The sequence below is a fragment of the Pan troglodytes genome, chromosome 1 (genome assembly GCF_028858775.2).
Source record: "Pan troglodytes isolate AG18354 chromosome 1, NHGRI_mPanTro3-v2.0_pri, whole genome shotgun sequence".
Taxonomy (NCBI): Eukaryota; Metazoa; Chordata; class Mammalia; order Primates; family Hominidae; genus Pan; species Pan troglodytes.
Window position 1 is genome coordinate 5,120,605 of NC_072398.2, and position 1,153,433 is coordinate 6,274,037.

General features: G+C 39.6%; 4 protein-coding genes, 3 long non-coding RNA genes, 2 other non-coding genes and 4 pseudogenes across 83 annotated transcripts; 9 read left to right on the plus strand and 4 right to left on the minus strand.

Annotated features, from left to right (window-relative positions):
• The first annotated feature begins 187,551 nt into the window (after window positions 1-187,551).
• On the plus strand, window positions 187,552-547,817 carry AKT3 (AKT serine/threonine kinase 3). 5 transcript variants are annotated; one of them, NM_001280064.1, is given in 15 exon segments: window positions 198,900-198,945; window positions 351,823-351,948; window positions 382,612-382,723; window positions 401,410-401,554; window positions 409,732-409,863; window positions 432,316-432,381; window positions 433,738-433,806; window positions 474,356-474,478; window positions 483,543-483,671; window positions 494,450-494,664; window positions 501,780-501,867; window positions 535,145-535,247; window positions 542,220-543,161; window positions 546,714-546,954; window positions 547,755-547,817. In NM_001280064.1, coding segments are annotated over 13 exon segments (1,440 nt in total). In that variant the 3' UTR covers window positions 542,306-543,161; window positions 546,714-546,954; window positions 547,755-547,817.
• On the plus strand, window positions 310,717-336,889 carry LOC134809889 (uncharacterized). Its single transcript, XR_010156613.1, has 3 exons — window positions 310,717-311,950; window positions 312,441-312,599; window positions 336,748-336,889. It is a non-coding gene; the product is annotated as an uncharacterized LOC134809889 (long non-coding RNA).
• On the plus strand, window positions 421,482-422,915 carry LOC107973515 (fatty acid-binding protein, brain-like; annotated as a pseudogene).
• On the minus strand, window positions 529,728-792,167 carry SDCCAG8 (SHH signaling and ciliogenesis regulator SDCCAG8). Of its 34 annotated transcripts, none has more exons than XM_063809628.1 (19): window positions 791,347-791,531; window positions 777,411-777,563; window positions 776,605-776,690; window positions 773,009-773,122; window positions 761,264-761,389; window positions 754,433-754,561; window positions 743,190-743,254; window positions 742,678-742,954; window positions 739,793-739,981; window positions 731,061-731,199; window positions 717,251-717,403; window positions 706,762-706,896; window positions 703,607-703,723; window positions 669,786-669,928; window positions 632,327-632,454; window positions 630,033-630,141; window positions 621,548-621,679; window positions 558,376-558,502; window positions 529,728-531,002 (listed from the first exon to the last, which is right to left on the minus strand). In XM_063809628.1, the coding sequence occupies exons 8-19, from the start codon at window positions 742,686-742,688 to the stop codon at window positions 530,943-530,945; spliced, it is 1,443 nt and encodes a 480-aa protein (XP_063665698.1). In that variant the 5' UTR covers window positions 742,689-742,954; window positions 743,190-743,254; window positions 754,433-754,561; window positions 761,264-761,389; window positions 773,009-773,122; window positions 776,605-776,690; window positions 777,411-777,563; window positions 791,347-791,531; the 3' UTR covers window positions 529,728-530,942. The 34 variants fall into 34 exon arrangements, 30 of the variants coding, with proteins under 30 accessions (XP_063665698.1, XP_063665703.1, XP_054530746.1 ...); XM_063809633.1 differs by having other exon boundaries at window positions 777,411-777,576; XM_063809634.1 differs by lacking the exon at window positions 529,728-531,002 and adding an exon at window positions 547,450-547,785 and having other exon boundaries at window positions 777,411-777,576.
• On the minus strand, window positions 701,692-701,750 carry MIR4677 (microRNA mir-4677). The gene has a single exon (NR_162088.1). It is a non-coding gene; the product is annotated as a microRNA mir-4677 (primary transcript).
• Window positions 791,642-923,617, plus strand: CEP170 (centrosomal protein 170). 38 transcript variants are annotated; one of them, XM_063809504.1, is made up of 20 exons: window positions 791,802-792,540; window positions 822,232-822,377; window positions 825,741-825,830; window positions 835,915-835,993; window positions 847,047-847,105; window positions 847,202-847,364; window positions 848,684-848,818; window positions 856,501-856,977; window positions 861,523-861,686; window positions 861,873-862,166; window positions 875,078-875,227; window positions 878,180-878,306; window positions 881,799-883,631; window positions 891,784-892,018; window positions 905,795-905,942; window positions 908,151-908,321; window positions 911,803-911,891; window positions 918,575-918,668; window positions 919,747-919,798; window positions 921,309-923,617. In XM_063809504.1, exons 2-20 carry the CDS (start codon window positions 822,273-822,275, stop codon window positions 921,596-921,598), a joined length of 4,755 nt encoding a protein of 1,584 aa, XP_063665574.1. In that variant the 5' UTR covers window positions 791,802-792,540; window positions 822,232-822,272; the 3' UTR covers window positions 921,599-923,617. The 38 variants fall into 38 exon arrangements, with proteins under 38 accessions (XP_063665619.1, XP_063665624.1, XP_063665629.1 ...); XM_063809513.1 differs by having other exon boundaries at window positions 905,795-905,891; XM_063809520.1 differs by having other exon boundaries at window positions 891,892-892,018.
• LOC134809890 (uncharacterized) lies at window positions 850,475-868,782 on the minus strand. The gene is made up of 4 exons (XR_010156614.1): window positions 868,001-868,782; window positions 862,574-862,655; window positions 860,740-860,925; window positions 850,475-850,558 (listed from the first exon to the last, which is right to left on the minus strand). It is a non-coding gene; the product is annotated as an uncharacterized LOC134809890 (long non-coding RNA).
• A 43,082-nt stretch (window positions 923,618-966,699) lies between the features above and the next one.
• Window positions 966,700-966,803, plus strand: LOC129138558 (U6 spliceosomal RNA). The gene has a single exon (XR_008541885.1). It is a non-coding gene; the product is annotated as a U6 spliceosomal RNA (small nuclear RNA).
• Window positions 966,804-990,583: 23,780 nt separating this feature from the next.
• On the plus strand, window positions 990,584-991,972 carry LOC134806928 (putative uncharacterized protein FLJ44672). The gene is given in 2 exon segments (XM_063790074.1): window positions 990,584-991,675; window positions 991,677-991,972. Coding segments are annotated over 2 exon segments (1,239 nt in total). The 5' UTR covers window positions 990,584-990,604; the 3' UTR covers window positions 991,845-991,972.
• Window positions 991,973-992,285: 313 nt separating this feature from the next.
• On the plus strand, window positions 992,286-992,781 carry LOC101059109 (putative uncharacterized protein FLJ44672; annotated as a pseudogene).
• A 220-nt stretch (window positions 992,782-993,001) lies between these two features.
• LOC112207811 (putative uncharacterized protein FLJ44672) lies at window positions 993,002-994,510 on the plus strand (annotated as a pseudogene).
• A 1,802-nt stretch (window positions 994,511-996,312) lies between these two features.
• LOC101058256 (protein capicua homolog) lies at window positions 996,313-1,034,673 on the minus strand (annotated as a pseudogene).
• Window positions 1,034,674-1,040,433: 5,760 nt separating this feature from the next.
• On the plus strand, window positions 1,040,434-1,042,067 carry LOC104004806 (uncharacterized). The gene is made up of 3 exons (XR_677855.1): window positions 1,040,434-1,040,524; window positions 1,041,220-1,041,486; window positions 1,041,624-1,042,067. It is a non-coding gene; the product is annotated as an uncharacterized LOC104004806 (long non-coding RNA).
• The last annotated feature ends 111,366 nt before the right edge of the window (window positions 1,042,068-1,153,433 follow it).

Below are 1,153,433 nucleotides of genomic sequence, written 5' to 3' on the forward strand. Positions count from 1 at the left end.
GTTTCAATTTTTTGCTTTGGAACAGCCCTAATTTACACATAAGTATTGTAGGAGTTTGCTATTGTAAAGGTTCTTATTGAAGGATAAAGCAATTACCACAGAAAATCACTGTCATATGGCACACACAGACATTCCGAGAAAAAGTAAAACTTTGAGAAGAAGGAAAAGGGGAATTCAGGACAGCATGTGGGAGGGAAGATGGGAGTTTCTTTTTATGCAGAAAGAGATCCATTAACAATATCTTTATCAGTTTCCTTCTTCCTTGTTAACTGAACCAACTTCCAGTGCCCAGAATATGCGAACGTGATTGCAAATAAATGACTGGGGTGGCAGGGGGATGAGTGAGTGCACATGAAGAGGGTTGGTGGTTAATTCATGGCAAGACACGATTTGCCTGAAAACAAAACCCAAAAAACCTTTGCCTCAAACTAGTGCAGCTTTTATAGTGAGGCAAGGTGGTCTGCAACAATATGTCAGCAGCCACGAATCCCCCACGATTCTTAATTCTTCTACAGTCACGAGGCCGCCTCGGCCTGGACATCAGTGGTTTCTTGTGGATAGGGTATTTGGTATTCCAGTCATTTTATATGATAACGTTATTTTCCGAATTAGACCGTAGGCCTTCCCAGGGAGGGATTGTGTCTCCGAGCAGAGCACGCTGTATAAAGCGGTGCTCCCCAAATGTGCGTTGTTTGGCAAAGCGGCTCTGTGGGGACCCTGGATACCGATCATCAGGGCCATGCTGATGATTCGTATCATGGCATCGTGATTCGAATCATGGGCTTTGGGGGCAGACCATCTGCAGTTGGCGTCAGGTTGCCCCTCGCTATGTAGCTGTACTTTAACTTAGGCAAGCCTTAGTTTGCACTTCTGTAAAAACAGGGGTGACGATGATAGCGTGCACTTTCATTATAGGGTTAGTGGGAAATTAAGAGATAGTCCTTTGTAAAGCGTTTAGACAGTGTAAAACGTAAACCATTTAGCCCTAGTTTTCTAGAGGTCACTTTTTGGATGCTTCCAACACCTGATCGCTGAATGTACTGAAAATCCTAAATCTTTGGTATGAAACGTTCCTTATTCTGTTATATTGGGGGGTAGTAGCATGGACAAATACGATGTTGGAGTGTACCCAGATAGGTGGGCGGGGAATGAGGGAGAAGGATAGATACGATTTTAAAACAAAATAATATAATATTACATGGGGGTGGGGCATGGTCCTTGATGTCATAGAAAATAGGGAGGAAATTTGGTGTATGTATTATGTGCCTGTGAAATAGAGTACACAGGAAACATGATAAAGAAAGGTATCTACCACACATCCAATGTAAAGAGAGTTATCTGTTTTATATTTATTCTAACAGAATGTCTCCACAATTCTATAAAGTAGGAGGCACTATAGAAATGGAAGGTATTAGCAAGTTCTTGCGATTCGCTCAAATACATGCACTGACATAAACAGACTCAGAATAGGGAATATCCATCCCTAAGTCCAATGCGATGAGCACAATACTTGCCGTGCTTACATTGAAACAATAGCAGAGCGTGTTATACTGACACATGCATGTAATTACTTACAGCCATGAATCACTTAATGACAGGTATACGTGCTGAGAAATGCATCGTTAGGCAATTTTGTCATCGTGTAAACAACATAGACTGCACTCACACAGACCTAGATGCGATAGCCTACTACACACCTAGGCTATAAGGTGTAGTAGCCTGTTGCTCCTAGACTACAAATCTGTGCAGCGTGTTACTACGCTGAATAGCGTAAGCAATTGTAACACAATGGTAAGTGTCTGTGTTTCTAAACATAAAAAAAAGTACAGTAAAAATAAGGAATAAAAGATATAAAATGGTGCACCAGTATAGGAGACGTACCATGAATGGAGCTTGCAGGACTGGAAGTTGCTCTGGGTGAGTCAGTGGGTGAGGGCAGGTCAATGCGAAGGCCTAGAACATCACTGTCCACTACTGTAGACTTTCTGTGAACATGGTACGTACACTTAGGCTACACTAAATTTATTTAAAAATATTTTTTTCACTGGTAAATTAACCTTAGCTTACAGTCACTTTTTTACTTTGTAAACTTTTCAATTTTTAAAAAACTTTTTGTCTCTTTTGGGATAACACTTAGCTTAAAACATAAACATATTTATTGTACAGCTGTACAAAAAATATTTCTATCCATATTCTATGAGCTTTTTTCTATTTTTAAAATTCGTTTTTTACTTTTTAAACTTTTTTGTGAAACGCTGAGATGCAAAGACACACATTAACCTAGGTCTACACAGGGTCAGGATCATCCATGTCACACCATCTTTCACTGGAAGGTCTTCGGGGCAGTAACACACGTGGAGCTGTCATCTCCTGTGATAACGGTGCCTTCTTCTAGAACACCTCCTGAAGGACTGACCTGAGGCTGTTTTGCAGTTAACTTTTTTTTTTTAAATAAGTAGAAGGAGTACACTCTAAAATATAATAATAAAAAGTATAGTGAAGTAAAAACATAAATCAATGACATCGTTGTTTAGTATCATTATCAAGTATTATTTATTGTACATAAATGCATGTGCTGTACTTTTATACAACTGATAGCACAGGTAGGTTTGTTTATACCGACATCACTGGAAAAATGTGTAATGCATTGTGCTATGATGGTACAATGGCTGTGTCACTAAGTGATAGGAAGTTTTTAGCTCATAATCCTATGGGACCATCATATTTGCAGTTCATTGGTGACCAAAACGTCATTACGTGGCCCATGACTGTTTTCTACGCATGCTGATACACAAAATGTAAAGTGTCCTTATTTTTCTTTTGCCATCAGGTAAAGTTACATTTATGCCCAAAACACTGGAGAATAGTTAATTCACTGACTACAGAGGAATTCTGATGGGCTAAGACTAGGGTGAAAATGGCAAGCTCTATGTGTTACATATGTTTAAGTATAAACAAAGAAGTGTATACATGAACACATGTGTGTGTCTAAAATTGCATTTTGTATAAGCTAATTTTTTCCTCACAGTAGGAAGCTTGCAGTTATTAACTGTGCAAAGTCTTCTGGTCCCCTACCCCAATAGCTGTTCTCCCCTTCTTCTTTAGTGACAAAACTCTCAAGTACATGACTGCCCCCAAGTAAAGCTTTCCCAGCTTTCTTTGCAGCTAGATATCTCCCTATGACAAATTCTGGACAATGAAATGCACGTGGAAGTGTTTTGTGCAGCTTACAGGAAGCTTCCTTAAAAGACCATGAATATGCCTTTTGACCCTTTCTTCTTGGTTGCTTTCCATTGTCTGGAATATGGACGTGATGGCTGGAGCTTGGGCTGACATAAGGGACCACAAGGATGAGAGCCACATTATAAGGAGGCTGGAGAGGAGAGCTGGAGGAAGTTTCTTAATTTAATGACTTCCTAAAATTACCATACCAGCCCAGGACTGCATCCTTCCCAACATCGTTTCCATAATAAATAAATCAACGTTGGTGGAGATATACATTGGTGCAGCCATTATGGAAAACTGTAGGGCAGGGTGGGGGGTTCCTAAAAAAATTAAAATAACACTAATATATGATCCAGCACTCCTATTCCTGGGTTACATCTAAAGGAAATGAAGTCAGTATGTTGAAGAGATATCTGCACTCTCATATTCATTGCAGCACTATTCACAATAGTCCGGGTACGGAATCAATCTAAGTGTCCATCGACAGGTGAATAGATAAGGAAAACATGGTATATGTACAATGGAATACTAGTCAGCGTTTAAAAAGGAGATCCTGTCATTTGTGACATGGATGAACCGAAAGGCTGTCATGCTAAGTGAAATAAGACAGACACAGAAAGACAGATACTGCGTGATCTCACTTATATGTGGACTCTAAAAAGTTGAACTCACAGAAGCAGAGAATGGAATGGCAGTTACCAGGGGTGAGGAGAATGAGGAGATGCTGATCAAAGGGCAGAAAGGTTTATTTCTGAGGATAGACTAGCCCAATGTGTTCTGGTTGCGGGGGAGAAGAATGTGGGACCCTCTTCCACGCAATTATTCAGAGACCAATCTTTTTCCATCTCGGCCACCGGAGACTCCAATCATCTTCCATATATGGCCTCCCAAGTCCCCACAGAATAGAAATAGATATCACATAGGATTATACAAGGAGATTTAACATGGTCCATGCCTAGGGTGGCATTTGACGCTTCTACCAACAAGCTATTGGCCAGAACTCTGTTGTATGGCCCAAAATTAACTGCAAGAGAGTCTGAGAAATTTAGTCTAGCTGTATTCCCAGAAAGAACAAACAAGAGCATAGCCTTCTCTTACCTAGTAAATAAACAGAAAATATAGTTTCCAATATCCCCGTTTTAAATTTATTTTCTAAAGGCCCACTTAACAAGGGCCACATGCTCAAGGATACAACTCACTATGTCACAAAATCGTCTTCTTATGTCATCTTAATATTGAAGCATCTAAGACTCAAACATTTCTAATAATGGAAGATGAGCCTCCAAAAATGGTGTGGCTTTAATCTCAAGCCCTGGCCAGCTACTGTTCTTCTTATTCCTACTGTTGCCTTTCTTCCTTGATTGTGTGCTTTCCCATGATGAGGCATAATTTTTGAACATCTATAGAGGACATTAAGAAAAGCTTCCATAGGGCTTTATATCCCAGCACTTTGGGAGGCTGAGCCGGCTGGATCATGAGGTCAGGAGATTGAGTCCATCCTGGCTAACGTGATGAAACCCCATCTCTACTAAAAATACAAAAAATTAGCCAGGCGTGGTGGCGGGCGCCTGTAGTCCCAGCTACTTGGGAGGCTGAGGCAGGAGAATGGCGTGAACCCAGGAGGCGGAGCTTGCAGTCAGCCGTGATTGCACCACTGCACTCCAGCCTGGGTGACAGAGTGAGACTCCGTCTCAAAAAAAAAAAAAAAAAAAAAGAGGCAGGGCATGGTGGCTCATGCTCATAATTTCTCTATTCAGAGTTTAGCATCATTGTCAAGTATTATTTGGGAGGCTGAGGCAGGAGGATCACTTGAGGCTAAGAGTTTGAGACCAGCCTGGGCAACATAGCAAGACCCCATCTCTACAAAAAAATTTTTTTAAAAATTAATTAGCTGTGCATAGTGGTGCACACTTGAGGTCCCAGCTACTTGGGAGGCTGATACAGGAGCATCACTTGAGCCTGGGAGATAGAGGCTGCAGTGAGTGCTGATTGCGCCACTGCACTACAGCCTGGGAGACAGAGCAAGACCCTGTCTCAAAAAAAAAAATTCACTTAACTGGTAGTCTGGGAGCATATTGCTAGAGATAACAATGGATCATTGAGGCAGATAGAGCTTTTTCATTTCCTTTTATACTACTGTTGTGTATTTTATAGGCTATTGTTATAATAAGCTACCTGATACTTGGGCAAAATAAGATCATTTAGGTGATTTTTTTTTAACAGGGTGAGACACTTCAAAAACAGACAGTCAGACAGACAGATATATAGATAGAATTCTATTTTCCTCCAAAAAATCAATCACGATGGTTTTATTGAACCAACGTTTCCCACAAATTCTGGACAATTACCAAAGACAATCCATTTCAGGAAACATGATTGAGATAAAAATAATAGATGCAAAAGGAATAATGTTTAAAATTCCATTTTGGCTTAATAATGAGTTTGTGGCCTGCATCATAAGGCAAGTTATTATCCATCACATTTTATCATGAGACTCTTTCTTGCATTTTTATAAAAATTTTACAGCCTCTATTTTCAGAACTGTCCAGAAGATGTTGTTACTGTTCACTGTTGTTTCCTTTGATGGTTTGATTTTTGAAGTTAAGCTCTTTTTCAGAGTTTTGAGGCATATGATAGGCAGAAGGTAAATTTTAGGGGATTTGTCTATTTCTTAGGGGGAAAATGAAGCAAGATTTAACTCTTTGGCTTGTTCACTGGAAATACAAAAATGATTTTAAAATTTTTCTATTAACTAAAATCTGAAGTATTGATGTTTATTTAGGGTACAAGAGGAAATTGTACAAAAATACTTTTCTGAAACCAGGAAACAATTTGAAGTTAAAAATGAGAAGACTTTTGATTTGTTTTTGGTATGTTTCAAGGAAGCCCCATTTGGGGGTTATTTGGGTTTAGAATAACTGGGGTCACATGTCTAACAGTCCTGGCACGTAGCAGGCACTGAAATAGTTTTTGAACCACGAATGTGAATGACCAGGACCCCGCAGGACTGGGAGAAGAAGATCACCAAGAGGGAGACTTGAGAGGCGGGGCGTGGTCTTCGTTTCTGGTAAAGAATGAGAGGTTGCCTGAGAATGCCTAGCCCTGCAGCCCACAGGGAGCCCTAGCATCTCTAAAGAGATGTAGAGGATAAAGTTCCTAACATGTAATTATTCCACTCTCATCTACCATAAGGAAATCACCAAGTATCTGCCAGAGGTTTGTGGCTTAGAGAAGGAGGAGGGATTGCTCAGCTGCCTGACCGTGGCTCTGAGCTGTAGGAAAACCATCAGGAATTCTTCAGCCCTCCTGTGCCTTCTGGTATGGAGCCAGAACTAGACTAATCCCTTCTTTCCCCCAAATCTTTCTCCATGTGCCCAGGCTTGTCGATCTGACCACGGGCCTCGGTCACTAATTCACAACCTTTAATGCTCATCAGAATCGCCTGGGGGCTTTTCCCACAATACTGGTACCAGGGTCCCACCTCAGACTTACTGAACCCAAATCTCCAAGGATAGGGTCTTGGCATGGGATCCGAGGATATGTGCCTTTTAAAGCCTCCCTGTTGAAGCCGTTGCTCGTCAAAGATCAAGAAACCCTGGCCTGGCTTACCTCTGCAGTTGAACGAAGCATATTGTTACTTGGGGCTTTGAATGCAGTTGTCACAGCCTTTGGTCACCAGCTTGATCTGAAAAGACTAAATTCATGTCCTCAGTCACCAGTGACGGTGTGATCATGAGTGAAATGCTTAACCTCACTGCAGTCTCTGTCCCCACCCCTAAGATGCAGGGACTAGTCTGGGTATCTTTATAACGTGCCACCGTCTTAAACAACTTATCCAATTCCTAACCATCTGGACTGAGTTTCTGTGAACATATGAACACTCAAAAAAAGAAAGACTGAATAAGTGCAGGTGGACTATTAACAACTACAGAAACCGTAACAGTCTGGATACTCATTTAACACCATTAAAAGAATTAATGCATTCCTTGGTAAATAAGTGGTTAGAGTATGATTAAATATGCCTAATATTTTTTTCTTTAGAAAACCCAGAAAGTACATCATTTCCAGTTCAGAACAACCTGGTCTATAACCAAAGATACTTTCAAACAAGAGGCCAGTCAATGTCAAAATATTGGATTACAGTTGTGAGACTATCAAATAACTAAAAAATGAGATTATCATTTTTCAGATTCCTTTATTATCACCAGTGCTCAAGCTACAGACAGAAAGGAAAAAAAAAAGACTACTTGGGATGAACATTGTGTGGAATTTTTTATTTAGCCTGCTGTCTTTTTGAAATACCGATTTTCATCTATTCTGAGTCTTTTGATATAGATCAGTTAAACTTGAATGAACAGTCTTTTTGTCTAGCTTGCCTCATCCTAATAACAAGAATGGAGTGTGCTTTTTTCCCCTTCAGTAGTTTATAAATAGTCCTTATAAAACTGCCCATTACCTTTTTATATATGCTAAGCTCATTACTGAAAAATTACACCTCCTCACACCTCCAGGCCTTTCTACGTCTAAATGAAACTCTTTGCACTTAAATGTATATGGCAGGAAAAATCAGCAAATACTAATGTTGAAACCCCAAGGGGGCAGCCTGCACACAGATGAAAATATGACCGTGCACATACACAGTTTTTGTTGCATGACACCAGGCCTCGAGGAGAAAACCAAGCCAACCCCTGCATAAGAGATTTCACAGGGGTAAGTAAAAGAACCCAGGGCTCTGGTATACCCAGATTCAGATGTCAACTCAAAAAAGTCCATAGAAACCCTGACGTTGTTTCAAAGCACAGCGTAAGATTAACAGCGCATAAACCACAGCACACTTTTGTTAAATTCACATTTACTTAATAATACATAGCACCAACTTTGCACTCAGATGTCGAGGCAGCAGGCAAAACAAGTTATTTTTAGGAGTCTGGCCAAGGACCATTTGCTCATTCATGAGAGTGTGCTCTAAGAAGTCCAAAGCCAAGATATCAAGATAGGCCATTATCCAGGCAAAGGCTGCAGGGCCAAACCGCCTCTCAAGGGGAGTGCCATCCGCCACCCAGGGAACCAAAGGAGAGACAATGTGTGGTTAACACAGGCCCATTGCTATTATGAGAAAAATAGCCAGGAGCATAACCACTGATGGTGATCAGGGCATTTGCTATTCAAAGGATGGCTTATTGGTTGGTTTGGGTAAAGACTTGGCCAAGGAATCTAACAGGCAAAATCTATCTGAAGACCAATTTACTTCTTAGGAAAGAGAGTCAGGTAAGGGACCAACTATAGCAGCAATTTCAGCTAACACTGAAATGCACCTTGCTTAGTTCCTACTGCTTTGCTGGCAGTTTCCTAACTGTTACCAGAGCTGCAGAACCACAGCTTCCCATTTCATCAAGATGAATTGCAGCAAATCAGAAGTGATTTGGACACACAGAATGCCTTTTCGATGTGATATACCTAGCATGGGCTGGGAAGGAAGAGCAATAAGAAATACCTTGGGGCCAGGTGTGGTGGCTCACGCCTGTCATCCCAGCACTTTGGGAAGCCAAGGCGGGCGGATTGCCTGAGGTCAGGAGTTCGAGACCAGTCTGGCCAACGTGGTGAAACCCCGTCTCTACTAAAAATACAAAAAAAATAACCAGGCGTGGTGGCATGCACCTGTAATCCCAGCTACTCAGGAGGCTGAGGCAGGAGAATCACTTGAACCAGGGAGGTGGAGATTGCAGTGAGCCAAGACCGCGCCACTGCACACCAGCCTGGGGGATGGAGCGAGACTCCGTCTCAGAAAAAAAAAGAAAAAAAGAAACGCCTTGGGAAGTGAAGGATATAGAATACCTTATTCATTAGCTTAGTTGTTAAGGCTTTGTTGAGCTTTTTTTCACATGCCATGTACTGTGGCAGGCAGGAGGGATGTCAAGACGCACAGAACACCCGCCCTGCCTTCTAGCACTTCCATGCATCCTGGCATCTATGAATAATAATATTGCAAACAAATACGCCACTCTCACTACAGTTCCTTGAGTTTACCCTAAGAGAAAGGGGTTGGAACCTATTCATTTTTGCATAAATGATTCTCTTTCTGACGAGTGTGACAGTGTTGCCCACCCCACTTTCCCTTAGGTGGAGCCTTGTGACTAATTCTGGCTGATGGACTGTGGACCTGTGAATCCTACAGGTCAGAATCGAAGAGGCAGCGCCCAACGCTCCAGCTGTCTCCTCCCTTGCCCAGGCAGTCAAGGAAACCTCCTGCCGAGACGGCAGAGCTGCACCGGTTACAGCATGAAGGGCGGGTGCCGGGGAGGGTCACCCAGCCTGCGGCGGACCTCAGGAGTGAGAAAAGGCACTGAGACGTGGAGGTCGTTTTTCGTTTTGTACTGCAATATAGTGCCTGTTTCATACCATTAATAAATGTCTGTTTTGCCAAGGACTTTTAGAGAAGACAGGAAATCACAGACTCTAGAGATGAAGAGGCTTTATGGATTCATAGACTTACCTAGTGCAGATCAATCTCCCAGTGGAAAGAGATCAACTTCTCCCGCTGTGCTTTTTCCTCTCAATCAGTGTGGCTGTCACAGGGACTGTTCCCAAGGCTCTAAGGTGTTGGAGCTGCTGCCTCCCTCAAGCCCAGCTTCTCTGGACACCCCGATGCCTTCGGGTAGTCCAGCCTCAGCGCATCCCTATCTCTTTTCTTCCTAATTTAGTGGAGGCAAGATTGGGATTTTCCAAGTGAAACTTCATTAGTAAGAAATGAAGATAAAATAAGTACAAATGTATAGAAACAGATGGATTTGCTGAGTATAGATTTCTAATCAAAATGGATTTGATCCTCCTTTTCCATAACATTGGGAAGATATGTTTTGATCGTTGCATCCTGAACGCGTTCAGTTCAAACATACCTAAAACAGAAAGGGGAGTCTGAGGTACCTCATGACTTGGCCAGACACTGGCTTTGCTTATCTACCCAAGATTACAACAACATAAGAGACACCATCTTTTCTATGGAACAATCATATTCCCTCTGAACAATACAACTCTTCAATAGCAATATTCTCATTAACAATTAATTTGTGATGTTAGAGCACTTTGTATGTTCCAAGTAACAGCTATAGCATTGTGAACAATAATAGTCATTGCTGTATTTTAAGCCTATTCATGCACAGAAGAGAGTAAGGAAGTTCTTTATAATGTAAATGATTCCCAAGTTCTAGAAATTCAGTTTATCCTTATAAATATGACTCAAGTTCAAATTATTCTATTACAATATATAATTGTTGGGGCAACAAGCTTTTATTTAGTTTTCAATTCTTTAAAAATAAAGAATCTATATTGAATCTTATTTTGAGGTAGAAGTGGCCACAGATGGAAAGTTAATGCTTTCAAGGTACAGTTTAACTCTCTGGAAGGAGTAAATCATATTTATTTCTGGTTCAAAAAAATTAAAGAAACTTTCTCTTATGTGTACCTTTTTTTTCCTTTTTTTTTTTTTTTTCTTTGAGAGAGAGTCTCACTCTGTTGCCCAGGCTGGAGTGCAGTGGCACGATCTGGGCTCACTGCAACCTCCACCTCCCGGGTTCAAGTGATTCTTGTGCCTCAGCCTCCCGAGTAGCTGGATTACAGGAGTGCACAACCATGCCTGGCTAATTTTTGTATTTTTAGTAGAGGTGGGGTTTCACCATGTTGGCCAGGCTGGTCTCGAACTCCTGGGTTCAAGTGGTCTGCCTGCCTTAGCCTCCCAAAGTGCTGGGATTACAGGTGTGAGCCACCGTGCCCGGCCATGTGTACCATTTTTTTAACCTTCTGTAAACCCAGTGTTTCATAGGGGAGTATGATATAATGATTAAGAGCACAGACTCTGGAGGTAGATTCGTGGATTTTAATTCCTCCTCCACCACTTAAATACCTATGTGACCTTGAGCAAGTTCCTCAACCCTCCTGGGCATCATCTAACCTGTAAAATGAAGATCATAACTGTCCCTGTCTTAAAGAAGTACCTGACATACTGCATGCAATTAAAGTGTTTGTTAAATAGAAATGAATTGCCAGATGCAGTGATGCACACCTGTAGTCCCTGCTGCTCTGAATCTCTTGAACCCAGGAGTTCAAGCCTGCGGTGTGCTATAATTGTGCCTATCAGTAACCACTGCTCTCCAGCCTGGGCAACATTTTACTCTTAAAAAAAAGTAAAAAAATTCATGAACTACCTGGGAAGCCAAACACCAAGAATACAAATACTTTATTCTCCATAATACTCCAAGGTAGAAGGCAGAAAAGAAAACATTCCTAGGCCGACCTCCATAAGAGCGATGGGTACAGGCTGTTTAGGGAACTCAAATTCAGAAGACTCTCAGAGCCTTTGGCTAACTACATGACAGCAAATGACTCAGATATGCCAAAGTTAGAATGAAGATTTTCTAGGGCCAGCAGGATCCACTAGAGCACTGCTAATGGGAGTAAAGCTCATATTGGCACGCCCAGCTCAGCTGAGCACCAACCGAGCCATGGCATTGGTAGCACACCCACATTTGCACCTCTGTATTAGGGAATCCAAGAGCTCTGACAATCAAAGAGATTTGTTTGTTTGTTTTCGTAAGTGAAGAACAAACTCATTTGGCATCAAAGCTTGTCCTGAACTGAGATGAGGCTATTTGGAGTCTTTATTTATTTCACTGAGTGAATCTTCGTATGTTTCACTGCAGAAACATCGATGAGTTTGCTTATGAGTGCTGCCCCAAGTCTTCCTAGGATGTCATGTTATATGATTTATGCACCATGTTACCTTTCTAAAATCTGCAAACTCCTGAATTCCGAATCCCATCTGGCCCCAAGCATTTCAGATGAGGGATTATGGACCCGTAATTTCTTACATGTGATGATTTCTGCTTGGAAATAGGGAGGTCATTGACAGCTCCATGCTGTCTCCAATGTTGGAATGTGAGCTTCATGGAATCTTCTTCTCTTGCCTCAAAGCCAGAAGGTAGAAAAAAGAATGGAGCCTCCAATGAGAGAGAGAGAGAGAGAGAGACTTTGACAAAATATTTGCTCCAGGAAGTCTTTTCTCCTGAAACTACTGCTGTGTGAGTGTGAGGTTTGCTGTAAAAATGTGTAACAGGTGTCTGGATGGGAACTGAGATACAGAAGGCATGGGTGATCAAACCCTAGGGTCTTAGCAACAGCAATATTTTCCCTCCCTCAATAATCCATGGGTCGAGCGTTAGCCCTAAACAGCAGGAGGGTGTCGGGGATGAGTGTGAAAACATCAGCTCTACACAGGAGGTGTATAGACCACAAACTGCTCTAACAGAAAGGCTCTGCTGCCTCCCACACCGCATTTATGTTTGCATTTGGTCACTAAGTCCTTCCCCAATCTCATCCACCTTGCTTACTCAGAGTATCCCAGAAGGCAGCCAATAATAGTTAAAGTGATGAGCAGACAATTCCTCCGTCTCATCATGGGGGCTTGGATCCTGTCGTCGCTGATCTTTCTTATGGATTAGACCAGGTGCCTTCTAAACTTCTCACCTATAAACTTAACAACTCCTACAAAACGATGCCACCCAGATGGCTGCAGGAGCACTGCTACCTCTTGACACTTAGATGATTTTGGCTCAGAGCTCCAAATCCTCATCCTGCAGAAGTTAAAACCCCTCCCCAAGGAACCTATGAATTCCTGGTATAGAAAATCTGTCTTTCTCATGATCACCTCGTCCTACAAGGGTTGTCACTGGACTGTACCAGAGACCCAGAGGTGAAACTTAATTTCTGCTCCCAGAAAATGCACTCACAAAGAGCAAATTAAGTATGGAATAGACTTATGCAAAGATCTGGAGGGAGGCAAAGAGGATGTTTACATGGCTATGGCTCAAAACAAGTTCAAATTGAATATTACACATCACAGAGCTTTAAAAATAAAATCACCCACTCTAGTATAGGGCACATTTGACTCTTCCTTTTATTAATAACTGTAACCCAGACCATCCAACAGAAAAACAATCTATGTATGCAATTTAATATTTCCTGGTAGTAGTATTAAAAATTAATTTATTGATTTTAACCTACCTTATTTTATCCAATATTGGGAATTTGAATTTCAACATGTAATCAAAATTTAAAAGTATGAATGATTGTTTTAACATTCTTTTTTCATAATGTCTTTCAACACTGTGTATATTTTACACTGACTGAGCTCATTTCAAGAGCTCAGTAGCCAAATGTGGCTCATGGCTGCCTCAGTGGCCAGCCTGGTCTTCTCTCCACCCCAGCCTCCCTTCTTGAGCCCTTCCTCACCACGCTCACAAATAGTCCCAGGAAAGTTCAAATTCCTCTTGATTTTACAAGCCCCTCCCCGGTATCTGCTCCTATATCCCGGGCCTATTTGTGCTTAGTCAATTTCTGTTTTTACAGAGCCATTTTCCTTAGAAGTGAGTTGGACTTTGAATAGCAATTTCTTTTCTTCTCTTACAGTAGAAACCATTATTATCATCTCAATCCCACAGAGGGGGAAACTTGAGCCCCAAAGTTAAAGACATCACAGCTAACACGGTAAGATCATGGCAAGTGCAAGGTCAGCCACAGCTCCTCCGGGGTTGCCTTTCCGCTCCAAAGGGTGAAAGCACAGGGCCCAGAGCTGTGGACTGGCTGTGTTGTTCCCCTGATTTACTCTCTGGGTCCATCATGAGCCTGTGTGGGGCTCCCAATGTCCTAGGCTCAGTTGGACCTTTGCTCTTTCCTCTCCCTATACTCTCTCTGACAATGAAATCTTTACCTCAACCTTCAGTCCCATATCTCCAGCTGCCTACTAGACACTTCTCGATATTTGCATGTAAAACAGAATTACCTGCCGCCTCTCTCTCTCCGCCCCCACCACCCTCCCGCTGTCCTATGTACACACTCCAGCTCTTTGTAAGACATAAGACATAGTCTCTGTCAACCCACAACCCAGGTCACCTTGGCCCCGCACCTCTTTCATGCTCCGCAACCTGCCGACTACAATTTTATAAGTGTGATTTTGAGACTTTTAAGTGGTAAACTGAATGTTATGAGATAAGTTTACTAACTTTTAAACACTATTAGAATACTTGATAGAACTTGAGAGTCACAATATTCATAACTCCCAATTTAACCAGATTTATAAAACTTTAAAATCGTTGGAAGGTTTTGTTTGTTAGGGTTATTAACTTAAGCCAGATCAGATATTTGAGTTGCTTAGAAAGCTAATTAAGTGTATTAAGTTTATCACTGCAGTTTAAAATGCTTAAAGGAAACTAATAATTAACATAAATGGCACTAATAGTTTAAGGGGAATTTAGCCCTTTCAACTCAAGCCAGTCAAAAACTACCCAAAGGGCTTGGTGAGGTGGCTCATGCCTGCAATCCCAGTGTTTTGGAAGAGGCTGATGGGGGAGGATCCCTTGAGGCCAGGAGTTTGAAGTTACAGTAAGCTATGATTGCGCCACTGCACTCCAGCCTGGGTAACAGAGAATTTGCCTGAGGCCAGGAGTTGGAGACCAGCCTGGCTAACATAGTGAAACTCTGTCCCTACAAAAAAACAGAACAAAACAAAAACAAAAAAAAGGCTCTAGGAAACTGGGCTTTTACATTTGTCATTCTAATAAATTAAATATTACACTAAAACGCCCAGGTCTATTGTGCCCCTTGAAGATGTGGGGAGGTGGCTTCTCAACTCTTTAAGAGACCATGAGGTCCACTGTTGGGCGGGCATCTTTGTTACTGAGTTTGTCAAAGAAGACCACAGTCAGGTCATTTTCCAGTGGTGGCTCAGTGGTGTCACAGCAGGCAAGGAGAGGGGCCGGCGGGGCAGGGAGGATGGGGCGGAGTGGAGAAGGCCCATCAACCTTGAGGGAGGCTGGAGCCCCAGAAAACAGAAGAGCCCTTTGCACACATGCTTCAGCTTGGTGCTATTCCCAGAGCTCTTTTGAGGGCACCTTCTCATCTGCCCTCAAGTGCATTCATTGTTCCCAGTTGTTCAGCCACGGCAGCTGACACTCCATGAGGGTTGGTGACAAGTTCAAGTCCCAGGCCTACAGGCAGCAGAACCTGAGGGCCCCTGTGCCTCCTGGGTCCTGATTCTCAGGTTGTCACCACCACACTCCACTGTCCTGAGAAATCAAACACAAACTCTCATGGAGAAGCAGAGAGGTCCCATGGAGCAGATCAATCAAATCTGTAAGCACATATTACATGACTGTCTTGAGATAAGGCTGAAAAATACTTGCCATGGCTTTCATGCTTCTGTACAGTGTGACTATTGTCTCTCTCAGTGGACTCCATTTTAATGACACAGCACTGTCCCCAGCAGGAGCCTGTCTGGTGAATGCAAGTGGGGCCCGCAGTATTTAAATCACATTCAACACTGTAGGCACTCCAAGATGGAAGGAGAATTCCCTAATTAAAGTTTTGTTAGATGGCTGTCTTCACTGTTATTAATTTTATCAAAACAGGGCTTCCTTATAGTGTTTCAGGGGCACCATCTTCATAGTTAAAAATCTGCTTTTGAGAAAAATCGGGGGAGGGGGACCCAGCCCAAAGTAAAGGATATTTCACAGATGCTTTAATAAAATAAGAGGCAGAAAAGAAAATAAGGCAGTTAGCCCATGTATATTTTTGTTTGTTTCAAAGCCATTATAACTAGGAGACGAAATAAAAGATCAATATATCAGACCCATTATCAGTTACCATTTTAGTCATCAAGCCATATGCCTATCATGTTTCTTTGATAATAGCCAAACACAAACATTGGGACAAGAATGAAGAATTGCTGTACTACTAAAAAAAAAAAACCTAGATATTCCTCTTCCTTAGAGCTAACTTTTGCCACTTATTTGAGCTATAAAAACAATAATGTTATATGTAGGGTTGTTAGATTTAGCAGACAAAATACAGGACACTCAGTGTCTTAGTCGCTTTTGTGTTGCTATAAAGGCATACCTGAGACTGAGTACGTTATACAGAAAAAAAGGTAGATTTGGCTCATGATTCCGATGGCTGGAAAGTTCAAGACTGGGCATCTGCATCTGGTGAGGGCATTAGGCTGCTTCATGATGGAAGGTGAAGAGGAGTCAGTGTGTGCAGGGATTGTATGGCGAGAGAGGAAGCAAGAGAGAGTGGGAGGTCCTAGGCTTTTTTTTTTTTTTTTTTTTTTGAGACCTCCATCACCCAGGCTGGAGTGAAGTGGTGCAATCTTGGCTCTCTGCAACCTCCGCCTCCTGGGTTCAAGCGATTCTCCTGCCTCAGCCTCCAAAGTAACTGGATTACAGGCATGTGCCACCACGCCCAGCTAATTTTGTCTCAAACTCTTGACCTCAGGTGATCTGCCTGCCTTGGCCTCCCAAAATGCTGGGATTACAGGCGTGAGCCACCACATCCAGCCGGTGCTAGGCTCTTTTTAACAACCCGCTCTCATGGGAACTAAGAGTGAGAAGTCACTCACTCACCACTCTCCACCCCCCAGGGCATTCATCTATTCATGAGGATCACCCCATGACCCAAACACCTCCCATTAGCCCCACCCCCAACATTGGGGATCAAATTTCAACATGAGGTTTGGCAGAGACAAATATCCAAAACGTAACACCCAGTTAAAATTTTCATATAAGTATATTCCACATACTGCATGGGACATGATGCAATATTTAGGACATGACTTAAACTAAAAAATTGTTATAAAAATGTTCATTGTTTATGTTAAATTCAAATTTAATGAGGTGTTCTGTGTTTTACCTGGCAACCATAGACGTACGGTCATTGTGGTTATGCATGCCTAGCATCTGTGAAATGTCCCCCTACCTTCATTTTCCTCAAAAGCAGATTTGTTTGTTTGTTTGTTTTGTTTTGAGATGGAGTTTCACTCTTGTTGCCCAGGCTGGAGTGCAATGGCACGATCTCGGCTCACTGCAAGCTCTGCCTCCTGGGTTCAAGCGATTCTCCTGCCTCAGCCTCCCAAGTAGCTGGGATTACAGGCATGCACCACCATGCCCGGCTGATTTTGTATTTTTAGTAGAGACGGGGTTTCTCCATGTTGGTAAGGCTGGTCTTGAACTCCCGACCCCAGGTGATCTGCCCGCCTTGGCCTCCCAAAATGCTGGGATTACAGGCGTGAGGCATGCGCCGGCCCAAAAGCAGATTTTTAATTGTAAAGATAGTGCCCCTGAAACACTATAAGGAAGCCCTGTTTTGATAAAAATTAGTAACAGTTAAGACAGCCACTTAACAAAACTTCAGAAAAAAAATTAAACAGGTAGCACAGGCATAGTCTTCTTTAGTTATCATTTCACTGTTGGATAAAGCAGTCTTTCCTAACCTGATAGAGTTTCCATCTTAGAAAAGTGGAGTCTGGAGGAAGTTGACCAGGGTTACTTAGCTAGGCTGCAGTGGAACAGAGTTCAGATCCAGGTCTGTGGAAGTCCAAAGCAGCTCTTCATCATGACCCTGTATCACCTCTCAGACACAGAGCTAATAATGCAGGCAACCATGGCTTTAAAAAAAATGTGGTAAAATACACATAACAAAATCTTAATGATTTTTCTTTTTTTGAGACGGAGTCTCGCTCTGTCTCCCAGGCTGGAGTGCAGTGGCATGATCTCAGATCACTGCAAACTCCGCCTCCCAGGTTCACACCATTCTCCTGCCTCAGCCTCCCGAGTAGCTGGGACTACAGGCGCCGCCACCATACCCAGCTAATTTTTTTGTATTTTTAGTAGAGACGGAGTTTCATCGTGTTGGCCAGGATGGTCTCGATCTCCTGACCTCGTGATCTGCCCGCCTCAGCCTCCTAAAGTGCTGGGATTACAGGTGTGAGCCACCATGCCCAGCCAAAATCTTAACGATTTTTAAGTGTACAGTTCATTAAGTGTTAAGTACATTCACATTACTGTGCAAACAATCTCTAGAACTCTTGCAAAACTGCAACTCTGTTCTACAAAACAACAACTCCTCGTTCTTCCTGTGGTCAGTCTCTGGCAACCACCATTCTCTTTTCTATCTCTGTAAATTTGACTGCTGTAGACACCTCATAGAAATGAAGTCATGCTGTATTTGTCCTCTTGTGACCTGCTTGTTTTTCACTTGGCATAATGTCCCCAAGGTTCATCTGTGTTGTAGCATGTGTCAGAACTCCCTTCCTTTTGAAGGCAGAATAGTATTCCATTGTATGGATATAGCACATTTTAGTTGACCCAAAGATCCACAGATGAACACTTGGGTTGCTTCCAACTCTTGACTATTGTGAAGAGTATTGCTATAAACATGGGTGTACAAATATCTGTTCAAGACTCTGCTTTCAGTTCTCTTAGGTATATATGCAGAAGTAGAATTGCTGAATCATATGATAATTCTGTTTTTAATTTTTTGAGACACCACCATACTGTTTTCTACCGTGGCTACACCACTTTATATTCCCACCGATGGTGCATTAGAGTTTCAATACCCCACATCCTCACCAACACTTTTATTTTCTGTTGTTTTAAAAATAGCAGTCCTCCTAATGGATGTGAGGAGGGCTCCAGGACGAAATCCATGTCTCCATGACAAAATCAAATAAACCATTAGAGTTGACTTTGTTTTTACTAATCTAATTATTTGTTTTGTTGGAATCTGAAGAGATTATTTTACAGAGTTATTTATTCCATTACTATTATAATGAACACTAACATGGTTATTACTAATAGTAATGAGCAGTGTATACTGAGCACCTACCGGAACCAGGCATTAACTGGGTGCTATGCAACCATTCTCATTCAGTCCTTGCAACAACCCTACAAAGTAGATGCTCACCAGTATTGTTTTCATGTGACAGATGAGGAAAAGGCTGCTTAGAGAGAAGTCAAGTAACTTGTCCAATGTTATGAAACTTGTAAAGCTGGGATTTCAATCCAAATATTCTGACTCCAGCAGGGAATGGAGGCTCACACGGGTAATCCCAGCACTTGGGAGGCCAAGGTGGGGGGATCACTTGAGGCCGGTTCAAGACCAGCCTACGTAGTGAGATGGGGCAATGTCGCTACAAAAAAAGTGAAAAAAAATTACACAGGCATGGTGGTGCACACCTGTAGTTTTAGCTATTCAGGAGGCTGAGGAAGGAGGATCATTTGAGCCTGAGAGCTCAAGCTGGCAGTGAACTATGATCACACTATTGCACTCCAGCCTGGGAGACAGAGTGAGACCCTGTCTCTAAAAAAATAAAAATTAAAAAAATAATGAATTATTGTAAACTGACTATTTAAAAACCCAAATATTCTGATTCCTACACATGACCCTTTCGATGGAGCTTCATAAGAAAACACCACCCTCCCACTCAAGATGATCAATTTGAGGGTCATTAAGAATGTGTTGTACCGTGGGACCTTTTGAATACAACTCCTTTCAGAGAACTTGAAAGCTTGTTTTTAAAACCTGCTTTATTAAGCTATAATTCACCTATCATAAAATTCACCCATTTAAAGTGTACAATTCAGTGGTTTTTAGTATGTTCACAGATACGTGCAAACGCCATTATAGCCAATTTTAGAACATTTTCATCACCTCAAAAAGAAACTTTGTACCCTTTGGCCATTGCCTCTCATTCGCCTGATTCCCCCTGCGCCTAAGCGACTACTAATGTACTCTCTGCCTCTGTTGATTTTCCTATTCTCGACTTGCATATGAATTGGATCACATAGTATATATATTTTTTGTGATTATTGCCCTTGGCATAATGTTTTTAAGGTTCATCCATGTTGTAGCATATATCAATAACAATACTTTATGCTCTTTTATGGCCAAATGAAATTCCACTGTATGGATATAGCACATTTTGTTTATCTATTCACCCATTAATGGATATTTGGGTTGCTTCCACCGTTTGGCTACATGAACAATGCTGCTCTGAACACTCATGTTCAAATGTTCGTGTGGACGTGGGTTTTTATTTCTCTTGGCTATATACTGTCTTAGTTTCTTTGGGCTTCTATAACAAAATACCATCAACTGGACAGCATATAAACAACAGAAATTTATTTCTCACAGTGCTAGGGGCTGGGAAGTCCAAGATCAAGGTACTGGCAATGTATTAGTCCATTTTCACACTGCTATAAAGATACTACCTGAGACTGGGTCATTTATAAACAAAAGAGGTTTAATTGACTCACAGCACAAAGCACAAGTGCTGCACTTTCAAACCATCAGATCTCATGAGAACTCACCCACTCTCATGAGCACGGCATGGGGGAGCCATCCCCATGATCCAGTCGCCTCCCACCATGTCCCTCTCTCCACACGTGGGGGTTACAAGTTGAGATGAGATGTGGCTGGGGACACAGAACCAAAGCATAGCAGGCAGATTCCAAGTCTGGTAAGGACTAACTTTCTGGTTCATAGACGGCCATATTCTTGATATCAACTCACATGGCAGAAAGAAAAGGGAGTTCCCTGGGGCCTCTTTTATAAGGACACTAATTCCCTTCATGAGGGATCTGCCCCCATGACCTAGTCACCTCCCAAAGCCTCACCTTCAAATATTGGGCATTAGGATTTAACATATGAGTTTTAACATATAAACATTCAGTCTATAGCATATACCTAGGAGCGGAATTACTGAATTCTATGGTAACTCCATGTTTAATCAGTTGAGGAACTGCTGGACTGTTTTCCAGAGCAACTGAAACATTGTACATTTGCACCAGAAATATATGAGGGTTCTGACTTTCCCATATCCTTCCAAAACTTGTTATCTGACTTTTTTATTCTAGCCATCCTGGTGGGTATAAACAGGTACCTTGTGGTTTTGATTTACATCCCCTGTGATGACTAACAATGTCAAAAACCATGGTATTATTATACTTCTCTGTGAAATCCTGCACACTCTCCTTGCCTCTTGCTGCAGTGACAGACCTGGGTTCAAGTCCAAGCTCTGCACTTAAAACTGTCACCTTGGGCAAATTACTTAATCTCTCGGTGTCAAGGTTTTCATCTGTAAAATGAGAAAAGGCCTGTAAAGCATTGAGATGTGCACCTAGCAAACAACATTCAACACATATGAGCAATTATTATTACAAGGCAGTGAGATAATATCATACATGAGAGTGATTGGTGCTTAAAACACTTCAAATGCTTTCTCATTGCCTACAGAGTAAAACCCAAGGTCCTCAGTACGGCCCACAGGGCACAAGTCTGATTTGTATCTGCTTCTCAAGTTTTATCTCCCAGTGATCCGCATCAACCTCTAGGTTTTAATAACACCACACTACTTGTAGTTTTTCCAAACACCATGTCTTTTCATATCTCCATGACTCTGTTTATGCCATTCCCTCCGTCTGAAAGCCCTCTCCAGTTTTCTTGGCACAGTTAACATACGCAAATCCTTTAGGACTCAAAGAGATTGGGTTGGGGACTCTTCTACGGACGTTCATTGCTTCCCTTACCTACTGTTTTATATTGAAATGATCTGCTAGGTGTCTATCTCCAATATGCAGAAAACACCTACCATGTACCAGATAATGTGCTATGCTTTGTGCTGTGCAGAATGGCATATATGATTCCTGCTCCCACTAAGCAGAGTTTGAAGGCAAGAAGGGATCAAACTTTTTGAGCCTTGTGATATCCTTAAAGCATAATACTAGCTTGCCGCATAGTAGGTGCTTTAAAATGTTGTCAAACCAACCAGAATCGGATGTGTACAGAAAGGACAGCCCAGCCCAGTTCTGAACTTCCTCCTAATACGTGTGTTTTGTTGACTGTTTTAAAGAAGCTAATGGGCAGGGCAAATTCCAGGTAAAATTAAGTGTAAGTGTCTCTTAGGCTCATGTCCACCCTTTAAGCTTTCTCTTGTAGGGCCACCAGGCATCAGATACCCAGCGTTGTCTTAGCTATGCTTGGGCTCCTGGCTCCCTCTGCCATCACTGTTATTTCCTCCTTTCTTTTGGCACTTTGGGAGGCCAAGGCAGGTGGATCACTTGAGGTCAGGAGTTCAAGACCAGCCTGGCCAGCATGGTGAAAGCCCATCTCTACTAAAAATACAAAAATTAGCAGGGCGTGGTGGTGCATGCCTGTAATCCCAGCTACTCTGGAGGCTGAGGCAGGAGAATTGCTTAAACCCAGCAGGAGGAGGTTGCAGTGAGCCGAGATGGTACCACTGCATTCCAGCCTGGGCAACAGAGCAAACTCCATCTCAAACATAAATAAATAAATACATAAAATAAAATCTCTCATATGCTCCTTTCTCTATAGTGTTAGCCTTTCTGACACAGAAGCCCAAATGTGAGATTCTCCTCTCTTATACAGCAAGGAGCTCTTGCTGTCTGGGACACACAGATGACACCACTACAAGGAGAGACATAGCCACTCGACCAGCGCAGAAGCAACATCTAGACTGGCAAATTTCTACCAGAAGTGCCTGAAAGTGCTGATGATTTAAAGTTAATCCGGTTAATATAAAGTTAAACTGGTTAAAAGGATAAGCTCCTTAAAGAAGATTCATTTAAGAGGGAATTTTAATGCTGGCAATTTCTACAAGGCCGTATGAAGAGACACTCTGAGGGCTGAGGAATGTCATCCTCCATTATCAGCATCCTCAATTACAACAATTTGTATTTGTCCTGATGGACATTAGTGGATCAGTTTATACATGTAATATTGTATCAGATATGCAATAATATGTAACATAATATTGGATAATATGTTCTGACTAATAAAATTCAGGAGTTCAATCCAGCAAATACAAAGTAGTCCAGGAAGTAAGATTATTTCCTAAGGACTATAGCCACCCAACCTCTGGGTTTTTCCCAGTACATGGCCTAGGATCTCTATCAGGGATGACAAGTGTGTGCCCTGTTGGATAAGGATGCGTGACTCTTCCCTACCAGAGTGTGAATCCACAAAGGCAGGTCCTCTGGCATACTTGTCTCTGGTTCTACAGTGCCTAATAGATTCCTTGGCCCAGAGAAAGAACCAGAAACTCTTGTGGAATGGGAGAAAGAAGAAGGCCAAGAAAGAAGGAGAGAGGTAAAATAGAACCCAGAGTTGCCTCTGGCCCCATAGGGCCATAGATGGTCACTATCCAGCAACTTAGAAAGTTAGGAGGAGCAAATGGTATCGTCTGTGCCATCAAACCACAAATGAGATTCCCTTTAGCCAAAAGGTACAACAGTTGCATTAAGTCAGTTTTGCCAAGAGCTCTGTTCTTTCATTTAGTTATCACTTCAGAAGTTACCTAAACTTTTTCTCAGCTACGGGAGTGATTAATGCTGTTATGACTGAAGAAGTTACCATAATAACTCCTTCACTGTTCGTAACTTTCTAAAATTTCAGTGTCTTTGGCCAGTGGCTCACACCAGTAACACTTTGGGAGGTCAAGGTGGGAGGATTGCTTGAGCCCAGGAGTTGGAGACCAGCCTTTGCAAAATAGCAAGACCCTGTCTCTAAAAAATTGTTACAAATTAGCTAGGTGTGGTGGCATGCATCTGTAGTGCTGGCTACTCAGAAGGCTGAAGAGGGAGGATTGCTTGAGCCTGGGAGTTGGAGGCTGCAGTGAGTAAGGATTGTACCACTGTACTCCAGCCTGGGCGACAGAGGGAGACCTTGTCTCAAATAAATGAATACGTAAGTAAACAAATAAGTAATACATAAATAAATAAATAAATAAATAAATAAATAAATTTCAGTGTTTTGGTTAGAGTTTTCTCCATTTTTCACCAGCCCAAAGGCAGCTTTTGGGAGTTTGGGAAATAACTCTCACATTACTTTTAATTTGGTAAAAATTAAATTCTCATTCTTTCCCCCTTATGGTAAAACACAAAATGGAAATAAAATATAGAACCAACCATCTTCCCAGGGTGAATCAAGAAGAATTTTGGGTTCAAGTTAGGAAATACTAATTATTCTCTTTTTTCTGAGTCTTTAAAAAATGACGTCTTTTATTACAAATATTGCTTTGCCTTTTCCACAGGCATAATACATTTTACCTTCAAACAACCCAAAGCCCCAGTGCTAAATTATGTTTTCCTTCAAAGAGGATATAATTTCATATTCCACCAGCACAGCATTTTCAGGCTTACCAATTAAGTCTGTAGAAGAAATTATCACTCTTCTAGTTCCAATCCCTCTTACCTAGCAAAAACCGCAGAATGAAATGGAAAGTCCCGCGTAAAGGTTAGGGAGGCACTCCAGTAAACTGAATGAATGAACATGGATGCTAAATTTTGAGAGCACCATGAATGCTGGCTGTGCTTTGCATTAATAATTAGCACAGTGTTCCCTCATAGAGAGGAGATATGTCCAAACTTGGACTTTCATGACAATTACCCTTGGAGTTTCATTTTGCCTTTTCATCTTTGTCAGTGCTGGCACCAAGCTTGCTGTTGTATGTCTGGCTCTATCAAACAATAAAAGTAACCCATTCAAAAAGTCAAACAACAGGAGTGGTTTTTAGGAAACCAGAAGCCAAACTGATTCACCAGGTTGGCCTCCTTCCCAGGGAGAGAGATAATGCTAGCTAGTCGTCGTAGCCGTTAGCCTGGGCAGGAGCAGAGTGATCGCACTTCAGGATTCCCGACTACATGGCTGGCCAGGCGAGTTAAAGAATGTCTAGGGTGAGAGTGATAATGGAGGTGACTCTGGGTTGGAGCAAACCCTGAATTAAGTTGGTACATTCAAAGTTGCCATAGAAACCCTGTCTGAATGTCCTCGCTTCAGCAGAATTGATTTTATGTTTAAACGTTAATATGCCTTCTTATACTTCATGATATACAAAGTAGACAGAAGATGAATATGGAAGAAAGAAAACATACTCTAACATCTGAAATACTTAAGCCATTAAATAATTTTCCAATACTAAGTCAGCCTTTGAAACTGATTGACCAAAGAAGAGGTAGCGTGGGTTGCCACGACTGGGAGCTGTTTAGGAAAGTCTTTATGCCTTTATGTCAAATGCCGCTGCACTCTCAAAGGCACTGCTGTAATTCAGCGAACCCAGCTCGTACTTGAAGCCAAATGAAATGCAAAGTTGCCTTTCAATAGCAAACCTCACTGAGGAAATGCCAGTTAGCAACTGTGAGAAGTTTCAGCTACTGTATTTTCACAGATTGCATTTTTCCACTCAATGTCCGTGAGAAAACATTTGGAGGCTCTTTAAAAATGGTTACATTATCAATTAATCTATAGTATGTTTTAAATAAATATTTCTATTAAATGTAACAAAAACCGGCATTTGTATTGCTTGCACCTAAATTATCATCATCATTGCAAAGCAGATGTGGAATGCAAGCCGAGGCGAACAATCGGCACTGTAATTTGCCCAGTAACATTGTTTTAGATCTAATTAGTGCTTATGCAGATCCTTTACAAAAATGTGAAAACTGCACCAGGATGTAATTGTTTAATGAATTTAGTGCAAAGCACATCTGCATAAATTCCATTTTAGCTGAAAAAACTAAGTTCAACTGCTATTTGCTCCAGAGCCAAAACATTGTGAATTGTGCCCACTGTGCTTTAGCCCTGCTCTGCTGGCTTGGATATTTCAAATAAATACTACAAAGTTAAAGCCTCCAGCTGCAGACCAACCCATCTGTAGATGTTTGTTATATTTGGCAGTATTGTAGAATGATTGTGCCTTCCTGCTGGGAAAAAAAAAAAAAAAAAGGGAAGGGGGAAAAAACAAGGTTTTGTCAGCAAAAAAAAAAAAAAAGTAAATGTTTGAAATATTCATTGCTCGACAAAAGTTTTGAATTTGAATCTAGTTTACCTAGCAGTGAATTTTAAACACCTGTTCACATGGGGTCTACCATGCAAACCAGAATACTACCCTTTTTTCCCAGTTCTCCCCAACATTCCATTTCTGTTAAAAATCACAGAAAATTGAATTGGACACAAGCTTACTAAAATTGGAATTTAAGCACTTCCTTTAACTTTTCAGAGATTTTACTAGTCACTTTTTGTGGTCAGTGTTTAAACACAAAAATCCATAACTTCTATAAAAAGAGATAAGTTAATTACGGATACTTACATGATTGTCTGGAAAGGGAACACTTCTCCATTTCTGGTTTTTTGTTTTTCCTTTTTCTTTCTGTTTTGGCTTCTCTGTTTTTTTTGGTGCAGCACAAATAAACTGCCAAACGAATACTGTTTGCTCTATTAAATGGCTCCTGTACAAATAGGGGTGGAGTGGACGGCAGGGCTTGAGGATGGGGACAGTGTGGAGATGTTTGGGCCTGAGTTAGAAGAATTCTGTAAAACGATAAACAACAAATATCATTCTTCAGCATTGAGCGCAATGTTCCAATTTAGCCTGAAACAACCCTGAAAAGTATGCCATCGATGTTCTGATGGAACCAGGAATTGTTGTTCTGTTTCTGTTGGTTATCCACTGTAGATCCATCTAGTCTCAGGCTGTCTTAGGTTAAAGTTCCCTGAAACCAGACTCTGTGGATTCAGAGATGAGCCCGCAGCACACTTAAGTGAGGCGTGTTGGTGAGTCACACCTGTGACGGAGTTAGGGCACAAGAGTGGGTGGAAAGAGACGTTGACTTCTGGTGCACCTGCAGCAGGGGCCTCAGCCAACCACACGGGGTGCTCCGGAGCTGGGATGTCCCTTCAGTGTTGGATGGAATTGAGGCATTGGGGCTGAGTCTTTTCACCCCTGCATCCATCAGGCATTGGACATGCCACTGGGGAGGGGTGCGGGCTTGGGTGGGGAGTTCCCTTTGGCTGGGGGACATCTATGAGCTGACTGCAAACCCTCCCAAAGGCTGGGGAAATGGTGCCTGGGTCCTGAGCAGGGATCTGGACTGTAAGTTGCCACATCCACTCTCATATGCTTGAATCTACTTACTCTGTATTAACTATTTCACCCCGTCTGGGAACCATGCCTTCAGGATTCTCTTTTTCTCTTGTCCTGGAGAAACTTCAAAAGGAAGGTTAGTGGGAGGAACTATAGTCCCTGTAGCTATAGCTGGTCTTGACTCTATAACTGCTACCCATCCCCTCACTCCACCTCTACCCATTCCATATTCCCCTCACCTCCAGCTAGCACCTCTGCTGATGCAGGTGGCTTACAGAGTGGGGTGGAGCTGAGCCTCATCCCTAGGACCCTGGTCACCTGTGCTTTCAGGCTGTACATACTGCACTTGTCTGTTTATCATCACAGTTTGCCAAGAGGCACCAATAGACACCAAAACAATATGCATAGCAGGCATATCGTTTCCTGCCCCATTGTATAAATAGCAGCCCTACCTCCTCCTGATGATCAGAGTCAATTATTCCCGCCAGGAGGGAAACTCTTTTCCTTGCCTGATAGTTTCTAGGCACAAGGGTCCTGGAAGACCCAGTGGCAGCTATAGCTTAAAGTTTTTTTTTTTTTTTTTTTTTTTTTTTTAGAAATTGGAGGTCTTGCTCTGTCTCCCAGGCTGGAGTGCAGCGGTGCAATCATGGTTCACTGCAGCCTCAAACTCCTGGGCTCAAGGGATCCTCCCTCCTCAGCCTCCAGAGTAGCTGGGACTATAGGTATGCATCACCATGCCTGGCAGCTTAAATTTGTGTGTGTGTGTGTGTGTGTGTGTGTGTGTGTGTGTGTGTGTGTGTTTTGAGGTGGCGTCTCACTCTGCTGCCCGCAGGCTGGAGTGCAGTGGCGTGATCACAGCTCACTGGAATCTCCACCTCCCAGGTTCAAGCAATCCTAAGCCTCCCGAGTAGCTGGGATTACAGGCGTGTGCCACCACACCTGGCTAATTTTTATATTTTTAGTAGAGACAGGGTTTCATCATGTTGGCCAAGCTGTTCTCAAACTCCTGACCTCAAGTGATCCACCTGCCTTGGCCTCCCAAAGTGCTGGGATTACAGGCATGAGTCACCATGCCTGGACCCTGGCAGCTTAAAGTTTAATGGGACTCTTGCTCTGCCCCCTGGTTGAAGCATTCCCTTCTCAGAGCAAACCCTCTGACCCCACAGAACCCAGAGTAGAAGAGATGCGAGGCACAGATTCCCTAAGCGGGTCGCTGGGAGGGATGGTGAGCAGGACTGTGCCTCCCTCTGTGTTTTGGTTCCCAGATGTGTGTATTCTACCTGCCAGGGACACAGTACCATATAATGGTCACTGACTTACAGTCCTGGAGGATATGCAGAGTGTCATCTTCAAGCCAGTGCCTGAACCGATCCTTTACAAGCCTGTTTCATCTCTTCACCAGGCCAGCAGCTTCTGGGAGATAGAATATGGGATAGGAGGAGCAGAGCCCATGGTCCAATGCTCCTGCTGCACCTCCTTTGCTGTAAAGTTGATTGCTTGGTCCCATGCATGTGATGCGGGCTCCCATGTCAGTGGAGCAAATACTCTGTGGGCCTTCACATAGTAGCTTAGGCCCTGTAGGCAGGAAAACTAAACTCATACCTGGTCTATGTATCAATTCTCATCAAGATAAATCATTTCCTCTTCTGGAGTGGAAAGGATGCAAGGAATCAACTCCCTGCTAAGTGGCCGTTTGGTCCCTCTGCGGGATGGTGCTCCATCTTGGGCTGCGCATTTGTCTCAGTGACTTGCAGTTTGGACATTCAGAAGCAGTAATGACTAAGTCAGCCTTAGTGAGAGACAGCCCATGCTGCTGAGCCCACACGGACCCTCCATCCCTGAGGTAGCAGCCACCATGTTTATGCACCAGCTGTACCAGCACGTAGGCGGCCATGAGAGAGGCTAGCTGACTTGGGCGGGTGAGTCGCTTTACAGCGAAGAAGTTGCAGCAGGGAGCATTTGACCGTGGGCTCTGCTCATCCTGTCACTTATTATATCTCCTAGAAGCTGCTGGCCTGATGGAGAGATGAGATGGGCTTTTAAAGGAGCAGGTTAGCTACCGGCTTGAAGATGAAACCCTGCATTCTTGGGACACCATCCTCTAGGACCCTAAGTCAGGGACCATTATGTGGTACTGTGTCCCCATAGGTACAATACATGGGCCACTAGTTTTGTGTTCTATTTGGTTGTTCGGTGCTTCTCCTGTAGTAGATGCCCTCTGGTAGGCATTAAAAGGGGATGCAAGGCCTCTGCCCAGTGTTCTATCCACATGCCTCTTCCCCAGAGTCCTTGTCCCTGATATTCCCATTCTTGCTCCTCCCAGGTCCCTGGCCTAGCCTTTTCCATCACCCATGGATCTCTCTATAGGTCACTTTTTTTCCTCAAAAGTGAATGATAACACAGTCCAAAGCTCCTCCTATTGGGAAGAGGATTTTCCCCTCCCTCTGTCTTTCAAGGACACTCAAAGGAGGGACGGCATGCAGTCACTGTTCACTTTTGGCTTGCACCCGCAAGCAAATCTGACTCTTCCATACACTAAGCTTGGCCTTTTTCTTCCTCCATCAGTTGATCAATAAGAGGCTCTGCAGCCCTCACAGTCATGCAGGTGGTCATCATAAATATGAATGGCATGAGAGGGGCTATGTGGCAGGGGTGGGTGACAGGAGGGTCTGGGCCACCTGCTTATCCAGCTCCCCTGTGTCCACCTGCCCTGCTGATGCTCGATTCTGGATGTGCTACTTCTATCTTATGACGGATTGCTCCTAGGCCCACCTGACCTTATGACTTGATGGGTTGAATAGAACCCACATCATCACGGGCAGTCTGGCCACATGGTCACCTGATGTCCCATGTTCATTTCAACCAAGGCCCATTAGCACGCCAGGAGCTATTCTTTCAAACGGTATATAATTCTCTGCTGCAGATGGCATGGCCTTGCTCCAGAACCCTAGGGGTCTACATTGTGAATCTCCTATTGGGCTTGCCATAAACTCCACATGGCATATTTTCCCACCCAGATACTTCTAATAACAGAAGGTCTGCTGATCATACGGTTCAAGCAGCAGGGCTGCCTGCATCACAACCTAACCTGACGCAGAGCCCTTTCTTGCTCTGGGCCCCACTCAAAGCTGACAGCCTTCTATGTCACTTGGAAAATGTATCAAAGTCGTATTTCCAAGGAGGAAAATGCTGCCTTCAGAACCCAAAGAGGCTTACCAGGTGATATGCTGTCCTCTTAGTGAGGGGAAAGATGAAACGCAGTCAACTGTTCTTTACTAAATGTTCATAGATATGACAGACACCTCAGTGTTTGTGGGGTTTTCTCACACCCTCTGAAGCACATATATTAGCAGGTCTCTAATTACTTGCCACATCTTGTTAATGTGAACCTATTAACTTGACGTCATCAAATTAGTGGACCAATGTAATGTTCTTCAAGTGTCCAGACAGTCCAAGTTCCCTTTGGACTAAATTATTGCAAGGAGAAGAGTTGATATATGTTTGGGGAGAGATGGTAAATGTATACTGTCATCCACTCCATGTGAATGTAACCTGCTTCTGGTACTCTATTCTGACAGGAATAGCAAAGAACACATTTGCCAAACCAAGGCCACACACCATGTACCTGAGGATGTGTTACTACGTTCTAGCAAAAACAACTACAACAACAAAACTGTGTCTGTAATAACATCAGAAATTGGAACTTGGAACTATTACTTGGTTGAGTTTGAGTCTGCATAGTTCACATCCTCCAGAATCTTTCTGGTCTTTGTGGGGCCCAGACTGGTGAATTAAATGGGTACTATGATTAGAACCACTACTCCTAGGCACTTTAAGTCTTTGTGGGTGGCACTAATCTCTACCATTCTCCCTAGGATGCAATATTGATTTCATTTTCATTTACTCTTTTGGCCAGGGTAGAGGGGCAGTTTCAGAGTTTTGTTTGTTTGTTTGTTTTTTGAGACAAGGTCTCACTCTGTCACCCAGACTGGAGTGCAGTGGCATGATCATGGCTTACTGCAGCCTTGACCTCCTGGGCTCAAGTGATCCTCCCACCTCAGCCTCCTGAGTAGCTGAGACTATGGATGCGTGCCACCATGCCCAGCTAATTTTGGGGGAGCTTTTTTTTGGTAAAGATGGGGTTTCACCACATTGCCCAGGCTGGTCTCTAACTCCTGAACTCAAGCAATCCACCCACTTGGCCTCCCAAAGTGTTGGGACAGCAGCCGTGGGCCACTGTGTCCGGCCAGAGTTTTCCTACTTAACCTTCACTACTACAGTAGTTATCACTCCACAAACTCACAAACCAAGAAATCAATGTGGGGTTCTGCCAAAGACCAAGTATATCCATTCCAATGATTCACTGAGACTAAGAAAATTACCATTTGGTAGGTTGGAAGACCCAGGGGACCCACTGTGAATCAGTCCAGGTCCAGGTCTTTATTAATCACGTGATGCTCATGTACCCTGTTCTAACAGGAGGAGCATGATGATGCTCCAGATCCTCAGGTATTAATGTGAACACAGACCTTGCATCCAACAATCCTGAACGTGTCCGAGTATCCCTCTTCCCCAACCAGATGATTACCTCAGTAAAAGGCTATAGGTTCCTTTGGAGAAATATTGGGCAAATCATCATCATATACAGTTGCTATGGTGATACAGGATCCTTCCTCCTAAGGACCCAGGTTATCCTTCAGTTAATGGATTCCAGGTCTGAAAACTGGTGCACATGTAGAAACTAATAAGGGATCATGATGTTTTAATGGGATGGCCGCCCTTGGCATCTTGATCACTCATTCTTAATTTCTTTTGAGGTACAGATTGAGCAATACCCTTGTCAGCTGCAATCTATCTTGCTCCTAGAAATACCAAGCTCTATTAACCATTACCATAGCTCTCTGCAGAGCACCCCCTTCCCAACTCTATCCTAGATGCCCATTATAATAATTGTACCCACCTTGATTCTGCGGGTTAAATCTACTGTTTTGGAATCTTTTCATCCTCATTGCTATCAGGAAGCCCAGTTCTGTAACAACATCTCCCACCATCAGTCCCTGCCTGCAGAGGACAACCAATAGTGAGCTTCTCCACCATATCAGAAGCCCCTTTTATCAATAGATTCCATATTGCTTTGGAGGGGATGTTTTAGGATCCCTTAGAGTACTGGATCCCTATATATTAATTGACAAATCAGAGAAGTACAGGTGCCCCCATAGTTTCTCTCTGTGTGTCTCTCTCTCCTCTCTTCAGCTACACACACAGATACACATGCACGAATGCACTCAGGCACACACACATGTGGATCAGGATCCTCATGGGATTTCTCTCTCACTTTCTGTAGCATGATCAGAGGCCTCTCATGTAACATAGTCAGCTGGTAGATTTTCTGGATTGAATAGTATTCCCAGTCTAGCATGCCCACTTATCTGAGCCTTTCGATCCCTTCCTCCATCATTTTCCACAGAAGTTCTAGTAGTCCTGGTAGCTCATCACTCTTGCTATACTTCTGAGTACCAACCTAACAGTGTATTCCCAGAGTATAATCTCCCAGGTCCTTGCCAGGATGTATAATTCCATAGCATGGGAGAGACTTCCCATATCAACAAACTCCCTTGTCCAACTTTATAATCCTTTCCTTCTTGATCTAGCACTTTCAGGACCCAGCCCCATACATACGTTCCCAACTTTTGCTGTTGTATGTTTGCTAGTTCCTACAGATTCTTCAACATATAGTTCCCTCCTTCCCTCACCAGGCCCAAGATTTCCCCAACCAGGTTATGCTCTGACTTGGTCCTAGTGGTTGATCTGACAGGGAGTGGATGTGGGGGCGGATACTGAGGTGGAGAGGGGCATGTGTTGCCTTGCAAGGTGAAGACCTCCTCATCATTCTCATGGAAGTGGGGGTGGGGGTGCTAGCCTCTAACAGGGAGGAGTGGGCCACTTCTGCAGGCCCGAGGACTGTGGGGAACCCAGCTTTTCAGGGCTCACTCAAGAGTGATCAACCCAGATATCCCCATCCCAAGGCTCAGATTCCCACTTCTTCCCAACCAGGGCCATGATTTGGGTGGAGAATTTGCTGGGATTGAGGATCCCATCTTCTCTGGAGCTCCACTAACCTTATAATTGAGTCCTAGGCATGATCGTCAATTTATTTATTCTTATTATTTGCCTCTGACTTCAGGAGATGGGGAACTCTTCATGTGCTGCCAAGGAGGTCCTCCAACTCTCACACTTTGCCTTAAATTAGTGATTATTCACTCGCAGCCTTTCATTGTCTTTCTCCAGTGTATTGGTGTCACTCAGAAAGAGCTATCTGATGTCACTGTACTTTTCATTACTATTCTCCTCCATACCCTAAACTCAAGCACCTGAGGACACCTCAATTCATCACTGGCGAAAATGTTAATAACTGCCCACTAACTATGCCAGGGGATTGTGGATGATCTAATTCCCAAAGTCCATTTCAGAGTAGGCACACTTAGACCTGCCCCCTGGCACTAACTGTCTTACACCAGGTGATAGATCTGAGACACATTTCCATACAAGAAGGGCCTTAGGGAGCATCTGAAGAACAATACTTGGGAGAGACTGAGGGGAGAGCAGGATTCTCAAGCCTCACCTTGGCAATCAGGCACCTGCCGATTCCTAGCACCTCCCGTCTCTTTAAGTTGTCCTAACACCTTCATCTTGCACCCTTTGTAGAGATGATCCAGGCTTCTGTGGTTCTAAAGCAGCTTCTAGATGAGGTAGAGATTAAATCACTTTGGCTCAAAACATTATCCTTTCAAATCAGACAAGTACAGGTGCCCCCATAGTTTCTCTCTGTGTGTCTCTCTCTCCTCTCTTCAGCCACACACACAGACACACATGCACACAGGCACACACACATATGCATGCATGAATGTGTGCACAAGCACAACACACACACACACACACACACTTGCACACATACACTCCTCCCAGAACAAGTTCATCAGCTATTATAAAACTCATGTCCACACCATCGCCTCTCTAGAGATTTGGGTGAGAAAAAGAGGCATAGAAGGCTCTGAAATGATCATTAGATAGCGGTTTCTTTGCTTGTTTTATTGTTGGCTTATTATCTACATTGGCAGATAAAGGGAAGAAGTAAGCAGTGTGGGGGCTGGGAGGAAGCACCAATTTTCCACCAGGGGTTGTCTTGAGTCCATATTCCTTCCCCCAATTCAGCTTACACTCTTCCCCAGGAAATAATGTGGTTTTAAGTCTCTTCCTCTGTTTTTGTTTGGTTTTGCTTCTTGAACAAAGTCTCCTTGATATACCCCTTCTCAGGAGTGTAGCCAGGCTTCCAAACCTGTTGGATTTATTTTACCATAGGACTCACCACTCTCTGACAAGTACATTTGTAGAATCTAGATCTTTAGTTCACTCTTATTCTCACTTGTTTTTCTTTCTTTCTTTTTTCGTTCTTTTTTTTTTCCTTTTCTTGGTTTTAGGAAAGAAAGCAACTGTGGTTACTGTCAATGTTTATTCTCACTTGAAGATATAAAAGGTTTACCTATTTTATTTTGAAGGATTTTCTCCTCTCTTGCCTCTGAAAACAAGACTGTGGGACCCAGATTACTGATCATAATTATTTACAAAAATTATTCCATAACCTATTAGAAACCACATTACTGCAAGTAGAAAATCTAGCGTCTTAATAACATATATTACCATTTAGAGAGAGTGAGAGTGACAGAATGCAGTAGCATAATAGGGCCGGGGCACTGGAAAAATGTTTAGGACTCTGATGAAGGGTCTGTTATATAGGCACTTGTCATCTACATTTTTCTGATGAAAAGCAGGGGGGAAATGACTTTCCTTAGCAGAGCTCCATATGAGCCCTGAAAATAGAGCACAGATATGAGAGCACTGCAAATAAGTGCCTCCAAACTAACCCAAAGCAGGGAACTGAGCCAAGCAGCTTTCTCTATTCATGTTGAGAGATGGGAAGAGTTACAGTGAAGCCATTAGGCAACCACTGGAAAGAAAAGAGAAAAAGAATATGCCCGCAGCTTAATATAGAATATCCAAGCATTAACCTTCAAAAAGACTCACACAAGTTGGAGAAATGGACACACAAAGAGGATGGGGTTTAACAGGGACTAGAGTGGTGTGTCCAACCTGGGGAAGCAGATACAACCACAACCCTTCCAAGTAGGAAGGTCATTTGCTTTGCTTCAGCTTGCACAGCAGCGTGGCCAGTTCCTCAGCCCCTTCTTAGGGGCTGGAAGAGCCCAGTTGGTTCAGATGTCCCCACTATGAGACCCAAGGGAAGTCCTGTTCCTGTCAGATGCTGGGGTCATCTTATTCCCTTGTCAGTGATGGTTCAGGAGCAGATACAGCACCGGTTCTATCCAGCGGTCTCGAGGGGAGACCTCCTGGGGCCTTCTAGGGGAAGGACCTTCACACTTACAAAGAAACATAATGAAAAATGGTTTCTGCCTCCTGTCGGATGTTGTTGTGCCTGCCTGTGTCCTGGTAAGTGCAGTGGTTCTGTTACAACCATGAGACCCACTAACTGAGATCAGCCCACATCAGGTGAGCAGAGCAGGCAGGCGGAAAGCACCTGAGCTTCCAGGATTGCTTCTCTGCTTAATCAACTGACTCTGGCCATGTCCTGTGAGTCCTCTCTTTTAGGTAAGATAAGACTTTTTTAAAACTACATTTGTCTGGGCATGGTGGTTCACACCTGTAACCCCAGCACTTTGGGAGGCTGAGGTAGAAGGATTGCTTGAGCCCAGGAGTTCGAGACCAGCCCGGGCAACATAGCAAGACCTCACCTCTACAAAACATTTTAAAAATTAAAAAATTAGCCAGACGTGGTGATGCACACCTGTAGTCCCAACTTCTCAAGAGGCTGAGGTGGGAGGATCGCTTGAGCCCAGGAGTTCAAGGCTACAGTGAGCCATGATCCTGCCACTGCACTCCAGCCTGGGTGACAGAGTGGGATCTTGTCTCAAAAAAAAAAAAAAATTCACTTTTTTTTAAGAACAGTTTTAGATATACAGAAAAATCGAGAAGATGTATAGCAAGTTCCCATGTATCCCTCACCCAGATTCCCTATTGTTAACATCTTGCATTAGTATGGTACATTTGTTACAATTAACAAATGTACCAATATACTGGATATATTATTACTAACTAAGGCCCAGAGTGTATTCAGATATCCTTAGCTTTGCCTAACGTTCCATTCCAGGATCCCACCCAGAACACCACATTACATTTAGTTGTCATGATACCTTAGGCTACTCTGGGTTGCGATAGCTTCTCAGATTTACCTTGACAGTTTGAGGAGTAATGGTGATGTATTTTGTAGGATACCTCTCTATTGGGATTTGTCTGATGTTTCTCTCACAATTATACCGGGGTTATGGGGTTTGGAGGAGGAAGACCCCAGAGGTAAAGTGCCATTTTCATCACATATCAAGGGTACACACTTTCAACATGATTTATCACTGCTGATACTGACCTTGACCTCCTGCCTGGGGTAGTGTTTGTGAGGTTTCTCCACTATCAATTTACTCTTCCTCCCACCCCTCTCTATACAGTATTCTTGAGATAGAAGTCACTATGGGCAGCCCACCCTGAAGGAGCAGGAAGCGTGGTCCGCCTCCTTGAGGGCAGTGTATTTACATAAATTATTTGGAATTCTTCTGCAAGGATTTGTCTTTTCTCCCCGATTTATTGACTTATTTATGCAATCATTTATTTATATCAGTATGGATTCATGGATATTTATTTTATACTTTATGTTGCAATCCAATACTACTTATTTTGTTGTTAAAATTCTTCCAAGTTTGGCTGTTGGGAGAGATACTATTTTTTTTTACAGTTATAGTCAGTTGGGTTTTCAGGTTTTTGTAGACAGAAAATTCCCAATTGATATAGCTTCCCCCAAAGAAGAGTTTGCTAGATCATAAGTTTGCAATAAGTTAGTAGGGTAATGCTTTAAAATTTTTTAGCAAGGTATACACAAACAAGAACATTGCATGAAAACTCTACATTCACCCTTCTTTCTGAACTGCTTGACCCAATCTAATTAGAAAAAACCAAACAGATCATCATAGTCAGAAAATGAAAACTGGTCTTTGATCTCCTACTAATTGGCTGAGTGGCATCATAAATACAGTGATCAAATTAACAAAACCAAAAACTGGGACACCATAGTCAACTACACTATAAATATTCAATCACCTGTGTAGTTACCATTGGTAACGAATCACTTTTGTTAAAAAATAAAATAAAATCATAGGAAAAATAAAACCACACACACGATTCAGTGAAAATCCATGTCAGCCCTTGTCATACTTTAATATTTGATGTGGCCAGGCGCAGTGGCTCATGCCTGTAATCCCAGCACTTTGGGAGGCCGAGGCAGGTGGATCACGAAGTCAGGAGTTCAAGACCAGCCTGGCCAAGATGGTGAAACCCCATCTCTACTAAAAATACAAAAATTAGCCGGGCATAGTGGCATGCACCTTTAGTCCCAGCTACTCGGGAGGCTGAGGCAGAGAATTGCTTGAACCTGGGAGGTGGAGGTTGCAGTGAGCCAAGATCGCACCACTGCACTCCAGCCTGGGTGACAGAGCAAGACTCCGTCTGAAAAAAAAAAATTGATGTCCAGATGTCTTTGGAGACGCTCATATGTCTGATCACCCAGTGTCATCAAGCAAACCTCTGAGCCTTACTGACAAGTCTTCAAATCTGTTAAAAAAGGGACAATATTTCACTACTGGAGCCACAGGGTTTATTTGTAAAATTTAAAATAAAATGATAACTGCAAAAATGTTTAAAAAACTTAAGTACTATCAAAAAGCAAGGTGTAATTCAGTACTATTAACTCCCGATTACACACACTTGTGGACCAATTGGAGGATGATCTAACTGAGCACATGACACTTCTTCAGTCCTGTTCACAGCATTGGAAATCCCAGACACACCACATTTTTTGTGGTTAAATCAAATAAAAATGAACATCAAGAGCAGCTGAGAAGAAAACAAATCAGGGCATGACAGTTCTGTGTGTGTATGTGTGTGTGTGTGTGTAGTCTGGATGTGGATGTGTATATTTTTGCGTGTGGATGTGTGCGTGTCTCCCTGTGTGTCTGTGTGTGGATGCGTGTATCTATGTGTCTGTGTGTGTGAATGTATGCAGATGTGTATGTGTCTATGTGTGTCTGTGTGTATATGTGTGTAAGTGAATGTATGTTTCTGTGTGTGGATGTGTGTGTCACCATATGTGTGAATGTGTCTCTGTTTGTATGTGAATGTGTCTCTATGTCTGGATATGTGTTTGTCTATGTGTGTATGTGAGTCTTTGTGTGGATGTGTATATGTCTGTGTGTGTCTATGTGTGTGTGCTGTGTGGGGGTAACATGGGGTACACGGGATGAGCCTGTATCTAGCCTCTCCTGGTGTTGACAATGGTGGCAGTGGTGCTGGATTAACAAGGGCGGAGGGAAAAGTACCAAGTGATTAGAAGGGGAAGTGGACAGATGGAGCATGGAATCCAGGTGGTTCTTTGAAGGGCAGAACCATCTCTTTCCTGACCACCAACTATCTCCTCAGTCTCTGTCCACAGGCCAGTGGCAAAGCTCCACCAAGAGAAATTGGTCCCAATTCAGTCTTTCCTAGGAAGAGCTCTGGTCCCAATGCCTGAAATAACCAGCAGGGGAGAAGCAGGACTCTCGTCATTAGATACTTACCAGGTTACTACTGCAACTTGTAAAACTCTGGCCCAACTACTAAGGAGGTGAGGGGAAGAGTAAGAATTAGTATGGCCTAGGCTGGGCGCGGTGGCTCACGCCTGTAATCCCAGCACTTTGGGAGGCCGAGGCGCGCGAATCACGAGGTGAAGAGATCGAGACCATCCTGGCCAACATGGTGAAACCCCGTCTCTACTAAAAATACAAAAATTAGCTGGGCCTGGTGGCGCACGCCTGTGGGCCCAGCTACTTGAGAGGCTGAGGCAGGAGAATCGCTTGAACCCCGGAGGCAGAGGTTGCAGTGAGCTGAGATGGCGCTATTGCACTCTAGCCTGGGCAACAGAGCAAGACTCTGTCTCAAAAATAAAAAAATAAAAAAAAGAGTATGGCCTAATCAGATTTTAATGGAAGTAACTTTAGTGAAAGCATGGAGCAATCATGAGTAAAAGAATTTCTAGTGGCTGTGGGACATGTACAGGCTTTGGGTCTTAAAATTTTTAAATAATTGACTATTTCTAAAACTGCAACATTTCACACTAAAACCTAGATCTCTGGTTTCTCTTGGAAGTGTACCTTCTGGCAATCTTGCCGCTGATCATCTCTTATGGGGACTCTTAGCTGGCGCTAAATGGTGGCAACCTTCTCCTTAGTCTAGTATCTCTGGTTTCCAGAGTTCCCATATACTCTTTGCTTCCTTTCTGTCATTCCCAACCTATTTACTCATTTAAAATACCCTATCTGACCTCAGCATTTTGAGTTTACAGTCTTTGTTCTATGGAGGAGAAGAAAGAAAATAAGGAGAGGTCAAAGGGACAGGCATTAAGATTTCAGATTTCACCAAGGAAACTGGGCTCATGGAAGAAGAAGGTGAAAGGCTAAAAAAAGGAAAAGAGTCTTTTAAAAGATAAAATCTATTAAATGAATAACACAAGTTAGATATTGGAAAACCATCCTGACTAAAGATTTCTGAGGCCGGGAATGGTGGCTCATGCCTGCAATCCCAGCACTTTGGGAGGCCGAGGCTGGTGGATCACCTGAGGTCTGGAGTTCAAGACCAGCCTCGGCGACATGGTGAAACCCCGTCTCTACTAAAAATACAAAAAATTAGCTGGGCATGGTGGCAGATGCCTATAATCCCAGCTACTAGGGAGGCTGAGGCAGGAGAATCACTTGAACCCGGGAGGCGGAGGTTGTGGTGAGCCCAGATCATGCCATTGCACTCCAGCCTGGGCAACAAGAGCGAAACTCCGTCTCAAAAAAAAAAAAAAAAAAAGATTTCTGAGAAAAAAATTTTGGGGAAATCCAAAAGCTATCTTTCTGTGGTGCGGAAACAAAACTACCATAAAAAATGAACTGGGTTTTCTTTATCATGAGGGACTTTGAAAAGCACATACTTACAAAGGGTTAATTATGCTCAGAAATCCAGGAAACTCTGGAATAATTCCCCCTACGTTAGGATATTATAAAAAAAAAAGCTTTTAAAATTACCCTGAGACCATTTTCCTATACACAGTTCAATAGCAGATTCAAATCAATCCATTTGGTGTGTATTTTCCCATCTTTAAAAAAGTGACTGAATGCAAGTTCTAGGTGTTAGAATTTAAAAGAAAAAAACATAAAGAGGGAAATGAGCTTATATGGAGGTGTCTAAGTAAAATAGCACCATTTGATTTAAAATATTCCACATATGCCCTCCCAAAGCTCTTAATATTTGAGAATAAAATTACTGCATATGAACCAGAGACTCATGTGGCCGGAGAGACTCACAGTGAAATCAGCGAGAAACTGCTTATTCAGCCTCTTCAAACAAAAATGAATTGTTTTGATGAATGAGAATTCTTTAATGAATTACCATATGACATGCCAGTAATTTTTTTAATGTCAAGCAGAGAAAGTTTTTATTTGTCTTTTGTTCAGCCACAGCTACTTAAAAATAATGGAAGGTCATGGCCAGAGACAACACTTTCATTATGGCCCTTGAGAGACAGGATGTGCCTACACTGAACCCAAAGGGAAGGGGATGGGGTGGGTAGAGTTCCTGAATCTCCAACTCTTGGCCTTGTCCTTGTTTTTCTATGTAGAGATGTGCGGTGGTGTTTTATGAATCCAGTGGATGACATTTGGATTCCAGCAGAATCATGTTCAGTTTCTTTCTTTTTAGTTTTCAAAAAATTTTGTGGACATATAGTAGGAATCACATCATGGAAAATGGGGCATTCATCTCTTCACGTACTTATCCTTTGTGTTACAAACAATCTAATTATACTCTTTCAGTTATTTTAGAATGTACAATTAAGTTATTATGGACGATAGTAACTGTGTTGTACAATCAAAGAGCAGCATGTCTTATTAATTCTATTTTTTAATGTACCCATTAGCCATCCATATCCAGATTTCATACATTCTACTCTGTCAGCAGAAGTGCTGGGTTGTCACATTTGAGACTCTAGGCATATGGTCGGGGATAGCGTGTGGACAACTTGTGGGATGTTGGCTGAGTGGGGGTGGCTATTAAAGTCAGAGTTGGAAATGAGAACAGGAGGGTACCCGAGGGTCACAGTGAAGTGGCACCCGAGGGCCACTCTGTTATCACTACACTCACACTTCTGACACCAAAGGGAGAAGGGTTATCCCACACCCACCAATTCTTCAATTCTTGGTGAACACTGCATGTGTTACAGTTTAACTCAATTCTGATGCTAACTTCCTGGAGTTAGCATCGACCCCTTAGGTTAAGGACTCAGTCCCACAATAAGACAAACTATCTGACTGCACAACAGGGTGATTATAGTTGATAACTTCATCATACATTTAAAAATATATGTACGCCACAAATATGTATCCCCACAGCAGAGGCCAGTCACTAACCCCATCTGGTCTTGGCCTCCCAAACTTCTGACTGACAGGCTGTAAATCAGCTGTTGCCCTGATTCCCCTCCTTGGGTTTGATAATTTGCTAGAATGGTTGACAAAACTCAGGGAAATATTTACTTATGTTTACTAGTTTATTATAAAGGATACAACTCAAGAATAGCCAAATGGGGGAGATGCATTGGGCAAGGGATAGGAAAAAGGGCACAGAACTTTCATGCCCTCTCTGGGCACACTTTCCTCTCAGCAATTCCATGGGTTCACCAACCCAGAAGCTCTCCAAACCCCATTGTTTAGGGTTTTTATAGAGGTTCCATTACCTTCATTATGTAAGCATGATTGATTGATAAAATCTTTGGCCCTTGTTGATTAAGTCAATCTCTAGCTCCTTTCCTTTTCCTGGGTGGCGGGGCTAAAAGCTTCAACCTCTAATCACACGGTTCCCCTGGAAACCAGCCTTCATCCTTAGGGGTTTCATAGAGGTCACCTCATTAACATAAACTAAGGTGTGGTTGAAAGGGACTTGTTATGAGTAACAAAAGATGCTCCTCTTACCCCTAACACAGTGGAAATTCCAAGGTTTTAGGAACTCTGCGCCAGGAACTGGGGACAAAAAACAAATATATCTTTTTCATTATATCACAGTATTATGCACGGCAAAGGTACAAATGGAAGAGCACCATCAAAACCGAAGTTCTGGAGCTAAGAGGGCAACATGCACCTGAGATGCCCAACAGGAACTTCCCAAGGGCTCCAATGAGCCAGGACTCAGCATGTGGAAAGACACAGCACTGGCAGATTTGCAAGGAGCACCCCTCTCAGGCCTCACCTTTGAAAGGCATCAACCGTGGCCCCCTTTTACTGCTCAAGTGGACATTTGCGGTTTTTCCTGCCCCGTATCTACCCATCTTCTCACACTCGATCCACCAGGGTTTTGTGGGGCTAGCCTCATTCCTGGCCCAAGAAGTGGATGTGAGACCTAGGCTGTTCCTGCAGAGCACCAGGTGCAGTGGCCACAGTGACATCTGGGTGGTCAAGCTATCCAGGCCAGGATAATTAGAACAAATGTGACTCAATTCAAAGCCTTTATTTATTTATTTATTTATTTATTTTTTGAGACAGAGTCTTGCTCCATTGCCTAGGCTGGAGTGCAGTGGCACAATCATAACTCACTGCAGCCTCAGACTCCTGGGTTAAGCAATCCTCCTGTCTTGGCCTCCCAAGTAGCTGAGACTACAAGCGTTCACCACCACACCTGGCTAATTTCTTTTTTATTTTGTAGTGATGGGGTCACAGTATGTTGCCAGGCTGGTCTCCAAGTCCTGGCCTCAAGAGATCCTCCTGCCTTGGCCTCCCAAAGCAGTGGGATTATAGGTGTGAGCCACCCTGCCTGGCCCAATTCCAAGGTTTTTATTGGAACTGTTGGGGAAGGGAAATTATTTCTGTGGGCATCCTGAGAAGGTGAGAGTCGGTAAGGCCATAGATACCAACATCCACTTGCCACCGTGAAAAGAGTACTTCCCCAGAACTAAGCTGACCCAGGGGAAATGTGAGCAGTATTCTTAGACCATGTGAGTGCCACGCCCCACCAGACCAGATATCAACCCTCCCCTCTCTCAACTCTGCATTCCCATCTTTCTCCAGTCATTTGAGTTGGGATTTCATTCACCTGCAACTAGGAGTCCTGATACTTATTTTAAAGCTGTGGAGTTCTAGGCATGAGTCAAGAAACAGTGCTAGAGAAAAAGAGGGAAAGGAATAGTGAGTTTGAGAGATAAATGAAAGCACAGGTCTTGGGTGCCTCACTGCCATCTCCAGTGAGTCTGCCTTCCTGCCAGAGGGAGTCTTGACTGTTGTGCCCCTTTACAAAACGCTTGCTCTACACTTCATTAGGCTGATCAAATCACCTGAAACCCATCCGTTTCAACAGCAGATCTGCATATTATGAAGGTTAATGAGAAGCAGCCACCGTGGAACAAGACACGGCCATCATTTAGCCATGAATTATTTTCCTATTTGTTAGAAACAAAGTAACTGTTTAACCAGATAGGTGTTCTGGCTAATAAAATACAGTGATTAATAGAAAGTTAGATGTTACTGTCCAGTAAAATACCCTTAAACTGGACTTGAGTACACAATTTGGTATCTCTTATTTATTTTTATTTTTTCATTTATTCAATAAATATGTCGTGGTGGCTCATGCCTGTAATCCCAGCACTTTGGGAGGCCGAGGCGGGCGGATCACAAGGTCAGGAGATCAAGACCATCCTGGCTAACATGGTGAAACCCCGTATATAAAAATATAAAAAATTAGCCGGGCGTGGTGGCATGTGCCTATAGTCCCAGCTACTCGGGAGGCTGAGGCTGGAGAATCACTTGAACCCGGGAGGTGGAGTTTGCAGTGAGCCGAGATCGCACCACTGCACTCCAGCCTGGGCAACAGAGCGAGACACTGCCTCAAAAAAATAATAATAAATGAATAAATAAAAATATAATAAAATAAATATGTATAGAGAACCTAATATGTGAAAGGCATTACTCAGGGAGCTGGAGATATAGTGAAGAAAAAAAGAAATGATAATTCCTCTGCCCTCATGAAGCTTATCTTCTAGTGGGAGGAGATCAGTGATAATTTAAAAGTACTTAAGTGCTATGCAGATAATTAAAATCAATCAATGAAATAGTGACTAGACAATAGTAAGATATTTTTGTAGGAATTGACAAGGTGATTTGAATGGAAATGCAAAGTTTCTATAATCGTCAGAAACATTTTGAAAAGGAATAAAATGTAAGGACTTAACATTACTAGATTTCAAGAGAGTTTTTCTTTCTGGTTGTCTAATTTCATCTAGAAATAATACTTGGAGAAATAAATATCACTTTTCAAAGTGTAGCCTACGGATTACTTAAAAGAGCTTTTCAGACAGCGTAGCTTCCTGAGCACCACCCTAAATCCACTGAATCAAAATCTCTAGAAATGGGATCAAAACATGCATTTATACAAACTCCCCAAATGTTTCTGTTGCACAGTAAAGTTTGTACATAGCAATGTGCACAGGGATGTAAACAAGAATGATTAACCTGCCTCTCAAATCTCAGATGTTCATAGTGAACCCTGACAGTTTCTGGATTTCTTTTCTTTTTCCAGGCTGGAGTGTAGTGGCGCGATCTCGGCTCACTGCAAGCTCCGCCTCCCGGGTTCATGCCATTCTCCTGCCTCAGCCTCCTGAGTAGCTGGGACTACAGGCACCTGCCACCATGCCCGGCTACTTTTTTGTATTTTTAGTAGAGACAAGGTTTCACCGTGTTAGCCAGGATGGTCTCGATCTCCTGATCTCGTGATCCGCCAGCCTCGGCCTCCCAAAGTGCTGGGATTACAGGCGTGAGCCACTGCGCCCAGCCAGTTTCTGGATTTCATTAATTCTTGAATAAATTTTTAACCACTGACTTGATGCAAAGATTTGGTGTTATAGATTAGAATGAGAACCATGTGCCCTAAAACCAGATGTGAGGGAGGCAATGTTGTCATCCTGATGTGAAACTTTAAGAATAAGATGTATATTTTCACCAAGACAGAAATCCACTCCCCTGCATGAGCTGGGGGCCTGTGGGAACAGCCAGTATCCCTGAGAGCAAAGCTATGACTCGTCGTTAAGTATTTGCACAAGTCCTTGGTCGGCATCTGTGGCACACCTTGTAAAAGAGATGTGTAATGGGTCTACCCAGTGGTTCTCAAAAGAAGACAATTTTGGCCCTCAGGGAACATCTGGTAATGTCTGCAGACATGTATGGTTGTGACAACTGGAAGAGGGGTGCTACTGGCATCTGGTGGGTCAAGGCCAGGGCTGCTGCTACACATCCTACAATGCACAAGACAGGCCTCTTCCCCTCAACCCCAGGAAAGAATCGACAGATCCAAAATGTCAACAGTGGTGTTGTTGAATGTGCTAATTCAAAAACACACCTGCAGGGAGGTGAGCAGACTGACCCAGTGATGGGGCGATGCTCCAACACTGAGACATGAAAGATGAACAGGGAGCCTGAAGTGTCCCTGAGTGGTATTATGAGGTCTTGCCTGCACGTGCATTTTTCCCACTGAATGACGAACTCTCATTCAGTTTGCTTCATCTCCACATCCTCACAGTCAATCGCTTGCTCATTCAAAGAATATTTCTTGTATGCCTATGTTGTGTCAGATGCTAGAAATCAAACCATAAACACTTCTTGGCTCATAGCCCACAATCTATAACATTTTGTTGAGTGATTTTCCCATTACATTTAAGAATTTTTGTTGGGTACGAATATATGATGGGTAAGATGCCATAGGCTAAATATTGCATTTTATTCTGTGGCAACACAGATGTTTATGATGTGAGAGCTGTAGGTGAATGTGTACTGATTCAATGAGAGTTAACGAACAAACAGAACTGGGAATCCCTAGTTTAAGAATCCAGAGAACTACCTTAAATTGATGTGTGAGCAGGTGCTAGGAGTGAGGCCAGGACCACTGAACCCACTGCCATTTATTGACCCCTTAACCTCACAGATATGGGTTGGCTGTGTCCCCACCCAAATCTCATCTTGAATTCCCAAGTGTTGTGGGAGGGACCCAGTGGGAGGTAATTGAATCATGGAGGCCAGTCTTTCCTGTGCTATTCTCATGATAGTGAATAAGTCTCATGAGATCTGATGGTTTTAAAAAGAGGAGTTCCCCTGCACAAGCTCTCTTTTTCTGATAGTGAGTTTGGCTGTGTCCCCACCAAAATCTCATCTTGAATTCCCACGGGTCGTGGGAGGGACACAGTGGGAGGTAATTGAATCATGGAGGCAAGTCTTTCCTGTGGTGTTCTCATGGTAGTGAATAAGTCTCATGAGACCTGATGGTTTTAAAAAGAGGAGTTCTGGCTGGGTGCGGTGGCTCACATCTGTAATCCCAACACTTTGGGAGGCCAAGGTGGGCAGATCACAAGGTCAGGAGATCAAGACCATCCTGGCCAACATGGTGAAACCCCATGTCTACTAAAAATACGAAAATTAGCTGGGCATGGTGGTGCACGCCTGTGGTCCCAGTTACTCAGGAAGCTGAGGCAGGAGAATTGCTTGAACCTGGGAGGCAGAGGTTGCAGTGAGCCCAGATATCGCCTCTGCACTCCAGCCTGGTGACAGAGCGAAACTCTGTCTAAAAAAAAACAAAAAACAAAAAACAAAAAAGGAGTTGCACAAGCTCTCTTTACCTGCCACCTTCCATGTAAGATGTGACTTGCTCCTCCTTGCCTTCCACCATGATTGTGAGGCTTCCCCAGCCACATGGAACTCTGAGTTCTCCATTAAACCTCTTTTCTTTGTAAACTGCCCAGTCTTAGGTATGTCTTTGTCAGCAGGATGAAAACAGACTAATACACCCACCCTCACCCTTCCACTCCACCCAGGAATTATAGCCCTGGGCAGCTTAAAATATGACCTCCGGTGTGGCAGCTACAGACCCTGTCACAACCTCCATGATGTCTAGGGCCATAAAATGTAAACAGAGGAGACTGGCATTCAAGGGATGGATAAGAATGGACCATAATGATAGAAAATGTTAGCTTGGTGTAGTGGGGTGTAGTGACTCCAAGCCACTTGGAAAGACATCGGATTAACCCTCAATATCTATTTTCCCTTTAATAATCAAACTTCCCAAATTTAGTGGGGCAACGGTGACCAAGCTAAGCGTTTTATTTCCCCAATCTTCCTGGCAACAGATGTGCCATATGAGGAGATTGCAACCAATGAGATGTGAGTGAAAGAGACACCTGCCACTTCTGGATTACTTCGGTCCAAGGAAGCTGCTCACTGCGCTTTCTTTTCCCCTCATCTGGGCTGGAACCCGGATGTGGTGTTTGTGAGCCAGTTTTATTGGATGGGGACAGCATCTCAAGGGATGGCAGGTGGCAACAGAGAAGGAGCCTGGGCCTCTGGGATAACCCTGTAGAGCAGGGCCAGTGTGCCACCCTGGATGCCCTACCACCTCAGACGTTCATATAAAAGAGAAATAAATCTACTATCTGGTCTAACCCACTGCTTTCCATCTCTGTTAAAACAGCCACACCAAATATACTAACTAATTGAAAAGTTGAATCTGAAACCAAAAGTGCACACAAATCCCAGGTGACCCACCCTATTTCTGGCCTTTATACCAAGTGGGCTCACGTAGTATTATAGAAGGCAGCAATGGTTTCTAAATCCCAGGATCATGGCTTGGCCAGCCACATCAGAATCAGCAAGCTGAGGAGCTTCTTAGAAAATGGATTCTGGGCCAGGCATTGTGGCTAACGCCTGTAATTCCAGCACTTTGGGAAGCTGAGGCAGACAGATCACGAGGTCAGGAGTTCGAGATCAGCCTGATCAACATGGTGAAACCCTGTCTCTACTAAAAATACAAAAATTAGCCAGGTGTGGTGGTGCGTGCCTGTAATCCCAGCTACTCAGGAGGCTGAGGCAGGACAATCTTTTGAACCCAGGAGGCAGAGGTTGCAGTGAGCCGAGATCATGCCACTGCACTCCAGCCTGGGCAACAAGAGAAAACTCCATCCAAAAAAAAAAGAAAAGAAAAAAAAGAAAAAAGAAAAAGAAAATGGATTCTGGCTGGATGCAGTGGGCCTGGAGTCCCAGCACAACCCTTTCTCTAGAAAAAAAATTTTTTTTAATTAGCCAGGCATGGTTGTGTGCTCCTGGAGTCTTAGCTATAGGGAGGCCTGCGGCAGGAGGGTCACTTGAGCCCAGGAGGTCAAGGCTGCAGGGAGCTATGATCACACCACTACACTCCACCCTGGGTGACAGAGATACACCCTGTCTCTAAAAAAATGTTTGTAATGGATTCTTTGGCCCCCAACTCTGGAGTTTGCTATTCAGTAACCCCAACTCTGGAGTTTCCTATTCAGTAACCCGTAGAAGGGCTCTAACACCTATCATTTTATCCAGATAATTCTGATGTGCAGCTCCTGGACCATAACACTCAGCCCAGGCATTTGCTACTTCCCTGCTCTCAGCCCTCTGGTGTTCAGATCACCCTTGGACAGCTGCACTTTCTCCTGTTTGGGGGTCCGTTCGGAGTCTTCTCTCCAGCTTACCATCTTTGGCTCCCTACCTGCTTCTCACCAAGTGTACATCTTCCCCAGGTATGGCAACACCAGCAGCTTCAAATAGGAGGCCTCCCACCACCAGCCAATGCTCCCAGAGCAGCTCGCTCTCCTCCACAGTGCCAGCCTCCCTGCCAGGAAGAGGACTCAGACAAGGTGGGAAACGTGACAAGAAAAGCTGAGCTTGGACTGCCCTGCAATGGTGAGGGTAAACTATGTTGGCCTATTTTATAATACCTGGAGAGAACCAGGGCTGCTAGAGTCCTTACGAAATGAAAACCGCAGGAGGTTTTCCTATGTGCAGGCAAAGATTGCAGGCACAGCCGGTCCCAGGTGGTCGCTCCCTCCAGCCCAGCTCCTCAACTCATGTAAACACAAAGAACCCCTAGCAGTCCCCCAGGAAGTGATCTGCCACTCATGGATAGTTGAGCCCTGAAGAGTTCTTGGTTACTTCCCTGAATTACTCCAGAGTATTTCTTGGACATGTCCTAGTAAAGATCCCCAAGGAATCCCTCTAAGTCTCCCATTTCCTACAAATCACCTGGAGGGCTTGTTACAACACAGATTGCTGGACTCAACCCCAGAGTTTCATCTTCAGTGGTTGCTGCAACCAAATGCTTGTTGAATTCCTGACCCTCAGTGTGATGCTATTAGAAGGTGGAGACTTTGGTGACTACCAAAGCTCTATCTTCATGAATGGGATCAGCGCCCTTATCAAAGAGATTCTGGAGAGCTCCCTTGCCGATCCCACCATGTGAGGACACAGCAAGAAGGTGCCATGTATGAACCAGGAAGTGGGCCCTCACCAGACACAGTGCCTGCTCTGGGACTTCCCAGGCTCCAGAACTGAGAGAAATAAATGTCTGTTGTTTAAAAGCCACCCAGCCTATGGTACTGTATTATGGCAGCCCAAACAGACTCAAACAGAAGTTCTGGGGCAGGACCTGAGAATTTAGATGGCCAACAAGTGTCAGGTGATGCTGAGGCTTCAGCAGGAACTTCTTGATGTGGCTCATACGGTTCAGGAAGATTAGTTCTCTCCAAGTGGAAAAGATCAAAAGGGTGGAAAGGGAACTGGGAAGAGGAGACAACACAATATCACGGACAATGGAATCTGGCAGAACTCTTGGATCTGGTTCTGTCCTGCACTGGCTGTGTGGCCAATGCCTTTGACTCTTTGAAATTTTTTTTTTCTGTAAAACTGGGGATACAGTACTTAGTTAATAGGGTTGTTGTGACAATTAAGTGAATAGTGTCTATGAAGCTCCTGCAGTGCCTGACTCAGGTATGCAGTACATGGCCAGGAAATGGTATTCAAGCCCCTACCTCAGTTTCCCACAATTGGGCCCTAGTGAGTTTGATGACATTGTTTAAAAAAAAATCTCAGGGGTCATTAGACCCCAAACGTGGATCAACTCTTTTATTATGAGTCCTAGAGTGAAGGAAAGCTCTTATCCTCATAATTTACACTGCAACATTCTATGAACATTTTCTGCTTTACCTAAATAGTTCTCTGTGATCAACTCACCCACTAGACAGAGGGAATGAATTTCATTTTCGTTGAAATTACACATAAAAAAGGGATGTTTTGCACGAAGATGTCGTTATAACTTTGGTAATTTACATCAGCAGCTGACTTGCCCTGTAGGGAGTTTTCATTGTCCTTTCCAGTGAAAATGTGAGAGGAAGCGATGTGGTCAAAGTCTGTAAAATCCTAGCATCAGCACCCCCAAGAGCTTCAAGTGTCTGCCAGCCCTCCCTTCTAAAACAGCAAAGCTGGGAGCTCCGTTGCCTCCCTATGCTGAGATCCCAGCTTCTGTACATGGAACCTCCTGAAAAATCAACCATGCCTTTTTCTGTTTTTCAGGAGTTTGTTGTACAGTTTGTGAACTACCCAGTTGTTTTGCTTCTACCTTCTCTTTTCTTGGGAGCCATTTCTTTTTTACCTCTTCAAATCCCTGGTAGAGGTTGGGCACAGTGGCTCATGCCTGTAGTCCCAGCACTTTGGGAGGCTGAGGCAGGTGGATGCTTGAGCCCAGGAGTTCGACACCAGCCTGGGCACCACAGTAAAACCCCGTCTCTACAAAAAATACAAAAATTAGCCCAGCATGGTGGTGCACACCTGTAGTCCCAGTTACTCAGGAGACTGAGGTGGGAGGATCACCTGAGCCAGGGAAGTTGAGCCGGTTTACCACTGCACTGCAGTCTGGGCAATAGAGTGAGACCCTGCTTAAAAACAAACAAACAGACAGACAAATAACAAATAACAAATAAAACACTAGTGGAGTGTTTTTTACACAGTTGGCTCAATAAATATCACTGTCTGGCTGAGTAATGTCTTTGGCCTGCCTTTTCGACATTTTTCTGTTCATAAGCTCCAAAGGAGTCAGAAAAAAACTAAAGGAAAGGACCACCAAAACAGGTGGCACTGATAGATGTGTGGAACAGACTCTGTGGGGCTGGGTGGTGGGAAAATCTTATGAAAGCCAGAAAGATTGACGCTAGCGGCTCAGTAGCCATATTGAAGAATTGCCAAGACTAACCCATCCAGGTTCTTCCCTACCCACTGTTGCTGCGGTAGGACTTTCAGATCCCCTTCCGGTTATTTTACCTAATGCCTTTCCCATTGTGTTCACCAACTTGTTTAGAAAACATTCTTCTCCTACAAAAGGCAGCAGAGTGGGAGGGTGGGAAGGGCTGAGAGCTGAAAAACTACTATTGGGTACAACGCTCACTCTTCGGGTGATGGGTGCACTAGGAGCCGAGATTTCACTACGACACTATATGAGCAGGTAAGAAACCTGCACTTGTACTTCCTAAATATATTTTAAAAATTTTTTTTACAAAGCAAACTTTCCTAGAGCAAGGTTCTGAGCAATGAGTCAATGCTCTGTGGAGGTAACAAAAGTGGCCCATTAGGAGCCCACGGAGGTAGTCAAAGTGGTCTATGATTGCAATAGGAGAGCAGGACTAACGAGAGGAAATGGCTTGACTCTGAGCATCCCAATTCATAACCTGTCTCCTTTCAGGGTTTCCTCTTGCAATGAATAGCACCATCATCCATCTAGTGGTTCAAACCAGTAATCCAGGAGTAATTTCTGGCATCTCCCTCTCTCTCAAACCCTCCCTTCTCCCATATTCAATCCAGCATTATGTCCTACCCGTTCAAGTTTAGCACATCAGTATCTCTCACGTCAATCTGTTTTCCGTACCTTCTGCACCACCCCTGTCCAAGCCATCACCTTCATGCCGAACCTGTGACAGCCTCCCAGCTTGCCTGCCTGTGGCCATGTCCATCCCTTCCACTGTGGCAGAGCAGCCTTTCCACGTGCCATCTGATTGTGTTACATCTCTCCGTAAAAGCATTCAGTGGCTTCCATTTGCTTTTAGGATAAAGATGAAACTTTACGTGACCTTGCACAGTCTTGACATTGACACAGTGCCTGGTGCGTAGGGGACCCCTTAATAGGTGTTGAGTAATGAATACGCCACATCTAGCTGTTGAATACATGAATAAATCAATGAGTGGGTAGATGGATGAGTATGCCTTAGGACTTCCCCTTAGGACTGTGCAAAATCTCTCCAGCCACCAGCTGAATCTAGAAGGAGTCTTCATGCCCTGACAACAGACACAAGGCTCTAATTAGAAGCTAAGTCCTACTGTGGCCCGGTGTTGTGGATCTCAGTTCACAAATCACCCTCCTCACACATCCCACACCTCATCCTTGGATTCCTTTTTCTATAACCCACCCTGGCAATGTCTGGATCACCTCATGCATTTCTCTTGATGCATAATCTTATTTCTCAGGATTTAGGATGCTGGCTGTCTTCTGAACATGCTCTCATGATCTATCATGGCTGCTGTGCTCCTCCAATGCTACCCATCCCTTGGGCCCCCTCCTTTCTTTTTTTCCTCACATGGGCAGGCCCTACCTAGCTCAACCTAGGTGCACGGGAAAGGCCCACACATAGCCAAGGCCCTGAACTTTTCAGATGTCTGGGTCCCTAACCCCAGAGACATTAGTTGGGTATCTCTTGGAAGGGTTCCAGAATCTGCATGTTAACTAGCACTCCAGATAATGTATTGTGCTGCAACTATAGGCCATAGAACCTACCCCAGGGATTTGCCCAGGAGCGCCTTCTGCTAATTCTCTTCTCTCAGCTCCCTGTACCTGCAGGCCGGATGGCACTTTCTTCTATACCAAAGTCTGAAGGGGATAGCCTAGCTATCCCTGTATGGGCACAGTGGCTCACACCTGTAATCTCAGCACTTTGGGAGGCCGAGGCGGGCAGATCACGAGGTCAGGAGTTCGAGACCAGCCTGACCAACATAATGAAACCCCGTCTCTACTAAAAATACAAAAATTAGCCGCGTGTGGTGGCGCACGCCTGTAATCCCAGCTACTCAGGAGGCTGAGGCAGGAGAATCATTTGAACCCGGGAGGTGGAGGTTGCAGTGAGCTGAAATGGCACCACCGCACTCCAGCCTGGGTGACAGAGGGAGACCCTGTCTCAAAAAAAAAAAAGAAATAGCTCTCCCTCCAATACAGTGTTTCTAGAACCATGAAGTACTATCAAACTACAGTTTCATGGATAACATAGTCTAAATTCTATTTGGGACTAGAGTTTTAATAGAACAAGAAACAATGAGACTCCACACTGTATCGTCATTATCATGAAACACGTGATCAGTTTATACTTTACAATTCTGAGTATCCCTCACATAAAAGAACATCTTATGAAGATATTAGCATAGGTTCTGGCACAGTACAGATGCTCAATAAATATTATTTGAATGAAGAAATGATTTAAATTTTTTCTCCTCCACCAAAAAACACCCTCTCCAATAGTTATATTAATGGGTTGCCTTTGAAATCAGGGTTGACGATTGTACGGATGTCCTCATAAGCACTTTTCCATTTTCTATATTTGGAAGTTGAAGGTCAAACACCAAGCAACTGAATCCTATCTGACTGAAAGCAGACTTACTAGTTGGGCTCAGTGTCTTGGCTTCTGATAAGATGAAATATTAATCAGACCATTGATTGTGTTTTGAAACTGACTCTTTTTATATCTAAAAGCTATTCAAGTACACTTAAGATACCATGGCTTTCACAGTTTACTCTGAAGGCCCTACCAATCAAATGTTGGAAGAGCTTTGGTTTAAGTCTGATGACTATTTCTTTCATGCTTGGAAAGATAAATGATGATATATCGGGACTGGAAAACAGCGAGGTAGCATGGGATGCTGACTCCCTCCAGTGACCCTAACCTGGAGACACTCCAGAAGAGGTGGGAGGCTGAGTCTGGAGGACCGCAGAGCCAAACTCAGCAACTAACATGGTACAGTGTGGTCTAGAGTGGAAGGCAGTCGGAGCCACTGGACTCCTTCTCTCCTGTTGTTCCCGTTTCCCTCTGTTGTATCTGCCTGGGGAGATCCCCTTGTACAGGAACACTAGCCCAGAGCCTAGGGCAAGTGGGGCTGGAGAGGTAACATGAGGGCAACATCAGCACCTGCTGGAATAGGAAACATGGCAGAGACACAGGCAGGCTGGCAGGAGTCTGAGCATCTTCTCCCTGCCACCACCTACAACCACCTTTCCTGAGACAGAAGTCCTGGGTAGTTCCCTGCAGGGGTGGATGATGCAGAAAGTAGGGAAAATAGAAAGTAGTGGAACAAGTATGCAATGAGGGTCTGTTCAACTGTAGAGGGAGCCCCACTCCCCAAACCGAAAGGAGCCGGAAAAGCACAAGCAAGGCTTTCTACCATCTCCCACTAAAGGCAAACACTGGAGCCAATGCCGTTGAGAGTCCCAACACAATAAAAGATGAGTTCACCGAGAAAAACAGCAAAACCCTGCTCCAGAGGAAGCAAAAGTAATGGGAAAGACAGAATAAGAATTTTAAACGAGCACAATTAATAGCCTCCAACATAAATGGGAGGACATTGGATACCTGCGAGAGGCACAAGTGACTATGAAGATAAAACTATTAGAAATAGTGTACACAGAAATGTATAATTTTCCAAGTAAAAGATTTGCTGGTAGATTAAATATCAGAATGGATACAGATGCAGAAAGATGTAGTGAGCTGGAATATCAAGTCAGAGAACTCCCAAAGAAAGCATCAGGAAAGGAAAGTGTGAGAAAAGCTAAGCAGTATGGAAAACAGAAGTAAAGCTGTCACTCTCTGCACAATCAGAGTCCTCAAAGGAAAGAAAAAAAGTGAACAGGGAGAAAAATACTTGAAGAAATAATTTTCAGAATTAGAGAAAGGTTGAATGCTTCAGAGGAAACGGTCTCATCCAGTGTTAAACAAGATCAAAAAGGGTGGGGAAAAACAAAATTAGATACTACACAGTGAAATGTAAGAATATCAGTCCTAAAGAGAAAATTGTAAAGGCTGACAGAGGGAAGAAACAGTCACCTTAAAAGGAGCAAGAATCGGATTGCTATGAGAATTCTTGACAGCAGTGGAGGAACATCTTCAAAATAGTGAAGATAAGGAACTTTGAACCTAAACATTTACATTCAGCCAATCTTCTACTTAAATGTGAGTGCAAAATGAAGATGTTTTTAATCATACTGAGTCTAAGGGAAATTTATGCCACAGTTTCATGCCCCTTTGAAAGAATTCTTGGGGGATACACTTCAAGAAGGGAAAGTAATCCAGAAAGAAGCAACAAGATATTAGGAACTAAAAAGAAGTGAAGTACTGTTGCATGATACAGCATGAGGCGATCTTGAAAATACTATGCTGAGTGTAAGGAACTAGTCACAAAAGGCCACATAGTATATGACCCCATTTATATGAAATGTCCAGAACAGGCAAATTCATAGAGACAAACAGTAGATTAGTGATTGTCAGGGACCAACGGGAGTAGGTGGGTAGTAACTACTAATAGGTATGGGGTTTCTTTTGCAGCATGGTGAAAATGTTCTGGAATTAGATAGTGGTGATGGTTTCACAACCTCGTGAATATATTAAAATATATATATTAAAAACCACTGAGCTGTATACTTTGAGAATAATTTTTAAATAAACAGATAAAATAAATATTAGGAAAGTCAATTTAAAAACAGAAATAAGCTGGGTGCAGTGATTCACACCTATAACCCCAGCAACTTGGGAGGCTGAGGCGGGAGGATCACTTGAGCCCAGGAGTTCAAGGCTACAATGAGCTACGATCACGCCACTGCACTCCAGTCTAGTTGACAGAGCAAGATCCTGTCTCTTAAAACAAAAACAAAAAACAGATGAAATTACTGCACATTTGATTTTGCCACAGTACCAAAAAACAAAAAAGCATGAGGAATGATTCTCCCTTCCACCTCCCCACCCACCAAAAATATCTATAGCAGACCAGTCTTAGAGCTCCAGAGAATAGTAACGTGCCAGGAAGGAGGGTGAAGGAAGATGAGACCAAAAATCATACCGTCTTAGTCTGTTTTCTGTTGTTTTTAAGAGAGTACCTGAAACTGGGTAATTTATAAAGAAAAGGAATTTATTTCCTACCGTTCTGGAGGCTGAGAAGTCCAAGGTTAGAGGGATCGCATCTGGCGAGACCCTTCTTGCTAGTGGGAACTCTTTATAAGAGTCTTGAGGCAGTGCAGAGCATTACGTGGCAAGGGGGCCGAGTGAGCTACCATGTTAGCTCAGGTCTCTCTTCCTCTTAAGAAGCCACCAGTTCCACACCAGTGATAACCCATTAATCCATTAACCATTAATCCATTCATGGAGCCAGAAACCTCATGATCCGATCACCTCTTAGCAGCCCCACCTCTCAATACTGCCACATTAAGGATTAAATTTCAATATGAGTTTTGGAGGAGATAGACTAACAATGGTACATATTAAGAGTTTCTTCTCATTCAGGGGAAAGATATAAATTTTTATACACTTTAAGCATTGATAGGGAAAAAGAAATGTAAGTGGAAATCTAAATAAAGCTGGGGATAACCACCAGAGAAACAGCAACATCTGATGTAGGTGTGCCCAAGCATTTTTCACATATTATAATACATATTTGTTTTTTGATAAATTATTTTCCTTTTATTTATGCTCTTTATAGTCTTAACAAATTCATATACTATATATAAATGAAATATATAGTATATAAATAAAATATATTTTATATCAGGACATAAATTTAAAATATTTTTATTTGCTATATATTTACATATAATATTATATTTATAAGTACACTTTATATTTAAAGTGCATTATATTTGGAGATATATTTTCTATAAATTTTATATCCAGGTAGTAAATGGAGCATTGCAAACTTTTTGGGGTTTTTTTTTTAGAGACGAGGTCTCTCTATGTTGCCCAGGCTGGCCTCGGTTCAAGCAATCTTCCTGTCTCAGCCTCATGAGTAGCTGGGATTACAGGAGCACACTACCATGCCTGGCTCAAACTATTATCTCTGTGTTTAATGGGGCTGATAAGCAACTAAGCCATCCTTGGATTTCTTCTTCTTGCTAACTGGTATCTTTCTCGCTTGTTTCTCTGTTTTTTGTTTGTTTGTTTGATTCTCACCACTAGAAAGCAAGCTCCGTGGAGAGCATGCTCATTGCCTGCCTGTCATCTGCCTTATCCGGAATGCCTAGCATCTGCCCCACCCGCCACCCTCGTGGGTACCTTCCGTCCCACCCCTCCACACACACACTCTTGGCCGATGGCCCCACCCGCCACCCTCGTGGGTACCTTCCGTCCCACCCCTCCACACTCCTGGCCGATGGCCCCACCCACCACCCTCGTGGGTACCTTCCGTCCCACCCCCCCAACACACTCCTGGCCGATGGCCCCACCCGCCACCCTCGTGGGTACCTTCCGTCCCACCCCCCCCCACACACACTCTTGGCCGATGGCCCCACCCGCCACCCTCGTGGGTACCTTCCGTCCCACCCCCCCACACACACACTCTTGGCCGATGGCCCCACCCGCCACCCTCGTGGGTACCTTCCGTCCCACCCCCCCTCCACACTCCTGGCCGATGGCCCCACCCGCCACCCTCGTGGGTACCTTCCGTCCCACCCCCCCCCCACTCCTGGCCGATGGCCCCACCCGCCACCCTCGTGGGTACCTTCCGTCCCACCCCCCCACACACACACTCTTGGCCGATGGCCCCACCCGCCACCCTCGTGGGTACCTTCCGTCCCACCCCCCCAACACACTCCTGGCCGATGGCCCCACCCACCACCCTCGTGGGTACCTTCCGTCCCACCCCCCACACTCCTGGCCGAAGCAGCTACGGGCTGGAAACTTCTCCCAAAAAACCAGGCCCGTTCAGCTGGGAATCCCCACAAAATGAGAATGAGGGGATTGAAAGTGTTTTTGTTCGAAGAGCTCTGGCATGGAGGCCACAGTCCTTCCATGAAATGTAACAAAGCGGGTCAGTTCACTCCTGAACACTTACCAGCACTGTACAGCAGAAGCTGCTTGGGATGAGCGACTGCTACAGGAGGTGCGGGCTTCACCTGCTTTGCACTTTAAATGATTCCCAGCACAGCCTCTTCACAACACGCATTGTCCCTTTGCAGCAGAAAGTACGTCCAGATTCTCCCAAGCACCACCCCATCCCAGACATTCCTGTCAACACCCTACCAAGAGGGTTAGAGCCTTGCAGACAAACAGATCGGCTTGATGTGGGGAAGGGACTCAGTTCAAGCACAGCCCCTGGGGACAGAGAAGCAGATTTTTTCCCCCTTTTTTTCAGATAGTGAGCATAGTACCCAATAAGTAGCAGACTATATCAGCAGCTCAAGCTGTGTAGAAGACCGCCTTGGAGGCTGGGCACGGTGGCCTGTAATGCCAGCACTTTGGGAGGCCAAAGCGGGAGGATCACTTGAGGCCAGGAGTTTGAGATCAGCTTGGGCAACATAGTGAGACCCCATCTCTACAAAAAAATTTAAAAATTAGCCAGGCGTGGTAGTGCATGCTTACTGGGGAGGCTAAGGCAGAAGGATTGCTTGAGCCCAGTAGGTGGAGGCTGCAGTGAGCCATGATGGCAGCATTGCCTGGGCAACTGAACAAGACCCTGTCTCAAAAAAAAAAGTGTTGATTACACAAGGATAATAATGATTCCTTCCTAGGGCTGGCTATAGGGATAAATGAGAAAACATATTTCAAGTGCCTGACTGTGTCTAGCATGTTGTCAGCAGTCAATAAACAACTGATAAATACAGTAAGAATGAATGTGCCTAGTCCAGTGTCTGCCTCATGGTTGTCACTTACCAGAAGGCAGCAGGCAGCTCTTAGGAGAAGAGAGAAACGGAAAATCCAAGTTTGAAGGAGGTGGGTCAAGAACAGCAAAGAACTGTAGAGCAGAGGGTTCTTGACAATATCTGTAAAAATAAATTTTTATAAAATAAATTCATCTGGGGAATCTCTTTATTTTGATAAAGTGATTTCTTACTTGATAAAAAAGTCATTATAGAATTGCTTTAAAAAGTAAATCTTTTTCAAGATATCATTCCACGTATGACAATTTTACTTACACGCCACTTCCCCGAGCAAATTTATTTCTTGGAGTGACTCACATCTATATTAATATTTTAAATATCTTAATAATATAAAAATGGTGAATGGACGCTCACTACTTCCCTGGGGAAGATTAGAAGAAATTAGCTTAATTCTAGTAAGAAGGGCTTAGCATAGGCATGAGGAAGAGCATATTGGTATTAAGAGCAGTCACAAACACAACGAAATTAAATTTGTTATGTGAATACCTTCATATAAATCATTAGACACCAAAGTAGCTTCTGACTTTAACGGGCTATTTCAGAATCGAGGGAGTCGATTAGTGGAGATCCCTTGATATTCACAATTTCTATATTTTGCAAATGCACTTCCCATCTCCTTATTGGACATCTTTAGATTAGAAAGGAATCCGAATGGTCATTTCATTGAATCCTAGCACTTTCACAGGTGGCACCTGAGACCCCAGGAGGTGGAGCTGATTTGGCAAAGGTTGCACAGCCAGTTGACTATGCACTTGGGGTGGGAGACCACACCTCGTATAAAAATTTATTTCAATGTTCTCTCTGCTGTACTGTGTTATTACCACCCTTTTATGCTCTTTCACTGCTGGACTTAGTCTATTCCTTCAGCTACACCCTCTATACCAAATCCCAGTTGAACCCCAAACACCTTTCTGAGCCTCGTTGCTCAGTGTCAGTGGTCCCCGGTGGTTCAACACTTTTCTCATTCTACTTTGTCGAGACCCTAATCTTAAAGCAAAGGCTCCATCTCCTTCAATGTTACCTTTGATGGAAAATAAGTTCAACATGTTTAACAACAATATTCATGATATTTGATTCTAGTCATGAGGTGTTGCAGGTGTAACTTACGACTTTCACCATTGAAACCATAATTTCTAGAAATGGAAAGAGTAATGTGAGAAAATATTCTCACCACTGGTGAAAAATCACGTTTTCACAGGGTTTGCAAACAGGGAAATATTTGTGGTTTTGTCTCATATGTTTTGCTTTTTTTGGCAAAAGCAAAAGGCAGTTTTCTTTGCAATGAAAACGGCCTTTCGTTTTCGCCAATGCCTCACATCCATTTTTGCCAAGCAAAAAGCTGTTTTCCCAGGAGAAAACAGCTCAAGCTGAAAGAAAAGTGAAGCACAGTTTGTAAAATTTCCCTCTTAGAAAACAAAAATCACTCCACTCAATGCAAATGCCACCTGAGGGCCCTTGCATGGAGAAAGATAATGAGGGAGTCATGGTTGAACATATATGTAAACAAGCTTATTTAGAAAATAAAAAGAAAAGCCCAAAGTCACATGGGTGGCAGTTTTTAAATTATGCCCAGAATTAGTAGGAGTCCCGTCTTTACCTCTGTGGTCCACATGTGCCTGCAGAAAACTCCTAACATGCTGTTTGTTGGTTTCCATATATCATTTATTCTGGGATGGCTTCTGTATTAATAATGACATTTTCCATCTTGTTATTACACCATGATCCATTTTGACACTCCCCATTTGACACTCCTAATTTGGACACTTTCCAAATTAGGAAAGGCAGGCATTATCTCCGTTTTATGTAAGTTCGCCCAACATGTAGTGGCAAGGAAGGTGTGTTGCCCACGTGGCTGGTTTAGACAAGGAGACTGAGGCCCGCTTGAGTTACTTTGCCAAGGTGATTTAGCGCCGGAATCTGGACCACAGTCCAGGTCTTCCGATTCCCTGTTCTTTGTGCTTCACCCTAGTGCTCTTCATAATAAACTCTGATCAGAATTTCCCAATGTGACCGTGGAATTCATTCTTATTTTCGTTCTGTTTTGTTTTGCTTTGCATTTCCCTGAGGATGAAATCCGTAAACCTTTTGATGTGTCATAGCATAGTCTCCAGCAGGCCATCATTGCTGCTAGAAAGATAACTTCATTGTGAAAAAAATCTAAAGTTTCCAGTAGCCATTCCCATTGCAAATAGATGATCCAGCAACTGTCACCTTTATAGAAGTGGACCATTTATTATATAGAAAAATAAAAAGATTGAAACCAGTTTTGTTGAACAGCAATATTTAATGAGCTATTCCTTGAGACAGCCACTGGGGATTTTTTTAAAATTCCATATATTAAAACAAAAGCTGTAACCAGATTGCAAAATGACCCTCAAGTTCTTAATTTGTTTAAAATAAGACATTTTATTCTAAATTTCCACATCTATCAGAATTCTTGTTTCATAGCTTATTATTTCCCATTCAAGCAGCCACAAAAGATATAAGCAAATATTTTACATATATTTCAATCCTAGATGTGGACATTCAGGTAAATCTTGGTGTGTTGTAAACATACCTCCATTTGCCCCACTATCCATTTATTCCTAACCGCCCTCTCTGAATAAAAGCTCAAGTCACAGCTCCTAGGAGAGCATTAGACTTCTCTGATCTTCCACCTTTCCCAATTTCTCCATCTGTGCTAATCTGCACAACAAAATTTACCACTTACATCACAGAAATGCACTCTTAAAAATGGTAAAGTTTATGGTAAATTTTATATGCATATTTACTCCAACCAAAAAAAATTAGAAAAAAAGTATGGTTTTATTTTAACCAAGGCCATGTTTAAGTCTAAAGAGTTTAAAAATAAAGCACTTATATAATTTTTTCCCTTAAAAAATGTACCACTTAACTGAATATTGCCTGGATTGTTTCACATGTATACATTAAATCTTTCTAACTCATTGAGAGAAACTTCCTGAAAGCTTAAACCATATCTCAACCTTTTAAGTCTCTCTCAAGACTTCTAACAGTACTGTAGCACAGCAGAGCATACATTCATAATTATTGATTAAAGAGAATTTTCATAAAACACACCTCAATTTGATGCTTCTCTTAAAGGTTTCAATAGATGGGGGAAGGCAGCTTCGTGGAAAATCATAAAATCTCATCTTACTGCATTTTATCTCAAAATTCTCAATTAATACCAATTAACCACTTTTTTTTTTTCTTTTTTGAGGTAGAGTTTTGCCCTGTCACCCAGGCCAGAGTACAGTGGCATGATCGTGGCTCACTGCAGCCTAAAGTTCCTGGGTTCAAGCTATCCTCCTGCCTCAGCCTCCTCTGTAGCTGAGATTACAGGCGCATCCTACCACACCCAGCTAATTTTTTAGTGTTTTTTTCTTTTGTAGTGATGGGGTCTTGCTATATTGCCCAGGCTGGTCTGGAACTCCTGGGCTCAAGCCATCCACCAGCCTCGGCTTCCAAAAGTGCTGGAAGTACAAGCATGAGCCACTGCACCTGGCCCCACTTTATTCTTTATTTTTCATTATGCTTCACATTTGTAAGGAGGAGATTTCACAGAAGCAAAAACAGAGCATACCCTCTGGTAGTAAACAGCAATTTGCAGTAATGAACTCTGATACCTTGGACAGCGCCTTGGCACGTTGTGTGGTTCAACATTCATTCAATTGACTGAGTGGGATATTTGATTAAGTGAGCCTTCAGACAGCAAACAACTAGGAGAAGAGGAGTGGGCAGGGATGGGAGCCGCAGGAAAGATGGCAAAACAGTGATACTCAATTAGTGCATTAGTGCACTTCAGAAACCCCTAGGGTACCACTTGGAAGCCTGAGGCTTCCTGTCTCTGTATATCACAGGAGGCTGGGGGCTCCCCAGAGTCTACATCAGCCAGATGATGGCAGGACATCTGGAGCATGTCTGCCAGTGCTGAGTTGTCCCTACACTGACAAGGGGAGAGGAGGCTGGGGCCAACTCTAGCCCACGTGGCTCTGATGCGTAGAAGCTGCTTGCCTTCCAGCATGCCCTCAGTTCCGCCAGGGCAGGGTCAGTGTCTGTCCTCCTTCCCTCTCCAAAGCGAGTGTTAAGAAGCTGACATTTATCAAAATGAACAAACACCTGCTGCCAGTGACTCGTGCCCTGAATAAGGACACTCAGAAGAGCATCCAGAGAGTTTGCGATGAGAATCAGAGGCTCTCGATATTAGGAATCTCCACACACAAGTTTTCACTTGCTGTGCATGGCATTTATGATAACCAGCCATACCCCTGCAAGGAGGAAATCCTTATTTCCATGCTTTTACTCTGGGGAGAGGATGGTAAGAAAAAGTCTGCAGGTTTCTTCTTGAGGTATATCCCAGAGTCTCAGCTTTTTGTTCCTTATTTCTCATATACAGCAGTTCATTTATATTCCACTGGGCTTCTGCACACAAAATTCATCTCTGTGTGGGTGGAAGTAGCCCCAACTTACTTCCGTGCTGTTCACAGAGTTATTTTCATTATTGGTACATTATGTGCTATCTCTGAAACTCACTGTACTTGGAGAAACAAGTGTTGGACTCTGGAGGGGTAAAATCTAGTTTAATTGCCTTAACTCTCTTGTTGCCATCAGGGTAAGCATTGTTCCCCATCACCCCTCATTGCATGTCTATATCACTAAACCTGGGTCTGTACCTTCAGTAATGAAACTGGTGTGCATGGCAGGGACTTAGAATTCAAATTGTGCTCCATGCCCTCCATTTCTATCATGCAACTGCACATTAGTAAACTAATTTGGCATGTTCCTTAGCCTCTGCTGAAAAACAGTCAGACACCATGCAAGATCCTAAACTTGATCTTAAACATAATCGCAAACACAAGTGAGGATTTGGCCTGGTAGAGGGGAGAGAGAGCTGGCATTTGTTGAATGCCTTCCATGGGCTACACATTTCCACCAGTCTTATTTCATTCATCATGCCCACGCTAGCTCTAGAAGGTGAATCTTGCTAACATTATCTGGTAGATTAGAAAATGGAGGTATGGAGAGGTGAAACAATTTGCCAATGTTCATGCAGCTAATCAGTGGCCGAGCCAGGATTTCAACCCAGGACTGCCTCCTTCCACATCTCCACCCTTTCTTCCCTGCTCTGCTGCCTCTCCTGGTGAATGCAGGACCTGTGAGACAGGGGCTGAGATGAAGCATCACTTTCAGTACAGCAACATAAAAAGCCCAGTGGACCTGTTCAGGATGTCACAAATGCATTCCACGCTGCCCTACACATAATGCTGCAGTGTTCACAGAAAGAAGCAAGCCTCCTTTCCACCAAACCCCCGGGGAGGCAGCTGAGGTATAGCTGGGTCCCTACATACTCTTTCTATCGTGTTCTCAGGCATTTTAAGGCATGATTAGCCTGAAATTATTCCCTAATATTAGACTCTGGTTTTCCTGCTTCCAGAGATAACAGGATATACCCAAGAGGGCTACAAAAAAATTAAAACAGCATTCCTTTTAAAACTAAGCTTTCAGAGTCAAGAACATGAAAGTTCTGTCTCGACAGGCTCTAGAAGCAGCCTGTCCAGGTCCAAATGTGAGCTCTGCCACTTACTACCTGATGGACCTTGGCCCAGTTGCTCCCCCTTTCTGTGTCTCAGTTTCCTCATCTGTGAGGGTGGGAATCATAACAGTACATATTTCACAAGGTCGTGGTGGGATTGCTCGAGTTAATGTACGTGCAGCGCTAAGATGCTAGCTGACTCTTGGAAAGGGCCTGTTAGCCATTGCTGCCCTATAGGCACATTTTCCCCTTGCCCTTGAGCCAGTGACCCTTGAGAGATTTCTCCGCTTCTTCTAGATCCATGACATGGTTGACAGGACTCCTTACAAGCACTTAGACTTACTGGGCTTGGGAGATTCAGTTTTTGCTTTCTGTTCAATATGCCATTGATACAGGCCTAGGGGCCGGGTGCCGTGGCTCACGCCTGTAATCCCAGCACTTTGGGAGACCAAGGCGGGTGGATCACCTGAGGTCAGGAGTTCAAGACCAACCTGACCAACATGGTGAAACCTCATCCCTACTAAAAATACAAAAAATTAGCCAGGTGTGGTAGCGGGTGCCTGTAATCCCAGCTACTCAGGCGGCTGAGGCAGGAGAATTGCTTGAACTCAGGAGGCAGAGGTTGCAGTGAGCCGAGATTGTGCCTCTGCACTCCAGCTTGGGCAATAAGAGTGAGATTCTGTCTAAAAGAAAGAAAGGAAGACAGACAGACAGAAAGAAAGAAAGAAAAGAAAGAAAGAAAGAAAGAAAAGAAAGAAAAAGAAAGAAAGAAAGAAAGAAAGAAAGAAAGAAAGAAAGAAAAGAAAGAAAGAAAGAAAGAGCGAGCCTGTAATCCCAGCACTTTGGGAGGCTGAGGTGGGTGGATCAACAGGTCAGGAGATCAAGACCATCCTGGCTAACGTGGTGAAACCCCATCTCTACTAAAAATACAAAAAATTAGCTGGGCATATGGTGGCAGGTGCCTGTAGTCCCAGCTACTCGGGAGGCTGAGGCAGGAGAATGGCGTGAACCTGGGAGGCAGAGCTTACAGTGAGCCGGGATCGCGCCACTGCACTCCAGCCTGGGCGACAGAGGGAGACTCCGTCTAAAAAAAAAAGGAAAAAGAAAGAAAGACACAAAGAAAGAAAAGAAAGAAAGAAAACAAAAAAAACCAGGCCCAGGTTCTCTCCTTTGTATCCATGGATTTATCCCTCCTTTCAGGCTTCTGTTATGTGGGAAAGGCAAGAAGGCAGTTTTCAAGGCCTTGTGCTGATAATGCCTCTGACTGAGAATAGAACCTACGTCACATCCTTCCCATTGGCCTTTCCCTGGCATCTCTCTTGACAATGCTCCATTCCATCTTACCCCCATATCCTAGGCCGTGGATGTGTTCTGTGTCCTACGATTGTCTTACAGCCTCCAAAAGAATCACTGAAAGTTCTTGGTCTCAAGGACCTTCCAGCCTGTATCCTTTTGTTAGTCTTTCAACTTCCTTTGCGTTGACAAGAACCCTACCTATTGACTGGCTGTCTTTCTGCTGGTAATAGTCTGGCATCCATGTATATATTCAGACAAGTTTGCTGAAGTGGGCAATGTTTATTCTATCCTTGTAGCTTAATGTGGCTGTAGTTAAGAAACATGCCTGAATGTATTCCAAGACAATGATTTGTCATGTCTCTTTTCTCCTCCATTTTTACAAGTTGACATGTTTGGAAATGTGCAATGAGATGTTTTCTTAAAATCATGTTCAACATTTAAGGATGACTGGCCCACATTTGGGGGGCCACGCGTTGTTTTCAGCACGGGAAAAAATGCAAAGAACAAAGCAGACAAGTCCTCTGCTCTGGTGGAACATGCATTCTAAGGGAAGAAATGGCCAATACACAGAAGAGGACCAAACAAGCAGGATCATTTGTGTTGAGTGCTGTGGGGGAACAAAGGACGAGCAGGAGGCAGAGCAGAAAGCTGGAGGAGGCTGAACAGGGGGATCCGACAGAGAAAAAGGTGGCAGCACCAGGGCTGAGAGTAAGCACGTGGGAAAGTCCTTTTTGAAGCAGTGACATTTAAGTTGAGGCCTAAAGGGAGGAGAGAGCCAGCACTTAAAAGTCGGGGGAGGGCCGGGCGCGGTGCCTCGTGCCTGCAATCCCAGCACTTTGGGAGGCCAAGGTGGGTGGATCACCTGAGGTCAGGAGTTCGAGACCAGCCTGACTAACATGGTGAAACTTGATCTCTACTAAAAATACAAAAATGAGCCAGGCGTCGTGGTGCATGCCTGTAATCCCAGCTACTCGGGAGGCTGAGGCAGGAGAATCATTTGAACTCAGGATGCGGAGGCTGCAGTGAGCTGAAATTGCACCACTGCACTCTAGCCTGGGCAACAGAGTGAGACTCTGTCTCAAAAAAAAAAAAAAAAAAAATTGGGGGGGCACATTCCAGGTAGAATCAACAGCAAGTACAAAGTTCCTAAGGCAGAGAAGACTATAATATTCAAGCCAGAGAAGGAGGGCAGGGGTACAGCACAGGATTGGAGATGTGGACAGCTGTCACATCACACAGGGCCTTGGGGACCATGGTAAGGAGGTTGCATTTGATGATGAAAACATGTCTAACATATTAGCAACTCACACCGCAGGCTGGGCTCCCCACGAAGATCCTTCCTTCCTTTCATATGGCAGACACTTCCTCCAACTTTAACAATAATTGCCTACACCAGAATTTTTCAACAATGCTAAATTAAAGAAGAAAAAGCAGAGGAAGGAAGCAAGTTTTAAAGAAACTTTGCCAATCTAGATGGAAAGGGGAAAAAATACATCTTTAGTCCCTGTGCTCCTATTTTTAAAGCTGTGGTGGCTCTCATCTGGTGTGTTAAAGATGACAAAGATTGGTCAGTGAACAGCAAATTCAGTTCCTTTGAGTAACAGTTTTAATTGCTTTAATGTGAATTCTGGGTATCGGAAAGAGAAAAGTTTATCTGTTACAGACCCATTCAAAATTCCAGACACAATTCATTAATTCTTTTAGATAAATAACGTAGTTTGTTCCTTGTTCCATGACCTGAACTTAAATTGAGATAAGACTGGGGTAGCTAATTTCTCTGTTATGCGCTAAAAAATCAGAGTCCAGTGTTAAGAAGCAAAACCTAGAGTAAAAGGGTGGCATAAATCCCTTAGATAAACTAGATATTAAATGCTTCACTCTGTATAATTTGTTATTGTAGGCATTAAATGTCATTGCCCCATTAAGAGAGTATCTATTTCTTCTAGATTGTGGTGCAAACTCTTATTTTAAATAGCTGATCAAATAGTACTTAGAAGATGAATGCCATTTAGTTTTCAAGATCTTTTATTATTTGCTTTAATTTATCTTAAGATCCTGCTCTGCTCTGTGTAACATTCAAAATGAAAAGGAAGACCACACAAGAACATTCACTGTCCCCACCACAGTGAAGAGAGGAAAAAGAGAAACCCCTTGACTTAGGAATACGAACTTTCTCCCCGGCAGATTTAATTAAATATCTAAATGTTAATAAAGCATTTGTCAATGGACTATTTAATTACTTTGAAAGCAATTCACTCCCCCACAATTCATTTTCCAGATGAGAAAGTGGAGAATCACAATGATTTAGGAAATAATCTCTAGCACAATGCATTTTGTAATCTCTAGCCAGGAAGAAAACATCTTACTTTGTTTTCTTTCTTATAAAATTAATGCTAATCATTGTCCTTCCACGTATTTGAAGCCTGGAAGTGAAGATCTCCTCAAATTTAGAGAAAAAAAAATCACTTTCCTAACAGCTCCTCTTAGAACAGGCTCCAAATTGCAAAATAAAAATTACAGCATATATCTCTTCTCTGTATTTATATCTTCTGTATTTACATCAGAAGTGAATTTTAATTTAAGAGGCACAGCAACTTGTATTTTAAGAACAAATTAGCCTCATTAGCTAGTGCAAAATGCTGCTCCTCCAGCTATCATTTTGAGATCCTTAAAAATTAGATTTATCTTCCCTTTGCCATCAGAAGCCAATCCTCAGATTAAATGACAGCCTTCAGCCACACATAGAGCTAATATTGGCAGATCAGTTGTTGCTTTTGGTCACTGCCTTCGCAGACATCCAAGTACTAAAAAGGAGGAAAAGCGAAGCCATCTGACACCAGCATTTGTCTGGGGAGCGTTACTAAAACCAAATTTTAAAATGGCTCCTTCTGAGAGGAACTTTGCAGAGGAACAAGCATCCAGGAAGCTTTCTGGGGTCCTGACAGATGAGCAGTTCCACTTAATTCTTCAGTGTTGAAGGGTCGTGGTCAGGGTAAATCTAACGGCTTTGGAATGAAAAGTATGATAACAATGTAAACTCATTTGTTTTTCAGCCATGGCCCTTCTTTCACTCCCCTAAAAAGACACTTTAATAATCTCATAGCCAGTTTCCCTCCTTGCAAATTTTAGTTCTCCCTTGTAAACTACAGTATATACTTTCACGCTAATTACACTTCAATAATTCTTGAGTCTCCTAGAAAAAAGATCAGGAAAACACTCTTCCATTTCAATGCTCCATTCCTGTTACTTTTAGGCCCAATCACACAGTCCATTTTTCTCATAAATCAGCCCATCGTGTTAATCACTTTTGTTGCTTTATGCTGATTTCCCTCTAGTTCTTCTATGTCTGTCTGCTCTCAGGATACGCAGATCTGAACACAATATTCCAGGTGTGTCTTTGCCAAATGCACTAAATTACTCCACCTTTCCCTCATGACGTGATGTCTCTACACATACAGCCCCAAATCACATTAGCTTCTGTGGCATATTGCAAACTCGTCTAATTTGTTGTCCAGTCACCCTGGTCCCTCTGGCATTACTGTGTTCTGGATTTTTCCCTCTCGCTGGTTACCTTTACAGCTTTTCCCCTCTCTAAATCATTGAGGTTACACCTGTCTGACTTAATTCTCATTTCGTTTGATCCTTTCTATATTTTTAACCTCAGAAACCCTGTGTAGCATTTCTCTTTATTCACTGGTGTGTTTCCAATACTTCCTGATTTAATTTCATCTGCAAATCTAATTAACATGCTGTTTACTACATTTTTTTTTTTTCACGTTAGAAATGGACATGCTCAGGAAAAAAACAGCACTAACAGGGATTCCCGGGGCCCTTCTCAGCTCCTCTCCTACTGGGATAGCCTCAGAAAGTGCAATTAACTTTCTCCGGCCCAGGGGATGACTGTTTCAGCCACTTTACACCATTTTGATGGACAGCTGTGTCTCTATCCTAATCAGCCAATTTGGAGATAGAACAATTACAAAAGACAGCAATTACGGAATGCAGTCTGTCATTGTGAAGATGGAGGTTGAGAGAAGGAAGAGGAAAGAAGAAATGACCCAAATTCAGAGTCAGATACTAAAAAGATTTCAACCCTACTGAGGGAGTGGACCCAAACAGGGGACTCTGAGAAGCAAAGAAACTCCTAGATTCAGGGAGGGGAAAATGCAGACCTGCTTTTCTAGTAAACCTCCAGCCCATCTCCCAGATTCCCAGTAATCAAAGACCAATGATTGTTTTTTGTTGTTCTTAAAGATTCCAAGAGTTTCTGAAAATCATGCTCTGCTATTTAAACAATTACTCTTAGGCCAGGGACAGTGGCTCACACCTTGTAATCCCAGCATTTTGGGAGGCCAAGGCAGGCGGATCACCTGAAGTCAGGAGTTCGAGACCAGCCTGGCCAACATGGTGAAACCCCGTCTCTACTAGAAATACAAAAATCAGCCAGGTGTGGTGGTGCGCGCCTGTAATCCCAGCTACTCAGGAGTCTGAGGCAGGAGAATCACTTGAACCCGGGAGGCAGAGGTTGCAATGAGCCAAGTTCATGCCATTGCACTCCAGCCTGGGTGACAAGAGTGAAACTCTGTCTCAAAACAACAACAAGAACAACAAAACAATAAACAATTATTCTTAAGGTGTCGTGTTATATCTCTCTGATTTTTTGTTATAATTTAAGTATAATCCACTTTGTTTTTTAAAGTAAATAAGATGACTGACAAGATCTGTTTCAGAATTATTACAAATCATAGGGCTTTGAAGAGATGTCCTTTTACTGTTTCTTCTTTGGGCTCAGTACTTTCAAGTTCTTGATCTTTTGCTATTCACTTTAGCAATTGTCTCAAAAGCAACACATACTTTCTCCATATCCAGTGAAAAGATCTAAAAGTGGGATACTAACCAATAAGAAAATATTATTTCCCAATTTTAATGGTTACAGTCTTATCAAAAGATTAGAAAAACATCATAAGAAACATAATATGTATCTCCATTTAAATATGTATTTAATTAGAATGCTTTCTAATTAAATGTATTTTTAATATGGAAGCAGAAGAACAAAAAAGGCAATATGTTTTTTAAAATCAGGTCTCTGGCAGAAGTCATGTTGGAAACTTATGGAGCTTAATAAAGAAATCCTTCCCAACATAGATTGTACAAACATCAGGAAGGAGAGAGAAACGAACTAAAAGGATTGGTTGCCAGGGAAAACTTTTTCATATTTTTGGGGGAGAAAATCACATTACAGGATCTATTGAATATTTTACAAAAGTCTTGTACCTTACCTCTCTCCAACTTTCTTCCCTTCTTATAAAATAAGGAAAATGAAGTAGGAAACTACATAAAAATCCAGCTTTCCTGTGAGTATAAAAAAGGAAGAAAAGGGTTATAGACAAGAGATGCCCAAGAGAGACGAGAATTATGAAGACAAACAAATGTTCTCTATCAGGTAAGCTGAAAACAGATTGTAGAAAACTTTTGACACCAAACTTTCCTGGAACCCTGAAGCAAGTGAGTGTGCTCAAACTGGAAGTTTCCACAACGCCTTGGACAGACCCAGGCTTCAGAACATCTGTAGGTGAAACGAAACTAAACATTTTCTCAAGAACAAAATGAGGTAAGTCCAAATTAGATTGAGCATTGACTGTGCTTACTGGCTTTATCCTTTCTTGGACATAAGATATCTGCTCTCTTCCTATCTCAGCTTTCTCATCTGTTAAATCTACTCAAATATCCTCTCCCACTGGATTATAATAATGATCAATTGAATTGATGGAAGTGAAACCTCAAACTTCATACAGAAATAAGACATTTTTCCTAATCAAGATTTCACAAAAAGGCCGAGCACGGTGGCTCAAGCCTGTAATCCCAGCACTTTAAGAGGTTCAGGAGGGCTGATCTCCTGAGCTCAGGAATTCGAGACCAGCCTGGCCAACATGGCAAAACCCTGTCTCTACAAAAAATACAGAAGTTAGCTGGGTGTGGTGGTGTGTGCTTGTAATACCAGCTACTCGGGAGGCTGAGGCAGGAGAATTGCTTGAGCCTAGGAGGCAGAGGTTGCACTGAGCCGAGATGACGCCATTGCACTCCAGCCTGGGCAACAGAGCAAGACTTTGTCTCAAAAAAAAAAAAAAAAAAAAAGATTTCTCAAAAAATGGCCAGGCTTGATGGTTCATGCCTATAATGCCAGCAATTTAGGAGGCCCAGGCAGGAGGATGACTTGAGCCCAGGAGTTCAAGACCAGCCTGGGCAACATAGTGAGATCCTGTCTCTCCAGAAAATTAAAAAAAAAAAAAAGAAGATTTCACAACAACTTGAAATGTTTTATTGTTACTGAGAGTGTTTATGGTTACTATTACTCACCACTGGAAAAACATTCAATTCTGTATTTATTAATCCTAAACCAATGATATTAACACTTCCATTTTCAGACAAGGGAACAAATAAGGATTAAAAATATTTAAAATATTCAAAATGTCTATTTAATACTTCATTGCATATAATTCTGATTCTATTTATTCAGTAACAATCTATTTGGAACAATCAAACTTAGTATGCATTTTTCATAGGATTTCAATTATGAATGTTTATATTTTGGAATTATCCTATCATTTAACTGCTTCTAAGTAGTTTGCTATATTCCCATGTATTCTACTTCTTTTCTTTTCTTTTTTCTTTTTCTTTCTTTCTTTCTTTTTTTTTTTTTTTTTTGAGATGGAGTCTCACTCTGTCGCCCAGGCTGGAGAGCAGTGGCACAATCTTGGCTCACTGCAACCTCCACCTCCCAGATTCAAGTGATTCTTGTGCCTCAGCCTCCTGAGTAGCTGGGATTACAGGTGCCCACCACCATGACTCACTAATTTTTGTATTTCTAGTAGAGATGAGGTTTCACCATGTTGGCCAGGCTGGTCTCAAACTCCTGACCTCAGGTAATTCACCCACCTCGGCCTCCCAAAGTGCTAGAATTACAGGCGTGAGCCACCGCGCCTGGCCCGTGTAGTCTATTTATGACCACATACTTATTACCAATGATGTGAAGTAAAAAGCAAGTCATGCAATACTGACTATATTGAAATTACCAAACATTTGATAGTCATAGTTGAACTGCCAAGCAATGAATGATACAGCAGTATAGTTAAGTTCATTTAGCCACTGGGATTCCTGCAACAACTGGATCAACCATTTTTAGACTGGTTACATATCAATGAACAGTTGATGAACTTTGGTTGCAAAAATGACTAAAATTACCCAGACTACAAATATTTACTCCGATTACTGCAATTGTTAACTGATCATGTATTGATCTAACCTAGTATTCATTGGTTAACCTGCAAATGGCCATGCATATAGATGCACAAAGTGTGTTATAATTTAGTTTTAACCTCCAATGACATATAGGCAAGAAAAATACATGTAAAATGTGCTATGAAAAAATTCCAGATATATGTGTGTGTGTGTATGGAAAGTTGGTATTGCCCATCGGAAGTTTGCTAATAAAATGAATATCAAAGAATATTTGTTAACAATTGAAGGACTCCCTGGTGATTATACAAAGAGATTGAGATAAAATTAGCAATATCCATATGTGAAAAGAAGCTTGAAAACAGATGAATACAGTCTTAAGCATCAAAAATATATACCAGCTGAACGCATTGAGCAATCTTAGCACCACTAAACATGGGATGACTAGGTATTATTTGCCCCATAATGTGTTGCAATAGGAAATACACAGCACCAGCTATGAAGTGTTCTTGCCTAAAAAATTGAACTTGAATCCCAACAAGCCTAGAGATCTAAATACCAATTCACAGGAAATACAGGAGATGAAAGACCAGGTTAAATGTCTTTACAAGCCAACAACGGGCCAAACTCAGAATGCAAGGCACTCTATGGACAAATGACCTGGTTTATCTAACTGATCAGTAACAATGAAAAAAAGGGAGAAAATAAACCATAGAGCCATTATCAGAACCTCGTTTGGGTCCTGATTTGAACAAACTGTACAAATGTACCACTGAGACAAACAGAGGACTCTGAGGCTAGACTAGGAATTAGATGATGTTGAAGAAATATTATTCTGGGTTGTTGTGTGTTTTTAATTGCCCTTGCCTATTAAAAATGAACATTGAAGTATTTCAGGGTAAAATGACATTTCAAATTTACTTTAAAACACTCCAGGAAAGTGGGGAGAAAATATGTGTGTGGATGGCAGGGAGAAAGATGAGACAAAGTTAGCAAAATGTTAGTAATGGTTAAACCTACGTGATGGGTACCTGAGTCTGTCTACTATCTACTTCTTTAGTATGTTTTACATTTTTTCACACTGAAACATTTTTAAATGAGTAAATGAATCTACACTCCATTTAATTGTTTATTTACATAACACAGTGATAGATATCAGCACAGTAGTTTAGGGGAATAGATGGCAGCTTAAATCTTGATTTGCCTGCAAGTTCTAAATCATGAATCTTCAGTAAGTTCAATTTTAAACTGTAGTGAAACAATAGCCCAATAATCTCCATACAGGACTACTCTGGTTTTCATTAAAAACAAAACAAAAAACACCGAATTCTTACCTATCTCTCTTTTCCTCTTTTCCCACTTCCAGCAGACTCACAAGAATGAGTTGCTTTACAGCTACATCATTGTGTCTTCATAACCATCCCACAGCCCTCCTGGTGGGGCAAGGGAGGGAAAACAGTGCCTTAGCACAAACAGGCTCATTGCTAACATGCCTAGGGGCTATGTCTCATCCATGAATTGATGCTTTTCATTCAAAAAAGAGCTGGGGCTGGGGTCTTGTTAGGGGTCTGTAGCTGGTGCATCAGGAGAATGCAGACAAAGCGGAAGAAGATGAGGTCTTAAAATTAATATATAAATTTCCCTTTAATTTTGTTTTGCTTTTGTAGATGGTTTTATTTTAGGTAAATAGGCTTTACTTTGTTCACCACCTCTCCAACACAGTTATTTTTTAAGCCTAGGAAAAAAAATGTATTCCAGTTTACCATTGGCAGAAAAGACAAGCTGCCCCATATGAAGGTGCCCCCGTTCACATCCCGTTGCCATAAATCCCAGCTCACATAGTACTCAAAAGCCCTCCAGGGATAGCAGAGAGGTGTAATGCAGAGCAACCATTTGAAGGGTGGAAGAAAAGCACATCCTGATGTCTTGGAGCTAAGAGAAGGAAAAGGATATTTACACAAGATGAGACACCAATACATTGGGAAGTTCAATGTGCTTAGAAATAGACAGTGGCTGGGACAAGTATAGGGGAATCAAATTGCTCCAACAGATTGCATGTTTCATGCTTAATTTTCATTTAATTCCTGAAGACAGCAGGAGCTCAAGGGAATGACTCACCCTCATCCTCAGTCTTCAGAAAAACTTTTGCTGACCCCTCAAACATCAAGGCCTAGAAATATCCTTATTTGCTCCCTTGGATTGGTCATTTTCCATAAAGTACTTATTGATGAGGAGAAACGTTCATTTGAGATTCAGCCACAGAGTAGTGTTTCAGACCAAGGAAGATGTACAGGGTGGACATGTCCAGCCTCTTCCTCTGAACTGATTTATCTCTCATCATCTTTGTGCCCTGAGGGAACAGGAAGCCCTCTCACCACCTCCTCCATCTCCTAGTTGATCTATGTCACAAAAGTACAATTAACAAATTAATGTATCTGTTTTAAGCAGAAACATTTTTGTCAGCTCAGTCAAGAAATGAAGTAAAGTTAAGTGATAGAACTGAAGTTCTGAATAATAAGAATAGTTTTGTTGGGTTCAACATGAGGTTATAACAAAGTAGAAGTAATGGAGAAACTACAATCAGATATGTTTAAATGCCTTTAACTTATTGGGTTTTTTAATTAAATAAGGTAATATATGCAGGGCCAACTGGAAATAAAGACAGCATGTTGCTAATGGTCAAGAACTGGGCACCAGGGAGAATTAGTTAACCCTTAATGTAGTGGTTCCCCAAAAGTCTCCAGATACATCTAAAACATTCACTGTGCTGCAATGATCATGAATAGAAGCTGATTTATGGTGCTGATTTAGTTCAATATTAACTGGAAAATCTAAATAATTATGAATTTCCTTGGGGACATAGAGTAGGTGACATCCAACCAGTTTTTCTCATTTATAATTTCCCTTGGGGGAAAGAAGCTAGCTAAAATATATGTATAAAATTTAAGACTTTAAGGAAGACCGAGGCCTGATTTGTTTTGTTTCTTCCTAAGAGAAGTTTAGTTACTATTAGTGAGGGTGATTTTTTTTAAATTCTGAATATTGATATTTCATAGACCATAGGTTCATTTTTTCAACAAGAATTTGTGGGGTACCTACCATGTTCAAGAGCGTGTGCTTCTAGATTTAAGAACCCAATATTTAATCCCTTGTTTAGTTTTTATTGTTTTTAACAAGGTAATCGCTTTTAGCCTTCCTGTGACATGACTAGACTTTAGTGACAATAAAAATATTAGAATAATAATTTCTAGCCACTAACAAAAAAGTTGCTTTGTTCTTTCAACTTTACATCTGATATTAAATGTCATTGCCCAAAAGATTATACTATATTGTATTTTTATTCAAGCCCAACTTACAGCATTTTAGAGGAAATTAGAGCCAAGTCCCATTGGTATTTGAAAGTGGCAATATCATGATTTCTCCATATTTTGTATTCCAGCATTTTTTCTCTTTTCCCAACCTGTTCTGTAGACAGGTTTCCAATTTTGTACCACATCTTCAAGTGTGATTCTACAGAAAATTTTATATAATTGGGGAATACTCATGATATTTCAGAAACAACCCTCTAAGTTGATAACAAATAAATTTTGGTTTAAATGCAAAGTGTACTTTCATTTCCAAAAATCTGACCTTTATTTTTCACAAAACTCCTATGAAGAAGTCCCATTCATGAATTTTATCTATATCATAACAAAAATATCTAATTGCCTCTTCTCTGAAATCTGTATTTATCAATTATGGCTTTCTCGGGGAAATTCTAATTTGCAAAAATGCTCCATATTCCAAGCTTTAACAGTTGGAGGTGGATGTCCTTAAGATGGAGGGGAAAAAAGTTCTTTTTTAAATGGCACATTTACTAATTATAAAATGCTCTTATCTCTCTGCAGCCAAAGCCAAAATGAACATGTGCCTTGTACTAAGAAATCCCAGGATTGTCACAACTTGTGCCAGCTGTTGAGGTTGTGACACCTGTGCCAGCATCGCCAGCTCTGCCCACTGTCATCTGTTCCAACTGTTCCATCTGCACTGTTTGTACCAATTCTCCCATTTCTGCATCTGCACCTTCTGCAGAAACGTTTCCAACAATGCCAGCTGTGTCATTGGTGCCAAATATGCCAGATGTTCTATTTGTCCACCCTGGGCCAAATCAATGCAGTTTTGTGCTCATTAGTTTTAGCTGGTAGATTCTATTTTACAATTTTTTGATTTGTATTTTGATTGAATCCAGGCAAAATCCCCCTTTCAAAGATTTTGTGTCTATCTATCCATCTCTTTGCAACCCCAACTTTATATCTGACAACATGAAGTTGGTCAATGTTATTCCAATCTTATTAAACCAGCCCAATATTAAGTGTGGTAGGGCATTTCCTACCGTGTAAGACTATATATCGCAAAAGCCATGCAACATAGGGATAAGTTGGCAAAGTAATTAAAAAAGAATACACTTGGTTCTGATAAACAAATTGAGAATGCTCAGAAATCAATATGTTGAGCCGATTAGAGTCATCTATGGCATAATGTCCTATTAAGCTGCCTGTTTATTGGTCTTTTAATTGACGCAGTTATACATGTGGATTAATGTTTATGTTACAGACTCCCATTTTCTGGGTTCTGCTCTAGAGAGTATTAACCAAGGGTGCACACGGGTGGTAGGGCCAGACCTCCTGCCCTTGCTGTTTCCTGGTAGAACTAAGCAAGCTCAAAATCTGGTCCTCCGGCTTGAAGCTAGCTTCTCTCTCCTCTCCCAAATGTCAACTCTGCTGCTGCCAGCACAAGCCATTCTTATTCATATGCTCTTCCAGCTTTACTGTTGAAAAAAAAATACTTTCATACTCACAACCCTAATATTCTCCATCACCACACACCAAAAAATAGCGTTTTTTTCTTTTCCTTTCTCATTCAGGGAAGTCTTTTTAAGGCATCCTAACATTCATCTCTGAATTTTAACCCAAATTCTTTCTTCTCAAATCATTTGCAGATGTGGAGGCTGAGCCCGGCGTTTGCCATTTGAAAAGCAATGGCTTACCAGGAATGTGGGGTCCAGAGGACACGAGGCTACCTCCTATTTGCCCACCCTGGATCATTTAACTTGGCTCTTTCCAATAGTGAAAGTTGCATCCATACACTAATGCTTGAAAGTGCTAATGATAACATTCTTGACAATGGATAATAAGTCAGCTTACAATCATGTCCAAAGATTTGCACGCGGTCTATGTATGTGATGACACACAGTGAAGAAATTATCTCAACAACTTCATTAGGTTTTCAAAATCCACACAGAAAACACTAAGTTTCAGACAGGCGCTGGCTCATGCCTGTAATCCCAACACTCTGGGAGACCGAGGCGGGTGGATCACCTGAGGTCAGGAGTTTGAGACCAGCCTGACCAAAATGGAGAAACCCTGTCTCTACTAAAAATACAAAAATTCGCCAGGCATGGTGGCACTGCCTGTAATCCCAGTTACTGGGGAGGCTGAGGCAGGAGAATAGCTTGAACCCAGGAGGCAGAGGTTGCAGTGAGCTGAGATCGGGCCATTGCACTCCAGCCTGGGTGACAGAGTAAGACTCTGAAAAAAAAAAAAAAAAAAAAAGAAAACACTGTTTCCACAGTGAATCCCCAAGTTCCTCTAAAACGAATGAACTTATCAAGGTCTTTGGCTAAAAAATCCCGGTGATATCTTATCTTCCCAAACAAAGGTCTGTATGCTGAGGTGCCAGGCCCACGTGGCAACTGTCTCAGCATGTGCCAGTATTCTTGTATGAGTCCAGCACCTTCCACTCAATCATACGCTTCCTTTATAGGGTCACTGATTCTTTCTTTTTCCTTTTTTTTTTTTTTAATTTTTCTTTTTATTTTTTTTGAGATGGAGTTTCACTCTTGTTGCCCAGGCTGGCGTGCAGTGGTGCGATCTCAGCTCACTGCAACCTCCGCCTCCCGGGTTCAAGTGATTCTCCTGCCTCAGCCTCCCGAATAGCTGGGATTACAGGCACCTGCCACCACGCCCGGCTAATTTTGTATTTTTAGTAGAGACGGGGTTTCTCCATGTTGGTCAGACTGCTCTCAAACTCCGGACCTCAGGCGATCTGCCCGCCTCAGCCTCCCAAAGTGCTGGGATTACAGGTATGAGCCACTGCGCCCAGTCTCCGATTATTTCTTAATATACCGAGTCCTTCACTCTTCTCTCCAAGTTTTACCTGTTTCTGATCCTTTCACTTTGAACCTTTTCCTAATCTTCTCTGAATACGTAGAGGAGATTGACTAAATATCACTTAATTGAATTGGTGGCTCTCTATCAAAATGTGCCCAGCTCCTAACTTGAGAGATCCCATCTGAGCCTGCTGACCCTACTTCTAGAAATGCCACAGACGTTTCTATTCTAATTCCCTGCAGTACAAGATGCCAGGAGGCAACATCCTTATTTAGGATTAAAATAATTTGTAACTCGTTGGGAGGGCACCCTGTGCCTTGTTAGTACATTTTAATTAATATAACTTCTGCTCCCTGCTGACAAAGATGTTTCCGATGGTGTTTGGGTCCAACATATTCACCGCCTTCATTGATGTGAGTCACTTGAATCCTTGCAGGAATCCACAAACTTCCTGGTTTCATGGAAAATAGAGAATTGCGTGTTAGAAGTGCCAGGTAGGCATACAGAGCTGAGAATGTTCTTCTTCATCTATCTGGCCCCTTTTATATAAGCTCTTAATATGGTGACCATGAGAACCTTCCGATTTGCAGATAAAATAGAAAATCACACATTTTCAGGTTCCAGTGCAAAGCAGAAAAAGGCCCTGAATGTTTATAGAAATGTGAGATCATTATGTTTAGCTTCCCCTTTTAGATAGTTGTTTTTCTGGAATGAGTAAGTCACCATGGAGAAAAGACTGTCTATTGATCCTCTGGACATCTGGAGTAAACAGAGAACCTTAGTCCTCTTAAATTTCTCAAGTACTGTTCTACCTGCTTCCCCAATCTCACTATCCACACTTTCAAATCTGGAAAAGAATGGAAAATCTTAGCTTCTTCATTGCATCATTATTGGGTGTATTAGTATACTATAAATATCATTCTTTGAATCACAAGTATAGTAGCAGCTCTATATTAACATTCGTGAAAATAATGTAAAATGTATTCATTAAAATAGTGTCAGCACAACAACTTACTCTGGGTACCATGATCCAGCTGCTACTTCAGTTACTATGTGCTTCAGTTCAGTACTTCAGCTCATTTTCATCATTTTCTCACTCATTTCTATACTGTTATTTTTTAAGGAAAATGACACTATTTGACTCACTAAAGTTCTAAGATTTGCATTTGGCTCCTAAATGGAAGTCCTCAAACTCCAATGCTGATGTACATAGATAAACTCTCTACCTCTAGAAATGAAACCTATCAAAATGTAGAAGATTCTCCAGATGTTTTTAATAAGGAAAAGAATGTAGAAGACTTTGAAGGAACAGAAACAGAGGTTAATAGAAAACAAAGTAGGGTAAGGACAGAAGAATAAATCACTGCACCAAATCAATAAGATACATGGGCAGAAGTGGAATGTCCTGGTTAAATGAAACAGAGATCAGAGATCATTAGGAATGAATGACTCATAAAGTTACTGAACCATCGAGTAGAAAGGAGTTGTAGAAAAGCACTAATCCAACCAGAAAACTGAGATCCTGAAAGGTTAAGTGGTGTATCCAAGCTCACAGAGCTCATTAATGGCAAATCAAGCCTCGAAAGCATCTCTTTGTGCCTTAGTTTCTTGACCTGTAGTGCAGGGATGATAATAATAGTACCTAACCCATACAGTTGTTGTGAAGATTAAATGAGTTAATGGGAGTAAAGCACTTAGACTAGGGTCTGACAGATTGTAAACACTGTGTGTTAGCTATCATCATCATCATCAGCATCATCATCATCATCAGGATATTTCAACCTGTGTGATTTAACGTCTCTAGGATCCTACTAACTGAATCTTGCAAATCTCAGCATCAATTTAAAGTCCTACTTTTGTCCTAGCTACTCAGAAGGCTGAGGCAGGAGGATGGCTTGAGCCCAGGAGTTCGAGGTTGCAGTGAGCTATGATGGCACCACTGCACTCCAGCCTGAGCGACAGAGTGAGACCTTGTTTCTAAAAAATATTAAAATTAAATAAAGTCCTACTTTTATCTTGGGCTATAGGATCATCTTATTTGCATAGCTTTATTCTGACCATCAAATTTTGCATTATGAACAAAGAAGTTGGAATCTGAGTCTGGAAGTAAGCAATGGCCCCACCACTCGATTTCCTGTGTACTCTCTGGCACAGGACGCAGATATCCAGCCGACGGAGGGGACTCAGACCTGTCCAGGTTAATGGAAGGAAGCAAAGTCACAATGAATCTAGACTGAGAAACAACACAACAACAGTATTATCTGGCTTTAGAAAGAAGGCACACTCTCCATCAGTAGCACCCTCGCAGGTGCCCAGGAAGATACTTCTCAATTACCTCTTCTGTGCCGGTCACAGGTATGTGGGTTCTTGCTGAGCAATAGAAAGAACGAGGCCACAGGGATTCCAGGAAAAATAAAACAAAAAACAAAAAAACTCCACTCAAAATGGAATGAGTTAACCATATTGAGAAATTAGGAGGAGAAGACAGAAAAGAAATTATAGTAGCATATCATAAAAATAATGTCTCATAATTGCAAAGCACTTTATACTTCCCAGTTGTTTACTATGAGCTTCTGATTCTAGGCTTCAGTATTTGCTAGCACACTAGAATCCCCTGGGTGGGCAGCCTCTGAAAAGTAGAATGCCAGACCAATTGACTCACAATCTCTTAGGGATGAAGACCACGTATCTGTGTTTGTCAGAAGCTCGCCAGGCTATTCTGATGCACCCAGAGGGTTAAGAAACCACTTTTCTAAGCTTGGTCTCTTCATGAGAGCAGCCTCCAAACAGATAAATTTCAATGCACTTAAATTAATTATTTAGAACTTCAGAAGTTTGAACTCCAAACATGAAATGTTGCTTCATTGAAAAGGTTGAATTAAATTGGACTAACTTTTCCTTTCTAGGCTCCTGTTCTCAGATTTTTCTTGCTTCATCTGAATCCATTCAAGTTGGACTGAATCTCAAAAGCTAGAGATAGAACATTAGCTCCTGAGTTAGCTCCATATGCTCCTGTAGGAGTCTGCATCTCTGTTAACCTTGTTACAACTCAAGATCCATTACAACAAGTCTTGTGATACGTGATGATACAGATGGAAACGTGTTAGAGAGGCGGGCCACTGCACTGGTATTCAGCGCTATCACAAACATACAGTGATACCTAAACCTCATTCATAGCATCAAAGTAGGAATCCATAGTGTGTTGGACATATACTAGATAACTTTCCAAGCAAATGTTTCAAATCATAATTAAAGCAGTTCATAGCACTTTTGTGCATGTAAGAAGAGTTTCCTAACCTGTGGACTGTGGCACACTTATGTGACCCAGATGGCTCATGGGGGTGCCAAGACAGTGACCCCTTCATCCTGGGGACAGCCGGAGCTTCTGGGCTACTTGCCTTCAGACATTAGCAGTCTCACTCCATTGGCCAAGTATTACTGTTTTCTGTATGTGCCATGACGTGAAGAATGTTGGACCCCTGAATAGCACAAGCCAACCACTGGAGCAGCACCCTCTAGACATCCAGATTCCTAGACCAGAAACATGTTTAGAAGAAGGAGGAGGAGAAAGAGGAAGAGGAGGAGGAAGCAGCAGCAGTAACAACATGGGGTTCACACGTTTTTATTTTGGATATTAATACAAAGAAACTATCACCTATGACTATAATTCCATAAAAGAAAGAGGATTGTTGTGCTATTTCGAAAATGCTTTCATTTTAAAGTACTTTACATCATGCAAGAGACTGCAGCCCAAAGATATGGTACCGATAAAATATTTCACCAAGAGGAATTGAATCTTTTCCTCTTGAATTTTATTTTGAAAACTTTTAATCCTATTGAGAAGCTAAAATAATCACGATGAATATCAATAGCCCCCTTAGCTATATTCACACATTGTTTACATTTTCGCTTTATCTCCATCTAACTTTTCTTCCTAAAGAACAATTTGAAAGTTACAGAAGTCATGTCACTTCACCCCTAAATATTTTCTCATGCATCTCTAAAGAAAAAAATATTCTCCAAAACAATCACAATACTGTTGTCTCACCTAAGACAATTAGCATAAATTACAATAATCTAATAGGCAGTTTATATGTGAATTTCCCCAGTTGTTTAGAAGTGTCCTTTATAGATCTTTTTCCTTCCAAGATTTAATCCAGTTCCATTTATTACACTTGGTTGTTATGTCGCCGTAAATCCTTCAATCTGGAATCCTCCCTGCACATTAAAAAAAAAAAAAAAAGGTTTTCATGACCTCGACTCTTTGAAGAAAGAGAAGTTGTCTTGTAGAATGTTCCACATTCTAAATTTGCCCATGTGCTCATTCAGGTCGAAGGAGCATTTTTAAAAACTCTACAATAAAGAGGTAGGATATAATCTCAGACTAAGTGAACCCGTCTATTTTAATGGAGAAGTTCTCTCCATAGTCTGTCTCCTACTCCCTGTGAAGCCTCAATAACTTAGTCGCAGAATGGCACTTTCCACAGGCCAGCATTAGGCAACCTTCATCCTACAGAATAAAAATGATTCCACCACAGTCCATCTACCAGTCAGTGATATCCCTAGAATAAGCCCCCAGGTCTTCAGAGGACCAGCCTGAGTTCTGCCAAGGTTTACTTAGACAGGCACTTGGGCAGTTGCTCCTTCCAATCAATCTAGTAGGCTAAGATGATTTTATCTTACCCCAGATGTTGTCTGTGAGCAAAGGAAAATGTTCTGGGGCTCAGGGTCTACTGAACAGTTAACTAAAGAGACTAGAATTCTGCATCTGCTGACTTGCCCACGAGCCCCATGCTTTAAAGAGGTGCAAGGCACCCGGGGTACTGCTGAGGACTGGAGCAAGGCTTGCAGATGCCACAGGGTGGAGAGGCTCACGGTGCCCTATCGCCCCCTCGCCTGCTTCCTGAACTTGCTCGGTGCCAGGAATGTCCGAATTATCATATGCCCCATTTATTGCAGACCTCTCCAGTCCTGGACGATAAAACAGAAACATTCAAGCATGAGTGGAGCTGTATCATGGCACCCTGACTTTCAGCAAGGGACTTCTTTAGTGATGCTGATGAGGAGGACAGCGCATGCACACAGAATTCAGGACACAGAACGACTCCAGGCTGGGCCATTGATTCCTCCTGGGACCCATCCACCAGTGTTTGTGGGGTGCCAGTTGTCTTCCTCTCAGAGGCAAGACTGCGGCCCCCCCAGGTGCTGTTCTCCACGCCATCTGGAGCTTTCCCTGCATCCTGTAAGGTGCATTCCATGGCCAGGGAAGAGAGAAGACTTGCAGCTGCTTCTGTTTCCATAGCTGGTCACTCCATTCCTGAAGTTGCACCTCCACCTTGCTGATGAGGACGGAATACGATGAATACGTCAAGGACAGAGCTCACCTAAGTATCATAATTCCGGTGCCAATTTCTTTCAAAGGGGCACTCATCTGCTTCTAAAAAAGACTTGCCGTGGATTACAACAGACATTGCCCACCTCAGGCCCTCCACTTCCAGCCAGCTGCTCCTGCGTCTGCTTTGTGCCATCCCTGAACTCAGCGCTTCTCCGAGGCCTTGTTGGCTGCGTCTCAGACTAGGTTCAGCCAGAGACGGCAGAGACTGCGCTTGGTGGCCCCATCGCCCTCCCCTCGGCCGGCACAGTGTCCTTTCATTGCTTTCGTCAGCGTGTCCTTGTCATCCACCGTGTCTCAACAGGCTGGAGACCGAGCACTGGGTATTTACAGGTGAATAAGACAGGGCTTCTGGTTGAGGGGTTTTAATCAGGCTGGGGAGACATATGATAATGACCATAGAAGCTCGTGAGAATTTTAACAGAGGGAGGAATTCAAGCTGCCTGGGGGAGGTGGGGAAGATTGCTGCTCCAGCCATGTGGTGGGGAAGCACCAGGCCTTCCCATTTCAGGCAAACTAGACAGTGTGTGCTTTTTATTTCAGGGAATTGTAAGCTTGATGAGCTTGATATGGTGATTGATGAGATATGCAGAGTATCAGAGGGAAGAATCATCAACTTAGAGGTTTCTAGCTGGCAAACATTAGTGCCATTCACTAATAAAGGAAATTCTTAGCAATTGGATTTGGGGCAGGACAGATGAGCCATTTACTCATTTATCTTTCAAAAATATTTCGTTTTTTGTTTGTTTGTTTGAGACAGAGTTTCACTCTTGTCGTCCAGGCTGGAGTGCAGTGGCGCCATCTCAGCTCAATGCAACTTCCACCTCCCAGGTTCAAGCGATTCTCCTGCCTCAACCTCCGGAGTAGCTGGGATTACAGGGGCCCGCCACCACGCCCAGCTAATTTTTTTGTATCAAAAATATTTCTTTAGCACCTGCTGAACTGTGCTAGTTTGGGACATATTGGTTTTGAGTACCATCAGAGTACCGAGGTGAAATGTTAGTTTAACTCATCTTAAACATGAATCAGGCTCAAAAGGGCAATAGGGATGGAGATATCCATTAAGAAGTCATCAAGGCCAGACACGGCGGCTCACGTATGGAATCCCAGCACTTTGGGAGGCCGAGGAGGGCGAGTCACTTGAGCTCAGGAGTTAGAGACCAGCCTGGGCAACATGGTGAAACTCCATCTCTGCTAAAAATACAAAAATTAGCCAGGCGTGGTGGTGCATGCCTGTGGTCCCAGCTACTCAGGTGGCTGAGGCGGGAGGATTGCTTGAGCCTGGGAGGTCAAGACTGAAGTAAGCTAAGATTTTGCCACCGCACTCCAGCCTGGGCGGGAAAACAAAACAAAACAAAAAAAGTCATCAGTGTTTTTCCCAGGAACAAATTCTGCTTCTTCAAACCCTATTTTCTGTTTTGACCATATCCTTTCTGTGGACACATGGTCTCTCTAGCTGGGCTACTGAATATTTATTTAGCATAGTTAGTCACAGAGTGGCCCCTGTTCTGTGGGTCTGGGAGAAAGCCTGCATCTTCCTATGATTCAACTTGATGTTCTGAGTTTTGGAGGTATCCCTTCCATCCCAGCCTATACTCTCCAAATTCATTCTGGAATTTTTTTTTAAAGAAGCATCTGAGTACAAGACTGAGACTTAAATAACTATATAATGCTTAGGAATCTCCTATATAAAAAGATCAAACTGTACAGAGGAGTTTATTTTCTTATCACCTGCTATAAGATTATTCATTGCTGTTTTATGGCCGGTATGTTTATCTGGTTTGATAATGGCTATTTTGGCAAAATAAAATAAAATAAATAAAATGTGGTTGTCGTCTAGATCTTAGGAAAAACATATGAATTATTTCAATGATGAGACAAGATACCACCAGGCATCATGAGACAGCCTATCCGGATTGCAGGGAAGGCTCTTGCAGGGAGAAGGGGAGGCAAAAGAAATCTCCTGACTACTGAAACTTGCAAACCACAAATTATAGAACAATAAAATCATATCAAATGCCACCACCTTCTTTATGGAACCCATTAAACCATGGTCAAAACAAGGGGCTACATTTCTTGAAGATAAACAAGGCAGCCTGTGTTGTCATCACTTAATTGAACTCAAATCCTTCATTGGTATCCCAAGATGATCAGATACCTTGTAATGGAAATTCCCCAGTTATTAACAGTACAGGAGCACTATTGTGAGCCTAAGTTCTCAACTTGGGTAACAAACAGCACTGCAATCCTCCCTGACTCATCCCTCGGGCTGTTTCACTAGGGCCCAGTAAACTGAGACTTTGGCTCTTGGCCGCTGACATTCCTCTGGGATTCTGTGTGTCCCACAAGACAAGAAGTCATTTGTAAGATCCAACATGCCTAGCTCAGAAATAAGCACGGGTGTTCACAAACCCTTCAAAAGGTAAACACTGTATTAGGTACCCAATATCTAATAGGTGAATTTAGGGGAAGGAAAGTGTGTTTGTTTCCTAGGTCTGCCACAATAAATGTGCCACTAACTGAGTGGTTTAAAACAACAGATATTTGGCTGGGCGCCATGGCTCACGCCTGTAATCCCAGCACTTTGGGAGGCCAAGGCGGGTGGATCGTGAGGTCAGGAGTTCAAGAGCAGCCTGGCCAACATAGTGAAACCCCGTCTCTACTAAAAATACAAAAATTAGCTGTGCATGGTGGCACGTGCCTGTAATCCCAGCTACTCGGGAGGCTGAGGCAGGAGAATCGCTTGAACCCGGGAGGTGGAGGTTGCAGTGAGCTGAGATCACGCCATTGCACTCCAGCCTGGGCGACAGAATGAGACTCCATCTCAAAAACAAAACAAAACAAAACAAAACAAAAAAAACCCTCACACACCAGATATTTCACCTCTCACAATTCTGGAAGATTGAAGTCCTAATTCATAAGCTGCAGGTGTCTGCCGGGCCATGCTTGTTCCAAAGGCTCCAGGGGAGGAGACTTCCTTGCCATCCTGGCTTCTGGTGATTGCCCGCAATCCTTGGCATTCCTTGGTTTGTGGCCTTGTGTGTCTGTCCCTATGTCCAAATTGCCTTCTCTTATAAGAACAGCAGTCATTGGATTAGTGCCCACCTTAATCCAGGACAACCTCATTTTAACTGTATTTAACTTTCAAAGATCCTGTTTTAAAATAAGGTCACATTCACAGGTATCAGGGGTTAGGACTTAAATCTTTTGGGGGGGACACATTTCAACCCACAATAGAAGGGAACTGCAGGTTTTTGGCCTTTGTTCTTTGTCACAAAAGACATAAAAAAATTTATTTTTTACAAATCCTGGAGGCTGCAAATTTTAAGAAAAAAACAGTTTCAAAGTTATGTGAAGCAGAGAGGTATTTTACCATAATTTTAAAATGCATTCTAAATAATTTTAAAAATCCACAAATTTGAAAATGTTATTAGCATTATTTAATTTTATTTTGAACTTTTAACATGTGAGTAAAACATGCTAATAGGACTGATGAAGACGTACAGAGACAGAACCCCGATAGGGTGGCAGTTGTGGGGATCACTGTGCAGACATGCAAGCGGAAGTAAAAAGAATTCTTTGAGCCCCCAAAGATTAGGAATTGGCAGTAATGCTTTTAGCATCTCCATATCCTATCAGTCATTTTAAACATCTAAGATTCCCATTGCAGAAACATGGCACATAGAGTTAGGAAACAAAGGTTATATAGATATTTGCAACCTGTAACTGTCCTAGGATCGATCACAAGAAATTCAGTAGGTGCCTCACATAACTAAGCACTGATCATTGATACTAAGACCAGATATGTGATCTAAATTAGCAAAGACACACTCCATGCTGCTTTGAAAATAATCACCATAGATGTTATGCTTTTACTTGATCATCTCTTTCAGCAACACCAAATTGCTCTATCACCCTTCAATTCAGATCTCCACAGTAACAAGTTTTTAAAGCAATTTGCAGCATTTCACTTTCTGTGGGCCACACCCTGCCTGGACAGTCCCTTTTATAATCATGACTTTCTCATGGAGCTAAACAGGTGAGGATCAGCCCCAGGATACTAGAATCTGGAACAAATGGATTTATAGCCACTCTAAAATTGCAGGTAGGCTCTGTCACTCCCACTAATATCTACAAGTCATTGCAAATGGAAAGGACAGCAGGACTGGCCAAATCTATCTTTGGCTTTCTAAAGTCAGTCTCACTGTGCACTGCTCTCTACCAGAGTAAGACTCAAAAATAAATGATTTTAGTGAATGAGTTTTTAAAAATAAATTAATGAATTAACAATTTAAAAAGAGTAAGTGAGCAGCCATTTTTTTCTGCCATTCATCTGAGCTCCTGTGAAATAGTTCCAAGCAAGATTCTGCCCAGTTAAGAGGAGGAAGAGACCTCAGAGGTTGTCTGGACAGGCCAGGTGTGGTGGTTGACACCGGTAATCCCAGCACTTTGGAAGGCCGAGGTGGGAGGATCACCTGAGGTCAGGAGTTCGAGACCAGCCTGGCCAACATAGTGAAACCCTGTCTCTACAAAAATATAAAAATTAGCTGGGCATGACGGCAGGTGCCTGCAATCCTGGCTCCTGGGGAGGCTGAGGTGGGAGAATTGTTCGAACCCGGGAGGTGGAGCTTGCAGTGATCTGAGATCCAGCCATTGCACGCCAGCCTGGGCGACAGAGCGAGACTCCGTCTCAAAAACAAAAACAAGAACAAAAACAAAACAAAACAAAACAAAAGAAACAGAAAAGACATTATCTGGACAGGGGCAGAAAATACTTAAGACTTGTGAACTAAGCCTCCCAAGTCAGTGCCCATCACATTGATTGGCCAAGCTGCACTAGGAGACTCTCCACAGGAGAGCATGTAGAGCACATGCTAAGGTTCTCTATCCTAGAGTAGACCCCTGCCAGCTGGAACTAGCATTTAAGTTTCTCAACAATTAACAGTCACCCTTGCTTTCTTTCCAGGACGCTCTTTCCAAATGCCCTGACGACTGTGCTCTGCACAGATCACTGAGTCTGCTTTTTCCTCTGGGTGACAGATTCCTCCAGGCAGGGACCTTCTCATAGTCATCCCTTAATTCAGTATCTGATGCATACTAAATGCTCAGTAAATTTTTGCTCAATGAAAAAAGAAAAACACTATTTCTAGAAAAGACAGTATATGAGGCCTGCCTTTTCAATTTGAGTATAAATTCATTGTATTAGAGTTTAATCAAAGTAGTTAGTTCACAGATTACTAAGACAATGAGATGTGATTTGTGTGCTTATGTTTTCATAGGGACAGCAGGAGGGGTGGAGTTAAAGTTTAGGGATCTATTTTGGAAAATTACAGGTTTGATGGCAAACTCTTAATTGCCAGCGGAATAGGACGAGGGGTTGGAGTTGGGGTGCATGAGCACTAGGGGGCACTGGGGCCCTGGAAGCAAGCATTTCTCCACTTTCATAAATGACTTAGGCTGTTTCTACTGTTGCTCTTCTCAGCAGGTCAGGCTCGTTTAAGAGTAGCCTAAGGTATACCTCTCATGTGCTAATTACCAACAACAATGGCAATCTCTTTTTAGAGGTGAACCTAATAGAAGTTCCTAAGTGGAGAAAGCATTCCTGCTACCATGCAGCAGAGGCGTGGAAGGCAGACTCGTCACCTGTCTGGCTTGCTTCCCTCTCGTCATCCTGTCCCTGCAGCAGGCAGCAGCTGTGTTCCAGTTTTGCCCTCATGGCCTCTGAGATACTTAACTCCAACCTACCTGGTTCTTTTTTCTCCCCACACTCTCCACCATCACAGCAGAGACTCAACGTGTGATCCAAGTTTAGTGCCTTTTTTCCATGCCAAGCAAAGTGAAGTCATTTGGCCTTGGATGAGGTGTCTGGTACACAGCTACAGGTAGCATGGAGCAAATGAGGTTTAAGATTCAGGGACCCTCACTTGAGGATTCTTCTGAGGCTCTGGGAGGGTGCTCAGCAATGTTGCATTTCTTATCGTGTAAAGTTCTTCATACATGTGTAGACACAGACATACATACATAGACACACGTTCTATAAACTTTGGCCCCCAGGCCAGGATCCATCCCTGGTCTCGCATAAAAGCTCTTCTTGGACTAACACACTGTGAGGCAGCCTGACCTGGCCTAGAAAATTCCATTCTCCAAATCCAATCCCTTAGGCTCTTCCCAGGCCCCACCATCAACAGCCCTCCGTGTCTCCCCATCTGTTTATCAGAGATTACAACTCCTCTCTGATCTCGCTGAGCTTTTCTTGACCAGAATCTGGGGTTGTGCCGATAAGAGCTTCGTGTCTGCCTTGGCTTGCTTCTTCATTTTTTCTAAGACTTCCTTTTTCTAGTTTTTTGTTTTTTTGCCATGGAGAATCTGCATTTCTCTCCTGTTTTTAAAGGCACATGTCATGATACAAAATACAATTCCATTTGGTAGTAAAAATCACAGAACTACTGAAAGGTTTGTTTTGTTTTGTTTTGTTTTGTTTGAAGCAAGGTTTCATTCTGTCACCCAGGCTGGAGTGCAGTGGTGCAATCCTAGCTCACTGCAGCCTTGACCTTTTGGACTCAAGCAATCCTCCTGCCTCAGCCTCCTGAGTAGCTAGGACTACAGAGGCACACCACCATGCCTGGCTAGATTTGTGCGTGTGTGTATTTTTTTGTAGAGGTAGGATCTCACTATGTTGCCCAGGTTGGTCTCGAGCTCCTGGCCTCAAGCAATCCTCCCACCTTGGCCTCCCGAAGTGCTGGGATTACAGGCGCCAGCCAGGGGGCCAGACCTGAAAGTTTTAATGTAAAACTAGGCAGCAGGATTCAAGGTCAGCCTGGTTGAGACAGATTCCTGAGCATTTGTACCTCCCTTTGAAATGATAATTTGGATTAAACTTCAGATTACTAGTTACCGTCAGTTACTTCATGAGTCCATCTTCATCTGGGCGTCTCTCCTTCCACTGGGTGGTATTAGGGAAGCAGCTCTTATGACATCATCTCAGAGAAGGCTTCTCTAAGTTCATCAAAGGAGCAAGCTCTTTCCTACCCCAAGGCATTTGAACTCACTTTTCCCTCAGCCCAAAGTACTCTTATTCCACACTCATGAGTGGGCTGGTTCCTTCTCATCCATCACAACACACTATTAAACATCACTCTGGCTGGGTGCGGTGGCTTACCTCTGTAATGTCAGCATTTTGGGAGGCCGAGGCAGGCAGATCACGAGGTCAGGAGTTCGAGACCAGCCTGGCCAACATGGTGAAACCCCATCTCTACTAAAAATACAAAAATTAGCAGGGCGTGGTGGTGCACACCTGTAATCCCAGTTACTCTGGAGGCTGAGGCAGGAGAATCGCTTGAACCCAGGAGGCGGAGGTTGCAGTGAGCCGAGATCGCACTGCTGCACTCCAGCCTGGGCGACAGAGTTTCACTCTGTCTAAAAATAAATAAATAAATAAATAAATAAATAAATAAACAAACGTCACTCTTTTGAGTGGTCTTCCCTGTCTACGGTAAATTTGCTGTCATTGTCTCAGGCACATTTGTTTCCTTCCCAGACTACATAATTATATAGGTATTTGTTTGTTTACTTCTCTTTTTTTCTGAGTCTTCCTTTATACCATAAGCTCCATGAAGGCAAGAATTGAGGCCATGTTTTCCTGCATTGTGTCCGCAGCACACACACCACAGTCTCTAGCACAGCATACGGGCTCTCCGTCAATGTCTGCGGAAGGGCTGCTATTGCCATGACAACAGGCCAGATCATTTCACTTGTCCTGGCTTTTTTCATAATCCAGACAACAGAGGCGTAGCACATTTGTCCCAGGCTCGTAACAGCGCTCTCCCTAAATAGTCAGAAACAAGGGAACTTAGTTATTATCAGAGTCTCTTTCCGAGTTCAGGAGTTTTTCTTTGCGAGGTTCCTGGTGTTAGTGTGGCATCTCCAAGGCCTCTATTTTCTCTCCTACACACACCTTCCCCAACAAGCTGGCCTGCGTACTGACTCAGCAAGGGCAGGCCAAGGGAGATGCACAGCGTTCCGACTGAATGGTCTCACCAAGTTCCACCGAGGGCTCCCTCCACTACCTGAGACAGTGGAGTTCCCAGAGACGCAGGCGTTATTTACATAACTCTCCCCTGCAGAGGAGACAAGCAGCCGAGGTTTGCTTCAACACCAAGGACAGCTCTTCTGAAACGGAGGCAGGGAAACCTTCCGCCCTGGTGCGGAGCAAGCTTCCCCGGACTCGGCCTGTGCCCCACTCCCTCCTCTGTTAGGGTTCTGGGCCCCTCTTCCTCTGTCATAGCCTCAGAGGTTCAGAGGGCCACTAGAAGGTTATACTGGGTTCAAGGCCAGGTTTCACTCAGCCCTGAGCTCAGGGGCTCTCCCTTGGAATGCTGTATCTCCGACTTATACCTGAGGACACGGAGAATGGAGTATAGGCGGGGCCTAGGGGGATGGGGTGGAGGAGGGGAATCCCAGCTTCTTCCATCAGGAATTTACAGTCTGGTCCAGTCTGGGTTAGTCTTGGCAAAATATTAACTTGGAAGTTATTTGTTCCGGCTGCCTTTTCCTTCTGTTCATTCCTACAGAATGGGGTGTTTACGTGAATGCTGGCTCAGATATCTCAGAAGCTAGAGCTTGCGTCTAAGATTAACGGGAAAAAAGTAGGGTCCTCATATGTCTTGGGAAGCTCGAGGACCCCACTCCTCTATTAGCCATTAAGGGTATGGACATCCTCAGAGACTTGAATCAAAACATGGCTTGGAACCACAGACTGTTCCCCTTGGAACTTTCCCCATGAGGCAGTCATGACATGGTTAGTGGCTCTGAGGCCAGTGTAACTCTGCTGTCCATTTGCCTTGAGAGAGCAATAGAGACAGTTTAGAGGAGGTGAACTCTCACACCCCTGCCTATTGTAGCTGGCAGGAAAAACTTCCAGCAAAGGGTCACATTGGGCAGAATGAACTGTTTCTTAGGAGTTTTGCCACTGCAGACAGAGTGCTGCAACCCAAGGGAGCCGGCAGATCCGTGAGTGCTGGGCAGTGCAGACAACGACCGCAAAAGAGGGCTTGCTCAGATGACAACATAGTGCTGTGTTGTACTTGGACTTTTGGCATCCATTGATTGATTGAGAAGATATACAGTGACAAAAAGATGCTATGAATTCAGTGATGCTTTTAAATGGATCTCTATCTCATTAGATACAGAAGCATCTGTACACATTTTCAAAACATAATGAAGATATTTCTATAAGACATTCCACATATAAATCTTGGTGGATATGTAGATGCCTAAATTCTTTGCAATGCCCCTGCACTGTCCAGGCATCTACAGCCCTCATATTCTAACCATTGGTCCAACATACTATGTCAAAGGGCCTAGCCCTTCAGGTATGATGCAGCCAGCCATCAATATGTTTTATTCAATATGGTGACAAACCCAGGCAGTCGCCATCCCCTCAGGAACCAGAGGCCAGGCAGAGGCTGAGACTGCTGACCCAGTGTTGGGGGCGGGGGCACAGGCCATGGATCAGCTCCAGGGAGGAAGGCTAGCGAGAGCCATGTACCATGCAAGAAATCCACCCGGGAGGCTGGGGCTCAGGTCAGGACTCTGCTTAATAGAGGCTATTAGAGGTAGGGGTGCTAGAACAAGGCAGGCAGCCATCGACGGATGCGGCATCACAGGGCACAGTGGGATGCAGAAATTCAAGGGGCATACAGGAGATCAGGGCTTACCCTTGGAGCTGGTTGGCAGCAAAGGACATTGGCAGGCATAGAAAGTTAGCAGACGTGGCACAGCGTGGCATTCTGAATCTGCAGGGGCATTTGATTGAATTCTCAGAGCTACTGGATGGGGAATCGGGCTGAGATTGCAGACATCTTTCTATCATCAGGATTGATTCTAGGACCTGGGGCCAGACGGAGCCAGCCAGCGAGGGTGTCAGAACAGTCAGCAAGGGGGACTGAAGACCGCGGCGTCGGAGGCCATCAGGCGCTGCTGGCAAGCCTGAGAAAATGGCAGAACACCTCAGCCTCATAAGACAGGATCACTCAGACTCAGAACGTATCAGCACATGCTCCCAAAGCTTCTGAGAACTCAAGTAAGTTATTCAGGGAAAAAAAAATAGAGCTATGGAATAATTTCTGAGTTTCCCCTCTTTTTGCACTCTACATACATCATTGCATTCCGTGGGGGAAAACATTAATACTTGGGGCCTCACTTCCAAAAAAAGAAAATGAGAGTGAAACAGCTTTATGGGCAGAATCTTTGTGGGCTCTCTTGATTCAAATCCTTATTGTAATTCAGGAGCCAGAAGCTTTGCCACGCCGCCCCCACAACTCAGACTGAAGCTGCCTCTCCAGACTGGAAGAAACAGCTCCTAGAAACAGCCCTCTCCCCAAGCCCTACAGAAACAGTTCCACATCCTTTGTCTATGCATCATAAACAGGATGATTAATGTAGATGATGGCGGTGCTTAAAAAAGGATCACTGAGACCCGGGGATGTTATCTAACAGCAAGTTTCTCAAAAACGCTTTTCACAAACCTCAAAGCACTCCCCGCATCAAACATACCCAATGGAGCAGCCATAGAAGGCCAGGAAAATACATTGAGATGAGTAGCGTTCAGAATAGTAAAAAGTTCTAGGGATGACCTAAAGTCAAGACAATGCACCGTCGTGGGGAGGGAATTCTGCCCTGAGACCGGCATTCATGGATGTCATAAATAAAAACTTTAATAAGAAGGAAAAAGCACAGCCCAGGAGAAGGGCAAGCACATAGCTGGTCGGGAGTCTCATGGTTGCTCTGATGGGTGGCACACACTGCCAGTCCCATCTGAAAAGGATGACTTTTTGGCAAGAGAGGATTATAATTAATTCAAGAGGGAATTTTCTTAGCCGGGCATGGTGGCATGCACCTGTAGTTCCAGCTACTCCAGAGGCTGAGGCAGGAAGATCGCTTGAGCTCAGGAGTTCAAGGCTGCAGTGAGCTAGGATTGCACCACTGCACTCCAGCCTGGGTGACAGAGTGAGACCCTGTCTCTAACAAAACAAAACAAAACGAAACAAAAACAAAACAGAGAAAGGATTTTCAGGTGAAGCTCATAAACTTCCTTCTCTTTCATGCTAGCTCAAAAATCCCGTTGAGGCAGTAAGGATTCCTACTCAGGCTAGAGTTCCCACACAGCTCATGCCCTAAGATACGCACCTGCTTCCACCCTGACCCTGGCACAGGTACCTCTTCTACAGATCAGATGGGGTGCCCTCCTTATTTTCTTTCCTGCTGGCCACTGTCATTATAGGATAAAGTTTCCATAGGCAAGAGGAGGCATGGCTGGTCCCCTTCCCACTTCATCCCCTCCCTCCCCAACACAGGTAAAGTTTAAAAGGTATAGTTAGTCCCACATGTCAGCAGGGCTTAACAAATAATAAGAATGGCCCCAAGGGCTGGTCATTTACCATCTGCTGCATACGGGCTCTGTGCCCTGTGCTTCACCTGGGAGATACTGCCTGCTGGTTTCTCATGTGGGGGATACATACGGGCTCCGTGCCGTGTGCTTCACCTGGGAGATACTGCCTGCTGGTTTCTCCTGTGGGGGATACATACGGGCTCTGTGCCCTGTGCTTCACCTGGGAGATACTGCCTGCTGGTTTCTCGTGTGGGGGATACATACGGGCTCCGTGCCGTGTGCTTCACCTGGGAGATACTGCCTGCTGGTTTCTCCTGTGGGGGATACATACGTGCTCCGTGCCGTGTGCTTCACCTGGGAGATACTGCCTGCTGGTTCCTCGTGTGGGGGGATACCTTTGCTGCCCGCCTAACCCTTCCACTCCTCTCTTCTTTTCTGCGAAGGGAATCCTGACCAACCTCTCCCCCGTGAAACTCAAGTGACACACGGGAAATGGACTCCAACCCATCTCCGGAGCGAGGTGCTGATGGGTCTAAATGAATCATAGAGAGCATGTTCTCCCTGCCAGAGATGAGCTGGGGAATGCAGACACAAGCTTATGGCCTTCCTTACCAATGGTGCTAGCCTAGGGACAGGCACACGAGTATGAACCGAGTTGACCAATCGGCCTGAAGGACAGGACCCCTGATCCATGCTTTCTCTCGCTCTCTCCATCTGGATGTAAACAGAGGAGCACATTCCCCCGTTGCTGTTGGTAGTCATCTGGGTACCATGGGGGAAGCCATTCTGAGAACACAGCTGACACATGGAGACAGGTTAGGTAAGGAATCATCGAGCAGCAGAGCCAGAGCCCTAATCATCTACACCTGGAGCCTGCCCTGCCTCCGAACTTCTTGATATGCGAGATGATAAATACACAGATTATTTAAGCCAGTTTGAGTCAAATGTTACTTGCAGCCAAAAGCATCCAACTGTTGTATCTGGAGTAAAATCCTTCTCCCTCCATCCCTCTCTCTGTCCCTCCCTCTATTCATTCCTTTCTTCTATCTGCCTCCCTCCCTCCCTCCCTCCCTTTCCAGTCTAGCTCTTCTGCTTTTCCAGCTGTGTGACCTTGGGCAAATCCTTTAACCTCCTGGTTTTCAGTGTCCTCATATTGAATGAAGGAGCTGGACTAGAATAACCTGTAAGATCCCTCCAAACTCTAACATTTATAATAAAAAGATTATATCATATAATAATACTTCTATGAAAAAGACAAGTATCATTATTAAGTAGGTAAACCACTGAGATTACTTCAAACTAGTTCAAGCTGAAAGCAGAGAGTTGCCAAGGCAGAAAAACGAAAAACAAACAAACAAAGAAAAAGATGGCTTGAGAAGATGTGAAGTAACCTCCCATAAACAGCAGGCTTCAAGTCAATGAACACAGAAAATCAATGAGGTGAAAACCATGTACCCCTGAGAATGAATGAGGTGAAAATAAATTGACCACAAAATCGTATATTCCCTTTTATACTCAGCCAAATACAGTCACTCTGTTGTGCCTCCTGGCTCTGTCTACCCAAAGAAGATAAGGAGAAAGGGCCCCGAAGCCTTATTCATGAGAAAAGGACAGCAGAAAACACTGGAATGATTGGAGAAAGGAGTGTTATATGGGTCAAGAGCCTCTGAGAGTCCATCTCCAAGCCATTTTTTTTCCCTTCTGCATTCACATGGATGTTCTGCTCATTCTGAGTCTCTGGTATTGCATGCCACAATGACGAAAGACTGTTTCAGCTCAGAATAGGTTTGCCCCAATAAATAACTGTTTGGGGAGGCTGCTGCCCTTACCTATCTACTGCTTTCAGTAGTAGGGATACGGTCAATAAATCATGAGTACAAGTAACTGGGGGATAAGAACAGGGAAACATTATCCTTAAGAACCCAGGGACAAGCAAGGCATTCTATGTCCCAGGTAGCAATGGTAGTGAGAGTCTGGGAACAGCGCCTTTGGGATCCAAATAAGGAAGGAAAGAGAATGCTTAGTCATGCAGGAAGGAAGGAGAATGCTTAGTCATGCTATCTGGGCTCCTCTAAAGAGGCCCTCCATCATGCAGCATGATTCTGGCATAAAAAGAAGTTCTACAAATAGTTATTGCATTGATGACTAAGTTGGGTAAAAATACATCTAAGTGAGTGGAGATACTTTATAGCAACCAGGTAGAGGGGAAATTGAACAAAGGCAGGAGCAGTTGGGGATTGTGTGTGAAAATAATAATGGAGGGGGTCCAGTGCAGCAGCAAAATAGTTATACTAGTGTTTCTCAACCCTGGTTGCCCTTAGAATCACCTGAGGAGATTGAAAAATAATAGCCATGATACTTGAACCCCAGCCCAAGAAATTTTTATTCAGCTGGTCTGCTGTGGGGCTCAAGTTCAGGACCTCTGGAGGAGGTAAAAACATGGTTCGAATCAGCTCTTAAAATTGACTTTTCAAGCACAGAGTTTTGACAAGCAGCTGCTAGGGTGTTCAGTGTGATATGAGCATGTTTCTGCTTTTGTCTCTGCCCACCACTGAAGACCTCTCCTCCACAACCTCATGGCATCCTCTTTATTTACAGGTTAAACATCCTGGAACAGGGTGGAAGTGGTGGCTCACCCTGTAATCCCAGCACTTTGGGAGGCTGAGGTGGGAGGATCGCTTGAGCCCAGGAGTTTAAAACCAGCTTGGGCAACATAGTGAGACTCTGTCTCTACAAAAAAGAAAAAAAAATTTAATTAGCTGGGTATGGTGGTGGGCATGTATAGTCCCAGCTACTCAGGAGGCTGAGACAGGAGCATCACTTAAGCCCAGGAGTTTGAAGTTACACTGAGTCGTGATTGCACCACTGTACTCCAGCACCTGCCGTACAGAGACCCTGTCTAAACTAATAATAATAATAATAATTCTGGAACAAATCAATGGCTTTCTTATGCCTTCCTTATCTGCGATTCATCAACAGCAATATCATCCTTCACACTCTGACATGTCCCAGGGAAATTTCTGAACTCCAAAAATGATGATTAAAAAGAAAAAACAAAACTTTTCAGGAAATTGAGTCATGAGCACTTGTCAAAATTTCCTTTCAAATTTGATTCAAAAGAAGAGTCCAGAAACAGACCAATTGAAAGGATTTCTCTCTTGGTAGACACACTTGTAGGGGCAAAGAGAGGTTTTTGGAAAAGAAGACCTGGTTCAAGATCATTAAATTCTTGGCTGACAGTCAATTGAGCGGGTAGAATGCTAATTTCTCAAAGGTAGGCTCTCTAAGCTCATTAAAGTCTATTTTAAAATTGCTTAAGCATTTTATCAGAAATTTTAGTATCTTCCCAGAAGGAAATGGAGACATGCATCATGAGAAAAGTTTTCCCCAGACCAGGTCTGGGACAATTTTTCCTCTAGAGTAAATATCTTGCAGCTCTCAGACAAGAGGGCATTCCCCTTTTAAAGCAAAGGAAATCATTTGGCACTATCCTCTACTCAACCCTAACACCCATAAGCCATGTCTTCAGACTTTGTAGGAAAAAAGGTTGTCTGATCCAAGATTTCTATACCTGACAACAAATTTTTCATATGTGAGGGCAAACTAAAAATATTTTTGTTCTGCAGGGATTCCAAATGTATTCCACTTTATTCTCTTTCTGTAAAACTCACTCAAGGAAGTACTCTAACAAAACGAAAATTAAATTGAAACAAAATTCCTAGAAAGAGGGAAGCAACCTGTAAAATAATTACAATGAATAATTAAGTAAAATTTAGAGTTAAATAGGTGATGAAATGTTTTTGTAAAATATAAAATAAGACTCCTTAAAATAGAAACTGTTGTAAACAAACAACAGTAAAAAACAGCACCATCACCTCCAGTCTCTTCTGTGACATCTGTTCCCTGTCATGTGGCACAAGAGAGTATATACTTGAGAGGCCCATGAGTCTCCTGCCTGGTAGACTGAATTCTTTTTCACTAACTGATCTTGGCTTTTAGCAAAATGCCTCTTCCCTCAAGCAGCACCAAAGGTTGAGATGTTCTAAGCTCACTCCTAAGCATGGCAGTCCTTAGGAATAACCCTGAAAAGCCTATGAATAAAGCCAGAGATTATAGGAAGGGTATAAATACAAAAATGCCCTCCTAATCTCAACGCAGAGAGCAATTTTCAACTCCTCCAAAATAGCTTCTACAAAGAGGCCAGAAAAGCAATTGCCTAGTGCATAGTAGGCAATCCATACATGTTTTTTTGAAAGGAATCAATAGAGTTTACCTGGCTGACTTACATTTCCACTGCAGTGACGTAAAAGAATATATTGGTAAGTAGCATACAACCACAGTAAGTAATTGTAACGATATCTTGTTATGTAATTTCTTAGAAGTCAAATCATAAGATTTGAGGGCAATAACTTTATTCCTGACTACATGTCTACATGTTTGTGGGCTCCAGAAAGCTGTCATGAAGCCTGCAGACACTCAATGAGCCAAAGGAAGAACGCTTCCCCAGATATTGTGCTGTGGAGGGTCAGCCGTGGCGTTTGATTCATGAGATTGTATTTTCAAATACATTCATTCAGCGGAACAAAGTACAGGTAGCCCCTTGTATCTGTGGGTTGCACATCCATGAATTCAACCAATTCCAGATCAAAAATATTTGGGAAAAAATGCGTACTGAACAGGTACAGACGTTTCTGTCATGTCATTACTCTCTAAACAACACAGTATAACACCTATTTATATAGCATTTACATTATATCAGATGTTATAAGTAACTAGAGATGATTTAAAGTATACAGGAGGATGTGAATAGGTTATATGCAAATACCACTCTATTTTACATAAAGGAATTGAACATGCATAAATTTTGGTATTTGCAGGAAGTCCTGGAACCAATCCCCCACAGATACTGAGGGATGACTGTAGTGTGTGTTGTTCAAACACAGTTTACTTAAACACTTATTGAGCCTTTAGGCAGTGCAAGCATAGTGTTGAGTACTTGGTCTCTACATTTTCTGAATTATTGTTATGCCTTCTCATGTGACCATCATGAAATCCTGGGAAGGAAGCATGGATTATTATCACCATTTTACAGAAGAGAGAACTGAGATCCTGCGGGGTCAACTCTCTGGTCCAGAGTTAAACTCTGTAGCACCAGGATTGAAAGGTGGATCTTTCGACATGTAGTCCAAGGACCAGAAGGAAAAAACAAAGAATGCAAGATGTAGCTACCCAATGACCTAGAAGAGATGTCCATGAGCACATAAGGTATGTGGACCCACTGCAAAGCCCCAGCCACTCACCATGCAGCCCTCCCAGCATCTGATTCTACTTAGTTCATGTATACTATGTGTGAGGTACAATGCCAAGGAGTTTCATGCACATTTTTTCATTTAAACTAATAATCTCTGTGGACCTGCATGGCTATCCTTTCTCTCCCTTGAATGTCTCAAGCTTTTTCCCATCTTTAGACGTTTGTTCTCACGTTTCCTTTTGTGCAATGCTCTTCCTCTGGGTCTCAACACTCCCCAGAAAGGCCTCCCTTGAATACCTCATTTCAAAGTTCTCAAATATTTTGACTATTTCTCAGGACTCTTTTTCTATCAAAAAGACAGAGGGATTTTGTTTCTATGAGTTATATCCCATCAATATTTCCTTAATAAGAATTAAAACTGAGAAATTTTAAAAATTTTGTTAATCCACTTAAAATAACAACTTTATTACATGACAACATAAATCACATATTTTTCTGAGAAATGAGTAGATTTGTCCAGAGCAGTTAGTGAGAAGAGTAGCATTGGTTTACAGTTTTGCAACTTTCTTTAATGTCTAGCCTAATAGAAAACAACTCAATTCTCATCAGTATCTCTCTCATCATTCAGTCTGCTGGGATGTATTCTTTTGGTTGAAGTAATATGAAGAAAATTTGATCTTGCGCAGTTATATAATTGGAAAAAGGAGGAGTATGTTAATAGCTTTTTCAGATAGTTGTGTATATTTTTCTTTGATATTATACCAACATTTGATATGTGGGAGTTTCTAAAAGCTTAGTGGCAATGTGGAATCTGAAATTGTATGAATGAACGTTTCTACTCTATTACACTAAAATCCACTGGCACACATGCACTTAGAATGGATCTTTTTCCCATTTATGATTTTGTAACATTGTGTACTGATCATTTGAAAAATAGTAGTTGACTGAGCTATGGGGATCTCTCAAATGTTGACACATTGTATTACACAAAGTTTAAAAAATCATGTTCATTAATATCAACATTGATCTCATCAGAAAAGTATTTAAGCACTGAGATTCTGTCAAGTTCAAGGTGGAAGATATAAGATTTCTAAAATTCCAATTTTCACTTGTAAGTTCAAACTTTATTACTGGCAACAAATACTTTCAGTTGTTTTTTTTTTTTTAGAAAATCTCTACCAGTTATCCAAGTCAGAATAACAATAATTTTTCTGTCAATCATCTTTTAAGTAAAAGTGGTATTCCATGATATAAGCAGCTAGTTTAGCTAGCAAGTCAAACAATTGCACAAATGCTTTTCCTCAAGATAACTATAGTATTTTGGTATGTAGCAGAAATACTACATGCATACTTCCCATTTTCCTCCAGAATATTTTTTAAATGTGTATTCAAGGGTTGAGATTTAATAAAATTTAAACACTTCAGTATTTCATCAAGAAAACTCATAAATGAAAGTGGCATACTATTTGTTTGTTTTTAAGAATGTATGGTGGTAAGAGGTACAATCACTACTAGTACAGTTTGGTGGTATTGCTTCACTCTTGCTGAGGTGCAAGCAGTTTTACCCATTATGACTTTTATTTCATCAGTGCAAATGTAAATACAATGAAAAAAGGAGGCTAGACATGGTGGCTCATGCCTGTAATCACAGCATTTTGGGAGGCTGAGGCAGGAGGATTGCTTGAGCCCAGCAATTTGAGACCAGCACTAGCAACATAGTAAGACTCTGTCTCTACAAAAAATTAATAAATAAATTCGCTGGGCATGGTGGCATGCACTTGTAGTCCCAGCTACTCAGGAGGCTGAGATGAGAGAACTGCTTGAGCCTAGGAGGTCGAGGCTGCGGTGAGCCATGATCGTGCCACTGCACTCCAGCCTGGGCAACAGAGCAAAACTCTGTCTCAAAAAAAAGGAAAGGAAAGGGAGGGGAGGGGATGAGAGGGGAAGGGAGGGGAAGGAAGGGGAAGGGAAGGCAGGGGAAGGGAATGGGAGGGGAATGGAGGGAAGGGGAGGGGAGGGGAAGGGAGGGGAAGGAAGGGGAAGGGAGAGGAAGGGAGGGGAAGGGAGGGGTAGGGAGAGGAAGGGAAGGGGAGGGAAGAGGAGGGGAGGGGAGATAATGGTAGGGGATGGGAGGGGAAGGGGAGGGGAGGGGAGGGGAGATGAAGGAAGGGGATGACAGGGGAAGGAAAGGGGAGAGCAGGGGAGGGGAGGAGAGATGAAGGAAGAGGATAAGAGGGGAAGGGAAGGGGAGGGGAAGGGAGGGGAGGGGAACGGATGGGAGGGGAAGGGAGGGAATGAAAGGGAAGGGGAGGGGAGGGGAGGGAGGGGAAGGGAGAGGAAGGGAGAGAGAGGGAAGGAGGGGAAGGGAGAGGAAGGGAGGGAGAGGGAAGGAGGGGAAGGGAGAGGAAGGGAGGGAGGGAGAGGGAAAGGAAGGAAGGGAGGGGGAGGGAGGGGAAGGGAACGGCAGGGGAGGGGAGGGGAAGGGGAAGGGGAGGAAAACATCTTAGCATTATTATGAAAATTATCTTGACTTTGTGGGCTCCCTGAAAGGGTTTCAACCTCTACCACTACTCCCTACCAAGAGTCTGCAGACCACATTTTGGAGAGTGCTGCTCTTTCTGAAGGGTCACCTGTGATTGCGGCTCACCGTGGTCACTTTCGTCATCGTACTCACCATAATATGTAATTCTCATTGTGTCTCTTACCTAATATCTGTTTTCCCCATTTGAATATAAGTTCCATGTGAGAACTATATCCCCAGGCTTAGTAATTGCCACGTTGTAAATTTTTAATTATTTTTGGTTGATCAATGCATTTTTCTCATTTTCCATATAAACAGGCCGACACTAGGGGGGTTAGTGCCTTGTCCCAAGCTCATAGTGAGAGGAAAAGATAGGACCAAGGTTTGAAACTCAGTCTCCTGCTTACTCTTCTGGACTAGTCATCAAAAACAGTAAGTTAATTATTTTAAAAAAGCTTCTACAAAATCACATTTTATTCTTAGCTATAATAAAAAGAAGATTCCCATGTCTGCAAGAACTGAAGGATGTCTTTCTGACATTTGTTTGGTCGGCTGGTTTTATTGTGGGAAATAATGCCATCATGCCCAGTTAGAACCCCGGGTTTTAGAGGGAGTGCGCTTCTGCCTATCTATGAGCTTGGAGCAGAGATGTTTGAGAGCGGAGGGCAGGTGGGAAGGGATCATTCATAGTGTACAGCGTGGGGGAGGAGTTACATGCCCAGACAGAGACAGTTCAGTCCCAGCTATCCCCTACTGCCCATAGCTCACAATCTCCTGCCCTACCTTCTCTCTAGCCAAAGGGAGTTTGAAATTCAGAGGACCCACTAGAATGCAGCAGCAGTGAGAGGTTACCAACTTCATACCACTCACAGACACGTAAAATGTTAAACTAAGAACCTCATTCAGACACACGCATACCTTCTCTCTCACCTAGCCACTCCCATCCGGGTTCAGTACCCCCTCCAACATTCTGAATTTTCCAAAGGCTACGTGGACGGAGGCACAAAAGGACCTGAGGTCCTGTGGCTCAGAGTGACCAGGCTTCAACTCACCTACTTTTGTTGTAGGTTGTTGTTTTGTTTTGTTTTGTTTTGTTTTTGTTTTTGAGATGGAGTTTTGTTCTTGTTGCCTAGGCTGGAGTGCAGTGGCACCATCTCAGCTCACCACAACCTCTGCCTCCCAGGTTCAAGTGATTCTGCTTCAGCCTCCCGAGTAGCTGGGATTACAGTTGCCCACGACCACACTCAGCTAACTTTTTTTGTATTTTTGGTAGAGATGGAGTTTTACCATGTTGGCCAGGCTGGTCTCGAACTCCTGACCTCAGGTGATCCGCCCGCCTCAGCCTCCCAAAGTGCTGAGATTACAGCCGTGAGCCAATGCGCCCAACCTGTTGTTGTTTTAAGAGACAGGCTGGAGTGAAATCCTAGCTCATTGCAGCCTTGAACTCCTGGGCTCAAGTGATCCTCCTCCTCAGCCTCTGGAGTAGCTGGGACTACAGGTGCATCACCATGCCCAGCTACTTTTTACATTTTTTGTAGAGATGGGGTCTTGCTGTGTTGCCCAGGTTGGTCTCAAATTCCTGGCTCAAGCGATCCTCCTGCCTTGGTCTCCCAAAGTGCTGCGTGACCTACTTTAAAAGGCATAACAGGAAGCCAGAGACCCGAGTTCTAATCCTAGTCATGTAGCTATTTTCTCCACCTCAGTCCTCTTACCTGTAAACTGATAGATTATGCACATAAAAGGCCAAGCATCAAATGTTTGTTCCGTTCTAAGATAAGTCACGGAAAGGTCTGCAGCAGAGTGAAATCCCTATGCCATCAGATCTGAATCTGCATTTTAAGAAAACTCCAGCGTATGCTTGGAGTTTTCTCTTTTGCACAACCCCTACCTTTTTCATAAGCTGTCCCTCCTTAACCACCCCGCAGTTCGGCCGCATGCTGTGCAGCTGGCCCGGGCGGTAAGCAATCAGAAAGAAACAAGGAATGGGCACCGCGCTCCCCTCTATTTGGAATCACGAGGAGGGCCTGGGGCGGCTAACATGGACCGAGCTGCGGGGAATCACAGGCCCCTGGGCCTCCTGGAGCCTCCTGGATGCAGAGCCCGGTGCCCGCGGGGAGGGCGCAGCGGCTACAGGTGGGGCCTGCCAGGGGCCGCGGTGGTGCCCTTCCGTGTCCACGGGGTTGTGTTCCTGCGCCACTGGCTGCAGGGAAATCTTCAAAGGCATGAGCGGAATGAGCCGAGGCTGCAGCAGTGCATTATCAGCCGGCTCGCCCCCTTTCACAGCCAGGGCCATAATCCCCTCTTTGTGCTCCCTGAGTCATTTATAATTCCTCTCCCTTTCCAGGTCCAAAGACGCGCAGGAGACCAGCCTCCTTCATTCGTTAAGTCCTTCTCTGTCATGCACGGGGTAGCTCTGGGCCCCGTGGCAGAGATTCCAGCAAGTTCCTCGACCCACAGCGTCCCAGGCAGCTCTTCCCACACTCTCCAGTCTGGGGGTGGTGGTGCATTCTGATGAGGGGAGGAAGTGGCCCGGCCATAGCCTGGGGCCCGAGAGGGGGCCTCCCAACCCAGCCCTTTCAAGAAAACACTTTGGGGGCCCCTTAAAAGTTAAAGTGGCTCTGCTCAAACAAACCAACAACAACAACAACAAAAAAGGAATCCACACTAAGAGGTCCCAGGGGAAAGGATTAGAATTAGCCCTCTCTTTCAGACTCACTGGCTGCTCAGGATGGCAGGATCCGGTCCAAAATTGCAGGGTTAGGAGGAAAACAGGGCAGCTGGGACTGAATTTTCTACTCCTGGGATGACTATTGTCTCTAACATTCCACAGGATGCCACCGGGTAAAACTTAGAATAAGAAAGGCCTTCAAGAGAGAAGCAGAAAGAAAGATTCCAGCAGGGTGCGTGGTGGCTCACGCCTGCAATCCCAACACATTGGGAGGCCTAGGTGGGTGCCTCACTTGAGGTCAGGAGTTCGAGACCAGCCTGGCCAACATGGCAAAACCCTGTCTCTACTAAAAGTATAAAAATCAGCCAGGCGTAGTGGCAGGTGCCTGTAATCCCAGCTACTCTGGAGGCCGAGGCAGGGGAATCGCTGGAACCCGGGAGGCGGAGGTTGCAGTGAGCTGAGATCCCACCACTGCACTTCAGCCTGGACAACAGAGCGAGGCTCTGTAAGCAAGCAAGCAAGCAAGCAAGATTCAAAGGTGGAGGCTGGCAACCAGTAAGGAAAGAAACGAAGACAAAATGATAGCAAACTTTCCTTGAACACCATCTAGATCTAGACGCCAGGCACAGGTAGGGCTCAAATTGCACCACATTCTCTGAGTGTGAGATACATCATGTTATTCCCATTTTGCAGATGAGGACACCAAAGCACAGAGGTATGTGTTAAACGAATTTGGGATTGAATGGAGGAACTCTGCTTAGTACCACGCCTTGTCTGTTTTGCAAAACCTGGCTAGTTGGCAGGCCCTCGGGAATTTAACGGTTTGAGGAAAATTCTAGCTCAGAAGCTTACACAGGCCACGTAATCTCTTTGAGTCCCAGTTTCTTCATCAGGAAAGAGAGTGATAATTGTTGACTTTTCAGGTACGTTGTGAAAATCAAATGAGATCATGTGTTTGCATGAACTTTGCAAAGTAGAAAGCATTTAGCAAATATAAAATAATTTCCCATTACCCTAGTCCATCCCTGGAGGGAAGGCCTTAACCATATCTGCTGAGAAGGGCACCCATGTGTACTCATCATCCATCAGAGAAATTTCTACCTCCACCATTTGTTATATAGACATTGGAAAAGCCCCTTTTCCAAGGGGGCCTCCTTCTTTACCAGAATTCCTTCTTCAGTACGTTGAATATACAACTGAATTTCAGTTGCCTCCCACAGGTATTTCCTTATAACTTAGAAGCAAATTAGCAGGCATCATGATGAGTCTATGGTTAATAACATGGTCTAGGGGAGAAAAACAAAAAAACAAAAAAACAAGCCTGGCTTTTTTAAGCCTGGGGACTGAGCTAGGGAAGTCACTGACTATGTCTTTATTTGCTGCTCTGGTCACAGCTCTACAATGATTGGGGTGAGATTTTCTCAGGCCCACCCCTGCCTTTTAAATCCTGTATGAGGGCATATCTGAGAAAATCAGTCAGGAAAGCTTCGTAGAGATGCTTCTGGAAAGAAAAAGGGAGCATGCAAGATTCTGCACATATCTGGCCTGGAAAGGGAGTGAGTCTTCTGCAACATAGTTGAAGGCAAATGCTTCCCTAGAACTCTAGAACTGGCATACGAAGATCTAAGTCCATACAACAGAGTGGAAGAAATGGCTTCCGCAAGGCACACCATGGCATGGGCTCAAGAGTACTTCAGACTTGTGGATATAGCTGTATGCACACAGCAGGAAACATTTTAATGGATTTATTGGTAAAGTTATTGCCTGTTGCCTATTACGTGAGTATCTGTGGCCTATGAAGGGCAAGCCAGGCTGGGTGTGGTTGCTCATGCCTATAATCCCAGCACTTTGGGAGGCGGGCAGATCACCTGAGGTCAGGAGTTTGAGACGAGCCTGGCCAACATGGTGAAACCCCATCTCTACTAAAAGTACAAAACTTAGCCAGCCATGGTGGTGCACCCCTGTAATCCCAGCTATTCAGGCGGCTGAGGCAGGAGAATCACTGGAACTCAGGAGATGGAAGTTGCAGTGAGCCAAGATCATGCCACTGCACTCCAACCTGGGTGACAGAGCAAGAATTCATCACAAAAAAGAAAAGATGCAAGCCAGAACTCTTTTTTTTTTTTTTTTTTTTTTTTTGAGGCAGAGTTTTACTCTTGTTGCCCAGGCTAGAGTGCAATGGCACGATCTCGGCTCACTGCAACCTCTGCCTACCAGGTTTAAGTGATTCTCCTGCCTCAACCTCCCGAGTAGCTGGGATTACAGGTGTGTGCCACCACGCCTGGCTAATTTTGTATTTTCAGTAGAGACAGGGTTTCACCATGTTGGTCAGGCTGGTCTCAAACTCCTGACCTCAGGTGATCTGCCCACCTTGGCCTCCCAAAGTGCTGGGATTACAAGTGTGAGCCACCGCACCTGGTCACAAGCCAGAACTCTTATGAAGACCTGAGAGTCAGGAAAAATTTGCATCTTTTTAAAAAGGGGCATGCCTTTTTCTGTATGAAAATTTGAATTCTGAAGTTGAGAATATGTTCCTTAATTTTACAATTTACCATATTTCCCATTTTCCTCTGGTAACCAAGAAACTGAGATCCAAATTTGTCAGTCCATTTTAGCAGAAGTGTAAGATTTTATGATTTTTGGATTGTGGTCCTCCAATCCTATCCATATTTTCCATAGCCTGATTCAATATTTTGTCCGGTACTATATAATATATATAGTAGATACTGTACCCAGACCATCACGGAATGTGGTAAAAATATATATATATAAAATAAAATAAATGTTTCTAGGACCATCTAAGTGGGCCCCTGGGGTTAACAAACATCTAAGAAGAGCTGGCTGGTGCTGGGAGCCTGGCTCTTCCACTTACCCATGAAGGCATTGACTTTACAGGAATTCAATGAGAATTAATGATGCAGCTGCTTCAGAGAACTGTAAGCTACTTTAGAAGCAGAGAACTTCTCAGTAAAGCCCCAAAACCAAAGAAGTTCATATTCTTCTGAATCCTAGTGATGGTCCAGCTCTTGATGAAAGCGGCCTTGCCTCAACCCCTGCCGTGCTCTGCTCCTTCCCACCCACCTCAGCCCCGTGGCTCCTGTTGCTTTGTTTTCACAAGGTGGTTTGTTTTTCATATAACTTACAAAATTGTCCCTTGGGCTTCTGAATTGAGAATGTCTAGGTGGCGAAGCAAAATCCAAATGATAAGACGCAATAGTACGTATTATTATCATTATTTGGTATATGAAAGAGTCTGCTTGTGTTTCATAATGGAAGACTGGCAAGTAAGGTACTGCTGTCTGAATATTTCCCATTAAGGTGGCAGGAGATGAGACAGCACCAGGGTCAGTGCCACCTGAAGCTAAATTATCACTTAATATACATAGTGAGCAGCTGATGTCCAGAAGTGAGCATCAAGCTCCTTGCTAACATGATGAGCAATGGCCATCTGTCCCCACAAAGCCAGGCAGCGTGACCTTCAGTCCCAGGCGTTACTAGCATCATTCTTTCCCATGATGAAGGACGACAGAAAGAGCTGCTCTGGTAATTCTCTGTTATTAGCAACAAGAAAAACCAAAGTTCTTGTCCCTGTTTTTATTACATATTTTCTCCTAAAAAAAGAAATAGAGGGAGAATCAAATGGGAACCTGGACAGCAAGTTAAAGCTTAGAGCTGTGTGATTCTATTTCCTTAGAAGGACGACATATGCATACACTTAATATGCAATCAAAGAGCAAAGCAGCGCACATGCATTATACTGGAAATTCCTTCATGTTTTATTAATTTAAACTACATGAAAATATCTAGCTGGAACAAAAGCCACAGCTCGAAACCTCAGGCCACTGAACCTCTATTGATGAACGGCGAGAGTCACTCTAATCTCTGACTACTGTTGTTGGCATAGAGAAAGTAAACAACAATAGAAGGAGGTGAGAACAAATCACAACAAAGATATAACCTTGCCAGTGAGGGGTTTGTAATCTGGATTGACTCATTAAATTCTTATGTGAGTTGAATGCATTCCCCCATTTGTGTCCTGCATTCTTTTCTGTGTCTGTCATACAAGGGATCGCTAGCATCATCAGAACAAAAAGCGAGGGAAAAGTAAGCGGCTGCTTCTCGGTGGGAATCCAGCATTTGACAGAGAGCAAGATAACCATGTCCAAGATCAACAACACCAGACATTAAAAAATGTTTCTCTAAGCCTGAGCGGTTCTCACAATATCAAGCAAATATGTATGCAGTGTGTTATTTTTGTAAAGAATTCTATTTTTCCATAACCTTTTACTTAGCTCTCAGGATTTTTTTAATTTTTTTTTTTTTAAAGAAAAATGTAAGTCATTTCCTAAGAACTTGGCTTAATAGACCATTTAAAGAAATAGGAAACATATAATATAGGAGTTGCTTGGTGCATCCGCTTAGCATGTGTTAGATCAGGAGAAAAAAACAATTAGCCATGGCTTAACGGTAAGGATTATTCACTGTTGCCCTCACGAGAGTCTGGAGGGGTGGGTGGGTGCAGGGTAGTTCAGCAGCTCAAGGGTCCCCTCACCGGCCGGACTGTTCCTGTTCCTCTGTTCCACCATGCTCTGTGGATTGGTTTTTCATTCTAATATTTGTCAGCTCAGAGTCCAAAGTTAGCTAACAAAGCTTCCGGTATCGTATTCTCTCACGGGCATCCCCAGCAAGCGAGAACTGGGCAGAGGCAAAAACATTTTGCCCTTGCTGGGCTCCCTTTGGATTCAGGAAGGGAAGCCCTCTGTAGACTTCTCTTTGCATCTTATTGGCTGCACTGGGTCTCATGGCCATACCCAGATCAATCACTTAACACAACGAAAATAAGTTCAGGCCCATCATGATTCACTCCTGAAATAAAATCTTTGTCCAATACCTGCTGGAGGTGGGGGGTGGCAGGGGAAATTATGGGCAAATGGCTATTGCATAGGCAGAGAACCCTATCCCGACGTCTATCTCAATAGGCCAGGTCGCCGCCTCCTCATTCTCCAAAACGCTTCCATCCCATGGCGCTTCCTTGAAACTCCTCAAGAATGGCTCATGTAAAGTAGCTGCACACCAGGTGGGATATTATATTTCAAATCTGTTTCCTTTATGTGTTTCCATATATTTTCCTATTATTTTTCATTCTTCTGTTGGTCTATGTATGTAATTTTGCTTCTGGCAGCATCTGTCTCTTACTCTTTTGTTTGTTTCTGAGCCTTCTCTCCTATCACCTCTCATGTTTGATAATCTTTTACTTGTACATCTACTCATCCTATACTTCTATTTCACTAAGAGTACAGAAATGTAGGTAAGTCTGCTTATGGCTCCTATATTCGGGATTATATTGTTAAAGCTGTGACTTTGGTCTCTGGGATCAGAGCTGCCAAGAGCAAGACAAGTTCCCTGGCCAAGCGCTCTCGAGGGCAACAGAGACTGGGGCCAGAGGCCAGAGCTGAGCACTCACTATGGGGGCTTGCGACTAGGCTGGGAAGCCCAAGAGGGTCCCTTACTCATTTATTGCCCATGAGCAACCGATACACTTAGTTGGGAAACACACACACACACACACACATACACACATACAATCTTCTTTGAAAGAAGGGTTCCTATCAGACTGTCCAGTCAATAACAGCTACTTTCCTCCCCTTCCCCAGCGCAGGGCCCAGCTCTGTACCAGGTACCAAAAACAAACCTGACCTGAAGCAGGACAGGCTCAAGCTCCCACACCCTGGCTCTTAGGGTTTGTCCAATCCCAATAGAACATAATAAGGAAACTGCTGATTTCCTTAAAAAAGGAAAAAAAAAGGAAAGAAATCCAAATCTGCCTAGGTTAACAAAGAAGGGAGGTTCTCCCTGTAGGAAGAGGCAGCAGGATTTGGAAGCCCAGGTTGCTGTTCTCTGCGAAGGCTCACTAATTATCAACCGCCCCACAGCCAAGGCTGGCCTTGCCGGGGCAGGTCGGCAGAGGGGCTGCATTCCCTCCCCGTGTGCCCACGTCACCTGCTTTTTGACCTCCTGGGTTACAGCTAAGGCGAGGTTGCAACACATAAACAAGAATTTTCTAAAGAGACAAGAAGATGGCAGTAAACAGAAATGACTTCAATTTAGCTTCCTGCAAGTCTCCTCAGGGTCTGCCTGCAGCCTGGCTGCAGCTCCCGTATATCAGAAGCCATCTACCACAGAATAACAAAAGGGGGCTCTGTGGAATGCCAAAGGCCAAAAGCAGCTCAAGACACCACAGCAGTGCTCCTCAACCGGGAGCAATTTTGCCCTCCAAGAGGTATTTCACAATGTCTGGAGACATTCTTGGTTGTCACAACCGGAGGTGATACTACTGGAAATTAGTGAGCAGAGGCCAGGGATGTTGCTAAACATCCTGAAATGCACGGGGCAGGCCTCACAGCATGGAATTTTCTGGCCCCAAATGTCAGTAGGGCTGTGGTTGAGAAACGCTGCCCTGGAGGAAGACACTAGTTCACCTTTGTAAGAAAAACAGGGGACTGTGAATCTGATTCTGCTAGCATGAGCCCACCACCGTCACCAACCTGGAGGCTTCTAGGGGAGGAGAAGAAGGGCAAGAAGGACTGTGTATTAGAAAGTCACCAGTAATCACTGCAGCTCACAGGAGAGGAAGGGTTTGGTTGCCCCACACTAAGCCTGAGTAAGAGCAGACTTCAAGAAATCCATACCAGCAGCTTGACACGGGTCCTCTGGAATTTAGGAGAAAGAGGAGCTGGTAACCGGCTCTTCCAGGGTACACATCTAAACACAGGAGTCTGACTAGCATTGGCAGAGCAACCAGAGGAAAGACTTCATAGGGAGGAAGCTACACTTCTACCCACAGCACAAAAGGGCTGGCCTAGGGGTGCCACTAAAAAAAAAAAAAAAAAAAAAAAGACTCTACCTACAAGGACCCTCTGGAGGAACAGACATCCCCCTGCACAGGGACAGACTGCTAGGATCCCAGGGGCTGAGCATGACCCACAAACAGATAGCCAGAGGAAAAGCATTGCCAGAAACAGATTCCAAGAAGGAATCTTTTAAAGACATGGGGTCTTGCTCTGTTGCCCAGTCTGGAGTGCAGTGGTGCAATCATAGCTCACTGCAGCTTTGACCTCCCAGGCTCAAGCAGTCTTGCCTCAGTCTCCCCAATAGCTGGAGAAAGGATTTCTGAGAAACTCGCAAAGGGACTCAAGGAGAGATAGTCATTTTGGACATCAGTCCCACCCAGAAGGGACCACTGCCAGACGTCAATGGTGTCCCTAACTCCCTGCACCCCACCCAGTGCCTGACCCTGGGGAGCCAAAGCAGCCAGCCAGTGAGCGTGAGATGAGGGAAAGCAAGGAGGGAAAATGAGCCGGCCGTGTCCCTCCCTGGCAGGTTTCTAAGTAGAAAGAAGGCCCAAGCTGCGGAGGAGAGAAGCTGTTGTATGATAAAAATATCACATTTTGAAATTGCACCAGGCTGAACCAGAGACATATGATTGTCAGACTGGACTGGGATTTTGGTTCTCTGAGAATAACGATCCAGGAATGTAAAATGGCACAGCTTCGGTGGAAAACAGTATAGCGGTTTCTCAAAAAGTTAAAAATAGCATTACTATATGACTCAGCAATTCCACTTCTGGGTATACACCCAAAAGAATGGAAAGCAGGGAACTTGAATAAGGACATTTGCACGCCCATGTTCACATCAGCAGGGTTCACAATAGCCGAAAGGTGGAAGCAACCCATGTATCCAACGACAGATCAAAGACAGACAAAATGTGATACACACCTACAGTGAAATATGATTTGGCCTTAAAAAAGAAGGAAATTCCAACACACACTACAACATGGATGAGTCTTGAGGACGTTATGCTAAGTAGTATAAGCCAGTGACAAAAGGACAAACATTGTATGGTTCCATTTATATGAAGTACATGGTCAAATTCATAGAAACAATGTAGAATGGTGGTTACCGAGGGTTGGGGGAGGGGAGAATGGACAGCTAATGGGTCGTGGGTGCAGAGTTTCAGTTTGGGAAGATGGAAAGCGTTCTGGAGACAGGTGGTGGGGATGGCTGTACAATGATGTGAATCTACTTAAAAATGGTTAAAATGGTAAACTTTATGTTACACATATTTTACCACAATTTTTTTAAAAAATTGGAAACAAAGAAACAAATAATAACCACCAAGGTTATGTGATCTGACCAAGACTTCTTCCAAAGAGCAAGTTAGAGTGAGGTAATAGAGTAAGTTCAGTGGGATCACTGGGGTGAAAATGAAGTCTGCTTCTACCTGCCTCTTGAGAAGTTCTGACCTGTTTAATAAACTAGTTACTCCTCTTTAATTCTCTGCCATTTGACAACGCCCCAGACTCCAAGCATCTTTTTGCTGCCGGCCCCTCAATCTGTCTTCTGAGCGCTAATTTGTGACCAGGACCTCCATGTCCTTGGATACTTATCACTGGTGGTGTCAAGGAAAGGAAACCACATTTCCAGAGAGGCACACCTTTGCAATGACCCAGCTGGGCTTTTTTCTTTACGTTACGTAAAATTGACTCTTTTTTTTTTGGTACATGGTTCTATGACTTTTAACACATGTAACAGCTTTGCTTTTAAAGTCACAATTATACCAGAACCCCTCATAGTTATGGAGTGAGGAATCAGGATTACCTTACAGTGACAAAGAAAAGCCCTGTATCCCAGTCCTACGGCTGAAGTTCCTAATACTTTCTCCCAGGACATTCAGGCGCAAAACCTTCACCTGCCTTGCCCCTTCTTCTACTCATTCCCACATTCAGGGCTGCAGCACAGATCAGTTGGGTTGTAGGGTGGGCACAATTTTCTGAGGGCTGGAGAGAGCTCCACTCTCTTCCCTCCCACAACAGAAGGCAAACACACTGGAATGCAAGCTCATGAAAGTGACTTTATGTAGGCATAGCCTTGAATCTGTCCTCACACATTTCAACGTTGGTGCTTTGTTATTTGTCATAAATTGTTTAATGGATACGCTACGCAAAAGATATCAACAACCTGATGACTGAGAAGCAATGCCAGCTATTAGAGAGAACTTTGATCTGGTTTCATATCCTAGCTCTACCACTTCCTAGCAGGGCTTTGTCCTTGAAATCTTGGTGCTTCACAGTTTTCATCTGTAAAGTAGGTCTACAGTTGTTACAGGGATTAATAAGATAAAGCACTTCACACAGAATAGGTATTCAATAAATGACAGCCTTCTGTGCATGTAGGTGTGACCTCAAATGGAACTGTGGAATTGCAACAAATAAAACTTCTCTCTACTTTTACTCGGGGTCTTATAGAAAAAAATTAAGAGACTCTTTCTGCTCCCATCACAAGACTAATGTACATGTCACAGTGCTTCCCTGGATTACATGTATCTGTTAGGGTGCTTTCAGTTACGAGAACAGAAAACACAGCTAGATGTACCCGAAACCATAGCGCAGGTACTATCTCACACAACAAGACTATAGGTGGAACAGTTTTCGGGTTAATCAGTGACTGGACCCATATCTATGCAATTAGGGGCCTGGAGTCTTCCCTGCTTTCTCAGTGCAGTGACTTTTTCTTCAGGATGGTTGCTGCATGGTCCCAGCATGTCTGCAATAGCTCCAAGGACTTTATCCTTATACAATAACACACAGGGGGAGGAAAAGGAGAAGTGTCTCTAATGTGTTCTTTTGAGAAAAAAAAAAAAATCTTTTCACAGAAGACCACCACTCAGCAATTTTCCTTTTATATCTGGTTGACCAGAATTGGGAAATGTATCACATGCCCCTGCTTAACCAATTACCAGCAAGGGGAATGAGACCAGCTGGAACGGCTTGGACCAATCAAAATTCACCCCAGGAGTGAGGTGGGGCTTCTTTCCTGAGTACTCGGGAGAATGAGTAGAAAAACAATTACCAAAAATAACATCTCTGAGGGCAGGGGCCAAATCTAATGTTGCATTTTTGCTTAACAGAGGGCTGTTTAATAGATGCTCAATAGACGATAATTGACATAGCCATTCAGAGCCTTACAAAAGCAACAGACTGGTATAATAAAAGACTTTAAAAGCGTAGGTATATCCCTGATTACTAATCACAGACAGCAAATGTCTGGTAAGTCCCCCCTACATCCCTTGGTAGTAAAGCATGTCTCCTGGCCTCTCGGAAGGAGTTACTGGTCTAAGGAAGGATGGTATTTCCAATTGATGAAAATCTGTAGTTATTCACTAATTTGGCAAATATTATTGAACAATTATATGTGCTAGATTTGGGGACACATTGTTGAACTTGATACATATGGTCTGCATCCTCAGGAGCTTAAGGGGGTGAAAAAGAGACATTAAAGAACAAACACTATATTTATGGGCAATTCAGAAGGCTTATGAGTGCTAATGAGGACCAGGATCCGAGAAAGGTCTAGCAATCAGAACAGGTTTCACTGAGGAGGGGCTATTTAATGTAACAGCTGAAGAGGAAGCTCCCTTCATTCAATTAGAAAAAGTTCCACTGGAAGGTTACATTTAAGGAAATCTTTGCATGCAGGTGTGGAGTTAAATGTTAATGCAGACAGAAGGAATGACTTATTTAAAACGTTCAGCAATGAATTAAGAATAAGGAAGAAAAAATAACCAGAGGTGACATGTATTGCCGTAGTGTTTGTCAGAAGACTTGAAGCTTTAATTATGAAACAGAAAATCAAGTTTGAATACCTCCTTAGTTGAGAAAATTTAAAAAATCTCTCCATTCTCATACTTCAACACTTCATATCACTGGCTAGTGACAAGGCTTAAAATAGAAAGGGTCAGTTGCTTTACAGTTCGGTTCTATACAACAACTTTTCCCCCACAAGCATCTCAAAGTCTTTTTTTTTTCTGTCACAGCTGATTACATGGAAAGCCTTTATGACTACATATCTTATGATGCAGTTGCAAAATAATTATTTACTTATAAAATAAATATTCAGCCATTAATCTAGTTTTTAAAAATAGGAATTTACCTTTTATGTAAGACTTTGTATGAGATATCTGGCAACTCTCAGAAAAACAGGTCTCTCTCATTATGGTAACTGGATACATTTCAGCAGTGTGTTTGTGTGTGCTTGTCTTGCTGGAGAGGGGCCCTAAATCAAGCTGGCAGGTCCTCAAATACCGTCATTTTATTCAACATCTTTTCAAAATCACATTGTTGAGAAAGGCTGGGTGCGGTGGCTCATGCCTGTAATCCCAGCACTTTGGGAGGCCTAGGTGGGGGGGATTGCTTGAGGCTGGGAGTTTGAGACCAGCCTGGCCAACATGGCAAAACCCCGTCTCTACTAAAAACACAAAAATTAGCTAGGTGTGGTGACACCACCTGTAATCCAGCTATTGGGGAGGCCGAGGCATGAGAATCACTTGAGCCCCTGAGGTGGAGGTTGCAGTGAGCCAAGATCGCACCACTGCACTCCAGCCTGGGCGACAGAGTAAGGCTCTGCCTCAAAAAAACACTGATGAGAAAAAAGAATCACTTCCCCACCAGGGCCGCCGTCTGTGTGAGTTTGCACATTCTTCCCATGTCTATATGAGTCTTCTCCAGGTACTCGGTTTTCTCCCACATCCCAAAGATTGCGTGCATGTTAGATAAATTGGTGTATCTACAATATCCCAGTGTGAGTGTGGCTGTGTGTGTGAGTGCACCCTGCAATGGGATGGCATCCCATCCAGGGTCCAGGGAGGGTTCCCAGCTGCTGCCCTGAACAACCAAGAGGAACTCTGGCCACCCTCAATCCTGAACTGGAATAATCAGGTAAATAATTCTTACTTGTTTTTATTAATCTTTCTTAAGTGTGTCTATAGCTCACATTTATTTCAATATTTAATATTAGAAGGGCGTTGAGTCTTTATTTAGAATTTCGGTAATGTTTTTGTGACCACAAATATGCCATAAGAACTTGCTTGTTTATATCATTTAGCCTATGGTAAATATTTTTGTTATACTTCGTTTCACTTAAAGTTGCAGTTTCCAAGAGCTATCGACCACGTTCAGACTTAACTACTGTAACGTGTGTTTTTTCTCCATTGATTCCTACTAGGGTAATAAAATTGTCAACCTAAGGGAACAAATAAATTCTAGAAGTAAAGGCTTTCTACACAGTTGTTGCAGGAATACCAACCATAGGCTCCGGAGACGAATGGTTTAACAACTCACCATTGGCCAAATAAGGTCTCACCCCTGCTGTATTTGCACATGCTGTTCCATTAGCCCTAAACCATTCCTCTCACACCACTGTTGCTCATGCTTTCAATGGGACCAAAGGCTCAGCTGACCACCATAGAGTCAGCGAAGTCGCTTGTTAAATACAGGTTCCCTGCCCTACCTTCGGAGATTCTATTATAACTTGGTGGGGGGGGGGGGGCAGAGAATATGAATTTTTGTCCCCTCCCTAAGTTCCTTCCAAAGCACCAGCAAACTGAGAACCAGCGCTAACACCCTCTCCAAATACCACTTTCTCTGGAAAGCTCACCCAATCCTCTCAGCCTCCTCTCTGTTCTCCTAAACATCATATACTTGTAACCTGACTTTGGCACTCAGCACACCCAACCATGTACTTCCCTGCCTTTCCTCATCCTCTCCCTCATGAACCCCTCAAAAGCAGATCCATCCGATTCCTCTTCCAATTCCTAGCACAAGGCTCAGAATCTTTGAACCCTTCACACATGGTTGTGGACTGAATCAGTAAATAAACAACTTAGGAAAAACACGTTCACTATTTCTTGAAGATAAACAGGTTTAGTTGGGGGCTGGTCCTTTGGAACTCAGGTGTGTCTGCTGGAACCCTCTAATGTTGCTCCTTTCGGGTGGGCTCTGTCTCCAGGAGCAGACCACCTCCCTGCGGCCCCACGGGGATAGCCCTTCTTCTGTGAGCTCTGACTTCAGGCTCCACTCCAGGATGCTTTCGCTTTCCTTTGACTAGGAGTGGAGTTAAAACAGTATTAAACTTTAACAACAGACGTTTAATTGCACAAATTGCAGCCTTGAGAGCCCAGGTTCTGAAAAGCATCGAATTTGAATGAAAGAGAAACATGTGTGATTTGGGGGAGAATTCTGAGTACATTTTAATAGGGTTCTACCAATTAATTGATCTCCTGGCTTCCACAAACACCATAATAAACTTGTCATTTTCTGAGAATTAACTCTTCGATTAGACGTGTCTGGACAACCGCATATTAACAATCTTCTGCACTCGTCGCCATAATGGAGGACAAAGTGGATGAATGCAGAAAGAAGAAACAGGGCCCGGCAGCGTCGGGGTGCTCTTCTGCGGCAGCGCTACAGCCGCGCTGCTGGGAGGGGACTGAATAAATGGGAGGCAACGCTGCCTCTTCCCAAAAACCGAGAAAGCAACCGGAGGACGTAGCCGCTCAGGAACGCCCGCGTCGTGATGCTTATTGACCAACGCAGAGCTGAAGTCTCGCTGCCTACGCGTTCACAGTATAGACAGGAAGGATTAGGGTGACCCCACGTCCCCAAAGACTGAAGCAGTCCGGGGAAAGCTCTGGTTACCTTGCATCCCGAGCAGCCTGCCCCTTGATGACAAATGTCCCAGATTCGGGCATTCTTTTGTGGTTCATGGGAAAGCACGGCTAATCCGTGCGAGCCCGCGCGCACGCCTCTCGGCTGCATTCAGCTCGCTCGCACAACGCGCTGGCGGAGCTCCCCGGCCTCGGGGGCCCGCGGGGCGCCGGCTCCCCCCACCCCCGGCCCCGACCTCGCCGCTGGGCTTGGCGTCACCTCCACGTGCGTGCGCGCCTCGAGGTTCTCGGTGCAGAAGCGGGTGGGTGTGGGCGTGCGGGGAGAGTGAGAAGGAAAAGTGCTGGCTGCATGGAGAAAAGGGAAAAGCAAGACGGATCAGGCTGGTGTTTTTCTTCCCACCTGTTCTTGCTCGCTTCTCTGTTCTACCCAGGCTCTCCCCCACTTTTTAAGCCCTCCCTTCCCCGCCCTTCTCTCCTTTTCCATTCTCTTCGCACTTTTCAATGCACCAGGCCATAACAGCCTTGCAGGGAGTGGCTGAATTGTAAAGACTCTGTGAAGTAGGTACATTTTGCAGATGAGGAAACTGAGGCACACACGAGCCCAGGGGGCACTGGATGTGGAACCAGGCCTCCAGAGCGCGCTTTCTCCACCACTAAGCTGCAAGTTGCTGATGTCCCTAGCAAGGACTTCCCTGTTACCTGCACTGCCACCCTGCCATAAACACATCTATGTTTCCATCTCAGCGGCCTCATTTAGCGAGAGCAACGAGTTCACACGCCAGTCAAATGGAGAAGACGTGGAAGAGACGGTTTCGTTTATCAGAGCATTTTCCACCAGCAAAACCTGGCCCGGGTGGAAGTTCTCTTGCTTCAGTAAGGATGCAGGTTCAGTGATCGCTCTCACCTCCACCAGCTCCACTTTCCCCTCAAGGAACTGAGGAAGAATCCCTACCTCTGAGAAGGGGGTTTAAAAGCCAAGGTGTGAAAAACAGGGATGAAAGAGGAGGTTATTAACAGATGACAAATGATCTCCTTGGTATTCTGGAAAATACCGGAAGTAATATGCTGCATACCTGGGAATAACGTAATAATTCTGAAAACAACAAGGCAGGAAACAAAATCCGGAAAGTTCAGGGAGATTTGTAAAGATTTTAGAGCATGAGTCAGAAAACTGTGTTGAATATGTTGGAGCAGGGAGAGGGGGACGTTTCAATTTCATTACAGATTAAAGAAATGAAACAGCACAGAGATATCAGATTTCACCTATGAAACAGGGAGTGGAGGTAAGATCTAATAATGTAGAATGTGCCATGTCATATATTGCTGGTGGGAGTGCACTTAAGAGATGATTTGGAAATACTTATCAAATGCCTCAAAATATGTGTATTTTTGACCCAATAGTTCTATTTATGGAGTTTTATCCTAAGATCATAATTTACAATATGCCAGATAACTTGGATAGAAGAAGGGTCAATGTGCTGTTCTTAATACCTAAAGAATGGAAACAGATCCACATGCCCATCAATAGGGAACTGTTTAGAAATGTTACAGTAATCCACACAAACGAAAACTGTTGGCGATATATTGGTAACAGAAAGAAAGCAAATTTGCATTATCACAGTACCTTTTTTGAAAAAAAAAGTATAAGGAAATATGTCTGGAAGAGCGTGTAAAATGTTAGCTGTGCTTAAAGGCTGTGAATGAGTTTTATGTTGTCCTGTGTTTCCATATTTTCCAATGTATCACCAATGAATACCTATTATATGAGTAATAAAGAAAATTGAAATATTGATTTTTGAGGAAAAAACAAATTTCTCTTTCTCCTTAATAATTGATGAGAGCAGCTTCTGACTCAAAGGCAGGACAGTCCTCCAAGGAGGCGAGAATACTCATCCTGCTATGTGACTTTCATCATGGAATGAGAATCTTGCCACATGGGTGTCAGGTACCCATGCATAAGCATGTCCTTCAGTCAACAACAGAGAGTCCACGGGTCTTAGGTTCACACTGGGGAATTTAACTGAAAAGTGTTGTTATCCCATGCTTGGCCAATGCCTATCCAAGAGAAGTGATATTCACAGAGGACAGTCCAGGCGGTTTGCTGACCACTTGATCCTGCAGATGTGCTTAGCACGCCTTTACTGCACAGTGGTAAGATCATTAGCTCTGCACAAACCTCATTCAACGAGCACTCCACAGAAATGCCTTTCCTGGGTTATGCTTTTATGTTTTACCCTTGACTTCCTTCTGGGTTTGAAATGAAGAGACCTTTTCTAATGGGTGCAGCACACCAACATGGCACATGTATGCATATGTAACTAACCTGCACATTGTGCACATGTACCCTAAAACTTAAAGTATAATAAAAAAAAGACTTCAAAAAAAAAAAAGAAAAAGAAAAACATCTTTTCTATAAATCCCTTGCTGCAGAGGTTTTGAATGTTGTACACTGTCTCTGTGTGTTGATCCTGCTGATAAAATCCCCCCAGAGCAGTGATGTTTAAACCGAGCTCCCAGAAGCTGCTGTGGGGGCTGCGGGACCAAGCTCCTTTTCCACCAGAGGACTCTCCCTTTACTTGTTCTATCGCAGATGCCAAATACATGGCAACCACAGAGCTGCTTAGGAAAGACACAATCTGATACCACCTTGATCAGAGCTAGTTTGGGATGCTTTAAAAGAGGGAAAAGAAATTCAACACAGATTTAAGTCACTGCTTCTGGAGGTATGACCTCACTATTGGAAGATTCTAAATGTCACTGAAACAAGACAAAGATCATTTTTTTAAAAGAAACAATAAAATGGCCAGACGCGGTGGCTCACACCTTTTAATCCCAGCACTTTGGGAGGCCGAGGCGGGTGGATCAGGAGGCCAAGAGATCGAGCCCATCCTGGCTAACACGGTGAAACCCCGTCTCCACTAAAAATACGAAAAATTAGCCGGGCGTGGTGGCAGGCGCCTGTAGTCCCAGCTACTCGGGAGGCTGAGGCAGGAGAATGGCATGAACCCGGGAGGTTGCAGTGAGCTGAGATCGTGCCACTGCACTCCATCCTGGGCGACAGAGCCAGACTCCGTCTCAAAAAACAAAAAAACAAAACAAACAAAAAAAGAAACAATCAAATAAACCAGGCATGGTGGTGCACACCTGTAATCCCAGCATTTTGGATGGCCAGTGCTGCAGGATTACTTGAGCCCAGGAGTTTGAGACCAGCCCAGGCAACATGTTGAGACATTAGTCTCTTTAAAAAATAAAAGGAATACAAATGATATTGTGAAAATCAGAAATATATACTATATTTGTCTCCCAGGACTATAGTAACAAAGTACCACAAACTGGGTGGGTTAAAACAACAGAAATATATTGCCTCAAGATTCTGGAGGCTAGAAATCTGATGAAGGGTGTTCACAGTGCCATGCTCCCCGACACAGATAGGGGAGAATCCTTCTCGCATCTTTTAACTCCTGGTGTTGGTTGGCAGTCCTTGGCATTCCTTGGTTGGTCGATACATCATTTCAGTCTCTGGCTTCATCACCACATCCCTATCTTTTCCTCATGTGTTTCTCTGCTTTTCTTGTAAGGACACCAGCCATATTGGATTAAGGGTCCATCCTACTCTAGTATGACCTCACCTTAAGTAATTACAACTACAACAACCCTATTCCAAGTAAGGTCACATTTTGATGGGCTAGGGATTAAGACTTCCACATATCTTTTAAGGGGACACAATTCAACCCATAATATTTTCCTACAGAGCTAACTTTTTAAAAACCAACTGTCTGATCTTGTGTAAATGATATTTGTATCTTGAAATAAAATTCCAACGACTACATCATACATAGATTAAAAAGCTATATCCCAATGGCCGGGCGTGGTGGCTCACACCTGTAATCCCAGCACTTTGGGAGGCCAAGGCAGGTAGATCACCTGAGGTCGGGAGTTGGAGACCAGCTTGACCAACATGGAGAAACTCCATCTCTACTAAAAATACAAAATTAGCTGGGTGTGGTGGCTCATGCCTGTAATCCAGCTACTCTGGAGGCTGAAGCAGGAGAATCGCTTGAACCCAGGAGGCAGAGGTTGTGGTGAGCCGAGATTGCACCACTGCACTCCAGCCTGGGCGACAACAGCGAAACCCCGTCTCAAAAAAAAAAAAAATCAATGTTTAGTTTCTTCATATCTAACCTGAACAGGGATGGACTAGAATAGGAAAAAAAAAAATAGAGTGTGCTTCCAATGAAGCCATTAAAACAAACTCCAAAGCCATGACTATGAACTTTGGGAGCCACTGTGGGACTGTGGACCTCAGTATTTGGGGTCCTGGAGTGCATTGTCTGTCTGTGCAGTGGCTCACTGGCCACATCATCCACTGTGAGCGCATCACCCACTACCATAAGCCTGCTCCTCCACTATTCTCCTTGACCAAGCATGGCACCATCCTCTAGGTTATTCAGACAAACCGTCTTGACTCCTTCCTATCCATCTCTTCTACCAAATTAATCTCCAAGACTTGCCAGTTCTCCCTCATAAGTATCTTTTGAATCAATGTGCTATTAAAAATAAAGATTGGCATTTAGTACACACTTAGCTCATCTCAGGCACAATTCAAGTGCTTGATTTGTATTAACTGTTTTAATTCTGAGTACAACTCTATGTAGTAGGTACAAAGACTACGTTGATTCTCAAGATGAGGACATGGAGGCACATAAGGTCATATTAAATAACATTGTCAAGGTCATACAGTAAAAAAAGACAGAGCCTGGATTCAAACCACAGATGACTGCCTTCTGAACCCATCCTATTCTTAATGACAGTCATGTACAGCCTGGAAAGCCTGTTACTCTCCCCTAAAAGTTGACATTCCCCGTCAGAGCTGAGCGTTTTATACCTCCCACCTCTTTACCCCTTTCCTCCCTCCCTACCCTCAGCTGATGACCTTGCCTTCCTAGAGAAACTAGAAGCCACCAAATCTATAAACTGGCATTCATCAGTTCCCAGCTTTTCTTTTCCTTTCCTTTTTTTCTTTTCCCTTTCTTTCTTTCTTTCTTTCTTTCTTTCTTTCTTTCTTTCTTTCTTTCTTTCTTTCTTTTCTCTTCTCTTTTCCTTTCTTTTTCTCTTTCTTTCTTTTCTCCTTCCCTTCCTTCCTTCCTTCTTTCCTTCATAGAGACAGGGTCTGGCTCTGTCCCTTAGGCTGGAGTACAATGGCACAAACTTGGCTCACTGTAGCTTCAAACTCCTGGCCTCTAGCGATCCTCCCACTTCAGCCTCCTGAGTAGCTAGGATTATAGGCATGTGCCACCATGCCTGGCTAACTTTTGTTTGGGGTTATTTTTGTGGGGGATAGAGATGGGGGTCTCTCTATGTTGCACAGGCTGGTCTTGAACTTCTGGGCTCAAGTGATCCTCCCACTTCGGCCTCCTAAAGTGCTAGGATTACAGGCCTGAGCCATTGTGCCCAGCCAGTTCCCATCTTTTCTATCACCCCAGTTATAATGGAAGAAGTATCTTTCCTTGCTCTTAAAAAAGCCAGATTTTGATGTATTTATTTATTTATTTGTGATGAGGTTGGAACTGTCACACATTGAAGACTACCTTTCTTTCTTTGTTTTTGTTTTTGTTTTTGTTTTTGTTTTGCCATGGCTAATCCTTTTATTACTGGTATAACATTGTTAAAGTTTTTTTTTTTTTTTAATTTTACTTTAAGTTCTGGGATACATGTGCAGAACGTGCAGGTTTGTTACATAGGTATACATGTGCCATGGTGGTTTGCTTCACCCATCAACCCTTCATCTAGGTTTTAAGCCCCACATGTATTAGGTATTTATCCTAATGCTCTCCCTCCCCTTACCCCCGACCTCCCTACAGGCCCCAGTGTGTGATGTTCCCCTCCCTGTGTCCGTGTGTTCTCATTGTTCAACTCCCACTTATGAGTGAGGACATGCGGTGTTTGGTTTTCTGTTCCTGTGTTAGTTTACTGAAAACAATGATAAAAGCCAGATTCTTAACCTGGGGTCCAGAGACTCACAAGAGGCTCACGGGGAGAATTCAGATGTTTTGTGAATTTAGGTGGGAAAAATATTACAGATGTTTTGTGAATTTAGATGGGAAAAATATTACAGATGTTTTGTGAATTTAGGTGAGAAAAATATTACATCTCTATTTCCACTAATCCAACAAACTACAGTCATATTAGCAAGACTTTTACCTCTGAGCAATAGAAATCACAGATGTTTTGATATTGCACTATAGTTTTATGGATATCTCCAAAGAGCAAGTACATCACAATGCTCATCACAATTTCAAAATTATAGTAGTTATTAGACCCATACACATTACTATATATGGTTGTCTTTTGGGGGGGCTATTTTGACTATTAACCCCCTCCCCAATCTCTAGATTCATAAAGCCAACTCTCTCCTATCATCTCTAGTTGACTGTCTAATAAATATCTCAAAGTTAATCCGTCTAAAACAGAGCCCTTGATTCTCCTCCCCAAACCTGCTGCCCATATCTCAGTATAGAGGTTCCATCATCCATTCAGTGGCTTACACCCAAACCTAGGAGTCATTCTTCATTCCTTCTTCCCTTTCTCTCATCCCCCATTAGCAAGTTCTATAAGTTATGGCTGCCAACTTCTTAGTCCACCCCCTTGGAACCACTTGCAGCCCTGATCACTCCACTCAGCCTTGCAGAGCTCCTTTCTGTCCCCGAACCCTCCAGGACTGCTGTCCCCTTGGGGTCATTGCACTCCCTGTTGCTTCCTTTTGCCTCTGCAGATTCTCATGTGTCTTTCACTTCCTTATCCTCTGGGCCTCAGGTCAAACGTCATCGACAGCATATTTTCCAACCTGTCACTGTATTTCCACACAAGTTGCTTGCTTGTTTCTTGTCTGTTTCTCCCTGCTAGAATGTGAGCTCCATGAAGGCAAGAATCTTGTCTGTCTCATTCGTTGATTACATTAGAGACCATTAACAATGTGTTAAATGAATAAATGCTTAACCAGCCACTTAATATGCAGTTCTTTTGAAGATTAATCAAAACAATGCAAGTTAATCCCTCAAACTGTCCCACCTCATGGGGAGTGCTCAGTCAGTTCTCCCCCGACAGAGTCCTCACTTTCTCATGATGCCACCACCACCATGGAGATGATCCATGCTTGGTCTGACAAATGCGTCCTCCTAGTGACACAAACACAAAACTGGAAATCAATTGAAGTCACAAAACAGAATACGGCATGCACAAATAGAAATGCCTTTAGGGAATGCAGGGTCAATTTGCTAAAATAAATGCAGATCAGAAAGAATACAAATTTTGGAGGGAGGAGATCCTGCCTGGGTTCAAGTCCCTGTTCCTTTCCTTCCCACCATAGTATGTTAGCAATTTATTCCATGCCTCTGAGCCTCAATGTCCTAAGCTGTACACAAGGGTAACAATACGTACCTTACAGGTTGTGAATGCTGGGTGAGATAACAGGGTACACATAGCAAACTCTCTGTACAGTATCATTTTCATTTACCACTATAGCAAATCCCCTAAAAAGAAGCAAGCACTTACAGTTGCAAGGAACCTTACAGAGCTCCTATTTTGTCTTATTTTATGGTATTTAATTTCAGAAATAATGAAGATTAAAAAAAAAAAAAATCCATACATAGCCGGGCGCAGTGGCTCACGCCTGTAATCCCAGCACTTTGGGAGGCCGAGGCGGGTGGATCAACAGGTCAGGAGATCGAGACCATCCTGGTTAACACAGTGAAACCCCGTCTCTACTAAAATTACAAAAATTAGCCAGGCATGGTGGTGGGCGCCTGTAGTCCCAGCTACTCGGGAGGCTGAGGCAGGAGAATGGCGTGAACCTGAGAGGCGGAGCTTGCAGTGAGCCGAGATCGGGCCACTGCACTGCAGCCTGGGTGACAGAGCGAGACTCCGTCTCAAAAAAAAAAAAAAAAAAAAAAACCAAAACAAAACAAAACAAACAAACAAACAAAAAACTCCACACACTTTACAGAATAGGCAGTTGCAAACAAGGAGAATTTACCAAGAATTTTTTTAAGGCCGTAACAAATTTCTTTCTTTCTTGCTAGCATTGCATTTGAACGAATCCTTTCCCCAGCAATCATGCTGACTTGGATTCATATCTGTATTCAGCTTAGACTCCCACTGTTCTTTACGGGTAATTTTCAAATCTTTCTACAAAAATCGACATGCAGTTCCCATTGATAAATAACAGCCTCAGAGCTTTTACCTCCTGCACACTATTTTGACACATCACCACCCTGAAGAAGATTTATGTTTAAAAAAAGTAATTTGTCTAAAGGAAGAGGGTATTTTCAAACCATACTTCTAAAAAATGTCAAATAACAGGAATAAAAGAAGAAATGAGCTTTCGAGTAAAAGAAAGCACCTGAATAAAATAAGTCTCAAAAAGAATAAAAAGATCAAGAGATAACATAAAAAGGAAAATTAGGATCTAAACATTTATTAGAAGTGGAAAATGAAAGTGTAGCTGCATTCTTCTCCAGTTGGTCAAGTGACATGAAAATGTTCATGAAACAGGAAAAGCGACGATTTCAAACTGGTGGCTTTACCCTTTGAAAGACTCTCTCTCTTTTTTTTTTTTTTTTTTTTTTTAGAATTTCAGGATTATGAGAACAAATTGCTGGAGTTAATATGCAGATACAAGTCCTTCATTATAGGTGATTTCCATTAGTAACTTTAATAAAAGTTATTACAACTTCAAATAAATACAGGTAAGAAGTCAAGTTATAGTCTAACCCTAACTACAAAATGTGAATCACTAAGGCATTCTATTCAGCGAAGAACCTAGTAATTTGAGGGTGCTCAAAGATAAAAACTGTAAGTGCCACCACAGTTATTCCTACACAATTTTGACCCATAGTCGCCTTTTTTTCCTGGATAACAGGATTTTGTTAAAGAACCCCAAACAGCTGCTGATGTTAGAAGGGAATCTCTTATTGATCGAAGCCCTTGAAACCAGTTTCTTAATTAAAGGGAAACCTTTTTCCCCAAGAACTTATTACTTAGCAACCCTTCATTGTTTATGTGAATCTATCCTGAAGTCTCTCATTTTAATTAAAAAGAAAAAATCATTTGCCATTCTATTCCTCAATGTTTGGTTCTGTTGCAAATGCTGTTCCACATTCCATCTCCCTGCCCTAAAAAATACATTCTTTTTCTGATTAGAAGCACCTTCACATGGGGCTAGGTATGGTGGCTCACGCCTGTAATCCCAGCACTTTGGGAGGCCAAGGCAGGCAGATCACTTGAGTCCAGGAGTTCAAGACGAGCCTGGCCAACATGGCAAAACCCCATCTGTACTTAAAATATATTTTAATAAACTAGCAGAGTGTGGTAGTGCATGCCTGTAATCGCAGCTACTTGGGAGGCTGAGGCATGAGAATTGTTTGCACGTGGGAGGTGGAGGTTGCAGTGAGCCAAGATCGTGACTACACTCCAGCCTGGGCAACAGGGCAACAGAGTGAGAGAAAGAAAGAAAAGAAAGAAAGAAAGAAAGAAAGAAAGAAAGAAAGAAAGAAAGAAAGAAAGAAAGAAAGAAAGAAAGAAAGAAAGAAAGAAAGGAAGGAAGGGAGAAAGGAAGGAAAGGAAGGAAGGAAGGAAGAGAGAGAAAGAAGGGAGGGAGGGAGGAAAGAAGGAAGGAAAGGAAGGAAGGAAGGAAGAGAGAGAAAGAAGGGAGGGAGGGAGGAAAGAAGGAAGGAAGGAAGGAAGGAAGGAAGGAAGGAAGGAAAGAAGGAAAGAAGGAAAGAAAGAAGGAAGGAAAGGAAGGAAGGAAGGAAGAGAGAGAAAGAAGGGAGGGAGGAAGGAAGGAAGGAAAGAAGGGAGGGAGGGAGGGAAAGAAGGAAGGAAAGAAGGGAGGGAGGGAGGGAAAGAAGGAAGGAAGGAGGGAAGGAGGGAAGGAAGGAAGGAAGGAAGGAAGGAAGGAAGGAAGGAAGGAAGGAAGGAAGGACCTTCACATGGGCAATAAGCTAGGACTTTCATTCCAATCAACCCGTTCCTGCAGCTGTTTAAATCTTCATGCTCTAGTTTTGTTTGTCCATATTAGGGCTTTTGCCCATCAAGCTCTTTTGGTTTGGTGGCTACTTATAGAAAAGAGGTTAATTTGAGGGAAGACTATTGGGTACCCAATAAAACTGGTATCCCTTTGGATGCTTCTAGGCTAACACTCTAGTTATTTTCCCTTAAGTCAAGGTACTTATACAACTTCCAGAAGGTTTGCACAACTTACTACTGGTATACAGATTATAGAATTAAGTAATATAGAAAAAAATAACAGCCATATCAAACCATAAAGCAATAATTTGGACTAAAGTTTGGATTTTTTTTTTAAGTATTAAAAGATGCTGGCCAGGAGCATTGGCTCACACCTGTAATCCCAGCACTTTGAGAGGCTGAGGTGGGCACATTGCTTGAGCCCAGGAGTTTGAGACCAGCCTGGGCAACATGGTGAAAGCCTGTCTCTACAAAAAATACAAAAATTAGCCATGTGTGGTGGTATGTGCCTGTAGTGCCAACCACTCAGGAGGCTGAAGTAGGAGAATCACTTGAGCCCAGGAGGTTGAGGCTGCAGTGAGCTGTGTTCACACCTCACACCACTGTACTCCAGTCTGGGTGACAGAGTGAGACCCTGCCAAGAAAGAAAGAAAAGAAAAGAAAAGAAGGAAAGAAAGAAAGAAAGAAAGAAAGAAAGAAAGAAAGAAAGAAAGAAAGAAAGAGAAAAGAGAAAATGATGTTAGCTTCACGTGAAAGATTATTATATTAATTCTATCTCTATGTCTGTCATAGTTCTCCATAACAAAATATCCCAAAAGACTAACATCTATTGGTTTAAGCTGATTTTGACAATAAACAGTACAAAGCACATTTGGTTTTGTTAACTATAAAAAGATTGAGCTTGCATATAAGACACAAGTTCCTGAACAGAAAGGCACAAGAATAACGAGAGGCTACCACAGCCACCCCTGGAACAATGGTGAGCACTCAATTCTTTTCAGGAAATGTGAGAATCATAAATGGAGACATTTGCAAACAGGAGAGGCAAATTTAAATTCTGAATGTTTAGGACCATACTAGCTAGTCACAGGAGGTTGTAATAGGTGAATTTTTGAGGGTCCTCATACCTCAGCCTTCTACATCTGTATATATGTATTCATAAATATCGAGTTGTAATTTAAAAATTCAATCAGTCATTATTATCTAGTCTGTATTTGAGATTTTAAAAAAACAGATATCTGGAAACCTCATTTAATGCCATGAAGAGAGAAAGAAATTATACAGCCTAAAGCACTATAAGCCTGCCACCTTATAGAGCACTCATATTCTCAATTACTGAAATAATTTAAAATAAAGTTGGTCATTTTCTTCCCTGTTTGAGTAGCATATGTTACAGTCAAGAGATTTGCTCACAAGTTTTGCCATCTTTCTGAATTTTCCTGTCCTCATTATTTTTTAAACATGTCAATAAGAGCAAATATAGATTGTGCACTTACTATGTCCCAGATATGATATGAAAACACTTCGTGTACACTCTTTCCCCTGCCATAGTGTCCATTTGACAGATAAGAAGCCTGAGGCATGTAAAGAATAAGTCACTTGCCCAAGGTTTTTCAAGGATGGATCTGGGATTTGAGTTTCTGGTGAAGCAGTCAAGATTCTTAGCGGCAAAAATAGAAACTGACTAGCTGGTTTTCCCGAAAAGAAAAAATTATTTAAAAGATGATATGGAATTTCCAGGAGGGCTACTAAAACAGCCATGAGAAAATGGACAGGAACGGCCGAGCAAGGTGGCTCACGCCTGTCATCCCAACACTTTGGGAGGCTGAGGTGGGCGGATCACAAGGTCAGGAGTTTGAGACCAGCCTGGCCAATATGGTGAAACCCCGTCTCTACTAAAAATACAAAAATTAGCCAGGCGTGGTGGTGGGCACCTGTAGTCCCAGCTACTTGGGAGGTTAAGGCAGGAGAACTGCTTGAACCCCAGAGGCGGAGTTGCAGTGAGCCGAGATCACGCCACTGCACTCCAGCCTGGGCAACAGAGAGAGGTTCCATCAAAAAAAAAAAAAAAAAAAAAAAAAAGGGACAGGAACAAAGGGAAGCTGTGCAGGAAGAACCACAGGCCCAATCGTGCAACTAAACCAGCCTGGCTGATTCCACTGTGCAGTCAGAACCACAGGCCCAATCGTGCAACTAAACCAGCCTGGCTGATTCCACTGTGCAGTCACATTAGACATGAGTGGCAGCGACCTGCAGCCCCAACAATGCTAGCACTGGGCACTGGACATTGATGCCAACACCACTGCTCTTCAATACCTTGGAAATCGGGTTTTACAGCTACCACTGCTGCCACCAGAAAGAATCTTTCACTCTACCTGCATTTTTGTAACACCAGATCTTAATGTGAAATCTGGAGCAGGTGAGTCCATTTGGCTGAGTCTAGGTCATGGGCCAGACACCAGCAGCAAGGAAGACTGAGAAATGAGTAGTCTTACACTTTCAGCTTCTCAATAGTGAGGGTGGGATCTAACTTGCACCAAGATTCCCATGGTGAGAAATCTCCTCCTAAGAACAAAAAGGCCAGATATTGTTCATCACCATATCTTAAGCCATTTATGCCTAGTATTCCATTATTGGAACTTTAAGCTTGTGGGAGTTATTTATATCCTACTGCTCAAGGTCATCGCCAAGGTCTGATTTTTCACAAAAAAATTTTGCAACCTCCGGCATAAGTGGGTTTTAAGCATTTAGCATAATACCTACCGCTAAGTAGTTGTTTAACTAATATATGTGAAACGAAAAAATGAATGTATGATCCAGTTGTCTCGGGGAGGGAACAGGGAAAAGCAGGAAAACACTATCAATAGCTAATAACACGATTGACATGGGCAGACCAGAAAGCGTATGCAAATGAAAGTTACAGGTAGTGGACGAGTTAGCCTGGAGCCCCTCCTCCAGCACACGTGGAAACTGCCAAGGCTAGCACTGGGCTGCTTCCTTACATCCTGGCTATGTCATCTCTACCAGCGGTCCAGATCCTCACCCACAGCAAGAAGGCAAATCTGAAGAGCCCCAAACCCGCAGTACTGGTGACTACAGCTGTTGCCAAGCAGACCAGAAACAACTCATTTGAAAGCATGGAGAAAGCAGTGAGTGCCACCTAGGTACAAAAGGTTTTCCAGGCATTATCTCATGTAATCAGAACTTCAACACTGTGAAGTAGCTACTCTTTTTTTTTTTTTTTTTTTTTTCTGAGAGAGTCTCGCTCAGTCGCCCAGGCTGGAGTGCAGTGGCGCGATCTCGGCTCACTGCAAGCTCCGCCTCCCGGGTTCACGCCATTCTCCTGCCTCAGCCTCCCAAGTAGCTGGGACTACAGGCGCCCGCCACCGCGCCCAGCTAATTTTTTGTATTTTTAGTAGAGACGGGGTTTCACCATGTTAGCCAGGATGGTCTCGATCTCCTGACCTCGTGATCCGCCTGCCTCGGCCTCCCAAAGTGCTGGGATTATAGCCATGAGCCACGGCGCCCGGCCGAAGTAGCTACTCTTTGCAGCTCCATTTTACAGACTAGAAGAGCTAAGGCTCGGGGAGATCAGCTTGCCCAACGTTATATAACTAGGAATTGGCAGAATCTGGCTTTGAGTCATATCTCATTGGCTCCACATCCATCCTCTTAAGCGCTACACAACACTATACAACGGAAACTTAAACTATAAAAATAGGTCATTGCGGAAGGCATTTCTGTTACAGAATTTACTAGCTTCACTGTCAACTTATCTCATTATTTCTTATTTCACATTTTTATAGGAGAAATCAGCCTACACTTGAGCTGGCTCCTGTGAGGGAAATGGAGGGCTGTGCTTGATGCTCTCCAAGGTTCTGAAAAACCAATGTTTGAAATTTAAAATTTAACTGCCAGAGTAAAGGTAGCATCATTTTATATTGGCTCTTCAATTTTTACACCCAGGGCAAAGCCATCTGTGAGCGGATGAAAATGAAATAATTATGAAATTTAGGCAGTTCTTAAGAAACTAAGTTTTCAACACACCCACATCCATTCACTAAAATTAAGGGATATGAACTCTGAAAACAGACTTCCTTTATACATTTTTGGCTTTTCTCCACAGTTATGAAAGTCAATCCATGCCAGTAATGTCTAAAATCACGATGGGAATTTTTTGAGTGCCGCAGTAAATATATTCTCTTGGATATGTATCATCAGTCCTGGAATGTTGCTGAGGCCAGAGTAAGCATCTGGAACCAGGGTACCTGGTGGCATAGGCAAGAAACAGCCAGTGAGGTGAGGATCGGAATCAGAATTGGCAGCCAGAGAGTCTGGAATAAGAAAAGAAATCAAAAGGAAAGGATGGGAGTAAAGATCTGAAATAAAGAAAAAAATACCCTAAAAGCTTGAAAGGGGCCAGGCAGAAAGGAGAGGAGGCTGTGGCCAGTGGCAAGTCATGGCTTTCAATTCATGGGGAGAAAGGTATCATCTGCTGTCTCTTTACTCCTAATACCAACTGCAGCGATGCTGTTTCTTTCCAAGTCTTTCTACATAGCTCCACGGGGGTTGACATTGGGCTGGACTGACATCTGCTGCTACTTCTTGCTGCATTCTGTGCTATTTGGAGATATTCTATTGATATCATCCTTCTTTGACCTTGCTTCACTCTTCCCCCTCCCAACTCTCCTTCCGCTGTCCTATTTGTAGCAACCGCTTTAGTCCACTAACAAGGGCTCTTTTATCTATTGGTCCTGCTCTTGCTTTTGTTTCTCTTGTCTATTTGGAGTTAGCTTCTTGATAGAAAGCCAGCACAAATTCTCTCTTGTCCTTGAGAAACTGTTGAACATAGCTGACTTGTTATAACCAGCAGGTAAAAGGATAAGCTAATTCTATATTTCACAGTAGTCTGTTTAGCAGCCTTAAACTTTAGCTAACCAAATAACCATTTTCCTTTGCAGAAATTGTCATCCTGCCCTTATAATAACAATCCCAAGCCACTGAGTTGCAGAGACCACATGTGTTTAGAATAAATAAATAAAAAGAACTGAGCTCCTGTCATATGGATTCTGGCTTAGGCTGTTTGGATCCTGCCACTGCAGCTGAAGATGGGTTGCTGCTTACAGAATACTAATTGCTATTACTATTCTGAACTGATCTCTCTTGTGAAAGAAAAAAATATGAGAGAAAGCTGATTCTAGGTTGGTCACTCGAAATCCTAATCTAAGTTGGGAGAAATTCTATGTGCCACTTATATACATGTATTCACATAGGTAGGTAGGTAGATAGATACATAGATAGATAGATAGATAGATAGATAGATAGATAGATAGATAGATAATTACACACAGATGCAAATATAAATGTATAAACATATATATATCTCCAGAATTTTTACTGAGATTCTTTTGTGGGTTTGTACCAAGTCAGAAGTATCATGTCTTTATAGTTACAAGTTTTGTGCGCTAACTTTGTCACAGCAGCCTGTCAACAATATTTACTGCGGGCTCAAGTGTACACAGAACAGTAGAGGGCTGATCTTATTATTTGCTTGGCTCTATTTAGATAGAACAAATTGACCTGAAAGTCTGTTTACCAGAGATTTATCATTGATCATGTGTTCTTTGATGTACCTTCTCTTTCGTGGATTTAACATCAGATATTAGCAAACCTGAAGATAAGAGGAAAAGTATTTATCCTTGTACCTGGAGAGAGGTTTTTCAGGTTTGGTGGGAAAGCTAGGAATTTGGAATCAGGGGACCTGGGACTGAACCCTGGCCCTGCTACGTTGCTGGAGTGCAGGCAAGTGACTGACTATTTTTGAGCTCTAGTTTACCACCTATAAAATAAAGGTAAAATCCCTCTCCTGACTACATCACAGGATTATTATCAGGATTAAGTGAGGCCATAATATGAACCAGCTTTGTAAACTAAAATACTCTACAAAGCAAGGGATTAGTAACTACGATAATAATTTAACACAGTGGCTATGAAATGGTACAAGCTGTCAGGATTAAGGATCACAGTTCAGAGGATGGCCACTTGAAGTTATTGTCAACCGATTTTCCCAAGCACCAGTTAATACTATTATAATAAATTCAAAATACACTTCAATTTTCTCCTGCTGGGATTTCATTCCACTGGATGAATTGTTCAAAACTGAAAAATCATTAGAAGGGGAAGGAAGTAATTTGATTCAACAAGGATCTTTTCATTTTAACAATATTCTTTCTAATGCATATACGGTAAAGAGGATCATTAAAATAATCTAGAATATATCTGAAAAAAGGTTACCAAAAAGTGAAACAGTTCTGCATATTTTCTGGTTAATTACCTCCTCTCAGGTACCAAATTTATAACAGGACCATTAGGGAGATTTCTAGAGAGATACTTCCTCAGTGAAGAGTATTTGAGTACTTGAATGTTCTAAGAGACATTAAAGAGCATTCTGAGAGTGTTCTCTTCAGAGGCATGCTCTTCAGGAGATGGCCCATTCCTTGTTTCTGGCAAAGACTACATGAACTTACCACAGAAGAATGGAGGAGGGGGTTCAAATACTAGATCAAGGTTTGGGCTAGATCAGTAGTTACCATTTTAGGCTTGTCAACCTTTTCCCGCAAGTTAAAAAAAAAAATCATCAACTATCACCATCGTTTCATTTTAAAAAATGCAGAGGGTATCTTAACACTGAAAAAGTGGAATAGGTATAATCACAGGATAAACAACAATCCTCCAAATACAGATAGTCCCTGACTTAACAATGGTTCCACTTCACAATGGTGTGACAGTGATACGCCGTTTGGTAGAAACCACACTTCGAGTACCCATACAACCATTCTTTTTTTCATAGTCAGTATAGTATTCAATAAATCACATGAGTTACTCAACACTGTCATTAAGTAGGCTTTGTGTTAGATGATTTTGCCCAACCATATGCTGATGTAAGTCTTCTGAGCATGTTTAAAGTAGGCTAAGCTAAGCCATGATCTTTGGTAGGCTAGGTGTATTAAATGCATTTCCAACTTACAATATTTTCAACTTATGATGGGTTTATCAGTGTATACCCCATCATACATCAAGGAGCATCTGTATAATAATTTAGCTTTTATTGAAGAACTGACTACATTGTTCTTAGAGTTCTTGTTTTATTGTGAACCTGAAAAACTTCCTCTGAGGCCAGCACCTGTTGTTGGGCTAATATTTGGTAGTAGTTGCGAAGTCCTTTCAACCTGAAAATACTATGATCACATAAACATATTTAAACAAAATTACCTACTATTTTTCTAACACAAAATAACACTTTTCAATTAGAGTATGTGAGCAGCTATTTGTAAAGCTATGGATGACTTCAAATTTTGAGAGTCTCTGCCATCAGTGAGAGTTTTGATGAAAAACGGTTTGATACTTTCGTCACTTAATTCTGGTTACTCACCATCACACAATGAATTCACTTAAACAGCTAACAGAAAGGAAACTAGAAAAAAATCGATTGCAGACGGTTCTCTATTGATAAAATTGCACAAGCTGTTCAGATATTGTAACAGAGGACATTTGACATTTTCCCCCAGGTGTAAGGAGGTGGCAAGTTCAATTTCTCAGGATGATGCACTGGTGATTTCAGTTGCTCGTTGCCAGCGGTGTGGAATTCATCTGCTGTTTTCTATTTCTATTAGCTGTGAGTTTCTCTGCATTCAAGTTCCATCTGAGAACCCGACTAAACTTAGCTCATTTTAGAGAGAACAGCTCCCACTTGGAAGGTGTCACTGGATAAAGTCTCATGACCTAGGTGTCTGAGAAATACAAGCTCTGCAGTTTTGTTCCTTAGGAAAGAGAAAAAAATGTATGAAAATATCATCTTTGTTTTTCCTAGCCATCATCAGATATTTACTAGGCTGGGCCATTTTATGCAGAAGCACAAGAATCATGATAAATTGTTTCTGAACAGAACAAAGAATTTTTTAAAACAACTGATGTGTTTCCTAAGTGGAATGAACAATATTGTGGCTGTGTGATAATATTCAGAACTTTATAAACGTGCTATACATAGCCATTTCATTTCGTGTTTTAGGCATTCTCTGCCCAGTAGAGTGGCTGAAATGCATAATAATTGTTTCTGTCTAAGTCAGGTTTCCTTTTTTAAAGCTCCTGGAGGGACTGAGTTGATTTCTTGTCCTTATTTTCTCCCCGTATTACAGCCTATCCTGAACATCAGCAAATGTAGGATAATGAGTTCAGGGAAAATTAACCCATACCATACTAAGGCTCATACATTCATTCGATCATTTACTTGACCATCATTTGCTGCATGTCTGCCCCATGGAAGGCACTGTGCTAAATTCTGGGGTTACCAAGGTGAAAAAAAGATTTCACAGTGTGATGGGATCTAGGTTGGCATGTATCAATCCAAAAGTGGTCAGGCCAGTGTTTCTCAAAGTCGAAACTTTTTTTTTAACCACAATCTACTGTAAGAAATAAATTTAATATCTCGACCCTGTACTCGTATACACGCATATACACATCTTCATGCACAGGTACTTGTACAAACACAGGCACACCATACTCAACTGAAACAAAATTTTTACAAAGCAAACTTCCTCTTTCTATACGTGATACACTGTATTATTTTCTCTTCTATTTCATTTAATTTGTTTTAAAGACTGATATGGCCAACTAAGTTGATTTTACAGCCCACTAATTAGTCACAATTTGCAATTTGAAAAACAGCAGTCTGGGAGTCTTTTGCTGTAGCTCCGTAAGCCGCTAAAAACATCAAGAAGTATATTGGACATGAAAACAAAAGACATTACTGAATTATGTTAGAGTACTTCACCTGATTTACCTTAAGAAAGATATTGCTCATCTGAAAATATGGGACATTCTTTGACATGGAAGTGGTAAGCGTAGATCTAATTAGGTACCACTTTATAAAGGGTAGTAAATTTAAGGCCTTGATTGTATAGCAAATGATGGTATATGTGGGAAAAAATGAACAGATAAAAATTCCTTAAATTTAATATTTTGTTCTGTTTCCATTTGCCACACTTGCACACTACATCTTTTACAGTCTAAAGGGAAGATCAAGGTGATGCAAATATCTGACACAGTTAGAAGTTTTCAGACATATGTCCAAACATTGCATGAAGCAGCAGAGGAAAATCCAAGACACAAATGTGCTAATTTTTAAATACATTCAGAGACTAATTGATAAATTGCCTCATCAATGTCTAAAATATTAGTGTTATAACTGTTTCATTTTTTTCTCAGATATAACTGCCTGGTTACTTCATCTCAGTCTCCATTGGATTGCCCACTGTGGCTTGCTCCCTGGATTGTTTTTTTTTTTTTTTTCCTGCATATTCTCTTTAGGGGATCCATCCATTCTCTTGCTTTGAACTTTCTCCTGAATGCTGAGGGCTGGACAGCCAACCCAGATCTCCTCCAGGCCCGTTAATCAACTGCCTATTAGGCTGATCAACCTGGGGGTTCTATAGATACCAGAAAACAAACATATCTGAAGTGAAACTGCCCTCTTCTCCCGTAATAAATTATTGCTTCTTTCCCAATGCTTCCTAACTCACTAAATATTACTAGATCCCATCAGCCTGTTCCTACCTAGGAGTCATCCTTTCTCAGGTCCCAAAGCCAATCAATCAAGTCCCTCAGTTCTGCCAATTCTACCTTTTCAATATATGCTTTAATTCACCCCTTCTTCTTCACACACATTGCTGCTGTCAGTTCTGGCCCTTGCCACCTCTCACTGGTGCAAAAGTCTTCCAATTAGTCTCCTGCCCCTGGCCTAAGCCCCTGAGCCACATAGGCCAGGTGGAGGGTCTTTCAGCTCCACTGTCTTTGGGAAGCTTCAAAGTGCCTGCCATACCCACCACCCTCCTCCTAGGGCATTCTTAGGCCAAATTGTTATATGTTACCACAAGCCCCACAGCTGGCCACAGCTGATGAAAGAATCTGCCCCAGTGGTAGCTGATGGATCGCAGACCTAGGAGGAGATCCAGCATCAGGGACCTGCCCAAAAGTGGGTAGGGGTGGGTGAAGTGATTTGGCTGTGTCCCCACCCAAATCTCACCTTGAATTGCAGCTCCCATAATTCCTATGTGTTGTGGGAGGGACCTAGCGGGAGGTAATTGAATCATGGGGGTGGGTCTTTCCTGTGCTGTTCTCATGATAGTGAATACGTCTCACGAGATCTGATGGTTTTATAAAGGGGAGTTCCCCTACACAAGCTCTGTTGCCTGCTGCCATGTAAGACGTGACCTTGCACCTCATTCTCCTTCAGCCATGATTGTGAGGCCTCCCAGCCATGTGGAACTGTGAGTCAATTAAACCTCTTTCCTTTATAAATTACCCAGTCTTGGGTATGTCTTTATTAGCAACATGAGAATAGACTAATACAGTGGGGGTGCTCTGCACTGGATTGAAAGTGGCTGCCAACCAAATCCTCCCTCTTGGAGAGCTAAGACACAAAAAGAAGCTGCAAAAAGCAGTTGCATCTCTGCATGAGGAGGCACCAGGGACTGCCCAAAGCTGAATGGGCAATAGGACAGCACAGGGGCCAGAGCTGTCTAAATAAGAAAAACGGGAACAACGTCATTCCTGTTTTTATGAGGTCTAGCTGTGCGTGATAGACATGGTTAGATGTCTTCCCTACTCTCCTCATGAATCCTTTCAATCATCCCCCATGAATTAAGCAAGTTTCTATTGCTTAAACCTCTAAGGAGCCCAACATTGCTCACCTCTTCCAATTCATCTCCTATGTGGCTGTAAATGAGTCTCCAAAATACAAACATGGGGTTCGTTCCTGCCTTACAATTCCTTAAAACTTCTCCTCCCTTACAGGACAAATATCTCGAGTCCTGAGCATGTCATACCATCTGGCCCTGGCTTTTCTCCCTGGCCCAAGGCTTCTGCCTACACTCCAGCCCAGGTGAACTCTAGCCTATGCTGTGCTCTCTCACATGCCTGACTCTACACACCCTTCCTTCGGCCTCAATCCACCCTCTTGTCCCCCTGATAAATTCATTTTTCAAGTTTCAGCTCACACACTCTTCCCTCGGTAACATCTTTCCCCCAGTAACACTGTTTCCCAGGCAGTGCCTTCTACAAACTCCCATGAAAGCAATCATCATGTACATCGTAAACTTTCAAAAACTTGTAGTTAGTCTGATATTGCCTCCAGCTCCAGCCTCTGATATGCTTCCAGCTGGAATGGGAAGGCAGGGCTTTGTTTAGTAATTCCTAGTAGCCTTAATTCCTTCCCTTATTGAGCAAATACTTACTGGACACTTACATGCACGAGGCTTTGAGGATGCAACTATGAACAAGACAGGCACAGTCCTTGCTTTCCCAGAGCTACAGTGTGGCAGGGACAATTGGCATTCAATAACACGATGTGGTGGGTGTTATGTTACGAGCAAAAGAGGGTATGTGGGAGGCGACAGCACAGTTGGAGAAGGCTGTTGTAACCTACAGATATTCACATGAGACCTAAGTGAGGAGCAGGGCTCCACAGAAAAGTTTTGACAAAAGAAGAAAAGGGGAAAAAACAAAGAAAGATGTCAGCAGGAAAGAAGCAGCACATGTAAAACCATTAAGGTAAGAGAAAGCTTGGTACGTTCATATAAAAAAAATAAGCTCTGTGGAGCTTAGAGTGTCCAAAGGTGAGTGGCAGGTGATGAGGTGGGAGAGAGGGCAGTAGTCAACCCACTGGGGGTGTTTGGGTCATGCTATTGACTTGGCATTTTATTCTAAGGGCCAGTGAGGGCTTTTAATCAGGGAATCTGATTTTACTTTTAATGATCAACTAGCTTTTGTATCAGTTAGAGGTGAGGCAGGGAGGTGAGTTAGACGGCCATTGGAATAACTTAGGTAATCTGTGGTGGCAGTAGAGGTAAGGGAAGTGAATGAAATGGGGAGATGAAGGGGCTGAATGATCAGGACTTGGTGACTGGTTCAATGTAGGTGTGGTGGCCTTGTAATGTGTCAACTTGGCTGAGCTGAACAACCCGTCCTGGAATTCCCTTCTGTGTATATTTCCCATGAAGGTGGCCCATGAGAGAGATTCTGGTGGGAGACTTGGAGGATGGAAGTGAAGCAACAGCCGTCTTGTAACTCACACACACTTCATTGGTGGAGGTAGTGGCCGGGCCTGCTACTGCTCCATCCTCTCCTGGACCCTCCTGTGGCTTCTCCCACTGCTGATCCAGCTGTGGGTGTCCACTCTCTAGCTCACACTACCACGGTCAGAGGCAACAAGACCTGACCCGGGTCTCACTCTGTCCGAGGGGGCTCCAGCTCACGTTTATGGGTCCCAGGCTATTTTTGTTGTCCTCTTTATATCTACCTTTCCCTTTTGACTGCCCATTTAGAGGACTTTAAGCTCCAACATCAAATGCAAAGAGAATAGCCTTTCAGAGAAGCATAACCATAACACTATGTAAGATCAAGTCCCTGTAACAAGTCCTTTAAAATGTGTGTATGTACGTGTGTGCTTTCTACTTAAATCTATCAATAAATTAATATATATGTAAAATACACACACACAAATCTTTTGGCGGTTCTGTTCTCTGATAGAACTCTGGCTGATGTAGTAGGGTTGAGAGATACTGGTATCAAGAATAATTTCTAGGTTTCCGATTTGGGCAACAGGGTGGATGGTGATGTTATTTTGAGAAAGAGAAATCTTGGGTAAAGAACATGTTTGAGGAGAAGATGAAGAATTCTCTTTTGGCCAGGTGAAGTATGAGGTACACGCAAGACATTCAATTCAGCAGGTGATCAAACAAGGCAGGTCTGAGCTTGAGACTTAAGCAAACAGCATCAAACATGCCCAGTCGCAGTAACAAAATTTCAAAATAAAAAGAACCCAATGAAAAGCCTCTTTAATAAGTTTTAATAATCCTGTACAATAAAACTCTAAAGCATCAGGGTTTTTTCTTATTCAGTATACAGTGAACATTAAAAAAAAGTGTTGAATAGTTGAGAGGCAAATTTAGTGTTTTAGAACATGATAATAGCATGTGGCTTGCTAGTTGCTTATGGATAACCCAACTTTCTAATAGTTTTCGTAAGTTACTAGAACACAAGCTTTATTAAAATTATAAACATTATATCCATTTTCTTTAATAAAGAGTAATAAAGATTCTCCTCCCTAGCTCCAATTAGGACTTTGATAGTCTCACGAGATTCCCACTCCCACTTACCCAGATTAAGAGAGCACAAGCAACTGCTTTTACAAATGTCCTCTAAAGATCCCTCCCAAAGGGAAATGCTCATGACAATGAAAAATGGAGTAGGAAGAGAAGGAGATGATGTATCTCAACTTCATTTATACCTACTAACCTATTTTCTCCCTATGATAATGTTTTTTTTAATTGACAAATAAAAATTGTGGCCAGGGGCAGTGGCTCACGCCTGTAATCCCAGCACTTTGGGAAGCCAAAGTGGGCAGATCACAAGGTCAAGAAATCGAGAACATCGTGGCCAACATGGTGAAACCCTGTCTCTACTAAAATACAAAAAATTAGCTGGGCATGGTGGCACATGCCTGTAGTCCCAGCTACTCCGGGGGCTGAGGCAGGAGAATCGCTTGAACTCAGGAGGTGGAGCTTGCAGTGAGCCGAGATTGCGCCACTGCACTCCAGCCTGGGTGACAGAGCGAGACACTGTCTCAAAAAAAACTGTATATATTTATGGTGTATACCCTGATATTCTGATATACTTACACATTGTGCAATGACTACGTCAAGATAATTAACACATCCATCACCTCACATACTTTTTTGCACGTGTGATGAGAGCATTTAAAATCTCCTCTCAGCGATTTTCAAGGATACAATCCATCATTATTAGCTAGAGTCACTATGCTGTACAATAGATCTCTGGAACTTATTCTCTAACGGAAACTTCCTACCCTTTGACCAACATCTCCCCATTCCCCGGGCACACTAACCTATTTTTATGATGTGCGTCTGATGCTATTTTTTAAAAATTGATTGTGTCCTGAATTCTTTCAGCTCTCAGGCCTTTAGATGATGGTGCTTCTTTTTCAAATGATAACAATGACCTAGCAACCTGTGCAAATTATTAAATCTTTCAAAATGCGCTCCTTTTTCTAAGGGAATAATATACGTGTGGAGAGCCTGTCTTATTACAAAAATGCTCTTAATATTCCTTCAACTGCTCTAAATAAATAGTTGCATGGCTCATATTTGCACACACTCAGTTTCAATATCAGGATGCCACTATAAAAAGAACCCACCCAAACATGCCTTTAATAAATTTTAAGAATTCTATATAATAAAAATCTGAAGGCCGGGCATGGTGGCTCACGTCTGTGATCCCAGCACTTTGAGAGGCTGAGGTGGGCGGATCACCTGAGGTCAGGAGTTCAAAGCCAGCCTGGCCAACATGGCGAAACCCCGTCTCTACTAAAAATACAAAAATTAGCCGGATGTGCTGGTGGGTGCCTGTAATCCCAGCTACTCGGGATGCTGAGGCAGGAGAATTGCTTGAACCCAGGAGGCAGAGGTTACAGTGAGTCGAGATCTCACCACTGCACTCCAGCCTGGGCAACAGAGTGAGATTCTGTCTCAAATAAATAAATAAATAAATAAATAAATCTGAAGCCTAAGGCTTTTATAGAGTAAAAATATCACATGATCTCAATATCCTTCATAATAGATCGTTAAGTTTCATTGCACTGTGTGAGACAGGTCAGTATTCAGTTCTCATTCTTTCCAGGGATGAAGGAATACACAGAAATCAGGCAATATGTGGTAACATAGAAAGCAGCTGTGTCAAAACTAGAATTTACAACTTTTAATTCTTAATACTCAGTCTATTCAAGCCACGGTCCTGCAAAGTCTGCTTTCCCGATAATAAATGTCAACTACATTATTTATCTGAATTGTAAAATGAAATCTACAATAGAATTCCATTTATTGTTTTAACTAGAAAATTGAAAAAATACAATCCAGGTGAATACAAATATTAAAACTGTAGATAATCTTTTTTTACAAATTGAAAACAGCTTAATTAAACCAACAGAGCAGGTAAGGCAATTCTGTTATTTAATGACAACTCTCATCTGTTTGAAATAACCACCTTAATAATCAATACCGTGTTGAGACTTTCACCTAGCATTTATTTTAAGGGATGTCTTGTTTTGAACAATCATTTTAAATCCTAGTAAACTGAAGAATTAATTAGCAAGCACGGAGGCTCAGCAAACTAATGCTTTAGTCTGTCAAACCATCTGCTCAGGAGCACCCTTCTCCAAATCTTGGCATTATTGAGGATGGGGGAGCACACTGCTTTCGATGCTTCTGCTGGTAGACAAGTTGCTCCTTGATATTTAACCATTCCATCTTCCAAATACACAGGAAGAAATTCAATCTCAGAAAGAAGTTCATCAAAGTTCTGGCTCCCTTGGCACTCACAGTTAGCACCACAGTAAAGCTAAGCTTTCTTTAAGGGCAGGGACCACATGTTAAGATAGCTTATCTATGCAAATGAGTATTGTCCCTCTCAAAGTAGGGTCTATTTTAATCCAACAATTCTTCTAGTCGTGTCATTTTAAAAATTCCATTCTTGGAATTTTCTTTCACATTATTTTGCATATTTATTCTCAGACAGTGGGAAAGAATCCTAATCTATTTAATATGGTTGGGTATTTCATGGTAAAATGTTATGTAATTGTACACACCAACAAGACAAAATTTTATTTTATTGTTTTTAAACGGACTCAGGAGGCAATTCAAAAAAGGACTTCCAAAAATATGTTGAGCCAAAGACAACATGATTTGAATAAATATATAGCTTCTTCTGGGGGCTGCTCATATTTGGGTGTAAAGTACTATCTCAAAAAAAAAAAGAGTTTCATGTCCCTAAATATACCCCAAATATTGACCAATTGAAGTGTAAACCTGTTGCTTCCCTCTTCTGATAACAGTACACTGATCTCCTTTGAAAAAAGCCCCTCTCACCCACTCTCAGTCCATTTAGCCTGGGGAGGGCTGGGGCAGGGGCAAGGGAAGTGCACAACTCAGACCAGATCAACCAGGCACATTCCATCACCCATGGCTGCAATAATTGGTTCAGGGATGGGCCCTAACCCCAAGCTAGGCTAATGAAATTTAGTTCCAGGACTGTGGCTGAAATTATTGAAAGAGCTAAACTTGCTTTCTTTTACATTCTTACCAAGTTAAGAATGTAAACCTGTAACTGCTAGAAACCATTATGGGGAGACCTTCCTGAGAATGTAGCCAGTACAGAGTAAGGCGGAGCTGAAAGATGGAGAAAGAGAATCCTGATAACATCAAGTTGCTAGATCCAGCTCAGCCTGAAGCTAGCTCCCTGAGCTTTTCAATTATATGAGCCAACACATTTATTTTCTGGATTTATATCCACTTGTGTGTTTCCATATGCATGGGTTCAGTCAAGGAAAAATCAAAATGTTATAGCTTCTACGCACATATACAAACATAGTGTGGCTTATGTTGTGCCCACTTAGCTTGTTATTGAGTTACTGCTATCTTTAAGCACTTGCGTAGTTCATTTCCAATTTCATAGCTGCACAAAGGGGTTTTAATTTCTGATCTATTTCACAGTGCTGTAGATTTACTGGTGGGGATGGGGAAGAAAAGGTGGTTAACCTTTAAGGTGATTTTCATCAATGACCCCTTATGTTTGAAATGAAATGATTTTGAGTAAGATGTATCCAAAGCCAGTGATTTTAACTTACCAGGCTAAGAGAATTTAAACCAGAAATCAACCCTGACATCTTTTACTTTCCCTGTGTGTTACAGCCTTCCTTTTGCCACGCAGGTCAGCAGCCCTTCAAGTCTTTCTGGCAGGATAGTTTCTGGGCTATCATAAAAGACACTCCTGGTCTATGATATCTCAGCACAGTAAACCCATTACAGGCTGTTTTTCTGCAAGAATCTGATCAATAGATCTGCTTCCCCAGGGGTAGAGAAAGAACTAACAGTGAGTCCTGATAAACCTTCTCTGGCATTGCTCATTTCCTCAAGTGCTATACATGGAACACACTTATTACTTCAGTCCTCTGCTATTAATAAGCCCTTCTTGAGGAAAAGCTAAAAGCTCTAATTCCATCCAGATGCAAGCAGTATGCAACACCAAGCACCTCTTTCCTGATGTTCTAGCAAAATTACTAAGAGTACATCATGACTCATGCGTTCTCCAGCATTCCTCTCTGCACTAAAATCTGAATCCAGGGAATTTGGAGCAAGGTGCCTCTTGGCAATGGACTTTTCAGAGACTGTAACTCACACTGTGGCTCTGCCATATACGGTCTCTCCTCACAGAGAAAGGCAGTCACCATTGAAAAATTCACTCAGGAGTTCAGCTGCACATCTTTAAAGCCCCTCAGAGAAAAAATGCGATGCGGCTCACTGCAAACCCACAGCATCTTCAAAAGATTTGTAAACAAGTCCTTTGCTGCAGACTCCGTAATACTACCACTCCACATGCAAGGAGTCCAAAAAGCTTTCTTCTGTTAGATTCAGTGGAGATAAATAAGCGTGCACCAAGCAGCCTTATACATTGAACCGAATGCTCAGACACAATACAATGATGTGTCTAAAATTTCTACCTGTTCCTTTTTCTACCAGAAACCCAACCTCCTGAGTACCTCACTTGCTCTGTGAAACTTGCCTCTCTGTCCTTTCTCTCTCTGTTCCTTTCCACAGTGATATTCTGGATAGTAAGTGCTTCTGAAAGGCAATAATAGTATTGGATAGCTTTAGTACGGTTTTCAAGAAGAATATTCTGGAATCTTTGTGATAGAACGTTTAGGAAAAAATATTTCAACCATCAAAACTTATAGGAAGAGCTTTAACTAGAACCTACCCTACCCCACCCCATCTCACTCCGAAGTAAGGCTATGTTAAGGGGAATACCTGTTCAAAGGAAAAACAAGTATATGGGAAGCTATCGCCTCTGTCTTGGAATGAGTACAACCTGTTTGCATAAAATTATAGCAGGAAGAGAAAGAAAGTACCCCCTAGGAAGTGTGAAAAGGGCAGGGTGTTTCTAGAATACTCTTTTTCCTATGAAGTCTATTTTGGGGAGGGCAAATGAGGGGAAGAGGTAAACGTTTTACTAAAAGTGTGGATGTTGATATAAAACGTTGTTAAGGAAAACACTACTTAGTCCAAAAGTTGCCTCTTATTCTTGGATTCATTTCAAATAAAACTTTCTGTTTAAGATCTTTGAAAGAATTGTATTTATTTATTTATTTTGAGACAAGGTTTCACTCTGTTGCCCTGGCTCACCGAAAACTCAGGCTTCTGGGCTCAAACCAGCCTCCTGCGACAGCCTCCCAAGTAGCTGGGACTACGGTTGCGCACCTCCACACCCAGCTGATTTTTCTTTTCTTTTTTTTGAGATAGTCTTGCTCTGTCACCCAGGCTGGAGTGCAGCGGCATGATCTCGGCTCACTGCAACCTCCACCTCCCAGGTTCAAGCAATTTATCCTGCCTCAGCCTCCCGAGTAGCTGGGATTACAGGTGTGCGCCACCACGCCTGGCTAATTTTTGTATTTTTAGTAGAGACAGGGTTTCACCATGTTGGCCAGGCTGGTCTCGAACTCTTGACCTCATGATTCACCCGCCTTGGCCTCCGAAAGTGCTGGGATTACAGGTGTGAGCCACCGTGCCCGGCCCACATCCAGCTAATTTTTAAATGTTTTATAGAGATGGGGTCTCGCTATGTTGCGCAGGCTGGTCTCAAACTCCAGGCCTCAAGCAATCCTCCTGCCTCAGCCTCTCAAAATGCTGGGATTACAGGCGTGAGCCACCATGGCCAGGCTTTAAAAGAAATTTCTACACGTTACCCTAATAGTTGGTTTGAGTTTTCTTTTGTTATTATGTAATTTCCAACTTTGAGGAAACTACTAGTATTTATAGGTAGAATTCACAAATTATGCAAATTGAAAATGTAAGAAATCTTTAGTTGCAACATTCACATCACCACCTAGAGTGACTAATTTTTCCAAATTAGTAAAGGAAGTTAGAACAATGAGTCAGTGAGTGGATCACCCTAATGAATAAAAATAAAATTTATGTTTTTCCCAGATGGACTGTATTTTTAAAATATTTATTAAGGTTTATTAATTTTCTGCCTAGATCTTGTTAATAGTTTTTCTCCATATGTGATTCAACTCTTCAGTATGCTATAATATTCATACATGCACAATCCAATATTAGGTCATAGACATGGAATGGACCTTGATAGATAATCCAGACATACAAATAGTGAAGTATATTTTGATTTACTCAGGACTACAAACAGGCTAGCACCTTCTCTTGCCACACTTGAGAACCGTTTCAATATTTAACACAACCTTTAAGAAAGAAAGTCTGTGCTGCTTATCTAAATACCATCTACTAAACTATACATACAGTGAAGCCATTTATATGTCTTTTTTAGATCTCGTCAAATTTTACACACAATTAGATTGGCGTAGCAGGTCTGACTCTATGTTAAGGAAATGCCCTTATTATAGACGGCAGCAAGTATATGAACACACTTAAGCATTGTTTCTTTCTTTATTCAGCAAAGCTTCTTGAGCACCTGCTATGTGTCCAGCACTGTTGTAAGTGCTGTGGTGACTGAAGAAGACATGGTCTCTATTTTCAGAGAGATGCCTCAGTATAGAGGTGGCTGTGTAAACAGCATCACGGTAAAGGCTTTCCAAAAGCATAAGGGAATGGCTGTTGAGTGACTTGTGCACACACTAGAAATTATAAGCCTTCAGTTTGTTTGTTTTTTTGAGATGGAGTCTCACTCTGTTGCCCAGGCTGGAGTGCAGTGGCGCAATCTCAGCTCACTGCAAGCTCCGCCTCATGGGTTCATGCCATTCTCCTGCCTCAGCCTCCCGAGTAGCTGGGACTACAGGTGCCCACCACCACGCCCTGCTAATTTTTGTATCTTTGGTAGAGACGGGGTTTGCACCATATTGGCCAGGCTGGTCTCAAACTCCTGACCTTGTGATCCACCCGCCTCAGCCTCCCAAAGTGCTGGGATTACAGGCGTGACCACCGCGCCCAGCCGCCTCTAGTTTTAAGGGGCGAAGAGTTAAGAACAAGAGAGGCAGCTGGGCTAACGACAAATAAACTTTTAGGTAACAAACAAACAAACAAACAAACAATCAACAAAAAAAACGCGAGGCGCGGTGGCTCACTCCTTTTAATCCCAGCACTTTGGGAGGCCGAGGCGGGCAGATCACGAGGTCAGAAGATCGAGACCATCCTGGATAACACGGTGAAACCCCGTCTCTACTAAAAATACAAAAAATTAGCCGGGCATGGTGGCGGGCGCCTGCAGTCCCAGCTACGTGAACCCGGGAGGCGGAGCTTGCAGTGAGCCGAGATCGCGCCCCTGCACTCCAGCCTGGGCGACAGGGAGAGACTCCGTCTCAAAAAAAAAAAAAAAAAAAAAAAAAAAAAAAAAAAAAAAGCACCAAAATTAGATTAATAGTGTGGCCATAATCTTTTCTTGAAGAGAAAAGTTGAAGTTTGAAGGGAAAGACGCTAAAAATCCTCAGGGAATCAGTTTAGTAGCGAAGCAACGTGGAGATTGAGAGCACATAACACGTGCTATGAAAGAGTCTACGGGGACTTAAACACCAAAGTTCAGGAGCTGCGTAGAAGCCCAAGTATATTTCACACAAGCCTAAGCAGATGAGTGCGGTGGAATCAAAGAGAATGATAAAGTCCCCTCTTAATTAGAGTAGCTGAGTCTTGTAACCCAGAAACCTTTTAATGCCAACCTGGCTTAAAGTCTCAGAACTCTCCTAGAAGTGGTCTGACTCCAAGAGTTAAGGATCCTTGAGTTCGATTTCCTTCCTTCTATTGCTTGTTGCAAATTCTACAGGAAAATTGGGGCTGGAGGAAACCGTGATTACAAATAGATTAATTGTAAAGGTGCTGTATTTGCCCAGGTATTTATATTTCTTTACATTTTACTCTGCTGTAGTCCAACTGACTATACTATTCTTCAACACATGTGCAAAGCCCTTGCAATTAAGAAATATATTTGTATAAAAATATATGTGATTAAAATTAATAATGTTTTTAACTCAGTTAATTATGCTTATGGGATTCTTGGCTCTTCGGAGGCCGAAGTACCATAAATCTGCACCCCGTCCACACACGCTCATACCTGTAAAGACAGCTTATCTTAAACGCAGGCAAGATGAAGTAACAGGAACAGCTAACATCCGTTGATTTTTGCTATATGGCAGACACTGTATTAATTATTTTGCATGTTGTATTTTAATTAATTCTCTCAACTACCTCAGAATCTAGGAACCATAATTATCATCATTTTATATCTCAGGAAACTAAAAGGAAATTTGCACGAGTTTGCACAGCTGGCAAGCAGCAGAGCCAGAATTCCAGGCCACAGGAGATCTGACCCCAGAGCCCACTCTGTCCAGGATCACACGGTACAAATTTACCTCCTTTTTTGAAATATAAGCAGCAGGTAGGTACTGTCTTCTGAGGAGCAAAAAGGAAAGGAAACTAACATGGGTTAGAAATGTGAAAGTGGAAAATGAATGAAAGTTGTGAAGAACAGAGAGACAAAGAGCAGAGCTCAAACAAGACACATAGAGGCAGGGCATGGTAGCTCATGCCTATAATCCCAGCACGCTGGGAGACTGGGGCTGGAGGACTGCTTGAGGCCAGGAGGTGAAGACCAGCCTGGGCAACATAGTGAGACCCTTGTTTCTTAAAAAAAAAAAAGAAAAGAAAGAAAATTTTTAAAGGCACATAACAAGAATGTCATTAAAAATAATTTTAGTGAGGTTAGCCAGGGTTCTCTAGAAAAGTAGAACCAACAGGAGATAGATAGACACATGATAGATAGATAGATAGATAGATAGATAGATAGATAGATAGGATAGATGATAGATGAGATAGATAAGAGAGAGAGATTAGATAGATAGATAGAGATTTATTATGAGGGATTGGCTCAGGTGATTATGGAGGCTGATAAGTTCCACAACTTGCCATCTGCAAGCTGGAAGCCCAGGAATGTCAGTGGTATAGTTTGAACCCAAACCCAAAGCCCCAAGAACCAGGGCAGCCAATGTTTGTCCCAGTCCAAGTCCAATGCTAGAGAACCAGGAGCACCAATGACCAAGGTTAGGAAACATGAATGTTCCAGCTCAAGAAGAGAGAGCAAATTCACTCTTTCTCCACCTTTTTACTCTGTTGGGTCCTCAGTGAATTGGATAATGCCCACCTGCACTGGTGAGGGCAAATCTTCTTTACTCAGTCTACCAACTCAAATGCTGATCTCCTCCAGAAGCATCCTCATAGACGCACCCAGAAATTACCAGTTTGACCAGCTACCTGGGCATCCTTTCGCCCAGTCAAGTTGACACATAAAATTAATTTTGTTACATTCCATGACTACCTTGCTCCCTTCCTATCTTGTTCCACATTGTTGAACTCTCTTTATTTTATTCGAGATACCTATCACAGCTTGTATTTTTGCTGCTTTTTAATCTTGATCACTTCCTACACTGGTAGTTCTGTTTCCCCTCAGTGTACACATAGCACAAAGCTATACCTCGCACATAATCAGCACACAAGAAGCACTTATTGAATTAGTGATTGAATCAATTGACTAATGTAACTTTCAAAACTAGAGGCTCTGTTCCCAATAATGTCTTTACCAGTCAACTATAATTTATGTTTGTTCTTCTCTAACAACAGGAGACACTACCTAGCACTTATTCTCATGGCTTTCATCTCTGCCTCTTGGGCTTGTAATTCATATTGCATAGCAGTCAAGACCCAGGGCATATGGAAAGGAGGAGGTTGCGCTTAAAGAGGGAAGTATGGATCTCATTGAGATCAAAGAGAGACTATTTTTGTTAGTAGCTTCTGTGCTACTTAAATTTGTCATTAAAATCATTTCAGAATCACCTCCTCAGAAGAGGTGAGCTTTTTTGAAGGAATACGTCGGAAAAAGGTGATGTCAGATGGATAAGAGAATTTTGTTTCCACCATCTAGGGCCATGCGGAAGCACACGAGGAGGTGGAAGTATAAGGCAAGAGTGGGAGTGTTAAGCAGTTGTGATTTAAGAGCGTGGAGGTAGCAAATGTGGGAAGACGAGGGAATGACAGCACTCAGTTGAGCAGTGGGCTTAGCAATCTGGCAATAAACTGGGAGCTAACAAGGCCCACCTGGAGTGGTTAGTGACAAAAGAAACATTTGTAGCTCACCGAGAAGATTTAATTGAGGAGAAAATAATATGATGTTTGGCTAGCATGAAACTCATGCTGTATCTTGGACCCAACTTCTTTTGGAATTTTGAAACGGGCAAGAAATGACTGACATGTTTGTGCTTCTGGACTGAAAACTTGTTTCTTTGGTGGTATTTTAGCACCTATGCCAGCATTATCGTTATTTGCTCCGTACTGATTGCATCCTGGTTTTCATGTTTCTTAACATAAGACATTTCATTATTACGATCTTTCTTATTAAAATTGTTTTATTATTATTCGATTAACTTCTTGGCACAGATGTACTTTTTATGCTAATCATAGATTTGTGCCTTTTTAACTTTTTATTTTCCATCTTTTTCATGATAGTTCAACTTTGCTTGGTTATTTTATTTTTTTTGCTGTATACTTATAAAACCTGTCTTCCATATTTAGTCATAAAAGATTCATTCACCTTAGAGATTCCAATATTCATTTTTTTAAAAGCCTACAGTCCATCTGTTACCATCTCCTCAGATATTAAATTTTATTACCCTTTGTTGTTTCCTGCAACTGTTGGCAGAAGAGACTATTCTCCAATAAGCTCACTTACTTCATATGGCAAGAAATGTATCAAGTTTTTGTCAGCATTCGCTATAGACAAACTATTAAGCATGTCCAAAAAATGTTTATATTTACCACTTTTTATGTCATGGGTGCAGTGTGTAGGGTGGGGGATAAGTAGATCACAGATACAAAGGAAAGTCATGGAAATTGGAGTGTTGTATTAGTTTTCTATCACACTGTAACAAATTACCACAACAATGGCTTAAAACAACATACATGTATTATCTCACAGTTTCTTTAGGTCAGGAGTCTGGCATAGCTTAGTTGAGTCATCTCCTCAGAGTCTAGGCTGCCATCAAGGCATCGGGTGGGGTGCATTCCTTTCTGAAACTCAGGACCTTCTTCCAAGCTCATGTGGTTGCTGGCACACTCTCATTCCTTAAAGCTGTAGGACTGGGGCTGGCTTTCAGCAAAGCCACTCATGACTCTTAGAGACCATACACAGTTCCTTGCCATGTGGCCCCCTCACCACCCTTTTCACGACATGATACCTTGCCTCTCAAGGGCAGCAGGGCACCTCATCCATTCTGATAAGGTAGAGTCCCATAAAACCTAATGCATACTCACAAGAGTAACCGTCCCCAACATCTTTGTGACACTAGGAGTCGATAAAGATCACCCTGACTCAGTGGAATAAGACACTCCTCCCTTTCTCCTCTGGAGTTATGTCAGGGGAGGCCTAGAGGCCAGTAGAGGAGATTCAGGGCTTCCATGATCATCCATCATGCCATGGACTAAACTGTGTCCCCACAAAATTCCCGTGTTGAAGCCCTAACACCCAAAGTGACTGTATTTGCAGATGAGACCCATAAAAAGGTAACTAGGGTTAAATGAAGTCATAATGGTGGGCCTCTGATATGACAGGATTAGTCTCCTTATAAAAGGGGACACCAAGCCGGGCGCGGTGGTTCACACCTGTAATCTCAGCAGTTGGGAAGGCTGAAGCAGGAGAATCGCTGGCGCCCAGGAGTTTGAGACCAGCCTGGGAAACCTAGGGAGATACTGTCTCTACAAAAAGAATCATTTTTTTTTAATTAGCTAGGTTTGGTGGCACACCAAACTTGTGGTACCAGCTACTTGGGAGACTGAGGTTGGAGAATCACTTTAAGCCCAGGAGGTCGAGGCTGCAGCCTGCACAACAGACCAAGACCCTGTCTCAAGAAAAAAGAGAAAGGACATCAGAGAACTAGCACATGTGCATGTGTCCTGCCAAGTGTCAGGTTCCAGCCTATGCTGAGGTCCGAGGGGAGTGGGTGGATGGGTAGTGGATAGCTGAAAGAACACTCAAGGGGACCATAGGCAGGTGAAATATGGCTTTTATTATGTTCTCTCTCTGCCAGCCTTTGTCTCGGCTGCCCGATCCAGCTGCAGCCCTTCTCAGCAGCTGGCTCTGCGGCTCCTGCCACCCCTACGGCTTTTCCTTATAGGGTTAGCAGCTTCACTCCCTCTCTCTGGGTGTGAGCCATATGTACAGTGTCAGCAGGGCAGTTATACCTTTTACAGACAACAGTGGCCCAGAGTAAGTATGAGCTTACATAAACAGGTTATATAATGAGTGGAGTTGGGTGCCTGTGCTCCAAACTTGCTGAGTCACACTGGCCCAGATGTCTGCCTTGACCTATTCTTGACTAAAGCACATCTATTTTCCTTACAGCATTCTCTTTCTCTCTCTCTCTCTCTCTGTATCTCCTTTACTCATGTATCTGACAAAGGACTAGTACCTAGAGTATATAAAGGACTATCAGTTCTTTAAAAACTCAACAGTTCAAAACCAAACAACAGCAAAAAATCCAATTAGAAAGTAGACAAAGGACAATACATTTCATTCAAGAGGATATGTGAATGGCAATATGTACATAAAAAGATGGTCAACATCACTAGCTGTTAGGGAAATGGAATCTAAGACCACAATGTGCTATCACTACATATCTATTAGACCAGCTAAAATGAAAAATAGTGACAACATCAAATGCTGACAAGGACACAGGGAAGATGGATCTTTCATACATTTACATTACTGATGGGAATGTAAAATAGGACAACCACTCTGGACAATACTTTAGCAGTTTCTTTAAAATATAAACATACATTTACTCTGTGACTCAGCAATTGCACTCCTGAGTATTTATCTCAGAGAAATGAAAACTTATATCCACACAAAGACCTATACATGATTATTCATAGCAACTGGATTTTTTAATAGCCCCAAATTGGAAACAATCAAAATGTTCTACAATAGGTAAAGAGTTAAATAAACTGTGATACATCCATACCATGGCATACGATTCCACAATAAAAAGGAACAAACTATTAGCACATGCAACAACTTGGATAAATCTCAAAAGCATTATGCTGAGTGGGAAAAAAATAATCTCAAATGGAATACTTCATGATTCTATTCATGAAATATTCTCAAAATGAAAAAATATTATAGCAATGAAGAACAAATTAATGGTTGACAGGGGTTATGGATAGTTGGGAGGCAGGGTGTGTGTGTGACTATAAACCAGTAGCACAAAGGAGATCTTTATGGTGATGAAATAGATCTGTATCTTGATTGTGATGGTGGTTATATGAATCTACATGTGTAATAAAATGACATAGAACAATACATGCACGTTATGAGAGTGTCAATTTCCTGGTTTTGCTATGGTACTATTGTTACATAAGATGTAACCAATGGGGAAAACTGGGTGATGAATACAGAAGACCCCTCTGAACCATCATTGCAATTTGCTGTCACTCTACAATTATTCCAAAAATAAAAAGTTTCAAAATTTGAAAATATATGTGTGTTTATGTATGTATGTATGTATGTATCTATTTACTGGTAAAATTACTACAACCTTTAGGTGTTTTGTTTTGTTTTAATGATTTTTGAAGCCACTAATTTAGGACAAGAATATTTCTGTACCTCTACTGTATTACCCAGTCTGTGTATTGGTGGGATGACCTTGAGTAAACTCCCTGAACTTCCGTTTCTGTAGTTGTAAAATTGGGATAGTTATACTTTACATGTCCTCTGAGTTTTTCTAAGGGTCAAACAAGGTAATGTGAAAACCCCAACTCTCTACCTGATAAATGACAGACACCGAGTGAAAATTAATTTCTTGCCTTCCTTCTTGTTTTTCTTTCACTTTGTATTGCATTACTTGATGAATCCTTATTTTCACCTGGGTTTCAAGTACAATTCTGGCTCCATTATATCATGGTTTTCCCCTTTCTCTTTGATATAACACTTTTCTTTGGTCAAGGTACAGTGGCTTTAACTGAGAGAGTTTCTACAATTATGAACCTTCTTGAAGAGGACTTGCTTAGGTTTTGGGGGTTTTGTAAAATTCTTTTTTTTTCCCCTTTTTTGAAAATTTCAGGTGGCTCTTTTCCAATGCTTTGCTTAGGTTTTTAAAGGAAATGATTTAGCTGGGTGCAGTGGCTCATGCTCCTGTAATCCCAATACTTTGGGGGGCTGAGGCAGGAGGATTGCTTATGGCCAGGAGTTCAAGACCAGCCTGGGCAGCACAGTGAGACTCCATCTGTACAAAAAGTAAAAAAAAAAAAAAAAAATAGCCAAGTATGATGGTGCATGCCCAGGAGCTTGAGGTTGTGGTGAGCTACGATTGCACTATTGCACTCAGGCCTGGGTGACACAGCCAGACCCTGTCCACCCCCAACCCCCCCCAAAAAAAATAAAAAATAAAGATAATGATTCACAGCTTAGATAGATAAACTAAAAGTCTGATGGATAAAAGGAATGGAAGCTCTTTGTAGAAATGTTCATTCAAAGACTGGAGCAGGCAATGACTAAGATAAGCCTTGAGTGTCTTTTTGTGCCATAAAGTAAGAAAATAATCCAGAACTAATGGGATCATGTCTAAAGGAAACAGAAGCCTAATCAAATGTATTTCCACAGGTTAAAAATGGCACAAATTGGGCATCAAAAAGGATTAGTAAGAAGGAGGCATCCAAGACAGTATAATCTCCTTAAATTCCCCGAAAAACATAAACAGCAACTAAGATAGCGAAACAGAAGACTCATGAGTGATCTCTCACAATAACTCTAGGTGACAAGTATTTTTGTGGTCCCCCAAGTACACAACACCCTCACCTACAGGATGTGAGCAGTATCAGTATTTGCATTGGAGGAAAAAAGTAATGACCAATGATCCTCTAATGGCCTTGAGATCATGACAGCAACAAAAGTCACCATGTGGTACTCACTACAACGTGCAAGTTCATCTGAGAACAATGGCTGAAACTGACAGGGGGCTCTGCAGGATAAAACTCATGGGCAAATTCACAGGGACCATGTTGTAATCAGGCCTAATGATAGAAAAGATCAAATGGAGCAGTCGGGGTCTCATAAACTCCCAAAATTAACAAATTAAATCTCCTCTACAAGACAAAATTCTGCACTGAGGGCAAACTACTGAAAAGAGAATCCAGGTTAGGCAGGATTTGAACTACAAGGGCAAATAAAGAGAAGATCTAGTTAAAAGTTGGAAAGCAAAGTAAGGAGAAAAAGGAAACAAATCTTAGAAATTACTTTTGGTCACTTTGGAGGAAAAAAACCCCACACAGATTTTTTAGATCTATAGAGCAAGAAAATCTCTTCTGCACTTCTCCTAAAAGTATAGGAAAAAAGATTACAGTGAAATTTCATACAAAGTTATTATAAGAAAAAAAGAAAACAAGAGTAGAATAACATGCCTGTAGATAATAAAATCATGCCAGAAAAACGAGCCCATAAAAAAACTCACGAAAATTATAATTTAATATTTTTAAAAACTAAAAAAATAAAAGCATGGTAAAAATTATTAGATGACAACACATATCAAAATCAGCAAAATTGAAAAAATCAGATAATTATTGAAAACAAATATTTAAGAAAACAGGTGACAGAACTCAAGAAAGAATTAGAAAAAATAAAAATAATTTTAGAAATAAAAACAAAACCAGAAGGAACACACATATGCTTTAAGAGAAATAGAAAATGGAAATGGAAAAGTTTTAAAAAATAATAATAAAAAAACACATTAAGGAAAAGATAAGAATTTGAAAGAAAGACAAAGAAGATAAACAAAAGGCTAACATTCATGTAACAGGAACCTGAAAGAGAAAATGAAAACAATAGAACAGAATAAATATTAAAAATTATAATTCAAGGCCCAGCACAGTGGCTCTTATCTGTAATCCCAGCACTTTGGGAGGCCGAGGCAGGAGGATCTCTTGAGGTCAGGAGTTCAAGACCAGCCTGGCCAACATGGTGAAGCCCCAACTCTACTAAAAATACAAAAATTAGCCAGGCATGGTGGTGGGCACCTGTAATCCCACCTACTCGGGAGGCTGAGGCAGGAGGTGGAGGTTGCAGTGAGCTGAGATTGCACCACTGCACTCTAGCCTGGGCAACAAGAGTGAGACCCTGTCTCAAAAAAAACAAAACAAAAAAAAAGTTTTCTTTAATTCAAAAAAACTTTTTGAAATAAAAAATGACTTGAAACTATATATTGAAAGGGTACACAACTAGTAAAAATGTTGGATTTTTTTTTGTAAAAACAATGCTTCAGACTTCAAACAAAAAACTAAGACTCTTGTAAGGAAGGATAAAAGGCAGATTGTCATCAGACTTTTCTACAGCAGAAAATGTAAATCATGGATTTAATATCCAGGCAAAATTAATTTCAAGTATGAAGGTCACAGGTAAGTTGCTACAAACAGGCAAGAACTCACATAATACTATTCCCATAGGGACGTCCAGAAAAATCTACCAGGGCTTCAAAAAATAAAAAAGACTAGAGAAACATCAAAACAAGAACTAGTGTTGAGCCCTATGTAAGTAAATAGTCACATGAAGAACTGAGACCAAATGACAGGGTCTACAATCATGATCTTACAAGGTCAAATCCAGGATGAAATAGCATAAAAACTGATGTTAAAAGCACTTTATAGTGTTAAAGGCTATAGTCACAATGAAGATATAATAGTTATTGATAGTTATATACCTAATAAAATAGCACAGATTTTCACAGAGCAGGAACACAGAAAAGAAAAGGAGAATTAACAAACATGCAAATAATAGAAAAATTTAGCAGATTCTTAAAAGAAAGAGATAGATATAGAAAACAGACAAAAGCCAATATACATATAATAGGAACCAAAAAGAGGAAACCGAAGCAATAGAATACAGCAGAAAAGGCGAATTAAGAAACATACACATTTTTGCAATCTACTCATCTGACAAAGGGCTAAGTTCCAGAATCTACAATGAACTCAAACAAATTTACAAGAAAAAAAAACAACCCCATCAAAAAAGTGGGCAAAGGATATGAACAGACACTTCGCAAAAGAAGACATTTATGCAGCCAACAGACACATGAAAAAATGCTCATCACCACTGGCCATCAGAGAAATGCAAATCAAAACCACAATGAGATACCATCTCACACCAGTTAGAATGGCAATCATTAAAAAGTTAGGAAACAACAGGTGCTGGAGAGGATGTGGAGAAATAGGAACACTTTTACACTGTTGGTGGGACTGTAAACTAGTTCAACCATTGTGGAAGTCAGTGTGGCCATTCCTGAGGGATCTAGAACTAGAAATACCATTTGACCCAGCAATCCCATTAGTGGGTATATACCCAAAGGATTATAAATCATGTTGGTATAAAGACACATGCACACGTATGTTTATTGTGGCACTATTGACAATAGCAAAGACTTGGAACCAATCCAAATGTCCAACAATGATAGACTGGATTAAGAAAATGTGGCACATATACACCATGGAATACTATGCAGCCATAAAAAAGGATGAGTTCATGTCCTTTGTAGGGACATGGACGAAGCTGGAAACCATCATTCTCAGCAAATTATTGCAAGGACAAAAAACCAAACACCGCATATTCTCACTTATAGGTGGGAATTGAACAATGAGAACACATGGACACAGGAAGGGGAACATCACACACCGGGGCCTGTGGTGGGGTAGGGGGAGAGGGGAGGGATAGCATTAGGAGATATACCTAATGTTAAATGATGAGTTAATGGGTGCAGCACACCAACATGGCACATGTATACATATGTAACTAACCTGCACGTTGTGCACATGTACCCTAAAACTTAAAGTATAATAAAAAAAAGAAACATACAAATAATGGAAAATTTTAACATAGTTCTCAAAACAAGACAGATCACAGGGATAACAATTTTAGTGAAGCCACAGAAAACCTGAATACAAAAATCAATGAGGTAGATGTACAGGTATATATTGTGCTCTCAAGCCCGATACTAGAAACTACCTACTTCTTAAATTCTCATCAATGCTCATGAAAAACGATCATATCAAGCCATAAAGAAAACCTCAATAAATTCCAAAGAATTGTCTGACAATAATGCAATCCAACTAAAAAATAATGAAATTTTAAAAAACCAGAAATCTCTTTCCTCCAGAAACATTCAGTTACAACATTTGATTCAAAGAAGACATACAGGCTGGACACAGTGGCTCACACCTGTAATCCCAGCACTTTGGGAGGATGAGGTAGGTGGAGCACTTGAGGTCAGGAGTTCGAGACCAGCCTGGCCAACATAGTGAAACCCTGTCTCTACAAAAAAATTAGCTGGGCGTGGTGGCAGGAGCCTGTAATCCCAGCTACTCGGGAGGCTGAGGCACAAGAATCACTTGAACCCGGGAAGCGGAGGTTGCAGTGAGCCAAGATTACGCCACTGCACTCCAGCCTGGGTGACAGAGCAAGACTCCATCTCAAAAGATAAAAATAAATTAATTAATTAAATAAAATAAAATAACACAACACAAACAACATACTTTTTGGACAAATAACTATATTTTTCAAAACAAAAATATTTAGGGAGAATAACAATGTCGTTTCACATTTTTGCAAACTTCTTTAATGTCTAGCTTCATATAAGACAACTGGATACTCCTGTCTGTTTCTGCATTCAATTTGTTGCAATATGTTGTTTTGGTTGAGGTATGTGAAGATAATCTGGCTTCACACAGTTATGTAGGTGGAAAAAAGAGGAATATGTTAATATCTTTTTTGTATACATGTGGATATTCATCTTTGATACTATACTAAAACTTGGCAAGTGGTAGTTGCTTAAATGTTAGTTAAAATGTGGGAAATGAAATCAGATCAACTGAACTTCTCACTGTTAAGTACATTAAAATCCAATTATCTATCTAGCAATTTGAATGGTTCTTTTACCTACATGGCATCATGCGTTCATCATTTGGAAAGTATTGGCTTGCTGAGTTTTGTAGATATATTACATTATACAATATTGAAAAAATATAGTTGTTCATATCACTACTGATCTCATCTATTGTAAGCTGTCAAGTTCATGGTGACAAGTACAATTTTTCCAAACTTCGAATTTTTACTTGAGAGCTCAAATGTTACCATTGGCAAAAAATACAGCAGTAACTTTCCTTGAAGTGTCAGGATCACCACATTGATTTTTGAGAAAATTGCTGCCATATATCCAAGTTTGAATTAACATATTTTGTTAGTTGTCCTTTTAAGTAAAAGTGGTGTTTCATTTAAACATTTAAAAAGTGGCTAGTTCAGCTTGCAACTAAAATAATCCCACAAATGCTTTTACTCAGGACGTTATACTTCAATATGCAGCAGAAGTGCCTTATATGTATTTCCAACTCAATAAATCAAATATTTAAGTGACATATATTCAATAAAATTAATATTTCACTCCTTGATCCAGAGATTTTTAAGTGAAATTTGAATTTTTTTTTTTTGCAAGTACATGTTGAATGGCACTGACTACACTACAGTTTGTTGTGAACGCCTTGATTTATGCTAAGGCAGTTTTTCTCCACCATCACTTTTACACAATTATTGCAAATGTCCCTACATGAACAAGGAAAATAAACTTCTAGTATTATTATGAAGATGGTTTTCATCTCACAAACACCCCTGAAAGGCCTTTGGATTTCCAGGGGTCCATAGACTACACATTAATGAGCACTGGTCTAAACTCTCCAATTAAAAGGCAGAGGTTATCATACAGAGTTAAAAAAAAAAAAAGCAATACCAAACTATATGCTGTCTACAAGAAAGACACTTTAAGTATAAAAACACAAATTGGTTAAGTAGATGAATAATAAAAATATACCATGCAAACACTGATCCTGAAGCAGCTGGAATGGCTATACTAATATTAGATGAAGTAGATATCATGAAAAAGTATATGCCCATTAGTAAAAAGGGACATTTCATAATGATAAAGGATCAATTTATTAAGAAGACATTATAATCCTGAATGTGTATGCACCCAATAACAATGATACTAAAGACATGAAGAAAATATGGCATAACTAAAAGGAGAAATGGTCAAATCCCCAATTATATTTGGAAATTTCAACAGCCCTCTCTCAGCAATTGATAAAAGAAGTAGATAAAAAATTTGTAAGGATATAGAAGCCTCAAATAACACTAACAATAAACCTGACCTAGCTGACATTTGCAAAACAATATATCCCACAACAGAAAATATTCTTGCTTTTGGCCAGGAGCTGTGGCTCATGCCTGTAATCCCAGCACTTTGGGAGGCTGAGGCAGGTGGATCACTTGAGGTCAGGACCCACTGGGTCTCTTCCACAACACGTGGGAATTATTGGAGTACAATTCAAGATGAGATTTGGGTAAGGACACAGAGCCAAACCATATCAGCTCCCATCTCAACAAACTGAAACAAATTAAACTCAAAGCAATTAGAAAGAAGAAAATAATGAAGACAAGACCAGAAATCAATAAAAATAGAAAATAGAAAAGCAATAGAGAAAATGAAGTCAAAAGATGGTTCTATGGTTCTATGAAAATATTTAAAATATTTTTCTTTTTGTCTTTTAAAAACAATATTTGTATTAAAATTAATAAACTTCTATCTTGACTGATTAAAAAATAAATGAGATTCAAATTACCAGTATCGGGAATGAAAGAAGGGCTATCACTATAAACATATTGATTTTAGGAGGAGTGTAAAAGAATGTTATGATTAACTTTATGCCAATAAATCCAACAATTTACCTGAAATAGAAAAATTTACTAAAAGACATGAAATGCCAAAACTGACACAAGATGAAACAGAAAATCTGAATACCTCCATATCCATTCAATAAACTGAATTTTTCAAAGTCTTCCCACAGAAAAAGAACTCCATGCCTACAGAGCTTTACTGGTGAATTCCATTAAATATTTGAGGTAGAAATAATATCATTTAAACACAAGCTCTTTCCGAAAATAGAGTAAAAGGAACACTTCGCAATTCATTTTATGAGGACAAAATAACCCTGAAAACAAGACATCACAAGAAAAGAATACTACAGACCAATATCTTTTATGAACAGAGATGCAAAATTCTTTTAAAGAATAGCAACTCAAGACCAGCGATATATAGAAAGGATAATACAATGTGACCAAATGGGATTTATCTAGGGAATGCAAGGTTGGTTTAACATTCAAAAATCAACTAACGTAATTTACCATCTTAACAGAACAAAAATAAAAACTAAATAAGTATCCCAATAGATGCAAAAAAATGCTTCGAACAAAATTCAACATAAATTTATAATAAAAATTTGTAGCAAACTAGGAATAGAAGGAATTTTTCTCAACCTTATAAAAGGCCCCAATGAAAAAACTACAACTAACATTTTACTTAATGGTGAAATACCCCACCTCCCCTCTCCATTTCTATTCAACGTTATACTGGAGATTCTAACCAGAATAACGAGGTAAAGACATAAAAAGCATACATATTTGAAAGAAAAAATCAAATTGCCTATATTTGCAGATGACAAGATCATATACATATGGAGCTTACATAAAAGCTATTAGAAATTAATAAGTCAATTTAGCAAAGTCCTATGATATAAGATCAATATACAAGTATCAATTCTATTTCTACATGCTGGCAACAAATTACCTGAAATTTTTTACTTTGTTAAAAAAGTACCATTTATAATAGCTTCAAAGACCATGGAATACTTAAGAATAAAATTAACAAGCATATATAAGACCTGTAAATTGAAAACTAAAAAAAAATTGTTAAGGAAAAATTTAAACTACCTAAATCAGTGAGATATGCCATCATTATGAATTAGAAATTCAATTTCTTTTTTTTCTAGAAATCTGATTTCTTTTTTGCTTTTTTTTGTTGTTGTTGTTGGTTGTTTGTTTTTTGAGACAGGGTCTCACTCTGTCACCTGGGCTAGAGTGCAGTAGTGCCATCTTGTCTCACTGCAATCTCCACCTTCTGAGCTCAAGTGATCTTCCCACCTCAGCCTCCTGAGTAGCTAGGACTACAGGTGTGCACCACTATGCCCAGTTAATTTTTTTGTTTGTAGAGATAAATCTGGGCAACATGGTGAAACCCTGGCTCTACAAAAAATACAAAAATTAACTGGGTGTGGTAAAGCAAGCCTGTAGTCCCAGCTACTCCAGAGGCTGAGGTGGGAGAATCACTTGAGCCTGGGAAGTCAAGGTTGCAGTGAGCCATGATTATGCCACTGCACTCCAGCCTGGGCGACAGAATGAAGTTAAGCAAATGGCCCATATAGTCCAGCTATTGCACTCCTAGGTATTTACCAAAGAGAAATGAAAACATACTTCTACCCAAAGACCTGTACGGGAATATGCATAGTCGTTTTATTCATCATAACCAAAATCTGGGAATAACTACAATGTCCATCAATAGATGAATAAACAAATTTTGGGATATCCACACCATGACTCCCAGTAGTATTATGGAATAAATAACTGACACACACAGCATGGTTGACTCTCAAGAACAGGATGCTCCGCAAAGAAAGCCAGGTACAAAAGAGTACATATTGGATTCCCTTTACATGAAATCCAGAAAGGGCAAAACAAAGCTATAGTTACTGAAAGCAGACAAATAGTTCCCTGGGACCAGTTTCCTGGTGAGAGGTTGACTGCAAAAAGGCACGAGGGAGCCGTGTTCGGTGGGTGGAAATGTTCTTTATTTTGACTACGGTCATTGTTACACAGGCCTATACATTTGCACAAATCTCTTGGGACTGTACATTTAAAATAGCGAGACATGGTGGCACTCACCTGTAGTCCCGACTACTTGGGAGGCTGAGGTGGGAGGATCACTGTAGTCCAGGAGTTCGAGGCTGCAGGAGCTATGACTGCACCACTGCACTCCAGCCTGGGCGACAGAGTGTGACCCTGTCTGAAATAAATAAATAAATAAATAAATAAGATGTTGTATCTTATATAAATAATCCTTGAATAAAGTTGATTTTTTATAAAGAAGCTAGAAATTCAAATTTTTAAACTATGACATTTGCTGGGTGTGGTAGCTCACACCTGTCATCCCAGCACTTTGGGAGGCTGAGGCAGGAGGATTGCTTGCGGCCAGGAGTTTGAGACCAGCTTGGGCAACATGACAAGATGTCATCTCTACAGAAAAAAAATTAAAAATAAAATTAAAAGTTAAAAAAAAGACACCTAATTCAAACTTAAAAAAAAACCTTTTAGACTAAGGTCATGGAACTGTGACCCAGAATTCTGCTCTACAGTTTACCAAGTGTAGTAGCCAAGGTTTTCCAGAGAAATAGAACCAATAGGAGATATACTATATATATATATATATATATATATATATATAATGTATAATATATACATATATATGTAAGATGTATAATGTATGTGTTTGTGTGTGTGTGTGTGTGTATACATATATATATATAGAGAGAGAGAGAGACAGAGAGAGAGAGATTTATTATGAGGAATTGGTCCACATGATTATGGAGGCCAAGAAGTCCCACAATCTGCTGTCTGCAAGCCAGAGACCCAGGGAAGCCAGTCATGTAATTTAGTCCAAATCCATGACTCTGAGAACCAGGGAAGTGGGTGGTGTACCTCCCAGTCAAGTCTGAAGGCGTGAGAAGGGGGTTTCAGGGCTGGGGAAGCGGAGTGTGGAGGATAGGAGCACTGGTGTAAGTTCTGGAGTCCGAAGGCCTGAGAACCAAGCACTCTGATGTCCCAGGGCGAGAGATGATGGATGACCCAGCTCAAGAAGAGTGAATCTGTCCTTCCTCCAGCTTTTTGTTCTATCGGGTTTTCAACAGATTAAATGATGCCCTCCCACATTGGTGAGGGCAATTTTCTTTACTCAGTCTTCCAGAAACATCCTCACAGACACACCCAGAAACAATGTGTTACCAGCTCTCTGGGCCTTCCTCAGCCCAGTTGTGACCCAGAAAATTAACAATCACACCAAGTTTTCTGACAAGTCTCTTATGTTAACTTTACAACAACTATTGATTTAAATACTATTATTATCTCAATTTTACAATGAAGTCTCATTACATATTTTTCCCAATTTCACACATAACTCTTATATAGCAAAGCTGGGACTCAAACCAGAATCTCAACTTTTCAAATCCTTTGTCTGATCCATTCCATTTTATAGTTATTAACAGGTTTTTCTAAAAAAAAATTAAGAATCCTAAGTCTCTTCTTCCTTAACACAATGATGAAATTAATGAGCAAGTGATCTCGAGCTACATCTAATTTCCTTTTTTCCTATTGTTCAACAGGAATAGTCTTGTACTTAGCATCAGCATAGATCCCTTGAGTCCTTAACTTATTTAATACATTTTTAATGCAGTAAGTCTCTCCCCAGTTCAAGTTTCTCTTCTTAGGAATCTCTTATGACTTCCCTCATTTTGTACTCACAGGATTAGATCTCTTTTATATCGCATACTGTTAACAAGGGTAACATGGCAGCCCAAGTCCTAAACTCCATGATCTAACTAAAGAATAGAGAAACATAAAATATTATGTAATTAACATCTTTAGAAAAAAACACTGTTCTTCCACATTATACCAATGTAAGGTGGGCTACTGGAAAAGGGGTTATCAAATGGCAAAATAATATTTAATAATAAGACAAATATAACAATGTATCTATAAATTGTTATGCTTATAAATACATATACACACATGTGCCTCAGAGTTCCTGTACTCAAAACAAATTTGGAACTTAAAAAAAATGTATATTAACATTCTGAATGTATTTCTAAGTAGGAATTCTTAATCAACCTGGAACAAGAGACCCTCCTAGGAAATACAAAGTAATAACAGGAATTCCTGTTTCCAGTTGTTGTGATACAAAAAAACACAAAGTGTTTTTCCTAGTCTTTCACTCAACAATCAACATGGAATATTTCTGTGACCTCGGTCACCGAAATCTGCGGAGATTTCTCCCTACCAAGCAATCTTCATAGCTTCTCCTGTGGATACCAGCTGGGTGTCCTCTAATTCAATTCAATTCTGACTCTATCTACCTGGACATAGCATTACATCCTATAGGTTGAGGGCTCAGTCCTACAAGACTTCCCCCAAATTCAGATGCTAATCATAAGTAGTAGGTTGTCACTTACTCTTCTAACTGGCTATAAATTGGGATTCTCACAGCCCCCTCCTTGCATTCTTAATTTGCTGGAGCAGTTCACAGAACTCAGGGAAACTTTTCACTAAGGAAAAATATTAAGCAGTGCTCCTCAAAGTCAGGTCCATGGATTAATGTCAGCCTGTGAGTGTTCGCTTCCAGTCCAGAAGACAGAAGTCCAGGAACTGAAAGGAAGCATTCTGAAAACTTTACAACAATTTGACAGAGTACTTTTATGTCTGTCGAATCCAAAAATAAACATGTGGGGTTTGTATTTTGCATGTCTTTGTTTTTTTCATTTAATTTTTTCCTCTAGTAATTCATGTTATTGTACTTTTAAAAAATACTAGGCTGTGATGATTAAAAGAAAAAAAAGACAAGTCTTTCACCACAGATAGTTTAAGAAGCACTCTATTAAAGGAGGTACTTCTGGAAGGATGATCCAAGATGCATGAAATAATGGAGAGGAAAGAAAATGGTAACTATTTGTATAAACAAAACAATTAGTGACTGTATCAACATTAATAATAATATCTTGTGGGGATTTTAAAAAATGATATTTAAAGATACACTATTGCAAAAATATATTCAGTTGGTAGGTGTGGAGATAATAGGGTTCAAGCATTACAATTATGGAGACCAAAAAAGAATTTTTTTGTTGTTGGTTTTTATCCCTTCCATCACTCTAGGAAGAGGGTAAAGGTACTGATTACCTTTAGGCTTCAAAACTGTAATTGTGTGTGTTGTGATGTCTAAAGTCATTACTAAAATAATAGACAATGAGATTAGTTGCCAAATTCATAGAGGAAAGAAAATGACAAGAAGAAATCAGTCAAAAGAAAGGTAAGAACAGTGTCAGGCTAAGGGTCATACACATGTACCACTAACAGGCCAGGACACAAATGCAAAGTCAGGTGTATTAGGGAAACTTGAAGGCAGAGAGCAGCTGCAAATACCACCCAGGCTCTCACTTGTCAGTATCACACAGGGAGGCACGCCTGAGGAGCAGAGCTCCAGCGGAAGGATCCTGTCCTCTGCGATTCTATGTATTCATAAGGGACATGGAAGGAGGCAGGGGTCACCAATGAGGCCCTCTAACAGTCAAGATTTCCTGGTCAAGAAAATGATCTTAGGTTAGGGGGTTCTGGAACTCAGCTAATAGTATTTTCCAGAAACTTTATGTGCTTTTATTGAGCTAGTTTCTTCCAAATGAGCTGCTTGTTAAGCTACAGAAAGTGAAGGTGAAAATTAGGACCAACTCTTTTAAAAGGAGAGGAAAAGGAGGCAGAATTAACAGAAAATCTCAAATAGGATAGTGATTTTTTAAAAACACAGTTTTGTCAATTGTTATATTACATGTAAATGAACTAAATCCTCTGGTTAAAAGACAAAAATTTCAGACTTCACTTTAAAAATCCATACAAAGCATAAGTATATAAAAAGGTTTAAAATAAAAGGACAAAAAAGGGTGCTCTATGTAAATACTAACCAAATAAAAGCTGACATAGTCACACATACATACACACACACTCAGATATATATGTATATTACATGTATATACATATATGTATATATGTGTGTATATATATATATACTTATAACCATATATGTGTGTATAGCTCTGTTGTGCTCTGTCTCTTGTCTCTTTTTATGCACACACACACACGTGTGCACACACAAACACACAGGAACACATACACTCATGCATTGTTTAATGACAGGGATGTATTTTGAGAAATCTTTCATTAGGCAATTTTGTCATTGTGCAAACATCACAGAATGTACTTACACAAACCTAGATGGTATGGCCTACTATATACCTAGGCCTACTACACACCTATTGCTGCTACGCTGCAAACCTGTACAGCATGTTACTGTGCTGAATACCATAGGCTTACTGGTAGGTATAACATAATGGTAAGTGTTTGTGTATCTAAACATAGAAAAGGTATAGTAAAAATACAGTATTATACTCTTATGGGATGACTGTCATATCTGTGGTCCATTATTGACCAAAATGTTATTATGTGGCACATGACTGTGTGTGTGTGCGCGCGCGTGTGTGTATATGTGTGTGTATAGTTTTCAACATGAGATGAAATAGATACTATGGTCAAAAGCATTATTAAAGAGGGTCGCTTCATAATAATAAAAGGTTCAATTCATCAGGAAGCCATAAGAATTCTAAATTTGTATGTTTCTAATAACATTGCCTTAAAATACATAAATAAAAAATTGACAAAATGTCAAGAAAAATAGACAAATTCACATCAGAGTAGAGAGATTTTAACATTCCTCTCTCAGTAATTGATAGATTATGGAGACCAAAAAAGATCAGTAAAGATATAAACAATTTTAACAATATGCTTATAATTTTAAAAAAATGTTATAATGAACATATATAGAACACAACACCCAACAGCTGCAGAATACATATTCTTTTCAAGCACACACGTAGAATATTTACAAAAATTTACAAAAAGCTGGGACTGGGACACAAAGCAAGCCTCAATAAATTTTAGGATTGAAATTGTGCAAAGTATATTCTCATATTTTGGAGAATTGAGAAATAAAATTCTAAGGAGAAATCATAACACAAAAATTTTTTTGAACTAAAAGGTAATTAAAATATGACATCTCAAACATATAAGACATCACTAAATACGTTATTAGAGAAAAATGTATAGATGTACATCCATATATTGAAAAAGAAGGCAGGCACAGTAGCTTACACTTGTAATCCCAGCACTTTGGGAGGCCAAGGCTGGAGGATTGTTTGAGAAGAAAGGCTGAAAGTGAATAAGCTATTCATCTATCTCAAGAAGTTAGAAAAAGAACAGCAAAATAAAACAAAGAAAGTAGAAGACAATAATAAAGACAGCAGCAATTAATGGATTACAAAACAAGTATAAAATAAAGATAGTCAACTAACCCCACATTTGCATTTTTTAGAACACTGGTAAAATTGACAAACCTCTGGTGAGAATCAACCAGGAGAAAGAGAAGGAGAAAGAGAGTGCATTAATAACCAATATCAGGAATGAAAAAGAGGATATTACAGATTCTTAGACATTAAAAAGAAAATAAGGAAGTATTATAAAATCTTTGTCAATAAATTTGAGTTTAAATGAAATAAATTCCTAAAATAATCACGATATATTCATTCAACAAAATATCACATAGCAGTAAAATGAAAAAATACAGCCACTCACAATATAGATGAAACTTAAATACATATTATTGAGAACAAGGAGAAAATCAAAAATAAACTTACATATTAACTGATACATCAGAGGAAACACCATGATGAGAACTAAAGAAATGATTATCCCAAAGATGGGGGAGTGGGTAGTGGTTACTCTTGAGGGGAGAGGGGCTATGATTGGAGAAGAGCACAGTGCATCCTGGAGTTCTGCTTACACTGCTTTCTGGACCTGGGTGGTATTAATAGTTTCATAGGTGTTTGCTTTAAAATGATTGGATTGGGCAGATCACGAGGTCAGGAGATCGAGACCATCCTGGCCAACATGCTGAAACCCTGTCTCTACTAAAAACAAAAAACAAAAAACAAAAAACAAAAAACCGGCCAGGCGCAGAGGTTCATGCCTGTAATCCCAGCACGTTGGGAGGCCCAGGCGGGCAGATCAAGAGGTCAGGAAATCGAGACCATCCTGGCTAACACGGTGAAACCCCGTCTCTACCAAAATACAAAAAATTAGCCGGGCGTGGTGGCGGGCGCCTGTAGTCCCAGCTACTCGGGAGGCTGAGGCAGGAGAATGGCGTGAACCCGGGAGGCGGGGCTTGCAGTGAGCTGAGATCGCGCCACTGCACTCCAGCCTGGGAGACAGAGCAAGACTCTGTCTCAGAAAAAAACAAAACAAAACAAAACAAAAAAACTAGCCGGGCTTGCTGGTGCGCACTTGTAGTCCCAGTTACTTGGGAGGCCGAGGCAGGGGAATCCAGGGGAATCACTTGAACCTGGGGGGGCGGAGCTTGCAGTGAGCCGAGATCGCGCCACTGCACTCCAGCCTGGCGACAGAGCGAGACTCCATCTCAAAAACAAAAACAAACAAAAAACAACAACAACAAAAAGATGAGTGCCAATCTACATACACGTTTTATATACTTTCTACATAAATATTACATTCCATAATTTTTAAAAAATAATACAGAACTAAAAAGAAAGTCATGTGGGTACACTATTTCACTCATTAGTTCTCTCTCATTCAAACACAATATGTTGCACACTCTAACAAAAGCATTCTTTTCTAAGTTACTAACACATGATTATGGAGGCTGAGATACCCCATGATTTGCCTTCTGCAAGCTGAAGACGGAGGAATGCCAGCGGTACAGTTTAAAGACCTGAGAACAGAGAGCCAATGGTGTAGATCAACCTTGTCCAACCCGCGGCCTGAGGGTGGAATGCGGCCCAGGATGGCTTTGAAGGCATCTGAACACAAATTCGTAAACTTTCTTAAAGCATTGTGAGATTTTTTTCTTTTCTTTTTTTTTCTAGCTCATCAGCTATGATTAGTGTTAGCGTATTTTATGTCTGTGTGGCCGAAGACAATTCTTCTTCTTCCAGTGTGGCCCAGGGAAGTCAGAAGATTGGACACCTCTGTAGATTCTAGTCCTAGTCTGAAGGCCTGGGAACCTGGAGCACCAAGGGCAGTTCCAGCTCATCAGGCAGAGTGAGAGATTCCTCCCTTCCTCCACTTCTTGTTTTATTCAGGCCCTCTATGGGAGGGACTATGATCAGCCACACCCGGGGAGGGCATGTGCTTTACTCAGTCTACTGATTGACATGCTAATCTCTTCCAGAAACCCCTTTACAGACACATCCAGAAAGAATGCTCACTAGATGTCTGGGCGTCCTCTTAAACATAATTAGCTGAGGGTGGTGGTGCACACCTGTAGTCCAAGCTACTCAGGAGGCTGAGGTGGTAGGATCACCTGAGCTCAGGAGTTTGAGGCTGCAGTGAGCTATGATCATGCCATGGCACTCCAGCCTGGGCAACAGAGCCAGACGCTGTCTCTAAAAAAAATTGAAAATTAAAAAAAAAGAAAACTCTTAGCCAATAGGGCTGAAATATAATCTCTTTTTGGAGTCCAGTCTGTGTAACTCTTCTCTTTTTGTCAAAGTTCTGCCGATGCTCTTCTAGTATCTCACACTTTTTTATTGGTCTATGCTTCTCTGCCACTTCCTCATGTTTGGTTCTTTATTATTATTTGTGAGAAATGCTCCGTGTTTCTGTGACTGCTCAAAGATTACTTCTTTTGAAAGTCTTTTTGGAAGGAAAAATAGCTTCTAACTGGAGAGTTAGGTAATGAAGATGCTTTTCTATTGGATATAAATGTTGTCACCTGGTGCATCATTATCCAGCCTTTCTAGGGTTCCTATTTCATTTCCACCATGTTGTAGTCTCTACCACAGCACACTTAACTAACAATTTGGGGCTTGTTTTTACATGCATTAGTTAGATATTAAGTATCGGGTGAATTGGAGAGAAGCATCAGGTTAATTATGAAATAAATGGGGAGAAAATGTAAATGGATCTAAAAAGAATTTTTGAATTTGAGTATGTTGTATTGTCGAGATATGTCCTTTAAGTCTGAATTGAAGGATGTGGCAAATAGTGGTGTGTTTTTTTTATTTCAAAGTCAGGACATGAATCATGTAATTGGTAAATGGATTTAAAAAGCACTCCGGCATCAGGATTTAAGAAAGGCTTCTGGTGAATGTAGAAACAAAGGAAGATCAAGTGAGGGAAAACCGAGTTCCATCTTAAAATCTGATGTTTTGGAAAAGAGTTGGGGGTAGCTGCAGGTGGCAACCCTTGAAACAGTCATTGGGCAGTCAGGGGTGGGAGTCTGAAGGCATGTTTTGAAAATTTTAAAAGTAATTCTGGAATAAGGTATCTAATGGGAAACAGACTTGCTTCCTGTTGTTTCCCATGGCACAGGGATAATCATTTAAGAATAATTGGCAATCGAATAATTGTTATTTAACTTACAATGATTTTCTTACAGTGATTTGGGTCGATATATTTAAAAATTTACCTCTTCCTCTTTCTAAAGTCATGATGTTACGATTTGAAAACACATTGATTGAATTTGGGGCGGTCCTCAAACACGACTAGATTCAAAAGCTGAATAGATGGGTTGACAAATGAGGACACTGTTACCAGTTTAATCCCCATATGGGCCAATTAGTTTCACATAGAGAAGAACTCTGTTCCAAAGCCACAGATTGCACCATTAACCCCAGTCAGCCGTCTCCAAATTGAGTGTCATTGATCACAAGAGGCCCAGGTATGAGTGTCGATAGCTCAGCACAAACCCATCATCACCTCTGAGAGCAGAGCCCTCCTGTTATCTCATACATCCCTCATCCCAGACATGCCAGAGAATGTTACAGTAGGTTAGAGAAGTTGAAGGCCCCTCTGTGCCTCCACTTCCTGCACCCCACAATGTTATTATAAAAGGTGAAAAATTGTAGTTACGTAGCTTCCATTTTTGAATGAAATCTACATGCTTTAGAGGAAATTGATAATAGCATTATTGATAAGCAATATGACTGACAAGCAACAAATGATTTACGAATTCATTTCATTAACACGTAAGGGTACCTCAGAAATTCTACCATTGCCTCAAACAGCTGAGAAAAGCCAAATACGTGTTTTATAGCTCTTAGAACCTTATTACTTCTGGCTAGTTTGTAGAGTAATAAAATTTAATGTCAGGAGTAGAATTATATTAAATGTGAAATCTGTAAAAGATGACACCTAAAGTACTCGACTGGTCTAAAATGTAAATTTTTCTTAATCTTGTTTATTCTCAAAACAAACCAAATCATACCTAACTTCTTGCTACAGAAAAATTTCAGCGCCATCCTTAACTTGGGACTCAGCTCAGCCTGCAAAATCATCTCAAGGAGTAATTTGGGGTAAAATGAGGTCAAATTAAGGTAATTTAAAAATAGACATAATAAAAATAGTGCCATCCCTACCATCACTTCTACAAACCTATAATAGATGTTGTGATATGTGGATTCATTTAGCATACTTATCTTTTGGTAATAAAATGTAATTAACTTCATGATAAAACTGATTTTAGCAAAAAGCTGATGCAGTTTTTCTGTGTAACAGAGCCAATACGCTTGGTTTTTTTAATGAATCTTTCGAACAAAGCCAAACATTTGGAGAATAAAGGAACAATGATTTAAATCCAATGGCTGGGGGTCTGGGTAGATTTGTGATCCACTCCTTCTCAGGCAGGAATTACCTGCATACAGGACTAGAGTTCAGAGATATTTTCTAAATGTTGGAACGACTGTATTTTTCTTTATCTTCTGTCCGTGTGATGTTTCTTTTTGCATTCCTTGTCACTCTTGACTTGCTATTTCTTATCCTAAAGAGACACCCAAACACTAAACAGTTTTCCCTCCCTTCCAAAAGTACTATATAGTAAAGGTTTCAGAGAATTAAATAGCTAACCCTTTCTCCCCCTTGTAAATGTGGATCCCAATTGAGAAATACAATACAAAAAAAAATGGACACTGGCAAAGAAAATAGCAGCTTGACATTAGTAAAAGCTGGATTGGAGGATGTGTATTAGGCCTACAGACAAATGGGCTTGCAAACACTTTCCCCTAGAACCAGAACAATATATGCCACACCCACAGGACAGGCCTCTTTTGGTATGAGGGAGCATTTGGGCCAACCCGTCTTCCAAACAGGGGACCCCAGAATGGGCTAAGTGCCCAGTACTTTCCCCTGGACTCCTCCATCAGATAAGTCTCTGGTGAGGCGGGAGTCAGGGATGACACAGGCTAGGAATGTAACTTTCATCCACATGGAAACAAGAGGGCAGAAAGAAAGGAGGTTGTCCCACCACACAGCTATTCGTTCTTTAAACTTGGATTTTCCCAAGGCATGCTGGAGTTCCTTCCTACAGTACTGACGGTGATTCCGAGGGACCTGTGCTGTCATAAGGTTGATGTGTTTTCTCAAGTTGGATTCCCAGTGAGACAGACTCTGGGATGGAGACAGCACTGCAGGAAGTTTGTGGGGTGTGCTCTCACAATCAATGCCTGTCTGGGGTGAAGGAGGCAGGATTGGGCAGGGGGAAAGTGCTGTGCAGTCACAACAAAGACCCCAGCTGATCTCCTGGTAGGGGCTGTGGGGATGGGAGAGACACGCCCAGTGTGCCCATCTTTATAGGCCAGCGGACTCCTCCTGAACTGAGGCAAGGGGGCTGGACTTTCCACCTTCAGACCGTATGGTCACTGAGAAGGGGGTGTAATTTGCGGTAGAGTGGCTCTCTCAGTAGATGGCAATTCCTAGAAAAGGGGCTTAAGTGTCAGTGGCCAACAGTTCCAGCAGCTGGTGAAGTGGCTGCTTCCATCCTGAAAGGAGGGGGCTGCGGATCCCGGCAGTGACTGCAGCATCCACAACTTCAATGAAGGAAGTCGAACGCAATACATATACCACCTAACGCTCAAGGAAGTAAACTGTGTTATGGTTCCGTCTTCATCCTACATTATTTCCAACAGGCATCCAACAAGCATTACCACGTGGCCCTTCCTCCTCCATGCCATGAAGCATGAAACCTGTCACATTTCTCCCAGCCCTCTACAGAACTCTATCTACGCACATCCTTTTCACATTCACTCGTGTTCCAGAGGTGTACACCTTCCCTTCAAAGTGTATCTCTTTCTGTTGATTTTCCTCCCATATCCTTCAGAATCATTCCTTAGTATGTGACCTATTTTTCCTTCATTTTCAAGCTCTCCCTCTCAACTAGTTCTTTCTTTTCCCCCATTTATATTATCTAGTTTCTCTCTTTTTTAAAAATTGTTTAAAAAATTTTTAAAGAGATGGGGTCTCACTGTATTGCCCAGGCTGGCCTCAAACTTATGGTCTCAAAGGATCCTCTCACCTCAGCCTCCCGAGTAGCTGCAACACCATGCCTGGCTCTTCATTCTTAATTTTTTTTAAAAAAGAAGTTTCATCACCTTGGATCCCTTTCTGGCTATCATTCATTTCCCAAATTCAGGTGTGTAGGAAATGTAACATTATTTCTAGAACTCAACTCCATTTCTATTTTGAGCCTCCATTTTGCTGCGTGGTTGGAAAGTTCCTATCTGCCTGGGATTGTGATGATGCTCTGGAGGGAAGGCAGTGGGGAGAGTGACTTGCATGGGAGCAATTTGTCTGGACAGAGAAGGGCTACTTGTCTTGGTTGTCTGTTCATACTATTGTCCTCTGAGATATTGGTCATCTTGATTGCCCCTTGATTGTTTGTCCTCAAAGTTACTTCTGATCTGTTCCTCTGTCCCCTCATTTCCATTTGCTGGTGTGCTGGAACCATGATGCTGATCCTGCACCATTGTAGGGCATGGAATCGCAGAAATCGTCCTAAAGCCTCTGCAAACTCAGAAATCCTGATCACACTGGGATTACTGTGTTGCTGCCCAGGTTACACTGGGCCCCAGGATGCCCCGAGGGGCCTGCCTTCATTCACCATCAGGACATATCTACATCTGGTCCTTCCTTCCATCTAGGCTCCCTTAAGGAAAGGAAGCACAACTTCCCTCTTCTTTGGGAATCCTGAAGCCTGTCAGGTTGTTCACTCATCCTCTTTCTTGTGCTGTCCCCATGGGGCAGGTAATAGAACCAATCTCTCTTCCTTCTGCTAGACTGACATTCTTTCTAGTGGTGGTGGTGGTGGTGATGTGCATGAAACCTTGTTCTTACAGCATCACATCTCCTCCCTCATCCACTGTTTTAAGCCCCAGAGTCATTTCTATTTCCCACTGAGGGCTAGGCTTCTGAAACTACAAAGCCAGGAAAGGTCCTTTCGTCATTTCTCCGCTCTGTCATCTGCTTCCTGAGGCAAGGATCTTCTAGTTCACTCGACAGCCAGTAAGGGCCATGGGGAGTCAGAAACTAGGGAACAACAGTTAATATCCCGGACTACTGTAACGTGCAGCTAGATGTAAGCAAAGTGCCGGCACAGAACTTGGCTCCCAGCAGGTTTCAATAAATATCAGTTTCTCCCCTCATCTCTCCTTGTTTCCCTCTTCCTCAATTTAAATGCAGTTCAACGAAGCTTTCAATCCCATTACACCATGAAATTACTTCAACCAAGGTAAGCAATGACTTCCCAATTGTAAAATTCTGTAGGCACTTATCAGACTTGATCTTTTATTTCACCTCTGTGCAACATTCCCACTGCCAAACGCTGCCCTTTCTTGACATTCTGTCCCACCTTGGCTTTCATTACTCGTTTTCTCTTCCCACCTATTTGACTTTTTTTCCTCCATCTCCTTTTGCCCTCCAGTGTTAGTGCTTCCTAAGGTTTGGTTCTTATATCACATTGCTATTCGGAGCCACTTAACCCACGCTCTGATGCAAGCCTACATCCAGACCAAGTCTTTTAGTCAGATCCCTCCATTTCCATATTCAAAAGTGCTTCTGATATTAAGTCAGTAGAGTGCTCAGTGGAGCACTTCGCACAAAGTAAGAACTCAACCGTGTTAGCTATAGTGTGGATTGCTCTATCTACCTGGAAGTCTCACAGGTGCATTTGCATTTTAACATGTCCAAAACGACTCATCTTCTTTTCTCTTCATAACCCGGCCTCTTGCCAACCTTATTCTCCAAAATTAGCAACAATAACCATAGTGTGTGCATGTTTGTCCATACACACACAGTCCATTCCTCCTCCCAGTGCCAGGGAGGGGAGAATTCTGGGCATCATCCTTCACTCCTTCTTCCATTTACTACCCCTCTGCCCACCAACTGATCACTCATTCCTGTTGATTCTATATCATAAGTTATTTAAGAGTCTTCCTTCTCCCTCTCCACTGCTCCTGCATTCATATAGACAGCTCAAACTGGACTTGAATTATCGTATCACTTATGTCACTGAGACCTTCCCCCACCTATTTTATTTTCTTGGAGTCCCCAGTGTTATTCTCTTGTGTTTTTTGGGGTGCTCTTTTCACTGCAGGAATGTCCTCCTCCCTCTGCCTGATCAACTTTGGACCTCATTTTAATGCTCAGCTAAAATATCAATAACCTGTCTTTAGGTTGACCTGACTTACTCCCTCTCATTTCACTATGAATTGCTCCCAATGGTGTGTTCTCATACCCTTTTATACATATTTCTCTCATAGCACTTATTTGTTTTATAGTCACTTATTCATGTTGGTCTCCCTGGTAGCTGGAGCTTCTTGGAAGGAGACTCTGTGTTGAACTTAAATCTATCTCTAGACCTTTATCTATAGAGAGAGTCAAGAAACGTTTATGGAATTAAGTTGAAGTGAATGCCAAAATACAAACTGTATGATCTAAGGCTTAAAGCATTTTATCAGGGAAGACAATGGGACTAGGTGAATATGCAAATAAGTTTTATGATACCCTGAGTGGAGATTTAAGAAAAACAGGGTTATCATAACCATCATTAAGGAGAGAGTGCATGAAGAGTAATGAAAGTTGGAGTCTTTTTCCTCACTCTTCATAAGTTTTCCCTTATGGATTATTTGAAGAAGCTTCTGCTCATAAATACGATTTCTAGATGTCACATAACTCAAAGACTTTCTCAGATATTTGGAAGAAGAAGACAGCTATAAAGAAGTAACTTTTCAGAAGATGAGGGGTAGAAAGAGACAAGGTAGGCAAACATGACATGCGTATTTATCAAATTGTTATTCTCTGAACATTGTATATTCAAAGATCCCAATAGCACTTTGAATGAAGCAAGAAAAAGTTAAGGAGTTTAAACTACGCCCCAAAGTCCAATTTTTAATACCTTGATAAAGAACAAAGGAAGGCAAACCCTCTCTTTCGTAATCATAGACATTAAAGGGAAATCAAGGCAGTCTTACATTATTTTTAAAAATCTGGCCAGGTGTGATGGCTCATGCCTGTAATCCCAGCACTCTGGGAGGCCAAGGCCGGCGGATCACCTGAGGTCAGGAGTTCGAGACCAGCCTGGCCAACATGGCAAAACCTCCCTCTACTAAAAGTACAAAAAAAATTAGCCAGGCATGGTGGCACACACCTGTAGTCCCAGCTACTCGGGAGGCCGAGGCAGGAGAATCACTTGAACCTGGGAGGCGGAGGGTGCAGTGAGCCAAGAATGTGCCACTCCACTCCAGCCTAGGCAACAGAGCAAGACTCCATCTCAAAAAAAAAGTATGCAAAAATCCATCATTTATGATTCATGCCTGCATCTAGAGGTTTTCATAGCTCAGCATGACCTTTGTGCAAGTGACCGACTCTCATACAAATTGTACATTTATCCTTTTTTATACTTGATTTTGTGGCATCTATATCATAGCATCTTCTGAGATAAAATTTCAAAGTGTTCAACTTTAAATTGCTTAATAAAAAATTTGAGAAATTAGCTAAGGGCAAGAGTCTCTAAAAATATTTAATAGTAACGTAGGTAATAATGTATGAAAAAGGCAATTTGTTGGAACATATTTATCAAACAGAAATACAAATATGTAGAGAAGACACTATTTTAATTAATTTTGTGCCTTGAACACCTGTTAAATATCTTATTCAGTAATAGCTGATAATTTTTTAATACATGTGAGCACACATCTAAATAAGCAACAGAGAAAATAGTTACAGCATGGAGAAGATTTTTTTTTCTTTTTTTGAGATAGAGACGTGCTCTGTCACCCAGGCTGCAGTGCAGTGGTGCCATCATAGCTCACTGCAGCCTCAACCACCCGGGCTCAAGTTATCCTCTCACCTTAACCCCTTCAACCACCAATAGCTGGGACTACAGGCGTGAACCACCATGCCTGGATAATTTAAAAAAATAACTTTAGTAGAGATAAGGTTTTGCTATGTTGCCCAGGCTAGTCTTGAACTCCTGAGCTCAAGTGATTCTCCTGCCTTGGCCTCCCAAAATGCTGGGATTATAGGCATGAGCCACTGCACTTTGAATGAGGCAAGAGAATATGCTTTTTAATAGGAATTTTAAATTGAAGTTTCAACTGAGATCTCAAGATACAAAAGTATGAAATTTCAAGCTTGGTCACTATTATATGAAGGAAAGAATTCAAAACCAAATCTATGACTCAAATACTCTCATCCACTTAAAACATATACAATAGCGGAGAAAATTCAAGATAGGTTTGTGGAAGGGAGACTTGCGCTCATCACCTCCTGTGCAGAGAAAATGGAGGATGTTTCTTCGGCTCATGCCGGGGACTTCCACGGGTTTCCATTGATTGTGTGGAGAGCTTGGAATGTGTTTCCTGCAATGGGGGTTGGATGCAGGGCACGGGCATTTTGTGGACTGGGATCTGACTCCCATTCAGAAAACTGGGAAACAGGCTGCCCAACTGCTTGGAAGAGAATGGCCTGCTGGGCAAAGAATGTTTCAATGTTTTCTGTAGCCCAGAGTCCTATGGGAGGGAGAGAACTTGCCTGGAGCCATCTGGAGTTGCGCCTATGAGACTTTCTCCCAGAGGGGTGAGAAGACTCCAATAGGACTGAAGAAACTAAAGCTGAGGGGCCATCAGGAGCGCCAGCTGAAGGTAAGGGTGCATTACCCACATCGCAGAGATTGCAGTTAGGGTAGCCCAGAAGCAACTCTCCGAAAAGCCCCTGGACAGCTAGCATGAAGCACATGCCGGCAGCCTCATGGGCATGCTACCTGTACGGAATACAGGCTTGTGTACTTGGCTTAACGCTCTGCTCTCAAAAAGTTTTAAATTCTTAACTCTTCTCCAGCAAGGGGCCCAGCATTTTCATTATGCACTGGGCCTTGCAAATCATGTAGCTGGTTCTGTGTGCTAGGCTGAGAGAGTGCAAAGGGGGCTGACAGCGGTACCAGCTGGATAAGAACTGTTTTGTCCTTCACCCAGAGACTGACTTGTGGAGTGGAAGAGGAAAATAAGATAGAGAAATAGAGAAGCTGAGCCTGCCTGCTTTCCCCACTACAAAGTTTGAATTCTAAATCAAATTCAGAGCTTTGATTCAAATCCAATTACTGAATCGAGATAGTGTTTGCAATTTAAAATGGTCATAGGTCTGTCTAGTCAACAGAAAAATTCTGAGACTGATTTTCTCCTACTATAAAAAGCCAGTATTATTTAACAAAATAGCACAGAATCAACAATTGAAGGACTTCATAGAGGGTTAAAATAGTGAGATGTAGATTTGAAACTTTTCAGTTAATTGTGAAAGTGTTTTGATTGGCAGAAGAAACTGTGTTTTAAAATGGATGGGGAAACTTTCTGGAACAGGACAGTATTTACATGAGATAACCGAGGAAGAAGTTGAGGTAATTATCCAGGTGAAGTTTGGAAATTTACTGTTGTTATTTCACTGCTAGCTGTTGCATGGGAAAGTCCAATCCCCATAGAGCTGATTCAGAAACAACTAGAAATGCACACCACCTCAGGAAGTTAACATTACATACTAAAATGAGGCTGTAGGATTATAATATGTATTAATTTATCGCATACCACGATTCTCCTGCACAGCCAGGGATAATAACTGTGTATGCTTGTTGCTTTGGAATTAGAACATGAATTCTAGCTCGATGCTCCACAAGCAGTTATTTATTCGTGGTCAGTAACTTTTTGTGACCCAAGTGTCCTGAAATATTAAATGTAATGTCCAGAGATTGCTTAAGTTGCTAACAGATTTAGCCGTCTGACAATGAGAATATGAACAAAAAAAATTCATTCATACTCTAATAACATAGCAAAAAAATAAAACCTGAGAACAAAATAAGAGGGAGGTTTCCACAGGGCTTTAAGTATCCCAGATTCACACAGCACCAGATTAGTGATATATCTGGCCCTTGGCTATGCTCATATGTTCTTGTACAGGCACCTGGCCTGTGCCTTAAGAAAGACATCAGGACTTTGGGAGGCTGAGGTGGGCAGATCACGAGGTCAGGAGATCGAGACCATCCTGGCCAACATGGGGAAACCCCATCTCTACTAAAAATACAAAAATTAGCTGGGCGTGGTGGCAGGCGCCTGTAATCCCAGCTACTCGGGAGGCTGAAGCAGGAGAATCACTTGAACCCGAGAGGTGGAGTTGCAGTGAGCCGAGATCATGCCACTGCACTCCAGCCTGGTGACAGAGCCAGACTCTGTCTAAAAAAAAAAAAAAAGAAAAAAGAAAAACAGACAGACAGACAGACATCAGGGAAAGGGAGAAAAAGACAATTAGTACTGATAACTATTGTAATGAACTGTGTGCCTTAGTCAGTTCGGGATGCTGTAAGAAAAATATCACAGACTGGGAGGCTTCACCAACAGAAATTTAAGCTATACTCTTTTAGAAATTGTTCTATTAATCATCTAGAATATATTCACTAATTACAGCTGTAGACTTAACGTGGTTATTTCAGAACCAACTGTGGCAGAGAGTGCCAATATAGATTTTTGTATTTGTTTGTAGCAGCTATTGTTAGTTTAACATAAATATATTCACATTTATGGTAAAGGAATCTTAGCTTGCTGACCACTCACTGTGTTTTAGATACTAATATTTCATAAAATTTAATTCACATAAGTTGTTGAAGTAGTTGTAACTGCCATTTCACAAATAAGGAAATATAAGGCTTAGAAAAATTAAGTAACTTGCCTGAGATGAGACAAACTCTGCAGAGAGAGGATTTGAACTCTGGTCTGCAAGTCTCCAAAGCACTTTTATGTTCTTTCCAATAAATCACTTTACATCCCAAGAGGAAAATACTATATAAACTGTACATAGTACACAGATTTATTAGAGCCGTCATTAGAACATTAGAACATGTATTTCTTCCACAAACACGTATTCTGTGTCTGCTTTGTTCCATGCCCTCTCCTAGGATGACACACCCTTTCTATTAAGACAGAAGAGCAGTAACTTAATTTTTGTTATGTGATGCCCTGGTCTGAATTTTTGTGTTTCCCCAAATTCATAGATTGAAATCCTAACTTCCAAAGTGTGTTAGTAGATGGGGCCTTTGGGAGGTGATTAAGTCATGAGGGTTTGAGCCCTCAAGAATGGGATTAGTGCCCTTATAAAAGAGGCTCAAGATGGCTGGGAACATTAACTCATGCTGGTAGTCTCAGCTACTCAGGAGGCTGAAGCAGGAGGGTTGCCTGAGCCTAGGAGTTCCAGGCTACAGTGAGCTATGATCATGCCACTGCACTCCAGTCTGGGTGACAGAATGAGACCCTGTCTCTAAAAAAAAAAAAAAAAAAAAAAAAGAAAGAAAAAGAAAAAGAGGTCCAAGAGAGTTCCCTCACTCTTTCTAAAATGTGAAGACACAGCAAGAAGTCACCATCTACAAACCAGGAAACGGAACCCTCTTTAGACACCAAATCTGCTGGTGCCATGATCTTGGACTTCCCAGCCTCCAGAACTGTGAGAAATAAATTTCTGTTCTTTATAAGCTACCTAGTTGATGGTATTTTGTTATAGCAGCCTGAATGGATTAAGACATTAGATGCTCTGAAATTCTAAATATCCTTCCAGTTTTAGTTACTCCCAAGAAATGGGGGAAGTACCAAGAAATAGCTCAGTATCAAACTTAGTCATTGGTAGTAAAGAAGAATGAACATTTTTCTTAAAATGCATAAATAACTAATACTGAGAAATGTTAATCTTAAGAATATTTGGTGTAATAAAGAATGAAGGCTTTCTTTGCAAAATTTAGGAGGGACATTCCCAGGGATGAACATGCTGGCTGCACTCCATATTACTGGATGTGATAACAAAATAGAGAAGAAATCTACCACACACTCTGTATGGAGTACCGTCATACCACAATCGGCAGATTCTACCAAATTCATACCAGCATAGTCTAAGAGAAAGAACAACGTTATTTAAATAAATAATATCCCTAATTAATAGTAATTCAATAACAAAATCAAACATGCTTTTATTATGGAAACTTATGAAACTACTATAGTCCACAAGCAAAAATTGAACAGAAATAAAAACTTATAATTCTTCAAATACATGAAGCCGAGAGTATATAATCCATTCTCACATACTGAATTTTAGGGTTTAACCCACCTAAGATTTAATGCAATCTGACCAGACTGGGAGAAATATTTTGAGGTAGTATGGCTCATAAGACACATTCAGTTCTTGTAAATATATTGATGTTAAATTTGGGAACAAATGAACATCTCACCGATAAGAGATATCTAGTAATTCAGTAATTCCGGATACTCTGACTCTCAAAAGTTAAGTATTTAAAGTTTCAGACACTCTTTTTAGTGCTGGTGTCATAAGGGACTATTTTCGGAAAAATAAAAAGCAAGTTGGGGTACTATGGAATAAAAATATGACCTATTTTTGTGTTTTACAGCAAGAAACCTGTAACCCAATAATTTTACCAATAGTGACTGGGAGAGGTCTGATAATTATGGGAATACATTATGTATATTTTATAGATAAAAGGAAAATAGGACAAAGTCTGTTTATTCATCAGCTCATAGCATGCTGGGAAATATGGGAAAAGGGGAAAGGCATGGTGCAGGACTTTCTCTCAGACGGACTGTGTTATCTTAAAATGGCAAATTTTGCTCCAGGGTGGTCAGGGAAACAAGTTTCCCTTACAAACGGAGAAAACTGACTTTTTAAAAAAACCCTTTTATTTGGTTTCCTACTCCTGTCCACAATCCCAACAGATGCACAGTTCATAGAAGATGTGAACCTGGAAGTATAAATATTAATACCACACAGTACATAAATACCAGGGGGCTACAGTATAAGAAAATGACTACCATTAGAGAGTTGTCAAGACATAGAAAAGCAGAGAATGAAGTGCATGTCAGGAGGAGGAACTCTTCTGCAGAAAGAAGCCACAGACATTAACAAAAATGTTGCAGTGGGAGAAAATAACAGGTACATCAACAAGGCTAGAGCCACGTGGCGGGATAATAGGGATGCTGCCCAGGTGTTTCCAGAAGCGACAAAACTTGTAAACTTTTATAATTTTCTGAAGTGCGCTGCATGGTAAAATATGGTCACTGTGCAAAAAAGTGTCCCCAATGCAGTCTCAGGAGTCACTGACTTCAAAATAAAGAAACGGTCTCTTCGTAGTACATGTAGTACCTCGTGGCTTTCCCAAAGTCATTGAAAACGAATATCCCTAAAAAGGGTGTGATTTTAAGAGTGAATTACGATCCGCCCGCAATCTGTGTACCGTGTGTGGACGAATGCTTGCAGCGAGCGGTGCGGAAGGCTGTTGAGAGAGGTGTTTTTGGTCTGCCGTGGTCTCCTGGGATAGTCAGGAATGATTCCTGCTACGGACTGACCCGGGTTCCCTCTTCCCCGAGGTGCAGGGGGTGGGGTCGGCTTCTGGACTGCTCCGCGCTCTCCGGTCCCTACCTCATTGGGCACCGCCCACCTCGTGGGCTTCCAGGTGCGAGCCCTCGCGCCGGGCCCATCTCCCCAAGGGGCCGCGGCGGGCTGGAGGAGACGCCCGGGGCCCGGCGGCGCGCGCGTCCGCGGCCAGGGCGGGTGGGTGGATGCGCCGAGGAAGCGGCTGGGCGAGGAGCCTCCGCTCCCGGGCCTCGGGTGCCCGCCAAGGGCCACGCGGGCGAGGGGGAAACCCAGAACTTCCCGCCCGGGAGCGACTGCCCCCGCTCCCGGCTCTGGCTGGCTAAGGGGATGTTCTCGCGAGAGGAGAGGGGGCGCGGGGCACCGCTGGTTTGGGGGCGCGGGGAAGCCTGAGGACGAGGGCCGGGCAGGGAGGGGAGCAGAGGCGGCGGGCAGGGCCGGGGACGCGGGGAAGCCGCTCCCGCCAGTCGCCGAGAGCCAGCCCCTGACGTCAGGAGTTTTCCTCAAAGTCAACAACAAGCCCCGCGGCGACGGCGAGAACCGATCGGCGGCGGCCCCGAGCGGGAGGAAGGAGGGGGCGGGGAGGCGGCGGGGGTCCCCTCAGCGAGGCGCAGCCCGGGAGGAGGCCGCAGACCCCCTCCCCGCGCCGGGCGCGCCCCGGGGCCCAGAGCCGCCGCCCCGCCGGCGTGACCCGGCCCCCGCCCGAGCGGTGTTTTCTGGTGATGAATTTGTAGCCGATATCCGATTCCCATGTAGAGTCTCCGCCTCCTCCTCTCCCCGCCGCCGCCCTCTCTCCTCCCTCCCCCTCCCGCCGCCGCCGCCGCCGCCGCCGCCTCCCGCTCCAGCTCCGCGGCCCGGCCCGGCCGGCTCCCTCCCTCCCCTGCAGCCCTTCGCTTGCCCTCCCGCCGGCCGCACCGGGCTCCAGGAGGCCAGAGGCTCTGTGGGGTGGGGGGAGGACAGGAGGGGAGGAGGAGGGAGGGGGGACCCCCGAGTCGCCCCCTCTCCTCCCCCCGCCCCCCCCCCGGCTCCATCCTCCGCCGCCGCCCGAGCAGCTGCGGGGCCGCCACCGCCGCCGCCGCCGTTGCAGGTAACAGCCACCGCCCCCCACTCTAGCCCCCTCCCCGCCTGGCCTCCACTCCCTCCGGGCCCCGGGCCCCGGTCCGCCCTCCCTGCCTCCCTCAGGCGGGGGATGGCGGCGGGGTGGGGTGAGGCGGGGGCTTCTGGGTTGTCACCGCGCCGGGGGCGTGGGCGGGGGCTGGGTCACCGGAAGCTTCGGGTGTGGGTGTGGAGGCCGGGGGATGCCCAGCGCGGTTGACACCGACACCCCCCGCTTTCCGGGGAAAGCTGGGGGGCGGCGGTGCGCAGCGGGTCGGGGGAGGGGTGTTCCCGGCCTAGCGGTACCGTCTGTGTCTGGGCTGCCCCGGCCCGGCGCCTGCTGTCTCTGCGCAACTCTCGCTCCTTCCCCTCGCCCCTCCCCGCCCGGGCCGCGCGGCGTGGGGAGGGGGCGCCCGCCTGGACCGGGGGCGGCGGCGAGGTTATATAACGCGTGGAGCGCCGGTGTCAGTGTGTTTGGGTTGGGGGGAGGGAGCCGTCTGCCGCGCGCCCTGGCGCTGAGGCTGTCTGCGCGTGGGGTGGGGTGAAGGCGAGGATGCACAGGCGTCCCCGGGGTCTCCTTCCTTCCCCCACCCTTCCCCGCCACTGGCGCGCAGGAAAAGACGGCTCTGGTGGGGTGGGGGGGGTGTGTGTGGGAGGTGGGTAACGTGCTTGTCTGTGTTTTTAATAGTAGTGGGGTTTTGATCCGCTTGGGAGTTGTGTGCTAAGAATAGAAATGTGCGGAAGATGCTGGGTTTGGCTGATCCAGTGATGCTGTCGCTGCTGGCGGCGGCGGCAGCTCTGGCTGCAAGTAAACAGACCAGCCTCTTCCTTGTCCACCTCCTCCGGCGCATCGGTCCGCATCAGCCATGATGCCGGTGGGGCCCTTCAGAGCCCAAAGTTGAAGCCTAGCTGGTTGCTGTGTTGACCCTGACGCCGAGGCGTGGTCACCATCCCTTGTTTGGGATTTCCCGGGAATCTACAGTTAGCCTAGAGATAAAGAATCTCGTTGGGGCCAGGTTTTTCCAATACCGGTATTTACTGTTTATGTTCTGAAAGCAGAGGAAATGCTTACCCACAAGTCAAAGCTGGGATGCTCACATTTCTTCCATCAAAATAATGTTGTTATGAAAATAAAACCAACTCATTTCACCAATGTGGCATTTTGGTTGAAAGCCTGGTAGTTTGCAATTGATGAAGTTTCCAAATAGAAAGTCAACAGTGAAACCTATGCATCTATATTGGGTAATTTCTAGCCATAATAAAGTGTTCACACTTTGATTTTAGTTGAGGCTAAAGTAAAAAATAATGGCTTTTTGTAGTTAATACATTGGCAGTTGTCTCAAGTCAACAGTTTAGACATGTGTTCCGTATTTGGTAAAGCATGGTCATATATATCTTTTAGTAGAACTGTAAATCACTAGGCAACCACTGGGTTTTGTCAGTGGTTGAAGCTGACAAATGAGTGAAACTCATTGGTTTAGGTTATGTATTTACTTAGGAAAACGAAGGTGGAAGAGTCTAATAAAGATGGTGTAGGAAATGAAGATTAGTCTTCAGAACTTGAGTATCACTTGCAAAATATGTATAAACGAATACAAACATTCCGGGAGGTGGTTGTCTAAAACATGAAAATATTTTATAATTAAAATAGCAACTTATTACTAAGTTACTAGTTTTCCAAGGTTTATGACTTAATGCACAATTATATGCAAGATATATATCCGGACTGTAATTGTTTTCCTTTTGCCAGTACATTATCTTGACTTGGAAAGTTTACCAAGGAGATAGTACTTGAAAGTTTACAGGGAGATGGTACTTGAAGATCTTTTTGTTTTCCTTACTAGGGTTGACCCCAATATCTTTGATTGGCTTGAGGTTCCAGTTTTAAAGTGAGGGAGGACAAATATTACATGAATGAGACTGTTGAAATTTAGATGAATGTAGGGTTTTAGTTTTCAGTTGTGTATTTGCATTGTGGTTTTGCAGCATGTTTTCTTACAGCGTTTTAAAAATAGTCCAAAGTAATCCTGCAAAAATTGTGAAATTATTATTTGTATTCATTTGGTTTTCTTTCCATAATTATTACTGGAGTGAATTGTTTTCCAATTTAAAATTAATTTTTGGCTTAATAATCTTGACATCGACTCTAAATTGTATATGTCAGAGTACTTTAAGGTTTTGCTTTGGACTTTTTAAAAATTAATTTCATAGCTGTAAAATATTTTAAATAAGATTATATTTAACAAATACTGGAGTGTGAACTGTGTGCTGGTTTAATTAAAAACTTAATATTTACATTTCATTCAGAAAATCACTGTCAGAAGGAATTTGTTTTCAGAATTCACTGCAAATCTAAATAAACGTGTTGATTAAACTTACTAGGGAACAAATGAACTTAGCATAGAGACTTGTGGAAAGTAAGGACTTATTTTTTAAGCTGTAGCTTTTGATGTAAACATCAGAAATTTTCTCATAAAAATTCAGTGGAAATTTCCAGCTATCTGGGTTTCTTTAAAATGAGGAACCTGTTTTACAAATTGATTTTGTAGAAGTTTAGCCTTTACTTAAACTTTGTGTATTTTCGTGAAAAGATAGCTATGCTTTCTTTTGTTATTATATCTTTCAGTTCAAGAATTTGTCCTTGGGAAGGTAAGGCAATCACTGTTAACTTGTTAGTTGGATGCTTAGCATGATTTGATAGGAGCTTGTCTTTATAGTGTGATTAAGTTTTGAAGTGTTAAAAAGAAAAATTTAAAACTATCTTAGATTTGAGCAACAAAATGCAAGAACTGAAAAACCATTTTCATTTTGAGCAAATCAGTCTTGTGATCTGACTGGCGTTTTTATTTTTAAGTTAATATGCATTAATAATACAGTTAATTTTTGTTAGAAGATTTGTGTTACTCCAGGTTTCAGCATGTGCATCAGTATTTTAAATCCTGGTCACACAGCATACCTTCTTTTGGAAAGATAGTCCTGAATCTTCCGACAACAAATACTTTGTCCTGATCTTTTACATGGGATAGGATTAGATTCAGTTTAGAGTTAATGCTAACCAATGCCTGGTAAGCAGTTGCCATGTGCCAGGCACTGTTCTATGTGCTTTACCTGTATTCATTTAATCTTTCAAACAACCCCTGCTACACTTTTGAAAGTGATTTTCACATAAGAAAAACTTATTGTGGCATTCTAAAAATACCTTTTATTTAAACTTTCCTAATTCTGCAACACTTCTAGTGTTTTTCTTGTTTGTACCTATTATTAGAGTTAACAGTGATAATTCTAAATTTGCAAAATTTGGTACAATAATTTCCATAGCATCAAGTTAATAAAAGTGTATTGACTGGCCCATTAACATCACCTTTCATTTGTTTAAAATGCCAAATTAAATAACTCAAATGTTTACAGATTTTATTATAGCATCGTAGGCTTTAATCAAATTAGATGTAAACTCATTTTCTCTGCCAAGTAATCTTTGAATACTAATGGGTAGATAAAATTAATATATGCTTCTTGACTTGTTGATGTGTTCTTTAGTTCTGTTTCTTTTCAGTACTCTATCACCAACTACAGATATTTCTCATTTCTAAATATTATGAGGGGAAAGTAAAAAGATTTACTAGAAGAAAACACTAGAATTGCAAATGATAATTTTTCTTCCCTATATTAGATAATTCCTATATATATATGGATGGATTTAAAAAAATTTATAATTAGGGAGATTCCCAAGACAGATTTTAGGAGGATTTTACATGTATATTGGAATCTATATTAGAAAGCTTCTGACTGTATTTGGGGGACTAGGGGATGGGAGGGGAAGGAGGACAGTATTTTTCCAATAATGGAGCTTAGCCCAAATTTTGTCTTAGTTGAAGTGCTGTTTGAATGTTTTATCTTCCAATTATCAAACTTTTGAGGACATGAACTATGTATGTATAATCATGTCTTTCACTTATGATGCCATCTATATATGAAGTAGATACTCCGTAGATTTTAACTTGCAGAATCATAAATATTAGCTCTGGAAGAGCTATAAAGCTATTCAGAGTTCATCTAATGCTATACTTTCATTTTTATGGCTCCGGAAACTGAGGCACAGATAATTAAAGTGACCTTATACAGCATCACTCTGGGTGGGGCAGGGACTCAAGTTTCTTGGTCTTTCTGGTGCTCTTCCTAATACACCATTGTGATGAACCTTGTTAGGGGATTCCATACCTATTGGGTAGCTCAGTTTAATCTGGGGGTAAATTCTGTCAAGCTGATTCTTGGTATTTAATGGACCATATATCAATTGCATTTTATATGTATGTATGGATTTTTAAAAATTTATAATGAGGTTCCCAAGACAGATTTTAAAATGATTTTACATGCATATTAGAAAAATATGGCCAACTGTGCAACCAAATTCTTTTTCTTTTCTTTTTTCTTTCTTTTTTTTTTTGAGACACTCACTGTAGCACCCAGGCACGGTCACCACTCAGCATAGCCTAGACTTCCTGGGCTCAGGTGATCCTCCCACCTCAGCCTCCTGAGTAGCTGGGACTACAGGTGCCTGCCACCACTCCCAGCTAATTTTTGTATTTTTTGTAGAGATGGGTTTTGCCATGTTGCCCAGGCTGGTTGTGAACTCCTGGGCTCAAGTGATCTGCCTGCTTCAGCCTCCCAAACTGCTAGAATTACAGGCGTGTGCCACTGTGCCTGGCCACCTGAAATTCTTTTAGTAGCAGTCCCCGACCTGTCCATGGTATTATACATGCCTTCACATAGAGGCAGCCTACGCTTTACATGAGAAATGGAGGGAATAATTTATCAATAGCTTGTTCAGTGATTTAGGTGAAACAGGAATCTAATAAGCATTTTTCTATTAGTTTCAAATTAAAATATTAAGTATATCACACAGTGCAAGTTGCTTTTTTATTTTTAATAATGGACATGTTGATTGAAATGGCATTCAGATGCCCTAAACAGGAGTAGGGAAACGGCCAGGAAAATGCTTCATGTTTTTGTAGAAATGTTTTAAAGTTAATAAAATTGATTTTTCAGAATTGACAGTTTGGAAGAACTGATACGTTGTTTGAAAGTTAGGAATTTTGCCTATTCAGGTATTTTGCCATATTCTGAACCTCAGTGAAGTTATCTATAGAAAGAGCTTTAAGAAAATCCCACAAAGTGCTCTTAAGAGAGGAAAGATACCCAAAGTATATAGTTTATGTGGCTCACTTTCTCTATATGATGTGTTTTTTAGCAGGATAACAACTCTGAAAATAGGGACAGACTGCCTTGGAATTATTTGAAGTATAGAGCAAATTGCCTTGAATTTCCTTTCCATTTCAGAATGTTTCTTGTCTCTCATATCCTTCTGAAAGTTTGATATAGCCCTATGTATTTATTATGGTATATATTAGTTTCACTTACTTCTTGAAATCAGAAAATGCCACAGAACTATATTGTGGTTACCCTTGACCATCATTTGTTTTTCAAAGTTGCAACAGTCTGTTGTATTTGAACTTCAGATGTCCTTTACTAATTCACTTTGGCTATCATATATAAAGAATATTAAAAAATTGTGGGGAGCAAATACATTCTACATAGTATTAATTACAAAGAGTTTAGAGAAAGTTGTATTATTGAATTGTATTCTGGCTTTTAACTTAGAAATTAACTTACAGGAAACTATTAACCTATAAATTTTGTCCTTGTTCATAAGAAAGAGAGTTGTTGGGAGACTTTTAGCTTTATGTTAACCTACTTTTAGTCTTCTGTTATTTCATTTGTGATGCCTTAGTTATATTTTTAATTTATTTAAAAACATTTTACTTTTTGGACTTTTGAAAAATCTGATACAGAAAAAATGTTCAGAACTATTTGCAAATGTTAATTATATGTTTTTGAGAGTTCATATTGTATTACTTGGTAGAAAGCATACCAAATTGATAGAAGACTTGAAGGTAGTCACTTTTTTTTTTTTTTATACCTGTTGGTAACATTGTAACTAGGGGAAGTGATGTTATTATTGATTGGTCACAGGTTCAAAATTGTGGCTGTAATAACTACAGCACAGATTTGTTTTTTAGAGTCAAATGAATTGATATATGTGAAAGCTCTTTGATAAGTTACAAGTTTGGGAAAGATTTTTAAAGAAACCACTTAGTTTTACTTACCTCCCTGTAATAATCGTTGTCACAGAGTAGACAATCAATACATATTTATTGACTGAATAAGTATAGGTATGTTACATATTTTTTGAGTTAAAATTTTCAAAAGATGTTTGAAGAAGTTTACTTTTTGCTTAAAATTGAATGGCTGGTTACTATAAGCAAACACGTATCTTTTACAAATTCTTAAAAGTATCATTAAGAAAATATGCCATTCTTTCCCATTTTTCTTCCCATAATTGATAATTTTGGTTAGATTAATGCTATAATATATATCGATATATTATAAATGTATCTTTTTCACCATTTTTGTTGAGATCAAGTTTCAACTTCAAACAAAACCACCATCAGTACTATAAATATATATATTATCAATATATTATCATCAATATATCGATATATATTTATAGTACTGATGGTGGTTTTGTTTGAAGTTGAAACTTGATCTCAACAAAAATGGTGGAAAAGATAACGTTTATTGTGTTCTAGTCATTGTAATTAATGGAGGTCTATAGGAAACATACCTTAAGGAATAGGGCAGAGTATTTATTATAATTTTAATTATAATTTCTCTATAAGTGCTTTTTTAATGTTTAAATTCAGTTTTATTTTTAAGATGGCTTAAGACCATTCTCTCTGCTGATTTATGTTTGTTTGCTTAGCCTGTTCTTTGTTAGTTATCTAAGGCTGCATCTTCATCATTCATCCACTCATTCATTTGTTCCATATTTGCCAGCATCGCGTAAGTGCTAGGCACTGTCAAATTGCTTTACTAAATTATGTGATTGAATGAAGTAAAATATGCAAAATGTTTTGTAAATTATAAAATGACTTTCAAATGCCATTACTATTATCATCAAATTCTCAAGCAGTCAGTTCTGAATGAAGATACCTTTAGTGTAATTGTTTTGTGTAAAATCTAAATGGAATCTGTCAAGAATTTTGTGTGAAACTTTATAAGAATGGGAAGAATTAAATTAGCAATGAAATGTTGAATGCAATAAGCTAAAAAGAGAAACCAAATTTTGTTATAGTTCTTTGGATGGAACACATCTGTAGAAAAGTTAGGAGTATAGAAGGAGGTGAACTTTTGTCTACCCTGGGAAACAGATGACAAAGTTCCAGCTCATCTTGTGGATTAGTGTTTTTAGTTAATATGGAAGACTGAATGGGACAGTGTACATGCTGTGGTGCAGGAGCATTGCTGCTGTAGGAAAATTAAAGAACATGGTTTGCTGCTTACTAGTCAATATAATTGTTTATTTCTAACTTATTGATCATAATTCCAGAGTAGTGTACCTATGACATCTTTTAAGTTATTTTCAAAGAATGTATCATTTTAGCCCGTAAAGACCCAGGGGCAATTTTTAAAGCTGAAAATTATGGGTAATATTTGATAATAGTTTTAAGTGAAAATGGGTAAAGCCATCTCTATAATGTATGCTTGGGTTCACTGCCTCTGATGAAGATTGTAAATTCTGTCCTGTTGATTTAACATACATCTTAACAGTTTAATCTTACACATATGAGCACTGATAAAAAACATTTATCTAAAGCACTAGTTTTTAGAAACAGTTTTGTTATAAAACAAAATTCATTGATTTTTGGGTTGGTCTGGATATTTCAGTGTATTGTTTTAAACTGAAGAAGTAATGTGAGTGTAAAGAGCATACGCCTGGTTGTCTGGTCCTGGTTGGCCATTTGGTGACTGTTTGATCTTGGGCAAGTTACTTCTTCTGTCTTGGTCTCTGTTTCTTCAGCTATAAAATGAGGGTCCCTCCAGCTTTAGTATTCTGATAATAAAATGTTCACTTCAAAATACAGAATCAATTTTGAAAATTTTTTTTAGTGTTCTTTAAAAAGATACTGTAATACAAACCATTTTAATACAAAAGTATGTATTTTATATGTTTATTGGATATATATTATTTTTTGTTATTACTAATTATTACCCTGATCTCTCTTCCATTTCTACTCCAAGAATAGTAAGACCTGAATTGTCTTTTACTCATATTATATAGTTTTTTAGTACAAAACCAAGAATGGTCTTAGTAGATGTTGAGCCCCTTGCTCAACATCAACAAAGTATTACCAAAGAGAAGGGCAATAGTGCAGCTCTTCTAGAGATGTCATGCACCAGTGTCTGCCGGTATTTAACTTATAATTCTTTATGCAGTGTAAGTAGTTAACCCTTTCAGTTATCTAGCCCTATATTATGTAGGCAGTTGGCCATGTTGGATTCTTTAGGATGTTACATCAAATTAAAATGTTTTTTAATGTTTAGATTCTTTATTGAAGGTTTTTTGGCTTTTTTTTTTTTAACATGTTTGGTGAAATGAGTCTTATTATGTGGCCATTTCCTATGACAGTAATAAATTTAGGCTTTGCTGAGATAAAGTTATACATATTTATTTATTTTAGAACCTTTAATATGCCAATAGTGACGTTTCAAGAGTATGATTTGTGGAATATCCCACTTACTAGCCCACAGAATTTCTCTTTTTATTTTCATTGTTTTTCTAGAATTTCTCTAATTTAGTATTCTGTCAAACAAATGTATTTTGGGAAAATATATCCAGATTCTAATACCCCCTTTTTTTTAAAAAAGAGACAGGGTCTTGCTCTGTTGCCCAGGCCAGAGTGTGGTGGTGCAGTCATAGCTCACCACAGCTTTAAACTTCTGGGCTCAAGTGATTTCTCCCACCTCAGCCTCCCAAGCAGCTGGGACTGCAGGTGCATGCCATGATGCCCAGCTAATTGTAAATTTTTCTTTTTTTTTTTTCCTTTTTGTACGGACATAGTCTCACTTTGTTGCCCAGGCTGGCCTTGAACTCCTGGACATAAGTGATCCTCCTGCCCTGGCCTCCCAAAGTGCTGGGATTACAAACTAATATCCCTTTTTGACACTCTACAGCAACAGACTCATGGTGATTTTGAGGAGTCTCAGCCTTACCTATAGGTTCTGCCTGTGACCTCATAATACATGAGGCTGGTGGTCTTGCATTCAGCTACATAGCTTTTGTCAGGCTATTTAGTCAGGCTGTCTAGAGAATGTTTAGTCTTGATTCCTGACTGTTAAATGGTTAGGCTCCACACTTAATTTGCATTGAAGAAAGACCTGTAGTCTAATTTAGCACTAGGTTGGGAGTCTAACACTGAACTTAACTGCTATGTATCATTTATCACAAACCAAGTTGAGAGAGTATGTTTGTGTAGTCCATCTATCCATTTTTCTAGTTATCTAAAATTTATGATATGATTCTTGACCACATAACACTGGTGTACCTGGACCACATTTTTTGGTCCCCTTCTGTGCAAATGGATTTACTAATTTTATGTTGGCATTTTCCTTTTTAGTTTGAGAGTGACAATAAGCAATGACCCTGTAAAACTCATTGCTGTATATGGGAGGGTGTTTTTGAGGACTTTCCCGCATGCATCTTATGAAGAAGACCCATGGGATAAATTCGATGTTTGTCCCAGGAAAAGTTGTATTTCTTCTGAGGAACTTTTTTTGCTTTTTAAAAAAATTTGTGCAGCGTGGACAATATAGCAGGACCCCATCTCCACAAAAATTTTTTAAAAAAATTAGCTAGGCATGGTGATGCCTGCCTGTAGTCCAGCTCCTCAGGAGGCTGAGGTGGGAGGATTGCTTGACCCCCATTGGAGGCTGCAGTGAGCTATGATTGTGCCACTCTACTCTAGCTTGGATGATGGGGGGAAACCCCATCTCAAAAAAAATTTTTTTTTGGATACTGTAAATAGGAAAGCCTGTTGTGTTTTGTTATTTGCATTGTCTTCCCAAGAGCTCCATGCCAAATTTGTGACGTATCTTTCCCAAATATGTATGCCTTTACTCTGACTTCTTTTTATCTTAAGGCAGTGTAGTTTTGGAATGCAGGCTCTGGAGTCAGACAGCCTGGGTTCAGATCTTGGCTCCACATTTACTAGGTGTGTTGAAATTGAGCAAGTTGGTTTATCTGTGTGAGCCTCAGTTTCCTTGTCTGTGAAATGGAATTAATAGTATCCTCATAAGGTTATAAAGATCACATAAGAATAATAGATGTAAGTACCCGTAACAGTTCTTGGCACATCTTGAATACTAAATATTTTTTTCTACTTTCATATTCCCTTTGTTTCACTTTACTTTATAATAAGTACATAATATGAAATCAATTATTTTTTAATCTCCTTAAAATATTTCTTGGAACAGGCAGAGTAAGAATACATAAATGATGATTTCTTGGTACATTGTATTTTATATCACTTAAAGTAGTCACGACTGGTTGTGGTGGCTCACTTCTGTAATCCCAGCACTTTGGGAGGCTGAGGCGGGTGGATCATGAGGTCAGGAGTTTGAGACCAGCCTGGCCAATATGGTGAAACCCCGTTTCTACTAAAAATACAAAAATTAGCAGGGCGTGGTGGCGCACACCTGTAGTCCCAGCTGCTTGGGAGGCTGAGGCAGAAGAATCGCTTGAACCTGGGAGGTGGAGGTTGCAGTGAGCAGAGATCGCTCCACTGTACTCCAGCCTGGCGACAGAGTGAGATTCCGTTTCAAAAAAAAAAAAAAAAAATTTACAATTGATTCTGAAATTACAGGGATTTAGGGCAATTAACTTTCATTCTCTTCCCTCTTCACCTCAAATACACATCACCAAACAAATTTTCTCTGTTATTTGGGTAGGCGTGACTGGTTTTCTTAAGACTTTTTTGTTGCAACCTCTTAGGTTAAAAGTTTCACTATCGTTTGAAATTGGTCACAAGACTAGGGAAGTGCTTTCATTATAGAACTATTTAATAAATAAGTTCCCCAGTTTGAAGAGCCAGACTTTTATGTGAGGTCAGGCCAGTTGAAGACATTTACAAAGAATTAGTTGTTTGTTATTGCTCTGTGAGTTGCAAGAATGGAAAAAAAAATTCTTTCTTCAATACTTCCTTCCAGGCTGAGTCATCACTAGAGAGTGGGAAGGGCAGCAGCAGCAGAGAATCCAAACCCTAAAGCTGATATCACAAAGTACCATTTCTCCAAGTTGGGGGCTCAGAGGGGAGTCATCATGAGCGATGTTACCATTGTGAAAGAAGGTTGGGTTCAGAAGAGGGGTAAGTGCTCCGCAAACCAAAAATAATACGGTTGGTAAGAGTGCTAGCAGTGAGTGGTGTGTTAGAAGTTGATCTTTTTTCTGATACTGTTAAACTGTGTCATGCTATGTCTAGTAAGAGAGAAATGATATATTTAACATGTGTGTGAGGAATTTGCTTGTTATTAAGGGATTTTTTGTAATTCTTGATTTTGAGCATTTATAATCTAGTTAAGTTAGGTTTGACTTTCTGGTATGTTGTGTGTAGCATGTTACAGAAAGTGTTGTATTTTTCTGTGGTGTCTACAGGTTCTATAATCTGGAGAGATATCTTTAGAATCATTTAATATATGTAAAAGTACGATCCTATATGCATTTAATCACATGTAAATATATAAATAAGAGAATTAAGCCAGTTTGAATGGTTGTAGGGGAATGGCTTAAAGTAGAAAAGGGGAAAGGGTTCACCCACAAACTCATGGATTAATCCCATAAATTTGGTAAGTAAAGTCCTGACGTAAAAGGCCAAATGAGGACAAGGATTTTTTGTGTGTGTATGTTTATGTTTAATTTCATATTTTTATTTTTCATCATCTAGGTTTAATACACCTTGTTCACTCCTACTTTAGATAAATAACTTAAGCACATTATTACTTTTTATTATTGAAGGAAGAACCCTTCGATGTAAAGCGGTTTATCATCTGTGAGATCACCTGCTTATGTGGTCAATATATTTATTAGAAATTTAGAGTTTAGATTAGTTGCTAGGCAACTACTGTTTACCCACATGGCCACGTTGAGTAGGATGAGGACTGTTCCATTCTCAGAACCTTTTAGTTCCTGTATATCTACTTTATGGTTACAAGTTCCCTCCTAATATTGATTTTAATATTTTTTGAAGGTCTGTAGTAAATACCTATCCTGAAAAGCTGTTGTCATAGTTAAATGTGATTATGGATTATTTTTTAAATGAGCCTTATTAAGTCGTAACTTACATAATAAAATTAAGCAATGTAAAGTCATAATTTGATGAGTTTTGCCAGAGATACACAGTAGTGTAACAAACACTCCGAAAACGATATAGTGGTTATTTTCATTAACCCGAGAGGTTCCTTTGTTCTCCCTTGCAGCCCAGTCCTCATCCCTTAACCCTGGCAACCACTTTATCTGCTGTTACTATAATTTTGCTTTTCTAGAATTTCATATAAATGGAATCATGCAATACATAGTTTTTTTATGGCTGATTTCTTTTACATAGCATAATACTGTTAATATTCATCCATGTCTTGTATATCATTAGCTTTTTTTTTTATGGTTGAGTAGTAGTTCATGGTCTGGATATATCACAGTTTATCTGTTAATCACTTGTGGACATTTGGGCTGCTTCTAGCTTTTGGTTAGTACGAATAAAGAGTCTGGACATTAGAGTGCATGTCTTTGTGTAATGTGTTTTCATTTGTCTTGGGTAATAACTTAGGAATGATATTGCTGGGTCATATGGTAAGTGTGTGTTTAACTTTATAAGAAGTATATGTTTAACAAACTGCCCAGCTGTTTTCCGATGTGCCTGACCATTTGTATTGTCAAGTGTAATTTCTTTCAATGTCATTCTCCTGTTATAAATTACGAAAGCATTTTCAGATTTCAGTGCTTTATAAAGGCTTTTTTGATTTACTTTTTAAACGTATTTATATTATTCTACTTTTTTTTTGGAGGGGGATGGCAAATCACTTGAACCTTTTTGAGTTTTACTTTACTAATCTCTAAAATCTGCTTTCACAAGATGGTTTTGAGGGTTAAATGAGATGATGGTCGTGGATTTATTTTGACAGTTCTAACACAATGTAAGCTGTTGCTATCTCCACATATTTATCAAAGGTTTAGGATGATTCTTGAGTCTGTTTAATTAATTATATCTTTAAAATACCATAATAGAAAGTATTTAGTCCATGGACTATAGAAAAAAAATGAATAAGAATTTGCCATCATTTTTCTAATAATGTGTATGTGTTTATTTTGAGATGTGTATGTGTATGTGTTTCTAATAATGTGTATGTGTTTATTTTGAGATGAATAGTTGCATAAACATAAGAATTTGAATAACACACAAAGGTATAAAATGAAAAATAAAAATCTCCCTATCTTTTCTACCTCCTTTGTCAGAGATAATCATTTTAGAACTTTTTTTCCTATTTTTAATTGTCTCATCATTTTGCCAGTTTTTTATATAATATACTAAACTTTAACCTTCAGTAACCTAATATCTCCCCATTGTGAAAAATAGAAGGATTTAACTTTTAATACTGATCCTACCTTCTTCCTTTTATTTTTTGGTTGCCTTTATGATTAAACTTATAGCTGTTTAACAGTTAACTTTAGAGTGTTCAGACATTGTCTCTAAACTTGCCACTTTATAAGTTGTTAAAAAAAATTAGCTTTTCTCCTCATCTTTCCCTTGAATTCCTCACATTCCCTTTCCAGTTTTTCAACTATAACATTTATTTTATATGTCAAGGTTTATAGTAGTTATACTTGCTGATTCTGAAAAGCAGTTAAAATATTACATTATATAAATAATATGACTAAACAAAGTGGTATGATGAGATTCTTAGAGAGCAAATGGATTTATTTTATTTTACTTTAAGTTCTGGGATACATGTGCAGAACGTGCAGGTTTGTTACATAGGTATACATGTGCCATGGTGGTTTGCTGCACCTGTCAACCTGTCACCTAGGTTTTAAGCCCCCCATGCATTAGGTCCTCATGCTCTCCCTTACCTTGCCCCCCACCCCCAGCAGGCCCTGGTGTGTGATGTTCCCCTCCTTGTGTCCATGTGTTCTCATTGGAGAACAAATGGATTTCTTACACTCTCTTTGTACTCCAGAGCTGCCATACTTTAATTTGGTTTCTAGTTTGGACTGTGGCTATTTTTCCTGGATTTTCTTTATTTTTATTTTATTTTATTTTATTTTTTGAGATGGAGTCTCTTTCTGTCACCCAGGCTGGAATGCAGTGGCATGATCTCGGCTCACTGCAACCTCTGCCTCCCGTGTTCAAGTGATTCCCCTGCCTCAGCCTTCCGAGTAGCTGGGATGCCACCATGCCAGGCTAATTTTTTGTATTTTCAGTAGAGACGAGATTTCACCGTGTTAGCCAGGTTGGTGTCGATCTCCTGACCTCGTGATCTGCCTGCCTTGGCCTCGCAAAGTGCTGGGATTACAGGCGTGAGCTACTGCACCCGGACCTTTTCCTGTATTTTCTTTTTTTTTTTTTTTGAGATGGAGTCATGTTCTCCGTCTCATCAACAACAACAACAAAAAATTGATATAATAAAGTTATAATATAGTTATTACTTTGAATATTAGTCTTTTTTCTTAAGACTATATGCATCAATTCTTGTTATCTCCAGATATAATCTGATTTGTACTTTTAATGTGAGTAAGTTGCTTTTCAGTAAATATCTTCTTGGAAAATAAAAAAAGGGCTGAAAGATAAATATTCATTATTACGTAGGGTAAATGCTTTCCTAACCTTGGTTATTAGTGATATATTAATAGTGATATCCTATTTTTTACACTTTTCTGGACAGTTGAAAATGATAAGTATTAATTGAGATAACACATTACCATAGTATTGTTGGTGTTAGAAATGGCAATAAAAGAAACATCATGGAGCAAACATCAAGTAAAGTATTGTCTGCGTTTTCCTCCTTGATGGATCCAGGACAGCTCCTTACAACTTGGTTGCACATCAGCATAGGAGGCATCTCTGTATATATTAAATACTTACTAAATGATCTTGCTCAAAGACGAGCCTGTAGGTATGTTCTAGGTGACTCTAAATCTCTAAATTCGATTTCAGCACTTCTCTTAATTTTTTCCCTTATAGCTAGTGGTAATATTTGCTATGAAGGTACTTAGTGCATTAATAAAGTAGGAAATTTAGCCAGTTTAAAAAGTCTAAATTATAGAATTAAATAAATTGCAATAGTATTAATTAAGGGCTTATTATAATTTATTAACTTTCATTTGCTTAATAAAATTTCATAAAAACCTAAGTAGTCTTTTATAAATGTGGAAAGCTAGTTCCTTGATAATAAGTTAAAATATAATGTATAACTAGTCAATTCATAATGTTACTGTTTTGAGATTGTCATAAATCTAAGAGGTGATTTTTATCATTAAAAGCATTTTGATGAAAATGTTCCATGCTCGTGTTACTTTATTCTACTTTTTGTATTAGTATCTAACAAATTGAACTTTCATGTTGTATTCTCTATGTGTAACCAGTTTTGGCTTTCAAATAACTTTTTCCCTTAGTTTTCTTTGTACTGACTTTGTCATTTGAATAATATTTTTCTTATATTCCATGAAATGGTTTATTTAGATGAACTACAGTGTCGGTATTTGGTAATGCCAGGATAAAGATTTTGTGTCTATGAGTTGTCTCACAAGATAGCTTAATTCTGCTGAGCAAAATATACTTTAGCAACATAAAGATTGTGAACTTGGTTATGCTGTAAGATGTGATTCTTGTTATCTAGTCAAATTTAACAAGTTGTTACAGAAAACAATTTACATTTTTGAGTGTTTATCTAAGTCCAGGGGTCTTTTCTTCTCCTTTATTTTGTGCATGCATGTGTTTTTTTTTTTGTTCATTTTTTATTCACAAAATGACTTTAGAAATAAGTTATAAAATGATTAGGAGCAAGAAAATGACAGTATGATTTCCTGTTTACTACCCAGCAGCAAGCTTTTTCCATAGAGAGTAAAGAGCTGTGGTAGTGACTGTGTAAACCACATGGTACATTAGAGAAGCTCACTTTGACTGTTGAGGTTATACATGGAGAGTAAACATAAGAAAATTAAATTTATTTTCTAATGGTATTGAAACTCTGAGATTTAACTAATGTATTTACAATACTGTGAAATTAGCTTTTCTTAGAGTTTCAATGTATTATTTTTGAAAGTTTCAACCAATAGAACCACATGGAGCAAACCATCAAATAAGCTTTCATATACATTTTGAAGTTATTTATAGAATTGTAAAGTTGCTGTTACACACTTGCTCCTTCTCAATCAACAATCAAGTTTTATGTATTGATTTTGTAAGTTGAAGTCTCATGAAATTCACTTATTAATGTTAGTTTAAAGATTTTCTACATAGATGGTCAAGTTATCTGCGAACATCCACAGTTCTGCTTTTTCCTTTCCAATCTTTATGCCTCTAATTTCTTTTTCTGATCATATTTCACTGAATAGGACCTCCAGTACATTGTTGAATAAAAGTGGTAAGAGTGGATATTTTGCTTTATTGCTCATCTTATTGGGAAAGCATTTATTTTACCACTTAAGTATCACATTAGCTGTTCCTTTTCTGTTGCTGCCCTTTATCAGGTTGAAAAAATTCCCTACTATTCCTAGTTAGGAGAGTTTTTATCATGAGTGGTGGTCAGTTTTTTCTAAAGATTTTACTGCTTCTATTGAAATGGTCATTTGATTTTTTCCTTTTATTCTCTTAATATGGTGAATTACTTTCATTGCTGGAATAAATTCCATTTGGTCATGATGTATTTAAAAAAATATATTACCAATTTGGACTTACTGATATTTTGCTAAGGGTTTTTTGCATTTACAAGAGTATTGATCTGTAAATTTCTTTTCAGTTTTGATACAGTGGTTATGCTGGATTTATAAAATAGGTCGGGAAGCATTTGTTTCTCATAAGGTGGGTTGTATTTTTTCTTCAGTGTTTGACAAAATGTATCAGTGAAGCCATGTGGGTTGGAGCTTTCTTTGTGGGAAGATTTTTGATGATAAATGAGATTTCTTTAGATACAAGGCTATCCATATTTTCTATTTCCTCTTGTGTCATTTTTGGTAAATTGTATTTTTTAAGGATTTCCTTTTCATCCAAGATGTTCGTCTAAGTTACTGGGTGCAAAGTTTTTAATATTCCCTTATCCTTATTTTTATTTTTTTAGTAGAGCCAAGATTTGCTCCATTGCCCAGGCTGACCTTGACGTCCTGGGCACAAGTGATCCTCCCACCTTGGCCTCCCCGAGTGCTGGGATTACAGGCTCCCTTATCTTTTGAATGTCTGTAAGATCTTAGCGATATCTCCTTATTAAATCTTGATATTGGTAAATTATATACTTGCTCTCTTTTTTCCTTTGATAATCTTGCTAGGAGTTTATTCATTTTATGAAATCTTTTTTTTTTTTTTTTTTGAGATGGAGTCTCGCTCTGTCACCAAGCTGGAGTGCAGTGGCGCAGTCTCAGCTCACTGCAACCTCCGCCTCCTGGATTCAAGTCGATTCTCCTGCCTCAGCCTCCTGAGTAGCTGGGATTTACAGTCATGTGCCACCATGCCCAGCTAATTTTCTACTTTTAGTAGAGACAGGGTTTCTCCATTTTGGTCAGGCTGGTCTTGAACTCCTGACCTCAGGTGATCCACCCGCCTTGGCCTTCCAAAGTGCTGGGATTACAGGCCTGAGCCACTGCACCCAGCCAACTTTTTAATGATTTTTTAAATGATCCATTATGTGGTCTTATCATTTGGTCTGTCTGTATTTTATTTTTTGGGGGTATAGTGTTATAAATATCTAGTCAAGATGATTGGTAATGGGTCATAGTCTTCTATGTCTTCACTGACTCGTTTTTTTTTTCCCTCTAGTTCTGTGACTCAGTGTTATAGTCTCCAGCTATGATTGTGAATTTATCTGTTTCTCTCTTTAGTCCTACTTTTTAAATTTTATATATTTTGAATCTCTATTATTAGAGGCTTTTTTGTTGTTATATCTTCTTGATGTATTGCTTCTTTTATCCTTATGAAATGTTCACCTTTTTCTCAAGTGATACTCTTTATCTTGGAATTCAGTTTGTGTGATATTAATATAGTAACTCCTGATTTTTTATGATTAGTGTTTGCATCTTGTATCTTTTCAACTGTCCTATTATATTTAGTCTTTGTTTTGTATTTAAACTGTTTCTCTCATTGACAGCATATGTTTGGGTCGTGTCTTTTTTAAAAAATCTGATTTGACAATCTTTACCTTTTAAATGGGAGTTTTTAGGCCAGTCATATTTAATGTAATTATTGATATGATTGAGTTTTCTGTTTGTGTCATGTGTTCTTTGTATCTTTTCCCTATTTTTTTGCCTTTGTTAGGATTTAGTATCTTTTCAGTATCCTATTTTATCTCTCCTATTGGCTTGTTATTTATGTGTCTTATTTTAAAGCAATTTAAAAATTTATAGTTAATGTTCTTGTTGGTGTGGTTGAACTTAGGCATACTGTTATTTTTTTAAAAAAATTCCTCTCTTCATACTTTCTTATCTTCTTTTGAGTTAATTGAATTTTTTTCAGTATATTCCACTAACAGTATGCATTCTTAACAGGAGTGGTAATTCTCCTATAGGGCAATCATAGGTTCTTGGAAAAGGGTACAGAATATCCTTTTATATTACAATTGTTTGTGGCTCTCCAATCACATTATATAAACAGATATATCTTTGGTATTAAAATTTCTTGGTGGGGACCGAAGTGATTTAGAGGGAGTTTTCTAAAGAGGCTCCTTAGGTGAGCCAAGGAAAAACCTTTGATAAACAGTTCTGTCATCATTTTAGCTTGCATTGCTTTTTTAGGTATTGTTCTAAGGTAGTGGAATACAGAATACATGTACAGGTTTGTTATATGGATAAATAACATGTTGTAGGGGTTTGGTATACAGATTATTTCGTCATTCAGGTAATAAACATAGTACCCTATGGGTAGTTTTAAGATCCTCACTTTTCTCCCACTCTCCACCCTCAAAATACATTCTCAGTGTATACTCTCTAAAGTACAACCAGGGTGATTTTGGTCCCCAGAGGACATTTGGCAATGTCTGGAGACATGTTTGAAATGATGTGGGGGTGGGATTGCTACTGGCATCTAGTGGGTAGAGGCCAGATATGCTGCTGAATGTTCTATAATGGACGGAATAGTATCCCATGGCAAAAAATTTTCCAGTTCAAAATGTTAGTAGTGCTGAGGTTGAGGAACTCTATTCTTGAGATTACAATATTCATTCTTAATTTATTACAGTCTATGTAGGGTTAGTATTTTACTGCTCCATATAAAATATAAGACTCTTCCAATGCTATATTTATATTTGCCCCCACTTCTGAGAGTGCCTTGTGCTGTTGTTCTCCTGTATAGTATATCACCATGTTATAAACTCTGTTATAATGTTATATATTTTTTGCCTTATTCATATGTCTTTTGAAAAAGAGCAGGAAAAGTATAGTCATTTACACTTATATACCTATTTTCAGTTAAACAATTTTTTTCCTATAGATTTCATTTTCTGTCTGATATTTTTTTTCACCTGAAGAACTTTTCCTTAGCTTTTTTTTTTTAAACTTTTAGTTTCCAGAATACATTATTGGTTAGATGTTATATGGGTAAATTGCGTGTTGAGGGGGTTTGGTATACAGATTATTTCGTCATCCGGGTAATAAGCATAGTACCCTATAGGTAGTTTTAAGATCCTCACCTTTCTCCCACCCTCCACCCTCAAAATACACTTTCAGTGTATACTCTCTAAAGTACAGTGTGTACTCAAATGTGTACTCAATGTGTACACAAAGTACACCCTCAGCGTGTACTTGAAACATCGAGTATACATTGTCCATGTGTACTCAGTGTTTACCTCCCATTTGCACGTGAGAACATGTAATATTTGGTTTTCTACTCCTTCATTAGTTTACTTAGGTAATACCCTCCAGCTGCATCCATGTTGCTGCAAAGGACATGATCTCATTCTTTTTTTATGGCTGCATAATATTCCATGGTGTGTATGTACCACATTTTTGTCTGCTGTTGATGGACATTTAGGTTGATTCTGTGTCTTTTCTGTTGTCAGTAGTGCTGTGATGAACATATGTGTACATGTGTCTTTATGATACATGTATGATTTATATTCCTTTGGTCATATTTTCAATAATGGAATTGCTGGGTCTAATGGTAGTTCTGTTTTAAGTTCTTTGAGAAATTGCTGAGCTGCTTTCCACAGCGGCTGAACTAATTTACATTCCCACCAGCTATCAAATTAGAATCCTATACAATTTAAAAAATCCTTCAAAATGAAGATGAGCCCAGCCACAGTGGCTCAAATTAGAATCCAAACTATCAAATTAGAATCCTATATACAGTTTTAAAAATCGTATATGTGGCCGGCTAATTTTTAAATTATTTTTTTATAGAAATGGAGTCTCAATATGTTGTCCAGGCTGGTCTCGAACTCCTGGCCTCAAGCGATCCTCCCACCTTTTCCTCCCAAAGTGCTAGGATTGCAGGTGTGAGCCACTGTGGCTGGGCTCATCTTCATTTTTGAAGGATTTTTTAAATTGTATATAGGATTCTAATTTGATAATTGTGTTTTTTTAATCATTTTAAATATGTCATTTCATTTTCTTCTGGCTGCCATGGTTTCTGATGAAAAGTCACCTGTTGTTATTTTGACTTGCTGTTTCCTTATATAGTCATGTGCCATTGATATGGTTAGGCTTCGTGTCCCTACCCAAATCTCATCTTAAAAATTGTAATCCCTACGTGTCAAGGGAGAGACCAGGCGGAGGTAATTGAATCACGGGGGCAGTTTCCCCCATGCTGTTCTCGTGTTACCGAGTTCTCATGAGATCTGATGGTTTTATAAGGGGTTCTTCCCCTTTAACTCGGCCTTCCTGCCGCCCTGTGAAGAAGGTGCCTTCTTCCCCCTCACCTTATGCCATGATTGTAAGTTTCCTGAAGCCTCCCTAGCCATGCTGAACTATGAGTCAATTAAACTTCTTTCCTTTGTTAATTACCCAGTCTCTGGCAGGTTTTTTTTGTTTGTTTGTTTTTTGATACGGAGTCTTGCTCTATCACTCAGGCTGAAGTGCAGTGGTGTGATCTTGGCTCACTGCAACCTTTGCCTTTCAGGTACAAACAATTCTCCTGCCTCACCCTCTGGGACTATAGGTGTGTGCCACTGTGCCTGGCTAATTTTTGTATTTTCATTAGCGACGGGGTTTCACCATGTTGGCCAGGCTGGTCTCGAACTCCTGACCTCAGGTGATCCAGCCATCTCAGCCTCCCAAAGTGCTGGGTTTACAGGTGTGAGCCACTGCGCCCGGCCTCAGGCAGTTCTTTATAGCAGTATGAAAATGGACAAATACAGCCATATAATGATGTTTTGGTCCATAACAGATTGCTAATGATGGTGGTCCCATAAGATTATAATACCATATTTTTACTGTACCTTTTCTATGTTTAGATATGTTTAGATACACTAATACTTAACATGTTTCAATTGCCTACAGTATTCAGTACAGTAACGTGCTGTACTGAGATCTCCCTCTCACTTTCCAGCTATTTTGGCAGCTCTGAACTCTGTCTCTTAAAACTAGTAAGACTTTCTGAGTTCTAGCCATTCCACTCTAGTTTCAAGGAATGGGAGAGCGCCTTGAGTAAAAAGCCACATCAGTGCGAATCTCATTTGTAGCTCCCTTCTTTACAGTCAGTTTCCTTCAATTTCTGCCTGCTTTTGCAGCTTTTCTACTGCCTTCAAATTGTCGTTCTTTATATTTTATACAGAGTTTATAATTTTATATATAGAAGGGTTAGTCTGATACAAGTTACTATACTACTACTGGAAGTGAAATTTTGCTAGGTATGTGTTTTAATGTATAGATACACAAATTTATTTAAGCTTCATGATTCACATACTGCTGTATTCCAATTTAATGCTTAAATTATGAGGAGAAGAAGTTTGTGAGAAGTAGGAGTACAGTTTATAAAAATTTATCAGAAATTATGAGTACTACAAGTTATGAGGTGTATGAAACTAATAGTTTAAACCAACTGAGTTTGAATCACTTATCTAGAAAGATAGCTTTTTCTTAAGCTCATACGTAGAATTTCAACCTAGAAGTGACTTTAAAAGTTATCTAGTCTTTTTTTTTTTTTTTTAGTTTTAGGGATGAGTCTTTTTATGTTGCTCAGGCTGATCTCCAACTCCTGGCCTTCAGGAGTCCTCATGCCTCGGCCTCCCAAAATGTTGGGATTACAGGCAGGAGCCACTGTTGGTGGCCTCTCTAGTCTTATATCCATTCATCTGACAGATTTCAAAACTGAGGCCATATTTCAAGTTAGGTATAGAGCCAGGACTAGTACCTGAGATTTCTTTTTTGCTGATCTTAGATACTTCATATTTTGTTTCTTTCTTGACGTTTAGGAAGAGATTGAATTTCTTCAAAAAATATTTTGTATCTTGTTGGGGAGGGGCTCAGAAGTTTTGGGTGGAAAGATTTAAAATCCTCTGAGTATGGAAAAGGGGGAGTATCTTCCACCTTGTGGAATCCTCACACTGTTTGAGTAATATTATTCACTGCTCTACTTCCCAGTGGAGAATGCAGAGAAGCTGTACCTCTTGAACTTGTGTTTTCTCTCTGAGTAACTGTTTCCATAGTTTCTATACCCTTTGACATAGAGAAACTTTCTTTAGTTTGTGTTCGCATTTTATAATCAATCACATTACCTTTTGATGTGTGATAGCCCTGCACCTACCACTAATTTTCTGTGTTTTTGGTTATGCTAGTTTTTCTGCTTGGCATGTTTTTTCCCCTCTGTCTTTTTAAGTGAAAAATCTCCTGTGTCCTTCAAAGCCAAATTATTTACCCAGATCATGGTCTTACAAAATTAGAATGATTTCTTTTGTCTGTATAATATTGCAACAATTTCCTGTCTTGACCTCCTTATGACTTTCTATTGCCTTGTTATTACATAGATCTGTTATTTCTCCTTTCCATTGTAACCTCCTCGACAGCACTGTGTCTAATACAACTTTATATTTTGTACAGTTTATAATTTTCCTTCTGAAATACAGTTCACCATTATTTTGAGCACGGTAGTCTCTTAATCAGTATGTGATACAAAAATGGGGAAGAAAATAGTGATTCTAGAAGTTCAGATAACAGTATGTCACAGATATTAGGGCAAGGAACTAGAACTGGGACAGCTGAGGCAAGGTAGGAAACACAGACTAGATCACAGTTATGAAAGCAGCCTAATGTTCAGGAGAGAGTTTCGGTAAGGGCAGCACTGGAATTCTAGAACCATGTTGTATATCTGTCAAGTTTTTGTGTAGCAAAACAGAACTGACAGGGTAGGAATTGGTAGATTTGACTGAATGGTTATTCCTGACAAAGATAGTGGGTTGTATCCTGATTGTCCCAGAATGGACTAGTAAATAAGGTATCTAAATTAGGTAAGTAGAATAAAAGATTGGGAATATTGTAGTTTTTATGGTTTGGAAGATTAATGCGTATTTTAAGGGTAATTTTTGCTTTACTCTTAGAACGGTAAAGTACCTCTGATTTCATGAAACCTAACTTTCTAAGCCTATAAGAAGAATCTTTTCTACTGTGTTTCTAATGGATCACTTATCTTAGATATTGTGGGCAACTAAAGTTACACTGTATCTGTTTCATTATTTAACAGCTCTGAGCACTGGTGGTCTTTGTTTGCCCTCCTGAGCAATATAAAACAAGTTCTGTTTTCCAGTTTATAGGCCTTCAGATTTTTCGAGATTGCTATCCTGTCTTCCCTAAAATCCCTCTTTCTAAGCAAAGTGCTCTCAATTCTTTATTATGTTTATAATTATTATAAGACACGGTTTGCAGCCCTCTCATACATGGTACAGTTGTCCCCCAGTATCCATGGGGGGTTGGTTCCAGGACTTCCTGGAGATAGCAAAATCTGCCGATGCTCAAATCCCTTACATAAAATGGTGTAGTATTTGCATACAACCTGCACACACCCTCCTGTATGCTTTAAATCATCTTTAAATTACTTACAATACCTAATCACTGCAAATGCTATGTAAAGATTCTATGTAAGTGGTTGTTACACTGTCCTGTTTAGGGAATAATGACAAGAAAAAAAGTCTGTAAGTGTTCAGTACAGATGATTTCTTTTTCCTGAATATTTTTGATCTGTGGTTGGTTGAATCCACAGATGGGAAACCCACAGATATGGAGGGCTGACTGTATTGGTATCTTACTGTGGAAATAGCTCAGTTTGTCAATGTTTCTCTTACAGCGTAGTGCCCAGAAGTGAATCTGTTACTGCAGATGTGATCGGTGCAGGGAAAAAGCACAGTGAGACTGTTAGCCTCTTCTCATAGTCTGTCACTGTAGGGGCCTTCGGTGCAATTAAAGGCTGTAGCCACTTTTTCTCAGTTTTACTCTTTAAGGGAACTTTTATTATGTTTTGATTATATAAATCATTTATAAAGTCAGTTTATTGTCCAGATGTTACCAGTTTACATTCCTAGCACTAATATGTGAAGGTTTCTACTTTCTTATACCGTAGCCATTGCTGGGTGTTACTCTTTCTAGTTTTTGCCATTGTATTGCTGTTTTATTTTACATTTCTTTGTTACTGAGGTTTAATGTTGCTTAAATGAATTATTATTCTTGTTCTTAGTTAAGTTTTAAATATGAGGCCTATCCTTAAACATGTATAAATTTTATGTTCTTATTTATTGGTAAGAGCTTTTTGTGTATTGAGAATACCTTTATTTGATTAATCTTTTTTGTTGTGAATATTTTTCTAGTTTGAATATACCTTTTAATGTTACGGTATATTTTTGCCTTGTAAAATTTTTTAGTTGTTAAGTAGTTTAATATGTCAGATTTTTCCCATTCAAGGAGACCATTGAGGTCATACTTACAAACTCTTCACCTTTTTCCTTTGAGCATCATTATGATGAAAACATTTTGTATTATCTAAGTAATATATTCTCCTTTAAAAGAGCCAAGCAGTAAATATATAGGGTATCGTGTGATTCCTTTCTTCCATATTCTTTCTCAGAAATAACCACTGCCAAGTATGTCATGCCAATATAAAGCTAAAATTTTTAAGAAGTACTTAAGAACTAGAAGAAAATGCCAAATTATAGGTAGTATTATCCCCTTGTCAAGAGATTCGGATTGAAGAGATTAGGCAGGGACAGGAAGGGGGATAATTAAGAAAATGAGACTTTTACACTTTATTCTGTGTAAACATTGCATCTTTCTGTTTTGCCTCACATTATATAAATGATACCGTAATCACTTACTATGTCTTGGAGATTTATCCATGCCATGGGAACCTGGAACTCGAAAAAAGTGACTAGTTTGACTTAACTTGCTCTTAGTGAATCTATTCTTACTTCTTGTCCATCTACAATTTCAAAGTACATCTGATGCTTGAAACAAGACTAGAGTTAGGGGCACAGACCACCTGCACGGTCAAAAATGCGCATATCACTTTTGACTCCCTCACAACTTAACTACTAATAGCTTGCTGTTGACTGGAAGCCTCGCTGATAACATAAACAGTCTATTAACACACATTTTATATATAATGTACTGTATTTTTACAATGAAGTAAGAAAAAATGTTATTAAGAAAATGTATTATTTTTCATCAAGGGGAAGTGGATCATCATAAAGGTCTTCATCCTTGATGTCTTCAAGTCAAGTAGGCTGAGGAGGAAGAGAAAGGGTTGGTATTGCTATCTCAGGAGTGGCTGAGGCAGAAGAAGCAAATCCAGGTACAAGTGGAGTCATTCAGTTAAACCCGTGTTATTAAGGGTCAGCTGTACCTATATATGTCATGTGAGTGTAATGGTTAAGAGGATGGGACTGAATTCCAAATCCTGGCTTTGCCATTTATTAGTGTCTGTGGGCAAAATCCTTAATCTGTCTTAAATTTCTGATCTGTAAAATGGAGATGATAAAAGTGCCTACTTCATATGGGTGTGAGAATCCAAGCTCATAATGTGTGATTAGCTCTTATCAGACTGCATGGGACATATTAAATAGTAAATAACTATTTAATAATCTGTAGAATATTACTAGTTTGACATCAACTTTACTAATATTTAGTATTTAACTCACCCATTGTTTACTTCTATATAGACAGTCGGGATACTTGCCCTTTTAAGTGTTGTTGTTGTTGTTTTTAAAACATTCTTCAGATGCTTTTACATTGATCAAAAATCACTGATGCTGACCGGAACTCAAAGTGATAAGCTACTTGCTAACTATCAATATCAATGTTTTCATTATGATATTTCTCTTTGGAGAAGACCAGTGTAAAAGAGGAGTTGATCGGTATTCCTTTCCTGTCAACTAACCTTCATGTTGTACTCTCTTCCTCAGGCTTCATCTTTCTTAATTTAAAAATTCATGTTTGTCTGTAGTAATTACAAAAATTCATTATAGGATTTCCAAGTTCTAATAGTTGTTTTCTAGATTTGGTCTTCATTATGATACTGCTCCTATATTTTTCAACACTTTTTCTTAAATGAAATAGTACTAAAGCGACAAGTACGTACATACATTTTTTTTCCTCTCGCTCAGGATTGGGTAAGGCCAAATAGTCATATTTTAATTCTTTGGTTAAACTTTATGATTAAAAATGCTTGCTGTGTAAGAACACTAATTTCCTTATCTTACACAGTTAGGAGCTAAGACATTTCCATCTAAAATTCCTGGGTCAAGAAATAGAGGCTTAAGTGTATTTTTTTAATGTGGAATACAAACCAGTAGAAAAGCTAAAAATGAAAATGAAAGTAACAAAAATTGGGAAGAAAGGGCAGAGGGTATCTTAATTTCTCAATCTTTATAGTAAGAAGTCAGTTGATGTGGTTAATAGGTGATAAATCAAGAAACATCCACAATGCCAAAAATATTAAAAGTGGCTGTTTATGAGAAGTGGAATGGAGAATGAGGTCTTGTGTATATGTGGTCCTGTGTGTATGGGAATGGTGGAAGAGATACTTTTATTTTTGAGTCTTACATGCTTTTATGTACTACTGAGTTACCACTTTCTACCTGTATTAGTTAATAAAACATCCTACAGGATTCAAGTTTATAAAGATAAAAGCATAGTTTTATGTGTTGATATATGTATAAAAATGAATTGGATGGAAATATACCAAAATATTATAAGTGGTTATTTCTGGGTATTGAGTTTTTTCCTTCCTTATATTATTTTGTATTTTGTAAAATTTCTGAAATGCATGTATTTTATTAATTTATATAAAAAATTATTAAGAGAAGTTATTTAGGACTTCCTAACATTTAATTTAATTTGTCCCGGGTTTAATTTGTTGTCACACTTACTTGGCATCAGAATGTTTGCTTTTTATTTGTACAATTACTAGAACTTTTTTTAATTAAAGGAATTGTACATCATAGTCTCTGCATGCTTAGTAAGGTTGGCATTCTGCTGAAAATTACAGAAAACCTAGCCAACAGTAACAACAAAAAAGGACATTTTCTTTTTTTCCACTTAAGGGTATAGGTGGGCGGTTATAGTTAGCAGATCAGGATAGAATCATCAGAGATTGAAGCTATCTCTGGTTCATCACCGTTAGCTTGTTTGCTTTTCATATACTTGTTGCTTCAAGGTTTCAAGATGGCTGTAGTAATGGGCATTACATCTCTGTTCAAGGCAGTCAAATGGGAGATGGCTGGTGTCAGCCACACTGTCCCTTATATTAGGAATGCAAAAGCTTTCTCCGAAGCTCACTATCAGACTTACTTTTCCAGAACTGGGTTATGTGCCACTCCTAGCTGTTAGAAGGTGAATATTTGGCTTTCAATTTCTGTAGCGGGAGATGGCAAGAGTAAAGGGGTTTGGTAATTGATGTTGTGTTAGACAACCAGCAGTCTGCTACAAAAAGTTTTGGCAAATGTAACTAACGTTTGTACTTCAGTTCTCAATCAGATACCCAGGAGAGACAGTAGCCTTTCTAGAGGTCAGATTGAAAATTTGACATACCAACATTCTCTAAAATTTACTCTTGTCGGGTATTATTCTGAAATGTAGCCATTTTGTCTGGTCCTAGGAGTACTAGGTTTATGCTCCTTTCTTTTTTTTTTCTTTCTTTTTTTTTTTTTTGAGATGAAGTCTCACTCTGTCGCCCAGGATGGAGTGCAGTGGTGCCATCTTGGCTCACTGTAACCTTTGTCTCCCGGGTTCAAGTGATTGTCCTGCCTCATCCTCCCAAGTAGCTGGGATTACAGGCACCTGCTACAACACCTGGCTAATTTTTGTATTTTTAGTGGAGATGGGGTTTCGCCATGTTGGCTAGGCTGACCTCGAACTCCTGACTTCAGGTGTTCCGCCCGCCTTGGCCTCCCAAAGTGCTGGGTTTACAGGTGTGAGCCACCGCACCTGGCTATGCACCCTTCTTAAAAAAAAGATAGTTTTGGTATCCTGAAGTGATAATGAATTATGGGGTACGTTTGGTAAATTATTTCAATTAGTTTTATTCCCCTTGTAGAATCCAAATTCCTGTTTGTAGCCGGTAATCTGAGGATTGTGAATTTTTAATGTAACAAGTCAATTATATAAGGGTTTTCATTGTTGTTTTTAAGTTATAGTATGCAATGAAACGGATAGTCACAGGTTGTACAGCTTATGACTCCACCTCTACCAACCCAAATAATGGTCAGCCAAAAATATCCAAATTACATGGTTTGAAGTATTAGGTGTTACAGTTACTTGGATTGTCTTAAAGCCACATATTTTAATGGTTATTATCCCTTATTTTCTTATTCCTCTGTCACTGACTCCTTTTAAAATACTTTATGATGCAGATTTGAATAGTTGTCATTGTGATTTTTTTAAGTTCTGGGATGCATGTGCAGGACATGCAGGTTTGTTACATAGGTAAACGTGTGCCATGGTGGTTTGCTGCACCTGTCAACCCATCATCTAGGTATTAAGCCCAACATGCATTAGCTATTTATCCTGATGCTCTTTCTCCCCTCATCCCTGACAGGCCACAGTGTGTAACATTGTTCCACTCCCTGTGTCCATGTGTTCTCATTGTTCAGCTCCCACTTAGAAGTGAGAACATGTGGTATTTGGTTTTCTGTTCCTGTGTTAGTTTGCTGAGGATAATGGTTTCCAGCTCCATCCATGCTCCTGCAAAGGACATGATCTTGTTCCTTTTTATGGCTATATAGTATTCCATGGTGTATATGTACCACATTTTCTTTATTCAGTCTATCATTGATGGGCATTTGGGTTGATTCCATGTCTTTGCTATCAGGAATAGTGCTGCAATGAACATACCTGCATGTATCTTTATAATAGATTGATTTATATTCCTTTGGATATATACCCAGTAATGGGATTGCTGGGTCAAATGGTATTTCTGGTTCTAGGTCTTTGAGGAATAGCCACACTATCTTCCACAATGGTTGAACTAATTTGCTTTCCCACCAATGGTGTGAAAGTGTTCCTCTTTCTCCACAGCCTCACTAGCATCTGTTGTTTCTTGACATTTTAATAATTGCCATTCTGACTGGTGTGAGATGGTATCTCCTTGTGATTTTGATTTGAATTTCTCGAATGATCAGTGATATTGAGCTTTTTTTTTCATGTTTGTTGGCTGCATGTATGCCTTCTTTTGAAAAGTGTCTGTTTATGTTCTTTGCCCACTTTCGAATGAGGTTTTTTTTGTCTTGAAAATTTGTTTAAGGTCTTTGTAGATTCTGAATATTAGCCCTTTGTCAGATGGATAGATTGCAAAAATTTTCTCCCTGTACATTGTCTGTTCACTCTGATGATAGTTTCTTTTGCTGTGCAGAAGCTCTTTAGTTTAATTAGATCCCATTCGTCAATTTTTGCTTTTGTTGCAATTGGTTTTGACGTTTTCATCATGAAAAGTTTGCCCATGCCTGTGTCCTGAATGGAATTGCCTAGATTTTCTTCTAGAGTTTTTGTAGTTTTGGGTTTTATGTTTAAGTCTTTAAATCTGTATTGAGTTAATTTTTGTATATGATGTAAGGAAGGGGCCCAGTTTCAATTTTCTGCATATGGCTAGCCAGTTCTCCTAGCACCATTTGTTAAATAGGGAATCCTTTCCCCATTGCTTGTTTTTGTCAGGTTTGTCAAAGATCAGATGGTTGTAGACCTATGGTCTTATATCTGAGATTTCTATTTTGTTCCGTTGGTCTATGTGTCTGTTTTGGTACCAGTACCATGCTGTTATGGTTTCTGTAGCCATGTAGTATAGTTTGAAGTCAGGTAGTGTGATGCCTCCAGCTTTGTTCTTTTTACTTAGGATTGTCTTGGCTATTCAGGCTCTTTTTTGGTTCCATGTGAATTTTAAAGTAGTTTTTTCTTATTATGTGAGGAAAGTCAATGGTAGTTCAATGGGAATAGTATTGAATCTATAAATTATTTTAGGCAGTATGACCATTTTCACGATATTGATTCTTCTTATCCATGAGCATGGGATGTTTTTCCATTTGTTTGTGTCCTCTCTGATTTCCTTGAGTTCTCCTTGAAAAGGTCCTTCACTTCCCTTGTTAGCTCTATTCCTATGTATTTTGTTCTCTTTGTAGCAATTATGAATGGGAGTTCATTCATGATTTGGCTCTCTGCTTGTCTGTTGTTGGTGTATAGGAATGCTTGTGATTTTTACACATTGATTTTATATCCTGAGACTTTGCTGAAGTTGCTTATTAGCTTAAGAAGCTTTTGGGCTGAGATGATGGGATTTTCCAGATATAGGGTCATGTCATCTGCAAACAAGACAGTTTGACTTCCTCTCTTCCTGTTTGAATACACTTAATTTCTCTCGCATGATTGCCTTGGCCAGAACTTCTAATACTATGTTAAATAGGAATAGTGGGAGAGGGCATCCTTGTCTTGTGCCAGTTTTCAAGGGGAATGTTTCCAACTGTTACCCATTCAGTAAGATACTGGCTGTGATTTTATCATAAATGGCTTGTATTTGAGCTATGTTCCATAAATACCTAATTTATTGAGAGTTTTTAACATTAAGGGATGTTGAATTTTATTAAAGGCCTTTTCTGAGTCTTTTGAGATAATCATGTGGTTTTGTTTTTAGTTCTTTTTTTTTTTCTTTTTTTTTTTTATTATACTTTAAGTTTTAGGGTACATGTGCACATTGTGCAGGTTAGTTACATATGTATACATGTGCCATGCTGGTGCGCTGCACCCACGAACTCGTCATCTAGCATTAGGTATATCTCCCAATGCTATCCCTCCCCCCTCCCCCCTCCCCACCACAGTCCCCAGAGTATGATATTCCCCTTCCTGTGTCCATGTGATCTCATTGTTCAATTCCCACCTATGAGTGAGAATATGCGGTGTTTGGTTTTTTGTTCTTGCGATAGTTTACTGAGAATGATGGTTTCCAATTTCATCCATGTCCCTACAAAGGATATGAACTCATCATTTTTTATGGCTGCATAGTATTCCATGGTGTATATGTGCCACATTTTCTTAATCCAGTCTATCATTGTTGGACATTTGGGTTGGTTCCAAGTCTTTGCTATTGTGAATAATGCCGCAATAAACATACGTGTGCATGTGTCTTCATAGCAGCATGATTTATAGTCATTTGGGTATATACCCAGTAATGGGATGGCTGGGTCAAATGGTATTTCTAGTTCTAGATCCCTGAGGAATCGCCACACTGACTTCCACAATGGTTGAACTAGTTTACAGTCCCACCAACAGTGTAAAAGTGTTCCTATTTCTCCACATCCTCTCCAGCACCTGTTATTTCCTGACTTTTTAATGATTGCCATTCTAACTGGTGTGAGATGATATCTCATAGTGGTTTTGATTTGCATTTCTCTGATGGCCAGTGATGATGAGCATTTTTTCATGTGTTTTTTGGCTGCATAAATGTCTTCTTTTGAGAAGTGCCTGTTCATGTCCTTCGCCCACTTTTTGATGGGGTTGTTTGTTTTTTTCTTGTAAATTTGTTTGAGTTCACTGTAGATTCTGGATATTAGCCCTTTGTCAGATGAGTAGGTTGCAAAAATTTTCTCCCATGTTGTAGGTTGCCTATTCACTCTGATGGTAGTTTCTTTTGCTGTGCAGAAGCTCTTTAGTTTAATTAGATCCCATTTGTCAATTTTGTCTTTTGTTGCCATTGCTTTTGGTGTTTTGGACATGAAGTCCTTGCCCACGCCTATGTCCTGAATGGTAATGCCTAGGTTTTCTTCTAGGGTTTTTATGGTTTTAGGTCTAACGTTTAAATCTTTAATCCATCTTGAATTGATTTTTGTATAAGGTGTAAGGAAGGGATCCAGTTTCAGCTTTCTACATATGGCTAGCCAGTTTTCCCAGCACCATTTATTAAATAGGGAATCCTTTCCCCATTGCTTGTTTTTCTCAGGTTTGTCAAAGATCAGATAGTTGTAGGTAAGCGGCGTTATTTCTGAGGGCTCTGTTCTGTTCCATTGATCTATATTTCTGTTTTGGTACCAGTACCATGCTGTTTTGGTTACTGTAGCCTTGTAGTATAGTTTGAAGTCAGGTAGTGTGATGCCTCCAGCTTTGTTCTTTTGGCTTAGGATTGACTTGGCGATGCGGGCTCTCTTTTGGTTCCATATGAACTTTAAAGTAGTTTTTTCCAATTCTGTGAAGAAAGTCATTGGAAGCTTGATGGGGATGGCATTGAATCTGTAAATTACCTTGGGCAGTATGGCCATTTTCACGATATTGATTCTTCCTACCCATGAGCAAGGAATGTTCTTCCATTTGTTGGTATCCTCTTTTATTTCCTTGAGCACTGGTTTGTAGTTCTCCTTGAAGAGGTGCTTCACATCCCTTGTAAGTTGGATTCCTAGGTATTTTATTCTCTTTGAAGCAATTGTGAATGGGAGTTCACTCATGATTTGGCTCTCTGTTTGTCTGTTGTTGGTGTATAAGAATGCTTGTGATTTTTGTACATTGATTTTGTATCCTGAGACTTTGCTGAAGTTGCTTATCAGCTTAAGGAGATTTTGGGCTGAGACGATGGGGTTTTCTAGATAAACAATCATGTCGTCTGCAAACAGGGACAATTTGACTTCCTCTTTTCCTAATTGAATACCCTTTATTTCCTTCTCCTGCCTGATTGCCCTGGCCAGAACTTCCAACACTATGTTGAATAGGAGCGGTGAGAGAGGGCATCCCTGTCTTGTGCCAGTTTTCAAAGGGAATGCTTCCAGTTTTTGCCCATTCAGTATGATATTGGCTGTGGGTTTGTCATAGATAGCTCTTATTATTTTGAAATATGTCCCATCAATACCTAATTTATTGAGAGTTTTTAGCATGAAGGGTTGTTGAATTTTGTCAAAGGCTTTTTCTGCATCTATTGAGATAATCATGTGGTTTTTGTCTTTGGCTCTGTTTATATGCTGGATTACATTTATTGATTTGCGTATATTGAACCAGCCTTGCTTCCCAGGGATGAAGCCCACTTGATCATGGTGGATAAGCTTTTTGATGTGCTGCTGGATTCGGTTTGCCAGTATTTTATTGAGGATTTTTGCATCAATGTTCATCAAGGATATTGGTCTAAAATTCTCTTTTTTGGTTGTGTCTCTGCCAGGCTTTGGTATCAGAATGATGCTGGCCTCATAAAATGAGTTAGGGAGGATTCCCTCTTTTTCTATTGATTGGAATAGTTTCAGAAGGAATGGTACCAGTTCCTCCTTGTACCTCTGGTAGAATTCGGCTGTGAATCCATCTGGTCCTGGACTCTTTTTGGTTGGTAAACTATTGATTATTGCCACAATTTCAGCTCCTGTTATTGGTCTATTCAGAGCTTCAACTTCTTCCTGGTTTAGTCTTGGGAGAGTGTAGGTGTCGAGGAATGTATCCATTTCTTCTAGATTTTCTAGTTTATTTGCGTAGAGGTGTTTGTAGTATTCTCTGATGGTAGTTTGTATTTCTGTGGGATCGGTGGTGATATCCCCTTTATCATTTTTTATTGCGTCTATTTGATTCTTCTCTCTTTTCTTCTTTATTAGTCTTGCTAGCGGTCTATCAATTTTGTTGATCCTTTCAAAAAACCAGCTCCTGGATTCATTAATTTTTTGAAGGGTTTTTTGTGTCTCTATTTCCTTCAGTTCTGCTCTGATTTTAGTTATTTCTTGCCTTCTGCTAACTTTTGAATGTGTTTGCTCTTGCTTTTCTAGTTCTTTTAATTGTGATGTTAGGGTGTCAATTTTAGATCTTTCCTGCTTTCTCTTGTGGGCATTTAGTGCTATAAATTTCCCTCTGCACACTGCTTTGAATGCGTCCCAGAGATTCTGGTATGTTGTGTCTTTGTTCTCGTTGGTTTCAAAGAACATCTTTATTTCTGCCTTCATTTCGTTATGTACCCAGCAGTCATTCAGGAGCAGGTTGTTCAGTTTCCATGTAGTTGAGCGGCTTTGAGTGAGATTCTTAATCCTGAGTTCTAGTTTGATTGCACTGTGGTCTGAGAGATAGTTTGTTATAATTTCTGTTCTTTTACATTTGCTGAGGAGAGCTTTACTTCCAACTATGTGGTCAATTTTGGAATAGGTGTGGTGTGGTGCTGAAAAAAATGTATATTCTGTTGATTTGGGGTGGAGAGTTCTGTAGATGTCTATTAGGTCCGCTTGGTGCAGAGCTGAGTTCAATTCCTGGGTATCCTTGTTGACTTTCTGTCTCGTTGATCTGTCTAATGTTGACAGTGGGGTGTTAAAGTCTCCCATTATTAATGTGTGGGAGTCTAAGTCTCTTTGTAGGTCACTCAGGACTTGCTTTATGAATCTGGGTGCTCCTGTATTGGGTGCATAAATATTTAGGATAGTTAGCTCCTCTTGTTGAATTGATCCCTTTACCATTATGTAATGGCCTTCTTTGTCTCTTTTGATCTTTGTTGGTTTAAAGTCTGTTTTATCAGAGACTAGGATTGCAACCCCTGCCTTTTTTTGTTTTCCATTTGCTTGGTAGATCTTCCTCCATCCTTTTATTTTGAGCCTATGTGTGTCTCTGCACGTGAGATGGGTTTCCTGAATACAGCACACTGATGGGTCTTGACTCTTTATCCAACTTGCCAGTCTGTGTCTTTTAATTGGAGCATTTAGTCCATTTACATTTAAAGTTAATATTGTTATGTGTGAATTTGATCCTGTCATTATGATGTTAGCTGGTGATTTTGCTCGTTAGTTGATGCAGTTTCTTCCTAGTCTTGATGGTCTTTACATTTTGGCATGATTTTGCAGTGGCTGGTACCAGTTGTTCCTTTCCATATTTAGCGCTTCCTTCAGGAGCTCTTTTAGGGCAGGCCTGGTGGTGACAAAATCGGTCAGCATTTGCTTGTCTGTAAAGTATTTTATTTCTCCTTCACTTATGAAGCTTAGTTTGGCTGGATATGAAATTCTGGGTTGAAAATTCTTTTCTTTAAGAATGTTGAATATTGGCCCCCACTCTCTTCTGGCTTGTAGGGTTTCTGCCGAGAGATCTGCTGTTAGTCTGATGGGCTTCCCTTTGAGGGTAACCCGACCTTTCTGTCTGGCTGCCCTTAACATTTTTTCCTTCATTTCAACTTTGGTGAATCTGACAATTATGTGTCTTGGAGTTGCTCTTCTCGAGGAGTATCTTTGTGGCGTTCTCTGTATTTCCTGAATCTGAACGTTGGCCTGCCTTGCTAGATTGGGGAAGTTCTCCTGGATAATATCCTGCAGAGTGTTTTCCAACTTGGTTTCATTCTCCGCATCACTTTCAGGTACACCAATCAGACGTAGATTTGGTCTTTTCACATAGTCCCATATTTCTTGGAGGCTTTGCTCATTTCTTTTCATTCTTTTTTCTCTAGACTTCCCTTCTCGCTTCGTTTCATTCATTTCATCTTCCATGGCTGATACCCTTTCTTCCAGTTGATCGCATCGGCTCCTGAGGCTTCTGCATTCTTCACGTAGTTCTCGAGCCTTGGTTTTCAGCTCCATCAGCTCCTTTAAGCACTTCTCTGTATTGGTTATTCTAGTTATACATTCTTCTAAATTTTTTTCAAAGTTTTCAACTTCTTTGCCTTTGGTTTGAATGTCCTCCCGTAGCTCAGAGTAATTTGATCGTCTGAAGCCTTCTTCTCTCAGCTCGTCAAAATCATTCTCCATCCAGCTTTGTTCCGTTGCTGGTGAGGAACTGCGTTCCTTTGGAGGAGGAGAGGCGCTCTGCATTTTAGAGTTTCCTGTTTTTCTGTTCTGTTTTCTCCCCATCTTTGTGGTTTTATCTACTTTTGGTCTTTGATGATGGTGATGTACAGATGGGTTTTCGGTGTGGATGTCCTTTCTGTTTGTTAGTTTTCCTTCTAACAGACAGGACCCTCAGCTGCAGGTCTGTTGGAATACCCTGCCGTGTGAGGTGTCAGTGTGCCCCTGCTGGGGGGTGCCTCCCAGTTAGGCTGCTCGGGGGTCAGGGGTTAGGGACCCACTTGAGGAGGCAGTCTGCCCGTTCTCAGATCTCCAGCTGCGTGCTGGGAGAACCACTGCTCTCTTCAAAGCTGTCAGACAGGGACATTTAAGTCTGCAGAGGTTACTGCTGTCTTTTTGTTTGTCTGTGCCCTGCCCCCAGAGGTGGAACCTACAGAGGCAGGCAGGCCTCCTTGAGCTGTGGTGGGCTCCACCCAGTTCGAGCTTCCTGGCTGCTTTGTTTACCTAAGCAAGCCTGGGCAATGGCGGGCGCCCCTCCCCCAGCCTCGCTGCCGCCTTGCAGTTTGATCTCAGACTGCTGTGCTAGCAATCAGCGAGATTCCAAGGGCGTAGGACCCTCCGAGCCAGGTGTGGGATATAGTCTCGTGGTGCGCCGTTTTTTAAGCCGGTCTGAAACGCGCAATATTCGGGTGGGAGTGACCCGAGTTTTCCAGGTGCGTCCATCACCCCTTTCTTTGACTCAGAAAGGGAACTCCCTGACCCCTTGCGCTTCCCAGGTGAGGCAATGCCTCGCCCTGCTTCGGCTCGCGCACGGTGCGCGCACCCACTGGCCTGCGCCCACTGTCTGGCACTCCCTAGTGAGATGAACCCGGTACCTCAGATGGAAATGCAGAAATCACCCGTCTTCTGCGTCGCTCACGCTGGGAGCTGTAGACCGGAGCTGTTCCTATTCGGCCATCTTGGCTCCTCCCCAAGACCTTGTTTTTAGTTCTGTTGATGTAATGAATTATGTTTATTAATTTGCATATGTTGAACCAGCATTGCATCCTGGGAATGAAGCTGACTTGATCGTGGTGAGTAAGCTTTTTGATGTGCTGCTGGATTCACTTTGCCAGCATTTTATTGAGGATTTTTGCATTAATGTTCATCAGGGATATTGGCTGAAGTTTTCTTTTTTTGTTTCATCTCTCCTGGGTTTTGGTGTCAGGTTGTTGCTGGCCTCATAAAATAAGTTAGGGAGAAGTCCCTCCTTTTCAATTGTTGGGAATAGTTTCAGAAGAAGTGATACTAGCTCCTCTTTGTACCTCTGGTAGAATTCAGCTGTAAATCCATCTGGTCCTGGGCTTTTTTTGGTTAGTATGCCATTTATTACTGCCTCAATTTCAGAACCTGTATTGGTCTAGTCCTGGATTCAACTTCTTCCTGGTTCAGTCTTGGGAGGGTGTATGTGTCCAGGAATTTATCCATTTCTTCTAGATTTTCTAGTTTATTTGCATAGAGGGGTTTATAGTGTTCTCTGATGGTAGTTTGTGTTTCTGTGGGGTCAGTGGTGATGTGGTGATATCCCCTTTATCATTTTTTATTGAATCTATTTGATTCTTCTCTTTTCTTCTTTATTAATCTAGCTGGCATTCTAGCTATTTTATTAGTTTTTTCTAAAAACCAGCTCCTGGATTAGTTTTTTTTTTTTTTGAAGGGTTTTTAGTGTCTCTCTCTCCTTCAGCTCTGCTCTGATATTGGTTACTTCTTGTCTTCTGCTAGCTTTGTGGTTTGTTTGCTCTTGGTTCTCTAGTTCTTTTAGTTGTGATGTTAGGTTGTCAACTTGAGATCTTTCTAGTATTTTGATGTGGTCATTTAGTGCTATAAATTTCCCTCTTAACACTGCTTTAGCTACATCCCAGAGATTCTGGTACATTGTCTCTTTGTTTTCATTGATTTCAAGGAACTTCTTGATTTCTGCCTTAATTTCATTATTTACCCAGGAGTCATTCAGGAGCAAGTTATTCAATTTCCATGTAGTTGTGTGGTTTTGAGTGAGTTTCTTAATCTTGAGTTCTGATTTGATTGTGCTGTTGTCTGAGAGACTGTTAGGATTTCAGTTTTCCTGCATTTGCTTAGAAGTGTTATACTTCCAATTACGTGATTGATTTTAGAGTATGTGCCATGTGGCACCAAGAAGAATGTATATTCTGTTGTCTTTGGGTGGAGAGTTCTACAGATATCTATCAGGTCCAGTTGATCCAGAGCTGAGTTCAGGTCCTGAATATCCTTGTTAATTTTCTGTCTTGATGATCTATCTAATATTGATGGTGGGGTGTTAAAAGTCTCCCACTGTTATTATATGGGAGTCTTAGTCTCTTTGTAGGTCTCTAAGAACTTGTTTTATGAATCTTGATGCTCCTATATTGGATGCATATATATTTAGGATGGTTAGCTCTTGTTGATTTAATCCCTTTACCATTATGTAATGCCCTTCTTTGTCTTTTTTGATCTTTGTTGGTTTAAAGTCTGTTTTGTCAGAAACTAGGATTGCAACCTCTGCTTTTTACTGCTTTCCATTTGCTTGGTAAATTTTCCTCCACTCCTTTGTTTTGAGCTTATGTGTGTCTTTGCCCATGAGATGGGTCTCTTGAATACAGCACACTGATGGGTCTTGATTGTTTATGCAGCTAGCCATTCTGTGTCTTTTAATTGGGACATTTGGCCCATTTACATTGAAGGTTAATATTGTTATTTGTGAATTTGATTCTGTCATCATGATGTTAGCTGGTGGTTTTGCAGACGTGTTGATGTAGCTGCTTCATAGTGTCATTGGTCTTTGTATTTCAGTGTATTTTTGCAGTGGCTGGTAATGGTTTTTCCTTTTCATATTTAGTCTCCCTTTAGGAGCTCTTGCAAAGCAGGCCTGATAGTGGTGAATTCTCTCAGCATTTGCTTTTGTGAAAAGGATATTATTTTTCCAAACTAAGCCTATGAAGCTTAGTTTGGCTGGACATGAAATTCTGGGTTGGAAATTTTTTTCTTAATGTTGTATATTGGTCCCCAATCTCTTTTAGCTTGTAGGGTTTCTGCTGAGAAGTCTGCTGTTTGTCTGATGGGCTTCCCTTGTAGGTGACCTGGCCTTTCTCTCTGGCTGCTTTTAACCTTTTTTCTTTGATTTTTGACCTTGGAGAATCTGATGATTATGTGTCTTGGGGTTGATCTTCTCATGGAGTATCTTACTGGTGTTCTCTGGATTTCCTGGATTTGAATGTTGGTCTGTCTTACTAGGTTGGGGAAGTACTCCTGGATGATATCCTGAAGTATATATTCCAACTTGGTTCCATTTTCCCCATCTCTTTCAGGTACCCTAATCAGTCATAGATTTGGTCTTCCTACATAATCCCATAGTTCTCAGAGGTTTTCTTTGTTCCTTTTCATTCCTTTTTCTCTAATCTTGAGAAGATAGTCTTCAAGCTCTGAAATTCTTTCCTCCACTTGGTCTCTTTGGCTATTTATACTTGTGGTTCCATTGTGAAGTTCTCGTGTTGTGTTTTTCAGTTCTATTGGGTCATTATGTTTCTCTCTAAACTGGTTATTCTGGTTAACAGCTCCTGTGATGTTTTATCATGGTTCATAGCTTCTTTGCATTGGGTTTGAACATGCTCCTTCAGCTCTATGAAGTTTGTTATTACCCACCTTCTGAAGCCTACTTCTTTCAGTTCATCTAAGCATTCATCTAGTTGAGTGCCCTTGCTAGAGAGATGTTGTGATCATTTGGAGGAGAAGAGGCAGTCTGGCTTTTGGGGTTCTCAATGTTTTTTTCATTGATTCTTTCTTATCTTCATGGGTTTATCCAGCTTCGATCTTTGAGGCTGCTGACCTTTAGATGGAATTTTTGTGGGGACTTTTTTGTTGATGCTGCTGTTGTTGCTTTCTGTTAGTTTCTCTTTTAACAGTTAGGGCTGGGTGTGGTGGCTTACGCCTGTAATCCCAGCACTTTGGGAGGCCGAGGCAGGTGGATCATGAGATCAGGAGATCGAGACCATCCTGGCTAACACAGTGAAACCCTGTCTCTACCAAAAAATACAAAAAATTAGCTGGGTGTGGTGGCATGCGCCTGTAGTCCCAGCTACTCAGGAGGCTGAGGCAGGAGAATTGCTCAAACCTGGGAAACGGAGGTTGCAGTGAGCCAAGATCGTGCCACTGCACTCCAGCCTGGGTGACAGAGCAAGACCCCATCTCAAAACAAAACAAAAACAGGCCCCTCTCCCGTAGGGCTGCTGCAGTTTGCTGGGGGCCCGTTCCAGACCCTATGCGTTTGGATCCCTCCCACACCTGGAGATGTCACCAGAGGGGGCTGCAGAACAGCAAAGATGGCTGCCTACTCCTTCCTCTGTGATTTCTGTCCCAGAGGGGCACCGACCTGATGCCAGCAGGAATGCTCCTATATAAGGTGTCTGGCGACCCCTGTTGGGGGTGTCTCTCTCAGTCAGGAGGCACAAGATCCAGGACCTGCTTAATGAAATCGTCCAGCTGTCCCTTGGCGGAGGGGATGCACTGTGCTGGGGATTGTCACACTCCTCTGGACTACCTGGATTCCTCAGAGCCAGCAGGGAGAAAGACTTAAGTCTGCTGATCCACAGAGACAGCTACTGCCTCTCCCCGCAGGGGCTGAGTCCCAGGGAGAGCAGAGTTCCATTCCTAAACCCCTGCTGGAGTTGCTAAAATTCCTGCAGGGAGGCCCTGCCCAGTGAGGAGGGATGGGTCAGGATCCGGCCTGAAGAGGCAGTCTGGCCACAGTCTGCCACAGCCGCTGTCCTTGCTGTGGGGAATTTCTCCTGGGTCCAAACCGTCCAGTCTCCCTGGCACCAGCAGGGAAAAAACGGCCAACTGGAGCTACAGTGCTGGCTGCTGCCCCTCCGGAGCTCAGTCATCTTAGGCAGCAGGCAGCAGCAGTGATGGCTGCTCTCCCTTCCCTGGGGAGCTTAGTCGTCTTGGACAGCAGGCAGCCGCAGTGATGACGGTGGCCCCTTTCCCTGGGAATTCGGTAGTCTTAGGCATTCTCCAGTTGAGTGACCGCCAAACATCTGCACAGCTCTGCGCTTGGCACGCAAGGCCCTGGTGGCATCGGCTCATGAGGGGGATATCCTGACCTGATCCACGGGTTGCACAGATCTGTGGAAAAAACGTGGTTTCCTGGGCAGGGTAGCACAGTCACTCACTGCCTCCCTTGGCTGAGGGTGGGAGCTCCCCTTGCTCCATTGTGGCTCCCATGTGGGCCATTGCATCACCCTTCTTTTCCTCACTCTCCATAGGTTGCGCCAACTGCCTAGTCAGTCCCATGGAGAGAACCTGGATATCTCAGTTGCTGGTGCAGGATTCACTGGCCTTTTTTGTTCTTGGTGGGAGCCTCTGGCCACAGCGATTTCTATTTGGCCATCTTGGCGCCTGTCGTTGTGATTTTTATGGACTTCTGCATAACATATTGCTGAATAAAATTATCAAATTAGACTTGTTTAAAAAATTTAAGTCTTAATTGTTTTCATCAATTGTTGGGTAAACTTTATGTTAAGTTTTCTTACCAGTTAGAGATACTATATTTATTCAACACCAAGCCATTTTTTCTTAGTCCAAAAAAGTGTTATTGCCTTATACTTTTGAGGAGTAAAAAATTGTTCTTGTAAATGAGCATGTTTGTATCTAGTTTTTGGACAAACTAATTTCTTTATTTACTTCTAGCGAAATATGTGCCAGAAACTGGGATGTGTGAGATACTGAGATGAAGAAACACTTGCCCTCATGGAGTCTAGAGTCTAGTGGGGAAAAAAGACTTCAAGACGAGTCAGTTTCCTCATTGATAAAATGGGGGTAATAGTACCTATCTACCTCATGAAGGTTATTGTGAGGATTAACTGAGTTAAATTATGTAATAATGACTTAGAATTTTGCCAGGTACATAGTAAGTGTTCCATAAATGTTGGCTGCTGTTATTATTTCTGCAAAATCGAGATTTGTATAAAGTGCTGTGGAAGTGCAGACTAAGCAGGGGTTGACTTTCTAGAAAGTTAGGGGAGTGATCCAGTTTTAATCTGCTCTCAATCCTACTTTGTAGTTTCCTTGTGCATAGTAAGTCCTCAAAAACTGTTGAATGAATGAATGAAGCAAAGAATGAGAATATACTTACCTAAGTGGGATTGTTAAGACAGCTTCTTTAAACATCTTAAAATAGATGTCAATAAAATTTGAAGATGCAATATTACAATTTAGCATTTATCTTCCATGCCTGAGTTAATTTATGGATAGAATTCAGAATATTTTTTCAAGTAAGTAAATAATGGAAGATAGTTTAAGAAATTAAAAAGCTGTTACTTTCAGCCAGGTTTTTGAAACAAGCTGGGTTTTCAGACTGTTTGTTTGTTTGCTTATTTATTTATTTGAGACAGAGTCTCACTCTATCACCCATCTGGAGTGCAGTGGCGCGATCTCGGCTCACTGCAACCTCTGCCTTCTAGGTTAAGCGATTCTCCTGTCTCAGCCTCCTCAGTAGCTGGGACTACAGGCATGTGCCACCACGCCTGGCTAATTTTTTGCATGTTTAGTAGAGATGGGGTTTCACCATGTTGGCCAGGCTGGTCACAAACTCCTGACCTCAAGTGATTCGCCCACCTCAGTTTCCCAAAGTGCTGAGATTACAGGCGTGAGCCACCACGCCTGGCCTCAAACAGTTTAAAATATTATTTTCTAGCAGGGTCTTGAAATACAAGTATCTTATACTACAGACTACAGATATTATTCATATATTTTGGCAGTGTCGTGTTGTTGTAGATCATTATAGCTACATCAGTTACCAATGCTGTGTAATGGACTACCCCAATGTTTATTGCCTTAAAACAACAATTTATCTTTTTTTCATGATTCTGTGGTTTGAGTCCATGGTTCTCTTGGAGATGTCACCTAGAGTCATTCCTATGGGTGCACTTAGAAGGGTAGCTGCACTGAACTAAAAGATGATAGAATGGTTTATTCCCGTATTTGGGTCCTTGGTGCTTGAATGTTGGCTCAGAGTGCCTCAGTTCTCCTCCATGTTGCCTCTCTCTAGCAGGTCATCCTGGATTACTTTAGAGCATGTTACTAACTTCTAAGAATGGAAGCCACCAGTTCTTCTAAAGGCTAGTTGCAGAAGTGGCAGATCATTGTTCCAATACATTTTATTCGTGCAACAAGTCACAAGATTCACCAGCTCAGATTCAAGAGGAGGGGAAATGGAGTCCATTTCCTCATAGGAAGAATGATAAGGAATTTATGGCCTCCTGTAATCCACCATGGTAGCATAGCACCTTATTATCTTTGATTAGACATTTGTAGCCTATCCTCCTTATCTGCCCTTTCTCCCCTTATAAGTTTTATGTTTTATCTTTTTTTCCTTAATTTTCCATGAATGTTTGTAGTTTGTCTTCTGTTTCACTGATTCAGATTTCTATTCTCTTGATAGAAACTATTTCTTTCTACAGTGGATTTTTGTTCTGCCTTTGTGTTGTTTTACTTTGCCTATATGCTTTTCTTATCTTTTCTAGTTTACTAGTCATGTATCCTACATTTTAGCTGCCTTTTCTTGATATCATTTAATTTTAACTTTATGTAATCTATTTAAAAATTTTTCTCAGAATATAAATAATAGTTGCAGTAGTAGAACTAAAGGTGTCAGAAACAGTAGGGTGGTGCCTACCATGTTATGTTAGTGACCCTGTGTCTTTGGTTTAGGGATCTAGTGGAACATGACCAGCTATCCCCTTTTGCCTGAGATACCCTCAGCTTTTGATCATCACTACTGAGTTTTTACATGTTTTAGTGAAACTATGAATTACTCAAATGTTGTGATTTAAAATGTGGAAGATAAGCTGTTGATATGCTAGTTCAAAAAGCAATTCAAACTGCTGTGTGACCTAGAAAAACACCATCTTGACTCATCTAAAGGTGGAATGGCCATTAAGCTGCTATTCCCACCAGAAATGGAATTATAAGCCAAAAACTATCATGAACTTTTCCATCATATGAGCAAGCCATAGTAGAAACCAAGTAGGGTCTTCTGATGACTACATCCCTGGCTAACATATTGTCTGCAATTTCATGACAGACCCTGGTGCAGAACCATCTAGCTAAGTCACTCCTTTCCCACAGAGACTGTATAATAAAACCTTATTGTATTGAAAATACTAATTTTGGGGGTAATTATAGCAATAGATAATAGAGATTTTGAGCAGGGCACGGTGGCACACAGCTGTAATCCCAGCACTTTGGGAGGCTGAGGTGGGTGGATCACTTGAGCTCAGGAGTTCGAGATCAGCCTGGGCAAGATGGTGAAACCTCATCTCTACAACAACAACAACAACAACAAAAAACTAGCTGGGTGTGGTGGTGCACACCTGTGGTCCCAGCTACTTGGGAGACTGAGGTGGGAGGATCGCTATCTCTAAGTTCTTGAGCCTGGGAGGTGGGGGTTGCAGTGAGCTAAGATTGTGCTAAAAGTGACAGAATGAGATCCTGCCAAAAAAAAAAAAAAAAAAAGCAATATAGATTTTGGTATCAGAGTGGTTTTGTTTTGTTGTAACAAAAATGTAGTACTGTCTTTTGAATTTGGAACTGGCTACAAGCTTGAAGGATTTTGAAACATTAGTGAAAGCATGTAGAGCCTTGAGTTGACTGTTAGTAGAAGTTTGAGTAGAAGTAGAAGCCTTTGAGAAGGCTTTGCTCGAGGGCTTAAAGGAAAGTGAGAAAAATATTAACGGAAACACGAGGAAAGGGGATCCTTGTTCTGTGGTGGCAGAAAGTTTAGCAACTCTGTCATGTGCAATAAGATGGAAAATAGAAAAATGTAACCTATGAATGAAGTGATCTAGCTAAGGAGATTTCTTATCAGAATGTTGAAGAAGCTACCTGGTTTCTTCTTGCTACTTATGTATAAAATGTAAAAGGAGAGAGATAAGCAAAATGAAATACTATTAAAGAAAAAAGAGCAGGGAACTGTAGGGCTTGAAAATTCCCAGCCTCTTCGTATGATCATTGATACTAAAATTAAGAAATGGGTTCTAGAAAAGATCCAATCTAGGACCCTCATGGGAAAACTTGATCTACAGATCAAGCTGAAGATGTGACTTTAATGTCCTTTAAGACCTTAGAAATATCCAGGTGTTTTGAAGTTGTGACTTTAAAGTCCTTTAAGATCTTAGAAAGATCCAAAGTGTTGCCTCAAAACACCTGCTGGATTTCAGAATTGCTATGGGTCAGTGACTCCCACACACCTCCTAATTGTCCTTTGTTTGAACAGGAGTGCTGATCGTAGTTTTGCTATGCCTTTTGCATCACTGGTCTTGAATTCCTGACCCAACAGAAACTGTGAGATCATAAAGGCTTATTGTTATTTTAAAGTGCTAAGTTTTGTGGTAATCTGTTATGCAGTGATAGATAGCTAATGGAGTGACAGTTAAGTTGAATTTGGGAGGGTGATAAGATGGCAGCCTGGCAACAGAGGCAGGTAGTGGGGTTGGGGGAGAACATTTGATGCAGAGTAAAAATAAGATTTCTGATTCCAAAGGTCATGAATTGTTAGGATCATGGGATGACTGTGTATCATTGGAAGATGTAAGCTCAAGAATATTCATGAATATGTGTTCTATTAAACATTGGTAAGAAGAGTTTTCTGACCAATAATTATTTCTAGGAACTACAAAATTTTATATGTAGAATGAGGAAGAATTTTTTCCATTTGTTTTATTCTTAGATTGTAAAGTTATGTTTACATAGCTTATATTCTCAGGTTAGTTTATTTATATTGTAAAAGTATTTAAAATAAATGTTAGATATAATAAGGTTCTATACTTAATCTAAACTAAATCTCTTCAAGATAAGCCCCTCTATCAATTTACTAATATTTACAGTGATTGGAAAGAAGAGAATATTACTTTCCCTTTTAACTTTTTATTTTGAAGATTTAAAAATATATAGAAAAGCTGAATGTATTGTGTTCATGAGCACAAAAATATCCTTAACATTTTGTCACATTTGCTTTACATATATTTAAAAATTTTATTTTGTGACCTGATCTCACTCTGTTGCTTAGGCTGGAGTGGATCAAAGCTTGGTGCAGCCTCTAACTCCTGGGCTCAAGCAATCCTCCTGTATGAGCCTCCCAGGTAGCTGGGACTACAGGTGTGCACCACCACCTGGCTAATGTTTTAATTTTTAAGAGTTGGGGTCTCACTAGATTGTCCAGGCTAATCTTGACCTCCTGGGCTCAAGTGATCCTCCTGCCTTGGCCTCCAAAAATGCTGGGAATACAGGTGTGAGTCACTGTGCCCAGTCCATATACTCTTTAAAATTTTTAATTGAATCATTTGAATGGAAGCTGTAGATATCACTTTATCTCTAAGTTCTTCTAGCCTGAATTTCCAAGGTTAGGCTATTCATAATCACAGTATTATTAACACAACTAAGAAAAAACATATTTCATAATTATGCCTAATATGGTAGTCCATAAAAGTTTATAAATTTTTAAAAATCCAGGGTCCTTACACTATATTTGGTTATGTCACCTGAGACTGTTTTATTCTAGAAAATAAAAATCTAACGTTATATTACTTTCTATGACATTGATTCTAATTTTTTTTTTATTATGTACTTTTTTTCTTTCTTTTTTTTATTTCCATAGGCGTTTGGGGAACAGGTGGTATTTGGTTACACAAGTAAGCTCTTTAGTGGTGACTTATGAGATTTTGGTACACCCATCACCCAAGCAATATACACTGAACCCAATTTTGATTCTAATTTTTTTGAGGGTTTTATATCACTTGTTTTGTGAATATCCCACATTCTGAATTTGTCCAGCTTTTCCTCATTGTTAGATTCAGGTTGAACCTTTTTTGGTGAGAATACTGCATACATGATACATACTTAATCAAGAAGGTGACTGCTGGATCTCTTCACTGTAAAGATATATTTTTCTCTTTTTTTTATACTTTAAGTTCTAGGGTACATGTGCACAACGTGCAGGTTTGTTACGTATGTATACATGTGCCATGTTGGTGTGCTGCACCCATTAACTCGTCATTTACATTAGATATATCTCCTAATGCTATCCCTCCCCCCTCCCCCCACCCCACAACAGGCCCCGGTGTGTGATGTCCCCCTTCCTATGTCCAAGTGTTCTCATTGTTCAGTTCCCACCTATGCCACCTATGAGTGAGAACATGCGATGTTTGGTTTTTTGTCCTTGTGATAGTTTGCTGAGAATGATGGTTTCCAGCTTCATCCATGTCCCTACAAAGGACATGAACTCATCATTTTTATGGCTGCATAGTATTCCATGGTATATATATGCCACATTTTCTTAATCCAATCTATCATTGTTGGACATTTGGGTTGGTTCCAGGTCTTTGCTATTGTGAATAGTGTCGCAATAAACATACGTGTGCATGTGTCTTTATAGCAGCATGATTTATAATCCTTTGGGTATGTACCCAGTAATGGGATGGCTGGGTCAAATGGTATTTCTAATTCTAGATCCCTGAGGAATCGCCACACTGTCTTCCACAATGGTTGAACCAGTTTACAGTGCCACCAACAGTGTAAAAGTGTTATTTCTCCACATCCTCTCCAGCACCTGTTGTTTCCTGACTTTTTAATGATCGCCATTCTAACTGGTGTGAGATGGTATCACATTGTGATTTTGATTTGCATTTCTCTGATGGCCAGTGATGAAGAGCATTTTTTCATGTGTCTCTTGGCTGCATAAATGTCTTCTTTTGAGAAGTGTCTGTTCATATCCTTCACCCACTTGTTGATGGGGTTGTTTGTTTTTTTCTTGTAAATTTGTTTGAGTTCTTTGTAGATTCTGGATATTAACCCTTTGTCAGATGAGTAGATTGCAAAAATTTTCTGCCATTCTGTAGGTTGCCTATTCACTCTGATGGTAGTTTCTTTTGCTGTGCAGAAGCTCTTTAGTTTAATTAGATCCCATTTGTTAATTTTGGCTTTTGTTGCCATTGCTTTTGGTGTTTTAGACATGAAGTCCTTGCCCATGCCTATGTCCTGAATGGTATTGCCCAGGTTTTCTTCTAGGGTTTTTATAGTTTTAGGTCTAACATTTACGTCTTTAATCCATCTTGAATTAATTTTTGTATAAGATGTAAGGAAGGGATCCAGTTTCAGCTTTCTACATATGGTTAGCCAGTTTTCCCAGCACCATTTATTAATAGGGAATCCTTTCCCCATTTCTTGTTTTTGTCAGGTTTGTCAAAGATCAGATGGTTGTAGACGTGTGGTATTATTTCTGAGGGCTCTGTTCTGTTCCATTGGTCTATATCTCTGTTTTGGTACCAGTACCATGCTGTTTTGGTTACTGTAGCCTTGTAGTATAATTTGAAGACAGGTAGTATGATGCCTCCAGCTTTTTTCTTTTGGCTTAGGATTGACTTGGCAATGCAGGCTCTTTTTTGGTTCCATATGTACTTTAAAGTAGTTTTTTCCAATTCTGTAAAGAAAGTCATTGGTAGCTTGACAGGGATGGCATTGAATCTATAAATTACCTTGGGCAGTATGGCCATTTTCACAATATTGATTCTTCCTATCCATGAGCATGGAATGTTCTTCCATTTGTTTGTATCCTCTCTTATTTCGTTGAGCAGTGGTTTGTAGTTCTCCTTGAAGGAGGTCCTTCACATCCCTTGTAAGTTGGATTCCTAGGTATTTTATTCTCTTTGAAGCAATCGTGAATGGGAGTTCACTCATAATTTGGCTGTTTGTCTATTATTGGTGTATAAGAATGCTTGTGATTTTGGCACATGGATTTTGTATCCTGAGACTTTGCTGCAGTTACTTATCAGCTTAAGGAGGTTTTGCGCTGAGACCATGGGGTTTTCTAGATATACAATCATGTCATCTGCAAATAGGGACAATTTGACTTCCTCTTTTCCTACCTGAATACCCTTTATTTCTTTCTCCTGCCTGATTGCCCCAGCTAGAACTTCCAACACTATGTTGAATAGGAGTGGTGAGAGAGGGCATCCCTGTCTTGTGCCAGTTTTCAAAGGGAATGCTTCCAGTTTTTGCCCATTCAGTATGATATTGGCTGTGGGTTTCTCATAAATAGCTCTTATTATTTTGAGATACGTCCCATCAATACCTAATTTATTGAGAGTTTTTAGCATGAAGCGCTGTTGAATTTTATCAAAGGCCTTTTCTGCATCTATTGAGATAATCATGGTTTTTGTCGTTGTTCTGTTTATATGCTGGATTACTTTATTGATTTGCATATGTTGAACCAGCCTTGCATCCCAGGGATGAAGCCCACTTGATCATGGTGGATAAGCTTTTTAATGTGCTGCTGGATTTGGTTTGCCAGTATTTTATTGAGGATTTTTGCATCGATGTTCATCAGGGATGTTGGTCTAAAATTCTCTTTTTTTTGTTGTGTCTCTGCCTGGCTTTGGTATCAGGATGATGCTGGCCTCATAAAATGAGTTAGGGAGGATTCCCTCTTTTTCTATTGATGGGGATAGTTTCAGAAGAAATGGTGCCAGCTCTTCCTTGTACCTCTGGTAGAATTCGACTGTGAATCCGTCTGGTCCTGGACTTTTTTTGGTTGGTAAGCTACTAATTATTGCCTCAATTTCAGAGCCTGTTATTGGTCCATTCAGAGATTCAACTTCTTCCTGGTTTAGTCTTGGGAGAGTGTATGTGTCGAGGAATTTATCCGTTTCTTTTAGATTTTCTAGTGTATTTGCATAGAGGTGTTTATAGTATTCTCTGATAGTAGTTTGTATTTCTGTGAGATCGGTGGTAATATCTCCTTTATCATGTTTTATTGTGTCTATTTGATTCTTCTCTCTTTTCTTATTTATTAGTCTTGCTAGTGGTCTATCAATTTTGTTGATCTTTTCAAAAAACCATCTCCTGGATTCATTGATTTTTTGAAGGGTTTTTTGTGTCTCTATCTCCTTTAGTTCTGCTTTGATCTTAGTTATTTGTTGCCTTCTGCTAGCTTTTGAATGTGTTTGCTCTTGCTTCTCTAGTTCTTTTAATTGTGATGTCAGTTTTGGATCTTTCCTGCTTTCTCTTGTGGGCATTTAGTGCTATAAATTTCCCTCTACATGCTGCTTTGAATGTGTCCCAGAGATTCTGGTATGTTGTGTCTTTGTTCTCTTGGTTTCAAAGAACATCTTTATTTCTGCCTTCATTTCGTTATGTACCCAGTAGTCATTCAGGAGCAGGTTGTTCAGTTTCCATGTAGTTGTGTGATTTTGAGTGAGTTTCTTAATCCTGAGTTCTAGTTTGGTTGCACTGTGGTCTGAGAAACAGTTTGTTATAATTTCTGTTCTTTTACATTTGCTGAGGAGTGCTTTACTTCCAACTATGTGGTCAATTTTGGAATAAGTGCAGTGTGGTGCTGAGAAGAATGTATAATCTGTTGATTTGGGGTGGAGAGTTCTCTAGATGTCTATTAGGTCTGCTTGGTGCAGCGCTGAGTTTAATTCCTGGATATCCTTGTTAACTTTCTGTCTTGTTGATCTGTCTAATGTTGACAGTGGGGTGTTAAACTCTCCCATTATTATTGTGTGGGAGTCTAAGTCTCTTTGTAGGTCTCTAAGGTCTTGCTTTATGAATGTGGGTGCTCCTGTATTGGGTACATATATATTTAGGATAGTTAGCTCTTCTTGTTGAATTGATCCCTTTACCGTTATGTAATGGCCTTGTTTGTCTCTTTTGATCTTTATTGGTTTAAAGTCTGTTTTATCAGAGACTAGGATTGCAGCCCTTGCCTTTTTTTTGTTTTCCGTTTGCTTGGTAGATCTTCCTCCATCCCTTTATTTTGAGCCTATGTGTGTCTCCGCACATGAGATAGGTTTTCTGAATACAGCACACTGATGGGTCTTGACTCTTTATCCAATTTGCCAGTCTGTGTCTTTTAATTGGAGCATTTAGCCCATTTACATTTAAGGTTAATATTGTTGTGTGTGAATTTGATCCTGTCATTATGATGTTAGCTGGTTATTTTGCTCGTTAGTTGATGCAGTTTCTTCCTAGCATTGATGGTCTTTACAATTTGGCATGTTTTTGCAGTGGCTGGTACTGGTTGTTCCTTTCCATGTTTAGTGCTTCCTTCAGGAGCTCTTTTAGGGCAGACCTGGTGGTGACAAAATCTCTCCGCATTTACTTGTCTGTAAAGTATTTTATTTCTCCTTCACTTATGAAGCTTAGTTTGGCTGGATATGAAATTCTGGATTGAAAATTCTTTCCTTTAAGTATGTTGAATATTGGCCCCCACACTCTTCTGGCTTACAGAGTTTCTGCCGAGAGATCAGCTGTTAGTCTGATGGGCTTCCCTTTTGTGGGTAACCCGACCTTTCTCTCTGGCTGCCCTTAACATTTTTTCCTTCATTTCAACTTTGGCGAATCTGACAATTATGTGTCTTGGAGTTGCACTTCTTGAGGAGTATCTTTGTGGCGTTTTCTGTATTTCCTGAATCTGAATGTTGGCCTGCCTTGCTGGATTGGGGAAGTTCTCCTGGATAATATCCTATAGAGTGTTTTCCAACTTGGTTCCATTCTCCCTGTCACTTTCAGGTGCACCCATCAGACGTAGATTTGGTCTTTTCACATAGTCCCATATTTCTTGGAAGCTTTGTTCATTTCTTTTTATTCTTTTTTCTCTAAACTTCTCTTCTTGCTTCATTTCATTCATTTGATCTTCCATCACTGATACCCTTTCTTCCAGTTGATCGAATTGGCTACTGAAGCTTGTGCATTCGTCACGTAGTTCTCGTGCCATGGTTTTCAGCTCCATCAGGTCCTTTAAGGACTTCTCTGCATTGGTTATTCTAGTTAGCCATTCATCTAATCTTTTTTCAAGGTTTTTAACTTCTTTGTGTTGGGTTCCAACTTCCTCCTTTAGCTCTGAGAAGTTTGATTGTCTGAAGCCTTCTTCTCTCAACTCGTCAAAGTCATTCTCCTTCCAGCTTTGTTCCGTTCCTGGTGAGGAGCTGCGTTCCTTTGGAGGAGGAGAGGCGCTCTGATTTTTAGAATTTTCAGTTTTTTCTGCTCTTTTTTTCCTATCTTTGTGGTTTTATCTGCCTTTGGTCTTTGATGATGGTGACGTACAGGTGGGTTTTTGGTGTGGATGTCTTTCTGTTTGTTAGTTTTCCTTCTAACAGTCAGGACCCTCAGCTGCAGGTCTGTTGGAGTTTGCTGGAGGTCCACTTCAGACATTGTTTGCCTGGGTATCAGCAGCAGAGGCTGCAGAACAGCAAATATTGGTGAACAGCAAATGTTGCTGCCTGATTGTTCCTCTGGAAGTTTCGTCTCAGAGGGGTGCCCGGCCGTGTGAGGTGTCAGTCTGCCCCTACTGGGGGTCGCCTCCCAGTTAGGCTACTCGGGGGTCAGGGACCCACTTGAGGAGGCAGTCTGTCTGTTCTCAGATCTCAAGCTCTGTGCTGGGAGAACCACTACTGTCTTCCAAGCTGTCAGACAGGGACATTTAAGTCTGCAGAGGTCTCTGCTGCCTTTTGTTTGGCTATGCCCTGCCCCCAGAGGTGGAGTCTACAGAGGCAGGCAGGTCTCCTTTAGCTGTGGTGGGCTCCACCCAGTTCGAGCTTCCCGGCTGCTTTGTTTACCTACTCAAGCCTCAGCAATGGCGGGCGCCCCTCCCCCAGCCTTGCTGCCGCATTGCAGTTTGATCTCAGACTGCTGTGATAGCAACGAGCGAGGCTCTGTGGGCATAGGACCCTCCGAGCCAGGCATGGGATATAATCTCCTGGTGTGCCGTTTGCTAAGTCCGTTGGAAAAGCGCAGTATTAGGGTGGGAGTGACCCGATTTTCCAGGTGCTGTTTGTCACTCCTTCCCTTGGCTAGGAAAGGGAATTCCGTGACGCCTTGTGCTTCCCGGGTGAGGTGATGCCTCACCCTGCTTTGGCTCACGCTTGGTGCACTGCACCCCCTGTCCTGCACCCACTGTCCGACACTCCCCATTGAGATGAACCCGGTACCTCATTTGGAAATGCAGAAATCACCCGTCTTCTGTGTCGCTCACACTGGGATCTGTAGACTGTAGCTTTTCCTATTCGGCCATCTTGGAACTGCTCCCTATTTTTCTCATTTATAAATCTGTGGGATGATAGTTCCCAATAGCCTTTTACCTCCATTGATGATATTGCCTGAATCAGTTTTTACATTATGAATTATAGGGAAATTGCTTTTTAATGGCCATATGTAATCCATATTTGAGATCCATATTTGCAAGGAAAGATGCATTACTACCACTGAAAGAACCCACTCTTGCCTTTTCTTTTTAAAAGTTAATATATTATTTGGATCATGGATTTGAAGGTATTTGAGTTCCATGTATGCATATTTTCCTTAATGAGTAATTTTGAAAAACTTTGATTTAATTTAAAACAATAAGTTAATGACAGATCTCTCAGATAGTTTTAGAACTCCTAACAATGAGACACATCAAATAGCTATGTGATATTTATTGAGACCCTACTAAGGTACAAGGAATCACACTAGATAATATAATGTACTTAACATTAAAAGTTGTAGTCTGAAAGTACTTACCCATTTAAGAAGATAAGACACATATGCATGTAAAGATAGAAGTATATTTGTGGCAGGAAACCAAAATGCTAAATGACTGGTGTAGTCAGTTAATGCTTTTGGTATTCACAAAGCTAGCACTTTCAACTTTGATGCGTGCAAAGCACTGCAGGTATATGAAGTGTCTTGATTATGCTTCTGACATTCTGAACTGGGAACTTTCAAGTGTTTTTTTTTCCCTAATAAATACTTAGCAAGTACATGCCTATCATGTTATAGCAACTAAAGAAACAAAAAGAATAAAACGTGCTCCTTGCACCTGGACATAGTTATTGGGTGAGATGAAAAACACAGCAACCTAAAATCATTTAAAAAGTGCTATAGTAAAGGTATCTACTTAGTGCCATGGTTCTATAGAAGGGAGAACTAGGAAGTCATGTTCATTGGGTGATGGGTGTGTGGCAGGAAAGGCTTCACAAGAGGAAGGGGCATTTGAGACTGATAGGAATTTTTTTGGGTGAGAAGGGAAGAAGGGTGTTCTAGGCAATAGAAAATAGGAAGCATGCTGAGGAGTGTGTGTGTGCATGCCATGGTTTTAGGGAAGACAACTGATGCCATTTTCCGAAAATTTGGGAGTAGTCCTAATTTGGGAGGGAAAATGGTTATTCACCCTTTTGTATGTGTGTTGTAATTTTGCCTTATATTCGAGAACAACACAGTTTTAATGATATAATTTTTCAGAGAAAGCATATGGAAAATGAACATTGAAGAATGGACTGAAGAATGAATATGAGAAACACACACTTTACTAACAGGGAATGAGAGGAAAAGGAGACCTCTTTAGAGAAGTCCAAAAGCAAGAGAGCTAAAATGGATTATAATGTCATTGAACCAATGGGCAAGATTTTACAAGAGGATAGTGAAATAACGCCACATACAGCAGTGTGCATGAGGAAATGAAACTAAAGGGGCCATTGGATTTGACAATAAAAGAAATATCATGAATTCAGTTTCAGGGATGTGAGGGGAGGGAGGAAGCTAGACTTTTGGGGAATAAGGGAAGAGTGATGCTTAAATACCAGATTTAAACCATTCATTTGAAAAATCTGTCAGTGAAAAGTAGGAGAGCAATAAAGTGAGCAGCTTGGTTAAGTGAAATATTTTTTTAAGTTAGAGAAAATTTTTGTATATGTGATGGCAGAGGGGAACGTGCTAGTGTGGTAGGAAATACTATAGCTGGCAGAGAAAGAATAAGATGGAGTGAAGGTTGGGAGGAGATGAGAACATAGGTGATGGGGTTAATCTTTGAAAGGAGGAGAGGCAAACTCCCAGTTGGTCCAGAGGGAAGGTGAGCATGAGGGATGAGCAGAGGGAAGGAAGAATTACTGAGGAACAGAAGAGGAAAAAAGAGGGAATTTCTCTGTGATGGTTGTGATGTTCTCTGTGAATTTGGAGAAGGCAGAATCATCACGGTTTTAGAACTTCCTCTTCTATTTATGTATCCCGGGAGTGTGAATGAAGAAATCTCTGCCCACCTAACATAACCTATAGTTGGTGAGTGGTATGGCAGAAGTTTGAAAAGCCAAGGGAGTAAAGTTGTGGTATGTTCTACCATTAGAAAAATGTTAATACAAACAAAATATCAGGCAATGTAACACTCTAATACTATTTAAAAATGCAGTTATTGTACAGCATGGTGACTACAGTTAATGTATATTGTATTCTTTTTTTGTTGTTTTTTTTTTGAGATGGAGTCTTGCTCTGTCACCCAGGCTGGAGTGCAGTGGTGCGATCTCAGCTCACTGCAAGCTCCACCTCCCAGGTTCACGCCGTTCTCCTGCCTCAGCCTCCTGAGTAGCTGGGACTACAGGTGCCTGCCACCACGCCCGGCTAATTTTTTGTATTTTTTAGTAGAGACGGGGTTTCACTGTGTTAGCCAGGATGGTCTCGATCTTCTGACCTCGTGATCCATCCGCCTCGGCCTCCCAAAGTGCTGGGATTACAGACGTGAACCACCGCATCCGGCCATGTATATTGTATTCTTGAAAAATGCAGATATAGTGGATATTAAGTGTTCTCACCACAAAAATGATAACTATGTGAGGTAATGCATTTGTTAGCTAGATTTAACTATTCTACAATGTGTATATACTTCAAAATATCATGTTGTATGTGGTAAGTGCAATTATTGCTAATACATAAAGATTTAGAATAACCTTATTTAGGAACACTAAATGTATTACTAGTTTAATTTTAAAAGTTTTGTTACAGTAATTTAAAAGTATATTTTAGATAGACAAAATGATTAATTGACCTAATTTTAAAATGTTTCAAATTTTGCAGTGTAGTGTTATTTTTTAACTGAGGACTTCTCTCTGAGACTAGTCAGTACTATTAAAAATTTAAGCAGCACAAATCCAACTCAAGCAGTCAAGCAAAAAATTAAAAGACAGTGGATATGTTAGATTAAGTAAATGGGAGTCCAAGATGGACTGATCTCAGGCATGCGTGGACCTAAAACCCTGATGATGATGTCAAGGGTCTTCTTCTGCTGTGTGGGCTGGCTCTGTTTCCACCTGCCATGGCTTCATTCTCAAGCAGGCGTCTGTTGTGTGCTTATAGCCTCAGGGCAACGTCATCACGGCTCACTGTCTGAAAGGAAGATAGACTCCTTCTCACCATTTATATGGTAAATTTCAGAGGTGACTCTGTGTTCCTCCTTATGTCAGTTTTTCATCCCTTAATGTATCACGGTAGCCAGGAGTCAGGGGGATGGCAAACTTGATTGTCTGGATCCTGGGTTATGTGCTCATTTCTTGAAGGAGGTCACTGTGGTTATGAGTTGTCGGGGAGTAGTGGCTTTTAACATTTTTGGCACATTTCCTTTCAGTCTTATGTATGTCTGTGTGTGTGTGTGTGTGTATACATGTATGTCTTTGTTCTGTAACAAACCAAGTTGTCAAATGAAAGCCTTGTGTTGAAATCACATTCCTTAGGAAGGAATTAGTCTTTGATTGCTTATATAAGTGAGTCTTCACAACTTTTTTAGTTTATGTTTTCATAAAGATGCAGTGGAAGCCTTTTCTTTTTTATAAGTAAAAGTGTTTTTCATCTACATAACCTAATATTTTTAAGTCCTTCACAAAAATGAAGTAACTCTATGTGGATAACTTCAGTAGTAACAAAAAGAAACAAAACAACCATCCTGTCCCCCACTTGCCCCACCAACCTGGATTTCTCCTTGGGATTATGAAAGCAGTATGATGGAAGAGAAGGTACAGCTGGCTTTGGAGGCAGATAGATCTGGACTTTTAATGTTGTTGGGAGGATTTGAGATAATTACATAGAATCCTTAATATAGTAGTGCTAGGCTCATAATAGGTGCTTGATAAGTGATAACTGTTATTATAATTTTTTTTAAAAAATTATTGAGACAGGGTCTCACTCTGTCACCCAGGTTGGAGTGCGATCATAGCGCACTGCAACCTTGAACTCCTGGGCTCAGGACATCCTCCTGCCACAGCCTCCCTAGTAGCTGGGACTACAGGTGTATGCAACCATGCCTGCTAATTTTTAATTTTTTTGTAGAGCTGGGGTCTTGCTGTGTTGCCCAGGTGGGTCTTAAACTCCTGGCCTCAAGCGATCCTCCCATCTTGGCCTCTGAAAGTGCCAGGATTATGGGCATGAGCCACTGTGCCTGGCCTGTTAAAATGCTTACTGATAAGCATTGACTTTTTTGTTTTGCTGAAAAGCACTGGATGTGAATGAAGTCCTGGGTTTTAGTCCTAACTCTTTTGGTAACCAACTGTATGCAACCAAAATATAAAACTACTTGACACACTGGGCCTTTGTTTTCTTGCCTGTAAAAATAAATGGATGGATTAGAAATTTTGTCTAGCTCTAAATTTCTACTATTTAATAGAGTAATTTGGGTTACACAAAAATATAAAATAGAAGGAATCCTAGTATACTGTAGGAAAATTAATGATCTTGGTTTTGATGTAAAACCAAGAGTTCCAGCTTCTCTTCCCAAACTTGCTAAACTTTAAGAACAACAATAATGACTGGAAAGTTTACAGTAAAAATGCATCTTATTTATGTTCAATAAAATTTTGTTTTGATTAGTGTCCCTAAAGTCTCTTCTAGCTCCAATATTTGATATTTCCTTTCCAATAAATTCTAGCCAGGAATATTACTTTAAATTATAAATGGATAGCTATTTTCATCACAGCTGCCTGTCATGGTTTCATTTGCTACCATGTCATGTAGCGTAGAGGGGTCATATGGAACTTTTCGTAACAGAATTTGACTCTACCTTACCAGTAGTTAGGCTTAATAGTGTATTGTGTTGGAGTATACCTGAGGAAAGAGAAATTAAGCCAGCAAAAAAGTATACAAACTTACAAAAAGGAAAATTCTGACCAGGCATTTGGAAATGAGCTGTGGCCTTTGGGGTCTGTTAAGATTCCTACAGTCAAGCCAGGTATTATTTAAGATGATTGTGAAAACCAAAGGAAATAATGTATGCAAACTTTTTAGTGTAGTATTTTCCATATATATTAGCCCCCACTATTGTTTTTATCCTATAGGAATTTTTTTCCTCATAACAGATTTCAGGAACTAACATAAGATCAGAAAGAATAAAATTGTAGTTTGGGGTTTCGGTTGGCCTTCTTCAGTTTTTGGATATAAGATTCCAGTAGCATCCATATAAAAATTGCATTAGATTTTCCATTGGATATTTGCTGTTGACTAAATGTGGCTCGATAATTTTTGCAGGTCACTACTATAAGACTAGTGCTTCAGCTTTTTTGAAATAGTAGATTAAATTGGTAAATATGCAAAACTGCCCTTGGTTTTTTGATGCTCCCTTCTGCAAATTCTGCTTTATGGCTATCATGATCTGAATTTGCTTCTTTATTTCTAAGTAGCTCTTCTTGAACTCTGTTTCAAAGAGTTTCCCTAACCTCAGAATTCTCACACCTGGCTGATTGGCCTCTAGGGAGTATTCAGAAGGCAGTCTTTGTGCTATTATACTTTTTTGTTGGCTGGATAAACATCAGTAGTGTTTAAATAAAATAATAACCCTGAAAAGATTTTTATTACCGTCTTTAAAACTTTATCCATGGCATGGCAAGTCCTGTTTCATTGAACATTTACATATGAAATACATGGGTTGATGGAATTATTAGGTCAAAAATGGCTTTTAATGATTTTTAAGTAGTGAACAAGAAAATTTGAAATATCTTTTTTTCTTTTAAGGATTTCATTCTTTGTTACAATCTCCATATCTCTCATAGTTCAGAGATAATAGAAATTGTTTTTAATATTCATTCATTCATTCAAGAAATGTTTATTTAATACTCATTATGGGATAGGCCCTGAGGAATAACATAGATAACATACCTTATATTTTAAAAAGCTAGTAGCTCATTTTAATTTCATTTCAGAATAACTTTGTAGCTGCAAAATAAGACTAGTTTAAGCTATAAAGTCAATTAGCACACCAGTGAGTTTTGGGTAGGCTAGATGGTAAACTTCATCTTTCCAACATACTTAGCTTTATTTAACTTGATGTTTCTGAAGTGTTTTGACCTATTCAGCCATCACCCCTACTGAACCCACTTTCAGAAATAATAGTTAAGTATTTGCTAGGTTTTCATTAACTGGAACTGAACATTATTAGGTTAATTATGTGATATTTATAGGGCAGAAATGGTGCATATCATTGTATTTTATGGCTTATCCTAACTAGTTGGGTGATACTGTCTTAATTTGCCTAAGGTAGTTCTGGTTTACTCTTGTCGCTCCAGTGTGATTATTATACATAATCTCTCCTTTTTTTTTTTTTCCTCGAGACTGAGTCTCACTCTATCGCTGGGCTGGAGAGCAATGGCGCGATCTTGGCTCACTGCAACCTCTGCCTTGTGGGTTCAAGCAATTCTCCTGCCTCAGCCTCCCGAGTAGCTGGGACTACAGGTGTGCGCCACCACACCCAGCTAATGTTTGTATTTTTAGTAGAGACGGGGTTTCACCATGTTGGCCAGGATGGTCTTGATCTCTTGACCTCGTGATCCGCCCACCTTGGCCTCCCAAAGTGCTGGCATTACAGGCATGAGCCACTGCACCTGGCCCATAATCTCTTCCTTAAATCTTAGAAGTGCCATGGGTGAATTATATGGCCCTCTTATATCTAACACTCTTAGTTAGAAAACATATTATGTGCCAGGCAGCATTGTAAGCATTTGATATATATTAACTCAGGCCTCACAACAGCCCTGTAAGGTTGGCACTGCTTTATCCTTGATTTGCAGATGAGTAGACTGAGGTACAGAAAAGTTAAGTAGCTTGTCTAAGGTTGTACACCTAGCAAGTAGTAGGGTCAGGATTCAAACACAAGCACATTTGGTCCTAGAAGGTATACTCCTAAACAGTGTGCTTTTCTGGTACAGGTGAGATTGCTCGGTGAACATGTTTAAGAGAAGGATGAGAGGATAGCACTCTGGAGAATACTGACATTTAAAAGCAAGTAAAGGAAATAGAAACTTGGAAATAAGACAGAGAATAAGAGCTAAAAAAAAATGAACTTTAAGTTATATACAGAATTCAGTTACTTGGATCACCCCACTCCCCAAGAATTGTCTTCATCCTTTTTTAACTAGAAAGAAATATTTTTCTTTTCACTATTTAATAAGTGCCCCAAAGTGCTAGATAGTTTTCCTTTGAAATATAGTAAAAGAGCATTTATTGAAAGCAGCTTGTTTATGTGTGCTTTGTTTAAAAATTAGAGACATTTTATTTTTTCTTAAGTAACAGAAATCAGACTTTCAAAAAAGCTTTTTAAACCTAGACTAACTTATTTATGACAATTTTTGTCATATATTTGAAAGTTAATTTTAGGAAAATTACAGAGCCTTTTAACCACCCTATGGCCAGACTTCAGTGTTGTTCTTTTTATTTCTACCTCATTTCATGTTGAGTCTTAACTTCGCTGTCTCTCTTTATCATCCCCTACCCCCAGTCTGAATGCTGAAGAATGCTAAAGTATATTTTATTGCTTCATTGACTAAAACTATGTTTCTAAAACTATGAATTTGCTTAATGAGTCAGCAACTATAACTATAATTAACAGTATAGTTTTTACAACCATAGTTTTGTGGTAAATGTGCAGTTCTCAGAATTTAAATGTAAACGTTCAATGAAATTAAACAAAACCCAAATCTTCATGCAATAGGTAGTATATATGTATTCAGTAGGGGTCACCAAACATTAATTGAGGTTCTATTATGGTTAACTTTTCTACTTTGTACTTAGGGACAAAAAGATGAGTAAAATTGTTTCCTGCATTTTTCCCCACCCATTCCCTCCCCATTTTCTTTCTTTCCTACCTTCCACAGCCCCATTGAGTGTCTACTTAATGTGCCAAGCACACAGTATATAAAGATATAAAGAGCTCAAGGATGTAAAGATAAATGAGGATCTAGTGCCTGCCCTAGTTCAGTTATCCCTTAGGAAGACAGACCAGTCCTATGTCAGTCAGCTCAGAAAAGTGCAATAACTGTTGAAGCCAGGGCCACACCCAGTCTTGTCTGGGTTCACTACCCCACTTTCCACTCATACTTTAGCGATGAACAGAATTTAAGTCATCTAAAAGGAGGAGCAAGATTAAAACAGTGAAGGAGGTATGATGAGTAACAGAAAGGAGCTCATTGGTGACTAATGAAAGAGCAACTGCTGTGTTAAGGGGTTGATGACCATATTCGCCAGTGTGGAGTTGAAGGTTAAGGAGTGAATGGGAAATGAGAAAGTAGACTTCAAAAAAGCTGGATGTTGTGGAGAGGAATAGAGAAAATTAGAGGTTAAACATGTAGTAAGAGTGAGTGAATATTTTTTAGAATGGGGAGATAAGTGTGTTTGTTTGCTGTCTAGGAGTGAGCTATAGAATTGTCCAGGTGAGATGGAAAGATAACAGAAGATATGAGAACAAAATCCTGTAAGAAATTAGATAATATCAAGAACATAAATAGAAGGCCTGGCACAAAGTCTCATGCCTATGATCCCAGCACTTTGGGAGGCTGAGGCAGGCAGATTGCTTGAGCCCAGGAGTTTGAGACCAGCCTGTAACATAGCGAGACCACATCTCTACAAAAAAAAAAAAAAAAAATTAAAAATTAGCCAGGTGTAGTGGTGCATACCTGTAGTTCCAGCTATGTGGGAGATCAGGAGGCTGAGGTGGGAGGATCGCTTGAGTCCAGGAGGTCAGGCTGCAGTGAGCAGTGGTCATGCCACTGCAGCACTCCAGTCTGGGTGACACAGTGAGACCCTGTCTTAAAAAAAAAAAAAAAAAAAAAAGGGCCTGGCACAGTGGCTCACGCCTGTAATCCCAACACTTTGGGAGGCCTGTAATCCCAGCACTTTGGGAGGCCGAGGCAGGCGGATCACGAGGTCAGGAGATCGAGACCATCCTGGCTAACATGGTGAAACCCCGTCTCTACTAAAAATACAGAAAATTAGCTGGGTGTGGTGGTGGGTGCCTGTAGTCCCAGCTACTTGGGAGGCTGAGGCAGAAGAATGGCATGAGCCCAGGAGGTGGAGCTTTTAGTGAGCCGAGATCACACCACTGCACTCCAGCCTGGGTGACAGAGCGAGACTCCATCTCCAAAAAAAAAAAGAAAAACTGTTTTTTGTTTTTTTTTTGTTATCCTAACTTTTGAATTACTTCATAAAGATGTTTAGTGATCTATTTGATTATGTGGAAGCTCTTCTAATAGTTATACATGCTTAATCATTTAAGAATAATTAAAGGAACTATATTGTCATGTTATCAGGCATTCCTTTATGAAAATGTTAGAAACTCCTCTTTCATCTATACCTTCCCCACTGTTTAACCCTCCAATCAAAAGCACATATTCTGTGGTAAGAACGGAGAATATCTATTTTAAAGGTCATTTGTGTCAAATTGTCCTAACTAGCTGTTGGGATTGGGAGGTGCTATTTGGGTCATAAATAGCAAGTTTTCTCTCCCAATAAAGCAATGTCTGAGAATCCCAAGATTCTCATTTAGTAGATCTGGGTTGAGACCTAGAAGACAGTTAATTCATTTAGCCACCAAATGTGTATTGAGTGTCTTCCTATTATATATTTATTACCATATTGTGTAGGTAGTGTTAGAAGACATCCCAGGTGCCTACTCTGTAACTGGCGGAGAGATAATAAACAAACAGGATAATTTTATATAGTGCTAAGTTCTATGAAGAAAGTATACCATGATATGTGCCAGATAATTACCTGGCAGGGGAAAGGAGAGAGAGAGCTTTGTATAGAGTGATCTTGGGAGGTGTCTTTTGAAGAGATAACTCTTATTTTTTATCTTGCTTTTTTTTTTTCTTTTTTTTTTTTTTAATTATACTTTAAGTTTTAGGGTACATGTGCACATTGTGCAGGTTAGTTACATATGTATACATGTGCCATGCTGGTGCGCTGCACCCACTAACTCGTCATCTAGCATTAGTATTTTTTAGGTTGTAGTAAAATATATATAACATAAAATTTACCATTTTAACCATTTGTAAGTGCGCGTTTCAGCGACATCAAGTACATGCACATTGTTTTGCAACCATTCACCACCATCTGCCTCGAGAACTTTTTTCATGTTGTGAAACTGAAACTCTGCAGCCATTAAACAGTAATTTTTTATTTTCTCTCTCCTTTCAGCCCCTAACAACAACCATTCTTTCTGCCTTCTTAAATTTGACTGCTTTAGTGCCTCATGTATGTGGATCGTACAGTATTTGTGTGACTGGCTTATTTCACTTAGCGTAGTGTCTTCGAGGTTCATCCATGCTGTGGCACATGTCCGCATCTCCTTCCTTCTTAAGGCTAAATAACACTCCATAATATGGATGTACCACATTTTGTCTGTCCACCTTTGAACTGAGATCTGAAGAATGAGAAGGGGCCATGCAAGAACTAGAAGAAGAACGTTACAAGCAGAGGAAAGAACATGTGCAAAGGCCCTGAGATAGCAATAAACTGGTTGGTGGTCTAGGAATAAGCAGAAGGCCAGTGTTGTCAGAATATATTAATAGTAGAGAAAAGTGGCTGGAAAGAATGGTATTAAATGGGATCAGAGATAGACATACATTGGCCGTATCATTTTAGGCTTTGAAAGATCTTGGCTTTTAAGTGGAGTGAGAAGCTGCTTATTAGGAAGTTTTAAGTGGGGGAGTGACTTAATCTGATTTCCATGTAACAGCAAAAGCAAAAATCACCCAGACTGCTGTGTGGACAAGCATCCTTGTGGATTCTAATGCAAGTCTGTGATCGGACTTTGAGAAATACTAATTTAGTCCTTAAGTCAGTATCCTGAGATAGCTGATTTCCAAAGAGCTCTCTCAGGGCTTCTGACCAAAAATGACAGATTGGCTACACCTGTACATCTCTTCTTATTTCCTAATCCCTGCCTAAATGGAAGAAAGAAAACAGAGACTGGGAGAGGTTACAACAGGAGACAGAAGCTGCTATACCTCTTTCAAATAAGCAGATGGACAGGTAGTGACTGACTTTGCAGAGGAATCACACGGTACCTGTAAGTGCACAAAAATACCTGTAAGAAATGCGGTACTGTGTTTGTCCGAAGCTCCCAAGAGGCTCAGCATTTGGAGGCACCAGATACTAAGGAAGATAGGGGTCAGAAATGGAGCTGAAAACAGGGGAGCTGGTCGGAAAATCTGTGTACACTGACAGGTGGACCCCTACGATTTTCTCCCTATATGCCCTTGTGGATGGGTGAGTCCCTTCACTACCAACTCCCTGGCCTCAGGAGAACAAGGTTTATTCTTTGCAAAATTAATGAAGAGCTTTCTGGACTTTGAAACCAGGGGCCGTGGATTGTTGCTTGGTTTAAAACAAGGAGATCAAGGGAAACCTGCGCCTGAACTATAGAAGTGTTAGCTCTCTTCCTCTGCTCTCCTTCCAGAACTGCACAGTCAAGCCTGTCCTATCCTTCTCCTGTGGAAGACTGAAGATAACAGCATCTTCAGATACTGATAGGCTTTCTGCTGAGAGTACCTTAAGTGAATTCTACCAATCGTTAAGCCCTGTTTTCCCACACAGATCTTTCAGTTAGTTCTTTTCAGGGGCTTATTCTTAAATATGAGCAAACAATTTAACACCATTGATCATCTGGGGGAAGACTCCAACATTAAAAAAAAAGTAGACATAGAGAGGTGGAGAGGGAGTGATACTTGGAACACTGGGAGAAAACAGATACCATAAGGGATCAAAAGAAAACTTTAAAAATCTCCAGTATTATCAGAGAAGACATGTATTTCCTTCCCCACTTAAATGATAGTGAACACATATAAAAGCAGAAATCCATGAGGGTAAAGAGAACGAGATGAGAGATGACAGCAGGCAAACAACGTTAACTAAATATTGGAAGCTGAGAACCTGGTGCGTGAGTGGTAACAGAATTTAGCAGAGCTGAGAAAGCAGAAAGTCCTATGGTGTGGGTAGTTGTGCAAAAACTGGTATTCTTTTAATTAATGATGTGCTTTGCTCTATTTGGACTGCTGGGTTCTTATTTTTGAGCAGTATGCTCTCTCCCAGTTGAAGCTGTTAATGGGCTGTCCACCAATGGAGAAATCAGAATGATTAAAATGTAGTTCTTGTATTTTTATGGTTCTCTTAAGCAGTCATGCATTATACTCTTCTTCTTGTGTCTGAGCCAACATTTCATAGGAGTAGATAACACCCATTTCTGGTGGCACTGACAGCAGGGTTGAAAAGAATGTTATAAAAGAAAATATGAATAACATTTAACTTAAGAATATGTTCCAAATTTTGTTTGTAAAGTAGTTGTTTAAAACTTGGTAGTTCTTTTTGATATAATGTTATAAATGGCAGTTATCCTAGACCAAACTTTAAAATATGTTTCATTAGCAATTAAATGGGCATTTGTAAGTTCCCAGGGAAACCTAACCACATTGTATAGTATTTTTTAATGAAGAAACACTAGCTGGGTACAGTGGCTTACGCCTGTAATCCCAGCACTTTGGGAGGCCAAGGTAGATGAATAGCTTGAGTCCAGAAGTTTGAGACCAGCCTGGGCAACATGGTGAAACCTCATCTCTACAAAAAATACAGAAAAATTAGGTGGGCATGGTGGCTTGCGCCTGTAGTCCCAGCTAATTGGGAGGCTGAAGCGAGAGGATCACCTACGCCTGGGAGGTTGAGGCTGCAGTGAGCTGAGCCATGATCGTGCTACTGCACTGTAGCCTGGGTGACAGAATGAGACCCTGTCTCAAAAAAAGAAAAAATGCTTTTTAATGGTAAAATGGCTACATGGATTTAGATTTAGACTTGAATTCAAATCCTACTTCTACCATTTTTCTGCTATGTAACCATAAGTAAATTTCTAATGTTTCTGGGTCTCAGTAGAATGAGAATAATATCTAATCAGAGGGTAGTTGTGATGATTAATGGATGTTAAAGTAGATAAGCCACTCAGTCGAGCTCCTAGACCCTAGGGAGTCAATAAATAGTCGATTTTCTTCACCTTTTTTTTTTTTTTGAGACAGTTTTGCTCTGTTGTTGAGGCTGGAGTGCAGAGTGCAGTGGTGCGATTATAGCTCACTGCAGCCTTGATCTCCTGGGCTCAAAGGATCCTCCCTTCTAAGCCTCCTGAGGAGCTAGGGCTACAGGTGTGCACCATTGTGTCTGGCTAATTTTATTTTTTTATAGATACAGGGTTTCACTGTGTTGCCCAGGCTGGTCTTGAACCCCTGGCCTCAAGAGATCCTCTCACTTCAGCCTCCCATAGCATGTGGGATTATAGGTGTGAGCTACTGTGCCCAGCTGTTGTTTTCAGTTTTACTCTTCTGTGGTATGTGGTAAGGGGGAGCATTTGTTTTCTAGAGCCTGCGGCATGTGTGGGTCAGTTGAAAATGTATAAAAATTTTGAGTTACGCACGGTGGCTCGTGCCTGTAATCCCAATACTTTGGGAGGCTGAGGAGGGAGGACTGCTTGTGCCAGGAGTTTAAGGCTAGCCTGGGCAACATAGTGAGACCCTGTCCCTAAAAATATGTACAAAAAATTTTAAAATAAAAATTTTGAAATGCAATTTGTGTCTTAAAATTCTGCCTTATTTATTTGCATCATGTGTTTCTTGTCATGTATTTGCTGCTGTATGCTGGTAGAAAAAGCATAGAGAGTGGACTCAGGCAGTCCATGCTCTAGCCTCCTGTTCTACTCTGAACTAGATGTGTGACATTGTAAGTGCTGCTGCTTCACTTCGGGTGTTACTCCTGATTTGCACAGTGAAAAGTGTTTTATTACAAGATGATTTCTAGAAGTTTGTTTCTGTTCTAACATTAGATGACCTGTGATATATGAAGCTTAAGACATCTTTTTTCATTACTGGGTTTATACGGGGTGTTGAGGCTTGTGATACATTTACTGTTATAAATTCATTTTAATGTGTTTGGAGGACTTGAGATGATTGGAGATTATTAGATTGGTAGCTGATGTTTGGCTTTATGATTGGAAAATAGTTCTAGCTACGAAAGCTGTTTTTGAGTGAAAGTATGCTAGGAATGGCCATTGCTTTTCTTCCTACAGAGATAAGTGATCTCTTGGTGTTGTACACATGAAGCTCTCACCTTTATTTTTAAAGTCATAGATTTTACCTTGGCTCCTATAAACTCTTCTCCCCTCCCCCATGTAGCTGTAAGCATTCCTACTCCTAGGATGATTTGGAATGTGTGTGTTTCAAATCATGTTTAGTGATTGTAAGGCTAATCTCAGCTTAATTATCACTGCCAAAGGAATCCTCTGACCCCCAGGGCCAGATCATGTTGTTTGCTTTCATGGTATATTTTTCCCTTTTCATAGTCTGGGTTATATATATAGATGTATAATTCCATAATATCTTGTCAGCAAAACTGGAAGCTCTAGGAGGGCAGTGACTGTATCTCTCTTGCTGACTTTTATCTATAATGTCAGGCACATGATTGGCAGCATTGGAGACATATTTTTGAGTAAGTGAATAAATTGTTTCCCCACAAATAATAAATTAATAGAAATTTAATGGTAAAAGCTCAAAATGTTTATTAGAATCATGATTGGTAGCCTTTGTTATTACCAGTGAATTTAAAAGGAAAGAATAACCAAGGTGTTTGTATAAATGACTTTTATTATTGTTTGTGCAAGAACAGTGAACGTTCCCTAGTACAGGAAGCAGCTTTAAAAAACTGCTGGCAGAACTAAGAAGTCAGACTGTCCTTGACCCCTAGATCAAATGTTTTTGAGCCTGAGTTTCCTTAAATCTTCTTCAGTTGAGAATAAACATTTTGACAAAATAGAAGATTTATTCTGTTAATTTTTGGTCTTCATAAACCTAACTAAATTTGCTAAAACAACAAAAACTTTCTAATTTTTACTAGTTTTGTTTTTTAAAAAGTTTGTTTCCTTTTAAGTGCATAACACTTTAAAATGAGCTCAGCTGTATTAGCAGATAAACATGTTGATTCATTTGGTCCAGAGCTACTGAATGAAGCTTGCAGGAGCACAGTTTGTTCTTTATGCCGCCCAGGGGCAGAATGTTTCTCTTCCTCTCCTCCTCATTGAGAGAAGGGGACTGGAATAAGTGACTCCCATTATTTAGGTTTGCCCGAATTGTTGACGAGGGAAGGGGGCAAGATTTCTTCACCATTTATCCTTTGTCTCATTTAAATTCTGGTCATTAACATAAAGTATATGCACTCATACTGTGATATACATGTTGAATTATTAGTGTCATATATTTACAGTTTTTACAAAACCATTTTACTTAATGCTCTGGTTTGAGTAATCTGTTGTTTAAAGGTATAATGAATCAGAGTTGTTTTTAGGCGTATTGCGTTTTTGAGGATGGACTTAATTTTGGAAGCAAAGAGAAGTATGTTCTATCCAGTGGAGTGGAGTTGAGATAATAGGTATGCAGTTCGCCTCTCATACCCATCGTGGGTTCTGCATCTGTGGTTCTATCAACCGTGTGTCAAAAATACTTGAGAAAAAAAAAAGAATGGTTACGTTCATACTGAACACGCATAGACTTTTTTCCCTTATTTTCCCCTAAACAATACAGTGTGACTATTTATATAGTATTAGGTGTTTTAAATAATCTAGAGATGATTTAAAGTACAGGCCTACCTTGTTTTATTGCACTTTGCTAATACTGCATTTCTTACAAATTGAAGATTTGTGGCAACCTTGAGTCGAGCCAGTCTATCAGTGCCATTTTTCCAAGAGCATGTGCTTATGTTGTGCCTCTGTGTCACATTTTGGGTAATTCTTGCAGTATTTCAACTTTTTCATTATTATTATACCGGTTATGGTGACCTATGATCAGCGATCTTTGATGTTACTGTTGTAATTGTTTTGGGGCACCATGAACCATTACCCATGTGAGGTGATGAACTTAATAAATGTGTATGTTCTTAATGCTCCAGCAACTGGCTGTGCCCCTGTCTTTCTCACTCCTGAGACACAACAATATTGAAATTAGTCCAGTCAGTAACCCTAAAATGGCCTCTACATGTTCAAGTGAAAGGAACAATCACACGTCTCTCTGGAAATGAAAAGCTAGAAATGATGAAGCATAGTGAGGAAGCTATGTTGAAAGCCAAGACAGGCAAAAAGCTAGTCCTCTTGAGCCAAGTGAATGCAAAGGGAAATTTCTTGAAGGAAATGAAAAGTGCTATTCCAGTGAACCCATGAATGATAAGAAAGCGAAACAGCCATATTGCTGATAAGGAGAAAGTTTGAGTGGTCTGGGTAGATCAAACCAGCCACAACATTTCCCTTAAACCAAAGCCTAATCCAGAGGCAGGCCCTAACTCTCTTTAATTCTATGAAGAGAGATGAGAAAGCCGCAGAAGAAAAGTTAGAAGCTAACAGAGGTTGATTCATGAGGTTTAAGGAAAGAAGCCGTCTCCGTAACATAAAAATGCAAAGTGAAGCAATCAGTGTTGATGTAGAAGCTGCAACAATTTATCCAGAAGATCTAGCGAAGATCATTGATGAAGGTGGTTACACTAAACAATAGATTTTCAGTGTAGACAAAACACTCTTCTATTTGGTGAAGAAGATGTTATCCAGGACTTCATAGCTAGAGAGAAGTCAATGCCTGCCTTCAAAGCTTCAAAGGACAGTGACTTTCTTGGTCGTAGCTAATGCAGCTGGTGACTTTAAGTTGAAGTCAGTGCTCCTTTACCATTCCAAAAATCCTAGGACCCTTAAGAATTATGGTAAATCTGTATTCTGCCTGTGCTCTATCAGTGGAAAAAGAGAGCCTGGAAGCCAGCACATCTGTTCATAGCATGGTTTACTATTTTAAGCTTACTGTGGAGACCTACTGCTCAGAAAGATTCCTTTCAAAATATTACTGCTCATTGACAGTGGACCTGGTCACCCAAGAGCTCGATAGAGATGGACAAGGAGATGAATGTTGTTTTCGTGCCTGCTAACACAACATTTATTCTGCAGCCCAGGTATCAAGGACTAATTTCAACTTTCAAGTCTTATTATTTAAGAAATACATTTTCTAAGGGTATGGCTGCTGCCATAGGTAGCAATTCCTCTGATGGCCCTGAGCAAAGTCAATGAAAAACTTTCCGGAAAGAAGTCACCATTCTAGATGCCATTAAGAACATTCATGAATCATGGGAGGAGGTCAGAATATCAGCATTAACAAGAGTTTGGAAAAAGTTGAATTTCAACCCTCATGGATGACTTTGAGGGATTCAAGACTTCAAAGAAGAAAGTAACTGCAGATGTGGTAGAAATAGCAAGAGAACTAGAATTAGCAGTGGAGCCTGAAGATGGAACTGAATTGTTGCAGTATTATGATAAAACATTAATGGATGAGGAGTTGCTGTTTTTTATCTGTTTATTAAAAAGATTTTTTTAGAGACAAAGTCTCATTCTGTTAGGCTGGAGCAGAATACAGTGGCACGATCCTAGCTCACTGCAGCCTTGAACTCCCTGGCTAAAGCGATCCTCCCTTCTCAGCCTTCTAAGTAGCTAGGACCACAGTCACACACCACTGTGCCTGGCTAATTTTTTAAAAAAATTATCTTTTGTACAGACAGGGTCTTGCTTTCTTGCCCAGGCTGTTTTCGAACTCCTAGCTTCAGGCGATCCTCCTGCTTTGGCCTCCCAGAGTGCTGGGAATACAGGTGTGAGCTACCACCCCTGGCCAGGCATTGCTTCTTATGGATGAGCAAAGTAGGTGGTTTCTTGAGATGGATTCTACTCCTTGAGAAGATGCTGTGAACATTGTTGAAATGACAACAAAAGGATTTAGAATATTACATAAACTTAATTGATACAGCAATGGCATGATGTGAGAGGATTAACTCAAATTTTGAAGAAAGTTTTACTGTGGATAAATAGTATGACACGTTACAGAGATATATTTCATAAGGAAGAGTCAATTGATGTGGCAAACTTTATTGTCTCATTTTAAGAAATTGCCACAGCCACTGTAACCTTCAGCAACTGCCACCCCAATCAGTCAGCAGCCATCAAGGCAAGACCTTCTACCAGCAAAAAGATTATGACTTGCTGAAGGCTCAGATGATCCTTAATTAAGGTATGTGCATTTTAAAATCATAATGCTGTTACACAGAAGACTATAGTATAGTGTAAACGTAACTGTCATATGAACTGGGAATCCAAAAAATTTGTGTTACTCACTTTATTGTGGTGGTCTGGAACAGAACGTGCAATGTCTCGAGGTATGCCTGTATACAGGATAATGTGTGTAGGTTATATGCAAATACTATACCATTTGATATAAGAGACTTGAATATCTGTGGATTTTAGTATCCTTAGTGGGTCCCGGAATCAGTCCCCCTCACGAATACCCAGGGATAGCTGCACTCACACATAATGAATTTATAGTGGAAATTCTATGAAATGTATATAGAGTTGTTATAATATACCTAGGATGATCATTGGTATTTCGGAATAGCTTTTAGAATATGACCAAGATACATGACATCTACTATTATATAAACCTGTGTTTGTTTCAGCATGTTTTTTTCCTATGTTTTCTTCCATGTTAGATGTCACGAGTTTGCAAAGTATAATAAGCTATATTCCCTGCCTTCAAGTAGCTTACTATCCATGTACCATTTCCCAAAGTGTACATCATTAGCAGGTAGGTATTCCTCAAAAATAGATCATTGTCTCTGATTAAGTTTCAGAGATACCTGGATTAATCAAAATTGAAAGTTTTTTTTAGAATAGGGTTCTCAAATGCATACATTAGGGAATTCCAGAAAGCGACTGTATGTTGCAAGGTTTTCCAAGCTTTGTCGACACACTTTTTTTTTTTCTCATGAAACTTCTGTGGTGGGATCTGAGGGGAATGGAGGTGGGGGAGAGAGTGGCAGTGGTGTTTTTAGGAAGAAGATTAATGTAGGAGAGGAGTGAGAGGAACACCTAGGACAGTAGCTGTGTACCTGGCCTAGGTTCCTCAGTCCAGATGGTAGCAAGTCTGAAGGCAGGGAGAGACTTCTTCCAGAAGATGAAATTCATAGAAACCTGAGGCAAATTGGTATACTCAAAGGAGCTTTGTCAGACTGGAGAGTCTGGGGTGAATTGGGATAAATATATAGTAGATAAGTATGTAGAAAACTAAAGAAATGAGAAACAAATTATTAATTGCAAGGGAAACAAAATGTTATGCAGGAAAAGAAAAGTAATTATTGTTTACTGCTTGGTTCAGCTCTGAATACCCTATGTAGTTATAATGACATAAGCCTCAAATATTGATCTAACCAAAGTTAGGATTGTGTTGAGACATCGGGGGTGGGAAGTGTGGAGGATGCCAGGACCAGGAAACAGCTATATCTCAAATTTCCTCAACTGGCAGTCACTGAATAAACTAAAGAAAGCTTTTGGGAAAAGAAAATATTGGAGAGGGAGCTGGGACTAGTTTTTCATAACAAGCCTTGTAGATCTAGTTAATTTAAAAAAATGTGCATGGGTAACATTTATTTTTACCTTTATCAGATATTTTTCTAGATCAAAATTTTTACAATTGTTTTAGCTTCTCATTGAAATGTTGTCTTACTAGGTTAAAGTTTCACGTGTGTAATTGGATTTGAAAAATGTAAATTCACTTTGTCGTTGCCTTTGTGATTTAGCTACAAAGATCTTACTTATGGATGAGATGATGACTGGCAGTTATTCCACACCAACCACTCTGGGACCAAGGTTTTCTAGATTAACCTAATCCTACAGTCCTTTTATTCTGTGTTTCCCACTCCTACATTTTAAACTTTGTATCTGTATTATGCTCTTCTGTGCTTGTTACAATACACACTGTGTTCTCAGGTCAGTTCTTACATGGGCCTCTTCTTTTTTTTGCCTTCTTTAATTTCCTTTTCTTCACAGCTTTTTTAGCATGTCAGTAGCAGAGCTGACTTTGTGTAGTGAGAAGCTACTGTGTGCTTCTCTCTTGACCCTTCTCCCCAAACATGGATGGAAGGGCAGAACAAGAGACCTGTGGGTGAGTAGGAAGGGCTGAGGAATGCCATCACCCTCCAGCATTTCTGGTTCAGCAGCTTCTAATCATTTTTACCATCTCCACCGCGCACCCCCCCACCCCGTGCTTTTAATAACTTCAAGTTTCATGATTGACTGGTTTACTTTTATTTGCTTATTACATACTTATTTGTTGGATTCAGAGCTCTTAATTGTTAGTAGAAATGAACTTACTAGTTAACTTTTGCTAATTTAAGTATAAACAGAATTAATTGAAGATATTTGTGGTCTCTTGAGCTGATGGAAAGGCCAGGCTATTAAGATTGGGGCTGCACAGCTAGGAACAACAATACCACCATTCCTAAAATAGCTGTAGAACAACACTTAAATAACTGACTGTCCTGCTTTTAAAGACTGCTATTCTTTTTTTACAAACTTGTAGGTTGAGAAATTTTTACTTCTATTTTCAATTAGAAGTCTTTGGGAAAATTATGGGATGACTGGATTTGTGTATATCTATAATCCAGAGATAAGGAAAAAGAGGAAACACAGATTTTCAGGAGATGGAAGCATAACTTTGTTCTGCTTTGTGCTTGAATACCTCTTTTTGATCAGGGTTAGATGATAACCTTAGGTCAGTGCATTTCCCTGTGTGTTTTTGTTAAAACATAGTTCAGATCCCTTGATTAAAACCCTCCACTGGTTTCTTGTCTCATGAAGAAGAAAAAATCCTAACTGTTCTTGATGATCTTTAAGGCTCAGAAGGATCTGGACAGAGGTATTTACCTTGAAGCTCATAAAGCATAGGCCTTTCTCACTTGCAGAGTATCTTTCTGAAGCTGGACTAAATTAGTTAAGGCCACTGTACTTTTCCACTTTGTCTTCTTTCCTGTCACACACCCTATCCTTTCAGGCTGTGTTGGGATGGACAAAGGCAGTTCTGGAGTCCTAAGGAGAAGATGAGTGGGATATGTTTCTGTGACCTGCAGTCATTTTAAAGTTTAGCTGTTGCTAGCTGACTCCATGTAAGAATACCTTCCAGGAATTTGATGGCTGTGCACTCTGCCCGTGCAGCTGGCATGGTTATAGGGTGCTTGGCCGAAGGTTTGCCTAGCAATATGAACGCATCCTACGACACATCTAGCCAACACTGGAAGACTGTGGGTAATGGACGAGAAACCAAGATTGACTTTTTGCAAGTTTTTAAAAATAATCTTCTTATAACTCACATGTGAAAGAAACATGAGAGGTTTTCACAAATTCAGTAATTTGAGACATTTACATAGCATCACCAATAGTTGTGAAGCTGAAACTTTAGTTCTAAACTATAAGTAGTAAAAAAATAAACGTTGATTCTCTATTGTAAACAAAAGACAACTATTTTCTGTGTTCTCTGTGTAGAAAATTATATTATAAAATTGAGGTGGGGCTGGGCACGGTGGCTCACGCCTGTAATCCCAACACTTTGGGAGGCCGAGGCGGGCAGATCGCAAGGTCAGGAGATCGAGACCATCCTGACTAACACGGTGAAACCCCGTGTTTACTAAAAATACACACACACAAAAAAAATTAGCTGGGCATGGTGGCTGGCGCCTGTAGTCCCAGCTACTCACACCTGCGGCTGAGGCAGGAGAATGGTGTGAACCCAGGAGGCGGAGCTTGCAGTGAGCCGAGATTGCACCACTGCACTCCAGCCTGGGCGACAAAGCAAGACTCCATCTCAAAAAAAAAAAAAAAAAAAAAAAAAAATTGAGTTGGACAGTGGCTTGTACCTGTAATCCCAGCTACGGGGGAGGCTGAGGCAGGAGGATCACTTAAGCCGGGAGTTGAAATCCAGCCTGGGCAATATCGTGAGACTGTGTCTCTACAGAAATAATAATAAAAAACAGCTAGGTGTGGTGGTGCACTCCTGTAGTCCCAGCTACTCAGGAGGCTGAGGTAGGAGGATCCCTTGAGCCCAGGCCTTTGTGGCTGCAGTGAGCTATGATTGTGCCACTGCACTCCAGCCTAGGGGTGGGAGGGGGAGCACAGGAGGCTGTGAAGGCCAGCCCTGCTGGCTGTGGCTACTGTGCGTGGACCAAGAGCATGTGCAGCATGAGGGCTATGGTGGTGCCCAGAGAGCAGTGTCCAGCGTGAGGGAGATTGTGGTGCCTGGAGACCTGGCAGTATCACCCGGCATGAGGGAGATGCTGGTGCACCGGCTGTGGATGTGAGCTTGCCTGGTGCCAGAACTCGGAGGGGCCAGACTCTTACTTAGTCCTTTTTTATGTGATTGGCAGCTTCTAAAAATTTGTAATTTGATGTCGTTTCCTTTTTTATTCTGAATAAATATTCAATTTAGGACCTAAATTTGTTTTTATAGTTTTATGTTCCTTTTTTTTTTTGAAGAGGGCTGTTCCCCCAATTTTATAAGCTTTAAAATTCCGTTAAAACCTGGATTCACCCCTGGGTTTCCTTGTCTGCCTTTTTAATCTTGTCTCATACTCACCCCCTCATTCCCTGCAGTCTAGGCACTTTAATCTTTCTGTTCCTCAAATGGATTATGTTTGTTCTCATGTCAGGATTTCTGCACTTGCCTGGTCTCCTCTTTCCTTAGCTTTTTGAAGGATTTTTCATTATGTACTTCTCAGGACAGGTGTCTTCTCAGAGAGTCTTAGAACACCCAATCTAAAGTATCTTTTCTCCCTCCCTCATCTCTGTCACGTCATCCATTTTGTTTTCATAGCATTTATCAGCATCATTTTTATTTGTTTATATTTTTGTTGGCTGTCTCTTGCCTTTTAGAATATAAGTTCAGCGTATTAATATGACAGCTGTATTGTTCACTGCTGTCTTCCCAGAGTCTAGAATAATGGCTGGACTTATTAGCACTCAACAGGTATTTTTTGGATGAAAAATTACTAAAAAGCTGGAATTTGTACATTTTCCCATGGGTTTATTTATAATACTAGCATAATTTCTTATTGTTAATTTTGTGTTTGTGTATGGTACTGCTTTCTATTATCAATTGTATAAACTCGTTTGATCTTTTCTGCTGAAAATGTTGACTAAGTTATTATTTACCATTCATTTTGGTTAAACATATTTTGTTATAGACTATTCAAGCAGTCAGAAGACTATAGAGAAGAATAAAGTGAGCACTAAAGTACCCATGTCCTAGCTTTGTCATACTTTTTCACCAGATTTTTTTTAAGAATTAAAAATTTTTAAAGTTAACTTTTCATTTACAAATTTTTAAATTTTTTTTTAATTCACCTTAATTAACTGAAGTTTATGCATTCTTCTCTCATCTTACTCCTCGTTTTTCCCTACTTATCCAGAGTTATACCTAGTCCAGATGAAGATATAGGGTGAGGTACAGAAGGGGCCTGAGCACAGAAGCTTCTGTCCTGTGGAGTTAGGGTACGCCACCCTGCTGGCACATGGATGCCATCACTAACCCAGAAGTTCTTCAAGCCCCATGGTTTTGGCTTTTATGTGTAGACATAATTAATCAAATTATTGGCCATCGATGATCAACTCCATTTCTAGCTCCTCTTTCCTTCCCAGAGGTTGAGGGTGAGGTGAAGCTGAAAGTTCTAACCCTCTAATCATGCTTTATTTAGTCTTTCTAGTCACTGGCCATTATCCTGAACCGATCTAGGGACCCCACTCACCAGTTCACTTCATTAATATACAAAGGACACTCTTGTCACTCCAGAAATTCTTAGAAGCTCTTGTTTTAGGAACTGGGGATTGAGACCAAATTTATAATAAAAGATGCTTTATCACTCCTATTACTCAGGAAGTGGGAAGAGTTTTAGGAGCTCTGTGCTAGGGACCCAGGAGCTTGGGAGGAAGATAAAAATACATATTTCTTGTAATATTACAATATCACAGGCTTGAATACCAGGGTGTGAGGATCATTAGAAGCCATCTTGGAGGGTAGCTACCAGAGTCTCATATATTTCCTTATAAAATACCTAAAGTTCTTTCACATTTACTGCTTCTTTAATCCACCCAGAATGGGGTGTGTATGTGTGCATGCGTGAGTGCCCATACGTGTATTGTGTATGGTGTTAAAGGAATCTAATCTTTTATTCTTTCAAAGATATGCTAATCGTCCCAATTCCATTTGTTAAATAATTCATCAGCATTGTTCCATTTATATATGGGTTTGCTTCTGGGTTCTCTGTACTTCTCTGCTATGATCTGAATGTTTTTCCTTCCCTACCTCCCCAAATTCCTATGTCGAAACCTAATCCCGGATATGATAGTGTTAAGAAAAGGGGCTTTGGGTGAGGTGATTAGGTCATGAGGGCTCTGCCTGCATAAATGGGGGCAAGAAGGTACCCCAGTGAAGTAGTTAGCTTCTTCTTCTGTATGAGGACACAACAAGAAGGGTGCCATCTATGAAGAATGGGCCCTTCCCAAACATTGAATTTGCTGGTGCCTTGTACTTGGACTTCCAGCCTCCAGAACTATGAGAAATAAATAAGTTGTTTCCTATGTTTATAAGCTCCCTACTTTATGGTATTTTTGTTACAGTTGCCCAAGCAGACTTAAGATGTTTTCCTGTAGCCTATTTTTCTATTCTTAGGCCAATACTGCTTTACAAGTTTTGATCTCTCTTAGGCAAGTCTCCCCTTTTTGTTCTTCATGTTTGGCTTGGTTCTCTTGTCTCCAAAGGGCCATTAAGAGAGACTAGTTGGCTGGGTGTAGTGGCTCACACCTGTAATCCCAGCACCTTGAGAGGCTAAGGTGGGCAGATCACTTAGCCCAGGAATTTGAGACCAGGCTGAACAACATAGCAAGACTCCACTTCTACAAAAAATACAAAAATTAGCTGGGCATGGTGGTGTGCACTTGTAGTCCCAGCTGCTCAGAAGGCTGAGGTAGGAGGATTGCTTGGGCTCAGAAGGTCGAGGCTGCAGTGAGCTGTGATTGTGCCACTGTGCAGCAGCCTGGGTGACTGAGCAAGACCCTGTCTAAAAAAGGAATGATTAAATAAATCCATCAATCCATGTGAATTTTAGAATAGTTTTCCAGGTTTCATCAAAAATCTTGTTGGAATTTTGCTTATTTTAAGGAATATACAAATATGACCTTTTTAACTTAAAAAGTAATAGATACTTACTAAAGGTATTAGATACATTTAAAAAACTGTTAAAAAAATCCATAGGTCTGTCACTCAAACATCAACATTATTGTGGCATTAGGAATCCATAAAGATTTGATATTGTAAAAGTGAAATCATCTCTACAACAAAAGGTATATACTGGGTAAAAAATAGGGTTAATATTCTTATACAATGTGTTTCTATAAATCATTAAGAAAAAGATAAATGACCCAATAGAAGAAAGGACAAAGAATGTGAAGAGGCATTCGACAGAGGAGGGAAGTACAAATGGCTAAGAACAAATAAAAAGAGGAGGAAAATGTGAAGTAAAACAAAATGAACCAACGCTTCCCCATTTTTACAGCATTGTATATGAAATGAAAAAAGTTGGAGACAGTCTTAAGTACTCACCAAAAGACGAATGGACAAATGCATTCATTCGTACTATGGAATTCTAACCAACCATTAAAAAAAGATTATGTGCTAACATGAAAGAATGTCTACGGTTAACTTTAAAAATGTAAAGTAAAACAATGGTTTATATATGTGGTATCAAGTTTATAAAGAAAATTATATATACATAATTTTTTCCATAGAAAAAAATTTTAGAAGGCTGTATAGCTCCATTAACAGTAGTTACCAAGAGTGTAGGAGTATGCCATAGAAGAGACTTTAACTGTATTATTTGGATTTTTAAAAAAGAATTATGCCCTACTTTGCAGTTAAAACAAATTTAAAACATTTTTGGTGTAGTTCCTCTTAGTGTTTGTTTTTTTCCCTAGGCATAAGTTTATTTACTTATTTTTTTAAACAGTAGTAATCTATAGAAAGGAACAATTGTGTTCTTAAAATTTTTCACTCAGTGGAAGGATTCATTCAAAGGAATATTTGAATGCAAATTGGAGTTAGAATCAATCTAGGTTATAATTCCAGATCTACTGAAAATTTTATCTTGACATAATTCAGCCCTATATAAAAGTTAGAACAATTACAAAGTTTATATGCTCATTACTCAAATTTTAACATTTTTCCATAGTTGTATTATCTTTCTTTTTTCCTCTTCTTCCTTTCTTCCCTCTGTTCCCTCTCTGTCTCTCTCCCCTTCTGTATATATTTTAAATATATTTATATAGATTTTAAACATATTTTTAAATACTTAAATATATTTATGTTCAAATATATAGAATTTTTTCCTGAACCATTTTATGGTAAATTTGAGACATGATGCCTCCTTTAGTCTTATATACTTAAGTGCATGTTTCCTGAAACAAAAGTGGTATCCTACATAATTATAGTTACCAAAATCAAGAAATTAACATTGATATAATATGGTTATGCAGATATTGCCAATAATTGCCTTTATAGCTCTCATTCTACAAAAAATAATCTTGAATCATATGTTGAATTCAATTGCCATGTCTTTCTAATAATCTTTAATCAGGAGGCACATCATATTGATTTGTCCTTGTCCTGGTAATGTTAATTTTGATCACCTGGTTACAGTAGTGTTTACCAACTTTCTTCTTCATTATAAAGTTATTTTTCCTTCTTTATAATTAATAGGAATCTTGTAGTATGATTCTTTGAGATTATGTGAATATCTGGTTGCTCCTCAAACTTTGGCCCACCAATTTTGGCATCCATTTAGGGTTCTTACTTGAATACATTATTAATGATTTATGGTAGTTTTCTAATTCTGACATTCCTTTTTCATTTTAGTTGGCTTTTTACTATAAGGAGGAAATTTCTTTCTCCCTCATGAATTCTGTCTTACTCAATGGGTTATAATCTTTTACTATCATCATTTATTTTGAAATGCTTAAATGATTCTAGATTGGGCCCATGAAAGCACTTTCAGGCCGGCTCTTAAATTCTTTTGACATGTCTCCATCAATTTTTGAGGACTTGCTGGGACAACAAGATATTCCAGTCTCGTCATATACTTTCCTACCTCTAGAAGCAGCTCTCTAGGGTGCTCTGGTTCTTCTTAGTGGAAAATAGTATTAACTTTCCTTTATTTTTAATTCTTTTATTTACCTTTGTTCTTCATGCAGTATTTTTCTTTTCCTTATCCTGTCCTGATCCATTCTATTTTTGCATGAATACTGTACTGTTTTAATCATTTAGGTTTTGTATTTTGGTTAATTATTTATCTTATTAAATATTTCTATGTATTTGACACTAGTGAGAAACCACTCTTGCTTGTCCCCTGGAACCTTATGATCTCCTGTTTCTTTTTGATCTGTTTGAATGTTCTTCTCATTCTTCTTTTGAATCCTTCCTGGATGAGATTTTTAAAGGGTAGAGTTCCCTAGGATTCTCTTTTTGCTCTGGAAAACCAGGCATTGTCACTGCTCAGGTATTGCTGGAGGAGAATCTACATTGTAGGAGTCCCTACAAACTTTAGAGACGGTTTGACAATATATATCAAACTTACAAATGTATCTTCTCGTTTCTGGAAGTGGATCCTATGGGTAAACTTACGAATGTTTGTTATGTGATATATACAAGGTGATTCCTACAACTATTGTGTGTAACAGCAAACGATTTGAATATTATCAACAGTAATCCAAAAAGTTTGTTAACATTTTTCTCCCTTTTTCTATTCATATCTGCATGAGGCTGGATGTTCTTCATATATGCCAAGACAACATACAGCATCAGAGTAGGGAAAAGCCCAAATGTCCATTAATAGGAAATTGGCTAAGTAAATCATGGTACAGCAATACAATGGAATATTACATAGTTGAAAAAGAATGGTAGGATGAGGTCCATTCAGTGACAAGAAAAAAAAAAGAATAGGAAGAATAGTATTTATATGGAAAATCATGGAAAAATCACCTCAATTTATGTAAAGGAGAGGAGATAAGATGTTATAGTTGTATTTGCTTATATTGTCATAAACTCTGGAATGAAAAACAACTAATATTTTATCCAGAAAGCAGGGTTAAACAGGCAGATGGATGGGTGTGATGAGACTTTTTACTGTATACCTTTTTAATGTTTGATTTTTGACATACACATGTACAATCTGTTTAATTCAGTTTTAAAAAATGATTTCCAGTATAACTTAAACCTAGTTTTGACACAGCACACACTTATACTTTGTACCTCTAAACCATTGGCCTACAGCACAGTATTCTTAACACAGTATGGAAAGCCTTTTGTCTGTCTCTATAGGATGATACTCTGCAACTTCCAGCTTCATCCTTTACATTCTAGTGACACTGAATTTCTGGTAGTAGTTCTCCACATGTGGTACTGTTTTATATTTGTGTATGCTTTACCTGTATCTTCTTCATATCTTTTAAGAATCAGTTTGTGTCATCTTCTCTGGGAAGCTGGCCTCAACCTTTGCAAGGCTTAGTTGAGTGATTCAGTCATAATACTCTGTATAATTGTCTATTATTGCTCTTATATTGCATTGTAATCATTAGCTTTTTTATTGTACTTAGACACAGATAACCAAAGATTTGCTTTAGTGTATTTTTTTCACTGTATTCCCAGTAGAAAAGCATTAATGTATGTTATTTGATGTCTTTTTCTGCAGGGTAGTTGCCATGCCTCAAACAGCTTATAGTCTTTAATGGAGACATGCAGGAATGCAACTAACATAAGAGGGAGTGTACTAAGTGAGGTAATAGGCAAGGTCATACTTTCAAAGGAAGCCAGTGTTTGAAATGAATCTTAAAGATGGTCCCAGAGTCCAGATGGAAACATTCTAACAGGGCCTATTTAGGAGCCCCAGATAATGTAGGGGTAGCTTCAGTATAAAGGATTCATGCCTCAAGTTGAGTCAGGGAGAAAAGGAAAAACAGGGACAGATTGTGAGAGGTCTAACATTCCAGTCTAAGGAATTTGAATTTGAATATTATCTTGTGGGTGAAGTAGGATTCTTTAATGCTTTTGAACGAGGAATCAGTATCTGTACTTTCAGGATGATTTTATGCTTTGTGTAATGTCTTCCAAAAAAGATGAGAGATGGGGCACCTGTTAATATATTTTATATTATAAAGTACAGTGTTGAATATGGGATCAAAAAAGGAACAGCCAGCCACATTTCCAAATCCCATGTTTTTGACCAGATAGTCCCTTCAACCTAGAATTATGTCTCATTCAAGCAGTGTGATTCTATTCATCTCAAGTTGTCATAAGAAAGACAACTTATATGTTACTTCCACTAGTGATCCCTGATAAATTCCTTCCAAATGTTATTAATAACTGTATCCTGTTCTGACTGCATTGTATTTATTTCTGTTACAATTTTTCTCATACCCTACCTGTTTTACAGTGCAGGGGTCCCCAACACCCATGCTGTGGACCAGTACCAGTCCATGGCCTGTTAGGACTGCCCCCCGCCAGGCCACACGGCAGGAGGTGTACATTACCACCTGAGCTCCACCTCTTGTCAGATTAGCTGTGGTGTTAGATTCTCATAGGGATGCAAACCCTATTGTGAACTGTGCACGTGACAGATCTAGGTTGCACTCTCCTTATGAGAATTTAATGATAAATGTAATGCACTTGCATCATCCCCAAACCATCTTCACTCCCCACCGCCCCCGTCTCCCCCCAATCCCATGGAAAAATTGTCTTCCATGAAGCCGGTCCCTGGTGCCAAAAAGGTTGAGGACTGCTGTTAAAGTGTTTGCCTTAATCACAACCACAATTGCTTCCTCCTGGAAACCCTTGTTTTACTTTATTTAACCCACTCGGGTAACACTTATTACATTGTATTACTGTCTGATGGTTTTCTGTTTATTTCACCAAACATTTCTTAGGTGCCAGACCTCAAGGAAGTCATTCTTTGTCAGTTCATGTGTTTGACTATACTACTTGATTATCATTAGATACACGAATTCCTTAAGGGCACCTTATCTTTTTTTATTGTACTTAGCACAACTCATGATACATTTAGGCACTCAATCATATCAGAGACATCAGCGGAACAGTACTGGTTAAAAGTTGAGTTTAAATTCTGGCCCTATCACTATCTCTTGGATCCAGTGTAGGGAGGTTATTTAGTCTGTGTAAGCTATAATTTTTTCTTCTGTAAAATGGGGGAAATAATAGTTTCCATCTGAATTAGTCTGTTCAAGCTGCCATAACAAAATTTCATAGTCTAGGTGTTTTCTCACAGTTCTGGAGGCTGGATGTTTGAGATAAGGTGCCAGCATGATGGGGTTCTGGTGAGGGCTCTCTTTCTGGCTTCTTGCTGTGCCTCACATAATGGAGAGTGAGCAAGCTCTGTTGGGTCTCTTCTGATAAGGGCACTACTTTTATGAGGGTGAGGGCCCCATCCTCCTGAACTTCATCTAACTCTAATCTTTTCCCAAAGGCCTCATTTCAAATATCACACTAGGGGGTTAGCGTTTCAACATACGGATTTTGTTACAGTCTTTAGTGGAGACAAGCAGGATTAATTAATTTATGGAAAGCATGCAGCAGTGTGCCTAACATAAAAAATGTCTTCTTTAACCTGTCATCATCATCATCATTTTGACTTGGCCTAAAATTTCGCATATGGGATAGTGGAGAAAAATTAGAACTAATTTGGCGATTTTGCTCTTCATTGATGGAAAGTATGTGATAACATTCATTAAGAAGGGCAATGTAGGAAGAAAGAGACAGTTGTAGGCATGCTGTGGAGAGATGCTTCCTTCACTGTATCAATAGAGAAGAAGATGGTTGTCAACCTCAGGTTTATGGATGAATCCTCAGTATGCTGTAAATAGAAGAAAAGAGATGCTTTAGTGTTCTTTATATCTATGTGGCCTTTAAAATGCAGTCCTTTAATTTGTTTTTATTCAAATCTTTATTTTTTATTTTCTCTTCTCTGATTTAATTGATAGATTGGGTTTTTCAGTGAGCCTGGGAAAGCAGAAGTACCATTTTTATGTCTATAAATAATACTAAATTTATTTTGCTGGATTTTGTAAAGTTCTGTATTAAACATTATGGATCTTAAATATATTTTGGTATTTTAAAATTAGAGTATAATCAGTTTCTGTTCTCTAGCCTTTGGATTTAGACTTTTTCTTCTCTAAGTTAATGAGTCCAGGACTGATTTTGTTAGCCTTTCTGGAGCTGTTAAGAATTCCTATTCTTTCGTTTTTGGTAGTCATTGTCTCCACATTTGCTTTATGGAGTCCTCTTTGGTGGATCCCACAGGTGGGGAGGAGACACAGGATTCATAAGATGGCCGGTGGGTGAGTGACTTAGAATTTGGGTTAGAACTGGCCGGGCGCAGTGGCTCATGCCGGTAATCCCAGCCCTTTGGGAGGCTGAGGTGGGCAGATCACAAGGTCAGGAGATTGAGACCATCCTGGCTAATAAGGTAAAACCCCATCTCTACTAAAAATACAAAAAATTAGCTGGGCGTGGTGGCAGACGCCTGTAGTCCCAGCTACTCGGGTGGCTGAGGCAGGAGCATGGTGTGAACCCAGGAGGCAGAGCTTGCAGTGAGCCGAGATTGCGCTATTGCATTCCAGCCCAGGAGACAGTGTGAGACTCTGTCTCAAAACAAACAAACAAACAAATAATAGGAACAAGGACGGGTGCGGTAGCTCACGCCTGTAATGCCAACACTCTGGGAATTTGAGGCAGGAGGATTGCTTGAGTTCAGAAGTGTGAGACCATACTGGGGAACATGACGAAACCTCGTCTTTACAAAAAATACAAAAATTAGCTAGGCGTGGTGGCACACACCTGTAGTCCTAGCTACTCAGGTGGCTGAGGTGGGAGGATCCATTGAGCCTGGGAGGTCGAGGCTGCAGAAAGCCATATTTGCACCAATGCATTCCAGCCTGGGTGACAGAGCAAGACCCTGTCTCAATAATAATAATAATTGGAATATGATGTGAAATTTGGACATTACATTGTCTTGGTGAAATCTGTAAATACAATGTAATGGTTTTGAGTTTTTTCTTTATGTGAATTTTATTAATAATTTATATGGCAGAGCTATCATGCCATCTGTATGTACTAGGATGTTACCAAAATACATGCAGTTGACAGTTTGGGAAAGCATAGAGCAAATAGTATATCCTAAGTAGATCTTTTCTTTGGCTGTAGTGGTTAAAAAGATATCCTTAAATTGTGGTTTGGGGCTTTTCTTTTTTTTAAACAACAAAAATTTCAACTCTTAATAAATACTATTTTACTTGTGATAAGAAGGCAGGTATGCTTCTGGAACCACAGAAATCAAACTTGAGAGAAAAAATACAAACAATTATAGAGAGACAGTCTCTGATTAACATGAACATAAAATAACCATCAGGTGACAAACCTTTTCACAAGAAAAATGATCTGTGCCCAAGATCAATTTTATAGACATTAACTCAAAGCTGTGATTTTATACACAAAGCAGTATTGTAGCAATGGTATAAACACAGGAAAAATTCTTGTGAAAGGAGTGGAGCCTGCAAATGTGGAACTATGTGAAAAAGGGAAAAGTTTGTAGTATGTAGAACTATGGCAGGTGTTTATATTTCACAGTGTAAAAAACAAACTTAAATTGATATACTGGTTTACTAATGAATTTATGAATTTTCAATGAATTTATGTAGAGGTTATTCTGTTAGATGGGACTAATAGTAAGAAATACTACAAAGTAGGAAAAGTTTGTCTCTAGGACCCTTTTGTGACCTTTTTTTTCTTGCTCTTTCACACTCCTCATGTAATGGTCACCATCCATAGATCCTTCTCTGTTCACTCTGTTCAAAAGAGATCTCCAGGACCTGTAGGCTTTGTTAAGTTATCTTTAAAATGATGAATAAACACACTAGAGTATTGATGGATTGTTTCACATTTAATTGGGACTCTTGAAAGTCCAAACAGAATTTTGTTATGGTAAAATTCAAACATTGACGTCTGTTAGGGGAGATATTTATAGAGAAGAGAACTTTTTGAGTCTGCTCCTTAATTTACAACCTGTTGTCAGTTGGGAAGGAAATTAACATTGTTAAGTGCTTATTATATGCTAGTGTCTGGGTGTCTGTGCTAGGTCATACACAGTATAATTTGATTCTCACAATGAGCTTATGAGTATGACATTCTTATTCTCATTTTTTAAAACTTTTTCTTGTGGGGGGCGATGGGGTCTCACTGTGCTGCCCAGGCTGGGGCACAGTCACTATTCACAGGTGTGGTCATGGCTCACTGCAGCCTGGAACTCCTGGGCTCAAGCTATCTTCCCACCTCTCCCTCCCCAGTAGCTGGGACTACAGCTTATTCAAGTTTTATAAGAGATAAACTGAAAGAGGCATAGAAAGATGAAGTGACCTTCCTAAAGAGGTCACAGTGGAGGTAAATCATTAAAATCAGGATTTCAGATTTCAAAGCGTCTACTTTTACCCCCAAGCCAGTATTTCATAGTCATTTTACTCTTCTGTTTTACTCATACTCGGTGAACATGACAATATCTTTAATTACCCTCCAGAATTCCTTTACATGTCTCTAAAGAGATGATTCTTCAGTTTCTTTTTGTTTTATGTATATATATATATATATATTTTATATATATATGTTTTTATTATACTTTAAGTTCTAGGGTACATGTGCACAACGTGCAGGTTTGTTACATATGTATACATGTGCCATGTTGGTGTGCTGTGCCCATTAACTCGTCATTTACATTAGGTATATCTCCTAATGCTATCCCTCCCCCTCCCCCCACCCCACAACAGCCCCCGGTGTGTGATGTTCCCCTTCCTGTGTCCAAGTGTTCTCATTGTTCATTTCCCACCTATGAGTGAGAACATGCGGTGTTTGGTTTTCTGTCCTGGTGATAGTTTGCTGAGAATGATGGTTTCCAGCTTCATCCATGTCCCTACAAAGGACATGAACTCATCCTTTTTTATGGCTGCATAGTATTCCATGGTGTATATGTGCCACATTTTCTTAATCCAGTCTGTCATTGTTGGACATTTGGGTTGGTTCCAAGTTTTTGCTATTGTGAGTAGTGCCTCAATAAACATACGTGTGCATGTGTCTTTATAGCAGCATGATTTATATTCCTTTGGGGATATACCCAGTAATGGGATGGCTGGGTCAAATGGTATTTCTAGTTCTAGATCCCTGAGGAATCGCCACACTGACTTCCACAATGGTTGAACCAGTTTACAGTGCCACCAACAGTGTAAAAGTGTTCCTATTTCTCCACATCCTCTCCAGCACCTGTTGTTTCCTGACTTTTTAATGATTGCCATTCTAACTGGTGTGAGATGGTATCTCATTGTGGTTTTGATTTGCAGTTCTCTGATGGCCAGTGATGAAGGGCATTTTTTCATGTGTCTTTTGGCTGCGTAACTGTCTTGTTTTGAGAAGTGTCTGTTCATATCCTTTGCCTGTTTTTTGATGGGGTTGTTTGTTTTTTTCTTGTAAATTTGTTTGAGTTCTTTGTAGATTCTGGATATTAACCCTTTGTCAGATGAGTAGATTGCAAAAATTTTCTGCCATTCTGTAGGTTGGCTGTTCACTCTGATGGTAGTTTCTTTTGCTGTGCAGAAGCTCTTTAGTTTAATTAGATCCCATTTGTTAATTTTGGCTTTTGTTGCCATTGCTTTTGGTGTTTTAGACATGAAGTCTTTGCCCATGCCTATGTCCTGAATGGTATTGCCCAGGTTTTCTTCTAGGGTTTTTATGGTTTTAGGTCTAACATTTAAGTCTTTAATCCATCTTGAATTAATTTTTGTAGGAGATGTAAGGAATGGATCCAGTTTCAGCTTTCTACATATGGCTAGCTAGTTTTCCCAGCACCATTTATTAAATAGGGAATCCTTTCCCCATTTCTTGTTTTTCTCAGGTTTGTCAAAGATCAGATGGTTGTAGATGTGTGGTATTATTTCTGAGGGCTCTGTTCTGTTCCATTGGTCTGTATCTCTGTTTTGGTACCAGTACCATGCTGTTTTGGTTACTATAGCCTTGTAGTATAGTTTGAAGTCAGGTAGCATGGCATCCAGTTTCTTTTTGAATCACCACATGAGACCATTCTGCTTGTCATTGATTAGTCTTACTTGAACCTTTTGTGGTATTTTTAGCTAAGAGTATATAGAAATGCCTTGTTAGCAGAGATGACTGACAACTACAATATTCAGTTCTAAATATATTGTTAGGTTTTTGTTTTGTTTTGTTTTTTGCAGATTAGCTAACTCTGAAGTTTGTACTTAGAGCAAGTAAGTATTGGCAAGTTATGTGTGAATAATGTTTGGAATTATTACAGCAAGAATTAATAAATTTCTTGTTATCAACACTTTAGAATAGATGTATTCAGTATTATAAGCAGTCTTAAAATATCCATTCAACAAAGAGTTACAAATTACTTACATGTGCCAGGGCTATGTTAGGTTCTGCACAGAATAGAACATGGAAAACACATGGTCTGTGCCCTCAATGAGAAGGTAGTTTAGGAGGGAGGCAAACATGATGTAATTAATAGAAAACACTCTAATAATCATAGTAATGGAGGTGTGCAGTAGGAAGAGTGGGAGCAATAGGAAAGGAATAGTTAACTGCATTTGAGGGACTCTGGGAAAGATTCAGAGAAGAGGTTGTAGTTTCAACTGAGGCTTAAATATTTTGACTACAAGAAAATTCGTGGTCTGCTTATACATTTTACATATACAACATTTGCACAAACAGCATTTCCCTCACATGTACATATGAATGCAGTATTTAGCTTGAACATCTAGCCTCTTCCTTTTTCCCTGAAATCATGCATTATCATGTAGATTCTCCTCCCCCCATATATCTTTTTAGAAGACTTCTCTCAGAGCTTCTCAGTTGTTTCCCTTTAGTTCTCTGCTCTCCAGCTTTTAAATTTCTCTGGCTTTTGGAAGCAGGCAGACTCTGTTTCTACAGTCTTTAAAACAGTAATGAATGGAGAATGACAATGGTGGTGGGAAATGTAGAAGAGAACAGAGTAATGGAACTAGGTCCCTGAATATTTGATCATTTTTGCTGTCCCAAAAATGTTTTTTTTTTTCTATTTAGAATAATCTCCAGGCTTAAAAGTGTGACTAGGTATCTCTGAAACACAAAATGAAGTTAGGAAACAGCTGTCTGGAAAGGAGCATTGTATTCTGTGGTATACTATTTTCTGGCACATTTTGGTTGTAAGGCTTTTTGGTGATAAAAAGGATTCCACTCTGATTGAGCTTACATATACATGCCTATCTCTGTCTTCTCATATACATGCAGCTTCTCCCAGACAGGCACATTGGTGGATGTTAAAGCAATTAGTTTTACTTGAAAAACAGTATGATACTATGGCAAGAGCTCTGGATTGGAATTAGGAGACTGAAATTCAGGTCCTACCTTGACCTATGATTAATTTGTTCTCTTTGAGTTAGTCAGTTAACCTCTCTTAGGTTTCAGTTTTCCTGTTTATTAAATAATGGGATAGGATAATGCCCTCTAAGGCTTTTCCTACCCCAGAAATTCTATCATTTTATTATTGATGGAGTTGGCTGTTCAACTCACAAATCTTTATTGAGTGCTTCCCACCTTCAGGCACTGTGCTAGGTGCAGTCAAAAAGAGACATAGAGGAGAGAAGTAGATCAATGGAATATAATTGAGAATCCGGAATTTAAACCATACATATATGGCTAATTGGTATTCAACAAGGATGGCAAGGCGATTCAGTGTGGAAGAATAGTCTTCAAGAAATGATGATGGGACAACCCGATTTCCACATATAAAAGAATGAATTTGGACTCCTTACCTCACACCATGTATAAAAATTAATGCAATGTGTATTAAACACCTAAATTATAAGAACTAAAACTCTTAGAAGAAAACATAGGGGTGAATCTTTGTAATTTTGGATTGGGCAATGGTTTATTACATTTGACACCAAAAGCACAAGCAGTCAATGAAAAAGAAAGTATACTTCATCAAAATAAAAAACTTGTATGTCAAAGGCCGCCATCAAGAAAGTGAGAAGGTCTTCAGGAAACAACAATTTTTAAGAAAGTGAAAAGAATACAGTGTGGGAGAAAATATTTGTAAATCATGAATCTGATAAGGGCCTAGTATCCAGAATATATTAAAAATTCTTATATCTCAACAATGAAAAGACAACCCAATTAAGAAATCTGAATAGACAATATGAATATTTTCTCCAAAGAAGATAATCAAATGGCCAATAATACATGAAAAGATGCTCAACGTCATTAGCCATCAGAGAAGTGCAAATTAAAATCATGTGAGATATCAACTCACCTATTAGGATGTCTGTAAACAATGATAAACAGTGTTGGTGAGGATATGGAGAAATTGGAATCCCCATACGCTGCTGGTAGGTTTGTAAAATGGTACAGCTGCTTTGGAAAACAGCAGTTCCTCAAAAACTTAAAACATAGAGTTATAGGTCTCAGCAGTCTACACCTGGGTGTATTTCTAAAGGCATCAAAGTCATATGGTTGTACAAAACTTGTATGTGAATGTTTGTAGTAGTAGTATTCGTAATTGCCTCCCAAACCAAACCACAAATGTCCAATCAACTGTAGACTGGATAAGCAAATTATGATTATTCATAAAATGGGGCATTAGACAGAAAAGAAATGAAATAACCTTGAAAAGCTCGGCTAAGTGAAAAAAACTACACACAGAAGGCTACATATTGTATGATTCATTAATATGACATATCCAAAATAGGAAAATCCTTAGGGACAGAAAGTGGTTTCATGGTCAGGAGATGAGGGGACGAGGGAATGGAGAATGACTGCTAATGAGTTCTGGATTTATATTTGGGGTGATGAAAAGTTCTGGAATTAGTAGTGGTAGTTGCACTGCCTTGTGAATATAATAAAAACTATGGCTTGTATACTTTAAAATGGCGATTTTTATGGTATGTGAACTATCGCTCTTTTTTTTTTTTTTTTTTTTTTTTTTGTGGCAGATCACTGTCTTGCCCGGACTGGAGTACACAGGCGCGATCTTTGCTCACTGCAACCTCTGCCTCCTCGGTTCAAGTGATTCTCCTGCCTCAGCCTCCTGAGTAGCTGGGATTACAGGCGCATGCCTCTACACCCAGCTAATTTTTGTATTTTTAGTAGAGATGGAGTTTCACCATGTTGGTCAGGTTAGTCTCGAACTCCTGACCTGTGATCTGCCCACCTCTGCCTCCCAAAGTGCTGGGATTACAGGCGTGAGCCACCACGCCCGGCCTATATCTCAGTTTTTTAAAAGTTGTGGCACCTAACTAAAATGAACTGTTTTTGATAGGGATAGAGAAGGGTTCTGTAGGAGTATACAGAATGACATTTTGACCTACTGTGTGAAGTTGACAGCAAACTCCTGAAATAAGTAATATTTCAACAGAGACCTGAAAAATGAATTGGAGTTACTCATGTGAAAAAACTGTTAGCAATGGAAATGAGGAAACATGTAAGAATATATCAGTTAAAATTAACAGCTGAAAGCCAATTTTAGCTGTAACAGGTATAAGCTCCTACTTGTGTCACTATGTAAGATTTTGTCAAAGACTTTTTGCCTTAAGTAATGTAGTTATCCCATGGAGAACCATAGCAATATAATATTTGTTATAAATATATATATATGTATATATATGTATGTATATCTCCTAGCTTCTGGGGAAAACAGGGCATTTATTTTTTATTTTTTGATTCTAAATATTTTTAAATTATAGTATATGGCATTTTATAATTTTAAATATTCTTGAAGCCAGAACTAAATTCTAGAGTTTGTTTATGCTTGATTTTTTCCCCCTCTCTATATATTTTATAAGGCAATTTTCTAAGCTTTGATCCTATGGAAATTTTACCGTTTTCATTACTTTTGACAGTTTGAGATTAGTTTCAGAACCCTGTAAGCAAATAGTAAATATAATTAGGGAAAATTAAAATATTTCTGTTTCCTGGTAGGCAATAAGACATTAAGAAAAAAATTCAGACTTATACCAAAGTAGAGGCAAGTATAATCAGCACCCATGTAATCATCACCAGCTTCAAAATTTTTCAACTCATGACCAATCTTATTTTATCTATATATCCACTTACTCCTTTACCCACTGGATTATTTTGAAGCAAATCTCAGATACTGTATCATTTCATATGTAAATTTTTTATCTCTAAATGACAAATCTTTCAAAAAATATATACTATTGGGTATTTTTTTAACTTGAAAATACTTCTTTCTTGTGAAGAAGTATTAATTAAAAAGTTATCTATTAGTGGAAATACTGTATATAGTTTTTTATTTGCTTATATATCCATTCTAATAAATATTAGGTATGTTTATAAAAATAATAAAATTGAGGTTATGAGAAGTTGGTTCATATATTAGTCTATGCGCATCTTTGTGATTAATTATGATCAACGAAACCATAGGCATGATAAAACTTTTCTCTATAGCCACTGATTATCTCCTTTTATCATAACCAATGGCCTTAACTCTGTTTTGCCTTCTGGGTGTGTCTATCATTTAATTTATTGGTTGCCCCCTCCTTATTGAAACATTCATCTCCCATGGCTTCCCTGATGTTTGGCTTTCCTGTTTCATCGCTGCATTGGACTGTGCTCTTTTACTGACATACTTTCTTTTGATACCTACATAATGTGACTATATCCCATCCTTACTCTGTTCTTGAGCCTTTTCTGCCCTCTGCAAATTCTTAGCTCTTCTGCTGTCATGGCTACAAATCTTCTTTGTGTATCAGTGAATTCCAGGTACTTATTAAAATAACAAATCAAAGAACTTCTCTTTAGTGTTGTAGTTGAAAAAAACTTCCCCATGGGTATGCCATTGTCATCATAAGTTCAGATTTTTAAAAACTGAGATTATCTTCTTTTTCATTAATATCAATTTCCTTTCAGCTTTCCTCTACTGACAAATCACCAGACTAGAAACATTCATATCTTCTACCTACTTCAGTCCCCTGTGCACGTGCTATTATCTTCTACTGTTAATTATTCCTTCAAAATACATGTTATTTATGTTTTCATTTATTGCCTATTCTAGGCATTTTCTTCTTCTAGGAAACTTTTCTTCACTACTCTAGTTGCCTAAATGTTCATCTCTGTGATTCCATAAAGTCTATGTGTTCTCCACAATCAAGATAATATTTTATGTGTCTTTTCCTCATTTGAATTCAAGCTCTTGAGTGGCTGAGATTGGAGATTGGGGGTTGTTTATGTTTGTGCCATAGAACATGAGACATTGTAATGTTTGTTAAATGTTAATTGAACTCCTAATCTCTTTACCTGTATTACTGCAATATCTACCTAAGGTCTTGCCTTTCCCTGGCGGAACATTGTGTATAAAGTAATCTTAATTCTTTGTGAAGCCAATGAAGACAGTAGATTCTCTATTAAAGTACCCTGTACATTTCCATCATAGGACTAATTGCAATTTAAAATTATTATTAATTTTCTTTTTTTATTTTCTTTCTCCCCCTGGGATACCCTCTGTAATGGTAGTCTTACACACAGTAGGGCCTTAGTAAATGTTTCTTGAATATGAATGGATGCCCCTCCTCACCAGTTGAGAGCAGTGCACATATATGTAATACAAATTATTTAACAGTGATTACAAACCTTAAGCCTTTGCTCTATTTGCTACCAGACTGATTTTCTAAAATAGTGTTTTTAAAAGTTCACTCAAACTTACTCTGTGCCAGACTTACAATAAGTTTTGAGAATACAGGCACAAATAAAGACATAATTCCTGCATTTTATGGAATTTGGAAATAAAGAGGAAGAAATGCTTAAACCTCTTTGGACAGGCCAAGAAAAGCTTTGTAGAGGACACCTGATATCTTTAAGGTTCTTTTCAGCCAAAAAATTGTATAATTCACAGGTGCCCTTTTCTGTGGCAGTAGGTAAAAACCTTGGTAGCTGCAAAGAGAAGACAGCTGCCAGCAGGGTATTTTTGGCTGTTCCTGAGGCTGCCCTCATTCTGATTAACTTGAACATTTACTTCGGCCTGAGGAGTAACTTTGTAACTTAAATCTAATTTCTTACTAAATAGAGATTATTTTTAGATTACCCATTATTTTGTTAGCAGAGATAATTGAAAGGAGAATTTAGTAATGTTTTCTGTGACTTTACTGAAGCCAGTTCAAACTTTATTGTTTAATTTTTGTTTGGTTAACAAGGGAATCAGGAGACATTAGCACTTTCTACTAATACATCATGTAACTTATTTATCCTGTTAATTTTCTCTTTCAATCCCGCTAGAATGTAAACTCTATGAGAAGGGATTTTTGTTCTTTGCTCAATAAATATTTGTGAAATGAATACTTAGGAAGTCATTGGTAGCCTTACCAGGGTAGTTTAAATAAAGTGGTGGAGATGGAAGCTGGTTTACATGCTTGAGGGTTGCCTGGGTTTGCGGTTCAAAATCAAACAGTAATAGTAGTATTTTTTTTTCTTTTCCTTTTGAAAGTTTGGTGGTAAGGAAGATATTTATGAAAATTCTCTTCTTAGTCACTTCTATTTCTTTTTACTGCTGGTAACTTATAAAGGCTTTTAAAATTAACAAGTCCTCTTGTTTCTTTTTAAAATTTAAATAAGTTTTATACACATTAAATGTATTACTGTAAGCCATATAATCTCAAATACTTAGGACTTTTTAGATTTTTAGAATAAGTAAAACTTTTAGGTATTTTTCTCTTTACCCTAAACACAGCCGTGAAATGATGTATCAATAAGTGGTTTTGGATTATTTTTTAACATCAATAAATATGCACCAAAAGTAAATATATGTATAAATGAATTTACATTATTCAGAATTCTAGAATTAGACATCTGTCTAATGAATGCTGTTCTAAATGTTGCTAAATGATTAATAGTAATTAAAAGGTTAAATACAAGCTGGAGAAAGCTTTGAATTTTGAAATGTTTGCAACAGCTAGTAATCTGACTGATGCAGACGTTTTTGTCAAAGTTGAAAAAGTTAGAGCTAATTAATTTCTTGGGAGACATATGATGAGATTGTAGGTGTGATAACATATTTGAGTAACATATGGTAGTTATGGGGCACCTTTCTAATGACTGAGCAGCCAGTTAAATATAGACTTTTTTGGTTTTATTTATTTTATTACCATTCTTTGTTACTGTGTATTTTTAAACCAATTTTGTTTTCTGTAATAGAGGTCAGTACTCGGGATTTTAACAATTTATATTTAAAATGTTAATAGGAATACGGTACTTCTCTTTGAAACTGAAATAAATTTTAGTGAAAGTTTTCTTAAAAATACAGCTATTTCCTACCAACGTATTTGTGTATTATACTTTTAAGATTAAATCAAATGTATAGGGAATTGTACTCTCAGTACACAGTGTTTCACTGAGATTACTATTGAAAGAGTACTTAAAAAATGTTACTTTTGATACACAGCACAAATGTATTTTTTTCCCATAAGGATTCATTATTTGCATTTTGACTAATTTTCTTCCAGCCCCTTTTACTTTATAGAGTTTTATTTCAGTTTCTGAATATTAATAATGACAAATGACAGCAGATTAAAAGGGAATTAAAATTATTTTTATATCTGTTATTAAAATAGTATCTTAACACCTTGGCAGAGAAAATTTTGACATGAGAATTTTGCAAATGGAGGCATAAAGTAGCGACTTAGATGTTTTTATTTTTAAAGTTTGGAATTTTACCAAAATTTATATGATTGTAATCTGTTGTATAAGCCCCAAATTTTCTGTCATTCAGAAATATCGACAGTGAAATCCGAGTTCAGGGTAAAAATGTTTCTGTTGTGCTGCAGAGCCAGCCACTGGAGGGTGTTCATGTTAACTTCTTATTCTCAGTATTCTGCTGATCAGATTGATGAAAAAGTGAAGACTGTCCATTTACAAGTCTTTTGAAATTAAAGCAAAAGTACTATTCGTGTCTAAAATGGAAATAAACAGAAAAGGAATTTTAAACCTTAAAGGAAATATGATATTTAAATTCTAAAATTAGTAAGCAAATAACTTTCTTTTGCTTTTTACTCAAAGACACTGGTCAGTAATAACTGTAATTTTGAATATACTTACAAAATTATATGCAGTTATGAGGTTCTGATAAGTACACAAACATCCCAAATTTATTTACTAAACTTTTTTTGACATTGTTCTAATCGTTTTCATTTAAATTTGAGTATGCTATAGAATTTTGATGTGTACATCTGCTCTGTGACTCCTTCCTTATTTTAAATCTGTTGCAAAATTTTCCCCAATCAGTTGGCATGCTTTTAAGCCAGTAGTGATAAACAGATATCCATGAAGGGCTGGTAGAGTCTTTTGTCCTGAATGGGTTTTGAGCTCAAGCCTAAAGTAAATATTAAGGTGAACTTCCAAGTGATTCACAGTAAAGCACTAGCTTCTCATTCATTGAATACAATTGATAAAGTTTATATTATTACATAGTTATGATAGGATTTTAAAGACAGCAGGATTCTCTGAAATATAGCTTACCAATTGGAAAACTACTTTAGTGTGATGTATTCTGAGGCTGTAAAGTTTATATCATTTTTAATTGATAAAATTGTTCTTATTAGAATCTTGAGAAACAAAAATTCTACTGAGTAGGCTGTTTATTCACTTTTTAAAAATGTATGCGAATTTCAGTAGAATAAAATGATGATTTAGAAATTGGTTTTAGTTTATTAGTTAACAGTAGTAAAATAAACTTTATATCATTTTTCTTTATTAGAGTAATAAGCCGTACAATTTTGTATAGCTAGTAGGCAATACTTAATGGAGAATGAGGGGATAATTTTTCATTCAGTAGAAAAATTTGATATTTGATTTCATGGTTGAGTAATTATACTTAGAAATATCAATTTTTTGCTTTCATAAGTTGTTAAAATATTTTCTACTCAGATAAGTCTGTCTTTATGTCATAAAGTAAGTAAATGACAGATATCAGATCCATAAGCCAACATTAAAATTTACTATAATATACTTGGCCCTAATCCTGAAAGCTCTGGTTCGTTCTAGAAATGTTTCTGGAACAGTGAGTACATGATTTTGGGAGATTAGAAGATTTACATTTTAAATACAGTGTCAATGATCTTTACCTTGCCATGCATAAATTGTGTTGCCAGATGTGCTTAGGTCAGTGTTTTAACCATTCACATATCCTATTTATTTTATGAAATTATTTCATGAGTCTTGAAGTGGGACTTATGATTGAAACGAAGGGTTTGAGAGAAAGTATGTTAATAGTCTTATTAATAGTACAGAAAACAGTCCGTTTGGAGCATGATGCGCTCTGTCACATAGAAACAGTTTTTGGATGCTTTCATAGCCATCTGTAGAGGGTGGATCATTGATTATACATCAGTCAGATAAAAAAGATAATTTTGACATTATCTCTTCTTCCTGAAATACCTTGCTTCTGAAAAATGTGTGTTAGCTTGATCAAATTATTACAAAGGAGTTTCAAAGGGGGTATTTAATAAACATATTACATAGCAAATTTATTGTCTATGATTTTTAGTATTTTCTGTTGACATAAATTTAGGAACAGATGATCAGCAATCTAAATAGAATAAATGATTATTTTTCCCCTCTAGGAATGAAAGATAACTTTAATAAACATAATTTAAGTATCCATTTCACATGATTTAGTCACTAAATACATGCCAGAAATTCTTAGACACTCAGAATTCCTAAGAAGATATTAAACGTATTCTTCAGAAATTTGGGGGTAACTGTAGATGTTTTTATTCATTTACAGTTGCCAGGTATCCTGACCAAAATGTGTTATTTTGACTTTTAGAAATTGTCCCAGCATCCCAATTTCTTATGAGGTACTCAGTTTGGATTAGTGACAGTGCAACGTTGAGCCAAGAGAGATTCCAGGATAAAGGAATCAAAATTCTGTGCCTTTTTGCTTCAGTAAGAAAATACTTATTATATTTCTTAAAATGTATACATATTTTTTAAAGTACATTCATCTTTACTTAAAAAATTTAACATCATTAAGTTAATAGTATCTCTTCCCAGCTAACAGTTACTTCTTATTAAATATCCAACGTGGTGCTATGGGCTTTGCTTGTAGTTGTCATTTAATGTGTTTAAATGGTTAAGGGTAAAGTAACTCATGTGAGTGGGATCATACAGTATTTTTCCCTTTGTGACTGGTCTATTTCATTTAGCTTAATGTCTTTAGGGTTCACCCATTTTGTACCATGTGTCAAAATTTCTTTTTTTAAGACTGAGTAATGTTCCATTGTATGTATATGCCACATATTGTTTATCCATTTATCCACTGATGGTCTTTTAGTTTTTATTTGTGCGAAAATGCATTCATTTTTTCCATATTTTTAAAGGATGTTTTTACTGAGTAAGACAGTTCTAGGTCAGGGTTTATTTTCTTTTACTCACTGAAGATAACATTCCTCTGTCTAAATTATGATATTTAGCTTGTCCATTGAGTCTTTATTTTTGGACATCGTATTTTTCAGTTCTCAAAATTTGTTTCTCTTCCAAATTAGACATGTCTCTTGTATAGTTTTATATTTCACTGAGGAAAATTTCAAGTTTGGCTTCTGTTTTCTTGTACATAGAGTAAATGTAGTTGTTTCATTTACACTCTGTGTCTGATACTTTCAGTATTTGAAGTCCCTGCTCTGGTGTCTTGGCTTATTAGATGCTGGTTATAAATACTGGCTGTGCTGGTTATTATTCATGTTAGTTATGTTACATAAAGGGGCCACAGATACTGACCCATTGCTCTAGGTGAAATACAGGGCTGGGTTCTTGCAAGTCTCTGGTCACATCTTCATCAGCTGATCAATTACATAACCTGGTTTTATGTGTGTTTCTGTTTGAGGACATCTTATTTAATATTATTTATTCATTAACATTGAACTCATGGCCATGAACACTATTACTCATGCCTGAATGAAGCTTATTTAAACAAACATTTATTCTCCATAAGGCATATCATAGCCTTCTTTTGCTGAGAAACACTAGGTGAGACTTCAACACTATACATGAGGGCCATTAAACTGAAATCACCAACAGGAAGCACAAAAATGTGAAAAACATGGCACTAAATACTGTGAAAAGGACATTGTTTGTAATAGGAGAGCTGAAGGAAGAAGGCTGAGTGACACCTTGTTCAGCCTCATGTGAGAACATGGGCATCAGTTTATTCAAATTTTTTTGCTGCTCTATGCCTGCAAATGACCCCTAAAGCACCCAGATTTTTTATCACAAATAATTTTAGGTGAGTAGGTGAATTTGCAAATACAGAATCCATGAATAATGAGGATTAAATGTGTTAGCTGGACATAGTATTTGAAAATTATTTGTAGAAATATGAAGCCTTGGGTTGGGCATGGTGGCTCCCATGGTAATCCCAGCACTTTGGGAGGCTGAAGCTGGAGGATCACTTGAGACTAGGAGTTCAAGACTAGCCTGGGCAACATAGCAATATCCTGTCTCCATGACAAAAAAAAAAAAAGCCAGATATAGAGGTACATGCCTGTAGTCCCAGCTATTTGAGAGGCTGAGATAGGAGGATGCTTGAGCCCAGGAGGTTGAGGCTGCAGTGGGCGAAGGCCACACCACCATACTCCTGTCTGGGCGACAGAGTGAGACCCTGTCTCTAAAAAGACAAAATGAAGCCTTGAGTAAAGTTATCTTCATTTAATATCTGCTGGATGCCTTGGATAGCAATCTAGGAGTAGCCTAACCCAAGTTTAAAGCCTAAAGTTTCTTGGTCCACTCAGGTGACATGAATCTAGGGTGCAGATCTGTGCAAGATTTAGTTTATTTTTTGGTTCCCCATTGACATTAACGATTAGCCATTTGTGATTCCAGCTTAATGTGGGAATTGACTTATCAGAGTCCTAATTTTGTCTTACATTTTAAATTGTTCTCAGTGGAGTATTCATCTGAATTATTCAATCTGATATTTACAGAAGCAGAACCTTCCTTTTATCCTTCTTAATTTTAATTTCTCCTGCCTTGTGATTTTCGTATTACCATCTCCTCTTTTTCCTTCTTCTTTCCTAGGTTTGTGAAGCATTTACTACAGTTGTTATAAGATTAAATAACTGTTCTCATTTAAGTACATTTCTTAAACTTACACTAAGATGTGACCTTCAGATTGCTTTAATAATGTAAGAAATAAGTTCATTTTAAAAAAAAAATCTGGATGTTGGAACAAGACCTTGAATTTTTATTTTTATTTTCTTTTTAATTCATAATATTATTCATTACCCATCATGTTATTTTGGAAAGGTATAGCATAAAATATGATTTAGTAATTTAGCTTTCACCTAAGTTTTTATTGTACTTTATGATATAGGACTGGCTGTCATGAAAAAGTTAAATTTGATGGACATTCTCTCATCAAATTTGTCCTTGTATTATTTTATTTTATTTTTAATTTAATTTTATTTAATTTAATTTTATTTTTTGGTGAGACAGGGTTTTACTCTGTTGCTCAGGCTGGAGTGCAGTGCAGTGGTCCGATCGTAGCTCACTGCAACCTCGACCTCCTGGGCTCAAGCTCTCCTCCCGCCTCAGTTTCCTGAGTATCTGGGACTACTGGTGCACACCACCACGCCCAGCTAATTTTTGTACTTTTTTTATAGAGATGAGGTTTTGGCATTTTGCCCAGGCTGGTCTTGAACTCCTGGACCCAAGTGATCCTCCTGCCTTGGCCTCTCAAAGTGCTGGGATTACAGGCATGAGCCCACCTCCCTTTATTCTGTTTTTCAGGGAGCAGCCCCACTGATCCTACTCAACTTAAGTCAGAATGATTTGGCTCTTCTGCTCAGAAACCTCCTGTAGCATCCCATCTCAGTAAAAGCCGAAAGTCCTTTCAGGAATCTATAGGACTCTAGATGAGGTGTCCCCAACCCCCAGCCTGTGGACAAGTACTGGTCCCTGACCTGTTAGGACCTGGGACACACAGCAAGAGGTGAGCGAGCATTACCACCTAAGCTCTGCCTCCTGTCAGATCAGATGCGAGGTTAGATTCTCATAGGAGTGCGAACCCTATTGTGAACTCTGCATGCGAGGGATCTAGGTTGCACGCTCCTTACTAACTCTAACTAATGAATCTAATGAAATCTAATGCCTGATGATCTGAGTGGAACAGTTTCAGCCCGACACCTTCTCCTCCTACCTCTTCCAAGGTCTATGGAAAAATTGTCTTCCATGAAACTGGTCCCTGGTGCCAGAAAGGTTGGGGACTGCTGCTCTAGATGATCTGGCTCCTCATTACCTCTCTGATCTCAGTTTCTGCTACTTCCTGCTTCATGCTCTTATTGCAGCTTTTTTGTCTTCCTGGAACATGTCAGGCATTTTCCATCTTAAAGCCTTGCTATTCTGTATGTCAAGAAAGCTCTTTCCCACAGGTATCTATATCGAGCTTCCTCACATCGTTTTAATTTTCCTTAAAAGTTGCCGTCTCAATGAGACTTCCCTTGGTTACTTTAGTCTTCCCCAAAGTATTATATTCCCTCTTTTGCTATATTTTTCTCCTAGCATTTTTCATACTATATAACCTTTTTTCTCCCCCATGGAAATATAAACTCCGTGAAAGCAGTGATTTTTGTCTACCGTCCTCCCAGTGCCTGTCAAAGAGTCTGGCACTTAATATTTGTCAAGTGAATAACAAATGAATGAAATTTATTACCATAACCTATTTAAGAGCTTTAAGTGTTAATTAGATAGCTGGGTGTGGTGGCTCATGCCCGTGATCCCAGCACTTTGGGAGGCCGAGGCGGGTGGATCACCTGAGGTCAGGAGTTAGAAAACAGTCTGGCCAACATGGTGAAACTCCGTCTCTACTGAAAATACAAAAAAATTAGCTGGATGTGGTGGCGTGTACCTGTAGTCCCAGCTACTCGGGAGGCTGAAGCACCAGAATCGCTTGAACCCGAGAGGCGGAGGTTGCAGTGAGCCGAGATTGCACCACTATACTCCAGCCTGGGTGAAAGAGCAGGATTCCATATGAAAAAAAAAAAAGGTATTAATTAGATAAATCTGTATCAAAAAGAAAGTAGAGACTGCAAGTGTAAGAACTTTGACATTGCATTTATTTTTATTTTGAAATAATTTCAAACTTAAAGAAAAGTTGTAAGAATAATGCTTTTTCTTCTTTATCTTTTTTTCTGAGATGGAGTTTCGCTCTTTGCTGCCCGGGCTGGAGTGCAGTGGCACGATCTTGGCTCACTGCAGCCTCCGCCTCCCGGGTTCAAGCGATTCTCCTGTCTCAGCCTCCTGAGTAGCAGGGATTACAGGCACCTGATACCACGCCCAGCTAATTTTTGTATTTTTAGTAGAGATGGGGTTTCACCATGTTGGCCAGGCTGGTCTTGAAGTCCTGACCTCAGGTGATCCACCCGCCTTAGCCTCCCAAAGTGCTGGGTTTACAGGCATGAGCCAGTGCACTGAGCAAATAATGCTTTTTCTAATGAACCATTTGAGAGTGAGATGGTCCTTTACTGTTGATTACTTTGGTGCATTTTTGTAGCATTGACATGCTCTTATGTAAAAAGAGTATAACTATTAAAGCAAGATATTAATAGTGATATATCAATCACTACCATCTGATCATCAGACCCCATTCAGATTTTGCCAATTCTTTCGATAATGTCTTTCATTGCAAAATTCTAACCCAGGATCTGTGCATTTGATTGTCAGGGCTCTTTAGTCTCTTCATGTGGAATGGCTTCATAGTCTTTCCTTTTATGGCTTTTATGCTTTTAAAGATTACATGCCAGTTATTTTGTAGAGCATCCCATAATTAGAGTTTGTCTAATGTTTCTTCCTGATTAGATGTAGGTTATACATTTTTGGCAGCAATGTCACAAAAGTGATGTTTTGTTCTTATTGTATTCTGAATTGATACTCAATTTTGGTTTATTCCATTATTACTGATGTTAACTTTGATCACCTGAAGGTAGTGACTACTAGTTTTCTCCACTGTAGAGGTACTCTTTTGTCCTTTGTTATTATTTTCTAAGGAGGTAATTTGAGACTATGTAAATATTATGTTTCTCTTTGACTCATTAGTTTTAGCATTTATTGATGTTTCTTGCCTAACTTAGTTGTGACTAAGATGAATGTCAAGTGGTGACTTTCTAATTTGTTGTTTCTTCAACATTCATTAGTTGGGATTCTCTTATAAGGAATCTCTCCATTCATAGATTCATTATTTATTTTTATCAATATGAGCTCATGGATTCTTGTTTTATTCAACAAATGAGTCATAATGTTTTAGTATTATGTATTTTGATGTCCAGATTGTCTCAGATTTGGCCAGTGGGATTCCCTTCAAACTTCTCTGCCCTTTAACATGTCTCCATCATTCTTTGAGCACCTTCTTACTCTCTGGCACAGTAAGATGTTCCCAGCTCTGCTTGTGATATCCCTGCTTCAGCCCTGGAATCAGCAGTTTTCCAGAGACTCCTGATTCTTTTTTGTGTGGAGAATGATATTTAGAACCCTAAATCTGGGTATTAATTGTGTTCCCTGTATTGAGTGTCACTGTTGTCAAGCTCTTTCATTAAAAATAAAATTAGGAAATAATTGTATGACATACTCACTTATTCTTACGATTTCTGCATCTGTATATTAAAAACTGAATTTGCATTGATATTTCAATTTCTAGCTCACACCAAAGAGTCCATTCTAGCTTCATCCTTTTTATATTTGTAACTTCCAGTGAGAAACGGGTTCAGTTATCTACAATATATGACTTATATGGTTCATCTCCTGTATATAACCAATCTCTCAATCATGCTGGCCACTACTTCTTGTGGTCAGTTCCTTGATTGGGCTTGACCCTTTCTCCTAGCTTCCCCCTACAGTACCAGCAGATTCTTACTTCCTTTGGCCATGCCTAAATACTTAAGAAAAGAAAGGCCTTCACATTTTAATGCATACTTTGGGGATTCCCATATCCCACCAAAGCTTATGCTTTGATCTTTAGGTGGAATTGCTTTATGATAAAAGGGTTCTTTTACTGTTCATTTTGGATGATGTGGATGAGTCTTAGAGTTTTATTCTGGTCTTTACAAATATGATTTGCTATTTTCTAAACTTATCTAATGACTAACTTAAGGCTTGTTTTGATAAGATTATAAGAAAACACTTTGGGGAATCTTGAGAGTTTTCTTTGTAATTTATTATAATTTATAATTCTGTAACATAGAGAACATGATTAACATGAAGCTCTAAATGTATCCAATAGTTTTGCTTTCTTATCAGTGAATCTATCAGTATACTAGTAGTAACTGGAGAATTTCAAAGATATGCTTACACTTTAAACCCTCAATTTCCAGTGCTTCAGGTGGGTTTGCACATATGACAAGACAGGCAAGGAGTAAGAAGGAGCCAGTATAAGAATTAAAAAGGAGACCAGGCACGGCGACTTATGCCTGTAATCCTAGCACTTTGGGTGGCCGAGGCGGGCAGATCACTTGGGCTCAGGAGTTCGAGACCACCCTGGGCAACATGGCTAAACCCTGTCTCTACTAAAAAAAAAAAAAACAATTAACCAGGCGTGGTGTCGCCCGCCTGTAATCCCCACTGCTCTGGAGGCTGAGGCATGAGAATTGCTTGAACCCGGGAGGCGGAGGTGGCAGTGAGCCAAGATTGTGCCACTGCACTCCAGCCTGGGGGACACAGCGAGACTCTGTCTCCAAAAAAAAACAATAATAATTAAAAAGGACTTGAGTGATACATTTATTAATTTGGCAAATATTTATTGATGATTTCATACATATCAAGCTGCTCTGCTGGAAGATTGTAAGTCAAAATAGGGTTCTTGACTTCATGGAATAGTTTCTTCACTTCAGCATTTTTGAACCAGGTAATTCTTCTTCGTCATAGCAGGCTATCCTGTGCATTATAAGATGTTTAGCAGCATCCCTGGCTTCTGCCCATGAGATCAGCTGTCTCCAGCCTTTTTGGCACCGGGGGCTGGTTTCATGGAAGACAGTTTTTCTATGAACCTGGGTGGTGTGTGGGAGGGGGATGGTTTTGGGATGAAACTGTTGCACTTCAGACCATCAGGTATTAGTTAGATTCTCAAAGGAGCATGCAACCTAGATCCCTCGCATGCACAGTTCACAATAGGGTTCGCACTCCTATGAGAATCTGTTGCCACAGCTGATCTGATAGGAGGTGGAGCTCAGGTGGTAATGCTCGCTCACCTGCTGCTTACCTCTCGCTGCGTGGCCTGGTTCCTAACAGCCACCATCCGTGGCCCAGGGGTGGGGACCCTGCACTTGGTAACAGCACCTCCTACCTCTCCATCCCTCAGCACATTGGCAGTAACCAAGAATGTCTCTATGTGTTGCCAAATGTCCAATGAGGGTGGGGAGCACATCACTACTCCTGGTTTTGAGTACCACTGCTCACAGTAAAATCGAATGCAGATACAGACATTCTACAGCTAATCATTCAGTGTAATTATCAACTGTGGTAAATGCTAATTATGGAAAGTACAGAGGGCCATGAGACTGTAACCAAGAAAATAATGACTCCATAATAAATTTGGAGTTCAGTCAAACAAATCAAAGTTTCTCTTGAGTGTATAGTAGGTATTTGATGTGAGAAAAGAAACTTAAGACATGGTCTTTTACTTTAAGGATAAGCTGGCTGTGTATCTTCCAAACCAGTACCCTGTTGAGAGTGAAAGAGTGCTCTATTAATAAGGAAACTGGGAAAATAAATAGAGATGAGGCAAATTGTACATATTCTACTTCCATGCTTTCATTATCTACCCAGAGAATAAGACCAGTATATGAAACACACAGAGAATAATTCAAGACAGTATATACATTAAGTGCTAACCTATGTCACATTATTAGAGGGTTCATTGTTACTTCTCCATCTTTGCTTTATAGAAGGCTTCATGGGAAAAGATGGGATTCTAGCTCTTCAATTTAGTTCTGGAGGTTTGCCATAAAATATCTCAATGTTCCTATTCAGTTATTTTACACTCTACTACCTAAGCCCCTAACCTGTTCAAGAGTTGTGTTTGACATAGCAGACAATAGAGAACAACTGGAGAGTCTTGATGAGGAATATATTATGATGAAATGGTTACAACTCCTAGAAGAAACATTCATTTCTCTACCAACCTTGATCAGCATTGAGGTACAAAAGAACAGTATTATGCAACTATCAGATGTACATACTGAAAGAACATTTCTTTCTTAAACCAAATTCTAGAAGTTTTTTATTGAAAACAGATTTCCTAGGATCATTTGTGTGTATATATATCTAAGGGGACATTGTTGGCTTGTTTCTCTTTCAATTTTTAGGGCAATTTTGAAGATACTAGATTTTGAGAAACTGTGTTTAGGGGAAAGGGGAAGAAACTGTAGGAAAGTGAAAAATCGTACACTTTTAGGTTAGTGCTAATCTGCTTGCGTAGGAACTTTCTGCATCCAAATACCTTGCTTTATATTCCCTAGCTTTCTTTTTAAAATGTTGCTTTTACTTTAATTTTTTACACTGCTTAAGACCCCATAGATTATACATTTATTTAAGTTCATAGTCATGGAACTTAATTACTTTTAAAAAGGTTTAGGCATGTTCATTCACTTACTCCTTAGAAGCAGTTCGCATTCTTTGTGTTGCCTGTGAAATCGGATGGTGATATAGGGCTTAAATTTTGAAATATGAGACATTTGGAGAACTTAAGGCAAATCAAAATGGCATAACATGATGGAGGAAGCATGAAGACCTTGTGACTGGTAGAAACAACAAAAGGATGTAGGAAAAGACTATGTATTGGGAAAGGGGGTAGAAATTATGCCAAAATTCCATTTGCCCACTTCAGATGTCTGCTTGGGACGAAGTCTGTGCCTGGGAAAAGGGATGAAAACTTTAACTTCCTTTCCCCCACACTTTCATCCCAAGAGCCTAGAATTAGAGCTGATTTAATGGTACTAACTAGTACTGTTAAACTAACTAGTACTGTTAATAGACCTTTATGACAGCATCCTCAGAGTTAACTATTTATATAATTGTTCTCTGGAGCAAAGCATTCAGAGTTCCCAGAAGCTACAGTGAATTTCACACCACTTATAAACCAAGGGACTACCTGCAAAGTGTTTCTGTTATTTTAAAATCTAAAGTCTATTTGAATTTGAAAAAATAAAATGAAAAGTTGAAAATACCAAATCTAAGACTTGTGTGTAATTGAAATGAGGTTGTTTTAGAAAATTAAATTTGGCAAGTGATTAATGCTTAATAAGGAGTAATTGTTTTATCTATTTTAGGGAAAAATTAATTTAACAAACCTATTATTATGTGAAATTTAGGTAATGAACATGGGCAGTACATAATTTCCGTAACATTTATAGCATCGACCACAAAAAGGCTGAATTAGTGTCATCAAATACAAAGAATGTTCATTTCAGAATCAAAGCTGTTCGGAAAGCAGTGCTCATGGTTACTATAATTAATTCAACATTTCAGGACTATTTAAAATTGTTATGTCATATCACTTTAGTAGATATACCTTTCAGATGCATATATGCCTGATTTTGGATAAGTGTATTTTTTGTACTTTTCAGTTTAAAAATTTTTTTCTTAGTTAAAAATGTTCTCTCATTTAATGATTTTTGGTTTTGTATCAAAAGCAAAGAAACTTTCAGTTATCTCTTAAATAATAAAACAGAGGTCGCCCAACCTGCACTGTTTTGGACCCTGTATACAGCATTAACCCAGCTCAACAGCTGGCTGTGATTGGCTAGCCAATCAGAGTACCAATTCTGTAGTGTCCTCCACCTTTCCCTGAAGCTAGTAGAGTTTTGGTTGAGTGGGGTATAAATGTGAATAGCAGATTAGTGAATTAAAATGGTCCTAGATAGTTGTAGGCTCCAGTGCTGAAGTTCCTGGAGGATAATCCAACCTCCCTAAACTCTCTTGATACTGAAGAACTCACCTGGAATAGCTACAGCCTACTTTTCTGTCCCCCTCCCCACCTTCCCTGCAAGCTCTGTTCCCCTGTGGGCTGGGTCCTGTTTCAGCTTTTCCATGCATGTCTCAGGAACTGTTCCTGTAGACAAAGGTCCATTCAGCACTAGAATGCTTTTTCCAGGCTGCATTTCTAAATCTGAGTCCCTGTGTATCCTCCAGATCAAAGTGCCCCTCTCCCCACAACAATGGACTAGATTTGCCAGGGCCTCATAGCAGAATATCCTGTCTGACTCTCTCTTCACTAGACTAAGGAGAAAAAATAACAAAACAAAAATGAAGAATTTATTTTAAAAGATGAATATAGCATTACCCCCTCCCCTAAAAAGAAATGAGCAACTATTACTTACACAAAATGTAGATACAACTGTATTCCTTGTAGGATTACTTATTAAAGCTTTCTTGATACGTAAATCTAAATCCAAGCGTTTGGCATGAATGTCTGCTTCATTTATCATTGCCTTGGATATGCTTTAAAGAGTCTGTCACAGCTGGTCTACAAATGGATTTTTGCACACACCAAAACTTGCCTTGTGGCAAATGTTTTATAAAAGTTGTATAGAGGCTTCAAATATTGTTCTTCATGATTCTTTGCTGCTAATTTTCCAGAAGTCTTTCTCTTTCAGAGTCTTTTTTTTTTTTTTGAGAAGCATTTAAGAAAATTATGTTGAGTTTGGTGTAAATTAGAGTTGTGACAAATTACAGAGCAGTTTTCACAAGTAAAATTGGGCCAGTTAGCTCAGAATTAGAAAATTAATCTTTTTCCAAAGCATTATCTCACTTTCTGTGTGTTTATAGTGTTTATAGACTAATAGTATCAGTACCAACAGCTAAAACAAAAGTCAGTTTTTTTTCTTTTAAAAAACATTATTTGTTTTTAATGAACAGTTATTGAAGTATTGGCCTTAATTGGCTAGGTGTGGTGGCTCATACCTGTAATCCCAGCACTTTGGGAGGCCGAGGCGGGCAGATCACCTGAGGTCAGGAGTTTGAGGTCAGCCTGGCCAACACAGTGAAACTCCGTCTCTACTAAAAATACCAAAATTAGCCAGGTGTGATGGCAGGCACCTGTAGTCCCAGCTACTCGAGAAGCTGAAGCAGGAGAATCACTTGAACCCAGGAGGCAGAGTTTGCAGTGAACTGAGATTGTGCCACTGCACTCCAGCCTGGGCGACAAAGGGAGACTCTGTCTCAAAAAAAAAAAAAAAAAAAAAGATTAGCCTTAATCAACAAGCATTTACTAATAACTTACCGGTAAAGAGTAGTATATTCAGATTTAAAACATTTTGAAGAAATGCCCAGAAGTGGAGGACAAAGGCATTGAGCTTGCTGTCCTTGTAAAATACCGTGTGTGCGTGCGTGTGTGTGTGTGTGTGTGTGTGTATACGTGCATGCATGTGAGAGGGGAGAGAAGGTGGGAGAAGGAGGCATACAGTAGTTGCAAGTTAACATAATAGAGAATTTTTAAAACCTTAGGACACATCTAAAGATGATACAAAATGTATGTTAATGCAAGATAAAATTTGGTTTATTAGGGACAGTGAATTATGATTTGAAATAATTGGGGCAAATTTAACCAAGTAGGGTTAAAGCGTTACTTTGAAGGAAAGGAGGGTAGTAAGCAGTACATAATTTTGAGCTAAATTCATAGGCAAATCAATTTCTATTTAGAAACTGAAGCACTTTCTTTATAAAAGCATGACTTCGCCTCTTTATTTGCTCAAGTATATATGAGGCCGTATTGCATTTAGCCTATATGAGAAGGAGAAGAAAGCAGAGAAGGAGTTATGAGGGAGATTGGAAGAGAATAAAAAGATCACTTCACTTTAGATGCCAAGCAAGAGCAATTATTACAGCATTATTTCAGGATTCAAGGACAACAAGGCCTGTAAAGAGGCCACTGATAACCTCATTGGTGACTTTGTGGAGATCAGTAGTAGTGATGGTAAATAGCAAATTGGCAGGAGTTGAAGAGTGAATGGATACTGAAGAAATGGAGACAGTAATCCAGTAATCATAGATTTTTCTTCTGAGTTGTTTTTTGATAAAAGGAAAGAAAATAGATTACAGCAAGCCAAAGAAAGACGATTTTTGGATGGGGTGTTTTGAGCATATTCATAGGTTGAAGGAATGGAGTCAAAATACAGAGGGAAATTCAGAAAGATCCAAGAGAGAGATTCATCATTTGACATAATCAAATCTTAGATGACAGTAAAGATGGGACACAAGAAAGAGGGGTTAGTTCTTGAAAACTAGAATGTATATGACTTCCTTTGTTATAAGTAAAGGGGGTATTCTGAATGTTTGAAGTAGAGAGCTGGGAAGTTGAAGTTATTCACATTTAATGGTTTCCCTGCTTTCTAGGAAGTAGGGATATTATAAAATGAGAAAGATGGGGTTGGGGGAGAGGGGTTTGAAGAGGGATAAAGAAGATGTGGCATGGTTCCTTTAGAAAACAATCATGATCAAGTCAACTAGAGATGAATGAAATAATTTCCCAGGTTTGCATGAATTATGATAGATTTATTTGGTTTAGTTTCGTGATTTAGTATAGCAGTACTCAGAAGAGTTCCACATAAAATGGATTATATCATATACCTAGGATGGAGACTGATAAGATGTGTATAATGAAAGAAAAAGTGGATTAGAAAAATATAGAATGATCAGGGATTCCATAGAATGAGACAAGTAGAAGGGAACTTTTCAACAGAGAAAATAGGGAGAGAATGAAGGACTAGAAGTGGTAAGGAAAAGGAAGGAGGAAGTTCAGTAGAACTGAGGAAATTATAATATTAGCTTAAAATATTAAAGTATTCATGCAACAGTGTGTGAGGGCAGATGAAGTACCAAGTAGTACTTCAATGGAGTTGCCACTAGATGTCACTCTGATTCGTATGGTAAGGCTAACCTTGACACGTACTCAAGATTGGGGCTTTGAAAGTCAGACCTGTATAAACAGGCAATTTTTAATAGCCTATGCAGATCAGTTATTATCCAGAAATCTTATTCATATAACTACACTACTTTTGAGAGAATATTCTCATGAGAACAAAACCCCTCAAATTTGAAAACTTCAAGTGATTAATACTGTCTTTGCATTATTGATTTATTTTTATTATCTTAATCACACTAAATAGTATTTCTCAGTGAACTTTAACATTTTCTGAAATTCTACATTAAAGTTTGTGAATTTATTTTCTTTATATTGTTTTATTTACTTATCTGCTGAATTGGTTCTGGTTTTATAGGGACTAATGAATTTTTATAAGCACTAATAAAGCTGCTTCTTTCTAAGTGGTGAAGATTGTGCATGTGAACACCAAAGTTGTGAGTATAGTTTTACACTGTGTGGCCTTCCTATCAACTAGAAGGAAGAACACTGTCTATCCAACTCTTGTTTTTTTTTAAGTCCCATTCTTGTTTTCTGTTCAATCAGTATGGCTTTGCCTCTTTATATTCATGTTGAAATAAAGGGTCATGTTTAGAAAGCTTGTCAGAATTCCTGCCTATCCACAATTTTTTACAACTTGGTTCTTTCAAAACTCTGAACAATTTTGGATAGCTATGCAATATAAATATTAAACAAAACACAAAAAACCAGACACACCAACAAACCATGTTGATTTCCTCAGAATCATATAAACAATACCCAGGCATACTATATGTTTTAAAAGATATATTTATGTTTGTGTATCTTTTAATTTTTTCTTCATTTGACAGGGGAAAGATGTGAGATTATACAGCATTGCTAGAACCGTTGGGCCTTAGTGTAAAACAATTTACAGGTCATTATGGTTGAAAAAGCATAGCATCACATTTTTTGCATGTGCTATGCCTAGGTATATTCCAGTGCTTGCTTCAGACATCATTTCATTACTGACTCTTACCGATCCTTGTTATTCATTATGGTCTTAAGTAATTTTTAGCCATGTTTGCAAGAAACCTATACTATGTCTTAAGTGAACTGTCTTACATTTATCCCTTTTGATTTTTTTTGTGTTTATGGATAAAGTCAGTTTACAATAAGTTTAATGTGGTTTTCTATGGTAATTCCCAATGTGATACTAAGAGTTTCATTTGGAAAGGTACCTATTTACTAAGCATGTTGTTAGGTGACATTTTGGTCTGTTCATTGAAGATATCTCCCTTTAATCTCTTCATTGTGTCTTGGGAAAGAAGTCATTTTGCTTTGGACAAGTGAACGTGAACATGCTGCATTTACTGGGCTGTACTGGGTAGAATACAAGTACAAGAGAGAAGGTCAGTTACAACTTAGCAGCAATGGCAATGTAATTTTACTTTCCCCAAATTTTGTTGAAGCAGTCATTAAGAATTACACTCTATAATAAAAAAAAGCATGAAAATATGATGCAAAAATCTCCGTTAATGAAATTCCTCTTGAAATTATCCTCTAATTCCCTTTTAATTCTCAAATTCACTTTGCCATATAACTTTCAAAATGAAACTTCTGACATTTTTGTTTGTTCTTGGAAAGAGTGTTCATTTCTTTGCGGTTTTACGGTGAAAATAATATCCTATATTTCTTTTTAGGAATATATTCCTTTGTTGTGCTAGGAACAGTAAGTTTATTTAGATAATAGCCATCTACACTCTCTATCTCTAATCCCCAAAGGCCTTAACCTCCATTAGGAATAAATGTAGATTTCTGTTTGCTTGAAATAGCTTCCTGGGCATGTAAAAACCCCTTTGACATCATTATTTAGGGGCTCCCATCCTCCCAATGGAATCACAGCCTAATACAAAAACTTTGCAGCTGGTGAGCTCCCAAAGCCCCTTTTGATGATTGTTGTTAAACTCAGCATGGCAGCTTGCAGTTGTTCCTTTCCTGTACTGCCCCCCACCCCCCATGTTCATGTTCTTCATGACAATAAGAATTCTCCAGAGGTAAAACACAGGGCTGAAAATTTCTGATGTCTCCTTCATCCTCTGTTTCTTCTCATTCGTTTCCATTCTAAGCATATTTATAAAGTTTAGTGGAGATTATCAAGGGAAAGATTCGTTCTCTCTCTGTCTCTCTCATGCTTTACTGTCTCTAATAAACTAATTTCTTTAAAAACAAACAATTGAATATCAAAGCATTGAATATGCAGAGGTTATGAGACCCCTCATCTTTTCTGTAGAGTATGTTAGTTTCAGGTAAATTGGAAATCAGTGGTCCTGGCTGTGACTTAGTTCAAACTTGGAAGTTTCTTATGTCATACTATGTTCTTTATTGATAAAATGAGGGTACAAATAACCCAAGCAAGTGGTAATTAAATGATTTATTAACTCAGTGACACACTAATTGACCAGAAATTTTCTCTAAAGTTTTTGTTCTAACTTTAACTGGCTGTATCAAGTATAGGCTTATGTTGGTATTATTTAGGGGAAAAAACATTTATCACTCAAGATAAAGCATGTTTAGCTCATTGAAATGTAAAGACAGAATACATTTTAATAGAACAATTACATATGATATGATTTAGATATTATGAAAATAACAACCATAATTGAGAAAGATCTAAAAAGACCTGGGACTGATAGGCAAGTTAGAAATGGACGTTAAATTATTGAAAAAAACATACGGAGACAAACATGTTAGAAAATAAAGTACTCCCTATGTTTGAGTTTAGTAAAATAAGCATTAAAATAGGGCTAAATGGAAACAGAAACAAAGCAAAGTAAAAAATCATCGAATGAACCTGAAAGATCTTTTTGATTCCACATAGGGAATTTGTTTTTTTGAAGTTTTTGATACCTGCATTAAAGCTGAATTTTAGAGTTAATGCAGATTTTGCTACATTTTTTTTTTGAAGTTCTGAATGCATTGAGTTTTGGAAACTATTTTCAGGATGAATACTACGGGTACTGCAGATGCTCACTTTATATAATTATGTGTCTTGAATTAATTAAATCCAACTTCAAAGGCATGTATCGGAAATTCCTTTGCATAATAAAACCTCCATTCCTAGTGCCAGTGATAAAATGAGCAGCAGAATGGTTTAGCAGGGGTGTCCAGTCTTTTGACTTCCCTGGGACACATTGGAAGAAGAATTGTCTTGGGCCACACGATGAGCTAAAAAAAAAAATCAAAATAAATCCTATAATGTTTTAAGCTCGTGAATTGTGTTGAGGCGCATTCAAAGCTGTTCTGGGCTGCATGTGGCCTGAGGGTCACAGGTTGGACAAGCTTGGTTTAAAGGGAATAGGGACAAATTCTCATTCCAGAGAGCTGAGTACTGACTAATATCATCTATTACCACATACTTTTGTGACCCTGGGCAAATCACTTTTCCTGTTTTTGTAAAATAAGGAGGATTGACCAAAATCATCTCTAAATCCGTACATGTTTTTAGTATGCTCTGATCATTTTAAGATAAATAATTTTGACATCATATCTCGTTTTCTTAAAAATTGATATGCCCAATACTCTTATTTTATATTTGAGACAGGATCTCCCTCTGTTGCCCAGGCTGGAGTGCAGTGGCATGATCATAGCTCACTGCAACCTCAACCTCCTGAGCTCAAGTAATCCTTCCACCCCAGCCTCTTGAGTAGCTGGGACTGTACAGGTGCACACCACCACGCCTGGCTAATTTTTAAATTTTTCGTAGAGGACGGGCTTACCATATTGCCCAGGCTGGTCTTGAACTCCTGGGCTCGAGTGATCCTCTTGCCTCAGCCTCCCCACCCAAAAAAAATCCTGCTAGGATTACAGGCCTGAGCCACTGCCCCCAGCCTACTTTTATTTTAGAACTGAGAGCTTCAGTAAGATCATAACAGGAAAATTTAAAATCTCCCCCATGACTTGTAAAAGAACATCTTTTTGAGAAATTAAAACAATTTTTTTTTTTAATGAGCCAAGGACTCATGAATACAGTGATCACAAATGAGATCCCCTCATGGTGATGAGAATAGCCATTTCAGAAATTACCACTGAACATAGTAAAGAATACTGGAACTAATAGTTGGTGGTGTAAAATGTGATCAATCAAGAGAGTCTATTTCTGTTATGTATAATAATTTTTTAAGGTAAACTTTTTCTTAAAGTATGAGATACATAAAAGTGAAAGAATCATAAGAATACGGCTCTGTAAATATTCATGAAGTAAGCACACCATGTAACACCTATATTTAAAAAACAATATTACCACTACCTTATAAGCCTTCCCTTCCTCTACCCTTACAGTCACTATGTCCCACCAAGCAAACAGGATGACTTCTACAGCATATATTAGTTTTGCCTGCTTTTGAGTATGAAATCATATGGCGGCTTTTTCAAAATTTTATTTGTGAGATTTATTGATGTTGTTGTTTGTACTAACAGTTCATTCAGGCCCATTGCTGTATTATATTTCCACTGCATGACTAGACCCTAGTTTATCTGTTCTATTTTTGGATTTGTTTTGTTTTTACATTTTGGCTGTATGTCTTTGGGTGTGCATACATACACATTTCTGTTGGCTATGTACCTAGAAGTGGGGCTGCTGGATCATAGAACGTGCATATGTTCAACTTTTGTAGATGCTGCTAGATGCTTTCCTTAAATGTTTATTCTTTATATTCCAGCAGCAGTTTGTAAGTTTCATTTGTTCTATATCTTCACCAACACTTGGTGATATTGTTGGTAGAGATGGGCCTCTTCCTATGGTTGCTGAGGCTGGTCTTAAGCTCCTGGGTGTAAGCAATCCTTCCAAAGTGCTGGGATTACAGGCATGACAGGTGTAGCATCAACCCTGGCCAGTAATGTGGTTTTAATTTGTATTCCCCTGATAACTAATGAAGTAGAACTCTTTTTCATATATTTACTATTCATTTGGAGTACTAAAAAAATTTTATGACACTTGCATTTTAAAATATTAAACTTTCCTATGTTAAGAAGGGCTGTTGTAAATTAGTTATTTTCTAAAACATTTGGCATAATCATTCAGTCTATCTCTGTATTTGATAAGTTGTGAAATTCTTTGAAAATATTTTTTTCCTTAATAAAACTATGTATTTCAAACCATGGAATTGATTTCAAATGCTACCTTCTGAGTGTTATTAAGACTATTTATTCATAGTATTTTTGAAAACAAGACTAGAAAAAATGAAGTGTTTTAAACAAACAGTGGTTTTTCCTTCCAGGGAAGTCTTCTCCAGGAAATTTCTTTGCCAGGATGGTCAAGTCCCTTATATACAAAGTTTTTCTTCCAGGGTAAAATTATTAGGCATTGTAGAGGGTATAATTAAAAGTTGATCTGCCTAATTTTAGGTTTACTGGCCAATTACAACCTTATCATTGAACGCAGAGTTTGGAAGATTCTTGAGCAGTGTTTTAGAGCTGTTTTTGAGATGGAGACCAACTTTTCTATGTGCTCCTACATTTTCGAGCCTTCCGTGCACTTCCTTTGGATCTATGTGACTAATTTCTGGCCAGTGAATTGGGAGTGAAAATAGTATGTGTCACTTTGGCCTGAGTCAGTTAAGAGCTACCTCCTTCTGACCTCTTCTGTTGCAGTGGTGAACATGTACATGTTCTAAAGTTTATGTATTAAGCTAGTGTTTGTTGTTGCAGTCAATGTTAAGTAACCTAACAGAGTTTCATTTTAGTAAATGGTCTACACATTAAAAAAAAAAAAGATACCCTGGAGCCCCTGAAATATTTTTATGCCCATAATTTTTTGTGAGTAGAGTGCTGCTTTTAAAAAAGACTAGGGTTTGGAGAATATTCTTATGAGGAGAAATCGGTTTATGATGGGAAAATGAAAAAGGACAAACATTTGTTTTATCATTCTACCAAATGAGAAGAAAACTTTCACAAAAAGAAATGTTTAAGGTTTCTGATTATCAGAGTTTTATTTATTTATTGAGATGGAGTCTCGCTCTGTCGCCCAGGCTGGAGTGCAGTGGTGCCGTCTCGACTCACTGCAACCTCCACCTCCTGGGTTCAAGCGATTATCCTGCCTCAGCCTCCCAAGTAGCTGGAATTACAGACATCCAGCACCATGCCCGGCTAATTTTTGTATTTTTAGTAGCGACGGGGTTTCGCCATATTGGCCAGGCTCGTCTTGAACTCCTGACCTTAGGTGATCGCCTGCCTCAGCTTCCCAAAGTGCTGGGATTACAGGTGTGAACCACCATGCCTGACCTCTGAGTATATTTATTATTTACATAAAATCCGATTATTTTTATAACATTAAAATGATTTTAACTAGTTTTGCTTTTTTAAAAAAGTGTTCAATTTAGAAAGGTGGTAACTATCAGAGAGGCATATGACACAGACATAGTGGCCCCTTGGTATCCACAGGGGATTGGTTCTAGGTCCCTTGTGGATACCAAATTCCAAGGATGCTCAAGTCCCTTATATACAATGGTGTAACATTTGCATATATTGTTCTATTGTTATTTTTTACTGTTTTTTTTTTTTTAAATTTTCTATCTGTAGTTGTTTGAATCTGTGGATGAGAAACTCATGGGTTCAGAATGGCCTATCACAAACTGAGGATTATGGAAAAATACTGTAGTTTACAGGTATTTTTTTGAATACTGTTAATACACAGATTACTCATAGTCTAATTGGAATAAAAATATTGAGAAAAATAAAGTCCTTTTCATGTTTAATTTCTAATTCTTTGCACAAAAGTAATTTTTTGGAAAAGCTGTTTCTTGGTTTCATTTTAGAATTCCCAGCAACCAAAAGTAAGCCTGAGTTTGTACCAAGGTAGGAAGTATTTTATATTTTATCCTGTCTGCTAGTCTTGTTCTATTAAATTACTTAAGCAACTTTTTATTATAGGAAATTTGGAAATGTGAGATGTTTAGCGCAAGGAAATGATCTTAAATGGAACAAAGCTGGTTAAGAAATTGAAATGAATAAAAAGCATGTTATGAAAATATGCAACACTCTCATTGACCTAATTAAAATAGCTTATATAAGATTATTGTTGGACTATGTCTTATAAACTTACAAGGGAAATCTTGATTCCCTCTCTTTAACTCCTTATAGTTATTGCCAAGATTAATATTCTTACATGTATATTTTTACAAATATGTATGATAGAATGGTCACTGTAAAAAAGTTCTATTTTTAAAAACATTGGCATGAGAAAAAGGTGAATGCTTCTTAATAAAGTATTGGAATAATTATTTATTAGTGTTACTGGAAATGGGTGATTCAGTGTCACTTTTTGGGTAATGTGGATTTGTTTTGAGAGAGAAACAGAGAAACAAGGAAACAAAAATCAACAAAGACTAACAAAATTTCTGCAGAGAATACAGGTACGTGCTTGCATGAAACAAAGGTCCTATCATGAAAATACTAAAAGTCTTTGAAGAACTAGGCTGGAGTTTATACTGCTAGTGTTCTTTATTGACGATATATGGAACATACAGTTATATATGTGATGAAGTTAACATTAATGATATAAATTTCCCAGATGTAGGGCTAACACTTCTTCAAAAATCAGATTTCCAGGTATTTCATAGCTTGAACAAATATTTGATGAGACCCCTCCCCTGAAATTTTATACCCTAGAACTTAATAAACATGCCTGGAAATTTTATGTAGATGAAGGATTGGGGTTTCTAGAGGTCATGGCGTAAGTCATTCTTTCCTACCTGGCCTTTGTACAATACCAGATACAAAATGAAGAGTAAAGATAGAGGCCAGAACGTACCTACTAATGATAAAAGTCCAAGTGGAGGTCTGAGTTTGAGAGCCAAATGACCTGCTGATTGAATTGCAGAACCAGGCCAACTTTTGCAAGTACTCTTCAGGTAATATAAATAAGACAGTGCCATAGAGCAGGGATCTTTATGGTTTTTGTTGCAATTGTAGCTACTCTGTGATTGTGATGCAAGAAAACAGCCATAGACAACAGGTAAGCTAATGAGTGTTCCAATAAAACTTTATTTAGAAAAATAGGCATCAGCCTTTTGTAGTTTGCTGATCTCTTGCATAGAGGAAAAAGGCACATTCGCAGTTTCTGCAGCCTACTAGTTTCAACAGAAAGAAAAGGGGCCTAGCAGAATCCTGCATACCAAGGATTTTTCCTCACCAGTTTTTCACCAGATAAAATACTCCATCTTACCAGAATTAGAGGGAGTAAAGGGAGAGAAAGAAACCTGAAATAATACTAATGAGCTCTCCTTGTAAGAAGGGGGGCAAACGCTTTTCTCACAAGTCCCTTGACACTAGAATTTACTCTGTTACTCAGCTATACTGCCCTTCCAGTGGACTCAAAATAACCTATAAAACACAAAGTATTACTTTGTACTGCATTTTCCAAACTTGAGAGTCTAAGTGTTTTGGTGCTAATTTTGGCGTAGTTTCTCTCATTTTTTGGTTAGTGATAGTAAAACCATGTAATGAGCTCCCAGGAAGACCCTTCTCTTCCGGCCACATGTGTTGACAGGAGGACATGCCTTTGGCCTATTTTGGGCAACTCAGATTACTCTGTGGATTGATTCATATTTTTTGAGTGCCTACAAAATATGAGGCATTTTGATAAATGCTGGGGATACAATAATGAGCAATAGTGATCCAGTTCTTACCCTCACAAGAGCTTGTGCTGTGTAACAGAAAGGGCTCTAAAAAGAAAAAGTGATTTCTAATTTGAAACCTGAGGGACTAGCAGCACATGCCAAAGGGGACAAAGTTCAGCATGTTCCGGGATTTGGAGAAAGCATTGTTTACCTGGGGAACAGAGTGTAAGGGGAAAGTGGAGATAGGTAGCTGAGGCTGGAAAAGGAGGAGGGAGCCTAGGTTGCAAAACCTGTGTAAGCACTTGGGTTTTGTCAGATCAGCAGGACGTGGTTGAGGGGCTTTAAAGCCATAAGATGATGTGAATGATCTCTATTTTTGAATATGTTCAGTCTAGGTTAGAAGAGGCAAAAATTGAAGACCTACATTTGTACTGTTCAACAAAGTAGCCATGGGCCAAAGTGGCTGTTGAGCACTTGAAAGGTAACTAGTGTGATGAGGAGTGAGTTTTACATTTTTGTTAATTTTGATTTAAAAATTTAACTTAAAATTTTAAACAATATGTTTTCCTTTAACTTTAGTATTTTGATTGGACTACGTTTCACATAAGTTATTGAAAATTTAGAGTGCGAATTGACCTATATTATAGGTGTAAAATTCACACTGGATTTTGAGTTCAAGATATAAAAAACAAGAATGTAAAATATCTCAATTTTTTCTATGGTTATATGTTGAAATGATCATATTTTGGATATACTTGGTTAAATATATTATTCAGTTAAATTTTACTCTTTCTTTTTGCTCTTTTATGTATGGCTTTTAGAAAATTTAAAATTACATGTATGTGTCACATTATGTCTCTTATTGGACTACTCTGGCCAGATTCCAGTTCAGAGGCTCTCATAGGAATCTAGATGAGAGATCACCATGATCTGTGCTAGGGTTGTGGCAAAAGCATAAGGTTTGAGAGTGATCTAGGAAATAAAACGTAGGATTTGCCATTTGATTAAATGAGAGATGGTGAATTCGTTATAAAGAAGGAAAAGGGAGCCTCCAAGCACAAAAATACAAGAAAATGTATGGTAGCGGAACGGCAGATTCAGACATGTAAACAAGCAAAAACAATGCATGTTATTTTTTATTGACAAACTAAAATAATGTAGTTAAAACAATATTCTTCTACCATTGGATTTTAGCATTTTTAATGTTTGCTTTTTAGTATATACTACCTAATTGCTTCTTTAGAGTTACATAGTTTTGCATTTCTTAGATTGTAACTGAACACTAAATTTTACAATGTAATGGTTTACCATCTTTATTTCCGTGTCATTATCTATTCATCCTCAATGAGTACTAAGTGGGAAGTGGGACTGGAGACATTTATGTATACTTTTGAGCATATAAATTCTCTAAACATTTTCAAATTTGATAATATAAAATTTATTTACATTTTCTTTAAGATGAAGCTTATTCCTTCTTAAAAGAACAAGTACTTTATTTACATGTGAAGGTTTACTAGACACCTCCCTAAAGTTGAAGCCCTAACAGTATCTGATGAATGTTAAACGTTTAATACTTTCCCCCATTGTCCTCCTAAGAAATAAGATGCATTTCTAGCTTCATTTTCCAGTCTCTTAAGCTTATGAAAGTAGTCGAGACAGTTTGTTGACCCCAAAGAGACCTTTTAGTCTCTGGCTTGTTAGACAACAGGGTCTGTAGTCTTCATTGGCATTCAGATCACAGGCAGCCACTGGGCTCAGTGCAAAGCCAAGCACAGCTTTAGGATTTAGACAAAGCCACCCTGGCAAAGGAACCCAGTTGTCAGGGTAGCTGGCTGTATTGTAAAGAACTGTTGCATAATGGAGAGACCAAGTAGAACTATTAGGATGCAAATGTGAAAAAAATGGTGGAGCTAACCTGCAAAAACAAACATTTCTTTTTTGGTGAAGAGTCTAGTCATTGTTGCTTTCTTCTGTTTTAACTTCTCTGGGCCAGGGATGTAGTTGGTGCAATTTGAGTATATTAGTTATCTTCAGTCATAATGCTATCCTATATTACTTTAAAATGAACAGTTAATTTGTAGGAAGAGACCACAGTACTTCAATGTTTTGGAATCTTTTCATAATTTACAAGTGCATCCTACTTTAGTCTAGATCAATTTTATATGTGATTTTTATTCTAGATTAGATGGGAAATCCTTTTTGCTCTTGATTTTATTTCATCTGATTTATAACAAAATATTGTTCTAATCATTGCCATCCAATGACTTCTCCCTGTGGATTCTCATAGTTGTCCTATTTATTGTAGAATTTTTGGCTCAAGAGGAAAGCTACTGAAATCCTTAAAACAAGAATTGCTTTATTTTACTAATGTCTTAAGGAAGTCTACCCTGTCCCTTTTCTCCTTTTCACTTTCTTTTGTTTGTTCATCCCTGTATTGAGTGCTCACTTTTTCTTTTGCTTTCTACTTCTTCATTAGTTCTTTTCTTTCTGCTTTTCATCTTTCTTAGCAAAACATTGTAGAACCCACACTTTGATAAATGCTGTGGTAGGGAAAGGGAATACTAGTAAGAAGAAGAAGAAGAAGAAGGAATAACAGAAGGGGCTCCTAACCTGGATTTAGGAGTCAGGGAATAACAATTACACCCATGCCTTACTGAGCTGTTACTACATGCCAAGCACTATTTTAGGTGTTTTACCTGAATTAATCTCATTTAATTCTCATAGCAACCCTATGAGGAAAGCGCTATCACCCCCATTTTGCAGATGAGTATGAGGCACAGAGAAATAAAGTGACTTGTCCAAACTCACATTTTGTGTATGATAGAGCCAAGAAAGGCTTTCTAGAAGTTTTGAGCTTGAAGCTGAGATCCGAAGGTAGAGTAAGAGTTGCCTGGTACACTGTGAATGGAAGCAGGTTATGGGAAGAGGGACCAGCAAAAGTGTGACAGAAAGGACTCTTGCACCTTTCTGGAAGTGAAAGTAGATTAGTAGGGTTTGAGGGATTCTGTGAGAAAGGGACTAGTGAGAAATGATGCTGGAAAGATTGCTCTGTGTTCAGATAATTTACATTTGTTATTTGTGTGTGATGGTTCATTTATTCAGCAAATACTTGTGTCTATGAAATGCCACTTGCATGGCTGTTATCTGTTGGGAAGGTGGAAAGAAAATAGCAATATAGGGGTGGCATACATCTGGATGAAGTTACATGGACTTTGAGGTGTTTTAAAGTAGATGAATCTTAAGCAAAGTCTTAGTACGTCTGTTTTGTTTCAAATCAGCATATGCCTTGACTTTCTCATTTTGTTAGGCTTCCATTTCTTTATCTTCGAACTTAGTACTTGCAAGGCTCCTAATTTCTTTAAGATTGCTGTATAATACCATTCACTTCATTCTTGTTTTGGTTTGCCTTTGAAATAGCTTTAAGAACAAAATACCTCTATAGCTGTTATTTTTCTGACTTTTAAACCTTTATTGGTAGGGCCATTCTTTTTTCTAATTCTTGCTTCTCATTTTCTTCCAGGACTATGATTCCTTCAGCCTTCTTTAGTTCCTTTCTTTCTAGTAAATTCCATTAACATTGGGCATCAAGTACAGCCATTTAAGGCCTTTTATGTTTTTCTTGACCCCAGGTTTTTGGAATCTGAATGTTGATTTATCACTATGACAATGATTGGTAATTGTAATTTCTAACATTGATTACTCACTATGGTATGTGCCAGGCACTATGCTAATTGGTTTATATAAAATAACCTAAGCTTTAGAACAACTTTCTGTGGTAGGTGTTACCAAATTATTATCATCCAGTTTTCTAGTGAAAGAAATGGGAGTTTCAGAGGGATTAATGTTATCCAGGTTACACTGATAATAAGTGGCAGAGCCAGGATTTGAATCCATGTATTTGACTACGAAGCATATACTTTTTACCCCCATCTCAAGCTTTCTGTCTAGCACTTGCATTTTCTTATTTTTACAGATTAAAAAAAGTATGTGGCAGATGGTTTAGGCTAAATATAACCAAAGCTAAATGCATCTCCCCCTAAATTACTTACCACTGTACTTAATATTTATTTAGGATGTATTTTGTGTTTAGCACTAGCAAAAGGAAGAATAATTTTACTTTTTAATAATATTTGAAATACTTACTTTGAACTTCAAATTCATTCTCCCATTCTATTTATTCTTCCATGGCATTGTCTCAAATGCCTGTCATTGGCTTCTCTCCTCTACAGTTTGACCCATCAGTTGGGCTTACATTTGTTTCCCACAGGTGATTGTGGTGAGCATGCACCCACTTTTGCAGCTATCTAATAAAAAGATGGAAATAGTTGGACAACTCATATCAACTATGAGAATGACTGGTGATGACTGATAGTAAGAGCTGGCTACTCATGCTAACGTTTGTTGCTAGGTATGTTGCAGTAGTCTCTAATAAAAATGGTGGAAAATGTTATGAGAGGAAACACAACGAAATATTTTTCTGGGTATAAAGTAATGTTACAAATTGCTTTTGGTATGAGTAGCCAGTTAAAGTTTCAAATATCATACTTAGATGATATTTTTAGAAACATCTTGAAAAATAGTCATGTGGTGCAGAATGATGTTTCAGTCAATGATGGACTGCATATATGACAGCGATCCCATAAGATTATAATGGAACTAAAAAATTCTTATTGCCTAGTGATGTAACATCATAGTACAATGCATTACGTTTTTATGGTGATGGTGGTGTAAACCAACCTATTGCATTGCCAGTTTTGTATAAAAGTATAGCACATACAATTATATACAGTACATAGTACTTGATAATGATAATAAATGACCGTGTTACTGGTTTATGTATTTATTATACTGTTGTCATTTCAGAGTGTACTCTCTCTGCTTTATTTTCTTTTTTAAAGGTTAACTGTAAAACAGTCTCATGCAGGTCCTTCAGGAGGTGTTACAGAAGAAGGCGTTGTTATTGGAGATGGCAGCCCCATGCACATTATTGCCCCCAAAAGCCCTCCACTGGGACAAGATGTGGAGGAGGACAATGATATTGATGATCCTGACCCCGTGTAGGTCTAGGCTAATATGTATGTTTATATCTAAGTTTTTAACAAAAAAGTAAAAAAAATTTAAGTAGAAAAAAGCTTATAGAATAAGGATATAAAGAAAATACTTTCGTACAGCTGTACAGTGTATTTGTGCTTTAAGCTGTGTTACTGCAAGAGTCAAAAAGCTACAAAATTAAACAGTTTATGAAGTAAAAAAGTTATAGTAAGCTGAATTTATTATTGAAGAAAGAAAAATATTTTGTTATTGTAGCCTAAGTGTACGGTGTTTATGAAGTCCACAGTAGTCTACAGTAATATACTAGACCTCATATTCACTCACCAGTGATTCACCCAGAGTCACTTCTAGTCCTACAAGCCCCATTCGTGGTAAGTGCCCTATAGAGGTGTGCCACTTTTTTTTTTTACCCTGTATACTGTATTTTTACTGTACCTTCTCTATGTTTAGATTTGTCTAGATACACAGATACCATTGTGTTAGAACTGCGTATTCAGTACAGTAACATGTTCAGGTTTGTAGCCTAAAAACTAGGTGTTTCTATGATGTTCACTCAGTGAGGAAATTGCCTAATGATGCATTTCTCAGAATGTATCCCCATCATTAAGCAATGCATGACTGTAATGGAGTAATGTGACCTGGTATTCTTTTCCCTTTTTATAGTTCACACTGTATATTTTTAAACAATACTTCAGTGTTTCAGTTTATTTGTGAACTTTGATTTGTGCACTCATTTACACATTCATACATACATTGATTCACTCCTTCATAAATACTTTATTGATGAAATATTACTTACTGGAAGTGCCAGTGAGGTACAGGAGATACAGCAGTACACAGTGCTGAAATAGTCACAGCCCTCATGGACTTGACAGTGTGTTTATCATTGGATTGGATTTAAGAGAATTAGGTAATTTTTTTCTGTTGAGAGTTCATGCCATATTTGACTTTTGGATTTTCTGAGATTTATATTAATACATTTGAAAATTTTGGTTTTAGAATTAGGCTAATGGTTACAGTTGTACCTCAGTTTATTGTGCTTTGTTTAATTGCACTTTGCACATATTGCATTTTGTACAAATTGAAGGTTTGTGGCAACTCTTTTGAGCAAGTCTATCTGTGTCATTTTTTCCAACAGCATATGCTCACTTCATTAGCATTTTTAGCAATAATGTTTTTAATTAAGATACGTACTTTTTAAAAGACATAATGCTATTGCACATTTAATAGACTATAGTGTAGTGTAAATATAACTTTTATATGAGCTGGGAAACCAGAATTTCATATAACTTGTTTTATTGCCATATTTATTGTAGAGGTCTGTAACTGAACCCAAAAGGTCTCTGAGATATAACTTCTATATAGATTTTGATTTGGTCACTACATATGTTTATGATTGCTAGCTTATACTTATTGGCATTCTGAAATTTTTCTTTTTTCACTTAATATTGTTTTTGTGCTCTGTCCGTGTGCAATGTAGTTACAGCTGTAGCTAAAGCTATTGGTAGGTTATGCCTTTTAGCTGCTGTATAGTATTCCATTTGAATATGTAGCACTACTTTTTATTTATTCTTTAATTGATAGACTTTTAGAATATTTCCCCTTTTCCTCTTCTAGTCAGTTAATACTACAATAATTGAGGTCTCTTATGAGTCAAAACTTTAAACAGCTTTGAAAGAGAGCTATCTTTTGTCTCATTAATGTAATTTTAAAATAGAAGTATTTGAATTTTGCCTTTAGTATTTTTGATATTTTGCAGAAAGTTCCAGTTGACTTAGTTTAAATGGAGTCTAGTTTGTGTGCTTTTCATACCTTACCAGTAAAAGTCCTGAACTGGTCATTTTACTTGGAGTGTATGAATTGGCATAGCACAGTACTGAACAGGTAAAAGGAAACAAAGTATAGGAAAGCAGCTAATTATAGTAATTGCAGCTGGTTTCAAAGTACTTCTAACAGTTTGTGCATAATGCTTACTTGAAAGCATCAAATGGGTGCTAGTTGTGAAATAGAACACCTGTTTGTTGTTGAGCATGTGTTTATGCAGATGATTGTTGTTGTCAAAGCACCTTGATGTAGAGTAGTCCTGTTTACATTTACATTCTCCCCAAAGGATTAACAGTGTTCTCTCAATAAATTTGCAGTCTATTCTCCTCTCAAAGGCTGCTGTTTGGAGGGTGGTGTGAAAGAGGCAACAAGTGCTTGCTAATCACTTGAATATACATAATTAGCTACAGTCTGGTGCACTGGATTCTTTGTAGAACCATAACAATACTGATTGGCAAATGCACATAACAATAGATGTGTCACCATATAGTCCTTGAGAGTGCTGGTTGTTTGTTCATTGGTATTTATTACTTATTTTTCTCAACATGAGTTAAATTTGTATTATCAGTACACAAACTCTTTTCCTGTTCTTTTAAATGAACCAGTGTGTTATATAACAACTCTGTCATCACTAAGAAGCAGTGTTGTAAATTTCTAGACTACCTAGAGTCTGAGGGTATTATTTAAAAACACATTTGCTGTATTTAGTAATTCCAAAGATTGAGAAACGTCCAGTCAGCCACCGTCTCTTCCCTTTGGTAGGCTCAGCAAGGGAGTGGAGAAGCTTTTTAATGGAAGAAAGAGGCAGCTTTAGGTATGCTGTGGTTGGAAGGCTGTTGGCATGGGAAAGCTGGAAGTGTGGGTATCTTGTGTGACTGGTCTGGGGAACATCTTAGCTTTTTCTATTTGGTCCTTGGTTGTCATTGCCCAAGTCCTGACCGTTGTGGGCCTTGGCTGCAGAGCTTGTGGTTTGCCATCCTGCGTTGGTTGCAAAGGTTGTGGCTCAGAGTTCTGTGGTTATACATGATCTCACTGTTGTCCATTTTATATTCAGCCTCTCAGTGGGTAGTGTTAAGATGAGGCGAAATTTATTTAGAAAAAAATATGTAAATCTATATGAGGAACAATATTAAGTAAATAATGTAGATGGCATGTGAATATGACACAAATTGTGAAGGTGGTAAATGAAATTAGGAAGAAAGGAAAAACTGTTACATGGTAATTACATATGAGGCATTTCACTGAGTGTTTTCCCATTTTATTTCATTTTATCCTCTTCAAAGCTCTATAAGTACAATATCATAATCCTGAAATTATAAATGAAGATTCTGAGGGTTAGTGAAGTACATTGGTCCATGGTTGCACAGCTAATAAACAGGAGCTGGAATTCCAACCCAGAGCTTACTGACTTGAGCTTACTGACTTTTGACTCTAAAAAGAGGCACAAACTATTAGTTTACAAATGTGATCATTCCATGAACTGAGGTCTTTCAGTGCGTCACTTCTAGTGCCTTCTATTTCTCTTCACAGAACACTCTTTTTGGATAAAGAGGGTTTAAAAAATAATCTCTCTATTGATTTTTAAATAGCTGCGGTGGCTAGCTTCCAAGTCTGCAACTATGTACTTCCTTGTTTCAAGCTGGCCTCACTATGTGCGTAGAGGACGCCTTGGCTTATCCTAGTTACTGTTGCTGTACTGAGACCATCCAGTAAGAGTGACTCAGAGGTTGCCCATTACCTCTTCTTGCCCCTTAGTTCTTGCTGTATATCAAAGCAAGTGTTTTCTAAATTCTTGCAGACTCTTTGTTCTCTATTGCCTTATTATTGGTGATATTGCATGCCATTTATCTTAAACGTATGGATGGTAGAAAACATGAGCTGCTACAACAACATAATATATATCTACAGCAGGCTATTATATATATTTTTTGCTTTCATTTTGGCTTGTGGTAGATACTTACATATAAGAGTTTATGCTATGAGCAGAAATAATCGAAATGTCACGGGATCCTTCAGGTGTCACTCTGCCAGCTGGGAACCATTGTGGCCTGTGGCGCCCCTGCTTGAGTTTCACTCACTCCCACTGTGCTCGTTCCACCCACTCAGCCCGGCAGGCTGCACTCAGTTCGCCCAACCCGGATCCCACGCCTGATGAGGGCAAACCAGGCTCAGAGCACTGAAGGGTGTGTGAGAGAGCTAACACAGGGTCTGGCCAGCTGTGGTGGGGCAGGCAGCTCTGGGTGCTGGCAGAGGTGCCGGCTCCTTGCCAGGCTGCAGCTGGAGCAGGCGTACCACACATAGTTTCTGGTGCAGGTGCTGGTGTCTGGAAAAGGGGGATGCGGTGGCACCTAAAAACTTGGGGACGCCAGCAACTGCAGAGCCTCAAGGAGTGGGTCAGGCGTGCTCTCTCATTCTCTCCACCCGCGGCTCGGCGAGCAGGGGGAGCAGGTTTCAGCTTGTTCAGTCCCACCACCTCACCCCAGCCGGCGGCTCCCAGGCTGGCCCAGCTCCACTGCCACTTCCTGTCACATGGGGCAGCTGCCCAATGCAGGCAGAAGGCAGGAAGGCTATAGTGTTACAGCCCTGGCTCGGGAAATCCTGATGTCTCGGCCCCCAGAAGTGTCACTGCTTTTCACTCCTGCAGTCCAGCAAATGGGAGCATGTCACCACCCACAGTTTGGTGAGTTGGCCAGGAAAGTGTTGCAGCCCTTTTCATGCCCACTGTTGGGTGGGTCCCGAATTCTGGTCCTTTGTCCAGGAAGAATGAGGTTATATGGACAACTGGAAGGTGAGCAAGGTGGAGAAGTTTTACTGAGTAGCAGAACAGCTCAGCAGAGAGGAGACCCAAAGCAGGCAGCTCCTAAGGGTAGTCCTTACTTACCTTGAGTCCAGCTGAAGCTGGGGTTTTTATGGGCTCAAAATGGAGGAAGTGTGTGCTGATTGGTCCCTGGGCAGGAGGAAGTGCGTGCTGAGTGGTCCATGGGTGGACCTGGAAAAAACACCATTTCATTGGCTGAAAGGCGTAAAGGAAATTCTCCCTCCAGGTTGTGGATTCCAGCTAGAAGGAGCAGCCAGGTTTTCAGGCTTCATGCTGTGTGTGGCCTGAAGGTTGGGTTTCACTGGGGACCTGTCCCAATCTGCCTAGGAATTTGTCTGCCTCCTGCCACTATCACAATTTTATTTCTGAAATACACAAATATTTAAAGCTGTTAGGAAGGTGTCAGTAGAGAGACTTGGAAAATACAGGCAAGATGAAAGTAAATTATTCTGGTAATAAAGTGACCCATTCTTATTAGGGAAAATGAAAAATATGCATAAAGAAGAACACTGTAATCTATCATTTATTGTCCAGAGATATTACTAATATTTTATGTCTCCTTAATCTTTTGTCTATGCACATATTTTTATTTTTAAAATACAACATTTGGAATTTTATATCTTGCTTTTTTTCTCTTAATATTATAAACGTTTTCCCATATCATTAAGGACTTTTAATAGCATTTTATAATTATTTACCTAACAGTTCTCCCTGATCATTAGACAGTTAAGATAGATTTCAGATCTTTTTTTAAGGTAGATTTTTATGAGTGAAATTACTGGCTCAAAGGATATGGTTACTTTCATGTCTCTTTATAATCTATGAGGTACTTGATTTTTTTCCTGGAAAGGCTGTACCCATTTATGTTCTCACCATATTCTCATGCTTTAAACTCAGTGCATATGCTCTTATTTTCACTAGTATTTTGAATTCCATCCTTTTAATCTTTTCAAAATCTCAAATCATTACCTCTCTTGTATTACCAGTCTCTCCCTCTCTGCTTTGTCATTCACACCGGCATATAAAGGTGCAATAGTATCTTCCATCCTAAAAAGAAAAGCCCCCTCTTGACATATTGCTTCCCATTCCGCTACTGCCTCTATTTCTGCTTCTCTTTTAATAAAATTTTATTGCATGGTTTGTCCACACTGGCATCTTTCATATTCTCACCTTGTAGTTAATTTTCTGCCCTAAACTCTAGTTTATTTGGATTTCTTACTCCTCTGAAGAGTCTAATAAAAATCATTGACATCCGCGTGAACATTTTTCTCTTTCTTTTTCTCCATCTCTTAATATCATTCAGCACAAGTAGCAACTCAATTCTTGAAACCCAACCTTGGTTTCTCCTAACTCATTGGCTCTTCCTTTCTGATCTTGTATCAGTTCTTGATACACTACCTGATGCCTACTTATTGGAGGGCCATGTGACTCCATGGAGGACTCCTTTCCCTAAGGAAAAACTAAGTTTCCCTGAAGTCCTTTTTGTCTCTAATAACTTTTTTCCTCTTCTGGGATGTCTGGCATATGACTCTTGCCTTAGAGTCCATAGACTGCAAATGAGTTTGTGCTTTTAGTGACACGTACTTTAAAACTCATTGATCTTAGTTTTATTAAGTCTTTAGATTTTTGAAAATTTTCTTTCAAGTGGTTATTCTTTGAAATCGTGAAGAACTGACAGCATATGACCAGACAGTTTTTCTACAAAAGCATGGGGATTGCCTGTCCTGTCCTATCTGTTCCCATAAAGTTTTAGGTGAAATACAAAGGTTTATGATCTAAATTCACAATTGCTAGTATGATGCATTAGCACACCATAAGTTCACAGTACTCTTTGCACTATATTCCTGAATGATTAAAACTTACAGCTGGCATAGTATCAAGTGCTGGCTGCCCAAGTGTCTCCCTCACAACCTATAGATAGAGTTTATTGCCTGTCACAGAAAGGGAGTACACCACCCGGTTAGAACTTTAGCAGTTTCTTGGAGGGAAGAAAGCAAGGATAGTATGTACTGAGAATCAAAGTTTGGTTGAGGTTGAGTCAATACTGGGTGTGTGTGTGTGTTTGATTAAAATTGGATGATGACCATTATGCAACAGCAAGGGATTCAAAAAATCTTACATACTGTTGGGGCTTTCTATTGAATCGTTGATGCGTGTTTCAGGAGTTTGCTGTGATGAACAATCAAACCGTTTGCCAGGGTGAGGCTCTCCCTGAATAGTCAAGTCATGTTAACGTACACTGTGAGTTGTTTAGGGAGTTGATAGCTTTAGTCTTCAAGTTGTATGTGGTTTCCGTTAAACTATTAATGTCATAGGACTACAACATATTACTTCAAGCTCTTAAAATGGCTTTCACTTATTTTTGAGAGATGTAGCTGAGTGCTGCTTATAGTCAGGTCAATTCTTATAAAACGCCAACATCCCTCTATGCCTAAATATCAAATCAGTGTTATAATTATTTTTTTAAACTAAGATTATATCAAATTTTTTAGTTTGATACTTACAAAATAGTTATGATGCTTTTTTTTCTTGGTTCTCTTTTTTTCTTTGCTAGAAAGACTTTGAACTATAAGGATGGAGGTTCCTTTTCTGCAGACTTAAGAAAGAGGATGTGAAACTTGGTTTCATGAGTTCTAAATACCTCAAGTTATTGTTGCAAGAATAGGGTTTTCAGTTTTGCAATTTCAGCCTATAAATTACAATGAAGAGTAAGAGTCCTTATAATAATAAACTTTTGGGGCTGGGAGCAGTGGCTGACACCTGTAATCCTGGCACTTTGGGAGGCTGAGGTGGGAGGATCATTTGAGGCCAAGAGTTCTAGACCTTCCTGGGCAACATAGCAAGACCCTATCTCCACAAAAAGTGAACAGAATTAGCCACGCATGATAGTGCATGCCTGAAGTCCCAGCTGCTTGGGAGGATTGCTTGAGTCAGGAGGTCAAGGCTGTGTTGAGCTGAGATTGTACCATCGCACTCCAGCCTGGGCAACAGAGCAAGACCCTGTCTCAATCAATCAATCAATCAATCAGCTAACTTACTTTTGGTATTGTATGCTGATTTATGAAGGCTGAACCTAGGATTAAATGTTGTCTTTTGTCTGCCCTTTATTTTTCTTCCCTTAACAGATGCCATGTTGAGCTGCCTTGTCCTGATTTTGACCCACAATGTGTATTCAGCCTCAGCACTTATTATGTAGGTTAGGCTCCTTTTAAATGTTAATGTTTCACATTTATGCTTGTGTGAATTGCTCATTTTCTGTCATAACCTAGGGGTATGGAAGGAATCTGTTGAAGACCAAGGAGGTGGGCTTTACCACAATACTGACATCTCTCTTCTCAGCTCAGGCAGGGAGCCTTGGCTAGGCCACCTATTGCCACTGCCTATGTAGAAGGTGATTGGCAGAATCTTATCTGCTTTGCTTTGACTTTTCATTGCCAGAGTTTGTTGAAGGATGCCAGATGTTTGGGAAAACAAGTTTCTTTTTGCTTTCTATCCCTATTCTTGCCAAATTCTTACCTGTTTTTTCATGAGGATGCCCTGGCTTGCAAGAAAAAGCAAGAAAAATAAAAACATAAATTTGATTCTTAATTTGAGCATTCTGACCCATTTTCAGCTTTATATATCCTTGGTCCATTTTTCTTCCTGTTATTTTGACAACTCTCATGGCTGTGGGACTGAGTGCTTGTTCATAGATAAATATTAACTTTCTTTTGGGTTGAAAAAGAGAACATTGGTTGCTAAGTTGAGCAACCACAGACTGAGATTTTCAGAAAATTGATAACTTCTTTTGAGAATTTACCTGTTGTAAGCTATAGAAACTGAACTTAAATATTACCAAACAACCATATTAAATATTTGCCATATTTTAGATTGTTCCCTGCATTAATTGAGTTCACTTTATAGGTGTAAAATATTTTTATATTTAGTAAGTAGATCAAATAATATTAACCCCACAACTTTTTCCCACACGTTAAAAAACACCTGACTCTTCATCCAGATAATTTTTCCAGATTTCACCACCGGAATTTACTTATACATCCTTTAATACCTAAATAATCAGTCTTGTTCTGTTATTATCTGCCTTTCGTAAATAATTGAAATGGATTTGGCTTACATATTGGGGCGTGGGTTAACCTCCAGTTGGAACTCTAAATTTATCAAACTTAAGATCTGTTATAATGCCCAGCAACAGAATAATTAAAACAGATTTGAAAAGATGAGTAGCACCCACCAGCATACTAGACATTAATGTTGGAGGTATGAAATTCCAGACATTAATGTTGGAGGCATGAAATTCCAGAGCTGCCTGCACTAGGCCTTTATGAGAACTAACCTTTTAAAAAGGCCAGTAGCTTTCCTAGTCTTCTACGAAGTGCCAGATAGATGAGTGAATGTGTATAAACACCTTTCTGTGTGTACTTTTTAGCTATTACTTTGAAAATTGTAACAACATATCTACTGCTTATCCATTTTGAATCAACTGTGATATCTTTTAGCCATGTATATGTGGCATATGTATTGTTTTCATTAAATCGTCGAAATTATATAAGCCAGTTACCACTTTCACTAATTTTTTTTGGCAATGGTATTTTGGAAGAATTAAATATATTTGAACTGTGTATTGAAGTAGTCAAAGTGACCTTCAAAAGGAATGTAATGATCTTAAATATAATATTTTATCTTATTTAGTTGTCACAAGGACCTTATTTCTGTGGTTATGCCCCCGACCCTTAACCCTTGCAAATCTCCGTATGCAGTGAGCAGTGTTACTGCTGGAGTATATTATTCTTGTCTCTGAAGTAGAGACACAAAAAAGGCTGAGTTCTGTTCTGTTATTCTGCTAGATTGGTCACATGTTCCTGGAGAGTGGTGTTATAATTTTTTTTCCTGCATCTTTGCAGATAGCACAGTGCCCCCATGGAATATTTCACTCACTCTAGTCACTGGTGAAGTCCTACTCATCAACCCTTCAAGTTATAGCTCAAGTTTCACCTCTTGTATCTTGTCTTCCCTTGTCACCATTTGAAAGTAAACTCTTCCTTCTGAAACTGTCAACACTTTCCAGAACTTTTCTTACTGCCCTTATTGCAGTTTCATTTCTTTTTCTCTTTTTTTTTTTTTCTTTAAAGACAAGGCTCGCTCTGTCTCTGAGGCTGGAATGCAGTGGCCTTATCATAGCTCACTGCATCCTCAAACTCCTGGGCTCAAGCTAACCTCCCGAGTAGCTAGAACTACGGGCATGCATCATCATGCCAGGCTAATTTAGTTTTTTTTTTTTTTTTTTTTTTGGTCTAGACAAGGTCTTGCTATGTTGCCGAGGCTGGTCCTGGACTCCTGGCCTCAAGTGATCCTCCTGCCTTAGCCTCCCAAAGTTCTGGGATTATAGGTGTGAGCCACTGTGCCCAACCCTACTTTTGTTTCTTGTATACCTGATTTTTCTTCTATATTGTAGGATATTTTATAACAATAGTTGCCTTTTCTTCATCTTTTTTCCCTCAGAAACTGGAAAGTATTTTGTTGGCCAGAGATCTGAATGATTTAAGAATGATTTTAATTTAAAATTCAGTTTTTTCTCCCAGGAGATACTGAGCTCTTAAATTAGTATTTCTTAAAGGGAGGGCAATAGTCCACCTGTATTAGAACCCCCTTAATCCTTGGTAAAAGTGTAGTTTTCCAGAAAATGAAATTAGAACTTGTAGGTCTGGATCCCAGAAGATGGATGCATTTGTATTAAGTGCCATGGTAAGTCATATTTACACAAAAACTGAAGATTCATTCCCTTAAATTATTATGGAAATAAATAAACATTAAGATACCATAAGTCTTATAATATAGGAAAAAATTCCTTACTTTTGCATTTGAAAAAAATATGCCTTTGAAAACTAAATTCCTTATTGATTCTCTGTTTTTGGTCTTGATTACTGATTTGCTCACCTAATAGTTCTCTAATGTATGTAGGTTTAAGGAACTAAAAATAGAGATATTACTGACTGAACTAGTTAGTATGTAAAGTAGAAAATGGTACAACTGCATACTCAGTAACGGGTAGTTTTACCTTTTTCTGGATTCTTTGTTGTTTTTTTTTTCCCTCAATTTTTCTAGATTTTGGCCTACCTTGTTTATCTTGTTTGTTTGGTGTAACTTTTTCTTTTGAGGACTGCAGGGATGACAGTCTTGTTTTCCTCTCCTGTATCACACAGCATTGTTACAGTGGCTCAGAAAAGCATTTCTGAGTACTTTGAGGATTATTTATGTTTGTTATAAAATGAAATTTGTTGTTTCTGACTCGGAAAATAAGGATATAAATTTCATAGGAATTCATTTTAAATGAAGTTTCTTGAGAGAGACAGCTTTAACTTGAATTTTGCAGCAGCATCTAAAACGAAGCCAATGAAAACACCTTTTTTTCCCCAGACAGATATTACTCTGTCTCTCAGGCTGGAGTGCACTGGTGCATTATGGCTCACTGTATCCTCCACTTCCTGTGCTCAAGTGATCTTCCACCTCAGACTCCCAAGTAGCTGGAACTGCTGGCAGGTTCCACTATGCTTGGCTAATTTTTTTTTTGTATTTTTTGTAGAGACAGGATCTCTACCCAAGTCTCAAACTCATATCATGTCCTCAAGCCCTCCCACCTTGGCCTCCCAAAGTGCTGAGATTACATGCATGAACCACAGTGCTTGGCGTCAGTGGAAACACTTTACTCTTGATTGTGCCATTTTCTATAGGGGTTGGTGGCTGGATTGTACTTTCTAGTTGTGAAAGTAATGGTGAGGTAATGGCTTTGAGTCTAGGGATCAGATCCTTCAATCAGTAGTAATATAAGTGAGAAGTATTAATATGACATAGTGAATTATCTATAATTTCTAGAGAACATTTAACTTGCATTCTTAGATCTGGAGATGGAGGACCGGTTGATTCAGACTACATTGGCTTCAAAGTGATAAATTCTATATTCGCCTCTACTAGGACATATAGAAAAAGAAAATAGCTTTGAAAGTATGGCTCTTTCTTTCTTCTTTTTCTGAATAGTGACAGGCATCTATGAATAGTGATGAATTCAGGAAAACTCCTAGGCTAGACGTTATCTTGACAGTTGGTGGACAGATGCTCCTGATTTGAGTGTGAGACTGAGGTATTCAGAAAGCACTTCAAAACACTCTCCTATGCCAGCTAACATTATTTTCGTTATATTGTGATTGAGTTTTTAGTTGCTTTGTAATAATCCCTCAGATAAAGGGCCTGCTGTGAGCTGGGAAAAATGTTTATGATTTCTTTTGAGCGTAACAGCATATAGTCATTTTTATAAATTGTTTTTCAGACCTTATTATTACTTATAAACTAATGTATTAAAACACATATTAACATATTAACAATTTCACATTGAACATTTTAAATGAAAATAATAAATGTTAATGTTTAAATGAAAAGTGGCCTTGATAATTTTGAAAATGGGTGCCCAGACTTACTGCATTTCTTGAGAAAGATTAATTGCTTCCTAGACAGGGTTCTTATGGTGATAGTTGTTTTTACATTGCTCATGTCTAATATAATATTTGAGGTATAATTTGCCATGGTATTTCTTTTTCTGAGTTAGTTGATGTTTTATTGAAGACATGAATCATTATGTGATTCTCTCCATTTAGGAAAAAATTTTCCATCTTTTTCAGTAGGGATTGGGCAGGTCATTCTCATCCAGGGTTCTCTAGCTTAGAATTTGTTCTTCTTAGTCTGAAGGAAGTTGTTGACTTTTTATGTGTATTATAAGGGCCTTCTTTAACTTCATGCTTTGGTCTGGGGGTGTGATGATCACTAGAAATGGTGAAGTTATGTGATGGGGGAAATGCCTTTTATAAAACAAATTTTGGCAATTATGTTGTTTTCCCCTTAGCATTTTATTCATATGCATGTACTCAGAAGCATGCACAGAATATTTAGACATGTTAACATTTAGATGGAGCTGCTTTGATGGAACTTTATATTATAGAGTAAATTTAGGTTGTTGCTATTTTAATGTATATCTTTTTCTCTGAAGTTTTATAGTATAATGTTTCTTTTTTATGATAACCAGTTCAAATGTAAGCATAATATAATAAAACCTTAAGCTCGTAGTCTAGTCCTTGCAACACGAATATATATAGCAGATGTGTCAAAATATATGAATTGTTCTTAATGTTAAACTTTTGTTCGTGAGAATAACGTAACACCTGCTGTGACCTGCTAAGCTGTGTAAATTTTAATGACTGTAAAACTGAAATGTATTCATAGCCAAAATGTGTTTGGAAATTATTTGGAATGTCTTATGCTTGGCTCCTTTAGAGATTTTGTTATATAATATGTAGGAATTTAAATCTGCTATAAAAGTTGAAAATTATTATAACGTCTATGTTACTTAAAAGTTATCTAGAAAATTATAATACCTAGGTTACTTTTATCTTTTCTTAAAAAAGTTATCTGTAGGGTAATCTCACCTCTGATGTGCCTTGCCTGGAAGCAACAGAAGTGTTATCTAATACTACACAAATTTGTTTCCTTTTAGCAGTGGCATTCTTTAATTCTACAAATATTTTGATACCTTCTAAAAGTAGGTAGGATTACATTGGCATAGTAAATTTCCCAGGGTTATTAATTCCTTTTTCTCTCCATTATGTAAAAAATAGTAAGAAAATATAAGAATTATAAGGGTACTACTAGTTTATATTTGGTAGTATAGTAGTGGAAAGGGAATGATCCCTTTCCTCCGCATCATAAGGGTTATGGCCAACACTCCTATAACAAAATACAGATTAATAAGAGAAAAGCATAACAAATCTGTTTAATTATAGTTTTACATGACACAGGAGCCTTCAGAGTGAAGACCCCAAACATATGGGACAACTATCCATTTTTCAGTGCTTAGGTTCAGTGAAAAATGGACAGCTATGTAGAAATAGGACTGGGCAAAAAGGTTATGATCTAATATTAATAGACTGCATATAAAAACTCACCAAGACCTGTCTGTTCAGATTCTTCTTGGCCTCTCTCTTGTAATGTTTCTTCCTCCCAGGTATGGGACAGGACCCCTCTGATGAGGGTCTTATGACCTATATTATTGGGACAAGGGTAGGTCAGAGAATTTCTAGACAGAATTTCTGTCTAGGCCAGTTCCTAGACAGAAAGGTGAGGGGAAGGTTAGAGTAGTAATTGTAGTTTTTATGGCTGGCTTTGGAGAAGAGAGATCTAGTCTTTATTATCTGCTTTGGTGAGGAGGAATTCTGGTGTCTGTACTTGCTTTGGGGGAGAATGAGGGGCAAGAGACAGGAGGGCAGGAGAAGATGACAGAGATCCAGGTTCTGAGGCTGCTTCTGATACCTTCCAGTGTCCTTTAGTGCAAAGTACTTTGCGTGCTGAAGTGCCATATTTTGGAGTATTGTTTTCTGAGCTCCAGCATTAGCCCTATTTGCCAGTAGAATATGGTGTGGCAAGTACTTTAAAAGAATGCTTTACATGCTTATTTTCCCAAGAGTATATACCGTGAGCTTTTCGGAATAGTTGGACCATCTGGGAATACATAAAAAATGAAAGGAAAACAACAAGAGATTATTGCATTTTGATTGGCTCCAAATTGCATTAACCCTTAATATTTATCTACTTTATAATTTTAAGATACTAATATTTGAGGAGATCTCTTTATTCAAATTACTGGTTTAAGATAATATTATGATATTAACAAGTCTCTTTTTTTCTCCTCACATCTTTTAGACCAGAGCAGACAGGCCAAGTCAGGCTGAGATCCTATTTATGATAAAAATCATAGAACTCTATGTAGTATTGATAAAACACATGAAGATTATATTATACTTAGCTTTTAATTATATTTTGACATTTGCTCATGTTTGATTTAGAACTTTTTAATTTTTTTTTTTTTACTATGTCTTTTGGTCTCATCAAAAAGATTTTAAGATCCTTTTTATTTTGGCAAAAATATATGTAACATAAAATTTACCATTTTAACCATTTTTAACCATTTTTATTTTTATTTTATTTTTAATTTTTTTTGAGTTTGAGTTTTGTTCTTGTTGCCCAGGCTGGAGTGCAATGGCACGGTCTTGGCTCACTGCACCCTCACCTCCTGGGTTCAAGTGATTCTCCTGCCTCAGCCTCCCGAGTAGCTGGGATTACAGGCATGTGCCACCATGCCCCGGGCAATTTTGTATTTTTAGTAGAGACGGGGTCAGGCTGGTCTTGACCTCCTGATCTCAGGTGATCTGCCCACCAAGGCCTTCCAGAGTGCTGGGATTACAGGTGTGAGGCACCACGCCCGGCCACCATTTTTAGATATACAGTTGCTTTCATTTCTTATGTCTCTCTCTTAACACTAAGGTTATTAAGTAAGTATTTAAGAACATACAAGAGATGTTCAGTGTAGCAGAGATTGGCCAAATCCGTTTGCGCGTAGTACACCTACTCTGCCCTAGCACCAATCTAGACTGTTTTTTGCAGCTGTCTTGGAGTTAGGTGTGGCCATACGACTGAGTTCTGGCCACTCACATGTGAGCAGAATTAATGCATGCCTCCTCTAGGCTTGGGTCATGAACATCTGTGTTCAGTGTTCTTTCTCTCTTCCCTTCTGATGGCAGTCATGAAACCAAGGAGATGGAAGAGCCTCTAAAAGAGAGGATTCTAGGTCCTTCAGTCACTGCCATTGAAAGGAAACATTGTTTTGACCTTACATGAGCCAGAAACAAAACTTTCATTGTAGTAAAGCACTAAGTTGTCATGATTTACCTCTCTCAGCAGCCAGCATTACCTTCACTGATACACTCAACAGTGATTTGAGTACGTAATTTAGTTTACTCAAAATATACTTCTCATTTCTTAGCAATTGGAATTGGTAGTCAGGAAAACTAAAGTTGAACTGAGGAGTGAGAAATTGGGGTGTGACTCCAGTTGGAGGAAGACTCGGTGTGGAACTCGATGAGATGAATAAAAGATAGAACAATTTGGAATGTTTTGTTAGGGAATTGATACAAAAAACTTAAAGTTAGCAGAGAGTTATGTGAATAAATTAGAGTAATTTGGGGAGTTGTAGGAGTAGGGGGGCATTATGAAATAAGAAAAGTCTCTGAGAGTTGGGATAGGATTTAAAGACTATCGGTTTTTTTAAAAAGGAATTTTGCCACATTCCACATGCAGCTTGCAAATGTTTTTGCAATGACTGTCTTGACATACGTGATACTCAGAAAAAGGTGGAATGTTTAAATAAATAGAACTGCATACCTATATATCTTGTTTGCTGGGAGTTAGATTCATTACTTGAATAATTTCCCTAATGAGTCATTCCCTTAGGGGAATTATCCCCTTAGGGAATGACTTATCCCATGAAAATAATTGGATTATGGCTTGTTTTGTGCATATATGAAATCCAGTTTGTTGGACTTCTACAACACCTAAATATAGGTGAAATTTACCTTGTGTTTTGGACATGCAAAATATTGGATAGAATATTTAAAAAGAAAAAATTCATCAATTCATTTTGCTAGCATTTACTCTTCATAATTGAAGCTGAGGCTGGGCGCGGTGGCTCATGCCTGTAATCCCAGCACTTTGGGAGGCCGAGGCGGGCAGATCACGAGGTCAGGAGATCGAGACCATCCTGGCTAACACGGTGAAACCCCGTCTCTACTGAAAAAAAATACAAAAAAGAAAATTATCCGGGCGTGGTGGTGAGGGCCTGTAATCCCAGCTGTAAGGGTAGCAGCCTCGGGAGGCTGAGGCAGGAGAATCACTTGAATCCAGGAGGCAGAGATCGCAGTGAGCCAAGATCATGCCACTGCACTCCAGCCTTGGCGACAGAGAGAGACTGTCTGAAAAAAAACAAAACAAAAAGTAGATAGGTAAAATGTTTGTGGCTTTAGATAGCTTTTTTTTAAAAAAAACTTTAAAGTGAAGATTTCATAATTATAAATTAAAAATACACTACATGACTCACTTGATGTTTCCAATTTTCATCTCCTATGTAAATAACGATACAGAGAATGCATACAATCGTTGGCTTGTGGACATCCATGTCCCCAGTTGTGTGTATGTTGGAAATGGTTATAAGACATGGGGATTTTCTTACCTCCTGTTCATAATTGCTTCAGCTACAGATCAGATTCCCTTCTAAACAAATGGTAAGAGACCACCTCAGCTGAGCCTTGGGTGGTGTTTTAGGAGCAATTGCTACCTCTACTTGAAAAGGAAAGGTCCTCTGTTTTCTTATGCATAGCATCCAATGTAAAATGAATGTAGCTCTCTTCTTTGACCTTACTCTTGTTTGCATACTTTAATGGGTGTAATCATAGAAATGTTGCATATTCAGCATAACTGGATTCTAACTTATAATTCTAACTTTTAAAAATAAAAGTACTATTAAAAGGAATTTGAGATTCCAGGATTTCTTACAAGTATAATGTAGAATGTATGTTTTATGATCGAAATTAGCTGGACTTGAAGTCAAAAGAACTAGTTCAATAACATGTGTCTTAACTTGAAATCTTGGTTTCCTAATCTGTAAAATCACCAATATACTAGAATCTTGGTGTTAAAAGTAACCTATGGGGCAGTTTGATACCACCTTTAACTCAGAACTCAAATTTCTTTTATAACATCTTTGATATGTGGCCGTCCAATGATAGGGTGCTCAATGTCTCATTCTTTAATCAGGTGCTTATAGCTTTGAAACTCTTGAGCATAGAATACTGATGGTAATATTAATATCTGACTTGTCTCTCATATGAAGTAAGGAGAATGAAAGCAAATATTAAAGTAGCAAGTAGTAGTTATACAGTGCTTTTTTAACTAATGACATGTGGGAACTAGTTACCATTTGTATTAATAATTTTTTAAAATGATAAACTAAATTTTAAATCTCTGACAATGACCGTTGGAACCCAGCCTGTTTATCAGGTGGAGTCTGCCAGTGCTTCCAATATTTTTGATACTACCTAGTCCTTGAAAATTAAAAATCTTGACCCACAATTTAAAAGCCACTGGGTATGACTCTTGGGAAGACATTTCGATTACCTAGTATACAATAATAGTAACTAAAAGACTTTAATACAAATTGAAATTATATGGAAGTTACTTAAACATTTCTAAAGTAACACTAAACCACATTCTTTAATGTATTATGTGTCATGGGTAGCATTGCCTGTAAGAGGTAGCAGCAAGCTGAGTTTATGAAGGAAAAAAACTTCTGAGTGAGCTAAGGAGCTGGTGGGTAGAGTGTGGAAGATGGAGCAGACAGACTGAGATCCATCCAGGCCTGGGAGGGGAATGGGAGAGAGACCAGGGACAGAAGCCAGACTTGACACAATCCCTGAAGAAGATAAAAGAAAGTGATTTAATCACCTTCCAGATCTTACTTGCAAAAGGGCTACCTATATTCTTTGGATGAAGTGTTAGTATTATTAGAATGACCCATTTTTACTTGTGTTAGCTTCAGTGGATCTTTGTTCCTTGTAACTGAAAGAGTTCTAATAGAGCACTAAGGTTAAAGACAAGTATCAGGGGTAAATATTTGGCTGAGGCCTACTTCTGAATACTATTCTAGACATGACCTCTCCTCTTTTCGTTCTTTTTTCCACAACATCATTATAAAATATGAAGTAATCATTTTTAATTTCTTGTCTTTCTGAATTTAAAATTCTATGTTAGGTATTCTCATTGCTTGATTTGTGTTTATTATAGAAATGAAGAGTTTGTTTTAAACTATGCATTACTTGAATTTCTGCTGAGGAAGTCCATATCCATATGTTAGGTTTTTTGCATCCCAAAGTCTTGGATTAGGTTTTGCCATCATTGTTAGTGTATCAATAGACCACTGCATTATTTTCTTAGTGGTATGTCAGTCTTTGACTTAATATTTGCAAGTATTTAATAATACCCCATACATTATAAATTAAATTGTATTTGGTACCTGCTAGACCTTATGAGAAATTATTCACATTTAATAAGAAAACAGCAACTTGTTACTTTTGTGGCAGATATGAGCTCTTAAAAGATGCAACATAGGTAAATAAAAATGAGAATGTTTACCAGACCCACTAGGATCATTTGGTTCTGTAATTCTTATTTATGAACATTTTCTTACAGCTTTGTTCTAATTTAATTATCCCTATTCCCCTTTAGGTAAAGGATATCAGAATTGTGATTATATGAAGAAGAATTCTTCTTAAAAATCATGTATTCTTGGCAAATATTTCTTATTAGAAGCTTTTAAAACAGTCTTAATTTTTCCTTACAGACATATTTTTCTGCAGTGTTGTCATTGATATAATCAAAATGGTTTCAGGTAGTTCAGAAATTGTTGACAGATTTAACTAAGAAAAACTTTTGATCAAATGCTGTAACAACACCTTTCCTGGACAAAGCCATCATTATTTTGTTAAATTTTCAGATCTTATATTCACATCCCGTTTACCCTGAGTATTATCACTAAATGGAGTATTCAGTGTACACACATATCCTCAACTTGATTTTCCTAAATGGAAACAATTGTTTTTTCTCCACTAAGAATGGCTTTTTATTCATATGAATGTGATAAAAAGATAAGTCATTTGGTAACACCTTTGAACCTGTTTTCAAAATAATGAAAATTTTCTCTTCTAAAAATACTTTTTTTCTTTCCCTCGTTTATTTAACAAGAAGAGTTATTATGTAATGTTTTTCTGCAGATTTTTAGAAAAAGAATGATCTCTCTCCACTTTGTAGAGAATGATCCCATTTTTTGTTTAACACCAGATAGTATCATGACATTGTTAATACAGTAGGATTCACCCAGTTTGAAAGTATGCAGAATCAGACTTCTGTTGTTGGTCACATATTTCTCAATCAAAACATCTGTCTATGTCAAAACCAAAGTCGGCCCAGTATAATGAACTTTTAAGACCCATGTTAATATTTAAAAATATTTGGTAAACTGTAAAGCAGTATACAAAAGTGAATATTTTTATCCAAGGTGTAAATTGGTCATATGGCCCAATACCAGTAGCATAAAGGGAAGCCACTATACTAGTAGTGGGTGACCAAGTTTATTTCTGTTAAGCCAAAATGGAGATTTATTATAGAAAATTATTAGTGGTACTTTCTGGATGAAGCCATTCCTTCTTAATGTAATTATGCCCAATTTCCTGGGTGGAGTCACAGTCTTTCTTTTAAAGACAGATTACTTCAAGCTTTAGTAGGGACTCTTAGTTCTGTCTTGAACTAACAATACCTTAAAATATTCTGCTTTTTCATGTCCCCAAAATATTGATCAGAAGGATACTTGTGGTCAAATGGATGCTGTAGAAATTCAAACCAGTGATTTTACTCCACTTGAAATTTAAAGGATTCATATGAGTTCTAGTTGAGTATGTCAGTTTTAGAACATAGTTTATATTGAGTAAACACAGAATATTTTACCTAAAAGGGGCACACAGATGTCATTACAGTGAATTTACTTCTGATTAAACTAATCTTGTTCCCTATATATTTTGATATATATTGTGCCATGATAACCAATGTACTATTAGTGTTATTAAAGTCTTGCTTCAAATAGTAGATTTGTATAGAATTTTGAAGTAGACAAAATAAGTCAATTTATGTTTAGATTTAAAAAAAATGTGAAAGCTTTTCTATATTCTCCTCCCCGTGCCAGATAGGTGCTTGGCACATAGTACTTAATAACTATTTAATAAATGACAGAATTTCTTTTCCTAAAATTTTTAGGACATATGCAAGGAAATTTCTCTTGCATCTAGGTTTACTGATGTATATGAGGAAGAGTTACATCTGCTTCAGTGAAATACAAAATTAAACCAGGTGATCTTTCTGAAAAATTATTCTTATGGTGACATATCAGAAATCTTATCAACATCTATAGTTTATTCTGTTGGAATTTTCAAAATATACTGTACCTTAACTTAGAAACACTCCAATGAACTTGTATTCATTAGTTTTTTGTTGAGTTAAAGAAAAAATATCTTTACAAAGTGGACACATTGTTTAATTTTGTTTTGCATTTTACTAGATTGCAGTGCAAGGCCAATAAATTAAACCTAGGCAGTTCTCTTGCTAATTACACACAACTTATCTTGAGTATCAGATATTCAAATCCATTTTATGAATATGGTAGAGAGAATAACAACTGTAAAACAAAGCAGTGTGCATGTAAGTGACTGTTAGCGTGCATTTCAGAAAGGATAAATGCTCACCATATGGTACAATTACTGTGTCCAAGTTTTCAAATTAGCTTCTCTCATCCTCCTTATTACTGTCTTTAAAAAGAGGGGAAAAAACCCAACATGATTTATCTACTCTGCAGCAGAACTCTTGACGCAAAACAGCAGCCCAGTTCTGTCCAGTTTTTTTTTCCCTTAGCATAATAGAGGCTGTCGGACTTTTTTATACTAATTACTGTGTGAGCCTCAGATGAACCCCCTTCAATTCACAGGGCTTTGTTAAGGGAGGAGCTGTCAATGTGTCTGCCCGTTTGCAGCTGTGCTGTGGCTTTAGCTTGCTTAACATTATGCTGCTTTTTAGACTTGACAGAAGGGATTTTTTTTTTTTTTTTTTTTTTTTATTAAGGCAAAGCAGCCTTGTAGCGAAATGGTTTAAGCAGCTGCATTGTAGGGAAGCACAAAGAAGTTATTATTGTGTCTGTTTAGGGGGGTAGGATGGAGGGGGAGATATTCGGCTGCTGTTGATGCCGATTGTTGACTTGCCATCTGCCAGATAGGGAGAAGAAAAAAATGACAGCTCCAGCAGGGTGTTCAAGAGGTTGTTTGGAGAGACGCATAAACATGTGCAGATGTCGAACTGAATAATGGCTAGAACTTGAGACGGTTTATGATGCTGCTGATGTTTGTGCATATACAGAATGAATGTATGTGTGGATTTGGTTAACCAAGGGTACATACTAATTATCATTGTTTTCCTGCATCCCCCCTCCCTTATTTCGTTAATTAGTTTAGGGGTTTAATACTTCCTCTTCTGTCCCTTATTCATGTCTAGTTTTAGAAAGCAACTTCTTTAAATGGCAATACAAAGTTTCTTATTTCTCCGTGTTGATGGTAGATAACCTGTTTGGCTAATGTTAGGTGTGTACTGCTAACTGCCAAGAGGAGCTTTTGATTAAGGAATCAGTCAGGTGATTTGGTGTGATCTTAATGCATACATGAACGTTTTAACACTAGTCGGCACATAAACTATTTTAAACTGAATCGATTTGTTTTATAGCCTACCACTAGGGGTGAGGTAGAGAGTACCCAGTTTATTTTGTAAGTAATTCCATAATACTTTGAACTTAAATGTCCTTAGTTGTGAAACAAAGTTATATAGTAACCTGGCCTTTTTGATCAGTACATACTCTTTTTCTCATGGTTGTCATGGATTCTATAAATGACAAGCATGCATTTTTATCAAGCATTAATGAGTTGGTTGTCTATTTCCTTCTGATACATTCTTGTCATTAGGTGTTAGAGATTTGATATATCTGGAATGTTTTCAAATGCTGTGATAACATTTATATTTAGATGGAAGTGAGCATGTTTACTTAAATGTCTGGTTTATTACTTTCACCTTAAATAATTGAGAAGAAACAGTGACCTTAGGTAAAAATTTTCCATATTACTTATTTTCTAGAACACCAAAAATTTTTGTAACATTTCAGAACCAATCAATATGAATGGAATAACTAGAAAACAAAAAAGAGAAGCTCTGACTTTTCTCCTTTTTTCTTTTTTCCGCCCAATGTGGACTTAACATTTCAAAAAAAAATATGTGTGGAGAATTAAAAAGTGCTTATTTTGACTTTTGGAACTCATGCCTTCCTAAAACATTTAAGGTTTTGTTGCATAATTATCAAGCAGAAATTGCCCAAAGCATGGTTGAAAGGCCAGCGTACTGACAGAGCTTCGTGTCCAGAGTAATGTCTTTCTGAAAGAATTAAAGGAAGGTTATCTGTTATTTTCTGCTTTTCATAAAGAAATAGAGGTCAGGTCTATCTAGAAAAAACTTTCTCTCTCACCGTCAGTTTTTACTCAAGTGACTCTAATCCGTGTTTGCTGAAAAGGCATAGAAAGTCATCAGCCACCTTGACTTTTCCTTTGTCTCATGTATTTCTTTCTTTTATATCGGTGGCCAGGAATATGTCCATATTTGTGCGTAGGATTATGTCCATGTATTTACAGTTTCATAGTCAATCCTAATATCCCTACCAAGTTTGGAGGCGAGCAGTATGCCATTTTTTAAGTAGAAGGTGTTTGTTATTAAAGTGAGAGGGTATGGTTTGTCAGTGGTCAGGATATTAATGAGTGACTGGGAAAAGCAAGCTTATACCAACTTTTATACACAAGCAAACTTGCAGGTCTATGCTTTATTAATGATATGTTACTTCTGATTCTTTCAGAGCCATTTGCTAAATCTTAGTAGTACAGGCAAGTATACATATTAAGGTGATTGAAATATTAAAGGCAGAATGTCTTTGAAGTTACAAAGACCAGATTTAAATATCACTTAACTTAGATGAGTGAATTTACTCATAGTCACTTCAACTATTTAAATGTGAATTTCTTCATCTTTTGAAAGAAGGAAACAATACTTGCTATTCTAGGATCTTGTGAAAACAAAATGAGATAATAAATTTAGAATGTCTTGAATGAATTCAGTAGTAGCTGTTAGTATTTTTATTAGGTGTTATGTGCAAGTCTAGAGCTCTGTAGCTATTACAATTGGAGTATTTATTATAATGCTCTGACTATCATAGAATAAGAATACCAAGCTGTAGAGGCTGTTTGAGAGAATGGTCACAGATAGAAGGTTGTTTCTTGGAACCTTATGTTTATTTAGGGATATATGATTGTTTTATAAATGTGGAGGGAAATAAATTATTTAAAGAAAATATAAAGAAAACAGTTGGATAAAAGTATTTCGGATGTATGGTATTAGTGGTTATTTAGTGATGATGATTTCAAATTTTGTTCTTTTGTTTGTTTTTGAGATGGAGTCTCACTCCGTCACCTAGGCTGGAGTGCAATGGCATGGTCTGAGCTCCCTGCAACCTCCACCTGGGTTCAAGGGGTTCAAGCGATTCTCCTGCCTCAGCCTCCCGAGTAGCTGGGACTACAGGCACGTGCCACCACACCTGGCTAATTTTTGTATTTTTAGTAGAGACGGGGTTTCACTTTGTTGGCCAGGCTTGTCTGTAACTCCTGACCTTGTGAACCACCCGCCTTGGCCTCCCAAAGTGCTGGGATTACAGGCGTGAGCCACTGTGCCTGGCCAGCTGATTTCACATTTTGTTCTACAAAATTATTTCTCATACTTAAAAAAGTAACCTCAACTTATTTTGGAGCTGAACTTTTCTCTGCTACGGCCAGTACTTAAGCTGTATTTGGGTTATTATCTTTAAAATGAGACTGTGGAACACCTAGCTAAAAATAATATTTCTTCTCCTCATGGAGGTTTAAAGCATTATTTGATTGTCACAACTCTTTATTTTGCAGATGAAGAAACTAATCAAGCTCACATAGGGATGAAAGTGCTGAGATAAGCAGAAGTGTTTTCTTAGAGAAGTAAAGAGGATATGGCTTTGGTCGACATGAGGAAGTCAATAAACCTAAGAGTATGATTAATTCCCATACAGATGTAGGTGGTGGTTCTTTACATTTTTCTTTTCAAATTGTTTTCATCCGGCATTCCACGCTAGTAAATATTACTGAATAATTTTGGATGATGAGTCAAGGGTTGTTGTACCTGGGAGAGCCACCTAATTTAGTATTTAAGAGTCTTTCATAGGACGGGGTATAGTGACTAAGAACTTCTATTTTGGTTTAAAAGAATAAATTGGTTACACTAGAAAAATAACCCTCACTTTTGAATGGAGTGCTAGTAGCTTCATATAAGGATATTTTAATGTTTAATGGCACATGGTGATGGATGCCAGTATTTCTAGACAGATAGTTAAGTGTTACAGTCTAAATTTATAAACAAATAATTTTTGTTGTTTTTTATAAAAAACAACTTACAGTACCAAAGAAGTGGAAATATCCATAGCCTATGAAATATATCACAAATGAGGATGAAACTGTAAGGACATTTTCACAAATAAATGAAACCGTACTTGGTATATTTTCAGGATAATTCAGAAAACTTCAGAAACTTCTAGCTTTAATGTATATTTGAATTGTGCCTCATCAAAATACTGCATGAATAGCAATTTTTAAAAATATTGGCCAGTATGTTGAAAACAGAGTATTTCACTGTCTGACATATTCTTTAAGGCATCTTGCTAAATGTTTTGGCTTAAATTTTTTAATGTGTTTTAGTTCAAAAAAATCTGATTAAAGATGTGGGTAAACGTGGTAGCACTTTTTAGAACAGAAGATGATTAAGATACAAAGGCAGGAAAAGCATAAATCGTGAAGTTTGTCTATTTTTTTGGCCAAGCAAGTCACTTATTTGCTTGAGACTGGAACACAGCATCAAAGTTCATAATTTTATACTTCTAAGCAAGAACGCATAGAACAGCAGTTGTTGTTTCCTGGCATCTTTTTGAAGAGATATTTAAACGTAAGTATATATATTTATTATAGAAAAGAATTTTATAAAATGACCTTCTTTCCCTTCCCTGAACTTGTAGTATGTTCAACTGTTAAGCTAGTTCCTTTTACCTTTTGTTTTAGTAAAGAAGGATTTTAAATATAATTTAAATTTTTTTGATCTTAAAATATCCATGATATTATATACTTTAAAAAGAATAAGACTGTTTAGTAGTTCAAATTTTAAAAATCTAATTTATTCAAAGTTATGCTAAATAATGGCATAGTTCCTGAGTGAACTACTATACTTTGAATTACAGAAGCAAGGACTTTTTTGAAAAAGTAAATACAAAACCTAAATAAAACACATTTTTACTAAATGGCAATCAGTGTCATCCACGTGAGATCTTGCTGTGTCAAAGTAAATTTGCTGTTTACCTGCTTGTAATAATTTTTATCTTCCTTCAATAGAAGCTCTTTTTTTTTTTCTTTTAATGCTAGGTTTTGTTTTTTTTTTTCTATATGGGAGAAGTGGTGGGACCTGGAAAGTTGGATAGTTACTAATTAACTTGTATGTAAAACTCTGACTTAAAGATTAGCACTTTTTATATTCTTAAATTAAAGGTCTATCATACCACTGGATTATATAGGGTAAGTTACTCAGTGTTTTGTATATAAAAAAAAAACTTTGATAAGTGAATGCTAGAAAACTTTTCCTTTCTGTGAAATAGCAAAAGGAATAAAACACCCAGTGTACATTGATTGACTTAGATTCTAGAATGGATAATCCTTATGCTATGGAAAGATTCTTAGTGTAAGAATCAGTTATGAAAACTCAGTGAGTGCTTCAACTCCACATTGCCAATTTGTCATTTGCATTATATTTCATTAATAAATGAGTGATTTGTAACAAACGAGTGTATTGGTATTGGCTGCTTTTAAGAAGACACTTTGGAACTGAATTGTTATCCTCCTCAGATTACTTTGTCTTTACTGAAAGATTGTATATTTTGATGTCCTGCAGTTTTTAAAAACAAATTATTCTACAGAGAGCAAAACAGGAACTTAGATTATTTATGCAATGTAAAATTCTTATATACTTTTTTATTTTATTGTATTTTGGATGACTTCAGTGATACTGATGATTCCATGCATTTTCCTTCCTGATGCCTTGGTTTTAAGAAAATCTTCCCTTTCAAAGTCACTGGAAACATTTGAAAACAGCATTATTATGCTTACTGAGGTACAGATAATGATGAGGAAAGAAATATGTACGTATAATGAGCAAATATGCCCATTTCATTTTAAAAATTTTGTTTTTATTAGAATGATAGGTAAAGATTGTTTTCTGAAATTTCTATGTGTTAGGTAATACTGCCCTCAGAGGGCCAAGGTAAGTAAATTCATTTTTAACATTGAGAAGCAGCTTTTCTATTTATATTATCTATAAGCTTTCTTTGGGGAGTACTCAAAATTATTTATTTGAGTAATTGAATAGTGTTTGATTTGTGGTTGCATTTCTTTGATTTGTTGTGTTCTTTTAAAATGTTAGATATATCTGTGCCCTTCAATTCGACGATATCATTTAAACATATTCAGTTCTAGTCTAAGAAAATGTTAACATGACTGGCCATAAATTGTCAAATTAGATGGGTTCATAGAGAGTATAAGAAAATTACCTGGAAAAGTTAAGATGATTTTACTTGGCGGGTGCGTTTTAGTTTTTGTGTCTTTGATAGCAGATATTCTAGTATTCAAAATTATTTGAAGCCACACTTTTTAATATGGAGCAGTATTCATTAAAATGGAAGCATAGATTCCCTTCAGTTTTAAAAACTTAAGCATAATCACATCTTTCAAATATAATATGAATCAAGAGTAATTTACTTTGCTGTATATGCAGTGGCTATGTATAAATATACTAGAAGTTGAAATACACTTGTTCCTGTGCACTTATAAAAGCATACGTTTTTAAAGTAGAGGTAAAGACCTGATATTGATGTGTGACTTAACACTTCTTTGAATTCAGAATATTGGGGATTAAATGATGATTAATTTTTGTAATAAGAAAGGAAGAGTGGGGAAGGCCTGATGTCAAAATAATGAGGTGTTCAGCATCATGCTGTATATCCATGTAACAAACCTGCACATGTACCTTCTGAATCTAAAATTTAAGAAAACCAGAATGAGTTGTGTCCTTTTTTCTTTTTGTATGGAGTAACTTTCTTATAATTTGAAAGAAACATTGCAATGTTTAGTAGTAAATTCAGTGGAAGGCTTTTGATTTTTTTGCCCTATAGTTAGTTGTTATTGAATTAAGAAAGATGATTTCTGTGACAGTTGGTATTGTCAGTCTTTCACTAGAGATTTCAATGAGTTAAACATAAGCGACACTCAGTTCACTATTCTTAGTAATGAGGGGTGAAGACAGGACATAAGCAAAGTGAATAACAAAAATATAAACTTTATCCACAAAAAATCAATACCTCCTTTGCTCAGCTAATGTGCAATAGCGATAGTCTAGACAAATTAAAGAAATTCCACTTTATTTTAAACACTCTAGTTACTTTTGTGTAGTCTAACATATTGTACATATTAGGTACTCACTAAATCTCCTTTGATTGGTTTCCTTAGCCTTACTCTGAGATGTTTTATTCAGTTAACAAATGCTTACATAATGCTTGCAGTGAGCTAGATGTTGTTCTACATGCTTTACAAACTTTAATTTATTTCTCCATTATTATTGTCCACATTTTCCAGAAGAGGAAGCTGAGACCCAGAGAGATTAAACAGCATTCACTGTCTCTCACACAGCTAGTGAGTGACAGAACTGGCATTTGAACCCAGGCAGTCCAGCTTGAGAGTGTGCGCTCCCAACCACTCTTTGAATCTTAACTCTGTCCTTTACTATCTTGTCCCAGTGTCTCAGAGCCTCAGCATGGCTCTCTGTGAAAAGTGAGAATACCGCAGCACCAGTCTCAGTGTTGCTGTGAAGAGGGCTGTGTAAGTGAAGCCTCAGCACAGTGCCTGGCTGAGGACATTCATGTTTCCTTTTTTTCCTTGCTCTTACCTCTTCTTCCTTTCACCACTTAACATGCTGTGGTACAAGACTCAATCAGTACGTTGTCTAAGGAAAACAAAGGAGGGAAGAGAGGAGTTATGAAGGGCATGGATTCATCCTCAGAACAGTGGAGCTCTCGGTTTGATGCAGTGCCATTTTAGGGTCCATACTACTAGACTTTTCTTAGAGGAAAACTCCTTGGTAAGAGTCTAAGATAAAGTCCTATTAGTTTTTATTCTGTAGAGCATTGATGTTAGTATAGGAGTGCGATGGGTGGGTTGAACCACCTGAGAGTTTTTTCTGATGGCACAGGCCACCTCCTGATGAGCAAGCACTACAGCCTGCCTTCTCTGCAAACTCCCAGTTACTGCTGTAGTGAGGCACCATTATTGTTATTTGTCATATCCATCAGGCATGTTCTAACAGAAAAGTGGATTGAACCATACGAGGTTGTGTTATAGAGAGACTTCTCTGTTTGAGAGAGCTTTTCTGACGGGAGTATAGTCTTTATTTCAAATGGTGGTAGGTTTATTTAGTCATTGAATTAATGGTTATTGCCCACCTCTGTGGTAGTTTCTTGCGTTATGGACTCACTGCTTCCGTATTTGGTATTCATTAAGGTTATTTACTGCAGTGTATATGCCATGTATGATATTATATTTAGATAATATAAGGTGGTAAAATGGGAAATATTTACAATAAGGAAGTTTTAAAGTTTCTGATGAAATTATATTTTTAAGTTGGTCTATATTTATAATAGTTTAAAATTCTATGACTACTTTTTGAAAATGGTGCAAGAATGACTTTGTGTTAAATCCAGTGTGTGGAACTGGAAACTCTGCTCTAATGCAGAAAACAGATTTTTAAAAAGAAAGCTCTGCTTTCACAGCCTACAAGGGCGCAGATGTAAGCAAAATAATAACTTAGCTCACACTTAACCCAGCAGGAGGCTGCGTACAGATTGAGTAATTCTCCACAACATATCTACTGCTATGTAAACTAAAGTCACCGTTTATTCTTCATTAAATTGCCAGGATGCTTTCTGTTGGCTAGTCCGTGTGGATGCTTTGTTCTCTGTGTCTCCACCCAATGCTCCTGTGCCTTCCTTACTCACCTTGCTTTTCTCTTAGAGTAAAACTGGGTACTATAACTCTATTAAGATGTTATTGTGTTTAAGAGAATAATTTAAAAGCATCACTTTGGTTAAAAATGTAATGTTTCCTAAAAACAAGTGGAACAAGGATTTGATTAGTCAATTTACCGAATATCATGAAACAAATACCAGAATACTTAAGGGTAGATGATAATTATGCAGTTTTCTGGAAAACAAAAGAAAATTGTAAAGCAGATAAAAATACTAACAAACCAACCATACTGAGATCTTAGAGAAGTTGGCATTCTAACATCTTGTGGTTGGTATTCAATGCATAGGTATTTTTCTCATCATCTCATCAGCTTCAAAGCAAAACATGGACCCCAGCTTTCTTTAGGAAGCCGATATGAAAACTATACTTCATAATATTGCTTCTCGGACTTTTGGCTAAGATGAAGTGAAAACTGTACTTAATGTAAAAACGACAAGTTCATGCATTATGCATTAGAATGAGAGTTTCTTGACTATAATATACTTTTCAAAATAATCATGAAGGAACATATGTGGCAAAGCAGAGGAATGTGGGTACATCTGGAAAGCCTTTAAGACATCTCGGAAGCACAACACAAAATCACGAAAATTGTAAACACCTTCCGTGTGGCCAGCTGCAGTGGCAACATTGACCAGTCCAAGAGCAGACAAACATCTCAATGACCCAGAGTTTACCGGGTGAAATAACCATAAAGAGAAATTCAGGTGTTTAAAAATCTGACCTTATTAATCAATATTATGCAGAAATCAGCGAGAAAGACAAGAATGGGCAATAATCTTAAAACCTGAAACGTAAAGATGTGTTATTTATTATTCTAGATGAAAGGGTAGTAAACCTATTGCCTTGCTTTTGCTTGTGTTATTGTGAGGCTTCAAGGAGGAATGCAGGATGATGCAGTGCCTCATCTTGGAATCAACATAGCAGCAAATCGATGAATCCTACGCTGATATTCTTCCCAGTCCCTTCCCTACAGTTAGACGTCAAAGCAACAAATATCATCGACTACCTTTTTCTGAATCCACATGAGATGCTATTTAGAAATGCCAAGGAATAGGGGCTATTGCCATCCCCAGTATGACATTCTGGATCACTAAGAATGGTTAAAGAAATGGGAGAAATTTTCACTTAAAATTTTAATTAGTCAACTCATTCCCTTTTCTTCCCCACCTCTCACAGCTGCCTACTAGACTTAAAGCTCCACGAGGGCTGGGACTATGCTTGTATCATTTATTAAAGCTCCATGAGGGCTGGGACTATGCTTGTATCATTTATTGCTGCCTTCTTAGTACTTGTACATATTTTAACACTCACCGAGTATTTTTGATTGAATAACTGTTAGCCCGTTTTTCTTAAATCTAAATAAAGATGTTTAAAGTGGCTTTTTTGATCTAGGTGGTCTTGAGCAGCAGCACCTTAAAATGAGTGAGCTGGGCAGGAGTTCATAATGCTTAGACATTGCTCAATTTTCACAGACTATCAACACACATCAAAAGCTGGTTGATGACAAGTGGTCAAAGACATTGCATAGACATCAGAATAGAATTTAACACTTTTCAGTTGCCTGAGGGCAAGGAAAGAACATGTTTCAAGACTCAATAAAAGATAAATGATAACCTAAAAATTCAGGTTTTTAGGAGTTGGAAAATCTAATCAATATATGTATTTAATAAGTACCTATAATATGCAAAATCACTTTAAAAAGTTACATTTCATGTTGTCCCTGTGCAGTTGAAAACTTACGCTAGTTTATTGCAATGTAGATAATATGAACAAAATTCTTCAGGATTTTTTTCTTTTTCTTTTTTTTTTTTTTTTTTTGAGATGGAGTCTTGCTGTGTTGCTGAGATTGGAGTGCAGTGGCGCAATCTCGGCTCACTGCAACCTCCCGCTTCCCGGATTCAAGCAATTCTCCTGCCTCAGCCTCCCGAGTAGCTGGGATTATAAGGGCCCCGCCACCATGCCCGGCTAATTTTTATATTTTTAGTAGAGACGGTCTTGCCATGTTGGCCAGGCTGGTCTCTGACTCTTGGCCTCAAGTGATCCGCCTGCCTCAGCCTCCCAAAGTGCTGGGATTACAGGAGTGAGCAACCACGCCTGGCCCAGGATTATTTTTAAGACATCAATAAAACATGGTTATGATAAGTTGAGTGAGAAGCACATTTCTTTGATTCTCTAAGAGACATGAATAGGCTTCCACTCAGAACTAATTGTACTCTGTATAAAACTGTAATCAGTAATTTTAAAGACTGCAAATGTCTTATTATATTTATTGTCATGCATTTCTTCAGTAACTATAATTGATTACTGATATTTAAGATGTATCACATAATTATGGACTATACACTTTTTTGTGCTAATATTTATTTATGAAATCCATTAGTAGAAAAGATTTTGCCATATTCTTTTAGGTAGTTCATACATGAAAATTTGGTGTCTGTCAACAGGCAACTAAATATTTACTACATTGTGAATTATGAAATTAAATAGATTTTATGCTGAAATCAACATTATATCTGTTTTTGTCTTAGGTAAAAATTGGCTCATGAAGACTTTTATTTAAGGAGTATTGCCAAAGATAGTTTCTTGAAGCATGTACATTTATTTTTACTGAAAACTGCCTTTTTCTGGTTTAAAGCTGCTCTTTGAAAATTCATAAAATGTTTATATTTTTATGGTACTGTACATTTGTGTGTATCATTTATAAAAATTCAGAAGAATCTGACTTCTGCTCTTTTCTTTGGAAGACTAGTTTACCCCTCTGATATCCTGATATTCAAAAGAACTAAAAGTATTAGTCAAATTAATACTGTGTTTAGATGTTGGATAACCTCTTCATTTCTTTACATAAAATACATGTTTTATATACCTGACACTAGCCAAAGAGACTTAAAAAATTAATCGTTGCCTCATTTATGTAAATACTTCTGAATAAGTGCAGTACTGATTAGTAGAAAATTTAATGTGTGGTTTGTAGTTGGATTATAAATTATATTATCATAAGTGGTATTAGTATTAGTATCACTTGCTAACAACCAAATCAAATACTTGAAATATGTCAGGTAGTGTTCTAAGGGCTTTTTACATTATGTCCTTACAAAAACCCTTTGGCGGATAAAAACTATGATTTCTGTTTTTCAGATGAGGACCCTGAGATGTAAAGAGGTTAGGTTCATGCATCTAATAAATGATGTGATTAGGATTCAAACCCAAGCTGTGTGACTCCAGAGTCCTTGCTCCTAACCGTTACATTGTTCTGCCTGGAGCATTTTAATGATGAGGTTGAGTGGGAAAGAAACTGAAGGCTAATTTGAGAAGTTTGTTGACCTCGTATTGATCACAACAATTTGTTGTACCTTTTGTTACACAACATAGCATTGGTTTAAATTAAAATTTCTTTTATTCTGAAAATGTGACCACATGCTTTTCACATTGACAGTATGGCCAGCTTTTTTTTTTTTTTTTTTTGCATAAATTCTATGGCTCTCTCCCTCTGTAAATAATAAAGATTGCAAAAGAGGTTGTTTTTTCATTAACGCATGCATTAAGTATAGATGTAATCTATACATTTTTTTCCTCAGAGATGTATAAGGACAAATAATCATACATGGTAAAAACTTTGTGACTTTGCTTGTGATTAAACATGAAAATTAAATATTTAAAATACAACATTCTGAGGAAAGCTAAGCTTATACTTGTTTTAGCTTTATGATAAAACAGTAACATCTATTCCTGACATACATGTGAGGATGCTCCCACCGTCTTCCTTATGCAGTGATTAGCTTTGAAGACTATGTTACAACAAGTTTGAGTGAGCATTGGTATCCTAAAAAGCTAGCACCTGTATCGGAAAATTAGAATTTTTGTTTGTTATGCAACTCTTGATAATTAGGGTCTTTTTTTTTTTTTTTTTTGCATTTTTTCTTAGGTAAGAAGCATATTTTTAAAATGGTGATTGTGTTGTTTCTAATTAAATTCTAAATGAACTAAATGAATTTCAAATGAATTTTATGGGATTTGTGAAAAATAGTGCTATGGTTTTATAGATTTCTTTTCAATTGGATTGTATCTATATTTGTTTAGTTACATCTCAGTGAATCTACCCTATTGTGTTTTTAGCATAGTCCATGACAGTTGAAGGTAGAGATGAGTATTTCTGCAGTATTCTCAACCAGTACCCAGCTCACCTCACATCTTTCTACCTTTCATGAAGTTAGAATTAGAACTAGGTTCTGGAACACAATGTAGCCTTAAAAAGGTATCAGATATTCATCAACATGATCTATTTGGGAGGTCACAAGGCTGAATTATTTCTGAAGATCTTTTCCATTTGCATGTCTGAACAAATCTAGATATTCCTTAGTTATTCTAGATTAAAGACTATTTGCACATTTTAATCAATCACTGTTTAGTCCAGAGACGTACACTTCTAGCTTCTGCCTTGGCGCTTACGACTTCAGCTTTTACACTTACGACTTAAGCTTTTAAAAAATCAAAATGTGATTCTCAGTAGAGTGTTGATGAATAATGAAATAAAATGTTTATATATGGACTAATTTAGGTTGAAGATTATTAAGTAAAAATACAGTTTGTTGTTATCAGGTGAATGGTAGGAAGTGAACACTGTCAACTTTTTGGTGAGCTCTGGTTTGGGAGTATATAATTCGTGATAAAGATGATTTATTTGAATATCCTATCCAGATCTTTTAGGTGGAAAGTGAGCATGAGTCTAAACTCATACCAGGTCCCATCTCAGGTTGTTATTAAAGACTAAGCCTGGCCGGGCGCAGTGGCTCACGCCTGTAATCCCACCACTTTGGGATGCCAAGGCAGGTGGATCATGAGGTCAAGGGATCGAGACCATCCTGGCCAACATGGTGAAACCCTGTCTCTACTAAAAATACAAAAAATGGGTGGGTGTGGTGGTGCGCACCTGTAATCCCAGCTACTCAGGAGGCTGAGGCAGGAGAATCGCTTGAACCTGGGAGGCAGAGGTTGCAGTGAGCCAAGATTGCACCACTGCACTCCAGCCTGGTGACAGAGCAAGACTGTGTCTCAAAAAAAAAAAAAAAAAAAAAAAAAATAGACTAAGCGTGAGGTCCAAAATAATGCAGTATTTTTACTCAGCTGTGGAAATTCAGGATGTTTTCTGTGGTCAAAATTTACTCAAAATCATTGAGATCGTTTGTTTTAACTACAGGGAATAAGTTATTAAGTGAAGTAAGAAAGGTGGCAAAGGTCCAGAATCTGAAGTTATTAGGACTAAGTAAAACCATGAATTCTAGCAAACAGTTTCTTCCACCCTCATAATTTACAAGTAGGATTCTCTACCATTTACAGTAGTAATGTGGATTTTCCTCTTTGCATTCAGAAGGTGCTAACTGAATCTGTACATGTCCTATGCCAAGAACTCAATGAGTAAGTAGTAGTTTTTAGCTCTGTTAGCAAGCCATTGGTCATAGTGTTTAGGAGCTGTATTTCCTAGGACTGCTGTCACAAATTAATAAAAAGTGGGTGGCATAAAACAACAGAAATTTATTCTGCCACAATTCTGGAGGCCAGAAGTTAGAAATCAAGGTGTCAGCAGGTTCACACTCACTGAGAAGGCTCCAGGGGAGAACCCACTTGTTGTCTCTTCTTGCTTCTGGTGGCTCTAGGTGCTCCTTGGCTTTTGGCCCATAGTTCCAATCTTTGCTTCTGTGGCCACGTTCCCCCTTCCTTTTCTCTGTGTGTTCAGTTTACTCTTAAAAGGACATTTGTAATTGGATTTAGGGCTTACCTAGATAATTCTCCAGGGGAAAAGTCCATCTTCTCAGAATCCTTAATTGTTAATCACATGTGTTGCCATATAAGGTAATAGTCATTCTTTTTTACCATAAGGTAATATTCACAGGTTCCTGGGATTAGGGTGTGTACATCATTCGAGGGTCCACCACTCACCTCACTACCAGAAGCCAGTATACCAGAATCCTTGCTGGGAAATGTATTTGTTTTGGTATTGATAACAGCATACTTCAACATAGGTATAGCTTCCAGCAAAAGAGTGTGAGAAAGAAGTGGAAGCACCCATGAAGATTTTATATATATATATATATATATATAGTGGAAGAGGTTGGGTTGGAAGTCTTAACCAGTTGTGACTGCAGTGCTTGCTGAAGGTTTATCTTGACGATACATTTACTATTTGGATGTATATTGGTGGGTGTCCATTGAACAATCTCTTTGGGATACTTGGTACATCATAAATGCTTCTTTTTTGACAAGACTTTCCATTTTAACCAGGTTGTGTTTTAAATTGGTTAAAACCTATGGGCCATAAACATAAAAGTATGATGCAATTTGGGTTTGATGCATCATGTGTAAACTTAGATGCAAATTCTGTGTTCAAAATAAAAGATTCACATTTAGCAGTCCGTCTTAAAAGGATTGGTGGCAGGGAGTGTACTTTGTTCTGGGTACTTTGCCTCATAAAAGCTAGGACTTTCTGTCCATATTTTAGAACAACCTGACAACACGTGCCTTATCTGAACTCACACTGCCTCAACTTCTGAGCTAGAGATGAAAGTGTTCAGTTCCTTTTCGAACAGCCAGGCACCTGAAATCTGGTATAATACTGGAATTAAGCTCTATTGAGTTGTCTTTTTTTTTTTTGGTCCAGCCTCTGTGAGAAATTAATAATGAATGCATTCTAAGCATCTTCTCAGAAAGTTCATTCATATTATAGATGAAAAATGACAAGAAAATAGATTTAGTAGTCTTTATTGGAAGTTTGAGATCTACTTCTGGCTTAGTATCACAGTATAATTGTTGATTAACCAAATCAATTTAAAATTATTTAAAAAGTTTGTGAGAAATAATACTTTTTTAAGGAAGAAGGGAAATTCTTTAAAATTTTTCTTCTATGTGAGTGAGTACATCACTATGTTGGTATACTGTATTATGTTTGAAGGATGTATAATACATTTATTTTTAAATAGCTTTTTGGCAACCAGAAGTCCTGCTATAGATCATAGAAAATATTTTAAAAGTTTAAAAATCTGCTTAATAAAAAAGATACAAGATTTATATAATGATGTTTTTGTGTTTTTCATCTGAGGATGTACATAGAGGGAAATTATGCTTAGAATTGAAAATTTGATTTCTTTTAATTTTACATTTCTTGAATAAGTGTATTCAGTACTATTTTAAAATAAGAAGAAATGGTGTTATTCCGTGTTTTCTTTTATATTTTTCAAATGGATCTGATTCATTTTATTTTTGGTATAATTATTAAACTATTGTGATTTACCTTTACAGAGTTACAGCATATTGTACCAGTATAAATCTCTTATTGCTGTACAACATTTGAAGTCTAAATATGCCATTAATTGGAGAATTAATACCTAATGATTTTGAATTTTATATGGGAATAAATGAAATGGAAAAATAAAATAAAGAGCAATTAAGGAATTATTTTATTTTTCAACGTGGGAATTGTGTATTAGGCATTCTAGTTTTATAAATTGCCTTATTAAGTCATGTGCTTATTAATATTAGGGCCGTCTTTTTTCAGTAAAATAAAGTGAAGAGCATCACTTTTTTTTCTTTTTTCTTTAAATTTCTTTTTTGCCCTTACTTATGTGGAGGATACTGATCTACATATCCTCTATTTATTCATTTGTTTAATAAATCATGATTGAGCATTAAGTGGTGGGCACCAGCTTGGGCATGTAGAGTATTATCACCTCAAGGAAAACAACTGACAGTATATGCTGTCACTGATGGAAATTGAGCTTTTAAGCAAAGATTAAATTTGGGAAAACAGATCTCTCGTTATGAGCTTGTCAGTTTTCCAATGTTTACTTTTTTCATGAGACTGGTATTGATAACAAATGTGATTGTATAATGAAATGTGTCAACATTAGGAAGATCAGCATAGCACGATAAGCCAGGGTTTTCTATGTGACCAATGCATAATGTTATAAAATTATAGACAGTGTTAAAGATTCATTCAAAGTCCAATATAGATCAATGGATTTTCACATAATAGTACAGAAAGTTCATTGATAAAGTTTCAAGTTCTACATTGCAACTAACCTTTTAGAAACTATCCCTTGTTGAATTCTGGTGTAGTATCAAAGAATGATATCCATAACTATCTGAATATTTTTCCCTTTTTCAGCTTCATATCTGTTTGAGCCAGATCTTTTCCCCCTAAATTTAAACCAAAACAACATACTGCAGCAGGATGTTGAAGGCAGGAACAGCTAAGAAAATTCAGCTGTCTTCTATTAAGCCAGACATTAAATAGATTTGTAAAAATGGAAAGCAGTGCTGGTCTTTGCATTTTTCTTTCTTTAAAGAAAATAGTTATTTTTTATAAAAATGTTATTTGTTATATGTAATAAATTTATTTTCAAATGAAGTAAAACATTTATAAAATCTATTTTCAATTTCGAATACAGTAAACATAGATAAAAATCTGCATAATTTGTTGGTGCTCTAAGTAATATTTAAGGATATAAAGAGATTCTAAGAAGTTTAAGAATTGCTGATTCAGAGGAATGATTCCACATCTGAAATACATGTTGGGGTGAGATTGCCCTTTATAGTAAAAGATTTGGATTACATTTTATGGTAAGAGACTGGACTTTACAGTAAGCAGTAAGGAGTCACAGGATATTTTGAGCAGAAAAGTGATAAAGTGGTACACACAAGATTAATCTGGAGGTGATAGATACATTAGGATGGAAGTGGGGAATGTGTGGAGTGGGGAAAAACAGTATTAACAGAAGAGTAGATATAACGTATTAAGGGTTCAGTTGATTGGGCTCAATCAGAGAGACTTGTGATGGCAGTATTGACCTAACTGTGATAAGGAGGGGAACCTTCAGATGTTGGGTTTGAGTTTGGGTCACAAGAAGAAGCTGATTTGTAGGGAAAATTGAACTGTTTGCAATTTTTTTGTAATTCTTTGCCTAAGCATTTGAGATTTAATCAGCAGGTAGAAATAACCAGTAGAGAACTGAATCAATACCAGATAGCCTTCTAGCTCTTGTAGCATCATGGAGCACCTCTGTTGCTTAAAATTAGAAGTTGTCCTTTAGTAGGTAAGCAAATTGTAATGTAGTTGCTAAAAATGTGTATTTTGGTGGCTAGGTGGTACCTTATGTTAAGTTCTAATAAAGTACACATTTATTGACTATTATGTTCTTGACACTGTACCATGTATTAATAGTTACTGTGTTTGTGTATGTGTGAGTTTGCGTATCGTTGAAAGCCCTGTTAACCCATGTTCTTTCGTTTTCTTAAGTACAGCATTGCAAAAAGGTTATTTTTCTATGAAGAACAATAAAATGTTGCTTAAACAAGTTACAGTCAAGATTTATTAATGAAAATAGACTTTTTTCTTTCTTTTTTGAAAAAAAAGACACAATTAGTGGAAGAGAAACATCTATTTCTTGCCTCTCTTATGATAAATGTTTTTAATGGAAATTCATTGATACTGTGTGGATGATTTACCAAGGCTTTTTAAAACAGCTGAAAATATGCTCTAACAACCATCTGATAAAATGAAAAACTGAACAAAATGTGTACTCAGATGATTCTCTGAAGGAATAATGGTGCAAATGAATTATCAAAGTGTGAAATCATTAAAAACAAAACATGTTTGGGTTTTTATTGAATCTTAATTGTAGGCTTATGTATTTTCTTTTGTAAGCTAAGTTAAAAGAAAATTGCGTAACTAAATTTTTGGAGGCCAGTGTTGTAGGACATATATTGTACCATAATTTATTTTTTGCATAAAAGCTGCTGTTCATTTTTTTCAGCATTAACATGCGTGCTTTCCTCATGTAGGAGAATATATAAAAAACTGGAGGCCAAGATACTTCCTTTTGAAGACAGATGGCTCATTCATAGGATATAAAGAGAAACCTCAAGATGTGGATTTACCTTATCCCCTCAACAACTTTTCAGTGGCAAGTAAGTTAATTATAATTGTTGATTCATCTTGTATTTATTTATTTTTATGATTTTATGTGTCAGATATCTTAGGCTATATGAGAAACCTGTGAAAAAGTTTGGGTTTATATTTAATAGAGAAATTTTCAGCTTTGATAGAATTTCAGTCCCTTAGCATAGAGGTTATCGATAACATTTGGTCTTATACAATGCAATAGAGTTTAATATTTTTATGTAGAACTTGAATGTGATAAATATAATTCCCCAAATACATACTTCAAGTTTTTGTTTATAACATAAAAACAAGGACCTTTGAACTTGGTTGTTAGATTTAGCATGATTATAAGATGTTGTGGTACTTAATGCACTTTAATCAGTTTCCTGTCATAATCTTAGCTCTTTTGATTGTGTGATGAGAAACAGGTGATTTATATTAGAAATCATCTTCTGGGGAGATTTTATGTTCGTAGTTAAATTTTTCTTCCTTACAAATATCTAACAAAAATGTTTAAAACTTACTTAGAAATTTTGTATTTGCATGAAATAGCACAAAATAAACTGAAAGATGACAATGATGATAATGACAATGATTATTATTGTTATGTTATTACCAGGCTCTTCCAACTCTTCAAATATATTGATTAATCAATTAGAGAATCTTTGTGTTAATTTAGAAGTAAAGTGTTTTAAATTACGCTAAGTTAAACTTGCCTAAGATCTAGCTAGTCTGTATTATTAAGCTAAAATCTTTAACGAGACAATATCCTTAATTTTGATTTTGGTTATATGTTATCTATTAGCCATATTTGGGAAAAAAAGATACAAGGGAAATTTGAAGCTAAAAATTGCAATAATATAACAAAAAATTCAAGAAAATAAGTCTTTGAATGTTACAAATTTCATTTTACCATTATAAAAGCCGTGATCTTTTTTTACTCCTATTGTTTAATTCAGGTTAGCCCTTATTAGTGGGTTAGAATGGCTACTGTATTTTTTTTTAAGAAAAAGATAAAACAGTAAACATAAAGGTTAAAAGATTTGTGAAGTCATTTGAACGATATGGATACTAACTTAAAAAAAAAGCTTTCTCTGTTTCTATTAGTGGATTCTTATATAGATATTTTTTAGATGAGATCACTATGAAGTATGTGTGTTAGTTAAGGAACATTTTTTTTCCCACCAAAATGCTCATTAGATAATAATGGTTTTCTTTCAGTAGAAAATTATTTTTTAAACCCTATTGTCAACTGAAATAATATATTGTATTTTGTATTGACTTAAGAACAGATTTTCATTTTAAAGACTTTTTGAGTGAACATTTGCTTTAAAGTGATAGAAATTAGCTTTTAGAACATAAGCAGCATACATTATCTAAATGCCCTACCTAAAGCCAGTGTAGCTTTTTAGTTTATCCATTTTACCAGCAAATGTTATTGGTTTTTCTGAAATAATTTATAAAAGTACAGAATTCTTGTATCTGCTGATCAAAATGCAGCATTTTTTGACCTTATGAAATTTCACACCCCAACGAGTTTTAAAGACATACTGTATGTCACAGTCTGCCAACATCTGCTCCAACACTTCCACTGGCAGAGGCTGAAATAAATGCTGCACTCTTGGGGAAGGATCCTATTTAGTGACTGACAGTCAGCTTATTTATCCATGAAATAAATATTATTTGACATCTGTAATCTTGTATAATCAAGTAGCTGTAGGTAGTTGACTCAAACTAACAAGTAAGTTGTAGGTTGGCTCCTTAGTTTTAAAAAGTATTAGTAACATGGATCTTACTCTAAATAAATTTTTAGAAATTGATTTTTACTAATGCTTGACTTACCGCAATCTTCAATTCTGTAATAACAGTTATGTGAGGAAAGAATGAGTCTACTGAAATGGATACTAGCTGAAGAAGTAGTTCAAATTCCAACCTGGCCGCAAGCTGCAAGTAATAGGACCTTGGGCAGATTATTCTCTGAAACTCTGATCTTTATGTAGTTTCTTCATCAGCATGTTAGAAACATTTGGATTCAGTGGATTTGTAAGGCCCTTTTTGTCCCTGACATTCTGTGATTCTGTGGGGTGGACTTTGAGCAGGTCCTTGAAGAGTGAGTAGGAGTTAAGCAAATTAAAACAGAGAAGAAGGATATTCCAGGCAGAGGGCAATGAAGAATGTCTTTATGAGGAATTAAGGAAGGAACAATTGGTGCAAGAGAGGGTTACTTCACCATTGCTTTTTCCTTTGCCCTAGCCCCCTTTAGTACATTTTTAAAAAGATAATTTTACAAGGTATTTCTAAGGTATGTTGGGAAATGTTATATATATATATATCAAATTGTAGCTACCAAAGGGATATATATATCCCTCATTTTTCTGATAATTAAAGATATTACTTCATATTTAATCAATATGGGTTTTAATGAAATTTTACCAAAATAGGCTTTTTATCTATATGAAAAAAACAGAGTATGAGAACTGTAAAGGGGTTTGAGAACTTCCAATCTTAATTAAATTTTGAATTGCTTCCCTCCTGATTTAAATTTTTCAAAAAGATAGTGTTCTACTCATTGTTTCCACTTCGTATCCCACTGCAGTCTAGCTTCCTCCCTTACTCACTTGATTGAAACTACTTATAATAAATTATTGAGTGACCACTTAATTGCTAATGTAGGGGAAAAGAAATATCTTTTCTTACCATTTCAGGTTCATGGCTGAGGCTCCTATAACAAAAGGAAGATTAACAAGAGAAAAACACACAAATTTAAGTAATAAAACTTTTATGTGACAATGCAGCCTTTGGAATTGAAGACCCAAAAAAACACATAAATTTTTTTTTTTTAGACAGTCTCACTCTGTCGCCCGGGCTAGAGTGCAATGGCGCGATCTTGGCTCACTGCAACCTCCGCCTTCCGGGTTCAAGTGATTCTCCTGCCTCAGCCTCCCAAGTAGCTGGGATTATAGGCGCACACCACCACGCCTGGCTAATTTTTGTATTTTTTTTTTAGTAGAGATGGGGTTTCACCATGTTGGCCAGGCTGGTCTCAAACTCGTGACCTCAGGTGATCCACCTGCCTTAGCCTCCCAAAGTGCTGGAATTACAGGCATGAGCCACCATGCCTGGCCAAACTTGTGTATTTTTATGTTTAGGGATGATGAAGAGGTGGATAGTCATAAGGACTAAGGGGTTATAATGGTAATAAACTGAAGGGAACTTAGTAAGGCTTGTTTGTCAGATTCTTTTCTCTGTCCCTGTGTCTTCAGGAATAAGGATATTCCTTCCCTCTGGGTATAGTATGGGCATCTCTCATATGGGGATCTTATGACCTATTTCAGGGGAAGGTCAAAAAATTCTTGCTAAGTTTTATGACCTGTCTCACGTGAGAAGGATGAGAGGAAGGTAAGAATGGCCTTCCTGCTTTTGCTGTTTTCTCAAATGCTAAGGTGCTATCTTTTGGGAGATCATGTCATGAACCCTGTCAGTAAGTCTAGTAGACATCTTTCCGTTCTTATTTTTCCTGGATTTATATCTGGGCTGCATTTTATACTGTTGATCACCATCTCCTTTTTGACCACTCCCACTGTGTTCTGGGATATACCTCTGTCCTGTTCCCCCCTACCCCTTAGGCTAATGCACAGTTCTGGTATTTAACAGGGTTCTGGTTGAAGACCCTTCACACTTTGTACTTTCTCTTGGGCGGACACGTTGACTTTTGGGGTTTCAGTTGCAACCTTGTGTGCAGCTTACTCCCACACTTAAATCTCTAGGCTAGGCCTCTCTCCTGAGCATTAGGTTACTCTGTTCAATTGGCTGCTGGACATCTCTACCTAGATATTTTTTGACCGGGTGCGTCCTAAGCTAAACTCAAGATAATTTTGTCTATTTCTTCCTTTGTACTCAGTATCTGAGTTCTGTCTCTGCCTGATCAAAAACATGGATCCTTTCCATGCCTTTTTTTTCTCCTTCACATCTTTACCCCACTCCCAATCCATTTCTAGTCCTGCTGATTCTGCATATTTCTTGAACCTATGATCCTTTTCTATAATCACCCCAGAATGAGGCCTCATCATATCTGCTGTAGATTCTTAACTAGCTTCTCTGTTTCTAGTTTGTACCACTCATACTCTTTCTTCACACGGGTATCAAAGTGGTCTTTCTAAAATTATATCATAACTATGCCATTCCCCTGTGAAAGCCCTGCCTTGGATCATCATTGCCTACTGGATAAAGTTCAGCTTTCTTAATACATCATAGATCTCTTCAATCTGGCCTCTACTTTCAACTCCTGCAGGATCTCTCTTCTGCTCTACAATTATGTATCAGCAATACTGAACTGTTTATAATTCCCTGTACAACCTATGCTGCTTTTCCACTCTGAGGCTTTGTTTATGCTGTTCCCTTCGATTGGAATGTCCTTTGGTCCTCTATTTGCCTGGATACTTTTCTGTCTTCTAAGACTTAATTCAGATTTTAATTCCCATCCCTATTCCTTGCTAAATTAGTCCTCTCTGCCCTTCTTAAATCTATTATCTTCTGCTGTTAACACATTGTTTCTTGGTTATCTTGTTCCTGTGTATGTCTCATTCACTGATCAGTAAATTATTTTAGGGGAAAGAGCTTAGTCTTATTTATCTTATATCTCCTAGTGCTTGTATTTTATGACTTAATAACTTTTTAAGTGAACATCTGAAACATCTAGTCTGGATTTCTCTTTTTTTAGGTGAGAAAAATGAAGCCTTTAGAAATTCAGTGATCTTTTTAAGGTTGCCTTACTAGGTAGTAGTAGTTAAGTATCAAGAATAAAACTCAAGTGTCTCGACTATCACATAAATATTACTCCCCTCCCCCACCCCTATATTATAACATTTCCCCTAGATTTATGGTGATGAGACCTGATTTGGGGCCCCATTTCCAGCACTTAAATTACTAGGTATCCTTTGACATGGAGAATGGAAACTCCACAAGCCCTGTAGAATGTGGATAGCAATATTTGACGTTCACCCTTCTTTGGGTGGATCACATAAGAACTATTAATATATAGGTGCCAATGTAGTGCTATAGAAATGTAAGTAAAAATAAGGTTTTTCAAGCATAGTACATCTCTAATCACAATTATGGTTTGATGGATTTCTAAGGATTGTAGATTGAGATAGATACAAGAAACATGCACTTTAAAAAATAATATAGGATACATACATTGTCTCAGGGCTGCATTTTATTTTACTTCGAGTAAAACAGTTTGTCTGTCCAGGAGTCATGGTCTTGCTAACATTTTGACAATTTGTATGAACTTCTCTTGAGTTTACTAGCTTGCTCAGTTCCAGAGTGGGGATAGTTCCCACATGGAGGACGTGTGCATTTGCCCCTATGTCTTGGGCTTATCCTACTTCTGATCAATTCCTTCTTACTCTCTGTGGTGGGATGGGAGAAGTGCCAGCCTGTGTCCTAAGAAGTCTCTCCTAGAATTCTACCTTATTCTATGCTGCAAATATTGTCCCACCCTGACAATATGCTTTTCTTCTCTGAAACCTTTCTTCAGTCCCTTCTTAAAAAATAGGTTATTTCTGCATTTATAAGCACAATTTTAAAAGATGAAATATTTACTCTTTTTTTTCTTTTTTCTTTAAGTTTTTTGTTTTTTAAGACAAGATCTCACTCTGTCACCCAGGCTGGAGTACAGTGGCACAATTACAGCTCTCTGTAGCCTCAATCTCCCAAGCTTAAGTGATCCTCCCACCTCAGCATCCTGAGTAGTGGGGACTACAGCTGCATGCCACCTCATCTGGCCAGTTTTTTGTAGAGACAGGGTTTCACCATTTTGTTCAGGCTGGTCTTGAACTCCTGGGCTCATCAACTGATCCACACCTTGGCCTCCCAAAGTGCTAGAATTATAGGCATGAGCTACTGTGCATGACCAAAGTATTTACTCTCTAACCGACTTTTCTCTCTCTCTTTGAAAGTAAGGGAATTATGGGACTTAAACCTACTAACAAACATCTTTATCTCATCCCAGCTGCTTGGGTGGCTAAGGTGGAAGGATCGTTTGAGACCGGCCTGGGCAACATAGAAGGACCCTGTCTCTTTAAAAAAAAAAAAAAAAAAAACTTTGAATAAATACTATATACAGAGATTTTAAATATGTAGAAAAATCAGTTGATTCCTATTAATACTTCTAGTGGACATACATGGGGATAGAGAAAAAGCTTATGACTTGATTCTTAGTCTTGTGTAACAGATAATACAACCTAGAATAATAACCTTGTAATTCTAGAAAAACTACAGACTATGTAAATATATACTATGTAAATGTACATGAATTATGAGAGATCAGAATAATTCACCTTCGAAGTGTTGACTGATCATTATACCCATACCTGATAGTGAAAGGAGTATATAATAAAATTTTTATATGTAAGAATTTGTCATTGACTATGGAAGACATTCACATAGAACAAATAGCAGTGGGAGGAAAAATAGGATTAATTGCCAAAATGAATTCTGTAGAAAGTAGCTGCTGTAGAAGTTGAGAGAAGCAATAGGTAAGTGTTAGCGAGGTTGACTGAGAATTTACTCAGGAGATGGGGTTAACATGAGCCCTGAAGAAGAGGATTTGATTATGTTTTTGTAAGACAGAGGACAGTCTCAGTGAGGTTAACAACATAAGCAAACAAATGAAGGCAAGTATTAAGGAGTAGCTTGTTTTGTGAATGGTATAGGCAATATCCTAGATGGATGGAGAATTTATGCTGGAGGAAAAAAAAAGCTCAGATTAGAGAGTTAGTAATCAGATTATGGAAAGTCTTAAATATCAATGTGATGAAATTTTTGAACATCCGGTTTCCAAATCAGTATTCAATTTTTTAAAAAGGATGTACCTGGTTATAGTGTGCAGTGGAGGGGATACATCCTTAAACAAACAGGCTGCGAGTCAGTCAGCAAGATACAGTTTAGTCCTCATCCTTTTCAGTCTTACTGCTACCATCCTAGCTCAGTGCTTCATCACTTCCTTTCTGGATTATGTTAAGTCTCCTGATCAAGTTCTTACCTTCAAATATTATCTTTTCTGGAATATTTGGAAACAATGCATAAAGTAGATTCATCTCCAAAAAAAGTTCCTTTGCAAATACCGTTCTCCTTGCTTAGAAAAATTTCAGATGTTCTCCATTTTTGACAAGGTAAAGCTGAATTATTTTTTAATATATATCCACAATTAAACACTTGCCCAAATAATAACTGTGTTTATACCCTATATCTTTTCTTTCTTTTTTTTCTGTTACTCTTTAATGTTCTATACATTTTCTTTTTGACATACATTGCTATATTCTGGTCAGGTTTAATTACATACAAAATTCCTAAACCTGTGTTTGTTTTTAATGATTTTTAGATCATTTAATCATTTGATCACTTGAAGATTTGGTGCTTTCTTTTTTTTCTTGATTTACTTTATTTAAAAAACATTTTTAATTGATACATATTAGATGTACATATTTTCGGGTACATGTGATTATTTGATACATTCATATAATGAAATCAAGGTAATTGATAAATCCATCACCTTAGATACTTGTTTTTTTCTTTATGCTATCAAATTTTTAGACAAATGGAAAGTTATATCTGTTAACAGGTGTATCCCACTGTAAGGAATAGCTGCCTTATCTTAAGAAGTGAATTACTGTAAATTTAATCAAATTTTGCTTCTCGCTTCTATTTTCATAGGTAGTGTTATGTTCAGATATTTGCAGAATTTAACCTTAAACCAAGTTTAGAATTGGGAATGGAGAAAACCGTTGTAAAAATTATTTTAAAATGAGATCATTTTAAAGAAAACTATAATGTAACAATGTCACATATTTCCTTCTTCAGGCTCCAATTCAAATCATACTCCAATTTGAAAAGAACAAAAATTCCACAAAATGTTCATTCTTTCCTACTTTTTCCTTACGTTATACAACAAATGTGGAAAGAAAAAAAAAACAGAAAAAGTGTATCCCATCTTAATGAAAATGACTGCGGCAGTCAAGAGTTTCAAATCCAGCTGCTGGGGGTGAAAGCAACCCTCTGCATCTCTGAAAGATTTCATCAGTGTTATCTCCTTTATAATCATAACTTTTCATGTGTATCATCTGAGTTTCTTATTAAATAATCTCACTATTTTAATAGTTCCTTCATTATAACACTACAGGTGATCTGATCAGATTTCTGTTTTAGAGCCTGCTTCCTCTTCTTTAGTAGCTTCCACGATCTCCCAGCCCTTTCCTGATTTGTATTCCCAAGCCAATCATTTTAGTTACAGTCTTTACTTTCTGAGCCTCTTTTATCAGAATATAAGGAATGTGGGGACTTATTTAGAATCAAAGGGAATGGTAAACTTGTAGAAGACAGTGACCATGCATACTCATTTTAAAAATGTCCCACAGCATTTATTACAATATCTGGTATACTGGAACATCATTGGACTTGTAGTCAGAAGACCTGACTTTGGGACTAGGTTCTACTGCTTTACTAGCTATGTGATCTTGGGCAAATCACATAACTTCTCTGATTTTCATTTTGTTCATCTTTGAACAATGGAGCTAATAATACCTTCTTCACAGGCTTACAGTGAGGATCAAGTGAGATCATATAGCCGAGTGGTGTGGCTCACGCCTGTAATCCCAGAACTTTGGGAGGCTGAGGTGGGTGGATCACTTGAGGTCAGGAATTTGAGAGCAGCCTGGCCAACATGATGAAACCCCCATCTCTACTAAAAATACAAAGATTAGCTGGGCTTGGTGGGGCACACCTATAGTCCCAGCTACTGGGCTGAAGCAGGAGAATTGCTTGAACCCGGGAGGTGGAAGTTGCAGTGAGCCAAGACCATGCCACTGTACTCAAGCCTTGGCGACAGAGCAAGACTTTGTCTCAAAAAAAAAAAAAAAAAAAAAAAATATATATATATATATGAAAACAATTTGTATGTTGTAAAATGCTATCCAAATAGTATTAACATAAGATAGAAGATACTTAGTAATGTTTGCTGAATTAACTGGCAATCATTCCTCCTTTAGCTAAATTACATTGGAGTGAGGAGGAAACCACTTTACTGAGCTTTCTTTAAAGAGTCTTAAAGGTTTTAGAGAACTTGCTTACAACAGTCTCTTGCAGTTGAGGCCAAATACTATTGTTTGGTTGGAGGAGAATTTCTAGTTTCATTTAATGCCTAGGACTTTGATTAGTCAGGGCTATTCTTTCTTAATGACTAAACAGAGTGAGGTACATTCCCAAACCCTGCTTATGGCCTCCTTCTGGCCAAAAAAGAAGACATCACTATGGCTAAAGAAGTAACACCTAATTCTGTGAAGAAAGTCAATGGTAGCTTGATGGGGATAGCATTGAACCTATAAATTACTTTGGGCAGTATGGCCATTTTCACGATATTGATCCTTTCTATCCATGAGCATGGAATGTTTTTCCATTTGTTTGTGTCCTCTCTTATTTCCTTGAGCAGTGGTTTGTAGCCTTCCGTGAAGAGGTCCTTCACATCCCTTGTAAGTTGTACTCCTAGGTATTTTGTTCTCTCTGTAGCAATTGTGAATAGGAGTTCACTCATGATTTGGCTCTCTGTTTGTCTGTTATTGTTGTATAGGAATGCTTGTGATTTTTGCACATTGATTTTGTATCCTGAGACTTTACTGAAGTTGCTTATCAGCTTAAGGAGATTGGGGCTGAGAAGAAGGGGTTTTCTAAATATACAATCATGGCATCTGCAAACAGAGATAATTTGACTTCCTCTCTTCATATTTGAATACCCTTTATTTCTTTGTCTTGCCTGATTTCCCTAGCCAGAACTTCCAATACTATGTTGAATAGGAGTGGTGAGAGAGGGCATCCTTGTCTTGTGCTGGTTTTCAAAGGGAATGCCAAGAAAGAGCCCATATAGACAAAACAATCCTAAGCCAAAAGAACAAAGCTGGAGGCATCACGCTACCTGACTTCATACTATACTACAAGGCTACAGTAACAAAAACAGCGTGCTACTGGTACCAAAACAGACATGTAGACCAATGGAACACAACAGAGGCCTCAGAAATAACACCACACATCTACAGTCATCTGATCTTTGACAAACCTGACAAAAACAAGCAATGGGGAAAGGATTCTCTTATTTAATAAATGGTGTTGGGAAAACTGGCTAGCCATATGCAGAAAACTGAAACTGGACCCCTTCCTTACACTTTATGCAAAAATTAACTCAAGATGGATTAAAGACTTAAATGTGAGACCAAAAACCATAAAAACTCTAAAACTGTAAAACCATAAAAACCCTGGAAGAAAACCTAGGCAATACTATTCAGGACATAGGTATGGGCAAAGACTTCATGTCTAAAACACCAAAAGCAATGGCAACAAAAGCCAAAATCGACAAACGGGATTTAATTAAAATAAAGAGCTTCTGCACAGCAAAAGAAACTATCATTAGAGTGAACAGGCAGCCTACAGAATGGGAGAAAATTTTCGCAATCTATCCACCTGTCAAAGGGCTAATATCCAGAATCTACAAGGAACTTAAACAAATCTACAGGAAAAAAGTACCCCATCAAAAAGTGGGCAAAGGATATGAACAAACACTATGCAAAAGAAGACATTTATGTGGCCAACCAACATATGAAAAAAAGCTCATCATCACTGGTCATTAGTGAAATGCAAATCAAAACACAATGAGATACCATCCCACGCCAGTTAGAATGGTGATCATTAAAAAGTCAGGAAACAACAGATGCTGAAGAGGATGTGGAGAAATAGGAATGCTTTTACACTATTGGTGGGAGTGTAAATTAAATTAGTTCAACCGTTGTGGAAGACAGTGTGGCGATTCCTCAAGGATCTAGAACTAGAAATACCATTTGACCCAGCAATTCCATTACTGGGTATACACCCAAAGGATTATAAATCATTTTGCTATAAAGACACATGCACACGTATGTTTATTGCAGCACTATTCACAATAGCAAAGACTTGGAACCAACCCAAATGACCATCAGTGATAGACTGGATGAAGAAAATGTGCCACATACATACCATGGAATACTATGCAGCCATAAAAAAAGGATGAGTTCATGTCCTTTGCAGGGACATGGATGAATCTGGAAACCATCATTCTGAGCAAACTCTCACAGGAACAGATAACCAAACACCGCATGTTCTCATTCATAAGTGGGAGTTGAACAGTGAGAACACAGGGACACAGGGAGGGGAACATCACACACCGGGGCATGTTGAGAGATTGGGGGCTAGGGGAGGGATAGCATTAGGAGAAATACCTAATGTAGATGACAGGTTGATGGGTGCAGCAAACCACCATGGCACGTGTATACCTATGTAACAAGCCTGCACGTTCTGCACATGTACCCCAGAACTTAAAAGTATAATAAAAAAAGTAAAAAACACTTATACAAAAAAAGTATTCAATTAACATATATTGATTGCTAAAAAAAAAAAAATAAATAAGATCTAACACCATTGGATCAGAGACAAGAGTTTGGGTGAGGGCAAGAGGAACGGGGTATAGACCAAATTCTTCAAACCCTGGGCTTTGGAAGACAAAGCTGCTGCAGGCTGAGAAAGACCTGTGTGACTATTGTTATTCCCTTTTTAGTCAGAAGTTGTTTTTTCTTAAAGTAATAAAATCCTTCAGTATTTTTCTGACTGGTTGAAGAGGATCCTATCCATTGGAGGAAAAATTAAAGGTACTTTGCTTCCTAGATTACTGCTTTATTGAGAGGTGGAGGATGCAATGGGGATTGTTTTTAAAGGAAGGCAGGCAAGTAGTTATCAGCTTCAATAGTTTATACTGAGGACATAGAAGAGATTCCAGCATGACCACCTTCCTTTATTCCTTTCTTTTCCCCTCCTTCCTTTCCTCTGTATCTGCCTTCCCCCCTTTCTGTCTCACTCAACTTTTTCGAAGGTCAGCAATCAACTATTACTTGTCGATAGGTGCTTAAGTAAGGGAACACCCTACATATAATTAGTATCACTCAATTATTTTTAAATACTTCGGACTCCTTCCTTGATTTTCTTTTCTAGTCATCTCAAATAACAACCATTTGCACCTACTGTGTTTTGAAGTTTTCTACCTTGTGTGTATGTGTTTGACTTAAAGTAACACAATTTGGAAACATAGGAGTCATCAAAATTAATATTTAAATATATTTTTTAGGAAGTCTAAATTGTAATGAATATTTAGGAAGTTTTTATTGAGGGTTATTATGTTCTCAACATTGTACCAGGTACTGAGGGGAAAAAAGAAGGAAATAAGGAAACCAACCTTTCTTTGAGCGTTACTATGTATCAAGCCCTTTCACATATGTTTTCTCATTTTATCTTCACAACAACACTGTGAGGTAAGTATTATGCTCCCCATTTTAAAGGAACTCAGAGTGGTTATATGACTTGCTTAGGCCACTGTTTGGCAAATGGCAGAGCCCACAGCATGAACCCATGTCTAACAGAGTGAACCTAGAGTTTTGTGTTCATTTTCTTATTCCATAGATACAAGATCTAGCCCTTGGCTTTAAAGAATTTATAGTCTAGTAGCAAAAATATGCCACAGACCCTTGGGATTGGTATTTTGAGATGTTTTATGGCTAAGTTTTGAAGTGAGTTTTGCAATTAATACATGCAGTTACAATTTAGGAAAAAGAGGTATCATTAAAGACGGAATCATCAAGAAAAGCTTCTTTGGACATTGAGATTGTTTGGAGAAATAGTAAGATTTCAAAAGATAAAGTTACTTTCCAGGTAACAAGAATAGCATTAATTTGAAAAATTATTTCTGAGAAACTTTGGCTGAATTTCTTTTCATCTTGTCAAAGTAAGTGGGTATGAAATCTTCAGAAATGAATGAAAGCTCCAGATGGTATGTTATGTCCTTATCCCTGTATAGAGTGAAAAATATCAAATGAGGAAAAAGAATAAATGATAGGAATAAATATGGCATTTGAAATACTTAGCAGAATGCCCTAATCATGTCAGACATTGTTTTCTCAGGGCCACAGTTAGGCACTAGCTACCCTGTTTGTTAGCTTACCTCGTGTTTTATTTGTAGTTTCTGTAGTAACATTGCTGTTCATCTTTTCTCCTGGTAGAATATAAAATAATTTTACTGACAAATAAATACTCCATTTTAAAATCCTACCTACAGAGTTTTTAAAATTTAAGCTAAAAAGGTTATAAACTGTAGCTTGGAAGGTGGTACATTATCTCTTTATATATTTATTTTTTAAAAATTTGCCTTCTTGTATGTAGGGAAGTTGGAGTATTGTGGATGGGAAGTGGAGGGTGGGGTAGGAGGATCACCACCTGCAGCCTGCGTGTGATAAGGCAACTGTAGTGTATTTACTGTATAATTTTTTTATGACCTTATTAAACGTATAGATTATTTTGGTTAAGTTGAATGTAGATAACTATTTGATTTACTTGTTGAATTTGTTTTTTAGTGTGTCATTTTAAACTTAAATTTATAGTTTCTAGAAAGAGGATTGTGCGTAACTAGTTTTTGAAATTGTAATTAGAAAGATGATTATTTGCCCATTATATTTGGTGTTTTAATCCCATTTTATAATTAATACATCGGAAATTAGGAGGGCAATTAAGGAAGTAAGGGAAGAAAATTAACATTTTTAAAGAGCCTGCTTTTTACAAGGTGTTTTATTTGTGTAATTGCATTTTGTCATCACATGAAAAACATGAAATAAATATTATTACTTAAAGGAAAAAAAAGCTAGATAATGAATCTGAGACCTAGAGAGACTGAAAAACTTTCCCAGAACCTCAAAGCAAGTACGTGGCAGAACTGTGATTTGAACTCTAACACCTGGTTTGAATGCATTTAATCATATATGGTGTTCAGAGATGACAACTCTCTTCAAGTAATACGTTGTCAGCACCCATAGAACTTTCGTGCTATGCCACGTATCACCCAGTGGGTTAATAGTGGACTCTCATTGTTGTCAGGAGTTGTATTATATATAATAGCGAGACTTCTTTCTGCTAGAGCAAAGGAACAAATATAGATGTCGTAGATGGGTGGCTGATAAATTTGATAGAGTTTTATTATGTAATGTTGAGCCAGTCGCTTAACCATACTGGGACTCAGAATTTTGTCATCTGTAGAGTGAGGGAGTTAGAGTGAAGGATCTCTAAAGTCCTTTCTTCTAAATTCAGTGGTTTGCCTATCAGGAGCAGATAATTATTTCTTGAAATATTGAGTATATTGTGGAGTAGTATAGTAATAAATTACCACTTGTTGAGTACCTTCTGCCTCGTACTTTACGTACATATATATATGTACATACATACACATATATGTGTGTGTTAGTAAGATATATTTAATTTTACATCTTTGGAGGACAAACAGTCTATTTTATAGCTGGAGAAACTAGGCTCATGGAATTTCCCAGTGGCAAGGAATTCTTTCAGAGATGGAGCTGGGAGATAAACCTGCAGCTTTCAAGTTTCCAGACCAGTGCTTTTTCCATATTCCTACTTAACTAATGGATCTCTGACTACCTTACATTAGGGCCTTGAGGTGAGAGGTTTTCCAGTGTGGGCAATTCAGAAGATATGGGTTTTCCATGCCTCCAGACTAGTCTGTCTGTCTGTATCATGGATCAGATCTTGTCATTCTTGACTAATACATGAAGATGTATTTGAGAACTTTTGGATAATTCCATTTAGGGAAACAGCAGCTTAATGTAGATGATTCACTAGTATGTGAAGATTTCAGCATTGCTTTTCCAACTAAGTCATAGAAGCCATAGGGGAGACACTGATTTTTTTTAGAGGCAGAATCATCTGAATATTTGCAGTAAGTTATATAATCATTGCATTTTTAACAAGTTGAACTTGAGGGACATGTTTTGTTGCTTCCTCTGAGTTGATACATGCTAAATTATTGGCTTTCTGATTTTTTCACCCCTATATCTTTATTTTAATATAAAAGCGTTTATTATACTTTGAGTAAAGTTAAATGAGGCCTAAGGCCACATTGGGAGGAAGAACCTTTAAGCCTTGGAATTTAGGAAAGATATAGAGGCGTTCTTTTGGGTTGGAAATAATACATAATCAAGCAGATGCTAATGAAAAAATGAAATGCAGGGGAAGAGAAAAGAGACTAGGGTGCCTGTTTGGAAGTTTTATAGAGGAGAGTACATTGCCCCTTTATTACAATAATGTTTCTGAACTATAATAAGGTCTTTCATTGCAAGTTCAGCTTTTTTCATTCATTTGTTTTGTGCTCTGCTTCCTCTGTTACTAATTGTCAGCACAATAGTCTTCCAACTATGAAGTCTCAGTGTCCTTTTGGACCAATTTGTCATTGTCTTTCTCCCTCACCCCCCAACCCATGCACTCAGAATCTATTACTATGGTTGCATTTTTAGACATTTTTAATGTTTTAAAATGGCACTGCTTTTGAAACCTGCCAGAATAGTTCATGATAACTGAATCATCCAACCAGCAACAGTTATTGCTTCCAAAAGCACACTGATAAAGTTTCTGTCTCTATAGGGTGTTCTTATAAGATAATTAAAAATAAACATGTAATAATCTTTACAGCACTATTTCATATGCATTGTTTCCTTTGAACTTCACGTTAGTCCTGTGTAACATTTTGTTAAAATATTTTTGTTAAACAGTGTTATTTACAGATTTACTGTTTGCCTCATAAATTGTTTGATATTTCTATGCCTCTAGGAAGTTCCATCTCTCTTCTTTACCTATTGATGGGTCTTTATTTTTATAGACAGATTATTTTATTATGACTAAGGAATCAGCAAAGTTGGCTTAGACTGACAAGCCTGAATAAATTCTGATATTAGACTTCAGGCAACTTTAGTTACATGTTAATTCATGTTAGGTTTTTAACATTTTGGCCAATGAACACTTTAAATGTGTTCTCAGCCTTGTTCCAGTAATCTGATACTGACAGAAAGACATTATTTAAATATAACTTCTATAAAGAAGTCCTGAAGCAGTGTAATATTACTTGACAACTTATCTGTCACTTACAGAACTTTGTCTTATGTGATCAGAGCTTGTTGGTGCTTTTACATATAATGTCAATGAAGATGGCAGTTATTTTTAATGCATGAATACTAAATAAAAGATTGGTCAGTTTTCTCTGGGAGAAAACATATTTCAGTTCTCTATCACCTGTTTGTATCAATTTATTCACATAAAACTAGAAAGTGAAATACAGTTGCCCCTTGAGCAATGCAAAGTTTAGGGGCTTCAACCCTTGTGTAGTCAAACATCCTTGTTCTAACTTTTGACTCCCCCAAACTTAGCTACCAATATCCTACTGTTGCCCAGAAGCTTTACCAATAAACAGTTAATTGATACATATTTTGTGTATTACATGTACTATATACTGTATTCTTATAATGTAAGCAAGAGAAAATGTTATTAAGAAAATCATAAGGAAGAGAAAATATATTTGCTATTCATTAAGTGGAAGTGGATCATAAAGGTCTTCATCCTCATTGTCTTCTTGTTGAGTAGGCTGAGGAGGAGGAGAAAGAGAAGGCGTTAGTCTTTCTGTCTTGGGTGGCAGAGATGAAGAGATGTGGAGCGGGTGGAAGGAGAAGGCAGGAGAGATAGGCACACTTGGTGTACTATTATTGAAAAAAATCCATGTGTAAGTGGAATTGCGCAGTTCAGACCTGCGTTTTCCAAGAGTCGACTGTGTATAAACGTTATTAGAAAGAAAGAAAACTTTACTTCCTTTCATAAACAACCAACATCCATCCTAAAAACAGTATGTGATACAAAAAGAGACATGAATTTAGAGCTAGAAAACCTGGATTTGAGACTCAGTTTTACCACATTAATGGCTTGATGATTTTGAATAAGTGATTTAGACATTAAATAGCTTCCTTTGTAAAAAATTTGTGAACTGGAAATGACCATACTTTAGAACTCAGCTGAGAGGATTAAGTGAGGAATAATGTATGTGAAATCTTAATGTAGTGAATCAACTGATAATATGCTAAGATAATTACTTAGTAGTTACTATTTAAAAAATAAATTTTGGAGAAAGATATAATAGAAAGCAAAATTTTCCTACTGATTTAAATTGGCAGAGATTTAAGATGAGATTTTCCCCCCATTCTTCTAGAGATCAGTGAATGAGCTGATTCTTTTACTTTACTTCATATAGCTTGCTATCTATCAAACCAGATTTTGAAATGAAGTGTTTTTGTTGTTTTTGTTGTTGTTGTTGTTGTTGTTGCTGTTGCTGTAGTAAATACCCAAGAGGCCTTTTTATGTCTGTGGTTGGAACCATCTTTCAAAGCCAGGCTACTTTATTTGGAGTTAGAATTCCTGAAGGCAAAGAAAACACATCCATACCTTCCCCTTAAAGTTTAAAGAAGTTAGAGAGTGCTTTCCAAAGAGGTGGTATTCTGATAATGACTGATAGGCTATCTCTATATTTGACTTTTTTTGTTTGTTTGAGACAAGAGTCTCGCTCTGTTGCCCAGGCTGGAGTGGAATGGCGCGATCTCGGCTCACTGCAACCTCCGCCTCCCAGATTCAAGCAATTCTCCTGCCTCAGCCTCCCAAGCAGATGGGATTACAGGCACCCGCCACCACGCCAGCTAATTTTTTGTATTTTTAGTAGAGATGGGGTTTCTCCATGTTGTCCAGGCTGGTCTCGAACTCCTGACCTCAGGTAATCCACCCGCCTCAGTCTCCCAAAGTGCTGGGATTACAGGCATGAGCCACCGCACCTACCCTCTATAGTTGATTTTAATGGAATTACTTGATTTGTTTATAATCCTCCACAATTCATTGTTTATTTGGACAGTGCTTTACTCTGGATAAGTAGACCTACCTTTTTATTTTTCTCCAAGGGGGAAAAATCCTTTATTCTTTACATCTACTCCTTTCACCTTTTCCTGTGGAAAGAAAAATATCTCAAGTATTAGAGCTGTTGCTCCAAAATCAAGAATATGATTAGGATTCAAAAATATATATTTTTTGGAAAGTATGTTTTTTGAAAAATATATTTTTTCATATATATGAAATACATAAATATACATTTTATGAGAAAAAAATAAGTTGTAAGAAATTATATTGTTTCTGAAATGTTTCCTGAAGCTTTTCCTAGAATTCAGTCTGTATGTGCTTAGATTTTGATGAATAGAAAAGAGCTATGAGAAGTATTCCAAATTCCCTGAAACTTAAGGAGTTCCACTCAAAACAGTCAAATAAATCACAGCATATGATGAAGTACCACCATATGGGATACAAATAAGTGTAGTAGATCTTCAGGGATAGAGAGTATGAGTTGGAATAAGAGAAGATCTTGAGTGACTAGAATCTAAGTAAAAAGGAAGGGAGTATGTGTCAGGTGAGAGAAACAGCATGAGTTGTTAAATCCTGAAGTTAATAATCAGATAATTTTTAGGGGACAGTGAAGAGACATGTTTATTAGCAGAAAGTACTTATAGTTTGGCAGTGAGGAATACAGTTTGAAACTTTTTGTTTTAATTAATGGGGCTTCCTTATGAATAGCTTTGAAAGTCAGGCTAAGAAATGTATTTGAACATTGTCCTGCAGACAGGAAAATATTTTTGAAGAGAATGACATATAGTTTAAGAATTTGGGTAGGACTCATCTTACTAGTAGTATGTAGGACAACTTAGGGAGAAGGGTAGAAAAGGGAGACCACCTAAGAGGTCATTTCAGTGATGAGGATTTTGATAGTAAGTTCCCGGGTTGGGTGTCAGCAGTGGAAAAAAAAAGGATGATTCCAAGAGTCATAATGAACAAACTGTTAACATAAATGTTGGTGGCTTAGCCGTGAGGGTTGAAAGAGAAGGACGAGTCAAAGATGACTGAGGAAGTGTTTCTTGGGTGATTAGGAAGATGATATGGAAATAAAATAGAAAAACTGTACTGGTATAGTAATTTTCAACTTGGAAGCTGAAACAAACAAAAACAAAACCCTTTTGGATATCTTGAGGATGAGGCAGTATAGGGCATCAAAGGAGATGCTAGTTTTGCCATATGGGGATGGAGCTTGATGAGAAGGGCCGGGACTGAAGAAGCAGGTTTGAGAGTCATCAGACATCAGGTGTCAGTTGATGCAGAGCTACTGGAGAGCCTATCTATAATTAAATCCAAAGTCCTTACCAACTCATTGAAGATCTTTCTAACCTCATCTGCTACCTTTTTTCCTAACTTACTTGACTCCAATTACACTGGGCTTCTTGCTGTTTCACAAATCCATCTGTGGAATCCCTCCAGCTGTGAGTCTGCACTTAATGTTCATTCTGTGTAACTTACTCTTCCCGAAGGTAATGTGCATTGGCCTCTCATTTCATTAGAGACACCCTTTTTAATTAATCTTTCGAAAATAGTATCACCTCCCGTTCACTTCAACTCGTTGACCTGCCTTATTTTTCTTCATATTGTTTACAAGCACCTACTATGTTATAAATTAATTGTTTTGCTTGTTTATTGTTTGACTACTCATCCCTTCAGTAAAATATAAGCTTTATGGAAAATAGGCACCTTGTTTTGTTCACTGCTATTCAGTGCCTAGGTTACTGGCTGATATACTGTGGGTACCTAACAAATATTGTGTAATTAATGTCTAGATTTACTATGGGAAAAAATGTCAAAAATAAAAGCATAACAGAAAGGTCTGAGCCTTTGGAAGGTAAAGGTCTGAGCCTCTACTTTGGAAGTAGAGGCCCTAAGAAAAACTAATGAATGGTATGGGATGGTAGTAAAACCAGGCAAGTCAGTGTCATGGAGGTCAAGGAAAAGGGACTCAAAGGATAGGGAGCCAAGAACATCAAATGCTGCAAAGAAATGAAAATGAGAACAAGAAAAATATATCTGATAAAAAGGAGACTGCAGTAGAGTGGTGGAAACCAGAATTTAGCTAATTGGTTAAGGCATGGGTAACAAAGGCCAGCCTTGTAGATGATTTTGATGGATTTACCAGCAAAATGAAGGAGAGGAATGGGGCAGTTAGGGGGAAGAGGAGCAGCATTTAATACAAGTGCTTTAAAGAGTGACTTTGAGGCTGGATGTAGTGGCTCACGCCTGTAATCCTAGCACTTTGGAAAGTGGAGGCGGGCTGATCACCTGAGGTCAGGAGTTTGAGACCAGCCTGGCTAACATGGTGAAACCCCGTCTCTACTAAAAATACAAAAAATTAGCTGGGCGTGGTAGTATGCGCCTGTAATCCCAGTTACTCAGGAGGCTGAGGCAGGAGAATGGAGTGAGCCCAGGAGGCAGAGGTTGCAGTGAGCCGAGATTGTGCCACTGCACTCCATCATGGATGACAAAGCAAGGCTCCATCTCAAAAAAAAAGTGACTTTGAATCTGCATCTTGGTCTTTGTATATGTTTATTGTTTATTTCACTGTGGTATGTATGCACTGATAAGCTACTTTGAAGATACGTGAGTAGAAATTGTCTCATTGGTACAGATGGAAATCTCGAGGCATTTAAGTTGTAAGTTACTTCTAAGTGGGACCTATGCAATTGGTACATATGGACATAAAGGTGGAAATAATAGACACTGCGGACTCCAAAAAGGAGAAGGGTGGGACAAGGACCAGAAAACTACCTATTGAGTACTATGTTCATTATTTGGGTGATGAGTTCACTAGAAGCCCATATCTCAGCTTTATACAATATACCCATGTAACAAACCTGCACATCTACTTCATGAATTGAAAATTTTTTTAAAAGCTGTATCACAATCACATCTAATAAAACTAATCTTCAGTATTACCAAGTACAAATTCATATTCAGATTTCCCACTTGTTGCCTAAAACTGGTTTGTTTAGACCAGAATGCATTAAGGAGGACCACGCATTGCATTTGGTTTTTATAAATCTTTTAAGTCCCTACTAGTCCAGCAGAGTATTAGACTACCTTCCTCACCCCTCTTTTGGGTACATTCACTTATTAAAGAGACTACTTCATTTGTCCTGTGAAAGTTCTGTCTTATGGAATTCTCTGATCGTTTCTACGAGGTGTCATTTAACTTTTCCTCTACCTCTGTATTTACGGTAAAAGGAAGTTAGATCTAAGGATTCCATCAGATTCATATTCAGAATTTTTATCAAGATTGTTTCCTTGGTGAGTCTGTGTACTTCATATTGCGTTATGTCAAGAGGTACCTAGTATTTGTTTGACCAGCTGTTAGTAAGGCTATCATTGTTCACTGGGTTACGGTGGTGACAGTGTCATCTCTTCATTATAAACTAAGTTTCTCTCATGTGGTTACCAGATAATCTGTGGTTTGACATGTTGGCACTATGCAATATTTAGTCTTAATTAGTTATTTACCAAATGATTTTACCATTGGTGATTTTTGCCTGAATTAATTATTTTATTAGGGGTAGATTATCTTTTAGGTATTATTTAAACATGATTTCAATTAGCCAAGGCACAGATAAATTGGGGCAGTATGTTAGTCATTCTGTTTATTTATTTGAGACCAGCCCTGTTTAGGCATAGTACCAGAAATCAAATAGTATGGACCTTCCCCTAAGGGAATTTTCAATCTAATGTACATTCTTGTTGAATTGTTTAAAAATTTTGTTATCAAATCCCAGTTTCATCATGTTTCAAATATAAATAGCTTTTCTTAAAAATAGACCGGGCACAGTGGCTCACGCCTGTAATCCCAGCACTTTGGGAGGCTGAGGTGGGTGGATCACGAGGTCAAGAGACTGAGACCATCCTGGCCAACATGATGAAACCCCATCCCTACTAAAAATACAAAACTTAGCTGGGCCTAGTGGCGCACGCCTGTAGTCCCAGCTACTCCGGAGGCTGAGGCAGGAGAATTGCTTGAAACCCGGGAGGCGGAGGTTGCAGTGAGCCGAGATCGCGCCACTGCACTCCAGCCTGGTGAAAGAGCAAGACTCTGTCTAAAAAAAAAAAAAAAAAAAAAAAAAAAAAAAAATCTCATAATTATTTTTCAGATTTTACCATGTTATTCAGTAGCATGTTATGTAATGAATGGTTAGATATCCTGTGTACATCTGAGTAATTTACTTCTGTTTCATGCATTATGACTATAAATAAACTGCTTATTCTGGTGTATGAGTACAATGGAGTTTTATGCCACTATTAAATATAATGATGTAGATCTTTACTGAAATGGAAAATATCCAAAACATATAATATCATCAATAATGGTCTCATTTTTGTTTTTAAAAAGTGCTTGGAATAGGTCTAAAAATGTATGTATTCAAACACTAATAATGGTTATAACTGAATGGTAGGATTATGAGTATTTTTATTTTGCCTATACTTACGTATGTATTTTTCTGTATTAAGCATGGATGATTTATACAGTGAAAGTAAATCAAGAAATATGTTTGAAAACCATCTTGCCCACACAACAATTTGAATTCAGTAATGTCACCAAGCTGTATACTTAAAATGGTTAAAATGGTACATTTCATGTTATGTATATTTTACTACATTTTTTAAAAGCCCATGGCTATTATACTGCAAAAACCAAAATCAAAGCCAAAAAACCAACATGCCTAATTCCTTGAGTCCACTAGATGTTTGCATGCCTCTTATAATTCTTTTAGTAAATGCCTTATGTCATTTTTGTATTTTAACTATTGTCTCAAAATGACCACAGTACGTTTATTTGGAATTTCAAGTAGGCAGAAAGTATGCCAAGAACAGTTGTTCCAGAAGACTCTTGAGGTGTATGTTTGTTTAATTAGAGGCAGGATTCGGTGGGCAAACAAGACAGAGAAATGTTGATGGGGAAAATATTGGCTCTGTAAATGTTCTTTTGGTAAATGGCAGTATCTGTAGTGACCATATTCAAAGAAGAAAAATGTGTTAGGAGAAGTTCACATTAACATATCGTGACTTCAAATTCAACTCAAGTTCATAAATAGTATTTCATGTTAATTCCAAAGTGGTGGTTTATGATAATTAAAATGTCACAATTTGGAATGTGGATGATGAAGTGAAAAACATCTTCTAGAGGGAAATGTAATGTTAGTAATCCAGTCTGACTCCCATTATTTATTGAACCCCTTGTATTATGGAATCAAATGTAGGAACTTTGTCTTCTCTCCTATTTGCTTATGTGGAGGGAGATATGTTGAGTTTGGGTGATAAAACGCAAATGGTTCAGACAAAAATAACTAGCAATGCGGAGCTGGATTGATGTGAGTCTGCAGATCACTTTTCCATTATTAGTAATTGAACTTTTTTTAATCATTAACTTTATTGGTATTGGAGAATGTGAGAGCCAGCAGTGAAAGAACCCAAAGGCTCTCTTGCCTTCCTTTCTGCTATCCTTACCACTTTCTTTCCCTTCAGCTTCTCATTCTAAACCGCCTCCCGTTACTCCTGCCTGGAGAAACGAGATGTCAAGGATCAGCATCCTGCTAGGGGATAACCCTCATTCCTGTCCATCCCTATACTGTGGAGAGAACCAGAGGCAAACACATTGGAGCCCTCTCCCGCTCAAACACTGTTATCAGTTGAAACTTATCCTGGATTTGCTTATATGAGAAAAAGTGTTATAGATGGGAGAAGGGCCAAGCACGGGGAAGGTGTAGAGAAGGTATAGAAGAGGGAACAGACAGTCCTATGGCTTTGACAGATGATTACTGATTTTTAAGGCATTTTTCCTAGCAGTGTATTCTCTTCAGAAGAGCATGGGATTGGGATTGAGATAGACTTGGAATAAATCCTTATATAATGACTCACAGTTGTGTGTTTTGGGGCAAGTTATTTAGCTTGCCTGAGTCTTGTAAATTTGCTCATTTAGAAAATGGAAGATAATAACACCTTTTAGGTTTTTCCTTTGGATTAAATGAATAACATTTATGCACCACTCTTTGTGCAGTGCTTGGAACGTAGTGATCGCTCAACAGTTATCTGCTGCTGGAATGCTCTCTACCAGGACACCTGCCTCACCTAAGTCACCTTCCGCTCATTGGATTAAATGAATCTCTTAAAGGTTGATGTATTGAGTCTTAAATAGGTGTTATGCTTTTTTGCCCCTAGTGAAAACATTAAACAAAAGATAGAAATGCTTTTTGTCCCCTTCAGAGAACCTCCATGGTGTATCATATTTTTAAGACCTGAAAAATAAATTTGGTTTATGGTCATCATAACTCACAGCCAGCATTATTTCATTATGTGATTTAATAAAAAATGGAATCTGGCCGGATGCAGTGGCTCACGCCTGTAATCCCAGCGCTTTGGGAGGCCGAGGTGGGCGGATCATGAGGTCAGGAAATCGAGAGACCATCCTGGCTAACACAGTGAAACCCCGTCTCTACTAAAAATACAAAAAAATTAGCCGGATGTGGTGGCGGCCACCTGTAGTCCCAGCTACTCAGGAGGCTGAGGCAGGAGAATGGCATGAACCCGCGAGGTGGAGCTTGCATGAGCGGAGATTGCGCCACTGCACTCCAGCCTGAGCAACAGAGCGAGACTCCGTCTCAAAAAAAAAAAAAAAAAAAAAAAGGAATCTATTATTATGCCTTTGTTTTTCACATTGGATGTTATTTTAGAAAGAATAAAATTAGTGTTTAAATGGCTAAAGAGGTTGGTTGAAATTAAACCTTTAAACATTTTAATCTAAACAGATGATCTCTAAAAATTTTTTTTTGGTGTATGTATTTCTTGGTCTGACATGTTGCAGTCTCTCTAATTGGGTTTCAGGTTTGCAGAGTAATTACAGCTTTGTACAGACTTTGTCATCTGTGGCTCAGAATGGTGTAAAGTAAGCAGAACATTTAAAATTCAGCTTGTGGTTCATGTTGCTCAGTAGAGTTTAACTAGTGTATAACTATCTAACATAAGTAACAGTGTAACAAATAACACTGAGAAGTAGATGTTATAATAAGAGTTAGCTACCTGGCATTTTGTATAAGCACATTTACTTTACTGATGCATATTAAATGATTCTAAAAATCATAGATAATCATTTGGTTAATAGCTTTTTAGAATCTCTATCCAAAGTTTCTACTTCTGATTTTTAAAATTTAAATTGCCCTACCTTGCTTTGGGAATCTTTACGTAACCAAAAGGCAAATATTCTTCTAAAGAAGTATTGGCTAATCCATTTATTAACCACCATTTCCTTTAAGAATCATGTGTTTCTGATTCCTTATTGCGAACATGCAAGAACTCAAAAGTTTTTCTATTTACTCGATCACTGGTTTTAACATGGTAATTTAGAATTTTAACTTTTTTGAATTTGGATTCAAAACAAACCATAAGACATTGTGATATTCTCTTGGTAGTGATCCAACTACCACTTGAATATCTTGGTGTAGAGATCAAACGTGTTTGTAGAGTATTTCATACTGAGACCTATAAAATATAGGTTTATTTCTATTATACTATTTATTTGTAATTACACGTAACATTATTTTTGTTGGACTAGAGGGTTCACAGGACCTGATTAAATCCTTTATAGCATAAATGAAATACTACTTTATAATTACATGGGTAGAATGATCAGTAGTATGGTGTGTACCATGAGCTCATAGAGTTTCCTACTCATTTTTGTGTGCCCAGCATTTTGCATAGTGCCTGGCCCATAACTGACATTTCATATATGTCATTTGGTTCATGAATACTTAGCAAGTTTAGTAAGAACAGTGAAGTTGTGCATAACTACTTAGTCATTATGTTACTATTTTAATATTTTTCCAAACCACTCTATACATAAATACAGGTATTTTATTCTTTTCTAAGCCATTCCTTTTCAGTGATCTGCTTGAGAATGGTAATTATAGTAATATCTTTTATTGTTTTTAGCAGCCTTATAAATTATAGTAATTGATATTTGGAATCTTATAACAGCACTTCGAGTAGCTTCTAAAAGTCTAGTGTTGAGAAGTTCTTTAAATTATAGCATTTAAACTTCATTTAGGTATAGTGTTGAAAATATGCTTTTAATTCATGATAGTGCTTTTAAAGATGATAAACCTGAGGGCTTAGATATAAAGTACTTTCAAAAGGATCACACAGCTGATTGTGTTAGAGCCTGGATTTGAATTTCTTTCTGATTGCAGAGTCCATTATCTTAATTACCTTATATCACCATAATGGGAACCTGAAGTAAAACTGAAATAGTGAACCTCAGACCGGGCATTCTTTCTTTGCTTCTGTGCTGTATTTCTCTGTACCCCATAGTATTTCTCTTGGGCACGCCCCTCATTTAAGTGTCTGTCCTCCATTCTTTACGTTTAAAGCCAGCCAATCAGTTGCCCAATCAGGGTATTTATTGTATACTCCTATGTCCTATCACTGTCCTAGGTGCTATAAGAAGAACTGTGCACACAATTCCTAACTTTTAAGTAATTTAGCTAGTGAATTACTGGCTGGAAATTTAATAGGGCTTTTGAAAAGAAGGATATGGGGAGGAACAGTTGGCTTCAAAGAGAATCAGACTGATGGGCAGAGTCAGTCATAGGAATTGGTTGGCTCTTTATTAGTATAAATTAGTATAATGTCTTTGGTATTTTAAAACTTACGTCTTTCAAATGAACAATATTTTTGCTTATTTTTTGTGGAATATATATTTTGTGTTTTTTAACTTTCATATTTCAAAAAATGTCATGCTGCTATACAAAGTTGAATTGTGATATAATAGATTTTATGACCTATTGATTCTACCACCTTTTCATTGTCTTGCACATCCCCAGGTTCTCACTTTCCTCCATACCCATTTTAAGTTTCTTATTTGAGTATCATAATCACTCCCTTGCCTTGCATTCTTTATTCTTTTCTGTCTTCTTGCTTTGACAGACTTACTTGGTTAAAGTACAGCCTTGCTTAAATTCATTACTCTATGTTCCTCACCTGTACACATGCAGCTGAATATATGTGGGTATATCTGGGAGAAAATACACAACCATGATCTCTGTTATTAGTTTAAATTCTTCATTATTAAATTCAGGTTGGTCCTTCATCCTTCTCGGCAGTCATGGTTGGTCTCCTTAGCCTATTTGTACTTTGATTTTCCCAGAGTGCTATTTCATATCTTTTTTTCTTCAAAGCCCGATGGATCCTTTTGCAACCTTATTCCCGATGACTTTATATCCTAATTCACTGAAAAAAACAGAAGCAGTGAGAAAATAATTTCTACCAGCTTTTACTTGCTTCTGTACTCCTAATTGCATTTGGGCCCTTATATCTTCTCTTTTATTTTATTACTGAACTATTCATACTCCTGATTAGAGCTACCCCTTTACTTGTCCAGTAAATTTAATCCCTTCTTGCTTATATAGGAACATTGCTTTAGAAATTATCTTTCGGTAGCATCAAAATTACCTTCTTTGTTGGATTATTACTATCAGAATTCATTTGGAAAATGTTTATTGAGTACCTACTATGTGTCTGGCATAGGTCTAAGTGCTAAGAATATATGAATGGAGCTTACAATCTAGTTGAAAAGACAATAAGCAAAAAAGATACTAAAAAACTTCGTATCAAATGTTAGAAAATGGTAACATGCTATGGAAAATAAAAAATAGAGCAGGTAAGAGAAGATGGAGGGAGAGTCCTAGGTAAGGGGTGCAGACTGCAGTATTAAATAGGATGTTTAAGATAGCAGCTGTGCGGATGTGTGAGGGGGGAAAGAATGTTAGGCAGAGGGCAAAAAGCTCTAAAGCAGAAAGAGTGTAGTGCATTGCTGAGGAAATGCAGGGAAGCCAGGGTGGCTGGCAGAGCAGCCTGAAAGAGAGTACTAAGGAAGTAGGTCAGAAACTTCAGTGGGGTCAGTGGGAGGATCAGATCACGTAGGACACCTGCTGATCACTTAAAGGCCTTACTCATCTATTCTTAGTGAACTGAAACACTGCAGAACTTTTTTGCAGATCTTCATTTTAAGAAGATTTCTGGCTGCTGTGTTGAGAACAGACTGCAGTGAGGGGCAGGGAAAAGCTATTCTAAGTTTTTTGGAATCATCAGGTGAGAGACAATGATGGCTTAGTCTGCTAGGTAGTGGAGGTGGTGAGAAGTTATCAGAAGCTGGTTATGTTTTTAAAGTAGAAACACCAAGATTTGCAGGAGGAGTGAATGTGATGTCAGGGAAGAGAGGACTCCAAGGGAATTCTTGGGTTTTCAGCTTGGGCAATTGAAAGGATGGAGGTGTCATGTGAGATAGAGGAAGCCACAGTAGAGGTTGGCAGAAGAAGGAGCAGGGTTGAGAGAGGTCAGGAGTTCACGTTCGGACATGTTCAGATGTCTCCCAGAGCACAGTTTCTGTCTTTAACTTACATAGTCTCTCAGCATCTCTAAATAGGAAGAATCTCGTCTTAGGACAGCCGGGAGGTTTAGGCATTGGGCACACAGAATCTGAAGTAGAATTATAGCAGTGGAAAACCAGTTACGAATGGTCTCCCACTTACAGTAGTTCAGTGTAACGATGTCTTACTTTACCGTGCTCCTGACAGCAGTACACACTCAATGGAGATTGTATTTCAAATTTTGGATTTTTGTCTTTTCCTGGGGTAGTGATTTGCTGTGTGATACTCCCTAGTGATACTGGGCGGCAGCAGCAAATCACAGCTTGCAGTCAGCCACGTGATCACAACATGCACAGTAGATACTCTACAGTGTACTGTGTTGCCAGCATTTTTCTGGATGCTCTTAGTTTTTGTGTTTTCTCATCTCATCATGTCGACAAAACACCCATCTATGTGTAATATTCAATACTCTACTACAAAACAGGCTTTGTGTTAGGTGATTTTTGTCCAACTCTAGGCTAATGGAAGTGTTCTGAGCATGTTTCAAGTAGGTTAGGCTAATCTATGATGTTGGGTAGTCTAGGTGTATTAAATGCATTTTTACCTTACAATATTTTTGACTTACGATGGTTGTATTGGAATGTAACACAGTCATAAGTCGAGGAGCACCTGTAATGACAAATAGTACCAGTATCAAAAAGGAAGATCAGTTTATGTTTCAGCCTGGGTGATGGAAAATTATGAAAGCCAGGAGGAGGAATGAATTTTAGGGGGAAAATACTGAGTTTGGTTTTAGGGGTGGTCCCGTAATTCAACCAGGTAGAAACATTCACTATGTGTTTAGACATGTGTGTCTTAAAGTAGAACTCCAAGGTGAAAAAAGTTTGGATTTTGATATTGGTAAACTGAGAGATGATTGCTGAAAACATGAAAACTGTTAGAAAACTAAGCAGAGACCCTTGGGTGAATGATTTCTCTCAGTGTAAAGGGCCAATAAAGAGCTAATCTGGGGCTGGATACAGTGGATCAAGCCCGTAATCCCAGCACTTTGGGAGGCCGAGGCGGGTGGATCACTTGAGGTCAGGAGTTCGAGATCAGCTTGGCCAACATGGTGAAACCCCATCTCTACTAAAATTAGAAAAATTAGCTGGGCATGGTGGTGCACGCCTGTAATCACAGCAACTTGGGTGGCTGAGGCATGACAATCACTTGAACCCAGCAGGCAGAGGTTACGGTGAGCCGAGATCGCGCCACTGCACTCCAGCCTGGGTGACAGAGCGAGACTGTCTCAAACAAACAAACAAAAACACAGCTAATCTGAGTAAAGAATTGGAACTATAAAGAGATAGAAATGGCAGCTGATAGTTGCTAATGATGGAGATAGGACACAGCAGATAAGCACTGAGAAAAGACTTGAAGTTTTCAACGGAGATAAATTAGTTTCTTCCAAAAGAGCAGAGTCAGCAGACAACCCTACCCTATTTTTTCTTGGTGTCCAATACCATTTATCCTTTAAAGCCAAGCTCAGATGTATGCCAAATAATAGTTAATGTTTGTTGAAAGCTTATAGGTCTCATATTATGCTAATATTAGATGAACTTATTATTAATTCCTACATCAATTCTATGATGTAGATACTGTTTCCCACTTAACTGTTGAAGACTAGCGAGTTTAATTAATTTGTCCAAGTTTGTATAGTTAATGGTACGAAAAAATAATTGAATCTAGGCACACCAGTGTCAGAGAATCCATACTTCAGGCTCATGTTTGTTGACATCTTCCTAGTTATTCACTAACAGAATTTAATCATGTTTAGACTGACTGGCTCTTGGGGCTGTGGATACTAAGAGTTACAGGCAGTTTATATTGTCAAAAAGCTTATAATCTAGGTAAGGATAAGTGATATTTGTCATTTTCTTAAAATGATAAGTAATACTGTAAGATAGTCTATGGTAAGTGACACATGAGGGATATGGTAGTAAGTAAAGAGAATAGAGAGGATGAAATGGTCAGTCTAGGGCCAGGTGTTATGGAAGGTTTCATGGAAGGAATAATATTTGATCTGGACCTTCAAGGATCAGTACTATTGTGACTGCAGGTGATGCATATGGATAGAGGTAAAATAAGTGAGGAAAGTATTTCAGATAGCAAGAACAGCTGGAGCAAAGGCATAAATAAATGAAAGAGTTAAGATGTGTTTGGGGAAAATTATATAGTCCAGTTGAGGTGGTTAATGTGGCCAGAATGGGTGAAGGATTGGAAAGGAAGACTAAGGTCAGGCTGTAAATAATCTTGAGTGGAGATCCATAGAAAGCTGTGAGTTCGCACTGGGTTTTGTTTAAAATAGAACTCTGTAGTTCTCAATTATTTACTTCTTGTTTTAAATATATCCATATTTAAAGAAACATTTTATTTTATTCTTAGAATGCCAATTAATGAAAACAGAACGACCAAAGCCAAACACATTTATAATCAGATGTCTCCAGTGGACCACTGTTATAGAGAGAACATTTCATGTAGATACTCCAGAGGAAAGGTAAGAAATTCACTTGTTTTCATTTTGTGAAAAAGCAACACTCAATCTAAAGATGTGTTTGTATCTGACTGTATTATTTGTAAATAAATATAAATATATTTTTTAAATGCTACAGTCTCTAAATTCTTGCTTCTGGCATAATGCATGAATAACAGTGGCTTACAAAATAATATTTAATATATCAGAACCTCTGGGCATGCTAGAAGATATACTTTCAGAGAAACAGAACATTTAAAGGTTAAAATATAAATTTAAAAAGACATTTTTGGCCTGGCGCGGTGGCTCACGCCTGTAATCCCAGCACTCTGGGAGGCTGAGGCAGGTGGATCACAAGGTCAGGAGATCGAGACTATCCTGGCTGACACGGTGAAACCCTGTCGCTACTAAAAATAATAACAATAAAAAAAAATCAGCCAGGCGTGGTGGCGGGCGCCTGTAGTCCCAGCTACTCAGGAGGCTGAGGCAGGAGAATGGCATGAACCCAGGAGGTGGAGCTTCCAGTGAGCCGAGATTGCGCCACTGCACTCCAGCCTGGGCGACAGAGCGAGACTCCGTCTCAAAAAAAAAAAAAAAAAAAGACATTTTTATAGCCAAACTACCTTTTTAAAAAAATTGTATAATTGATTGTATTCATACTTGAAATTCCAAGGCTAGTGATAGTAAAAGATTTCAAGTGACATGCCATTCTAAATTAGTTGTAAGTGGCTGTCTGGAGCACTAAGTTGCTAAGGATTCTGAGATTGGGTCTAAGGAGCGGGAGAGAGGATTAATTAGCATTGACTGTCATTATTACTAAAGTGGGTAGTGACAACACTGTAGTAACCAACTCATCAACTTCATCAGGTCCACATTTTTATCCTCCTGATCTATCAGTTTTTACAACCACTTCCCAATTCTATATCTGCTCACTCTGATACTGAGTTAGGCCCAGCGACCACAGTCACAAAACCACCATCCTGCACATGTTATTATATTTGATCCTAATCAGCAACTTTGTGAAGTTAAATCTTATTAGCCTTATTTTCCAAATGAATACACAAAGTTTTAACAGTCTTGTCTGAAATTTTAATAAAAGCAAAATGGTAAAGTATTATTTTAATAACACTTTTGATCAGTAGAGTAAATGGTAATGTGTGATTGATTAAGAAATATAGAAAAGAGTTAAGCACTGATAATATTTTCTTTTGTGCACTTCCAATCTTACTATGTGCAGATGTAATTAGGCCTTTCATATAGATACAGTTCTGGGTATGGGTCCCCGAACTCTTACCCTGCCTGCACACCCTCCCCTCCCTGCACTCCCTCCCTCCCCGCACACCCTCCCCTCCCCACCATTGATCCTGGGCCTTTTCTCCCTTGATAATTAATACTGAGCTTTCAATTTGTTGATATGTCCACCCATAATCCATAATCACTAAGTTGGGCTAATTCCTATGTATCTTTTCAGATCTGAGCTTAAAATGTTATTTTTCCTACAAAACCTCTGACTCTTATAGACTAGGCAGGTTCCCCTGCTAGGTACTTAGATATTTTTCTTTGTACCTTTTCTATCAATCATATTATAACTGTAATCCTTGTTTGCCATTCTCACTAAACTTGAAGATTCTTGACAGCAAAGATGATGGCTTCCTTGCTCATTTAAAACATCTTTTGCACATAGTCCATGGCCCAACACAGTATTTATTGACTGGCTGGATGAGTGGAACTTTTCCCATGTCAATATATATTCTTTGAAAATGTTATTCTTAGTGGATTTTTAACATCTATTGAAGCACAATTCATTTTGCCATTTGTGTTTACAAAGCTGGATTTCTGTCAGATCTTAAGACTCTAAAATCCTCTGCTATTCCTGTAATAATATACTACTCTTCTGAACAATCAGTTTTCATTTGCATTTATAACTATAAGAAAAAACAGTATTAATACAAATGAAAAACAGCATACTCATATTTGCCATTGGTATGTGCATTTCTATATACCTCTAGAATCTGGTGTTTGGACATTCTATATGACTTGATTTTTTTTTCTAAATTTTTATTTTATTTTATTATTATTATTATTATACTTTAAGTTTCAGGATACATGTGCACAATGTGCAGGTTAGTTACATATGTATACATGTGCCATGCTGGTGCGCTGCACTCACTAACTCGTCATCTAGCATTAGATATATCTCCCAATGCTATCCCTCCCCCCTCCCCCCACCCCACAACAGTCCCCAGAGTGTGATGTTCCCCTTCCTGTGTCCATGTGTTCTCATTGTTCAATTCCCACCTATGAGTGAGAATATGTGGTGTTTGGTTTTTTGTCCTTGCGATAGTTTACTGCGAATGATGATTTCCAATTTCATCCATGTCCCTACAAAGGACATGAACTCATCATTTTTTATGGATGCATAGTATTCCATGGTGTATTTATGCCACATTTTCTTAATCCAGTCTATCATTGTTGGACATTTGGGTTGGTTCCAAGTCTTTGCTATTGTGAATAGTGCCACAATAACCATACATGTGCATGTGTCTTTATAGCAGCATGATTTATAGTCCTTTGGGTATATACCCAGTTATGGGATGGCTGGGTCAAATGGTATTTCTAGTTCTAGATCCCTGAGGAATCACCACACTGACTTCCACAATGGTTGAACTAGTTTACAGTCCCACCAACAGTGTAAAAGTGTTCCTATTTCTCCACATCCTCTCCAGCACCTGTTGTTTCCTGACTTTTTAATGATCGCCGTTCTAACTGGTGTGAGATGGTATCTCATTGTGGTTTTGATTTGCATTTCTCTGATGGCTAGTGATGGTGAGCATTTTTTCATGTGTTTTTTGGCTGCATCTTCTTTTGAGAAGTGTCTGTTCATGTCCTTCGCCCACTTTTTGATGGGGTTGTTTGTTTTTTTCTTGTAAATTTGTTCGAGTTCATTGTAGATTCTGGATATTAGCTCTTTGTCAGATGAGTAGGTTGTGAAAATTTTCTCCCATTTTGTAGGTTGCCTGTTCACTCTGATGGTAGTTTCTTTTGCTGTGCAGAAGCTCTTTAGTTCAATTAGATCCCATTTGTCAATTTTGGCTTTTGTTGCCGTTGCTTTTGGTGTTTTAGACATGAAGTCCTTGCCCTTGCCTATGTCCTGAATGGTAATGCCTAGGTTTTCTTCTAGGGTTTTTATGGTTTTAGGTCTAACGTTTAAATCTTTAATCCATCTTGAATTGATTTTTGTATAAGGTGTAAGGAAGGGATCCAGTTTCAGCTTTCTACATATGGCTAGCCAGTTTTCCCAGCACCATTTATTAAATAGGGAATCCTTTCCCCATTGCTTGTTTTTGTCAGGTTTGTCAAAGATCAGATAGTTGTAAATATGTGTCATTTCTGAGGGCTGTGTTCTGTTCCATTGATCTATATCTCTGTTTTGGTACCAGTACCATGCTGTTTTGGTTACTGTAGCCTTGTAGTGTAGTTTGAAGTCAGGTAGCATGATGCCTCCAGCTTTGTTCTTTTGGCTTAGGATTGACTTGGCAATGCGGGCTCTTTTTTGGTTCCATATGTACTTTAAAGTAGTTTTTTCCAATTCTGTGAAGAAAGTCATTGGTAGCTTGATGGGGATGGCATTGAATCTGTAAATTACCTTGGGCAGTATGGCCGTTTTCACGATATTGATTCTTCCTACCCATGAGCATGGAATGTTCTTCCATTTGTTTGTATCCTGTTTTATTTCTTTGAGCAGTGGTTTGTAGTTCTCCTTGAAGAGGTCCTTCACATCCCTTGTAAGTTGGATTCCTAGGTATTTTATTCTCTTTGAAGCAATTGTGAATGGGAGTTCACTCATGATTTGGCTCTCTGTTTGTCTGTTATTGGTGTATAAGAATGCTTGTGATTTCTGTACATTGATTTTGTATCCTGAGACTTTGCTGAAGTTGCTTATCAGCTTAAGGAGATTTTGGGCTGAGACGGTGGGGTTTTCTAGATATACAATCATGTCATCTGCAAACAGGGACAATTTGACTTCCTCTTTTCCTGATTGAATACCCTTTATTTCCTTCTCCTGCCTAATTGCCCTGGCCAGAACTTCCAACACTATGTTGAACAGGAGTGGTGAGAGAGGGCATCCCTGTCTTGTGCCAGTTTTTAAAGAGAATGCTTCCAGTTTTTGCCCATTCAGTATGATATTGGCTGTGGGTTTGTTATAGATAGCTCTTATTATTTTGAGATACATCCCATCAATACCTAATTTATTGAGAGTTGTTAGCATGAAGGGTTGTTGAATTTTGTCAAAGGCCTTTTCTGCATCTATTGAGATAATCGTGTGGTTTTTGTCTTTGGTTCTGTTTATATGCTGGATTACATTTATTGATTTGCGTATATTGAACCAGCCTTGCATCCCAGGGATGAAGCCCACTTGATCATGGTGGATAAGCTTTTTGATGTGCTGCTGGATTCGATATCACCACAGATCCCACAGAAATACAAACTACCCTCAGAGAATACTACAAACACCTCTACGCAAATAAACTAGAAAATCTAGAAGAAATGGATAAATTCCTCGACACATACACTCTCCCAAGACTAAACCAGGAAGAAGTTGAATCTCTGAATAGACCAATAACAGGAGCTGAAATTGTGGCAATAATCAATAGCTTACCAATGAAAAAGAGTCCAGGACCAGATGGATTCACAGCCGAATTCTACCAGAGGTACAAGGAGGAACTGGTACCATTCCTTCTGAAACTATTCCAATCAATAGAAAAAGAGGGAATCCTCCCTAACTCATTTTATGAGGCCAGCATCATCCTGATACCAAAGCCTGGCAGAGACACAACCAAAAAAGAGAATTTTAGACCAATATCCTTGATGAACATTGATACAAAAATCCTCAATAAAATAGTGGCAAACTGAATCTATATGACTTTAGTGTAATATCATTGAAGACTTAGAGAGGGTTAGTGTGAGTTAGAAAAACTCTCTTATTTTTAATATTCTGCCCAGTCTAAAATTTTTACCTGTCATAAACTAAATGTGTATATCTCTCACCTATCTTATATTTATTTCAGTGCATGATATAAGGGTGGACTCTATTTTTTTCTCAATGGCGAGCCCATCATCTCATCTCCATTTATTAGATAATCCATTTTTTTCTCACTGATTGTGGATAACACATATACATATTTGCACTTTTAGGATTTAGTCTTTTTTTCCCCTTTGACCTTTCTGTACTCTAGCATTAACACCACATGGCCTTAATTAGAGAAACTATAAAATTTTTAACTGTTAATATAGCAACATATCCCTTATTTTTTTAACAAAAATGTTCTTAGCTACATTAGTGCATTCTTTTAAAAAATTATGGTAAAAATTACATAATGTGAAATCCTCTTTCATTTTTAAGGGTATAATAGAGTATTGTTAACTATGTGCATATTATTGTACAGCAGATCTCTAGAACGTTTTCATCTGGCATGACTGAACCTCTGTTCCCATTGAACAGTAGCTCTCCATTCCCGTACCCCCAGCCCCTGGAAACCACTGTTCTACTTTCTGCTTCTGTGAATTCGACTACTTTAGACACATCACATAAGTGGAATCATACAGTGTTTGTCCTGTTACTGTCTTACTTCCCTTAGTATAATGTCTTCAAAGTTAATCCATGTTACAGCATATTAGAGGATTTTCTTCTTTTTTAAGGCTGAATAATATTCCATTGTATGTATATAACACAGTTGCCTTCTTTCTTTTTTTTTTGAGACAAGGTCTTGCTCTGTCAGCCAGGCTGTAGTGCAGTGGTGTGATCATGGCTTACTGCAGCCTGGAACTCAGGCCCAAGGGATCCTCCCAGCTTAGCCTCCCCAGTAGCTGGGACTACAGCCACACACGCAACTAATTTAATTTTTTTTTTTTTTTTTTTTTCGTAGAGACAAGGTTTCTCTGTGTTGCCAGGGCTTGTCTGGAACTCCTGGCCTCAAGCAATACTCCTCCCTCGGCTGGAATTACAGGCATGAGCCACACTGCCGGCCACTACATTTTCTTTATTCATTCATCTGCTGATGGATATTTAGATTGTTTCCACCTCTTGGCTATTGCGAATAGTGCAACAATGAGCATGAGAGGGCAGATATTTGTTTAAGTTCCTCTTTTCACTTTGTTTGAATAAATATCCAGAAATGCGATTGCTGGTTCATTTGGTAGTTCTACTTTTAAGTTTTTGAAGAATCTCCATACTGTTTTCTGTAGCAGCTACGTTATTTTACATTCCCAACAATAGTGTACAAGGTTTTAATTTCTCCACATCCTTGCTGACACTTACTTATTTATTTTTTATGTTGTTGTTTTTTTAAAAACAACAGCCATACTAGCAGGTGTAAGGTGATATTTCATCGTGGTTTTGATTTGTACTTCCCTGATAATTTGTAATGCTAAGCATTTTTCAAATACCTGTGTATCATTTGTATGTCTACTTTGAAGAAATGTCTATTCAAGTCTTTTGCCAAGTTTTTACTTGTGTTTCTGTTTTTTGTTTTCGCTATTGAGTTATAGGAGTTCCCTATACATTTTGAATATTAAGCCCTTATCAGACATATGGTTTGGAAATATATTCTCTCATTCTGTAGTTTTCTGTTTTGTTCTGTTGTTTGCTGTGCAGAAGCTTTTTATTTTGATATATTTCTACTCATCTATTACTGCTTTTGTCAGCATCAAGAAATCATTTCTAAGGACCAAATTATGAAGCTTTTCTCCTGTGGTTTTTTCCTAGGAGTTTGTAGTTTCATGTCTTATATTTATTCTTTGATCCATTTTGAGTTGGTTTTGTGTGTGGTGTAAAATAAGGCTCCACTTTTGTTCTTTTGCATGTTGATACCCAGTTTTCTCAGCAGCATTATATTTCCACATTGTGTTAGTCATGGCGCCCTTGTCAAAGATCATTTGACTGTATATATATATGGTTTTATTACCTGGGCTCTCTGTTCTGTTTCATTAGTCTATATGTCTTTATGCCAGTACCAATCTGTTTTAATTACTGAAGCTTTAGAATGCATTTTGAAGTCAGGAGGTATGAAGCCCTCAGCTTTTTGCTTTCTCAAGATTGTTTCAGCTGTTTGGGATTCTTTATGGTTTCCATACGAATTTTAGGATTTTTTTTTCCTGTTTCCGCAAAAATGCTGTAGGATTTTGAAAAGGATTGCATTGAATCTGTAGCTTACTTTGTGGTGTTGACATCTTAACAATATTAAACCTTTCAGTGCATGAACATGGGATGTCTTTCCATTTATTTGTGTCTCCTTTCATTTCTTTCAGCAATGTTTTGTAGTTTTCAGTGTACAAATCTTTCACCTTCTTGGTTAAGTTTATTCCTAAAGTACTTTATTCTTTTTTATGCTTTTGTAAATGGGATTTGCCTTAGTCCCTTTGGGCTGCTACAACAAACTATCATAAACTGAGTAGCTTATAAACAATAGAAATTTATTTCTTACAGTTCTGGAGGCCAGGTGTTTAAGTTCAAGGTGCTGGCAAATTCATTGTCTAGAGAGGGCCCTCTTCACGGTTCATAGAAGGTGTCTTTCCCCTGTATTGTCACCTAGTAAAAGTGCCAAAGGAACTCTCTGAGGACTTTTCTATAAATGCACTAATTTAATCTATGAGTTCTATCATGACCTCACGAAGGCCCACTTCCTAATACCATCACCTTTGGGGTTAAGTAACCCAAAACATTTATTCTTTGTAGACCTAGTATCTGCAGACAATAACAGTTTTATCTCTTCATTTGTGATAGTTTTATGTATTATTTCTGTGTGTTTTAAAGCAATGTTTAATAATTTTGATCATAGCACATATACCTTTTTTCTTAATTTATTGGATACACCACTAATTTACTGTTAAATATGATTTGTATATGTACTTTATTATGCTGCACATGACCATCCACAATATAGACAAAGGTCATTTTTCTTTCTTAACAGCTAACTACTTTCACTGTCACAACCATGGCCACTACACTCACACTCACATACAGAGACACATGTGCGTGCGCACACGTATGCCTCGCCCCCAACATGTTCCTGATACATTGAACTCCTTGTTGTTTCCCAAGTACTAATGCTATACTGTGCTCTTACATTACCTGTAGCTCTTTCCTTCTTGCCCTTTTGTCCCTACTGCTAGGAACACCTCGTATCCTTTGCTTGTCTCTTGCTCATCCTGGTAAGTACCAATTCATTTTTCACATCTACATTCAAGAATTACCTTTCTTTTTGGGTCCCCATCACAAACTTGTATTATTGTTAGAACACCACTGTACTTAGCGTATACTTGTATCATTTTACCCATACACTTTATTATACTTCCCCACAATACCAAGGCTCCCCCATCAGACTGTAAGTTCTTCCTAAGCCATTCCTTTTTTAAACTTTAGTAGCACACATGTATTAGACATTTAATTAAATATTTATTAGTAAGTAACTAATCAGTTGGTGAAAATGGATTTTTATATGAAGTAGTATATGTACTTTTAAAAGATTAATGTACTTGTTTCATAGGGGTCTCCATTCTGTTTTTCAAATTAATTACATTTTTAAACATTACTTAGGAATTAAAAGATTGGATGCCCTCTTTCAATTAGTCAGGTACTTTGGCCTGATACTCTTTTGCAGGAATTACCCCCCCACCCCCCCCACCCTCACCAAATGGTGTAGGGTTATAGTTTAAGTATCATGAATTACGGTGAATTAGGTAATTTGGGTCAGTAGTCCAGCTAACTACCACTAGTGAAGCTGGAAAAGACTTTTGTTTGTTTTCGTTTTTTAAAAAGACACCAGAGAGCTAATAAGGCTAAGATTTATTGGGCCAAAACTGTATTGAAGAAAGAAACCCAGAGAGTGAACCTACTTGTCCTTTTGGGTTACCTGCTAGTTCTTGAAGTGGTATTGGAGATGGAGAGGTTTTGAGTAGCTCCCAGAGCTGGGAGTGATATTTTGGAATCTAGGATCTGCCAAAGAGGAGACATGGTAAACCACTACATTTTGGTATTGGTAGCTTAAAGGACTGTACCCTGTAAGAAAGAGTAAACTGGAAATAGATTTGCTTTGAGAGGATTGACATGTAACTATAAATTATTTCAGTCCTGAAATTGAGTGAAGGTGATTCAACTTTGCTAGTTTTCTAGGAGCTTGCTAAAAGCAAATGTTAATTCACTCTAACAGAAGATTATATCTTCCTAGACCTCACATTACCTCAATTTTCATGTGTTGTGTCCAGGACTTGTTAAAAAATGAGTACACAAAAATTCAACACTATGTGGCCAAAATAATAGAGGAAAAAAAAAAAACAGACAATAGAATCATATTCATAGGAACTCTAGATAAAAGAACTATACATTAATTAGTATGTTCAAGTATGTTAAGATTGTTTGATTCTACAGAGGGAAAGTATAAAAAAGAAACAAATGGATAATAGCTTTCATTTGTAATCAAGGTAAAATTAAAAAGAAAGAGCCCCATAGAAATTCTAAAATTGAAAACAAAACATTTGGAATTATGAGTTCTAGCAGATGGCTTTAATAGCAAACTAGACCTCACATTAGAGAAAATTAGCGAACTCAAAAATACGTCAGAACAGAACGTTTATAGTGAAACATGCAAAGATAAGAGGATAGAAAATAAAAATAATTAAGAAAAGAATGTAAGATAAAAACAATGTGGTGAGCATGTCTTACATATATATAACTGGAGCCTTAGAAGAAGAGGAGAGAATAGAGCAAAAAGTATTTGAAAATATAATGATTGAAATTTTTAAAAAATAAAGATACCAAACCATAATTTCAAAAGTCCTATAAATCTCAAGTAGGAAAAATATGAAGAAAATCCCTAATCTCATTAGACTATTAAAAAACAAAGATAGTGGGAAAATCCCCAATGTAGACAGAGAAAAAAATGTTTGCTTTCAGAGCAGCAGCATGTAGACCAAAAGATAATGTCAATATGTGGGATGGAATAATAATGAAATATAATGGAATAATGTTCCCAAATAATGGAATATTTCCAAAGATGATGAAATGATATCCCCGAAGTTCTGAAAGAAAATGAGTGCTAAGAAACAACTATTTTCCATGAATAAAAGTAAAATGAAAATATTTTCAGTAAAAAATTGAAAGAGGCTGGGCATTGTGTCTTATGCCTATAATCCCAGCACCTTGGAAGGCTGAGGCAGGAGGATCACTTGAGCCCAGGAGCTCAAGACCAGCCTGGGCAACATAGTGAGATCCTGTCTCTACTCCCTTCACCCTCCAATAATTTGATAAGATTTGTCACTAGCACACCTATAATAACTAACCTAGTATTCTTTAGACACAATAAGAATAATCTCAGGAGGATAAGTACAGAATGGAATGAAAAACAAAATGCTTAAATAAACCAATAAATAAAAGTAAGCGTTGATTTTTAAATAATTTATGTTGTGTTTTAATTATATAAGTGAAAAATACCTGAAGTAATAACATAAATTGAGATCCTGACAAAAATGGAGTTAATTTTTTGTGAGGTTGCTGTATTTTCTGGTAAGAGTTAAAAGTATGGACATTTTAGACTTTGCAAAGTCAAAGTTAAATATTATAATTTAAGTTACAATTACTAAAAAGATAGTGAGAGTATGATGGCTACCAGGCTAATTGGAGGAGAAATGGAATTAGAAATTATTCTGGCATATATTACATAAGTGGACCATGTAAAGCTAAGGATATATATAAAAATAATTGCAAAAAAAGACGACTGAAAAGCCAACAGGAAAATTAAAATGGAATTCTGAAAAAGTGTAAAATCATTTAAAAAACAGGCAGGAAAGGAGAAAAAGATAAAGATACAGGTTGAAAATAAATAGATTGAAAAAGATTGATCATGGAAACAGTAAGCATAAGAAGAATGGATTGCCGTATTATATCATTTCAAATTAAATGTATTACCATAGATTACTAGGATACTTTATAATGAGAAAAGTGTCTGTTGCACAGGATGATATAGCAGTCATCAACACATGTAACAGAATTAAAGGGATAAAAATGGGCAATTTCACAACCGTATTTGGAGATTTAAAAATTCTCAGCACTTGGTAGAGGAGCTACACAAAAAACTAGCTAAGGCATAGAATAACATTATCAACCACCTTGATATACCTAGTATTTATAGAACACTACACTCAAAAGTGGCAGAAGAGACGTTATTTTCAAGTAAGCATGGTACATTGATCAGGCTGGAACATATTCTTATCAGGATAATGCAGTCCTCATAAAATGAGTTAGGGAGGATTCCCTCTTTTTCTGTTGTTTGGAATAGTTTCAGAAGGAATGGGACCAGCTCCTCTTTGTACCTCTGGTAGAATTCAGCTGTGAATCCGTCTGGTCCTGGACTTCTTGTGGTTGGTAGGCTGTTAATTGCTGCCTGAATTTCAGAACTTGTTGCTGGTCTTTTCAGGGATTCAACTTCTCCTTGGTTTAGTCTTGGGAGGTTGTATGTGTCCAGGAATTTATCCATTTCTTCTAGATTTTCTAGTTTTTTTGCATAGAGATGTTTATAGTATTCTCTGATGGTAGTTTGTATTTCTGTGGGATTGATGGTGATATCCCCTTTATCATTTTTTGTGTCTATTTGATTTTTCTCTCTTCTTTATTAGTCTGGCTAGAGGTCTATCTATTTTGTTGATCTTTTCAAAAAACCAGCTCCTGGATTCATTGATTTTTTTTTTGAAGGGTTTTTTCATGTCTCTTTCTCCCACTATTATTGTGTGGGAGTCTAAGTCTCTTTGTAGGTCTCTAAGAACTTGCTTTATGAATCTGGGTGCTCCTGTGTTGGATGCGTCTATATTTAGGATAGTTAGCTCTTTTTGTTGCATCAATCCCTTTACCATTATGTAATGCCTTTCTTTGTCTCTTATGATCTTTGTTGGTTTAAAGTCTGTTTTATCAGAGATTAGGATTGCAACTCCTGCTTTTTTTTTTTTTTTTTTTTGCTTCCTATTTGCTTGGTAAATATTCCTTCATCCCTTTATTTTGAGCCTGTGTGTGTCTTTGCACGAGAGATGGGTCTCCTGAATACAGCACATTGATGGATCTTGACTCTTTATCCAATTTGCCAGTCTGTGTCTTCTCATTGGGGCATTTAGCCCATTTACATTTAAGGTTAGTATTGTCACATGTGAATTTGATGCTTTATGATGCTAGCTGGTTAGTTTGACCATTAGTTGATGCAGTTTCTTCATAGTGTTGATGGTCTTTTCAATTTGGCATGTTTTTGCAGTGGCTGGTATCAGTTGTTCCTTTGCATGTTTAGTGCCTTGTAGTGGTGACAAAATCTCTCAGCATTTGCTTGTCTGTAAAGCATTCTATTTCTCCTTCACTTACGAAGCTTAGTTTGGCTGGATATGAAATTCTGGGTTGAAAATTCTTTTCTTGCCTGTAATTCCAGCACTTTGGGAGGCCAAGGCGGGTGGATCACCTGAGGTCAGGAGTTCGAGATCAGCCTGGCCAACATGGCAAAACCCCAACTCTACTAAAAATACAAAAAAATTAGCCAAGCATGGGGGCAGACACCTGTACTCCTAGCTACTTGGGAGTCTGAGGCAGAGAATCTCTTGAACCCAGGAGGCAGAGGTTGCAGTGAGCCAAGATTGCACTACTACACTCCAGCCTGGGCGACAGAGTGAGGCTCCATCTCAAAAAAAAAAAAAAAAAAAAAAAAGAATTCTTTTCTCTAAGGATGTTGAGCATTGGCCCCCACTCTCTTCTGGCTTGTAGGGTTTCTGCAGAGAGATCCGCTGTTAGTCTGATGAGCTTCCCTTTTTGGGAAACCCTACCTTTCTCTCTGGCTTCCCTCAACATTTTTTCCTACATTTTAACCTTGGTGAAACCTGGCAGAGACACAACAAAAAAGGAAAATGTCAGGCCAGTATCCCTGATGAACATCTATGCAAAAATCCTCAGTAAAATACTGGCAAACTGAATCCAGCAGCACATCAGAAAGCTTATTCACCACAATCAAGTCAGCTTCATCCCTGGGATGCAAAGCTGGTGCAACATACGCAAATCAATAAATGTAATCCATCACATAAACAGAACCAATGACAAAAACCACATGATTATCTCAATAGATGCAGAAAAGGCTTTCAACAAAACTCAACTCCCCTTCATGCTAAAAACTCTCAATAAACTAAGTATCGATGGAATGTATCTCAAAATAATAACAGCTATTTAAGACAAACTTACAGCAAATATCATATTGAATGGGCAAAAACTGGAAGCATTCCCTTTGAAAACTGGCACAATACAAGGATGCCCCCTCTCACCACTCCTATTCAACATAGTATTGAAAGTTCTGGCCAGGGAAATCAGGTAAGAGAAAGAAATAAAGGATATTCAAATAGGAAGAGAGGAAGTCAAATTGTCTCTGTTTGCAGATGACATGATCGTATGTTTAGAAAACCCCGTTGTCTCAGCCCCAAATCTCCTTAAGCTGATATGCAACTTCGGCAAAGTCTCAGGATACAAAATCAATGTGCAAAAATCACAAGCATTCCTATACACCAATAATAAACAGCCAAATCATGAGTGAACTCCCATTCACAATTGCTCCAAAGAGCTTAAAGTACCTAGGAATCCAATTTACAAGGTATGTGAAGGACCTCTTCAAGGAGAACTACAAACCACTGCTCAAGGAAATAAGAGGACACAAACAAATGGAAAAACATCCCGTGCTCATGGATAGGAAGAATCAATATCAAGAAAATGGTCATACTGCCCAAAGTAATTTATAGGTTCAGTGCTAACCCCATCAAGCTACCATTGACTCTTTTCACAGAACTGGAAAAAACTACTTTAAACTTCATATGGAACCAAAAAATAGCCCGCATAGCCAAGACAATCCTGAGCAAAAAGAACAAAGCTGGAGGCATCATGCTGCCTGACTTCAAACTATACCACAAGGCTACAGTAACAAAAACAGCATGCTACTAGTACCAAAACAGAGATACAGACCAATGGAACAGAACAGAGGCCTCAGAAATAATACCACACATCTACAACCATCTGATCTTTGATAAACCTGACAAAAAGCAATGGGGAAAGGATCCCCTATTTAATAAATGGTGTTGGGAAAACTGGCTAGCCATATGCAGAAAACTGAAACTGACCCCTTACTGCCACCTTATACAAAAATCAACCCAAGGTGGATTAAAGACTTAAATGTAAGACCTAAAACCATAAAAACCCTAGAAGAAAACCTAGGCAGTACCATTCAGGACATAGGCATGGGCAAAGACTTCATGTCTAAAACACCAAAAGCAATGGCAACAAAAGCCAAAATTGACGAATGGGATTTAATTAAACTAAAGAGCTTCTGCACAGTGAAAGAAACTATCATCAGAGAGAACAGGCAGCCTACAGAATGGGAGAAAATTTTTGCAATCTATCCGTCTGACAAAGGGCTAATATCCAGAATCTACAAAGAACTTAAACAAATTTATAAGAAGAAAACAACCCCATCAAAAAGTGGGCAAAGGATATGAACAGACACTTCTCAAAAGACATTTATGCAGCCAACAAATGTATGAAAAAATGCTCATCATCACTGGTCATTAGAGAAATGCAAATCAAAACACAATGAGATACCATCTCACACCAGTTAGAATGGCAATCATTAAAAAGTCAGGAAACAACAGATGCTGGAGAGGATATGGAGAAATAGGAATGCTATTACACTATTGGTGGGAGTGTAAATTAGTTCAACCATTGTGGAAGACAGTGTGGCGATTCCTCAAGGATCTAGAACTAGAAATACCATTTGACCTAGCAATCCCATTACTGGGTATATACCCAAAGGATTATAAATCATTCTACCATAAAGACACATGTACACGTATGTTTATTGCGGCACTATTCACAATAGCAAAGACTTGGAACCAACCCAAATGTCCATCAGTGATAGACTGGATAAAAAAAGTGTGGTACATATACACCATGGAATACTATGTAGCCATAAAAAAGGATGAGTTCATGTCCTTTGCAGGGACATGGATGAAGCTGGAAACCATCATTCTCAACCAACTATCACAAGAATAGAAAACCAAACATCCCATGTTCTCATTCATAAATGGGAGTTGAACAATGAGAACGCATGGACACAGGGAGGGGAACATCACACACTGGGGCCTGTCAGGGAGTGGGGGGCTATGGGAGGGATAGCATTAGCAGAAATACCTAATATAGGTGATGGGTTGATGGGCACAGCAAACCGCCATGGCACATGTATACCCATGTAAGAAAACTGCACGTTCTGCACATGTACCCCAGAACTTAAAGTGTGTATGTATGTGTGTATGTGTGTATATATATACACATAACATATATATATACACACACACACCCAACATACACACACACACACACACACACACATACATAACATATTCTTGGTCATAAAATAATTCTGAGTACATTTTGGAAGATGAAAGTTATACGGTGTATGTTCTGTAATCCACAGAATTAATTAGAAATCAATAACAGTAAGACAATAGATGTCAATTACTGGAAATTAACATAATTTTTTATAATCATTGGGTCAAAAAACTCACAAGAGCCATTAGAAAATAATTTTAAATGAACAATAATAAAAATAATACATATCAAAATTTGTGGGGTGTAGCTAAATGAATGCTTAGAAGGAAATTTGTAGCCTTAAATACCTGTATTTGAAAAGAAGAAATTTCTCACATCGTTAACTTAAGCTTGTATCTTAAGAAACCAGAAAAATAAACCAAAAGAAAACAGAAACAATAGCAATCAGAAATTAGTGAAATAGAAAACAGAAAAATAGTAGAGAATAATTAATAAAACCAAAAGTACTTCTTTGAAAAAAATTAATAGAATTGAAAAACGTTTTGGGGTATTGTTAAAGGAAAAAGAGGGAAGACACAAATTACTGACACCCAAGAAAACATTAGAAAACCCAATATCAGTGAATGGAAGTGAATTAGTAATTAAGAACCTTTCCTCAAAGGTTCCAAGCCCAGACAGCCTTATTGGTGGGTTCTGTCAAACATTTAAGTTAGAAATTTGACCAATCCTCTACAAGCTGTTTGAGAAAATAATGAGAAGGGAATACTTCTCAACTTATTTTATAAGGCCACTGTCACCCTCATTTCAGAAATCAGACAGAACTATTTTAAGAAAAGACAACTATAGCCCAATACACTTGTGAACATATGCAGAATTTCTTAACAAAGTATCAACAAATTAAACAATAGGTAAAAAGCATAAAAGCTTAAGTTATGTGGCCAAATGGAGCTTCTCCCAAGAATTCAAAGTTGTATTAACATCTGGAAACTATTAAGCTAATTTCACCATATTAATATGATAAAGTTAAAAATCTGTGTGATCATTTTATAGAGATGCAGAAAAAGAATTTGACAGTTTTATTTTCTTTTTCTTTTCTTTTTTTTTTTTAGACGGAGTCTTGCTCTGTCACCCTCACTGGAGTGCCATGGTGTGATTTCAGCTCACTGCAACCTCCATTTCCTGGGTTCAAGTGATTCTCATGTCTTAGTCTGCCGAGTAGCTGGGATTACAGGCTCCTGCCAGCACATCCAGCTAATTTTTGTATTTTTTGTAGAGACGAGGTTTCACCATGTTGGCCAGGCTGGTCTTGAACTCCTGACCTCAGGTAATCCGCCCACCTCAGTCTCCCAAAGTGCTGGGATCACAGGCATGAGCCACTGCACCTGGCCTACATTTGACAAAAATTCAACAAACTTTCATTAAAAATATGCAGATGGCTAGAAATAGAACAGAACTTAGTTGATTAAGTAAATGTTATATAAAAGATCTACAACTTACATAATATTCAAGGGGGATGAAAACAATGTTATTCCTAACTTGTGAAACAAAGCATGTATGCTGCTGTTTACTTTCATTTAACTTTGTAATGCAGGTCTGATCTAGGGCAATAAAGCAAGAAAAAGATGTAAAAAGCATACGGATTGGAAACAAGTAAAGCTGCTCTTGTTTGCATACCACATGGTTGCATGTGTAGAAAATGCAGAAAAATAAGAGTGACTAGAACTAATAAATGAATTTAATAAAGTTGCAGTATACAAAGTCAATATACAAAAATCAATTGTATTTTTAAATACTAATAAGAACAATTAGAAAGTGAAATAAAACCCTCCACAATAGCATAAAAGAACAGTCTTGTGTCACTTAATGACAGTGATACGTTTTGAGAAACATGTCATTAGGAACATTGTGTAAACACACTACTTGGACAAACCTAGGTGGTATAGCCCACCCCATACCTAGGCTATTTGGTGTAGCCTGTTGCTCACAGTTTACAAACCTGTACAGCATGTTACTGTACTGAATACTATAGACAATTGTAATGCAATGGTAAGTATTCATGTATCTAAACATATAAGCATAGGAAAGGTACAGTAAAAATACAGTGTAATAATCTTAGGGGACCGCCATCGTATATGCAGTCCATCATTGACTGAAACATTGTTATGTGGTGCATGATTGTATGTAGGAATAAATTCAGTTAAAGATGTGAAAGATCTTTACACAGAAAATTACAAACATTGCATTGGGAAATTAAAGACCTATATAAATGTAGAGCTATACCATGTTCATGGATTGGAAGATTTAAATGATTACAATGGTAGTTTTCCCAAAATTTATCTATAGATTTAATGTAATTCCAGTCAAAATCCAAATAGACTTTAAGAAGTAGACAAGCTGATTTAAAAATTCACATGGAAAAATAATGATCCTTGGTCTGATAGCCAAATGTCAAAAAATAAATGCTTGATATAAATGCTCCTGAGACTGATTGTTCAAACTACAGGCTGTATCCTTTTTTTTTATTTTTTCTAAGAAATTTACTATGATCTGGAAACAATGAAAGGTTTTGGCTTTGAAAACCTTTCCTTGGAATGTCTGTTGGACCTCATAGAAATCTTCAGGATGTCAATGATGGACTTAAAATAGCTAAGCAAAACACTTCTGAAAACTGCAGCAAACTTTTAGGGGGTCAACTTAATAGTTAAGATTGGCCAACTGTGGTGGTTCATGGCTGTAATCCCAGCACTTTGGGAGGCCATGGCGGATGGATCACTTGAGGTCAGGAGTTCGAGACCAGCCTGGCCAACATGGTGAAACCCCGTCTCTACTAAAAATACAAAAATTAGTCAGGCGTTGTGTCACATGCCTGCAATCCCGGCTACTCAGGAGGCTGAGACAGGAGAATCACTTGAACCCACGAGGTGGAGGTTGCAGTGAGCTGAGATCATGCTATTGAACTCCAGCTTGGGTGACAGAGTGAGACCGTTTCCAAAAAAAAAAAGTAGGATATATATATGTACAGACAAATAAAATTTAACTTTTCATGTAAATGATTTTAACTCGAGTTTTCAACAATTTTTTTCTTTTCTTTTTTCCTTTAACATACTTCCAAAAAATGCTACTACAGACTTTAGGCATGTGGTGAATGAAATGCTCTTAGGATTATTTTCACTTCGGGGTGATGGTGAGAGTGTATGCTTATCTGTGTTAAGTGTGTTTGATCTCTGAATAGATTTTATTTGTATTGATTTTATAGTTTATAAAAGGAAAATATTTAAATCATTTACCATCTTCTATTAATGGGAAATTTTACTCATTTTTATAGGGAAGAATGGACAGAAGCTATCCAGGCTGTAGCAGACAGACTGCAGAGGCAAGAAGAGGAGAGAATGAATTGTAGTCCAACTTCACAAATTGATAATATAGGAGAGGAAGAGATGGATGCCTCTACAACCCATCATAAAAGAAAGGTAGAAAATAATAACTTATTCCCAGCACAGCATTCATTTGTCTGGAAGAAACATATTAAAAGCTACCATTTGCAGAAAGATGTCAGCCAGTTTTCTTACGATATGTAAATATATTGGTGGGTCTTATTCACATGAATCTGAAATACCTACTGTTGTTTAAAACCAAATAGGTGAACATCGTTTCAGTGATCCAGCACTTTAGCACTGAATGCTGATAGGGCTCATGTGTGACTGATGTGCCATCACACTACTTTATAATTTGCATTTTTGCCTTATTATCTTTAATACAATTTTAGAAACTTTGTAATAAAATGTTTTCCCTGATGATTTGTTCTTTTCCATTTCGCATTTCATATTCTCCCGAAAAGCACGAGCAGTAATGGCTCGGATGTACTTCCTGATTGGTGCCCTCAGTCGTAGTAAACTCAGCAGGAAAGTGAACAATCTTGGAAACAATAACTCTTATTTAATGGCTGCTTCTGAGTCAGTAGGGAAGTAGACTTTTCCTTCTCTCAGTGTTCCAGCATAATAAGTACGAATTTATATTTTTATGAGAAATATAAATTTTTTCATTGCAATAGAAAATTGAAAAGCAATTTCCTTATTACAAAAATGATATTTTCATGATTAATCTAAAGATAGAGGTGTTGAGATAAGCTTGCCATTTATCACTTTAGAATATGTTTGATTTAATAGGTTGTAAATTAATCTTCAGGTAGGAAAACACAAATTTTCAAGGTATTATCCATGAAATTTGGTATTAGCACAGTGATTAAGAACTCTTTGGAGATAGACTGCCTGAGTTCATATCCTCCCTTTTCCACGTTAAACTTGTGGACTTGGTGAAGTTACACACTCACAACATAAAGTTAATTATCCTTTCCTTATGTGAATAAGAATAATATTCTATACTTGATCTGGGCCAAGTGTCTGAGATCCCTTTCTGTCTTCATTGTAGATTTCTTCTCTATTTGTTTGTTGAACTGAATCCCTCTTTTCTTTTACGTCAATTTAATCTGCCTTGTTCCTCCATCATTGCAAAAAGAAAAACAAAGTCTAGCTACACCCACCTACCTACTCAGAGATAAGAAAGCTTCTTTTGTACATGTGTAAATTATTTCATTTAAAATGAAATGAAATGAAGAATAGTGTAAATCTGATATGGTTAAGTAATTGAACCCCAAATTCAAAATACTTCTATGGATTTTTCTTTTCGGAGACTCAGTTGGAGTAAAAAATTCTAAGAGAATCTGTTTTAGAGTGATGTTTATGTTTAATTATCTTTATGTGGACAAAGAATAGTAGCTAACTTTAATAGCTAATATTTATTGAGCACGTATTACATAAACACTTTAAACATTTTTTTTTCATTTTGAACTTCAACTATAAGTTGAGTACCATTATTATTCCTGTTTTATAGTTAAGGGAAATAAAGGATGGAAGGATTAAGAAATTTTCCCCTTAATTACACACAGGGTGGGAGCCAGTACTTAACCCCAGGCAGTAAGATCTGAACTCCTCCCTTTCTAGCACTAGGTTGTGATAGTAAAGTTCTACTGGTTTTTTCAAGAGTTTACAAGCTTTATTATCAATTGAAATTAACTAATATTCAAATGTCATATAAGGACAACAGTTTTTCATAATATTTTGAGAAACAGAGTATAGTCATAAGAGAATATCTGCATAATTTTGTTTCTAATATAACTTCATTATAAGCATAAAAATTATAGAGATTAGAGAGGCTCAAGATATATGAACCAAGAAAAAGAAATAAGCTGTATATTGACGTGTTACAGTATACAATTAAAAGATCTTATATGTTTGAAGTTCTGTTATCTTTTTTGAAATAATTTAAAATAGTTCTAAATTACTGCAGAAGTTAGTGCAGAAAAAGAACATTTGTACCACTACTAACTCCATAACGGTCCTAATGACTTAGCCTCAAGTGGTAAAATATTACTGTCATTTTCATAAGATAAATGATTCTAGAACTATACCCTTATGTATATCAATTATCATGCAAAGAATTGCAGAAGTTTGGATTATTTTTAAGACTGTAACCACACATTGTGAAATAAGAATATTATTCTAATAATTTATAGGATACATTTCCTTCTTTAATTTTTGCCAAATGGCAATAAGATTAAAAGAATAGGTACTGATTATGGTGGCTATGGTGACAGTTGTCAGACTGCTATTTCTTGCATGAAATAGGGTTTGTTACCTCCCTTAGTGGTGGATTATCGCCACAGCGTCGCTCTTCCAGTTAAAAACTCAATTGGAAAGGAAGGATGTTGGGTGTAAAGAGGCAAGGGCCTCACAGACAGGTTTAAGTGCTCTTCTTTGTTTGAATTAAAAGAAAGTGTGGTTCTATGTTTTAATTAAAAGATAGTGTTTCAGAGGAATTTGCTTAGAGAACCCAGAAGTGCCTAATCTTGGTCAGCCAAGCTACCATTCTTGTATGCCTTGTCAAGTATGTGAAGGGGCATAGCATAAAAGGATAAAAAGCCAAGTGAGAGTCAAAGTTCTGCTTAATTTTTAACAGACTAGCATAAGCTTCTCTGGGATCAACTGGCTATAATCTCATGATTTACGTTTAAAGTATAAGCAGGGCCTCCTGCTTTCCCACTAAGTTTGACTCCAGTTCTTGGGATTGTATCACCTAATTCCTGGCTGTAGTAACTCATACCAGTGGCCAGTATCCAGAGAAAAAGGGAAGGAAAAAAAGAACAATGGCCAGACCTGCTGAAATCTAATGATCTCACACTGCATGAATCTGCTTATTTAAAAGGGAGAAGCGACGTAACCAATGTAGAAATTGACTAATAACATTAGCTCCACCTCTTCCCGTGAGAAAGAGCACCAGGAGAAGTGGGCAGAGATGGAGGCAAAGGAGTGAACTTCGTCAGAGCTCTTTTCCTCTTTCTACTTACTTGGTTTTGCTGTTACATTGTAAATGTATCTGGAATTTATCTTTTTTTGACCAAATATGCTAATACTGTGGTATTCTTGGAAGTTCTTTATGTTCCTCATTGATTATATGTTTATTTTTAATCTAATTTGTGGGCTAGACAGTGTCTTATATTCTGGTGTGCCTGATTTGAACACATTTATTAAGCATTTGTTATATATGCCCATGTATCTCTTTACCTAAAACAGCCACGTAAACATGTAAAGGGAAGAGTGTAACTGTAAAGTATTTCCCCAATAAATTCTTAAGATCAGGCTTTGGAGGAGGATTATTTTTCTGGAGAGTATTCATACTCCTATATTTTTATTAAAGACTTACTGTGGTTGGGCGTGGTGGCTCACGCCTGTAATCCCAGCACTTTGGGAGGCCAAGGTGGGCGGATCACAAGGTCAGGAGATCAAGACCATCCTGGCTAACACGGTGAAACCCCGTCTCTACTAAAAATACAAAAAATTAGCCAGGCGTGGTGGCGGGCACCTGTAGTCCCAGCTACTCGGGAGGCTGAGGCAGGAGAATGGCGTGATCTCAGGAGGCAGAGCTTGCAGTGAGCTGAGATCGTGCCACTGCACTCCAGCCCGGGCGACAGAGCGAGACTCTGTCTCAAAACAAACAAACAAACAAACAAAAGGACTTACTGTATCTTTTTCCATAACATCATCCAGAAGACCAAAACATTTTGTAATAGTGTACATTTCATTTGTAAAGACTACAGAATTACTGTGTATACCATTCTGACCATGAGCATTTGACAGCAAAAATACCTTTTTAATTTCCTGAAGTTTTGTCAAAATAGATGGGAAATCTGTTTCTGATTTTATCACATACAGTGCTTTTTAACTAATAGTAATTTCCATGTAAATTCCCTTTTTTTTAAAAGATTGAGAGTCAAACTGACAAGCTGTGAAGTTCAGTGAAGGCTGTCATACTTTTTTTTTAGCCTCATTGTTCCTAAGAATTGCAATTTTACTATTTACTTATTTATTTATTTTCATTTGAGACAAGGTCTCACTCCTATCACTTAGGCTGGAGTGCAGTGGCACAATCGTGACTCACTGCAGCCTTAACTTCACAGGCTCAGGTAATTCTCCCAACTCAGCCTCCCAGGTAGCTGGGACTACAGACACCTGCCACCGCACTTGGCTAATTTTTGTATTTTTTTGTAGAGACAGGGTTTTGCCATGTTGCCCAGGCTGGTCTCAAACTCATGCACTCAAGTGATCCACCTGCCTTGGTCTTTCAAATTGTGGGATTACAGGTGTGAGCCACCACGCCCAGCCAAGAATAAGGATTGCAATTCTTAAGGAATATAGTAATATTTTATAATTAAATATTGTTTTCAACTGAAAATGTCATAAAGCATTTTACAGATTGTTTTCTAATTTTTACCCCCCAATAATTCAATTTCATTTTCTATGATATTTAATAATAGGGCACAGCAAGTATTATTTTCTAGTGCTTTTAAATAAAAAAATGAGGAACATACTGTCCAAATGAAACTTTGAGCAATAAATTGACACTCTGGCCTGGTTATGAAAATAATGTTTCTGAGTTACTTGCTATGTGTATTAGGGTTCTCTGGAGGGACAGAATTAATAATATATATATATATATATATGTGTGTGTGTATGTATGTATGTGTGTGTGTGCATATGTATGTGTGTGTGTGCATGTGTGTGTATATATATATATACACACACACATATATATGGAGTTTATTAAGGAGTATTAAACACACGATCACAAGGTTCCACAATAGGCCATCTGCAAACTGAGGAGCAAGGAAGCCAGTTTGAGTCCCAGTGCTGAAGAACTTGGAGTTGATGTTCGAGGGCAGGAAGCATCCAGCACGGCAGAAAGACGTAGGCTGGGAGGCTAAGCCAGTCTAGCCTTTTCATGTTTTTCTGCCTGCTTTATATTCTAGCCACACTGGCAGCTGATTAGATGGTGCCCACCCGGCTTAAGGGTGAGTATGCCTTTCCCAGCCCACTGACTCAAATATTAATCTCCTTTGGCAACACCCTCACAGATACACCCAGGATCAATATTTTGCATCTTTCAATACAATCAAATTGACACTCAGTATTAACCCTCACGCTGTGGAACAAACTACCTCAAATTTAATGTCTTAAAACAATAGCCATGTAAATATCTCATGATTTTGTAGTTTGGGCCACTCTGTTGGTCTTGCATGCATGGCTCTCAATCAGCTGCCTACAGCTTATACATGGGTGGGCTGGAAAATCCAACAAAACCTTCCTTATGTGTCTGGGGCCTTGGTGCTGACTGTTGGCTATGGTGTCTTGGTTCTCCTCCACTTGGTCTCTCTCTTGGAGTGGTAGTTTATTTTCCAGCGTCTCTCCACATGGCCTCCCTCTCCAGCAGGATAATATGGACTAACTGACAGCATTAGAGCTGGCTTTCTAGAGCTTTCCAAGAGAGAGAACGCATAAACTGCCAGGCTTAAAGGCTTTGTCTGTTACTGGCATAGTATCAGTTTGATCATATTCTGTGTTCAAAGCAAGATACAGGGTTAGCCCGGGGAGAGAGAAAGTTGACTCCACCCCTTCATGGGAAGAGTGGAATGTGCATACAGGGAGAAATGGGAATTTGTGGCAGCCATCTTTGCAGACTACCTAGCACAAATAGCTTGTTATGTAGTATTCCCTGATTTTTTCTGCTCTATTAATGCAATTAAATCTAATATTACCTGTTATTTGTTCAAATGACACTAGCTGATTTACTATATTTGATATTTAGAGCTACATGTTTGATTTTTAGTTGAATTAATATATCTTGTTATTTTCCCTGCTATCTCTTTGCTACTTTATCTTTGAACTAGAGATATTATTGAATGTAAGACACTTTAATTTGACATTTGGGGAAAATTATAAAAATTATGAGCAGCAAAAAATGTTGAAAGTGAACGTAGGCATTTCTAAAATTTTAAGAATTTTTATGTAATATACATGAGAGATATTGGGATGTAGTTTTCTTGCATTGTTTTCCTCTCATTTTGGTATTGTCAAAAAATTGGGGTTCAGCCTGGGAGACCACATGGGTTCTTGGCTTCACACAAGAAGGAATTCAAGAGCAAACAACAGAATAAAGTGAAAGCAAGTTTATTAAGAAAGTAAAAGAATGAAAGGGTGGCTACTCCATAGGCAGAGCAGCCCTGATGGCTACTGGTTGGCTATTTTTGTAGTTATTTTTTAATCATATGCTAAACAAGGGGTGGATTACTCCTGAGTTTTCTGGTGAAGGGGCAGGGAATTCCCAGAACTGACAGTTTCCCCCGTTTTCAGACCATACAGGGTAACTTCCCGATATGTCATGGCATTTGTAAACTGTCATGGCACTGATGGGAGGTTCCTTTGGCATGATAATATATTATAATGAATGTATAATGAGCAGTGGGGACAACCGGAGGTCACTTTCATCACCATCTTGGTTTTGGTGGGTTTTGACTGGCTTCTTTACTGTATCCTGTTTTACCAGCAGGGTCTTTGTGACCTGCATCTTGTGAAAGGAGACCTGCCAGACTCCTATCTCAGTATCAGGATGATGCTTGTCTCAGAATGAATGAGAAGTATTGCTCATTTTAATTTTCAGAAAGAACTTGTATAAAATTGGTGTCATTTCTTGTTTAAATGTCTGTAGAATTCACCAGTGAAACCATCTGGGCCTGGAGTTTTCTTTGATGAAAGGTATTTAACCACAGACTCAATTTTTCTTAATAAATATGGGGTTATCAAGTTATCTGTTTCTTTCAAAGGAAGAGCTTTCAAAGCTTGAGACTTTCAAGCAATTTGTTCATTTCATCAAAGGTGTCAATTTTATTGTCAAAATGCCATTTATAATAGTCTCTTACGTTTCTTTTAATATCTGTAGAATCTGTAGTGATGCCACCTCTGTCATTCCTGATATTGGTAATTTGTGTCTTCTCTATTTTTCTGACCAACCTGGCCAGAGGCTTATCAATTTTTATTGATCTTTTAGAACTAGCTTTTGGTTTCACTGATTTTTTCTCTACTCTTTTTCTTTCTTTTAAAAATTTAATTGATTTCTGCTCTGATCTGTATCATTTTCTTCTAACTCTTTTGGGTTAACTTGCTTTTTTTTTAAGTTTGTTAAGGTGGAAACTGAAGCAATTGATTTGAAATATTTCTCACGTTTACTTTAGATAAATGATAAACAGAAAAAAAAAGTTATAAAAGGCACTAAAATTTTCAGTGACTTGTAATTTCAAGATAAAACCCAAATACTTATTTGATATTTATAAACCTCTAAACTGAGTTTAAATTTATGTAAACTGATCATATACAATTACCTTCTCTTCTCTTCAAAATCCTATTAATATGAAAGTAAAGGAATTTCAAAAGGAGGCAAGTCCACAAAAATGAAAAGCTGGGTCGGGGAGGGGCATTCGGGCACAAATGCCTTCAAAAGTTTGGAAGTTTCTGGAAGAATGTTGATAGAGCAGAGCAGGAAAAGAGTACATAGAGGGGACTGTAGAGAACAAGTGGCACGTGTGACTGGCAAAATCCTCAGGATTACCTGACTTAAGAAAGAGAAGTGAAACTGAAAACAGGCACATTAATTAAAGATATTCTTCTTAGAGCTCCCTTCCTTGCTGTTCTGAATTGCATAAAGTACTCTCTCAGGAATAACAACTGCTTTCTTTGATTTATTTTAACTGAAGTATACGAGGTTCTCGACATTTCTTATAAATATATCCTATATCTCTCTCTTTCTTGGATTTTATCTTTATTTTGCTAGAGTAAATTCTCAGATAGCTCCTTCCAAAGCACTGCTTTTTTAGGCATATTTGGAAATGTTTGTGTGGAACATTTTTGATTATCACATTTTCTGGGGGTAGCAGCACTACTAAATCCTTGAAAACTTGAGTCCTTAAAAATGAGTGAAAATAATTTTTTTCCTCCTTTGCCCTTTTACACAACTGATAATTTGGCTGAGGAATTCTAGGTTCAAAATCATTTTCTCCAACATCTGAGAACTGCTTAAATTATTTTCAGCATCCATGGTTGCTAATGAGACAGCCAATGCCAGTCTGATTCTTTTTCATTTAAATGTGCTTATAAATTGGTAAAATTTGGTTTTGAGTGGATATTGCAAACACATATATATATGCTAACAAATAAATTGCATCAAATACTTCATATTATATTTTTTAATTTGTATTTTTCAGACAATGAATGATTTTGACTATTTGAAACTACTAGGTAAAGGCACTTTTGGGAAAGTTATTTTGGTTCGAGAGAAGGCAAGTGGAAAATATTATGCTATGAAGATTCTGAAGAAAGAAGTCATTATTGCAAAGGTAACTGATTTATTAAAGTTGATTACTAAATTTTTGTTTGCAGTGTGCATGTGTTTGTGGGCTCATGAATTTACACGCTAATGTATGCAAATTCCATTAAACAACCAAAATATGGTTGTAGACTACTGCTACAGTAATTTTTGTGTATTAATATTTGTAATTTTTAAAGTTTTCAGACATTCATAATATTTGTATATTATATACTAAAGCTATTCTCTTAAGGAAATAGAAATGTTTATGTTTGCATGTTTGGGAGAATGTTTTGTGATCTTTATCATAATTATACTAGGATTGCTTTTTAATAATTTCTCCTATCGTTCTGAATTTCTTATTAAGATTGACTAGTGTAGATGATTTTTACTCATAAATTCTAAAGCTTATATAACATTGAATGGAAAAACATCCTAAATAGATTTGAAAATACTAGAATGGTGAAATTAAAATAAATTATTTTAGGAAGACTTACTTCCCACCCCCATACCTTTATTCAGCTTAGACCTTTTTAAATAAATAACATGTTAATGATGTCAGTTCTCACTCAGAGTTCTGAACGAAATCCCAATTCCCTCAGGAGATACACTTTACAAATTGGTCCATGCTTTAAGTCTTACTTAATTCAACAAATGACATAAATTACTGTTATACTTTATGGACTACTTCAACTTCCAGTTATTTGCTACTATAGTTTCCTCATCTGGAGTGTATTGCCCCTTACACTTTGTGAAACTTTGTTTCCCTGTCTTTGTACATTTGTTTTGACCTCAACTCCTTTACAAGTCAATGCCCCTATTGGAAAGAACATTGGCTTTGGAATCATACACACCTAGGTTCACTACTCACCTAATAGTCTTTAACAACCAGTACTTTTTAAAGCAGTACTTTGGGGAAGTACTGGTCTCTTAGGGGCATTTGGAAATGTTTATGGGGGGCACATATTTGCTTATCACAGTAACTGAGGAGGAGGGGTACTTCTGACAGTTACCAGGTAGAAGCCGAATGTGCTAAATATCTTGCAGTGTGTTGGGCAACCAATCAGAGCCTTAGTTTTTTTCATTTAAATTGGTATAATAAAACCCCTGGACAGGAATATTTTGAGGATTGGGATATGTAAGGTATTTAGCATCCTAGCTGGCACTTATTATTAATTAAGCTGATATTTTCTGGGAGGTAGTATAATGTCAGGTAGGTTTTGCTGCTTAGTAAGTGATCCAACTTTTTATGCCTTTATTTTCTTATCTACAGAGTGGGGCTAATAGTAGTACCTGCCTCATATGGTTATTTTCAGGGTTAAATGAATAGATAAATATAATAGTACATGCCATCAGTATTAAATAAACTTAACAAATTAAATTACAAATCAAATGAAATTAAAATATGCTATTGTTATAATATTTGCTATAATTATTATTACTATTATTACTACCTACTGTGTATTATTACTACCTACTGTGTATCAAGCATCAGTAAATATCTATTCCATTCTGTTTTTTCTTTTATATATTAGCCTCACTTGTATCCCATTATTTAATTTCTGTTCATCAGACTGGGGAATATCCTATTAGACACTGTCTTATCTCACTACTTACACTTTTCTGAGTAACTGTACAGAACTGCATATATTTCACAAATGATAGACTATTCTGATTGAAGTAGTGCCTTGCTGCTTTCTCCCAACAAATCTATTTATCGTTTCTTGAAAGAAAATATGCTCATTTATAGCAAGATGATCAACACTATGAAGATTTGGAGTGTGACAAGACCTGGGGTTTGGCTCCTGCTGTGCCCTTCTCAGAGCAACATATCAGGGAAGAAATGATTTTGATATCTTTTTACTGGTGATGTTAACTTTGATTGCTTGACTACAGTGGTGTCTACTGTGTTTCTTCACTTTAAAGTTGCTATTTTTCCATTCATAAGTAATCAGTATCTTAGAGGAAATACTCTGGGACTATATAAATAACCTATTTTTTCTTAAACTTTTATGTACTAATTTTAACACCCATATCAGTGGATTTTGCCCATAATAATTATTACTGTTGTGTTCTAATGGTGATTTTCTATTTCCCTCATTCCTTATACATTTATTCTTAGTCAGTTAAGCTAAGGGTTTATCAATTTTGTTAATCTTTTCAAAGAACCAACTTTTGGCTTTGTTGACTTTTCTTTCTTTTATCTGTGTTTGCTTTAATCTTTTTTTTTTTTTTCCTACTGCTTGCTTTGGGTTAATTTATTTTTTTCCTAGTTCCTTAAGTTATAAAGTTAGATTGTTGATTTGAGATCTCTCTTATTTAGTATAAGCATTTATGGCTTTAAATTTCTCCCTTAGCACTGCTTTTGTGGCATCCCATAAATTTTAGTCTGTCGTATTTTTGTTTTCATTCATCTCAAAGTATTTCTAATTTCCTTTGTCGTTGATTGTGTCTGTTGTTTAATTTCTACAAATTTGGGGATTTTCTTGTTTTCTTTATATTCTAACTTCATGTTGTAGTTGGAGAAGATACTTTGTATTTGTCTTTTAAAGTTTATTGAGACTTTATTTGTAATCCAACATATGATCTATCCTGGAGAACGTCCCCTATGCACTTGAAAAGACTGTACATTCTGTTGTTAGGTAGAGTATTTTGTGTATATTTAATAGAGCATTTTGTGTATATGTCTTAGATTTAGTTGCTTTATTGAGTTGTCGAAGTCTTCCGTTGCTTTACTTATTTCTTTCTGGTTGTTGTATTCATTATTGAGAGTGTAGGGTATTGAAATCTCCAACTATTATTGTAAAATGGTCATTGCTTTCTGCAGTTCTTTCAATTTTTGCCTCATATATTTTGATGGTCTTGTTATTAGGTATGTAAGTGTTTATTATTGTTATATCTTGCTGTATTAACTCTTTTATTAATAATATCTTTTTTTTGGTCTTTTCTGGCCTTTTCATTTAAAGTCTATTTTGTCTGATATTAATATAGCCACCCCTTTTCTCTTTTGGTTACTATGGCAGTACCCCCTTTAGCTGCAGTTTTGCTTTTCATGGTTTGAGTTACCCCCAATCAACCACAGCCTAAATATAGATGAGTAGAGTAAAATAAGATATTTTGAGAGAGAGACCACATGCATCACAATAACTTTTATCACAATGTATTGTTATAAGTTTTCTATTTTATTATTGTTGTTAACTTACTTTTAATAGTAGCTGTTAATCTACTTTTAACATCCATTTATAAAGGATGTGCCTAATTTACAAATTAAACTTTATCTTAGGTAGTATGTGTAGGAAAAAAACACAGTATATGCAGTTGGCTCTCTGTATTCCATATCCATGGATTCAACCAATGTGGATTTAAAATACTCAAAAATAATAATACAAGAATAAAAATATTAAAAATTAAAAAACCAATGTATTGTAACAGCTATTTACATAACATTTACATTATATCTGATATTATAACTAATCTAGAGATGATTTAAAGTATATGGGAAGATGTGCATAGATTATATGCAAATACTATGCTATTTGATACTAGGGACGTGAGCATTTGTGGATTTTGTTATCTGCAGGGGGATTTTGAAACCAATCCCCCATGGATATCAAGGAATGACTTTATAGAGTTTGGTACTATCCATGGTTTTAGGCAAATACCAGGGTCTCAAAACATATCCTCCACTAATAAGGGGAACTGCTATATTTTCATGTAATAATTTTTTCTCTTTCACTTTTACCCTGTTTGTGGCTTTTGGAGACAGCATGGAATTGGATCATTCTTATTGTTTGTTTAATCGACTTTCCCAATCTCTTTCTTTTGATTGGAGAGTTTAGTCCATTTATGTTTAAAGTGAGTCGTGATAAGGACTGACTTCGGTCCTTTTGCTATTTATTTTCTATATGCCTCATTGCTTTTTGTCCCTCCTTTTCTACATAAATGCCTTCTTTTGTGTTTAATTGATTTTTTAGTGAAACATTTTAATTCTCTTGTCATTTCCTGTTGTGTATATTCTATAGCTATTTTCTTTGTATAGGTTATATTTAATATCCTGAAGTTATAGTACTGTAATTTGAATTTATACCACCTTAACTTTAATAACCCTCAAAAACTCCACTTCTTTACAATTCTGTCCTTACTCCTTTCAATTGTTGGTGTCTTTAAATTGCATCTTTATGCATTGTGTGTCCAAAAACAAGACTACTAATTTTTTAATGTATGAGTCTCTTTAATCATGTAGAAAGCAAAAAGTGGTATTACAACACAAACTTACAGTAATACTAGCTTTTATAATTTTTTGTGTATTTAGCTTTACCAGATCTTTAATTCTTCACCTGACTTTAAGTGACTGTCTAATGTCCTTATATTTAAACCTGAAGGGTTTAATATGACTCACTATAGCTTTTCTTGTATGACAGGTCCAGTGCTAATGAACTCCCTCAGTTTCTGTTTACCTAGAAGTGTCTTGATACCTCCCTCATTTTTTGAAAGATAGTTTTGCTGGATTCTTGCTTTAGTTTTTTTCCTTCAGCACTTTGAATGTATCAACCAATTGCCTTCTGGCCTTCAGTGTTTCTGATGAGAAATCTTCGATAATCTTATTAGGGTGCCCTTGTATTTGATGATAAGCAAGCAAAACAGACTCATTGCTGATATGGAAAAAGTTCGAGTGGTCTTGATAGAAGATCAAACCAGCTGCAACATTCCCTTAAGCCAAAGCCTAATCCAGAGCAAGGCCTTAATTCTCCCAATTCTGTGAAGGGTGAGAGAAGTAAGGAAGCTGCAGAAGAACAGTTGGAAGCTAGGAAAGGTTGGCGTGTGAGGTTTAAGGAAAGACACCATCTCTATAGCCTAAAAGTGCAATGTGAAACCACAAGTGCTGACACAGAAGCTGCAGCAAGTTATCCAGATATCTAGCTAAATAATTGGTGAAGATGACTACACGAAACCACAGATTTTCCATGTAGTTGAACCTAGGACTTCCTTAGAAAGGAGAAGTCATTGCCTGGCTCTAAAGCTTCCAAGGGCAGATTGACTCTCTCAGTAGTGGCTATGCAGTTGGTGACTTTAAGTTGAAGCCATCGCTCCTTTACCATTTCAAAAATCCTAGGGCCCTTAAGAATTATGGTAACTCTACACTGCCTGTTCTCTATCAGTAAAGCAACAAAGCTTGGATGACAAGCACATCTGCTTACAGTATGTTTTACTGAATATTTTAGGCCTGCTGTGGAGAACTGCTCAGAAAAAAAGATTACTTTTTAAATATTACTGCTCATTGACAATGCACCAGATATACAAAAGCTCTGATGGAGATATACAAGGAGATGAATGTTGTTTTCATGCCTGCTAACCCAGCGTCAGTTCTGCAGCTCATTATCAACGTCCATTCTGCAGCCCATTATTTCAACTTTCAAGTCTTATTATTTAAGAAATACATTTTGTAATAGATAGTAATTACTGCCATAGATAATAATTCCTCTGCTGATAGATCCAAGGAAACTTAATTGAAAACCTTTTGGGAAAGATTCACCATTCTAGATGCCTTGAAAAACATTCAGTCTTCATGAATGTTCATGGAAGGAGGTCAGAATATCAACATTAATAGGAGTGTGTAAGAAGTTGATTCCAATCTTCATGGATGAGTTTGAGGGGTTCAAGACTCCAGTGGAGGAAATAACTGCAGAGGTGGTAGAAATAGCAAGAGAACTAGAATTAGCAGTGGAGCCTGAAGATAGGACTAAATTTTATCAGGCCCATGATAAAACATGAACAAATGAGGATTTGCTTCTTATGGATGAGCAAAGAAACTGGTTTCTTGAGATAGAATCTACTCTTTGAGAAGATGCCATGAACATTGCTGAAATAACAGCAAAGGATTTAGAAAATTACATAAACTTAGTTGATAAAGCAGTGGCAGGTTGTGAAAGGATTGACTCCAATTGTGAAGAAAGTTGTGCTGTGGATAAGCAGCATGGCATGCGAAAGAGAAAGCCTTTCTTGGAAGAGAAAGTCAATATGGGAAACTTCATTGTTTTCTCATTTTAAGAAATTGCCACGCTGGGCATGGTGGCTCGTGTCTGTAATCCCAGCACTTTGGGAGGCCAAAGCAGGCAGATCGCTTGAGGTCAGGGGTTCAAGACCAGCCTGGCCAATATGGTGAAACCTTGTCTCTACTAAAAATACAAAAATTAGTTGGGTGTGATGGCAGGTGCCTGTAATCCCAGCTACTTGGGAGGCTGAGGTATGAGAATTGCTTGAATACCAAGATCGTGCCACTGCACTCCAGCCTGGGTGCCAGAGCAAGACTTCGTCTCAAAAAAAAGAAAGAAATTGCCACACCCACTCTCACCTTTGGCAACTGCCACCCTGATCACTCAGCAGCCATCAACGTCAAGAGAAGACCTTCTGCCAGCAAAAAGATAACAACTTGCTGAGGGCTCAGATGACCCTTAGCCTTTTTTGGCAGTCAAGTATTTTTAAATTAAGATATGTACATTTCTTTAGACATAGTGCTGTTACACACTTAATAGACTACAGTATAGTGCAGTGTAAACATAACTTATATGCACTGGGACACCACAAAGTTAGTGTGACTCGTTTAATTGCAATACTTTTGTTGTGGTGGTCTGGAACGAAACCTGACGTATGCCTGTATGGAAAAAAAAAAAAAAAAGAGGCTATTTGGTTGAGACATGAAACATTGGGTCTTGAGAAGCCCAGGTCTGTTGATGTAGAGTAACCTTTCCTTCATTACAGGTCTGACCATACTATTTGATTGTCCCATGAATAATATTCATTTACTTACACCATTGCAAACACCAAATTGGCGTTCAGTTTTTAGGATTTATCAATAGACAAAGCACCGAAGACTTAAGTGTAGTTACAGAACAGACTGAAAATGTTATAAACCCTGTCAGTGTAAAAGAAATGGTATAGTTGATGGATGTCAGCTGAAAGCATGTTATAATTTTTTTTTTAAAAAAAAAGAATGAATTGGAGGCCAGAGACAGGGTGATGGAGCCACCAGGGTTGCAAAGGCAGAGGTTGATGGAGCCACCATGGGCCTAGAGGACAGAAATACAAATTACTGAGGATTAGTTACAGACCTTGAAATCGAATTTCCCTTGCTGGGTTTAGAACTTGCTTGGAATCAGTGATGTTTTTACTTCTTCCAATTTCTCCCTTTCTGAGTGGGAATATCTGTCCTAGGCCTTTTCTACCATTGGACTTTGGAAGCAGATAACTTGTTTTCTGGTGTGAGAGGTCCACAGATTTAGAGGAATTTTGCCCCAGGGTGGATTATGCATAGAGTCTCACCCATTCCTGATTTGGGTTATAACACTTGGGACTTTTGAGCTGATGATATTTAAATGAGATTTTGGACTTTGACTTGATACTGCACTGGTTGAGACTTTTGGGGATATTGGCTATAAAGTATGGCATATGGGCTATAAAGTACATTCTTTGGTCTAAAGACATGTAACTTGGTGGGGGTGCAGTACCTTCTGTTCCAGTCATCTTACAGTATTTTGAGCTTTTGTATCTACCATTGGGTATGCAAAGCCCAATCCACTGTAAACGTCTATTTCCAAGAATGACCATTTATAGCTTCCTGGGGATAGTGGCAGTAGCTCAGTGTAGTGTATTTGCCAACTATATATGGGAGTGGGGGGACTTTTTTCTGGGGAATATATGCCATAGTCATCTGCAGTCTCTTTCTCCCTTTCTGGCAGACAGGATGGCTCTTTCTGGAATTTTGTGCATCAGAGGGTACAAGAGGAATATATCAATGGCCAGCCCATCTCTGTCTGCATTGCTGCATATCTCCCATATCTTTTTTATTTTTATTTTTGGAGTCAAAGTCTCACTCAGTCACCCAGGCTGGAGTGCAGTGGCGCGATCTCGGCTCACTGCAAGCCCCGCCTCCTGGGTTCACGTCATTCTCCTGCCTCAGCCTCCTGAGTAGCTGGGACTACAGGTGCCCGCCACCACGCCTGGCTAATTTTTTGTATTTTTAGTAGAGACGGGGTTTCACCATGTTAGCCAGGATGGTCTCGGTCTCCTGACCTCATGATCCACCCGCCTTGGCCTCCCAAAGTGCTGGGATTACAGGCATGAGCCACTGTGCCCGGCCAATATCTCCCATATCTACTTATTTTGGGGACCCAGATAGCCACCTCAAACAAGCATGCTGGGACATCCACTTGCTGGTTCCAGTCATCTCCTGATCCTGAAAGAAGTTCTTTTGATGACCATCAACATGTCCTACTTTAATTCACCCCTTAAATTCCCATAATGATTCTCATAGAGCCATGCCTCATTAATCACCCATCCATTTATTATTTATTTTGTTTACTTATTTATTTTTGAGATGGAGTTTTGCTCTTGTTGCCCAGGCTGGAATGCAATGGTGCAAACTCAGCTCACTGCAACCTCTGCCTCCCAGGTTCAAGAGATTCTCCTGCCTCAGCCTCCCAAGTAGCTGAGATTACAGGCATTCACCACCACACCTGGCTAACTTTTTGTATTTAGTAGAGGCGGGGTTTCACCATGTTGGTCAGGCTGGTCTCAAACTCCTGACCTCAGGTGATCCACCTGCCTCGGCCTCCCAAAGTGCTGGGATTACAGGCGTGAGCCACCATGCCTGGCACATCCATTTAATAGTCTAGTTTTTCACTGCCTATTGGCCTGACCATATGGCCAGGCAAATGGCCACAGCCCATTCATGGGTGTACATCCACACATGAAGGTTATGTTTGTTTAGTTCATCCATCATTGCAAGGAGAACAGTGTACAATTGAGCCCTTTGAGCTGATTTGTTGTTCTTTCATCAGTTTCACATCAGTCAGTTATAGTGTGACAGCCTTCCAAACAGGATGCTGGCTGATTACCTTTGAACTGCTATCATCTGTAAAACAAGCCACCTTTTGGTGGTCAGTGAGAGCTCTTTGTAAGACACTAGCATTTGAACAGTAGGGTGTGGCAATAGGATCTGGTAGCTTTACAGATGGTTCCAAAGTTGATCTGGAAGAAAAGAGGAGGCCAAGTGTGATGACTCATGGCTGCAGTCTCAACACTTTGGGAGGCCAAGGCAGGAGAATCGCATGAGTCCAGGAGTTCAGACTCAGACTCAGCCTGGGCAACATAGTGAGACTCCCATCTCTACAAAAAATAAAAATTAGCCAGGTGTGGTGGCATGCCTCTGGTGATACCAGCTACTCATTTGGCTGAGATGCGGGATTGCTTGAGCCTGGGAGGTCAAGGCTGCAGTGAGTTGTGATTGCCCCCACTGTATTCAGCCTGGGTGACACAAAGTGAGACCCTGTCTCAAAAAAAAAAAGGTTTTCTTCTATTGAATATGCTAAGTGTCTTCTTGCATTCCTCAGCACATTCCCGTTAAGCCATTTTCATTTTGTTATTGGTACTCGTTAGAGTGTTTCTCTGACATTACCCAAGACATGGATATTTTAGGTTTTAGGATTATGTTATGTCCTTCAGTCATAAAGACAGTTGCAGTTAATGCCCGGGAGCAAACCAATAATCGTCTCTCTAATGATGTGTTCTATACTTTCTTGTCTGGCCCATGGTCCCAGTGGTTACTGCCGGACAGCATTCATGGGCTTTTTGCCATAAGCTCCAGTCTAAGTATGAGTTGCAGATACTTCTAAAGTCATATCTGAGTGTATATCATAAGGACCCAAAGGCATTAATTGAGCCACTGCAACTTAGATAATAGCCTGCTGTTGTTTAGGTTTCCATTCATATGTGTCCTTTCAGGTAGTTTTACGGATTGGATTTAGCACTAGTCCCCAGATACAGAATTTTTCTTCGCAAAACTCAAGCAAACCAGGTGCAGTGAATGCTTCTTGTTTACTTTCATGGTTATGTAATAAGAGCAATTTAATTTTAGTTGCCTGTAGAATGTTATGGGTGGTTCCTGCCCAGGTTATTCGTAAGAATTTCACAGTTTGGCTAGACCCTGGGGTATTTGCTGGATTTATCCTCTAGCCTGTGGTATTCCTGTGAGCCACCACTATTTTCAAGTTAGCCCTAGCTTGTTCTTAGGTTTCTGATACCGTCATAATGTCATCAGTGTAGTATATTGTTGTATTCTGGACCTGTGTCAAGTCAGAATCCCTTCGAAACAAATTATAATGGTAAGCTGATAAATGCAGATAAACCTGCAGCACTGCAGTAAGTGTAAATTGGGATCATTCCCACTAGAAGGCAAAGTGCAGTTGTTTTTTTCCTGAGATTGGGACCAAGAAAAAAGTATTTTCAAGATCAATCAGTATGTCTCTCTCTCTTTTTTTTTTTTAATTGAAACAGGGTCTCACTATGTTGTCCAGGCTAGTCTTGAACTCCTGGACTCAAGTGATCCTCCTGCCTTGGCCTCCCAAAGTGCTGGGATTACAGGTGTGAGCCACTATGTCTGGCTGAGTATGTCTCTTTTAGATTGTTTTATTGTGAGAACTTCTGAAACCATGTCAGAGACTGCTGATGCTGTAGATGACACTATATTATTCAAGTCTTGATTATCTGCTGTGAGTTTTCATGAATAATTCACCTTTTTCATGCACGACACAGAATTTGTTGGTAACAGCACTCCAGTGTCGAACATGTCATTAATTCATGTGCTAAATCTCTTTTGGTCCACCATGATACTGTTTCAAATTAACAACCTATGTGAGCTGGGGAAGTTGCACAGATTCTCATTTAGCCTGTTCTGACTGAAGGGAAAACTAACAAGCTTTCTGCAGTATAGTAGCTGAAGTTTTCCCTGGTCAAACATCATATCCTTCCCCAAAACATATTCAGGTAATGTGGATGCAAATACTTCCAAGATTCATTCAAACATACTAATTTTCATCCAAATTTTAATTTAATCCTATCAGCCATTTCATCCTCATATCCTGTCTTTCTAGTTATTGCCTCTGCTAGGATTTTACCAATAGGTTTTGGAATCAGAGGCACTGAATTCTATGTCAGGAACCCCTGGAAGGTTTCTTTTTTACCTTCTATTGTACCTACAGGTGTGCATATGGCCTTCAGTCCCTACTAGGAGATTAGTTAAAAGAAAGCCCTGCTTCTGTGTCAGTCCTCATCCTGATTAATTTGGTAGCCCATCACCTCTGATGATTTGAACTGAGGTTCTTCATTGTCATTTTTGCTTCCCAGCTTGGTGCATTCCTTGAAATTAGGGTGCATAGAGTGTTTGTTTAGGGCCCTTCAGTGTTGGGGGACTAAGAGGCGCTCCCATTGGTAAACCTAACTTCTGATAGTGCAGCATTAAGACCTTTGTGTTAACATCAGTGTCCATTTTATTCATCCCATCTCTTAGTAACCATTTAAAACTTCATCCTGCTTGGGACTTCGTTGACTATCTGTTTTGTGTTACCCATTCACTTGTGATTCAGTCTTATTTTCTTAGCATCTGTAAGACCCATATTAAGAAGCTGAGACAACAAATCTGACACATTTCTTGGACCATTGATAGATTTTGCAGCAGTTATATCAGATGCCTGCCTAGAGGGGCCCCTTTAGTCACAGTATTTACCATGATTTAAAGGGCATATTAAGGATGAACAAACATCGCGATGACCATGAAGTTAATCCAGCATGGTTTGCATATGCAGCTTACCAGCTATGTCATCTATGGAGGAGTGCCACTTGGCATTTAAAGGAGGGGAAGGACCATTTCCCTTTTCAGGGTAAACAAATTTTACAGTGGCTTTTACCCAGTCCACCAGACTAGCTGTCCCTTTAGGAACAATCTATTGTGTCTTTGGATCATGTACAACAATCCATGATTGTTCAGTAATAAGGTTCCTGCATCAACCCCAAGCAGACTTCTTCATTCTGCAACATTCAGAATCAAAGATACTGCTCCCAAGTTAGTCACTCTCACAATCTATTTTCTTAAATGTTTTTCAGGAACCCGATGAATACCAGTTCACAAGGCAAGATAACTCCTTCACACATAACCCCTGCTTCCAGTACTGTCTTGGTTTTGTCACCCACCATTTGGACAATGTTCCTGGTGGTCAAAGGCCATAGAAATACTGTCTGTTTTTTTCAGCATAATTTTCCATTGGGTTTATCCTGGAGGCTAACAGCCATAGCTCAAGCTAACCAAAATCCAAGCTTTTTGAGCATCAGGATTTCCTTAACATTCTCTCTTACTTTCATTTTAGCTGTTTTAAAATACAGCAGACTGGGCCAGGCGCAGTGGCTCACATTTGTAATCCCAGTACGTTGGGAGGCCAAGACAGGCAGATCACTCGAGGCCAGGAGTTTGAGACCAGCCTGACCAACATGGTGAAACCCTGTCTCCACTAAAAATACAAAAAATTAGCTTGGCTTGGTGGCATGCGCCTGTAATCCCAGCTACTTGAGGGGCTGAGGCAGGAGAATCACTGGAACCCAGGAGGCAGAGGTTGCAGTGATCTGAGATCATGCCACTGTACTCCAGCCTGGGAGACACAGCGAGACTCCCTCTCAAAAAAAAAAAAAAAAAAAAAAAACACAAACTGCAGTGGCAGTAAGTCCAGCAGCTTCTCACTTCTGTCTCTAAAGTGGGGAAAGGGCAAGGGTGGAGGAGGCTTTCTGTAATACCTGGAAGCTGACCGACAGAACTTTGATGAGTACATGAAGGCTCTAGGGATGGGCTTTGTCACTAGGCAGGTGGGAAATGTGGACAAACCAACAGTGATTATCAGTTAAGAAGAAGACAAAAGGTGGTGATGAGGATTCAAAGTATGTTCAAGAACACAGAGGTTAGTTTCCATCTGGGAGAAGAGTTTGATGAAACCACTACAGATGACAGAAACTGCAAGTTTGTTGTTAGTCTGGACAGAGACAAACTCATTCACATACAGAAATGGGATGACAAAGAAACATATTTTATAAGAGAAATTAAGTATGGTGAAGTGGTTATGACTTACTTTTGGTGATGATGTGGTTGCCGTTCACCACTATAAGAAGTCATAAAAATGTTCATGGTTTGGTGCTGGAAGAGCTCTTTAGTTTTCCTCTTTACTCAAGTCTCAGTGCTATCCTGCTGTTACAGTATGGTTGATTAAATGGTTATTCTTGGTGTGGAGGTGGAAAATGGTGATTTAAGAGTTTGTTATTCCAAGCAGTTAGCCTAATTTTAACCTGGAAGTTTATCATGTTTTATAATTAAATTTTTGTCTTAAAAAAAGTGGATACATTTTATAATTTCCTTTGAAATGCAAATCAAATTGGAATAAAAATCTTACATGTGGGGAAAAAAAGTACAAGTTACCAGTGGATTGTGTATTTAGCTTGTTTCTCATCATTTTGCATTTCTTTATGTATCCAGTGATCTAAGTCCTTGAGATTTTGGTCTGTCATTTCTAAATTCCATTGACAACTTCTATATGTAGTAACAGCACAGTACAGCTGCCGTCTCATGCCATTGGTCACTGTATACCCATTTAGGCATCAGAGTTTGTCATTGTCTGCCCTGTCATTCTTCCTTTTTTGAAACAATGTTTTTGCCATGCTTTAATGAGTCCTACTTATGATGGCAACTGTGTCAGCTGTCCCTAAGACCACTCTCAGGCTCAGTGAGTCATGACTCACAAGACTCAGAAAAGACTCATGGTTATTGTTTATGATAGTGAAAAGTACAGATTAAAATCAGCAAAGGGAAAACCACATAGAGCAAAATCGTGGAGAAACCAAGTGCAAGCTTTAAGGTATCTTCTTCCAGTGGAGTCACATGGATGGTGTGGTGAAATCAAGGATCTCCAGAGAGACAGACACAATCGGATACATATACATATATGAGAGAGAATTCACTGGGAAATTGGCTCATGTGATTATGGAGGTTGAAAATTCCCAAGACAGGCCATCTGGAAGCTGGAGACCTTCGGATGCTGGTAATGTATCTCAGTCCAAGTTCCCTGGGAAGCTGATGGTGTAATTCTTAGTCTGAGGCTAAGGGCCAGGAACCTGGGTTTTGGTGGGAAACTAGGGAGTTGCTGGTATAAAGCCTGGAGTCCAAATGTCAGAGAGCCTAGAGTTCTGATGTCCAAGGACAGGAGAAGAAGAGTGTCCCCATTCCAGGAGAGCGCCTTTTCTTTGCTTTTTTTGGTCCTATTTGGGCTCTTAGTTGATTGGATGGTGTCTGCTCACATTGTGGGTGAATATTTCTCACTCAGTCCATCAATTCACATTCCAGTCTCCTCTGGAAACACAGAAACAGCTATTAGTAATGCTTTACCAGTTCTCTAGGTATTCCTTAATCCAGTCAAGTTGACACATAAGTGCCTCTGTGATGGTTAATTTTTAATTCTCCCAGTAGTGAAGTGTTGTCAACTAAAGAAGCTTACCTGAGCCTTGGTGTCCAGGGTTTTTATTGGAAGTCAGTCACATAGGCAAGCAGTACCTTCATGACTGCCCTGAGATGCTCAGATTCCAACCTCTCAGAGCAAAATCAGGCACGAAGTATTAATCATGCATCCTGTTGTTTGCATAAACTATCTAGTCAAACTGGTACCATGTGGCCCAAGATCTCCAGCATACAAAAATACTCTGACCAGGCAGAATATTTCAAAGGCTCAGAATTCATTTCCCAGGAGTTGGCCAAGGGCCAGTTCTGAAGACTGACTTTTTTGGGAATGTGTAGAGTTTGGGCAACCCAGGCCTGATGTGTTACCCTTTTTCTGCACGTAAGTCCATTAAAATAACCCAATGCGTTTGCTTGATTACTGGCATCTCTTTTTCCTTGGACTCTTAAGTTCTTACTGGTGGATCTTAACTGAAATCTCTTAACGTGATCAGCCAGTTACTTTGTTCTCTTCTTTCATGTTCTTTTGAACCTCTGTATTAAACATTGCATCAATGATTGTGGTTTATTGTAGGAAGCAGATAATGGTTTGATCTGCTATACCTTCATCAACTGTCATTGTTCTATTGGGAGTATGATTTCAGTGATTTATGTTCTAGAGTTATTTCATGCAGTTCGTGTAGCTTCTATTCTTCAGCAGCATGTACCAAGGTTATTCATTATTTACTAGTTCATTCACTCATTATTTCAATAAATATATGTCGAACACCTAATTATTTGCTAGGTACTGCTCTAGGCACTGGGACCATTTGAACGAACAAAACTGACAAACTCCTCTCCTTTGGGAAATTGTATTCAAGTCAGCAATTAGAGAATAAATAATACACATAATAAATAAACCATAGAGTATGTAATAAACTAATCCATACTTACAGAGAAAAGTGGAGTAGGGAAATAAGGAATAATGATGGTAGCGATTTTGGGGACTTAATGCAGTTTTAAATAGCATGACTATGGAAGGCCTCACTGAAAGGTGAAATTTCAGCAAGCATTTGAAGGAGATCAGGAAGCAAGTCCTTTAGATATTTTGAAGGAAGAATGTTCCAGCAAGGGGAAATAGCAATTGAGAAGGCCCTGAGGAGGGAGCTTACTTAGCACATTCTAACACATTCTTTGAATAGCTAGGAGTCTAGCATGGTGTGGAACAAGAATGGTGTAGGATGTTTGTAAGGATATTGGCTTTTACTGTGAATGAAGTGGGAAGCCTTTGGAAATTTTTATGCCGTGTAGTTACACAGTCTAGTTTTCAGTATCACTTTGGCTGCAGTGTTGACAATAGACTGTGGATTGGAAGCAGATAGTTTGCTAATTGCAGCAGTAATCTAGATAATTGATGATAGTGGCTTGTACTAGGGTAGTAGCAATGGAGGTAGTGATGATAATGAGACCTTGGGTGTATTTTGATGAAGAACCAACAGGATTGCTTGACAGATTGAATGTAGAGTATGAGTGGGAAAAAAAAGGAGTTGGAGATCATTGTTAAGATGTTTGGTCTAAGCAACTGAAAGCATGGTATTGCCATTCACTACATTGAAGTTGACTGCAGGAGAAACTTTTCAAGGGGAGATTTGGAATTAGGTTTTAGATATGTCAAATTTGCTATTTTTGTTAGATACTCCAGTTTATGTTATTGATTATACATCCATGCCAAATAGGCATTTTTTAAGTTGAGGAAAGAAGTCTAGATTTGAGGTATAAATTTGGAAGTCTGTCAGCATATATCCTGTATTAGAGCCATAGTCTGAATGAGTTCACCAAAGGAAGAGTGTACCCAGTGAAGAGAATTCTGAGGACTAAGTCCTGGAGATGCTTACAGAATAAGGGTTTCAGAGCAAAGGAAGCAGCAAATGAGACTGCGGAAAGACAACCACTGAAGAGGAGGAAGATGAAGAGATTAGGATGTCCTGGGACCCAAAAGAAGAACACGTTTTCAGGAGGAAGGAGTGATCAAATGTGTTAAATGTTACGTTTATGGCTTCTCTTCTGAGTAGGAAGTAAGATCGCATTTTGAAAGTGTGAACGAGTGAGACTGAGATAAAGAGAGACAAATAAATGAAAAGCTCCTGTGCTTGGAAGTCAGCACAGACCTGGGTTCTAGTCTTAGCTTAGTAGCTTGACTAGGTAAGGGTTAGTGTGTACATTTAAGTATACCTACCAGGCAAGGAAGAAGGCCTGGGAAAGATTTGAAACAACCATCCTGAGAAATTGAAGAGTGACCTAAGTAGCGATGGATGAAAGAGGCCTCAGAAGATTCAGCTGAGTTTTTAGGGAGATTCCAATGGTGTTAGTCAATATGTTTGTGTAAATTTATCTTTAGATGTGAAATACAGAGTTAAGAGGGTAGAGATGAACTTGTCCCAATACCGCGTATGAGAGAGGCAGAAGAAAGACTGGAGTCCAAAGTGATTATATCATGATGGAAGTCAAAGGAGTTCATTTGGCCTTCATCTAAGGAATGTTTGGAACAGGAGCATCAAGAACAAAGTATCAAACACAATACTCGAGAAAGGCGCAATAATGTTTGTAGTTAACAGAGAACAACGGTGCTTTCATCTCCATCAAGGTGAGAAATCTTCAAAAAAAGGAATAGAAATCAAGGAACAGAAGACAGTCTGACAGTTGGAGAATGGAAGAAGTATTAGAAGTCATTATCTGGGCCAGTGCTCAAGTTTTCAAGAAACAAAAGTTAGAACCCAAAATTTAGAGCTTGATAAGTGTGACATCTCTCCTCTGGCAGGAAAAAAAAAAGTATACATTGCTAACATATGGCTTGTTGAGACAGTGGAAAAGTAAATAATAATCACTGGTAATCATTGTTTAATTTGTAAAAGTGTGTCATATCACTACTCATCAGGGAAATGCAAATCAAAACCACAATGTGATATCATCTGTATTAGTTCATTCTCACACTGGTATAAAGAACTGCCCAAGACTGGGTAATTTATAAAGAAAAGAGGTTTAATTGACTCACAGTTCTGCGTGGCTGGGGAGGCTTCAGGAAACTTACAGTCATGATGGAAAGGGGAAGAGGCATGTCTTGTGTGGTGTCAGGCGAAGAAAGAGCGAGTGTTTGAAGAGGAACTGTCAGACACTTATAAAACCATCAGAGCTCCTAAGAATTCACTCACTATCACAAGAACAGCGTGGGAGACACTGCCCCCTGATCCCAGTCACCTCCCATCAGGTCTCTCCCTCGACATGTAGGGATTATGGGGATTGCAATTCAAGATGAGGCTTGGGTGGGTACCTAACCATATCATCATCTCACCCCAGTTACAATGACTTTTATCAAAAAAACAAAAAAATCACAGATGCTAAAGGGAACTCTCCTATGCTATTGGTGGGAATGTAAATCAGTATAACCACTATAGAAAACCATATGAAAGTTCCTCAAAAACTAAAAATAGAACTACCATATATATATCCAAAGCAAAGGAAATCATCATATCGGGGAGACATCTACACCCTTAGGTTTATTGCAGCACTATTCACAACAGCCAAAATATGTAATCAACCTAAGTGCCCATCAATGAATGAAAGGATAAATGCGATATACGTACAGAGTGGAATATTATTTAGCCATAAAAAGAATGAAATCATGTCATCTGCAGCAACATTGATGGAAATGGAACCCATTATGTTAAGTGAAATAAGCCAGGCACAGAAAGACAAATATTGCACATTTTCTTATGTGGGAGCTAAAAAACGAGATTGCATCAAGATAGACAGTAGATTGGTTGTTCCTAGAGGCTGGGAATGGTAGGGGGATGGGGAGATGGAGTTGATTAATAGGTACAGAAGTACAGTTGTAATAAGACCTAGTGTTAGATAGTTCAGTAGGGCGACTATAGTTAACAGCCACCTACTGTGTATTTTAAAATAGCTGGAAGAGAAGAATTTGAATGTCTCCAGCATAAAGAAAAGTTAAAGGTTGGAGGTGATGAATATCCCCATTACCCTAATTTGGTCATTACACATATGGAATGTGTCAAAACAACACATGTACCCCGAAAATGTATACAACTATTATGTATCAAAAAAACATGTGCCAAAGTAACATTTCTCTACCCTCTTCCCGTTTCTCCCACCTGATTCGTGTCTTCCTCTAGGTCTCATTTGTAGCTCTGGGTTGATGGAGGAAATGGTTTAGACAGAATGTGTCTTGATTTCAACTAGACTTGTGGTCAATTTGGAGAAAATAATGTGAGCAGAGTACCTAGTGAAGTAGATAGTAGGTTGTTTGAAGATGGGAGGCAGTTTTGTGAAGTAGAAATGACCTTTACTATTGAACTTAGATGTGGGATCAGTTGGTGCAGGGATTAAAGGAGATGACACTCATGGTGTTCTTGATCATTAAGGGTAGAAATTTTCTTTTTCTCCTCTTGTTTGCCCTCTCCTACACCTCATTCCCTCAAATAACCTAATTACCACAAAACATCGAGAGGGTCAAATGAAAGGAGAACTTTAGATCATGTGTAGTAGAGGGTGAATGATAAATTGGAGAGGATTGGGAAAATAAAATATTAAAAAGACTATTCCTCTGCCTCAAGAAATAAAATCCCATTCCCCCTAATTCTTCTTTCTATGAAAGAAATTAGATTTAAAAGTTCATTATTTACTATTTTACCATGGATAAATATACGTAAATTTGTATCTCAAAAGCTTTTCCATGAAAAAAAATACATTGTACCCCAAGCATTTCTAGAACTCTTCATAATTATGATCAACAAATGGATTTTTTAAAAGGCATCACATTGTTTTAGTCACTGTTTTACTACTGTTATTTTTAACTTTTTGTTTTGACATGTTGCTTTTAATTGTAATTAAAAATTATTGGCATCTGTGTTTACTTTTTAGCTTGCGCATACCTTATCTTCATAGCAGAAACTAATTAGTATGTAAAATACAGTACCATTAAATATGCATTAATGGGAAGAAATTCTAATCTGATCAGCTGTAAAATATGTCAGAAAATACATTTTGGTATGTACATGGTGTTCATTCCAGTTCCATTCTCATAACAAATACTGTTTTTGCTTTTGCCTCCATACGTCTTTACTTGGTTCCTTGGATGTGGTCAGATTACAAATTTAGGGGGTAGAAAAGTCTTCCCTCATGAAAGTTACTAAGTGATTTAGAAAAATAACTATTATGTGTGATAAGCCTGTTTTAACAAAATAGAATGTAATACCCCACTGAAAATATTCAAAGCACTAGAATATCTTTTCTATTTCTAAATAAATTTCATACATACTTTTCTCTAGTCTTTTCCTAATTTCTTGACCCAGATCACTTAACATCTTAAACCACAACAGGTAGATGTTATCTTCTGTGAATTTCTTTCTGAACTGCCTATAAAAATGTCTGTGATTCACTCTCATGTTGGAGGCATGTAACTTTTATATTAGCACCGTTAACTTTATATCTCAGAACTATCCCCTTTTTCTTGTTCCGCTGCCACCATAGTAGTCCAAGCCATCCTCACTTCTCTCTTGGGGTTCTGTAATGCTTTCCTAATTGATCCTTCTTAGAAGAACGTGAGTAGACTTTTACAAACATTATGTCACCCCCACCCCATCACTTTTCTCTATGTCCCACACCATCACAATACCCAACTTACACTCTACCAATAGCATTGGTTTTCCCTTACAGCCCCATTGACAATAGTGGATAACCTCCACTTTTTCCTTAATATCACTTATCAGAAAGAGTAATTATTTAACTTGGATAATTTACTTGTTTGTGTTTTCCACTAGCCTTTGAACTCTATGAGCAATGGGATCTTTTTTTTTTTATTAAGTTACCTTATACCAGCACTGTTCTTAGCAATTAGTGAGTACACATCAGCAGTTTTTTTTTTAAGTGAATGGACTTGGTTCAGTATATCACAAAATAGCCACTTGTATAATGCTTAATTATGTATTTCATATTCCCTCTGTGATGCTCATTAACTGTAGTATCCCCTTCTCTGGTTTTTCCCATTAACACTGATCACCATGTAAGTAGAATTAAAGCTCCATGAGAGCAGAGAATTTTGTCTATTTGTTCAGTGTCCTGTCTCTGATGTGCGGACGAATACCCAGAAGATACTTGTTTCATATGTGTTGAAGAAGTCGGTGGGTGGGTGGGTGGATGGATGAATGAGCTCTTGCACACTTGACGTCTTGGAATTCTTTCCTATGATACACAATTCAGTTCAATAGACATTTATTAAGTATCTGCTGTATGCTTACCATTATGTTAGGCACAGTGTATATGGAAATCAGTAAGTTCTGGTGTCATTTCTGCTTCTGATTTATTTTGTTTTACAATGTTTGCTATTCTAATTAACTTAGGAACTATAGTACGATATGACATTGGCTTTCAAATTGAGCACTTAAAACTGACTCCTATAAAACAAATAAGACTGAGATGATTTCATGTTTATGCTTTCCTTCACTCGTTGTTAATTATACTTTCTGTTCAGACACAATTGATCTTACCTTCTTTGAATGGTTGTGGGATCTTAGCTTCTTTGATTAATCTAGTTATCATTATCTTTCGAGTTTAAGGTCAAATATTTTTATAAAGATAACAAATATAATGCAGTGTCCTGGTGTTTTGCTTTTCATGTCTTTCTTCTATCTAATTTTGATTTTCTGACAGTGTTAAGAAATTGATTCAGCAAGGGCTTTATTTAAGATCTTGCCAGAAGTGAAGAACAGAGATGCTGTGTTAGTTTCAGCAGTTGTCTTCCTTTCGTTTCTTCTTTAAGATAGTGTTACTTTTGAAATATGAAACATTATCTCCAGTTCTCCATATGTTGAAGAAAACACTAGTTTGCTTTTGATATCAATATGAGATTTATGCCCAAAGTTGGGGAAAACATTCTTAGCTTATTTTTGGTTTGAAATATACTTACATTTTAAAATGATCACCTACAGTAGGAGGGTTGTGAGCTTTTTTTTTTTTTTTTTAAGAAAACCACATTAAACCTGTAGTCTCTGGAGCTAAGCTATGAGGACGAAAAAGCAAAAGAAGGATACAGTGGACTTTGGGGAGTTGGGGGAAAGGATGGAAGCAGGGTGAGGCATAAAAGACTACACATTGGGTACAGCATATGCTTCTCAGGTGATGGGTGCACCAAAATCTCAGAAATCACCACTAAAGAACTTATTCATGTAACACCACCTGCTCCCCAAAAACCTATTGAAATAAAAAAAAATGTGTAACACCCACGCCCCCAACCAAAGGAAAAAAAACAACCTGTAGTCTCTGCTACTTGGGAGTCTGAAGCGGGAGGATTCCTTGATCCTCAGGAGTTTGAGCTCAGCCTGGGCAACATAGCAAGACCCTATCTCTAAAAAAATAAATAAGGAAGCATATAAGGCTGGGCAATGGTGCCTCACATCTGTAATCCCAGCTACTCAGGAGGCTGAGACAGGAGTAATGCTTGAGTCCAGGAGTTCAAGGTTACAGTGAGCTGTGATTGTACCACTGTACTCTATCCTGGGCAACAGAGCAAGAACTTGGCTTTAAAAATTAAGACGCAAATTAAAAAGCCACAAGCAGAAAGGTATATATTTTTATACTCTGTTCCTTTCTATTTCTAAAATGTGTAATTTAGAACTAAATATTGCATGTGTATTCTGTGTTCTAATAACTGATTTATTTAAAGTACGAGACTTTTAAATTCTTTGATATTTATTGGGAAATATATCCTTTCATCCCCCTGAATAAAATGTATTACAAACATGGAGATATTAAATTACCTCAAGCAGAAATATTAGTTGATAAATTGTTCCCTTCAAGGAGGAAAGCTCAATATTTAATTTTCTGTGTCCCTGATAATTTTCTGACTGATTTTTATATCATCATTGATATACTTTGATTAAGTATGAGTGAATTTATATGAACTTATACAGTCATCTGAATTAAATCATTAATTTGAGTTTTTTTGTATTTTGGTGGAGAGAATGCTGAGTGGTAAAGGAAGCATGCCACTGTGTTTTAAAATCCTTTTCGATCTCTGGGCTTAACCTCTTCCAATTTTAGAGAAATAGTGAAATTATTATTATCAGTGCTCAAAACATATATTGAAGGTTTGCCTTTTTTCTTTTGTAGGATGAAGTGGCACACACTCTAACTGAAAGCAGAGTATTAAAGAACACTAGACATCCCTTTTTAACAGTAAGTGACTAGAGGACAGATGTTATAATTGTAACATTTGAAGTTTAAGGAATTTTATGTTAGAAATTAAATTGTGAAAAATACTATTCATTTAGATATCTCATTTTCTTTGTGGAAAGACCGTAAGTCAAATTTCTTATAACTTATTAGAATGTATGGATTTTTACCGTGTGTATGCATTGATAATTCCTCCCATTATGCATTTATTACTTTTTTGAGAATTTTTTTTCTCCCATGAATCTCTTGCCATTAAAAACAAAAACAGACCATAGAATTAATACATTACCTCTGGCATTTTAAGGAGACTATTGAGGAAATGGCTGATTTTTAAAATTTTCTTAAATGTAAAGATTTTATGTTTGTTTTATTGGCTTCTGATAAATATTTTAATAATCAGAAGCATTTCTTCAAATATGGAAGGCAGAAATGTTTATCGAATATATTTTATAGAAATGAGACTTCTTTGAGGGATAGAGTACTTTAAGAAATATGGGAATGCTAAATACATTAGAGGTGGGATAAGCCATGCTACGTTTTTTTCACTAGACAAAGTATAAACTGATTATATGGTATGCCTACAACTTAGTTGTCTTGAAAGAAACTGGATTTTTTAGTTCTGTTCTTAGATTCCTTGTAATATAGGGATAATTGGTAAAGTTTCTGTATTTTCTTGGTTCCGATGAACTATATTGAGATGAAAAATAATAGCTAGACTTTCCAAAGTGGAACCCTTTACACTGTTTGGAATATCTGAAATAGACATTTTCAGAGCTGTCAGTAGATACCTAGACTTACTTTGCTACCTTTTTTGGTGTGTTTATTGTCTAGTGTAATAAGATAGCATTTGGGTATATTTTAATAACCTATATATAACCTACAAAATTATATAAACCAACTCTGTTGGGTTGGGTTCTGTTGTGCACTCAATATGCAAAAAGTGATGTTGTCATTGTATTAGAAACCTGAGTATAACAACCGTAGCTACATTCCTAAGGAACTTCAACTAGTGTAATTTGTTGGCCACGCTGTGAGGTTGCATGGATGAGAACCTTGAGTACTAATGCAGCTTCAAATCAATGGCAAATTAGATTGAGAAGTGCTTGTTGCAATTAAGTTTACTTTTACTTGAAATTTTAATTTTAGTTTTTCTTGTAATAATACCTATTGTGAACTAAACATTTGTTTTATGTTTCTCATAAACTCTTAAGCACTTTTAAGTAGTAAATAAACTCTTAAACAATAACAATTCTTTTCATCTTTCATGCTTACTATTTCTATGTGTTCTATTTTTAGTACTATTATAATTATAAGAATACAGGATTATAATGTAACATTTTTTCTTTTTTTTATTTCAAGTCCTTGAAATATTCCTTCCAGACAAAAGACCGTTTGTGTTTTGTGATGGAATATGTTAATGGGGGCGAGGTGAGTCAAGAAGTAAATCCAGTATTTGCATGGTAGTATTTTCATTATTTTAAAAACATGACTTAAAATACAAGTTACAATATAGCAGTTCTCCATTTCTTGATAGGAATTTGTGTAGCTCTTAATACTATTGAACAGATGGGAGCGAAATTATTTGTGATGAGATGTAATGATTGTTTTTATATAACTACATTTATATGTTGGAAAGCATAATCATGTTCTTCTTTTTCCTGTGTTTTTAAATGTAAAAAGTTTTAACAGAAGTATGATTTTTGAAATCATGTTATTAAATTTTGAAAACCAGAAATACAAGATTTATTGTTTCACAAAGTTTCTTTTCAAGTAGGCTGTGAACATGGTCAAAAGTTATTTTACCCATTCTAAACTCAGTGGAACAATAGTCCATGGGCACATTATGGCTGAGTTTTCTCTGCTTCATAGTAGAGTACTATGACTATATATATATATATATGTGTGTGTGTGTGTGTATGTATATATGTGGGTGTATATATATGTGTATATGTGTATATATATGTATGTATATATGTATATGTATATATATGGGTGGGTATATATATGTGTGTGTGTGTGTGTATATATATATATAAATTTTTTTTTTTTTTTTGAGATGGAGTTTCGCTCTGTCGTCAGGCTGGAGTGCAGCAGCACAATCTAAGCTTACCACCACCTCTGCCTCCCGGGTTCAAGCGATTCTCCTGCCTCAGCCCCCCGAGTAGTTGAGACTACAGGCGCGCACCGCCACACCCGGCTAATTTTTGTATTTTTAGTAGAGATGGGATTTCACCATGTTGGCCAGGATGGTCTCGATCTCCTGACCTTGTGATCCATCTGCCTTAGCCTCCCAAAGTGCTGGGATTACAGGTGTGAGCCACCACGCCGGGCCTACCATGATTATATTTAAGAGACTGACAATATTTTGGAGATAAATTTAATATTTTTATTAGCACATTTCACTCATTCCTTTATTCCTTCTCCTTTCTCTTCCTTGGTTTTGATCACAGTCAATGTGAGGGAAAAGTAAATTTACTGGAAAAGCTAACTGGAAATATTTTTATTGTGGGCTTTCTGAAATAAATTTAATTACTAAATAGGGTCTTGTTTGTGTCTCATGAACTTAAAATATTCTTATTTTCCAAAATAAATAATTAAATATCCTTTATGGAATTTTTTTCCTGTAGAATTATCTGATTTGCAGGAATTCGTTTGTTGCAAAACTTCATTCATTCAGGGCTTGCATGGTTGCTCAGACTTGTAATCCCAGCAGTTGGGGAGGCTGAGGCGGGTGGATCACTTGAGCTCAGGAGTTTGAGACCAGCCTGGGCAACATAGTGGAAGCCTGTCTCTACAAAAAATAAAAAAATTACCTGGACATGGTGGCACACACCCAGCTCCTGTACTCCCAGCTACTGAGGAGCTGAGGCGGGAGGATCACTTGAGCCTGGGAGGTCAAGGCTGCAGTGAGCCATGGTCATGCCACTGCACTTCAGCCTGGGTGACAGAGCATTACCTGGTCTCAAATAAAAAAAAAAAAAAAAAGAAAACCCAAAACTTAATTCATTAATTTGGTAAACACATTTTGAGTGCCTAGGCAGTATGGGTTTATGAAAATGTGTTAAGATATTATCCTTGCTGTGAAGGAGTATATAACTTCCCTTAGTGTATTACAAATTAGAATGCATAGTGAAAGACCTAACTTCTAATAAAGTCATAAAAGAAAATGCTTTATGGATGATCCAGCACTTAGAGTAGGCTTAATGAGATTTCACCCAGGGAATTGATGTAAGAAGTTGTTTCAGGCAGAGAGGATGGGATGGGCAGAATCACTGGTGGGTGATAGGACAAGATAATTAAATAATAATAACCCAGGAATACAGAACTGGGCCCTTGTAGTAAGATGTCTGAGAAAATACGAAGAAAATGGATGTTGTGGAACTGTAGGATTGGTACATCTTTTTTTTTTGAGATGGGGTCTGGCTCTGTCATTCAGGCTGGATTGTAGTGGTGCCATCTCTGCTCACTGCAACTTCCACCTCCTAAGCTTAAGCTATCCTCCCATCACAGCCTCCTGTGTAACTGGGACTACAGGCATGCATCACCATGCCTGGCTAATTTCTGTATTTTTTTGTAGAGATAGGGTTTTGCCATGTTGCCTAGGCTGGTCTTGAACTGTTGGCCTCAAGTGATGCACCCACATCAGCCTTTCACAGGGCTGGGATTACAGACGTGAGCCATCACACCTGGCCATATTGTTACATCTTAATGACCAATTAATTAGATCTTGGTAGAAACAAAAAGGTACAATGAAAAGTGATTTTTGGTTGGAATTTGGGAGCCTTAGCAGATACAGTGCAATTATGAAGAACATGTTAACCTTATAAATTTGGTTTTGAAACAGTTTTTCCTAAGCTTTTAAAGTAATATATGTGTGGAACTATGATGGAGAGTGGATAAAGAGTCAAAACTGTGGATGCAGTTTTGGCAGCCATTCCCATAAAGATTATAATTTAAGTTATGGAGGTGGAAATGAAATTGATGAAACCTCTTACATCGGTATCTATCAAAATTTAAAATGCGCTTATACTTGGACTCAGCAATTTCATTTCTAAGAATTTATCCTACAGACGTACAGATGCACCACAGAATGATATATAGATAAGTATACTCATTGCAGCATTGTAGTACTTTAAATGAGCATTCGTAAGGAGTCTGCTTAAATAAAGTTACATTCATGCAGTGGAATCTCTATATCCATCTGAAAGAATGAGACAGCCCAATATGGGCATTAATAGAAGTTAAAAAAACTAGGTGCAGACAGAGTATAAAGCATACTTCTGTTGTGTTAAAATAAAATTAAACCGTAAACATGTGTATATATGTTTGTCTATTGATCGAGTATCTCTGAAATTATGCACTGGATATTAGTGCTTGTCTTTGGGAAAATAAACTGAGTGGCCGGGGATAAGATAGGAGGAAGACTTTTCATTTATGTATTTTTCAGTATCTTTTGAGTTTTGTGCCACATACATGTATTATCTAATAGTTGAAAGTAGACAGACAAATAAATGGTTGGATGAATGGATGACCAAGGGAAACAGTAAGACAGATAAAACAGTCCGCAGACAAAACTTGGAAAAACACTATTAAATGTCTCTCTTTTTAAAACGGTATTATGTATTCATGTCTATAGTAACAATTTTCACATTGTTTTACAATTACCTATTTACTTGTCTATCTTTCCCATCAAAGTGTTAGCTTTCTAAGAGGCTTGTTCACGGTATAACCCTAGCATCTTATTCACTACTTGCACATAGTTGGTGCTTCACAAATATTCATTGGATTATTTGAATGAATAAGTGAACAAATGGATGAACATTCCCTCAGGGATTAGGGATAAGAGAAGTTAGCTAAAAGTGGTAAAATAGGAACTACTGAGGAGTAGGAAGAAAAACAGAAATTGATGTTGTATACAGTTTATTTTGTTAAAAAAGCTGAAAGTGTAAATTTAGGAGAGGATATCTTTTTATTTCGAAACTACATATGTATTAAGTCTTTGTGGAAGGCACTCTGGTAGATATCTAGGGCATAGAAATCTGAATTAAACATAGATCTTGCCCTCAAAGAGTTTATAGTCTACTGGAGAAAGGGTACAAAAATAATACTAAGTGTGAAATAATTATCACTTCTATCATAACAGATAGATAGATTGTGGGACTTTGGTGGGATGAGGGAAAGCTTCCTAGAGGGCGCTACCTGGCATCTGCACTTCTTTTCTAAACCCAGAGTACTTAGAGGTTAATTAATTGATGATTATTGAAAAAAAATTTACACTAAAAGCAGATTTTCAGATTAGCCAGATGATTTTCGTTAGCATTAATACTCCTACATTATTTTTCTTGTTCAGCATATCTTTGTTTTTCTTCAGAATTTCTGTTTTGGATTGGGCTATAGATAAGTATTATTTAATATTTTGAAGCAAGTGAACTGATTCTCTAGGGTCTCACTCCATCACCCTGTCTGGAGTACAGTGGTGCAATCTCGGCTCACTGCAACTTCTGCCTCCTGGGCTCAAGCAGTCCTCATGCCTCAGTCTCCTGAGTAGCTAGGATTATAGGTATGCGCCACCACACTTGGCTAATTTTTGTATTTTTAGTAGAAACGGGGTTTGGCCATGTTGGCCAGGCTAGTCTTGAACTCCTGACCTCAAGTGATCTGCCCATCTCGGCCTCCCTGTATGTGGTGTATGATTTTAACGTGCGTAGGTAATTACAGTGTTGGTACACACACACACACACACACAGACACACACACACACAGAAAATGAAAAGTTATTTATATTTAATAACTTTAGTAGGAAATAGAATTTTATATATTTAACCTCACAATTTTTTTTTTAGATTATCAGATGTATTTTAAAATAGTTATTTAGTTCTTGGAGTATAGTAGGATTATTTCAATTCTTGATTTATCATGACTGGGGAGGAAATCTATGCTTGATGTGTTTATCCTTGTGGCAACTTGTTTAATTTTGGTTTTGCTTTGGGTTCACCTTGCCATTTATGCTGCCCAGGGATGCCTTATAAAAATGCAGAAAACGACCAGGCGTCGTGGCTCACACCTGTAATCCCAGCACTTTGGGAGGCTGAGGCGGGCAGATCACGAGGTCAGGAGTTTGAGACCAGCCTGGCCAACGTGATGAAACCCCATCTCTACTAAAAATACAAAAAATTAGCCGGGCATGGTGGTGGGTGCTTGTAATCCCAGCTCCTTGGGAGGCTAAGGCAGGAGAATTGCTCGAACCCAGGAGGCGGAGGGTGCAGTGAGCCAAGATCACGCCACTGCACTCCAGCCTGGGTGACAGAGCAAGACTCTGTCTCAAAAAAAAAAAAAAAAAAAAAAAAGCAAAAAACTTAATTACTGTAGAAAAAGTATTAAACATAGTAGTTATATTTTTGAAATAGGTTTAAAGTAAGGGAAACAATAAACACAAGTAAACAATTCACACTAGCACAATCCACACATATACCAAGACGCAGCCAGTGGGGTAGGATCTGTATGGCATCTAAAGACTTCAGCGTGAGAATACTGGCCTTTTGTAAGCAAGCTCTGGTAAGTTCATAATACCAAAATGGCAGCACACTCAAATCTTTTTATATCAAGTTTTTGCCCTAAGATGAGCTGCTTTAGTGGCCTCGTTGAAATAACTGGCCCAATTTTTACTCAATTTATGCTTATTGTTCACTGATTTTTAATTAACAATAGCATCTTCTTCTTAGTCTATGCTCTAGAAAGTTTACCTTGAATTATAATTTGAGTTAGGGGTTTAGCATGCTCTTGATTATGCTTGTGATTTTTATGTGTTTGTCAATATAAGTCACATGCCACGTAGCAATGTTGAAGTCAATGATGGATAGCACAATGGTAGTCCGATAAGACTAACATGCACAGGTTTGTAGCCTAGGAGCAATAAGCTATACCATATAGCCCAGGTGTGTAGTAGGCTACGTTGTCTAGGTTTGTGTAAGTCACTCTGTGATGTTCACACAATGATGAAATTGCCTGTATTAGTTCTCACACTGCTGAAAAGAACTGCCCCAGACGGGGTAATTTATAAAGGAAAGAGGTTTAATTGACTCACAGTTCCACAGGTCTGGGGAGTCCTCAGGAAACTTACAATCATGGTGGAAGGGGAAGCAAACATATCCTTCTTGACATGGTGACAGGAAGAAGTGCTGAGCAAAGGGGGAAGAGCTTCTTATAAAACCATCTTGTGAGAACTCACTGACAATCACAAGAATCACATAGTGGTAACCACCCCCATAATTAAATTACCCACCAGAGCCCTCCCATGACATGGGGATTTTGGGAGCTACAATTCAAGATGAGATTTGGGTGGGGACACAAACTATATCATTCTGCTCCTGGCCCCTCCCAAATCTCATATCCTCGCATTTCAAAACACAATCATGCCTTTCCAACAGTCCCTTAAAGTCTTAATTCATTTCAGCAATATCCCAAAAGTCCAAGTTCAAAGTCTCATCTGAGACAAGGCAAGTCTCTTCTGACTATGAGCCTGTAAAGTCAAAAGCAAGTTAGTTACTTCCTAGATACAATGGGGGTGCAGGCATTGGGTAAATACACGCATTCCAAATGGGAGAAATTGGCCAAAATAAAGGAGCTGTAGGCCCCATGCAAGTCTAAAGTCCAATAGTGCAGTCATTAAACCTTAAAGTTCCAAAATGATCTCCTTTAACTCCGTGTCTCACATCCAGATCATGCTGATGCAAGAGGTGGGCTCCTATGGCCTTGAGCAGCACCACCCCTGTGGCTTTGTAGGGTACATCCCTCCTCCCAGCTACTTTCATGGGCTGGTGTTGAGTGTCTGTGGCTTTTCCAGGTGCACGGTGCAAGCTGTCAGTAGATTACCGTTCTGGGGTCTGGAGGACAGTGACCCTCTTCTCACAGCTCCACTAGGCAGTGCCCCAGTGGGGACTCTGTGTGGGGGCTACAACACCACATTTCCCTTCTGCAGTGCCCTAGTAGAGGTTCTCCATGAGGACTCTGCCCCTGCAGCAGACTGGTCATCCAAGTGTTTCCACACATCCTCTGAAATCTAGGTGGAGGTTCCCAAACCTTAATTCTTGTCTTCTGCACACCAGCAGGACCAACACCACATGGAAGCTGCCAATGCCTGGGGCTTGCACCCTCTGAAGCAATGGCCTGAGCTGTACATTGGTCCCTTTTAGCCACAGCTGGGACTGAAGCAGTTGGGATGCAGGGCACCATGTCCCAAGGCTGCACAGAGCGGTGGGGGGGCCCCTGCTTTTGGGCCCTGGCCCACAAAACTGTTTTTCCCTCCTAGGCCTCTGGGCCTATGATGGGAGGGGCTGCTGCAAAGGTCTCTGAAATGCCCTGAAGACATTTTCTCCTTTGTCTTGGTGATTAACATCTGGCTCCTTGTTACTTATGCCAACTTTTGCAGTGGGCTTGAATTTCTCCCCCCAAAATGGGTTTTTCTTTTCTATTGTATTGTCAGGCTGCAAATTTTGCAAACTTTTCTTCTCTGCGTTCTCTTCAATGCTTTGCCACTTAGAAATTTCTTCCACCAGATACCCCCAAATCATCTCCTTCAAGTTCAAAGTTCCTTAGATCTCTAGGGCAGGGGCAAAATGCCACCATTCTCTTTGGTAAAGCATAGCAAGAGTCACCTTTACTCCACTTACCAGTAAGTTCCTCGTCTTCATCTGAGGCCACCTCAGCCTGGACTTTATTGTCCATATCACTGTCAGCATTTTGGTCAAAGCTATTCAACAAATCTCTAGGAAGTTCCAAACTTTCTCACATTTTTCTGTCTTCTTTTGAGCCCTCCATACTGTTCCAGCCTTGCCTGTTACCTGGTTGAAAAGCCGTTTTTACATTTTTGGGTATCTTTACAGCAGCACCACACTCTCTGTGGTACCAATGTACTGTATTAGTCCATTCTCTGTTCTCATGCTGCTGTGAACTGCCTGAGACTGGGTAATTTATAAAGGAAAGAGGTTTAATTGACTCAGTTCTGCAGGGCTGGGGAGACCTTAGGAAACCTACAATCATGGTGAAAGGGGAAGCAAACACGTCCTTCTTCACGTAGGAGCAGGAGAGAGAAGTGCTAAGCAAAGGAGGAAAAGCCCCTTATAAAACCATCAGATTTCATCAGAACTCACTCACTATCAGCAGAACAGCATGGAGGTAACCAGCCCTGTGATTCAATTACCTTCCAGTGGATCCCTCCCACAACACATTGGGATTATGGGAACTACAGTTCAAGATGAGATTTGGGTGGGGACACAGCCAAACCATATCATTGCCTACCAGCAAGTTTCTCAGGCCATATCCCAGTTGTTAAGTAATGCATGACTGTATTTGGAGCACTAAAAATTTTTGATGGAAGTGAATTGTGAAAGAAATGTTGGCTGTGAAAAATCAGCACTAACTTCTTACGGTCGTATTGGTACAATGGAATTTCATCATAGTTGCATGTAATTTATATGAATTCAAAGAAGTGGGCTCAATAAGATATAGCTGAGATAGACAAGTTGATTTAAATGATGTGATTATTCTGCTCTTTTTCTCAATGAGTGTATTTACAGAGTGACCTTAGGATGAGAGATATAAATTTGCTATTCTTTACTCCTTGTTACTTCCTACTTTCCATGCATAGAGCTTCATGGAATATAAACTCTGGTGTTTTAAAATACAAAACTTACATAGAATGTCATTGAGTGCATTGTAACTGCAGGTGTTCATTTAAAGAAACTATATTCTGGCCAGGCCTGGTGGCTCATGCCTGTAATTCTGGTGCTTTGGGCAGCTGAGATAGGAGGATTGCTTGAGGCCAGGAGTTTGAGACCAGCCTGGCCAACATAGTGAGATCCCATGTCAAAAAAAAAAAAAAGTTAGCCATGTATGGTGATGTGTACCTGTAGTCCTAGTAAATTAATCAGGAAAGCTGAGGTGGGAAGTTCACTTGAGCCCAGGAACTCAGGGTTATAGTGAGCCATGGTTGTGCTACTGCACTCCAGCGTGGGCAACAGAGTGAGACCCTGTCTCTAAAGAAAATAAAAGAAAAAAGACTATATTCTTGTACCAAAGATAGAAAACTGTCCTGGGTTTAACTATGTCGAGAGATGACAGTGTGTTGGTCTCCAGTGTAATACCGTTCTAAGGAATGTTTGGGAGTGATTTGATTATTTTTGATACCTTATGGATTAACTTTATAATCTAGTACATTATCATTCATCTATTAAATAATGAGCAACTTCTGTGGGCTAGACCTCAGAAGATTCATAAATAAGGAAAACAGACTATTTTTCCTTTGATGAGTGACTAACTGGGGAGATAGATGAGAAAATACTTGTATACACTGCAGTGACATGGTTGCTCTGATAATACTGGTTACTGTGCATGGAGAGAATGAGCACTTTAATGAACCTGAGGAGCAGAGGAAAGGAAAGCAAAGGGTGCCAGAGTAGGAAACTCTTCTTAAAAAGTGGTTGCTAGGCTAAGACGTAAGAACAACTATACATTATATCACTAAGGTTGGGAAGGAGAGCATTCCTACACAGGTAAAATGGCATGTGTAGAGTACACAGGAGCAGACAGGTTCCTCCACCCCCCGAATATAGCACAGTGTGGATAATGCATAGAGTTCTGCAGAGGAAAGCCAGAGAGTCTGCACAGGTAGTCAGAATCACATTAAGACAGATCTTCACTCTCAAGTCATTTAGATGAAGGCAGTGGAGCATCATGGAAGAATTTCTTTGGGGAAATGTTTAGAAAGAATATTTGGCAGTATAGAGCTTGAAGTAGAGAGGACAAAAGTGGAAGCAAGGAAAATACTTGGGAGGTTGCTGCAGTTAGAAGGTTTTCAGTAATTCAATTATAAAAATGATAAGGTTGTCGGATGTGGTGGCTCATGCTTGGAATCTCAGCACTATGGGAGGCTGAGGTGGGTGGATCACCTGAGGCCAGGAGTTTGAGACCAGCCTGACCAGCATGGAGAAACCCCGTCTCTACTAAAAATACAAAATTAGCCAGGCCTGGTGGCGCATGCCTGTAATCCCAGCTACTTGGGAGGCTGAGGCAGGAGAATTGCTTGAACCTGGGAGGTGGAGATTGCAGTGAGCCTAGATTGCACCATTGTGCTCCAGCCTGGGCAACAAGAGCAAAACTCCATCTCAAAAAAAAAAAAAAAAAAGATTATTAATTGAAGCAGTGTTAGAAGGAAGCAAATTCTAGTAATATTTAGTTATTAGAATCACCAGGATTTAATGAATAAATATGCAGAGAAGTATCATATGATTTCCTGTTTGCTGCTTGGGGAATTGTGGATACTGGAGTATTTATAAAAATAGAAAACACAGGAAGAAGAATGAGTTCTTAAGCAGATCATGCTATATTTGAGGCACCTAGTGTGGCAGCCAAGGAGTGGGGAGAGTTAAATCAGAGATACAAATAGGCATCATGAGCAGTGTTAAAACCCAGAAAGTGAGGAAATATCCAATGTGAGGAAAGTATGTACAGTTAGAACATCAGTGGCCAAGGATGGTGCCTGGAAATGCCAGAGTAAGACATGCTGTAGACACAGCTGTAGATGCAGTGAGACTAGTGCACAGGTGTAGAGGCAGAGAGAAGCCTAAGGAGGATCCTGGGCAGGAGGAGCCAGACAAGAGAAGCCTTAGAAGTTAAGGAGAGATTAGGTACAACAGAGTATATTAAATCCTGTATGATGATAACTGAGAATTGTCCATTGGATTTGCCATCTAATAGTTCCTATGGAGACTACCAGGGATTCTTCCTTTTCTGGTTTGGTACAAGGTATGCACCTTGGCTGTAGTATAGAATGTAAAAGGGTTGGTTTGGAGCCCAGTAGAACAAGGTTGTAAGAGTGAGTTCAGTGCAATTTCAGTGGGGCATTTGTAGAACTGATTGTAAAATCTCTCTAATAATATGACCAATCACACTGCTAATATATCCAGGCAGCTCTCTTTTTATTCCTTAAATGTTACTAAATTTACATGAGAAGCAGAAAAATATACTGGGAGAATAAAGTAGACAAAATTGACTAAGGAGGTGTTTTTGTTTTCTTTGGTTTAGGAAGTCTCTACTTAGGACTTGTTTCCAAAATCTTACTCATAGCTTCATTTATTTCAGGCTTATTTGTTGGACCTCTGCAAATCTCTCTCAAGTCTGAAATTTCCTGAAGTTAAAGATTCATTAGGGGAGTAAAGGAAAATCATTGTGTAGAAATGCTATTCATCTGATAAATTCTTCACATTCCTCTATTTTCTTTATGTAGGTTGTAATGAAGCTAACAGTTTCAGTTATGTACTACTATTTTTGTCCATACTTAGTTCATTGTAAACTCTATATTAATTTATTTGATAACATGTATTTGATTTTTTTGCAATACGGCTTTCAGGTTCTTGCCATTCTTGAGATTCTCATGCTTATTCAGATTTCTCATTTGGCTGGCATTTTGTTATCAGTGAACCAAAATTATCTCATTTTAAATTCACATAAGACAAAAGCACCAGTAGTCAGTATTCTAGTTCTCCTTACTAATTTACGGAGGTGTGATCTGGGTGATTTTTAAATTAATTTAATTATCATTTCATATTCATAGTGATGATTTTTAAAATTTTACAAAGTTTTCAGGTATATAAACATCTTTATTGTCAGGTGTCTGACAAGCTAATTTCTTTGCTAACTATTTTAGTTATTAATATATTATGTAGGTTATATCAGAATTTTGTCTTTCACCCAATGCTTTTTCAAAATTCCCAAGTGAAGAAGGATGCATTACAATGTTTACATTAGCATCTAAAGGCAATGTAAAGTCGGGAAGCATTTTTAGTATATAATTTCATAATTCAAAGACATTTTTAAAAAATGAATGGTTAAACCAGTATCTCACTGCATTAAATGTAATTGAATGCATTGAATTTAGTTATTAGGAGATGTTATTACAAGCCTCAACATGTAACATGCTTGCTTACAAATCTAAAATCTCAGATCAAGTGGCTGGAACTGCAGGGGCCTGCCAGGCATCTGGGTATTTACATGATTCCTTTCCATGTGGTTATGGCAGAGCATGGCCATTTCAAGGTAGTCAAACTTCTTACACAAAGGCTGGCTTACCACAGAGTGGGTATTTCAAGGGAGGGAAAACAGAAGAAGCAACATATGTATAATTGGAAACCCTGAGGAGGAAAAAGAGGGCAGTGACACAAAACAGTATTTAAATATGAAAAACTATAATCTGAAAACATACTTACAGGCTTTTGTGTTCTCCATTTTTCACTTAGCATAATACTTTTAAAATTTATAGATATTGTTCCATATATCAGTAGTTTTTTTCTTTTTATGGCTTTGCTCCATTGTGTGATGTACAGTCATATGTTTATATAGTTGCCCCTGGATAGACGTTTGGGTTCTTTACATTTTGGGCCTATTAGAATAAAAGCTCGTGAATATTCCAGTACAAATCTGTGTGTGAATATATATTTTTAATCTTCTTGGGTAAATACATAGAAATGCAATTTCTGTGTCATTTGTTATGATCAACTTCATTAAAAACTGCAGACTCTTTTCAAAATCAGCCATACCATTTTGCATTCCCAGGATGTTACTTGACAACATCACCACACTTGGCATGGTAGTCTTTTTAAATTTTACTCATTCTGGTGGATGTATAGTGGTATTTTATAGCTTCAATTTGAATTTCTCAAATAACTAATGATATTGAACTTCTTTTCTTATTCTGATTTGCCATTTATACATCATCTTTTTTGAAGTATCTTAAAATCTTTTGTCTGTTTTAAAAATTAGGTTGTTGTCTTAATATTGAGTTGTCAGATTTATTTATTTCATGTAAGGGCTTTATCATATATATATTTTATAAATATTTTCTCCCATTTTATAGTTTGTCTTTTCATTTCATAATGGGGAATTGTTCCAAAATATACTTTTGTTGTAATCTATTGTAATCAGCATTTTAATGCATAGTTTGCATTCAGTAAAATTAATCAATTTTGACTGTACAATTTAGTGAGTTTTGACAGCTGTATAAAGCAGTTTCCCATCACCACAATCATGATCTAGAATGTTTCTTTCACAACAGAGCCTCGCATGTCTCTTTAAAGTCAATTCTCTCCCCTCACTCTCACCCTGAAAACCACTGATAGGCTTTCCAACCAGTATGAAGGGCAGACTTCTAAATTAGAGGAAACACAATTCATTGATTATTTTCTCTTATGATTTATACATTTTGTTTTTAAAACATCTTTTTCTAACTGAAGTTTGTTAAGATTTTTTTCTAAAGTCAAAGCTAGACCTGTTGGGTGGTGGCAGGTCGGGGAGATTTTCTTTTATGCTTTCTTCTAGAAGTGTTAATAGTTTTAGCTCTTGCATTTAGGTCTATGAGCCATTTCAAGTTAATTTTAATGTATACTGCTACATAAGGGTCATGTTTCATTTGTTTCTTGCAAAGTGATATCTAACTGTTCCAGCATATTTGTTGAAAAGACTGTCTTTCTCCCATTGAATGATTTGGTACCCTTGTCAAAAATCAGTCATATATGTGTGGGTCGATTTCTGGACTCTGCATTCTGTTGTATTGGTCTATATCTATCCTGAAACCTATACCACACTGTCTTCACTATGCCACACACTTACTTTAGAATAAGTGTTAAAATCAGGCAGCTTGAATCTTTCAATTTTGATATTCTTTTTAAAAATTGGTTTTGCTATCCAATTTCCTTTGCATTTCCACATAAATTATAGAGTAAGCTTGTTGAATTCTACATAAAAGCCTACTGGATTTTAATTGTGATTGTGTTAAATCTGTTGATCAATTTGGGGAGAATTGACAGTTTCACAGTGTTGTCTTCTGATTCATAAATATGGTATATGTTTTCCCATTATTTAAGTCTTCAATTTCTTTCAACAATATTATGTAGTTTTTAGTGTACAGGTCTTGAAAGTTTTAAAAATTTATCCTTAGGGATACTTTATAATTATTTTATGTTTTTAAGTTATAAATGGTTTATCAGTCATTATTAAAAATTTCAATTTGTAGTTGATTCTTGCTAATATATAGACATACAGTTGATGTTTACTTATTAGCCATACTAATATTAGTTTTAATAGTCTTTTATTGTAAATATATTGGATTTCTCTATGTAGATGATCATGTCAGGTGAGAACAAAGACAGTTTTACTGCTATTTTCTAATATGTGTACATTTCCTTGCCTTATTAAACTATCCAGGATGTTTAGAACAGTGTTAAAGAGCAGGATAAGAGCAAATATCCTTGCTTTATACCTAATTTTAGGGCAGAAGCATTCATACTGTCACCATTAACCATGTTGTTAGCTGTAGATTTTTCGTAGATGCTCTTTATTAAAAGTTGAAGAATTTCTATTAGTAATTTGATGAGTTTAAATAATCTTAGTTTGATTAGCTCTGCTTCTTTGTTCTTATGGAGGTAGCTTTAGGGTTTAGAATATTTATCTTTTCTCATCACAGTAGACTTTCAAACAATATGCTGTGTCACTTTACTTGTACTGTAAGAACCTTATAACAGCATACGTCTATTTTCTTACCTTCTATCTGAACCTTAAAAGGCATACATCTGTTTCCCTGCCTTCTGTCTTTTGTCCAGTTGTTCTCAGACATTTTACTTCCATGTATTTTTTAACCTTTACAATACACTGTTTTTGCTTTAAGCAATTATCTTTAAAATAATTTTTAATAGAAAAAATGTTTTATATTCATAAAGTAGTCATTTTAAGTGCTCTCTTTTCCTTTGTGTTGGTATACATTTTCATCTATTACATTTTCCTTTTGCACAAAAACTTCCTTTAGCATTTGTTTTTGTAGTGCAGGTCTGATAGCCGTAACTTTTGTTAGCTTTTATTTGTGTGAGAAAATCTGCATTTTGTCTTAAGATGTTTCCCTTTCTTTAAAACAGTTTTGCTGAGTTAATAACAAATTATTAATAATTTGTACATATTTAAAGTGTACAATCTGATAACTTTTGACCCATGAAATCATCACCACGATAAAAATAACATCCCCACAAATATTCTCCTATACAGGAGATTTTAGGAGGAAAGGTGCATTTGGACTAAATCTTCAAGAACAGGTATGTTCCCCAAATAAGATTAGCTCATTCAATCAAAAGTATGTATTAAATGCTTACTGCGTTCGCTAGGATGAATAAAACAGTCATGATTTCTAGAAGGAGATGCATATTATAAAATAATAAAACAAAATAAACCCAATAAATATAATGGCAACAGAGTGCTGTAGTATGAGAGAGAATAATGGAGAACCTACTATAAATTTAGTTATCTCTTTGAGGAAGTAGTGTTAGGTTGACATTTGAAGGGTATGTGGGAAGGAACTTCCTGTGCTCTGATGAGAGAAGCCTGTTGAGCATGAGACTTTAGGGCACGGCTGTAGATGCAGTCATCTTTTTGCAAGGATGGGCTGAATACCTGTTCACTTACTAAACCATGGGAGTACAGCTACACTCTAGTGCAGTTCCTGTTAGGCTATTATGAGAGAGAGTTATGGAGAAAATTTCTTCCTAATAGAATGATGAAATATGCTTGTATATTTAGTAGTTTGAGTTAATGCATTTTACATTACTGTATTCCTATAGCATGGCTAAGCTTAACAATAAAAAAAAACTATGTAGTCTTTGCCTTTATAAAGGAACTTAACTTGATAAAGATAAGCTCCCTATTTTAGCAGCAAATAATTCACTTTCCTTTTTGAACAAAGATAAGATTATTCAACTATTATATATGATTTTTAATACTTCCAATGAAAATATTTTACCTCAAAAACCTTAAGGATGATTTTTCTTATAATTTTTTGAGAGGTATTTCTGAATTTAATTTTATTTTTTGCAATACATATTTATGAAGAATATAATATGTGTCATATACTAGGCATGGTGCTGAAGATGCAAAGATACAGTGTACTGTCATAATTTTCTCATTTTCCTATGCCTTTGCCAAGAAAAAAAGAGCATTAAATGTATAATAAGCATAAATCAGTACATTAATTATTAGTACATTTGTTTGAAACCTTTGAATAATTTTTTTCTATTGCAAAAGTGATAATGTACGTTCATTACAGAGAACTTCAAAAAGCCAAAAAAATTATTTTAATTCTGTCAAAAAAGTTCTTATTGAATGCTGCTATCTTCAAGGCAGGCACTGTACTATGTGCTTAGTATACTACATGAGCAAGACAGATGGTCTCTGCATTTAAGAAGGGCATAGGCCAGGCCCAGTGGCTCATGCCCAGCACTTTGGGAGGCCAAGGCAGGAGGATCACTTGAACCCAAGAGTTCAAGACCAGCCTGAGCAACATAGGGAGACCCTGTATCTACCAAAATAGTTAAAAATTAGCCAGGTGTGGTAGCCAGTGCCTGTGCTCCCAGCTACTCGAGAGACTGAAGTGGGAAGATTGAGTGAGCCCAAGAGGTTGAGGCTGCAGTGAGCCATCATGCCACTGCACTTCAGCCTTGGCAACAGAGTGAGACCCTGTCACCAAAACAAAACAAAACAAAACAAAAATGCATAGTATTCTGGGGAATGGATATTAAATAATTACAAGTATTTTTTGAGGTATGAAACAGAAGATAAAAACCACTCTAAATCTTACCATCTAGAAATAATTGCTAATACCGTGTTAATATATTTTCCACTGTTTATACTGTACACATATTTTCAATTTTATCATTTTAAAATATGTTACTTGTTGCCTACTAATTATGTAGATATACTTTAACTTATTAAAACCTTCCCAAATCATTGAACGTTTAGGTTGTTTTCATTTTTTAGTCAACTTAAGTATAATTTACATATAATGAAATGAACTCATTTTAAGTACATGATTAGATGACTTCTGACAAACATATATATGCATGTAGCCCCCATCACAATAAAAATATAAAACATTCTCATTGCCTCAAAAAGTTCTGCCATGCCTCTTTGCAGTCAGTCTTCCCTGTACCCATAGTACATCCACACGTGGCCCTAGGTAACCATTGGTCTGCTTTCAGACACTAAATTTGATTCATCTTTTTAAAAATGTCACAGAAATGAACTCATACAATATATACTGTCTTGTATCTACTTCTTTCATTCTGTGTAATGTTTTTGAGATTGTTAACTTTGTTGCATTTCTCAGTCATTTATTTCTTTTATTGTGAAGTCATTATCCTTTGCACAGCTATACCACCATTTGTTAATCTCTCCCACTGGTGACGTACATGCGGATTAATTCCAGTCATTGCCTAATATGAATAAAGCTGATAGGCCTGTTTCTTTTCTCTTTAATTAATACTGAAGAGTATGATTGTTGGATTTATGGTAAGCATATGCTTACATTTTACAAAAATTTAAAACTGTTGTGTCATTTTACAGTCTCAGCATTAATGTAATGAGAATTTTAGGTGTTCTGCACCCTCACCAGTGCTTGCTGTGGTCAGTGGTTTTCATTTTAGTCATTCTAACGAGTGTGTGGGAGTATGTTACTGTGGTTTTAAGTTGCGTTTCTCTTATGACTAATGATAGGAAATGTCTTCACTCAGACTTTTTGCCATTGCATATACTTTTGTGACCTGTCTATTCAAATATTTCACCTATTATTCAGTTGTTCATCTTCTTACTGAATTATAGGAGTTCTTTGGATGTTCTGGTTACAAATAGTTTGCCAAATATTTGTATTACAAATGGTTTCTTCCAGACTGTAGCTTGCCTTTTCATTTTCTCAGTGATGTCTTTTGAGGAACAGACGTTTTTAATTTTGATGTCTTATTTATCAATTCTTGCCTTTTATGGTTTTCACTTTTTTTGTGTACTGTCCAAGAAATGTTTGTGTACCCCAGGTCACACATCTTTCTCCTATTTGTTATGTGTCACGTGCTATATAATAAGTTTCTGTCAACAGTGGGCCATGTATATGACAATACCATAAGATGATAATGTAGCTGAAAAATTCATATTGCCTAGTGATGTAAATGTTGTAAGTCATACTGCAGTGCATTACTCACATGTTTTGGTGATGCTGGTGTAAGCAAACCTGTGCTGCCGGTTGTATAGAAACATAGCACATGCAGTTAGATACATAATACTTGATTGTGATAGTACATGACTATGTTACTTCTTTATCTATTTTATATATTGTACTTTTCATTGTTTCTTAAAGTGTATTACTTTCACTTATTTTAAAAAAAATAGGTAACTGTAAAACAGCATCAGGTGGGTCCTTCAGGTGATATTCCAAAAGAAGGCATTGTTAGCGTAGGAGATGACAACTCGATGCCTGCTCCGAAAGACCTTACAGTGGGACAGGATGTGGAGGTGGAAGACAGTGATACTGATGATCCTGACTGTGTGTAGGTTTAGGCTAACGTATATGCTGTGTTTTCATTTTTAACCAAAAGTTAAAGACGTTAAAAAAAATAGAAAAATATTTATAAAGATGTAAAGGAACAATATTTTTGTATAGCTGTACAATGTGTTCATATTTTAAACTGTTATAAAAGAGTCAAGGCGTTTTTAAAAATTTTAAAGTTTATAAAGTGAAAAAGTTATAGAAAGCAAAGGTTAACTCATTACTGAAGAAAAAAATAATTTTAATAAATTATTTTATACATTATACAGTGTTCATAGTCTACAGTAATCACTTAGGCCTTCATATTCACTCGCCACTCACTCACTCAAAGCAGCTTCCAGTCCTACAAGTTTCATTCATGGTATTATAAATGCAATAGACAGGTGTATCGTTTTTAAATCTTCTATATCATATTTTTACTGTACTTTTCTAGATGTGTTTAGATGTGCAAATATCATTGTGTTACACCTGCCTAGAGTATTCAGTAGGGTAACATGCTGTACAGGTCTGTACCTAGAAGTAGTAGGCTATGCCATTTAGGTTTATGTAAGTAAACCCTAGGATGTTGTCACAATGATGAAATTGTCTAATTGCACATTTCTCAGAATGTATCCCCATCATTAAGCAGTGCATGACTGTATCTTCTTCTAAAACTTTTTAAGTTGTACCTATTACATGTATAGGTCTGTGATCCATTTTAATTTTTAGGTATGCTGTGAGCTAAGAGTTGAGGTTCATTTTTTTCCCCCTACAGACATCTTGTTCTTTCACTATCTTTCATTGAAAGGGCTGTCCTTTAGTCAGACATGGGGGCTTATACCTGTAATCCCAGCACTTTGGGAGGCTGAGGCAGAAAGACCACTTATGTCCAGGAGTTCGAGACCAGCCTGGGCAACACAGCAGGACCCTGTCTCTACAAAATAAAAAATTTAAAAAATTAGCCTAGACTGGTGGTGCAAGGCAGAATTGGGAGCATTGCTTGAGCCCAAGAGGTTGATGCTGCAGTGATCCATGTTCATACCACTGCATTGCAGACTGAACAACACAGCAAGACCCTGTCTCTGATTGTGTGACTTGGGTACCTCTGTTGAAAATCAGTTTGTCACACATATGGGTCTGTTTCTGCACTGTCTTATTCTGTTTAATTGATCTTTGAGTTTCTCTTTACATCAGTACCACGCTAACTTGATAATTGTTGCTTTGGGAGTATATTTTGAAATAGAGAAAAACTTTGTTCTTTTTTCAGAATTGTTTTGACTCTTCTGTGTCCTCTGCATTTTCATATAAATTTATTATCATGTCAATTTTTACAAAAAAGCCTGCTGTAACTTTGATTATGATTGCATTTAATCCATAAATCTATTTAAGAATATTGAGTCTTCTAATCCATGGACACACACTCTGTTTGCTTATGGATTTCTCTAATGTCTATTGAAACACTGTAGTTTTAGTGTATAGGTTTGTATAATTTTTCAATTTTTCTTTACCTATTCCCATTTTTTCCCATTTACAATTGTTTGTTGTTAGCATATAAGAATATAGTTGGTTTTTATATATTAACCTTGTATTCCATGGCCTTCCTAAGCTCACTTATTAGTTCTAGAAACCCTTTTTCTAAATTTCTTTGAAATGTCTATGTAGATAGTCTTGCTCTTTGTAAATAATGGCAGTTTTACTTCCATTCTTGTTTGTATGGCATGTATATATTTGTCTGTTTAACTGTCTATCTGTGCATCTTTCACTGCCTGTGACTGCTAGTGCAGTGTTGAACAAAAGTAGCGAACATTGTGTTTTTGTTCCCTGTCTCGGAAAAGATTCAGTCTTTTATTATTAAGTGTGATGTTAGTCATAAGTTTTTCATATATACCTTTTATTAGGTTAAGTTCTCTCCTATTCCTAGAAGATTTTACCATCAGTGGACATTGACTTTTCTTTAAAGGTTTTTGTGCCTCCATTGAGGTGATCATATGGTTGTTTATTTAGACACGGAGTCTCACTCTGTCGCCTAGGCAGAAGTGCAGTGGCGTGATTTCAGCTCACTGCAGCTTCCAGGTTTACTCCCAGGTTTAAGTGATTCTCCTGCCTCAGCCTCCCAAGCAGCTGGGACTACAGGTGCCCACCACTGCACCCAGCTAATTTTTGTATTTTTATTAGAGTTGGGGTTTCACTATGTTGGCTAGATTGCTGTCGAACTCTTACCCTCAAGTGATCCATGCACCTAGGCCTCCCAAAGTGCTGGGATTACAGACACTGTGCCCGGCTTTCTTTTTAGTTTGTACATTTGATAAATTACGTTGACATTCAAATGTTAAGCCAGTCTTCATTCTTGAGATTAACCATCTTTTAGTCATAATGTATTATCATCCTTATATGTTGTTGGAATTGAATTAGAGAAGTTTTGTTAAGTTTTTACATCTATGATTTTGAGGGATATTGATCTGTACTCATCTTTTCATGTAATAGTTCTGTCTGGTTTTGTATTGTGGCAATGCTGGCCTCATGCAATGTGTTAACAACTGTTCTCGTATTTTCTGGGAGTGTTTCTATAAAATTGTAATTATTTCTTCTTTAAAGGGGTGGTGGAATTCATCAGTAACTTTTTGGGAGCTCCAGTTTTTATTGTGGGATGACTGTTAACTATAAACTCGTATTTGACTTTTTTTCCCATTTTGTGTTCCGCTTAGATTATACCATTTCACATACATCCTAAGATCCTTTCACTGGTATACTTTTATTTCCTCCTTCAAGCCTTTGTACTGTTGTTACAATACATTTTACATTTGTATGTGTTATAAATGCCACTATGCATTATTATTTTTGTTTTAAACCAGTGATTATCTTTTAAGGAAATTTAAAACAGAAGAAAAATTAATTTCTGTTCCCCGACACAGTTACTATTTCCAATATTTTCTGTCCTGTGGGTAGATCCTGTTTTCCATGTGGTGTCATTTTCCTTCATTCTGAAACATTTTCTTGAACAATTTCTAGTTCAGTGTCTCTGGTGGTGAGTCCTCTAACCTACGTGTCTGATAATGGCTTTATTTTCCTCTCATTTTTGGAAAGATATTTAGCTATGTATGAAATTCTAATTTGCCATTTTTACATTTCATTACTATAAAGATGTCACTGTACTTTCTTCTGGCTTATACAGTTTCTGTCAAGAAGTCTGCTCTGTTCCTCTGTGCTTCATGTGTCTTTTTTTCTGTGGTCGCTGTTAAGCTTTTCTGTTTATTAGTTCCTTTCAGCTATGGATTATGATGTGCCTTGGTATGGTTTCCTTCACAGTTCTTTGGCTTAGGGCTTTTTGTTTGTTTGTTTGTTTTTTGTCTTTTTTTTTTTTTTTTGAGACGGAGTCTCGCTCTGTCGCCCAGGCTGGAGTGCAGTGACGTGATCTGGGCTCACTGCAAGCTCCGCCTCCTGGGTTCATGCCATTCTCCTGCCTCAGCCTCCAGAGTAGCTGGGACTACAGGCTCCTGCCACCAAGCCCAGCTAATTTTTTGTATTTTTAGTAGAGACGGGGTTTCACCATGTTAGCCAGGATGGTCTCGATCTCCTGACCTCGTGATCCGCCCAGCTCGGCCTCCCAAAGTGCTGGGATTACACGTGTGAGCTACCGTGCCCGGCCAGGCTTAGGGTGTTTTAAGCCTTGTGGATCTATAAGCATATAGTTTTCATTCAATTTGGAAAATTTTTGAATATTGTTCTTTAAGTATTTTGTTACTCATTTCTCTTGTTCCATCCTGAGAATCTACTTATTTACATGTTAGACATCTTGATGTTATCCCACTGTTTACTAATGTTCTCTTCTTTTTTTCAGTCTTTTCTCTGTCTTTAATTTTGGGTTTTTCCCCCTGTGTCTTTAAGTTTACTAATACTTTCTTCTCCAGTGTCTAGTAACATCTAGTATATTTTTTATTTCAGACATTTTCATCTCTTGAAGTTTGATTTGGGACTTTTGTTTTCATCTTCATCTTATTTGCTTCCCTCTACCTTTTGAACTTTTATATTTTCAACAGCTATTTTTATATTTTCAACAGCTAATTTATTATGGTATTCATGTAATTATATCTTATGTGTCATTTTCTCAGTCTGTTTCTATTCATTGATTAGTCTCCTGATTATAGGTTATTATTTTCCTGTTTCTTTTTATGTCCCTTAATTTTTTATTGGATGCCAGACATTGAATTTTACATTGTCAGATGCTGGAAGTTTGGGGATTAAAAAATATATTTAGGCATTATTCTTATGTATAAACAGTATGATCCTATCAGTGCTTGCTTTTAAGCTTAGTAAGACTGGTCTGGAATATCCTTTGCTCTAGCACTAACACGGCTGCACTATTGAGGCAGTATTTTTTTAAAACTCTGTTAGATGCCATAGTTTTTAGGAGATCTTTCTATTTTGCCATGTGAGAACATGAAATATTTTTGCCTCTCTGTTAGCCTGGTGATTGTTTCATCTGGTCCTTTTCAGTGGCTCTTTCCGTAGCTTTTCCCCACATACAGGTGCTGCTCAATGAGACTCCGAGGCAATCCATTGTAGATCTCTCGAGCTCTGTCTTTGGTACTGTCTTCTGTCTAGTTACCTGTCTCATAAATTCTAGATACCTTGGTCTCCCCAATCTCTGAACTCAGTATCATTAAATCAAGGATCCTCGTAGGCTCTTTTTGTTTTGTTTTGTTTTTCTCTCCCTGTGTTACAGCCTGGACATTGTTTCTAGGTATCCAGCTGGAGTAATCATAACTATCACCTTATTCATTTCCCTTTTCTCCTGGGCAACTGTAGATCTGTGCATTTAGTTATTTATCCAATTTTAGAAAATTTCAGCCATTCTTTTTCAAATGTCTTTCTCCTTTCAGTAATTTATATTACATATGTGTTAGATTCATTGATACTGTCCAACAGGTCACTGAGGCTTTTTTTTCCCAGTTGTAATTTATATCGATTCTTTTGCTATGATTTCACATTCATAAGTCCTTTCTCTTTCAGTGTCGAATCTGTTAATTCCATCTAGTGAATTTTTTATTTTAGATGTTGTTTGTTTTATCTCTACAGTCTCATTTGTTTCTATTTCCCTTTATCTCTTCTTTATGTTCATGTACTATTTTGAAGTCAGTATCTGTTAATTCCATCATCTCTGATTTTTAGGTATGTTTCTAATGACTGATTTTTCTCTTGGTTATAGGTCATATTTTCTTGCATCTTGTCATGTTTAGTAAACGTTGATTGGATGCTAAATCATTTGTTCTTGGGGGTTTCTTTTTTTAATTTATTTCTTCTTGGCTTTATTGAGGTATAATGAACAAATAAAATTGTATAAATTTTAGGTATACAGTGTAGTGATTTGATACGTGTATGTATTGTGAAAGGATTGCCACAATTGAATTAGTGAATACGTCTGTCACCTATCAGTTACCTTTGTATGTGTGTGATGAGAATACCTAAGACCTACTCTCTTAGCAAATTTTAAATATACAGTACAGTATCATTAACTATAGTCATGATGCTGTACATTAGATCCCCAGAACTTACCCGTAACTGGAAGTTTGTACCATTTGACAAGTATCTCCCCATTTTACTTACCTCCCTACCCCAGCTCCTGGCAACCATCATTCTACTTTCTGTTTCTGTGAGTTTGGTTCTTTTAGATTCCCCATATAAGTGGATCATACAGTATTTGTCACCCCTGACTTATTTTACTGAACATAATGCCCTTGAGGTTCATCCATGTTGTAACAAATGGTAGGACTTCCTTCTTTTTATGGCTGAATAATATTCCATTGTATAAATATACCACATTTTCATTATCTATTTATCTGCTGATAGATGTTGCTTCTTCATATCCAAGAAATCTAGATTCTAGAGTGTTTCCATTCTTGGAATAGAGATACCTGCAGTCCTGCCTTAATTACAGTGAATAATGCTACAGTGTATGTGGGAGTACAGATATCTATTTGAAATACTGATGTCATTTCCTTCAGATAGATATATATACCTAGAAGTGAGATTGCAGGATTATGTGATAGTTCTATTTTTCGTTTCTTATGGAGCCTCCATACCGTTTTCCATAATGGCTATACCAATTTACATTCCCACCAACAGTGCACAAGGGTTCCCTTTTCTCCATATCCTCACCAGCACTTGCTATCTCATCTTTTTTATAATAGCCATCCTAACAGGTGTGTGGTAATATCTCATTGTGGTTTTGATTTGCACTTCTCTGTTGACTAGTGATCTATCTTGAGCACCTTTTCATGTATCTGCTGGCCACTTGTATATTTTCTTTGAAAAGTATATTCAGGTCCTTTCCCTATTTTTTGATCAGATTTTTTTTCTTTTTTCTTTTTTTTTTCTTTTCTTTTTTTTTTTTGAGATGGAGTTTTGCTCGTGTTGCCTAGGTTGGAGTGCAGTGGCACAATCTCAGCTCACTGCAACCTCTGCCTCCCGGGTTCAAGCGATTCTCCTGCCTCAGCTTTCCGAGTAGCTGGGATTACAGGTGCCTGCCACCACGCCTGGCTGATTTTTGTATTTTTAGTAGAGACAGGGTTTCACCATGTTGGTCAGGCTGGTCTCAAATTCCTGACCTCATGATCCATCCTCCTCAGCCTCTCAAAGTGCTGGGATTGCAGGCGTGAGCCACTGTGCCCAGCCGAGTTTTGTATATATTTGGGATATTGACCTCTTATCAGATATATTATTTGCAAGTATTTTCTCCCATTCCATAGGTTTTTGACTCTGTTGATTGTTTTCTTTGCTTCACATAAGCAAAGAGATAAATAGTAGTCCCACCTATTTATCTCTGCCTTTGTTGCTTGTGCTTTTGGTGTCATATCCAAGAAATACTTGCCAAGACCAATATCAAGGAGGTTTTTTTGGTATGTTTTCTTCTAGGAGTTTTATAGTTTCAGGTCTTACGTTTAAGTTTTTAATCCATTTTGAGTTGGTTTTTTGATATGATGAAAGATAAGACTCCATTACATTCTTTTGCATGTGTATATCCAGTTTTCCTAGCACTATTTATTGAAGAGATTGTTCTTTCTCCCTTATGTATTTTCAGTACCCTTGTCAAATGTTTGTTGACCATATAGGCATGGATTTATTTTTGGCTTTTGATTCTCTTCCATTGATTAGATAATTTGAGTTTTACGTGAGTTACTGGATTTTGTTTTCTTCTGTCAGAGTGTTAGTTTTTATTCTGGAAGGCAGTATTTACAAATATGATTGATATTTCAGTATTGATGTTAGCTTTGTTCGTGTAAGTTCAGGTTTCACTCTGACTCTTGAGATATCTACTGAATGCCTGAGAGTTCAGTAATGACTGTTCTCTGACTCCTTAGAAATTGAATGTCTCTCAGCTCTGCGTGAGCTCTAAGAGCTACTACATATTTACAGCTTTCCTTTCCTTCTCTGCTTGTCCTCATAAAGTTAAACCCTACACATGCATTGCTTAGTATTCAACTGCAGACTCAACTGTGCAGATTCTGTATAGCTTCCTCCTCACTAGTGTTCTGTCCTGCAAATGCCATCTACCTCATCATCCTCAAAATCTGATGTTTATCTTTTCAGCAGTGAAACCCTTGAATTAGGTTTGTGATTTTTCTTCCTCAATAATGTGTCAGAAAGTGCCCCCAAACAAAAGGTGGATAATCATATGGCTCACCTCATTTGTTTCTGTTGTAACAGGTACCTTCGTCATGCACTTCCTCTTGTCCAGTATCTAATGAGAGTTCTTTTATATATTTGCTCAGTTTTCATCTTCTGTTTTAGATATGCCCATCAAATGTTTAGGGCAGTTGGGTAAGTTCAGTCCTGTTGACTTTTCACTCATATATTCTGGTTCTTAACTAGTAGTTAACTAAAAAATATAAAAAATTTGAAATTTAAAATATTAAAAAATCTGAAATTTATCGTATTATATTGTGAGGTAAAAATCTAATTTTTCTTCAACCTGGTTGGAAGGCCGTTTTCACATTTTTCTCAATGTATATACTTCTGAAAATATCCTTGTGTAGAAGATGGCTTCTATATTTTTATGTATGTATGTATGTATGTATTTTTGAGACGGAGTCTTGCTCTGTCACGGGGGCTGGAGTGCAGTGGTGCAGTCTCGGCTTACTGCAAGCTCCACCTCCCAGGTTCAACCAATTCTTGTGCCTCAGCCTCCTGAGTAGCTGGGATTACAGCGCCCGCCACCATGCCCAGCTATTTTTGTGTGTTTTTGGTAGGGACGGGGTTTCGCTGTGTTGCCTGGGCTAGTTTCGAATTCTTGAGCTCAGGCAATCTGCCAGTCTCGGCCTCCCAAAGTGCTAGGATTACAGGCGTGAGCCACTGTACCCAGCGTATATTTTTATTTTTTAAGGAAATTTCTAGGAGAGCAACTACCGAACTTTAAAAATTATCTTGCTATCTATTGCCAGATTGTTTTGCAAAGACTGTCTGTTTACATACTAGCCACCAGTGTATAAAGATGCTTATCTCACCTCACTTTCACTGACAATGCTAATTTTTCATAAATTTAAAATTGTCCTTTTTTAAGTTTTGTCTCTGTTACATTGATTATTATAAGGTGGCCTATGTTCATATACATTAATAATTTGTAGCCCTCTCAGGTTAATTGTACCTTTACCCAATTTTTTGTGTTTTAGTCTTTTAATTTTTTTTATATTAAGAATATGAGCTTTGTCACATGTTATAAATACTCCATTTTATTTCTATCTTTGCTACTTTATATGGCTAAATCTACTGGACTTTCCCTTTATTATTCCATTTCTTTTTTATTTTTTTCAACTTTTATTTTAAATTCAAGAAGGTACTTGTGCAGGTTTGTTACCTGGGTATATGGCCATGATGCTGAGGTTTGGCATACAAATGATCCCATGATCAGGTACTGAGCATGGTACCCAACAGTTAGTTTTTCCACCCTTTTTGCCCCCTCCCCTCCTCTAGTAGTTTCCAGTTTCTATAGTTACCATATTTATGTCCATGAGTACCAATTGATTAGCTCCTACTTATAAGCAAGAGCAAGCAGTATTTGGTTTTCTGTTCCTGTGTTAATTCACTCCGGATAATGGCCTCCAGCTGCATCCATGTTGCTGCAAAGGACAGGATTTTGTTCTTTTTACGACTGCATAGTATTCCATGGCATATATATATATACACCACATTTTCTTAATCCGGTCTATCCATGTCTTTGCTGTTGTGAATAGTTCTGCGATGAACATGCAAGTGCCTGTGTCTACTTTATAGAACAATTTGTTTTCTTTTGGGTACACACTCAGTACTGTGATTGCTGGGTCAAATAGTAGCTTTATTTTAAGTTCTTTGAAAAATCTCAGAATTGGTTTCCATAGTGGCTGAATTAATGTACATTCTCACCAACAGTGTTATAAGCATCCCCTTTTCTCTGCAGCCTTGTCAACATGTTATTGTACTATTAGACCGATTATTGTTTGACATTTTAATGGCAGCCATTCTGACTGGTATGAGATGATATCTCATTGTGGTTTTGATTTACATTTCCCTGAAGATTAGTGATGTGCAGCATTTTTCATATTTGGTGGCTGCTTGTATGTCTTCTTTTGAGAAATGTCTGTTCATGTTATTTGCTCATTTTTTATTGGGTTACTTGTGTTTAGCTTGTTCAATTGTTTAACTTTCTTATACACTTTGGATATTAGACCTTTGTCAGATAGTTTATGAATATTTTATCCCATTCTGTAGGTTTACCCTGTTGATAGTTTCTTTTGCTGTACAGATTCTCTTTAGTGTAATTAGGTCTCACTTGTCGATTTTTGGTTTTGTTCAGTTGCTATCGAGGACTTAGTCATATAATTTTTTCCAATGCCAATGTCGAGAATGGTGTTTCTTAGATTTTCTTCTAGGATTCTTATAGTTTGAGGTTTTACGTTTAAATCTTTAACCAATATTGAGTTAATTTTTGTATATGGTAAAAGATAGGGGTCCAGTTTCATTCCTCTGAGTATGGCTCACCAGCCGTCGAAGCACCATATATTGAATAAGGAGTCCTTTCCCCATTGCTTATTTTTGTCAGCCTTGCCAAAGATTAGATTATTGTAGGTGGCTGGCTTTATTTCTGGGCTCTCTATTATGTTCCATTGGCCTTTGTGTCTGTTTTTTGTACAGTACCATGCTGTTTTGGTTGCTGTAGCTTTATAGTATGGTTTGAAGTCAGGTAATGTGATACCTCTAGCTTTCTTCTTTTTGATTAGGATTGCTTTGGCTATTCTGGCTCTTTTTTGGTTTCTTGTTAATTTTGTAGGTTTTTTTTTCCAGTTCTGTGAAAAATGATGTTGGTAGTTTGGTAGGTATAGCCTTGAATCTGTAGATTGCTTTGGGCAGGGAAATATGGCTATTTTACTGATATTGATTTTTCCAGTCCCTGAGCATGGAATGTTTTTTCATTTGTTTGTGTCATGTATGATTTCTTTTAACGGTGTCTTGTAGTTCTCCTTGTAATGATCTTTTACCTTCTTGGTTAGATGTATTCCTGGATTTTTTTTTGTGTGTGGCTATTGTAAATGATTTGGCTCTCAGCTTGGATGTTATCAGTATATAGAAATGCTACTGATTTTTGTACATTGATTTTCTCTCCTGAAACCTTGCAAAAATCATTTATCAGTTCTAATAGCCTTTTGGTGGAGCCCTTAGGGTTTCCTGAGTATCGAATCATTATCAGTAAAGAGAGATAGTTATACTTTTTCTTTGCCTATTAGGATGCCTTTTTATTTCTTTCTTTTGCCTGATTTTCTCTGGCTAGCACTTTCCAGTAATATATTGAGTAGGAGTGGTGAGAGGGGGCATCCATATCTTGTTCGAGTTCTCAAGGGGAATGCTTCCAGTTTTTGCCTGTTCAGTATGATGTTGGCTGTGGGTTTGTCATAGATGGTGCTTATTATTTTCAGGTATGTTCCTTTGATGCCTAGTTTGTTGAGGGTTTTTATCATAAAGTGATGTTGGATTTTATTGAAAGCTAATTTGGTTTATGTGGTGAATCACATTTATTGATTTGTATATGTTGAACCACCCTTGCATCCCAGGAATGATGCCTACTTGATCATGGTGAATTAACTTTTTGATGTGTTTTTCAATTCAGTTTGCTAGTATTTTGTTGAGGATTTTTGCACCTGTGTTCATCAGGGATATAGTCCTGTGATTTTCTTTCTTCATTGTGTCTTTGCCAGGTTTTGGTATCAGGTTGTTACTGGCTTTGTAAAATCATTTTTTGGGAATAGTTTCAGTAGAATTTATACCACCTCTTCCTTGTACCTCACATAGAATTCAACTGTGAATCCGTCTTGTTTGGGACTTTTTTGGTTGGTAGGTTTTTTTTATTACTGACTCAGTTTTGGAACTCGATATTAGTCTGTACAGTGTGTCAATTTGTTCCTCATTCAGTCTTGGTAAATTGTGTGTTTCCAGGAATTTATCCATTTCCTCTAGATTTTCTTGTTTGTAGGTATAGACACATAGCCTCTGAGGACCTTTCGTATTCCTGTGGGATAAGTTGTAATGTAATCTTTGTCATTTCTAATTGTGGTTATTTATATCTTCTCTCTTTTCCTTTGTTAATCTCACTAGCAGTCTAGCAATCTTCTTTATCCTTTCAAAGAACCAACTTTTGGCTTCATCATTTCATTATGTGGATTTTTAGGTCTTGATTTCATTCCGTTCTGCTCTGATTTTAGTTATTTTTTTTCTTCTTCTAGCTTATGGGTTAGTTTGTTCTTGTTTTCCTGGTTCCTCTAGATGTGATGTTAGAGTATTAATTTGAGATTTTTCTAATGTTTTGAGGTAGGCATTTAGTGCTTTCAACTTTCCTCTTAACACTGCTTTTGCTGCATCCCTGGAATTTTGGTGTGTTGTGTACCTATTTTCATTTATTTCAAATACTATTTTTATTTCTGCCTTGATTTTGTTGTTTACCCAGAAGACATTCAGGAGCAAGTTGTTTAATTTTCATGTAACTGTATGGTTTTGAGATACCTTCTTGGTATTGATTTCTGTTTTTATTCCACTGTGGTCCAAGATTATGGTTAGTACGATTTCAGGGTTTTTTTGTTGTTTTTCTTTTTCTTTTTTTTTCTTTTTTCTTTCTTTTTTTTTTTTTTTGAGACTTACTTTAAGGACGAGCATGTGGTCAGTCTTGGAGTATTGTTCCATGTGCACCTGAGAAGAATGTATGTTCTGTGGCTGATGGGTAGAGTATTCTGTAGATGTTTTTCAGGTTCAGTTGGTCAAGTGTTGAGTTTAAGTCCAGAATGTGTAACTTTTCTGCCTGAATGATCTCACTTATGCTAGTAGGGTGTTGAAGTCCCCCACTATTACTGTATTGCTGTCTATGTCTTTTTGTAGATCTAGTAGTACTTGTTTTATGACTCTGGGTTCTCCAATATTGGGTGCATACATATATGTGAGATATATATATGGAAGATATATGTGTGTGTGTATATATATATATATATACACATGGAAGAGAGATATATATATATGGAATATATATACATACTGGAAGAGAGAGAGATACATATTATATATATGGAAGATATATATGTGATAGTTAAGTCTTCTTGTTGAATTGAGCCCTTTATCATTATGTAATACTCTTCTTTGTCTTTTTTTTTTAACTGCTGTTAGTTTGAAGTCTGTTTTATCAGATGAAAGAATAGTGATTCCTGCTCTTTTTTGTTTTCCATTAGTGTGGTAGCTCTTTCTCCAAACCTTTACTTTGAGCCTATAGGTGTCATTATATATAAGATGGGTCTCTTGAAGACAGCCAGATGGATGAGTCTTGTTTTTTTATCCAACATGCCACTCTGTGCCTTTTAAGTGAGGTGTTTAGACCATTTACATTCAAAGCTAATACTGTTATGTGATGTTTTGATCCTATCATGAAGTTATTAGCTGGTTGCCTTACACTTTCTAGTGTGTGTTTTTGCTTTATAGGGTCTGTGGGCTATGTACTTACATGCATTTTTGTGGTAGCATTTATTTTTCTTTCGTTTCCATATTTAGAATTCCCTTAAGGATCTCTCATAAGGCTGGTCTAGTTGTAACAAATTCCTTTGTGCTTGTTTGTCTGGAAAAGATGTTACTTCTTATTCACTTATGAAGCTTTGTTTGGCAGGTTATGAAATTCTTGGTTGGAATTTCTTTTTTTTTTTTTTTTGAGAATGCTAAAAATAGGTCCCCAGTCTCTCCTGGCTGGTAAGGTTTCTGCTGAGAAGTTGACTGTTGGCCTGATGACATTCCCTCTGATCTGCCCTTTTTCTCTAGCTGCCTTTAAGATTTTTTTTTCTTTAGTGTTGTCCTTGGACAGTCTGGTGATAATATCCTTAGTTATGTTTATTTTGCACAGTATCTCACAGTTGTACTCTGGGTTTCTTGTATCTGGATATCTGTCTCCCTAACAAGATTACCAAAGTTTTCTTGAGTTATTTCCTCAAATATATTTTCCACATTGTTAACTTTTTCTTCTTATCTCTCAGGAATACCAGTAATTTGTAGGTTTTATCACTTTCTGTAATTCCATATTTCTTGAAGACTTTATTCATTTTTTAAAATTATTTTTTCTTTATTTTTGTCTGACTGGATTAGTTTGAAATACTGGTCTTCAGGCTCTGCAAGTCTTTCTTCTGCTTGGGCTGGTCTATTGTTAAAGCTTTCAGTTGTATTTTGAAATTCCTTATGTGAATTTTTTCAATTCCAGAAAGTCTGATTGATTTCTCTTAAAGATGCTTATTTCTTCTTTCATTTCCTGGATTACTTTAGAAGGTTTTTTTGGTTGATTTTCAACTTTTGTCTTGGATCTCATTGGGCTTACTTGCAATCCATACTTTGAATTCTTTATCTGTCATTTCTGAGTTTCCATTTTGGTTAGGGACCATTTCTGTAGAGCTAGTGTGATCCTTTGGTGGTATCACTACATTCAGATTTTTCATAGTGCTGGAATTCTTACGCTGCTTTTTTCTTATCTGGAGACCCTAACACTTGTAACTTCTGTAATTATTTTCATGCGGGTAGGATTTTTTCTTTCTTTTTCTTTCCCTCTAATGTTATTATATATTTTTTTCTCCTTTCCCTTTTCTTCCCCTCCCTTCAGAATGTGACTATAGAGAATTCTGGGTAGGGTCTTTGACTTTGTTTCTTTAGTCCTCTGTGCTGCTTTTGGCCAATTTTATTTTGGGCTGTGGCATTTGACCTGCAAGCCTGTAGATGGCACTTAGAGGTAAGAGCTAACTGCAGCCAACATGGCTTAGTGTATACCTTGATACTTGTTTACTGGCAGAAGCTCTTTGTTGCCACAGGCTATGGCCAATTCATGGAATGTACCATGGTCTGAGCTCACTGCCCAGCCCCAGGGTCAGGGGGTTGGCAGAGGGCAGGAATGGCAGGGCCAGACCTGACAGGTCCACCTACAGGTCCCCTGATGACAGACACAGGCACTAGTGCTGAGGGAGAATGCAGTGGGTGGCCACCAAGGGCCCAGAGATGTGCCTAGTAGTGTAGCTGGGAAACCTCCTCAGCCCCAAGTTCTCTGCACAGGGATAGGGGATGGTCTAAACTTCTAGTCCAGGAGAGCAGGTGCTCAAGATGCCTAGAGCATGGAGCAGAGACCCCCTGCACTAAGATCTCTGCATAGGAGGGGTGGGGTGACTCAAACTCCAGAAGCAGGCAAGGAGGTGCTCTGAATGCCTAGGATCTTCCCGGGTATGGAGCAGAGAGAGCTCTGCTTCACCATAACGTTATGTCCAGGAGGAGTGCGGTGGCTCAGGCTACTGAACTAGGCAAATGGTTACTCTGGATGCCAGAGATGTGCTTGGAGATGGAGCAGCAAGGGCCCTACTGCACCACGATCTCAGGAGAACAGAGTGGGTTACCCAGCAATGGCACATGCGAATCTGTTCCAGGTTGCCAAGCTGAACGTGACTGCAAGTTTTGCAGCCCAGGAGAAACTGCAGCTGTAGCGGCTCTCCTGCTGCCCCAGGCTTGAAAGTGGGGAAAGCACAATTCTAGCCCTTTTGTTGGGGTACTTTCCACGGTTTTGACTGTGAAGCCCCTATCCCACTCCAGAGCAGGTGTTTTGATCTCTGGTCCAAGACTGACATGCCTGTGCAGCCACACTGCTGGGTCACCAAGGAATGGCTGACTTTTTATGTGCCCAAATTTAAAACATTGTCCTGCTCTTTTTCCCGGGTCTGGAAAAATGCCTTCAGCTTTTTCCGTCACAGTGACTCCAGGCCACTCCCCAAGTTAGCTCCAGGATTGGGAGAAACAAAGTGGTCTCCCTTGGCCTAGGTTGCTTGGATCCCCAGTGGAAGGGTGAGTCACAGAGGGAGGCTCCTTGCCTCTCTCATGCACTGGGGCTTCACTTAACTTTTATCAGCTGGATGCCGTCACTGGGGCTGTTTGCTGGCCTTCTCCTCTCTGGGATCTGGAGTGTACTTCATGATTCCAGTAGATTCCTGTTTTCCTTCTTGAATTAAAGCTCACAGAGTTTATCTTTATCTGCTATCTTGCTATGTCCAAGTGGCTGAGGCATGAAGAAAGCCTCTAACCCACCCTCTTGGGGAAAAGCAAAAAGTCTGTTTCTTCCATTTCTTTTATGCTTAGAAAATTCTTCTTCATCTTGAGACTAGATAACCACTTACACATATTTTCTAGTTTTTTAATTTTATATTTGACTAATACATATAAATTTTATTTTGTTATGAGGTGAAAATTAAATTTTATGTTTCTTCACAGTTAATTATTGTTGCACTATTTGTCATTTTCCCATATACTTTATCATATATTGTCATGTTCAAGTATTCTGTATTAAATTTTTATAACCTAAAATAACCTGTTCCTTGCTTCATTATTTCTTTGGTGTTTCATTTGTGTACCTATTCCATATGAATTGTAGTTATATAAGTCAATTTCTTTAGACAAACCTTTTTCTTGAAGGCACTATTTAATATGTAGCACCAGAAACCTTCTGGTTCAATAATACCTTGGCTCACCTCATTCATTTTTTTAAAGTAATGGTGTATTATTTCTACCTTCACATTCTCTTTTCAGCCCACCTAAATATGACAACTTACCTTTGAAAAGTAACAGATGACCTAATTCCTAAGTACAGCAAATGTTCCTGTCTTTCTGAAACTTTATTTTCCCTTCACTTCTTGTAGTCTTGCTTCCTTTTTTTATATCTCTTAGTATTCCATCTGAATGTCCTGTTCTGCTTTTTTCTGTCCTATGTATAGTATACCCTAAGATTCTGCCTTCACTTATCTTTTCAGTTTTTACTGAATTCCTAGACTATTCTTTGCTTTCTCAGTCTTAACAATATCCTTTCTATGAATGATTCCCATATCTACCTTCATGACCTTGCAAAGCTGTGTTATCAAATGCCTATTTAGATATCAGCATGTCAAAATAAAACCCATTGCTCCTCTGTCCCCATTCCCATTCTTTTCCTTTATATCAGCATCTACTCAGTCAGCCATAGAGAAACCTCAACATCGTTGATTTCTCCCTTGACCCAAGTGGTAAAAGCTAGTTCCCTCTGGAATATTGATTCTCTTTATATGTCTGTTACTACTACCTTAGCTGATGTCCCTCAGAAGCTCTCTGCGAGCTCAAATATAACTTCTGATGCTTATTCTTTGAATGTCTTTTCTGCTTTATAATAATTACCGTAACTTTAGTAGAAAAGTTTATGTATCTGGCTCTTGTAACCAGATAGTGATGTCCTTGCAGATTGGTACGGTTTTCTCTCATTGTGTCTGCAGCTTTTCATAACAGTGGTGATCAGTAACTTTTTTGTTGTACTTTAAAAATTGTTTAGCAGTCTGTAGTCTCAGGCATTTTTAGTTGATTCTCTCATTGCTACCTGAATTGCCTTTTTAACATTATGCTAATTATTTTATTTTATTTTTAAGTTCCAGGGTACATGTGCAGGATGTGCAGGTTTGTTACATAGGTAAATGTGTGCCATGGTGGTTTGCTGCACCTATCAACCCATCACTTAAGTATTAAGCTCAGCATGCATTAGCCATTTTTCCTGATCTCCCTCCCTTGGCTCTGCCCCACAAGCCCTAATGTGTGGTGGTGTTCTCCCTGTGCCCATGTATTCTCATTGTTCAGCTCCCACTTATGAGTGAGAACATGCGGTGTTTGGTTTTCTGTTCCTGCGTTAGTTTGCTTAGGATAATGGCTTCCAGCTCCATTCATGTCCCTGCAGAGGACATGAGCTCATTCCTTTTTATGGCCGCATAGTATTTCTTGGGTTATATGTACCACATTTTCTTTATCCATCTATCATTGATGGGCACTTGGGTTGATTCCATGACTTTGCTATTGTGATAGTGCTGCAGTGAACATATGCATGCACGTATCTTTGTAGTAGAATGATTTGTATTCCTTTGGGTATATACCCAGTAATGAAATTGCTGGGTCAAAGGATATTTCTGGTTCTGTGTCTTACAGCAATTGCCACACTTGTCTTCCACAGTGGCTGAACTCATTTACATTCCCACCAGCATTGTAAAAGTGTTCCCATCTCTCTGTAGCCCCACTAGCATCTATTGTTTCATGACTTTTTAATAATCACTATTCTGACTAGTGTGAGATGCTATTTCATTGTGGTTTTGATTTGCATCCTCTAATGATCAGTGATGTTGAGCTTTTTTTCATGTGTTTGTTGGTCACATAAATGTCTTCTTTTGAGAAGTGTCTGCTCATGTCCTTTGCCCACTTTTGAATGGGGATTTTTTTTTTCTTGTAAATTTGTTTAAGTTCCTTCTAGACTCTGGATATTAGACCTTTGTCAGATGGCTAGGTTGCAAAAATTTTCTCCCATTCTGTAGGTTGTCTGTTCACTCTGATGGTAGTTTCTTTTGCTGTGCAGAAGCTCTTTAATTAGATCCCACTTGTCAATTATTGCTTTTGTTGTAATTGCTTTTGATGTTGTCATCATGAAACATTGCCCATACCTATGTCCTGAATGGTATTGCCTAGATTTTATTCTAGGTTTTTTATAGTTTGGGGTTTTACATTTGTCTTTAATCAATCTTGAGTTAATTTTTGTATAAGGTATAAGGAAGGGGTCCAGTTTCAGTTTTCTTTATATGGCTAGCTAGTTCTCCCAGCACCATTTATTAAATAGGGAGTGCTGGCCAGATGCAGTGGCTCATGCCTGTAATCCCAGTGCTTTGAGAGGCTGAAGTGGGCAGATCACTTCAGGTCAGGAGTTTGAGACCAGCCTGGCCAACATGGTGAAACCCCATCTCTACTAAAAATATAAAAATTAGCCCAGTGTGGTAGCACATGCCTGTAATCTCAGCTACTCAGGAGGCTGAGGCAGGAGAATTGCTTGAACTTGTGAGGTAGAGGTTTCTGTGAGCCAAGATCATGCCACTGCACTCCAGCCTGGGTGACAGAGCGAGACTCTGTCTCAATCATTCAATCAATCAATCAATCAATAGGGAGTCCTTCCCTATTGCTTGTTTTTGTCAGGTTTGTTAAAAATCAAATGGTTGTAGATATTTGGTCTTATTTCTGAGTTCTCTATTCTGTTCCATTGGTTTATGTGTCTGTTTTTGTTACCAGTACCATGCTGTTTTGGTTACTATAGCCTTGTAATATAGTTTGAAGTCAGGTAGTGTGATGGCTCCAGCTTTGTTCTTTTTGCTTAGGATTGTCTTGGCTCTGTGGGTTCTTTTTTGGTCCCATATGAATTTTAAAATAGTTTTTTTCTAATTCTGTGAAGAATTTCCATGGTAGTTTATTGTGAATAGCATTGAATCTATAAATTACTTTGGCCAGTATGGCCATTTTCCCAATATTGATTCTTCATATTCATTAGCCTGGAATGTTTTCCCATTTGTCTGTGTTCTCTCTTATTTCCTTGAGCTGTAGTTTGTAGTTTTCCTTGAAGAGGTCCTTCACTTCCCTTGTTAGCTGTATTTCTAGGTATTTTATTCTGTTTGTGGCAGTTGTGAATGAGAGTTCATAAATGATTTGGTTCTCTGTTGTTGTTGTATAGGAATGCTTATGACTTTTGCACATTGATTTTCTATCCTGAGCCTTTGCTGAATTTGCTTATCAACTTAAGCTTTTGGACTGAGAGGATGGGATTTTCTAGATACAGGATCATGTCATCTGCAAACAAAGACAATTTTACTTCCTCTCTTCCTATTTGAATGCTCTTTATTTTTTTCTCTTGCCTGATTGCCCTGGCCAGCATTTCCAATACTATGTTGAGTAGGAGTGGTGAGAGAGGGCATCCTTGTCTTGTGCTGGTTTTCAAGGAGAATGCTTCTGGCTTTTGCCCATTCAGTGTGATATTTGCTGTGGGTTTGTCATAAATAGCTCTTATTATTTTGATGTATGTTCCTTCAATATCTAGTTTACTGAGAATTTTTAACATGAAGCGATGTTGAATTTTTTTGAAGGCCTTTTCTGTGTCTATTGAGATAATCATGTGGTTTTTGTGTTTAGTTCTGTTTATATTATGAATTACATTCATTGATTTGCATATGTGGATCCAAATTATGCTAATTTTTAACCTAAAATTCTTTCATACTTATTATCTACAGAAAAAAAATTCATGCTCTTGTCATGTTAGTAAAGATCCTAACCAATCTGATCTCATCTTTTTTTTCCAGAAGTCCTATTATTTCTCTGATTACATATTATTTTTTGGCTACATGTGTTCCCTACATGTGTCTTCTTGCCATTGCTATTTTTCCTCTTTAGTATTAATGCTTTCTAAATTTTTATTAATCACCTACTATGTGCAGGTACTGTCCTAGGCTGTGTTGGAAATACAAATGGATAAAACTTGAGTAGCACTTTTTTGGAGATTTTTCCCTTAAATTTTCCATTATGAAAAACCTATTCTTCAAAACTTAGGTAAAGCTTTTTCTTATCTATCAAGTCTCCTTACATGATGCCAGCACAGGTTAATCCCTCTTTGCCTTCAAAGTACTTTTAATATCTGAGTTATAAAATGTATCGCAACCCTCTTTTTTTAAAAATCAATACCTGTGTCCTCTTCATTCATATTGCTTAATGGCAGGAATTGTCTTTTGTTTAAACCACTTTATTGAGTTATGATTGATATACAAATGCTGTATATATTTAATAGGAACAACTTGATGGGTTTGGAGTTAAGTGTATACTCATGAGAATGTTACCACAGTCAATGCTTGGAAACATAAGAGATTCTGTCTTATCACTGTATTCCCTCTTTTTCTTCTCCAGTGCCCAGCAGTGACTTTAAAATAATTGATACTCACTAAATGAATGCTGAATTGAAAAGTTGGTTCAGAGCCAAAGTAGAAACTGAGAAGGATTAGCCAGAGAGTTAGGAGGCAAATCAGGAGAGAGTCATATTACCAAAGCCCAGAAATGTGTTTCAAGAAAGAGGGCAGTAGGTGATGTCCTAAGCTTCAAAATTGGAAGAAGCAGTGCAGACTGTAAATAGATTATTGGATTTGGCGATTAAGAGGTTGTTGGTTATCTTAACAAGTTCCATAAAGTAGTAAGGTTACACATCAGATAGCAGACTGAGAAGTAAATTCTTACCCTTAAATATAATTTTTAGCTGATACATTTATAGAAATTGGCTGGCAGACACATTGAAGATACATAGTCTAAATAAAGATCTAGAATCTTGCATATATTATATCGATTTAGGGAGGATCCATATTTTTTGTAAAGTTAAATGAGTGGGTAAGTAGGCTTGACATTCTTTTAAGAAAATTTAGAAACCTAATCACTATTTTCATCTCATTAGAAGACTACTGCAACTCCACATAGAGATCACACGATCTTTTCATCAAAGTTAGTGATATTTTGCATGGCAGAAATTATTTTAACCTGGAAAACATGGCTCCTTCTACTTTCTATCCTTGTTAGGCTGGTAATACATTGATAATATATATCTAACTATATGAAATGAATGAATTTTTAAAAATATCCCTGAGTAATTGTATAAATGACTTGATTTTTCACATACTGTATTTGATTATTTGGAAGATATACTTAACATTTCTGTAATCAGAATGCCTTTTAGAATAGATCATGTGTTATAGTTTTAACTGACAACCTTTTTTACCTTGGTGTTTTATAAAATGATGATGCAGTCCCAATTCGTAGCATATGAGATTTGATAAAATACAGTAATATAGTAGGAAGCATTAAAGTTTAGAGACTGCAAAATATTTTAGTTTTAATATAATTATTGTTGTGCTACACTTTTTGGGGCTATAGGTGATATTTTCTCTCTCTCTCTGTTTACTGTGCCAATGGGTCATGCATAAAGCTTATCTTATAATATGCTGTTAAGTGAAGGTGGGGGTGGGAATGGGGAAGAATGAATTTGTAGGGAGCCTGTTTTATGTTACTTGAAATAATGACTTTGGTGTATGCAGAACAAATCTTAGTTAACCATAATTTTCACCAATTTTGTAGAAACATTACGAGTCAATGATCCATGTAAGGGAAAAATTTCTGATCTTGCAGTCAAGGGTACATTGGCTGATTGGTTCATTTTTTTCACAGACATGTATTGTGTATCTATTAATAACCATGATACCTGGCAATATACTCAGCACTGTAAACAATCTTTCATTGTTCTGAGCATGTTTCAACAACAAAGATTGATAGTCAATTCACAGTGCCTGAAACCTGCTCTTTCTTCCTGTATGTTGTCCAATTGAGATAATATTTGTAGTTTCTTTAATGAAGAAGTGGCCTATTGGAGAGCCGTGTGCTTGGTCACAGTAAGCACCCAGTGAATGTTTGTTGACTATTGAATGGTATATGTTTTAAGTGGTTGACTAGGAAATGGATGGGCTTATAGTTTTAAGTGATTATATGAGAAAGGACTGGCATTGTAGCTAATTATTATTGAAAATAGAATATACATTGAGAACTGCAATAGGAATAATGGATGTTTCTCAGTTCATTTTGGGCATTACTAAAATAAATTAAAAACATAAAACCTTAAAGTTTCTCACCATAGAAAATGTCAAATTATTTTCTATTTTCAATAATAATTTGACTTTGAAAATATTTTTAGAGATATCATGATTAATCAAAAATTGTAGAATATAACAAGTTCGCGTAAATCAGTTTCAGCAAATTGACAGTCTTGTCTTTGAAATCAAATAATTAAGTAGAAAATATATCTGTGCTTGTGTTCATTTATTTTAGTAATATCTCAATACCTAATCCTTGAAGAGTGAAGCAACAGTACAGTGAGGGGGAAACTGCAATCTGATGATGCATACCTTTTTCCTCTGGTAACTGAAGGTTAAATGGGTAGCAAGCAGAATGCCTTAAACAAGATTGGTATATTGATTAAAACGCTGATTTCACAGCTCGCAGTTTCCCCTTGGAAACCTAGAAAAGATAAGCCAGCTGCTGTCTAAGAGTGCTCAGTGTCCACTGAGAGTACACTATCTATCATCACAATATGGTGATGAGAGGTGTTTTATGTTTGTGTTAATTTCCCCCACTAAATCAGTAATTATTACAATCCTGTCCCTGCTGTTTACCCTGCAGCTGTTTTTCCATTTGTCGAGAGAGCGGGTGTTCTCTGAGGACCGCACACGTTTCTATGGTGCAGAAATTGTCTCTGCCTTGGACTATCTACATTCCGGAAAGATTGTGTACCGTGATCTCAAGGTAAAAAAAAAAAAAAAGTAATCAAAATTTGTTTTTGCAGAGACTATAGGGACAAACATAAAGTAATTACAAAGTTATACAGTTTTGAGAAAAGCAGATTTAGTTGGGAAAAAAGCACTATGTTTAAAAATTTAGTTCACTACATTTGAAGGAAATTTTATTCACTAACATGTATGTAGTTGATTTATGTGTGAGTTTTTGATTTGCAAAGTAATTTCTGCCCGACTGCTTGGATCAAATAAAAATGTTAAACGTGATTAAGTCAAATAAATTCACAAGTTACACTTAAAACAAGTTTTATTATGTTTACAGAAATATTTTATGAAGAAACATAGTAAGACTATTGGAAGGAACATATTCATTTTGATTTTAGTATTAACTTTGGGTGGTTTTAAATACCTGAAGCATTTTAATATAATAACCATTTATTAATGTGCCTCGTGTTTTATTTATGAAAGCACTCTATTTGTTCTGTTGGTAATAGTGTTTTGACTGCTGTAAGTTCCATTATGATGAGACCCTTAGGGTAGCTCAGGATTGGCAAACTTTCTATAAAGGGCAGATAAAATAATTTAGGCTTTGCTGTTCGTGTATAGTCTCTTTTGTAAACTACTCAGCTCCATCATTGTAGGGTAAAAGCAGCCTCAGATAGTATGTAAATGAATATGTTTGGCTATGTTCCAGTAAACAAAATAGGCGATGGGCTCAATTTAGTCCACAGGTTGTCATTTGTTGATCCCTGGAGTAACTCATACAAGGTAATAGTAATTCTCATGACAGTGTTATGAATTAGGTTGGCGACATTAAAAGAATTTGTACCATGACACATTTTGAATAAATTCTAGATGTTACAGTCTTTCTTTTGTAAGAAGCAAATTGTGTATAAAATTTGACACAGAATTGCCTTATTGATCAAATACTATTTCATGTAACATAATGATTGGTAGAAACAGAAGTTACATGAGGCTTTTATGAAATTCTGTTTTGTTTGAAATGAGGTATATAGAAGCTATAAGATGTTGTATGTAGGAAGAACTGAACTATGTACCTATAAAACATCTAGATCAGAGATGACCAACTGTCTAAGTGCCAAAATGGGCTAAAGATTAATACAAATTAATAGTTCGATTGTATTTAACCTGAATCTTTTTATAACTAGGAATGTGGCAGAATTCAGCATTCATGTATCTGCATGGCCAGATAATCCTATACTGTCTAAATGTCTTAAATATCAATTTCTTTAAAGGAATTAGTTATGTGGCATGACAAAATGTGTTAACTTTCCAAATATACTTAGAAGTAGTTAGCTCTGCTCTTCCTGAGTCCACTTCTCGTATTCCCACTACATGTTTTATGAATCCTATTTGTAGGGGTGAAAAGGGGAAGGATAGAAGCATGGAGGCTTAGATTTAAGGAAATTATAACAATTTTGAAGTAATAGGTAACATCCAGAAAGCTTAAATTCAAAAGATTGAATTATTAGCCTAAAGACTGCTAAAGAAAAGAATGTTCATTTGATTGCAGTATTGATTATGGTCTTGGTCAGTATTTCTTCTTTAATCATTTCTCATCAAATGAATCAACATATTGAGGGTGTGTGTGTGTGTGTTTTCAGATGGAGTCTCGCTCTGTCGCCAGGCTGGAGTGCAGTGGTGCCATCTTGGCTCACTGCAACCTCCAACTCCTGGTTCTGGCGATTCTCCTGAGTAGCTGGGATTACAGGCATGTGCCACCACGCCCAGCTAATTTTTGTATTTTTAGTAGAGACAGGGTTTCACGGAGTTGGCCAGGATAGTCTCGATCTCCTGACCTCGTGACCGCCTGCCTCGACCTTCCAAAGTGCTGGGATTACAGGCATGAGCCACCATGCCCAGCCAACATATTGGTATATTGAAGCTCATTAAATGAGTTCCACTGCCCCATTCTTTCTGATGATGGAATTAGACTAAATTTGTCAAACTGCAGTATAAAGTACCTACTTTATATATGAATATCAGTCAATTAGTTACCACGTGCACAGTTCACCAAGTTTACTAGACAATTAAGTGGTCTCTGCTCCCTGAGTTTATTTCTTAAAAAATATAGCCTTAACTTAAAGACCTAAGTATATAGTTAGCATAGGACAGAAACTGTAAAGGTACACCTAGAAAAATCCATGTAACATAAGAAATCAAACATCCAAAACTTACACACATGTTATTTGTATCCATAGTAACAGGATTATTTATAATACAATGACATATTTTAGGTAAGATCACAGAAATTTCGAGCTGGTCTTTAATTTATAGGTGATCTCCTTCAAACCTAGAAGCCTAGTAAATGATTTACTAAAAGTAATGACCTAAGTTGATAGCAGTCAGGGTTTTTGGAACTCATGAATCCTAGCTCCTTATTGAATATTCTTGTCACTATATCATTCTGACTTCTAGAGTTGAAATGAAATTATAGAGGGGGGATGCATTGGATTAACTTTGGGAAATCTTTGTAAGCCTAAACTTCAAATTAAACTGCAGAAGGTAAGAGAATGAGTGTTTCAAATATATTTATACCAGATGTATTAAAGAACATTATCATGAACTGATTTAGGTACCCACTTTGATCAGTCTCAGATTTGTCTCTGTTCTCATTACTAATAAGCTTGACTTTGTTCAAATGCAAATCCAATTGCTATGCCTACAGTAGCAGCACTTCTCAAGTAAATCCATACCCGTTTGCCGCTGTCTCATTCACATTGGAGGCAGAGCCTTCTTTTATGTGCAGGTTAACTTAAGATATTTTTATCAGTTCCTGTTTCCTAATAAATTAGTGTTTATAGCAACAGAAAAATTGTTGAAGCCTTTGTTGTACTTTAGAAAGTAAGTTCATTTAATTTGTCAATACACATCATGTAATGAAGTTTTATTTTTATTAAGGACCCAAATTCCTTGTGATTACTTAAGGAAAACTGCTGTTGCTTCATGATTGCCCAAAATTTCGAAGAAATCTCTTCAAAGACTTCTTCAGTAGTCCAAATTATATGTTAAAATCTTCTTTTCTGCTTAGCTCTTATTTTACAAATACAACCAATGACCATGGCCATCTAAGCACAGCGTAGGCTGAACAGGGACATTTGCACAGGTGAATATAACTATATTGGAAATCATTAAGAATTAATTTCTTGCTAGTTTATGGGAGAAAATAATACATAAGTTGTTGCTATTTCCTATTTGTAGAACACCTAATCTTGTTTTCCACCTAATGTGAGAATAGTTAACCATTTACAGTATTAATATGAGAAAGCACCAAATAAATTTAGGTACTTTCTAACACTCAGTAATGGCACGAAGGGGTGGCTTCAGAGAGTTTTATCATAGCCCTCCTCGTCCTCATCAGCTCCCTAATGTTCACCTCAAATAAATGCAGTTTGGGTGGGGAAAGCACGCTTGCTTTGCTTGCTGAGCTTCAAGACACTTTCCCCAGCTCCCACTTCTAACCAGATGGTCACTGGATTTCCCCCTATATAGAAATCTTAAGCCACTGCTCTTCATTCCTTCCACTTCTAAAATAAAATTGTACTGGTATTGGACTATGTACCTTATTCGTAATAAATTTGTAAATAGCCTGGCAACCTATTTGGGGTCTGTTTACATGATGAGTCCTTTTCTGGATTAAGAGGTTGAAGTGAAGAAACGTTTTTCTTTTGGAATTTCAGCATTCCATGGTCATTCAGTTTCTGCAGGTTAGCTTGTGACATTTTGGCACTGGATGCCCGTAAACTTAAACTTGCAATGTGCAGAGTAGGAATTCCTTACTACCTTCTTGGGCCTGAGTGAGTCTTGGTGCCTAAAACTGAGTTTGATGTATGTGGGCTAAAATGTGGTGTAAGAGTGAGTGACAGGAATTGTTTATTTCCATTGCTGCAGTAGTCATCGGAGCCCTTAGGAACTGCTATTTTCATTCCTTTGTTTAATCACAATGTCAGTCGTTTAATTAAAATGATACCATATATATGGTGTTTTTAAACTTTCAAATATTTAGTCTGGCCTACATTCAAGCCTAGCTTCTCAGACTGGGTGCTACATACAGGTTACAACCATGCCTCGGCCTGCAAAGTGTTCAGAGAAGCTTCCAGGCCAGTGAGTTCTGGTTTCAAGCATCTTGTCCAGTGAACCTGGTATGCCCCACAACTTTAAATTGTTATTTTACTGTGAAATGTAAAAGGTTGGGAAGCATTGTATTAAAGACAGCTAGGATTTTTAAAGTTTAATTTTATGCTAGCCATCAGCAAGAACAGGAGGAAACATAGTAATTTTTGTTACAATTTTGTGCCCACTAAGCACAGGAAAAAAGATTTAAAAATCTACCATTTCTTCATATACACACTGAATCAAGACCCTCTGTCAAGTAATGCCTGTCCACTTCAACTGGGCAAAAAATGTTACCCTTTTTTTTGGTGGAAATTCTATGATGTATTATGTCTAGTGTTTTTTTTTTTCTCTCTCCTCAAAAGCATGACCTTTTAGATAACAACCCTCTGATAGAAATAGTAAGCATTACTTAGATTTTTAATATACAATCTTGTTTCTTATGACTTCATATTTGACTTCATCACTACTTTTGTTAGTGGATGCATCCATTAAGCATAAGCATGCTGCCCTACTCTCCATCTTGGAAACTAAGATTGGCTGTGAATATTAAACAGATGCATGTAAAGTTTCATAAATTTAGAGTACCTAAGCAGTCAGTGACAATATGCATTACATATTGTATGGCTAACAAAGGGAAGAAGGAAAGTGATTTAGAAGAGAAGACTAAACAAAGATCATTTGTAAATATTTTTCTTCCTCCTTTACACAGTAGAAAGATTCCTAAAAATGTATGACTACTGTAAATAATGTAAATACTACTTACATTATGTTAGTGTTAAATGAACCAAGACAGTGATTTCCAGATGTTATTGATATATCTAGGCCATTGATATGCTTTGGAAAGACTTACAGGTGTTTCTGTGCATTCTGCAGGTTTACGAATCACCCTACTAATGGTTCTTGTATTTTACAGAAACTCTGTTAATGCATCCTGAGTAAAATTATCATGCATTGTATAACAGAACTGTACATTTTATTATCTCCTGATTTATCTTTATACAAGATTAGATTTGGGGATATTATTTTTTAAGCTAATATTTTGGTGGACAAGTTTTAGTCATTCATGCTCAGCAAAACGACGTTTTAGGATGGTGAGAGAAGACAAAGTAATTGATAGAAGAATGTGGACACTACTTCAAAATAACTGGGAAATTATGAGGCTGGGCACAGTAGCTCAAACTTGTAATCCCAGCACTTTGGGAGGCAGAGGTGGGAGGACTGTTTGAACTCAGGAGTTCGGGACCAGCTTGGGCAACATGGCAAAATACCATCTCTTAAAAAAAAAAAAAAAAAAGGAAGAAACAAACAAAAACTAGCAGGGCGTGGTAGTGGTGTGCGCCTGTGTACTTAGGAGGCTGAGGTGGGAGGATCAGTTGAGCCTGGGAGGTTGAGGCTGCAGTGAGCTGTGATTGTGCCACTGTACTCCAGCCTAGGCAACAGAGCGAGACCCTGTCTCAAAAATAAGAAAATTATAAAATATTTGTGTTTTGTTTTTTTGAGACAGGATTTCACTCTGTCACCCAGGCTGGAGTGCAGTGGCACCATCTCTGCATATTACAACCTCCCCACACACCTTGGGCTCAAGTAACTCTCCCGCTTCAGCCTCCAGAGTAGCTGGCACCACAAGCGCATACCACCACGCACAGCTAATCTTTTGTATTATTGGTAGAGACAGGGTTTCACCATGTTGCCCAGGCTGGTCTTGAACTCCTGAGCTCAAGCGATCTGCCTGCCTCAGCCTCTCAAATTGTTGGGATTACAGGCATGAGCCACTGTGCCTAGCCTGTGTTTTGTTACTTAAAATAAATTATTGCATATTGAAAAGTATTTTTAATGCAGTCATTGAGCCAACAGAAATGTTTTATGGGGTTCCACTCTTGAACTTTGTTCTTTTCTTTAAAATACAGTGTTGTTTAGAAGAGCCCACATCATGACAATTTACAAATAAGCCATTAAACTCTTCATGTTTTAAGAAAAGATGAGTTCATTTATTCAATTCTTATGGTATGTTAAGTTTGCATTTAGCATCTTATTTCTCAAAACTGTCACATTGGATTGTTACTGTTATTTACTTTTGTTTTATAGATGAAATTGAAGCACGTAGAAATTAATAATATGCCCAAGGTCACACAGTGAATAAGGGATACAGCTCAAATTTTAATATGAACCCTCTGACTTGAACCCATAGTCTTATCCATTTTGCTCTCTACTGCCTCCCAGGCAGTATGCTACCAGTCCCCATGGCCATGACCCTTACCCCATCTCTCTCAATCATCCCTTAGGCTTATCTTATTTCTTACTATATCATTGTAATTTTTTTAAAAGCTAATTTATAAAACAAGTAGGGTAACCAGCTCTCTTGGTTTGCCCAGGACTGCCCAGTTGTAGCACTACACGTCCTGCATTCTTTGAAACCCCTCAGTTCTGGGCAAACTGGGAGTTGGTCACCCTCAGCCTATTCCTTACCCAAACCTATCCTTGCATCTCATTTCATTCTTCTTCTCACAACCATGATCTGAGGCTCAGAGATGAGATACGAGGTTACAGAATTAGATGCAAGTCAGAATTTTACACACACATACACACACATGGAGCTTGGTATTAAAAAGCAGTGTTTATACATTTTGGTTTTTCTGTATCCAGCCACTTCAAAAATAGCTTTGTCAAAACGTAGAGAAATAGTGCATCCTGTCTGTCATGTTTCCATGAAGACTTTCCCATGCATACAAAGCATGTGAGGAGTATTGGCACATTACACACCAAACTAGATGGGAATGGAATGGTGTAAAAAGTACATTCACATTTTGTTCAATATTTTGTATTATTTGGAATTTTTACGAGAATTGTTAATGTATTATATTAGTAAAAGAGTATTCACTAAAGATCTTCAGCATTTTATATATTTATATATTAAGCATATTTTTAAAAATTAATAAAAGGGCATATACATTTTTATTCAGTAAAACAACAGAAGCTTTAGTATATACTTAACGTTTCTCATTATGGCAAAGTGGGAGGGAGGAAGAAGAGAGGTTGTTTGAAAGAGGTGGAAAAAAGAGAGAAACCAGAGGCTGAGAAGAGACAGACCAAGGCAGAAAGAGAAAACAGGACAGTTGAAGACTCTGGATGTTTCTGATTGGTTTCAATATACAAGACTTATTGTCATTTGTGCAGATTGGGTTTGGTTTCTAGGTTCTGGCTGGTAGAGAAACAGGAAGATACAAGATAACTGAGTTTGGATAAAATAAAAAATTTTAATTTGGTGGGGGCATGGTGGCTCATGCCTGTAATCCCAGAACTTTGAGAGGCTGAGGTGGGTGGATTGCTTGAACCCAGGAGGTCAAGACCAACTTGGGCAGCAAAGTGAGACCTTGTCACTATAAAAAAATTAAGAAATTAGCCAGGCATGGTGGCACGTGCCCGTGTTCCCAGCCATTCAGGAGGCTGAGGTGGCTTGAGCTGCTGAGGCAGAGGTTGTGGTGAGCTGTGATTGCACCACTGCACTCCAGTTTGGGTGGCAGAGTGAGACTCTGTCTCAAAAAAGAAATTTTTTTTAAAGGTTCAGCAGTATATTTTATGTGTTCATTCAGCTTTCTGTAGAAAAAAATTGAAGCCAGACTTACCTCTGTGAGATATGCTATACATGAAATGTATATCAAGCATTTGGTTTAGTTAGATGGCACATTGAAGTACTATAAAAAAGGACTTTTGTCTGTTCTTAACTTTGCTTCAGTGAACACAACTTGCCTAACTGTATTTAGTGTCTGGTTTATAAGACATTTGACAATATGGCAGAGAGTATGATAACATATTTTATATGACTGATATGTTTATGTTCTAAAGTGGAGATCTGTTTTAAATTTGATATTAACTTAAGCGTCCAGGTACATTCTTTCAAATGTCATCACATTAAGGAGTAGAATAAGAATCTACTCCTCAAATAAAAGTTAACTATCATTTATCCTGTTAATATACTTTTCACATTTTGTATATTTTTTCAGTATGACAGAAGAAATACCTTCAGGTTGTGTCTACATGACTAGGCAAAGTTTTATGGGCCCTGAATACATAAGGCTGTATGATCATAACTCAGAACTCATCTGTATCTTTGTTTGATGATAATCATAATCTTAGGTTCAAATTAGCTCGAGGGGAACTGGCTGGTTACATTTTTATTTCTAATTGTGTTGGCTTTGCACAAATTCCTCCTCTCTTACATTTCATAATTTTCCACTTGAGGCACATGATCCTGTTACTTGGTTAAATCTTTAAGATTTTCTTTGGTGTTTTGAATTAATGGGTTCAAAGAGGGTCCAACTTTATAACATTTATGCTATATATTTTTATTAACTGTTGAATGTTTGACTTTGATATTCTTTTTCTTTTTATGTTTAAAAGGGTTGGTATTTCTTTATTACAAAGAACTGCAAAAGAGGATATCGCCTTACCTTACAAAATAAGATTTAGGTTTGATTTACAAGCATCACCAAAAAACATTTCTGTAAGTGAATATTTTATAATAGCAATAGATTCCCAGGAGAAATTGTTGAAACCATCTGTATATATCTAGAAGAAGATGCTCATCTCTTTGGGATTGTTTAGATCACATTGTCTTTTTTAAAAAAAGAGGATTGATGTTTGCTTTGAAAAGTTGATTAGGCTTTAATTTCAGAACTTACAAAATAATGGCTCTTAAAGCTATATCACTTATTCCCATCGGTTTAAAAATAGATAATTTTATCATCGTGAAGTATTTGATAAAACATGTTTCTTTTTACACGTGAAGCAACAGAGTTTGTAAGTACTGAACGTTCTATTAGCTACAACTATGTCCTGTTTCCAAAATACCTTACTCAGCATTCAGTAGTTTTTTAAAATGGTATTTTCGTGTTGTTGAAGACTATAGAACAAATTATGTCATTTTTCTTAATACACAGTTGGAGAATCTAATGCTGGACAAAGATGGCCACATAAAAATTACAGATTTTGGACTTTGCAAAGAAGGGATCACAGATGCAGCCACCATGAAGACATTCTGTGGCACTCCAGAATATCTGGCACCAGAGGTAGGCTTCGGTTCCATTAATAGGAAAGTAACATTGACATAATGATTTGCAAAGTAAACCATTTAAGCATTAAAAGTTAACTGTAGTATCTACTACTTTTATCTATATTTCAACCTGAATCAAAATTTTTTGGCTCTTAATTTGTTATAATGGGGTATTGTAGGATCAAGAATATACTGAAATTAAATTTTATAAACTATAAGCACAAAGGTACTAGCTATAGTCAGTTAAATCAATTTTTATTTCTTGGCCATATCCATTTTATCTTGGCTATACCCATTTTGATTCATTTATTAAAATAGAATAATTGATTTCAGCAAGAGTATTTATATTTATAAACCATCTTGGACTTTCCTTAGAAACAACAGTGATTTTTAATTTATAGTATTGTGGGTTTATTTAAAATTATTTTATTGGGAAAATTATTGAAATGACAGTAGCTACATTTTGAAATTTATGTCAGAGGAAGCTCCAAACTGGTAACTTCCCTGTGCTAAGGGTTCCACAATAATTTATTAATTTGTTTATTCAACAAATATTTATTGTGTATCTGCTGTATATCAGGTACTTTTCTGGATGATGTGGTTACAGGCGCAACACAGAAAAGGATCCTAGTCTCAGGGAACTTAACTTTCAGTGGAGGGAGACAGAATAAAAATAAATAAATAACATAATGTCTTAAGTTTCATAAACAAACAAACAAAAAAGCAAGATTAAATGTAAGGGTGTGGTGTGGCTGTTGTAGATGGTGTTCCAGTTACTAATGCTGTGTAACAAACCACCCTAATACTTAGCAGTGGAAAACAACCATTTTATATAAAATAATGAATTTTCTGAATCAGGAATGCAAATGGGCACAGCAAGGATAGCTAGTTTATGCTCCACTATGTATGAGGTCTCAGCTTGAAAGACTTTACAGTGAGAGCATGATTCTATGGCTGGAGACTGGAGTCATCAGGAAGCATCTTCACTCACATGTCCGACAGTTCTGCTGCCTGTCCACTGGTACCTTATTTGGGCTGTTGGCAGGAACACTTATATGTAGCCCTTCTCTCCATGAGTCTGGACTTCCTCATAATGACAGTTTCAATGCAGTCAGACTTCTTTGGCTCTGAGCCCTAAAAGCAAATGTCCTAGGGAACACGTTAGAAGCTGCATGGTGCCTTTGTTTCCACCTAGTAAACCATCAAGACTATTAACTTTTTAAAAACTTGATTTCACAGATATTTTTATAATTGGAGTACAATTCATATGCCATAAAACTTACTCTTTTAAAATACACACCTTGGTGGTTTTTAATATGTTCACAGAGTTGTACAACTATCATCGCTGTCCAATTCCAGAATATTTTCATCACTCCAGCAAGAAACCCCATACCCGTTAGCTCCTCATTCTTCCTTCTGCCACAGGCAACCACTGATCTGCTTTTTGTCTTTATAGATTTACCTATTGTAGACAGTTCATACAAATGGAATCATACAGTATGGAGTCTTCTGTGACTGGCTTCTTTCACTTAGCGTAAAATTCAGTGTTCCTCCCTGTTTTAGCATGTTATACTTATTTCATTCCTTTTTATGGCTGGATAATATTCCATTATATGGATATACCACATTTTGTTTATTTGTTCAGCAGCTGATGTACATTGGGTTGCATCTGTTTTTTGGCTACTATGAATAATGCTGCTGCTATGAACATTTGTTTATGCATCTCCTTTTATGGCCTATTTTCAGAAGTCACACATCATTTCTGTCATACCCTTACTCCCTGAAGCAGTTGTAAGCCTGCACAGGTTTAAGTGGTAGAGACAGAGACCACACCTTTACATTACAGAAGAGCATGTGAGATGGGAGATACTGCCACGGCCATCTTTGAAAAATAACATCTTTCACAGATACTATGTTCAGGGAAAGTGATGGTTGATGGAAAGTGATGGTACCTGTTGCAAAGGTAAAAGGGAAGAGCTTTCCAAAGAGAGCAGCTGGTGCTCCATTTCCCCTCAAACTCCAATACAGGTATTGTGGCTATAGGCAAATAGGGAGGTGTTAATATTTGATGTGTGAGGGTAACTATTTAATGAGCATCTACTATGTGCCACCTGCTGTGTAAGTGCATTACAGCTATTATTTCATTTAACATTTGGAATAATCTTTGATGATAGATAGCAAATGCAGTTTTTTAAAGGTGAGGGATCATAAGATCAGAATATTTAAATGTTATCTGTACACAGCTAAGAGGTGGTAGAAGTGTAATGAAGATTCTAATTAGTGTGTCTGACTATAAAGCCCACTTTTACTTTTTAAACTACATACGTCCTGGCCTCAAAAAATCCTAATTTGAAGACCACTTACAAATATAAATAATCGTAATTTTTAAATGAATGCTTTGTAAATGCCCAACAGGAAAAGGTAATCAAAAGAAATTAGGAAGTAAAATAAATCCCCAGTGATACTAGCATTCCTTAAACATAAAGTAACTCATGCTGGTCTATTATTCTAATAGTTCTTTTCAACTAGGGATTACATTTACATTTCAACAATGTTAAGTTATTGTAAATAAGTGCTACTATTTAAAATACAATAAATTTCATACTATTATTTTCTTGCCAAAAATATAATTTTCTCTCTTTAAAAATTTGTAGTTTAGAATTCTCTATTTTTGTGGTTGAATTAGGTAAAACTTTAGTAACACTGTTTCTTGTTTATTCAAGTAAAATATTTCCTAGAATAGAATTGTTTTTATAAATGTCACAAAAAATTATTTGTTTCTCTGGAGTTCAGTTACCCCTGCTATAAATTTGCTATGGAAGAAGATATGCCATATTTAGAATAACAAAATTAATTGTGTCACAATTAGGGTAAATTATTTCTGAAGAAGATGAATACATCTCATTTAAGAAGCAGATGATCTGAGAAACAAATATATTATTTCCTATGCAGTGTCATCAACTGAAGAACAAATTAAGAATCTAATGCAAGAAGAGTCCACTTGTTTCTGAATGGAAAGTTTATAGTTGCCACAAAATTATCAGTTTCTCTTTAAAGACAAGAAAACATTTCTGTATACCTTTTTTAATACTTCAGAAGTCTGGTCTTTAAAAACAGTTTGTATACCCATCCTTGGTGGATACACATTGATTCATAATTCAAATCTGGACACCATGTTTTTATAGGGAAGAGTGATTATTGTTGTTATTATTTGAGTATGAGAAATCTTGAAACAACTTACGAAATTGTAACTTTTATATTTTAAATGTTGTGTCACATATTGCATTTTTAAACTTTGACTGTGTTTACCCTTAAAAAAATAAGAATTTAATTCCTTTATTCTGGTCTTCAGCGTGGACCATTTTACTGAGGGACACTCATTCATTCATCAAAGAATTATTTATTGAATATTAAGTATCAGGCATTACATTAGGTACTGGGAATACAACCATGGTAGAAGATGTTTTTGCCCTCAAGTGGCTTGCTGTTCACTGAGGTGATAAGACATGGAAAACAATTATTACTGTGCAAGAAAATAACTGCTTTACTAGTTCCATACAGTGGAGTGGAAGGAAAAGGAAAAGTGCTTAAGCCTGCAGGGAGGGTCCGGCAGTGGAAAAGGGGAAGCAGGAAGAGAGGAGGCTGGACACATAGATAGAGATTGAAATGTAACAGTTTTAGATTTGATCCTGTGGGCTAGGGAAAATCACTTGTGAATTGAGAGCAAGGCGATACTGTGATCAGATTTACATGGTCAGTGTTAGAGAGGGATTGGCAGGAGCTGAAGCCAGCCTCTTCCTTTTACCTCAGATGGTGTCTCTCACTTTTTTTGGACCTTGAAATTTCTAGTACATTACCATTATTAATGCTGGGCTTTTCGTGACAGTACTAGAAGTAGTAGTTGTGTATCAAATCTGTAATACATTCTTGACTACTGCTTCTCTTGTGAATGACTCACTGTCAACATTTTCCCCTCTGTCTTTACAGAAGATTTGTTTACACATTATGTAGGAATCTTGCTGCAACCTATACTTCATCTAGCAATAGTGTTCCTTCGCCTTTTACGTTGTTTTAATCTGGTATACAGACAGGTGAAGGGTATTTTGAAGATACTTCACAAAGAGTGTTAGAAATCAGTTTAAAGCCAGTTTATTAAATGTCCAATGTCAGATACATGGCAGGTTTTAAAATAAACTTAAGTTTTAAGTGAACTTAATTTGTTTCTTATGGCAAATTAGAAAAACATAAAACTTACAGTATAAATATGCCATTTGTTGAAAAAAGAATATTTTTAAGGTATTTGTTCTCATCTCTTTTGATGAAGAATGCAGCTTACAATGCAGTTTTCCAACTTGGGAAGCATTTAACAATACTGTTAATGTAGAAAAGGCTAGTTTTTGTTTTGTTTTGTGTTTTTAACAGGTTACAGTGGTTCAGTTCTAGCTGGCATATGCACTATGCATTTAGTGTGCTACATCTTGAAAACTGCATTTGTATGTATAGTTTTAAATGAATGTACTTTTGCTCTTTTGTACATCAGAAGGAAATAAACTTATAGTAAATTATGGACCATATGATATCTTGAGGGGATTTTGTTTTTATAATCTGTGCTGTATTTTCACACCTAGAAATTATAAAAGAAATTAGAAATCACATATAAACTCTTACTGTTAAATTTTATTATTTGATTTGGCTCCTATTGAATCCAAACCATTTTATGCAGTGCTAATTATTTAGAGTCTCAGCTTTGCTCTTGAGTTAGCAGTACCTGATCCACTTTCCAACTGTAAAACAGTTTGAAAATCAAATGTAGCTTACATGCAAGACCCAACAAAATTAAAAGTGTTAAGTGCGTTTTGGCAGTTCACTTTTATTATGCCCAGTCCTCAAATGTACCAGCAGATAATCATCTGAATGTTAGTTATTTTTCACATGCTTATGTGATCACACAAAAAGTACATGCTAAAAAGAAGCAGATGGTGACAGATGGGGAAGGTTGAATAAGGTGGTTTTGGAAACCTAGAGAAATGCACTTCTGTAATAGTGTAAAAATAAAAATTATTTGATAATCAAGTTAGAACTAACAAAGATTGCAAAAAATGACTTGATTGTTGGGAAATATATCTAGCTGTGGTTGCTATTGAGAAAAAAATGCATATAATTTTATTTCATCTAAATGTAAAATGATTTGTTTTTCCAGTGGCTGAAGTGCAGTATTTGATGCATTCTTTTTAGTTTTTTAGAACCCCATTCTTAGAAGACATTTCGCTTGCCAAAATTTTCCTGATTTTTTCTTTGAAACCTACTATCTTTAATATCTTGCATATAATGTAACATTTTTAAAATAGCTGAAATAGATGAGAATATTTTGACAACTATTTTGATACAAAGATTTGCTCAAAGTCATTGTGTTAGCTCATAGTACAAATGGAGATTAATTTCTATATAAATTAAAAATCAAAGATATATATTAACTTCCACAAAAGGTAGTAAAGGCAGTGCCATGGCATGGACTAGTGTTGTAGGTGTGGGAAATAGTTAGAAGCTAACTTGCTTGAAATGTATTAAACAGAATTTTCTTTATTTTAAATCCAACAAAGAATAAATGTAAAATATGTCATTTTGTGGGTGCTGCCAATGTTGTTTTTAGGAGATCTGAAGAGAAATGAATGAGGCTAAAGTTACATATGTTTGCACATTTAATCTGTAGGTAAAAATAGTAGCACATGTAGTTACATTCTGATTAGTCTTTGCACAAAGTCCTACTATATTCCAGCAGATTGTAAAACTAGTCTTAGAATCTCTATGCTTTTTGTGAAAAGAAAGAGTTGTTTTAGTAGCCTTTCTAAAATTGTGGACAACCCTAACATTTTATTTACTTATTGATAATTCATATGATATCTATCCACCTGGGGTAATTTTGAAAACCTTCATCTTCCTGGGAATTCAGAAAAGGTCTCATCACCATGATTAAAGGGAACATTAAAGGAGCAGAGGGATGAGTTCAGATAGAAGCTGTCTGCTCTATAGTTAGAATTCATGTTTAAGAACTTCTAACTCTCATATGAGTTGGCTTACTATTTAGTTGAATATATTTAATTTCTTTCTATAGTACGTTGCTATTTTATATGATTTTCTGGGTAATATTAAAAGCCATTCCATTTTATCTCATAATTGGACATTGTTTAAATATGAACTAAAATGGAATTAACGCCTCTCAATGTTTATAAGTGGCATCTTTTACTTACTTAGAGGTCTGTCAGTTCTTAAAGTAGCTATTTTTCGCCCTAACTTCTTTTCAATGTTATATGGTCTTTTGGCTTTAACAGAATATTTGCATTCAGTACTTTGGTGTGATTCTAGTTTAAGCATGAAGTTTAATTTTAAATTCTCTGTACCATGAGAACATATACAAAACTAACCCTAACTGGAAACACTGGTGATTACCTATAGTATTTTACAATGGCTATTGTTACTTGGGTTATGAAGGCTCAGTTTCTTGGAATCCCATAATGTCTATTGCTTCAGAATAAAAAAGAAGTATAGAAATCTCTTGGAAGATATGTGTAAGTATGATCTAATCATCATTATTGTATCCATTTAGCCTTTCTCTTGTCAAAGGATTTTTCCTGTGCTAGCCAGAGTTTGCTTTTGAAAGTACGATGTTAACTGTATACAAGTATTTGTGTGTGCTAGGAGAGGTGGCCATAAAGCGTACAGCATTCTAATTCATAGCAAATGGCATTGACAGTTGCTGTCACTTAAGAACTATTAAAGCAGTTGAGAAATAGTTATAAAATATATATTTATGAAGAAAATACCAAGCAACTGTAGAATTTATAATCTTATGTATTGAAATGGATACTTTTCCTGAAGCTGCAGTTTACTTTAAAATAAAATCTGAATGAGAAGATTTATAGGTCTTTTTTTCTTAGCCCATACCTGTGATGTTAAGAATATCTGAAGGGCTCCCATAAGTGATAAATGATACAGATGTATGTTTAGGTATAAAACACACATCTATCAGTTACCTGAAATGTAAGGCTACCAGAAAAAACTTTTTTTTTGAATTAGTGGTAAATTGGTTCATCCAAGTTCACAGTTTACTTTCACAGCATAGGTGTGCAGACAGTTTGTTTAGATGTTTAATTTTTTCCCCCATCTGTTCTGTCAGGATTATTGATTGAGCAGTAAGCCACTCCAGGGCATACATAGCCTCCTTATAATTGCTTGCCTTGGGTGCATTGTGTGGCCTGGTGGGCAAGCTGAGAGAGGGGTCCCTTTAACCTCCTAGTAAATCCTCCTGGTAAACAAATATTGGAATGAATAGTTTTTTTTGTTTTGAAAAAGCCCATTAGCCAAATAAATATTTACATTAGTAACTTGAATTGGTAGTATCATTTAAAAATATGTAGTTTCTCATTCAATATCATTCTTTGAAATTAATAACAATTCAAGAACTAATGTGTTTTAACTCACCTGGCTGTTTTATAAATGTAAGTGTCTTCATCAAATATTGATCAAATATTTCCAGGATATTTAATGTTAATTTGTATCTGCTGTAACCTCCTTGGGTCTTAGGTTTTATCGTATCATAAAGTAAAGCAGTTTCTGGCTCCTATTAGAAATACAGCCTTGTTTTCTAGACTTTGTGCTCTGTTTAAGTTTTCATTTGATGTGACCCCTCATCATTTTTTAACAATTACATTTTTTTGATGTTCCAAATCTCCTCTTTCATCTCTGTTTGGGCATTTGTGTTAAAGGTAGGTATAATGTACAACTACATCTGTGGTTACAAAGGACTGTAGGGGTAGAGGAAATACCAAATGTCTGCTTTCCTATTTAAAGTTTGGGTTTCATTTACAAGTCAGTAATGTTGGTTTTATGGAAAGGAGACAGAAGTTTATTTCTTCAAGATAAATCTTTCACTGGATTTTTTCAGGAGCATATTTTGATCTGCATTTATATCCAAATTATATGAGAAATTAACCTTTTAATGAAGTTGAAATATGCTCTACCATTGTTGTACCTGTCCATTATACCACTGTTTATCATACCTTTCAGCCAGCCCTCACAATAACCATGAAATAAATTAGCCTTTTAGCTAGAAAAAAATGATCAGAGGTAGCTAGAAAGAATTTGCAATCCTTAAGTTAAAAAAATGTAAATTTTATATGTTATGTATTTATAGAATAATAAGTGCTTTGAGTAGAGGGAGAAAAATTGTCTTCTTAAAATAATGTGAAAGAGGTTATTGGATTCGAATTGGTTAATTTGGCTGTGGGATTTCCAGAGTATTTGAAAGTATTGTGTTTTGAAATAATTTAGATTCAGGAAAGAGAAAGGATATTGTTTTAATAGTGGGAACATATGTATCCCACATGTAGGATACTGTAATCATTATTTATGTATGCTTCATCTTATAGCTGTTTGGAGATAGGATTTGGACAAAAATCTTTCTAATTGATAGTGAAGTCTCTTAGGTAAAGAGGGATTTTAGTTGTTAGGGTGTTTTCTTCTCAGCATTGCTTAAGTTTACATGTCAGGAAGACAATACGTTACATCAGTTTTGTTCAATACAAAGTAATACGGCAAACAGTTCTAATTATAGCATTATGTATCTGTAGATCAATTAAGGCACGTATGTTCAGAGGCAAAATCACTTATTTTAAGAATCGATATTCATTTTACAAAGCTAAATAAAATGTATTTTATCAAACAGATTTTTTTACAATGCAGTTTTATTTTTCAGTTGCTTATTTCTCTTCAAAAATAAAACCCCCCTTTTTTATGTACTCACTTTCCCTTCTGGCTGCAAACCAGGTATTTAAACAAAAATAAAGGATTGCCAGTTTTGCCAGCTGGGGATGAGAACCCGGCTGGTGAAATGTGGGTTCGGGAGGCAGTTAATCCAGCTTTTATGCTTTTTATGGTTTTATGAAAAAAAAAAGAGGTTAAAAACCACATTTGGCTCCTTTTCGTATATGCCACTGTTGTGTTGGTGTTGTAGGAATGTAGTTAAAGGTTACTTAGATATAAATTTTTGGTTGTTATTAGTTAAAATCTTGTGTCAATTAGATAAAGGCCCACAAACAGTGCATTGTACTAATTGGCCATGAGCTAGATCCTTGAATCATCAAAAGTCAGTGGTATTTTAAAATAATATATGCAGCATTTCCTTTAACGTAAATATGAAGTAGAATTTCTTCTGCTTTTTTAGGTTATTTTTTGTTTTCTATTTGTTCTCAAATTACTCATTTCAAACAAGTAAAAATATGACATTCTTTGCGCTGATGATGAAAACTAGAATTTGTTCTTCCAGAAAATGTTTTTTTGTTAGTTTGTGATTTACAAAACATTTCTAGAAAAGCATAGGATCTAAACTTGTGTTCATATCTTACCAGTGAAGTTTTCAGTTTTTTAGCCGTAAAACAAACATTGATATAATTGAATTAAAAATCTTTTCATAATAGAAATGCTTATTGAATAGATCTTTTAAGTAACATATTTTTTCTTATAAATTATATCCTTTGTCTTTAAATACCCTACCAAAGTGCCTTTCATAGTATTTTTAGGTAATCATAATGTAACTGTCAAAAATATCACCTGTAATTCTGTGAGATTATTGGTAAATTTTAAATAAAAGTCATGTAAGAGTAATCTTCCAGAAAATATTTAATTCGAAGCAAGAAAGTTTGGAACACAAGTACTGCTTTGTCCTTATCAAATGTTCTCCTTTGTAATCGGTTATAAGTGTTTTTAAATTGATAAATTCATATATTTGGTTTTCCTGATCTGGTTTTCCAAAGCTGAGAGGATCAAATAAAATAAGCTTTAAGATTATCAAATATAGTTTTAAAATAAAATATTCAAAGTTGCATATAGATGAGGAATATTCCATTGGATGAAGAACAAATCTGATAAAAAGATAAAACCAAATTTTTCCTGGGGCAAATGGTAGGTTACCATGTTACCATTTGAACAGGTTGCTCCAGCATAGGCAAACGGATACTTTTGTATCATTTCTAACTAAATTTATTTTGCATGTAATATATTTTGGGAAAAATTTAAGGACATATACCACACAGATATTAAGTCCAATTTTTTGCTGTAACAGGAATTTTTGTTGTGAGGTATAAAGCTGTGGCTATCAAAGTTTATTACAGCTCATACCATAAGCTTTTATATTCACTTTGTCTCTTAAATAGTTCCAGAAAGAGTTGAAACACACAGGGGCATCCAAAGGTTTTTCAAACTTATTTTAATGGTTGTCTTGCCCTGTAGACTTCTCCATTACATTGCCTTTGTTTACTACTGTCTTTCACAAATTAAACAAATGTTTAATTTGTATTACTTAGTTCTTCTTAAGGCAAGAATGTGCAGTGCACGTTATGTGCTCTATAATCAGCACACCCTAGCTGTGAGTTGTTACTTGAAGTCCACATGGGTGGAACCAGAATGAAAAAGTCAGTAGGCCTAAGAAAAAATATGTAAATATGCTAGCTAACGTTTTTCATTTGATCCTTATGTATATTCATGTACTTGGGATTTTTTTTTTGTACGACCTGCCCCTTTTTTTGTACACTGGCCATTTCTGGATATATATTGAATATTTCACATATTTGATGTGATTTGTATTTTTTGTAGGATGCTTCACAGTTTAAATGTCAAGATCTCAGACTACCTAGGCTTTGAAAGTTAAGATTCATTTTTATGTAAAAATCTTATGTTTTATGAATAATGCTTTAAAAGTTAACATGTAATAATTAATCTTTTTACTGATTTCACTTTTAGGTGTTAGAAGATAATGACTATGGCCGAGCAGTAGACTGGTGGGGCCTAGGGGTTGTCATGTATGAAATGATGTGTGGGAGGTTACCTTTCTACAACCAGGACCATGAGAAACTTTTTGAATTAATATTAATGGAAGACATTAAATTTCCTCGAACACTCTCTTCAGATGCAAAATCATTGCTTTCAGGGCTCTTGATAAAGGATCCAAATAAACGGTAAGCCTCAAATAACGCTTAGTGAATTACTGATGAATGTGGTTAAAAATTGAGATATGGAAATTAATTCAAATATAACTAACTCCAAGAAGCAATGTATTTGGTGTAGACATCTTCCCACTGAGATCCTGACTTATTTTTAACTGCATAATATAGAACATTTAAAAATTTTTCTCAACTCTTTCCTAACTTGGAAATTTTATGCAGATTTACCAAATAAGGATTTTGAGAGTTTCATTATCCATATTATGAGTGAAAATTTCTTAATTGCTCTGTTACTTGATCTTGTGGGGATAGAAGAATCACTTTTCTTTCTTTCAGTCTCTGGGCCTTTGTATTTCTTATAAAAGGAATAGACCTATTTTTCAATACTCTCCTCCCACCCGCAACCTGTGTTAACATATCTAATTGCATTTTTTTTTTTTTTTTTTTTTGAGATAGAGTCTCACTCTGCCACCCAGGCTGGAGTGCAGTGGCGTGATCTTGACTCACTGCAACCTCTGCTTCCCAGGTTCAGGTGATTTTCCTGCCTCAGCCTCCCGAGTAGCTGGGACTACAGGCACCTCCACCACGCCTGGCTAATTTTTGTGTTTTTAGTAGAGACGGGGTTTTGCCAAGTTGGCCAGGCTAGTCTTGAACTCCCGACCTCAAGTGATCCGCCTGCTTCGGCCTCCCAAAGTGCTGGGATTACAGTCGTGAGCCACCGCACCCAGCCTCTAACTGCTTTTTTGTCATTTGAAAATAATCTTTTCTATGCATAGCTGAAAGAGTTGATGGCAAAAAATAATTGTACACACTTTTAATTTCTGTTTTTGTAGCTACAGCTATGAATTGAAGAACTCTATGGCTCTTGCTGCTTTGTTCAATGAGCTACAGTATTTTTTATTCATGTTTATACATTCATTCATATTTATAAATTCATAAATCATATGTGAAATGACTATTAATATTAAAATGTTTCTTAATATGTGTGTTTGTATATGGATATATCTGCCTTCCCATCTAGGTATCTGTGCATATCAGTATTTCTCTGAGTCTACTCATTTGAAGCATAGATGATTTCACATATTGTTGAATATTTTATAATATCTCACAGAGTTTTATGAAAATGTTTTATTTATGGTTGATGCTCATATATATATATATATATATATTATATATATATGAGTGGGTTAATGAGTGAATCCCAAAAAGTTGTATTTTTAAGTCTATCTGAGAAATGGTTTTCATTGTATTCTTCTAGCTTTTAACCTTGTAAGGAACATGGCTTTATCTTCAGCAGAAATAAGCAAACATAATAAAAGAGATATTGTCTTTTTGCTTTGTGAAGAATCATTCAAGAAACATTTTGTAATCCTAGCTAAAGATATTATTTATATGTGTAAAGTGATTTTGTTTTCTTTTTCAGAGCACTTTCACATCTATTAATTCCGTTGCTTTTTCAGTAGCCTTGTTGGGTGGATAGGGGAGATACTATTATTATTTCCATTTCATTGAGTTGAAAACAAAGGCCCAGAGAGGGTTAGCTGATTTATTCAAGGTCTCTCAGAACATTCATGCAGACCAAGAGTAGAAGTCAAGTTTCTTGGTGCCTATTTGGTATTTCTTATGTATCTTATTTACAATGCAACAGTTTCTCAGTTTAAGTTTTGAAATGTGTTCCGTTTGATAGCATTCTTTTACAATTAAGTAAGGAGCAGCCCCCGATGATAGGTAACTTTAAACAGAGTGGTGACTTTTATCTTTTTTTTTTTTTTTTTTTGAGAGGGAGTCTCGCTCTGTTGTCTGGGCTGGAGTGCAGTGGCGCAATCTTGGCCCACTGCAACCTCCGCCTCCTGGGTTCAAGCAATTCCCCTGCCTCAGCCTCCTGAGTAGCTGAGACTACAGGCGCCTGCCACCACACCTGGCTTTTTTTTTTTTGGGTATTTTAGTAGAGATGGGGTTTCACCATGTTGGCCAGGATGGTCTCCATCTCCTGACCTCGTGATCCACCCCCCTCGGCTTTCCAAAGTGCTGGGATTACAGGCATGAGCCACCGTGTCCAGCCGACTTTTATCTATTTCATTTTTTGGTCTAATATTTGGCTTGGTATTCAAGGCAGTGAATATTTATCTCATCCTTTTCTTATTCCTGCAGGCAACTTTGACCACCCTTTACTTTGTGGCCCTCTTTATATAAGTGGCTAGTAGAACAAAATGTACTTGTGGTTTTCATGTGTATGTCTCATTCATTTTTTTTTATTTGTCAGCCCACTCCATGAATAGCACATAGTCGGTACTTAGGAACTATTGAATGAATGTGAGGCAAATTCTTAGAATGTTAACCGCCTAGTATGTATTAATAGAACAATTCCTAACTGTTTGTTCACCAGGAGGTTGATATTGATCTAATGAGAAGATGCAGTATTTTCAATGATCTAATAATTTCTTTTATAATAGATGTGTCAAGCCCCTCCACTGCTGCATCAAAATACAGAGAATACAAGGATGAGTGAGATGAACCAGTCTCTGCTCTAGATGTTCATAGAATAATTTGGGGCACAAAACATATACTCACAGATGCTCAGGTCAAACTACATACAAAGTACTGTTGAAATTATTGGCTTTGTCTAGGGGATTGGGGGACTTGAGCTGAATCAGAAAGGAGTTTGAATTTGCATTGGCACTCAAGCACAGAAATTTACATGTAGAGTATAGCTAGGATTGCAAAAGAACATGGCATTTGAGAAGTTCAGTGACTAGAGTGTAGAATATGAGTTGGGTAACATTGGGAAATGAAGCTGATATATTAGATTATAAGGATCTTAGGTTTCTTAGAAAATATTTAATCTTCATTCAGAAGAGGGTGAGATACTGCTTAAGTGTTTAAAGCAAGGGATAGTATAATCAGATTTGTGTCATGAAAAGGTAACTCTGGCAGCTTTGTCATGGACAGATTAGATGAGTGAGGATCCAGGGGCAGGCAGAGCAGTTAAAAGTGTTTATGGGGCCGGGCACAGTGGCTCACGCCTGTAATCCCAGCACTTTGGGAGGCCGAGGCAAGAAGGTCACTTGAGGTCGGGAGTTCAAGACCAACCTGGGCACATAGCAAGATTCATCTCTACTAAAAAAAATAAAATGCTGGGTATGGTGGCACATGCTGTAGTCCCAGCTACTTGGGAGGCTGAGGTGGGAGAATCGCTGGAGCCCAGGAGGTCGAGACTGCAGTGACCCAAGGTGACACCATTGCACTCCAGCCTGGGCAATAGAGTGAGTCCCTGTCTTTTTTTAAAAAAGAATATTTATGGAATTGTTCAGATAATAGATGGAGTCCTTCCTGAAGCAGTAGTACACAAGTGATAGAGGTTATGATTAACTAGAAACTGTGAGGAAGTAGGAGGAGTTAGGAATCCCTCTGAGGTTTCCAGCTAGGGTGATTAACAGACAGGGTATGCAAACCAAGGAGGCTTGATGGGGCTAGATGTTGATAATAACTTCGGGTACACTGAGTCTGAAGTTTCTATATAAAACCAAGATGGAAATGTCAAGTGAGCAGCTGGAAATAATAGAATGAATGCTTAAAAGAAACACGGTAACTGACTACATGGATTGGGAACCATAACTATATCTAGGAGGTAGCTAGAGCCAAGGCAGTAGTGGCAAGGGTAGTGGATAAGGAGAAGAGGGCCTAGGACAGAATCTTAGGGAACCTCAGTTTCAGGGGGAGAAAGAAAAGAAAGCTAACAAGGACCTTGAAAAGCCTTTGGAAACATAAGTAATGATAGCATTATAATACACCTCTTCATTTTTTCTACGCAGCTATTTTAAATACTACTGGAATTTTTCTGGTATTTCTTAGTGAATTGCTGTTAGTTCTATCCAAGGGTCAACTATCATTTTGCTTTTATTTCTTAGTCTCCATCCTTTCTGTTCATTCTGTTAGCCCCTCCTTTATCTTCCTATGCGGAGTTGATAGGAAAAGCATGACCTCATGTATTCAGTAACATTAGGAAAATGTGAATTCTGTGATGTTCCTAATAGTAAAGGAATTCGTAGTAGCTGAGGATTTAGTCTGGCATTCTGATACTGGAGTTTAGTATTCTAGACATAAATATCTTACTTCAAAGCATATTTTGTTATTATTTTTGAAGTCTTAAATTGTATATTAGAGAGTCATTGACACTGAAATTTTTGACAGTTTCACACATTGAAGAAGTGTGTTAAAGAATTTCTCATAGCTTCTAAAATGGAAGTCTGATTGTATTCTCAGACTTTGCATAGTATTCATAGCTGATATTTTAGTTTTATATGTATTTGATAAATATAGAATAAATGCTGGCTATGTTCAAAACCAAAGTATTGCTAGAAAACTTGAGGAGTTACAAAAATGGATAACTAAAGCTGGATTAAAACATTTTATTTACAAAATGATTATGATTCTCCACTCCAACTCCCATCTCAAGTACAATTCAAATGAAAACAGTATTGAAATAAACTACAACATAAGTGTAAGAAAATGCCATGGAGCTTTGATGTTTCTCATGCAGACTATGTTGACGCATGCTTGAAAATATTAAATGCTTTTCAGAAATGTGTTTTGGTGCTTTTGCTTCTCTGGTTCCCCAAGCACAAGCTTAGAATGCCTTTTGGATAATCCAGCACTGATCTTGCCTTCAAAGGAGTTTGCAGTCTCCTGGGAAAGAAACCTACACAACTGAAATAGAATGAAAAAGAGGGCAGGGTCTGAAATGCTGAGCTCTCACTGAACACAGAACTACCAGTCTGAAAATTCCAAATGCAAACATCGAACAGCACTATTATGATCAAACCTAAAAGTGCCATCTCTGGGGTATAGTTCATTTAGAGAATTGTATAAGGATCTGGGAGTTGGAGACCCAGCTGGTGGGAATTATTTATCATCACTAAAGATATTCAGGTATCAGTTGACTGTTTTCCATTTTAATTGTGTGTCAAAGGATACTAGGTCCTTCCCAGTCATGTGTTTCTTAGATCTAATAACCAGAATTCATTAGAATTATATAATTATAAATGATTTCTGACCTACGATGGCTTGACAATTTTTTGACTTTATGATGGTGCAAAACTGATGCGTATTTAGTATGCTCCTCAACTAATGATGGAATCGCATCCAGATAAACTCATCTTAAGTTGAAATGTGGGCTTATCTAGACATAACCCATCGTTAAGTTTAGGAGCATCTGTATTTGTTTTCTATGACCTATTTGGTTTTCTTCCAACCCAGTGGTGTTTTGGAGTTAGCATATACCAGCTCTCAAGAACCAACTGTTAAATTTTCACCAATTTTATGAGCTGGTTGTATATTATAGTCATTACTAAAAATTATATAAATTTACTAATTAAGAATAGGAAAATCAAAGGTCATAAATACTAAAAAGTCATTACTCCTTAATTTGTTATGTTTCACTGTTATCTGTATTTTTGAGATTAGTTATGTCTGCTGTATCTGTTTGGACATAATATATAATGGTTTGCTACTCTGCATCTCTTCCTGCCTACATGTTCAGTGACATCTTATTGGTAGCTCGAAACTGGCCACAGTGGAAGAATTTATACCACCAGAATTGGCAATACTATGAGTTGGGGCTGGACTTACTGTTTTGTTGACTGTTTAGACTTAAGAGAAAATATTAATAATGCAGATTCATTACATTGTAAATAGCACCAAAAAATGAGTCTTCTTCCACCATCCCTAAGTTACTAACCATTTAGCAAAGAAGTCACTCACATAACTGACAAGTGAAATTCTGAAGTCTCCATTGTATCACTTTCAGCTTTGACTTTAACATAAACAAAAATGTCAACCAATATTCATGTTGGAACTAATCATAAGTTTCATCCATTAGTGGCTTTGGAGTACAGCAGAAATTAACAAGTTTTCTGTGAGAATCAGGTGACTAATTTACAATACACAACATTGTATGTTTTATGATCTTTGTAAATTTTGTGTTTTGCATTCTTTATATCAGTAAAATTTAAATTTATATGTCTGGGGTGTGGTGGTGGCTAGGTCAGGCAAGGTTTGGTCCCAGCAGCTCCGTGGCTGCTCTGCTCTGAGCACCTGGTATCTACTGTGCCTTTGAAAAAAAAAAGAAAAAAAATTATATTTGTGTAAATGCATGATTCCTCACAGAGAGCTGGTTGTTAAGCACTTACCAGCACATATCATTTCTAATAATGAACAAGTCCAAATAAAGCCTACTATATAAAATTCAGATTTAAATAGGTTTATTTTATCTTCCTTTCCTTGTTCTTTTCCCCTCTTTTCCTCCTGTTCTTCCTATTTCTCGCTTTTAGTTCTTTTATGCTTAGTAATATATACTATATTAAACTGAATAAGCCAGAAAACACTGAAATTTCTTTACCTATTATTAGTCCATTTTCATTCTGCTATGAAGAAATACCTGAGACCGCATAATTTATAAAGAAAAAGGGGTTTATTGGACTTACAGTTCCACATGGCTGGGGAGGCCTCACAATCATGGCAGAAGGTGAAGGAGGAGCAGAGGCACATCTTACAGGGCGGCAGGCAAGGGCATGTGCAGGGGAATCGCCCTTTATAAAACCATCAGATCTCATGAGACTTATTGACTATCATGAGAACAGCATGGGAAAAACCTGCCCCCATGATTCAGTTACCTCCCACCTGGTCCCTCCCATGACACATGGGGATTATGGGAGCTACAGTTCAAGATGAGATTTGGATGGAGACACAGCCAAACCATATTCCTATGTCGTTTCTAACCCTTGCAGTGACCCACCAGCAAACGTTATCATTCCCCACCCTGCAGATGAGAAAACTGAGGTTAAGCCTCTTTTCTGTTGTCACACATCTCATAAGTGCCAGGCATGATTGCCTCTTCCAGATCTATCTCTAAAGCCTCTGCTCTTTTCCAAATACCATACTGTTCTGAAGCTAGTTCTTATAAGCATATTAGGAAAAATAGATCTTATAGCAAAAGCTTTTTACTTTTAGAGCTATTTATCCCAAGAACTGTTTATTACACAGAAAATTACACTTTCACAAAACATCTTTTGTTATGCTTTGAGCGTATGTAAATGTTTTATACTTAATTAATTTTATTTCTGTTCTTATAGCCTTGGTGGAGGACCAGATGATGCAAAAGAAATTATGAGACACAGTTTCTTCTCTGGAGTAAACTGGCAAGATGTATATGATAAAAAGGTAAGATTTCTTTATGGCATAGTGTGTATATATTTTGGCTGCACTGCTAAAATGAATTTATAGCAAAAATATTTTAAGTGAATAAAAGTTAATGATGTAATGATACTTTCCATTTTACTGACATTTCAGTGATTATTGAACTTCTGTGCACAAAATTTTACTCATGATTTTGACTCCCCAAATGCCTCTTGAGATTTTGCTCAACATGATCACAGAATTTATTTTTCTATTTTTTCCCATAATAATTTGTTTGCCTCTCATTATTTCTTTAATTTTAGTAAAGATACCAAGTGTTAATTTTTCTTTAAGAAAACTAGTTAAAATTTTTTAATTTGCCCTTATGTCTTTAATTTTAAAGTGAACACTTCAGATTCATTTATACAAATCCTTGTTTTAAAAGGAATTTAAAGAAATTTGTTTTTAATATTTAATGAAGGTAGTAAACACAGTGTCTTATTTTGGACTTCTCTGTCATTTGCAACAGAACTTTATTGCCCACAAAATTAATACTACTAGGCCAGGCGTGGTGGCTCATGCCTGTAATCCCAGCACTTTGGGAGGCTGAGGTGGGAGGATCACTTGAGGCTAGGAGTTTGAGACCAGCATGGGCAACACAGTGAGACCCCATCTCTACAAGAAAAAGAAAAAATCAGCTGGGCGTGGTGGCGCACTCCTAAGAAGGTGCTAAGGCAGGCAGGAGAATCGCTTGAGCACAGGAGGTTGAGGCTGCAGTGAGCTGTGATTACACCACTGTACTCCAGCCTGGATGACAGAGTGAGACCTAATCTCTTAAAAAAAAAAAAAAAGAAAGAAACCACTACTAATTATATATGTTTAGTTTTATTGTGATCTGCTGATTACTTTTTATTTATTTATTTATTTATTTATTTTTTGAGGCAAGGTCTCTGTTGGCCAGGCTGGAGTGCAGTGGCACAGCACGATCACAGCTCAGCAGTCTCTACCTCCCCAGGCTCAAGTATCCTCTCACCTCAGCCTACCAAGTAGCTCGGACTGCAGGCATGAGCCACCATACCTGCCTAAGTTTTTGGTACTTTTTGTAGGTTTTGCCATGTTTCCCAGTATGGTACTGAATTCCTGGGCTCAAACAATCCTCTCTCCTTGGCCTCCCAAGGTGCTGGGATTACAGACGTGAGCCACTGCAGCCACCCTTCTTGTTCTTAGCACTGCAATTTTTGCTGAAGTTCAGCAGCAGGAAATTATGATGTCTGTCCCCCCCTCCCCCTGCTTTTTTTTTTTTTTTTTTTTCACTACCTCAGATATTGTTAGTACAGACAGGGATTTTGATACTTTGATTTTCAGATGCTTGTATAAAATGTTTACTATGAAATGTTTTTCATTCAATAATTTACTCCGAATTTTTCTGTAATTATTTTTAGTTCATCCGTTTCAGTTTATTCCAGCATTTCATATTTTTCTCTGAAACATTTATTAGTCAACAACATTTATTTGGGGTCTGTTATGTGCCAAGTGTTCTTCTCTGTTAAGCCTTAAGGTAAAGATAGAATTATGTCATATGAATTAGATGAGTTAGGAGGAAGTAACACAAGCACTTCATGTCTGTATTATGTTATTGGTTACTGGGAGTATGGTGATTTTCTGTTTCTTGTAACTAGGAATTTAAAATAGGTGCATCATATTAGACACCTCTACTCGATTCAACTCACATATCTTGAGTTTCTACTATGTATAAAGTACCATGTTAAGTACTGAATCCTTCACAACCTTTATGAGAAGCACTTGAGCACTCCTAAATGTTTATTCACTTCTTACAGACAATTTTATATCCACTTAGTATCACTGAGGATGTTCCTTATGAGTTGCGTGCATATATAGGAATGCCTCTAATGAGCTGTGTACTGTTTTCATCGTGTCAGTACACTACAAAAGAACCTGGAAGGGAGAAGGGCTTGCTGTGTCTCCCAGAAATCATGCATGGTTTTATTTTTAATAAATAGCTAATAATAAGCTACAACCAAATATCATCCCTTCTAGACACCCTCTTCTAGGAGGACTTACTCCAAAAAAAAGAAGAGGAAAAGAACCATTTCTTTAAGAGACAATGGTTGAGGTACCAATGTGGCCCTGTAAATTCAAGGAAGGGCCAAAATATGGACCTTTTTAGTCCTGTGAGGAAATAAGATTTGCTACAAAGTTTCCTTATCTCAGTGTTCAGCTATTCATGTTGAATAAGAGTTTGGCCCCACCTGGAGAAAGCTCTGAGAGCCCAACCAGTATACCAGTAAGGAAGCAAGGCCTGTCCTATCTCAGCTCCACTGGGTTAGACATGCCCAGTGTAAAGGTGATAGTAAGACAGCCAGGAGCTACCATGTGGGAATGGAATTAGGGGAGCCAGCAGCTCTGGCAGGGAGGAGGAGCTGCCTAAACACCTTCTGATGACATATGTAGATAAATTCGTTCAAGTTGTTATAATTATTTTTTTTAATGGGTGCCACTTAATTTGAGCAAAGGTGTTAAATATCTTGCATAAAGAAGCACAACCCAAAATGACTGTTTCTGTAAACAATAGATTGGTCGTGGATTGGTGCCATCTACAGGCTCACTCACGGTGTCCTGTGTGACCCGCGAGGCTCTGGTGTTCTCTGCCGCCCCATACATACTTGAAGGAGCAACTTTATTATAGCAGCACTTTTAAATTTGAGTTTCTTTCTAAAAGGAAAATGTGATTGAGTCTATTTGGGTTTGTATCATATCACAGATGAACATGAAATTAATTTTGAGAACCAGCCTGGGGGTTAGTAGCTGTTTTAATGAATTCAGTTAAAATTTCAGTGTTTTAGTGTAAATTACTAAATAATTTATAAAATAAAACATTTTAATGGAGTCCTCATATCTTTAAAATGTGTAATTTATTGCAAAAGTCAATTCATTCCTAAGATCAGGGATTATTGTTACATTTTTATTAAGTTTTGATAAATTTATTCTTAATTTATTATCACATAATTATTGGTTATTTTTCTACTTATTGCTGCACATCGAGAGGTGATGGCACATCTAGAGATTCTGGCATCTGTTGAGGAGATCTGAATCTCTTTCTAGGCAAAGTAAAAAGTGAAAGTAATCTTAATTACAAGTAGCATGATGCACCACTCTAAAGAGCACAGTATCAAAACATGAAAGAACAAAGTTGGATCCTGGTCCTGGATTTGCTTCTTGCTTTCTTTGTGGAAATGGACAGGTCATTTACTCATGCAAAAGATATGATCCTTTAAGTACCTTCAAGCTTTTAAGATTCTCTAGCAGGGTGTTTTATAGCATGAATTTATCTAGATTAATGTCTATATAGATTTCTACGTAAATTTTACACTCTGTCAGTCTGCTAAGATTTTGTGTGAGATTGTGTTGAATCTGTAGATAAATTTAGGAAGAGCTGACATCTTAACAATGAGTCTTCAGATCCATGAATGCAATTTATTTCTCCATTTATTTAGGTGGTCTTTAATTTCTCACAGTAATGTTTTGTAATTTTCAATGTTTAAGTCTCACACAAATTTTGTTAGGTTTATCCTTAGGTGTGTTTCATGTCTTCCAAGGGAAATGATATTTAAAATTTCATTTTCACTTTGTTTTACTGCCAGTATATAGAAATACAGTTGGTTTTTTCATATTGACCTTTTCTCCTGCAGGCTTGCAAGAATTAGTTGTAGTAACCTTTTTTGTAGATTACTTACAATTCTCTGCACAGACAATCATATCTTCTGTAAATAAAGTTTTACTTCATTTCTAATCTGTATGCATTTTCTTTCTTCTTTTGCCTTGCTGTATTGGCTAAGACCTTCATTATAATGTTGAATAGTGGTAAGAGTGAGCATCCTGACTTTGTTTCTAGTCTTAGGGAGAAAACCACCTTTTACCATTAAATATGATGTTAATGAGCACATCTAGCAGCCAGATCTGGGTTTCTAACTATTATTCTCCAATAAAAGGAACCAAGGCTCCTTGAGGACGCGACTGATTTCAGCACTAGTATAGGGGGAGAAAAAAAGATGAGCGTGGAGAATTTTATGGTGTCAGAAAGTAAGGAGGGAGCCTTAAAAAAAAAGGCAAGACCTAGAAAACAGCCCAAGCTGAAGGGTCCTGTGGCAGAAGCTGAAACAATTTCAGTAATAAAGTAAATATAGTGTTAGTTTATGATCCAAAGGATGAAATATGTAATCATGAGTCTATATTGCATAAATAAGTGATTGATTGTCTAAATAAAGTGTTGAGAGGGACATGTCTTCCTTACAGATGAATTCCAATTAATGTAAAAGAGGTGAGTAGAGTAGAAAATCACCATTAGAACTCCAGAGTGAAAATTGCTCATTCAGAATTCACCTATGATTATTAAAATTAGTAAGCAAAAGTTTAGGAAAGAGGATATTTCCATACTCTCAAGATATCTCCCTGTGAACATTTATCATTTACAAAGGTAAAATGACTAACTTTACAGTGGAGAGATCTGGAAAACACAGTTTTAACCAAGTGATCACGGTTAACATCACCAGTAAGTAAGATGTTGACCTCATGGAACCCATGATAAGATGCTCTGAGAAGGGCACAGTACTTTTGAAGTGCTCTCCTCCAAGATGCATAACCTCAGTATAATCATGAGGAAACCTGAAGAACTCACATGGAGGGACATTCCTCGAAATACCTGGCCTGATAACTTTAAAAGTGTCAGCCCCATGATAGGCAAAGAATGATGATGGAACACTCATAGATTGGAGAGACTAAAGTGGCATGATGACTTAACTGCAATGTGGGATCCTGGGTTGGGTCCTGGACTAGGCAGGGGCATTGGTAGAAAAACTGGTGAAATTGAAATAAAGTTGGTAGTTCAGTTAATAGTATTGCACTGATGTTAATTTCTTTGTTTTGATATTCATACTATGGTTATACAAGATACTAACAGAGGAAGGTGGGTAAAGGGCATATGGTAACTATGTGTACTATATTTTTGTAAGTCTTCTCTAAGTCCAGAATTATTTGAATATGTTATAAAAACATGATGTTATAATATAGGTGTTTTATGCCTCCTTTATCAGATTGAGGAAGTTCTAGTCCTAGGTTACTGAGAGTTTTTAAAATCATGAATGGGTATTGAATTTTATTAAAGCTTTTTCTGCACTTACTGCAATGATCATATGGCTTTTCTCTTTTATGTTCTGTTAAAATGGTGAATTAACATTGATTTTCCAAAGTTGAGTGAACCTTGCATTCCTGTTGAAAAAACCACTTGTTCATGATGTGTTATTATATATTGCTAGCGTTGGTACATTGTATTTCTAAGGATATTTGCATCCTGAAATCCTGAGTGATATTACTATGTCATCTTCTTTTCCTAAAATGTCTTTGTATAATTTTCACTTCAGGATCATGTTTGCTTTTTAAAAACAAAAGGGGAAGTACTCCTCCTTTCTCTTTAATTTTATTGAATTGTTTGTATGGGATTTGTATTATTTATTAATGAAAAATTAATGAAGCTCTCCCTAGACCTGGAGTTTTGTCTTTGTTGGTAAGTTTTTCACTGTGAATTCAATTTATTTAATAGTTACAGGGCTGTTGTGGTTATCTGTTGTTACTCAGATGAATTTTGCTCTTTGTGTCTTTCAAGGAATTTATCATCTAAGTTAAGTTTCTCTCTAAGGACTGTTAGTCATGCTTTGCACATTTTGATGTGCTGTGTTTTCATTTCAAAGGAGTTTTAATTCCCCTTGTGATTCCTTCTTAAGGGTTATTTGTAAGTGTGTTGATTAATTTCCAAATATATGGATTTTTCAGATACCTTTCTGTTACTGATTCCTAGCTTAATTCTCTTGTGGTTGGAGAACATATTTTATATGATTTTAATTGTTTTACACTTTAAAATTAGATTTGTTTTATGGCCCAGAAAATGGCTTATGTTGCTGTATGTTCTATATACACTTGAAAGAATCTATACATTGACCCTTGAACAATGTGGGAGTTACGGGCACCATGCTCAAAAACCCAGTAACTTTTGACTCCCTAGAAACTTAACTACTAGTAGCCCACTGTTGACGAAGCCTTAATGAACAGTTGATTAACACATATTTTGTATGTTATTTGTATTATATACTGTATTTTTATAATATAGTAAGCTACAGGAAGGGAAATATTATTAATAAAATCATAAGGAAGAGAAAATATATTTACTATTCATGAAGTGGAAGTGGATTATCGTAAAGGTCTTCCTCCTCGTTGTCTTCATGTTAAGTAGGCTGAGGAGGAGGAGAAAGAGGAGGGATTGGACTTGGCTGTCTCAAGAGGTGGCAGATGCAGAAGAAAATCCGGGTGTACGTGGGCCCATGCAATTCAATCTCATGTTGTTCAAGGGTCAACTGTATTCTGCTTTTATTGCATAAATTGTTCTACCAGTGTTCATTAGGTCAAGACAGCTGGTAGTATTGTTTATGTCTTCTATATTCTTACCGATTTTCTGCCTACTTGTTCTATTGGTTTCTGAAAAAGATAGTTGATGTTGTCAACTATAATCGTGGACTTTATCTTTTAGGTTTTGCCTCATGTGTTTTGAAGCCTCATTGTTAGTTGCATACATATTTAGATTAAGGATTGTTTTCTTGGTGAATTTACCTCATCTTTTTTTCTTTTTCTTTTTTTTTTTTAAGAGATGGGGTCTTGCTATTTTGTCCAGGCTGGATTTGAACTCCCGGGCTCAAGCAGTCCTCTTGCCTCAGGCTTTTGAGTAGCTGGGATTGCAAGCATACATCACTGCGCTCATCATTACCTCATTATCATTAGGAAATGTTCTTCTGTATAGATGGCAGCAATATTTGTTTTGAAATCTACTTCATCTGATATTAATATAAGTACTCCACCTTTCTTTTGCTTTTGTGTAATATATCTTTTCCCATCATTATACCTTTAACCTATGCCAATTATATTTAAGTGGATATTCTTTTAGACAGCATATAGTCAATTCTTGTTTTTTTGTTATTCATTAGAAAATACGACTTAATGTAATGGGTAGCCCATTTTCATTTAATGCACTTAATGACATAGTTGGGTTTAAATATACAATCTTGCTGTTTTTTTTTTTCTTTGTTCCTTTTTTTCTCTTTGTCTGCCTTCTTTTGGATTTGTTGAATATTTTATGGTTCCATTTTATCACTGCTATTGTCTTCTTGTATGTCTGTTTTATTGTTTGGAGGTTGTTTCTAGAGTTTGCAGTACACATGTTTAACTTAGTCTACCTTGAGTCATAACCAATTCTCATACAACAGCATATTTCTGTTTCCTCCATCTATTCTTTAGGCTATTATTTTCTTACAGTTTACTTTCACATATGTTAATAAACACCACAATACATGGTAATGGTAATTAGATTTTGCTTTAGATAATTATATTTTAAAGTGGTTGAAAATGCTACACATTAACCATTATTAGCACTCTCCATTCCTTTACATAGACTATGCTTCTACCTGCCATCATTGTTTTCTTGATTATAAGGCTCCTTTAACTCCACTTCCACCTCCCTGGGTTTGGAAAAATTCATGGAAAAATGTGTTGGAAGGAATACAGGATTGGGAAATGAAGGAAATGGGACATTTCAGAATGGGAAAACAATGTGAGAAAAAAAAGTAACGAGAAGTGAATGAAGATATGCTGACTGGAGGAACTGGGAATCTGTGGTGGATAGAATCTGGATGTAAACAGCGGACAGGTGGCCTGTGAATACACTGCGGCTTCTTGAAAGTCGACCACGTATGTTTGCTTGATCCACTTAACAGAACTGTAGATGCTGAAGTAAGGAAATGACACGCAGCAATTGGATTTTTTCAAGTTTTGTTGGAATAGACTCTTACGGAGAAGAGCCTGGAAAAGGGAATCTCATTAAGAGACTACTGCAGTAATACAGTGTTAAGTGACAGAGCTCTTACTAAAGCAGAACATAGGCAACAAAGGGAAAGGAAGTGTGAATTCCATAGAAATTATCAAGAAATTGAGGACTCCTATTTTAGTCTGATAATACTGGGGGAAATACTGGGAGAAAGTTTAAGGAAGAGGATTATAGCTGGTTTTTGGTAATTAATTTCAGATAGAATTGTCTAATGGCTAGAAATATAGCACTAACTTCTGGGAGTGAAAATGGAAATAAATATGTCTGGAAATTCAGAGTTTAATTAGAGCTGTGGAAATGATTAAGGAGGAGAGGGCTAAGGAAATGGATAGGAGAGAGGGAAGAGAAAATTTGAAAGGGAAGTCAGGAGGGAGGGAAGCAGTGAGAATGTGGAAGGTTGGGATTGAGTGCTGGAAAATATTCATGGTCAATAATGGAAGTTGGTTTGAGGACACATTTTTGCAAGGTGTATCAAGATCATTTGTGAAGCATCGTGCCAGAGTTGAAGTGGAACTTTCCTGAGTTGTGACTTTCTACTTTCTGGTTGAGATATTCAGCCTGAAGAGTTCGGTGATTGATGGCAGTTACGCAGAGGTTAATGATTGTAAGCTACTGCTTTTTTACAAGTGAAGCAAGGCCAGAGGAGTAGAACAGATGCACCAGCGGAAGAGAGATGAAAGGCTGAAAATAGGTTTCTATTTGATACTTCCCTTATCACACTCAAATAATGGCCCACTTTTAAACTTGGGGTCAAAGAAAGATGTGTTCCAAATACCTGCTAGACATTCTGATGGCTAAGCCTTACAATTAGTGTCTTCTTTTGGTCATGAGGCATTGTACTTAGGATATAAAAACACAAACAGCTGTCAAAACCAGTGTTATTTCTGGCATAAAATGTATACAGTTAAAGCTTTAAAAGCCTTCAAATTGGGTTAGGAAATAGAACTAGATGTTCCTTACAAAAAATCTCACCTAGAATAAAATTACACAGCAAACTGGAAAAAATAAGAATGAGGAAAAGCTTAATCATCAAATGACACAAAAAGTAAACAGAGGCAACAATAATAATTTGAGGCTAAGTAGACTTCAGATATTGAATGTGATAAGTAGATCATTTGTAGCATAAATGAGAAACATATTTATTTGCACCAAATAACAGCATCTATATGCACAAAACAAACACTATTAAAAATGCAAGAATTAACTCAAGATGGATTGGAGACATAAATGTAAGACCTGAAACCATAAAAAATTCTAGAAGAAAACCTATGAAAAATTCTTCCGGAGATTGACCTAGGCAAAGAATGTGTGACTTAAGTCCCCAAAAGCAAATACAGTAAAAACAAAAATAAATAAATGGGTCTTAATTAAACTCACAAGCTTCTGCACAGCAAAAGAAATCATCAACAAAGTAAATAGACAACTTACAGTTTGGGAGGAAATATTTGCAAACTTTACTTCTGAAAAAGGGCTAATACCCAGAATCTATAAAGAACTCAAATCAGCAAGAAAAAATTCAAGTAATTCCATTAAAAAGTGGGCAAACCACATGAATACACATTTCTTGAAAGAAAATATGTGCAAATGGCCAACAAACATGGGAAAAAATGTTCAACATCACAAATCATCAGGAAACTACCGAATAAAACCACAGTGAGATACCATTTTACCCCAATCAGAATGGTCATTTTTAAAAAGTCAAAAAACAATAGATGTTAATGTAGATGCGGTAAAAAGGGAATGCTTACATGCTGTTGGTGGGAATGTAAATTAGTACAACCTCTATGGAAAACAGTATGGAGATTTCTCAAAGAACTACTAGTAGATGTACCATTCGATCCAGGAATTCCACTAGTAGGTATCTACACAAAGGAAAGGAAGTCATTCTATACAAAAGGATACATATACTCATATGTATGTTTATTGCAGCACAATTCACAATTGCAAAGATAGGGAATCAACCTAAGTCCTCATCAGCCAATGAGTGGATAAAGTAAATGGGATGCGCACACACACAGACACACCTTGGAATATCACTAGCCATAAAAAAGAACAAAGTAATGTATTTTGCAGCATTTAGATGGAACTGAAGGCCATTATCCTAAGTGGGGTAACTCAGGAACAGAAAATCAAATACTGCATGTTCTCACTTAGAAGTTGGAGCTAAGCTATGGGTATGCAGAGGTCTACAGAGTAGTAGAGTGGACACTGGAGACTCAGAGTGAGGGGAGGATGGAAGAGGGAGGTGAGGGATGAAAAGTCACCGGTTGGGTACAACGTACACTATTTGGGTGATGGGTACATTAAAGCCCAGAGTTGACCATTATACAATTCATCCATGTAACCAAAAACCACTGTACCCCTAAAGCTATTGAAATTTTTAAAATATATTTAAAATTTTAAAAATATCTTTTAAAATATATTTTTAAATTTTAAATATATTTTAAAATATTTTCAAAATTTTAAAATATATTTTAAAATTTTTAATTTTATATTTTAAAATTTATGCAAGGGAGCTGATAGAAATACACTTACTTAACATGTCTAGAGGTTTATCAGTTCATTGATATTTACAAAGATCTGGCTTTTGCTTTTGTTAGTTTTTCTCCATTGATTTTCTGTTCTCTGTTTCATTGATTTCTGCTCTAATTTTAATTATATCTTTTCTTCTCCTTACTTTGGATTTAATTTGCTCTTTTTCTAGTTTTGTAACCTGAAAGCTTAGATTATTTGTTTTCGATCTTTTCTAATTTGTGCATTCAATGCTATAAATTTTCCTCTAAGCATTATTTTAACTGTATCTCACAAATTTTGATGTTTTATTTTCATTTAGTTACAAATAGTTTTAAGTTGTATTGAATTATTTAATATGTGTGTTGTTTAGAAATGTGTTGTTTAGTCTACAGGTATTTTGGAGCTTTCCAGCTATCTTTCTGTTACTGATTTCCAGTTTAATTTCATTGTGGTCTGAGAGCATACTTTTATATGATTTTTAAAAATTTGTTAAAGGTGCATTTTATGGCCCAGAACATGGTCTGTCATGATGAATGTTCTGTGTGAGAAGAGAAGAGTTACGTATTCTGCTTTTCTTGGATAAAATATTCCATAATGTTGATATTAAATCCAGTTGATTGATGGTGCTGTTTAGTTCAGTTATGTCCTTAACTGACTGGGGGGACATGTTGATGTGTCCAACTGTAATAGTAGAGTCATCTGTTTCTCCTTCCAGTTCTATCAGTTTTTGCCTCACGTATTTTGATTCTGTTGCTAGACACATACACATTAAGGACTGTTATGTTTTCTTGGAGAATTGGCCCAGGTATCATTATGTAATGCCCCTCCTTATCTCTGATAGTTTTCCTTGCCCTACTTTGTCTTAAATTAATATAGCTCCTCTCACTTTCTTTAAATTACTATGAGCATGCCTATCTTTTTTCCATCCCTTTACTTTTAATCTATCAGTGTCTTTATATTTAAAGTGGGTTTCTTGTAGACCATATAGTTAGATCTTGTTTTTTTTATCTACTCTGACAGTCTCTGTCTTTTAGCTGATGTCTTTAGACCACTGACATTAAAAATGATAATTGATACAGTTGGATTTCTTACAGGTTTTTTTGTTTTTGTTTTTGTTTTTGTTTTTGGAAACGGAGTCTCGCTCTGTTGCCCAGGCTGGAGTGCAGTGGCACAATCTCGGCTCACTGCAAGCTCTGCCTCCCGGCTTCACACTATTCTCCTGCCTCAGCCTCCCCAGTAGCTGGGACTACAGGCGCCCACGACCACGCCCGGCTAATTTTTTGTATTTTTAGTAGAGATGGGGTTTCACCATGTTAGCCAGGATGGTCTCGATCTCCTGACCTCGGCCTCCCAAAGTGCTGGGATTACAGGCGTGAGCCACTGCGCCCGGCCTTCTTACAGTTTTTTATTCATTGCCCTTGCTGTTTCTTTGTGTGTGTGTATCCCATTTTTATTCTGCCTTCTCTGGTTTAATTGAGCATTGTATAAGGCAACATTTTTCCCTCTCATAACATATTAATTGAATAAATTATGCTTTTTAAACTTTTTTTAACTGCCAGCCCTTGAGTTTGAAGTATACACTTATAACTAATTCAAGTCCTCTTTTAAATAGCACCATATCATTTCACAGATAGTACAATTGCCATAGGTACTTTGCTCTTGTGTAGAATATTCTATAAATGTCAGTGATAGAATTGGCTAATAGTGTTAAGTCTTCTGCATCTTTACTGATAGCTTAATGGCTTGCTTTTATCAGTTACTAAGAGAGAAGTGAAACCTTCAACTATAATTATGGCGTTGGCTATTTCTGTTTATAGTTCTATCAGTTTTGACATTTTTTTAGTTCCATGTGTAGATGCACCCAAATTGTAGTATTGTTATATCTTTTTGGTAGTTTTACCTCTTCATTATTTTGATTAACCAATTTATTGGTGTAAAGATTACAACGGAAATAAATGAAATCAATAATTGAAAAGCAATAGAGAATAATGACCGAAACCGAAAGTTGGTTATTTGAAAAATCAACAAAACTGACAAAACTTTAAATGGATTGACTAAGGAGGAAAAAGAGAAAAATGAAATACTGAATCAGAAATGAAAAAAGATATTACTCCTGACTTTAGAGAAATAGAAAGGGTTATAAGATGATACTCTAAAGAACTGTATGCCACCAAGTTGAGTAACCTAGATGAAATGGACACATTCCTGGAAATACACAAATCACCAAAATGACTTAAGAATAAATTGAAAATCCAAATAGACCCCGTAACTCTTAAAGAAATAAAATCACTAATCACAAACCTCCCACCAAAGAAAAGCCCAGGGCCAGATGGCTTTACTGGGGAAGTCTACCCAACACTTAAAGAAAAATTAATGCCAGTCCTTCTCAAACTCTTCCAAAAATTTGAAGAACACTCTCTCACTTGCTCTATGAAGGGAGCATTATCCTGATGTCAAAACTAGAGGCATTATAAGAAAAGAAAACTACAGACCAATGTCCCTAATGAATACAGATGCAAAATTTCTTAACAATACTAGCAAACCATTCAGCAGTATAATTAAAGGATTGTACACCTTAACCAAGTAGATTTATTCCAGGAATGCAAGGATGTTCAACGTATAGAAATTAATCAGTGTAATGTCCCACATTAATAGAATGAAGGAGAAAACCTGCATGATCATTTCAACTGATGGGCAGCATTTGACAAAATTCACTCCTTTATGATAAAAACACTAAAAAAAAAAAAAAAACTAGGAATAGAAGGAAACTGCCACAACATTATAAAGGTCATATATGAAAAATTCTTGGAAAGACTGTCCTCTAAGGGATCATTTCTATAGTTTGGAAAACCCTCAGCTCACATTATATTCAATGGTGAAAGACTGAAAGTTTTTCCCCTGAGATAAGGAAGAAAACAAAGATACCACTTTCAACACTTCTGTTAACGTGACACTGGAAGCTGTAGCCAGAGGAGTTAAATAAGAGAAATAAAAAGCAATCAAATTTGCAAGGAAGAAATAAAACTACCCCTACTAATAGGTGACATGATCTTATATGTAGAAAACCCTAAAACATACACACACACGTGCCACACTTGTTCTTAGAACTAATACACTCAGTACAGTTGCAGGATGCAAAAGCAAGCTAGAAAATACATTGCATTTCTATATACTAGCTATCAACAATGTAAAATTGATCTTAAGAAGATCAATTTCATTTAAAATAGCATCAAAAAATGTCTTAGGAATAGATTTAACCAAGGAGGCACAAGACTTATACACTACCGACTACAAAACATTGCTGAAAGAAAGAAAAGAAGACATAAATGAATGGAAAGACATCTCATGTTTATATATTGGATATTTAATTTAAGATGAGAGTACTCAAAGTGATAATACAGATTCAGTGCAGTTTTTTCTTATTCTTATGGTAGAATACTATTCAAGAATAAAAAACAACTCAAATTTATAAGTATCAATATTGATAAATCTCAAAAAACAAACACAGAAAAACAAATTACTGAGGATATTTACAGAATACCATACTAGAAAAACTGAAAATGCACCATAAAAAGCATTGTATTTATGACCAAATATATATATGGGAGAAAAGTATAAAAACTTGCATGCAAATGATATGAAGTAACTTCAGGACAATATTTGTTTGAATCATAGGTGATTGCCATTCTCACAGGTTAAAATGGTTGAACATTTCCAGGTGCAGTGACTCATTCCTGTGATCCCAGCATTTTGGGAGGCCAAGGTAGGAGAATTCCTTGAGTCCAGGAGTTCAAGACCAATGGCAAAACCCCACCTTTACCAAAAATAACAAAAAATTAGCCGGGCATGGTGGTGCACGACTGTAGTCTCAGCTACTCAGGAGGCTGAGGTGGGAGGATCATTTGAGCCCAGGAGATCAAGGCTGCAATGAGCTGTGATCACACTACTGCTCTCCAAGCTTGGGTGACAGAACGAGGCCTCATCTCAAAAGATAGAGAGAGGGATGGACAGATAGAGATAGATAGAATGGTTGAACATTAATGAGTAGGAAGAAGTAGGTATTTAGCAGTAACTATTTTACCTCTGAAAAAAACAGATGTTTGAAAATACATATAGTACAATGTTAACATCCGTTAGACTTGGTTATCTTATTTTCTATTCTTAATGCTTAAACTAGTTCTTTTTTTATTTTCAATTCAAGTGTAAGTTAAAAGAAATAGAACACCAAGCTTAGGCTACTCAAGAAAATTGAAGAGTAGTAATGACCCCTTTGTCATTTCTGATTGTGTTTATTTGGATCATCTCTCTTTTTCTGTTATTCTAGCTAGCAGTCTATTTTGTTAATTCTTTCAAAAAACCAACTCCTGGATTTGTTCATCTTTTGTACTTTTTCTGCATTTCAGTTTCCTTCAATTCCGCTCTGATTTTGGTTATTTCTTGCCTTCTGCTAGCTTTGGGGTTGCTTTGCTCTTGTTTCTCTAGCTCTTCTAGTTGTGATGTTACATTGTTAATTTGAGATCTTTCTAACTTTTTATGTGGGCGTTTAGTGCTATAAACTTCCTTCTTAACACTGCCTTAGCTGTGTCCCAGAGATTCTGGTATGTTGTATCTTTGTTCTCATTTGTTTCAAAGAATTTCTTGGTTTCTACCTTAATTTCATTATTTACCTAAAAGTAATTCAGGAACACGTTGTTTAATGTCCATGTAATTATATGGTTTTGAGAGAGTTTCTTAGTATTGATTTCTGTTTTTATTGTGCTGTGGTCTGAGAGTGTGGTTGGTATGATTTCAGGTTTTTAAAAATTTGCTGAAGTTAAACCATCCATGTTTGCAGACAGTATGGTTCTATATACCTAAACAACCCGATTTTCTCGGCCCAAAAGCTCTACAGTCCAATAAACAACCTAACAAAAATTGACAAATTAACATAAGCAATATCTCAGGATACAAAATCAATGTACAAAAATCAGGATTCCTATGCAAACAACAACATCTAAGCTGAGAGCAAAATCAAGAATGCAATCCTATTCACAATAGCCACAAAAAGAATAAAATACCTAGGAATACAGCTAACCAGGGAAGTGAAAGATCTTTACAATGAGAACTACATAACACTGGTCAGAGAAATCAGAGATGACACAAACAAATGGAAAAACATTCCATGCTCATGGTTAGGAAGAATCAATATTGTTGAAATGGCCATACTGCCCACAGCAGTTTACAGATTCAGTGCTATTCTTATTCAAACTACCAAGGACAGTCTTCACAAAATTAGAAAAAAAAAACAAACTATTTTTAAATCCATGTGGACCCGAAAAAGAACCCGAATAGCCAAGGCAATACTAAGCAAAAAGAACAAAGCCAGAGACATTACATTACGCAACTTTGAACTATACTGCAGGCTATAGTAACCAAAACAGCATGGTAATGGTACAAAAACAGACACATAGACCAGTGGGACAGAATAAATAGCCCGGAAATGTCACACAGTTACAGACATCTGATCTCTGACAAAGTCAACAGTAAGAAGCAATAGGGAAAGGACTCCCTCTTCAATAAATGATATTGCGATAACTGGCTAGCCATATGCAGAGAAGGTGGAAACTGGACCCCTTTCTTACTCCATATACAAAAATCAACTCGAGATAGATTAAAGACTTAAATGTAAAACCTAAAATTATAAAAAATACCATATAAGATAACCTAGGAAATACCATTCTGGACATAGACCTTGGCAAAGACTTCATGACAAAGACTCCAAAAGCCATTGCAACAAAAACAAAACTTGACCTAATTAAAGAGCTTCTGCACAGCAAAAGAGACTATCAGCAGAGTAAACAGACCTCTGCAGAATGGGAGAAAATATTTGCAAACTATGCATCTGACAAAGGTCTAATATTCAGAATCTATAAGGAATTTAAACAAATTTACAAAAAAAAAAAAGCTCCATTACAAAGTGGGCAAGGGACATGGACAGACACTTCCCAAAAGAAGACATACATGTGGCCAACAGGCATATGAAAAAATGCCTAACATCACTAATCATTAGAGAAATGTAAATTAAAACCACTGTGAGATACCATCTCACACCAGTCAGAATGGCCCTCATTACAAAGTCAAAAAATAACAGATGCTGGCAAGATTGTGAGAAATGGGAACACTTATACACTGCTGGTACAAATGCAAATTAGCTCATCCACTGTGGAAAGCAGTTTGGCAATATCTCAACTCAAAGCAGAATTACCATTTGACTCAGCAGTCCCATTATTGGAATGTAAATTCTTCTGCCATAAAGACACATGCACACATATGTTCATTACAACACTGTTCATAATAGCAAAGACATGGAATCAACCTAAATGCCCATCAATTACAGATTGGATAAAGAATGTAGTACAGATATACCATGGAATACTATGCAGTCATCAAAAAGAACAAGATCATGTCCTTTGCAGCAAAATGGATGGAGCTGGAGGCCATAAGCCTAAGCAAACTAACACAGGAACAGAAAACAAAATCCTGCATATTCTCACTTACAAGTGGGAGCTAAACATTGAGTACGTATCAACACAAAGAGAGGAAGAGCAGACACCAAGGCCTACTTGAGGGTGGAGGGCAGGAGGAAGGTGAAGATCAAAAAACGACCTACCAGGTACTGTGCTTATTATCTGGGTGATGGAATGACATGTACACCAAACCCCCCCATGACATGCAGTTTTCCTGTATAACAAACCTACGTGTGTGCCACTCAACCTAAAATTTAAAAAATAGAGAAAATTGAAGAGTTAAGAAAGGAGCAGTAGCTAAAGGGAGCATGTAGAATGGGTGATATTTATTTCATACACTCAGGAATGATCCAAAAGGGAGTGTGAAATTGGAGCTACATAGAAAGAAGTAATATTTAAGATAAAAACATACAGATAGTAAGATGTAAAGTGAGTAAATACAGAAAAAAATGTAAGATCTCTGAAGCATAGCTAACCTATAGAAAGGAGGTGGGATACCCTTGTAGTGACATCAATTGGAAAGAAGTAAGACGCCCACCAGAGCAGATGTGTTTATAAGCATTTAGGCAGAAAGTTATGGTAGTTTCTGACTGAAGGCCTCAAATTCTCTCTCTCTCTCTCTCTCTCTCTCTCTCTCTCTCTCTCTCTCTCTCTCTCTCTGTGTGTGTGTGTGTGTGTGTGTGTGTGTGTGTGTGTGTTTTAAGAGATGGAGTCTTGCTGTAATGCCCAGGTTGGAGTGCAGTGGCACGATCACAGCTCGCTGCAGCCTCGAATTCCTGGCCTTAAGGGATCCTCCCGAATAGCTGGGACTACAGGTATAAGTCCCACCATCTTTATGGCAGAAGTTCTGCCTTCTTATTAAGAGTGAGAAGAATGTTTTATGGTTGATATTAGAAGTTTTAAGACAGTGACTGTCACATGTAGGGATAGGCTCAGAGGGAGCTAGAGAGAAACCCAAGTAGGGACCTATAAAGAGGTACCGATTGCTGGAGGGCCCAGCTGAGGTTGAAAATCCCAAAGCCCAATTTTATGCTGACTGCTAAAGCCTTGTTCCTCGAAAGAAAAAATTATAATGATTATAAAACATAATTATATAAGTATTATATAAAGCACAACTTAGAAAAGATTTAAGAGGTATTCTAGGAAGATTGATTTAGAATGTTTGGATTATTTTGAAATGGATCTTAATACTTATTGCATTCCTACTTATCTTTCAGAGATTTCCTTCAGAAAAGAAAAAATCTTGCCTCTAGAGAGTAATTTAGGTACTTTATAGTTTATTTTGGTCACTTGGTTGATACTCATTTCAATAGGATGGCAACTGATTAAATAAGTAATATTTTTATCTATCATGTGCAAGGCACAGAGAGGCCTCGATGAAATAATGTCTCCTCTGAAAGGGCCTAAGTGAATCTTCCAGACCTTACTATATTAATTTTAAGTGTTTCGGTTTATTCATTAAACATCTGTGTTTCTGTTTGAAGATTAATCTTCATATCTGTCCCAGATTCTAAGTTAGGACTCTTAGTATTTATTATTTTCTTACATATTTGCTGTTTCCAGTGTTATTCTTTTGTTAATTTTTTATTGAGATAATTCACCCTTTAAAGTATACACTTCCATGGTTTTTAGGGTCTTGACAGACTTATGCAACCATCACTGCTGTCTAATTTCAGAACACTTTCATTTCTTCATTTTTTTTCTTAAAGATCCATGTTTTCTTCTGGAATAATTCCTGTTCAGTCTAATTTTTTTTTTTTTTTTTTTTTTTTTACCATTTTTTGTAGTGCAGCTGGCAAAAAATTTGTTTTCTTTTATGGGATGATGTCTTTATTTTGCCTTCATTCTTAAAGGATATTTTTACTGAATATAAAATTGTGGGTTGATAGTTTAGTGAGTACATATTTAAATATTTCTTCCTTGCAAGTTATGTGGTATATTTCACTGGCTGTTTTCAAGATATTTTTGTTTGTGTGATGGCTTTGTAATATGTCAGTTGACTAGACTGAGCCACATTTCCCAGGATTCCTTTTGCTATTTAAGATTCTCATGGGAGATTTGGAGGATAGACGTGACGGAACAGCCATTTTGTAGCTCATTCATGTTGTCTGCTAGACCATCTTATTGGTACGTAGCAGTGGTCAGGCCTGCATCAGCTCCACCTCCTCCTGCATCCTGTTAGCCTTTGAGCCTACTTCTGGGCTGGAGTGTGTGTTTAGCTCCATGATGAAAGTCCCAGCTTTTGCAGGATATTCACACCAGCAAGGTCAGGCGGTACGAATTAACACGGGTTTCAGTCTATCCTCCTGGGCTCCAGCTTGTGCTTCTAGATTCCATTTCATCTTTCCTCTCCTGGCTTTGCTTGCATCTTCGCTTCTCAACTTACTGTCCTATGGGCATCAAGCCCCAGCAGTGAACTTGGAGACAACAGCCTTACAGAGACAACATAAGTAGCTCCCACAATCAGGTAAATTCAATTACCTGTAATCTCTTTACACACACACAGAGTAGTTCTGCTTCTCTCATGGAACCGTGACAGACTGGTTTTAAGCCTTTTGACTATAATGTGTTTAGGTGAGGTTTTCTATTTATTCTGCTTGGAGTTGCCTGAGCTTTTTGAATCTCTTGCGTATCCTTCTTTAACTTTGGAAAACTTTTAGCCATTATTTCTTGAAATATATTTTCTGTCTTATTATCTATCTCTCCTCCCCCTCCCCCTCCTCCTCCCCCTCCTCCTCCCCCTCCTCCTCCCCCTCCTCCTCCCCCTCCTCCTCCCCCTCCTCCTCCCCCCTCCTCCTCCTCCCCCTCCTCCTCCCACTCCTCCTCCCCCTCCTCCTTCTCCTCCTTCTCCTCCTTCCCCTCCTCCTCCCCCTCCTCCTCCCCCTCCTCCTCCCCTCCTCCTCCTCCTCCTCCTTCTCCTCCTTCCCCTCCTCCTCCCCCTCCTCCTCCCCCTCCTCCTCCCCTCCTCCTCCTTCCCCTCTTCACCTTCTCCCCTCCCCTCTCCTCCTCCCCCTCCCTCCCTCCCTCTCCCTCTCTCTTTCTTTCTTTCTTTCTTTCTTTCTTTCGGAAGTTGTCCAACAGGTATGAAGTTCTGCTTGTTTTTTCACACTGTTTTCCTGTGCTATTCAAATTGGATAATAATCTGTGCTGGTATATCAAGTTTACTGACTCTTATATAATCTCCAATGTGCTCCAAGCCCATAGAGAGAATTTCTTATTTCAGATATTTTATTTTTTTTAATTTTAGGTTTTTCCATTTGGTCCTTTTCCTAATAGTTTCTGTGTCTCTGCTGAGATTTTCAACTTTTTTACTCATGAACATATTTTACTTTACGTCATTGAGGATAATTATAAAGTTGCTTTAAAGTCTTTGTCTACTAATTTCAACATGAGATCATCAGAGCATCAGTTTCCTTTGATGTCTTTTTCTAGTGTATGGGTTCTGTTTCCTTTGTTTTTTTAATGCTGAGTCATTTTGGAATATATCCTGGGCATTGTGACTGGTATTTTGTGCCTCTGAATTCGGTTAGGTTGCAGCAAAGAATACTGAATTTTTTATTTTCTTAGGCCAGTCATCATGGATGAACTCAAACTGCAAACGCTTTCTTTTTTCCAGTGGGTTAAGATTCCAGGCTGCTTTATTTAGACTTCACTAGGAGGCTTGGAGCCTGCCCTGTGCATGTGTGGTTCAAGAGTCAGAGATCTGGGCAGACTTTATACTGAGATTTTAGGGCTTCTTCTCTTTGGCCGCCTCTTTTCTGGAATTTCACCTCCTTCACTTTAAAGCTGCTGTACTTGTTCAAGCTCTGTCCTCTGATTGTTCATGGCAGTAGAACTGTGGGTTTCTAATTTCAGATTTTTACCCTAAATGGCATAAGCTGGGGCCCACCTTCAGGCAAAAAGCCATAAAAATGAGAAATTCATTTGGTGCCATTCCTTATTCCTAGTGCCCACCTCCTCTTTAGTACCTGCCTGTTTTCAGTTGCTTCCCAGAACCTTTAGATTGTTTTCATGTCTTTCTCCTGAGGTTACAGTTATATGGAGGAGGGTTAATCCAATTGGAGCTGCTTGACCATGATTGTAAGTGAAACTGAGTATTTGTTCTTAATTATGCATTATTGCATGCCAGATGTACACCTTTTCTTCATGTGGCACAGCAGTGTTTTGTATTCATGCAAGGAAGTATCTCACAGATTCACGTTTGTGCAACCTTCTAAAGAGCTTGTGTGAGAGAGCTTATTTAAACAGTGTGAATTACCAGTGAATGTTATGGTTAGTTCAGTGCAGCCAAAACATAATTCATGGCTGTTCCCCTTCTCTTTTGTCCCAATTCTCAGTAACAAATTCAGACCTCTTTTTAGAGAACGTGTAATTTCATTACCTTTTGACAATGCCTTTTAGACTTCACTAGGGAGCTTGGAGGCTTCCCTGTGCATGTATGGTTCAGGAGTCAGCAGAGGCTGGTGCTTGGTGTTTGGCACCAGTGGCCAAAACACCAAAGAACCTCCTGTGAATATTTTCTTGTGTTTACTCACCAAATATTTAGTGCTTTTCTGTAAGTCATGCACAACATAATGATGCTTCAGTCAACACACCGCATATACCACAGTGGTTCCATAAGATTAAAATAGCGTATTTCTACTGTAGTTTTTCTACATTTAGATACACAAATACTTACCATTGTGTTGCAGTTGCCTACCGTATTCAGCACTGTAACGTGTACAGGGCTGTAGCCTAGGGCAGTAGGCCATCCCATATGGCCTAGGTGTGTTGTAGGTTACACCATCTAGGCTTGTATGTAAGTACTCTCCATGATGTTTGACAATGACACAATCAACTAACATGCATTTCTCAGAAGAGACCCTGTCATTAAGTGACACACGACTGTAGTTTATGGTAAGTATTGTGCCAACAGCTAGCCTTGCAAAGATAGCTAAGATAAAGTCCCTGTCTTCAAACGGTTGCTTACAGTTTAGTAGAAGAGACAGATAAATAAGCAGGCGATTTACATTTTCATGTGATGCGGGTTGTGTTTCAGAGGTGGTAGAAGTATTTCAGAGGTTGCCTGACCCAGATTTTAAGAGTAAAGGACCTGTTATAGAAGCTGCAGTTAGGACTGGATTAAAATTAATTGGGTGGTGGTTGATATTGTGATGCTTTAGTATGACTTTAGTGTGAATATTTAGGGGCTCAGTGTTTTCTTCATCTTAAAATGAGGGGATTGGACTAGATCTATAAGATTATTTTCAATGTGAATATTTTGTCAGTTTAAAGACACATTGAAGAGATGCTCAAAAAACATACTTCTTTTTTCTTTTTAGGGAATAGAGTATTTCAGATCATTTAAATTCCTGTTTGAGAGTTTACCAGGCTAACAGGAAGTACTACTTGTGATTTCTTTGCCTGTTCCTGTTCTGATGTTTAGCTGCCCAGTACAAACCTGCAAGGGGAGCCTTGGATATCTAATTGGTTTCTGAAAGGTGTGTGTGTGTGTGTGTGTGTGTGTGTGTGTGTGTGTGTGTGTGTCCGTCCTTTTTGGAGCCAGAGCTTCAAAACATAGCTTGCATCTTCTGTGTCCTTCATAAAATTCCAGTTGGTTTCCTGCATTCACTTAATTAGTACAGCACCTGGGCATAGTAGCTCTGGATAAATACAGGTTCTTTTCTCCAATAGCTTCCTTGCAGAACATAGAAATTGCTGCCTGCCCCTATGCCTCAAATTGACCTTCTACCTCTTACTCCTCAGCTTTTAAAGCGCCTATCTTTCCTTCTCACCACAAGTTCATCCCCCAACCCAAATGTTCCCTATCACTGGGTCTCTCCAGCATTCATCTGGTGTGGTATTAAGAGAGTGGCTGTGGCTGTCAGTGCTATAACCTGGACGGAGAGAGAGAGAGGGTCTTGGTCACGTCATCTTTACAGAAATATAATAGGAATTTCTCTATAAAAATAATAGATACTTGTTAGAAGCTTTAATGTTATATTTTTTATTTATTTCTGGTTTAATAGACCTTAATGTTACTGCCTAGTAACCTACCTACATTATATAGCCTTTCTGTGTATGTGTGTGTATCTATTGAAACAGGTCCCAAGTTTTTTCCAGTTTATATGTAGGCTGCATTTTTCTTTTCTTTTCTTTTTTAAATTTTTGAGCCAGGGTCTCTCTCTGTCACCCAGGGGAGTGCAGTGGCGCAATCACAGCTCACTTCACCCTCAACCTTCCACCTCAGCCTCTCAAGTAGCTGGGATCACAGGCACATGCTACCATACCTGGGTAATTTTTAAATTTTTTTGTAGAGATGGAGTCTCTGTATGTTACTCAGGCTAGTCTTGAACTCCTGGCCTCAAGTGATCTGCCCAACTTGGCCTCCTACATTGTTGGAATTATAGGCGTGAGCCACTGTGCCCAGCCTTACATATATAGGCTTTTATAACAAAATTAGCTTGTAAGTTGGAAATTGCCTTTATGTCATTTCTCCCCAGTCTGCATACTTATTCAACTTTTGCTCATGTTCTTGAATATTTCTAAGAGAAATAGTGATTAATGGCTGCCACACTGCTGATGTTGGACAGAGCCTATAAAATCAGCTGAAGAAGGGAGAAAGTAGATTGTTTCACTAGGCTCTTAGTGAAGTTCTGATAGTTATAATAAATGCAACTTGTCCTTTAACACTACTAGGTGCAAAGTCTTTTTGTTACCCTCTCATGCCTTTTAAAAAGGCTCCCAGTGTTTCACTAATGAGAGCCCTTTTGTTGTAATTTATAGGTGAATCCTCTCCAGGTATAACTGAGATCTTCAAATAATGTATCGTATCTATGGATGTTTGTGAATAACATCACCTGGGCATAAACCTACAGTCAATAGGATGAGTGCTTATGAAGTTATTTTTGAATGAGAAAATTTATCACAGAAAAGAAAATACAAGTTCCAGTTTCTGGGGATTACTTTTTAAAGTAATGCAAATCATCCATATCATGTGTTAACAAACCCCTCAGAATTCCAACAAGGAAAGTAGATGTATTAATTAAACATTTAATGTCTTTTATAGTTAAAGTACTCATTTTGGCAGGTCTAATATTACGATACAATAGTGGTATATTAATTTGTTATATACCTTGGGCCCCTTGGTACATTTTATGTAGGCACAAGATTAACAGCATGAACTTCAATTATTACTGTGTAGTTTTGTAAAAATGAAATATAATTATTTTAGTTTCTAGTTTTATGTCAAGAAGAATTCATTGGTATGGCACAGCTTAGCATACAAAGTAACTACATAATGTATGCCACATATCCATTAGTTTTGTTAGAAATAAATCCTCTTTTATACTCCTGCTTTTCCAGTACATGCACACCTACATATACACAAAGCGTGAAGCCAGTATTTAATAGAGATTAAATAAACCAGAATCTCCACCTATGATTGACTACTTTCTCATGTTGTTTCAGAGAAGTGAAAATTACAGCACCAGATTACTGTCTCTGGGAAATCTAAACATGCAATAGTGTTGGCAATTCTTTACTGCAAACATCTATGTTCACTGGATTTTGGACCCTATATGCCAACACAAAGTGGTGGAAATAACCACAGTTGTTAAGGCAATTAAGATACCACAATCACTGTCCACATCAGCTGTCCCGGAAAGTTTCAAGTTCTCCAGTCTATTTCTTAAGCCCCTGGAAGGAACAATAGAAGAAAGAATATAGATATCTGATAGTAGCACGTGACTTGTTACTAAAAAAGGTCTGTGGAATCTCTTACCTTCAGAGACCTTGGTGTTCATGCATACACTCATGGAATCATTCCAGCCATACCAGAAATACCAAATGTGACTTACTCTAACAACCTGCAGAAAATTATCTCTTTGTTCTTTCATTGACACTTTTAGGAAGATAGTAAATGGTAGAGTGATTTCATAGCATTTAAAATTTGATAAAAGATCAGTGTGGAAAGAATTTAGGGAGCTTCAACGTTGCTGTCACCATACGGACTTGAAGTTGCATATTTTCAGTGAGATGAAATTGATGTCTTGAACCCAGAAACTTTATCCTCTTGTTTAAGATCACTGGATACTACATTTTCTGAAAGCAAATTGGTTTTCAAATAAAGATTTGTTTCAAGTTTAGTGCATTTGTCAGAAAAATATGTTGTTTGCAGTTAATGACACTATAGCTGTTCATTGAGTTGATCCATAAAAGTAGCTGAGATTTACAGAAATATATATGACTATCTTTTCTAAATGGGAATTTACATTCAGTCAGTTGATACAGAAATGTTTTGAGAGATGTGGTTAGAGGAAAAGAAGAGATGAAGATACTGGTTTAAAGCTGAAATAGGAAATTAATGTATTTATGTGCTAGGGCTGCTGTAACAAAATACCACAGACTGGGTGGTTTAAACAACAGAAATTCATTTTCTCATATTTCTGGCGAAAGTCCAAGATCAAGGTGCAGGCAGGGTTAGTTTCTTCTGAGGTGTCTGTCCGTGGCTTGCAGATGGCCGTCTTTTCCCTGTGTCTTCATATGGTTTTTCCTTAGTGTGTCTACTTGGGTGTCCAAATTTCCTCTTCTTATAAAGATACCAGATTGAGGTAAGACATATCCTGATATCTCATTTTAATGCAGTTACTTTTTTAAAGACCTTATCTCCAAATAGAGTCACATTCTGAGGTACTTGGGGTTAGGGTTTAAACATACTAATTTTGGAGGGACACATTTCAACCTATAATAATACAATATTTGAAATTTGTTCAGCTGTTGTTTAAAGTAAATATGAGGGGACTTCAAAAAGTTCATGGAAAATGGTATTAAAAGATAAAAACAGAAAATATAAACTTTATTTCTCAACATAAGCTCCGTCAAGTTCAAGACACTTTTGTAAGCCATGATACCAGCTAGTTAGTTCATCCCTAAAGAGCTGAACGTCCTGGTAATTTACCTATATCAGTGCAGTCTTTTTTTACATTATTAAGTGAAGAAAAACTAATACTCTTTAAAAGCTTTTTTAAGTTTAGGGGAAAAATAAGTCAGAAGGAGCCAAATCAGGACTGTAAGGTGGATGCCTAATGATTTCTCATGAAAGCTCTCACGAAATACCCCTGTTTAATGAGAGGGATTTAGCAGGAGCATTATCTTGGTGGAGGAGGACTCTCTGGTGAAGCTTTCCCAGAAGTTTTTCTGCTAAAGCTTTGGCCAACTTTCTCCAAGTGCTTATAATCAGGTGTTACCATTCTCCTGCCCTCCAGAAAGTCAATAAGCAAAATGCCTTGAGCACCCAAAAAACTGTTGCCATGACCTTTGCCCTTGACCTGTCCAATATTGCTTTGACTGGACCATTTCCACTTCTTCATACCCATTGCTTTATCTTCAGGATTATACTAATAGAACCATGTTTCATCTCCTGTTACAATTCTTCAAAGAAATGCTTCAGGATCTTTATTCCACTTGTTTAAAATTTCCATTGAAAGTTCTGCTCTTGTCTGCAGCCGATCTGGGTGCAATGGTTTTGGCACCCATCAAGTGGAAAGTTTGCTCAACTTAAATTTTTCAGTCAGAATTCTGTAAGCTGAACCAGATGAGCTGTCTATGGTGTTGGCTGTTGTTTCTGCTGTTAATCATTGGTCCTTTTGAATTAGGGCACAAACAAGATTAATTTTTTCCCTTGCAAATTGATGTGGATGGTCTGTCGCTGCTGGCTTCGTCTTCCACATTGTCTCATTCCTTCTTAAAATAAGTTATCCATTTTTAGACTGCTGATTTATTTGGGGCATACTTCCCATAACTTTTCATAAAGCATCAGTGATTTAATCATTCTTCCACCCAAGCTTCACCATGAATTTCATGTTTGTTCTTGCTTCAATTTTAGAATTCATGTTGCTCTTACAGGGGCTCTGTCCAAACTGATGTCTTATCCTTCTTAGTCCCTCAAACTTGATCCTGTACAGTCATGTTATAACAAATTAGTATGAGTTAATTTTGGTGCAGAAATTTTTTGAAATCTGTGCATGGTTTTTTCATAATACACATTTTCCATAAAGTTTATGAAGACTACTCAAGAATATTATATATTCTAGAAATCTGTAATGAAATCTAAAGTTGGGGCATTCTGATGATTTTTGTGGGACTGCTTCTGTTCAAGTACTGTGGCAGTTTTTTTTTGTTTTTTGACGAGGTCTTGCTCTGTCACCCAGGCTGGAGTGCAATGGCATGATCTCGGCTCACTGCAACCTCCACCTCCCAGGTTCAAGTGATTCTTCTGCCTCAGCCTCCCAAGTAGCTGGGACTACAGGCATGTGCCACTACACCCAACTAAATTTTGTATTTTTAGTAGAGATGGGGTTTCACCATGTTGGCCAGTCTGGTCTCAAACTCCTGATCTGCCTGCCTCAGACTCCCAAAGTGCTGGGATTACAGGCATGAGCCACCGCACCCAGCCGTACTGAGGCAATTTTTTACAAGCCCTACCCGACAATGTTCCCCATATACATAATGTAGGGTCTTTGCTTCCCTACAAATGTTTATATTCCACTGAGTTGTGTTCACCTTCAGGGACAGGGGAAGTGGAAGGGGGAATAATGCTTCCTAGAATGAATATCTTGACTAATGTATAGAGAAACAATCAAAAGCAAAAGTAGTTTTCATTCAAAGCCTTCACATTGTAAATGCTACAGTAAAAAGACCTTGAGATCAAGAAACCTAGGTTTTTGCCGCTCCAGTTCTTATTCGTATAATTTTTGGCAAGCCACTTAACCAGTGTCAGCTTTAATTTCCTAATCTCTAAAAAGGTACACTACATGCTCACTGACGTCTTACTCAGCTGCAAGATTGAATGATTGATTCATTTGTTCCGCAAATATTGTTGAATGCTACTATGTGGCAAGGACCGTTTTAGGAGTTGGGAATATCACATTAGTGCAACACAAAGTTCCAGAGGAGAGAAGTGGGAAACAAATAGCAAGATGGTAAATTTAATCTTAATCGTATCAATAATCACATTAAATGTAAATGTTCTAAACACCACAATTGAAAGACAGAGATTAGACTTGGTAAAAAGCAAGAACTACCTATATGCTGCTTATAAGAAACCAACTTTAAATGTAAGATATAAGTAGATTAAAATTAATAGAACAGAAAATTATATACTATGCTCAACCTAATCAAAAGAAAACTAGAGTGCTATATTAAATCATATGAAGTAGATTTCAAAGCAAGTAATATTGCTGGAGATAAGGAGGAACATTTCATAATAATTAAGGGAGTCATTTCATCAAGAAGTATTAACCGTCTTAGTTATGCATCTAATAACAAAACAAAATATATGAAGCGAAAACTAATATAAGGAAAAATAGACACATTTACAGTTACTATTGGACAGTTCAATATCCATCTTCAAATAATTGATACAGCAATTGGAGAGAAATTGGTAAGGTTATAGACAACTTGGGCAATACTGTCAGTCAGCTTGATCTAATTGACATTTATGGAACACGCTACCCAACAGCATAAGAACACTTATTTTTCTCAAGGTCACAGATCATTTATCACAGTGTACCATATGTTGAGCAAAACAACTCCATGAATTTTAAAGGATTTAAGTACTGTAAAACATTTTCTCTTTGAAGGAAATGAAATTAAAAAAACACAGATCTATGGAAAATCCCCAAGTTCTTGGAAACTAAATATTAATCCGTGGATCAAAGAAGAAATCAAAGGGAAATGAGAAAGTATTTTGAATGGACTGAAAACGAAAACACAATGTGTTTAGCTGTGATATACAGCTAAAGCAATACTTAAATTTATAGTACTAAATACAATTTATAGTACTAAAAGATATTTTTAAACATTAGAAAAGAAGAAAAGTGTAAAATTAATGACCTTAGCTTCTATCTTAAGAAACTAGGACTGGGCACAGTAGCTCACAACTATAATCTCAGTACTTTTGAAGGCCAAGGTAGAGGAGTTCGAGACTAGTCTGCACAACATAGTGAGATCCCATCTCTAAATAACAAAATATTAGCTGGGCATACTGGTGTGCACCTGTGGTCATAGCTACTCAGGAGGCTGAGGCAGGAGGATTGCTCAAGGAGGCTGAGGCAGGAGGATTGCTTCAGGAGGCTGAGGCAGGAGGATTGCTCGAGGCCAGGAGTTTTGAGGCTTCAGTGAACTATGATCACATCACTGCACTCTAGCCTGGGTGACAGAGCCAGATTTCGTCTCTAAAAAACAAGAAAAAGAAAAAGGAATTAGAAAAATAAGAACAAGTTAAACACAGTGTAAGCAGAACAAAGGAAATAAAGATTGGGATAGCAATCAATGAAATAGAAAACAAAAAATCATAGAGAAAATTGATGAAAGGAAAACTGGGCTTTTGAGAAGATCATTAAAATTGATGTATTTCTCACCTGACTGAAAAGAAAAGTGAGAAGACAAATAATAAATGTTGACACTGCTACAGATTCTATTGGTATTAAGTGGATAATATGGAAGCATTATGTATAACTTTATGCCAATAAATTCAACTATTTAGCTGAAATGGACACATATCTTGAAAGATACAAATTACCAAGAAGAAATAGATGTCATGAATAGCCTTGTACCTGCTAAAGAAATTATAGTTGTGGTTAAGATCCTTCTGACAAAGACACCAGACCCACATATTTTCACCAACGAAGTCTACCAAACATTTAAGGAATATTATCAGTTCTATACAAATTATTCCAGAAAATTGAAGATGAGAGAACATTTCTCAGTTCATTCTGTGAGGCAGGTATTAACTTGATATCAATATGCAAGAGATTTTTTTTTTTTTTTTTTTGAGATGGAGTCTTGCTCCGTCGCCCAGGCTGGAGTGCAGTGACGCGATCTCAGCTCATGGCAAGCTCCGCCTCCCGGGTTCATGCCATTCTCCCGAGTAGCTGGGACTACAGGCGCCTGCCACCACAGCCGGCTAATTTTTGGTATTTTTAGTAGAGACGGGGGTTTCACCGTGTTAGCCAGGATGGTCTTGATCTCCTGACCTGGTGATCTGCCTGCCTCGGCCTCGCAAAGTGCTGGGATTACAGGCATGAGCCACCACACCTGGCCCGCAAAGAGATTTTTAAAAGAATGCTATAGACCAATATTCTTAATGAATATATATGCTAAAATGTTCAATTTAATTTTAGCAAATCAAATCTAACATTAGATACAAAGAATCACTACCAGTGTGGTCTGTTCTAGGAATATAAGATTGATTTAACATTCAAAACCAATCACTATAGTTCACCTATTAACAGAGTACGAAGGAAATGATTATATCAAATGATGCAAAGAAAAAACTAAGAAAAATCCATCCTTTTTAAAACTTATTTAAACAAAAAATGAAACGCTCTGAGTGAATTAGGAATTGGGGTTTTTTTTTAACATGGCAAAGGAAAACAATTTGACAGTTTCTGGAAAAGTCAAATGTATACCTACCATATGGCCCAGCCATTCCACTCCTTAGTATTTGTCCTAAATAAATTAAATCATATGTCTACACAAAGACGTGGACATAAAAGTTAATAGCAATTTTGTTTGTAATTGCCCCAAACTGGGAGCAGGCCCTATGTTCATTGACAGATGAGTGGGTCCATTGTGATACATCTGTGTACTGAAATATTACCCAGCAAAGTGAGTAAACTATTGATACATGTGGTGACATGGATGAATATCAAAGTAATCATGCTAAATGAACAAGCCAGATAAAGAGTATATACTCTATGATCCATTTGCATAAAATTCTTTAAAATACAAGCAAATCAGTCATGGCAGAAAGTATGTCAGTCATGGCCTGCAGGGGATGGGAGGATGGAAATACACATGGGCACAAGAAGACATTTGAAGTGGTAGATGTTTTCATCATCTTGATTTTGGTGACAGTTTCATGGGTATATACATATGTCAAAACGTATCAGTTGCATGTTTTTTGTTTGTTTTTTTGAGAGGGTTTTACTCGTTCGCCCCGGCCGGGTTGGAATGCAATAGCATAATCTTGGCTCACAGCAACCTCTGCCTTCTGGGCTGAAGTGATCCTTCCACGTCAGCCTCCCAAGTAGCTGGGACTACAGGCGCCCGCTGCCACACCCAGCCCAAGTTGTATATTCTTAATGTGTGCTGTTTAGTGTATGTTAATTACGCATCAATAAACTTTTTTTTAAAGTCCTTGCCCTCGTGGAACTTATATTTTATTGGTGATGAACATTGACAGTAACAAATACACGTATATCATATGTGTGTATGTATACGTGCCTGTGTATCAGATGTCGCAAAGTCTTGAAGAAAAAGCAATGTGAAGATAGAAAGTGAGGGGGAGGATAGCTGTTTAATGTAAGAAGGCGGTCAGGAAAGTCCTCAGTACACGTGGCATTTGAAACAGAGACTATTTTAAGCTCCCCTGTAATCTTTTGAAAACTGTGTTAAGATAGGTTTCAGTTTGTTAAAGTTACAGGTCATCATTCTCTCATCTAAAAGGACAAGTTTCCCCTAACTTGAAGGCAAATTTAAATTTTTGACATCACAAAGAACCAGATGAAAAGGATGGGGCAGAGGTGAGCAAACCTACTCCTAGTGCCCAAGAGAAGCCGATTCCAGCCACAGGAATTTCTTGTGGTTAACTTCTGATTGGAAAGATAAAGACGTATTTTGTGAACATCTGTAGAATAGTAAATCAGAAAAACCCAACCAGAACTCCAGTCTTCCCGTTTCCTGCCAGATAGGGGCAATTACCCCCTTGGTTTTCTAAAAAAAATAAACAAAACAAAATTGTTCCAGCCTCTGTCACCTCTGGGGTTCCCTGTGTGTGTGCATGTGATATGTGAGGCTGGTGAGGAGAATTTAGCCTGAGAGTCAGAGGGAGGGTTTCTAGCAGTGGAGTGACGTGCTTGCTCATGTCCAGGGGATCCAGCAGGGCAGCTAGAAAGAAATATGGTCTGGCACAATGGCAGGCTTCTCCTTGCCACTGGTGGAGGAGTTTGTTTCAGTTCAGGGATTAGTCGCCATTACCAGCTGATCAGTGGAACGTAGAGTTGGTTCATCCCCAAAGGAGTGCTTGCTAATCATGAAGACCTTAGAATAGCTGTGTGCTGGGGGTAAACAGAAAGAATTATAAAAAGAAGAGATTAAGAATGCTTTGTAGCATGTACCATAAACTGAAATGTCCCTTATTTTGAAAACCTGCTTTTAATTCTGCTCATCCCACGATTCTTAAAAATATAGTTCTGTCTAGAGAATAATTTAAAGATTTTCCTTATTATTTAACATAAATTTGGTGACAGAGTGGGAAAATGCACTGATCTCAAGCCAATTGTGTATTTGTTTTTGTAAAATTTTTATAAAACATGCTGATTTCTGTCATTCTGTTTGCCATGTTCCTATCCCCGTGAGAACTGTATTCTAAAGCAGCATCCCCTGTTCTGAATGATACTCTGCAGAGCACGCACTCTGACCCTAATGCTCTGGGACTGGGCATCCTGTGCCAGAAGGAACCTGTGGGTTCCACCTGTCCCTCAAGGCTAGAGCCCTGAGAAGCAGGAGCCTCGTGTTAGCTCCTTCTCCCTCCCAACCAGTGGAGGTTCACAGGGCTCCGGCTCCTGAAACCTCCAGTAGCCCGAGACTTTCCTTCCACCCCCACCTCCCCTAACGCCATGCCTGCCGCAGGTGCAGTGCGAATGAGATGATTCCTGCCCTGTCAATCCCAGGGGAGCTACTCTTAATCTCTTCTGGGCTGTGGTCCCCTTTGAGGATCTGATGAAAGCTGTGGGCAAGATTTTGCATGTGACATCAGGGGCTGCCAGGAAACCCTTTTCCAGAGCAGGGCAGGCATCAATGCCCATCTCTTATCAGCAAATTCTTAGCAAAGTACAAAGTTGTAGTTCTTTACAAAGGGCAAAGGCAGCACTCTCATCTGTAACCTGGTGATAGCTGTATTATTAAGTTGTATTTTTATTACTGCCCTCTTCAGCTAGCACTAGAAAGAGGTTGCCCGAGGAAGAGCCCACATCCTGGCACACTGCTCCCCATCAATATGGTTTTGCATGTATGTGTGTTATTGGGGAAAAAAACCAGCACAGATTTTTCAATATCCCTCTCCCGTCCTATTCAATGGTTTTCTTTTGTTGTTTTTCGTGATCCATTAGATTTTATACAGAACCACCAATTACCCACCGGTTGGTTTAGACTGTTGACTGGGAAGCCAAATATCATGTCTCCCTTACCCAGCGACTCAGCATTGTAGACTTTTGTTCTGTTCATTTAACTACGTGCTCTCTGCTTTTTTCCTAGAAAGGAATTTTCCTGAATTGAAATCAGTTAATAAAATTCTTTTTCTTTCTTTTTACAGCTTGTACCTCCTTTTAAACCTCAAGTAACATCTGAGACAGATACTAGATATTTTGATGAAGAATTTACAGCTCAGACTATTACAATAACACCACCTGAAAAATGTAAGTAAATTTAGAAGGCAATTGATAAATTTCTAATATAATTTCTCCTAATGTAATTGAAGAAAACAGTCTTTTAAAAACTCATCTGATATTTTCAAGATCAAAGTCCACAGTGACTTACTCCATTCTATTTAAGAATATTGAATATTGAATTGAATTTAAGAATATTGAGTTCCCAGTGGTAATATCAAAAGACTGCAAGAAATGCTTTTCTGAGTAGGACAAATTATATAGAGAGAAATTGTAGATGAAATTACAGACTAGCTCTTCCTTACTGTTCTCCAATAGATTGTTTTGACACCAACTGAAAGGATTGTGAAATAGAGACTCCCCTCTTTCCTAGACTTCGTTCATTCCCACATAACCTTCAGAATTTTGCCAGTTTTGGTCTCCTACTTACTTAATAGTTTTAAAATTCATGTAGAGTCACTCCTTTTTACTTAGCTCTCTCTTAAATAGTATTATCTGTGAAGACATAATTTAGTTTGCTAATACTTTTGGATACATATAAATTACATATTTATGAAAACTGTGTGTTCATGTACCACTTCAAGTCAATTCATATACATTAGTATGTCTCACACTTGGAGAAATACCATAAATAAGTGGAGCTGTAATGAGGGAAAAGGTGATCAGACATAATTGATAAACATTTTCATGCTGACAGAGGTCTGTGTGTATCATCATTAACTTAAGAATGTGGATAAGATTGCGTTTCAGGGCAATATTTGGATGGCTGCAAGAATGCTTCGTTACACATCTTTGGGTTCACATCATAGTTTTTCTTTCCTTTTCTTTTTGATTCCTTCCCTATATGTCTTCTCCTCTCATTCCTTTTTTGGAGGCAGATTCATCCATAGTGCTAATGTGGACTCAGTGTCCGGGAGAGGGGCGATTGGAGGCTAATGCTGTGCCAGAGATGGTCACAGGCAGCAGATTCTACTGTCGAGAGGCAAACAAGGGGTCATGTGGGCCAAGAGGTCTTAATCTTGGGACCATGGTCTGGCGACAAGGGGACTGTGAACACCCTGAAAGTGAAGATATGATGACGTGTGTGTGCTTTTCTTTCTTTAGATTCACAAAAAGTTAAGGTGCTCCAGGTCCTGAAGTTGGGTCAGCCATAGCCAGAAGCAGGGCTTACCAACTTGACCGATGTCCAGGCTAAGTTGTGAAATACCAATCCATTGAAGTGAGCTACTCATGGTCAGTCCTGTGGTGAGGCAGAGTTTCCACTCAATCTTGTGCCATTGCTAGAATTTTAGAATCACTAAGAGTCACAGACAATGTTGGAAAGCCTGTGGAGTCATGGGCAAGTAGCTCAGCGCTGAGTAGAAATCATGGGCATAGGCCTTGGCCTCTGTCCCCAGCATAGACTGTGGCATTAGAATTGTCCAAAACGCTGGGTAACACCAGTGAGTTTTCGGATCGGCCCATGGGCAGTTCCTGCCATACAGCCTTTGCTAGGCCCTTTCATTTGGATATAATCCTAACTGTAATCAGACCACATCATTCCTCTGCTTAAAACCTTCCGGTGCCATCCCATTGCACTCTAAATCCAAACTTGCTCACACTGGTTTGCACAGCACTGACTGATCTGGGCCCTGTCCACCTCTCTGACCTCTTCCTGTTCCATCTTCCCCCACTGTCCCTGGGTTCCAGCCACACCTCGAACATGCCACACGTCACCATGCCTCGGGCTCTGGGGACAGTATTTATGGTGTCCAGGCCTGGAATGCTCTTCTTCCCTGATCTTACTTGGATGGCTCCTTCTTGTCCTTCAGCTCTAAGCTTACATGTCACTCCATCAGAGAACCTTCTTTGACCTCCTAGTCTGAAGAGCATCAGTCTGACAACACTCCCTCTCTCTCTTCATTCTCTACATTGGCACCTTGACTTGCTGGTATTTTTCTGTTTGTTTGGTTAGTGTCTATTTCCGCCACTAACATGCAGTGGGTTGGAGAGGAAGGATCTAGTTTGTCTCATTTGTTATTAGCCCAAGCTCCTAGTTAGATGCCTGGCACAGTGTGCGTATTCAATAATACTTGTTAGGTGCATGAATACACAGAATATGGTGAGGGCCTAGGAACTTCAGAGCCGGGAGGACACCCAGGCTTGCCTCCCCTCTGAATATCCAAAGCAGATATTGGGATAGGAAGGTCTTGACAGGTCTCTTTCCTCAGTCTCAGCCTCTGAGAAAGTTTCCATTCTTAAATAGAGCATTTGGCATTTGCGTACCTTTAGAGCAAGTAAATATGTTATTTTGGAAGTCATAGAAATAAGAAGGCTCTAAAATGTCAAGCCAGGAGTAGATATTTTACTTAAGAAAGCTAAAAGTGGAATCCCAATTTGGGACATGGAGTGAGGCTGAAAAAGCCCAGGACTCGGACCTGGGGAACCTGCCTTGTGTCCTGCCTGTGCCCCTTACAGTTCTGGGCGATGGCCGGTCACTTTGTCCCCTGGAAAAGCAGGGAGCAGGGCTGATAGTCTCTCAGTGGCGTTTTTGTCCTCCCGTGTGCCTGAGAAGCCATCTCTTTAGGAGAGGCACCGAGAGTTCTGCCAATTCGAATCACCCTATTTTCAATTCTGCTCAAGCACCAGATTAGCTAGTCCATAGTGTTACTGTATGCTGTGGGCCAGTCCATTTAGGGGGATGATAGGCCCAACGCAGCAAGCACCTGGCTGCAGGGGTGGTGTAGTGGAGGGCCGGCGGACAGGGCTGACTAATGCGATGCTCAGAAATGTGAGACTAGAAAGACCAGAGCAAATCAAAATGGATTTGGGTACAAATAAGGTCAATTAGAAACTGTTGTGTATGACTCTTAGCTAGTCAGTCATTTTTTCATGATTGACTTGAATTTCAAAGCCCTAGCTTTCAAGGACCAGAATCTCTTCGAAATTCATCTTACCTGCTTTATTCCTTACTCGACACCCGCGGGGCACTTGTCCTGATGAGAATTTGTCATTAGTGTGCATTTTATTGCTCAATCTCTAGGACTTCTAAAATGAGACTGAAATGTTAGAAGGTGTTACAAGTCCCCCAGCACAGTTTCTAGAACATAATTTGAACCTAGTTCCTTGGCTTCATTAATCAGCAATATAAAAGCCATCAAGAATGTTTTTCCTGGCATGTCATATTTTACCACTGACAGCACCTCTGTTCTTAAATAACATGTGTCATTTCAGACATGGATCATGCTGTAAAAGCCCTACAACCTTGGTGTCTTTAAATGATAATAGGTTCACTTCTAGATTGAGACAGAGATACCTAGGAAGCCTGTACATTGTAGTAACTTTCAAGATGGTTATCAAAATCCACCTGCAATTGTAGGACCACAAAAGTCTGGCTTTTGTCTAGGCGCAGTGGTGCACACCTGTAATCCCAGCACTTTGGGAGGCCAAGGCGGGTGGATCACTTGAGGTCAGGAGGAGTCTGAGACTAGCCTGGCCAACATGGTGAAACCCCCTCTCTACAAAAAAAAATACAAAAATTAGCCAGACGTGGTGGTGCATTCCTGTGATTCCAGCCACTCGGGAGGCTGAGGCAGGAGAATCGCTTGAACCCGGGAGGCGGAAGCTGCACTGAGCTGAGATCACAACATTGCCCTCCAGTCTGGGTGACAGAGCAAGACTCTGTCTTTAAAAAAAAAAAAAAAAAAAAAAAAAGTCTGGCTTTTGTGGGTGTCAGAAATGGGGTGTCAGAAATGCCCTGCTCCTGGGCCCTGGACAGTACGGAAACGAGAGCCCAGCAGTGTCATCTGTTTCTGACAGGGCACACCACAATTGAGGGGTGGGGAGGGCGCTATGGACTTGCTGTGTTTTTCCCTATTCAGGACCTCTGTAGCAAGGAAAGTCAGACGAAAGAGCTCAGCAGAGTGTGCCCAGGCAAAGAGTAGCATCGACGCATCTGCAGGCACCTCTGTTCAGCAGCCTCTGCTGCTGTCTGTGTGGCTCAGCACAGCGCAGCGCTCAGCACTGGGGGCCATGGGGCCCTGGGCTTCCTGTCTTAGGGGAGCAGCCTTGATGGTGGTTAACTGCAGCTTCTGGGTTCTTCTAGGGCAAAGGGGCAGTATTTTTAGTTTGACAGTTCCTGGACACATCCTAGATTCCCTTAAGGAGCAGATAAAATGAGAATCACTGAAACCTTGAACAGTGATTACATTCAACATAACCTTTTTCTTGCAGCTTTGAATAGTTTAACTGGTAAGAAACCGTTGCAGCTCCCTAACTGCTAAGACACAGAGGTTTTGTTGATAAAAGTCCAGGGTAGTACCATTCGTTAGCAATTGTCTTCCCACTTGCCACCTTGCTTGTATAAAACAGAATACAGTTATTGTTTAGAACAAATCAGCAGTTAGAAAGGCAAAATGTTCCATTTTCTACAAACAGCTGCAGTGACATGCCAGATTGTCCTCACTGGCGTTAATAATGGAACAGATTTGGGAATGTGTCATCTTTCGTTATCGCCATTGATGGTCCTCCTCCTTCCTCTTACAGAAAAAGAGGGTTTCTTTGAGATCTGGTCGCTTTTACTGCCATATAATGCCATTTGTTAAATGTTCTAAGAAAATCAGGCAACTGATGTTCCTTGGATGCAGGAATTCAAGGGATGTAGCAAGTAGAGTTGATCATTGTCTTCTTTTTCCAGATAAGTGTTTTTGAAAAACATAGTTCATGTTCATTATCATCACTATTCCCGATGCACAGCCTCTCACAGCAGGAACTAACTTGTGTACATTGACAGGCTCCGACTCAGAGTCAGCTGCCACTTCCTCCAGCTCCCCTCCCACCACAGCCCCTGCCCAGGCTCTCAGCTCTTTTAGGGCCATGATCAGATGTTCACGCCTCATTGTTTCCAAGCCTGACAACAGAAAGGGGCAGGAATGATGGAGGGAGATCATTGGCTTTAAAGAATATCAAGGATTGGGGCCCTCAGGGATATCTGTGAAATTTCCTAGATTCAGAATTGTGATGAATGTGTTACTGAAGTGACAGAATGAAGGCTGTCTCTCAATTCTTAGCTGACACCAGCAAGAGTCCCTCCTCTTCCAAAAGGGTGTCCAGCACCTGCCCCTGTTGAGCATCTGGCTAACCTGGGTGCTGAACCTCCCCGGGCTGGAATGAGTCCTGGCCATGGCCCCAGGAGTCCAGGCAGCTCCTGCCCTTCCTGGCTGAGCAGGACAAGCACCAGGCTCCCCATTGCTGTCCAGAGCCAGCTGCAGGTTTGCTGTGCAGAAACACTGAGCAAAATAAAGCTGTTGGTGAGGAAAATTGTTTATTTGAAATGTGATTGGCACATGTCAGAATCTGAACATTAAGGTTTTAGCTGCCCGTATTCTCTAGAGCATTTTTATACTCTGGGGCTCAACCACGGGTACACCATCATTCCCAGCTCCTTCCGTTTTTACTGTAGCTAAAAATACTGCTGAAGGTATTTGATCTAAAAGATGCGTGTGACTTGCTTGGTACAAATATTGGAACCAATAACTTTATAAGGAGGTAGAGATTTCCCCAAATCTCAATACCTTCTAGAAATGCTGACTGCAGTTACAGTGGTCTATTTGCAGAAGAAGAGAGGGCCTCCGAGTTCAGTGTCTTACACAGAGCAGGGAGCCACAAATGCTTCTTGATGGATCAGTTCTCACCTAATACGAGGATATCTTCTGGTACATTAGGGGTCAGAAATTTTGGCTAATGCCAGCTTGATCCCATTTCTAGAATCTTCTGCATTAAGAGTGGGATACAGAAAAGAAAAACAGTGATACAAGAATGGAAGTGTTTATTCTTCAGACAAAGGCAGAGCCCCCTCCTCTTCGGAGTGACAGAGTCAGAGCCTCAGTGCAGTGGGATCTGGCCTGTATGCTTTCTTTGTTTACACCCACATCCAGCGGATGCTCCCTGGAGAGGTTAGAATATTCAAAAAAATTGGTAATGTACTTCCTATATGGGTTTGAGGACATCGAATTATTTTGCTTGAAGAGAAAAGGGTTGAGTATTGGAAAGATTCACTGATTTCCATTGCAGGACAGCATATGATTAAACAAGCTTAGAGGCAAGCACGTCCTCACCTCCCCCAGGAGACTGTGAGGCCAGGGGGCCCTTGGGACTTTGTTCAAAGTTCTGCGGTCCATGGGCCTGAGGGGTGCTCAGCCCAGAGCAGATGCGCGGGAGCGCATGTTGACTGAGTGGCGACCACGTGGCCACATATCAGGGAGAGCTTCCAACAGCACAGGACTGTCATCACAGGACATTTATGAGAAGAGGGTGCTGATCATCTGTGATCTTTGAAATACAGGAAACCAGGAAAGCTGACAGGAGGAACACTGTGATTGTCAGCGGCCTGTTTTGATGCCTTTCAAGTCTCTTCCATTGTTTCCTGATGAGCTAGGACTCAGATGTTGACATCCTTCCCTCTTTTTCTTTCACTTAGTCCCTTCATGCTAAAGTTTTATCATAGGGAAATTGGGAAAGGTGAGTTAAGCCAGATGCTAGATGTTGAATGAAATTTCATAAGAAGCTTTATTTTGCAGTTGCACTTAAAGCATCACAAAGAAAAAATATAAGCACTTGAAGACATTCGATGATGAATTCTATACAGACTTTGGATGCTGTGGACTTCACTGACTTGCAATTTTGATATATGTGGTTACATGAAATGAAAGGTTACTGAAGACTGCTCCTTCTTAAAAACTTCTGTTTTCTTCAATACCATTTTTTTTCACTGTTTCATTGAGTCTTGAAATTTTGATGTCTTAGAGATGATTCTATAGTATTATTTCTTCATAGACTATGTATTTATGAAAATCAGATGATTTTTGAAGTATAATTACTATACAGCTTATTGATGAACACAAGTTTATGGGAGCTATTGCCTCTGTTCATCTTTCCTATGTTCAGAGTTTAAAAAACATAGACTAGAGATAATGTTGCAAAAAATGAATGTGTAAAATTAAAATAGATGTTTCCTGCCCACAGATGATGAGGATGGTATGGACTGCATGGACAATGAGAGGCGGCCGCATTTCCCTCAATTTTCCTACTCTGCAAGTGGACGAGAATAAGTCTCTTTCATTCTGCTACTTCACTGTCATCTTCAATTTATTACTGAAAATGATTCCTGGACATCACCAGTCCTAGCTCTTACACATAGCAGGGGCACCTTCCGACATCCCAGACCAGCCAAGGGTCCTCACCCCTCGCCACCTTTCACCCTCATGAAAACACACATACACGCAAATACGCTCCAGTTTTTGTTTTTGCATGAAATTGTATCTCAGTCTAAGGTCTCATGCTGTTGCTGCTACTGTCTTACTATTATAGCAACTTTAAGAAGTAATTTTCCAACCTTTGGAAGTCATGAGCCCACCATTGTTCATTTGTGCACCAATTATCATCTTTTGATCTTTTAGTTTTTCCCTCAGTGAAGGCTAAATGAGATACACTGATTCTAGGTACATTTTTTAACTTTCTAGAAGAGAAAAACTAACTAGACTAAGAAGATTTAGTTTATAAATTCAGAACAAGCAATTGTGGAAGGGTGGTGGCGTGCATATGTAAAGCACATCAGATCCATGCGTGAAGTAGGCATATATCACTAAGCTGTGGCTGGAATTGATTAGGAAGCATTTGGTAGAAGGACTGAACAACTGTTGGGATATATATATATATAATTTTTTTTTTTTAATTCCTGGTGGATACTGTAGAAGAAGCCCATATCACATGTGGATGTCGAGACTTCACGGGCAATCATGAGCAAGTGAACACTGTTCTACCAAGAACTGAAGGCATATGCACAGTCAAGGTCACTTAAAGGGTCTTATGAAACAATTTGAGCCAGAGAGCATCTTTCCCCTGTGCTTGGAAACCTTTTTTCCTTCTTGACATTTATCACCTCTGATGGCTGAAGAATGTAGACAGGTATAATGATACTGCTTTTCACCAAAATTTCTACACCAAGGTAAACAGGTGTTTGCCTTATTTAATTTTTTACTTTCAGTTCTACGTGAATTAGCTTTTTCTCAGATGTTGAAACTTTGAATGTCCTTTTATGATTTTGTTTATATTGCAGTAGTATTTATTTTTTAGTGATGAGAATTGTATGTCATGTTAGCAAACGCAGCTCCAACTTACATAAAATAGACTTACTGCAGTTACTTTTGACCCATGTGCAAGGATTGTACACGCTGATGAGAATCATGCACTTTTTCTCCTCTGTTAAAAAAAAAATGATAAGGCTCTGAAATGGAATATCTTGGTTAGAATTTGGCTTTGGGAGAAGAGATGCTGCCATTTAACCCCTTGGTACTGAAAATGAGAAAATCCCCAACTATCCATGCCAAGGGGTTAATGAAACAAATAGCTGTTGGCGTTTGCTCATTTAAGAATTTGAAACGTTATGATGACCTGGCAACAAAAAGTAATGAAGAAAATTGAGACCTGAGTGAAGATAAGAAATGATCTTTACATGGCAAAATGAACACATCTTGAGTATTTAGGAAATGGGCAGTGAAGGCTAAGAACCTGGTGTGTTTCTTGGGATCATGGTACATTTATCACTGAATTAAGCCATCAGGGAAAAAACAACAAAAAAAGAGAACACCTCCAGCTTTTCTTTTTCTGTATATACTCATGTCCCCAGATTCCAACATTTCTCACTGAAAGGGGGCATGTATGCAAACCTCATCTTTCTCCTTCATTAATGATGATCTTCAGATTAAACCCTTTGGTGCTAGGAGCTGACAATTTCCAAAGCAGCCTGTGAAGTCCTAGGGGCTGGGGGCCACTCTTGCGGCAAGCAGAAGGCCATCCTACTCCGCGGAGTGATCATGGAAATGTATTTTAGTTAAACTCTGACAGCTCCCAAACGGAAGACTACAGCCTGACGTAGTATTATGATTGCATTGTATGAAAGAGCAAGTGACTTTCTAAGTAGGATGAATCATATTCATATGCAGATGTCTTAGCCTCTTGACGCTGGAAGTGTGGACTTATAGCTATGAAACCACTGCTGGCAGTGGGTGGGCCACTGGGACTGACGGGGGTTAAAGGGCATTTTACTAAGGCAGCTAAGACATATTCAGACATCAACGTTATCCTTATTTTTCATATTTCTACCTGAGTGAAGTTCATCCTTAGTATTGAGTAGGAAGTTACAGTAAATGGTAGTTCATTCTTACTTACACACATAGCTAATCTTTTTTTTTTCACTTGGAATTATGTTGAATGTTTCATTTTGACAAAAAAGTAGACTAGAAGGTATGTTCTTTAAGTTGTCTTGCATCCATTATATAAGAAAGAAACAGGTGAGAGGAAGAGCAGAAAGCTGAGACTGGCTGATGTTCAGAGCACTTACTCCTCTAGAGGGAAAGCATGACACCGTACACTAAGCACACAGCTTTTTGTTGTTTTGGTTTTTTCTCCCGCAAATCTTAAAGTCATTCCCATGACCTTGGCCAAGGACACTTCTTAAAGATTAATGACTGGCACTGACATTGCCCCAGGCGGGCCACTCCTCACACTGGCTCTCAGTCCCCAGCCATGCCTGGGGCTCAGTCACTTCTATTCCACCCTCTGAGACTCCACTGGTGTCACACAAGGTGTCTTCTTGGCTTTGATTTTGAGAATCCCCTATTTTCACTTCCAGATCTGTCAGCTGCCATGGAGGAATAATAGAAAACCAGAAATGCGTGTAGAGGGAGATTTCTAAAACTTCCCTTGTGTCGCCCATAGTTGTAGTTTTGGGTTCTGGCAGGTGGAACACCCTGAAACCTGGAATCATTCTATGAGAATACAGTTCAGACTTTGCAGACTCCAGCCCATACTAACTGTCATGAAGCTTGACTTCTTGTCATAATGCAGCCATCTTGGAGGAAATTGGCCATTTCTGCTTGGATGGTTGGCAGGGTCGCGCTCAGCTTTGCTTTCTACACTAATTACATAGCATTATTCAAGTATTGTTTTCCATTTCCCATCCCTGATTTCCAGCTTCTTAAAGCTGACTGTTCTTGCAGGGGCCACTTGCTTCTCCTAGAGTACAAAAGTAAGGGCCTTCCTTACTAACTGCAGGGTCTCTCTATTACACCTCAACGTACACACTTTGCTGCTACTGTTTGTACTGTCTACAGTAGAATTTCCTTATCTTGCTCCTGGTAGTGCATTACAGGCAAGCATGAAATGTAAAGTATTTATTTAAATAAAAAGAAAACCTCTAAATTGGTAATTGAATTACCTCCCTGTAGCTTTATAGTTTGTGACATTTCTTGACCTTGCTAGTTCTTTCATTAGATCTGCGCAAGATCTAGTCATCTGGTTAAGGATTTTAAGCAGATGCAACTATAAACCCAAGAAACTGTATTACTATTACTGTTGGTCATACTAAACCTGTCTATTTCCTGAAGTATATGACCCACAAGGATGTGGAATAACTAGGAGAAACTGTTTTTGTACACTGTACATCCTTAGTATTTTTACACGTATATGATAGGGATGAACATGATTTTCCTTCGTACAGACAGCTTAAATAAAGCACTATGTCAATCTGCTACTTCTCTGTTTATTGTTGTTGGATGTGGTTCTATAATCCCCCCAAATTAAATCTTCTTTAATGAAAACAGATGATTTTTAATAGCCCCAGCTGGTATTAACCTACCTTGTATAAAATGTGACAGGAAAATATAGAAATAATTCCTTGTAGCTCACACACACACACATAGGGGATCATTTTTACTTCAGTGAAATGGCAGTAGTGCGGTTATGCAAACTTTGATGAAGGGCTGCTTCTGAGGGGAGACGCTGACCTCTCAGCACTGGATTTAGGATGGATGTACTGTGAAGCCAGGGATGAAGGAGGTCTCAGACCTTGGGGACATTCAGACCCTAATCATCTATACAACACACGGTTTGGACCCAGAATCTGAAGGAATGTAGCTTTTCATTAACGTCTTCCTGATAATGTACTGCTCTGCATACTTCCTTTCTTAGAGTGTATTTCTAACATGTCATGGCAAATTAACAAACTTAGACGTGGGTGATGTAGATGGGTAGGATGGCTGGACTGCAGTCTGACTTCACGTTGAATCATTCTGGATGGGGCCTTTTTCTGATTTTACCTCATAAAGCTACTATTGTAGAAACTTGGCTTTGCTCCTGTGACGAAGCCAGACAGAGGAATGGCTTTTGGGACCAGAGTGAGTCAAGCATGTATGTGTATGTCACACGGCCAAATTTGAGGGCATTCTCACATGTGCTCTTCTCTCAAAACCACTGGGGTTGACAGATCCAGGAGGCTAAAATAAAGTGACCTCTATAATTCTTTAAAGGTGCTATTTTTAGAATATTGTATAATTTATTCACAGTATATCTAAAACAGAATTAAGGACAATTAAAATATCTTATGTGACAGCCTTTATGTCTAGCACATTTGATGAAATAAAAAACTTCTGAATCTGAATAGAAGTTCTACTGTTTCAGGCTTGAACCTTTTACATGCTCAAGAGATTCGAATGGTCTCTGTGTGTAGATCATGCCACCGCCTCCAAAGCCTAATCCACATCACTTCTGAGAGGCAAGGCTGAGCATATGGTGACATCAGCTCTGTGTTGAGATGGTGATGAGGATGATGGCTCGCTGGCCAGGCAGGGCAGCCGAAGGTCAGGGACCTGTCCTAACTGCAGCCTTGCCTTTAGTGTTTGTCATTCTCAGATACAACACGGTATGTCCAGTGTCCGTTTTTATTACTTTAAAGCATTTGAGGGCTTAATTGTGTATAGTAGAAATACTATTTTAGACAAATAATTATCTGTGTACAGATATTTGATATACTCTAAGTAAATTTTCTAATTTCACTAAGTACGTTTTTAGGCTCCTCTCAAATACTGCATATTGAAGAAAAAAATCTGACACCACCGAGCCAAAGATGCTTTTTTGTCTGTTTTCGTTGTTTAACAAACAGAATGGAAAGAGTAATGCATAGTGCTTCCTGGTGTCTCCTGATTGTGCACAAAGTAGGACGATAAATAAAATGGAGTCTGATGGGACATTGATTAAAGGTGAAGGATGATTGATATATAGATCATGAAAAGAAAAATGAATGGCAGGAAAAAAAGTTTGGTCCTTAATATACTTTGGCCTAGTTAAAATATGTGCCTTTTTGATGTGTTTTGTTCATCACTACGAGATAAAAAGGAAACAAACATTACAACTCAAGTCTTTAAAAAGTTCATTTATTGAAAATCATATGTATAACCTAGCATACGAATGAGCAGATTTAAACACATAACTTCAAGCCATTTCTGAAAACATACACCAGGAGCTCTGCTCAGCTAGAGTCAGACTCCAGCTCCAGCCCGACTGCGTGCGGGGACAGCGCCCGCGTTGATGAGGACCAGCCCCACTGCAGGCTGAGGCGGTGTCACCCTGGGAAGGTCATGGTGCGTTGTGGCATATTAAGTCTAAACCAGATGAATGTAAATATCTCTTTGTAAATCATTTATTTCACTCTGTTCCATCCAGGTCAGCAATCAGATTGTGGCATGCTGGGTAACTGGAAAAAATAATAAAAAGTAAGTTTCAATAGCTCATGTTCTTCAATGTTATTTGTCTTCTCATTTGCTGGTTTAGTCACCTTTTATGATGAAAACTGTTTGTTGTTGGAGAAAAAAACCTGTTGCTAAAAATGTGGAAATTATATGAAAAGTTTGTGCCTCATCTTGTCCACATCAAAGCCCTTCACATATGAAATAAGGTTAACTGGCTTAATGGGTTAAATTTGAAGACAACCTAGACAAAAGACATGCCTGCCTCTTAAATAAGGACAGTCTGCTGTTAGGACATGGCCAGAGAGCCATCTCTTCTGTCCGGGAAAGGACACATTGATTTGTGCCATAAGCTGTTTACTGAAAATTTATCTGACCTTAACGGCAGGTAATTCTAGAACAAAAACAGGGTGTAGGCCAAGTGCCCCTAAGAAATTCCTCGTGAAACAATACAAGCTGAAACACCTCCAAATTTGTAACTGCAAACAATTTATTGTAACCTATGAAAAAGTACTTTCACATGGAAACCTCACATGTGTTGGAAGAGGGGATTGGGTGTACTGAGGTCTCTTAGTTTTACGCAGATACAAATGTTCCAAAGTCGCTTCATGCAAATCAGGTTGGGGGAGAATCACAAGTTCAGAAAGTATTGAATACTGTTCCTGGCCTCTGCTGCCATGGCTGCCCAAATTAGTTTAAACCACATCAGGAACTAGAGTCAGAAGCCACTGGAAATGGTTCCACTCCACAAAGCATGTCTGGAGTTTCTACAGTGCACTGTGTGGGAAGGTGACTGGGCCACAGTCCTCGCCCTCTAGATTGTGAAGTCCAGAGAAAAGCCAGGATGGTATTTTCCAAATCCCGGTTTCCACGTCAGATAAATTGGGACGCACTGCAGGGCCAGGGGCCCAATCTGGTCCCTCTTTCTTTAGTTAGGAACCATCTTCCAAAAAGAGAAGTGGGCCTGCCCCTCTCCAGTGAGGATTTTCCAAGCTGGACTCCAAGGGAGGACTCTGTCAACCTAATTTAAGCCATCATTAACGTGGGGATTTCCAAGACAGGGCAATGAGTGAAACTGAATCCGCATTCAAGAGAAATATATGAACATCAGCCTGTTGCCTTTTATGAAAAATGAGAAAAAGTAATGTTTACATTTCAAGTAGATTTCCCAGTGTGTGAGAGACCCTGAGGACAACTTTTTCTTGAACAGGTCTGTGAGTAGTGGGGTGGTCTCAGCAGGGTAGTTAGAGTAGGTGGGGGGCCTGGCCTCAGGCTGAATGCAGGTGGGGCTCCGGCAGGAGGCCTCACTCCTCCTAGTAAACCTGCCATCCCATGCACACAGCCCTCCCAGGCCCGTGGAGCCAGGTGGACAATTTCCTGGGCCCACACGATGCTTTGTTCTCCAGGCCCTGTCTGAGTGGCCCATGAGGAGTCCACCCCATGCACTATGCCCTAGAGCCCTGCCATTGCAGAGGGGACTCCCTTCTGTCCTCAGTGGGATACTGACAGCACGGAGACTGCCACCAACACGACCTGATTGTCAAACGCAGGGTTTGCACCAAGCTGACATGCCCTCCAGGCCAGGTGATCAAACTGACCCAGCACAGTCCTGCTAAATGACTGGTTTGAATGGCCCTCCACCCCTGCTCCATGGATTGGCCACGTAAGGCAGGTGGCCTGGTGGCCTCGCTCTTGACACAGTGGCTTCCTAACTTTAGAAATGCTAGGATGACTGAATACAAAAGGGATAAGCATAAATCCCAACAGATAACACTTCAAAAGAAAAACAACCCAACTCTTGGCTGGGCACAGTGGCTCACACCTGTAATCCCAGTGCTTTGGGAGGCTGGGGCAATAGGATCGCTTGAGTCCAGGAGTTCGAGACCAGCCTGGGCAACATAGTGAGACCTCATCTCTACAAAAAAAATTGTAAAAATTAGCCATGTGTGGTGGCGCACCCCTGTAGTCCCAGCGACTTAAAAGGCTGATGTAGGAGAATTGCTGTAGCCCAGAATTCAAGGCTGCAGTGATGAATTTTGGGTAGAGAACACACCCACGTACACACAATACAGAATAGGCATAAAGACCTGAAGTAAAAGTAAAATGTGTTACAGAATTTTTTGATAAGCTCCAGGAAACAGGCATTTCTCATGATGAGTCTACATAATGCCTGTGGGCTCCCAGGCCACCTAGCAATTTATCACTATCGGAGCTGTTCCAGAAACGGGTGGCCTCCTGATTCCGTGGGCCTGCACGGGGGTGACACAGATGTGCGGGCCTCACCAGGAACCAATCAAAGTCAGCCTGATTCCTTCCTGCGGCAGATCAGCCATGGCCATCTGCATGGGCTTTGTATTTCCTGCGGTTCAGGTGAGAAGCCCCATATCCAACCCCACTTTCACACTGTTGAACTTACCGTTCACTGCTCAACCCCCCACCGTGCCTACAGCCGTGCCTGACCCATGGTGAGTGTTCAGTCAGCACTGGAGGGCTGGATAATTTGTCCTAGGAGGTCACCGTTTTGTCGCCTCCATTTGCTGACTCTTTGGTAACACACGTTTCTCTGACCGAGACAGAAGCCTTAGTTACTGCCCACATCTGGCTTGTCTGCCATTAGGGATATCCACGATGCTTATTTCCAGGAAGTCCTGTCATCAACACCACAGTGACCATGGTCTCATCCAGGAGAGAAGAGCGTGCGTATGCCAGTGGGACATGAGCCCTCAGCCAGTGTCTCCCGTCCTTCTGCCCTTCCATTTGTCATCATGGCCCTTGCTGTGGCCCTCCTGTGGCTGTCCTGCAGCTCAGAGGGGGCCGACAGGGCGCCCTGGCCACTGCTCCCCTGCCGTGCTGTCCACAGGTGGTGGAAACGTGCCCCCATCTGCGGGCACACAGCTGCTAACCCATTTTCTTTTCTCATTTTAAATCCTATCGGAGTCGTCTCTCCACAAACCCTGCCTCATTTATTTCTGAAGTTTGTTAAGTTCTGAGTGTAAGAAATCAGTTGCTCTGGGTGACCTGAACTGTTCCCCAGGCAACCACACTGTGGGGTCCAGCCAGCCTTTGCTGCTGCTTTGTTCCCAAACCGGCCAGAAGTGGCAGCCCGGGGAGATGGTGGCACCCCTCGCCCCTGCTCACAGGAGACCTGCCCGGGCTTCGCACTTCACTCTCTCCGTGGGTGGCTCTAGCCAACCCTTCTGAAGGTAACAACCCCTTCCCCCCCTGCTGTCCGCTCTGCTCACTGGCACGCTGTCTCCGTTTGGCCAAGTCAAAACGTGGTCCTGTTCCTTGTGTGTCTGGCAATAAAGCATCCATTTGTAACTGGAGAGGGCAGGCCCCTCCCCCCACCTCCATCTGGGGCATTTCAAAGCTGGCCCTGAGTTGACAGAGCTCCAGGGCAGCCCCTGCCTCGCTTGGTGGCTTGCCTCCCGCCTCCGCCTCGTGTTCTGGGCACCGGGGCCAGGGCTCGGCAGCTGTTCCAGCCAGGCCCGGCTCCGCCCGCACCCGCTCGGGTACCTGCCCCCATCCACACATCCTGTGGCCTGAGAAGAAGTTCATTTCCCTGCCCAGCCACTTCCCAATTCCATTCACTTCATTTCTCTGGGCCTTATTTTTCTATCTGTACAAAATGGTTATTTATCTCAAATGGCCCTTTCAAGCCCACAATGATCTCAGCACTAATCCTGTTGGTTTCATAATCATCTGTGCTGGGCTCTGGGTAATATGAGGCACTTCCTTTTAAAGGGAAGCTGGTTCTTTCTTTTTCTCTGCCAGAAATCAAGTGACATGAAAGCTAACACATGTCTCTGAAGCGACGCAGAGCTGAGATTCGAATCCAGGCAGTTTGACCTCAAAGTCCAGACTCTCCCATGCGAGGCTCTCCTGCTTGCTCTGGCAGATGAGGGGCAGCCAGTTTGATATCTACGGAATTAAGCTGCCAAATTGGGAAGGCAACCTGGATGAAGTAAGCCACGTGAGCTCTGGCTCGTCACCAACGCACTGAGGAGCGAGGTGCCCTCAGCATGCTGGGCAGAACGTCGTGGAAACGCGGCCTTCCAGCAGGACCGCCCACCTGTCAGAAGGGAGCACTCCTCTACAGAGCCGAGGGGCAGTCAGCCACCCTTAGGCCCCTGCGGCCCTGCTGTCCCCAGCACAGCGACTGAAGTTCTCGCTGAGGGGCCTCGTCCCCTCCGGGTCAGGCCTTTCCAGGAACCTGGCTCTGCCAGCTGCAAAGCAGGCGGGGGCTCACGGTTAAGGCCATCGCAGGGCAGCGGCCATTCTTCCCTCCTGGCTGCCCGGCTGGGCCTCTGATAACAGCCTCCACACCGCAGTCAGAGTTCAAAGCCCTCCTTCCCTTCCACCGCAGGGCTTGGCTTTGCTGCTTCTGGGCTCCGAGAAAGGAACAGGGCCGCAGAAACCAGAGGAATGGAAAGGTATCCACAGAGAAGGCCGCTCTGCAGACATGAAGTGGGACTTTCCGTAAGATCTCGAGCTGGACTTGGCCGGGAGAGGGAGGCGGCCCCGCACAGGCCAGGGAGGCCCCAGCACACATGAGGCCGGGGTGGAGGCCCTGGCTCTGCGGTGCCACCTGTCCTCCCCAGGGCGCACCCAAGCCCAAGGGTTCCTTCCCAACCGTGGGGTCTGAGTTTGTCATCTTCCAGCTTTCTCAAGTCCCCTGAGTCATGAGAACTTCCTCTACACACAGGCAGGTCTGTGTTTTATATGAACCATGTTTCCATGGTAAATAGATTTTAAGAATTCCCAAAGGACAGACAGTGTCACCAACAGCAGAGAGTGGAGCCTCTGGCTGCCTCATGTTTGAAAGTGTTAAAAATAAAGACAACACTGACATTTGGGGTTGTAATGTGACGGAATTACAGTCTTTTAAAGGCAAGAACCACTTATCTACACTACATGCAATATTCAGTGTTTTGTTCACTTGTCTAATTGGATTAAAATATTTAGCTCCCTTTAAAATCTTGATTGTGAATTTATATTGTGAAATGTAATGTCTGACTCAGGAAGCAATAAGTAGAGCGAATGTATCTGAAGGAATATAAAATTCAATTGACTTTTCTCCCATGATTCTTATTCTGAAAGTACTCACTCTTGGACAAAGTGAACTGTTAACGGAAGAGCAAGTCTGGCTAAAATGAAGCCCTATGTGCTTTTCAATATTAATTATACACGGGGCGCTCAGTCAAAAAACAAAAAGTTTAACTGTCTGCTGTTGGAGGTGTTTGGGGAAGTTTCTCCGAAGGTCGCGAGATGCTTATGTTAGACATGCAGCACCCAGGGTCTTGTGTCATTTTTTAAAAACACTCAGGCAGCAGGGAGTTAATGACATTTTAGCTGCATATGTTCAAGTTTATTTAAAAAAATATGCAAGTCACTTTGGTTGACAGTGTCTTGTACACAGTTTTGAAAGAATCAGGGCAAACTTTAACAGAGTCAGTTTTTATTTGAAAAATATTTTCTGGGAATGTATCAGTGTTTATTTTTGAGACTGACAATTCGGGTGAAAATCAGGATAAAAACAAAAAAACAACAATTTGGTTGAAATCAAATTGTTTGTTTTCATCTATTTAGAATTCTTTCCAAAAAATCTTGGTTCAGGAGGAGGCTTTTTAATTTATTTTATTCAATGTATTTGCTGTTCTATTCAAGCACCATCTGTCTTACAGGTAGCTAACTTTGTGGTAGCTTCTAAGTCAGCTGGGCGAGGCCCCCAGGGCTCCTGGAAGGACCACAGTAAATTAGGTGACACCTCCAAGGCCTAACATGGGCAGCCTGCAGCAGCTCCGCCTTGCAGCCAGGCCTCCCTCAGCAGGGAGTCTTGCTCCCTGAGAGCTGTCACTTTTCTAGAGCCTCCCTTCTCCCTTTGCTTCCAGTTGCAATGGGCCTTTCCTCCCTTCATCATCTTCTGTGTCTCTGTGTCCCCTGCTTGTTTTCGGCTCTCTTCTATGAGTCCTTTGGTATAATGAGATAATGTCGATGATCTTGAATATAATCACATATGGCTGCTGGATCCATGCACAAGTTTAAATCAAATTAGAAAGTAAATTCACTGCCAAGAATGCTTAAAAGTCATAGGGCCAACTGATTAACCACTGACAAGTCAGTTTCCGACTCTGTTTTCTAAACTGTAAGTGATTCATATGAGGGGACTAAAAGGGAATCACTCCCCAGATTGAACACTGCAGACAGAACCAAGCAGCCTGCTCAGGATACGACGGCTACCAGAAAATGCAAGTCAGCCAAAACCATATTCATTACCAAATAAGAAAGCAGACACAGAAAATCATCTTGATGGTTGAGACCATCCTCTGAGTGGACAGATAATTTCTGTTTTCCCCTGTCCCAGATGCCATTCTCCCCAAGACTCATGTTTCCTCACCAGCCGGCTCCAACCTTCCTAGCCAGATGTTAGAGCCCCCAGGCTCTGGGCCGCAGACCCCTGACCCTGCTCCAAGCTGTCAGGCCCTGCCCAAACTCCCCCGAGACCCACCACCCTCCCCCCGAATCCCCCTCCCCCCACCCCCACCACCAAGGTTTCAGCCTCCCCCAGCCAGGGCCTGCCTCTCAAGAAAGGGCGAGAGCGCGACTACCCAGCCCAGTCTCAAACAAAAGACAGGCCAGGGTGTGTGTCTGGGGGCCCTGACCCTCTCGGAATATAGAGTGTGGGGAACTGCGTCTAGGCAAAGCTGGGCTAGTGCTTCAGTGTCTGTTTCTCCACAAGGACAAGTAAGAGCCATTTCATGACATTTAAAAGCTATTTTCTTGAAGTTGTTTCCGAACCCAGGTGAGGCAGGAGATCAATAATGCCATTATTTGTAGTCACCCTAAACTAAGAACAAGCCAAGAGGCCGGGCAAAGCTCATGCCTGTAATGCCAGCACTTTGGGAGGCCAAGGTGGGCAGATCACCTGAGGTCAGGAGTTCGAGACCAGCCTGGCCTACGTGGAGAAACCCAGTCTCTACTAAAAATACAAAATTAGCCAGGCGTGGTGGCAGGCACCTGTAATCCCAGCTACTTGGGAGGCTGAGGCAGGAGAATTGCTTGAACCCAGGAGGCAGAGGTTGCAGTGAGCCAAGACCGTGCCATTGTACTCCAGCCTGGGCGACAAGAACAAAACTCATCAAAAAAAAAAACACAGCTGGGCGCGGTGGCTCACGCCTGTAATCCCAGCACTTTAGGAGGCTACGGTGGGCGGATCATTTGAGGTCAGGAGTTCAAGACCAGTCTGGCCAACATGGTGAAACCCCGTTTCTATTAAAAATACAAAAAAATTAGCTAGGCGTGGTGGTGGGTGCCTGTAATCCCAGCTACTTGGGAGCCTGAGGCAGGAGAATCACTTGAAGCCGGGAGGCGGAGGTTGCAGTGAGCAGAGATTGCACCACTGTACTCCAGTCCGGGTGACGGAGCAAGACTCCGTCTCAAAAAAAAAGCCAAGAAACGAGCCGAGAGCTTGAGCCAGTGCCCTGAGTCCTGCCCACCGCAGACAGCGCCGGGGAGCGGGGAGGATGGGGGTTCTCGTGGCCAAAAGCATCCATGTGGCAGCTACCACTACCAGGGGCTCCCTCTGCCAGCCATGTTGTTGTGAGTGTTTCAGAATTCAAGCAGAAACAATTAGAATAATGAAGCCTGCCAACAGGCTAGACACTTCCTGTTGGAGGCCACAGGCCAGCCTGAGCCCCACCACCAGGGGCAGCAGGGCTCAGGACCCAGGACAGGGAGGGAAGGAAAGGGGTGGACTTTGCTTTGGAACCACTGCCCGACCCATTCTCTTCTGGGTATTAAGTGGACAGAGATGTTTAGAGTTTGACATGCAAAATTAAGTTAAGCTTAACTCATCCAGGCTGAGAAAACGGAAGCCTTTAGTTAAACCATCTCTAACCCAGACATGAGGACAGCTCTAACCCTCAGCTGCCCAAGATCTGGACCCACAGGCCACTCCAGGAAAACAGAGAGGGTGGCTGAGCACTCCGGAGCCCTCAGGCGGCACCGCGTCCAAAATACCTGCTCGAACCTACAGCAGCCTCGCCCACATCATGGCTCAGCAGAAGCCTAACTCACAACTCAAGCTGATTCCATGACAAGAAGGCATCGCAGAGGCTGAAGCCCACTGACAGCCCCTACCTAGAGGTGAAGGCCAGGCTTAGCCAGAAAAAGCAGGCTCTGGGTTTAGATATTCAGCAGAGAGCTTGCAAACCTGGATCCCTGCCTCCTCTCTGACCACTAGTATTTGCAACTGAAAGCCAACATTCCCTCTACCAAATTTCTTTTGTCATGTTCATATTAAAATAACTCCAAGTGTAATATTTGAATCTGAAAGGCCGCTTTAGAGATGAGCCAGATGGGCCAGTATCAGATAGCACAGGAATGGGCAAATCATTGCTGTTGCTTCAGGCAAAAGAAGAAAGACCTGCTAGTTTTTCTGAGGATTTTTTGAGGTTTGGGTTTTTTTAATGCCATTTTGTGAAAATTTTGCAACTCATTTGGCAATAACCAGATTTTTAAAGCCCTGGAAGAAGCTTCTAAGCATCGGTGATCCATGTTAAGATCTAAGTGTGCTGTAAAGCAGGCAGATGGGGAGTTAAAAGGCAAAGCCCACGTTCTCCTGATCTAGTCCAGAGCCCAAAGGAAGCTGCCGTGTGCTCCAGCTTCCACGGAAGACTCCCCACAACCTGAGGTCTGACAGAGTTCTTGGCTTTAGAGGCTGAAGATTCACTCATGCCAGGAGTCACGGTCCCTCCCTCCTATGTGACAAGAGCCTAGTCACCTGCCAGGAGACCTAGTGGCTCCAGTGGTCCTGATCTTTGGCTGGCCAGGCCTAAAGCAGGTGCTGCTGGGGCCCTCCCTGGGGACCTGCCCACAGGGCTGGGTTCTGGGCTGGGTCTGGTGGAGGATGAGGGGGTCATCCTGAAAGCAAAGGGGAGGGCAGTGGCACTGGTCCCACAGCTGCTGCTCTGCAGGCCTCTGCCTTCCCTGAACCTCTCCCAGGACCCTCTGAAGATGAGGGAGAAAGGAAACACCCTCACATGTCCTCAGCCTGTGTGCCCAAGGGCCTGTGGGGCATCCCGCCTGCACTCAGCACACCCAGTAGCCCGTGAAGCCAGGTGTGCACCATGCCCACTGTGCAGAGGAGAAACTGAGGCTGGAAAAAGGCTTAAGTTACTTGTCCGAAGCGGGGGCAGGGGCTTCAGCACAGTGACACAGCCTGGAATAATTCTCTGTTCTTTCCAGCTCCAAACACTTCAGAGGTCTTCAAAATGTAGTGTCGTCCAGAATCATCCCAACAGCTTGGCAAAATTCAGGTTCCAGGGCCCTGCCATGGAGCGTGCCAGGTGAGGCCTCGCCTCCCAGATTAGCTGTGGCAGTGCGGCTGTGGCTTGGACTTTGAGCGGCCCGCTCCCCCACAGTCCCTGGGAGCAGTCTCAGAAGCATGGGGACAGTAGAGGCATTTCCACCTCCAGGCCTTAGCTCCGTGGCGCCTGGGTGTGCTCATTTACTGTCTGTGAACACATGTTTGGCAGAGGGATTTTGGACCGAGTGGGAAAAGTCAGTACTTACAGGTTCCTTGAGCACAGGGTCATTTTGTAAGGAGAATGAGACTCCTCTTCGTTTTCATTTCCAGATGCATTTTTCATATTAATCATTCCAAGCACTTAGTGCCTGAAGTCCCCAGGGCACTCACAGAGCACCTGGGTGCAATCCTAATTAAAGGCGGAGGCCTTGGTCAGCCCACGGACCACCTCATTATCCTAACAAACTGCTTGATGGGGCAAAATGCACAGCCTCTCTGACAGGAAGAGAAGCGATTTAGAAAACGAGGTTTCATACTGTGTTCCAAACTCACCGGGACACTTTCCTTCCTCCCTTTTCCCTGCTGGTGGCCCCGGATCTAACCTGAATGGGGAAAGCCTGGGCTGTGGAGTCAGGCTTAGCTTCCGTTTGCGGTGTCCCTACTTGCCAGCTGTAATGCTTGTCTGGGCCTTAGTTTCCCTATCTAAAACATGAAGACAATAAAGTCAGCATCGCCTGCTTGTTCAAGGGTAAAGGGAATTAATGCATGTTCTGTGTGTAACACTGCCGGGTGCTCTGCAAGCACTCCAGATATTAGCCCAGTAATCAGTCAGCTAATTTAGGATGAGATGCCTGCCTTCCATTCAAGACGACTTTGCTAATTGGGAACACCTCTTTCCTCAACCAATTCAAACCATACACGACCTTCAGAGGCAGCTCAAGGCCACCATCCTCCAAAAAGCCTGTTCTGCCGCCCACGGCCGTCCTCCCGCTTCTCCCTGCTCTGGCACCCTCCGCAGCCTGCACGGCGCAACTTGGCACTCGGTGTGGTTCGTTGATTCGCGGGCCCGGGTCTGTTCACCTGCACGGACTTTCACTCCCTCACCAGGACGGGCCCATGGCTCCGCTTCTCTGGGTCCTGCACTGTGCCCAGCACAGTCTTCCGGACCTCCCTCCCAGCTTACTGCTAACCGATGTGATCCGTGAGAAAGCCGGCCTGTTGAGGTGCATAAAAGATCCACCTGTAGACGCCCGCCCAAGGACTCCCACCTGCGCCGCGTTCTGCACAGTACCTGGGTCCGCAGCCGGTCCACCTCTTCCGACAGGCTCTGCCTCTCCAGGAGAAGCTGGTTCTGCTTGCTGAGGAGCTGCACCAGCTGCTGGGCTGTGGCCTGGCTGTGCTTATCCAGCTGCCTTAGCCTGGAGAAAAATCCACCGCAGAATTAAAGAGGGATAACGTCAGCCTTTCAACAGGCCCAGGGGCTGTGTGTATCTGAGGGAAGCCCCTGATAGGGAACCATGAGCAGGACGCCTAGGGTGACCCTGAGGTGCCAGGCTCTGGCTGGCACTAGGTCCTTGGTACGCACTGTGTGAAGGTGAGTAACATTCTAGCAAATGTGCGTGGGAACTGGGAGCCATCTCAGTACACTATCAATTAGAAAACACGCAGATAAGTGGGGTAAGTAGAAGGAAAAGGAAGCTTTGAACTCCCAAGCAGAGGTCAAAGATGAGGGGCCTAAATGCCGCCATTGTTCAGCTGGAAAGGTCTCTGGCAGGCTGAGCAGACGGCCGCCCCGGCTGGGGAAGTGGGTGAGGGCCGTGGAAACACTGAAGTAAGGGTTTTCCATTATTAATCACTCAGTCAATCACGAGCTCCGGCATCGCTGACCAGATGTCTTTAAAGATCCTAAATTTGTCATTCTGCTGATGGGCGCTCCTCTCCAGACTTGCTAATTCACTCAGACCATTATCCTCATCTGTCCACAGTCGGCTTCCTACAGCCAGCAGCACAGTCACCCATGGAACTGTTGGCTTTGGATTAAATGTGGAATTGAACGACTACCCAGAAGTGTTCTGGAAAGAAGCGAGATGTGTGGCCTGCCTCACCGTCCTCACGCATCAAAAGCACCAGCAGGCACGTTAACTCGAATTCTCACAAGGAAAAGGCCATTAAAGCTCAAGGTGCATTTCAAACTCCAGGCTACTGAGCCGAAGGCCTCGTGGGCCGTTCTGCGGACACCGGCCTCTGGCTGCCCTCAGTTCGGGCTCTCCTGGGACTCCGGGCACAACTAAACTTACACGGCCACAGGTTTGGGCCTTCGGGTTGGGACAGGTTCCTTTACAAAAAAGGCCGCACATGTGGGCACAGGTACCACTGCCCTCTGGGAAACCCGGCGATGGTCGGTACCTGCCTCCCGCGCTGCTCGGCCCACACCCTCCCATTTCCCCACGGCTCCCCCGGCCCTGCCCCATCGCCCTGCTCAGCCTCCGATGGATTTGGCTAGAGTCTTTGGTCAAGGGGCCCGAGCCCCCAGCCCTGACCCTTCCCCAGAACGCACCATGACTCCCTGTTTTCAGCCACACCCAGCGTTGTCCGGGTCTGCGGGGCGCCCTACCTGTGCCGGGAGAGGCGGGAGCAGCAGCCTAGGACCCCGCCCAGGCAGAGCCGGCACTACGCATGCTCCCAGGAAGCCCCGCCTCCCCGGGCTTGGCGCCTCCGACTGCCACGCCCACAATTCCGCACCACCACCCCCCTTGCCTATCCCGACAAGGGCCTCCTGCTGCCCGCAGGTTCTGGAGAAAGTGTAAGGACTCAGGGACGCCCTGGCGCCTCTTTGGAGCCTGGGCAACAGCCAGGCCCTGCCCTGCCTCCAGGATCAGGCTGGCCTCAACAGAACAGCAAAGATCTTCCATCCAAGCAGGAGTGTTTCCCTGTGTGTGTGATGTATATATATGGTGATGCTCCAACACCCCACCTCATCCTTCCCTCTGATCTTGGAGGAAAAGTAGGTTTCCTTCTGGCGATACCTAAGGCCATCGCTGCTCTGGGAAGCCTCATCGGCCCCTACCCGTCCCCATCACGCTGGGGCTGAGGCAGCCTTTCCTGGGAGCTACCCTCAAAGCCACCCAGTGGATCACAGAAGCTCTCCTGCAAGGCCCCAGGGGGGGACCCGGGCTGTCCTGAACAGTGAGCGGCCGGGAGAGAGGAGGACGTCCCGGGCCAGCGGACTGGGGAACCTGCCTAGGCCGACCCTCTGACACAGGCAGGCGGCCACCATTCATCTGAGCACCTGCCCTGCTGTGGGGCCCAGGAGTGGGTCCCGTTGAAAAGACAGAGATGGTAACAGCTCTTTTCCTTGAGAAGCAGACAATCTGATGCTTCCGTATTTAAATTAGTGGGTGGAAAGCATCATTTGCCCTTGAGCTCTGGAACCCTAAGGTGGCTCTTCCCCTCCGATGAAGGCCTACCTGTGGAGAGAGCTACTGGCTAAGAGCAACTGAGGTAGTAGCCCCGTGGCTTCCTGCTTGCTCGAAAAGAATGGAACAGAAACGTGACAAATGACATCATGACATTGCTGCATGGCAAGAAGGTGCCAGGAAACGTGACAAGTGACACCATGACATGGCTGCATGGCAAGAAGGTGCCAGGAAACATGACAAGTGACACCATGACATGGCTGCATGGCAAGAAGGTGCCACGAGCAGCCATTGTCCATGTGGTCCCTTGCCCTGTGCTTGGATCAAATGAGATGACGGTCCTTTGGACCGATGGGCTCAGTATGTGGTTTTGAACTCCTGAAAAGGGATGGCAGCCCATCCAGGGCAATGGGCAGGGCCAAAGCCGCTCTCACAGCATAAACACCGGTCACGGCTGGCCGCCCTGGCTCCACCTTCAGCGATGGGGCCGGTTCTGGCCTAGACCTTCCTCCTATGGAGCCCTCAGAACCTGGAGGAGGTTTAGTCCAGAGTGCGTTGCAACCTGGGGGCCTGGGAAGGCGATAGCGATTACTGGGGTGGGAAGGAGGAAGGAGACACCACCCAGACCCCGCTGAATCAAGTGCCTGGGTGTGAGCCCCACAAGACAGCAGGGGACCAGCTGACCAGGATGTCCACACACAGAAGCACCCCTGCTGTGAGGAGTGAGATCCCTGAGAAGGGGCAGCTCTCCCTTCACGGCTAACAGCTGAGGATGGATTCCAATTGACTCAATTTTTAAATCAACTTGAACACTCCCAATATTACAAATATTGGGAAAAGAGATTTGTTCTTTTTTTTTTTTTTTTTTTTTTTTTTTTTTTGGAGGCAGAGTTTTGCTCTTGTTGCCCAGGCTGGAGTACAATGGTGCGATCTCGGCTCACCGCAACCTCCGCCTCTGGGTTCAAACAATTCTCCTGTCTCAGCCTCCCGAGTAGAGTAGCTGGAATTACAGGCGTGTGCCACAACGGCGGCTAATTTTGTATTTTTAGTAGAGACGGGGTTTCTCCATGTTGGTCAGGCTGGTCTCAAACTCCTGACCTCAAGTGATCCACTCGCCTCAGCCTCCCAAAGTGCTGGGATTACAGGCGTGAGCCACCACGCCCGGCCCGAGATTGATTTTTTTTTTTTCTTGATACGAAGTCTTGCTTTGTTGCCCAGGCTAGGGTGCAGCGGTGCTATGTCAGCTCACTGCAACCTCCGCCTCCTGGGTTCAAGCGATTCTCCTGCCGTAGCTGGGATTATAGGCTCCTGCCACCGTGCCCAGCTAATTTTTATATTTTTCGTAGAGACAGGGTTTCACCATCTTGGCCAGGCTTGTCTTGAACTCCTGACCTCATGATTCACCCACCTCAGCCTCCCAAAGTGCTGGGATTACAGGCATGAGCCACCGCGCCTGGCCGAGATTTTTTGAAAGTTATTTATTTTTGGAAAAGCCTCCAACCCTGCACAAACCAGCCTACCCTCTGTTAATGGCTATTTCATTGCCATCATTCATTCAGAAGAGATTTCTTGGGGTGTCCTAGACACATAAGCTCTCTTTTCTTTTCCATGGTGGTTACTGCTCTGTCATATTTGTGGTGTTGAGTTCACCTCTTCATCCACCCACAGTTTCAAATAGCACTGTTGATGACTGCTAACACCTTGAGCCCCTGGGCTCACTGCACCACAATTACCTATGTAAATTTCATTAATAAACTACCTGTTAAATTCAATAATTATCTTAATTAAAAGTTCACTATAGTCCTAGGAGGTACATGCTAGTATCATCCCCATTTCACAGATGAGAAAACAAGCTGAGATGTTAATTAACTTGCACAAAGTCACACAAGTAATCGGTAGAGCTTGGAGTCAAATTGAGCCAGCGCCCAGGTGTCCTTAACCATCGTTAATGGTGGTTAACTCACTGAGTTAATTCACCAAACGAACCAAGCCTTGCTAAACACCTCTCTTCTGCTGCTGCTGCTGCTTCTTTTTTTTTTTTTTTTTTTGAGATGGAGTCTTGCTCTGTTGCCCAGGCTGGAGTGCAGTGGCATAATCTTGGCTCACTGCAACCTCTGCCTCCTGGGTTCAAGAAATTCTCCTGCCTCAGCCTCCCACGTAGCTGGGACTATAGGCGCGCACCACCACACCTGTCTAATTTTTGTATTTTTAGTAGAGATGGGGTTTCACGATGTTGGCCAGGCTGGTCTCTAACTCCTGACCTCGTGATCTGCCCCCCTTGGCCTCCCAAAGTGCTGGGATTACAGGCGTGAGCCACCGCGCCCGGCCAACACCTCTTAAGGGTCAAGTACTGATTTAAGACCTGGGGGTCCATCAAGAATGACAAATGCTCCCGGCTCTCGGGCGGTTCCCGGCCAATGGAGGAGAGACTCACTTGTAAAGAAACATGCTCAACTCAAACAGGACACTGAGGCATGAAGAGAAATGGCCAATATTGCAGATGAGAAGCCTGGGAGGGCTTGCGCCTGCTTAGACATGGCTCACGATCGTTGTATGCTGAGCACTTTTATGTCGGGCATTAGACTTACTGTTTATTTAGCACTCACAATTCCATGAGGCAGGAACTAATTATTATGCCACTTTAAGGTTAAGGAAACTGAAGCACAGACAACATGAATCATTCATTCAAAGTCACTCAGCGGGCAAGCTGGGATGGGAAAGGATGAGTGGGTGCTTTTCTGGCCAGGGCCAGGGGCGGGGCCTTCCCACTTCGGGGCCGCACTGCAAAGGCCAATGCGTGTCTGGAAACTGCAAGCTGTGCAGTGTGGCTGCACCAGAGGCTGCAGGCTGCTCAGAGGAAGGTGACGCTGGACTCTGTAGCCAAACCAGCAAATATGGACTTCGTCCTGCAGGCAATGGCAGTGCCATTTACCAGACAGAGGATGGCAGGAGGGATCGGCCTGGTGTAGAAGAGACGTTCTGGGGTCAGGGCGAGTCCGAGGTACCTGTGGAACACGCACCCACCAGGCAGCTATGCAGCTTGGGGCTTAGGAAGGGCCGAGCTGGAGCTCTAGCTGAGTGGGCCAAACCTGCTGGGAGGCGAGACCATGAACGTGGGGGCAAGATTTGCCTGGGAAGGGTTGGCAAAGATTGTCAATGTGGGGAGTTTGTTAAAAATGCAGCTATCCGGGTCCGCACGACCCCCCTAGCTGAGAAGCTCTTCTGCAGTGAGAGGGAAGGGCTCGCCCCAGGATAGGGGTTAAGGAACCTCCGCCTTCAATGGCTGGCAGTGGACTGGAATCCGGCAAGACACTGAGAGTGGGATCCTGGAGGGAGGAAAACTGGGAGATGGAGGTCCAGGGAGGAGAGGGGTCAGGGCGGAGTGGCCGGTTTGTGGGAAATGCCACCTGGTGGCGGAGCGCCCTGCGGAGCCTCCTGGCTGGGGCAGAAGCCAGATTTCAGGGGCTGGAAGAGAAAGCCTCTTCTGGTGAGGGGCTGGGCTGGCGGGGAGGTCGCAAGACGGGGTGCGGAGGGTGGGAGCCACCGAAGCCGCTGGGGAGGAGGCACTGGAGGAGAGAGGGGCAATCTTCGCGGCAGAGGACGGCGGACTTCCCAAGGGAGGAGGGCGCCTTAGGCAGAAGACTGAGACCCTCCCCCCGAGGCAAGAGTGGAGGCGGGAGCAGGGGCGGGTCGCGGAGGGCGCTCGTGCTCAGCAGCCTCCAGGATCCCCCACGTAGAGGGCACCGCCGTTTGCGAGAAAGGGGACGAGGCGGCGGGGTGGCGGCGGGGACGCTGCTGCGGGGACGAGGGCGCCGGCGGGAGGCAGGGACACGCCGCCCAGCCCAGGGGGCGCGCTCTGAGGAAGAGCCGGGCGCCCGCCGCCTCCTCCCCCGGCTCCGCAGCCGCCGCCCCGTGCCCTCCACCTGCGACCTTCACCCCCCTCACCCTCGCCACGGGCCTGGAAACCTCTTCCAGCGTTCGTTTCAGGGCAACTGTCGTCTTGAGGGAGTGCAATTTCTTGTTCTGTGTGTCTTGTTTTTAGCCTTTTCTTCTAGGAGGCCTTAAGTCATGAACGGGGCGAGGGGGTTTGCCATCATGGGGCCTGCGGAGTCTGCTTAGGCAGCAGCCCCCGCTGCAAGAAGCCCCCCACAGCCTGCGAACCACACACACCCTCCGAACCACACACACCCTCCATGCGGCAGGAAACACAGAATCGTCCGATTTCAGAGCTCAACCCCTAATTCAGACCCTTCTTTCCCGCGCCTTTATCTCATCTTTGCAACAGGCAGGGATTGCATCCAGGGCCCCCAGGATGTGGTTGCTATCTTCACCGTGCTGTCATGGAGCCCTGGGAGCTGTGGCCAGGCCCCATCAGGGGCAGGAAGCCAGTCCTCCTCCCAGGAAGCCCCTGTGCTCCCCGGCCCTCACAGCACAGGGTAGGGTCCGCGGGTCCATGAGGAAGGACACTTGAGGGAGCCTGCACCCAGGCTGGTGTGGCCGTCCTAATCTCAGGCACAGGGTCCATGTCCTTCAGGATCTGCAGATGTACAACTGCCACCCCTGCCTGGGTAGGACTGGGGACCCTGAGGGAGAAAAGCAGCTGCCCCATGCAGGGGTAGAACGGGCAGCACGGGCTCCCCTTCCACGCAAGGGCATCCCAGGAATTTCAGGCGTGTCAGGGGCAGCAGTTACCATGGGAACAAGCACGCCCGGGTTTCTAAAGGCAGATGCTGATGAAATCACAGGGGACTCATAAGTGTGCTGGGCCCAGGCAGATCTCCATTGGTCCAACAGCGATCCTCTGAGCCACACCCTGCAAGCATGATCAGAACCAGCATTTAAAAAAATATGCAAGGCTTCAAGATAAGATGGAGCAAGTGGTGAAATACAAAACAACTTTATAGAGCTGAGTGGGCTGGGGAAAATATCTTATGCAAAACAGAAGTGGTGCAAGCTGCCAGCTCTGGTCCTATGCTTCAGACACTCATTTGCTATGAATACTGTGAAAGCGAGTGAATACATAGATTTAAATTTTTTTATGTTGTATGTGATACATACAAAATATATGCAATGTATAAATAAGTTATGAGGTATAATAACCAAATGAACACTGTGAACCCAGCACCAGCCCCAGAGGGCCACTACCAATGGATTTCTTCTCCAGGCCAGCCCCTGCCTTCCCCAGAGGGGGCCCATATCCTTATGCGCGTATGTTTTTCAATAAGAGTTTTTTGCTTCACTGGACAATTCCCCCTGGGAGCTACCTACGGACTACAGTGGAAGGTTTTAGTTGTTGTTTTGGGGTTTTGTTTTGGGTTTGGTTTTGGTGGCAGTGGTAAAATCCTTTGTTCTGAAATGTTTTCAGACCAGAGCCTCCTCCCTGTGGTCACTCTGACTACAGCTAAGATTGTCCTTCCTCTTAGATAAGTGTTCTCAAAGTGCTTAGACTCACTATTTCCCTGGGAGCAGCGTCTTCCTCATGGAAATGAAGAACATTTTTCAAACAACATATGGATTTCAAAGGTGCAGATACATGAACTGTAAAATATGCACTCACTTTCCTGCTCCTCCCAGTGGCCTCCTCTAATGTTTACTGAGCATTTACTAAATGCCCAACATTGTAAGCATTTTACGTTCCCTAATTTAATCCTCATAACAATACTACACGTTACTTTATCATCTGCATTTTATGCATAAGAGAAGCAAGGTGCCGAGAAGCGATCATTTGCCCAAGCGCACACAAGGTAAGGCAGAGCCAGGATTACCTAAGCCACCAAGGCCACAGAGCAAGGCCCACAGTGTGACTCATCACTCTCCTTCTTAGACTCTGTACAGGTCTCTCACTCCCCTTTGGTCCCTCTTCCTCCTCCATCAGACCTTCAAATGCTGGTGTGACCCAGGGCTGGGCTCAGCGCTCTCCTGACTGGAAATGTTCCGCCTGCATGATTTTTAAAATCTACACTCATGACTCCAAGTGGAGAGGCCAAGGATCCTGAGCACTTGATCTCAGCCTCGGGCCTCTCTCTTGCATTTCCAAGCCCACCTCAAACTCACCACCTGACACACTGGAGTCATCTTCTAATGCTCCTCTCTCTGTGACCCTCTCATGTGGGTGGGACCACCCCTAGTCACCATCCCCACAGCTCAGTCTCCTGGTTCCACAGATGAGCCCTCTAGGCCTTCTGAACCTCTCCCATCCCATCCCATCCCACCCACCCATCCATCCATCCCACCCATCCATCCATCCATCCCACCCATCCATCCATCCACCCATCCATCCACCCCACCCATCCATCCATCCATCCCACCGATCCATCCATCCATCCATCCCACCCATCCATCCATCCCACCCATCCATCCATCCATCCCCCATCCATCCATCCCCCATTCATCCATCCCACCCATCCATCCATCCATCCATCCATCCATCCATCCCACCCATCCATCCCACCCATCCATCCATCCATCCCACCCATCCATCCATCACACCCATCCATCCATCCCACCCATCCATCCATCCATCCCACCCATCCATCCATCCCACCCATCCATCCATCCACCCATCCATCCCACCCACCCATCCATCCATCCATCCATCCATCCCACCCATCCATCCATCCCACCCACCCATCCATCCATCCATCCCACCCACCCATCCATCCCACCCATCCATCCATCCCCCATCCATCCCACCCATCCATCCATCCCCCACCCATCCATCCCACCCATCCATCCATCCATCCCACCCATCCACCCATCCATCCATCCCACCCACCCATCCATCCCACCTATCCATCCATCCATCCCACCCACCCATCCATCCCACCTATCCATCCATCCATCCCACCCACCCATCCATCCCACCTATCCATCCATCCATCCCACCCATCCATCCATCCATCCATCCCCCATTCATCCATCCCACCCATCCACCCATCCCACCCACCCATCCATCCCACCTATCCATCCATCCATCCACCCATCCATCCATCCCACCCACCCATCCATCCCACCTATCCATCCATCCATCCCACCCATCCATCCATCCATCCATCCCCCATTCATCCATCCCACCCATCCACCCATCCCACCCACCCATCCATCCCACCTATCCATCCATCCATCCACCCATCCATCCATCCCACCCACCCATCCATCCCACCTATCCATCCATCCATCCACCCATCCATCCATCCCACCCACCCATCTATCCCACCTATCCATCCATCCATCCCACCCACCCATCCATCCCACCTATCCATCCATCCATCCCACCCATCCATCCATCCCACTCATCCATCCACCCATCCATTCCATGACCTTCACTCTTGAAGTCCAGCTGCCAGCACTTCACATCCAGGTTCCTGCACAGCCTTCTCATAGAGTTGTGTGCTTCCACACGGCCCCCTGGAATCCATACTCCCCGCAACAGCTAGACTAGAAGGATCTCTCTAAACAAAACTGCAGCCCTGCCTCTCTGCTTGATGATTACCTGTAGCTCTAATCCTAATCCTATGAGTGCTGAACTTGGAAATGGGGGACATCACAAGCTAGCTATTTTACCTTAAGCCTGAAACTGAGTATCTCTCTCAACCTCAGGTTCTCCATTTGTAAAATGGAGAAAATAAGATCTCCAGACCTTCTGAACCATCAACTCTGAGGGTGGGGCCCAGCAGCATGTGTTTTAATAAGGCCCCTGGATGACTCTGATGAATTCTTAAGCATGAGAACCACTGGTACATTCTAATTCACAGTATTAATCACACATACAAAATGAGTTCTTCTGGAGAATAATTTTTGTGTGGCTTCAATTTTCATCATCAAAACAACCAACTGTCTACATGAAAACTCTCCTAGTCTGCTCCTAAAATACTCTGGCGTCAGTCATGAGAACTTAAGTAAATCCTGTGATCACTTTGAATCTCAGTTTCCTCACATGTGAAATGAGAGGAGAAAACTAGAAGTGAGGTCGGCAAACTTCAGACTACAGGCCACTGCCTGTTTCTGTATGATCTGCCAATTGAGAGTGATTTTTACATTTTAAAATGATTTTTAAAAATCAAAAGGAGTATAATATGTGAACACTGCATGAAATTCAACTTGCAGCGCTCCTAAATAAACTTTCATTGAAACCCAGCCATGCCCATTCATTCACGTTTTGTCTATGGCTGCTTTTGCACCATAACGGCCGAGTAGCTGCGACAGAGACCATATGGCCATGGAGCCTACAATATTTATTACCTGACCTTTTAAAGTTTGCCAGCCTCGGGGCTAGAAGATGACTACATTCTCCTCCAGCTCCATATTTCTACAATCCTATTACTTTACAGATTTTACTGTGTTCCTATCTTCAAATATCGCTAGCTATTTACATAGCAATACACCTAGTCAGCAAGCTGAAGTTTTGAAAATGCAATTACTGCTCTAGGTCATTAATTCTAGTGAATAAACCATGTTAATGTAAAGCTGTATTACTTTGTTCCAACACTTAACCATTGCTGCGGCATTTTACATAATTCCATCTCGTGAACGAGGTCCTATCAGTGAGAACAAGCAGTGTGCTGAGGCTTCCGGAACACGCTCTAGCCCATTATCCTTGCTCAGAACATTAAGGCACTTTCTTTTTTTTTTTTTTTTTTTTTTTTTGAGACAGAGTCTCACTCTGTGGCCAGGCTGGAGTGCAGTGGCACAACCTCGGCCCACTGCAACCTCCGCCTCCCAGGTTCAAATGATTCTCCTGCCTCAGCCTCCCGAGTAGCTGGGACTAAAGGCACACACCACCACGCTCAGCTAATTTTTTTTATTTTTATTTTCAGTGGAGTTGGGGTTTAACCACGTTGGCCAGGATGGTCTCGATCTCTTGATCTCATGATCCGCCCACCTCAGCTTCCCAAAGTGCTGGGATTACAGGCGTGACATTAACGCACTTTTAGTGGCTGGTTTGCTGTTTACATTTCCCGTGCCTAAATCTACCCTATTCAATAATGGTTTCAATAAAGGAATTCTTCCTGAGGATCGTGCAGTGGGGAGGGGGTACCACCTTCAATGAAGAGAATGTATGTCCTGTACTGCCCCTTTCCTGGCTCATTCTCTCAGATTCCTAATTAGCCTTGGCTGCCTGCAGAGGAAGAACAGGGGGCTCCTTGGGGATGCCCCCAAGTGATGGGGGGATCAAGTCCTGCTCTTCTCATGAAAAGAATCATATTATGTTAGGGCTGAGAGGCACCTTAGAGAACATTCAGTTCAGCCCATTATGGTGAAGCCAAGAAAGTATAAGTGACTTGCCCAAGGTCAGGCAGCCTGTCTGTAGTAAATCTGGCGCTAGAGCCCACATCTCTTGACTCTAAATCCAGTGAGCTTTGCAGCATCTCAAAATCCTTTTTTGAAACGCCCGACATTCTTCTATTCCATGTCAAACTTGAGAATTTAAGGGAAGGACCCTGAGAGAGAGAACACGCTGGGTAACCTTCTGGGCAGCAGCTGACACCAGCTCATTTTCCGAGGCCTGGGGGCGGGAGAAGAGGGAAATCCCTAGGCCAGGGATTCCCCAATGAGCTCAGTGAGGAGAACCAGACTTGATTTTAATTCTTTTAAAATTTCCAATCTATTGTAGACTAATGGTTTTGTGGAGTACAATAAAAAGGAGGAAGCAGTGTTTGATTGCTTTGAAAATTTCTGACTCAATTTCAGTTCTTGCCTCATCCCAGACCAGTAACAGTTTGAGGACCGTACTCTGGAAACCACACTCTGAGCCACATTGATCTCATCCACAGACTGGTGTTGGCACAAAGGATGCAAAAGAGGCCAGAAGCTTGGAATACCACGTTGGGAAGCCCACAGTGCCACAGTGGCCCCCAGTGAATGGGCCCATGGCCAAGGGGACACTTTCAGCTCTTCAAGCTCCAGCACTGCTGCCTCTGACAGAACCTAAAGCCTCTGACAATATCACCGAGGCTCTTCAAAGACCAACTTCTTCAAACAGTGCTTCTACCAAAAAGGAGGCACAGCTTCATCTTAGGGCAATTAGATCTGTTGTATCACTACCTTGTAACCTTCTTAAAATACAAGTGCTATCGAACAAAGGCTGAGTTTGTAATACCTTTGGAAGACTGGGCATGAATAAAGGATCCTGACACCATGAAACAGGAGTTGACACGTTATGAATCTCAGACTTTGAAGAACCTAGAAGACCGTCTGCCTGAAGCAAGAGTTACCTTAATCAGCTTTGTCTCAAGCAAGAACAGAGTAATGGTGAGGATAGCCCCACTGTGCAAAGGAAATGGGACAGAGGAATAGAAATTGTTGAAAATCAGAATCTTTGCAGAGTAGTATCTATGCTGCATGTGGCTCAAGGCCATACAGAAGCACCAGCAGGAAAACCCACACTGCCACGCACACTGTACCCTACCTCACCCTAAAGCCGTCCTTAAAAATGGGTTTATTTGGAAATAATGTCAAACTGATAAAAAGTTGCAAGAATATTACAGAGAATACCAACATACCCTTTATTCAAATTCACCTACTGTAATAATTTTGCCCCATCTGATTGATTACGCTCTCCTGCCTTTCTCTCCGTGTGTGTGTGTGTGTGTGTGTTTGTGTGTGTGTGTGTGTGTGTGTACAGAACCAGTTGACAGTAAGCTGCATGCACCATTGCCCTTTTATCTTATATGCTACAGTGTGTATTTCCTAAGGATAAAGGCATTCTCTTACAGAACCACAGTATATTACCAACTACAGTCAATTTCATATTGATCTAATAGCTTCATCTAACCTACTGAATTGGATTCTAATCTTGTTGACTGGCCCAATAATGTTCCTTTCTTCCCACTCCAGAAAAGATCCTTCATACTTAGTTGGCATGTCTCTATTTAGACTTCTTTAACCCAGAGTGATTACAAGCCAGTTTTATTTTGTTGAATGCTATTTGCAACTAAATTACCAATAGTCTTAACGGAAGACATGGAACTATCAGACGCATGGAGGCCCTGTTCAGTTGCCATCTTGGGTTTGGGGGGCACACTGCTGTGTTTTCAGGAAGTTTCTGGTGCTCCCAGAGACTAAAACCCTCCTGGTGTGGTCCCAGAGTATGTCACGTTCCACACTGTGGTGAGGTCTTCCTCAATTTCCTTCATATTTGACCATTCTTGGGATAGCCAAACGAGCCACAGAGGTGTGATGGCATAGGATTGGGCCCACGGCAGCTAAGTAACCCGATTCAATCACTGCAGCCCACTTATTGGCACACCTCTTAATTAGGTTTTAATGCAAGTAATTTGATAACAACCCCTGGCCATCCACTACAGAACTGTCAATGCTGAAAGCTTTTTATTTAGCTCCTCTTCTGTCTAAACCAAGGCAGCCTCCCCGCTGACCCTTGTCAAAGAACCCCATCTGCTGGTTGCCACGGTAACTGAAGGCGACCAATTGAGCTGAACAGAGTGACTCAGAAATAAAATCTGCAGCCAAAGGAATTCTGCAAAGAGCAATAAATCATTTAGTAAAAGGGGGTCCTCCACACACTGATGAGTGTTGGGATAATATGATGGCATAACTCTTCCAGCTAGAAGGTCCATGACAGATCAGAGTGATTAGGCCTGCTGGAGGGCTCATTTGGTTTCTAGTGGGTTCCAGCAGCAGACGAGATGGAGCCTGCCCAGTTGTGTGCCACTGTGGGGGAGAAGGAATATGCGGAGTCAATTTTTAATATTTGGGCTGCAAAATTTTGCTTTTTGAGGAGTGGCAAGAGAACCAGTCTAGGCTTCCAACACCCCTTCCTCTATTTTTCAAAAGTAGCACACGTTCACAGAATGCCCAATTTTAGCCCAAAAAGCACCTTGAGCCTTGAGGAAGGTGACAAAGAACAAATACCAAGATTGCTTTGGAATATGCCAGTTTAGCACCATCTCTCTGTCATCAATCAACCTTTAGGTGTTCCAACCAGAAACCCTCTGTGTGCATAAGCCTTGGGTCCTCGCGAAAGCAGGGGAGAGCCTGGAATTCAACTCAGAGGCCCCAGAGGATCTCTGAGGATGATCTGAGAGCGGACGAGGGGTTTGTCTCTCCCCAGGACTGGGTCAGTGTTGCTTATGGAGCCCCATACACATCCTTCCCACATTAAGATTTCCTGAGTAAGAGGCGCCGGAGGGAAGGGGGAGCAGGGGCCTTCTTCCAGGCTGCTCCCGGTTACAGTACACAGTGGCCCCTCACCCCTCACACCACAGGCCATGGGTCCCAGTCACAGCCCCCACTCCTGGTGAGCACCTGCTGGGTAGACTCGGAAACCCCTGCAGGCAATAGAAAGACCCCCGCCCCAGACATGCTAAACCATCCGGACAGTATTCACTGCTATATGCCCGTCTCTTGGTTGTGTTGGGAGAAGCAAAGCTTAGTGGCGGCGGTAGAACTGCCCTGATAGCAAATGACAACAGGAGAGGAGCTGTAGGACAGGGCTCAGGGCCTGTGCGTGTCCAGGAGGGGCTGCAGGACAGAGCTTGGGCCTGTGCGTGTCTGGGGGCGGCCTGCCCTGCCAGCTCCTCTCCTCCCAGGCTGAATGCCACCTTTTACAGAGGTGCATTGGCAGGATCCGGACATTCCCCCAATCCCTGACCCACATGGCAATGGGGTACCCTATTACTAAGTCATCCCTAGAGATAATTTTCTGCTTCAGAAAAGAGCAACTGCTAAACAGAAGGTAGATTTTCCCCCGATTCTAAATGCTGCCAATAAAATGCTTCAGTCTCGGAGTTGAGTGAAATTCCGTTGACGGAGTTAGGAACGGCTGTGCACGTTCAGGACGAGCCTCCTCCCTTACTCAACCAGTCCGAGGAGGAGCGCATCTAGCCGAGCCCTCCGCTGCCACGCCGCGTCCCGGGAGCTCCCAGCCTGCCTTCCACCCCACGCTGCGCAATTGTGCCTCTGCAGGTGGAACAGACCGCAGGGCTCCACGTGCGCCTCCCGCACGCCAGCACCTGCTCTCGGGCCACCGCGGAGCGCTCCAGGCAGGAGACACCCCTCTCCCTCGCCGGGCAGGGTGGCCTAGGCGGCCAGGTCTCAGCGCTGCCGGGCGGTGCACCGTCCTCTCGGCCTCCCTGCCCACCCAGACCTCCCGGCGGCTGCTTCGACTCTGGATACTAGGCCCGGGCTCGGCCGAGCCCCGAAGCCGCGCGAGAGGGCCTGGAGCCCGCACCTGGAGGGCAGCCGGCCGGGGCTTGGGGAGGCTGGGTGCGGAGCATCTGGCTCAGGCGACTCCACGGGGGCTCGCAGGGCCTCTGGACTTTGGCAGAAGGAGAGGATTAAACCGGGATGACCGTTGAGAGGAGGAGATGGGTGAAAGCTTCATTAACTCCATGCTCACGTCCCAAGTTCTTTCCCCTGAGAGGCAATGAGTAAAAAGGTTGATTTCCCCGCGATGGGAAAGGTGCTGCGTGATTGCATTTGCTTTTCTTACCTTTTAATTCCTTATTTGTAAATCAATGAATCATTGTTTGTCAGTGATCATGAAGGACTCAAATTTTAATAAACAGGAAAAAAAAATCTTGGCTAATAGGCCAAAGAAATACTGCAACCCGTTTACATGTCTATGTTAGTGATTAAGCTTCTCATGTGACTTAATTGAAACTGGCAAGGATCTTGAGAACTCAAAGAAGTACTTCTCCCCCCGTCAACTCTCCTCCAATAACCAAACTCATTTGTAAGACCCCTCCTAAAAAGTGCCATGGAAAATGGAGCTTCCTGATTCCATAAAAATATTTTCAGTAAGTACTGCTTCATGACAGTTGTTCAGACTTGAATTCCCTTCCCCTCTTTACAAAGTTACCGTTTAGTTTCACTTCTGAGCCCTACTTCCAATTCTTTGTCTCTGCTCACTCTCCCGCTTTCTCCTCCATATTTCAATTCCCAGACACTCTTGAACTTTTGCACACGCTGCCAGTTTGAGCCTGCACAGAATAATCAGTATATTAATTCCACTCGGAGACAGTGAGATTTTTCTAACACAATCTGCCCAACCTGAACTCTTTCCTTCAGAAACACTTCGCCTTTAAAAAGAAACTTCCCAGCATGAACCTCATAAGAAGCGACATGTAACAGACAGTGCATGTGGCGCTGGGCATGCAGCTCAGAATTAAAAGAGAATTTTTTACTTTGTTTCTTCAGTGCCATGTGCATAATGTACATGTGGATGAAACTGACATCAGACATTTAAAGCAAGAAGGGGGAGGGGGAGGGGGATGTGATGGTGGCGGGAAAGAGAGAGAAAATATGTTGATAAAAACAGTAACTTCTGTTAATCTACATTTTTCAGTCACTGTCTTAATTAAGAATGTTAGGAAATATGTTGCAGTTTAATTGCATTGTTTCAAGAAATTCGAAGACTGACAAATTTGGGACCATGTACACTTGGAAGGTAAAAGAGATTAAAGTAGGGATTTCTTCCAATTGGTGGATAACAATCAAAATTATGCTTTCTACAGACACACCCCCAACACCCCCGCAGAGATCCTAAACTCGGAAGACAAAGTAAGAATATCCTAGCACTTAACATGTTCAGCATGAAATGAGCTCTGAAAATTTAAAAACGTGTTTTAAAACCTAGGTATATGAGATAAATTTTAAATACAAAGAATTGACACAGGAGAAATAGTACTTTATCTGAAACTTCTGGTTGACATTTATGTTTGTAGAAAATATTTATGAAGGAATTTGGTAACAATCTTCAAGTGATTTTCAGATGACCTTGTTTAAGATAGTAAAAGTTGTTTGCTGGAGTCACAAGTCCATAAAAATAATAACAGTTTGAAGACACTTGAGATTTCTAGACTTGTGTCCTGTTCTCCTGCTGGAGTTCAGTCACACATTCTCCAGGTTTCATTTCTTTTTTTGAGGAAGCCTTTGCATTGTTCCACAGCAAATAAATTAGAATGTATTTTCATTGCTCGAAGTGCCTTTGAGGGAAGCTGCAGTAGGCATGACAGCTTCCTATTTCCCACAGTTGACCATAGGTGACTCATTTTCAGCCTGGACACAGCTGACCATAAGTGAATTCATTTTTAACCTGGATGCTGCATTTCTTACTTGCTTCCATTTTTGGGGTCATTGCCTGTGAGAAAGGAGGAAGGGCACTCTGCCCCCATGGTGTGCAGCACAAACCAGGTACTGACCTCTTTCTCCAGCCCTGGACGTAGAAACAGACAAACAAACAAAAATGCCCACCAGGTACTGACCAGCTACTCTCAGGGACTCAAGCTGATGACTTAATTCAAACTGGTTTGATGATTTAGTCAGATAAATGGACAGGTTCTTTGACTGAATCAACTAGCCGTTTTATCTTCCATTAAGCACAATGTATGACACACCTGGAGCCTCAGGCTTTGTTATCTACCCCAGAGAGGAGGCAGACCTAACTATTTCAGCAGCTAAAGACACTGCACTGCGTGTGCCATGACCCCGAAACATCAACAAAACAAGATCTGTTTGCCCTAAAAGGCAGCTGAAATGTCCAAAGAGCCTTCCTATGAGAAGAAACTCACCAGATCTGTTCTAGTTGTGAGGTCTCACTGCTTCTCCCGCCTCCAGCCTCCCAAAATAAGAATGGCCTGAGAACCTGACCACAGTTGAAATACTGCCCATGTATTGCCAGCCTCACAGTGTTTCAGTTCTCCAATTTACAGTATATTCATACAGTATTTAAATTATGTATTAGAGAGTAGAATCCTGAGGTCTCAAATTGCTGAGTAAATGGCACCTGTGACCTAATAGTCCAATGCTTTCACTAGTATGAAATTAGAATAATTTTTTTTTAATGCCACACATGAGGTCCAAAATAGTGATGCTACATATTTCTCATGTGCTTAACACCTAGGACGACGTAAAACTCCCAGTTAACTCATTAAGAAATGAAAGATTTTCCATCTCCTGAGGCTTCTGGGAATTCTGATGGGTGGATACATCATCCTCCCTCCACCCCCCAACCCCTAATAGCAGGGCAGCCTCCTCCAAAAAGGCCTTTGTCAAGAGGCACGAAAAGCTGGCCTGCTGAGCCTGGACCCCCGTGGAGGGCCGAGGGAGAGGACACAGAAGAGGACTGGGGCATTATTAATTACCAGATCAGGGACAGAGTAGAGTTCAGGCAGACACAGAGGCAGACAGAACCCACGAGCGTAATAAGTTGAAAAGTTCCGAGTCAAGTCTCAGAGTTCGAAGAACATTAAATGAAGAATACATAATACTGGGGGAAAAAAGGGAAGCAGTACCCGCCCGAGGGCCAATTGCCTCTCCAGCAGCGGCAAGGCTGTTCCTGGGCTCGCAGGACCATTTGTTCCATTACACAATCTCCCGAAGCCATTTAGAGAGAGCTCAAACAACTGCCTGTACCAACACGACACATGGCTTCCCATCCCGACTCTGCTAATCCAGACGCTCCAACCATCTTTCCTTAAGATGCCATATGGTTGGCAGAAGCCTGTAGATCTACAGCACATCTGCTTGTACGTTTCTTCTTCCCTCCATCCCCCAACAAAAGAGGGATCGAGAGACAGGCTGAGGGGAGAGCATGCTTGTGTACCTCTGCCTATACAGATATTTCTTCTTATGCACTCTAACAACAACAACTATGAAAGAGATGACCAGGAAGTATTCAGGGCTCGATCATTTTTAACTAGAGAACATAGCGATTTTTCTTTTGCTTGTTGATGATAGAGAAGAAGATGAGAAAAACAAAGGGTGGACAGTCTCCTTTCTCCCAAGGATGGTGACTTTAAAATCACTTCAAAGCTCGCTCTCTCTGGGAATCCTTGTGATGCTGACTTGCCACAGGAGGGGGACAGCACCCTTGCCTGAATCTATTTCTTCTCTTCTTTTCGGTCAAGGAAGACAGACAAGCTGAGAAACTAGCAGATACCCAGAGCCTGCTTTGTTAGCAAGCACAGCACGGCTGTATGCTAATGAGTCGGCACCGACACAGGGCTTTTTTGGTGTGATGAGCAAAGATTGTTGACACCGTTGAAATCCTGGCTCCCCTGGCCTGTGAGTGCACGGGCTGCTTCCTTGGAATCCAGCCCCCAGTGAGACAGGCTGCAAAAAAAAAGAAAAAAAAAAAAAAAAAGGAAAAGGAAAAAAAAATTCTACTCTCCTAATGATTGAAATCTGGCCATTTGTAACTTAGAGCAGTTGGGAAAAGTGGGGGCATTAGAAAAATATTCCATCAGGCCAGGGATCAAAAAGACACAGGTGAAAAGTAGGGGTTTCCTCTGAACTAGAAACGAAACCTGGTGAGCACATGTGAGTGATGACGGCCAGGATGCTTTAGGAGCAAAAACCCAAAAGGCGGAGTGAGGGGGATTCTGAGGCCCCAGCCCCGTTGGGGCAGCTGGAGCACTTGCGCCACATCTGGGCAGAAGGCACTGCACACATGGGACAGCCTCGTTGGTGGCTTCATCTCAGTCAGGTGAAAGGCGAAGCATCTGATCTCCTTGTAAATCTGTTTAGACCTTGTGTTGTTAACCAGACATGGTTTTTCTTGTGTGTGGAACTATGATCCAGTGAAAAAGCAAAGTAAATATTCTACTGTTGCTATACTTTTTTTTTTTGATAACAAAGAAGGGTGGAAAGGGGAGTTACATGTTTTGAGTATGGGGCATGTTATCTGAAGTACCCCTTTACTTGCCAAGAAACTCTGAGAGATGGGTATTATTATTCCAGTTTAATAGATGAGGAGACTGAGGCTTAGAAGACTAAAAAAAAAAAAAAAAAAAAAAAAAAAAAAAACGAACACTTTCGCAAAGCCCTGTAGCTAGGAAGGGACCAAACGGAAAAGGCCATGCCTATCTCCTTACAATACGCTAGGTTCCAGATGCACACATGCACTCGCAGGCAGATACATTACCTCATGAATATGCCCAGGGTCCAATATGCCAATCTGAGCAGATCACTGTGAGCTGGTGAGCAATAAGCTAGTTATCATTAGTATGCAGGCAGGGGCATCAAATTGTAAATTCAGTTTACTTGTAATCCACAATATGAATGAAAATTCATGTAACTGAAATGTAAAAACATGAGGAGTGACTGAAAAAGCATTGAAAATTATAATAAAAATCAGAATTTATCCATTCAAAAAAGTATGCCCTTCAAATTATTCACCTTGAGGACAGCATGTATATTTCAACCACACTGCCATTGCGTAGGACTCTGCTGACATGTTCTTTTATTTGGAACTGCCTTCATAGCCAAGGGCTTAGTGGTACAAATATCTTTTGTAGGTAGCTACATATACAAGTTTGTGAGTGAGGATGTATTAAGTGCATTTCATCAAAATCATACATTTTAACAAAAAAAGCATGCCATGGATGCTATACTACTCAAAAAAATGACAAATCAGCCTAAACTAGATAATATGAGTCCAATTCGACCGTTAATAAAGTCAAGAAACTATTATTAGCAATTCTCAAGTTTATCATCATTGATATGTGGCTTTGTAGAAGGATAAATCTGAATTTAAAATAGATCTGGGTCGAAATCTGAGCATGATCCTAAGCAAATCCTTGTAAGCCTGTTTTTTCTTTTGCTATATAAAATAATACTATGTCTCTCACAAGATTGCTGTGAGAATTGGAGAGTATATAAAGTGACTGGTGCTTAGTAGATCCTCAGTAAATAAACATACAATCATTATTATTTTCACAGGGTGCTTCAGAGCATATACGAAGTACTTTTCACATACGTTAGCTCAGTCAACTCTGAAACCCAGCTCTGTTATGTAGGAAGTATTTCTTCTATCTAATGAATGAGGTAATTGTGATTCAATAATAAAAATAGCAAAAGCAATAAACAATATGTATTGAGCTCTTTCTATGCGCAGTTACTGTACTAAATGCTTTGTCAGCCATTTTATTTTTATTAATTAATTTTTTTAGAGACAGGGTCTTCCTCCGTCATGCAGGCTGGAGTGCACTGGCATGATCACAGCTCACTGCAGCCTCAAACTCCTGGGCTCAAGTGATCCTCCCACCTTGGTCTCCCAAAGCACCGAGTTTACAGGTATGAGCCTTTGCACCTGGCCGCATTTTAAAATCTTAACATCAGGCCAGGTACGGTGGCTCATGCCTGTAATCCCAGGACTTTGGGAGGCTGAGGCGGGTGGATCACCTGAGGTCGGGAGTTTGAGACCAGCCTGACCAATATGGTGAAACCCCATCTCTACTAAAAATACAAAAATTAGCCAGGCATGATGGTGGACGTCTGTAGTCCCAGCTACTCGGGACACTGAGACAAGAGAATTGCTTGAACCCGGGAGGCAGAGGTTGCAGTGAGCCAAGATCATGCCACTGCACTTCAGCCTGGGTGACAGAGCTGACTCCGTCTCAAAAAAAAAAAAAAAAACCACTTAACATCAACCCTTTGAAGAAGGTATTATTGATAATATTATGATCCTCATTTTATGGACAGGGAAACTGAGGCTAAGAGATGCTACAATATCTTGCCTAAGTTCACAGGGGTAGTAAGTGGTAAAGCTGGAACACAATCCCAGGTCTGTCTTCTAAACCTATTATTGCAGCAACGGCTGGAAAATCCTGTGCCCTTTTGTCCATACAACAAGGTCCTTGGGTGGAACTCACGTAGAGCTACTGGGCATTTGATAATGAAGTTTTGTAGCACAAAAATCCTTGTCCTTACCAAATTTCTGTGTATGCTACCAAACTTTACAGAGTTCATGGTTCAATCATCCTATGTATGTTGACATACACTTATACATGTGTATGAACGCTGGGTGCTCCCTACAGCATAGTTAAAAATTAAGGCAGCGTTCTTTATAAGATGGCAGGACGTGACATGCGTTTCAATGCTTCACGCACAAATACACACCAACAAAGCTGTCATTATATATGTGGAATCTGATTTAACATAACTAAAATTGTCAGAAATTTCTTATCAAGAGAATAGTCTTTCAGTAAAAATGAACTATCCAGAGAAGCCTTCCAAATCAAAATTATTTGCAAAGGATGCTAGAACATTTGGAGGTTCCTGATCAGATGCTGATATGAAGAAATGTAAACGGGTGGATCTCAAATGTGGATTTGCGGTGCACATATGTGCTTAACCAGACAACTCTCTCTGAATAAAGCTACTGGGCTTCTCTTGTGAACTCTCCTCTTGTATCTGATGATAGAAGAAAAGGATGCTGGAATCTCAGCTGGGTTGTTCTCTACCATTCTGTTCACTCCCTCACTGGTGTCTCCTTTATCTGACTGGAGCTGGACTGATTGCTATAAGCCAAGTCTCTCTCACTGGTTCTCTCCTCTGGTACCACAGCTTCCACACTCCTGATTTCACTGCTGACTTCAATCCAGTTCAAAGTGGAACATGGAACAGGATTTAAAAAGACAAACAAAAAAATGAAAGCCTTTGCTATCCCTCCAGTGCTTCCAGATTCATCAGTCTTTGATCACATAATCAGTCAATGGTCAATAGCAGTGTCCAGGAGGGTCTACGCACAACAGGTTGTGACTGGAGATGTGTTACCTGGAATTTAGCGCCGTTTGGGCACAAGGTGCCCCCCAGGTTTCCAACTTTAAGGGTATAAATCTTGAAGGCATCTAGAAAGGATTCTGGAATGCAGCATGAGGAAGCAGCACTCCTATCCCTCCAGAGTGGAGACCTGCATATTAACTGCTCCACCCAGAGGGAGACCTGGTTCCCCAGTGGGAGACACTGTCAATTATCTGCCTCTCATTAATTTAATAGGCTGCAATAGTCCCGGGTTGTACCGCAAAAACAGAAGTATTGTCATATTCTAACTTTGCTAACAGTACGGGCAGAATGAACTTTCCCTGCCGGACTTGAGCACCTTCCTTAGTCAGCTTGTCTACTCTCGATAGGACCTGTGTAACATCACCTCCCAGGCATAATACAGGCTCATTTCCTATTACAGGCTGCTTCCTGTGCTGGACACTTTAAACAATTCACCTAGCTAATGTTTGTTGAGTACTTACTATGTGCCCTGCACTGTTCTTAACATTTCTGTGTAATAACTCATTCAATGCTTGAGAGAAGACTGTGACACAGGTAGCACGACTGTCATAATTTTACAGATGAAGAAGTTTACTCCCATGTTAAGTAGCTTGCCCTAAAATCGCATAGCACAGAAATAGTAGAGACAGGATTTGAACTTAAACTGTCTGAGTTCAGAAACTCCACTGTTAACTACTCTTCTCTCTAGTGAATCTCAGAGGCATTAAGTAGGAAAGGGTATGAGGCCCAGCCTACCAGCCATGGGAATCTGTGACATTTAGCCTCTCTAGGCCTGAATTTCTTCAAAGTAAAATTTAATTTTAACAATACTTCTCCTACCTACATCACAAGGTTGTTAGAAGATCACATATATCAAATAAATCAAATATTGATATATATCAAATGCCAGTTCTCACCATCTTCATCAGGGCCTCATAAATTGCCATCCTTTGGGTGTTAACTGGGGCCCCCAAAATGAAAACCAAAGTCCTTTGCTTTGCCAGTTGAATACAGGAGCAAAGACTAGCTCATACTGCATTGCTATTTCAACGCTTTTACCAAAATGGTCTCAGATGAATTGAATAGGTAATGAAATTAGCCAGCCCCACTAAGATAGAGAGTGAGAGTCTGCCCTAGAATAGGCTATGGAAAAATGAGTGGTATCTTCTCTTCAGAAAGCCCTGAGGTCACGCTAGTCATCTGCCTGTGGTACACCAGGATATTAAAAATAATACCACAACAATAGACTGAACACAGTTAACATGATGAAAAGGCAGATGAGATTATACATAAAAAAGAAATGCTGCCTTTCTGTTAGAGACAGAAAAAAGTGTTAATACAAATGAACAGCTGTTTGGGAAGAAAACATCATTTCCAAAACCCAGACAAAGCTCTATTTATTACATTTCAGAGACATTTAAATTATAATGTCTGAAAAACGATCCTATCATGAGTATCTGTGACACCTAAATTATCTGAAAATCTGAAAGGTTAAGCCGAAACAGAGGCTGTGTGAAAGACTAACATACAGAAAATTCTTTTTTCTCAAAGGATGAGGTGAATAAATCCTTTGCATGGGATAACTGAATGAGTACTAAGTTTCAGGACTAAACTTTTTGAATATCCAATAGAACATAGTACATTCAAAATTGATTTAAAGATGTTAATGTATGCTCTTCCAAAATTCGAAAAGCCAAATTCACGACTCCCATTGGCCTGTTGCTGTTCCTGTGTTCTTCACGCTGGTTCTCCTGGCTCGCTACTGCCTCCAGCTCCAGGCCTGTCTCAGATGCTCCACAGAAGGCCTGGTCAGCTCTCTCTGCCCACAGTGCCAGGCCAGGCCTATCATGGGAGGCGCTGGGCATGGCAGCCACTGAAGCAGGCTTGGGCAGGAATTTGTTCCCACCAGCCCCGACCCTCCCAAAAGAGACCATGACTCACCCATGCCTTTTCCATGGACTAGCATGTACCCAGCCATCTCTAGGCATTTCTAGAGAATAAACTGTCACACTTTAGTAAAAAAATTCTGGCTAAGGAAAAATAAAGGAAACTGTATTTAGTTGGCCCTAGGGAAAGTGAAACAATGATCAAATGATTGATCACACTGGGAGTCACTGTTACAGTCCAGTAGAGGTGGAATGCTGTATCTTTGTCCAGTCGATTCAATTAAAATCCAGACATTAGAATGGAAAAACAACACACAGAAGAATACTCAAGTCTGTAATCACCTATGACATGTACTGGAGCTTTCAATCTAGGTGTCCTCACGATGGGGTGACCAGGACTTGAATGCCAGTGGGTCATCCAGCAGGAGTCTCACTCACCCTATGCAAGCAAGCTTGCCTGCCTGCCTGCCTTTTCCCTCCATCGACTTCTTGTTTATTGTCCTACCTTACTTCCTACACACCTCACACGGTGTTGTGCAGCTTAGTTAGTCTGCGAAGGCTTGAGATTTTTCTGATGAAAGGTGTTATGGTGTTATGTAAATACACAGTATTATTTTGTCTTTATTCCAGCAATACTGGTTTGAAATAGTTCAATGTGTGTAAATATGTGTAATAATGTGTATTAATTTGATTTTTTTTAGCAATTCCTTGGCATCCCAGTTAACTAAGTGGCAGCAACCTTACTTGCCTGATGAAATATTAAGTATACTTACAGAAAACTATTAACTGGTCTTTGTCCCTTTCAAATCAAATGCTAACTATATTAGTCTTCTAAGCACTTGTAATAACCTGCTTGAATACTAGACAGAATTACCAAGTTGTGACCTCCCATGAATAAAACAGAGGTATATGCAAAGGTTAAGGTTCATAACATAGCAACTAGCCCACCCCAGAGGATGGGAACAGGTGTGTAAGCTCCCCGAAAACAATTCGTGTAACTGGAAAACCTAAGTGAACAACATTCAGAAAAAGCACCACCAATGCCACCACATGCTTCAAACTCTAATTTACAAAAATCACTTTTAGGATCAGGTGTCAAACAGGGCCATGTTAATTGTGATAGCCACTTTTGTTCCCCTCTAGGAACAGCATTTCATCCAACCATGTTAACAATTTTGGGTCAAGAGGACATGAGCACAGCAACCCAACTTTCTACACAAGGCTCTGAATGAAGGGTTATTTTCAGCCTTCTCTCTAGCCAATGGCACCTACTCCTGCTGGCTCTCACGGGAACACCGAGAGTTCACATCCACCCCTTGGATGGGTATTTCCAAGAGATTTCATGATTTAAACAGTCTATGTGGCCATGTGCCCTACTGGCAGAACGGTCTCATTACCCTCCCCATCAAAGATGTCGGAGTCCCACCCAGGCAAACAGAGTCAACGGCGCAGGCTCTGGACTCATCACAAAGACAGGGAGAAGATGTCAGTGGATTACTAAAAACTCAAAAACCTAACCCTATGGTGAATTTAATGAGTAATATTACCACGGATTACATTTTTGTTACATATATTATTTTTTCCCTCCCAAGATAAAAGTCTGGTTTTAGACCCATATCGTGAGTGGACTGTGCTATATTAGGCATTACAGGAAGCGGCTTCCATCAGGCTGGTCTTGGGGCTGGACAGACACAGGAGCAGCCCTGGCTGGCTGGGCAGTCAGGAGGTCCAGCAAGGCACAGAATCATGTCCTCATATTGGGGATGTCAGGGCTGTCAGCCAGAAGTCATGTGCTTCTTCTCATTTTGGGTCTTAAGTCTAAAATTGTTTTCTAAAGTGTGCAATCCAAAAAAATATTAGAAGAGAAAGGGCCTTATTCTCCTCTGCATACACAGCCTCTCCCTAGCCATCAAGTGTCGCCACTCTACAGAGCTCCTCTTGGCCTCCTCATGCTTACCTGTTCCTTCTTCTGTGCCCTACACATGGTTCTTACCACAGTGCACTATGACTGTCTGCCTCCTGCACTAAAATGTTAGCTCCTTGAGAGTCAGGACTGAATCCTGCTGGTACCCATAGCATCCAGCACAGTGTCCAACACATGCAGCTCTTGAATGAAAGAATGCATTTTTAAGAACAGCATCAGTGGACTTGACTGTGTTTTGAAAGCTCCTATTGGCCCTGGATCAGATGTCACAGGGTAAGGGGAAAGATTTATTTATCTTTTAAAATAAACGGCTTTCAGAGAACCACTGACAAAACCATTTCCACCTTTGGTGGAAGCAGAGAGTTGGTTGCATGTGTGGCAGTCATATACTTTTTTTGTCTTCCAAAGAGCCTAGGGTTTTTTTTGTTTTTGTTTTTGTTTTTCGCCAAAAGATGAGAGAAGGCAAATATCTTGGTGCAGAAAAGGCCTTGGGGACTTTCTAGGTAAACAATTTCACTGGCAGCAGCTGGGGACCCAACAGCACTATGATATTGCTAAAGCTGTTTAAATGCAGTGCACACACAGATGCTGGTGTCTTCTGGCTGTACAAAAGGTAGGAGTTTTAAGATAATGTGAAAAAAATACAATGTAAATTTGTTCTACTATTCATGCATTCATTTTTGCTCAGCAAATATTTTCTGAGCACCTACAATGTCTTCTTTACTGGGCGTTGGGATACAGTGGAGAACAAGACAGCCAAGATTTCACTCCAAGGAGGCTGCATAGTTGTTAGCAAGATGACGTTTGTGAAAAGGATGTGTGTATGACAGTGTTAGGAGGGAAACCTCACTGGTTACTGTCCTTACCTTCACAGCCACACAGCCCCTTACCTAAAAAGATATTGCTTTCTGTCATGTCTTTATATGCACGAGATGACTTTTGCTATCATTTGTTTATGGAGGGTTATTTTTAGAGGCAGGGATGATAGGAACGAGAACACTGGAGCTCACCACTCCACAGGTTCCTCCTCTTCTAGATCATGCATCCCAGCTCCTGCAGTTGGGTGAGCCAGGTGACTTGAGTTCTGGCAAATGGGGAAGGGCAGAAAGTAGTGGGCTCAATCCTCGGCCTGGCCTCCAAACCTTTCCTGCAGCCCCCTTCATTCCCTCTGTGCTACACTGATGCAGGGTTGAGAAGTGGTGGAGAGAGGGTAAGGTAAAGTGAAATCTTAGAGTAAAGAACCAATGGGATAAGATCTCATTCCAAAGATGTTGTGTTTCACTTACCTGAAGTCCAAGTACCTCTTATGAGCTCTGATCACAGTGGCTACCAAAATATATTAGGTATTCGCCCTTCCCCTCGAAGAGGTCATGACCCATTTGGGCTCGGAAAAGACCTTTGCACATGGGAACAAGCAGTAAATATGTGTGTGAGGGCTGTGGGCCAGGTGGAGGTGAATCTTCTTAGAATTGGGAAGACGAATTCATCCAAGAAAACATCTCCCTTGACGCTAAAGCTCTGTATAGTATTGAGTCTTAAAAACGTACCCTGGTACATTTAGATGCACCAATAGTCCAGAAATAAGGAATGGGATGAAAATGAAACAGACTGCCTCAGTGGTAACAAAGGTTCCAGTGAAATAAATGTCAGAACTCAGCAGAATGGTCATGTAGCTCAGCTCTGTCTGACTGTGCCAAGAAAGAGAAAACATCTCTCATCAGTGCAAATTTTTTGAAGATGAAGAAAATGGACTTCTGAAGCCTCTTAAAGACTCTGAAAGTCATGCCACAGACACAGTTACAAGGAACTGGTAACTCCTCAAAACCATGCTGCGGAATTAAAGCAAAGACTTCAGATGCTACTCTCCCCAAACAGAATTCATGGGGACCTCGAGGTCAGTGACACCTTTCAGAGCACAGACTGGAATAGTCCGAGTGACCCAATGTACTCTCCCTTTGATCAACCTTACATTTGACTGCATTTTAGTAAATTATCCATGTAGTTGTATTTTGACAGCTCTCTTTACAGCAGTAAAACAAAATGTGTGCATCGCAAATGGCAAAGATTCAAATTTCAGCTATGTTTATCCAAAATAGCGCTGAACTGCTTCTGTACTTCTGCTATACTGCCTACAGCTTTACGGAAGGGAAGACAGATGGGATGAATTTAGCAGGGAAACAGCTGTGGCTTGAAGAAGAGACAAGCAAAAGTTTTGCTATCAGGCTTCATTATGTATCAAGGTACCAGTAAAATGTGTACCCGTAAGGCAGCCAAAAAAGTGTTTTTCATTTGACTAGTGATAATTACCTTTTCTCAACAGCTGACAATGTTCTAAGTAGCATTAAATAGGTATAATAATTAAGCAATAAGATAAAAGCATCAGTGCCTCACTGGGAATTGTGGTTTTCTTCAGGTGTGCTGGGAGGCACAGGCTAAGAGGCCACAGACTTCCACCACCTGACAAAGGGAACAAGCCGAACATGCTGCCGTCAGGGGTGCAACAAATAGAAAAAGGAGAAAAAGCTACACAGGGGAGAGGGAAGCTGGGGACTTATTGGTGTGGCCACAACATTACCGAAATAGAGTTAAGTCAATGCCCATCTCCAGTATTTCCATCTCTTTCTTCACAATAAACGTGCTTCAGTCACACTTTGTTCCAGTCAGCTAGGGCTGCTCTACCTATAGCTTGTGAAAATGGAAAATTGGGCTTTTGGTCCTCTGAATCATCTTTATCCATTTTTAAATGTCCAATCAGATGTTCTTCAAAATGGACCTGCTTCAACTTTCTGTGAACAGGAGATGTCCAGTTTTGACATGGCTGGCGTGGTGATCAGTCACACTGTGAGTTGGGTGGACTGTGAGTGACTGTTCCCTGCTGGCGCCAATTCCATTCCTGCGGGTCGCCTCAGGGAAGGCTGACCAACATGCCACCAGAATCCTCCCGTAGATCCTCCTAGTGAAAGTAGTGCTCGCTACACACACTTTGTGTTTAAAATAAGAAATCATCCATTTTGTGAAAAAAAAAATCATGCCTCTTTATCTCAATAGAGGCTTCTATATTGGGTGACCAAAAAATAATATAATGTATGAGCATTATTAACACCTGATAAATTGTTCTAATAAATAGATTCTTTACAAATCTAATGTATGTCACACTGGTGAATAACATCATGTTCCACTCAGATCAATAACATTAATATTGCCATGGTAACAGAAGGGAGAAAGGCAGAGAAAGCCTTAAAAAAGAACAAACAAAATAAGACCTATATGCAATAATCCCTTGAGTGACAGTGACATTTGGTAGTACAAATTTTCCTAAACAGCTTGGAATTACCACATCACCATTTATTACCATTGAGTGGTAATAAAAAAAAGCATTAGCATATTCAGAAGCACGTGCAAACTGATTAGAAACTTACTAGCTTCTCGAGGCCTGGGCAGGAGGATCACTTGAGGCCAGGAGTTCAAGACCAGCCTGGGCAATGTAGTGAGACCTCATCACCAGAAAAAATAAAAATATCAGCTGAGGGTGTTGGTACGCCTGTAGTCCCAGCTACTCAAGAGGCTGAAGTGGGAGGATCACTTCAGCACAGGAGTTAAGGCTGCCACGAGCTATGATTGTGCCACTGCACACCAACCTGCACAACAGAGTTAAACCCTGTCTCTTAAAAAACAAAAACTTATTAGCTTTCTAAATATTTTAGTATCACCTTCCATTCCCACTCTTTCAAAAGGTTGTGTTTTCTTTCATTTTAGGTACAATTATTTCCACCCCCCACCCCCCAAGCCTTTCTGTAATACACCTCCATTCTTCAGTGACTTGTTTCTGGCAGAATGTGCTGAACCTCTGGCCTCCTCCACCTTATTGAGTCTTGAAAAGCCCCATGTTAGCCACTGATTTTCCAGGTTCAACAGGACCATCTTCTCTTTAGAGGCAGAAAGATACTATGAACTTTCAGTGAGAGCACAAGCTTTCGAGTCAGGCAAACCTATTTAAATTCTAGCTTTCCCTCCTAGGACTGTGCAGCTGTGGCCACACTTCCTCCCTCCGAGCCTCCACTTCCTCAATCATAAATTGGAAGAAACCTTGAAAGACTATTGTAAAGACTATTGTAAAGTACAGTAATGTCTGAGTGAATTGTCAATAACTAGGGACTACTTTTTTCATTATGGGAAGGAAAGGCTTTACCAAATTGTCCTTTCTGTCACTCTTTTATTTCAGATTATTGCTCCTCTTCTTTTTCTTCTCACTCTCCATAATCTGCCTCAAATTTAAGGTAACATAAACACATTTGAAACTGGTAATATTTTACTATCTCCACCACATTTTTCTCCATCTATCAGAACACAAGAATTTCCCACATAGAGATATTCATGCAATAGCTTAAGGCACGTATCTTGGGACTCAATTCAGAAACTGATCAGATGTCCCTTGTAGGAAAACAGTGGCAGTTTAGTGGCAGGAATGCCGTTTAGAGATCACTGAGAATGGGAATATAAAACAATGCCATATCTGACTGGAATCACAGGAAGCGCTTCTAAAAATTTTTACTATTATGGGAGCTAAAATATTGCTAAGATTCTTCAAATCAGCATCCCTTCTTCCCAGAATTGGCAGCCACACTGCCCAGGTTCACGTTTGGCATCTATCACATAGTAGCTGTGTGACCTTCAGCCTGTTACTCAACCTCACTGTGCCTCAGTTTCCTCATTGTTAAAATGGAGATATTGCTAGTACTCACTTCATGTGGTGGTTATGAAAATTTAGTGGGTTTAAAAGGTAAGTGCTTAGAAGAGGAGCTGGTACATAGCAAGCACACTCTAAAGTTAGCTGCTGCTACTACAGTGATGAGAATTACAATGACGATTATTATATATTTATTATATCTTACATAATTATATATTATATAATAACAATTATTATTGCAAGGGGTGTCAGGAAATTTTTACATGGTAGCAAGAAGCTTAACACAACATTCGGTGCTGTCAAACTGTGGAAATTAGGGAATCAAGGACAGGGCCAGAACCAAGAATTCTTGAAACACAAAAGCAGAGGCCAGGGTCCCTGGCTAGGGAGGCTAAAGGATGGTTGAGCTTCTTACAGCAAAGACCTTAAGATTGTGTGTGCTGAGTAGTCAGATGTCTTCACGAGAACACTTCTAAAATTAGTAACTCACTCTGACCCACACAAAAGTCAAGATGAGGACAGAACTGTATCTTGTGTCTTCGTCATTTTGGGATGGGTCCTGAAGGTTTCTGCAGGACCTCTAACCATACCAGCACACCTGACAATTATATTTCTGCCAGAGAGTGATGCCTAACATATTATAGCCAAATTTTAAAATCTGTTTAGAAAAGAGAAGAAAACACATATTAACAGACTAGCAGCAATGCTGCCTCACAGTATAAGTCAATAAAATCCCTGTCTCCTGGTTTCCTCATATTGTAAATGGTAATAACCACCCTTGATAACCACTTAACAGAGGGATTGGAGAGTGCCAGCTGAAATTTGCAAAGTACGCTTGAGGTTGCAATTATGTAAACATAGAAATGATCTCTCTTTTAAGAATGAATTTTGAGCGACTTAAATCAAAGTGTTAAGGACAAAAGCTTCATAAAATGCATGAAAAATTGGACTTAGATACTATACTTTGAAATCAACCATCAGCATTACAAATGTCACGTATGCACAGACTGTTACCAGCAGAGAAGTTCAAAAGTAAATACACTGCACTTGACAACCTAATCCTCAATGCATGATGCTAGTCAATAATGGGAAGCCACCGCAAATATGGAAACTGACAGGCCAAGCAAAGCAAATATATTTTTACTTAAACGGTGAATTCTTTCTGTACATTTTCTACAGGGCTCCTATAAGTCATTTAAAATATTCGGTTCTGAATGACCACTTTAAACAGAAAGAATGATGCTTTGGATCTAAAACCGATGATTAAACAATGCGGACATTTACATGAATTATTTTTGGTTTTGTGATAATTTTCATTGTTGACATGACACTGAGAATGAAACTTCTTTTATGGCTTCAGGATCAACAGAATAGACACATGCTATTCTGAATATGAATATTTATAAGATTTTTCCTTAAAGAAAAAAATAAGAAATAATCAATAAATTATTTTTTTACAAAATAAAGTGCACTCAACCAAAAGAGAATCGAAGATCTGTTGATTCCTCAGAAAGCATTAATGTTTCTAGCATGCGTGATAAATACCTATGAGTCTTCCGCCCATTTTCCTTTTTGGAAGTTCATCACTGTATATTCTGTGACAATCTGCTCCCCTAGAATTTGGAATTTGAATAAAACAGATTTGGTTGCTTTTTCCTCAGATGAATGCACAAAGACCCTTAAAAACAAATGTTCTTTAAAAGTGTGATGCCTGTATTTAACATTTATTAAAGATATAGCATCTACCAAAAGATTTTCAAGCTGAACTCTAGGTCTTCCATCCCAATTCTACAATAGAAAGTTAAATATGATCAGAATACATGGTCCAGGAAAAGCACAAGAACGAAGAGATAAAGATGGAAGATTGCCCCCTAAATACAATAAAATAAAAAATAATCCCCTACCCCTTTACCAAAACCAAGCCAATTGCCCTCCCTCTACCCCCTTTTTAAATGCTGGGAATGACCCACTTTAACCTAGGCATATTGGTATAAAAACAAAAGCAAAAAATCTAGCTTTCTTGATGTATTTATATGAAAATAAACATATAGGTGCAGCTAATAGCTCACTCTAATTTCTCTCTAAGCAGAGCCTCTCATACAGGTTTACTATTACATTCAGAGGCATGCATTTTTTAAAAATACTATTTACTCTGCCACTACATCTCCAGATTTGTCATCTGACTATATTTGTGCAGCTTCGTTAAACTAATCCCCAGAAGTGTCCCACGTCATTTAGCTTTTGATAACCTGAGAAGCCCAGTGACCCTGGGTCATCTGCATGACCCAAAGCCAGCCACAGAATTAATAAGTGAATTTCCCTACCAACCAGGGCAGGCTCAAGGATGAGAGCAGAACCCGATGACTCTTCTCAGACCGAATTATGTCAGGCTTTCCTGTTCAGTAAACCAAAACAGGGAGAGAAAACTGAGGAGAAAGGCTTTCCACCAAGATAAATTCTGCATGCTCCCGGTTCATTCGATGAATAAGGAGTTGGAAGATCCAGAAAACTAGGATGATGGAGACTGAACTGACTGGGTCCATGCTCTGAGCTCCCACAGCCTCTAGACCAGCGATCAGCCCACGCCAACAGTCCTTGCTCCTGCAACATGCATCCCTTCGGTCCAGAGGCCATTCTGACCCACTTGTTTGTTTCCTTAGGGGCCACAACGATGCCCAACCAAATATTTGGACAAATGAGAAAATAATTTGTTGAGTAACATTATCAAATGTACTTTGCACTTGAAATGTGGCACACACAGAGGGTTCTAATAAACTAAATCACGTTTATATGCATTACAAGGGGAACTTACTATAATGAATTATGTTGCTAAGTGAAGAATGACTACTTAACTAATCCATTTTGTAAATATGGATTTAATATGTTGGGTTTGCTTAAAGTGAGATATACTGACAACAGTTTGGCTTTCTATCAAGCTGGATTTGGAGTAAGATATTTTGAATTAGGGTCATTTATTAAATTTCAGAGCCTCTAGTCTCTCAACATGATCAAGTGTGATCAAGATAGATGGAAGTAGGCTAGGCGTGGTGGCTCTCGCCTGTAATCCCTGCACTTTGGGAGGCCAAGGCAGGCAGATCACTTGAGGTGAGGAGTTCGAGACCAGCCTGGCCAACATGGTGAAACCCAACTCTATTAAAAATACAAAAATTGGTTGGGCGTGGTAGCCGACACCTGTAATCCCAGCTACTTGGGAGGCTGAGGCAGGAGAATTGCTTGAACCCAGGAGGTGGAGGTTGCAGTGAGCTGACGTAGCACCACTGCACCCTAGCCTGGGCAACACAGCGAGATTCCATCTCAAAAAATAAAAATAAAAATAAAGATAGATGGAAGTAAAGCAATTAACGTTTAGCAACTGGCCTACTTTTTCATGTTAGGGCAAAATAAAACTTCAAAATTCCCTAGGAATTTTTTGTTAAAGCTTTCAAAAGTTTTCATTTCTTCATTCTGAAATAGATTTCCTCCTTTCAAAATTAAACTTTTCTTTTAAAATGTGCCCCAGATTTTCCTTGTCTTATGAATTACAGCATTTTAATCATAAGTAGTGTATATAATTTCAAAATTAATATTGATTTTGGTTATTGAAAACAAATGAACAGTTAGAAAATTACGTCATGGTGGATCTATTCATTTTGTCAAGCAGTTTATTTCCACCGTATCTGGGAAGTTTATTCCTACCGCATCTGGGAAGTTTATTTCCACCGTATCTGGGAAGTTTTCTCTGGTTACCCCAGACACCGACCACAGTGGAGGGTGCATCTGTCATGCTGACTGAAATCCTGACCAGGTGAACGGTCCACTCTTGCAAAATGCTATGCTGCTCACTAAACAAGATAACAGGGACAAACAGAAGATAGTACAGGAGCACAGGCTTTAGACATCTCAGTTGTTGAATAATGTAACTTCTCCAACACTCCTTTGGCTCCTTTGGAGAACACGATTATTATTATTATTAACAACAATATGTGAGATAACATATTCTTAGCTGGAGCAGATTCCTATTAGCCACTCACAAACGGCGACCTCTTCCCTTACTCGTGCTTGTTCCGACATGCCCAAACGGGTACAGTGATGCAGGCTGTGGTGCACGGGGGCTGTGGGGTAAGGAAAGAAGTGCATTCCGAGTGGATGCATTACCTCCCACAGTTCCAAGATAACCAAACGTGAGTGAACCAGGCCTCTCTGCCTGGCTGACGGGGTGTGAGTCCCGGGAAGAGGAAACTCTGATTTTAGGCCTGTGGAAATCAGTTCCCAGATGCTCTGCTTGGCCTCTGTGTCTCAGTTTCATAGTTTCAAAGGAAGACAATACTAATAATTCATCTTGCACGGTATATATGAAAAGAAGTATCTATTTCATGTTTTAAAGGTCATTGAATATATAACAGCTAGATAGTTAAAGCAAAATACCATATTCATCAGTGAAATAGAAAAGTTTAGCAGCATTCATCTGTTCTCATTTTAAATTTACCACAGTATGTAAATTAGAGGATTTAAAAAAGCATCAGGCAAAAATCTGAGCTAGGTGCGAATGAAAAGCACAATCAGAAGCAAATTTGTGACTGCTTGAAGTTAAGAGTTTGCCAAATGGGATGGTACTTAGATTTTACTACTAATCTGAGTTTATGTAAAGCCAATAGAAAGATCCCAATTATTGTTATATACCCAGAGTAGGAATTTGCTGCTAAACTGCTGGAGAATATCGGTCTCAGGTTGGCTTTTGTAAACATCTTATTTTATGTGCTGAAATTATCACAGGAATACTACACACCGAGCTGAACTTTAAACACTCAGTCCCGGTATTATATATACAGTCTGAAGAAAATAAACCAAATAAAATTTGGATTAGTGGCTGAATTACCTGATTTTAAAAATATTTTGCTGGAGTTGAGAGAATCTATTTAGCCAGGAAGAGCAGTTATTCTATCAACCTAACATTTCAAAATACGACTGATGGCAAAATGAGATAACCTGATCATTCTTAACAGGATTTTCTTACATCCAGAACATTCACACTGTATCAGAAATGTACAGAGGCGGGTTTGTGATTCACACTCTTGTAGAGCTCAGTGGGCCAATATGTTACATTGAGACATCAGCCTACTATTTAAACAACACCCTGTCTGGTTTCTATGGAACAAACTACCTTCAAAAACAAAATGAACCATATTAAATGAAGCCCAGGGAAAGTCAAGCTCAGGAGTGCTGCCATAGTCTCTACTCCGAGTCAGGAGACCTGGATTTTTATGTTGCATTGACCCTGCAGTCTTGGGCTGGGGCCTCGAGCCCACCAAGAAGAGTGTAATTTACCAGCAACTGCAGAGTACAGCCAGTGGGACGGAGACAGATGCCCACCTGAGTGCCAAGCGAAACCTGCTCCAAATTTTGTGATCCCCAGTCTGAATTCCCAGAGTCCTAGAATACTGTTGATCACCTCCTGCACCCTCCAATAACATCATGATATCTCATCAACTCCGGAAAAGGAGAGTCATAAGATAAATGTATTTTCTACTTCACAATGCCTAATCATTCAGAACACTACACTTTTTGAGTGCCTACTATGTTCCAGGCACTGTTCTAGGCAGCAGGAAATCAGTGATGAACAAGACAGATGAAGTCCTTGCCTCGTGGCACTCACAGTTCAGAGAAGGAAAACAACAGAGTAAGAAGAATCACTCAGTTCTTCAACGTTTTGAGAGGCTGCTAAAGGATCAGACCTAGAACCTTGCCTGGCACAACAGAAGCCCTCACAGAATAATTGGATCTGCTTCTCAGAAAAGAAATAAATAAACATTAAGTTTTATATAAATTTTATGAAGGTTCACAGCCCATCTATGCATTTCAGTGTAAGAATCTCATTGCAGGCTGAGCGCGGTGGTTCACACCTGTAATCGCAGCACTTTGGAAGGGTGAGGCAGGAGGATCACTTGAGTCTAGGAGTTCAAAACCAACCTGGGCAACACAGTGGGACCCCATTTCTAAAATATATACATATATATATAGCCATGTGTGATAGTGCACACTTACAGTCTCAGCTACTCAAAAAGCTGAGGGAGGAGGATCCCTACAGGCCAGGAGTTCGAGGCTGCAGTAAGCTGTGATTGCACCACTGCACTCCAGCTTGGGTAACAGAGCCAGATACTGTCTCAAAAAAAAAAAAAAAAAGATCATCTCAAGGATAGGGAGAAGTCAAAAAGGTATGACAGAGAAAGAGATAGAGGAGTCTAACTCTGTTTGCAAGGGTTACTAGGGGAGGTAACAAAAAGGGGAAGACGAAAAACCTCAACTGAGCCTGTTACTGTTTGCATTTCCTTTTACACAATTAACACATGCTTAGTGCAGAAAACTTAGAAATGGTCAGAAAGTGCAGTGGAAGAAGGCACACCAGTAATCCCAGAGAGCACTACTATATTCCTTTCTGGTGTGTGGCCTACTGTCTGTATGTGTGTGTACACACATGGAAACGCCTGAGCATGCACACGCAGGTGTAACGAGATGTAACAAGAGGGAGACAATTTTATTCAGCAGCTGTGTGGTTGTTAAAGGGCCTTTGATGGAAGGGTTTTTTAACTGTGGGTCATGACCCTTTAGTGGGTCACAAAATTACTTTAGCAGGCCACAATCAACTTTTTATTTTATTTTTTGAGACAAAGTCTGGCTCTACTGCCCAGGCTGGAGTGCAGTGGCGTGATCTCAGCTCATGGCAACCTCTGCCTCCTGCGCTCAAACGATCCTCCCACCTCAGCCTTCTGAGTAGCTGGGATTACAGGCACGCACCACCAAGCCTGGCTGGTTTTTGTATTTCTTTTTTTGTAGAGATGGGGTTTCTGTATGTTGTCTAGGCTGATCTCGAACTTGTGAGCTCAAGTGAGCCACCCAACTTGGCCTCCAAAGTGCTGGGATTACAGGCATGAGCCATCGGGCCTGGCTTAAATTTCCTTTAGTATATATATGTAAGTGTCTGTATGCATGTGTGTACAATGTGTGCTTACTCAAGAAGCAGGCTACTCTGAATATGTCCATTTAAGACAAGAGTTGTGGCAGAACTGGATGGTTCTGCATAATAGAAGGGGGTGAAGAATGTTTGGCTCCTAGAAATATCAGAAGGCAAAGAATTAGAAAGTTATAGGGTTAAGGAAAGCGGGAGATAGGACAAAAAAAAGTTCCAAGTTGGGAATGCACCCAGGAAAGGACTATGGAGGGGAGAACTAAGTATTAATGGAGATTGTTATGTTGTTTCTAAGGGAGGTATGGCATGAATGTTTTCCATCTTATAATATCTTCAGTAAAATCCATGCTGATCAGCAGTACATTTGTGCCTATGAAATCTTTAGGGAAACTCAAGGAGATGCTGAGCTCTATGTACAAACTGACATGGGGCAAAATTTGAGTCTACATGTGTGAGATACACAAGCTAGAGTATGAAGAAGATGTGACATTTGCGGTACATATCCATCTATAGATCTATAACTATATACCTTCTGTGTATGCAAAAGATGAAATAATGTATACTACTTTTACCCTATTTCCCCTTAGGGGATATATTTTGAACATTCTGTCATATCAATAAACACTTCTTTTTCAACAAGTGATTTTAGCAGCATTTTAGAATTAAATGCTATATTAATCCTAACGCCTGTAATCCCAGCATTTTGGGAGGCCGAGGCAGAAGGATCACCTGAGGTCAGGAGTTCGAGACCAGCCTGGCCAACATGGTGAAACCCCGTCTCTACTAAAAATACAAATATTAGCCGGGTGTGGTGGCGCACACCTATAATCCCAGCTACTCGGGAGGCTGAGGCAGGAGAATTGCTTGAACCCGAGAGGCAGAGGTTGCAGTGAGCTGAGATGGCACCACTGTACTCCCAGCCTGGGCAACAGAGCAAGACTCTGTCTCAAAACAAACAAACAAACAAAACCAGGTTATATAACAAAACAAACAAACAAAAATAAACAGGTTATACATACCCTATGCTGTCCACTCATATCTCTATTAAAACAGGGGCTAGCAACGCTAGAATACATGCTTTCCCACGAGACGAGAATCCCTGGAAGTCAGTGATTGATTTATCTTCCATATCTCCAAGGTCTGCAGAATTCCTATCATGTAATAGGTATTCAATCACTTTTGTATTTTTCGCTGGTTTTCTGTTTCAAATGAACCAAACTATACAGTAGCTTAAAGGAGTTTTAAAATAGCTAATGAAGCCAGGGGAGTTCAAACCCTAATGGTGTGGTGGAAAGAACTGAGGACACATATGGAATCAGCCTATATTAATCCTAACCATTACCTAACAACTTTTAAATGAAAACAATGTCAGTTCCTAGAGAATCATTCATTAATTCAATACACTTCCATACACTGGGACTTCAGAGATTGATAACACATGGTTCACATTGAAGACCTCACAATCTAATGAGGAGAGAAGGACATCGAAGGCCATGAATACAGTGCTCTAAGTGCTAGAAAACAGAGACGTTTCCCATAGGAACAAGGTCTGACTAACTGCCTAGAATCAGGGAATGTTGGCCTCTAGAGAGAGCTCATGTTTTTAACCCTGCCCCTACCCAACCTCAAAAATCCCACCCTGAAAGAATAGTTCTGGTGAGAAATTTGGCAATCAGATCCAAATACGTTTTCAAGCTCTTCCTTGGAGCCATTTATTGAAGTGGAGAAGACAGAATCCCAAGATGGGAGTGTGAACCTAAGGGGAAAGGGCCAAGGGACTGCCCGAGTTGCCACATTTGCAGTCACTGAGGCCTCCCTACTCTAGGCAAAAGGCCAAAAGGAGCCCAGGACTCCATGGTCCAGTCGGGCCTAACAGGAGGTAACCCTGCTAGTGAACACAGAGGCATAATTCAAAATGAGAACTACGAAATGCAACACTAACACTATGTGTTAAGGGCCATGTGGAAAAACTGGGGCACTTCCAGACGTCGGTCACAAAAATAATGATTTTAAAGTGGAAGAGATACAGAAGTTAAGTATATTTGGTTTGAACAAGAAATGATAATGTGTTTCCAAGGATCGTCTTCCAAGGGCTGTTCTGCCTGGCTATGTGAAAGAAGAAACGTGTTTCCCAGCCTCAAGTCTATGCTATCTCCTTCATCTATGATACAGAAATCACTAGCAATATGTAAAAAGCCAAATTTAGCTGATTTTTTAAAAACAAAACTGTCACAAATTTTGCAACTTACCAATTATTCTTTAATGTATCAGCCACTGGGGGAACCAAAAGCTTGGAAAATATATAATTCATTCCAAATGGCTATCATAAAATTTGTAAAGTCAGAGTCATTTATGTAACTGCTAACAACCTTAGCAAGTCGCTCCATTAAGCATGACCTACAAACCTTGAAAAATAAGGATCAACTAATAACACAATGAGTTGTTAAATAGCCTAACTAGAGCCAGGCAGCCACTCCAGTTATAATGAGATCAAAGCATATTTAATAGTGTGATTAACACTTACTGAGTGTCCACTGGATGTGCATCATTATACAATAAAACTATAGATTTTTATTACTTAATAATAGTAATTAGACACACATATATTGAGTAGGTTTTCCAAACATGAAGATATACATGAGAGGTTATAAAATATTTTTTAAATGTTGCACATACACATCAAGTTCTGCTTTTGTCTCATTTTTACCCTTCTACAATTTTAGGAGATAAAAAGGATGATAAAAATATGATGATTTTAAAAAAGAAGATAAAAAGGACTACAAATTCATTTAGTAAATGCCTTCTAAGGGCCAGGATCTGAACTATAGGCAAGAGATACAAAGATGACCAGAGTATGGTTTCTGTCCTTAAGGAGTTCACAGTCTAAACAAGTTGGACAGTCAAAGAATAATTATAATGTCCTGTACGTTTGAGCAAACTGCTGTCTGAACGAAGTACTGAGTAACACAGAGAGTGGCATTAAGGAAGCCTGTACTGGAGATGATGGCTGACCTGTGTCTTGGGAAATAAGAGGTCTCTAGGCAGGGGAGGAAAAGGTCTTTCAGGCACGAGCACCCGGACTGTGAATTCTCAGAGACAAGGGTTAAGTCTTACACATCTTTTCAACTCCAAAGCCTACCACAGGCCCCTGTTACCATTGTTAGAACACAATACCTATCTGAAGAATGTATGTATGTAGAGTGAAAGAACTATAAATAAAATAAATACATGAACAAACACCAACCACCTCTCTACTTTTATTCACACTTGATTCTAGATTCCTGAGAAGAACGGAACAACAGAAAATCCCTTTTCAGAGCTCATGAACTATAAAGAAAAGATGTTTACTCTCCTTGTTTGCTACAGCCAGATTTAGTAATGGACATAACCAAGCCCTGGAGGACCTGTTTCTGTCTAAATCTATGCCTTGACAAGGTCCCAGAAACCTGGATGAACCACACCTCAAGCTTCACCTGTGGATGACACCTCCCATTGTTCAGCAATGCGGGTGCCTGCAGCAGCTACAGCCATGAGCAGCTCTCCCAACCCATGAGTTAGGAAGCAAGGACTCGGGAATCCTGCTGCACACTATGCTATAAGGGAAATAAAGCCAAAATAAAAGCCACGGTTGGGACAGGAAGGGTGAAAGATGATCACAAAGCCACGAAGAAACTATTTAGCTCCTCTAAGAAATGCCACAGGGAGCCATTTACATGCTTAGTTTGGTGACATGTCTCCAACAACCACCCCACAGGGAAGTTTGTAGCTCTTCACACCATATCCCCTTACCCTTCTTTGTAAAGTTTTAAATGTTTACAAATATTTTTATTTATATTATTTGAACTATAACTTAAATTTTAAAAATGGTTAATAATTCTGAAGACTTATCAATGCTTTTAATATCCTAATGTACATTCTGACTCTCTAAAAAGTACATAGTTTATGCAGTATGTTCCAAAACTAAGATATCATGCAAACCTTTTTTTCAAAGACTATCTGTGAAGGACGGATTGTCTGTAAAACACATTTGCAAAAGTGCTGCCCCACCCCTTTGAGTCACAGTGTAGCAAAGGAGTAAACAGGCAGTTATGTAAGATAGTGTGTGTGCGTGCGCAGGCACACACACACACTATAATCACCATCTTGATAGATACTAAGACCTAATTAAGGAAGAAAAATAGAATGGATGCTCAGATCCCCTTCCTCCCCCAAAATAAAAGGAAAAGTGGAAGGATTATATTCACCCAATTTAGAGAGAGAATAGTTGTTCATTACCTATTGATTTGTTCATTCCTCATTTAGCGATGAGACTTAATACATTCATAACGCCTTTTAAGAATGAGGCATGGTTTTTTTGTTTGTTTGTTTGTTTTTTTGAGACGAAGTCTTGTTCTGTCACCCAGGCTGGAGTGCCGTGGCGCGATCTCGGCTCACTGCAACCTCTGCCTCCTGAATTCAAGTGACTCTCCTGTCAGCCTCTGGAGTAGCTGGGATTACAGACACATGCCACTGTGCCTGGCTAATTTTTGTATTTTTAGTAGAGACAGGGGTTCGCCATGTTGGCCAGGCTGGTCTTGAACTCCTGAACTCAGGTGATCTGCCCGCCTCAGCCTCCCAAAGTGCTGGGATTACAGGCGTGAGACACCGTGCCCGGCCAAGCATGGGTTCTTAATCCAAGAGTTTCCTAAACCCATTTGAAGCTATTTGTATTTTCAGCCATACAGTCTCCTAAGAAAGTAGTCCTTCCATGACTTTTATGCAAGGAGTCAATCAGCTCCCCATCCGAGAAAGCCTGGCTGCAGCCCCAAGCAGCCCCAACTGGGCAGCAGGTCACCTGAAAACCTGTACATGAGGTATATTCTCCAGGCTGAACAGTGGCCGATGCTTTTATTGCCAAGTAGCTATGGATGGTTTGCTCAGTATATAAAAGCTCCACTGGCCCAGCTTCTGGGTGGGGTGAGGCTGATGTTCTTAAGCCAGGAACAGAGAAAGCAGAAAGGGAACAGATAAAGTTCCCTTTCTTCTGCCTCCAAGTTGGCCTTTCTCTGACACAAAGAAAAAAATTGGTCAGGTGCAGTGGCTCATGCCTATAATCCCAATGGGAGGCCAAGGTGGGCAGATGGCTTGAGCCCAGGAGTTCGAGACCAGCCTGGGCAACAAAGTGAGACCTTGTGTCTATAAAACATACAAAAATTAGCCGGCATGGTGGTGCATGCCTGTAGTCCCAGCTACTCGGGAGGCTGAGGTGGAAGGATCAATTGATCCCAGGATGTTGAGGCTACAGTAAGCAGTGATAGTGCCACTGCACTCTAGCCTGGGCAAGAAAGACAGTGAGACCCTGTCTTAAAAAAAGAAGAAGGAAAGATAGTGCATGGAGAATGCAATGCACATTCTTCTTAACCAGTTATTATGTTATACATCTTTACTTGTCTGATTCAGGTAGTTCCTTCCAAAGTACAGTAGAAGTTCTCTAAATGGAGCACCACTTACCCTGATCACCCAACAACTAACCCTTTCCTTTTCCCTCTGTCAAACACATGAATGATGTCTATGGCACACTCAGTACTATGGCCAATGACTGCTACTCACCAGCACAAATGGGCGCTTGTGCTCCCAACTGTTGTGCTCTACTTCCTAAAGTCAGCCGTGTTTCTTCCCAAGCCTGTGTGTGCTGCTTACATAAACGTAATTCCATGTTTGCTGAATTCAGAAGTATGATTGTTAAAAAAAGAGTTGCTGATTCTATCAAAATGCAGTGGAATGATTCAGAAGCATTCAACAAAGCTGAATTTCCACCCCCCAACACAAAAAGTTTGTCCAATTAGGTGTGCCTGAAATAAATGTAAAAGATTTGGTGGGCAAGGGCCATTAAAATAGCAAATTCTGCATGAAGGCTGTTTCCCAAGTGTCTTTATGTCCTCACTTGGTTTGGAGAAATCAAAATTGGGTGCAATAAAAGATGTATTTTGGGTGTTGTTTATCCAGGGCAAATGACATGGCATGCCAAATCAGGTGATCCTTACACACAAAAAATATGCCTCAGCCCCACATATCCATCACCTGTCATGTATTTTTTGACCTTCCAATTAACCATCCAACTTCTGGTCTCAAAGTCACTGGACAAAATAGCTTCTGGTAAACATCTGATTATTTATGTCCATTGTATATTTTCCTTTTCATCATTAGTACTAGTCCACCTCCCTATTTCTGGAAGCATATAAGTTATTGAGTGGGTACAGTAGAAAACACTAGACCTGATGCCAGAAAACGGATTCGAGTCATTACCTGGATTCTTTGGGCTTCCGTTTTCTTATCTATAAAATGTGGTGCTGGGGATGGGGATGGGAATGGAGGGTGGGAGTAGACGACAAGAGGTGAAGTTGGACTAGATAATCTTTCAGGCCTCTTCTGATTCTATAAAATGCCATTCTACATAACTCGGGTCATATAAGACAGGCAGAGCTCCTTAAAAATTTATTAGTCTTTAGAAATACATTAGAAAATAATATTTGGAAAAATATGTGTTTGTTATTAATGTGAGAATAAGTAAATTTACTTGAGATAAGTAGACTTTTTAAGGAATTTTAATTTAAAAGAAGAAAATATAAAAGTAACCACATATATAAATGATTAAAATAAGATTTAAGTTGCCAACATAAAATAGAAATTGATATCCTTATAATTTGAGAATAAGAAAAGATCTAAAAGATGTTATATATTAAATGTCCATGCTATCTATAACAAAAAACAAACTTTTAGAAGAAACTATTCTTATTAATTTACAGTTCCAAAGTGGATTACAAAGTTGCATTTCTGAGAATACCATGCAGTATAAAATTAAATAATATCCAGTATTAACTTTAATTTCACTAACAACAATTATTGATTGGTGGAAATAAATTACCCAAAGAAACAAATGCCACTTTCTTTCAAATCTTTAGATCTGGCCAGGCGCGGTGGCTCACGCCTGTAATCCTAGCATTTTGGGAGGCTGAGGCAGGTGGACTGCCTGAGCTCAGGAGTTTGAGACCAGCCTGAGACCAGCCTGGGCAACATGGTGAAACCCCATCTCTGCTAAAATAGAAAAAATCAGCTGGGCATGGCAGCATGTGCCTGTAGTCCCAGCTACTCAGGGGGCTGAGGTAGAAGACTCGCTTGAACCCAGGAGGTGAAGGTTGCAGTGAGCCAAGATCACACCACCGCACTCCAGCCTGGGCAACAGAGCGAGACTCCATCCCCCCAAAAAAACAAAACAAACAAACAAACAAACAAAAAAACTTTAGTGCTGCAACAGAACTAAAATAAAGTTAAGCCTACGACGCAATCTAAATCACACTTGAATTCCTTTACTAGAAATGTGGCTTGTCAAAAATAAGTATTTCTAGATAAAAAGAAAATTACTGGAGCTCACTACCTCACATATTGTTTTGCTGCTTCTTTCATTTTAATTATTAATTAAAATGGTGTCTGAATTACCTTCTGTGCCACAAAAATTATACAAACTAGGCTCATATAGAAACATAAGAAGTTTAAATCTAAGTACACATGATCCTTTCAAATAACCATTTGTCATTTGTCAGTGGGAAGAATAAAAACAAGCGTAATTTTCAGTTTGTGTGCTGCCTTGGAGTCTATATCAAGTTTTCTTTTATGATTCAGCTATTCCAAGAGTTCCAAGAGTCTGAAAATATTTCATTAAAAATTAATGTGTTATCCACACAAATGGCAAATATTGAAAACCAGGAATATAAATAAAAAATAATAAAAATAGTAAGTCTACTAATACTGAAGAGGAAGGAAGACAGGAGGGGAGGAGAGCATGTGAAAAGGAGAGAGATTTTAAACATCCGGTTTCTATTCTGGACGTTATGGAAACAGACAGACACAGCAAGCGGAAGCCAAATTTATTCTTGGGCTCTGACAGGATTTGTTTTCGATCTTGTCATTATTTTTACTATATTCTTCCTAATAATATTTCTCCAGTGTTCTAGATTTCCTGACCGACAATACCAGTCTCATTAAGAGCTTACAAATGAGAACTGTGGAGGATTCAGGCACACTGGTGGGGTCTAGCTGCCTTGCGAGGTTACCTGCTGGGGCTTTAAAACTTTCCCAGGAACTCTTCTGCACTAAGGCACACAATTATGTGTGTGCACATGGTCCCCATCCTATGCAACCTTCCCAAGTCCCATTGAGTGATTTGCCTAGCACCTAACACACAACCTCTGGCAGAGCAACAACCACTTGGTCTATCATAAACAGGTGAAGATGAACAAACAATGCCCATTTCACTAACACTGGTACAAAGGCAATAAATTCCCCATGCATCTTCTTCGCCCTTTTTGTAAGAATTGTTCCAAGTTAAATAGCAAGCAAATACTTTCCTTATTCTATCTCAAACCTTTCCCTTCACATGTCACTGAGAGAAAGTTACACTGCTTATCAAACATGCAGCCATGGACACAAACTTGTTCCTACATCAAAATAAAACACAATAGAGCTCCTCTACACAAAGATAATGAGGGAACTATTTTGAAAATATGAAAGATTTGTTTAATGCAGACTAGAAAAACATCTCTTTGCATCAAAATAAGTGTCCCTCTTTATTGCATACTGATTATTTTCTATAGAATTTAAATTGTACATAAAATTATATTTGTGCCTTGTTTAATGTAAATTGATTGTCTCAATTATTGGGAAAGGATTTGAATTTTAATGGACTATTTTGCTGGAGATATGCCAAGCAAATCAGCAAAAACTCTAATAGCTCTAGCTGGAGGTACACAGCCAAACATTTAAATCAGGAAGAAGATGTGGTTCCAAGAATTGACACTAAAGTAGTCTGAAAAGGTTTGTAAGCTTTTCTCCATGAAGAAGAAATCAGCTTTAACTTTCAGTGTTGGAAGATTCTGTGACTGTGAGGCTGTCATTTGGTTTCTGTCTGAAAAAACTGGAAAGATCCACACATGAGTGGAAAGAACTTTTGTGGCTATACTTTTTTTTTTTAGTGTTCTTTTTTCCTACAGATTAGGTTATCTATGAAAATCAGGGCTTTACCCTGAAGGCAGAACTGACGTAAAATCCAGAGGCACTGTGTCATGCAAGCACTGAGACACACTTGAATGGGACGCTTCCTTGTCTTTGGGAAGGCCACACCAGGAGGTTGGCTGTAGACGCATCACAGCCACATGCCACGTAGTTACTGCTTGACATGTCTCCTTCTTATAATCCAGAGTCTATGACGTCAAACAAATCTCCTCCATTCTTACTATCACAGGCAAGAGCCGACCTTAGCCATCTTGCTACCCAGACGGTTGCAACATTTTTATTGTTCAATTACAACCAGTGATACCAGAGGTGTAGATACACATCTGCTGCAAATTGCCACCCTTCTACTAAAATCCTTTTCACAATTCCTCAATCTCAAGAAACACTGTTGATATAGATGTAAAAATCACCTCTTGGTGTAATATGATGATCTATTCACTTACACAGCAAAATGTACACCTCATTATTAACCAACATGAATTCATTTTGAATGCTACCAATTTGAGGTATTTTGTAAAAATACAAAGTTTTATTATAATAGTTTCCATCTTTAAAGAGCCTCTTTTTGCCACAGAGAACTGATAGTACTAATATAGACACACATATAGATGTTATAACAGCACAGAATATAAACTAAGCTTTGGGCCAGTGAATAAAGATTTCTTCTGTTATTCATCAAACTTTTCTAATGGATTTCTATGATGTTAAAGAATCAAGCTCAATATAAGACATTTCTTTCTATAACAACATTCAGAAAGTCTAGAAAGGGTCATAAATTATGATCAATGACAGTTGTGACTCTTCCTATGTGCTGATCTGACTTGTATAAAACAATCTCAATGTTAAGATACTTCAAAGTCTGTATGATATATCTGTACCTATATTTACATATATATATTTTAACAAACCTAGAGTTTTCTGACAACTAGATTTTTGATTAAAATTCTTTGTTCCCTAATTAGTACATCTCAGATTTTAGATAATAAAATCTAGCCATATGAATTTGAAGAAAATGCTACTCCTAGGCACACCATTTACCATTTTACTGTAGAAGAGCATAAATTCTGACCACAGATTTCCTTCTAGAAATGAAGAGGGTATTCTAGAAATGAAGAACCAAAGCAACAGGACCGTGAAAAGAGAGCAGGAAAGTAATGTAAAATTGAGGGGAGTATCAGACAAAGAAAAAGATAAAGAAATAGCAGAGAAGTACCATGGGCTGGTTAGAAAACAATTCAGCATGAACAGCACGTTTGGCATCTTAATACCCATCCATCCCCTGTACCCACATTTGCAGAGGACTGTGTGAGCTTCACTTAGCAGCCAGAGTCAGCAATAAATCAGCTAGATGGATGCCTACTTTCTTTTAATGACACATTTGCCTGACATATAAATATTAAAATTTACATTTGTTGGAAAAGAGTGACTCAAAAGCCTCTTTAATGCTGTTTTTCTATATTCATACAAAATGCCTTTAAAATACCTGCTCCTTAAAGCTGACTATTTTCCATAGATAAGAAGGAGAAAATGGTTTGGCCCATGTTCATATACAAAATAAATTCTTTTATGGATAATGGCCATTTTTAAACCAATTAATTTCTAGAAAACAAAAGCCCAGAAAATATCACCAGGAATAGATCATCAAGATATTATCACAAAACCAAACATTCACTTTAATCTGCTCAATTCCCATCACCAGCAGCCTGCATGCTACACACGGCCAAAACAATGCACGAAACTGCTCTTCCCCCTTAAATATACACATTCAGCTCAACAAAGGAAAACACTCTTCAAAAGCACGGAAGGCGTTGCTTTCCTTATGTAATCACCTCAGAAGTTATTTTGTTCAAAATTACCAAAGAAATGTCAAAAAGCCATGGAATCCCACAAAGCAGTTAATTCATTATGTTTGACTGAGTCTAGATTTCAATCCTTTGTGCAACATCAAAAGTGCACAATTGGAACACTGCTGCCTACAGGGCCTTACACACAGCTCCAACCCCATGTCAATGCCTTCCAACCATTTCCCAGAATTCCTGGAATTCTTCCTGGAACTGACCCATAGGCTCTCCGACAGGCAAAGTGAACTGCCCTTCCCAAGTCAGGTGAAAAGGGTCTGCCTTGGAACAAAACCTCTCAAAGGCAGCCTGAAATTGAGTGTTTCCTGAGACAAAAGCAGGGTCCTGTCTAGCAGCAGAGCTTATTTAGTTTTAAAGGAAGACCTGCTAGTTAAAGTTTTTCTTTTCCTTTGTTTTTTTTTTAATTTAATAATGATATACTATTGAGTGTGAATTGCAGAATAAAACCGAAGAACTTATGTTATTTAACAAAAACATACATTGTTTTGTACACGCCAGGCAAACACTAAGCTCATTTAAGCCTCATAACCCTATGAGGTGGGACCTTTTCTGTTTTTCTCTCCTATAATGAAGACACTGACTCACCCAGGGGTGAAGTAACTTGCACAAGGTCAACAGCAGGTTCAGTGGTGGGACTGGCATTAGAACCCAGGCAGAAAGCTCCGGAAACTGCATATCATTAACCATTATGCACCATATGCTCCACTAGCAATTAAAAAGTCTTTTTAAAAGCTCATTTAGTCTTGCTATAACCTGGGAAGCTTTCTAAGACACATTAGCCTGAAAGGCCCCTAGTAGAGAGAGAATTTGACTTAGATGTAACAAACACTGTCACTTGTAGTCCAAGCCCCGCTGAGAGGCTGGCTTGCTGGGGAAACTCAGGTAGTTAAAAGCATGGGCTCTGACATCAGATAGCCCTGCATTCCTAGACTAACAATGCCACATATTAGCTATGTGATGTTGGGTAAGTTATATAACTTCTCAGAGCCTCAATTTCCCCCTCTAGAAACAGAAGGCAATACTACTATCTCTACAGAATAGCTCCAATGATGTGTGTGTGTGTGTGTGTGTGTGTGTGTGTGTGTGTGTGTGTGTGTGTGTGTGTGTGTGATGGAGTCTCACTCTTGTTGCCCAGGCTGGGGTGCAGTGGCGTGATCTTGGCTCACTGCAACCTCCGCCTCCTGGCTTCAAGCGTTTCTCCTGCCTCAGCCTCTGGAGTAGATGGGATTACAGGCACCCACCATCCCACCTGGTTAATTTTTTGTATTTTTAGTAGAGACAGGGTTTTACCATGTTGGCCAGGCTGGTCTTGAACTCCTGACCTCAGGTGATCCACCTGCCTTGGACTCCCAAAGTGCTGAGATTACAGGCATGAGCCACTGCGCCCGGCCAGATGATTAAATTTAAAATGGTAAACTGGGTGCAGTGGCATGCACCTGAGGTCCCAGCTACCTGGGAGGCTGAGGTGGGAGGATCACTTAAATCCAGGAGGTTGAGGCTGCAGTGAGCCATGACTGCACAACTGCACCCCAGCCTGGGTGACAGAGTGAGACCCTGTCTCAAAAAATAAAAAATAAAATAAAAATAAAAGAAGAAGCAGTCACCAGTATTGTAACACATTATCACACATTGTTTTCCATTCTTCCACGCCTCACCTTCCGTTCCCTCACTCTCACTGCCCAGGGACTACAGCCAAAATAAACATTCATATTTAATCCTTGCACAGGTTCTAAGACAGTAGGAATGAAGGAATTGGCAGAATCTTCATTGAAGTCACTCACTTGGTTAGTTAACATATCTTAAAACAGATATGGAAAGATACAAACCAGAGGAATGTCATAGGAATGGAAGTAGTTGGATAATGCGAGCAAAATCACTGGTGAAAATGTCAATAAACTCAGAGATCAGAAACAAACTACAAAGTTAAAGATAGGCCATGATCAGCAGAAAGTTATCAGGAGCCACTCTGGCTCACCAAGTATGAGAAAAGCCTCATGGTACTGAAAACGCTAACATCACAGAAATGTCTTTCCCTTGTTTAAAACCCTTCAAAGGCCCCTCTCAGAGTGCTCAGAAGAAATCCTAAACATTTTTACAAGGTTCAAGAGAAAGACTCTTCCAGGTCTAACTTCTGAGGGGTCTACCTCCTACTAGGAGGTAGGCAGGTGCACGCGCGCGTGTGCACACACACACACACACACACACACAATCACTCCCACTCTAACAATGGGCAAAAGCCAGACAATCTTCAAAATCGTATTTTTTCTTGAGCCAATCAGAGAGCTGAGGTTGCAAGGTAACTAGCTGATGTAAATTCCAAAAGGTGACATGACTCTCTGAAGGCAGAACAATTGAACCGTTTTATCTTTGGCATAGCAAGGAGAGGGGAAATGGCCACTGTAAAAGTAGATAAAAGGAAAGCAGCCGACCTTTTAATGGGTTCTTAGAGTGTGGGCTAGTGTGCCAGCCTGGAATCCCTGGGAGCCCCAAACACAAGAGGACAAGAGAAACCTGCACTCATTATTGAACACTTTCCACAGCCTTCCTCTCCCCGGATGCGCACAGGAAAGATTGAAGGCGGGGCAAAAAACCCCGCGAGCAGCTTCCCCCTCCGAGGTGGGGCATGAGGACATCCACTGCCCCCTGACTAGACTATTTTTTCATATGAAGCAAACGCCTCAAGCTCCTGGGGGAGGGGCAAGAAACCTTCTCAGGAAAAAGGCCCACTGCCTCCAGGAGAAGGTGAGAGGCAAAAGCTGTCTTCCTCTGGGAAATGGGTGGAAACCTGTTGCCCTGATCCTAGGAAAAATGTGAACTGTCACTGAGGGAGGGCAAAAGCAAAATCCATCAGTGGTGTGATGGTAAATGTTTAAAAAACAGCTTTCTGGCCGGGGGTGGTGGCTCACACCTGTAATCCCAGCACTTTGGGAGGCCGAGGCGGGCGGATCACGAAGTCAGGAGATCGAGACCATCCTGGCTAACACGGTGAAACCCCGTCTCTACTAAAAATACAAAAAAAATTAGCCAGGCCTGGTGGCGGGCGCCTGTAGTCCCAGCTACTCGGGAGGCTGAGGCAGGAGAATGGCGTGAACCCGGGAGGTGGGGCTTGCAGTGAGCCGAGATCACGCCACTGCACTCCAGCCTGGGCAACAGAGTGAGACTCCGTTTCAATACAAAAAAAAAAAAAAAAAGAATTCCTCCATGTCATTTTAGGATTTGACGATAGACATTATTTCTCAAAAGAATTGTGCCCTGTACCTCCAAACATGGGTGACATGCCAGTCTGATGTGCACACAGAACATCCTGGGTTTACTCTTACCGTAGTCTATTACACCTGTATGATTACCGTATACCTCCTGCACTGGATTCAAAGCTTCTAAAGGGGAAATATCATGTCTTTTTTCCTTTTGTACCTAGTGCTGAATGCATGTTAATAAATACAGGGATACATTAATAAGTTAGAAGGTGCAAAATAAAGCAAAAGACAGGCAATCTAGTTTAGGTTTTCACATTTAATATTTAATGTTTAAAATTATAGAGTCTAAGGCAAAGCAACAAACACAACTACAGAAATGAAAAATCAGATTTAATTTAAAAGTTCTAAGTTAAATTTTAAGTCTTAAGAGTTAAGATAATGAAAATTCTAATCAGAAGTTCTGGATCTACCAAAAAGATAAACCAAAGAGAGAAAATTAGCTTTAGAGAGTGAATTGACTGAAAGAGGTTTACATTGGATATATGGAAGAAATTTTTCAGGGACTTTCAGCACTGCAATGCACCTTTTTTCCCCTCTAATATAAGAACAGAAATTTACCTATTCTGTCTTTTTGCGAAAAGACCTTTCCACAGATAGGTGTTTAATACTCACAGCCTCTTGTGGTTCTTTGTACAATGCTAACATGGGTGTAGCAATTATTATTAATTGAATATTTTTGTATTATCCACAGTTAATTGTAGAAAAAGCAAAAATAATAAACATTATAAAAATATTAAAATTGGCAGGTTATAGATGGTTTGTCAGAATTTTTGCCTCCAAACAGGCATTAGTTATTTCCCAGTACTAATATAAAATTTTCCCTCCCAGGAGTAGAAGTTAAACTCTGTTAGCCTTTTGTTTTTCTGTTCCTAAAGACTTAATGAAGTTACAATTAGGAATTTAAAAAGAGTGTTCCTCTCAGATGAATGTAGTTAACTGATCTTTGACAAACAGCAAAAGTAGTACAATAGAGCAAAAATAGAGTTTTTAACAAATAGTGCTAAAACAACTAGATATCCATATGCAAAAAAAGAATGAATCTAGACACAGACTTTACACCCTTCACAAAACGTAACTTGAAATGGATCACAGATTTAACTGTAAAACACGAAACTATAAAATTTATAGAAAATAACATAGGAGAACATCTAGGTGACCACAGGTAGGACAATAGCTACAACACCAAAGGTACGACCCATGAAAAAAAGTTGGGGCAACCCGCTCGGGACCCCTTCCATGCTGTGGAAGCTTTGTTCTTTTGCTCTTCACAAAAAACCTTGCCACTGCTCAAAAAAAAAAAAAAAAAGTTGATAAACATGATATGATATCATACAGAGCATGTTCAATGGTAGATCTATATCATGTGTTCGTCCAAACCACAGAATGTACAAAACTAAGGCTGAACCCTAATGTAAACTATGGCCTTTGGGTGATTATGATGTCCCAATGAAGGCTTATCAGTTGTAACAATTATACCACTCTGGTGGTGGATACTGATAATGCGGGAGGCTATGCATGTATGGGGTATATGGGAAATCTTTGTACCTTCCTTTCAGTTTTGCTGTGAACCTAAAACTTGCATTAAAAAATTTTTTAGAGTGTTCCTTATTCCTAACTATGCTGAAAATACGATTGTAAAAAAGCAACTAGATAGATATATCCCTCTTGAAATTTTACTTGGGGCTCATACTGAAAATTTTCACCATCGAATAGAGGACACACAAACACACACACACACACACATTCACATGTTCACAAACACTTAGAACATCATAGGCATATCCCAAGTTGTGGTCCAAAATGTCGTTCCATAAATCAGTTGTTGAAAATTCAAAAGGCATTTTGCCTTAGAAATAACATTATGTAAACATGGTATTTTGGTTCACAGACTAACTCACAAGAGTCAATTTAACCTATAATATAAATAAACAACCATTTAGAATCTAAGTCTCTGAAGTTCCTGCTGCAATCCCAGAATCCAGAACAGAGCTCAGCATGTATTAAGGGCCTAATAAATATGTTGAATGAAGGATATGAATGAATAGCAATGTGAAACATTTGTTAAGCACTAACGTTGTGCCAGGAACTATTCTGAAGACCTTTTTGTGGATTATTTTAGGCAGTTTTCACAACCTACAAGGTAGCATTTTGGAGATCAAGAAAGTGAGGAAGATGAAGTTTAAGATTAAGGAATTAGCCCATGGAGCTACAAAGCAGCTACAAAGAAGTAAACTGAGGAAAGCCCAGAGAACTTGGTTTTAGGAAGGATGCTGTTAAGTACGATGCATACTATCTCTCTACTTTTGGCTTTAGGTCTTAAAAACAAAGGACTAGATCTTGAAGGTAGCTTAAAGCATGTAAGTTCCATAAGGACAAGGCTGTCTACGTGTCCTTTGATGTATCCCAAGCACATCAGCAGTGTATAAGCACTCGGTAAATATTTGATGAATAAATCAAAGGGTGTCTTTTTCTTTTTCCTGGGTAGTGGGCCTATCCCAGGCAAAAGTGTAACATCATTTCTTTGGCATTGTCCCAACTTTGTTTTGTTGCCTCCTTTTCCCACTTAATGTTCTCCCTGGTAATCAGTTATAGCAGCTGCCTTGTCCCAGCTAAGGTAAATGCACAGCCTGCTTTAAATAACTCATTATCCATTCCCAGATCAAAATTCTAACTCCCACAGAGTGGCAAAGCTCCCAACTTATTGGGAGGGCAGCAGTCTGATCTGGCCTTCCCACTACAGTATAAACAAACGTGTCTTCCAGTCCTCACAGGGAGTTCTCAATGCATACAACTGGCTCATTACAAAGGGACTGTTTGAACCCCAATTTGCTTACAATTTTTGAATAATTTGGAAAGGATAAACTTTTCTATGTGATTTCTAGTATTCGATTGTCTGTTGTTAGACCCCTTAGATGAGAGCCTCCCTAATCCAAACATGTCAGTGGTCCAGCGAAACAAACTCTAGGGATAACGAGAGGTAATAAGATTCTTTTCTAGCAACATATACATCTCTTACCATTTCTTCATAAGAGTATAATTTTATATTATAAAATAATGGCATATAAATCTAATTTTGTTAATTTGCTCTTAATAGCATGTTATCAGTTACTTAAAAACAAACATTTGCAAGGAGCAAATCAAAGGAGTGCCTCTCTACAGCAAATTGCTGAGGTGGTGGCAGGAGGCAGGGATCATATATCTGCTTTAGCAAAAGAGATAATGGGTGATTCATTTCTGAATTACAAGTCATACGGGACTTAAAATGTAGTTATTGGGAAACCATTATACCGCTGATGCAAGTATGCAATACTGCACCGTAGGGGGTTAACAAAACAATCCAAAACAAACTAAATTATTGTGATGAAGCTAAATTAACAGCAATTTATAATTAAAAGCAAGAAGAGCAGCATTTGAAAATGAAGATGACCTCAGAACAACGCTGATAACCTAGTAATAATTAGAATCCTTTCCCCAAATCATCAAAAGTCAAACTAGCAGCGCTTATGTTACATCGCACAAGCTCTGCCGGGTGTGGAGGCGGCCAGTAGAATATTGCATTAGCATTTGCAGTAAGTTGTTTTGGCTTATAAAAACCAAATTTCAGTACTTTTAAATTTTTTACTTAATAGATTTTGAAACTGTCCATAAGAATTGACAAAAACACCTATACTCAGGGTGAGTCTTCTGGTCATCACTACCCAGGGAGCTTGGGTCTACACCTTGATCACTTTTCTAAGCAAAGGATGAACAACTCAAGACATTTCCCCAGGGGCAGTGGAAGTTTTTGACCATACACTCCAAATCTCAATAACAGACCTTTAGGTTTATATAAAACAGAGAGAACAGGAGACTTAAACAAATAAACACTTTAAGGGCAGCCAACTCCTGTCTAGCCTGCCAAGGGAGGCTGGTTCCTCAGGAGAGACTTTCTTCTTGCATCTGGGTTTCTGGAGGCATGGCAGCAGCCAGGAGTGACCTCCCAGGAGATGGCAGGTGCTGCCATGGCTACTCTGCACTGCAGGATTGCAATACTTAGGCCAGCCCAAACAGAAAGGAAGTCTGCAGCCACGAGAGTGCGGCAGAGTATATCTTTTTTTTTTTTTTTTTTTTTTTTTTGAGACAGAGTCGCACTCTGTTGCCCAGGCTGGAGTGCAGTGGCGCGATCTCGGCTCACTGCAACCTCCGCCCTCCGAGTTCACGCAGTTCTCCAAGGCAGAGTATATCTTTTACATCTTTGTGTCTCCAGGCCTAGCACAGTGACTGGTACAAAACAGATGCCCAATAAACACAGAATAAACTAAGTCTGGCATCAGGTTACCTTTCCAGCACCGTATCCATAAGCCTGCATTTATCAGCTCATATAATCTCTTCTGCTACAGCTGCTGCGATGGCAACGGAGGAGGTGACCCTTCGCCCGGTTCACTATCATTTTCTGCTCAGTGCTTGGTATCCCAACCCACCTCTCTTCTCAGGAACCTTATACGCCGCACTTTGTCTACCTCAGCGTCTCCAAATTTCTTTTGACTCTCAAACCCCCTTGATAGAAACACATGGAATTTATTAAATCATCTCATTATTATATATAATAAAGAGGAACTTTTTAAGTAAAAGCATTTCATTTAAAATAAGCATAAGTTTGAACTTTGTAACATAAAATTTTAATTTTCCTGTGCAATAAATAATGCCACTGTTTCATTTACATAAATTAAATCCACAGTGAATTAATTATGAAAGAAAAAGGCACCATTGGCTAATAACATCTTCACACCAAAAGATACTCTAAAACATAGATTTGAAATTAAACCCATGTTATAAAATCAATAACAAATAAAAACAATTTCATGATTTATTTTGAAATGTTTGCTTTTTGAATATAAAATTCAACTGCTACTGTTACAGCTTTCTCTCTTTTTTTTTAATTTTCCCATTTTTTTAAACTTTTAAGTTCAGGGGTATATGTGCAGGTATATAGGTAAACTTGTATCATGGGAGATTGTGAAGAGATTATAACCGTCACCCTAGTATTAAGCCGAGTACCCATTAGTTATTTGTCCTGATCCTCTCCCTTCTTCCACCTCCTCCCCTCCGGCAGGCCCCTGTGTCTTCTGTTCCCCTCTAAGTATCCATGTGTTCTCATCATTTAGCTCCCACTTACAATGAGAACATACAGTATCTGGTTTTTTGTTCCTGCACTAGTTTGAAGAATAATAGCCTCCAACTCCATTCATGTTCCTGCAAAGGACTCTTTTTGTTTTTAAATTATGAGATAAAGATTAAGATTTCAGGCTTCTATTTTCAAGCACTTTTCTGAAAATAGTAAATAGTGTTAATTCCCCAAATTAAAATGTCAAATTAGATGAAATCAAGATTATAATTTGTATTTTTAACATTGGCTTTTGAAGAATCAAATTTCTATGACAAACATAAAACTTATGGATTTGGTAAAGATCATCCTGAATCTAGTTTATAGAAGAACTACCTATTTTCAACTCATTACTAGATTGTTACACTTCGATCAGAAGCTGTATGTCTTTAGACAATGGTTTTTATGGATATACTTTAAACAATATATTACCATACAAAAGGGGGAAAAAACTCCTGTAAAACTGTGTAATTGACGAAACCCCCAGGATTACTGGGAGTCGGTGACAGTGAACGCCCAGATGAGAGGACACAGGTGCTCAGCACTGCTCCACTGGCTCTGGGGCTTGTCCACTCTGAATACACTGGGGGATTTTCACACAGCTCTATTTTCTAGGGAGAAATAGGTGAATTGATACTTACTTTAAAATAAAAACAGAAAAAAAAAAAATGGCACTGCCATCTTTAACATGAATTCCCTGGACTGCCTTTGTGGACGCCAGGAGTTCCAAACCACCAGTTGAAAATTTAACTTTCTTCGTTTTTACAACTTGAATGATCTTTACAATCATTTGAACATTAAATTCATGGCCAAAACGTAACGCTTGATCTCATCCCAAACCCAGGCCATCTCAACCCCAAACCAGCTTCTTTAGAGTGTTCCCTAGTTCTCAGTAAGTAGCAGCACTAGGCACCCATTGCTCAGGTCAGAAATATGGGTGTCATCCTTGACACGCTCCTCTTCTCCACCCAGCACTGCCAATCAAGTAACTCCTGCTGGTTCTACTTCCTACACATTTCGCCAGTGTTTATTTCTGTCACCAATATTAGCATTCCAGTCCAAGCATCATCATTGCTTGACTAAGTCCAAAAGCTCCCTAATCGTTTTTCTGTTTGTTTGATTTTTTAGACAAAGTCTCTCTCTATCACCCAGGCTTGAGTGCAGTGGCGCCATCTTGGCTCACTGCAACCTCCGCCTCCCGGGTTCAAGTGATTCTCCTGCCTCACCCTCCCGAGTAGCTGGGATTACAGGTGCTCGCCACCACACACAGCTAATTTTTGTATTTTTGGTAGAGACGGGGTTTCACCATGTTGGCCAGGCTAGTCTCGAACTCCTGACCTCATGATCCACACACCTCGGCCTCTCAAAGGGCTGGAATTACAGGCGTGAGCCACCACGCCCGGCCCATAACTGGTCTTGAGTAAACACGATGGCTCTGTTCCAATCTGTTATCTATTGTGGAGTTAGAATACAATTTTTAAATGCAAATCTGATCACACCTCCTCTGTTTTTAAAAAAATCTTTTGATTTCTTCCCATTAGTAACAAGATAAATTTAAAGGTCCATGATAAAAACATAAAGACCAGCCGGGTGCGGAAGCTCACGCCTGTAATCCCAGCACTTTGGGAGGCCAAGGCTGGCGGATCACGAGGTCAGGAGATCCAGACCATGCTGGCCAATACGGTGAAACCCCGTCTCTACTAAAAATACAAAAAATTAGCCGGGCGTGGTGTTGGGCGCCTGTGGTCCCAGCTACTCGGGAGGCTGAGGCAGGAGAATGGCGTGAACCCGGGAGGCGGAGCTTACAGTGAGCCAAGATTGCGCCACTGCACTCCAGCCTGGGCGACAGAGCAAGACTCCGTATCAAAAAATAAATAAATAAAATAAAATAAAATAAAAATAAAAACATAAAGACCCTGCCTTTAGGTCCAGCCCTTTCCTACCTCTCCAACCTCATTGTATGCCACACTTTCTTTTTTCCTTTATGTTGGACACACAGTTCTTGCTCTTCCTCGAGTACTATGCTTTCTTATCTCAGGAACTTCCATTTTATAGATTTTCTTTCTCTAGAACAGGAGTCAGTAAAACTTTTTAGGAGAGGGCCAGATAGTTTGCCAATTCCTGATCTAATCCCACTGCTTACCGATTCAAATGTCATGTTCTCATTGAAGCTTTTCTTAATCAATGTTAAGTGCCCTGCTGGGGACAGTGGCTCACACACCTGTAATCCCAGAGATTTGGAAGGCCAAGGCGGGAGGATGGTTTGAGGTGAGGAATTCAAGACCAGACTGGACAACATAGCAAGACCTAGTACCCACAAAAAGTTTTAAAAATTAGGCCAGGCATGGTGGCTCATGCCTGTAATCCCAGCGGAGGCCAAGGTAGGCGGATCACCTGAGGTCAGGAGTTCAAGACCAGCCTGGCCAACATGGCGAAACCCTGTCTCTACTAAAAAATACAAAAACCAGTTGGGCGTGGTGGCAGACGCCTGTAATCCCAGCTACTCCGGAGGCTGAGGCAGGAGAATTGTTTGAACCCAGGAGGCGGAGGTCGCAGTGAGCCGAGATCGCACTACTGCACTCCACCCTGGGCGACAGAGTGAGACTCTGTCTCAAAAAAAAAAAAAATTAGCAGAGCATGGTGGTATGTACCTGTAGCCCTACCTGCTTGGAAGGCTGAGGAGGGAGGATCACTTGAGCCCAGGAGTTCAAGGTTACACTTCAGCCTGGGCGACAGAGTGAGATATTCTCTTAAAAATAATTTTTTAAAAAACAAGTTCCCTTATTAAATGTACTTGTACCACAAAATATATTTCTCCTTCATAGAACTGGTCATTATTGTACAGTTGGCCCTTGAGCAACATGGGGGTTAGGAGCATCAACCCCCTGTACAGTCAAAAATCCATGCATAACTTTTGACTCCTCTCAAATTCAACTACCAACAGCCTACTGTTGACCAGAAGCCTTATACTGATAACATAAATGGTTGATTAACACATATTTATATGTTATATGTGTTATACACTATATTCTTACAGTAAAGTAAGCTAGAGAAAATATTAAGAAAATCATAAGAGAAAATACTTTTACAGTACTGTACTGTTATATATTGATGCCGTAAGTTTATAATGTCTGTTTATAAGATGAATCATCTGAAATGACAGGCAGCTGCAGCTGCAAACTTCAACCTAAGCTACATATCCTGCAATGCAACTTTTGCTTGTAATATCATGACTTTTCTCTGCTTCTTGAAAGTACTTCCAACATCACTAGTGGCACTTTGTATGGGTCCCACGGTGTTATTCAAGGTTTATGTATTGCACTAAACATGATGAAAAATACACAAGAGCTGCAATAGATCACTTGTTATTGCAATAAGCAATTTACTGGAGAGAGAAACTGTTCACATGCAGACGATTTAGTCCATACAGCGTTTTCAGTGGATACTTACAATACTTGAGCTCCTCGCAATAGCAACAGGAGGTGGTTACAAAATTATCACGGTAGTACAGTGTGTGCTACAGTTAACTTCATGCAGTTATGATCTAATACTGCATCTTCACATTTGACATTGCTCTCAATTGCAAATGGTACCATGTATGATCTGTAAGTGTTTGTGTGTGTAAGTCTGGATAAATTTTAACTTTTTATAATAGATTTGCATATATTTTATGGTAGTAAATGATAAAGACCAGTATCTACAGATGTTTTATGTATTCATGACATACTTAAATTTAAAACTTCTTTTCATTATTTCTAGGCTACATGGTTTATCTGCGGGTTTTTTCAAATTGTTGCAAATCTCCAAAAAATTTTCCAATAAATTTATTGAGAAGAATCTGTGTATAAATGGGCCCAAACAGTTCAAATCTGTGTTAAGGGTCAACTATAATTAATTAGACAGTTATGAAATTCTTTTGCTAATATCCATCTTCCCTATAAGGATGTATGCTCCAATAGAGTGGGAACTATATCTACTTTGCTATTTTATTCCAGCATGTGGTAGAAAATGTGACACACAGCAGCAATCAATCAATCAATCAATCAATGTTGAATGAACGAACCATTAATTTGCCACCTGACCTTCATTCGGCACGTTTGTCTTTCTTAGGCTTAGTTCTCCATCTGGAAATGGAGATGATAAATGCAGCTACTTTCAAGGTTGCTTCAAGGTACATAAGGTAATATGTGTGAGAGCATTCTAGGAACTCTAAAGCAATACACAAATGTAAGAAAATAAATGGAAAGATGCCCCAGGTGCACAGGACTGGGGCAAAGGCTGGCCCAGTGGCCAAATCCTCTGGCTCATTTTGTTGGTCCTCTAGCTAAGAATGGTCTTTACTTTTTCAAAGCGTTGTAAAAAACACAAAACAAGGAAGACTATGCCACAGAGACCACGTGTGGCCTGCAAAGTCCGAAATATTTACTCTCTGGCCCTTTACAGAAAACTTTTGCAGAACCCCTGGCCTACAGAAGTGCCTGGGCTTAAGTAAACATTTTAATAGTGAATGAATAATTATTACTTTGCAAATATATCCATATTTTGGTATTTTGATAACTGACAAGCAGTGCCATCATCTGACTGCCTGTCTTCATTCAATAAAGCAAGTAATCAACGTAAAAATACCTCCCCCACACCCCAGGCTAATATGCTTACTTTACATTTAAAAAAATACAAGGAGTCTATAAATATTTTCCTTTCCTTCAATTATATCAAGAACTGTTTTTGAAACAGAGAAGGCATGGATGGCTGGGAAATGGTGTGGGGATGCAGAGCTGGAGGCCACGCGAACCGTGTCCACTGGAAGGGTGGCTGCTATCATCGTGCATGCGGTTGTCATGTGGAAGTCCAAGTCTACAGAAGCCTATTCACTGTCTGCTGTGAAATACTGAGATTATTTTCTGCCCAGGGAATCCATTATCACACAGAAATGAGAAATGGCACATGGATAAAAAATAGTAAGAGGCTGTGTTTATTGCCAAAAAAAAAAATCCCCATTACTGCACAAAAAGAAAAGGATTTTGGAGTCAAAAGATCAAGATTCAAATCTGAACTCTACCACTTATTCCATCTGTCACTTTGAGCAAACCTATCAGCCTCTCTGAGCCGAATTTCTTCATCTAGAAAAAGAGAATAATAATCATTGATGACATTTAGTGGGTGGCCTTTACGAGCCATGTGCTTTGCTATATTATATTTGATCTTTCCATCAAAATGCAAAGTAGATATGATTAGTGCCAATATATAGGTGAAGAAACAGTCACTCAGAGAACTTAAGTGACTTGCTCAAAGTAACGCCACCAGAAAGAAGGGAAGGTTTTGTTTGTAGTCAAGTTCTGACTCTAGCAATGCTATTAGTGCAACCTCTGATAAGATGTTTAACCTCTTTAGACCTACAGACCTACTATGTGCTTTACCTTACAAAAAGCATATAAAATCTAATTTCTAGGAGAGATAATTTGAAATTCCTCCATATTACAATATTACCGACTTACACCTTAAAGGAAAATGGCTTTCCTCCATTCTTCCATGTTAAATCTAATTCTATGTCTTCAGAGAATAACAAAAAGAGGATGTACTCTCCTCTTTGAATATAATAAGAACAACCTAAATTAAGGAAGCATAAATACATAAAATAAAAGTATTAGATTTTGAGCATGTCACAAGTAGCATAATGATGATGAGTTCTACTTATTCCGCAGCAATTCCCCTTCAGTGTGTAAACCAAACACATTCAATATGCGGCACATGAGTTGACATGAAACCTTGATTACCTTTGCTTCATCGTCTCATGTACTCTCCCATGCTGGACACACTGCTTCTCCAATTCTTCATTTCTTCTCTGTAACTTTCCCAATTTATCATATGTATACCTTTTTTCTTGACTGAGTTGAGCTATTTCAGATCTAGAGGTGAAAACACAAAAATAATAGATGTTAAAGGTTCTTATTACTAGGGCATATTGTTATTATATAACCTTAACATTATCTTAAACTCCACACTTAAACATGATAGCATAATGAAAACTAAATCCTTTGCAAAAGAAAATATTTCAGAAATGGCAAGATACATTGTAGAGACTCATGTGTTAGACAGAAAAAGGAATAACAACTTATTCTAATAGAAATGGCTTCCCTAAGGAATAAGACAAAAATGATAATGATCAAATCTCTTTTTTAAAAGACTATCATTCATTTAACAAATACTTACTGAGTGCTTGTTATAGGCCAAACACTATGCTGTCAAAGAAGAAACCCTAGGCCTAATTTCTATAACAGAGTTTCTTTTAATTAACATAATTTTAATGGCACATGGTTAAAATAAAAATAGTTCTTTAATGGTTAATTTTAAGTGTCAACTTCTTTGGGTCATGGTGCCCAGACATTTGGCCAGACATTATTCTGGACATTTCTGTGAGGGTGTTTTTTAGATGATATTAACATTTAAATTAGTAGACTTTGAGAAAAGCAGATTGCCGTCCATGCAGGCAGGCTTTAACCAATCCACTGAAGGTCTTAATAGAAAAAAGATTGACCTCCCCTGAGCAAAATGGGAATATCCTGTTTTTCGTGTCTTAGATGACAATCCAAGTCTCAAAATTTGAAGATCAAAAAGATGTTTATCCAAGAAGAATTATATTCCTTTCCTTGTATTAAGTAAACTCTAAATTACTGCCTACTGCCACAATCTCCTCATGCCCTAATGCCTAATCAGTTAGAATGGAAAGTTTAAAACTCTTGTATATTATGAGTCGTTTTCAGGTTAATGATTGGATTGTTTTCTGAAGACTCCTGACATAAAATTAATTCCCTTCAAAGAAAGAATTCTTCCAGTAGGCAAGATAGCCTTTTCTTCCTGGTCAGAAAAGGATTTGGATTTGCTAAGGGAAATCTTACTTTACAAATTGTTCATCCCAAGGACCAGGCTGCTCAAGTGTATGGAGCAAAAACTCTTGCTTTTAGTTCACCTCATTCTTCATTTTGTTTTCATCTTGGTTCAAATGTCATCCCAAAGGAAGCTTGCCCTGATTAATACCTTGCAGTTCTCAATATGTCAGCACGTTTTTTGAAGCTACCTCTAGCCTTTATGCATACATTAGCTTATAATTTATTCTTTTAAATTGTGCTCTGTGCCTTGTCTTTCCTACCATATTCTGTATGAGAGCATGGATTATCTCATTTTCAAGTTCAGATCAAGTGCTCAATCTACATTTGCTTCTCCTAATAAGAATCTACCCATGTTTGAAATAGTCCGAAAGGAGTTAATAATGACTTACGTTTCTCCTTTCAGAATCACATACAATACAAAAGAATTTAGAGGCAGTTATGATAAATTTTTGATCTGGTATCCCTTCCAAGATTAGTATCTCCTATCATACCATGCACTAAAATAAATTTCAAAAGAAGAAAAAAAATCCTTAAACCAGATTAGAAAAAAATGCAGAACATTGATCTTTTCTCAGGCACTTTCCAAGCAAAAGGCACTTTTAAAAAGAAAAATCACAAAGAAAAAAATAGATTTTACAATATAAAAATACAAAACTTTTATGCATAAAAAAATCATATGTTTAAAATATATCATAGGTTTGTGTGAGAGTATTCATTGTAGCATTGTTTCTAGAAACAACCTTTCTTTGCAACCCATAATCTGGAAACTTAACCAAGAAATCTATCAACAGGAGCTTGGTTATGTTACTTATTATTCTGATAATGTGGCTATTTATAAGTGATATTTATTGATCTAAAACTGTGACATATTGGTAAAAAAGAGAAAACATTAGAAGTCAGCATGTATAATGTGATTTCATTTTATAATTTAGAAAAATATTTTGACATGCATACCAACTATTAACATTGGTTATTTCTGGATGGTAGGATCAGGAATGTTTTCTCTGTTCTTTATTCATCCTTTTCCATACTTTCTAAATTTTTAAAATAGATATGTATTTTATTTGTTTTAAATAAATTCATTCTGATTTTGAAAAAAATCATAATAAAACAAAATGTAGATGTCACTGGTGGGGGAGGTTGTGTGTGGAAGGAACAGGGAATATATGGGAGTTCTGTACTTTCTGTCCAGTTTTGCTGTGAACCTAAAACTGCTCTAAAAAATAAAGCTTATTAATTAAAATCAATGTAAACAACAGGAAATTATTTACAAAAATAAGACAAATAAACATTAAAAGCATAATTTAATGAAACACTGCACTCTCCATCAAAATTCCAATTAAAAAGTATAAGAAATATTGAAAATATCTACAGAAGAAACACAAATGATCAATAACATTTATAACATATTCAATTTCACTATTATTCAAAAAATAGCACAACAAAACCAGATACTACCACCAAATATTTACTGCATGCCACCGTATAACAAACAGTGAAATCCATCCTTTACATTCATGATCTCAATTAATCCTATAAGGTACTTGTAAGGGTTTCTTTTCTTTTCTCTGTGAGGTAAACATGAAGTTGAATAATTTGCCTAAGGTCATCCAAGTAGTCAAGCCCAGATATTACTTAGTCCACCTCTAAAGGGGTGGTTCCACCCACCTGTGCAATATTGCCTCTCATTCTTTTTTTAAAAAATCTCACTTCTTTGTAATGTTATTTACTAATTCGGCTACATATGCAGTGATTAGAAGTTAGTGTAGTACTTCAGCAAGGTAAAACACATCAACACCCTTAAAAGGATTCATCGTCTTGGACCAGCAATTAAGGAAACAATCAAAAATTTAGATTTAGGTACAAAGTTTTTGTTGTATTATTATTCAAAAATGGTTAAAAATTGGAAGCATCTTAAAAGCCTAATAATTCTTATACACGCAAATCATTTAATAAAGTTTTGTTTTCAGAGTATTTACTGATATAGAAAAATGTTCATCAGATATCAAATGAAAAAACAGACGCAAAACTGTATATACGGTATAATCTCAATCACACTATAAATGTACACAGACATACACATGAAAAATGACTGAAGGGAAATATATCAGAGGTAAGAATAGTTATCTCCAGATGGTAGTGGCACAGGAAATTTTCCTTAATTCTTCTTTGTATTTTCCAAATTCCCTGCATTGAGGATGTCTTACATAATCCCAAAAATATAAATGTTATTTATAAAGTACACATCACTATCAAGTGTGTATTGCAAGAATCTTTTTTTCTGCTTCACATATTTTTGTTTTTTTCTTTATTTATAATTGTAATTTGCCTACCAACTTCCATTTTTCAATAAAAATTTGACATATATGCCTGCACATCATCCTTTTTCTGTCTGCAGCTCATGATATGTTCCTAGAACTAGTAGTTTGCAAAGCTCAAAGAGTTAAACTTACAAGTTTTCTGTTAGTTCGGAGATACATTTCTGGCATGATTATCCTGTGTCATATAAAAGGATAATTGACTCTAATTCATTTTCATAGAAAATTTAGGCAATTTCTGGATTTACAGAAGCATGAACTTTCCCCTGTATTTTTATATACCAGTTATGTTGTATAATTGCATTTGCATGAAATATATTTTACTACTATAATTCGGATTAAAATGATAATTGCTTTCAAAGGGAAATACAATATCTTAATTTTTTATTCTTTTAGGTTCTAGTTTGACTTTTGGTAACAATTAGCAGAGGCCAATATCAGTCTCCTCTTGTAGAAAATATAATTTTTATAGTATCCCAACCTAACATCATCTAAACATGCAAAGGAAAAAAACAGTTCAACCGGGTGTGTGTTCTTCACCTCAATTAAACTCACACAGTTGGATACCTACTGTTGCCAAAACAGTAATATAATTTATACATTATAGTCCACACAGTAAAACTACACTAAAAGTCATTTAACAATATTTATAACACCATAAAGTATAGTGTTAAAATATATGAACTGCAATATGTACCAAAATTATAAAATTTGTTTCTCATCATCAGTGATTAAAACCAGGATCATTGCTCTAGCCTCAATACTCACAACCCTGGTGACAGATTAGAATTCAAATCTTAATGATCAATTTACAATTAACAAGATAGAAGTGAAACAAATTAAACCAACCATTATATATAACGAGACCCCATGGACTCCCATTGTTCCTCTTAATTACAAAACGCAAATCACAAATACACAATGGGCAGTGTTAGACATCAGTCCACAAGCCTCACAACCCAGAAAGTGACAATGACAGAAAAGAAAGAAGCAAAACCACATAGACCCTGGTTCTATGCTCTATCCTGTTCTTTTCAGTGTGCAAGAGGTGGAAGCTAAAACCTAGCACACACTTCTCTCCACTCTGTGGCTGGCAGAGGCTCACTCCCTGCCAGCACCCAATCCTTCCAGCTCTCCCAGGCCAGGTGTTAGATAGCACTGCAAACCGCACTGCAACGTTTTACTGCTGATTCATCTAAGCGCGTGGGGAGAGAGAACACTTCCTTCACTTTGATAAAGAAAAATCACAGTTGTACCGAAGATATTTAAATAGCTCCGTTTACCTCCTTCAAAAAACAACCCCATAACTGTAATAAGCTCTCAGAGTACTGGGGAATACAGAAGGAAGGATAGCGAAAGTTTATGTGAGCTTCAACTAAAATCAGCCAGAATGTCTGCCTGGTGCCAATTAAAAGCAAAATGGAATTAATTCTCTTGCCTGATGGTCAAAAACAAGCTATACAACATGCACAGAATCGGCAGTTCATTTTAAGTTTTAAAATGGGACGTGCCATTCACAAACCCCGGGGTTACAGACACCACTACGTGCAGTGTGGAGTACACACAGCATGCAAACTACTGTGCTAATCACTATGGAGGCTTCCAGAAAACAGAAGCAGTCGTCACTGCCATAATGCGACTTACGGTCTCCTTGGGGAGAAAACACATACAACAGACACACACACGGAGGTACCATTTCAAAACATTTTCACAGAGCAACAGAGCAGCCTAGCATGAAGCTGGGGCAGCGAGTAAGGGCGTACGTGCACGCCGAGCCCATGCTGTCAGCTTTCCCGTCATTCTGCATGGGCTTCAGTCAAATGACTAGATCTGTGAGTTTAAAATCTTGTTTTAAATGGTAGGAATCTATTTGTTTAGTTGGTATTTTGAAAAACAAGACTCTTAGAGTAATGTTGCTAGTAACAGAGGAAGGAAAAATATGTCTTAATTATTGCTCAATACAAAATAAATACACTTACTTTCAAGAAGAATTTTACTGTAATACTCTGAGGAAAAGCTGGACCAAAATTACCATATGGATTGCATAAGTATAAATTTGGAGACTGAGTTTCCACAACGACAAAACTTTAGAAACTCCAAGATTTTCCTTACCTCAAAGCACAGGGAAAATTATTTATCCCAATAGTTTGGCATGGGGTATGCAGAGGCACACTCCTGGAGGGCTTCTTCAGAGTTTACTACATTAATAATTTGTATTTTAAAAGAAGCAGTTTAAGCCCTTCAAGTTTTATAGGTGGTTTCAAAGCAGAAGGTAACATCAAAATGGAATGTAAAACTTAACATGAATGAGTTATTGAAAATGTCATAGTAAGAAGCCAGGGAGAAATGAAACTGGAACTAAAAGAAATTAAGAACAAACAACCCTAAAATCAAAATTTGTCCTATTCACTACTTTCTTGTGAGGCGCACAAAATGCACTTTTCGTAAGTTTTAGGGGCACTTGAGAGTTTTAAAAATAGTAAGTAACAATTTATCAAGTGTTTACTACTTGCCAGGCCTTGGTTGAGTCAAATTGTAAACTTAGAGTAGGTGCCTGCTTTAATTCATCAGAGTTACAAAATACAACTAGATCCACATTTTCCTGATCTGGCTGTTTTAAAAAGGCTTTCATTGTGGCATAGACTTATGTCCGTCGGAAAATGACAGTCAGACTTTCCCTGGCAAAGACAATAGCTATGTAAAGTGATACCCAAATTACCAGTCAAGACCCTTAAAAATGCCACCAGTGAAATTAATAGCAGCTACCGTGTATTACTATGTGTCAGGCACTGTGCTAGGCATTTGATACGTGTATGTATGTGTATCTATATACACAATTCTAATTCCCATAACAATCCTGCAGTGTGGCTTTAGAAATGTTTTTACAGAAGGAGAAGCTGAGGTTTGGGGAGATGAGGCCATGTACCCAAGGTTACAAAGCTCCAAGTGGGAGAGTGAGATTCAAACCTAGTTCCTCTGAATTGCCACGTGTTCTTTACTGCACACTGTCAGCCATCAACAATGGGACAGACTGGCATCAGAAGTCAGATCAGGAGGTGCGAATAGCACCACACCTATTTGTTTCATTCATTCATCATTTATTCATTAAGTGCCATCTATGTCAGATACAAAAGAATACATCCAATTTACAAAGTAGTGTTCAGGAGCTGGAGGAATGAGAAGCAGGAGGAGCAATAGAGGTGCTGAGTTAGACCAGTACAGGCTAAGATGACAGATCTAGAGGAGGAAAAAGAGGGCCTAGGGGCACAGAGTAAGTTAACCGTCACATGCCAAGGACGCTTACTTCTCCACGGAAATTTAAAGGTTAATTTTTCCTTCCCAAACTTTCTCATCATAACTACTGTGGCTTGAATTTTCTTTAGCAATAGATGTAAAATACTGTAATTACCATAAGAAAGAACGTATACTTTGGAACCAGAAATACCTATGTTAGAACCATAGCTCTCCCACTCACCAGTTATTTAAACAGTTTTGGTTTCCTTATCTGGAAGATAATAATTCCTGCCTCAAGTTGTGGTGAGAATTAAATAACATATACCAAGCACCTTTTTGTCTTTTTTATATAATAAATTTCCCTAATTAGGTCTCCTTGGAGAGCAAGATCAGTAATCATTCACAAACCAATTTTAGACCTAACACATTTATATAAAACCCAGATTAATATCATTTTATCCCTAAATGATACAATCTTGTTTGTTTGCTTCTAACAAATTACTTTTGGATCTATGTGGTGCAAATCAAGTATTTCTGGTTAAGAATAGCTACTGTTGATATTTTATGGGTCTCTTTCATGACAAAATCATTTGGTTTTCTTGGTCAAATTTCCTTGAAATATCTGGTATTTTGGCACCTAGGTTTTCCCCTACCAAAATACAATCTTAGTATACGCTAGGAAGGTGCGCATGTCAGAGTACATTCTTGGTGGTTACAGGAGCCTCTGCCTTCCTGGTGAGCAGGGAGAGTTGGATGCACGAGCCCTCTGATTCCCCAAAAGATTCAGGGATGGGGGTTCTATCAGCTAAGACAGCTTGTTGATGCAGGATTCCAAGATGGAGCTCAGAGTGATCAGATATGCCCTGATACTCCCAGAAATCCTTTCCGAATGAAACATCTAGGTCAGTAGTTTGTTTGCTGAGCCATATTTCCTGCTCTCAATAGATCTATGTGAGTTTCAGAAAAATGCAGAAGAGAAGACACACAGGCAATTTTTTCATTGAGTTATCATATAAAGTAGTATTTGACATCTTATCAGTTATGTGAATATTGCCTTCTATAGTTCAATTTAAAGTGATTCTGTCCAATGTCTTTCATTTACAAAAGAAGAAACTATAGTCCAAGTAGGTCAAATACATTTGTCCAAGATTATTCCGTTACTGTCGGAGCTGAGATGGGGAGTCGGGCTTCTTGCAGTTTAGAATATGAAATAATTTATTCATTGAGATAATCTGACTAGAAAGTGTATAGAAAAAAGTCATTAAGATTCCAATCAATGGATTTATAAAAGAGTAGTATGCTATAAAATGAATGATGGCTGTTCTATTAAAATATAACAATTTTAGGAGAAGGGAAGAATAGTTTTGGTTTATTTATTTCAAAGTACCATCTACTTTCATTTTTATATATACACATTTCATCTGTTATCATTTAACCTAAAGACAGCTTTTGTGTTCATGGTGAATTGTAACAATAGATTAAAATGTGTTAACCATACCTATGTAAGATTTTATAACTGCTTGATTTATCTGCATCTTTATGTTATTACCATATTGATCCTTCTTTCCTGAAATTTCACAGTTTTCAATTCTAAACATTGAAACGTCAAATAATAGTACATACACATAACCATGAAAAAACATAAAAGCGTATGGACAATTAAGAAAATGTCCATATGTAGAAAATATTTTCAAAGAAAACATCAGCAGATACCTAATTTTGACATTAGACTATAAAACAGTGCAAATGATGTTTTTTAAGGAAAAATTAGAGTAATCACACAAACAGTGCTCTTGAAAGTATTCTATAACATCACCTACCTGGTTTTTTGAGAGATTTGTTCCAGTTTCTTGGCTAATGTACAGCATTCTTCCTTTAACTTTGTCAAAAATGTATTCTGGGAGGTCAGCAACAAATACTGTTCATTTTCTAGAAATAACAATAAACCCCCACCAACATAAGATGTTTATGGTTGTCGCTCTGCAGTGCTTCCATACATAGAGTGGTAAAGTGCTTAGACCCCTACACATTTCCAATAAGCCACTAGATCACCTTCAATGTCCTAAATCAAAGGACTTATCATCTGGAAAGACACTCAATCTTGGGAGTCATTTATTTTCAACATAATTATACACCAGAAACATTTTTCATCATACCAGCTTGGTGTAACATTTTAACATGTTAATAAAGTGTCAAATACCTCAAGTGGAAGAATAGATGCTTATATCTTTGCAATATGCAAGATATTATATTTTTATTTTGACAATTTTACTATAAACAGAGTGTCAAAAATTATCACAACCAGATAACTCAAAACTAAAATCATCGAGGAATTCTCTTCTACACTGTAATTCATGCTTTGCTTCATATTTGCACACATGGTTTACTACCACCACCACCCCCAATCTTGCATACACTTCTCTAATTATGAAGGTAAAAATGTGTATTTTCTTTAGAATTTTAATTTCATTGTCAACAGCATGAGCTTCAATGGAGATCTGGTCAAAGAAATTGAAAACAGTGTGATTTTGTGTATGTGTGTACAAGACAAAAGGAAATGTTCTTAAGGCGGTTTTAACAGTTAAATACATTCTAATCTAGTGCTTAGATTCTGCCCAAGACTCTGATCACTAGGATCATGCTAGCAGTGGGGGCAAAAACAATAATCTATCCTACAATTGCCTCTTTTTGTTTTTAGAGGAAAAACATCTACTAAACCTGGTGAATTTTCGTTTCTTCTGGCCAAATGCTGTTGGAAGAAAATCTCTACTGAAAGTGATAGAGGGAATTATGTGAGTCAATATGACATTTGCCTCTTTATAAGTAAATAGATTATTTAATGACTTGCCTGTTGGCAATTTTTCACCCATAGGATAAGAAATAATTTCTTACTGTGTCATCAAATATAATATATTAATACATTAAATCATATGAAAATTACCTCTAAGCATAAGTTTTAAGAGGCCTTTATTTCTTTTCGAAAATTACCTCTAAGCATAAGTTTTAAGAGGCCTTTATTTCTTTTCAATTTTAGCCAATGATTGGCAAAAAGCATATAGCATACAAATCAAAATAAATCAAGGCACTAAAATTAAGCAACATTTTTCTGGAAGAGACAGGATCAATTAAACTTTTGTTTTAATAGTACAATCAGTGTGGAGTATGTGGTGTGGAATTATAATGACTGACACTGTCTTGTTTTGACTAACACTGTCTGTGAACACACAACTCAAAAGTGAAAGAAACTACATAATGCTCTGACTGAACAAATCAAACTGTCTATTTTCAAAGTGCATTTTACTTTCAAATTAAAGGTAAAGAGTTACTGGCCAACTCAGTCTGCAGAATAGTGCCAATGTGATGAAAGATGGCAATTTTTAGCCAAGCTGCCAGCTGTGGTCAGTGCCTTGTATTAGTGAATTTTAACAGCAGTTGTGAGAACTTGAAGAATGCAAAGGATTAAACATCACTCTAGATTGGGTTGGGGGAGGTGGGGAAATCATACAAATGCTAAAAATGTTCGAAGCTGCAAAGATTAAATAAAGGAACATATCAATTTGGAGCCACTGAATTACATCCAGCTGCGACAGTGAATTAAGAACCGATTAATGGCTAAAGCTTTTCTCCAGTTTGGATGCTGAAGCAAACTCATTAGGCTTTTAGAGTAGCTATAATGTGTGTACTGTGGGAACTGTTCAATGCTATTCAGGAGACTCTAACTGTAAGCTCAGAGCATTTCCCGCAGAGCTTCTGATGCTATTTTCTTTATATAACATGTGTGCCTGAAAACCCAGCCAAAAACAAGCCCTTTGTTTTTCTACTTTGTTGTGGTCTCTCTCAGCTTTACGTTTCTTGAACACAGGTAAATAAACTCATAATCCAGATGGTGCAACAGATGTGAGAGCAGCACTCTGAAATCAACAGACAGTGGGCAATACTTTCCATTTTCTCTTTTAAACGCTAACTAATATGTAATTCGGAATCTCCGGTGTAGTTAGCATCTGCTCCCTTCGGCCAGCCAAAGGTTACAGGTGTTCCTGATGTCATTTCACAGTAAGGCGTGGGCCTGGCTTGTGAGCGAGTGCCCAGGCTCTAATCTTTCCCTACCACCTACCAGTTTTGTCATGCTGGGCCTCCATTTGCTGTATCTTCTGTGTCAGCTCCTGCTCTCTTTGCTGGGCCTGAAGGGCTTGGGCCTTTGCTTCCTTGCTAAAGCTCTGCTGAATGCTATCTTTTTCCTGTCTGCAAAACAGAGAGGAGACATACAGAAATTTAATCTGCAGATGCACAAACCCCCATCATGTCCCCTATAGACCAGAGAGAGCTGATACGTAGTAAATTGTTAAGCATAAGAAGACAAGGACCTTTCTATTGACCCTCCCCCACTTTAGGGGGAAGATCCAAACAACCTTCCATACAGTGTTAAATACGTGCCATGAATCCAAATGGACTAAAGTGTGCAGTGTCAAAACATCATAACAACTAAATAATGGTATTTTGTAACTTTAAAACACAAACCTTTTTTCTCTAACATTCTTAATGTTTTACACTACCAATGAATGTTTCATCTTCTGAGTGGTCAATCTTTCCCGGAGATACTGGAACTCTAGGAACAAAACTTAAATTCTTAAAACTAAGCTTTGTAGACCACCTCTGTTTTCACTCTAAACTTAAAATGGAATCTTAAATATAATGCAGGAGCCTCTATCTAGAGGCGAGTAAATGATTCTGCAGTGCCACATGCATGTTTTCACTAAATATCTTCACACATCAGGCCATATAATGTGAATATGAATACAAATATGAATATGAATAACTTCCCCCAGCACTTCATAATAAAATCCCTCGTGGGTCACATTGAAATAAATTGCAGGATGAAAAGCTTCTGTAGTCAGACAACAACCCATCGTACTGTGATAGGACACTGACCTATCCCACTGGGTCAATAACCAAGCACGGTGGCTCCAAAGAGAGAAACTTCCTAAACAATTAGAACCTGGGGAATGCAAAGGACCTCAATGCTGGCAGCACTGTGGATACTGACAGTGTGTGTGTGCATGTACATGTGCACACACACACACACACACATATTAGGATGGTTCTTCAAACTCTAAATATGGGTAAGTGATATGAGGGTTTCCTTCAATTAACTGACTTAGTTATTTCTAACTCCTGATCTCCTTGCGGGCATTTCTCATCCATGCTGCTTTAGTTTACTAATGGAGATATTTACTGCTTAGCCTTTGCCAAACTAAAAATAAACAATTCCATAAAGCTATCACTACTAGTCTATGTACCGCTGTGGAACTTCAATTCACTGGCTTCTAATTATAAAGCAACATAAGGAAAGCCTGTATTAAAATTGGTCAATGCATGTGGTCATGTTGTAGTGTAAAATTCTGGAATGAAAATACACCCACACCTCACTCAAATGGAATCATCGGGGGTCCATGCTAAATGTGAAATAAGGTCCTGTCTGGTACTTCTAATAACAACACCTCCCCCCGGGATGTGGTCCAAGGTCTTGCGTCGCACTCAGTTCCAAACCAGTATATACAACAAATGGATAGTCAGACTAGGCTACTTTTTGCCTCCCCAGTCACACCATGTATTTTCTGGCCATGGATCACTGCACATGTCTCTTCCTCTTCCTGGAAAGCCCCTCCACCTGCCCACTCAATCCCCCTGTAAGATGTATACGTACAACTACCCCCTTCAGGCCTAACTCAAAATTCTTCTCCTTTCCTTCCTCTCTCCTGAATTAACTATTCTTCCCTCAATGACCTCAATATATGTTGTGTACATCGTACAAAGATAGTATTTATCACACTTTAGTTATTGTTTAACATGTCTGCTTCCTTTGTCATCTTTGTCTCTCTATACCCTCAGCCCAGCCTCAGTGCTTGGCACACAGGAAGTGGGCGGTGAATATTTCATGATGGGATGTTGTTATACTCTTGTCATAGGGGAAACGAAGGCTGCTATCTTAACGTGTAGCTGGAGAATCTGCTTAAGTCTTACGAGAGGAGGCAAAAACTTTTCAGATGTGTTAGAAAAAGGTGCTTAGAAGAGAATGGTTCTAATGGCTCTGCCAGCTGGAGACCGTGCTGCTAAAGGAGTCAGCTAAAAAAACAAAAAGCCCTGTCAGACCATCCCCAAGTCAGACCCCCTGCTGGGGCAGGAGCCAGAGATAGAAACCTGGGGCTCTGCAACCCCTAACAGTTGGGTGACATAAATGCATTCTCCAACACCAATACCCATCTGAAAGTGAAAGGGGCACTGTTAATAATTATACCAAGATAACAGTCACAACTGAAACTACCCATCACAAACTGGTACTTACAGTTCCCCAATGTAAACGGGTTGTCAATCTCACCATCATTCTTTAGAATAAGCTGCCTAATTACCGATATTCTAAATTGACTATAGGTCAGGCACGGTGGCTCACATCTGTAATCCCAGCACTTTGCGAGGCCAAGGTGGGCAGATCACTTAAGGCCAGGAGTTAGAGATCAGCATGGCCAACAAGGCAAAACCCCATCTCTACTAAAAATACACAAATTATCTGGGCGTGGTGGTGCATGCCTGTAATCCCAGCTACTTGGGAGGCTGAGGCATCAGAATCACTTGAACCTGAGAGGTAGAGGATGCAGCGAGAAGAGATTGTGCCACTGAACTCCAGCCTGAGTGATAGAGTGAGATTCTGTCTCAAAATAGATAAATAAAAATAAAAAATAAATTGACTATAGAAAAGAACTACTGTCATAATTGAAGTCCTTTTTATAAAATAAAACAATTTAAAAGACTTCTACCAACAAATGTTGAGTTACACATCAACTGATGTTTCTCGAATCCTTCCCCAAATTTCCCTCTATTTGGGAAACTATACATTATGTTTCATTGCCTAGAAACATGTCTTGCTTTCCAACCTCCTTTCCCCTTCTACTTTCCTATGTTGCCTTCTCTCCTCTCTTGCAGGTTCTGACTTGGTAGGCTTTTTATAAATTCCCAGAATGTTAGAACTAAAAGGGAACCTCAAATGTGTTTCATCAAACCCTCTCACTTTACAGTTGGAAAAAAAAAACTACTAAAAAATCTCCAAGGGTCACAAAGAATTTGAAGTCTGCTTATAGGTTGCATAGTGAATGATTTAAAGGCAGAGGTAGGATTAAAATGTTTTTATTTGGGGAATCCTATTTTATAATACTCTAGAGCAGGGGTATGCAATCTTTTGGCTTCCCTGGGTCACACTGGGAGAATCGTCTTGGTCCACACATAAAATACACTAAAACTAATACTAATGATTGCTGATGAGCTGGGGAAAAAAAAAGGAAAAGAAAAGAAAAGAAAATCACACACACAAAAATCTCATAATGTTTTAAGAAAGTTTACCAGTTTGTATCGGGCTGCATTCAAAGCTGTCCTGGGCCGCCAGTTGGACAGCTTACTCTGCTTGCGGCCTGGATGGTTTTGAATGCGGCCCAACACAAATTCATAAACTTCCTTAAAACATTATGAGATTTATGCACAGGCCTTTTTGTTTTTTCCTTTTTAGCTCATCAGCTATCATTAATATTAATGTCTTTTATGTGTGGCCCACAATTCTTCCTCCAGTGTGGCCCAGGGAAGCCAAAAGATCAGACACACTGCTCTAGAGGTAATACAATAATGGATTGAAAAAATTATAAAAAGCACGTAGGCATTCAAGGAGCAACTAGGGAAGAATGTAAATCAATGCATTAAGTATTTATCATAACTCTCTTATGTGAAAGGCACTCTGCTAGGCACTGGGTCAAATAAAGATAAATAAGACATGCTCCTTGCCCCTAGCAGGGAGTTCAAAATGGCCAAACAGAAAGTAGATGGCAAAATATTTCATAAGAAAGGTATAAGGGGAAAATTTACCAAAGCATAACAAAATGAGAGTCAAATCCAGCTGGGTGTGAGAGCCTGGTGAAGGATGGTCAAGCCAGTCTCTCCAATCGGTTTGCTTTAATTCCCACTCAAAACACTGAATAAAAAAGAATTTCTTGGTAGTTATGGGGCTGAAAGATTTATTCACAATCACTCAAAACGGGAAACAACTTAAATGTGCATCAACTGTTCAATGGATAAACTGTGGTATAGTCTAACCATGGCTAGGAAGGGTAGAAATAAAAAGGAACAATGCTACATACAGCACTTGGCTGAACCTCAAAAGCAGTACACGTAATTTAAAAAGCCAGACACCAAAGACATATATTATGATGTCATTCACAGGCCATTCAAGAAAAGTAAACACTAAGGGACAGAAAGTAGATCCGCGTTGCCAGGATTTGGAAGTAGGAGAGGGGTACCAGGGAGCAAAAGGGCACAAGGACACGTTTTGGGTTGATATAAATGTTCTTTTATGTTATGACTATGATCTTTCCACTATTCTATATATTTGTCAAACCATATTTACCTGCACAGTTAGAAATTGGTGATATGTTATTATATTTAAATTTACCCCAATAAAGCTGATCTTTAAAAGGAGCAAATCAGTGGCTTACACCTGTAATCTCAGCACTTTGGGAAGCTAAGGCAGGTAGATCACTTGAGCCCAGGAGTTCGAGACCAGCCTGGGCAACCTGGTGCAATCCATCTCTACAAAAAAAACTACAAAAATTAGCCAAATGCGGTGGTCTGTGCCTGTAGTGCCAGCTACTCAAGGAGCTGATACAGAAGGATCACTTGAGCCCAGGGAGGTCGAGGCTACAGTGAGCCGTAACTACACCACTGCACTCCAGCCTGGGCAACAGAGTGAGACCCTGTCTCAAAAAATAAATAAATAAATAAATTAAAGGAGGAGCAAATGATCTAGAATAGGAACATCCACCTTTATTCTCCAAGTTATTCACATCACCTGTAATCCAGGCGTATGTAGGCCATGTCAATGTTTTCTTCATAAAAATTCAGAATTAAAGGAGTGAACAAGTACTGGCTAGGCCTCAAACACAGATTACATATACATGGAAGCATAGTCATTCCTTTTTACCAATTATAGTTCTGGTTGATTGCATTTTCTAAAAATGGTCACAATGATATTTACCATCCCATTTTTTAGAAACGGCACTGAAGCATTAAGCTTATATTTTTGATACTCAACTTTTTCATATCGTTTATTATTTTAAATCTTGCAATTTAAAAAATGTTCATGTCACAGAGCAAAAATGATTTGTTAAGCAGATTTTTTAAAGTACATTTTCTAATGATGTTAAATTTAGCTCAACAATGACCCTGGGACAGAAAAAATGAAAGGCTCAAGTCTGGAACAAGGACCTGGTAGTTGTGGGGTTGAGGCACCAATCCCACCTTCCATGTTCCTACTCACCTTTTTACTGATGTCTGAAGTTCCAATGTGAGACATACAACTCTTTTGGCTAAAAGGTGCTTCCCTTTTAAGATAAAATTTTGTGAGCTTTGTGATAGTAGCATATTGGTATGAAAAAACTTGTGAGAATTTATAGCATGCTTACTGGCTGAAAATCATTAAGGAATACAGATAGAAGGGGCAGGGAGGTGCTGGGTACTGATGTGAGTTTAGACAGAAAATGTACACCTGTCCCAGTATTGGTGCTATTAGCTTTGATAGCTTGATTAACATCATTGGTGTGCCAGACGATATTTAACGACAGGGCTCCAGGGGACAGGAAATCCCTCTTTGGTAGTATTCACCAATTTTCAGTGTAGACACTTCCACCATGCTCTATTTTCAGCTACCAAAGTGACATCACTGAATACCAAGTTGGGAAGAAATACACATAATTGGCTCTCATGGGCTGGTACAAGTCAGACTCAGCAAAACAGCAGTTAGGTGAGCTGTCCCAGGCCTCTCTACTGTAAAGTTACTCCTTTCCTCTCTGTATCAGGTTGGCACAAAAGTAATTACTTTTAATGGCAAAAATCACAATACTTTTGCTCCAACCTAATAAGTAAGAGGTAATTTGTTGGGAGATGCCTAGACTATGCAAACATCCTATTCTTCATTGAGCTCTCATCTAATAGTTTTACATCCAAAAATGACTTTTTTACTCCATCATTCTTTCTCTATTTTTTAGTTAACATTGTATTATAAGAAAGAGCTTTCCCTTCTCTCTCATTTATTAATTCATTAATATCAGCATGGAGTCATGGATTCATATCTTATTCAGTGGGTTATAATCCATTATGATTATTATTTTTATGCTCAATTTATCCTGGATTTGGCCAGGGGGAACCCTTTCAAGGTGGTTCCTATGTGACATGTCTCTATTATTCATGTGGCTTTCTATCTCCACAAAATGTTGCAGGCTCATCTTGTAATGTCCTTGTACCAGTCTTGGAATCAGCATTTGACCAAGCAGCTGTTTTTGTGCCTTTAATGGAGAATGGTATTTAGAAACCAGGATCTGTCACTAGGTGGTGCTCATTGCTACTGCAAAATCATTGCTTCTAGGTCACCTTGGTGGACTAAGTCTGGATATGAATATACATGTAAGTGTATAAATGTGAATATAAATATAAATATTTGTCTGTATCCTATATGAATATATGCATACACATTCATACTGGTCTTTCCAATTACAATCCAACAACATACATAGAACCTTGTCTCCCTTTTTTCCATAATTGTAATTTTTTCCTCAATAGTAAGAAACTTGGTTCCTATTATCCTCAACATACTTGTTTGTTCAAACTTGGAATACACAGAAAGTAGTTTCAAAATTAATAATCTATGGAAAGCAAATCTACTAGTAACTACATTTCAATATTTGCTTATAGTTTTGTTTTGTTTTGCCTTGTTTTTTAAACAAATGTATAGGTACTTTTTGAGTTTATTCTCTTTGTGCTCTGGGAAGATGACACCTTGAGAGGCAATGGAGTACAGCCAAACTCACAGAGCTAGAGGGTCAGAGTATGGCATCTACCACCTTATCACCTGTGTGACTATAGACTAATAACTTTCTTCCTTTAATCCTGGGGTTCTTCATTCAAGCAGAACAAAAAGAAAATCCAACCTTAAAGGACTAATCCTTTTAAGAAGCTACTAATTACTAATGTTTACACATAAGCTAAGGTCTTTACATGCATTCTTTTATTTAATCCTCATACCAACCATATAAAGTAGGTTCTCTTAGTATCTTCACTTTATAGATAAGAAAATGGGAGCCTAGAGAGGTTATACAGTATGTCCAAGTTCTTTAGTTATTAAAGGTTACAGCCAGGAAATCCAGGGCTATCTGACTCTAAAGTCCACAGTGAATCACTATGCTTCAATCTCTTCTTTTATCAGGGATGTAGAGAAATGAGAGAAGGTTGAAAGGATAACAAGTGTCTATTTCAATTATCTATATGGGAGTGTGCCATTTAATAGCCATATTATCCATCTTGACAGCCAAATCCCAAGCTAGTTCTCCTTCTTCTTTCCCTGTTGTCCCCTAAGCTATTGGATTACTTTCTCCTACAATGACACCATCAATTAGTTGTGTCCTTCTCGAAGACATATATTCACCTTTGCAAAAACATTGAAAGGTACCACAAACACATCTCCTGCCTCAAGTGGCCACAGACTCTAGAAAAGATAAGACATGTGCATCAGTCTGGAATCTAAATCCATGGAGAATAGGAACCTTTGTTTTGCTCACTAATTTATCCCGAAAATCTGGAATAGTGCCTGGTACACAGTTGTGTGGTCAATGAACATTTCATGAATGAATAAACGAATGAATGAATGATCAACTACTAAAAGACGGAAAGTACTAAGTATCCTCACAGGTGTAAGTATCATCCTGTCTACTGACTACAGTCAGAGAATGTGATAAGATAATCTCTATTTTTGCAAGAATTTATTATTATTATTGAAAATAAAACAAAACAAAAACAATAATAAAATTGGTAGACAGCATGATGTCTTCCACGTTTCAGAAGAACCCAAAATTCTATGCTTATTTACAGCTAACAGGGGCTGTATTCCCTTATTTGAGCAAATGTGGAACTACTGAGAAGAAATAGAAAGGAAAACACAGGAATGAGATTCTGGAATCTCTACTTCCTTAAGTATGCAAAAGACTTAATGGCATATTTCCTGGAGTAAATTACTTCTATTTTCTTCATTGCAAAGTATGTCAGAACTTCAAGCACAATGTTGAAAGATGAGTTATCAGATCAGAGAATGAGTCACTTCTAGGGAAGAAAGCAGAAACAGAAAGGAGGTCAACTTCTTTCAAGGGAATATACACAAAAGAAAGGAAATATTTAACAGAAACATCTCTAAAAATAATTTTCCCTCCAAAAATGTTCTTACAGTATCTCCAAAATAATTTGAAAACTTACCTTCAAGGCAAAAGACAGTACAGTAGACTAGCTATTGCCTGTTTCTATTACATATGCACAATTCCCATTTACTTTTAAAACAAAACCACAGACTCTATCAACTCCAGTTACTAGCGCATCACCCTTTGCATGTCTGTACTTTCTATTTTAAAAGGCACATTCAAATGCACCGACCTCTCTATTCTTCATAACATCTCTGTGGGGCAGAGAGATGGAACAGATATTCCTGTTTGATAGATAAAGTGTCTCAAACTCGGGAATTAAGAGATTTTTCTCAAAGCCATGCAGCTAGTAAGTAGCAAAGCTGGAATCCAAATCTGTCTTCTCATTCCAAGTCCAGTGTTCTTTCCATTCCATGGCACTGCCTCACATGATGGGTTTGTTTAATCAAACAGTGGATTGCGCATCCATTCAACAAATACTTAAGCAACTACTTTGTGCCAAGCACAAAAGTATGGGGATGCATCAGTGTGCAAGATGTAGACCCTGGCCTCAAAGAGTCTATGGTCTAGTGAACAAAATAAACGAGTTTTGGGGAAAAAAAACAACTCATGGTACAGTAAATATTAAAGTACGGCTAAATTCCTGCCATGATACAGGTGGAAAGGATAGGAATTGGGGAGTAGCTGGGGACAGGGAGGAAGGGTTTCAGGAAGCTTAAAAAAAATCAGAAGCTTAAAATATGAGTACTAATCTGCCATACAAAGAATATAAAGAAGATTATTACAAGTGAAGTGGACAGTTTGTGCAAAGACACAGGGTGGAGAGATAACCAGGTGCCCTGAGAACACTGCAAACACTTTTGGCATGACGGGATGCTGGAGGATATATGTTGTGGGGCAGCAGCGCACAGTTGGTGGAGGGGAGATTATTGAAGAAAGACGAGACTTGGAGATGTAGGCAGGAGCCAGAACATGAAGCTATTTTTAAGGCCCTCGTCCTGAGGGAAATAGGGAGCCAATGTAGGGTTTTAAGCAGCGGAGTGTTGTGATCACACTCGTGCTTTAGAAAGATCACTCTGGCTGCAGTGTGGGGAACAGATGGGGAAGGGACAACATTAGAATCAGGGAAAGCACTTATTACTACAGCAATAGTAAGAGCAATTTCTGTAATGGTTTCTTTAGATACGGTAGATACCATAGGTAGATACTGAGACTGAACAGCCTCAGTGCATTTGACAATGCACACTTCATTAATTTTCAGTCTTCAAATGTTTTCAATAGCTCAGGGTGCCTGATGCATTAAGTGATTGCATGGGGCAAAGATCCTGTGAGATAGTAAAGCACTACTGCATCCTATTATACAACACCCTGAGCCCAATTCATCACCCTAAATAATAAGGCCAAATATGCTATTACCTAAAATAAATTCGATCATGATTTTGCCTTTGTATCTTCATATTTTCAAAAATTCATATTTTCCATTTCAATTTGTCTGTATAAACTAATGACTTTTATGCATTCTTGGCTTTCTTCTCTGAAAAATATCACTTGATCTACAAATTCCCAGTTACTAATCCCTCTGATGAGTAACTTCAAATCAGGTATCAGCAGGATCAATATGCATTCTAGTGGTGTTTCTATAACATGTCAATGGAAATGCATTATTAGCAAATTGTAGCATAACAGTTTCTATTCTATTCTATTCTATTATTCTATTATTAAAATGTTTTAGGAATTAATTTCTAGGATATAATATTAAATGGGGAACATGTTGGTTCCCTTGTGGCTATAAAATTTATTCAGAAATATGTATAATAGTAAGAATTATAATTTATATATTTTTTATTATATTTTATCTCATAAGTATGACAGAGTAATGCATGCATCATTTATCTAGAATGTTGAGAATATGTTCCACATACGAGAATTTTCCAGGTATTAGATCCACAGAATTCTCACCATTTACAATAGAAATATGTCTAAAATGTGTTAATTATGTCTGCTTTCTTAAGCAAACTATACCAAATACAATAAGCTCTCCTTAATAATTAAGGTTCATAATTTAAAACAAGGTAGGCATACTTACTGTTGCTATTCCTTTTGCTAGTAAGTGCCTATGGATCGTTGCTCATTGCCAGATCTTTAAGGGCTTAATAGAGTGGCTAGAAACAGAAGGCATTCAATAATATTTATTGCAAGAAAGGTCTCAGATGTTATTCTAAAGAACCAAAAGCATACTGGTCTTCTTATAATTTTTTATTGGTTGGTTTGCTGTGATTTGCTGCCATGTTTTTTTATTTTGTTTTTAATTTTTTTCCTTTTTGCTTTTTAACACCTAAAAGTGTGTTAGGATAGTTCCACAGATGCTGCACAGAAAAGTGCAAGGGCTTTGTGATAGTTGCTTGCTTCTTAAAAGTACATTTTAATTTATACCTCAATTTACAGCTATATTTCAAACTAGCCAGAAGTCTAAGTTTGGGACAGGCGCGGTGGCTCACACCTGTAATCCCAACACTTTGGGAGGCCAAGGCAGGCAGATCACCTGAGATCAGGAGTTCCAGACCAGCCTGGCCAACATGGTGAAATCCCGTCTCTACTGAAAATACAAAAATTAGCTGGGCATGGTGTGCATGCCTGTAATCCCAGTTGCTCAGGAGGCTGAGACAGGAGAATTGCTTGAGCCCGGGAGGCGGAGGTTGTGGTGAGCCGAGATCATGCCACTTCACTCCAGCCTGGGCGACAGAGTAAGACTCTGTCTCAAAACCAAAAAAAAAAAAAAAGAAGTCTAAGTTTGAGTAAGTGGGGAACTTCTGTAATAAAGATAGTAGAATTTTCATTATTGCTGAGATGGTGTGCCTTTGGTCAAACATCCAATGTGCATGTATACAGAAATTACGGCTGTATTCTATGGACTAGTAACCTTGACTTGGCAACAAGACCACTGTAGTCCATTTTTAGAGTTTGATTGAGAACTCTGTAACCTCTCCGTCTTTGCACACAATTCTGGAGGTAAAAAGCACGACATCTACAGAAGAAAAAAACTGACGTGAGCCCAAGTTTTCTGATTCCTACTCCACTATTCTCATTCCTCTAAATAAGAAAATTCTTTTCTTGATACAATAATTAAGTCACTTTCTTCATCAAAACATTTTGCCTTTTAGTCATTTTATGATTTAACATTATTTCTATTTGACTTTGTAATACTTGCTTATAACTATTCTTATCTACATCCTTAATTATTTCCTCTGCTTCAATAACCTGTGTCTGCTGGATCTTTCTCTTCCTCTAGCCATTTCTTAGTCTTCGTCCTCACCATTCCTGTAGCTACAGAGCAGCCCTTTCCATTCCCGGAAACCTGCTGCTTCCAGCCTTCTAAATCTATCTTCAAACTAATTTCCACAAGGTAGCCTGCCCTGACTATATCCAAACGGAGGACTTTGTGCTCTGAGAAAATAAATATAAGCAACTGAAATCCTAAAATACCCCTAAAAACAATAGGATACTTTCAGCCTTTATCCCTTCGCATGTAAGCTCCACTGCCAGCAGGGCATCTGTACACAAGGAGGCAGAAGTTTAGAGAACAGGCTTTGGTGTGTGCTAGACTTAGCATCAAAGTTGCAATTCCTCCACTTAGCAGCTGTGTGCCCTAAGTCAGTGGTCCCCAGCCTTTTTGGCATCAATGACTGGTTTCATGGAAAACAATTTTTCCACGGACCAGGGTAGGGGGTGTGGGGATGATTCGACTGCATTCCATTTATTGGGCAGTTTATTTCTATTATTATTACACTGTAACATATAATGAAATAATTGTAACACTCACCATAATGTAGAATCAGTGGGAGCCTTGAGCCTGCTTTCCTGCAACTAGACAGTTCCATCAGGGGGTGATGGGAGACAGTGACAGATCATCAAGCATTAGATTCTCATAAGGAGTGCACAACCTAGATCCCTCACATGCGCAGTTTACAATACGGTTAGCGCCCCGATGGGAATCCAATGATGCTGCTGCTCCAACAGGAGATGGAGGTCAGGTGACCCCGAGTTGGGAACTCCTGCTCTAAGTAAGTCACATAACCTACGACTCAGTTTTCTTGAATGAAAAATAAGGTTAATAACAGTACCTCTCCTCATAGGACTATGAGGATATTACATATAAAATACTGTTAGTACAGCACTGACATATAGTAAGTTAAAAATATTAATTAGTACGTATTATTACTATTGTTATCCTTATTATTTCCTAGAAGATGACTACTCAAACTGAAACAATCAATATAATTATCTCAAAGACAGCCTTGAGGAAAGAATAAAAATTTTCCTCAATTTCCTGACATAAGCTACACAGGGGGAGGTAGCATTGGCCAGCATTGCACACACAGGGCTGGGCCTCAGCCCTGGCTCCACCATGTGCTAGCTGTGTCACGTCAAGGCGGAACCTCATCTCAATCTAAGCCTCTGTTTTCTCATTAATAAAATGATATTATCAGGATTATGTGAGAAGCTCCACATGAGGCAACCGGCAACGTCCAGCCCAGATCACCATTTGAAAGGTTCCTAATTGTCTAAATCCAGTTAACAGATCGGCATCTAGTTATTTAACTGTCAAATTTATTTTCAACAACTCTTCAACATATAACGGCAAAGATGGGACAGTAAGATATAGAAGAACTTATTATAATGTGATGCTGGTATATTTAATCATTCATCTGCTCTTCAAGTAATGGCCAGTAAGTGGCAGCTTCCTCTGTCTTCCTCCTCCTCCTCAAAGGGGCGATTCTTCAGAAAAAGACTAATCAATATGAGTCCTGGCTACTGCCTCCAAAATTCAAGAAAAAGATGACATGATTTTCTTGTTTTAATAAAATGGTTCCCGTTTTTGTAGAAACAATTCAGGGTTTAAGCTCATGGGAATCTAACTTCATCTCTGCTGGGCATTGTGGGAAAGCTGGAAAACTGAGTAACAAACGTCTAGGGCTGTGACGTCTGGAGTGGCAGCCACTGGCCACGTGGGGTTAGTAAGCACTTGAAATATGGCTAGGTTGGATCAAGACATGCTGTAAGTGCAAAATACACAAAGGGGTGTGAAGACTTAGAAAAAAATTTAAAATACGTCATTAATAATGTGTTATATAAATCACATGTTGAAATACTATTTTCTATACATTGGGTTAAATAAATTATGTTATGAAAACTAATTTCACCTGTTTCCTTTTGCTTTTTTTTTTTTTTTAATTGAGACGGAGTTTTGCTTGTTGCCCAGCTCACTGCAACCTCCGCCTCCCGGGTTCAAGCGATTATCCTGTCTCAGCCACCTGAGCAGCTGCGACTACAGGTGTGCGCCATCATACCTGGCTAATTTTTTTGTATTTTTAGTTGAGACAAGGTTTCCCCATGTTGGCCAGGCTGGTCTCAAACTCCTGACCTCAAATGATCTGCCCACCTCGGCCTCCTAAAGTGTTGGGATTGCAGACGTGAGCTACCGCACCCAGCCTCCTTTTACTTTCTAAAATGTGGTTATTTGAAAATTTTAAATGACCTGTGTGGTTTACATTTTGTGGCTCCCTCTGTATTTCTATTGGACAGCACTGGTCTGAGTGCCACTCCTTTGTCTACCACCCTATAGCAAAGCAGCATTTTAAATCCTGATTCCACAAATAAAAATAACCAGGTGCCCAAAACTACTAAACGTAAGTGCCTCATGAAGATATCAAAACTCATAATTTTCAAAAACTATTAAAATGACCTTTTTTAACCTTGATAAGTTTCTCATTTAATTCAGCCACTCACCTATGATCTGAAAGGAGAAACAAAGGAGGATTCTGATAGAACACTAAGAACAGCCGAAGCTGAAGCAGTCACCATAGTACACCAAAATGATCCCCTTCTTTTTTTTTTTTTTTTTTGTAAATCAGATTTGGTTTGAGGCAACTCCCAAAAAACATATTCACATTTAAAATTAAATTACAAAGCATTATGAAAAAGTTAATCCATACAGCCAAGATGGCAAATTATTTTTAAAATGTTCAGTTATGTACCTGGGTCACAGATTCCTTCCTAATAAGTGAATGTAAATAAAATTGGAAAATCTTCATCACTGGATAGTGTTTCTATAATTTTTAAATGGCAAATAGACATGGATTTCTTTACTCAATCTCTAGTAATCATCCTTATATCATTCATTACTTGTTTCTAGTAAGAAACGACTAGTTTCAAAGTTCATCAAGAGGACCTTGCAGTCATATTAGCTTGTCAATCAATGTGTCAGCCAGTTTAGTAAGCTATCCCACTGCCTGGGGATTTAATCTGTTGCCTTTGTAGTTTTCGCTTATTCCCAAACATTTTCTGCACCTTGAGGAATACAAATAAGCCAGTGAATGGTTTCAAACTTTAATAAAAATTGCTGGAGTTGATTTATTGAAGGAAATGTAATTTGAGAACCCAGAAAGCAGGGCAGGTGGGAAAGCTAGGACCACACATAGTAAGTCTTCATGAGAATCACAATTCCAGTCGTTATCATTACAAGATGGTTATTTATAGAAAACCTCACCAGTAGAAACTGCTTGACTTAATTATAAATTATAGGCACCTCCAAGTGTATTTACAGAAAAATTAGCACATTATGAGTGCTAAACTTCCCGACTTCCAGAGCTTATTGCCCATGAGTTGCTCCATTTCTTCCTAACACAGGAAAGAATACACATAAAAGGGAGGAATATTGCCATATCATGGGTTGAAGGAAAATAAAATCTAGTGCAGTCTGACTTAGGGGCCCATACTTCAAATTTGTGCCAATAATTCCTGGCAGGAGATTGCCTAAAACGTTTATACAGGAGAGCATCCACAATAACATCTTATTCTATGAAATCTCATTCAAAGAGTCATGCTTTAAAAGGTGTCTAACTTCAATGAACTGGCTGGCAATCTAGTTATGTAATTGTCCAATTTGTTTTCTAGAATAAACACATAATTTAAAATAAATAGAATTATCACATAAAGGCAAAGTTGGGACAGTAAGATATGGAAGAACTTGGAACGTGACTCTGGCACAGCTAACTGTCCAGCTACTCTTGAAGTCTGGTCAAAGATGCTTCCCCACCCCACACCCCCATTTTAGAGAAATGACTAAATGAAAATTGAAAGTTACCAACCTATCTACTCTTTCCATGAACTGTGTGTGTTCTAATGAAAGTGAAGTTGCGGGGCAGGGTGAGACGGAGTAGGGTGTTGCAGAGGCACTGATGAGATACAATAACGAATAATCCCCATATGATAGTCTTCAGCAGTCCTACTACAAATTAGTTTAGTTCAGTTTTTCCCCAAGTGTATTCCTAAAAACGTGATTCCTGGAAGACGTGTGGAGATTTGATAGAAAAGCTTCCATAAGTCATATAAATTTCGGAAACACTGAAAACTAAATTCCTTTCTAAGAGAGTCACAGTGTGCACTAACATATTAAAAACGCTGAGAAGCCCTACTGTCAAGAAACCTGGTTTAGCCTGTTGAATACAACTTTCCAAAAGGAACTGGTGACAGAAGTTATTTTTCACAACATCCACCATCAGAGGCAATATAGTGTAATGGATAAAATCGTAGTCGGGAGCCTAGCTGCCTAGGCTTCAGTGCCTACGCCACCACTTAGCAGTGCTGTGACTTGGGTCAGGGTACTAACCTCTGAATACCTCAGTTTTCTCATCTGTAAAATGGGGCTTATGGCAGAATCTACCTGGTAGGGTTATGTGGGGATTAGGTGAATATGCCTATTACAGGGTAAGCAGCGTTTATGCGGGAGGTTATCTTTACTACCACTCCCAGAGGTAGTTCCAAGAAACGGGCTGAGTGCCATGGCTCATGCCTGCAATCCCAGCACTTTGGGAGGCCGAGGCAGGTGATCGCTTGAGCCTAGTCAGGAGCTTGAGATCAGTCTGGCCAATATGGTGAAATCTCGTCTCTACTAAAATTACAAAAATTAGCCGAGTGTGATGGTGCATGCCTGTAATCCTGGCTACTCGGGAGGCTGAGGCAGGAGAATCACTTGAACCCGGGAGGCGGAGGTTGCAGTAAGCTGAGATCATGCCACTGCACTCTAGCCTGGGCGACAGAGTGAGACTCCAGCAAAAAATAAATAAATAAATAAATAAATAATAATTTTAAAAAGTTCTAAGAAGTGAACTTCGTAATTACTGTTTGCAAGCTAAAGAACCTTTGTGTTTTGTTTGTTTCAAGAACCAGTAACCGTGTGCCAAAATCCAAAAATAATTTTTTTTTCCTTTCCAAAACAGGCTGTGAAAGACTTGCACTGAAGGGTTTTAATGGGGTTTCTCAGACAAGTCATATCATCAATGAGAACAAAGAAGTATAACGTGGGATGCAGGAAGAGCACTAGACTTAGAGAAAGGAAATTTAGACTCTACTTTTTGCTGTCACTCAACCACTGTTGGTATTAGGAAAATCACTTAGCTTCTCTCAACATTCTCACATATTATAAGTGTTGGGCTAGATGAGAGTTTCATAAATTCATTTAAGATGATCATGAGTCACAGAAAGTTTGTAAATTTATATACTATTTTCTAGATTTTACACACACACGTATGTGTATATGTAATTACATAAACCTTGTCTGGTAGGTTGCAGGATACTTGTGGAAAAGGATCATGGGCTCTTTATTTTGAAAATTTACATAGTGCCTAGTGTAGCTAGAACAGAACATGTGCTCAATAAATGTTGACTGAATACCTGCTTAGCAGCAATCAACTTGTTATCCCTTCATTCAAAAAAATTAAAGACTCATATCACATAAGACACTTTACTAGGTACAACTAAATTTACATATTTCTGGGAAGCTATTGGTTCTACCTATAAGAAGTTTACAATTTAATTTGTGATATGACTATCAAATGATGACACTGATTGTTGCAGTTTCTTTTTACTATCTTTCAATTTGAACCCCGTAGTTCAAGTTAGTTTTATGTTATTATTTTAAAAAGCTGCACCATGCTAGTAGCATTATTATATAAATAAATTTGGTAATTATGATGGAAGAGATGGCAAAATCAGTACACTATAATCAAAGCAAGGATACTCCAATCGATTTTATATAAAATTTTAGATTAATAAGAAGTTATTAGATAAAAATTCCTTAACAAGTGGGAGAAAAAAGTACATTTTGCAGATGATTTTAAAATACAGGTCATCAACTTCCTTTTACTAGAAGAAATCACTTACCATTTTTCCTTCAAAATATAGTTGTATATTGCCTCATCCAGATTTAAAAAAAAGAGACCAAAATTGATGATCTTGATATACAGCACAGGAGTAAATCAACATCTTCTATAACTGTTAATCTGACTTCAATTCTTTATATTTACTGACAAAAGCATGCCACGAATCACAGACATTCTCTCTAAACTCAAAACATCCAGCCTTAATCAAACGTAATCTATTTGATCCAGGCAGTTCTGAGACAAGGAATGTCAATACAGTACTCATTTACTTTGTGTGTTTAATCTCTGTGAGCAGTGTGCAGAAACTTTTGTGGATTATTTACGAGATCTTTAAAACCTCAAAATAATTGTGCATTGTCATCATTTTTCCCGGTGATAGCTTCTTAATAGCTCCTCCTCTATTGGCGTCTCTTTGTCAGAAATGTAATGTAGTAAAATTTTCAAGGAAAACTGTGGTAGACAAGGGCCCACATAAGTGGTATGTATGAATTGACCACACAGAGTATTAGCAGGGCTATCTCTGGTTTGCGGTGGAGAGAGTTACATTTTAATAGGTCTTAGAAAACAAGAAAGTCCTCATTTCTTGCTCCACTCTATGCGTACTGTTCCTTTTGTAAATTGTACTTGGGTTTGCAGGTGTCTGCCCAAAGGCAGGTCACTGAAAGTCAATGAAAATCAGGTCAACCTCAGCAGCAGAAATTAACCTGCAGATTGTGGCCGGCAAATGTGTATTTTAAAGAGCATTATTCCTACTGAAACAATCAAACCGGACTTCACAAAATGAACAGAGATCCAAAACAACAAAAGCAACCAACGGCATCTATTCTAACATTGCAAATTTCTTAGATATTACAGATGTCACCCAACAGTGCATGCATTTGCTTTCCATATGTGAACAAAACTGAGGCATCACAAGATAAATTTGAATGGAACGTTAACCTTCACTTTAAATTTTTTTCTTTTCCTAGCTGACGACATAATTTTAGTATTATCATAATGGAGCTTCTGGCTGGAAAAAATTAAATTAATGGATGGATTTAAAAAAGCTTAGAAACTTAAAAAAATAAACAACTTTCAAATATCTATACTGGATGGTGTCAAGAGCCAAGATGAATGTATTTCAATCGCAACTTCCAAACTAAACTCACAAATTACTACCATTATGCTAAGTGTTAGCTACCCCACTGTGCAGTTTTGCTTTGTGAATTTTTACCTTCCTCTATGAACACTTTTAGCCACTGATCGCACAGCCTTTCAATGTTTTCTGCCTTTTCCTTTAAATAAACTGGCTCTGGCTCCTTCCATCTGGTTCCCCTTCCGTCAGCAACCCTGCACCTGTTCACACCTCCTCTCCTGTTGGATTCCACTGAACATTTCCTCCTCTGCCAGGGCTATTCTGGCACTCGCAACCTTTCTGTCATTCAATCCATCTGTCAGAAGTGAACTTTGTTTACCGCAAGCTTCTGCTTTCTTCTTCAAGAAGCAAAGCCCCTCAAGGTCATTGTCAACTGAACTGTCGGCATGGATTTAAATCCTCTACTGCTAACCAGCAGAAGATGAAGTTCTGTTGTGTAATGTACTTGTGAAAATTACTTTTGGGTTCAGGAAGACAATAATTTGGAGTCAAAGTAGTAAGACATGGTGTTTTAATGATCATTTGTAAAACCAGACAGCTGATATGTATTTTCTTCATGTGTGTCTGCACTTCTCATTATACTGAGTATGAACTATATGTCTAAGTAGCAAAATAAAAGTTTTAAAGTGAAATCAAAATATCATAAACAAGTTTACACTATATAAAAATTGCATCATACTATATAGCATTAACTTGAGGAATAAATATTTTCACTAATGAATTAGCCAAGGGAGAGAGTATTCCAATTAAGAAATTTTACACTGAAAGGCTTAAAATGTACAAATATGTACCATTTCAATTATAAGCTATATATTAACACACAGCTCCATTACTGCTTTGAAAAACTTAACCCATAATATACAAATCAATGCATGTATATTATAAATTCCATCATTTAAAAAACAAAGTTCTGTTTCAATAATGTTCAAATATATGCTGCCAAGCAAACACATAATCTATCTAAAGAAATGTAAGTTGTATCAATAGTCTAGTTCTGTGAAAAAAATAAACTCATAGAAATTAGGTGAAAATTATACTCTCAATTGAATTTATTTCGTGGCATCCATAGCTATCAAGTATTTACTCTCCCTTCATAAATCAGACATGAAATCACTCAATGTTGAATTATTTACTGGTATTTTAGATATCATATTCTTTAGGAAAAGGGCAAACCAATGACTCAATTCAAATTTCTTATAAGAAAATGGAAGATCATTTTTTAGGAGAAAATATATGGCAAAAAAGTAACACTGTTACAAATGTGAACTTAAACGTGAACCTAAATGGCACTTCATTCATAAGGCTGCTTTTATATTTTGAAGGATTATCCCAAGATTTAATCTTAGGGCAGATGCTTGTATTAAGTAAAATCAATCAAGTCTGTAAAATTTTATAAATTTTTAGAAAAAATAAAAATTATTTTTTATTGATTTAAAATTGAATGTCAATTTTATTAACAAAAGCAGTGGAGAAAACATGGAATTTAAAATTTAAATCTTAAAGTTCTGACTGATTAAACAGTTATAATTTATGAAAAGGATTTTATCAAAGCAGTTTTTCAGACATATTTTTAAAAATTGTGAGGCTAAATTAAAAACAGAAACAAAATCAAAAAGATAGGTTAAAATCTAAGTACTGAGACATGCTTCTTAGCTATAATTTCAATTTTATTGCTGACCTTCAAAATACCCAGTGTCATATAAATCATTCTCATGTAATATACAATGTAATTTAATATATGGATTTTCTACTCAAAATATGAATTCTAGGAGGTGTTTTCTTCTTCATCTTCCTAAAACATCCTTTCTAAATAATTTCTCTTCATGTGGAGGAAATTTCAAAAATATTGCTTAAGTTTTCCCAGCAAGTTTGTTACTGCTTTTCTGGATATTTTTCCTTTAGTGTAATCTGTGCTTGACAGTACTTTGGTCACCTGGATCCCTGCTTCTGAATAGCAGTGAAACAATCCTGGTAATTTGATCACTTCCATGGTCTGATTTGCTGTATAAAAGAAAGAAGCATTTGCAAGATGCTAGTTTAATAGAGGCTGCTTAAATCACCGTGAAGGAACTCTTCACTCTGAGTAAACTGCGTTTCAAAAACACACTAGTAGCCTTCTTTTGGATAATTTGTATGATACGAACATAAACAAATGAAAAGCACTCAGTTTTAACATCACTTCCAGTCACACGCAGACACGTAAACGCGATACACACATACACTTTTCCATAAACACGCAAGAAAAAGAAACGGGAAACGAAATCATTACTTTTATAAATGGACTAATTCAGGAACTCAGAGAACACCGTTAATATTTACCTGCTTAATGCGTCATTGCTTATCTTATCTTTCAAACAGAAAAACTAGGAAAAAGTTTAGATAGTTTGATACTAACACCTGAAACACAAATTTTACAGGGGAAAAAAAAAACAGAAAAAGAGGCATTGAAGCAATGTTGCCAGGTTACACTACCGAAGAGTAAAGCCGTTTCTAAGGGCGCTGCTAGGTGAAGGCGAAGAGCTGATGTCACTCACATTCTTTAATATCAGTTTTCCTAAAACAGCATATGGACGTAGGATGGAAGGTAAAATATTTAAACTCCTTAATAAAGAACTGACCTTAATTTATCTACATTCTGAATGAGACTTGCAGTTCTGTTTTTCTAAGAACTGTAAATGATGAAAATACTGTAATTTTCTCTGGTTTATTTGTTTTTCTGCCTATATGTTTATGAAGTCTTTTAACGACAGAGGATATTCATTTTTCCACCCCCTTCCTCAATTACCTTAAGGCAAGACCTTCTTTCAGATGTGGAAATATTTTCAGGGCTGCAGGACAAAGAACTGGGATATTTTCATAGAGTTGATCAAGGGGGAAAATGAATTTGCGAGATTCTGTTAAGAGTAAGAAGAGACTAAATGACAACTTTAAATCTGCCACAATCATTTACTAATGTGCTGCTATATCAAATAAGTCTAATTTTTTGACAGCACCAAATTAGATTTATTGCAGAAACTGCTGCATAAATAGCATATGGCTATGTTATACCACCTATTTCAAATCCTGTAATGTTTCCCCCTCCCCCTCCAAAATGAATAAATTGAGCCAAGTTATAAACCTTCTGCAAAAAAAGAAATAGACAAGTTCAAAAGCAGATGTAGGAGATCTGGATTTCTTTGTTAAAGTCGTCATTTTAATACAAACGTCCCAACTCTATACTTCAAGAACCACGACTCCTTAATAAGTTATCAAATTTTAACAGGTCAGTTTTCTCTTTTATTTGCAGAATGAGTTGGTTTGATTTTTGTTTTAAGGTTTTTGGCTCTGAATTATGCTTATATTTTGATGTTCAACCCACAGTTAAATGGGGGAAAAAAGAAGGGCAAGTGACTCTGAATCAAACACAGCTTAAATGAGCTTATGAAAAATTATTAAGTAGAAATGCCTGTATCACATGGTTGCTTTTAGTTTTTCATTTTGTGAAAGACATATGTGGTAGAAAGCATATCAAAAAAATCTTTTCTAATTTTAACTATAGCCTTGATACTGCAAACTTTTTGATGCATAAAATGTATAAAGTGATCATTCCATGTGCCACACTGTATACGTTAGATTGCCAGAACCATACAAACAGCAAAAATCAAGGTTCCATGGTAGCTGGAACTGAAAACTCACAGGACAAATTCAGAGATGGACAATTCTTCCTTTCTCAGTCACTATCCCAATGCCCACCCCCACCCTCCAAGTTTGACACAATTCAACTCAATTTTCCTTTTTGAACAAAGTTTCAGTTCTTCTGTAGATGGGAAAGACATTGCAAGGTCTTATCTCAGACCAATGGGCACACCACTGCAAACATCATGGCACTCGGCTACCCCGCAGACTCCCTCTCTGTGGTCAGTCTTCCCAGCTGCCCTATCTGTTACTGTCTGATTAGTTCTGCTAAGGAGCCCCTCCCCTGCCAGCTTTCGGTGCCATCTGTTCTACACAAGATGGCTGCTGCCCAGCAACCTAACACTGCCCTCCTACCTGGCACCCGGCTACCATCCTTACCCCAAAGTGCTAACACAGGTTCTCACTGCTGGCAGAGTCAGGATTTCATTACTACTACTTTGACAAGTGCAGGGTTGTTTGTAATTTCTCTTTTATCCTGATTTTGATTGTACAACCACCTCCCACTGATTCAGTTTGCTTCAGTTTTGTTGCTCACAGATTTTACTCTCCACATTAATCTCCCTCTGGCATGTTACTGCATCTGTTCCCTTTTTTATTATTAATTTTCAAATTCCCACCATTTTTGACAAAAAGGAGGTAATCTACACTCTGTTTCTGCCCATTTCATTTTCTTTAATTTGGAAGATAAGTATGAAAGCATGCCAAAGAAGTTAATTCTCCGTTAACAGTTTATTTGCTGGCATCCCTCAGCCTTTGTATATGAAAAACAGATAGGAATAAATGTTGACTGAATCACAGCAACATAGTCCCAACCATTCCTGCATTTAATGAAAAGCAAACATATGAAACAGCATCTAAAAAGTTGATTAGTTACGTGAGTTGTCGCATGCTGCCATTCTTTTTCCCACTTTTAACAGATAATTCTTTGTGCAAATCAGTTTGAGTGCAGGATCTGAATTTGGGTTCCTCCACAGTTCTGATCTGGGCTTGATTTTCACTGTAGATGGATTTTATCATTCCTTAATATCATTATCATCTTTCCTCAAACCAAACGTTGTTAACTAATTCAATAGTGAATGATTCCGAACAAATGCCTGACTTCGGAAATAGGCTAAGAATAGAGAACTGCCATCATTGCAACAAAGCAGAACTTACAGAGCCCCTAGGGCACAGAGCTGCTTCCATTAGATATTGTTTTGACAAAGAGTTGATATCAGGAATGGCAAGATAGTTTGCCCTCTAAAGACAAAGAGGATCATTTAAGATGTAGAAAGAACAATATATTACTCTGTGCCCCAAATAGCCTTGCCATAAAGAGCTTCAGTCAGGTGATCATGCCCTTAATTGCTCTAAAGTTTTCTAGACGGATCAATACACTGACTACTCATTAATTTATTTTACCTGAACTCATATTAAAATCATTGGAGCGCCTGAATAGACAAGCTTCAGATTTACAAAATGCTGAATGAGTTAAAATGATTTTGCATACTCATATATATCCTCATAAAATCACAGTTAAGGTCTGTAGGAAATCAAGTACAATAGGGGATTTTCCCCAAGGTGACAAAAAATAATCAGAAATAGAACTAGGACAAGTGTCAAGCTCAAGCAACGTCCAGCCTGGTGAGCCACACTTCAGATGAGCTACCGGGCAAAGGCCTGGTGAGCCACACTTCAGATGAGCTACCGGGCAAAGGGCAAATCCGGAACACTGCCCAAACCACTGCCCAAACCCACTCTGAATGCTTCACCTTGACCGCCTACCACCCCCACCTCCTGCACACATTCCAATAGTGACTTGCTCTTTATTTTGTTTACCTCTTTTGTTCATATGGTTCTAATGGTTATTTCCTCAACACTGGGTTCATTCTTTTGGTAAATCTCCTGGTCAGGGATAGGCTTCTTGAAGTTAGATACAGGAAAGGTGTCAAAGGGATGCCCTGCTTATTCACTGGTGCCCACCCTGGGGAAGGAACCCCTTTGATATTCTGAAAACCAAGCAGCCTGTGGCTCTCCCTCCCTACCCCCCATGGCTTGGTCAAGGCAGGAGATGCTCAGCCCTATCACAGGTGACCCTGCCTGCTGGGGAGAGGCCACACAGAGCCAAGGTGGAGCACAGTCTTAGCTCAGGTAGATGGCAAGCTGCTTCCAAACATTTTCTGACCTGTTTGGTGCCTACTCTCATCTCCCGAGATTGACTGCATCCTTTGCTTGGTGGCTCTAACAGAGTTGCAGCATAATAAAAATGTGTTTACTTGAAGTGGGCCCTGGTCTCCCATGAGACATGGCTTGGGAGAGGGCACTGAGGAGACTGAATATTCCCCAAGCCTCTTACTTGCTCAGGATCCTTAAAATGAGCTTTAATTCCAAGATTTATCCATCAACAAATCACCATGTACTTTGTGGGTATCACGGAAACATTAAATAACAAGGGAGTAATGCCTAATAACTGATGTAAAGAACACATTCACTAGGAGGAGGTGTTTAAGAAGAAACTAAATATCAAAGGCAGGCACAGTGGCACGCACATGTCATCCCAGCTACTTGAAAGGCTCAGGCGGGAGTTCCGCTTGAGCCCAGGAGTTTGAAGCCAGGCTGGGCAATACAGCGAGACTGTGCCTCTAAAAATATATATAAAAGAATGTGAATTAATTTTAGAAATTTACCGGAAGAAATTAAACATCAAGGTGATGGGCTTTTGGTATATTCCTTTTACTTTAAAAATAATATTGGAGAGCAGAACTTTCTTTTAGAGACATACTCTGGCTTAGGGCTACTATGAGAACAATTCTATGTTTTTGCTTTTTCTTTCCTATTTTCATTGAACCTGATGCTCATTGTTGTTGAGTCAGGCAAGTGGTGTGGGCAATACATTCTCGGTTTCCTCTGGGCTTCTTCAGGAAATGAGTTGGCTGCCGCTGCCACCATGCTCCAGGCTGTGGGCCTATGTGGCAGGGGAGACGAGTGCATCCCCAGTGGAGATTTTCATTGCATTCACATTTGGGCTTCACAGAACTGAGAGGAGCGAGCCAGGGAACGTTAAGCAGAACCTGCAAACACACATTTCCTGGCACTGCCTGACTTTCGAACCTCTCCCGCCCCGGGCCACGCTGAGACCAGGGTTCTTAGCCCTTCAAACAGGTGGAGCAGAGCAGGCTCAGGCAGTGTGGTGTCCACCAGAGCAAAATGAAATGCCTTTTCTTTTCTGGCTTTCTGACAGCCTGTTTTCTCTGATACTGGGTGGGGGAAGGAAAAGAGGACGCAATTTAAAACAGCACCAAGGCCATCTATTTCAAGCCTTGAAGATGTTGGTTGCACATATATCCATTTAAAATTATTTTTGACACATTCTCTGCTTAATTTATTCATGAAAGGAGTACAAGAAAAAAATGAGCTTAACTTTGAAATGGAAACTTTAGGCTAAAAATTCTTGAATAAAACTCAGGAGGAAAAAAAAGATAAAGTTCACTGTAAAATAGCAAGAATATACATCAATGTTATAATATCCTCTTCAAATAAACAGATAACGAGTTTGGCTTTTTGACCTAAGCTTGTTGTTATCTTAAGATGAGTTCCCCCCAACTTTTTGTTTTAATTTTCCCAATAATAAAGAGCAAAGGGAACTTTATTCAATGTTTATAGAAAATCTGCTAAACACCCAGTGCCTGACTTGGTGCTGGGGGCACAGAGATGAAAGAGACCTGCTTCCTGGTCTGGGTGCTGAGATTTTACAACATCAAAAGTGTTTCTATCTCAGTTTGAAACAAGCTTTTGCCCTTCATCCCCTGCCTACTCTCCTCCCTCCTGGATGCCCAACCTCAAGCTTCACCTTCGGAGGCTCGGCTTCCTCATCTATAAAGGACTGTTTTTTCTTAGGCTTGCTGGAAGCAGTGAGAAGCATAGCATCTCAAGCTTCTTGTGGTAAATGATCAGCATATTTGTTTTAATTTCTAATATTTTGCAAATAGTTTTTTAAAACACAATAACAATGAATTACTAGAAAAAAATTTAAAAGATACCCCCCCAAAAAAAGCTCATTGATCATGCGCTTGAAAATTGTGACAATTTAAAATTGATATAAAATTTGCCAAATACTTCTGTAGATTCCGGTACTTATCTTGCCATAGACACTAACAAGCAGCCATCATGGGCCACAGCTGGAACAGCACTATGCAGAAACCAAGCACAACACATGTGAATGCTAGAGATTTAGCTGTGCTTCTTTCTTTTTATATTCTAAGAGTTTTCTAAGTAAAACAACAAAGAGACCCTGTTGTTGCGAAGAACTGATGATGCCTCTTTGGACTTATCACGTGTTGACATGGAGAATATCATTTTCCAACATACATGGACAAAAATGTGCGCTTCACTCCCCTCTCTCCACTTGAAATCATTTCTTAGAGGAAAAATCAGGACTTGCATTTTTATTTATTATTATTACTTTTTTTTGGGGGGGGGGGACAGATTCTCGCTCTGTCGCCCAGGCTGGAGTGCAATGGCAATCAAAGCTCACTGTAGCCTTAAACTCCCAGGCTCAAGCAGTCTTCCCAAGTAGCCAGGACTACAGGCACGCACCACCACGTAGCCTCCCAAATAGCCAGGACCCAGGCACGCACCACCACGTAGCCTCCCAAATAGCCAGGACTCAGGCACGCACCACCACGTAGCCTCCCAAATAGCCAGGACTCAGGCACGCACCACCACGTAGCCTCCCAAATAGCCAGGACTCAGGCACGCACCACCACGTAGCCTCCCAAATAGCTAGGACCCAGGCACGCACCACCACGTAGCCTCCCAAATAGCCAGGACCCAGGCACGCACCACCACGTAGCCTCCCAAATAGCTAGGACCCAGGCACGCACCACCACGTAGCCTCCCAAATAGCCAGGACTCAGGCACGCACCACCACGTAGCCTCCCAAATAGCTAGGACCCAGGCACGCACCACCACGTAGCCTCCCAAATAGCCAGGACTCAGGCACGCACCACCACGTAGCCTCCCAAATAGCCAGGACTACAGGCATGCACCACCACGTAGCCTCCCAAATAGCCAGGACTCAGGCACGCACCACCACGTAGCCTCCCAAATAGCCAGGACCCAGGCACGCACCACCACGTAGCCTCCCAAATAGCCAGGACCCAGGCACGCACCACCACGTAGCCTCCCAAATAGCCAGGACCCAGGCACGCACCACCACGTAGCCTCCCAAATAGCCAGGACCCAGGCACGCACCACCACGTAGCCTCCCAAATAGCCAGGACCCAGGCACGCACCACCACGTAGCCTCCCAAATAGCCAGGACTCAGGCACGCACCACCACGTAGCCTCCCAAATAGCTAGGACTACAGGCATGCACAACCATGCCTGGCTAATTTTTTAATTTTTTTTTTTTTTTTTTTTTTTGGTAGAGCTGGGGTCTCATTATGTTGCTCAGACTGGTCTTGACCTCCTGGCCTCAAGTGATCCTCCCACCTTGGCCTCCCAAGGTGCTGGGATTACAGGCATGAGCCATGGCACCTGACCAGGGATTATATTTTTAAAAAGACAACAAGGGCAACAGTGCAGATACTTGGTGTTTTACTCACCCAGGATCCCTGACACCCTTCCCCTAGTAAGAGCATTTCCCCTTACTTAGTGCAACTTTCTTCCCTTATTCCATGTGGTTCTGAAGAGGCTACCAGCCACAGCACCCAAAAGTGCGTGTGTGTGCCCAAGGGTGATCCTAACCAAAGGTTTTGAAATTGGAAGTGAAGGAGCTAGGAAGTCACATTCTTACAGTTTGAAATCAAGGGTATTTCCTTTATCATCAATTTCAGAATGAAAGATGTTTTACTTCATGGTATGAAAGAATCTGAAAGAATTAGCAAAATTCAGATAGAAATTGAGCCCTGTTCTGGAAAGTTAGAATATGATAGCATGCTGGCTCCAGGAAACCCTGAGTCCAGCTGCACCTGGATTGTACATGGTCTAGTTATAAAAATTTATCAATTTCTCCTTTTTGGATTTCAGTTCACCCAAAAAGTCCTGACTCGTATGGATAGGCTGGGAGGTCAAACAATTAACTTCAAGAAAATATCTGTACTAGAGGCCAGGCACAGTGGCTCACACCTGTAATCCTAGCACTTTGGGAGGCTAAGGCAGGCAGATCGCCAGAGGTCAGGAGTTCGAGACCAGTCTGGCCAACATGGTGAAACCCCGTCTCTACTAAAAATACAAAAATTAGCCAGGCATGGTGGTGCCTACCTGTAATCCCAGCTACTTGGGAGGCTGAGACACGAGAATTGCTTGGACCTGGGAGGCAGAGGTTGTAGTGAGCCAAGACCACACCACTGCACTGCAGGCTGGGCAACAGAGCAAGACTCTTGCTTCAAATTAAAGAAACAAATAAGTATCTGTACTAGTTACTATGTGGAAACTGAAAGCCCTGGAAAGGCAGCCTCTATCACTCTCCCCACATGATCTATCCATCATAACAGGTTAACCTAGTGACTCCTCTGCTGTACCCTTTTCTCACTTTCAAAAAGACACAAGTCCTATAGGTCAAGTTGCTGTCTCTCTAGGTCACAGGTCAGATCTTCCCATCTGGATCACAAAAGTAGGTCACAGTATACTACCTGTTTGGTGGACTCTCACTTAGATTCCTGCTCTGAGAAATTCTTTGAAGTACATACATATTATTAAAAAGGTCATTTATGTAAAAGGAGAAATAAGAATTTTTAAGGTTTTGTACTTAGGGCAATCCGAGTTCTAAATTCTCTGGATAACAAAAGAAAGCTTCCTGCAGTAGTTCCCCTCAAGATCAGATACAAGAAAAAAAAATGCAGGATTTAAAAAAATGTGTTTCAGTACATGGGCAAAAGGTATGGAAAAGAATGTCTCAGTAAGCAGTTAATAAGAATCACATAAACGGTAAGAAGTGGTTGCTTTATTCAGCCATATCGTAAATTAACCCAACCACGTGTGTATAAATGGTAGTCATATGAGCGGCATAAGCCACCGCCCCTGGCCTAAGATGAATATATTCTTAACCTCCGAGGTAATACCTATAGCTCTTTACAGATATTTGGACATGTCAAAAATAAATACTTGAAAAATTTCTACTTTTTAATAAAAGCCTCTCTTTCTTCTTGGGTGAAAATTAAGTAAGGGAGTAAAGTAGAATGACAATTGCATTATAATATGCTTAAATGACAATGGCAAATAATGGGCCAAAGGAAACTATGTTTCTTAGGAAAAATTCAAGCCAAAATTCACCGTCACGTGTCAAGCATAAGGGAGCAGCTAACACTTCTTTCCTTTCTTTCTTTCTTTCTCTCTCTCTCACTCTCTCTCTCTTTCTCCCTCTCTCTCTCACTTTCTTTTTTGAGATGGAGTCTCGCTCTGTCACCCAGGCTGGAGTGCAGTGGCGCAATCTCGGCTCACTGTAACCTCCACTTCCCGGGTTCAAGAGATTCTCCTGCCTCAGCCTCCTGAGTAGCTGGGACTACGGACGCGTGCCATCATGCCCAGCTAATTTTTTGTATTTTTATTGGAGGCGGGTTTTTACCATGTTAGCCAGGATGTTCTTGATCTCCTGACCTCGTGATCCGCCTGCCTCGGCCTCCCAAAGTGCTGGGATTACTCCTGACCTCTGGCGATCTGCCTGCCTTAGCCTCCCAAAGTGCTAGGATTACAGGCGTGAGCCACCGCGCCCAGCCAGAAGCAGCTAACATTTATTTCTATTATAAATTCATGTTACTGATTTTCTAAGTTGTCTTTTTCAGAACAACTGCATTAATCCATTTCCCTAGTAATTTACATAGAATTACAGCTTAATGGATAAGGGTACAAGCTTTGCAGGCAACTTACTGGGGTTCAAAACCTGCTTCGATAACATATCAGCTGTGTAACCTCAGATGACTCCTTTCCTTCTCTGTGCCTTAGTTGCCTCAGCTGTAAATTACAGAAAATAAGAGTCTGCACCTTATAGAGCTATTGGTAGGATTACATGAGAAGCTCTCAGCTTGGTTCCTGGAACAGCAGGGGCTCAGCAAATGTTAGCCACTGCTGTTAGCTATAACTCTATTATTTTTTAAAGAGCTGCTACATGTAGCATGGTACCACGCAGATACTAAGATGAATATATTGTTGTTGTTGTTGTTGTTTTTGAGATGGAGTTTTACTCTTTTTGCCCAGTCTGGAGTACAATGGTGCAAACTCAGCTCACTGCAACCTCTGCCTCCCGGCTCAAGTGATTCTCGAGCCTCGGCCTCCCGAGTAGCTGGGATTACAGGCTTGCACCACCATGCCTGGCTAATTTTGTATTTTTAGTACAGACGGGGTTTCTCCATGTTGGTCAGGCTGGTCTCGAACTCCTGACCTCAGGTGATCCGCCCGCCTCGGCCTCCCAAAGTGCTGGGATTACAGGCATGAGCCACCACGCCTGGCCTAAGATGAATATATTCTTAACCTCCGAGGTGATACTTGTTAGGTGTCTGTTTGATCGCTGTGTGTACTGTATTTAACTTACTCTTATGCATACATGCGCACCTCCCAAATACCATCGATTCCCCTACATGGAATGCCCTTCATTCCCATTTTCCTACATCCAAATCCTACCAAAATCAGTAAGAAGTAATCTTTCTCTCTCCCTGTAATCCTCTTCTAGAACCTCCCTTCTGGATCTTATCATTTATCTTACCGACTACATGTGTATTTTCTTTTTCTTACTTTTTTCTTTAATTTTAGAGACAAGGTCTTGCTCTGTTGCCCAGGCTGGAGTGCAGCAGTGCCATCACGGCTCACTGCAGCCTTGACCTCCTGGGCTCAAGCCATCCTCCCACCTCAGCCTCCAGAGCAGCTGGGACTACAGGCGCGCACCACCATGCCCAGCTAATGTTTGTATTTTTTGTGGAGATGGGGTTTCGCCACGTTGCCCAGGCTGGTCTCAAACTCCTGGGGCTCAAGTGACCTGCCCGCCTCAGCCTCCCAAAGTCCTGGGATTACAGGCGTGAGCCACCACACCCGATCTACTCATGTATTTTCTTCTCTTCCCCACTAGCCTGTAAGCTTCTGAAGGGCAGCAGCTGAGGCCTCTTTATCTTTCTATCTCCCATCATCCCTAGCACAGCGTCTTATGACAGAAAATGCTCCATGTAGAATGGGTGAATAAATGGATGAACATTTTTAAATGTACCTGAAAGTCTGTTATGGAAAAGGAAGAAGTTGTTTGAATAATATTAACAGTAATAACCGGAAGAAAGCAGCCTTGCTTTGTTTTCATACATGCTAGGCTAGACATGTTTAGTGAACATGCTTACGAGGCACTTGTTTCAAATGCTGCCATTTTTTTTTTCCCCCCAGAGATGTGGTCATGCTATGTTACCCAGGATGGCCTTGAACTCCTGGGCTCAAGCGACCCTCCTACCTCAGCCTCCCAAGTTTCTGGGACTGCAGGTGTGCACCACAGTACATGGCTTCCACTGTCATCTTTTAATTATGCGGAACTCTAGTTTAAGAGAGTGTGTGTGTGTGTGTGTGTGTGTGTGTGTGTGGTTTTTAAACAGGTACATGTAAGTGAGAGGCCTGGTGCACTTTACTAAACCTACTTGCATTGTTTGTTAGAATGATTATCATTTGATTCTGATATACTTAAACATATATATTTACACAAAGTTAAAAATTAAAAAAAGTGATTATTACAAAATCATAATATAGTATCATAGGGACAAGTAAAATTCCCAATAAAAAATTTTAGCCTTATCACCTTCTTATACTTTGTACTCTGATATATGTGAGAAGATATTTATTTGTATAGCAGTACTGAGCTTGAAAGAATAGTCATACATTTGGAATACAGTCACCATTTTTATTAATGACTTACTGAGCTCCAACTCTGCAAAGTGATGAGCTAGGGGCTCTGAGAAATATAATACTGAAAGACCTCTCCTCCTACTTGAAGAATAACACATTCCAGAAGCAAAAAATAGCAAGTACACAAAAAACTTCCAAATATTAATTCTTTTTTTTCCCACATTTTGCTTTTTCCTCCTTTGAGTAATTCATTTACTCAAATGCCATCAGCTCAAAGTGGGAAGAAGGATTCAAGGGGAGAAGCGCTCCTTTCTGACAAGAATCAATGGGGAGGCCTAGGTAGAAAAATCAGGATTTCAGGGAGACCTTGGTAAGAAGGTAAGATTATAATAGAGCTAGAGAAGAGAAGGTCAGAGGGGTATTCTAGGTATAGGGAACAGCAAATGGAGGGAAAAAGGGGAGCTATGTGTACTGACATTTGTCTGGAAATCAGCAGGTAAGAGGGTTTCATCTTAGATGAAATAAGACTGGAAGGTTGAGAGCCTATCAGGATGACCTCACATGCCATGCTGTCATTTGCCTTTCTCTAATAGAGTGGCACCATGGAACACTGTTCTGTTGCTAATAGAGTATAGCAACAGAGTCAAGGCAGAGGCTTATGAATATTCACTGGGCAATGGTCAGCAAAAGAGACTGGAAGGGTGTTGAGACAATTTTGATAACCTTTGTGAGAGGTCAGCAGAACCTAAGTTACAATGAATTTAAGTGGTGGGTCTGAGGGTCATTTCAATGAACTTTCTGAAGTTCAGACTAAGGAAATACCTTAAACAAAAGATCATCCAAGCAATTTAAATGCCTAATGTCCAGAAATAGGAACTTAATAATGGGTTGTCTTAAATCATTATTAGAATCATTGATTATCAGAACTGGAAGGAAACTTATAAATCATCTAGCCTCACCTCATTTTATAGGTACATAAGCAGGCCCAAAGAGTTAAGTAATTTGTCAAAAGTTGCAAAGAATCCCTGGAGTGAATGCCTACAGAAGATACTATAATTCAGGTTTCTTCAATCCTAGGCTGTCTGGGGACCTCCCCTAAGAAAAGTATATGGTTTTAATTGTTACTGCCCCCCGAAAATACTCTTTGAATCATTCTTCTTTATTCTTTTCTTATATATTCAAAGACCCCATTTCAGTCTTATGGGCTGGTGGCTGTTCTTCCACTGTTCTTTAAAACATGATCCTTTCTATGTGCTTTTAACCACTCCCTTAGCTACAATGAATACCTTTATGTAAAAGGGATCCAGATCTAAGCCTCTAGTCAGGACCTTCTCCTCACACCAAGCCAACATTGGACATCTCCACTGGGGTTGCACAATGAAAAGTATTCTTTTCCTCTGCTACCTCTTTTAAGTTCCTCAGTTGGCTTAACAGATCCTCTAGTCAATTTGGGCTAGAAAACTTACAGTCACCTTTAATTATGTCCTCTCTTATTCATGACTCCAAATACCTTCTGAAGATACTACTTCCTTTCCACTTCACGGGACAGCCACAGCCAAGGGCTTCATTACTCTCCCCCTGGACTATGGTGCTTATATTCTAACTGGGGTCCCTGCCAGTCATCTCTTCTCAACCCATCCATTTTTCACAAAGCTCTTCAATTGCCTTCTTTAAATACATATTTGAATCTGCCATTATTCAAGCCCTCTTGACTTCTTATTTGAACTAAACAGCCTCCTGAGGAGTTGGTACACTTTTCTGTAAAGGGACAGATAGTAGATATTTTAGGCTTTGAGGACCATATTCAACTCAAGTGTGGTAGTGCCATACATAATAAATGAAGAATAATGGTAGCATTTTCCAATCAAACTTTATTTATAGATGTATAATCTTTATGTGTCAAAAATATCGTTTCCCCTTTTTTTCATCCATTTAAAAATATAAAAACCATTCTTAGTTAATGGTCACACAAAAACAGATAATGGGTCAGACTTGACCCATGGGTTGCAATTGCTGACCTTGGGCTAACTGGTCTTCCTGTCTCCTAGATCAACTCTCAAAGCTCACTTTCCACACTGCTCTCTGAGTCCAGCTCCCAACCCAGAAAGTCAATCATGTTGACGCCCCTGCCTAAAATGCATTAAGAGTAACTCAGAATGGGCGAAACTCCGGAGATGGCCCATAAGGCTCTTCTGCTGGTCCCTGCTCCCCTTTCCAGTCTTATCTCCTACCAAACACCTAATCTGATAGTAGAGTTTCTGTTTTCTCCCATCTTTATGTCTCTGTATATATTGGTCTCTCTACCTGGGGTACCCAACCCACTTTCTTCCACTTTCAGAATTCTTACTCATGAACTCACTAATCAAGATTGCTGCCAAATATCTCTACCTCCCTGACTATCCCTTTTCACTGTCAGCTTTCCCTGATATCAGCTTTCTTTGGCTATCGCCTTCACCTATGGTGTAGAATGGGCCAATCCCCCTCCCTATGTGCTCCTGTGGTAATCATCACTTTTATCATTGCATTGTTGTCACAGTCTATTATATTTGCATATACAGATGTAGCTTCTTTACTAGAGTATGAGCAATCTAAGGGTAGAAACTGAGTTTCATTTTTTCTCTCTATGCCTAGGACCAAGCAAAGTACTTAAAAGATAGTAGGTGCTCAATAAATATTTGTTGATTAAGTGAATGTTACACTCACCCATTTGGGTCCTTTAATTAATGCTAAATTTCTATTTTCCATTTTTTTTTTGAGACAGGGTCTTACTCTGTCACCCAAGTTGGAGTGTAGCGGCGCAATCACAGCTCACAGCAGCCTTGAACCTCAGAGTTCAAGTGATCCTCCATCCTCAGCCTCCTAAATAGCTGGGTCTATAGGTGCACCACCATGCCTGACTAATATTTTTTGTTTTTTTGTAGAGATGGGGTCTCATTGTGTTGCTCAGGATGATCACGAACTCTTAGCCTCAAGTGATTCCCGTCTTGGCCTCCCACAGTGTTGGAATTACAGGTGTGAGCACTGCGCCTGGCCTCTGTTTACCATTTTAAAATCCAATAAGGAGAAACACCAAAAAAGCGGTAGGCTATTTTTCTTTTAGGTTGATGTACAGATCTCTACTACAGTTTTTAAATTTTCTTTGCCTCTAAAGATTTGGATCCTTATTTCATCATTACTTTAAACATGGTTTTCATATTCAGTTTTAAACTTTGTTTAGAATATGCCATTTGAAGTGTTTAAGTTGAGACTGTGTGGTAAGGTGTTATCTGCGTGGGAGTTATGTATTTCAGCTGATCTACACTGGAAAAGAACGACACAACATTTCTCAGTCACACACCTGAGTATACTGAATCAATAAAGTATGGTGAGGGGTGGCAAACTTAAAAAAAAAACCAGAAAAACAAAAAAGTACTATATATCAGAAATAGCCCAACAACCAAATCACATTGTCAGTGCAAAGGGGAGATATACACAGTTCCTTGCATTTCTAATTGTCATCTTTAAATTTATGAATGTGGATTTTATAAAACATGAATATAGACTAAGCATAAAATGCTTACAAAAGAGTACTGCACTTAGAAAATAATTTTTATTTCCTGTAAAACTACGTTTAAATTTTAGTAGAATTGGTTTAAATAAAGCTCAACAAAAAAAAAGCTTTCTATGGAACCAAGCAAAACCGTTTTTCTTAAGAACAAAGGAATTAGTTACCACTCGTCCATTTTCAGCAGTTGCTGCATCTTAATATGCTCTACTTGCAAGAAATTGATCTTGTCAAACACTACAAATTGATACTACACGGGAAAACTCTCTACGGACTTTGACTTCAGAAATTAACTCTCTGAATAAGACAGAATGGCAAAAGGGGCAAAACCAGCATTAATATTTATTTACTGAAGCTCAGCCACACTGAGACATTAAAAGCTGTCCTATTTCTGAGGTTTAGCAGTGCTTAGCACACAAATGGTTGGTTCTGAATAGAAGTCTGACAGAAAAGAAAAACAATTAACATTACCATGATGAAGCTAAATTCTGAAACTTCTAAGATTAAATAGCCACAGGAATTACGCTAACGTTATGTTCTCAGTTCTACAATGACAATAGTTTAAATGAGCATTAAAAGAACAGTTATTATTCTGCAATATTAAGCAATTTTTTTCTCATATATGTGTTTCATCTATTAGGATTTCTTTCTAGATACCATACATGTATTAATAATTTATTTTCTTTCTTTGCTTTCTCTTTCTTTCCTCTTTCTTTTATTGTTTAAAAGGGAAGATGTCAAATCATTTGGAATATTATCATAACAAAATGTTTTATACAAGGTTTGATTTTAACAGAACCAGAGGCATCTTAACACTCACCCAAAACTTTGGGAGGTTCACCAACCTCTAGAATATTTTTTTCTCCAAACGCAGGCTGTTCAAGTGGTGCTTTTCTCCATCTGTTAGCATACCGTGCTCAGAATTACATTGTCATATTTAATGTAAAAGGGATCAGTCCCCTTTCATAGTTTAAATTCAACATATTACTATGATTGGAAGACCAATGTTTTTCTAATTTATAAACCAAACCAAATATCATGAACTTACATGTTTATTTAAACAAAGTTCTCTCTAAAAACTGAAAAACTCTAAGAACTGAGCAACCCCAAAGGCTTGATGTGAACACTGCAAAATCGTAATAAAACTCAAAGTGAAAAGAAACCACATATGATAAAGTGAAATATCTACTTTCTGTTTTGAATTTTTCTTTCCATGTGTGTATTTATGTGTGTGTGTATGTGTGTGTGTGTTTTTTTCCAATGCAGCAAATTCACAATGCTTACAACCTAAAGAGTCTTACTGTAATTTAGGGCCGAGCTACATATTTACTAAAGTTGATGACAATGATGATCACATCACAAAATCTCATGATGGAAATGAAGTAATTTGAAACCTCAATGGTGTAAGCCTGGTTATAATAATGATTTGAACATGAGCAGTGCCAATCTATTTCATCTCGAAATTTTACACCTCCTTAGGATGCAGATTCCTTATTTTGTATCAGTTCCATTTCAATTTGCATCTTACAATTTATTTACTTTGTCTCTCTCACCACTGACAGTATTTTATTATTTTCCTAAATGAATTCCTCGCATCCTTCAATTCAAGATTTTTATTAGACGTAGAATTAGCAGAAGAGGTAGTAGTGGTGGTAGGAGAAATATGTCATTTCGCTTATATTGATAGAGAATCACCTAAATATTTGAGCATTGTAGATGAAAGGTTTTGTAATCTATCAGTAATTCCCTGCCACACTTATCATTCACATGTCTGGGTGTTTTGCTTACCACATCTCCACTTTTCTTAATATGCCTGAAAGCTATGTGTGAATTGAATGACTAAGACTAACTCTAACAACTGTTTGGAAGCCTGTGGCAAAAATCAGTGGAATGAAATCGGTGCTATGGTGCATAATGGGATTAGGGAGTACCTGGTGAGGTGCAGTTGGTGCTCGGATTCGCCCAGCAGTTCTGTTAGTCTCAGGCACTCCACTCTGGCCCGGGCTGCCTTCTGCTGCTCCTGTTCCAAGTGTTGTTTGCTTTCACCCAGTTCTATTCTCAATTTCTCTATTTCCTTAGGTAGAGAGAAGGGGGAAAAGCATCCATATAAAATACATGCACTTGAATTCAAAATTAGCTCATTTTTATTTTTTGCCACGAATTTCAATGTGATAAAAAATTATTAGAAAATTTAGGCTAGCTTCCATTTTATGACAAAAGGAATTAGCACATCCAAAAATGCACATGAATGAGGTTTTATTTTGGATTGTAAAATGAAATCTAATTTTAAAAATGAAATGATTAAATGAGAGTAGTCAAAGTGGATAATTGCACTTTCATTCTAAGAGTCGTTCCCTTTAAAAAGTAATATTTACTTAAAATACCACTGCCTTTAAAATGTAACATTTTTGTGTGAGATTCAATCAGACACATGCAGTGATTTACATCAAGTATGTACTTTTTATTCTAAAAGATAAATTAATGGCTTCATTTGGGTGTTTTGAAACCCAAATTAAAGGTAAAATAAATAATTTAAGAGAGATATTCGAAAAATGTGAGGTGTAAAAAATGGCAGGATTATGATGTTCAATATTACTTGGAAAAAATAATCCAGGAAAAAAAAAGCATGAGAAATTTAAGCATTGAGAGTGTATGAGATTTCTGAGCTAAAATAATATTTCCATTTAAATTTGCAATTTAAAAAGTCAACAAGAACACTCTAAGACAAATATGAATATATAAAATTTATGAAGGTTTATTTTTTGGTTTCGGGATGAAATTATCCTTATCTTACTGAAACTCAAATATTTCAAAGCAAAAATACCTTATATAGGCCATAATTTTAAATAATTTATATATTAAAGTAGAAATATTTCTTTATCAATAGAACATCTGTAAAATTAAGCCAAAGAATAAAAAAGATGAACCTTTAAAAATATTTAGGCTATTAAAACAAGAAAAAAAAAAAGAAAGGGCAGAAACATTTTCAAATTCAGCAGAAAGCAAGAAGCAAATTTGATACAGAAAAAATTGCAACCTCCTTTTGGAAAACAAAATCATGTGTAAGTAGAGGGATTTAAATTTAGTATTTAAATAAACTTCCAAATTTCCTCATGTCCTTATTCAATATTCTGAACAATCTCCAACTACATTTGATACATCATGGAAGATAAATTAAATAATTCATTTACATTTTTTCTTGTATTCATAACAGCATAAATATTCAGTTTATCTCCATCAAAACCATACATTAACCAACAATAACTTAGTACAGTTCTCAAATATTGGCTTATTTGAAAAACTATGAAATAATTGTATCATTTTCATTCAGTGTAGATTTTCTGTATCTTTCAAATTGGAATACTAAGTTAAACTGACTTATTTCTTTAAAATACTGTGTTATTAAAGTTATACCCATATATTTCCAATTTCATAATTAAATATAATTAAAGAGATAAAAATAATAAAGACTATTAAATTTGTATTGTTTAACATGTATAAAATTAACAAAAGCAAAGAAATACAGAATTGGAATTATAGCTTAACTTTAGAACTTCAAAAATTTATTCATTAATTTTCTTACACAGTCCTATATGTAAGAAACTATACTAAATAATATGATGAATTCAGAGTTCCCATCTCTAAACTCAGTAGTTAATAATTCATCTGGGTAAATGAGACATAGATACACAAGAAGACTATCAAAATGCAAAGCATATAAAAACACCAACTGAGTTATAGAGAAAATTCATGCCTCAGTAGCCAGATGAGGGATATATTAGCATGAGCAAGAAAAGTGAGAAAGAAGTAAGGGCACAAAAGCTCTGGAGTGATACTTTAGATCACATTATGAAAGCTCTTTAATTGTAGATTAATAACGCTACATTTTTCTTATAGATAATAGGGTGACATTAATGGTTTAAACAGGTATGCAATATGACAGAGGTTGAGCTTGAGAAAACTGGATCAATGTGTACAATCAGTTTAAGGTGGCAAAGAATGGCAGAAGGGAGACCATGAAAAGATAATTGCAGTATTCCAGACATGAGGAGTGGAGGGACTTAAAACAGAAATATAAAGAGAAAATGGTGATTTTATGGAAATAAAAGGAGAGGAATCAGAAGACCAAAGATTACTCCGGAATTTTGAATTGAGAGAAGACAAAAGAATGACAGTAATAGAAAACGTATAAAATTCAAAACTTTTTTAAAAAGAAAAGATACAATTTTTGTAAGCACTATGCAACAATAACAACGTATTTTAAGTACAAATTAGCTGCTTTCTTTTCCTCATGTAATAAAAAGTCAAGGGTTGCGTTGCCAAAACAGTCCAAACACAGAGGTAAAGAACATGGGTCTAACAGCCAACACAAATCAGGGCTCCAGACACAGCTCTGGCACTTTTCTGTGACCTTGGACAAGTCATTAGACTATTATACAGTTTCTTCCTTCTAAAATCGGAGTGATAACAAGCTTCTAAAGCTGTTGTGAAGATTAAATTAGGCTAGGAATACTTAGCAGAGTACATAGCAGCACATAGTAAAAGCTGAATAAAAGACAGCGAATATCATTATTACTGATTTTTCCCTCTGTCTTTCAAGAACAGCAAAGTGACAAGAAAAAATGACCCCCCTAAGAGTATATGACTATCTCTAAAGAGTTCTCAATTTAATTCATAAAACTTCCCCCTTCTCAATGAAGCAGTATTTTGGTGAAAACTGAATAAAACTTCATCTATTGTAATTTCAAAATGTGAAATGCATTTTTGTTAGGAAGATGGAAAATTACTGCCTGCTTCTGATTATCCATGCCAGTGAAAGAGCTTATTGGTGCAGATAATCAAAATCAACAAATAATCTAACCAGCTGGACCAGGGCTCAACACTTACTCCCTGAGTCAGGAAAATCTGCCATGGCACCAAGTCCAACCGTTAGAAGAGAAATCTCTTGCCAGAAATGCCATGCTCCCACTGGCAGGATAACCCTTTGCCTCACCCAACTAGGTCAGGGCTGCTTCCCTGGCTGTATATAGTAGCTTGGGGATGAAAGACCAACAACAGCCATAGGCCAATTGTACATTACTCTCAAAGCACCCTATTAACCTGCATGTCTACAGTGCAGTTTGATGTGGCCATCTTTTGGCTAACTGGGCAAAGGCAGGTCCAGATAGCTTTACACCTTATCAAAAGGTATCTTTCAATCATGACTATAACCACCAGAACAACTCAAAGTAGAAACTGTTAAAAGTGGTCACTGCAAGAAAACAGTACTGGGGATCGAATTTGGAAAAGGGAGACTTGATGCTGTTCATTTATATCCCTCCACACTGTAGGAAGTTTTTTCTTAATCATGGGCATATATATGTTAACTTTCTTTTTATTGTTGATTAAATTTGCCCATCAAAGTAATGCACCTAATTTAAGTCACATAGTATTAAATGGCTCATAACAAGGAACAGCAGTGCCCATGGTCTGCCTCCCCGATTTCAAACCTAATCTCAAATGGCATGCACCATTAGTTCTTCTGATGTTTATCTTCATATTTTTAAAAGACAAACTTATACTGCTATTTCTTAAGTTTTCAATATTAGACCTTTCTTACATGAAGAAGGGTGACAATTTAGGTCTCGCACCACCCACCCTACATACCCACCTCATGCTCCCATATAATGATTTTGGTTAAAGCATTAGTCAGTAGTTCATTTACATTATAGTGATTATGAAAAATCTGCTCACTGCTGAGACAAGCATTATCTTGTTTAAATTAATTTTCTTATGTATCATTTTATTATTTCTAGAATTGTCTAGTTTTTTAATAGTTTGTTTTTCTAGATAACTGACATTTTCCCCCAAATATTCAAACATATCTGTTAAACAACCATCAATAATTTTTTTTAAATAACAACACATATTAGATAAAGTGTATGTTCTTTTAAGAACTGGATATATCCTTCTTGGCACCTTATGTATGGCCTGGTTGATCTCTATCTTGTGTCAAGCCTTCCCTATGCTCTTTTAGAGTTCTCTGTTTTCTGTGTCATAAGTCATCATGTTTCTCAATTTATTCCCTTTTTTGGTCGAAGTACAATCTCCAGGTAGCTTTAATAAGAAAAGGTACACAAAAAACACATTTTCGAGTATTCACCTGCCTGAAAATGCTATTATTGTATGCATACACTTGATTGTTTGGCTGGGTATAAAACTCTATTTTGAAATTAGTTTTCATTCAGGATTTTTAAGAACTATTCCACGAAAATCCCTAGGCCATCCTGATTCTTAGTACTTGGTCTATGATTTACGTTTTTTTCTTTCTGGAAACTTTTACAGTCATCTCTTTTTCCTTGTCATTTTGAAATTTTGCAATGCTGAATCTTGGAATGGAGCTGTTTTTCATTCCTTGTGCGCAGTTTTCAGTGAGTCCTTTTCAATCTGAATGCTTATTTTTTTCAGTGTGAGGATGTTTTCTTCTACTATTTTAAAATATTTTAATGCCATACACTTTAGCTCCAGGACATTAGTTGTTGGATTGATTATCTCATTTTCTTATATTTTCCATCTCTGTCTTCTGATTGTAACTTCTGGAAGATTTCTTTGACTGATGACACCTCATTTTGAACATTAAGAAAATTTTCTACCCATTTTGTATTTCTATGAGCTATTTCTTGTTTTTATTGACACTTTTTTACATAGCATGCTAATTTTAATCTATGAATATAATATTTTACCTATTAGAATATACAGTATTTAAATGTTTTCCTTTGCTTATTATATGTTGCCTCAGTTTCCTCCACATTCCTTTCTTGTCTGTCTGATTTGGACTTTCCATTATGTTGTAGGTTTTCCTCAAATACAGGATAATACTTGGCTATCCTTTTATATTTAAGAATGAGGCAGTTAATAAACGTGTGGGTTTAATAAGTTTTGGGGTAATATGATAGTTTATTTAGACTGTTGTTCAGCAAATATTCACTCCCATCTCCCTTCCACTGAGAGTGGAATACATTATGTCTCCCCAGGGACTTTGGGCTTAGCCATATAATTTCATTTGGCCAGTGGAATTTGCATGGCTATAATGTAAGCAAAAATCATAAATAGGTTTATGTTTAGCTCATGTTCTGGTGATTAACCATGAGAAGTGTATGCACTGGGTAGCCGTTGCCCCTTCGGCTTAGACCACAGAAAGAATACATGGAGATCAGACCCAAACCCCAACCATGGCCCAGACAATGCACAACCCACGACCTGAAGCAGAAACACCCAGTCAAATACAGCACAGAACAGCCAAAGCGTACCTGACCTTCAGACTCATAAATATAAACATACATGATTGCTGGTGCAAGCCACTGAGTTTTGTCAATATAAAATTATTACTTGAAAGGAATAAGGAGTGTTACAACTATACATCACCTTAGAATTTTATTTGATATTTGAAACAACTGCATGAAACATATAGGGCAGGTATCTCTGTTTATACATATAAGAAATTTTCGGTTGAAGACATTGAAAATTGTCTAAAGCAGTACACTCAAGCCTTGAACCAGATCTTCTGACTTCACTGCCTTCACCACATCGTACAATAAATTATGCAGTTGCTTTCAAACATTTTTTTGGCCAAGATCCATAGTAAAAAATCCATTTTAAATCACAATTCAGAGACACACACACATATAAATGTAAGAAGCATTTCAAGAAATAATATTAACTCTTACTATGTGTGATGTGCTCTGACATTTCCTATTCCATCTTATTTTATTCTACTTCTTTTATTTTATCTTATCTTATATATATATTAAGATATATATATATATATGGCTCCCAAGTAGCTGGGACTACAGGCATGTGTCACCATACCCAGATAATTTTTTTTTTAATTGTTAGTAGAGACAAAGTCTCGCTATATGGCGCAGGCTGGTCTTGAACTCCTGAGTTCAAGCAATCCTCCCACCTCAGCCTCTCAAAGTGTTGGGATTATAGGCATTAGCCACTATGCCTGTCCAATTCCACTCCTTAAAAAAAAACATTTCTTGCTTCAATCTATAAAATTGATTTCACAATCCTACAATTTGAGAAGCATTCTGTACTTCAGATAATTAAAATATATTTTTACATAAATTAAGTAGAACCAAATAAAAAGTTTCATTAAAAGAAATTCTACTATACATTTTTCCTGATTTCCTAAGAAAAAAAATCCAAAGAAATGAATGCAAAACCTATTTGAAAAATTATATAACATCTTAATTCAAAAGGATAAATTTGTCTGGAAAGAAAAAGAAGCATAAACTATAATACCTCAATGGTAGTGATTTATTCCTGCTAGTAAACATTATGTGACTTAAAAATTATTTTGCCATCTTTAATATAGGGTGACTTGTTTGTGTAACAGAAGATGAGAATGGGGAGAAGAAAAATTACAGAACAGTAAGAAGACTAGATCCAAAAATCCTCACAAGTTAAAAGAAGGAACTGGTGGATTTGAGGCTGACAAATTTTGACAATGTGAATTTATCACTTAGAAGCCAATGGATGAATTCAAAGAATATATTTCCAAAAGTAAGGTAGTACATAATACTGAAAATTGAAACATATAATCTATCACTTGGGAGAAAATAATCATTTCTATAAAGTTCGGTGTGTGTAAAATATGAACTCATTGGAAATTTAGTATTTACTAGTTCATACTTTTATTAACTTATAGATGTTAAGATTGATTTTGTCAAATCATTAGTAAATTTTTGTCTAGAGCTGCACTAGCTTGCTTTGGCTATTTAAATTTAAGCTAATTAAAATAAAGAATTTAGTTCCTTACTTGCATTAATCACAGTATAAGTGCTTGGTATCCACATGGTGATTCCATGGCTACCATATTGGAAAGTGCAGGTATAAAATATTTTCATCATCACAGAAAATTTTTTGGCATAGCACTGGTCTAGAATATAGCAAAATTTATTTCTAAGACTCATTCTCCAAGCTAGACACTTGGGGAACCAGCCTATGTGAACAAAAGGATATTATAAGTAGTAACTCATTTTAGAAACAGCCAAAAATGATTGTCCTCTTCACTGTAGCAGATGCAGAAGGTTGCTGATACCATTCTAGAAATCCTGTTCACGGTTACCATTGTTGATTGCACATAACGCTGACTTCATGCTTTCATTGTGGACTTAATAGTAACACTGATACCAGCTATCATTTTTGAGTGCTTACCATGTACCAAGCACTGTCTTAGCATTTTATATTTTAAAATTCCATTCTGTGTTCATGACAACCATATAAAAATAAGTATCCTATTCCTGTTTTACAGATGAGAAAACTGAAGCTCACAGATGTTAAGTAACTTACATAAGATTATACAGTGGCAGAGCTGAGATTCAAAACGGAGTTAGTCTGATTTCAAGTCCTATAATCTTTCTACTACACCATATTGTCTCCCTAAACAATCCTAGATACAAGAGAAAATAAAGAGGAAATGACACAGTCTGCCTTCTAAAACCTCTTGGCCTATAATGTGACATAGGTGGAAGACACAAATAGCACAGAGACAAAGGAGAAGATACAACCCAGATGACATGGGTCAAGTATCATGCTACCAAACACAAGGATCTCAATGTGCAAAGCCCTGGGCCTGGTTCACTCTGAAGAAGCATTTCTGCAGGAGACTTTAGGGCTAGTGACTTGAAGACTTCCTGAGGTTTGGATTTGTTTAGCCTCAAGTCCCACTGTCTACACCTTTTACAACATGATGAACTCCACGCCAGCCTAAGAATCAACGTGCAACTTAACCTTTCAGCCTTCCCAATAAAATATGCAACATTTTTGTGGAACTTTTCAGTTTTCCAATTGCTTCCAATGTGGCTATTTAATCAATCCTTACTCTAAGCAAATATTCTTTAAGGAATTTTAAGAAACTTTTTTTTTCTTTGCATAATGTTAACAGAAGTGGCATCAACTGATCACTTAAATTCAGAAGCACTTCCTCAGAGCTAACGTAGCTCTCAGCCAAAACAAGTGTTCAAAACAGATGAAATGGAACTATGGCAAGAAAGAAGTGCCTTTCTAAAAGTATGTGTCTAAAGAAGAGAAGAATTTAAGACATCTGATATGAAGCTGACTGTATTACATTGCGACAATACAGCAGACTTTTTGACTAAGCCAAGTTTACACCACTGTTCTGTCATGCCAGGAGATTCAGTGGCAAAAGAATCATTACAACTCTGCGGTCAGTTTACAAAAATGAGTTCAGGTGATATCTCTACTTTTTTGGGACAGGTTTAATAAGACTTTATGTTTGCTAAAAGTGGAAAAAAAATTGCTTTGCACTCTTATCAATGTAAGTTTCTAATCATCACAGACAAAATATCAGGCCATTCCTTAAATCTGCAATTTTTTTTCTTTAAAATAATATAGGGCCTTTTCTGCCCCTAATCCTATCATGCTTTTTCAGTGTTCTAAATGAGTAAAATATTAACAATGTTCAAAGTATTGTATGCTGACATATTTGCATACATAGATAGAGATCTTGACTTTTTATGTCTGCTGATGCTAGGAGCAGACATAAAAGGTGTAAAGGAACATCAAGATAGCCCTGGATGAGGGAAAAATCTGAAATAAGATGTGATTGTTGGAAAGCTATAAAAGAGAGGTGATACATTTTTCAAATGATGCATTGCAAAAGAGTTGTTAGGGTAATGTGAATATCGCCAAGAGTAACTGGGAGAGGTAGATTCAGATTACAGATTGAAATGGATAAAGACAACCCGAAATTGTGAGCAAAAAGAGGTGAAGTGAAAAAAGACAATGTTGAAATAAATAGAAAAGTCTTAAAATAATGAAGGAGTCAAATATATAAATCTCCTAATTATTGACCACACCAGTTATCATCTGTCAATGGTGTGGAGTTTTAAAATTGTCTGACAATAGGTTTTGCATTGGTTCAATACCAGAAAATGTATCAAGAGCTGAACTATAAAAGACAGCCACCAATCACAATGTTAAAAACCTACCACTTCAGAAGCACACCTGTCTCTTGCCCAGGTTGTATCCTTCATTTCTTACTTTTAAGGTCCCCCGTTTCTGCTCTTGAGTTTGATGTAAATGGCTCTCAAGAGATGCAATCTCTTATCACCCTGCTATGTGGTACATTTCATCCTTGTCTTCAAACATTACCATCATAAAATCAGATGGTTCATAGTTACTGCAATAGGAACATATAGTAGAGTTGCAACATGTAACAGAAAGAGATAAATGGAAGAAGTATGGGAGACTCCACCCACCATTCAACTCAATGAGTGAATGCCTTGGAGTGAGCATGAAGAGTGAGACATGAATCCACTGAGCCCTTGGTCGGTCACAGTACATGTGTACCTTTCATAGTATGACCATCTGACAACACTATGTGGTAATTTCATCTAAGAAACACGTATATTTTTCATACAAAGCACAAACATTGCCAAACACAAGTCAATTTGTTTATCGACTCCCCATTTGATTCAACAGCAATCTATCCCAACAATGAAAGTAAAGTGATACGGGTTAAAATCTTTGAGATAGGGTATGAATGTCTCCAATGTGGCAGGAATAGATGGCTCTAAATGCACATAAAATCAATACAGACAAATCCATGTAGACCATTAAATTATGAGGAATTTATGAGATTTTTTTAAAGTAATTTGGTCACATGCAATATTCAACCTTTTAGGCTGAACTTGGAACATAACCCCCTCCTGAAATGTCACTCCACTGGGATGAAATACACTGAGTTTATCTTAGTAGTAGGATTTATTTCACTGGCTTCACAAATAATTTTTATTCTATGCTTATAAACATTCCAGAGGTTGAAGGGACCCGTTATACCTTACAACACTTACTAGGAGAAATTCATTGTTTTTGCCTTCACTTGTGAAGATCTTAGATTTGTCCCTACAAATATCAAGGGTCTGATATCACTGTACAGATTTTGAAAGCGGCTTCCTAATTCCGCTCTTCCCCCTCACTCAGCTGGGAGTTGACTGTTTTTAGTATCTGACTACTGGAGGACTACAATGTTTACTGTATCTGTAGGAAAGACATCCCAGGAATGATGCTCAATGACTTACAAACCCACCTAAATGAACTATCATCCAAGAGAATGTTTCTATGTTTTGTTCAGAGCTGTATCACAAGAGCTATGTTAACGAAGTTAATAAACTCAAAACATTTTGGATATTTGGCAGTTCCTTGTTTTGCAAAGCTGGTAATTCTATGGCATCTATTCTACTGCACATACTATAAAATGCTATATTGGGACATTTAAATATGATGGTCTTATAATGTTTGTGGAGAGAACATAACTAAAAAGACTAATGTAGACCTATATTCCTTTGCTTGGTATACATATAAAAGGAATCCTTTAATATGCTATGACCACCCAAATGTTATGATTTCTAAAGAAAGAAAGGCTCAAAAAAGTAACAGTTTGGCCCTTCTTTTCTTTTCTCTTCTTCTTCTTTTTTTTTTGAGACAGGGTCTCATTGTCTTAGTGTCACCCAGGCTGGTGAGATTACAGTTCACTTCAGCCTTAACCTCCCCGGCTCAAGAGATTCTCATGCCTCAGTCTCCCAAGTAGCTGGGACTACACGTGTGTGTCACCATGCCGGGCTAATTTCTGTATTTTTTTTGTAGAGACGGGGTTTTGTCATGTTGCCCAGGCTGGTCTTGAACTCCTGGGCTCAAGCGATCCTCCTGCCTTGACCTCCCAAAATGTTGGGATTACAGGCATGAGCCACTGTGTCTAGCCAGGTTCTTATTTTCTAGAAGGAAATTATGTCAGCCATGTACTTGACATTCCAATTTAATGAAAGAAAAAATCATTTTCCACTTAAAATGTTAATATATAAGACTAATTTTATACAAGTGTATATTTACATATAATATTTAGATATGTACATCTATTTTAAGATATACATATATAATATATTATAATATATTAATATTATACATGAATGCATATATTAAATATATGTAATATATTCAAGTTGACTTATAATGTTATTTAATAAAATAGCCCTTGGTACATTAGTAAACAAAAGTACCAGGAAGAAACTGGGACTCCTCCCTTTCTTCCCTGAGACCAAGCCATGATCCCTTCCTTGGCAGAAAAGCAGAAAGAGGGTGACTGGTGAAGATCACCCCACTGTTTCTGAGGTGAAAGTCACCAGTGTAAAGGTACCTTTGACCTGTGTTTGCTAACAAATTGGCACAATTTTTTAAAATAGCAACTCTAAATTTACTTTATGTAAAAAAAAAACTACACCTAACCCTGACCTAATCCTTCTGAAAGCACTTCAAAAGGATTTTCTTATGCTACACTAGCTGTATTCAAATGAAAAATAAGCCTGGAGTTGCTTCTTTCAAAATGAACTGCAAAAAACCAGGAAAACAATCTTTTCTGGTGGGACATCTCCATATAAGAAAAGTAGTCTTTCCAATGGCGAATAAAAATGAAAAATCTAAAAAGTATAAAAGCTGGTAGATAAAAGAATTACCAAAGAAAAATTATCTTTAAACAGTTACCCAAAATGCAGGAAAACATATCACAGCATAATAAAAGGAATATTCATTACAGTTACTGACTTTTATTACCATTTGAAAATAGTTTTTTTTGCCAACTGAGAAAATCATCCAAAAGCAAAAATAAAATATAATAAAATAATTCCAGTTTAGGAAAGCAAACTGTTAATTTATTCCCTTAAACTATTCCTTCCCAAGCTCTCAATTCAATACAATAAATATTTTTGAGCACATACTATGTGCCCGCTATGTGCAATGTGCCAGACATTATATATATATATATGATCCAGATGGCCAGATAATTTTATATATATGTATATATACCTACATATACATATGTGCACACACATATACACACTATATATGAATAATATCCAAGCTATTTCACTCTTCACTTCCTTTTGTAACTATTAAAATATTAATTGATTCCCTATCATTTTGATAAAAAACAAGTGCAAGTCCAATGACACATCTAAGGTACATCATTTCCTCCTCAAATTTACAATCATCTGGGCTACAGCAAATAACAGAAATTATTATGATACTCTTATTTAGTTTTCATAAAAATTTACAGCAGGAAATTATAAGTATTAATATTAGGGCCTCAGGACTCAGTAAGTGAAGTCTAAACATCATTTTCACATTATGTTGTTATATTTTGGGCTAATTATATTCACTTATGTCTAAACATTAAAGTTATTAATTACTCAATAGAGTAATTGCATTGAAATTATATTGAAATATAAGATTAAAAAAACTTGGCCACATTGCCCACTACTAATTACAGTGGTGTAGCTCCTGCACCATTCCCTATGTGTAGAAATATGGCTAAACACAAGTAAAAAGCAAGACTAAATATAAAAACCACACTAAAGCAATTTTAATAAATAAGAGAATGACAGGCACTTTCAAATAAGATACAGATGCTTTCACTATCTATAAAAATAAAATAAATTTAAATGAACTGAAAATATTGCTATTCATAAAGTTATAACTGATTTTGCCTTAAGAAAACTTCATAAGTCAATTTAAATACAAGAAGTTTATTATTGACTTCAAGTTTAGAAAATATCTTTTTCATTATTAAATGTATTTACAATGCTCTCAGATTCTCATCATGAGGTTAAAAATACTTAAAAACCAACAAGGATGCCATTCATAATCCTAAATTAAATAAGGTTTTTGAAACAGTTTGTTCAAAATCGACACTATTACCTTAAATGAAGAGCAGCCTAAAGGTCATTTCAAAATGGAATTTCAACAATTTTCTATACTTCTACATATGCTTCAGATGGAATATTTTCCCAGATACTAAAATTACAGGAAAATCAACATACATGCAGGCATACTTTTCAAAGCCAAAAACTTTTCAGTGTAGATATAAAAGTACTGACAACTACAAAAGTCACAATTTCCAAAGAAAGCTGGATAATTAGTCTGCTACTATTGCCATAGTAAATATAGTTTTTTAGATATGGTATCTGCTACTAAAAATTATTGTGTAAAAGAAATTGGCCCATTTATTCTTAACCAGAACAAAAGGCAATTTTTGGCAAAACTATTTTGTCTCTTAGATGGTGTACACATTTTTATTACTTTTCTACTATCACAAATTAAAACTCTTATACCAAATGGTACTCTTACAGAAACTGTCTAGAAAATAATCAAATATTCTGATTGCTAAAGGGAATATACAATGAAACTTTTGGCTTATTTTGTACCTAACTTCCAAGACTTCGATGTACAGTATTTACTTAGCAAATACAATTTCTGTTCTTTAAATACTGTGCTGCTTATATTTTTTTCTAAAGTGTACTCCTATCTAAATGGTCCCAAAAACATTTGGGAGTAAACTCCCCTGTGAACATAAAATATTTTGTTTCATAAAAAACAAAATAGGCCTTTAGGAAAAAAACATGCAGTTAGGGACACAAGATACCTCAGTCATCATCTTAATCTATCGCCTCACTTTACAGGTGGGAACGTGGGATCCAGTGAAGTTAAACCACCCGCTAAGCCCACTCAACTGTACTAGAACTCAAGCTCCAGACTCTTCGCCGATACCCATTTCCCTTCAAATGTGGAATAATGCCAAGCCACAACGCTAACTCAGTTACAAGCATAAATAAGCTTCTATTGGCAATAATTAACTTTTCAATGCAATAAAGAAAACATATCGTCTGTTTCTCCTCAGACAACTGTTAATCAACAAGAACTTTTTCGTTTTGCTCTTTTATTCTCTTATTAGTTCTGTCAATCTCTGACAACTAGAACAAATGTAAGACTTATTCTTTTTTTTTAAGCAGCATCTTAAAGCCATACATACTATTTCTTAATTTAGAGGAAAAAAATGCATTTTCTTAGGTTTGGTTTTTGTCAATATTACTGTTTGGTATAGGTGCTAGGACAAAAGAAAATGTTTATTTTCTCTCAAACCAAGAAAACCTCAAATGTTTTTCCAGTTCAAACTAAATGATTCTGTTTTGTAGGAAACTGTATTTTAATTTTTCGTTAAATGAACTTCAAACAACTGAGAAAAGGAAGTCATATTCTTGTAGTCTGGATCACTTAATAGTTCAGACCATGGAATACAGCTCCTCTTCTTGCCTATACAAACACACCGGCTCTGGCTGAGGTCACCTCTCTCTACCTACCTACCTACCCAGTTTCTGTTACTCCTTGGTGTACCTAATTACAGAGAACATCAATATGAATGCTCTGGTTCCCAAATCCTAAGGAGAGTAGCAGAGGTAAAGCATTACTAAAAACATACCTAAAGCATTCTCACCTATAGGCTCTTACTAACATTTATGCTTGGATGCAAAATATTCTGACCACCCAAACAGCATGTCTGTGTTCAACTTACCTTTAAGCTGTTACTCTGCTTGTTGGTGACACAAAATAATTCCTCTTCCACTGGAAAACTGGACAATTTAACCTTATTTTGTTGGAAGGTTTTCACCAAAATTAATGAAATGTTCTTATGTGAAGAGGAAACAGCAATTTTAACAACAAAACTAGGTTTATTTATAGAGACATAACTGATTGAAAAAAAATCCTTCTGTACTGAGACATGGTGTACGTGATCTCACCTTATGGGGAGTTTTTAGAAAACTCACTTTAGCTGTGGGTTATGTAAATATTTCTGTAAAATTCTATTTGAGGAACTTAAGAATTTATTGAACTTGGTTTTAACTCAAAAATAACCTATATTTTCTAACTAATTTTAGCAAGCAGCACCAAAATGTGAAGTAGATTTTTAGCTAATATTTTGAGTGTGTTATTTTAAATTAACAGCTTCCACATACAAAGGAGTAAACTCATCTCTTCAATTTATTGACAATCCATTCTATTCCTATGTATGTATACAGCTTTTCATAGTTTAGAAAACACTTTCATATACATTACTGAGTTTATATGCTGTGATAATTAGAAAACTAGCAAAATTCCTGCTTTCACCCATTTTCATAAAGAAAAATAAAATAGGCATAGAACAGAGAGATATAGGGTAAATGATTAGGACAAAAGACTTTAAAATGGAGAGTAAGTCAATAGAATGAATAGGAGAAATCTCAAAAAAATGATTTTAAGACTCAAATTTCCAATTTAGCCCATTTATCCAGGTTATCTAGATGAACAAAATGGAATTTCAGGCAGACCCATTTCAATTTTGCCCTCTCATTGGGAGTTTCCCAACACGGGTTTATATCCTGCCAAACTACAAATCTGCTCCATATTTACAAAGGCACTTTGATTTCTTAGCCATCCATGCCCGATTTCCTCATTGCCCACCATCAAGGCAAGCTTCTGTCACATGGTTCATCGGTATCTAGGCAAGCTACTTACACACAGTAGGCATAAAAATAATTTTTTTATTTGACTAGAATTATTTTGAAGAAGGCAATGGTCTTGTTCTTAAACAGAAAAATAAACATGATCTGGTTCTTAAACATCAATTAGAACAAATCATATGGAAGACAGAACAGCAAATATCAAATTACAAGGAAGCTGCAGGTCATAGGCTCTGTGATGCTCTCTGTGCTATACTATTTAGACGACTGACTTTAATGAGGATGCCACCAATGTGCTGATCAAATGTGTCTGTGACATAAACCTCAGAGGAAGAATTTATTATGGCAATATGTTGAAAAGAGGATCCAAGAGAGCTTGGACAAGCTGACACGACAGGCCCAAACGAAAATGACCAAGTTCCAGACAGGTAAATGCAAATGTCTATATTCACCGCCCAGTTGTAGGTCAGCAGATGCGTGCCATGAGGGGTTTTAATTGAATTTTAAGCTCAATAAGAATTTACAATGAGACATATTTGATAAACAATAAGGCAAATGATAGTTGGCTCTGATGCTAGATTAACGTAAGCTTAGGCAATAGCTCCACTGCTATGCACTGGGCAGTTCAAACCAGCAGTCTCATATTCAGTAATCATCACGACTCTGGAAAGCGATGTGATAAAATGGGACACAGATGGGAGAGAGATGAAGGTGGAAAAGGTAAGGATCACAGTATTAGTAAAACTAGTAATTATTAGTGTGTATTGAGCAATTATTACATGTCATGCATTGTACTATGAGGTTAACATAGATGACCTAAAATTTTACAAAATCCTATAAGGTAGGCATTGTATCTATCCTTATTTTACAAAGAGGAAAACTGAAGCTTGCACATTTTCAGTAACTTGTTCAGATTCATCAGATAGTGGGTAGTAAAATGAGAAATTTACTTGAGGCAGTCACTTGGCCATCTCTTCACCTACCTATCCATCCAGTTATTGTGTTACTTGAGGCAGTCACTTGGCCATCTCTTGACCCACCTATCCATCCAGTTACTGTGTTACTTGAGGCAGTCACTTGGCCATCTCTTCACCCACCTATCCATCCAGTTACTGTGTTACTTGAGGCAGTCACTTGGCCATCTCTTCACCTACCTATCCATCCAGTTACTGTGACCCTAATTGCAATCAGGGCACTGGGGCACTGAATACAAAAGAGAATAAGACAAGTAAAAGTCTCTGTCCTCAAACAACCTACATTTTAATGGAAGAAACTGATTGTTTAAAAGCAAATGAACAATAAAATAAAAAACGTATAATAAGCTCCATGAAGGAGGGGAATGAGGTGCTGTGAGAGAATAACAGAGTATACATTAGTAGCCAGTGAAGTAGAGATATTGAATTGGAAACCAAAAGAAAGAAAAAGAGCTGGTTAAGCAAAGGAAGAGTGGGAAAGAATATATGTGGAAGATGTTTGTCCAAAGGCCGTGGCATGTCTGAGAAGCTAAAGGCAAACCACAGAGGCTCCACTGAATGGACAGGGGAAGGGTGGATGAGAAGAGGGTGGAAAGACAGGCAGTGGGGAGATTATGCAGGGCCTTATAAACTGTAGAAAGGAGTTTGGACTCATGTTTCTAAATGCAAATGGGAAGCCATTCCAAATTGCTAAATGGAAGAGCAATGCAATGCAATTCACGTTTTGCTTTCGCAAATGTGTTGAGTATGAATAAAGAGGGCATAACTTTATGAAGCTAAGGTTGTGATAAGGAAAGATGATAATAAACAAATGAGTAAGATATGGAGTAAAATAAAGCAGAAAGGGGGCAGGAGTACTCGGAAACTGGTTTACAACATAAAACAAGGTAGTCAGGAAAGTCTCACACAGATGATTTCAGCGATGACTTGAAGGGTTATTTTGTGATCCACAGGATATCCCAGAGAACCCGGCGAAGAAAAGAGCGAGTCCAAAGGCTCTGAAGTAGTCGTGGGGGCAGACTGGTTAGCACCTTGCTAACCAGTGACATAAACCTGAGAGGAATAATTTATTATGGCAATATGTTGAAAAGAGGATCCAAGAGAGCTCGGACAAGCTGACACAACAGGCCCAAACGAAAATGACCAAGTTCCAGACAGGTAAATGCAAATGTCTATATTAACTGCCCAGTTGTAGGTCAGCAGATGCGTGCCATGAGGGGGTCACTGTTTGACTTTGCCTTTGACTGCTACTGAGGTAGGAACCACTGGATGGTTTCAGAAGGGTGACAAGATCAGACATAGGTTGTTTTTTGTTTGTTTTTTTGTTTTGTTTTGTTTTGTTTTGAGATGGAGTCTCACTCTATTGCCCAGGCTGGAGTGCAGTGGCGCAATCTCGGCTCACCGCAACCTCCACCACCCGGGTTCAAACGATTCTCCTGCCTCAGCCTCCCGAGTAGCTGGGACTATAGGCACCTGCCACCGTGCCTGGCTAATTTTTATATTTTTAGTAGAGACAGGGTTTCACCATTTTAGCCAGGCTGGTCTTGAACTCCTGACCTCCTGATTCACCTGCCTCGGCCTCCCAAAGTGCTGGGATTACAGGAGTGAGCTACCTCACCTGGCTGATAAAGGTTTAACAGACTTTCTCTGGCCCTTATGCTGTGAAGGGGCTAGATGAGGAGAAGCAGGGAGCCCCAGTTAAGAGACTGTTGCTGGCCGGGCATGGGGGCTCACGCCTGTAATCCCAGCATTTTGGGAGGCCGAAGTGGGCAGATCACAAGCTCAAGAGATCGAGACCATCCTGGCTAACACGGTGAAACCCCATCTCTACTAAAAATACAAATAAAAAAAAATTAGCCAGGCATAGTGGCGGGTGCCTGTAGTCCCAGATACTAGGGAGGCTGAGGCAGAAGAATGGCGTGAACCCAGGAGGCGGAGTTTGCAGTGAGCTGAGATCGCGCCACTGCACTCCAGCCTAGGTGACAGAGCGAGACACCATCTCAAAAAAAAAAAAAAAAAAAGAGACTGTTGCAATAACACAGCTGAAGATGACAGTACCTTGAACTAGACGGTAGTAGTGGATATATGTGAAGAAGATATATGGACAGAAGAAAAGCATCTGAAAAAATGCTCAGTACCATTCATCACTAGGGAAATGAAAATTAAAACCACAATGAGATACCATTACATACTTACTAGAACAACTAAATATAAAAAGACTGATCAAACATTTTCAACACATATAACTGCTAAAATATGAGTATCATTATAAAAGGAGTTATTCTCATCTTGATTCTAAAACTTTCCAACAGACATAGCACAACAAAGACTGACCTAGGAGTGAGAAGCTCAGTCATCTCATTTAGATACTATCACTAAGTATTCAAGGTTTGTTCTTAGCTCACTATGCATTCACTCAATCAACAGATAAATATCTGCGGTAGGTCTCCTCTGTGCCGAGTAGCGGACACACAATGAAGGGTAAGTTAAGACCCTGACTTTAAGGACCTTACAGCCACTTCTGGCACGTCATTTCAGTTTTGTGGGGCTCTGTCTTTCCCTCCTCATCTGTTGCACCCGCTTGTGCCCTCCAGGTACACACAGAACAGTGCCTTTGTGACTCTGTCCTGTTTTCCTGAATGGCCTTCACTTCCCACTCTCTTGTTCCCTCCAGACTGGGCTAAAATATGACTTGGATGATATATTTTTTTTCTAAAATAACAACTTTATTAAGATCATCCACACACCATAGAATTCACCCACCGAAAGTATACAATTGAATAGTTTTTAGTACATTCACGGAGTTGTGCAACTATTACCACAATCGATTTTAGAACATTTTATCACCCCAAAAGAAACTCCATGCCCATCAGGAGTCCCTCCCATTTGTCCCCAATTTCAGACCTGGACAATCACTAATCTTTCTGTCTCTATAGATTTGCCCATTCTAAACATTTCATATAAATTGAATCATACAATATGTTGTCTTTTGTGACTGGCTTCTTTCATCTAACATGATGTTTTCAATTGTAAGTCTACCATGCTGTAGAATGTATCATTACTTCATTCTTTTTTACTGCCATGTAATATGTATCTATATACACACACCCCACATTTTATTTATCCATTCATCAGTTGATAGACATTTGGGGTATTGGCAGTTTGGGGCTACTATGAATGATGCTGCTATGAACATCCGTGTAGAAGTTTTTGAGTAGCATGTTTTGATTTCTCTTGAGTATAGACCCAGGACTGGAATTGCTGGGTCATATGATATCTCTATGTTGAACATTTTGAGAAACTGCCAGAATATTTTTCAGCCTGTATGACTTTAAATTCTACCAGCAACTTATGGGGGAGTTCCAGTTTCTCTACATCCTCACCGACACTTGTTATTATCTGTCTTTTTTATTACACTTATCCAAAGTAGATGTGAAATGGTTTCTCATCTTGGTTTTGGTTTGCATTTTCCTGATAGCTAATGACGTTGAGCATCTTTTCACATGTTTATTAATCATTTGTTAATAATATAGTTATTATTAACACATCTTCTTTAAAAAAAGTCTATTCGGATCTTTTGCCCATTTAAAAGTTGAGGAGTCTTTTTATTATTAAATTGTAAATGTACCTTACATATCCTAGATACAAGTCTCTTATCAGATACATGAGTTACCAAAAATTTTCTCCCGTTCTGTGGGTTGTCTTTTTTCTTGATAATGTTCTTTAAAGGTCAAAAGTTTTTAATTTTGATGACATTCAATTTATCTATTTTTTTCTATTGTTCTTTGTGCTTTTGGCATCATACCTAAGAAACCATTACCTAATCCAAAGTCACTAAGATGTATGCCTATGTTTTCTTCTAAGAGTTTTCTAAGTTTAGCTCTTACATTTAGTCTTTCATCCATTTTGAGTTAATTTTTGTCTACACTGTGAGGTAGGAACCCAAGTTCTTTCTTTTACCTGTGGGTATCAGGTTTTCCCAGCACCATTTACTGTAAAGTCTGTTTGCTCCCTATTGAGTTTTATTATCCTTGCTGAAAATCAGTTGACTGTAAATGTGTAAAATCTTTCTGGACCCTCTCCCACCACAGTAGGCCACACCCTTCGCTGAGCCCCCAGCACATTTAACTTCCTCACCAAACTATAAGAGTTGTTAAGAGCAGTAAATATATTTTTATTTTTCATTGCACCCCTGTGCGTATTTGTTTGCAACACATAATAGGTTATCACTAATTATTAGTTAAATAAATGGCTGCATGGAGATAAGGTAATTACTCCCAGCTGACTCACAGTCTAATCATATACAGAATGGAGGAGGTGGACTAAGTTATTAAAGTCTTTTTGACCCTTGGTGCCCACCAAGCCATTGCTCTTTATTATCTGAGGCCTTTCCTTCCATCCTTTATATGTGGCCATTGAAATAGGAAAGACTAAAGACAAAAGTTACCTTCTTTTTTTTTTTTTTCTTGTTTTTTTGAGACAGAGTCTCGCTCTGTTGCCCAGGCTGGAGTGCAGTGGCACGATCTCAGCTCACTGCAACCTCCGTCTCCCAGGTTCAAGTGATTCTCTTGCTTCAGCCTCCCAGGTAGCTGGGAATACAGGCATGTGCCACCACGCCTGGCTAATTTTGTGTATTTTTAGTAGAGATGGGATTTCACTGTATTAGTCAGGATGGTCTCGATCTCCAGATCTCATGATCCACCCACCTCGGCCTCTCAAAGCGCCGGGATTACAGGCATGAGACACCACACCCGGCCCAAAAGTTACTTTCATAAATTCCATTGCTATGTGGGTAAGAAGCATCTTCTGAAAAATGCCAAAGTACATAAAGTTATTATTATATATTATTATTACTTTTCAGACAGGGTCTTGCTCTGTTGCCCAGGCTGTGGTACAGTGCATGAACACAATTTATTGCAGCCTTGACCTTCTGGGCGTGAGTGATCCTCCCACCTCAGCCTCCCATGTAGCTGGAACTACAGGCACATGACACCATACCTGGGTAATTTTTTGATTTTTTTTTCTTTTTTTTGTAGAGATGGGGTCACACCATGTTGGCTAGGCTGGTCTCAAACTCCTGGGCTCAACGATCCTCCCGCTTTGGGACACCTGAAGTGCTAAGATTATGGGAGTAAGCCACCATGTCTAGCATGAAGTTATTTTCGACAATCAGCAGTGGTTGTAGGGGAAAAGGGATGTTCATACCAGTAATGGTTTTTTAAAATCCATTATTGTGGTTCCCTTCTGAAAATCCTGATGCATTATTATACTGATGGATAGGTGGTCATGTTTGCCTTTTCTGAGTTATAGTTTAAGGTGAAACAGTATAAACAGGAAAAAAAAAAGCCCAATTCTTCTTAGTATAAATGCCTTTAGAATGTCTTCCTCTAAAGTCTTTCCCATTTTCTCTTCCCACTTCCCCCACCACCCCCCTCCGCCACTACTTTTCTTTTCTCTTCTTGTTTTTATAACTAAAGATAATTCTAGCATCTTTCTTGCTCTCCTAGCCATTGAAGTAAGTCTATGGTATGTCAAATTCAGCATTGAGATACTTCAAACTTCAGGTTCTGCTCAAGAAAAATCATTAGTAAGACACAGTAAGGTTATAGATTAATAAGATATATAGAAAGCTATATATCTACATATAGATTTAAAAATACATACAGATATTTGACCTATTCATTAGTCTGTGTTGATGCCACCTTTAAAATGAAACATGTCTGGTTCTTATTATATAAAACCTTGCATAGCTTAATTCGCTATACACATAGTGGACCTTCAGTAAATTAGGGAAGAAACACTGACCCTCCTACAGTTCTACGATAAATTTAGTTGAAAATGACACCCTAAAGTTTCTAATGCAAACTAGGATATGACAATCACCTCTCCATATGAGTGAATTCAGATTTCTTTGCAGAACATTCTAAGCAAGCTAAAGAAGAATCCACACCAGGTGCAGTGGCCCAGGCCTGTAGTCCCAGCACTTGGGAAGGCAGAGGTGGAGGGATGGCTTGAGCTCAGGAGTTCAAAACCAGCCTGGGCAACATAGCAAGACCCTGACTCTACAAAAAAATACAAAAAGAATTAGTCAGGTGTGGTGGCATGCACCTGTGGTCCCAGCTACTTGGGAGGTGGAGGCGGGAGGATCACTTGAACCCAGGAGGTCAAGGCTGCAATAAGCCGAGATTGTGCCACCGCACTCCAGCCTGGACAACAGAGTAAAACACCAAATCCAAAAATAATAATATTAATCATAAAGAAAGAAAGAAAGAAGAGTCCAACAGAAAAGGTAGCATTTGAAATAATCTTTCGAGTAGAACAATTATTTCTCTTCCATCTTCAGATCTCCTTAAAAGTTTATTTTTACCTCCCTTGTTTCCTTGGCAGCCACACTTTCTATAAAGATATGAGCATCCCCTTGCACTTTAATGGGAACTTTCAATGACAGCTTGACTCATGAAGAAAGTCTAATACTACTACTTGTATAATTTATTACCATGGAGAGAGGGTAGGGGACAGAGAGAGAGAGAGAGAGAGAGAGAGAGAGAGAGAGAGAGAGAGAGAAGGTATCAGGACTTCAGTTGTAAGTAGAGAGATTTTATACAAAGAAGAATTTTCCATTCCTACAGGAAACTCCAGAAATTTTCAGGGATGGCAGAAGGCAGGACAGAAATAAAGACCCTGCAGCTTTCTTGTCTTTTTCCTAAATGTAAGTGTAACAAATCCACTTAAGTACAGATGTTAACACCAAAAAGAGTTAAATTAACTTGACCATCTGTTAAGAAGAGTAATATGAAAACTCTAAACACCTTGCAACTCATTAACACGCATGAGCAGCCTAGAGTTAGATCAGGAATCTCTGTGTAGGGTGATCTGTCTCACACTGTGTGTCTAACACTCATGAACAGCCTAGAGTTAGATCAGGAATCTCTTTGTAGCGTGGTCTGTCTCATACTGAACTCCAGTGAGGGTCAGAAAAACATGCCAGGGATCTGTAAAACCTCTAAGACAATTGCAAAATTGTTTTTGGTTTCATTTTGATGATTTATTTTAAAAAGAACTCCCAGAGCAAAATCTTAACATGATCATATTCTAGGTCATCTGTGTCCAGAACTACCACAGCTTTTCATCCCATGCTTGCATTTATGAGGGCAACAAGTGAAAACAGAAAGTGAAAGCATTAACTATTAATGGTGCATTTCTCTAGTGGGAATCCACCAATGTATTCCTGATCATCATAAGTTCACACACCTAAGAAACTCTGGCCGAAGAGATTTACTTTCACAGGTCTTGCAAAAGCTGGCTACTCTCGCACAATACTACCTTTGACAGTTTGCCAGTGCCTCAAATCTTTCCAGTAGAAATTTTAATTCAGAGTGGGGCTTTAATCCTTGTTGTAAATTAGATGATGTCTGTCTTGTAAGTAAACTTAACTCTTTACAAGGCTAGACATTTTATTGTTCTATTACCAATCATAACGAAAATGTCTAAAATTGCAGATGACAGTCAAAATTCATTTTTAAAATCTTAACAAAAGTGTCATGTTTATAAAGTGAAAGTGAATAACTGGAAAATACAGAATAAAACTTGAGGCTCCATGCAATTTCTGTTGATTTTATGAATATTTAATTCACAATTAAGAGGGGCAAAGAAATACTTCCTGTGTTTCTAGAAATGTAAGAATTTAGAGCTAGAGAAAACTTTTGCTACCACTTGTCCAAGCTTCTCACTTCACTGGGAAATAAACTGAGGCTCCGAGAGGTTTGCTCAGGAAATCAGTTGGAAAAGCTAAATCAGAAAGTCATGTCTTTGTACTCATGGTCCTTAAGTAAAGTAGTACCCTATATGATCTGTGTTTCACCTTTCATCAACAGTCATGTGCTAATCCTCCACAAATCAAGATAATTGTCAATTCTTTATTTCTAGGAAAACAATCCTATATGACTCTAACACTGTAAATAAAATGACATTTTATTTATGTTATCTGAAATTTGAAAAATCTTAAAATTTTTCCATTACATAAAAACTACTACAAAGCAAATGAAATACATATGCATACATTCCCAAACGATACCATGACTTCTGTGCCTGACTGCAGGGCATACAGTATATTACAAGGAGACAATTATATTGGGATTCTGAGTGTTACTAAAACCCATTTTCTATGAGCAATCTATTACAACAGAGAAGTGGCACTTGAAATATGGAGGTCAGTTATACAAAAATGCTATGGAATCAAAAGACACATATGTTCTTGGATGCACCCTCCTTTCTCACCCCCATTCCTTCACTCAAGCTGCCATGTTGAACCTTCTAACCAAATAAATTTCTTCTTCTATCCGTGCTGGGCAACATTCTTTTTTTTTTTGAGATGGAATCTTGCTCTGCTGCCCAGGCTGGAGTGCAGTGGCACAATCCCAGCTCACTGCAACCTCCGCTTCCTGGGTTCAGGCAATTCTCCTGCCTCAGTCTCCCGAGTAGCTGGGATTACAGGCACGCGCCACCACACCCGGCTAATTTTTGTATTTTTAGTAGATGCACGTTTTTACCACATTGGCCAGGCTGGCCTCGAACTCCTGACCTCAAGTGATCTGCTTGCCTCAGCCTCCTAAAGTGCTGGGATTACAGGCATGAGCCACCACGGCTGGCCCTAGGCAACATTCTAACCATCCTGCAAGGATGTTACCTTTCCCCTCCCAAATTCCCATGCCTTTTGCATTTTGCTGATAGTTACTATGTTCTCTTTGACATATATTTATTGGCATACCTGGTTTACATACTCCTTTCTGACAGAAATTGATTATAGCTAAGTAGAGTGCACATAATATATGGTTATTGAATTAAAGCAACATATGAAGTTTAGGGCAAAAGCGCTCTAAATCTGTCATAGTGGCTATTCTCAAAATCTAACTTACTATCATTTTCCCTTACAGGTATATGTAAATGGCCACAGTAAAGTGATCACTATGAAGAATAAGAAGCAACACAGAAAAAATGCTTAAGATAATGTTAAATGAAAAAAGCAAAAACCAAAACTAGAATCTATTTATATTTGCAAATATTATAGATGCATATGTGCAAAAAGTGGAAGGTAAAACAGAAAAATAAAAACAATTTGCACTGTTGGGTGATGGAATTACTGGCTTCTGTTAACGTGCTTATGTTTATACAATAAATTTTTTTAAATGTATGCATATGTAGTAATTAGTGATATTTATATTGGATATAGTTACTAATATTTCTGGACTATAAACAAAAAGAAAGCATATGTAGTTGTCTTATGTCTAATGTCTCTCAGCTTGTTGGGCTGCATGGACACATTTAAAGAACTGTCACTACCTGGTAGCTACCAGAACTGCAGAGTTGGTACCTGAGAAGGCACTTTGCAAGTTGGCAGTTGGCTGGTAAGTCAACTTTTACAGTCAAAACAAGCATGCAAAAAAATGTTCAAAGAACCAAAATACATGTCATCCACTGAAACTGAAAATATAGCAAACATTATATTTCTTCAGGGCACACAGGAATATTCTTAGAGTCCAGTTTACAGTTTTCTATTCCCATCCAAAGGCAAACATTTATTTCTTAATGTTTCTCCTATAAGGCATATTATTTCTAAGAAAGCTTGTTTTACTTCCTATTTGTACTCTTATCTTCTAAATATACCTAAATTGCTATTTTCAGATGTGTTGTCTCTGCTTATACATTTGATTTTGTAAAATAAATTATTATGTTAAATAGCATTATCATCTTTGTTGGAAAATCAAATAACAAGCAGAAATTAATAGATTCTTTTTTGAGCATGTTAATTGAAAAGTCAGTGTTTCTATGAATGAGGTATACATACCCTGCCTCAGAAAACAACTGCCTAAATCATTAACAACGTGACTAAATGCTAAATGCCCCAATGATCTCCAACTCGGTATTATTCGCTGGATTGATTTGGAACTGCTTCTTTATGCAGAAAAATTGAATTATATTTTTTTACTGCTAATTTTGTGATTTTACCAACATGATGATTTTAGATGAAGAAAGTAATCTGGCACAGCGTTTTTGAAAAATAAGTTCAATCAATAACTTAGACTTTTATTAAATGAACATATTCTAAATTATTTGTATAATCCAATAAATTCTACTTGTCCCATTCAAGCATCATCCAGGACAAGAACAAAAGAGGCTGATTTATTAGACATATGTTAGGCTGAAGAATTTTCTCAGAATTCTTGGTTAGGCTGCGATAAGAACACAAATTTCTCTAAGTATGCTGAACAATGCTTTAGGGCATACTTAGAGAAGATGCTATAAAAAAGCTTTATTGCATCACACACATGGAACCAGATTCTCCCTCTCATGGGCTGTAGCCAGCATGAAGTTCACACTACATTAATTTGCACTTGTCGATATGCTGCTTTGCAAGTATTCTTAAGGCATGTTCGAATGTGTACTCTGACTCCTCAACTAGAATATAAACTCCCTAAGGGTAGGACCTGGGTCTCCTAGTTATTACCCCCACAGTGTCTAGCATACTGGTCTGGGTAAGCCAAGCCCTCTGGAACTGCTGTTGTCTTCGTAGGGAGCAGGGACAAGAATGTGCTAAGTCTACAGACTGAAAGAGGGTGTGAAGAATACTGGAGAGCAACTCTGTCATCACCAGGACCGAGTGATTACATGTACCAAAGGCAGGCCCAAATGGCCCCTCTCCCAGTCATTTTGTAGAGGGAGAAGTGAGACTGCAGGTGGTAGTTGGATAAGTTTCTGAAGTCTGGCTCTTGAGAAGTCATCCATTATCTTAGCATATTCCCCAAAAACCTTCTGAAAAAGAGTACACAGCTTTAAAGACACAAAGCAGAGAATAGAACGGAACAGGATTTTACTTTAATCTGTAAGTGCTAGGTTTCAAGTAGAAAAGACTAACACTGCTGTTACCCACTTTTAAAAGATACAACGATGTCTTTCTAGGACGCTTCCAGAATCAAATAGAAGACTGGACCTCAGAGGTCCATGAGCTGGGTCTTCAGGTAAATCATATTGCTGCTACTATTTAAAACTAAAACTTCCAGGGAAAAGGTTCCATGGCCTGTTGCAGCAATTTCAATCTTCTTACTGTCAGAAAATTCTTGTTTCAGGCTATTGTGATTTGTAGTTGCTGTAGTTAAATCCCTTTGTTCTTGTTCTGTCCATATTGAAGACTCAAATCAGGTGTTTAACTTTTTCCTTGAAATAATTTGTCAAATCCTTGAAGATGTGAAGCAATGTTGAAGTCTTCTCTAAGTAAAAGGTACAATTCTTCAACTTTTCTTTACTGCTTTTATATTTCTCTAACTTTAAAAAGGACTGACATAGGCCGGGCGCAGTGGCTCACGTCTGTAATCCCAGCACTTTGGGAGGCCGAGGCAGGTGGATTGCCTGAGCTCAGGAGTTCAAGACCAACCTGGGCAACACGGTAAAACCCTGTCCCTACTAAAAAACAACAACAACAACAAAATAGCTGGTCGTGGTGGCGTGCTCCCATAGTCCCAGCTACTTGGGAGGCTGAGGCAGGAGAATTGCTAGAACCTGGGAGGCAGAGGTTGCAGTGAACCGAGATTGCACCACTGCACTCCAGCCTGGGCGACAGTATGAGACTCCGTCTCAAAAAAAAAAAAAAGAAAGAAAAAAGGACTGACTTTTAGGGCTTGTAGGCAGGCCTTCTTCTCCTTACACAAAGCCACACAATATAGATGCACTTCTTCCAACAGTCTAGTTAATTCAACTGAATTTAGGCGATAATTCCTGTGTCCTTACACTCCATCCTTAATGTCAGTGTCCAAGTGCTGAATCACTGCTGTAGATATGAGCAACCCTCAAATCCTTTTTTGCCTTCATTTTTCCAGCCAAAATTTTCAGATCTATTTCTTTTGCAGAGATACCCCACCCTAAATATTTGCTTTGATTGCTCCATTAAAGTCATTTCAAACTTGATGTTTTCTACTCAATAGTAGCCACGACTCCAAAATTATAATTTATACAATACCGGTTAAAAAAAAAAAAAAAAAAGACGCTTTCTATATCAGCCTTCTTATCTCTGAAAAATAAAATTGGAACCAACCTAAAAACAAAATTGTAAATATAAAATCATACGGTATTTACACTCCCATCCAAGCCACTAGTAAGTCATGTGCCACTAATAAGAAAATGCCATGATTATCAGTGATACACTCGCTGAGTAATGCCATTAGATATTTAAGAGACTAAAGATGTGGCACATTTGTTATACTGCAAAATACTCTAAAACCATTGTTATTATTTAAGATACATGGGTCTTCAAACTCAAAGCTCAGCATCCTAGTAAGTCAGAGGAAACTTAAAAAATACAGTTGTATTTCTATACTCAAAGTAGGGATTGGCAACTTTTTCTGTAAAGGGTCAGACAGTAAATATTTTAGGCTTTGTGGGCTATATGGTCTCTACCACAACTCCTCAACTCTGCTGTTGTTGCAGGAAGTAGCAATAGGTGATACATATATGAGTAGGTATGGCTGAGTTCTAATAAAACTTTATTTGTAACATAGACAGCAGGCCAGATTTGACCTATGAGCTGTAGTTGGCTAACACTTTTTTATGAATACTGGGCACATTAGCATATTGAATATGCATATGTGTCTGTATATGTGAGTGGGGATATATACACATATATTCGTATGCAAAATCTCCATTTGCCCATCCCCCTGGTCATGGCAGTTTCTTGGGCACGTGATCAGTGCAGTCACACATGTGCTGTTCAGAAGGGCCCTTACACTTGCAGTTTAATACTCTGTGGTCAATGTCTTGAAATTATTAGCAATTGTATCTTAGAATTGTGTTTTTTTGTTTTGTTTTGTTTGTTTTGTTTTTATCCAAGACAGGGTTTCGCTCTTGTTGCCCAGGCTGGAGTGCAGTGGCGCGATCTCGGCTCACCACCACGTCCGCCTCCCGGGATCAAGCAATTCTCCTGCCTCACCCTCCTGAGTAGCTGGGATTACAGGCATGTGCCATCATGCCCCGCTAATTTTTTTTTGTATTTTTAGTAGAGACGGGGTTTCTCCATGTTGGTCAGGCTGGTCTCAAACTCCCGACCTCAGGTGATCCGCCACCTCGGCCTCCCAAAGCGCTGGGATTACAGGCGTGAGCCACCGCGCCCGGCTAGAATTGTGTTTTGTAGGTGTACTCTGATGGAACAATGGAGACTGAACTCCTATATGTGGTCTCATCTTTCCACTGCCTCACTGCAGCCCTAGGCAGTTCTCAGAAATATACTCCTCTCCAGCTTCCTCTATCCCGCCCTGCCCTGCTGCTGGGGTGGGTCCCTCCACCTAGGGTGGGACCAGGGCACTGGGGGAGGTGCGTATGTCACTGGGGGAGGTGTGTGTTCTCCTGTGTCTTTTGCCCCTGGCAGAACCCTGAATGTGTGTTTAGAGAGGATTGAGTCAAGTGTGCCCATTCCTGCCATCTTAGAGCTGGACAGGGAGGTAAGAATTCCCGCCCCAGGCCGGGCGCGGTGGCTCACGCCTGTAATCCCAGCACTTTGGGAGGCCAAGGCCGGCGGATCACGAGGTCAGGAGATCGAGACCATCCTGGCTAACACGGCGAAACCCCGTCTCTACTAAAAATACAAAAAAAAAAAAAAAAAAAAAATTAGCCGGGTGTGGTCGTGGGCGCCTGTGGTCCCAGCTACTCGGGAGGCTGAGGCGGGAGAATGGCATGAACCCGGGAGGCGGAGCTTGCAGTGAGCCGAGATCGCGCCACTGCACTCCAGCCTGGGCGACAGAGGGAGACTCCGTCCTAAAAAAAAAAAAAAAAAAAAAAATGCATGTCCAGCCTGGGTTGGTGAGGGAGGAGGGGCAAGGAGAGAGAGACTGAAGAAGAAAGGAAAATGTTTTATATTTTAGTTCTTTTTAATATCACTTCTTTCCTGCTTTCTGAACAAAAGGGTCCTGTATTTTCACTTTGCACTGGGCCCTAACCAAAGGTTAGCGGCTATAAAGAATCGTCTTCTCAGATTAATTTACCAAAAGGGAAGTTGACAAAAAAACTCTATTTCTGCATCACTCATTTCAGGTCAGCTCATCCTTGTCATGTTAGGGCCTCCTGCAACATGTCCAAATCTTAAATACAAGGCTGTGAAATTAATGCTGAATTTGGGGTTTCGGATGCAAGGAAGCTCCTTTTGGGATATGATTATCAGGAATGCTGCGTGGTAGCCATTTCCTTCACATACTTTGCTGTAGGATTAATTTATACCTCTTTAGAATGACAATGAGGCATTTTATAAAAATAAAGCACAATCAAAACATTATGTACAAAATTTAACAGACAACAACAAAGAAAGATGAAATTTTACTAAGAGTTCTGTTTATTTCCTATTAAAAAGGGTAACACCAGAAAATTGGACATACAAAAACATACTTGTTCTCCTAATTTGAATAAACCAACTGTAAAATAAACATTTTTGAGACAAAGAAATGTGAATATAGGCTGGGTGTTATTTGATATTAAAGAAGTATTGTTAACATTGTTAGGTATGATAATGACATAGTATGTAAAAATATCCTTCGTAGATCCACATGGGTATTTATGAGTAAAATAACATAAGGTCTGAGATCCATTTAAAATCCTTCTGCAAAAGAAGAAAAAGAGGTAGAGGAAGAAGATAGAAAAAGATGAAGATGAGAAGGTGGAGCAGAAAAAACATGACAAAGAAGATGAAGGTGACGATGAGGACAGAAGTAGAGAGAAAAAAGTGAGATAGATGGAATAGGACTGAGGAGGAGGACTGGCAAAATGATGAGTGTAGGTGATGGAAATGTGAGGACTCACTACAATATTCCCTATACCCTCATACATGTTTTTAAATTCCCCTGATCGAGTGTGTGTGTGTGTGTGTGTGTGTGTGTGTATAACCATTGCCTAAAAAAATTTCTCATAAAAATCAAAGAGCATATTTCACATTCTCCTCCATACCAAATGCCTCTTTTTCTGGTGCAAGAAGCATCCTCTGAGGCTGACAGGAATTCTCTAAGCTGAAGAGATACAAAGGAGTTGATGGGAAGGATAATCCGCCCATCGGTTCCTGACACAATATAAAGAAGAAAAGAAGAAAGTGGGTGGAAGCGACTGCCATTGTTACTCTCCTAACCTTTCCTTCTAATTATGCCAGAGCCAAGGCTCAGGTCACAAGGAAAATTATTTTGGTGGTCAACCATTTGCCCTATTTTGTATACATCAAAAAAGCTCTTGTTCTCACACATTCCAATCTCACAGTTTCCCACCCACTTTAAAAATGTATCAAGTGGTCAGATGAACTAAAATATGAATAAAATGACTGTATTATGAAGAACACCTTGTTTGCAAACCTACAGATAGCCTGCTTGTGATGCTGAATTGTAAGATACACAACACTTAAACATTTAATCTACTTTATATTATTGTAGGTATTTCAGATAAATGCTCAACATGCCCCGCTTTTAAAAGTTAAATGTAAATTTCTCTCTTGAGTGCAGATGGTGGCCAAGCAAAGTAGTTCTTTGGTCTCACAGACAGAAGGTCAGGTCATGGCTGAAAGACCAAAGAACAATTGCTGCTTTGCTACTCCAAATCATCCATGGAATGAGACACCACGACTTCTTTTCTGAAACTGTCTGTTCAATACAAAACAGTTAAAAAGAGTACCTATAAGATTTCCTCACATTCCGTCTGGGAAAAAAAAATGGTAACAAGCACATCACTTCACAACACATCACAAACATCTTGTAACTGTTCAGAGGTTTTATTCCTAAAGCTGTGACCTCCTAAAAAGGCACATCTCTATCTAAAAACATACCACTAAACGTCATTATGAAAACTACTATTGTTTCACTATTATCAGAAAACGTTTACAAATGAAAACTGCTCCTTGTAAATCCTGCAGCTTTAGCCTCCATACCATCACGGATTAATTAAAATGAGATTTAATACTGCAAATACTTCTAATATTGCAAATGCTTCTAAACAAGTTATTCCTTTACAAGTGATATTATACTCCTATTGTCCCTGATCTTTTTTCCTCTAGAAAATTATAATGGAATTTTAAATAACTGAGACTCTTTCCTGATGTATTTTTGCAGTTAGTCCAAAATATTATGCTGTCAGAATGCTGTAGAGTAATACGAAAGGCCAAAAGTATGCCAATATATTGATTCCTTTTTTAAAAATTACAATATATCAGGAAAGAAAAGTTATCTGTGATAAACTTAGTAGACCTAGGCCTTCAGTCCCTGACAGAAAGCATTTTCCATTCCACTATCAGGCACGCCCCCAACTGGATGAAATAAAATGTTTCATTATTTGCACATGTTAATAATTAAAAGTCTTCTGAAAATGTAAAACCCATTACAACATCAAATATAGTGGTACAAAAGCAGAATTTTACTTTGGTTGCCAGGATTTTAATTTAGTACTAAGGATTTCAGTTATGACTTGAAAAGCTTTTTGTTCTAATCTTCATTATCACTTTCATTTTCAATACTTTTCCCAATTGTCTTTGCATCATTTGTTGTAAAGACTTCATTGGCTCAAAAGAGAAAATATGTTGGAAAATATGATGAAAAACCTCGAACTAGAAACATATTTGAAAAAAACTTATTTGGAGTGACCTACTTCTAAATTCTAAAACAATTATTTTAAAATATTGACACTAAGAACCCAGTCTTACTATTTTAATTGAATAAACAACCTGCTTTCATTGAATACAAAGAATGAAAACCTTCAAGGTCCTGTACTGTAACATTAAAATAGAAAATCAAAAGTCAGCCTATTAGAACTGCCTCTCTAAAAACTTTATCCATGTTGTCAACTAAAATTGGAGTTATCTACTTCATCTCAATAAAGATATAACATAAAACATCTGTTCAAACTGAAATTAAAGTACGCAGCTTTTATCCACTAACATTTCTAATGTCACTGTATTTAGGCTTCATGAACAAACGTATTCATGGTTATCTTAGTTAAAACTGGTTTCACTCTGCCAACAATCAATTTGATTGACATATTTACATATCAACTCATCTCATCTTACGAATTTTAAACTTTTTCATTTAAAATTGGATTCAAGTTGGCATCTTTCAAGAACTTTATGTATGTATATTTTAGGTTCAAACTGTGCATTAGAACATTTCTTTTTACTTTTGTAAGTAATAGATACACATATCCAAATGTATATTTATGACCTGTCAGATTGGAATTTTATATGCATGCTGTTGTATTCTCACCATTTCATGTGAAAGGTGATAATTTTAGGCAACTATAAAAGAAATTTTCCTAACAGTGTAAACTGGATCATCCCATTAGTTAGAAACAATACAAATAAATAAATTAGGAATAAAACAACATCAACTTGAGAAAGAATGTTACTCATATCTATAATTGCTGCAATTATGCTGTGTCCTCTCTTACCTGATCTTTAATTTCAAGATCCCTGTTAGTTTTTGCTCTGAACTCTCTGTGCTCCTTTTCTGCCTCATCCTTCTCCATGTTGGTTTTATTCAGCTGATAGCGCATTTCTCCACACACCTGTTAGATTGTAAAAAACTGGATGATTACCTGCTGGAATCTACCAGGCAATGCCTGCAATTAGATCTTCTGGTGCCCCCTAGAGGTCATATAGATAAAATACAACAAAACTTTTCTAAGAATGCCATTTTCTATTAGACTATTCAACGTAGCTTGTTAAGATTCAGAAGCAACACCAGGGATTATTGATTCTAATAACTTGAAATTACAGATAAATAAATGCATAACTAAGGAATTTAAGTAACGTGCCCAAGATTATTTTATGTAACAGTTTCAATTGCATATTATCAACCAAAATGCACTATCATTTAACCTTTAAATAGGTAAAGTCAGTAGTTAAAATGTTAAGCTATGTTATTATTCATTCACATTGATACAGTTAAATATTCACTCTATATTACAAAGTTTTCTTTTAAAGACTTCATCAGTTATGCTCTTTAAAAGGAAATGTATAAAGGAATTTTTGTCTGCTGATAGATATACTATTGATATCTAGGTCTGTAATATCTAGTATTGACTGCAAGGTTTGCAGATGTCATCTTATCATACATAATACGAGGTATTCAAGTTAAGGAAGATTTTCTGGCAAAAGCCATAGACTGGAACTAAGCACACTATGCACTTATGACTGTAACATTCAATATAAAAGGAAAATATGCATTTAAATGAAATAATTGTAATACGGCATCAATAATGAACACACGTAGTATCTTAAAAGTGTTGTGTATCATCCTCTATACTTAACACTAAGAACTTTGTTTTATTTATTTTTTCGAATCTAGGACTGCTACAGAAATGGAAATATATTTGAAAAGTGTAATTAGCAGATAAATCTAAACAAGCAAATTATGGGCCTTTTGAGAGAACTGAGAACCTATAGAAAGTTCAATTAATGTACAAGTCAGCTAAGTTGGCTTCTAATTTACAAATATATGGCTCTTAATATATTATCTCACAGTTATGCTTTCTTGGAACTTTTCAAGTATTTGGTATTTCTCCAAAAATAATGATTTTGGAAACTTTAGAAATCAGTTTCATCATTACTGAGGTATTAGAATAGACTAAGGTATAAAACCTATATGCATTTAAGCTGGGTATGGTAGCGCATGCCTGTAGTCTCAGTTCCTCTGGAGGCTGAGGCAGAAGGATGGCTTCAGCCCAGGAGCTCAGGACTGCAGTGTACTGTGGTAGTGTCTGTGAATAGCTACTGCACTCCAGCCTGCACAATACAACAAGATCCTGTCTCCAAACAAACAAAACAGAACCTTAAAAGTAATTTTAAAAATAAATTAATCTATGTTTAAAAGCTATAGTGACAAGACAGAAGAAAAAGTCAACAGGCTTCTCCCTAGTAGCCCTCAGAAAGCTAGAACAATAATGAAGTTATTAAAAATTCTACTGGAAGTTCAAATGCCTTCAATGTGAGAGAGTTTATTCTTCCCATTTCAAAAATTATAAATTTATAAAAACTATTAATTTTAAACCTAAATAAAAATTACAAATTCAGAGTGACAGGAAAAAAATGAGGAGCCATACGTTATTTTCTTTCTCAATTGTTCACTATTACTATTTATGTCTATGAATAAAATGGAATAAAACCCCGAATTGATAACATCAGAAGATAATAATTATACAACCATGATGTTTGAAACCCAACACCAATACAAACTGGTTATGTAAAGACTGTTTAAGCATCAGGTCTTATTTAAAATTATTTTATCCCTTCATTTTACTCCTACGGTTCCCTGCTTTACTACTTTCAGTTCAGCATTTGCTATGTTTATCCACAGCACTCAAATTCTATTTCAAATAAATTAACACATTAAATTGAACCAGAACTATGTTATCTCCACGTTGGAAGCAACTTCAAGGCGATTTAGTCTAATCGCTCTTCTGATGCATATGTCCTTTCAGCTAGTTCTTGAGACAGAGAACTCTCTCTCTGCTGTACTGATTTCAACAGAAAGCTGCCTCTCTATTAACTGAAAACTGTCTTATCATAGCTTTCACCTATAAATCTAGGTTAAGTAATCCCATCCTTCTGAACTAATTCCTTCACTTCCACCCTATCTCCACACAAAAATTTGAGCTTCTTAAACTTCTACATTAGCTAATAGGAATTTTTAAAAGCAAATGGAGAATTATAGAAACTCAAGAAAAAGGGTAAAATGGCTCCTTTTCCTAATACATGTTAAAATTAATTTTAATTACTGAATTATTGAGCAACAATGGCATTACAAATATGTCAAAATTTAGGAAAATCCATTGAGGAATAAAAGGTAATATGCAAAGAGTATTTTAAGCAAATTATCTGTGTATTTAGTGGTAAAAAATAAATTGATTTTATTAGTTTCTTAGTTTTAAAGCAATTAACTATTGAAATCTAGATGGACTTTTAGTATTTCTTACAATATGTATCTTAATCATTGCCAGTAAAGACGATTAAACATTTTAGTTCTTGATTCACGAACCAGTGATGCCCATAGCACAGACAATGTAGTATTTTAAAGTATAAATTTAAGCACCAATAAGATCATGTAGTATTAGAATCTTTATTTTAATGACCAAGTCTGAAAAGGAAAAGGAAGTGGAAGATTTTTTATGTCAAGCACACCTTTTAAGTTGTCAATATATGTCTTTGGCAATTATTGTAAACACCAACCTTACGCTATCTACGGCAAAAACAAGGCACTCTTAATTAATTTAGAAAAATGAGGTTTATCAAATATTCAATAATTAAAGTAATATAACTCTTATTTATTTGTAAGTCTGTCTCTGCCACTTAACCCTTAAGCTCTTCAAGGCCATGATTGGTGTCTAATTCATCCTTGCACATGCAATACCCACTGAGGGGCTGCATACAGTAACTGAATGTTTGCTGAGTAACCATTAGGTGGCCTTTTATTATTCTTGAAATCACAAAACTTTTCTACTCCAAACTTCCTCCTGATAACAGAAAGAGTTTTGTACATTAGGAAAACATTTTTCAAAGAAAATATTTCCGTAAGTAACGATTACACTAAAATCTCTTTCTGTACCTTTGTGACATCCATTTCCCGAGAAGCCAGTTGGCTTTGAATTTCCTCTAGTTGATTAATAGCTGAAATCTTTTCCTTTGTAACCTTTTCCACCTGGGCCTCCAGTTGGGCAATATTCTGAGACAAGATCAACATCTGTAAGGGAAAATAAAAGTCCTAAACAATAATGTTATTTGACAAATCAAATACTAAAACTTTCTTGAATTAATAGTGTCTCAGCATAGTCACTGGGCTCTGTGAGCCATTTCTCTGTGGATTGGGTATGTTCATTTTTCTCCTTCCTCTATTCACCTATGCCCAGTGAACTGAAATATGTACTTCTCTCCTATTAATTCCCCTGATCTCTAACCTCATTTTGAAAAATGTATAACGAGATGATAAAATCAAGGTTTTGGTTGAAACCCTAAAGTGACAGTTATCAAACACCCAATTAAGTTATGAAACAGAGTGCCATAAATAAATTCAGAGGAGATACAGAAGCATACAACTCTTAAACCCTTCTTCCACATGGAAGGTATAAAAGGACTGATGGGGAGAGTTAAGGAGGAAGTTCTTTAGAGAGAGCAGCTGGTCTGCTATGGCTCCCACTACCCTTCCCGCAAACCAACAAAGAAGAGGCTCTGTGCAGTGCCCTTTGTCGGTAAAACCCCAATCGCCCCCCTATTATCTAGTTCTCCCTCATTTCTCCTGTAGGTTTCAGCTCAGCCATTATCTCCTCTCCTCTAGGAAGTCTTCCTTGACTCCAGTTCCCAGCACAAAATAGGTGACCCTTCCCACGTTCAGGGTTGATATTCAGCTTGTGTGCACTGGGACAGTCATGCCTGTTGTTTGTAGCCTGTGTCCACTCTCACTGTTTCCCACACTGTAAAGATTAATATTTTGAATATCACTATGGCATGTGCTCCTACAATCTCAGTATATATACCTCCATCACACCACAACCTCTGTGCACCTCAACCACAGTACTCATCCCACTGTTTTTAGTTGTCTGTTTCCTCATTAGAGTAGAAGTTCCTCAAGAGGTACCAAATATTTGATGAATGAATAAATACTTAGAATAAATGGCTTTCCAATGGACTCTATGGATATTAGGTTCTCAGTTTTTCTTCTCAAGATTAGAAATGCTTTCTAGATCTTAGATTTATCATTTATAGTTTTTGGTTTCCAATTATGTTTTGTTCTTTTCCAGGAAGTCACTCTTCTAGGCTCTTAATGTCATACTGTACTGGCAGTTTTTAAAATGTAGAAGCAGCAGAACATATAGGAATACCTATCAATTTTTATCTGTTAAAACAAGAACTGGTGACACATTTTAAATAATGATGCTTGAAACTTACCATTGTATGCTGACATGGGTGTGAATTCAGTTTTATAACTTAAATCAATTGCTAAAATTCTATGATAAAAATCAACATTGAACCAAAGTTTTAGTAAATTAAGAAACTGACATCAATAAAACGAAGATAGGTGTCTGCCTTTGAACTACAGAACTAGTTAAAGTTGACCCTATGAAAATAATTTAGGCAGATATATTAATTAACTTTTCTGAAGGTAGTGGAGAATTTTATATTTGACTTATGGTTGTTTACACGTCCCTATCATCCAAGGATTGTCTACAAATCTAATTTTCACATACAATTAGCTTTACTAATAACAAACTAAAAAATATTCTTGGGCACATTACAATATAAAACTAAGGTTGAAAAGAAGTTAAATATAACAAATCAAAAATATCAATTTCATTTCAATTTAAAATTTCGAGTTCATCAGCATATATATTATGAATGTGTAATTATAGCTTTTCTGGAACCATATGACAGGAACAAACTTTAATTACCAGCTACTAAAAATCATATTTTACTTATTTATGTGGACATATATAACTGATGGTAAACATCTTAACATTGTATGGTTTTTGAAGTAAATATACTGACATTTATTTTGCTAATTATAAATTCTAGTCCATTTCTCTTCTAAGGCATGTCACAAATCTCTCCCCTTCCTTAGGATTCCTCCCTCTGCCACCCATCATTTCCTTCCTTTGCCCACTACCTGTCTGCTACCTCCTGTCGCCCACTTTCTGAGGTCTCCCCTCCTGTTGTCACACCTTCTTTTTCCCCACACCCACCATCTGGAAGTCAAAATTACACGGCAGGAGCTTCTCCATCCACATCTGTTGCAGAGCCAGAAGTAACACAGACACAGCTGCAACACTGCTGGATGTCCAGGACGTTGACATCAGGTAAGTCCTTTAAACTTTGACAGGGGCAAGGAAGAGACAAGGACACCCAGGTTGGGAGAGGCTGATAGAAATTTCTGCAGAGCAGTCCCTAGTGTACTGAACCTGGTATGAAGCTGTACTCCCTATGCAAGAGATATAAGAATTAAGGATTTTAACAATGGATACTGTCAAGGAAAGCAACTGAGAAAACGTGTGGACCTCAGGGGGTGCTCAATAAATAAATGATCAATGACTGAATGAACTAACAAAGCTGAGTGCTCAGTGCAACACCAAGGACCATTATTGAAGATAACACACAAACTCACAGCAAGTACTGTTGATGGGGAATGATTCAAACCTGTCTAGGTAGAAGGCATCTGTTCTCCTACAGCTTCCCACACAAATGGAATTTTTTTTAAAAAAAAAGAAAAGTAAGGGAGGAATTAAAAAAAACATAGAAAGAAAGAAAATCTATATGTTTCACAAGTATTCCTACAGTTAGGAAAGCAGAGATTCTTGTTCTAGCACTAACTTTAACTACCTGGCACTTACAATGGTATGATTAACTGGTCAGTCATTATGTTCTTGGGCCAGGCAGTGTGATATGCATTCTCTCTTTAAATCCCCTTAGAAAGGCCGGGCACTGTGGCTCATGCTTGGAATCCTACTGCTTTTGGAGGCTGAGGCAGGAGGACAGCCAGGAGTTCAAGACCAGCCTGGGCAACAAAATGAGACCCCAATTCTACAATTTTTTTTTTTAGTTAGCCAGGCAAGGTGGCACATGCCTGTAGTCCTAGCTGCTTAGGAGGCTGAGGCAGGGGGATTGCTTGAGCCAAGTAGTTTGAGGATACGATGAGCTATGATCACACCACTGCACTCCAGCCTATGTGACACAGTGAGACCCTGTCTCTAATAAATAAATAATTAAATCCCCTAGAGAAGGAATTATACAGAATTAATTTTCATTTGAAAAAATGAGATTCAGAAAACTAAGTAACTTGCCCAAGTTCATTCAAACTAATAAGTAAAAGGTAAAGCTGGGCTTTATGTAAAAGTCTGTCTGCTTTTACTAACATGAAGGGCCAAGAAATCTATCCAATAAGGCTCATTCTCTCTTTCTCTAAAACAGCCACAAGCTAAAATTTATTAAATGCCCTCAGTAAGTCAGACATTATATTAGATATTTTCTAAACATTATCTCACTTAATCCTATCAATTCTTGATGTATTATTAACATTATTTACTCCTCTGAAACTTAGAGAGGTTAAGTGAATCGTTCAAGGTCACAGAAAGGTCAAGCTGGATTCAACTCTAAATCCTTTTACTCCAAAACCACTTTCTGCCATTTCCTGGTGAGAGCTGGGACCTCAGTGCTAGGACCACTGTGAGCTCTTCATACATCTTTATTTAGAGCAGGATCTTGAGATCAAATGTCAGCCAGGGCTTACTAGGGACAAAATCAGCTTCAATGACTCCAGCTCAGAAATGTATTGTATTGAATAGAGACCCAGAAATAAAGCCACACACATACAGCCATCTGATCTTTGACAAACTTGACAAAAATGTGCAACGGGGAAAGGATTCCCTATTCAATAAATGGTGCTAGGATAGCTGGCTAGCCATATGCAGAAGAATGAAACTGGGCTTTTACCCTTTACCATACACAAAAATTGACCCTAGATGAATTGAAGATTTAAATGTAAGATATCAAACTATAAAAATCCTAGCTGAAAACCTAGGAAACACCATTCTGGGTGTTTCCTACATGGCCCTTGGGAAAGAATTTATGACTAAGTTCTCAAAAGCAATTGCAACAAAACCCACCAATTGACAAGTGTGACCTAATTACACCAAAGAGCTTCTGTACAGCAAAAGAAACTGTCAACAGAGTAAACAGACAACCTACAGAATGGGAGAAAGTACCCACAAATTATGTATCAGACAAAGGCCTAATATCCAGAATCTATAAAGAAAGTAAACAATTGAACAAGCAGAAAACAACCCCATTAAAAAATGAACAAAAGACATGAACAGACACTTCTCAAAAGAAGACATACAAATGGCCAACAAACATGAAAAAGTGCTCAAGATCACTCATGAATGATATGGTTTGGACTTCTGCCCCCGCCCAACTCTCACATCACACTGTAATCCCCGATGTTGGAGGGGGGGCTCGTGGGAGGTGATTGGATCGTCGGGGCGGTTTCCCCTGGCTGTTCTCATGATAGTGAGTTCTTACAAGATCTGGCTGTTTAAAAGTGTGTAGCGCCTCCCCCTGCTCTCTCTTCCTCTTGCTCCAACCACAGAAGACACGCCTGCTTCCCTTCCACCATGACTGAAAGTTTCCTGAGGCCTCCCCAGCCATTCTTCCCGTTCAGCCTGCAGAACCGTGAGCCAATTAAACCACTTTTCTTTATAAATCACCCAGTTTCAGGTATTTCTTTATAGCAGTGCGAGAACAGACTAAAACACTAATCATGATAGAAATGCAAATCAAAACCACAGTGAGATCCCATTTCACACCAGTCAAAATGGCTGTTATTCAAAAGTCAAAAAACAACAGACCATGCAGAGAAAAGGACACTTCTGCTCTGTTGGTGGAATGTACATTAGTTCAGCCACAGTGGAAAGCAGTTTGGAAATTTCTCAAATAACTTAGAACCTACCATTCTACCAGCAATCCCATTACTGGATATATATTCAACAGAAAACAAATTGTCTTACCAAAAAGACACATGTACTCACATGTTCATTGTAGCACCATTCACAATAGCAAAGACATGGAGTCAACCTAGGTGCCCATCAAGAATGGACTGGATAAAGAAAATGTGGTACATATACACCACTGAATACTATGCAGCCATAAAAAAGAATGGAATCAGGTCTTTGGCAGGAACATGGACGCAACTGGAGGCCGTAGTCCTAAGTGAATTAACGCAGGAACAGAAAATCCAATACTGCATGTTCTCACTTACAAGTGGGAGCTAAGTATTAGGTACTCACGGATATAAAGATAGCAACAACAGAAACTGGGGATGACTAGAGAGGAGAGGGAGGGAGTGGGGTAGGGGTTGAAAAACTAACTATTGGGTACTATGCTTATGTAGCGGGTGACAAGATAATTTGTAAACCAAACCTCAGCATCATGCAATATACACAAGTAAAAAACCTGCACATGTACTCCCTTGAATCTAAAAGTTAAAAATAAATAAATAAATAAATGATACATAAAAAATGTGCTGCATTTCTGTCACCACCTTTATTCATGAAACAACTGTCAGTAAAAGAGAGGTTCTGTTACATATGAAGGCACCTGGAATACTACCAGGCACACTTCAGCCTTCGTTTTTCCTTTCTTATCAGGAATTCTCATCAACATACTTCTACACAGTAGAACTACTCAGCAAGGCAAATGGTTTCCAGCAAACAACCAAAAAATACAAATTTCCTAGGTGTGAACAATAGCTGGTGTTTGCTATTGATATCATTCTCTCTCACACAACACTCAGTTCGCAACTTCATCTCCCTTCCATGTCTTATTCATATTGGTTACAGGTGGCGTTCCTTCCCCCATACTCTGCGTTTCTAAACCCCATCTATTCTTGGAAGCTCAACTAAAATGCCATTTTTTCCCCAAAGCCTTCCATGATCTCTTGCAATCAGTTCTGATCCTCTGAACTCTCAGCATTTTAGCCATAACTTCCCAATGGCATAGGGACTTTCTTCTTTTCCTTGTAATTCATTCCTTCATTCATCTAATATATACTGAGCACATTTTACATGAGAGGAATGTGCCAGGCATTGAGGATGTTACATGCAAGGGACTCACTGAACTAGGGGAGGCAAGCTATTCGACATGAATTTGTAATGAAGTGAGCTATGGGAGCCCACAGGAGACGGTCTCAATTCAGTTATGGGAGGCGCTGAGAGGAGGTGGTACCAAGAAAAATTCTGGGCCAGGCGCAGTGGCTCATGCCTGTAATCCTAGCACATTGAGTGGCCAAGGAGGGTACATTGCTTGACCCCAGGAGTTCGCGATCAGCCTGGGCAACATGGCAAAAACCTGTCTCTATAAAAAACACAAACAATTAGCCAGGCGTGGTGGCACACCTATCTAGTCCCAGCTACCTGGGAAGCTGAGGTGGGAGGATTACCTGAGCTCAAGTGGTCGAGGCTAAGTGAGCTGTGAACACCCCACTGAGCTCCAGCCTGGGTGACAGAGTGAGACCTTGTCTCAAATACAAACAAACAAACAAACAAACAACTCTGAAGAATCAGTTAAAGAGGGCAGAGGAAGACTCCTCTAGGCAGAGGGCAAAGCACATGCAATATCCTGCACTGGAAAAAACAGTATGGAAGAGAGGCATATGTGCATGCTTGGGGAAGCACAAGTAGGTCAGTGTGGTGAGGGTGCAAAGAAGAAAAATGAAGGAACATAAGACTGGAGAGCCAAAGAGAGGAACAATATTGTAGAGTCTTCATGCTATGATAAAGGATCCTAAATTTTATTCAAGGTTGCAGGGAGACGTGGAAGGATTTTTAAAGCGAGAGACTGACATATTGAGAAAGATCATCCCAGCTGCAGTTTGGAGAACAGATAGGAAGGAGGTGAGACTGGAGGCAAGGACACCACAGGGGCTATAGGAACCATCCAAGGATGAGATATGGTAGCAGTAGGGTAGAGAGACAGGGCAATGTAAATGCTCAGGGGCTTAAGTCTTAGAACCTGGTGATGATGAGATGTGTGGGGTGAGAAAGACGGGGGAGAAAAGGGTGACAAGATTTCTGTGCTGGATAACTGGATAAATAGTGGGTCCACTGGGATAGGAGGTGGAAAGTAAAGCTGGTTTGGGAGCTCAGTATACAGTTAAGGATCTAGAAATCAAATAGCTTTAGTCTTGAAGCTTTAGGTCCTAAGGCTATATATACATGGAATTCAAGCTGTAGTACTGCTAAAGACACCTAAATCTTTAGCTCCCTGCTAAACTCCAGAACCTCCTATCAAGCTGCTTTCTGGATGTGTCTCTTTTATTGCCTCAAAGGCACTTTAAACTCAGAGTAATGTAAAAAGCACACATCGTCATTCTCCCAAATCAAGAATATGAATTCAAAGAAATCATAAAAGGAAAGAGAATCTTTTAAGGAGAATAAGACTGAAAAAAAATCAGTAAATATAGTGTAAACAGATCTTCAGTGAACATAGCAATGGTAATTTCACTGGCTGTGGCATGGAAGTTGAAATGCAGTGGGCTGAAGAGTAAGTGAGAGGTGACAAAATAAAGACAACATGTATGGACAAATCTTTCAAGAAACTCGACTATTAAGAGAAAGAGTCAAAGAGGGAGATGGAATTACTGAAGTGGTTTCCAACCTTGGCTGCACGTTGGAATCACCTAGGTGAGTTTCAAACACACTGACGCCTGGATGCTCCTCTCAGACATTTTGATGTAATGGGTGTGGGGTACTGTTTGGACAATCAGATTTTTAGAGCTTCTTGCGTGCCAAAAATTAAGAACCACAGATTAGAAGAAAGATTGTTCCTTTCAACAGTAAGAGACATCTGAAAGTATTTTCCTGAGGATAAGAAAGAGACTGTAGTGAAGGAAACATTGATTCAGAAAAGTGGAACAAACAAATGGAATGAGTTCCTTGAGGGGGTGAAAGGAGACGAGGTCCATGGGAAGGGGAAAGGATTAGGAAGACACCTTTCCCATTCAGACTGGGTTGGAATACAGGTGAAAATTTATTTTAAGGCATGGGCAAGAGAAATAGTTGAGGTGGTCATCACCCAACGGCTTCCATTTTCTTTGTTAGTTAAGTAAGGCTCTCTGCTGAGAATAAGAGGAAAAATGGTATTATAGAGAATTTGAGAAGAACAAGTGATTTGAAACAGTCTTTAAAGAAATGCATTTAAGATACCATCACTTCCCATCTGGACTACGATAATTACCTCCAGACCTGGACTACGATAATCACCTCCAGACCTGGACTACGATAATCACCTCCAGACCGGGACCACGATAATCACCTGCAGACCTGGACTACGATAATCACCTCCAGACCTGGACTACAATAATCACCTCCAGACCGGGACCACAATAATCACCTCCAGACCTGGACTGCGAAAATCACCTCCAGACCTGGACCGCGAAAATCACCTCCAGACCTGGACTGCGACAATCACCTCCAGACCGGGACCACGATAATCACCTCCAGACCAGGTCTGTGATAATCACCTCCAGACTGGGACCGCGATAATCACCTGCAGACCTGGACAGCGATAATCACCTCCAGACCGGGACCGTGATAATCACCTCCAGACCTGGACTGCGAAAATCACCTCCAGAGCTGGATTATGATAATCACCTCCAGAGCTGGATTATGATAATCACCTGCAGACCTGGACAGCGATAATCACCTCCAGACCTGGACTGCGAAAATCACCTCCAGAGCTGGATTATGATAATCACCTCCAGAGCTGGATTATGATAATCACCTCCAGACCTGGACTGTGATAGTCACCTCCAGACCTGGACTACGATAATGACCTCCAGCTGATCTCCAGGCATCTATTCTGCTTCTCCTTCCAATCCACTGACAAAATGATTTTTCTCAAATATAAATGGCATCGTGACACTGACAAATTCAAAGCCATTCAATGGCTTTCCATCCCTTTTTGGACAAAATTGAAAATCCTTCATATGGATTTTAAAGCCATTCATGATTCCATCCCAACATAACTCTCCAAACTCATTCCCACTACTCTGCTCCTCTCTCTCTATGCTCCAGCCATCAGGGCCTTCTCCAAATTCCTAGAAAGTGCGATGCTTTCCAGGTCCAGAGTCTTGGGTGTGTTATTTTCCTGGGCCTGAAACCCTCTTCTCCTCTTCACCTGACCACTCATCAATGCTTTCAGGTCTCATTTTCAACATCTCTTTCTCAGGAAAGTCTTTCGTGACTGCCTAGACAAGGTCAGATTCCTGTTACACATTCCCACGGTATCCTAAACCGAACCTTATGGCTTTATCACAATGATGATCGAAAACTCACTTATGAAAACATTTGTGTAACATCTACTTCTCCTACGAGTTTGTAAGCTTCATGAGGAAACTGCATCGTTCCTGTGACTACAACATTCCCAGCCCCTCTGGTTAATATCTGTTGAGTGTGGAATGAATAAGAGAGAGGAAGGCATAAGAGGACTGCTAGAAAGCACTGAAAGGACCATGGACACCGAAGACCTGGAGTCTACAGCCGTGTCATCTGCAAGGCTGTGTGATTTTTACCAGCTGAGATCACCAATCCAGGGCAGAGAAGGTAGGTAGTAGGGTTTTGACAGACACAATTTTTAAAAATAGATAAGAAGACAAGGACATTTACAGGAAATGCCTGAGTTTACTCTTATTAAGACTTAAAACTCATAGGGCAGAAGTTGTGATTTTTCTCTTTACATATCTTTAGGCCTCCACATTGCTTTGCACACAGCACATACTCAGTATATACTTACTGAATAAGTTAATTATCACACATTGGAATCTGATAACAAGATAGCATTTAGAGTACAAGCTGTGAGTCCACTTTTAAAAACAAACATGTAACACAGTTGTTTTGGTTACTTGATGGACCACAACTTGCTCAATTCGAGTCTAGTTAGCAATTTTAAAGCTAGGTCCCACTCAACTCTGTATTCTAGTTTGTGAACTCCTTTTCAAACACTGCTCATTTCATGTTATCTGTTCCTTTTGCCTTAAATCTCTCCCTTCATCTGGTTACCGTCATTATTCATCATGTAATTTGTCAGAACTGATTTCATACAGAGTGCATAATCACTTTTTCTTGGTTACTCAGTTCCTTACAAGTGTTTCATCTTCTGCATATTTAATTTAGGGGTAGGAGATAATGCAGGGGAAGTCATCTCTCCTTGATTTAGCCAAGGTTGAAATAAAATCTGGGTATCTTCATAGCACGACTCTGGGAAACACGAGAGAGGGAATCCAACAGAATGGCAGGATTTAAAGTAAATTTTGTAATTTCATTGTATGGAATCTAACTGATTATTTTATTTGAAAAGATCAGCATAAACTATTGAGAAATATATGAAAAGATAAAACATTTTTATGAATTCTAAATTATATGAAATTTAACTACTTATATAATAACGATTTTAAAATTTAAAGTTCATTCAAGAACTCCAGCCTATGGAATCATCAATGGCATCATAAAAAACCTTTCTTCTGCAATGTGGATAACAGCAGAGTCCTTAAGTACCTTTGATCCCATGTACTCCCTTTCTTTCGTTATTTCCTTTTTCATCATGTCTTTCTCAATGGCCCTTTTCTCTTGCTGAGATGCAAGTTCTTTTTCAAGTCGCTCCGCCTGCCTCTCCAGCTCCTTCCTCAACTGGTCACACTGGATTAAAGCCTGCCAGGATAGAACAGATTGAAAGAGGAGGTTAGAATTTGGAAAAAATATAGGCAAAATGACATAATTAAGCTTTAAGTATATTTAAAATAGCAAAAACTCACTATAAAGCCCATTAGAATAATTTTTATTGTTTATCAATACCACTTATTGACCTAAAAGAGTATCCAAATGTTACATTTATTGACATATTTCAATTTTCATGATTAAAGCCATATTAATTAATCAATGACAAAATCCAGGTAATGAACCTTGATGAGGGCCACAGATGAGTCAGAATTTTAAAAAAGGGAACCAGAAACACCAAGTGCTCTAATATTTTCAATTATATATCATGTTTATACTACACGAAATACGTAAGTATCCAATTTAACTGATTTCTTATTTGCTCATGGATAAAAATTACTGGAATACTTCAAATGATAGATCAAAATACTAAAATGAAATGTTGAATATATCATTACACACAGGCATCTTTTGTTTAATACTATATAATAATCAAGTTTCCTTAAATATAACTAAGAGAAAATTTAGTTCACTCCCCTTAAACATACAACTGAAGTAAAAATTATGTAATAATCGTAAGTTAAATGGAAAGACTCAAGACAGTATTCACTACTTAGTTTTATAAGGCTCTTTCATTTCTGGTAAAGTTCATAATTGTCCTTTACTGTAAATTTCCCACTCTGCATTTCCAGAAATAAAAACTCTCTAACTTCATTTTGGCCACTTTTACAATATCTTTATTTATAACACCCAATAATGAAATATGACTTCAAAAATCCCAATTTGGGGAGGTCTTTTTTTGTATAAATATATGGGGTACAAATGTAATTTAGTTACATACACAGATTGCATAGTAAAATCCCAATTTTTAAAAATCCTAATAAAAGTAAGGTACTATAGTATCTTATAGTCTTATTCCAGTGGCCTTTATGTACAATATCCACCTCACACAACCTCTCTTTTCCCCTGAAATGGTAGAAAGAACCCCAGGTCTCATATGACTTACATGCTGTATGATTAGAAATTTCATAGTCACATTTGATTTTAATGGAGATGGAAATGGCCTCAGTAAGCACTGTAAGTTTTATGCATAGTTATGCTTCCCTCTGGTGAAAGCTATAATAAATACAGACAATAAATATCTAGGATATGTGAATTTTCCTCTCTTCATCTGGAAAGCATTAAACTCCAATTTCTTTTGGTCTCTTCTGAAAAGTTTCTACGCTCCCAGGCATAAAATATAAAGGTAAAATTCAATTGTCTCAGATTAACTAATAAACAAATACAATGAGTAAAAAGTGATTCTTCTAGGGAATTAGTCCCAAGTCAAAATTCCAGCTGAGAATGCCAGGAAAAGGAAATTTTAAATTAGATATTAAAATAAATGAAAAGGCATACTTTTTCTATAATTTAAGCCCTTGGAGCTTGAAATATGAATGAGTTACTTTTGTGATTCAAAATGTAATTGCTCTTGTGAAAAATATTTCACATGAATCTAGTAAATGTTCATAACTCTCCCTGATATCATGAACACTACTGGTATGAATAGACAAAATGCTTACTTAATATAAACCAATATATCCAATCAGAAAGTTTTCAATTGAACAAAAACTCAGGAGTCATCATCATTAAGTATAGGAACAGCAGAAGAGACTGAAGATCTAAAACCAGGCTACCATGAAAGGCACCTACAGAATCAATTCAAAGAACTCAATCAACTAAAGAACAAGCAACAGTAAATAATCCTGGCAGGATAAGAGGTGTAATGCCAAGATAGGATGATACAGTGAAAAGCACAAAGTGAGAAGCTGTAAAATCATGTAAACAAAACCACTGCTGAGGCCTTGGTTTTGTGGATGGTCTTCTCTCTATTAGGAATGGCCACCACCAATGGCTGATGATGAGTAATGGGCAACGAAACACTGAAAAAAAATATTAGGTTAAAAACTGGTTATTGGCTGGGCGTGGTGGCTCACGCCTGTAATCCCAGCACTTTGGAAGGCTGAGGCGGGTGGATTGCTTGAGGTCAGGAGGTTGAGACCAGCCTAGCCAACATGGTGAAACCCCGTCCTACTAAAATATGAAAATTAGCTGAGCCAGGTGGTGCGTGCCTGTAATCCCAGCTACTAGGGAGGCTGAGGCAGGAGAATCGCTTAAACCCAGGAGGCGGAGGTTGCAGTGAGCCAAGATGGTGCCACTGCACTCCAGCCTGGGCAACAGAGTGTGACTCCGTCCCCAAAAAACACACAAAACAAACAAACAAACAAAAAACTGGTTACTGATGTCTCTTAGCGTGTAACCAACAATTCCATATTATCAAATAGCTTCTAAGGCCGGGCGTAGTGGCTCGCGTCTTTAATCCCAGCACTTTGGGAGGCTGAGGCAGGCGGATCACGAGGTCAGGAGATCGAGACCATCCTGGCTAACACGGTGAAACTCTGTCTCTACTAAAAACACAAAAAATTAGCCAGCTGTGGCGGCGGGCACCTGTAGTCCCAGCTACTCAGGAGGCTGAGGCAGGAGAATGGCGTGAACCCGGGAGGCGGAGCTTGCAGTGAGCTGAGATCACGCCACTGCACTCCAGCCTGGGCGACAGAGCGAGACTCCATCTCGAAAACAAACAAACAAACAAAACAAACAAACAAAAATAGCTTTTACTTTTATTTGCTTTGATTTTAACGTATATGTCCGGTCACAATGAAGAAAACAGAAAAGCGTAGTAACACTTGGAATCAGAAAAATGATTTATTCTTTCTAAAGATAACTCTCTCACACTGGACCGCACATACTAAAAGATTTGGGTCTAGTAAACAATTATTTATACACTATCTCCATTAAAGCTTTCTCTTAATTCTAGAGTTTCTTCTCCTAGTTTCAGAATCCCTGTCGATTGAGTACCCCTATAACCATTCAGTAAAGACATAATAACTGACTTCTCAAAGGCTAGGTCAGTAAACAATCAACTACCATCAAATGATTATAATTTTAATTTATATAAAATTATAAATTATAATTTTAATTTATGTAAAATTATAAATTATAATTTTATAGTAACTGAATGCTATAAACAGGCAATTACCATTAAATGATAGATCTTTATAGGTGACAAAGTTAATTTGGGGCCTGCGGCTGTTATTTCTCTCAGCAGTTCCCAAGTCCTGGCTTCTCTCCCTTTCCCTGAACACGGCCCTTTCCTTGGTGGAAATGGCTGTAGGTCTTGGGAAGTTGGGGAATTATACATTTCCCCCACCCAGCAGACTCATTCCTGAAGGTACCTTTTCTTTTCTGGGAAATTTCTTTAGCTGTGGTCATTCTGTGTTGACATATTAACACTTTTTTTCAAACACAGTTTATTGGACTTGATATTCCCAGTCCTGGTTTTATTAAGCCAAAGGGTGGGCACTACTATCTTAGGCAGTCAAAACATTTTTGAAAACAAAATTTATATCTAGTCAACTAAAATTTTAAAACAGGAAACCTATTGTAGATCATATAAAAGTCCTTCCCAGCTGCTAGGGTTAGTTTTCAAGAAATCTTTGTGACAGAATAATTCATAACTAAGGAATTAAGATCTTATGAAAAATATACAGCTCACACCTATGAACATGAACTTTAAAGCTTATAAACATTTTTATTTTTATGAATAAAGCCCACAAAATTAAAAAGATTAACACATTTCAAGCATCTAACTTATGAATAATGCAAACTATTGATTTTAATTTATAAACCCTTGCTAACCAGAAATTTACCAGTCTATCCCTATGTACCATTTTTCAAGATATTTACACTTCTTTTGTGACAGATAATGTGCAAATCAAGAAGCATTATTTTCTATCCTTGTGACTATAACCAAATAGTCAATGCTTTTCTGATTTTATTTTTAATCCAGGTTTCTAATTCCTGCCTTTCTGACTCCCTGTAATCCAAGAAACAGAATAATTTGGATATTTGAAAAGGGAGAAAAAGTCTTTGTAAATATTTGTTCAACCTACCAGGCTGCTGTTTTAAAAACTAATCTTCAGAATATCACATGTAACCCATAAATATGTACAATTATTATGTATACATAATAATTAACTTTTTTTAAAAGTTCACACCACTTACCCACAAAGGTATATGGCAGGATAGGTCTTAGCAAATTGGAAATACATACTTTGTTCAAGTTGTTATGAGTAAAAAAGAAATTTTTTTTTTTCCTTAGAGGGTTATGTCATTACAGATATGCTTATGGTAACTTCATGCCACAGCCTGTGCCTTCAGGCCTTTACACATACCTCTCAACAATTTCCCTTCCAACACAAGCAGGCAGGCCTAAGGCCTGGTTAACCTTTTCATCTGCTTTGTGTAGCTTTATCAAGGTGTGACTGCAAAAGCCTCTACTTTTTCTCACCATTTAGTCCCAGGTGAATTCTTTTCCTCTTTTAAAATTATCACCAATTGAAATAACTTCCATTTTCAAACAAAAATATTTATTGAGCACCTACTAGGTGCCAGATACTTTGCTAAGTGGTATACATGGATTATTTAACCCTCTCAATACATTTTAATTGGTTCTTATCACTCAATTGAAGAAACTGGTACTTTGAGACATTCAGTAACTTGACCAAATCAGAGACCTAGAAAGTGGTGAGAGTAGGGAGTTTATCCAAGGTAGTTCCACACAAGAATCTTTGCACAGCATTATATACTTCTCAAGTTACATATTTATTTTCTTATAAAATCCTCAGGCATTTTCACTGCCACAAAGAATGTAAATATATAATTCCTTCTACTTAGCATGTGATACCCAAATGCCACACTAGATGGCAACAAACGTCAAGGAACTAAACCAAGTAACCATTTCATCACTCAGTAATATAAGGAGTTGGGTTTTAAATTAAAATATGTATACCACCTGGCTTTTTTTTTTTTTAAAACAAACAAACCACTTTTATTATCAAAATTTCCAGACTTACATAAAAACCCCTATGACCCCATCAACCAGTTTCAATAGCCATCAAGTTTGCCATACGTATTTAATCTATCCTCCCTTTACCTCCCCACCTTTTTGCTTTTTGGCTGAAGTTTTTTTTGTTTGTTTGTTTTTTATTATTATACTTTAAGTTTTAGGGTACATGTGCACATTGTGCTTTTTAATGCGCTTAGAAAGCAAAAATTCTAGTGTGTTTCAACATACCTTCTAGATAAAAACTACTAGACTTGCAATACATTTTGTCCTTGCATTCATTATTACTAATTTACTGAAAATGCTATAGATTCCTAATGAATAGTGTTGCTTGCTCTCAGTTATTAAATTTTTTAAAAAATTAATTACAAATTTCACATTAATAATAATTGACTTCCACTGAACAAACATTTATTGTTAATTAAGACGTAAATGGTCATGTGTGAAATACAATGATAGATGTCACAGACCTGATTTCAAGGTCTTCTGGTGGAGAAAACTGTGTAAACAACTACCAAAATTATACACCACATCAATAGGAATACAGAGGAAAAAGAAGTTAATTCAAACAAGAAGGGGCTGGGGAAAACTTCAGGAAGACTGCCACTTGAGTTGAGCCTCATAGATTGAACAGATACTTCATAGATTATTTCAAGGCAGAAAAATACAGCATGAGCAAATCAATGAAAATGGCCAACTGCAGGTCATGTTCTGGAAACAGTGAAGGTGACATGAAAGAGTAGAGTGAAAGAGAAGACTAGCAAAGTTAGAATGGGGCCAGATTTGTCTTTTATTCTACTGCAAGAGGGGAGCTACCTAAACAGGGAGATTTATAACTCAGGAACTATAAATGTTATGAGAGCACTGTGAAAAGTATGCTGGAATTAGATGAAATTTGAGGGAAACCAATTAGAAAGCTATTGTAATTGTCTGCATACTTGGTATAAGAATACGTGAAGTATACCACTGGACACGGTGGCTCACACCTGTAATCCCAGCACTTTGGGGGGCTAAGGAGGGAGAATCAGTTGAGCTCAGGAGTGCAAGGCTGTAGTGAGATATGACTGCACCACCGAGCCTGGGTGACAGAGTGAGGCCCTGTCTCTGAAAAAAAAAAAAAAAAAAAAAAAGCATGTGAAGATGTGAAGACTTGAACCAGGGCAGTGGTATAAGAATGAAAAGGTAGGCATAGTTAAATAGAAATTTGACTCTGAAGAGAGAGAGAAAGACCTTGGGAACTGATGGAATGTCAAGAGCAAGCATAGGGAAGAACCGAGATGTTTTAAAGAATGCAAGCCAGGACTGCGGTGAAGATGGTGATGCCTTTGTTTGAAGACGATCATAGAGAAAATGGTAGAAAGAAAAGGAGTGGTAGATGGGAAGGCGGAGCCAATGAACGGTTTGGTTGTGTAGAGTTTCAGACGCCAGCAGTGTATCATCCATAAAAAAAGATCTAGTAGCAGCAAAACACGTAGGGCTGGGGCTCAGGAGAGCAGTTAAAGCTAAAGGCATAATGTGGGCGTATTCACTGGTAATATTTGGCCACGTGAGGAGAAATGAATCCCAGGAAGTCCAGGCAACATGGGAGGAGGGCTGGGAACTAACTCTGAGGAACGTCCACACTTAAGACTTGTGGAAACCAAGAAACAAGTTAAAAGAGACTTAAGAGTAGACAAGAATGGTACAATGTGGACCCATGAGAGTAATATATCAGCTAAATCAAGGGAAAGAGATGGTATGTTATGATAGGCCAGTTAACAGGGTTCCAAATCTATAGAGTTTAAGTCCAATGAGGACTGAGATGAGGTCACTGGGTTTGGTAATCAGGAAGTGACCAGTGATCATGAAGCGAGCACTTCAGTAACATAAAATCAGGCTACAGTTTGTTCAAAGCCTGGCTGCGATGCACTCAGAAGTGAAAGGAAAGCTACCAGGGTGGACAACTGTTGTGAGATGTCTGCCAGGGAAATGAGGAATGGACGGTAATAAACGGAGTGAAAGATGATCACAGGAAAGCTGCTTTTTGTTTACTTAAACAAAGGCTGTGGGCAGGATGAGGGGGAAAAACAGTGGAGAGAAAAGGACAAAGGATGCAAGAAAAATGTGATGACATAGAAGTGGGAGACATCAAAAACAGGGAGAAAGATGTTCATCTTGGGAAATAAGAGGGCCAGAAAAGAAAGGAGAAATAAGGAGAGGAGACATTCGAGGGATGAGAAGATGCTGAGGAGGCTCTTGTCAGTTGGTCCTAATCTTAGTAAAGTGAGAAGTAGGTCATCCGAAGAAAGTGAGGTGCCAGCAGTGGAGTTGGAAAAGTGAGGAAAGTGGAGTTCCTGGCTAGAGTATATAAGGTCTTCAACTGCAGAGAAAAGAATTGTTCAACAGTACCTACAACCACTGAAGGTGACTAGTATTACTCTTCAGTGGAACTCATTAAGTGGCTTTTTTTTTTTTTTAAGATGGAGTCTCACTCTGCTGCCAGGCTGGAGTGCAGTGGCGTGATCTCAGCTCACTGCAACCTCTGCCTCCCAGGTTCAAGCGATTCTCCTGCCTCAGCCTCCCGAGTAGCTGGGACTACAGGTGCACACCACCATGCCCAGTTAATTTTTGTATTTTTAGTAGAGACGGGGTCTCACCACGTTGGCCAGGATGGTCTCAATCTCTTGACCTCGTGATCTGCCTGCCTCAGCCTCCCAAAGTGCTGAGATTACAGGCGTGAGCCACTGTGCCCCGCTATTAAGTGGCTTTGTTAAATGACTTCCTTTAGCAATGCTTGGGAGGCTCGAACTAGCCATTAAAAAAAAAAAAAAAGTGTGATTGGGCCTAATTTTCACTGGGTACTTTTGCTGGCAAAGTAGGTAAGCTGGAAAGATAAGAATAAAGGAACTGTAGAGTGCTAGTGAGAACTGAGTTGCAATTTCCTTCCTCAGTGGATATTTACTGAGTACCTATTTATTATGTGTTGAGATCTACGCAAGATGCTATGGATTTAACAGTGATCAGGGTGGAGAAATTCCGTAACACCAGAGATTTTGTAACCAAGGGACTAGTGCAGACTGATTAACCATTGTTTAAGTTGTTACAGATAGCACTGAGCCAAAATTGCAAGTCATGTAGTCCAGGCATGTGCAATGGGAAAAAGCTTTAACCTCCTAATTGTTTTTACTTTATTTTTAATTTTTTTTGAGTACATAGTAGATGCATATGTTTGTGGGGTACATGAGAGGTTTAACCTCCTCATTGTGATTACCACCACCCTGGCAGACTGGCTGCACTGGTATCACCTGGGGCTACTTAGAAACACCTCTGAAACCAATCTTCCTGATCTTGCCGCAGAACGAGGAGACAGATTTGAGTGTGGCCTCTTGCCTCCTTGCCAGTCAACTTGCAATAAAGCCTTTTCTTTTCTTAAAAGCCAGTGCCATAGCATTGGCTTCTATGTGCATAGGGAAGCAAGCCCTTGGCTTGGTGACAATTTTAAAGTTTAACAGAGATTTCTCAAAGAACTTAATAGAGAGCTACCATTCAACACAGCAATCCCATTCCTGGGTATATACCCAAAGGGATATATATCATTATACCAAAAAGATACATCAACTCAAATGTTCATCACTGCATTATTCACAATAGCAAAAACATAGAGGCCGGGCATGGTGGCTCACGCCAGTAATCCCGGCACTTTGGGAGGCGGAGGCGGGTGGATCACTTGAGGTCAGGAGTTCAATACCAGCCTGGCCAACATGGCAAAACACTGTCTTTACTAAAAACACAAAAATTAGCCAGGCGTGATGGTGCACACCTGTAATCCCAGCTACTCGGGAGGCTGAGACAGAAGAATCACTTGAATCTGGAGGCGGAGGTTACAGTGAACCAAGATCACACCACTGCACTCCAGCTTGGGCGACAGAACAAGATTCTATCTCAAAAAAAAAGACATGGAATCAACTTAGGTGCCCATAAATGGCAGATTGGATAAAGAAAATGTGGTACATATACACCAGGGAATGTATACATCCATAAAAAAGAATGAAATCATGTGCTTTGCAGCAACATAGATGTAGCTGGAAGACATAAGCCTAAGCAAAGTAATGCGGTAACAGGAAACCAAACACCATATGCTCTCATTTATAAATGGGAGCTAAACATTGTGTACACATGGACATAAGCGTGGCAGCAACAGACACTGCAGACAACTTGGGGGAGGAGAGAGGGGGGCATGGGCTGGAAAAGTACCTATGGGGCACTATGCTCAATACCTGGGTCCACCATATGTAACAATCCTACACATGTACCCCTCTTTCGAAAATAAAAGCTGAAATATTTTTTTTTAAGTTTAATGAAGGATACAGACAAACAAGCAATAATAATACATTTTGATAAATGCTATATAAGTAGTGGTTCTCAAATGGGGGTAAATGTGCCCTCCAGAGGACATTTGGCAATGTATGGAGACATCTTCAGTTGTCACAACTTGGGGGAGGAGGGTAAGCTACTAGCATTGAGTAGGTAGAGGCTTCTAAACATCCTACAATGTGCAGAACAGCATTCAAAACAAAGAGTTACATAGCCCAAAATGTCAATAGCACCAAGGTTGAAAAACCCTGCTATAAAGGCATATAAAGGGTACATCGAATCTAGACAGAGGAGATAAGAGGTTTCCTAGAGGGAGTACCATGTAGGCTAAGATAAGTAAGGCTAGAGTAATATACAGGCAGTGGAGCAGAGAAGAATGCACATGGCACATACAAAGACTCAGAGGCTGGAGAGAGGATGGGATAATCAGCAGGGTTATCACCACCACCGCTATTTATTGAGAAAATATTTTGTGCCTGCCTGGGTTTGTATAAGATAACCAATATACATTTTAAAATGCAGTCCTCATTCACAATCCTAGGAGTCACATATTCCTCCATTTTACAGATGAGGAAAAACTGGGGCACAGAGAAGTTAAAGTAACTCATCCAAGGTCACACAGCCAGTGAATGGTGGGGCCAGAAGTTGAATCTAAGTCTGGCTAACTCTAGTAAGCCCATGTTCACCCCCTAAACCCTCCTGCCTTTGATGATAGCTGAGTGTACTGGGAGACAGGGCACGAGAGGAGGAAAGAAGCAGCAGCCTTGGAGGGCAAAAGGGAGTCACATTAGGACAGACCACGGGCATGGGAAAGAATGTGGAGACTGTCTTGAAGGCAGTGAAAATCCACCGAAGAATTTTAAATCAGAGTCACATGATCAAATGTGTCTTTAAGAAAGATCGCTTCTGGCTGCAGTGTAGGGAGTGGAACGAAGGAGGGAGGCAAGCTAGGAAGAAGTGTAATAGATAAATCCAGAGATTACTTAGCTTCCATAAGAAAAGTGTTAATGAGGGAAAGAATTCAAGAAAATGTTAGAAACTCAGATCTGTACTTAGTGACTGGTTAAAAGTTAGGGGTGAAGGACAGGGTGAAATCCAGTTTTCTGATCAGAGCATGTTAGTGAATAAAAAGTGCCATCCAGTAAGAGAATACAGAAGGGGCAGCAGATTTGGGAGAGTGAATATGTGAGTTCAATTTGAGATGGCAAAATTTATATTTAAATGGGAAGAAAAGAAGACCAGCCTGGACACAACAGATAAAATGAGAGATAAAAAGAAAGAATGCTGAAGAACTAGAGGTGAAAATGAAGACATGGAGTAGATTTAACTTTGATAGGGAGGACAGAAGAGCAAAGGCCCTAGTCAGAGAGTGTGGTTTCAGAGAGATCTTAGGGGCATTTCAGTTCATGCAGGACGTTAGCGTAGAAGTAGGAGATATAGTAGAGTTAAGGAAGCTGAAGAGTATTAGTGTTTTGTGTATCAGCAACATGGAAATTCAAACATTTAAGGATGATGAAAGAGATAGAATGAAGAGGAAAAGGGTCAGATGTTAAAACTTTTAAAAAGGGGCCAGGCGTGGTGGCTCACGCCTGTAATCCCAGCACTTTGGGAGGCCAAGATGGGTGCATCACCTGAGCTCAGGAGTTTGAGACCAGCCTGGCCAACATTGTGAAACCCTGTCTCTACTAAAAAAACAAAATTAGCCAGGCATGGTGGCGCATGCCTGTAATCCCAGCTACTTGGGAGGCTGAGGTGGGAGAATCACTTGATTCCAGGAAGCTGAGGTTACAGTGAGCTGAGACTGCACCATTGCACTCCAGCCTGGGCAACAAGAATGAAACTCTGTCTCAAAAAAATGATAATAAAAATAAAAATAAAATAAAATAGAAAGGGTCAAAGAGCACCTTCTCAATTGAGAGATTTTATTGATTAGGGAGAAGAGAGACAACACTGATTTCAAAGAGGAGTGTGATATGGTTTGGATACCTGTCCTCTCCAAATCTCTCATGTTGAAATGTGACTTCCAGTGTTGGAGGTGGGGCCTGGTGGGAGGTGTTTGGGTCATGGGGGTGGATCCCTCATGAATGGCTTGGTGCCCTATTAGTTATCCTGAGGTCTGATTGTTAGAAAGAGCCTGGCCCCTCTCCTCCTCGCTCAGTCCTGCTCCCTTGTGAGGCTTGCTCCCCTCTGCCTGCTGTCAGAGTGAAATCTTCCTGAGGCCTTACCAGAAGCATATGTTGGCACCATGCTTTGTATGCAGACTGCACAACATGAGCCAAAATAAACCACTTACTTCTCTTTATAAATTACCAATCTCTGCTCTTTCTTTATAGCAATGCAAAACAGATTAACACAGAGCAGTAGCTTAATTTCAAAGAGGAATAGGACCTGAGAGTAAGTGCCAAAACAAAGCCCTGGAAATGGCAGTCAGGAGTGAAGTAACTGCGATTTCCTCCATCACACCCACCTGAGACGACTTGACTGACACAAGGGCCTTCACTGAAGGTTTTGAAAGTCATGGCATCGAGGGACAGCTAGAGCTCACAACAAATGAAGAAACAGGAGAGTCTGAGGAAACAGTATGTTGGGGAGTTTGGTCATAACTGAACCTAAGTTTCAGAAGGCATGAGGGTCAAACGGGAAGAGTTATGGATGAACTGGATAAAGACAAATGGACATAGCAATGGCTGACAAGAGGCTTAATGCAGAATTGAATAGCCCTAATTTTTTTTTAACTTTTATTTTAGGTTTGGGGGTACATGTGAAGGTTTGTTACATAGGCAAACTCATGTCACGGGGTTTTGTTATACAGATTATTTTATCACCCAGGTATTAAGCCCAGTACCCAATGGTGATCTCTTCTGCTCCTCTCCCTCCTCCCACCCTATATCCTCAAGGAGATGCCACTGTCTGTGGTTTCCTACTTTGTGCTCGTAAGTTCTTATCATTTAGCTCCCACTTATAAGTAAGAATATGTAGTATTTGGCTTTCTGTTCCTGCGTTAGTTTGCTAAGGATAACTGTCTCCGGCTCCATGCATGTTCCTGCAAAAGATCTGATCTCACTCTTTTTATGGCTGCATACTATTCCATGGTGTCCATGTTCCATATTTTCTTTATACAATCTGTCAGTGATGAACATTTAGATTGATTCCGTCAATTTCGGTTGATTCCATCAATTCCATCATTTACGTTTGCTATTGTGAAGGGTGCTGCAATGACCATTCACATGCATGTGTCTTTGCAGCAGAATGATTTATATTCCTCTGGGCATATACTCAGTAATGTAGCCCTAATATTTTAATAAAACACCGAGATTCGTATATGGTTTAGACCAGTGCTATCCAACAAAACTTTTCATGATAATGAAAATGCTCTATATCTGCACTGTCCAATATTTGCTACATGTGGCCATTAAGAACTTGAATTGTATGCTAGTGTGTCTAGGGAAAATACATGCAACTTTAACGGATTACGGTGTGGCCCCCAAACACAGTAATGAATCAACAGTAACCTCCTATTCTTCAAAGTGCCTATAACACCGTCTGATCACTAAGTATAAACTGTTATTCTCATTAAGTATGTTTGAGTTACCTTACAGTAAGTCCAGACTCAAAGATGCTACTAAGACCGGGCGCAGTGGCTCACGCCTATAATCTCAGCACTTTGGGAGGACGAGGTGGGCAGATCACCTGAGGTCATGAGTTCCAGACCAGCCTGGCTAACACGGTGAAACCCCATCTCTGCTAAAAATACAAAAATTAGCTGGGCATGATGGCCCGTGTCTGTAATCCCAGCTACTTGGGAGGCTGAGGCAGGAGAATCACTTGAACCCAGGAGGAAGAGGTTGCTGTGAGCCGAAATCGTGCCATTGCACTCCAGCCTGGGCGACAGGGCAAGACTCTGTCTCAAAAAAAAAAAAAAAAAAAGCTACTAAATATGTATATATTATTGTCTTTGGTATATTTGGATTTTCTCAAAAATTTCCAATTATTGAGGAAAAACATTTGTCTTTAGTCATATACGAACATATACAAACTAATGCCTGGGTGTTAAGATTTTTGCAGCATTGCAAATTATCAGCAAATAAAAAGATTAAGCATATAGGTCTCTCAAAGTATTATACTGTACTACAGTCTCTGAACAGTGATACAACAACAGTATTTGCAGAGGAGTAAGAATTCTCCAAATAGCAAATTTGTTTAATTCAGAAAAGTCAACATTAACAGATTGATAATTCACTTTGTGTGTTTGAAAAACAGAGTTTAGTTATAGAAGAATAACAAAATAAATACTCAGAAGAAAAAAGAAAAAAAAAAAGAAGGACACTTTTATTTGCATCTTATTAGACTTGCCTTGGTTTTTTCAAAATTGGCTTCCTCGGATATTTGCAAAACTTGTTTCACCTGTTCATAAGCACTTGCTTCTCTTTGCTGCGTATCTGCCAAGCTGCTCCTTACGGAAACTAGTGCAGACATCAAGTCATCTCTTTCTCTGTCAGCACAAAAAGAACATTCAAAACAAGAAATGATCAAACGATCCTGTCCTCATAAGTCAGGGAGAGAAAAGCATTAATATGTATTAGAAGAGCCAGGGTAGGCCGGCTGAGCACATATGAAATAAAGCACACCCCAGAGAAAGACCCTCTGTCCTCACTTGGCGAGCGGCGGGCGGAGCAGCCAGAAAGGCTAAGAGCCTTCGTGGCAGGACGGCATCTGTGCGGGACAATCATCTATTGTGGAGAGGGCTGCAGGGGAAAGCCCAGAGAAGAGCAAATTAGTTTTTTAAAAGTGAGGGGAGGTGCTGAAAAGGAAAAATGCAGCAAAGTAGGGAAGGTACGAATTGTAAATCAAGGTAGCCGTCAACGTTTTAAGGAAGGACTGAGGCTTTGTCCATGCAGCAGATTCTCCTCTCATTTACTTGAACAAATATATGTCCTTTCCTTTTTATCTTTCTCCACAATCCTCTTTTTTGCACTTCTCTTTCAATTACATTCTTTCAGTGACTTATGAACACTTGTTGTTGTTCAATGATTAGTACTGTTGAACTCCTCCAATCTCCTGGCTATGCATATAACATTCACGATTTAACACAATCTTATCCCACTGGGTTTGATCATTGCCAAGACCCACCCTTCTTCAGCAATTCTCAGAACTACTACTCTATCCTAAGCTGTTTATTGGGAGTAGAAGTGAACCAAATGCCAAAATGCTCTGGCATGTAAAATAGCAAGGATACAATCTCATTGATTAAATAAGTCCCATATAAAATATTCTAGGATATTTGCAATTTATCAACTGAATAAAAATATCCAGTAGACAAAGAGAAAGTGAGGCAGGAAACTTTCAAGACACAAAAAGCAAAAAATGTATGCTGGGCTGTTACATATGGTATTCCCTGTTTTGTTAAAGAGTTGAAGACTAAACCACGGTTTCAAATTCAGTTGAAATAAATGCTTGCAGTTTCCTTTTCATTGCCCAGGTCTAAACTATGAGAAAAGGGCCAACTATGATTTTGTTTTTAATTAGCAAGTTTTAAAGAGTCATAGTAAGTAGAGGATTATAAACTCTGCTTGAATTACTTTCAGAATTAACCAATGATTCAATTTAAAACATCTCTTAAAGGTAAAATAAACTATTTGTGGTATTTGGAAAGCAGCCACATTTGAAGAAACATGTAATACTGAACAAAGTTACAATTATTAGCAGTTTCATAAAAGCCCTTTTTGTTTAAAAAAGAATAAGTTGCTGCAAATATAAAACTCATGGAAGCAGAATGATCTTCACTTTAGAATTTCCTGATTTGTTTTAAATTGATAAAAATAATTTTTCTTCCAAGGAAATGAAAAAAGAAGTAAATTGTTTTAATCGAATATAACCAAACACAATTACTATGTTAAAAAGTGGAAGAATCAAGGCAAGATTAAATTATCCTAGTTAAGTAAAAAAATAAACACCAGCAAAATTGAATATGTGTCTATTTGCATTTCCATAAAAGTTCTATAACGTAAAAGGGGTCTAGCTTTATCAAGGATATGCAATCCAGTTAGGATCTATGATTCTAAAAGAAAAGAAAAATTCACTCTTTAAGGACAGCAAGTCAATATAGGCATCTTACAGTCACCTTTCTTAAATCACTAAGACTTAATGAAGAGCAAAAGTAACTATTCAATGAGATTCTTATCTGTTCCTGATACCATGCAGTCACCAAAGCCAAAGTTCCAAGGAAAAAGAATGAACAAAAAAGGCCAGGCGCAGTGGCTCACGCCTGTAATTCCAACACTTTGGGAGGCCAAGGTGGGCGGATCACTTGAGGTCAGGAGTTCCAGACCAGCCTGACCAACATGCTGAAACTCTGTCTCTATTAAAAATACAAAAATTAGCTGGGTGTGGTAGTGCACACCTGTGGTCCCAGCTACTTGGGAGGCCGAGGCACAAGAATTGCTTGAACCTGGGAGGTGGAAGTTGCAGTGAGCTGAGATCGTGCCACTGCACTCTAGCCTAGGTGACAGAGCAAGACTCCATCTCAAAAAAGAATGATCAAAAAAGCTCAGTGTTTATAAGTATGCAAACAGACAGATCCACAACAGGATAAAAATCTAACAAACTTGCTGCTTATGGGAAACTTATGTTTAATAGACTTTATCTCTTTTCAGAATATCCTCTTGTCAAGAGTAGTGTTTGTCACACAGTAGATGCTCAACAGAATAAACAACAAGAAAACAAATAAATGAATAGAGTCTGCTATAGGATGGTGTCAAAAGAGGTGAGGTAAAGCTCCCTCTCAGTTCTAATATTTCATGATCTAAACTGAAAACATTACCTATTTTGAATTAGAAACTAGAGTTCAGTCGTTCTGGTTCAAAAGTGTTTCAGAATATTAACTCACCAAATTTAGACTATGGAACCACAGAAAATTATCAAAGATAAAACTCCAATATACAGATGTCTTGTTAGGCCCATCATTCAACAGTGAGACCACAAAATGATGACACTCAAACTCCATGTAACCACTGGGCTGACACACTCCTCCTTTCTGTAAGGCAAATGCAACGCATGCTTCAAGGTAGCTTTGAGCCCACCTGGGAAGCTTGCAGGTAGGTAGTCATTTTGGCAATTTAGGATTATCTACTCATTCACTCAGGTGTTACTAAATCTTGGTTTTGGTTTGGTTTTGTTTCGACTCAGCCAGTCCACATAACAAATAGCAGCAAGCAACCCCACAAATAATTTTTTTAGAAAGAGCCCTGGGCTGGCAGTTCCCTCTCCTCAACACAAGGCCTTGCTTCCTACTCCATTCCTGTGGCCATCTGGCTTCATCTTGTCTGAGCTTTCATTTTTTAGCCCACTTATCCCCTGGGACTAACAGTGCTACTTATATAATCTGCCTTTCAGAAACAGCCGATTCCAGCCACCCAGGGTAACTGCCCAGTTAGCTACAGTCCTGCTCTAGATCCCGCAGTCCACAGGTCCAGCCCAGAGCCACACCTGAATGAGGCTCTCACAATGGGAAGCTGTACAGACACATGTGGCATATCAATGTGAGAGTAAAAGGGCAGTTCTCCAAATTACCATCCTCCATGGCAAATGTTCTGTGAGTGCTTGGAAACACCATGTGAATGTGTTGATGAATGTAATCAAGGAGCTTCTTGACGCAAAGCCAGCAACACTGTGTTAACCCTGCAACGTTCCATGATCCAGATGAAAGAGCAGCTGAGGCAGAAAGATGACGTAAAGATCATGAGTGTTCTGGGGTGAAAAGCATGTACTTACACGCACTAATGAGCATGTAATATTTAAGAAACTTAGCGCAGCAATCAGGGCCAAAAGGACTGAGAAAGTCCCTTAACAATCTCAGCCAAGTGTTTAAGCAAAAGAGTTGGTCTAATGTATATGCATGAGCTCCACCTTGAAATGTGGAGTGGCCAAGAAATGTCTTATAATTTCTAAATTACTCCAGTTATTATTAATTTTAAGCATTATTAGGCATCACTAATAAGTGTTACTACACCGTTTTTAAAAAGAAAGTCTAGAAGGCTGACTACAACATTTCTTTGTTCCTCATTTCTGGGAAGTTCCTGCTGTAGTCTTTTAAAGCCAGCTATGCAGAGCAGGCCAATGATCCACTCCAAAATCACAAGCTGGACTAAAGCCCCAGAAAAGTACCCTTGGAATCATTTCTTTTTTTTGAAAAGTATAGTGAAACTTCTCCAAGGTACTGTGAGCTACAGAAAGGAATTTAAGCAGTTCCATCTTGGTTACCATGTGAAGGTACTTTGATCATTAAGCAAGAAAAAGAGGTTACTGTTACTCTTACCTCCCTTATGGCATAAAGAGGCCAAGTGAAAGGCGAAAGGTCAGAAACAATATGAAGACTTCAAATCAACATAAAAAATATATCCAATGTCATCAACAGTTGTTAAGTATATTCTCCAAAAAGTCCTTGAGTCCTAAGAAACCACCAGAAACATATGGGTGGCCTGCTCTCCAAGTCATGCCTGATCCCCTCCTTGTCAACTGTACAAGCCATTCTTTTTTTTTTTTTTTTTTTTTTTTTTGGAGACAGGGTCTTCCTCTGTTGCCCAGGCTGGAGTGCAGTGGCGCAATCTTGGCTCACTGCAACCTCCGCCTCCCAGGTTCAAGCAATTCTCCTGCCTCAGTCTCCCAGGTAACTGGGATTACAGGCGTGCACCACCACATCCAGCTATTTTTGTATTTTTAGTAGAGATGGGGTTTCACCATGATGGCCAGGCTAGTCTCAAACTCCTGATCTCAAGTGATCCACCTGCCTCAGCCTCCCAAAGTGCTGGGATTACAGGTGTGAGCCACCATGCCCCGGCCATCAAGCCATTCTTGTTTCATGAATATATATTCAAAATAGTAAATGCTAAAGGATGCAACAAAGGAGCTGAAAGCTGCTGTCACAATACCACATTTACAAGGAAACTTTTGATTTATCATATTTAAGGTATCATTTTTAAACATTCCATGTTAAAGTCATTCAGGTAATATGATAACAGCTTATGGAGGGGTCAGGCTTCTAACTGTACATAAAACTACAAATCCAAACCCAAAAGGTGCTGGACACTCTTCAAAGTTAGCATAGCACTCAATATTCAGCACTCTGCATTAGTTAAGTTAGGCCAAGAGAATGATACAGAAGAAGAATTCATTGACAATAAAAGCAGAATCCGTTCAGTGTTAATAGGTTTAATATCCTTTCTGTCATTAATGCAGAACATGAGACAATGATATGCTGACAAGGCAGAAAATTGAACTAAGTAGGTTGACATTTACTTTAAGAGGCTAAGAGCTCAAATTTAGGATAGAGACAAAGGAATACATAACTGATCAAGAATCTTAATTTCTGAATGACTGCCAGGCTTGGAAGTAACCGAAACATTATAGCTTCCTTTAAAAATATTTTTTCATAATCTAGAGGGATAATATAAAAGACAACATAATAACTTGTTATTTGTTGGCTGAGTTTTTTTTTTTTAATTTTTAAATTTTTTGTAAAGACAGCGTTTCCCTATGTTGCCCAGACTGGTCTCAAACTCCTGGCCTCAAGTGATCCTCCTGCATCAGGCTCCCAAACTGCTGGGATTACAGGCATGAGCCACTGTGCCTGGCTTACTAGTTTTGCTAGACTACCTAGTTTTAAGCTCTGCCTCTTTTTATGTGCAACTTTTAATATGCTTTCCTCTTTCTAAAATTAATTTTTAAACTATATTCTCCTTGCAAAATTAGTTACCAATATTGTTAAAGGTCTATTTGACACCCTTTCAATTTCATTGCCTTCGTCCACCTCTCTAGTGGTTATCTCTGTTAAATATTTGGTGTTTACTCTTTCAAATATTTTTCTGTGCATATCTATGAATCTTGAAGGGGAAAAATGTAGTATGGTTGTATATGGACTTAAAAAATACGAAAGGTTTCATACTAGATGTATCTTTAGCCATTTTGTTTTGTTTTCTTGCAACAATATATTTTGGAGATGGTCCAACATTAATACACATAGAACTACTTCCGTTTTTCATACTATGCACAAAATGTCATAGTTTATCTAAACCATGTTTAGTTACTCTCCTTTGAACGATATTTAGGTTGTTCACATAATTATAAACAATGCTGCAAAAAGCATTCCCTATACATACCCCATTATGCATGTACTTGAGTATTTTTCTTGAGGGTAGATTTTGAAAAGTGAAATGCACAATTTGAATATGAATGGACAGGACTAATTTACTTCCAAAGTATTTCCACCAATTTATGAACCCACCAGCAGAGTGAAAATACTTGTGTACTCATGACCTCTCCAACTCTTGAAATTATCAATCTTGTTCTATTTTGTCAGTCTGATGGGTTGTTCTTTAATTTTTTTATTGTATTTCCTCAAATACTAATAGAATGAATACATTTTCATATGCTGACATCTTCCTCTTTTATTGCTCACTGATTTCTATTCTTTACCTACTTTGCAACTAGGCAGCTTGTCCTTTTTGTTTGTTTCAAAGGAAATTTATTCTATTGGTCTTTTGTCATGTATAGTGCAAATATTTTTTCTCAGCCTTTTAACTGAATATGTAATGTTTTATTGTAAGGGAATTTATTTTTTAATAGAAACAAATGTATCTTTTTTTCCCTTATGACTTCCACTTTTCACGTCATCCTTAGGACTATAACCCACAACTATAAGATATTTTTTATATTTATTTCTAATGCTTTTATAGTCTGAATTGTATCTGAACCTTTAAACTACCATGAATTTATTTTTGTAAGGTACAGTTCTGTTCTTGTTTTTCAAATATAAACAGGCAAATTTTTAACTTCTCTGAACCCCAATTTCCCTAGCTATAAAACGGGGGTAATAATATGTACCTCATGAATGCTTGAAGATTTTTTAAAATGATGTTCTTAAATTGCCTAGCACAGTCATTGACATATAATAAATGTTTACTACATTTGTTAGTTGTATCTGAAAATAGTTAATACATATTTAATAGTTATATTGAGACTATATGAATAAATTAACAACATATTGAATACTTAAAATACTTAACAAAAACAGAACCAAGCAGTATAGATCATAAAAACTACCAGTCGGGCCGGGCGTGGTGGCTCACACTTGTAATTCCAGCACTTTGGGAGGCCAAGGCGGGTGGATCATGAGGTCAAGAGATCGAGACCATCCTGGCCAACATGGTAAAATCCCGTCTTTACTAAAAATACAAAAATTAGCCAGGCATGGTTGTGGGCGCCTATAGTCCCAGCTACTCAGGAGGCTGAGGCAGGAAAATCACTTGAACCCGAGAAGCAGAGGTTGCAGAGAGCCAAGATTGCGCCACTGCACTCCAGCCTGGCAACAGAGAGAGACTCCGTCTCAAAAATCAAAAACAAAACAAACAAACATAAAAAACTACCAGTCAGTCCACACTGGAAATTCTGTGTTCATATAACAATCGGTAGGTTAGGTCAGGTGTGGTGGCTTATGTCTGTAATCCCAGTACTTTGGGAAGCTGAGGTGGGAGGATCACAGGAGTTCAAGAACAGCCTGGGCAACATAGTGAGACCACATCTCTACCAAAAAAAATTTTTTTAATTAGCTGGGTGTGGCGGCACATGTCTGCAGTTACTCAGGAAGCTGAGGCAGGAGGATCGCTTAAGCACAGAAGTTCAAAGTTGCACTGAGCTATGATTGTGCCATTACATTCCAGCCTTGGCAAAGGAGTGAGACCCCAACTCAAAAACAACAGCAACTCACCCCCCACCCGAGCGAGTTAGCCATGTGTGGAAATCACAGCTACAAGACATATTGATCATTCTTGGGAGTATAGAAGGTACAGAATGGTTTTAATATTTATTGAGCATTTACTATATGTCAGGAAGTGTTTTAAGCACTACATAGGTTTTCTCTAGTGACCCCTCAAGGTAACTCTATGAGTTAGGTACTTATGTCACCATTTTAAAGATGAGAAAATTGAGGCACAAAAAGGTTAAGTAACTTTTGCAAGGTTCCATGGTAAGTTGGCAGTAGAACCAGAATATGAACCCAAGCAGTCAGTTTCAAAAGCAGTACTTCTGGTCACAGGCTAACCTGCCTTAGTAAAATCCCAAAAAGGTCTTAAATCTGAAGAAGCAGGTATTTTCCTCCAAGCAACAGAAGATGCCAGGCTCAGAGAAGAAAAGGAATTTGTTGAAGGTCAGGACATGGAGCAAAATCGGTCTGACCTTAATGACCACAGAAGAAAGGAACCTAAGTCAGTTAGGACAAAATGGGGCAGAGCTGATGAGAGACTTCTTCTAAAAGGAAGTGATCTGGGGTTATTTAAGTGAGCACAACAGATAGAGAGAGGTGACACTGAGCACAAAGCAAAGTAGGGGGCATGGAAGAACATACACTATAAACTGCCACTGGGTTCTATATTACGTAATAATCTCAATTTCCACAGAATAAAATTTTCACAGGAAAAGGCCTCCTCTGGAATAGTGAAAACAACAAAACAGATGTACGAAGAGAATTGTTTCACTCAGCTTAGACGAAAACTTGGACAACACAAAAGGTCATCTGTAACTTGTTCTCAGTTAACCCTCAAATATCAATAGTGGGATACAGTGGGTCCTTATAATATTCCTTACAACAGACACATGATGAAGATGTGGTAATAACTCATTCTACCTGAAGTACAGCAGAAAAATCCAAGATATGGCAAAACCAAAGGAATTTCTATTACACTCAGTTTTGTTAAGAATAGTATTAGATTTGTAATCATAGATTCATAGAACTGGACAGAATCGTAAAGAACTGTCTAGTTCAATTCTCTCACTTGAAGATGGACTGAAACCAAGAGATACTATTATCTGTTCAAAGTGGCATGGTTTCTGTTCAAAGTGACATGGTGACATGGCAGAACCCATCCATTTGTCTTCAAGGAAGCTATAATGAAGGAACCTTTTAAAATCCATTGTATTTGAAGATTAACAACAATCACATGTGACTTAGCATAGGGCTAAAAGAACACAATGCCCCTTTAAAGGCAGAATTTTCCATATTGCCAAAGTCTCCGTGCGCGTAGAAGCATACTTACTTAACCAGTCTTTCGATGGTCTGCATATGAACATTAGTATGGGTTTGGGAAAGAACAGCTTCATGCTGAGCACATTTCAAACAAAGACCACCAACACGGTTACAAGTATTAGCAGCCAGAAGAAATTCTTTATGCTTTAGTTGCTCTTTAAGATCTTCACAAGTTCTCTGATATTCAGCTAAGTCGTTCCTAAAAAGAGGGTGAAAAAATTCTAGAAAATGGCCAGGTAAAATTACATGACTTTAAAATGAATCATCATAATGTTAACTACTACTATCGTTTATGGGCGTTCACCTTATGCTTTAGTTTACATCCAATACCTTATTAATTTTTACCATGACCCTGACACTTTGGTGTGGTGATTCTAATTGACACGTTGAATATATGAGACTTGAATAAATTACATAATTAGCTTCGGTTCTTGTAAGATTTTAATATAGATTAGAATCTGCCTGATACTGGCTCTCTTGTCCCAGAATCCAACCTCCATTAATGTTATATTAACCACAAAACAAAAATAAAACTCCAAATATAAATCCCAAATCATTTTCCTTAAAAAAGGGGTGGGGTAATATAACACAACATACTTGAGGTGAGGAAAATACCCTATTTCAAGCATTAATCTCTTAAAATATTTAGAGTGTCTTAAAAGTTCACATAAAAAAACATGGATTTTTATCCTTGACTAGTTTATTACTGCCCATTTTTCTTCAGGAGGAAAACATTACTGTTAGATAGATAATTATCTAACGACAAACTTCTACAAAGATCTGTTTCAAAAGAAAGTAAGTTACAGAAGGAAGTTACATAGAACTTGCCAGTCATAAGATTTCAGAGGTAGTAGCTATTAGCTGGAAACATACAGGCTGCTAAAGAAAGGGCTGGGGAATGGTGGGGGTGGGGGTGGTGTGGGGGTGGGGGTGGGTGCAGTTTTTGTTTGTTTTTACTTTATCAGCTCACCTCTGGATGAGGTTTTTCTCCAAGGTGACTTTTTAAGGATTAAATGACTGGTACATGGGTTGTATTTTCCTACCTTATCCCAGTAAAGCTGCGCTAAAGTCATCTTGGCAACTGAGCTTCCTTGCCTAGATGGTTCTTTTGTACTTTAAAAAAAAAAAAAAAACTTTCTAGCTGAAAAATGAGACTACTGAAGGCAGGAACTTTATCTCCATCTCTGTCTACTCTCTGTTGTCATTGTCAGAGTCTCCATGCTCAGGGGCTGTGGCCATCTTAACTGGCTCACCGTCACAGAGGAGAAGCCAACAGCCTGGCTGTCAGACAACTGTTGAGATTTTGGGGGCTTTCAAGCAACCCAGGAGAGGCACAAAAGACCCACAGGCAATCTAAGGGTTAAAAAAAAAGTTTGGAATGGCATTCCAAAGTTGAGGGGAAGAAAAATGAGCTGCTTCTACCCTATGCCCAAAATAATAACACCAACATGATAAGTTTTCTTTTTCAATATCATGTAGGGAATGTCTGACTTTCAAAGGCTTTATAAAAAGAACTTGGGAAGCACATTCCAAAGTCAAAGGGTCCCCATTACTAATTTTGGTCAGCTCCAAACTCAAAACACTCAAGTAGATTTTGGTTACTAGAAATGGCAAAAGAGAAAGTTAAAAAGAAAGTTGAAAAGAAGACTGATTTTATTTATTTATGAAAATGCCTCTTTAAATAATCTTAAATTATAGTAAAAGAAAATGAAGAAACAGAAGGATTCAGAGAACAAAGTCTAATTCATTACAAGTTGGTATTTTAATGTAATTGAAGATGAAATATCTGGATTCTGAATGAGACAAAATAAGTCACATTCCCTTAACTACAATGATCTAGAAATACATCACTTTAAAAACTGAAGAATCAAGTCGTAAATAAAATCAAAATAAAATAAAATAGGACAAAAAGCAAGAAAGCAAAAATTAGAGTACTTTTTAAATGTTAACATTTCTTTGTAAAAAAGTAAAAATCTCTAGAGAAATCCTAAAACTAATCAGGGTAATCTATGAAAAACATAAGAACATTTAAAAAATAAACGACCATGTACAGTGAAAGCTATGAGTTCCAGCTCGGTTTTTTTGTTTTTTGTTTTAGATGGAGTCTCCCTCTGTCACCCAGGCTGGAGTGCAGTGGCATGATCTTGGCTCACTGCAACCTCCATCTCCTGGGTTCAAGTGATTCTGCCTCAGCCTCCTGAGTAGTTGGGACTACAGATGTGTGCCACCACACCCAGCTAATTTTTATATTTTTAGTAGAGACAGGGTTTTACCATATTGGCCAGGCTAGTCTCGAACTCTTGACCTCAAATGATCCACCCATCTTGGCTTCCCAAAGTGTTGGGATTACATGCGTGAGCCACCACAGTCAGCTGAGTTCTGGCTCTTGGTATTACTCTAGTTATGTCTCTAGATAGGCTATGGCCTGGAAGATTTTAAAATTTCAAATTGGACTTATTAAAATAAAATTATAAACAATATTTCAAAGTTTATTTGATTTAAAATTACTTCACTACTACTATTTAAAAATAATCTTTAACAACAAAAATATTAATTCCTGCTGTCTTTTTCTACTCATTATACATAAATCACTAATGGTTAATCTATAATATATAGGTCTTACTGGGATCTCTAATAAATAGATTCTATAAAAAGTACATGAATATTCATCATATATACTCAAATTCATCATGTATACAAATACTCAAACTATTCTATTATCATTGCAATTTTAAAATTAGATGAAGACTATCTACAGAGAAAAAATACTAATAATTTGAAAACTAAAGTGCTTTATTTTCATTATTTTACTTGAATATCATAATTTCTATAAGAGCAGTTAGTGATTCTTATTTCTTTTTCTTTTTTTTTTTCTTTTTTGAAATGGAGTCTCACTCTGTTGCCATGTTGGAGTGCAGTGGCGTGGTCTCAGCTTACTGCAACCTCCCCCTCCCGGGTTCAAGCGATTCTCCTGCCTCAGCCTCCCAAGTAGCTGGGACTACAGGCACGTGCCACCAGGCCCAGCTAATTTTTGTATTTTTAGTAGAAACGGGGTTTCACCATGTTGGCCAGGATGGTCTCAATCTCTTGACCTCGTGATTCGCCCGCTTCAGCCTCCCAAAGTGCTGGGATTACAGGCGTGAGCCACCGCGCCCGGCCGTGATTCTTATTTCTACAAGAAAACACAAATATTTTACAACTGATGAAGAAATGGGAATGTGATTTGGAAAAGAACTCAATTTTAGGCCTTTTATCCTTTAATAATCTGAGGAAATTTTTTAAAGTGTATATAAAATGTCATCAAGTAAGTCTGATAATGACTAAAACTAGAAGTTCAGCAAACATTCAAATATATTTTAAGATCATTATGCTTTTGGTATGACTATAAATGGACGATTTCACTTTACCTCAAAAACTTCAATTGGGATTCCTCAATTTCACACTTTTCCTCATAAGTAAGTTTTAGCTTCTCCTATACAAAAGAAAAATAGAAGTACATTTTTCTCTATGTCCTGTATTTTATAAGTAAACTTTAATTTTTAATATTAAACTCAATTTTTTTCTTTTTACCCAACATGGGGGAAACCTGTCTTCTTAGAAAATATTTTCCCTAGTCCACTTGAATTTTTCTATTTTTATTGTGTGAATGCCTGCAAATAACCGCTAAGTCATAAAATTGATTTTCTTTGTCTTTCAAAATTGCATATATCAGGTCTTATCCCTAAAAGTGTGACTCTGGGGAAAAACAGTTATAACCCATAAGGTCCATTAGGGCAAAGATCAAATCTTATTAGAATCCTTCATTGTGGCTGTTGAATATTTGACATATAATAAATATGTGCCAGATGAATGATCAAAAGTAAAGTTTTATATCACATGATAATAGACTAACTCCTACAAGCCTCTGTTGGTATCCAGTTATTCTTTCATTCAACAAATATTTATTGTGTATCTAAGATGAAGGTGGCTTGAACTGCAAGGAACTTATGAAATATCCCAGAAAGGAATAGAAAAATGAAGAATTTCAATTACAGTTGACCCATAAATAACATGGAGGTTAGGGTCATTGACCCCTGTACAGTTGGAAATCCATGTATAACTTTTTTTTTTTTTTTTTGAGACAGAGTCTCACTCTGTCGCCAAGGCTGGAGTGCAGTGGCGCAATCTCAGCTCACTGCAACCACCACATGCTGGATCCAAGCTATTCTTGTGCCTCAGCCACCCAAGTAGCTGGGATTATAGGCATGTGCCACCACGCCCGGCTAATTTTTGTATTTTTAGTAGAGATGGGGTTTCATCATATTGGCTAGGCTGATCTCGAACCCCTGGACTCAAGTGATCTGCCCGCCTCAGCTTCCCAAAGTGCTGGGGTTACAGGCGTGAGCCACTGCGCCTGGCCCCATGTATAACTTTTGACTCCCCCAAAACTTAATTACTAATAGCCTACTATTGACTAGAAGACTTAACAATAATATAAACAATTAACACATATTTTGTATGCTATATGTATTACATACTGTATTATTACAAGAAAGCAATCTAGAGAAAAGATAATGTTATTAGGAAAATCATAAGGAAAAGAAAATAGTATTTTCTACTCATTAAATGCAAGTGGATCATCATAAAGGCCTTCACCCTACCATCTTCACATTGAGTAGGCTGAGTTGGAGGAGGAAAAGGAGGGGCTGGTCTTGTCTTCTCAGGGATGGCAGAGGCAGAAGAGATGGAGGAGTTAGGAGGGAAGGCAGGAGAGGCAGGCATACTTAGTTAACTTTATGGAAACATGTGGTAATTTCTGTCTCACTTTGTTATGCTCTTTAATTTCTCCAAAAATGTTTCTATATGATATCAATCCTTCATTTGCTTTGGTTTCAGTGCCTATATTATAGAAAGGTCCACGTCATAAAAGAAGTCAAAAGCAGTCTTGAATAATCAGAACCCTTCTGCCAGATTATCTCATGTCAATTTGTTTCCTGCACTGCTTCTTCTATGTCTTCTTCCTCATTTTCTGGCACTGGTTCAGGAGCACTCATCTCCATCAAGTCATCTTCTGTTAATTCCTTTGTGTGGTGTCTATTAGCTCTCGAATTTCTCCAAGATCTCTATCTTGAAACCCTTCATTCCCAACCTTTTCCACCACATCCACAATCTCTTTCATGATTTCCTTGATTGACTGTTGTAAATCTTATAAAGTCATGCACCACAATTGGACAAAGTTTTCTCCAGCAGGAATTCATTGTTATGGGTTTGATGACTTTCATGGCTTTTTCTACAACAATAATGGCATTTTCAATGCTGTAATCCTCTCACACTTTCATGATGTTCTTGCTACTGGGGTTCTCTTCCATTGTGTTGAAAATCCTTTCCATAGAGTACCCATGTGTAATAAGCCTTAAAGGTCCTTATGACTGCCTAGATCTTGAGGCTGAATTAGAGACATTGTGTTTGCAGGCAAGGAGACAACTTTGATGCCTTTAGTGTTGAACTCATGGGGTTCTGCGTGGCCAGAGCCATTGTACAATATCAAAAAACTTTAAAAGGCAGTCACTTACTGGCAAGGTACTTCCTAACCTCAGGGACAAAGTATCAATGAAATCAGTGTAGAAAAAGGTTTCTCATTGTCCAGGCCTTCTTGTGGCACAACCAAAAGACTAGCAGTTGGTGTTTATCTTTTCCCTTCAAGTCTCGTGAGTTAGGAGCTTTATAGATAAGGGCAGTCCTGATCCTAAACCTGAGTACATTTGCACGAAACAGTAGAGTTAGCCTATCCCTTCCGGCATCAAATCCTGGTGCTCACTTCTATTCCTTACTAATAAATGTCCTTTGTGACATTTTTTTCCCCCAGAGTAGAGCACTTATATCTGCATTAAAAACCTATTCAGGCAGATATCATTTCTCCTAAATAATTTTCGTCCTTTTTTTTGTTTTGTTTTGTTTTGAGACAGATTCTCACTCTGTCACCCAAGCTCGAATGCACTGGTGCAATCTTGGCTCACTGCAACCTCCACCTCCTGGGTTCAAGTGATTCTCGTGCCTCAGCCTCCCGAGTAGCTGGGATTACAGGCACATGACATCATGCCCAGCTAATTTTTGTATTTTTAGTAGGGACAGGGTTTCTCCATGTTGGCCAAGCTGGTCTTGAACTCCTGACCTCAGGTGATCCGCCCACCTCAGCCTCCCAAAGTGCTGGAATTACAAGTGTGAGCCACCACACCCAGCCTCTCCTAAATAATTTTCATTATGGCATCTTGGAACTTGTCTGCTGCCTCTTGGTCAACAGAAGCTGCTTCTCTTGTTATCTTGACATTGTTAAGGCCAAATCTCTTCCTAAAATTATCAAACCATCCTTTGCTGGCATTAAAATCTCCAGCTTTATATCCTTTACTTTCCTTTTGTTTTAAAAAGTTGTCATAAAATGACTTTTTTTTCTCAAATTATATTAGAGTCTACAGGTATGCTTTTCTTATAGAAATCCTGTACCTATATAAAATCTGCATTTTCCATGACAGATAAAAAGGCATTGTGCAAAAGTACAAAGTTTTGGTGCGTATTGGCATGGCTGCAGTGATGGCTCTACAAATTTCCTTTTCTTTTTGTACAATGGTCCTTATATTGGATTAATTTATCTTGAAATGGGGCAACAGACTTGAAATGGGGATGCAGACTTCAATCTATGGAACATATCAAGCAATGTAACTTTCTCCTGTAATGTCATGAATTTGCTTCATGGGAGCACTTCCAGCATCACTAGTGGCACTTTGCATGGGCCTCATGGTGTTATTCAAGGTTTACAGTATTGCACCAAACATGATGAAAACTACACGAGAACCACCAAGAGATCACTTTTTACTGTGATATGCAATTTACTGGAAAGACAAACTGTTTATGCAGAGATTAACTGGTGTCACATGATGTTTTAAGCAGACACTCAAAACACTTGAACTCACCAAAATAGCAATAGGAGGTGGTTATGAAATTATTATAGTAGTACAGTATGTACTACATTTAACTTTATGCTGTTATAATTTAATACTGCATCTTTATGTTTTTTTGCATTCCTCCTGAGAATGACTCCGTGTACAGTCTGTGATAGTGTACATAAGTTTTGAAAAATTTTAACTTTTTATAACAGATTTGTGTATATTTTATGGTAGTAGATGATAAAATAGACTATTAGCTACATATATTTTATTCATTTATGACATACCTCTTTCTTAATTTTTTCATATTTCTAAGCTACATGGTTCATCTGCAAGTTTTTTTAAATTGCCACAAATCTCAAAAAAAATTCTGGTACATTTCTTGAAAAAAATACACATATAAGTGAACCCACACAATACAAACCTATCTTATTCAAGAGCCAACTGTTCATAAATTGCTCTAGTGAAGTATATGGAAACTGAAAAATTTAGAGAGGCAGGAACTCCTAATTCAGCCAAAGAGAAGTAAAGAAGGCCTCACAGAGGAAATGTTAAGATTTGAAGGATAATTTCCAGCAGAGCAGAAGGCACAGAGGCTGTCCAAACCATGTTTGGAAAGTAAGTAGATCAGTATCACAGGAATGTAAAATGTGAGGTGGAGAGGTGGTTGGAGATGGGCAAAATAGGTAAAGGTGGGCCACAAGAAGAATAAAAGTATCAAGACTTTTATTTGGTACACATGTCTCCTGTACTTTCCCTCTAGAAGAAACACTGGAGGGCCACTGAAAACTTTTTATCAGAATTGAGTCTTAAATCATAATTGAAGTGTGAAGAAAGGGAAACCAGTAATTACAAATACATAGGTAAGAGATAAGCACATGAACAAAAGCAATCAAGCAGTAGGAATTAAAAAGAAAGGATTTAGTATAGAAATATTTAAGAGAAAAACTGACAGAATTTTATGACAGAATAGATGTAGGGGAGAAAAATACACTAAAAATAATCCTGGGTTTCTGAAGTGAGCAATCAAGTGAATACTGGTACTAAAGATTTTTTTCAGACCAACAAAAAAAAGCAAAAGGGAATCATAAAAATAATTAATTCATGGCCGGGCACAGTGGCTCACGCCTGTAATCCCAGCACTTTGGCAGGCAGAGGCGGGCGGATCACGAGGTCAGGAGTTCAAGACCAGCCTGGCAAACATAGTGAAACCCCGTCTCTACTAAAAAAAACAAAAATTAGCTGGGTGTGATGGCATGCACCTATAGTACCAGCTACTCAGGAGGCTAAGATAGGAGAATTGCTTGAACCTGGGAGGCGGAGGTTGCAGTGAGTCAAGACCATGCCATTGCACTCCAGCCTGGGCAACAGAGTGAGACTCCGTCTCAAAAAAAAAAAAAAATTAATTCAAAGAAGACAGAAAAAGAGGTAAAGGGGAACAAATAACAGATAGGTAAAGAAGAAGCCAAATAGCAAGATGGTGTATTTAAACTGAGTTGTATAAATAATCACAATAAATGTCAGTGGTCTAGATACCCAAATTAAAAAGCAAATATGGCCGGGCACGGTGGCTCATGCCTGTAATCCCAGCACTGTGGGAGGCCGAGGCAGGCGGATCACCTGAGGTTAGGAATTCGAGACCAGCCTGACCAATATGATGAAACCCCGTCTCTACTAAAAATACAAAAATTAGTCGAGTGTGGTGGCATGTGCCTGTAATCCCAGCTAATTGGGAGGCTGAGAGAGGAGAATCGCTTGAACCTGGGAGGCAGAGGTTGCAGTGAGCCAAGACCATGCCATTGCACTCCAGCCTGGGCAACAAAAGCGAAACCCTGCCTTTGTAGGGGGAGGGAGAAAAAAAAGCAAATATTGTCAGATTGGATAAAAAAGCAAAACCCAACTATATGCTTTCTATAAAAACCCGCGTCAAAAAAGATACAAATAGGTTAAAAGTTAAAAGTAAAAGGAGGCAAAAGATATACCATGCTAACACTAAAGAAAAGAAAGTGACATTGAATCAAAATACAAAACTCATGTGTTTTTCTCTATACTAGCAATTAGGAGTTAGAAAATAAAAATTTGGAAGATATGTGTCATTTATGACAGCATAAAAAATAAAAAGTCAGGAATAATTCTAATGAAAGATGTATGAAACCTTCACTCGGAAGACTATGAAAGGTTATTGACAAAAATTAAAGATGACTCAAATAAGTGGACTGATATGCAGTTTACGAGGATTAGATAATATCATAAAATGTTGATTCTCAAATGACCTATAATTTATAATTTAAAGCCATCTCAATCAAAATCCCAAAATGACTTTTGGAACTTCACAATTCTGAACTGTATTTGGAAATGCTAAAGGCCAAAGGATAAAGAACAATGTTGGAAGACTTGGTCTGCCAGATTTCAGGCTATAACAATCAAGACAGTATAGTATTAGCACAATTAACTGAAACACAGTCCAGTAATAGACCCAAATATATATGGACAACTTATTTAAGACAAACGTACTATCATAAAGGCAAAGGACTACCTTTCCAAGAAATGGTGCTTGGATGTATAAACACATAGGAAAAGAACAAACTATGACCCCATATACAAAAATAAATTCCAGGTAGGTTGTAGATCTAAATGCAAAAAGTAAAACCATAGGCCGGGCATGGTAGCTTGCATCTGTAATCCCAGCACTTTGGGAGGCCGAGGCAGGTGGATCACTTGAGGTCAGGAGTTCAAGACCAGCCTGGCCAACGTGGTGAAACCCCGTCTCTACTAAAAATACAAAGTTAGCTGGCCGTGGTGGGAGAATCGCTTGAACCCGGGAGGCGGAGGCTGCAGTGAGCTGAGATTGTGCCATTGCACTCCAGCCTGGGCAAAAAAGCGAAACTCTGTCTCAAAAAAAAAAAAAAAAAAGGCAGGGTGCGGTGGCTCATGCCTCTAATCCCAGCACTTTGGGAGGCCAAAGTGGGCGGATTGCCTGAGGTCAGGAGTTCGAGACCAGTCTGGCCGACATGGTGAAACTCTGTCTCTACTAAAAATACAAAAAAATTAGCTGGGCATGGTGGCATGCGCCCATAATCCAAGCTACTTGGGAGGTTGAGACTGAGGAATTGCCTGAACCAGGGAGGTGGAGTGTGCAGTGAGCTGAGATCGCACCACTGCACTCCAGCCTGGGTGACAGAGTGAGACTCCATCTTAAAAAAAAAAAAAAAAAAAAAGTGAAACTATAATTTCTAGAAGACTATGTAGAAGAATAGCTTCATGACTGTAGTTGGAAAAAAACTTTTTTAAAAGGACATAAAAAACAACTACATAATTAAGGAAAACAAACTGAAGTTCTAGCCATCAAAGCAAGCAAGCAAGCAAACTATCAAGAGGGTTACAAGTGAAGCCACAGAGTGGGAATATATATTTATAATACATATACTGACAAAGGGCTTGCATTCAGAATATATAAAGAACTCCCCAAATAAATATGTCAGATATATACCTTAATAAAAATAATAAGAAGGATATCTGAATAGGCGGCTCACAAAAGAGGCATCAAATGGACAATAAACGTATGAAACAATACTCAATCACACTAGTAGTTAGGGAAATGCAAATGAAAATCACAAGATAGCACTATAAGTTCACCAGAAAAATTGACAATACTATATGATTAGTAAGGATATGGAGCAAAGGTATCACTCATGTACTACTGGTAGGAGTGTAAACTGATAAAACCCCTTGTATGGGTAGGAGTGTAAACTGATAAAACCCCTTGGAAGGTTGTCATTACCTACTCAAGTTGAACACAGACGTATCCTGAGACCAAAAATTCCACTCCAACATACATATGCAACGTAAATTTGTGTCATACACACCAACAGATGAAAGAATGTTCATAGCAGCACTGCTCACAATAGCTGCAAACTGGAAACAACACAAACGTTCCTTGACAGCAGATGGATAAAGTCATATGTTCATATAGCAGACCCACCAAAGAAAATGAACAAACTTCAGCCAATGCAACAACATGGATGAATCTAACAAATATAATGGTGGACAACAGAAGCCAGATACAAAGAATACATACTATACAATTCCACTTATATAACATTGAAAAAACAGAACTCAAAAGTGTTTAATGATGCATACTTGAGTATTTTTCAGAAAATTCAGGATCATGATTAGCTTTAAAGGCATGAAGGGGCAGTAACTAGGAGGAAGCATAAAGTGGTGATAATCACATAGGTGTTCATTTACAGATAAATCTTTGAGCTGTAAATTTTTGTTTTGTGTACTTTACTGAATGTCATGTTAAATTGTGTCTTAGAAAATATAAAGGAGGAGGGTATAGTCAACCAATGTACATGTTATACAAAGCTGCTACTAGGTTTAGAGCAATGAGGACTGATGGCTGGAAGTCATTAATGACCTTAAAAAGAGCAGTTGGGGTGGACTACAGGGGGACGAAGCTCAACTGAAGCAAGAATAGGAGGTAAAGAAGTGGAGACATAAATATAGACAACTGCTTGGAAAAAGGTTGGTATGAAAAGGAGAATGTAGATGTAGGGTGATAGTTGGAAGTGAATGCAGGGTCAGGAGAATATATTTTGGGTTTGTTTGCTTTATGGGAGCTATTAAAGAATATATTTTGCTAAGAATAAACTATTGGCCGGGTGCAGTGGTTCGCACATGTAATCCCAGCAGTTTGGGAGGCCGAAGATGGTGGATCACTTGAGGCCAGGAGTTTGAGACTAGCTTGGGCAGCATGGCGAAACCCCATCTCTACCAAAAATACAAAAATCGGCCAGGTGTGGTAGCACATGACTGTAGTCTCAGCTACTTGGGTGGCTGAGGCAGGCGAATTGCTTGAACCCAGGAGGCAGAGGTTGCAGTGAGCTGAGATTGCGCCACTGCACTCCACCCTGGGTGACAGAGCTAGATCCCGTCTCAAAAAAATAAATAAAATAAAAAGAATAAACCATTGATAGGGAAAGGATACAAGAGAAAGAAAAGTCCCAGAATGAAACTCTTGGAAAAAGTGAAAAACACTTGTGAGGTAGAGCACACAAATGCAGAAATTGACCTTTTTCATAAACAAGGAAAAAAGATGAGTCTCCAACAGTCATAAACACAGTGCTAGGGGGAGGCATAAAAGAGAAAGGAATCCTAATGCAGAAAAGGGAAGAGAGAAGACATGCTATTCGGGAAAGCAGAATGAGAGGGCGCATTTCAACTATACCCTGAAGACTGGAAACATTTCAATAGGTAGAGGGTAAGAAGGGAACATTTTGGGGAGGGAGGACTGCATAAACCAAAGCCAGTTCTTCAAAGAGAAATGAAAGTGGATTATAAATTTATGAAGCAGCAACTGGTGAGTGGTCTGCATGCCTACAGATAAGATTTGTAAGAGTGACAGGAGAAGAGTGAGGCCGGGTACAGTGGCTTACGCCTGTAATCCCAGCACTTTGGGAGGCCGAGGCGGGTGGATTATGAGGTCAGGAGTTTGAGACCAGCCTGGCCAACATAGTGAAACCCCGTCTCTACTAAAAATACAAAAATCAGCCGGGCATGGTGGCGCACACCTGTAGTCCCAGCTACTTGGGGTGCTGAGGCAGGAGAATCGCTTGAACCCGGGAGGCCGAGGTTGTGGTGAACTGAGATGGCACCACTGCACTCCAGCCTGGGCGACAGAGCAAGACTCTGTCTCAAAAAGAAACAAGAAACAAAAAAAAAAAGACAGGAGAAGAGTGTGAAACTAGTCTCGAACATTAGTTTGACGCAAATTGTGGATGACTTGAGACATTGGTCTTTATCCTATAGGTATTAAGTAGCTACTGTAAATTATTCAGATAGGGAAAAAAAAGATACAATTTACTTAGTCTTTCCAATTTTCTTTTTTGAAGAAGGGTACTCTTTCCCAAATAGAATGAAGCTTGGATTAGGGACTAAGACAGGAGAGGGCGACTGGGCAGAAAGAATCTTTAGAAAACTATATCATCTGTGGATAATACTGAGAACCTGAACTACGATTCATTCTATCTTCCCCTGGAACATTCCATTTACAGTGTTAATCTCACTCTTTCATCATTGTTGATCAACACTGACATGTCAAATTTAACGCAAAGAAGACTTCAGGTTAGCAAGAGAAGAATAAACGTCTGTTACATACATCAAAGGATTGAAAAGTATTATTTCGTCTTAAAATAGAATTGTTTTTGACGCTTTGGGAAATTAGGACGTTCAAAGGCAGCTGTGTGGGGGGGAATTTAGAAAGTCACAGTATGCCTAGGAAAGATACACACTCAGAAACATCCTGAGAAGACTGTAAGCTTTCACCTATGGCTGATCCCTAGGCTCAGAGCAAACCTGGTTAAATGGGAAAAGAATGTCCCAGCACAGAGCCAATCTGAAAAGACTGGGAGAGGTGGGTTGTTCTCTCTCTCTCTCTCTCTCTCTCGCTTTCTCTCTCTCTCTCTCCCCCCCACCCCCACCTTTTGGGGGGAGTTGGGGGGGGTTGTTTTCAGCTCCTGGAATTCAAGGAAATCTCTGTCAAACATTAGCTGAACATGAGCTAATAGAACAAAGACTTCAATAATCACACATGGCATGGAATAGTCTTCACAAAAATAGTATGGAAATGTCTCAAAACAAAAGGACTATTACAGCCTTCAACAGTAAAATAAGACAGCAAATTCTAGAAAAGAAGGAGTTAAAGATTTCCAGAGTTATCACATTACGATAGTGAAATGCTCAATTTTCAACAACACAATAACAAGGAATACAAGGAAACAGGAAAACATGCTCACTCAAAAGAACAGGATAAGCTGACAGAAACTACGCTTGAGAAACTACAGACATCAGACTTACTGGGGAAAGACTTTAAAATGACTGTGTTAAATACACTCAAAGAGCCAAGAGACAAACATGGACAAAGAACTAAAGAAAATCAGGAAAACACATTATAAAAAGGAACCAAACAGAAATTCTGGAGCTAAAAAGTAATAACTGAAATAAAAAATTTATTAAAGGTATTCAAGAGCAGATTTGAGCAGGTAGAAAAAAGAATCGGTGAACTTTAAGAAACGACAATTAAAATGATCAAGTCTGAGGAGCAGAAAGAAGAATGAAGAATTACCATATGATCCAATAAGTCTATTTCTGGGTATATACTTAAAATAATTGAAACAGGGATTCAAACAGATTCTCGTATGCCAATGTTCACAGCATAATTATTCATAACAGTCAAAAGATAGAAACAACCCCAATATCAGTCAATAGATGAATGGATAAAGTTTGGTAACATACATACAATGGAACATTATTCAGTCTTGAAATTTTGACACATGCTACAACAAAATGAACCTTGAAAATATTATGCTAAGGGAAATAAGCCAGACACAAAAGGACAAGTATTGTTTAATTCCACTTATGGCAAGTATCTGAAATAGGCAAATTTATACAGACCGAAAGTTGAAGAGAGGTCATCAGGGGTTGGCAGGGAGGGGAATGGAGATATTGTTTAATACATACAGAGTTTTTGTTTGAGATGATCAAAAAGTTCTGAAAATGGATAATGTTTATGATTGAGTGACATGAATGTACTTAATGCAGATAAACTGTACGCTTAAAAATGGTTATAATGGTAAATTTTGTTACATATATTTTACCGGAATTTTAAAAAAGTACAAAAGAGAAAAAGAAAAAAAAGATGTATAAGAGAAAAGCACCCAAATACTCACCAGTTCTAGCTGCTCACCAGCAGATGCAGCTTTGCCAAAATCTGCATTGTCATGGGAAAATGGTCTTTTGGAGGTTTCGCCCACCCCAGAATCTTCACCTGTTGTAATCCAAGAATTCTGCATGTTTCCCTAAAATAAAATGTGCCAGTAACTGCAATTGAATTCAACTTTAAATAAACATGCATATTTTACAAATAAAATACCTATTCTTACCTATGATGAAAAGAAAAAGCATATGCTTCTACACTACAGGTCAAGAATCACTTCACATTTTCAGGCTATTAGGGTCATATTCTACAAGTGTTGCAAAGTAAAATTCCTTCGGGTACAGGCAGTAATCTAAATATGAGCAAAGAGGGCTAGATTTCAGTGCATTCAACAAATGGAATTATTCTTTACTCCTCTGAAGACATATACTCTTGAAGCACACACCTCTCTCTTAGTTTGTCTTTCATTTTCCATGTCCTATAAAGGCATGGCTAATAATAATTTTTATCAAAATGCTGCTTTCTATGTTCCAGACCCTGTTTTATGTATGTCATATATATTAACTCATTTAATCATTACAGTTCTATGGGATAGATAGGTTTCATTGTTGCCTCCATTTTATACAGGAGGAAACTGAGTCACATAGAGTAGCTGAGGGTCACAGAGGTAGGAAGTGGCTAATAAGTGGCAGCACTAGAATCTGAAACCTGTCAATCTGAATCCAAATATATATGTGGTCTCTGTCCCTGGTTCCTGACACAGAACTCCTAAAACCCTGTAATTTCCTGAGTGACATGGGTGATAGGAGCATCTTTCGTTAAAATATTTGGTCTTAGTCCTGGGTTTCTGACACAAGTGCTTCTAAGACCCTTAGGATCTCCATGGTGATAAGAGTATCCTTTCGTATGCTAATAAGATGACTGGTGGCTGCAGTCCATGATTAGAAGACTAGAACTTACAGCCCCACTCCCCCACCTCAAGGGGGGAAAGGACTGGAGATTGACTTAATCGCCAACAGCCAATGATTTAACCAATCATGCCTATGTAATAAAACCTCCATAAAAATCCTATATGATGAAGTTCAGAGAATTTCTGGGTTGGCGAATGCATCCACATGCCAAGAGGGTGGTGTACCCAAACTCCACAGACAGAAGCTCTTCTACTTGGGACCAGCCTGGACCTTGCCCTACGTGCCTTTTCAGTTGGCTGTTCATTTATATCCTTTATATAGTAATAAACCAGTAATAGCAAGCAAAGTGTTTCCCTGAATTTTGTGAGCCATTATAGCAAATTATTACACATGAGGAAGGGATTGTAGGAATCCCCAATTTACAGACAAATCAGACAGAATTGTGGATAACCAAGAGACCTACTATTTGCAGTTGGTATCTAAAGTAGCAGGCAGTCATGTGGAACTGAGCCCTTAACCTGTGGGTCTGATACTGTGTAGTGAGTGTCAGAATTGAATTGAATCACTGGACACCTAGTTGGTATCTACAGAGAAACAGAGAATGGCCAGGTGTAGGAGAAAACAAACCCAAACATTTGGTGTCAGAAGCGTTATGAGAAAAAGGAACAGTTTTTTCCTTTAAAGTCCTTTATTATTACGATCTTCTGCCTTTCCAGAAAAATATTTATCTTCAGTAAAAAGAAACAGTGCATGTATGGTGATAAACAGAGTTGACATGCAGCCTGCATGCCAGGGATTCAAAAAGGAAGAAGAGTAGGCTCTGTGACAAACCACAGAAATGTGTACCATCCGAAGGAAGCAGCCACTACTCAATTCCAGTCAATCACTGCCATGTGGGAGTGAAAATTCATATTACCAGATATCTGGTCCTTCATGTGAAACATTACTAAACACTGGCTCAAAATTTATCAAACAAACCAAACATGCCTGAGTTGAATTTAGTGTACCCATTGTTAGTTGCAACCTCTGTCACCCTCTCAACATTCAATGTTGTAAGCAGCCCAACGATCTGGGGAATTTATGTGTACAAGAAGGATTAAAATATGTATATTAATTTAATTCAACAAATAATTATTGAACACTTGCTAAGGGCCAAAGGATATGGTAGTAGTCACAAGACAGGACAGGTCCCCAGACACTGAACCATACTGCAGTGTCGTATCATGCTCGAATGTGGTAAACTACATTCACCTAAAGTAGTACTCTGACAGTCTATTTTATATTCTTCTGGAAGTTCAGTTTAGTGCAAACATTTGTGTAACACCTATGGTGTTCAGACACTGTGCTAAGAGCTTGGAGGACAAAAATGAGCAAGATCAATCTTAGCTCCAAGGAGTTTACAGTCTAATAAGGGAGACACACACCTAGGCAGGTAATTTCAATTTAATAATGTGAGTGCTAGGCCAAAGGTGTGCACAGAGGCCTCTATCAAAACACAGGAGGGATACTAAGGGCACCCAGAAATCCAAGGAAGGTTTTCTAGAAATAAAATTGACACTGGTGTGATATCTTGAAGGATAAGTAAAGGTAAGCTAGATGGAAAGGGCATTCTAAGAAGAGAGAACCTCATGATAAACATCACAGAGGTATGGAATAGCATGGTGCCTGCAGGGGGGTCTTAGACAATTCAGCATTACTAGACGTGAAAACATAAGGTGATGAATGTCAGAAGATGAAGCTAAAGAATCAAGTAAGGGACTTGAGAGTATACCACACCATGGAATGAGTCTGCACTTGATTCTCTCGGTAGAGTCAAATCCCCTAAGATATGATTGCATTTAAAGTTGTTTTTGAGATCAGTGAAGGAGGGTGGTACTAATTTTCTATGGAGAAATTGGAGGGAGCATGTAGACCACAGATCACTGACTTATGATATAAAATATTATCATTCTTTGGAAAGAATTGCTAGTCTAACGGACATTTTGTTCTTTCACAGATAGTTTTAAAAAACTTGAATGCTACTTAACCAAGATGTTTTTAAAAATCTAAGTACGTTAAATCCTTGAAGATCATTCAAAACCTTTGATTTCTTAATCGGGTGGCGGGGGATCGGGGGGCGGGAGCGGTGGTAAGAGAGGGGATGAAAACAAATGTGAAAAATATTGGCCGAGAAATTTTCTCCTTAAGAAAAAACTCCTGGATCTTTAAAGAAGGACACATGACAAAAATGTTGAATAAATAACATATTTTCGTATTATTTTGATTTTGTGAACTCTAGAGAAAAGCTTTCCATGAGGAAATATTTTATGAGAAGGAAAAGTGATGAAAAATCAGGACAGGAATGAAATATACTTTGAATGGCTTGCTTCTTTAACTTCTAGGTCATAAACTAGACCAAAAGTTGAAAGTCTTGCAGGCTACCATCAAAGTCCAGGGCTACAAGCAGGAGACAATAAAAAGGAGGTTCTTCTCTTTTCTGCCAGGGAAAACTTCTATCCTCTGTAAACAAAGATGGTTTGGTTCAATGTCGACAAGCTCTTCCTAACTTATGCAGAAAGGCGGTATAATTTAAGGTTCTACTGGGTGTATTTAGAGAATTAGATAGTTCTGGGTTTGAATCCTTGCTTTGCCATTATCTAGCTCTGTGACATTAGGCCAATTACTTAGGTTACTTAACAGCTGTGTACCTTAATTTACTCCTCTGAAAACAGAGATAATAACACCTGCCTTGTGTGGCTATTGCAAATCTGAAGTAATATAACGTAAATAAAGTGTTTGACACAGTGCCTCGCACATTATAACCATGTAGTCATCAATAAATGTTAGTTATTACTATATGAGATGGTTAATACTAAGTGTCAACTTAACTGGATTGAAGGATGCAAAGGATTGATCCTGGGTGTGTCTGTGAGGATGTTGCTAAAAGAGATTAACATTTGAGTCAGTGGGCTGGGGAAGGCAGACCCACCCTTAATCTGGGTGGGCACCATCTAATCAGCTGCCAGGGAATATAAAGCAGGCAGAAAAACATGAAAAGGTTAGACTGGCTTAGCCTCCCAGCCTACATCTTTCTCCTGTGCTAGATGCTTCCTGTTCTTGTACCTCAGACTGCGGGTTCTTCAGCTTTGGGACTCAGACTGGCTTCCTTGCTCCTCAGCTTGCAGATGGCCTGTTGTGGGACCTTGTGATTGTGTCAGTTAATAAGTTACTACTACTTAATAAACCCCCTTTATATATATATATATTATATCCTATTAGTTCTGTCCTTTGAGAGAACCTAATACACCATATAAATGTTTCAATTATCTTTTTTTTTTTTTTTGAGATGGAGTCTTGCTCTGTCACCCAGGCCAGAGTGCAGTGGTGCAATCTCAGCTCACTGCAAGCTCCGCCTCCCGGGTTCACACCATTCTCCTGCCTTGGCCTCCCAAGTAGCTGGGACTACAGGTGCCCACCACCACGCCCGGCTAATTTTTTGTATTTTTAGTAGAGTTGGGTTTCACCATGTTAGCCAGGATGGTCTCTATTTCCTGATCTTGTGATCCACCCACCTTGGTCTCCCAAAGTGTTGGGATTACAGGCGTGAGCCACTGTGCCTGGCCACCTCAATTATCTTTTTTAAAAGGCATTATGAAACACTGAAAATCTATATTGAAATCAGCAAATTTCAATATAGCAAGGGAAGATTTAGCACCAACATTTTAATTGACTCATTACGAAAACCCGTTCCCCCCAAAAGAAGATATTTCTTGATTTTTTATATTTAAGATATCCTAAACATTTTTATTCATGTTACAACTTGTAACACAGCACCATGCATGTATTGCTGAAATGTCTGGTTTTTTGTTTGTCTTGTTTTTATTGAGGCAAGGTCTCACTCTGTTGCCCAGGCTGGAGTGCAGTGGCGTGATCAGGGCTTACTGCAGCCTTGACCTCCTGGGATCCTCTGACCTCAGTCTCCAAAGTAGTTGGGACCACAGGTGTACATCAGCATGCTCGGCTAATTTTTTTTTTTATTTTTAGAGAGATGGGGTCTCACTATGTTGCCCAGGCTTGTCTGGAACTCTTGGGCTCAAGTGATCCATCTGTTCGTGTGATCATCCTTCTAAACTGCTGAAATTACATGCGTAAGACACTGTATCTGGCCTTGAAATATTTCAATTCACTTACACAGGTAAAACGTGGGGGTAACAATTCAACAACAACAAATAACAGAAGATTAACATTAAAATAGATATCAAGGTCATCTGGCATACCTGCAGTAATCATTTCAATATCTGCATTACATTTAGCTCACATGAATGTTTAAAAAACAACAAAACCTCTCTAAAACTTTATCCTTTCTATGATTCTGACTGTAGTTTTCTTTAGCACATTTTCTTTGCTCATGCTGCAAGGCATGTGTGCTCTGACCATCATTTCCTTCCCCTTTTGCATTACTCATTTCTCTTGCCCTCTGATTCACTTGTCTGCCTAATTTCCTTTCTCACTTCACTTCCCCTTCCTCCACTTCTTTGGCATTACATAAATACTGAGGACTATGAATAATTGAATCACTGCTTGCTAAGTGACCACGTGTTTGGAAGAAAAGCAAATGAATATTTTTAAAATAAACTACTTCTAAGTATTTTGTATATGGTGATATCTTCCTCAAATTGACATTAAAATCATAAGCAACTAAGATGGAGTTTTTACCACTAATAATTATACAAATCTTCAGGAAAAAGTTATACAGTGAGGAGAAAAGAACTGATCACAAACTTAAATGCAATTGCAGAAAATTAAACTGAAATACTAATTAGCCCACTTCATTTATCAGAGTTAATACATTCCTATACTTCTCAATAGCAAACCCGAACATATACAACTCCAGGATTATAAACCAACTATCAATTCAAGTTAAAAAAAAAAAAAACTTCAAAAACGAAAATTAGAGGATATCCCAATGAAACATCAAGACTTTCATGTTTTCTTAACAGCTGATTTACTAATGACGACAAAGTCAAAACCACCAAAGTAAACTGCAAAGTGAAGCTGGAATAGGCAAGTATGAAAACTTCCACATGGAAAGTTGAATTTGTCCCAAAAAGCAGAACAAGCTGTGACTATATCTTATAGCAAAAGAGTTACAAAAAGTTTAAGACAAAAGTACTCTGATAAGTCATAAGATTTAAGCACTATTTAAATGTCACCACAATAATTCTCTGTCACAGAATTATAGAGATAATCTGACCCAACGTTCTTCAAACTCTGGGCCGCTGACCTTAGAATCACTTAGGCAACTTGATGAAAGTTTAGATTCCTAGGAGCCAACCAGACCAAGTGAATCAGACTCACAGGGGATGGAGTCCAGGAATTTGCACTGAAAACTCCTGGTATAGGTTAATCTTCTCAAATTACCAATAAAGAAATACAGGACATACGGGATTAAGCTATGTAAAGCCTTCTAAAATTACTTGCTAAACACCAGCCTTCTTAGGGACAATGGGAAGACTAACATTTTGATTCTTGGATCCTAAGGCCAACATTTTTTCTGCTACATCATGCAGCTAATTAGACTTATTAGATTTCAGACCTCAAGGAAAATTTAGAGAAATCCAACAGAAATCTAAGTTAAGGTTCTGAACGGTTTCTAGACTTAGCAAAGTCCTTCCTGTATAACACACTTCCTGCTTTCAGACCGGCTCTTTCCATATGGTAAGGCAGAAATGGTATGCTCAGAGAGGAAACTGTAGCAAAATATCACAAGATCATTTCATCTGAGGATTCATTCCACCACAGTGAAGTTTGATATTTGAGGTCTCAAACAAATACCAACATAGTACTTTGGCCACACTTCAGGGAGAAAATCTAAGCAGCTAAGAAGGCGAGGAGAGAGGGCAGAAGGGAATATTCACACTAAAATAAAATTTATGATTTAAAATAATGCTCACGGATGCATCCAGAAGTGTTTGTTCCCTCAGTGTCTCCTCTTGTCTTTGAGATTTTAGCTGTTGCTGGAGCCCTTCGTTTTCAAGCACAACTACTTGTATTTTATTTTTCATTCCAGAGAGTTCCTCCTATAATAAACAAAACCAAATACATTAAGCATTATTAAGCAGTGTTTTTATTTGTTGATTATTAGAGGACACAGCATGATATAAAGTACGGAAGACTTATGTTCTCCTTTTCCTGAAATATAATTATATATTTAGACAAACAAGGCAGCCTAACATTAGCTAGATAACAAAGAGAAGGCTGGGGTATATAGTAATGGGCCTGCTGGTGGCATATCACAAAAGTGTGTCGTTTCTGACAATTTCCTTTTCTCCAAGGAATCGAGGCTCAAAGAAAAGCCTTAATTAAAAGGGTTATCCAAGAGATTTTAAAGAATGGAGTAGATTCTGAAAAATAAGATATATTATTACTCATGATCAAATACCATCAACTTGTTAAAAACTGATGGAAGATTAAATAGAGGGAGGCTCTGAGATAGAAAGGCATAGACGGGAGTGATGATTATCTATGAAATGGTAGCCAAATAAGAGAGAATTGTAGTAAAACATTTCATGGAGAATTCTGAAAGAGTATTTCCTTGGCCTCACAGGGTGTAATATAAAGAATTACAAATCAATAACAATTAAAATTACAGGACGTAACATAAGAAATTACAGGTCAACAATCATTAGAATAGCTGTTGAGTGGCACCTCAGTCTCTGGAAAAACATTTCAATAATATCAACATATCAATCATATAATACTTAACCTAATATTCACTACTAGTGTAATCAAAAGCTATTGTACAACATGTGAAAATTCCTCTCAATTATTATTTTTTAAAAACCCAAAGCTATAATAAAAAGCTGTAATTTAAAAAATATTGTGGACTTTGAATTTTCAGTCTGGAATGTAATGAGCTTGGAACACCTCACTCCCATCTTCTCAACAGGAAAAATGTTGAACGAACTGAAAATCAACAACTCTTCTTAGATCCATCAGAGAAATGAAGTCATAGGGAAAACTGCTGCCCCAAAATTGAAGAGATGGGTGGACACTGAGACACAGAATTTACAGGAGGAAATCAGAAACCTCTGTAGGAGGTAGAAAATCTAAACCATAATTGATGACTTGCTGGAAGCTCAGTGTCAGCAAGTTTGAGAGTTAAAAATTCCAGACCGGGCGCGGTGGCTCAGGCCTGTAATCCCAGCATTTTGAGGCTGAGGTGGGCAGATCATGAGGTCAGGGGTTCGAGATCAGCCTGGCCAATACGGTGAAACCCCATCTCTACTAAAAATACAAAAATAAGCCAGGTGTGATGGCACACGCCTGTAGTCCCAGCTACTCGGGAGGCTGAGGTAGAAGAATGGCTTGAACCTGGGAGGCCAAGGTTTCAGTGAGCCAAGATCACGCCACTGCACTCCAGCCTGGGTGACAGAGCGAGACTCCGTCTCAAAAAAAAAAAATTCCAGGAAGACCCAGTCATAGAAGGACTGCCCCACTTCCCCAATTTTATCTCCAGGACACTACCAGGTTTTCACAGTAAAAACTAGAGAAAAATCCCCTTATGCAACCTAAAGGAAGAAGAAAAGCAGCCAGTTTGAAATATGCTCGGCACGTTGCATTCCTTGTAACAGGCCTGCCTCAAGGGAAACAACTTTACCAGAGCCTAACTGACTGGAGGGCTGCTGCCACCTAACCGGCCTAAAAAAAGAGAAATCCAACTCCAGCCCCCTCTTGCATTCCGTGTGGGAGAAGGGGCCTCCGGCTTCCTCTAGCTACCTCGTCTAACTTAAAGGGCAGGGGAGACTGAGAAGCACTTGTGAATGTCACAGCCCAAGGCAAAGGCTTTACTAAAAGACTTAGATCTAGTCATAGGACTATTGAACGCTTCCCTCTACTCCCACATCTAACAACCACATCACTAGGGCTCCCATATACTGACAGAGAAATTCAACAGAAAGAACTGCATATCTCAGACTATATTTAGGAAGAACTCACCAGGGTAATCCATAGACAACAGAAGAGACAAGACCAGGACACTGAAGGAAATTTTAGCCTCTGACATGTACGGTGACAGCAAACACAGCCTAGCTTCTAGCCAGATAAACATAAAAGCTCATGCTAAAGGCCTACTTATCTCAGTTCCTTTTACCAAATATGTCATGTCCAGCATTCATCAAACAATTACAGACATGCTAAAAGACTGAAACACAGTTTGAAAAGATTTAACAAGCATCAGAAACAGTCTGAGATAAGGCAAAGATGTTAAAATTATCAGACCAGGAATTTAAAATAATTATGATTAAGGCCAGGCATGGTGGCTCACACCTGTAATCCCAGCACTTTGGGAGGCCAAGGTGGGAGGATCACCTGAGGTCAGGAGTTCGAGACCAGCCTGACCAACATAGTGAAACCCCATCTCTACTAAAAATGCAAAAAAAACTAGCCGGGGGTGGTGGTGCATGCCTGTTATCCCAGCCACTCGGGAGGCTGAGGCAGGAGAATCACTTGAACCCAGGAGGCAGAGGTTGCAGTGAGCCAACATCACGCCACTGCACTTGAGCCTGGGCGACAGAGTGAGACTCCGTCTCAAAATAAATAAATAAATAAAATAATTATGATTACTATGTTAAGGTCTCTAACAGAAAAAATAGACTATATGCAAGAACAGTGGGGTAATATAAGCAGAGAGATGGAAACTCTATGAAAAGAAAATGCTCAAAATAAAAAACTATTAACAGACATGAAGAGTGCCTTTGAAAGGCTCATCAGTAGACTGGATATAGCTGAGGAATGCATTAGTAAACTTTAAGAATTGTTAATAAGAATTTCCAAAAAAGAAGTGCAATAAGGAAAAAAACTGAAGACAGAAAAATTATACAAGAACTGCAGTACAATTACAAATGGTGTAATAAATATATATATGTGTGTATATATATATATAAATAAACAGGGACACAAAAAAGGAAAGAAAGGAAAAGAAGAAACATTTCAGTCAATAATGACTGAAAAATTTCCTGAGTTAATGACAGGCACCAAACCACAGATCTAGGAAGCTCACCGAACACCAAGCAGGATAAATACCCCCCAAAAATACACTGAGGAATATCATATTCATACTGCAGAAAATCAAAGACAAAGAGAAAAATCTTAAAGTAAGCCAAAGTAAACAAACAAACAAACAAAACCCAAAAATCAGGCCGGGTGCGGTGGCTCATGCCTGTAATCCCAGCACTTTGGGAGGCCGAGGCAGGCGGATCATGTGAGGGTCAGGAGTTCGAAACCAGCCTGGCTAACATGGTGAAACCCTGTCTCTACTAAAAATACAAAAATTAGCCAGGTGTGGTGGCAGGCACCTGTAATCCCAGCTACTCGGGAGGCTGAGGCATGAGAATTGCTTGAACCCAGGAGGCAGAGGTTGCAGTGAGCCAAGACCTCGCCACTGCACTCCAGCCTGAGCGATAGAGCGAGACTCAGTCTCAAATAAATAATAATAATTAAAAAACAAAAATCAAACAAACAAAAAACAAAAACCTTACCTACAAAGAAGCAAGGATAAGAATTACCTGGGAGTACTTTGCAGAAGCCATGCAAACAGGAAGAGAATAAAATGAATCTAATTTTTAAAGTGTTAAAAGAAAAAACCCACCAACCTAGAATTCTGGATTCAGCAAGATTAACCTTCAAAAGAGAAAGAAAAATATTTTCTTAGACAAACAAGAATTGATGGAATTTATTGCTAGCATATATGCCTTGCAAGAAATGTTTTAAAAAGTTCTTCAGAAAGGAGAAAAGGTGATAAAGTCAGAAACTGCCATCTACATAAAGAAAAAAAGAGTATTAAAGAAGGAATAAGTGGATATAAGATAAAATATTTTCTTATTAATTTGACAGATGACACTTTGTGTTCAACATCATAATTGCAATAGTGTTTGTAGTAATTTTAGTTTATGAATAACTGAAATTAATGACAGAAATGTTATAAAGGATGAGAGAGGGCTTGGGAATTCTGTTATAAGGAATTTATACTATTCAAGAAGTGGCATAGGTTTACTTGAAAGTAAACTTAAGTTAGTTATAAATATTTACTGCAAATAACAACAGCATCAATCAACAGCTACCAGCAAAGAAAAAAAAAAAGAAGTACAATTGATCAATTGATATGTTAAGACAGGAAAAAAATGCAATCATACAAAAATTAGCTGGTTGTGGTGGCTCACCTGTAGTCCTAGCTACTAGGAAGGCTGGGGCACGAGAATTGATTGAACCCAGGAGGCAGAGGTTGCAGTGGGCCAAGATGGCGTCACTGCACTACATCCTGGGCGACTGAGAGAGACTCTGTCTCCAAAAATAAAAAATAAAATGCAATCATATAAAATGCTCAATCAAAGCCACAAAAGGGACAGGTGCAGTGGCTCACACCTCGTAAGCCCAGCACTTTGGAAGGCTGAGGTGGGAGGATCACTTGGGGCCAGGAGTTCGCCACCAGCCTGGGCAACATAGTGAGACCCCATCTCTGTAAAAAAACATAAAAATTAGCCAGGCATAGTGGTGCATGTCTGTAGTCCTAGCTACTCAGCAGGGAGGAGGTAGGAGGACTGCTTGAGCCCAGGAGTTCTAGGCTATAGTGAGCCTTGATTACGTCACTGCCTAGGTAACAGGGCAAGACTCTATCTCTAAAAAAAAAAAAAAAAAAGGCCAGAGAAGGCAGAAAAAGAGTGAATTTTTCTTAAAGAAACAAAAAATAAAGACAATGAAGATAATAGTAACAAATGTGTTATACATTGATCCAATCATAACAATAATCTCTTTAAATATAATGGTCTGAATATACCAACTAAAAGATAGAGACTGTCAGAATGGTTAAAAAAAGAACAATAAACTATATGTTGTCTACAAGAAGCCTATAATAACTGGGCAAGGTGGCTCATATCTGTAATCCCAGTTACTTGGGAGGCTGAGATGGGAGGATCCCTTGAGCCCAGGAGTTCAAGACCAGCCTGAGCAATATAGTGAGACCCCATCTCTAACCAAAAAAAAAAAAAAAAGAAATCTCAAAACAAAAAAAAGAGCCAATTATAAATACGAAGACACAGATAGATTTAAAATAAATGAATGAAGAAAGACGTATCATGTTAACACTAATCAATAGAAAGTTGGAGTAGCAATATGAATTTTAGACAAAGCAGACTTCAGACCAATGAAAATGATCAGAGATAAAGAGGTACATTACATAATGATAAAGAGGTCCATTCACCAAGAAGACGTTACAAGTCTTAATGTATATGTGCCTAATAAAAGTGTATCAAAATGTATGAGGCAAAGGAAAACACATGAATCCACTATTACAGTTGGAAATTTCAACATCCCCTATCAAAAATTATAAAAATCACAAAGGGCACAATTGAAATGAACAACAGCATCAATCAACTGGATCTAACTGACATTTATAGACTACTTCATCCAAGAACAGCAGTACACACGTTTTCTTCAGGCTCACACAGAACATTCACCAAGACAGACTACAATGTACAAACCTTAACAAATTTAAAAGAATAGGAAAGTATGCTGTCAGACAACAATGGAATTAAACCAGAAATCAATAACAGAACGATAGCTGGGAAACTCCCCAAATACTTGATGATGACACAACACTCTTCTAAATGACACACATGAATCAAAGAAGTATCAAGATCCATTTAGAAATATTGTCAACTAAGTACAAATTAAAATACAACTGATAAAAAGCTATATACTTATTAAAAGGATGCAGCAAAAGGAGTGTAAAAAAATTAGAAAAGAAGAAAGATTTCAAATAAATAATCTAAGCTTCTACTTTAGAAGTTGCAAAACCAATAGCAAATTAATTGCAGAGTAAGCAGAAAAGAACATATAATAAAAATTAGAGTAAAAATCAATGAAATTAAAAATAGAAAATCAATAGAGAAAAACAACAAAATCAAAAGGTGGGTCTTTGAAAAGATGAATAAAATTGATAAGACTCTATACAGGTTAAGAAAAAAAGAGAGAAAATACCAATTAGATTCTATCATATACTAAGATCAGAAGTGAAAATGGGGCTATCACTGCTGATCCCATGAACATTAAAAGGATAATAAAGAAATGTTTAAAAAACAGGATAACAAAGAAATACTATGAACAACTCCATGATCATGAATTTAGTCACCTAGATGAAATGCACCAATTCTTTGTAAGACACAATCCATGAAAACTCACAGAGGGAGGAATAGATAATCTGAATAAACCTATATTTATCAAGAAAATTAAATCAATAATTAGCAACCTTTCAAAACAGAAAGCACCAGGCCCAGGTAAGTTCACTAGTGAATTGTATCAAATATTTAAGAAAGAAATTATACCAATTATCTATAATATATTCCATAAAATTCAAGAGCAAGTATTTCCTAACTCATTTTATGAAGCCAGCATTAACCTAATACCCGAACAAAGTGAAAACATTACAAGAGTGGAAAATTACAGATCAATATGTCTAATGAACATAGATGAAAAAATCCTCAATAAAATACTAGCAAATCAAATCCAACAATGTAAAAAACAATTATACACCAGGATAAAGTAAGATTTATTCTAATTACACAACATTGGTTTGACATTTGAGGACCAGTTAATGTAATCCATCACATCAACAATGTTGAGAAGAAAAATCGTAATTTTAACAGTAGAGGCAGGAAAAGCATTTGACAAAATGCGGCAGCCATCTATGATAAACACAGATGGTCCCTGACTTGTGATGGTTTGACTTATGATGTTTTTGACGTTATTATGCTGCAAAAGCAATATGCATTCAGTAGAAACCATAATTCAAGTTTCAAATTTTGTTATTTTCTCAAGCTAGCAATATGTAGTGTAATATTCTCTCATGATGCTGGGCAGCAGCAGTGGCAGTGAGCTGTAGCTCCCAGTTAGCCATGCAATCACAGAGGTAAACAACCAATAATCTATAGTATATTCAATGCATTTTCAACTTACGACGAGTTTATCAGGACGCAATCCCATTTTAAGTCGAGAGGCATCTGTACTCTCAGTAACTAGGAATAGAGGAAACATTCTCAACTTGATAAAGAACATCTACAAATAACCTATAGCTAATATACTTTATGGTAGGAAAGTAGTTTCCCACTAAGATCAGGAACAAGGCAAAGATGGCCCCTCTCACAACCATTCAACATCATTCCAAAAGTCTTAGCTAATGCAATAAGACAATTAAAAAAATAAAATCTGGCTGGGCACATTTGCTAAAGCCTGTAATCTCAACACCTTGGGAAGCCCAGGCAGGAGGACTGTTTGAGCCCAGGAGTTCAAGACCAGCCTGGGCAACATGATGAGACCTCAATTCTACAAATAATAATAATAATAATAATAATAATAATAATAATAAAATAGCCAAGCATGGTGGTGTGCACCTGTGGTCCCAGCTACTAGGGAGGCTGTGGTAGGAGGATCACTTGAGCCCAGGATGTCAAGGCTACAGTGAGCCATGATCATGCCACTGCACTCCAGCCTGTGCACTCCAGCAAGACCCTTCCTCAAGAAAATTAATTAAAATAAATGAAAAATTTAAAAAACACAAAATCTAAATATATTGGAAAGGAGAAAATAACACTGTCTTTTGTTTGCAGATAATATGCTTGTCGATGAGGAAAATCCCAAAGAATCAACAAAAAATGCTGGAACTAATAAGTGACTTATACCAAGGTTGCAGAATACAAGGTCAATATACAAAGTCAATTGTTTTCTTCTATATTAGCAATAAATAATTGGAATTTGAAATTAAATACATAATACCCTTACACTAAAAAATAAAATAGGTGGCTGGGCACAGTGGCTCATGCCTGTAATCCCAGCACTTTGGGAGACTGAGGCGGGTGGATCACGAGTTCAGGAGTTCAAGAGCAGCCTGGCCAACATAGTGAAACCCCATCTCTATTAAAAATACAAAAATTAGCCAGGTGTGGTGAAACACACCTGTAGTCCCAGCTACTCGGGAGGCTGAGGCAGAAGAATTGTTTGAACCCGGGAGGCGGAGGATGTAGTGAGCTAAGACTGCAACATTGCACTCCAGCCTGGGTGACAGAGCGAGACTCCGCCTCAAAAATAAAATAAAATAGGTATAAATCTCACAAAATTTGTAGAAGATCTATTTGAGGAAAACCACAACACTGATTAAAGAAATCAAAGAAGATCTAAGTAAATAGAGATATTCCATGTTCATGGATAGGAATACTCAATAGTATCAAAATGCCAGTTATTCCCAACTTGGATCAATAGATCCAACACAATTCCAATCCAAATCCTATTTTGTGGATATCAACAAACTGATTCTAAAGTTTACAGGGAGACGCAAAAGTCCCAGAATACTCATCACAATATTGAAAAAGAACAAAATTAGAGTACTGATATTACCCAACTTCAAGACTTAATGTAAAGCTACAGTAATCAAGATAGAGTGATACTGGCCAAAGAATTGACGAGTAAATCAATGGAACAGGAAAGCCCAGAAATAGACCCAAAAATATGGACAACTATCCTTCAAACATGATCTAAATGTAAAATAAACAATTATAAAATACTAGAAGAAGAAAGGAGAAAATATAATGAAACTGGATTTGGTAATAAATTTTTAAACACAAAGTTAAAAGTACAATCTATGAAAGAAAAAAATTGGTAAGTTAATCTTCATTAAAATTAAAAATTTCTGCTCATTGAAAGATACTGTTAAGAGAAGTAAATGCCAAGTCAAAGACTGGGAGAAAATACTTGAAAAAGACATATCTGATAAAGGACTGGCATCCAAAATACAGAAAGAATTGTTGAAACTCAACACTAAGAAAACGAATAACCTGATTTTAAAAATGGGTGAACGACCTGAACAGACACCTCACTCAAAGATGTTACATAGGTGGAATATAGCCATATGAAAAGATGCTCAGCATCATTTGTGATCAGGGAATTGAAATTAAAACAGCAATGAGGTTCCACTACACATCTATTAGAACAGCTAAAATCTAAAACACTGACAACACCAAATGCTAATGAGGATATGGAGTATTAGGAACTCTCATTTACTGCATAATGCATAACGGTACAACCACTTTAGAAAAGTCAGGCAATTTCTTGCAAAGTTAAAATTAGTCTTACCATATGATGCAGAAATTGAGCTTCTTGATATTTACTTTAAAGAGGTAAAAACAGATGTCCACACAAAAACTGACACACAAATGCTTACAGTAGCTTTATTCGCAATTGCCAAAACTTGGAAGCAACAAAGATGCCCTCCCATAGGTGCACAGATAAAAAAGCTATGGTATATTCATGTAATTGAATATTACTTAATAATAAAAAGAAATGAGCTATCAAGTTATGAAAAGACAAGGAGGAACCTTGAATTCATATTACTAAGTATAATAGGCCAGTCAGAAAAGGCTACATACGGAATAATTCCAAGTATATGACATTCTGCAAGTCAAAACTATGGAGAGAGTAAAATGATCAATGGTTGCCAGGGGATGGGAGGGAAGGGGCGGAGGGGAAGAAGAATGAATAGGTGAAGCGCAAGGGGATGTTTCAGACAGTGAAACTATTCTATATGATACTGTAATGGTGGATATATGTCATAATACACTTGTCAAATTCGTAGAATGTATAACACAAAGCTAATGCAAACTGAGAGACTTAGATAATAATTTAACAATAGTGGTTCATCAGTTGTAACAAATGTGCCACACTGATGCAAGATGTTAATAACAAGGGAAACTATGAGGTGAAGGATGTCACTGAAAGGAGGATACAGGACTCTATGTGTTTGCCATTCAACCTTTCTATAAACCTAAAACTGATCTAAAAAATAAAGTCCATTAACTAAATAAACAAAATCTTTCTAAACCACTTAAACATTATTTTAATTCTATTTTTCTCTTACTAAAATGTACCAAATTTACACTCTGTCTGACAGTCAAGGCTTCCGTAATCTTCCATTTTACCAGTTCAGGATTACTTTCATTATTTCTATGAGACATTCTCCACTGTAGGAAGATAAAGTAGACGCCTTATGGCCCCCACAAACCATATTCATCCTGAATACCGTGTTTCACTGTTGCCATTCTCTTTATGAAACTCATCTCCCTTCTGCTGATCTAAATGATCCTATTCCTTTAAGACTGGTTTAGGCCGGGCATCGTGGCTCATACCTGTAATTCCAGCACTTTGGGAGACCAAGGCGGACGGATCACGAGGTCAAGAGATCGAGACCATGCTGGCCAACATGGTGAAACCCCGTCTCTACAAAAAATACAAAAATTAGCTGGGCGTGGTGGCGCAGGCCTGTAATCCCAGCTACTCGGGAGGCTGAGGCAGGAGAATAGCTTGAACCAGGGAGTCGGAGGTTGCAGTGAGCCGAGACTGTGACACCGCACTCCACTCTGGCGACAATGCGAGACTCCACCAAAAAAAAAAAAAAGATTGGTTCAAGATCTCTCTCTCCCATAGAAACATTCCCAAAGACAGTAGCTTTTCCTAACCTTCTTCTCTTATTATAATTATAGCTTATACCAAAAAGTAAAGGCCTATACTATTTTCTCTAATGTGCTCCTTATCGTGTTAATAGGGAATAGTTCTGTCTTCTCAACTAGATGGTAAATTTATTCTGCTTTATATCTTTCAAGTTTTATCCACAACATCTTAGGGATTAATAGAGTCTTGTTAATGAAATAGTTCCTAGGATATTATTCCAGCTTTACTGGTAATCCAAGACCACGTGTATATTAATAACTGTGTCCTCCAAGAACAAACAGGAAATTACATGTTAAGATCAGAAACTCCCTGGTAAAATCAGGACAGTGAAACATCTAAAGCCTCCTTAAGTTACACACTGGCCTTGCATCTTAAAATGTCAACAATATAATACATAATATCATATACTATATATAAAAACATGATACAAGAGATATCAGTAATTCCTATAAAAATATCATACAATCGAATACACTGATACTAGAAAGAAAGAAAGAGGGAGGGAAAGAAAGAAAGAGAGAAAGAAACAGAAAAAAAAGAAGTAAAACACGACATACTTCGGGAAGATGAAAAGGCTCTATTAGCATTAATGACATTAGCAAACTGCACGCAGTTGAGCATATAACCTTCTAGTGTCATAAGCTATATATGATGTGTTTGGTTTCTTGATCATTGCTGTCAGTACCCTATGAACCATTCTCATTCAAAGTCAAAGTAAGAGCCTTAATACTGACAGCAGAGAAGAATTGGTCTACCAGTTTAGAATCCCTGATTGCTGTACCACTGCTCCAATAGGTTGACAAGTATGGGAGAATGATTGGTATTTGTATTCCAAAGCATTTGCCATTTGCTGGGCTACAGCAAGCGGGGTGAGAAGGAAAACTTCTGAAATATGAGAGCATATTATGAAATCATTAGACATAGTAATGAACTACTGGGAAATCAAGCAATCAGAAATGGTATGGTCAAGAGCATCATTCCCAAGTCTGACAAGCTCTTGTGACACATCAGTCTCTCAATCACGTAAGAATAGCAATTGTCAATGTATTGCTACAAACATGAAGATTTATAGTAGCAAATTTTAATACAATCTATAGTTAATATAAGCTTTCATTTATTTAGTTTTAAATTCTTAATGAGAAACTTACCTTGCAGAACTTAACTTCTGCCTCTAAATGATGAATATATTGAGACTGGTCATTAATAGTATGAACAAGGTCGTGCATAGTAGGCATATTGGTTTCCTCATGTTCTAATGACCTCTATGACAAAAAATAAATAAATAAATACATAAATACATAAATTTTAAAAAGCCAAATTAAGCATGTTTGGATTTAGCAAAGAATCAGTTGTTACCTTCTCCATACTCAATTTTGCACTGATGTGATATAAACATAGAATCGATCACAATGTAGCTTATAGTCTTGATATAGTTTGGATGCTTGTCCCCCACAAACCTCAAGTTGAAATGTGGCCCCCAGCATTGGAGGTGGGGCCTGGTGGGAGGTGTTTCGGTCATGATGAATGAGTCCTGGTGCTATCCTCATGATAATGAGTTCTTGCTCTGAGTTTTGGTGAGATTTGGTTGTTTAAAAGAATGTGACACCTCTCCCACTTCTTGCTCTGGCTCTCACCACATGAAATGCCTGCTCCCCTTTCACCTTCCACCATGACTGAAAGTTTCCTGAGGCCCTCACCAGAGTGAGATGCCAGTATCACACTTCCTATACAGCCTGCAGAACCGTGAGCTCATTAAACCTCTTTTTTAAATAAATTACCCAGCCTCAGGTATTTATTTTTAGCAACACGAGAATGGACTAATACAAATACTTGCTTCTCTATCCTATAAATTCCACAAATACACAAGATTCATGGATGTGAATATCATTTTTTTTTAAAGATGGATGGTGAAAGTGGTTATAAAAAGCACATATAGTGAATGGAAAAATGCTGGGATAGCAGTAGTATAACTGGCTTGGAATAAACTATTTTAACAAATTGGAAAAACAACATTCCATTCAGTAATGCTGAGATACAAGGGACAACTCTCTCCAAGAAACTGCCATGGAAGAGGATTTGCTAGCTAAAACTGCAGCAGCTCCGTGAAGGAGAGATTCTTTAGGAAGCGTTTGATGCCAAGCCAGTGTCAATGTGATGAAATTCCATCTCAAAAAAGATACATTAGCAAAATGTAGTTTTTGATTTTTGACTCTAGTATTGAAGGCAATTCAAGTGTATGGTGTTCTGGAGCATAGAACCTCCAAGAGTAGAACCCTAAAGTAGAGACACACTGCATTGAGGGGTCCAACGAAGAGATTTCAAAAAAACGCTAATGCTATTTTAGCTCTGTAGCATTCCTGGAACTGACTGTTAATGTATAGCTTACCTTATCCTAAAATAGTTTGTAAAATCATATACCCATCACATGATTATTTTTTAAAGGATGAGGAAATCAGGAAAAGGTAAAACAAGGGTCAACCAGTTAAACAAAGCCAGAGGAAAGCTTGAAATGAGGCACAGTGTCTGTTTCTTAGCCACTCTCTTTCTCAGCACAGCAGACATTTTAAATGATAATCAAGTACCAGCTATCATGGCAGAATAAAATAAAATAGAGCTTTGGTTTTTTGGTATATTTAAGAAATTTACAAACCAAAGTAACTCTAATTAAATGAATTATCTGTCATGAGTAGAAATCAAACAATTATAATCATTCTCCATTAATAGCAATAGGTTCAGAAGGTAGGCAAATATAAATTACTACTATGAGTATACAGGAGGAAGTCAATGTGAAAAATAAAAAGCTCAAGCCAATATTGTATGAAAAATGTTCACATGAAATCATTTGTGTCTACTTTGAAGGGCTTTAGTTTAGATATCTACATTTTAAGACAATAAGTAATAACTTTTTTTCCATCTCAACAGTGCCTCAGTTTTACTCTCAATATATGCATGTATTTCTAATATGTTATACTGGCTATGAAAGTGCATTCTAAAGGTATAATCTTAAAAAGCTAATTATTACTATTATGGTTTATAATTATTACATGTAGGCTGTATACATATAGAGTCTAAGTTCCATTCTTTTACATAGCTCCATATAAATAGACTTGCGTATATTAAAGTGCACTCTGTATGTCCTAAACTGATTCTCTTAGTGAAGGTCTTCCTGCCTGTCTGGATTCAGTAAGCTCCATAATATCACTGCTCAGACTTTAAAAGGCAAATAAGCATGTCTGAGCATTCAACAGATAAAGCAACTTCATCTAGTAGACTTAAAAGCATTCCACCAGTCTGTGCTTAAGAGCAAGCTAGAAACCAGATGTCAATAGTAATGAATTCATTAAATGATGAGATGTTTTACTAAAATTATAAAATCTATATCTATAAATTTAGAATATGCATATGAAGTACATTTCTCTAAAGTAGGAATTAAGCTTAAAAGTATGTGTCAGCCTGGAATGGAGTGTTCGTATGGGAGTGATACTCTGATATTTCAGTGGTGAAGAAAAGAAAGTGACATGTCTCCACACTTTTCAGCATATAGGCATTGTATTGAACTAGAAAACACATTGAAAATGTGAGGTGGTTACTTGCTGCTATGACATGTTATGTTTATGTAACACTTCATAGGTTTCTAAAGAATTTTAAATATGCAATCTTATCTCATTATTCCAAAAACTCTGTGAGACAGGCACAATATCTTAGAGAGTATGTGATAGACCCTAGATAGAACTAAGCCCTTGACTATTATTTTGTCCACTTAAATCTGGTCCAGAGTGCTTTCACTCACATCTATCTCAGCCTTTAGCATATAAAATGCTTTAATCAGAAATAATACACTCTGTCAAAGCAATAACAAACAACTTCAGAAGAAATACAGCACCACTTCTTATATATCATACTATTTTATAACCATATATTTTAACATATAGAACATTACATATTAAAACGTATTATTTTGAGGCCAGGCGCGGTGGCTCACACCTATAATCCCAGTGCTTTGGGAGGCCGAGGCTGATGGATTTCCTGAGGTTCAGAGTTCGAGACCAGCCTAGCCAATATGGTGAAACCCCATCTCTACTAAAAATACAAAAAATTAGCCTGGTGTGGTAGTGCACATCTGTAAACCCAAATACTAGGGAGGCTGAGGCAGGAGAATCGCTTGAACCAGGGAGGCAGAGGTTGTAGTGAGCCAAGATCATGCCACTGCACTCTAGCCTGAGCAACAGAATGAGACTCTGTCTCAAAAAAATTAATTAATTAATTAAAAATAAAATGTATTATTTTGACACTCAAAATTTAAAAAATATTACAAAGTAGGGCTACAATTATAATTAAGTAACTTCTAAAAATGATCAATAATAGATATGACCCTCTAAAAAAGAAATTACTAAAATAATGACTTTATCTTTTACATATATTCTGACTTATATAATTTATTATATTAATTTATTATACATTATATATTTATATTACATATTTTGCTAACAGTTGCAAAATAAATTCTCCAAACTATTCCCTTGCTCCCATTTTCCAAGTGAATAATAAATTAAAAAAATCAAGATTCCCTCTGCCATGGAAATCTATTTTTTCAGCCAAAATAATCAGAGGGAAGAGAATTACTTTTAATGTTTTTCACTATTAGCATGCCATGCTTAAATTTTTTCTGCAACATGTACTACAAAATAACACAATACAGTAAAACACAGGAACGCTTTGCCAACTTGGAAAAGTTGATACTTACCAAGGGGGACATTTTTCTTCTTCTTGACGGAGATACTTCACTTTCCTTATGTGCTTGTTGGCGCAACAAATCTTTGAGCTGATTAACTATAGAGCAAAAGCAGAGGGTTTATTAACCTTATTTGAGATCCATGGTTTCTTACCACCCATCCATCCTTCCAACTAATAAAAATTGCTGATATATTATGCATCAAGAATTCTGCTATCAACTGGGGATACAAGACCAACATAAAAAAAAAAAAAGAATTTCTACCCCTTAAGAGCTAAGAATCTAGCAAGGAAGAGAGAGACACTAATAGATATAAAATAAGTTTGTATGTAGACCTAAAGCTATGCACAGTGCTACAGGAAAAGGAAGAACCTAATTGTGCTTGTTTTCACAGAGGAGATAACACTGCAAGGATGAACAGGAAGGAGTTCACCAAGCAGAAAAGGATAAGAAAAATTCCAATTAGAAGTCACTGCACATGTCAAAGCATAAAAGCATAGAGAGGAGGTTATTATAACTAGAATATGAGTTGTGAGATGGATGATTAGCATGAGAAGTACACAAAGATGAGCCGAAGAGGCAGGTTAGAGCTATCTTAGGAAAACACTGTTATTTTATAACTAAGAATTTTGGACTTTAGCCTATAAGCATTGGGAAGTCAAAGGAAAACAAGATTAAGCAAGGGAATTAAATTATCTGATTTGTGTTTCAGGAATAACATCATAGCAGCAGAATGAAGAATGAATGGAGTTATTATTCTACGGAGTTTAAAAAATTCACTATGCATCATTCAGACTAGGATTGACATTCACACTCACCAGCATGGCTCTGTTGTAATTCGAGCCAGGCTGTCCTGGCATCCTCGTTTCCCACACTGGTGCTAAAAGAAAGATTTGGTGCATCTTCTCCAATAGTGACATCGCCTTCTTTCAGGGCACATTTCAGTTGGTGAATGCTTCTACTGGCATGTTCTGCAAGAACAACCTGATGAAAGTTAGGACCAATGAAATCTGGTTGACCAAACGGACACTTGCTCAAGAAGGCAGTTTTTAAAGGTGAAATCATTATTTCTCGTACTTTATGGAAAAAACGCAGAGTTCTGTTTCTAGCTTGCTGAGGGATGTGCCAAAGATGGTGAGAGAAGATTAACTTCATGGTTTAGAGGTAGGACTTGACGATCTCTAAGGCCCCTACCACTGTAGCAGTTGATTTCACTACATATAGCACCACCAGCAAGGATTAAATGACAGAACTCTTCCCACCAGCTCCCATTAAACAATAACTTGCTAAGGGAAGTGCTCTCCTTCCCACCATGCCTGACTCCTTTACCAACTTGGAGACAGAGGGGGACGAAAGGAGCAGTGGGGAGGTGGGAAGAGCCAGCAAAAGGGACTGCGTCACACCCAGTTCCAACCTAGGGAAGCCTCATTGTCCCTGGGGACAGGAAATCCCTCCCCCACCAAGAGACATCCACATGTCTGGCCTAGTTTTGATCAAAATTTGCATAGCTGAAGTGCTTATAGTGGTAGCCCCGGCAGTACAGCTCTTCCTATATACTGCTGGCTAACCACACCTCATAGATTCTTGGTTAGTGCAACTGACCACCCCTAGAACACACAAAAACTGTCTAAAATGAAGTATTTTTAAGGTATATTACTGTGATAGTTCATCTCTAAAAATAGCCTCCAACGGGTTGCAGCGAGCCGAGATCGCACCACTGCACTCCAGCCTGGCAAGAGAGCGAGACTGTTTCAAAAAAAAAAAAAAAAAAAAAAATAGCCTCCAAGGAACCCAGCCTCATTCCCTTGTTCTCTTCTAATCTGAAACTGACTGGGCCTGTAATCTGCATTAACCAATAGAATGCAATAAAAGTTACACCATGTCACACCCAAGCCTCATCTTTAAAAGGACTGGCAGCTTCTGCTTCCTCTTGGAATGTTTGCTTTTGGGAGCCCTAAGCCGCTACGTAAGATATCTGGCTACCCTGCTGGAGAGACCTGTGAAGAGCATACGTGGAGAGGAAGAGAGAGGCCCTGAGACCCCATGAAGAAAGAGAAAAGCCCTCCCCGCACTGCAACCCGCTGCCCCACTCTGACAGCCCAGTCCTCCAGAGGACTCCAGCACCAGAGGCCCTCTAACTGCAATGGCACGAAAGAGACCTGATTCATTACCAATCATGTATGAAAATACATTTATAAACATATATTCTGTAGGACCTTGAAAAGCAGTTTCCATTTTCTCCAAGTGCACTGATTTCAAAGTTTGGAACAGAAACAAAAGCAATGTTAGTACTTAATAGAAAAAAAAAAGTCTCTGTTATACAATATCTAATACAGTTTCTTTACTTGCAGCAACTCATTTTCTACTTTGATAAAAGAAAACATGTATTTCAGGTCAGGGTTCGACAATGAAATTCTATTACTCAACTATACAAGAGACACAGTTAATTTATCACCATATTTTTCTCCATACCAATCCTATGTCCACACAGATCTTTCTTTGAAATGAATTTGGCGCTGATTACTAATGAAAACTGGCCTCCTCTGACTCATCATGAGTTTAAGGAAGTTCAGATAAGACGCATTCCTGGTTTTGGGAATATATGAAACTGTGATAGTTTTACAATAACTTAGTATTAGAAAACAGACTAGAAAAGCGATTTGGTCATGGAAAAGGAAAATCAAAGTGTTACATGATAAGCAATTCAGCTCATGGAGCTTTAGATTTATGCCCTTAAATCCACGAATAAAACACTTATCTTTATTGAATCTATTAGAAAGGAACGAGACAGTTTGACTAACATAAAAATGTATTCCAGGTAAAAGCATTGCGCCGTTGGTGATTACGGAAGAAACAGGAGTGTGGTGTGACCATGAGGAAGCAAAAGAAAATGAGGAACTACACAACCATGAAGCAAACGCTTAGTCTCAGAGATCAGAGGCTTAAAGAAAAGGATAGATTAAAATCTAAAGAGAAAGAAAAGAAGGATCCCAGCGCGTTAAAGGAAAGAGAAGTTCCGCAACACCTTTCCTGATTATTTTGCCAATATAATACACAGCTGGGCCCACCTTACCACATCCTCGTTGATACCAACTTTATCAACTTTTCCATAAAAGCCAAACTGGACTTAGTGCAGTCAATGATGGGCTGTCTGCATGTCAAGTGTATCCCTTGTATAACTGATCGTGTAATGGCTGAAATTGAGAAATTGGGGCAGAAGTATCGAGTGGCTCTAAGGATCGCCAAGGATCCAAGATTTGAACAATTACCATGTACACACACAGGAACCTATGCACATGACTGCTTAGTACAGAGAGTAACTCAGCCTAAGTGTGTGTAAGTGTTACATTGTGCCCACAGTTGACCGGGACTTTTTTTTTTTTTTTCTTGAGAGGGAGTTTGGCTCTTGTTGCCCAGGCTGGAGTGCAATGGCGCAATCTCGGCTCACCACACCCTCCGCCTCTCGGGTTCAAGCGATTCTCCTGCCTCAGCCTCCCCAATAGCTGGGATTACAGGTACCTGTCACCACGCCCGGCTAATTCTGTATTTTTTTTAGTAGAGACGGGGTTTCTCCATGTTGGTCAGGCTGGTCTCAAACTCCCGACCTCAGGTGAAATCCGCCCGTCTCAGCCTCCAAAAGTCTTGGGATTACAGGTGTAAGACACCACGCCCAGTGACCGGGACCTTAAAAGAAGAATCCATAAGATTCCTGGAATTTCTATCATGTATATTTCTTTTCTTTTCTTTTCTTTTTTTAAGACGGAGTCTCGCTCTGTCGCCCAGGCTGGAGTGTAGTGGTGCGATCTTCACTCACTACAACCTCCGCCTCTCAGGTTCACGCCATTCTCCTGCCTCAGCCTCCCAAGAAACTGGGACTACAGTTACACGCCACCACGCGCAGCTAATTTTTGTACTTTTAGTAGAGACAGGGTTTCACCGTGTTAGCGAGGATGGTCTCGATCTCCTGACTTTGTGATCCGCCTGCCTCGGCCTCCCAAAGTGCTGGGGTTACAGGCGTGAGCCACCGCGCCCAGCATTTTTTTTTTTTTTTTTTTGAGACGAAGTTGCACTCTTGTTGCCCAGGCTGGAGTGCAGTCTCAGCTCACTGTGGCTCTGCCTCCAGGGTTCAGATGGTTCTCCTTCCTCAGCCTCCTGAGTGGCTGGGATTGCAGGCATGTGCCACAGTGCCCAGCTAATTTCTTTCTTTTTTTTTTTTTTTTGTATTTATAATAGAGACAAATACTTTTGTATTTTTAGTACAGAAAAATACACCTCGGCCTCCCAAAGTGCTGGGATTGCAGGCATGAGCCACCGTGCCTGGCCTACTCACTTTTTGATGCTGTTTTGAAATTGATATTTTGTCTCATAAAAATTTTAGTCCAGGCACAGTGGCTCATGTCTGTGGTCCTGGGACTTTGGGAGGCTAAGGTGGGTGGATCACCTGAGGTCAAGAGTTCAAGACCAGCCTGAACAACGTGACAAAACCCCATCTGTACTAAAAATACAAAAAAGGTTGGCAGGTTGTGGTGTTGTGTGCCTGTGGTCCTGGCTGCTGGGGAGGCTGAGGCAACAGAGTTGCTTGAAGCCGGGGGGTGGAGGTTGCAGTGAGCCGAGATCACACCACTGCATTCCAGGCTGGGTGACAGAGTGAGACTGTCTCATAAAACAAAAAAAGAAAAAGAAAAAAAAATTCAGTGATGGTCAAAGGGTACAAAATCTCTGACAGGAAGAATATGTTTTATACTTTTTTTGAGTTCTATTGTACAGTGTGGTGCATATACTTAATAATGGAGTATTACACATTTCAAAATTGATGTTCTCATCACAGAAATGTATTGGAAGTATTGGATATGTTAACTAGCTTTATTTAATTATTCCACATTGTATCCACAATTTATGACATCACTTTGTAATCCATAAATTTATACAATTATAAATTGTCAATTTACAATAAAAAATTTTTGTTGCGTTTTTAAAGAAGAAATGTATTCCATGGAGCTTTCAAATGACTTCACCTCTAAGGCAAGGGATAATTATTTATTTATACCTAGTCTGAGTAAAAGCTAATAAACTATATTAGGAAAAAGAAAAAAAATATGGAAAGAATTTGCATAGTTAAAAGCCTCTGTAGGCAGAGTTCTTTCATCAGATTACAAGAAAGGCAGGATTTTTTTTTTTTTTTGGAGACGAAGTCTCCCTGTTGTCCCCAGGCTGGAGTGCAATGGTGCGATCTTGGCTCACTGCAACCTCCGCCTCCCAGGTTCAAGCATTTTTCCTGCCTCAGCCTCCCGAGTAGCTGGGATTACAGGCATGCGCCACCACACCCACCTAATTTTTGTATTTTTAGTAGAGACGGGGTTTCACCGTGTTGGCCAGGCTGGTCTCAAACTCCTAACCTCAGGTGATCCACCCGCCTTGGCCTCCCAAAGTGCTGGGATTACAGGAGTGAGCCACCGTGCCCGGCCTAGGGCAGGATTTTAAGAGCACTTTTCATTCCTTTTCTAATGTTCTTGTTTAATCTTTTAGAATTTATAACATTCGAAGACTACATGTTAAATTGCACTATGAACATAATATTACGTGAAATAATGAGCTATTGAATTCAACAACTATCCCAAAGAAAAGTGACACACAAGGCTTTAAGGTTTGTTTGTTTGCAACTACTGATTTCAGAGTTACTAGGGTCAGAGAGGAAAAGCAGGAATTTGCAAGAACTGTGCCCTAAAACTAAAACTACAGAGTTGACATTTTAAAGTCATTTCAACGCTACATTTCAAAACATGCTAAGTGCTTTTCAAATACATAACAAAGCAGCATAATTATATACTATAACAGATAAACACAGTTAATGTGAAGAAGAATAACACTCAGATGATTCAGGACAGATGAAATCCCATGGCTCTTCAACTGGAGCCATTGCAACTGAAGCCCCCATAATCCTTATTAAGAGCACTACTCCCCAGATGCAGTTATCTGCTCCTTACATTTAAGGAAACCAGATTAGATAGAAGGTTCCAGTTACCGTTTCCTATCCAACTGCTAATGGGACACAGCTTTATCTGTTTCTAACCAAGAGAAAGAACACACTCATTTCCTCTTCTCTCCTGAGAGGACACTAAGGGTATTTCACAATGAATGCATCCTGATTTCTTTTCCCCAGCACCAACCAGGAACTGACTATAAACTTAACTATGACTACAGACACAAACAGGACCCCTGAGTCCTACAGATCACATGAACGTAAGTGCAAGTAGATAATATTTCTGCTAATGCACTATCCAAACATCAATCAGTACAATGAGCACTTAAAAGGTACCTGAGCTAATGGCTGCTGGCTAATTTCAGTCTGTCTTGTCCATTTTCTTTCTTCTTTTTTTTTTTTGAGATGGAGTTTTCGCTCTTGTTGCCCAGGCTGGAGTGCAATGGTGCAATCTCGGCTCACTGCAACCTCCGCCTCCCAGGTTCAAGCGATTCTCCTGCCTCAGCCTCCTGAGTAGCTGGGATTACAGGCATGCACCACCACACCCGGGTAATTTTGTATTTTTGGTAGAGACAGGGTTTCTCCATGTTGGTCAGGCTGGTCTCAAACCCTCGACCTCAGGTGATCCGTCCGCCTCAGCCTCCCAAAGTGCTGGGATTACAGGCATGAGCCACCCTGCCTGGCCTGTATTGTCCATTTTCTTAGTAAGAGTTTCCCTACTTCCTATGTTCTAACTCTTAGGTCACCACTGGGCCTGTCTTCATCAAGATGTTTTTGAACAAAATGCAAGTATGTCTCAGTCTAGGAAGAATCACCACTTAAATACACACTATGAATTATTAATTTCTTCATTCTCCATCTGTCCTGGGAGATGTGAAAGAGAATTGCCCTGGTGACAGGGAGGGGGACCACTCCCTGCGAAGCGCCCAGCTGTCTCTGAGAGAATATGCAATGAACCATTCCTCCCGAGGCCGAGATATGAGATGCACTGCAGCTCCCAGCACAAGCTTTGATTAGGGCAGACATGCAGAAAAATGAAACCACAGTGAGATAAGAAATACATGTCTATCTACACTTGACTGGGCCTCAGCCTGGTTCAGAAGATTGCTGTCACTGTTTACTAGGGGACCAACAGGTAACACTACCAAGATATAAACAGCAGAATCAAAAAATCAGACAATGTCGGCTTTGTGAAAGGCAATTACAATTGTGAAAGAGATTACAAGTACTATGTAGAATACTTTTTTGTTTGAATCTCAAAGAAAATACTATCCTAAGACTCTAATAACTGAAAACATGCTAAAGTGGTTGGCGCCAGGAGTAAAAGATAATCTGATAAAGAATGTAAACATCTTAAGAAAGCAATGTCTGGAAGACCATTAAAGATATGTGGGTGTTGGCAAATCCAGGAGATTGGCTATATGCATTCTGAGGGATACACCTGGTATTTCTTTGGCATCAACGGAGAGGACTGATGCACCTGTCACTTTCCACTGATAAAAGAAGTAAACCTAGCCAGGCTGGCAAAGAACATAGGTAAAATCACCAGCAAATACAATCTGTATATCCTTACTTGTAATTACTGTAAAGTAGGATTCTTGCAGAGCAAGGGCTATAAGCAAAGCCTGTACTTCTAGATCGTGATTTCTCAACCTCAGCACTATTGACAGTTTGGACCTGATAATTCTCTTTTGGAAGGGGCTGTGTTGTGCCAGTTTAATAGCATCCCTGGCTTCTGCCTACTAGAGGCCAGCAGCACTCATCTCCACCCCTAATTGTGACAATAAAAAAAAAATCAATAAAACAAGACAGTTTTCAAGTCAATAAAACGAGATCAATACAACAAGAGTTTTCAGTGTTGAGGGGAGACTTGCTATCACTCTGACCACATTACATTGTAAGTGTTGCCGCCTCTTGATGGAAAATGAGCGTGACAGTGAGCTATTCTGCCACAGGAGTGCTGGTGGGGAGGACACAGCCTGAGACCGACAGTGCCATGATGGGACACATCTGATCCAGGTGTCAGGAATAGGTGTTATATCTATCAGAAGCAAGAGCTCAGAATTCATATTTAGCTTCATTTTGTTTCAGGGCCTAAAAGCAATATTTGCCCTAAGGCCATCCCTTTAAGTATCCAGTGGGCTTTGATGAAGTTCCACCATCATCAGGATTGCTTCAGCCAGTGCACAAGGGCATTTCTAGCTACCTTGTCTACTTTTGGACTCTGAGAAGAGTTATTATCAAGTAAAATGGTGAAAATCTTAGCACAAACTGGCAATGTGATCAGACCATAAGTCCTTAAACATCCCAGGAGAGAATATTATTACTCTCAGTATCTCAATAGTTTGAAAAAAACTTACTCTATACCTATTTCTGACAAAGAACATGAAAAAGTACCCCTACAATCTCCTAACACTGAAACATAGCTTTGATTTAGATTATTCCAGGGATGACTATTTACTTGTAGAACATTCATTTCTTTTCTGGTTGCTAAATCCTGTCTTTTGCCAATTTTATCTCATCAGTAGTAGGAAAGAAAAATTGAGATTGTACTTTTAAGTTCTAGTAAAATAAAAGATCATAAAAGTTAAAGGCACTAAGAAGAGCCACATGAGGCCAGGCACAATGGCTCATGCCTGTAATCCCAGCACTTTGGGAGGCCAAGGCAGGTGGATCACTTGAGGCCAGGAGTTCGAGACCAGTCTGGGCAACATGGTGAAACCCTGCCTCTACTAAAAATAAAAAAATTAGCCGGGCGTGGTGGTGGCACCTGTAATCACAGCTACTCGGGAGGCTGAGGCAGGAGAATTGCTTGAACTCAGGAGGCAGAAGTTGCAGTGAGCCAAGATCACATCACTGCACTCCAGCCTGGGCAAAAGAATAAGACCCTGTCTCAAAAGAAAAAAAAAAGTCGGGCACCGTGGCTCATGCCTGTAATCCCAGCACTTTGGGAGGCCAAGGCGGGCAGATCACCTGAGGTTGGGAGTTTGAGACCAGCCTGACCAATATGGAGAAACCCCGTCTCTACTAAAAATACAAAATTAGCCAGGTGTGTTGGCACGTGCCTGTAACCCAGCTACTCGGGAGGCTGAGGCAGGAGAATCGCTTAAACCTGGGAGGTGGAAGTTGCAGTGAGCTGAGATTAAAAAAAAAAAAAAAGAAAAAGAAAAGCCACATGAATATATAAAACAAAAGATGAATATGTATAATTTGAATTTTATCGGCAAAAAACCCCTCATGTTTATGTGTGTATATTCCTATATAGTGCATATGGCAAACAATATTTAAAAATCCAGAAAATATTTGAGAAAAGCAAAAAAGAAATATAAGTTTTATAAGAAAACAGGAATACTTATTTGAGTTACACATATGTTTTCTTAAGACAGCCAGATGATATCACTGCTGGCTAATACACTGACCAAATTGTTGGCTAGTAAGACTAACACAGCCCTTCTACAATTGTGAGCCACTTTGCAGGATTTGGATAGATGTGCTAATCATATACAAGCAAAACGTAGAAAGTCAGCCTTATCTTTGGTTTTCTTGAACTACATCAATTCGTAAAGACAAGGCCCATCCCTGAGATTATATATTTTCTTCTCATATTCATCCTCTCACTTTCTGTGTACCTGGTTCAACTCCTTACTCGCATTTCCATAAGACAAAAACATAGCCCTTATCATTCATCTGGTCCAAACAAGTGCTGATGGAAGGAACATTAATGATCAAAGGGTCAGAGAGTGGTGTCTAAAGGGGAATCAGGCTCTGGGTGTGTTTTGCTTGGCTTCCTTCTTGGAAGAAAAGAGGGAGGAAAAGAGGGAAAAAGAGAGAAGAAAAAAAAGGAAGCAAAGAGGGAGGGAGCAAGGAAGAAATTGAAATGTTTTTAGAAAAAGCAGAAACTGCCCAATTTGGCCATAAGCCTCATCATTTCCCTTAATGTCTTCCACTGACTCCATCATACCTTTTGATCATTTGCTTGGCACCTAAAGGCAATAATTCTCACATCCAGTCCAAACTTTTCGTTTTACAGTTGAGGAAACGGGAATCCAAGAACAGTGTGTTTCACTTGCCTAAGGTTACCCAGATGGTTGTCAGCAAAGCAAAAGTAAGTGCAGTGACCTGGCTCCCAGCTCCACATTCTCTCCTCTGACCCCACCACACTCTTCCCATAAGTTCATCTAAAGGCTGAAACACCAAAATGTTGACAGAAAAAGGTAAAACCAGAATGCAAAATGTATATAGAAAATCATGAGTTCCTGTCATACAAGAAGTTTGTTTCATTTTTCCTTATACTCACCCAACCAAAGGTGGCTAGGAATGAGGTGAATAGGTGAGTCATGTATACAGGTGTTGTTGATAAAATTGTTATCTATTCCCAACACTGCAGCAAGAGATGAGACATGATTCTGTTATTAAGGCTAAGATACTGCATTTCTAGCAATTTTTCTCCTTTCTGATATCCCCTTACACTCAAGTGTGCAGTACTTAAAATAGGGCCTGGATTGCCTGTAATTGTGGCTTTTTTCACCCTTTCTTGGCTATGAAATAGTTCATTTCATACCTCTTGGCTTTATACAACGATGTATTGAATTTAGAGAAGGGGCATGTGCTATCTTGCCCACTTACAAATGTAGTTCTCGGCCATTCTGTGGTTGTTGAATTATAACTACCCATAGAGTAAATGAACACCTAACCTTACTGCCAAGAGACCTCCCAAATCACTTCCAGTTCTAGATTAAATTCTGTGGTTCCCAGGATATCCAGGATATATACACTTTTAACCACACTGGAAACTTTCAGACCATTTACTATGTAGGAATAATACAACAGATCTGTGGGGGCAACAAAGCCTTCCGGTTTTTCTGCCAGAACTCTCGTTTTGAAGAAGAATCATTAAATGTCTCCAATTTCTTGTAAAAGGGCATAGGCGACCCAAAGCAAGAGATATCTTTAGAGAAGTCAAACAGCAAATCCACTGAAAAGTGTAAGGGAATGGATGAAAGGTGAATGTGGAGCTGCTCCAAGATCATCAGGGTCAAAATGAGGCAAGGATCTCATTTTAAAAGCAAGAAAGTAAACGCTGACTCAGTTTTCACATTACAACTTCAAATTATTGATATACCATAATAGTACCAAAATTAAAGAAATGAGGAAAATATCTTTTTTTGTTTGTTTGTTTTGGAGATAGGATTTCACTCTTGTTACCCAGGCTGGAGTGCAGTGGCGCGATCTCAGCACACTGCAACCTCCGCCCACCGCAACCTGCGCCTCCCAGGCTCAAGCAATTCTCCTGCCTCAGCCTCCCAAGTAGCTGGGGTTACACGCGCCTGCCACCACACCTGGCTCATTTTGTATTTTTAGTAGAGACAGGGTTTCTCCATATTGCTCAGGCTGTTCTCGAACTCCAGACGTCAGGTGATCCACCCGCCTCGGCCTCCCAAAGTGCTGGGATTACAGGCGTGAGCCACCGCGCCCAACCTCATTTTAAAAACAAGAAAGTAAATGCTGACTCAGTTTTCACATTAGAACTTCAAATTTTGATATACCATAATAGTACCAACATTAAAGAAATAAGGAAATTTTTTTTTTGTTTTTGTTTTTGTTGTTTTTTGAGACGGAGTCTCGCTCTGTCGCCCAGGCTGGAGTGCAGTGGCGCGATCTAGGCTCACTGTAAGCTCCGCCTCCTGGGTTCACGCCATTCTCCTGCCTCAGCCTCCCGAGTAGCTGGCGCTACAGGCGCCCGCCACCACACCCGGCTAGTTTTTTGTATTTTTTTTTTAGTACAGACGGGGTTTCACCATGTTAGCCAGGCTGGTCTCGATCTCCTGACCTCGTGATCCGCCCGCCTCAGCCTCCCAAAGTGCTGGGATTACAGGCGTGAGCCACCACGCCCGGCCCCAGGAAAAGATCTTTTTAAAATGGAAGTACGATCACGGAAAATAGGGAAAGCATTTTGCATTTTTATGCGGCCACTTCCTGGCTGAATATCAATGAAGGGATATTAGTAGTGACTACATGTGCAGTTATTTACAAGCTAGAGGAAAAACCGGTGAGGAAAGACCAAGACTGTTTATTAGGCTTCCATTAATCATAAACTACGCAAGGCATTTGGGGAAGTAATGGTGGGTAGACAAAACCAAACAAACCAACAAAACCAAAACAAAATAAGACATAGAACTTTAAACTGCATTTTATCTTACTACATAGTAATACAATTCTTAAATTATTAGGCACACTCAAAATAAGGAATTTCCACATAACTCCAGCATTGTTTATTAAGGAACAGAATACTTTACTTTAAAGGGAATTATCAGCCGGGCACGGTGGCTCACGCCTATAACCCCAGACTTTGGGAGGCTGAAGTGGGCGGATCACTTGAGGTCAGGAGTTCTAGAGCAGCCTGACCAACATGGCGAAACCCAGTCTCTACTAAAAATACAAAAATTAGCCGGGCATGGTGGCGCGTGCCTGTAATCCCAGCTACTTGGGAGGCTGAGGCCGGAGAGTTGCTTGAACCCAGGAGGCAGAGGCTGCAGTGAGCCGAGATGGCACCACTGCATTCCAGCCTGGATGACAGAGTGAGACTCCATCTCTAAATAAATAAATTATACTACTCAAAAATAGCAATTTATATTTGTGAAGAACTTCTGACTGTACTTAAGTTCAGAGTTAATTCTGTTTTGTTTCCTTCCAGAAGCTGTTATATAAGCTAACATACAAAAATAAAAGTGCTACTAAATAAATGATATGTCCTGAAAAACCCATAAACATTTCAGGTTACATTTCTTGATTCACTGTTAAAATTATGAATACATTTTTTTTTAAGTTGTTTAACTTTTTCTATCCTTCGTATTTGCTCTTGGTGAAATGTTTCCACTACCTTATATTGTTATCACACTAAATTTAAATTTTATTTCAAACTAATTTTAAAATGTATTATCCTTAAATGAAAACCCTTCATTCTGTAATTATTGAAAGCAGTACCACTAGTATTAAACATATTACTATAACATTAATTTAAAATGAACCCCTTTACTGCGTCAAAATGCCTAATGTTAAACAGCCTCCAACAATTATATAAAGACTTAAAATAAGGTCAAAGGAAGAGAAGAATCAGGAAAAACTTTCAATGAAAACAAAAAATTTTGCCAATCTTAAAAATTACAATTACTCATATCATTGTGCACAGTATTTTTCTTGCTTCCAAATGAAAAATTAGAAGTGCTTATTTTGTATCTAACAGCTCTTGAAACATCAGTAGGTTGAGGAAGGTGTTCATTAAAACCGATTTTTTTACTCCTGCAGTTTGAATACTGAGAATGTCGACAGTTTGTTAACACAATTGACAGATGTAACAATACATAGTAACCCTTATAAAATCTAGAGTCATGAGAAGATAAACTTTCTAATATTGAAAAACCTTCACTTTGCTTTAAGTAACAAGTATAAATAACAATTAACATTTAATGAGTGCTTGTCTAGTAAGCACTGATCTTTACCCTTACTTTCTATCATAGTAATCTATAATTATTTTTTTTTTTTGTCTTTCTCCCCAACTAATCCAGAAGCTCCATGGGGATAGGAACTTTGTCTTGTTCCTTACTGCATGCCTAGCACCTAGTATGCTTAACACATAGTAGGAGGCACTGACACATAGTAGGCATATTATGCAGAACAACACGTGCTTCATAACTTACTATTCTCAATGTCGCAAACAGTCATGACCTAGAGGCTTATGAAAATGCAACAGAATAGAAAGCAGAGTTTATTACATTTAGTAGAATAAAAATTCTTCAGTGAAACTTTTAGTTTATATGTACACATATGTCCCATATAAAATTTATTTCTTACTATAGGTAAACATTTTAAGAAGTCTTAAAATCACTGCTTTATGGGGATTATTTCATTTGCTCCTCACAATAACCCTATGGACAATTCCATAACTTCCATTATAACAGAATCGAAATTTCTAGATGTTATATATGCTGTCCAAGTTGACAGCGCCATCTAAAAGTACAGACATTAAGTCCAACAGAGTTTAAAGGAAAATAAATACAGACATTATTTGTACAGATACTTGCTCATATGGTAATGTGGTAAGAAAATCTAAATTAATAAGGTTTTGATAATAGTAATTATGGCTTGATTAGTAAATACAAACATAGGCTTTGAAGGCAAGCCTGATAATACCTGGCTCTGCAACTAACCAGCTGTGTGGGCTCTGGCCTGTAATTCAACCTCTCTGAGCTTCGCTTTCCCCATGTGTAAAATATTCACACGATTGGTGTAAGCTGCAGATGATTTACTGTATGTAAATAGCCTAGATCAATTAAAAGGGGGCTCTTGTGATTAAAATAATTATTAGTGTTTCCCCCCACTGATCCCATAAATCACATTCAATCCACTGTGCCATAATTTAAATGTGTAAAAACTGTGAATCAGACTTTTATTGGATTAAATAGCAACGTATGGGAACTGAACAAAAATGGCATAGAGCTATCCAAGAGTTTCTGCTGTCGCCGGTTGAGAAAGATGCCAAGTTAAGATCAAGGAGTTGATTCAGGTAACTACGGGAATCTGAGGAAACATCGTTGCTTAACTGTAAAAACTAAATCAAACTATTTCATCCTCCTCAAGACCACAGCAACATCCATCTTGCTCCTCTGTAGCGTGGACGGGGCAGAACCCAGGTGTTAGGAAACGCACCTGGTCTGCTCCCGCCCACTAGGCCCTGGGCACCTCGGGGCTAGGGACAGAGGTTTGGAGCAACTCACCCCGGAGACTCCGTTGATACTGCCCCAGAATCTCCTCCAGGGTAGAGTTCTCCGGGGACTTCGCCATGCACACACTCTAGGCCCAGAGCTGGGAGTTACGTGGGGAAACGTCCAGCTTTCTCCCTTCCGAGAACAACAGGCCTGTGGCCGGGGAGCGCCCGCCTGCTTCCTGCCGCGGCTGTCACAGGGGAGCCTAGAATCCCGCACAGAGCTCTTGGGGGCTCTTCCCACCCACTGGCCCTCGCTTTGCACGTCGGGAGTTGTAGTCCTCACGTTCAGAACCTGCAAGCTCGACAATCCTCAGAGCCTTCCAGTTACACTACAATTCCCAGAAACCACTGCGCTCCAGGCGCTAGCTTGGACGGTTTGGCTGCCAGAGCCTGCTGCCAAGAGACAGGCTTGCAGGCCCCGCCCTTTTCCTCCAGCCCAGCCTGGTTTAGTCCCGCCTCCATCCCACTCTTCAGCTGCCTGGACCACCCAAATGACAGAAAGGGCTCACTGAAGGCCTTGACGCTTCGAAATTTGCTAATATGCAGCAGTTGATCCCTAGGCTACTCAAGGACGCAGATAGTAAACTCTGAACCCTGCTTCAGTTGCGAGATTTTTTAAAACGGTCGAATAAATCTTCAAGAAATAGAAGCTCTAAATCTTCCAAACAGCCTAGATTGTAAAGGCGGCCGACACTACAACTCCTAGCATGCCCAGCAACCGGACCTTCACTTGGAGTTGGCGCTCTGCCCGCTGGGAACTGTAGTCCTTGCCGGTTGCGGTCCCACCTAACGCCGAGGTCCTCTTCATTGTTCAAGCTGGTCTTTCGGGACACGCCTGCGCAGTGGGCAAGCTGGAAAAGCGTGTGGGTGAGACCCTCGCACAACCCCTTTTCATTGTCTGTGTCTGGCGCCTGCGCAGTAAGGGATCGTTGGAACTGGGCAGAAGGGGATAGGGTCCGGCTCCTCGCCCTTTCCCGAGGCGCCTGCGCACTAGGCAGTCGCTCTTTGCCGTTACCGCTATGTGTGGGGCGTGTGTGGAATAACGTTATTGCCCAGCGGAGCTGAGGGCCCCGGAGCTCGACCGCAGCGGCAGCGACGACAACAGCGGCGACGACGACGACGACGAGGTGGGGGGAGGACGGCGTGCGAGAGACTCACGGGACGCGACGCGCCCCGCCTCCCCCGTCCGGTCCCTCTCTCCACGGTAAGGGGTAAGTGATGCGATCGGCTGCTCGGTGTAGGCGCCGCAGCCGCAGCCACCGCCGCGGCTGCTTTTCCACATCCTGCTCCTCGGGTTTGCGGCGAGGACTCGGGCACCGCCCGCCGCGGGGCGGGGGTGCGGGGCTGGACCGCGAAGGGGGCGCTTCCCGGATGCTCCGCGCGGCGCCGCCACCCCCACCCTCTGCCCGCCTGGGACCCGGGGCTTGACGGGACCACCCTTCCCATCCCCCACCCGCCGCCCCCCGGAGCTCCAGTCCTGCGGCCCCCCGGCTTTCCCGAGCCCCTTGCTGCCGCCTCCGCATCCCCTAAGTGCATTGAATCATTTTCAGCTTTCGACTGGCTTTGTGCAGCCCTCCCCCCTCCGCCGTAGCAGTTTGCGAGGGGTGCGGGCGGAGCATTGGAGGGAATGGCTGCGCTGCCGCTGGGGAAGGGATTTTTCCCCCATTGGAGCAGCTCCCCGGGCCGATCCCTTTTGTGTGGTTGGTTTTGGGGTGTGAGACGGTTGGCGAGGTCAGGCGAGCAGCCTTTTGGACGCGTTGGGAGGGCGTGGAAGACGCGGTGTCATGCACCCTGCCTGGCGACTGCACCCCGTGGAGGCTCTGGCTCTGTAGTAAACCCGGGGGAGGAGAGAGTGGCTTCCTGTCGGCTTCATTGTCCTAGAATTCAGATATAGGGTTTTGGTACGTTTCGCTTCCATTTTATGCAAGCGATGAAAAAATAACATTTGCAGCTGCCTAACACAGGGCGGGAAGACGTGGGATTTGTATACTAAGTCACAGAATCTCTGTTCGGTGGTGTTTCGTAGAGTTTTATTTATTTATTTATTTATTTATTTATTTATTTATTTATTTATTTAGAGGAATGTAAGGAAGACAGGGACTATGCCTGCTGGAGTCCAAGCACTGCCAAGGTGATCAATATAAAATTACTAGGTGACGTTGGAGCCTGGGCTAGAGAGGGCCTGACAACGAAGCTGTTGTGTCAGGGAAATGAACAAGCAGAATTGTTTTTTCATTGGGCGGGTAATGCATTTATGTTCCTGAGGGAATGGATACATCTTTCCGTTTATTTTTTAAGCAAGTAAAACAAACAAAACAACTGGCCCAGTACATTTCTGTTACCGAAGTTGTTAACTCATTTTTATTCTCTTAATGAAAATTCAGCCATTTGGGAGGAATTTGGCGAAGCAGATGATACATTTGATTGAAAATGCATATTTTAAAATGATTTAATCCTTAAGCTTACAATGTATGCAGCCGTTTGCTGGCGTTGCTTCTTAAAACACACCAGAAGAGAGAATAAAGCAGGATGGGGAGGAGCAGGTGGAGGAATAATGGGAGAGGAGAGAGTGACATTATGACTATAGTATCTGGATCTTCACTGGTATAACCCTAACTGGGTATGCTTCAGAGACTTAGGAATTCAGCTCTGGAAACAGTACACTGATGAATAGCAACTTATGTATTTTTCTGTCATTATTTTTTAAAAAGTAAAACTAGGGCTGCCTTTAGCTCTTCCTAGCTTTGTAGATAACACGGAAGAGCCCAAGTGCACTTGACAGAGGAAGACACTAAAACTCAGAAAGTTAACTGACTTGTCTGCCCAAGCCAGACAGTTAATCGAAGGCAGAGCCAAACGAAACTCAAGGTCCATTCTGCAGAGTGATCTTTCCTGTGTCCCCCTAGCCCTTTTACCTTGTGAAAATGTATAGAAAGCTTCTCTATGTGCTCCTTGAGTAGGCTGTGACTATCACTGAACTTGATTCTCACCGTGATTAATCTAGTTCTTGCCTTTGTGATGTAAAAGTAGTAATCCTCCTGAAATGGACCTTTACTTTTATAAAGTAACTTACTACATGAGGAAAGATGTCCTAACATGTGCTTTTCATAAAAACGAAGTGTTGCAGTGTTTTCCCTACTACCTAATGGTAGCTACTTAACGGTAGGTTTTAATATTATTTCTTGAAAATCAATAGTATTTTATAATAGTATGATGATCAACTCTATAGGCTGTGTTAAAAATAAAATTTCCGCATAACAAGAACCTATGATGTTTATTTTGCCACAGTTAATGAGTTGTAATCATTAATGAGTTATTAGTGATTACTTTTAACTTAAACTAGAATTTACATTTTAAGATATATTAACTTTATGTTTTTTATTGGGTTGATTTTGCCATAAAGTGCTTTTTTCTTCCCTTATAATTTTAATCGTTTAATTTTACGTTGCATTTTAATAGACTTCTTTAAAGGATTTATTATTTATCTTAAATTTCAACTTTAAAAATCTGTAACTAAATTTCAGTATGTGGGATTATATTCAATCATGCTTTAAATGTATTTTACTAGTAAATTTCATTGTGTTCTGAGATTATTTTGTATGGAAATAATCTGCCTGTTCCCTATTTTAACATTAGAATAGTGAAATTTATACTGTAAACCTTAGCATACATTCTGCATATTAATGCTGTTATGGTACTTTTTAAAATTCTGTGCTTCGTGATTTATTTGATTTGTTCTAAGTATCAGTTTCTTGTTCCTTTTTATCTACTGAAAAAAAGAACTAGTTTTATTATTGTATCTGATTGCAATTAGATAATGCTCATCTAGTACTAAATATTGTATATGCTTAAGCTTTTTTGTCAAAATGTTTTTTATTCCACAAAATTGTATTCCTGAAAAATATTTTTTCTATACTAATTAATAGGTAAAGACTTTTCTTTCTTATCTGTCCCAAACACTGGGATGTTAAGCAGTGTACTCTTCAACTAAGTATCTGACAGACAACCTGATATTTAATTGCTAACTAAAGTATCTGTACAGTTGCAAATTATTCTGGAAGTATAACAAAAGAGCAGTTACGTGCCATTTGAAGAATGCTTGGTGAGTAGATAGTATTGACTGGAGCATTCAGTGTTGATCTGTTTCATTAAGAAATGGGATACTTTTGATGGGAAGAAATATCTTTATTTCATTAATAACCAAAATTTCTAATCAGATACCCTAGGTTTTGATTTACTTACTCAAAAATTTCATAAAGGAGTGTTCAGCAGTGAGTTAGCCATTGTGAGAGATAAAAAACATCTGTCTGGTAGTGTGGTTGATTAAACTGGATATATTGTCCAGTTTAGCAGAAATGTTTTAGCCAAAGCCAGTGACATAGCCAATGTGTGTTGCTGTTAAAGCCCACTTTTATATCAAATAAAGGTGGAAAAACAAAACAGCAAAAGCAAAGTTAAAGAAAACCTCATAAAATCTACTTACATACAAACAGGAATTGCACAAAGTATAGAAGTGGAAAAGAATCCCAAGCATGCATTGTTGAGGTCTGAAAAACAAATGACACATAGCAGAGAACAAGTCATTTTTTAAGTATATCTAAGTAATAAATGATATAGAAAATATTACCCTTTGAAACACAATATTTATTGAATCGTTGAATAATACCTACCAAATTTTGAACATTTCCTAGGTGCCAGGAAGTTTATGTGTGTGTGGTGTGTGTGTATTTAATTTATGCAACAAACTTCTAAATTAAGGTATTATTCTTACACATTGAAAAAATTTGAAGCATAGAGTTAGTGAATAACTTTGCCTCTGCATTACACATTCCTAAGTGATAGGGCCTATAATTGAACCTTTGTCTTTTTGGCTAAAGCCAAAATTCTTTCTACTCATCTTTTGTAGTAAGTTAAAGGGTACCACTTATTTCCTTACTCTGGTTCATAAAATTTTAGAATTCAAGGGAACTTTAGAAGTCAGCTCATACAATGTATCACCCACTACTAATATCTCTGAGATGTTATTGGGTCCAACTTCTCCACAAACCCTTCCCTGGGCATAGGAAAGCCTGTTTAACTTCCAAAAAGTATAATAGGAAGATCTCACTTAAATTGAGCTAGTAGCTGCTTTTACTATATAACTTCTTCCCATTGGTTGCAATTCAGTCTTCAGGAGTAAGATGAAGTAAGGTTTTTCTCAATATATTAGCTAGATTTTCTCTTGTCTAAATGTTACGACACCTCCAACTTCATATGGTTTCCTTTGCCATCCCTCACATCTCTCAGCTGGATTCAATCAGTTTTGTCAGTGCTATTCTTTGTGTTCTGATCTTGTTTCCATATTTAATTCTGCAGTTATGGTCTGAATGCAAAGTGCAGTGAAATTGTCCCTTTCCTTATTTCAAGCCATACACTTGTGTTTAAAGTCTAAAATTGTATCAACTCTTTAACAACAGTCATCTCTGCTAATTCAAAGCAAAAAACAGAGAGAGAGAGAGAAATGTTACATGGCTTTTCAAGTTATATTTATGTAATTCAAGGTATTATTTTTTGAGATTTTGTTCTCCTTTTCTAATGTTCATAAATGGCCTTTATTAAATGATAGTGTTAGTAACACCTATTAAGTAATGATAGGTGTTAAGTTTCTTTTGATGTTGGTCATGGGGTTTTGTTTTATTTTAGTGTTCCTGATTAACCAATAAAAAGTTGGCAGCCTTATGTTGATTCTTAATTTGTTTTCTGAAAAATTGGTCTGGAAACCACTGATGTAGTCAACATAAATCAACATTTTTACACTTAGCTAGATTTCTCCCATTGTGTATAAACACACAGATGATGTTTTTAAACCAGTATTTTACCATTGCCCCCTATTAAATTTCATCTCCGTGAACGTAGCTATAGTTAAAACTTGAGATCTTCTTGAATCATGATTCTGTCATCCAAGGGATTAGCTTTCCTTCCTGGCTTTTTGACATTTATAAATTCAACAAGCCAAACTCTTATGTCTCCATCCTGGCCATATACTTAATATAGCCAAGGACGAAGCCATGCACATTTATAAATAGAATGAATGTTACATAAATAAAAGATGCTGGGAGGAAAGGTGACACAAAAATAATGAAAACCATTCGGATGGGTTTTGTTTGTTTGTTTGTTTTTAGGGCCTTTTTGTTTGTTTTTGTTTTTGTTTTTTTGAGACAGAGTCTTGCTCTCTCACCAGGCTGGAGTGCAGTGGCTCAGTCTCGGCTTACTACAACGTCCGCCTCCTGGATTCAAGCTATTCCCCTGCCTCGGCCTCCCGAGTAGCTGGGACTACAGGCACGCCCGGCTAATTTTTTGTATTTTAGTAAAGACAGGGTTTCACCATGTTGGCCAGGATGATCTTGATCTCCTGACCTCATGATCCACTGCCTAGGCCTCCGAAAGTGCTGGGATTACAGGTGTGAGCCATGGCGCCTGACCTTGTTTTGTTTTTTAAATTAAAGAGAAAACCATTATATCCTCTAGTAGTAACGGAATTAGATGAAGTTTACAATATAATGGAGGATATGGTTAATTCTTTTATGATGTAAAGTCAAGTAAGGATAGATGCTATGAAGAAAAATTAATCAAGGTAAAGAGACAGTGATGGAGGACTGCTATTTTAAATTTATTTTCAAGTGTTCATTCAGGTAGTTTTCAAATAATATTTTGAAAAGAAATAATATGAAAAACCTTTTCACCCTACATCTTATCTGCTGAGTTACCACTTTTGCCAATCCAGTAAGTAGCTATTTTTATTATTTCTTATGTATTCTTCAGTGAACTTTATTTATTTATTTATTTATTTATTTATTTATTTATTTATTTATTTATTTATTTTGAGACAGAGTCTTGTTCTGTCGCCCAGGATGGGGTACAGAGGCAGGATCCCAGCTCATTGCAGCCTCGACCTGCCGGGCTTAAGCAATACTCCCATCTCAGCCTGTTGAGTAGCTGGGACTACAAGTGTGCGCCACCATGCCCAGCTAATTTTTTGTAGAGATGAGGTCTCACTATGTTGCCAAGGCTGGTCTTGAATTCCTGAGCTTAAGTGATCCTCTTTCCTCAGCCTCCCAAAATTCTAGTATTACAGGCATGAACCACCACGCCTGGCCATGAATTTTTCTTCACCTCAAGCAAATATAAATATATATTTTGTGTCCCCTCTATGACACAAAAAAATAGCCTCTTTATCCACTATGCTACACCTTGAGAACTATCTTAGAGTGGTTAGGGAATCCCTCTTTCTGAGGCGACATTTAGCAGAGAACTTGCATTAGGTAAGGAAGCAAGCCTTGTAGGTATCTGAGTGGAGAATATTCTACTCAGGTGCGGTGGTTCTGAAGCAGGAATGGGAGAAGTGAATTTGGAGAACACTGTGGCTGAAGGTGAGTGAGGAAAAGGTGCTTATAGGAGGAAATGAGGTTGCATAGAGATTTTATTCATTGATCTTAAGTGCTATGAGCATTCATTGGAGGATTTTGAGCAAAGCCAGAAAATTGGGTTATATTTTTAAAGAATGGCTCTGGGAATTCTTTAAAACACTGGGAACCATGAGATAAGCTAGGAAATGATTGGAATGATCTGGTTTAAGAGACATTAATGGCTTAGACTAGAGCGACAGTAGTGGCAATAGTGAAAGTTACTAGTTTCTGGCTTTAGAGAGTCAAATGTTTTGGATATGTTAAGTTTGAAGTGTCTGTTAAACGCCCAAGTGGACACATCAGGTAGGCAGTTAGATATGTAAGTCAAGCATTCAGAGGAGAGGTTTGGACTGAAGATAGTTAAATGTTAAGCATCACCAGTAGACTTAAAGGGATCTCTTGGCTAGGGAGTTAGACTGAGAAGAGATCCAAGAATTGAGAATTGGTACTTTCCACATGGAAAGCTGAACAAAAGAGAAGGCGCCATCGAGGAGGATTGAAAAGTGGACAGTGGGGTGTGAGGAAACTGAAGAGTGTGTTGTCCCACAAGCCAAGTAAAGGAAGTATTTTTAGAGATAAGGAGTGATCAGTCCCCTGTATCACCTTTAATCACCTAAATACTTCATAAGAAATCAGGCAGTATCCTCTTTCTTTCTGAATGGTCTCTGAGAAAGCAATTTCCTTTTTTAAATCTGGTTTATCAACATGAATGTTCACAGTTATTCTCCCCTGGCAACTACTAAATCTAAAGTCCTGAACAAAGTTTTACTCGTAAAGAGGCCAATGCTGTTTCCTACGTGGATGAGTATGGCAGCTGCTGCTGCCTCTGATGTTTGAACAGGAGAAGCGATGCTGTTTCATAGGAAGAATTTATCAGGAAGCTAGTGATAGTCCAGCTACCTCAGAGGTTTATTGTGGTAGCCAAATGAGGTAGATGTAAAAACCAAATGAAAGGTATAATTGCAGGTAGGGGTCTCCTTCCCTTATTGCCCCAAGTGTGGTACCAACTTGATAGTGTTAGATTTGAAGAACTATGTTGGCAAATAAAAATATTTTTCATTTTGAGTCTGTAGGAATAGTTGTTTACTTCCTATGCATTCTATCCCGATAGGCAGTTTCGCACATCATTTTATAATATTCTTGAGGGTAGAGAAAAGGGCTTGATGCTAGAAAGAGGATAAGAACAACCAGGGCAAGCGCAGTGGCTCACGCCTGTAGTCCCAGCACTTTGGGAGGCCGAAGCGGGTGGATCACCTGAGGTCAGGAGTTCGAGACCAGCCTGGCCAACATGGTGAAACCCCATCTCTACTAAAAATACAAAAATTAGCCAGGCGTGGTGGCGCAGGCCTGTAATCCCAGCTACTCAGGAGGCTGAGGAAGGAGAATTGCTTGAGCCCAGGAGATGGAGATTGCAGTGAGCCAAGATCACGTCACTGCACTCCAGCCTGGGCAACAGGGTGAGACTCCATCTCAAAAAAGAAAGAAAAGAACAACCAGGCTTTGAGATAATAGCTTTTTTTCCCAATCCTAAACTCATCCTTTAATTCTAAAGAGTGTCTAAATAAAGAGAATTGAGGTAGAAAAGTAAGCAAGTTAAAAGGCTTCCTTACTTTTTTTTTCCCTAGGCCAGCCAGGAAGACTGTCTTCTTTTAACTGACTTTTTTCTGGAAAGTGTTCAACTGAGTAATGGTTTGTCACATGTTACATGGAATAGAAAAAGTGCAAATTCAAAGCTTAGGGACTGGTTAGGGGTTTTGAACTCTAGGCAGCCAGCTAGAAACTGATTTGAGGAAACAGGAGGGTGGGGGAAATGAGTCTGCTTGATGATAATAGGGGTAAAGTGCAAAATACTTATTTTGGTGAAAAAGGAACATCGCAAATACAGGACTTTTTGTGGTAAGCTTTTTGAGGCAATAGGACTATAACTTCACAATACGTAGGTATCTTGCAGACCTTATATAATATGATTTGCTATGGCTGGTCATTAAATACTTCTCCTTGGATAAAAAATGCATATAATGCATTGCAAATTGAAGGCCATTTTATTTTTTATATTACAAATCTAATCCTAATACATGGCAGAAAATTTAGAAAACAAGATTTTCTACCATTAAGTACTATCATAATCCCACTAGCCAGTAACCCTGTTATGTATTCTTGTCTATTCTGGTTTAATTTGGTAACATTTTATCATGAAGTTAAACTTTCTGGCTCTAACTTTTAATGTGGCATAGAATCTGTCTTCTCAAACATGTAATCTACTTACACACAATTTATGAAAATTAAATGTATTTTTAAAATTGTAAACAACAGGCCGGGCCCGGTGGCTTATGCCTGTAATCCCAGCACTTTGGGAGGCCGAAGCCGGCAGATCACTTGAGGTCAGGAGTTCAAGACCAGCCTGGCCAACATGGGGAAACCCTGTCTCTACTAAAAATACAAAAATTAGCTGGGCGTGGTGGTGCACACCTGTAATCCCAGCTACTCGGGAGGCTGAGGCAGGAGAATCGCTTTAATCCAGGAGGCAGATGTTGTAGTGAGCTGAGATTGCTCCACTGCACTCCAGCCTGGGTGGCAGAGCGAGACTCTGTCTCAAAAAAAAAAAAAAAAAAAAGTAAACAACACTGTAATGGACATTTCTAACTCTGAATTTCTGTGCAAATCAATGTTTTTCTTTGATTTCAACAAATTATGCTTAAAATACAATGCAGATACAAATGCAGAATTCTACTAATTAAACCTTTTCTAACTTTTTAATAAAATTACCCCCTCCAGTTTATATCAGTTTATTCTTCTACCACTGGCATATGAAACTGTGTGTTTCTTCACCCCTTCATCAGTGCTGAATATTACATATCTTTTTTAAAATTTGCTTTCTTTTTTCTTTTTTTTTTGAGACGAGGTCCTGCTCTGTTACCCAGGCTAGAGTGGAGTGGTGTGTTCATGGCTTGCTGCAGCCTTTACCTCCTGGGCTCAAGGGATCCTCTCCACTCAGTCTCCCAGGTAGCTGGGACTGTAGGCATGGGCTGCCATGCCCATCTAAGTTTTTTTGTTTTCTTTTCTTTTTTGTGTTTTTTTGTTTTGTTTTTTGTATTTTGTTTGTTTGTTTTGTTTTCTTGAGATGGAGTCTTGCTCTGTCGCCCAGGCTGGATTGCAGTGGCGAGATCTCGGCTCACTGCAACCTCTGCCTCGCGGGTTCAAGCAATTCTTCTGCTTCAGCCTCCTGAGTAGCTGGAATTACAGGCACACACCACCACACCTGGCTAATTTTTGTATTTTTAGTAGAGACGGGGTTTCACCATGTTGGTCAGGCTGGTCTTGAACTCCTGACCTCGTGATCCGCTCACCTTGGCCTCCCAAAGTGCTGGGATTACAGGCGTGAGCCACCGCACTGGCCAAGGGTTTTTTATTTTTTTATAGAGACAAGGTCTCATTTTGTTGCCTAGGCTGGTCTCAAACTCCTGGGCTCTAGCAGTTTTCCTGTCTCAGCATCCCAAAGTGGTGGGGTTACAGGCATGAGCCACCCAATCTGGACAATTTTGCCACTTTGATGAACAACAACCAAAAAAAAAACCTTATTTAAATTTCTTTTATCAATAACACTTGACATTTTAAAAAAAAGTGCTTATTGGCCATTGTATTTCTGATCTGGGTTGCTTGTATGTGTGCCTTTTGCACACATACATTATATTCACTTGTTCATCATTATATTCACTTGTAGCAGATTCTAGGATCACCATACTTCTGTTGTATCACCCTGCTTCCCTCACTTGTAACAACTTTTGGGTAACAGATACTGTAAAATTTTTTCCCAGATTGTCATTGCCTTTTAAATTTATTTTTACCCAACAAAGATTTTAACATGTATATAGTCAAATTTCTTATTTCCTTTTCCTTATGAAATAATCTCACTATATGAAATTTTATTAAATACATGCCTATCGTATTTGTGGTTTAAATTTTTACATACAAGTGTGTTAATTGATTTTTTTTTTTTTAGAATGTATTTAGTCATATATAGCCTGCTGTGTCAGTTTATTGTGTAACTCTTCGGAGTTTTTACTTTCTTTTTTTTTACTTTTTGTGAAACAGGGTTTCACTTTGTCCTCCAGGCTGGAGTGCAGTGGGGGGATCTCCACTCACTGCAGCCTCGATCTCTTGGGCTCAAGCCATCCTCCCGCCTCAGTCCCCCAAGTAATTGGGAATACAGGGCACATGCCACCAGGCCCAGTTAATTTTTTCGTGTTTTTGGTAAAGATGGGGTTTCACCGTGTTGCCCAGGCCGGTCTCAAGTTCCTGAGCTCAAGCTATCTGCCTGCCTGAGACTCCCAAAGTGCTGTGATTACAGGCGTGAGCCACGGCTCCTGGCCCAGAGTTTTTACTTTCTGAACTATTTGTTTTTTAGTTTCCTCTTTTCACTAGAGTTAAATTGGGAGGTAAGTTTTTGAGGGGGTGTGTGTGTGTGTGTGTGTGTGTGTGTGTGTGAGATACAAGGAGCTCTCTATTTTGGGCAGGGGGGTTATTCTAGATTTTTTTCTTTTTTTTGTAATGAAAATTCTCAAACGTACAGGACAGTTGAATTTCACAATGACTACTCATATACTCACCATCTTGATTCTACTAGGAACACGATAGCAGTTTTATCACATACCTAGCCATTTATTTATCATTCCATTCATCAGCATATATTGTATTTTGATGCATTTCAAAGTAAATTGCAGATATTAGTATTTGTGTGTGTTTAACTAAAGTGCTCTTAAATTAATTGAGGCTAATTGTTTCAGTTTTACATTTTCCGAATGTACTACTGAAATATTTTCCAACCAATCACTGTTATATTAAAAAAAAGACAGTTAAAAAATGAACATACTGGTTTTCACTCCAATAGTATTGGTGAACTAGGTGTTTCTGTAAACAGGTAGCTAAATTGACACAGATGACATTGAGTTATTCCTTTTGGGGGTAGGGCATTTGTGTATGTGTGTGTGTGTGGTGTCTACTTTTAAAGAGGAATGATGGACGGGCGTGGTGGCTCCTGCCTGTAATCTCAATACTTTGGGAGGCTGAGGTAGGCGGATCACAAGGTCAGGAGTTCAAGACCAGCCTCGCCATCATGGTGAAACCCTGTCTCTACTTTAAAAAAATACAAAAATGAGCTGGGCATGGTGGTGTGCACCTGTAGTCCCAGCTACTCGGGAGGCTGAGGCAGGAGAATCACTTGAACCTGGGAGGCAGAGGTTGCAGTGAGCTGAGATTGCCCCACTGGACTCCAGCCTGGGCAACAGAGCAAGACTCTGTCTCCAAAAAATAAATAAATAAATAAATCAGAATGGTAAGTTGAATTTTGTTTTTGTTTTTTAAGCTAAAGAGCTATTTAGGGAAGCTTATATTGTTTCTCTCATCTAGAGGTTCTATCCTTTAGTGGCAAATCCAGGAGTAAATTATTCATTCTAAATTTTATATCTTACTACATTCCACTTCCACTGTCCCCCTACCCTTCTTTACCTACATGAGGAATTCTGTGTTGGTCTATTTAGTAAAAAATGAGAGCCCTTGCTTTATGTTTTACCCTATGACTCTTTCCTTCCTTCCTTTCTCCCTCCCTCTCTCTCACTCTGTCTCCCAGGCTGGAGTGCAGTGGCATGATCATAGCCTACTGCAGCCCCAAACTCCTGGGCTCAAGCGATCCTCCTGTCTCGGCCTCCCAAAGCAGATAGGCATGAGCCACCACGCTTAGCCTTTTCTCTATGATTCTAAGTGGTATATAACAAATTCCAGAATGTTAAGGATCTACTATAGAGAATCAACAATTCAAAATTTAGGACCGGGCGCAGTGGCTTATGCCTGTAATGCTAGCACTTTGGCAGGCCGAGGCAGGTGAATCACCGGAGGTCGGGAGTTGGAGACCAGCCTGACCAGCATGGAGAAACCCCGTCTCTACTAAAAATACAAAATTAGCTGGGCGCAATGGCGCATGCCTGTAATCCTGGCTACTTGGGAGGCTGAGGTAGGAGAATTGCTTGAACCTGGGAGGCGGAGGTTGCAGTGAGCCGAGATTGCGCCACTGCACTCCAGCCTGCGTGATAGGGCAAAACTCCGTCTTGGAGAAAAAAAAAAAAGGATTCAAAATTTATAAATTGGAGAGGCATGAACAAATGCCAAGTCGGTGAAAGGTAAATAAAGTAAAGTTTAGAACTTGGGGAGGGTACCATACCCTGGGGACAAGGGGATGGGACTGTTTGGTATCTGGCAGAAGCAGGTCTAGTGTTTATTGTGAGTAACATTTAGAACATAACTCATTGGCCGGGCGTGGTGGCTCACACCTGTGATCCCAGCACTTTGGGAGGCCGAGGCGGGTGGATCATGTGGTCAGGAGATCGAGACCATCCTGGCTAACACGGTGAAACCCCGTCTCTACTAAAAATATAAAAAATTAGCCGGGCGTGGTGGCGGGCGCCTGTAGTCCCAGCTACTCGGGAGGCTGAGGCAGGAGAATGGCGTGAACCCGGGAGGTGGAGCTTGTATTGAGCAGAGATCACGCCACTGCACTCCAGCCCGGGCGACAGAGCGAGACTGTCCCAAAAAAAGAAAAAAGAACATAACTCATCACTAGAATCTGGCACCTTTTCCTAGTGGATATTGGGTCGATTCCAAATTAACATCCTCTGCCCTTCAAATATAACAAGATGAGGGTAGGAGGAATAGTTCATCAAAGAATGCTGTTTTGACAACCATTTGCTTTCATCTACTTCTCAGATGTCTGTTTTTGCCACTAGGATTTCTAATGTTTGACTTTCCTTTCTCTCTTGTTCTTGGGCCCAATTTGTAGTCTCCTCCTCCAGTCTGCATTCTAAATCAGTACATTGTGCTTTTCCTGTGCTCTAATATGTTTTCTATTTCTTTCTTTTTGATCTTCCTAGTCAACTTCATAGCCTACTCCCCCCACCCTCCTGTATTGTCACCCCATGCAATCCAAGCTGAAGGAGTCTATTTGAGAGATTAGAAAATGTATACTTTTTTTTTTTTTTTAATGAGAGAGAGTCTCGCTGTGTTGCCCAGGCTGGAGTGCAGTGGTGAGATCTCGGCTCTCTGCACCCTCTGCCTCCCGGGTTCAAGGGATTCTCCTGCTTCAGCCACCCGATTAGCTGGGATTACAGGCGCCTGCCACCACGCCCAGCTAATTTTTGTGTTTTTAGTAGAGACGGGGTTTTGCCATGCTGGCCAGGCTAGTCTCAAACTCCTGACCACAAGTGATCCACCTGCCTCGGCCTCCCAAAGTGCTGGGATTACAGACGCGAGCCACCACTCCTGGCCTACATTTTCTTGATATAGTTAAGATAATCTCTTTATAGCTCTCATCATATCATCACCTTCTTTTATATTTTAAAATACCTTTATAGAAGGTGAAGCATTCTTATCATGTTTTAATTCACAAAGCAGTCATTTTAGTTATAATGGCATTTCGGTAAAGAAAGGGATGTCGTTAACATTGTTTTATAAGGCGATTAAATTGCTAGTGTCTGGTTTTTCTGTTTTGCACATTCTAGTTTTGTAGTCTTAATGTGGAGCACACCTGTAGTTTGCAACACTTGGTCTGAACCGAATCTGTGATTCAAAATATTCGTATTCCTTAGTACTTCTAAGTAATTCTTGCAAAAAGTTGTGTTTCATTAACTTTTCATTTTTATGTTCGGAGGCACCCTCCTACACAAAATGAAATTTGCCTTCTACAATTCTCTGTTCATTTAGATATTATTAAAACTTTGAACTTTGTTTTCATAGTGTGAAAATGGAATATTAAGCACTTTGTTGTTTGAATTCGTGCTTCTGGCTGGGCACGGTGGCTTACGCCTGTAATCCTAGCACTTTGGAAGGACGAAGTGGGAGGATCATCTGAGGTTAAGAGTTCAAGACCAGCCTGGCCAACATGGTGAAACCTCGTCTCTACTAAAAATACAAAAATTAGCCAAGCATGGTGGCAGGCACCTGTAATCCCAGCTACTTGGGAGGCTGAGGCAGGAGAATCACTTGAACCCAGTAGGCAGAGGTAGCAGTGAGCTGAGATCGTGCCATTGCACTCCAGTCTGGGCAACAGAGCAAAAACTCTGTCTCAAAAATAAATGAATAAATAAGTGCATCTTAATCTGTGCACAGTGAAATCTGCAGAATTTCAAAAAAAAAAAAAATACAGATACCCATACCTTACCAGTTACATTATAAGTTCAAGTCTTCAGGTATGAAGCCTAGACATATTGATAAATACATATACACATAGAAGTGTTCCTGTGTGTAAAAATCTCCGCAAGTGATTCCAGGTCTAAGAGCCATTAGCTTAAGGTGATCTCCTTAACTAAGGGTTGTCTTCTAGGGAAATAAGGTGGAACGTCTAACCGTGATGGTGAACGGCTTCACTTTCAAAGTGAGGAGATGAATCTTGAAACGGATCATATGGATTGCTTATTGCAATTCTAGTCTGATTTATTTTGTATTAAATGGATTGTATTCTTTTTTTTTTTTTTTTTTGAGACGGAGTTTCTTGTTGCCCAGGCTGGAGTGCAATGGCGCGATCTCAGCTCACTGCAACTTCCACCTCCCAGGTTCAAGCAATTCTCCTACCTCAGCCTCCTGAGTAGCTGGGATTACAGGCATGTGCCACCATGCCCAGTTAATTTTGTATTTGTAGTAGAGACGGGGTTTCACCATGTTGGCCAGACTGGTCTCAAACTTCTGACTTCAGGTGATCCATCCTCCTCAGCCTCCCGAAGTGCTGGGATTACAGCCCGGCCAGATTGTATTCATATTACCAAGTAATCAGAAAATTCCCAGTGAATTTTATGTCAGATTTCTAGTATGGCTATTGGCCTATTGATAAAACTTCACCAGAAAAGTTTATATTGTGCCACTATTACCTATTAATATTTGCTGAACATTTACTAAAGTTTCAGGCATCCATACAAGGTACAAGAGATACCAGGATTACTAAGTAATAGCCACTTTACTCAAGCAACTCAGTTTATAAGGGAAAATAGACAAAAATGAATATATTTTGTACAAAGAAGTTTAGGAGTTGCTGTAGGTATATGTGAAGGGCAAGATAGGTGATCAGAATTGAGAGGCTGGGAATTCTATGGGTGTTTTTCTGGGGGAAGTGATTGCTGGAAAGCTCACTATGAAAGGTCTTGGGACAGCATAGAGCTTTCATTTTCAAATTCAGTTGGACATGGAATACAAGGGAGGAGCAGAGTAACATGGGGAGATAACAGGGCTTTTTACTCAAAACTGAAGAGTTTGAATTCTATCTTGAACTCTATAGGGAGCTATTGAAAATTAGGGAGTGAAATTATTACATTTACTTTTATAAATGTAATTTTGATAGCTGGATAGAGAAAGGATTTGGAGAGTGGGAGGCTAGAGACAAGGGATTCAGGTAAAAGAGTTCTGCAGTAATTTATTGGTAAGAACCAGTGGGATAAGAGGAAAGGCACCAAGAAAGATATTTAGGATGTGGAATCAAAGGGACATAATGACTTACCTAACTAAAGCGGGAGTGGGAGAGAAAATATCAGGTCAGTTGATGATGCCATTCACTAAGACAGGGAGAACAGGAAAAAAGGCACATTTCGTTAGATGAAAGGGTTCTTTCTGTTTTTTAAAAATTAAATCTGAGGAGTCCAGGAGGACCTTGAACTGGAAATGACTCGTAAGCAGAGGGAAGGTCTGATCTTGTAAAAAAGGTTTTGACTTGAAATTATATGTGTAACATTATAATAAGCAATATTGGAAGCCCAGGGTTTTCAAAGAAGTCCCAAAGAGATTATGTATAGGGAAGTAACCCCGTAAAAACAGAATTTAAAGAAAAAGTAGACACTTTCAAAGAGATTGAGGCGTGCCCACAGAAGTGAGAGGAAAGCAGACTGATGCTTATAGAAGGCAAGAATGGTCAAAGATATTGAGAGGTAATTTAAGATAGCAATACTAGAGATCATTAGATTTAACAGGAGGACATTTTCAACCATGAACCGTTAGCACCATAGTTCAAATTCCAAAAATTACTTTGACTTTGGAAATTCAAATTTACTACTAATATGTGGACTGAGTTCTGTTATAAAATTACTTTCTGATTAGATGATTTGATTTTTTCTTTAATACATGTATATATACCATACACTCTAGTACGTTTGCAAAAAGAAAATTCAAATATAATGAGGAAAATTATACTTTTAAAAAATGATCTACCATTAGGTTTGGGGTTACTTCCACTTGTTGGCTATTAATACCAATAATCTTTTATCTGTGTTAGCTTCTCTTTACCCTCAAAATTGCAGAAGCTCTTCTCTAAATGAAATATATCACTATTCTTTTTTTTTTTTCCCCAGGACAGTTCACTGTGTTGCCCCAGCTAGAGTGCAATGGCACAGTCTTGGCTCACTGCATCCTTGACCTCCTGGGCCCAAGCGATCTTCCTATCTCAGCCTCCCTTGTAGCTGGGACCACAGGTGCACGTCACCACACCTGGCAATTTTTTTATTTTTTTTTATTTTTTTGTAGAGACAAGGTGTCACTTTGTTGCCTAGGTTGGTCCTGAATTCCTCGGCTCAAGTGATCGTCCCACCTCGGCCTCCCAGTGTTCAGTGTTCTTTAGGCTGGCTGTGCCTAGCGATTCCCTCCCTTAAGAGAATTCTTGTATTTCACCTTCTCAGAAATAATCAAACTACAGAACAATTCCATTGAACTGTTACATACCTCATGGCATTCTGGTAAAGATAAACCTAATCACTTTAAACATCCATAGCCTAAGAACTACAGTATATGAAAGAACAGTCTTGCCAATACAATGAATATTTTAAAATTTTAGACAAAAGATAGACCCGATTGTTTATATAATTTACTACTTTGTATGAAAGTCATAATGATGCTGTCTTTTTTAAGATGGAGTCTCGTTCTGTTGCCCAGGCTGGAGTGCAGTGGTGTGATCTTGGCCCACTGCGACCTCCACCTGCCAGGCTCAAGCAATTCTCCTGCCTCACCACCCCCAGTAGCTAGGATTACAGGCACCCGCCACAAGGCCCAGCTAATTTTTTATATTTTTAGTAGAGACAGGGGTTTCACCATATTGGCCAGGTTGGTCTTGAACTCCTGACCTCAGGGTGATCCACCCTCCTCGGCCTCCCAAAGTGCTGGGATTACAGGCGTGAGCCACCATGCCTGGCCTATAGTGATACTATCTCAATTAAATTAAAATACAAAGCACTTTATTTTCTTTTGATTAGATTAAAATTTTCTTTTCCAGCATGCATTATTTTATCAGCTATTCTGCATGTTTATATGCTATAAGTATGAGGTATTTAACGAAAGCGATCCTTAAGGTAAATAATAGTGTCATTTGTTAGTTTGAGAGCTGAACTAGCTAGAGTGCTACTAGCCATATATGAATATGTAAATTTAAATGAATTAAAATTAAATGAAATTTAAAATTCATCTTTTTAGTTGTATTAGCTGTATTTCAGGTGCTCAATAGTTAACACATGGCTTGTGGCTAATGTATTGGACAGGAATATTTCCATCATCACAGTCTGTTGCACAGTGCTGGTATAGAGATATTTATAAAAATTATAATTTAACATGAAGATAAAAAGAAAAACTGCATAATTTAGGCTAGTAATTAGCAACTTACTGTTATACAGTAAAGTGTGTTAGTGATATATTCACTAAATACATTCTTGCTTAAAATAGACTCTGAGACGTTTCAGTTTTCTACACTTTGAAGTTTCAATTCACTTTTCATATGTTATACTGATAATGCAATGGAAATGATTTGTACCCACCTCCCAAATAGTTAATGTATAGTGAATCAGAAAAGGTATTGAAGATGAACAGAAAACATTTTTAAAGGGCACAAGAATTAGTGATATGCTAAAATTAATTGCAGACACATGGCAGAGAAATTGTTGTCATGCGTGAGCTAAGAACAGTGAATCAAAGCATTTGACTTTCAGGATCTTAACAGACCCTTAACCCAGACTGCTTTCTTCCCATTGTCACTCCCTCCTGTAGACAGTTTCAGGTCTTCGAAACAGCTTTGTGTGTCTTTTCCTGCTCCTAGTGCTCTATGATCTGACAGTTTTTTATATTTATAGTTATTTGGTGAACGTGGAGATAGTTTACTATTCTTTCAGAGTCTAGGTTTCTAATCCATGCTATACCCCAGTTTACTAAATTTCCCTCGTTTCTCTAGATTGATCCGCTGATTTTTGGCCAGCTGATTTTTGGTTTTTGGTTTTAATAACTGATTGATTCTTTCTTGTCTGTGAACTTCTCGAGGAGAGAATCTTGGAGCCTGCTGGTGGCCAAACAGGAGGCTGAGAAGATTTAAAATAGGCTGAAATTTACATGAACTGTCAGCATTTATTGCCCAAACAGAGTGTTAGAGAACTCGTTGTTAAGTTAAAATATATTGCATATCAATCATACTCCAACTCTAGCCAAATCCGAGACTGGCAGAATCACCTGCATCATTTTGAGGTATATTTAAGAAAAATACAAAGGAGATAGTGATTTGTGGGAAAAGCCCCATATTTGGTAGCTGAAGGCCCAGATTTGAATCTAGGTGGTTCCTGTTTATACTGCATTTGTAACCTTGAATAAGCCTTTAACTTTAGTTTTCTTAAGGGAAAAATGTTTCTTGAATGCTTGTTTTGGGAGTTAAATGAAAGAATGCAAGTATTAACAGAAGCAGTTAGCACAGTTACTGGCACAAAGGAGGTACTTGATAAATGTCTGAATCTAAGTCAATTGATTTTTTGGTGTAAAGCAACAAAATTATGCTTTAATGAGGGTAGTACAGTTCTACAAAAGCAAACAAGTCAGACTTTATGTGTTTCATAAACTGACAGGGAAAACCTAGCAAGAATTTTTAATGCCTAGATAATTTATGGAGAAGTATAACTTGTTTTTTCTTAGGTATTTTCTTTAAGCACTTTATTGAATGTTTTTTATGAAGAAATCTTTAATTAAATCACTGGCTTGCTAGCTTTTCCCATCAAATCTAAATCTTCTGTTAAAAATATATAATAAACTCAGACATAGAATATGGGGCTTGGTATTTGGAATGTCATCTTCACTTATTTTTATGAGAATTTTTTTTTTTTTTTAGTTTTAATGCTATATCAGATTTAAGTTGCAGCTTATATTTTTTCTTTAAACCTATTTGCTTTAATTGCCTTTCACAAAAGAATTAATAATGTATATGGCAGATGATAAAGGTAAAATTTAGAGTAGTCATTCCAGAATAATCATGAGTGTATGAAAGCAGAAATTTTCCCAGTAATGAGTTTGTTCACATGAGCATGAAACAAGTATCTTGGTAAGTATCCAAAAAAAGCACAGCTGTGGATTTATCCTTTTGGAGTAACTATATAAACAAGGGTGGAGATTTTAAATAAATGAATTTTTTCCAAGAGTATATTTCATTATGTGTGCCAGATCAAATTAATTATACAGCAGAGCTGAATTTTTGAATATGTTCTAAGCATATGTCAGTTTCTCAAAGATATTTCCGTAGACCACCCCAGCCTAAAGAGCACCACCCGAATTATCCTGTCCTCTTTGTTTTTTCATGTTTCTTTCTTCCCACTGCCCCTGAGGTTTTCTTATTCATTTATTTAGCTATTTGTTTATTTTTGCTGCTGTGAGATTAGGAACTTTTTCTATCTTGATCCATTCTCTTTCCCCAGTATTATAGTGCTTACTACTTGTGAATGAAGAAACAAACTGGATTTTATTTTATAGTACTCTATAAAATGGGGTCCTCATGTGTAACAGTATATAATGTTTATGTCCATTTTCTCGAACTTGAAGAATTTTTGTAGCTAAAACCAATTATGTCTGTATACACACCTATATGTGAAATTCTTAGAACAGTGCCTGATTCATATTAAGTAGTCAATAAATGCTACCAATTATGAATAAAACCATTTGCTTTTATAATATATGATTTGCATTTTACTTGATCCTGAGTTACTATGATGTATGTTTGGACTTTATTTGATAATGAATCCTTAGTTGAAATGCCACCCCTAATTATTTCTTCATTTTCAGAAATACGTGGCATCAAAAGACAGACTTCTGGTGTTGAGGATATATTTTCTGTTAGGGACTTTTTAGGGGTGAAAATGTAAAATAGGATTCCTGAATTTATACATTTGTTTAAAATTGTATCTTTTAGATACTTGGTATGATGGGGTAAAAAGACATGGCATAATTACAGATGCCAGTTGATGCAATGCCTTAGTGTGTTTATTTCAGTTGATAAGCTTTACTGCTGGTTCAGATTACAATTTTGTAAGGTAAAGTGTATCACTTTTAACCCCCCTTTGTTTAGATTTTCATTGATTTTATTAAGAAAACCAGATCATCTTTCTCCTACGATTTATTCTTTCAGGAAACAAAGCTAGGTCCTGGGCCAACCCCATGGAGAATACTGTCACCCTTTCATGCCTGTTGGTACCAAAAGAAAAGTTGTCACATGGATGCCTAAGTAGATAATATCTTATTAAAATGAGAAATGCATAAGCTAGAGAAAAGCATTTCCTACTGTGTAGACGATAGTCCTAATGTGAGGCCAGCTATTTCTTTCTCTACTGTGTAGACCGATAGTCCTAATGAGAGGCCAGCTATTTCTTTCTCTGCAATAGCAGGAGTTGTGGGGTGAGAGGAGGTTTAATCTTTATAAAGCCATTTGGTGATGAATCAGCCAGCCAATTGCCAGACCATAAGGATAGACTGCCCTTAACATGTGTTTTAGCTCAAGTAATTGTATACACTGACTATCATTTATAGAATAATGATTTTTTCTCAGGCTTAATAATCTGAGTAAACCAGTTTCTTTTTATGGGTGATATGGTGCACTATTTTGTAGTTCTCTTGTTATACTGTCATATATCAAGTGCACTTATTTATTATTGCCTGTCTCAACTTAAGTATTATAGTAATTAACATCATTCAGACCCCTCTTGCCATCATTCCTCGATTTGAATGATATGTGACTAGTAGCAACGTTTTAAAATATATATATATATATATATATATATTTTTTTTTTTTGAGATGGAGTCTTGCTCTGTTGCCCAGTCTGGAGTACAGTGGCGTGATCTTGGCTCACTGTAAGCTCCGCCTCCTGGGTTCACACCATTCTCCTGCCTCAGCCTCCTAATTAGCTGGGACTACAGGTGCCCGCCACCACAATCGGCTAATTTTTTGTATTTTTAATAGAGACAGGGTTTCACCATGTTAGCCAGGATGGTCTTGATCTCCTGACCTCGTGATCTGCCCGCCTCGGCCTCCCAAAGTGCTGGGATTACAGGCGTGAGCCACCGCGCCTGGCCTGAAATATTTTTAAAAAGCAGTAAAATGTATGTAATTTTGAAACCTGTGTAGTGAAGCTGTGTGCTCTGCTCAATAGCTACAGAATTTTTCTTTGTTTCATGTTTATTTAGAATGTAAAACTTAAATATTAACATTTTAGTCCATTAAATCATGAAAAGAACTCTGATTTAGCAGGAAAGTCAGTTTTTAAAGTTAATGATAGCTTTAAATGTAAATGTAATGATAGTTCCATGTAAATGGAACTGTGATGCTGGGCCAGTGTTCACATCCATCTGACACCCAAGTGTCTGAGCTTTCAACTTTTCTCAGATCGCTAGTGAAAACAGCTTTATGTGACAAAAAGATAATAAGAAAGAGACAACCGAAGAGGACTATAACTAGGATTTTTTAATGGCTAGATTGAATTGCTGTCAAAGGTTAGATGATTAATTTCACCTCCTGCCCCTGGAAATTTCTAGGTTATCGTGACTCACTTCAAGACTTGTAGCAGCTCCAAAGCTACTCATTCATTGAAAAATAGCTTGTCAAATGCTCACTGTAGATGAAACATTGGGGTAGGCTCAAGGGATACAAAGATGAAAAAGTGTCTCTGTATTTCAGCTCTGTGCTGGTTTAGAATGATACCATCCCTACCGTCACCATCCATGTCTGGAGTAATGACAACCTCCTGTTGTTCTAGTAACACCCTAGGTTTATCTCTGTCATGGCATCTACTACCATTCCCTGCAGTAGTGAGTTCCTTGAGGCAAGATATTTTTGTTTGTTTTATCTTTATGTGTCCTTGATCCTCAGAGTGTCTGGATTCCGCAGGCTTCTCAATAGCTGTTGAAAGAAGTGAGGAATGGAGGAAGACAGTTTTGCTGCCTTCAAAGAGCTCATCAACTTGAGGTGTAATCATATCGTTACAGTATAGAATTATTAATACTAAAAATGATACTTTAAATTGTAGCATAGTGTTTGAACAAAATATTGTGGGACTACAGAGAAAAGTATGGCTAACTCTGCCCTGGGGGAATGGGAATAAACTTACCAAAAAGCAAATCTGTTAGTTTTGTACTTTCTCATACTCTTTGAGATTTCCTAAATGCTGAAATTGATAAGCACAGAAGATAGAGACTGATATAATTTTGTATTATGTCTAGTCTGCTTTCAAGAACAAGTACTACAGTATTAGAAGAGACACTGAAGGCCAGGCATGGGGGCTCACACATGTAATCTCAGCACTTTGAGAGGCTGAAGCGAGTGGATTGCTTGAACTCATGAGTTCAAGACCAGCCTGGGCAACATGGCAAAACCCCATCTCTAAAAAAATACAAAAATTAGTCGGGTGTGGTGCTGCACACCTGTAGTCCCCGTTACTCAAGAAGGTGAGGTGGGAGCCTGGAGCTTGAGCTTGGGAGGTGGAGGTTGCAGTGTGCTGAGATCTTGCCACTGAACTCCTGCCTGAGCAATAGAGAGCCAGACCTTGTCTCAAAAAAAAAAAAGAAGAAGAAGAAAAGACAGTGAGGATTGCTGATGTGGAAAAATGGAAGAATTTGGGGGTTTGCTTTAGGTGTATTATTAATCACTTTAAATGAAGTGCTGGAATTACAGGCATGAGCCACCGCACCCAGCATAAAGATGGTTTTAATTCTGTCATTGATGTATTTGTCTTCTGTATGTGTTTTTTCTCTTATTCTTTTATTATTGTCTTTTTAAAAATTGAACTTTTTTGTAGTGTATCATTTTGATTTCCCTTTCTTTCACTGTATATTTTTAATGTATTTTCTTAGTGGTTACCTTGGCGATTCCAATTAATATCTTAAACTTATAAACCTAGTTTGAATATATCAATTTAGTTTCAAGAGTATACAGATACTTCGCTTGTGCACATCTCCATTCCTCCCCCGTAATATTATAATTGTCACAAATTACACCTTTATACATTCCCTTTCCAGTAACATATTATAATTATTGCTTTATGAACTTGTTTATTAAACCATATAGGAAAAACAGAAGTTACAAACCATATGAAAAGTATGAAAACAGTGGATTTATATTTAGCTTTATAGATACCTTTATCAGTGGTTTTAAAATTTTTTTTCACAGTTTTAAGTTACTGTCTAGTGTCCTTTCATTGCAGCCCAAATGTCTTTCACATTTTTTGTAGGGCACTGTACTGACAAAAAAAAAAAAAACTGTGTCAGCTATTGTTTAACTAGAAATATCTTAATTTCTGCTTGCTTAAAAAAAAATGATAATAATAATAATAATAATAATAATGATGCTTGAAAGATAGTTTTGCTGGGTATAAAATTCTTGGTTGACAGTTGTTTTTTTTTCTTCTCCTTTCCCACTGCTATCCCACTGCTTTCTAGTCTCCATAGTTTCTGAGAAGAAATCTGCTGTTTATCTTACTGAGGCTCCATTGTACATGAAGAGTCACTTCTGTCACTGTTTTCAAAATTCTTTCTATTTCTTTAGGTTCTGACAATTTGACTGTAATGTTTCTTGTGTGGAGCTCTTTGAGTTTATCTGCTGGTAGTTTATTGAGCTTCTAGGATGTGTGTATTGATGTATTTTGGAAGTATTTTTCCATTAAGACTTCAAATACTTTTCTGTCATATTTCCTTCTGGGACACCTATATGTATATATTAGTATGTTTGATGATATCCTACTGGTGCCTCAGGCTCTGTTCATTTTACTTCATTTGTTTTTCTGCTTCTCATATTGAAGATAAGACAGCCTCACTGTTCTTATCTTCAGGTTCACTGAACCTTTCTAACTCCTCCTCATATCTGCTTTTGAGCCCCTCTATTGAGTTTTTCTTACTTCAGTTAGTCTGCTTTTTAGCTCCAGAATATGTTTGGTTCCTTTTCATAATTTCTGTCTTCCTACTGATATTCTCATTTTTCTCATAACACTGTTTTGCTAATTTTTTTGTTGATGGTTTTCTTTAGCTCATTCAACATATTTAAGACAGTAGATAGTTGATTTAACACCTTCAACTAATAACTACAATGGGCTTTAACGGGAGAGTTTCTGTCAAATCTTTTTTGTTGTTTCTTTATTTTCATTATGTTATTTTTTGGTTTTTGAGAACTGTATTTTGTATCTTATTTTTATTTATTCATTTGTTTTGAGGCAGTGTTTCACTCTGTTGCCCAGACTGACGTGCAGGGCATGATCATGGCTCACTGCAGCTTCAACCTCCTGGATGCCACCATGCCCAGCTATTTTTTTTTTAATTTTTCATAGATATGAGGTCTCATTATGTTGCCCAGGCTGGTCTTGAATTCCTGGGCTCAAGGAATCCTCCTGCCTCCACCTCCCAAAGTGGAGAGATTACATATGTAGGCTACCATGCCCGGTGAGAACTAGACCTTTTAAACATTATGTTGTGGTAGATCTGGAAATGTAATCCTTCCACTCTCCAGGGATTGCTGAATCTTACTTGTTGAGGGTTGAAGTGATGATCTGTTTGTGACTTTTGTAAACTGTTTTTGCAAGGTGTGTAGTTTTTGTTATAATGTGGTCACTGAAGTTTCTTCTGTTTCCTCTGTGGTCAGCTGTTGACCTGATAAAGATTGCTTTCAATATCTGGCCTCAAAAAGGAGAAAGAAAAACAAACACACACACATTGTCTTTATATAATAAATTCCTTGGAAGTTTCTTAGGTCCGTGGGTATTGAAGTAGGTGGCCAGCTTTTGTGTTGGTTTCTCAGTAATCAAAAGCAACAATGAGATCATGCAATCCAGTATTTGGAAGACTAGTTCCTTTTTGTGTACCCTGGCTCCAGGAAGCCACACTAGGAATGCAGGAGGCTGTCTCCAGGCTGCTTCTTGGAGCTGTTGGGATTGTGGCTGTGGAATGAGTGATAGCTGCTACCACGAAAGATGGCAATTCCATGACATTTATCACCCTCTTTTACTATACGCCAGAGTTCCAAAATAGTCACTTCAGATCATTTCTGTCAATTGCATCTTTAGATGCTATCTTCTTGGCCTTTTTTTTACCCCCTTACAAGCAGGATACCTGAAATGCCGAAACGTAATGTATATATTTTTGCAGTCATTTAGAAAGCATGAGGGACTGGTAATTTAATTCAGAAAGTCTATTCAAAAACCCATGTCTATTTGACTAATCCAGAAATTCTGGAAAGAAATATACCTGCTATCACATCTGGTTAAGACCTTGGTTGTGTTCTGTACAAGTTGCAGACCCACAGGCTCCTTTCCCACCATTTAGCGGAACCTGAGTTGAATCACGTGCCTTGGCTACTGAAGAAACCACCAATCAGGTTTTAGTTTTATCCATGTGTGGGTGTTAGTAATATCCAATTAGTAGAAAAAGAGTGTCTTAATACTGAGGGACCAGTCGGAAAGCTGTCTGACAGGGAGAAAGTCTCATATAAAAACAGACAGTAGCTTCCTGTTATATCACATTCCCACTCAGCAGAGAAGCTGTAAGTGGACTCAGGGTCATTCCCCAGCTCAAGAAATAAATATTCCACATCTTGAGTATTAATGTGTTTTGTTTGTATTTTTCAGAAACTATGTATTCTTTTAAGTCTTATTAAAGTCAAGATGAAATATGTAAAAAGCCATTGTTTTTATTTTATTTTATCCAACTGTATAATTATTGTATGTTTATATTGTACAATTATATATTACATATTTATTTGTGTTTTATATAATTATGCTTGATATTATGTAAATACTTAAAGTATGTTTTTAGAGCATATGAATAATGCTTATTAACTCTGGGACTTTGCTATATTAAGAAACTGTTTCTGTTATCCGTATTTGGCTGTCATGTTTTAGTTTACTGTATGTAGGCTGGATTTATTTTCTTTTAACATGTCTTAATATTGGGATTTGTTTCAGTTCCCTTGAGTAAACGTGTAACTGTTGACCTGTTTATTCATGTTGTGTTTTAAAATCGTCCCCTGAAAATACAGTATGCAAATTATATACTATATTTAGATCGGAGGGCTTTTTTCTCCGGTAAAATTTGGATTCACCTTTATAGACTTGGCCAGGAAGTATATATTCTGAACCAGGGAAAGAAATGCTAAAAACCAAATTGACAAAGTAGACAGATGGAAGACCAACAACATCTGCATTAAGGAGTTGAGTAAATGGGAGATTTAATAATCCACATAAATCAACTATATCAGATAAGCTGAGGAGGGAGTACGAGTTGATTGTTGTAGCTTTACAGAAAATTATTTACTTGCTTTGATGAAACCCATTGTTTTTTCATGTGTGTATAGATAACATATGATATTCAAGATTTTACCTTAACATAAAGTTCTGCATTTTACAGGATTTTGGTTTAATATATAGAGATATATTTCTTATTGCAGAATATTTCATTTTACTGTAGTATAGTTTGCCTCTAATTCAAGTGTAGTAGAATATACCGTTGAATGGGAAAATATTTACAAGTATTATTCTTTTGATTCATAAGAAAGAACTTGAGTGCAAACTGACATTATTCTTATTTTACTGAAGAAGAAACTAAGGGACATGGGATAAATAGCTAGCCTAAGGTCATGCAGAATAAAAAGTGGTGGAACCAGGATTCAGACTCACATCTGTCTATATGACTCCAGGGCTTTATTCCCTTAATGACCAAGCCCCATTCTCTAGGATAACTATTCTCAAAGCTCTCAGTCCACAGGCCTTCGGTAAACCTTACAAGGGTCCACAGGGTCAAAACCTTTTTCGTAATGACATCAAAGCATTATTTGCCTTTTTTATTGTATTGACATTTGCCCTGACATTACAAAAACAATGGAAGTTTTTGGCTCTTTAGCATAGATCAAAGTAGTGGCACCAAATTCTCCAAGGAGTAATTGTAATCATCATTGCTGTGTACTCCTGAGTTTGATTGTTTGTTTTTTAAGCCAGTTTCACTTAAGAATGTTCTCGATGAAATGGTAAAAGTTATTAATTGTATTAAATCTGACCCTTGAATCACATCTTTCGAATATTCTGTGTGACTAAATAGAAGTATGCATAGAGCACTTATGCTGTATACCAAAGTGCTGTGGTTTTCTGAAGGAGAAATTGTGTCCTTATGTGAGTTGTCTGCAGAACTAGACTCTTGATTTAATAAAATACCACTTTACTTTAAACAAATGACTGAGAGACACATTTTGGTTATATACACTTGGGTGTTTGACAGACAACGTGAGCTTGTCACTTCAAGGAATTTAAGTGACAGGAATTTTTTTTTTTTGACCAATGATAATATTTGAGCTGTCAAGAGGAAGTTAGAATTTTAGAAAACTTGATTCTGCCATCATGAGCTTAACAGCTGCCCTGTACTTAAAAGACTTTTATGGTAAGATAGGTGGTAATGTTAACGAGTGTGATGTTTTAAAATAGTATAATGAAACACATCAACATTTGGAAGATCTGCATTACTCAGGAAATCAGTATTTTCCCAAGGACAAATACGTGGTGTTACAAAATCCCATCAAAATATAAGATGGTTTTTCTTTTTTTGTTTTTTTGAGACGGAGTTTCACTCCTGTTGCCCAGGATGTAGTGCAGTGGCGTGATCTCAGCTAACTGCAACTTCTGCCTCCCGGGTTCAAGTGATTCCCGTGCCTCACCCTCCCGAGTAGCTGGGATTACAGGTGCACACCACCATGCCCAGCTAATTTTGTATTTTTAGTAGAGTCGGGGTTTCTCCGTGTTGGTCAGACTGGTCTTGAGCTCCTGACCTCAGGTGATCTGCCCGCCTCGGCCTCCCAAAGTGCTGGGATTACCGGCGTGAGCCACTGTGCCTAGCCATAAGATGGATTTTCCTACAACATTGTGTGAAAAGTTCATTAATATGGTTTCAGATTCCATATTGCAAAAAACCTTCAAGAAATTACTGCTTATATAATTTTTATGTAGTATCAAAGAAATTACAAAATAATTACAATTATTTGAAAAGCCTATTAAATTACCTCTCCCTTTTCCACCTGTTTATGTGTATGAAGCCAGGTTTTCTTTATATAGTTCAAGTTAAGCAGTATATGGCAATGGATTAAATTCAAAGCTGATACCAGTTTTATTTTTTTAAGGTAGACATTAAAGAGATTTGCAAAATGTAAAATAGTGCTACTCTTCTCACTTATTTTTGTTTTGGAAAATATGGTTACTTTGTTATAGAAATGTTAGTAATTTTTAAATGAAATTGGGTTAATGTTATCTTAATAAATACCAGTTTCATTTTAATATGTAAACTATATATATACATACATATATGTGTATATATATGTACATGTCTATCTCTCTATAGATATATAGGTATATATATCTAGATATATGGGTATATATATCTAGATATATAGGTATATATATCTAGATATATATACCCATATATCTATAGAGAGATAGACATGTACATATATACGTGTATATATATAGATAGATAGATATGTATTGCCCATGTAAACAAATGCTCTTTGGAGTTCATTTTTTAAAGAGTATAAAAGGGTCCCAAGAACAGAATGTTTCAGAATTGCTGTTCTAGGAAAACGTATTAAGAAAATAAAGTACATGTGAGGAAAAAGAAATTGAAATTGCATTCTGTGGTTTACACCTGATAGACAAAGGAGCAATTTATTTGGTCAACATAGTTCTTAATCAGGTATCATATATACTTACTGAATTCATTGTGTCTTTCTCAAACCATTTGTACCTAAGACATTTATTGGTACAGTATTGCTATTTTTCTAATACTAACATGATGCTAACATGAGCATTTACTTGAGGATTATAGACCTTTATAAACTGTGCTAAAAGGCTTTCAGAAGTATGAAAACTATAAAAGTTTGCTAGTTGAGCACCCACTTATTGCCTTAGTCTCTTCCTTTTTAACTGGACTCTTAGTGGATTCCGTGGGCTTACTTCACTGATGAGAATTTAGTATATATGTCATTTCCTGGGACCTGTGGACAGTTCATTTAATTAAGTATAAATGTTGATGAACGCAGTTCTATTCTTAGGCCTTCCAGTGTTTGGTGAATAGCCACTAAAGCTAAAAATATCTGAACGTATATTTTTCTTCATGTTTCTCTTCAGGATGACGTAGCTTTGCCAAAGACTTAGAAGCTAAGCAGAAAATGAGCTTAACATCCTGGTTTTTGGTGAGCAGTGGAGGCACTCGCCACAGGCTGCCACGAGAAATGATTTTTGTTGGAAGAGATGACTGTGAGCTCATGTTGCAGGTAATTGTGTCAAGCTTCTCTATATGTGTTTATTCAAAACTTGAAATTAGTGTAAAATCTTTTTCTACTCCTTTAGAAAACAGTGCTATTTAGATTTGAACTTTCTCTCCTTTTAGCTCCAGCTATCATTCTGATTAATTTTTTGCCCCCTTGAATCATCTAAAAAAAAGTTCTAAGTCTTGAAGATTCAATTTAGAAAAATAAATTCTCAGAATAAAGAAGTTTATTAGTAAGCAGAAAGTTTCACATTATATGCTTTTAAAATAAGACATTGCAAAAATCAGCATAGCATGGAGTAAAACTGAATTTTGATCACTGATACTTCAGTGATAATGGAAGTTAGTTTCATCACTTTTAGAGATGTTCATTATGATACCTGCCAGGAGTTCAAGCATAAGTGAAGATTGTTGACAATTTTTAAAAGTAAATTTTATTGTGTATATTTAAGGTATACAACGTGATGTTATGTGATACACACAGATAGTATAAAAGTGACTGTAAGTTACTCCAAGTAAAATGGATCCTCAAGAGTGCACAGCCTCAGAAAGAGGGTCTCTATAGGAGTAAGAATCAGATGGAGGAGGCATAGATTCTTACAGGGAAAACACTATAAAACAAGCTCATCCAACCTGAGGCCCAAGACGGCTTTGAATGCGGCCCAGCACAAATTCATAAACTTGCTTAAAATATTATGAGGTTTTTTTTTGCAATTTTTTTTTTTTTTTTAGTTCATCAGCTGTTGTTAGTGTATTTTATGTGTGACCCAAGACAATTCTTCTTCCAGTGTGGCCCAGGGAAGCCGAAAGATTGGACACCCTTGCTATAAAAGGACAGGGACTGGAGTCTTTCATTCTTACCAGAACTTTAAGTAACAGGAAAAAAAGGGCCTGGTCAAAATTGCCTGTCTTTGCAGTTTTAAGCTCAGATCAGCTAAGGTTTTCCCATTAGTATCAGAAACGTGATTAAGTTAGCAGTCTTTGTTAGGATTTAAATTATGTATTTCTGAGAGATTTTTATTAAATTTTCATTGAAATATCCAAATGGGTTGTGAATATCAAGTTGTCATGCACCTTCTGGTTCAGTTTAATCTAGAGGAAATGTGAATTTGATTATATAGAAATGAAAACAGTTTAATGCTTAAGTGGTTAGATATCCATTACATATTCTTCCTATTCCCTCAGTTTTCCTTGACTCGGTCACTAGATGTATTATGTTCTGTAATCTTGGTCTTCTGCTTAATTCCTGTCATGGGTGCTGAAACACACTGATACTTTATATACATTTCATAATAACTAAAAACATAGGAATTTTTTTTCATTGGCTGCTTTTTTTAAAAAATAGTTACACAAATGGGATTGTCTTATTCTGTGAGTACTAAACTGATCTTCTTTGCCTTGAGTTCCTGACTACTCTTCTTGAATTGTTACTGTCTTTATTAAACAAACAAACGATGTATTCTCGTGATCCCACATAACAGGCCCACTCCTCACTCCCTAATCCCCAGAGTTGTAATGGCATCTCACTCGACTCAGTGGACTCTGTTGTTCTCTTAGGTCTTAAGTGTGCTCTGTCTTTTGCTGTAGGTGTTTATGTACCGTCAGTGTTCACCATAAGCAGTTGGAGGGCGGGGTACATTGTAGATTAAGGATATTCCAGATTTCAAACAAGTTGTTCACTTAGTGAAGCAGCCTGTCCTAAACTACTTCCTCCCCAAATCACTTTTTCTCAATATCCCTCATCTGTGTTTATCACACTCCTTCGAAAGCCACCATTCTCTGGCTCCATGAGTAGCCATTTGACTCCTTTAGTCCTCTATCTAATGGTAACATTTCACTTTGCTTTGGAATTTGCCTTTTCTCAACTCTAATTTAGATTTTTTTCTTTGAATTTCAGTCCATTGTCCAAAGGATTTCTGCCCTTTTCCTATGTATTCTTTTCCTCAGAGAGAGATTATTTATGAGGATCCATTCAGTATTTATTGAGAGCCTACATATACTTGAAATCTCACTTCTCTTAACAACATTTGGAGGTTTTATCCTTAGACTAGATCAACTTGATACATCAACAATATGGTGAAATTATTTTGCTGAGTGGTGCGTTGTTGCTTCTTGCCAACTCAAGAACTGAATTTAGTATTTCATTAGTTTAACCAGATGAATAAAAATTTTAAATAATGAAAACAAAAATGAATTTTAAGCAATGTTTAGATTTAATGCAGGAGTTTTTTTAAATCTCAAGTTGGTCCACCCTCAAGTCTCTAGCAATTAATCACTTCACCTTTAAGTTGTCCTGCTGGTTGCTGTTTCTAGCGGAGGCTTCTGCTCCTGGCAAGCTGTGATTCTCTCTGTATTTGCTTGTCTCTCTACTTTTCAGGGTGGTAATTTGTCTTGTGACCTCAGGTCTCTGAAAAACTAAGATGAGTTTTTGGTTTTCAGTTTGTTCAACATTTTTCTTATTATGAAGATGGGAGCGATGACTTCAGATTCTTTCCATGTTGGACCAAAAATTGGAAGTCATGTCTGTTCCCCATTTTTGATACTCTCTTTGCTTTTAGTATACCAGGGTTCACACAGTAACCCCGTAATACATGGTGATCAAGTTCAGATTCACTGGTTCACAGACTGTTTCTTCTGTGACTATAATGATATTTCCTTTCAATACCAATTTCCACAGGCTTATCGTTCTGCTTTTGGGTGCTTCCATCTGCAGACAACTTACTAAGCTCTGGAGAGAGACAGAGAGAGAGAAAACTTTAAAAGAAACTTAAAAGCAATTTTCAAAAACCACAGTTTGCCATTAAAATACCTTTCTTTTGACTTTCAGTCCCTTTCCCTCTTAGAGCTGTCCCGTGAATTCCAGTTTTAGAGCCCATATTTTAAGTGAAGATAATTTTGTTCTGAAACATGTCATATTGTGTCCCTTTTCCTCTAAATCTTTGGACTCTTTAAATAGTTTATGCTCATTTTTTGTTTTGAAAGAAGAAAATCCTACAAGGTAAATGTTTTTTACAATAAGATATGTAAAACATGGTAAAATTATAATTCACATGATTTCTCTATAACAGTTTTAAATTTAAAAAAATTAAGTTAATACATTCAACGAAGTCAGCTGATGTAAATTCTTAATAGAACATGTGAATTTAGTAGAAAAGAATATCTTTAAAATTTTATGCTTTCCTCTTTGGGGAGTGATGCTAAAAAAATTTTGTTGTATAGTGGCACTATTTTAATCTCATTTAATCCACATTTACTTTGCTATTTCCCTATATTTACTGTCCTATTAATATTAGGTATCTAGCCAAAATGTGACTGGTATTTATTCTAGTATTTTCTTATATTTATTAACTGAAAACATTCCTTTCAGTCTCGTAGTGTGGATAAGCAACACGCTGTCATCAACTATGATGCGTCTACGGATGAGCATTTAGTGAAGGATTTGGGCAGCCTCAATGGGGTAAGTCAATGGTTTATTTTTTGTCTTGTTTGAACATTTGTTTAATATTGTAAGAATAAAAATCAGATTACATTTCCTAGCTACATTTTCTTTTTCTTTACTTTGTATGTTATGTTCAAATGCTTATCAGGTACATAGCACTTTGGGGACCATCCAATAGAATATGAAACTAGCCCATATTCCAAAGAAACTATAAGCAGATGAATCCAGAAGGTGGTTGTCATTGTCTGTGATGGCTAAAGAAGACTTCTTTAAGGAGTTGGAACCTAAGCTTGACTTCACTATATGGCTGTAATTTATATGAGGGAAAACGGTAAAAAGTCATGGCAGTGAGAATGCAAAAAAGTACTCTCAGGGACAGAGAAGTAATGGTTAAGTTTAGAAAATAAAGATGGAGCTGGGGCTGGGCGCGGTGGCTCACGCCTGTAATCCCAGCCCTTTGGGAGGCCGAGGCGGGCGGATCACGAGGTCAGGAGATCCAGACCATCCTGGCTAACACGGTGAAACCCCCTCTCTACTAAACATGCAAAAAATTAGCCGGGCGTGGTGGCGGGCTCCTGTAGTCCCAGCTACTCGGGAGGCTGAGGCAGGAGAATGGCGTGAACCCGGGAGGCGGAGCTTGTTGTGAGCCGAGATCGCGCCACTGCACTCCAGCCTGGGCTGAACAGCGAGACTCCGTCTCAAAAAAAAAAAAAAAAAAAAAAAGATGGAGCCGGGGCCGGGCGTGGTGGCTCACACCTGTAATCTCAGCACTTTGGGAGGCTGAGGCGGGCAGATCACCTGAGGTCAGGAGCTGGAGACCAGCCTGGCCAACATGGTGAAACCCCGTCTCTACTAAAAATATAAAAATGAGCTGGGCGTGGTGGCATGTGCCTGTAGTTCCAGCTACTCAGGAGGCTGAGGCAGGAGAATCACTTGAACCCGGGAGGCAGAGGTTGCAGTGAGCCGAGACGGCACCACGGCACTCCAGCCTGGGCAACAGAACAAGCAAAACTGCGTCTCAAAAAAAAGAAAAGAAAAGAAAGATGGAAAGGTGCCAGAGAGTAGACAACTTTCTCTGCTAGGGTAAAAAAGGTGAAACAACACAACCATTTGCCTTCACAAATATAGTACATTATCTAACCGCCATTGTTCATTATTCTTGGAATTCATACTTTGAATATATTTTTGTGTTACTGAAGTGAATTTTTTCTTATTTCTTCATTTGGTCTGTCTACATTTGGCATAATATAAGTAGCTACAAACTAAAAAGAGTGCTGAAGTATTGAATTATTTCTTTTATTTCAGTTTCTTCATTTGCTTATGGTTCTGCTAACACAAGCAAATACTGTGTTGTTCCTATCTGTGCTGTTGAAATTCTTAAAATGAATTTAACAGAAATAAGTGCATCCCAACTGCTTCAGACTATTCATGCTTTTCAAATGTACATCAAACATTATGTACAAGAACATGCAGAAATTTGGCAAATATGGTAATACATTTTTTTTTTACCAATTCTGAATTGGCCTGCTACTGAAGGACTTTTATGTTTATTCTTTGAGATAAATACAAATTTTTTGTAGGCATGTTTTCCTGTTGGTTTTATTCAAGCCTTTTTTTTTCTCTGTTGGTTTTATTCAAGCATTTTTTTTCTCAAAGCACGTACAATTAAGTGTATGTTCTTCACGTTTGCCCTGAAAACTCTCACATTTAGCATTATCCACCTTTCCAGATTGATGCTCCATCATTACATTTTCCCTTGCTCTTCTTCCAAACAGTAGTCTTCCTGCTATGCTATGTCTTTCTTCAAATAATTTGTTAGATTTTCTTCAGTCTACTATTTCTCCCATCTGCCTTGCCATTTATAAAAGTTTTACACATTTTTAAAAATAAAGCTCAAATTCTACTTCTTTTTGAAGAGATGAAACAAAGGCCCGTTTACTTAGGAATTTTAACCTGCTGATGTTGACATGTTGAAAGGATTAAAATTAGCAGAGATAGGCAAAGTAGGTAGAAACTGTTGTAACATTAGGTATGAATGTTAGCAATTTTGATTCTCAACTCCTCTTTGCTAGAATTTCTCTCTTCCTTCTCCACACCCATAAGCCTTTGTGTCCTTGATCAGCCTGGTATTAAATCTACTTTTATACCTCTGTAGCTATGCTGAATTATGAGCTCCTGAATAAGTTCATGTGCCTTCTGCTTCTGTGACCACAGTGCCTAGCAGAGGGCTCTGCATGGTGCATGAACCCAGTAAATCTTTCTTTAGTGGAATTGAATTAATTTTCTACTTGAAGAATTTATAGTGAAAAATTTTAACTTCTATATATGGAACATTTTGACAATGTTATATTGTCTTTAAGTCTAGAAAGTTTCATCTTGACAACAGATGAACAGTGGTAGTCTGTATGTCTTTACATTGTTATTTTGGAAAATAATAAGCGGGAATTACATCAGCATTTTAGTCTTTTAAAAGCCTATGATCAAACATGGAAATTACTTGGTATTGGTTCCAAAAATAATCAGGTGAAACATGACATTTTTCTAGGTTGGCCTTTCTTATAATTTGATTATACTCAATAATATTGTGAAAGATACTAACTCATGGAGAGCAACATCTGCATTTTAAGCTTGAAATCAGGACCAGGATTTGAAACTCAGATCTGTTATTTATCAGCAGTGTAACCTGGGACAAATCACTTAATCTCTCTGAAATTCAGTTTCCTCATATATACTACCTTCCAAAGTGTGTAAACATGTAATGAGTTGAAGTTTATGAAAGCAAAGATGCAATGCAGAATCTTGCTTCAGCTATTAAATGATGAAATAATTCCTGCTCTGTAGTATTGTTATGAGGATTAAATGTAACAGTACATTTGAGTGTGCGCTTAGTATAGAACTTTAAAGCATTACATAAATGATAAATACACTGTTACCCAAATGACAGCCTAAGAAACATGCCACAAAGGTCTTTAGCAGCCAAAAAATGTCAAAAGTCTATGAACTACCAACTATCATGCATTTTAATCATAAGAGAACTTGTAGACTATTATTCGCAGCCTATTTACTCTTATTATCCATATTCTAGAACTTTAAGTATCAGGTTAAAAGTAGTAATTTTGGAGGTAGGAGGACACAGTGTAGTGGTTATGAACCCAGCTTTGATGTCACCTTGGACAAATTACCTAAGTTCTCTATTCCTCAATTTTTAAAAAAATAGAAATAATAAAATGGTACTCACAGGTTGTGTGAGCGTGTTGTATGTGTTGTAAAGATATAAATAAGCGAATAATTTTAAACAACAGTACATAGTAAGCATTCAGTAAATGTAAGTTATTTTTATTATGGTAAGAAAAGCAGCAAAGACAAGTTTAGCAACCTGTAGCCTATATACTTTTCAAAGAATTCACTGTTACTGTTTAGAAAAATCACTTACCAACTAAATTCAACTTAAAAGTGATCATTTCCACTCCTGTCCCCTTTCACCCTAGCCCAGAATACACTCCCAAGGGACCTAGATCTACAATTTACAGAATTGCCACCAGAAATGAGGTTGTTGTGCCTGAGAAAGCTACAATCAGTTCCGTTGCTGATATTTTAACGGGCCATTTTCCTGCAAACCCATTGAAGGTTCTCTTTCTTTGGGAACCCCTGTTTGCCTTCAGTTCCTCCTGCCTCCTCCACTGGGGCCCTTGCCCCTCTGGTAGCCACCATGGCCTCTGCCCTACCCCTCCTGTGCCATTGCAAGCCTGCCATTTGTTACTGGACTGCCCCCATCAGCAGTCTGTGTTCCAGACACACTGTGTCCCCTTTGCACACTAGAGTTCCTGCCAGCATCAGACCTGTGTGGTATATAGTAGAGAATGGTCTTCACTAAAGGTTGAAGGGAAAGGTTAGGGAAGGAGAGGAGGCTTTTGTAGCTGGCAGAGAGATTGAGGTGGTTGTGCTCTGCTCACTTTCCCAGATCATCAATACAATGTATGCTGGCTATATGATTTTATACTATCAATTGTGTCATGTAGTTGTATGTAAATTAAATAGGTATTTATTTAAGTTTGGTTTGCTTCTGTGGGGTTAGTGGTTTGAATGGAGGAATTTCGGGAGCTGGTTTAGCTTGGGCACCTAATCTATCTTGATGTGGAACGCTCATAGGATTTGTAGTTCAGAGACCTGATTTCGAATCCCAACATTGCCACTTCTGGACTCCAAGATCTTGATGATTACTTCATTCTCTTTGCCTCATTTTCCTCACCACCAGGTCTCTACCTGGTGTGTTGAAATGGCACTGACAAAGAAACAAAACTCATTTTTTTTCCCGTATCTAAGTTATTAAAATTTGATCTAGTTAAATGATTTTTCCTCTGGCTCTTTGAAATTTTCTCTTTTCCATTGGTAATTTTAGACCTTCAGGAGACTATTTCCTCACAGACGTTTTCACTTGCATTTTTGTGAACTGAAATTTTGTGTCTGGCTCATATTTCCTAAGCCTTTTTAGACTTTAGGGAATAGTTCTGTCATAAATGGCAGCATGTTAAAATTATATGTTTCTCGATCTCTGAAAGTGCCTAGTACACATGTTCAACACACAACAGGTGCTTAATATTTAAGAGAGTTATGCAATCTTAAACTTAAATGGATCTTCTAGGTCATCACAGGCCTTTTGAGTAAATGTGGTGTTTTAGGTTATTAGAGACAAGTTTCAAATAAAATTGGCTCAGAACTTCAGAACTGTAGCACTCCTCTTCAATACTGTATCTAGTTATCTTTTGCCTACCAGACATTAGTAAATTAACATTTTCTTTCATTCTTTTGCATCATTTTCCTCAGTTCTTCTGTTTTGTAATTAGAGTCATGCATCCCATAACGGCAGACCACATACACGGCAGTGGTACCATAAGATTATAATGGAGCTGAAAAATTCCTATCTGTGTTACAATTGCATACAATATTCAGTATAGTAACAGGCTGTATAGATTTGTAGCCTAGGAGCAATAGGATATACAATACAGCCTGGGTGTGTAGTAGGCTATACTATCTAGGTTTGTGTAAGTACTGTAAACTCTATAATGTTCATACAGTGAAGTAAATCGCTTAGTGATGTGTTTCTCAGAATGTTGCCCCATTGTTAAGCAATGCATGACTGTATCCTCCGAATACTTTAGTAAACTCAAGACATAAGTTTTAAAACACTGAAGTCTTCATTTTGGAAATGAGCCTGAAGTTAGAGTTTATAAGTCTCTGAAGCCTTTGAATTTTCTTTGTATTACAATTTCAACCTTTCTTTAAAACATGTTGGAAGCTTGTGATTTAGGATTACTCATAAATCATTCTAGGATATAATCTAGAGTCTTAATGATATTCCCCTATCCCTATATATATGCTTGAAACTAAGATTGTAACTTTTTCTGATTTCTTTTGTAGACTTAAAACTTATTTTATGGCATATTACAAAGAGCTATTTATGCATAGAAATATGAGAGTTTAATAACCTAATCCCTTTAAGTATTTTACTGTAACTACCTCATCATGGAAGGGCAGTCTTCTCAAATAAGCTATCATGGCCATCTCAAATCTAATAAAATAGAAGATGATAAAAGCAAAAAACCAAACACCAGATGTTCTCACTTATAGGTTGGAATTGAACAATGAGAACACATGGACACAGGAAGGGGAACATCACACTCTGGGGCCTGTTGTGGGGTCGGGGGGAGGGGGGCAGGGATAGCATTAGGAGATATACCTAATGCTAAATGACGAGTTAATGGGTGCAGCACACCAGCATGGCACATGTATACATATGTAACTAACCTGCACATTGTGCACATGTACCCTAAAACTTAAAGTATAATGATAATAAAATTTAAAAAAGGAAAGAATAAAGTAATTTTTTAAATTTCAGTTTATCAAAGAAAAACTTGTTGGGTGTTTATTTGATGTCTGCATAGGCAGTTAACCATAACCTTTGTTCTGTGTTCTATAAATTTAGCAAATTCTAGGCCCTTAACTCTCAGTATGCCAGTAAAGATAGTCATCACCATTTACCATCTGTATCTAGTATCAGGGGAACCTACCCCCGATAATTCAACGTTATTTCACGTAGGTTCTTTTCTATTTCCCTAAGTGTCAGCTGGTCTGAGAAATAAAGGGAAAGAGTACAAAAGAGAGAAATTTTAAAGCTGGGTATCCAGGGGAGACATCACGTCAGCAGGTTCCGTGATGCCCCCCAAGCCGCAAAACCAGCAAGTTTTTATTAGTGATCTTCAGAAGGGGAGGGAGTGTATGAATAGGGTGTGGGTCACAGAGATCACATGCTTCACAAGGTAATAAAATATCGCAAGGCAAAGGGAGGCAGGGCGAGATCACAGGACCCAGGTGAAATTGAAAATGCTAATTAAGTATCATGTCCCACTGGGCATGCATTGTCATTGATAACATCTTATCAGGAGACAGGGTTTGAGAGCAGACAACCGGTCTGACCAAAATTTATTAGGTGGGAATTTCCTCATCCTAATGAGCCTGGGAGTGCTACAGGAGACTGGGGCTTATTTCATCCCTTATCTCCAACCATAAAAGACAGACATTCCCAGAGTGGCCATTTCAGAGACCTCCCACTAGGAATGCATTCTCTTTCTTAGGGCTGTTCCTTGCTGTGAAAAGGAATTCTGCGATATTTCTCCTATTTGCTTTTGAAAGAAGAGAAATATGGCTCTGTTCTGTCCGGCTCTCAGGCAGCCAGACCTAATGGTTATCTCCCTTGTTCCCTGAACATCGTTGTTATCCTGTTCTTTTTTCAAGGTGCCCAGATTTCATATTGTTTAAACAATTTGTGCAGTTAACACAATCATCACAGGGTCCTGAGGCGACATACATCCTCAGCTTACGAAGATGACGGGATTAAGAGATTAAAGACAGGCATAGGAAATCACAAGAGTATTGACTGGGGAAGTGATAAATGTCCATGAAATCTTCACAATTTATGTTCAGAGATTTCAGTAAAGGCAGGCATAAGAAATTATAAAAGTATTAATTTGGGGAACTAATAAATGTCCATGAAATCTTCACAATTTATGTTCTTCTGCCATGGCTTCAGCTGGTCCCTCCGTTCAGGGTCGCTGACTTCCGGCAATAATCCAGTGGACCCTTTTTTAAAAAAAATATTGTACAAATAATTTACAAAAGTAAAAATAAAAGGGTAGTTAAAACAACTTGAAATTTTAATAAAAAATTAGACATGACAAACTCAAATTTTTATTCCATATTTTCCTGGTGTTTAAAGGTATATACTACCCAAAATGGGCAGTGTTGTTTGAATGCAACTAACTGCTCATCAGTTGACATGTATTCACCTGGAACATATATCCATCTTATAAATGTTGATTCCAGATCTCAAGTACTGTATGTCTTTATTTAATTCTAGTGTATTATTTCTGGTGCTTCTTGTTCTTGCATGGTCAAAACACAGTGTTTTAAAAATTTTGGCTGGGCGCAGTAGCTCACCCCTGTAATCTTAGCACTTTGGGAGGCTGAGGCAGGTGAATCACCTGAGGTCAGGAGTTCAAGACCAGCTTGGCTAACCTGGTGAAACCCCATCGCTACTAAAAATACAAAAATTAGCCAGGCGTGGCGGCAGGCGCCTGTAATCCCAGCTACTTGAGAGGCTGAGGCAGGAGAATCGCTTGAACCTGGGAGGCAGAAGTTGTAGTGAGTTGAGATCACGCCATTACACTCCAGCCTGGGCAACAAGAGCAAGACTCCATCTCAAAACAAAACAAAACAAAACAAAACTTTACAGCTTATAATTTTGTTAATAGGATAGCCATCTTTTTTCCTCCATAAAGTGCAAAACACTTATTATTTTTAGATTTATAAACAACAATTAGAAGCTCAATCCAATAATTTTATGTCTACATCATCTCTTCCAGTCACCTTTGTATAGATACTTGTGTTGAGAATATGTCCACTTACATACTATATCAAATAAGTATTGGAACACAGATGTAAAAAAAGAAGGCTGTCAATATTTCTTTTAAAATATGACACTTCTTTTAAAATGAGACTGGCGATGGTGGCTTACACCTGTAATCCCAGCACTTTGGGAGGCCAATGCAGGAGGACTGCTTGAGGCCAGGAATTCAAGACCAGCCTGGATGACATAGTGAGACCCCATCTACAAAAAATTTAAAAATTAGCAGGGTGTGGTGGCACAAGCCTCTAGTCCCAGCTACCGAGGAGGCTGAGGTGGGAGAATCACCTGAGCCTGGGAGGTCGAGGCTTCAGAATGAGATGTGGTCCATGCCACTGCACTCCATCTTGGGTGACAGAGCGAGACCCTGTCTCAGAACCCCAAAAACAAAACCCCCACAAAACCCAAAATCATTCAGATTCTTTTTGAAAAATACTACGTGATTCTTACTGAATGACTAACTAGATGAAAATTTCTTTTTTCCCATGGACACATTCTTTCTCATTGATTCTTGCATTAGAGAAAATGTGTCTATGACTGTCTTCATCTGAAGACACAGAGTCTGATAATTTTGCTGATGCTATCAGCTTTATCAACATTATCATAGTGTAGAATCCCACTGTCTCTTGTATTTATCTTATAATTATGAAATATCTTCCTGTTTTCTTCTCTTTGCCTTTATGAATGTTAAATCAGAAATTCTGGATTTTCAACTGTGCTCTTTAATAGGTGAAAAAAGAAACCCCAAAATGTATAAAGATTTTATCTCCAGATGTCTTTTATATCTTCTTGGAAAGATGAGGAATATTTTGGCCACTGCAGGAAGATAACTAAAGAATGATGAAATAGTGATTTATTTCACTATTGCATCATGCTCGTAGGTCTGTGCTTTTCACTACAGTAGCCACTAACCATGTGTGCCTGTTGAGCCCTTGAAATGTGGAGTAGTCTAAATTTTAAAGACATAGTACCAAAAAAAGAAAAAAAAAAGAATATGAAATATCTTGTTAGTTTTTATATTGATACTTTACTGAAATGGTACTATTTTGGATATATCAGGTGAAATGTATAATATATTATTAAAACTAATCTCACCTCTATCTTGTTTCCTTTTTTATGTGCCCACTAGAAAATATAATTTGGCCAGGCATGGTGGCTCACACCTATAATCCCAGGATTTTGGGAGGCCAAAGTGGGCATATCATTTGAGCCCAGGAGTTTGAGATCAGCCTGGGCAACATAGGGAGACCTTGTCTCTACAAAAAATACACAAAAATTAGCTGGGCATGGTAGCATGCACCTGTAGTCCAGCTACTCAGGAGGCTGAGGTAGGAAAATCACCTGAGCCCAGGAAATCAAGGCTGCAGTGCACCATGATCGCACCACCGCGACCCTGAAAGAAAGAGAGAGAGAGAGAAAAGAAAGAAAATATAATAGTAAATGCGGCTTACAATATTTTTTTGTTGGTTATTGCTTCTGTTATTCTTTTGTCTTATTATTTGGATCACTTTTAGCGTTGTTTGGAATAATTGATGAGTAAATATTAAATAGTTGCTAGGATGATAAAATAGCAGAATTTCAACATATCAGAAAAATAAGATCACTGAAACCTTATAATGTATCTGATTCCTAAAGGGATCCAAAGGACCCATATGACAACTGCAAAATAAATTGAGTTTTATTCTATTTTCTTAAAGTAAATTTTCTTCTTCTTCTTTATAATAATTCCAAAAATAAAAGTAATGAAATGTCAGTGCTTACACATAGACAGAATTTCTCAAAAAGCTAAAATTGGGTTGAGCAAACCCTGATGGTGTATTAACAGTTAAATATTTTACCCTTTGCGGTTTGCCAGCTTTAGATTAGGAGCTTTTCTTGGCACCATTTTTAGGAACTATTCTAAGTGCCTAAATTCATCTTGGCAGCACTGGGTTCTTTGTGTGTTACCAGTAAGAGAGATAAAAGGCTTAGTATAAAATCATTATCAGCCTACAGGCTGCATGGCACATCTTATGATACTCAGGCTGTATTAGCCACCGTATGATATGTGCTTTTAACTCTCAGATTTGAGAATTTGCTTATCTGACATGTAAGAATTAATACCTCATACGTAACCTAACATCTTTTTTTGTTTCCTTGTAGACTTTTGTGAATGATGTAAGGATTCCGGAACAGACTTATATCACCTTGAAACTTGAAGATAAGCTGAGATTTGGATATGATATCCTTAAATGGTTTTATGTACTTATTAAATTTATTCAAATATGTTTACTCTGGTGTAAGTTAACATTTTTAAAACACAATTCACAATATAGATATGCCAGAATTTCTATTTATTGGGTGCATTCCTATACTAAAATACGTATATATTTTTAGTTATTATGCCTGTTCCTAAAAGTAATCATGGAAAAGTTGGTGGACTCAGCTTTTTTTTTTTCCTCTCTCTCTCTATTTATGTAGTTTCAGCATCAGTCTCACTGAAGTGCTATTGCATATATAATTTGAGCATCAAAGAATGTAACTGGGGAGAGGACAGGGGAATGTTTAATTTTAGTCCAGCCTAGGGATTGCTTTCAGGTGGAACATGATGCATGAATCAGCCTCCTGGGATGAATGTAAGAATTTAAACCTACTTTTCCTTCCATCCCTCCCGTTAACTGTTTTATGCATCACAGCTATATTGCCTGTTAAATTCAAACTTTTCAATATCCTGTGTCTTCTAAGACCTACGCTCTCTGATTAATCCACATTATGCATTTAGTGTGTATTTAAAATTCTTATGTTTAAAATTAGGAATCTAATAATTGAACAAGGACATGACTGTATTAAACTGCATGGGGCAGCGTGAAGAATCTCTAGTGAAGGGAAGGAGCATGATTGCAGAAGAAGAAAGACATTTCCATTCATAGTAGGCAAGAAGCTTTGTAAAAAGGATTTATGTACATTTAATTAAAATACAGCTATTCCACATAATGCTGAAGGTTGTTTTTTTTTTTTTTGAGTTTTAGTTTTTTTGAATTACTACTTTTATTGGGACTTTGGTAATAAAGAATGTATTAAGCATAGCAATTTGGATGGACTTTTGTCACCGTAGCAGAAAAAGCATAGTCTCAGCTAAATAGAGTAGATGCTTAAAGTAAATGTATTAACACTATGAAATTGTTCCTTGACATTTACGAGAAATAGTCCAGGTGCTGTGGCTCACACCTGTAATCCCAGCACTTCGGGAGGCCGAGGTGGGCAGGTCACGAGGTCAGGAGTTCGAGACCAGCCTGACCAATGTGATGAAACCCCGTCTCTACTAAAAAGACAAAAAAATGTTTTAAATAACCAGTCATGGTGGCACGCACCTGTAATCCCAGCTACTCCAGAGGCTGAGGCAGGAGAATCGCTTGAACCCAGGAGGCAGAGGTTGCAGTGAGCCAAGATCACACTACTGCACTGTAGCCTGGCAACAGAGAGAGACTCCATCTCAAAAAAAAAAAAAAAATTACGAAAAATAATATTACAATTTTTTAAATTTTAAATCTAAAATTAAAGTTTTGTAGCATACTTTATAATGTTCACACTTGCAGAGCCAAAGGAATATACAAAAAGCCAAACCATTAAATAGTAATACTTGTATCTATTTTAAGTCTTTAAAAAAAATGCTTCACGCAAAATAATTAAGAATTAGCATTAAAGCCTTAATGAATGGGTGTCATTTTCTACCAGCCTAAGTTTCATCAAGAACAAATACAAGTATATTTTGAATTTAGATACCTCCTTTAATCCATTTGGCATCAACTGTTACAAATCATGAGAAAATACTAGGAAATTTAAGTTTTAGTAAAACTCTGTCAAGTTAACTTTGAATTTTATATCAAGAAGAAACTATTGAGAAAAAAACCTCATGCTTTTACACAATAGTATACTATTTTCTTAACAGCAAACAGACATTTTTCTCTTACGTACTAGCTCATAATATGTCTGTCTAAAATTGTTGGGACGGATGTTTTGTCCCAAAGACTTTCTCAGAGTTGTGCACTTAGTGTTGAGCCATAACTACTGTCTGGATGCCCAGAGGAGGCTCATATAATTTTATTATTTTAAAATAGCATCTGTTAGCCAGGCACGGTGGCTCATGCCTGTAATCCCAGCACGTGGGGAGGCTGAGGCAGGCGGATCATGAGGTCAGGAGATTGAGACCATCCTGGCTAACACAGTGAAACCCCATCTCTACTAAAAATACAAAAAAATTAGCCGGGCATGGTGGCGGGCGCCTGTACTCCCAGCAACTCAGGAGGCTCCTACCTCCTACCTCAGTAGGAGAATGGTGTGAACCCGGGAGGCGGAGCTTGCAGTGAGCCGAGATCGTGCCACTGTACTCCAGCCTGGGCAACAGAGCCAGACTCCGTCTCAAAAAAAAAAACCATCTGTTATAGTGGCAGAAATTATATTATATACGTAATTTTAAAAGCAGATTTTATATATTGACTTGTTCCTGTATTTAGCTATGCTAGATTGAAGACATTTTTGTACTTTATTCTAATTAAAATTAATCTTAATAGGCAGTCTATAAACTGCTATACTTTGGAGAGGAAAACTATTTTGATTAAAAAGCTACAGCAGGCTGGGCGCAGTGGCTCACACCTGTAATCCCAGCACTTTGGGAGGCCAAAGTGGGCAGATCAGTTGAGGTCAGGAGTTCAAGACCAGCCTGGCCAACATGGCGAAATCTCATCTCTACCAAAAAATACAAAAACTAGCCGGGCATGGTGGCAGGTACCTGTAATCCCAGCTACTCAGGAGGCTGAGGCAGGGAGAATTGTTTGAACCTGGGAGGCGGAGGTTGCAGTGAGCCAAGATCGTGCCACTGCACTCCAGCCTGGGTGACAGAGCAAGACTCCGTCTAAAATAAATAAATAAATGAAATAAAATAAAATGCTACATCAATAGAAGGAGCAATTTAACATGGATCGAGACTAGAATTAGGCAACATAAGTCTTTTTTGTAACTGGAGAAATAAGTGATTTGGAAAAGCACATACTCAGTGAAATATACAAGCTTTTAAAATGACTGTAAACTCATAAGGAGTACTAAAATGCTGCAGTAATCAAGAAAAACTTCAAAAAGTGGTAATAAATCTTCAGGTAGCCAAAAATGAGGCTGATAAGGAAAAGTTTATTCATTTCCTAATTATTTATTAAATGTCTCCTATGTGCCAGGCGTAGTCCCAGTGGTTTGGGAAATATAACTGTGAATAAAATAGATCATAATCACTGTTCTCCTGTAGCCTACACGTTAGTGGGGTTGAAGGGACTGACAGCACACACTAGAAGTGAGGGTATTAGAGGATGGTAAGTTCTATGGAAAAAAGTGAAAGTGGGAGGCAGAGAGCTAGTGTTGGTAAGTGGGAAGTTAGAGTTTTAAAAAGAATATACACGAAGACCTCAATGAGAAGCCAGCACTGGGGCAAAGATGTGGAGAAAGTAAAGAAGTTAGCCATATGGATATATGGAGATATTGTCCTGCAGACAGATGAGGGTATAGTACAAAGGACCTGAAGCAGAGACATGTTTGACATATTGGAGGAATAGCATTTAAAAGCCAGTGTGGTTGGAGCCAGCAAAGAACGTGAGTATATTAGGAGTCAGAATATATCAGTTCTCGTAGGACATTATAAGGATTTTGACTTTTATTCTGAGTGAAATGGGTAGTCTTTGGAGGCGTTTTTGTTTTTGTTTTTTTTTAATCAGAGGAGTGATAAATGACATACATCTAAAAAGATCCTCTGGCTACTCTTGTTCAAAGAAAACTAAGGGTGGAGTGGGCAGGGGTGTGAAAAGAGAGACCAGTTAGCAGGCTATTGCAGTAGTTCAGGTGAACGGTAAAGGAGGTTTGGACCAGGGTGATATATCTGGAAGTAGAAGTGAAAGGATTCTGTGTATATTTTGAAGAGGTAGCCAATAAAATTTTCTGATTAGACTGGATGTAGAGTAAGAGAAAGAGTCAAGGATGAACCAGAATTTAGGCCTGAGCAATATGAAAAAGGAAGGCATCCTTTTAATAACTGATAGAGAATTCTGTAGGTAGAGCAAGTTTTGTGGAGAAAATGGGAAGAATCATCTCAAAATACTAGCTTTAGGCTTAACCAAGTTTTCACATTTTTCTGTTTCCTATTTGATTTCTGTTACCTTTATTCTAAACTTTTTTCTAGGTAGGAGCTGAGGTCATTCAGTTGAGACCTTTCTTTTCTAATACTGGTGTTTAGAGCTATAAATTTTCCCCCAATTACTACTTTAATGTTTCTAATTTCCTTTTTTATTTTCTTCTTTGAGTCACAGATTATAAGTTTGTTTAGTTTCCAAATATTTGGGGAGTTTTCCAGATATATTTCTGTTACTGATTTCTAATTCCATTTTGCTCAGAGAACATACTTTGTATGTCTCAAATCCTTTTGAATTTATTGAGACTTGTTCTGTGGCCCAGAATATGTTCTATCTTGGTAAATGTTCCATATGTACCTAAAAAGGATATGCGTTCTGCTATTTGGGGGTTGGAATGTTCTATAAATGTTAGTTAGGCCAGGTTGGCTTGGTGGGTGTTCAGGTCTGCTGTATTTTACTGATTTATTGTCTTCTTACTCTTTCAATTATTAAGAAAGGGGTATTGAAATCTCAGGCTATAATTATGGGTTCACCCCCTCCTCCTTGCAGAACTTTTTGCTTTGTCATTTGCAGCTCTTTTATTAGTTGCATAGACAACCTGGATTATTATGCTATCTTGATGAATTATCCCCCTCTATCATTATGCAATGACCTGCTTTATCCATAATAAGATTCTTTGCTCTGAAATCTAGTTTGTCTTAATATTATAGTTGTTCCAGCTTTCTGTTGTCTACTTATATTTTTAATTTTTACCCTGTTTGTCTTTACATGTAAAGTAGGCAGCATATAGTTGTTCTTACTTTTTTATCTGATACGATAATTTTTACTTTTATTTGGTGATGTAGGCCATTCACATTTAATGTGATAATTGATGTGGTTAGTTTTAAATCTATCATCTTGAAATTTGTGTCCTGTTTGACCCATTAGTTTTATGTTTTCTTTTTCCCCATTTCTGATTTCATTTGAGTTATCTGAATAGTTTTTATTATTTCATTTTATCTCCTTTGTTGGCTTATTTGCCGTAATTTTTTGTTGTTGTTTTAGTGGTACCTTTAGGACTTATAATTTGTCTTTAATTTCAAGTTTTATCTTCAAGTAACATTATACCACTTTACATATTGTACAAGAACATTACAACAGTATACTTTCGTCTTGACCTTTGTGCTATGATGTCATATATTTTATTTTTATGTGTGTCACAAACCCCATACTACATTGTTATTAGTAAAAAGTCAATTGTCATTTAAAGAGGTTTAAATAATTTTTAAAATCTTAAAATACATATTTTAAAATACATATTTTTATACCCATTGTACTTATGTCTAAAACCCATGAACCTTCCATTTCTGGTATTCTTCATCCCTTTGTACAGATCCATATTTTCACATAATGTCAGTTTGTTTCTACCTGATGGACTTCCTTCAACATTTCTTGTACTATGGCTTTGCTGGTGATGAATTCTGTCAGCTTTTATATGTCTAGAAAAGTATTTCATCTTAGTTATTGAAAGATAATATTGGCCGGGCACGGTGGCCCACGCCTCTAATCCCAGCACTTTGGGAGGCTGAGGCAAGCGGATCATGAAGTTGGGAGCTTGAGATCAGCCTCGCAAACATGGGGAAACCCTGTCTCTACTAAAAATACAAAAATTAGCTGGGCGTGGTGGCACACACCTGTAATCCCAGCTACTCTGGATGCTGAGGCAGGAGAATCTCTTGAACCCAGAAGGCGGAGGTTGCAATGAGCCAAGATCGTACCTCTGCGCTCCAGCCTGGGCAAAAGAGAGACTCCATCTCAAAAAAGAAAAAAAAAAGTTGCTGTTGCTGGGGATAGAATTCGAAATTGGCTTTTTCTTATTTTTAGCACTTTAAAGATGTTGCTCCACTGTATTCTCACATTATTTTCCTTTGTCCCTGGCTTTGAACTGTTTGATTATGATGTGTCTTGGTGTAGCTTTCTTCTTCTTTCTTTTTTCTTCCTTCTTTCTTCTTTCTTTTTTCTTCCTTCTTTCTTCCTTCTTTCTTCTTCTTTCTTTTTGTTTGTTGTTTTTTTGTTACTCCCTTGGGGTTTGTTGACCTTCTAAAATCCTGTGGCTTTATAGTTTCAATCCAATTTGGAAAAAAATCTCCATTATTTATTTTAAAATTTGTTCATCTCTTCTGGGTTGATTTCCATTGATTAATTTTTACACTCATAGTAATTTTTTATTAGATGGCGGGCATTGTGAATTTTACTTTGCTGAGTGTTATATGCACATTTTAGTATTTATATAAGTATTTTTGAGCATTCTTCTGGAATACAAGTTACTTGGAAACAGTTTTATCACTTTGAGTCTTTTCTTTAAGATTTGTTAGGCTTCTAAGATTGTTCTGGGCTAATTATTCCCAACTACTGAGGCAAGACCTTTCTGTATATTCTACTATGGGGGGTCAGTGAACTCATTGACCAAATCTGGTCCTCAGGCTGTTTTGTTGGAACATCACTATGCCCATCTATTAACATATTTCTGTGGCCACTTTTGCTCTACCACTGCAGAGTTGAGTAGCTGAAGCAGAGATCATGTGGCCTGAAAAACCTGAAAGATTTACTATCTGGCCCTTTACAGAAGAAGTTTGCTGACTTGTGCTCTACCCAGTGACTCATGAATCATGCATGAGGTTTTACAGTCTAGCTGTTGAGAGTAGGTACTATTCCTGGCCCTGTGTGTGGGCACTGGGTACTATTATCTCTAATATTTTCCAGAGACTGAAAATCTCTGGAATTCTCTTTCTGTGCAGGCTTGTCTTCAGTACTCAGTCCTGTGAATTCCAGTAATGTTGATTTGCTTGGACTCTTGACTTCATTTCCATCACAACTCAGGGAGTCTGCCAGGCTCTGTCTGGATTATTCTTCCTCACAGTGTGACCTAGAAACTTTCACAGGGCAGTGAGTTGGGGCAGTGATTGGACTCTTGCTTTGTTGCCCTTCTCTGGGAGATCATTGTCTTTTGTTGCCTGATGCCAATTGTCTTGTAAAACATTGTATCATGTGTTTTACCCATCTTTTAGTTGTTTAATGTAGGAGAATAAATCCAATTCTTTTTACTCCATCTTATCCAGAAGGTTGAGAAGTTGATTTGGGGCATGTTGAATGTAAAGTTGAATCCAGGGGTGAAGTAGAAGCTAAAGATATGAATGTGGGGATTTTTATTATATAAATAATATTTAAAACCATAAGACTGAATGAGATCATTAAGGGAATGAATATAGATTGATAAGAGGTTCAAGGACTGACACCTGGTACATTCCAATATTAAGAGATGGGTGAGATTAGGAACCAGTAAAAGAGACTAAGGAGAAACCACTAATGTGCTAGGAGGAAAAGCAGAGTATAGTATGGTTTCCACATTTTGTGGGAAATTATTTACACATTACTTAAATATCTTGAATCACAAGATCCACCCGCCAATCATTTTAATCATGTAAGTCATCATAAGTAAGAACCCAGTACCTTCTATTTTAAAATTGTGATTTATATATTTTCCCAAAGAAGTTGTATATTCCTGCATAATGGCCCACAAAATGATTGGGTTAGTCATATTAGAAACCAGGTTAAAGAAAACTCCAATACATCATGTCATAGCATCTAAAACTATAATTAACCTGTACTTCCAGCACTATATATACCACTGTTTGGTAGGCTGTCAAGATAACGGCTGCTGAATGATCAAGGGGAAGTTAAATGTAAGCAAAAGTTAAGAACTTTCATTCAGAGAAGTTAAGATTTTTCCTTATTTATGTGGTTGATATCCATAACAAAACATGAGCATATTAATATTTTTCAAATTTCAAAAATAGAGGACATTTCTCAAAGCTTAAAAGAACTAAATTTTAAAAATTAATGGAAATGAGCTTTTTTGGATGAAAAAATGAAGTGATAGAGAAGTGTAAATCAGTTGTTTGAAAACTATGTTTTTAAAGAACAGGATCTTCTACAAGTTGGAAAGATAATCATCTCCTAAAATAAAATGATACCTTTTTTTGAAGGTATAGGCAAAATTAAGCAGATAGATAAAATTTTCCCCTTAGAAAGTTTCCTGCTGTTAACTTTCTTTTAAACCCTTATTGTCTCCTAGGACCTACCTTGCTAATTCTCTGTGGACTCTAATTTATCATAATTGTATGTTTTATTATCAATTATTGTTAAATGAGGGAAAATTTCCATATTTTTAATGAAAAGGAAACATTTTTGGGTAACCTTAAGAATTTCTAGGGATAGCCTTATTATATATTTTTTTAAATCACATGTATGAAATATATTAATTTTGAAAAATATGTTTTTCTGATCTTTCCTTGTATAAAATAATTTTATTCAAGTTTTCTTAATTATCTGACATGATTTTTGAAAGATATGTTTACAGTGATATCTGACACTTCATATTTTAGGTCATACCCCTTGGAATAACTAACGCTGTTTAAAGTTTTGCTCTGTTTTTTATTTTGTCATTAAAATAAAAGAGTGGGAGGAACCGTATCTAAGAACACATTACTAGTATTCAGGGGAGTTTCCACAGTCCTACTTTTAGATAAACATTTCTTGAATAAATTGACTTAGGTCAGTACAGGGGGATGGCTTAGAATAGCAATCATAGTTTTATATAAAGAAGTGGAGAAATAACCTGTCAAATTATGATTTTTTAATAAGCAAGAATTCAAACTTTTTATAACTTACTGATATCATACGTTATTCTACCTCTGTTTGTCATTTTTCTTGATTAGCAAGTTAAAAATAGCTACATAGGCCTGCACCACTAAGAAGATGGTAGCCTTGGAGGGAAAAGCTGGGGCTAGAGCAGTCTCCAGATCTCACAGTTACACCAGAGTTCCCAGATGAATTAATGACCCAAACAAGAGGCTTCTTGAGGTCTTCTTCGTTTCCACACACAGAAACATTTTTGGAAGGTAAAATGTTTGAACCTGAGAAGGATGGCTCCTCTCAAGCTCTCCATGACCTGAAGAGTGTCTAGGTTTAAAGAGGATACCCCAGACAAGCCCTGGGAAGTTGCCTTCAGGCACTCCCAGGAGGTAAGCTTGAAGCACCCGAAAACCCTCACAACAGGCTGAAATCACTTGTGTTTTCCATGGAAAAAATGGTAATGACTGTCCATTTTTAATGCATTTTTTCATAGAAAAAGTAGGAATGCTATGAATTTTCTCTAGCTGTTTATGAGTTTTTTGCGGATAAAACAAAGTTACTAGACAGTATTATTATTATATTTAAAGCAAAGTTTTTACCATAATATTGCTTCAGGGAACTCACATCTGTAACCACATCAGATAAAAAGCAATTTTCAGAAAAGAATGAAAAACTTCAATAATATCTGCAGTAGTCGTGCCAGTATTTTTCTATATTATATATATGTGTTTATATAATTCATATTATATAAATATGCGAATGTATGTATACTTATTAAATTCTAGGTTTTTTCTTATAATAGCTTAATCACATTTTTTGTCTTTTTAAAGAAATTTCAATAGCTTTAGGGATACAAGTGATTTTTTGGATACATGGATGAATTGTGCAAGGGTGAAGTCTGGGATTTTAGTGTACCCACCACCTGAGTAGTATACACTGTACCTCAATAGGTAGTTTTTCATCCCTCACCCCGCCTTCCGGCTTCCCCACTTCTGATTATCCAGTGTTCATTATACCACTCTGTATGCCTTTGTGTACCCATAGCTTAGGTCCCACTTGGAAGTGAGGACATGTGGTATTTGGGTTTTTGATTCCTGAGTTACTTTACTTAGAGTAATAGCCTTCAGTTCCATACAAGTTGCTGCAAAAGACACTATTTCATTTTTTATGGCTAAGTAGTATTCCATGGTGTATATATACCACATTTTCTTAATCCACTTATCAGTTGATGGGCATTTAGATTGATTCCATATGTTTGCAATTTAGACATTATATTTTATTAAATATACTTAGTTATGAGATGTGTATTTCCATATGTACCAGCAAATATATACCAGTGTATGAATGTGACAAAAAGGAAAATTTTAATATTTCAAAGCTATAGGAAAAAGCAATGTAGATTAATAGGAGAGCCCTGGCCTGGGATTCAGTTGACTAGACTCTTGTTTTGGTTTCTGTCCGTCCATTACCCAGGTTCTTTATTTATGAAACAGGAAGGATTAATGGAATTGAACAGAATATTTCCCAAAACTCTTTATATTTACAATTCTGAATTTTTATTATTTTAACAAGTAAAAACCTAGAATAAATACTCACAAATTTCCTACTTCCCTTATGCTTGGGAAGTCATCTTTTTCCCCCAAGTAGTCATGATAGTTACAGCTTTCTACCCTCGAAGTCATGAGTGCTCTGAACTGGTAAGGAATAGAATTTAGTATATGGTTATAAAAGTCCTCTCATTACAGAGTTAAGTAATGGTGGGAAATGTGACCTCTACTCTTTAGTGAATAGATCTTTTTAATATACAGAGGCATTGTTCTTTTTGGCTTAATAATGAAGGCATTCATTATATCTAGCACTTGGTTCTAATCTCATCTTGGTATAGAATCCATTGTTTGATAATGTAATACGACCTTGATTGCAATTCATGGGGAACAGTCATGGTTGTGGTTGCTGTAAGGACCCTAATTATAGCATTTCTTTTGCACTTGCAAAATGAACTTCATTTTTATCAATGCTTATGAAGTTTGAGTAATCAAATTCTTTTAGGAATTGCTGTTGGTTAATCATTGATGAGATATTTCCTTACATTTTTGTGATTAGCTCTCAATATAATTTGATGCATGTACTTTTTCTTTGTAGTTATCTCATATTATTGTTAGTGAAAATTGAAAATGTCTCTGTGCTCTGATAAATTACCCAGTTGTTTGCTTCTTGAGGGCCACCATTACTTAAAATTAGAAAACTTGCTGGATCTTAAGATTTTTAGTATTTTAAAATGAAAATGTTTACATTGGTGACCATATTTTAATATTTAACTATTCAGGGGAAATATAATAATTCTGCTGTAATTACCTGTTGAAATAGAACAATTTCTAAATTACATTTGATGACGATTTTTAGCTCAATTACCAGAAATTTGAGGTTATATTCTTCCTTAGCCCCGTTTACATACAAATCTTTTCACTGTAGTACAAGGAGAAATGAGGGTCCCTGAAGAAGCTCTTAAGGTAACAGTTTTTACTTAACTTCTTTTGCAAATCTGCTCTTCACTATGGTTGATTTTACTTCTTGATGTTTCACTTCCATTTTTAAATGTTTTATAGCATGAGAAGTTTACCATTCAGCTTCAGTTGTCCCAAAAATCTTCAGAATCAGAATTATCCAAATCTGCAAGTGCCAAAAGCATAGATTCAAAGGTAGCAGACGCTGCTACTGAAGTGCAGCACAAAACTACTGAAGCACTGAAATCCGAGGAAAAAGCCATGGGTAAGCTGGCCTCTCTCGAAAGAACATCTTTATACTTGATCTTGAAGACACTGCATGCTTTGTTCTCAGAAAGTTGGCTATGTCCATATAAAAATAATTTATAATAGTGATAATTTCAGAGTGTGTTTTAATGCTACCAGTGCTTTCATTAGGAAACATTATAAAACACAAAATTATATATAGCAGTTATATATAGGTGTGCTTAATATGTTTAAATGTTTAAGAGAAGTAAATATGGTCATCCTTCAGTATCCGTGGGGGACTGGTTTCAGGACTCCCATGAATACCAGAATTCACGATGCTCAAGTTCCTTATGTAAAATGGCATAGTATTTGCACATAACTTGAACACATCCTCCTGTATACTTTAAATCATCTCTAGATCACTTATAATACCTAATACAATGCATACACCTCACTTCATTTGTTTAATAGTACTTGGCATAAGGCAAATTTAAGTCTTGCATTTTGGAATGTAGTGGAATTTTTTCCCCCAAAACATTTTTCATCTGCAGCTAATTGAACCCATGGATGCAGAACCTACAGATTCAGAGGGTTAACTGTGTAGTTTACCTTATAATATTTTTATTATTTCATGTTTGTCTGCATTTTCTTCTGCAGCATAACAACGAAAACGAATTAAAAGAAAAATTTTTTAAATCAAATGTGGCTATATCACCATATAATAATTTACAATTCTAGGCACGTTATAAAATGCCTTACATAAATAATCCCATTCAAACAGAAACAAGTTTTTAAATGAATAGGCATTACTACATTTGCTCTAACAAAAATATGTTCTGTTAAGAACTAGTTTTTGTGTCCTTGGGCTTGAAAAAAATTGGAAAATAGCTACTCATGTGAAAATTTACTTTAGCTTTGTCTTTTACATTTAGCCTTAATGAGCCATTTCTGATCAGACTGGTTTTGTTCTTCCCTAGTTGATTATTGTCTAGTTTCAACAGACTTGTTCTTCTGAGGTCACTTTCTGTCTAAATTCAAGTAAAATGCCATTTGTTACAAGCAGTTCAGTTATATAGCAAACAACTCATAACACCTTAACAAAAAGCTTTTGAGATATGTAGCACGTTGTGTTACTTAGGTACCACCCAGTGGAAATCTTATTTATTTAGTCATGTCCAACATTGTATAAGATCTTCCACAAATACCGAGTTAATTCAGTATAGAGTACATTTTAGCTATCAAGACTATACTTTGCTTTTTAATTTAATTAATCAAGCAGGCAGTTCTAGCATTCTGCGAAAGTGTATTCTTTTCTGTTTCATCTGCTTTAGACAGATTTTTCCCACCTCTTTCCAGATATTTCTGCTATGCCCCGTGGTACTCCATTATATGGGCAGCCGTCATGGTGGGGGGATGATGAGGTGGATGAAAAAAGAGCTTTCAAGACAAATGGCAAACCTGAAGAAAAAAACCATGAAGCTGGAACATCAGGTAAAAAAATCTCAGTCACTGTGACATTAAATGGATATTTTGGGAAGTATCTGTAATCTAAGCAAACAGCTGTCTACCATGAAAAGAGATGATCTAGTATTCTATACTTTGATTTTTTAAAATTGATGAATGTTTTAATGGCCTTGTTATTTTAATGTAAAATTTAAAATTGTGTGATTATAAGTAAAGTATTAATTTTAATATCTTTATAAAGCACTTCTATTTAAAATATTTTTTACAGTTTAAAGGAGATGTTAAGATTTGGAAAGTAGATTAATGATATAACTAGGCATTTTAAGTTTATAAAAATAATTATTAAAATATATCAATTAGACCAAAATTGTAGGCATTAATTTTGTGTTTTTATTAGATCCCCAGAATATAATCATATTTTTAAAATAAATTAATTTATTCTTTGAGATGGGATCACACTGTGTTGCCCAGGCTAGTCTTGAACTCCTGGACTCAAGCCATCTTCCCACTTCAGCCTCCCGAGGAGCTGAGATTACGGCACACACCATCTCATGTCCGGCTTAATCATATTTTTAAATGAACAATTCCCACTTTGTTCAGAAATGTGATATGAAATTACAAATTCTTCAAAACCTCAGTGTGCTCATTGTAATGAGAAATGGCAGCAACAAGATTAGTTGAGTTTGGCAGCCAGAATGAAAAAATAGTTCTGGGTCAGATTCTCAGATTAATAGTCAAGGAACATATTTTTGATATTTCTGATATTGTTAATGGAGTGGTTCAGTCCATAAACCAGAAAATCAAGACTTCCAGGAAATGAATGGAGGTGCCAGTTGCCACATAAGGACCTTGCAAAGACATGAGAACAGAAAGATGGAGCAGCCAGTTTTTGAGATAACAGCAGACAAGGATCCAGAACTGGAGGAATTAAGTACAGGCACCTGGGCTCAGTATGGAAGACTAAGTCTGGCTCTGAACCAAGGATAAATTCCATGAGAACTCTTCTCACTTTTCTACTTTTCATCCTAATTCTACAAGATAAATAGGACATTTTTCTTAGCTGGAGAATAAGAACATTGGTTCTTTAGGTATGCTCTAATGGATACAAGTCTAGAAAAGCGAGCATTATCAACTTCATCTTACAGTGCCCAAGGCTGAACTTGTCAACTTTGCAAATAAATTCCCATCCCAGCTTTATTGTTTCTGTCACCAGCAGTTTTCTTCATGCCCATGCACAGAAACAGTATTACTTAGCACGCTTTCAGATGTAAATAACAAATGCTGCCTGAGACTAAACAGGGAAGAAATTTACTGGCTCACATAACTGAACCCCATGAGGGTTGTTTACTTCAGCATCTCAACAATGTCGTCATCAGCTAGCTAGCTTCTCTCCGTCTCTCAGTCTTGCTCTTCATAGTGGTTGCAGACTGAGGAGTTTACCCTCACTCTCATAGGCTGCCTGCCAGTAGCAGGAAGGGGTACATGCTACTTTGATCACATCCAACAGGAAAGCGAAAACGTTACTTCCGGAAGACCTTCCAGAATTTGGAAGAACTTTGCCAAAAGTTCTTAACATCTCCCATCTCATTGGCCTCTCACAGGATCAGGAGAGGGTCACCTGCTTATTTCTGAACCAATCCCTGGCAAGGCAAGTTAGATTATCCTTAAACCAGTCTTGCTCACCTTGAAGCTGTGTGTGATGTTAGTTTTCCCCTAAGCCACATGATCTATGTCAGGAAAGAGTGGATGCCAGAGATTTTTGGAGTCCTTTGAGGAGGAAAGAACAGGGAAAGGATATTGAAAGAAAACCAAGGATGTCTGCTTTATTTGTAAATTTTGGGTGTTCCCTTCCCTTCACCTTGTCTAATCCTTAGGTCTGTTGCCTTTCCCCACGCTGCCCCCCGTCCTGAGTCATGATTGGGCTACCAACCTCCTGGTTTCAACCCTCCTGCAGTTTATTTTGTATAACACATCTAAATTGATCTTTATTTTCTTTGTTCAAGAAACTACAATGACTGTCTTTTGCCTGCCAAATAGATTTTAAACTAAGTTGTTCATGTCAGAGTTTTCTAATTTTGTCCCAGTTTCCATGGTCAGCCTTACGTCCCATTACCAGTTGTTTGAGTGGTCTCTCCCAATGCATCCCCCATAAATTATGCTAATTCCTGCCTGCTCTTTTCCCACAGACATAAATACACACATACATTAAATGATAAAGAGATACATTCTAAATGATGTCTGTATATTTATCGTCAGTACGTTACAGTTTCATTCATTATGTTGTGTGTGTGCCTTCTCCCCACAGCTAAACTATACATGTCTTATTCAAGTACCGCATAATATACTATCACTGTGCCCTAGAGCCACCTAGTACTGAGAGGGGGAAGGATTTACCGATTAGGTGATTAAGAAAACATAGCTGAATATAATTATCACCAAACTCTGAAAATCAGTATGATAGTAATTTTTATCTTGCCATTAAAATTTTAGCCCTCCCCTGTCACACACAAAACAGCTTTTGAAATCTGAAGCGCGTAACTTCTAACATACAGTGAAGTGTATATGTAATTTTTGTACAGAAGGCACAACCATGATTTACAGTAATAGCTAACACTTCAGTAGTGTTTACTTTATCCAACATTCTTCTAAGTGCTTTGTATGCATTTCTTTAATCATCACAGCAATACCTAAAGGTACAGTTACTGTGATTTTGTAGATAAAGAAACTGAGGCATACTGAAATTAATTTACTTGTCAAAGTCACCCAACTACAAATAATGGAGCTGGGATTTCAACTTAGATTGCCTGACTCCTGAGTCCACGCTCTTAACCATAAGAAGTTTTAATATTTCAGCCATCATTACTCTTGTAAACACAATCACTCTAAAAGGATATACTTCATAGGGTACAAAGATTTAAACAAATACTCCAAAATCAAATAGCCATAAAAATTGATCCCTCCTAGCTCAGCATAATAAAATAAATTTCAAATGTGAAGCATCCAGCAATACTTTCATCTATATGAATGTAACTGAATTCTCAGCTTGTGTGCTCTTTCTGCTAGATGACCAAAAGCCGTCTCATGATCTTGGGGTTCTTTTTGAGTAATAATTCAGTGATTTATGTCTTGTGTCAAATTCCTTAAAGTGCCCTGTCAGATACAGCTGATTAGTAATAGCCTTAAGAGACTCTCACTTGCTTTCTTATGTTAGTATGAGGATATTACTGTTTCAGATTTATCATTTGCAGCTTTTTAAAATATAGGATGAGGAAAATAGTTTACTGTCTTGAAATAATTTATGAAGCCAGCAGAAATTGTAGGATCAGATTTGAAATGTATATCAAGTGTTCTTTAATGTGGTCATTTTGAAATTAAGGTATTTTTTAAAACTTAAACTTTTTTTTTAAGTTTCAAATTGTGGAATATACGTGATTAGTTTAATAATTTATCCTGTAGCATGCTCTTAGTGAAAGCAAAAAGTGATTTGCTTCTTCGTTATTAATTTTTAGAGTTGCATTCCAGAAAGGATAATAGAGTGTTTGCTACCTAGTAATTTTTAACGTTCCTCTCTGTGGGTTCATATATATCCAGAAACTCCCGAAGACTTGCCATATAGCTTAAAAAGCCCTGGTTTAAGCAAATACTTACTTTAGAGCAATTTCGTTCTCCAGAAATTGTGTGACTATTTTTAATCGTATTAAGACATAAAGTTTGTCCTCAATTTATTTACAGCTATGCTTTTCTACCTCCTAACTTGGTCTCAACAATTAATTTAGGTTATAATTAAAGGCCTTTAACTGTTGCACACATTTTGAAATGGCATGTGCAACTGGGAATCGTAGATTTTTGGCTCTCTCATGTTGATTTTTAATCCAGCGAAACTAAATTTGGAAATTTTCAAGTCGTAGCTCCTTTTAAGCAAAAGGAGCTTCCCAGTCTTCTTAATTTGACATGCTTGAACAGACTAGATTAGACGGATGTCTTAAGCAGAATGAGCTGTTATAATTATAGTCCTTGTCATCTCAAATAAGTTTAATATTTCATTGAATTTAGTACAGAAGAATGAAAAGAACATTTATTCTGGATGAAGTATAAGTATCCCTGATAACATATTGTGTTAAGGTAACACAGTCATAAAATACCTTAAGAACATAAGCAGATTATCACCAATTGCTTTTCTGATTTAGATCTATGGAATTAATTATGGCATAATCAATCATTAAATAATTTTTTAAAATCTAGTAATTGAGATTAATAATATAATATTAGTCTAAACAAGTATTTATTATTTAGTTTCATTTGGTATAACAAAATGAGTTTTGAAGATAGATGAATGTTAAATTTCTAAATTCCAGAATATGTTCTGTTAGTGTTCTGAGGGAGGAAAGGTGTTTTATTTTTCTGTGTTGACTAGAAGACCCCTTATAGTTTTCTATTAGGTACTTCTCAAGTGTAGTTGGACCACACTTCATCTGTCTTTATCATCTTTAGGGAAATGAATCCTTCCACATAATGAATTTTCCAGATGATTGAACTTTACTTTTACAGTTGATAGTTTTTTTAAAGTTTAACCATTTCCTAAGTTTCTATTAAATTAATTACCCATATTACCACCTTCTTAAGCAGAGAAGGTTCAGTATAATTTAAAACTTTTTCTTATGACTCAAAATCATCAATCATCAATATCAGTATTACTATTATATATATCAATAGCAATAGCAATATTGATATAATCAATAATCAAATATATTAGTAATATAATAATACTGATACTGCCTTACAGTAATGTCCTCAGGAGACTGTAGTATATAAGACTGTTTGCCCTATATACTGAATGGTACTGGACTATCATGTTTTTGGGGCCATTTGTCTGCTCTTGTTTTTCATCTTGTCTCTACCACTTGGTGCAATTTGTCTGTCCTTAATCCTCACTTTTGTACCCTGCCCAAGGTTTGCTACATGTGATCTGAGTAAATAGTAAAAACCTCTCGGTGAAGATCTTAACTGTTAGTAATGTTTATGAATATTCAAGGATAGGCATTGTCATATCTGTCTTGGGTTTTTTAGAGTTGGGTTTTGGTATTAGCTTTTTGTCTTCCTGATTCTCAGCTGTTTTTGAAGGTGGAGGGAGAAGCATTTATTTGTGTACCTGCTTTGTTCTGGGTAACTTACATGATCTCACTTAATACTCATCTCACTAAATCTTCACAACAATCTTATGGGAAGATACTGTTTTCTCACTTTATGATGAGGAAAATGAGGACTACAGACTGATTAGGGATAAGATTTATCTAATTTCAGATCTTGTCTGGGCTTTGCATGAAACCAGGCTGCCTGGTTATGATCATCAGATCATAGTCTGCTGCCTTTCCACTCTATTGTGCTACTTGACCTGGTTAGGTACTTGATTTCTAGATGAATTAGTTATTAACTTGTATAAGTCTCAAGTTTCTAGCTTTGAGTGAATGCGAGTTTGAAGTAGTACTAACATGGGAATGGTGACCTTCAAAACAGTGCAGTGCAGTTGTTGATCTCAGCTGTTTTAATGCATGAAACATGTTAAAACATGTCAGTATTAACTGTGAACTTTTTTTGCAAGGGAGGAAAATTGAGATAATATTCCTTTGAATCATGAACAACAAGTGGTTGATAAGTGCTATATCCCTGGCCAGCTTTTTTGTGTTGCTTCATAGCTGAGCCACATCAGTTTTATTTAGTTCTCTGTATAGTGGATCAGTTTTATTTGGCTCTCTGTGTAGTGGTATTAGAAACTACCATCTTGACGTTGTTCTGTCACCTGAAGGATGAGCAAAGCAAAAACAAACTATATGTATATATCTATATGGGGGGAGGGAGAGAGGACAGGTTTATGAACCAGTTGTACTGTATGGACTTGATCAAGTACAGTACATTGTACATAGTAAAAAAAAAATCAATGTCTGAAAAAATAGAAAAATAACATTAATGAACTATTAATATATGAGAAGCAGTTAATACATTTTATTCTAATGGAAATTTTAACTAACATGACTTCAGAGTAAACACTCAAAAGTCCAGCTGAACATTTTATTTTTAAGAAAAAGACAAATTAACTCTTTAATCAAACTTTTTTTAAACTTAGGTCATGTCATATAAATGTATGATTATTTCTCTGATAATGTAGAGTTTTTCCAATACTTTTCTTTCATGTTCAGTGATAGGAAAGCTGAGTAGATTTTAAAAGGGATAATTTTTCACAGTGAAAATTACAATATATTCTTTCATATTATATGTTCTCTTTGCCTTGGGTTTAGATTTTTTTGACAGTTTATTATTATTATATTTATTGTGGAAATGGAGCTTGTTGTCTTCCGTGCCCTATCCCACACATTTGATTATGAAAGAGAGATGTTACTATATCATTCTTCTGTAACCTAAAAGCAGTCAGGTTTTATATTATTTCATATTCAGACTGCTGTCAAGAAACCAATTATAGTACCTGACAGATCCCACTAAAATTTAATTTTTGAAAAGATGTTTCATAAGACCAAACACTTCACTTAATTAGAAAATGTTTGGAAACAACCTAGTCTCCCTGTATTGCCTTGTTTTCCTAATAAATTGTCTGTAAGTGATTTTTCTATTAATCTGTTTAAAAGCAGAATTTATTTTTGAGCTTTAGGGAAATATGTCTCATTTCAACTTGCTCTTCATTTTGATAATGGACATGCTTTGCTTCTTCAACAACAGGGCAATAGCATCTTTAATTTTTTTATTTTGCATTTGCATACCGAAAACGTTTTAGTTGTCATTTTTATTTATGTATTTTATTCATAAATGCATCTGTTTTTATACTTTTGTATTAGATTCTGAGGCAACAGAAGAATAGTGATAGTGTTCCAGAGTTGCTTGCTCCTTCTGCCAACTCATGTTAATCTGAGGTTTGCAATTCAGCTTTCCTCCAAGGAATTTTGACACTTTTGCATATTCTGCTGTATGGAAATGTAAACTTCCAGAGTTATTGTCTGGAAACTGAATTTCCTATTTTAACCTTATTTCGTTCACACTGCTGCTTGGATTGCAAACCACATGTTTTAGTCTTTATAAAATGTTTGTATCTTCTTGCAAGGATCACACTTCAGCAATATCTTTGTCATTCTGAAAGTAATGTTTCTGAATGTAATGGTGAAGAATGGTAAGTGGAATCATTACTTCCAGAAGATCACTTACATATTTACTTCATGTTTGTATTCTCATTTGAGCACCTATTCTCCTTTGGAGCACTACATGTGTTCATATATATTTCAGATATCTCATCTTGGCGACTTGAGAAGGGAGTTCATGGTTTTTCTGTCACTTTTTATATATACATTGAACATGCATCTCCATCTACATTTTATTTTAATTCTTTTGGACCTTGATGAATTCTAGATCCAAGTTGGAAAAAATATGGACCTAGCCATGCAAGATCCATTTCTTAACTGCTTTGCTCTCATTTGCCATTGCTGCTGCTTATCTTCCATCCCCTATTGGTAATCAAATTGCATGTTTATAATCAAGATTCTTTCTTCTCTGTGACATTTGTTCTGTGATATAAATGCCATTGGTTTTCATCCAAACTCTGATCTGCCTTCTGGTTCTCACGGAGTAGTACACATGGCCATTACCAGACTCCCTCCAGTGCCAGAAGCAATCAAATATTTTGAATTTTCTCTTATTTTTCTCATTAGGGTGCAGCATAGATGCCAAGCAAGTTGAGGAACAATCTGCAGCTGCAAATGAAGAAGTACTTTTTCCTTTCTGTAGGGAACCAAGTTATTTTGAAATCCCTACAAAAGAATTCCAGCAACCATCACAAATAACAGAAAGCACTATTCATGAAATCCCAACAAAAGACACGCCAAGTTCCCATATAACAGGTGCAGGGCATGCTTCATTTACCATTGAATTTGATGACAGTACCCCAGGGAAGGTAACTATTAGAGACCATGTGACAAAGTTTACTTCTGATCAGCGCCACAAGTCCAAGAAGTCTTCTCCTGGAACTCAAGACTTGCTGGGGATTCAAACAGGAATGATGGCACCTGAAAACAAAGTTGCTGACTGGCTAGCACAAAACAACCCTCCTCAAATGCTATGGGAAAGAACAGAAGAGGATTCTAAAAGCATTAAAAGTGATGTTCCAGTGTACTTGAAAAGGTTGAAAGGTAAAGTGATTTGATCATTCAGAACTTCCTACTTTACGATAAAGAAAATCTGGTCTTCATTTACTAGACTACTAGTAGATACTTACATGGTAGAAAACATTCTGCTTTTTTCAAAGGTTATATTTAGTCTTAAAACTAAACAGGAAGCCACACTGCCCATGTCCAATTTCCTCCTTCAAAATAGTCTTCCTTCATTTTCTTGACAAAACCAGATTGGTTTTATGAGCTTATATTTATGCTATAAAACATGTTTCTTTTTCTTCTAGAAATATAAGATTTATTAAGTTCACCAGTAGAGTTCCCTAGAAGATGAGTTCCATCATTTTCTTGATTTAAGGAAAAGATATATTCAATTCTGTTCTCTATTGAGATCAATATCTAGATTCTGAAAGAAATTTTAAGCCATTTGGTCTGAGCCAAAAGTTCTACTTTGGTAATGCAGTCACATCATTGATGGAGCGCTTCAAAGTATTCTCAGTGGTTACTCATAAAACAAAGATTTTTGGTTTGGAAATATTTGGTAGGATCTATTAATCCAGTTTAAAATTTTTTTTAATATTAGGACTTCATGAAAATTAGAGTTGAATGTTCATTTTTGAAATAGTTATATATACTTTATTTGTGTAGAACTTAGCCAAAATTAGTAAAATTTGTATGTTTGTACACTGATGTATCAGCTGATCAGTTTTTTCTCATTGGTTTTGCCAATTAAATTTATTTTAGAATTGAGTATAGATTTATGTTACCCTATCTTTTATTTAATAAGCTATCTATAAGGAAAACGATTTTGAACAAATTGTGATTACATGTTTATCTGACCATTCTGTTACTATATTAGGAGTTTTTATACTCCTAACACTTCATCTAGTACTTGAGCATGTGATAGGTACTAATTTGAAAACAATGGGCGACTTCTCTGTCAATGACAAGACTGTCCCTGATTTAATCTGTACCTTATGTCCTGGCATTCTGATCAAGTAATGAAGAAATAGTATTTGTATACTTACTTCTGATTTGCTTCTAAGACATTTCCGGACACTGAGATGATGTGATTACCTAATTATTTGTTGGAGCCTATCACAATATTTAATTATAGTTATCAGCAGTTACCTGGCATATGTATTTTTGAGACATGATTGTGACCTTTTACTTCTAGACAATACGTAATTGAGACATTTTGTTTCTATAGGTTAACACTCACAAACACATAGGCTGTTTATATGAATTGGATAAATAATATTGATCTAGTACAGTATAAGAGGTAGCTGAACCTTGAGAATTTAGAAATAACTTAGACATTTTAAAACCACTCTTAATAAACAAAAACCTTTATTAAACCCATTTATAACTTAGTCATTATAACTATTTTCTGTATTGACTATTATTATTATTACTTTTTTTTTTTTTTTTTTTGGAGACAGAGTCTCGCTTTGTCACTCAGGCTGGAGTGCAGGGCGTGATCTCGGCTCACTGCAAGCTCCGCCTCCTGGGTTCACGCGATTCTCCTGCCTCAGCCTCCCGAGTAGCTGGGACTACAGGCGCCCACCACCACACCCGGCTAATTTTTTTTATTTTTAGTAGAGACGGGGTTTCACCGTGTTAGCCAGGATGGTCTTGATCTCCTGACCTCGTGATCTGCCCACCTTAGCCTCCCAAAGTGCTGGGGTTACAGGCGTGAGCCACCGCGCCTGGCCTGTATCGACTATTATTTTTAAGCCATTATTTTAAAACGTTCTGTCCTCACAAGCCCATTTGTGGGCCTAATTCCAAATAGAGAGATTAATGTCCACATGTATACTATATCTATATTTTAATGATTAGATCTTTTAAGCCCTTACTAGAAATTATGTAATCATATTACTGTTGTCCTTCAAAGTTGATTTATAGGTAGACATACATTCCAGTATGGTGCCAGTGTGAGAACTCTTCTTTTGGATTTGCCTTCAGACCATTTTACAAGCCATTGAAGATAATGTTTTTGTGAATATAACTCATTTTTTGATCCAAGATAGACTCATTTTACTTTTCTGGACATGTGTATAAATGACATGTGACTTTCTCCAAAAGTCAGAGCTTCCATCATTAGATAACAATTTTCCATGATTTAGGATATAAAAAGTATATAGCCAGACTCTAAATAAATGTAATTATAGCAAATAATAAAAATTTTACAAAAATTAGGTTTTCAGCAACTGTTTAGATCAAAGAATTGAAAGTAGGCAAAACAAAACTAAAACAAAAAACTTTGCTCCTACAAGAGTAAAATGCAGGTGCTTTGCGACAGTGAGGAAAATACAGCCCATACACTTTAACCCTTTAGGAGAGTTGCCACTGTTTTAGGCCACACCACTGACTTGTTACAGCTAACCTACCCTAAAAATATTAAAAGGACTTCAACATATTTAGGCATGGTTAATGATGAGCAAAGGAAAGAAAAGAACTTGGTGAGGACTGTTTCCTAGTGACTTTTTTAATGAGTAGAAACAGAAAATTGCAGCTGTGATGAGATGTTGACTTGTATAACCCTGACAAAATACAAGAGGGAATGGTAATTTTCCAAAAAAGAAAATGACTAATTTATAAGAAAAGTTTTGAACTACAAGTTATGGGAAAGATATTTGAAAGGGCCTGACACCACTAAGTGCCAAATTTTATCTATTGGAATCAATTAAATTCTGTGAAGATGGTATTTTCATTAAAATCTTTCTGTATGTGCGTGATCTGTTATTCTTATGATACAGCAAATATTGGAATTTAGTTATTTTCAGCTTTTAAAACTGGATTCCTTTTCAATAGAGCCATTACAACAATGAAATAGGTTGTAAAATCTAGTGTTTTTAATGAAGTCTATATTTGAACTAATGAGTTTGTTTGGGCTTGCCTTTCATCTGCTATCTGTTATTCCTAGCTTAATTACCTGAGGCAGGGATTTCATTAATTAATCCCATTTTTTCTTTTCAGATTGCATTTTGAGTAGTCAACAATTTGAAGAAAGATCTTCAGATTTGTTGTCATATATGATTTTTATAGTATTAATCACTATTACTTTGATAGACATGATCTCCAAATCACCTTCATTTTGATCTTACTCCCTTTGTTTCCCTTGCCTATTACTTTTCCAAGACATGACCCTTTTCTGTGTGTTCTGCAGTTCTCTCTTCTGTGTCTTCTCATTCCTTTTATGCACCACATTTTTATAACTAGTGTTTCTGTGTTAAATCATTGGGACCAGTTAGTAATCTCTAAATTCATTAGGAACAACCTATAAACATTAACACTCAACTTCCCTAGACATAGGTCATTTGCTTCTCCCACCCCCAAGTCTTTCGTGTCTGATCATTATTTTGTTTGGTACCATATTATTCAGTGGGTGTTCACATTAAAATTTGTAGCCCAGGTAAATTTAAAAATCAGATTTAGTCCTGGAAGCATTAGAATGTACCTCGTTGACTAAATTCATTTATAGCTAAAGAAGTTTAAAACTAATTTAAGCTCTGATTTGTGATTCCATTTAAAACATGCACAGAATAACTTGACTTTCTAATAATTTCATGCTATAATAATACAATATCATTTGATTATTTTTATCATATACTTATTATTTAGGTAATGAGAATTTTAAATCAGGAAAAAAATAATTTTTGTGTCATCACATCCAAAACCTAACAGAACCATTTAGGGTAACTAGTGGCTTTTACTTGCTCTAAAATAGAAAAACCTTTGTTAAAGAGGTGATCTTTCAAAATTCAGATATATTCTAACCTGATATGCTTCATGGGGAAAATAGCTGGTTATATTTAGCACCATGCTGTTTGCCCAGTGGTCCTTAGATCTAGGTGGAGATTTCATAGATGACCCTTTGCATTGATAGACCTCTCAGCATGCTTTCTTTAACTCTGAAGCCACTAGAGTTTCGAGTGCAAATGCAGTTTTCAAAAATTCTCATAGCTGGAAAGATATGTGGAAAAAATTTTGTAATAATTAATGGGGACTGCAAATTTGAATCTTTTTAATAAAAAGGAAAAATATGCTGAGCTTCTGAAAGTACTGAACATCAGTGAAGCTTAAGATTCATCACATTTTTACAATACTTGTGTTCTCATTTCCTGTGTAACAGTAAGCATTTCAGTGACATTACCCTTTTTCTTGTCTTTTTTCATCTCTAATGCTAGAGTCAAATTTTTTATTGCTAAATAAGATGTATAATTTGAAGGCAGAATTAATGTTTATTGACGTTAGGAATACAAATATCGCAGAGATAGAGCATCAATTATCTATTAAGACATTGATGAAACATTATAAAGTTAAAATTTGGAGAAAGGCGATCCTATTCAGTTGTTTATAAAGGACCTCATTGTTAGTTGATAAAATTTGAATGTAACCATTGCAATTGAGCAAGTTTGCCGAGCCTGTTACTGAAGAGAACATATGACTTTGGATTGAAAAGGAGGAGGGGAGCAAAACAAATAGCACTTTTGTATATGCTTCTAAATTTCTACATGGGACTTTTTCCTTCTCTATTGTGTGTTTTCTTTTTGTATCCAGGAAATAAACATGATGATGGTACGCAAAGTGATTCAGAGAACGCTGGGGCTCACAGGCGCTGTAGCAAACGTGCAACTCTTGAGGAACACTTAAGACGCCACCATTCAGAACACAAAAAGCTACAGAAGGTCCAGGCTACTGAAAAGCATCAAGACCAAGCTGTTGTAAGTCAAACTGCTTTTATGATTGCATTCTTTGATGAAGACAATCCCAGAAAAAGAAGGTCATATTCTTTTACTCAAAGTGCGGGAATCTTGTGTCAGGAAACTACATATTCAACACCACATACAAAACTTGAGAAAGCAAAGTCTCCAACAGCAGATGCCAAAGTGGTTTCTTTGTCTTTACAGACTAGCTCTGCGCATCACAGAGGGGGGCATGGTGTTCCACATGGGAAATTGTTAAAACAGAAATCAGAGGAGCCATCGGTGTCAATACCCTTCCTACAAACTGCATTATTAAGAAGTTCAGGGAGTCTTGGGCACAGACCAAGCCAGGAGATGGATAAAATGTTAAAAAATCAAGCAACTTCTGCTACTTCTGAAAAGGATAATGATGATGACCAAAGTGACAAGGGTACTTATACCATTGAGTTAGAGAATCCCAACAGTGAGGAAGTGGAAGCAAGAAAAATGATTGACAAGGTAAATAATTGAAATTTGAGTGTGATCTTAGTTGTTGTGTGGTGTATTTGACTGGTGGAAATTATTGGAGAGTCAGCATGAGATGTTGTCATGCAGTCAGTGGTATGTGAATTTTAGGGTTTTGTTAGGGAACTGCAAGACTAACAGTAAGACCAACATGCTTTGTGATTTTATTTGCTGATATTCTGAATTTACCTGAGTTTCATACATAAAGCTCTGTACATTTAAAAGGTTTGGACCTTTTAAATTTGTGTAAATTAAAGATAGGTTTTAAAAATAGTATGCTTTGGACATTCTTGCTTTGCATTTACTTAAAAAATAAAAAGAAACAACCAACAAACATTGCTATAACTCTGTTAACATAAATGTAGATATTAGCCAATAATAGTTAACCACAGATTTCCTACCTGCTGATTTCATGTTGGAAGATGAAAATACTTATTTTAGCTTTGTTCTTTGTCCGTATGTTTTCTTAATTTCAATTCACTGCTGTCATTGGTGGTAGAAGAGAAGTATATGAAAACAAAATCAGTTGTTTATGATTTAGTTTACTAGTTTAACCACGTATATGACCAGTCGTGATAGTTACCTACATTTCAAGTGTATTCTTTGATATTATTGGTTAGCGTGTGTAAGGATTGTTGCATGGTTTAAAAAGCAATTTTTCTCAGTTTTGCCAATGGTCGTGAAAGGTTGACTTTAGAATCAGCTATCAAGGTTGCCGTTGAAAGTAATGGCAAAAACCGCAGTGACTTTTGCACCAACCTCATATTACCTCTTGCAAAACAGCAGTATCCGTTTGGCTAAACGTTAATCTTTTGTTTGAATTCTTGTTACTCAAATCCGCTCCACGGGTTAGCAGCATAAATATTACTTGGAAGCTTGTTAGAAATGCAGCTTCTCAGGCCCATCCTATATATACCAAGTCAAAATCTACATTAGAAATGAGATCTCCAGTTGACTAATGTGCACATTAACATTTGAGATGCACTTATTTAGATGATGAGTTTCTGGAATGGCCTCTTCAGGGAGGAGGGCAAGATAAGATAACCCTTTGGGATGCAGGAAAAATATTAGAACTTAATGTTTACTTTTATTTTCATATTTTTAATTTTTATTTTGGATTGTGTTCTATAATGTATAAAATATCTTACTACACTGTAAGAGAGTACGTATAATTTCTAAACATACATTTATTGTGGAGTACATGCTTCAGGTTTACCACTGAGCTGCTCAACTCCAAACTTTTAGAGACCCATTGTCTGGGAAATAGGTGAGCAATATTATAGTTGTTAATATGAAAAGTATAGTGTTCAAGAAACATCTGATGTTTCTTAATGACTGATCATAATGGCTGATGTTTTCCCATTAAAAGATTATTTTGCAGTGAAGGATTTTATATGTATATATATATAGAGAGAGAGAGAGTGCAATTTAAGAACATGGACACTTCTAAGCAGACAGATCTGGGATTAAATATAAACTTTGCATGTGCTTGTGTGTGCCCTTGGGTAAAGTTACCTCTTTAAGCCTCAGTTTCTTTTATCTCTGAAACAGAGGCGATATCACTAGATTATAAAAAGAATTCAATAAAACATGTAAAAGGCTTATCACAATACCTATCTTATTATATTGCTTTATAAGTGTTGCTTTATCATTACTGTTATTAGGAGTTTCCACATTTGAATCTCTACATAAAGTACTGACAAATCCCAGAATATTCTTTCAGCACTGAAAGGGTTAAATATAAAACCACAATGGAAGTGACAGTGTGAGGGGCTAGCTTGGCCAGGACAGCAGAAAGCCAAGAAAGAAGTCATTGTAGCAGATGAAACTCTTCAGGAAACTGCTGGATAGAGAGGGTGGCCACAAAACCTGTTTTACACCTGTTGCCTACAATTATCATAAGCATCATTTTTTATTCTCAGAGTCCATTTTGACAGCAAATTATATGGTCACACTGTGGATAGAGAAACCCAAGACTTTAGAGCAGGAGTCATTTAAAGGAGTAATGGTAGTGTGTGACTGTGTACATAGTTCAAAGTCATTCTTAGTTTGTATAAACCAGAAAATGAAGCTGAGACCATATTGCTGGGAAGAACAAAGCTCACTACATTATCTTGTGACTACCAAAGAAAAAGAGCTAAGATTCCATTAGCTTGAATCCACATAAAGCTTAAAGCCAAATTCGGGCTAATTAAAGTCAGGCTCTGGGAAAACAAAAGCATAAAAGCAGTAATCATGTCTGAGTAAGATGAAGTAACCTGTGGGTATGAAGAAAACAAAGACCAACAACAGCCAGAAGGAAGGCAGAAAAAGCACTTTGGGAGGATAGGAGTAGATACAGGCATCATATCAAGTTGCCTGGACGAGTGTTGTCATCCAGTTTCTCCATTTTGAGGTTTGGGTGTGTGGGATTGAAGTTGGGGCCATCAGCTGTTGTTTGTCTGAATTTAAATGTTCTTTGGTCCTGGAAACGTTCATGTGGTCTAACTCTTCTTTTCACGTCATCATTTGAGATGTGTTCTATTTCATTGATTCATTTATTTAGCAACTTTAATTCAACATTAACTATGTGCCAGGCTTTGTGTCTACGAGAAGGTGATTCACAATGAAAAGACTGAGCTCTTTCTCTCAAGAAATGGCTGTGTACTGGAATAGATATACACAGACGAAAACCAAGACTTTAAAAATAAAGCTGTTGGAGGAAAGCTACCAATAGCTTCCAAGAGGAGATCTCAGGTCTTCAGAGGACATTCCTTCCTCAGAGAAGTCTTTAGTCATTCAGTTAAAAAAAAAAAAAAGTAGTCACTGTCATCAACTTGTTTCATTTTAATCATAAGTTTTATTACTGCTTCACCAGTTCACTGTTTATTCATTTGCCTCCCCACTCCCATTGGAAAGAGACATAAACAAATGTAAACTCCATGACTGTAGGAACCTAGTGCCAGCATATAAAATGTCCTCAATAAATGTTGCCAGCTGAGCTAGTCGTGAAACATACGTAATTAATCCCATAACAGGCATGCTAGGTAGAGTTTTCCAGAAATATGGAACAGCCTATTCGAAAGCACAGGAGCACACATGACTTGTTCAGAGGACCACAGTTACTTTTGAAGAGATGAGATTGGACTCGATATTGAAGTTCATTATATATCATACTGAGGACTTTAATGCCGAAGGCAGTGGGGAATCATTGAAAACATTTAAGTAGGGCAATGACATGGTCGAGTCACTGTCAGAAGTGTGAAGTATGGATTGAACATTGGAAATGCCAGAAGCACAGAAGGCAATCTAAAAGCTGCTGTCATGTCCAGTAGTCAATTAGTTAATGACTAGATCTTAGGTAAGAGGCCTGGGCTAAAAATACAGATCTGGGAATTATTAGACAATAGAGGGCAGCTGTCTTAGTATGTTTTGTGTTGCTATATCTGAGACTGGGTAGCTTATCAAGAAAAGAGGTTTATTTAGCTCACAATTCTGCAGGCTGGGAAATTCTAGAGCATAGCTCCACATATGGCTGGCTTACGTTAAGGGCTACATGCTGGGTCAAAACATGGTCGAGAAAGTCAGAGGGGAAGTGGACATATGCAAAAAGGCAAAACAAGAAGGGCTGCCTCCCTTTATAACAGTCTACTGTGAAGGGAACAAATCCATTCCCATAAGAACAAGAACTCACAAGATAGCATGAATATATTCATGAGAGATCTGCCTTTTTGACCCAAACACCTCCCATTAGGCCTCACCTCCCAACACTGTCACACTGGCAATTAAACTTCTACATGAGTTTTGGCAGGGACAAACCACATCCAAACCATAGCAGTAATTGAATACAAAATAAGAGATGAGATTAATCAGAGAAAATGTATAGGGTGAGAGCAAATAAAGTATGAAAATCTCAGCAACACCAACATTGATGGACAAAGGAGAAGGGCGAACAAAGGAAACTGAAAAATATGTAACAGGAATAAGAGAAAACCAAAGGAATATGTAGCATCTTGGAATCAAAAGCAGAGCAAAGAGAAGTCAGTAAGCAACAGTATCACATGACACACTGATGTTAACTATGATGAGCACAGAATGCCTTTTCAGTTTTTCTCCAAAATACATTGTAATTCTTGGGCTAAAGAAGATGAGCAAACCGTGTATTTGCATCTTACCTTGGGAAGAGTTGCATAGCATTAAAATAGGATTTCTTTAAAGAGATGACCAAGCTAAACTGCTGTATCCTTATTTTTCTGTGCTGGTAGTAGTTAAAAGATAGTGAACTACCTACCCTCTTTTTCTGTCGCCAAGTTATGAGATTACAGCATTTGGGTTTGTATTTTGGGGCTGTCTCTCTCAATAGATCACCTTATTTTATGCATGTCCTCAAATTCACCTTTAAAATGTTAACACAAATACCTGATATTGATAAAGACCTCTTAAGTTTTACATCTAAGTTTACATGGAAATACACTATAAGAAAGTGCTGTTGACTGCCTAGATTAAAGGCATTTATCTCTCATAGTAGTAATTATCTCTCCCAACCCTCTCTCCCTTGGCCTCTCCGATAACTACCTTCCCATCACAGTACCAGTTTCTTCTCTCCACTCTTCCATCAAAAGAGATAACCACTGAGGCAAGAGGAAGACCTTGTCAGGGTTACTTCCTAACCTCCTAAGCTAAATAGGAGAAACTTGTGGTAAGAACAGAAAGCTGAACATTAAAGGAACAAGAAAAAATGATCATTGTGGAGGGCTCGAGGAACTATCCTCTTAAAAGAAATATTTCTCCTCATAAATTTCATACCATAGACCAACTGCCAGATACTTTTCTTGTCCTGAGTTTTGATTCTTGTTCATTGTGTCAATATATCTCCCCTACAAAGCCTCTTATTAGCGTCTTTTCTTCCCTCATAGGGCCTGGTCACTGCTGGTTCTATAAGCAACAGTTGGTAGGGAAGAATCTAGAGCCAGGAGACCTATAACAAAACTAGAAACATGGGAGGAAGAACATTTACAGCAGTGAGTCAAACAGCTCAAGAAAGTCAGTGCTGAGGATCTGGACCCTGTAAAAATATTCCAAACCCTGAAAGTCACAGCAAGATTTAAGATGAGATCCAAGTAAGAGCCAGGGAAACGATGATAAACCAGAATCAAAATCTATGTAGAGGAAGGCAGGATGTCCAAAGTCCACTCAGATAGAGAATTAGATGTGCATGGGAACTCAAGGAGTAGGAGATCAAGTAAGAGCCTTGGACAATAGGAGAAGACTTTGACAACGGAGTCAGCATTTTTATTTTTGACTGAGCAATTTTTTCTGTATTGAGAATTTTTTCTTTTTAATTTCTACCAGGAGAGCTTACTTTTGGTTTCTCTGATTAGTTCTCCTCAACCCTTCTTAACCTCTGCTGCCTCCTTCCTGGGTATAAGAAACCCTCTCCTGCTGTGTTAATTTCCAAAGCTTCACGAGGGAACCCTCACCTTTTATTCAGCCAGACGCCTAACATAATAGGTTTGTCCTCATTTTCCTTTCTCTCTTATTGTATGAAATTCTGTTTATTTTCCTCTTTGAGGAAATTGTGCTCTCAATCTAATAAGCTCTTCCTTGTCTTTTTGGCATGCCTAGCTTCTCATAATTCATTTTATTTATTCCTTCCATCTTTTTATTGTGGAAAATATATATAAGAAAATTTATCGTCTTAGCAATTTTTAAATGTAGCGTTTAGTGTTATTAAATACGTTTAAAATGTTGCACAACCATCACCACCATCCATCTCTGTAACTTTTTGTCTTGAAAAATGGAAACTCTATACCCATCTCATAATTCACTTTGAAGTGGCTTTTACTCACCACTCTATTTAAAGTAGCTGCGTCATTCACTTCTTATATCTCTCCATCAGATTGCCATGTTGTGTTTTCTTTATAGAACTCACTTCCGTCTGGTTTATTTTCTGTTTGTCCACTCTAAGATGATGTTATTTGTCTTGTTCACATCGTATCCCTTGTGTCTAGGACAGTGTCTGGCATGTAATAGACACTCAATAAATATCTTTTGAATGTGAATGAATGAGAAAGAAAAATTTGTGACCTGCTTTTTCATTCGTTAGCATTTGTATATGATTCGTTGTAGATTGGCTAACTTATTTCAATGAATTTATAGATTAATTAAATCCAACCATGCCCCCACAAAGAAATTTTTCTGCATTTTTATATGCTGAAACTAGTTTATATCTTGATTCCAAAATAACTTGTTAAAATATATAGTTTAAAACCTTGTATATATTATAAACTTAGCTTTGTAATATTAAGTATGAAAGCAGCAAAGATAGATAGTCTCAGAAGAAGAAGAAATGTATAAATTTTGGGGAGATGCTGTGATAAATAGACTAGACTTACCTTTGAGTTCCTAGCAATACCTACCTGACAGCTTCCAGCTGGAAAATCTGCTTGGCAAGGAAAGGGGAATATGATTATTGATGAACTTCCAGCTTATAGGGACTGTAAGAGGGGATGCATGACCAGGGAATGAACCATAAAAGGGAGAGAAATTGGACATTTAAATTTTAGAGGAATTAGATGAGATCTAAGTATAAATTGAAGATATGAAAGAAAGAGCAAATCAAGAAAGATGTAGGAAGTGATGGGAGGGAAGAGATTATGGATGTAAGACTTCTAAGTAATGGGGAGAATCAAGGACACAAGGTAGGTTAAGAGGGAAGACAAAGATTTAAGAACATGTTTTCACCCAGACAGGAGAGCAAAGGAAGAAGACAGAGGCTGAGCGCAGTGGCTCACGCCTGTAATCCCAGCACTTTGGGAGGCCAAGGCGGGTGATTACGAGGTCAGGAGATTGACACCATCCTGGCTAACACGGTGAAACCCCCTCTCTACTAAAAATACAAAAAAAACAGCAGGGCATGGGGCATGAGCCTGCAATCCCAGCTACTCGGGAGGCTGAGGCAGGAGAATCGCTTGAACCCGGGAGGCGGAGGTTGCAGTGAGCCAAGATCGTGCCACTGCACTCCAGCCTGGGTGACAGAGCAAGACCCATCTCAAAAAAAAAAAAAAGAAGAAGAAGATAGAGTCCCATTTAAAGAAAATATGAGGTAAAATTCATATAATATGAAATTGACTATTTTAGCCATTTAAAGTATACAATTCAGTGGCTTTTAGTACATTCACAAGGTTGTACAACCATCAGCACTATCTTAATTTCAGGGCATTTTCATCACTGCAAAACCAAATCTCATGATCATTAAGCAGTCACTTCCCATTCCTTCCTCTCCCGGCCTCCTGGCAGCCACTAATCTACTTTTTGTCTCTATGGATTTGCTTATTCTAGACATGTTGTATAAATGGAATCATACTATATGTGGTCTTTTGTGACCGGCTACTTTCACTTGGAATAATGTTTTCAAGGTTCACATGTGTTGTAACCTGTATCAGTACTTCATTCCTTTTTTTTTTTTTTTTTTTTTTGAGGCAGAGTCTCGCTCTGTTGCCCAGGCTGGAGTGCAGTGGCGTGATCTCGGCTCACGTTATGCGATTCTCCTGTCTCAGCCTCGCTAGTAGCTGGGACTACAAGCACTTGCCACCACGCCCGGTTAATTTTTGTATTTTTAGTAGAGACGGGGTTTTGCCATGTTGGCCAGGCTGGTCTCAAACTCCTGACCTCAGGTGATCCACCCGCCTCGGCCTCCCAAAGTGCTGGAATTACAGGCACGAGCCACCACTCCCTGCCCATTCCTTTTTATGGCTGAATAAATATCTTATTGCGTGCATAAACCACATTTTATTCATCCATCCATCCACAGATGGATAATTGTGTTGTTTCTTCCTTTGGCGGTTGTAACACTGCTGTGAATGTGCATGTACATATATTTATTTGTGGACCAGGATAAACTATAAAATGTCTCTCCTGACTCCCTTTCTGTGCTCTTCTAATAATTTTGTCTGAATTTTAAATTTAAAAGTTGATTACAAATATGTGATAAAAATCACAGTGTTAAATATTCAGAATAACTTATTCCATTGAATTTTAAGGGATTTTTCTTTTTAAAAGTAAAATTAGATTTTCATAGACAATTACAAAAATAAATTCCCCTCTTAAATCATCCTGATTTAGTTCCTTGACACTAGTGGCTAGAATTCTGCATAATTCTTAATTCTTAAAGTGTCAAATTATTTTCATGGGCCATGGGAACCTCTACTATTGATTTGATCCAACAGAGACCCTGCTCTCCTCACCCAAGAAGTCTTTGCTCATTGAGGAGAAAGATGTTCTGGTTATCTGAGGTTGAAACTTGAGTACATTTTTACTTGGACACCTTGATGTGATTGATATACTAATGCAATACTGTTTTTCAGTTGTTACTTTAAAATAAGACTGTAGAAGTTAGATGTTTAATCTGCCATTATATTTTTCATTTCTGTGGGAATATGAATTCTGAATTCCTACTGATTTGGATATTTTTTAAACTAATAAATTAGCACTATTGCTATTGAATTATCATTTTGCTCTACATTGTATTACTATAGTTTTATGCCTACATCTTACCCCACGGCGCTTCTCTTCTTTCACAATGGTCTCTATTTTCTGTCACAATCCACAAGCTTCCCGTATCTGATGTTACTAAATGTAAATTTTGACCTCTCTGCAAATATTCAATAGGTAGGATATTTATCCCCATGAAAGTTGACCCTGTATCCCCCATCCTCACCATTCTGATTTCAGAATTGGACACTGTGCATCTTTGCACAGACTGAGCTTTTCAATAATAATGACTATGATCATAATATGCTAGTGAAAAAAATCAGTCAAACTTTTCATAGGTTTGGTTTGTATTGTACGAGTTTGTTATCTGGAGAATGTTTAGTCTCTTTAAACTTAAAACTAAAATCTAAAAATATAGTTTGGTTCTTATGGATATTTGGTTTTAATTACAGAATATTCCTGCATGGTTCTTTCAGGTGACAGCCTCTTCTTTTTATAAGCTCCTTTATCAGACGTAACCTCCTCAAAAGCAAAGACTGTCATACAGATTTTGTAATCCCCTGCAGTGGCTAGCCAAATAGCCTGTGGAGAGTAAGTGCCATTCCTCAGTAACAGGTTGTTAAAATTGTTTACAGTAGCCACTGAGCTTTGGATTTGAAATCCCAAAGTGAAATGCCAAATATACAAATGTATTCAGAAGAAAAGATTGTTTCATGATTGTTGGAGTGGGATAGGGAGGGAGGTACTGCCTTCTTACCCCAGACCTAAAGGCCATGGCAGAGGGGTTGTGGCTCACTCCGCAAATAGAGATGTATCTACTCGGATCGGGGGAACTGTAGGAGAGAATATGTGAAAGCCACTTCCTACGCCCAATACGAATGAGTTGTCTTTAAACATCTGCCAGGCCCAGACAGCTCTCCATGCAAGTGCAAGTTCACAAAGAAGTTTTCTACTCCTGTCCTATTCCGCCTTCCTTTGATCCTACTCTGCAAGAATTAGAAACTGGCAAACTTGGGGTGCAAGCATAAAAATTAGGTGTCTCATCTCCTTCCCCACTGTGGACTTGTAGCCTACAGAAGTTCCTAGCTGAAAGAAAGACCTAGATTTTGTACTATCTCATGTTTGGGATTTGGATTGAGACCAGACCAGAGAAGAGAATCATGGGCCTAGAGCTGAGATTCTATGTTGGAAATACCTTTGAGGCCGGGCGTTGTGGCTCACGCCTGTAATCCCAGCACTTTGGGAGGCTGAGGCGGGCAGATCATGAGGTCAGGAGATCGAGACCTTCCTGGCTAACACGGTGAAATCCTGTCTCACTAAAATTACAAAAAATTAGCCGGGCGTGGTGGTGGGCGCCTGTAGTCCCAGCTACTCGGGAGGCTGAGGCAGGAGAATGGCGTGAACCCGGGAGGTGGAGCTTACAGTGAGCCGAGATCGCGCCACTGCACTCCGGCCTGGGCGACAGAGCAAGACTCCGTCTCAAAAAAAAAAAAAAAAAAAAGAAATACCGTTGAGCCTTCCAGCAGGTGGGATGACAGTAAGCAACAGTCTATATAGTTAGTAATTGAAGTGAAGCCTTGCATGTTCCTAGGTGAAATCACCTGGGAATAGAATCTAAAATGAAAGGTGAGAGGACCTAGCATACTTGGTCTTGGTTTTGAGGAGCTCTCAAGTTCTGTACAATTATCAGCTCTTTTTTCAGACTGTAGGTACCTTTTATAAGTGTGAAAAGTACACTAACTTGAAGTATATAGACATCATAAACTTTATATATTTGTTTTCACATAAAAGTTGTCACAGGTGGATGTGTTTCTACTTAGAGGCAGAAACGCATAGATAATGGATTTCAATCTGGGCTGGTAGTCATTGCTATCATTAATTTTTCAAAACGCTATCAAAACAGATGTGAAATTTGAAGGCTTCTTTCCCCACACTGTAGTAGGTCAGGCCCTACCACTTGTTTGGAGACGAAATAATTGTTACTTAATAATGTATGTATAGCTGTCTCTAATGCTTTAAAAGGAATCTGTCGAACGTCATCCAAGTATTTTCTGTCCTGCTTCAGCTCCCCTTCCTCACAGGATTAGTTCGTGTGTTTTTTGTTGTCATTTCAAAGTGATGTCAGAAGTGATTTAGAGAGGTTCATGATATTTTATTTGAAACTGCTGGTGCTTAGATGTTTGAGGAAATCAAGTTTTTAGTGTGGATTAGAATTAAATATTCATCAGAAAATCACTCAAGGTAATTTCTAAATTACATGTCAAAGAGATGCAAAAATGCAAGTACTCATGTGGTTATTTTAACTTTCAAACCTGAGTTAGATTTTTGTTAGTAATTATAAAATAAGTAAATAAACTTCAGTAAAATTGGAGTTCAGTGACTTGAGTTAGGAGTGATTAACTTTTTTAAAGACGGACACAAATAACTTGAATAGCTATAATTAGCTTTCTTTACAAGTGGGGGTTAAAGGTAGAGGACACAGGTTATACTCTGGTTTTTTCACTGCTGTTAACGCTAATGTTAAGCAAAACGAAGCAGTTTTTGTTTTTTCCCTTCTGTACATTGTGCTTCCATGTATTAAAATTCATATTTGATTTAAAATAAACTGCATAATTTGCTCTTAAAGCAAAGATAATTTAAATATTGAGGAGTTCAAGAGAATATTAAATCGTAATTCTTGACAATTATGTTAGAATTAAATATTAAGTAATAAGGCCATCTAGTGGTAAAATTTTCAAGTTTTAGTGAATGAGAAAGTCTGATATCTGTTTCACTAAATATGAACTTTAGAGCTTATCAGATAGCTGTACTATAAGACCATTAAAACTTTATGTCTAGAAAATAGTTTAGCCTGAGGTAGCTTCTCCTTATAGATAATGAAGGCTCTCTGGTTATATCCTAAAGATCCTGTCTGCAAATTGCTCATTCAAATGCATGATATTTTTCTAGATTGTAATAATCAGAGCCACAAACAATAAAGAATAAAAATTGGGAACACAGTGGAGATTTAATAGCAGAATAGAATGTTAATATTTATATGCTTAAATTTTTTCCAATCTATTCTGTGACATCCAGGGCCTATTGTGTGCCAGGAAATGAGTAAGACTCAGGTCCTGCCCATAAAAGAAAAGCGCGCCATTGTTTGTCTTTGTATTTAGAACTTTTCAGAAGTGTTGGACATTGACAACTTGCTTTTTGAAACAATTAATCTTAAATAGGCCTGGAATCTGCATTTCAAACAAAGGTCTTTAAGGGATTGTTAGGCAAATACAGTTTGAGAATTATGCTATCTACTATGTCGCAATTATACAATAAAATGGCATCTTAGAAAATTTTATGCGTAAATGTAACTCAGATATGTAAATGGTAAACATTTGCTAGGGAAGGAACAGATAAAATCAGCCACATGTTTATGGTTTTTCAACAAGTGTCACAAAAATAATAGAGCAAAGAAGCTGAAAAGAAACTGAAGAGATACTTTTTTCTAACTCTTTGCATTGTTGTAGTGTTTAACAACATTATTAAATCTTTTTTTTTTTTTTGAAACAGGGTCTCACTTTTTCCCCCAGGCTGGAATGCAGTGGCGTGATCTCAGCTCACTGTAACCTCCGCCTCCTGGGTTCAAGCTATTTTCTTGCCTCAGCCTCCCAAGTAGCTGGGACTATAGGCGCATGGCACCACGCCCAGCTAATTTTTGTATTTTTAGTAGAAACGGGGTTTCACCATGTTGGCCAGGCTGGTCCGGAACTCCTGATCTCAAGTGATCTGCTTGCCTCGGCCTCCCAAAGTGCTGGGATTACAGGTGTGTGCCACCACGCCTGACCTATTAAATCTTTTAACAAATAAAATATGTCTCGAATATTTTTTTTTTTAATCGAACAGGACATTTGCTAAATGTTAAAAAAAAAGGATAGTTACTTTCGGCCAGGCATGTTGGCTCATGCCTGTAATCCCAGCAGTTTGGGAGGCCGAGGCGGGCGGATCACCTGAGGTCGGGAGTTCAAGACCAGCCTGACCAACATGGAAAAACCCTGTCTCTACTACAAATACAAAATTAGCCGGGCATGGTGGCGCATGCCTGTAATCCCAGCCACTCGGGAAGCTGAGGCAGGAAAATCGCTTGAACCCGGGAGGCGGAGGTTGCGGTGAGCCGAGATCACGCCACTGTACTCCAGCCTGGACAACAAGAGTGAAACTCCGTCTCAAAAAAAAAAGGATAATTACTTTCACATAAGCTGTGACTGCCTGCTTTCGTTTCTAGCTATCACAATTAGCTGTTACTGTCATTCAAGAAGTTTTCCTTAGTTTTGAAATTAACTATTAAAATTAATTTGGAATATTTTTATTTGCCTCTGAGGTTAATTATACTATTCACATATTAATCTTGTGTTCAGACTTTTCATTTTCATTTATAAAATAATTTTTCCCTCTAGGTGTTTGGAGTAGATGACAATCAGGATTATAATAGGCCTGTTATCAACGAAAAACATAAAGATCTAGTAAAAGATTGGGCTCTCAGTTCTGCTGCAGCAGTAATGGAAGAAAGAAAACCACTGACTACATCTGGATTTCACCACTCAGAGGTATACATCTCTTCTGTGTACCTATTTGAATGCATAAAGTATAAATTATTATTTTTTTTTGTCTGAGACAGAGTTTCACTCTGTTGCCCAGGCTGGAGTGCAATGGCAGGATCTCGGCTCACTGCAGCCTCTGCCGTCTGAGTTCAAGTGATTCTCCTGCTTCAGCGTCCCAAGTAGCTGTGATTACAGGCGTGCACCGCCATGCCCGGCTAATTTCATATTTTTAGTAGAGACAGGGTTTCACTATGTTGGTCAGGCTGGTCTCGAACTCCTGACCTCAAGTGATCCACCCGCCTCAGCCTCCCAAGGTGCGAGGATTACAGGCGTGAGTCACCGCACTCGGCCTGAATTCTTATCATTTGTAAATTACATTATTTTAAGCAATTAATGTATCTCCTTGTAAAATGCTTCTAAAAACTAAATTTTTATAAATTTATTTTCTAATGAAAGCCTAAAGCAATTTTGCAGTAATTCAGCTTTAATTTTTATTAGGTTTGAGAAATATTCATTTGTCAATGAGGAAAATATTAGGTTTCAGTAAGCAGTTAATGAGCTATATGCTCATGGTTCTGATTGGCATTATGAGATAAAACAAGAAACATATCCTGCTTATGCTTTCTTAGAAGTATATGTTTCCTGTATATCATACCAGGAAACATGTACGAGGGCACTGCCTGATAGATACAGTTTATATAACTCAGTAACTGCAAATACAGTACAGCCCAGGATATAATTAGAATAATATGAAATTAATTAAGGATTGCTTGGTTAAGATAATTACAGAGTCAGTATGCATAGTAGAGCTAGAAAGATCTGACCCAGAGCTGCCACTTTTAGCTCAAAGCTTTTGAATCAGTCACTTCTCCCTTATCTTCTGTTTTCTCATCTACACAAATGGCATTTTCAATAAAATCTATTTACAGAGAATTTAATGAAGTATATAAAGCATCCAGCATAGTACTTGCCTGAGATTTATGCACTTAACAAATGTTTTTTACCTTTATCAGAAATGATAATAGAATTTCATACCACATTGATGTGTCAAAAAGAAATGTAAAGAAGTATCTAAGGCATAAGTATTAATTATTATTTATTCAGATAATAAGAGCTAACCTTCAATGGAAGCTTTCATTCTCTGACTTATGCTATGTTGTCTCTCAGGAAATGAGCTAATTTGTAATATACAAATATAAATTAATAGAAAATAGAAAATAAAAGAAGAAAACAAAATATAAAAGAAGAAAATCAAGGTATAAATAAAGAAAATATAAATAAAATGTTACATTTGTATGAAGTATAAATAAGATTTGTTTCTTACATACAGGTAAATAGACCTATATGTTTGTTTGTTTGTTTATTAATGTTAAAATTGTTTCTTTATATGGCCTATTTCCTGAAAACTGTCAAAGCAATTACTGTATTTTAGTGCTCATTATTTCCCTGTGATTGGGAGAATTTTTATTCTGGTTTCTGTTTTATGAGATACTTAATTTACTTATTGAAAGCAGGTGATAATTATTTGAGGCAATATGTTGCCATTCTGAGTAACCCAGGAATGGTTTTGGTAAATGTGAATTTAAATAGACTCTCTTCTTTCTTCTCTATTCCTTCAACCCCGGCCAAGCAAAAGCTATAGCCCTGGTAGGTTCCTTTGTAGGAATTACCTAACATTACCTAACAGGACATTTAGAACACTCTTCACAGTATGGTTTTACATACACGTGTGTCAGTGACACTCATACTGTTGGTATTCTTAGCATGGTCCACATGGCTCTGGTACCACCTTCACTACTCAGAAATGTGGGCAGGTAACAGAAAACCTTGGATGGGATTAAGGATGCAGCAGGCTTTGGTATCCTTAGGAGGCTTCACTGTATGTGTGTCATTGTCTACACTTACTATTCTTTTTTTTTGAGACAGAGTCTCCCTCTGTCACCCAGGCTGGAGTGCAGTGGTGCCATCTCGGCTCACTGCAACCTCTGCCTCCCGGGTTCACGCGATTCCCCTGCCTCAGCCTCACAAGTAGCTGGGACTACAGGTGCGTGCCACCACGCCCGGCTAATTTTTGTGCTTTTAGTAGAGACGAGGTTTCGCCATGTTGGCCAGGCTGGTCTCGAACTCCTGACCTCAGGTGATCCACCCGCCTTGGTCTCCCAAAATGCTGGGATTACAGGCGCGAGCAACCACACCTGGCCTACACTTACTATTCTTACCTACTATTCTTGAAATCTTATAGTGATTTATCTATTTGAAGTCTTCACTTCTTCAATGTTTAGCTTGTCATTATTAACGTATTAAATCTGGCACTTTTTTTTTTCTTTTTGAGACGAAGTCTCGCTCTGTTGCCAGACTGGAGTGCAGTGGCACGATCTCAGCTCACTGCAACCTCCACCTCCTGGGTTCAAGCAATTCTCCTGCCTCAGCCTCCCGAGTAGCTGGGATTACAGTCATATGCCACCATGCCCAGCTAATTTTTGTATTTTTAGTAGAGACAGGGTTTCACCATGTTGGCCAGGGTGGTCTCGATCTCCTGACCTCGTTATCCACCTGCCTCGGCCTCCCAAAGAACTGGGATTACAGGCATCAACCATCACACCCGGCCCAAATCTGACACTCTTAATGAAATATTTGTTGTGACTAGTTGGTAATAAAGTTTCCGTCGTAGCTTTCCACTCCCTAGTTGTCATTACAGTTTTCATATGAAGCCTTGGCTTGTCTTGGATTTTCATTGAGAGGTGTCATTTTTAGTAACATAGTTTTTTTCAGAGAAGATCTTTATTTTCTAGAGAATTTTTATTTTATATAAGAGAAAATGTAATCAATGATAATATAGCAAGGTGAGGTTTAATTATAGGTTTGTATGACAAGTTAATGTGACTAAATGAAATTGTCTTTCATGAGACTCAGATAGACCAGGCTGCATGATTTTGTTTTCTTATTTTTGTCCTTTAGGAAGGCACATCTTCATCTGGAAGCAAACGTTGGGTTTCACAGTGGGCTAGTTTGGCTGCCAATCATACAAGGCATGATCAAGAAGAAAGGATAATGGAATTTTCTGCACCTCTTCCTTTAGAGAATGGTATTCTCTTTCTCTCTTTCATTCTTTATCCCTTTTTTCTTCTCTTTCTCCATTTCTCTCTCTTTCTCTTATTCTTCTCTGCTTTTTTGTGAATCATATATCAGTTGTTATTATAAAAAACAAGCCAAATCTATATAGTAAGAAGTAAGTTAAACCTAAATAAACATATTCACATATTCTCATGCTGATAAATGAATTTATTTTATAAGTAAAAGGCTGATTTTTATTAGATATTGTATATTTTGAGGGATTTTAAGCAGGGGACAAATTCAAAGTGATAAAACTCTTTTTTGAGAAATTTTGTGGACTTCGTAAGTTGAGACTTCCTAAGGACAGGTGGACAGACACCAGCTTGGATTTAATATTTCATTCCGAGGCACTTTTCATTTTAGTTGTAAATTTCTGCTGTTGAAAATAAGACTGGTTTTTTAATTTTGTCTTTACTTTTAAATGAAAATTCTTCCTACTCTTTCTGATATGCCGATATCTTAAGATATGATTTTGACTAATGATGCAGCTATTATTCAAGTATAATCTTAACTGAAGATAAGGAAATAATTTTTAGATGAAGCATATATAGGTGTGTGTATATATTACATAGAAAGATGAAGCACATATATATTATATATATAAGTTAAAATTTAAAAATAAGCTGAAGACAGGTCCAAACGATTTCATTCATAAATACAACAGATATTTATTGAGTGCCTACTTCATGTGGTACATTTAGTGAAAAAGAAATTAATAATCTTACAAATCTATGTAGTATGATTTTTATTACCTTTTATATTTCTGTGAACAGAAATATAAAGGCTTTTTAAACAAAATGAAGTTGTGTACCTTCAAGGATTTCATTATGACTTTTTGTTCATTCGTTTTCTAATTAACAATAAGACCCTGAGAGGAGGATGAGGAGATGATGGTTAGACACAGGTGGCGGAAGAAGCTTTCTTTTTTGCTGAGGTCTGCTGCCCAGCATGGGGAATATAGTTAATAAGATAGTGTTGTACATTTTAGATGTTCTCACCACAAAAAGTGCTAACTCTTTGAGGTGATGAATATGCTAAGTAGCTTGATTTAATTATTTCACATTGTATTTATGGTCAACATTTTATACACCATAAACATATACAAATATAAATTGTCAACTTACAATAAACAATTAAAAAACTTATCCAAGTTGAAAAATAAATACTCACTTACAGTTAAAAAGCAAAAAGACCCTCAATGAGATTTTGTATGTGGCTTTTATCTGTTTTCTTCATTTCATTCCGGTTGAAAATGGAAATTTGTTTTGTCTCAGGCTTGTGGCACCCCAAAAATATGTTTTAAGAATTTTGTAAGTATTAGAAGTATTTGAGGAAGCTACATAGCAGTGTACTAGAAAAGCTACGTCATTTATTTATATTAGAATCTAGAAGTTATTGATAGTATTACCAAAAATTCTTTTGAGAGAACAGAGTCATTTGGTTCATATAAACTGTGTTTAGGAAACAAAGAAACCAGACAGAAGGCTAGATAACTTTACCAAAGAATCTGTTATAAAATTATTAAGTATTATCTGTGAAAAGCAAAGTTCTACCCTTGTTATAAAAAATAATAGACCACTTAGCTTTCATGATCTCATTTCTATGTCATCATATTTAAATGAACTTATTTACATAAGCTGATAAATCCACTTAAATAATAAAACGTTTTTGTTAAGCATATTGAATGTATATGAGGAGGGGGCAGTATGAGAAATACTGGAAAAATACAAAAGGGTAAAGTAGCCATTACATTCTAGATGCTTCAGTTAGCACTAAGGAGATAAGATATATGAAAGAAGAAACAAAACAAGATATAACATGATTAATGACTAAAGTTAAATCTATCAGTTCAGTATGGATTTTCCTCCATCACATCCATTGTATTGATATGATATTTAAATACTAAACTTTTAGGATTATAAAGAGAAAAAAAAGACCCACAGAAGCTATATCTAGTATCTTTTCTCCATTTATCCCTAAAAGATTAGGAAGCTTTATATGTTAATTTATATTTCCCTGAAAAGATGTTTCCCTTTTCTCAGAAATACATTCCATTTTTTAATAGTCAGGAAAATCCTTAAATATTCTCAAATTCTCTCAGGTGGAAAAATCAAAATATATATTTTCTCATTGGCTTCTACTTGAAAAAAAAGAAAGGGATTTTGTATTTCCATATGTGGCATTAATAACCAGAAGACTATAATTTAAAAATTCCTCAATTTATAAAATTTTGCTATGTCCTAACTATGAAAAGTCTGCTGTTACATACTTACAATTTTTAAAATTCTTTTAATCAGCTATAGATTTTTTTAAAATGTTGTTAAAAGTTCTGCATTTTTCACTTTACTTAGGAAATCCAAAATTATCATTCTTTCAAGTAGATAATACTTTTTAAAAACTAGATATGTTGTTCTTCTCTACTATGTAGTTGAAAATATAGAAAATAAACAATGTTTATTTGACATTCTCTGTATAAATCTACAATAGATTCTGGTTTTTTGAGCAAACCTCAAGGATGGAAAGTTACAAAAGTGAGAATGAACACAGTGAACTTCCCTTCTATAAAACACATTAAGAGGAAAGAAGAGCAATATATTTAGGTTTAAGATCAGATGACCCTTTTATACCATTATGACTATAGTTAATAACAATGCCTTGTGTATTTGAAATAGCTGAAAGTAGATCTTAAATGTTCTCACCACAAAAAAGATAAGTACGTGAGGTAATGGATATATTAATTAGCTTGACTTAGCCATTCCATAATGGTATACATATATCAAAACATCATGTTATACACCACAAATATATATAATTTTTGTCAATTCATAAATAGAAAATTAAATATATGAAAGGAGAAAAATGATCAGATGACTCTAATTTTCATCTCATACAATTGGCCTTCCTGACTTCTCTAGGAATTGCTTATTTGTGCAGCTTGAAATTGTACTTAAACTACTTAGTCACAATGCTGGCTCGTTTGTTTTGTATACTTAAGTCATTTTTAACTTAGATCTCAAAATGTAATGTAATATAGCTGGCCCTCTCTAGCCATAGGTTTTGTATTAGTGGGTTTTGCATCTGTGAATTCAACTGAGGATTGAAAATATTTGAGAGGGGAAAAGAAATGATTGCGTCCCCACTGAACGTGTGTAGTCTTTATTTTTTTGTACTTATTCACTAAGCAATACAGTATAACAACTATTTACATAGCTTTTACATTGTATTAGGTATTATAAGTAATCTAGACATGATTTAAAGTATATGGGAGGGTGTGAGTAGGTTATATACAAATATTATACCACTTTATATAAGGTACTCAAGCATCCTTGGGATTTGGTATCCTGGGGGAATAAGGGGCCTGGAACCAGTCTTCATGGATACTGACAGACAACTGTATGATGCTCCTTTTATTTTTATTTTTTTTATCTTCATCAATTCCTTCTTTGTGGTTTTTATTTCATAGAGACAGAGATCAGTGAGTCTGGCATGACAGTGAGAAGTACTGGCTCTGCAACTTCCTTGGCTAGCCAGGGAGAGAGAAGGAGACGAACTCTTCCCCAGCTTCCAAATGAAGAAAAGTCTCTTGAGAGCCACAGAGCAAAGGTTGTAACACAGAGGTCAGAGATAGGAGAAAAACAAGACACAGAGCTTCAGGAGAAAGAAACACCTACACAGGTATACCAGAAAGATAAACAAGATGCTGACAGACCCTTGAGTAAAATGAACAGGGCAGTAAATGGAGAGACTCTCAAAACTGGTGGAGATAATAAAACCCTACTTCACTTAGGCAGCTCTGCTCCTGGAAAGGAGAAAAGTGAAACTGATAAGGAAACTTCTTTGGTAAAGCAAACATTAGCAAAACTTCAACAACAAGAACAAAGGGAGGAGGCTCAGTGGACACCTACTAAATTGTCTTCCAAAAATGTTTCAGGTCAGACAGATAAATGTAGGGAGGAAACTTTTAAACAAGAATCACAAACTCCAGAAAAAAATTCAGGACATTCTACAAGCAAAGGAGACAGAGTGGCACAAAGTGAGAGCAAGAGAAGAAAAGCTGAGGAAATTCTGAAAAGTCAGACTCCAAAGGGAGGAGACAAGAAGGAATCCTCCAAGTCATTAGTGCGACAAGGGAGCTTCACTATAGAAAAACCCAGCCCAAACATACCCATAGAACTTATTCCCCATATAAATAAACAGACTTCCTCTACTCCTTCTTCTTTAGCATTAACATCTGCAAGTAGAATACGAGAAAGAAGTGAGTCTTTGGATCCTGATTCTAGTATGGACACAACCCTTATTCTAAAAGACACAGAAGCAGTAATGGCTTTTCTAGAAGCTAAACTACGTGAAGATAATAAAACTGATGAAGGACCAGATACTCCCAGTTATAATAGAGACAATTCTATTTCACCAGAATCTGATGTAGATACAGCTAGTACAATCAGTCTGGTTACTGGAGAAACTGAAAGAAAGTCAACCCAAAAGCGAAAGAGTTTCACTAGCCTCTATAAAGATAGGTGTTCCACAGGTTCTCCTTCCAAAGATGTTACAAAATCATCATCTTCAGGTACTAGGGAAAAAATGGAAAAGAAAACAAAAAGTCGTTCCACAGATGTGGGTTCAAGAGCAGATGGTCGTAAATTTGTTCAGTCCAGTGGAAGAATAAGACAGCCTTCAGTAGACTTAACAGATGATGACCAAACCTCTAGTGTACCTCATTCTGCCATCTCTGATATTATGTCATCTGATCAAGAAACTTACTCTTGTAAACCTCATGGACGGACTCCACTTACCTCAGCTGATGAGCATGTACATTCCAAACTGGAAGGAAGTAAAGTGACGAAATCTAAGACTTCTCCGGTGGTATCTGGTTCATCTAGTAAATCAACCACCCTTCCAAGGCCACGACCTACCAGGACTTCCCTCTTGCGCAGAGCACGACTTGGTGAAGCTTCAGACAGTGAACTTGCCGATGCTGACAAAGCATCTGTTGCTTCTGAAGTATCCACAACAAGTTCTACATCAAAACCTCCCACAGGAAGGCGTAACATCTCTCGGATTGATTTATTGGCTCAGCCTCGTAGAACACGACTTGGCTCACTGTCAGCGCGTAGTGACTCTGAAGCAACAATTTCTAGAAGTAGTGCCTCTTCGAGGACCGCAGAAGCCATCATTAGAAGTGGAGCCAGACTAGTACCATCAGATAAATTTTCTCCTAGAATTAGAGCTAACAGTATCTCTCGACTCTCAGACTCCAAGGTCAAAAGTATGACCTCAGCTCATGGCTCTGCTTCAGGTAAATTGGATCCAGATTTCTAATAGCATTAGCATGTTGTATATTTGGGGGCTCCTTTTTTTTTAAAAAAAAAAGTAAGGTTGTCTTCCCAAGATACTCATTCAAAACAAAAGTTATGATATACGGGGCAGCGGCGGTGGGGGGTGTATAAAACAGTTTTACTTAGCATAGTAAATGGAAAATCAGAAGTTATATATACTTCCAATTAGAGTCCTGGCGCAAAATAGTGATTTCAAAACTAGGAATTCATTGAGCTGATTTAGGAGTTTTAATTTTCCAGTTGGTGCTATATTTGGATGTGTGTGTCAAAATTAAATTATCTGGAAGTATCTGGTTTAAAGTATAGGAATTAACATTGTGCTTCTAAAAGCATGTGTTTAACCTTTAAATATCCTCACATAATTCAAAGCCCTTAAGAACTTGAAGAAAAGCAGTATATGCTTTATTACTCCTTTCAGAGTTAAATAAAATAATCAATGTTTTCTTTTTTTTTTTCCTACCCATTTTGAAATGTCTCACATACTTTACCTATACTTTTTAAAGTTAGATCTGTTTATAGTTGGAGCAGGTGAAAACTAACCTTAATTTATTTCAGTGGAAGAAGATGGATTCATGGGGAATCACTCAGCGTATATTGGCCAAACTGACCTGTAGAAATTTAACTGGTTATGAGCATTATCTCACAAAGTGCTGTTATATCATTTAACTCTAGTAATTAGGTGTAATTGAATATAAGAACTACAAAAACTACTTACTTTCCACCAGAATTTAACTGATGCTGTTATATTTGTTTGCTTATGTGCTTTGTATTCAGAGCTGAGGCCATTGAGATACATGTGTGACCAAAGAGTAATGAGGTGGATATTTGTTTGTGTCCTATATGCATGTTCTCATTACTTCATAATGAGCCTCATATGTGGGCGGGGCTGCAAAGGCCAGTGTGGGAGGCCAGCTGTTACAACAGACATGAAGATGTGTGATTATTTTCAGTAGGCAGACATCTAAGTAAGCCCTAAGTCTTGAGTTAAGAGTGGAGGGGAAGTTGATATGAAATTTCATCTTTTTATTTTTGATTGGTTTACATCTACCACACCATCTCCTACAAGACCCTAAAGGAACAGTACTTTGCATATGATACTTTTTTCACTTTTCTTCCTCTTTTCACTGCTGCTTTCCTCCACTCCATTCACCTGTATCTCTTTGCTGGTCAGTGGGTTTGGTAATGATGGTCACTGTCTATGGTAGAAATGGACGTAGGGTGAAGCCAGATAGCATATAATCATGATTCCAAAAAAAATAGACAACATTTTCCTTATTACCCCGGTCCTCATTTCCACACTTGAAGCTTTGGTTGGTGGTTCACAAATTTATTGCCAAATATTTTAAAACTAACTACTACATTCTGGTTTATTTTCATTCTGTTTTTGGTTATGGCTTTACTTCAATTCACATTTCATCTGTGCTGCATTTCCTGATGAAATTTCTTCTGCTGTACTCCTTGTTTTATCACCTCATCTCCATTAAGATATGTATGTATTTTCCTGTCTTAACATAATTTCTATGTTACCAGGTAGCTTGGAGTACCTCTTAACACATGATATGGTTTTATTCCTCGATATTTAGGATAAGGCTTGAGATGCAAGCTAAATATGATTACTTCAGCAAGTCTAAGAAACAACTGTAAGATGCTATATATAAAGACAGATTTCATTTTCTGCTTCTTTGAATACAGAACTTGATAAATACTCAGTTTTCTGTGTCCAAAAATAACCTTGAATTGTGTATGAAATTCCCTAGGACACATTGATGTATATGATTTCAGTCTTTTCATACTTACTAGCAATATATTAAATAATTAGAATCATGGAATTTAAAAGTTAGAAGGGTTATTCTCTTAAGGGAACCAAGGCCAAGAGAGGAAATAACCCGCCCTGGGCACATGTCAGTGGCAGGGGCAGAATAAGAATCAAAGACTTTTAATCCCCAGCCTGTTGTTTTTCTACCGTATCTATTCTAGCTCTAAGAAATAGTTTCAGTGTTTACTTGTATGCAAGCTTCCAGAAGACAGCTAGAATCTACTGGATTATTATCAGGAGTATATGCAAGGTCAATATACAATATAAAGGTTTTGGTATTGTTTACTAAAATCTTTGCAGTTCTGATGTTTTACCCAGTTTATATTCTCTATTCCACCTTATGAGTGTAAAGCCATATTGTAATCTAGGATTGTATATTCAGATTCTCTCAAGATACCCACTTATAGTATTAGACCTTATCTAGGACAGTGGCCAGGATCTTTCCTTCAGTGAGAACATACTATAATAGCTGTATGGAAAAGGTGGTCAAACAAACAAACCTACCTGTTTGATTTTGCTAATTTAGGTGCCTTTGATATTATAACATTTCTGTTTAAGATAATTATAATATTTTGAATGGAAAAAGAAAAGAAAAATTTTAACTTTTGAAACATGATTTAAAAGAATGTTAAATCAGGCCGATCAGTGTTGCTGTGCACAGGATAAACTTTAAAGACCTTGGAAATAATCTGAACCTAGCACTTGTGATATTGTCCCAATTGGATATGTAAAAATAATTCCATAATGTTTCCAATTCATATTTTAGATGATGTCTCTAAAATATTTTTAGGCCAGCACAGTGTTTCATGCCTGTAATCCCAGTATTTTAGGGGAGGCCAAAGTTGGAGGATTACTTGAGCCCGGGAGTTCAAGGCTGCAGTGAGCTGTGATCACACTACTGCATTCCAGCCTTGGACAAGTGAGACCCTGTCTCCATTTAAAAAAAGGTTTTTTTAAAGAAATGTATGTGATAAAAATAGAAGATTGGAAATCTCAGATTTAGCAATATGAAGAGAAGAGTTCTGTATGTTTCTCTGATGTAATTTGCAATTTGCTTCTAGGAGTTTAACTAGTTTTTTTTTCCCCAAAACATTCTTTCAATGCTTCTTTTTTTTTTTTTTTTGAGACGGAATCTTGCTCTTGTTGCCCAGGCTGGAGTGTAATGGCACAATCTCAGCTTACTGCAACCTCTGCCTCCTGGATTCAAGTGATTCTCCTGCCTCAGCCTCCCAAGTAGCTGGGATTACAGGCGTGTGCCACCATGCCCGCCTAATTTTTGTATTTTTAGTAGAGGAGAGGCTTCACCATATTGGGCAGGCTGGTCTGTCCTCCCGTGTCAGCCTCCCAGAGTGCTGGCATTACAGGCATGAACCACTGCGCCCAGTCTCCTTCAGTGATTCTTGATATCAAGTTGTAACTGAAATATCCAGATTTATTTTGGCAAGATATATTTAAATTTAAAGACCTTGAATTATCAAAATAAAGCACTTGGTTTTCATTATGTTTTAAGTGCACATTTTAGAAAATAAAAACATTATGTTAATATCCTTAGAATTTTTTTAGACTGTTTGCAGTCCCTTTTTAATTCTAATCTTCAAAATTTATAGGCAGTAGAAATTAAATGTTAGACATGCATGGCTTGAGTTAACTCTTTCTCCAGGTCAAAGGACAAAACAGAGCATTGTCAGCAGTTTTTCTCCCCAACTGATGTTATTGCTGAATGCTCATAAGTATACATTCAAAACATGTTTGTGGTAATTTTCCACTAAAATATTCTGATATTGTATGAAGATGCAATGTGTGTTTTCTGAAGCGTGTTTGCAAAATCTATAGTTGTATGTTTTAATGCCAACAAAGAAATTGGAACATTCACAGAAATATGATACTAACAACTCTTTTTTTCCTTTTTAAGTCTCTAGACATCATAAATGATAGTATGTTTTTGTAGTGAATATAGTAGTTTAGTACTACAACACAAGAGGGAATGTTGCCTATTTTATAATTAAAAAATAAATTTTGTAATGAATGCTGTAGCTCTAGCTACAAGCTTAATCAAGCCCATCTTGGAACTTTCATTTTAATATATATGCTGTCTAGGCCTTTACTAACGAATAAGTCTCTTAGAGATAGGCATTTCAGACACCTTCCAATGCCTTAGTAATATCAACCCATCAAATGAGCCTAATAATATATTAAGAAAATCAGGCCGGGCGCGGTGGCTCACGCCTGTAATCCCAGCACTTTGGGAGGCCGAGGCGGGCGGATCACGAGGTCAGGAGATCGAGACCATCTTGGCTAATACGGTGAAACCCCGTCTCTACTAAAAATACAAAAAATTAGCCGGGCGTGGTAGCGGGCGCCTGTAGTCCCAGCTACTCGGGAGGCTGAGGCAGGAGAATGGCGTGAACCCGGGAGGCGGAGCTTGCAGTGAGCCGAGATCGCGCCACTGCACTCCAGCCTGGGCGACAGAGCGAGACTCCGTCTCAAAAAAAAAAAAAAAAAAAAAAAAAAAAAAAAAAAAAAAAAAAAATCAAATTTATTTTTATAAATTGTTACTTAAGCTGAATAAAATTCAAGAGAAAGAAATAAATTTTTTCTTCAACACAGGTAGAAATCAGAAAAACTATCATTACATGAGAAATTTAGGATGTCTTTTTAAAACACCTTGCTGGGCACGGCGGCTCATGACTATAATCCTAGGACTTTGGGAGGCTGAGGCAGATGGTTTGCCTGAGGTCAGGAGTTCGAGATCAGCCTGGCCAACATGGTGAAACTCCGTCTCTAATAAAACTACAAAAATTAGCCAGACATGGTGGCAGGTGCCTGTAATTCCAGCTACTCTGGAGGCTGAGGCAGGAGAATTGCTTGAACCTGGGAGGTGGAGATTGCAGTGAGCCAAGATGACGCCATTGCCCTCCAGCCTGGGTGACAGAGGGAGACTCCATCCCAAAAAAAAAAAAAACACACACACACACACACACAAAACCTTACTGGAAACAAAAATGTAGAATGTATACAACACTTGGAATAACAGAGAATTCGTTTTGAACTCTGGGAGTCCATAGACCTGGCTTATACTTTGATTTTAGCAAGGTAAGACCTCTCTGGGCCTGTTTCTTCTCTTTAAATGGAAGAATTTAGACTCATGTCAAAGGCCATTCTTCTAAAATTTTATGAAATAAGTAGATGGAAAATTTAAAATATTTTAACTTGAAGTTTATTTGGTGTTAATTAGCAGATGATAGGGAATTTTCTTTAGAAGAAAAAAGGTTAGGTAGCTGCTATAGTTTGGAAGCAAATGTTAAGAAAGCAGAAAGTTTTGAAATAAATTCTTTGAGAAATAACAGGTTAGAAGGCCTAGCATTGAACTCCCTTTCCCAGTCCCTTCTCCACCAGTAGCCATCATTTCACTCAGTCTCAGCTCTGTTCTTTGTCGTTACACAGACTGTGTCCAGAGTTAACTGGAGCTTTTCTTCATAGCATCCCATGTGTGATATGTTTTCCACTGGCAAAGGGAGCTCTTAATTACTTAATGATTTTTAATCACATTTTTATTTCTCTGCTCTATGCTGATTATCCAGTTTCCTCCTCAATTTTAAAGAACATACCTAAAGATGTTACCTTTTACTTTTTAAAATATGCTGTATTCGTTTGATTTTTTTCTTTTTGTTTTGTTTTTGTTTTTGAGATGGAGTCTGGCTCTGTCGCCAGGCCACAGTGCAGTGGTGCGATCTCAGCTCACTGCACCCTCCGACTCCAGGGTTCACGTGATTCTCCTGCCTTAGCCTCCCGAGTAGCTGGGATTACAGGCGCGCCCTACCACGCCTGGCTAATTTTTGTATTTTTAGTAGAGATGGGATTTCACCATGTTGGCCAGGAGGGTCCCGATCTCTTGACCTTGTGATCCGCCCACCTCAGCCTCCCAAAGTGCTGGGATTACAGGCGTTAGTTAGCCACTGTGCCCGGCCCCTGATTGCTTTTAAAAGATATTATTAGTAGCTTTACTATTCTTACTGACTTCTAGGTAGACCAGCCTATGAAAAGAGATGGAAAGTTTGTGAAAAGGAAGTTTTTCTCGTACTTTTTTCCTCAAAATGTAATTGCATTTTGATCCTAAGCTCAGACTATTAAAAGTTGATTCTAGCATGGCTCTACTTACATGTGATCACCTGACATTTAACGTATATTAATAGCACTTGGTACTCAATTTCTCCTTCTGCTTTCATGTAGTCTGCCACGAAATGTATCAGCCATCGATGCCATTCTTTCTAAGTTACCTCAAAATTAACTGTCTGAGTTTTATCATACTTACGTTTTCATATGTTCTGCAGTTATTAAAGCTCTTTGTTAATTGCTTTTCTTTTCTCTCTAGTTTCCAATCATATGTATAGTGACCATAGTTGCCTCATCAAAAATCAGAACATTTGATGTAACAAATGATTTTTTTCTTATTTATGAACACTATTGTAAGATAGCACAAGAAACACACATTTAGCATTTAATGAAATGTTTTTTTGAAACGTACAAATTTGTTTACACTATTTCTGATTTTGCCTGCCGTATTTCTTAATTTTTTTCTAAACCTCTTTACTCTTGTTCTAAACTTTTCCTAAAATTGGTTTCAAGTCTCAGGATCACTTCAACTCACGGAAGTTTTTTTATCTAGAAATGAGCACATTATCACCATGGTAAAAGTATTATCTATGTTAATAAATTATCTTACAGTGTTAAAATCAGAAATTATATTTAAGCTCCTCAAAAAAGGTCTATTGACTAATTACCTAGTACATGCATTTGCATACACTTTTACAGAGAGCCATGAACTTTCTGCATATGTTCATTCTGTCATACCTATGAATGAATCTAGTTCCAAACATCAGGATCTGCAAATAGGGGTGTGAATAAGGACGAATCGATAGGCTCTAATTTATGGCATATTCCTCATTGTAGAGTTCTCTGTTTCTTAAGCCAGTTCTGGTGGCAATATATGCCAGTTTTATCTGAGAGCAACCTCAGCCTTAGAGATCCCCAGCTGAAAATGTAGTTTTTGGAGGAAAAGACATAAAAGGCATAAAATTAGAGTGGAGGAATTTCTGGATTCTGTGCAGCTTGGGTCAGTTTCTATTAAAAAGGAAGAAGATGCTAAGGTTTTTTCACTTTAAACACCAATAACATTTAATGCTTTTCACTAGGTTTCGGAAAAGTAAATGTTTACATCCAGGAATTCTTACATTTTTTTCAAAAATATTTGTTAAACATTTGCTAGCCAACACTCAGCTAAGTGCTAGGTATACATTATTGGATTAAACAGACATGGTTCCTGCCCTTGTTAAGTTTACCAGGAATTAGCCATTATCTCTCTTTTTTGCCTCTATTTATGCTTCACAAATTATTTGTATGTTTGATTCTCATATTAACAGTAGTAAAGTGTCTGCCTTGTCTTCTGATTTTTTAAATGTGTGAGCAATACCATTTTTTTAATGTCTTTACTAACTGTAAATAAGAAAGTGATTGCCACTTTCTTTAATGTGACTCTTCACAGTATCTCCTGTGCCTTCAGTGTCAATGGTTGTGACAAAAGCTTGTACAGTTTTGCTTTTTGTAGATTTTATGCCATTGTCTATTTTCACCATATGCTTTCAGTGTCAAAGCAGCAGAGAGTTGTACTGAAGATGCTTTGTTGTGTTTTTACCACGTAAAAAGATTTTTTCCAACCATAGCGTAACAGGATGTTGAATGACAGAGGTAATGTTTTTTTTTCTGCCATCAAGGCATAATTTCCACAGCTGGAATTATGCACATCTGTATGTTGGGAAAAGAGAGTTTTTACCATCTCCATGTTGAAAGTCCATGTGGCATGAGGAAATCTTTTCCCTTGTTTTTATTTTTGTTGTCGTTGATGTTGTTACTGTCTTTTTTTTTTTTGAAAAATTCATATTTTCACTCAAGTAAGAAATATTTGCAATTGAAAAGTACTCCAGTTAAACATCGATGGATAGAGCTTGCTTAGTTGTTTATCATTAGCGAAATTTTTCATCTGAATGTTTACTCACCACACTATGGAAAACATGGTCTTCCGATTGTTTTTGATTCTTCATTGTTTTTAATTCACCGAAGTGTAATGTTTCTATCTCTAAGGAGTAGTAGACTTATGGTTTTTGTGAGGTATGTGTACGTCAGTTATTGAAAATTGTGCCGTGTGTGCGCTCTCATGGTGTTTTGAAGTCATGACTTTTATTTTACCTCCTTTAAATGATAACATAATAATTCTTTTTTTAATAATTAAACTAATTTAGTAAATTCAAGATGGAGGCGCTTTCCTACTGATTATGCTTCCACCTCAGAAGATGAATTTGGATCAAACCGTAATTCCCCTAAACATACCCGTCTACGTACTTCTCCAGCCCTGAAAACCACTCGCTTGCAGAGCGCTGGATCAGCAATGCCTACTAGTTCTTCATTCAAACACCGGATTAAAGAGCAGGAAGACTACATCCGAGATTGGACTGCTCATCGAGAAGAGATAGCCAGGTTGGTTTTTCAGGACTTATCTTTAAGAATTGAAAATTTCTATGAACATTACAACTTGGTAACAAAGTTTAGCTTGTACTTGATTTTTACTAATAGTCTAAGAACTGAAATCCACAGATAACTGTGAACTCTGTTTAGTCAGTAGTATTACTCTCTATCCAGCTTTTTTTCTTTTTTTTCTATGCCTGTACCACTAACATATTGTAGAATTAATTTATTTTGACCTTTTCTGTCTCCCCCCCCTCCCTTTTTAAGAATTTCTTTTAAAGATGGTGATAAGTAAGTGTAACTTTGAAAGGTAGGCAGTATCAGATGTACATAATTAAGAACTGCAGGCAATTTATGGATTACTTTCCTTTAAACTTCCAAAGATGTAATAGTATACCTGTTAGAGATGTGGCTACTGCTCTCTGGAGAGAATTAGGGTAAGCAGATTTTCACTCATACTTTATGAGCTCATTAAGTATGGGCAGTTCAACCCTTTAGTAAGTAAAACAAAATATGACTATTTTGAAGATTAAATCTGTTTATAGTAACCTTTAGATTATGTACAAAAAAAATTTATGCTGCAGATACGATTTTTAATTAATAATTTATGGAAATTAATAACTTACTATGGCTGAACTTTGAAGAGAGATTATACTCAAGCAGATACTATAGTAGTTAAAATATAAGGATTTTTTGTTTAAAGTTTGTGAGATGTTAGATTTTACTGCAGTATACCATATGTTACCTAAACATTTTCACTGTATACATACTAAGCTTACTTCTGTCTTTAAGACCTTAATCTTCAAGTTGTATACTTGAGGACATTATTAAAGAGTTTATACATAATATTTCATAGATGCTTTTAAAAAACAAGAAACTTTTACTCTACGTTAATGTTCATCTTTTTTGTTCTTTATTTCATTGACTTCTGTGAATTGTGTTTTTTCTGGCTCATTGGTTTGATGTAATGTTTAGTTTTTTATTTTTAAAGACTATTCACTTGTCATTGCTTTTATTCTTGGAGAGAACATGCCTTTCTAATCTCATCGTGCTGCTTAAAACATTTTTGCTTTATCATACAAATAGCTTTTTAGGAGAGTAATTAATGAAGCATTTTAAGCCAGTTGTTCTAGTTAGAGGAAAGGCATATATGTACTTTGGGATCCATGGATCATTATGGGCCAACAAAATGCTTGTAGTGAGAGCATCTGGACACATTTTTTTGTACTTCCAGGCGCTGCTAGCAACAACAGGTCTTACTCTTGTCTCATCATTTTTCCCCTTCCCTTGAAAAAGATGTCCAGCTACACAAGATCCAGTGGTGCCTGTATGTCTAGATGCCTCCTGGCAGGAGGCCTCCTCTCTCAAGCTCCCTCTACCCCAAACTAGAAAGACTAAAAACCTTCTTCTTCTTCTGAGCCAAATACACTTCCCTACCCCCAAATAAAAAAACAGTTGTAATACAAAGAGAAGAGGGAATAAGGGCTATACACTGTATTTTCACTTGGTTCCATTTTGCTATGTGCATAGTGTTACTATTATCAATGTGTACTTTTTATTATCTATGGCAGGACTTTAAGAACAGGCTATTTAACCTACAGTGATGTTCATGCCTTATCCCTCTAGTTTGTCAGTAGCACTATGCTAATAAAACTTGCCTTTGGGATTTTAATTTTTCAAGTTATACTTTCTAGCTATATATCTCAAAGCCAGAGAAGTGGTTTTTTTGTTTGTTTTATGTGGAGAAAAAAGGAGGGTGGTGGAAGGAAGGAAAGATACAAAATATGGAAGGAAATGTGGATATTTAATGTTTCTATAGAGCAGTGATAAGTTTGCTTAGGGTGAGAAAATGTATTTTCAAATGGCTATGAATCACAAACTAAGTAGAATATGAGAAATAATTTTATTTATTTAAATGAACTACTGTCACCTAAAAGACTCCTGTGCTGAGAGCAATATTTGAAGAGTAATAGATAAAGACACTTTTATTTGAAAAATATAATAGTGATTTTTAATTTATTACAAAAATGTTTTATGCTTTAGCATACTCTTTCTGTTTAGAATTTAGGACTATTTCACTTGATCAGCACTTTGTTAATCTGTACATAGTAACTGTTTACCTGCATTTAAATTTAAAGCACAAAAGCAAGCTCCATTTAGAATATGAAGTGTATAAGCGAGATATGGCATATTTGGTCTTCAGTTTGACGAGGGAAGGTTTCTTTCAGGTATCCCTGATGCATATGCTTGGTAGCTCCTGCCTCAGTTTCTCTGTTATGAAAACAGATATTGACTTCCATCGAGTAGGAATGTAACACATGATGCAGGTTTTTATGAATATTAGGGTAAACAGAGCTACAATACCAGCTTTACAGATGACCAAATGAAATACATTCAACCTAAAAATTATACTGGAAGATTATCTACAGTAACACCTCGAAGATAGTACAGGTTTGGTTTCAGACCGCTATAGTAAGGCAAATACCTCAAAGCAAGTCACACAGTTTTTTTTTCCTAGTGCATGTAAAAATTATGTTCACACTATACTGTGTGCAGTAACACTGCTTCTTAAAAAAAGTATATACCTAAACAAGTAAATATTTTATTAGTAAAAAACAGCAGTGATCATCTGAGCCTTCAGTAAGTCATCAGCTTTTTGTTGGCATAGGGTCTTACATCCCTGCTGATGACTGTGGACTTATTCAAGGGCAGTGGTTGCCGAAGGCTGGGATGACTGTGGCGATTTCTTAATTAAAAGAAGACAACAGTGAAGTCTGCCACGTTGATTGACTCTTCCTTTCATGAAAGATTTCCTTGTAGCAATGTGATGCTGTTTGATAGCATTTTACCCAGAGTAGAACTTCTTTCAAAACTGCAGTCAGTCCTCCCAGACCCTGCCGCTGGCTTATCGACTGAGTTTATGTAATATTCTGAATCCTTTGTTGTCATCTCAACAGTGCTCACAACAGCTTCACCAGTAGATTCTATTGCAAGATACCACTTTCTTTTCCCATCCATAAGAAGCAACTTCTCATCTGTTAATGTTTTATCACGAGATTGCAGCAATCCAGTCCCATATTCAGGCTTCACTTCTAACTCTAGTCTTTCTAGTTCTGTTTCTGTTTCCACCATATCTGCAGTGACTTCCTCCACTGAAGTCTTGAACCCTCAAAGTCATCCATGAGGGTTGGAATCAGTTTCTTCCAAACTCCTGTTAAACTTGATATTTTTACCTCCTCCATGAATCACAGAAGTCCTTAATGGCATGTAGAATGGTGAATCCTTTCCAAAAGATTTTCAGTTTACTTTGTCCAGATCTATTAGAGGAATCATTACCTATGACAGCTATGTCTTGCAAAATGTATTTCTTAAATAAAGGAATACATTTTCTGCTTAGAAGACAAAACGGGCCAGGCACGGTGGTTCACGCCAGTAATCCCAGCACTTTGGGAGGCCGAGGCAGGCAGATCACGAGGTCAGGAGATAGAGACCATCCTGGCTAACACGGTGAAACCCCATCTCTACTAGAAATAGAAAAAATTAGCTGGGCATGGTGGTACGTGCCTGTAGTCCCAGCTACTCGGGAGGCTGAGGCAGGAGAATTGTTTGAATCCGGGAGGCAGAGGTTGCAGTGAGCCGAGATTGTGCCACTGCACTCCAGCCTGGGCGACAGAGCTAGACTCTATCTCAAAAAAAAAAAAAAAATGGCTGGGCGCGGTGGCTCACGCCTGGAATCCCAGCACTTTGGGAGGTTGAGGCGGGTAGATCACGAGGTCAGGAGATTGAGACGATCTTGGCTAACATGGTGAAACCCCATCTCTACTAAAAATACAAAAAATTAACCTGGCGTGGTGGCGGGCGCCTGTAGTCTCAGCTACCCTGGAGGCTGAGGCAAGAGAATGGCGTGAACCCAGGAGGCGGAGCTTGCAGTGACCCGAGATGGCGCCACTGCACTCCAGCCTGGGTGACAGAGCGAGACTCCGTCTCAAAAAAAAAAAAAAAAAAAAAAAAAAAAAAAAAAGTCAAAATGGCTCCTTGATCCATGGGCTGCAGAATGGATGTTAGCAGGTATGAAAGCAACATTAATCACCGTGTACATCTCCATCAGAGCTCTTAGGTAACCAGGTACATTGTCCATGAGCAGTAATATTTTGCAAATAATCATTTTTTTCTGAGCAGTATGTCTCTACAGTGGTCTTAAAATATTTAGTAAACCACACTGTAAATATGCCGTAATCCAGGCTTTATTGTTCCATTTGTAGAGCACAAGCAGAGTAGATTTAGCATAATTCTTAAGGGCCCTATGACTTTTGGAATGGAAAATGAGCATTGGCTTCCAACATGAAGTCACCAGCTACATTAACCCCTAACAAGAGAGTCAGCCTGTCCTTTGAAGCTTTGAAGCTGGGCATTGCCTTCTCTCTGGCTATGAAAGTCCTAGATGGCATCTTCTTCCAATAGAAGGCTGTTTTATCAACATTGAAAATCAGTTGTTATTATAACCACCTTAATCAATTATCTTAGCTAGATCTTCTGGATGAGTTGCTACAGCTTCTATATCAGCACTTGCTGCTTCTCTGTGCACTTTCATGTTAGGGGGATGGTTTTGTTCCTTAAGCCTCATGAACCAACCTCTGCAAACTTTTCTTCTGCAGTTTCCTCACCTCTGTCAGCATTCACAGAATTGAAGAGAGTTCAGATTTTGCTCTGGATTAGTTTGGCTTAAGGGAATGTTGTGGCTGGTTTGATCTTCTATCCAGACCACTCAGACCTTGTCCATATCAGCATTAGGCTGTTTTGCTTTCTTATCATTCCTGTGTTCACTAGAGTAGCACTTTTAATTTACTTCAAGAACTTTTCCTTTGCATTCACAACTTGGCTGTATGGCACAAGAGGCCTAGCTTTTGATGATTGCCAGAATAGTAAGACAGAATTTAAAATGGTTCCATGGTTGATCAGATGGGAGATTGGTGGGAGTAGGGAACACAAAAGGCATGGGAAAAGAAGATAGGTTGTATTTTGGTCATACTGACACCAACATGCCTAAAGGATAGCCCTGTGAAAAAAGCTAGCAGACAGTTGAACTGCGGCTGTGAAACAGGAAGCCGTGAGGGCTAGACTCATCGTTGTAGTCATTCGTAAAGAGTAAATACTTGGAGCTATTGTAGTATCACCAGGGAATGGTGAGGGAGCTGCAAATGCGGCTGAACTCTGAGATAACCTCAGTGACAGGGATGTGGTGTAGCTGAATGGTGAAGAATATGGACTCTGGACTCAGACCATATTCTTGGTCTGAGATTCAAACCCAACTCGACCACAAGGTCTGTGTGACCTAGGATGAGTTAATTAAATGTGTTCTAGCGATCTCATCTGTAAAATGGACGTAATGGTGCCAACCTGAGAGAGTTGACAAGTTGATGCACATACTTAACCTAGTGCTTGACATATAGTCAGTAGTCAATAAATGTTATATTTAAGAGGGATACAGAGAAAACAGTGGTTTATGATTATAGTTAGAACTTTATTTGGAGCTTTTAATTTTGTGTAGATCTCACACGTTTAAATTTATGAGAATCCAGATATAATTGGAATTTCAGAACCAGCATTACATTCTACAGTTTATAAAATGCTGGGCTTACCTTATTTGTGCTTAAGAATCCCAGCCAATGCTTTGTTCAAATTTCCGTCCAAACTTATTTATTAAAAAATTTTTTGTCCTCCTAGTAAAAACAGTGGTATATAAGTAGTTTGTTTTTTTAATATTAAAGTGATCGTTAAATAGCTGTGTCAGCTGGGCGGGGTGGCTCACGCCTGTAATCCCAGCACTTGGGAGGCCAAGGCAGGCGGATCACCTGAGGTCAGGAGTTGGAGACCAGCCTGGGTAACATGGTGAAACCCCGTCTCTACTAAAAATACAAAAATTAGCCGGGTGTGATGGCATGCACCTGTAATCCCAGCTACTCGGGTGGCTGAGGCAGGAGAATCGTTGAAACTTGGGAAGCGGAGGTTGCAGTGAGCCGAGATCGTGCCACTGCACTCCAGCCAGGGTGACAGAGCGAGATTCTGTCTGAAAAATAGATGTATCACGGAACACCTATCAGTCCCGTTCCCTGATTTGTTGGCCCCAAATGAAACTCACTTGGCATTGTAAGACAAAAAGCTTTTATTATTACTAAGTCTTTTACACATAATTTTATTAGTGAAATTCAAGTAAAAAGAATACTGATCAAATATATTTGAAAACATTTTAAAATAGAACTGTGGTTTATGTTTTTCAAAGCCTAAAATATGTACAGTTAAAGTTATGAATGAGTGATAATCTTAACAGTAAAAAACCAAATTACTTGTAATTTTACTACATTATTAAAAGCTTTGTGCTTTTATTGTTTTGTTGGTAGGAACCAATTTAATTTAGTTGTCAGAATTCAATGGTGTGGGTTTTCTTATTGTCTGTAAGGTAATATAATGCTTTTCTGTGTATTGCAATTTAGCTAACAAGTCTTCAATTACACTATAATTGAAGGATATACTACATTTTGGGTTGTGATTGGAGGTGAGCTTTGATAATACCAAAATGTTTTTTGTTTTGGAGAAAATATTATGGATATAAAAACTACCCTAATCAAGCAATAAGGCATATCTGCCAAGTCAGTTTGAAGACATCATTTGTGGATTGATAATATCTCAAGTCTAGGCCCTGTTATTTTGTTGGGCTAGGTCAGATCCAAACAGCAAGAGTAGGGAAATAAACCACCTGCCCACAGGTTCAGATGACAGTGATTCTTCAGTTTCTCTGTAGTTTTCCACATTTCCTAGAACTTCATTATTCCTTCCTCATAGTCTGTACCTAAGTCTCTAAAAATACTCTGGCTATCTCAGGTCTTGTTTCTTGAGTAAATACTTTGCTGTCAGATGACGTCAGACCATCTTCTTTTAACTTGCCGATTTTGTCTCTGGTGGAGATAGCATGGGTTTGCTAAAACCTTTAAAGTTATCCTCTTAATTACATCTTTATTTGTGACTTCCTCTGCTTATTTGAAGCATATTCCTAAGTCTAGTTTCGAGACTAGAATCTTTCTACATTTTACCAAATGTAACTTATCTGTAGCGATAAACATTTCATTCACAATAATGGGAGGTGCCTTTAAAAAAATTAAATCTCTATCTCTTTTGATGGCTAGAAGTAGACTCCATGTACTTTATTCAAACTGCTTTTCTAATCAAGCCACTCATTAAATTGCTCTTGCTGCCCAAAAGAAACCTCCAATTTCAACTCATTATTATCCCATCCTAAATCTTTTGTGGCTCAGTGTAACTCTTTCCCAGTTCTCCATACTTTTGTTGCATAAAGAATGGGGTTTGCCAAATTTTTTTCATTAAGGTCTTCTATTATTGAATCAAAATGCCACTAACATCTAACAAATTAACTGACAGTTTCCACTGATGGAAGAGAAAGATCTTTCCTTATCCTTAGGAAACTTTTTTTTGTGAACCTTCTTCATAGTTGGTATGTAAGTCAAATATATGAGTTAATCAATACATGAATTAAACTTTGAGCCTCTTGCCCGGACTTCTTATTCTTTATTGTACTGTGAGATCATGGAATCATTCATAACTATTGCTTTGTAAATACTAAATAAATTTTTAAAATTATGTTATTTTATTTTGAGACAGAGTCTCACTGTGTCACCCAGGCTGAAGTGTAGTGGCGCGATCTCGGCTCATTGCAACCTCTGCCTCCCAGGTTCAAGCAATTCTTGTGCCTCAGCATCCTGAGTAGCTGGGATTACGGGTGTACACCACCACGCCTTGCTAATTTTTTTTGCATTTTTAGTAGAGATGGGGTTTCACCATGTTGGCCAGGCTGGTCTCAAACTCCTGAGCTCAGGTGATCCGCCCACCTCGGCCTCCCAAAGTGCTGGGATTACAGGCATGAGCCACCGCGCCCAGCTGATACTGATACCAAATAAATTTTGTTGAATAAATGATGCCTGGAGTCTTCCCAAATTTGTCTATGTCTCCTTTGTTTTTTGTTGTTGTTGTTTTGTTGGATTTTTTTTGAGACAGAGTCTCACATTCTGTTGCCCAGGCTGGAGTATAGTGGCATGATCTCGGCTCACTGCAACCTCCACCTCCCAAGTTCAAAGGATTCTCCTGCCTCAGCCTCCTGAGTAGCTGGGACTACAGGCGCATGCCACCATGCCTGGCTAATTTTTTGTAAAAGTAGAGACAGGGTTTCACCATGTTGGCCAGACTATTCTTGAACTCCTGACCTCAAGTGATCCACCTGCCTCAGCCTCCCAAAGTGCTGAGATTACAGGCGTGAGCCACTGTGCCCAGCCTCTTTTGTTTTTTAAAAGATACCTAGCTCGTTATCAGTAGGCCCTGAATAGTTCAAATGCTTAAGATTCCAAATTGAAAACTTTTAAGTCAAACTCTAAAAATTTTTACGTAGAAATTCTTTGTCTTAGCCCCATTTTTACCTAGCTACAGTTAATTTTTTTGGGAAAAAAAAATTAGGATGTGAGAAATTATATTTCTGTTTTATCATAATAGCATTATTCACTGTATAAGATACAGTCATCCAGTAATGAAACATTTCAAGGATCCATATATGGAAGTCAGTATTGCTTGTTTATATTCACACCTGCATATGTTGATTTCATTATACAATATTTTACCTCATTTTGAAAGTCATGGTTTAAGATACAGAACTCATGTGAATCACATTTCTAGGAAACCTTAAGTGAATTTCTTAAGATCTGCTTGAGCTGTTTACAGTGGTAACACATCTGTATGAAAGGCATGTCAAGAAGAACTGAAGATGAGATGTGGCTTCACAACAAGCCAAAGGCTGTATTAAAATTATGTGCTGGCTAATAAAAAAGAAAGAAGATATCCAGTTAAGTGGCAGAATAGCATAAATGTGGTTATGTTCATTGCTTTTAACAGCTGAGAAAAATAATCTTGAATAATGGGCCAAAACCAGGAAAAGGCTTCAGGGGAAAATGTAGTTACAAGTATTTACAAGGCATGTACATTTTTTAAAATTATAGCCTTATCACATTAAAGCCACATCTGGGTACTTTTTTATATACTAATAAAAATACTGTATTTTTATTTGTAGGCAGTGTAGTAATAAGAATACTGTCTTTTATTTGGAGATAGCATTTCCAAGTATGTATTTGACCTTGCTAAGCATTCATGCTTCGTAGCCAATGATACTGAGCATTCCATCTGGAGTGCCTCTAGATGGGGGATTCACAATTGGTCTTTACTGGTTGGGGGGATTCACAATTGGTCTTTACTGGTTAGGGGGGATTCACAATTGGTCTTTACTGGTTAGGGAACATCTAGAACTTTTTGCTCATGCACAAAGTAAAAACCTTACATGTCCTGTTATATAAGTCCAGTTGGTGCCTGCATTCGTGTACTTTTTAACTTGACTTCTTACCGCCTCTGTGTGCTAGTATAGGGTCTCTTACAAGTGTACTTTTTCCTGCATTGTATAAGCAATGAGAATTTTAAATGAAGTGAAGTTAATTTGCTAATATCTCGGGGTTTTTTTTTTTTTTCTTCCCATGCCTTGTAAACCTTGAACCACTATACTTGTTCTATTTGAGGTGCAGGGGAGAGCATGAGTGAGTAATCACTTAGAAGGAAAAATACAAGCTAAACCAAATACTTAATGAAACAAAATTTGTTTTTACCTATGGAAATAAAAAAAATTTTTTAGCCACATGCTTATGAATTTGTACTTTATACCTGCCTTTGAAATTTTGGGGCCTGATACAGGATCCTTGGCTCTTTAAAAATAATATGGCTCTTCATTATTTGGCTGACTGGCTTTTATACCATTAGAAGGAATTGGGAAGGAGAGGGGTCACTAATCTCTTCTGCGTTCTTCTTCGCGAATCTCATTCCCGTGACCTCTGTTCAGATTAAAAGTCTCCCTAGTGCATCCTATTATAAATCATACTTTTTTATGAATCGCTGACCATATCTGTCACCATTGGGGAGGCAAATAAACCTAAAACACAGAGCCTGTGTTCCAAACGAGTTCATAATTTATACAAGGATTAAAAGCTAATTCATATCGTTCTTACACCTTTGCATCCTCACAGCTTAGCTCCCACTTACAAGTGAGAACATGTGGTGTTTGATTTTCGATTCCTGAATTACTTCACTTAGAATAATTGACGTTAGACTTTTTTTTCCTTATATTTTCTTTTTCCAGTTTTCCTGAGTACCTTTCATTTGATATCCCCTCTTTCCTCTTACAAAACTTTTTTTGCTTACTAAACTCTTCTAGATAGTGTGGAAACCATGAGCTTTTCTGGAATGACCCTTAAATGTCTCTCCTTAAACTCATTTTACATTTTAACACTTCTGGTCATTTACAAACTAGACTAAATTATTTCTTGAAAGCTGAGTCATTACAGTTATGATCTCTTAGCCCATGTTAAAGTAACAGGAGGTTTGACTTGCGGTCATAAGCTTTGGTTTTAGGATTCTAAAGCTAGTATACTTCATTAATAGCCCACCAGTTGCTTTTTTCCAGTAATATCAAAGGAAACTTAATTCCAGAGGTTCATGTGTGTATCCTCTGGAAAGTTTTACATGTAAAAACGTTTGAAAACGAATGTGCTATTAAAAAATAGGGCAAATTTTTGGCTGGGCGTAGTGGCTCACACCTGTAATCCCAGCTCTTTGGGAGACCAAGGCGGGCGGATCACAAGGTCAAGAGATCGAGACCATCCTGGCCAACATGGTGAAACCTCATTGCTACTAAAAATACCAAAATTAGCTGGGTGTGGTGGTGCACTCCTGTAATCCTGGCTACTCGGTAGTCTGAGGCAGGAGAATCACTTGAATCCAGGAGGCAGAGGTTGCAGTGAGCTGAGATTGCACCACTGCACTCCAGCCTGGCAACAGAGTGAGAGTCCACCTCAAAAAATAATAATAAGGCAAATTTTTAAATAGCTAATTTAAAACAATGTTTTGTTGGCAGTTTAAATCAATGAAGTCTGATAGTTTGTTTCTACTATAGTTGTAATAATATATAATCTTGCAAAGATTGTGTGTTTAATTGGGTATACACATAACTAGAACTCTAATTTTTAATATATCCTTTAATCTTCCAATATACCCAAATGTACAATTATTTTTTCCAGTATACAACCCTTCAGTGAAAAAAAAGTGTTATGACTGAGATAATTTACATAGGAAAATTATAAACTTTATGACTTAAAGTACATTTCTCATGTTATCTCACCATTTTTTCTTAAATAATGCATACTTATTTCTACAGAATTCTTGAAATTGAGTCAGTGGTTCTGACACTCGGGAAAACATAAAGACTAGGACTAATGCTAGAGAACTGAACCCTTAGCTTCTGTTTTGTTCCTTCAGCACTATTTTCTTATCCATATTTTGTAATAAAATGGAATTAAATGTGAAAATATCTATTAGGTTTTCAAATCAACAATATATGTTGTATATACGTTAAGAATTGCTCATTTTAATACATATTTTACTATATCACATGTGGAGATTGCTGTTGTCCATGTTTTTTCTAATTAATTTATACTGTTTTCCACAAATATTAGAAACTTCATTGTACAGATCGTCTGCATAAAAAATCCTTAATGAAAAATAGAGTTTTGGATACAATGATGCTTATCTGTATTTTATCTCATTAAGCTTGGTTATTCTGTTTCTTATTCTAGTTCATTTATTTTGGGGAATTGCAAGGATTTGCTATATTATATAAGGGAACACTTTAAACACATTTTCAAAAGAGTCACATCAACAGTTAATATGTTTTAAAAAATTATATATGGAGCAATCATGTGAGACGTAGCATGACATAGTGAAAAGATCTAGTTGGCACTTAACTATGTGTGACCTTGGCCAAAAAAATGGTCGCATGTCTTCTCCTGTGCCTCATTTTCCTCATCTGTAGAACAAGATGATTAATACTTCTCTTACAGAGTGGTTGTGGGAATTAAATGAGTTGAGGACTATGAAGCTGCTTTATAATGTACTCATCATATTATAATGGTGCCTTCTGTGTATTCTAAGCTTCATGGGGACAAGGACCCTGTCTGCTTCTTCATTGCTGTAGTCTTTAGGACTTAGCACAGTGCCTGGCACATCATAAGCAATCAGTAAATATTTGTTGGTGTTTTTCCTGCCTCTTTGTGTTGATAAATAAATGAAGAATTAACTGACGTTTTTACAAAGTTTATATATTGACCATAAATTGGTTCTGTTGGTCCATAAACTTCAACTTAGTTCCCTTTTTAAATCTAAATTTTTATGTAATTACTAATGTGCTTGAAAGTCTTTCAAACTCACATTTTGCATAAGTTAAAAAAATGTTACTTTAAGCCAGGCATGTGTCTGTAATCTTAGCTATTTGGGAGGCTGAGTCGGAGGACTGCTTGAACTCAGGAGTTCGAGACCAGCCTGGGCAATATAACCAGACCTCCTAGGCTCTTTTTTTTTTTTTTTCTTTTTAAGTTACTTTGTATTTCCTTTGGATTTTGAAGTTGCAGAAACTTTCATATATACTTTTAATAATATTCTGTCATTCCAAAACCTTCCCTGTGGAAATAGCCACATTGAGTTTATGGGCAGTGGATGCAGCTTGGAAAACGTTAATGTCTTATTGAAATGAAATGTTTCTCAAAAAACAAGAATATCAGTGGTAGGTTTTGTAAGTTTCTCCCTCTTAAAAAAAAAACTCTGAAAGAAAAATCTCTATTTTCACCTTTGATTATCACAGGTAACAGTTATTTAGTTCTTCAGTCCATGTAGGTAAAAATGCAAATGGCTTTATGGAAATGAGTACTAAAGCTTGGATCCAGTCCTGCCTTAGCTACATCTAAAGGTGTGATCATGAGCAAGCCATTCAGGTTCTCTGAGATTGTGATAAAGTCAGATAAATCCTACCTCAAAAGAACTTTGTGGGCCTCAAGTGACATAACATGTACTAGAAAGTGCTGTGCATAGTATAAAGTGCTCTACGAAAGAGTGCAGGGTTCTTAATTTCTTGGTACTGTAGACCCCTTTGGCCATTTTGTGAAGCTTGTAGGGCCCTTCTCAGGTGTAAACATAAAAGAATTACAAAGAAATCCAATTATATTGAAATTCAGTTATCAAAATATTTGAAAGTAAGAGGAATTTATGGTTCTTTATTAACATTAAATAAAATGTTATTATTGTGTGTTTAATGACTTCAGTAGTTTTGAAGCAGTGATGACCATAAACGATGTTTAAATATACCCGTAGCAACTGTAATGTGATCTCTGTTGATGACAAAAATCACCAGTATTGCTAATACCACTGTGATTTGTTGCCTGTATTTATAATTGAAAGAAATGCTAAGCGTCACTTAGAGGTTAGTGAATACATTGTAATTGTTTTTTCTCATTTAAGTTCATGAACTGCTTGAATTCTATCCATTATTCCCCAAGTTTAAGACCCCTGTGATGTATTAATGCTAGTCATTAACACAGTGTGTGTTAAGGGCATAGCTCTACTCAAGGGCATTTAAAGTACATTTGTCAAGGTGATATCTTGTAGGTTATTTGGAGTTTAGTTTCATTAATCTTAATTTTGGAATTAAGGTTTAAGACTGATTATCAAAATAGTTAATAGTTAATTTGGGGTACAAATATTTAATTAGATATACAACTTACATGACTGATTATCTCATAAATGATTGTTTCTAGAGCTGTTTATTTAAAAGGGATTAAACTTCTTTTCTAAAATTATTACCAGGATCAGCCAAGATCTTGCTCTCATTGCTCGGGAGATCAACGATGTAGCAGGAGAGATAGATTCAGTGACTTCATCAGGCACTGCCCCTAGTACCACAGTAAGCACTGCTGCCACCACCCCTGGCTCTGCCATAGACACTAGAGAAGAGGTAGGAGATCTTCATGGAGAAATGCATAAGGTTCTTTCTTTTCTTTATTTCTTTTGCTTTTAGCTTTTTGCTTAGTTTATTTTAGTTATGTCCACCCTCCCTGTTTGCATGAAGCTCTGCATTTTCCAACTTTGCTTTAACAGTTTATTTTATGTTTTTGTAACAAAACTAGTGAAGGCTAACATTTGGTCTACTATTAACACGAAGCTGGAAAATTCTTTAGAAACAGCATTTTGCCTGCTAATTCTTGGTCCATAGCTTCACTTGAAACATGAATATAAATGGTATTTTGAAAAGCAACCCAAAATTTGATAAATGATGGTATAAAGTTTCTATAAAGTTTGACTATGAAAATGCTCCAATTAAAAGTATTTTTATCGCTAGTTAACTAGAAAATACTCTGATAACAAAGAGAAAAATCCTACAGTTTCACTGCTTTAATAATTCTGTTGATAAATACAAACACATACACATAAAGATATTTTGAAAAATTGAAATATATATGTAATATACATACATATAAATACATATTCAGAACATTTTTATAAAGTCTGGAATGCAAGTTACCATGTATAGACTATTACCCATCCAATATCAGGGCCTCTTACAGTATAACTCCAGGAGGCACCATTTGCATAACATTGCTCCAGACAGCGCCTTTAACATGTAATACAAAATTAATGGTACTATTTGGCCATGTTGGCTGCTTTGATTTGGGGCAGAAATGTAAGCAAAGGATTGGCATTTAAAAGAATGAACTTCTGTGTTTGGAGGTTGGCAAATTGGCCTTGCTGCCAGTTTTAATACAGACCAAAGAACTAGGAATGGTTTTTACATTTTTGAATGGCAGGAAAAAACATCTAAAGAATACTAATTCGCAACATGAAAATTACATGAAATTCAAATTTTGGTATTCATAAATAAAGTTTTATTAGAACACAGCCACACTTATTTGTTTAACTATCATCTATGGCTGTTTCTTTGCTACAGGGGCAGAAATGAGTAGTTGAGACAGAGATTGTATGGCTGCAAAGCCTGAGGTTTTATTATCTGTCTCTTTATAAATAAAATTTTGCCAGCCCCTGGTATTGATTATTCTGCTTCTTCAATTTTACAAGATAATCCTAAATAGTAGGCAAAAATGGCTAGCCTTTTTGACAAATTTAATTGTCGTAAACTGTGCTAATAATATTTTCTTCATTTGCTTTTTGTCACATTCTTTAATCTGATTCTTTAATGGTCACTTTTTTGTTTGTTTTCCTTCAGTGTGTTGTTTAACTTAATAAATGATACTTCATCAATCTGTGTAGAGTTTTGTTACCACATTGATCAAATGTAACTGTAAATGAAATCATCCTTATTGATGAAAACCTTAAGGATCGTCCTGGTGGCAAGACATACACAATTCTTCTGGTACATTTAAAATGTTGAAGATATTATTTTCTCAGCTTTCTAACTAAATTTTACCTAACATGATTATACATTCACTCAGACCCAGTAAAATTACTTAAACATTTCATTGAATAAACTTTATTTTCTTTTTGTTTTATTTCAGAATACTGTACTAGGTTGATTCCCTCTTCAGTAAACCCGAGTTACTTAGTATTGTATGTCTGTGATTTGCACTGTAGATGGCAGTATATCATTTCTATTAGAATGTGTAACTTCTATAGCATTGTTAAAAGTTTGACTAAGATCAAAATATTTATTTTGTGGATTAAAAAATATTTTCCTTTTGTAAACTTAATTGGAATTTGCAATTTATGTATCTTGTGAAGAAATTTGACACCTGGATTTGGGGAGGAAAAAACAAGATAGGAAACTAAAAGAAAAAGAAACATTATTTTACACTGGTAAGGCAATGTGAGTAAAATGAACTCATTGTCCATCTACATGGCTCAGCTTTTTTTCTATTTACCATCTGTTTTCCATTTGGAGAAAATCTTATCCATGGAAGAATTAAATTTAACATAGTTATATATTTTAGATTTTGAAAATAAAACCTATGTAGATGAATCTCGATTTTATAAAGGAAATACATTTGAAGTGCTTATAAAAAGAAAGAGTAATTGGTTTATTGAAGATGTTGTGCCTCTGTTACTACTTGAGAATGGAATAACTTCTGTCTAATCATAAAAATTGTAATGCCAATATTGGTACTTTTTCAAATTACTGTGTTCTCATAAAGGTTTGCTTTCGTCCCATTAGTTGGTTGATCGTGTTTTTGATGAAAGCCTCAACTTCCGAAAGATTCCTCCATTAGTTCATTCCAAAACACCAGAAGGAAACAACGGTCGATCTGGTGATCCAAGACCTCAAGCAGCAGAGCCTCCCGATCACTTAACAATTACAAGGCGGAGAACCTGGAGCAGGGATGAAGTAAGTAAACTATAAATTTTAACATGTGGCAGAAGCAGCATGTTCCGTAAGTAAGAAAAGGAGGAAGCATTCAGTGAGTAGGGCTGGGGAAAAAGTGATTCTCCTTAATGAATGCAATGAAATTTCACCATGACATCACATCATATACAAATAATTATGTCACTTAGAGGTTAGCGAAAATAATACTGTAATTGTTTTTTCTCATGTAAGTTCATGAATATGAATTTAGTTCTTAAATTCATTCTCTAAATGAATTTAGTTCTTAAATAATGCATGAAAAACTAAAACTTTTACTTAAAAAATACAGACAAATATCTTTCAATATTGTACTAGGGAGTGATTTCTTAAGAGAAACACAAACTTTTGGCCTTAGAAAATTGAGACATTTGAGTATATTAAAATTAAGGACTTTTTCTTTATTAAAAAATAAAGAAGGTAGAAATACAAGTTACAAACTTTTGCAAAACATACAGCCTTTGAAGGATTAGTATACAGTATATATAAAAAACTCCCTCCAATCAATTAAAAAACACAATAGAAAAATCTGCAAAGACATGAACAACATTTCACCAAAGAGAAAATACTGAGGCGGGCAGATCACCTGAGGTCAGGAGTTTCAGACCAGCCTGGCCAACATGGTGAAACTCCGTCTCTACTACAAATAAGAAAATTAGCCGGGCGTGGTGGCATGTGCCTGTAATCCCAGCTACTCAGGAGGCTGAGGCAGGAGAATCACTTGAACCCGGGAGGCAGAGGTTGCAGTGAGCTGAACCCACACCACTGCACTCCAGCCTGGGTGACAGAGTGAGACTCTGTCTCCAAAAAAAAAAAAAAAGAAAAGGAAAATACTTAAGGCCTACAAAACATGAAGAGAAGTTTAACTTAATGAGCATTCAGAGAAATGCATGTCAAGACTACAGTGAGATTATAATCATTCAATTGTTGACATGTTAAAGTCTTAAAATGTTAAGTATTGGAGGAAAGGTAGCTACATAGGCTTTCTTATGTGTGGTTGGTGGAGGTTAAGTTGGTGCCACGGCTCTGGAAAACAGTTTGACACTATCTCCTAAAGTTGAAAATAAAGACATCACATGATCTAGCAATTTTCTTGCTAGTATATGTACAAGAAAAACCCTTTCCCATTGATAGTAGAAGTTACATTTATAGTAACATTGTTGACAGTATCAAAAACTTGGAAACTGTTTACATCAGCTGAAAAGTGAATGTATAAACTGGTATATTCCCAAATTGAACAATAATAGAGTAATAAAAAACTCAAAGATATAAAGGAGTTTCTTCATAAAAGAATGGTTATTTCAAATACTACTGTGGAAAGAGGTGATTTATGAACAACACACAGAGGTGGTATAGGCTTAAGGGCTGGGTAGAGGAATAATGTAGAAAGAAACAGTTGACCAGAAGAGATTGATCATAGATTAATATCTGTGGATCCCTGGATTTAGGAATAAGATCTTGAGATTATTATGTAAGAATATGTATGTTTCTCATGGTACTGAGTAGAAAAAGATCTACTTGGTAGAAAAGTATGCAACTAGCCTGAAAGTTACAACTGAAGTATACTAAAACGTTTTACAGCATACTTGATCTGTCCTGGCCTAATAGTTGATTTGTTCTTGGTATCAGGAAAAGAGCCTATTCTCTAAACTTACTCATAATCATTCTGTCCCGATGTCTAGGAAGACAAATTTCTCCAAACATAATAAAACTATGTGGAAGAAGTGTATGTTTTTAAAGAGAATGGAAACATCTAGATTGATAGTTATCTCAAGGTTGATATCAGGAATTTATTTAATACTTTGTGACAACAAACTAAACTTCATGAGCAAAGAAAAGAGAAATATCCTATTCTGTGTTGCAGTGTTTCCTTAGACTCTCCTGCCCTTTCTCATGCCTTCCTAATTTGTATATGTCTTCCATCCTTATTTGATTGTTTTCTTAAGGCCCACAAAAACCATTTTGCTTATTTATCCTTTCCTTGACAATGTTATTTTTCACAACCTAAATAAACTTTTATTACCCACTAAATTCAAATCCTTGTCATTCTGAAGTTAGTTCACGTTTTTCCATGATCACTTCCTTATTTATGCCACTCATCAATGAACTCTCATTAGAATTCTTTTTTTTTTTTTTTAATTTTGAGAGGGAGTCTCGCTTTGTCACCAGGCTGGAGGGCAGTGGTGCTATCTCCGCCCACTGCAACCTCTGCCTCCCAGGTTCAAGCAATTCCCCTGCCTTAGCCTCCTGAGTAGCTGGGACTACAGGCACGCACCAGCACTCCCCGCTAATTTTAGTATTTTTAGTAGAGATGGGGTTTCACCATGTTGGCCAGGATGGTCTCGATCTCCTGACCTCGTGATCCACCCACCCCAGCCTCCCAAAGTGCTGGGATTACAGGCGTGAGCCACTGCGCCCGGCCTCATTAGAATTCTTGCAGCACTGAATCCCAAAATTTATGTGAACGTCTCTTGTTTTGTAGGCCTTAGGCTTTATGATAAAACATGTAATCGTATTCCCTGTATATTACCGTCACCTCTCCCAGTGGTCTTTAAACCTTTTTGCCTTCTAGGGCCTTATTTTCTGTTTTCTTTCAGGCTCTGGATATAGTACTGACAATATAAGGAGTTCATTTTGAAACCCACGGCTAGACTCAAGTTTTGTCCTTTTTCTACCATGCTTCGTTAGCTTTGCCTTTCATGATTTGGCCTAGGGCTTGGCAAACTTCAGCCCATAGGCCAAATCCAACCTGTCACTTGTTTTGTAAAAGTTTTGTTACAACACGGCTATGTCCACATGCATAATTTGCTCATTATTTATGGCTGCTTTCACTCTGCAAAGGCAGAGTTGAGGAATTGTGGCAGAGACCCTATGTCCCTCAAAGACTAAAACCTTCACCCTCTGGCTCTTTACAGAGGTTGGTGACCCCTGGTTTTGCCCATGCATCTCAACTGGAGTAATACCAACACTCAGTACAAAAACTTACTATTTTGCGTAAATTTTTCAAAATGTATCTTTCCCACTAGACTCTTTGCTGGAGAACAAGGATTGTACTCTTCTTGATTTCTGTATTCACATTACTTGGTGAAAGAATAAATAATAAATTTAGTACTCTAAGTTATTTGTATCTTCTCTTTTATAATTCAGTTGGAAGTAAGAGAGACAGGATCACAATAGTAATTGAAGATAAACTGAGGATAAAATGGATTGTGTTTGGAAACTGATATGACCAAAATAATACGGAAACTTTGACAAGTTATTTAATAATAAGAACTCCTTTGTTAATAGTGTTTCTTTCACTTTCTCATTTTAGTTACATATTAATTATATTCTTCACTGGTTTACAATTAAAATAAGCATAAATACTAACTGCCCCTAACTATAGTGACTTGTGACTAGTGATCTCAGTAGTTATACAATACAGGGGTAATATTTTAATATCTACTTTTTTCTTTGGCTGTTTCAGGTCATGGGAGATAATCTGCTGCTGTCATCCGTCTTTCAGTTCTCTAAGAAGATAAGACAATCTATAGATAAGACAGCTGGAAAGATCAGGTACATGTACATATAGCTTTAACTTTAATATCACCTCACTTTGCTTTTTGCTTTTTCTCAAGGTTAAAAATGTATCATCAGAATGAATATGTTTACCTTTGGAAAAATTTGTCCCAAAGTAAATATCTATCCAGTACTACTTTATAACTTTAAATTTATTACTAATTCAAAACATAAATAGACTTACAGATTTTATTCAACAGTACTTCAGAAATCCATGCTGCTATTGCTTATTTCTGATTCCTATAATTAAAATTTAAAATGTAATGAAACAGTATTTGAACATGGTTTGTGAATTGTAATATTCCACACAAATATAATTCTATATTGCTTATATATTGAAATAATATATTTTATCAGCATTTGATGAGTACCAAGAAGCCATTAAATTTTTTCAAAAACAATTTCAAAAGCACCATTTAAAAATTAAAGTATTCTTAAAAACAGTCTATTTAACTCAAAATAATCTGTTTTAAGTTACTGTAAACGAAGTTCGCATCATCTTCTAGAAAAATTGAGAAATTCAGAAGGAAATGTAGAAAGTTGGCCTATATAGGTAAATTTTACTTGGCATGTTAAGAAACAGAAAGAGCTTTCTTTTTATCTTGAGCCTGTATCTTAAAAATTTCTTAAAGGTGGCCGGGCATGGTGGTTCACGCCTGTAATCCCAGCACTTTGGGAGGCCGAGGCAGGTGGATCATGAGGTCAGGAGATCAAGATCATCCTGGCTAACACGGTGAAACCCTGTCTCTATTAAAATTCAAAAAAATTAGCCGGGCGTGGTGGCGGGCGCCTGTAGTCCCAGTTACTCGGGAGGCTAAGGCAGGAGAATGGCGTGAACCTGGGAGGCAGAGCTTCCAGTGAGCCGAGATCGCACCACTGCACTCCAGCCTGGGCAACAGAGTGAGACTCTGTCTCAAATAAATAAATAAATAATAATTTCTTAAAGGTGTACCAGACTTTCTCTTCACTTTATTGCCTCCTAAAAGAATATTAATTTAAAATTCCTTATGTTAAAAGTAATGTATTCTGCACCGTCTTGTCCCATTTTTCTATTTATTTTAAAATGTGTAGCTTTTTAGCAAAAGTAATACATCAACATGGTTAAAAAATATAAATATTCCAGAAAAATATTTATTATATCTAATAGTGGGTGTGTTTCCCCACTCTGGGTTCATTTCTCAAAGGTTTATACAAACTTGATCATATTTTATCTACTTTTGTACCTTGATCTTTTCTCTTAATTAGATCTTTACTTTCCCCAGAGACTATGAGTGAAATGTATTGACAGACCGCTCCATATTTGATTGGCATATGAGGCATGCTGCCTTAGTGAAAAAATAGCTGAGTCTGGGTGCAGTGGCTCATGCCTGGTAATCCTAGCACTTTGGGAGGCCAAGGCAGGCGGATCATTTGAGCCTAGGACTTGAAGACCAGCCTGAGCCACAAAGCGAGATTAAAAAAAAAAAAAAAAAATTGGCTGGGCATGGTGGCACATGCCTATAGTCCCAGTTATTTGAGAGGCTGAAATGGGAGGATCACTGGAGCTCATGAGTTCAGAGTTACAGTGAGCCATGATCATGGCACTGCACCACAGCGTGGGCGACAGAGCAAGACCCCATCTCAAAAAACAGCAATAGAATGTTTAAAACGTTTGGCTTTTCGTAAAGAGTACCTTGTACATATAAATAATGTTGAAGGTGTTTTTAGTGACTACCATTACGTACCTATCCATTGTTTTTGAAAGAGAATTTACCTTTATCAATTCCCATATATTCTTATGAATTTTAAATAGACTTAATTTTCTACAGAATAATATTTTAATATGTACTTGTTAACAAATAAGTATTAGGTACATTCTAGGTACTTTATAATTAGACATTGACAAAACAAAGACCCCTGTTCTCATGAAATTTACATTCTATATCATGTAAACCAGTCAGCTTGTATTAAGTTAGCTATTTCTGCTATCTACACATGATTTGACTTAATTTCATTATTTCACTTGAATATTACCTGTATTTTACTACCCACATTTTCTATTTCCACTTGAAGCCCAATAACCTGCATCAACTTTTTCTTATTATTAAAATCACTGGTTACACTGATGAGATAAAAAGTATAATAACAATATTAATTTCAGGTATAAATTGGAACCTTATTAACTAAAAAATTTTAAGGCTTATAATTGATTTTAGAGAAATTAAATTAGTTGCATGCTGTTTATAAATACCACATTTTATAAATCCTGATAGGGCTTATAAATGAGTCCATTGTTTTTCTTTTACTCACACTCAGTGATTAAGTAATTAGCACCCTATTATTGTCTTACGTGAGATATAGTACATGTTTTCCCCTAGTGACTCCATCATTCCTAGGTTTACGTCTTTCACAAGTAAGAGAATCCCCTTCACCGTGCAACCCATTCACCTATGATTTGCTAATATATCCTATGGCCAGAGACAAATGAAGTCCACCATTCCCTGGGGTAAAGCCTAACTGAAATTTGTAGGGAAAAAAATTTTAAGCTTAACTTACTAGTTTTTACACATGAATAAACAAATCTATAGGCCTCAATCACACAGCTGCTTATTAATATCATGATTTGGCTCAAGCATTCATTGTAGTTAAATGTAATATATAATTGTTATCATTTTTATTTTAGTTCCACTAAAATTATTTTCTAAAGCTGGGGCATTATGGAAGGATTATTAACCAAAGAAATAAATAAATGAAATAAACATTGGTTAAGATCATCTTATATGGGAATAAAGTCTCCAGACTCATTCATTCATTTAATGATTTTTGACTGTATGTTATTTGTCTAGCACTGTTTTTGATGTCCTCACATTTGAGTGTAGAAGGCAGGTAAACAGGTAATTATAGTTCAGTGTGTTAAGGGAAATATAGGATGGTTACTATGGAAGCCCATAGCAAGGGCACTTGGGAAATTCAGAGAAGGGCTCTTAGAGAAATTGCCATGAAATTTAAGTCCTGAATGATGAGGAGAGGAGTTACTCAAAAGCTATGTGAAGTGAAAGGGCCAGAGTATGGTGAGAGATGACACTAGAGAGATGAGGATGGATCTGTTTTGGCAGAATTTGTTAAGGAGTTTGGATTTTATCATTAAAAACCATAGGAAGCTAATATATCCAATATGGGTCCTCTTGATACACCAGTGCTATCTGTAAAAATATCATGAGAGTCTTGCATGGTCATGTGGCTTGCACCTGGAAAACCCTGGAGTCTCCTTACCTGTAAACAAGTACACAGTGTTTTTTCATCCTACCTGCTGAAATACAGGTCCGTCCCTGCTAACTGGAGTCTTAACCACTCACTCATTTATTCAGCAGATGCTCACAGGTTGCCTGCTGTGCACCGTTCTCTTCCTTACCACGGAGCAGCTTGCCTACGTTCCGTAGTCTCCCCCAAATAAAAATATTTTTTGTAGCTTTGACATCGAACTAAAATTGAGAACAAAGAAGACATTGCTGATGGATTGATAACCTGTGTTGTCTCAGAAAGTGACAGAATTTATAAAGTTTAAAAAAGGATGCATAAAAATGCCTCAATAAAGTTGTACATAAATACAGAATGTTTAATGTATTTGAATTGCCTTCAGTTCGAGTGTTGAGTTTTACTATGCATAAAGCACTATGGCAGGCTTTATGGAAGGTAATGAGGATAAAACCATTTCTATTATTAAAGAGTTTCCAGTGTAGTTGGCAAGGTGAGGCACATATGCAATCAACTGTCGTACAAGATAGCGTATAATAGATTAGTGCTCAGTTAGAGATATAAAGGCAAAGGAAGGATCACTTTCACCTAGGAGGTTTAGGGAAGGCTTTGGGAAGAAGATACTATTCAAAGGTAGGTCTGAGTTGTGATAACCAAACCTAAGGGGTAGAGACCTGGGCCTTCTGCGTGGAAAGTGCCAGGGTAGTTTGAGAATCAACTGGTCTTTAAGCTTTGTGTCAGGAGTTATAACCTCAAATGTCTACTGGGGTTCATCCTAGAGGCATGCGTACTTACATTGTATGAACACTGTCTGTGGAATCCATTTTTAAATATTTATACAGGAACTCCTGTTGTACAGCATTCTCGTTGCATTCCATGTGAAAATGACCCCCTTAGGTTGTGTAGCACGGCCTTGCATTGGTAGACTCTCAATTCGCAACTCCGCGTTCGCATGTTTTAAGGGCTAGTACTAGGGAATTGTTTATGGCTCATAGAATAGGAGCCTGAGACTTCTGTTTGTTTCCCTAAAACCAATGGCTTTATCAAAAGTATTTTAACTTAATTCTTAAATTATTGAATGAAATAAGCTTTGGAATTTTATGTATTTTCATGCTGAAGTTTAGCTTATTTTGAATCTATAATATAATCTGAATATCACTTTGAAAGCTATGATTTTTTCAGCTTAAAATTGATAGGGACCTTCAAACAAAAACAAGTTCTGATCATTATAGCCTGGTCTAAACTAATTTCTTGGTCTGGTTTTCTGATTCTCTAGTATTTAAATATTAAATATTATAGTAAATATTATAGTAAAGTTTATTTCATAATGCCAAAATGACAAGTTTGACTTCTTAGATCTGTTCTATTATATATTACAAATTGTTTTTTGTTTTTTTGTTTTTTTGTTTTTTGTTTTTGAGATGGGCTGGAGTGCAGTGGCATGTTCACAACTCACTCACTCAGTGCAGCCTCGACCTCCCTGGGCACAAGCAATCCTCCCACCTCAGCCTTCTTAGTAGCTAGGACTACAGGCATCTGCACCACACCTGGCCAATTTTTTTGTATTTTTTATAGAGACGAGGTCTCGCCATGTTGCCCAGGCTGGTCTCAATCTCCTGGCATCAAGTGATCCACCCACCTTGGCTTCCTAAAGTGCTAGGATTACAGGCATGAGCTATTGTGCCTGGCCAACAAACTGTATTTTAAAATAAACCATTTATTTCTTCAGGGGGACATTTTTTTTTCAGGGGCAACCCGTGAAAAACCCATTTTCACCAAAGGTGAAATGTCTATGGTTTAACAGTTTTAGATCCACAAACACTATACTCAGTAGCCATCCTCTGGAAAAATTCACTGAATTTTTAGCACTGTGTGGCTAAACAGAGTCTTTCTCTATTGTATAAGTCCATTACAGTTCTAAGTTGGTCCATGAAATCGTCATTATTTCCTTATTTTCCATCAGTCCTAATGCTGCAAGGACTCTTTTACAAGAACATAATAATTTAGAAAAGATGGCTGGCAAGGGTGTTCATTTTTTTGAGTTTAGAAAATTTAATAGGTAGGCCATAAGAATATTCTTATACCAGATTCTAGACCCGTTGCCACCTTAAGCAAATGTTCCAGACTTGATGTGATGTTAATGAGTTTCATGTTTTTAAATAAGGTAAGTCTGGCACGTTGATCTTTGAAGAAATACCAGCACAAATATTAACTTAGTTTACTACTTAAATGCTGATCAGCTTGCAGTAGTAATACATTTACATGAGGTTATATAGTGTTGTTTAAACTAGATTTCCAGACTTACTGAAAAAAATTTAAAAGAAACCAAAAAAGTAGCCAGTATTTACATCTAAGACTGCTGAATCATGTCTGATAGACTCTAAAGTGTTAGAAAAGTGTCCCACATTTGAAAGACACGTCAAAATTTTGTGGTCCTTTATTTTATAAGTTATTTGATGTTAGGGTAATGATAGGATAATTATCTTTATTGGCAACTGTTTTTATCAAAAGGATAGCATCCTAATTCCTAATAGGTTATTATGTGCAAGTATACTAACACGAATTAACAATTGTTAAAGAAAAGCACAGTAAGTACTCCCAATTTTTTGTCTTTAAAATAATATACACACTTTTCTTGATCGATAAGGTGCTTATTCCCATATAAAGAGGTCTTAACAGACACAATTGTTTATACCTAATTCAACCTATTTTCATCTCACTTATTCCTATACTGCATATATTCTGTCTGAATAAAATTGCATTTTCTTTATAAGTGACAGTTACACAGTCTTTTCTCCTTATACCCAGGTGATACATGTTGTTCCAAGATACCCACTGGATGCCTGACACCACAGATAATTCTAAAACCTAATATACTGTGTATTTTCCTACACATACATGCCTATGATAAAGTTTAATTTATAAATTAGGCACAGTAAGAGATTAACAATAGTAACTAATAATAAAATAGAACATTTGTAACAATATACTGTAAAAAAAAGTTATGTGAATGTGGTCTTTTTTTTTTTCTCTCTCTCTCTCCCTCTCCCAAAATACTGTAATAGTTTCGGACCATGCTTGACTGCCACTAACTAAAACCATGGAAAGAGAAACCGTGGATAAGAGGGCATTACTGTATTGTAAATTATAAATATTAAAGTTTTGAGGTCATAACATCATTTATATTTGTTTTATATTTTGTTTTCAATAAAGAATAAGATAAGCAGTAAAGAATTTATGCATGTATTAATAAGCATTCAATTGGAGCTCATACACATGAATTAATTGGTACTGTTGGCTTAGTATTTTAATTCTCAGTTTATGCAGTGGTTGGTTTTTTTTCTTTGTGTACCTTTGAAAAGATACATTGCTTTGGTATTATTAACAAAAAAGTAATAGGTTTTTAAAATATAAAAAGTTATATGCTTATGTTTTTTGATTTATAGAATATTATTTAAAGACAAAGATCGGAATTGGGATGACATAGAAAGCAAATTAAGAGCCGAAAGTGAAGTCCCTATTGTGAAAACCTCAAGCATGGTATAGTAATTTTTCTTGAAGATTAAAACATTTTAATAGAGTTTTATTTTAAGGAAAAGACCCTTATTTTTGAGCTGTTTGTTGATTTGCTTTTTCAAAAGAAGATATAAATGCAAAATTTTGGGAAATTTTATTTCTTCTACTGACTCACAGGTTTAAAATGTTGATTGTTTCAAAGTTGCAGAGGGTATGAAGGAGGAGCCTTTTGTGTTTCTTACTAGTATAGTTTGTTCTTGTAATAATTAAACATTAGAAACATGAAATTTTTAAAGAGAACCAAATCTAACATGAAAATATTAAGTTGACATAAGTCGTTTCCGTTTACTTAATATAATGCTTATCTTCTTTTTAAAAGAATTTGTACAGATTTTCATTGCTCAGAATATAATTATAATATTGAGGTTGCAGTTTATATGTTTTTACAAAGATAATTTGAAGGCATTTTTACATAGTTATTGCAAGGTTGATAAATAAGAATTTTAAAAATCTTTGCGGCCGGGTACTGTGGCTCACGCCTATAATCCCAGCACTTTGTGAGGCCAAGGAGGGCGGATCACTTGAGGTCAGGAGTTGAAGACCAGCCTGGCCAATATGGCGAAACTCTGTCTTTACTAAAAATACAAAAATTAGCCAGGCATTGTGGCGGGCACCTATCATCCCAACTCCTTTGGGGGCTGAGGCAAGAGAATTACTTGAACCTGGGAGGAGGAGGTTACAGTGAGCCAAGATTGCGCCATTGCACTCCAGTCTGGGCGACAGAGTGAGACTCGGTCTCAAAAAAAAAAAAAAAAAAAAAAAAAAAATCTTTGCTTAAATAGTAGTAAATGACTTTAAACTTTTCATCTGCTACAATCATCTCACTGAAAAAGTTATTCTATTTCATTTTAGTTTAAATATTTTAATTTGAATCTTGTTTGCTAGATATCATAATTATTTCATATCATGTTGCTATTAATGTAGTAAGTACCATGTAGATAATATTAAGTGTTCCAAATAAAGTGAGAGTGAAATTCATTGCTTGTAAAGTGATAACATTTAGCTAAAAGTAGGCTAATTTTTGTTATTGCTTTCCCTGCAGGAGATTTCTTCTATCTTACAGGAACTGAAAAGAGTAGAAAAGCAGCTGCAAGGTAAATTTACTACTGAATTAAGTATAAAGAGCTAATAATTTAGAATAAGTGCCTTCTGAGTGGTATTTCTTAAAATATTGTTAGGATGTTATTTGATTAAATGTAATGACATACATAAAATACAGAGTTCAAACATTCACATTATTCATAAAAAGGAATTTTTTTAAACCCAGTATAAAAATTTAAAATGTAATAAAGATATATGTTGGGCATATTTTAGTTCATAGGTTTGACAGTAGGCTAGATGTCATAAACTAATTGAAATTTTTTATGTATTACATATAAATAATATGTGAAAAATATATAATAAAGTTGTGTTAATTAGCATTATTTGTGTGATTTGACAGTTCTTAAATTATGTTGGTGGTGTAACCTGAAACAAACTTACATTCTAATAGAAATAATAGTTGTTTGGTTGACAAGAAATGAGTACATATTGGCCATAGAGACCAGAAGAGAAAGGAGAGAAGAAAGTGAAAGAGGCTGCCCTCTACACTTGTCAGAGCTGGGCTGTGCATTCATGCCTATGTATGTCTTGACCCAGAAGTCCCCAGGGGTACAACAGGCAGGTTCCATAGTCAACTGCTAATTCTACTGAGTCTTTATCTATCGAATAATCATAGGTACTTACGTGGATCCTATCAAAATGATTTTTCATCTTTACTTAGCCCCAACACACCTAAGGGTTATGGTACACCCCATGAGTAAAAGTGGCTTGCTAACACAGTGCTTGTTAGCTGGTAGACTGGGGGTATGCTTTTAAAAGTCCCTGCTACATGATTCTTACATCTGTGTTACTTCCTTCTCCCAACTCCCTGCTCTGCCCAATGCCAAATTGAAAATCACCGCCTGAGAACTTTCCATGTCAACCCAAAGATCTTTTGGACTGAAAGCTGACCTTTAACTGACCCCTTCCATACAGGCAGCAAGTCTGTTTGGCTTTGCAAGCTGCCCTGTGATATTAGTCTGTAGGCTCTGAGGGAACCCCTGTATCTCAGTGGTGTATACAGCTGATAACCCCAGCACTCTGGCCAGGCTAAATGACCGTATTCTATGGTAGCATTCAAAGTATGCTGATGTTCTTCTGGCCTCTCCAGCCTTGAGGTTACTCTGAACCCTGACTTAGCAGCTAATACCTCAGTTATCTGAGTGATGTGGGTTTAGATGTTTATTAAAAATCATATTCAGTATTTTCTCTATCCTCTCACAATAATGAAGACAAATTTCAACAAGATTTTTCTTGAATTCCACATCTTCAAATACCAGACTTACAAGTCTCTGAAATGCCCGTAAGTGCCACATCAAAGGACCCAGAGAAAGTATTCAGGGCTGGGTGATTTACAGTACAGCTACAGAATAACTAAGAATGGAGTTTTAAATATAATATTGGAAGATTAGCCGCATTTAAGATCAGATACGCACTGATAGTTTAAATATTATCCAAATCATGAACAGTGTTTATATGTGAATGTAACTGCATCTAAAATTATTTCCTTTTCCCGCCCTTTAGCAATCAATGCTATGATTGATCCTGATGGAACTTTGGAGGCTCTGAACAACATGGGATTTCCCAGTGCTATGTTGCCATCTCCACCGAAACAGAAGTCCAGCCCTGTGAATAACCACCACAGCCCGGGTCAGACACCAACCCTTGGCCAACCAGAAGCTAGGGCTCTTCATCCTGCTGCTGTTTCAGCCGCAGCTGAATTTGAGAATGCTGAATCTGAGGCTGATTTCAGTATACATTTCAATAGATTCAACCCCGATGGGGAAGAGGAAGATGTTACAGTACAAGAATGACTTTCTCTTGATTGTTGAAAAATTATTACCTGTGGAATGACTAGGAATATTGGAAGCAGCATAGTGTTGACGTACGCAAAACAAGACAGCTTGGTCAGCTACAATCTTGGAATCCCTGTCTTCTTAATTTTATTTATTTATTTTTGACGTATAATGTAGTATATCAATCCTTTCAAACTATTTAGATAACCACTTGATGCACAAATAGGAAAAAGCAGATTGTGGCAGTGTCGCCTTTTGTGGTTTTATGATTTTCAAATTGAATTTAATGATTACACCCTTTCCCTTCATAGATCTTTTTTCTTTTTTTTAAGCCATGCTGTGACCTACAAGCAAACTAAATAGCCAACATTTCTGAACCCCTATGTCTCCTGTGCCAAGCTGCTCCCTGAAATGGACTCCTTCATCTGTACAGATTTGTTAAACCATTCTATTTGCTTCTTAATAATAGGATTTATATTAGTACTCATTACCATTGGACACAATGACATAAGTACTCTCCACAGTAAAGCAGACCTTTCACAACAGTCACTCTGTGTCCTAAAATTTTCCAACATAGATGTGATTTATATAACTTTGTTGATACGTAAATTGTCTTGGGGTTTACGGAAATTAACTATTATGTTTGCACTAAGATTTGCTGGGAGTGGTAGGTGGACATATCTATATATCAATAAGGACTAACTGTCTTTTTTGTACATAGGAGATTGATAATACTGTATTTGTTTTAACCCCACAGTGTTTTACTCCACTTTCAAAAAGATCAATTTGGCACTTTTTTTCATTTTTTTTTAATGGAAATAAGATTTGGTCTCTCATTTTAGGTTAAATGATAACTAGAAAGATTAGACAGATAGTTTAGGTGGAGTATATTTTTAAAACTCAGAACATGTATATTGGTCCTGTGTTACCAAGTTTATATGTGACAGTTGAAAAAGAAATTCCCTTGAAATGATAATGAGGTTAAAATTTTCTTCATTAGGGGACTTGGAGAACCAGTAGTCGTAAGATTAGTTGATAGTTTCACTCCCAAGCAATGAATTGCTTCTGTGTGTTTCCCTGTAGGACTCAATAGTAAATCCTGTCTGTCTTACACATTTATAAGGACCCTGCAAGACGACGACAAAGGCCTTTGGCCTGTGCTACTAAACAAGAAGCCTATGAAAAATTTCTTCTTTAAACTTGTTTTTTCTCTTTCCAGTAAGTTCACATTTGGATAATTTTAAAAAGAAAAGTAATTACCTTTGTGTTTCCAGAACACTATAATTGGGGTGTATCTTAATTCAGTTAAATATTATTAGTAGACCTGGATTTTCCCCCTTGACCCCATCAGTCTATAAAGGTTAAACTGCAACTTTTATGAAATGGTCTTTAATATTTCCACAATAATCCTGTGCTATATTTGTTTTAAGAAACAAAGTAACTCTATACACTTCAAGACTTTACAGAATTTTTTAAATCCTGTATTGTTGGATCAATTAATAAAGATGCAAAAAAACTTTATAGAGATGTAAAAACAAAACTATAATGGATCTCCTACTTTTCTTTAAATTCAAAAAAAAAAAAAGGTAAATGAACTATTCTCCTTGTAAAGCTAAATTCCCCATTCTGTCTAATAAAGGAAGACTGAAAAAAGGTTTTAAAGAACATAAATGGAAAGATACAAATGCTTTGAAGGAATAAACGAAATGTTAAAACAGGGTCAATCCATTTGAAGAAAAAGTTGGACAAAATAATCAGCATTGCTCCCTCTTTTATTTAATATTTGGGTACTGATTATATCCACATGGAAGTAGAAGGTAAGGAGTTTAGGAAAATACTAGAATCTACTCTGCTTACATTCTTGTTTAAGTGTTTACACAGTTTGGTTCAATGATAAACATTTGGCCTTTTACTATGTTATTTTTATTTTGTATGAATACATTATCCTCCTTATTTATTTTTGTTACATTTATTACTTATGTTATTTTGTTATGCATTTACAACTCCATTTTTAAATAAAGTGTTTCTGGAACTTTATACAATGATTGTATATTTTATTTCTTTTACCATCTTGCTTGCTAATACTTCATCAACTTATCAAATGATTATAAACCATTTCCCAAGGCTTAGCAAAAGAAAGAATCCTCCAGTTCTATTAATATGTGGTTACTGTGAAATCTCTTATTAGTTTGACTATTTAAAGAAAAAAATTTTCTTAGCAGATTCTGATCAATATAATTCACTTAGCTTCATGTCCTAAAGTAATGTGCATGTACAAGGTGTTTATTTTTAACCAGCTTTAGATCATCAGAAAGCTTTATGACAGTGATGTATTTGGGGAATAAAGTAGAAATTTAAACTACTTTTGTCATCTTAAATTCAATAACTGTCAATTTATACTGTTTTTTTTAATCCTATCAAGCTCAAGAATCTTGAATGTCTCATTATTATTATTCAAAATTATAAGTTTCACAGCTTAACCTTTTGAGACTTTGTGTGTTCTGGCCCTTACGTGCGTATCTATGTGTCCCATTATAGTATCTACCACCATTTACAAGTTTCTTGACCACCATGAGCTTTTCATCCTTCTGTACCCTGCGTCTTCCTCCCCTTCCTTCCTGCTTCAAGGTCCCACCAACCTCTTCATAAAGCTTCCTTCACTTGACCGCACCACAAAGGGCTGTGCCACATGCGTGCATTTTCTCTTCCCTTCCCCCATGACATATACACGTTTCTTCCCTGGTAACTAAAGTAATCTTCATTTCCTGGATAGTCCCTTTGCTTTGAAACATCTGTGCCGTTTTGTCTCCTTCATCTCTCCTTGGATTTGCTTGCCACATCTCTGCCTGAAAGGATTCTAACTTGGAAAGGAAACCAAACTTGGAAGTTTGAGATCCAGACCCGCTCCCTCCTAGCTATCAGTGTGTTCCGTCCTCCCATCTGCAAACTTAGGACACTAGTGTCATTATCCAAGTCCCTTTTAGTCTAAGTCGTCTATGACTTTATGAAATGTTCTCCTTCAAAAAGCTTTTTCTGATTCTTTGTCATTTCAAATCTTCCTTTCATTGTGTTTGCATAACCCCTTTGTGTTTGCATAATACAGAAAGTTCTTAGAAACCAAAATAAAAATGTGTTTAATTGAATCAGCATCAATTGAGATGTACGTACTTACTTTCAAGAAACAGTCTATTGGGAGATGGCTGTGTAAACAATTCACTCTAAGGTGAGGTAGAATGGGATCTCTACACGTAGGAGACAAATGCAGCTTTTTTTGTTTGTTTGTTTGTTTGTTTGTTTTTGTCTTCTATGTTTAGGTAAGGGGGACAGGCAGGGAGCCAACAACCACAGGCATCTGGCTGCCAGCAAGGGTTTGGGGGAGGTTTATGAAGCGTCTTTGTCTTTGAGTGATGGTCTCTCATGTGACAGTAGTCAAGCCTGCTTCTTCCTGTAAGTCTTTAACACGACACAGTTGTTGACATGCTTTCATCACAGTTAGTTTCAAAAACTACATGGTTGCTGTTTTTGTGTTTTACCCCAGTGCTCTAAAAGCATCCTAGCCTACGTACAGAAATGGCTCAAAGCCTCTTAAACGGAAATGGAATTGGTTATGTTCGTTCTTTTGCTATTTCACTATTACGTTTGTTGCTGCTTTTCCTGAATCTTGACCATAAGGAAAAGTTCCCCGTCAGCCACATTCTGTCTCTAACACCTCACCACCTGGAACAGATTCTTGTTGAATATTTAGTTGTCTTTAACTCTTGTACATCCTGCAATGTACAACAAACATTTTGTAGATTTTGTTAATTAAAATATTTTAGAGTTATTATGACCACTATAACTTACTACTGCTACTGTGAGGTCTAACCTTGAACTGAAGGATGAAAAATTATTTAAATTTTGAAGCATAGTACATTAGCTCTAGAAATGCTCAACACTAGTTCAGCAACGTCATATTTAGAGTAATTGAAACAAATATAACAAGGAGTGAGGGGCTGTTTTTTCTAGGCAGTATAATAAATGCTTTACCTGCACTGTCCCTTTTAATGCTCACACCTCATTAATAAGCTGTTACTCCTGCATTAGAGATGAAGGAACTGAGGCAGCGGCCCAGTTGGGATTTGATCAACACGTATTTGACTTGGAAATCCAAACTGTTCATAACCATTCTCCACGGGCTGTCACCCAGCAAACAACTGGTAGAGCCTAGACAAACCAAGTGACTTGTATTCACCCTTTACAGCTTTGTCTCGTGACCACAGACCCGAAGAGATCACCAGGCCCTTCCTCTGCTTTTGAGTAGAACTTCTAGAGCTGGGGATCCTGACATTTCTCCTAGTAAGCTTCTCTACTGATGACAAGCAATGACCAAATGCTAAGAATGTCTTTGTTAAGTGAAACAGATTCTTTGAAAGAGATAATGAACTGTCTCCTTGAAAGCTGGATGTTGGGTGCTTCAGGAAGAATGCTATGAAGAACCACGTCGGTTTATGAGCTGACTGTACTCTCCACTTGTTTTAAAGAGGTGAAACCCAGGGCCGCCAATAGAAACTCTGGTGACTCCACATCAGAGCTACGTGACCAGTGAGCTGCCTCCCAAGGTATTTGTTACAACACTTGTCTCTGAGCAAGGCCAAATAAAATGGAGTAAAAAACCACCCCTTGGACTAACAGAGCATGACCATGGAAATTTCTCAGGACAAACAGTGGCTGGAGTGTAGCAAGGCAGAAAGCAGCATGGTCTTAACCTGACACTTAGAGATAAAACAATAAAAACTGTAGGGGGCTGCTATGCCAATTTGCAATAATGAGCAAGGGTAGTGACAGTTGGATTTTTCTTGAATGAGAAAAATTTCCACCAAATTTGAAACGAAATAAACACACAAAGTCTCTGTGCTATTTCCATGGTAATGTTTGCACCCAAGTCTCTGGAGCTCTGGCTTCTCACTTGCTTTTCCATAGTGTCTACTCGGTGATGAAAAGCAGCATTTCATGGCCAAGACTTTCAGCTGTTTGGCAAAGACCATCATGTCCAGCATATGGAGGATCTGTGAACTTTGCCACGTCTGCTTCCTGTTACCAGTCTGTCTATGGTTATAGCCCAGAGTCTTCCCTTCGAGAGAAAAAAAAAAATCAATTTACCCTAAATTTTAATTGCCCTATAAGACTTCATAATACGAACAGCATTTTCAAAAAGGCACAAAATAAAAAATGGTACAACCACTTTGGAAAACTAGAAATTCCTTATTAATGTATACCTACCACACAACCCAGCCATTCCACTCCTAGGTATTTTACCCAAGTGAAATAAAATCATATGTCCACAAAAACACCTGTACACAATGCTTATAGAAGCCATATTTGTTATAGCTGGTAACTGGGAACATTCCGATGTTCACCAACAAGAGAGTGGATCACAAATAGGATGTATCACAAATAGTGAAACATTCATAAAATGAGATTCCGTTCAGCAATAGAAACGAACATGCTACTGACACACACAGTAACATGGGCCGATTTCAAAAACATGCTGAGCTAAAGCAACCGACCCAAAAAAGGGCATGCTTTATGAGTCAATTTATGTGAAATTCTAGAAAGGACAAAACACTGATAGTGACTGAGAACAGATCAGTGCTAGTAGAGTGGGAGGTGAGAGGAAATTGCCTACAACAAAATCACAAGCGAGTTTTTTGGGCATGGCGGCAGCTATTCACAGGAGTGAGTACATGTCATGAAACTCACCAGGTACATTTAAAATGATTCTTTTTATCATATGTAAACTATTTCTCAATAAAGTTGATCCATGTTAAAATGGCATGGATAGTTCTCTGTAACTTTGATGCACATAATTACTTCCTCAAACTGCTTTTTGGGGAACATGTCACCTCTTTCTCCTGCATTGCTGTACTGATTCTTAGCTCTCCAAAGCATCCTATTACTAGGAAGTGTCACTGTGACTTTTCCAGAGCTACTGCTTTCCTCTCCAGGGTCAATTTAGGAATCAAGCAGCTTTCAGAGGGAAGAAGTTGACTTTCACAGGACAAAAGCAAGCAATGGTCATTGTGAAGGGCCATCGTTGAACTGTATTCCTTTTCATTTAGCTCCAGCAGGTGTAATAAAGTGTGCTAACAGACTGTGGTCAGCTTGGGTTCCGTAGTCTACTATTACCACTTGGAGAGATCCCTGGTTCCTCATCCACACCACCAACAGATGAGCACTAGGCTGACTGCTGAACATATATGCGGTCATTTATTTAAGTATCTCTATGATCAAGCATATTAGGTAATCATCATCTATATATTCACAGGAATGAATATAGTCCTTGTCCTTAAGGAAGAGGAAGTTCAAACCCTACCACAAGAGGCAAATACATAATTTTAACACAATTTGTGAAAAAGTTTTCAGCCCAAATTGCTCCCTTCTACCTAGCACTAGGCTTAAAGACTGACCAACTGGTATTGAATAAATGTTTATTGGATGGATGGATGGATGGATGGATGGATGGATGGATAGATGGATTAAAAGGAGCAAGCAGGCCGAGCATGGTGGCTCACACCTGTAATCCCAGCACTTTGGGAGGCCAAGGCGGGTGGATCACGAGGTCAGGAGATGGAGACCATCCTGGCTAACATGGTGAAACCCCGTCTCTACTAAAAATACAAAAAAGTAGCCGGGCGTGGTGGCGGGCACCTGTGCTCCCAGCTACTCGGGAGGCTGAGGCAGGAGAATGGCGTGAACCTGGGAGGCAGAACTTGCAGTGAGCTGAGATCGCGCCACTGCACTCCAGCCTGGGTGACAGAGTGAGACTCTGTCTCAAATAAATAAATAAATAAATAAATTAATTAAATAAAAGGAGCAGGCAGAATTCTGATCTCAGTTGTGTCTGAACTAAGATTATGCACTTGGGGCTGGGCACAGTGGCTCACACCTGTAATCCCAGCACTTTGGGAGGCTGAGGCGGGTGGATCACTTGAGGTCTGGAGTTCGAGACCAGCCTGGCCAACATGGTAAAACCCCATGTCTACTAAAAATACAAAAATTAGCAGGGCGTGATGGTGGGTGCCTGTAATTCCAGCTACTCAGGAGCCTGAAGCAGGAGAATCACTTGAACCTGGAGGCAGTGGTTGTGGTGAGCCGAAATCATGCCACTGGACTCCAGCCTGGGCTGGGCAATACAGTGAGTCTCTGTCTCCAAAAAGAAAAAGAAAAAGAAGATTATGTACTTAGTTTGAAGGAAAAGGCTTCAGGGAGCCCCCACTATTACAGATTCTGTCTACAAATCATATGGCCCTTTCCTTGGCCTCCTCTCTGGAAATATAAAGTTCCTGAAGAATCAGCAATTTCTTAGTAATTCAGTAGTTTGGTCAGATGTTCCCTCATTGGAAGGTGTGGCAACAACCCTGAAGGACACCAAGTGCTAGCAGGTAAAAGGGCAGACGACGGGTGAGCGGGAAGGTGGGGAGGCAAACTTAACTCATCCACAGCTTTCTGAGAACAGCTGGGAGGGTACGAGGAGGTGAAGCTGCCTACTTTCTTTTGATATTTCTAAGTACATGCCCCCAGATCAGACCTCAGGTCACCGTATCAAATTATAATATTTGGCTGATGTTCTCTAGAGACTCCTTTGTTTTATGTTTTTTCCAGACATGCAGTTCCGGAAGAGTCCACTGTGCTTGCCACCATGGAAAACTGGTCAATGGCCTGAGTGGGATTTACTTTTAGCCAGGTTGTGCTAAGCTGTATGAAAGCAAATATAAATTTCAAACAAAGAGCCGGAAGACAAAAGTACTGAGCCTCATGGCTTGGATGCAGAAACTGATATTTGTATCAGGAATCTGCTCTGTTGGAGAGAAACTGAAAGCTCTAACCTATTAGATCTCAGAGGTCTCCATATTTTGCTTCTCATGAAAGCACACTAAATGCACAGTCAGTATTTTAAAATGAGCCACACAGTGGAATATTACTCAAATATAAAAAGAAATGAAGCACTGATACATGATCCAACAAGAACGAACCTTGAAAACAGTACGTCAAGTGAAAGAAGCCAGCCACAAAAGACTACAGATTGTATGATTCCATTTATATGTAATGTCCATGAGAGAAAATCTGTAGAAACAGGAAACAGACTAGGGGCTGACTATGGCTGGGCGTGGGGGTAGAAGTGGGAGGTTAAGAGTTACGGTTAAAAGGCACAGAGTTTTCTTTTGGCATCATGAAAAGATTCAAAATTGATTGTGGTGATGGTTGCACTGCTGTGTAAATACATTAAAAACCATTGAATTGGCCGGGCGCGGTGGCTCACGCCTGTAATCCCAGCACTATGGGAGGCCAAGGCGAGCAGATCACAAGGTCAGGAGTTTAAGACCAGCCTGACCAATATGGTGAAACTCCGTCTCTACTAAAAATACAAAAATTAGCCAGGCGTGGTGGCACTCGCTTGTAATCCCAGCTACTCAGGAGGCTGAGGCAGGAGAATCCCTTGAACCCAGGAGGCAGAGGTTGCAGTGAGCTGAGATCACGCCACTGCACTCCAGCCTGGGTGACAGAGCGAGACTCCATCTCAATAAAACAAAAAAAACCAATGAATTATACAATTACAATATGTAAATTATTGCATATATATTTATAACAGGTATGTGAATTATCTCTCAATAAAACTGTTAACAAAAAAAGAAAATAATGAATGATGCATCTTAATATGGTTTAGCTCTGTGTCCCCACCCAAATCTCACTTTGAATTGTAATCCCCATTACCCCCACGTGTCAAGGGCAGGACCAGGTGGAGGTCATCGGATCATGGGGGCGGTTCCCCTAAGCTGTTTCATGGTAGTGGGTGAGTCTCACGAGATCGGATGGTTTTATAAGAGTCTGGCAATTCCCCCTGCTTGCACTCATTCTCGCTCTCCTGTCACCCTGTGAAGAGGTGCCTTCTGCCATGGTTGTAAGTTTCCTGAGGTTTCCCCAGCCATGCAGAACTGTGAGTCAATTAAGCCTCTTTTCTTAAAAATTACCCAGTCTCAGGTATTTATAACACTGTGAGAATGGATACATGTCAGGTGAAGACGCAACCGGTTACGGTGCCATGAAAGTGGCCAGTTTTGCATTTATTTGCATTCCTTCTTGCCTGCATGTCCTCTAGATTTTCCTTTGTATTGGTTTTAACATGCTATTGGTTCCCTCATTAATTAATGAGTTAAATAAAATCTTGGATATATGTGTTTGTTTTTTTTTAAAAAAAGCAAATGGGATATTTCTCATGAAGAGTTTTAGTTTATCAAAATGAATCATACTGGAAGAACTGGAAAGAGTATTACTATCACCACTCAAACAAGCAGCTACAATGTGCTGACACTGTATTGGGTCCTTCAGTACCTCATTTAATCTTCACAACAACCCAGACTCTTACACAAGAATTCTTAGTCCTATGTTATAGAAGAAGTAGAGGCTAGAGCCAAATAAGAGACTCTAGGTTACAAAGTAAGTGAGAGAGTCGAAATCTGAACCCTGGTCCAACTGACTTCTTCAATCCTCTTTATTTTCAGTCACAAAAAGACAACATATTGTAATTATAGTAAAAAGCTAATTGGTGGAGTTAGGAATCTTGCAGCTAAACTTAATGTGCTATTGGTTTTGTCCAAGTGCTTTCAGCTGTAGCCTCAGTATTTGTAAAATGGGGTGGAGGCGATGTTGAGTAGTTGAGCTCTAAGGTATCTTCTTGCTGTATTAGTGGCTGTTCTGTGGACTTCAGCTATTGTTCTCTTCGCTGTCTTCCCCCAGATTTCTGGAAAAAATGTTTTGTTCGCTCTTTGTCAGTAATTCTGCCTCTCTTCCTGTTCTGCTTAATGAGTGACTCCCCAGGTGTTCACTCTTTCGTCCAGAAGTTTTTCTTCTTTCAGCTGCTTCTCCCAGAAATGTTCAGTCCTATTGCTTCACCATAATGTTTTGCTCATTTCACTTCTGCCCACATAAAGGCTGCCAGTGATTCAGGCTGGATCAGTATATCCTGGTGATTATGGTATCATTTCCAGGAAAAGAGCCAAGCACTTACCGAACCCCTTCGTTATGGCAGGTGCCGTGTGGCCAGTGCAGTATTGTGAAAGTTTGTTTTCCCCATGTTTCTCCCTTTGGCCAACCCAATTGCTCACGCACTGCGAGGAGAGATGTGGCAGGGTAGAAAGCAAAACCCACTGGAGTTCACTCTGGTTTTGAGATTTTCAGGACCAACGCGCTTAGTAGAATGTATATGAGTTTTTTTGAGATGGAGTCTCACTCTGTCGCCAGACTGGAGTGCAGTGGTGTGGTCTCGGCTCACTGCAACCTCTGCCTCCAGGGTTCAAGCGATTCCCTTGCCTCAGTCTCCCAAGTAGCTGGGACTACAGGCGTGCACCACCACACCTGGCTAATTTTTTGTATTTTAGTAGACACGGAGTTTCACCATGTTGGCCAGCATGGTCTCGATCTCCTGACCTCGTGATCTGCCTGCCTTAGCCTCCCAAAGTGCTGGGATTACAGGCATAAGCCACCGCGCCCAGCCTAGAATGTATATGATTTTTTTTAAGAGAAATGAAAAGGAAGCAGATTCTCACGCTTTGATAGAATGTCTTAGCTGGATGTGAAGAAAGGATTACTTCCACACTAAAAAATGAGGATCCTAGGTCCCCAGAGAGGTCACCGCAGAGCCACTGGGGAGACAACGTCCCGAGGAAAAGCTGCAGCAGAGTGTGCCTGGGCAGCTGGGGCTGCGGGCAGCCTGGGAAAGAGGCCCCTTGACCTGATGTCCACATGGAAGCAGCAGGGACCCCTAGGACTCACGGGTCAGGCTCCCGGGACAACAGGCTCTCCAAGGTAACTCCTGTGCAGAGCTTGACACCGTGTGGGAGTTTGTAGCATATCTCGGAGGGGGCAGTGGGATACCTCGAAAAGATTGAATTCAAGCATCTTCCCAGTCTGCTGTGAAGGGGAGTTTGAAATAAAAATTAAGCTGGTTTAGAGAAAATGTGATATTTTGTGCATATCCAAGTTTATGTATTGTGGATTGATACATAAATATATATATCCATATGTAAAGAGAGACAGCTGTTTATATATATTTATATAGATCTATCTATAGCTATACCTCTCTCTGCATATATATACATAACTCTAAATATATACGTGTGTGTATAGATAGATATACAGATATATGTGGAGAGAAAGAGAGCCTATATCTAGGTAATCGAACCTTAACCTTTAACAAAATACTGATGTAGTTCTTTTTCTTTTTTCTTTTTTTCTTTTTCTTCAGAGGCAGGATCTGGCTCTGCCACCCAGGCTGGAGTGCAGTGGGGTGATCATAGCTCACTGTAGCCTCCACCTTCCTGGGCTCAAATAATCCTCTCACCTCAGCTTCCAAGCAGCTGGGACTACAGGCATGAAACACCATGCCCATCTCATTTGATTTCTGTAGAGGTGGGGTCTCACTATGTTGCCCAGGCTGGTCTCAAACTCTGGAGGTCAAGCAATCCTCATGCCTTGGCCTCCCAAATTGCTGGGATTACAGATGTGCACCACCGTACCTGGCCTGTGAGGCAGCTCTTACTGCCATTTTTTGGGGTGAGGAAACAAGCCCAGGCAGATTTGGCTATTTACTTCTCGCCCCACAGCCAGAGGAAGCAGAGCCAGGGTTTCAGCCAAGGTCACTTCCTTTGGGACAATCTTGCAAATGAAGGCCAGGCAAGGTGGCTCACACCACTAACACCAACATTTTGCGGGGGTTCTAGGCATCCAGATCACTTGAGTCTAGGAGTTTGAGACTAGCCTGGGCAACGTGGTGAAAACCCGTGTCTACAAAAAATACAAAAAAATTAGCTGGGTATGTTGTTACACACTTGTAGTCCCAGCTACTTAGGAGGCTGAAGTGGGAGAATCACCTGAGCTGGGAGGTCCAGTCTGCAATGAGCCCTGATCACATCATTACATTCCAGTTGAGGCAAGAGTGAGAGCCTGACTTAAAAAAATAAATGAATAGTGCCCCACTTTCACTCCCCGAAGTGTTTGCATTTGGTTAACAAATTTTAACTTCATCCACATTTGATGACCACAGCGCTCTCCATCACTTCCTGCTGCCTCATTTTCGAAAGCCAAGAGAGTAGGAGGAAACCCTGGTGCTTGGGGCACATGCCCTGCAAGTTGCATGCCCTTTACAAAGTCATGGGAGCTGCGGCTCCAGGAGTCAGACACCGAGCAGCTTGGAGCATTTGGCTTCCTTCCTTTGCATGCCTGGAGCATTCACAGAAAGCCTGCACAGCAAGCGAGAGAGTGCTGGGGAGGGTGGAAGCTGTTTGGATTAGGATCCCCAGGGGTTTTGTGGTTCAAAGCAGGTGGAGCACATTTTGAGGGCCTGATGATGTATACCATTTAGGAAGCCATTTAAAAGACAAAGAATACAAAAGTATGAATACAAAATTTGGCAGTAAAGTGAATATTTAGAGACTAGAAGTCACAACAAACCAAAAGTTTCAAAAAGCTGGGGGGAGAAAAGCCAAAAGATCACCAAATCCAGGAAAAATACATCTCTACAATTTTTCCTGGATTTAAAAAATTTTATTTTCAATTGACAAATTAAAATTCTGTATATTGTTGGCAACATGTTGTTTTGAAATATGTGTATATTGTAGAATGGTTATTAAATTGAGCTAATTAACATATGCCTTACCTCACATACTTTTCATGTTTTTGTAGTTCAAACATTTAAAAACTACTCTTAGCAATTTTTAAGAATACAATTATGTTGGCTTTTTTTTTTTTTTTTTTGAGACGCAGTCTTACTCTGTCACCCAGTCTGGAGTGTAATGGCCCGATCTCTGCTCAATACAACCTCCACTTCCCAAGTTCAAGCGATTCTCTTGCCTCGGCCTCCCAAGTAACTGGGATTACAGACACGCGCCATCATGCCTGGATAATTTTTGTATTTTTTTTTTTTTCAGTAGAGACCCAGTTTTGCCATGTTGGACAGGTTGGTCTCGAACTCCTGACCTCAGGTGATCTGCCCGCGTCAGCCTCCCAAAGTGCTGGGATTACAGGTGTGAGCCACCACGCCCAGCTCAATATATTGTTATTAACCAGAGTCACCATGTTTTACAATAGACCTCTTGAACTTATTTCTTCTATTTCACTGAAATTTTGCATCCGTTAACCAACATCTCCCCAGCCACCCAGCCTCTGGTAACCACCACTCTACTCTCTGTTTCCATGCAATCGACATTTTTAGATTTCACATTGTATAACAGTGAAACAGCAAAAGAACATAACTAACTCCATTATTGTTTAAGGGGCCTTCACCCATTCCAGCATATAGGCTAGGATAATTTTAGAGCACGAGATAAAACACAAAAACAGCCATCTGAGATTAAAGGAGAAGTATGTAAACTACATTTTGTTAAAGATTTATAGGAGTGGGGCACAGTGGCTCACACCTATACTCCCAGCACTTTGGGTGGGAGGATCACTTGAGTCCAGGAGTTCAAGACTAGTCTGGGCAACATAGTGAGACACCATATTTACATGGAAAAATTAGCCACACATGGTGGCATGTACCTATAGTCCCGGCCACTGGGACTGAGGCAGGAGGATTGCTTGAGCCCAGGAACTTGAGGCTGCAGTAAGCCATGATCATGCCCTTGCATTCCAACCTAAGTGACAGACCAAGATCCTATTAACAATAAAAAATAAAAAATAAATAAAAAGATTTATAGGAGCATTGTGACCTGACCAAAAGCTAAGACTTTCGCCACCTTCTAAGACCCTTACTGGCACCCAGATGTCTGTGGTCAACAGTCACCTATTGATCCCATGCCCCTCCTCTTCCTTCTGCTCTTAACATAAAAAGAGACTGAAATTTATCCTGACTTAAGGTGGCACTTTAGGATGCTATTATCTTCTTGGTTTACTGGCTCTCTGAACAAACCCGGCTTTTGTCCCACCAACGCTTTTTTTTTTCGAGATGGAGTTTAGCTCTTGTTGTTGCCCAGGCTGGAGTGCAATGGCAAGATCTGATCTCTTGGCTTGCTGCAACCTCCACCTCCCAGGTTCAAGCAATTCTTCTGCCTCAGCCCCCCAAGCATCTGGGATTACAGGCACGTGCAACCACACCTGACTAATTTTGTATTTTTAGTAGAGATGGGGTTTCATCATGTTGGTCAGGCTGGTCTCGAACTCCTGACCTCAAGTGATCCACCCGCCTCAGCCTCCCAAAGTGCTGGGATTACAGGCATGAGTCACCACACCCGGCCTGTCCCACCAACTCTTGTATCTCATGTTTGACTTTTGGTGAGTACCTGAACCTGGGTTTGGTTACAACACATAAATGAGATCGTGCGGTATTTGTCTTTTTGTGCTTGGCTTATCTGACTTAGCATAATATCCTCCAGGTTCATCCATGTTGTCACAAATGACGGAATTTCCTTTTTTTAAGGATGAATAGCATTCCACTGTGTATATATGCCGTACATCCCACATTGTCTTTATCCACTCATCTGCTGCTGGACACTTATGATGCTTCCATATCTTGGCTATTGTGAATAGTGCTGCAATGAACATGGGAGTGCAGATATCTCTTCAACGTACTGATTTCATTTCCTTTGGATAGATACCCAGTAGTGGGATTACTGTAGCATGGCAGTTCTATTTTGAATTTTTCAAAGTATCCCCATACTGTTTTGCATAAGGGCTGTAGTCATTTATATTTCCAGCAATAGTATTGAAATATAAATAACTATACAAACTTATAAATATAAATCATCTCCACATCCTCTCCAACACTTGCTATCTTTCGTCTTTTTGATAATAGCCATTCTAACAGGTATGTGGTGATATATTATTGTGGTTTTACTTTGCATTTCTTTGATTAGTGATGTTGAACTTTTTTTTTTTCATATACCTATTGGCCATTTGTATGTCTTCTTTTGAGAAATGTCATTTCCTGTATCATCTGGCTATATTCTCTTTGCTGGCCCCAACATGTGACGACAATTTTGTAATATCATTTTCCATGGAGAGAAGAGAAAGATACTCAGTCTTTCCTCTGGCACAGTTGATCAAGTTTGTTTTTTATGGTAAGACTTCACACATAGGTGTACTTGCTATTTATCGTATTGCTATAAGTTTGTGCCAAAGAGGCACAGGAGTTCTGATGAATTCTATTTTCTTTCACTATTCCCATCAGGAAAGAAAACTGATGAATGGTACATTTATAAATGTTTATGTTGCATTCACAAGCATATTCCTGGTGAAAAACTTACTTTTGATGAGACATTAATAAAAATCTGCTTCTCTGTTTACAATATTAAGTCAGGTGATTGAAAGGTTATTTACCAAGAACTTCAACTAGACTTCTTAACAGCAACAAAAACTAGAATGCAGAGGACTAATTTATATTGTTTATGGATGTATATTTATGTAGAAGAAGTAAGAAAGCAGATGTGGGGATGATATACACTAATTTTTTTTTTTTTTTTTTTTTGCGATGGAGTCTCGCCCTGTTGCCCAGGCTGGAGTGCAGTGGCACAATCTCAGCTCACTGCAACCTCTGCCTCCCATGTTCAAACGATTCTGCTGCCTTAGCATCTCGAGTAGCTGGGATTAGACGCACCCACCACCATGCCCAGCTAATTTTTTATTTTTAGTAGAGATGGAGTTTCACCATGTTGGCCATGCTGGTCTCGATCTCCTGACCTCAAGTGATCCACCTGCCTTGACCTCCTAAAGTGCTGGGATTACAGATGTGAGCCACTGTGCCCAGCCGATACACACGAATTTTTGAATAGAGTTATGTCCAGGGATGGAGGGAAAGAGAGGGTGATGCACACTGGGTGAGGCAGTAGCTGGACTGTAATATTTTGTTTATTAAGTAAATAGCATGTTTACTGAAAAGATGGGTTTGAAGCAAATAAGATAAAATATTAACAGCTGTTTTATCTTGGTGGTATACCACACAATTTATCATTTTCTGTGTCTTTTGTATGCCTGAATTGTTTCACATTTTTAAAAACTGTTTTAAGATATATTTCCTTTTCCCGTTCATTATGTTTAAAGAATGCCAATCAGTTAAAGGACTGAAATTGAGAGTGAATTTCTGGTATTTCTGATCAAGGAGAGTAAATCATTGGATCAACTTGTCATAAACTTGGTGGAGATAAATGTAAAAAGAAAAAAATGACGCTGAACTTCTTTTCTGAAACTGAGCTAGCACTTCCGAAAAGAGCAAAGTCACAGAACCCAGATCCATTAAGCTTGTTCTTTGGCTCATGCAATTACATACACGAGTTCTTACATCCCACATTCAGACCTCTGTATCTCCTGCTTTGCATTCAGGAACATTTATAGTCAATGAATATCTGAATACCTAATAGAATTACTAATGGTGATTTTGGAATTCCATTTTTCTAAGTTTTTTTTGTTGTTGTTTGTTTGTTTTAATACAAAGTTCCTTTGGTCAATGACTTAGCTGTGGTCTCGCCTAGATACAGGGAATGGACTTCTCCAAGTCCCCAAGTATCTCTTCTGAGTTCATCACACGGTTACATAACATATTTCCCTGGCTTATTGCCTTAATTGGCCTCCAGAATTTTCTAATTTGGGAAAGTGTTCCCAGAAAACAAGATAGAGGGATTGGGAAGAGTGACACAGGGAAGGAAGGAAGGCAAATGGGAGTGCAATCTCAGCTTGTTCACTCCTGGAGGCAGCTGGGGCATGACTGCGCAGGGGCTCCTAATGAGCCACGGAGTGACTTCAGAATGGACGGCCTGTGCGCCTGAAAGAGGAGGGGAACCTTTATTCATCAATTTCCAGCTCCGATTCTTCAAGGGGTGTTCTTGGGGCATGAATTCTCTTGTGCGTTGGGATGATGCTTGTGTGAGTGCTGGGCCGATTGTTGCAGGTGTTCCATGCTGTGGTGTCAAAATGCAAGAGATATGCTGCAGCAGAGGGGAGGTGCTGGGAGGTTTCACCTGCTCGAAGCTGCTTGCTCTAGCAATAGCTAGAGTAAGAGGTGGACGAAGGGTATGAGCCAGGGCCTAAGTTTTGTGCCATCAGGTGATCCTGAGAAAATGGCAATCTCCTGGGTTGTGTGAAATGAAAACCTACTGCTCTGCCCTTCTTCGGTCACACAAGAGAAGACAAATCCATGTGTTGTTCCCGTCACTCAGGGGGCAAAACCGTACATCAGGGTTGCTGACTTTTAGCACTGAAAATTATTATTTTTTATTATTATGTGTTTGAATCAAACAATATTGTATGAAATAGGCCATGTCCTGGTTTTCAGAGAAAGCAGTAAATCCATTCCAGAGTCCCTCGGGAGTGTCCCAATGCAATGCATTTGGAGAAAATGCTCTTCATGAAAGGCCATTAGGGTTATTACATCCTTAATAAAATAAGCAAAAAGAAGGCATTTTTCCCCTTTTACATTTTATGTTATAAGTGTGTGTTGGCCGGGCGCGGTGGCTCACGCCTGTAATCCCAGCACTTTGGGAGGCCGATGCGGGCGGATCACGAGGTCAGGAGATTGAGACCATCTTGTGAATGGTGAAACCCCGTCTCTACTAAAAATACAAAAAATTAGCTGGGTGTGGTGGCTGGCACCTGTAGTCCCAGCTACTCGGGAGGCTGAGGCAGGAGAATGGCGTGAACCCAGGAGGCGGAGCTTGCAGTGAGCCGAGATTGCGCCACTGCACTCCAGCCTGGGAGACAGAGTGAGACTCCGTCTCAAAAAAAAAAAAAAAAAGTGTGTGTTATAAGGATGATGATGATGCAAGGGCTTCATTAGGACAAAATGTTGCCTAAACTGCATTTTTTTTTTTTTTGAGACAGGGTCTCACTCCCATCACCCAGACAGGAGTGCCGTGGTGTGAACATGGCTCACTGCAGTCTTGACTTCCCTGGGCTCACTTAGGTGATTCTCTCACCTCAGCCTCCCAAGTAGCTGAGATTACAGGCATGCACCACCACACCCAGCTAATTGTTCATAGTTTTGGTAGAAACTGGGTCTCGCCATGTTGCCCATGCTAGTCTCAAACTCCTGACCTCAGGTGATCCACCCTCCTCGGCCTCCCAAAGCGCTGGGATTACAGGCGTGAGCCACCATGCCTGGCCAAAACTGCATTATTTATCTCGATTTTCAACTTTGGATTCTCTAAGTAGCCATGATTCACCCTCACTGGATTTGGAGAAAGCAAAAAAATACATGAAAATATTTTTTATCTTAGACTCTAAGATCATAATGAGAAGCTTATAACTAAGGCTGTCTTACAAACACCTGCGATAACCTGCTAGAAATGTCAATATCAATATACAGGCCATGTCTGCACCTGTCTAGTTACAACTGTTGGCTGCACATCTGGGGAAACCGAGGAAGAATACACCCCAAAGTGCGGGGAGCCTGATGAGTTCACCAAACCCCAGGCTACCAGGAGGAAAGGAAATCCCTGGAGCCTTGAGTTAGGTGGTTTTTAAATAAAACAGTGGGCAGAATTATTTTATGCTTCAATAGGAAATGTATGGGCATCCCCTCACCAAGAGGCTCTATGTCATCCTGCTGAATTGCTTGAAAAAAGAACCCAGGCAATCCACGCATGACAGAGTCATAATGTTTTGTGAGAGAAATGAAAAGGCGTTTGGGGTGTGTTGGGACTGACATCTGGAAGGGAATCACGTGCGGCTCCGTACTCTATTCCCGCGACTCCAAAATCAGAGACGGTTGGCAGAAACAGACCACTCACCGAAGCCAGGGGCAGGGCCAGGAGAAGACAGGAGGCTGATATTTGTTGCTGAACACCCATCATGCACCACACAGTGAAGTGGAAAGTGGTTGCTCACTTCCAGGTTTGTCTGTCTCAAAGTGAGTGTCCCGCTGCTCCAAACCACGCAGGGTCCGGCTACCAGCTGCGCCCGCTGCTCTCCAGACATTGAACAGGGAGCTCGGCAGTCTCCAGGCCTCAGGGTCAGCCTGGTCCTAAGGGTCTCGGACTCAACCCTGGCCGCCAGCTGGGATCGCTTCCAGGCAAGCGTCACAGGACATTACATACTGTCCAATTTTATCTGAGTCAGCGAAAGAGCTCATGTTGCTCAAGGAATTCTACAGGGATTTGCCCAGAGTGGAGTAGGCTAGAATGAAAAACTAGCACGTCGAAGGAAGAAAAATAACTTCAGTGTTTCCAAATTGTGTTTCTGGATACCTGGGATCATGAGACTCTAGGAAAATCTGATCCGCTTTTTGTTGTGTTTCATCCCAAAGCAGCCGGCTGACCAAGAGGATGAGACCATTACCGTGAACCGCAGTAGCAGCAGCAGCCAGGCCATTTTCTATCCTATGTTTTAACTGGCAAAGCGCTGCCATATACTTATGTCACAGAACGCTCAGAAGAACTCTGTTGGCATGTTTTACTGACCCGCCACACAGATGAGGAGAGATGGAGCGTGCTAGTGACCTCCCCACAGTCAGAGCTTCTTGGTGGTAAGGCCGGCGTTACCACCTGGATCTGTTGACTATGGCTCCAGGGGACATTCTGTGACACGGGAGAACCCGAGTTGAGACCGACTTCATCCAGGGTGCACTGGGAATCTGCCTGTGTATCCCACAGATGTTTCAGGCTTACCATGTTTTGAATTCAACCCCTGATCTCCCATCTTACACCAAGCCCACTCTACCTGCAGCCTTCCCCACCTCAGTTACAGCAATGCCATTCTTTTTTTTTTTTAATGTGTTTTTGATAAATCTATTCTCCCCCAGCTTTATTGAGCTATAACTGACAAATACAATTATATAAATTTTAGGGGTACAATGATGATTTGATATGTTTATATATTGTGAAATGATTACCATAATCAAGTGAGTTAAGATGTCCCTTGCCTTCTGTGGTTATGTGAAAGGAAAATAAAATCTCTGGGACTTCAAACCCCCTATGGCAAAGGGAAAAGTTAAGTTTGGGAGCTGAGTCATGCAAAAAACAACAATGACAACAAAAAACAAAACCTGCTTTCCTTTTGTTCCTAGACTCATAGCTGCAGGATAGAAGGCCACATACCTCTCCAGGTGGCTTCCCTCAGCCTGTGTATTAGTTCATTTTCATGCTGCTGATAAAGACACACCCGAGACTGGGCAATTTACAAAAGAAAGTGGTTTAATTGGACTTACAGTTCCACGTGGCTGGGGAAGCCTCACAATCATGGCGAAGGCAAGGAGGAACAAGTCACATCTTACATGGATGGCAGGAGGCAAAGAGAAAATTTGTGCAGGGGAAATCCTCTTTTTAAAACCATCAGATCTCGTGAGACTTATTCACTGTCAAGAGAACAGCATGGGAAAGTCTTGCCCCCATGATTCAATTACCTTCCACCAGGTCCCTCCCACAACATGTGGGAATTCAAGATGAGATTAGGATGGGGACACAGCCAAACCAGATCAACCTGACAATGTAAGATAACTAACAGCTTATCTTCACGGGTGTGGAACAAAGACAAGACTAGAAATCATCCCTCTGCCCACCCCAAAACAAATGCATATTTGACTTCTTTCTCTACTCTATTTTTATCTTATGTAAAATGCAGATTTACTGAGCGTGACAAGAATGTGTAATTGACTGTTCCTCTATACCCTCCTCTCACATGTAACATGTGAATTCAGTAAGCACTAATGAAAGTTTCACAAGAATATAACCACTTATCTGGCTACCTACCCACTCTTTTCTTTCCTTTTTCCCCTCCTGCTGCTCTTTCCCCTTTAAATATTGAAGTCTTCAAAACCCTCTTTGGAAAATACGTGGGCCACAGATTGTATGGTAACTTGTGTTTCTTTTTCCCAGTGCATCCTCAACCTTGGCAACATGAACCTCTAAATTGATCAACGCCTGTCTCAGACACTTTTTGGTGTACAATTACCTTTTGTGTGTGTCTGTGTGTGGTGAGAACATTTAAGATCTGCTCTCTCTTAGCAAATCTCAAGTATATAATAATCAGTAACCATAGACACCATGCTGTACAGTAGATTTCCAGAACTTATCTTCTATCTGAAAGTTTGTACCATTTGACCAACCTCTCTCCATTTCTCTCACTCCCCAGCCCCTGGCAACCACACCTCTCATCTCTGCTTCTAAGTTTGACTTTTTTAGATTCCAAATGAGTGAGGTCACCCAGTATTTCTTTCTCTGACTCTTTATTTCACTGAACATACTGTGCTCTGGGCTCACCTATGTTGTGTCAAATGATAGGATTTTCTTCTTTTAAGGCTGAATATTATTCTGTTGTGTATATATACTCCATTTTCTGTATTCATCTGTTGACAGACAGGTTGATTCTACACCTTGGCTATTGTGAATAGTGCTGCCATGGACACGGGAGTGCAGATATTTCTTTGAGATACTGATGTTGTTTCCTGTGGATATATATCAGAAGTAGGATTGGTGGATCTCATGGTAGTTCTATTTGTAATTTTTGGAGGAAGCAGCTCCATATTGTTTTCCATAATGGGGTACTAGTTTATGTTTCCACTAACAGCTTAGAAGTGTTCACTTTTCTCCACATCCCTACCAACCCTTGTCATGGCTTGTCTTCTATAGTAGCCATCCTGACATGTATAAGGTGCTGTCTCATTGTGGTATTGATTTGCATTTCCTTGATGGTTCATGATGTTCCGCATCTTTTCATGTACTTGTGGGACATTTTGGTGTCTTCTTTGAAAAACGTCTTCAGGTCCTTAAGCCAACTTTGTTTTTTCAGTTACCCAAGTAAGCAAATAAACAAACAAACAAAATCCTTACAGTCATCGTTGTCTCCATTTTTCTCTCACACCCACATTCGATTTGTCATGAAATGCCATGAACTTGACCTTTAAAAATATTCAGAATTTGGCCACTTCTCACCACCCTCACAGCTGTCACCCTGGTCTGAATCACCGTTGACATTTGCATGGATTCTTGCAATGGCCTCCTAATTGGTCTCCCTGCTTCTTCCCTTTGTCCCCAATATAATAGCCAGAGTTATCTTTTTTTATTAGACAGGGTCTCCCTCTGTCACCCAGGCTGGCGTGCAGTGGCACCATCTCTACTCACTGCAACTTCCACCTCCCCGGTCTCAAACGATCCTCCCACCTCAGCCTCTGGAGTAGCTGGAACCACAGGCAGGCACCAGCATGCCCAGCTATTTATTTTGTAGTTTTTGTAGAGGCAGGGTTTTGCCATGTTGCTAGGCTGGTCTCAAACTCCTGGACTCAAGGCATCTGCCCACCTTGGCCTCCCAAAGTGTTGGGATTACAGGTGTGAGCCACCGCACACAGCCCAAGGTGTTTTTGTTTTGTTTTGTTTTGTTTTTGAGATGGAGTCTCACCTGTCGCCAGGCTGGAGTGCAGTGGCACAAACTTGGCTCACTGCAACCTCCACCCCCCAGGTTCAAGCGATTCTCCTGCCTCAGTCTCCTGAGTAGCTGGGACTACAGGTGCATGCCACCGCACTCAGCTAATTTCTGTAGTTTTAGTACAGATGGGTTTTCACCATGTTGGCCAGGATGGTCTCTATCTCTTGACCTTGTGATCTGCCTGCCTCGGCCTCCTGAAGTGCTGGGATTACTTACAGGCGTGAGCCACTGCGCCTGTCCCAGAGTGATCTTTCAACAGGTGACTTAGATAATAAGTCTCTGCTCAGAACCCTGTACTAGCTCATTTCACTCAGTGTGAAAACTAAAGTTCTTACAACGACGACAAAGTCCTCTTTGTTTGTCCCACCCCATTGCTGTGATGACCTCCAGTAGGAGGAGTAGCTACTATGTGCTTCTAATCTACTCCAGCCAACCGCTTCCTTACCACTCCTCCGGCATCTCAGGCACGCTTACTCCAAGGTCTTTGCTCTAGATGTTCCATCTTCTTCAAATGCTCTTTCCTCATATTTTGCTTAGCCAACTCCCTCACCTCCTTCAAGTCTTCTCAGGGTTTGAAGAACTGAGAACTGTTTAACACCACATCCTGCTCCGTATCATTGCATTCCAATCCTGCATGCCCGATTCTTTTTTTCTACAACCCTTATTTCCTTCTATGTTACTATATACAGGTAACCGGTAAACTGTGCTATTATTCAAATACATACTCTGACCCTCTCAGGAGGATTATTCTTTCCCCACCCCATTGGCCTTGGACATGGCTACGTGACTGGGTCTGATTGCTGACAGATAAGCAAAAGCATTGTTACTTGTAGGCAGAAGTTACAGGAGCCAGCGTGTGGTTTACCATGTTCTTTATCCTGCCATAATGCCTTTTGCATCTGACTTCTTTCACTTAGCAGTAGTATTTTTGAGTTCACCCATTTTTGAGTTTATGACACCTTGTTCCTTTTCATTGCTGAATAGTATTCCAAAATGTGACTGAACTACAATGTGTTTATTCAGAGTTGCAGATAATGGCTACTCCATCAGGCTGGGTCCTAGAGAGATGACAATCTGTCACAGAGCTGTAGTTAACCAGTAATTGTCAGGTCTCATGGGTGAGAAATGAACTATTGTGCTAGAAGCCACTGAGATTTTGCAAACTAACCTAATTGATGCATATCTGTGTTTTCTGCTCATTGATGGATCAGAAGCATATAGAAAGAGTTTGGAGTGTAGCAGGTCTTTAATAAATATTTGTTAAATGAATAGATGCTGAGGAATGTGATTTAAGGAATGGCAGGAATATTCCAGTCTTGAAATATCCTTCCCTCTCTGCTTTCTGAAACTTGAAACTGTAGTATTATAAATTTACCCTTTTAGGTTAAGTATTATTACTCACTTTTAACATTATTAGAAGTATACCATAATTGTTTTAGTTAGTATTTTTAGTATAAATGATGTGTTAAACATGATTTGGGACAAAGAAAACACATGCTAGTAATTGGAAAGAGTGCTAAAAAATTATCTCTCTATTCGTCAAATGACTTACAGGTGAATAACTCCTGTTCTAGAAACTGAACTGTAAAAAAATTGGGCCCCTTTTTTAAAAATCATTACACAATTTATCTCTGATTCTCAAACTTCTGTTATTATTTTTAAAGTTTTATAATTTTTTTTTTTTTTTTGAGGCAGAGTCTCGCTCTGTTGCCCAGGCTGGAGTGCAGTGGCGCCATCTCGGCTCACTGCAACCTCCGCCTCCCAGGTTCAAGCCATTCTCCTGCCTCAGCCTCCCAAGTAGCTGGGATTACAGGCAAGCGCCACCATGCCCAGCTAATTTTTGTATATTTTAGTAGAGAAGGGGTTTCACCATGTTGGCCAGGCTGGTCTGAAATTCCTGACCTCAGGTGATCGACCTGCCTCTCCTCCCAAAGTGCTGGGATTACAGGTGTGAGCCACCGTGCCCAGCCAAGTTTTATAATTTTAAAATAGCTTTATTGAGATACAATTTACATATAATAAAATTTGCTAATTTCAGGTATACAGTTCGATGGCCTAAAATAATTTTTTTTACACAGAGTCTTGCTCTGTGGCCCAGGCTGGAGTGCAGTGATGCGATCACAGCTCACTGCAACCTCTGCCTCCCGGGTTCAAGCGGTTCTTGCGCTTCCGTGACGTCACAAGGGCGCGCCGTCCGTGACGTCACAAGGGCGCGCCTTCGCCGACACCATAGCGGTGGGCCTTTGGCGACGTCAGAGGCGCGGGTGTTCGCCTACGTCACTGGGGCGGTACGGTGCCTGGAGCTGGGCAGTCTTCTCGTCAGAGTGGGGACTGGTAAGAGCGACCTCCCCGCCTGGTCCTGTGTGTTGCCGGCTGAAGAAGGGTAGCTGAAAAATTCAGACCCAGCACAGTGTTTATGTTGGTCAAAAATAGAAAACTATGGCGCGGCCGAGGCGGGAGGACCCTTCAGGCCAAGAGCAGCCTAGCAACATGGCGCAACCCCATCTCTGTAGTCCTACCTCAGCCCCCCAGCTACTTGAACTCAAAGGTTCAAGGCTCCAGTGAGCTATGATCCCACCACAGCATTCCAGCCTGCCAGATTGAGGTAAACCCTGTGTAAAAAAATTAAAAAACTATCCAAGTGTGCAACAGGGAGGGACTGCTAAATCAAACATGAGGCTGGCTGGGCCCTACTGTAATCCCAGCACTTTGGGAGGCCGAGGCGGGAGGATGGATGGCTTGGGCCCAGGAGTTCGAGACCAGCCTGGGCAACATGACGAAACCCCGTCTCTACAGAAGATACAAAAATTAGCCGGGCGCGGTGTGCACCTGGCCTAATTTTTGTATTTTTTTCTAGAGATGGGGTGGTTGGGGGGGGCTCGCTATGTTGTCCGGGCCAGTTTCGAACTCCTGAGTTGAAGCGATCTTCTCACCTTGGCCATCAGAGTTGTCGGGATTACAGGCGTGAGGGACAGCCCCCACCTGGGTTAGGCTACTTAATAACATAAGAAAGTGCTCCGCCAGGCTCAGTGGCTGACACCTGTAATCCCAACACTTTGGGAGGCCGAGGCGGGTGGATCACCTGAGGTCAGGAGTTGGAGACCAGCCTGGCCATGGTGAAACCCAGTCTGTACAAAAAATACAAAAATTAGCCGGCCGTGGTGGCGCATGCCTGTAGTCCCAGCTACTTAGGAGGCTGATAAAGGAGAATTACTTGAACCCGGGAGGCGGAGGTTGCATTGGGCCGAGATCGCACCACTGCACCCCAGCCTGGGCGACACAGCGAGACTCCAAAGTTTGTCACCAGCGTGGGCAATGTAGTGACACCCTGTCTCTACAAAACAAACAAACAAAAACCCAGGCATAACTGTGTCCACCTGTGGCCCTAGCTAGTTAGGAGGCTGAGGCAGGAGGATCACTTGAGGCCAGGAGCTCAAGGCTGCAGTGAGCTATGATAATCCCACTGCTTCCCATCCTGAGCAATAGAATGAAAGCATGTCTCTAGCTAGCTAGCTAGATAATTGATAGGTAGTTTTGTATCAGATTTTTTCCCTAGATTTGAGCATGTTTTTCTAAAGTAGCATTCAATACATCAGCATTTTACAGTGTTATTATTTGTTAATATGATTATGTTTTTCTGAAATACAGTGTCCTTTACAAAAGCAGTTTTGTCTTTCAAAGCACATAGATAAGGCCCTCAAGTGAATTTGTCTGATGTTGGCGACCTTGGTACCATTTTGTCCACTTGATTGGAAAAGCCAGTCAATAATCTCAGGTCACTGTTGGCCTTAGAAGAAGAGCCCAAAGGCAACAAGCAAAGGCGCTGGTGTCCAGTCGCCTTCTAGAAGCATTTTCACTTTCCCTTAAGGTTTCCCTTGATGAACATAGAAGTACTGTATGTAGAATTGACCGAGTGCTGCCCTGGCAACTTTGTATATTAGCCCAAATTTACATTTCTTACCTTTATGAGAGGCACCCTGGTAGGCTAGTGGAGTTACACACAAAGTCTGATCTCAGCTGCACTGTCCAGAGATGCAACACGGTCCAATCAAATAACATTCTCTGAGCCCGTTTCTTTAGCTGTGAAAGAAGAATAACACCCATCTAAAAAGGCAGCTTATTGTATTTGATTGGTCTTTTATTTTCTATGAAACTGTGTTTAACACAGTAATTATTTTCATTTGTATACTACATTTGTGTTGTGTTTTTGGTTTTAGTTTTGTTTTTGAAATGGAGTCTTTCTTTTAGTGGTTTTTTGTTTTGTTTTGTTTTGTTTTTGAGATGGAGTCTTTCTGTTGTCACCCAGGCTAGAGTGCAGTGGCGTGATCTCCACTCACTGCAACCTCCACCTCCCAGGTTCAAGTGATTCTCCTGCCTCAGCCTCCTGAGAAGCTGGGATTACAGGTGCCCACCACCACGCCCAGCTAATTTTTTAAATATATTTTTAGTAGAGATGGGGTTACAACATGTTGTCCAGGCTGGTCTCAAACTACTGATGTCAAGTGATCCACCCGCCTTGGCTCCCCAAAGTGCTGGGATTATAGGCATGAGCCACCGCACCTGGCTTGTTTTAAAATAAGGGTTTCTTGGCTAGGCATGGTGGCTCACACCTGTAATCCCAGCACTTTGGGAGGCCAAGGTCAGTGGATCACCTGAGGTCAGGAGTTTGAGACCAGCCTGACCAATATGGAGAAACCCTGTCTCTACTGAAAATACAAAATTAGCCAGGCGTGGTGGTGCATGCCTGTAATCCCAGCTACTCAGGAGGCTGAGGAAGGAGAATTGCTTGAACCCAGGGGGCAGAGGTTGCAGTGAGCTGAGATCGCACCATTGCACTCCAGCCTGGGCAACGAGCAAAACTCTGTCTCAAAATAAAAAAAAGATTTCTTAAAATGATATTTTCAGTATTTTATAGATGATGCGTAAGCAGCAATCTTAATAGGATGTTACCCGACACTTTGCGAGACTGGCAGCTGATTTGATCCAGATGTCTCTAATTCTTTATTCTTTTTCTTTTTCTTTTTCTGTTTTTTTTTGACAGAGCCTTGCTCCATCCCCCATGCTGGAGTGCAGTGGCACGATCTCGGCTCACTGCAACCTCCACCTCCCGGGTTCAAGCGATTCTCCTGCCTCAGGCTCCTGAGTAGCTGGGATTACAGGCGCATGCCACCATGCCCAGCTAATTTTTTGTATTTTTGGTAGAGACAGCGTTTCACCATGTTGGCCAGGCTGGTCTCGAACTCCTGACCTTAGGTGATCTGCCTGCCTCGGCTTCCCAAAGTGTTAGGATTACAGGCGTCAGCCACTGTGCCTGGCCCAGATGTCTCTAATTCTAACATGAGACGTATTGCAGGATCATAGCAGAGTGAGTTGCTGATGTATCCAGAAGGAAACGAGCATGGAACTCTCACGACAGCTGTCCTGAGAAGTGTGTGTGTGCTGTGCTTGAATATCTCACTGCTCATTTATACACAGGCTTTCTGGTGACTGAGTTAACAGTATCTGTTTCATAAATAATGTAGCCCTCTTTCTTTCTTTCTCTCTCTCTCTCTTTTTTTTTTTTTTTTTTTTTTTGAGACAGGGTCTTGCTCTGCTACCCAGGCTGGAGTGCAATGGTGCAGTCTCGGCTCACGGCAACTTCAGCTTCCTGGGTTCAAGCGATTCTCCTGCCTCAGCCTCCCAAGTAGCTGGGATTACAGGCATGCGCCACCACGCCTGGCTAATTTTTTCTTTTTTTTTTTTGAGACGGAGTTTTGCTGTTGTTGCCTAGGCTGGAGTGCAATGGCACAATCTCGGCTCACCACAATCTTTGCCTTTCGGGTTCAAGGGATTCTCCTGCCTCAGCCTCCCGAGTAGCTTGGATTACAGGCATGTGCCACCACACCCGGCTAATGTTGTAGTTTTAGTAGAGACGGGGTTTCTCTATGTTGGTTAGGCTGGTCTCAAACTCCTGACCTCAGGTGATCTACCTGCCTTGGCCTCTCAAAGTGCTGGGATCACAGGCATGAGCCATCACTCCTGGCCTAATTTTTGTATTTTTAGTAGAGAGAGGGTTTCACTCTGTTGGCCAGGCTGGTCTCGAATTCCTGACCTCAAGTTATCTGCCTGCCTCGGCCTCCCAAACTGTTGGAATTACAGGCGTGAACCACCATGCCTGGCCAGCTCTAGTTCTTTAAGCCTACATATTTTGTACTTGTTAAAAGTATTTGAACATACAATTACTCAGCTTCCCTTGTTGACGTGTGAATTTTGTATAATCTTAAATATTTTTTCCAATCTAAGCTTTATTTTATCCCGTTTCTTCTATATTTGTATAACTTTAGGCGGCTATCTTCATTGAAAGTTTTTTCTCAAAAGCCTTAAGATAGACATAGTTCTTGGCAGCAATTTGAAAGTTATTTGAGGAGAAGGGGAGACTTACAATGATGATTCAAATGAAGGAAACTAAAAAGTAATGAAGCAAGGCAGAGGAAAAAGCAGTATTCACTTGAGCACATCCCAAAAGAATAACATTTCAAATGTAACTAGGAAAAAGTATGCTGAAGTTCGCAATACAGAAATAATTATTAATAAGATAGCTTTAAAGCCCTGCTCAGCTTTTGAATGTTGGGAATTGACCCAGAGGTGGCTGTAACCTAAGATGGTTCCTTCAGTAATGACCATTTTTTCTTTTTCAAGATGATGATTATTCCCCACCTTCTAAGAGACAAAGACCAACGAGCCACCACAGCCACCAGTCCCAGAACCCGCCAATGCTGGGGAACGGAAAATGAGGGAGTTCAACTCTGGTAAGTTCTCAGCGAAATCCATGACCTTTTCCTTTATCTTCTGGACTCTCAATGTGACTGATGAAAGTTACCACATGCTCTACAGGGGGAAATGGTTTAGCATGTGTTACTACATCTTAATCACATCTTTGTAAAGCCAGGAGCATTTTACAAGTCACGTTACAGACATTGTTTAAACATAGTCTGTATTTACCAAAGTATAGGACGTTGTATCATCTCATATTAGTTAGTTAGTTGGCTCAAAATTAGTGCTAATGACTTAGTAATTCAGTGATTTCTGTTAGCTTTAAAACCTTTATTTCAGAACTATTTCACCTCTTGGTTTTCATTTTTGCTGTGTGTCGCTGCCTGCCGGCTGCTAATTTATTAACTCCCAGTGAATCATGTGTCCTGTGAAGGGACTGAATATTAGTGGCAATTTATGTTGATGATTTGTATTTTGAATAAATAGTTTGAATACATAGAACATTAAGCTTGTATACATTTTGAAAATAGTATTTTAATATTCTACTGTGTCATAGTTACAATGATTGGATATATATTGAATTTATATGTACTTTAAGTTGTTATATGTTTATGGTCTTTAGCATTCTAACGTGCAATTGTATATCTGTTAAGTCTTTTTTTTTTTTTTCGAGATTAGACTGATTTATTGAGGCATCTGTTTGATGCCACATTAAGTGGCCCAGGCTTTGTGTAGGGGTTGAGGTTAAAGCAGGAAGAAGGGTGGTGAGAGGCGGGGCACCAGGGTTAGGTTGGAATACCTGGGGGTGCTCTGAGGCTCCCCAAGTTTCCCTGGTCTTGGCCGGCTGTGCTGCTGGCCTGGGCATCTGATGGGCCTGCAAGGGTGGTCCAGGGGCTAGGGCAGGGACTTTGGAGTCACGCCGTTGGCTTTGAATCCAGACTCCTACGCTTGGTAGCTGTGAACTCTCCATGCCTCAGGGACCTGCAGAACTGAGCTCTGTCTGAGCCAGGTTCCATCCAGGCACTGCGCATCCATCCAGAGGGGCACTGCCTCAGGCTGCTCGCTATTCACTGCCTTCCCAAGCAGACCCTCGTCTCCTTCTAGACCCTCACAATCCAGTGGAGGAGACGAAACTCATCTGCTTCTGTCCCTCTGGGCACGCCTCATGCCAGGTGCATCTGTGGACAGGGGCCATGCTCCTGGGCTTCCAAAGTTGGAGAAAGCTGCCAGGCTCAGGTGGGTACATCACAACAGCTGCTGCCCTCTGAACACAGTGACAAAAAAACACTCTGGGCCTGGAGCCCTGGTCTGGGGCATTGGGCAAGGCTGTTGCACTTCTCTGATCCCATTTCCCCATCTGGAAAGTGCGCTGATTGTATCTCCCTGTGGGCACTGAGAGCCAGCATCTGGGGTTTGGGCTGTAATTCCCCGTCAGCCCCATAGCTGCGGGGAACCAGGGACTTTGTTGGGATTACCCTAGGCATCAGTTTAGCTTCCTGCCCCTGGCTTGGGCTCAGCACCTGAAGTAGTCTAAGGGGTAGGTGGTCCTGGTGGGGGCTGGGGCTTTTACCCAGACTGAGGTCACACCCAGAGCCAGAAGTCTTGGTGCCTGCTCTGGGCAAAGGTTCCAGCCTGTGCGACAAGAGCGAAACTCCGTCTCCAAAACAAAAACAAAAAACCTTGAGTCATTTCAAGGGGCTCACACCTCCCTAAGGGCCTGGTAATTGGCTGGCTCTGGCCTGCATCTGGCCCCGAGGGTGTAGGTAACACCCCACCTTACCTGGTTTCTTCCTGCCAGGGCCAATCTTCAGACCTCAGGACTTTGCAGCCTATCCCACCTCCCCTCTGGCCAGCCTTGAGCCCTTGTGGGTCCAGCACTTTTTCCAGGCTGTCTCCTGGTTGTCCTTCTGCCTCGAGGCCTGGCTCATGCTGCTCCCCCTCCCACTCTCCAAGACCCACAAGGACCACTCCACACCCAGCTCAGCCCCATCCCCTCAGATAGTCCTTTCTCTTTCCTCAGGTGGCCAGGTGCATATCTTGGTGTGAGGACCTTCACTGTATCTGGGAATGCCTACTGGTTACCTCAGTAACAGAGAACAAGGCATTTACCTGATATGAGTGTCTTGGTTCACTGTCTACATGGCTAGGGAGGGAGTCAATAATAGGCTTTTCACTTGCTGCAAGGGCCAGTTCTCCTGGCCCCATGGCTCTAGGGATGGAGGACGCTGCAGGAGATGCACTGCTCACTTCCCAGCTGAGGACTGTGGGTCATCTCAGGGCGATTTCACAGTCCCCACATGCCCCACCCCCTCAGCTCTGCAAATACCAAGCAGTGCAGCCTGCCTAGGGAATGATGGGCTCGAGAGTGCCCAGGTAGTGCCCAGAGTGCCCTTGGCAGGCCCCTCACCTAGCTGCTTCCACAGCTCTGTAGCAAGAGTTATAACCTTTTTTGACCGTGAAGCCTGCTGAGAATAAGAGCTGTGGACTGTTTTCCCAGAAAGGCATGTACATGCTCTCCACTCAAAACCTTTCATCGTGGCCAAGCACAGTGCCTCATGTAATCCCAGAACTTTGGGAGGCGGAGCCAGTCGGATCACCTGAGGTCAGGAGTTCAAGACCAGCCTGCCCAACATGGCGAAACCCTGTCTCTACTAAAAATACAAAAAATTAGCCAGGCGTGGTGGCAGCCACCTGTAATCCCAGCTACTCCGGAGGCTGAGGCAGGAGAATCACTTGAACCTGGGAGGCACAGGTTGTAGTGTGGTGAGATCACGCCACTGCACTCCAGCCTGGGCGACAGGAGCGAAACTCTGTCTCAAAAAACAAAACAAAACAAAACAAAACCTTGCATCCTTTCAGGGGGCTCACACCTCCCTAAGGGCCCAGTAATTAAACCCTTTGGGCCTGAGGGTGAGAAACTTTGTCTCAGTTCTTCCCCGAGTGATCAGCCGAGGGGTAAGGAAGGAGAAGCCAGAAAGCAGGACCCATGAGAAGGGCCCCCTCCTGGAGTTTGAGGCCCACTCCCTCCTGCCCCTGCCTCTCCTCTGTCCAGGACTCCTCCCTGCCCTGCCCCACTCCTGGGGCCATAACCATGGGGAGCTGTGGTTTTCTACAGGCCCCTGGGCACAAAGTGGACAGGCTCACCTGGAGGCGATCAGAGTAACATGGCAGGAAGTGAGGGGGAAAGCTGCCCTGGAACTGCGCCTCTCTGCCCCCTGATGTCACTGGCGTGCACTCCTCCCTCCCCTCACTCAGGCAGTGGCATGAGTTCCATGTGAGCGCTGTCCTGCTCCCTCTGCTGCCTCTTGTTTTTCTTGGGGCTGCCATAACACTTTCCCTTCCCCAGCCCTGCCAACCTGGTGGGACATTGGGCTTCCCTCTCACAGGGTCCTGGGGACAGGCCCATCCTTTATCATACCCACAGAGAGACCCTTTTTTTCTTCAGGACCTGGGGAGCAGCCAGGTTCCATGAGTTAAATGCAGATCTGAACCAAGCTGGGATTGGGGTACACACTCTCCTCTACTGAAAAGTAGCTAGGGATTCCAACTAGGTGAGAAGGAGAGTGGGGCAGAGCCAGACCAGACAAGGACTGATCACCTGGAAAAAGCCTGCCATCAAAGGTCTTGGCAAATGCTGGGTGCAGTGGCTCACTCCTGTAATCCCAGCACTTTGCGGGGCTGAGACAGGTGGACTACTTGAGGCAAGGAGTTCGAGTCCAGCTTGGGCAACATGGCAAAACCCCATCTCTACTAGAAATACAAAAATTAGCTAGGCATGCTACACTCCTGTAATCCCAGCTACTAAGGAGACTGAGGCAGGAGAATCACTTGAACTGGGGAGGCAGAGGTCGAAGTGAGCTGAGATTGTGCCCCTGCACTCCAGTCTGGGAGACAGAGTGAAACTGGCCTCAAAAAAAAAAAAAAAGAATATGGCCTTGGCAGAGAGTGGCCAGCCCAGCAGTGCCTTCCCTTGGGTTTCTCCTGGGTAGGCCTCCGCCATGAGGAGGTGCTTCCTTCTGCCTGTCCATGGCCCACAGCAATGTAATGTCTGCTTCTGGGGGTTGGGTGGGAGACTGCTGGCAGAACTGGAAACCTTCAGGTGGGGTTTTTTTGTTTTGTTTTGTTTTCGAGATGGAGCGTCTCTCTGTCACCCAGGCTGGAGTGCAGTGGTGGAATCTCAGTTCACTGCAACCTCCGCCCCACTGGGTTCAAACAATTCTCCTGTCTCAGCCTCCTGAGTAGCTGAGATTACAAGCATGTGCCACCATGCCTGGCTAGTTTTTTATTTTTTGTATAGATGGCATTTCACCATGTTGGCTGGGCTGGTCTCGAGCTCCTGACCTCAAGTGATCCACCCGCCTCGGCCTCCCAAAGTGCTGGGATTACAGGCATGAGCCACTGAGCCCAGCCCCTTCAGGGGGGTTTTGAGGCTTCACTACAATACTAGTTTCCTGTGGCTGCTGCAACAAATTACCACACACTTAGTGACTTAAAACAACCAAAATGTATTCCCTTACAGGTCTGAAGGCCAGAATTCTACAGTAAGTCCTACCGAGTCAAGGTGGGAGCAGGGTCGGTGGCTTCCGAGGCTCTGCGGGAGAATCCGTTTCCTGGCCGTAGAGGTGGCCTGCACTCCTCAGCTTGTGCTGCCCGTCTCGAATTACTGGAGTTTCCTGCTTCTGTCACTACACCTCCCACCCTCTCCCATCACCTGCTCTGCTCTTACAAGGATCCAAGTGAGTACATCAACCCCAAAAGCCGAAGACCCTTAACTTCATTATATCTGCAAAGCCCCTTTTGCCATATAAGGTCATGTTCACCAGTTCCCGGGATTAGGATATGGGCATCTTGGGGGCATCAGCCTGCTACAGCTAGGCTGCAAAACTGTTACACCCTCCTGGTGTTTCAATGATTGGGAGAAAAAGGGTTGGCATTTTTTGCTTAGGGGTCCCTCTTAAACTTGTATCTGTAAGGTCGGGGGTCCCTCTTAATCTTGTGTTTTGTTTTTGTTTTTTTGAGGTGGAATCTTGCTCTGTCATCCAGGCTAGCAGTGGCGTGATCTTGGCTCACTGCAATGTCTGCCTCCTGGGTTCAGGTGATTCTCCTGCCTCAGCCTCCTGAGTAGCTGGGACTACAGGCGCCTGCCATCATGCCCTGCTGTTTTGTATTTTTGGTAGGGACGGGGTGGGGGTGGGGCTAGGGAGGGGGGTTTTGGCTATGTTGCCCTGAGCTCAAAGCGATCCGCCTGCCTCTGCTGCCAAAGTGCTGGGATTACAGGCCTGCACCACTGCACCCGGCTGCTGTAAAGTCTTATTTCACACAGCTGAGACATGTTTTAGGAAGTTTGCTAAAACACCCCGGGAGACCGCCTCATTGTGACCTCCCTGTTATTGTGTTTAATTTGATTGAACTTTTTTGCCCTCCTGCTTTTCAGCTTCTCTAATAGTCTCCCATTAAACCAATTCTAAGAACCACCAAAAAGGGGAAATTTTTTCTTGAAAGCAGTAAAATGATATGGACCGTTAGAATGTAAAATATATGAAATAAGTCATTATACGTTAGTGCTGCTCTGACATAGGGACGTATTATTGAGAAGCAACTTTTGCTTGATTTTCAGAGAAGTGGAATAATCGTATCGCTGATCTATGTAAACAAATTGAAGAATTGTCTGAAAGAAAATATGGTATGTCTAAACTGGAAAAGTCCTGTAATCTTATGTTCATGGGTGTTTACACAATGGAGTTACTCTTCATCATGGGGGTACCGTGGACAAGCCCAGGGCTGCCGGCGAGTCATGCCATCCTTACACGTTTCTCCTTGTAAGGTGCTTTGTAGTGTCTACACACTTTGTTTCTAGATTGCTGCAAAGCTGAGGAAAAGTTGTATTTCTTTAGTTATTAGTTAGCATTTCTTTTAAACTTTCAGTATGGAGATTGGAAATTTATTTACATATTTATTGCAAAGCCCTGGATCTTAGGGATTTCATTGAATTATTTATTTATTTTTTTTGAGACGGAGCCTCACTCTGTCGCCCAGGCTGGAGTGCAGTGGCACGATCTCGGCTCACTGCAACCTCCGCCTCCCGGGTTCAAGCAGTTCTCTGCCTCAGCCTCCTGAGCAGCTAGGATTACAGGCACCAGCCACCACGCCTGGCTGATTTTTGTATTTTTAGTAGAGACGGGGTTTCATGATCTTGGCTAGGCTGGTCTTGAACTGCTGACCTCCTGATCCACTCACCTCAGCCTCCCAAAGTGCTGGGATTACAGGTGTGAGCCGCCACGCCTGGCCAAATATTATTTTTTTAAATGAATTGTTTCTCTTAGTCTGCTTTGTTAAATTTGGAATTCATCTGGGTGCGGTGGCTCACACCTGTAATCCCAGCACTTTGGGAGGCCAAGGCAGGCAGATATCTAGGTCGGGAGTTCGAGACCAGCCTGACCAACATGGAGAAACCCCGTCTCTACTAAAAATACAAAATTAGACGGGTGTGGTGGCACATGTCTGTAATCCCAGCTATTCGGGAGGCCAAGGCAGGAGAATCGCTTGAACCCAGGAGGCAGAGGTTGTGGTGAGCCGAGGTTGCACCATTGCACTCTAGCCTGGGCAAAAAGAGCAAAACTCCATCTCAAAATAAATAAATAAATAAAATGTTCAGTACTCACCAAGGTGCCCCTATTGTCTCTACTTTTATCTTGATGCATCACTGAATTGATGTTAGATTTCAAATTCATCATTGTCCTTACACTATTCTATCCTGAAGCCACCTTTATATAGTGATGAAAGAAACTAGTGATTTGTTATTATCCTCTCTCTGTTGGTATACATCAAATGCTCACCTAAAAAGAGCAACAACCAGTGGAAAACACATGATGTTTTTATTTGGGTGACTATTTACTTGTAACCTACTAGCAAACTATAAAATTGTATGATATGCAGAATTTTAACTGAATTGCTTTAAGTGAACATTTAAACATGATAAACAATATTGATGGTATTTATGTTAATATACTTAAAATGAACATTTTTCTTCATCATGAGTAATATAACCTACTCCTCAATGAAAACCTAGCATTAAATTTGCTAATGAATTCAATAACATTTCCATAATATTTTTAGTTGCATGCTTAAGGTTCTCTTAGTGTTTCTCCCACTTTTTAATAGCTTATGCCTTTTTCGCCTTTGGTTTTTTTTGGTTCATTTTAAAGCAAAAATCTCACCACATGTGATATCTGGAAACACTGTAACCTAGTGGTAAGACCATAGGCCCTGGGGACACAGGCTGGCCACGTCTCTTCTCCTGTCTGAGCTTTAGTATCCTCTTTTGTGGTCGTGAGAACTGAAGATCTGTCCCGAAGATTTGATAAGATAGTAAAGTGCTTCACATAATACCAGACATATAAATACACAGTAAATGCTTCCTCCTTATATTTTTATTGATTGATTGATTGAGACAGAATCTTGCTCTCTTGCCCAGGCTGGAATGCAGTGGCGTGATCATGGTTTCTGCAACCTCCACCTCCTGGGTTCAGGCAGTTCTCCTGCCTCAGCCTCCCGAGTAGCTGGGATTACAGGTGCCTGCCACCATGCCCAGCTAATTATTGTACTTTTAGTACAGACGGGGTTTTACCATGTTGGCCAGGCTGGTCTCGAACTCCTGACCTCATGATCTGCCTGCCTCGGCCTCCCAAACTGCTGGGATTACAGGTGTGAGCCACTGTGCCCAGCCTGTCTTTTCTCTTCACACCCGCAGTTCATGATGAAATATTAAATATGTACTAGTGGATATTACTTTGCTGAATATTGCCTAGTGAATATTAAGTATTTATTCTCACCTTTCAGACATGAACTTATGAATTCAACAGGTGAAGGTTTACAACTTGATAAATCAGCTTTGTGAGGTACATCTTCAGTCTTAAGTCAGATTAGAAGATTATGTGAGGTAATTAACACTTAACATTGATTTAATGGTAGCTTCCACATGAAATAGTATGCCTCTAAGTATTAATTATGTCTTAGGACAGGAGAATTCATGTTGTCAAAATTCTCATACTCTCTAGAACAATAAACTCATTTTCTTTTTATTAGTAAATATTGCATTTATGGGTAGACAAAACTGAAAGAACAATATTTGTTCTACTTTTGAGATGCGAGATTCATCTGGCATAATGCATTGAACAGGTTATTATTGAAGTCTACACCAGTCAAGTGAATAAGCATTCATCAAATGTCCATGATATGCAGGACATAAGTTTTCTTTTAGAGTATGGAACCATGCATATTATCTTTTAATTAGATGATTTCGTTAGATATGTTTTTAAAGAACTAGAAACGTAATTGATTTTCTTGTTTTGGCTCTGGGGTGGAGTGGGGACGAAACAGAATGGATTCACACTGTTTAGACTTACTAAAATGGAAGGATTGCAGCAAGATCATATCCCGAGTCTCCCCATAGCAAATGTCACCTGCTAGCTGTTTTTTTTTTTTTTTTTTTTTTTTTTTTTTTTTTTTTGGAGGTTGAAGTTTTGTTCTGTCGCCCACGCTGGAGTGCAGTGGTATGATCTCAGCTGATGGCAAGCTCACCTCCTGGGTTCAAGCAATTCTCCCTGCCTCAGCCTCCTAAGTAGCTGGGATTACAGGCCTCTGCCACCACGCCTGCCTAATTTTTGTATTTGTAGTAGAGTTGGGGTTTCACCATGTTGGCCAGGCTGGCCTTGAACTCCTGACTTCAGGAGATTCACCCGCCTCAGCCTCCCAAAGTGCTGGGATTATGGGTGTGTCACTGCACTTGGATTTAATGGGATATTTCACTACAGACTTTGGTAAACAGAATATTAGCATTTTTGGTGTTCTTTTTATTTTACTCATACTATTTTTCTTTGGACTCAATCACAATAACAGAATTAAAGATCAAAGTGTAAAAGTTAAACACCAGTACAGATTCAATAATTATTCTTTTCTACATCTGTGTTTAAATGATATCCCTTTTTCTTTTTGTTCTTATAGCTCGAGCTGTAAAAGCCAAAGGTCCGGTGATGATCCTATACCCTTTTTTCCAGTCTCATGTTGAAGATTTTTATGTAGAAGGCCTTCCCAAAGGATTTTTTTTTTTTTTTTTTGAGATGGAGTTTTCACTCTTATCGCCCAGGCTGGGGTGCAATGGCGCAACCTTGCTGGTCACTGCAGCCTCTGCCTCCTGGGTTCAAGAAATTCTCCTGCCTTGGCCTCCCAAGTCGCTGGAATTACAGGTGCCCACCACCACACCAGGATACTTTTTGTATTTTTAGTGGAGATGGGGTTTCACCATGTTGGCCGGGCCAGTCTCAAACTCCTGACGTCAAGTGATCTTCCCGCCTCGACTCCTGACATCAAGTGATCTTTCCGCCTCGGCCTCCCAGAGTGCTGAGATTACAGACGTGAACCCATGCCTGGCCAGGAATTTTGTTTTTTAGGAAGGCTTTCTACTACTGGAATTCCTGGCCTTGAGAGGTTGTTACTTTCGAAGGAAAGGATTTTTTTGTTATTAAAAGGTAAGATTCCTGGATTCTTATTGGACTGTTATCTCTGTTATGAGTAATCCATCTTTAGTCATTCACCACTAGGGTTGTATTTAATTAAGTCTGAGTTATTTTATGGTGGTTTGGTTTTGTTTTGTTTTGTTTTGACCGAATTTTGTTCTCATTGCCGTGGCTTGAGGGCAATGGCGTGATCTCAGGTCACCACATTCTCTGCCTTCCAGGTTCAAGCAATTCTCCTGCCTCAGCCTCCTGAGTAGCTCGATTTACAGGCATGCGCCACCATGCCTGGCTAATTTTTTGTATTTTTAGTAGAGATGGTGTTTCACCATGTTGACCAGGCTGGTCTAGAACTCCTGACCTTGGGTGATCCACCCGCCTCGGCCTCCCAAAGTGCTGGGATTACAGGCATGAGCCACTGCGCCCAGCCTGGGCCTGCTTCTTTCTCTTTTTCTTTTTTTTTCATTAGCAGCTTAAAATTGGTGCCTTATTCAGACACAAGCAAAAGGACGTTAGCCCAGCTTTGGAAATAGGTGTGAGCCCATCTATGATTTTCCTAGTTTCTCCTCCCCCTTTGCTTTTTGCTCTCTTGTTAGTATATTAATTGTTTTCACTCTCTGAATCTTTTTTCCCCATTTCTTTGGCAGACATTTTTACTTGTCTTGGAAGAGTAGGTGCAGAGCTGTTTTTAGGACTCTTTGAAAGGGTACAGTATGGGTGACAGTCTTGGCTAATGGTAACATCCAGGGAGCTGGGGTCAGCGTGAGCTGGAATCAGTTCAAATTAGCAAAGCACTGGCACTCAGTGGCAGGAATATAAGTGACTGCAAAGTGTTAAACACATCTGGAAAGGGATACTGACATCATCCTCAGAATCTGTGGGGAGTTCACATAGCCAGTTAAGACCCATTCCTCTTTGACCCTATAAAGATTCTTTAAAGAATAATACCCTTAGTGGTTTTCTAGCCAGCTTGCCTGCTCATTTATCTTTGAGGACGACATGACTTGTGGAGCTCCACAGGCCCCAGAGGGGTATGGATTCTGCATTTAAAAGTGCTGAAGCTGAGAGACTGGGTCTTGGTGGACCCCGAGAGGTCTGTTTCTCCTCTACTCATTGTTCCTTTTTTTACCAACAGCTGGCATTGCTGTTTAAATGGGTTGTTCTTTGCTGTTTTAAGTTGTTTCATAGTGGTGTGTCAGGATTTGGGTTTTCTTAATACTTTCCAAGCTGGTGACTTGAGTGGTGGTTAGGGAGGAAATGTTTTAGGGCTGTTCTGGAGCTATTGAGGTCAGATGTCTAGATACTCCCAGCTTGTCTGTTGAGGAGAATGCTGTTCTCATTGTGCTGCCTTTGGTGGTGCTGTGTGTGGCTCTTTAGATGTGGGTGGAGGTGAGCTGGGGGAGTTAATGAGATCTTTTTTAGGTGCTTTTGATAAAGTAGCCTGCACTACAGGATTCACTGTGACTTTTTTCCTTAACCTATGCATTTCTCTCTGCTAGCTTTTGCTGTCTTTCTCATGCCTTTGATTTTCCCAGCTCCTCTTAGTTGAATTAACCAAGTGCTCTGCTATGGTTTAAATGTGTCCCCCAAAGTTTATGTGCTGGAAACTCAATCCTCAATGCAACAGTTGGGATGTGGGGCCTAATAAAATAGCCTTCATGAATGAGTTAATGTTGTTATTGTGGTAATAGTTTAGTAATCACAGAGTGGGCTTATTATAAAACAGAGTTCAGCCCCTTTTGCCCTCTTGCTTTCTTGCACTCTCTTTTCCTTCTGCCTTCTGTAGTGGGATGATGCAGCAAGAAGACCCTTACCAGATGCAGGCCCCTCAACCTTGGACTTCCTAACATCCAGAACTGTTAAGAAATAAAATGTATTCCTTTCCTTTCCTTTTCTTCCTCCTTTCCCTTCTCCTCCCTTTTCTTCCCTTCCCCTCCCTCCCTCTCTCTCTCCCTCCCTCCCTCCTTCCCTCCCTTCCTCCTTCCCTCTTTCTCTCTTTCCCTTCCTTCCTTTCCTTCTTTCCCTTCCTTTCCTTTCCTTCTTTCCCTTCCTTTCCTTCCCTCCTTCCCTTTTTCCCTCCTTCCCTCCTTCCTTCCTTTTTTCTTTCCTTCCTTTTTTCCTTTTTATAAATTATGCAGTCTGTGGTATTCTTTTATTGAAGCATGAAATGGACAAAGACTCCATTTTCAAGAGCAAGCACTTTTGTAGTTTCTGAGCGAATTATGACTGCAAAGGAAGTTCTATAGGTAGCCTCAGATCCACTACCTAGGAAGCATGCTACCAAGCAGACCTAGGATCTAGGATTTGATCAAGTGCTGGGCAACATGATACCTCTGCAATTTAGCACTTCCCTATATACCTCCAGTTGGCTCAGCCCATTAGGGCTAAAACTACCCCTCATATCCTAGTGTCTCTTGTAGACAGAAGCCTTGCCTAAACCCTAAACTGCTTGGCTTGCATTCTGTCTTGTGCTTTTTTTGTAGGGGGTTCAAATATACACAAAAGAAATATGTTGAACCTCCATGCACCCAACCCGCAGATTAAGCAGTTACCTCCATTTTTCCAGATTTGTTTCGTCTGCTTCAATCTCCCTAAAAATTTATGTTTGTACAGGAAAGACTGAATAAATAGCTAATTCTCCACCCTACCTCTCATCTTAAGTCACTTTTCAGAGTAGTGAGTTAGTGACCTAGTAACCTTCCCTCTAATGACCAGTAGTTTTTTTTTCTGAATACCATTATGAACTCATAGATTATTGTTTGCATTTGATGTATTTCAGGCCATTGCAGTCTTTATTGTTTTGGATGCTTACATTGTCTCATCTAGGTTAATAATTATCTCTTCAAGTTGACTTTCATGTCTTTTTGACGTGATCCTGTTGGACTTTGATGGCTTCCTTGCTTTCTGGCAAAAAAGATGTTCCAGGATCAATATGCTGCACCATACATGGAGTCAGCCATTTCTCTAGGGAACCTTGATTCCTTTTAGTAGAGAACACAGTTTGAGGTCTTGGACTGAATGACTTTTGTGAACCTCCTCTCCTGAGACTACAGCCTGCATCCCTGCATATAGCCCGTTTGGAGCTCTTGCTGGGCACCAACAGATCTCCTAAAACTGCTGTATAGTTCTGCCTCACTCTTACAAAGATTCATCTCTTGAGAGTTTTGTGCTCTACCCCCAGATGTGGTCTTTCTGGTTCTGAAGCTTTTGCTTCAGTCACCCTGAATTTTGCCAGCCCTATGCATGCTATACCTTGGATTGCCAACTTGCCCTCACTGAAGCCAGTTTCTCTGGTTAGAATAGTTGCCCCAACCCATGCCTAATACTCTAGTAAACAGGGTTCTACCTGGGCTTAGGTTAACTTTTGCTCCTTTGGGCCCTGTGTTCTACCAGCATTCCATTTATCTGAAACTCTCCCTCACCTTAAGAACTTATCTGTTCTTTAATGATTTACTGCTGCTTCCTGGGCTCGAAAGAACCCAGTTCAGGAGTTTCTGTTTTTGTTTGAGATCTTATAGGCCCGTCTCATCAGGTTGGTGTCAGCCCAGCTAGGATTAGGCAGAATTGGGTGGGGGCTGTAGTGCATTTTTGGCACAGCATGTACCTGTCTGACTAATTCTCTGTCTTTTCTTTCCTGTTGCAATTCATGGGTCTTAGCATCTTCTGAATGGTGTTTAGTAGGTCATCCTGTTGATTTCCTGCTAGGGAGTAGCATACTCTGGCTCTGTACCATTGGCCAAGGGACTTAAGGATAGATGAAGGGCTGCAGTTTTGTTAAATGGAACAATATGAAGAGATGGCATTGTAAAAAAAAAAAAAAAAAAAGGCTTGGCAGCAGGGCCCATTTGAATGGTTGGTCCTTGGCTCCTTTGTTGATATAGGGAGATCCTTGATGGGAATTTGGAATGATCCCAAATATTGTAGATCACTGGTACATCAAGTCATCCTCAAGGTTGTCTGTGTAACAGTCTTGAATGATATTTTGTCAGTCTTTGGAGATTCTCTGTATAGGGTTTAATCATTTAGTTATTTCAGTTGAGCCTGTTTAGTTTCTTTGCAAGGAGATAAGAAATGTGAAAGAGATGCAGACATTAGGGAAAAAAAGTCAGGAGCCTTGTTCCCCCATCCTCTACTTGGGTTCTGGAACTAGACTCATAGGTGAGTAGTGAGGAGCTGGGCCCAAGCACATTAATCCTAGATCTAGCTCTGCTTTGCGCTCGCTCCAGTTCTTGTATCAAATTCACTTCAAGCCACCCAGAGTAGTATGTAGAGGAGTCATTCAGGACCGTGCTCATGCTTCATTGTATCAAATGGGAGATCCAGTAATTTATAGCCTATTGTTTCTGGAGCCTGGAGATGGCTCTGCATAAGATTTGCCGAAGCAAATTTTATTACATTAGAAGAGAACCTAGCTGGCTGCATCCTACACTGGAAGCTTTTAGATGCTAATAAGGAGGTCATGTAAAGGTCACAGAATGATTCTGGAATGCATTCCCTGCCAAGAAAGAATAATGATATTCTATGTTGGCCTCTTTTCATTTCCCTTTGATTTTGAGTAATAAATTCTCTCCTCACTTCCCAGCTGAACTGTTTGGGAGTCTCTATTCCCTAGAAAGACTCTGGTCACATACCCATCAGATTAAATTAGGTGAAAACTCTTTGGCCTTCATGAATGTTGAAGGATTTCAAAGGGCTAATGGAAATTCTTCTAGAAGTAACTGCAACCTCCGCCTTCTGGGTTCAAGCGATTTTCCTGCCTCAGCCTCCCGAGTAGCTGGGATTACAGGCATGCACCACCATGCCCAACTAATTTTTGTATTTTTAGTAGAGACGGGGTTTCACCATGTTGGCCAGGCTGATCTAGAACTTTTGACCTCAGGTGATCTGCCCGCCTCAGCCTCCCAAAGTGCTGAGATTACAGGCGTGATCCACCGCGCCCAGTTAAACTTCAGTTTTTCATGTTCCATGCATTGGTCAGGGTCTTAAGGGAGTGATTCATTCTAGCAGAACTCCCTGGATTTTAAGGCAGATGTTCCATTTATTAATTGACAAAGGAGGCATATTTCTCCCCTGGTAACCCAAAGATTTAGGTCATTTTCCCAGAGACTCCATTTCCACTGTGAGGGTTCTTGGAAAACTAAGCAGAGGATGAGGAAAAGTCTGTGAACAAGCTTGCTGGTCTCTCCCTGTCCTACAAAAGAGCATACCTCTTCTGTAACCAGAAGGCCCTTTTGATTAGTCAAGGCTGGACAGACTGAGATTGGGGGTGTGTGTGTGTTTGTGTGTGTCTTGAGACAGGGTCTCACTCTGTCACCCAAGCTGGAGTGCAGTGGTGAGATCAGAGCTCACTGCAGCTTCCACTTCCTGGGCTCAAGCGATCCTCCTATTTCAGCCTCCAGAGTAGCTGGGACTATACGAATGTTTTACCGCACCCAGTTCATTTTCTAATTTTTTGTAGAGATGAGGTTTCACTGTGTTGCTCAGGCTGGTCTTGAACTCCTGGCCTCACGGAATCCTCCTGCCTTAGTCTCCCAGTGGGCTGGGATTATAGGTATGAGCCACCTCACCTGACCTGCGACGATTTTTCAACAATGTAATTTCTCTCTTACAGAGCCACCTAAGCTGAAGATTCCCTTGAGAACAAGTACTGTCCTGCGGTTTCATGGCCTTTCTTCCATTTGTGGTTCTTGCGAAGTGGAATTTAAATGACATCTTATCAAGATGGATAAACCCTAGTTTCCCAGTGCTGGAATATAGAAAATGGATGGACAAGTAAATCCCACTCAGCACCCATAGTCCAGGCATGGGGACCTCAACACACCTGAGCCCCAGACATCACCTTTCATTGTGAGTAGCTCTGAGATGACACTTCTGCTGTTCCCAATTCCAGCATTAATTGGATTAGATAGTTATTTTATGAAGAATTTTCATATGCCACAATCCTGACCATATCTTCAAGTGAACAGAAAAATTCTATTAAAAAGTCAACCTTCTGTCTCACTCTGTTGCCCAGACTGGAGTGCAGTGGTGCAATTATGGCTCACTGCAGCCTCAACTTCCTGGGCTCAAGCAATCCTCCTGCCGCAGCCTCACAAGTAGCTGGGACTACAGGTGCTTGTCACCACACCTCACTAATTTTCCCATTTGTGTTATATGTGGATTCCACAGGACTGACTTCGAAAACTTGAGTATGCGTGGATTTTGGTATACACAGAAATGGGAGAGCTGGAACTAATCCCCCCATATACCAAGGGACAAATTGTATCTGTTTTTACAATTATACAGTAGGAGACATTATGTTCCATGACAATGGTAATTTTTAATGACAGTTTTTAATTGAGTGAAATTACCATAAAAATAATAATAGTAGCAGCTAATATTTACTGAGCTGTTACTAGGTGCCTATAAATAGCATAGATTTTTTAATTCTCCATAATTCTTCCTTATTTCACTTAACCACTCTATCTTAAATTACTCATGCTTGCCTCAGTAGCACACATACTTAAGTTAGAACAATAGAGAGATTGGCACGGCCTCTGTGAAAGAATGACATGCAAATTTGTGAAGCATTCCATATTTTTTTTAAAAAAGAGAAAAAAATTACTCCCAGATTTTCACTGTGTTTGTGCATATGACCTTTTGTTTAGGTTGAATTATATCGAAAGGTGAAATTTCCAGAAGTGAGATTACTGTGAGTCACAGGGCATGAGCATTCTTATTACCCTTGATGTAAATTGCAAAGCTTTCAGGCATGGTGGCTGTCAGCCTGTAATTCCAGCACTTTGGGAGGCTGAGGTGGGAGGATTGCTTGAGGCCAGGAGTTGGGGGAGGCAGTATAATGAGTCACTGTCTGTATGATTTAAAAAAAATTTCCAAGCTTTATGCTGGAAGGCTTATATACATTTTAAACACCACTAATACTACAAGAAAATGGCCATTTCACTGCACCTTCACCCACACAGGTATTATAATTTAACAAGTTATTTTCTGTGTGATAAATGAAAGACCTCATATTATTACTTTGTCACCCATTCTTTTTTCTTTTTTGAGACGCAGTCTCGCTCTGTCGACCAGGCTGGAGTGCAGTGGTGTGATCTCGGCTCACTGCAACCTGTGCCTCCCAGGTTCAAGCGATTCTCCTGCCTCAGCCTCCTGAGTAGCTGGGATTACAGGCACATGCCACCATGCCTGGCTAATTTTTGTATTTTTAGTAGAAACGTGGTTTCACCATGTTGATCAGGCTGGTCTCGAACTCCTGATCTCGTGATCTACCCGCCTTGGCCTCCCAAAGTGCTTGATTACAGCTGTGAGCCATGTGCCCAGCCTATTTGTCACATATTTTGTCTTTCCTTATGTTAGCTTATTAGCTTTATTTCTTTATTGTCCTTTTTTTTTTTTTTTGAGATGAAGTCTCGCTCTGTCTCCTAGGCTTCAGTGTAGTGGCACAGTCTCAACTCACTGCAGCCTTGACCTCCTAGGCTCAGGTGATCCTTCCACCTCAGTAGTTGGGACTATAGGCACATGCCACTATGCCTGGCCAACTATTTTTATTTTTTTATTTTTACTAGAGAGGAGGTCTTGCTTTGTTTCTTAGGCTGGTCTGGAACTCCTGGCCTCAAGCAATCCCCCCACCACCCCCTCCCAAAGTACTGGTATTATAAGCATGAGCCACCATGCCTGGGGTATCTGTGTCTTTTCCATTTATTTATAGAGTTATTTTGTCTACTAATTCAATGATCTGTTTAATCTTTTATTAAATTATAAAAATAATAAATACTTTTAAATAAGTGAAAAATGTCCTTCACTCTTTAGACCCATAATCTTATCTCAGGAAATAATTGCAGTTGAGAAAATGGGCCATATCCTTCAAGATACGTACATGGTGATTGAACATCACTTCATATTTTCATATTTCGTGGACATTTGTGCCAATACCTATTGATCTATCTTAATCCTTTTCATGGTTGCATAATATTTTATTATATGGATGTATCACAATTTACCAGTACCAGTCAACTGCTGGAGGCATTTAGGCTCCTTCTAATATTTGCTTTGAGCTCTTTATATAATTAAAAATTAACCCCCTCAGCCAGGTGTGGCAGCTCACACCTGTAATCCCAGCATTTTGCAAGGCTGAGGTGAGAGAACTGCCTGAGTGTAGGAGATCACCACCAACCTGGTCAACATAGTGACACTTTGTCTCTACTAAAAATTAAAAAAAAAAAAGAGCTACACGTTGCAGTGCACACCTGTAGTCCGAGCTACTGGGGAGGCTAAGACTGGAGGATCACTTGAGTCTAGAAGGTTGAGGCTGCAGTAAGCTATGATCACACCATTGCACTTTAGCTTTGCTAAGAGCAAGACTGCATTTCTTAAACAAAATAAAAATTAGATGGGAATATTGCTCAAGCCCTGGAGGTTGAGGCTGCAGTTAACTGTGATTGCACCACTGCAGTCCAGCCTAGGCGATAGAGCAAGACCCTTTCTCTAAAAATAAAATAAAAATTAACCTTCTATCATCTTTCCCAGTAACACCTTCCCTCCTACATTTCTCCTAGAAGCCCTTAAATTTTGTTTTTCACGTATCATTTAAAACTTTTAAGTGCTGATGTCTGTCTGTGTCATCCCTCTTTTTTTTTTTTTTTTTTTAAATGTCTTTTTGTCACTTCTAGCTGGACCTACCATGAAAGACTTCTGAATCCAGGAAGAGAAACTGACTGGGCAACATGTTATTCAGGTACAAAAAGACTTGGACTGTAACTCAAAAATGATAAAATAATAGTGCATGCATCAAGTGCAATCGGAAGCTCTTCTGGAGAGGGAGAGAAGCTTCCAGTTAAGGTGACATTGAAGCCAAGTCCTGTAAGATAAGGAAGAGTTGTATGAGAGTGGGGAGGGAAGGGGGAGGTGGAGGGATGGGGATTGGGCTGGGATGGGATGGAGTGAGCTGCCCAGGCAGGGAAACCAGCACTATACAGACCTGAACAATAAAGATGGCACATTTTGTTCAGGGAATGGTGAATTAAGTGTGGCAGAAATGCTTTGTAGAGACAGTAATTTGCTTGTATGGAATTTTGCCCAAGAGACCTCATTACAGTTTCTAATTTTTTGATGTTATCATGCATCACTGCCCTTGTCAGATAGTATCATGATCACAATAACATCAAGCATAATATTTCATTGATTCTCACAAAAACAGGTGGGTGCCACAGTTATCCCCATTATATGCACAAAATGATGAAGACTTGGCGTTAATGAGCGATTTGCCCAAGCTCACGTGAATATTAGGACTGAGTCAAATGTTAGTCTGGTCTGACTTTAATGCTTGCCTTGTTCATGAGCACCATGCATTGCCTCTCCTATTAAGTTAAGCAGGTAGACAGGTGAGAGAAGAGCCCATGTGATATCCGGGGAAATTCACCCCTGATATTTCATGTAGGTTCTTTTCTATTTTCCCTGAGTGTCAGCCGGTCTGAGAAATAAAGGGAAAGAGTACAAAAGAGAGAAATTTTAAAGCTGGGTGTCCAGGGGAGACATCACACATCAGCAGGTTCCGTGATGCCCCCCAAGCCGCAAAACTAACAAGTTTTTATTAGTGATTTTCAAAAGGGGAGGGAGTGTACGAATAGGGTATGGGTCACAGAGATCACATGCTTCACAAGGTAATAAAATATCACAAGGCAAATTGAGGCAGGGCAAGATCACAGGACCACAGGACCGGGGCGAAATTAAAATTGCTAATGAAGTTTCGGGCACGCATTGTCATTGATAACATCTTATCAGGAGAAAGGGTTTGAGAGCAGACAAGCCATCAGACCAAAATTTATTAGGCGGGAATTTCCTTGTCCTGATAAGCCTGGGAGCGCCATGCGAACCCAGGGCTTATTTCATCCTTTATCTACAACTGTAAAAGACAGCCGTCCCCAAAGCGGCCATTTCAGAGGCCTCCCCTTAGGGATGCATTCTCTTTCTCAGGGATGTTCTTTGCTGAGAAAAAGAATTCAGCAATATTTCTCCTATTTGCTTTTGAAAGAAGAGAAATATGGCTCTGTTCCACCCGGCCCACAGGCAGCCAGAGTTTAAGGTTATCTCCCTTGTTCCCTGAAATTGCTGTTATCCTGTTCTTTTTTCAAGGTGCCCAGGTTTCATATTGTTTAAACAACTTGTGCAGTTAACGCAATTATCACAGGGTCCTGCGGGGACATTCATCCTCAGCTTACGAAGATGACCGGATTAAGAGATTAAAGTAAAGACAGGCATAGGAAATCACAAGGGTATTGATTGGGGAAGTGATAAGTGTCCATGAAATCTTCACAATTTATGTTCAGAGATTGCAGTAAAGACAGGCCTAAGAAATTATAGAAGTAGTAATTTGGGGAACTAATAAATGTCCATGAAATCTTCACAATTTATGTTCTTCTGCCGTGGCTTCAGCCAGTCCCTCTGTTTGGGGTCCCTGACTTCCCGCAACACGTTTCTCTCTACTCACAGACTTCTGACCAAATGTGTGTGCAGAGTTTCTACACCAGTTCTCCAACTCTCTGGATATCAACCGCGTATCCCACAATTCCAATCTGACACTACCTAGAGTTAGCACAGAACCCACAGGTTAGGGGCTCAGTCCCACAAGACCACCCTCACTTCAGATGCCAGTTGCAAGTCCTAGGTTGTCACCTGTATTTTGACCAACCAGTTAGAAATCAGGGTTTCCCATGACCCTCTTCTTGAGTTTAATTATTTACTAGAACAACTCACAGAACTTAGAAAAACAGGTTTTTTTTCTTTTCTTTTTAAGAGACAGGGCCTCGCTCTGTTGTCCAAGCTGGTGTGCAGTGGTGCAATCATAGCTCATTGAAGCCTCAACCTCCAGGGCTCAAGTGATTCTCCTGCTTCAGCCTCTCAAGTAGCTGGAATTACAGGGTTCCCACCACCTCATTTGGCTAATTTCTTTTATTTTTTGTATAGATGGGGTCTTCTTATGTTGCCCAGGTTGGTCTCAAATTCCTAGGCTCAAGTGATTCCGCCCACCTCTGCCTCCCAAAGTGCTGGGATTACGGGCATGAGCCAGCGCATCTGGCCACCTTATTTTCTATTACTGGCTCAATGTAATGGCTCCATCTCAGGAACAGCCAATGAAAGAGATGCACAGGACAAGGTAAGTGGGGAGGGGCACAGAGCTTCCATGCCCTCTGTTGGGCACACTACCCTCCCAGGACCTCCTTGTGTTTAGCAACACAGAAGCTCTCCAAACCCTGCTGTTTGGGTGTTTATGGAGGCATGATTGATAAAATCATTGGCCATTGGTAGTTAAGTTCAGCAGGTGAGGCTGAAAGTTCCAAGCCTCAAAAAATGTGGTTGGGGCCAGGTGCGGTGGCTCACTCCTGTAATCCTAGCAGTTTGGAAGGCTGAGGCACATGGACCACTTGAGGTCAAGAGTTTGAGACCAGCCTGACCAACATGGTGAAACCCTGTTTCTACTAAAAATAACAACAGTTAGCTAGGCGTTGTGGCACATCCCTATAATTCCAGCTACTCGGGAGGCCGAGGCAGGAGAATTGCTTGAACCCGGGAGGTGGAGGTTGTAGTGAGCTGAGATTGTGCCATTGCACTCCAGCCTGGGCTACAAGAGCCAAACTCTGTTTTTAAAAAAAAATGTGGTTGCTTTCTCTGGCAGCTAGCCCTCCTCCTGAAGCAGTCTAGGAGCTTGCAGCCACCCTGTTAGCTCAACAGCATCCCACATGCATTCTTACCATGCTGCAGATCTGAAAGACCTTAGAGGCCCTTGTGTCAGGAACCTGGGACTAAGACTAAATATCAAAACAGAAAATGCTCCTATTACCTCTGTCATGAAGGGCTTTATAAGAGCTTTGGAAGCTCTATGCCAGGAACCAGGGGCAGAGACCAAATGTATATTTCTTTTCTTATATTGGAGACAGAGTCTCACTCTGCCACTGAGGCTGGAGTGCAGTGATGTGATCATAGCTCACTGCAGCCTTGACCTCCTAGGCTAAAGCAATCCTCCCACCTTAGCCTCTCCAGTAGCTGGAACTACAGGCGTGCATCACCATGTCCAGCTGATTTTAATTTTAATTTTGTAAAGGCAGGGTCTTCCTATTTTCCCCAGGCTGATCTCTAACTCTTGGCCTCAAGCAATCCTTCCTCTTTGGCCTCCCAAAATGTTGGGATTACAGATGGGAGCCCCCATACCCACCAATCACAAGGGTCTTTATAAGAGAAGGAGGTAGGAGAGTCAGAATTAGAGAAAGTGATGTGGTAATGGAAGAAGAGGTCAGAGAGGGAGATTTGAAGATGCTGCACTTCTGGCCTTGAATATGGAGTCACAAGGTAAGTCAAGGAATGGGGGTGGCTTCTAGAAGCTGGAAAAGGCAAAGGAGCACATTCTGTCTAGAGCCTCCCCCAGAAGGAGTGCAGCCCCTCTGACACCTTGACTTTAGCCTTAATAGACCTAGTTGGGCTTCTGGCCCCCAGAACTGTAAGATGGTAGATTTGTGGTGTTTGATGCCACTAAATGTAGGGTACTTTGTTGTAGCAACAACAAAAAATGAACATGAAGCTGGGACCTCATGTTACAGTTGCTCACGCCTGTAATCCCAGAACTTTAGGAGGCTGAGGTGGGAGGATCGCTTAAGCCCAGGAGCTTAAGACCAGCCTGGGCAGCATAATGAGACCTCATATCTAAAAAAAAATTTTTTAAAAGGCCAGACGCAGTGGCTCACGCCTGTAATCCCAGCACTTTGGGAGGCCGAGGAGGGTGGATCACGAGGTCAGAAGTTCAAGACCAGCCTAGCCAAGATGGTGAAACCGCATTTCTACTAAAAATACAAACATTAGCCAGGTGTGGTGGTGGGTGCCTGTAATCCCAGCTACTCTGGAGGCAGAGAATCACTTGAACCCAAAAGGCAGACATTGCCGTGAGCCAAGATCGCACCCTTACACTTCAGCCTGGGCGACCGAGACTCCGTCTCAAAAAAAAAAAAAAAAAAAAAAAAAAGCCATGTGTTGTGGCATGCAGCTGTAGTCTCAGTTCCTAGGGTGGCTGAGGCGGGAGGATTGTTTAAGCCTGGGAGGTTGAAGTTGCTGTGAGCTGTGATTGCACCAGTGTACTCCAGCCTGGGCAATAAAGCAAGACCTTGTTTCAAAAAGAAAGAAAGAAATGAGCATGGTGGGAATGGGGACAGATGGCAGTATTAAGTAGAGTGGTCAGGGTTGGCCTCATAAGTGAATATTGAGCAAAAGTTTGAAGCAGGTGATGGAGCTGGCCAAGGTGCTGAGGGAAGAGCATTGTAGGCTGAGTCAACAGGATAAAGGCATTAGGAGGAAACTCTCTGGTGTGTTTGAGGCTCTGGAAGGAGGCCAGTGGAGCAAAGAGATAGAGGGAGCGAAGTCAGCGAGGAGGCCAGGAAGTTGCTGGGCTGGGATCGGTACAGATCGTGTAAGCCCTGGGATGCTATTGCTGGGGCTTTGGCTTTTACTCTGACTAAAATGGGAACCACCGAGGGCTTCTGAGCAGAGAGGCGACATGATCTGTCTCCTGATTTAAAAGCACGACCTGGCTGCCAAGTTGAGAAAGACTATGGGAAGATTTGGGTAGAAGCATGGGGGCCAAGCTGTGGCAACATCCCGGTGGGAGATGATAGTGATCCTGACCGGGTTCACGGTGGTGGTGAGAGATGGTTAGAGCCTGGATACATGTTGAAGTCAGTCAGTAGGATTTCCTGACAGACTGGATGTGGGCTGTGAGAGAAGGCAGTGGTCAAGGTTGAGTTTGATTCTGATTGAATTATTAAGTAATTTTAAAAAACACTACTGCCTTTCCCAATCCTACCAAGTAAAGGATGCTAGATAAAAGAAATCTCAAGTCAGGCCAGGTACAGTGGCTCACACCTATAGTTCCAACAGTTTGAGAGGCAGAGATGGGAGTATGTTTTAAGGCCACGAGTTTGAGAGCAGCCTGGGCAACACAGCAAGACCTCCTCTCTACAAAAATAAAAAAATAAATTAAAAAAATAAAATAAATATAGCCAGGCATGATGGTATGTACCTATGGCCCCAGTTACTCATGTGGCTGAGATGGGCAGATCTCTTGATTCGAGGAGTTTGAGGCCAGCTTGGGCAACATAGCAAGTCTTCTCTCTCTACAAAAATGAAAAAAGTGCCTGACATGGTGGTACTTGCCTGTATTCCCAGGTATGGGGGCGGCTGAGGCAGGAGCATCTCTTGAGCCCAGTTGGTCAAGGTTGCAGTGAGCTATGATTATACCACTGCACTCCATCCTGGGTGACAGAATGGGACCCTGTCTCAAAATACAAATACAAATGAAATCTCAAGTCAGACCAGTCCCTTCTAGGCTATGTAGGCCTTGTAACCATATAGCTGCATGATCGGGTTTGTGTGGCTGTGGATGAGGAGACCCCTGTCCAATTGTTGGCTATGTAATCAGTTTATTTTTCAATATAGTAATCAAATATATTTCATCATACTTGATGGTCTCAGATATGTGTGGATTTTGGAATTCCCCTTGGAACAGGTTGTAACATCTTATTGGCTCCATAATTCCATAATTTTTAAAATCTGATCAGTTTTTAATAAGATCAGAATTTATATTAGACTACTTAATCGGTTTTGTTAATGAGAAAATGAAATTGTGTTGTTTGCATTTTATCCAAGATGGGTGTCATATTGGCTAAATCTCATCAATACTTGAACAAATGCAAAATTAGAACTTCTTTATCATGAAACACGATGTAATTCTTGAAGAAGATGCCATTTCTTTTCTTTCTTTCTTTTTTTTTTAAGATAAGAGTCTTTCTCTTGTCACCCAGGCTGGAGTGCAATGGTGCGATTTTGGCTCACTGCAACCTTCACCTTCTGGGTTCAAGCAATTCTCCTGCCTCAGCCTCCTGAGTAGCTGGGATTACAGGCGCCCGCCACCATACCCAGCTAATTTTTGTATTTTTAGTAGAGATGGGGTTTCACCATGTTGGCCAGGCTCCTCTGGAGCTCCTGACCTCGGGCAGTCTGCCTGCCTCAGCCTCCCAAAATTCAAGGAGTACAGATGTGAGCAACCACGCCCGGCCTCCATTTCTTTTTTGTAGTCTTTAATAAACAGCTGCTATCATTGCAGACTTGCTGTTTAGGCACTTAGGAATTTTTCACTAGAAGGCATGTAAATAAAGACCATGGGCAATTGTAATGAATTTAGCGTTCATTCTTTGACCACATGACTGTCCCCAGAGCTGTAACTTTATTGAATTTTTTAGAAGCCATTTAGCTAGCAACTGAGCCTAACCAGCTACTCACCGTCATTATTCAGTGCTCTTTTATTATTGTCTATTTCTCCTCCAACTTGGCTACACTCACAAAGTGATAAAAACTTGCATTTGTTTTCTTTCCTTTTCAGAGACAGCGTCTTGCTCTGTTGCTCAGGCTACAGTACAGTGACATGATCATGGTTCACTGTAGCCTCAAACTCCTGGGCTCAAGCGGTTCTCTCACTTCAGTCTCCCAAGTAGCTGGGACTACAGACATGTGCCACCATGTCCAGCTAATTTTTTATCATAGAGACGGGATCTTGCCACGTTGCTCTGACTGGGCTCAAAACTCCTGACCTCAAGTGATCCTCCTGCCTCAGCCTCCCAAAGTGCTGGGATTACAGGCAGGCATGACCACCTGTGCCCAGCCCCCTATTATTATTATTTTAAATAATAGCTTTATTAAAATATTCACATACCATTCACTTTATTTATTGAAATCTGCAATTCAGTAGGTTTTAGAATATTCACAGAGCTGTGCATCGATCACCACATCACTTTTAGAACCTTTCATTACCCTATAGAGAAATCCATACCCCTTAGCCACTACCTCCTACTCTCCCCACCTACCTTCGCCCCCAGCCTTAGGCAACCATTGATTAATTTTTTTGTCACTGTAGATTTGCCTAATCTGGACAAATAGAATTGTACAATATGTGATCTTTTGTGGCTTTTTTTCCCTCTTAGCACAGTGTTTTCAAAGTTCCTTTATGTCATAGTGTGTATCAATATTTCATTCCTTCTATGGCAGTATTCCATGGTAGAGACACACTGCATTTTGTTTATCTGTTCATCAGTTGGTGGATATTTGGGTTGTTTCCATGTATTCCATGTATTGGTCATTATGAATAATGCTGCTATGAAGATTGTTGTACAAGTTTTTGTGTGGACATATATTTTTATTTTTCTGGGATATATGCCTAGGAGTGAAATTGTTGCATTATAGGATGACTGTACATTTAGCCTTTTGAGAAACTGCCAGACTGTTTTCTAATGTGGCTATACCAGTTGGGTGCAATGGCTCACACCTGTAATCCCAGCTACTCAGGAGGCTCAGCTAGGAGGATGGCTTGAGCCCATGAATTCAAGACCAGCCTGGGCAAGATAGTGAAACCCTGTCTTGATTTTTTAAAAATCCAATTAAAATGACAAGAAAAGAAATACCCAAACAAAATGGTTACACAATTTTATGTTCCCACCAGTAATGTATGTGGGTTCCAATTCCTCCACATCTTCACTGACATTTTTTTTTTTTCTAGATAGGGGCTTGCTCTGTCTCTCAAGCTGCAGTGCAATGATGCCATCACAGTTCACTGCAGCCTTGACCTCCCAGGCACAAGTGATTCTCTCATCTCAGCCTCCTGAGTAGCTGAAAATTACAGGTGTACGCCACCATGCCTGGCTAATTTTTATATTTTTCTGTAGTGATGGGATTTTACCATGTTGCCCAGGCTGGTCTCATACTCCTGGCCTCAAGTGATCTGCCCACCTCAGCCTCCCTAAGTTCTGGAATTACAGGCTGCCACCATGCCCGGCCTTCACCAACATTTGCCATTATCTGTTTTTTTTTCTTCCTTTATACCTTAAAGCAGTATAAGAACAAGTGTCTTCAATTATAGGAAACAGTATAATCCCAGGGCATTGGGAGGCTAAGACAGGAAGATGTCTTGATGCCAGGAGTTTTTTTTGTTGTTGTTGTTTTTGTTTTTGTTATTGTTGTTGTTGTTTTTGACAGAGTCTCGCTCTGTCACCCAGGGTGGAGTGCAGTGATGGGGTCCACTGCAACCTCCACCTCCCAGGTTCAAGTGATTCTCCTGCCTCAGCCTCCCGAGTAGGTGAGACTACAGGTACACGCCATTACTGCCCAGCTAATTTTTGTATTTTTGATAGAGTCAGAGTTTCACCATGTTGGCCAGGCTGGTCTCGAACTCCAGACTTCAGGTGATTTGCCTGCCTTAGCTTCCCAAAGTGCTGGGATTACAAGCATGAGCCACCATGCCCAGCCTGATGCCAGGAGTTTTAGACTAGCCTGGGCAACCTAGCAAGACCTTGTCTCTACAGAATATTTAAAAATTAGCCAAATGTGGTGGTGCCTGTGTATAGTCTCTCTCCCTCTCTCTTTTTTTTTTTCTTTCTAACTTTTTGTGACATGGTCTGGCTCTGTCACCCAGGCTGAAGTGCAGTGGTGTGATCATGGCTCACTGCAGCCTGAAACTCCTGGGATCAAGTGATCAATCCTCCCACCTCATCCTACCAAGTAGTAGGGACCACAGGTGTATGCCACCCAGGTCTTGCTATGTCGTCCAGGCTGTTCTTGAGCTCCTGGCCTCAAGCAATCCTCTCACCTTGGCCCCCCACAGTGCAAGGATTACAGGTATGAGCCACCATGCCTGGCCCCTATCCTGCCTACTGAGAACCAAAAGAAGGATCCAAATTCTCCTTAGCTCAACTGGAGCCATTTCCTGATTGCTTCATCAGCAAGGAGCTGGTTATTGGGCTGTCCAGGCCTCCCAAGCAGCACAGAAATGAGGTGAAGGAGTTTTCCCTGTTGCTCCACTCTAAGGAGTTGGAGGGTGATGTTTACTCATTTGCAGAGAGAGATGCCTTGTAGGCACCTCAGGATGGAGAGGACCCTGATTCCAATGTCCTTTTTTTCTTCAGAAACAGGACCTTGCCCTGTCACTCAGGATGGAGTTCAGTGGTCCTATCATGGCTCATTATAGCCTCAAACTCCCAGGCTCAAGCAATCCTACCATGTCAGCCTTCCCAGTAGCTGGGACTACAGGTAAGCATCGTGACACTCAGTGAATTTTGTTTTTATTTTGTTGTAGAGATGGGACCTCAGTATGTTGCCACGGCTGACCTTGAACTGCACTCAAGGGATTTTCCTACCCTGGCCTCCCAAAGTATTGGTATTACAGGCATGAGCCATTGTGCCCACTTTCTCTGGTTCTTAACCTTCTGCCTCCCTCTTCCAGTTTTAAAGAATGCTTGTAATTACCTGGGCTCTCCTAGATACTCCAGGATAATCTTGTTTTAAGGTCAGCTGATGAGCAACATTAATTTTATCTGCACTCTTAATTCCCCCTTCCTATGTAATTGTGCTGTGTAACATAGGACATGAGCAATTGGTGGCGGTGGGGGTTATTACTTTGGCCACCACAGTAACTATTTTATGCCAGGTACTCAGCTAAGCACTGGTGAATTAAGCATGAATAACACACACTCCCTAATCTCCATTCATTCATGGGAGGAGCACTTCACCTGCCATGCTCCTGAGAATCTCGGGAGTCATAGAAGTCTTCTATGAGGAGGTGATGCCAAAGCAGACAAGTGACAGAGGAGTCAAAGCTAGCTAGGAAGAGAGTAGAGGTTTAAGGGGAAGCATATTATAAGCAGAGGATGTTACCCACTTCAGAGACTCCCAGAGGAGAAAGAGTATGCGTTCAAGGGGCAGATGAGGCTCAGTTGGACTCCATAGCAGATGAAATGGAGAGGGGCAAGCAGTGAGGCAGGGCAGAGCAGGGGCTGTTAAGGAGTTTGGACTTAATCCCTGAGGCAAGGAGAAGTGATGTAAATGGGGGAGTAACATGATGAGATTCATGGATTAGAGACATGGCTCAGGCTGCTGTAGAGAAGGCACCAGGGAGAGCAGATGGCTCAATGGGTGTGCAGGAGACCTCTCCCTGAGTTTAGGGAGAGGTTTTTAAAACAGAAGAAGTTTGAGTAATTTAAATGATGATGGGAAGGAGCTAAAAGTGGGGGATAGGTTAAAGATACAGGAAAGTGGGAGGAAGAACTGACAAGTGAGGTTCCAGAGAGGGCAGGAGAAGAGGAGATTCCCATAGGGGGATTAACACTTTCTTTTCTTTTTTCTTTCTAAGACAGGGTCTCACTCTGTCGCCCAGGCTGGAGTGCAGTGGCACAATCTTGGCTCACTGTAGTGTAGACTTCCCAGGCTCAAGGGATTTCTCCCACCCCAGACTCCCAAGTAGCTGGAACTACGGGTGTGCACCACCACCACACCTGGCTAATGTCTCTTTTTTTTGGTAGACACAGAGTCTCACTATTTAGCACTGATTGGTCTCCAACTCCTGGCCTCAAGCGATCCTCCTGCCTAGGCTTCCCAAATTGCTGGGATTACAGGCATGAGCCACAATGCCTGGCCTCTGCTAGTTCCGTATTCTCTAGAGTTGTCTTTACTTTGTGCTAGTGTGTCCCTCATTGTGCTGATCCTCTGTAAAAATTAATACCTTTTTTTTTTTTTTTTTGAGATGGAGTTTCACTCTTGTTGCCCAGGCTGGAGTGCAATGGCGCTATCTCGGCTCAGCGCAACCTCCACCTGCCGGGTTCAAGCGATTCTCCTGCCTCAGCCTCCCGAGTAGTTGGGATTACAGGCATGTGCCACCATGCCCAGCTAATTTTGTATTTTTAGTAGAGATGGGGTTTCTCTATGCTGGTCAGGCTGGTCTCGAACTCCTGACCTCAGGTGATCTGTCTGCCTTGGCCTCCCAAAGTGCTGGGATTACAGGCATGAGCCATTTTGCCTGGCCAAAATTAATACTTTTTATGTTAAATTTACATATATATATATATACGTTTTTTCTTTTTGATACCGGGTCTCACACTGTCACCCAGGCTGGAGTACAGTGGCACAACCTCTGCTCACTGCAGCCTCCACCTGCCAGGCTCAAGCAATTCTCCTGCCTCAGCCTCCCGAGTAGCTGGGATTACAGGTAAGTGCCACCACACCCAGCTGATTTTTGTGTTTTTTGTAGAGACGAGGTTTCGCCATGTTTCCCAGACTGTTCTCAAACTCCTGAGCTCAAAGCAGTCCACCCACCTTGGCCTCCCAGAGTGCTGGGATTACAGGTGTGAGCCATCTTGCTCATTCTAGTTTAAACTTTTGAGTGGTTTGTGTCTCCTGATTGGACTCCTACAAATACAGAATTGATGCTAGGAAGGGTACCAGGAGATAGACGCACATAGATGGGATTTGGGAATAGGTTTGGTTATCCAAGGAGCAGTGCTGAGCTCCTTGCTAATGGGATATGGGATGCTGGTGATTTCCAGGAAGTGAGCTCACAATGACTCAAGCTGCCACATACTGTTGATTGTGAAATGCCAGTTGAAGCATATGTCCTACGAGCTTAGGGGTGCTACAAGTTGACCACTGCAGCAGTAAAGATGACTCTGAAGAATGGCGTGGGATGGATGCTTTCAAATGCACTTGAGCAGCGGTCTCCAACCACAGGGCCACAGAGCTGGAGGTGAGCAGCAGGCGAGTGAAGGGAAACTTCATCTGTATTTCTAGCCCCTCCCATCGCTTGCATGACCACCTGAGCTCCATGTCCTGTCAGATCAGCAGCAGCATTAGATTCTCATAGGAGCACAAACTCTGTTGTGAAGTGTGCATGCGAGGGATCTAGGTTGTGTACTCCTTATGAGAATCTAATGCCTGATATTCTGTTACTGTCTCCCATCACCCCAGATGGACAGTCTAGTTGCAGGAAAACAAGCTCAGAGATCCCACTGAGTCTACGTTATAGTGAGTTGTAGAATCATTTCATTGTATATTACTATGTAGTAATAGTAGAAATAAAGTGCACAATATATGTAATGCACTTGAATCATCCTGAAATTATTCCCTCACTCCCAGTCTGTGGAAAAATTGTCTTCCACACATTCACTCTGTTTTTTGGTAGAGGCAGGGTCTTAATATATTGCCCAGGCTGATCTCAAACTCCTGGCCTCAAGTAATATACCTCTCTCAGCCTCCCAAAGTGCTGAGATTACAGGCATAAGCCACCACCCTCAACCAAGACTTTCTTAAACCAAATAAAAATTAAGTGAGATTACTTGAGCCCAGGTGGTCAAGGCTGCAGTGAGCTTGATTGCACCACAACTCCAGCCTAGGTGACAGAAGAGACTGTCTCAAAAAATAAAATAAAATACAAATTAACCCTTTATGACATTCCCAGTAACTTCCTAAGTGCTCCCCACAAGTCTTTGAATTCTGTTTAATTTTCACATAACATTTAAGACATTTAAGAACTTATGTCTGTCTGTGTCATCCCTTTATGTCAAAAGATGTCTTTTTGTCACTTCCAGCTGGATCTACCATGAAAGACTTCTGAATCCAGGAAGAGAGACTGACTGGGCAACATGTTATTCAGGTACAAAAAGATTTGGACTGTAACTTAAAAATGATCAAATAATAGTGCATGCATCAAGTGCAATGGGAAGCTCTTCTGGAGAGTGAGAGAAGCTTCCAGTTAAGGTGACATTGAAGCCAAGTCCTGAAAGATGAGGAAGAGTTGTATGAGAGTGGGGAGGGAAGGGGGAGGTGGAGGGATGGGGAATGGGCTGGGATGGGATAGCGCAAACTGCCCGGGAAGGGAAACCAGCACCGTACAGACCTGAACAATGAAGATGGCATATTTTGTTCAGGGAATGGTGAATTAAGTGTGGCAGGAATGCTTTGTAGACACAGTAATTTGCTTGTATGGAATTTTGCCTGAGAGACCTCATTGCAGTTTCTGATTTTTTGATGTCTTCATCCATCACTGTCCTTGTCAAATAGTTTGGAACAGGTATAATGATCACAATAACCCCAAGCATAATATTTCGTTAATTCTCACAGAATCACATGTAGGTGCCACAGTTATCCCCATTTTATGAATGGAGTGATGAAAACCTTAGGAATAATGAATGATTTGCGCAGGCTCACCTGGATATTAAGACTGAGTCAAATGTTGGGTCTGGTCTGACTTTAATGTTTGCTTTGTTCATGAGCACCACATATTGCCTCTCCTATGCAATTAAGCAGGTAGGTGACAGAAAAGCCCATGTTTGTCTCTACTCACACACTTCCGACTGAATGTATGTATGGAGTTTCTACACCAAATTCTTCAGTGCTCTGGATATTAACTGGGTATCCCATGACTTTATTCTGACACTACCTGGAGTTAGCACAGACCCCACAAGTTAGGGGCTCAGTCCCACGAGGCCATCCTCACCTCAGATGCCAATGGCAAGTCCTAAGTTGTCACCGTACTTTTGACCAACCTGTTACCAATCGGGGGTTCCCATAACTGTCTTCTTGGGTTTAATAATTCGCTAGAACAGTTTATGGAACTCAGAAAAACAGTTTATTTTCTTTTTTTCTGAGAGAGAGGGTCTTATTTTGTTGCCCAGGCTGGTGTGCAATGGTGCAGTCATAGCTCATTGCAGCCTTGATTGTCTGGGCTCCAGTGGTTCTCCCACCTCAGCCTCCCTAGTAGCTGAGACTACATGCCTGCACCACCACATCTGGCTAGTTTCTTTTATTTTTTGTATAGATGGGGTCTTGTTGTGTTGGCCAGGCTGGCCACAAATTCCTGGTCTCAAGTGATCCTCCCACCTCAGCCTCTGAAAGTGCTGGGATTACAGATGTGAGCCACCACATCTGGCCAGTTCATTTCCTATTACTGGTTCATTGTGAAGGATACATCTCAGAAACAGTCAATGAAAGAGATGTGCATGCTGGATGCAGTGGCTCATGCCTGTAATCTCAGCACTTTGGGAGGCCAAGGTGGGAGGATCGCTTAAACTCAGGAGTTTGAGACCAGCCTGGGCAACATGGTGAAAACCTGTCTCTATAAAAAATTTAAAAAAAAAAAATAACAGGTGTAGTGTTGTGCACCTAGAGTTCCAACTACTAGGGAAGCTGAGATGAGAGGATACCTTGAGCTGGGGACTGGGGAGGCTTAGGTTACAGTAAGCTGAGATTGTGCCACTGCACTCCAGCTTGGACAAAAGAGCCTGATCCTGTCTCAAAAAAAAGAAAGATACCCAGGGCAAGTTAAGTTCGGAGGGACACAGAGCTCCCATGCCCTCTGTTGAACATGTGACCCTCCCAGCATCTCCTGTGTCCAGCAACCCTGAAAGCTCCGCAAACCCCTTTCAGGGTGTTTATGGAGGCTTTATTATGCAAGCATGATTGATAAAATCTTTGGCTGTTGGTGATTAAGTCAGTCTCCAGCCCCTCTTCCCCCTGGAGTTCAGTGCATGAGGCTGAAAGTTCCAAGCCTCTTACCATGTGGTTGCATGGTAATCAGCCCTCCTCTTGAAGAAATTTAGGAGCTTGCAGTCACGCAGTCATCTCAACAACATCCCCAAATGCATTCTTACCATGCTGGAGGTCCCAAAGTTCTTAGAGGCTCTTGTGTTAGAAACCTGGGACCAAGACCAAATATTAAAACAAAAGATGTTCCTGTCACATCTATCACTGAGGTCTTTGTAAGAGCTTTAGAAGCTCTGTGCCAGGAACCAGGGACAGAGATTAAATATATATTTCTTTTCTTTTTTTTGAGACAGAATCTCCTGTGTCATCCAGGCTGGAGTGCAGTGATGTGATCATAGCTCACTATAGCTTTGGCCTCCTGAGATCAAGCAATCCTCCCATCTCAACCTCCCAAGTAGCTAGGACTACACATGCATGTCACCCATGCCCAGCTCATTTTTGTAGAGTCAGAGTTTCACCATGGTGGCCAGGTTGGCCATGTTGGCCAGATGGGGTCTTCTTTTGTTGCCCAGGCTGGCCACAAATTCCTGAGCTCAAGTGATCCTCCCACCTCGTCCTTGTAGAGATGAGATTTAGTTATGTTGTCCAGGCTGATCTCAAACTCCTGGGCTAAATCGATTGTCTCACCTCAGCCTCTCAAGTAGCTGGGACTACAGGCGCATACCACCATGTCGGGCTAATATTTATTTTTATTTTTTTCTAGAGGGGGGGTCTCACTGTGTTTTTCATGCTAGTTTCAAACTTCGGGCCTCAAGTGTTCCTCCTGCCTTGACCTCCCAAAGTGTTGGGATTCTGGGTGGGAGCCACCATGCCCAGCAATCACAAGGGTCTTTATAAAAGAAAGAGAGTAGGAGATTCAGAATTGGAGCAGGAGATGTGGTGATGAAAGCAGAGGTAAGAGAGGGAGATTTGAAGATGCTTCACCTCTGGCTTTGAAGATGGAGACAGGGGCCATGATCCAAGGAATGGGAGTGGCTTCTAGAAGCTGGAAAAGCCAAGGGAACATATTAGAGTCTCCAGAAGGAATGCAGCCCTGCTGACACCTTGACTTTAGCCTTAATAGACCTAGTTTGGGTTTCTGGCCCCTAGAACTGTAAGATGGTAGATTTGTGGTGTTTTAAGCCACTAAATGTAGGAAACTGCAAACTATGTTGCAGCAGCAAGAAGAAATGAACATGAAGCCAGGCATGATGGCTCATGCCGGTAATCCCAGCACTTTAGGAATTTAGGCAGGAGGATCACTTGAGGCCAGGAGTTCAAGACCAGTCTGGGCAACATAGTAAGACCTTGTCTCTACAAAAAATGAAAAAATTGGCCAGGCGTGGTGGCTCACGCCTGTAATTCCAGCACTTTGGGAGGCCGAAGCGGGCAGATTACCTGAGGTCAGTAGTTCGAGACCAGCCTGGCCAACATTGTGAAACCCCGGCTCTACTAAAAATACAAAAATTAGCTGGGCATGGTGGCACGCACCTGTAATCCCAGCTACTTGGAAGGCTGAGGCAGGAGAATCACTTGAATCTGGGAGGTGGAGGTTGCAGTGAGCCGGGATCGCACCGTTACACTACAGCCTGGGCAAGAAGAGTGAAACTCTGTCTCAAAATAAAATAAAATAAAATACTAAAAAATTTAGCCAGGCACGGTGGCATGAACCTGGAGTCCCAGCTACTCGGGAGGCTGAGGTGGGAGGATCGCTTGAGCCTGGAAATTTGAAGTTGCAGTGAGCTGTGATTTCGCCACTGCACTCTAGCCTTGGTGACGGTGAGATGTTGAAAAAAAGAAAGAAGAAAGTAAAGAAAGAAGAAATGAGCATGGTGGGCATGGGGACAGATGGCAATGTTAAGTAGAATGGTCAGGGGTGGCCTCCTAAGTGAATATTGAGTAAAGACTTGAAGGAGGGGAAGGAGGTGGCCAAGGTGCTGAGGGAAGAGGATTGTAGGCAGAAACAATAGAATAAAGTGTCTGAGGTGTGTCTGAGGCTCTGGAAGGAGGCCCATGGAGCAGATGGAGAGAGGGAGAGAATTAGGGGAGGGAGCCAGGGAGTTGCTGGGTGGGGATCAGTACAGATCACATAAGCCCTGGGAGGTTATTGCTGGGGCTTTGGCTTTTACTCTGACTCAGATGGAAACTGCGGGAGGGTTCTGAGCAGAGAGGCGACATGATCTGTCTCCCGATTTAAAAGCATTCTCTGGCTGCTGAGTTGAGAAAGACTGTGGGAAGATGTGATAGAAGCATGGGGGCCAAGCTTTGGCAACATCCAGGCGGGAGATGATGGTGGTCCTGACCAGGGTCATGGTGGTGTTGAGAGATGGTCAGAGGGGAGAAGTAGGGGAGGAGGCCAGGGAGTTGCTGGGTGGGGATCTTTAGTACATGTCGAAGACAGTCAACAGGATTTCCTGACAGACTGGATATGGGGTGTGAGAGAAGGCAGGGGTCAAGGTTGAGTTTGATTGTTACTGAAATTATTAAGTAATTTTAAAAAACACTACTGCCTTTCCCAATCCTACCAAGTATGGGATGCTAGATTAAAGAAATCTCTTCAGGCTCATTGCAGTGGCTCATGCCTGTAGTCCCAGCTATTTGGTAAGCAGAGGTGCGAGTATCTTTTAAGGGCAGGTGTTCAAGACCAGCCTGGACAACACAGCAAGATCTGCTCTTTACAAAAATATTTTTCAAAATTAAATAAATGTAGCTAGGCATGGTGATGTGTACTTGTAGTTTCAGCTACTCAGGAGGCTGAAGTGTGCAGATCTCTTGAGGTCAGGAGTTTGAGGCCAGCTTGGGCAACATAGCAAGACCCCTCACTCTACAAAAAAATTAAACAAATAACCAGGCATGGTGACACTCAACTGTACTACCAGCTACTGGGGAGCTGAGGCAGGAAGATGGTTTGAGCCCAGGAGGTCGAGGCTGCAGTGAGCTGTAAGTGCACAGCTGCACTCCAGTCTGGGTGACAGAGCAGGACCTGTCTCACAATACAAATAAAAATACAAGTAAAATAATATCTCAAGTCAGAGCCTTTTGGCTCTGCAGCCCTTGCAACCCCTCAGCCATGCAGTGGGGTTTGCGTCCCTGGGAATGAGGAGACCCCTGCCCGGTGTTGTTGCCTGATTAATCAGTGTTTTAAAACATATATTAATTGGGGTGGGCGCGGTGGCTCACACCTGTAATCCCAGCAATTAGGGAGACCCAGGCGGGTGGATCACCTGAGGTCAAGAGTTCAAGACCAGCCTTGCCAACGTGGCGAAACTCCTTCTCTACTAAGAAAATACAATAATTAGCTGGACATGGTAGTGGGCGCCTGTAATCCCAGCTACTTGGGAGGCTGAGGTAGGAGAATCGCTTGAACCTGCGGGGTGGAGGTTGCAATGAGCTGAGATTGCGCCACTTCACTCCAGCCTGGGCAAAAGAACAAGACTTTGTCTCAAAGAAAAAAAAAAGTAATATATCAACATGTAATGGTTTTATTATTAATATGTAATGAATATTAAATATTTTAAAAATCTTGTATTATATCAACATGTAATGGCTTTAATATGTGATGAATAATATTTAAAAAATTGTGTCTTATTTTCTAGTTCTAATATAATTATCTGCAGAAAGAAATAGTCTTAGAGATCTTCAATAAAGTTAAAAAATGTAAAGGGATGTTAGACCCCAAAAGATTGAGAATTTCTAGTTTAGAAATATTCAGAGTAAGCCACATACAACTTGCTACTTGAACCATTTTTTTTCTTTGCTTTTTATTTTAGGAGATGGGGTCTCACCCTCTCACCCAGGCTTGAGTACAGTAGTGCTATCACAGCTCACTGCAGCCTTGAACTCCTGGGCTAAGGATCCTCCTACCTGAGCCTCCTGAGTAGCTAGGACTGTAGGTATACATGACGATACTTGGCTAATTTTTAAATTGTTTTGTAGACATGGGGTCTCACTTTGTTGGCCAGGCTGGTGTCAAACTAATGGCCTCAAGTGACCCTTCCACCCCTGCCTCCCATCCTCGAGGCATGTGCCACCACAAGGAGCACTTGTTCAATTTTCTAAAAAAAAAATTTCTAAAGTAAGGCTGTGGGATGATGGCAGGAAGATAAAAGAAAAACAGAAGAATAAGTTAAAATGACTTATTCACACATATTCTTTTGACAGCAAGAAGAACTTTTAGTATATACATTCCTTACAAACAAACAAAAGGCAGATAAACAATGTTGTATAGGAACTTCAACACACACCGTACAATATTCCCACTTTGCTGACATAAGTTATGGAAATTTCATGGTTTACTTGAGTGTCGCTACCAGTATTTTGCTTCTCTGATGATTTTTATCATCTTCCTCATCTGTTAACTTCTCTCCAAGGTATGTCATGTCACGACATACTGCCGCTGCATGAACATGGCCAGTGTCTTTCTATTAAACATGTAGAATGCTTTCCTAATTTCTCTTTTTACTCTCTGTCTTTGTGTTCTGCATTTTCCTTACTTTTATTGTCAGAAACTCCAGAAAGTCAATCGTACTAATTTATCACGATTTGCTTTATTAATTTATACTTTGCTTATGTGGAATTTTGCCCAGCAGACCTCATTACAGTTTCTAACCTGTTTTATTTTGTTTTTTTTTTCTGAGACAGGGTCTCCCTCTGTTGTCCAAGGCTGGAGTGTAGTAGTGCTATCACAGCTGACTGCAGCCTCAACCTTCCAGGCTGAAGCAATCCTCCCATCTCAACCTCCCACGTGGCTGAGACTACAGGTGCTTGCCACTATGCCCAACTAATATTTGGAATTTTTGTGTACGTGGATTCCAGAGGGGTGACAGCGAAACGTGAGTAAGCATGGATTTTGGTATATGCAGAGATGGGGGGCTGGGACTAATTCTGTATACTGAGGGACGACTGTATATGTTTTTACAATTACGCTGTAGGATACATACTGTTGCATAGCCTTAAAAATAATAATTTTTGAGTGGAATAATACTGATAAAAGTAGCAGCTGGCCAGGTGTGGTGGCTCACACTGGTAATCGCAACACTTTGGGAGGCTGAGGCAGGAGGGATGGCTTGAGGCCAAGAGTTTGCGATAGGCCTTGGAAACAAAGGGAGTCACCATCCCTACAGAAAAATACATGAATTAGCCTAGTGTGGTGGCATGTTCCTGTAGTCCCAGCTACTTGGGAGGCTGAGGTGGGAGGATCACTTGAGCCCAGGGAGGCTGAGACTGCAGTGAGTCATGATCAGGCCTCTGCACTCCAGCCTGGGTGACAGAGTGAGACCCTGTCTCAAAACAACAAAAAAGTAGCAGCTAACATCAACTGACCTTTTACCAGGTGCCTATTGATACCATAGTTTAATTTCTTATAACTGTTTCTTATTTCACTTACCAACTCTGTCTTCAGTTACTCCCAGATTTTTACTGTGTGTGTACAGATGACCTTTTGTTTAGATTGAATTGTCTCCCCAGAAGTAAGATTACTGTGAGTCATGGTGAATGGACATTCTCATTACCCTTGATGTAAATTGACAGGGTTTTGGGTGCCTCCCAGCTATAATCTTAGCACTTTGGGAGGCTAAGAGAGGAGGATTGCTTGAGGCCAAGAGTTGGAGGAGGCAGTATGGCAGTATGGTGAGACCCTGTCTCCATTATTTTAAAAAATTGACAGGCTTTACCCTGGAAGGCTTATACACAATTTAAACACCCCTCATAGTATAAGAAAGTGCCCATTTCACTGCACCTTTGCCAGCACAGGGTAGTATAATTTAGTAAGTCATTTTTTGTTTGATTATTTTACATAGACAAAAGAACTCATATTACTTTACTTGTCACATTTCAACATCTTTCCTCAGCTTATTAGCTCTATTTCTTTTCTGTCTGTAAATGGTTGTTGTTGTTTTGTTCTTTGAGACAGGGTCTTGCTCTGTCACCAGGCTGGACTGTAGTGGCATAATCATGCCTCACTGCAGCCTTGACCTCCCAGGCTCAAACTTCCGCATTCCGAGTAGCTGGGACTACAAGTGTGCACCACCACTCCCAGCTAACTTTTTTCTTCTTTTGGATAGAGACAGGGTCTCACTGTGTTGTCCAGACCGGTCTCTAGCTCCTGGCCTTAAGCAATCCTCCTGCATTAGCTTCTCAAATTGCTGGAATTTCAGGCGTGAGCCACCATGCCTGGCCTGGGCTAGTCCTATATTCTCTAGAGTTCTCTTTACTTTGTGCTAGCCAATCTCTCATTATGCTGTTCACCTGTTATAATGAATAATTCTCTGTATTAAATTTTACCACTTTAAACTTTTGAGTGGTTTATGCTTCCTGATTGGACTCTGACTAATATGTTAGGAAGGGTCCCAGGAGATAAACCCACACAGATGGGATTTGGGCATAGGTTTGGTTTCCCAGGGGGCAGTGCTGAGCTCTTTGCCAGTGGGAAATGGGATGCTGGTGATTTCCAGTAGGTGACCTCACAGTGACTCAAGCTACCACTTACTGTTGATTGTGATGAAATGCCAGCTGAGGCACATGCCTTGGGAGCTAAGTGGTTGCTGCACTTGACCACTGTGAAGACTGGTGTGGGAAGGGTCGTTTTGGATGCACTTGAGCAGGGGTCCCCAACCCCTGAGCCATGGAGCCGCAAGGAGCCACACAGCAGGAGGTGAGTGGTGTCGAGTGAGGGAGTGAGGGAAGCTTCGTCTGTATTTACAGCCACTCCGCTTTGCTCACATTCCCGCCTGAGCTCCACCTTCTCAGATCAGCAGCAGCATTAGATTCTCATAGGAGAACGCACCCTGTTGTGAACCGTGCATGTGAGGGATCTAGGTTGCGCTGTCCTTATGAGAGTCTAATACCTATTGATCTGTCACTTTCTCCCATCACGCTCAGGTGGGACCATCCAGTTGCAGGAAAACAAGCTTAACACGCCCACTGATTCTACATTATGGTGAGTTCTATAATTATTTTATTATATATTACAGTGTAATAATGGAAATGAAGTGCCTAATAAATGTGAATGTGCTTACATCTTTTGGCCCACCTCCTACCTCCCGGCAGCTTCTCCAGGCCCAGAACTTTCTCCAGTCAGCCTCTACAGACCAAGCTCATGACTCACAATGGCCTATTTAGGCCCATACCCTACGTCACGGCAGTCTCCGCAGATGAGGCTACTGCCTCACAACAGCCTCCACAGGCACAGCTCCATCGTTACAATGGCCTCTTTAGACCCAGCTCCTGCCTCCCAGCCTTCTCTCCAGGCCCTGAACTTTCTCAAGTCGACCTCACCAGGCCCAGCTCATGCTTCTTGGCAGCCTCTCCAGGCCCAGCTCCTGCATCTTGGGGGCCCCTCCAGGCCCAGCCTCTGCCTCCCGTCGGCCTCTATAGTCCCAACATCTGCCTCACAGCAGATTCTTCAGGCCCAGCATCTGCCTCACTGTGGACCCCCCAAGCCAAGCTCCCAATCTTTCATCAGCTTCTACACACCCAACTCCTGCCACCCAGTGGCCTCTTTAGGCCAAGCTCATGCTTCACAAGGGCCTTTCCAGGCCCAACTTTTGTCTCATGGCAACCTTCCCTGGCCAGATTCCTGCCTGTCTCCCAGCAGCCTAGACAGGCCCAGGCCTTGCCTCACACTGGCCTCTCTACATCCAGCTTATGCCTCACGGTGGCCTTTCCAGGCCCAACTCCTGTCCCAGGACGTCATCTCCGGGCCCCAAACTTACTCAAGTCAGACTCTCTAGTCCCAACTGCTGCCTCCTGGTGGCCTATGAAGGCCCAAAATCTCCTCAAGTTGACCTCTCCAGGCCCAGCTCCTGCCTCCTGTCAGCGTCTACAGGCCCAACCTCTGCCTCATGGGGGCTTCTCCAGGCCCACCTCTTCCTCTTGGCTGGGTCTACAGGCACAACTGCTGCCTCACAACAGCCTTTTTTGGCCCAGTTCCTGTCCAGCTCATGGCGGCCAATGTAGGCCCAAAACTTCCTCAAGTCAAACTCTCCAGGCCCACCTTCTGCTTCCCGGTGGCATGAACAGGGCCAGCTTTGACTTGAGAACAGCCTCTGCAGGCCCTGCTCTTGCCTCCCAGGGGCTTTTTCCAGGCCCAGCTCTTGCCTCATGGCAGCTGCCCCAGGCCGAATTTCTGCCTGCCTGCCAGCAGCCTCAACAGGCACAGCTCCTCCCTCACAGTGGCCCATTTAGGCCCAACTCATGACTGTCGGGCCATTTCCAGGCCTAGTGCCTGCCTCGTGGCTGACTCTTGAAGCCCAAAACTTCCTCAAATCAGCCTTTTGCCCAACTTCTGTCTACTGTCGGACTCTACAGGCCAGCCTCTGCCTCACAGTGGACCCTCCAGACCCAGATGGTGTCTCACTGTGGCATCCTCAGGCGAAGCTCCTGCCTTTTGGCAGCCTCTCCAGGCCCAGCTCCTCCTGCCTCCCAGTGGCCTCTTTCAGCCCAGCCCAGCTCATGCCTCCTGGCGGCCTTCCCAAGCCCCACTTTTGACTTTCGGTGGCCTCTGCAGGCCTCGACAAGGCCCAGCCTCCTGCCTCCCGAAGGCCTGCACAGGCCCAGCCTCTGCCTCACAGCGGACTCTCCACGCCCAGCTAGCTGTCGCCTCACTGCGGCCTCCCGAGTCCAAAGCTCCTGCCTCTCGGCCACTTCGGCAGGCCCAGCTCCCACCTGCCAGTGGCCTCTTCAGGCCCATGGGGCTCATTCCTCACAACGGCCTTTCCAGGCCCAGTTTTTCCCTTCCGGCGGCCTCTCCGGGCCCAGAACCTCCTCAAGTCGGCCTCTCCAGACCCACTTGCACCCTCCGGGCGTCCTCTCCGGGCCCAGCTCTTCTTCCTGGTTGCGTCTCCAGGCCCGACTCCTGCCTCTCAACAACCTCTTTGGACTCAGTGCCTACCCATCTCCTGGCGGCCTTGGTCGGCCCACAGCTTCCTCAAGCCAAGCTCCCCAGGCCCAGGTCAGGCCTCACGGTGGCCTCTCCAGGATGAGCTCCTGCCCTCCGATGGCATCTCCAGGCCCCAGATGGTCTCTGGTCGATGGGCTCCTCCACGCCAAGCTTGGGCCTCCCGGCGACCGCTGCAGGCCCAAGTTGTCCTGAAGTCGGCATCTCCCGGCCCGGCCTCCCAGCAAGTAAGCAAGCTCTTTTGGCTCAACTCCTGCCCAGCTCCCAACCGCCTTTCTAGGCCCTGAACTTTCTGCAGCCAAGCTCTGAGGGCCCACCTCCTGCCTCCCGGTGGCCTGTACAGGCCCAGCACTGGTTGGAGAACAGCCTCTGCAGTCCCCGCCCTTGCCTCCCAGGGGCCTCTCCAGGCCCAGCTCTTGCCCCCACGGCGGCCTCCCGGGGCCAAGTCCCTGCCTGCCTCCTAGCAGCCCGCGTGCGGCCCAGCTCCTCCCTCACGGTGGCCTGTTGATGCCCAACTCATGCCTCTGGCACCCTGCCCAGAGGCGTGAGCCCCTGCCTCACACTGGCTCCTCCCATGCTGACAGAGGTCAGCGTGAGCCCCTAGCCTCACACCGGCCCCTCCCATGCTGAGAGGTGTCAGCGTGAGCCCCTGCCTCAACAGGCCACTGTGAGGGAGGAGCAGGGTCGCACGCGGGCTGCTGGGAGGTAGGCAGGGACTTGGGCCTGGGAGGTCGCGGTGGGGCGAGAGCTGGGCCTGGAGACTCCCCTGGGAGGCAACAGCGGGGTCTGCAGACGCCCTTCTCCAGCCGGAGCTGGGACTGTTCAGTCACTGGGAGAAGGGATGTGGGTGTGAAGAGCTTGCTTGCAGAAACTTCGGGGTCTACAAAGGCCGGCGGGAGCTGAGCCAAAAGAGCTTGTTTGCTGGGAGGCGGGAGATGCAGCCGGGAGGAACAGCTGGGCCATACGGGAGGCAGAGGCCGGGTCTCCTCAAGTTGGCCTCTCAGACCCACTTGCAGCCTCCCGGCGTCCTCTCCGGGCCCAGCTCTTCCTCCCGGCTGCGTCTCCAGGCCTGACTCTGGGCCAACTCCAGGTCCCAACAACATCTTTGGACTCAGCTCCTGCCCAGCTCCCAGCGGCCCTGGTAGGCCCACAACTTCCCTAAGCCAAGCTCCCCAGGCCCAGCTCAGGCCTCACGGTGGCCTCTCCAGGCTCAGCTCCTGCCCTCCGATGGCATCTGCAGGCCCCAAACGGCCTCCGGTCGTTGGGCTCCTCTAGGCCCAGCTTGGGCCTCCCGGTGGCCTCTGCAGGCCCAAGTCGTCCTCAAATCGGCCTGGAAGTGGGCCTGGAAGAGCAGCAAGTCGGCCTCCCCGGGCCCAGCTCCGTCCTCTCGGCAGCCTCTCCAGGTGCAAAACTTCCTTGAGTCAGCCTCTCCAGGCCCAGCTCCTCCTGCCTCCCAGTGGCCTCTTTCGGCCCAGCCCAGCTCATGGCTCTCGGCGGCCTTCCCAGGCCCCGCTTTTGACTTTTGGCGGCCTCTTCAGGCGCAGAACTTGATCTCCAGTCGGCCTTTGCAGGCCCGGCCTCCTGCCTCTCGAAAGCCTGCACGGGCCCGGCCTTGGCCTCGGCCTCACAGCGGACTCTCCACGCCCAGCTAGCTCTCGCCTCACTGCGGCCTCCCCAGTCCAAAGCTCCTGCCTTTCGGCCACTTCGGCAGGTCCAGCTACTGCCTGCCAGTGGCCTCTTTAGGCCCAGCTCATTCCTCACAACGGCCTTTCCAGGCCCCGTTTTTCCCTTCCGGCAGCCTCTTGGCCTCTAATTTGTTTATCTTTTGTGTGTAAATCCCAAAATATGGAATTTTGGAATATTTCCACCATTATATATTTTGGTAGGTAATTTATTTGGAGTGAGTTTCTGCACCATGCCCGAATTTTTTATTTTATTTTCCTTATTATTTGGTGTTAAACAGGTTTAATGACGGTCATGGCAACTTTTTGGCACAATGAAAAATATCGCCCATGATCAGCGTGTTCTGTTCTGGGGAAGGGGGCAAAGGCAGGGTGAATCACTTTCTTAAAAAGTATAGCTCAAGTTGGGAGTGCAGAGGGAATGGGGAGAAAACCCTCCCGCTGCCTGTGTCGAAGTGCAGGAGCCCCCACCCCCATACTCACCTGAGTCCAGCCCCTCTGGGGAAAGAAGGGGTGCATGAACTCCCCCTAGTCCACAGGCGCCTCCCTGTGGCCCAAGGCCCTCTTCATACTCCATCTTGTAGCCCCAGCAGGAGCTATTTTCCGAAAAGTGAAAAGCTCTGAAGGTCCCACAATTCATGGTATGTACAGGGGCTCGGAGGAGGGAAACTGCCCAGCTTTCCCCCTGCACAGCTGCAGGGGTAGGGGGTATAGATAAGAGGAGCAGGCCTTGGCCAGGCGTGGTGGCTCACGCCTGTAATCCCAGCACTTTGGGAGGGGGAGGCAGGCAGATCACGATGTCAGGAGATCGAAATCAGCCTGGCCAAGATGATGAAGCCCCGTCTGTACTAAAAATACAAAAATTAGCCGGACGTGGTAGCGTGCACCTGTAATCCTAGCTACCCGGAAGGCTGAGGCAGGAGAATGGCGTGAACCCGGCGGGAAGAGGTTGCAGTGAGCCAAGATCGCACCACTGCACTCCAGCCTGGGTGACAGAGCAAGACTCGGTCTCAAAAAAAAAAAAAAAAAAAAAAGCAGGCCTTACTCCGTCCCAAACTGAAAGGATTAAATGGCTTTACCTGGGAGAAGATAACCATCCTGCCCTCCATTGCTACTCCCACATACTGTCCATGTTCTCAGGGGGTACTGTGAGTCCTGGGATCTTCTTTGGGGTCGCCCACCTGCCTGTGGTAGTTATGGAGACCCCCAGGTGTTGAGGCAGGGCTGGGGTATCCCCTTCCAACCAGGCTGTCAAGGCCCCAACTCTGGGGCAGAGGCAGTGGCAGGGCCGCCAGGGTTGCGCCAGAGCCTGAGCAGGTTGAAGTGGGGTCAGGCAGGGCTGGGAGTCAGGGCAGGTGCAGCAGCAGTGGACCCGCTATGCACACATCTTTTTCTCCAAGGTTTGTGTGCAGAACATCCTGCCCATGCTGCCCCAGCAGCTTCAGTTGGCACCTGCCCCAGTCCAGCCTCTGGGAACCATGCAGCAGCTCCCAGCGGCCCTGCACCCACCACCAGCATCCGTTTCACCTGCAGTTGAAGATCCGTGAGGTGCCCAGAAGATCATGCAGTCATCAGTCCCACGGAGCAGCCCGCGAGGCTGAGGCTTCTCCCACTGGACCGCCCCCCAACTGGCACCACTGCTGCCCCTGCCCCTACTCTCAGCCTCACGTGACTCTCGGGCAGAGGCAGTGGTGGGGCAGCCAGGGCAGCGTCAAGAGTCTGAGCCAGGTGAGGTGCGGTCAGGACCCCCACAGGGCTGGGAGTCAGGGCAGGGGCAGAACAAACCTTGGAGGGGAAGATGTGTGCATAGTGGTCCTGGAGGGCGGCTGTGGCCTAGTGGACAGGAAGAAGCAGTGGGCCTGGAAGAGCTGCATGATCAGGGCCGGCACTGGTCCAGGGCACGTGCAGTGAAGAGGACAGCGCCTTCTCGGTCTCCGGTTCCCTGAGCCTGTCCTCGGCTTCTCCACCTGTACAGGCAAAGGGGAAGCTGTCCCCATCACACATGGCACACTTGGGGGTGTTGGGCTTTGGACTGCAGCTGGAGCATCTTCTCATCTTGCATTTGGGCGTGGTGGGGTCCTCCAGTGTGGGATCCATGTCCGTGGGATTCCCTCTGCCCCAACCCCGAAAGCCCAGTCAGTTTCTCTTCAGGCTCTGCCCCCCGGGTGGCTCAGCCCAGCTCCTGCCTAGGAAAGCCTTAGTGTTGGGAGGGACCCTGATGACTGAGGAGCCTGGTAGCTCCAGGTCGCCCACACTTTCAGGTCTCTTGTACCAGAAGGTGGCAGGATCCATTGGGAGGAAACAGGTCACCTTGAAAGGCGTCCCTGGGCCCCCATCCCCAGGGGTAGGGGCCGTAGGGGGCCCGCTCTGCTGCCTTGACCAGACTCCTGGGCTTTGAAGGCTCCTGGGCCCAGTAAGAAGGAGGTGGGTGCCAAGGTTGAGGAGGAAGCATCCGAGTATGTGTAGGAGGAGGACAGGGTGGGACCATAGACTTTGCCAAAAGCTGCAGGTGGATCAGGGGACCCTGGGGGCTCAGGATCCAGCAAGGGGCGGCAGGAGTAAAGGAGGAAGGAATGACAGGTGCAAATACCTTCCCACCAAAGCCCTTGTTGCCCTCTGGCTCCTCCCCAGAGTTGTCCCCACTCTCAGTTGGTCACCCACTCCTTGAACTTGAGATCGGTGTCAGTGGTGCTAAAGCCATCATCAGCAATGACATCATCACCCCCTCCTCCTCATGGATGACCATGTGCTCCTCGTCACTTGCTATGTCCTCACTGGCCATGTGCTGGGAATGAGCAGCTCAGGTGGGCAGCAGCAGGGCTGCCCACTGGTCACCTCCCTCACCAGGGGCTGCAAAGTGGCCTGGAGCTCCATACTGAGTAGAAGGCTTCGGGCCAGAGTATGATGCAGTGCCAGACACCACCTGTGTCAGTTCCCGTAGTGCCTGACGGTCTATTTCCCTGCCGTCCAGGCTGTGTACCCCGCTGTGGGAGAAGGCTTGGGCCAGGCTGAGCCAGGTTCCCTGACTGTGTGCAGCCGTTCTGCCCCACAGAAGCTGCTCCTTGGTATCTGAGCTCTGGAGTGTTTGGGCTGCAACTGACAGGAGTTCAGAGGACACCCCAGGGGCAGTGGCAGTGCCCGTCTCTGATATGCTCTGCTCCCACGAGCCCTTGTTACACTCCTGCTAGCCCCTGGCTTGTGGGCTTGGCCTCTGAGCTGGATTTCTTTCGGTCCTTGTTGCAAGTGGGCCACCTTCACCCGGAAGGCCAGGTCGTATTTCTGCATCTCATTGGGCCCCAGGGTGTACCACCGCTCGCTCAGCATCTGGCTGATGGTCCGGTTATCCTGGTTGGGGTGACCCTGGTGCACCCTGCCAGGGCCTGGTGCCGCTTGCTGAAGATCATGACCGCCACTCATAGGCCACCAGATGTGGTCCTTGTCCCATTTGTTGGGGCTGCGTCCATCCTTCTCAGAAGATGAGTCCTGTTCCTTGCGCAGGGCACTGAGGGACTGGGCCTGACATCATCTGAGTGGTAGAGGCAACTGGGTGTCAGGAGACATGATGGAGAGGAAAGCATCATCATGGTCATTCTCTGTCTCACTGTCCAGCAGGGACTCCCCTGAGGGGCCCAGGGCTCCTCCTCCATGGTGGGAGGTGAGCTTTTACCAGGTTCCACCACCCCCAAAGTGTGTGGGGTTGCGGGCCCTGGGCTTTCAGGGCAGGTGGCTCCAGGGGGCCGCCCAGGGTCAACACTCCCTGTCCCACCTGGTGGACGCTCATGAGCAACAGCTGCCAACTTGGCAGGTTGTTTTCTCTGGTTGGAGGCCACTGAGTGACTGGCAGGTTGCTGGGCCTCGTGTGGCTGCGGGGGGGTGGTCAGGAAGGGGATGGAGTACCAGGGGAACACGACCACAGGGTGAACTTCCACATTCCTCCACACGAACATGCTGACGCCACGGGAGGCCTCACTGAACGCAGGCCTGGGGGCCGAGTACTTGGTCCGGGCAGGGGGTTCCTGGCAGGGGCTCACACCTCCTCGCCCCCTCCTCAGCCAAGGTGGCTTGGGCCCAGAGAAGGGGAGGTTGGAGATGAGCAGAAGGCCAGGCCTCAAGTTTTGTTTTTTTTGTTTGTTTTGTTTTTTGTTTTTGAAATGTAGTTTGACTCTTGTCACCCAGGCTGGAGTGCAGTGGCACGATCTCAGTGGCCTTCATACCTGGCTAATTTTTTGTATTTTTACTGGAGGTGGGGTTTTGCCATGTTGGCCAGGCTGGTCTTGACCTCCCGACCTCAGGTGATCCACCCACCTCGGCCTCCCAAAATGGGATTACAGGCATGAGCCACAGCTCCCAACTTCATTCATTTTTACTTGAAAAACTCCCTTAAGCATTTTTTTAAGGTAGACCTACTGGTCCTGAATGCCCTCAGCTTTGTTTGTCGAGGAAACACGTTATTTCTTCTTTCTTTCTGAAGGACAGCTTTGTCAGACATAGTATTAGTTGCTGGCAGTTTTTTTCTTTCAGCACTTTGAATGTATTATTCGATTCTGTCCTGACCTGCAAAGTTTCTTTAACTTTTGACTATTTGATTATATTGTGACTTGGTGAGTATCTATTTGGTTTGAACCTCTTTAGGAATCTTTAAGCTTCATGGATTTAGATGTCTAAATCTTTCCCATGATTTAGGCAGTTTTCAGCCATTCCTTAAGTAAGCTTTCTTCTCCTTTCTCTACTTTCCTTCTCAAACTCCCATACCCTGACAATGGTTTGCCTAATGGTGTCTTGTTGGCTTTCTTTTCTCTGTCTCTTTTTTTTTCTTTCTTTTTTTTTTGAGACAGAGTCCTGCTTTGTCACCCAGGCTGGAGTGCAATGTGTGGTCTCGGCTCACATTGCACTCCAACCTCCGCCTCCTGGGTTCAAGCGATTCTCCTGCCTCAGCCTCCCAAGTAGCTGGGACTACAGGTGTGTGCCACCACACCCGGCTAATTTTTGTATTTTTAGTAGAGATGGGGTTTTGTCATGTTGGCCAGGCTGGTCTTGAACTCCTGACCTCTTAATCTGCCTGCCTCGGCCTCCCAAAGTGTTGGGATTACAGGCTTGAGCCACCACGCCCAGCCTTCTTTTCTCTTTTTCATTCTTTTTTCTTTGTCCTCTGACTGGATAATTTCAGAAGATCTATATTCAAGTTTACAGATTCTCTCTCCTGTTGAAGTTTACTATTGTGTTATATCACCCAGTCTGGTCTTGAACTCCTGGGCTCAAGCGATCCTCCCACCTTGGCCTCCCAAAGTGCTGAGTTTACAAGCATGAGCCACTGCATCCAGTCAGTCCCAGCACTTTGGGAAGCTGACGTGGGAGGATCACTTGAGCTCAGGAGTTTGAGACCAGCCTGGGCAACATACTGAGAACTTGTCTCTATATTAAAAAAAAAAAAAGTCTTTGGGAGGCCAAAGCGGGAGGATCACCTGAGGTCAGGAGTTCGAGACCAGCCTGGCCAACATGGCAAAACCCCATCTCTACTAAAAATACAAAAATTAGCCAGGTGTGGTGGCACACGCCTGTAGTGGTGGTGCATGCCTGTAGTCCCAGCTACTCAAGAGGCTGAGGCAGGAGAATCACTTGAACTGGGAGATGGAGGTTGCAGTGAGCTGAGATCGCACCAGTGCACTCCAGCCTGGGCAACAGAGTGAGACTCCATCTTATAAAAGGAAAAAAGAAAGAAAAGAAAAATTCCATATCTGAGTGTTTACTCCTGAGTTTTTGAGATTGTTATTAAGATCGTGCTCTACTGTGATGATTTGGGTTTGTTTGATAATCAGAAAAAAGCATATTCTTTTGGGTGTTCAGCCACACTGCTTTGGTGTCACAACTGCACATTGGTTTCACAGCTGCAGGACAAATTTGAGCATCTTAAAATGATTCAACAGGAGGAGATAAGGAATCTTGAGGAAGAGAAAAAACAACTGGAAGGAGAAATCATAGATTTTTATAAAATGAAAGCTGCCTCTGAAGCACTGCAGACTCAGCTGAGCACTGATACAAAGAAAGACAAACATTGTAAGAAGCAATAGTTTCTCTTACTATTCTGAGAGCCTTATCATTCTACATCCCATCTTCCTGTGAGTTTGTCTTTGTAGCATTTAACTCTAATTGCAGTTCTCTTTTTAAAAATTGGCTTGCTTATTGTATATTTTCCCCAACTAAAGCGTGAACTCCTAGCAGGGCGTGGTGGCTCATGCCTGTAATCTCAGCACTGTGGGAGGCCGAGGTGGGTCGACTACCTGAGGTTAGGAGTTCGAGACCAGCCTGACCAACATGATGAAACGCTGTCTCTACTAAAAATACAAAAATTAGCTAGGCGTGGTGGCTGGGACCCGTAATCCCAGCTACTTGGGAGGCTGAGGCAGGAGAATCACTTGAACCCTGGAGGTGGAGGTTGCAGTGAGCCGAGATCTCACCATTACACTCCAGCCTGGGCGACAAGAGCAAAACTCCATCTCAAAAAAAAAAAAAAAAAAAAAAGGGTGAACTTGAAGGCAGGTCCTGTGTCCATCTTTTCAGATTCTGTATCCCAGCACTTAGGACATAGACAAACACGAAGATGACAATCAATATTTGCCAAAATGAAAAAACAAAAGAAACATGTAACATCATGTAAAAGAAGCTGGTTAGGTGGAGAAATTTCTTTACCATAGTCTTGCTTGTGGATCCAGTAGTGACTTTACATTTTATATCTAAATAGAAGCTGGAGGCTTTGTTGGGTACTCATAGGCATAAAATATTATGTTATTTATTATAGAGTTAAATGCTACAAAGACAAATCTAATTAATAGGCCTATTTACCTTTTTAAGTTCTACTCATAATTTCTTCATAGTTTTTATGATAAAAGGTTGGATTTTGATTAGAACTCCCATGCTTTTGTGTCAGAATTAAAACTGGTATTAGAATAAATAATTCAAAAGCTAGAGAAAGAGTACAATGAGAAGCCATGAATTGCATTCGAATTATAATATTATGTCTTACAGATTTGGGGTATATGCTAAAGTTACCAAAGTTGTAGAAAATAAGGCCGGGCATTGTGGCTCACATCTGTAATTCCAGCACTTTGGGAGGCCGAGGTAGACGGATCATTTGAGGTCAGGAGTTCAAGACCAGCCTGGCCAACATGGTGAAACTCCGTCTGTACTAATAGTACAAAAATTAGCCAGGCGTGATGGTGTGCACCTGTAGTCCTTGCTACTCAGAAAGCTGAGGCAGGAGAATCGCTTGTACCCAGGAGGCAGAGGTTGCAGTGAGCAGAGATTGTGCCACTGCACTCCAGCCTGGGTGACAGAGTGCTATGAGTCACCACACCTGGTATGAGCCACCGTGCCTGGCCCACAATGACTTTTACACATGTTGTTAAATCATCTTACAGATTTTATAATTTGGGGGAAGAAAAGTTTTACTAAATGGTCTTTTAATGGAAACTCTACAAGAACCAGAATCTTTGCTTTGTTCACTTATGTATCCATTCCTAGGCCTAGAAAAATGTCTGACACATAGCGGCAATTATTCATTGAATAAATGGACCCAGCGATAGTACATTAGCTATGCTATATGCATACATTAAAGATGTAGATTATTGACTTTCAAAAGATAATTAATGTAACTTCTTACTGCTTCTGAACATGTTTGTGAGTTATATTGCTGAGGGACCTTTATCTTCTCATTCTTTCATCTTAACCCAGTGTTATAAAATTGAAATCACCAATATTATTCCATATCTAAAATTAATATCTACCTTGTAAAAAATATCACTCTGCTGCATTTGACAATAGACTTTTTAGGTAATAATGATGCAATCCATAGGGTTTTTTGGGGGCACAGAGGGATTCATGCTAACAGAACATTTTATTTTCTATTTTCCCAGAGCTGTAAAACATGAAATTGGGGTAGTATAAGGCATATTTTTACTCTTTTTATAATTTTTTCTAAAAAAAATTAGTGTTTGTTCCCTATATAACTTTTAACTTTATAGGTAAATATTTGTCTCTTTCAGCTCCAGTTTTATGTGAAATAGAGTTTTCAGATTTATGTAGCATGGAAAGTTTTAATACGTCAGAGTTACTGATTTTTGCCATTTTCTCAATTATTTCTTTTTTATCTTTAGTTGATTTTTTTGTAGTGACACATTTTGTTTCTAGTCTCATTTCCTTTTGTTTATATTCTATGTATATTTCGTTTTTGGTTACTATGAGAATTACATATAACATCCTAGAGTTATAACATTTTAATTTGAATTTATTTCAACAAGTTCAATCACATACCAAAATTCTACTGCTATACATATAGCTCTACTCTTTTTATGTTATTGATGTAACAAATTATATCTTTATTCATTGTATACCAGCTAACAGATTTACAATTACATTTTATGCATTTGCCTTTTAAATTATGTAGAAAATAAAAAGCAGAGTTAGAAACCAAAATTACAATAGGACTGTTTTTATGTTTGTTTATGTATTTACCTTTACCAGAGAGCTTTGTATATTCATACAGCTTGCTTATTTACTTATATAGTTATTGCCTAGAGTTCATTTATTTCAACCTGAAGGACTTAACACTTCTTGAATGGCAAATTCAGGGATAAATGGATTTTTTTTCAGTTTAAAAAAAAAATCCGGAAATGTCTTAATTTCTCCCTCATTTTTGAAGGATAAGTTTTCCAGCTATAGATTTCTCAATTGACAGGTTTCTTCATTATTTTAAATATATAATCCACTGCCTACTGGCCTTCAAGGTTTCTGCCGAGAAATCAGCTGCTAATGTTATCTGGATCCCTATCTGTGAGAGTTGCTCTTCTCTCTGAGTTTTCAACATTCTCCCATTATCTTTTGTTTGTTTGTTTTTGAGACAAATAATTGTACATATTCATGGGATACAGAGTGATATTTTGATACATGTATACAATGTCCAATGATCAAATAAGGATAATTAGCATATCCATCACCTCAAATATTTGTCATTTATTTGTATTGTGAACAGTCAACATTCTTTCTTCTAGTTTTTTAAATTTATAAACATTTAAATTTTATTACAGAAATTTAAATTTTTTGATTCTGAAAAAGTCATATATGTATGCAACATCGTTTTATCATTTATTTATATATTTATGCATCTTTCCTTTTAGTTTTGACAGAGATTTTCTATTTTATCATTATTTCAAAAGAACTCTTACCTGTATTTATTTATCAATTATATTTCCCTTGTTTTTTCCTAGTATATTAATTTATTTACTTATCTTCTAAAAATCCTCCATATAATCTGTTTATTTTGTTTCCTTTCTATAATTTCTTCAATGATTAATTCTGTTCTATTTTCCATTAAAATATTTAAATCTCATATGAATTTTTGTCAGATTAGAAATTTAGGGCATTTCTTAATTTCTCTATATTCTAGCTTTTGACTTTTTTTTTTCTGACCTAAGAGGTATTTAGAGCACATTTTAGATTTTTTATTTTGACTAATCATTTAAAAGTATACTAATCTTCAATTTAAATAAAAAACTGGTCTATAGTGACAAAAATTACAAATGAACCTAACTAATAAATTATCAGCTGTGTTTATATGTATAAGCATGCACAGATTTTGGTAAATATGTACATAGTATATTGGTGAGCTTATTTTTATCATTCTTAACTCATTGTGTAGTCTAAACGTTGGGGAAAAAATAAAATACAATAATCAGATGGTGTGAATAAGAAAATTGTTCTAATGTTTGTAAACCAAGCAACTTTTTAACTGCTCCCCTCTTCCTGATTGACTTCTAAAAGGGATTAATCCATATTGGGTCCTATCATATATGTCACGGTATAACATCTCCAGCTATAAAATGGAAATTTGAGAATAACTTTGCTGCTACTCAGATACATTTTATTTCAAAAACATACACTAAGATGTTGCTGTTGGATCTTTCCAAAAACATATTCACACAGAACTTTCAATCACACTGAGCCATATTTGAACAATCTTTCAAGGTCAGCTCTGGCATAAGCTAACATTATACCATTTAACTCAGAAATTTCTTTAGTATTTGATTAATGGGTTTATGTTTGATATGTAATGTAATTTTCTAATGCTAAATCAAGTGGTAATTTTGTTAGTCAAGTTGATTTAGTGGCTTGGGAAGAAAGCTTTTAATGTTCCCCTAATTTTTCTTACCTTTGACATGATCCTTCACATGTCTTATTTTGCTTACTGATTTTTCTTTTTTTTTTTTTTGAGACAGGGTCTTACTCTACCACCCAGGCTTGAGTGCAGTGGTGCGATCACAGCTCATTGCAGCCTTGACCTCCCAGACTCAAGCTATTCTTCCACCTCAGCCTCCCAAGTAGCTGGTACTACAGGCACATGCCACCAAACTTGGCTAATTTTTGTATTTTTTGTAGAGACAGAGTTTTGCCAAATTCTCAGGCTGGTCTGGAATTTCTGGGCTCAAGTAATCCTGCCTTGGCCTCCCAACATGCTGATATTACAGACATAAGCCACAGTACCTGGCCAGTTTTCTTTTTTAAAAAATCGATTGGTTTTTAATTTGAAGCCTTCCTTTTCATAGCTGTGCTCCTTAATTGGGAGCAAACATGAATGGACCACAACTTAGCCAATTTTCTATATACGATCTTTGCCATCCTAATTTAAAGGAATATTAATTCTTTCTTTTCCTCTTTCATTCCACAAACCTGTATTGACTACATCTAAGTTCTAAATGGTGCACTGGATGTTGAAAAAGTTGATGATGAGCAAGAACAAAATTCCTCCTTTCAGGAGACTTACAGTTCAATATGGGAAATATAATTTGTTAAAATATAAAAGTGCAATTGTGTTACATGCTGTACGAAGTACATGTTGACATGTGAGTATATAATAAATGGGCTGGAGGCCAGAGGATTGCCAAAGAGAATGGGCCTCCTGCTGAGATGAAAAGTTGAGCAGGGATTAGTTGGCGAAAGTGGAGGGATGATCCTTTCTAGGCAGGAGGAAGAACATGTACAGAATCTCTGAGGTGTGATGCAACAAAGTCTATATAAAAAACTGAAGAAAGGTCTAATGTGGCTTAAATACAGAAGCTAGTAGGAGAGGAGTTGAAAAAAGGCTGGAGAAGTAGAAAGTGTCTGCATTCTGCAGGAACTTATATTGTATAAAAAGAATTTCTCTTTATTCTATGTGCAATGTGAAGCCAATGAAGTGCTTTAAACAGGTGATGTGATTTGATTGAATTTATTACTTCACTTAACAAATATTCATTACATGCCCACTGTTTGTCAGATATTGCTGTAGCCCCTGGTGATACAGTAGGGAATAAAACAGGCAAAAATCCCTGTCCTCTTGCAGCTTATAATGGACTGCAATGTTTAATATGTCAGAGGAGGTCCACGGAGGAGTGACTTCTAAGCAAGAATCTGAAAAAAATGAGGATATCTAAGGAGGGAACAAATGGTTCAAAAGCCCTATAATTGCAAGCAGGCATGATGAAGCAATTGTAGTTGTCCTGACTCTCAACACCGTGGAACTCAAAGGAGATGGAAAGATTCTTTCTCTCCCTCATATATTTTCTCTCTTTCTGTCTATATATATAGAATATGAGACATTTCCCTGATCATTATGTGTAATTACAATTACATATATATATGTTTATATATTACATACATATATATATGTAATTGTAATTACACATAATGATCAGGGAAATGTCTCATATTCTTCTACTCAGAAATAAGCAATATAGCAATTACTGTTTTTTACATTTTACAGTTACAGTTTCAGAGAAAGTTTGATATTTATCTAAAATTTTTCAATGTATGAACTTTTTCATTTGGCAAACCATAATTGTACATATTCTTGGGATACAGAGTGATATTTCTTTCCATGTATAGAATGTGTAGTGATCAAATCAGGGTAATTTCCACTAATTTAAAATGCCACCTTTATGTTATTGTAATTTATATATATACTATACAGACACACACACACATATATATACATGTCCACATACAGTGTGTGTGTGCACATGTACACACATGCATATGTGTATATAATGCCCAGTATAAGCAATGTGCACAAATAAAATTAGCTAACAGAGATAGAATAGAGTGAGAGGAGAGGCAGATTAATCTTTGAGGAAAAGCACAATTTTATGGCTGAATGGAGAAAGCTGAGGTGGTTTCTAAGATGGAGAATAAGACGAAAAATGTAAGTACGTTGTCTGACTGAATTCAAGAAAGAAGGGTAAAAGAGAAGAAAGTAGTGGTCTTATCATTAAATGCCACAGAGAGGTAAAGATAAAAGCAACATATTGTTTTGGGTTTGGTAGTTTAAGGGTTACCAAATTCCGTTTTGGAGGAGGAACAGATTCCATGTCCACTAGAATGGAATGAACAAGAAATGGAGGAGGAAAATAGGTAGTTTTTCAAAAGTTTTCAAAAATATGAAAAGAAGAAATGAAATGGTACTTGGAAGAGATTGTTGAAATGGGAGAGACTATGGTGGCTTGTTTAGAAGCAGTTGAGATAGATCCAATTGAGATAGAGATATTGACTATATAAACAAAAGAATGACAAATTAATAGTGTAATGGATAACTTGACTTTGGCAAATATTGTGAATTTTTGTGAAAGTGCAACTAAAAGGCAATGTCACTCCAATAATCACCAGAGTAATCAATTTGCTTATTGCTGTCCCTTTAAATATAGTTCTCTGGTATCAACTAACATGTTTTTAACTAATGATGCTTCTTAAAGAAAAGGGAAAAGACCTTTTTCTTTCTTTCAGTCTTCAATGATTCACTGCTTCATCTCGCTCCACCAAAGATAAATGAAATCTGCATCTCTTATACATTAACAATGCATGACAATTTATAAATAGCTAAATTTTTGGAGCTAACTTTAAGTACCTGAATGGAATTTAATCAACCCACTAATCTCCTTCTCACTTCTCAGTTATTTATCAAGTTTATGTCAAGGGACAAGGAAAAATTATCCAAACATTGTTTAAAACAATCATCATTAATTAGTAACACTTATCCAGGGGGGTTTTTAACCTTTCCCCCACTCAAGGATTATTCTAATTTCAGAGTAGAATAAAAAATAAGTGCAGTGATGCTGACTCTTCCAAGCTTAACATTTCTCACAAGTCAATTAGCTTTGTACTGGGAGGAGGGTGTGAAGGGCTGCTTGCGGTAGTTGTGTAGCAGCAGCACAATGGCCGCAGACAGGGAAAACAGTTTCTAGGAATTCCTCGTATATAATTTTATATTTTTGACAAGATTAATGACCCATGCTCCCTTCCTCTCCATTTCTTTTTTTGGAATTCTGTTGGTATGTAGTTACTATATTTTATTAAAGGAAATTAGCCTTATCTCTTATTATATTTTATTAAAGAAAATTATTATATTATTCCTTTATATTTTTATTAAAGGATTTTATTATTATTAAAGGAAATTAGCCTTATCTCATATTTTTTATGACCTTCAAAGTAGTGTCTCTGCTTAAAAGTGTACCCTGGCCGGGCGTGGTGGCTCACACCTGTAATTCCAGCACTTTGGGAGGCCGAGGCGGGTGGATCACGAGGGCAGGAGATCGAGACCATCCTGGCTAACACGGTGAAACCCCGTCTGTACTAAAAATACAAAAAATTAGCAGGGCATAGTGGCGGGCGCCTGTAGTCCCAGCTACTCAGGAGGCTCAGGCAGGAGAATGGCGTGAACCCGGGAGACGGAGCTTGCGGTGAGCTGAGATCGCACCGATGCACTCCAGCCTGGGCGACAGAGCAAGACTCCGTCTCAAAAAAAAAAAAAAAAGTGTACCCTGAAGCACACATCAAGCGACATGTAGAGTTCATAAATTCTGGCCAAATGGTCATACCTCAAACCTCATCAGCACTAAGGCTCTTTACTTGCACTGACAAATATGAACGCTGGGGAATTTGGAAATGATATATAATATATAATATTATATATATAATAGATATATAATATTATATATAATAGATATATAATATATAATATTATATATATAATAGATATATAATATATAAGATATATGTAATAGATATACAATATATTATATATAATAGATATATATTATATAATAGATATATAATATTATTATATATAATATATTTTATTATATATAATATATATTATATAATATATATATTATTTATAATAGATATATAATACATGATAGATATATAATATTATATATATAATATATAACTTTCCATGTGATTTTCCTCTTAATTTTTTTCTAGCTGATCCATATGAATTCCTCTTATTAAGAAAAATAAAGCATCCAGGATTCAATGAAGAACTATCACCTTGTTAATCATTCAGAAACATGTTGCAGACTTAAGCCATTTTTGATATAGATACTGAAACAATTACTTGCTAAGAGCAAACTTGAAGGTATGGAGAAGGCCCTGAGTCATCTTCCTGAACTGAATGATAGTTAAGCTGAAAGTACGTATAAAATATGATTTTCTAACCACTTGCTCGCCAACAAGGAAGACTTTTAAGTAGAGCAGAACCTGAATAGACAAGACATTTCTTTCTTTTGGTAGAAAATGATTTACCATCACTGTCTAGTTAATTGTAGACTAGGTAATTTTAACTTTGTGATTTATTGCCGGAGACATTTTCTTCTGTACTGTAAAGTGTGTGTCAAAAAAAAAAAAATAGCGATTTTGGAGGATTAGGGGAGTTTGATAAATTGCCTGCAATTCTGGCAGTATGAACTGCATATTAATTTCTCTCTTTCAAGAACATTTTTATTTATTAATTCCTTACAAAAACTCCCTAAACTTTGGAACAGCTCTTAATTGCCTGTATTCTTTTTTTTCTTATTATGGTACTCTTCTAGAGATTTGGCTTGCATCTATGAATAAGCCAGGACATCTTCAGAAATTGTCTGATTAAAAACACCACCAATGGAGTTTCATTAAATTTGTATTGCTCTGACTAGTGAAACACACACATCTATGTTGCTGAGGATATTTTACTGCAGTTTGAGTTGCAATAATAGCTCTGTTTAAGATCCGTCAGTCACTTGAATCTTCTCTAAGGCTTTGTATGTTAGAAGTTAATTTGCTTTCTTACAAGGCCACATTCTATCTTGTAACTAAACAACTGAATTTTATGTCTTAGCGTAGATGGTTTATTACTTTCTGGTTTTTCTTTAGTAAGAATCCTATAAAAACACTGGTATTTTTCTCTGAGTTTAAAATTCAACACATGCCTACTGGTATAGTTAGGCTTTGTATCCCCACCTGAATCTCATCTTGTATTGTAATCCCCATAGCCCCCATAATCCCCACAGGTCAAGGGAGAGACCAGGTGGAGGTAATTGAATCATGGGGGCAGTTTCCCCTGTGCTGTTCTTGTGATAGTGAGTTCTCACGAGATTTGATGGTTTTATAAGGGATTCTTTCCCCTTTGCTCGGCACTTCTTCATGCTGCCTTGCGAAGAAGCTGGCTTGCTTCCTCTTTGTCTTCCGCCATGATTGTAGATTTCCTGAGGCCTCCCAAGCTGTGCTGAACTGTGAGCCAATTAAACTTCTTTCCTTTATAAATTACCCAGTCTTGGGCAGTTCTTTATAGCAGTATGAAAACAGACAAATACACCTACTATGTAAAACTTAAAATACAAAAAAACAAAACATTATCTCACTAACATAGGAGCTAATATTTTGGTGTACTTTGTTTAGTATTTTATATTAAAAATATGTACATATATATTTATATATAATTAAGAACATGTATGTACAATCGTGCATACATCATGTACATACATCTACTTAAGAAAATAGCTATGTAATATACCATTACTCAACTAGATTATAATTTTTTCTCCATTTCTTTATTGTAATTTATCATTTTCTACTTTTTTGTTTTCTCATTTTTATTGCATAATATTTAATTATGCAAAAAATACATTAAATACATTGAAAATATATAGTGTAGCTATAAGAATAAAGAACGATGGTAAAACAAATGCTAATACCCACTACCTGACTTAAAGAATATGATACTATTTTTTTCCAATTGAAATCCCCTCAACTACTCAGAATTACTGCTATCCCTTTTATCCTTTCATTAATTTTCTTCTAGTTTTCTCACATGTGAATCTATTTCTAAATACATTTCTTTATTTTGCAAGTTTTTGGACTTCATATAAATGTAACCATATTGTATATATTCTTCTTCAGCTTCTTTTTCACTAAACAATATGTTTTGCTGATACTTACATTCATATGTACAGTAATAGTTGATTTATTTTAATGGCTATATATTATTCCATTGTTAGAATACACCAGGATTTATTTTTACTTATTTTTTTTGCTGGAAAATTGGGTGTCTTTTTTATTTTTTGATATAACGAACAATGTTGTAATCATTTTGTATTTACTTCCTAGTCCACTCCTGTAAGTTTCTCTTGAGTACATACTAGCAATGAAGATGCTGAGTCACTGCATATACATACTCACAACTTTATTCTATAATGCAATATTCTATAAAGTAGCTGTATCAGTTTATACTTTAACCAGTAATGGACAAGATTTTCTGTTACTTCCCATCTTTGTTAATTATTACTTTTAGACTCTAACTTTTATCAGGCTCATGGATGTTAAAAGCATCTCAGGGTGGTTTTAATTTGCATTTATCTGCTCATCTATGAAGATGAGCTTCTTTTCATATAATTATGAGTCATTATTTTTGTTTTGCCTTCTTTTGTTTATGCATTTTGCTTGTTCTATGTCTTATTTTTCCTGTTGATTTTTGGGAGTTCATATATATTCTAAATGTATATTTATTCACTCATATATATGTTGCAAATATTACAGTTTATGATTTGTCACCTTATGATATCATCCAAATAGAGAAGCTTTATATTTTGATGTAGTCATATGTTCATTTTTCCTCCTTAATGCTTGTTTTTCTTGGTTCTATGACCTACCAAAAGTAACAAAAATTCTCATTTATTTTTAATCTAAATGTTTTAAGTATTTTCCTGGAATTCACCTTGAATTGATTTCTATTGGAGATAGTTATCCAATCTAATTTGCCTCATATGGATAACCACTTGTTCTATTACTGCTGTAACAAATTTCTACAAACTAAGTGACCTAAAATAACACAAACTTGTCATCTTACAGTGTACACAAGTCAGAAATCAGGCATGAATTTTAGTGAACTAAAATCAAGTTGTCGACAGGCATGTTTCTTTATGGCGGCTAGGGTAGAATCCATATCCTGGCCTTTTCTATCTTCTAGAGAACATCAACATTCCTTTTCTCATTGCCTCTCCTCTCTCTTTTTAAAGCTGGCAATGTCACATTTCTCTGACCATTCTTTCATTGTCATATCTCTCTCTGGACTCAGCTAAGAAAGGTTCTCCATTTTTAAGAATTCATGTGATTAGACTGGGCCCATCTGGATAACCCAGGAAGATCTCTCCATCTCGGTTTGCATCCTTAATCACATCTGATGAGACTTTATTGCATTCAGTGTAACATATTCACAGGTTCCAGGGTTAGGCATGGGCATCTTTGAGGGCCATTATTCTCCCTACCACATTATTTGCCTAGCATCTTTCATTACATTGTCCATCTATTTACTTACTGATTTCTAATGACATCCAAATCAGTTACAACATTTTATGTAAGCATTGTTTTTATTTTTATGTTATTCCACTAGTCTATTTTTCTACTCATGAATTATGGTACATGAGTTTATTTTTGCAACTTTAAGCTCAATAACATGTTTTAAGATTTCCTCAACTTTCTTTTTCCACTTCTTCAGAAGTTGACTCTTTTGGCCCTTTGGTCTTCTATACACATTTTAGAAATGCTTTGTTGAGGACTAAGAGGAACGCTAAGATTTTGATAGGAATTTCATTGATTTTTGAGTATATTGGCATGCTACAATGGTTAGTGTTTTATACATGAAAATAATATATCCCTTCCTCTTTTCCTAGTATCATGAGATGTTTGTTAGGCAGACATGAATATTGAGTTGTATCAAATGTGTTTTTCTGCATTATTGTGGTGGTGATATGATTTAGCTCCTTTAATTAGTTAATGTAATGAATTACATTTGTAGATTGCTCTAACTATTGAAACAAGCTTGAATTTCTGGAATAAGCCCAATGTGATATTTATTCAACAAATATTCATTGAGTATACCTAGTATGTAACATGCTTTAAGAATACGCCAGTGAACCAAACAGAAATATCTGACATTACAGAACTTAACATTCCAGTATTTGGAGACAGACGATAAAAAAGTGAACATGTATATTTACAGTTTGTCAAGGAATGATAAATGAAGACTCTTAAAGTAGATGGGGAATTGGGAGTGAAGTCTGTAATTTAAATAGGGTGGGCAGGAAAGCTTCACAGAGAATGGGACATTTAAGAATAGACTTGAAGGACAGGCAAGAGCAATCTCTATGTTTATATGGGAGAAAAGGTTCCAGGCAGATGCAGTAACAATGGCAAATATCCTGAAGTAGGATCATGCTGGAGTTTTTGTGGAGCAGCAAGGAGGCTAGTGTGACTGCCACAGAATCACCCAAGGGAAGACGAGAAGATCAGACCAGACCAGCACTTGGGCATCTAATGGGAAAAGTTTCTCAAGCCATCATAAAAATTTCACTTTTACTATAAATACTACGAGAAACCATGGGGTGTTTTACAGTAAGAAATGTGGCATAATATGTTACATGTTTTAAACAAACTCTATAGCTTCTGAGTTGAAATAGATTGTAGGGGCTCATGGCAGAAGCAGAGGGAACATTTAGGAGACTACTGTAAAGAATATCATGAAAAGAACAACGCTATGTAACATGCTTAAATGGACTGAAGAAGATGAATAAAATCAAAATGATGTTACCTTCACACCTTGAATCAGTACAATAAACCCCCCTCCCCAATCACAAAAGAAAAACTAAACACAAAAACCAGGCTTTGGTTGCTCAGACAATTTTACAGGTGAGTTCTAGCAAACAGGCAAAGAACGTTTAATTGCACTGTTACAGAAATTCTTCTGGAGACAAGAAAATAAGACACATCACCCAACCAATTTCATGATAAAAATGTCAATGTATAATAACAGAAAAAGTGGATCTCCAAAGAAATAAATTTATTTGGAAATAAACAAGGATTATAATCTGAGATATTTGTGCTATGATCAATCATAGGTGCATCCCAAGAGGTTGAGGTAAGGAAAATATTTAAAGACAAAAAGAAGTCTATGCAAGCTGTTTTGAAACAAACATCATTGGTCACAGGGCCTGATGCAGGAGCTGGTGTTAACTTACTGGCAGAAACAGCCATTGCTAGGCAAGTGTTCTTGTGAGGGTGGCTTATCTGAAATGCTGCAGTCTTGAGGAATTTTTTATGATAGGTCCTATTATAGAGACACCTACAGGGTGAGCTGGACAAACAGAGTGTGCTGGGTGGGCAGAAATTTCTTGTGAGTTTATAGAAAGTCCTTGTGATAGTGCTTATCGTGGACACACACACAAGATCCCCTTTTTCATGACCCGGCTCCACTTTGCTTTGGGTCTGATGTAAGTGACTTTGCCTTGTCATTGGCAACTTTCACTGTAGTATAATCTGCACATTAAAGTTACCTAACAATAGTACAAAGAAAGAAAATTAAAGGTATATCTCTTTCAAAAAGATAAACCCCAAAATTGTTAGGAAATTGTAGTGAGTATAAAAGATAATTCATTATAATAGACATCTCAAGCTTCACAGAATTCTGACCTTTGCTACACTCTCATCCACAATCTTTTCTCCTAGTAAATGGCAGCTCCTTCTGTTAAGTTGCTGAGGCTTCTTATTGCTTTTTTCTTCAAATAACATTCAGAACTGAACAACTGTAATCATCCTAGTCCATACAATTGTTATATTTTCATTTAAAGAAGATCAATGTGTGATTCTTTTTTTATATATTTCTGGACAATTCTTTATATTTTAATAGTCAGAATTTGATCAGGAAAACAGAAGACATCCTATGTATTATAATGATAAAAGTTTAATATTAATTAGGGCCTTATGCTATTATTGGAAGAGCTTGGTGAATAGATATTAGAAAAGCAGCTAGACAAAATCAGAAGAGGTCTGTTTTATATCAGAGATCTTAGCCTGACAGTCTAGAGTGTGGGCACAGAACCCAAGCTTATAGGAATTTCTGAAAGATCTGTAAATCTTATCCAGATGGACAGTGGGAGCTCATAAAGAATTCTGCAAGCCATCACATCTGTCAAACCTGCTATGTCGAATCCTTAAGCCTGCTTTATGTGAAGACCTCCTCTTCACGCCTCACTTCCAGCTCTCATGAGTTTCTTTCATAGGCAAACCCAAACCTGGAACAATGTGCCTGAAGGCTTCAGGTGAGACAGTACCCAGACTTAAATAGGAGGGGAGCCATGGTGGAAGTGGCCATCCAGTACAATTTTCTTGGTCTTTACTCATAGTTTTGATTCCTTAAAAAAATTAACCACATTAAAATATGTGTTTCATAATCTACACCTAATAATACAAATATTTAAAGTCTTTTCAAGTTTGAATACGCTACCCATGTTGCTGCTACCCCCATTTTGTGTGTGTGATTTTTGTGTGTGTGTTAGAAGCTCATGACCTTTGAAACCTGCTCTTATGAGCTTGCTTTGATGATTTATTTGTCCAGAGAGGATTTTTTTTCCGACCTAGCATTTTGGACTGCTATCAACCTGAGACCACTTTGAATTAAATTCTCAGCTTGCATATTTGGAAGCCACACAGATTGTGTGAGTTCAGGCTGAAACCTGTTTGAGAGCTGGATTCTGGCTATAAACTCCACAGGGAACATTTTCTCTCTCCACTCAGAGCTGAGACCATAGGGAAATTTATTTGCTAGCTCTCTTTGAAGGTTTATTTAATTTATTTTTTTGATTTCTAGTACACGTGCTCACTGAAGGTGTAATACTTATGTGAGAATCTCAAAATCAGTTGTGTTCTTTGTATGACCCTGGTTTTGTTTCCTCCTGCTCTCTTACTTTCGGTGTGTCTCAGTATGTCTGCTCAATATGTCATCTTAAATTTCAACTGAGGGTGGATCTTCTTCCCAGCTCACTCACATGGTTCTTAGCTAGATTCAGTTTCTCTCCATTTGTAGGACTGAGGACCTCAGTTCTTCACTTAGGGTTGGCTACAGGTAATCATCAATTTCTTGTAACAGGACTTACACTGGGCCACTGACAGCATGCCAGTTGGCTTCATTCAAATGAGAGGGCAAGAGAAAGAGAGAGGGAGAGGGCACAAGATGAAATTCACAGTATCTTATAATCTAATCTCAGAAGTGGCATCTCATTACTTTTGTTCTATTCTATTCAATAGAAACAAGTACCTGGGACCAGCTTATACTATAGGAAAGAGATTATATAAGGGTATAAATACCAAGAGGTAGAGATCATCAAGAGCCATTCTGGTAGCAGCCACAATATCTTATCCGGAATATTTCTTATTCAGGCCTTCAAATGTGCTGTCTTTTCTGGTCTAATGGAAATGAACCTTCCTTCCATACAATTTCTTCTCCTAAATTGTACTCTGGCTCTCTTATCACATACAAATGTCTATGTTAGGTATTTGTGTCTGTCTTGATTCTTGGTAGGCTTTTAAACTCTGTGAATGTTGGACTGTGATGTAGACATCATTTCACCGCACACTCTGTAACCACCAAACCTTAGCAGCTTATTCAGTAAGCACATACTTGGCTCTTAATGAGTATTGCTTAAATTGATGAATTGAATTAGTATTTTACCTTCTCTGTTGCTTAGCTAAGCAGAAGAATTTGTCATTTTTTAAATTTAGTGACTGGTTCTATTAAAAGTTACCTTTGTCTATATCATTTTGTTATACTAAAGGACAAATGTATAAGGTCAAAAAACATTCTCAAGATTTTGTTTAAACCACAGCCCTCAGTTGTGTATATTTATCTCTTGTTTTCATATGCAAGATTTCTCCTGAAATGGGCAACAATTACAAGAGTTTTTTTTCCTCTTCTGAACTAAGAAAATAAATATTTAATTCACAAGTTTAGAAAAGTGAACCTGAAAAATCACAGGGCTAGGTGGGTTATGAGGCCTACTGGTACATGATAGTGTTGAATGTGGATTAGAATGAACTCCGTGGATTAGAATCTCAGACCATAGGCAAACATTTACTTGTTTTAGAATAAGCACATTTGAGTCTGCAATAAGTATTACTATTTTTAAGTTGAAAATGTAATTGGTTTCTAATAATAACCATATTGGCTAGCATTATTTCAATCGTGTTTAATGTTTTCCAATGTCATTTCATGTCAGATATCTCTCTTGATTCTTAGTAACAATTTGGACAAGACAGCAAATGCTATTGTCCAAGTTTTCTAAAGAAGAATCTGAAGTGAAATGACATCAAGAGACCTATCAAGACTTGTATCCAGGAAAAGGTAAATCTGAGCTGAAATTGTAGCCCTTGTAAATTACCTACGTGACATACCAGATAGTGTTCATGATCCATTTAGTACTCTGTTCTAAAAATGAGACAATATCCATTTATTCACTTGTTCATTTATTTAGTGTTTGTTCAGCCCTTACTGCATATTCCAGGCACTATTCTGACTGTGGCAGGAGTGAACAAACAGGCATGGTTCTTACTTGCATGTAAGTACAGTCTTATAGTGAAAACAAGTGTTAAACAACAAAATCTCCCAATTATTTTAAAATTATAAACTTGATTCGATACTATGTGGCTATATAATTGTTCCTAATTTGGTTGGAGAAGGGAGGCAGTTAGGGAAGCCTTCCCTGAGTTAGTGCCATTTAACCTGATTTATGATAGATGATAAGTAATTTGTCAGGGGAAAAATACTCCAGGAATGAAGAACAGGTACAAAGGTCAGGTTCTGGGAAGAGCTTGTCTTGGTCCAGGAACTAAAAAATGTTAGAGTGGCTGGATCTGGGAAAGAGACAAAGAGTTATTAAATGAGGCAGCAGGCTTCAGCAGGTGCCACATTGCTCAGGGCCTTGTAGGCCATGCTAAGGATTTGGGATGTTAATGTCAGTACAAACAATTGAGTCATAAGCAGACAGTAAAAGCATGATTCCATCAAATGTTATTCTCTAAACAGTAATTTTATAAATACAGGTTAAATGTGTGTGGTCCCAGCTACTCAGTATTCCTTTTCAACAAATATTAGGTGCCTACTATTAGCCAGGTACAGCCCTTAGCTACTTTGAATGAAGCATATATTACAAACTGGCAGAATTTCTTAAACAAAGAATCTAAAGTTGTTTATACACCATAATCTCGGTATTTTATAAATTTCTTGAAATTATTTTTATTTACACTGCTTTGCAGAATTTTAACTGGCTTTGAAATAAACAATGACAATAGTCCTCCATGTTACTAGTTTCAAATTTTCCCAATACCTACTAAGACATTACTTAATCCACAGATTTACTGTCAATAGTTTGTATCAAATTGTGGTAACATATTTGAAATTAATATTTCAAATTAAAGCAAAATCACAAATTTATACTTTATATTATGAATGAGATTCACAAAAGGAGCATGATAATATATTCTGTTGTCATCGCATACAAAATAATAACATATAGAGTATGAATCAATAATTTTTCAAATACAAAGCTATTACAATTAGGAATACAAAGAAATCATAATTAGGAATACTTCTACAATATTAACACACAATAGTGGTAACACTTGCGAAATGATGGTGGTTTTTTTTTTGTTTGTTTTGTTTTGTTTTGTTTTGTTTTTCCCGACAGAGTCTTGCTCTTGTTGCCCAGGCTGGAGTGCAATGGCGTGATTTTGGCTCACTGTAAACTCCACCTCCTGGGTTCAAGCGATTCTCCTGCCTCAGCCTCCCTAGTAGCTGGTATTACAGGTGCCTGCCACCACACCCAGCTAATTTTTGTATTTTTAGTAGAGATGGGGGTTTCACCACGTTGGTCAGCCTGGTCCCGAACTCCTGACCTTAGGTGATCCACCAGCATCGGCCTCCCAAAGTGCTGGGATTACAGGTGTGAGCCACTGCGTCCAGCCAGTGGTGGGTCTCATATCTCAATGTGGACTTTTACTAACTCTCGATGCCTCAGTTTCCTCATCAGTTGAAAGGAATGAATGAAAGATATGTGTTTTTCATATTACCAGGTAGATGATAAGGAGATTTTAATTTTCTTTTTTTTTTTAACTTTTATTTTAAGTTTAGGGGCATTTGTTACATAGGTAAACTGGTGTCACAGGGGGTTATTGTACAGATTATTTCATCACCCAGGTATTAAACCTAGTACCCAATAGTTATCTTTTCTGCTTCTCTTCCTTTTCTCACCCTCCACACTCAAGTAGACCCCAGTGTCTGTTTTATTCTTTGTGTTCATGAGTTCTCATCATTTAGCTCCCACTTATAACTGAGAGTATGCTGTATTTGGTTTTCTGTTCCTGCATTAGTTTGCTAAGGATAATAGAAGGTCCATCCATGTTCCAGCAAAAGACATGATATCATTTTTTAATGGCGGCATAGTATTCCATGGTGTATATGTACCACATTTTCTTTATCCAATCTGTCATTGATGGGCATTTAGGTTGATCCCATACTTTTGCTATTGTGAACAGTGCTGCAATGAACATTTGTATGCATGTGTCTTTATGGTAGAATGGTTTATATTCATCTGGGTATATACCCAGTAGTGGGATTACTGGGTCGAATGGTAGCTCTGCTTTTAGCTCTTTGAGGAATCACTATTCTTTGCACAATGATTGAACTGATTTGCACACCCACCAACAGTGTATAAGCATTCCCTTTTCTCCATAGCCTCACTAGCATCTGTTATTTTTTGACTTTTTAATGATAGCTATTCTGACTGGTGTGAGACGGTATCTCATTATGGTTTTGATTTGCATTTCTCTAATGATCAGTGATGTTGAACTTTTTTTTTGTATGTTTGTTGGCTGCATGCATGTATTCTTTTGAAAACTGTCTGTTCATTCCCTTTGCCCAATTTTAATGGGGTTGATTGTTTTTCTTTTGTAAATTTCTTTACATTCGAAATGTTTTTATTACTAAGTTGAGCTGCCTCATTCTTAGTATGGTTTTTCACTTTAAAAAGCATAAGGGTGGACATGGTGGCATATGCTAGTAATCCCAACTACTGGGGAGACCAATACAGGAGGATTGCTTGAGCCCAGGAGTTCAAGACTATAATGTGCTATGATCATGACTGTGAACAACCACTGTACTGCAGCCTGGGCAGAGTGACATAGTGAAACCACATCTCTAAAAAAAGAGAAAATGTAATTTAAATCTTTAAATACATATGTATATGTGTGTATATATGTATATATATTGCATATATCAAAAATGGTTTGTAGTTTCCATTCACAGCACATAGTAAAATGTCTTAACCTCCTCCCTCCTCCCTATGTGTGTTTTTCTAAGTGTGCGTCTTTTTTACCTTAATTTTTCTCTTAGTGTCTCATAGTCTTCCTAGGTCTCCCTCTTTCTTCTGTCTTTCACACACACACACACACACACACACACACACACACGCGTACACACATGTACCTTGAAAAATAGCTTTTCTTTTTCTTAAAACTTCCCAAAGCTTTCATAAAATTAGCCCTCAGGCACTCTTACGTATCTCATCCACTCTTCTTCCTCTCTCCCCTTCCTGAAGCCATTTGTAACTTACTCTATTACACTAGGAAGGGGAAGCAAATATTCATATTATTTTCTTGTTATATCCTTAGCATTACTAGACCTTTGTGGTTTCTATGGATGAGGGACATAATATTTATTGATTTATTCTAAACTTCAGTCACTCATAATATACCCTTTTATTCCTCCTTCTTCTGTGATATTGGGAGTGTATAGTTGTCATTGTGACAAACCCTTTGCTGTCAGTATCTAAAGTGGGAATATAATTGAGGACTAGATGTTCCTGTTTTTTATCCTACAGGGCTGGCATCTCTAATGCTGAAAGTACAACAAAGTGCAGTGGTAGTCACTGAGTGTTCAGCAATGATGGGTCATCACAAGAAAAGGAGATCGTCTTCCCATTCCTATCAATGACCTCATCTCTACCAGATATATAACTGGAAAAACAATGCATTTGCTTAAACATCCACAGTGAGCCACACTTGTTTGATGTTATGGGGAAATGATGGAGAAGCATCCTTGTTTATTAAGGATCCAATTTTGATAGGCTGAGGCATATTTTTCCTCCCAAGTCTGCACATGGTCATGCATTAAATATTAATGAGCATCTTCTCTCTATCAGGATTTGGGGGATATGTTCACCTCTTGGGAGGTGAACATGATAAATAAGATCCTTTCTCTCATGTAGCATTCTCTCCATTCTTTTTTTTTTTTGGATAGGGACTAGCTCTGTCACCTAGGCTAGAGTGCAGTGGTGCAAACATGACTCGCTGCAGCCTTGACCTCATGGACTCAAGTGACCCTCAAGTGATCCTCTTGCCTCCACAACATCCAGCTAACTTTTAAAAAATTTTTTGAAGAGAAGGTTTTGCCATGTTGCCTCAGCCTCCTGAAGTGGTGGGATTACAGGTGTGAGCCGCTGCACCTGGCCACATTTTCTTTCCATTCTTATGGAAGGCAGTAGTCAGCAAAACAGTTAATCAATTGAGAATATATTAGGTTGTTATAGGAACCATGAAAAAATAAAATAGAGTGTGTAAAGAAGGCTTGATGGCCAGGAAGCTTTTACAGGGAAGTGACATTTGAACTGAGACCAAATACTTAAAGAAGCCAGTTCTTTGAAGAGTTGACGGGAAAGTATTCCAAGAAGTGGGAATGGCAAGGGGAAAAGACTTAAGATGTAACCTCAGAATGATTAAGGAGGAGCATGGTACAAGAGGATGTCAGAAACATAGCCAGGAAAGAGAGCTATGCTTAAGTATTAGGATTTTATTCTTTGCAAAGGAAAAGCCCATTGAAGCTTTAAAGCAAGGACCTAGGAGTTAACATAATTTTTTAAGGTACCTTAAAAATTTTGCTGAATGAAGAATTCATTGAAGTGAGTCAGGAATGTATGATTTTGGACAACTGACACAATGCCTGAGGCATAGTTTCTTCATATGGAAATTGGAGACAATGATCATATCTACCTTAGCGGATTATATAATGAATTATTTTCCTAGGGCTCCTGTAATAAAGTACCACAAACTGGGTAACTTAAGCAACAGAAATTTATTGCCTCACAATTCTAGAGGTGAGAAGTCCAGATCAAGAAGCTGGCAGGGCTGGGCTGCCTGAAAAGGTGCTAAGGAAGGAACTGTTCCAGTCCTCTTTCTCTCCTTCCAGTAGTTCCTTGGCTTGTGACAGCACAGTGTCAATTCTCATATGGCATCCTCCCCGTGTGCCTGTCTCTATGTCCAAATCTCCCTTTTATTTAAGGACAGAGTCACAGTGGATTAGAACACCCCCATAACATGAAGATTGCATGAAATTATATACATAAATAATTCAACAACATAGCTTCCAAATAGAAAACACTCAGCCTTTGTCATCTCATCATTATTTGTTTCCACCTTTGTATTATTGGTATAGCTCTAGTCTTTTGAAAGGTGCAGTTACTCATCTTTGTGTTTTCCACTCCTTTATAGCAAAGTGTAAGGTGCTTTTGCAAAATCCAGTACTGCATATTTGAGAAATGCTTTTTATTCCTACACATACTGCATATACTGTTACACAATTCGATTTTGTAGGTCTAATGAAGTTGGTCTTTCTATGAGTTCCTATGGCTAAAAATAGTCACAATTGTGTACTCCAGTAAATTGTTAGAATGAAGGAAAATAGTTTGAGTGAAATTATCAATCTGGTTTTTCTGACTTCAGCTGTGTGTCATGTTTGGTTAGTCAAGAGAAACATCTAATGTGCGGCCCCTGGAGGACAGCTGATAAGTAAGCATACCAAGTAGAATGGCTACTGGAAAAAGTGTGCCAGCTAGAGAGAGAGAGAAAAGAGAGAGTTAATTTACCATTTGCTCAAGTAAGGAATGATCCACAAATTCAACAAAATCTAAGTAGTCTTAAAGGACATGTCATTGACAGATTTATCTTCTAGTCTCCCACTTTGTCTAACACTGCTTCAAAACAAAGCAATTTACTGAACCCAGTGGTCTCATTATTCTGGAGGTTTATAAGGTTAAAAATACCTGGAGTTTTGGGAGCAGCAATAGCACTGAAGTGGGATATTAGTAGTGATGCGTGTGTTTGCAACACCTGTGAACACACAGAGACTGAAGCTTGAAGGCTGATGACCCTAAGTTAGGGGAAAAGATAAAACTTTTTATTAGATTTTTTTAATGTCAAGAAGAAAATTATTTATCTCCACATTTCTTGAATATTATCCTCTTACAATTAGGTCAATGATTCTCACCCCAGTTATATATTAAAATTACCTGGAGATATATAAAAACTATCAATGTTCTACTCTTCTACAGATTAAATGATCATCACTGAGGGTGGCCCTCCAGCAACCAGGTTTGAGAACCACTTCAGACCAGAATTTTTCTCTGTGCCACTCAGTAATGACAATGATAACTGTAGGATATGCAAATTGCAGAAAGACAACTGCAAATGATTTCGCTTATCCCCAAACAGCTGAACTATCTTAAGCCTCATGGCTACTTTAGAGTGACCAAATCCATGTAGACGCCAGAAGTTGTGTCATACACCTATTTCAAGGGACACATAGAATTTACCTATATATACCTACCTCAAGGGTCATGTCGGTTTACCATTCCCCTAAACAACAGCTTAATAGTATAAACTGCTGAACTGCTGTCTGCCTAATATTTATTGTGGCTATACTTCTTCTTTTCTGTATTAAAGGCCACTGCTTCTCCCAGCTTGCTCTTTGTTCTCCATCATCTGTTGTAGGTCACTTGTGCTTTCTGTTTTTAACACCCATGTTGCTGAAGTCATTTCTCCAATTCATGATCCATGAAACTACTTCAGCAGTGAAAATGGCACCCCTCAGTTTCAAGTCAACATTTTTATATTTCCCTCTAGGTCAAGATCAAGCTATGGAAGAAATCAGGATATGTCAATTTTCTAGAGCAGCCAAGTTTTCTAAAAGTCTACCTAGCCATGTAGTTATGTAGCCTCACTCTCACTTAAACAAAGAAAATTAAAAAGCACACCAGAAAAGACTTTTCTTGTTAAAAACACATGTTTATTGTAGAAAATATAGTAAGGAAAAAGAAGAAAATATAAGGCAACTAGAATTTCTCTAGTTAGAGATAACTATTATTTATTTGAGTGTGTGTATATATCTATATATATAAAGACATTCAGCTCTTATGTACTAGATACACACATCTACTGTTTCATAAGCTTTTTTCACAGAATAGATTATAATCAGTTTGTTATCACCACAACATTTTCTTCTTGAAGACCTTCTGGAATGAGGCATTTGCTTTTCTATCTAGAGACCCTATCCTTTCAAAAGGCCCTTTCTCTGTGGAAAGAGCTATTCTGGCCACAGTTACTGCCAAGAAACGAGGTGTTAGAAAAGGCCTAAATTTAAGTGCAGAACTGCTGTGTTTTGATGAATATTCTGTTGTTTTGAGAGGAGGTAGAAGCATTCTCAGCTTCAGGATATTTGCTCACTACTCATTAGTTTCTCTGAGAAGTAGCAAACTTCAAAGGTTAAGTATGAAGAGATGAATTGTGTAATGCCTAGATGTCAGTAGCGGAGAAGGTATTTGAGCAAATTCAGAATTTTATCCCTGTCTCCATGGGCCTAGTGTGAAGAACAGTCATTTGTGTAAGTGGGTCTTTGTGTATATGGTACTGAATCAGGTCACTGAGTCAGAAACTTAGAGCTGTAAGGAAAGTGAGGTGCTCTCCAGTCCAGTGTTCTGGAATTTCTTCTGCAGTGGCCCCCAACAGCAGGTGGCAGCCTCGTCCTTGATTGTATTCTTAAGTGACATGGTATTACTCTTTCTATTTGCAATCCATTTCACTGATGGATAGTTCTAGAGATCTGAAATATTGAGATTTAGCTCAGTGTTGTTTATATGAAGATAAATTCCGCTTTCCAACAACTCTCTTGTATGTGTCTAACGTCTGCCGCATGGAATGTCACAGATTATGCTTCATACTTGTCTTCCTGAGTCTTCTTTATCCCGAACACCCTGAGTTTTCGAATGGTTGACATGCCAGCTGGCTTTCTGCAGATGTACTTCTCGTGTGTAAATTTCCTTCTCTGTGAGGTATTCATATTGAACATGACCTCCAAGTGTGTTTGGGTCTGTGCAGAAGACAATAGGACTGTGATTTCTGATGATTAAAACCTGGATTGTATGTTACTGTGATCAGACACTGAGACTGAGTTAGCAAGTTTTATAGCATCTGAGTCGCTCTGTTGGAGGAAAGTGCATGTGATGGGCATTTGCTTGCTTCCCCACCAGATTCTCTACCTTCACCCTTCCTGCAAGATTCCCTAGGAAGCTGACTTCTGCTGAATGCAACACTCAGGTTCTCTGCTTCCTAGATTCTAGTTGAGTTTGGTCCATGGGAGGCCTTGGCAGAAATTTTGAGAGTAAGAGCAAATAATTACTTAACCATTAGAAAAAAATAACATGAATGTGTCCTTCTATCCATGGCCTCAGTTCCTGTTGGGGAGCCTCGGTGCCAATCCCTCGGTGCGTCACCATTTCTAATTAGTTCCTGTTTTAGTCTGCTTTTGCACGCGCGCGTGCGCGCGTGCGCATGTGTGTGTGTTGTTATAAAGGAATACCAGAGGCTGAGTAATTTTAAAGAAGAGAGGTTTATTTGGTTCACAGTTCTGAAGGTGTGCAAGAAGCATGGTGCGACCATTTGCTTCTGGTGAGGGCTTTAGGCTGTTTCCACTCATGGCAGAAGGGGAAGGGAAGCTGGCATGTGCAGAGATCACGTGGCGAGAGAGAGGGGTTTGTGCCAGGCTCTTGTTAACAACCAGCTCTTGTGGGAATTAAGAGAGCTAGAACTAGGTGGGCACGGTGGCTCACGCTTGTAATCCCAGCACTTTGGGAGGCCGAGGCAGGCAGATCACCTGAGGTCAGGAGTTTGAGACCAGCCTGGCCAACATGGTGAAACCCCGTCTCTACTAAAAATACCAAAAATTAGCTGGGCATAGTGGTGGGCACCTGTAATCCCAGCTACTCTGGAGGCTGACACAGGAGAATGGGTTGAACCCGTGAGGTGGAAGTTGCAGTGAGCCAAGATCGCACCACTACACTCCAACCTGGGCAGCAAGAGTGAAACTACATCTCAAAAAGAAAAAAAAAGAGAGCGAGCAAGAACTCACTTGGATGGCACCAAGACATTCGTGAGAGGTCCACACTCAGGACCAAAACACCTCCCATTAGGCCCCCCCTCCAACAATGGGGATCACATTTCAACATGAGTTTGGAGTGGTCAAATATCCAAACCCTAGCAGTTCCCTTAACCCTGGAAAGAGACCCTTCATTAAACTCTTTCTGCTTAATCCTTTGAGAGTGCAACAATTTCCTGCTAGGACCGTGACAGATAGAGGGACCATACAGATCACTAAAATGCTGAGGAATTTTTCAAATGAACTGCACCCAACAGACCTCCCTGATTCTGAATATATCAAACTTTTATTTTTTATTTTATTTTATTTAATTTTTTGAGACGGAATCTCGCTCTGTCGCCCAGGCTGGAGTGCAGCGGTGCGATCTTGGCTCCCTGCAACCTCCACCTCCTGGGTTCAAGCGATTCTCCTGCCTTAGCCTCCCGAGTAGCTGGGACTACAGGCATCCACCAGCACGCCCGGCTAATTTTTTATTTTTAGTAGAGACGGGGTTTCACCATGTTGACCAGGCTGGTCTTCAACTCTTGACTTCATGATCCGCCTACGTTGGCTTCCCTAAGTGCTTGGATTACAGGCGTGAGCCGCTGCACCCAGCCAAACTTTAAGAAAAACCCCAAATAGTACTTTGAACTTCACCCGCAGGGAATTATTCAAATTGGTTGTCAGCCAGTTATTTCAGGTTGTTGAGATCATCTGGCTCTTGATCTTATTAATCATCTTAGCCTTCCCTTTCAACAATTTGCTGACTTTGTGCAAATTTTATTAATATGTGATCTCTGTCTTTATCCATGGAGAGGCAGTATAGTATCATGAGGAAAAATAGACTTTGGAGTAGGCAGAAATTAGGTTTGAATTACTAGCCACGAGGCTTTGGAAACATTACTTAAACTCTATAAGCTTCAATTTCTTTACCTATAAGGTAGGTATAAAACCTGAAAGTTTTGGCATGAGTTTAGTAAAACTGTCTGTGAAGCCCTTGTGGACTGCTTGGTCCATGTAGGCATTTGATAAACGGTGGCTTTATATAGAGGAGGGAAATGCAAGCTATCTCAAAAAGAAATCAGGGAAATAAGAATGCCATCTGAAATCTGTCATATGAGAATGAAAGGAGCATAGACAGGTTTTGAGTGTGGGGTGAGGAGTAGGGGAGGGGAGGAGATAAGTGAACTGCCCCTCAGACTTCCAGGGAGGAGAAAAATGATGTCACTGGGAACTGCAGTCATTTGAAAAGATAGCAATCAAGCATTTCTTTCAGAGCCCTGTTCATCTTTCAGTGGCTTTGCTTCTCCAGATGCTTTTGCTCCTTCAATTATGTCTGCCTTCTCCCACCTCCTGTCCAACCATCTCTTCCCTTCCTTAATTCACAATTTTTCTCCCTCTTTTCAAGGCATAGTGCTTTATGAATTAGTTCTATGTTTCTGTTTTCTAATTTATTAGTTTCTGCTTTCTTATTTATTTATTTTGAGATGGAGTGTCACTCTGTTGCCCCAGTTGGAGTGCAGTGGCATGATCTCGGCTCACTGTAACCTCTGCCTCCCAGGTTCAAGAGATTCTCCTGCCTCAGCCTCCCAAGTAGCTGGAATTACAGGAGTGTGCAACCAAGCCTGGCTAGTTTTTGTATTTGTAGGAGAGACAAGATTTCACCATGTTGGCCAGGCTGGTCTGGAACTCCTGACCTCAGGTGATCTGCCTGCCTCAGCCTCCCAAAGTGCTGGGATTACAGATGTGAGTCACCGTGCCTAGCCTTCTTTCATATTTATTAATACATTATTTCCACTTTCCTAAGGATAGTTGTTGTTCAACCTTTACTAGTTTTTTTGTTGTTCATACTTAATACATTTATTTTTATTGTGCTATAGCTATTTCCCACATGTGATTTTTTTTTTTTTGAGATAGGATCTTGCTCTGTTGCTGAGGCTGGAGTGCAGTGATATGATCATGGCTTGCTGAAGCCCTGAACTCCTGAGGTTGGGTGATTCTCCCACCTTAGCCTCCCAAGTAGATGGGATTACAAGAAGTACCACTATACCTGGCTATTTAAAATTTTTTTTTGGTGTGTGTGGAGATGGAGTCTCCCTATGTTGTCCAGGCTGGTTGTGAACTCCTGGCCTCAAGTGATCCTGCCACCTTGGCATCTCAAAATGCTGGGATTACACATGTGCAATATTTTTATTATCACTATTTTCCACATATTCTGGAAATTTTATTTGGATTTCTTTTTTTTTTTTTTTTGACAGAGTCTTGCTGTGTCACCTAGGCTGGAGTGCAGTGGTGCAATCTCAGCTCACTGCAACCTCCACCTTCTGGGTTCAAGGAATTCTCCTGCCTCAGCCTCCTAAGTAGCTGGGATTACAGGCCTGCGCCACCAGGCCCTGCTAATTTTTGTATTTTTAGTAGAGACAGGGTGTCGCCATGTTGACAAGGCTGGTCTTGAACTCCTGACCTCAAGTGACCTGCCCACCTTGGCCTCCCAAAGTACTGGAATTACAGGCATGAGCCACTGTACCCAGCCTGGATTTCTTTTTGACATAGAATTATTTAAGAGAAAGCTTTTAAATTTCCATGCCGTAATTTCTAGTTTTGTTGTGTCATAATCAGAGAATATAATCTGTAGCATTTCTACATTCTCTACTTTGCTTAGATGTTTTTGCGGTGGGGTGTGTAATATGTACTCAATTTTGTAAACATTTTATGGACATACAAATTTCAATGTTTACTTTTTCAGGCTATAGGCTTTGCTACATAATTTTTGTGTATTTTGTGGTTCTCATATAGATTTTTAAATTATCTTTTTGCTGTGATAGAGATTAGAAGGGTAAATTAATGTCTCATTTACCATCATTTTTCTTTCTGTATCTCTTTTCATTTCCTGATGCTTTGGCTTTATGAAATCTTTATGTATAAAAATTGTGCACACATATCTTTATGCACAGTGTTTTGGATTTTACCCTTCATAATGAGCTTTTTTCTCTCCTTTGAATTTGACCTGGCCTGGTGTTAACAGCCCAGGTGTAAAATTCCAGTGAGAAAGAAGTCTGATGAGGAGTCAGTAGGATCTTTGGGTTGCTGAGAACTGCTCAGTACCACGGACAGCTCCCTGCACTCCAGGAAACATCCTGATTCAGTGTCTTGAGTATTGTGAAGCACAGTTAGAGCAGAAACATGGAGAATCACCTTAAAATGGCAAATTGGCTTCTGGTCTTGCATAAGACTTCACTGAGGCCTAATGGACTATGCAGGTCTACTGTCCAAAGTACAGAGGTTATTCCTAGTGTCTTTAATATTACTGTCCCTTTAGGCAAGATTATCCTTATGATAAGGGAGACTGAATTAAGCTATTTTGGCTGAGGCATATTTTTATAAATTCATCCAATTAGCTTCCCTTGTTGTAGTTTTGGCTCACCAAACATTGTTCTGATTATAATTTAGCATCCCATATAATTTCATCTGCAGGGAGAGTCTGTACTAGGCATGACGATGCTTACATATCAGCCCCTGTGACTGCAAGAGTCTCAGTATAATTTGATAACATGGCACTCAGATTCTAGACATTATTCTCTGTGTGCTTAGTGAGTGTGATGACATAACCTTCAGAAAGATTCATCCTTTCTCACATATTGATAAATCAACTTTTACATCTACAAAGTTGAGAGCCAGAAATTAAAACCTTATTAATTCACTAAGGCATCCCTATGACGGCAGTCTTCCAACTAGCTCCATTCTGGGGCACTCTGACATCATCGTACACTTTCCATTGAAAGCAGGGAGTGTATGTGATTAAAGGGAGAGCCCTGTGGCACTCCTGAAAAATCTCCCCTCCCAGTTCACATTGACTTATTAACCAACACTCATGATCATGTGAAACTCTAGAACTGGATCTGGGTGCCTGGCAGGATGACATGGTGTGAGGCTCAAGCAGCACTGTGGGAATTCAAGCATCTGTTTATTTCTGAGAGAAAAAGTGTAAAGCAAAATAATATCTTTTAACAAACATTTGTATTTGACTAAAAAGGAAGCAAGCACTTAATTTCTGAATTTGCTAACTGCTCTTCTGAGCTGAGAATATCTGTGTTGAATATTAGTCATTATCCAGATTTGGCACAGAATAATCCCGAGGGTTAAATGACATTGTTCCTACAGTGGGCACCTGAAGACTGGCTATAAAAGCAATCCTGGACAGGGGCGGTGGCTCACGCCTGTAATCCCAGCACTTTGGGAGGCCAAGGTGGGTGGGTCACGAGGTCAGGAGTTTGAGACCAGCCTGCCAAAATAGTGAAACCTCATCTCTACTAAAAATACAAAAAAATTAGCTAGGCATGGTGGCAGACACCTGTAATCCCAGCTACTTGGGCAGCTGAGGCAGGAGAATCACTTGAACCTGGGAGGCAGAGGTTGCAGTGAGTCGAGATTGCACCAATGCACTCCAGCCCAGGCGACAGTGTGAGACTCTGTCCAAAAAAAAAAAAAAAAAAAAAGAAAAAAAAGAAGAAAAAAAGAAAAAGGAAAAATAAATAAATAAGTAAATAAATAAATAAATAAAAGCAACCCTAACACTACTGAGGCTATGACAGTGGCACTTTGCTCTTCTGTTAGGATCTTGGGAAAATTTTTTCCCCCTGTATACAGTATAATAAACTTGGTTCTTATTTCTCTTTCTCTCCCCCTCATTTTTTCTTCCCTCCCCACCACCACATGCACACACACAAATAGACAGATTTGTTTATATTTGACTTTCTAAAAACCTGTTACTAGAAAGGCACATTAATACATTTCTCCTGTGCTGATAGTAATCAGGCAACTCTGGTTTCTATCGGAGGCAATTTCTTACGTATTAAATGCCAGAAAAAGGGCATCCCTCCATTTTTGTAGAGAGCCTTTCTTTATGAAGACTAATGACCACATTAGTTATTCAGTCAGCCAATAATACTTACCAAATGTCAGTAGAGCAGAAGTGAACACCAACAGAAAATCACATTTTACAAATGCAATTTACTTGGTATCCTAACATGCCATGTCATAATAATTATTGAGGCTTCTCTTCTCTGCTGCATTGGTCTAATGAATGTGGCTAGTAAAATATGGGTGCCCATGTAGCCTCCTGGAAGCACCTGTATGACTTTTCTAGAAGCGAGGTTCCTGGATAAAGATGAATTTTTAAAAGCTGGAATGAATGAACAGCAATAGCAGGAGGAGAAAAGTGAGTGAGGGCTCTCCAAGAAGCCATCTGGCAGGCTAAGGGTTCTGAGGGAAGCTCTGGTTTCAGAAGCAACTCAGGAATTACTTCTGTCATATTAGGATGGGATGGTAGGAGATTGGGAACTCTAGGGACTAGAAGTCATTTAATTTCCTATCTACAATCCTTAGAAGAGGTTTTGAGACTTGCAACCCAGGACCTTAACTAATCATCTTCCCTCAGCATTGATAGAATTCTTTATTATACATGTTAATATCAGATTAGTCAGAATGGGCTAGATTATGCTGTGTTAACAGCCATTCTCTAAATCTCTGTGGCTCAACAGGGAGCTCTGCCTGTCATGGTCACTTGGGACCCAGGCTTTGGGTATAAGGCTACAGCACATGGAAAACGTATGAATGTCTCTCAGATTCTTAAAGCTTCTGCTGGAAGTGACATGTCATTCTGCTCACAGTTCATTGGCTAAATGAGTCACGTGGCTGTCTCTAACTTCAAGGATGGTATGAAATTGCAATCCTACCATGTTTCTAGAAGGAGAACCAGCCCTAATCACAATGCTACATGTTTACAGCTTGCCTTATAGAGTTTACTGTATTCTCCTGGTATAATTTTCTTACATGCTCAACTGGAGAGGAAGCTCTTAAATAGAAAAAAATCACAGTAAATTTCCTTTAAAAGATCTATTTTACAACTCTGGCATGATGGAGCACAATGGAGTCCTTAGTAATGGACTCCATCTCTTCCATCAGATCAAATCTTGAGAACTGAAGTTAAAATTTGAATAATGAAACCAAAGGAAAAAAATTAAATGAATTTTAAGACAATTGAGATAAGAACTGTGGCATCAGCATAATTCAATTTAATAATGTATTAAATATTTTGCAGAAAAGTGAAAAGAAATTGATAGCCAAATCAATGCAGCATTAAGTCACCATTTGGTCTAATTTCTTGCTGAATTGACAAAACAAAACACTAGTTTAGTTATATAAACATGGCTGATGTTTATACAAACAACAGAATTTGCTGGTAGCATTATCACTGGAAAATAAGATGTGTACTTAATTCTTGTATGTTCTGAGCCCATCTAGGAAGAACATAAAAGACGAAGAACAAAGCAATCACAGGATGTTATCATGAAAATATCACCTTTGGCTGGAGTAAAGTTTTGGCTAAATGTGGCACTAGTATTTATTACAGCTCACCTTTTTATAATGAAAGGCTATGGACTGAACATTCTTATTATTTCCCATTTTCTTACCACTCTATCCCAATACACATGCACATGCATGCACACGTGCACACACACTGGCACCCACACCCATGCATGTGGGACACACAGAGCAGCCCAGGCAATTTCAATTGTTGGGAGCTTTGCTTTTATTAGGTATTAGTCTATGGACTCGCTTTCTCTTTAGAAAGACTAAGTGAAACCAAACTCATTTCCACCCAGTTAGCCTGCTGGAACCTGTAACAGTTACTGTAATGTTAAAAGCAGTAAAACAAAATAAAAACCAGTCAGTTCACTTACTCCCGAAGTCCGCAGTTTGGTGTTCAGCTTTAAAACATATGCTCTGGGCGTCCTGTGGTGGCTACCAGAGGCTTTGGTGAGTCATTGTCAACCCAGTGGCTAGAGAAGTGCTGGAATGCCCCTCTTAAATACAGAGCCACGTTTGTCCTTCAGAATGGCTGCTTGAATGAATTTATTGCTCAACTTGAAAGGCCATTTTTTATAACCCACTGCAGTTGTGCTTCATGGGTTTCTCCACCTATCCTGTAAAGTGTATTGGGAAATTAATTTTGTAGATTTCCTCACACTGCAGTGACTAGGGAAATCACCCATTCGTTATTATCTAATGAGGAGAAAGTGGAAACATCTAGAAGCACTGCTCCCATACTCCTCCCCAGCCCACACAGACACCTACCTCAGGCCCTCCCTGTCCCAGGTGAGCAGAGGGCCCCACCTTCGGAGGTTGCCTCCCTTCCACCTTCACCAATCCTATGACCAGATTATCCCCAAGGAAATGTCAATTTCCAGGCAGCAAGGGAATCATATAAAGATAAGATCATTGAGAGATTTTTTTTCCTCTGTGATTGGCAGTTTATATTTTCTTGGGTCTACAAATCTGACAGCATTTATTAAATTTTCTAGTTTGATACTGACCTCTGTCTGATGCTGGGCTGTCACCATGCCCAAGACTGAGGGGACCCACAGTCTAGCTAGAAGGCATGGATCAATTCCAACTGTCCTACCCCTAGCCTGTGGGCAGGAGAAAGCTTTCAGGCTCTGGCAGAGGAGTCCCAGGGGCAGGATGCATGATCTTCCACTGTGCCTCCCAGCCATGCTGAGCAGCAAAGCAGACCATGAGCAGGTCTCCCTTAAATTCATTTGCTTGATTTGTCCTTGAGTGTCCTTGGATGGGTTTGTTCCCTCCTTGTCCAGTATGTCTTGGTCATCCTGATTCCTGGGCTTGGCTCCCAGGTTGATTCTTTCCCTGACACAAAACAGGCACTATGGGCAAAGACACCTGCAGCCTTAGAGAGACCAGAGATGCTGGATGTTTCCTGTTAGCACTCAGGAAAGCTCAGAGCCTTTGATGAGCATCTTTTGATCCATTAGTTAAAACCACGCTGGGTTCTTTATAGTGGTTAGTTAGCTCTGGGCTATGGATTGTGGAAGACATTTATTTCTTCTTTGGATTCACCTGGATTTTCTGCAACGGACATGTATCGATAAAATACATGGTGCTTTTCAGAAATTGCCCCATCATCATGTTGCTGTTGTTGTTATTGATATTGTTGTTTCTGATGGATAGAGATCTAGGCCTGACACTCCAAGCAGTGTGAACAGCATTTACCTTGATAAGCATTCTTACATCTTAACCCTCGGGAATTTTAAATAGAAGTGTTCCATGTGATTAAATTAACAGGTTTAGAGATGGGTGTCCTGGTTATTTCCTTTGTTCTCCTCCTGGTAGCTGCCTGCACTCACAGCATGTTGGGAATGGTGATTATAAATGTAACCATGCTCTCTTCTTGTAAGTGGAGAGCCCAGGTACCTCTTATCCAGCATGTGACCCTCTTTCTACCTCAGGATAGTCATACTCTTAGGCTTTCTGGATTTATTCAGGGCCAAAGGAGTGGTCAAGGTCCTTTTTGTTTTGCCCTACTCCCTTTGGAAAACATTTAGTTTATGCCCATGTTACAGATTGCAAAATACAGGCACATATTCTCACTAATGTGGTCTGCATGTCCCTTTGCAAGGACATGCAATGTGACTTCACTACTCCTTTCATCAAGAAAAGGAGCCTCTTGGCCGGGCACGGTGGCTCACGCCTGTAATCCCAGCACTTTGAGAGGCCAAGGCAGGCGGATCACGAGGTCAGGAGATGGAGACCATCCTGGCTAACACAGTGAAACACAGTCTCTACTAAAAAATACAAAAAAAAAAAAAAAAAAATTAGCCGGGCGTGGTGGCAGGTGCCTGTAGTCTCAGCTACTTGGGAGCCTGAGGCAGGAGAATGGCGTGAACCCAGGAGGCAGAGCTTGCAGTGAGCCTAGATCGTGCCACTGCACTCCAGCCTGGGCAACAGAGCGAGATTCTGACTCAAACAAAAAAAAGAAAAGAAAAGAAAAGAAAAGGAGCCTCTTTACCCTAATCTGGGCAAGCCTTGAAACCTGATTTGCCAAAAAAAATATGAAGGAAGCAATGTGATGTGATTTTCCAGGCTAGAATGTAAGAAGCCTTGGAGCTTCTGTTTTTACTGTCTTCAGATGCTGCCTGAAACCACTGTAAGAAGCTCTAACCTACTGGAGGATAAGGGGTGAGCCCAAGAGCATCAAGGCTCCCATCAACAGCCAGTCCTGTGAGTGAGGCCATCTTGGACCTGCCAGCTCAGTAAACCCTTTTGCTGAACACAGCCCAAGGAAGGAACCCTTGCAAAATGAAATCATGTGGTCAGTTTGCGGGGTGGTTATTACACAGCAGTAGATGATTGAAAAGGCCCAGTGTCTTCCTGGGGACTGAAACACCCACCTCCTGTTCATGTTGATACACGGTGAGCAGAATATGGATGTGGGAGTGGTGTTGGTTGCAGGTGAGGTAGAGAAGCAGTGAACAGAGCACGAAGACCTGATGTTCCAGGGTCGGGAGTTTAGACTTGATCCTAACAGCGGCCATAGGCGGATTTAGGCAAGAGAGTAACGTGGTCAGATTTTCATTTTAGAAAGTTACTCTGACATCCATGTGGAGAATGAACTTGAAGGTCACAAGGCTGATGGAGCCAGGAAGACCATTTGGGAGGTGATTGTAGTAATCTACTTAAGAGTTCATTACGAGCTGGGGAATGGGGAGGTGTTAGAGAAGAGAAAATGGATTTGAAGAGCTGAGGGATGTTAAAAAGGCAAAAGTGGGCCAGGGATGGTGGCTCATGCCTGTAATCCCAGCACTTTGGGAGGCCAAGGTGGGCAGATCATGAGGTCAAGAGATTGAGATCATCTGGGCCAATATGGTGAAATCCCCTCTTTACTAAAAATACAAAAATTATCTGGATGTAGTGGCACACACCTATAATCCCAGCTACTTGGGAAGCTGAGGCAGGAGAATCGCTTGAACCCAGGCAGCGGAGGTTGCAGTGAGCTGAGATTGCACCACCGCACACCAGCCTGGTGACAGAGCAAGACTCCATTTAAAAAAAAAAAAAAAAGGAAAATTGTTGGGACTTGCAATTAATTGGGTGAGGAAACTGAGTGGCAAATGGTCTCAGCTCTACACATGGAGAGCCCTGGGGACATAGGGAGAGCACATTTGGAAGGAAAGATGATGATTTTAGTTCTTAAAATTTTGTTTGTGGAGAAGGCATTCAGACAGAGAATTCTGTTGGGCAGTTTTACGTAGACAACTACATCTAAAGAGGTCAGAAGTGAACTTCAATAAAATTGAGGTGACCAATGATCATCAGTTTTAAAGAGGACATATTTTCTTTTTCTGTTAAAGGGAACACACCTATGAGTCAGAAAGCCAGACTTTTATTTTTTCTCGCCAAAGGTTATTGTACAACCTACAGAAGAGAGTGTAAACACTGGTCTTTAAGATGAATTGTAAAGCTCTAAAGAGAATAAGAAAAATTGTGTTTCATGGTTTATGATGGATAACATTTTAGAGTTGATTTCATAAGAGAATTCATTAAGCCAATAGACAACCATGGCATTTTAACTGTAGTGTTTAAGTATCTTTAGCTCTGATTTTTTAATTAGCAGAAGCAAATAAAGAGAGCTTCGTTTTAACCATGAGAACTCTCTCTTCTGTACTTCATGTGACTAAATTTGTCCAGATGCTGCCGTTCAAATAATCACAGCGATTGCCAACATAATGGTTAATTTCCTGAGAAGTAAGTTCATGCTTTGCCTCAGTTTGCTCCCCTGTAAGGTCAGACAGAAAAATAAGAATAAAACCGACTAATAGGTATTGATTGCCTCTGGAACAGCTATCAATATAAAGAGCCAGACAAAATACATAATAAAGAATTGTGTTAGTGCCAGAGAGACTTTAGAGATCATTTGCCCATCTCTTTACCTTCTCCCACTTCTTTCTGTCCCTCCACCCCCCCCAGGTCTGATACAGACACACGGGATATTAGTAAAGGATAGTATTTGTTGAGAGCCTTTTGTGTGTCAGGCACTGCTTCTAAACGTTGTATAATACCAGCTCATTCAATCTTCAAATCAATGCTATACAGTAGGTACTTTTCTTTTCTTTTTTTTTTAATTTTACAGCTGAGGGACTGAGGTATGGAGAGGTTAGGTAACCTGTTCAAGGACACCAAGCCAGTCAGGGTGCCACTGGACCTAAGACAAGGTAACCTGGCTCTGAGACCAACCCCACAGAGAAGTATGTGGATGCTGACAACACTGTAGGAAGTTACAAGGAGCAAAAGAATAGCAGCCTCAGCCCTGAATTCCACTGTAAGCTTCCCTCTAATCTTCCCTGCCTCACTCTCAATCAAATAAAGAGCTGATCAGGAAGCAACTATGCACGGTCTTCCCCTCCACACCTCCAGCCCCAGTTCCCTTCCCCAGACTCAGTGCCAGCCTGTGCCAGCCCCCAAGATGGCAGTGTGGAGCCATGCACTAGGTCTGCCTCACACCCAGCAGTCGGCTGTGGGTTCTTTGTATCTGTCAGAGTCCTGGCAGGAAATGGGTTCATTCTCAAAGGGTTAACTAGGAAGAATTTAGTGAAGGGTCTGTTTACAAGGTTCAGGAACTAACTGAAAATGGTGAAGCACCCAGGGACTGGCACTGGAGCTTCCCCACAGGAGCTGAGGCCAGAGAAGTATACATCCATTGTTGTTTTAAAGAGTGGTTAACTATCTATTTGCTCTTACTTTCAACATTTCTGCTGGGGCCTTGCATTGAGCAAACTCAACTGTAATCTAGAGAGCAGGGACTCCTGAGTGGCACATTCAGTGGGAGTCAGCTTCCTAGGGAATCATTTATTTATTTATTATTTATTTATGAGACAGAGTCTCACTCTGTGGCCCAGGCTGGAGTGCAGTGGTGCGATCTTGGCTCACTGCAACCTCTGCCTCCCGGGTCCCTGTTCAAGCAATTCTCCTGCCTCAGCCTCCTGAGTAGCTGGGATTACAGGCACATGCCACCATGCCCAGCTAATTTTTGTATTTTTAGTAGAGACGGGGTTTCACCATGTTGGCCAAGCTGGTCTTGAACTCCTGACCTTGTGATCTGACTGCCTCGGACTCCCAAATTGCTGGGATTACAGGTGTGAGCCACTGAGCCCTGCCTTCCTAGGGAATCTTGTAGGAAGGACAAAGGTAGAGAATCTGTCTGATGGCGGAAGCAAATGAATGCCCATCACATGCACTTTCCTCCAACAGAGCAACTTGGATGCTATGAAACAATGCTAAGTGAGTCTCAGTGTCTGTTGCAGTAATATTGTACATACTGTAGGTCTTAATCATGGGAAATTACATGCCCGTTGCCCTGTGCACAGACCGGAGCGCACTTATGGGGGGCCCGTAGTCCTCCTTTCAGACATCTTTTGTTTCTCTGCCCAAACAAGTGGCCTTCCCATAGAAGACTGCCCAGAGAACCCTATGGCAACCCTACCCTCTTATTCCACTTTATTTTTCTTCAAAGTGTTTTTTACTCCCTGTTGTTATGTTAGACTCTATATTTCTGTATTTGCTGTCCTCCAACTTGAAAAGAACCTCTGAGAGGGGAGGGACTTTCCTGGTCACATTCACTTGTCCCAGCACCTACGATGGTGCCTGACATATCTCAGGGGCTCCTTAAATATTTATTGCTTGACAATGGGCATCATGGCTCAGCCTCCTCTGGGGTTAGGAGGCTGGAGGAAAGAAACTTTAGCATGAGTGCAGTGAGAGTAAAAGAATTCAGCAGCTCTAATCAGGGAATGAATCTGGTGTGTAATAGGATCTCAAGGCTTGACTCCTAGTCTAAGACCATTTCTGGAGTTTGCTGACTTGATCCCCATCCTTCATCATTAGCACTTTGCAGGGAAGGAGCTGAGCATGGATCTTGACTCTGAATTGGCTGGGGCATGCAAAATCAGGGGAACGCTTGGTGTTGCCCAGGCTGAGCTCTGCCTAGACACATGTGAGGGCCAAGATCTGGTTTGTGTTTCATGAGCTCTCCCAGGATGAAGACCCAGCCAGGCTGTCTGAAGAAGGGGTGTTCTTGAGTAGGAGGGAAGGTCTGCTCCAATACGAAAAATCTAACAATAGCATAGTCCTTAAGAGCTTGAGCTTTGAAGAGGGAGGACAGACCCATTTAAGGCACGAAAAATAAAGGAAACTCTTGAGTCCCTCCAAGGAAAATTCCAGCCACCTGGCTAGCCTCAAGAAGTAGATGAGCACCCTGATAAGTAAGAAGGTAATAATAGCTTAAAACAATAGTCAAGAAAATTAGAGCCACAAACTAATCTTAAATGACGAGTTAATGGGTGCAGCACACCAACATGGTACATGTATACATACGTAACAGACCTGCACGTTGTGCACATGTACCCTAAAACTTAAAGTATAATTTAAAAAAAGAAAATTGGAGCCACAAAATGTTTGTTTCCCTATAGAAACTAGAGATAACATCTTAACATATGTCCCTGAGTTGTTTTGTAGAAACCCAGACCCCGCTAAATGGAAAATACCACCTGTTGGCTGGTAGATCTCAGATAAGGAGGAACTGAGGACTGAACTCTCACAACTGTTCTTTGTTCTAAATTTCTTCCTGAGGGACCTGGAGGAAGTCACACCCACAGGCCAGAGCAGAACATTCCTTTCTGCTGACCCCAAGTTTGTAGCCAAAACTTAACCAATCACAAATCAGAAAATCTTTGGGTTTTTGTTTGTTTGTTTGAGACAGTCTGCTGCCCAGGCTGGAGTGCAGTGGCACGATCTCAGCTCACTGAACCCTCTGCCTCCCAGGTTCAAATGATTCTCATGCTTCAGCCTCCTGAGTAGCTGGGATTACAGGTGCACACCACCAAGCCCAGATAATTTTTGTATTTTTAGTAGAGATGGTGTTTTGCCATGTTGGTCTGGCTGGTCTCAAACTCCTGGCCTCAAGTTATCCACCCACCTTGGCCTCCCAAAGCGCTGAGATTACAGGTGTGAACCACAGCACCTGGTCTCAAATCTGAAAATCTTTGAATTCATCTAATGGTCACCTATCCTGTGGGCCCTCACTTTGAGATATTTTGCCTTTTTTGGCCAAACCAATATGTAGCCTCCATGTATTGTATGACCTTGCCTGCAACCTCTGCCTTCCCACCTTTAAAAACCCTTACACATAAGCCATCAGGGAGATTAGGCCTTAAGGATTAGCTGCCTGATACTCCTTGCTTGCTGCCTGCAATAAATTCCTCAACTTCTGTCTCAGCAATGCCGATATCAGTGCTTGACTTTGATAGGCTGGGTGGATGGATCCAAATTTGGTTTGGTGACCCTTTGAGCTTAGATTCAAAATTCTAGTTTTGTCACTCTGCAGTTTTGTGATCTTGAGCAAGTTGCTTAACCTCTCTGAGCCTTGTTTGTCATGTGTAATGAAAAGAGCTATACTTACCTTGTGAGGTAGTCCTCAGGATTCAATGAGATAATAAGTACTCACTAAACAAAACTCGTTATTACAAAAGAATCACGTTGTCTCTGAAGTGGGCAATTCAACCCATTTCTAGGAGATTTTAAACATGATTTTAGATATTTGGTGTGATTTTGTGAATGGGTTTATCGTTAATAGCTTTCATGCTCCAGAATTTTCTTGAATAATAGGTTTTTGCAAAGTGCATTCCATGGAATACTCATTTGGGTGACGTTAATAGACATCACTCAAAAGCTGGGTGAATATTACAATGTTTACTTCATCTGTAACAAGCTGAGTAGCTACAGTACATATCTAAGAGGGGGCTCTAATTCTCAATATTTTCCAAATTTATTAGATCACAGACTTTTCTTTTAGTGAAGTGCTTAATGAAACTTAAGTTCTGTGAAAAGTACTTTGAGAAATATTGCTTTAAAAAGAAAAAGATTGAGCCCTGTATTGGGGGAAATATCTAATATTATATTAAACAAAAAAGTCCCACTGAAGAAAATCATCTTATTGTTCATAGACCTTAGTTTAGGTATTGGGGCCAAAGGATGGATGACCATTTCAAATGATCCAGGTGAAGGCAGGAGGAGAGCTCAAAGTCTGATCTGGTGAGTAAGTTGTGAAGGGAATATGATGAAAATGTGCACTTCTATTGCAAAGAAATCATGAGCTAGGTTTATACGCTATGCTGTGAATGGCCAATAGATTATAAATTCAACAGTCTCCCTGTCACAGCTATGGTAATGACGACTGTTTAGGCCTTAGGGGAGCTTTAGGGAGAGGCAATTTCATACTTAAGTCACACTGACTTAAAAAGTGAAATATTTGAAATCATTGTTGAAATCATGTGGAGGTCGTCAGCAAGCAGGTGAGGTTGGAATGCCTATCATTTTCCTCAAGCTCACGTCCTCCCATTTTCTTATTTGAAAATCTATTTGGCTCAGAAAGTACACCTAGGGTTAGTCAAAAATCACCTCCTGATGTTCCTTTTAAAGGAAGCTTCCAAGTTATTTGAATAGCTTCCAAGTTATTCATCGAGAAACAAAGCAAATTCAAAGATTATGTCCGTAGGCACAAACTGGATTTTAAGAAATCCTGGCTGCATAAACAATTGTCTTATAGAAAAGAATTTCTGTTCCTCTTTTCCCTCCCCTTGTCAATCCTATTTGTTTCAGACCTGGGTTCAAACACTAGCTGTAGAGGCTATAAGCTATTGGAAGCACATTTGAGCCTGAAATAAACTGAACCTCTTTTGCCTTGGTTTTCTCTCTTGTAAATGGGGATTTTTATGCCTACCTCAAAGGTACGTTGCAAGGATCGAGGGACAGAAAGTGCAGCAAGTGGCCAATGAATACAAGTCTGGTTTTCTGAGCATCCTTGCAGCTGCAGGCTTCAGTCTACCAGAGAATGTGAGGTGTTATTCTTCTAGGGCAGTGGTTAGAAAAGAAAATGAAAGTAGCAGTACTCTTTTCCTAATGCAACCATAGATGGATGACCAGAATTTGTAATCCATAAGGTAGAAGCTGCTGTGCCTGAGGAAATAGAAAGTGGGCAGAGGTGGAGGGGCAAGGTAGGGAGTGGAGTGGAAGGTAGGGAGAGTTTGATCCTAGCCTGCACTGCTCCTCAGAGGTACTTTAGCCCCTTTGGAACAGTATTAGAAAATCATGGCTCTATCAACTCATGTCTGAAAATCAATTGCTATTTCAGAGCAGGAGGTGACCAATCTTGGAAATAAGGAAGGGAGAGAGGCAGCCAAGCCAGCAGCTCCTAGGATTAGTCACTGCCTGGAGCCAGCTCTTGGAAGTTCCCCAGGAGCGGTCCAGTCTTATGTCATGTCTAGTCAGCAGAGTCCCAAAGAAGCTTGTCATTCTCTAGGCATTTGTGCTTACATTCTGATGGGCCTAATAGCAGGGAGATGACATGGAGCCCAGGCAGAACAGCTGAGATTTCTACTGGTCGTGACCTCCATCTTCTCCTTCATACCTTTCCTACCTTTCTTTTTCCAGGCATTCAACAGACATTTATTACCCAGTAAGTGCCAGGTAGTAAGCCAGGACCTGGGGAGAGCAGATGAGTAAGACACCGTCTCTGTCTCTCAGGAACTCTCAGATTCTTAGGGACACATGTACATCCTAATAAACACAGTGCATCTCATGAATGTGTAAGTTTAAATTATTGATATAGGCACACACAGACAGAGGGACTTCATTCCTTGCAGGTTCTATAGTATTTCATGCCCACTCTCCTTTCTTCCCTTGCTGCTCACATCATCCTTCCTTCAAGGAATTTGGGGGGATGGTAGACTGAAAGTGGCCCTTTCTGCATAATTCTTCTTGAAAATAAACATTTGCTCTCTTCTTAGAGGCTGACTATACTGAGAGCTACGACTCCTTGGCTCCTTATTAGCCATTGGGTTATTGCTAAGCCCTTTACATATGTTATATCATTTAATTGTATTGAATCTTCACCATAACACTTCAATGGAAATATTTTTCCAAATAAGGAAAGGTGAGACTCAAAGTAGTTGTATTAGTCTGCATTGCTATGAAGAACTACCTGAAACCGGGTAACTTATAAAGAAAAGAGGTGGGCCGGGCGCGGTGGCTCATGCCTATAATCCTAGCACTTTGGGAGGCCGAGGTGGGCAGACCACGAGGTCGGGAGTTAGAGACCAGCCTGGCCAACATGGTGAAACCCCGTGTCTACTAAACACACACACACACACACACACACACACACACACACACACACACACAAATTAGTTGGGTGTGGTGGTGCACACCTGTAATCCTAGCTACTCAGGAGGCTGAGGCAGGAGGATTGCTTGAACCCTGGAGGTGGAGGTTGCAGTGAGCCAAGATCACACCTCTGCACTCCAGCCTGAGTGACAGAGCGAGACTCCATCTCAAAAAAAAAAAAAAAAAAAAAAGAAAGATGTTTAATTGACTCTCAGTTCCACAGGCCATACAGGAAGCATGGCTTGGGAGGCCTCAGGAAACTGACAATCATGGCAGAAGGTGAAGGGGAAGGAGGCACGTCTTACTTGGCTGGAGAAGGAGGAAGAGAGCTAAAGCGGGAGTGCTGTACACTTTTAAACAACCGGATCTCATGAGCACTCTATGATGAGACAGCACTGGGGGATGGTGCTAAACCATTAGAAACCACCCCCATGATCCAATCACCTCCCATCAGGCTCCACATCCAACACTGGGGATTACAATTCAACATGAGATTTGGGTGGGGACACAGAGCCAAACCATGTCAGTAGCAAAGAGATTTTCCCACACAGCTAAAAAAAAAAAAAAAAAAAAAAAGGCAGAATCTGGATGTGTGCTTAGGTTTGTCTGATTCCTGGTACACTCCCCTATGCCATTTCTGATCTGCAAAGAACCTGATCCCAAAGCCTGATCCCAATATGATCCTAGAGCCAAGAGATGAGGCGTGAAGTAGCCACCTCCTTTGTGTGCTTTCAAATCAGATATGGCAAGATGCTTTGAAAAATCAGTCAACTGGATTAAGCAATGCCTAAGTATGAAAGGATCCTTAGAGGAACTAAACCATTTCTTCATTTTGCTCCATGTTCTTTCTGTGGCTCTACCAAGTTTGTAGGTTAAGAGCAAGGCAACAAAGCTCACTGAGTTTTTCTTCGACACTGAATCGACTCGTTGTCTCAAGAAAAGGGAGTCATTGCCCTAGTCTTATCTCATAACATTTACGTTTCTTTCTTTTGACTAATGGAGATGGTGCTCCCTGCTCTCTCTAGGAGACCACAGGACCTAGATGATAACCTGCATCCCTAATCCTAAAGGGAGGCTAAGAGCAGTAATGATGGCCCTCTATTTGCAATAGATTACACTTTTCCCATATAAAGCTCTTAGAACTGTCACTGTGAATGATGTGCTGATTGGAGATAATGGTGACAATGATAATTTTATAATTGCACTTTGTACTTCTCATCTCCTCCTGGAATCACAAAAGAATTTCTACATATCCCTTACTCAAAATAGATCCATTAGTTAAACTATTATAAGATAAAAAGGCTACAGATAAAATGCTGCCCATTGAGGCCCAGAGGGGAGAGAGCCAAGTGGACTTAGAAATCCCCAGCCTGGTGCGGTGGCTCATGCCTGTAATCCCAGCACTTTGGGAGGCCAAGGCGGGTGGAATACCCTGAGGTCAGGAGTTTGAGACCAGCCTGGCGAACACGGTGAAACCCTGTCTCTACTAAAAATACAAAAATTAGCTGGGTGTGGTGGTGGGCGCCTGTAATCCCAGCTACTCGGGAGGCTGAGGCAGGAGAATCACTTGAACCCAGGAGGCGGAGGTTGCAGTGAGCAGAGATCGTGCCACTGCACTCCAGCCTAGGCGACAGAGTGAGACTCTGTCTCAAAAAAAAAAAAAAAAATCCCCATATCCCCATTCACTGTCCTTTTCTCCAGAAAATACCCCATTTCATATAACTGTCTAAACAGTGGTTTAAGGTCTACACAAGATTGTGAAGTGAACCTGCAGGATTAGGAGGGTAAGGATTCCCACCTAGGTGGGCTCACTTGCTCTGCCATACCTGGGTAGGATCCCAGCCTGCTTCTGTGATTGTCAGGAGGCACCAAAAAGGCTACCCTAGGTTTTCTGTCATTCGGCTCAAACATTTCCTCTGCTGGGCAAATGTGGAAGAGGCATTAAGCTGGTGCTCCCACAACTGAAAGGAAAGCAATTCTCTTTCTGTTGTGGTTCCTTCCTCTTTGGACTCTTTTCTTCCATTCCAGCCTATCCCCTTCTTGGAAAAGCTATTCTACCAATAGCAGGGAAGAAACAGCCCTGTGTACCTGATATGCTACCCTGGGCACAGGCGATTGGAGCAGGGATAGACACCTGAACTGATCTGGGCAGATGCCCTCTTCTGGCCATTGAGAATTGACAGCATCAGACATCTAGAACATAATAGTATTTTAAAATTCTGCAGGGACATCCACCAGGCTGAGGGGGACCAATTTTGTTTTAAACATGTATCCTGAACTTGGCCGGGCATGGTGGCTCATGCCTGTAATCGCAGCACTTTGAGAGGCCAAGGTGGGCAGATCACTTGAGGTCAGGAGTTTGAGACCAGCCTGGCCAATGTGGCGAAATCCTTTGTCTATTAAAAAATACAAAAATTAGCCAGGCGTGGTGGTGTGTACCTGTAATCCCAGCTGCTGGGAAGGCTGAGGCAGGAGAATTGCTTGGACCGGGGAGGTGGAGGTTGCAGTGAGGTGAGATCATGCCACTGCATTCCAGCCTGGCCAACAAGAGCAAAATTCCATCTCAAAAAAAAAAGTATCCCAAACTTGGAAGTAAAAATAGGATGACTGCACGTCTTTCTAATGCCATACTGGAAGGTTGCCTAACAAACCACCAAAGCTTTTTTTAACTCTCTAAGGGAATGTACTTTTGTTTGACTTACTATTTACTATTGATTAGGGCCCAGACTCTGCCAAGTTACATGTTAATTTTTGTCTGGTAGAGATACAAATGATTTTTGTCCTGTAAAAAGATTTTATTGCTCTACAGGACATTAACGAGTGAGGTTTCCAAATTAGCAAACTTATGTCAGCATGCTGTTTCTGATGGTCTATCCAAATCTTTCTCCTTCCAATTCTCTTTTCAAACAGCTTTACCATCCTCTGGTTCTTTCTTTTGTGAAGTAAACAGATCTTTATACACACTCCCTATAGACTTATATAAGAATCATGTTTTCACTTTTTGAAAATGATGCTTTGACAATTCCACTGAACAGGCTGGGGAAAATTTTATGAGAATTGTTGGATCCTGCTCAGAAGCAAAAAGATAAAACCAGGCTATCCTCTATCATGGCTGATCTGGGGTTCATTCCCAGAAATGAGGGTCTTGGATCAGGGTCAAATATGTGGGTGGGGTGGGCTCAATTGCTGAGATACCCATCTCATGAGGAAGGATGGGACCTATATTATGGGAAACAAAACAGGAAGAATGAGAGTGAAAAGATTAATCCTTTCACTAAATTGGGAAAACAGGAGAAAGTGTTTTGGATAAAGAAGGAACTTTAGCACAATGAGCAGAGACAAGACGGTAAATGTTCCTTATCCAGTAATCTCTGATGAAAGGCCAGTGCTCACATCATTAGTAATGTCCAGAACTGATAATATCAGTAGTAGCAATACTCACAATGTAAATAAGTAGCTCTCATGTTTTGATTGCCAATAGTGCTAGCAACCTTACATGTATCACTCTCTACCCCAGCCCTGTTAATTGGTACTATGATGAAGAAAGAGACTCAAAGAAAATAAATGACTCACTTGCATATTTTTACACAGCTAGAATTGCTACAGAAAGGATTAACGCCAAGTCTATCCAACTCCACAGTCTATGTCCCTCCCTCCCTCCCTCCCTCCCTCCCTCCCTCCCTTCCTTCCTTCCTTGCTCCTTCCTTCCCTCCCTTTCTGCCTCCCTCCCTCTCTCCCTCCCTCCCTCCCTATCTCAAACATCTATTGAGCGTCTACCATGTGCCAGGCACTGTGTCAGGCTCTTGGGATACAGAAATAAGCCAAGTCCTTGCTTTCAGGGAGTTTACATTCCAGTGAGAGGGACACAGAAACAAATGTATCTCTATGGCAGCAAGTGCCATGAAGAAAATCCGCTTCATTTTTATTGTTTCACGCCCATCATGCAGGTTTCCCACAGTCCATCATCCCCACTCCACCCCCCACCCAATGTAGTGCTTTCCTCTGTCCTGGAGAATCGGAAGGACTTCACAGCAACATCTGCAGTCCCTTTGTTTCAGTGACTTTGGCACAGAGAAGCGGACACAGTGGCAGACAAAGCTGCTGGAAGCTGTCAGGCTACTGGCAGCCAAAAGCTTAATCACACATTCCAAAGGCAGTGTGTGTGTGATGTTGCATCTCTGGCCCTGGAAGGGAGACAGAGGTCACCTTCTTGGGAGTCAGAGTTGGCCCCTCAGCTCCCAGGGGTGCAGCTGAGCAGCTTCAGAGGACTGACTGCAGAGACCAGGAAGGGGCCATTCCTCTGATGGGAATTGGGAATCATTGATGCTCGAGCAGGAGCTGAGTTAAAATTCATGCTAAGAAATCAGCATTCACATGTGTACATATTTAAGTCAGGATCTCAGTGAAGAGGGCATGACAGCAGTGAAAACAGGTGCCAGACCTGAAGTAGGCTACCTTATGGTTGCTGCTTCACCTGTTGCTCTACACACACACACACACACACACACACACACACACAATTCCAGAAGATAGTGGGACAGTAGCAATTTGAAGGCTCTGCCTGAAAAGCATTTGCTTAAAGTGTTGGGAATTTTTGTTGGATTGTTGTTTCATTCATAGGGCTTCTAAATTTCACTTTTGCATTTTAACCATTTCAAGGAATTCCCCCTGATTTTGAGTGTGAATGGGTATAGAAGACCAGGGGTTGTTAACCAAAAGCCTGGAACATTCAGGTGAATGGCTGTTCTGCAGGGAAGGAGGGAAACAGCAAGGTGAGATGGACGGCCAACCTTCAAAGTCCTTATACAGTCCCGGCCAGGATAATCTTTGCCTCTCCCTTCTACTGGGGAAAAGTCTGGATTGCTAAGACCAGGGTCTCTATAGTGGCATCTCCAACACTCAGGCCCAGCTTCACGGCTGGGTTCCTGTTTTTTCATTTGCTCATGCCCCTCAGTGGTATCATCTGACTCAGCTCCTTTCCCTCCTGTTGGGCCAGTACTTGCAGTGGGTCTCCTGATGAAGCTGAGGTCATGGGTTCATGAGCCCAATTATCACCATGCTGACCGCACCACTAACCTGGCTCCGTGTAGTTGCAAACTTGGCTGCACATTGGAATTCCCAGGGAGAGTTTTAAACATCCCAACGACCAGGCTGCAATGAAATCAGACTGATGAAATCAGAATCTCAGGGGTGGAATGGGACTGGTAATTTACAGAATCTCTCCAGCTGATTCCATATTCAGACAAGTTAGAGCACCAATGCCCTCAGCCCTGAGAGTGAGGGCTGGTCTCATGAATCAATTCACACAGATGGAAGTGCATCCTCACAGGGGTCAGGCCTCACACAACATCGGGCATGTTGGTAGGCATATGCCTAAGTTTCTGTGCAATGAATGCATGCCTTACTGGTGATGCATCAATAGCAAGGCATTCAGGGGAGAGAGTACCCTGCCTCAGTGCCTAGCATGAGACATGTATCCAGGACCATGTTTTTATTCCCATCTTATGGATGAGAAAACTGAAGTTCAGAAAGGGTAGGCAAAATCCCCTAGCTCACCTGGCTGGAAGGGGGCAGAACTTCCCTGTACGTGCTGAGAACACCACTGTTCGAGCAGAGGGGAAACCTCTGCAAATTTCACTCTGTGTTCAGTGGGTGACTTGCCAAAATGACTTGCCAAAGCCCTTTAGGGCCAATAAATTAGAGTGTTTGCATCAAATTTCCATGCACAAGAGCCAACTCAAAACCTTAGATCCAATTCCATTGGTTCTCATAGCTCTGAAGTGGACAGATGCTAGTAATAAATCCTGCAGGCTGATGGCAGGACTTTGATATATAATATTAACTCTGATCTGCCCTTGGTGGTGGTCTGACTCAAGACAGAGGGAATATTAAAAGCAGTAGTAATCCTTTTAAAAGTTCCATGCGCTTCTGCCCAGATATCAAGGGTTTCTGGCTGAGTTAGCCTGCAGAAGCAATTGTGCCGATTAAGTGATGTTGAACCACGAGAAAGTGTCTTCCCACTTAGCAAATCAAGGGTCCATGGGATGGAGAGAAAGGAGGGAATAGAGTTTGTCACTTGGGCTATACTGGCCCCAGTGGATGTCTTCCCTTTGATGGGTGGTGTTGGGACAGCAAGGCAGTCATCATTTAGCCCACTAGTGCTAAGGCGGAAGGCATCCGCAGTGTGTGGTCTGGCATCCCCAGGCAAAGACGAGAGGATGGGCCCTGCAGAGTGTTTTGGGTTAGAAACAAGCTGAGTGAACTGAGTGTTTCTTCAGGGAGCGCACTACAGATGAGCTGACAAATCCACGACAGTGGGGAGTGAGGTGAGGCAGGGACACAAATCCACAGCTGACTCACCCAGCACATTCCCACCTTCTCAGCATAGAAAACCACAGGGACAAACTGACCAGAAGGCTATTCATCCATGGGTCTATCCCATGCCTTGATCAGTCTTCCTAAATCCCACCTTTGCCAAAGTCACTCCAGTCTGTGAATTTTCCATGACTTCCTGATGCATATGGAAAGATGTTCAGACTCCCAATCTGAGGTCCAATGCTCTCCAGAATTCCATCTTTCCCTACCTTCCTGGAATCATTTCCCATTGACTTGCCATCTACCTGGGCAAGCTGGAATGGCTGCTTTGGCTGTCTTCTGAAAATGCCCTGAGGTGTCTCTGCCCCAGGCCTGTCTCCTCTGCCCCCAGAGCTGCCCAGGCCCCTGCTTCCTACAGAGACCAGCTCACAGTCTTCTTGTCGGTCATCTAACAGTGGTCTTGTAAAAGCAGAGCAAGTTCCAATCTTATTTATAGCATTCAGCAGTTTTTTTTTTTTTTTTTTTTTTTTTTTTTTTTTAGAGCTGATGTCTTGCTCTGTTGCCCAAGTTTGAGTGCAATGGCTCAATCACAGCTTCACTGCAGCCTTGAACTCCTGGGCCCTAGTGATCCTCCTCTTTCAGCCTCCTGAGTAGCTGGTACCACAGGCATGCACCAGCATGCCCACCTAAACACAGTCTACCTTTACGTGTGTGTGTCCATCCATCACCAGATGCTCACGGAAGGTAGGGCAGAAACATTTTGAAAAATAATTTTTACCTTTGAAGAGTAATCTTAATGATAACCTAGCAGGTGCTCAGATACATCAGGTCGATTCACTTCCTATGACTGTGTAATAAATTACCACAAACTTGGTGATTTAGAGCAATGCCCATTTATTATCTCAGGGTTTCTATAGGTCAGAAGTTTGGGTGTTGCATGGCTGGATTGTCTGTTTAGGATCTCACAGGGTTGAGATCGGGGTAGCCAGGGTTGCTTCTCATCTGGGGCTCCAAGTCCTCTTTGCAAGCTCACTGGTTGTCAGTAGAATTCAGTTCCTGTGGTTGTAGGACTGAGGTCCCCATATTCTTCTTGCTGTTTCTCAGTCTGGGGTGCTCCCAGCAACTCAAGGCCACTCTCAGGTTGTTGACACAGGGTGCTAACATCTATCTTCAAAACCAGTAGGAGGATTTCTCTTGCACTGAATCTCTTTTGCATCTCGACATTCTCAGTCTCTGACCTCTAGATCCAGATTTAAAGGGTTCACTTGATTCTGTGAGACCCACTCAGGACAATTATTTTGTTGTGCGTCCCTTTTTCTGGGAAGTGGGTCCACCACTTCTATCAGGTTCTTAAAAGGGTCTGGGAATGTTCACCCATCACAGACATCCACACCAGGCCAGTTAAGTCAGAACTGCTGGAGATTCCACATTCTCCTGGGCAGCCTGGGTGGAGAACCACCTATGTGGAAGGAACACTGGGCTCCAAAGATAAGGGGCGTTGCATTTTATTTCATTACCAGTGTCTATTGGCTCTGAGACCTTACAGAAATCACTCAACTTCTCAGGGCCTCATTTGCAAACACGGATGATAATAGTAAGCTCCATCTCTCACGGTTGTTAGGAGGATTAAAAGTGTATAAAGATGCTCTGCAAGCTCTGAAGTATTAGCCAACCGTCTTGTCAGTGTGAAGAGACACTGAAAAGTGAGGTGGGACACAGCATTTTAAGTGAAAAAGAAGGGAGAAGCTTATCTTTATCAAAGTTAAATATTAGATACTGAGTACTTTGTAAAGTCTGTTGCTGCTGGGGATCAGGCAAATTGTTATAACCTTCCTGGAAGGCAATTTCCCATAATTATCAGCAGTTTACAGAATATCCAAGCCATTTGACCCTAAGATAATGTTTCTAGGGATTTCTCTTAAGGATTTAATCAAGGACACATACACAGATTATAGCAGTTCAAAATTGGAACCCATCTATTTAACAATAAGGGATTGTTTAATTACACATGAAATATTATTTAAACATGAACATTATATTGCCTTTAAATATTTGACATGGAAAGAAGCTTAAAACTCAGTCCTATTTCCTTATCAATGTTCTATCAACAAGGGGCAGGAGGTGTCACCTCCTTGGGAATCAGAGTTGGCCCCTCAGGTAGGTGTTTGGAGCTTCCAGGTAGGGGCTGGGGACAAAGTGTGGACGGGGCACCTGCTGGACCTGTGGTGAGATCATCAGGGATTGCTATTGGTCTCAGAAAGGGAGTGAGGCTGACCAGTTCTCAGCTGCATTTCAGAGAAGGATGAAATGCCCTAATCAGAAGTCAGCTCCCCTCATGACCCTGGAGGGAATTCTGCCCACTCACAGACTCTTTCTTATTCTGGGCCTCTGCTGTTATCTGGGTATTGCTCCCTGTCACAGTCAGTTTGGGGACTGATCCTCCAGGAAAGTCCTGGGACCTCTCGGCAGGCTGAATGCTTCTCCTTTGTGACTCCCCTGCCATGGCGGTTGTGCCCCTTCTTACCTTCTACAGACACGACTTTTCATGGGCTTCTTCCTTTCTCCCCACCAGTAAATCACCACCCTTCAAAGGCAGGAACTGTCTCTATTTCATCTTAGTATCCTGCGGGCCTGGCCCAGAGTTGATACTCCAAAAAGCTTGTCCTGAACTGAATGGGCGTGAAGCCGGGGCCTGTTGCACTGTGTTGTTGTGGGGCGGGGTGACTTCCAACCACACTGGGAGCCATCTCCCTCTCTCATTCCGAGGGAAGAGTCCACAGCACAGATGGGCGCAACCCAATGTCAGGAGCTGACACTGTGATCAAAGAAAATCATTTCCATTGCTCCTGTAAACGAAAAGAGTCAAACTCAGTAAAATATTTGAAGAGATGTATTCTGAGCCAAATATGAGTGACCATGGCCCTTGCCATAGCCCTCAGGAGGTCCTGAGAACATGTGTCCAAGGTGGTCGGGGTACAGCTTGGTTTTATGCATTTTAGAAAGGCATGAGACATCGATCAAGTACATTTAAGAAATACACTGGTTTGGTCCAGAAAGGTGGGACCAAAGCGGGAGGAGAGGGGCGCTTCCAGGCTGTAGGTAAATTTCAGTGAGCTTGTCTAAAGACCTGGGATCCATAGAAAGGAAATTTTCAAGTTAAGATAAAAGATGGTGGAGACCAAGGTTCTTTTGAAGTCTTATAGAGGCTGTCCTCAGAGACAATAGATGGCAAATGTTTCCTATTCAGATCTTTAAAAGGTGCTAGACTTGGCCAGGCACGGTGGCTCACACCTGTAATCCCAGCACTTTGGGAGGCCCAGGTGGGTGTGGATCACAAGGGCAGGAGTTTGAGACCATCCTGGCCAATGTGGTGAAACCTCATCTCTACTAAAAATATAAAAATCAGCTGTGTGTGGTGGCGGGCGTCTGTAGTCCCAGCTACTCAGGAGGCTGAAGCAGGAGAATCGCTTGAACCCGGGAGGCAGAGGTTGCAGTGAGCCGAGATCATGTCACTGCACTCCAGCCTGGGCGACAGAGTGAGACTCCGTCTCAAACAAAAAAAACAAAGTGCTAGACTTTCAGTTAATCTCTTTAGGATTGGGAGGGCCTGGAAGAAAAATATCTAGCTATGTTAATAGAGATTCTTTACAGATACAAATTTTCCCCCACAAAGGACAGCTTTGCAGGGCCATTTCAAGATATGGACAAAAAAGCCTATGTTTTGGGGTAAAATATTTTGATTTTCTTCCTTGTCTTATAATGTTATGACCGAGTCAGGTTGGAAAGTAAGTCACAATATATAGGGTTAAATAAAATCCATCTGATGAGAATTTATGGTTTGTAGGGCATCACTCCCTAGACCCTTTAGATAGGGAATTTGGGTAAGATAAAAAAAAAAAAAAAACCAAGCTTAGTCTTCACTTGCAAGGGTGCCCCTGTCTTCCTCCACTCTCCATCCCCAAGCTGGGCTGGGATTTCTTGAGCCAGATGAGTTGAAGAAGCTGCAAAGTTAAAATGGCCTTGCCTTCCTGCGCAGTCAGGTGGAGCATCCCCTTCCCTCATCTGGGCCTGCTGAGCAGGATCTCACTGATCCCCGCACTGTGTGTCCCTTAGACCTTTCCTGAGACCCAGCCCTTCCCCCAGTGGAAGGGAGAATTATTTGAAAAGTGTGGGGTTTGGTGTCAGACAGACTGGGACCCAGGTCTAGGCTACTGAACCAGTGAGCTGTGTGGCTTTGTGCATGCTATTTAGACACTCTGAGTTTTAATTTCCTAATTTCTAATTGCCAGACAGGTTGGTTGGGAGGAACAGCTTAGGTTGACCTATGAAAGCATTTGTAGACTCGGAAGTGTTCACATGGCACTTTGGATCAAATCGTTCCTGCTGCTTCAAACTACTGTGTGATGAGTTTCCAAAAATCATTGCCTGTGATCTGCAGGCTCGTTGTATGTCACAGATCACCAGATGTGCTTCCATTCCATGCTTGCTTCTGCAGTCCTGTTCTAAGCTCTGGCCTAATATTCTTCCCGCCCACGGAGCTCTTGCCACTGCCTCACTGCAGAGACTGGAACCCTGTCCTTTAACTCCCAGCTCAGAGTGTAGGGAAGTGTTTCTCAAAGTATTCTCTGTGTTATCTGCTTCCAAATTGCCTGGATATTGGTTAAAAACCAAACCTCTGGTTCCCCTTCCAGACTTAAGGATGAGAATTGGCTATGGGAATGAGTGGGAATCTATGCTGTTGTGAAGTTCCCCACAGGGATCTCCTGCATCTTAAGGCTCAAAGACCATGGACCTAGCCCCTGGATACTGGGCATAGGCATCTCAGATGCTGTCTGTTTCTTCACTTCCCTGACTGGCCTGGGCTCTGGGGTTGGGCCCTTCCCATTTCTGGATTTGTGATATTTGTCTTGTATCCCCTTTTATCATAGTGTGCTTTTGCTTACAAGTGAACAAAAACCCAATCCAAAATGATTTAAACAAAAAGAGCACTTATTGTAAAAGTTCAGAATAAACTGCCTTCAGGCATGGCTTGATCCAGGGGCGCACACTGTGTTACCGGGAGGCAGTTTCTCTCCGCCTCCTCACTTGGCTACATTTTTCTCTCACTTGTGCATCCTGAGCCATTCACAGAGCTCAGGAGGATGAGTGTTCTGATGGAGCAGGGTATGCTGGTGGTTAGTGCCATCAAAAACAGAATGAGATAATGATATGGCTCAGATGACTGGAGGAACACCAGGGTTCTTGGTCTAGCACACGTTTGGATAAAATGACACAGACACACCTGGAGTGGTTTTAAGGAGCGAAAAGTTTAATATACAAGAAAGAAGGAAGGAAGAAGAAAACAGCTCCCCAGTACAGAGACAGAGGGAGAGGGGATTTGAACAGAGAGAAAACCCCGGTGGGGAGAAGGGATGTGGGGGGAGGGCGTGTGTGTGTGTGGTGTAATCAGCTAGTTATATGAGGAGGCTGGAGGAGGCGGTGCTGGCTTGCACAGGGCTCAGAGGATTGGTTTGACCAGGCATGTCATTCACATAGCCTGCGAAAAAGCTGGCCCTCACACTCTAGCCTTTTAAGATGCAAATGCAGGGCGCCATGATGTTCTACGCACGTGGGGATATGTGGGGGTGGCCATGTTGCCAGCCACCTGTTGGGGCAAGGAAGAAACCTGGTATCTCCATGTTTGGGTGGACTCAGTTTCCAGTGGCCTGCATTTGCATATCAAAGCTTGCCAGTGGCTCTTAGAGCTGGCGCTCTCCTGTTAGACAAGAAAGGTTTCTGGATCTGCTTTAAAAGAAACAAAAACTTCCCAAGGACCTCTTTTCCTCTCTATCTGCCTAAAATAATTTCTTAATAACTCCTATAACAATAAGGGGGTGGTCCATTCCCACATGTAAATTGAGGCTTTTCCCAGAAATAGGGTGAATAGATGCTGAGTTACCCCAGTCAGCAAATGTCCATTTATCTCATTTGTGAACTCTGGACTCTGCACAGAGACTGTGGTGACACAGGCTGTCCTGTGACCCTGTGGCTGGGTCAGCTCCTGTGTCTGCGACAGGATGCCCTGAGTCCCCATGGATTCCTCAACCCCACACCCTGACCTACTCTTAGCCAAGTCAGCCATGCCCCTCTGAGGGCTACACTGCTTCAATAGGCCTGGCTTCCTAAGTACCTTTCATTATCACCCAGGCTCATACCCAGAAGCAAAGCAGAAATTTCTTTTGAGATCCAGGTTGGGAAATGGTCAGTTGAATTGAGTTGCAACCGAAGGTGAGGAAACGTCTTTTATGAAAACCCATTTCCCTCTGTCGGAGGTGATTTCAGTCACATTTTCCAAGCTCAGGATAATTTACCCCCTACCAGGGTGCACTGCAGAAGGTCTGGCTGGAAGGCCCCGAGCACAGGAGTTGATTGCTAGCTGCTAAGAGGCTGCGCTTTGTTCCCGAAGGAGAAAGCTGCAGGTTAAGAGAACATTCCCCACCTTGCCAGGGGTGACAAAGCAGGGGACTGCTTGAGGGCTGACACTGGAGTTAGAGATAATGAAAGGAGAGGAGCAAGAAGAAGCCAGGGCCTGGCTCGGCATCTCACCGCATTGGTGGGGAGAGGAGCTGTTCACCTTCTCGCACCTGTTGTTGGGCTGAGACAGATTTTCAGAGAGCAGTGCCTCCTGGACAGAGGCTCTTCCCCACAGGGCAAATGTAATTAGTTGAGAGAAAAACAAAGCTCTGAAACCCTAATTAGGTGCAAAGCCCTCAGGCTTTATACATCTAAACAGCTAAGGAACAGAGGATAAGATTCTCCAGTCCGCACTCCCTTGCCAGTCCTGGCTGAGCTAATGGTGAAGTGAGAGCTGTGCCACAGATCCCATGGTTGGCTTTTTGTTGTTGTTGTTATTTCAGACGGAGTTTCACTCGCCACCCAGGCTGGAGTGCAGTGGTGCAATCTTGGCTCACCACAATCTCCGCCTCCTGGGTTCAAGTGATTCTCCTGCCTCAGCCTCCCGAGTAGCTGGGACTACCAGCGCCCACCACCATGCCTGGCTAATATTTTGTGTTTTTAATAGAGACGGGGTTTCACCATGTTGACCAGACTGGTCTTGAACTCCTGACCTCAGGTGACCTGCCCACCTCAGCCTCCCAAAGTGCTGGGATTACAGGCGTGAGCCACTGCACCTGGCCCCGTGGTTGGCTTTTACTCTTTCCATTTTGCCACCCTGAAGCTGATCCTCTGGAATTTGCTTGTTTTTGGTGTGTCCAGAAATGAAGGTCTATCAGTTCTTGAAATTGGGTTGTTTTAAGTAACTGATGTGCCGGGATGACAGTGAAGAAGACAAGATAGGGATTCCTCTTCCTAAACTTTAGGGCCTGAAGGGACTCCTCATTGACAGCAGACGGGATTTTTAATTTCAGTCTGGGATGGAGGAAGTGGAGAGGTGATCCAGGCTGGATTGAAATCTCTCAAGCCTGGGAGATTTTGCCCAAAGACTTGTGACATGGGAACAGTAGAAACATTGGGAAAATTGGACTTTCAGGTCAGCATTCTGGGAATTTCCCCAGTCTTCCCAGGGTGGGATCATCTGGCCCCAGTTATGGGAATAATTCCACATCAATAGAAGATGACTTGGGAAGTCAGGGAGGAGGTGGAGGACCACTGTTCTGATCAGCCTCCTTCAACCTCACAGTGGGGTTGGTCTCAGATGGTGCCCAGGAACCTGCCAGCAGCGGCACTTTGATGGCACCAAGATCGTGGGTGCAGGGACCCAGAATTGCTTCCTACTCATGTCTCCCAAGCCACTGAAAAATGGAATATCAGTGAGGAATATCTTAGAGGGCTGCCTTTGCTCCTTTTGCCAGAGAACCAATATTGGTTATGAACAATTGGGCCGCATCTGGTGTGCAGAAAAATGAATATTTTAATAGTGCTTCATAGGGTATCGTAGCATCTTATAAAAAGTGGCCCATCAAATTATTGATTCAATCATTTAAAATGCATTAGCAGAGGATGCCTATCAGACTCAGACATCCGTGTTTCTGATCCAGTGAAAAGGGTCCAGGTAAGGAACACATATTAAGCCTCTTGGCATCCTTGTGTGAGCACGGTGCATGACGTGGCCGTCAGTATCATTGTTTTCTTTGAGTTTTTGCTTGAGTGTTGAGATGTGTGAGGGATAGAAGATCCTTGTTTGCTTCTAGTCCTGACCTACACTGTCCATTAGGGAAATAATTTGTTTTCTTGAACCCATCATATGAATAATTTTGTTTTTAATCAATAGAAACAAATGGTCTTTATTTAACTAACAGAAAAAATTCCAATGAGGCCAGGCCACATAGGGGTTTCTGTAAATGTCATATCATTTCTGTTCTGTCCCCTCAGCTAAGAGTATAAAAAGTTCAGGCTACCTCCAGGGGCTTTTGCCTACTTAAATAGTATTACTTAGAGATGAGCTAGTACTTGGTTTTAAAAGTAATTTTTTTTTTCTTTTTTGAGACGGAGTTTCGCTCTTGTTGCCCAGTCTGGAGTGCAATGGCACAATCTCGGCTCACTGCAAGCTCCGCCTCCTGGGTTCAAGAGATTCTCCTGCCTCAGCCTCCCAAGTAGCTGGGATTACAGGTGCCTGCCACCATGCCTGGCTAATTTTTGTATTTTTAGTAGAGACAGGGTTTCACCATTTTGGGCAGGCTGGTTTCAAACTCCTGACCTCAGGTGATCCGCCTGACTGAGCCTCCCAAAGTGTTGTGATTACAGGCGTTAGCCACTGCTCCTGGCCCTAAAAGTAACATTTCTAAGCTTTGTACTTACAACACCAAAAACACACAGACTGACATCTAAGTAATTAAGTCAACCATTAAGATGTTTAGTTATGTCATGCAAAATAATAATCTCCAGTGAGTTCTCAAAGAATTCAGTAGTTTGATATTATTGCCAGCACAGCCCTTACTGAGTCCTCTTATAAATCTTAAAGAAAAATGTAAGATTTTTAATTTTTAAAGATTTAAAATTTTTTAATTAAATTTTTTTTTTTAGGGCTGGATTCTTGGTCTGTCATCCAGGATAGAGGGCAGGGATGCCATCACTACCCACTATAACCTCAAACTCCTGGGCTCAAGCAATCCTCCCACCTCAGCCTCCTGAGTAGCTGGGTTAGATCCTGGCAAATGAAAGGGCCCCCAACTTTGAACTACCTTTGGGGAAGATCTCACTGTGCTCCCTTTGGGGATTGAGGATGTGGTTCAAGAGAGAAGAGTGCACTCTAGGCAAACCTGCTAATTCTGTTCCTCAAAAGAAGTCAGGGAGAGGAGAGAAAAATGCATTTCTGTTTGCTGCCTAAAGGTTTATTTGCTTGTATTCCTTCGGGAAATGGAATGACTCTGTGTGCCTGGGTTATAGTTGATGGAATAAAGCATCATTTTATGCTGTACCTGAGAAATAATATCTGAACCTACATAAAAATAATAAAGTGGGTCAGCTCCCTCTGGGAATGTTCTGTGTCTGCCCCTGGACTCCCACTTCCATGAATATATTTGGATAATGCCTGCCATTACTTTATAGTTATGGGCCTGTCAACCCTATATGTATTAATACATCCCTAGGCTTTCTTGTAGTTCCATAAGGTAATAAAAACAGTTTTAACAGCAATGCCATATATCCAGTTGGACATTTCTTAAAAACAAAACACTCTCTGCTGAATTATAAACTGTTGCACAGGATAGAGGCTGTTTTGCAAGGGCCACCCCCTACCCGCCCCCACCCAGCCTGGCCCCTCTAGTATCAGGGCTTGAGCTGGGGCAGGACTGGCCTGTCGGTGATGCCTGTGAGTCTGAGTTCAGATGACTCTGGAATAGTCCTTGCTTCTAGGGCCCATTCTACACTGCTGAGTAGTTCCTGCCTGCCCACCTTTGTTACTCTTTCACTTTATGACTTCAGGATGATTTTTTTTTTTTTTTTTTTTTTTTTTTTTTTTTTTAGACAGAGTCTTGTTCTTTCCCCCAGGCTGGAGTGCAGGAGTACAGAGGCATGATCCCAGCTCACTGCAACCTCCGCCTCCTGAGTTCAAGTGATCCTCCCACCTCAGTTTCCCGAGTAGCTGGTATTACAGGCATGTGCCACCATGCCCGGCTAATTTTTGTATTTTTAGTAGAGATGGGGTTTCTCCATGTTGGCCAGGCTGGTTTTGAACTTCTGACCTCCAGAGATCCACCCACCTCAGCCTTCCAAAGTGCTGGGATTAGAGGCGTGAGCCACTACGTCTGGCCTGAATTTTTTTTCTTGAGTCCTTGGTCTCAAATTGAAAAAAAAAATAAAATAAAATAGCCATCACCCTGTTGACCCTGAAAGGAATGGCTCTGTTAAGTATCCATTACGTACCAGCCACTGCTGTCGGCACCTTATGTGTTTTAAGTCATGACATACATCATCATAGTAACCCCAACGAGGCAGCTGCTGTCATTGCTTCTACTTTGCATGTGAAGAGGGTGAGGCACTGATGGGATAGGTCATGTTCCCAAAAGCACATGATCAAGACAGAAGTCCAGGTGGTCTAGCTCCAGAGCCTAGCTCTTCACACACTAGCGCCTCCATCAGGAGCAGTTGCTTATAATACGCCTGGGACCCTTAGAAACACAAGACCAAGGAAGCTTCCTGGATTCCAAGCTGCTATATTGCCTCTGTAGCTCCCTCAAAAGGCAATTTTATTCACTGAAACTAAACAAGGCCAGTTGCTGTGGCTCCGGCCTGTAATCCCAGCACTTTGTGAGGATGAGGTGAGAGGATCACTTGAGCTCAGGAGTTTGAGACCAGCCTGGCCAACATGGGGAGACCTGTCTCTTCCTAACTAACTAACTAACTAAATAAATAAATATTAGCAGGATATGGCTGGCCAGCTAGTCAGGTCCCAGCTACATGAGAGGCTGAGGCAGGAGGATCCCTTGAGCCTACGAGATCGAGGCTGCAGTGAGCTGTGATAGTGCCACCACTACACTCCAGCCTGGGCAACAGAGTGAGACTTCATCTCAAAAAACCAAACCGAAACAAAATTAAAAAAAAACTACTACTAAACAAACCCCCACTGAAATAAAGCCATTTCAAGTCTTCTATTTGCTCAGCTCAGTTGAGCCTTGGTGTCCCACATGCTGTTGCTGGGCAGAACACTGATTTACTTTCATCCTCCAGCTCAGAAAACATTCTTAGGCCCATACGAGCCATGCCTGATGACCAGCATGCAATTATAAATGCTAAGATTGTAAAAATCGGAGGGGCTTTTTTGCTCAGGAGTTTCCCCTTTCTCCTTCCAGGCCAGTCACTCAATTTCTTTGTTTTTTTTTTTTTTTTTTGAGACGGAGTTTCGCTCTATCGCCCAGGCTGGAGTGCAGTGGTGTGATCTCGGCTCACTGCAAACTCCACCTCCCAGGTTCATACCATTCTCCTGCCTCAGCCTCCTGAGTAGCTGGGACTACAGGTGCCCACCACCATGCCCGGCTAATTTTTGTATTTTTAGTTTCACTGTGTTAGCCAGGATGGTCTCGATCTCCTGACCTCGTGAGCCACCTGCCTTGGCCTCCCAAAGTGCTAGGATTATAGGCATGAGCCACTGCACCCGGCCCAGTCACTCAATTTCTTAATGTATAGTTTCCATAAGTAAGTAGTGTCCCAGCCAGGCGCGGTGGCTCATGCCTGTAATTCCAGCAATTTGGGAGGCTGAGGCAGGCAGATCATCTGAGGTCAGGAGTTCGAGACCAGCGTGGGCAACATGGAGAAACTCCCACTCTAGTTAAAATACAAAAATTAGCTGGGCATGGTGGCATGTGCCTGTTGTCCCAGCTACCTAGGAGGCTTAGGCAGGAGGATGGCTTGAACCCAGGAGGTGGAGGTTGCAGTGAGCTGAGATTGCACCACTGCACTCCAGCCTGGGCGACAGAGTGAGACTCCACCTCAAAAAAAAAGAAAAGAAAGGGAAGTGTCCTTATGAAGCCATCCAGTCAGACTTTTCCAAGCACAGAAATGCAACACACAGACACACAGAGCAAGACACTAGTCAGGGCTCAAATCCTGGCACCACCACTGGGCAGCAGAATGACTTTCAGGAAGTGACTTAACTTCTGTAAACAGTTTCCTTACCTGTAAAATGTGGATGATATTAGTACCTACTCCATAGTATTCTTAAGAGGAAGCATGCAAAAAAAGAAATGCTTAGCACACTTCCAGAAACATAGTAAGCACAGAATAAAGGAGGCTGTCATGGTTATTAGGATCATCTCATCTTTGCTCAAATACTTTCAGTGATGGGGAGCTACTGGCCTCCTAAGCTTGTTGGCAAGCTCTAGTTCAAGGAGTCTTAGGATTCTAGATATGGAAGGCCAATTAATCCAACTTCATTCATTCCCTGGCAAGAAATCTGAGGCACGGAAAGATTAAATGATTTATCCAAGGATGTACCACTAGCCAAGGGCAGGGCCAACACTAGAACTTCAGAGCATCTGATGTCCGCTCTATGTCCTTTCCTTTCTTCCGTTATGACCAAGTCTGCCTTCCTGTCATTTCCCCTACAGGTCCAACTTTCTTTCTTTTTTTATTTTTTGAGACAGAGTCTCGCTCTGTTGCCCAGGCTGGAGTGCAGTGGCACGATCTCAGCTCACTGCAAGCTCCACCTCCCGGGTTCACGCCATTCTCCTGCCTCAGCCTCCCGAGTAGCTGGGACTACAGGTGCCCGCCACCCCACCACCATGCCCAGCTAATTTTGTTTTTGTATTTTTAGTAGAGATAGGGTTTCACCGTGTTAGCCAGGATGGTCTCGATCTCCTGACCTCATGATCTACCCGCCTTGGCCTCCCAAAGTGCTGGGATTATAGGCCTGAGCCACCGTGCCCGGCCCAGGTCCAACTTTCACCCTGTTATGGTCCCTGGCAGTACATCTTAGATACCCTAAAAACATGAGTGTTGAAGTGAGAGTTCGCATGGCCCATGAGCAGACTGTCATAAATACTAGAATTCTTGCTTTTGTCTTGGCACTTCACAGATAGGAGATGGAACCACAAGAGCTGCCCTTTGTTTTTGAATGTGGCATGGCTCTGCTATTTCTTATATTTCCTTTTCACATTGTGTTGAAACAAGCTCTTTCTCTGTCACCTAGGGTAAGTGCAGTGGCATGATCATAACTCACTGTTACATCGAACTCCTGGGCTCAAGTGATCTTCTCAGCTCAGTCTCCCAAGTAGCTGGTACCATAGGTACTTGCCACCATGCCTGGCTAATTCTTTTTTCTTTTGTAGAAACAGGGTCTCACTATGTTGCCTAGGCCAGTCTTGAACTCCCAGGCTCAAGTGATCCTCTCTCCTTGGCCTCCCAAAGTGCTGGGATTACAGGCATGAGCCTTTGGGCCCAACCTTGTGTTCTATCAAAAAGTAGTCTTAACACACAATTCTCCATATTATTTTACCTGGACTTGTTTTGAGTAACAGTTTATTCACCCTTCAATCTGTCAAATGAGTGTCTACTCTTTGCCAGACACCATGATATACAGAGGAAAAGACATGCTTTCTGCTCTCCAGATGCTAACACAGTAGTGGAATGACGGGCCCATAAATGACGGCAATTGAGCAATAATTAATATGATGGAGATAAGATGGGTGCAAGGTTCCCTGGAGCAGAGAGGAAGGGGGTTCAATCTGTCTTGGGTTAGGGATGCAGGTAAGAATGGAATGGGCTCTGGAGGGGAGACGGCTGAGGAGGTTATCTATGGCTGTGCAGGAGTAAGTGGTGCCATTTACTGTGGCAGAGACGGGCTAACTGTTCGAGCGTCTGTCTCCCCTTCTTCCTGTGCTTACCAGTGATCTTTGTGGTCAGGAGCCCAAGTGACTGAGGCTTAGACAAGAAAATCTGAGCAGAAATGATGCCTGCGACTTCACGGCCTGGCTCACAGACTCTCTACCTTGCAATTCTTTGTGTGCCTTCTCTGTGTCCATGTGGACAAAGACAGCAGATGGGAAGCTGTATGTCTGTTGCAAGATGGAAGGGTCTGGGTGCCTGGCTCAGATGAGCGCCTCCTACTGATCACGAATGTGTGTTCTGGGCTTTATGTTAATGAGAAATAAGCTTCTATTGTGTTGAGAGCCATTCTACATTTTGGGGTTAATTTTGTTGTTGTTGAAGCAGTCAGTGTCACCTCTAATACTGTGATTACTAAACTCAGAAGTTTGGATTTATTTATGCCATGTTGAAACCAACCAAACTAACCATACTGGTTTGGAAAGATACAACCAGTAACCCTGGCTTCTCAGTGTATTAGCCAGCGGACTAACTTGGGAGCTAGACTCACAATATGTTCCTTTCCTGGAAAATTCCATTTGAGATATATTGGGCTCTTTATCCTTAAAGAAATCATCTTAGCCCTGATTGAAATGTTCCTGTTTCTCCTAGATAACATGGCTTACTTTAGAGCAGGTTGCTGCTGCTAAAAATCTACAGCTTGCTTTTTTTTTTTTTTCTAAGCAAAAAGGAAGGAGCAGGGGAAGCAACTTTATTCCCTATAAAGAGGAGGAAAAGAGGACTCCCAGCTTATGCATGAGTGTGGAGAAGACAAGACAGAATTTTGTCTCATGCCAGTATGACTTTTCAGCGTTTTCCCTCCAGTTTGCTAGACTTCTCACACATCTTACTTGATCTTAATCAGATCATATCATATTTCATTATATTTTTATTGTTATTTTGACAGCTCTACCACAAAATTACCCATGGAGTTGTATGTTTACTGACACAACCAAAAAAGGAATAAATTGGAGAACTTAAAAGAAAAAAAAGATGTTTGGATATTGACACTCTTCGGGTACATAAATGTGCAACAGATTTTCTATTCATTTATGCATCTGTATTGATGCATAACAATACAGTTACTATTGCAGCATAACAAATCACTTCAAAAGTTAGCGGCTTACAACATCAATCATTCGTCTTCTTGTAAAGTTTCTAAAGGTCAGGAATGTGAGAATGGCTTAGCTGGGTGGTTCTGGCTCAGGGTCTTCCATTAGGCTGCAGTCAAGATGTTGGCTGGGAATGCCGTCATCTCAAGGCTTGCCTGTGGCTGGAGGATTTGCTCCACAAGGGTTCATGTACATGGCTGTTGGCTGGAGGCCTCAGTTCCTCATTATGTGGGCCTTGCCATAGGGCTGCTCACAATACGTCAGCTACTTCCACTCAGACTGAGAGATTCAAGAGAGAGTGAGGAAGAAACTGTGGTGCATTTTGTGATCTAGTCCCTGAAATTATATGCCTTCACTTCTGCTTCATGCTAATTTTTAATACTTTTTACATTTTTGTTTTTGTAGCGATGAGGTCTTGCTACATTGCCTAGGCTGGTTTAGAATTTCTGGCCTTAAGCCATCCTCCTGCCTTGGCCTCCCCAAACTGGGATTACTGGTGTGGGCCACCATGCCTGGACACTTCTGCTTTGTTTTTTTCATTAGAAGTGAATCACTAAATCCAGCCTACACTTAAAGGGAGAGTAATTAAGTTCTATTTCTTGAAAGGAAAAGTGTCAAGGAATTTGTGTGTGTGTGTGTGTGTATATATATATATATTTTTTTTTTTGAGACAGAGTCTTGCTCTGTTACCAGGCTAAAGTGCAGTGGCAAGTGGCGCTATCTCGGCTCACTGCAACCTCCAATTCCCTGGTTCGAGTGATTCTCCTGCCTTAGCCTCCCAAGTAGCTGGAGTTACGGGCATGCGCCACCACACCCAGCTAATTTTTGTATTTTTAGTAGAGATGGGATTTCACCATGTTGGCCAGGATTGTCTCGATCTCCTGACCTCGTGATCCACCTGCCTCGGCCTCCCAAAGTGCTGGGATTACAGGCGTGAGCCCCCATGATCGGCCTATATATATCGTGAAACCCCATCTCTACTAAAAATACAATAATTATCCAGACATGGTGGTGGGCACCTGTAACCCCAGCTACTTGGGAGGCTGAGGCAGGGTAATTACTTGAACCCAGGAGGCAGAGGCTGTAGTGAGCCAAGATTGCACCACTGCACTCCAGCCTGGGCAACACAGCGAGACTCTGTCTCAAAAAAAAAAAAAAAAGAAAGAAAGAAACACACACACACACACACACACAAATTCCTTGACATTTTTCCTTTCAAGAAGTAGAACGTAATTACTCTCCCTTTAAGTGTAGGCTGGATTTAGTGATTTAGCATAAAGCAGAAGTGAAGGCATACAATTTCAGGGACTAGATCACAAAATGCACCACAGTTTCTTCCCCACTCTCTCTTGAATCTCTCAGTCTGAGTGACTGCACCCGACCTGTGGATGTGTTTTAAAGCCACGACAGCATCCAATATTGTTCTAGTAACTCTTTTGTACCAGGCACTGTTCTAGGTGCTGGAAACCCAGGAATAAAGAAAACAATGAGGTTAGGTGCAGTGGCTCATGCATGTAATCTTAGCACTTTGGGAGGTGAAGGCAGGAAGATCGCTTAAGCCCAGGAGTTTGAAACCAGCCTGGAGAACATATGGAGACCCCATCTCTACAAAAAAATAAAAGCCAGACATGGTGGCATGTACCTGTAGTCCCAGCTACTTGGGAGGCTGGGGTGGGAGGATCACTTGAGCCTGGGAGATCATAGCTGCAGTGAGCTATGATTGTGCCACTGTACTTCATCCAGGGTGGCAGAACAAGATCCTGTCTTGAGGGGAAGGGAGGGGAGGGGAGGGGAGGGGCGGACGGGTCAGCTTGGGGATGTTTTCATCCCTCTTTCTCCACTACAGGGTATAATATCAATCAGTTATCTTTGCTGATTGCCTACTATGTCTCAAAATGCAAAGAAGGAAAATATTATATATGGAATGTGGAGTTGAGGACATACCAGAATTATGTTTTTCACCTGATATTTCTCAATCATAAATATAACATACACATTTAGATGTGCTTCATGCTGTGTACTTATGAGCGTCAAAGAAACCTTTGTGCAAACAAAGATTTACATTTTTCCCACGAATTCTGTTTTCTAGCCAACATGCTTATTTATAAGTTGCAGATAGACTAAAAAGTAGAAAACAATAAAAGAAACATAACTTTTATGACATTGACACAATGAGCTACTTACGACTCACGATAAGAGTAACTATAAAAAATTACATTCTCACGGCCAGGTGCGGTGGCTCATGCCTGTAACCCCAGCACTTTGGGAGGCCGAGGCGGGCGGATCACGAGGTCAGGAGGAGACCATTCTGGCTAACACGGTGAAATCCCTTCTCTACTAAAAATACAAAAAAGTAGCCGGGCGTGGTGGCGGGCGCCTATAGTCCCAGCTACTCTGGAGGCTGAGGCAGGAGAATGGCGTGAACCCAGGAGGCAGAGCTTGCAGTGAGCTGAGATCGCACCATTGCACTCCAGCCTGGGCAACACAGTGAGACTCCCTCTCAAAAAAAAAAAAAAAAAAAAACATACTCACTGTAGGATTGATTAATTCAGGTGAGTCTTTTAAAACTACAGTTGACTCTTGAACAACACGGGTTTGAACTTCATGGGTCCACTTATAAGTGGATTTTTTTTCAACCAAACTTGGATCAAAAATACAGTATTCCTGGACAAGAAACCCATGTACACAGAGGGCCAACTTTTTCTGTACACAGGGCTGAGTATAGGACTTGAGTATGGTCAATGTGGAATATGTGGGGATTCTAGAACCAATCTTCTGTGCAGCAGAGGGAAGAATCTACTCCTTTTGATAAATGGATAAATGGAAGTAACCTTGGGTAACCTTGGATGCTCTGAGATGTACCAACTCTGACGTCAGAGAAGTAATGCCTTAGACTTCTAGGAGCCAACTCTACATAACCTAGCAGCCCTGAGCAGGATGCAGGAGCTGAAATACCCACTGAAGACTCTTAGAATCACATGTCAGAGGTCAGAGGCAGAAAGGTCATTGAACATGTACTAGTCCAACCTCTCCATTTCACACTGTAGAGACAGGCTCAGAGAAGACAGGGGACTCACTCTACAACACTCAGTGGTAGGTGGCAGATGTGAGATTGCAACCCAGATATCCTGGTTTCAATCCTGACTTATTTCCCTAAAACCCACTTTGCCTCTTGCAGTAGCAGTGCCCAAGGGGTGCTTACTGAGCAGGGGCAATGCCATGTTTCCAGAGGGAAAGGCAGCTGGCTGTCATTAACTTCTATAGCACTCCTATTCTTTGCAAATTGCCATCCAAACATTTTGTGCAATGTAAAGGTAACCAATATTTTTGATAACTTACTGTTGCTGGGAACTGTTCTCAAACTCATTTAATTATCATAAAAACCCCATGAGGTTGGTATTACTGTGATCCCCTTTTCATAAGCAAGGAATCAAGGCACTGAGAGGTTATGGTAGAAAGTGGCAGAGCTGGTGCTCAAATCCTGACAATTTGGCTCAAGGGCTCATGCCCTTTAGTGCTAGGTTATGACTAATTCTAACTCCCCTGCTCACTGACAGTGTTTCTCCCCTATGCTGAGGCTGTTCCTGCTGGGATTCTTTGCTTCTGCTACAGATGGATTCCTCCTGTGTTTTCCTAATTAACCTTCAAGGCCTACAGCAACAGCCCAACCTCATCCAGGAAGTCTTTCTGGATTTCCTCCAGGTTGTGAGGCAATAATTTTGCGGCCAGATCCTTGAAATACTCCTTATTTAGCACTTTCCTGCCCCTCAGTGCAGCAGAAGCTCTCTTTATACACAGGTGAATTACAGTCTAAGGCAATGGCACCAGGAGTGGGCTAGAAAAGGGAGCCCTGGGCTCTAGTCCCTGTTCTGCTACCATCCTGTCTAGTGACTCTGGAAAGTCTGTCAAACCATCTGAGCTTTTGAATCTGTAAGACGAACTGTTGGCCGTTCTGTAATCCCAGTGAAATGATTGATTCTGGTAAGACTTGTCAGTCTTAGCAGTGTCTTACCAGACTTAGCAGTGTCTGCTAAAACATGAGGTGGGAAGATGCTGGGAGCAGGCTGCTTGTGTGTTTCAATCTGTCACCCCACAGATTGCTTGCTCTGTACAAATGGAAAGCAAACCTTTCATTTGGAGAGACCTGAGGTCACCATCTCAACTAAGAGGTTGAGCATCATTAAACAGGGGATGGGGTGAACTTGGGAGCCTCTTGATGTGACACAATACAAAATGCACTGCAGCATCTATGAACATTTTCTTTTTCTTCTGACAGATTTATTTAGGTATAATTCATACGTCACACAATCCACCCATTTAAAGATACAATTCAAAGGCTTTTTATATTCACAGAGTTGTACCACCACCAGAATCTAATTTTAGAACATTTTCATCACCCCCAAAAGAAGCCCCAGAGCCATGAGCAGTCATTTCTCTATCCCCCTCCTACCAGCCCCAGCCCTAGGCAACCACAAATCTACTTTCTTTTCTGTGTATTTTCTTATTATGAACATTTTATATAAGTGGAATCATATATTATTAATATGTGGTCTTTTGTCACTGGCTTCTTTCACCCAGGATGTTTTCAAGGTTCCTCAAGATATCAGCACTTTATTCCTTGTATAATATTCCCTTGTATGAATATGCCACATTTTATCTTTTTTTTTTTTTTTTTTTTTGAGACAGAGTCTTAACTCTGTCACCTAGGCTGGAGTGCAGTGGTGTGATCTTGGTTCACTGCAACCTTTGACTCTTGGGTTAAGCGATTCTCATGCCTCAGCCTCCTGAGTAGCTGGGATTACAGGTGTGTGCCACCATGTCCAGCTAATTTTTGTATTTTTAGTAGAGACAGGGTTTCAGCATGTTGGCCAAGCTGGTCTCAAATTCCTGACCTCAAGTGATCCACCCACCTTGGCCTCCCAAAGTGCTGGGATTACAGGTATGAGTCACCACACCAGTGAATTTGCCACATTAAAAAAATCTATTATTTAATGGACAGTTGAGTTGTTTTCCAGTTTTCGGCTATTATCAATAACGTTGCTATGAACACTTGTTACAAGTTTTTGTTTGGACATGTTTTCATTTTTTTTGGGTGTACACCTCAGAGCAGAACTGCCGGCTCAGGCGGGACCTCCATGCTTCGTATTTTGAACAGCTTCCAGATTGTTTTCTAAAACTGCTGCACTGTCTCATATTTGTACTTAAGTTTTCTTGTCAAGCATGTTTAATCAAGTTAATCAAGACTTTTGACATAATCTCTGGTTTTGGCTTATAGGAAACATTGACAGAGAAAAACATTAACGGACACCATGAGGGGGCAATGAAGCAAATCTATAAAGTAGGACGTTCTATGACTGGCCTGAGCGCTTCAAAAAGTCAGGGTGCCGGTGTCCTGACGGAAGAGGAGTGGTGGTGACTGTTTTAGATTAAAAGATACTGAAGAGGCCGGGTGCAATGGCTCACGCCTGTAATCCCAGCAGTTTGAGGGGCTGAGGCAGGTGGATCACCTGAGGTCAGGAGTTCGAGACCAGCCTGGCTACTATGACAGAACCCTGTCTCTACTAAAAATGCAAAAATTAGCCAGGAGTGGTGGTGGGCGCCTGTAATCCCAGCTACTCTGGAGGCTGAGGCAGGAGAATCGCTTGAACTCGGGAGGCAAAGTTTGCAGTGAGCCGAGATTGTGCCTCTGCACTCCAGCCTGGGCAACAGAGCGAGACTCTTGTCTCGAAAAAAAGAGAAAAAAAAGATACTAAAGAAACATGACAACCAAATCCAATGTGTAAACCTTAATTGCATTCTGGTTAGAACAAAACAGCACCAAAAGATGTTTTGGGGACAAGTTAGAATATTTGAATATTTATGGGATATTAATGGTATTAGGGAGTTAAAATTTCCTTAGATATAATAGTAGTACTCTGGTTAGATAGGAGAATGTTCCGATTTTTAAGAGATGTGGCCAAATTATTTAGGGGTTTTAAGTGTCATGATCTCTGCAACTGACTTTCAAGTTGTTCAAAAATATCACACACACACACAGCGATAAAGCAAGTAATCACAGCTGTTAGTTTTTTAATCGAAGGGGTGAGTATGTGGGTGCTCAGTATATTCCTTTAGCTTTTCTGACTGTTGACATTTTTCATAATAAAAAGTTGGAAAGAAAGGTGACCACACGCTCTATGATTGATAATTTAGCCATCTCTCCCCAGTTAGACTACAAACCCCTGAAGGTCTAGGGCCTGACTCTGTACCTCCGTAGCCAAGCCTGGTGCTAATGCCTCAATACAGGTGCCTGGTCATTAACCAGAGGCAATAGAGAAATTTCGCACAGACCAGCAATTCAAAAAATGCGGCTGCAGTTGAAGAAGACATTGTCATTCTTCACTCTTTATAGCCTTAGCTTGGAAAATGAGAGGGTGGTAATTGCAGTCATGTTCCCGATGCCTGCCGGCGAAAACAAACTTTTCTAACTTTGCTCTCAGAGCAGTTGATGCAAAAGAAAATAGAAATCAACCAGCCTCCCAATTAGCATCACTCATTTTAATTTGATTGCTGTTTCTGCCCAAGCGAAAGCAAGTTAGCTAAGTAAAATCCTGAAACAACACATAACCCCTGGGCTACTGCACTCATGACTGTCCTAAAAGATACAGGCTTTGGAAAGGTCCTGGGCAGATGTGCATCATTCTCATTACATAGGGGATGGTGACTGTTGTAGATTAAAAGATAGGGGCATTTCAAAGACTAGCCCTGGCGGAGGGTATGATCCTGGGGATATTACAGAAAAGTGAGGGTCACCTGGGCCAACTCAGTATAATCCTAATATAATATTATTTCAGCCTTCCATTTTCTCCCTGTCCCTCATAGGAGATGGGAAATCATTGTCCTCTGCCAGTATAGCTGCTTTCATTTTGAAACATAAATTGAGCCACTTTTTCTCTATAGTATTGGTTTTAGGATTATGGAGTGAGCACTAGACATAGAACATGTACCTCAAGAGAAACTGAAAATCCAGTGGTTGAACTAGGTAAGTCTATGTGGCCATTTCTCATTCAAAGATGGCACATCTCAAACCTCTTAGAGACACCTAATTGCAAATGTTTTGCCTTGTTATGTCTATAAACCGACAAAATGTCCTAGACATTTCTTACTTTTGGAATTAAATCTATATTTCTCAGATCGCTTACTTCTAGCCCCTTGTGATACAGAAATCCTATTTCATACAATGTGTTCTATCAGTTTCTGGAAAGCATAGTCACTACGCAAGTTGTCGCTTAGCAAGAATGGGCTGTTTTCCCTGGTAAAGAACAGCTTCATTTTATCCAAAAGCCTGATCACACGTGCTAAATTCTAAGAATAGTGATTTAAATATTGTGCATTTTTGCTAAGTCATGTATTCAAACCATGTATCAATCCAACATATATTAAACTTTTATTTGCAGAAAATATGGTGGCCATTGCTCTACTCACATGCTAACCCTGTAACCATTGTTCTGAAACAATCCCTTCATTAACGGAATTTAGGCTGTGTACAGGTGAAACTGGTCTCCATTGAGATTTCTAGGAGGACAAAATGAACTCCATTAAATTTCACACAAGGAAAAGAAAACTGAGACAAAAATCTTTGCCCATGGCAATATTTTCTAAGGTGTGTTTCAGAAAAAAAATTTGTGTTCAAACTGATTTGGGAAAAGCTGCATACCAAGTGCCTCTGCTGAAGGTCTCAATGCACACTAATATATCGAAGGCTTAAGAAAGTTCTATAGTGAGAGGCCGGGCGCGGTGGCTCACGCCTGTAATCCTAGCATTTTGGGAAGCCTAGGCGGGCGGATCATGAGGTCAGCAGATCAAGACCATCCTGGCTAACACGGTGAAACCCCGTCTCTACTAAAAATACAAAAAATTAGTCAGGCGTGGTGGCGGGCGCCTGTAGTCCCAGCTACTGGGGAGGCTGAGGCAGGAGAATGGCGTGAACCCAGGAGGCAGAGGCTGCAGTGAGCCAAGATCACGCCACTGCACTCCGGCCTGGGTGACAGAGCGAGACTCTGTCTCAAAAAAAAAAAAAAAAAAAAAAGTCCTACAGTGAGAAATCTGTTTAGGTCTGTTTTACTTCAGTGTCCTCTAAATTTATTGGCCCACAAGATGTTTTGTAAAAATTGCATAACATCACTTAACATCTCAAGGAAGACACTTTGGGAAATGATAACCTTTAATTATGACAAAGAACAACATGATACTCAAAGTATAAAAAAAAGTTAGGACACAATCAGAGAAATTGGAATGCTAACTGAATATTTGATAGTAAGAAATTAATACTTTTTTAAAAGTATAATAATGAGATTCTGGTTCTGCGGAAATTTTTCCTTGAGTTGTTAACACACGCTGAGTTATTTACACATGAAATGATTTAATATCTGGGGTTTGCTTAAAAATAATCCAAAGTGAGGCAGTTTAGGGTAGTTGGCTGTAGGAATTGAGATCAGACGTCAGTTGATAACCGAGCATGAATTTTTGTAAAAGAACATGGTCATGTTTTTAAAAATTCTGACATTGAAGATCTGAGTGTCTGAGTATTTTTTTTTTTTCAGCTAAAACAGCGGAAGAGGTGATTTATTATATGGTTGTTACACTCGGCCACAAATAAACACAGAAATAGTCCAGAATGTCACAGGTCCAGGGCAGAGGACCGACATGGGCAGTTTTGTTTATGAGCAAGTTGGGTCTCAGAGGTGAGCGGCGATCAGAGGGCGATGAAGTTCTAGATCCATTGAGACAAGCTCTAGGCAGTAGCATGTAGTCCCACAACTTGTACCAGCACCCCCAGCGTCTGGAGTTCCATGTTTCTGCTCCTGTGGCCTCCACGGTGCAACAAGCTAGCGGTTTACTTGGACCTCTGCCTCGTCTTTCTTCTTGGGCGCTCCAGCCTGCGCGTTCGCTTCTTCCTCCACTTGGCTCTCATGGCGCAGAGGTTTCCAAGAAAATGGCGCTAAGGTCGAGAGCCTGAGTAGTGTTTTGATGACAAGAACTTGCTTCAAAAAGTATCTCTAAGTAACTTCTAATTTATAGAATACTAGTAAAATGAGTATTTCTTTTTATTATTATTTTTTAAGACAGAGTCTTGCTCTTTTGCCCAGGCTGGAGTGCAGCTATACAGTCTTGGGTCACTGCAACCTCCGCATGCTGGATTCAAGCGGTTCTCCCACCTCAGCTTCCTGAGTAGCTGGGATTACAAGCATGCGCCACCATGCCTGGCTAATTTTTGTATTTTTAGTAGAGACAGGGCTTCACCGTGTTGGCCAGGCTGGTCTCAAGCTCCTGACCTCAAGTGATCTGCCCACCTTGACCTTCCGAAGTGCTGGGATTACAGGCGTGAGCCACCGTGCCTGGCCCAGTAAAATGAGTATTTCTAAGCAGATGCTAAAAACCCGAAGTAGGAGCATTCCTTAGCATCCAGCTAAAGGCTACCACCGTGCAATAAGCACTTGCTAATTAATACATTGACATGGTGGAGAAGTGAGGGGTATTCCAGTGCATTTTAAGCATCCACACACTTTATTTCCATGGGTGGAATTTGTGAGAATCCAGAATCTTAAACCAGTAGACTAAAGGTCTCGTTGAACAAGTTATGACTAGGAGTCCAAGAGACTTTATATAACATGGTAAGCTCTAGTGGCGCAGAGGCACAATAGAGAAAAGGACATGGCTTTGGAATCAGATTATTGGGTTTGCCTCCAGGTATTAATACTCTCTAGCTATGCGGTCCTGGGCAAGGGACTTTAGATCTTTTTGCTGTTTCCTCATCTATAAAGTTGGAATAACAACAATAATAATATCCTCCTTAGAAAGCTGTTGTGACTTTTAAACCAGATAATCTAACATAAAACACTTAGTGAATATATTTATTTATTAATTTACTTTTATTATTTATTTCTTTGAGACAGAGTCTCACTCTGTCGCCCAGGCTGGAGTGTGGTGGTGCGATCTCAGCTCACTGCAACCTCTGCGCCTTGGGTTCAAGCAATTCTCGTGCCTCAGCCTCCCAAATAGCTGGGACTACAGGTGCCACCACCACACCCAGATAATTTTTGTATTTTTAGTAGAGACAGGGTTCCACCATGTTTCCTAGGCTGGTCTCAAACTCCTGGCCTCAAGTGATCTCCCTGCCTCGGCCTCCTAAAGTGCTGGGATTACAGGCGTGAGCCACCGTCCCAGCCACTTAGTGACTATTTCACAATTATCCATCATCATCGTCATTGCCATCAACATCATCTTTCTAGGTAGTTCATGGCAGGGATGGCTCATGTTCTGAGTAACTCTTAGTTAAGTCCTCTCATTACTGAGTAATCATGAGCTCACTGTCCAAGGTGCAGAGAGGCTAATACCATTGGACCAGCTTTAGAGAAAAGAAAAGCTTTATTGTGAGTCGCCTGGCAAGCAGACAGGAGGAAATACTCAAATCTGTCTCCCTGCACTGGGGTTTGGGTTGGGTTTATAAGCATAAGGTGATGAGATGTGATCTGATTGGATCTTGCAATGAGATTTGAGATGATGCTGGGAGGTAGGATCTGTCTGGATCCTGCCATGGGGTGATGCCAGAGCTTGATCTAAGTAGACCTTGGATACTACCATGTTGTATCCACTTCTTAATTCAGTCCCTTCCCCTCAGTCTGAGCTCTTAGGTTTCCCCCTATGGTTGCACACTTGGTTCATCTGGGCATGCTCAGCTTATGTGACCTTCAATCTGTGCTTTATGACAACTGAAAAGCAACTACAACGTTGTGACATGAAAGCTGAGCCAGATTGGCCTGGTGTGGTCACACTCTGAGCCCATGCTTCTCAGCGAAGAATGGGAAACTGTTATGAAACTAATGGAAATATGTAGCCACAAAGAGTCTCAAAGAGACACAGAATACTTTTTTTTTTTTTTTGAGACAGGGTCTTGCACCGTTGCCCAGGCTGGAGTGTAGTGATGTGATCTCAGTTCACTGCCGCCTCAGTCTCCTGGGTTCAAGCAATTCTGCCACTTCAGCCTCCTGAGTAGCTGGGACTACAGGGGCATGCCACCATGCCTGGCTAATTTTTGCATTTTTAGTAGAGACAGGGTTTCACCACGTTAGTCAGGCTGTTCTCGAACTCCTGACCTCAGGTGATCCATGCCTCAGCCTCCCAAAGTGCTGGGATTACAGGCATGAGCCACCACTGTGGCTGGCTGAGACTCAGAATACTCTTTTATCTATGTTAGGAAGTATGTTTTCCCCTTTGAACAGCCTTTCTTACAGCTTGTTTAAATGAGAAGGGCAAGTGATACCACGTTAGTCTACCATGTTGAAATAGAAATTGGGTTGAATTCTAAATATTAAGCCTTTATAAGTAGCGTGTTAAATACTATTGATGATGTAGATTATTCTAGTTTTAAATCATTGTAACATTCCTGAACAAAGCATGCATGGAATGAATATTTACATTTTAAATTCTAATTTTTATAATATATTTTATAATAATTTCATATATATACCACCTAAGGAAAAAAAAGTCAAGAGTGATTATGCAGTGAGGGGCTTAGGCATCTAAATATTTATTTCAAGCAACATTTAGTCTTTGCATATCTTTAATTTCCCTGCACAATTCCTTTGAGAATTTAAATAACTGTTAGCAAAATGTCAGGAGTTCGATCTAGGTCCTATTGCTCTTTGCACAGAAAGCCAGTCACTGGGGCCAAGCGCAGTGGCTCACACCTTTAATCCCAGCACTTTGGGTGGCTGAGACAGGTGAATCACTTGAGCCCGGGAGTTCAAGACCAGCCTGAGCAATATGGTGAAAACCTGTCTCTACCAAAAATACAAAAATCAGCCAGTCTCATAGCCCAGCCTCAAAATAAATAAATGAATAGATTAAAATAATAATGAAGAAAGCCAATCACGGAGACAATGAATATTGCCAAGGAAAATACTTCAATTGATTGCTGCAGCCAAAAAGATGGGAAATCAGTTTCAAATCCATCTCTGCAACTGACTAAAATTAGGGGTTTATACAGCAGTGAAGGAATTTAACTGCATGTAGAAGAACAGAATTAGAGAGGGGTAAGGAAGAGGATTTGGTCAACGGGAACTATGTGTAGGTGAACAGGAATTAGGGAGGGGTCTGGCATCTCATTGTCCAGATGCAGTGACCTAATAAGTTTCAGTTCTTTGATACTATCTGGGAGGCCTGATGGTGGGTTTCCTAAGAAAGGAACTCAGATAAGACAAATGTAAGTTTCTCAAGTTTTAAGACCAGAGGGGTCTATTTCTATGTTTATTTTTTTTTTAACCCATAAACTTCAGTTCTATGGGGATATTGGGCTGGTTTCATAATCAATTCAGATGATTTGGGGCAGTTAAATTGAAAGTATGCATATGTTTTAAAACTTCAGGTTTTTGCATTTCCCTGGGAATGTCACAACGATTCCTTGGGACTTAAAAGAAAATCTGCCTCAGATATTCAGAAAATTTTAGCAATGTAAGCACCTCCTGATTTTCATTCCGATCACGAACAGCAGTGGAAGAGTAGCCTGGTCTGGGCTAAAGGCTTTGTAAAATAGTTTCTGAGCAAATTATTTCACTTCTGCTAAGCCTTGGGTTATTTATCTATTAAAAAATTTTTCAATGGCAGTATTTGATTCAAGAGTTAGAAGGTATATGAAGTTGAGCATATAACATGCTAAACACTAGTCATTATTATTAATTATTTGTGAATAATCGTTAAGTGACTTATAGGGTTTTAAAATTTTTATTTTAGAGACAAAGTCTCTCTCTGTCACCAAGGCTGGAGTGCAGTGGCACAATCATAGTTCACTGTAACCTCAAACTCCTAGACTCAAGGGATCCTCCTGCCTCAGGCTTCTGAGTAGCTAGGACTATAGGCATACATCACCACACCTGGCTAATTTTTTATTTTTTTTATTTTTTGTAGAGACAGGTCTGCTATCTTGCCCAGGCTGTTCTTGAACTCCTGGCCTCCAGTGATTCTTCTACCTCAGCCTTCCAAAGTACTGGTATTACAGGCATAAACTATTGTTCCTGGCCATCTAATAGGCATTTTTAAATTGGTTTAGCTTGATAGGAAGTTTTGAAATGCTGATGAAGCCTGTCAGGTTCTTCCCCCTTTGGAGATTATGTCCGCTTTTGGCCTACAAGTTGGGAATGAAAAGGTTGTATGTTCCTCTCTCTTTGGAGTAGCATGAGTTTAATTCAATATGTTACTTTATAATCTCAGCTCTCTGAGGACCTGAAAAATGTTATTCTCTTGAAGACCTTTTCACTTGTTCTGGTTGTAGAGGTGGTAGTAACATTCTCTTGTGGCTTTCAATGTCCTAAACTAAAGTGGAGCATTGAGTGGTCAATGCTACTCACCTGACCACTGCTGAGAAACTGTTCATGGAAAAAGACATTAGACAGTGAAGTTGGACCATTGCCCAGCTACGTGAATCACCAAAAGAACTGATCATCTTTAAAAAAGATGCATTTTAAAGGTACCTTGGAAATATGTGGGTCAGCTTCTTCAACATTCACTCTATGGTTTCTGGCTAGTGATCAGGTTGTTGGATACATTTCCTAAAAGAGCCCAAATCCAGGAATGCTTAGTTGTATAAAAATGTACATATCCAAGAAAAATATGGTTCTGTGGGCATCGTGATCTGTATTTCAAAGAGCAGTGGGCTTTGCCTTTCTTCTCTCCTTTCCATTTCTCTTTTCTTTGTGATGAAAACAAGGAAAGAAATCCGCAAACCTTAATCAGAAAGCTTTTATTTCATTTAAAATGGCCAGTATAGGTGGATTTGTTTTCCCAGTTTTGCTTCGAAGCTGGCACTTGCGGATATGGTTTGTTTTCTCAATTTGTAAGCAAATCATCCTATGTCATCATAAAATGTGAATGAGTGACCGAGTCCACAGCCCTTTGATTGAGGACACACTCTTTATCTCTAAAGGAAATTTCCTAAGCTATTTAGTCCTTGAGATTGCTAGCTGTCCTTTAGGATATTAAATGTCAGGGAGTTTATGACACTTTTATTACTTTGTTAGAATGGCATTATATAATCTCAGCCATGTGTATTCTCTCTACCTCTTTGACCTCCTTATTCTCCTGAGCTCCAAATCTGATAATAAAAGGAACACTTAGATTAAAAATAAATAAATTTAACTAGTCTTTATGCTCTCTATTTGTTATTAATCTCCCACTTCCTACCTCCAGTGGATGGCTCTTTATTCCTGTAATTTACCTTTGAGAGTCAGGTTCTGCAGAGAATAAGTGGGAATTTAAAATGGTTTACGTCTGATGGTACAGTATTGTCAGAACTTGCTGGGGTAAGTTGAGAGCTGAATATCCTAATTTATCTCAGGCCCCAATTCTCTCCCCAGATATGGGAGCTGACATTCACTCAAATTGTTGATCTAGAGGGTAAAAATATTTGAATCAAATTAGGGTCAGAGAGAGGAGACCCACCCTTTTTTTGAAAACACAGCAGTAGCTGATCATCAATGAACAATAGTTACACTCACATTCTTCCAGGCTCTAATCCATTTTTCTCTGCTCCATTGAGCATGCAGAAATAAAGAGCTCTTGGCCAATGCAGGGACGACTTTAGCATTTCTGGTGTTTATTTATGATCATCTGGAGTCATTGGCTTCAGGCTAAGTAGATTTTTCCTGGTCCATGTAATTGAAGGGGATATGCACATTAGAGAGGCAAGGAAAACTATTGCAAGGAGTGGAGGGGGGAATGCGAGAGACTTATTTAGTTCTAAAGCAGATGCAGTTTGGAATATAGTCCTCGAAAAATAGGATCCACTTTGCATGACAAAGGAAGAGCTGAGGAATAAACATGAGGTCAAGATAAGAGTGAGCAAGTCTCGTTTGTTTAGTCCCAAAGAATCTCCTGATTTGGGCACCAGCTGGACTGAATAACAGGTCTCAAACCACAAGGCAATCTGCATTCTCCCAACTAACTAATAGGAAGGCCGGCCTAAAGAGCAATATCCTAGATGAAGCTAATTTGTATTTCATCATCCCCTTCACACTTGCTTGGTGTCTTTAAGAATCAAGAATATCTTAGTGTCCTTGGCAATTGGCACAATTGTATTTAACAGAGGAGCAAAGACTGCTGCAGTCTGGACACTGGAGCTATCTTTGAATAGCCAGAAACCAAGCAGGGGAATTAAGCTCGGCTAAATGCCATGTCCTTACTATTAGTCTTGGGCCAACAGGCCAGGCCTATTCGTTACCCTTAGTACTGAGTTGGAAATGTATCTGCAAATGCCAATGAGAATCTCAATCTCTCTCTCTCTCTCTGTCACACACACACACACACACACACACACACTCACATCCTGGAAAAGTTGTTTGAGCCAGGGCTGTCATTTAAACAGTTTGCTATGTCCAGCTGTATAGGTACCTTTTTTGTCTCAGTTGGCTTGTACGCAACCCTGGCATGTGATTAAAGGGAGCATAGGATTAATGACCTTCTTGACAAGACCATCAGTGGCATAAGACCAGGAGATAATTTATTTTTAAGAGCACTATCAATCTGAGCATGATTTGTGGCTGGCTTTCCAATTGGGCCACAACCCTCAGGAGAAGCTCCCCACTCCAGCCTGGCAACAAATACATTCCTCACCTTGATGAGTCTAAACCTCAGACAGCAGCCAGAAGCTGAAGAATCCCATTGCCTCCTCTGAAAGTGGGAGACTTTATGCACAGAAACATACAAGAGCAGGACCAAAGGCAGGGACCACACTGTGTCCACCACACCATCTCCAGCACCTAGCATCCAGCCTGGCATGTGGTGAGTACTCACCAACAGTTGGTAGCTAAATGATTCTAATAAATGATTGGATGAATGCCTGTAAATTCTTTAAGTTTTAGCCTCAACTTTATTTGCAAGCTTATTGGTAAAGCTCAATCCAAATATTTATATATGACTTATAATATGCAGAATTTCCTTAGCAGGGGTAGGGGGACGGGGGAGAATTAATATGGAAGTGGCAAGACACACTTTTTTTCCATGAAAACAATTATTAGTTTTGCCAGAAAGTCAAAAGCAGTGGTTTTCAAACCTTACTAATTACTAGAAACATTTGAGGAGATTTAGAGAAATACAGATTCACTAGATATTTCCAATTCATTGGTTTTTTTTTTCTTTGAGACAGAGTCTCGCTCTTTTGCCCAGGCCGGACTGCAGTGGCGCTATCTCAGCTCACTGCAAGCTCTGCCTCCTGGGTTCACACCATTCTCCTGCCTCAGCCTCCTGAGTAGCTGGGACTACAGGCACCCACCACTGCGCCCGGCTAATTTTTTGTATTTTTAGTAGAGATGGGGTTTCACCCTATTAGCCAGGATGGTCTCGATCTCCTGACCTCATGATCCGCCTGCCTCGGCCTCCCAAAGTGCTGGGATTACAGGCGTGAGCCACCACGCCTGGCCTCATTGGTTTATGACTGAAACTGACCCAGTTGTCCCATCAAACTGATTTTTATTGTTTCTTTTGAATAAACATGGAAATTGACACTCCTAGTCTTGAAACTTGAGAAAGTTGCATTTGTCTTATCTGAGTTCCTTTCTCAGGAAACCAACTATTCAGCCTCTCAGATAGTATCGAGGAACTGAAACTTACCAGATCACTGCATCTGGACAATGAGATGACAGACCCCTCACCCTTCATGACTGCCTAACTGACTACGTGCTTCCTGTTGACCAACTCCTTGTTCTTACCTCTCCCTATTTCCTGTTTTCCTGCATGGTTACATTTCTTCCCTGCTATATAAATACCTAATTTTAGTCAGTCAAAGAGATGAATTTGAGACTCATCTCCCATCTCCTTGGCTGCAGCACCCGATTAAAGCCTTCTTCTCTAGAAATACTCATTGTGTTAGTGATCGATTGGCTTTCTGTGTGGCAAGCAGTAGGACCTAGACTGAACCCCTGATATTTTGGTAACATGATGGGGCCCAGTAATCTAGATTAAAAAAAAATTCATCCTAAGACCTTCTTTTGATGAGCCAGGTGTTGGGAGCTACTGGCTTAATGTGTCCCACCTTCCTAGTGAATGTAAGTATGAGCTCATTGCTGCACCAGGTTTTTTTGTTTTTCTTTTCTGGACGGTGGCATTTTAATATGAACAGGACTAAGGAGAGGGGACTAAGTTGATTTTAAAGTGAAAATTGTGAAATATGGGCAATTTGTCTTCAATATTCTGCTTCTTTGCTGACATGGGCTAAATTGTGCTCCCCTACAAATTCATATATCGAAGCCCCAACCCCTTACTAGGGGTTATTACTTCATAATGCGACTATATTTGGAGACACGGTCTTCAAAGAGGTAATTAAGGTTAAGTGAGGTCATTAGGGTGGGGCCTTATTTCAATATGACTGGTATCCTTTTTAGAAGGGGAGATGAGGACATGAATACCTATAGAAGGAAGACCATATGAAGACACAGGGAAAAAAATGACCCTTTGCAAGTCAAGGAGAGAGGTCTCAGAAGAAAGCAACCCTGCCAACACCTTGATCTCACTCTTCTACCCTCCAGAATAATGAGAAAACAAATGTCTGTTGTTTAAGTCCACCAGGCTGTGGTGCTTTGTTATAACAGCCCCTGCATACTAATATATTCTTTCTGGAACCCTCTCTTCATGGGGAAGGCAAGGACTGTTTTGCATCTCTGAGGTCTCCTCACAGAATTGCTTCATCTGGGGCCATCTACTTCCAGATGCATGCCTTTTATTCAATTCAGAGATCATCTATCAACTCATACCACCTAAAGTGCTGTTGCTGGACAGGCATGGGGGAGCCAAGAAGATGCTGTTTGAAGGTTCTCATTGCCCATCACAGTGGACCTGTCTGCAGGTCAGTCCCAATGGTGTTTGCTAGGTGACTTCTATAACCTGATCAACAAATTTCTGTCTGGATTATTGTAGATCTTCGAGTCTAAATGCTTTCTTTAAGAATGATCACCAGCCGGGCACGGTGGCTCACACCTGTAATCCCAGCACTTTGGGAGGCAGAGGTGGGTGGATTACCTGAGGTCAGGAGTTCAAGACTAGCCTGACCAACATGGAGAAAACCCGTCTCTACTAAAAATACAAAATTAGGCAGGCATGGTGGCGCATGCCTGTAATCCCAGCTACTCAGAAGGCTGAGGCAGGAGAATCACTTGAACCTGGGAGGCGGGGGTTGTGGTGAGTTGAGATCACACCATTGTACTCCAGCCTGGGCAGCAAGAGCGAAACTCCATCTCAAAACAAAACAAAAGAACACCAAAAAAAGAATGATGATGAAAGAGGAGCTCCTTGGGATCATCAATATTTTCTTATTTATTTTTGTATCTTCAACATCTAGCAAAGTAGTTAATACACAGGCAATGCCCCACACCCTCTTGTTTTCGGAATCAAGGGGATCACCTCGCTTCCTCTCAAATCCTGTTGGTGTCTGAGATCTCATTATGTATTGACATGGCAAGTTCCTTACTTAGCATAATGATTAGGGCATATAATTTAGAAATACATTATAATTAATTTATATTACAAATATATTGATTATGATGCTAATAAGGAAATAAGAATTTCTTATTTATAGTGTTGGTACAGTCTTATTTCCATTGGTCTTAGCTCTGACCTATGAAAATCTCTCTTGCACTTGAAATCCATTTAGCATCATGTAACTTTTTGCACCTTACTATGTGGTAGGCACTGGGTATACAGTGGTGAACAGATGTGATTCTCACCCTCATTTAGGTAGTCTAGTAGTGGGGACAGATTAAAATCTAAATACAAAAATATAACCACAGACTGCGAAAAATGCTCTGAAGCAAATGTATGTAAGATGCCATGAGAGAGGCCAACAGAGCCATTTTTTTGTAGAATGAAGACTCAGAGAAAGGAGCTTTGAAAAGTTGCATTTAAACTAACGTCTGACAAATGAGTAGCCATTACTCAAGGGAGAGGAGGGGAAAGAATATTCCACTTGACGGTGCAGCATATGTGGAGACCCTGAAGTAGAACCTAGTCACATCCAGGAGCCAGAAGGTCCCAGTGTGGCTGGGGAGAGGTGTGTGTGGGATTGAGCAAGGGAGGGTGGTAAGCAGTAGCACTTTGTACATTTGAAATGGTCATTAGCATTGTCGACATTTTCCCCTCTAGTTTCACCTAAATGGTGAACTACCACCTTAAGAGGATGTGGTTTCTGGTCCAGATACCTTTCTCGGTCTCTCTTTGCCAAGCTTGTGCTTGGCTTGAGCCCAGATGGACAATCCTTCCAGCACCCCGAAGAACTTGTGTATCTATCCCTGGTAGCTTATCTTGTATGTCTTAGTATCTTCTTTTTTTTGGGTAGCCTTCTGACATAGGAGATGGGGTTCTCAACTAATAAGAATACATGAATAAACATATGCTAATCATTGGGGGCCAGGCACAGGCTGATGCCTGTAATCCCAGTACTTTGGGAGGCCAACGCAGGAGGATTGCTTGAGGCTAGGAGTTTGAGACCAGCCTGGGCAACATAGTGAGACCCTGACTCTGCAAAAGATATAAACATTAGCTGGGCATGTTGGTGGACGCCTATAGTCCTAGCTACTCGGGAGGCTGAGATCACTTGATCTCAGGAGTTCAGGGCTGCAGTGAGTTATGACTGCACCATTGCACACTCCAGCCTGGGTGACAGAGTAAGACTCTGACTCAAAAAAAAAAAAAAAAAAAAAAAAAAGAAAAGAAAAAAGAGAAAAAATATGGTTTGGGTCATACCTTATTTCTTCCTTTGTTAGTTTCCTGCCCTAACAGGGTTTAATCAGGACTTCACTTTTTACCTAAAATATTGTAGCTGTGTCTTCACTCCCATCCTAGACCATAAACTCCTGGAGCAGGATCCAGGGCTGCTCCAAGGCTGGGACCTCATAACTGAGATGTTTCCCTTCCTCTTATGAAAGTCCTCAGATCTGCTGTACAATTGCTACAGAGTGGGCACAAGGCAAATGTTGTAACTAATAGTGGAAATCAGAAAAAAAAACCCCACACAAATCTATGCTAACTATGCATTTTGACCTAGAGGGGATTTTATTTTACATTGCTTTCTGCCTTATTAAAGATATTAAATGGTTTGTGATACCAAGGTCCAGGAAAGGTATCTTTCTAGTCATGTTTTCGGTTAAAAAAGACACAGATCAGCCAGTCACAGTGGTGCACACCTAAATTCCAGCACTTTGGGAGGCCAAGGCAGGTGGATCACCTGAGGTGAGGAGTTCAAGACCAGCCTGGCCAACATGGTAAAACCCTATCTCTACTAAAAATACAAAAGTTGGCCAGGTGTGGTGGCAGGTGCCTGTAGTCCCAGCTACTCGGGAGGCTGAGGTGGGAGAGTTGCTTGAACCTGGGAGTTGGAGGTTGCAGTGAGCCAAGATTGTGCCACTGTATTCCAGCCTGGGCAACAGAGTGAGACTCTGTCTCAAAAACAAAACAAAACGAATCGATTAAGACAGCAATTTGACACTTGATTTGAAGACTGTCAGGGACTTTGAGCCTTTGTGGAACATTGTTAATTAGTAAGTTGTGCCTTACAAGGGCTTTAGTGTATTTTGTAACAGTAATCTTGTGGTTTATAGTTTTCTTTGGTTCTTTCAGAAGTTTATCACTTTTGACAGAATTGCTTTCTTATTTGAGTTACTGAACTAAATGTATCCCTTTCAAAGGGAAAGGATTGTGTCTTATTCAATGTCATGTTTTAACACTTGGCATAGTCCCTGGCACAAAGAAGTGCTCATAGACATTTATTCACTTTATTTTGGAATTCTGGGATGCGTAGACGCTTGCTGAAATATTCCTGTTTATATTATGGTGTTAATTACATTGTATTGAAACTTTAAATGTAACTCATAACCTCAGGCCATCATAAGGTTTTTTTGTCCAGGTCCTCTGGTAGCATGAGGAGCTTAAACTGGGAGCAAGTACCTTGTCCTCTATACTACACTGGACTGGGAGTTCCCCACTGAGTTCAGACTCTTGGAGAATAGAGTCTTTTCTTACTTAGCCTCATAATTATTTGACACAGTCCTGGGTATAGGGTAAGTGGTCACCAAATGTTTGTTGAAGGCTGTGAATGAATGTATTACCAGAGAAGGAATTGTACTGGTTCTATGGTTGTGATCACTAGAACAGTGAGTGGTCCATTCTGTAGAGATTCGCTTCTTCCTTAGAGTCGGCTTCTAAAGCGTCTGTTCTCAGGCACTGATGATAAGACTGTCTAGAACAATCTTCCTTGAGCATTAAATCAGCCTGTCAGAGGGGATCCTGTGGCTGTCTGGGGTTGAATTCTCTGCTGTGTCTTATATGGGGAAAAATCATGTTCTTTTGCTGGGGATGCAGTTTGAAGGGTTCCTCTCAGCCTCAGCAATCTCAGGGAGCATCGACCATCTCCAGAATCTGTGGCAGAGATACAGACATCTTGTTCTGAATGCAAACATTCCTATAACCCTGGGGGAAAACTGTATAGGGAAGGTCAGAACAAGTCCTGCCTGTAGTAGAAACTGTCAAGATGCTGTGATTAGAGTGATAAAGCAAGCCCTCTACACTCCACACACACTCAAGAATGCTTCCCCTATGCCGTATAACCTGCAATCCTTATCACTTCTCAAAGACTGAGAAGTCTAAGGAAGATGACACATTTGCTAGTTTACACAGTAGCAGGGATTATTTTAGGTAAGGTACTCATATATTTTAAAAAATCCTGTATTAGATTGCAAGAGTAAGTGTCAACAGGGAGGCAGGGCAGTGATCAGGAGGTAGAGCTTGGAATTAGGAAGGAGAGAAAGAGCGAGAGGGAGAGAGAGGGAAAAAGAAAATGAGTATGTGTGGGGTGGGAAGAGAGGAAAAAGAGAGAGAAAGAGTAAGAGAGTCCATTTTATGCTAAATCCTAAATGGAACCCATGGGAATCAGAATACTAAATTTATCTGTGTCCTTATCTTATACTTGTTTTGTTGTTATTAAATCTTAAGTTAACGTGGGGAAGGGCAGAAATAAACTAAATATTCAAGTTTCAGGTATCGAAACAAAACCCTGAAAGTTGGCAAAAATGTTAGTTAGCCTTCCGAGGGTGGGAACTTATTTACTACTATATCCTTAGGGTATAGAACCTTGTACCTAGGAGGCCCTGGACAAATATTTATGAATAAGAAAATGAATGGATTACTACCAAACATTTAAAGAATAGTTAATATCAATTCTTCACAAACTGTTCCAAAAAGTAGAATAGGAGGGAACATTTCCCAGTTCATTCTATGAGTCTTGTATCACGGTAATACCAAGCCAAAGACATTGAAAGAAAAGAAAACCATAGACCAATATCTCTTATGAATATAGAGGCAAACAACCTCAACAAAATTCTAGAAAAAACAGCAACATACAGAAAGAATTAAGCACATGGAGAAGTAGGATTTATCCTAAGGATGCAGGGTTGGTTTAACATTTGAAATCAATTAATGTAATACACCATATCAATATGATAAAAACCAAAAACCATGTGATCATCTCAACAGAGAAAATATTTGACAAAGTCCAACATGCTTTCTTGATAAAAACAGTCAACAAATTGGGAATAGAAAGAACTTCCTCAACCAGATAAAGGACGTCCACAAAAACCCACAGGGATATATTGTTCTTATTTCTATTTAACATTGTGCTGGAGGTTCTAGCCAGGGAAATTCATCAAGAAAATGTAACAAATGGCATCCAGATAGGGAAGAAAGAAATACAACTATCTCTGGTCACTGACAACCTAATTATGTATGTAGAAAATTTTAAGAAATCCTCTAAAACACTTTAAAAACTAATGCATGAGTTCATCAAGATTTCAGAATATAATATCAATATGTAAAGATTAATTATATTTCTATACACTTGCCACAAACAATATTAAATGGAAAGTAAAACAATTACATTTATAATAGCATCAAAAGGAATAAAATACTTAACAAAGAAGTGCAAAGCTTCTGTGCCCTGGAAAGTACAAAAGATTGTTGAAGTAAATTGAATAAGATTTCAATAAATTGAAAGAGATTCCATATCCATAGACTGGAATATTGTTAAGATGGAAGTCCTCTCCAAATTGATCTACAGATTTGACACAATCCCAGCTAGCTTCTTTGTAGAAATTGACATACTGAGTCTAAATTTCAGAACTGCAAGGGACTCAGAATAGCTAAAATAATCTTGAAAAAGAACAAAGTAGGAAAACTCACACTTCTGATTTCAAACTTCTTATAAACTAATGGTAATCAAGAGAGTACTGCCATAAATGAGTAGAATTGAGAGACCAGAAATTAAACCAATGCATCTATAGGTAATTGATTTTCAACAAGGGTGCCAAGACCATTCAATAAGGAAAGCTGCTTATGGTGCTAGGGCAATTGGCTATCCACATGCAAAACAATGAAGTTGGACCCTCGCCTCACACTAGGTACAAACATTAATTCAAAATGGATCAAAGACCTACATGTAAGAGCTAAAATTATACAACTCTTAGGAAAGAACATAGAAGTAAATCTTCAAGACCTTCAATTTGGCAATGGCCAAATAGAGCAAAAGCACAAACAATCATATAAGAAAATATCAATTGGGTTTCATTAATATTAAACACTTTCATACTCCAGAGGACACTGTCAAGAAGTTGAAAAGACATCCTGGCCGGGTACAGTGGTTCACGCCTGTAATCCCAGCACTTTGGGAGGCTGAGGCAGGTGAATCATGAGGTCAGGAGTTTGAGCCCAGCCTGGCCAACATGGTGAAACCCCATTTCTACTAAAAATACAAAAATTAGCTATGTGCAGTGGCATGTGCCTGTAGTCCCAGCTACTCGGGAGGCTGAGGTGGGAGAATCACTTGAACTCGGGAGGTGGAGGTTGCAGTGAGCCGAGACCATGCCATTGCACTCCAGCCTGGGTGAGAAAGTGAGACTCCATCTCAAAAAAAAAAAAAAAAAAAAAAAGACAACCCATGGTATGGGAGCCAATTTTTGAAAGTCATATGTCTGATAAGGGAGTTGTATCTAGCACATATAAAAACCTCATACCACTCAAGAATAAAAAGAGAACCAACTCAATTAAATAATGGGCAGAAACATGAATAGACGTTTCTCTGTTATTTATACAAATGGCCAGTAGCACATAAAGATGCTTGATACCATTAGTCATCATGGAAATACAAATCAAAACCACAATGAATCACTTCATACACACTAGAATGGCTGTAACAAAAAAGTCAGATACAAACAAGTGTTGGCGAAGATATGGGGAAATTGGAACCCTCATGTGTTGCTAGTGGAAATGGGAAATGGTGCAGCCACTTTGGAAAACAGTCTGACAGCTCCTCAGAATGTTAAACATAGAGTTGCTTAAGGACTCTGCAATTCCAGGTATATATCCAGGAGGAATAAAAACATATGTCCACATGAAAATGTATACCTGAATGTTCACAGCAGCATCACTTATCATAGCTGAAATAGCCAAAAGTTGGAAACAACCCAAGTGCCCATCAATTGATGAATGAATAAAGCAAATGTGGTAGATCTGTACAATGGAATACTATGTGGCTAAAAAAGGTCCATAAACATCACTGATATGTACTACAACATGAATAAATCTTGAAAACATGATGCTTAGTGAAAGAAGTCAGTCATGAAAGACCACAAATTATCATTGTATTTATATAAATGTCTAGAACAGGTACTCTATAGAGACAGAAGGTAGATTAGTGGTTGGCTATGGAAAAGGTTGATAGCAGGGTTCAGAGGTGATAGTGAAACACTATGAGGTTTCTTTCTGGAGTGATGAAAATATTCTAAAATTGTGGTAATGCTTGTACAACTCTGTGAATATACTAAAAAGCACTTAATTGTACACTTTAAATGGGTAAATTGTACACTATGTGAATTACATCTCAATAAAGCTGTTACCAAAAAAGGTTATCAATAACTTGAGAGTTTGAGAATTTAAATAGTCTGTTATAAAAAGAACTATATCAAGTATATCCCAAGTTCTAAAATTAATAAAATCTTTAGAAATCACAAAAGGTTTTACTTTTTCTTTTTTAAAATTAAGTTAATTAGGGTTGAGCATTCAGACTGCTTTGATTGACTCTGAAGTCCTACCCAGCTCTCAGATTCTGTGGAGCTATGTTTTAAGGAGGAAATTCTTATCAAGCAATGTTGAGACAAGTAAAACAACATGATGCGTTTATATACATTTCTAGCTGGTAGAGTAGAACTGGGTGAAACTGTGACAGCCTCTCTAATTCCTATAAAGCTGAGCTCCCTGGTGGCCCAGGCTTAGCACAGTGTGGCATTCGCAAGAGCAGCAACCTGACATTCAGCAGCGATTTTTGAAAAGCAATTTTAATACTATGAATAATTCCCTAGATCATTCTCAATACGGAGCAAGCTTATTAAAATCTTTTTCCCACTTGCCTGTCTTTCTCAGCAACTCATGAACATGACGGTTACTCTTAAAGTTTTTTCCTCCTTTATCTGAACTGAGCCCTCTTTCCTGCCCCACCCTCCCAGGCTCTTTTTTTTGAGATGGAGTCTTACCTCGTTGCCCAGGCTGGAGTGCAATGGCCTGATCTCGGCTCACTGCGACCTCTGCCTCCCAGGTTCAAGCAATTCTCCTGCCTCAGCCTCCCTAGTAGCTGGGATTACAGGCACGCACCACCACGCCCGGCTAATTTTTTGTATCTTTAGTAGAGACAGGGTTTCACTTTGTTGGCCAGGCTGGTCTCAAATTCCTGACCTACAGATCCGCCCACCTCGGCCTCCCAAAGTGCTGGGATTACAGGTGGGAGCCACCGCGCCCAGCATTTTTCCCCTTTCGAAACTCTTTTCAATTCTGTTCTGGTGGCTCCTTTTTATTTTTAATGCCATATTATCTGTCTGTAGTCTATACTTATTGACCCAAAATTATCTGCCATTTCCCATGTAAATAAACTCAGCCCACTTTGCTGCCTTTTAACATCCCTCCTGTCACTTATTACCCCATTTTCATACATCCAAGAAAGGTCACAAAGACAGAATTCACCTTAACATGCAAAAGAGGGGAAGTCACTGTAATGTTGCTTTTCTGGTGACACTGCACAATACATCTACAAATTAAGAGGTGACAGGTCAAGACTGGAGGTGGAGGCACCTATGGGAAGAGAAAATGGCCATCACTCTGTGCTTTCTGGAATCTTCTATCTACGAGGGCATCCAGAACATCAGTTGCAACTAGGAGAAAGATGGCTTAGTTCTCTGTGTACTCAGTGACTGTCAACCCAGTTTGAAGAAAGGTTATTTAAAATCGTAGAAGCCATGGCTCCTCCATTCACATTCATCATCTTTGGTGGTCTGACCCCAAATCTTTAAGGTCCATGAAATTAAAAGGCATCTTAAAGATCTAGAAGAATCCAAAATGACTTATCTAAAACAGGCCTGAGGATGATGCTTCAAATGCCAACATAAAAACAGGCTGAAGGGGGGATAAGAACTCATTAATTCCAGGAGCATTCAGGTGGCTTTTCAGGTTATTTGTCAGTCAATAGCATTTATTGAGTGATTGTCCTCTGTGTATCAAGCATCAAACTAGCCTTTAAATTGCATGTTCTGCAAAGAGAACTCTTCCTTACCCCCGGTCACGATAAGTATCTTTCTCTGCAAACAAACTACTTCTGGGCTTTCTGTGGCATTTTGGATATCTCTGAACAGCAGTTAAAGAGATTGGTGCTCTAATTTCACGAAAATACAGGAGGCAGAGATTGATCTCCTTGGTTCCCCCGCTTGCTCTCCTCTACGTTGGTTAGAAAAATTTGTTCAAAGATGAAATCCACACTGGGAAGGCTCAGGTTGACTTTAGAAGATTTGCTTGATTAAAAATGTTTTTTTTTTTTTTTGTTTGTTTGTTTTGTTTTGTTTTTTTGAGACGGAGTCTCGCTCTGTCGCCCAGGCTAGAGTGCAGTGGTGCGATCTCAGCTCACTGCAAGCTCCGCCTCCCGGGTTCACGCCATTCTCCTGCCTCAGCCTCCCGAGTAGCTGGGACTACAGGCGCCCACCACCACACCCGGCTAATTTTTTGTATTTTTAGTAGAGACGGAGTTCCACCGTGTTAGCCAGGATGGTCTCAATCTCCTGACCTCATGATCCGCCTGCCTTGGCCTCCCAAAGTGCTGGGATTACAGGCGTGAGCCACCGCGCCCGGCCTGAAAATGATTTTCTGATGTGCCATCTATTCCTTAGGTTTTACAAGAGATATCTTTCTACTTTGGTTCCCTTCCCTTCCCCTTCCCCTTCCCCTTCCCCTTCCCTCTCCTTCCCTCTCCTTTCCTTTCTGATGGAGTCTCGCTCTGTCTCCCAGGCTGGAGTGCAGTGGTGTGATCTCGGCTCACTGCAAGCTCCGCCTCCCAGGTTCACGCCATTCTCCTGCCTCAGCCTCCCGAGTAGCTGGGACTACAGGCGCCCGACACTACGCCTGGCTAATTTTTTTGTATTTTTAGTAGAGACGGGGTTTCACCGTGTTAGCCAGGATGGTCTCGATCTCCTGACCTCGTGATCTGCCCCCCTCGGCCTCCCAAAGTGTTGGGATTACAGGCTTGAGCCACTGTGCCCGGCCTAAAAATGATTTTCTGATGTGCCAATGTGCCATCTATTTCTTAGGTTTTATAAGAGATGTCTCTACTTTGTTTTTTTTGTTTTTTTTTTTTGAGACGGAGTCTTGCTCTGTCACCCAGGCTGCAGTGCAGTGGCACGATCTTGGCTCACTGCAAGCTCCGCCTCCTGGGCTTGCACCATTCTCCTGCGTCAGCCTCCCGAGTAGCTGGGACTACAGGCGCCCGCCACCACGCCCGGCTAATTTTTTGTATTTTTAGTAGAGACGGGTTTTCACCCTGTTAGCCAGGATGGTCTCAATCTCCTGACCTCGTGATCTGCCTGCCTCTAGCCTCCCAAAGTGCTGGGATTACAGGCATGAGTGGTAACTTTCTTTGAGAAAAGACAAGAAGTTTCCTGTGCAGATATGTGAGCATCACTGTTTGAAATGTCAGTGGAGTTCTCAAGGGAAGATGTCAGCAACGTGCCATCAGTTAATGAGTCTAGAGTCGTTTGGCATCTGCACTCATTGAGAGAATAACTTTTACAAGGGCCGAGGAACCAGCTATTCTGATTTGAACTCTTTTTTTTTTGTCCTCGATTTTCTTTTTCTAGCTCACTTTTTGGCTATTTTTGAATTTGTTAGCACCACTGAGTAAAGGTTAAAGGAGAGGGAAAGAGCAGCAAGTTTTGCTTAGTCATACTCAACTGAAATGTTCTGGGGAGTCTGACATGAAACAAATAGCAGAGTTTCTAAAAAAGAATCTGTGACTTCTACGCTTTCTGTGTATAGATAATGAAGAGCAGTAACAAGTAGCAAGATGGAAGAATCTGCCTTCTCATCTGCTTGTGGGTCCACGTGCACATGGCTGGCTGTTCCTCGCAGGCACCCTCTTTTACACTGAGTTTCCACTTCCATTCTTTGTAAATTGAAATGTAACTTGCTTGGCCTTGGCTAACTTTAGGAAGGCATGCTTGGCTGAAGATGACTTTCTGAGGAGGAGTCTTCACCATCACCCTTATGTTCAAGTCCGGTAGTCTTGTTTTCTTATCAAAATACAAGGCAGAGCCTTATCGGCAACCCAGGAGAGAGACTGACTTTATAGGTAGGATTCACAACTGCAGACTAGATATCAAGCTCCATCTTTCCTTTGAAACTCCTCAGCTGCCTTAACAAGATAAGATTCTATATATTTGTAAATTCCAGGTCCAAGATAGGGGCTGGTAAATTGCACCTTTCTAAGATTGCCATGGATTTTGAGCTTGATTGGATGTATATCTAATGAATGAATGGCATTAAGTCTTCAGTTCTGAAAAAGTAGATGCTGCAGGAAATAAATAGCTGAGAAAATAGGACATTCTTTTTTAATGGCCTTCAGCAATTTATTTGTGAAATGTGAGGATTCTAAAAGAAGAAACTTCTTAAATTCCTAAAATAAAAAGCACTATTACTTCTGGCAACTGAACAAAGAGTGCTCTGAATCAGGAGTTATCTGGGAGAGGTTGCACATGAATTCATTCTGCATCCAGTGGGGTATAAGCAGCACAGTCACCAGAAAGTGCGCTGCAATCATTGCACAATATCTGATGTTGCTATGGTGAGGATGATACCTTCTAATTAGTGTTTGTGTTGTGGGGGGTTAGGGGAAAGGAGGAAAGGTGGGAAGAGATAATGAAATGGTTGTGTCTGGGTGCAGTGGCTCAGCCTGTAATCCCAGCACTTTGGGAGGCCAAGGCGGGTGGATCACCTGAGGTCAGGAGTTTGAGACCAGCCTGGCAAACATGGCAGAACCCCGTCTCTACTAAAAATAGAAAAATTAGCTGGGTGTGGTGGTGCATACCTGTAATCCCAGCTACTCGGGAGGCTGAGTCAGGAGAATCGCTTGAACCCTGGAGGTGGTGATTGCAGTGAACTGAGATCCTACCATTGCACCCCAGCTTGGGAGACAGAGAGAGACTCTATCTCAAAAAAAAAAAAAAAAAAAAAAAAAGGGAAAAGAAATGGTTGCAAGCCTTTCAAATGTGTGGCTATTCACTATGGTTCAAATGTGTAGGGTTGCTACTGGGAAGGCTGGAACAGAGGAGAAAACTTCACTGAAATTGTGACTGTCCCAGTGTGTTTCCCATCCCCATAATTGCCTGAATGTTCTGAAGCAATTTTTCATAAAACACACTGTGTCTGACAATTTTTATTTTAATTTTCCATCCTTTGCCTAGCACATGACTGCTAAGGTTGCTTAATAGCTACTTATCATTGCTAAGAATGAACAACATAGTGGACTCTCTACTACTTTCTGGATGGCCAAGAAAGCTGATTCTTCTCAGTTTTATTATGGTTATTGCCTGGATTCACTGTAGCCATTGGTTATGAATTCTTGAGCATTTATTTGGGAGATTACAATTAATAAGGTGTAGCCTGTGTTCTCAGGAGCTAGTCATCTAGCAGGGAAGACAAAGAAATAGACACCTCACCAGAAAGCACTGGAGCAAATGCTGTGCTGGGGGTGTGGCTAAAGCACTACTAAAGGTAGAAGGCACAGAGGAACAGGTTCTCAAAGACCTTTATTCCTAGGAGGTTTAAGGACAGGTGTCCTCTGTAGAAAACCATCACATGTGAATTCCAGGGTCTTCAGGAAGGGTTATTTCCACATCAGGAAACAACGCTGGAATTTTAGCTTCCTTACAGAGGGTACCTTGGACTCAGATTTAAAGCACGAATAGATTATTCAGTCACCAATTATTTCAATACATGTTTCTTAGATACACTAACCACGTGCAAGAAGTTCTCTCCATACTCCAGAAACTTCCATTCTCCCCACTCAGCCACAGTGGGTTAATAACTTAAATACTCAGCACATAAGTACCACTGTATCAGTGATAGGTTGTATCCTGCCAAACCAAGAGTTATGAAGAGTTGTGATCTTGCCGCTGGAGATGCTGTTTGATTTCTTCCACAGTGTCACTACTATAACTAGATGGTAGTGCTTTGATCAGTGCTGGCACGGCCTGAGGAGTTGGAATTGTATACGTAGATGCTGGAAGAAAGGAACTGATAGTTGACACATCAGTTGGAAAGCATCATAGGAGCGAGTTGCCCTGTCAGTTAGAGGCTTTCCTAGATGTGCTCTTACCCGTGGATCATGGAGGGAGATACTTATGGTGGGGTTGCAAGGAATGGCTGTGGGAATGGACTGTTGAAGGTCCCACAGTAGCACAGAGGTGGCATTTTCAGTCATTCTAAAACTCTATTCTCAGATTTCCTTCCATCCCTGCAGTAGGCCCCTTTTGAAGCTCAGAGGTACCAAACCCTTCCTCCACATGCTCCTCTCCTTTGCCGTGGGCCCTACCTAGGGTGGGCAGGGGATTACTGAGCTGAAAAGAGCAGTCTCTAACTAAGCCAGGTTCTGGAGCATGTTCTCAAGAGCGTGGCACGATGACAGTGCCAAGGCAGAGGTTGTGAGGCTGGGAGAAGACTGGCCTTAGCCCTGATGCCAAGCAGAGGTTTAGAGCTAAGTTTGCAAGCAGCTGGGGATACTTGGTGGAAGCATCGTGTGTGTGGGTAGGGTGTGTGGGGGCACAAGGAAACAGACTCCATTCGCTTTCAAGTATACCTGCACAGGGTCTACCACTGTTAAAATCAGAGAATTTATTTATTTGTTCTTCCTGTATTTTTTTTTAATTATTTTAAGTTCACTGGTACTTGTGTAGGTTTGTGACATGGGTAAACTCATGTCATGGGGGTTTGTTGTACAGATTATTTCATCACCCAGGCATTCATCCTAGTACCCATTAGTTATTTTTCCTGATCCTCTACCTCCTCCCACCCTCCACCCTCCAGTCGGCCCCAGTGTGTGTTGTTCTCCCCTATGTGTCCATGTATTTTCATCATTTAGCTCCCACTTATAAGTGAGAATATGTGGCATTTGGTTTTCTGTTCCTGCATTAGTTTGCTAAGGATAATGGCCTGCAGCTCCATTTATATTCTTGCAAAGGACATGATCTCATTTTTTATGGCTGCATAGTATTCCATGGCACATATGTACCACATTTTCTTTACCCAGTCTACCATTGACATTTAGGTGAATTTCATGTCTTTGCTATTGTGATTAATGCTACAATGAACATATGTGTACATGTGTCTTTATAATGGAATGATTTATATTCCTTTGGATATATACCCAGTAATGAGATGGCTGGGTCAAATGAGGATTCTGTTTTTAGGTCTTTGAGGAAGTGCCACACTGTTTTCCACAATGGTTGAACTAATTTATACTCCCACCAACAGTTCATAAGCATTCCTTTTTCTGTGCAGCCTTGCCAGCACCTGTTATTTTTTTCACTTTTTAATAATAGACATTCTGACTGGTGTGAGATGGTATCTCACTGTGGTTTTGATTTGCATTTCTTTAATAATCAGTAATGTTGAGGTTTTATTCATCTGTTTCTTAGCCACATGTATATCTTTTTTGAAAAGTGTCTGTTCATGTCCTTTGCCCACTTTTTAATGGGGTTGTTTTTCTCTTGTTAATTTGTTTAAGTGCCTTATAGATGCTGGATATTAGACCTTTGTCAGATGTGTGCTTGCAAAAATTTTCTCCCATTCCGTAGGTTGTTTGTTTACCCTGTTGATACTTTCTTTTGCTGTGCGGAAGCTCTTTAGTTTAATTAGATCCCATTTGACAATTTTTGCTTTTGTTGCTATTGCTTTTGGCATCTTGGTGATGAAATCGTCACCCATTCCTATGGCCAGGATGGTATCACCTAGGTTGTCTTCGAGGGTTTTTGTAGTCTTGGATTTTACATTTAAGTCTTTAATCCACCTTGAGTTGATTTTTGTATATAGTATAAGGAAGGGGTCAAGTTTCAATCTTCTCCATATGGCTAGCCAGTTATCCAAGCACCATTTACTGAATAGGAAATCCTTTCCCCATTGCTTGTTCTTGTCAATTTTGTCAAAGATCAGATAGTTAAAGATGTGCAGCTAGCTTGCTTGCCTGCCTGCCTGCCTGCCTTCCTTCCTTCCTTCCTTCCTTTCCTTTCCTTCCTTTCTTTTTCCTTTCTTTCCTTTCTTTTCCTTTCTCTTTCTCTCTCTCTCTGTCTCTCTTTCTTTCTTTTCTTTCTTTCTTTCTTTTTCCTCTTGTTGCCCAGGCTGGAGTGTAATGGTGCAATCTCCACTCACCGCAACCTCTGCCTCCTGGGTTCAAGCGATTCTCCTGCCTCAGCCTCCTGAGTAGCTGGGATTACAGGCATGCACTACAACGCCCAGCTAATTTTGTATTTTTAGTAGAGATGGGGTTTCTCCAAGTTGGTCAGGCTGGTTTTGAACTCCCAACCTCAGGTGATCCACCCACCTCAGCCTCCCAAAGTGCTGGGATTACAGGTGTGAGCCACTGCACCCAGGCTGCAGCCTTATATCTTGATTCGCTATTCTGTTCCGTTGGTCTATGTGTCTGTTTTTGTAGCAGTACCATGTTGTTTTGAGTACTATGGCCCTGTAGTATAGTTTGAAGTCAGGTAGCATGATGCCTCCAGCTTTGTTCTTTTTGCTAAAGATTACCTTGGCTTTTCAAGCTCTTTTCTTTGGTTCCACATGAATTTTAAAATAGTTTTTTCTAGTTCTGTGAAGAATGTCATTGGTAGTTTGATAGAAATAACATTGAATCTATAAATTTTTTTGGGCAGTATGGCCATTTTAATGATATTGATTCTTCCTATCTGTGAGCATGGAATGTTTTTTCATTTGTTTGTGTCATCTCTTATTTCCTTGAGGAGTGTTTTGTAGTTCTGTTTATCGCTCCTTGTCTTTCACCTCCTTGGTTAACTGTATTCTTAGGTATTTTATTCTTTGGTGGCAATTGTGAATGGGATTGTGTTCCTGATTTGGCTCTTGGCTTTAACTGTTGTTGGTGTATAGGAATGCTAGTGATTTTTGTACATTGATTTTGTATCCTGAGAATTTGCTGAAATTGTTTATGAGCTTAAGGAGCTTTTAGGCTGAGATGATGGGGTTTTCTAGATATAGGATCATGTCGCCTGCAAACAGGGATATTTCGGCTTCTCTATTCCTGTTCGGATGCCCTTTATTTCCTTCTCTTGCCTGATTGCTCTGGCCAGGACTTCCAAAAACCATGTTGAATAGAAGTGGTGCGAGAGTGCATCCTTATTTTGTGCTGGTTTTTGAGAGGAATGATCCCAGCTTTTGCCCATCTAGTATGATGTTGGCTGTGGGTTTGTCATAGATGGCTCTTATTACTTTGAGGTATGTTCCTTCAATACCTAGTTTATTGACAGAGTTTAACAGAAAGGAGTGTTGAATTTTATTGAAAGGCTTTTCTGCATCTATTGAAATAATCATGTAGTTTTTGTCTTTAGTTCTGTATATGTGATCAGTCACATTTATTGATTTGCATATGTTGAACCAACCTTGCATCCTAGGGATAAAGCCTACTTGATCATGGTGGATAAGCTTTTTGATGTGCTGCTGGATTTGGTTAACAGTATTTTGTTGAGGATTTTTGCATCAGTGTTCATCATGGATATTGACCTGAAATTTTCTTTTTTTGTTGTGTCTCTGTCAGGTTTTGGTATAAGGATGATGCTGGCCTCATAGCATGAGTTAAAGAGGAATCCCTTCTGCTCAACTTTTTAAGAATAGTTTCAGTAGAAATGGTACCAGCTCGGCCAGGAATGGTGGCTCACGCCTGTAATCCCAGCACTTCGGGAGGCCGAGGTGGCTGGATCACCTGAGGTGAGGAGTTCAAGACCAGCCTGGCCAACATGGTGAAACCCTGTCTCTACTAAAAATACAAAAATTAGCTGAGTGTAGTGTTGCAGGCCTGTAGTTCCAGCTACTCGGGATGCTGAAGCAGGAGAACTGCTTGAACCTGGGAGGCGGAGGTTGCAGTGAGCTAAGATCATTCCACTATACTCCAGCCTGGGTGACAGATTGAGACTCCGTCTCAAAAACAAAAAACAAAAAACAAAACAAACAACAAACAACAACAATAACAACAAAACAAAAAACAGTACCAGCTCTTCTTTGTGCGTCTGATAGAATTTCGCTGTGAATCTGTCTGGTCCTGGGCTTTTTTGAGTGGTAGGCTGTTTATTACTGATTCAATTTCAAAATGCATTATTGGTCTGTTCAGGGATTCAGTTTCTTCCTGGCTCAGTCTAGGGAAGGTGTGTGTATGTGTCCATGAATTTTCTACTTCTTCCAGATTTTCTAGTTTATGAACATAGAGGTGTTCATAATATTCTCTGATCATTTGTGTTTCTTTGGAGTCAGTGATAATATCTCTTTTGTCATTTCTAATTGTGTTTATTTGGATCTTCCCTCTTTTTCTTGTTTATTAGTCTAGCTAGTGGTCTATCTCTTCTATTTTTGTTTTTCAGAACATCAACTCCTGGACTCATTGATGTTTTGAACATTTTTCTCGTGCCTCTGTCTCCTTCAGTTCAGCTCTGATTTTGATGATTTCTTGTCTTCTGTTGGATTTGGGGTTGGTTTGCTTTTGGTTCTCTAGTTCTTTTAGTTGTGATGTTATGTTGTTAAATTGAGATCTTTCTAACCTTTTGATGTGGGCATTTAGTGCTATAAACTTCCCTCTTAACACTGCCTTACCTGTCTCCCAGAGATTCTGGTATGTTACATCTTTGTTCTCATTAGTTTCAAAGAACTTATTGATTTCTGCCTTAATTTCATTATTTATTCAAAAGTCATTCAGGAGCAGGTTATTCAATCTCCATGTAATTTTATGGTTTTGAGCAAATTTCTTAGTCTTGATTTCTAATTTGATAATGCTGTGGTCTGACAGAGTGGTTGTTATAATTTCAGGTCTTTGGCATGTGCTGAGGAGTGTTCTGTGTCTGATTATGTGGTCAATTTCAGAGTATGTGTCATGTGTGTCACTGAGAAGAATGTATATTCTGTTGCTTTTGGGTGGAGAATTCTGTAGATGAGATGTCTATCATGTCCATTTGATCCAGTGCTGAGTTCAGGTCCCAAATATATTTGTTAATTTTCTGCTTTGATAACCTGTTTAATACTGTCAGTGAGGTGTCAAAGTCTTCCACTATGATCGTGTGGGAATCTAAGTCTCTTTGAAGGTCTCTAAGAACTTGCTTTATGAATATGGGTGCTCCTGTGTTGGGTGCATATATATTTAGGATAGTTAGGTCTTCTTATTGAATTGAACCCTTTACCATTATGTATTGCCCTTCTTTGTCTTTTTTGATCTCTGTTGGTTTAAAGTCTGTTTTGTTGGAAACTAGGATGACAACCCCTGCTTTTTTCTGTTTTTCATTTGCTTGGTAGGTTTTTCTCCAACCCTTTACTTTGAGACTATGTGTGTCATTGCGTGTGAGATGGGTCTCTTAAAGACAGCATACCAATGGGTCTTGGTTCCTTATCCAGCTTGCCACTCTGTGCCTTTTAATTGGGACATTTACCCATTTACCTTCAAGGTTAGTGTTGATATGTGTGGATTTGATTCTGTCATTATGATGTTAGCTGGTTACTATGCAGACTCGTATATGTGGTTGCTTCATAGTCACTAGTCGTGTATTTAAGTGTGTTTTTGCAGTTGCTGGTAATGGTCTTTCCATAGTTAGAGCTTCCTTCAGGAGCTCTTAGAAGGCAGATCTGCTGGTAACAAATTCTCTAAGCATTTGTTTGTCTGAAAAGGATCGTATTTCTCCACTTATGAAACTTAGTTTGACCAAATATAAAATTCCAGGTTGGCTTTTCTTTTCTTTAAGAATATTGAATATTGGCCCTCAATCTTTTCTGGCTTACAGAGTTTCTGCTGAGAGGTCTGCTGTTAGTCTGATGGGCTTCTCTTTGTAGGCAACCTGACCTTTCTCTCTTTCTCTGCCTTTAACATTTTTTCTTTCTTTTTGACCTTGGAGAATCTAATGATTATGTATCTTGGGGATGATCTTCTTGTGAAATATCTTACTGCGGTTCTCTGCATTTCTTGAATTTGAATGTTGGCGTCTCTAGCTAGTTTGGGGAAGTTCTCATGGATGATATCCTAAAATACGTTTCCCAAGCTACTTAAACTCTCCCCATCTCTTTCAGGGACACCAGTGAGTCATATATTTGGTCTCTTTACGTAATCCGCTATTTCTTGGAGCTTTTGTTCATTCCTTTTTATTCTTTTTTCTCTATTCTTTCCTGACTGTCTTATTTCAGAAAGCCAGTTTTCAAGCTCCGAGATTCTTTCCTCAGGTTGGTCTATTCTGCTATCAGTACTTTGTTTGCATTATGAAATTCTTATAGTGTGTTTTTCAGCTCTATCAGGTCAGTTACATTCTTTTCTATACTGGCTAATTTTGTCTGTCAGCTCTTGTATCATTTTATTGTGATTCTTAGCTTCCTTGGATTGGGTTTCAACATTCTCCTGAAGCTCGATGATCTCTGTTCCTATCTATATTCTTAATTCTATTAATATTTCTGTTATTTCAGCCATCTCAGCGTGGTTCAGGACCCTTGCCAGAGAGGTGGTGTGGTCATTTGGAGGAAAGAAGGCACTCTGGCTTTTTAGTTGTCAAGGTTTCTGCACTGGTTCTTTGTCATCTCTGTGGGCTGATGTTTCTTCAGTCTTTGAAGTTGCTGACCTTTTGGTGGGTTTTTCCCCCTTTTATCCTATTTGAGGACCTTGAGCGTTTGATTGTGGTATAAGCTGGATTCAGCTGACTGGCTTCATTTCTGGAAGATTTTAGAAGGCCAGTGCTCAACTCCCAACTCTTGGAGTGTGTGCTCTAACTCTGAGGGACTTGTATCAGGCCCCAGCTTTGTTCTCTGGCTCCTCAAGTTTAGGAATTCACTGGGCTGGGAGTGCTGAGGTGCTTCCAGACTGCTGGGCACTACACTGTGATGGATGGTGTCAGCCAAAGCATTTTGCAATGTGGTAGCAGTGGGATCCATCCTTGTTGCATGTGCCTGCAGAAGCAGCAGTGGCAGTATGGTGAGGTGCATACTTGATGGCTCTGGCAGGGTGCTAGTGGGTGCCAGGGTCCCTGCCTCCATGGGTGCATTCACTGTGGCAGAGGCAACATGGCTGTGGGGGTTGGGAGGGTCTAATGGCAGCTGTGCACATGGTTGTGCTGGTGGTGGTGTGAGCATGGGGGCAGGGTGCTGGCAGGCACAGGTCTGTGTGTTTTCTCTGTGTACCACAGGCAGGGGTGGTCACTCAGTGTTGGGGAGGGTCCACTGTTCTCTACGTCTAGTTTCGCTCCTGTGGCAGTGTTTGCAGAAGTGCAGGGTGCTGGTGGGGGTGGGGCTGTCTGGCTCTGTGCCCACCAAGGCTCCAATTGCAATGGCAGTTGGGTTAGGAGAGGTGAGGGTGGAGTGTACTCCTGCTGCAGCAGTGGCAGGTCAGGGTGCATGCACACAGGTGCACTGGTGGGGCAGGGAAGGCAAAACTTTCCTGTGCACACATGTGCTGGCAAAGTGATGTGGGGGTTTGCCATGGATCTGGGGAAAGGCTGCCGTGTGGGGAGGGAGCAGGTGGGCTGGTGAGTGGCCATGGGGGCCACCCTGCTGGAGCTGTCCACTGGACAGAGAGGATCTGCCAGCCCAGGAGTTATGATGTGAGCCCCCAGGGGACCTGAGGCTGCCCTACAAGCAGGCATGGCCAGGCTGGGACCCTGGGAGAGGCCAGGGTCAGATCAGACTGGCCCCATTTGATATGCAAGACCACCATGCAGAGTTCAGGTCTGACAGTTCCCCTAGGGTTAAAGTCTCCTATGGGTGCAAATTGAGCCAAGGGAGATGGGCTTCCCTGGCTGTGTTGTGCTACACATACTCCTACAGCAAACCCTCTGGGCTCTATTTCAGCTATTTTGCTGCTCCTACCACTTCTCTAAGCAGCTCTCCCTGCCAACTCGGGTGTCTGTGGTGGTCAAGGGGTCTCCTCCTGCCAGGATTCCAGAGGCCTATGGTGAGAGTGGGTTGCTCCTTGCCAGTTCAACTCACTCATTCCCCCAGAGTTGTTGGGGGCCAGGAACAAGTCCCAGTGCATGGTAGCCCCATGCAGTGTTCCCAGCTTCCTCCCGCTTCAGCCCAGCCTCTGTGTCTTCCCCTGTGCCCCCAGTTCATTCTCAGTGCCTTCCCTCTGAAGGTCTTTTAGGAGTGCGCCAGTCAACCCAGTCCCTTGGTGGCAGCTCTTCCACCTGGCTGTGTCTAGTTGGCCATCTTGCCCTCTCTCCCTACTTATTTGTTTGTTCTTTCAACAAACACTTATTGAACAATGTCAGGCAGTGTAATTGTGAGTTTTATGTGTCAACTTTACTGGACCACAGGGTGCTCAGATATTTGGTTAGACAATATTCACATATTTGGTTAGACAATATTCTTTCTTTTTTTTTTTTCTTTTTTTTTTTTTGAGATGGAGTCTTGCTCTGTCACCCAGGCTGGAGTGCAGTGGCACGATCTCGGCTCACTGCAACCTCCAACTTCTGGGTTCAAGTGATTCTCCTGCCTCAGCCTCCCAAGCAGCTGGGACTACAAGAGCGTGCCACCAAGCCCAGCTAATTTTTTGTATTTTTGGTAGAGACAGGGTTTCACTGTGTTAGCCAGGATGGTCTCGATCTCCTGACCTTGTGATCCACCCAACTCGGCCTCCCAAAGTCCTGGGATTACAGGTGTGAGCCACCATGCCCGGCCAGTTAGACAATATTCTAACCAAATATTGATGTTTCTCTAAGGGTGTTTCTGGATGAAATTAACATTTTTAAAAATTTAATTTAATTTTTATTTATTTTTACATTTCTATAAATGTATGATGTACAAGTGTAATTTTGTTGTATGCATAGATTGCGGAGTGGTGAAATCAGGGTTTTTAGGGTATCCATCAGTCAAATAATGTACATTTTACCCAGTAGGTGGGATTACCATTTGAATAGGTAGACTGAAGAAAGTAAATTATTCCCCTGATGTAGATGGACCTTTTCTTAGCTGCTGAAAGACTGCATGGAACAAAAGGTCGAATAAGAATTCTTTCTCTCTGTCTGATTGTCTTCCAGGTGGGATGTCAGTCTCTTCTGCCTTCTGACCTAGGTTCTGACTGGAACTATCACCATCAGCTCTCCTGGGTCTGGACTTCTCAGCCTTCATAATCATGTGAGCCAATTTCTTATAACAAATCTCTTTTTCTCTATGTGTGCACGCGTGCGCGCGTGCGCGCGTGCGCGTGCACACACACACACACACACACACACACAGATTATTGGTTCTGTTTCCCTGAAAACCTTGACTAATACAAGAATTATTCTATGCACCAAGATAAAGTGAATAAGAAAATAAGGCCCCTGCTCTCACTGACCTTAAATTCTTATAATAAACACAGCAAACAAACAAATGAACAAGGATGATATCAAATCATGCACAAGCCTGTGCAGAGAATTAAAACAAGGTAATATGGTGGTAACTGACTGGATGGCTCTTTTAGACTGGGTGGTCATGGAAAGTCTTTCTGAGGAGGTGACATTTACACTGAGATTTGATGACAAAAGATTAGCGTGCTGGGGCTGGGCGCGGTGTCTTATGCCTGTAATCCCAGCACTTTGGGAGGCTGAGGTGGGTGGATCACAAGGTCAGGAGATCGAGACCATCCTGGCTAACGTGGTGAAACCCCATTTCTACTAAAAATACAAAAAACCAGCTGGGCGTGGTGGCATGCACCTGTAGTCCTGGCAGGAGAATCACTTGAACCTGGGAGGCGGAGTTTGCAGTGAGCTGAGATTATGCCACTGCACTCCAGTCTGGGCAACAGGGTGAGACTTCATCTCACACACACACACACAAAATTAGCCTGCTGGAAGACCTGGGGGTAAAAACTTCCCAATAGAGAGAACAGTAAGTGCAAAGGCTCTGAGGTGGGAACAGGCATGGCATGAGTAACAAAGGCCAAAGTGACTAGGATCTAGTGAAAAAGAGACAAGGGGGTAGAAAATGAGGCCAAAGATTTGTCAGAGCCCAGGTAATGTAGAGTTTTGTAAACTATAAGCCAGAGAGAGTTTGAATTTTATTGTAATGATAATGAAAAGCCACTGACAATTTGGGTTCTGGGTAGTAATAGGATCTAATATGAATTTTAAAAATATCACTCTTGCTGCTGTGTAAGGACTGAATCATAGGACTTGCAAAATGACAGTGGGTCCATTTTTCCATTACTCTCTTCTTCTCCCCAACACCCTACTAAAATGACCATAAATTTAAATAAAAAGATAAAACCTATAAGTACAAAGGGAATTAAAGAGGACATGATGGAAACACTAATTTAGAAGCTGAAAAACAGATGGGTGAGTGGTATCTGATTTGTCAGCTCCAAGAAAGTACCTGACTTGTCAGGTACAAGGTTGACAATGGGAGAAGCAGAGATTCTGATTTATTCTATAGATACCCTACCCTCCAAAGTTCTTGCAAAGGCTCAGGAATCACCAAGATCAGGTGCCTCTGGAAATGAGGTCAAGGTGAAGGTTGAAGCATTGGTTGATGGTCAGTTTAAGAAGAAAATAGACTTGCAAATTGATTCCCTCATTCCGTGCAGTTGGTGACTGTCCCTCCTGCCCTCTTCAGAAGACTGAAGATTCATTCTTTGAAGGGGTAAAATCTGAGGGTCTCTAGAGTTACCCAGGCACAGTGGGAGAAGGAGTACCAGAATAAAAACAGGTGAATTAAATGAAAGTTTACATAGCATATGAGTTCTTAGAAAGTTGACAGCAAAACTTATAACCCTCAGGCAGGATATTAGAAAAGCTTTTTCTAGGGAAACTGTACTAGTCTAAGAAATATCTATACTAGTTCAGATATTGACATGGGGATTCCCAAGGAAATAGTCTGAATAGATCACCTTGTGGGGAGGTCTACAGTTATGTGCACAGTCAGCCAGCTTTTTAGCACTTCACTTAAATATTTACAGACTGCCAAGGATCACCAGACATTTGGGCTCCATTGTTTATATTATAATATAAATTATTAAAGCTAATCAAATATACAAACAGAACAAAGTGTCATGGAAGAGATTTCCCTGTAAGAAAAAGAAAATGCAAAATCAGACAAAAAGTTATTTATACTAATTTCCCTGAAAAGATAAAATGCATCTATGGATCAGGGATAGAATGCTAGAAAATAGAAACATTTAGAAAACAAAAAGATCTTGGGACCTACTCCCACCACCATAGCTGTGATTAAAAACATAACACAACAAAACAAAAATCAACTCAGTGGAATGATTCGAAGGAAAAGCTGAGGAAATCTTCCTGGAAATATAGCAAACAAAAAGATTAGGCCAGGTGCAGTAGCTCACACCTATAATCCCAGCACTTCGGGAGGCTGAGGCAGGCAGATCACTTGAGGCCAGGAGTTTGAGACCAGCCTGACCATCATGGCGAAACCTCATCTCTACTAAAAATACAAAAATTAGCCATGTGTGGTGGTGCGCATCTGTAGTCCTAGCTACTTGGGAGGCTGAGGCATGAGATGCTTGAACCTGGGAGGTGGAGATTGCAATGAGCTGAGATTGCACCAGTGCTCTCCAGCCTGGGTGACAGAGTGAACTCTGTCTCAAAAAAAAAAAAAAAAAAAAAAAAGGAAAGATTAAAGACAAAAAGAAAAAAGTTATGAAAATTTGAGGACTAGGAATTCCAAAACTTAGATAACATGAGTTAATCAAAGAAGTCAGGGAAAAGAGACAGAAAAAAAAATCAAGAAACAGTTTTAGAAAATAATCCAGAACTAAAGTACAGAAATCTTCAGATTGAAAGGGTTCTCTGAATGCCCAACACTGTGGGTGAAAACAGACTAACATACATTGTGAAATATCAGGATATTGAGGAACAAAGAGATGATTATGAAAGCTTTCAGAGGATAAAAACAAAAACACCAAGGCAATTGTTAACTCCAGGGAAAAGAAAAAGTTGCCCAAGAAAGAAAGGTAACCATTGTATACTGCATAGATTAGCAGTAAATAGTGTTAACTGCTTCTCAGGAGGACTTATTGATATTTGGGGAATTTTTTGTGCAGCAGTGTTCTGCATATTGCAGAATTTATGGCATCCCTGACCCTCACCCACTAGACGCCACTGATCCAGTTTATCCTCCTACCGCAATATTCTGACAAACCAAAATGCTGCCCCACACTTCAAATTTCCTCCTAAGGGGCATTATTGAGCCACATCGAAAAATCACTGGTTTACAGAGTAATAATAATGTAAATCCTGATTATTAAATCAAAATTAGTGGATTGTGAAGATAGGGTAACTAGGAGGTGCACAGTCAGAGAACAAAAGCCACACCCTCATTCTTCACAGCAGCAAGTCAATAGATAATGCCAAAAACTGACTAGTCATGATTTATTCAGAGATACAGAGGTAAACACAACAGATTAATTAAACAAATGGAAGGTGGCTGTTTTCAGAGACGGGGAATAGGATGGTAAAGGAATGATTGGGGAATGCTATTGTTTCTTGAGAGGACTTACAGAATTATCTGATTTTTTAAAAAAAAGCATGGGAAAGTATAATTCTGATTACATTGAAAATGAGATTGGGGGTAGCACTGGAAGCAGGAAGCTAGTTAGGACGATCAATTTTTGTCTATCATCTATCTATCTAGTATCTATCTACTTACCTATCTCTCTCTCTCTCTTTTTTTTTTTTTTGAGATGGAATCTCACTCTGTCACTCAGGCTGGAGTACAGTGGTGTGATCTCAGCTCACTGCAACCTCTGACTCCTAGGTTCAAGAGATTCTCATGCCTCAGCCTCCTGAGTAGCTGGGATTACAGGTGCACACCACCACACCCAACTAATTTTTGTATTTTTAGTAGAGATGGAGTTTCACCATGTTGGCCAGGGTGGTCTCGAACTCCTGACCTCAAGTGATCCACCTGCCTCAGCCTCCCAAAGTGATACCCACCTATCTCTATATCCATCCATCTATTTATCCGTCTGTCCATCCGTCCGTCCATCCGTCCTTCCATCCATCCATCCATCCATCCATCCATCCATCCATCCATCCATCCTTTTATCCACATGCCCATTTTACAAAAGGTGAAAATGTGGCTTAGCAGGCTTAAAGAGGTTGGTAAGTAGCTCCAGGTCACAGTCAGCAGAGGGAGAAGCCAGAGTGAGCTGAAGCAGTTCAACTCTAAAACCGAAGCCCTGATCCCTCTCATCTGTTGCATGTGAAAGGGCAAGTGAGAGGAAATGGTGAAAGGAGCAGGTAACAGACCTGAGGGAACATTAGTTATTCTCTGAAGATTGCTTCTACCTTTGAGACTGGTGTTGCCTGGCTGACCCTGGCAGATGTGATTGAAAGAGCTCTCTGCTCACAGACCGCTGTAGAAAAGTGCATGATGAAGGGAACCCTGGTTCAAGCTGTTCTTGACAGGCACGCCCAGAGCTACTAAGAGAAGAAAGGGAACTAGCACTGAGTCCCTAGATTTAAATGCCACCTTCTCAGAGGGCCTTTTATCAAAGATTACATACTTCAAATGGCTGATCCCTGGGGATCTGTCTCCAATAGTATGTTTAGTGTATTTAGAACATCTTCCCTTGTCGTTTTCTTTTGTGTAACTTCAGAACTATCCTATATAGTATCTCTCTACGAATTTATTTGAAAATAATCTCGAGAATAGTTTGGTTTTGTTTTTCGGCTTTTATTTTCTTTTCTTGACACAAGGGAAATATTATCCCTTTCCCCAAGCACCCTGTTTTTAAACTCTATCCTATTTGTCACATCAGATTTTAATATAGACATTATTGTTATTTTATTTTATTTATTATTATTTTTTTGAGATGGAGTCTCGCTCTGTCACCCAGGCTGGAGTGCAATGGCGTGGTCTCAGCTCACTGCAACCTCTGCCTCCTGGGTTCAAATGATTCTCCTGCCTCAGCCTCCCAAGTAGCTGGGATTATAGATGCCTGTCACCACACCTGGCTAATTTTTGTATTTTTCGTAGAGACAGGGTTTCACCCTGTTGGCCAGGCTGGTCTCGAATACCTGACCTCAAGTGATCCACCCACCTCGCCCTCCTAAAGTGCTCGGATTACAGGTGTGAGCCACCATGCCCGGCTGACATTGTTGTTATTTTTATAAAAATATAATATTTTCTCTTTGAAGAAAGTTGGAAAAATATTAGAAAATTACAAATAAGAAAACAAAAGCCACCCAAATTCTACCACCTAGAGACAACCACTACTTCTAACTATGTGGACGTGAGCCTCTTCATACACACGAGAACTCCTTGAGGGTGTGGTCAAGAGTTTCATCTACAATTTTCTGGCCCCAGTTAGGGCCCTGGCACAGCTGACACTCAAGACATGTTTGCCAAAGCTTCAGTTAGGCGTGCAGTATTTAAGTAAAAAGTATATTTAAAAATGTAAAAAGAGCTAGCCCACTTGGGTAGAGAGATGAAGAATCTTTGAAAAGTCCATATGTCAATTTTAAATCACTAAGCACATTTTCAAGATCCTTTCACAGTCCTCCACCATATTGTTCCTTTTCCAGAGCTTATTCCCTATGATGGGCGACATTCTCTTTGGGGTCTCCTGCAGCGTGAGCTCACTGGGCTCATTCCCACCTTTGAGGCTTCCCTTGTCTAGAATCCTCTTTCCTCATGCTATTTTGCATATCTACAGCCTATCCATTCTTCTAGTTTCAGCTCAAGTCCAATCTTCTCTCTATGCATCCCTGTTACTTGGCTTCACTTATTTCTCTTTCTCTTCTGGATTCTGCAGCCCGTACAACCTATAGCTTAGCCCTTCTTTGCGGGCTGACTTGAATCATCTACCATCATCATTGCACCTAGGTTTGCCTTCCTTCTTAGCAGAGGGCTAGGCACAAGGCAGATAGGCAACAAAAATAAACGTATATTTTATAGCATTTACTCAGAACAATTACAAACAGCTAATCCTAGGTTTGGGAGGTAGTTTTCTTTTCTTTCCTTTTCTTTTCTTCTCTTTTCTCCTTCCTTCCTTCCTTCTTTCCTTCCTTCCTTTCTTTTTCATTTTTTTTTTGTTTTTGTTTTTGTTTTTTTTGAGATGGAGTCTCGCTCTGTCACCCAGGCTGGAGTGCAATGGCGCAATCTTGGCTCACAGCAACCTCTGCCTCCCAGGTTCAAGTGATTCTCCTGCCTCAGCCTCCTGAGCAGCTGGGATTACAGGTGCCTGCCACCACACCCGGCTAATTTTTTTTTTTTTTAATTTTTAGTAGAGACAGTGTTTCACCATGTTGGCCAGGCTGGTGTCAAACTCCTGACCTCAGGTGATCTGCCTGCCTTGGCCTCCCAAAGTGTTGGGATTGCAGATGTGAGCCACTGCATCCAGCCGGAGGTAGTTTCTAGGTAATTCTGAGGTGGGGTCTAATAGTGCTCTTTCAAGGAAGTGGAATTCCAGCTACTGGGCTTTGGGATGACTTTTTGGATAGAGCACAAAAGAGATATGAAATAGAGAGCTGGATTCAGAAGGCTGAGGTGGGAGGATTGCTTGAGCCCAGGAATTCGAGGCTGCAGTGAGCTGTGATCCTGCCACTGCACTCCAGCCTGGGCAACATAACGAGACCCTATCTCTACAAGAAATGTTCTGAAAATTAACGAGACGTAGTGACCCATGCCTATAATCCTAGCTACTTGGAAGACTGAGGTGGGATGATCACGTGAGCCCAGGAGTTCAAGGCTGCAGTGAATTATGATCGCACCACTGCACTCCAGCCAGGGCAACAGAGCAAGACCTTGTGTCTAAAAATAAAAAAAAAAAAAGAAAGAAATACAAAGCTGGCTTATGTGGAGCCTGTGGACTAAGCACAGGGTAACACCTGTGTGAGTTGGGAAGGGCAGCTCGCCTTCTGAGCACATAACAGGATGAGAGAGCTGTCAAGTAAGTGGGAGAAAAGCACAGTCATGCAATCTAATGTAAGAACTTTGCACCCAGAAATGTTTCCTTAAGCTCTTAGAAAACAACTTCCACAAGAGCAGATATTTCATGTTGAGTCTGTGAACTAGGGAGGTTTGCAGGGTGAGAAGAATGAGCCCACCTGCCTGGCAGGCCAGCCCTGACTTGCACCTGGGTCATTCGCTCTTGTAAAATGGAAGACCTGGCTGGCTGTGGTGGCTCATGCCTGTAATCCCAGCACTTTGGAAGGCTGAGGCAGGCGGATCACCTGAAGTCAGGAGTTTTAGACCAGCCTGGTCAATGTGGTAAAACCCCATTTGTATTAAAAATACAAAAAATAAAAATAAAAATAAAAATTAGCCAGGCATGGTGGCACATGCCTGTAATCCCAGCTACCCAGGAGGCTGAGGCAGGAGAATCACTTGAACCCAGGAGGCAGAGGTTGTAGTGAGCTGAGATCATGCCACTGCACTCCAGCCTGGGCGACAGAACAAGACTTGTCTCAACAAACAAACAAACAAACGCAAGACCTGACCACTAGGGAGAAAGCTGGCACCACTTCTTAGCTCCTCTTTTATTTTGCAATTACCCCTACAAATGGGTATGTAAATTTAACAGCAACACAGTTAAAGGTGCCAGCTGAAGCCCAGGCTGCCTCCCCAGCTTGTTTTCAATCAGGCTTTATGGAACAGTTTCTTTCAAAAGCCCCATCCTCACTGCTCACTGACACTAATCTGTGGTGGTTTGAGTTAACGGGTTCTAAGATGGTCTTTACTTATAATGCCTTTTCTTCTCCCACACTCCTTCTGTAAGATATTTCACCTCCCAAAGTTGGTAGTTCGCTCCCGGGCTGATGCTCAGAATGTGGAACTTGAGGAGCTGCAGTGACATCCTGCAGCCACACGGGAGGTGGCTCCTCAGGGGCGACTGCTGGCTGTGTCACCACCAGGGGACGCCGGGCACAGCTTGAAGCTTGGGGACAGGGAGCTGAGAGGCACCTGCAGTTAGAAAAGCATTTCCTGTATCAAATTGGCTTCCCGGGAAATTACCAGAGTAAATGTGGTGAATTCTATCGATTCCCCCGCAGGAGCTTCCTTCTGGTCTCTTTGTGTGTGCGTTTGAATGAGACAACAAATTAACTGTTCACATATAAAGAGTCAACAGATAACTTATAGGATACCATATCGCTATCTTTGGAAGAAGCTTCCAGAAACAGTTGACTCCAAGACTCCTGCTGGCCTTCTGGCCTTGAGGGATGGAGCAGGAGCAGATACTGACCTCGACATTTTCTCTGAGCCTGTGGTGTGTTTGTGGTTGTTTGAAATCTCTGAATATCTGCCTCCTTCAATAACTATTTCTTGAGTGCCAAGTGTAGGGCACTGTCCTGGTGGTGACAGTGGTGGTGTGTATGTTGGGATGGAGTCGGGGGAAGTAGAAAATGTATAAAATACCTCTGCCCTTGAGGAGCTCAATTAGTAGGGCAGATGAGACACTTCCACCCAGCTCTCATGCCAAGCAGAATTCATTTTGTGAGGTTCAGGGAGGTAAAGTGCTGTGGGATGTCTCAGGCAGTTTGGGCTGCTATAACAAAAACACCTTAGCTAGCTGTGGTGGCATGCCTGAAGTCCCAGCTACTCAGGAGCCTGAGCCTGGGGATCCCTTGAGCCCAGAAGTTTGCCCAGAGACTAGCCTGGGCAACATAGCAAGACTCCATCTCTACAAAAAAAAAATGTAGAAAATTAACAAAATTAACAAAAGTATCTTAAATTGGGTGGCTTATAAAAAACAGACATTTATTTCTCACTTTGAGAGACTGGGAAATCCAAGACCAAGGTGCCTGTAGAATTGGTGTTTGGTGGGGGCTCAATTTCTGGTTCATAGATGATGCCTTCTCTCTGTGTCCTCACATGGTGGAAGGGCCTCTTTGGGGTCTCTTTTATAAGGACACCAATCCCATTCACGAGGTCTCCATCCTCAAGACCTAATTACCTCCTAAAGGCCCCACCTCCTAGTGCCATCACTTTGGGAGTTAGGATTGTAACATATGAATTTTGGGGGAGGGCACAGACATTTGGGGGTCAGGAAGAGAGAGTGGTGCTGAGGCTGGAGAGTCTGGAAAAGGTGGCATTTGAGCATGGCTTTGAGGGGATTTCAAAAAGGTTTTGGGGATTGATGTGAACAAATGCAGGTCAAATAAAGCTCCAAGGTGTGAAACCCAGAACAACCTGTAGTTCTATCTAGCCAAAGAGGGTACAGTGTAGAATAGTGGGTGAGGAACATGGACTCCAGAATCAGACAGCCTGGGTTCCAATTCTGCCTCTACCAACTCTGGCTGTGTGACTGTGAGCAGATCATTTAACGTCTCTCGGCTAAACTGTCCTCATTTGGATGGAAACCCCTAACACTGCCCATAGTGTCTCACAGGTCATGTTCATGATTGGTTAGGAAACCATCTTGGCTTTGACAGACGATGGATGCCTCAGCATCCACGGGATTCCCCTTCTTTCCCGATCAAGTCTCCAGGCTGGACTTCAGCAGTATTGGGGAGCCCCTTCTCTCTCTGCCTTCCTCCTCTGATCTTTTCTCTTCTTCGGTCCACTCTTTGCACCTCAGAGTCCCAGCTACCTCTAGCGGGTGCCTCCCATCTTGATGACCAGCATTTCTAGATTCAGATACTGTAGGTCAGAGAGGCCTTAGGGCTTTTCCATTCTGTAAATCAGAGCATCTGCAAGATAAGCCAACTTTTCTTGCTGATGTTGGTCAGATCCTCACAGACATTAACATTCACAGAATCTCTCGCTATCATACTAAGTTAGACCCTGCTTCCACTCAGGGGTGAGGAAGGGGAGTGATGAAGGGAACCAGACTTGTGTTTTTCCACACATAAAATAGAGAGAAGGAAAGTACTTACCTTACAGAGGCTTTGTAGGAATCAAATGAGATAATGCAAGCAAAGCCCATAGCGCAGTGCCAAGCACAGAAGAATCTTTCAACAATGATTATTGTTAGTGGTATTATAGCCATATCCCGAGGGTCTACTCTATGGGGACTGGAGGATCTTGGATAGTTGTGATGGTTCAGTGCTAAAATTTTTCTAGAATCTCTCCTGTACCTATGCTAGGCCCCTTGTTAGCAGCTTTACCTAAGCTATTTCTAAAAACCATAATGGTTAGTATTACATTCCTAAATATTTTATTATTTTTGTTTGCACACAATCTTATATGTTTGCAAACAACTTGACTCTGGCCAACTTTAGCCAGAGGCGTTTTTTCAGGGAGCATTGAGGTCTCCCATAGAATCCTAACAGCTGGACCATAAGATTCAAGAAGGGTCAGAGCCTGGGCAACCCCAGGGACCTGAGCGGCAGGACTTTGTACATCTTCTCCCCAAAAGGTTACTATGCATGTGACTTCAATTCCAACTTTCTGGTCCCAGTTTCCTCATCTGTAAGCAAAGGTGATATTACTAGTACATAGTACATAGATGTATTTTGAGGATGTAAACAAGTTAATAGAAAAGAGTGCTTAGAACAGTGTTTGGTACACAGTAAACCCTATCTGTGTTTGCATTATTATTATTATTATTATTTGCACTAAAGACTCTCAAGTTTCTGCCTTTCAGTACAAACATCCAATTTCCAGGAAAGAGAATTGAGTTGTTTTATATTGGGCCAGGTGTCACCTCGGGCTGAGTCAGGCTGTAGCATATGGGTGGTGATATGCTTGGACTTTGTGTCCCCACTCAAATCTATCTTGAATTATAATTCCCATAATTCCCATGCATCAAGGGAGAGACCAGGTGGAGGTAATTGGATCTTGGGGGCAGTTTGCCCCATGCTGTTCTCATGATAGTGAGTGAATTCTCTTGAGATCTGATGGTTTTATAAGCGTTTGGCAGTTCTTCCTGCGTTCATTCTCCTTCCTGCCGCCCTGTGAAGAAGCTACCTTGCTTCCCCTTCACCTTCTACCATGATTGTAAGTTTCCTGAGGCCTCCCCAGCCATGCTGAATTGTGAGTCCATTAAACCCCTTTCCTTTATAAATTACCCAGTCTCGGGCAGTCCTTTACAGCAGTGTGAAAAAAGACTAATACATAATACAGGTGGGAAGATTACTTGGTACAGTCATGACCCCTTGGGACCCATACCTCTGTGTTTGCAGAGAGGGCAGCCCCCACAGAAGCTTTCTACTGCAGTCACTAGTCCCATTTTACAGATGAGGCAACTAAAGGTCAGATATATCTGCCTTCATGCTCAAGGTCACATTGAGTCATCAGTGAAATGTAGAACCTAGATTGAAATGTAAATTTCTGTGCCTCTGAAAGCCCACAACCTCCCCATCTACAGTTTACTGTTTTCTCTTGTGTCCTTCTAAGCCATTCTAACCAAGTATCTTTGAATCAAACTCATGACGTGGCAAACTCACTTGGAGACACAGTAAGTGATGAAGGGTAGCAAGAAGACCATGATATGCTAATACCTACTTCACAGTCAACTGAAGAGAGAAAACCTGAAGTTCACTTTCTTATTTTAAATTAGGTTACACAGGCCATTAAGCCAGTAATAACAGAGTTTTAGATTTTTGGACAGAGTGTACAATAGCCGGAACTTATTGTTATGCAAATGAAAGACAGACATTCAAGGTGAAATACCCAGGGTCCAACTTAAAACTAACCTTGTTGCCAACAACAGCCATATAAGGAAGGATGAAAAAAACTTTTAGGCATTTATCTTGGCTTCATTTCACCATATAATTATCTCCTATACGCTGTCTATTCGTGATGAAACCATCTATTTAGTTTCTTAAAATAAAAAAAATTGTCAAGAAGGAGAAGTTGTCTTGGCTTTGAAGCCGGTACTAATGACGGGTCTTTTTTATTATGAAAATCATTACCTCAGTGTAACTGTGTCCCTTTCTTTTAATTATATAAACACAGCTCATCCAGTCTGATGGTGGCGTCACAGTGAACGGATTTTAGGAGGCTGTGCAGAAAATCCTGCGAGTTCTGGAGGTCCATGGGTTATTTTTTAATTTTTGGTTTTGCCAAAGAATATTCTTGAACAGCAAATCACAAAGGAAATGCATACGTCGTACATAGACTTGTGCTTCTCTGAACACCCTTTGCTTTATCAATCCACTGAACATTCCTTATGGGCGGAGATCGTGTCTCTTGCTTATGATTTTAGCCCCAGTGCCTGACCAAAAGTTGTGTGCTCAGTCAGTATTTCTCAAAGTGAGTTGGATTCCAGGTACTTTGGCTTCGATTACCATTGTCATCACTATCATGTGGATAAGTAGCCAGATAGGCCAGTCGTGATGATCAGTATTTTGGGGGGCACATTAACTGAGGCTGAAAAAAGTCAATTTCCTTGTCCCCAAATTAAAAAGTCAATAAATGTCCGCACGCGGTGGCTCATGCCTGTAATTCCAGCACTTTGGGAGGCTGAGATGGGCGGATCACGAGGTCAGGAGATCGAGACCATCCTGGCTAACATGGTGAAACCCCGTCTCTACTAAAAATACAAAAATCAGCCGAGCGTGGTGGTGGGCGCCTGCAGTTCCAGCTACTCGGGAGGCTGAGGCAGAAGAATGGCTTGAACCTGGGAGGCAGAGCTTGCAGTGAGCCAAGATCTTGCCAATGCACTCCAGCCTGGGCGACAGAGCAAGACTCCGTCTCTAAGTCAAAAAACAGAGGCTGGAATCCAGGGCTCAGGTCTCCAAACTAGATAGTACTAGTCTCTCTTGGTCTCTGTTCCCCAATCTCTGACAGCAGGAATGGTATATGGGGTGCTTTGTTTCCACCTGCTACACCAGATGGGAGTGATGCCAAAAGTCTTGGAAAATGATCTTTAGTCTGTGTGAAATCCTCATAGGATTGTTCCAATAGGAAAATATTTAGAAATTAATAATGAAAAGGTATTTGGAGTGGATTAAGATATCTAGCTCTCAAATATTGCCTGTTCTCACTTATAAGTGGAGGCTAAATGATAAGAACATACAAACACAAAGAAGGAAACAACATCCCACTTGAGGATGGAGGGTGGGAGGAAGGAGAGGAGCAGGAAAGATCACTATTGAGTACTGGGCTTAATACCTGGCTGATGAAATAATCTCTCCAACAACCCCACATGACACGTGTTTACCTATGTAACAAACCTTCACATGTACTCCCAAACCTAAAATAAAGTAAAAAAAAAAAAAAAAAAAAAAGATACCTAGCTCCCCAAACCAAGCCAGCATTTATTTCCTAAACCCAGAGTACTGATATTCATTATGATTTCATGTTTTTTTCTTTATAAGACATCGTTAGGCTCCTGTTTTGTTTATAACTTTAAGATGATCAATAATATACAACCCGGTGGTGCCCCCTAACCATTTTGTCTATTGAATTGAATTCTGAACTCATGACAAATGTATCTAAACTCCAAACACTATCACATTGCTTAAGAAAATATTTATCCTTTGGCCGGGCGCGGTGGCTCACACCTGTAATCCCAGCACTTTGGGAGGCCGAGGTGGGCAGATCCGAGATCAGGAGATCGAGACCATCCTGGCTAACACAGTGAAACCCCGTCTCTACTAAAAATACAAAAAATTAGCCAGGTGTGGTGGCGGGCGCCTGTAGTCCCAGCTACTCAGGAGGCTCAGGCAGGAGAATGGCGTGAACCCGGGAGGCGGAGCTTGCAGTGAGCTGAGATCGCACCACTGCACTCCAGCCTGGGCGACAGAGAGAGACTCCATCTCAAAAAAAAAAAAAAAAAGAAAAAAAAAGAAAATATTTATCCTTCCCAATCTCCCACCCCAGCTTCTTGAATTGTTTTGCCCTCTTTTTCTGATTCTCTTTCCGTCTTGATGTTATTTCCTTCCCTAATTCCTCTAAGTCTGGATTATATTTATGGCACCCTCAAGGAGCAGTTGTGTGCGTGCTAGAGATGGCTTATATTGGCTCGCTAGAAACAATTGTTAAATTTTCAGGAATTTTGCAAGCTGATTATGAAACCTAGCCATTATAAAAAGGTAAAGTTGCTTAAACTTAGTCTTTATATATTATTTATATATGTTTATGTTATTAACATATTAAAACAGGTAATAAATATGTAAAACATCACTTTTAAAAATTGTTATTTATTTTTATTTTTGAGACGGAGTCTCGCTCCCCTGCCCAGGCTGGAGTGCAGTTGCATGATCTCAGCTCACTGCAGTCTCCGCTTCCTGGATTCAAGCAATTCTCCCTGCCTCAGCCTCCTGAGCAGCTAGGATTACAGGCACCTGCCACCACACCTGGCTAATTTTTGTATTTTTAGTGGAGACGGGGTTTCGCCATGTTGGCCGGGCTGGTCTTGAACTCCGGACCTCAGGTGATCCTTCCACCTCAGCCTCCCAAAGTGCTGGGATTATAGGCATGAGCCACCGTGCCAGGCCTGCCAGGCCAAACTCATCACTTTCCAGTGATTGGACTACATTCTATTGTCATCTATGCTCTTGGTTTTTTTGTCTATTGTATTGTATCTGTACGGTGGAATTACTCTATAAAGATGTGCTGCTGTCCATTCCTTCCCAGCTCTGTATTTAGTGATGTCACATTGGTAACTTGAAATTGGTCTTGGTAGGCGTACTTTCACTGTGGGAATTGAAACTGTACAAAGCAAGGATTTTTGTCTTCGTAGAGCTGGTTGTTAAACATTTGTCAGCACACACTGCAGTGGTGAGGCTGTAGCCATTGAAGAGTGACATGGTAGGCTTTGAGTCTCTGTCAAGCAGTCGTGTCACCTGGGGTAAATTGCCTAATCTCTCTGAACTGTAGTTTCCTTGTCTGTAAAATGGATTTGTTGTGAGAGTCAAACAGTAGAATGCCTATAAGACATATCAGAATTCTTTCTTCCCTCATCACATGGATTATGCTTAAAAACTGATTGCTATTGTACTTGTTAATACTGCAGCCTTCTCTTTATGTAGTGGGAAGAAAATATGTCTTTTCTGAGATAGATATGGCTGCTTTTGTCATCTGCAGAAGTCGCAAACCCTTGTTTTATGGGTAGATATTTCTATTGTTTAAGAATATGACTTGATGCAGCTTGAGGGGAACTTTAATGGACAGAAAAGTGAAACGCCTCCTTGACACAACCTATTTGGATGACATTAAGTACAAGATAGAGCTGACTTCGTCTGCGTGATATAGGGAGAAGAATTTTGAGATTCCACGGGCAATTCAGGAAGTAGGACTGAAAGCAAAAGCAGAAACATGCAGAGAATTAGAGAGCTCCGAGTAGAGTGTGTGGGCAGGGTAGGGAAAGGGGGCTACAAACAGGGAAGCAGATGGGGACTGCAGAGAAATCCACTCAAGGAGAAATTTTCCAAGGTTGGGATGGGTGGGATGGTCCAACTGTCAAGGTGAAGTTGTTCCTGGTCTTGGTTTTATCTTCTGCCATTACTGCCAAACCTAATAAAAGTGTGGGACAGGGCCAGGTGCGGGGCTCATGCCTGTAATCCCAGCACTTTGGGAGGCCAAGGCAGGCAGATCACGAGGTCAAGAGATGGAGACCATCCTGGCCAACATGGTGAAACCCCGTCTCTACTAAAATACAAAAAACTAGCCAGGCATTGTGGCACGCACCTATAGTCCCAGCTGCTCAGGAGGCTGAGGCAGGGGAACCGCTTGAACCCGGGAGGCGGAGGTTGCAGTGAGCTGAGATCGTGCCACTGCACTCTAGCCTGGTGACAGAGCAAGACTCAGTCTCAAAAAAACAAAAAACAAAAAACAAAAAGTGTGGGACATTGTGTTAGTGGGGCTTTGGGGAGTCAGTACAAACCAATTAGAAAGGACATAGAAGATTCAATGGAAGGAAAAGTTGTAATAAACATAAGCTGCACTCCACACCCCTAATTTTCTGGGAATCTACAGAAATCTTAGTGGGAGCACTGGGTTTCCCGTAGAATATAATATTAGTTGAATATCATTATTCAAGAATTCAATAGATAGAGTACTGCACCCATGGCTGGAGAGTCAAGGTCCAGGACAGTTGATCTCAAATGGACTGCACATGGAAATTGGAGCCATTTTACTGAACTATTAAAGGAAAGTCTGGAAGGCTCAGAAGACATTTAGGCAGCATTTTTTTTTTTTTTTTTTTTTTGAGATGGAGTCTCACTCTGTCACCCAGGCTGGAGTGCAGTGGCACAATCTAGGCTCACTGCAACCCCCGCCTCCTGGGTTCAAGCCATTTTTCTGCCTCAGCCTCCCGAGTAGCTGGGACTACAGGCACCTGCCACCACAGCCGGCTAATTTTTGTATTTTTAGTAGAGACAGGGTTTCACTGTGTTAGCCAGGATGGTCTCGATCTCCGTGATCCACCCGCCTCAGCCTCCCGAAGTGCTGGGATTACAGGTGTGAGCTACCACGTCCGGCCCAGGCAGCAGATTTATGGGTTGCAGGTATCAATCTCACCCAAATTATACACAGATATTTACCCAATCTGTATTTTTAGTCCTAATTTCTCTCAAACTATATTCTACCTGTTCAACTGCCTCTCTTGTGGACCTCTCTACCTGCACCTCAAAATTAACACATGAAAATCAAGGTTGGCAACTCAGCTCCAGAAACATGCTCCTCCATGTCGCTCATTTTTATGAATGTACCGTTTCCCTCCAAGGCATTTGAGATAAACAAGTACTAGAAATATCAACACGGCACTTCATGTCCCCATAACCCAGTACATCAATTAGAGGGGTTGCTATTGATTGACACCATTCCCTTTTCTCTAAAGGATTCTTGATAGTTATAAAGCATTTCTGTCCAAACTCCCTCCCATGACTCAGACAATAAACTTATAAACAACCAAATTTCTCCTTATTTTACAGATCAGGAAACCAGTACTTAGCAGAGAGGAGTGGTTTGCTCATTGTCATCCCATGACCAGGGCCTTGCTGGTCATCTTCTTCCTGGGCCAGGTCCTCTAGGACACATGGCTCTCCCCTTGCCGGAGGGCCAGCTCTATCAGGCCCCACCTCCAGATGCAGGTTTTCATTGCTTTGCAGCATTGATTCTTTTTTTTTTTTTTTTTTTTGAGATGGAATGGAGTGCACTTGTACGATCTTGGCTCACTGCAAGCTCTGCCTCCTGGGTTCATGCCATCTCCTGCCTCAGCCTCCTGAGCAGCTGGTACTACAGGTGCCCACCACCACGCCTGGCTAATTTTTTTTTGTATGTTTAGTAGAGACGGGGTTTCACCGTGTTGGCCAGGCTGGTCTCAAACTCCTGACCTCAGGTGATCCACCCACCTCGGCCTCCCAAAGTGCTGGGGTTACAGGCATGAGCCACTGCGCCTGGCCTGCAGTGTTGATTCTTACAGAAAGAGCTTCCCTGGTGGTTTTCACGTGGAGTCAATGTTGCGACTGTTCTAGATCTTGACTCTCCAGCCATGGGTATTCTATCTATTGAATTATTGAATAACGACGTTCAACTGTCATTTTCCTAAATGATAGAACTAATATCGTTTTCCTAAATGATATTAGTTGGCTACTACTGAACAGGTACTAGTGATTCTAAAAAGAAAGAGCCATATTTATTACATTTAAGTTTTCCTTATTTCTGCCTGTACCAGTGTGATTGCTGCTGTGAGATTTAGTAATGGCTTACACACATTGCTGGCTGAGATGATGCCTCTATATTGTTTCCTACAAGTGTTTGGCATTTGGATGCTTTTCTTTCGGCAAGGGAAGCTTTAACATGAAGAATCAGAATGCTTTAAGAAAGGGTTTATTTTATTTGGAAGTGGAGTCAGGGAGAACAAAAAACAAGAGGCACTGCTCATGGGATGACGATGATCAAGCCGCTCCTCTCCGCTGAGTACTGGTTTCCTGCTTAATTAAACGAGAGGTTCCCTGAAAGGGCAGGTGTGTGATTCTCAATGTACAGAGACTAAACCAAGTGTCTTAAGGACTTGGAGTGAGGCTTCGTCTGATGCTGGAACTACAAGGTGAGTGCCCAGTGTCTGATCCCATTGTTGTTGATCAGTGTTGGTTCCTTACGCCCTCTCTGTTTCCACCTGGTAAGCATCTATGCTTTTCTCAGTCCCACAGTAAATACCATTTCTCTTATCACCCTCTCTGAGAGGCCTTTCCTGACTCACTCAGGTTGGTAATTTCTCCGTATCTGTGTTGCTGTAGCATCTCAAGAGACCTTCTTCTTTCACAGGTGTCATGTTATTATGATAGTTTCGTACTTGTCTCCCCAGCTAGGCTCTGGGATTCTGGTGGGCAGAGATAATTCATTTTCATGGCCCGGGGTAGGCCCAGCATTTACCACACGGGAAATGCCCACAAAATGCTTCTTGGAACGACTGGCTAAATGAATCGAAGTGTCAGCTAAGCAGGGTGGGAGGTGTGGGTAAGTAGAAGGGCCTGAGGAACAGTGTCCCAGTAGCTAGGGGCATATTGTCCTGATTGAAACTTTAGAGAAATGATGCCTTTGAACGGAGAGTAGAGGGGGAAGCATGTGTCATCCAAATGGGCGCTTACATCCCGGTGAAATGGACTGAAAGCCGCGCATTAAACACAAGAGCTTTTCTGTAGGTTCATTAGGTGTGACCCTGTTCGATGCTGGAATAGACCGAGAGAGGGTGGGCAGGAGTGCCAGGCATGCTATCCATTATCCAGAAATGTTCGCCACACGAGTGACACAAATACTCAGGACTCACTGCCCTCCCATGATTGTCTCAGGTGACATCATGAGCGGTACATTTTCTCATCGAGAGATGTGTCCCTTTAAATGACCTAGGAAAGAAACAGAGATTGCGAATCCCCAGGCCAGCACATTGCTGCAAAGTAGCCAAGTTATCAGCCTCTCAGGTCTTCAGAGTTATTTTCGCTTTTCAATGCCTCTTTAAGTACTAGCGATGAAGGGCGTGTCAGAGACAAGAAGTTAGCATGGTGAACTTCGGAAGACAGCCTTGCCCTAGCCTTCTAAAGGGCTGAGATCATTCTCCTGGCAGGCCCAGAGTAATGAATGCTGTCTTTGAGGGCATGAGGGCTTACAAGGTATTTGTATGTGCAATCTAGGAGTGAAGAAAGTTAATGGAGATGGTTTGCTGTTTTTCTCTTCTTCTTTGGAGGAATATTTATTTATTATTATTATTTTTGAGACGGAGTCTCACTGTCTCCCAGGCTGGAGTGCAGCGGCGCGATCTTGGCTCACTGCAAGCTCTGCCTCCCCGGTTCACGCCATTCTCCTGCCTCAGCCTCCCGAGTAGCTGGGACTACAGGCGCCCGCCACCACGCCCAGCTAATTTTTTGTATTTTTTTTTTTGTAGAGACGGGGTTTCACCATGTTAGCCAGGATGGTCTCAATCTCCTGACCTCGTGATCCACCCGCCTTGGCCTCCCAAAGTGCTGGGATTACAGGCGTGAGTCACCACGCCCAGCCTGGAGGAGTTTAATTAGGTGTCCTGGATTTGGAGAAAGACAGATTGAAGGGCTTGCAACACTGATGGTTGTGTGTGTGTGTTTGTGTGAGAAGAGAGAGGGAAAAGGAGAGAGAGAGAGAGGAGAGAGGAGGTGGGGGAGGGGAGGAAAGGAAAATTATTCTCTGTTTTCCGGAAGAACAGAAGAAGGGCACTGTATAGGCAGAGTTAGGCAGATGTTAGGAAAGACTGTGAGGGTTGTATAATCCTGGAATTGTCACCCTGAACAGTCATCTCTGGCAGAACTGGCTTATAGGTTACTGGCTTGTGGGCTACTAGACGGCTAGGTCAAAGACATCTTCCAAAGCTGCTTAATAGGACGCGTGTTCCCAGGGTTTTTCTGAAGGCTCAGCAATGCTGTGCAGTCCTTCTTTCTTACATGGGTCCAGCAGGACATTTTCCTAAAGGCTCTGAGTCCTGAGAGAGCACAAAGACCATTGAGAAAGATGGTTTGCTGAGGCCTCACGTTTTAGGCCGTAATAAATCACCGAGGCCTCCCTTTGAGTGAATTTCCAGTCTTTTCCTGTGATCAAGTTGAACTTTACTTACTTCTGGATTTGGCTCTGTGCCTGTGGGCTGCTCACTCTAGATGTCTGGATAGGGCAGCATGAGCCTGGCCAGACTCCAGGAGGTGGAGGTGGAGGTTGGGCTAACAGCTTCTTCTCCGTCCTGAGAGGGTTGTGTTAATATCCACCCACCTTTTCCAACTAAATTGTACAGGATTGTTCTGCTAAGCTGCTCCCATGTCCCCTCACTTGGAATGAGAGTGCAGGAAATATAAAGTAAATCACATTTTCTTTATTGCTGAGCAAGTGCGTTTGATTCATTTTCAGGTTCTTAACAGTTACCTCTCTGCACATTAGAGGAGAAATAGACAACACTGTTTTTCAAAGACTGGCTCTTTTATCTTAGTTTCCGTCTGGTCTGAATTTGTCCTTTGATTTGAAATGCAGTTTTGGGTGCCTTCCCACTGCCTTCCTCCCTCACCAGCAGCAGCTAGAAGTTGCAGTGAATGGTCTCACAGTCTAGAGAGGGATGAGGAGGGGGCCAAGGTGCTCTAAAAGGTCTCAAAGTTTGGTGAAACATCAACTTGCAAAAGGCAGATTCAAAGGAGAAAAGGCAGACACATTTATGTAATATGTATACGCAGGAGCCTTCAGAATGAAGACCAAAAAACGGAGAATAGTGTCCTTTTTTTTTTTTTTTTTGAGACAGAGTCTTACTCTGTCGCCGAGGCTGGAGTGCAGTGGCGCGATCTCAGCTCACTGCAAGCTCCGCCTCCCGGGTTCACGCCATTCTCCTGCCTCAGCCTCCTGAGTAGCTGGGACTACACGCACGCGCCACCACGCCTGGCTAATTTTTTAAATATTTTTAGTAGAGACGGGGTTTCACCGTGTTAGCCAGGATGGTCTCGATCTCCTGACCTTGTAATCCGCCTGCCTCGGCCTCCCAGAGTGCTGGGATTACAGGCGTGAGCCACCGCGCCCGGCTGACAGTGTCCATTTTTATGCTTAGTTTCAACATAGTATGAACAGCCATGTAGAAATATGATTGGATAAAGAGGGAATGATCTAATGCTAACAGAGTGAGTGGGGAAACCTAGCAAGGCCTGTCTGTGTAGATTTATTTTGAGAAATGATGTCTTTGAATTGAAACTAAAGGGGAAAGCATGTATCATCCACATGGGCTCTTACACGCTGCTGAAATGGACTGAAAGCAACGCATTAAACACAAGGGCTCTTCTGTGGGTGCATTAGGTGTGACTCTGTTCTATGCTGGAATAGAAGGAGAGAGGGTGGGCCTCTCTGAGCATACATTCCTTCCTTCTTGGCCTCTGTGCAGTCCTTCCTTCTGGGGTGTGGGGTAGGACCCTTTCTGCAATGGGGGTCTTATTACCTACAGTCAAATAAGGTAGGTCAGATTAATTTCTTCATGGCCAGTTTTTTAACATAGAATGGCAGAAGGAAAGTTAGAGTAATATTTTTAGGTTTTATGGCTGGCTTTGGAGAAAAGGGGTTCTGGTTTCTGTGACCTGCCTTGGGGAAGAGGGATTCTAGTTTCGATGGCTAACTCCGGGGAAGCTGTAGGGGCCAGAAACAGGAAGGGAGGAGAAGGCCAGAGAAAAACATTTGCTTCTGAGGCAGCTTCTCAGGCCTTCCTTTTGGAGTGGTCTCTGAACCCCACGAGTTGCACACTGGGATTGCGCTTTGGGTATGCTCTATGCTACCACTAACTAGTAGTACTTTTGTAAGTCATTTGCTCCTGAAAGCCTTAGTTTTTTCACCTGTCAAATAGGGAAAATGATAATTACTCACAGGGTGCTATGGAAGTTAAATGAGAAAACTGAACAAAATGGGCACTGACTTCATGTTGGCTGAATGAATAAATTTGCAGGGGAGTGAACCTTGAGCTTGGTTTAGTGGCGGAACCAGGAAAAGTCCTCATGAACTTCTTTCTGGTTGCTACATTGTTTCTTTACACAGGTGGATTTTGGTTACACAGGTGGATTTGGCTACATTGTTTCTTTACACAGGTGGATTTTGGTTAAGAGACCAATCATCTTAATTCTTAATTGAAATGTTTTCTGGCCTCTAAGAAAGTTCTGCACGTATTAATGTGTGTATGAAATGAGTGTGTGTGTGTGTGTATGTGTGTGTGTGTGTTTTCCAGAATGGTGTTTTGGATCATCCAAACAGTTTCTTTTTGGAGAACAGATCACCAAATACTAGTCTTCTTCATAGAAACATGTATTTCAAGCAATGCAAATTGGGACTATATTTTGTGGTTATGTATTTATAGCACCGTACTATATACCATAACCTATGTTTTCTGTTATAGTACATCATAGCACCTCCAAAAGAATTAATGAGTAGGGAGCCGAAAGGTCATAGAGCAAGAAGTAGTGTCAGATGCAGTGTTTTAGGGCAGTTCAGGGAGATGAGATTAGAAATGGGTGGCTTAATCCTTAGATGCATAAAACATTTTGTATTTCTCAAAGTCCTCTCACTTGTGTCATTTCATTTGATTCTAACAATGTCTCTTGGATATGAAAATCAATCGTTGTCTCCATTCTGTAGATTGTAAAACATAGACCCAGTTCCTTAGGTAAGTTTTGTAGCCAAGGCAGGATGCAAAGCCAGGTAATCTGCCGGGAGTATTCTGTTTCACTAACTGGCCTCCCAGCTTCCATTTCTTCCTTCAGAGTCATCTCCACACAGCAGCAAGAGTGACCCTTTAAAATGTAAATCAATCGGCTGGGTTTGGTGGTTCACACCTGTAATCCCAGCACTTTGGGAGACCGAGGCAGGTGGATCACGAGGTCAGGAGTTCAAGACCAGCCTGGACAACATGGTGAAACCCTGTCTCTATTAAAAATACAAAAAAATTAGCTGGGTGTGGTGGCGGGCACCTGTTACCCCAGCTACTCAGGAGGCTGAGGCAGAGAATTGCTTGAACCCGGGAGGCGGAGGTTGCAGCGAGCCGAGATGGTGCCACTGCACTCCAGCCTGGGTGACAGAGCGAGACTCCGTCTCCAAAAAAACAAAAACAACAAAAAAAAACATAAATCAGATCATGTCAGTCTCCTGATGAAAACCTTCCCGTGGCACCCTGTTGCAATTCTGATCAAGCCCACGTCCTTGCAAGGCTTATGGGTTCCATAGCTGGCCTCTGGCACTCTCTCCCTTTCCTCACCTTCCATTCTGCCTCTTGCTTTCCCCAAACATGCCAAGTGCTTTCCTGCCTCAGGCATTTTGCATGTGCTGTTTCCTTTGCCTGGGATGCTCCTACCCCAGACCCACAGATCACAGGCGTCTTCTCATTGTGACACCATCCCTATATGTTTTATAAAATTAATCAGGAAGAAGCAGGCGGGGGGCAGAGGGAATGAAAATAAACCCAGCTTGCAGCACACTCAGCATTCATCATGAGGCCAGCCTGCTCTCTGAAGTGCTTCCTCAGAGCAGTTTGGTGCCTATTGTCCTAGAATCACATAGACCCTAGGTTGTAGCTCCCCTTAACTGCTCTACAGGTAACATTTTGAACATTACAAAATATTAGGGTTTCCCTTTGACATATTCCTTCAGGTCCTGCATACCAGTGGCACTAATGGCAGCTGGTCTGAAGGACCCCACGAGAAGTGGACTCACCAAAGGATGCAGTTTCCACATCCTGATGATTTCATCTGCCTTACCCCAACCAATCAATAACCCCAAATTTCCAGGCCCCTGCCTTCTATAATTCCCTTAAAAACCCCAGCCCAGAACTCCTTAGGGAGATGGGTTTCAGGGTTTCCTCCCATCTCCCTCCTCCCCTCCCCTCCCTCCCTCCCTCCCTCCCTCTCTCTCTTTCTTTCGACAGAGTCTCGCCCTGTTGCCCAGGCTGGAGTGCAATGGCACAATCGCGGCTTGCTGCAACCTCCACCTCCCGAGTTCAAGCCATTCTCCTGCCTCAGCCTCCTGAGTCGCTGGGATTACAGGCATGCGCCACCACACCTGGCTAATTTTTTATATCTTTAGTAGAGATGGGGTTTCACCCTGTTGGCCAGGCTGGTCTTAAACTCCTGACCTTGTGATCTGCCCGCCTCGGCCTCCCAGAGTGCTGGGATTACAGGCATGAGCCACTGCACCTGGCCTCCTCCCATCTCCTTTCTTGGCTGCACAGTGAGCATTAAACTCTTTCTCTGCTGCAGACGCTTCTGTCTCAATGTAATTGGTCTGATACTATGCAGCGGACATATGATCTTGTTAATCCTGTAACAATCATTTGGGTCTCAGCTCAAGTGTCACCTCCTCAGAAAGGCCTTCCTTGAGAGTTCTAACTAACGGAGTTTAGCTACTGCTGTAGCAGAGCTTTCCAGCCAGTGCACCTTGGTACATCGGCGTTTTGTTGGTGGGAAAAAAGGATGCTGCCATAGTGACCTCTCCACCCTAGGGAAGGCCTGGGGGAGCCGCTACCCACAGCCTATGTCTTTACTCCAGCGCTCTGTGGACATTATCAATTTTTATTTTATTTATTTATTTATTATTTATTGGGATGGAGTCTTGCTCTATCTCCGAGGCTGGAGTGCAGTGGCACTATCTCGGCTCACTGCAACTTCCGCCTCCTGGGTTCAAGCAATTCTCTTGTCTCAGCCTCCCAAGTAGCTGAGATTACAGGTATGCACCACCACACCCACCTAATACTTGTATTTTTAGTAGAGATGGGGTTTTACCATACTGGTCAGGCTGGTCTCGAACTCCTGACCTCAGGTGATCCACCTGCCTCGGCCTCCCACAGTGCTGGGATTACAGGCGTGAGCCATTGCGCCTGGCCCACTGTCAATTGAACATGTTTGAGAATCACTGCAGGTATCATCCTATATTACTTTTATCATAGCATTTGTGACTATCTGAAATTAACCAATTTTTTTGCTCATTTATTTCACTTCCCTTCACTGAATGAAACAGACTTTATCTAATTTGTTTATCCTTTGTTTAAAGGATTTAGTGTTTAAAAATAGCACCTGCCACATAATAGGTGCTTAATATTTATTTGTTAAAATATTGAACCACCCCTATTGTCAAAAGAGCAGTGGCAGGGATAGGAAACTGTGTTAGGACTTGAGGTGAAATTCAAGCATTGAGTGGGGAAATCATCCTACAGCTGTTGGCAGGGCACTTTAAACTTTAATTACTTTAAGGATTTAAGCTGCTACTAGAAGCCCAGAAATAGAATAAATGCAGTCATGTAACATTATTCTCCAAAAGAACAAACTCAGAGCAAAATCAGCAGATTTGAATGTAGGCTAAGTCTGAGGCTGTGCAAGTTTCTGCCAAAATCAGTATTTGTAAATTAATAATATTTATTTAATATTCAATACTAAAACCAAACTGCAGAAATTTAGTGAGAGAATAACTTTCATTCTTTGGGGAATATAATAAGGCCAAGCTATAACAATAAGCTTCTCTTTTTATTATGAGTTTCTGCTTCCCATACATTTCAGCTTTTAGTCAGTACATAGGTGAATGAAGGTCAAACCTTGTGGCATGAATGACCAAAACTGCTGCAGCTGTAATTCTGACAGCAAAACTGCTAATTTTCTCTTCTCTAGGAAAAAACACAGAGGTGCAAAAGGAGTTACCATTCTATGTAAAAGGTAAAGCTGTGCTAATAATAACAATTAGAATTTCATTGGGTGAATTTTATCTTCATGAGTTTTATCCTCACCATGCACACATACACACAAAGTTTGCTTAGGGAGTCTTTTTTCTCCCTCCCTCTCTGCATTTTTTTTTTTAATGACCCACCCACTCATTACTTTTCTCTTTTCTTTTTTTTTTTTTTGAGAGGGAGTCTCGCTTTTGTTGCCCAGGCTGGAGTCCAGTGCTGTGATATCAGCTCACTGCAACCTCCGCCTCCCAGGTTCAAGTGATTCTCCTGTCTCGTGGAGTCTCGCTCTGTCACCCAGGCTGGAGTGCAATGGCGCCATCTCGGCTCACTGCAAACTCCGCCTCCTGGGTTCAAGTGATCCTCCTGCCTCAGCCTCCCAAGTAGCTGGGATTACAAGCACCCACCACCACACACCACACTCAGCTCATTTTTGTATTTTTAGTAGAAACAAGGTTTCACCTTGTTGGCCAGGCTGGTCTTGAACTCCTGACCTAAGGTGATCTGCCCCCCAGGCCTCCTAAAGTGCTGGGATTACAGGCATGAGCCACTGCACATGGCCGACCACCTACCCATTTCTTAACTCACACAACACACACTTGGCTCTTGGACAGCATAGCTCTTTTTCATGTAAGGAACGAACACCATCTCTATTGCCAAGTTGGTAGGAAGTATTCTTACAGTGGTTTCTGTGACATGACTTCAGATAGAATCATTAGCTGGGGATGCTGGGTAGCCACAGATCCTGTTTCAGGCACTGATCAAGTTCCAAGTCTATCTGTACTTCGATCAGGCACTGTGTGTTGGGGAATACTCCATCACTGTTCTTTTCAGTTTTTGATATTGATTTCTTAGAAATAGGTTTCAGTATTCTGGAGGCATTACCCATGGTAGCAAAGAACAATCTTAAGCTGTGTGTACATGAGGTCTCTACAGTTGGTTTCATAGTGAAATATTCAGTCAACCAATCTCAGTCTTTAGATGCGGGAACTAAAAAACCGACTTTACTGATTTGGCTCCACTGAAGATCTTAAATTTTGCCTGAATCGACCTGACGGTTTTAGACAGAGCAGCTTTTGCCTGCACTGTAAGTCAAGAAGAGGGAAAAAGAAACTAAGCAATTAGACTGTGTAGCAGGTTTACCTGTAAGAAAATTCACTTGAGTTTTGTTTTGATTGAAATTCAAGCTTTCCTTTCCAGGCTTTTAAACTGCTAATGCCAGAGGCTAGTTTGGGTGACGGCGTGCTTTGATACGTACTCTGTGACTGCAGTTTGAGGTTTTTCTTCACCTTGAACTCCCTCTTGAGGCAGGTGGTCTCCTTACTGTCCTGCTAATAAGCGATCCTCACTTCTGCCACTGTGACTTTGCCCACCCCGAGCCTGTCTTCTTTGGCCCTACACATCACGCAGATCGAGGGGGTCCTATGAATGCCAAACTGAATGATCAGTCTCTTGGTTAGACGAGATGTCAGCTTTTGGTTAAAACGGGCATCTTTTAAATGATTTTCTATTGCTTACTGCAAGAGTTTTTAAATTGGAAGACCAGCTTTCTGAAATTTGCCTAAGGGTAAGAATAGCTATTGAATGTGATCCTTGGAGAATAGGGAGTGGGGGAAGGGGCTCGGGATCCTACAAATATTCCAGAGGGTTCTTATGTCAGGCAAGTTTGTCAAACTGAGCTGTACTGGGAGTTGGATGTGGGAGAGAATGTGTAAATGTGAGTCAAGTTCTTCAATGTCTAGCTGGTAAAATGGAATATGGATCATTGGCTCCCTCAGGTTCTCTGTGCTGAGCCATTTAAACCAGTTCTCAGGCTTGGGTTGGCCATCAGTCCAGAAGCATAGTTTTTATATCAAGGCACCTTGGAGCTAATGTTCTGCCTTAATAGTACAGAGGAGGAAACCGAGTTTTCAATAGGTACTTTATAAAATGTGAGGGGAAGAATAAAAATTACAGCCCAGATCACCCAACTCAGGGCTGTTTGCTTGGGCCTGTCTAGTCAAACAAGGCCAGGTGCTCTGAAGAGCTCTACCAGTGGAGTTTAATGATCTGCTGACACCGTCTTGAAATTCCTTACAATTTTATCTTTGAATGTGTGTTTTGTAAGTGCAGTCTGATGGGACAATGGAGCATGAACCGAGGACAGATGCATAATACGCATGTCCACTGTTGTACGCCGCCATGTGAGCATATAGCGTTTGCAATACTGTGCGAGCGTAGAACCGCAGTTGACTTGTGCAGCATGGCTGTTCATGAGACCCAAAGTGAGTACAAGGTAAACAGTTTCCACCTAAAGTCGAATAACACGCCAGAACTTACAGAAATCACAGATCCGTTCTTGAACAGATGTGCTCAACCTGAGAGCACAGACTCAGCAGAGACTGAGCCTATGTCCTGAAGTAAGTTAAATGAGGCACAGGGTACATATGACATTTTCTAACAGGGGGATACGTGTAGCACCAAAGGCAGATAGTGGAGCAGCAGTTACCTTCTTGTGATTCTGATTGGTGTTCAGTGACTATATACATAAAATAAGGTAACTGTGTGTTTGAGTGGGTAGGGAGAAAGTTAATGACCATGTAGGCATTTTAGGGTCTGGTGGAGGGTGATTGATTTCATCTGGTCTTTGTTCTACATCTGATAAACAGGATTACAACCAGTATCTGCCAGTGAAATATTTAATAAACTCCAATTATGTTGCTGATTGCCAGGGGTTCGGCCAAGCTCTGGTTGCTTGCCTCACAGAAAGTCACTGAGACACTGTGTCTGTCTTTCTTTCTTTCTTTCTTTCTCTTTCTTTCTTTCTCTTTCTCTCTTTCTTCTCTCTGTCTTTCTTTTTCTTTTCCTTTCTTTCTTTTTCTTTTCTTTTCCTTCCTTTCTTTTTTTTCTTTAATGGGATCTCACTCTGTCACCCAGGCTGGAGTGCAGTGGTGCAATGGTAGCTCACTGCAGCCTTGAACTCCTGAGCTCAAGCTGTCCTCCTGCCTTGGCCTCCCAGTTGGCTGAGATTACAGACATGAGCCATGGTGTCTGGCCGTATTTCCGGGGAAGAAAGGCTTTAATGCAGGTGACATCAGCCAGGAGATGGAGATAAATCTCAGATCTGTCTCTCTAATTGACTAAAATTAGGGGTTTGTAGAATGAGGAAGGAATGTATCTATGTAGGGGAAACAGGAATTAGGGAGAGATAAGGAAGAGGAGTTGGTCAATGGGAAGCAGGTAGTCGGTTAGGCCATCGCGATGAGTGTGAGGTCTGGCATCTCATTGTCTGGATGCGGTGAGCTGGTAAGTTTCAGTTCTTTGATACTCTCTGGAGGGCCTGATGGTCAGTGTCCTGTGAAAGGAGCTCAGATAAGACAGGTGTGTAAGTTTCAAGCTTTCTGGGATGGGGTAAATTTCTATTTGTATTAAAAAAAACCATAAATATTAGTTCTATGGAAAAATGGGCTGGTTTCAGTTATACAGGCGAGAGGTCAGCATTAGCTTGTAGGCCTAGGTTTTATTACTCATGTGCCCAACTGAAGCCATCTTGGGCCACTGTTTAAACTTTTTCTTTCTAATTTTCCTTTTTTTCTGACAGTGTGAAGGTCCATGACTCAGTGTCCCAAAAAGCGACACTTTCTGTTTGGACCAGAATTTACTTCCAATGTAGAAAGGAAATTGAGTTTTAAGAAACAAGCATGATGCAGGAGCCCTATCATGTTCTTACTTGCTTGTGTTATTTCCCAGTGTTAGTCAAACACTTATGCTGAAAATGAGGACATGGAAGGAAAAGGCAATGTAGAGAAACCCACTGTTCCTTTTCCTTTTAGTTCTTCCTCAACCATCAGTAAGTTGAAGATAGAGTGCTTTGGTAGAATATGTGCACGATCAATAGGTGGAAAAGAGACCGCTGAGCTGGCTTTGTGCAGCATTACCACCATCCTGGTAAGACAAAATACCTATGTATGTATGAACCATAAAATAGAAATTGGGTAATTTCTGTGATTCTGCCTTAATTAAATGCTCTTATGTTCGCACATACAACTGGCATTCTAAAGATGAACACTATAAAGGTAAATAGTAAAATATTCTGTTTAATTTGAAATTTCAATTTTGTTCTACTTACAACAAAATTCAATTGCAAAGAAAAAGCATCATGACAAGTGAGAGAGAAAAAGACTGTGGAAGGAAAAGGAAAGCCTTTTAGCCCTTTAACAGCACTTTTGTCCTTCTTTTTGAATAGGGAACCTGCATTTTCATTTTGCACTGGGTCCCACAAATTATGTAGCTGGCCCTGCTCCCGTGGTGTCTGCATTCTCAGCTTCCAGCAAAGTGCCTGTTGCCCCCTGGGAGAGTTGCAACAAGGGCAGTAGACGGAAAAGGAGGCACGAAGAGTACCCCTCAGGCATAAGGATGTCACCTGGCTGCTCCAAGAAAAATCTGTGTAGCAGCTTTACCTTGGTCTCTATGGAAACCAGTCATGTATTAAAAATGAAAAGTTAAAGCATCTTTCCACTGGCTGTCCCTCTAGGAAGGAATCTCCTTTAACTAAAATATGTTAATAGATGCAGCCTGCTACTGGCTCCTGCCAGACCTAAGGTGACATAGTTCTGCCCTTTAAAGCACAGGTTCCGTGAGGTAATTACCATTTTCCCTCCTCTTTCAAGTCCAGTGAACAAGAGAAGAGAAGAGCAGAACCAATCCATTGTATTCCAATGACTTGTGGGCTTAGGACTTCTTTTAAGACACATAAAACTGAGCTTTTCTGTTGCTTAGATTTCCGTTAGGTTGTAGCTTTCTATTTTCTTAGAACTGAAAGTCGAGACCTTTAAGAAGGGTTTGTTTACAGTTTGGTCTAAGTCCAACTCGGAAGACTGATCTCTTTCTCAAGACTGAGTTTACTTTGCGGGGAGGAGGTAGTGAGTTTCAATATTTCTACCCACCTGGAGCATCAGGGGTGTCTTCTATGATCAAGGAAGGAAGCCACTCAGGGTGACAGAGCTGCAGACTTCTGCTTGGTCACTCTGATAGCTCTGGGAACACTGTGCACCTCTCTGGCTGTGATGGGGAATCTTTGCAAGTTGTTTCCATAAGAGCATCAGGGAGATGCTACATCATGACCCCTTGCTCCCCCAGAGAAATCCTCAAAGAACCCATCTCCATGAATTCAGTCAAGTTGGCCTCTAATTTTCAAGAATGATAATTACTTTACAGCAGGAGTGAAGGGCTCTCAAAATCATCCATAGTGATTTTTTTTTTTTTTTTTTTTTTGAGATGGAGTCTCGCTCTGTTGCCCAGGCTGGAATGCAGTGGCGCGATCTCGGCTCACTGCAAGCTCCGCCTCCAGGGTTCACGCCATTCTCCTGCCTCAGCCTCCCGAGTAGCTGGGACTACAGGCCCCTGCCACCACTCCTGGCTAATTTTTTGTATTTTTAGTAGAGATGGGGTTTCACCGTGTTAGCCAGGATGGTCTCAATCTCCTGACCTCGTGATCCACCTGCCTCGGCCTCCCAAAGTGCTGGGATTACAGGCGTGAGCCACCGCGCCCTGCCCATAGTGATTTTTCAAACTACAGAACCCCTGTCCCTGAGATTTAGAGATCTCCCTTTACCCCAAATTCTCTTTATAGTAGAAATAGGTAAATTGAAGAGCAGCAACAGGTAGGGCTTTTTCATAAACTTTACTGTATGCTTACAGCATAAGCAATGTCACGCAAAAGAAGAAACACAAAACCCCCTCCCTAGTCCTCCAAACAAGAACACTGCTTTGCTCTGCAGCAGGGGAGCCGTCTAGCTGGAGCTCTGGCCAGATTGCCCACAAACTCACCTGTGTTGCCTCCTCGATGGGAAAAGAAACAAGCGCACTAATGGTGCATTTCTGTGGAGAGGAGATAAGTGTCCTAATTAGGAAGGCTCTGAAAATGAGTGATTGAGGCATTATTGGATCTGATTTGGGGAGCACTACAGTCTAAAGCCTGAATGCATTAAACAAGAGTGAATTAGAGTCAAAGGGTTTGTTAGGCAGAAAGAAAAAAGTGGAAAGTCTGTGGGGGAAGAAAATCCTTAATTGAGTTTTCTATTGAAATAACCAATAAATAGCTTGTTAGAAATAGGTCAAAGGAAAATATGTATTTATATATTCATTCTCCATTTTTGTTTCATGTCTGGCTTGCTGTCCAGAAAGCTTTAATTCTGTGGTCTGTTACCATAAGAACATTGATGTAAATAACAATGATGCTTGCAGAGCATCATTGTTAATGACTTTCAACATGATGTAATTGTCTGAAGTGTAGTGTGCCGGGAAGTCAGGTTAATTTCTTTGCAGAGCTCTTACATTGTTCTTTACAATCTTGCTGGAAAATCAACTCATGGCAGAAGAATTCTAGGCTTTCCTGCCCTCCCTACCTCTTACATCCCAACAGATTTAAAAAACCTTTACAAAAATTACTACCTTTTGTTCTTGCTTCTATTATTGCAGTGGCATAGTGCAGTAGAAAAGGCATGGGGAGCTTGGCACAGTGGCTTGCACCTGTAGTCCCAGCTACTCAGAAGGCTGAGGTGGGAGGATTGCTTGAGCCCAAGAGTTGGAGACCAGCCTGGGCAACATAGCGAGAACCCGTCTCTTAAAAAGCAAAGAAAAAAACGTGGGGATACGTTAAGCAGGTCTGGGTGCAAAGTCCAGCTCTTTTGCATAGAAACTATGTGATTTTAGAAAAGCTGTAATTTTCAGATTCATCAGCTATAAAGCAGGGATGATGGTTATACCTACCTGGAACAGTTTTTATGAGATTTAAATGAAGTAATATATATATATAGGATGCAGAATGTGCATTATTCAAGAATAAATGTCTAAGATAGTTGTTCAAGGCAGTAGTTCCCTGCATTCTTGAAATAGCTTACAATCGGCCGGGCACAGTGGCTCACACCTGTAATCCCAGCACTTTGGGAGGCTGAGGCGGGCGGATCACGAGGTCAGGAGTGCAAGATCAGCCTGGCTAACACGGTGAAACCCCCGTCTCTACTAAAAATACAAAAAATTAGCCTGGCGTGGTGGCGGGCGCCTATAGTCCCAGCTACTCGGGAGGCTGAGGCAGGAGAATGGGCGTGAACCCGGGAGGTGGAACTTGCAGTGAGCCGAGATCACACCACTGCACTCCAGCCTGGGCGACAGAGCCAGACTCCATCTCAAAAAAAAAAAAAAAAAAAAAAAAGGAAATAGCTTACAATCCCTGGAACTTGTGAGTATGTTATCTTACATGGCAAAGGGACTTTGCAGAAGTGATTGAGTTAAAGGCCTTGAGATGGGTAGATTATTCTGGATGATTTGGCAGGCTCCAGTGTAATCACATGGGTCCTTAAAAGTGGAAGAGGGAGGCAGAAGAGAGGGTCAGAATGATGAGAGGTCAGGACTTCACCCACCACTGTTGTATCTGCAGATGGAGGAAGGGCACGGGAGCCAGGCATGTGGGTGGCTTTTGAGAGCTAGGAGAGGAAAGGAAGTGGATTTCCCTGTAGAGCACTCAGAAAAGAATATGTCCCTGCCTACACCCTAACTTTAGTGCAGTGAGATCCATGTCAACATTTTAACTTTTAGAACTGTCAGGTAACGATTTGTATTGTTTTAAGCCACTACCTCTTTGGTCATTTGTTAGATAGCAGCAATAGAAAATGAATACACTCATCTCAAGTATCATTCTCCCTCCAACAACCAGAGGGGTCTTGCCAAAACCTTGGAAAATTCATGTGCCTTTTCTGCTTGCAATTTTCACTCAGAGGACTCCAGAGTCCAACAATGGCCCTCAGGGCACTGTGGGATCTGGCTCTGCCACCTTCTGGCCCTAGCTCTGTAAATCTTCCCTCTTTTGCTCCATGGCCATTCCTCAGACACGTCAAGCTGTCTCCTCACTGCAGGGTCTTTGGCTCAACTCAGGTTCCCTCTACCTGAAATAATCCACCTTCAGAGAATTGGCTGGTGAGTAAACACAATTAAAGAAGTTGGCCAGGCCTGGTGGCTCATGCCTATAATCCCAACACTTGGGGAGGCCGAGGCGGGCGGATCATCTGAGGTCAGGAGTTTGAGACCAGCCTGGCCAACATGGCAAAACCCTGTCTCTACTAAAAATTCAAAAATTAGCCAGGTGTGGTGGTGCGTGCCAGTAATCCCAGCTACTCGGGAGGCTGAGGCAGGAGAATTGCCTGGACCTGGGAGGCAGAGGTTGCAGTGAGCTGAGATTGCACCACTGTACTCCAGCCTGGGTGACAGAGCAAGACTCTGTCTCAAAAAAAAAGTTAATCCATGTGAACAATTTAAGACCGTACTAGCTTCAGCTAGCAAGTAACTGTCTTAATAACTGTCTCAGCTCATCTGTGTGGCTCACTGTGACTTCCTGTCTCTGCTCAGCTTAGCACCATCATTCTCCATCATTTATCACATTTTCCGCTCTATACTTATCACTCTCTGATATGTTAAGTATTTATTGGCTAGTTTTTATTTTCTCCTCTAGTAGACTGTACACTCTACGAGAGCAGGAACTTTGTTTTGTCCACTGTTGAACTCTCAGCCCCTGGGAGACTGTGTGGCACCGGTAGGCTCCTAGTGTTTGAGAATTAATTCATTCCCACCAGGAATGCTGAAAAAGGGTACATCTACAGTGAATCTGAGGTTGAACTGAGACCTCTAAGGTTATTTTCATCTCAAAGTTGAAGACATTGCTAATTTTTTCTTTTCTTTTCTTTTTTTTTTTTTTTTTGAGGCAGAGTTTGGCTCTGCCACCCAGGCTGGAGTGCAGTGGTGTGATCTTGGCTCACTGCACCCTCCGCCTCCCGGGTTCAAGTGATTCTTATGCCTCAGCCTCTCGAGCAGCTGGGATTACAGGTGCCCGCCACGACACCCAGCTAATATTTTTGTATTTTTACTAGAGATGGGGTTTCACCCTGTTGGCCAGGCTGCTCACGAACTCCTGACCTCAGATGATCCACCCACCTTGGCTTCCCAAAATGCTGGGATTATAGGTGTGAGCCATTGTGCCCGGCCATGGTGCTCATTTTCATAAAGCCAATAAGAGGTAGAACCAGCACTTGAATTTTGATTTTTTTTTGTTTGTTTAAGGCAAAGTTTGTCATAGGTACTTTCTCATGTTGCCTCTAGCTGATGCCTTTCCCAGCAGGGCTCTCCCATGGGACTTCTTGGTTTCGCCATGTTTCTACCTCTGGGGAACATATCGCACTTGCCTGAGTCCTTAAGCACCTGCTTGCTGCCATGTGATAGTTGATACTCATGCCTTAATAAAACAATCACATACCCTTAGGAAGCATGCAGCTCTAATGGAGCTCAAAAGGTACATGGCCTCAGAACACCTCAAAAGGTACAAAATTTTGGCCATGAGATGAGGCTGGCGGGAGGGAACGGCTTGAAAGGAGTGTCTCCATATCGTATCACATAAAGAGTTGGCACTTGGAGCTCCTGACACTTGAGCTGTGATTTGTCAGTGGTTCTGTAGAAACTGCAAAATGTAGGATATGACCTATTTGAGATTGAAGTCCTGCAGTGGTATAGGCCATTGATAGTCATCTTATTGGAAGATATTTGTCCCTGGATCTTGGTGGCATTTTTTTGCCACATGCAGACTTTGTGTACACAGAAATACTGGGTCAATTATTTTGAATAAACTGACTTGCTTAGTCTCTTTTGTGTTGCTTTATATAAAGGAATACCTGGAGCTGGATAATGTATAAAGAAAACAGATTTATTTGGCTCATAATTCTGTAGGCTGTATGAGAAGCGTGGCACCAGCATCTGCTTCTTGTCAGGGCTTCAAACTGCTTCTACTCATGGTGGAAGGCAAACGGAAGCCAGAATATCATATGGCAAGAGAGGGAGCAATAGAGTAGGAAAGTGCTAGTCTCTTTTTAACAATCAGTTCTTGCAGTAACTAATAGAACAAGAAATCACTGAAGATGGTGACGATAGCCTCAAGCCTTTCACGAGTGATCCGCCTCCATGAGGCAACAGCTCCCACCAGATCCCAACCCTAAATTTGGGGATCAAATTTCAACATGAGGTTTGGAGGGAACACATATCTAAACTATATCACTGACTATTCGGGCTACTGATAGATTTTTTTAAATAAAATAAATGATGGTGTATTTGATTGGATTAAGAAAATCAAGGCTGGGTATGGTGACTCACACCTGTAATCCTACCACTTTGGGAGGCTGAGGCAGGAGAATTGCTTGAGGCCAGGAGTTCAAGACCAGCCTGGGCAACATAGGGAGACCCCTATCTCTACGAAAAGGAGGAGGAGGAGGAGGAAGGGGAGGAGAAGATGGAGAGGAGGAGGGGGAGGAGAAGAAGAAGAGGAGGAGGAGGAGAAGGAGAGGAGGAGGAAGGGGAAGAGAGGAGGGAAAGGGGATGGGGGACAGGGGGAGGGAGCTAGGAGGTGGAGAAAAAAGAAAAAGAGGAGGAAGAAGAAATGAAAAAGGAAAATCAACTGGTTGTCTAAAATGTCAATCAGCATTTTGGTGCAGATAATAAACACCACTTTTTAAAATATTTTCTTTCTTTTTATTGTGGTAAAATATACATAACATTTACCACTTTAATCATTTTTAAGTGTACAATTCAGTAGCATTAAGTACATCTACAGTGTTGTGCAGCCATCACCACTATTCATTTCCAGAACTTGTCCATCGTTTGAAACAGAAACTCTGTACCCATTAAGAAAAACTGCCCATAGCCCCCTCCTCCCAGCTCCTGGTAACCACCATTCTACTTTGTGTCTCTATGAATTTTCCTATTCTAGGTCATCTATATAATGGGAATCATGCAGTATGGGTCCTATTGTGTCTGACTTACTTCACTTAATATGCTGTTTTCAAGGTTCATTTATAGTGTAGAATGTATCTGAATTTCACTCATTTTAAAGACTGAATACTTTTCCGTTTATGTATAGATCACATTTTGTTGTCCACTCGCCTGTTGATGGACATTTGGATTTCCACATTTTGGTACTGCAGGTAACATTGCTATGAACATTGCTGTACAAGCATCCGTTTGAGCCATTGCTTTCAGTTCTTTTGGGTGTATACCTAGAAGTGGAAGTGCTGGATCATACAGTTTAACTTAACTCTATGTGTAACTTTTAAGGAACTGCCAAACAGTTTTCCACAGCAGCTGCACCACTTTCTGTTCCCAACAGCAACGCACAAGTGTTCCAGTGTCACCACATCCTTGCAAGCACTTGTCATTATTATTATTATTTTTTTTAGGATAATAGTCATCCTTATGGATCTGAAATGGTACTTCATTGTGGTTTTGGTTATCATTTCCCTAACAGCTAGTGATGTTGAACATCTCTTCATGTGCTTACTTAACATTTGTGTATCTTCTTTGGAGAAATACCTGTATAAGTCTTTCGTCCATTTTTGAATTGAGTTATTTGGTTTTGGTTGTGTTTGTTCAGTTTTATGAGTACTTCGTGTGTTCTGAATGTTAATCTTCTCAAAGTTTCATAGTTTTAGCTCTTACATTTGGGACTTTGATCTATTTTATTTATTTATTTATTGAGACGGAGTCTCGCTCTTTCTCCCAGGCTGGAGTGCAGTGGTGCGATCTCGGCTCACTGCAAGCTCCGCCTCCCAGGTTCACGCCATTCTCCTGCCTCAGCCTCCCGAGTAGCTGGGACTACAGGCGTCCGCCACTGCGCCGGCTAATTTTTTTGTATTTTTTTGTAGAGACGGGTTTTCACTGTGTTAGCAAGGATGGTCTCGATCTCCTGACCTCATGATCCACCCGCCTCGGCCTCCCAAAGTGCTGGGATTACAGGCGTGAGCCACCGCACCCAGCCAGGACTTGAATCTATTTTAGATTAATTTTTGTATGTGTTGTAAGGTAAAAGTCCAACTTCATTCTTTTGCATTTGGATATTCATTTTTTCGCAGCATTATTTATTCCAAAGATGAACCTTACCCAATTGAACGGGCTTTGCACCATTGTTGACAATCAATTGACTATATACGTGAAGGTTTATTTCTGGGCTGTATTTCATCAGTCTGTATGTCTGTCCTTATGCCTGGACAACATTCTTTTGATCACTATAGCTCTGTAATAAGTTTTGAAATCAGGAATTGAGAGTCCTCCAATTTGTTCCTCCTTTTCAAGCTTGTTTTTATCTTTTAGAGGTCTCTTGAGACTCTGTGAATTTTAGGATGCGTTTTTCTATTTCTGCAAAATAACATTGGCTTTTTGATAGGAATTGCATTGAATCTGTAGATTGCTTTGGGTAGTATTGTCATCTTAACAATATGAAGTTTTCCAATTCATGAACAGGAAACGTCTTTCAATTCATTAATTTGTTTAATTCCTTTCAATAGTGTTTTGTAATTTTCATTGTACAGGTCACTTGATTTCTTGGTTAAATTTTTTTTTCTTTTTTTTTTTTTGAGACGGAGTCTCGCTCTGTCACCCAGGCTGGAGTGCAGTGGCCCGATCTCGGCTCACTGCAAGCTCCGCCTCCCGGGTTCACGCTATTCTCCTGCCTCAGCCTCCCGAGTAGCTGGGACTACAGGCGCCCGCCACCACGCCCGGCTAATTTTTTGTATTTTTAGTAGAGGCGGGGTTTCACTGTGTTAGCCAGGATGGTCTCGATCTCCTGACCTCATGATCCGCCCGCCTCTGCCTCCCAAAGTGCTGAGATTACAGGCGTGAGCCACCGTGCCCGGCCAGAAGCAATTGGTTAAATTTATTCCTAAGTATTTTATTTATTTTGGTGTTATTGTAAATGGAATTGTTTTCTAATTTCCTTTAATATTGCTTATTTTTGTATACAGAAATACAACTGATTTTTGGCGTGTTGAATTTGTACCCCGCATCTTTGCTGAATTTGTTAGCTCTAATGAATATTTTGTGGAGTCTTTAGAGTTTTCAACATATAAAATCATGTCAGCCACAAAGATAATTTTTCTTCTTCCTTTCCAATTTTGATGTCTTTTATTTCCTTTTTCCCCAATTGCTCTGCCTAAAACTTCCAATATTATGTGTAATATAAACGGCAAAAGCAAGTGTTCTTGTCTTTTCCTCATGTAGCAGAAAAGCTTTCACCATTGAGTACGACGTGAGCTGTGAGTTTTTAACATATGACCTTTATCATGTTAGGGAAGTTACCTTTAATTTCTGGTTTATTGAGTATTTTAATCATGAAAGGGTGTTGAATGTTGTCAAATGCTTTTCTGCATCAGTTGAGATGGCTGGGCTTATTTCCCCCTCATTCTGTTAATGTGGTATATTACATTGATTGTTTTCCATGCATTCCTGGAATAAATCTCACTTGATCATGGTGTATAATTCTTTTAATATGCTTCTGTATTCTGTTTCCTAGTATTTTGTTGAGGATTTTTACATCAATATTCATTAAGATATTGATCTGTAGCTTTCTTTTCCAGTATTATCTTTCTCTGGCTTTAGTATGAGAGTAAAGCTGGCTTTAGAGAATGAATTAGGAACTGACCTTTGTCTTCAATTTTTTAAGAAGTTTGAGAAGAATTGATTTTAATTCTTCTTTAAATATTAGGCAGAATTCATAGGTGAAGCCATCTGGCCCAAGACTTTTCCTTGTTGAGAGGTTTTTGGTACTGACTCAATTTCTTTACTAGTTATAGGTCAATTCATACTTTCTATTTCTTCATTATTTGATTTTGGTAGATTGTATACTTCTAGGAATTTGTCCATTTATATAGGTTAACTAATTTGTTGTCATACAATTGTTACTAGTATTATCTTGTAATCTTTATTTCTGTAAGATTGATAGTAAACTTTATATCACTTTTATTTCCAATTTTAGTAATTTGAGTCCTCTTCTTTATCAGTCAATCTAGCTAACATTTGTTAATTTTGTTGATCTTTTCAAAGAACCACCTTGTGGTTTCATTGATTATCTCTATTTTTTTTTTTTTTTTTTTTTTTGAGATGGAGTCTCAGTCTTGTTGCCCAGGCTGGAGTGCAGTGGCGCGATCTCAGCTCACTGCAACCTCTGCCTCCCGGGTTCAGGCGATTCTCCTGCCTCAGCCTCCTGAGTAGCTGGGATTACAGGCACCCGCCACCATGCCAGGCTAACTTTTGTACTTTTAGTAGAGATGGGGTTTCGCCATGTTGGCAAGGCTGGTCTTGAAATCCTGACCTCAGGTGATCCACCCCCCTTGGCCTCCCAAAGTGCTGGGATTACAAGTATGAGCAACCGTGCCCAGCCTCTACTGTTTTTTAACGTCTGTTTTATTTATCTCACTCTATTCTTTATTTTTCCTTCCTTTTGCTAGCTTTCAGTAAAGTTTGCTCTTCCTTTTCTAGATCCTTATGGTGAAAATTAGGTTGCTACTTTGAGATCTATCTTCTATTTTAATGCATGATTTTATAGCTGTAAATTTCCCTTTTATCACTGCTTTCATTGCATTTCATAGGTTTTGATATGTTGTGTTTTCATTTGTTTCAAGGTATTTTCTAATTTCCCTTTCGATTTCTTTTTTGACCACTTGGTTTTTTAAAAGTGTGTTGTTTAATTTCCAAATATTTGTGAACTTTTCAATTTTCTTTCTGTTATTGGTTTCTAGTTTTATGATTTTAATCCTTTACATTTTATTTATATGACTTCAGTCTTTTAGAATGTATGGACTTGTTTTGTCTTTTTATATATGGTCCATCCTGGAGAATGTTCCAGGGGCACTTGAGAAAAAGATCTAATCTGCTGTTATAAATTACTGTATAAGTCTGTTAGGTCCAGTTGGTTTATGGACCTAACAAATTAGGTTCTTAATTTACAATCTTTCTTTTACTTTAATGCATAAATTTATAGCTGTAAATTTCCCTTTTAACACTGCTTTTGTTGCATCCCATAAGTTTTGATATGTTGTGTTTTCATTTGTTTCAAGGTATTTTCTAAGTGTTGTTCAAGTCCCCTATATTTTTAATGCACTGACTTATCATTTTATCTATTGCTTAAAGTAAGCTATTGAAGTCTCCAACTATTATTGTAGAACTCTGTTTATTTCTCGCTTCAGTTCTGTAAATATTTCTTTCACAAATTTGGGGGTTCTGTAGTTTGTTGCATATATGTTTAAAATGATATCTTCTTGATTAATTGATTCCTTTATTAATATATTCTTCTTTGACCCTTGCAACCATTTTTTGAGGTAAGTTCTAATTTTTCTGATATTAATATAGCCATTCCTGCTCTCTTTTGGTTACATGAAAATATTTACATGAATATCTTTTTCTGTCCTTTCAACCTATTTGTGTCTTTAGACCTCAAGTGAGTCTCTTGTAGACAGCATATAGTTGAATCATATATATATATATTTTTTGAGGTGGAGTCTTGCTCTGTCACCCAGGCTGGAATGCAGTGGTGCAATCTCGGCTCACAGCAAGCTCCGCTTCCTGGGTTCATGCCATTCTCCTGCCTCAGCCTCCCGAGTAGCTGGGACTACAGGTGCTCGCCAACACGCCTGGCTAATTTTTTTGTGTTTTTAGTAGAGATGGGGTTTCACTCTGTTAGCCAGGATTGTCTCAATCTCCTGACCTCATGATCCACCCACCTTGGCCTCTCAAAGTGCTAGGATTACAGGCGTGAGACACCGCACCTGGCTTGCCTGCTGTTTTTAAAATTACTGCCTTCTTTTGTTTTCAGTTGATTTTTGTGTAATAAGTTCTAATTTTTTTTTTTTTTTTAATTTTGAGATGGAGTCTTGCTCTGTCACCCAGGCTGGAGTGCAGTGGCACCATTTCGGCTCACTGCAAACTCCGCCTCCTGGATTCAAGCAATTCTCCTGTCTCAGCCTCCCGAGTAGCTGGGATTACAGGCGCGTGCCACCATGCCCAGCTAATTTTTTGTGTTTTTGGTAGAGGTGGAGTTTTGCCATGTTGGCCACGCTGGTCTTGGACTCCTGACCTCAGGTGATTCACCTGCCTTGGCCTCCCAAAGTGCTGGGATTATAGGTGTGAGCCACCGCACCTGGCCTGATTTCTTTCTTATTTCCTCTTTTGTATATTCTGTGAATCCTTTACAGTTACTATGGGAATTAAATATAATATTCTATAGTTTTTAACAGCCTAATTTGAATTGATACCTAGTTAATTTAAATTGCCTACAAAAACTGCTGCTGTATAGCTCTGTTCTCTCCTTTGTTATTGGTGTCACAAATTACATCTTTGTATACATTGTGTGCCCAATAACATAGATTTAAAATAATTTTTATGCACTTGGCTTTTAATCCTGTAGAAAATAAAAAGTGGAGTTACAAACCAAAATTACAAGCCAAAATTACTGGCTTTTATGTTTGCCTATAGATTTATCTTTACTAGAGATCTTAATATCTTCATTTGTCATTGAGTTGCTGTCTATCATCCATTTATTTCAACTCCTTTCTTACAGAGCAGGTCTATCGGTAATGAACACCCTCAGCTTCTGTTTGGGAATGTCTAAATTTCTTCTTCATTTTTGAAGTACGGTTTTGCAGATATAGGTTTTCTATTTGACAGTTTTTTCTTTCATCACTTTAAACATACTATCCCACTGACTTCACATCTGAAAGCCTTCTGCTGACAAATCTATTGCTAATCTTTTTTAAAAAGAAATCTTATTTATTTAATTCACAAATAATGGTTGTGAATATAAATATTAAATATAAATATATTTAATTTAAATATAAGGTACAATGTGATTTTTTAATCTATGTATACATTGTTACAAAAGATTAAATCAAGTAAATTATCATATCTACTACCTCACCAACTTTTCTTTTGTGGTAGGAATATTAACGATGTATTATTTTAGTAGTTTTGGAATATACAATTCATTATTATTAACTGTGGTTACCATGCAGTATAATAGATCACTAAAACTTACTCCTGCAGTCTAACTGACACTTTGTACTTTGTGATCAACATCTTTCCTTTACCCATCCTTCTCCCAACCCCAGCCTCTGGTAACTACCTTTCTACTCTGTTTCTATGAGATCAACGTTTTTGGATTCCACATATACGTGAGATTATATAGTATTTGTCCTTCTTGTCAGGCTTATTCCCCTAATCCCCAAACTCTTTCCTCTGTTCTCCATATTCAAACCAAACAGGAGGTCCTCTAGATTTACCTCTGTCCTGTTTCTCAAATGTATCCTTTTCTCTCTATTCTTATTGCTACTTAGTTCATCATTTCTTGTTAGAATTACAATATTGCTTCTTACCATGTTTTCCTAATATGTGTTTGACTTTCTCCAATACATTCTCCACATCCCATAACTGATCTGAAACAGTTATGCAAATGACATTCACCTTTTCACACAGTTGTTCAATGGTTTCTCCTGGCCTTTAGCAAAGTTCAAACTCTGGCCATGACATGTAAGGTCCTTTAGCACAATGTCCTTCAGGTCTATTCATGTTGTCACAAATGATAGGTTTTTCTTCTTTTTAAAGGCTGCATAGTATTCCAGTGTGTATATATACCACATTTTCTTTATCCATTCATCCGTTGATGATAATCTTATTGATGATCTCTTTTATGTGATGAATGGCACCACTGTAGGGATTGGGGAAATCTTTTCCTCACCGTTTGACAGGTTTGACAGGTTTATGGCTGAGGCCTTTATAACAAAAGGCAGATTAACAAGAGAAAAGCATACAAATTCACTTAATATATATTTTATATGACATGAGAAACCTCATAAAGAAATGAAGACTCAAAGACACAGGTAAACCAGTGGCTTTTTTTTTTTTTTTTGAGACAGAGTCTCACTCTGTCACCCAGGCTGGTGTGCAGTGGTGTGATCCTGGCTCACTGTAACCTCTAACTCCCAGGTTCACGTGATTCTTGTGCCTCAGCCACCTGAGTAGCTGGGATTACAGGCGTGCACCACCACACCTTGCTTGCTAATCTTTGTATTTTTAGTAGAGACAGGGTTTCTCCATGTTGGCCAGGCTGGTCGCAATCTCCTGGCCTCAAATGATCTGCCTGCCTTGGCCTCCCAATGTGCTGGGATTACAGGTGTGAGCCACCACGCCCAGCCAACCAGTGGCTTTTTAATGCTAGGTTTGATGAAGAAGTGGATAGCTGTGAAGAATGTTTGGATCAAAAAGTATGATCTAATGGTAACAAACTGGGGGGAACTTAGCAAGACCTGTTAGTTCCAATTCTTTTCTGTGTCCCTGTGCCTTCAGAGATAAGGATGTTCCTTTCCTCTGCTTCTAGAGAGAGCATTTCTTGAATGTGGGTCTTATGACCTGCTTCAGGGGAGAAGGGTGGGAAAATGTCAGAGAATGACCTTCCTAGGTTTTATGACCAGCTTCAGGGGAGAAGGTGAGGGGGAGGTGAAAGTGATGTTCCTGCTTCTGCTATTTTCTCAAATACCAAGGTGCCGTATTTTAGGGTAGTGTGATCCTGAATCCCATCACCATCATCAATATTCCCCTAATCCCCAAACTCTTTCCTCTGTTCTCCATATTCAAACCAAACAGGAGGTCCTCTAGATTTACCTCTGTCCTATTTCTCAAATGTAGCCTTTTCTCCCTGTTCTTCTCGCTACTTAGTTCATCATTTCTTGTTAGAATTACAATATTGCTTCTTACCATGCTTTCCTAATATGTTTGACTTTCTCCAATACATTCTCCACGTCCCATAACTGATCTGAAACAATTATGCGAATGATATTCACCTTTTCACACAGTTGTTCTTTGGTTCCTCCTGGCCTTTAGCAAGGTTCAAACTCTGGCCATGACATGTAAGGTCCTTTAGCACATGGGCCTCCAGTCTCAGTAGTCTGAACTGACTGGAGGTGTTTCTTCTTGCCTGTTGCCAAGCCTTCAAGCAGACTCACTCATGGATGACACAGCTGTCTGCAAGTGCCTACTGTTTGGTCTCAAAACTTGTAGTGACAGGTGTGTCTTGTCACTTTCTGGTGTACATTGCAGATCTGCCTTGTTTATCATTCCAAGATGAGCTCCGATGTGAGTGACCCTGACAGTGCAGAGTATAATCAAATGCCCTTTGAACTGAGGGAGCACAATTCATTGCTGTTAACACATTTTACAGTTTATAAGGTTATCAGCCCCTTAACTCCTGAGATTTCTTCAAGCTTGGCTTTGAATCTGTAGACACAACTGATTTATATCACAAAATTGACATAAAATATAATACTTATTGTTTCATTTTATAAATTCCTTACCTCATAAATTATAATTAAAAAAATAAGATGATGTTTTCCCTTCCATCCATCTCACTAAGAAATAGTATCATAATTCTTCAACAGTGAATTTTCTGTATGGGAGAAAAAGATGTTTTAACATAAATTTAGCCAATTTTTGAATAATTGCATTACAATTATAAATGCTTCTTGTAAGCCAGACTCAACACTTCTTAGGGTTATCTATGAAAAATGAATAATAGATAAATAAAAATAAGATCTCATTTTGAAATACTATAGGAATTTCATGTGTCCACTTTTAATTTTTAGCAACCATAATCTAACCTTTTTTCTGTATATGAACAAACTTAAATTTTAAACACTAGAAACATGTTTCTGCTTAACTCCGGTCTGAAGTTGGAGGTCTAAGGCAAGAAAAACGTGCAAATAAGTGGAGTCCAAGTCTTCAAGGACATCAAAAAAAGAATTTTAAAGTCTTTTTTTTTTTTTTGAGATGGAGTGTCACTCTTTCACCCAAGCTGGAGTGCAGTGGCGTGATCTTGGCTCACTGCAACTTCTGCCCCCCAGGTTCAAGTGATTCTCCTGTCTCAGCCTCCCGAGTAGCTGTGATTATAGGTGCCTGCCACCATGCCCAGCTAATTTTTGTATTTTTGGTAGGGATGGATTTCACCATGTTGGCCAGGCTAGTCTTGAGCTCCTGACGTCAGGTGATCCACCTGCCTCGGCTTCTCAAAGTGCTAGGATTACAGATGTGAGCCATTGTCAAATATTTTCTTGTAAAATCTAGCTGTTCAAGTTAGCTTACAATCATGTTGGTCTTTCTAAATAAAACTGCCTTTTTATAATAAAAAATTGTTTAAAATAAAATAAAATATTGGCTATTTGTCAAGAGCCTGTGCATTTTAATATAAGATTTGAAATTTAAATTAATGATTGATGAGACAAATTTTTTAAGCACAGGGAATTGAAAGTATTTTTAAATTCTAAGAAAAAGAAAAAAATGAAAATAAGTCACATTCATTCAATAACTTCATCTGTAAATGAAGTCAGTTGGAATTGAATTCATGATGTATATTACTTAATCATACCATAGGACTCATTTGCTCAGGCAGAAATTAGTTTACCTTAAACTCAGTTAGGAGCACAATCTGTTCCAGTACAATGGAATCTCCTCATTGTAATGGCTGTTCAAAATTAACGGTCTAATTACAAAATTTTCTGAACTTATGCCATTGAATTATTGTCTTATTTTTAGGTATAGGATGAGCCCCAAACATGTAAAATATGATGAAGCGTGTGTACTTGACAAGTGTATTGGTTATAAACAACGGAAACCAACTCTGACTAAGGGGAGCCAAACAGGACTTACAGGAAAGTCATCAGATAGCACACATTTGGAGACATATTGGCAAATAAAGCTAGGAGAACAGGAAGGAACCAAGGGAATGTAGGTCATCAAGAGCCCAGGCCAGTTCAAATGCAACTGTGCAGGTACAGCCACCACTGTATCCTCCCAACTGAGCCTCTTGACTCTCAACTCCATTGCCTCCACACCTATAAAACATCTGCAGAGCAGCATCAACCATAATAACCAGGCCTACTTCTTGACATTAGTGGATTCAGGCTCCAAGTCCCAGAGAGAAGGTGCCTCAGATGGGTTTGGGGAGATCAATGCCATATTGGAAGCAAAGGTCCAAAGAGTTATGGATTGAATTGTGTCTCCCCAAAATGCATATGTAGAAGTCCTAATCCTGAGTACTTTAGAATGTGACTTTCTTTGGAAACAGGGTCATTGCAGACACAATTTTATATATAATAACTGTTAAGATGAGGTCATGCTTGCGTAAGGTGGGCTCCTAATTCAATATGACTAGTGTCCTTATAAAAAGGGGAAATTTGGAGACAGACAAACACATAGAGAGAATGCCATGTGAATTTCAAGGCAGAGATTGGGTGATTTATTTGCAGGCTAAATAATGCCAAAGATAGCAAACTACCAGAAGTTAGGGTAGAGGCATGAAGCAGAAAGAACCAACCCTTCCTATACATTGATCTTAGTCTTGTACCCTCCAGCATTGTGAGACAATACAATTTCTTTTGTTCAAGCCATCCAGGTTGTGGTACTTTGTTATGGCAGACTTAGCAAACTATTATAATACACCCATCTCCAGCCAAGACTCCAAGAGCAGCAAATTCTCCATTCTCGCCATTCCTATTCAACATAGCAATCAGTCAAATGAAATAAATAAAAGGCATCCACACTGGAAAAGGAGAAGTCAAATCTCTGTTAGCTGATAACATGATCTTATACCTAGAAAACCCTAAAGATTCTGCTCAAAGATTCCTAGACCTGATAAATAACTTTAGTAAAGTTTCATGATACAAAACTAATGTACAAAAATAATTTGCATTTCTACACCAACAGCGCTCAAGCTGAGAACCAAATCCAGAGCTCAATCTCATTCATAATGGCCACACAAAAAATATTCTGTTTGTGCAAAAGTAATTGCGGTTTTTGCCACTACTTTCAATGGCAGAAATGGCAATTAATTTTGCACCAACCTAATAAAATTCTTAGGAATACATTTATCCAAGGAGGTGAAGTACCTCCACAAGGAGAACTACAAAACACTGATGAGAGAAAAATGGAGATGAAACAAACAAATGGATAATGAAGCATTCCATGCTCATGGGTTGGAAGAATCAATATTGTTAAAATGTCCATACTGCCAAAAGCAATCTACAGATTCAATGCTATTTCTACTAAATTAGCAACACCATTTTTTACAGAATTAGAAAAAAAACTATTCTAAAATTCATATGGAATCAGAAAAGAGCCAAATAGCCAAAGCAATCGTGAGCAAAAAGAATAAAGCTGGAGGCATCACATTATCCAACTTCAAACTGTACTGCAAGGCTACAGTTACCAAGACATCGTGATACTGGTACAGAAACAGACACATAGACTAACAGAACAGAGACCCCTGAAACAAAGCCACACATCTACAAGCAGTTAATCTTCCTCAGAGTCCACAAACATAAACAATGGGCAAAGGACACCCTATTAAATACTGCTGGGAAAACTGGCTAACCATATGCAGAATAATGAAACTGGACCCCTGCCTCTCATATACAAAATTAAACTCAAGATGGATTAAAGACTTGAATGTAAGACCTCAAACTATAACAATTCTAAAAGAAAACCTAGGAAATACTCTTCTAGACATTGGCCTAGGCAAAGAATTTAGGACTAAGTCCTCAAAAGCAAATGCAAAAAGACAAAAATTGACAATTGAGATATAATTAAACCAAGGATATTTTGCACAGCAAAAGAAACTATCAACAGAGTAAACAGAAAACCTACAGAATGGGAGAAAATGTTCACAAACTATACATCTGACAAATCACTAATATTCAGAATCTATAAAGAACTTAAATCCAAAGAATAATAACTTCATTAAAAAGTGGGTGAAGAACATAAGCAGACACTTCTCAAAAGAAGACACACAAGCCGCCAGCAAACACATGAGAAAATGGTCACTATCACTGATCATCAGAGAAAAGCAAATCAAAACCACAATGAAATACACCTTCACATCAGTCAAAACAGCTATTATTAAAAAATCAAGAAGTAACAAATGATGGCGAGGTTGCAGAGAAAAGGGAACACTTATACACTGTTGATGGGAGTGTAAATTAGTTCAACCATTGTGGAAAACAGTGTGGAGTTTCCTCAAGAAGCTAAAAGCAGAATTATTATACCATTTGACTCAGCAATCCCATTACTGGGTATATACCCAGATGAATAGAAATTCTACCACAAAGACACAGGCATGCAAATGTTCACTGCAGCACTATTAACAATAGCAAAGACATGGAATCAACCTAAATGCCCATCAATGACAGATTGGATGAAGAAAATGTGGTACATATACACCATGGAATACTGTGCAGCCATAAAAAAGAGCAAGATCATATATTTTGAGGGAACATGGATGGAACTGGAAGCTATTATTCTAAGCAAACTAACACAGGAGCAGAAAACCAAACACCACATGTTCTCACTTGTAAAAGTAGGAGCTAAATGATGAGAACTCATGAACACAAAGAAGGGAATAATAGAAACGGGTCCACTTGGAGGGTGGAGGGTGGGAGATGGGAGAGGAGAAGAAAAGATAACTGTTGGGTACTGGCTTAATACCTGGGTAATGAAATAATCTGTACAACAAACCCCCATGACACAGTTTACCTATTTAACCTTAACTGGTACCCCCGAACCTAAAATAAACTTTTTTTTTTAAAGTCAAAAAATAACAGATGTTCATGAGATTGTGAAGAAAAGGGAATGCTTATACACTACTGATGGGAGTGTAAATTAGTTTAGCCTCTGTGGAAAGCAGTTTGGAGATTTCTTAAAGACCTAAAAATAGAATTACCACTCGACCTAGCAATCCCATTACTGGGTATATACTCAGAGGAAAATAAATAACTCTACCAGGAAGACACATGTACTCGTATGTTTATCACAGCACTATTCACAATAGCAAAGACATGGAATCAACCTAGGTGCCCATCAGTTGTGGACTGGCTAAAGAAAATGTCATACATATACACCATGGAATACTATGCAGCCATAAAAGAATAAAAACATGTCTTTTGCGGCAACATGGATGCAGCTGGAGGCCACTATCCTAAGTGAATTAACACAGAAACAAAAAAACTGAATACTGCATGTTCTTATTTATAAGTAGGAGCTAAAGATTGGGTATACATGGACACAACGATGGGAACAATGGACACTGGAGATCCTGAAAAGAGAGAGGAAAGGAGGGGAGCAAGGGTTGAAAAACAATCTGTTAGGTACTATCTTCTCTATTTGGGCAACAGGATTATTAGAAGCCCAAACCTCAGCATCATGCGATATACCCATGTAACAAACCTGCACGTGCACCCCTGAATCTGAAATTAGCAAAAAATGTTGATGTTCTGATCCTCAATGTAATGGTATTAGGAGGTGAGAGGGAATTATCCTGATGATAGAACCCTCATGGTTGGCATTACTGGCTTTATAAAAGGAACCTCAGAGAGCTCGTTCCTCCCTCTCTGCCAGGTGAGGATAATACCTGAAGTCTGAAGTCTGCAACTCAGAAGAGAGTCCTCACAAGAGCCTGACCATATGGCGCTTTACACTAGGCCATGAGTATCTTTTGCATGTTGTCACTGTTTTTATTGTTTTATCTACCTACCGCAATTCTCTCGTGTAGCACAAA

Excerpts from the sequence above, each read along its gene's own strand:
- AKT3 (XM_016934876.4), top strand. The coding sequence starts at position 198,900 with ATGAGCGATGTTACCATTGTGAAAGAAGGTTGGGTTCAGAAGAGGG. Across the intron at positions 433,807-474,355 it reads AATATGTTAATGGGGGCGAG|CTGTTTTTCCATTTGTCGAG; the intron begins GTGAGTCAAGAA and ends TTTACCCTGCAG. Across the intron at positions 474,479-483,542 it reads TTGTGTACCGTGATCTCAAG|TTGGAGAATCTAATGCTGGA; the intron begins GTAAAAAAAAAA and ends CTTAATACACAG.
- CEP170 (XM_063809496.1), top strand. The coding sequence starts at position 822,273 with ATGAGCTTAACATCCTGGTTTTTGGTGAGCAGTGGAGGCACTCGCCAC. Across the intron at positions 847,365-848,683 it reads ATCCGAGGAAAAAGCCATGG|ATATTTCTGCTATGCCCCGT; the intron begins GTAAGCTGGCCT and ends ACCTCTTTCCAG. Across the intron at positions 905,973-908,150 it reads TTCATGGAGAAATGCATAAG|TTGGTTGATCGTGTTTTTGA; the intron begins GTTCTTTCTTTT and ends TCGTCCCATTAG.
- SDCCAG8 (XM_054674771.2), bottom strand. The coding sequence starts at position 792,144 with ATGAAGAGGACCTCGGCGTTAGGTGGGACCGCAACCGGCAAGGACTAC. Across the intron at positions 669,929-703,606 it reads ATCTTGAAATTAAAGATCAG|GAAATAGAGAAATTGAGAAT; the intron begins GTAAGAGAGGAC and ends TCTCTACCTAAG. Across the intron at positions 632,455-669,785 it reads CACCAACTGCACCTCACCAG|ACAGGAAAAAGATAGCATTC; the intron begins GTACTCCCTAAT and ends TCTGTTTTGCAG.